The sequence below is a fragment of the Mobula birostris genome, chromosome 23 (genome assembly GCF_030028105.1).
Source record: "Mobula birostris isolate sMobBir1 chromosome 23, sMobBir1.hap1, whole genome shotgun sequence".
NCBI lineage: Eukaryota > Metazoa > Chordata > Chondrichthyes > Myliobatiformes > Myliobatidae > Mobula > Mobula birostris.
The window spans coordinates 14,947,997-15,945,088 of NC_092392.1; the positions used below are offsets into that span (position 1 = coordinate 14,947,997).

At 39.9% G+C, this 997,092-nt stretch overlaps 14 protein-coding genes, 1 long non-coding RNA gene and 1 pseudogene across 28 annotated transcripts; 7 read left to right on the forward strand and 9 right to left on the reverse strand.

Moving 5' to 3' along the window:
- Positions 1 to 17,565: 17,565 nt before the first annotated feature.
- On the reverse strand, positions 17,566 to 39,443 carry psmc2 (proteasome 26S subunit, ATPase 2). The gene is made up of 12 exons (XM_072241020.1): positions 39,337 to 39,443; positions 36,861 to 36,898; positions 35,288 to 35,369; positions 34,253 to 34,352; positions 31,878 to 32,009; positions 31,590 to 31,662; positions 30,417 to 30,512; positions 29,540 to 29,704; positions 26,568 to 26,655; positions 22,262 to 22,464; positions 21,298 to 21,394; positions 17,566 to 18,889 (listed from the first exon to the last, which is right to left on the reverse strand). Exons 1-12 carry the CDS (start codon positions 39,407 to 39,409, stop codon positions 18,732 to 18,734), a joined length of 1,305 nt encoding a protein of 434 aa, XP_072097121.1. The 5' UTR covers positions 39,410 to 39,443; the 3' UTR covers positions 17,566 to 18,731.
- Positions 39,444 to 42,549: 3,106 nt separating this feature from the next.
- On the forward strand, positions 42,550 to 78,653 carry dnajc2 (DnaJ (Hsp40) homolog, subfamily C, member 2). Of its 3 annotated transcripts, none has more exons than XM_072241164.1 (17): positions 42,550 to 42,742; positions 47,839 to 48,029; positions 52,722 to 52,797; positions 54,902 to 55,000; positions 55,222 to 55,363; positions 56,202 to 56,282; positions 59,968 to 60,033; positions 62,329 to 62,420; positions 64,572 to 64,693; positions 66,518 to 66,667; positions 69,646 to 69,734; positions 74,139 to 74,208; positions 75,158 to 75,339; positions 76,298 to 76,398; positions 76,632 to 76,742; positions 78,177 to 78,331; positions 78,512 to 78,653. In XM_072241164.1, the coding sequence occupies exons 1-17, from the start codon at positions 42,670 to 42,672 to the stop codon at positions 78,581 to 78,583; spliced, it is 1,872 nt and encodes a 623-aa protein (XP_072097265.1). In that variant the 5' UTR covers positions 42,550 to 42,669; the 3' UTR covers positions 78,584 to 78,653. The 3 variants fall into 3 exon arrangements, with proteins under 3 accessions (XP_072097265.1, XP_072097266.1, XP_072097267.1); XM_072241166.1 differs by lacking the exons at positions 42,550 to 42,742; positions 47,839 to 48,029 and adding exons at positions 52,613 to 52,631; positions 53,099 to 53,258; XM_072241165.1 differs by lacking the exons at positions 42,550 to 42,742; positions 47,839 to 48,029 and adding an exon at positions 52,611 to 52,631.
- Positions 73,461 to 95,842, reverse strand: pmpcb (peptidase, mitochondrial processing subunit beta). 2 transcript variants are annotated; one of them, XM_072241168.1, is made up of 13 exons: positions 95,734 to 95,842; positions 93,322 to 93,465; positions 86,252 to 86,338; positions 85,421 to 85,550; positions 84,923 to 85,121; positions 84,764 to 84,843; positions 83,842 to 83,954; positions 81,425 to 81,568; positions 79,871 to 80,031; positions 79,379 to 79,464; positions 79,210 to 79,298; positions 78,821 to 78,896; positions 73,461 to 73,686 (listed from the first exon to the last, which is right to left on the reverse strand). In XM_072241168.1, exons 1-13 carry the CDS (start codon positions 95,812 to 95,814, stop codon positions 73,670 to 73,672), a joined length of 1,407 nt encoding a protein of 468 aa, XP_072097269.1. In that variant the 5' UTR covers positions 95,815 to 95,842; the 3' UTR covers positions 73,461 to 73,669. The 2 variants fall into 2 exon arrangements, with proteins under 2 accessions (XP_072097269.1, XP_072097268.1); XM_072241167.1 differs by lacking the exon at positions 73,461 to 73,686 and adding an exon at positions 76,226 to 78,742.
- A 3,491-nt stretch (positions 95,843 to 99,333) lies between these two features.
- On the forward strand, positions 99,334 to 145,006 carry napepld (N-acyl phosphatidylethanolamine phospholipase D). 4 transcript variants are annotated; one of them, XM_072241169.1, is made up of 5 exons: positions 99,334 to 99,663; positions 102,047 to 102,356; positions 108,933 to 109,579; positions 115,669 to 115,783; positions 143,090 to 145,006. In XM_072241169.1, exons 1-5 carry the CDS (start codon positions 99,491 to 99,493, stop codon positions 143,213 to 143,215), a joined length of 1,371 nt encoding a protein of 456 aa, XP_072097270.1. In that variant the 5' UTR covers positions 99,334 to 99,490; the 3' UTR covers positions 143,216 to 145,006. The 4 variants fall into 4 exon arrangements, with proteins under 4 accessions (XP_072097270.1, XP_072097272.1, XP_072097271.1 ...); XM_072241171.1 differs by lacking the exon at positions 99,334 to 99,663 and adding an exon at positions 100,855 to 100,939 and having other exon boundaries at positions 143,090 to 145,005; XM_072241170.1 differs by lacking the exon at positions 99,334 to 99,663 and adding an exon at positions 101,018 to 101,097.
- armc10 (armadillo repeat containing 10) lies at positions 143,399 to 155,557 on the reverse strand. Its single transcript, XM_072241173.1, has 6 exons — positions 155,031 to 155,557; positions 152,275 to 152,420; positions 151,190 to 151,324; positions 149,074 to 149,250; positions 147,819 to 147,890; positions 143,399 to 145,286 (listed from the first exon to the last, which is right to left on the reverse strand). The coding sequence occupies exons 1-6, from the start codon at positions 155,242 to 155,244 to the stop codon at positions 145,035 to 145,037; spliced, it is 996 nt and encodes a 331-aa protein (XP_072097274.1). The 5' UTR covers positions 155,245 to 155,557; the 3' UTR covers positions 143,399 to 145,034.
- A 5,393-nt stretch (positions 155,558 to 160,950) lies between these two features.
- fbxl13 (F-box and leucine-rich repeat protein 13) lies at positions 160,951 to 326,315 on the forward strand. Its single transcript, XM_072241187.1, is given in 23 exon segments — positions 160,951 to 161,007; positions 161,009 to 161,101; positions 165,499 to 165,602; positions 167,256 to 167,285; positions 177,438 to 177,531; positions 182,468 to 182,535; positions 190,842 to 190,996; positions 192,602 to 192,711; positions 193,772 to 193,876; positions 202,930 to 203,025; positions 216,368 to 216,503; positions 258,917 to 258,969; positions 271,007 to 271,107; positions 272,176 to 272,305; positions 285,202 to 285,300; positions 288,121 to 288,241; positions 288,368 to 288,530; positions 290,422 to 290,541; positions 296,249 to 296,375; positions 305,760 to 305,843; positions 312,696 to 312,830; positions 318,649 to 318,812; positions 325,304 to 326,315. Coding segments are annotated over 23 exon segments (2,475 nt in total). The 3' UTR covers positions 325,434 to 326,315.
- On the reverse strand, positions 224,745 to 308,027 carry lrrc17 (leucine rich repeat containing 17). Of its 2 annotated transcripts, none has more exons than XM_072241189.1 (4): positions 307,978 to 308,027; positions 240,202 to 241,080; positions 225,918 to 226,073; positions 224,745 to 225,509 (listed from the first exon to the last, which is right to left on the reverse strand). In XM_072241189.1, exons 2-4 carry the CDS (start codon positions 240,941 to 240,943, stop codon positions 225,157 to 225,159), a joined length of 1,251 nt encoding a protein of 416 aa, XP_072097290.1. In that variant the 5' UTR covers positions 240,944 to 241,080; positions 307,978 to 308,027; the 3' UTR covers positions 224,745 to 225,156. The 2 variants fall into 2 exon arrangements, with proteins under 2 accessions (XP_072097290.1, XP_072097289.1); XM_072241188.1 differs by lacking the exon at positions 307,978 to 308,027 and adding an exon at positions 272,246 to 272,385.
- A 7,463-nt stretch (positions 326,316 to 333,778) lies between the features above and the next one.
- Positions 333,779 to 408,282, reverse strand: fgl2a (fibrinogen-like 2a). Of its 3 annotated transcripts, none has more exons than XM_072241623.1 (8): positions 407,623 to 408,282; positions 398,605 to 398,714; positions 385,073 to 385,165; positions 380,134 to 380,272; positions 352,803 to 352,844; positions 349,869 to 349,964; positions 337,745 to 337,879; positions 333,779 to 334,722 (listed from the first exon to the last, which is right to left on the reverse strand). In XM_072241623.1, exons 1-8 carry the CDS (start codon positions 408,167 to 408,169, stop codon positions 334,607 to 334,609), a joined length of 1,278 nt encoding a protein of 425 aa, XP_072097724.1. In that variant the 5' UTR covers positions 408,170 to 408,282; the 3' UTR covers positions 333,779 to 334,606. The 3 variants fall into 3 exon arrangements, with proteins under 3 accessions (XP_072097724.1, XP_072097727.1, XP_072097725.1); XM_072241626.1 differs by lacking the exon at positions 407,623 to 408,282 and adding an exon at positions 399,131 to 399,625; XM_072241624.1 differs by lacking the exons at positions 333,779 to 334,722; positions 337,745 to 337,879; positions 349,869 to 349,964; ... (2 more) ...; positions 385,073 to 385,165; positions 398,605 to 398,714 and adding an exon at positions 402,116 to 405,743.
- ccdc146 (coiled-coil domain containing 146) lies at positions 400,019 to 525,028 on the forward strand. 2 transcript variants are annotated; one of them, XM_072241620.1, is made up of 19 exons: positions 400,019 to 400,192; positions 401,121 to 401,278; positions 434,191 to 434,273; positions 436,145 to 436,354; positions 452,910 to 452,967; positions 455,264 to 455,440; positions 464,051 to 464,124; positions 471,059 to 471,286; positions 473,722 to 473,908; positions 475,664 to 475,756; positions 476,908 to 477,078; positions 483,125 to 483,213; positions 484,947 to 485,111; positions 490,036 to 490,260; positions 494,001 to 494,229; positions 511,678 to 511,806; positions 516,164 to 516,301; positions 523,424 to 523,672; positions 524,384 to 525,027. In XM_072241620.1, the coding sequence occupies exons 2-19, from the start codon at positions 401,126 to 401,128 to the stop codon at positions 524,585 to 524,587; spliced, it is 2,862 nt and encodes a 953-aa protein (XP_072097721.1). In that variant the 5' UTR covers positions 400,019 to 400,192; positions 401,121 to 401,125; the 3' UTR covers positions 524,588 to 525,027. The 2 variants fall into 2 exon arrangements, with proteins under 2 accessions (XP_072097721.1, XP_072097722.1); XM_072241621.1 differs by lacking the exons at positions 400,019 to 400,192; positions 434,191 to 434,273 and having other exon boundaries at positions 401,197 to 401,278; positions 524,384 to 525,028.
- gsap (gamma-secretase activating protein) lies at positions 525,028 to 616,223 on the reverse strand. The gene is made up of 32 exons (XM_072241622.1): positions 615,920 to 616,223; positions 615,513 to 615,592; positions 607,519 to 607,575; positions 604,627 to 604,696; positions 603,651 to 603,707; positions 602,077 to 602,165; positions 587,274 to 587,349; positions 585,151 to 585,200; positions 582,690 to 582,794; positions 579,608 to 579,667; positions 573,743 to 573,786; positions 571,034 to 571,119; positions 568,972 to 569,049; positions 568,268 to 568,345; positions 566,177 to 566,269; positions 563,513 to 563,727; positions 562,347 to 562,413; positions 561,322 to 561,404; positions 561,168 to 561,224; positions 560,251 to 560,385; positions 555,711 to 555,766; positions 555,465 to 555,496; positions 555,037 to 555,098; positions 547,871 to 547,966; positions 546,863 to 546,933; positions 544,041 to 544,141; positions 538,739 to 538,858; positions 537,275 to 537,336; positions 536,739 to 536,843; positions 535,785 to 535,884; positions 529,122 to 529,225; positions 525,028 to 528,991 (listed from the first exon to the last, which is right to left on the reverse strand). The coding sequence occupies exons 1-31, from the start codon at positions 616,005 to 616,007 to the stop codon at positions 529,125 to 529,127; spliced, it is 2,574 nt and encodes an 857-aa protein (XP_072097723.1). The 5' UTR covers positions 616,008 to 616,223; the 3' UTR covers positions 525,028 to 528,991; positions 529,122 to 529,124.
- Positions 616,224 to 633,725: 17,502 nt separating this feature from the next.
- On the reverse strand, positions 633,726 to 643,749 carry LOC140186987 (eukaryotic translation initiation factor 4E transporter-like; annotated as a pseudogene).
- Positions 643,750 to 669,177: 25,428 nt separating this feature from the next.
- On the reverse strand, positions 669,178 to 791,577 carry LOC140186745 (uncharacterized). 2 transcript variants are annotated; one of them, XR_011882933.1, is made up of 8 exons: positions 791,541 to 791,577; positions 743,971 to 744,154; positions 730,080 to 730,327; positions 727,811 to 727,897; positions 681,190 to 681,490; positions 672,322 to 672,418; positions 670,287 to 670,508; positions 669,178 to 669,459 (listed from the first exon to the last, which is right to left on the reverse strand). It is a non-coding gene; the product is annotated as an uncharacterized lncRNA (long non-coding RNA). The 2 variants fall into 2 exon arrangements; XR_011882932.1 differs by having other exon boundaries at positions 730,080 to 730,331.
- LOC140186741 (tyrosine-protein phosphatase non-receptor type 12-like) lies at positions 676,342 to 792,798 on the forward strand. Of its 2 annotated transcripts, XM_072241257.1 has the most exons (19): positions 676,342 to 676,678; positions 728,536 to 728,644; positions 730,994 to 731,070; positions 737,156 to 737,251; positions 740,020 to 740,058; positions 740,152 to 740,223; positions 742,508 to 742,567; positions 745,093 to 745,235; positions 753,272 to 753,338; positions 754,276 to 754,353; positions 755,814 to 755,903; positions 758,214 to 758,299; positions 765,132 to 766,078; positions 771,935 to 772,012; positions 773,403 to 773,500; positions 773,619 to 773,649; positions 780,460 to 780,588; positions 789,566 to 789,631; positions 791,812 to 792,798. In XM_072241257.1, the coding sequence occupies exons 1-19, from the start codon at positions 676,580 to 676,582 to the stop codon at positions 791,871 to 791,873; spliced, it is 2,427 nt and encodes an 808-aa protein (XP_072097358.1). In that variant the 5' UTR covers positions 676,342 to 676,579; the 3' UTR covers positions 791,874 to 792,798. The 2 variants fall into 2 exon arrangements, with proteins under 2 accessions (XP_072097358.1, XP_072097359.1); XM_072241258.1 differs by lacking the exon at positions 789,566 to 789,631.
- Positions 792,799 to 804,868: 12,070 nt separating this feature from the next.
- On the forward strand, positions 804,869 to 881,183 carry LOC140186744 (lysine-specific demethylase RSBN1L-like). The gene is made up of 7 exons (XM_072241259.1): positions 804,869 to 806,074; positions 840,084 to 840,712; positions 858,223 to 858,360; positions 864,883 to 865,025; positions 869,920 to 870,087; positions 879,092 to 879,200; positions 879,945 to 881,183. The coding sequence occupies exons 1-7, from the start codon at positions 805,570 to 805,572 to the stop codon at positions 880,437 to 880,439; spliced, it is 2,187 nt and encodes a 728-aa protein (XP_072097360.1). The 5' UTR covers positions 804,869 to 805,569; the 3' UTR covers positions 880,440 to 881,183.
- A 4,176-nt stretch (positions 881,184 to 885,359) lies between these two features.
- Positions 885,360 to 888,617, reverse strand: LOC140186604 (transmembrane protein 60-like). Its single transcript, XM_072240946.1, has one exon. The coding sequence runs from the start codon at positions 888,171 to 888,173 to the stop codon at positions 887,775 to 887,777; it is 399 nt and encodes a 132-aa protein (XP_072097047.1). The 5' UTR covers positions 888,174 to 888,617; the 3' UTR covers positions 885,360 to 887,774.
- Positions 888,618 to 903,086: 14,469 nt separating this feature from the next.
- On the forward strand, positions 903,087 to 993,824 carry LOC140186756 (protein PHTF2-like). Of its 2 annotated transcripts, none has more exons than XM_072241290.1 (18): positions 903,087 to 903,253; positions 931,151 to 931,230; positions 936,566 to 936,622; positions 945,339 to 945,408; positions 948,835 to 948,993; positions 950,723 to 950,888; positions 952,688 to 952,846; positions 955,840 to 956,038; positions 961,282 to 961,449; positions 961,857 to 962,069; positions 964,025 to 964,153; positions 964,756 to 965,025; positions 967,242 to 967,373; positions 982,663 to 982,749; positions 985,951 to 986,106; positions 987,142 to 987,237; positions 990,078 to 990,203; positions 992,802 to 993,824. In XM_072241290.1, exons 2-18 carry the CDS (start codon positions 931,186 to 931,188, stop codon positions 992,820 to 992,822), a joined length of 2,253 nt encoding a protein of 750 aa, XP_072097391.1. In that variant the 5' UTR covers positions 903,087 to 903,253; positions 931,151 to 931,185; the 3' UTR covers positions 992,823 to 993,824. The 2 variants fall into 2 exon arrangements, with proteins under 2 accessions (XP_072097391.1, XP_072097392.1); XM_072241291.1 differs by lacking the exon at positions 903,087 to 903,253 and adding an exon at positions 904,361 to 904,485.
- The last annotated feature ends 3,268 nt before the right edge of the window (positions 993,825 to 997,092 follow it).

A 997,092-nucleotide genomic window follows, 5' to 3' on the forward strand; every position in this document is an offset into this window, starting at 1 on the left:
ATGAGTTCCCCAAGAACCATCAAATACTCCTCATATGTTAACCCATTAATTTCTGGAATTATTCTCAAAATCTCCTCTAGAACTGTACTTGGATATGGGGCCTAAAACTGCACACTGTTCTCCAACTGCAGTCTAACCAGTGCCTTCTAAAGCCTCAACATTACATCCTTGATTTTATATTTGAGTCCTCTCTAACATTGCATTTGCCTTCCTTACAATTGACACAACCAGCAAGTTCGTCTTTAGGGAATATTGCACTGAGATTCAAGTCCCTTTACATCTCCAATTTCTAAATGCACTCCTTGTTTAGAAAATAGTCTATGCCTTTATTCCTTCAACCAAAGTGCATCACCATACACTTCCCATTCCATCTGCCACTTCTTTGCCCATACTCCAGATCTGTCCAAATCCTTATACAGAATTCCGGCTTCATCAACACTACCTGCCTCTCCGCCAATTTGTGTATCATCTGCAAACTTGGCCACAAAGCCATTAATTTCATCAAGATCTTTAACATATAATGTGAAAAGTAGCAGCCTCAACACCAAGCCCTGTGGAACACCATTAGTCACTGGTATCTAACCAGAAAAGGTCCCCTTTATTCCCACCCTGCCTCCTGCTAGTCAGCCAATCTTCTACCCAGGTCAGTATCTTTCCTGTAATACCATGGGCTCTTATTTAGCAGCATCATGCGTGAAGAAAGTATGGCAGCACCTCTACTTCCTTAGGAGTTTTTGAAGATTCGGCATGACATCAAAAACTTTAAACTTCTATAGATGTGTGGTAGAGAGTTTATTAATTGGTTGCTTCACAGCCTGGTTAGGAAACACCAATGCCCGTAAAATTAAAAGTCTAAAAAAAGTAGGGGATATGGCCCAGTCCATCATGGGGAAGGACCTCCCCTCTATTGAACACATAAGATCATAAGATATAGGAGCAGAGGTAGGCCGTTCAGCCCATCGAGTCTGCTCCACCATTCAATCATGGGCTGATCCAATTCTTCCAGTCATCCCCACTCCCCTGCCTCTCCCCATACCCTTTGATGCCCTGGCTAATCAAGAACCGATGGATCTCTGCCTTAAATACACCCAATGACTTGGCCTTCACAGCCGCTCATGGCAACAAATTCGACAGATTTAACACCCTCTGACTAAAGTAATTTCTCCGCATCTCTGTTCTAAATGGACGCCCTTCAATCCTGAAGTCACGCCCCTCTTGTCCTAGATTCCCCTACCATGGGAAATAACTTTGCTACATCTAATCTGTTCAGGCTTTTAACATCTACATAGAGCACTGTTTTAAGAAAGCAGCATTCATCATCAGGGATCCCTACCACTCAGGTTATGCTCTCTTCTTGCTGCCGCTGCTGTCAGGAAGAAGGTACAAGCACCTCAGGACTCACCACCAGTTCTGGAACAGTTATTACCCCTTGACCATCATGCTCTTGATCCAGTGGGGATAACACACTCAACATCACTTGCCCCATCACTGATCTGTTCCCACAAACTATGGACTCACGCTCAAGAACTTTTCATCTCATGTTCCCTATTGCTTATTTATTTATTTTTTTTGTATTTGCACAGTTTCTTGCATCCTGTTGCATGTGGTCTTTCATTGATTTTATTATGGTTCTCGAATTTACTGAGTATGCCACAAGAAAACAAATATTAGGGTTGTATATGGTAACATATATACTTTGATTAAACTTACTTTGAACTACTGAAGTCAGGCTAACTGACTTATAACTTCCTATCATTTGCCTGCCTGCTTACCTACCTACCTTAGAGTGAAGTGAAAATTGCAAATTTCCATTCCTCTGGAACCACTCCAAAATCTAATGATTCCTGAAAGATCATTATTAATGCCTTCACTAGTAATCTCTTCAGTTACCTCTTTCAGAACCCAGGGGGTGATCTGTCTTAACCACCCTCAAATTCCCAAGCACTTTTTCCTTAGTAATAGAAAGGACACTCACTCCAGTCCCGAAACACTCCAATTTTTGCTATGCTGCTGGTGCCTTCCACAGTGAAAGCTGACATAAAATACTTATTAAATTGAATTGACATTATTCAATTTTTCTGCCATTGCTTTGTCCCCATTGCTACCTTTTGCAGTGGCGTTTTCCAATAGCCCAATGTCCAGTCTTGCCTATATTTGGAAGAAGCCTTTGGTATCCTCTTTTATATTATTGGCGAGCTTACCTACATATTTCACCTTTTCTCTCTTTATTGCTTTTTTTAGTTGCCTTCTGTTTTTAAAAGCTGCTCAATCCTCTGGCTTCTCACTATTTTTGCTATATGCCCTCCATTTTATTTGTGTTGTCTTTGACTTCCCCTGTTGGGCATGGTTGCCTCATCCTCCCTTTAGGATGCTTTTTCTTTGGGATACACTGATTCTGTGTCTTCTGAATTGCTTCCAGAATCCATTGCTGCTCTGCCATCATCCCTGCTTGTGTCTCCTTCCAATCAACTTTGGCCAGTTCGTCAACTATAGTTCCCTTTCTGGACTATACATCTGATTTTAGCTTCTCCCTTTCAAATAGCAGGGTGAATTCTATCATATTACAATCACTGTCCCCAAGGGTTCCTCTACTTTAAGCTAATCAGAAATGGTTCATCGTGATTTCTTTGCTCTTGCAATTTTTTTAACTCTACCCACAAGGATTCTGTCTGATCCTACGTTGCTTCTTTCTAAGGATTTGATTTCATTTTTTAAACCAACGAAGTTGCCCCAACCCCTCTGCCCACCCGCCTGTACTTTCAATATGTGTGACTTTGAATGTTATGTTCCCAGTTGTGATCTTCTTTTAACCATGACTGTGATGCCCACAACATCAGACCACCAATTTCTAACTGCGCAACAAGATCATCTACCTTATTTTATATACAATATAAAAGATGGCATATATTTATCACCTTTTTAATTTTGTCTTCTTTCTAAACTTTATTCTGGAGACTTCAGTAACTGCACCTGCACTCTCTTTCCCTTAACTTGAATTGAATTGACTTTATTACTTACACCCTTCATATATATGAGGAGTAAAAATCTTTACTTTGTGTCTCCATCTAAATGTGCAATGTGCAATTCATGGTAATTTATAATAAATAGTATGTACAATAGGACAGTCAATATAACTTAGAAATACAATTGTGCCAGCATGAATTAAGCATTCCGATGGTCTGGTGGAAGAAGCTGTCCCAGAGCCTGTTGGTCTTGGCTTTCATGCTGCGGTACTGTTTCCTGGATGGTAGCAGCTGGAACAGTTTGTGGTTGGGGTGATTCTGGTCTCCAATGATCCTTCGGGCCCTTTTTACGCACCTGTCTTTGTAAACATCCTGAATAGTGGGAAGTTTGCATCTACAGATGTACTGAGCTTTCCGCACCACTTTCTGTAGAGTCTTGCGATTGAGGGAGGTACAGTTCCCACAGCAGGCAGTGATGCAGCCAGTCAGAATGCTCTCAATGGCACCCCTGTAGAAAGTTCTTAGGATTTGGGGGCCCATACCAAACTTCTTCAACCATCTGAGGTGAAAGAGGCGCTGTTGTGCTTTTCTCACCACACCGCCAGTTTGTACAGGCCACGAGATCCTTGACAATGTGTATGCCGAGGAACTTGAAGCTGTTCATCCCTCAACTTTTACAAACTGTTGAATTTGTCCCTGCCCCCATCCCCTCCACCCTATTATTTAGTTTAAACCCCTATCCTCAATCCCAGTAATGCAATTCATCAGCAGGCTGATCCCAGTACAGTTCGGGTGGAGCCTATCCTATTGGAACAGCCCCTTCCTTCTCCAAGATTGGTGCCAATGCCCCACGAATTCAGACGCACTTCTCCCACACCAAGTTTCGAGTCATGCATTAACTCTCTGATCTTGTTAACCCTGTGCTAATTTGCATGTGACTCAATTAACAATCCAGAGATTATTAACTTTTTGGCTCTGTATTTGAATTTAGACCCTAGCTGCTCAAATTCCTTAAACAGAGATGCTCTTTCTTACCAAGTCATTTGGCAAATACAGAAGAGAATGACAATATTGCTCTACTGTGTTCCTTGGATTTTGTTTTCTCAACATCATCATCATTTTGTGCCTTTTCATTCGACGAGGTCGATCATGGTCTTATCCATGAGTGACCCCAGCCATTATCGATAGATTGTCTGCCTGGAGTCAGTGGTCACATAACCAGGATTTGTGATGTGCACCAGCTGCTCATACGACCATCGACCATCCACTCCATTCGCTTCACTTGACCCTGATCGGGGGGGCTAAGCAGGTGCTACACCTTGCCCAAGAGTGACTCGCAGGCTAGCAGAGTGCCTTACACCTCATTTGGTAGAGAAATGTCTCCATCCCACCATGCAATCCTCAACTATGGGAAATATTATTTCTGCATGTTCTATCAAGTCCTAAGAATTCAAGTCACTATTTAATCTCTTACTGTTGTTTCAAAAATTTTGATCAAAATGGATCACATAAAACTTTGCTAGTTTTCTTTTCTATGTCCTTGCCTCTTCAATTATCTATATCCCTTGAAGCCTCCCTGCATCTAATTAATAACTTGTATTGCAGACTTGAGCAATCCATATAACCTCCTCATCCAAATAGTTGAAGAGAGAACAACTGGGGCCCCAACATCAATCCTAACAACATTCCACCAGTTGCAACCTGTCAAATGACGTATTTTCTTCTACCATTTTGTCTGCCCCAGCCCCATGTATGTGGTAACTCACTGGTTTTCTGAAAGGCTGAATCTACTGTCTCTGATCCACTGTAGGCTCCATCACAAGACTTGATGCTTTCTTTTGGATTTCACTTGTGTAGTAGTTTTATTCTTTGTCATTTCTGACCTAACAAGATTCTTCTAAAACCTTGTCCTAAAAGCTATGACAAAATTTACCAGCTATCCAGCCATCATTCAGTAAGTACGTAAACCATAATGCAGTCTGTACCATATTTTCAACCTAGCTTTATCTGACAAGCAAATTACTCAGATTTGTCCTAACTAGCAAGTAGCACTTTACTATCCAGGAAGGGATGCTCCATACAGTGTAGATAGAGGTAGGCTTTTTGTAAATGCATTTAATATTTACTGTCACTTTGTGATGTGGAATTAACAGGAAGGATGGAAGAACTGATCTTGCTACAAAATGACTTTGAACTGAAGCTGAGATTCAAAACATCATATCAAGACTTTTGGCTGCAGAAAAAAAATCTCTGAATGCTTTCCTGCATTGTGGGAAAAATGTCAAGATGTTCTTTTATTGCCTTTCCTCCATCGCATGCTTCAAGCAAGCTTCAGTTATACTAGTACCTAAGAAGAACATAGTACAGTAACTTGCCACAATGACTATCGTCCAGTAGCACTTGTATCCACTGTAATGAAGTGATTTGAGGGGATAGCGATGAAACATATTAACTCCCACCTGAGAAGCGGCTTGTATCCACTCGAATTCACCTATCGTCATAACAGGTCAACAGTGGATGCTTTTTCATTGGCTCGTCACTCAACACGGGAACATCTGGACAGCGAATATGCATGCATCAGGATGTTTTTCATTGACTACAGTTCTGTATTCAATACTATCATCCCCTCAACAACAACAGCAACCTCTCACTCGATGTCAGCAAGACCAAGGAGATGATTATTGACTTCAGGAGGAGGAAACCGGAGGTCCATGAGCCAGTCCACATCAGGAGATCAGAGATGGAGAGGGTCAGCAACTTTAAATTCCTTGGTGTTATCATTTCAGAGGATCTGTCCTGGGTCCAGTGCATAAATGCCATTATGAAAAAGCACAGGAACATCTTTATTTTCTTAGGAGTTTGTGAAGATTCAGCGTGTCATCTAAAACTTTAGCAAACATCTATAGATGTGGGGTGGAGAGTATATTGACTGGCTACATCACAGCCTGGTATGGAAACGTCAATGCCCTTGAATAGAAAATCCTACAAGAAGTAATGGATACAGCCTGGTCCATCACAGGTAAAGACCTCCCCACCATTGAGCACATCTACATGGGGTGCTGTTGCAGGAAAGCAGCATTCATCATCAAGGGCCAATACCCAGGCCATGCTCTCTTTTTGCTTCTACCAGCAGGAAGAAGATCCTGAAGCTCCTGTATCCATCAGGTTTAGGAAGTTATTACTCCTCAACCATCAGCTTCACTCACCCCATCACTGAACTGTTCCCACAACTTATGGACTCACTTTCGAGGACTCTTCATCTCATGTTCTCGATCTCCGTCTGTCTAGTTCTCAATCTCCATCTCTCTACCTTTTATTTGCACTTTTACACATTGGATGTTTTGTCCATCGTTGGATGCAGCCTTTCATTGATTCTATTGTGTATCTTGTATTTTCTGTGATTGCCCACAAGAAAATGAATCTCAGGTTGTATATGATGACATGTTCTTTCATAATAAATTCACTTTGAACTTTGAACTATGTATTGTAAATCAAAATCAAAATTTTTAAGTTTTATAGATTTTAGATTTAGATTCAACTTTATTGTCATTGTGCCAAGTACAGATACAAAGCCAATGAAATGTATTTAGCATCTGACCAGAAATGCAAAGAATAGTGTTATTTACAAAATAACTGCGAATAAAAGTAAGTGCTACAGCATACAAATATAAAAGTACTGAGACAGTACAATATGGGTGCAATACTGCTTAGCGCTGTGATGAGAGGTTCAGCAGTGTCACAGCCTCGGGGAAGAAGCTCTTCCTGTGCCTGCTGGTGCGGGAGCGGAGGCTCCTGTAGCGCCTGCCAGATGAGAGGAGAGTAAAAAGTCCATGGTTAGGGTGAGATGCATCCCTGATGATGCTTTTCGCCCTGCCCAGGCAGAGTTAATGGTAGATGTTCTCAATGGTGGGCAATTGGGTGCCGATAATCCGCTGGGCAGTCTTCACCACACGCTGGAGTGCTTTGCGGTCCGATACGGGACAATTGCCATACCACGCTGAGATGCAGTTGGTGAGTATGCTCTCAATGGTACAGACAGGAAAGTGGTAGCTGTGCTGGGGTTGTGGTCTTGGAGCCAAGCAGGGAGTAACCCAAAAAAGTTTGGGAATCACTGATCTATACTGAATGATGGGGGAGGTGGTCAGTATAAAGAGGTGAGGGGAAGGGGAGGAGCAAGACCTGGCAAGGGTTAAATGGATCCAGGTGAGGAGGGGGTGGCAGGTAGATGGAGGGTGAAGTGGAAATAGCAGGATCTGGGAGGTCATAGATAAGTTTGATGATGGAGTCTGATAGGAAAGGAAGATGGAGCAGGGAACCAAATGAAGGAAGTGTGTTATTATGTGTGTACATATTAAAGAACTTAAGTTCCCAGTGTGGATTGCAGGTGGCTTACAGTGGACCGGAAGTGACGATGGTGAACGGGACACATAGACACGCTCTTAGCGAGCTAGAGCGTCCTGAGTAAAGTGTACTTGAGCTGAAGCCATTCTGTAAGTAAAATAGTTCTAGTGTTTTTACCCACGCAAAATTGTCTTTGCTAAAGAACAAGCATAGCAGGAGGTGGGGAGGGTTGACGGAAGTATTGTGGGTTGGGGTGTGGGTGAAGGGGACCCAATGGGAAGGAGTGAGAGCGAGATGGGTGAAGGATGTGAAAGAAACATTGATGGTGGCCACCTGGTTAATTCACGGCCATTGGAGAAAGAAATTTGCTCTCCCGATTCATTCCAGACTTTGTAACTCCAGACCAAAAGCAATTTGGTTCTCGCTTCACTGCTTGGCAAGCCCCTTAATTCAGGGGCTGTAAAGGCTTGCTCTCCCAGTGATGCCCAACACTGTGACTCAGTAGACTGAAGATATTGGGTTTCATAGCACACTTCAATAGGGAAATGGTTACTGACAGAAAATTAAGGAGAGTTATCTTTTTACACTATTGTACAGAACCAAAGTTTACCCGACTGAAGTAATAAGCTTGGATCTGTTTTCTTCCTCCCCCATCCCCATGTGCTCTCAATTAAGCTAGCCAATAGAATCAATAATGAAGCAATTTGCATAACCCAATTCATCTCCTCCAATGCACAGGAGGGGAGGAGAAGATGGCGGCGTGACGCAGCGCGCGCGGCCGCTCCGAAATGATGCCGCTGCTACTGTGCAATTGAGAATCTCTGGAGGGGAAGGCCCCAAATCCTCGGCTTTGCCTATTGCCTGTTGCCGGAGACTAATCCCACACCGCAGGCCACTTCGAGGGCCACTGATGACAGAAGTTGGTAGAGCGTTATCAGTGAGCCACAGGTCATATCCTGGGGAGAGAGATTAGAATGTCCAAACAAAAAGAAATTATTCCAGAATTCCCATGTGTTAATGGTGCTCCCAGTGTGGTTCTGGCCCCAGGGAGATAAAGACACAATCTGTGCACAGTGCTCCCAATGTGATTCTGATCTAGGGATATGGAGTTGGGAACCATGCATGATGCTCCCATGGTGGGTCTGAACCTAGTATATGAAGATGGGAACCATGCACGGCGCTGCCAGTGTTGGTGTGACTGAAGGAGAGATGGGAACTGTGCATGGTACTCCCGATCCAGCCCTTTCCAGATTTAACCCACGTTCGACAATCCCACTGCCCAACACTCAGTACCTGTAACTGATACTCCAGCGGCACGTGCGTTGCTTCAATAATCCATGCTGGTCAGTGGAACATGGGGGATTTCCGGCACGGAAGGACGGCTCGTTTCAGTTTCCCTGCTGCTCATTCTCGGGAATTGCAGCTGGACAATGTGATGTACAGCAGCACTGAGAGCCCTGTGGGAAGAGATCACAAAGTTGTTGAATCATGAGGATGACCATTTCTGCGCTCCTGGTGTGGTCTGACCTAGGGCTACGGCGACCGGAACCACGCACGGTGTTCTCAAAGGCAGAGATTTAGTTTAGCAATGGTCGGAGAGCTGGCATGGTCTCAACTCTCACAAGGGAAGATTAGAGAAAAACTGGGGGAATGTATAAATGCAGAAACGGACCAGGGTGTGGTAAAGCCGGCTGGATTCACTGAGTTACCAGCCACCAGTTGTAGGAAGGTGAGGCAGAATATCCTGTTCAGGGTGTGTTTGTTCAATCCCGCCGTCTCTTTGGGGGACATCAAAGAGGAACAGGCCCTTCAGCATATGATGATGTACCAAACTAACACAAATGCCCAACTAAACTAATCCCTTCTGCCTAAGCAGTGACCCTATGCCTCCGTTCTCTGTACGTTCTAAGATCTTTCATAACCACCTCTATCATATCTGCCTCCATCACCACTCCTGGCAGTGCACTGCAGGCACCCATTGTCTTATGTGTCGGAAATTTGCCCCAAACATCTCCCGTAAGCTTACCCTCTCACCTTACATGCATGATGCTAAGTTAAAGTGAAGTTGACCAGTTCTGGATTAGTCAGGACATCAAAGGTTATGGGGAGATGGCAGTAGAATGGGTTGAGAGGGATAATAAATCAGCCATGATGGAATGCCGGGGCAGACTTGATGGGCTTATTCTGTTCCTAGGTTTTATGGTCTTGCATCTAGTATTAGACAATTCCACCCTGGGAGAGAAAGATTCTGGATATCCACTCTATGCCTCTCATAATCCTAAACTTCCCTTGGGTCTCCTTTCAGCCTGCATCGCTCCACAGAAAACAACTCAAGTTGTCCAGTTTCTTGTGGATAATACCCACTTGTCCAGACAGCATCTCTTCTGCACATCCTTCCTATCATGGGGTGAGCAGCACTAAATGCAGTGCTCCAGGTATGCCCTAAGCAGAATTTTATGCAACTACACTGTAATTTCTTGACTCTTGAACTCAAAGACTCAACTAATAAAGAAAAGCAGCCGTGCGTCTTTACCACCCTCAGTCTGTGCACCCATCTTCAGAGCAATATGCACTTGATCCCCAAGAACCAATTTGTCCCTCTGTGAGAGAAGAACTCTGCCTGCAGTGAAGGCAGACTTGTTTAGAGTGGATGCAAATCAGTCGAGGTGTGTTGATGGTTCCTGTGGAGGTTGGAGATGATCTTTGGATGGGTGGCAGTTACAGCGGTGGGAGACGGATGATCAGAAATGCAGAGAGTGCATGAGAGAGAACAGACACAATCAGGGGGTTGAAGTTCTTCCTCCCACCTTATTGGTGGAGAACTCACCGACAAACAACATGAATAATAACAAAGTTTCCTCAGTGCATTGAAGAAGGAAGCAACAGGTGAAAGGATCTGTCATCTTCTTGATTGATTTGATCGAAGCAGTGTCATGTTTTCTACAGTGGGACAGGAATAGATTGAGCTTCACTCCTGAGTCTGACCCTGGGCGTGTGTGATGGGATATTGTGGAAGGAGCCTCCCTCTGTATCTGCACCCAGGAGGATGTGAAGTAATGGGATGGGGTGTAAAGGAAGCTTTACTCTTTGACCCAGGGTGTGTGTGTTTGTGTTGGCTTTGAGCACATCTACTCTCTGTGCACACAAAACACCACAATCTTATAGGATAGGACTGTATCCCAGAGATAGGGAAGTGGTCCAGCATACCCAATGACTGTTCTAAGAGATGGGAAGAAGATGGAGTCTTCAGTGCCCGTTTTCAGAGGGAGAGATGGCAGTGTATTTGGTGCTGGCTCCTGAAGGGGAGAGGACAGTGTGTCTGACATCCGCTCAAGGGAGAGGGAGGAGTACACGCCGACATTGCCATCATTGGCCATTTGTCTCTGATCCTTCGGTCCTCACTGCAGGCCTAGCCAAAGTTCACCCGCGACTCCCCATGCATACTTGTCCACTGCAGCACACTTTCTGCCTCCAAGGGGAAATCGCTTTGTGCTCCCTCTCCCCATCACTGAGCCTCGCCCTCCCATCCCTCTGACAGTTCCTTCTCTCTCTGGCTCCCTCACTGAGGAAGCGATCTCCCCAGAAGTGAGACATCCAGGACTTTCCTGAGTGGATATTGCCTTGAATTACACAGCCTCCTGCTGGAGTGTTCCGTCTGGATGGCACATGAATATAGGCCTGTCCCTCAGGAGCATTCTGATGGACTGCATCACCATCTGGTGGGGATTGGAAGCAGCTGTAAACTCAGCCTGTTCCATCATGGGCAGAAGCCTCGCCACCATCATAGACATCCTCAAACGATGGTGCTTCAAGAAGGCAGCATCCATCATTGGGAATCCTCACCATCCAGGACAAGCCCTCTGATTACCACCATCGGAGTGCAACCCGGTGTGGTCTGCTGTTGTAGACCATCCGCTTTGAGGTTTGACGTGTGTTCAGAAACGCACTTCTGTGCTCCACTGTTTTAACGTGGTTATCTGTGTTAGTCACGTTCCTGTCAGCTTGAACCAGTCTGGCCATTCTCCTCTGACCTCTCTCATTAACGGAGTGATTTTGCCCACAGAGCTGCCGCTCACTGGATTTTTTTTTGTTTTTTTACACTATCACCCGGTCGCACTCACATCGACGGTGATGAAATGCTTTGAGAGGTTGATCATGACTAGACTGAACTCCTGCTTCAGCAAGGACCTGGACCCATTGCAATTTGCCTATCGCCACAAAGGTCAACGGCAGACATAATCTCAATGGCTCTCCACATGGTTTTAGACCACCTGGACAACACAAACACCTACATCAGGATACTGTTCATCGACTATAGCTCAGCATGTAATACCATCATTCCCACAATCCTGATTGAGAAGTTGCAGAACCTAAATCTCTGTACCTTCCCCTCTGCAATTGGATCCTCAGCTTCCTAACCAAAAGACCACAATCTGTGTGGATTGGTGATAACATCCTCTGTGCACCTCAGGGGTGTGTGCTTAGCTCACTGCTCTACTCTCGATATACACATGACTGTGTGGCTAGGCATAGAACAAATACCACTTATAAACTTGCTGACAATACAACTATTGTTGGTAGAATCTCAGGTGGTGATGAGAGGGTGTACAAGAGTGAGATATGCCCACTAGTGGAGTGGTGCAGCAGCAGCAACCTGGCACTCAACATCAGTAAGACGAAAGAGCTGATTGTGGACTTCAGGAAAGGTAAGACACTTCCATTTAGAAACCATAGAAAAACTACAGCACAGAAACAGGCCTTTTGGCCCTTCTTGGCTGTGCCAAACCATTTTCTGCCTAGTCCCACTGACCTGCACACAGACCGTATCCCTCCATACATCTCCCATCCATGTATCTGTCCAATTTATTCTTAAATGTTAAAAAAGAACCCGCATTTACCACCTCGTCTGGCAGCTCATTCCATACTCCCATCACTCTCTGTGTGAAGAAGCCCCCCCCTAATGTTCCCCTTAAACTTTTCCCCCCTCACCCTTAACCCATGTCCTCTGGTTTTTTTCTCCCCTTGCCTCAGTGGAAAAAGCATTTAGGAACTTCACTGCCTTTTGCACTATCTAAATTGAATAAACAAATTTTCATCCCTATAGTTAAACATACATTGCGAATATGGTTTCAATTTCGTAAATTTTTTGGCCTGAATGAATTTATGTTATTAAGCCCTATTATATCTAATTTCTTTTTCCAACCCTCGGTAATGGACCAAGCCTTTTTGATATGGAAAACGAAAGGCATAATATGCTTTCGTGATCTATTTCTGGATAACTGCTTTATGTCTTTTGAGCAGTTATCTGAGAAATTTGATTTGCCTAGATCCCATTTTTTTTAGATACTTACAAATAAGAAATTTTTTAAATACTACGTTGCTTACCTTTCCGACTTCAAATCCTTCTGGCATTTTTGATAAAATTTTAGGCTTTAATCCTTTGCAGAAGGGATTAATAGCAATAATTTATGATATAATTATGAAATTACTGCCAGATATATCTGATAAAATTAAAAATGAATGGGAAAGGGAACTTCAACTTTCCCTACCTACAGAGAAATGGGATAAAATTTTTCAATTAGTTAGTAGTACTTCTATATGTGCTAAACATACTCTAATACAATTTAAAGTAGTACACAGAACTCATATGTCCAAAGCTCATTTTTATTCCCATATAAACCCTACTTGTGATAGATGTCACTCTGAAGTGGCTTCTTTAACTAATATGTTTTGGTCCTGTCCACTTTTGGAAAAATATTGGAAAGACATTTTTGATATTATTTCAACAGTTCTATGCTTTGATTTAAAACCCCATCCTATTACGGCAATCTTTGGATTGCCAATGGTAGAACATAGATCTTTGTCTTCTTCAGCCTGTCGAATGATAGCTTTTGTTACTTTAATGGCAAGAAGATCTATTTTGTTGAACTGGAAGGAAACTAATCCTCCAACTACATTCCAATGGTTTTCTCAAACCATATTAAGTTTAGATTTAGAAAAAATTAATAGTGATATTTTTGACCCTTCGGTTAAATTTGAAGATACTTGGAAACCTTTTATGCAACATCTTCATATGATGTAATCTGACCTTTCCAAATATTTTTTCTAAAATTATATGATGAGAGGAGCGGAGTTAACGACCTTATTGATCATGTCTGATACAAGTTGTTGGTCTAGCCCTGTTTTGCCTTTTTTTGGTTTTTTTTCTCTTTTTCTTTTGGGTTTTTCTGTTTATATATTATTTTTTTCTTTCTATTTCTTTGTTACCGTTTAATCTCATTATGAGTTTGGAAGTCTTTTATTTCTATGTTACTTAAAATTCATTTTATATATGCTGATGAACATTTTTCCAATCTCTTTGTACCAACTTTGTTATTGAGTTTATAATTTTGAAAAACTAATAAAAAGATTTAAAAAGAAAGGAAAGGTAAGACGAAGGAATATGTACCAATCCTCAGAGAGAGTGAGCAGCTTCAAGTTCCTGGGTGTCAAGATCTCTGAGGATCTAACCTAGTCCCAACATATTGATGTAGTTATAAAGAAGGCAAGACAGCGGCTATACTTTATTAGGATTTTGAAGAGATTTGGCATGTCAAAAAGTATACTCAAAAACTTCTATAAGTGTACAGTGGAGAGCATTCTGACAGGCTGCATCACTGTCTGGTATGGAGGGGCTACTGCACAGGACCGAAAGAAACTGCAAAAGGTTGTAACTCTAGTCAGCTCCATCTTGGGCACTAGCCTACAAAGTACCCAGGACATCTTTAAGGAATGGTGTCTCAGAAAGGCAGCGTCCATTATTAAGGACCTCCAGCACCCAGGGCATGCCCTTTTCTCACTGTTACCATCAGGTGGGAGGTACAGAAGCCTGAAGGCACACACTCAGCGATTCAGGGACAGCTTCTTCCCCTCTGCCATCTGATTCCTAAATGGACATTGAATCTTTGGACACTACCTCACTTTTTTTAAAATATACAGTATTTCTGTTTTTGCATGTTTTGTTAAATCAATTCAATATACATAATTGATTTACTTGTTTATTTAATATTTATTTTTATTTTATTTTTTTCTCTCTGCTAGATTGTGTATTGCATTGAACTGCTGCTGCTAAGTTAACAAATTTCATGTCACATGCTGGTGATAATAAACCTGATTCTGATTCTTATTCTGACATAGTATCCAGCAGACTCAAAAACAGTTTCTTCCCTGAGCAATAAGGCTTGAAAAGAACACAACTTTTCTGCTTAGTCATCACCCCTCTTCACTCCTCTCAGCGCTTTCCCCGATGCCTGTACCAGCTGTCAATGGGGATGGCTTTCACTTCCCTTCAAACTATTTTCATCATCCCACTTTTCCATTCTTATCAGTCCATTGGACACAATCCCCCACCTACACCTGCCTCCTCCCCATCTTCACATTACCCTTACTAAGAGGAACAGACATGGAAACACTGTTGAAAATCGGTCAAGTAATTGCCTTATCACTTAGACTGCCTATTCTATCAACTATCCATATCTGCTCCGTCTGAAACGTCCACTCAGTTGCATATCTAGCTGTTTTAACAATTTTAGATTGTCCACCCCATCGTAGCGTAGTTAGCAAAGTATGGTGATTATGGAAATTACGCAAACTAAAAATTTCACAATGTATAGGTGAAGCTGTATTAAAAAAAACTTACTCGAAATCTCTCAAATTGTAGTGCACTATCAACACCAATCAACAGCGACATCTGCTGGTTGGTCTGATAATAGCATTGACCTTAATAATGTATAAAAATCTATGTAGGTTGCCCCCGTTTTCCGAACGTTCGCTTTACGACACCTCGCTGTTACGAAAGAACTACATTAGTTACCTGTTTTCGCTAACAGAAGGTGTTTTCACTGTTACGAAAAAAGGCAGCGCGCGCCGAGCAGCCAAGCTCCTCCCCCGGAACTGCATTCTAGCCGGCTTTGCTTAAACACGTGCTTTATCTCAATTTATTTTGTGCATCCGTTAGCAAAACGAGTTCTAAGGTATTGGAAAAGCCTAAGAGAGCTCGTAAGGGTGTTACACTTAGCGTAAAACTAGACATAATTAAGCTTTTCGATCGTGGTGAACGAAGTAAGGACATTGTCCGCGCGTTGAACTTGCTTGCGCCCACCATCCGCACTATTTATACGCAGAGAAAGAGAATTTTGAAAGCTGCCGATGTTACTGTTGGTTCTGCTCCTAGCAAAGTGATCTCTCTTAGTCAGCATCCAGTAATGGATAAAATGGAAAGTCTATTGCTTGAGTGGATTGATGAGTGTACAAAGCGTGGTGTTCCGTTAAGTTTTCTTATACTTAAAAGAGAAATCAGTCAGTCTTTTTAATAAGCTGAAACAGAAAGCACTGGACGATGGTGATGAAAGTGTTGCGAAAGTGGAATTTAAAGGTAGTCATGGGTAGTTTGATCGGTTTCTGAGGCGAGGGCAGCTTCATAGTTTAACGTTTACCGGAGTGCTTCGGCTGATACTGAAGCTGCTGAGAAGTTCCCAGCAGAACTGAAGAAAATAATTATAGAAGGTGGTTATTCGTATAAGCAAGTGTTTAACTGTGACGAAACTGCAATTTATTGGAACAAATTGCCGAGCAAGACATTTATTTCGATATTAGAAAAGCAGGCTAAGGGACACAGAGCATCGAAGGACAGGTTTACCCTAATGCCTATTATTAACGCCACTGGTGATGCTGTCCTTAAGCCTCTACTAGTGCACCATTCAGAAAATCCGAGCGCACTGAAAGGCGTTGGTAAGAAAACACTTCCCGTTGTGTTCCGTTCACATCCAAGTGGTTGGAATACCTAAGTGCTTTTTTTTTTCCTGAGTACATGAGTGGATACGTTAGTCCTTTTGTTGAAATATACTGTAGAGAAAATAACCTCGATAATGGTGTCTTGTGATTGTCGATAACTGTGCTGCTCATCCACCTGGCATTACCGAGTATGGCGGTAACATTCGTGATGTGTTCTTACCGCCGAATAGGACATCGTTGCTGCGGCCGTGCGACCAAGGCCTAATAGCCACAATTAAGGCTTACTATACACAAAATGTGATGCGTTTTATTGCAAGTACCATTGGCAGAGAGAGCAACTCCGAAGCGTCTTTGCCAGAGATCTGGAAAGACTACAATATAAAATTGGCAATCGCCAACACTGGAGATGCTCTCGGTAGGCTAACAGTCTCGATGAGAAATGGCGTTTGGAGGAAGCAGTGAACGATTTTAAAGGCTTCGAACCATCAACAGTAAATACGGCAATGGTGAGTTTGGCTACTCTACATACAGTATTTCTACTTTATATAGGCTGTGTGTTTTTATATGTTATTTGGCAGCTTCATAGTTTAAAGTTTACTGGAGAGCGTGTTTCTGCCGAGAGCGCTGCCGTGAGATTTTCGTTGCGCTAGACATTGCAGAGAAGTATTTCTACTTTATATAGGCTGTGTATTTATCGTATCATTCCTGCTTTTACTATATGTTACTGTTATTTTAGGTTTTATGTGTTATTTGGCATAATTTTGTAGGTTAATTTTTGGGTCTGAGAACGCTCAAAAAAATTCCCCATATTAATAAATGCTAATTGCTTCTTCACTTTACGACATTCCGGCTTACGAACCGTTTCATAGGAACGCTCTACCTTCGGATAGCGGGGGACACCTATTAGGAAAATACTGAGTAGCATTGTTTTTATTTCAAATCTGCAGTATTTTGCATTTGTATTGTTACTTGATTTGGTTTGGTTGGTCAACTAAAACACTGAAAACTTCCATAGATGTCCCGTGAGCATTCTGACAGGCTGCTTCGCAGTCCGGTACAGGAGGGGAGGGGGGATGGTAACTGCACAGGACCGAAGGAAGCTAAAGAAAGTCGGAAAATTAGCCAGCTCCATCTTGGGTAGTACCCAAGGCATTTTCAACAGGTGGTGCCTCAGAAAGGCGCTGTCCATTATTAAGGACCCCCATCACCCAGGGCATGCCGACTTCTCCTGGTTGTAGTCAGGGAGGAGGTACAGGAGCCTGAAGGCACACACTCAGCCATTTATGAACAGCATCTTCCCCTCTGCCATCCAGTTCTGAAATGGACATTGCATCAACAGTACCTCACTTCTTAAATTATTTGTTTTTCCATTACTTTTAATCTCTTCATCATACACTTAATGTAATTGATTTATTTATTTACTTTTTATATTATGTATTGCATTGTACTGCTGCGGCGAAGCTAACAAACTTCACCACACATGCCAGTAATAATAAACCTGATTCTGATGATTTAATTCATTCTCACTTCTCTTCCAGGGCTGCAATGTTAAACAATACAAATGCAAACCCAGAAAAATTCTGCTTCCTTTTCCAATAGGGTTTCTCTTTGCTTCTTTTACCTTGTTACTATCAGAAATTCACTTTTGCTCTCTCTCCTTTTGTCTACAACACAAAACTTCATTTTTAAAAATTTATTTCCTTTGTAAAGCAAGGTCATAAACCAGAAACATGAATTCTCTGACCCACTATGCAGCTCCAGCACTTTCTTTTTATTATGACTGTTTTAGGCATTCAACCAAGATGTGGGCCTCATAAATATCGGTGACACCTCTATTTGTTTATTAGGTTCAGATCATTGAATTGCTCAATTGGTCTGCCTTGCATTTGAAAAATAAGAGGAAAACAAATAAACAAATTGTTAATCCAAGCAGTCTGGGAAGAGCTTGGTATAACATCTATGGTTATGAAATATCTTTTTATAAATGTTACATAATTTATCTATGTGGAAATATGCTAATCATTCTTAGAAATGTGACTTTTTAAAATTTACATTTTAGTTCTGTGCTAAAGACCACCATGCCTCAATACCAATACATTTATTCTGTAGTCTATTGTGGTAGTCAATTTTCTTGTGACCAGGGTCCATAAACAAATTGAATGATTGATTAATTTTACTTTGCAATGGGAATTATGTCTCGGACACAGGAAGCAACTATTCTTTGAATAGGTTTTGCCTCAACTTCCGCTGAAAAGGGAGACTCAAGATGGCAAATGTTGGAATGTGGAGCAATACTGACCTGAAAAAGCAGTCCTCTTTAGTATCTAATTCAAAAGGTGACACTATGTTACCTTCTTAATAACACTCAAGACCCGATATGGGGCACCAAGCTTCACATTTAAAGGCATATCTATTACAAAGTAACCCAGAAGCATGATAGGATTTTAAATCCGTACCCCCTGTATAAAATTCTCCTACAAATCAGATTCCTTAAAGTAGACAAGTTGATTTATTTCTACTGGAACTTCTACTGAAATGCCAAGTTATTAAATACATTTAAAGATAATCAAAACCATCATATTTTATAGAACTAGTCAAAAGCACAAATGACTAATATATGCAAATGTAGTCACAGAGAAAAAGTTTACAGTTGAATTAGTTATAGGTCATGTATCGTGGGGTAGCGCTGAACTTGGCATATGACTTAATAACTTTGTTCACAGCTTCCAAGAAGTCCTTCTCGGTGGCAATCTTTCGGCGGGCTCTGATAGCAAACATTCCAGCTTCAGTGCAAACACTACGGATCTCAGCTCCTGCAAGACAGTAGAGATAATCACAGTGTGATGAAACTACTTTGCTATCTGTTACCCCATCTTTACCATAATTGTGCTACACATTCATCTTTGAGGGATAACCAAAGGCCACCCTATAAGAAATGCTAGGATCTTTTCAGATCTAATAAGATTCTGTATTTGTTTCAGAGATTTCCAAGCTAGGACTGCAAATCATCCTATTAACTCCTGCAATGATTTCTCTCTTTTTTTTTACAGCTAATGACATAGAAGTAGTTTCCTGTTTCTCAATTAACTTGTTTTGTCCACTGGTGTGCCAGGGCTTTTGAGGTGGTGAAGAATCATGACAGGCTTTCATTAAGGGAATTGAAGAGAAAATGGATCAGCTCAGTGAACAATGACTGGCAGTTGGAATATAATCTCCAAAATATGTGTTTAGTCTCTTTAGCAGATAATATGAAAAAAATTAATTTCTTTAAATGACAAGAGATTGAAAAATAATTGTGCAAAAAGATGAATCATATGCATATCTACAGTGGATCCGGTTAATTGGGACACATGGGGACCAGTACATTTTGGCCCAATTAAGCAGCTGTCCCAAGTAGCTGACGTTTCATGGAAATAGTTAAAAAGACAAACTACAATTTTGTTAAGTAAAAATTATGTACTTAAATGAAGTACAGAACAAATTGGAACACTACCAATGCTCCTATAGAACTATAAGATTGTGTATTGGTCCGTAATAGTTAGCAATGAAGGAATTCATCTGGTGCACAGTGTCGTGTACGGGGTGTCCAGGGAGGGACAGCACCTCTCTGACGAAGCTCATCGTGTCCATTCTAGGACAGCTTAGTCACCTTTGCTCCCCACTAGACACTCAGCTCTCACCAGCTAGTGACAACGGCCACACCCTGATACACTGCTTCGACAGGCAGGCTAAACCAGCTCAGGATGGCTGGTGGGCTTCATACCCGGGTGAAATAGGGACACGTTCGTCCTAGCATGCAAAGTCAACTCTGGCAGACTTGGCAGATAAGATTAACAATGTGATCCAACGGTCAAGGAGGCACAGAAGTCGTGGTTATCCACTGCAACCAAGGAAGATCCCAGTCTATAACAACTATTTGTACCACTGGACCTGAGTTCTGAAGTCAAGGGAGTGGAATGGCTTTTCCACTTTAGAAACACAAGTTTCACAGTCATCATCGGATATGATGAACAACTAGCACATAGCCATGTTCTTTTGATTGACTGGAAATGCACAGAATCAGCACAGACACCCAGTGCAGAAAATGGACTGCCTTCATACAATGCTGTCGAAGTTTGCATCCTCCAAATCTTCATTTTCATTGTAACATTCAAGATGACTGTCAATACCTTTAATTTATTTGTAGTTCCTAACTTGTTGAAATAGAGAAATCGTTTCATTTTGTCTCCCAGCTGCTTCTGGCATCTCCAAGCCTGAATGCTCAAAACCGCAGTGAGTGCAAGTTCCAAACTGTCTTACTGCTTACTTTTCACCAACTATCAGTGGCAAAAATCACTGCTTTCTGAACACAAACACAAGTAAATTATGCTATTTAAAAACTTTGTTCTAAGCACCATGTACTGTCTAAGTTCACACAACTGATGATAGTTAGAAACTGTTGGCAACAGTCTTCTGTCCCAATTAAGCAGCGTAGTACACCAAATGAACAATGGGAATCCCAGTTATCTTCTCATTTAGGTTTGTCCTAGGTTTTGTCCTTTAAGAGTTTTCCCAAATAAGCGGCTGACCTAATGAACCAGAATGCACTGCATTACCAAAGGTTAAAGTAACGTAACAAGATAATTAGGAAGGCAAATGGTATGCTGGTCTTTACTGCTAGAACATTTGATTAGCAAAGTAAAGATGTCTCACTGCAATTATATTGGACGATGTGACAGTAAAGCCTGGTCTCTCTACTTACGATGGAGAAAATGTAACAAATATTCATCAGTTTGTTTGCTGAAATGGAGAGATTGTCCTACCAAGACAACACTGTCCAGACTATTAAAAAAACAGTAATTTAATAGAAAATTCCAGAACTCTTATGGGGCTTAGCAGGTTAGATATAAACAAATCAGGTGATGCGGGAATGGTACATGAAAGTGGCACAGTGAATCATGGAACAGGAAAAAGGGGCTGAATGGCCCGTTCCCACTTCTATTTATGAATCCATGGGGAGATAAACTCCTAAGCCACTGGATATTAGGTTAGCATTTAAACACAATGCCATCCTCATTGAACACTTGCAACCAGAGAAATCTAAACAATGTTGACCAGGGGTTCCCAACCTGTGGTCCACAGACTCCTTGCTCAATGGTACTGGTCCATAGCATAAAAAAAAAATTGGGAACCCCTGATGTAGAATGATAATTGACAATAAGAGAATACTGCTTTAACTTACCTGTACTATTTGGACATAATCGAGCTAGCAGTTCAAACCTTGTGTCTCTTTCTACACTCATGCTGCGTGCATGGATTTTGAAAATGTGAGTTCGGCCCTGAAATTGACAAACCACCAATTTAAAACTAGTACACAAAACACTACAACACAAGAACAGGCACTTCATCCCACAGTATCTACTTGTGTTGACTCTTCAGGGAGCTCCGACTTGCAGCCCAAGATCCCTCTGTATGTACATCATTTAATAACCTCAGAAAATTTTCACAGTTTACACTTTTCAAAAGGAAGAAATACTGGTGCAGAACTTGTGGCAAAAATCCGGTCTTGCCTCTTCTAAAGAAGATCTCTTACTCATGCACTTTCCTTACAGGCTTTATGTGAAGGGAAACAACAGCAGTGAAGCCCTAACTTACACAACACAGTGGCATTAAACTGTTATGAAGAATGGTGGATTTCAGAACAAGGACCAACCATTAACACCTGAAAACTTTCTGCTTTCTAAGCCGTGCCCCAGCCCAACTATTTGTGAAAATATTGAATATTTCTTAAGTATTTAAAACAAGAAGAAAATCAGTAATTAAATCAATACAAACACATTTTAAAAACATGAGGGTTCAATGTTGGAGATGAGATAAGAGGTCCCACGAACAGCTGACTGCAACCGTGCAATTTCATTGCTCATTTTTGTGCTCATGTTCATGGCAGAAATAAATACAGCATTAAACTGGTAATACTGAAAATCAACTGACAAATTAATTTAAGCATATTGAAATTACAAATATACCAATGTGTATTGTAACATCAGTTCCTTAATAATTTAATGCCTAGGTAATAAACCCAGATCACTGTACAAAGACTATTTCACAAAATGACTTTTATGAACAACCAAGAAAGTAAGCCAGATTTAATGCAAAGTTCCATTATCTGTGGAATTCTCAATTTTTAAGACAAAACATTTCCATACCTCAAGATCTGGCAAGCTAAATTCAATTTTTCGGTCTAAACGTCCAGGCCTCATCAGAGCTGGATCTAGGGTGTCAGGCCTGTTTGTGGCCATCAATACTTTAATGTTACCCCTGGGATCAAAACCATCAAGTTGGTTAATAAGCTCCAGCATTGTACGCTGAACTTCATTGTCACCACCAGCACCATCATCAAAACGAGCACCTTGGGAGGAAAAAGAAAATCGCTTGTTACATGCAAGCTCAATATATCTAAATTACATTTAATAGAATATTAATACCGATATGCCACATAATTATAACAGTCTAACACAATTTATGACACTGAATTCAAGCAGAGAAATTTAGGTTCTGATATTGGAAGATGGTGTCAGCAAACAACGTGACCAAAGGCAATGTACTTCACAGTTCACAGAACTACTTCTTTTACTTCATCTTTCAAATATGATTCCCCTACTAAGCTACGTTCATTTGGAACCTGTGATTTACAATTTGAAGGTGTGTTTTTGGGCCAATTGAGTGTTCTGGCGCCTTGCTGTCTCCGAGAGAGTTTGGTGAGGTTTGGAGCAGAGTGTGTGGCCTGGAGACGGGGCGTGAGCCCATCATCGACTCCATTTAAATCGTTGAGGAAGACTGAAATCAATGAGGATGACAGCGGAAGGCGAGTGGGAACTCAGCACTGTCTGCCTGCGTTTGACCAGTCTCCCTCTCTCTCCCCCTCTCACTCACTGCAGCTGGAGAAAGATGCCAGTCTTGGGCCTTGTTCATGTTATACTGTTGCAAGAAAAAGTTTGTGAACTCTGCAATTAGCTGGTTTTCTGCATTAATTACTCATAAAATGTGAACTGATCTTAACCCAAGTCACAAAAATAGGCAAACACAATCTGCCTAATCTAATAACACGAACAACTGTACTTTTCATGTCTTTATTGAACACACTGTTAATCATTCACAGTCTAGGCTGGAGAAAGGATGTAAACCCTTGTATTTAATAACTGGTCGAACCTCCTTTAGCAGCAACAGCCTCCACCAAACGTTTCCTGTAGCTGCTGATCAGTCTTGCACAATAGTGAGTAGGAATTTTAGACCATTCCTCCATCAAAACTGTTTCAGTTCATCAATATTTCTGGGATACCTTGCGTGAACAGCCCTCTTCAGGTCATGCCACAGCATCGCAATTGGGTTAAGGTCAACACTCTGACTTGGCCACTCCAAAACACAAATTGTCTTCTTCTTAAACCATTCCGTTGTTTATTTACTCTTCTGTTTCAGATCATTGTCTTGTTGCATCATCCAACTTCTATTAAGCTTCAGGTGACAGACTGCTACCCTGACGTTCTCCTGCAAAATGTTTTGATACAATTTTGAATTCATTGTTCCCTCAACGATTGCAAGCTGTCCAAGCCCTGTGGCAGCAAAGCACCCCCAAACTATGATGTTCCTTGCTCCAAACTTCACAGTTGGGATGAGGTTTTGGTGTTGGTGTGCAGTGCCATTTTTCCTCCAAACATAGTGGTGTGCACTTCTGCCAAAAAGTTCAACTTTTGTCTCATCTGCCCACAGAACACTGTGGAACATCCAGGTGGCCTTTTGCAAACTTGAGACAAGCAGCAATGTTTTATTTGGAGAGCAGCGGTTTCCTCCATAGTGTCCTTCCATGAACACCATTCTTGTACAGTGTTTTTCTTATAGTGGACACAGACTTCAGCGAGTTCTAGAGATTTCCGTAGGGCTTTTGCTGTTACCCTTCGGCTCCTTTTCCACTTCCTTTAGCATTGCTTGTTGTGCTCTTGGTGTGATCTTTGCAAGACGCCCACTCCTAGGGAGAGTAGCAACAGTACTGAATTTCTTCCATTTGTAGAAAATTTCTCTTACATGGATTGATGAATACTCAGGTCTTTAGAAATGCTTTTGTAGCCTTTTCTAGCTTCATGCACCTCTACAACTTTTCTTCTAAGGTCCTCTGAAAGTTGTTTTGATCGAGGCATGGTGCATATAAACAGATCTTTCTTGAGAAGTACAGGCTCTGCCAGTGACCTGACTTGGTGTGTCTTTTTTATAAGGCAGGGCACCTCTACAACCCACATCTCCAATCTCATCTCATTGATTAGAACATCCAGCTCCAAATAGCTTTTGTAGAAGGCATTACCCCAGAGGTTCATGTACTTTCTTGAATCTAGACTGTGATTATTTAAATGATGTACCCAGTATTGATGAGAAGTACAATTGTTGGTGTGTTATTAGTTTAGACAGATTGTGTTTGTCTATACTGTGACTTAGATGAAGATCAGACCATGCTTTATGAGTAATTAATGCAGAAAACTAGGTAATTGCAAAGATTACACAAACTTTTTCCTGCAACCGTATATACTTCTGGTTTCTGTTTACTCTTCTTAGTGCTATTTTGTGCGATTTTGATCGGGGCAGACTGGCTCTGCGGCCTGCAGTCAGCCAACGACACAGCACTAAACTGAACTGAACAGTCGAGGACTGTTTCAAGGACTCTGTGGTTTGATGTTTTATATTCTATGTGTTTTTCATTCAATTTTTGCCATTTGGTGAGAGATGTCAGCCGTTAGAATTCTTTTAAGATAATAATAAGTGGGATATACAAAAGAGAATTGGTGAATGTCCTGTATTTGGATTTTCAGAACACCTCTAACAAAGTGCCACACATGAAGCTGCTTAACAAGCTACGAGCCTACATTATTACAGGAGAGGTACTAGCACGGATAGAGCATTGGCTAATTGGCAGAAGGGAATGAGTGGGAATAAAGGGAGCATTTTCTAGTCAGCTGCCAGTGATTAGTGGTGTTACATAGGGGTCTGTGTTGGGACCGCTACTTTTTATGTTATAAGTCAATGATTTGGATAAAGGAATTGATGACTTTGTGGCCAACTTATGGACACTATGAAGATAGGTGGAGGGGCAGGTAATGTTAAGGAAGCAGAGAGGTTACAGAAGGATTCAAGACAGATTCGGAGAATGGGCAAAGAAGTGACAGATGAAATATAGTGTAGAGAAGTGTATGGTCCAAATAAAAGCGTAGACTACTTTCTAAATGGAGATAAAATTCAAAACTGAGGTGTAAAGGAACTTGGGAGTCCTTTTGCAGGATTCCTTAAAGATGGAGTCAGTGGTGAGGAAGGCAAATGCAATGTTAGCATTCATTTTGAGAGGACTAGAATATAAAAGCAAGGATATAATGTTGAGGCTTTATAAGGCACTGGTGAGGTCTCACTTGGGGTATTATGAGCAGTTTTAGGCCCCTTATCTAAGAAAGGATGTGCTGATATTGGAAAGCAATCAAAGGAGGTTCACGAAAATGCTTTCGGGATTGAAAGGCTTATCATATGAGGAGTGTTTGACGGCTCTGGGCTTGTACTCACTGGAATTCAGTAGAATGAGTGGGAATCTCATTGAAACCTATTGAATGGTGAAAAGCCTCGATAGAGTGGATGTGGAGAAGATGTTTCCCGTAGTGAGTGAGTCTAAGACCAGAGGACACAGCGTCAGAATCAAGGAACGTACATTTAGAACGGAGATTGGTGCTGAGAGGGAAATTAATCAGCCATGATGAAATGGTGCAGAGACGATAACCAAATGGCTTAATTCTGCTTCTATATCTTATGGAATTCAGGGTCATATATTGCATACATGTCTGTGTGTACTGGCAGGAGGAGTGTTACAGAGGTTACAGAGATTTCAGAAAGGAGTACTTAATTTCACCACAAAGCTGTTATTACTTATCTTTGGCTATTGAGTCTCCCAAGAGTAACTTAGTAAGTTAGGGTAAACCCTGAAATCTGTGTTAAATATTATGAAGCTGGAAATGTCCACGCCAAATCCCGTCACCAGCCTTAGGGGGTTAAATTTCCTGCTTGGTTGTCCTTTTTAATTCTGTACATTTATGCAGAAATGTACTATTTCATGTACAAACAACATGAACTGCACAAATACCCAGTTCAGAATATACAAATTCAGAAAACTTTGTTACTAATATCAAAGATTAAAAATTTCTCGCATTGGATCATTCCTGTTAAGTCTTATAAAATATATGGAGAATACACCTCAATATGTGTTCTCCTGCAATACTAAATTATTCAGTGATAAGATGACTACTAACGCTACTGAATACATATTGAAATGTTGTTTATGAGATCTCAGTAGGTAATCATTAAGTGGCTCCAAATGGCTGATTCCACTTAATCTCACACAGGTCACAATTGGCAACTTACAAAATCTCCATACAATAATCAAGCTGTAGAATTAAGATAATCCCTCTCTAAAAGAGATATATACAATACCTCCAATTGCATCAATCTCATCAAAGAATATTAAGCACGCCTTTTTTGTTCTGGCCATCTCAAAAAGTTCACGAACCATTCGAGCACCCTAGAGAGAGACAAAACACATTTATTTTACACTAGCTAAATGTAGAAAAAAAAGTGGGTGCATATTTCACATTTTCACGAAAAGAAATGGGTGATCCAACTTGAGCTTAATTTTGTTTTGCAAGTTTCTCCAACTCTCCCACCCTGATAACTTTTCAAATGTTTCCAAGGTGCCTTCCTTTTTATTGAACCATGGTTTCCTTCCAACATAATAAACTGAAAACAGCAGACTCTCTTTGACCTGAAAACTTAATTCTCTTTACCCCCTGGTGGTTACCTGATTTAAGAGTGTTTACTGGATTTTCTGTATTTACTTCCAATTTCAAGCAATTGCAATATTTTGATCTCTTACCCCTCACTCCCAACACAGTTAACAGAGGTATCAACTTTATCTGTTCCATTTTCCATCCTCTGCTTTTACCCCACCCATTTTCACCCAAAGTGGGACAGAGTTTCCCTTGTCCTCACCTTCCACATCATCAGCCTTCATCCTTAATGGATTATGCTCTGTAAATTTACTGTTTCCAGCCTCAGATAAATATTCCTCTCCTCTTTCAGTATTCAGAGTCCCTATATGTAGTTCACCACCCCCCATCTCTACTGTCCACTCTTTATCATGGCAAGAAGCCTGCCCTTCTCACCATTCACAGACTCAAACAACCTTCCAAGTGAGGCAATAATTTGTTTATTTATCCAGTAATTCTAATTAACTGTATCGTATTCAATGCTCGCAAACTGGCCAATATTGGAGAAACCAAATCCAGATTGGATGACCATCCTGCAAATAACCTTAACCCAGGCTACAAGAATGACTAAGCTTCCAGCTACCTTTTACGATATGGAATGGTCTATGGAATTCAGGGAAACAAGTAGTGAGATCATAGTCTATGGAATTAAGGGAAACAAGTAGTGAGATCATAGTCTACGGAATTAAGGGAAACAAGTAGTGAGATCATGGAAACTGTACAGAACGAAAAGGAAGAGGTCCTTGCTGTCTTGAGGAAAATTAAAGTGGATAAATCCCCGGGACCTGACAGGGTGTTCCCTCGGACCTTGAAGGAGACTAGTGTCGAAATTGCAGGGGCCCTGGCTGAAATATTTAAGATGTCGCTGTCTACAGGTGAGGTGCCGGAGGATTGGAGAGTGGCTCATGTTGTTCCGTTGTTTAAAAAAGGATCGAAAAGTAACCCGGGAAATTATAGGCCAGTAAGTTTAACGTCAGTAGTAGGTAAGTTATTGGAGGGAGTACTAAGAGACAGAATCTACAAGCATTTGGATAGACTGGGACTTATTAGGGAGAGTCAACATGGCTTTGTGCGTGGTAGGTCACGTTTGACCAATCTATTGTTGTTTTTCGAGGAGGTTACCAGAAAAGTGGATGAAGGGAAGGCAGTGGATATTGTCTACATGGACTTCAGTAAGGCCTTTGACAAGGTCCCGCATGGGAGGTTAGTTAGGAAAATTCAGTCGCTAGGTATACATGGAGAGGTGGTAAATTGGATTAGACATTGGCTCGATGGAAGAAGCCAGAGAGTGGTGGTAGAGAACTGCTTCTCCGAGTGGAGGCCTGTGACTAGTGGTGTGCCACAGGGATCAGTGCTCGGTCCATTGTTATTTGTCATCTATATCAATGATCTGGATGATAATGTGGTAAATTGGATCAGCAAGTTTGCTGATGATACAAAGATTGGAGGTGTAGTAGACAGTGAGGAAGGTTTTCAGAGCCTGCAGAGGGACTTGGACCAGCTGGAGAAATGGGCTAAAAAATGGCAGATGGAGTTTAATACTGACAAGTGTGAGGTATTGCACGTTGGAAGGACAAACCAACATAGAACATACAGGGTTAATGGTAAGGCACTGAGGAGTGCAGTGGAACAGAGGGATCTGGGAATACAGATACAAAATTCCCTAAAAGTGGCGTCACAGGTAGATAGGGTCGTAAAGAGAGCTTTTGGTACATTGGCCTTTATTAATCAAAGTATTGAGTATAAGAGCTGGAATGTTATGATGAGGTTGTATAAGGCATTGGTGAGGCCGAATCTGGAGTATTGTGTTCAGTTTTGGTCACCAAATTACAGGAAGGATATAAATAAGGTTGAAAGAGTGCAGAGAAGGTTTACAAGGATGTTGCCGGGACTTGAGAAACTCAGTTACAGAGAAAGGTTGAATAGGTTGGGACTTTATTCCCTGGAGCGTAGAAGAATGAGGGGAGATTTGATAGAGGTATATAAAATTATGATGGGTATAGATAGAGTGAATGCAAGCAGGCTTTTTCCACTGAGGCAAGGGGAGAAAAAAACCAGAGGACATGGGTTAAGGGTGAGGGGGGAAAAGTTTAAAGGGAACATTAGGGGGGGCTTCTTCACACAGAGAGTGGTGGGAGTGTGGAATGGGCTGCCAGACGAGGTGGTAAATGTGGGTTCTTTTTTAACGTTTAAGAATAAATTGGACAGATACATGGATGGGAGGTGTATGGAGGGATATGGTCCATGTGCAGGTCAGTGGGACTAGGCAGAAAATGGTTCGGCACAGCCAAGAAGGGCCAAAAAGCCTGTTTCTGTGCTGTAGTTTCTATGGTTTCTATGGATAATTTTCCATCCTGCTCTGACCTGCCTTTGGCCTTTTGCACAGTAAGCTGAATAAATAACACCTCACTTCCCAGCTCAGCAAGTTACAGTCCTCAGGACGCAACACCAATTTCACCAGTTTTGGCCAGTTACAAATGAATGGTTATCAAGCTGTAACAGTAGATTTTTTTTTCTTCTATGAATGCCAAATTTGTTGGAATTATCAAAACCAGCCTTGAGACAGACTTGTACTATAAACCTTCAAAAATAAGTTCCATAACAAGAGCAAATATTTAGTAAAAAAGTATTGATCTTTACCTCTCCCACATACTTCTGCACTAGTTCTGACCCTATCACTCTAATGAAGCAAGCATCTGTCCGATTAGCCACAGCTCGCGCACAGAGAGTCTTGCCAGTTCCAGGTGGTCCAAACAGCAGCACTCCTTTTGGTGGTTCAATACCAAGGTTTATAAAAAGCTCTGGCTGAAAATCAAATAAATTTTCCTTGTTCAGTACAGGACTAGTGCAACTGCATGTCAATACTGCAGTAGTTATGACACAAGAAAGGAACACATTTAGAAGAAAACAAGTACAGATTTTTCTGGTTAGATGGTTAGTTCAATCATAACTTTCTTGATACTGTTACTGCTACATTGTTCACAAAACAAATAAAAACTGATAATGCCGTACATCAAACTAGATTAAATACAGACTTCATGTAAAAGGCTTGAATATCACATTTTTGCTTTTTGTTCACTTCAGGCTTTTCTCGGATTTTCTTAGACTCTAGCAAGATTATACCTTCTGCTGTGGATAATAATATGGTCAAGGGACGCATGAACTTTGTTCCTACAACACACTACTGAATTGAAAAGTATAACAATACCTACAAATGCTTAGTCAAAGTCACATTAATATCATAAAGTTCCCAGGTTGCCAGTGCCCTATCAAAAATGGGACCAACCAGTAGTTTACGTATGTAATTTAAAATTGGTGTGTGGGATTCTTAAAAGCAAAAATGAAGATGTAAATTTTTCACAGTTGACATGAAGTTTTAAAGGTTTGAAATGAAACTTAATCTAAGTAAGCTTCAGGGGTAGCTTTTCAAATTTTTAATTGAAATAAAGAGTAATAATTCGCACCCTTTACACATGCAATCCATCTAATGCTGTTTCATACCAAAAGTTAAACTTACATGTAATAAAGGAGTTTCCACAACCTCTTGCAATTTTGCAATCTGTTCTTTGCAACCACCTACATCACTGTAGGTAACATCTGGCTTTTCTTCCACCTGAAAAAGTACTGCAGAATTAGATACATAAAGTAATTCAATACTAATTTATACAAAAAAGATCCTTCCAAACCATAGACAAGTCCAAATATTACTCCACACAACTCTAAAATATCAGTATACTGAAGGCAGCTTACGAAATCGATCTTCCAGTCATAAGCCAAACTACATGTTTAAAAGAAACAGTTAACAGAAACATTTACTAGTTACGTAGTGTGCCCTACAGCCATGAAATCGATATGCACATTTTATATCAGATTCGAAATGATGACAGCAAGCCTCCAAGTTATTTAATCACACATTGATTACAGAATCAAAAAATGCAACACTAAAGAGGAAAGATCATGTAGTATAATTTTTAAAATTAAACGTGTCCAATTTTTAGCCCTATCTGCTCTGACAACTGTTAACAGTCCCAAAAATTGTATCATGTTAAAGGCTCTTTTGAAGCAACAATGCAGATAATATTCTCACTCAAAATTGTATGAAAGGAACTCGAAGTTTGTAATTGATTCAATGACAATCACAAAATCACTAGTGACAGATCATCCATCCCACTTCCAATCATATTCCACCTTAAAACAAAAAAAAGTTTAATCTCACTTGTCTTGAATATTAATGTTCCATCTCATTCATTCAAATAGCAAGTTGCTTAGCACTCTTGTCTGAACATATTGGATCAGATTCTGCCATTGCCACAGTACCAAAGGCAATTAATTCTTCACTTCAAAAGTCTTGTGTTCAAATCCTCCATAACTATCTTCAGCTCTACAAGTTGCTGTGAACTCGGTGTTTGTTTAACTTGTCTCTGTCCATCACCAGTTTCAAAAGGCTCAAAAACTATTCTCAGCAGATTACCTCCTTTCTGGAATTTTTGCAAACTTTACATCTGTCTACACTCTTTTGATATTCCATGGACAAGGATAAACTTATCTATCTTTGGATAAGTTATCTTATCTAACTTACCTTCTCTCTCTTATAGTTGACATCAACCAAATTATATACCTGAGATGCACATGGGAATGTTTAACTATGATAAAAGCACTATATAAATGAAACTTGTTACTATTGCATTACCTGCATCATGGTAACAGTAGGATCAATCTTTGGTGGCAGTGGAATATGTATCTGGTATTTGTTTCGATCCACACTGCAATATTAAAAGTAATATTTTAAAGTATGGCCCAGTTTGTAGTAAAATGTCAGATATTTATTTGCATTTAATATTAATATAGTGTATGTTAATTCATATGTCTGAGTAAATATGAGTAATCGTGGTGACTTAAATTCTGTAATTTACTAAAAAAAAACACAATTAGTGATTTGACAGCAAACATCCAAGAAAATTAAAGGTTAGGTTCATACCCAACTCTCATTCCTTCCTCAATATCAGTGGGAGCCACCTGGTCACTTAAGTCAACCACAAATTTTGCAAACTGCTTCACATTAATGATGTACTTGGGATCTTCAGAATCTGCATTTATAATCTTCGTACATCTGTAAAAAAAAAAAATCCATCATAGTTATCTTTTCAATAAGCTCACTCAATGTCAACATGTAATTATGGGTTGTATTTAACGCTAGACTTCACTGATCTTGTTAAACAGCATTCAAAATACAGCTTCAGAAATAGAGCAATGTGAAAAATCCTTTGTTCCTCTTGGAAGGCTAATCAGGTAAAATTAAGACGGTTAAAATGAAGGTGATCAATAGGAATTTCTGTCCACTAGACATATCTAAAGTGCATCAGATCTGAACCAGCAAAAAAAGTTTTTAGAAGGCAATTTGTTTCATGAAATTCAATAAAACGGAAAGAGTCCTATCAAATGCATTATGCAGTTTAAGATTCAAATGGATATGTGACTTTTACCATGTAACAGTCACATTAAATAGTCTCCATCCTAACTTCCTAAGTCAGCAACAATAAAAATGTGGGATTTCAAGAAACACAGATTCTTAATCGCATTTTATTCACATTATTTAGTCAGAGCTTGCAGTGTGCACATTGGCTCCTGCCATCCCTACTTACCACATCAGCTACATATCAAAATTATTTCATTAGTTGTAAAGTGTTTTGGGATACATTGAAGAGACTTAGAAGGTTATACTGATAAAGCTGGATACCATTCTGATCAATTAAGTCCAAATTAGCTCTTTGCCAAGCCATCCGGTCAATCACATTCGCCTGCTTTTTCCTTGCAGACAAAATAATAGATGTCTACAAGGGAATGTTGCTGAATGGTGCAGTCCAGGCTGCAAAAGTATATGCTGAGGGCTGCATTGAAGTTTGGTGCAGCCTATGCAAAGACTGTGGGAAAGACCACAGTCCGGGCTCCTTCCACTGCAACACATGGAGCAGCCAATTTGAGTGGGGAAGCCCATCAAGTATTGAAATACGTATCACCCCAGGGAGCATTATGATTTTAAAAACTATATTGACCATGAAAGTGTACAACTTTGCACTGTTTGTTTTGTATATATCTCTTATCATGAAAATAACTTATTTTTGAAATATAAAACATTACAATTATTCTTCTTGATAGAGATAGGAAAACTCACAAATCCGATGGGATATGTTGAAACACATGGTACCCTAGCCCAAGACGTAAAGAACCTTGAACAGAGAACTGAAGTAAATTGATTATTTTTGATATCATTCTCCACATATGACTGAGGACCTGGTTTACAACCCTGGCTATTTGCGTCAGTTCAAAGCTTTTTTTTCTAGTGGGGTACAATAACACATGTTACAACTTACTGACCACGTATACAATCAGACCTATTCTTTTGTCTACAGCAAGTTTTATAAAATTTTAATCAAACACAATTTCTCTTTCATAGCTCTGCCCAACATAAATATATGTTTTACATCATTGCCGAAGGAACATATGACAATTGTTTTGAACAACATCAATGAGAATATTATACTGGAATCAATGTAAGATACCATTCTACTTGGTTTGGTAGCCATTAAGATTTATTTTACAACAGGACAAGAACCTGATCATAATCCAGAGAAATTCTGAGTGGTCCAATTACTTTTCCCTTCATTTTAAACATTTTCTCTACTCAGCCTTAAAATGCAAGTACCCAGCTCAACTACTTCCTATCATAAGTTATTCAAATTCCTAGCAGTTCTATATTTAAAAAATCCAACTTTGAATCACAATTTTAAAATGAAGGTTTCCTCAAATTGTGATCATCTCTACTCACCGTCACAAGATCCTTCATGTTAAATGTTTTCAGAAAATACTGCATCCCCATTTATTCTCATGAAATGGAAATCAGCCCAAAGAATCATAGAAAATAACACCAGGCTACTATCAAGCTCAAAATGTTTACGTGGCCAAAATAGACTTCAATTACACTTCTTGATTAATAATCAATAGTCCTGCAGATTATGGTTTTTCTAATGCTCATTCAGGTACTTTCAAAATATTATAGGGCATTCCCTTCACTAAATCTTTCAGTGAAGTACCTGTTGAGGTCTTTCCTCAACACCTCTCTAAACTTGACACTAATTAATTTAAATCTATATCCCCTATTTATTAATGTCTCCTCTAAGAATAGCTTCTCACTACTTCCCCTGCCTTAGGCTGTAATGATCTTATACCGCCCTTCCTTTGTTCTAGTTAAAGATAGTCAAATTGTAGTTTCAGGTGTGATAAAGAAGAAAAACAAGAGAGATTAAGTATATAAGAGATACAAGTTCATCCTCCACTGTGAGCTAGACTTCATACCTTGCAACCTGCAAAGGCTGCTCACTCTGAAGTGTCTGTTTGTCTGCTGCTAAGTCCCATAATGCTGGAGGAGCCAGGCCGGTGTCAGATTCCTTGATACCTGCACATAGGAACGCAGACCTTAAAAGCAGATCAAATTGTCCCGACAAACAAAATAACATAGTAAAGTGACATTAAACCAATTCTCAGAATGTCATTCAAAATTATGTTACATATTATGCAGGTATATGACTTGATACTTTACAAAGGAAATCCTTTTTGTGAATGGCCTTCATTACTGACTGACCACACCCTGAATTCATGGTGTGCCTTTCATGACCTGGGGTCAGCTCAAAGCAATTTCATAGTCTATAAAGTACTCTGAACTGTAGACTGTGGTCGGACAGTGATTTGCATGCAACCAGTTTCCAGAAAGAAACGTGTTAATGGCATTCTCATATAGTTCAGATATTTAAAGAGTTGAGTCAACAATGGAACAAACCACCAAGATAAATTCCACTTTTTGCAATAGTGCCATGAGATCTTTTATGCCCAATTGTGAAAACAGATGCAATCTTATTTATCATGATCCAATCATTGGCATCTCAGTGCGAGTCTCAGTACTGCACTGGAGAGACAGCCTTGCGCTTAGTGCTCAGCAACTGACCATTAATATTAGAAGTTTGACGAACCTCTTACAAGAGAAAAACAGTGATTATAGGTTTTTTGGATGGAGCTTGCAGTAGTTATTTTAATGAGGTTGCTCCAGCGTTTTGAGGATCTCATAAATCATAATCCTTAACCCAGCTGTTTGCAAAGCTGCTCAAGTTGCTAAACCACTTTAAAATTTAAAAAAAGTTTCTCTGTTATTGAACTGTTTGTGATTTAGTTCTAATTTTATCTTGTTAAATCCTTTCTAGTTTAGAAAGAATTCTAATTCTTTCAAATTATCCCAAATCCACAGCATGAAGATGAATACATTTTTGTATGTGCAGATATTTTGCACCAAATACATTGACAATAATTGCCAGTAACAAACACTTTAGTTAAATTTACCAGTCAACTCGTTAATTTTCTTGAGAAGCTGTTGGATATCATCCTCGACCTGCTTGATCTGTCTGGAATAGGTACTCTGACCCTACAAAGGAAGAAAATTTCATCTGAGCAGTCTTGTTGCAAAGACATTAACATGAAATCTGTTTAACTTGGCCGATTACACCTGGCACCTCAGTTTACTATTCCATTCGATCCACGTGAAAATCAAACAATTTAACATTCCTAATGATTTGAGGAAAACAATAACCCTACAATGATATCTAGAGACAGACTATATTCAGGTGGTCAGAAAACAGAGATGTGCGTACAAGATTTTTGTCAACTGTTTAAGTAAATTTACTAAATTTACATTGTACATGTACTACAACTCTGCATAACTTTTCAGTTGCTGACATCTCAAAAGTACTCAGATCTTATAACGAAAAAGCATGCCCGAGTCTCAAATGTGTGTTACCAATGGGAATAGTCATTCTCTTTGTGTAGACAATATGTCCAACTTGTGCAAATCAACAAGTATAAAATGCTGTTCTTCTCAGGCATAAGACTGGCTTGATTCCAGTTCTGTGGATTCAGAGATGGCTGAAAAAGACAATCTGCTTCCCATAGACACTTCCGTAGGCGCTGCTAGATGACCAGGTAGTCTGACAGGAGGTGAGGAAGAATTTCAAAAGCCAGAAGGCAATGTATCTGTGGAATTTGTTGCCACACGTGGCTGTGGAGGTTAAGTAACTGGGTACACTTAAAGTGGAGGTTAATAGATTCTTGATTAGTAAGGGCGTCAAAGATTACAGGGAGAAGGCAGGAGAATGGGGTTGAAGGGATAATAAATCAGCCATGACAGTAAAGAACGGGCTGAATGGTCTATTTCTGCTCCTTTATTTATGTGCACACCATTGCATGCATTTTACACTTGGTTTATCTGCGCTCCTAATGAACAGTGTCTGATTTTCTCTTTACCACCCAAATGTCACTTCTTCACTTTCTCTGTACTATCATGGATTCCAATGAGGAAATGGAAATGTTAATTTTTTTTTCCAAGGGAGTTTTGTGAACATATTTGATAAATGTGACAGATCTTTGGCACAGCATTGTGGGTGGAAGGGCCTGTATTGTGCTGTACGTTTTCAATGTTTCTATCTTGGAATAGTAGCTGCTTTGGAACTTTAATGTTGGACATGCAAATGATGTGAGCTAACTGACTATACAACTATGGCCTCAGTGCTAGGGATTTTGGATAATCTTGCTAATGGAGGTAAAGATTCTGCAGCATCACAGTGGTGACATTACTCCAGCCCCTGGAATTGCCAGCAATAGGTAACCCATGTCTGAGAAGCACGTGAAGGACAAGAATCATTACTGACCAGTGGATCATGAGCCTGCCAACATACTTTCCTTCAAGGCAACCGAAGGTTAACAAGGCACACCAAGGAAGATGTTGGAATTTCATTAATTACATCTGCCTTTGTTGAGAGATCGCTCCTAAGCTCCTTGAAGTCATCCATTTTTTCCCCCACAGTTTCATCATCAACAAGATCAAAAATGACAGGCCAGAGAACGTTAGCAACATACTTACATAGGTTTTCAGGAGGGCAATATCTCCTTCATCAAGCGCTGCAACTCAACCAAGAAAAAGCACAAGTTATGAAAGTACTTTACTTACAAGTAAATCACTAAATTAAGCACTATATTAATAAACAATGATTTGTTTCTTATATACATCTCTATTTGAAAAATTAAAATGGCAAGGAAAGTAACTCAGCATTTGAACTTCGTTCAGCCCTTGACCTTGGGAAACTCTCAGTAGAAAGTGGTGGAGAAAATAGACAAGAGAGATAGGTTCAGGCCTAGATGGGACAGATAGAGGTGAAGATTATAATGACAGGAAGGCTATTACATAAGAGGCTATCATTGGGCATGAAAGAAGGATTCAATTTAAAAGAAAAATCAAGGCTTTCCTAACATAGAGGTGTGTGGTGGGTGAGACAGGGTAAACTTTGGTACTTGGCAGAATATAGAATAACCTCATTCACATAGGATAGAAGGAGGCCAGTACAGAAGTACTGGTTGGTGCACAAAGGTGTGGATAAATAATTCAAGCCTAAGAGAGGGTGCTATAAAGTGGAAACAGCAAGACTCAGAAATTTTCAGGTACGATATTAATCTCAGTAAGCTCAATAAGTTGTCAAGAAATACAATACTTTTTATCTTCCAAAATTGGTTATGGAAATGTTTGCTCATCTAGTATTGGATGTCAACAAATCGGCTGATATTTCGAGACAGTGAGGAATTGAGAGGTATATACGAAAATATGGCCCGAGCGTATTGCCACACGGGGGTCCAGATCTGAGAGCGAGCCACTACACGGTGTTTGGACAATTTAAATGCTGGTCCAGATAGACAGGAGAGCCCGAGTGGCAGGACCAGAGGCGAGCGCTGGGCTGATCTCGCTCGCTCTCTGGCAGTGAGCTGCTCCGGCTGCTGTGATACGGAGACTGAGGGCTGGGCCTAATCCGGCTGCTCCAGGGAGCGATTCTAAGGACCCAGTCTGGTTCGGAAAGCTGTCGCTTGCTTCTATTGTTTGCATTGACTGGTTTTTTCTTTCTCTGCGCAGAGGTTTTAGATTCCTTTTTCTTAATTGGGTTCTTTGGGTTTCATGCTTTGTGGCTGCCTCTAAGCAGACAAATCTCAAGGTATGTAATTTATACTTCCTTTGACAATAAATGTATTTTGACTCTTGAATCTTTGAATTAATGTGATGCTTTTGTTTGCTATCACACAGGACAACATGACCAGGAGAGAATGAAGCACTATGATCAATCACTGAGGACTAACATCGGAAAAGGCACAAACACAGCTACTGTGAACAATTTTTCCTTGTTCACTTCAGTTGATCAGGATGTCACCCGATGGTCCCCCAAATGACAAGTCTATCTGAAAGATTAGGAATAACTGTGTCAAAGACAGCAAAGGAGGGTAATTATTTTTGCTATGACAGACAACAGAAATAACTGATAAGACTTGTTTCAGTACTGCAGCAAGAAAGGAAACCTGATAAGAAAGTCAAACAAGGACATTCAGGAAAAACTTGCACAACAGAAAGTGACAACACCTTCATGAACTTTGAAGAAGAACCTTTGAAAAATCAGCTAATATTGGGACTAGTAACGGAAAAGATTTTTATTCACAGAAATTGGGTATTTATCGTTGGGTGCTGGGATCTGAGCTCATGCTTCCAGATAAATAATCCGGGGCACTCAGCTAGTGACAACGTCTGTCAATTCTGATGGAGGACTGTCAACTTAAAACATTAACTGTTTTTTCTCTCTACAATGTTGCCCGGTTTGCTGAGGATTTCCAGGCTTTAATGTTTGTTTTCACATTTCCAGCACCTGCATTTTTTGCCACCGTACCTCATGAATTTGACAATCAGGATTTATTTTTGCAAGAACGTACTGGCGAACAAACATGTTCCCGGGGGTACAAGTGAAAATAGGGAATTAAAGAAAATTCAGCGTCTGGGAACAGGGATGGAGAGACCCTAAAGAATGTGTAACCGATTAAAATACGGTAAGGGAGGGAAGTAGCACATTTAACTGACCATACTGCATAGATTTCATGGAAAATGGATGCCCTAAAATATACGTTGGAGCTGAGAATGGAGGAGACAAAGGAAAAGGGAAAGGCAATTTAGCTTGGAGCAAAAATGATGGAATTGTCCTTTCATTTCAGAAGCTCAAAAAGTAGCAATGAATTTCGAAACCACTGATTTTTTTTTTGAGATGTAGCCCTATTGTAATATTGGAAACGTTCAGCTGTGGGCAAAGGCCAAATGTTAGAACAGTGAAGGGGATGTGACGTCCTTGGCTGAGGCCAAAATGTTGCCACTGACACCTCGAGACGACCCTTACTCAGTGAATCTTCACGACCTGCTGCAGGTCTGCTGCAAATATCAGAAACAAACCCCCAGCCTCCCACCGGACTGGTCTGGGCCCATTCCTTCCGCAACGCCCGGTCTCCCACTGGAGAGTCTCCGAGAACCCATCGCTCACCTCGGATCGGCTTCTCGTCTTCTTTGGATTCCTCTTTGGCTTTACGCTGATCACTTCCCAAATAATCCGGCATGACGGCGGCAAAAATAAATTACTTTCGGCTTTAAGTGTTACACAGCACTTTACCGGACACTAACCTCCCGGCATTCGCCGCGCCGAAATCCAGACCCACCTCCCAGCATCCTCCACTCCAGAAACCAGACCCACCTCCCAGCATTCGCTGCCCCAGAAAGCAGACCCACCTCCCAGCAGCCACCGCACTGAAAAAGAAATGGACTCTACGCTGCTCGTGGCTGTGGTGATTTGATTCCAGTGTCGCTATTCTTGGAAACAACAGCGTTTTATTTAGTATAGAACCATCTGTGGTTACTGACCTTCTGTCAGTAATAATTGTCCTCCCTCATAGATATTGCATGACCTGTTAATTATTCTCACTCATTTCCGTTTACCACAGTTCTCGGTGTGTAATTTCTGTATTCAGGAAGACATAGATATGCATTTCCTATCTGAGCACGAGTTATTGCTGCATTAATTATCCTTGACAATAAAAGTTCATATATTTTTGTAGGAGAAGTTTCTTTAAATTTACATTTTAAAGTTTATTTAAATCTCCATAAATTATCACTCCATTTAATCTATTTCTTGTGCATTAACGTGGGACTTCACACTTCCTGAAATAGATTCTCACCCTGGTGTCCCTAACACCTAATATTGACTTCCTCCCCTTCTCTCAATGCATTTTGTTATTCCATGTGTCAGAATACTTACTCTATGTCCAATTTTAGATGGACCAAGCATTAAACTCACATTTTAACAGTGGGGAGACTTCGATCATGCCACCAGCTATCCCCCCCATTTGCCTGTAAACGTAGAAGATGAGCTCCAATTATCATTGTCACATTTACTAAAGCAAGTGTAGATTAGCACTGAGGACAGAGGAACTTTATAAACCTGTAGGATAACACTAACCCTGACAGTAAATGTTCAAGATTAGGGCGGTATGGTAGTGTGGTAACCACAACACTTTGTGATGCAGGTGACTGGGTTCACGAGGAGTTCTCCCCGTGATCTCCTAATGCTCTGGTTTCTTCTTCTTTGAGTTTTTACGGCAGGTGGCATCCACACTGTTGCATTACTGCCATCTTCAGGATTTATTGTCCTTCATTGTCCATTCACTGTAAAGCCGTCTTTCCAGTCCCGTCACCCTTAAAAAACTAAACAACCATTTCCTCCCCTGATCACTCTCCCCACATTCCAATAAACCTTTAACACTGTTCTCTACCAGTCCTATTTTGCGTAATTGTTGTGACATTTGTTACCTTTCCTGTGCAAATTTCCAGCATAAAATAAGGATATGCTCTATTGTTTCAGTCTCCTGACATAGATCGCAAAAACCTGTCGGATGCTTATTTATGATGGCCAGGGTGCCATTAAGGTTGCTGTGCCCAATTCTCAGTCTACTTATACTGTCATTACTTGCTCCTTCGGCTTTACTCCCCTACTTCTTCCCATATCTACTCTGTACTGAATTGAATGTAAATGTCTTCCTTTTATTGCTCTATCCAAATGCTGCTGCCACTGTTGATTTATCCTTCTCCACACTATGCTCTTCCCCTCTGATTTTGCAGCTACCAATGAATTTGAAGATTTTGCAGAGGCTACATTGGTTGCATTTCTGCTGTCTCATTTCCCATAATACCCGAATGTGCTGGAGCCCACATGAATGCGATATTTTTGCCTTGTCCAGCCAGTCTTGAATTTGCAAACAGGATTTCATAAAGCAGATCCTGGTGACCTCCAGCAAGGGCCGATACAGAATCGCTACATATCACAATATTATTACAATCAACCTGCTCACTCCATTCTAGTGCTAACAATATGGCAAACATTTCAACCGCATATACACTCAAGCGGTCAGGTGTTCTCTTGCTAATTTCCAATTGAATGCAGTACAAGGGATCAAAATGTCAAAATAAAAGCTAGACCATTTATAACTGAGGTAGGGAGGCATCTCTTAACTCCGAGGCTGGCAAAGCTTTGGAATTGTCTACTGCAGAGAGCTGTTGAGTTCAGCCATTAACAACAGATATATTACATCTCTGGATATAAAGCAACAAATTTGAGCTCGGTCAGGAAAATTATGTCGAGGCAAGACATTAGTTATGATCAGTGATGGAGAAGGGGCAAAGGTTTGAATGGTTGACTCCTATTCCTTCTGCTCTTAGGATTCGAGGATTTTCTTAAAATATCTTGGAAAAGTATTGCATCTTCTTTCGACTCGTGGGAATTCTTAGCCATGACTGTTTAGGGAGGAGGTATTTGGGATTGCTTTGTGAAGCTTAAGTCCCTTTATTGAGAAAATGACAAGCCGAAGCCCTTTATTGAATGAATGCAGAGTAAAGGAAGGAATGTGATCTCTCAGACTGCCCATCTGCCTCCTGGCAAACACTTACTGTCCCAGCTATGGCGGAGTCAGGGGCTTCACTTAAGATTAACACAGAACTCCAGAGGAATCAAGCCAACAGAGATTCCCTCGAAGTAGACCTATCTTGTCCAGGAGCTGGGCTCATTCATCGCTGTACGAGGATCAATTCTTTCTTGGATGGTCCCGCACCTTCCTCTCCATACAGCAGATCAACCCAAACTCACTGCTTTCAGACAATTATGTTATTTAACGGATTTTTATGAACGTTGCTTGTTCCTTTTGTTCCATCAGCCATAAGGACCTTGAATTCTCTCAGCAGAACCCGCCACCCCCCTCCTGCCTGGCTGAACAAGCTCTACGTCTCCTCATTTGACATCAACTTGTTTTGCTTGATCTAAAAGACAAGAGATCCTGCAGATGCTGAAAATCCAGAGCAGCACACACAAGATGCTGGAGGAACTTAGCAGGTCAGGCAACATCTATCGAGGGGAATAAACAGTCGACTTTTTGGGCTGAGAATCTTCATCAGATCGGATCTCGACTCTTCACTCTCCTCCACAGATGCTGCCCGGCCTGTTCCTCTAGCTTTTTGTGTATTATTTTGCTTGCTGTCCAGTTGTGTGGTAAAAGTGATTCGGAGCACGAAATCCATGCAAGGTGAGATGTCATTGCCATTGTAACTAGCCTAGTAATTCCCCTCCACGCTTGCTGACCGGAACTCTCCCTGCAGCCCCCAGGTTCTACAGACCCATTAACCTCTTGCACCGGGAGGAGGGCCATCCCCCGGAAGTGTTCCGGTGAGAGCAGCCGGCCGGTTCATGTGGCGGCGGCCGCGGCCACGGTGGGGATCTTCAGCGTTGTCGCAGTGCCAGCCTGGTTGGGTGGGTTTGCAGCCCCTTGGATGGTGAATGGTCAGTGACCCAGTTATGCTGCGTGAGGCGCCGGAGGGCCTGGCCTCTGCCGTTCTGAAGCCCCTGGCAGGTAAGATTCGACGCAGCGCCGGGGTGGGAAGCGCCGCTCCTGGTCGGTCTGCCCCGGCCCCAGGCCCGAGCTTCAGCACGGGGTAGAGACCGAGCCGCTGAAATCAGGTTGGCAGCACACTCCTGCCCCTCAGCGCGGTTGGTGGATTCACAACACCTTCGCTTTTAATGTTTCGGCAACTGAATGAGATTTTATGCCGTGATTTTTCTTCCACCTTCATGAGGTTTGAGCGTTATACTTCACAATATTTAGAGTATTGAGTCGTAGGCGATTCTGAGAATCTGCACCTGAGGGTTGAGTGTGGTGTGCAGGACGGGATATTGTTTTATAATCTCATTTAATACTGAGATCAGGAATTACTTTGCATGGAGTCTTTAACATTTTCGACCTCGGAGGACAGTTAAGTGTACTTAGTGGTTGAGTATATTCGTGGCCAATCGGTAGAACTTTCGATTTGGAAGTAAATTGAGATATGGGCATTCGAGAGACAAAAGGATGAAGTGTATAAGCTGAGATCTAATTGAATAGTGAACAAAATCTTATATGCTCCTGATAGCCTTCACAGAGGTTGAAGATTTCAGAGGTCAGTGATGATCTGTAACCTGCAAGTTAGTGAAACAAGTGGCACGGTAGTGTAGTGGTTAGCACAATGCTTTACGGTACCACCAACCCAGGTTCATTTGCTGCTGGTGTCTGTAAGGAGTTTGTATGTTCTCTCCGTGACTTGTGGGTTTCCTCCAGATGCTCTGATATCCTCCCACAGTTCAAAGGATAATTGGTCACTGTAAATTGTCCTGTGACTAAGCTAGGGTTAAATCAAGGGATTGCTAGGCGACCCAGCTCGCTGGAAGGACCTATTTCACACTGTATTTCAATAAATAAATATTGCATCAGGGCGGCAAATAATTTTCATTATAGGTATTTTAAAAATTTCAGGGTTAAGTGCTAGTCAAATTATGACAAGTTTTGATTTTGATAATTCATGAATCCTTCATGAAATACATTGATACATTCCAATTTTGTTGAGGTTTGCCATTTGTATAATCTATTCTACATTGTATAATCAATCTGATAGATTTTAAATGGGGAAGAAAAGGTTATTTCTTAATTAGAGGAAGTGAAGGGGAAGAGGAAAACAATCTTTGATTTTTTTTGGGGGGAACTAAAAATTGAGAAAGGAAAAGAAAAGGAGAGGTGACAAGTTGCAAGAATAGTATTTTATAAACGGTAGAGAAGAAAGCGGAAAGCTTCCCAGTAGATCGTGATTTTACTCCAGTGATGCAAGTGAAGTACAGAAACATGACAATGAGTAAAATTAGATCTTTAAAGCAAACCAAAGAAATTGTGAAAGAACCAACAAGATGACAAAAGGCCAAGCTGTTCACTGAAGATCTGTAAGACAACAGTCACTGTAGTTGTTGTATATTTTTTTATTTGCCATATGCTCTGCAAAGATTGGAACTGAGAAACTCTGGAACAGTGCTTAACCTTAAACAGAATTTCATATTTCACAAATGTTGGGGATGATAAAGACAATAGCTGGCAGTGAGGGGTATTGGTAGACAGGGTATGAGGATGAAAAGTAATATGTTACTATAAATGGGAGGGAACTGAAGGCATGTTGGGAAATATATTAATGAAATTCTAACAAAGACCATCTGAAATCCTGAAACAAATAAAACAGATAGATAACCCAGACATAAAGAACTGTTTGGCTATCCTCAGATGCTATGGAAACATCCTCTCTTTGCAGTCTCCTTGAGAATGAAGTTGTTGCCAGCTTAGTCAGCATTAATCTGACAAGGGAGAAACATGTTTTACCTTTTAGTTATCTCAGCATTAAATTTTAGAACGAGTTCTTGGCAAAAATCATAGCGGCTCAGTAGTGGAGAGCTGAGCTGCAATCTGGTACTTTCAGCCATGATTGATATGCTATCAAGCCTAATGTCTCTGATCTCATGGGAAAGAGGTAAGTGCATGATCATGCTTTGCTGAGGTTCCTTTAATGAATTTGATTTTGTTAAGCATAGTTGCCGTTTGTGCTTTAGTCCAGTACTTGTAGAATAACCTGTTATCCGCCTGTGGTTTTAGTGTTACTATGCATCAACATTTGTGTGGCTAAATAAAACCAGTTGTTGTTGGGTTGAACACTGATAGCTGGGCCTCCGTTGACTGAAAATAAAGCAAATCTTGCATTTAAAAACAATGCACACTCTGCAGATCAGAATCAAATCACAGATATATGTCGTGGAATTTGATGTTTTGTGGAAGCCGTACAGTTCAAGACATGAAAATTACTCTCAGTTACAATAAAAATAGTGCAAAGGGGAATAGCGAGATAGTGTTCATGGAGCATTCAGAAATCTGATGGCATTGGGGAAGAAGCTGTTCCTAAAACATTGAATGAGGGTCTTCAGGCTTCTGTACTCTTCACTAATAGCAGTATCGAGACGAGGGTATGTCCCAGTTGTGGCCCTTAATAATGGATGTCATCGTCCTGAGGCATTGCCTTTTGAAGGTGCCCTTGACAGTGGGGAGCCATGTGCCTGTGATGCTGCTGGTTGGGTCTGCAAACCCTCTGCAGCCTCTTTCAATCCTGAGCCTTCGTTGTAGGTGGTGATGCAACCAGTCAGAATGCTCTCCACTATAGAAACTTACTGGATTCTTTGGTGACTTACCAAATCTCCTTAAACTTTTAATGATGTATAGCTGCTGTCGTGCCTGCTTGATTGCATCAATATTGTTGGGCCTAGGACAGATCCTCTCAGATACTGATGCCCAGGAACTTGTGCCTGCTCACGTATCATTTCCACTCCTGATCCCACATTGCGATTTACTAAGATGGGCTAAACTATTTATTTACTTTATGATATTCAAAATTTATTTACTCTACTTTGTGAAACGCTTAACTCTCCAAAATAATGTCAATTGGAAGTGGGTTCATAATAAAAATTTAATATCAATTATTTCACAATTTTTTTTTTTACCAAACTCGTTGTTTAGCATGGTTAATGCATAAGTTGGCTAGAAGCATATTATAAATCCAACCCTGCTGTTTGCTATTGAGAACATCAATTGATTTGAGAGATCAGTGGGGAAGCAGTAAATTAGCTGGTTTATTAAGGGTGACCTGGTTTGATCTTTGTTGAGCCGTGCATTGAACAGCATGTTTAAATAGTAGCACAGATAATCCATGTTGCCACTAACATTAAAGATTTGTATAATTACTGAGCAAAGAAAGAAGCAAAAGCAGCATGTCAATTGCTATTTGTAATTCTATAATTTATAATGCAGGTGTGTTTACATGACATTTTCTATGTTTGGTTCTGATATAGTTTTAAATGCTGTTCTAAACCCCAGCAGCAAAACAGGCAGTAACTAACTATAGTTTTAAATACTCTGCAACACTTGATCGAAAACATTGGGGTTAATTTTGCTGCTGGTTCTCATTTTATCACTACTTTGACCAGAAATTTTGTACCTCTTGTTAAATTTCAATGCATCAGCCATTCCTGTAACAATATTAATGCTGAATATGGAGTGGAAAAGCAGTGAAGAAACAGATATCATATTTTTTATATATAGTAGTTTCAAGTTGGCAGTACCTCAAGCACTTTGCAATATATGAATGGGTTCTGAAGTGGCATAATTTTTTTTGTGAGTAGATCATGCACTCACAGTCTGCTGGAGGGGCTCGGCAGCGTCAGTGGGGGTGGGAAAGGAATTGCCAACATTTCAGGATTAAACCCTGCATCAGTTGACATCTTCAGTGGGATGAACCTACAATGTTCTAATTTTGGACAAATCTGGTTTCACTGCGAAGATTAACGGGTAAAACTTCTCAGCAAGTCATATGAATGCTACCATTGGTGGGGAAGGAAATCTGTAACAACGATGTTTAAGTTTATTGGAAGTTAACCTTGTTGCCAATCAGGAGTTTTTTTTTAAAATAGATCTAGATTGATTCCAAAAGGAATTATTTTTAATCTTAGCAAAGCACCACATCAGCTTAAATCTGTTATTTATTATTTGGAGATTTAGTCTACAATGAAAATGCACAGTTTAGAGTTAAATTTCAGTGCTTCATGAAAAGGAATCTTCAGTGAATAGTAATTTTAACCCTTCGTTTTAGAATTTTTAACTTTTTAAATCTATGTTTCAGAATTATACCTGAGGTTCAATTTATATAGTTTTTTTAGTTTTAAAAAATATTTGGTGAGATATCTCATGAGAGGTGTGCTCATTCTTGGGCTGGATATTTTCACAGATTTAGTGGTTAGTATCTGCCATGCACAAAGCTTATTGACTACCCACAGCTTTTTCATAGTTCTTGAGCAGCAGTTTGCAGCAGAGCAACAGGGACCCTGAGTATTTGTTATCAGGATGGGATACAACGTCTGTCTGAAGAACGCTCACTGAGATGTGAGACTAATCATGTCTAAAATGTAACTTTGAGCACAAATGGAATCGAAGTAGGGGATGATAATGAAACTAAATTTCAGTTTATAAAAATATCTCCTGTGTAGTATTGAGATTCCATCTTTTTTTAGCTCTGAAAAAATTGGTTGATTGTAATTAAGACTTGATTGTGGTATTTATATTTGAGATGTATGAATGTTAATAGGTTTAATGCATAATCACAACAACTCTACAACCTTGTGTATTTCAGTGGTGATTCTGTTAATTTCATTATTAGTCTAGTGAAATGGAACAGCTGAGTAAATCAAACAGCAATATATAGAGATTTTGGCATTTAACTATGCAGATTTAGACCACTGTCTAATTTACTCTAAAAATGAGTGCTGTGAACTCACTGATATTCACTATGCAAAATTTTTGAACTGCGTTGCCTTAGGACTGAATTGAAGGAACAGCTAGCCTGTGTTCATTGTTCTCTGCTTTGTAGATTTTTAAAATCCAAATATTAACTATTATTTTCTGATTTTAATCTCTCTCATATACTACACTCAGAATTTTAGTTCTTTTCTTGGTTTGTTGCTTCATTATAGTACAGTATATTAATAATATTTTTAGTTATTGTCATAAGAACGTCTGTATCAGCAAGACCTTTTCAAGTGATCTCATTTTCCATGCAGCTTCTGTGCTGTGCCCAGTGGAGCCAGTTGGAAGATGGTTTGAGGCACTTGTAAAGAGACGGGCAAGGAATGTATCAGCTTCCTTTCATGAATTGGAAGATGAGAAGGAATCATCTTCTGAGTCAGAAGATGAAGAATTACAACTTGAGGAATATCCATTGCTGAAAACACTTGAGCCAAAAGACTGGAAGGTATGTATAGGTGTATGGTTAAAATTTCTGTCTGCAGTCAAATGGCAATTTAAGCATGTTAATACACTTTTGTATTCCTAATGTATTCATTTGCTTTGATTCTTGAGCCATTTTGTCAGTTTTAATTTATTGGTTATTTCTTTAATACCTGCACATTAATCTCTATAATTTTAGAAAGTCAGGTTGTTTATTTTCATCTTGTTCATTGTCATTGAGAATTGATAAAGATTTCCATCATAGCTTTGCCACGTCAGCCTGTTGACCATAAATGAATGCTACTTTAGAAATAGAAAATGTTGGAAATAGTACATTAAGAACATCTGGTGAGCGAAGCTGCGCTTAACATTGTGCTAATAAGTTATAGGGTTGGTGTGTCTCCAAGTGGTAATTCATTTTTTCCAAACATGCTTGTCGATGATGTGAGCCTGCTGAAAGCACTTGACAAGGATCCATGGATTAATCTGATTAAATTTAAAGCTCATAGAGCTGAAGGCAAATTCTTGACCTGCTTTGGTGATTTATTTGGTAGTAGAAAATAGATTAAGGTTAATGGGTATCTACTGTGATCTACTGACTGTTTAGTGTTTCATGAGGGGCCTGTTCCTGTGTTGTACTGACTGATCCAAATTGTTTTGTGAGTCCTCGGTTATTGATTTTATTTTGATGATTTGGACAACATAACGGTGAGTTATTTATTGAAATTTGTAGGTGCTATAAAGATTAGGGGCATAGATTAGATTAGATTAGATTCAACTTTATTGTCATTGTGCCGAGTACAGATACAAAGCCAATGAAATGCAGTTAGCATCTGACCAGAAAGTGTTATTTACAAAATAAGAATAATGTTATTTACAAAATAACTGCGAATAAAAAGTAAGTGCTACAGCACGCAAATGTAAAGGTACTGAATCAGTACAATATGGGTGCAATACTGCCTAGCTCTATGATGTGAGATTCAGCAGGATCACAGTCTCAGGGAAGAAGCTCTTCCTGTGCCTGCTGGTGCGGGAGCAGAGGCTCCTGTAGCATCTACCAGATGGGAGGAGAGTAAAAAGTCCATGGTTAGGGTGAGATGCATCCTTGATAATGCTTTTCGCCCTGCCCAGGCAGTAAATAGTATAGACCGATGTTGAAATTTATGGAAACATTGGATCTGGTAAGTGGACAAAATTGTAGGGTTTACATGCACACAAATTGGGTTAAATAAAATTTCAGGCATTTTCTATATAGTGGAAGTGTTCGGAACAAAAACAAGAGATCATAGGTTTAAGGTGAGAGGAAGATGTATTAAAGGGAACTTCAGGGGAAAGTTTTTACAGAGTAATTGGTATCTGGAAATTGTTGTTGGAGGAAGTGGTGGTCAGATCCGATCACTATGTTTAAGGGATACAGGCACTTAAATAGGCAAAGCATAGAAGGATACAGGCCCTGTACAAACAGATGGGATTAATGTAGATGAAAAAAGCTGGCTTGGATGTGATAGGCTGAAAGGCTCATTCTGTGCTGTACAAACTGTGACTCAGACTCCAGCACAAACTCAAAGAAATTCAGGGAGATGGCAAAGCAACTTATTGAAAAATAATGGTAGTGTTTTTTTTAGAAATAAACGTTCAGTGGAACTTCAACTTGTATAGCTAAAAGCTAGGATAAAATGGGAGAGATGTTTATATCAGACTCTACCCTGGTTAGAATGTACCTGAGTACTAGAACAGTATAGCATACAGCCCACCATAACTAGATTAAACTAAAAATGGAGTCAGTGGGAATTAGGTGGGAAGCCCTGCGCTGGTTGGAATCATACTTGACACAAAGGAAGGTGGTTGTGGTGATTGGAGGTCAATCATCTCATTCTCAGGACATCACTGCAGGAGTTCCTCAGGGAAGTGTCCTAGGACCAAGCATCTTCAGCTGCTTCATCAATCACCTTCCTTCCATAAGGTCAGAAGTAGGATGTTTGCAGATGACTGCATAATGCTCTGCACCATTTGTGACTCCTCAGATAGTAAAGCAGTTCATACCCAAATGCAGCAGGACCTGGACAATATCCAGGCTTGGGCTGACAAGTGGCAAGTAACATTTGAGCCATGCAAGTGCCAGGCAATGACCATTTCCAACAAGAGAGGCTCTAGCCATCATCCCTTGACATTCAGTGGCATCATCATCACCGTACTATCAACATCCTGGGGGGGAGGGGTTACCATTGACAAGGAACTGAACTGGTCTAGCCATATAAACACCATGGCTACCAGAGCAGGTCAAAGGCTAGGAATCCTGTGGCGTGTATCTTGCCTCCTGACTCCCCAAAGCTTGTCCACCATTTACAAGGCTCGAGTCAGGAGTGTGATGGAATACTTGACACTTGCCAGCACTCAAGAAGCTTGACACCATCCAGTGTACAAGGCAGCCCAGTTGATTGGTACCCCTTCCACAAGCTTCCAATCCCTCCACCATTGACGAATAGTTGCAGCCAGTGTGTACTATCTACAAGATGCACTGCAACAACACAAACAGAGTTCCTAAGGCAGCACCTTCCAGCCCCATGACCACTACCATTTAGAAGGACGAGAACAGCAGATACCTGGGAACACCACCATTTGGAAATCCCCCTCCAAGTCACTCACCATCCTGACTTGTCCTTCATTGTCGCTGGCTCGAAATCATGGAATTCCCTCCCTAACAGCACTGTGGGTGTACCTACACCTCAGGGCTGCAGCAGTCAAGAAGGCAGCTCATCATTACCTCTCACAGGCAACTAGGGATGGGCAATAAATGCCCACATCCCATAAATGGATACATTTTTTAAAAATCCTTTCTGCCTGCACATGATCCATATCTCTCCATTCCCTGAATATTCATGTGCCTGTCGGAAAGCCTCTCAAATGCCACTGTCATATCTGCTTCTGGTATGACCATCCATGGCAGAAAGTTCCAGGCATCTACCACTCTCTGTGCAAAATAAAACTTGCTTTAACTTTTCTCCCTCACACCTTAAAGCTCTGCCCTCAAGTCCTTGACATTTCTACCCAGGGAAAATGATTCTGACTATCTACCCTATCTATACCTCTCATAATTTTGTAAAACTCTATCAGGTCTCCCCTCAGCCTCTTGTGCTCTAGAGAAAACAGTCCAAGATTGATCAACCTTGCCTTATACCTAATACCTTCTAATCCAGGCAGCACCCCGGTAAACCTTTTCTGCACCAACTCTCAAAAGCTTTTTTTCTATAATAGATCAACCAGAACTGCACATGGTATTCCACCTGATTTGTGCAAAGGATGTGTAAATTGAAAGAAAGAAAGAGGAAAGGGAAACAAGTGCTGTAACTGAGAGGTGCAAAACTGTGCAGCTGATGGAAATCCGAAATAAAAGAAGTTGGAACCAACCAGCAGGTGTTTTTGAATCTTTGGATGTTGATAGAAGAAGTAGCTATTCACTGATGTTGCATTCCAGTTACAGGCATGGGAAGGTTAGGAGAGTGGAGAGCAAGTAAGCTGCATAAAGAGTGGTTCCTTCAGAATGCAGAAAGGAGAGGGAATAACTTGTTTGGTGGTGGTAAGGATACAAACATTTGTTTCAGGTGGGCCGTGGATTCATTTTTGTGGCCTCCAATTTAGTGCATTGTATTCATTGCTTATGTTGTCTCCGCTGTGTCAGAGAAATCAAAGCAGAGCACCTTTGTTCAGAATACAAAGGCGATCATGAGCTTTCAGTTACCAGTCAGTTTAATTTTTCATTATTTTGTCCTTGGCCTTTTGTATTGTTCCAGCAAAACCCAAAATAATCTCAAAGAATTGTATCTCATCTTTCAGTTTGGCATGTTACACTCTCTGGACTCAACAGTGAATGTTTGGTAACCAGCTTTTCCAGTTTGTGCTGTAGCTGGGCAATTCTAATGAACAATAATCATACATAACTTACTTTACTCTCCCTGTAGATGCTCCCTGAATTGCTGGGTATTTCCAGCATCCACTAACTCTTCAAATTTCCAGAATCTGCAATGTTTTGTATCTCCTTTCCTCGCTCTCATTTGTCCTGATTAATCTCTCAGTCCTCCAGCCTTCGTCATACTCTCTCAGCTCATTTCTTTTCATAACACAGTATTTTTGATTTGTTTCTTTTATCCTCACTTGATAGCAGTTTTCTCCAAATCAATTCTTATATTTAATTAAATATATAATCCCACCTGCGCAACATTAAACAAAAAGTAGTTCCAGTATATCTGAAAGGATACGAAGTCACAAAGGACCAAAGTATGAAGGCCGATGGTAAAATCCAATCAGCCGATTTAATAAACTGCTGCTAAATAGTACATTTAATCAATCTGGTTTTTGTTATTTGCCATTGTTATGGGGTTTCTTTAAAACACCAAAAATGAAGTATATTCTGTGGGAAAATGTGAAAGATTCTGAAAACCAAAATTGCTGCTGCTGTAAGAGTTTAGTAGGTCAGGAAACATCCACACAAAGGGAAACAGTCAACGTTTCAGGGACAAGGGTATTTTCTGTTTTTGATGTAATAAGTTCCTGTTTACGGTTAAAACATAAGGGGAACAGACAAGTTTTAAATGCTAGGAGCTCAGTCTGAACTTCAGAGTGCTTTGGAGTAATGCATCTTGGTTTATCAATCAATTAAGCTGTCCATCTGTATTAATTTTATGGTTAAGTTGATAGTTGATTTTTTAATCTTTTACAGAATCAAGATCATTATGCTGTTCTTGGGTTAGGACGTTTGAGATACAAAGCAACACAGAGACAAATCAAGTCAGCACGTAAGTATTTTCCCACTAACTGAAGGGTTCATTCGTTTGGAATCCCTTTTAGTTTTGTACTGTGATTGATATGTGTTACATGGAATTTAAATGTCAGTTGAGAAATTTTAGATAGCTAATTCAGAGGCAAAGAACCTGAAGAGTAATTTTTGATGTTTTCTTTACCCTTTATGTTCGAACCAGAAATTATTAGATTCTTATGTAAAAGGAAGCAGGAATATGATGGTAGATCAGTGGTGTTTAATGATAGAGCATGTTTGAGAGTCTGACCAGCCTAATTCTGCTTCTGTTTATGCTCTAGATCAGCTGTGCATTTTGTTTGATGCAATGAAGGGCAATAACATCAAAGATATAAAAGTGTTTGGCTGGAATTTCGTGATGGAGGGAATTAGATTTCTCCCTTATTTGATATCCTGATTTTTTATCTTTATTTTCATTTTGCATTGCAACTTATTGGAAAGGTGAGATAAAATGCCTTAGTATCCTCTACAGGGCACCTCTGATCTGAATGAGTGGAGCATTAGACATTAACTTTCATAAAGTTAGAGACGGAATAGCACAACTTAAGCAAAATCTTTTTGATTTTCTATAATTAATCATTCACCTGCCCCACCCTGCAATTCCTGGAGTATTTGCACATCAATGATGTCAGCCTAACCTCAGCTTCCTCCCACAGGCAGTCAGACTGCTAAATAGCTGCTCCACCTGACTCTGTTTTGGACACTTTTAACTTGCACTGGACACTTATAACTGATTTAACTGACATGTGGCTGTTGTGTTTTACTATTTATTGTTATGTTTATTATTTAGTGATGCGTTTGTTATGTTATGATTGCACTGCCCCTGAGGAACACTGTCTCATTCTGCCCTGCAGAGCTGATGTATGGTTAGAATGACAATAAAGTTTTTTGAATCTTTGAACATCACCTTTTGGGCTATTGTGTATTTTGTGAAGACAATAGCCATTGAAGTTTTCAAGACCTTTTGAGACCTCTATTGGGTGAAAACATAATAATTTGAAAGCTTTTGTGTTTGGAGTAATTCCTCATCATTGTTACTTGTAGCCCAGGTTGACTTCATCTGAAGTTGATGAAACACAAACAGTCCAGCTACTACAGTTTCAGCTAAAGACAGTCCAACCACAATGATTTCTACCAATGGGGGACTAATGCATCAACTGAAATCAATGTAATTGATACTTTCACTCGCAGTACTGCTTAGAAGAGCTTCAGGTCAATCAGGCATTGGGCACGTAGATATGGATCCAGGAATCAAACAGCATTGATTCTTCAAAGCTGGAACTTTAAATTTAATCATTGGCATTTATATTCAAACTCAACTATTCTCTTATATTTGTATTGGTGTGTGGGGCGGGGGGGTGTCATTCCTCTGCTAATAATAAAAAAAAACTCCAGTTGCTCTCCTGTTCAATCCAAGCACAATGTTTACTGAATGGAAAATGGTGAATATCTTCTGTTTTGATAAAAAATATATTCGTTGAAAGTTGTAGGGATATGATGCCAGAAACTTGCAATATGAATGTACCTAGCTGGACAGATACCTTGTTAATGTACCTTGTTAATTTTTGACAGGTTACAGGGTCACTGATCTATATCTGAAAACCCCTTATTTAAACACATATAAAAATAGTTTACAATTAAATAATTCAATAAATTATGCAAATACTACTTTATAATTACGTCAAAATGTTTATTTTATATGCGGCTGCAGACAAAATGTTAAACCAAGCATTTGCTATCCTTCTAAAAATGCAATTGTGGCTTCTCATGGAATAAATTTATAAAAGCTATTTCTATTTGAATGACGTCTTTTGAAGTTAAAATTTCTGAATCACACTTTTTGAAGCAGCTACAAAATTAATTATACAAATTAGACTGGAAACCAAATTGTACAGAGAGAGAGAGAAAAAAATAATTCTCATCTGGTGGATGAATTATTGATACCATGGCACCATTTGGGCAAGCCATGAGGGCTTGAATCATTTACGATTCTTAGCACAGTTTCCAAGTTAAACCTTTGAAATGAAATCTGCTCAGAAATGTATTGGACAGAAACAAACTTAAGCCACGCTATTTTCTTTTAGATAAAGCCATGGTATTGAAACATCATCCAGACAAAAGGAAAGCAACAGGAGAACAAATAGGGGAAGGAGACAATGATTATTTTACATGTATCACAAAAGGTAAGAATTGTACTGGTGTGTGCATTCAAAGTTGTGATTTGTTTTTAAAAATCTTAATCAAGTTGTGGGATGGTGGATGGGGGAGAAAACTCAAAATTTGGAGTATAACCTTGATGGAAATTGTTTAAAATGTGATTAAAGTCATCTATTCGGGGAGGTTAACTGATGATCAAAGTCACATGCACAATTTAATTCGTCGATAATTTTCTCAAACCCTTTAGCCAATGAAATATTGTCAGATCCTTTGAAACGTCGCGCATTTGACAGCGTAGATCCCACTTTTGACAATACAATTCCTTCCAAAAGTGAAGCAAAAGAGAACTTCATTGAGGTGTTCCAGGCAGCCTTTGAACGGAATGCCAGGTAGGGGGAAAATCTCTATATAGTCCATTGTAGAATGTTTGAAACTTAAATTGAAAGAAAGAATTGAATTCAGCATTAATGTTACTTCTGCAAATTTGGAATTAAATCACAAGGTAAAGTAATTCCACTCAGGTCAAGAACAGTAATGTTTCACCAGAGCATGCTTGAAGTGCTACTCTTTGGAATATGCTGTTGTTATTATATTGTAATGGGTTGTCAAGAGTTTTAGATATTGCTTCCAGTGCCACGCTAACATGTTAGTAATAACTCATAATTTCCAAACTCTTATTCAGTTGAACAGTCGCGGTTTTTTGTCTTGAATTGGATATAATGAATTTAAAAACTCCACCCCTGACAAATGCATTCCAGTTTGATAAAGCTGACCTACAACAATAATGTCCCACTTGTTCAATCTATTTTCTCACTGTAAAGCCTGGTGTTGATCTATTTTGCGTTATTGTTGCAACCTACAGTAATTTTTTAATGTCTTTCATTGTTACAAAACGACAAGTTTCATGACATGTCAGTGATAATAAACCTAATTTTGATTGTTTATAAAGAAAATTGAATAGGTCCAATAAATTTTACTAAATGGCTCATGAATTTGGGTTATCTGCCATTTCAAATCCAGTTTTACCAGACATGGTTTTTTTTTTCTCAACTCTGTCCATATTAGATTGAAAGAGGTTTCTGGGATATACTTAAATGTATGTTTCTCATTTTGTATTTAGTTTTAACTTTTTGATTGAATTTTACTGAAAACTTTTCCTTTTGTAAGATTTTATCATGCACTGTTTACTAAACATTTAATTATGAAAAATACACATTTTATTCTTAGGTGGTCTAAAAACAAACATGTTCCAAAGCTGGGCAATTTGAATTCTTCCATTGAAGAAGTTGATGCATTTTATTCATTCTGGTAAGTTTGTTGTTTCCGGTATCTTGTATTTTTGATGCCTTTATCCGGAAAAACGTATTCTATCACGACTTATATAGCTTCAGATATAAGATTCATTTATTTATCACATATACATCACAATACGGTGAAATGAGTTGCTTACATTAGCAACCTAAGGATGTGCTGTGGACATCCCACAAGATCACTACACATTGCGGCGCTAACATCACATGCCCACAATGATTGGCAGAACAACTCAGCAAGCAACAAAACAAGCCCCTTTTCTCCCTCACACCCAACCACACACAGTCTTTCAACCCCAGGACAGGCCTCAGGTCCTCTAGTCTTCAGCCTTTTGCCATTGAGCTTTGACTTCTGGACTTCTGATCAACCTTTGGGATTTGATCTTCATATCGACTTCTAGACTAGCCAGTAACAGGGCTCTGAACTCTGAACAACGGGCTGGCTGACTGTCTGTCTCTCGTGCCTTCTGCTTGTATGACATCTGATCCCAGGACTCATTGATCTGGAATAGCCTGACATCCACAGATGTCTGCCTTTAGTCACATATCCATGTCACTGACGATCGAGTGCCAAGACTGTATGTCTAGTCTTAACCCTTGGGATGTAATACCTTCATCAAAACTCTTCTTGGCTCCCTAGAAATCCCCACTGGAGATTCCTTCCCAAAGCCTTTGAGCTTTTCCTAAATCATGATGAAGTAATAGCTGCTTCTGTGTGGTGTTTTATAAATGGATCAGCTGTTTGAGTAATGAGTTTGCCTCATTATCATAAGCTGATCATAGTCATAGCATTAAATTATAGTGTAACATCATGAACAATATTCAAAGGATGGCATTTTACATTTACTAACATAATGTGGAAATGGACACAGTCAAGTGACTTCAAAATTGTAGGTTTGATACATATTTTTTACACAAGGACAAGAATAATTTACAGAAATTAAAAATACGCAAGTTTCTATTGTTCCATTGTGCTTTAGCAGTGATCCATCTTAAAAATGTTCACATTTAATACAGGCCATCCTTGGTAACATCAGTTCCAATTTTACAGATGTCCATAAGTCAATTTTGTCCACAAGTTGGAAAATAATTAAATATGATCACATACTTCTGCAATACTGTAACGAATGGCATCAAAAGCACACAGGACTGATAAGACTGACAACGTGCTAAAAGTGGAGAGAGGGAAGAAAATAGTTTTGTACATCAGTCTTCTGAATTTTGAGGGAGCTCATTCAGATGTTTGGATGTGTTTTCTGGGCATGGGTCTATAAACGGGTGAGAAACTGGATATCACTGTTTTGATTTAAAGCTTATTCCTTCAGTAGATTTAACGTATTATGTAGAACCCGTCATATCCTAAAAAATTGAAAATGCTGGGAATAAGCAACTTTCCCCCTGAATTTTGAGGATATAAAGTAAAACTGACAAAATATTGTAATTATTTCCTTCCTTAGAGAAATTTACATCTTAATTGTAATGCTTGTATGATAATTTTTCAGATTCTGAAATATTGTTTTTCCATTGGTTTGAACTGTGCTTAGAGTTAAGATTCCAGTTTTTTGCATTTTCCTTCCTAATGCCATTTGAAAAAACTTTCTCTATGATGTATTGCACTAGTCAATATGGTCTGTAGCATACTTGTCTATCAGTAACAAATCATTTTTCCAGCAGCACCTAGTATGCAACATGGCTGATGGTTCATTGCAATTTCACGGGCTATTCTCCTGACCTGGTGTGAGACTTGGGGTCCTCTGCTGATTAGTTTGCTACTAAAAGATTACACAGCATCAGCATTTTTCAGAGAAGAATATCATCCTGATTGATGCCTCTTCTGGGATTTTGTTATGTGCAGACTGACTTCTTGACTTGCCTGTGTGATAAGTAATACAAAAAACTGTACAATGTTTTTGGATGTCCTGAGGATGTATGCCTTATTATTGGAGTACAAATGCAAGTACCAGTCTGCTTACTCAGTGAAGGACACTCCTGCTTTGGAGTGTATGCACTGAATTCAGCAAACTAAAAAATGATTGCAGGGTGGCCAGGACTGGGAACTCGAGGTTCTGTTGGTCCTCATTCCGAGACAATAAGCAAAAAGGGAAAGAGTGGGGTAATGTTAATCAAGGAACATAATAGTACAGTGGTGCGTACTGATACAGACGTAATTGATCTGCTTACAAAGTGCGATTTACGTGTAAAGAGTATGAGGGGAAAGACGTGTGAGAGAGTAATCTATAGGTCTCCATGGTGTTACATCTTCATAGGACACAGTATAAATGGAGACCTGCCAAAGAAAGGGAACTGCAATTACTTCATGTGATTTTAACCTGCATATTGAACAAATTGATTTAGGAATGGTACTGTGGAAGAGGAATTTATAAAGTGCGTCTTGGATTGTCTTTCAGAGCAATATGATACAGTCCTTAGTTGGGAACAGACTATTTTAGATTTGGTCATATGTAATGAGATAGGATTAATCGTGTAGGCAAGGAGCCCTGAGGGAGTTGTGATCGCAGCTTGGGAAAGTTACAGATAAAATTTGAGGATGGAGCCTTCTAGTCAAAAAGCAGAGTCTTCAAATGAAGTGCAATTTCAGAATATGAAGTTGCAGAGGATGGACTAGGAAAATAAGCCAAAGGAAAGGTCAAAGATGTACAATGATGGTAGATCATTTAAACCAATAAATCACCCATCTTCATAGTGGAGGACTTTGCCAATGTTTCAACAATACCAGATGGACTAACTTCAAATAGAAGGGAAGAGCTTGTAATAGTAAGTATTGGAAAAGCTCATGGCCCCTATCCAGGGGTACTAAAAGAAGTAGCTGCAGAGGCAGGAGAGAAACTGGTTGGTTTCTGAAAAATAAATTATAGGAGGGTACTGATAGATTGGAAAATGGCAAAGATAACTCCTTTGCTCAATAAAGGTGGTAGACATGAAATAGGAAATCATAGGGCAGTTGATTAGATGATGGAGTGTATAATAAAGGAAGAAATAGTTAAAGAAACCTAGTGCAATCAAACTAAATTAATGTCATTTTATTCAGGGAAAATCGTGTTCAATAATTTTGCTGGAGATTTTTGAGGATCCTTCTCCTCAAGGAGGTACTGAGCACATCCTTGAATCTTTTCCTGAGTCTGTCTGGTAATCTCTTCCAGGACAGAGCGTAGAATATTGTTCTAGCCACAAGTGTGCCAGGTGAAATTTTGACATTGTTGTAGAAACATAGAAAATAGGTGCAGGAGTAGGCCATTCGGTCCTTCGAGCCTGCACCGCCATTTAGTATGATCATGGCTAATCATCCAACTCAGAGCCCTGTACCAGCCTTCCCCCCCCCCCCCCCCCATAACCCCGATCCCTTTAGTCACAAGGGCCATATCTAACTCCCTCTTAAATATAGCCAATGAATTGGCCTCAACTGTTTCCTGTGGCAGAGAATTCCGCAGATTCACCACTCTCTGTGTGAAGAAGTTTTTCCTCATCTCAGTCCTAAAAGGCTTCCCCTTTATCCTCAAACTGTGACCTCAAACTTGTCATTGGTAATTGGGCATGTAGTTATAAGTTTTAAACACCTGAGATACAGAGGTTTGATTTTTGACATTTGGCAATTAACTAATTCTGTGAGAATTTGGTTTATATTTTCTCTGTGTCATTCGTCGTCAATTTTAAATTTTCTCTAGGTATAACTTTGACTCCTGGCGGGAATTTTCTTACTTAGACGAAGAAGAGAAAGAAAAAGCTGAGTGGTATGTAATCTTTAATTCATCTTTTAGTTTGTCAATATTTTTCAAGCCTTTGACCCATTTTAATGAAAATGCATGCAAATTTTCTATTAGGCAGATCTAATCGTTCACTGAGACTGTCTTTTTGAGTTATGTATCCAAAGTTGCTGTTGCCTCTGTAATTAACCCCGCTATATCCTCATTACACTTCCCCTCCACAATCATCAACAGGCCACCATTCTAATTGCATTTCTGACTGTCTTTTCCCCTGTCCTCAATTATTGGGCAAGGTTAGTTGTTATGGTTTCTAATGAGAAATCTTCTGCTGAATTAGTGACATAGGAACGAGGGATCAAAGCAGAGGGCAAAATATGAAGCGTATTAATATTTCAGTTGCGTTTGAAAAAGGATTAATCAGGAACAGTTTTAGTACTTGAAATCTGAAGAAGGGACTGATACATCTGTTAAATATTTGTGTTAGTATTTATGATAGTGAAAGAGCTGCGGAATTCTTCTCATTATAATACACATTAACAAAGTAAAACAATGAAGAAAATCGTCTGCTGCAAAAATGATGGTCATTGAGAGGCAAGTACTTCACTTACCTGGCTATTAATTGAAATAGTGTAACCAGAGTAGATACCCTAATTGCCAGAATTTTGATTTGGAAACCAGTTCTTTTAGATACTAAAATTGCATACTTATTTTACTGTCTTAGAAAAGTGAGGGGGGGGGGTGGGAAAAGTTTGTCTATTGTATTCCAGTTAACACCTGTTACCTGTTGGGAGAGTTTAAGAAGAGTAGAGAGTTTAATAAGAGTAGAAGGACTGTAAACATCGCATATTTTTGGAGCAAGCCAGCAAATATATGTAAAATAGCAGACTATTTTGAGAAAGCTGATTTTTTATTTTCATCAAGAGGTGATAAATTAGTGGTGGGCTGGGTGGTGTCAGTGGATGTTATTTACATGGTTTTCAGAGGGCATTTTGAGAAAATGTATCTGTGGGGCTGTTAACTAAACTTAATGGTCATGGAATTATTGACGTAGCTTGGAATATGCCGGAATGACAGGATAAAATGGTGAGTGGCAACAGTTGCACTGATGTGACAAACAGAATCACATAGTGATCTGTGTTGAAGTTTCCTACCGTTCATATTTTCAGTAATGACTTAGTGCAATGGAGAAAATGCAATTTTAGTTATGACACAGACATCGATGGTGTGTCAGATAATCAACCACTTGCTTTTGTACATGTCTTATTTTCCCCCTTCCCCTCAAATGTAGACATTCTTGGCTTGCCCCTCAAATTCAGCATTTTGCTCTGTGTTTTGAGCAAGACTCTCATTTGGGCTGCAGGTCTTTAGTACCACAGTTTACATGTTGACTGTTCCTCATACCCAAGAAAGAGTGTCTATGCAGTGTGGATTACTAGACTGATTCTCAGAATCCAGTGAGGAGAGATTGAGAACTTAAGGGAACTATATTTAAAAGACGACATGATGTCTCCTGAGGCCCAGTGTTTATCTTTTAACTAGTACCACAAAAAGGAGATATTGTATTGATGTAAGTGGAATCTTCTCATGTGCAGATTAACTGTGACATGTGCACCTTCAGTGATTGAGTTTCAAAACAAATGTCTGCATACCACATAAGCAACCATGTCTATCTCTCTCTCTCTCTTTCACACAATCAAGTATTATTGAATTTCTCCCTCCGCTTCTCTGGACACACCCTCGACTACCCTTATGTCCATGTCACTTATAATTAGGTCTGTTCTCACAGCTACCTTTGGTTGTAATCCCTCTCTCTCATATCATTTACCAATAATTGCTTTTGTCTTCACACTGCTTTCTCTATCACTAGTGGATTACAGTTGGTTCTCAAAACCTCTGCAGTAGTGCTGACACCCCTCACTCAACACTAACCATTTCTTCTGTTCTCCTGACCTACAATTATCTACTCAATCATGTTAACTTTTTCTTTATTTTCTAGCAAAAAATCAGACCATTAAATACTGCTTTCTTACCTCGCTGTTTATTGCTTCAGGTGTCTTAGAACACCTGTGTGCTAAAAGCTTTCAAATTTGCCATATTAATAGTTGCTACTTCTGTTCCATTTTTAATTTTTTTTTAGTTCGGCTTCATTAATCTAATGACCCTGGTGTATTGTCTGCCATAGTGAGAGTTGCACATAAGGCTAATTCACAGATTGGACCATTTCTTCATAATCGAACATGACCTGGAAATCTGTACTAAGCCTCTTCAGGATAGAGGATCAATAATCTAGTTCTAATACTACTGATTTCTTTTCCACTGCAGCCGAGATGAGAGGAAGTGGATTGAGAAGCAGAACCGAGCAGCTCGGGCACAGAGGAAGAAAGAAGAAATGAATAGAATAAGGACCTTAGTTGGTAAGTTTTATATTTGATCTACAAATCAACAATTCCCTCTGCAACTGGATCTGGACTTCCTCGCTGGGAGACCACAGTGTGTGCAGATTGGAAATAACATCTCTTCACTGACAATCAACACTAACCAACCTCAAGGATGCTGCTTAGCCCACCGCACTACTCTCTCTCCATCCACGCACAGATCATACGCCATCTGTAAATTTGCCGGCAGCACAACTATTGTTGGCAGAATTTCAGATATTGACAAGGAGGCAGGCAGGAGTGAGATAGATCAGCTGGTTGAATGGTGTCACAACAACAATCTTGCACTCGTCGTCAGTAGGACCAAGGAATTGATTCTAGGCTTCAGGAAGGGGAAGTCAAGGGAACACACAGCAGTCCTCTTTGGGGGATCAAAAGTGGAAAGGGTGAGCAGTTTCAAGTTCCTCGGCGTCAGCATCTTAGGATCTATCCTGGGCCCAATGTGTTGATGCAATTAGAAATAAGGCACGGCAGCGGCTATATTTCATTAGGAATTTAAGGAGAACCAAAGACACTTGCAAGTTTCTACAGATGTACCATCGAGACAGGTTGCATCACTGTCTGGTATGGAGGGCCACTGCACAGGATCAGAAAAGCAGTAGAAAATTGTAAACTCAGCCAGCTTCTTCATGGCCACTAGCCTCCCCTGCATCCAAGACACCTTCAAAAGAGGATGCCTCAAAAAGGTGCCATCCATCAAAAACGGCCCACATCACGCAGGACATGCCCTCTTCTCATTGCTACCATTAAGGAGGAGGTACAGGAACCTGAAGACACGCAGTCATCATTTCAGGAACAGCTTTTTCCCCTCTGCCATCAGATTTCTAAACTGACAATGAGCCCATGAACACTGCCTCAGTATTTTTTTCCAATATATTTTTGCACTACTGATTTAATTTAATTTTCTTTTATATATTTATTTTTGTAATTTATATTTTTTTTATTATGTATTGCATTGTACTGCTGTTGCAAAACAACAAATTTCAAGACTATTGCCGGTGATATTAAACCTGATTCTGATTCTGAGAATTGGCTATAAAGGTCTGAGAAGCACTTTGCCACACTCTTGAAATAAAATTTAGTGAAAGAAATCCCAGATGTGTATTAAAATAAGCTGGTTCTCAAGATATTTTTCACTGTGGCACTGAGTTAGGAAGTTTATTTTTTAGGAATAAAGTTTTATAATTTAGGAAATGTATGAACATTAGGACTGTGCCAGCATGATACGTTTTGAAATGAAGTGATTGAAATGCTGGTTCTACGGACACCAAGGAACCAGTGCTCACAATGACTGATAACTGGGGATACAGGCCTGCGGAGATCACTCAACTATCCAGTTGGCCGGGGCCCAGTGGAGACTAGAGGCCGGTGGCAGAGCAATCAGAACAATGACTCCAGCCAATATAAATGCAAACACTCGGCAGAAACAATTATGCACTGATGATGTCACCTCAACTGGTGATGAAATGCTTGTGACCTAACCTCCGGGCTTGGTGATCAACCCTCCAAACAGTGAGATACTTCGTTTTGTGAGAGTCCAGAACATCTGGATTTTAGCACTGCTGGTACTTGCATGCAGTATGGAGAGCGTATTCTGTTGTTGATGGTGCTTTCTTTAATATGAGGCATTAAGTGGCTTGCTCAATGAAAAACTGGGAATGCTATTATCTTGGTTAACAACCTTCCAACTGGTGGCAGCCAAAACGTTTGAGTTGACCATTGAGCCTCAGCTGTGATGTTTCTACTATGATTTAAAAATCAGAAATATCTTCTAATATGATAATATCCTCTTCCTTTTAATCAACAGAAGCATTACACTTGTGACTTTAAAGTGTACAGTTATCAGAGTGGCTGCCAATAGCAAGTCCTGTCATTATTTCTATTGCTGCAAGCTGCATAACATATTAGAACCATCGATAGTTACGAACTGTTAGTGTGTGCATCTTCATTTGACTCTGCCCAGTGCTCTTCCATTTAAATAATAATTTATAGGGTTTACTTAATTCTTGTCATTGGTGTATTTAAATCTTATGACTGTTGGTCTATAGATCTATCACACAGATGTACAACAATGTATGGAAGTGTAAAGTATCAAAGCCCAAGACATTAATGTGGTGATTTATTTTACAGATACTGCATACAATTGTGATCCTAGAATTAAGAAGTTTAAAGAAGAAGAAAAGGCAAGGAAAGAAGCAGAAAAGAAGGCAAAGGCTGAAGCAAAAAGAAAAGAGCAAGAAGAAAAAGAGAAAGTAAGGACAAAACTCAGGATGTTTGTTTGTTAGTTAGCCAAGGCCAGACCACTATTCCTGCCTATTTCTGTGCCTTATAGGGAATTATTAAAAACATGCTTTCAGAAGATCACTATCATTATCCAACCTTGCAAACCAGTCTGGAAATATTTTCCTCATACAACTACTGTGTAGCACCAACCTCTGGTTGCACGCCTAGTATGAAGAATATGAAAGGTTGAATTTATAATCTGTCACATACTCCGTGACGGGAATAAAGAACCAGCAGAGATGGAAAACACTTTGGAGTCCAGTATTGCTACAAACTACTAATATTTATTAGTAACTACGCAATACAGTAATATAAATGTAGATAAATCAAACAGGTTAGCAATGATTATATATAAAAGTAAGTGTGGAATATATATGAAAAACCAAGCTTCTTTAAGTCTAGGGGTAAAAAGATACAGTCTTACAATGTTGAGTAAAGTTCAGTTCAGTTCGTGGTATGTAGTTGAGTAGTGAGTTGAGTCTTCAGGTGAGCTGATGACGTCGATCTTCTCGTCGTCCTCCAAAATCCTTTACAAGTCATCGACTGTGACTGGAATCAGGGGGACCGGTTTTCCCGTGGTGGAGCTATCACCCCGGCAAGGGTGGACACATAGACAACTCCCCACCAGTCAACCCCTTCTTCACCGCTGGAATAGCAATTTGGATCGATCCGCCTGATCGATCCTCCAAAACCCACTTTCTCTGCGGGCACAACAATGCTCATTTGGTGTCCAGATCATGTGTCTGAGGTCTGTATCATCTGACCTCCTATTTATTTCACCAGGCCTGAGCATCACCTGTCATTCAAAGAGTCCCTCCTTCCTTTGTCTGCGAAGAAATGCAAGCAGGCAACAAGTCCTTGAAAGTAACATCAACAATGTCCTGTTGGTCATCATAGCAACCTTCGAGCTGCTCAGTTTTTATCTCCAAAGTTAACTCCCGTGTCAGTCCAACCGTCAATCTTGGTCTCTCTCTCCTTTCCAAACAAACCATCAATGATAAATGTCTCTCTTCAAACGGTTAATAGGAGCACTCCTGGATCCCCTCACAAATCAAGTGGGACTTTTTTAAATGAGTTATTACACACTGGAACATACCCTTTAATCCATCAAGTCTAGGCTGATCATCAAGTACCCATTTGCAGGAATCCTACATTAATCCTTTACTCTATTCTCCCCACATCCCCCCCCCTCAACAACCCCCAGATTCTATCTCTCACATTCTCGAAGCAATATGCAATGGCCACCCAAGTTCCTTTGGCCAGCCCGTGGTGTAGTGGCATTGGCACTGGACTCTGAGGAGGATGGTCCTGGGTTTGAATCTGGCCGGCTCCTTGCACGCTTTCCATCCATGCTGGGTTGAGCGTTGAGCTAGCAACTTGACCTCGTTTATATAAAAAAAAAAGACAAAAATTGCTAAAGGAACAGCCAGGTTGCCACCCGATGTGCCACAAGGTGCAGAGAGAAGTAACTGCCCAAATTTGTTACCTGCACTTGTTTGGTATGTGCACCTTGGGAAACCAACAAAGACACAAGGAGAATGTACAAGTTGCACAGGTTTCTTCTCTGCTGTGCAATAATATTTAAATATTTTACGTTATTATTATCCTATAAAACGATCAAATTGTTTATTTGGAACAATACAATTAAGATTTAATTTTGTGTATTTTTGAGCTGTTTAATTTAGAACTCTGTATTGTGATATTTTATAGCAGTAACTTTTAATCATACAAACGTCTTAGATTTACTTTAACCTATGTTTTACAAAGCAATTGAAAATACTTTGTTTAAATAGCAAAAACAGGCTGAATTGGAAATTGTTCGATTGGCCAAAGAAAAAGAAGAGGAAGAAGCCAGACAGCAGGCACTACAATTGAAGAAGGAAAAAGAAATACAGAAGAAAGCAATTAAGAAAGAAAGGCAAAAGCTGCGTACAGTCTGTAAGGTGTGATGAAATGTCTTTTTAATAGCCTGGGTGCTCATTTCTGGAGATTAATGAATTGAAATTTTGAGGTTCGATTGAATGATTTTCTGGCATAAATTTTAGCAATTGAGTTACTTTCCCGGGAGTAACCAACAACCATAGCTTTCTCAATTGGTGACCATGAAAACAATTTAATTTTTTGATATAACTGGTGTCTTGATAAACTTAGTTGGATAACCTCATGCAATTGTTCCTGCAATCAACAAGAGCAGACTTAAGATTGGCATGTACTTTACTCAATGCCCTTTGAAGTGCAAAGAACAGTAACTACATCGAGTTAACAGCAAATTTTATTTCTTTGGCTATTGCCTTCCATCCTAATGAATAGTTGTTCAATTTGATGTAGAGATCAGAAAATTTGTTTAACTTAGTTGGACCTTGTCTGCTACCATTCATGCTCTCTTTTAGGAAAACAATGAACAAATTGCTAGCCTTTCTGTTTGCTCACAAAACCTTCAGTGATTTAACTATGCTAATTCCTTCAACAAGAATTATTCTAATCCTTAGGATGTTTCTGCTGACTTTAGGCAATTTATTTAGCAGACTGTAGATGGCGATTTTTAATCATTTTGCCCTAGTTTACTATTTTGGCCTTTTGGGCATTTGTACATTCTTCTTGCAAGTTTTTATGTCCCTTATTCTCCAGATGTTGGTGTCAGTTGTAATATGGTGAATCAGTTACTAGTGTGTATGAGATACCTCTTAAACTTAGGTTTGCTTATCTCTGCCTCCAAAGATGAAACCTTGTTAGATCCCACAACAATGTAGCAATGCCTAAATAATCTATTTTAGTGATATTTCTTAACCCAGCTGTATATTATGTGATCTTTCAGATACAGTGTAATGACTTATTGGAAAATGTACCTCCAGTAATACTAAATTGTGGCAAAGAAGGCAAGACAGTGGCTATGCTTTATTGGGAGTTTGAAGAGATTTGGCACGTCAACAAATACACTCAAAAACTATTATGGTTGTACTGTGGAGAGCATTCTGACAGGCTGCATCTCTGGTATGGAGGGGCTACTGCACAGGACCGAAAGAAGCTGCAGAAGGTTATAAATCTAGTCAGCTCCATCTTGGGCACTAGCCTACAAAGTACCCGGGGCATCTTTAGGGAGCAGTGTCTGAGAAAGGCAGAGTCCATTATTAAGGACCTTCAGCACCCAGGGCATGCCCTTTTCTCACTGTTACCATCAGGTAGGAGTTAAAGAAGCTTGAAGGCACACACTCAGCGATTCAGGAACAGCTTCTTCCCCTCTGCCATCCGATTCCTAAATGGACATTGAAGCTTTGGACACTACCTCACTTTTTTTAATATACAGTATTTCTGTTTTTGCACATTTTTAAAATCTATTCAATATATGCAATTGATTTGTTTATTTACTATTATGTTTTATTTTATTTATTATTATTTTCTCTCTCTCTCTATCTCTCTCTCTCTCTCTCTCTGCCAGATTATGTATTGCATTCAACTGCTGCTGCTAAGTTAACAAATGTCACATCACATGCCGGTGATAATAAACCTGATTCTGATCTCATTACAACATTTGCAATATTGTCCACTTCCAACCCTACGTCATTAGTCTATTACAAAAAATCATATCTACTTCCTCTACCACGTACTTACAGCTGGTCCATTCTCTGTGTCTTTCCCACAAATTCTCTTTGCTTCTCTGAAAAAGTAGCATTCTTAAAAATAAACTTCAACAAAGTCTTGTACCATGCTTTCTGACCGCTCATCATCTTTCTTGTGTCTTTTCGTTATTTAGATTGGTTGAAGTGGGTTTAGAGAAGTCTTTTGCTTACAATTCTGTCTTATCATTTTGGTAAGAGTTGTCTCATTCTAAAATTGTTGAGTCCCACCTTTCTTTCCACTCTTCTGTCAAGTCACCAGAGTTCAATATCTGTTCATCATAAATGTGTCCACATTTTGTTGCCAATGCCATTTTGTCCCCTTTTAATTTATTGCCCCACTCTCACCTTGATTAGTTAACCTCAAAAACTAAGCCCAGTTTCTTTAATCCTTGAAATTGGTGTAAAATTAATAATTAATCTTGTTTTTCCTATCTGTACAGTTTCAAAACCAATGATTGCCTTTCTGTAATTAGATGACTAGACATGCACACTAGACCCTGTGGTATATTGGTTGATAGAATTAAGTTAGTTAGCTATACTTCATATCAATTTACAGCAACTTAATCCATTTTGGCTACTCACTCACAGTTATATTCTGATCCCAGATGCCAATTTACAACAACAATATGGCAGTGGATTAGAACAGCTCAGTCTATGCAGAGTAATTACTGACTCTTTCTTTACTTCTCATCCTTTTGAGATCTTTTCCCTGACATTAACCATTAAAAGGTAAACTTGTGACATTAATCATTTACAGCCATCAGACTGATAACAACCAAAATTAAAGCCTATATGAAAGTCAACATTAGTAAGATTGAAATATTATATAAAAAAGGTGATGTCTTTGACCTACAGGTTATTTCATCACTTTGCTATCTTTCACCCTATTTTCTACTGCTTTCTCTTTTGGAGATGTTGCCTGTGCAGCATTCCAAGTATCATCAGAGCTAGCTGTCCTGCCTGAGAGATTGATCTGTATTGGCAGCTTAGAAACGTCACCTAGAACAGAATTTCTGTGTATGTTTGTGTTCCAGAACACAATATTTCCATTTGACTTGTCCTTGCAAGAAAAAAGTGATTAAGAGCAACCAAAGCATGTTCAGTACAGTGTTGGCCATCCTCTAGTAGCAGAGACTAAAACTGGGACTTCCCTTATAAAAAGGTAGTCAATAGACTTGACCTCTACATACTCTGTATGGTGCATGAGGATTTTATAAGATCAGTGCAAGTGGATTCTGAGGTCATTGTCATCACCGCTTTCTAGTCTCATTACTGTACAGTGATTCACTTTTCATTTTTAAAAGAATTGGAACTACTTTACGGATAATCAAGCTGAAAATGTGAAAATGATGGAGGATGTGGAGAAACTCTGTGACCGACTTGAATTAGTGAGGTAAATATCCCAGTTTCTTATCTGCTTCATGCCTTATGTGGTTTATACTAGATGAAGATTTACTTTTATTTAAAAAAAAATTTCATATCTGTGCTCTGGGTCTTAATAGAGTATTCTTTTGATAAATAGCGGATGAGCTTAGAGCATGGATCAGTACTTGGAGCTATGATATTGTGGCCATTACAGAGACTTGGATGGCTCAGGGGCAGGAATGGTTACTTTGAGTGCCAGGCTTTAGATGTTTCAGAAAGGACAGGGAGGGAGGCAAAAGAGGTGGGGGCGTGGCACTGTTAATCAGAGATAGGGTCACGACTGCAGAAAAGGAGGAAGACTTGGAGGGATTGTCTACGGAGTCTCTGTGGGTGGAAGTTAGGAATGGGAAGGGGTCAATAACTCTACTGGGTGTTTTTTATAGACCACCCAATAGTAACAGGGACATCGAGGAGCAGATAGGGAGACAGATTCTGGAAAGGTGTAATAATAATGGGGTTGTCATGGTGAGAGATTTTAATTACCCAAATATCAATTGGCATGTTCCTAGAGCGAGGGGTTAGATGGGGTGGAGTTTGTTAGGTGTGTTCAAGGAGGTTTCTTGAGACAATATGTAGATAAACCTACAAGAGGAGAGGCTGTACTTGATCTGGTATTGGGATATGAACCTGGTCAGGTGTCAGATCTCTCAGTGGGAGAGCATTTTGGAGATAGTGATCACAATTCTATCTCCTTTACCATAGCATTGGAGAGGGATAGGAACAGATAAGTTAGGAAAGCATTTAATTGGAGTAAGGGGAAATATGAGGCTATCAGGCGGGAACTTGGAAGCATAAATTGGGAACAAATGCTCTCAGGGAAATGTACAGAAGAAATGTGGCAAATGATCTGGGGATGTTTGCGTGGAGTTCTGCAGAGGTATGTTCCAGTGAGACAGGGAAAGAATGGTAGGGTACAGGAACTGTGGTATCCAAAGGCTGTTGTAAATCTGGTCAAGAAGAGAAGAAGAGCTTATGAAAGGTTCAAAAAACTAGGTAATGATAGAGATCTAGAAGATTATAAGGCTAGCAGGAAGGAGCTTAAGAAAGAAGTTAGGAGATCCAGAAGGGGCCATGAGAAGGCCTTGGCGGACAGGATTAAGGAAAACCCCAAGGCATTCTACAAGTATGTGAAGAGCAAGAGGATAAGACGTGAGAGAATAGGGCCAATCAAGTGTCACAGTGCAAAAATGTGTATGGAACCAGAGGAGACAGCAGAGGTACTTAATGAGTACTTTGCTTCAGTATTCACTATGGAAAAGGATCTTGGCGATTGTAGGGATGACTTACAGCGGACTGAAAAGCTCGAGCATGTAGATATTAAGAAAGAGGATGTGCTGGAGCTTTTGGAAAGCATCGTTGGGTAAGTCACTGAGACTGGACGAGATGTACTCCAGGCTACTCTGGGAGGTGAGGGAGGAGATTGTTGAGCCTCTGGCAATGATCTTTGTATCATCAATGGGGACGGGAGAGGTTCCGGAGGATTGGAGGGTTGTGGATGTTCCATTATTCAAGAAAGGGAGTAGAGATAGCCCAAGAAATTATAGACCAGTGAGTCTTATTTCAGTGGTTGGTAAGCTGATGGAGAAGATCCTGAGCGGCAGGATTTATGAACATTTGGATAGGCATAATATGATTAGGAATAGTCATTGTGAAAGGCAGGTCGTGTCTGATGAGCCTGATTGAATTTTTTGAGGATGTGATTGATGAAGGTAGAGCCGTAGATGTAGTGTATATAGATTTCAGCAAGGCATTTGACGAGGTACCCCATGCAAAGCTTATTGAAAAGGTAAGGAGGCATGGGAACCAAGGAGACATTGCTTTGTGGATCCAGAACTGGCTTGCCCACAGAGGGCAAAAAGCGGTTGTAGATGGGTCATATTCTGCATGGAGGTCGGTGACCAGTGGTGTACCTCAGGGATCTGTTCTGGGACCCCTTACTCTTTGTGATTTTTATAAATGACCTGGATGAAGAAATGGAGGGTTGGGTTAGTAAATTTGCTGATGACACAAAGGTTGGAGGTGTTGTGGATAATGTGAAGGGCTGTCAGAGGTTACAGCGGGACATTGATAGGGTGCAAAAACTGGGCTGAGAAGTGACAGACGGAGTTCAACCCAGATAAATGTGAGGTGGGTTCATTTTGGTAGGTCAAATATGATGGCAGAATATAGTATTAATGGTAAGACTCTTGGCAGTGTGGAGGATCAGAAGGATCTTGAGGTCCGAGTCCATAGGACACTCAAAGCTGCTGTGCAGGTTGACGCTGTGGTTAAGAAGGCATACGATGCATTGGCCTTCATCAATCGTGGGTTTGAGTTTAGGAGCCGTGAGGTAATGTTGCAGCTATATAGGACCCCGGTCAGACCCCACTTAGAGTACTGTGCTCAGTTCTGGTTGCCTCACTACAGGAAGGATGTGGAAACCATAGGAAGGGTGCAGAGGAGATTTACAAGGATATTGCCTAGATTGGGGAGCATGCCTTATGAAAATAGGTTGAGTGAACTCGGCCTTTTCTCCTTGGAGTGATGGAGGATGAGAGGTGACCTGATAGAGGTGTATAAGATGTTGAGAGGCATTGATCGTGTGGATAATCAGAGGCTTTTTCCCGGGGCTGAAATGGCTAGCACAAGAGGGCACAGTTTTAAGGTGCTTGGAAGTAGGTACAGAGATGTCAGGGGTAAGTTTTTTTTACGCAGAGAGTGGTGAGTGTGTGGAATGGGCTGCCGGCAATAGTGATGGAGGCAGATACAATAGGGTCTTTTAAGAGACTCCTGGACAGATACATGGAGCTCAGAAAAATAGAGAACTATGAGTAACCCTAGGTAATTTCTAAGGTAAGGAGTTCGGCACAGCATTGTGGGCCAAAGGGCCTGTGTTGTGCTGTAGGTTTTCTATGTTCTTTAGCATTGTTTCTTCTTTTTTTCTCTTCCCCCCCCCCCCCATTTTTTCTAAAATAAATATAAACTACAAATAAAAAATAATGATATTGAAACTGAGTTTATGTCATAAACTCCATAATCTTATATGGAACATGGAGACTATGACTTTGCAGCAACTGAATTAGCAAGCTGCAAAGCATTTAAATGAAAGCAAAAGAATTTAATAGAATTGCTTTGAGAGGAGGCATGTGTAGAAAACTTCAGTTATGAGGTGTATAGCTAGGTATATGCAAGCAAGCTTTATCTGCCAAAATTTGGTGAGACTCGAAATAGAGGTCATAGATTAAGAACGAAGGGTGAAATATTTAAGAGTGCATGTGGTGAAAATGTGGAACAAGTTGCCAGTGGAAGTGGTGGATGCAAGTTCAATTTCAACATTTAAGAGAAATTGGATAAGTACATGGATGGGGAAGGATATGGAAGGCTATGGTTTGTTGCTGCCTGATCTGTATTGTTTGTGCAGTCCCCTCCCTTCTAAACTTCATAGATATTTTGCCTACATCTATATCCTTTCCCCTTTAACACCTTTTTTGAAATCAATTTCTTAGCCAAGCTTTAAAAGGTTTCTTCTTTTGCTTGGAGTTGAATTTGATTTCATCTCTATATGGAGAATAATGATGTATCTTAAATGTTACATTACTGCAAATTTACTTTTTTTTTGAAGAAAGCAATCTTGCGTGGTCCTATTACCTCTATAAGGTAATGCCATGGACTTGTCAAAGACAGTCAAACTAATGTTTAGTACAACTTGGTTTTATTGGTATTCAAATTCTTTAAACATGCCACATAGGTAATTTCCAATAATTCCAGTTGGTTCACTGTTCTAGCTCTGCACTTGTTACATTTAATCACACAACTCGTGGCTTGGGCCATGTGAGATGAACTGGTCAGGCTCCTTGGGTGGTAGACAGTTCTTCCTTCTGTGAAGGTTGTTCCCAGTGTTGTTGCTACTGATATTGATGTACCCTACCCAGGACAGTCATCTGAAAGTACACAAGGTACATTTTTTACACTTTCCATCCTTAATTTTAGTGACCTGGGCTCCCACTGAGATTGAATAACCCTCTGCTGTCTTACATTCAGCAGTGGCTGTCTGGTTCTACTTTTTAGTACTGGGTTGGAGGGGTCACATAAAGTTGATCTCTATTTTTAGAGTTCACATGAAGTGATTTCTTTTTCCATCATGGCCTGTGGTTTAAGTGTTAGCCGCACAGCACTTATTTCTCATAAATTGTTATATAGCACGTGCATAAAATTTTAAATTGTGGATTGAAACTGAGTACATGCCAACTTTGGTTTGTTATATTTCAGTTACTGTGTTATTTTTGCCTAAATGCACATGGATGCATTGTTATGTTTTAACATTAGTATAAGGAATGCAGATATTAGGATCTACTTTCCCAGCTTCAATGTGCTTTGTTTTCCTTTCTCCTAGCCTACAAACCTTAAATGAAGTACTTGCATCAAGTACAAGGGATGAAGGCCAAGTTGAAATTCAGAAACGGGTATGCTGTAAAAGGTTGTGGTAATGCAAGAAAGACCAATCTTTTGTTGACACATGATCTGCAAATGGGTTGCTTTAGTGTCCTTGAGATTAAATTGACACTAAAATATTATGCGATGTGGAACATTCTAGTCCGAATTCATATTGGTGTTTATTTTATTTACTTGCGTTCGTGCCTCGACTGTCACCACGGTCGTTGCCTCCTTGGATGCAGGTCATCAGATCCTGGAGACTTATTGCCCTTCAGTCACACTAATTTCTACAATACTAGTTTTTTTTTTATTCACAGTTGATTTCTTTGAGCTTTACATTAACTTTTGATCTTTATTTTTTCATTATTTCCTGTTTCTTTTCTGTGAGGACACACAAAGTATTTGTTTGAATTTCTTTGCTGGTACTTCTTCATTTCCCAATGTAACTTACCTTGCCTCAGTAAAAAGCACACACATTAACATAAGTGATCTACGTATCGCGTCTATTTTTAATCAATTAACTTACACTCAATCTACTTTCCTTTCCATCAGCACTGTCTGGAACCTCTTGTTTTATTGGGGCTCTTGCTTTTCTTTAATATTAGATCAAAGGGGAAGGCTTAAAATGATACCATCCTTAAATTCTCTTGAGAGCTATCAATGATCCCACTTTTCTTATCCCTCACCATTCTTCCACTTGCTGCTTTTGTGTGACTTCTCCTCATGACAAAAATTGTTTATAATTTCCATCAAATGAAATGAACAAGAGGCAATGATATGCTTGTAGCGGTATGGGTTATTTTCAAGTACTTGCAATTTACAGTGCTTTTTCTTTGTTCACTTTATCTACATGAACATGACATCTCCCCTTTAAGAGCCAGTTTCCTTAAAGATGCACGGAGATAGCTGAAAAATGGATATATATAAGTTGATCCCTGGCACTTGAGTGTTGTTCTAATTTTAACTTTTTATTGGAAGATCCAAGAGGTGAATGCACAATTAGCAAAAGAAAAGGAGGAAGCAGAGGCACGCATGCGGCAGGCTACAAAAAGCTCAGATCATGTTGCAGGTTGTGGAGGAGGGAGCAAAGCCTGGCTTGAGGATGACTTGCAGCTCCTGATAAAGGGTGTAAATATCTTCCCTGCTGGAACTAATGCAAGGTAATACCTGGAAACTATTCGTAACTTATGTAATATTGCATCTTGTTGGGTGTGGCACTGGCAAAAGCGAAAATATAAGTACTTTTGAGACAGTTAAATTGCTTTTGATAGCATTAATATCTGGTTGTAAAATTTCAAGTTAAAGGAAAAAATCCTAAGCAACGTGTTTCTTTCTCACATTTCTTACATGTGGGTCGAGTCCTTGGGGGTGCTACTTGTTGGGTGGTGACCACAAATTCTCCTTTGGCAGCAGTATAAGATTAACAGATATACAAAAAATATGGAATGCAAGTAGGTTGATTCATTTGACCTTCATTGTTTTCTTTTCCACTTCTCTACATCTCAGTTTCTATTCTGAACAGTATTAATAAGCATTACAGCTCTAACTATTCTCAGTCAAGGGGCCTATTTGTTTTTCTTCTGGTTATTTTCCCACTTAATTTTCTCCAATTGAATTTAGTCTTTTTTTTTTGCAAAGGTAGTAGCAATTCTCTAAAGACTTAATCAAATATCCCTTTCCAGAAAGAGTAAGTGGACATTGTCATGCCAATGTGTGTTGCATTTCAGTCAGACTCATAGGGTAAACTGTGTGCTGGAAACACCAAGTCAAGCAACATCTGTGGAAAGAGAATAACAGTGGTTTGACCTGAAACTTTAATTGTTTTCACATGCTGCCTGACCTGCGGAGACTTTCCAGCATTTAGTTCAGGTTACTAGTATCACTGGTTTTGGATTGTTGTTACTCTTAACTACAGTCTTATTAAAGCAAAGATTAAATGTTTAGGTTGGGTTACTTCATCAAAAATGTCCCAATTGGATAAGTGGATATTCTCATACCTTTATCAAGTTTTTACTTCATTCCATTTAAAGAAAACACAAACAACAATTACCTTTAATGTTTTAATATCCAAATGTAGTAAATAATTCACAGTTACATCAAACTGCACATTCTTTTTAGGTGGGAAGTAATTGCTAACTTTATCAATTCACATTCAACAAGTGGAATTAAAAGAACAGCCAAGGATGTAATCCACAAAGCCAAGAATTTACAAAAACTTGGTAAGTGCTGAAGCTTTTATTTAATCCTCACTTTGTGAGCTGGATTAAGGTGGTTATTTTGAAGTATAACTTAAAAATCTACTTATATACTTTCACATAAATAACACCATTTATAAATTGTCCACAGAAAATACTCAGATCATTTTTATATTCTTTAAAATTGGCTGCTTAGATTTCTTATTCAAACTATTTTCAGAAAATGTTAGTTTTTAATCATTCTATTTGTTCCACAGATCCTCAACAAAAAGATGAAATAAACAAGAAGGCATTTGAAAAATTCAATAAGGAACACAGTACGGCAGCCGCAACAGTAGATAAGGCAATTCCTTCAGAAAGATTTGAGGGTAAAAAAATTAACACTTAATTTGTTGTTTATACTTGAGCATTTATTCAGATCTGTTCTCACTACTAATGTTCAAGAGATGAATATATTCAGGGGAAAATAGGAAAAAGTGTATAGATTGGGTTGTCATCATTACAGGCAGGACACAAATGGAACTTGACACTGTCATTCATGAACATTTTTTATTTAATTTAAAATTGTTTTACTCCCCCAGAGCTGATGTTTTACAAATCCTACCGGTCCGCATATGGAATTTAAAAAATTATTTTTGCAAATGTTGAAAACGTGTATTTTATGAAAATTAACTTCATATGTTTTCAATTGTTATTGTTTCTGTTTTGCTTGTCAATTTCCATATCATTATATCCATTCCACCTTGCTGATTGTAATTCTGGGCACCACTATTATTTAACTGCATTCAGTCCCTTGCTGTTTCTGAAATTTCTCTTAGCTCAGTGGACTGGCATCACACCTGTGAAACATAATTCATTTGTCTGGAAAAGGTGCTACCTTAGGCTCAAAGAAGTTTCCACTAAAGCAAAATAAACTAATGCACTGCAGAGCAAAGAGGAAAAGAACAGCAGTTGTTCATAGTACTGCTACTATGTCGATTCAGGCCTAGGGGGCCGGCGTCGGGCACGATGACAGACTCTCCACTTCTCCCTCTCCCTCATCAGTGTGTTCAGTTCATCTACATTAGCCGTTCTGCTCTCTTCTAGGAGCGTGTTGACCATAGTCTTGGGAGGGCGCCCAGGGTTCATCCTCCCATGCTTGGGCTCCCATATGATGACTAGGTTGGCAGGTAGCTCGGGGTGGCGTAGACAGTGCCCCGCTAGTTGCAGTCTTCTCGCCTCGATTTTAGTGGTGAGCATCGGTAGGTCGTCATAGCTCGACGTTCATCATGTGCTGTTGCCAACTCACGTCAAGAGTTCATAGTAATGACAGTAAAATTTGTACAAGTACAGTATATAAACACTAACATTAGACACCTTGTGGCATTCAGTATGGGAGAAACTTGGGCTAATTGGCATGACCCATGTTTCTGTTGCTCACCATAAAATCCGTGCCTCATGAGGTACAGGTTGTCCTGATTTCTTAAAAAAATCAACTAACATATTTTTAAATGTGTTAGTGGTAAGATCTTTTAACCAAAAAATAAAGTTTCAAACATTCAGTGATTGGCTGGGACTGGGATTTGTACTTAACATGTTGCAATTTTCTTTCAACTGTAGCTTTTTACCAAGGAATGGCCATTGTCATTCTTACTGCTGACAAATCTAGCATGTTGTCCTGGAATCAAATATTGTGTGTGCAGCCAGCTGTTATATTTAAAGAATTAATTTAAAATTCAAATTTCACAAAAAGTATTGCAGAAGTTCATAAGATAATTTGCATTTGAGGTTTTATATTTAACATTCACTTTACTTCCTTGTAGTGCCTGGTTGTGAAATTAACCCTTGGACAGCAGAAGAACAGAAGCTTTTGGAACAGGCACTGAAGACATATCCAGTTAACACACCTGAACGATGGGAGAAAATAGCAGCTACTGTTCCGGGAAGAACCAAGAAAGATTGCATGAAGAGATACAAGGTAAATAAATATTTCTCAGATCTGGAATGTTACAGCAGCCAGAATAAACTATATATAATGAAATATAGATCAGTTCATATCTACAAACTTTTGGAACATGTATAGCTATAGGATTTTGTACTTTGGCTGATTTCAACATGCTGTCCTGCATTGTGAATTCTTTGTTTTTTTTTTAAATAGGAACTTGTTGAAATGGTTAAAGCGAAAAAAGCTGCACAAGACCAAGTTAATACTGCTAGACTGAAGAAATGAAATAATCCACAATCCCTTTTATCACTGTGCATGTGTTATTTGATAATAAAATGGTAAAATCCAGTCTGAATGTTTTGCTTTATTTCATAGAATAACATTATCTTAACCAGTACATTGCACTGCAAATTTTGTTGTAATCTGGAAGTTGTGCAACAGGACCTGCAAAAAGTAATTTATTAGAGTTAGAAAGCCTTAATCGGCTGCAGACAAACAACACAATTTATGACATGTACTTACCAATTGCAGCAATTGCAGGGGCCTTGTTATAGATGTATCTGCTGCATACATCTCTTACTGTTTTGGCATCAACAGCCTAGTTCAAAATTGAAACAGATTTAAGACAAATTAATTTATTCACATGTAGCAGATTAAGGTATATTTAATGATACAATAGACCCAACATCCAACTCTTCATATTTTGATTTTCTATAACAAATGAGTTGAAAGTTTTTTTTTAACTCCCCCCACAAAATTATCCTGTGCTCAGTTTTGGGTAGTAACTTGTGAACTCTTAAGGATGAATTTCTGAAAACCCAATCAACTTGTAATGCACAGATCACTTGTTTAACAGGATCTGGCATTCACGCTTCATAGTTGAAGAAACTACCAGCACAATATGCACTCACTTCAATTCTAGCTTCAAGCTCGGGGAGTGGAATCCTTCTGGTGTAACATAACATTTGTCTGCCAATATCTTCACAGATTGGTGTCGAACCTGGAAACAGTGAATTCCCAATGAATACTTACATAAAAATAACCTTCTGGGAACAAAAAACCCAATAACTCTGTTCTTACCATCAAGCTGCAGTAACATGTTTGTTTTTAGCAGATTCTTTGCTCTTGCAATCTCAGTATCAGTAACACTTGTGCACAATCGCATCCTGAAAAAGAAAAACTGCTTTAGTATTTGCTAACAGCTTCCTGACTGCTTCCAATTTAAAATCTCAAATTTAAACCCTGAAATAAGGCAGATGGGTTAAACCAAAATGTCTTTGTGTTTGTGAAGAATAAATGTTGCCATGCTCATTTAAGTGATATTATTCTGCTGTAGTAAATAATACAGTTCAATGTTTATGTTCACCCTATTGCATAGTTATAGAACCAACATATGATAAAGTAGCAGATATGACTACTGTTATGATCAACCGAATCTGATTCACAAGTGATTCAACTAAGGTATATGGTTGAACATTCCCCTGGAACTTAACTATTTGCTGTGCTGGTACTGTGAAGAATATGGTAACTTGTAATAATTCCTGTGTACAAAAGGTAAATATATACTCTTACCACTCTCTTTGAATAAAATGCAGCATCTCATCAATTGTGTTAGACTCGCAGACCATGTAGAGCCCCCAGAGACCAGTGTCTGTATAACAGGTGTTGAACGACTGGAAACTATGGCAGAGGTTACCCTGGCAAGCGATCTGTGCCAGTTTACTGAACAAATTCTGTTTTTTAAGAAAAATGTTTACAGGTCTAACAGTGCTTCATAATATTTAAAACAGCAACAGTGAAATAAGATAAAATGGATTTATTTTTCTTAGTTTGGAAGGAAACAAGATATTTAATGTCTAAAGTGATGTGACTAACTTTGTGGCTATAGGAAAAAGGAAGGAAATTGCCCTTTAAACTCACGGGGAGCATAGGCCATCAACTTTTTGCTGTTGATGTTTCTGTAGCAGGCAATTTCTTTTTTACGAGGTCGAGTTGCTAGCTCGACCCAGCATGGATGGAAAGCGTGCCCGGGGAGCCGGCTGGGTTCGAACTCAGGAGCCTTCACTCCAAAGTGCGGCCGCTGATGCCACTACGCCACCAGCTGGCTAACTTTGTAGCTACGGTTACCTGTTATATACTCGTCGCAAACCCTACGCAGAGCCAACATGGATCCCTACGCCATAGCCTGGCGCGCACCTCTCTCAAAATGTAACTGCACGTCGCAGCAACGCAGACCGCAACAACTGTGATTGGTCTGCTTGGTAGCATCGCATTTTTTCCTCCGCTGCAACAGCTTCCCATTGGGCGACTGAAGGGCAGGGAAGGAACTCTGGCTGCAATGCTTTCCATAAAGCTTTACAGACCTCCGAAATTATGGAGGACGCATTTCGCTTTTACGAAAAAAGACGCTCGCTTTAAAATTTACCCCGAGAAAGACTACCATGACCATGAAGCCTTGCACGGGCAGGTGTGTGCGCATGCCCGACGTGCCCAAATTGCAGAGCGACGCAGACACACCAACGCACAAGTACAAATGTTCACAATGCGCGTCGGCCACTTGTGTAGGTTACGGCGTCGAGTTGACGCAGAAGTATAAATCAGCCTTTACTTGTGAGTGGCCAAAAACAGACAGCAAACTAGCTTTGTAACAGAGACCAGAAGATGGCAATTTTTTTTCCCATTTAGAGTCAAGTTGCTGGTGACTTAGTTTGTCAGGGTCTATTCTATCTTGCACAATCAATGCCTTCAGAAAGGAAGTTATAAAATTTGTAGTAGAACCTGATAGCAATCACTTTATTTCCCGGTTTTAGAACTAGTACTTGTTATGTCCCTTTCTAAAGCTAGAATCAAAAACTGGTCTCAGGATAAAGGACTGACCATTTAAGATCAGTGAAAAGAAAAATGCCTTCTGTAGTTTTCTGCATACTCATCTTGAGTATATTCAAGCAGAGATTAACAGTTTCTGGCCATTAAAATAGACACGAGGTTATAGGCTCAGCCACAATTTTACTGTTTCTTATTGTCAACTCAAATACCCATAAAACTTGTATTTAACGTAGCTACCAATTGCCATTAAGCTCTAAACAAAGCTATTTTCTAATGACTTTTGCACGCTGGTGTACTTACCACACCACCACCAAAAGAACGGTCCCAGTTACCGATTAGTGTGTTTGCCACCATGAGGGGAAGAGTGTCTGCATGTGACCAGCCAGCCGCTTCAACAGCAATAGCAATGTGAGCCAACGGCATCTTATCATCTCTTACACGAATCTGTGAAACAATTATCACAGTACAAGTAAAGGACTACTCTGGAACATTTAGCAATAAGCTAAAATTAAATGAATCTTTTAAGTATGTTGTAATGTAGAATAGCACAATTAATGGAATTGGTTCTCAGTTAATACTGAAACTTAAATCAAGACTCTCAGAGCAACTTTTAGATGCATATACCTCAAACATTTTAGTTACAAAATAGTCATAGTCATACTTTATTGATCCCAGGGGAAATTGGTTAAATAACTCATATCAGATCTTTTTTGCCTGTTACATCCTATCTTGTACTGATTTGTAAACTTGGTAAAAATCTTTTTCAGAGCTGCCCAAGCATGTAAATTTTCTATTCCTTCATTGTGACTAATAATACTCTAATTAGTATTTCATGAAGATATAAACAATGGTAAGTGGGGAAAGCAAAGTGAAGTTGATGATATTTGCATCCTTCCTGGCCACAGGTACCAGAGGATTGGAGGATAGTAAGTGTTCTGTTGTTCAAGAAAGGTAATAGAAAAATCTAAGGAATTATAGACCATTGAGCCTATGCATCAAACAAATGGAGAGTATTCATGGGCATTTGGAGAAAGTCTTATTAGAATCAGGTTTAATATCACCAGTATATGTTGTGAAATTTATTAATTTAGCGGCAACAGTACAATGATAATATGGGAAAAAATTTAATAAGATCAATTAGTGTGTGTATATGTATATTAAATAAATTAAAAATAGTGCAAAGACAAAAAATAATTTGTAAAAAATAATGTCGTGAGGTGGTGTTCATGGGTTCAATGTCCATTTAAGAATCGGATGGCAGAGGGGAAGTAGCTGTGCGTGTGCCTTCAGGCTTCTCTCTGTCCTACGACGAGAACAATAAAATGAAGGCACGTCCTGGGTGACGGGGGTTCTTAATAATGAACGCTGCCTTTCTGAGATGCAGTTTAGAGATAAACAGCGTGGCTTTGTGAAGGGCAGGTCATGCCTCAAGCCTAACTGAGCTTTTTTTGAGGTGGCGATAAAACAAATTAATGAAGGTAGAGTAGATGTGTATCTGGATTTCAGCAAGGCATTTGACAGTTTCCCATCCATAAAGTCATGAGGCATAGGTCCACTGAAACTTGGCTGAATGGATTTAGAATTGGCTTGCCCGTGGAAGGTAGAGGGTGTCAGTCAAAGTGTATTCTGCCTGGAGGTCAATGGTCAGTAGTGTTCCCAGGGATCTGTTCTGGGACCCCTACTCTGATGTTTAGAAATGACTTGGATGAGGAAATGATGAGGTAGCTTAGTAAGTTTGCAGATGACATGAAGGTCGGAGGTCTTGTAACTTAATGACAATTCTACACAATTTACAACAGGACAGACAGAATGCAGAGTTCAGCAGAGAAGTGGCAGATAGAGTTCAATCTGGAAAAGTATGAAGTGGACCAATTTGGATAATTTAACTGGAAGGCAGAGTACAATGTTAATCGCAGGATTCTTAGTAGTGGGGAGAAAAGAGGAATCTTGAGGTCCACATTCATAGATGCCTCAAAGTTGCCGTGCAAGTTGACAGGATGTTTAAGGTGGTGTAGGGATACTGGCCTTCATTAGCTGGGTGGAGTTGATTCTAGCGAGTGTGTAAAGGTGCAGCTCTTTAAAACTCTGGTTAGACCACACTTAAGGGTATTGTGTACATTTCTGGTCAGCTCATTATAAGGATGTGGAAGCTTTAGAGAGGGTGCAGAGGGGATTTGCCTGGAATGAAAAACTTGTTGTGAGGGTTTTTTTTACTTTGGAGTGATAGAGCTGTACAAGATTATGAGAGGCATAGATAGAGTGGACAGCCAGCACCTTTTTCAGAGAGTGGCAATGACCGATGGCAGAGGACGTTTGTTTAAGAAGGACGGGGGAGTGTTTGTGGGAGGTGCCAGAGGTACAAGGCCATTTAAGAGATTCTTAGGCATGTAATAATATGGATGTAAGAAAATGGAAGATTATGAGCCATGTAGGAGGGAAGGGCTGGATTGATCATGGAGTAGGTTTATATTGAAGGGTCTGTATTGAGTTCTACTGTTCTATGAAGAGGATTACGACCACTGGTGACTCATGTTGTGAGTCATCAGATGGCTGCCACAGATCTCCAGGAATATAAAGAGTGTAAAGTTAGAAATTTTTATCTACTGTCAATAAACAATGCAACCACTCGTAGATGGATTTGGTATGGATCAACCACCCACATCCACAGTATGGCAACAGCATGGCACCTCTGCAATGATGAGATTTGATGCACATACCTCACTTCCTGTGAATTTACATGGAGGCAGATCTGGTGTGATGTTACCTTCGTACGTACTTAAATTACCAAAGTGATGCTTTGCTAAGTCAACCAATTCATCATGTCCTACACCTGCAAGAAGACATTGAAACTTTCTAATTTCTTCACATTATAAAGCACATCATTAGGACAACAATGAACCAAGTTACACATATAGTGTTTAAACTTTTTTTTTCATTGAAAAAGGATCTAGCATTATTTCCTGGCATATATGACAAATAAACTCTTCTTGGGCTGTACCTGTACCCAGCTGGAAGCCCAAGAATAATTTTTTTTGTCATTTTTTCATCATTGCTGTATCTAATTAGCTTCCCTGCCACCCTCCCCGCCCCTCATTTAACTTTCCTTTTCACATATGTCTTTATGTAAGCAGACTAAGAACTCACAGTGTTCGAGTTTTGCTCAGTTCTGTCTTCTGCTGACATCCCTATTTGTTTGTAGCAGGGTCCATTCATAGTTACGATGCAAGTTAACACTGATATTTCCTCACATTGACAGTATGATTTGTAACCCAATGGCACAAATCAGGGACTGAATATAGGACACCTTCATCTCTATAGCAGAAATCCAATCAATTGGATTTTGTAGTATGTTTTAAAAAGAACTATAATGAACTTAAACCTTCAGGTCAGTAAAAAAAATATAAATGGAAAATAAACAGTTGTGTTTTATACTTAATTATGCTTCGATAACACTTCCCTACAAACTGTGGCTATGTCAAGCTTCAATTTACTATTAATTTATGCTTGCAATAAATTACCCCCATTGATACACCCTAAGAAAATATTCATATCAGTAAAAGAAAATTATTTATTGCACCATAGCCTTGTTTACAAAAAGCACCATGATGCATTAAAAGAATTGACAAAGAATATAATTACCTCCAGCAGCGGCCAATACCATCCTTGGTCCTTTGTAGTGCATTGTTATATATTCCACCAGGTCATTCCGAGATATAGATCTGTTATAAAAACAGTTACAGTAATGTTAAAATGAGAAAAATAAACAATTGTTACTTAAAAATATATCCAAATACATACTTGATATTTTCTGTAGGGCCTAAGATGGTGCGACCTAATGCCGTGGACTGATAGGCTGTTGCATGTAGATAATCAAAGACAACTTCCTGAAGATTAGTTTCAACTTCTTGCATTTCCCTGAGGATAACACCTCGTTCACGTTCAATCTCAGCTGCTCCCAAAGTGCTATTCTGGATAATGTCTGCAAGTATTTCAACAGCTGTGTACAAAATATGAATCACAAATGAAGATGTATTATTTTTAATTAGATTTTATGTCCCAATTCTCTTCACTACATCCTATTATATATCTGACAGTAGATAAATGATTACAATTTCTGTAAAATATAATACTGATCGCATTCACATTGGAAAAAAAGATTGCACATTGCTCTATGTTGCAGGGAGAAGGTTTCAAAATAAATTTAATTTACAAAACTACAGTTCCGTTCTAATTACTAGATCTTTTATGTTCTATGACTGCCAGGCTCAAAAGCTAATTAGACATTAACTGAATCACCTCTGGGCAAATCTTTAGAAAATGCTTTAGCATAATACACAGTTTGTTCTCTAGAAGTGTATGCATTTAAATGGGCGCCCATGTTCTCAATTTCAAGCTCCAAGTCTAGCTGAGATCGTTTCTTTGTGCCCTGTAGGTGAAAGGAGAAGAAAAAAAGTTTATTGAATTATAATGGAAGAACTAACAATTCATTTTAGCACTGAATTTACATTTGGCATTGAGCAGTGTACCAGCCAAAATGACACTCAGTCAATCCATGACATGCCTAGTTCTACTTCCAATAAATCAATCTTTAGTTCTCAACCATTTTTCACCTACATGATCAACCTTTCCACTGCATAATGAACCCAACTCCAACTATTCCAAACAGCCTCAATATCCATCATCACAGAACTGTACTCCTCCCTAGTACAAATTATTCCACACCTTTCGCCCACCCTTCCACTCTATCTTTAAAGTCATACTTCCTCGCACATTCTTCCTTCCAACTTGCTATCGTAGATCACTGACCAAGACCTCGAGAACACAATCTCACCTCTACACTACAGTCTTCTTCCCAAATACCACCTCAAAACTTACCCATTTAATTAAACCACCAAGTTCTTTCTCACCATTCCTATTAAATCTGCTTTAAGTATACCCAGTGCCTCCACAGCCACCTGTAGCGATAAATTCCACAGGTTCATCACCCTCTAGTTAAAGAAATTTTTCTTCATAAAGAGACGTCCTGGTCAGAGACATTCCCACTATTGGTAATGTCTACTCTATCTGGGCCTCTCAAAAAGGTGTCATCACATTGAAAATTCTGATGGTAAATTCAGCCTTCCTTACTTTGAAGGCCATGTGCTCCAAGAAATGAGCTGTTCCATTGTTCTTTTCATTCTCGTAGCGACTCCCTGCATCGATCCACAATCCAACCTAGGGAAAGCAAAATAAATCAGAACTAAAGCCAAACAATTTCCTCATAGCAACATGTAAAAGGAAACAATGGTGAGAACGCAAAGAAGAATTGCACAGGAATGTTCTCAAATCTGGGAAGATACTCTATGCCTTTGCATAAGTCAAAGAACTAGAATTTTCACAAGTTGAAAATTAAAATATTATGTATTCATGTTTATATGTAGTCATATATAGGTAAAGTGACAATCACTGGGATCTAGTGTATGTGATAACAAATTGAGGTTATCTGAATGGTTAGAATGACAAAGCAGAATTAATAGACACTTTCCACAATGGCATGGGTTAGCAGTTTGTCTTGTTCCCCATTTCCATGAATAATTTTAACTTGTGCATAAAATATGAAAATTTGCTGGTGAAACTAACTGGCAACTTGAAAAATTTGAGATTATGGTAGAATCCATTAGATTAAATCGTCAGGTTAAAGTAGATACAAAGTAAAATACGAAGGGGGATGCTCCAATAAATAAATAGAATAGAAAAATATTCTGATAACGAGTGAAGCAAGGAACCGCACGAGGCAAGAAGCTGATGCCCAGCTCATATACAACAAATACTTAGGCCTCAAACCACGGGCTTGTCCGCTGCTGCGGTCCAGTTGAAAGACGCTGGAGGTGGTGCATCTGGGGCTGGCCTCCAGTGTTCAATCAGTGGAATGACAGGCTGGAGACTATACCATCAATTTGTGGGACATGTTGCTCAGAATCTTGGAATATATATGTGCTGTTTTTGCATGACTATATATTTTTTCCCTCACTATTTTGAATGCGTTGTGTATGTTTTGCACCTTGGTACCAGTGGAATGCTGTTTCATTCGGCTATATCCGTGTATGGTTGAATGATAATTAAGACCATAAGACACAGGAGCAGAATTAGGCCATTCAGCCCAATGAGTCTGCTCTGCCATTCCATCATGGTTGATCCCAGATCCCACTCAACCCCATGCACCTGCCTTCTCACCATAACCTTTGAGGCCCTGATCGATCAGGAACCTATCAACTTCCATGTTAACTATACCCATGGACTTGGCCTCCACTGCAGTCTGTGACAGAGCATTCCACAGATTCACTACTCTCCAGCTAAAATAAAAAATTCCTCCTTACCTCTGTTCTAAAAGGTCACCTCTCAGTTTTGAGGCTGTGCCCTCTAGTTCTGGATACATAGGAAACATCCTCTCCACACCCACCCTATCTAGTCCTTTCAATTTTCAGTAGGTTTCAATGAGATCCCCATGCATTCTTCTAAATTCCAGTGAATACAGGCCCAAAGCTGCCAAAAGCTCCTCATATATTAACCCCTTCATTCCCAGAATCATCATCGTGAATCTCCTCTAAACGCTCTTCAATGACAACACATTCTTTTTGAGATTATGGGGCCCAAAATTGTTATCAATACTCCAAGTGCGACCTGACTAGTGTCTTACTAAGGCTCAGCATCATCTCCTTGCTTTTACATTCTATTCCCCTTGAAATATATGCCAACACTTCATGTGCCTTCCTTACCACAGACTCAACCTGTAAATTAACCTTCTGGGATTCTTGCACGAGGATTCCTAAGTCCCACTGCATCTCCATGTTTGAATAATGCAGACCATTTAGATAATAGTCTGCATTATTGTTCCTTTTACCAAAATCCATCATACATTTCCCAAAACTGTATTCCATCTGCCACTTTTTTTGTCCATTCTTCCAATCTGTCTAAGTCCTACTGTAATCGCATTGCTTTCTCAGCACTACCTACCCCTCCAGCTATCTTTATATCATTCGCAAGCTTTGCCACAAAGCCAATTTCATTATCCAAATCATTGACAAAGTGAAAAGCAGAGGTCCCAATACTGACCACCTGGGAACACCACTAGTCACCTGCAGTCAACCGAAAAGGCCCCCTTTATTCCCACTTGCTGCCTCTTGCCTGTCAGTTATTCCCCTATCCATGCCGGTATCTTTCCAGTAACGTCATAGGACTTTATCTTGTCTCATATGTGGCACTTTATCAAAGGTCTTCTGAAAATCCAAATAAGTGGCATCCACTGCCTGTCCTTTGTTCACCCCACTTGTTACTTTCTCAAAGAACTCTAACAGAATTGTCAAGCAAGAAACCATGCTGACTTTCACTTACTTGATCATTAGGCTCCAAATATTCCAAAACCTCATCCTTAATATTAGACTCCAACACTTTCCCAATCATTGAGGTTAGGCTAACTGACCTATAATTTCCTTTCTTTTGCTTTCCTCCCTTCTTAAAGAGTGGAGTGACATTTGCAATTTTCCAGTCCTCCTGGACCATGCCAGAATCAATTAATTCTTGAAAGATCATAACCAATGTATCCGTTAACTCTTCAGCAACCTCTCTCAGGACACTGGGATGTAGTCCATCTGGTCCAGGTGACTTCTCCACCTTAAGACCTTTGAGTTTGCCCAGCACTTTTTCCTTTGTAGTAACAATGGCACTCACTCCTGCACTCTGACCTTCACGGAACAATGACACACTGTTAGTATCTTCCACGGTGAAGATTGATGCAAAGTACTCATTAAGTTCATCTGCCATTAAACCCGATTTGATACAATTCCCAGCTGCAACAGATCCACTAGGAGATCAGCAAAGAGATATACAAGGCCAGATCATCTGATTGGACACCTATCTAGGTCTTGCAAATGGTTTTCAGCCACAATCTATTGCATTTACCAATGAGCATACCAAACTCTATAAAAACAACTCAATGCTACTTCTCAAGGACGTGACTAGTTTCTCTGTGCACCCATGGGCAATACCTGTTGCTCTCAGGTGATTGAATACTATTCTCTGTGGTGTTATTGTGGAGTAGGATGGGAATCAATTATGCACACGGCTGAGAACCCCACATTTTATATGACAATCACCAGGGTGGAAGGGCTTATGCAAACTATTTTAAAAATGCTTACGCCTGACTTTAAAGCCCACCCCAACTGAAATCAAAGTTCATCACACCAGTGATCACCCACATCACATACTGTTGGCACAATCTCATCTCCAATTCTGATTGTTCTCCCCCAAATCCCTCCTTAAAAATGTACCACTTAAACCTACTACCTTGCCCCTCCCATCCCTCAGCTTTAAACTGAGTCATGGTGTCAAAGAGGTGGAAGACTTGTCTATGATCCGGAGCACCAAAATTACTTAGCAGAGACAAGATCATTGAAATGAGAGGCAGCATATTGGTAAATGGCAAAGATTGTGGCTGAAAACCATTTGCAAGGCATGGGTAGATGTCCAATAGGTGATCTCACCAGAGAGATCTGATTGCTGATCTCTTCAAAGTGAATCTGTTGCAGCTGAGACTTGCTTTATTTGTCATGAATGGTCTGGCATCTCTCTTCCTTCATGTTGCTCCTTATTTCATTTGTTATCAAAATACAATTCCATGTCAATTAAGGTCCCAGCAAGTGATAACAGACCAAATTCACCAGTGTTAGACATGAAACATTAATGTTTCTCTTCCCACAGATGTGGCCAAATCTGCTGCATATTTCCAGCATTTTCTGTTTTTAACTACCATCATAACTACAGCTCAAAAGGAAATTCATGAGCTATATGGTTCATTGAGCTAGGACTTTTGTCTCTGAAGTAATGATGAGATGTGACTTGAGATGTACAAGATAATAAGAGGTGTAGACCTCGTGGACAGTCAAAGACATTTTCCCAGGGTGGAAATGGCTAAATAAGGGAGCACAATTTTCAAGCAATTGAAGAAAAAGTATTGGGGGACGGGTGGGGTGAAATGTCCGAGGTTAAGTTTGTTTATACACAGGGTACGTCCACACTACGCCAGATAATTTTGAAAACAAAGCTTTTTCTCTTCGTTTTGACCTTCTGTCCACACTGAAGTGGCGTTTTCATCCCCCGAAAACGGAGATTTTCAGAAACGATCTCCTGAGTGAATAAATCTGAAAGCGCCTAATATCCGTTGTAGTGTGTATGGGGTAACCGGAGAGATTTAAAAACGCTGTCATGACAACACCACAACAACGTTTTTTCTGCTTCTGCTTGGTACTGCGCAAGCACTGCCGTACGGCTGTTATAACGCACAGTCGGTGTGAACGGCGTGAGAGTTAAATTGTAAAGTGAGCTTTTTTGACTATTTAAAAATGCTGTCATGACATGCCGGAACAGATAGCCGCAGGGCGGCATTTCGTTGTTTTCTTGAACACAAACCCCCACATAACCTAACAATTTCAGAACAAACGGCAACGAGACTGAAGCCAGAAGGGTTAGAAATGTACTCACCAAATACTTTGACCCATAGCTTACTGAATAAATAAGTATACTCACTTTGCCCTGTTTTCTGTCCTCGCTTGTATGAAGGTGGTTCACCTATTTATGCAAGTACTTCTCTGACAATAGATGTGTAACAGCCTAATGTAACATTGTATGGAAATACAAGATAACACTGATGCAGACATGTTTTATACATTTAACAAGGTGCTTTATTAATGCAACAGAGTTAGTCAGTTTTTCAATGTTCGTCGTCAGCTTGGTAATACTGTCCATGAACTCCCTGTCGGTTGCCTCTATACACTCCAGTATTTGTTTTTTTTTAGTTTTAAGTCCTCCTGCACGAGAGCCAAGAGCAAGTCCGTTTAAGTTTTTCTACTCTGTAACTGGACAAACGCGCACCAAGTATACCGTTTCCTCTTCGCTTGTTTTCTGTGTGTCCTGCGCATGCCCAGTAGGAGGAGATTCGCCCAAATATCTGTCTAATGTGGACGGAGATATTTTGAAAAACGCTTAGTGTGGACGCCTGTGGTTTTTACTCGAAACCTGCGTTTTCAAAATTATCCGGTGTAGTGTGGACGTAGCCACAGAGAGTGGTAGGTGTGTGAAATGTGCTGCCAGGGGTGGTGGTAGAGGCAGATACATTAAGGACATTTAAGAGATGGCCTCTGTACCTCCCTCTGTAATTGGAACCTCGATTTCCTAACCAGAAGACCACAGGTTGGTGATAACATATCCTCTTTGCGACGATCAACACTGGCGCACCTCAGGGGTGTGTGCTTAGCCCACTGCTCTACTCTCTGTATACACATGATTGTGTGGCTAGGCATAGCTCAAATACCATCTACAAAAGTACAATCTACAAATCTACCATTGTTGGTAGAATCTCAGCTGGTGATGAGAGGGTGGCCAGGAGTGAGATATGCCAACTAGTGGAGTGGTCCCGCAGCAACAACCTGCACTCAATGTCAGTAAGACGAAAGAGCTGATTGTGGACTTCAGGAAGAGTAAGATGAAGGAATACATACCAATCCTCATAGAGGGATCAGAAGTGGAGAAAGTGAACAGCTTTAAGTTCCTGGGTGTCAAGATCTCTGAGGATCTAACCTGGTCCCAAAACATCGATGCAGTTATAAAGAAGGCAAGACAGAGGCTTTGAAGAGATTTAGCATATCAACAAACACACTTCTATAGTTGAACCGTGGAGAGCATTCTGACAGGCTGCATCACTGTCTGGTATGGAGGAGCTACTGCACAGGACCGAAAGAAGCTGCAGAAGGTTGTAAATCTAGTCAGCTCCATCTTGGGCACTAGCCTACAAAGTACCGAGGACATCTTTAGGGAGCGGTGTCTCAGAAAGTCAGCGTCCATTATTAAAGACCTCCAGCACCCATGGCATGCCCACTTCTCAATGTTACCATCAGGTAGGATATACTGTGTGCCTGAAGGCGCACGTTCAGTGATTCAGGAACAGCTTCTTCCCCTCTGCCATCCGATTCCTAAATGGACATTGAAGCTTTGGACACTACCTCCCTTTTTTTAAATACGCAGTATTTCTGTTTTTGCACATTTTAAAAAATCTATTCAGTATACTTAATTGATTTACTTGTTTATTTATTACGTTTTATTTTATTTATTTTTTTTCTCTCTCTGCTAGATTATGTATTGCATTGAACTGCTGCTGCTAAATTAATAAATTTCACGTCACATGCCGGTGATAATAAACCTGATTCTGATAGATAGATACTTTATTGATTCCACAGGAAATTAAGGTCACAGCAGCATTACAAGTGCACAGATACACAAATATTAGAAGAGAAGTAAGAAAGAAGAAAAAAAAGTTACCTCAAACAGTCTAACAGGAGGGGGTCATCACTTCCCCTGCTATAGGTTGGCTCATTATAGAGCCTAATGACAAAGGGAAGAATGACCTCAAATAGCACTCTTTGGAGTAGCACAACCGTCTTAGTAAAATAGATGATAGGACTATGTGGGAGGGAAGGGTTAAATTGATCTTAAGAGTAGGTTAGCACAACATTCTGGGCCATAGGGCCTGTACTGTGCTGTAATATTCTATGTTCTGTGAGCAGGAGATTGCAAAGTCAAGCTGTCACTGAGGGGCCTTGCTGATCCAAACACTTCACAGCACAAATGAAACCAGTAACAATAGTTATTCGCGTCATTGCTGTTCACAGGTCAGTTAACCTGATCTGTTTAAGTGACCAAATACCTATGGTGAATTTCACCAGAGTAGAACAGGGAGATGAAGATGGCACATTTGACGTGCGACTGAATTTGTACTCAGCATAGATGTTTCAAATGCAGAAAGGCTTGGGGTGGGGTAGAGGGAGAGAGATCTGATAGTGCAGAACGGCAAGCTAGGTTTGGTGAAAGTCAACATTCAAAGCCTACTCATAGGCTGTTCTAGCCAACCTGCTTACCTTTTTCTCAATTGCTGATTAATTGGCATCTGATTCTACATCATTTACATATTTGATCCCTATCTGTGCTGCTGGCCGGTGAACCCCAAGTACACCTACCAAATGAACACCAAGACAATGTCTAGATTTTAATAAAAATAACCAGAGGAAGAAACCATTTGACAATTAGATCTTTTATGTATACCACACATAAGAAAAATGATATGTTGCTACATGTGAATAAGAAAGTCCACAAATATGGCTCGTACTCACTGTACAAGTTGGGAGTCCAGAATCTTCTGATGTTACTCGGAGTCCATTTTCCAGAATAGTTAATTTTGTTTCTGGTACATTCAGAATGACTTGTGCAGCTGTGGCTTGAGTGGCCTGGAATCTGTTCCAGCTGTTTAAGACAGTCTGAAACAATAGATGTAATCATCTATCTTAATTTACAGAAAACAAATTAATCAGTGCAAAATATAATTACAAGAAAGGCTCTGATAATCCATGATGCAACCATCTGAAACCTGACATCAAGTGACATTTCCCACTCTGCTGAAATTTACTGGACCTTCAGTTCCCATGCTGCTGCAAAACTCACCAGGGTCCCATTCCTGCATACCCTCGAATCACTGGAGATATTATAACATTTTTAACAATTTAAAAGTGTTGGGATAGTAAAAGGAAATTCTGTACAATAGTCCAGAAAATCTGCTAGTCCAATACCAAAGTCTCAATGATGTCAGATTAGCAGAGTTTTTCTGACATTTTCCTACATAACATAATAAATAAGCCTCAAGGCCAAATATTTTAATCAAAGATTTATCTTTACGCTACAGAGGTAAAACACTAGTCTAACCTTTGAGATGCAACACAAGGACCAACAGACGTCTCTGGCAGAGGCTTCACTCAGACAGAAACAACATCAGCTGGTGACAGGAACAAGCATCTGCTTGGCACCAGACCCATCAAATAGTAAGAGTACAAAAACTGAACAAGAGGAATTCTGCAGATGCTGGAAATTCAAGCAACACACATCAAAGTTGCTGGTGAACGCAGCAGGCCAGGCAGCATCTCTAGGAAGAGGTACAGTTGACATTTCAGGCCGAGACCCTTCGTTAGGACTAACTGAAGGAAGAAAAAATCTCTTACTAACTCTTCCTTCAGTTAGTCCTGACGAAGGGTCTCGGCCTGAAACGTCGACTGTACCTCTTCCTAGAGATGCTGCCTGGCCTGCTGCGTTCACCAGCAACTTTGATGTTAGTACAAAAACTGCATCACTGTGTGGCTACAACAAACAATCTGATAGAAGAGCTTAGCAGGTTGAGCAGCATCCATGGGGCAGACAGGTGGGAAGGTGCTACCCTAGACCCATCTCATGGACCTTTGTATCTTCTACGACTCTATCCTCGACTTCCTTATTGGAAGACCACGGTCAGGATGGCTCATACAAACATCTCCTCCTTGCAGACAATCAGAGACTCGTCTTAAGGATGCTCTACTCTAATGACTGCGTGACTAGACCCAGCTCAAATGTCATCTATAAAAAGAGGGAGATAGATCTGCTGCTTACACCATAAGTCAGAGAAGCAGATTTAATCATGGCTGATTTATTATCCCTCTCAACCCCATTCTCCCTGCGGCCTTACCAATCAAGAACCTATCAACCTCTGCTTTAAATACACCCAACGAGTTGGCCTCCACAGCTATCTCTGGCAATAAATTCCAGATTCACTATTCTCTAGCTAAAGAAATTCCTCAGTTCCCTTCTAGAGAGACATTCTTGCAGACCTAGACTCTCCTACTATTGGAAACATCCTTTCCACGCTCATTCTAAGCCTTTCAATATTCAATAGCTTTCAGTGAGAACCCCTCCCCCCCCCCCCAAATTATTCTTCTAAACTCCACTGTTGAGTGGTGTCACAACAACAAACTCACGTAATGTCAGCAAGGCCAATGAATTGATTGTGGATTTCAGGGAGGGGGACTGGGTGACACACATCAGTCCTCAGAGAGTCACCAGTGGAAAAGGTGAAGGAGTTCCTGGGCAGTGATATTTAACCTGGGACCAACACAATGATGCAATCACAAAGGCATACCAGCGACTCTACTTCATTAGGAGTTTCAGATCTGGTTTGTCACCACAGACTTTTGCAAAGTTCTATAGATGTAAAGTGAAGAGCATTCTGACCGGCACGGAGGCTCCAATACACAGGACCCCAAGAGGCTGAGAGCGTTGTAGATTCAGCCACAACAATCCCCACCATCGAGAACATCTTCAAGAGGCGCTGCATCAAGAAGACGGCATCCAACCAGGACACGCTCTCGTCTCATTACAGTACTACCATCAGGGAGGAGGTACAGGAGCCTGAAGACCCACTCTCAACGTTTTAGGAGCAGCTTCTTCCCTTCGGCCATCCGATTTCCATTAACCCTACCTCGTTACTTCTCCACTATTTAGTTTATAATTTATAGCAGTTTTTATGCCTTGGTCTGTACTGCTGCCGTAAAACAACACAAATTTCGCGACATAGATCAGTGGTAACAAACCGATTCTGAACACCTGAAGTCTCCCCAGGTATTACACCCCCTCCCGCACGAACTTCCTTCGCTACAGCAAAATCAAAACTAGGTTGCCAGCAGCTGAATCGAACGGTGAAAGTCCGGGGGCTGGCGCGAACCTACCTGTGGCTTCCCGCATCGCCAGTCCGTCCGGAGGAGCCTCAGCCCCGCTGCCTGAGCAGCCCACCGAACACACGCCGCCATCTTACCTCAACACTGCGCCTGCGCAGGCACCGTGGATGACGCCACTGCTGTTACATCACACATAGGGCGTTCCAATCAATCGGCGAGCCGGTCGATCGAGTCCTGCGGCGGCCGCCGGGGTGCTTTTTGCTTGCTGCAAGTCATTGCACTAAGTTTGAGGCATGGATGATCGAAGTGTGTAATAATTTTGTAATATTATTTAGCTTTAGAAATGTTATTAATAACATACGAATGCAGTGCGGTCCCTTGGCCCATTATGTTGTGCCGATCGTTCCAAGATCAATCTAACCCTTCCCTCCCCTTTTTCTTTCATCCGTGCGCCTATCTAAAGCTCCCAATGTACCTGCCTTTACCACCACCAGCAGCTATGCGTTCCATGCACTTACCCATCTGTGTATGACAGACACCGCCCGCTCCCGTACTTTTCTCCAATCACCTCAAAATTATGTCCTCTCATATTAGCCATTGACACCCTGGGGGAATGGCGCTGGCTGTCCGCTCTACCCACGCCCTTTATCATCTTTTACACCTCTATCAAGTCACCTTTCACCCTCCTTCGCTCCAAAGAGAAAAACCCTAAGTCGCTCAGGCTTTCCTCATAAAGACGTGCTCCCAAATCCAGGCAACATCCCTCTGCACCCTCTGTAATGCTTCCACATCCGTCCTATAATGAGGCGACCAGAGCTGAACACAATACTCCCAAGCACGGTCTAACCGGAGTTTTATAGAGCTGCCAACATGCCACACACCTTCCTAACAACTCTATCAACTTGCAAGGCAACTTTGAGGGATCTATAGGCGTGGACCCGGAGATCACACTGCTAAGAATCCTGCCATTAACCTTGTAGGTACTTTTATGTTCAACCTGCCAAGTCTATCACTTCAAACTTCTTCAGATTGAACTCCATTTGCCACTCCTCAGCCCAGTTCTGCATTCTATCAATGTTCTGCTGTAACTTATAACATGCTTTTAAATTATCCTCAACACCACCATCTGTGCCATCTACAAACCTAATGACCCACCCTTCCACTTCCTAGTCTCACTCATTTACTAAAATAACAATGAGCAGGGGTCCCAGAACAGATCTCTGTGGAACACCACTATCACTGGCTTCCAGGCAGAGTACGCCCCAAGTACTACCACTCTCTGCCTTCTGCGGGCATCCCAATTCTGAATCCACACAGCCAAGTTTCTCTGGATCCCATACTTTCTGACTTTCTGAATGTGTCTACCATGGGGAACCTTGTCAAACATATTACTAAAGTCCATATCTCTATCTCTATCTCTCTCTCTCTCTCTCTCATATATATATGAGCAAATACAAGAAACTCAAATATATATATATATACACACACACATACAAAGTCTACCACTCTACCTTCATCAATTTGTTTAGTCACTTCCTCAAAGAAATTTGCAAAGATTAGGCACGTTGTCTAAAACTTTGACAAAATTCTGCAGGTGTGTGGTGGAGAGTATATTGACTCTTTGAATCATGATGCCTTTGAATGGAAAAGTCTACAAAAAGTAATGGATATGGCCCAGTCCATTATGGGTAAAGCCCTCCCCACCATTGAGTGCATCTACACGGAGCACTGTTGCAGGAAAGCAGCGTCCATCATCAAGTATCCCCACCACACAGGCCATGCTGTCTTCTCACTGCTGCCATCAGGAACAAGGTAGAGGAGCCTCAGGACTCGCACCACCAGGTTCAGGAACAGTTATTACCCTTGGACCATCAAGCTCCTGAACCAGAGGGAATAACTTCACTCGCCCCATCATTGAACTGTTCCCACAACCTATGGACTTGTTTTCAAGGACTCTTCGTCACACATTGTTGATATTTATTGCTTATTTATTTATTATTATTATTTCTTACTTCTCTGTATCTGCACAGTTGGTTGTATTTTCACACTGGTTGTTTGTCCATCCTGTTGGGTGCCATCTTTCATTGGTTCCATCATGTTTCTTATATTTGCTGTGAATGCCCACAAGAAAATGATTCTTAGGGTTGTAAGATCCTCATCTTCTTATCTGGCTTCTACCTCCTTTCTTTCCAGTTCTGATGAAGGGTCTCATCCTCAAACATCGAGTGTTTATTCCTCTCCATGGATGCTGCCTGACCTGTTGAGTTCCTGCAGGATTTTTTTTTGTGTGTTATTCTGTTACTTACTTCTGTGGCCAATGGGAATGCAAAGATCTGAGATGTACCATGTCTTCCTGTTGCTCACTCTCCTCATTAAGAACGCTACGGACCCAACTTGAGACATCCCTGATCCTGGCACCTGGGAGGCAACAGAGAGATTACAAGTATCTCCTACTAGAAGCTGAGCATCACAAATATAAGTTTACATTTAGTAGGCACTAGATTTATCGGATTTATTTTTAATTTATGAATTGCACTTCTATGCACACACTTTAATTGCTATTGGTACCACCCCCTATCTACATATACAGTATATCCTTCAATAATAATCATTATGAAAATTCTTAATTAATTTGTGAGTGTTAGCCTCCAACTTGAGCATCAATTTCTCCTTACAGTAATTTTTTCTTCTTTTCCCTTCCCCCTTTCCCTCTTCTCGCCTGCCTATCACCTACCCCTGGTGCCCCCCCCCGCCCCATTCCCTTTCTCCCATGGTCCACTCCCCTCTCCTATCAGATTGCTTCTTCTCCAGCCCCCTCCCACATCCTTTCCAGTCCCGTTGGAGAGTCTCGGCCTGAAACGTAGACCGTTTATTCAATTTCATAGATGCTACCTGACCTACGGAATTCCTCCAGCAGTTTGTAACTGTTGCTCTGGATTTCCAGCATCTGCAGAATCTCTTGAGTTTATTATATAACTAATTTCTTATAGCATTAATTTAGACACAAGCATTTTGCAAGATCAAATTTATTCTCAATAGAAATGATTCTTTACAGAAAATTGTTTGTCAACAGAAATGTTGACAAGGAATCAGAACAGAAATCATGTACTGTCATAGTCAAGAAAGTATTTTAAATATCTTTTTCGAAGTAGATTATGAAAATAGATTATTAGGAAAGACGCAAACACGAGAAAAAATGCAGATGCTGGAATTTCAAGCAACACCCATAAAAGTTGCTGGTGAACGCAGCAGGCCAGGCAGCATTCTCAAGGAAGAGGTACAGTCGACGTTTCAGGCCGAGACCCTTCGTCAGGCCTAACTGAAAGAAGAGCTAGTAAGAGATTAGCCCTTCTTTCAGTTAGTCCTGACGAAGGGTCTCGGCCCGAAACATCGACTGTACCTCTTCCTAGAGATGCTGCCTTATTAGTAAAGACATCGTGCACATCTTGAGATTTGAAATATCTATCTAAATAAAACTAATCTTAACCTTAAAAGAGTGTGGGAAAACTTCGGAGAATCCCAGTTCTTTATCTCTCAGCAAACCAAACAATGAAAGTTATAAAAATCTAAATCCCGGGCCGGAACTGCGATCTGGTTTGTGATTGGCCGTCTTTATTCTCAGGATCATACACGTGACTCGAAGTTGCCAGGTAGCTGCGAAAGTACGTAACGTGGGACTTGCTCCTGAGGAATTCGCCATTTGCCGTCATTTGTTTTGCCCCTCGATTTTGTGGAGTTACAGTTTGAAACATAATCGAACATGCCGATTATGAATAACATTCAGATCACACTTGTGGTCTGAAAGGCGATGGTCGGAGACAGTACCGGCTCCGTGTGCCTCGCGATCTATCGGCCTTTCTTGGCTGTTAGTATCACAGCAACGATTAAATTTCTGAGTCTGGCCCACAAATACTCGGTGAAGTGTGGCGAGACCGATCCAAGAGGCGGCATGGGAGAGGCTAAATCCCATTGTCATCCCAGGTGAACTACTAACCTTACATTTATTTCACCGACACTAGACCTCGCTCTCAATAATGTCTTTTAGCGCCTCTTAGTTTCAAAAATAGTTCCCTTTCTTGTTACTCCTGCGGCCTTAGCGAATCCAATTGCGATTTAAAATAATTAAGCGGAAGCAAGAAATTAATCGGAGATCTAGAAACTTTAAATATTGGAACCTTTTAAGATTTATTTTAACGAAGAGAACTTTTTGGACGCATTGTTGGTGTTATTCCAGTCTACAACGGCTTTTGTTAATTTGGGTTCATTCATCATGAGTTCCGGTGCTAATCCCTAAAGTTTGACACTAGGGGCAAACTCTAGGAGGAGTTCTTTTTAACAAAAGAAATTACTGTAATTCAGGTTTGTTCCGAGCAACCTGACCAGCAGCGAAAGTCCCCTGACCACTGCTTTACTTAGAGCATTCATTAAATAAGTCTACACTTTTTTTTCCCAAATTGGAAAAAAATCTAGAAATAAATCGGATTTTTGGTCGTCTTAAACGTAAACTATTTTACTTCCATTGGTTTTACTGGAGAGGCCGCAGCTTGACACCATTATACAATTTAGCCCAAAATAGAGGCGGTGCTGACAGACAATGAAGGGGGCCCAGGGTAACTTTCTGCATTGAACATTTTCTGTTTGATCGGAGCTACCGCAGATTACTGTACCTTCAAAACAGACATATCTTGTCTAATCAAATAGGTCCCGGCCCGAAACGTCGACTGTACCTCTTCCTAGAGATGCTGCCTGGCCTGCTGCGTTCACCAGCAACTTTGATGTGTGTTGCAGAGTCAACAGTTACTGTTTTTGAATCCAGTTTGATATTAGCGACCCCCACCCCATACACACACACACACTAAAACTGTGTCAGCCTTTCTACAAGTCTGCACACGGAAAGCGTTTGAGGGAAACTTTAATCTCGTTTCCCATTCGAGCGGGATTCAGTTGTTCAAAGGTTGAACCGGAGCTGCGGAAGTCCACAACTCAGATAGAAGCCTGGATCTGCAACTCCTCTAAACCCGGGAGAGAATTTCAGCGATTAATTTGGGCTACTTTGTTGTTTATTTTAATGGAGGTGTGTGTGTGGGGGGGGGGGAGTTTCTCTTTGTGCCTCCGACAAAGTAGGTTTGAGTCATTTGCTTGTAGGACTGACTGGCTGATTTGCAGTGTCACGTGTTTGAGTAGGGCAGGGGCTGACCTCGGGGTTCTGGCTCGTTCCTCTGTCAGCGGGCGGCAACCACGGGAGGAAAACTACACAGTAAGTGTGAGCCCGCCATCGCCCCTCCTCCCCCGGCCCCCAGAGCGCTGCCAAAACACAAACACGTCGTTAACATTCACAATGTTTCCCCTTTCCGCTCAGCGGTCTGTTCTGCTGCTCGTGGAGCTAACAGTTCTCTGTAGTCAAGCTGCCAAGACGTAAGCTGAGAGACAGTACCTTGGCTTTGCGGTGAACTTTTATCTTGTTACAGTTCATCGGCGGATCAGCCGTTTACTGCGATAATTAAGCCTAGTGATTAATAGCAAGCATCACCTGACGTTATGGTTGAACAATCGGAAAGTTTGTGTGTGTGTGTTTATGCTTATGCTTGTGCTTACCTTCACGTTATACACAGCCTAGCGTCGTGGGCATTGCTTCGTTAGGAGAACCTTCGTTAGTAGTTCCCATTCGGGAAGGACCGCTGGCGTTTGGAATACATTAGTGTTCCATTCACGGCGCTGACGATTTAAGAGGCATTATTTTTATTCGTACTTGTTGAAAAACCCAGAATTTTATCTGGGTTCAGCTCTTGTTTTAAAGACTGCCAGAGCTGCTCAGCAAGGTTACCGCAATGCCATCTCCACCGCAGTTTTTGGCCGATGATTGCTATTGATGTTGGCTGCGTAAGATGCGCATCCGCCAGACTGATTTATACCATCGGCCGCGTTAGTGTGTGTCCCATTGAGGGTCCCGGACCCTGCACAAAAATCCGGGGGCTAATTAGAACACTGGGAGGACTTCTCCCCAAAAATCAAGGCAAATTTATAAAACACCAAGAGGTCTTTCGTTATTTTTGCGCCGTTGAGATCTGACTCTTGCCCGGTGCAGTTACAAGGTGCAGTTTTATTTCCTGGAAAGGCTTGGGGGTCGCAAGAGATTGATAGCTAGCTCAGACTTCGGAATTATAAAGTCACTGACAGTCGTCCATTTCTGAAACTGCTTCACATCGATCTGCAAGTAACAAGTTAAGTCATTAAATAACAGAATGGGAATGGTGTGAAGCTGGGATTTTGTACTTTGCAGGTACTTTACATTTGTAGAAATTTCATGGACCCTGACGTCTATTCTTAATAGTCGGTTTGACATTTTTTAAATCTTGTACTACAGAGCTGAGGGGAGCATGGACGTGAACCTGGAAGAACAAGTTCCTCATTCCAGGAGTCACTATCCCAAGGAAGCTGTGAAGAAAAGACCGGGAAATGTGAGCCGAGAGTCCCGAGGAAGCACTTCATCCCGAACCTCCAGGAAAAGCTTCAGACTGGATTACCGACTGGAAGAGGATGTGACAAAATCAGAGAAGGGCAAAGATGGCAGGTTTATCAATCCATGGCCAACGTGGAGTGCCCCTGCTTTCAGCAATGTGTTGAAGTTTGTTGTGATGGAGAAAGACCACACAAACATCCCCAGTTCCAAAGAGGTGAGTGCTTTGAACAACGCAAGGTCAGAATCTGTCCATCTGTTTATAGATCTGTTATCGGAGTGGTTATTTGTAGCAATAATGTGCAGCATTTAAACAGTGACAGAGTCCTACCTCACAGAAATAGGTCTTTGACCACTATGTGTATGCAAGGTGAGCGCTTTAACAATGTGCATAATTAATCTAGGCTTTTCCAATGCATTTTCTGATGATCTGATAGCAACCTGCATATTAAAAATACTAAAAGCAGTCTGTTTACATGGTAATACACACAAAATGCTGGAGGAGCTCAGTGGGCCCAGTGGCATTGATGGAAAAGAGCCAAGACCCTTCACTATGGTTTCCAGCATCTGCAGATTTTCTCCTGCCTACTTGGTGATCTGGTGGAACAGTGACCCAGCGTGGAGGGGCTACTAGTTTGATCTGTCTGCTTATGGAGAGTTCCTGGGACTGAACTCAGGATCACTGGCTATTAACTGCCAGGCTGTGTTTTAAAGGCAGTTCAAAGGTGCTAAGGCGACTCCAGTCCTGAAGACGCTGGACAAACGAGCATTGGTTGGACCAGAAGCAGTGAGATTTGATTTTGGTAGAGTAAAATTCATGGGAGGAGGAAGCATGTATGCATATGCCACTGGAGGAAAGAAAGTTCAGAGAAATATTACTGGGCAGATGATGAAGAGAAGAGGTAAGAGTACCAGACATGGTAGGAGATAAGCTCGGGACTCAGGAGAAAAGAATTACCAAATATTGGTGTAGTGTTAGTGTTGCTGCCTCAAGGCTCCAGAGACAAGGGTTTGATCTCAACCTTGGGTGTTGTCAGTGTGGAGTTCTCCCTGTGACTGCATGGGTTTTCTCACGTGGATAACCAGAGGCTTTTTCCCAGGGCTGTAATCACTACCATAAGGGAGCATAGTTTTAAGGTGCTTGGAAATAGCTACAGAGGGGATGTCAGGGGTAAGTTTTTCACAGAGTGGTGGGTGCGTGGAATGCACTGCTGGAGGCGGTGGTGGTGGAAGTGGATACGACAGGGTCGTTTAAGAGCCTCTTAGCTAGGTTAGAAAAATAGAAGGCTATGCGCTAGGGAAATTCTAGGCAGTTTCTAGAGTAGGTTATATGATCGGCACAACGTTGTGGGCCAAAGGGCCTGTAATGTGCTGTAGATTTCTATGTTCTATCTCGAACGTCACCGTAGGGTGATGTAGGATGTGGGTGGGTGGCAAGAGAAGGGGGAGCTGATGGAGATGTGAGATCAGTGAAGGACTGATGCAGCAGGGTGCTTAGTGGGGGGGGCACGAGGGGCTAGTATCTGTGTCAGTTGGCTTTATATCTAATCGGATTTATCCTCGTTCAGTATGCCGAATAGCTGGAAAACAGTGAGTGGCCTCCTCTTCGAAATTATGTGAAGCCTACAATGTGTAAGCCATAACATTCTAGATTGAAGGTTTTCATAAAAGTAAACTTCCCTCGAAGATCATTATATGCCGTGACTCATGCTGTTTTTTCAGGTCAGTGTCTAATTGCAGTTTATTTTGGGCTCATGACATTTATCCAGGAGAAAGGAGTGAATGTTTCCTCCATTACCACTGCAGTCTGCACTTTCTGGTGGTATCACACACCACCCCTATCAGTGCAATACGATCCTTCACTTTCCGTTGTCAGGCCAAAGGATCAGTAGTGAAGTGATGTTTGTTGCTAGTCTAGACAGAATTGGGTTATGTTATTTCTTGAAGTGGAATCATAGAATTGTTCTTAAGAAGCCTGGGTAAGGCCTCGTAATGTAGAATGCCACCTGGAGAGAGGGGGAAGATGAGGTAACTTAAGAAGTAGTGCTCACTTCCAAATACTTCCAGAATATAAAAAGACTGGATGGTTAAAAACAGCTGAGGAGTTCTAATATTTTGAGATTGTCAAATGCAACTTAATTGCCTTGCTTCCAGCAGCAATGTAGCCTCCAGTACAGTGCTGAGGAAGAGCTGCATTGTCAGTGAGTGGTACTGCCTTGTGAAGTCCCAACCCTGTCTGCTTTCAGGTGAACATGTCCCCGGCCTGTGCTGCTCCTTTCGAAGTATAGCAGGGGAGTCGTCCCAGACATCTTGGTCCAATGTCGATAACACAAAAATAGATGGAGCTGTGGACAGTGAGGAAGATTGTCAAAGGATGTAGATCAGTTGGAGCCATGGGCCGAGTAATGGCAGGTGGAGTTTTTAACCAATTAAATATGAGACTTTGGGCTTTGAGAGGGGAAGGTACATTGTAAATGGCAGGCTGCTTAGGAACACTGATGAACAGAAGGATCTTGAGCTGCAAGTCTATAGCTTGCTTAAAGTTACTACACAAGTGGGTAGGGGTGTCAAGAAGACATGCAGCATGCTTGCTTTCATTTTTTTGTGGCATAAAGTATAAAAGTTGGGAAGTACTATTTCAGCTGTATAAAACTTTGGTTAATGTACATTTTGGGTATTGCAAGCACAAGAGATTCTGTAGATGCTGATAGTCCAGAGCAACATACACAAAATGCTAGAGGAACTCAGCAGGTCAGGCAGCATCTATGGAAATGAATGAACAGTTAAAGTTTTGGGCCAAGACCCTTTATCAGTTCTGACGTTTAGTGCAGGAAAGAATGAAAGAGCAACTTCATGTGAGGACATTGTAATTCAACATTGAACAAGTATGGCATTTTTGGAAAGTTAACATTTTTAAGAGGATTCAATTTCTGCGAGGTTGTGTTATTGTGGAAAGAGCTGTGAGAGTTTTATTTAAAGACAAAATACTAGAAGACAAATTTTATATATGTTCACTGGCATAACTCATGAAAAAAAAAACTTTTAATAGAAACAACTCCCAACTTTAGGACAGAATAATGAACTGTTAGCTTCTAGGCAATTTTAGGGCTAGTACTCACCAAATTTAAAACTATAATCACATGCACTGGTCCAACAATGTGGAATAAAATAATTTAAATGCCTTATATTTCCTTGCCAATGCCTCCAGCTACTTAGGCCCCTATTCAGACCTTCTTGCCTACTCTCACCTTCCTTGAAGACTCTATTTACAACCTACCTCAAACCAAACTTTGGAATCCATCTTCTTCTTTGGATTGGTGCCAGGTATTATTTGTTTCTGTAATGCATTTTGGTAGGAAGAATGAGGAGAGGCAGCATTGTTCTAAAAGTTGTGCAGGAACTAAGGGATATAGGGGATTGCATGCACAATTCTTCGAAAGTAGCAGGGCAGGTTGAGAAAGTGGTTAAATGCATATAAAGTTCAGAGCTTAATTATTAGAGGCACAAAGCATAAAAGCAGGGAAGTTATGCTGAACCTTTTGTAAAACATTGGTGTGGCCTCAGTGGGAGTATTGAGTTCAGATCTGCTTGCCTCACTCTGTGTGCTTGAGAAAACACGTCTTGAGGAACAACTTTGTGCAGGCAGATCATATCTTACAAACTTGATTGAGAGTTTTGAGGAAGTGACTGATGTGAGTAGGTCAGTGGATGCAGGAAGGCATTTGACAAAGGTCCTTCATAGTAAGTTGATCTAGAAAATTAAGATGCATGTCATCCACGTGGACTTGGTAGCTTTGGTCAAGTGTTGGCTTGCCCAGTGAAGTAGTAATAGAAGGGTATTATTTTGGGCAGAGATCTATGACCAGTGGTGTTTCACAGAGATTGGTGCTGGGCCCTCTGTTGTTTGTAACTGGGAAAACCAACACCAATGCTGTTTACAAGAAGGGGATGAGCAGACTCTATTTTCTAAGGAAGCTGAGATCCTTCAATGTGTGCAGCTGGATGCTGGAGATCTTTTACCAGTCTGTTGTCGTGCGTGCAGTCGTCTTTGCGGCTCTATGTTGGGGGAGCAGTATCAGTGCTGGTGATGCAAAAAGACTGAATAAACTCATCAAAAAGGCTGGATCCGTCCTTGGCTACAACCTGGACTCTTTTGAGTTAGTGGTGGAGAGGAGGTCACTAAACGAACTGTTATCCATTATGGACAATCAGGCACAGCCTCTCCACCACTGACTGAATAAGAAGCGGAGCACCCTTTCGAACAGACTCGTTCAGCTCCACTGTCACAAGGATCGTTACAGAAAATCTTTCCTACTAAGTGCAACAAACATGTACAACAGTTCACCTCTGTGCGACAGGAGAACACATATCATAGTACAATAGTCTCTGCTTTATTACTTTGTACATTATCATTATTATTGCACATTGGACATTGGTATTATTGTTATATTGATTATTATTGCTAAGTGTGGTTTTAAATGCTGCTGTAACAAAATAATTTCCCACGGGATCAATTACTTATTATTATAATACGTGACTTAGATGAAAATATAGATGGGTGGTTTAATAAGTTTGTAGAGCACACAAAGGTTGGTGGAGTTGCACAGAGAGGCCATGCAAGTCGATGAGGAGGTAGAGAAGACACTATGGCTTGCTTACTTTTGTTGTTTGGGGCTCTGAGTATATGAGTAAAGAAGTCATGTTGCAGCATTTAAAAATTTAGGGTGGGGCACAATTGGAGTAATATGTGCAGTTCTGGTCACCCTATCACAAAAAGATTGTGGATCCTTGGGAAGGGATGCAGAACAGGTTTGCCAGGATGTTGTCTGGATTGGGGAGGATGATCTTACAAGGAGAGGTTAGACAAACTTGGATCATTTTTTTTTTGGAGCATCAGGAGCTTAGGGGAGACCTGGTTGAAGTTTATAATATTGTGAGAGGCATAGATAGGACAGGCAGTGAGATTCTTTTTCCCATGGTAGAAATGTCAAAGTACCTAAGGAAATGCATTTAAGGTGAGGAGAGGGCAAAGTTTTAACAGAATTACAGGACAAACACTTTACGTAGTTGGATGGATCAGCTTGTCACAGATATGATGGTAGTGTGAGACAGGCACATGAATATGGAGGGATATGCATCATGTACAGGCAATAGAGATTAGTTTAAATTGGCATCATGTTCAGTACAGACTTTGTGGGCTGAAGGTCCCGTTCCTGTGCTATGTTTTATGTTCCTAACTGTCTAGATCGAAACATGGGCATTAGCACAATAGTCTGAGGGATGTGTCTAGCTGATTTTCAGATTAGGCAAGGAACCAAGAAAATATGACGTATCTGTAGCTCAAAGGGAATGTCCTGTAGTGGCTGTAATCATATCTGAAGTCACGCAAGGTTTCTTGGAAGCATCTTGTCACAGTCACAGAATTATCCCCTCCAACTATACATCTTTATCAGTCGCTCTTTCTCTATCTTGACTACTGGGGACTATCTAAAGATCAGATGGTGATCAGCTCCAGCCTCAGATCTGTTGATGTCTAACCAGCCAAGTTTAGGTATTGATTATAGCCAGTATTGATCTGTACCATAACCTAAACAGTATCTAGACTGGACTATTGCAATTGGACTGCATTCCTAATAATGAGATCTAGTAAGTAAACACCTCTTCTATCTTTCAACATCATTACCATTGCTGAGGTCCTCATTATCAATATGTTGAAAATGGCCAAATGCTTTAACAGTACCAGCTGTTTCAGTAATGTGACTGGCTATTTCATAATATAGTGCTGTCTGTGATTTCCAAAACTTAAGTCAGGAGTGTATAAGAATTCTCACCACTTGCCTGGATTGGGTAAAGAAGTTCTATTGCATATAAAGCAGAGAAGTTCCCAAACTTCTGCCTTGTCACTGAATCCGTAACTGTTCACTCTAGCATGGCGTGCAGGGTATATTGTAGTAACTTATCAAGTGTTCCCCACCCCCCACTACACCCTGTAATCTCTGCCACCAAGTCCAGTATCATCTCCAAGTTAGTTACTGCCTGTTATGCTGCTGGTGTTCAGGGCAGCAATGAAGGTCCTCCATCTCTGTCTGTCCCTACAGTCACACACAGATATAGAAGATTCTTCATTGCTGTTTCTTTAACAATTTTTGTTTGACTAGTCTGGAACCTGGAAGACCGGTGGACCACCCTTAGTTTGGCCTCTACCCTTTAACCCATGGGTGACCCTACCAAGAGCCAAAGCTCAAGGCCTGGACTCCAGCCAACATAGCTCTCTGGATCATTGAGGCACACAAGCCTCCAAACCCAACGACAAGGTTGTAGTCCTTTTTGGAGGACCATCTCCAAGTTTGACACAGAATGCGTTCAGTAGTACATGAATTAACATATCTGTGTTTTTGGTTACAGACTTACTGTAGAACTTCCTTCACTCCTGAAGTTGTTTGATCATTATTTCAGAACAGTTCAAGAGAAGTAGTTACCTTCCAGTAGCACTCCCAAGGGACCATTATTAAATGACTTCTGCTCAGAAGGTTTAACAATCAAAATTCCAACCTAGAGGAAACTTTTGTCAACTCTAATTGGTCAAAACAACCACCTTATTAGTTCACATTATGATTTAGAAATGAACTTAAAGTAAGATTCTGCCTGTTTGTAAAAGTGGTGATTGTGATTTGCTTATAGTGTGTTGCTTTTTCATAACACTTTTATTCATCTCAGTTAAACATGCAGGTGACAACAATTCATTGGGGAAAACAGGCCATTTCTTCTTTTAATCTATTGTCTTTGCTTCTAGGAACTTGATGAAGGATTGCCAATAAAAGAACCATTCTTTGTCAAAAACCCAGAACTGGTGGGCGATGTGGGCAGTGGAATCCGAGTGACGTGGTTGGGACACGCGTCGCTGCTGGTGGAAATGGAAGGGGTCACTTTTCTGACAGATCCCATCTTCAGCCAACGAGCTTCACCGGTGCAGTTCTTCGGACCGAAGCGGTTCCGAAACCCACCCTGTACGGTGGCTCAGTTGCCCAAAATAGACGCTGTGGTTATTAGTCACAACCATTATGATCATTTGGATTACAATACCGTGCTTAGTCTCAATGAGCGATTTGGGAGTGACTTGAGGTGGTTTGTACCGTTGGGTTTGTTAGGCTGGATGCAGAAATGTGGCTGTGAGAACGTAATCGAATTAGACTGGTGGGAAGAGAACTGTATCCCCGGGCACGATGAGGTCACGTTTGTTTTTACACCTGTGCAGCACTGGAGCAAGCGGACTGTAACAGATGATAACAAGGCACTATGGGGCAGCTGGTGTGTCCTCGGACCTTGGAACAGATTTTTTTTTGCTGGTGATACAGGTTACTGTGTGGCCTTTGAACAAATAGGGAAACGATATGGACCATTTGATCTTGCCGCAATTCCTATTGGAGCCTATGAGCCGAGGTATGTAGATTTTAAGGTGCTTCTGAATTTTACTTATTATATTTCATGTACTTAGTACTTTCTGACCTTGAATTGAGATGGGGAATAGTCAATTATTTCCAGTTGTAGACTAATTTGATTTAGTCTAATAATTCACTAAATGGCCTCATCAAAACAATTGCCACTAATTCATATCAATGTCAAAATGTGACAATGCTGAAATTGCTACTTTCTCAGAACGTACGGGTAGCACTCTTTTCCTTTCTACAGGAATGATCATATATAGTCCACGGATCACTTGGAGGAAGCACGTACCAAAGAGCAAAAACCTCCTAGCATTAGGGGCTGAGTTAAGGTTTAACAATTATCGTTGCCATGGACAACGCAGAAAAGCAAGTCACTAAAACTTTGACTTTAACACTTTTTGAGCAAATTGAATAGCTGCACACGCAGTAGTAGAACAATAGAATCATTTGCTGGCCATGACTCATCAAGTTGTGAGTTACATATGTGGGCAACACCCTTCATCATAAGGGAGACAAATCGGAGCATGTCCCCATAGGCCTGGTGCTGCATTCCACGTTTCTCAGATTGGCCCAGTCTGGATTATGGAATATGACCCTCACTCACAGGGGAGAAATTATGCTGCATGGAGCCAAAACTGAGAGAAAAGGGGAAAAGTAACAAACTCAACAAACCCACCCTTCCTCCATTCTCCCTCTAATTAAAGATAAATTCTGAAAAATTCAGTTTATTTTTAAAAAATGTCTATTTTCACATTGCCAGCCGATTAAAGGGAGCGGCTCAGCAGGATTAGATATCGTTACAATCCCTTCAGTGGTCCAGTATTCCTCTGTTTTCCTCGCATCACTCTTAGTTTCCATATACATCCAACGGAAATGAAATAAGCCATTCGGCCCAACAGTTCCAGGCTGACATTTCTGGCCCACACTGGCTTCCTCCAAGTTTCACATTCTAACAAGATTCTGGTTGAAGACGCTTTTCCTGGATTTTTAATCGAGTTTATTTTCTCCTGCAAGTACAACTGTCTTCTCAATTTCTTCTGGTAGTGTATAGAGGGCACGACAGCACAGTGGTTAGCGCCAGTGATCAGGGTTCAGTCCCTGCCACTGTCTGCGTGAAGTTTGCACGTTCTCCCCGTGATCAGGTGGGTTTCCTCTGGGTGCTCCAGTTTACTCCCACCTTCCAAAGGTGTAGGGGTCAGGGTCAGGGTCAGCGGGTTGTGGGTGTGATGGAAGCACGCTAACACTTGTGGCTGCCCCCACCCCTGCCCCAGCATGCCCTCAGATAGTGTTGGGTGTTGACATCAATGACGCAGTTCACTGTGTGTTTTGATGTTACAATATATATGTGACAAATAAAGCTACTTTAATCTAATCTGTTCAGTCTTTCCTGATGGTCGTGACCTGACGTTATAACAGCAAATCATAATCCGTGCTCACCGCAGCTTCCCGCCACCATAATTGTGATCGGGTTCCTCTTGTCCTTACCTACCACCCCATCAGTCACTGCATCCAACATATTATCCTCGACAACTTCCACCATCTCCAAAGGGATCCTACCACTAAATGTACCTTTACCATCCCCCCCCCAGCTTTCCACAAGGATCAATCCTTCCATGATTCTCTTGTCCATTCATCCCTCCCCTCTAATCTACTAATTTCTCTCCCTGCAAGCAGCCAGTGCTATACCTCCTCCCTCACCTCCATTCAGGTCCTTCCAGGGGAGGCCAAACTTCACCTGCGCACCTGCTGGGGTCATCTGTTGTGTCCGGTGCTCCCGATGCGGCCTCCTCTTCATTGGTGAGACCCGTTGTTAGTTGGGGGACTGCTTCTGCAGGGAGAGAAACTAAGTTAACGTTTCAGACCAATAACCCTTCATCTGAGCTAAGAAAAGTGAGGAAGCAAGTATGTTTTAAGTTGCACTGTGGCAATGGAATGGTGAAAACAGAGTCGAAGTGTGGAAATCGAGAATATATGCGTGAGACAGCTGTCTTGATGCCATCTACCAGAAGAAATTGAATGCTTGTTAATCATAGCTGATCTGCCTGAAGGAGTGTAAATAGAGGCAGACAAATGATAGCAGGAGAGAGAGAGAAAGGAAATTGGGGAAGTGAGATGCAGATCACAACTGTAGCTGGAGATAAGAAATTAGCCAGTGGTGGAAATGCTCAGTGAATCAGATCACATCTGTGGAGAGTTTCATCAGAATCGGCCAGGTCTGACACAGGCAGTACAGACTGGTTATCTACTGTCCTAATTCATTATCTTTTGTTTACACTCTTTCAGACTAGCTATGCTTAGTTAGCATTCATATCCCTATTTTCAACAACACAGTAAACAATTGTGGAACCTGGACAGCTATGGCTGCCATGTTGTGAAAGACAGCCCCCTCACCCTCTCTGCAAATGAAAACATTCTGCATTTGTTCTCGTACTGTTCCAATACTGATAGATCATCAACCTGAGACTTTAACGAGATCACTCATTTCCACAGATACTGCTCAAATTTTTGTTTTTATTTCAGATTTTTAGCATCCCTAGTTCCTTGCTTTTGACAATATAAATGTATTTTTACTTGTAATAATGCCTTCCACAAACGAATAATTCTATGTGCATAAAATATTTTCATCACCTCTTTCAATATTAATTCTTGATTCAAATTGACTTACTAGTGGAGACTATTTTTCAGCATTGATTCTCTTAACTGCAGATGCCGAGTATGTCTGTTAGACTGCTCAGCATTCCTTCTTGCTGCATTGAGTTTCGGTCTGCTTTTAAATTCTCTAATTTCAATATGCCTTTTGCAGATTATCCTAGTGAGTCAGCCCTACTCATTTTCAGCTCTTCTATTCTTTCAACAGCAAGTATAAAACTGTGCATAATTTGTGAGGTGTGGGTGAAATATTGTTTTGTACATTACCATTTTCTTGCTTTAGTATTCAAATCAGGTTTGCACAACGGGTTTTGCTTGTGATTCTTTCATCACCATTGAAACTGAACTAGATATATTTGCCATAGTAGGATGCTTGAGACAGTTAATCCCTTTTTATCAAACTGTCCACCGTATTTCATAAATGAGAAAAGAAAACATTCAATCTGCCTTGTTGATAAGACATCCATTACAATATATGATCTTTGCAGCAGCCACTTCAACTGTGCAGACAGCCAGCTCTGCAAAAGATTCAGCTGAAATATGAATTGCATTTGGAGAGAACATTTATGTCCTGCAGTACCAGAGCAAGCTGCTGCTGGGACTATCTGTCACGAGCAGTGGAATGGTGGTGAACTGATGAATACTAAAACCATTAGCATGTACAGTTTTGAAAACGCAAGAGCCTCTGTAGCTGCTGGGAATCCAGGGTAACACGCACACACACACAATGCTGGAGGGACACAGCAGGTCAGGCAGCATCTATGGAGAGGGTCTCAACATCTTGGGCTGAGGCCCTTCATCAGGACTGGAAAGGAAGGGGGCAGAAGCCAGGAAAAAGAAGGTGGGGGGAGAGGATGGCGTACAAGCAGGAAGGTGACAGGTGAAGCCAGGTGAGGGAGAAGGTAAGTGGATAAGGGAGTGGGAAGAAGTGAGAAACTGTGGGGGGGGGGGTTGTGATAGATGAAAAGGGTAAAGGGCTGAAGAAGAAGGAATTTGATAGGAGAGGAGAGTGGACCATGAGAAAAAGGGAAAGAGGAGGGGCACCAGGGGAATGTAATGGGCAGATGAAAAGTAGTAAACGAGCAGCCAGAATGAACAGGGGCAAAATAGAGAAGTGAGGGGGTGGGAGAAATTATGTGGAATCGATGTTCATGCCATCATGTTGGAGGCTACCCAGACACAATATGATGTGTTGCGCCTCGAACCTGAGGGTGGCCTCATCATGGCTGTAGAGGAGGCCATGGACTGACATTTCCGAATGGGAATGGGGATTGGAATTAAAATGGTTGGCCACTTGAAATCATGTTTGTTGTGGATGGTGCCAAGGTGCTCAACAAAATGGACCACCAATCTACGTTGGACCTCTGATGTAGAGGAGGCCACACTGGGAGCACCACACAGTGGATGACCCCGACAGATTCTCAGGTAAAGTGTTGCCTCACCTAGAAGGACTGTTTGGGACTCTGAATGAAGGTGAGGGAGGAGGTGAATGGGCAGTTTGTTCTGCTTGCAGGGATAAGTGCCAGGAGGGAGATCAGCGGGGAAGGACAAATGGACAAGGGAAACACGGAGAGAGTGATTCGTGTGGAAAGTAGAGAGTGGGATGGTATAAAGATGTATTTGGTGGTAGGATCCGGCTGAAGTTGCAGAGACTGATGTGCTGGACCTCCAGAAATTGGTCTACAGCAGGGATGATTGATAAGTTGGTGGCCTAAGGTAGAAGGAGATGAGTTATTAACTTTAAACTTTCTGCATGATCACTCAAAGAGTTGAACTGCACGTGCATGTAACGAGAGCTGTATAACTCATCTCCTTCTACCCTAGGCCACGAACTTATCAATCACCCCTGCTGTGGACCACTTTCTAGAGGTCCAAGACGCCGACTTCTACAAAGGAAGGATCCGTATGCTCCACGACCGCTGGACTAAGTGTGTAAATGTAGGAGGGGGCTATGTTGAAAAACAAATGTGCTAGGTTTTCTAAAATTGATTCCTTCTACTGTAGGCCACAAACTTATCAATCACCCCTCGTATGTGTTTTCTAATCCAGCATGTTAACACAAAGCTCAAAGTAAATTTATTAACAAATTATGTATATGTTAACATACACTACCTTATGATTTGTTGAAACTTATTCTAATTAACTTACCTTGAAACTTGTACTTTATCCAGAGTTCAAGGTTCAAAGTAAATTTATTATGTCACCGTATACAACCCTGAGATTTATTTTCTTGCGGGCATTCTCAATAATTCCAATAACCATAATAGAATCAATGAAAGACCCCACCAACAGGGTGGGCTAGTGAGCAAAAGACAACAAATTGTGCAAATACAAAAAGAAGGGGAAAAAGTAATAAATAAGCAATAAGGATCGAGAACATGAGATGAAGAGTCCTTGAAAGTGAGTACATAGGTTGCGGGAAGAGTTCAGTGAAGGCACAGGGAAGCTGAGTGAAATGAAGTTGTTTAATTTACTTAACTATTAGGGTCAAATGTGGGATATTGCTTGCTCAGTTACTCCCTGTATTAAACCCCTACCCCTTCTGCCCTCTCTGCTCATTTAAGATATCGATTGTCTTAAAATCAGTGCAGATAATATTACACATTTCTTTGAGATCACTGCAAATTCCTCTAACTTGTGCATAGGACACAGAATGGGCTTCTTGAGGGGGACAGTATATTTTATGCTTAAGCAACACAGTTGTAATCATTGCAGAAGCTTTTCCTTTCTCTCTACCCCCTTCGCAATTCAAGGCCGTAATCTAAAATGACATTCCAGTGCCGCAGTGCTTTTTTAAAGATACTGTTCATTAAATGAGAAATTCAAAAGATCGCCCCTGGCTGTTCTAGAATACCTCGTGCTAAATTCCACCAAGTCTCTGATCAAAATTCTTTCCTCATCAAAGACTGCCAGAGAATTTATCTTGTGCTCATTCATGGGAATTTTTCTACCTACATAATGACAACCTCACTTAAAAAAATAATTGCCTATATGAAATTTTAAGATATTTACTGATACGATAACTAACTACATTTTAATTCACCATTTAGGCATTTAGCTTATTTTGTAGATTGCTTTTTTTCATGCTTCCTTTATTATCCAGCTTTGTTTTGTGGTACTTTATTAATAGCTCACATTAATGCCTTCAGTTCATGGAAAACGAGGCTTACTCAATGTTTCTGGAATCCTCTTTTGCTTACTTATTGTGTTAGAATTTTGGTAACAACAAACATAGGCCAGGCAAAGTTTTATAGCTTATGCATGAGCTAGTCAAACTCCATCACCTTTCCTGCTTCTTTTTTGCATTTTCTGTTGAATTGATCAAATGTAGGAGGGTGATGACGTATTGCCTGACTCAGCACGGAAACGCGGAGCGCTGCGCTCTGGGGTTTGAGGCTCACGGTTTATCAGTCCATGTCTTCGTCTCTCCTCCAGGTGGTTCATGAAGTACAACCACGTGAACCCAGAAGAGGCTGTGAGGATCCACGTGGATGTTCAAGCAAAGAAGTCTGTAGGAATACACTGGGGAACATTCGCTTTAGCCAACGAGGTCAGTACTTTGCAGTTCAAGGTTTCTTTCATATCGTAGAATCATAGAAATCTACAGCACATTAAAGGCCCTTCGGCCCACAATGTTGTGCCGACCATGTATAACCTACTCTGGAAACTGCCCGGAATTACCGTACTGCATAGCCCTTATTTTAGGCACAACATTTTCTAGTTTAGTATCTGAAAGTTTTTTTTTCCATTTGACGTTCCTGTACTTTGATTTCCATGTAATTTACTTGCAGAGATGGAACATGTAACCTCCGACCTCTGAGCTCTGAGTCATATGTGAATCTGGGTCAGTGTGTGTTAACTACTGAAATGACTCTTGTCCTTGTTTTCGGAAAGGGATTACTCATTACATGGTTCATTAAATACATCTGACCTATTGGGGTGACAACTCATTTCAGCTGGGACCATGGTGAAAATGTGCAAAGGACCTAGAAAATGTGGAAAAGTGAAAGTTGACTCAGGATTAACAATATCATTAATATTTTTTTTACTGGAGATGGATTTAAGTGGTTGAGGAAGAAGCGGGGTATTTCTGATTTATTCATTCATGGGATATCAATGTTGCTGGTGATGCATTTCCTTTCTATTAATAAATACTCTTGAAATAAGGAAGCAAATAACAGTCAACCACAGAAGTGTATCTGGAGTTATGTATAGGCCAGGACAGAGTGGATAGAGACAGCAGATTTCCTTCCCAGAATGAGCTAAATGAAATGAATGGATTAGTATCTTCTAGTGGTTTCATGATCACCATTGTTGACACTAGCTTTTTTAATGCCTCCAACTATAATGGTGTGATTCACACTTACATCCCTGAACTGATAGATGCAAATCTAGTGACAGCTGAGGTCAGAAATCCCTGACATGTCCCTCTTCCATCTATTTCCTTGGGTCAGGGTAATGGTGGAATCAGAATCAGGTTCAGGGTTTGTTATCACTGACGTATGTAGTGAGGTTTGTTGTTTTGTGGCAGCAGTACAATGTATAAAACAATTATTATGTTACAAAAAGAAATATATAAGATACATGAAAAGAGAGCAAAATAGTGAATAGTATTCATGGGTTCGGACATCTTATGGTGGAGGGGAAGAACCTGTTCCTAATTTGTGTGTGTTGTCTTCAGGCTCCTGTACCTCCTCCCTGAAGAACTCCAAATGGAGCATACCACCAAGAGAGGTTGTCTTGACTAAATATGTGGTGTCATGGCATTCAGTCAATGGGACTAGAAAAGATGGTAGGCATCTACTGTGTGGCCTTGTAGGAAAAGCAGAGAACCAAAGACCGAAAAGAATCCTTACGGATCTATTTAGAAGAGAAGACCCTGATAAGCCCTTCTTTATTTTTCCCAACATTACCTTGGCCGAGGTTATCTCAGCACCATCTTTGAATTTGATCTGTGATGTGAAGCAAGGCAGGTTGTTCACAAAGTTACACGTGTTATATAAGGAAGGATGGAAGGTTTCGAATGTGTGAAGTAGTGGCTTGTTAAAAGTTGACGGTTCATGGGCTCATAGTTCAGAAGTTAAAAGTAAATTTATTATCAAAACTCAGACGTCATTGTATCCCCTGTGATTCATATCCTTGCGGGCATTCACGGTATATACAGAGAACCACAATAGAACAATTGAAAAACTGTACACGAAAGAGACAGACAAACAACCAATGTGCAAAAACCAAATAAATAAATAAGCAAGAATTATCAAGAACATAAGTCGTAGAGTCCTTTAAAGTGAGTCGGTAGGTTGGGGAATCAGTTCAGTGTTGGGGGTGAGTGAAGCTATCTCCTTTGGTTCAAAAGCCTGATGCTTGAAGGGTAATAACTATTCTTGAACCTGGTGGTGTTACAAGCAATATCATTCAGATATCTGTTATGTTTCTAACAAAATAGTCTGGAACTCAGAATTAAGTTCAAATCGGTTTCTGATGGTTTTTATGCTAAAATAGAATGTATATTATTTTTGTACTTTGACAGAGAGGAGGAAAAATCTACTTAGATTCTCATTTCAGATGACCAATCACTCTCTTCTGTTGACAATTTTTCATTACTCCACTATCCCTGGAGCGTATTGTCTCCATTCTGGAATATAATATTTTTTCCTTTTCTTTCTTTTAACTCCGAGAGAAGAGCTCGATTCTCCTTTGCTGCCCCTCACAATCTACAATCCAAAACCACATGCATTTTGTAGATGTTGTAAGTAGGCAGAGTTCATTGCTCTGGCCAACATTCTTCTTACAATGGATCATAGTGTGTGTGTAAAATTTGAACTGTTACAGAATTGCTGAGAAAATCTTTTCCAGCACTTTTTAGCATCTCTTGTAAGTGCCTGTTAATTAAATTCTTCGTCTCCAGAGTAATAAAATGCACAACTGAAGTTTATAGTTAAATCATTCAGAGAGAAAAAGACATTTTTCTTAAGAATGGCTCCTCACCTGTTGAAGTAGTAGCAAAATGTGCAATTTGTGTAATTGTCTGTGCCATGCCGTCACAGTGTACTTATTGTAATTACTGAATCACAGGTCACGGCTGATTTTCTATTGTCTTCAGCAGGATTACTTGCACCATTGCTGTCCCAGTTGCTGCGTCTGTTGACATTGCTGTTTGAATAAAAGTCTCCCCACTTTAACTTGATTTTTAAAACTTTACCATTTCTTCAATATTGTCCAGAAGAGCATAATTGTGCAAAATATAATCACAAGTATAACACTATCCTTCAGAATAAATATGAAAATATTTACTTTTTAAAAAAAGTTATTAGGACTTTGTAATTACTTTCTGCTCAGTTTCAAAGAAGATACGATCTGCGCTGTGTTTCCTGAATATATCAATGGGAATGTGCTTCTTGAACACACCTGAGGTATTAGCCTAAGTACAGAGATAATGAACTGTGTGTGATTCCTAAAGATGTTAGACAGAGCGTGCTCCTGAAAGTGCCTGAAATTATTTACTAATGGTATTAACTATGACTACTTCCTGAAGCTATTTGATAGGATATACTTCTTGATGCTAATGATAAGAATACATTTCCTGCTGAGTATGATTTTCTTTTTTGGAATTAGATTGCATTTGGTTCTTGAAGATGCATGAATGCATTAACTCTACTGTATTTCCTCTGTGTATCTTCTTATCTATTTTTAAACACGGTGCCTCAAGATATTAGGCAAACTATGTTTCCTGCAGGTATCCTTGTTAGTAGATTTGCAGTATTTTGTAAAGGTGTTAACTAGGGTGTGTTTCTTTAAAGTAAGAGCCGGGTCCTGCTTCCTGAAGGTATTAGCCAGGCTATGATTATTTATGGTAGTTGTTAGACGATAAGACCAGAAGATATAAGAGCAGAATTAGGCTACTTGGCCCGTCAAGTCTGTTCCATCATTTCATCATGGCTGATCCAATTTTCCCTCAGCCCTAATCACCTGCCTTATCCCCATATCTCTTTATGCCTGACTAATTAACAATCTGTCAACCTCTGCCTTAAATATATATTAAAAACTTTGCCTCTGCAGCCACCTGTGGCAACGAATTCCAGATTCACCACTCTCTAGCTAAAGAAATTCCCCCTCATCTCCATTCTAAGAGAATGCTCCTCTATTGTGAGGCTGTGTCCTTCAGTTGTAGACTCTCCCACCATAGGAAACATCCTCTCCACATCCACTCTTTTGAGCCTTTCAACATTCAATAGACTTCGATTCGGTCACCTCTTATTCTTCTGAATTCCAGTGAGTACAGGCCCAGAGCCATCAAACGCTCCTCATATGATAAGTCTTTCATTCCAAAATCATTTCTGTGAACTTCCTTTGACCCTCTCCAGTTACAGCACATCCTTTCTTAGATAAGGAGCACAAAAGTGCTCACAATACTCTAAGTGAGGCCTCAGCAGTGCTTTATAAAACCTCAGTATTACATCCTTGCTTTTCTATTCTAGTTCTGTGTTTTCTGAAGCTATGAGCTAGGGTGTACCTCCCCAAGGTATGAGTTAGGGTGTAACTCCTGAAGGTGAAAGCTAGGCTGTACCACCTGAAAGTATGAGCTAGGGTGTAGTTCATGAAGGTATGAGCTGGGGTGTAGTTCATGAAGGTACGAGCTGGGGTGTAGTTCATGAAGGTATGATTTAGGGTGTAGCTTTCAGGTGGAATTCATTTCATGGACATTTTAACTAGGGTGTTTTTCCTTAAAAATGTAACCAGGAGGCATTTTCTGAAGGTTTTTTTTTTGTTTTTGTCTAATGTACGAACTATCAAGTAGCTCTTAAGGATTTTAGCAAGGGTGTGTTCTTTGAATGTTTTAAATGGAGTGCGTTTTATGACGTTAGTTAAAACTATTTGACAAGCATGTTTTTTGACGTTTCCCAACACTGCATTACCTGACTTTATCTACCATAGTGCTCAACCCAAAATTGTTCCAATCCCATCTACATTTCCTTAAAATGCTTGACTGTCTTATTGAGGCACTGGCTACTGATGATAGCCTGGTAACATTTCCTGAAGTCATTAGACAGGATGTGATGAGGTACATGGACTACAGATGGCTGCAGATCTCCAGAAGCTGGCCACTCTTTTTCCTTCGTCACTCATGGTGTTACATTCAGTGGATGCTCTGCTTTTGCCTGGGGAAAAGGTACGTAGTTCAGGAATTAGAGAGCTGATTTACCAGCAATGTTACAATAAAAGCCTTTCCAGGTTTTTAATAGTTTAGTAGTTCCATTTAATATCACAGTAATGTATACAATATACATCCTGAAATTCTTTTTCTTCCCAGACTTCCATGAAAACAGAAGAGTGCCCCAAAGAATGAGTGACAGTTAAAACATTAGAACCCCGAAGCCCCTCCTAGTTCCCCCTCCCACGCACCAGCAGCAAAGCAAAGAGCCCGCACCCATCAATATAGCAATCATACTCTGGATGAAGTGGAGTCAGTTTTGACTTTTGGTTGGATACTTACTTGTGTATTAGATGGCAAGCTGATCAACGTAAATGTCCTTACCCCCTTCCTGTTGGCTATCGATTCCACACGGTAGCTCCACAAGAAAGATGATGCAGGGGTGCAGTCCACCAATCTACACTTGCACTAGTTTGTCCACTAATACCATTCAACTCTGTAAAGGTTCATCATCAAAAGAAGGAAATCTAATATCCAGAAGTCCCGTTTGTTAAGTGTGTCCAGGATGGATTCCTGTCACAGTATGTGGACAGGCCGACTAGGGGGAGTGCCATACTAGATCTAGTACTATGTAACGAATCGGGTCAGGTCACAGATCTCTCAGTGCGTGAGCATCTGGGGGATAGTGACCACCGCTCCCTGGCCTTTAGCATTATCATGGAAAAGGATAGAATCAGAGAGGACAGGAAAATTTTTAATTGGGGAAGGGCAAATTATGAGGCTATAAGGCTAGAACTTGCGGGTGTGAATTGGGATGATGTTTTTGCAGGGAAATGTACTATGGACATGTGGTCAATGTTTAGAGATCTCTTGCAGGATGTTAGGGATAAATTTGTCCGGTGAGGAAGATTAAGAATGGTAGAGTGAAGGAACCATGGGTGACAAGTGAGGTGGAAGATCTAGTCAGGTGGAAGAAGGCAGCATACATGAGGTTTAGGAAGCAAGGATCATATGGGTCTATTGAGGAATATAGGGAAGCAAGAAAGGAGCTTAAGAAGGGGTGACAAGAGCAAGAAGGGGGCATGAGAAAGCCTTGGCGAGTAGGGTACAGGAAAACCCCAAAGCATTCTTCAATTATGTGAAGAACAAAAGGATGACAGGAGTGAAGGTAGGACCGATTAGAGATAAAGGTGGGAAGATGTGCCTGGAGGCTGTGGAAGTGAGCGAGGTCCTCAATGAATACTTCTCTTCGGTATTCACCAATGAGAGGGAACATGATGACAGTGAGGACAATATGAGTGAGGTTGATGTCCTGGAGCATGTTGATATTAAGGGAGAGGAGGTGTTGGAGTTGTTAAAATACATTAGGACGGATAAGTCCCCAGGGCATGACGGAATATTCCCCAGGCTGCTCCACGAGGTGAGGGAAGAGATTGCTAAGCCTCTGGCTAGGATCTTTATGTCCTCGTTGTCCACGGGAATGGTACCGGAGGACTGGAGGGAGGCGAATGTTGTCCCCTTGTTCAAAAAAGATAGTGGGGATAGTCCGGGTAATTATCGACCAGTAAGCCTTACGTCTGTGGTGGGAAAACTGTTGGAAAAGATTCTTAGAGATAGGATCTATGGGCATTTAGAGAATCATGGTCTGATCAGGGACAGTCAGCATGGCTTTGAAGGGCAGATCGTGTCTAACAAGCCTGATAGAGTTCTTTGAGGAGGTGACCAGGCATATAGATGAGGGTAGTGCAGTGGATGTGATCTACATGGATTTTAGTAAGGCATTTGATAAGGTTCCACATGGTAGGCTTATTCAGAAAGTCAGAAGGCATGGGATCCAGGGAAGTTTGGCCAAGTGGATTCAGAATTGGCTTGCCTGCAGAAGTCAGAGGGTCGTGGTGGAGGGAGTACATTCAGATTGGAGGGTTGTGACTAGTGTCCAACAAGGATCTGTTCTGGGCCCTCTACTTTTTGTGATTTTTATTAATAACCTGGGTGTGGGGGTAGAAGGGTGGGTTGGCAAGTTTGCAGACAACACAAAGGTTGGTAGTATTGTAGATAGTGTAGAGGATTGTCAAAGATTGCAGAGAGACATTGATAGGATGCAGAAGTGGGCTGAGAAGTGGCAGATGGAGTTCAACCCGGAGAAGTGTGAGGTGGTACACTTTGGAAGGACAAACTCCAAGGCAGAGTACAAAATAAATGGCAGGATACTTGGTAGTGTGGAGGAGCAGAGGGATCTGGAGGTACATGTCCACAGATCCCTGGAAGTTGCCTCACAGGTAGATAGGGTAGTTAAGAAAGCTTATGGGGTGTTAGCTTTCATAAGTCAAGGGATAGAGTTTAAGAGTCGCGATGTAATGATGCGGCTCTATAAAACTCTGGTTAGACCACACTTGGAGGACTGTGTCCAGTTCTGGTCACCTCACTATAGGAAGGATGTGGAAGCATTGGAAAGGGTACAGAGGAGGTTTACCAGGATGCTGCCTGGTTTAGAGAATATGCATTATGATCAGAGATTAAGGGAGCTAGGGCTTTACTCTTTGGAGAGAAGGAGGATGAGAGGAGACATGATAGAGGTGTACAAGATATTAAGAGGAATAGATAGAGTGGATAGCCAGCGCCTCTTCCCCAGGGCACCACCGCTCAATACAAGAGGACATGGCTTTAAGGTAAGGAGTGGGAAGTTCAAGGGGGATATTAGAGGAATTTTTTTACCTAGAGAGTGGTTGGTGTGTGGAATGCACTGCCTGAGTCAGTGGTGGAGGCAGATACACTAGTGAAGTTTAAGAGACTATTAGACAGGTATATGGAGGAATGTAAGGTGGGGGGGTTATATGGGAGGCAGGGTTTGAGGGTCGGCACAACATTGTGGGCCGAAGGGCCTGTAATGTGCTGTACTATTCTATGTTCTATGTTTACTGGCTCAAATCAGAAAGGGGAGGAGGAAAACAAACTGGATAGCTGTACTGGGTTAATAGCAAAATAGGACATCAAAAAGTGTTGACAGCAGATTAAATTGCCGGGATAGTGACATATCATGTGAGGACCTGTGTTTTCAACCAGTTTCCAAAGATGCTGCAACAGCCTTTCTGTGTGGCATCACTCTCAGATATCATTCAAAATATACAAAAGCTCAGCAAAGCTTTTAGTGTCGTTGTGAAGGACGGAGAGAATCTTGCCATGAGGTAGTCACATGCTTTCAAATAACTTTTGGTAACTTTGAAGTCAATCTTCATGTTTGACTATAATTATAGCTGGTATCTCCTCTGGGCCTAAAGATTTTTTTTGTCATTTAAATGCTTGTTTACTAAAAGGGGAAATGAGTCAACTTCCAACAAGAATTATCTTGTAATGTTAATGGCCATGGGAAGAGTGCTGCTTTTGTGATCTGGACATCTTATCTCTCAGGAGCTGATAAATGCCTGAACAATGCCGTGTTTAACCTTTCGGTTTATTGCATAAGTTAGCAAGGCAAATTACAATCCATGGTGTACATTATGCTGTTTGAAAATCTAATGGCGGCAAGAAATTGTTGTATGGGATTGTCACATGGTGCGTGATTTGAACCAATAGTGGAATGCACTCCACTATGCTCACACTTAATCTTTGAAGTTTTCCAAGACGAGACTCATTGGAAAGGATTTGCAGCTAATGTCTTTCTGATCCACCCTATAATTTGCATTTGGGAGGTGAATTTGGTCAGTAAAGGAAATTCTGTAATTTTCAGCCCCAAAAGAGAACCAGAAACATTTGAAGACAATAGTTTCAAAACCTCTGGAAGTATTTAAAATAACTAGTACAGTTTAACAGTAATTACACTTGCGTGTTATCAGCGGTAGTTAATTGGCTGTAAATTGTATTGGGAATTCCTGAGTTAGAGAAAGGCGCTATAGAAATAGTTTCCTTCCTTCCTTCTCTTCCTCCTCCTTCCTGCAGGTTACTTTCTAATGCTTAATCCACAGACACAAAATAAATTGAATACATTTAATATTACACTCAGTGGCCACTTTATTAGGAACAGGAGTGGAACCCTGTGTGGTCTTCTGCTGCGGTAGCCCATCCACTTTAAGGTTCGACGACTCAGGGGTTCCCAACCTGGGATCCACGGACCCCTTGCTTAATGGTATTGGTGCGTGGCATAAAAAAGGCTGGGAACCCATGTACGATGTCCTGTGCATTCAGAGATACTCTTCTGCACACCACTGATGTAATGCATGGCTATTTGAGTTACTATTACCTCCTTGTCAGTTTGAACCAGTTTGGCCAATCTCCTCTGACCTCTCTCATTAACAAGGCATTGCTTTTCCCCCACAGAACTGCTGGCTCACTGGATGTCTTTAATTTTTCACAGCATTGTCTGCAAAGCCTAGGGACTTTTAGGCGTGAAAATCCTAGAAAATCTGCAGTTTCTGAGATACTCAAACCATCCCGCCTGGCTCCAATGGTCCTAAGTCACTTAGATCACATTTCTTCCCCTTTCTGATGTTTAGTCTGAGCAACAACTGAACATCTTGACCATGTCTGCATGTTATTATGCATTGAGCTGCTGTCACATGATGACTGGTTAGATAACTGCATTAACGAGCCCCTGTACAAGTCTACCTAATGAAGTGGCCACTGAGTGTATTTTATATATCACCAGAATCTGATTCACAATGCACTTGTGCTGTTCTCAGTGATGTTCTGCCAGTCCCAGTAAATGTTGATGTGCAGTGATAGAAACTTTTGCAATATTGGAAACTCAACTGTTTGTATGGAGGTTTCTTTTTAAGGTGTTAATAAATTAACCAGAAAAGGTCAAAGTTCAAATTACATTTACTATCAAAGTATGTGTACGTTATACAACCTTGACATTGGTCTCCTTACAGGCAGCCACTAAACAAGGAAGCCCAAAAGAACCCATTAAAAAAGGAAGATAACCAAACACCCAATGTGCAGAGAGAGGAAAAAAAAACAAATCATGCAAACAACAAACGCAAGCAAATAGCATTCTGAGCTGAAGTCCACAAAGGGAGTCTGTCCACAGACCCCTAGTTCTGGCCAGAGCTGAGTAAATATCACAGAGCAGAGAAATGAACTGGCCCATCCCTCACTTAGGGTCCTGACACCCCGATCTTTTCAACCTGGCCTGGTGCCCAAATTGTCGTCCAAACATCGGGTTCAGTCGATTCGATACGCTCTGGGGCCTGGGCCCCACTGCCTCAATTTGGCCTGTACCCGACTTGTCCGACTCAGCCCGGCACTTAAATCAGTCGAGCCTCGGGCCCTTTTTGGTCTCAGCAGCAGGCCAGCTGCCTTGCCTTGCCTCAGTTCTGCTGCATCAAATTGCCTCCAAGTCGAAAGGAAAGTTACAAGCTATTGTTTGTGATGGTCGTTTACCTGAAAAAGAGCGATTAACAAAGAATTCAGTTGTTTTCTTTGTTTCATTGGCCACCACTCAGAAGTCACTGAGATTCACCATCTTAAACCAGAAGTTGTCAGGTTGAGTGCCAAGGATCTGTGAGGGAAATATTGGTTAAAATAAATGGAGTTTGTTGCAAATCTGCTTATCCTGAGAATCATTTGAAGTGGATATTCCTTCTTGCCAAACTCTTTTTCCTGATCTTTCCAGTACAGTGAGGTAACCTGCTGAGTTGTACTTGTATCGGAGTCAGGTGAATTGTCACTTTAAACTCCAAATGTATTTATGTCTGCAAGGATTGCTTCTGACACTGACCCTTGTAGGTTTATGTGGAGGGGGCAGTGCAACAGTGTTTGGTCGAGCAATCAAAATTGCTGTTTCAGTTGAATGTCTGGTGTGCATTTAGTGGAGAATGACAGACATTATAGTTTTGACAAGACCACATTGCAGGAAAGATGTGATTAACCTAGAGAAGGTGCTGAAAAGATTCACAGGGATGCTTCATGGATTGGAGGGCGTGAGTTATAAGGAGAACTTGGACAGGCTGGGTCTGTTTGCATTGAAGCCAAAGAGATGTGAAATGATAGTGATTATGTAAGATTATGATAGGTGTAGATTGGATAGACAGCCAGAGTTTCCCATGGTATGGATGTCAAAAGCTAGGTTTAAGGTTCAAAGGGGAACGGAAGGGTAAACTTTCCACACAAAGAGTAGTTGGTGTCTGGAGTGGCGGAGGCAACAGTTGGAAAAACATGTAAGAGGCAACACAATACGATAAGTAGTGTTCAATTACATTTCTTAAAACCAAAAGGACTGTTGCCACTCATAAGGCCCCTGTGGGGTGGCATACTGCGACAATAATTGAGGGGTTTCCTCACCTTTCCTCATTAGCCCCTCACTGTCCAGTAGCAGAAGAATCCTCCCCCACCCGGCTGCTCTGAGATTCAGTGCGGCTCTCAACATGTACTCTCGCAACCTGGAATTGCCAGCCGGCAGCATTTCCGTACATGCATCTCCACGTGCCGGCAGACCAACTGGCGAGTTTCACCGAGATGATGACCTTTCAGCAGCACGATGCCCGTCTCTGTGTGTGTGCGTCCCTGGGAACAACCCGTAGATCAGAGAGCCCTCTGTCACACAGCACCTTGCATCTTTCTTCATACCCTCTTCAGCAAACACAGTTACTCCACAGAGTAATAACCCAGTCTGCATTTGGTCTCTGTGCTGTGGAGGAGTCTACACTAACCCACGGACCATCCCCATTTCACAGATGTTGCTCAGCCTGCTGAACGTTTTCAGCCTTGTATCTCTTTTTCTGTTCTTAAAGGATGTCAGATGTGATTATATGGACAAAAGAGATTGGAAAGGAGAATAAATGTCAACATTATTTTCTAGGACAGGATATAAAAGAGGGATTGTGAATATTGGTGGTTTAATACCTGAGCTATTTGTATATATTCTCAATGTTCCACATCTCTAACCCCATCTGGATCTACAGCCTTTCAAACCTGTGCGAATCTCTTGTATATCCCTGACTTGAACGATTTTTCTGCTGATGTTTTTGCTGAAACCCCTCAAAGCCATCTCCTCTAGGCTTTGGAATTACTTCCCCATCTCACCTCCGTCTTTCTCCTGCTTTAACCTGATCCTTAAAACTTAACCCTTTGTCCAACCTTTTGGCCACCTGACCCTTTATGTGGCTCCATGTTAAGTTTGGTTAACCGTAGTTTTGCGAAACACTTTGAAGATTCTATTTAAGTGCAAATTGTGGCTGTGTAGAGAGTCAAAATATAATTTTGGACTTGAGAGTAAAGGAATAGAGAAAAAAATCTCAGGAGACGCAAGAGCAACGTATGAAATGCCAATGGGATCTTCAGTTTAGAGAAAGTGCAAGGCCTGTGTACGTAATGAAGGTAACCTGTTGGCAGGCACTATCTCAGTAGGAAACTCACTTTACACCCCACTTGTTGCAGGCTGTAGTTTTAATCACTTGTTTATCATTTTGTGTAATAAGGGACTCATAATCATGTTTATTCATGGAATATTCTTATCCACTACCTGCTTACTTGAAATGTGTTTACGATTGTCCAAAACTGTAATTAAAGCTTTTGGAAAATTACCTGGCTGTCAACGTTATGCTTTCTTTTAAATAAATAGCATGTGAATTTAAAACCATTTTCAGCCTCAAATGAAGCTTCTTTTCTGCGTGATAATTGAAGTAGTTGGTTTATTTGAATTAATAGGTGGCAATGGACCTTGACCTTGTCCCACCCAAAGATTGGCTTTGAGACATCTATTTAATACTTATGAGCTGTACTCTCCTCTCCGCCACACTCCCAACATTAGAAAGCTGTGGGGAATTGTGTATGTATTTTTAAAATAGCAGGTCATTTGTGGTTTACTAAAGTTACGTTTCTTTGCAATTTGCAAGTTCAAATATTTTAGAAGAGAGTGAGAGTGAGGTGACTGATTTTGCCTGAAAATATGAAAATATGGTGGCTAGGATTTCACCAACACTGTGGTAATACTGCTTCTCTGAAACCATTTGCTGCATTTCAGAGAATGAATCAGTTGTAATAAATAATGTATTTATCATTGCTTGAATTAAACTTGCCTTTCAAATAATGCTTTCACATATACTTCAGACGAACAAAGATTCCCAAGCACTTCAATCTATTTTATGATAATGATTTTGTTGGAGATTCCAATTACCCCCCACAAAAGTTTAAATATTCTTATCTTGACAAATTATACATTTTGTACTTTATTTTTCAAGTCTTCCCTAACCACATATTTTTTTCCATCTGGTGTTTTATCATTCTAACTCAGGGTTTCCCAATCTTTTTTATGCCATTAACCAAGGGGTCCATGGACCCCAGGTGGGGAACCTCTGATTCTAACCTAATATAGATATTGAAATGTTTTGTAAGTTCCTGCCCTCAGTGTTCTTCAATATGCTTTTAGAGACACAAGATTCTGCAGATGCTAGAAACCTTGGGAAACACAAAATGCTGGAGGAACTCTACAAGTCAGGCAACATCTACAGAGGGAAATAAACAGCCAACGTTTCATGCCGAGACCCCACAGGTGCTGCCTGACCTGCTGAGTTCCTCTAGCGTTTAGTGTGCGTTGTTCAACCTTGTTTTATTTGTTTCCCACTATAGAGTCATGAGTGAAAATGATCAACAAGTTCACCTGATACTATTACTACTGTCATCAAGTGGTGACCTTTCACCTCCCTGGCAATTAATAAACTTTTAGGTTTCTCTCTCCTTGCCTCCAGTCTTTCACGAGCTGTTTCTGGCCTATGTAACCATTCCAAGTATTCTGCTAGTAAGTGGTGCCTATACGTACCAGCTGTGAGTTACATTTTGTAGTTTGTGTAGGACAAATGAGACTTGTATTGTTTATTGTCTAAATTGCTTAAAAGCAGGCGTAGCGAGGTGGTTGTAGAATTGTGGAATTCCTAGTTAATAATTTATGTGTGGCAATCCTAAAGTTTTATTGAGAACTTACAAGAACAACACTGCTGGAGTAAACAGAGTTATTGTGGCATTTATTAGTTGTGTTGTTAGAATTGCATACTTGGGTATGTTGTTCATTTTTAGAGTTTATTGAAGTTTAGCATTAGTTTATTGGACTATTTTAGAATTTAAGTTTCATTGTTAACTTTTAGAGTTGCTATAATGAGCTACATTTACAACTGCAGTTAAAGAGTTGGGGCAGCAATTGTCGTAAATGTGGATTGCAAAGGGAAAATCAGAGAAGATTGTTCAGTGACACTGTGCCAAGATTTGGCAGCTCAAATTAGCAAAACAAAGGAAGGCTTCTTTATCCGGTATCAATATTCAGGGTGGTCTGGGATGTCTTTTTACACACTCCTCTAAACAACAGTCAAAGAGGGTTTCCAGAAAGAGACCAGGAATCAGATGTGTGGGCAGTCTTTCAGTGTTTTGAGCACTTAATTTGTTTGGGAGCAGAATTACATTTTGGCACAACATTACAGAACTATTTTCTATTATTTTCCATTTATACTAATTGCAGCCCCAACCCTATTCTCTGGCTGTACATCTAGCTTTATACAGCTATAGAAATTCGTTAGCCAAATTTGCCAAAGCATTTTGTTGTGGACATTTTATGTGGTTATAATTTAGTGATCTGTGAGTAGGGCAACTTATTTTATACAAAGAATTCAGAATTAAACCTTGATATGAGGAACCGTTCCCTTCCACAAACACTCTCGTTTACTTGACAGAACTTGTCCTTGCCCTCAACAACTTTTGTTTCTTCCCACTTTCTATAGACCGAACACAGACACTCATTGGCCTGTAGATACATCTGTCTTTTTATTGGCAACATGGAAAAGTCCTTGCTTCAAGCCTCTTCTGGGTCAATCCTCCACCCATACCCTACTCATTTTCTGCTATATTGACAACTGCATCAGTGACCGTCTACACTGAGGCTGAACTCGTCAATTTGATCACTTTCGCTATGAGTTTCTGCCCTGCCCTCTAAGGCAACTGCCCTATCTCTGATGTTTCTCTTACTTGTCTGTGGCTTCACATACTGCATAACCCATCAGAAGAGACCTGGATCTGCAACACACAATGTTCTTCTAGGACTTAAAGTCAGAATCTGAATCAGAATCAGAATCGGCTTTACTATCACTGGCATATGTCATGAATTTTGTTAACTTTGTAGCAGCAGTACAATGCAGGGCATGATAAATATAGAAAAAAAACACTGAATTACAGTAAGTATATATATGTATATTACATAGTTAAATTAAGGTAAATAGTGCAAAAACAGAAATTTAAAAGAAAGTAATGAGGTAGTGTTCATGAGTTCAATGTCCATTTAGGAATCAGATGGCAGAGGGGAAGAAGCTGTTCCTGAATTTGCTGAGTGTGCGTCTTCATGCTTCTGTACCTCCTTCCAGATGGCAACAATGAGAAGAGGGCATGTCCTGGGTGATGGGGGTCCTTAATAATGGACGTTATCTTTCTGAGGCACAGCTCCTTGAAGATGCCTTGGATACTATGGAGGATGGTAGCCATGATGGAGCTGACTAATTTTATCACTCTCTGCAGTTTACTTCGATCCTGTGCAGTAGCCCCCCTCCCCCTCAATACCAGATGGTGATGCAGCCAGTCAGAATGGTCTCCATGGTACATCTGCAGAAATTTTTGAATGTTTTAGGTAATAAACCAAATCTCCTCAAACTCCAAATGAAATATAGCCACTGTCTTGCCTTCTTTATAGCTGCATTAATATGTTGGAAGCAGGTTACATCCTCAGAGACAGTGACACCCAGGAACTTGAAATTGCTCACTCTCTCCAGTTCTGATCCCTCTATGAGGATTGGTTTGTGTTGCCTCGTCTTACCCTTTCTGAAGACCACAATCAGCTCCTTGGATTTTCTGACATTGAGTGCCAGGTTGTTGCTGTGACACCACTCAACTAGTTGGTATATCTTGCTCCCGTACGCCCTCTCATCATTATCTGAGATTCAACACCTTTTACGCCCGCTTTGAAAGTGAGAATAAAACTACAGCTGGGAGGATCCCTGCTGCACCGGGTGACCCTGTGATCTCATTTATGATGGTGATGGGGAGGAAATCTTTCTGTCAGAAGAACATGAATCATGAGCCATGAAAACTGCATGACAGTATCTATTCAAGCTTGAGAAAGACTGACTTTTGAGCTGTAGGGAACTCAGAGCTAATGGACAGAGACAGAAAAGTAGAACACAGACCATAGTCTAATCACCTACGATTTTATTGAACGGTGAAGGAGGTTGACAGGGCTATGTGGCCTACTGCTGTTGGTTTTTATGTTCTTACTGGAGCACTGAAGCAGATTTCAGCAAAACAAAAAAGCTGGTCATTGACTGGATTCATGTTGGTTGAGCGGGTTGAGAGCTTCAAGTTCCTAGGAGCGAACATCACTCTCCTGGTCCAATCATGTAGATGGACAAGGAAGCTCACCCAACACCTCTAGTTCCTCAGGAAGCTAAAGGTGTCTGGCATGTCCCCTTTGACCCTTAGCCTTTTTTATCAATACACCACAGGAAGCATCCTATCTGGATACATCACAGCTTGGTATGGCAACTGCTCCGCTGTGACTACAAGAAACTGCAGAATTAATAGACACAGCTCAGCACATCATGGAAACCAGCCTCCCTTCCATAGACTCTGTCTGTTCTTTTCTCTGCCTCAGAAAAGCAGAGAGCATAATCAAAGACCCCGTCCACTATTTGGCAGAAGATATAAAAGACTGACAACGTGTGCCACCAGGTTCAGGGAAAGCTTCTACCCCTCTAGTATAAAGTTAGTATGATATGATGGACTCTTGACCTCACAGTCTGCTGCACTATGATCTCGCACATTATTGCTTACTTGCACTTCTCTTTCTCTGTAGCTGTTACACTTTGTTCTTCATTCTCTTACTGTTGTTGGGATGAGAGACCCAGGCGAGAATGGTAAGGACCCAAGTGCTGGAGAAGCTGAGACTAAACTCTAGACACAATGTCGAGATTGAGACGAGAACAGGGTTCTTGACGAGATGCTATGTGAGAATCCAAAAGAGACAGAAATCCAAAATGAACTGAAGTTGAGCTGACAATTGAGTACTCAACTTGAGTTTGGATGCTCTTTAAATATCCACATCCTGGCGCCAAAACGTGACTGCCAATTAGTGGAGTGGGCCTGAATTTTCAAACGGACTGTGCCAGCTATCCATACTCCGGATATTAGAGCATCTAAACGCCGGAAGTGGGTGTAGTCGGTTGTATACCGTAACAGTATTACCTTGTTCTGCCTCAACTCACCATGTAATGATTAGATCTGTATGAACGGAATACAAGACAAGTTTTTCATTGCATCTCAGTATATGTGATAATAATAAACCAATTCCAATTTCAAAATATCCTGATTACTTCTTGGCAAGAAACATACCATCTGCCACTAACTTTACTGTTCTTGATGATCTGGGTTACTTCTTGGAATCCGGCACGTGGAAGAAATATTTGCTGTTCTCTAAGGTACTCAAAGCCAATTCAGAAAAGTGACATTTGTGTTATTGTCTTTGCTCTGGGCTTGCTCAAATCTGGTTGTATATTTGAAATGACTTCCAGCAGTTGTTGAGACAGTGAGAACCCATTTCTTCTTTAGGTGGTTAAATCATGGCTTCAATGAATAGTAGTTAGCTTAAAATGGTGCCATCTACTTAAGAACCCAGTGGAGGTGTACTAATTTTATAAACAGTGTGCTGGGTGCCTGATCTTGATAACGACAAAGAGGCGTGAATTTTATATCGTCTATAACTCAAATCACCTGGGTTCATTGCAATTTCAATGTATATTTTCAATGCAAGATAATTCCCCCTCAGAGATTTTTATGCTTCTCAAGGCAAGTGAGGATGATAGTTGCGTCAGTCCCTGGCACTGCCAGTTCTGCGGTTGTACAGCTGGTTGGAAGCGCAGAGCTCCTGTGACTCAGCTCTTCAAACGGAACATTTCACTGGGTGTGGGGTGCAGCAAAATAATGAGCCCATTCTACACAAACCCCTTGAGAACAGAATGGATTGTAACGTGTGTCTTCTATTTCCACAGTAATCACTGTTGCATCCTTTCTGAATCGCATGTCAATTAGTTTTGAAATGTAGACAGCTCAGGGCCGTGAGCCCACGCATGTTGTGATAGCTCATTTCATATGGGCTATTTGCTGCCAGCAACGTGGGCTGGATTTCAACCCAGGTTCTAGTGGGGTATGTAAGGCGTAACATCTCTCTTTGAATCAGTAACCTTAAATGAACTTTTCTGTTGAAAATGCTTTAATATGCTCGCATTGCTATTGTTAACATTTTAAACATGAGTGCCTGTTTTAATGTCGAATTTTACTACTCCATAGAGAGTACCTGGGGGAAGCAGAAATTATATGTAACAAAAATGTCACATCACTAATGGTCAATTGTTTGTTCTTTATTTATTTATCTATCTATCTATCTATATATTCAGCGAGCAGTAAGCCCTTCCGGTACTTCATGCCATGCTGCACAGCAGCCCACCTATTTAACCCTAGCCTAATCACAGGACAATTTACAATGACTGATTAACCTGCCAACCGATACGTCATTGGACTGTGGGAGGAAGCTGAAGCACCTGGAGGAAACCCATGCGGACACAGGGAAAACGTTCAAGCTCCTTACGGGCAGCACTGGGAATTTAACCCAGGTCGCCTGTACTGTAAAGTATTGTTCTAACCACTGTGACACCGAAAAGCATTGTGCTAACCATTATCCCACGGTACAGCATTTTCTTAATCATTATTAAAAGTAGCCCATTGAATTCATCCAGTTGAACAACTGAGCCATCAAAGTACAACAACTGGGCTCATACGAGAAAAGGAGATAAATTGTGCTGGAACCTGTTCCTAATCACTCTTCAGTCACACTAGTTGGAGTGTCTAGGTATGTTTGCTATTGTCTAGACTCAGTCGTACTTAGCTATGGTGATTCACACTTCCATCAGTCATCCCAGTTCAAATGATAAGTGATAACCATAGAGGTTAATGTGTGCCAGGTTTTAAATTTATTGAGATTCTGAGCAATCTGTCCTCTTGTATTATAGTTTTATTGCATTAAAATGGCGTAAAATTGGAATTTTATTCGAGACATTAGCTGGCCACATTGTAATATTGAGCAATCCAAGCTGATGGAGATAGTTCGCCATTATTTGTTATGGTGACTTTAAAACAGTACACAGGCTGTTATTAATGAGTAAGCTGTCCTCGAGCATGGAAGAGACGTTCCAAGAAATATAAAGTACCATTATTTGCTGGCCAATTTGCATCCCCCTGCTGTTAACTGCAGGCAAAGAACAGCTCATTCTTCAGCTTCCCTACGAGATTCATATAACTGTTGCATTTGTGCATTAATTTCTAATTAAATACTGCAGAGAATCAGGACTGCTATTCAATAGCATTTATAATACTTACATAACAAGATGTATATACTTTCAATATCACTTAAACTTTTCCACTGTGGAAAGAAAATACAGACAAGATAAAATCTGCAGATACTGGAAATCCGAGCAACACACACAAAATGCTGGAGGAGCTCAACAGGCCAGGCAGCATCTATGGAAAAAAGTACAGTTGACGTTTTGGGCCGAAAGCCTTCATCAGATTGAGTACCCCTTATCTGAAGTGCTCGGGGGCTGGAAGTGTTTCGGATTTTGGAATATATAATGAGATAGCTTGGGATCGCCATAATTTCCGACTCTGAATTTATGTGCTACCGGTAAGCAGTCCTTGTCTTACACTTGTTCATCACACACAAATGTACTTAACATTAAAAATTATTACACACCATTAAAATAATGAAAATACAATGTGTGCAGTGCAGCAGCATTGGGAGAGTACCTGAATTAGCTGTTGAACGACAACAGATGATGCAGAATTTCAGTCTCTACCTACAATGCTGTGGTTTGATTAAAAGGTTACAGTACACTGTTTCTGACCTAGAAATGGGGGACATATCCTCAAGACTCAGGGGAGTAGATTTAGGACAGAGATGAGGAGGAATTGTTTTTCCCAGAGAGTGGTGAATCTGTGGAATTCTCTGCCCAATGAAGCAGTGGAGGCTACCTCAGTAAATACATTTAAGACAAGGTTGGATAGATTTTTGCATAGTAGGGGAATTATGGGGGAAAGGCAGGTAGGTGGAGATGAGTCCTTGGCCAGATCAGCCATGATCTTATTGAATTGCAGAGCAGACTCGATGGGCCGGATGGCCTACTCCTGCTCCTATTTCAATGTTCTCATGTAAAAACAATCAGAATTGTAGACTTGTTCTGGTGTTAGATTTTCATCAGCGACAACCTTGGCAAACTCATTGATGAATTTCTCTGCTGCTTCATGATCAGCAGATATTTTATCACCACAAAATATTTTAAAATGACCTGCCATGCCTTTTCTTAAATTTTTGCAACCAGCCTGCTGAGTAATCACAATTACCCTTCATTTTTTAGGTTGTCATGCTAAATCTTTGCTTGTTTCATGATCAACATATCGTTAAGTGGCACACACTATGTTCTCTCTGACACTGACTAATCCACTCTTTCAATACATGATTGACAGCTCCATTTTTCACTTTATACAGTGTTTTTCTATTTTTCATTAACTTCTGTTCACTGCATATGTGAGGTCACTTCTCAGAACTGTCTGGGATATGCAGAGACCTGCACATTGCCTGGGAACTTTCCCAGTGCATTGTGGAATTTTCCATGTGTGACATGACATCATGTCAGCGCTCAAATAAATTTTGGTTTTCGGATGTTTTTGGATATTGGATTTTCTGATAAAGAATCAACCTGTATTTCAGAGTTAGAATTGATACCTACAGCATATAATTACTGTCTTTTCTCTCTGAATCTAGACTTTCCTGTTTTAAAGTTTTTTTTGTACCCTGTTTGAATCTAGCTTTTGTTCTTTCCCTTTTTCACCCAGTTCAGCAAAAACTCTTTGGATTCACAATTCACTCAGGTCCCAAGCTGGCATTGCCATGGTGTTATCAGTGACTCCTGAAGCAGTATTTGAGCTCAACCTTGACTGGGAACTCCTGAAGCACTGCTGGTGTCACACTGTATTGGTCTCGCCATTCCTTTGGATTTATCATCTGTGTGGGGAGGGGGAGCCTCCTGCATGGGCAACAGCTTTCATACTGCCTGGCATGCACAAAAACTATCTGAGAAAATAGCTGGGGTTACCTTCGTTTATTTGGGACACCATGCCACTTAATTGGAACAGGAGACTGTTGCCAATTTCTAACTAGCATCAGTCACGTACATTTGTGTGGCCATTGGACGCTACACAATGCTTGAAGGAAACATTTTAAAAATATCATCAGTTTGTCTTTTTTATACCTTTTTAATTATTGTGGAAGCTTTGGCTAATTGGGACAGCCACTTAATTGGGCCAAAATGCACTTGTCCCACTGTGTCCCAATTAATCAGAATGCACTGTAATTAAAAAGGTATAAAAAGATAAACTACCATTTAACTGAATAACAAATTGTGTAGTATTTAAATGAAATACAGAACAAATTAGAACACTACCATTACAGTACTATAAAACTGTGAATTAGTTCTTAATAGTTATTGACGGAGCGATTCATCCAGTGTACGCTGCCATGTTCTTTTAATTGACAGTAAATGAACAAAACCAGCATCGACACCTTGTGCAGATAATGGCCTGCATCCTCCAAATCTTCATTGTCATTGTAATATTCAAGATGATTGTTGCTACCTTCAAAATCTTCATAGGTCCTAACTTGTTGAAGTTCATTTTCACTCCTGGCTGTTTCTGACATCTCCAAGTCTGAATGCTTGAAACCCACAGTGAGCAGAACAGTTCTGAACTGTCTTACTGCTTATTTTTTGCCAATTATCAGTGACAAAAAAATCACTATTGTTTGAACACAAACACACTTAACTGACACTATTTAAAATTATGATAGGTATGGATAGCATAACCAGTCCTTTTCCAAGGGTGGAAATGTCATATACAAGAGGCATAGGTTAAGGTGAGATGGGGAAAGTTTAAAAGAGATATATAAACTTTTTTTTACATAAACTGGAGTTGCCTGATACTGCTGGGAGAGGGGCAAGATGCAAATACAATAGCAATCTTCAAAAGGTACTTAGACAGACATATAAACAGGCAGAGAATATATGGGTATGGGCTGTGTGCAGGCAAATGGGATTAGTTTGATTGGCAGAGACATGGTGGAATGAAGGACTTGTTCCTGTGCTGTACTGTTCTACGTTCTACCTGGATCTGGTCAAGCAACTCCCATGATTTTATAGGGTTCCCAGTTATAGGAATTCGACAGCAATAATGAAGGACTGGCAATCTATTCCCCTTGATGCCACACTCAGTCTAATGTTGCCCTGATGTCAAGGGCAATTCCTCTCACCTAAGTGGAATCCTGTTCTTTGTTCCATGTGATAAAGTCTTGAGTTGAGTGGTTCTGGTCAAACACACCAGCTGGGTATTTCACCCTTCGCTGATTATTGAGAGTAGACTGAATGTGCAGTAAATTGCTTGATTTGATATCTTCTGATTTGAATGTGCATGTCTGGGCAAGTTCCCAGTCAGATGGATACCAGTCTTGTAACTATTCTAGAACAGCTTTATTGGAGGCAAGTCTGGAACTTGTTGGAATGCTGTCTAGGGGTGTAGCCTTTGCTATATCCAGAGCTGAGTGGTTTCCTTAAATTACATGGAATGAAATCAAAAGGCTAGACAGTGGTTTCTGTGACCTTTGGGCTATCAGAGGGAAGTCTAGATGAATTGTCTACTTGGCAATTTTGGCTGATCATATTATTGTGCATGGGGACATTCTTGGAGCAAAGGTTCTTAACCTTTTTTATGTCATGGACATAGTTTCCTCTAAGCTGTGCGTGTGTGCGCACGCACACATGCTTTTCAACCAGTGCACAAAAGAAATTAATGTGCACACAAAAGGTTAGTTACCTAAAATGTAGTAATTAATAATTATACTTATTGAAAATAATCTTTTAGCTAACTATTTCTGTTAACTAGTTAGTCGTTTTTTCAAATACAACAGTGCACGTCACTAATTTACATCATCTCACCTATCCTGTTCCGGTTTGCACAGCTACATCATGGCGGCAGCCAGGTTTGGCAGACAGTGTTCATATCGTAAAGTTTACAAAGATCTGTTTCAAATCCTGTAGATAGCTTACTAAGTTTTTATTGGAAAAAAATATTGATTCACTATGTCGAATTCAAAAGAAGCAAAGGGCGTGAAGCGCAATAGAACTGCAAATTTGTTTAAAGTTGAATGGCTTAACAAAATAGTAGAAACTATTACACCAAAAGCTCATGAGGTCATGAACGTTCAGCTAGGAGAAATATTTATGTATGATTCAGAAACTGGCGTTATCTGTTTGTATTGTTGTGATGCGAAAGTTGCTGGATAATTTGCTAGTGGAAAGAAGTGGGATGATATTTGGAAACTTGACTTTTTGAAGCGTCATTTGGCAAGTAAATCGCATTTGGATGATGTACAAAAGCTCAGGCAACAGAACCGTCATTAGCCATTACAGGAGTGCTACACATGTTACAGTTGAGTGCAGATGAACGAGAGCGAAAGCGATCAGACCCAGAGGAGATCAAAGTTGAGGTACAAGAATGGTCAGCTTTTGATTTCTCCACAATTGCAGATTGTGACTCCACTTTTGGCGATGAACAAGTTAATGCCTTATGTCTAAAATATCATGATTTTCTAGATGAAAATATTGTAATAGTTAGACAGTTTAATGATTTCAAATTTTCCGTGCAAGAAAAAATTAAATCCAAACTGATTAATGGGATCTTTGTGCTACACAGAATAAGAAAGCACATCCATCACCAGAGGCTCCTGTACCTCCTGCCTGATGGTAGAAGCAAGAAGAGAGCATAAACTGGATGGTGGGTGTCCCTGGTGATGGATGTGCTTTCTTGTGGCAGTGCTGCTTGTAAATTTATAAGACATGCAGAATCTATACAAACTTCTAAGAAAGTGGAGGCCCCCTTATGCCTTCTCTACAGTGGTACCCATGTGCTGGTTCAAGACAGATCTTCTGATGTGATAACACCAAGGAATTCAGTTACTGACCCTCTCCACCTCCCATCCCCTAATGAAGATTGTGAGGGCCCTAATGAGGAAATAACCAGCTTTCATACGTAAACAACTCTGATGGCAATTTTGGCAATTGGTCATACAGTAAATTATTTAGGTTTTATGAGAACACAAAGTCTTGTCTTTTTTTGGGTGAGAATAGCCACCAGATAATAATCTGGAGCTATTATTCTGTGTAGCACAAAGATCCCATTAATCATTCGTGCTATTTTCACAATGCAAAACATCACAATTTTAGCAGTAAGTATGTTTGCTGCTGCAAACTTGCAGATGGCTAGAACTCAGGAATGAATAGTTTACACCAATGAGACAATTTTATTCTGGTAACAGCTTCCAGTTGGCAATACTAGGTGAAGATGTTGTGCACCACATTAAGCATACAGCATATTTTGAGTGATTGTTACACAAAGGAGTCAATTATATGAAGCAACCATAAAGATTAATACTTTAGAACTATGTGGAAGGTGCAATTATTTCATTCCTGTTCAGTTTCAGGAACAGTTATTACCCTACAACAATCAGGCTTCTGAACTGGTGTGGATTACGTTACTCACCTCAACTCTGAACTGATTGCACAACCAACAAGCTCACTTTCAGGGACTCTTTACTCAAGTTCTCAGTAATAGAACATAGAATAGTACAGCACAGTACAGGCCCTTCGGCCCACAATGTTGTGCCGACCCTCAAACCCTGCCTCCCATTTAAGCCCCCACCTTAGATTCCTCCATATACCTGTCTAGTAGACTCTTAAACTTCACTAGTGTATCTGCCTCCACCACTGACTCAGGCAGTGCATTCCACGCACCAACCACTCTCTGAGTAAAAAACCTTCCTCTAATATCCCCCTTGAACTTCCCACCCCTTACCTTAAAGCCATGTCCTCTTGTATTGAGCAGTGGTGCCCTGGGGAAGAGGCGCTGGCTATCCACTCTATCTTTTCCTCTTATTATCTTGTACACCTCTATCATGTCTCCTCTCATCCTCCTTCTCTCCAAAGAGTAAAGCCCTAGCTCCCTTAATCTCTGATCATAATGCATACTTTCTAAACCAGGCAGCATCCTGGTAAATCTCCTCTGTACCCTTTCCAATGCTTCCACATCCTTCCTATAGTGAGGTGACCAGAACTGGACACAATACTCCAAGTGTGGCCTAACCAGAGTTTTATAGAGCTGCATCATTACATCGCGACTCTTAAACTCTATCCCTCGACTTGACTTATGAAAGCTAACACCCCATAAGCTTTCTTAACTACCCTATCCACCTGTGAGGCAACTTTCAGGGATCTGTGGACATGTACTCCGAGATCCCACTGCTCCTCCACACTACCATGTATCCTGCCATTTACTTTGTACTCTGCCTTGGAGTTTGTCCTTCCAAAGTGTACCACCTCACACTTCTCCGGGTTGAACTCCATCTGCCACTTCTCAGCCCACTTCTGCATCCTATCAATGTCTCCCTGCAATCTTTGACAATCCTCTACACTATCTACAACACCACCAACCTTTGTGTTGTCTGCAAACTTGCCAACCCACCCTTCTACCCCCACATCCAGGTCGTTAATAAAAATCACAAAAAGTAGAGGTCCTAGAACAGATCCTTGTGGGACACCACTAGTCACAATCCTCCAACCTGAATGTACTCCCTCCACCACGACCCTCTGCCTTCTGCAGGCAAGCCAATTCTGAATCCACCTGGCCAAACTTCCCTGGATCCCATGCCTTCTAACTTTCTGAATAAGCCTACCGTGTGGAACCTTGTCAAATGTCTTACTAAAATCCATATAGATCACATCCACTGCACTACCCTCATCTATATGCCTGGTCACCTCCTCAAAGAACTCTTATCAGGCTTGTTAGACACGATCTGCCCTTCACAAAGCCATGCTGACTGTCCCTGATCAGACCATGATTCTCTAAATGCCTATAGATTCTATCTCTAAGAATCTTTTCCAACAGCTTTCCCACCACAGACGTAAGGCTCACTGGTCTATAATTACCCGGACTATCCCTACTACCTTGTTTGAACAAGGGAACAACATTCGCCTCCCTCCAATCCTCCGGTACCACCCGCAAGTTCTAGCCTTATAGTCTCATAATTTGCCTTTCCCCAATTAAAAATTTTCCTGTCCTCTTTGATTCTATCCTTTTCCATGATAATGCTAAAGGCCAGGGAGCGGTGGTCACTGTCCCCCAGATGCTCACCCACTGAGAGATCTGTGACCTGACCCGGTTCATTACCTAGTACTAGATCTAGTATGGCATTCCCCCTGGTCGGCCTGTCCACATACTGTGACAGGAATCCATCCTAGACACACTTACCAAACTCTGCCCCATCTAAACCCTTGGAACTAATCAGGTGCCAATCAATATTAGGGAAGTTAAAGTCACCCATGATAACAACCCTGTTATTTTTGCACCTTTCCAAAATCTGCCTCCCAATCTGCTCCTCTGTATCTCTGCTGCTACCAGGGGGCCTATAGAATACCCCCCAGTAGAGTAACTGCTCCCTTCCTGTTCCTGACTTCCACCCATACTGACTCAAAAGAGGATCCTGCTACATTACCCACCCTAAATAATTTTTTTAATTGAACAGTTTGTCTTCTTTTGCATACTGGTTGTTTGTTAGTCTTTATTTAAGTATAGATTTTTCTAAATGTTATTGTATTTCTTTATTTTCCTGTAAATCTTTGCAAGAAAATGAATTTTAACATAGTATACTTTATTAGATACAGGAGTAGAACCCGGTGTGGTCTTCTAATGCTGTAGCCCATCCACTTTGACATTCAGTATAATGGATTCAGAGATGCTCTTTTGCACACCACTGTTGTGGCACATGGTTATTTGAGTTACTATCGCCTTCCTGTTAACTTGAACCAGTCTGGGCACTCTCCTCTGACCTCTCTCATTAACAATGTAATTTTGCCCACAGAACTGCTGATCACTGGATGTTTTTAGTTTTCCCATCATTCTCTGTAAATTCTAGAGACTGTTGTGTGTGAAAATCCCAGGAGATCTGCAGTCTCTGAGATACTCAAACCACCCATTCTGGTGTCAAAAATCATTCTACGATCATAGTCTTATAGATCAGATTTCTTCCCCATTCTGATGTTTGGTCTGAACAACAACTAGAACCTATGGCCACATCTGCCTGCTCTTATGCATTGAGTTCCTGCAGACAATTGACCGATTTAAGTATTTGCATTAAAAAGCAGGTGTACAGGTGAACCTAACAAAGTGGTCACTTGAGTATTTTTGTACTTTGATAATATATTTACTTCGACTTTCACAAAGCTAATGTCTCCAGGTTATACCGTGAACCTCTGTACATTTGTCACAAGAATGCTGCTAGCAAATCCCTTCAAGACTTCTCTATTTAGGTAATGAAGTGAACCAAATAATGGCAGGGTTTTAAACATGAATAGCTAGAATAGAGAAAATTGTAAAGATTTAAGTATGTATTTCAAGTGTGTTGTTTATTAATAGTGCTGAATTTAATTATACTTAAAGGATTAAATGTCTACTGTAATTCATTGGCTGTTAATACTTTACATCTTCATTTTTATTTTAAAGCTCTTAAATGAATTATTTCTATTCCAGTACTACTTAGAACCACGAAGAAAACTTGAAGAGGCTCGAGAAAGATATGGATTGAAACCAGAAGATTTCTTTGTTTTGATGCATGGAGAATCAAAGCATTTAAGTGAGAACAAAGGTTTTCAATGATAATGCAAATAAATTATAAACAAGGTGTCGTCTCCTCACACAGAACAGTTCAAGTTTTATACAACCTTCTGATGCTTGCTGTCTTTAATTTTGGGTGGAACTTTCACTGAAATAATTTTAGTTTATTAATTGTTATAGTTCATTTATCCTTCTGAATGTGCTCTTAAAATAAACATTGTATACACTTTACAAAGCAAATTTATTTTCCATAATCTTGACCTTCAGTAAAGACTCTGAACACCAGAAAATTGTTTACTACACAAATTAAAAGATATACTGGGCTTAGTTTACATAAGTTTAAACTGTTAAAGCAATATTTTCAATTGGTGTTTATTAATTAAAGTGCATATAACGTTTATTTTATCACTTGATTGATAAAAGCTTCACGGATTTTGCAGTATAAATTGTCTAAAGGGAACTTGTGATTGTCTTCCATTCCAGATGCACTCCATCTGATACTTGCACGTTTGCCAAAATAATTTGAGACTGCAGTTAAATAAGTGCATATTTTGAGCATGTGAAATGCACAAACATAACTGTAACTAAACACTGTACATAAACAGTTATTCCACTTCAACTTCTGTTATAATCTTGATTTTGAAATGGAAGGTTGGCCTTAAGCCTTGTGCCTTGTTACTATGGACACACGCGTGGTGCACTGAGATGCAGATTATCATGGTTCCTTTCCTGAATGAATGATCCAATGGGTCTGAGCTTCATGACTTCTTTTTAGTATGAAGCTAAAACTATGCTACAGAACTAGGGTGAGATACAGAAATAATGATACAATTTAGGTGTTTGTAATTTCTTACCCAGCTGCTTCAAATATGGTTTGCTTTATTGATGGCTCTGTCTCATATGCTAATTAATTCCTATTGTGGGCTGTTTTACAATAATTGATTCTCCACTCAAACTATTTTGGAATTCACAACAAACTGCAGATACTGGAACTAGAGCAAAAACCAACTTGATGGAGGAACTTAGTGAGTCAGGAAGTATCAGTGGAGGCAGAGGAATAGTTGATGCCTTAGGTCAAGATCTAGGATCTCGACACAAGTGCCTGTGTCTGAGTCGCTGAGTTCTTCATGCTGTTTGATTTTTTTGCTGGGAGGTATTTGAACTATTTATAATCAATTGAATTTAAAGGTGGTCAGGTTACAATAAAAGTGGTAATACTTGCAACTTGGATTTTTCTTTACCCATTTAAAAATATTAACTAATAGTTTCCTTTTAAATAAATTTACAGCCTTTCATTGATAAACATTAGATACCCATGCACCTGTAACTGAGTATCAACCTAGCATCTGTGTTATCAAATACTGTACAAGAGAGAACTGTGAACTTTTAATATATGTGTAAAAATGTGCTAAAATGTGAGATTTGGATCAAAATTAGATCTCCCAAATACATCATTCACATAAAGATTAAAGGTTATCTCTGATTCAGATTACAATTTATTTCTTTACGTGTACAAAAGGGCAAGATTTCTGCAGGCTTTCTGCTATGTTCAGCAAGAACAATGAACATACCAGGGAAAAAATAATTACTACTGGAGAAATGCACATCAACAATTTCAAGTAATTGATGCTTATTAAAATGAAAAAAGTGTCCACATAAATGAATTGTTAAACCAAAGAATCTGGTTTTCGTTTTGTCTTTTGTTCCATTGACAACTTAAATACAATTATTCTCTGTACATGAATACATGTGCCCTCCCAAAGTTATTTTCAGTTTGACACAACGAAAGTAAATATTCACCATCTCCATTTCTTCCCTCCAGTCTTCCCATGGACAACTCATTAAACAGAACTATTTTGTCCTAGACCATAATTCTGGCAGCATGTTGTTTCACTTCATCATCTTGATGCAACACAAGTTTTGCAATTTTCTGAGAAAATGGTATTGGATTGCCAAACAGTACAGAATGGAGTGAATCCACTTTGTATTCATACTGCCCAAAGCACTGCATCAAGTTCATATTTTCCTTTACATTTACAACAAATATAAGGATTCGTATAAGAACTTCTTTATTGATAGTGCTGTCAAACAAGAAAAGGAACAATGGTGGCACCTGGAACAAAGAATAAACAAGTTCAAATCACAATTTATAAGTTACATTTTAAAATAATGTTTTAGATAAAACCCGAGTAACCTCATCCAGGTGTACACTGTACACATGAATATTTCCTTTTGTGATTACTCCTTTTTGTTTACAACTATCAATGAAATGGCCATTTCTTAGACCAAGGGACAATTACAAAATAGAGATAAGCTACCATTCTTATGAGGATTGATTTAAATGCCAATATTTTATAGTGCAATCTATGCATACAATCAAAAAGTATAAAATTACAATGATTAGTTAAGATTAATAAACACATAAGAAGGCTTAGGTAGCTCAGCAAGTTAAAACATCTATCCCTGACACCTCTGTTGGAAATATCTGCTCTTGAACAAGAATATACATTCTAAAATAAAGCTGTTACAGCAATTGCTTATAGACATTAATAACTGGCAATCTCACTCAGAACTGCATGTGCATCATGAATGTATATTCTGAAAACTGGGCAAAGCATGCTTCTTTGGATTAGTTTAAGGGAAACTTCAGCCTAAATCTGACCCAATTTAACTTGATCTATTTTATATATTTTGGATTCATATACATTCTTAATGCAAACATTTTTTAAGAACTACAGCCTCGGTAAAATATATTGGGACGATGTCTCAAAATTGTGACCATTCCATTCTTATGAGCAAGATAAGAGAAAACCCAATGTTTCTGAAATGTACACCTCTCTTGTTCAACTACCTTTGTTAGTAATGGTAACTGATGTCAAACTACAATAACACCCCATTTAACTTGGTTGACCAAGTTACGACTCTTGAGACATATAAATGTTGTTTCAATTTAAAAACAAAACATCACAAATGCAAACAAAAGATCCTAAGCATTCTTTTGATACAATAGATGATCATAAGATTTGGGTGGCAGTCACCAGAAACACTATGCCTCTCTGGAATAACTGTATTGTTAAGATTATTTTCTGATTAGCTTTACATTTAAGAAGATCTTTAACGTCACATTCTCTTTTCTATTTCTCCTATCTCTATATTAACCAACTTCTATGGATCATTCAGTCCTATCCAACCTGTTTACAATTTCAGTCCATATGTATCAATTTCTTTTAGATTTCAACCTTTCGGTACACATTATCTTTATTTTTAATTATTAAGGCTTCATTATTGTCCCATTTCCTCCAGTCTTTTAAGGAGTAATGAAATCTGACCACTAACTTTTAGCTGGAATTTTTATACGTGGTAGAGGCACAGTTTCATTGTGGAATTCACCCTAATGACATCAACAATAGTGCAACACTCAGTCTTTGCAATGCCAACATGATTTTCAACATCACTGGTGCTGAACATGACAGTCCCTCATCTCACACTGAACCATCTGCTGTAAAAACCTGCTGACTACAGAACTGATCACACTCAAAACTAGGTTGCTTCACAGCACTCTGCAAGCTCTATCCCTTAAGACTGTACCTTCAAATGCAATTATGCTCTTGAAACACATGCCTAATGGTATAAACTACACTTAATACTTACTGGATTGCAGTCAATCCCAAAACTTGCCAGGAGAACCTAGCTGATGCCATGGAGAGTCTCCATGCATCCCTGCCCAAGGGGGACAAGGCCTCTTCCACAGGTGTTAAGAGTTCCATTTCCCTGCCATGGCACTTGGTGTACATTCTCTCCCACCTCCTACCTTTCTGGACAGAGCTACACGTTTTGAAGTGACACTTATGGATGCTCATTTAAAACCTGGGTTGAGAGGTCGCAACTGCATAACATTATTGTAGATAATTTCAGTAGCATACATTTAAAGATGGAAATCCTGTTGTTTGCTGAAACGGACAATGCTTTCAAATGATGTTCATATTAAATGACTTTATTGATGAATAGTCTTAATGTTCCACATTAAACTGTTTTAATGCCACTAAATCACGGCAAAAGAACCTTTAGATCTTAGTTTTCTTTCAACATCCTCAAAGCCGATGTACCCAAATTATTCCCATATTTTACTTTTTCCTCTTGAAATCCTGAGCAGAACAATAAACCCAGCACCTGACAGGTTTTTAAATCTTGGTTTGTATCCTCCTGGACTTAAAGCTTTTTGCAAATTTCTCAGAAAACCCCGTAGGTAATTTAGCTGCATAATCAAAAAGGAATATTGATAATTAACTATATGTGCAGAACAGATATCACTGAAAGGGAGTTAAGGAAAAAAAACCCACAAGATTTGTACTATTAATATCCACATAAGATTTATAGAAGTACATGTATATCACTGATTGCAAAACCTTTACATCCACAAGTGTTTTCAGGTGAATGTGATGTGTCACCTTAGCACCTTAGACTTTGATATGCAGATTTCTGATAAAGTTGATCTTCATCCCAGCAAAACTTAATAATAGTTATTGGACAATATAAGTGAGCACTGTTCTGAATCATTTCTATCAATGGGTACAAGTGTAATATTAAATATATAGTCAAATTAACTGTTGAACTCCAAAATAAATAGCATCAGCTTGTTACTTACCTGAGCACAGAGAAAATCATGTGTTAACTCTGGATTTGCAGACAAATTTACCAGGATCTTTAATACCTGAACCTGTTTTAAAAGATTAAAAGGTTAGCTTAAGAAAACTGTTATTGTTCATTTGCTTTCATCTCACCAAACTGTTTGACTATCATTTACCCTGATGGCTAACTTGCAATTCAACAGACTACATTCACATGTTGTACCTTACCATTATTGATGAGAATTTACAAAAAGTCCATGCCATCTATACAAATTGGTGTGGTGGGGTGAGGAGAGAATATCACAACCTGTCTGATTTCTGTTTTTGCACTGCCTCAAATTTCCAACTGGTAAGCTCAAAGGACTGTTCCTTTCTTACCTCAACACCATATATGTGAATAAAATTATCGCAAGTCAGAGATCTGAATAAACAAGATAAAATTACATTTCAATGCTTTTATTTACGTTTCTATGAGCACCATCCCCAATTTCAGGCTCATCAAATCTTTACACAGTTACTTTATCATATAAAAAAGGTAATGCTAGTAAGGCAAACTCTTCACCTTAGAACTGTCTATCTCAGAAGTAACTGAGAAGAACTTGTAGTTAGACTGCAATGGAGTGGAACAGTTTAAATTATCTATGTTGTGCAGAATTCAAATCATGAATTTTTGATTAGATATAGGTGCACACAAAGGCATCAAAGCAAAATTTTGGCTATAATCACTACTAAAGAATCTGCATAGAATGATGGCCTTAACACTTGGATGGGAAAAACAAAATTATGAGTCCCTCATATTTTGGTCCCATACTGGAGATTCCTACCATGTTTGTCTGAAGCTAACAGAAAGGCTAAAGAAAGCTAAATATATGGCAAGATATCAAAGATCTGTTGGCATATGGCGAATCACACAAAATGCTGGAGGAACTCAGCAGGCCAGGCAGAATCTATTGGAAAAAGTGCAGTCAATGTTTTGGGCTGAAATGTTGACTGTACTTTTTCCATTGATGCTGTCTGGCCTTTTGAGTTCTTCCAGCATTTTGTGTGCGTCGCTCGGATTTCCAGCACCTGCAGATTCTCTCTTGTGGCACCTGGAGAATCAATTTTTTTTCCCCTGAATATCAAAAATGAAAGCAACTTCAAGCTAGCATTCATCTTATTAAATCTCTTTCATTGGTTAAAGATTAAAAAAAGTAATTAAACTATTTTGTTCTTCAGAATATGTCATTGAAACTTAATGAAAACCAAAGCAGTTCAGTCATCAAGATGTACCTTTATATTTTCAGTTCCATCCACCAAGAGCTTAAGAAAGTGAGGAATGGACTTAGTCATCATATGATGATGATTATTGGTAACACTGAAGTTAGTCAGTGTTCGCAGACCAGCTACCTGCAACTCAGAATTTAATGTGGCAGCTTCTTGGATCTTTAATACCTGTGGGATCCAAACCTGTAACAAACATGGTTTTACACAAATATATTAAATGCATCATCTGCCATTTCATATGAACAGAAGAAACAAAAAAATATAGTAGGCTATTTGGTCACTCATACCCATGCTATTATTCAATAAAACCATGACCAATCACTTTCCTGTATTAGCCCCATATCTCTTGATTTCTTAACATCCAAATTTTCCAATTTGACCAGATTGAGCAGCTACATCCTTACAACCCTCTCAGGTAGGGAATTCCAGGTTCGCTACACTCTATATGAAAGAATTTCTACTCATCTCTATCCTGCATGGCTGACACCCTATTTGGAGCATCCTTCAGAGGGTTAACGTGGATAAATGGGCCCCAAGTACAGATCCCTGGAATACCCCTCCAGTCACTGCCATCCTAAGAATGATCTATTTATTCCCACTCTGTTTTTCTGTCCAGAAATCAATTTCCAAGCATCATTTGTTCTGGTTTGGTCTTGATCCTACTGAAAAGATTCCCATTGTCATCTCCAGTTCACCCACTTCTCTGCAGCTGAAGCTGGGTTTAATTCATACATTCTTCTATATCTAGTGATACATTAGCTCCTCCCCTCTGATGTTGTTTGACCTCCTGAATATTTCCAGCATTTTTTAAAAATCAATATTAATCCATGTTCTTATTGTTATTGATAACAACATGTTGTCAGTTAGCCACTTGATTGCCTAATTAAAAAGGAATTGAAATATGGAAGACCAGTATTCCGTGGTCTAACTGGTTTCCCCTGCTTCCCTGGCTCTAGGTACTTTAATTACTTGTCTTGTTTATTGAGATTTTTCTCTCACACCTACTTTTCCACTTTAATAAAAGTTGATTTGCTTCATCATGAATCATTTTGGCATTGACTACTTTAAATAAATGATCAAGCACATGAGAAAATTTTAATGATGCAACAAAATATTTGCTGTTAAGTTGTTTTAACATTGTTAAAACTAAATGTCGCAAGATAAAATTACCTTTACTTTGGGATTGCCAACAAAAATTAGTTTGCTTTAACTATACAAATTAGTTATTTTATTACTGTTTGTAACCTTGGCAACCAGGGATTATCAGCTCCAGTTGTTAGATGGAGCCAGTTTACCAGGATCATTTATTTAAGAAGGCTCCTGAGTTGTCAAGAAACCTACTGTACCATCAATTCTTTATTTGATATCTTAACTGATTTGAAAAAAAAATAAGGATGTTTCTCCAACATAATATCTTCATCATTGATCTCACTATCAATCTCATATTAGACAATAAGTTCAGAAATCTTCTTTTTCAAATCTCAAGGTCACATACAATTTATTTTGTGTTGAAGTGTTGCTGGCTTATGATGAAATATTGGTTGTTTTTTTTTAAAGTTCAGGAGTGTTTTAATCAATATATAGATTTGCAGCCTACTTAGGAGGATGGAAGTTTTTCCAGCTTGTAGCTGTTTCTCAAGGGCTGATAGCTAAAATTTTAGCAAATTAGTTTGTTATTGTCAGATATACTGAGTTACAGTGAAAAATGTGATGTGTTTCATCACATTATTGCATTAAAGTAGTATAAAGGAAAATGATAACAGAATACAGAATAAAATGTTAGAGGCACACAGAAGTGTTAAGAGTGGAATGCAGGCAGACAATAAGGTGCAAGGTAGATCGTGAGGCCAAAGTCCACCTGATTGTACAAGGGGACAATCTAAATCAAATTCAAATTTCAAAGTAAATTTATTATCAAAGTACATACATGTCACCATATTCAACCCTAAGATTCATTTTCTTGCAGGCATACTTAATAAACCCAATAATCGTAATAGAATCAATGAAATACCAGACAAACTGGGCATATAACCAGTGTGCAAAAGGCAAAGCCAAAGTAAGAAGTGAGTGGCAACATTTTAAGATAACTTTTACCAGAGGAGACACATTAATGTTCCATTACCTTCAACTCTTTTTGATTAACAACATTAAGGGAAAGATTCGTCAAAGCATTCATTGCTTTAACTTTGATTGATGTGACTTCATCTAACAAACAATTTGCAACGACACTGAGACCATCCAGATCGCGAATAAGGTCCTGTAAACATAAAAATTATTTCTCAGGTTTCTCAGAAGTGTATTGGAAATTTACATTACGTCAGAAATATATTGTGCATTGTATGTGAGCAGATGGAAAGTTTCCACCAAGTCCTGTAAATAGAACATTAAGGTACAGCACAGGAACAGGCCCTTTTGATCATCAATGTCCCTGTCGATCATGATGCCAAATTAAATGAGTTCCATCTGTCTGCACGTGATCCGTGTCCCTCCATTCTCTATATTCATATGCCTGCATAAATGTCTTTTAAACTCTACTATCACGTTTACTTCACCACTGCTGCGGGCAGCATGTTCCAGGCACCAATTACTGTGTATAAAAAAACTAAAGCAATGAATGCTCCACACATCTCCTTTAAACTTTAACCGTCTCATCTTAAAGCTATGACCTGACTTTAGTACAGTAAAACTGAGAATTTAATACAATCAGAACTTATAGGTGCTAGACTGGCAGATTTACTAGACAACTGAATGCTATTCCTATTAATGTCCAATGTATTTTAATTCATTTTTGTTTAAGTTGTTACACAGTAGAATACTAAACTTACCATTGAAGCTGGTGGTTTTAAATAGAGCAAAGGTAACTGGGACCTAGTAAGTTTTAAATGGAGCACAAAAAAAAGAGAATCCGGTGATTTTAAAGGGAATGTGAAAAAACAGCTTCCACTGAGCTTAAAGGGAAAGCAGGAAATTGGTCTTAGTGGGTTTAAATGGAACAAAGGAAACAGGACCCAGGTCAGCCAGATGCTGAAGTGTTTCGATTTCTGAACCATCAGATAGGAGATTGTTAGAGTCTTACTACATTTACAATTGCACAATTAAACAGTAATAACATTTTCGTTGTTGATTTTATTTTCCTTTTCACATTAGAACTTCTCTCTAAATTTAGTTTTACTCTTTTAAGTAGATAGCAAATGCAACTATACTTACCTGATTTACAGTGAATGCAGCACTATTACCTATAGTCACCAGGGCATGTTCTCGAATGGAAGTATCAGGGGTCCTCTTAAGAAGGCCCAGAATCGCTTGCAGTTGCTGCTTTTCCAAACCATTATGAGGATTTACAAGTTTACACCCTTCAGAAGAAGAGAGCAAAAGATGCAATCAGTTCTTTGTCATCTTTTCATACTGTCAATAAATTTGCAGTGGATACATTAAAGAATATTGACCTAAAGGATTAATTCTCTACTTTATTGCATTTAACTGATAACATTTCCAGTTGATTTACACAACTGGAACAGAAAAACATGAAAGGCCATTGTAATTAGATTTGGCAAAGCCACCTTGAAGATTAAAAAAAAACATATTATTGTTCCAAAATTTGTTGAAATTTTTCAGAAACTGGCATCCATCACTGAAATCCAACAGTTAACTAAGAATGACAGAAGACATAGAATAAGAATTTTAGTGCATGACACATTCATGTATAGATAGAAGCACAAACCAAAAGCATACTTATGTTCCCTGTGCAAACTTAGATTCAGCTTCTATACTAATTAAGGGATGTTTGTAATCAGTGATAATTACTTCCTTAACTAACTACTGATGGATTTAATTACTATTTAGAGGATTCTCTTTTACCATTTAAATAGACCATCACCTGCAGTTCCAGAGTTAAAAAGTAGTTTATGCAAGGCCTGTGAGTCTGCTTATACTTCTACCATTGAATTTGCTTCACGTTTTCTAAACTTTGCTTTAGTTATAACTTGAATGGATTTATTTTCACAGTGTGTGTGTATATGTATATATATATATTCATTCTGTGGGGTGTTGCCACTCAGCATAATCTGTAAAATTTTAAAAATGGGTTTCACCAGTACAATAAAAAACACATAGATAAACTTTCCACTACCATTAAAGGTGATGTTTCTGCAAATGAAACTATTCAGCATTCTCTCTCAGTTCCATTCTAAAGCTTTTTGCAATTCAGCTGACGGAGGGCTCCCTTTCAATTTTCTCTTGTCCACTGATCAACTGTGACTAGCTCCAAAGGTTCACTAAAGCAGCTAACAAATAATAATTTTTAACAACCACTGCACTTTCTTTTTGTATTCCCATAAGGACCTAGCTTGCTGTTCACCTCATTTACTTGTTGTTTTCTGTCACCTGATGGCACAGAACAGTCTTTAAAATATCTGCTGACTAACTATCCTGAGTTCCCTTGCTTTGAAAATCAGACTAGGTACTGACATTAATTTTTCACTCTGATTGAACATTAAAATTACCATTAATGGTAGGGCTTTAAAATTATGTACTCGTCAAAGTGAATAATGTTTTAAGTTTCAAACACCCCACCACCTAACTCTTTGCTAACTAATGTCACTATTGCTAAAACTGCATCCATGGCATTGTCATTTCCAAATTCAACTTCTTCATTCTCTTAGTTATAAAATGGTTCCACAAAGGAGGTCATTCAGCTTATTATGTCCCCACTGGGTCCATACCAAAGAAGCACTCTAGTTCTACTCACTAGCCCTTTCTTACAGCCCTGTATTTACTTTTCCACCATATATTTACCAAATTCCCATAAGGCTACAATAGAACTTGCACTCACATCTGCAGGTGGTGTATTCCAAATATCTTCCTATACTTAATAAAAGAAAAACCATTCTACCCTCTGTAATATATATACTGTACACTGATTCACACATCAGTCTCACTTCTATCCTTCTCTGAATTTTTCTGTTCCATCTTTCTCATCCCCTCCCCCAATACTCAAAGCTTACCCTGTCAATAATGGAAAAGCTTTTGATCCTACTTTCTGGATTTTCTGGTCTAAATTCCTCTGTTCTGTGCGTGTGTGTGCCCGCGCTCTAAATGGAATAATCTTTCTTAAGATGCTGTATTGTGATTCGTCAATTATACCCACTTTTTCTTCATCTATCACCATTTGATTTATCAATATTTAGGGTAAAGTTCAAAGTAAATTTTATTGTCAGAGTAGATATATCTCACCACAAACAACCCTGAGATTCATTTTCCTGCGGGCATACCCAGCAAATTTATAGAATATTAACTTTAACAGAATCAATGAAAGATCAAGTAGAATGCTGAAGACAACTGTAAAAGTTCTGAAGCCTACAGAAAGTCGTGATGATGGCCAGCACTATCTTGAGACCCTGTGGATATATCATTCAAATCTTAATGTTATGTTTTGTCAGTTTATGAAATGGATTTATACCTTAATTCTGACACCAAGAACAGCCTGCTGCTTTCATCTCCAACTTAATGCAAAAAAAGTAGGCCCCACCCTTTAATACTTGCTTCAACCCTTCAAATCCACTTGCATGTTTCAGCAAAACTAGACGTGACCAGGTAAGCACTAGAGGATTGTGAAACCCATAACATTCAAAAATGCCCTTCAGTTAAATGAAATTTATTATCTCCTGGGTCTGGTTTACCTGACACTAAACCCAACAACGTGGTTAATTCTAATTGCCCGCGGGGGGGGGGGGGTCACGAAAAATATTAAAACTGTCGCTTTAGATACTTACACTTGCAAACTATTTTTAACAAAAAATCTTATTGGGAATATTATTGTCAAATACAACAGGAGCAAAAGTGCATGTGGATGTATCATTTTAAATGCTGGGCCTTAACGGGATCACATAATGCAAGTGCTGTGATGGCCGGGATCAGTGGTCACTCTTCACGTTACTAGCTGCAGAAACCCCAGATGTATTTACCCTGACGACTGCTCGCATTTTCTTGACTGCGGATCCTCAACCCGGTCGCTCGGAGGAGTAAATTCTGCTCCTTGGACTGACAGTGCTTACTGTCTTGATCTTCCTGCTGCTGCCGCCGCTTTGCCAAGAAGTACAGCGCGTACAGGCCACCAAATCCCACCAACAAGCCCATTGCAAGCTTCAATGGCCATTTCTCGCTGACCACGGTGCCCATCTATTCAAAAAAGCAAGTTCCTGGAGGCACTCAGCGAGTCAGACAGCATCTGCAGAGGCAGAGGGCGGGTCGAGGCCTTACGGACAAGGTGATGGATTTGTAATGAAGTGGGACAAGCCCGTAACGATCGAACCCGGCTCGCAGTGTGGAAACCTTAGCTTCTAAGTGCCCCTTGGCCATCTGCTGTTCCCATCATATTTGTTAATTAATAATTTAATTCAGAACGCAACAGCAGCCCACTGTACTGTACTAGAGGATCAATTTTCAGTTCACTTGGTAACGTGAAAAGCTGAAGCAGCCGACAGCATTCAGCACGAGTGGAAGTCTGGGCCGACTGAAAGTGCACCCGGAGTTCATTTAGACGCGTATTCAGATTTGAACGCAAGAGGCGAGAAATTATCCCTCGAGCCCAGCCTCAGAAATATCATCACACTAAGCATAATGCCACGAAGATTAAGGTCATAATGCTTGAAAACTACGCAGGACTCAAACCAGTATTCAAAGTACATTTGTTATTAAAGTATATGTACTGTATACAACTTTGAGGTTCGTCTTCTTGCAGACAGCCACAAAACAAAGAAACACAATTGAACCCATTACAAACCCCCACACAACACAGACTGTCAAACACCCAGTGTGTAAAAAAAAGAACAAATCGTGCAAATAATAAAATGTAAACAAATAACACACCAAACATTAACTGCAGAGTCTCCAAAATGGATCCATGGCCACGGAGGCAAGGGAAGCTGGTTCAGGAGCCCAATGGCTGCAGACCATAGCCACAGAGGCGGTTCAGCACTGAGGGGAGTGCTGATGGTTGCAGGCCACAGCTGCAGAATCAGTTCAGTGCTGAAGCAAGTACACCTCGCAGAGTAGTGAGTTCACTGGTTCATCCTTTGCCCTTAGCTTTGATGCCTTGATCTATCTCTGCCTGAAGAACATTACTCATATACAATATTTTACTATAAAGTCCAGCATTGATTCATATTGCCATTGGACTAAGTCTTGAACTGTTACTGCATCTAAATTGCAATAAAAAAATTGACTGTGACCATCTCCAAACAAAGAATCTAAGTTTAACTTTAGCCTTCTAGGACAATGATGGAGGTAAAAACTTTTTTTTGTCTTTAGAAAGGTTATCAAAATGTAATTTAATGAATTACTCCATGTATTGCACCACTCCATTGCTTCAAATCTGCGTTATTAAAGAGGACTGCAACAAATTACAAGAGAACATTAATAAAAATTGCACAATGGGCAAATAAGATTGAGCACAGATATGAGGTAGTACATTTCTGTAGAAGGAACATGATCACATTTCTTGGAAGGGGCTGGTACAAAGGAATCTTGGAGCACAAATACACCAATTTCAACTGTCGCAGGGTGAAGAACTTCAACTTATGGAAATTCCCTACATATAAATAAGCTTCCATACAATTTTGGACTTAGAAGTCCAGCATACATTGTTCCTATGAAAGCCAGAACTAGTTCCCTCTCCCCCTTTTAGCATTTGTTCTTCCTTATCAGTCTTATTTATTTTTGATACCATTCATTCCAATACTATGGAGTATGGATACCATATAGAGTGATTTTTGGGTATTTTCCAACTTAAGGGCAAACTCAACTTAAAGAGCCAATGAAAATAGAATCCGTTCATTGCCCAGGGATGGGCAATAGCTAAAAGCTGGACGACAGGTTAGCAATCTCAAAAAAAAAATCAGAGAATTAGAATTGAAAAGTGGAGAACCCATACCAAGACTCAAATTTCAAAGTAAATTTATTATCTAATTACATATATGTCACCATATACTACTCTGAGATCCTTTTTTCTTGAGATTCACGGTAGATACAAAGCAACACAATAGAATCAATGAAAAATCACACACAGCAAAGGAGGACAATCAATGTGCAAAAGATAACAAACTGCAAATACAGGAAAAGAAAATAATAATTATTATTATTTTGTATTTGCAAAAATATATCAGTAAAGCTAAAGTAATTAATTCAAACAGTAGAACTACTTTCTAAACTGCCAACTGCCTACACCTGATATGTACCTCTTTTTTCTTTACCATGGCCTCAACATCACTCAATAGATTAGATATGGCAAAGTTATTTCCTATGGTAGGGGATTCTAGGACAAGAGGGCATGACTTCAGGATTGAAGGACGTCCATTTAGAACAGAGATGCGGGCAAATTACTTTAGTCAGAGGGTGGTAAATCTGTGGAATTAGTTGCCATGAGCGGCTGTGGAGGCCAAGTCATTGGGTGTATTTAAGGCAGAGATAGGTAGGTTCTTGATTAGCCAGGGCATCAAAGGGTATGGGGTGAAGGCAAGGGAGTGGGGATGACTGGAACAATTGGACCAGCCCATGATCGATGGGCCGAATGGCCTACTTCTGTCCTATATCTTATGATCTTATAAAGAGATAGACATGAACGTAATAAGTGAGAACATTAAAGATAAAGAAAGGTGAAATAGAGCTAGTAGAATATAAAGTTCAAAGTAAAATTTATTATCAGAGTACATCACATACAACCATGAGATTCTTTTCCTGTGGGCATACTTAGCAAATTTATAAAACAATAACTATAAATAAATGTCTAGGCCAAATGTTTGGGCCAGAACTTCTGCACCAGGTTCACTCTCCTGAAGGATTCTCAGTTAGGTCACATTCATAGTGCTGCTTACAGTTCTGACACTTATAAAAATTAAATGGAGGCAATGGAGAATTACAAAGGCGATATCAGAAATATAAGAATATCTATAATGATCATGAAAGGATGAAAGACTGGGTTTAATTTTCCTTGAATAGCCTAACAGAAAATTTTACAATGCTAAAAAGATTTGTTAGAGTAGATATAGAGAAAACGTTTCTACTTATGAGGAAAAATATGCCTAAAGGCCTTCAAAATAAGGCAGTTAAAAACAAAGAGGGTATTCAATATAAACTTTATCCAAAAAGCAGAGAGATTATGGAACTCATTAGAATTGTACAGATATGCTTAAGGGAAAGCTGGGCAAACATATGCTTACACCAATAGATTTAAATAGTTTTATATTCATTCAAGGGATGTGGGCTTCACAGGCTGAGCCAGCATTTCATTGCCCATCCTTGTTTCAGATTTTTGAACACTTGCATTAGTCTTGCTGCATTTGTAAATATATTGTAAGTGCAGTTAAAATATTCTGATATAATTAATTTCTGAAAGGTAAACGAAGACCAGTTCTGTAACCCACCCTATAAGGCCCTCCATTGATCAGGGCCAACCATGAATGTTGTGTCCTACTTGTCTACGCATGCTAGGACAGCATTATATGGAGAGCAAGCTGTTGCACCTACAGCAAGCTTCTCACTTCCATGCAGCTAATGAATCCAAAGGAGCGGCATAGACCAAGACAGATTGGCACCAGTGGCATTGCAAGAGTTGCCAGTTTGCATTAGACTCAACGTAGGACTGCCTTGGCTCTGGATTTTTCCCTCAGGGTTTACTTCAGAAGCCTTCCCCTTGAGTGGGTATAGTCACAAGGCAGTGGAGGTTTGAGTTCAGAGATTTCCTTTTCCTAGATGAGCGGCCAATCATGGCTGACGAGCCCCATTTGCCTGAAATTACTGGTTTTAAGGTTCCAGTCACCTGCCTTTGCTCCTCCTCTCCGTAGAAAGCGTTCCACCAGGTTTAGTAACTAAACCACACATGAAGCACAGGACTTCTGTCAATAGAAACTATTCCACTGTGCTTAGTAACTAAACCACACATGAAGCCCAGGAATCAGAATCAGGTTTATTATCACCGGCATGTGACGTGAAGTTTTTTAATGTAGCAGCAGCAGTTTAATGCAATACATAATCTAGAAGAGAGACAAAAAATAATAATTATAAATAAAATAAAACATAATAAATAAACAAGTAAATCAATTACCTATATTGAATAGATTTTTTTTAAATGTGCAAAAAAACAGAAATACTGTATATTAAAAAAAGTGAGGTAGTGTCCAAAGCTTCAATGTCCATTTAGGAATCGGATGCCAGAGGGGGAAGGAGCTGTTCCTGAATCGCTGAGCGTGTGCCTTCAGGCTTCTGTACATCCTACCTGATGTTAACAGTGAGAAAGGGGAATGCCCTGGGTGCTGGAAGTCCTTAATAATGGACGCTGCCTTTCTGAGACACCACTTGTGCATCACAACCTGGTATGGAAGTTGTCCTGTCCAAGACCGAAAGAAGTTGCAGAAGATCGTGAACATGGCGCAGCACATCACACAAACCAACCTTCCGCCCGTGGACTCACTTTACACCACACACTGTCGGAGCAGTGCTGCCAGGATAATCAAGGACACGACCCAACCAGCCAACACACTTTTCGTCTCTCTTCCCTTCGGGAGAAAGTTCAGGAGCTTGAAGACTCCTATGACCAGATTTGGGAACAGCTTCTTTCCAACTGTGATAAGACTGCTGAATGGATCCTGACCCTGATCTGGGTCGTACCCTCCAAATATCTGGACCTGCCTCTCGGTTTTTTTGCACTACCTTACTTCCTATTTTTCTATTTTCTATTTATGATTAATAATTTAAAATTTTAATATTTACTAATTTTAACTATTTTTAATATCTTTAATATTTAATATTTGTAATCCAGGGAGTGTGAAGCGCAAAATCAAATATCGCTGTGATGATTGTACATTCTAGTGGCAATTGTTTGGCCACAATAAATTATAAAGTATTGAGTAAACACCACCTGACCTGTTTTTACAAAATGTTAAATGGTCAGCTCCATCTAGACTGCCAATCCCACATCAAACCCAAACCTATTAGGAGCAGACGAGGGCACGCAACTCAATTTGAAATACTAACTACCAAGTCAGATGTGTTCAGCAATTCATTCCCCCACCCCACCCCCCACAATTAAAGCATGGAATAATCTTCATCCTACCACAGTCACACAACCAAACCCAATTAAATTTAAGGCAGCTTTTCTTCTTCAAACATCTCCTTCTTAAGCCCACCCTCCACCACCTCCAGTTTAAACTCCATGCAGAATATTTTAGAGAACCAAGAACATGCCCACAAGCAAATGAATCTCTGGATTGTACATGATAACACATATGTTACTTACTGCCTTTTACACCACTAGCTTTTAGGGCAGCAATGAAGGTCCTCCATCTCTGGTGGTGGTCAGGATTTCCTTCATCATGTCAGTAGCTTCCTCTCCGTTTTTACTACTGTCTGTCATGCAAGTTCCAGGTTGGAGACTCAGGAGTACCGTCGCACTCAGATGTAGAAGGATTCTTCATTGCTATTTCTGTCACAATTTTGTTTTACCAGTCAGGGTTGAGCTGAACCCCAGAAACCTGGAGGACCAGTGGACCACTCTTAGTCCACCCTCCACCCTTTGACCTATTTAATCTGGTAGAGTCTTCCAAGAGCCAAGGCATAATGCCCTGACTCCAGCCAAAATAGCCCTCTGGGTCATTGAGGCACGCAAACCTCCAAACCTCGACAAGGTTGAGGTGACATATATGTGCTTTGATAATAAGATTTACTTTGAACTTTGGTTGTCAGAGGCTATTTGATACGCACGCCATTGGGGGCAGTAAATAGATAGCTGGAGCTTCTCCCCGCGGCTCTGACAACCTGAAGGAACCACTCCCCTCTGACATTCACGCACAATTCCCTGTAGCCCATTGTAAACTCTCTTGGGTTCAAGTCATGGCGGTCGGTCCCAGCCGTTCAGAGCGCGTTACCGTGGCAACGGTAAACGAGCGGCCTCCACAAGGCGACAGCCATGGCCTTCATGCGGTATGCAGACCCCGAGCTGAAACACTACATCAAAATCCATTCAATCCCGCAGATCTATGAGGTAATTTCACGGATTTTTTTAAAAAAAAGCCTCCGACACCTGTATTGCAGATATTGTTTCTTTGGAGTACAGAAAACAAGCGCAACCAACTCAAAATTCGGTGAAATCACTGCAGAGTATGTAGCATTTGTGAAGCGAAACTGTGAAATCAATATCGCAACAGCAATGCGATATTCTAATTATAATTAGACTTCACTTAGATTTGGCTATACAGTAGCATTTTTTTCATGATTGTGCGTTCTTAATGCTTAACAGGAATTCATGGTTGAATTGTAGGAAACAGCAGCAAAATAATAGCAGAATTGCACAAATAGCCTAGTGAACTAATGTCTTGCCTACTATTGGTGAAGTCTCCTGCGATAACTATGGACCAAGACCTCGGAACAATATCTCCTGGAATAATGCTATGGAAGCTTTTCAATTTATTCCCGAGAACCGAAAACGGGACCTGTCAGTGTGCAGCACTCTCTTAAGAGATAGGCCGAAATGTCAAATCATTGGAAGGGAATCTGAACCCACAATTTTTCAATTAAATCAAAACTAAGTGTTTAATTATCAGAACTTATACTTTGAATAGTAATTAAATGTGACACTACAGCTGTCGTCACAATATTCCAGTCAAGCAACTTCCTTCCTGGTTGGCAACAATGACCTTATTGAATGGTGGAGCAAGCTCGAAAGGCCAAATGGTCTACTCCTGCTCCTATTTCTAATGTTCTTAACTGCCTTGACCTCTTTCATTACTTCTTTATTCATTATATTTTCTTTATACATTATTTAGGTGCTCTCAAACCCTTAGCTCTCCCAGCAATTTGCTTTCTGCTCTGGTCTAGGATCTGAGTTTATCGTGTCTCCAACTTCTCTCTCCCACTTCCTTACCTCACCAATTCGTAGAGTAAGGGGGACAATGAGAAAGTATTAGAGATAGTACGTAATATGTCTGTGTGACTTTTCTGGAGGAGAGCTGGTCGATGGTGATTAAAAGTAGCACTGCACTCCCTTTTGGTCTCAGAGAACAGCTCATAATACATCATGTGTACATCCTCCTGCTTTAGACATTAGCGAAACAAAAGACTGTCACTGGGGACTAACCTGGCAAATCCCTAGGTCAGTCCCCACAGTGGAATAGCCTGAAGGCACAAACAGTAGTCTCCACTAAATTCCTGTGGCTACCTGGCTAAGTTTATAATTGTGCAATCCAGTATAACCAAGTGAATACCACTGCTGAGAGGTATTGATCATGTGGATAGTCAGAGGCTTCTTCCCAGGGCTGAAATGGCTAGCATGAGAGGGCACAGTTTTAAGGTGCTTGGAAGTAGGTACAGAGGAGATATCAGGGGTAAGTTTTTTATGAGAGAGTGGTGAGTGCGTGGAATGGATTGCCAGCGACGGTGGTGGAGGTGGATACAACAGGGTCTCTTAAGAGTCTCCTGGACAAGTACATGGAGCTCAGAAAAATAGAGGGCTATGGATAACCCTAGGTAATTTCTAAGGTAAGGACATGTTCGGCACAGCTTTGTGGGCCGAAGGGCCTACATTGTGCTGTAGGTTTTCTATGTTTTTATGTTTCTATGTTTAAAAGTAACCACCTTTGTTGAGTCAAGGATATTTGTCACAGAACCAGGCCCATCATCCCAATTTACCCAGACCGGCTAAGTTGCCAACCTCAATTAGGCTTTTGTGGCTGCACTTAGCTCACATCTCCCTCATCCATGTACCTGTCTAAAATATTGTAATTATTACTCCCCTGCATTGATGCCACCTGACTTGCTGAGTTCTTCAAGCATTTTGTGTGTGTTGTAAATGTTGCATTTGTTTGATTTCTTTTTTTTTAAGTAGCGATTACAGTTTATCCTGAAACACTTACTATTATGTCTTTTAACAGATTCTGCATAACCTGCTGAGTATCTCCTTGTCTTTATCTTCTTCCAAAATAGTATTCATATTCAAAGGATCATCATGGTAGGATTTATAGGATTTAATAGGATTTATTCTGTCACTAGACATATCCTCAGCTCATGAAGAGTTTCCTCCACTACTCCTTGTTTGTCTATTCCATCGCCATATTCTCCTATATTCACATGCACTTAGGGAAATGCCCATTAACATCATCTTTTCCTACCAGGAACAGCAGAGGCTTTCCAAGCAAAGCAGCAATTCATTTGTATTTCTTCCTGTTTAGTGTTCTATTTTGGTGCTCACAATGCAGTTGCTTCTACATTTGAAAAAGCACAAATGCAAAATGGTGACTGCTTTTAGTCTGCGAAGATGACTCCAAGCATCTTTAATTCTTCATCCAACTCCTGTGCAGTCTCTGGTCTCCTCCACTGATCTGTGGTGTATAAGCTTCCTAGCATATCAGATTCTGAGCTTGCATTGAGAACAATCACTACTTTCTCACACTTTGGTTTTGGCAGACAGTCTCCCTAGGACAGGAATTCCCAACCTGGGGTCCATGGCATAAAAATGGTTGGGAACCCCTGCCTTAGGATAAAAAGAACACCATCTGCTTTCTGTCTAAGGTGGATTCAATCTTCTTTATGAGGATAGGCATTGCAGGAAACATTACACTAAACAATATTATACTAAAACATACAGCCTTGTTTCACACAAATGGTGACTGGGAAAAGGTCTGAATACTCTATGTCATCCACTACTCTGGCCATTATACACCAATAGATTTGTCAGACAAATTTGATGAACTTTTTGAGGCAATCATGCTTTCCCATAATATTCTGTAGGTCAACAGATACATTCAAAATCTTTAACATCATCAACGAAGGTGGTGAACAAGCTGCAGTTTAGTTCTTTACACTTCTCTTAACGTTGTCTTGCTGCAAAGATAATGTCAACTGTTCCATGCCCTTCATGAAAACCATGCCAGATTTCTGGGAGTAGGCCTCCCTGAAGGTGCATGGCCAGTTTGTGAAACAATAACTTTGCCAATGGTTGAGATTAAAAAGATTCCTCTGTGATTATCACAGAGCTGTTGGTTTCCCCTTATGTTTGTATAGGTGTGTAAAAAGTTAATCTCTAAATACAATACTACTTATACTCTGACCACTAGGTGGAACCTTAGCTCTAGAATAAGCAATCAAAGTTCAGTGGTTATACCTTTTAAGGTGTATTGAACTATGAGAAGCACAGTTAGTTATAACCCTTTATATAAATCTTTGATATAGTAAAATTGGGATCTCTGAGGTAATTGCTCATTTTACACCCCTAATTTAACAGTTTCACGTTGGTGCCCAGATACAAGAACCATGTGATATGGATTTTTTTTCTCTATGCCCCTTACTCCTTCTCTAAGGCACTCTTTAAAACCTATTTCTTTGATATTTTTGGCTTATCTGTCCTAGAATACCTTCATACATGGCTTGGGTTAAATTCTGTGAAAAATGATCATGTGAAGGGCCTTGAGATGTTTAATTATGTTTAAAATGATTTATAGGTGCAAGTTAAAGAGGTTAGTTAAACAGCAATAAACTAATGATTTATTTTCAAGTGTCTTTGCTTTGTTGCCATTCTGAATATTGAGATATGTTCTTTGTAATTTCGTAATGCTTATAATAAGTGTTAATGTGTTGTAACATAAATGCTGTATGGAAATGGAATAAGGTAAATTTTCAACCACAGCTACAAGATTTGCATAATTTTCCATCAATTCTAACTGTTAATTGATCACCGTTTCAAGTTGATTGCAATTTTTGTTGTGAAATTTGTTCACAGTCTGAACTCTTGAACTTCTATCTTTATAGCTCTGTCCAATAGACCATCGCCCTCACTCTTTTATTTTTTAGCTCTGTGACCCTCATTCATGCCACTAACTTCTCCAAGGTTGATTATGCCATTGCTCCTGTTGCCAGATTGGATGTTGTCATTTAAATATACCGCACAGAAAATGTACTCTGGGCAACAATATTTTATATCATGCAGCATCCTTTCCACTTAAATGTTTAAAATAAATAAACATTTATTGTTAGAAGAGAGGATAGTTGGTGACAATGTGTTATAGTATTTTTTTATAATTGGCTAGTTTATTTTTAAAGTTATGAGTTGCTGTATACTATTTTCTTGCCTATGATTGTCAGGGCCTTATAATTTGTGAAACAATGCTCTTTTTGTACAGATGCTATGTATTTCCAGTGCTCCTTTTAAAATAATGTTACTGTTTCAATACCAAAGGTGATGAATTAAATGATACCAGATTTTGTATAGCAACCATGCAGTATCAAGTACCTAGATTTATACAAATTGCTAGAATTTCTCTGACTGTGTTACAAGCCACTTAGGATTTATTTACCAAAAGACATTCCAGACTAGACCGAGAGGATATAGAAATAACAATTATGCTAATTTTAGAAATCCTGCAATAATCATCTTTTATCTTCTGATAGGCATTGCTTACAGGTTTATTTGTTCGGTGTCCTGATGACCCATTAGTATTTTTGGAGGAGAAAATAAAAGAATTACAAAATCAGAAAAGCCAAGCTTTGGTTTTGTAAGTATAAAATCAAATTTAAAATTACAGCTTTCTATTACATTGATATTTATCCTTTGGAGCAGGACAACATTCTATTGATTGAAGATATTTTCGCCTTCATTTGTTAATTATTGATAATTCTAAGAAGCCTTTGATCTTGGGTACTTGTGTACATGTAGAAATTACTTTGATATGATTTGCTTGATGTGAAGAAAATAATGTCCCTTTCTATTGGATTGCTGTAATTATGTTCTGATGGACATTTAACAAAGTCACAGAATCAAGAACAAATGGCTGTCACTATTTATTTCACTATGGATGATAAAATCAAGCAACTTTTTAATTTTGGCTGATTACAACCTACAAAGTTACATAAATAATATTGACAACCCATGGGTGAAATGGACTCTTAAAATATGGAAAACTATTATAAAAGAATATAAACTAGAGAGAGACATTGCAATTCTTAAATGGTGTGCATATGACTCGGATTTTACACCGAATAAACTGGATGCTAGATTTTAGGACTGGACAGCTGAAGGAATAACAGCTATTTGCAATATAATGAAAGAAAGAACACTGTTCAGTTTTGAAATGCTCAAAGAGAAACATTTATTAGAAAAACAAGACTTTTATTGGTATTTACAGATGCGACAGTATGTTAATAGGACGGTTAAAAATGTAACCAAGGCAAGTATGTGTCTGATAGAGCTATTTAGAAAAGCATATAATTCAGACAACGATAGTGGAATAATTTCAAGGGTTTATCAGGGTTTGTCAAATCTTAAAACACATTCGACTTCATGCATTAAAACAAAATGGGAGAAGGAAGGAGGGATAATAATATCTGAGGAAGACTGGACAATAATATGGAGGTATCAATGGAAGTGTACTAGTTCACAGAAATGGAGGGAGTTCGGGTGGAAAAACTTGATAAGATATTTTATTACACCCTCTCAGAAATCCCATTATAATAGTAATTCCCATGCTTGCTGGAGAAATTGTGGAAATCAAAATGCAAACTATTATCATATTTTCTGGGAATGCCCTGTTTTCAAAGACTATTGGAGTGGGATACATAATGCCCTACAAGACATCTTTAAATGTGAAATATCCTTAGAGAGTAAGACCATATATTTTGGGTATATACTTCAAGAATGGTTGAAAAGAGATAAATATTTAATGAATGTACTGCTGGTGGCTGGTAAAAAGACCCTTACCAGGAAATGGTTATCTCAGGAGAGCTCAACTTTAAATGTATGGATGGAAATTACAATTGACATTTACAAAATGGAGAAGATAACAGCATCTGTTAATCATAAGTTGGAACAATTTTATTCATACTGGAAAAAATGGTTTAGCTACATAACACCTCATAGGCCTGATTTTATTTTCACAAGTCAATGAATATGCTGTAAAAAAAAATCACTCCCTACCATGTACATAGTTTTCTTCTTTCGATTGTTTTTTCTTTCCTCTCCTTTCTGTAAGTGTATACCTCAGATAAATATTATGTGGAGATTTGTGACAAATATGATTATATGATATACATGTACAGTATCTGAAATACATCTTATGAAAATATTTGATGATGAAATAAATTCAATAAAAAATAAATTACAAAAAAATCAAACAACTTTATTTTTAAAATTGATTTCTATTTTATCACAGGACAAAGGAAGGTCACCTCAATTTGAGCTGGTGGGTGAGTTTATTAAAATTAATAACATATAAATGTAAATTAAGTACTACTATCTTTAGCCGTAATATAACTATGATTAATATTTCTATATATATGGTGAATTCCAGTTCATTGGGCCATTGGTTAATTGGGGTATCTGCTTATTTGGGACAATTCTTAAAGAACAAAAACTTATTGAGAAAATAGCCATGATTCCCTTTGTTTATTTGGGACACTATGCTGCCTAACTGGGGCTGAAGACAATTCCCAAATGGCACTACACTGTGCATAGAACAAACTGTTTTTAAATAGTGTGAGTTGCATTTGTTTGTGTTCAAAAAGCAGTAATTTGTGTCACTGATACTTGGTGAAAAATAAGCCGTAAGACAATTCTGAACTGCTTTGCTTACTGTGGGTTCAAGCATTCAGGATTGGAGATGCCAGAAACAGCCAGAAGTGAAAATTAAATGATTTCACTGCTATAACAAGTTAAGAACTACAAAGAAATTAGGTATCAACAATAATCTTGAATATTACAATGAAACTGAAGACTTGGAGGACGCAATCATCGATAGCATTGTATGAAGGCAGTCCAGTATCTACCCTAGGTATCTGTGCTGATTTTGTTCATTTACAGTCAATCAAAAGAACACAGCAGCATAATTCCTCTGTTGGTAACTATTGGGAACTAATGCACAGTTTTATCGTACTGTAGTACTATTAATAGTGTTCTAATTTGTTCTGTATTTCTTTTAAATATGTAGTTTGTTACTCAGTTAAATGGTAGTTTGTCTTTTTTATACCATTTTAACTATTTCCTTGAATTTTTGGCTAATTGGGCCAAAATGTACTGGTCCTGCTGTGTCCCAATTAACCAGAATCCACTGAATTCAAAAACTTTTCATTTAGAATATTTCATGTCAAATTAGTTGTGTTTTCTTAACTGTCTGAGTGATCTAGTATGTTGGTTAAGTGGCACTAACGTGAAGAGAAAGAGAAGTTTTTTTGTTTCAGCATCAGCCTCCAACCTGATGAAGAATAATAACACCAATGAACGTGTTGATACTCAGATTTCTCAAGTAAGAAGTGGAATAAAATAAGTTTACCTTCCAACATGATGAAGAAATATGTTGATTACCATTCTCATCCTTCCTCAGCTAATGAATCCTGAACAGCTGAGCTGTCAAAATGGTTCTTTAGCAGGTTCTGAATAAACCAACTCAAGGGAAAAATCTGGTGAGCGCAGCAGGCCAGGCAGCATCTGTAGGAAGAGGTGCAGTCAACGTTTCAGGCCGAGACCCTTCGTCAGGACTAACTGAAGGAAGAGTGAGTAAGGGATTTGAAAGTTGGAGGGGGAGGGGGAGATCCAAAATGATAGGAGAAGACAGGAGGGGGAGGGATAGAGCCAAGAGCTGGACAGGTGATAGGCAAAAGGGGATACGAGAGGATCATGGGACAGGAGGTCCGGGAAGAAAGAGGGGGGGACCCAGAGGATGGGCAAGAGGTATATTCAGAGGGACAGAGGGAGAAAAAGGAGAGTGAGAGAAAGAATGTGTGCATAAAAATAAGTAACAGATGGGGTACGAGGGGGAGGTGGGGCCTTAGCAGAAGTTAGAGAAGTCGATGTTCATGCCATCAGGTTGGAGGCTACCCAGATGGAATATAAGGTGTTGTTGGATTTAATTCCACATCCCATTCCCATTCTGACTGGCCACACATTTTAATTCCACATCCCATTCCCATTCTGACATGTCTATCCACGGCCTCCTCTACTGTAAAGATGAAGCCACACTCAGGTTGGAGGAACAACACCTTATATTCCGTCTGAGTAGCCTCCAACCTGATGGCATGAACATCGACTTCTCTAACTTCCGCTAAGGCCCCACCTCCCCCTCGTACCCCATCTGTTACTTATTTTTATGCACACATTCTTTCTCTCACTCTCCTTTTCTCCCTCTGTCCCTCTGAATATACCTCTTGCCCATCCTCTGGGTCCCCCCCCCTTGTCTTTCTTCCCGGACCTCCTGTCCCATGATCCTCTCGTATCCCCTTTTGCCTATCACCTGTCCAGCTCTTGGCTCTATCGCTCCCCCTCCTGTCTTCTCCTATCATTTTGGATCTCCCCCTCCCCCTCCAACTTTCAAATCCCTTACTCACTCTTCCTCCAGTTAGTCTTGACGAAGGGTCTCGGCCTGAAACGTCGACTGCACTTCTTCCTACAGATGCTGCCTGGCCTGCTGCGTTCACCAGCAACTTTGATGTGTGTTGCTTGAATTTCCAGCATCTGCAGAATTCCTGTTGTTTGCAAGGGAAAAATCTATTTGATTTTGTCTTCACCTATCATTCTGTGATTAGATACATTTATCCATGGTTGTATTGATAGAATTGACAACAGCACAATCCTTCTGGCAGCAAAGTCCTACCTTCATCCCCAGCTCTAAAGCAAACCAGAGGGGATATCAACCATAGTATCGTGTGGCACTATAATCATGCTACATTGGGTGAACCAAAATCAGTAGATATCAAAGGGAAGCATTCCAATATTTTGAACCATAACATGCGCACAGGAAGATCATTATGGCTGTTACTGAATCATAGAGTCAAACACCACAGAAACAGGCCCTTTAGCTCACTATCTCTATGCCAGCCTTTATGTACACCTTGAAGGTTCCAAAAACAGGGGTTTTGGTTTGTTTGCTCCCTTTCCACTCACAGGAGCTCTGCTTCCATGCTCTGTTTCCTCTTACTGGTGCCCCAGATCCCATCTTCATTTCCACTCACTGGGTTCTGAGTCCTGTGTTCTCAGTCACCATACCCCAAGTTCCCACATAAGCTTTCCACTCACTGGGGCCTAGTACCCTGGTTCCATTTCCAATTACCTGGCCAATTGGGGAAATTTATTATATTACAGTATATCATTTAAAATCAATTAAAATGTGTCGTGAAGTTAATATTAACATTCAAACGTTTGGAAAATCTGATTGTCTGGTATCACTAAAGTTTTGAGCATGCCAGGTTATTGGAGTTTTCATGGCTGTACCCTTGGCCAACTATGTTCCTTACATCATAAGGTCAGGAGTCAGGATCTTAATTCCAAATGAAACAGTTATGTCTGTATTCAGCTAAACTTAAGCAACATTTAAACAGAGATGTGTAAGTGGCAAATAACATCAAAGCCACGAAAATGTCAGGCAATGGCCAACTCTAACAAAACAGTCTAACCATCTAGATTTGATACTCAATGATATTACCTTTGCTGGGTCCCCTACCATAGATATCTTGATCAGAAACTCACCTGGCCACACATATAAATACTATGGCTGCAGCAGCAGATCTGAAACTGGATACACTATAGCACTTGACTTATATTCCAATGATCTTTCCATGATCTACAAGACATAGGTAGTAGCATGACAGAACATTCTCTATTAACTTAGGATAATGCATCTCCAGCTACATATGTTATCGTTATCTGCTGACTTATTTTCCAAGAATCCATGTATTCAAGGCACCCTCCCAAACCCCTCCTTCTAATTTGTTTTGAAGGCACCAAAAGAGCAGGAATGACTGTACACAATATTTAAGGTGTTTTATGGCATATGGCCTATATAATTTCAGTACAAAGGTTCACAAAACTGATATTGCTAACAAACCCCGCTATTTGAAACACAAGTAAATTGCTAATGTTAATATCCAGATACTTTAGGGACCAAAATTTCCTAACTAAGTAGGTGCAACCATGCATTCGGAGTTCTCCCAACTATACTGAAATGTAGTGAGCTAAACAAGGTTAGATAGAGTTCAAAGCAAAAAAATACAGTTGTTTGGAATCTGAAATAAAAATGGAATATGCTGGAATTCGTTAGTAAGTCAGGTAGAATTTGTATAAGTAGACATAGAGTTAACACACAACATCAATAATCTTTTATCAAATATGATGTGAGCTAAGTGTAAAATACCTTCTTAACTACATAACCAATTTATTGTGTTGTACTAACATTTATCTTTTTTCATTACTACTTCATTAGTACTATAGTTATGCCAAGTGAAACTGGCAACTAGTGCTAAAAAAAATAGAGGCTCCACACCACTGAGAACTGGACTCGGATTGTGAAAAACATTTTGTAATAGGTTTTCAGGGTTACATTTTCAGATTTCTGACTGATCTTGTGGAGACTTCCAAATTATTTATAGTTACATTTAAGGGAAAATCAACTTAAAAGGGATTAAATCCACCCTTTTGTTAACAACATGGATTGCACCCAGAGTAAATAGTTCGGATAAGGGTATTCCTTGCAAACTCCACTACATTTAAAGTATAATTCAAAATCACAATCCAGGGAGGAAATTGGGTGTGATATTGAAAAATAATGTTCTTTTGGAGATGTAGAATAGTTGTGGGGGCAGATGTTGGTAAGACCTCAGACAAAATTAGGAATCAAAAGGATGAGCATGGTGTGACAAAACCGAAAAGGGTGATTGCGCAGTACATGGAATAAGGTAGATGAACTTGCAGCACAGTTGCAGATTAGCAAGCTTGATGTTGTGGGCATCATGGAATCATAGCTGAAAGATTATGGCTGGGAGCTTAATGTCCAAAGATACACATGTATTAAAAGGATAGGCAAGAAGGCAGAGGGAACGGCATTATTCTGTTGGTAAAAAATGAAATCAAATCATTAGAAAGAGGTGACATAGGGTCAGTAGGTGTTGAATCATTGTGGATAGATCTAAGGAACTGCAAGGTAAAAAGACCCTAATGGGAGTTGTATGCAGACCTCCAAACAGTAGTAAGGATGTTGCCTACAAGTTGCAATGGGAGACAGAAAATGCATGCCAAAAGGGTTTTGTTACAATAGTCATGGGGTACTTAAATATGCAGGTAAATTGGGAAAATCAGGTTGGTACTGGATTACAGGAGGAGGAATTTCTAGACTGCCCACAAGATGGCTTTTTAGAGCACCTCGTGGTTGACCCTACTAAATGATCAGCTATTCTGGATTGAGTGTTGTGCAATGAACCAGAATTGATTAGAGAGCTTAACATAAAAATTTTTGAGTCAATATGGGTGGAAGTCAGGAACAGGAAGGGAGCAGTTACTCTACTGGGGGTATTCTATAGGCCCCCTGGTAGCAGCAGAGATACAGAGGAGCAGATTGGGAGGCAGATTTTGGAAAGGTGCAAAAATAACAGGGTTGTTATCATGGGTGACTTTAACTTCCCTAATATTGATTGGCACCTGATTAGTTCCAAGGGTTCAGATGGGGCAGAGTTTGTTAAGTGTGTCCAGGATGGATTCCTGTCACAGTATGTGGACAGGCCGACCAGGGGGAATGCCATACTAGATCTAGTACTAGGTAATGAACCGGGTCAGGTCACAGATCTCTCAGTGGCTGAGCATCTGGGGGACAGTGACCACCGCTCCCTGGCCTTTAGCATTATCATGGAAAAGGATAGAATCAAAGAGGACAGGAAAATTTTTAATTGGGGAAAGGCAAATTATGAGGCTATAAGGCTAGAACTTGCGGGTGTGAATTGGGATGATGTTTTTGCAGGGAAATGTACTATAGACATGTGGTCGATGTTTAGAGATCTCTTGCGGGATGTTAGGGATAAGTTTGTCCCGGTGAGGAAGATAAAGAATGGTAGAGTGAAGGAACCATGGGTGACAAGTGAGGTGGAAAATCTAGTCAGGAGGAAGAAGGCAGCATACATGAGGTTTAGGAAGCAAGGATCAGCTGGGTCTATTGAGGAATATAGGGAAGCAAGAAAGGAGCTTAAGAAGGGGCTGAGAAGAGCAAGAAAGGGGCATGAGAAGGCTTTGGCGAGTAGGGTAAAGGAAAACCCCAAGGCATTCTTCAATTATGTGAAGAAAAAAAGGATGACAGGAGTGAAGGTAGGACCGATTAGAGATAAAGGTGGGAAGATGTGCCTGGAGTCTGTGGAAGTGAGCGCGGTCCTCAATGAATACTTCTCTTCGGTATTCACCAATGAGAGGGAGCTTGATGATGGTGAGGACAATATGAGTGAGGTTGATGTTCTGGAGCATGCTGATATTAAGGGAGAGGAGGTGTTGGAGTTGTTAAAATACACTAGGACAGATAAGTCCCCGGGGCCTGACGGAATATTCCCCAGGCTGCTCCACGAGGCGAGAGAAGAGATTGCTGAGCCTCTGGCTAGGATCTTTATGTCCTCGTTGTCCATGGGAATGGTACCGGAGGATTGGAGAGAGGCGAATGTTGTTCCCTTGTTCAAAAAAGGTAGTAGGGATAGTCCGGGTAATTATTGACCAGTGAGCCTTACGTCTGTGGTGGGAGGGCTGTTGGAAAAGATTCTTAGAGATAGAATCTATAGGCATTTAGAGAATCATGGTCTGATCAGGGACAGTCAGCATGGCTTTGTGAAGGGCAGATTGTGTCTAACAAGCCTGATAGAGTTCTTTGAGGAGGTGACCAGGCATATAGATGAGGGTAGTGCAGTGGATGTGATCTATATGGATTTTAGTAAGGCATTTGACAAGGTTCCACACGGTAGGCTTATTCAGAAAGTTAGAAGGCATGGGATCCAGAGAAGTTTGGCCAGGCGGATTCAGAACTGGCTTGCCTGCAGAAGGCAGAGGGTCGTGGTGGAGGGAGTACATTCAGATTGGAGGATTGTGACTAGTGGTGTCCCACAAGGAGCTGTTCTGGGACCTCTACTTTTCGTGATTTTTATTAACGACCTGGATGTGGGGGTAGAAGGGTGGGTTGGCAAGTTTGCAGATGACACAAAGGTTGGTGGTATTGTAGATAGTGTAGAGGATTGTCAAAGGTTGCAGAGAGACATTGATAGGATGCAGAAGTGGGCTGAGAAGTGGCAGATGGAGTTCAACCCGGAGAAGTGTGAGGTGGTACACTTTGGAAGGACAAACTCCAAGGCAGAGTACAAAGTAAATGGCAGGATACATGGTAGTGTGGAGGAGCAGAGGGATCTGGGGGTACATGTCCACAGATCCCTGAAAGTTGCCTCACAGGTGGATAGGGTAGTTAAGAAAGCTTATGGGGTGTTAGCTTTCATAAGTCGAAGGATAGAGTTTAAGAGTTGCGATGTAATGATGCAGCTCTATAAAACTCTGGTTAGGCCACACTTGGAGTATTGTGTCCAGTTCTGGTCACCTCACTATAGGAAGGATGTGGAAGCATTGGAAAGGGTACAGAGGAGATTTACCAGGATGCTGCCTGGTTTAGAAAGTATGCATAATGATCAGAGATTAAGGGAACTAGGGCTTTACTTTTTTGAGAGAAGGAGGATGAGAGGAGACATGATAGAGGTGTACAAGATAATAAGAGGAATAGATAGAGTGGATAGCCAGCGCCTCTTCCCCAGGGCACCACTGCTCAATACAAGAGGACATGGCTTTAAGGTAAAGGGTGGGAAGTTCAAGGGGGATATTAGAGGAAGGTTTTTTACTCAGAGAGTGGTTGGTGCGTGGAATGCACTGCCTGAGTCAGTGGTGGAGGCAGATACACTAGTGAAGTTTAAGAGACTACTAGACAGGTATATGGAGGAATCTAAGGTGGGGGCTTATATGGGAGGCAGGGTTTGAGGGTCGGCACAACATTGTGGGCCGAAGGGCCTGTACTGTGCTGTACTATTCTATGTTCTATGTTCTATAAAAGAACCCTTAGGGACAAAAGATCATAATATGATCAAATTAACCCTGAAATTTGAGAAGGAGAACCTGAAGTCAGATATATCAAGAATTACAGAGGCATGAGAGAGAAGTTGGCCAGAATTAATTTGAAAAGAACACTGGCAGGGATGACAGCATAGCAGCAGTGGTTGGAATTTCTGGACAGAACTTCAAAGGCACAGGATATATACATCCCAAAGAGGAAGAAGTATTCTACAAGAAAAATAACACAACCATGGCCAACAAGAGAAGTCAAAGCCAACATTAAAGCCAAGGAGAGGACATATTAAGAGTACAGATTAGTGGGAAGTTAAAGGATTGGGAAGCTTTTAAAACCCAACAGAAGGCAACTAATAGTCATTAAGAAGGTAAAGATGGAATATGAAATTAAGCTAGCCAATAATGTTAATGAGGATACCAAAAGTGTAAAAAAAAAGGCAAGAGTGGATATTGGACCACTGGAAAATGATGCTTTAGAGATAGTAATGGGGGACAATGAAATGGAAGATGAACTGAATAAGTATTTTGCATCAGTCTTCACTGGAGAAGACACTAACAATTTGGTGGACGTTCCAGCAAATTGGCATGATGTGTTTGAAGTTACCATAACTAGAGAGAAGGTTCTTAGGAAACTGAAAGGTCCGAAGGTAGATAAGTCACATGGACCAGATGGTGTATACATCCCAGCGTATTAAAAGAGGTGGCTGAAGAGATTGTGGAGGCATTAGATCTTTCAAGAATCAGTAGATTCTGGAAGGGTTCCAGAAGGCTGGAAAATTGCAGATGTCACTCCACTCTTCAAGCATAGAGAGAGGCAGAAGAAAGGAAACTATAGGCCACTTAGTCTGATCTCAGTGGTTGGGAAGATATTGGAGTCAATTATTAAGGATGAGGTCTCAGGGTACTTGGGGGCACATAATGAAATAGGCCATAGTCAGCATGGTTTTCTCAAGGGAAAATCTTGCCTGACAAATCTGTTGGAATTCTTTGAAGAAGTAACAAGCAGGATAGATAAAAAGTAATCGGTTGATGTTGTGTACTTGGGTTTTCAGAAGGACTTTGATAAGGTGCCACACATGAGGCTGCTTAACAAGCTATGAGCCCATGGTATTACAGGACAGATTCTAGCATGAATAAAGCAGTAGCTGATTGGCAGGAGACAAAGAGTGGGAATAAAGGGAGCCTTTTTTGACTGGTTGCCGGTGACTAGTGGTGTTCTATAGTGGTCGGTGTTGGGATAGATTCTTTTTATGTTATATGTCAATGATTTGGATGATGGAATTGATGACTTTGTTGCAAAGATTGCAGACGATATGAAGATAGGTGGAGGTGCAGGTACTTTTGAAGTGGAGAGGCTACAGAAGAAATGACAGATGGAATACAGTGTCAGGAAGAGTATGGTCATGCACTTTGGTAGAGGAAATGAAAGGGTTGACTATTTTCTAAATGGAGAAAAAATACAAAAAAACTGAGATGCAAAGGGACTTGGGAGTCCTTGTGTAGGATTCCCTAAGGGGTAATTTACAGGTTGAGTCTGTGGTGAGGAAGGCAAATACAATGTCAGCATTCATTTCAAGAGGACTAGAATATAAAAGCAAGGATGTAATGTTGAGACTTTATCGAGGATTGCGGAGGCCTCACTTGTAGTGTTGTGAACAGTTTTTGGACCCCTTATCTTAGAAAGGATGTGCTGAAACTGGAGAGGGTTTAAAGGACGTTCACGAAAATGATTCCAGGTTTGAATGGCTTGTCATATGAAGAGCATTTGATGGCTCTGGGCCTTTATTCACTGGAACTTGGAAAAATGAGGGGTGACCTTCTTGAAACCTATTGAATGGTGAAAGGTCTTTATAGAGTGGATGTGGAGAGGATGTTTCCTATGGTGGAAGAATGTAAGACCAGACTCAGAATAGAGGGGCATCCTTTTAGAATGGAGATAAGGAGGAATTTCTTTAGCCAGAGGGTAGCCACAGGCAGCTGTGGAGGCCAAGTCTTTATGTATACTTAAGGCAGAGGTTGATAGATTCTTGATTGGTCAGGGCATGAAAGGATATGGGGAGAAGGCAGGAGATGGGCTGAGAAGAAAATTGAATCAGCTATGATGAAATGGCAGAGCAGAGCCAAGTGGCCTAATTCTGCTCTTATATCTAATGATCTTATGGTCTTAACCCTCTCCCCCTCCATTCCACTCATGAGGATTGGCTCATGGAACTCTGACTTCTTCCTTCTGTAGTGGAGAATCAGCTCTTTGGTTTTGCCTATGATGAGTGAGAGGTTGTTGTGGCACCATTCAACCAGGTTTTCAATATTTTAACTTGCCTTATTAGCTGTGAGACCATGTAAGGTAGAAAAATGTGGAAAAATAATTTCAAAATAATCACCAAAGATTTTCTTTCATTTCTTAGTGTTTATCTGTTTTACACTGAGGGTTGCATCATGCTTTTTGTGGCCTATTGCTCTGTTAAATGTACTTTAAATATTTTATTCTTTTTTCTTGTAGGGACATGTTTATCACTCCTGAATACAGACTAAGCATGACAAAAATGATAGGCAGTTATCTAAGCTATCTTTTTGACCTGGAAGCAGGTGAGGTGGTAAGTAGTTGATAACTTTTTTATTTTCTAATGCTCTGTACAGGACCAATACCGGATAAGTGTGAAATGAATATTTATGATTCACTCTACATCTAACTTTGATTTTATGAGCAAAAGAAATTACAGGTTATTCAAATTTCTATATCTTACCACTGAAATATAATAACCACACATGCTAATTACAACTATTTGCATAATTATGTGTATAATTATACAATGTCATTATAATATTTATATCATTTATCATATTATACATATCATTATTGTATTTCAATAAGTAAACATAGATCACTTTGCATGCCTGCCAATCCATTCTCTCTCCATCTCTAGTTTTCTCCCTGCTCTCCCTGCCTATTTAAGCTCCTGAACTTAAACTTTTTGACTCACTTCCTTGGGCTGATCACATTAGATATGTACTTAGTTAGTCCTTTTAACCAATCCGAACGGCAGGAGTCAAATTTAAATCAGACCATAAGACCATAAGACAAAGGAACAGAAGTCGGCCATTCGGCCCATCGAGTCTGCTCTGCCATTTTATCATGAGCTGATCCATTCTCCCATTTAGTCCCACTCCCCTGCCTTCTCACCATAACCTTTGATGCCCTGGCTACTCAGATACCTATCAATCTCTGCCTTAAATACACTCAATGACTCGGCCTCCACTGCTGCCCGTGGCAACAAATTCCATAGATTCACCACCTTCTGGCTAAAAAAATTTCTTCGCATTTCTGTTCTGAATGGGCGCCCTTCAATCCTTAAGTCATTCCCTCTGGTACTAGGCTCCCCCATCATGGGAAACAACTTTGCCACATTCACTCTGTCCATGCCTTTCAACATTTGAAATGTTTCTATGAGGTCTCCCCTCATTCTTCTAAACTCCAAGGAATACAGTCCAAGAGTGGACAAACGTTCCTCATATGTTAACCCTCTCATTCCGGGAATCATTCTAGTGAATCTTCTCTGTACCCTCTCCAACGTCAGCACATCCCTTCCTAAATAAGGAGACCAAAACTGCCCACAGTACTCCAAGTGAGGTCTCACCAGCGCCTTATAGAGCCTCAACATCACATCCCTGCTCCTATACTCTATTCCTCTAGAAATGAATGCCAACATTGCATTCGCCTTCTTCACCACCGACTCAACCTGGAGGTTAACCTTAAGGGTATCCTGTACGAGGACTCCCAAATCCCGTTGCATCTCAGAACTTTGAATTCTCTCCCCATTTAAACAATAGTCTGCCCGTTTATTTCTTCTGCCGAAGTGCATAACCATACACTTTCCAACATTGTATTTCATTTGCCACTTCTTTGCCCATTCTTCGAATCCATCCAAGTCTCTCTGCAGACTCTCTGTTTCCTCAGCACTACCAGCCCCTCCACCTATCTTCGTATCGTCAGCAACCTTAGCCACAAAGCCATCTATTTCATAATCCAAATCGTTGATGTACAATGTAAAAAGAAGCAGCCCCAACACGGACCCCTGTGGAACACCACTGGTAACCGGCAGCCAACCAGAATAGGATCCCTTTATTCCCACTCTGTTTCCTGCCAATCAGCCAACGCTCTATCCACGTATGTAACTTTCCCTTAATTCCATGGGCTCTTGTTAAGTAGCCTCATGTGTGGCACCTTGTCAAATGCCTTCTGAAAATCCAAATATACAACAGCCACTGCATCTCCCTTGTCTAGCCTACTTGTAATTTCCTCAAAAAATTGTAATAGATTTGTCGGGCAAGATTTTCCTTTAAGGAATCCATGCTGAGTTTTGCCTATCTTGTCATATGCCTCCAGGTACTCTGTAACCTCATCCTTGACAATCGACTCCAACAACTTTCCAACCACCGATGTCAAGCTAACAGGTCTATAATTTCCTTTTTGCTTCCTTGCCCCCTTCTTAAATAGCGGAGTGACATTTGCAATCTTCCAGTCCTCCAGAACCATGCCAGAATCTTTCGACTTTTGAAAAATCATTGCTAATGCCTCCGCAATCTCCACAGCTACTTCCTTCAGAACACGAGGGTGCATTCCATCTGGTCCGGGAGATTTATCTACCTTTAGACAATTCAGCTTCCTGAGTACTTTCTCTGTCGTAATTGTGACTGCTCACACTTCTCTTCCCTGCCACCCTTGAGTGTCCGGTATACTGCTGATGTCTTCCTCAGTGAAGACTGATGCAAAATTCTCGTTCAGTTCCTTCGCCATCTCCTTATCTCCCATTACAATTTCTCCAGCATCTTTTTCTATCGGTCCTATATCTACTCTCACCTGTCTTTTACTCTTTATATACTTGAAAAAGCTTTCAGTATCCTCTTTGATATTATTTGCTAGCTTCCTTTCATAGTTAATCTTTTCCCTCTTAATGACCTTCTTAGTTTCCTTTTGCAAGCTTTTAAAAACTTCCCAATCCTCTGTCTTCCCACTAATGTTTGCTTCCTTGTATGCCCTCTCCTTTGCTTTAACTTTGGTTTTGACTTCTCTTGTCAGCCACGGTTGCATCCTTTTCCCATTCGAAAATTTCTTCTTTTTTGGAATATACCTGTCTTGCACCTTCCTCACTTCTCGCATAAACTCCAGCCACTGCTGCTCTGCCGTCCTTCCCGCCAGCGTCCCTTTCCAGTCAACGTTGGCCAGTTCCTCTCTCATGCCACTATAATTTCCTTTACTCCACTGAAATACCGACATATCAGATTTCGGCTTCTCGTTTTCAAATTTCACAGTGAACTCAATCATGTTATGACCACTGCCTCCTAAGGGTTCCTTCACCTCAATCTCTCTAATCATCTCCGGTTCATTGCACAATACCCAATCCAGTACAGCCGATCCCCTAGTGGGCTCAACAACAAGCTGTTCTAAAAAGCCATCTCGCAGACATTCTACAAATTCTCTCTCTTGAGATCCAGTGCCGACCTGATTTTCCCAATCCACTTGCATGTTAAGATCCCCCACAATTATCATAACACTGCCCTTCTGACAAGCTTTTTCTATTTCCTGTTGTAATTTGTAGTCCACATCACTGCAGCTGTTTGGAGGCCTATAAATAACTGCCATCAGGGTCCTTTTACCCCTGCGATTTCTTAGCTCAACCCATAAAGATTCTGCACCTTCCGATCCTATATCGCCTCTTTCTAATGATTTAATATCATTTCTTACCAATAAAGCCACGCCTTCCCCTCTGCCTGCCTTCCTATCCTACCGATACACTGTGTATCCTTGGACGTTCAGCTCCCAGAGACATGCATCCTTTAGCCACGTCTCAGTGATGGCCACAATATCATACCTGCCAACCTGTAGTTGTACAACAAGATCATCCACCTTATTCCTTATGCTGCGTGCATTTAAGTATAACTCCCTAAGACCAGTATTTGGTACTTTTCGCTTTGATTTCACTGCAATTTTATTGCACTGCAACTCATCCCAATGGCTACAAATTTGCCCCATCACCTGCCTGTCTTTCCTGACATCTTTACTGCTCACTATCTTAGATGTATTTCTGTTTTCCCCTTCCTCCGCTCTAACATTCTGGTTCCCACCCCCCTGCCAAATTAGTTTAAACCCTCCCTAACAGCTCTATTAAACCTTCTCGCCAGGATATTGGCCCCCTTCGGGTTCAGGTGTAACCTGTCCATTTTGAACAGGTCATACTTCCCCCAGAAGAGATCCCAATGATCCAAGAATCTGAAGCCCTGCCCCCTGCACCAGTCTCTCAGCCACGCATTCATCTGCCTGATCCTACTATCCTTGCCCTCACTAGCACGTGGCACAGGTAGCAATCCTGAGATTACTACCCTGGAGGTCCTGCTTCTGAGCTTCCTTCCTAACTCCCAGAAATCTCTCTTCAGGACCTCCTCCCTTGTCCTATCTATGTCATTGGTACCAACATGTACCAAGACAACTGGCTGCTCGCCCTCTCCCTTCAGAATATTCTGGACCCGATCCAAGACATCCCGTATCCTGGCACCTGGGAGGCAACACACCATGCGGGTATCTCTATCAGGCTCACAGAATCTGCTGTCTGTTCCCCTGACTATGGAATCCCCTATGACTACCACATTCCTCTTCTCCCTCCTTCCCTCCTGCACAACAGCACTGTTGTATGCTGTTAATACTGTATTATTCAGCTTTACATGAACTCTAATTTTATCCACCTACCAAATAAGATTGCGATCCGGGATGGGAGAGGGAGAGCTAATGTCATGGCGATGTGAAATTCTCCTATTTCCCGTCAATCCCACATCTGAGTCATTTTAATAGGTGTGTTTCAAGTGTATCTGAAATGCCTGCTCAAGCTGCTAAGGATCTTACTGACATGTAAAACCCATGGGATTTATCTGTTGGGAATTACAACTTTATTTTAACTTAAGGCCACAAAGTAACATTTAATCTTGGAAAGCTGTCATAAGTAACCAAGTGAAAGCAAGAAATTTTCATTCTAAAAACATGTCACCTGAAAGGAACAAGAGTGGTACTCTAATCTCCACAAGGAATCCTTGGACCTTCCCTTTCTTGGGTTTTCCCCAAGTCACCTCAAAGAAAGACTAACTATCTGAAGATCACATTTTAAATTAGATCATTGAGAAAAATATGCTTCTTTTATAATCAGTGTATGAGCCCTGCTTTCACAGATGAACTAAGACGACTGTTCCTTGGTGCTGCCTGCATACCATTTTCATGGCACCTCCTATCAGGTTTGGGCTAGTATTATGTTAATGATGTGAAAGAGTTAAAATGCTTTCATGTCTTTTGTAAGCAATTAAATGTGGATATTCCTCTATTGCTACAAGCTAATGAAGTCGGTAGAATGGATTTTGGAAGCAGAGTACCACTCAAAACTAGCAATTATATTTCAAGTGATAAATCTCAATCCTTTGATCTTATTTTAAGTAATTTTTGGACCTGAGCAAAATATTAATTATTTTCATTTTGTATAATTCTTGCAGCTTCCCCCAGAAGTGTATAAGGCAGCATATCAGTTTTACTTAAACTTTTTACTGAAAAAGTACTTTCGGTGAGTACATTCTTTGTAAAAATAAATACTAAAGCTTGACCTTTTAAACAGATGTGGTGTAAATGTGTTGCATTTGTTGAGGGAGGGAGAGAGGGAGAGAGATTTATTCGGTCTGAATCGTCCATGTTGACTGAGATGTCTGTATAGAATTATACAGCATAGAAAAAAGGCTCTTGGGCCCAGTTGAGCCATACCAACCAAGATACCAATTTAAGCTAGTCTCATTTGTCTGTTTTCAGCATATACCTCTCTAAACCATTCTTATCCATGTACTTGCCCAAGTGCCTTTAAAGTGTTGTTAATGTACTTGTCTCAACCATTTTCAAGAAGGTTTACTCACTTGGCATTCAGGATGAGTTAGTAAATTGGATAGATAGAGTGAAGGAAGGCAAAAACAATGTAAGCATCCATTTCAAGAGGACTAGAATATAAAAGCAAGAACGCAGTGCTGAGGTTTTATAAGACACTGGCCAGACAACACTTGGAGTATTGTGAGCAGTTTGGGCCGCTTATCTAAGAAAGGATGTGCTGATATTAGAGAGGACCCAGAGGGGGTTCACGAGAATGATCCCAGGAATGAAAGAGCTAACGTATGAGGAGCATTTGATGACTCTGGGCCTGTACTCACTAGAATTTAGAAGAATGAAGCGGAATTCTCATTAAAATCTATCTGGTATTGCAGGGACTAGATGGAGTGGACATGGAGAAGATATTTCCTGTAGTAGGGGAGTCTAGGACTAGAGGGCACAGCTTCAGAATACAAGGATGTCCACTTAAGTACAGAGATGAAGAGGAACTTCTTTGGCTAATCTGAGGCTTCAGAGGCAAAGTCATTGGGTATATTTAAAGTGGATGTTGATAGGTTCTTGATTAGTAAGGGTGTCAAAGGTTATGGGGAGAAGGTGGGAGAATAGGGTGAGAGGGATAATATATCAATCATGATGGAACGGTGGAGCAGACTTGATGGGCTAAGTGGCCTGATTCTGCTTCTGTGTCTTAAGTTCTTATGGGATAAATGCAAACAGGCTTTTTCCACTGAAGTTGGACGAGACTAGAACTAGAGGTCATAGGTTAAGGGTGAAAGTTAAAATATTTAAGGGGACCCTGAGGGAGAACTTCCTCATTCGGTGGGTGGTGAAAGTGTGGAACAAGCTGCCAGATAAAGTTGTGAATGCGGGTTCAATCTCAACATTTAAGAGAAATTTGGATAAGTACATAGATGGTTATGGAGTGCTGTGATTCAGGTATGGGTTGATGAGACCAGGCAGAGTAATAGTTTGGCATGAACCAGAGAGGCCAAAGGGCCCGTTTTTGCACTGACTCTTTCTGAAGTCAATGATCAGCTTTTTTGTTCTGTTGACATTGAGGGAAAGATTGTTGTCATGATGCTATGTCACTAAACTGTCTATTTCCTTCCTGTACTCCAACTTATTATTTGAAATATGGCCCATTATGAGTATCCTCTGAAAATTTGTGGATGGAGTTAGAGCAGAATCTAGCTACGTAATCATGAGTTTGTAATGAATAGAGTAGAAAGCTGAGTATGCAACCTGTGTTTGGAATCATTGTGGTGGAGCTGATGCCATCTATCCTGATTGTAGTCTGTTGGTCAGAAAGTCAAGGATCCAGTTGTAGAGGGAGACATTAACTCCCAGGCTTCCGAATTTGGTGATGAGTTTACTTAGAATAATAATATTGAAGACAGAACTGTATTCTATAACTAATAGTCTGAGATAGGTCTCTAATATCCAGATACCCCAGAGATGACTGTAGGGTCAGGGAGATGACACCTGTTTCAGTGGCAACCAAATTACAGTGGGTGGAAGTTGTGTGGAAATCTGGAATTGATCTGTGCCATGACCAGCCTGTCGAAGCACTTCATGATGGTAGATGTTAGAGCCACCGAGCAGTAGTCATTAAGGCATGATATCTTGCTTTTTTTGGGTACCAGGATGATAGCAGTTTTCTGAAAGCAGAAGGAAACCACAGAAGCAGGGAGGGTAAAATATCTGCAAATACTTCTGCCAGCTGAGCCATGCGGATCTAAGAACACAGCCCGGGTCACTAACCGGGCCTGATGCTTTCCGTGGGTTCACCCTCCTGAAGATTGATCTTATGTCAGTGTGGGTTGTGACATACTCATTCCCTTCTTTTCGAACTGTTCATAGAATATGTTAAGCTCTTCGGGAAGGGATGTACCATCGTGACGATGCTGCCTGACTTCATTTTGTAATCCTTTATAGTATCTAAACCCTGCCATAGCTGATGGCCAGATGGAGACCGAATTTTGGAATGGTTTCTGACTTCTAGCATCTCTGATAGCTTTATAGAGGTCATATCTTGATTTCTTATAAACGTTAGGGTCTCCTGATTTGAATGCTGCAGACCTAGACTTAAGAGTGTGGATCTCTCGGTTCATCATGGTTTCTGCTTTGGAAACACCTGAATTGTTATTCTTAGGCACACCCTTGCAATTAAAGTCTGTAATGGTAGTATCATGCTATCTAGGCTGGCACCTGAGTCTTTGAACATGGACTCAGTGCAGTCATGTAGAATCTCATCTGTCATCCTCATACAGCATTTTCTGTTCTGTTCTGGGTTCTTCTGTCTCTATTCTGTTTGTATTCAGGGAGTAGAAGCACAACCTGGTGATCTGATTAACTAAAATGTGGATAAGGGATGGCTTGGTAGGCATCGCTGATGTTTCTTTAACAATGGTTGATGGTGCTTGGGCCACTGGTGGGACAGGAGACATGCTGGTAGTATTGTGGTAACATACTTTTGAAGTTGGCTTGGTTGAAGTCACTAGCAATGTGACTTGTCAAAAAGGGCTTCTGGGTATCCTATTTCCAGGTTGTTGACCACAGAGTTCATTGAGTGTAGGTTTCATGTCTGTCTGAGGTGGGATGTAGGTTGCCATCAGGACAGCTGAAATGAACTCCCATGGCAGGTGGTATGGACGACCCTTCACCATTAGATATTCCAAGTGGGTGAGCAGGAGCTAACCAGAGCCGTCATGTCAGAACACCACAAGGATTTGATTAAGAAGCAGAACACTCTTCATATAACTTTGTCTGAGGACACTGTACGGTCCATCCAGTGAATTGAGAAGCCTTTAGGCGGAATGGCACAGCGAGGTGTTGCACGTGTAAGCCATGTTTCAAAGAGACATAGCAGACAACAGTCCCTCACTTCTTTTTCACACATTACCTATTCTACCCTGGTTGGGTTCTATGCAATGAGTTATTCTCTACATTCCTAATTGAGGATCTTCATCTAACATAGTTATTGCCTGGAGTGGTTGCCCTCAAGCATCCTGTGAGGCACCATTTTATACATTCCTTTTAATACATCTTAGACATTGCTTTGATTTTAAAGTTAATTGCATTGTTGTAAGTCAACTCCTTCTTTCACATGTGAATGTTTATTTTTCAAATTCCCGTTGGCGCCATTCCATAATCACTTTATACTTCAACCACTAATTCTGTAATTAACAGGATGTTTGTTCATAGCAGACCATCCATATCAGTTTGTTCTGTGCTCAGGGTTAGCTCACAGAATTGTGCTGGCACAACTCAACTTTCTTGAAATGTTGCTAACCAAATGTTCAGGCATTGATCTTGTGATCATGCCCCACCATACTTTCTTTGCTCTGTTACTCACTCCTATAGATATAAAATGTGCACCAAATGCATTGACCTATCTCAGCTCATTATTGCTCATTTCTGCTCATCACTGCTTTTAGGGAATTTTGTTTCCTTAGAAGTTTTTTTCTTGAAACATTAATTTGTGCCTTAGACATATCAATTTAATATAGAATCCTATTGAGACCAGTACAGCTGGAATCCTGGGACAACATCCCAGAGACGTCATGTTTCTGATATCTTATTCTTCTAGATGTGATTTAAGGCTTTCATGCAAACTGAAACACTCCCCCCCGCCCCACACATTGCTGAATACCCTGAATTGATAATGAGTGCTTCTGTCCTTTATATTTTTACCCATTTCTCCATCATTTTTCTCCTCTCATTTTAATCCCACCCCCGCTCCCTACCCCTCTTCAATTCTCCTCCTTTCACTTCTCAGTGGAGAATGATCTCAGTAATGTATATATGCACGTCAAATGCTGGTGATATTAAACCTGATTCTGATGTAATTACTCAGTTTCTGTAGAAATAATCATTATTGTATGCAGAACCCTTTTGTAAATTTTTTATAACAAGTTATGTATGATGCAGCTTTTCAGCAACAAAAACATAGTAGAACTTAGAACATGGAACATAGAACAGTCAACAGGGACTCGCCCTTGTTCCTACTATATCTGTGCCAAACATGATAACAAATTAGATTGAATCCCTTTGGCCTGCAAATGTCCCATATCTCTCCATTTCCTGCATATTCATGTGTCTATCTAAAACCTCTTAAACACCACCATTGTATGTGCTTCCACCACTATCCCTAGCACCCATTCCAAGTACCTACCATTCTTTTAAGCTTTCCCCCTCTCACCTTAAAAGCAGGTCATGTTCTTCCTTTGCTCATATTTCCTTGTCTTTGTGTATTCTCTGGAACATAGAACATAAAACATAGAATACCAAAGCATAGTACAGACCCTTCGACCCATAATGTTGTGTAGATCTTTTAACCTGCTCTAAGATCAATTTAACCATTCTCTTCAACATAGCCCTCCATTTTTTTTCATTCCTTTGTCTATCTAAGTGTTCCTTCAACGTCCATAACATACCTGCCTCTACCACCACTGCTGGAGGGCGTTCCACGCATCCATCATTCTCTGTGTAAAAAACTTGCCTTTGACATCACCCTATACTTTCCTCAAATCACGTTAAAATATGCCCCCTTATATTAGCCATTTCCTCTGAATAAAGAATAATAAAATTATTTCTTTCTCAGAAGATTGCTGGAGATTAATTGTTACAGATCCTATGTTGAAACAATGTATTTAAGGGGTTAAAATAAATTTTAATGTAAATCGAAAAAAAAGAAGCATATGACAGGTATAGGCTACGAATCTCTTGAGGAACATGGATGGTATAGGAGAGTACTTAAGATTGGAGTTAAGAGGGCAAAAAGAAGTAATGAAATATCTTTGGCAGTTAAGATTAAGGAGAATCCCAAGTTTCTTTTTAAGTATATTAGATCAAATGGAAAACTAGAGAAAAAGTTGTTTCCCCTTAGGGATCAAAGGGATAATCTACTATATGTACTGTATGTGTGGAGGCAAGGTCCTAAATGAATATTTCTTGTCTTTATTCAGCAAGGAGAAGGACATGGAGGATAGTGAGTACAGGGAGAGTTATGTTGATTGTCTGGATCATATTGATACGAGGAAAGTGGAGGGATTGAATATCTTATGTTGTGGACCACATAAGAGCTCAGGGCCAGATGTGTTCTATGCCAGAATACTATGGGAAAACATTAATGGACTCTGACAGAGATTTTTGCATCTTTGTTAGCCACTGGTGAGTACCAGAAGATTGTTTATGTTGTTCTATTATTTAAGAAGAACCAGGCCAGGTTGTTGAACCTTTTGTTAGTAATGGGAAAATTTTTGGAGAAAATTCTGAGGGACAAGAATGATGTCATTTAGAATATTCAGCGTGGCTTTGTTGGGGGGAGGGGAAGTCTGTCTCTCTGAACTGATTGTTTTTTGAGAAGATAACCAAAGGGATTGATGAAGGCAGTTTAGTAGATGTTGTCCATGTGGACTTTAGTGAATCACTAGCAGGAGAAAATCTGCAGATGCTGGAAATCCAAAGCAACACACACAAAATGCTGGAGGAACTCAGCTGGTAAGCAGCATCTATGGAAAAGAATAAACTGTCTTCTTCAGGCTGTCGGCATGAAACATTGATTGCTTACTGTTTTCCATAGATGCTGCCTGACCTACTGAGTTCCTCTAACATTTTGTGTGTGTGTTGCTTTGGACTTCATTGAGTTATTTAACAAGGTCCCTTGTGGTAGGCTGGTTCGGAAGGTTAAAGCGCATGGGATCCAAAATAAGCTAACTGATTGAACCCCCCAAAAATAGCGTGGTGACAAGAGGAAGACGGTAGTAATGGAAGAACTTTTTTTCTGATTGGAAATCTATGACTAGTGGTGTACCACAGAGATTGGTGCTGGGACTTTGCTGTTATATATATTGATGAGTTAAGTGTGATTGTAAGAGGTATGATTAATAAGTTTATGAATGAAGAGTAAGTTGGTGGTGTTGCAGATAATAAGGAAGGTTATCCAAGGTGACTGTAGGATGTACTGTAGATCAGTTAGGAATTTGGGCAGAGTGATGGCAAAAGGAATTTAATCCTGACATTCTCAAAGAGACTCATTTTGGGAAGTTAAATAATGTTAGGATGCATATAGAAAATACCAGGGCACTAAGAAATGTTGATGAACAGAGACAACACATACAAAATGCTGGAGGAACTCAGTAGGCCAGACAGCATCTATGGAAAAGAGTACAGTCGACGTTTCAGGTGAGACCCTTCATTTATTTGTTGATGAACAGAGAGACCAGGTGTGTTCATGTTTACTGTTTGATGAAATTAGCAACAGGGAAGAAGGCATATGGTGTGCCTGACTTTGAGATTAGCATATAGAATATAAGAGTTTGAATGTTACATTATATTGCAGCTTTACAAAATACTGGTTCAACCTCATGGAGTATTGTGTTCTGATTATAATTCTGATCTCCACAGAGAAAATACGATTGTGGAGAAGAGATTCATCAAAGGGTTAGTTATGGTTAGAGATTGGTTGGACTGATTTGTTTCCCTAGGGCAACGTAAACTGAAGAATGACTTAATAAAGTTATATAGAATTATAAGAGTCACAGTTAAGTTGGATACTCAGAACCCCTTTGACCCCCATTGTAGGGAGGAAAACAAGTAGGTATAGTTTTAAGTGAAAAGGAGGAATTTTAAATAGTATCTGAATGGTCGATATCTGGAATATGCTGCTGGAGCAGGTGGCGGAATTAGATACAATACCACATTAAATAGGCAAGGCGTAGGAGGATTCGGTCCAGGTGATATTAATGTGGTTGGAAAAGAAATCTGCTTGGCTGTGATGGGTCAAAATGCTTTTATCTGTGCTATTCAACTCTATGACTATGACTAAACTGGATTAGATTAGATTAGATTATGAGGACACGCAGTCCTCTTTTATTGTCATTTAGTACTGCATGCATTAAGAAATGATACAATGTTCTTCCAGAATGATATTACAGAAACACAAGACAAACCAAGACTAAAAAAACTGACAAAAACCACATAATTATAACATATAGTTACAACAGTGCAAAGCAATACCATAATTTGATGAAGAACAGACCATGGGCATGGTAAAAAAACAGTCTCAAAGTCTCTCGAAAGTCCCATCGTCTCACGCAGACGGTAGAAGGAAGAGAAACTCTCTTCCTGCCATGAACTTCCAGCACCGCAAACTTGCCGATGCAGCACTCTGGAAGCACCCGACCACAGCCGACTCTTGAGTCCGTCCGAAAATTTCGAGCCTCCGACACCGAGCACTGAGCACCATCTCTGCCGAGCACTTCAACTCCGGCCCCGGCAACAGGCAGTAGGCAAAGCTGAGGATTTGGGGCCTTCCCCTTCAGAGATTCTCAACTGCACAGTAACAACGGCAGCAAAGCAGGCATTTCAGAAGTTTCTCCAGATGTTCCTCTGTGCTTCTCACGTCTGTCTCCATCAAATCAGGACTGTGCACGGCCCCTACTTACAAATAAGATATCATTTCGGAGCGGCCGTGCGCGCTGCGTCTTCTCCTCCCCTCTGAGGATACTGGTGAGTTTAAAGGGAACATAGAAAACAAGGATCTGATGAGTGCAGAGAATGTGGGTCCTGGAGAGTTTAAGGATGTCTGGGAAACAAGACCCCATCAAATTTAGAGAGGGCACAGGAAAAGACCCCTGATGTGTTTAAAGGGAATCAGGGAATTGTCATTCAGTGAGTCAGCTATCGAATAATTGAGTAGTTATTTAATAGGGTTTTACCATAAGGTAATACAGGAAGCATAAACATATGGAAGGAGAGGAACATATTAAATCCTTGGTATTTTGATCCTATCTGCTACTGAACATAGTGATTGTGCTTTAGTAGTGATATTTAGATACAAAAAATGTGGTTTTTGATGGAGATTGGGTGAAAAAAACAGAAGAACTGTTTTAATCTAAGGCTTAATATTAATGCAGAAGTACTGACTGGGTGTTGTATAATTACTGTTATATAAACATTGTGTTTTTTTAAAAATTCATGACTCTTTTACTGCAGTGAATGGATGAATTATATCAGAAACAAAAGAAAAGAGCGGATTAAACTGTCACAAGATATGAACAAGGCTCAAGATCACTATGTAAGGAACAAATTAAAAATGGCATTTGATGCATGGTTGAAGTGGATCCAGATCCAAAGGAAATGGCATGCCTGTGAGTAGAATTGTATACTGTAGGGCAGGGGTCCTCAATCTTTTTTGCAACACGGACCGGTTTATTATTGGCAATATTCTTGCAGACCGGCCGACCGGGGGGCGGGGTGTGGTGTAGGGTTGCCAACGGACAAGACCAGCAATCAAATACGTTGTCTTTACCCCGAGAAAGACTACAATGACCATGAAGCCTTGCGCGGGCACCAGTGCGCATGCGTGGCTTGCGCATGGGTGTACGTGCCGATTTTTTTCTACAAGTCATTTTTGGCGATTCTTTTTGGGCAGTGGCGGTGTAAATCACGACCAGAATATAGGTGATAAGTGGCTAATACACTCAATTTCATCTCTAAAAGGGTTTATCTAACGAATTTAATATTAAACACACAGCGCATATTTTCCTCGCATGAATATGGTGATAAGTCAATTATCAGGGGAGGACAGGGGAGCTTGAAGTAAGTGTTGAAAAAACTTCCAGTAGAAGTGATAGAGGCAGGTTCGGTATTATCATTTGAAGAAAAATTGGATAGGTATATGGACAGGAAAGGAATGGAGGGTTATGGGCTCAGTGCAGGTCGGTGGGGCTAGGTGAGAGTAGCGTTTGACACGGACTAGAAGGGCGGAGATGGCCTGTTTCTGTGCTGTAATTGTTATATGGTTATATAAGTCAATAGCATCATAACATTTTAAGTAACGTTTGGATATTAAACACACAGCACCTATTTTCCCCGTATGAACATATAAAATCATTCCAACACACCAATTTCGCTGAATCAGTGGGAGCCCTGGGCTTGTTTCCCTGCAACAAGATGGTCCCATCGAGGGGTGATGGGAGACAGCGATACTTGAAAGGGGTTCCTTATGTCCAGTCTATTCTGCAATTTTGTTTTCGTTGCATTCATTGCAGAGATATGTTGGAAATAGAAGCAACATTTTCAGTGCTTTCGTGGCTACCTCAGGATATTCAGCCTTGACTTTGATCCAGAATGCTGGCAGAGATGTTATGTCAAACATACTTTTCATCCCGCCGTCATCTGCAAGCTCGAGGAGTTGATCTCCTTCCCACGTTGACATGGATGACGCGCGGATCATGACCTTGAGTGTGTTCAAGCTCAACAGTGGGCGTGACAGGGAATGAGGAAAGGTGCAGCTGACTCATATCGCCAAATCATATCGTTTCCTCGCGGCCCGGTAACGCATGCTTTGCGGCCCGGTGGTTGGGGACTGCTGCTGTAGGACAAAGAGCTGAAATTTATACTATTCTGTACAGAGGTGTTTGTTCTGGGTATTTTGTTCAACTTTTGAAGTTTTTATTTCAGGAGGTCGATTTGAAACATATCTTTGAATTACATAAAGTATTTAGTTTACACAGTTACAATGTAGGATCAGGAAAATCTGAAGTATATTCTTCTCGTCATAATTCTGTTTTTCCTCTATGCCTAGCAGGTACATTTGAATGTTTTGATGAACGTTGATCATCTGTAAATGCTGATATGTAAAGATGCCACAAACCACCTTATTATTTGTTGTTTTGAGTCACATCTTCTTGTGTGTTAAGATATAGTGCCAAGACATAATCAGGATCACGCATAGTAATTTTTTTTTCTAGTGGCAATGGACCATATACGCCATGTCAATGATCAACTTCTGGCCAAGCTCATTCTAAGGGAGTGGAGTGCAGTGACAAAAGTGGCAAAAAGTACACGAGAATACTTTGAGGTAAATAATACTCCAACACTTCAATGTATTAAAACGTATGTGAGTATATATACATCATGCTTGTAAGCAATGGAGGAACAGGTTATGTTTGAAGACACCTACAGTTGATTAATAACCAACACAACCAACGTGAATTGAAAACCATGCAGACAAAGTAAGAAATATATTTCTGTAGTTTTTACATGTATTTATCAGATATTTAAAAGATTTTCAAACAAGAGGGCAAATGTTCATTTGGAGCCATAAACGTATTACCTGCCACATTATTATGATCAATAAAAAAGCTTACCAAGGCTTATGTTCAAATACTTAAGATGGCCTATAGACCTTTTACATAAGAAAGTAAGGAGCTTAATACTCATTTAAGGTGACTTTTACAGTACTGGTTACTCAGAGGCAGCCAATGCTGATATCAGTGGTGCTCAGGAAAATGTAATTCTAATAAGGCAGCAGTGATGCTGGTGTATAGTTGGAAATGGGATTGTGTTGAAGGTTGGAAACATCTGGGGCCTGAACCTCTTTATGTTTGTAATTAGAGCCAGGTCCCATAACATGGTCTGGGAATATGGCTAAATCTGGGGTCTGGAATTTGGGATGGATATGAATCTTGAACTGGCGATGGGTCAGAACTGGAACCACCGGGAGTCTGGAGTGTGGGTTGGTAAGCAGCTTACACAGAGGTTGGGAACATTGAAGGCCAGATTTTGGGCTAGGTGAGTGGCTGGAGTGAAATCCAGTGTATAGGCAGAGTGTACTGACAAAACCCGGGTCTAGAGTGCTTCTATGTTTCAGTTATAGCCATGGAGGTATTGGCTGCCATGAATGTCTTTAGTGTCATTACCAATGGCCTCTGATATCTTTTTTTTACAATTTGTGGGAGGATTTAGTGTATATTATCATTCTTTCATTTATTGCTGGGTCTTAGTTCTGGAACTCCAAATCAACAACATTGTAGGATACAATCACCAGAAGGACTGCATTGGATTAGGAAATGGCTCAAAACAACTCAGAATTGCAAGGAAAATAATTTTTATAAATTTTGTTCCTGTTAATTCCATAGCAACTGGAACGAGGGGAATTGGAGGATGAGACTGATATACTATTGGCAATGCCGGCAGAAGAGAAAGATAGGATTTCTGGATTTCCATTGGCAGTATCACTAAAGGTTGTATTCATTTTAATTTTAAATCCAGTTTGTTTTGGAAAGATATTTCTTAAGAGGGTTCAACTAATACCGTGTTTACTAAATTTTAAATCCAGCTTGTTCTTTAAAGACGGCTCTTAAAAGGCTTTAACTAAATCCATGTTCACTAAAATAAACAAACAAGTATATACATATATATGTAATCACATCAGGAAATCTGGCATGTTTTGAAAATTCAAATGTTACTCTAGATATTAATCAGAATTTCAAATGGAAACATTTATTCTAGATATATTGTAAAATTCTGATGGAATTAGATGGCAATATTTGTGTCTCATTGCTCAGGTTGTAGTGAAATTGAAAATCTTTCTGAGAGCATCAAATATAACATGAAGTATATACTCTCCCAACTGTAGTAGAACTAAAGAAATTGTAACTTATAAATTAAAAGGTTCATTGGGTAAATGCAAACACATATACAGTATGTATATTGGCTTAAGGCCAATGGCTTCAAAATTCGAAGTAAGTTTATTATCAAACTATATACATGTCACCATATGCAACTCTGAGATTCATTTTCTTATGGGTATACTCAATAAATCTAATAACCATAATAGAATCAAAGAAAGACCACATCAACAGGGTGGACAACCATTGTACAAAAGACAACAAGCTGTACAAATACAGAAAGAAAGAAAAAAATAAAAAGAATCTAATGATGATAGTAATAATAATGCAATTCTGAAAGAAGTATACACCACTAAACTTAAATGAGAGCACAACCCAGAACAACGAAGACATTATTACTGTTGAAGAAAAGGTTAACAAATGTAAGAGTATGACCCTCCATGAAAAACATCCCCATGATCTGAGCAGACTAGATGTTGACAAGAAAGCGTTGAATGTCTGGCTCAGAGTTGGAGACCTCTCCCCAGAAACAGCGTTTCTTTGTGGCAATACAGGTCCAGGTGGTTAGCACAAAAAAATGATTTTAAAGAAACCATAATAAAAACCAGCAAATTCAAGATGATAAATGTAGAAAATGCTGAGGAAAAAACAGAAATAATCCAACACATTACAGGATCCTGTAGCAGTTTCACACAATCTGGTTACTTACACAGGCACAATCAAGTGCCAAACAGCATTCATCAAAATCTTGTTTTAAAATACAAACTCATAAATGAAATCAAACCTTACTATAAATGACAGCCTGATCCAGTTTTAGAGACAGAATACCATGAATTATATATTAACCGATCAATTATTACAGTTATCAAGATAAACCGCAGCATTTCTCACGGCAACTGTGGTTTTGTTGAGCTTTAAAACCACTCTCTAACTTACTGAATTGGACAAAAATACAGTACCAAATCAGAAACAACTAAACAAATTATACCTTAACATGCCTATACATGGACGATTTGAAATTTTATGCTTCTTCATCAGCAAAGCTAAAGCAATTAATTCAAATAGTAAAACTATTTTTGAAAGATATAAACATGAACTTTGGAATGGGTAAGTGCAGAACATTAAACATAAAGAAAGGTGAAATAGAGCTAGTAAAATATAAAACAGTAGCAAGATACCATGTAGTGAATGGATGAATATGAAAGGTACAAGTATTTGGGTTATCAACAAGCAAAGAAAATATACTGCAATAGAGGGAAAACTTTTATTATTAATTTTTTATTGCAACACCAACAAATTACATTCAATACAACCAGTTGCCAATTACATTTTGACTGTTTAACCCAGACATCCCCCAACCTTCATCACCATCCCCCCTGCACCCCTCTCACCCCCCAATCCCTCTCCCCTCCGCCAATCAACTGAATAGTAGTACATACACAGACAAAGCATTCCTATTTTAACAAAAGACCTTTAAGTTAGATATCAAATTTGTCCACATCATGATTGTGTTTGGTCGTGTATCATTTGCTCTTGCTGATGAAAGTTCCAGGTAAGAAATGTCCAAAAAGCTCCGAAGCCAGTGAGTATTTGAAATATCATGGGGAGGTTTCCAACGCTGGACTACAATCTTCTTAGCTGCAGTTAGGCCTGCCAGCCAGATTTTGCGTGTTTTTTCCGTAAGGGAAAGGTGGGAGTCATCATTTAGAAGATGTACAGCGGGGTCCATTGGTAATTGTACCCCTGTTAGTTCTGTAAGAATACTGATAACCTTCCCCCCACAAACCAAAAACCTCTGGACATTCCCATACAACATGTATAAAAGACCCAATGGCTCCATGGGGGCAAAATGAGCAATAAGGGTCAGGAACCAGTCCCATTTGATGCCTAATTCTCGGTGTTAAATATGCTCTATGACAAAATTTCGAGTGTATATACCGATGTTTTGGGTTTTTCGAAGCACCGACAGCATTATCCCAAATCGCATCCCAGTCTAAGTTTTGTCCCAATTCAGATATGTCCCTATCCTAAGCTTTCATTCCCGATGTGGGCATAGATACTATCTGTCCTGGAGCACTCTGTATCCAACTTAAAATGGGATGGTCCTTTAAATCTGACCCCCAAGGAAAGCCATAGGCTTTACAAGCTGATCTTACTCAAAAGTAGAAGAAAAGAGAAGGTTTATCAATATTATATCGAGATATCAGTTCTTGAAAGCTAAGGATAGTACTTGCACCATTAGTATCTTGAAGAGTAGTAATACCTTTATCCTCCCAAGTTCTGTTAATGAATGGTTCCCTCCAGATAGAATACGATTATTGTTCCATAATGGAGATGATTTGCACCATATACTTTTAAATTCTAGGAATTTTTCTGCTGCTCTAAACACTTGTAGTATATGGGTTAAAATTGGACCGTAATACAAATCACATTTTTTGATAAACATACCTATAAGGAGAAAGTCCTTCAATCTTATTGGTGCTAATAGCTCTTGTTCTATATTTTTCCAGGACGAAACCTTATCCTCCTCCATCCAATAGCTAAGACTTTTTAATACAAATGCTCAGTGATACAATTTAAAATTTGGATATGCCAATCCCCCATTCGACTTTTTGAATTGTAGAGCTGACCATTTTATATTGGGTCTTTTACCATTCCAAACATAGTATCATAGTCAGGAGTCCAGTTTTTGCCAATATCCTGCTGGAGGTGCAAGTGGGATCATTGAGCTGATCAAATTAATGCGGGGTAAGATGTTCATTTTAATGACCGATATACAGGCCGGGACTGATGCTGGCAGATGTCTCTATCTATTAATATCTTCTATTTTTTTTTCTGAATTAAAGAGTAATTTGTTTTAGCCACAGATGATAGGGAAGTATTAATTTTAATACCCAAGTAGAGGACTTCATTTGTAACTTTAATCTGGGGAGGAAGAGACACCTTACTTTTATCCGTATTAATCAGCATCAGTGCTGATTTTAACAAATTAACTTTGTATCCTGAAAGAAATCCAAATTGCTCCAGTGTTTTTAAAACATAGGGGAGAGTTTGTTGAACATTTGCCATATAAACTAGTGTGTCATCCATGTAAAGTGATATTGAATGCGATGTTGTACCTATTGTAATAGGGGAGATCTGAGGAGAGTTTCTAATTAAATGTGCGAGCGGTTCAATAGATATAGTAAAAATTAAAGGAGACAAAGGGTCCCCTTGTCGTGTGCCCCGTCCTATGTCAAAAAACTCTGAGAAACCTCCTCCTACACATACTCGGGCTGAAGGATTAGCATACAGTGTTTGAATCATATTGATAAATTTATCCCCAAACTTAAATTCTTTTAGAACTCTCCAAAGATATGGCCATTCAAGGCGATCGAACGCTTTTTCAGCATCTAGAAATAGCAGGCCACAGGCGGGCGGGATTTTATGTATTGCACTCAGTATGTGTAAGAGCCGGCGAATATTATCAGATGCGAGACGCCTTTGATAAAGCCCATTTGATCTGGGCTAATTATTTTCCCAACTACTATCTCAAGTCTACTGGCTAAGACTTTGGAAAATATCTTGAGGTTGGCATTCATTAAGGAGATTGGACGGTAATTGGCACACTCCAAGGGGTCCTTACCGGGCTTAGGTATAACTGTGATCAGGGCTGTGTTTAGATCTCTATGGAAAGCACCATTTCCAAAAGCATAATTTAATGTTTCTAACCATACTGGTCCAAGAATATCCCAAAGCGCTAGGTAAAGTTCCACAGGTATGCCATCTATGCCTGGTGTAGAGCCCTTATTTGTAGCTTTAACTGCTTTGAGTAGCTCATCCAGTGTAATAGGAGAGTATAGAGTTTTGGTGTCCTCTAATGACAACGTAGGGAGGTCTAATCCACTAAAAATATCTGTGAAGTCATTCTTAGAAGGAGCTGAGCCACTTGTATACAATTCTTTAAAGTAATTCTTGAATATCTCATTTATTTCCTCTGTTGAATATACTACTCCACGTTTAACACATCTAACCGCTGGTATAGACCTTTTAGTTTCCTGTTGTTTGAGCGTTAGAGCTAAAAGATGGCTCAGTCTGCTGCCTTCTGCGTAATACTTATGTTTGGTTATATGGTTCATATATTCTGCCCTGCTTCTTAATAAATCATTTAATTCTGCTTGTTTTGTTTTGAGCTCGTTTTCTTTTGTTATGGTGTATCTCCCTTTGAGATAATTTTCCAAAACCTTACATTCTTCTTCTAAGGTGGAAATCTTTTGAAGCTGGCTTTTATGTAGGTGAGAACTGAACCATATGGCATTATTTCATAAGAAAGCCTTGATGGAGGCCCAAATCACTGTCACATCTGAGACACTATTTTTATTTAAATTTATAACTTCTGTCAGTTTTGTTCTCAGTTGTGATAGAAATTCGTCGTTTTTTAGAAAGGTGGAGTTAAACCTCCACCTAGTAGCCTTATTTTTAATTTTGCCATAATTAAAAGTAGATATGACTGAGTTGTGATCAGATAGATGTCTGGGCAAAAATTCTATTGAGTGTACTAAAGGCAGCTGACTGGGGGATATAAGAATGTAATCTATCCGAGAGAAAGTTTTATGTCTTGTGGAGAAGAAGGTATAGTCTTTAGCAGGTGGATTGTGCACCCTCCACGCGTCCGTTAAATTTAAATCCGTTAGAAAAAGGTTAAGTGCTTTGGAAGCAGATTCTTGAGAGCTTGATATAGTTGAGGAAGATTTATCGAGATTAATGTTTACTAAAGCATTCATGTCTGAACCAACATAAAGTTGGTAGTCACTTAACTTCAGTAATTGTGAGGTAATTGAGGGAAAAAATTCAACCTCGAATATAGTTGGGGCATATAGGCTAATGAATGCAACTTTTTTACCCTGAATGGACATGCAGCAAAAAGCTAGACGTCCTTTATTTTCGGCGCCCGTCCTTTCAATTGAAACATTAATATTACGTCTCATTACTATCATAACTCCTTTCGTGCGAGTACCATCAGCTGATGCCACAATGGGTTTATAAAAATGGTTTTGAACCCTGGGAATGCCATTAGGTTTAAGATGTGTTTCCTGTAACAGCGCAATATCTATTTTCTTTCTGCGTAAGAAATCTAAAACCTTTGAACGCTTGTAGGGAGAGTTTAATCCTCTAACATTAAATTATACAATAGTAAGATTTTCTAATTTATCTGTTGTTGTAAATTGGTGGTGGAGCCCTGAGTTACCCCCTTCCCACTCTCCCATCATCCCTCCCATTCAACTCTTTGTAACATCTGTGAGTGTCACTTAGCAATGTCAGACACTGAACACTGACATCAACCGCCCCCCTTCCAGTACCAACAAATTAGAAAGGCAAAGCAGTTCTCATAGACAATTATATCAAAGAGACAAGAAAAAAGAAACCTGGACAAACCCGTTAACCCATATAAGTAAAAAACGTTTCCGTCTCAAATATAGTATATAGTAACATATAATCAACATCCCATCAGCTTCTTGCAAGAAACTGTCGCTTCAATAGACCGTCACTTAGCGATAGCACCAATGACGTCTTATCTGGTGCCCAGAAATGTAAACAAGTCTACTGGAGACGTAACATTCTAAAGTTAGTCAGAACAACCTGCTGTTTTTCAGCTTCATTCTTGATGAAGTATTACATTTGGGTATATTGAATATTACCTTAAAATTCTGACCTGCAATAGTCAGAAACAAATTGGCCCCTTAATTAACTAAATACAAAGGTGCAGTGAATGACTTTCCGATAAAAGAATAACCAGAAAACTTCACACCTAAAATGTTAATTTGCCCGTGCTTGTTAGATTGCGCATACAGGCTAGTCCGAGCTTTAATGCTGTTCCATCTCCTCCCGAGGGGCGTGTGGACTTTGCCCAGGGTCTTCTTCCATATCTCCCAGCACCGATGATTTCAGAGCTTCTTTCGCTTCCTCTGCCGAGTTAAATGACATCTTCATGCCCTTGATATTCACTTTCAAGATCGCTGGTTATACGAGGAACGAGTTGATCCCCTTCTGTTGAAGTTTAGCACGGATCTCCGTGTATCCCTTCTGTTCCTGCCTTGTGCCGGGGCTGTAGTCGGCAAAGAACTGCAGCTGAGTACCATCAGGAAGAGTAGGTTTGGCTTTCCTCGCACCCTCCAGGATAGCCTGCCGGTTGGTGTACCGTAGAAGCTTAAAAATCATGGTCCGCGGTCTTGAGGTGTTGTTGGAAAAGATCCTATGTGCTCTATCGATCTCCAGTGGAGTGCTGTGGGAATTCTTGAGTGCTGGAATCCAATTAGGCAGCATCTTCTGGAGGTAACCTCTTGGATTGCCGCCCTCAGCGCCTGTTGGTAAGTTGACCAGCTGCACATTGTTTCTCCTGGATCTGTCCTCCAAGTTGTTTAACTTCTTCCATATCTTAGACACCTCCGCGAGACAGGAGTTAGTAACTTTCTCATTCTTGCGTAAGCAAACCTGAATGTTGTCTATTTTATTGAAGACCGTGTTAAATTTTTTAGCATGAATGCCCGCTTGCTCCTTTAACGTCGGAGAATGCTATATGCTTCTGTATGGGGTCAAGAGCGTTTTCCAGTGACTCCTTTAGCATGTGGGCTACCGTTTCTTGCAGCGATTCCATCTCCCATTGCCATTATTTGCTTAATTAGCATAGCTATTTCTTCGGATGAATCGCTAGCTGGGTGTCGTCTGCTGGTATCTTGTTTCCTGGTTGAATTTGGATCTTTTTTTGAAGCCATGTCTTTAGTTAGATCTTTCTCCAACTCAACCTTGTATTAAGACCGTCTATAAGCCCTGAAGAACTTGAAAAAGAAGGGTTGTATGTCAGCGCTCAGTGCTGTGCTGCCATCTTGCCTCACCGGAAGTTGAAAGCTTTTGATAGAGTTTACTTCAAGGCTCAAGATTACCTGCCAAAACAGAGCTCAATAGTAAAAATATAACAAAGGCAATGAGCACTTTTGCTATACCCATGTCAACATATTATTTTGGCTTAATATCTTGGTCCAAAACCAAACTGGAAAAGTAAAGTGAAAACTGAAATGACAAATTTTAGAAAACACAATGTACACTTCAACGCACTCAGATTAATATTACCTGGGACAGAAGGAGGAAGAATAACAGACATAAAAGATTTACACAAGTCTGATAAAACTTCTAAGGATATATTTTCATGAATGAAAACACAATACAGCATACCAAGTGAGCATATGAAATTCTGATAAGAAGTATACACCACTAAGCTGAAATGAAAGCACAGCCCAGAAAAATGAAGCAATTATCACTATAGCAGAAAAAGTTAACCGATGGGTGAGCATGATCCTCCATGGAAGGCAACCCCATGATCTGAGCAGACTAGATGTTGACAATGAAGCATCAAATGTCTGGCTCTGAGCGGGAGACCTCTTCCCAGAAACTGAGGTGTTCCTTGTGGCAATATAGGACCAAGTGGTTAACACAAAAAAAATTATCAAAATACCAACAAATTCAAGATGATAAATGCAATAAAAGCCAAGGGAAACCAGAAACAATCCAACACATTACAGGATCCTACAGCAGTTTAACTAAATCTGATTACTTACACAGGCATAATCAAGTGGCAAACATCATTCACCTAAATCTTGTTTTTAAATACGAACTCATAAATTACACCGTACCTTACTATAAATACGAGCCTAATCCAGTTTTATCTCAAAGGAAAGAGACATCTGAATCTTGGAACTTAACAACACCAGAATCTGTTAGGCTTGTTCTGTCTATGGTGTTCAAAAATCTTTGTGGCCTTATGGGGTATGGTTCTTAAAATGGAACAGCCAATTTCTCATTTGATTATGGGAAGTCTTTTCAACATTGGAAAATTGTATTCAAAAGCATCTTTAAACACTGGAATATAGAGCCATAAAGGCAAAATTATGACCTATATTGCAGCAAGTTGAGCATGAATGACAGGAGTAAGAACTCCATTTCAGCAATCATGTATATAAAATAGAAACTCAGGAAACTCTGGCAATCAGGAAGCATTTGTGGAAAAGGTAACAAATAACTTTTCAAGTTAGAGACCCGGGAACTGGAAAAGAGAGAACAAACAAGTTAGTTTTAACTAGTAGAGACATTAAGAGTTGTGGATGGCTTCCTTCATGACCAGGATGCTATTGACTGCATATAGATTGCCATCAGAGTAAAAAATATCAATGAGCAGCATTTATGAATAGAAAGGCTGCTTCTCCCGTCTCTGATCATAGAAACAACATAGCTGCTTTCTGATTCACCAGTTAGCAAGTTCCAAGACATTTAATTCAAAAGTTGGGTTTTGAAACACGTTTGTTCCAAATAAACAGCAAAACCCAAATATATGTTGAAGCTACTTGCTAGGAAGTTCAAACGTGCTGTTTTAGTGTTGCAGTAGCAAAGACCTGAGAAGTCGATAATAGCATTGAATCCCCTGCATTAATATTTGGTTTAGCTAAATATTGTTAACTCTTATTACAAATGTTACTTTTTAAAGAGATTCGCAACTTGAGAGCTGTAATCAAGTCAGAAATAAGGTTAAGCGATATTGAATTAAGTTATAGAAAATATGAAAATATGTCAAGTGCAATTAATAGTAAATTGTCCTGAAGTTAACTATTTTCTAAATATTATTTCTTCCCTCTTAGATGTTTAGTTACCTTGGTATTATGGAGCTTGCAAGATGTGCGCAAGTGTGTCAATCGTGGAAAGTAATTACACAGACAAGTTCCCTCTGGAGCAAGGTTTGTTTAATGATCAAGAACTAACATGATTACTGAGATAATGCTGAGGTACATCCTAGGATGCGCTGGGACACATCATCAGTGATGTAACCTGTGGTCGTTGGGCGTTTCGGGTCGTTCAACATCAGACATCCTCACCCAGGCAACACAGCCAGGGTTAACCAGGCCCCAGCTTGAGTCTCAGTAGTATTGGTCCACGGGTCACACTTCTTGATCCATAGCCGTCTGGAGGCACGCTCAGCAGCCTCTGTGACAATCCTGATGGCTGTTCTCTTTGCAGATCCATGATGCCAAGGAGAGAGTAGGTTCTGCAGAGTGATCAGCCAGCAAAACCTCCACACCCCACCTCTATAGGCTTACAATGCAGAAGTTTCCATTTATGGAGTACCTTGTAGCATGTATTCAGATGTTCACTTCCTTTGGATGTTTGGGCAGTAGGGATTTTCTATGTTGAGGTTGATGGCTTTTGATTAGGAAGGTTTAGATAAATTGACTTGAGGTTCAGAGCAGCTAACAAAATGGCAGATTAAGCTCAGGGAAGTTAATAACCTATGCACGTTTCTATGTCACCTCTTTATTCTGTGTTGGTATAATGACAACATAAAATAGAAATTTTATTTTTCTTGGTGTTCCAATTATGGCTTAAGATGCTCATAATAAGTTGGTTGAAATGACTGTTTTAAAAAGAATACCACTTGCAATTGCAAATTACATCGCTTGACATACATAGGACCCCAATAGTTAAAAAGTAGGAAAGTGAACAGGAGATGTACATTTCTAGTTCAGTTCAACAAGCAATTTATACAGTAGATACAAAGAACATGATTTTTTTTTGGAGAACGGACATCATTCCAGGTGATACCAAGGGTACAGAAAACAGCATTTCTTGATTTTTTTTAAATCCATCCATATTAACGTCATGTTCTTTGGTTCAATGATCATTTTTCTGATCAAGCACTTTGAGCTGTTTACTTGCTCATTTCCAAAGTAAAAGGCTTGTTTACACTTGGTGCAGGCAGGATGCCAGTTAGGGCAATGGTATGCTCCTTCCGCAGGATGTGGGAGATCAGGGAAACTTCCATTGTTCCTAATGACTACACTCTTGGGAAGTGTTGTACCTCCCAGAGTTAAGGACTGGATGTGGATGCACTTGAGATCATCTGGTTTGTTGAGAGCTTCAGAGTTAACGTTTTAGTGAGGTTTTCACACCAAAGGCGCAGGTTGTGATAACTGAGTGATCACCAGGAAAGTGTAGGCAGGCAGTGCAGGGTCCCCTGTGGCTATTCTCCTCAGAACACTGATTCTTGAGAATTTGGATAAAACAGGTTTTAATTTTGAAAAGAAAAAAATTTAAATGTTAAGAAATCTAAACTTACATATTTGTAGAACAAGGTCTCAGCAATCAAGCAATATTTCAGTGCAACCTCCTGATTTTGTAATTTTTTCATAAAACATGTGTTTTTCCTGTCATTAGTTTTTGTCAACACAGTCAGACACAATAAAAAGCTGATTATTCCTATTTATTTCCTTACATGGATTTAGAGCTTTTAAATCATTGTGTCTACACCATAGGTACACATATATACAGGTACTGTTAAATGTTGAATATTCACTTTTGTTCACTTTTTTATACTATTTCACGTGTACTCCTTTAAAAATTCTTACATCATGCAACTTTTATCATTAGCATTAAATATACAAAATAACAATTTTGGACATAAAAACACACTTTTAATTTTAAAGAGACAATTACTTTAATAAATCAACTGTTTTGGAGGAACAGATTGTAAGCATATTAATTTAAAACAAAGAAAGTTCCATCGGACCGTGTTGACTGAGACCTGACAGTGGTGGCAGTGGCCTAATTACAACAAACAGTTCCAACCTTTTCATCACTCAAGTCAATGCTTCCTTGCTTAGCAACTTTATTTAACAATTTGGTACAACAAATTACAATTTGTCATATACATTTTATCCTTCTGTAAATACTAACAACAACAGTAAACAGCAAAGTAAAAGCTATAGTACAACTGCAATGTTTAAGCATAAACATCAGAAAACACACCAGGAGCTAAAAAAAATTCCATCCATTTCTGGGGTTGAAAATCTTCGAAAACGTTCAGTCAGCTTTATTAGGAAGTAGACGATTAATATGCTCCTCCTCTATGAAATCCATGACTTCAGCAGACAGGTGGTAGATCTCTCTCGTTCTCCTTGCACGACTCGGTGATGATGGCTCCATTAGTTTGACCAGAATATCTTCAACTGGTACGAAGTACATATCCTTTCCACCCTGGTTTTCGATGGAAGCACATGTTGGGCCCATGAGGGTGGAAAAACTCCACTTGAACATCTTGATGGTGAGCATCCACAGTGACAGTCTTTGCTAACCACCAATTTTGGGCATAAATGACTGCAAGCCAATCTCCACAATTAATGACACCAGCAGATATATCTGTCGTAGTCCCGTCAGGACCACTCTGGGGTTCCTGCTCCATTTCCTCCATCAGCATTGCCAAAGGCCCTCTGTTCTTTCCAATTCTGGTATTGCCATCATTCTCCTCAGCCTGTACCCTGGCATATGTATTTTCAGTCAACTGAAATGTTGTTGGGCTGAAACACTGGCACATCTGTGGCTCACTGCAGAAGCATGACTGTGATCTGCAATGGATGCTGCTTCCGTAAGGTATGACCTGATGGATTTTCCTCGTTGCTGGTACAAGGTTTTAGTGGTTGAGAAAGGAATGCATCATATTTCTGCATGTCACCTTCAGCAATATGATAGAGCTGAGTACTGCAAAGGCTTCTCCCAACCATCTCATGGAAGATTTTGCTTCCCTGTAGCATCTGCTCTGTTTTTTTTCTTGGTGATTCTTGTGTTTTTTTATTTCTAGTTTGCTCTTGTCACCAATGCTTTTTCAGTTTGTTCCTATCTTTTATTATCTCTTGAAGTTTATTTTTCAAAGCTTTCATTTCTCTCAAGTATCTTGCTCTTGTTTTCTTTCTTTCCCTTCCCCTTTCTCTTACGCTCTCTTGACTCTTGATGTCTACGTTTCCACGCCTTTCTCTTACTCCTCTTTTCCCTTTCATTCAAATCGCTGATAGCTTTTATCTTTCCATCCTCTACTCTCTTCTTCCATCTTTGCTTTTCCTTTCTCAGGTATTCCTCCTTTAACTCTGGCTCTCTATATATTTTCTCTCTCTGCTTTTTTTTCGTATTCCCTGTTTCTTCTCCTTCGTTCCTCCACTGACAGCTGCTGCCTAGCCATAACTTCCTAAAATACATAAAAGGAAGGTCAGAATTTAATGGAATTACTATGAAATTGTGCAAAATGACTATGAATTTAATTATGTTTAATTTGGTGAAATTTTATAAAATGATTATGAAATGGTGCAACTAAATTCATTTATGGTTTTAGTCATTGGGGTACATATAGTAAGGAAATATTGTAGGCCTGTGTGTGGAAGAAATAAAGGGGAAATTATATAATAAATAAAGAGGTTAACGAAACATTACAAGCCATATTATTAGATTAGATTATGAGGACACGCAGTCCTCTTTTATTGTCATTTAGTAATGCATGCATTAAGAAATGATACAATGTTTTTCCAGAATGATATCACAAAAACACATGACAAACCAACTTAAAAACTAACAAAAAGCACATAATTATAACATATAGTTACAACAGTGCAAAGCAATACAGTAATTTGATAAGAACAGACCATGGCATGGTAAAGTCTCAAAGTCTCTCAAAAGTCCCATCATCTCACGCAGATGGTAAACCTCCAGCACCACCAACTTGCCGATGCAGCATCCTGGAAGCATCTGACCACAGTCCGACTCCAAGTCCGTCCGAAAACTCCAAGCCTCCGACCACCTCTCTGACATCGAGCACCGAGCACCATCTCCGCTGAGCGTTCCGACCCCGGCCCCGGCAACAAGCAATAGGCAAAGCCGAGGATTTGGGGCCATCCCCTCCTGAGATTCTCGATTGCACAGTAGCAATGGCAGCGAAGCGGGCATTTCAGAAGTTACTGCAGGTGTTCCTCTGTACTGTCAAGGCTGTCTCCATCAAATCCGGATTGTGCACGGCCCCCCTAGTTACACATACGATATTACTATTTATTGTGATCATAAGTTATATTCAAGCCTCCATTGAGGATGATTTGGATGTTTTTGTCAACATCGTCAAACTGTGTGTCACCACCATCAGACAGAAAACCTGATGGTGTTGATGTCTGATGGTGGTGACGAAAATATTTTTTTTTTACATGACATGCATGAGTCATCTTGTTTTCCCTCTGTTGCCAGCTGCCTCTGGCCTCTACTTAAAATGCATAAATTTATGTCATAATTTAAAATAATTATTTCTATACAAAAGAGACAGCGTTGACACGTTATGGTTGTGACAGTAGCAACATCAATAAATATGTAAAAATTATTGAAAAAATAGCAAACTTACAGGAGCTTGTTTGACCTTGTTGTATTAGCAGATGTGGAAGGTAGAAAGGGGGTCCTTAGGAATATAGTTGAATATGTGGTTGCCTGATTTTATTGCTTTTTTATAAATATCTGATGGTGTTGACAAAAACTTGGGACACATTTTGAACAACCACAAAATAAGAGTAAATATTGTTGAAAATTCACTGCTTTTAGTTTTAAAGAGGTTTTTCACTCTACTCTTTCATCTGGCATATATAGTATACATTTTAAATTATTTTTTTCACACTTTTTTATCAAATTGAAATGATAATCTCTTGTCTAAGGACAACTGATTTTGTGGGTACTGGGCTATCATATAATCATATAATTTATAAAATTAAAAACAAACATATGAAAAAATGTTGCATTTGTGCAAAAGACCCTCAGATGATCAACCCTGATTATTTTAAATAAGAAAATGTTATTCATTTTCAATGGAATTAGCACTTTTCTTAGTGCGACATGTTTTCGCTGAAGTCTCAAGAATCAGTGAGAAACTGGATACTGTGGGGGGGGGGTTGGCTTTTCAGAAAGCAGCGTAAACAGCCTGGGTAGTGATGTCATAACCATCTGTGCAAGCAAGGGTGAAGTCAGATAGACTATAGTGATAGGAAAACTGATAGTTAGGGGCATGGATATGTATTTCTGTGGCTATAGATGAGATGTCAAGATGGTGCCAGGTGTCAAGCATGTCTCCTGGTGATTACAGAACACTCTTAAGAGGGAGAGTGAGTAGCCAGAAATCATTGTGCACAATGGTATGAAAGACATAGTTAGGAAGAAGGATGAGATCCTGCAGAGTGAATATAGAAAGTTTGGAAAGAGAATGAAAAGCTGGACTTCAAGGGCAGTGATCTCATGATAGTGAAGTCACAAGTAGAAAGATAGGCCAGGTGGATGTGTGGCTAAAGAGCTGGTGCAGGGAAAATGGATTTGAGTTCTTATATCATTGAAATCTCTGTCCTATCTTCTTCTTCTTATGTTGTTTTGTGGCGGTTGGCAAAGCATCTTTAAGGTGCATTACTGCCACCTGCTAGACTGGAGTGTGGATCGTTTGATAAACAGGAGGAGGGAAAAGAATTGCATTCCCTAACTTCTATATAATAAACCGGAGTCTTTCAGATACCTCATGATATAGGTCTGTATTTCTCTGGAAATCCCACTTAAAGTGTCTTCTATACCCACAGCAGTTTTTTTTGTTTATCTTAAGCACTCCTAACATCTTCACTCTTTCTCTTTGGTACTTCTTACATTTTATCAATACATGTTCAACTGTTTCTGGCTGATTACAGTATTCACACAATCCAGTTGGATGTTTCCCTATTTTATGTAATGTGTAATTAAGACTTGTGTGTCCAATTCTTCAACGACTGATGTCTTTCTATGTCCACTTGATATTCTTTTGTATCTGACTTGCCTCTGTATTTTGTACAGTTGGCTCCCTGTTTCACTCTCATCCCAGTGCTTCTGCCATGTCTCCTCAATACGTGTTTTTATAATGCTTTTGACTTCCGCTTTGCTTAGAGACGATCTGGACCTCTATTATAGATGATTTGAGTGATTGTTTAGCTATACTGTCCACTTTTTCATTACCCTCCACACCACAATGAGCAGGAGCCCAAAGAAAGCTTACCTGAACCCCATTTTTGGTCAGTGTATATAACTTGCATAGAATCACCAATAAATATCCTGTCTACTTTCTGATATTCTTGATTTGATAGAGGTTAATGCAGACATGTGGGCATGTGGTGAAGTGGTTAAAAGCACTGGACTAGTGACCAGAAGGTCGTGAGTTCGAGCCCCAGCCAAGGCAATGTGTTGTGTCCTTGAGCAAGGCTCTTAATCACACATTGCTCTGCGATGACACCGGTGCCAAGCTGTATGGGTCCTAATGCCCTTCCCTTGGACAACATTGGTGTCGTGGAGAGGGGAGACTTGCAGCATGGGCAACTGCTAGTCTTCCATAGAACCTTGCCCAGGCCTGTGCCCTGGAGAGTGAAGACTTTCCAGGCGCAGATCCATGGTCTTGCAAGACTAACGGATGCCTTTAATGCAGACAAACCGTCTGAACAGGTTACAGCCTTTTTGACATTATTTTCTTCTATCCAAGATAATGCACTCAATATTGCCATTAATTCTGTTGTATACACTGATAAATGGTGTGATGTTCTTTCCCTGATACTAGTTTTGCAATGAGGAATGTAGACTGCAATACCTGTATGGCCAGAGCTAGGGTCTTTTGATCCATCCGTAAATAGTACAAGTTTGTTTCAAAAATGCAGGTCTATATATTCTTGTACTATCAGTTCGATTCCACAGTTAGACTTTTTTTTTAAAAGTTGTTGCATGTTTATATCTACTGTATGTATTGTAAAGAGCTGTGGAGGAACATCAGGTAATGGAACTGTATGGCTATATTCCATTTCGTGTAGACCATTATTTTTGTGCTGCTATATCACTGATCCATCCAAAGCTATTATAATTTGAATTATTATGTTCCCAGCAGTCTTTTAATATATAGTAGCTTTAGCTGGATGTGAGTAGTTATGCCCCATGATGTCAACCCAGTAACCCAGTAGCTTTATTCTTCTAAGTCTTAATGGCATTTCCCCCACTTCGACTTGAAGAGCTGATACAGGTGATGTTCTGAATGCACCACTACATATCCTGAGGGCCTGAGCTTGCTCAACATCCAGCATGAACTTTCAAATGTTTGGCCTCAATGTTCTGTTTAATCTCATCCATAGTAACTTTTATTGATATCCCCAAAATAACTCCTCTAGTCCACTTTCTATTGTTGGGTATTGAGCATTGTACTTTTTGCCATCTATTTTATTTAATCTTATCACTTTGCCTTGCTGAGCACTGTCCCGACAAATCACTAATAGCAATCCATTTCGTAATACCTTTGCTCTTTTGACCTCACCTATAAGTTTGTTGATTACCTTTGTCACATGATTCGGGTTCCAATCACCGAAAGACACCCCATCTTCGCTCAGTTTTATAATTTCTTTAATCTCATCTTCTTTCCATTGTTTTGCTATCCTATTTTGATCATCCTCTGATTCCTCAGAGTTTGACATCTCATACCTCTGTTTTCTTTTCTCACTCTTTCCACTCCATTCCTCTTTCCCGCCAACCTCCATCTCTAACTCACTTCCCGAACCGTCACTTCCTCCTGCCATCCTCCGTCCATGCACAATCTAGTTGTTTAGCCAACCACCGTTTCTTCCGAAGCCTGAACAGTATTCCTCCGTTTACCGACTAACCGCCCTCCACAGCAGCTCTCTCATTCCGTCATCTCAGTCCTATCTTTTTCCATAACTATTTTAAAACTAGTAGAAATAAGGTTTATTAGTTGCACCTGAAAGGGAGTGGACTAATTATCATAGGAAGGAGATTTGCTAATACTATTTGGGAGGATTTAAACTAGATTGATGGGGGTGGGACCCTAAGCAGTTATTGGGGCAATGCTGCAATCAGCAATAGCAAGCTTGATGTACAGAATAGTCAGGCAGGAGCACAGCAAACAGAGAGAAAAGACTGGTGATTTAAACTGCACTTATTTCAATGCAAAAGATGTAAAGGTTAGATGGACAAACTCAGGGTGTAAATTGGCTCTCTGGACTGGGGTATTATAGCTATAACAGAAGCTTGGCTGAGAGAAGAGCAGGACTGGCATTCGATGTTGTGGATTCAAATGCTACAGGTGTGAGGTGCAGGTAAAAGAGCAGGGGGAGTTGCCTTTTTGATGAGAGAGGACATAATAACAGTGCTTAAAGGGGATATTAGGGAATCATCATGTGAGGCTGTATGGGTAGAATTTAAAAACAAGCAGGGGATGATCAGATTGACGGTACTGCATTATAGGTCTCCCAATAGTCCCCAGTAATTAGGTTTGTGGGATACTACAGATAGTTGTAAGAATAGTAGGGTAAAAGGGCTTTGACAGGGTGAAATTTGTTAGAGCAATAGAACAATACAGCACAGAAAAAGGCCCTTTGGCCTATTCAGTCCATGGTGACCTATTATTCTGTCCTGACCATAGCCCTCCATACCCTTCCCATTCTGAAAACTTCCCTTAAATGTTGAAATATAACCTACATCTACCAATCTGCCATTTTTCCATCTGGTCCAGATCCCACTGCAACCTTTAGTAGTCTTCCTTGTTGACAGTGTATCCCTAATCTTGGTGCATTCCATAAATTTACTGATCTAATTTACCACATTATCATTGAAATTGTTGATATAGATGGCAAACAACAACCGAACCAGTACTGATCTCTGGAGAACACCGCTAGTCACAGACCTCCAGTTAGAGAGGCAACCATCTACAGTCTCTGGCTCCTCCTGTGAAGCCAGTATGTACTCCAATTTAATATCTCATCCTGAATGCCAAGGGAATGAACTAGACTAACCTCCCATAAAAAACTTTGTCAAAGGCCTAGCTAAAGTCCATGCAGACAACATCCAGTGCCTTCCCTTCATCAACTTTCTTGGTGACTTCTTTGAAAAACTCTATGAGATTGGTTAGATATGACCAACCACCACTCAGTGCCTCCAGCATTGTCTAAGACCCCTCCCATCCTTCCCACAATCTCTTTGACCTCCTGCTGGTAGGCAGAAGGTACCACAGCATAAGAACCAGAACCAGAACTCTCAGGCTGGGTAACAGTTTCTTACCCTAGGCTGTTAGACGTTTAACACCATGCTGCCACCCAGCACTTATATACACTTTGCCTGAATGCCCTGCCATGACCCCCCCAAGCACCCCAACTCACTGACACACTCTTTTCCTGCACTGTCACTTTTCATCTTTTTTTGCTGCTCTTTCACACATTTATACTACCTTTTATTTATTATCACTGTGCTAGTAACATTATACTGTCTTACATAAACATATACAGTGGTGCTAGACAGTTTGTGAACCCTGTAGAATTTTCTCTATTTCTGCATAAATATGGCCTAAAATATGATCAGATGTTCATGTTAGTCCTAAAACTAGATAAAGATAACCCAATTAAATAAATAACACAAACCATTATACTTGTTCATTTATTTATTGAGAAAAATGATTCAATATTACATGTATTTGTTGAAAAAAGTATGTGAACCTCTGGGGCAATGCCTTCTACAAAAGCTATTTGGAGTCAGGTGTTCCAATCAATGTGATGAAATCGGACGTGTGTGCCCTATAAAAAAGACACACCAAGTCAGATTACTGTCAGAGCCTGCTCTTCTCAAGAAAGATCTGTTTATGTTCACCATGCCTCGATCAAATAACTTTCAGAGGACCTTAGAAGAAGGATTATAAATGCATGAAAGCTGGAAAAGGCACAAAAACATTTCTAAAGACCCAAATGTTCATCAGTCTACAGTAAGAGAAATTGTCAACAAATGGAGGAAATTCAGTACTGTTGCTTCTCTCCCTAGGAGTAGGCATCCTGCAAAGATCACACCAAGAGCATAATGTGCAGTGCTGAAGGAGGTGAAAAAGAACCCAAGGGTAACAGCAAAAGACCTGCAGAAATCTCTAGAACTTGCTGAAGTCTCTGTTCATGTGCCCACTATGTTAGGGATCTGGAGCAGCAGCTGAATGACCTTCGGCTTGTACGGGAGAGTGAAGAGATGATCAGAGTTACAGAGAAGTAGTCACCTTGAAGTTGCAGGAGGCAAATCACTGAGTGACTGTCAGGAGAAATGGAAATATGAATAGGCAGTGAGTGCAGAGCACCCCTGTGGTCATTCCTCTCAATCATAAGTACACCACTTTGGATACTGTTGTGGGGATGACCAGGTTACTGGCACTGAGTGTAGGTCCGTGGTGCAGAAGGGAAAGAGGGAGAAGAGGGGAGCAGTAGTGATAGGGAACTCAATAGTCAGTGCAACAGACAGGAGATTCTGTGGACATGAACAGGACACCCAAATGGTATACTGACTCCCAGGTGCCAGGGTCAGGGGCATCTTGGATTGCATCCACAACATTTTGGAGAGGGAGGGAGAGCAGCCAGATGTCTTGGTACATAACGGTACCAATGACATAGGAAGGAAAAGCAAAGAGGTCCTGAAGAGAGAATTTAGAGAGCCAGGCAGAAAGCTGAGAAGCAGGAATTCCCAGGTAATTATTTCTGGATTGCTGTCCATGCCATGTGCAAATGAGGGTAGAAACAAGATGATTTGGAAGATTAATATGTGGCTGAGAAGCTGGTGCAGGGGGCTGGGCTTCAGGTTCTTGGATCATTGGGAGGGATGGGGAGGTATGACATGTTCAAAAGTGAGAGGTTGCACCTGAACCCAAGGGAAACCAATATTCTCGCGGGCAGGTTTGTTAGAGCTATTGGGGAGGGTTTAAACTAATTTGGCAAGGGGGTGGGAACTGGTATGAACGGACTCAGGATTGAGTGGATAGTTAAAAAAAGGATAGTGTGCAGTCAAACTGTCAGGAAGAGCAGGCAGATGATAGGACATAATCGCAGCCAGCAGGGTGAGTATCAGTGTATGAGGGATGCAGAATCAAAAAGGGTAGCAAATACAGTACTCTAAGTGTTATATCTCAATGCACAGAGTGTAAGAAACAAGGTGGGTGATCTTGTTGCACTATTACAGATTGTCAGGTATTATGTTGTGGCCGTCACTGAATTGTGTCTGAAGGATGGTTGTAGTAGGGAGCTGAATGTCCAAGGTTACACATTGTATTGGAGGGGTAGAAAGGTAGGCAGAGGGGGTGGCATGGCTCTGCTGGTACAGAATGCAATCAAATCAGTAGAAAGATGTGACATGGGATTGAAAGATGTTGAATTGTTGTGGGTTGAGTTAAGAAATGGCAAGGGTAAAACAACCCTGATGGCAGTGATATATGGGCCTCCTAACAGTAGCTGTGATGTGGACTACAGATTACAACAGGAAATAGAAAAGGTGTGTCAAAAGGACAATGTTATGATAGTCATGGGAGATTTCACCATGCAGGTCGATCAGGAAAATCAGGTTGGAAATGGAATTGTCAGTCTTACAATCTTCAGCCCATGCCACTCAGGGACTTGTGCTAATATTATTTTGTGACTGTATGTGCTAGATAATGACTATATGTACTGTGTGTGACTGTATGTATTATGTTTTGCACATTGACTCCAGAGGAGTAATGTTTTATTTTGATGTATACACGTGATATCTGGGAGATGGAGGGATCTCGGCTAAGTTTTATCATCAGAGCCACTTATAACCTCCTAGCCACACCCCAGAACCTGAACCAGTGGTGGGGAGAAGACCCCGCTTGCTTTCTTTGTTAAGGACCTGGATCACTAAGGCACATTTTAACAGGATGCACCACAAGCCTCACCCAGGGACGGTACACTTGGTGGCATAACCAAGTTCTCAGACAGCTGGGATCAATCTTGGAACAGAGGCGAATCACCACAAATGTTCTCCCACAAACATCGGCAGGAAATGTCCACATCTGCCTGTACCAGCAGGCCAACCTCCAGAGCACCATATAACATCAAAGGATGTAAGCATTCTGCAGGTTGCTCGGGATTGGAAAATGGACGTGGACTTGGAAGAAAAGCTTGTGTTTCCCCCAGACATTGCGGCTACAACACTCCGGCCAGACATGGTCCTGTGGTCCACAACAGCCAAGCTAGCATATGTTGTGGAATTGACAGTACCATGGGAAGATGGTGTCGAAGAAGCTTATGAGAGGAAAAAGACCAAGTACTCTGAACCGGCAACTGAAGCTGCCCAGAATGGCTGGAAGACCAAGATTTTCCCTGTAGGAGTGGGATGCAGGGGATTCGCTGCTACATCTACGACCAGTCTATTGAAGAAGGTGGGGGTGAGGGGTCACTCCCTCCAAAAAGCAATCAAGTCCATGTCAAATGCAGCAGAAGAAAGCAACAGTTGGATTTGGATTAAATAGAAAGTCAACAACTGGGATGAAAGATGAAGACAGGAGGGTATGGAACTGAGGGGGGTGTATCTGGGATGCCAGGTAGCACTGTTGAGCCCTCTGGAGACGTCATGGGGTTATCAACGAAATGTCAAAGAATGAGGGTGCCCACCTGATGACCCCGATGACGTACCTCCCCTCCCTCCTTGTCACCACTCCAAACCCATTGCCAACATCGAGAGTGCCGACTTACCATGGGGATTGAAACATCAAGTCCTAGTAGCTCTACTCTACTATGTATGGTTTAAGTGAAAATAAATTTGAACTTGAACTTGAAATACCTCTGCTAGGGCCACTGCAGTTTCTGAGCTAGCCTCTCAAAAGGTCTGAGGGAACACCTTTTGATACTTTAGATTTATCCACTCTAATTTCCCTCAAGACAGCAAACACCTCCTGTGTATACACTCCATAGCTTCACTGTTGTTTTGCCTCACTTCAATAGAGCCTGTGCCGGTCTCCTGAGTAAATAGTAATGTAAAAAAAATCCACTTAAGATCTCCTTAATCTCTTTCATACTGGATTACCCTTTAGTCATTAATGCAGGATTATCCTTAGTATCTGATCCTGATCACTGACCTTCTACCCCAAATGAATCAGTAATCCTGTCTACCTCTGATCCTCATGACTATCCCAAAGGAGAATCAACATGCCATTTCACTAAGACTTTGGGTGTTATATCTTGTTTAGTGGGTGATCAACATGATATTTTATATTGAGCAATACCCATATAGCACGCAATATTATGGAGCATTTCAATTTCTAGGCTATAGTATTTTAAAAAATGAAGCAAATTATTCAAATTCTATTGATGTAGTTTGGTATAAAATACAGACTGTTTTAAAATAAGATTTTGATTATTTCATATCTACAAAACATTTACACCAGGTCTTCATACTAAAAACCTTACATTCCAGCTTGACTTTTATCCAGTAAGAAAATGGATTAAAGACAATGATGTAGCAAATATTTTGCGGAGGTACCGTTCTACTGTCATCCATTTGAGTCTCCGGGGATGCAACAACATTGGTCAGGCCACCTTCAAAGGAATTAGTGAGTATATTTAGAATTTCTTATCTTTGCATATTTTTGTTGATGCTTGAAGAAAAACTTGCGTTGTTGTAGCATCTTTCAAGTACTTTAAAGCACTCTACATTCAATTAAATACTTTTGAAGTATTGTCACTCTTGTAATATTGGAAATGCAGCAACAAATTTATGTGTAGCAAAATCCCTCAGCAAGAATGTTTCAATGGGTTTCAGTTTTGAAAAGTAAATGTAAATAAGCACAATTATATGAATCTTCTCCATGATGGTAAACAAAATGTCAATTAAAAGTGAACTAATCTTTGCAGTTCTAAAACAAAAAAATAGAATTCTAGAAATACTTGTGTCAGATAACATCTGTGGAGTGAAGAATAGATTTAATAATTTGGATCAATGAAGTTTAATCAGAACTAGCAACATGGAAAAAAAAGTGTGTTCTTGGTTGCAGGGGAGAATGGTGGGAAAGAACAGATGGAATTGTGATAGGAAGGAGACCAAGGTTCAAAGTTCAAAATACATTTATTATGGAAGTGTGTATACATTATACGGCCTTGCGATTCAGCCACAAGACAAAGAAACCTAAAAGAATCCATATGAAAAGAAGACCATCAAACACTCAATATGCAAAGAGAAAAACAAATGGTGCAAATAATAGAAGCAAGCAAATACCATTCAGAACAAAATTGAGTCCATAGACACGAAGAGCCTAGAGCAGGCCTAGATGCTTTCTAGTTATTTGATGAGTGAAGGTAGTTAGAAAGAGAAAAGAAACAAAAGGATGCTTGGACACTATAAGATGTAGAATACAGCAATTTCTAGAAATTTATTTATTTAGAGATACAGCACAGAGAATAGGCCCTTCCAGCCCTTTGAGCCATGCTGTCTAGTAACACACCAATTTAACCCTAGCCTAATCACGAGACAATATACAATGGCCAATTAAAATTTGAAACAAAGGAGAATGCCTTTGAGAAATAACCAGAAGATCAGGGTCGTCCGTGAAGATTGTGATACCCAGTATTCATCTGAAATCGTAATTCAAGTAAAAAGGATCAGGGAATACTTCAAGAGACATCTTGCTGGTTTCTTGGTCATTTCAGTCATTTTTCAATAATTTTATGTTGGTTGTATAATTTGCATGCATATTTTTTATTTGAGACTGATGATATTTACTGATTTTCCCTAATCACCTTGAAAGAACGGCTTTTAAGTATCAACCATATGAATGCAGATCTAGAAACACTTAAAAATCAGACTGGGTAAGGATGGAAAATTTCTTTTCTTTCAGGATATTGATGAATGAGACTGAATTACACAACGATCCAGTTATGTCGTGTTCACCAGTATTTCTGTACAGTTTTTTTGTCATTCTAAATTTACAGTATTCAGTTATTTGAATTTAAATTTTCAGTTGCCGTGGTAAGAAACCAATGTCTACTGATTATTAATCCACATCTCTGGATGCCAATTCTGCAACAGCAAATTTGCCACTATATCCCAATGTGCTTGGGAAAATTATGTATCAAATGTCTGAATAATTTATGCAAAGAAATACTGGATGCAGTCATGGCTATGGCTGTTGCTATACATGCTCCGGAGATGGAATAGAAATAAAACTGCTGGGAAGCCTAAATAATTGAATTGCAAAGCAATCAGTTGGATTGTTATGTAATGTTTTCACTAAACGAAGCAAATGCAAATAATGAGAAATGTACCATGTGATGACGCTGAATGCACCCAGTTTATTATCTTTTTGTCAACTGCAATACTAATAGTCGCGAAACACTATTTAAATAAGAATCATGGTCTTCTAGATCTATTTAAGTGTGGTAACATATTATTGTCCTTTTTTCAATTGTTTCGATTTGATTGTAATAACAGCTTTGCTGATTACTCAAGTTCCAGCATGTGATTACTCATGTGCAGGATGCTTGCAGCTTCCAATTCACATTAGTTTTATCTCATTGTCAGTTAATAACCTTCATAATATTAATGCAGAAAGAGAAACAGAGACATGTGTTCTCCTGCTGGGTTCAGACTTTTTAATGATGGCCTTTAATGGTGGCCAAATTAGGGTTGGTAGACTTGTAAACTCCACTGATACATTCAAGTTTTGAAATCTCCTGCCTGTTTCAGATGATACCTCATTTGCTATGTACAATGATCCACCCTTAGTTAAATATTAATAGCAGGAGTAAGCAGGATTCCAATCTACCTTGATACGAGACAAACAATTTAAGGATTATGCAATAGTTATTTATTTAATTTATTGCATTTCCTTTACTATACAATAGTCAAAGACCCTCTGGTGGAGAGTCCAAACATCCAATTTAGAGTAACGTGAAATACAGAGCCGAGTTTATGCTGATCATTAATCCCACATTAATCCCATGTTTTAATTCTCATCAGCTCATTCACACTAGGGGCAATATATAGTCCACATGTCTTTGGGATGTGGGAGAAAGCCTACAGAGATTTCCAATCTGCCCCACAGAGGTAGTATCTATGGTGAGGATCGAGTTCTGGTCTTTGGCACAGTGAGGCAGCGTATCTACAGTGGTGGCACTGTTAAATTTTTGTTTACTGACATTCATTAATTAAGTAGTATTTGATTTACAAAGTTTTGCTATAGTGGTTATGTACCTTGAGTTTGGGTGACGGGGTGGAGATATGTTTCTACCAAAGGAGTGTAAGGCGCTCCTTCTCTCTTTCCCACTGCTAGCCTGTATGTTACCCTTGGGCAAGGTGTAACACTTGATTAGCTCCCCGTAGGATCATGTGAGGTCATGGAAGTAAGTGGTGATGGTTGTATGAGCAGCTGGGCGTATCACAAGTCCTGGTTATACAACCACTGAGACCAGGGAGGCAATCTCTGAAGAATATTGATAATGGCTGAGGTCACCCATTTTGTAAAGACACTGCCATGAAGAAGGCAATGGCAAACCACTTCTGTAGAAAAGTTTGCCAAGAACAATCATAGTCATGGAAAGACCATGATCAGCCATGTCATATGACATGGCATATAATAAATGAACTCTTGCTTTATGAAGGTTTTTTTGCTAGAACAAGAAGTGTGCTATTGTTCATCCATAATACATTTCATAATTCTTCCATGCTATTTTATCTCTATTTATAAGTGGGCTTCATCACAATTTGTTCTACACGTCCTTCAAGCTTGCTGCAAACTGTCATCTCAGAGCTATAAGCATTAATACTATACAAGATATTATTAGAGGGTGTTGCAGTGGAGCTGCAGTGACCCAAGTTCAATCCTCACCTCTGCTGCTTACTATGTGGATTTTGTATGATCTCCTTGTGATCATGGGTGTTCCCTCTGGTTGATCCAATTTCTTCACACATCTCAAAGATGTGCCAGTTTTTAGGTTAATTTGTCATTGTGAATTGTTCCTAGATTGAGTGAGTGGTATATTTCTGGAAAGAGTTGAGGGGAATGTAGGAGGAATAACATGGAATTAGTGTCGGATTAGTGTAAATGGGTGCTTGATGTAAGCATGGACTCAGGGTCATCAAGCATGTTTCAGTGCAGTGTGGCTCTGATTCTATTACAGAATAAAAGTGAGTGTTCAGTGGACCTCATCTATTCATTAGGTAATGTAGCATTGATAGGGTGAACAATCTTCAACAAGATGGGCAAGATAAAAGTTAGTGCCCAAAATGCTACCCTTGGAAGTGCATAGCATTCTACAAAGGACAGACATGGTATTTTTGTGAGAATGGAAAAATAATGAAACACCTGGTTGAACCATCATAATCACTGATTTTGATGATGATAAGATTTGAAAACTGTGAGGTGGTCATGTATCTTTTGAACGTTGTGAAATGTTCCAAGGCAGTCATGGCTAGTTTGAATGTTTTAGGAGACATGTAGACCTGCATAATATTAATCTTGTGGGGGAGGCAGATGGTACAGAATGATACCAGAGAGTGGTGGCAGCAGTAATTTTTCCCAAGGAACTGAAAGAAATGATCAAAAAGTGGCTACTGTCCTAAATATGGACTCTCTTGGAAGGAAATATTTTTATAAACATTCGTCTCAAGGATCAGAAAACTGTTTCTAGCTTTAAAGCAGTAGAAAACCATATTGCTCTTTTCCTTGGAAACATTGCTGTAGGTGATAGCAATCTTAAATATATCTTCACCTACAATGCGGAGAACCGACAATTACAAAGGGATACTCAAAGGCAATCTTCTAGTGAGCTAATGATCTATCAGAAAACCTGGACGATAGACACACAAAATCATAGAAAGATACAGCACAAACATTAACCATCGATTTACAAAAAATCTATAAAAATTCCATTTTCTAACTTGTCATAATGCATCATTCCTCTGTCCTTTCATTTCACAATATGGTTCAGGGAATAATCTGAACAATAGAGCCTTGTTCATCATTGACAATGTTTTAGGGTATTTAGTTAACTTCGGACAACACTTTTTTCAAAAGTGTTGCTTCTTCAGTTTTTTTTGTTTATGATAGACTGCTTGAAGCTGAACAGAAATATAATTTCAGACTACTTGTATCACTTAGAAATTTGGAGAAACAGGAAATTAAATTTTATTGAATATAATGTGTTAAATTGCATAACTGTGCTGACACTTTGCAATAGTTCAACTAAGCTAAAATATTTTGTTGATGATATTCATTTTGTTGATGATATTCTGTTCCTACATGTTGACTGAAAAATCTTGGTTCTTATTTCCGTGCGAGGAGTGGTGCCGCACACAGACTTCCAATCTGCGCCTTGTAAGGCATGAAAATGCCCAACGCAGGCCTCTCATGGTCTGAGTCAATGTTCCCTCCCTCCCCCTTATTTCTTGAGTTCCTTCCAATTTTATTATCTGTCTCCATTGCTTTTGCCATAAAGCAACAGTGGAAAATAACCTCCAAAATTTTAAATAGAGATGAAAGACTGATTGAAGTTGGTGGGAGGAAAATAATGACAAAAAACTGCATTTAAAAATATAGATTAGGAGGGCTATCTTTTCATTTTAATGCTAAATGCACTTGTCATTTGCATTCAATGGTTAAAAATGAATAACAGATATGATTTCATTATATGACCTAGAATGAATGCCCAAAGTAAATCTGTCATATTATTATTCAGTGGGATGTTAAAATGCTAAAATGTGGGGAAACTGAAATACCTTTATTTGATCCTTGAGCAAAATGAACAGATTTTGGTTAGTTTAAAGTTGAATTGGGAGTGGTGTCAAGCAGGTATTTAATGCAATCAATCCTAGCTTGGTTAAAATTATCCCATGACCATATTTTCCAGCAAGGTATAACATTTTAATGCTCTTTCTTCAACAAAATGTTTACCAAGTTTTAAAAATTGTCAATATAATGAAAATCTTATATATATGTGTGAAGTGGAAGGTATTGAAGACAGTAAAACAGGTTTATAGTTGTGCTGAATAAGTATCTGCAAAGTGTCTGGCATTGATTTGGTGTTGCTGGAGAGTTTGTAGTGAATGTGTTATGCAAAGAAGATAAACTAGCATAGATTAAAAAATGGAGATGAGTTGGAATCACGTCTGTGGGAAGGAAGCCAAAGTTCTGGACCAGTGAACTAGGAGAAACTCAACATCAAGACTAATGCAGAGAAAAAATGTTATCAGGACTTACAATGGAAGTGTACAAGATGTTGAACCTGTGCTGGTTACTAGTGCTTTGTGCTCAACACCTATGACTGTTCAGTGAAAGAATAACAGCAGGTTTTTGGTTCAGAGTGGGTCAGAAGCTTTTCATTAGAGAAGCTGGAAAAAGATACAGAGACATTGAAATGTTTTATCAGACTTTACCAGATTGTTATCCTTTGTCAAAATGCAGGATCTTACATTCAGTTAAGGACACCAAGATACAATACACTTTAATCTCACAGCTTTTAACTCTGGAAAGCTTCCATTGATTTTTTTTTTAACAGCTATTTATAAGACGAGTCTATTGCTGGCAAGGTCAATATTTATGCCTATTCACATTTGCTCTTTTAGAAGGTGGCAATGAGTCCCTTTTACTAATAGTTATGTCCTTTCAAAATTCTTTGAATATGATCTTTACAAGTTATGTAAGATCAAAACTATTATTCCATCTTTTGAATTTACTTTGTTCCTTTGACACTTTTCTGTAATTGCTACTCTCATCATTTTACTCCAAACTAATGCTCAATGCAATGTAGCATTTGAGTTAAAATATAGTGGTTAATTGGGCCATCCGTTAATTGGGGGAGCCACTTACTTGGGACAACTCTTAAAAGAACAAAAAATAATTGAGAAAATAGCTGGGATTCCTTTAATTTATTTGGAACAGGAGACTGTGGCTGAACAGTTTCCAACTAGCATCAGTCGCATCAATTTGTGTGGCCATTAGACACAACACTGTGCTCAAAATGAACAGTTTTTAAATAGCATCTGTTGCGTGTGCTTGTGTTATGTTATCTGTTTGGACTAATGGATGCTGATTCAAAAAGCAGTGATTTTTGATAATTTTGTTTTCTATTTTGACTTAAAAAAACTTCATATCCTTGCCAACATGCCACAAAAAGATTTGACATTAACCAAAAAAAATTACCCTACTGGACCAAATTAAAATCCATCTGCCTAACACTACTCATTGTCACAATTCAGATGCAGGAAATCCAAGTGACACACACAAAATACTGGAGGAACAGGCAGCACCTATGGAAATGAATAAACATTTGATGTTTTTGAGCGAGTCCCTTCATCAAGACTGACAACGAAGGGAGAAGATGCCAAAATAAAAAGGTGGGGGGGAGGGGAAAGAGGCGAGGTGGAAGGTGATAGGTGAAGCCAGGTGGATGGGAAAGGTCATGGGCAGGAGAAGAAGAAATCTGATAGGAGAGGAGAGTAAACTACAGGAGAAAGCGAAGGAGGATGGGATCCAAGGGGAAGTGATACGAAGGTGAGAAGAGGTAAATGGTTGGAGTGGGGAATAGAGGAAGGTGGGAGGGGAATTTTTTTTTCTGGAAGGAGAAATCGATAATCATGCCGTCTTGTTGGAGGCTACCCAGATGGGATATAAGGTGTTGCTCCTCCACTCTGAGGGTGGCCTCATCTTGGCACAACAGGAGGCCAACGACTGACATGTGAGAATAGGAATGGGAATCATTGGCTGGCCGAGATAAGTGGAGAGCCAAAATCTACAGTTGCACGCTTGATACACCTGCAAGATAAATAGTGTGAAGAATGATCATTACGTGAAGGACAACAGGGAACATCCCAAAAACGAAAACATGAAAGTAATAATCCAGATGTCGAGGAGGATTCAATCAATGATTTTCCATTGTAACTGGGAGAGGCGTGTGTGTGTGTGTGTGTGTGTGTGTGTGTGTGTGTGCGCGCGTGCGCCAATATTATAAAAACAAGTCAGAGGAACTAAAGATTTTAAAGCAACAGATGGTTGTATCAACGGAAATGTTGGCAGCACATTAAATTCAAGAAAGCACACAGCAAGAAAGATAGTGCTGATGCTGTAAGTGCTGAAACATGGAAGTCTACGAAACTCCCTGACTTGCCTCAAAGATTTTGTGCAGTTGATATCTACAAGGCTGATGAAACAGCCCTTTTTCATTGTAACGTTCTGAACCGTTCCCTTGGCTACAAACACGCAGCAATACCAGGTTCAAAGAAAGCTACTTGCACTAGGTGTTTGCACTGATTTTGTTCATTTTGTTCATAGCTGCTTATAATGGTTAAGTCCACTGTCAGTGAATTTTAGGAATTACTACACAGTTTTAAAGTGTTGTTGTAGTATTGCTAGTGTTCTATTTTTTTCTTATTATGTTTAAATACATAATTTGTTACTCAGTTAAATGGTAGTTTTTTAATACCTTTTTAACTATTTCCATGAAACTTCAGCTCATTGGGGCAACTGTTTAATTGGGCCAAAATGTACTGGTCTCGATGAGTCCCAATTAACCGGAACCCACTGGGAGTTTCATGTCCATTGGCAATGGAAACATTCTACAGCTTTACAGATTTTTGGTTACATTTTCCAATATCAGGAGTATGATCACTGCCATGGCTGCCACCATTGTAGTGTGAGAAAGATTAAGATAATCAGACAAAAGCTAGGACAAAGAGAAAAACAAATATATAAAAAGTCTGGCTAAAAGATCTGAATTCATGAATAACAATACAGCAATTAAGTGAGATTTTCTGTTTGTTTTTTTTTAAATAGATACATAAAAACAACGTGTAAAAGTTTTCAATGCATGGTACAGTATCATAACAACACAAAATAGTAAGGCATTCAAAGGTGTTTATTGACTAGAAAGTCTAATATCTTTAGCTGGTGTATTCTTTATTATGCTACAAACATGCAGCTTTCTAAATTACAACAAAGAATATGATACCTTACAAAGTTTCATGAGAAATGCAGCCATACAATAAGATATATAAGTATCAACTTTCTCAGTACTAATGCTGTCTTAGGAAAAGCTTATTGAAATTCCATGAATGGGGTGGAATGTGTGTAATATGAATCCTTTTATACTAAACTATACAGACTAGAACAAAGTGATTTTGACATGTCTAATACCTGTATGAAATTTGGTTATACTGTATACTTATTCTATCTCATATTTAAATGACAAGCATGAAATATTTAAAACTTCAACATATCAAGGTACCCTTCTAGTTTCTTCCTCTTCTAACTTATCAGAATCATAAGGATCAAAATCTGCTGCTGCCTTTTCTTTGGGGCAACCCTCATAATATTTTTTAATGTAACGCTGCACAGTCCAGCCCTTGTATTCACTGGGCTCTGTACATTCAAGGCCTTCAAACTCCACAGTGTAGTGAACTTGTAGCCAATAGGCCAAGTAGTGGATCTCATAATCACACCTCCATCTGTTTTGGGTAAGAACTATCCTCTTGATAAAATAGAGGTGCTCCAAGACTCCATATTCAAAGTTACATAAAAGATTCCCAGATAGATCCAGTTCCTTCAGACGGAGAAGACCAACAAAGGCAGCTGAAATTGAAAAATATCATAATAGGTTTTCCTTGGAAATTATTTCATATGTTTTATTTTAAATTTAGTTTATTTTGATCATTTCATCAAACTGAAATGTGCTATCATTTTTTTCAAGACTGCCACTAAGTGGCACAAAATTTATAAGAGTGGATTCTTGTGTTTTCAGTTTATTTATATACATAGCTTACATGTTTTAGTAATATTTTTCAAATTTATCAGTGGTGGCTGGATACTTTCTTGTCTTTGTGATTTACATAAATAGAAACTATTCATAAGAATGAAAATTGTATCTCAATATTTACAATATATTTTATACTCCAAGATGATTTTTTAGTTTGCAGGCTGTACAATTCAGTTTTTCTAAAACAGCATATTTACAATTGCATATACTGGGACTGTTCTTACCAGGATTTATGTGACCTATTGCATTGTTGCTGAGATTTAATATTTCTAATTCCTTAAATTTCATGAAATTTCTGGCATCCAATCGCTTAATTTTGTTTCTTGAAAGATCAATTTCCAGTACTTCAGCAGGTATGTTTTTGGGAACATTTTCCAAATCTGTAAATAAATGTCAAGGATAAAGTATTAATGTTAAACACATATACATGTACACAAATAGAGGAATGGAGTGAGGAAAGTGCAGCAGGTTGGGACAGGAAAGCAGGAGCGCATTGAAAAGGAAAAGGAATTAAAAGTCAGGTGATAGGGAGGAAAGGGGAATGCAAAAGGGAACAGAAAAGAGCAGAAAAAGAATGATCAGGGAAGAAAAGAAGAGAACAAAAATAGTAGTCCCATTGATGGAAGAGTTCCAGGAGCCACTCAAGAGAAATATGTGTAGTGGGGTAATAGTAGGTGTTCTGATAAGTATTTACAAGCTTAAAAATCTGCCATTTGTTTTTGTAGGAAGTCTTCTACTTATTTTTTTTTCCAGTCCAACCTTTCCCTGTTGTATAATTCCAGCATCCTGTACATGCTGTCTTCAGGTATAGGTGCTGCCAGATTAGCAGAATACATTTTGGGCTGTGGGGCATCTCAAGATTTACTTCTCCCAACATACAGAATATTCATTTAAATAAAGACTTAAGAATTTCATGAGAACGTTGTATTTGCCAAATACTACAGTACTTATATTCTGATATGTTTGTTTGTTTGTTTATTTATTTATCCTTAGGGGCAGTTCTCTCTCTGGCCCATTCAATATCTTTGTTGTCTGTTTCCTCTCATTCTCTTTGCCAGAAGGTTGTTATGCTGGATTCCAGTGATGTGGTTAGTAATATGGTATCAGAATCAGAATTAGGTTTATTATCACTGACATATGTAGTGAAATTTGTTGTTTTGTGGCAGACGTACAGTGGAAGATATAAAAATGATAATAAGCTACAAAAATAAATAATATAAAAACAAATAATGAGTAGGTGTTCATGAGTTCATGGACCACACAGAAATCTGATGAAATATTTAGTGTGGGTCATCACTTCTTGATGAGAGCTGCTGTTGTGCTGGCTGGTGTCCATCTACTTTTATATGACAATAATGCAGGGACACTGAAAAGGTTACCCTAGTTAAATAATTTACCAAGCATTTTCTCGTGAAAACTACTCAATAGCATCTTCCTTATCATAAAGTCAATAAATTGTGTTCAAATCCTGATTTACATTTTAGTGTAGTATTAAGAAAATGTTGCACAGCCAGACAACGATTAATTAACATCTAGTTTTGAAGGATGTAATCCATTTTGACACTTAAAAGGCAAGACATTGAGGAAAATGGGATTAATGTATATTGGGAAAAAAGGGCTTATTTTTACGTTGTCTGTTTGACTCCAAATCTGGACTGTGTGGTGGGAAGGAAAGAGGTGATGATGGTATCTAGGATTGATAGATATAAGTTGGAAGATTATTGGGATGCCAACATCATGGAACTGGCAGAGTGTCAGTGTGAAGTGGGATCTCACTGTGGGAGCTGTCAGATGGCATATAAGTAGTCTTAAGGGAAAGTATTCCTTCAAAGACAGTTCCTTGTGGTCTTTATGCACCAGATTTAAAAAGCAACTGGGGCCTGTTGGGACTTGTCTGTGGAGTGGGAGATTGCTAGGTTTATTAGTAACTTAGCAAGGACCAATAAAAAGAAGCAAGGTATAAGAGGAGTGGCCGTTGTAGGAGTGGACTAGTGATAGAGTGGTCAAGCTTTGCCTCAACAGACTTAGACGAAAACAGGCAGAGGCTAAGGGTGCTGATTCATTTGGAATCATTTAGTTGATTGTAGAACATAAACATAGGAAATTAGAGCCAAAGGTATAGTAAGTGTAAGCAGGATGGTAGTTAAGGTAGTGAGATGCTCCTCTTGTAAGTAATGGGATTGCAGGGTAGCTAATGGTCTCCATGATGACTACATCTGCAGGAAATGCATCTAATTTCAGCTCCTGACAAACAAGATCAAGGAACTGGAACTTGAGCTGGATATACTCAAGAATATTCAGGAGGAGAAAACATTATAGATGAGACTTTTATTGAGCTGGTCACACCCTGAGTGCAGGCTTCAGATAGTAGATGGGTGACCACCAGGACAAGTAAGTGGAGTAAGCAGTTAGTGCAGAGTTCCTATGTGACTATTCCTCTCAGCAACAGGTATACCCTTTTGGAAACCGCTAGAGGGTGGACCTATCAGGGCACAGTAGCAGCAGCCAAGGCAGTGTCACTGTTGCTGGCTCTGAGGCTCAGCAGGGAAGGTCAAGTCAAGTAGAGTGATAGTGACAGGACACTCAATAAGTAGGGGGATGGACAGGAGATTCTGTGGTTGTGGAAGAGACGCCAGGTGGTCTGTTGCCTCTCAGGTGCAACGGTGAAAGATGTCTCAGAGTGGCTCCAGAATATTCTGAAGAGGCAGGGTGAGCAGCCAGAAATCGTGGTGCACATTGGCACCAACAACGTAGGTAAAAAGGGGAAGAGGTCCTGTGTAGAGAGTTAGGAAAGAGGCTGAAGAGCAGGACCTCCAAGGTAGAATTGGGTGTTGTGTAATGAACCAGATTTGGGAGGCAGTGATCGTAATATGATGTAATTCACCCTGCAGTTTGAGAAAGAGATAAAGTCAGTTATATTCGTATTACAGTGGAGTAACAGGAATTACAGAAGTATGAGAGAGGAGCTGGCCAAAGTTGATTGGTAGACGACTCTAGCAAGGATGACAGCAGAATAGCAATGACTGGAATTTCTGGGGGGCAACTTGGAAGATGCAGGATAGATACATCTCAAAAGTGAAGAAGTATTCTAAAGAGTGATTGAGGCAACCATGGGTGACAAGGGAAATTAAAGACAGCATAAAAAGGGAGGTCATATAATACAGCAACATTTAATGGAATGTTAGAAGATTGGGAAGCTTTTAAAAACCAACAGAAGGCAACTAAAAAAGCCAAAAGAAGAGAAAAGATGAAATACTGTAAATTCTGGTGTGTAAGCCAACCCGGAGTATAAGCCGACCCCACCCCCCCCACCATTTTCAAGGTTAAAAAAGTGACTTTTCATGTTACCTTTGTATAAGCAGACCCCTTTTGTAGAGGTTTTTGATTTAACCAGAAAAGATCACAAGATCTCACATGCCAGTACTCAGCTATGCCGGATCCGGAACCTGGAAATTTTGTGAACCAGTACCTGCTAAGAAAATAGGCCTACACAATGTAGAGTGTTAAAAGTGAATTCTTAGTAAATAAATCAGGGAGGAAAGTTTTGGATTAAGTTCCCAATGGTAAAAAATCCTCTGAAATGTAACCCCCGTGAAACCATTTAGCGCCCATCATAATCTCGTTAAAACATAACACGGGGTGGTGGGATTAGTATGTGTACTCAGTATTGAGTTTGCGACCACCATGTACAAAAGATTAAAACGAATGCGATATGATGCTGGCTTCAAACTGAAGGTTGATGATTTTGCTTAAGGAACAAATAATTCTTCAGCTGCTAAGAAGTTTAGTGTAAATGAGAAACAAGTGAGAAAGTGGAGAAAGGCAGAGGACACGCTGAGGGAAATGCCGAAGACGAAATGTGCAAACCATGGGAAGACATGTGAGTGGCCAGAACTGGAAGAAAATTTTTAGAGTGGGTGAATCACCAGTGATCGTCTGGATACATTGTTTCCAGAGAAATGATTCAAGTTCAAACACCGTGAGGTCAGCGAAAATGTCAAAGCTACGTGATTTATGAATAGACGTGATCTTGTGTTGAGACAAAAAAACAAAGATTGCTCAGAAGTTGCTGAGCAACCTTGAGAATAAGATTACGGCCTTCCAATCGTTTGTAATCAAGCATCAAAGGGCACATTCTTACCCGCTCTCACTGATTGGTAACATGGACGAGACACCAATGTTCTTTGATTTTGCTGGTAACCACACTGTCAATCATAAATACAAAATACTCTGCAGGTACTGGGGTCAAAGCAACACTGACAACACGCTGGAGGAACTCAGCAGGTCGGGCTTTACCTGCTGAGTTCCTCCAGCGTGTTGTCAGTGTTGCACTGTCAATCAGAAAGGGGAGAAAACAGTCCTTGTCAAAACAACTGGACACGAGAAGCAACATTTTACTGTCGTGTTAACGTGTATGGCTGATGCGACCAAACTACGACCAATGGTGATTTTTAAGAGGAAAACATTCCCAAAGAAAGAAAAATTCCCACGGGGTGTTGTTGTTTACATTCAAGAACGCAGCTGGATGGACGAAGCGGGTTGCTTGAAGTGGTTAAAGAGGTGTGGCGTCGACGTCCCGAAGGTTTCAGGAAGGAAAAGTCACTACTTGTCTGGGATATGTTCAAAGTGCACTTGTCAGGTGAGACAAAAGCAGCATTGAAAGCTGAAAATACGGACATTGCAGTCATCCCCGGTGGTTTGACGTCTGTGCTCCAGCCACTAGATGTGAGTTTAAACAAACCATTCAAAGAATTCATGTGTCGACAGTGGAACGAATGGATGATGTCTGGAAATCAGTCATTCACTCCAGCGGGAAATATGAGGGCCGCATCGCTAGCTACAGTTTGCGAGTGGGTAGTGCAATCGTGGGAGGAAATGAAGGCCGAGTGCATTGTGAAGGCCTTCAAGAAGTGCAGCATCAACAATGCTTTGGATGGCACTGAAGATCATTTGCTTTGGGAAGAAGACGATGGAGATTTGGCAGCCAGTAAAGTTGCAAATGACGATGTTGAAGCAGAAATTGACAATCCTTACGATGGTATGGTGACTGTCGAAGAATGAGACACGATTTTCGGTGAGTCAGAAGATGAAGGGTGTGAGAGTTTCAAGCTCTGAACATTTGACAACAACAGTGTGTACAAGTAAATTGAGAAACAATGTTTTGTAGATCTTTTCTTTTGTGTAGATTTCATAAGCATTTGTATTTTCTTTTGTATTTGACTCAGAAACAGCCAATAAATACGACCTGTCTTCCGTGTATTCATTTTTCCAAAGTTGGCACCCTCTGTATAAGCCGACCCCCTAATTTTAGGACTAAAATTTAAGGCCAAATTCTCGGCTTATACACTGGAATTTACGGTACGAATTTAAGCTAGCCAATAATATAAAAGAGGATACCAAAGGTTTTTTCAGATATATAAAGGCGAGGCGAGAATAGATACCAGATTGCTGGAAAATGACGCTGGAGAGCTAATAGTGGGGGACAAAGAAATGGCAGGTAAACTTGTTAAGTATTTTGCCTCATCTTCACTGTGGTAGACACAAGCCGTTTGCCAGAAATTCGAGAGTGTCGGGGGCAGAAGACAGTGGGCAGAAGGTGTTTGTGAAGTTGAAAGGTCTGAAGCTAGATAAGTCACCTGGACCAGATGGACTACACACCAGGGTTCTTAAAGAGGTAGTTGAAGAGATTGGGGAGACTTTAGTAGTGATCTTTCAAAAATCACTCGATTCTGGAATGGTTCTGGAGGACTAAAAAATTGTAAGTGATACTCTCTAAGAAGGGAAGAATGCAGAAGAAAGGAAATTATAGTCCAGTTAGTCTGGCCTCAGTGGTTGGGATAATGTTGGAGTCCATGGTTCAGGATGTAGTTTTGGGGTAATGGAGGCACATGATAAAATAGACCAAAGTCAGCATGGTTTCCTTAAGGGAAAATCTTATCTGACAAATCTGTAGGAATTCTTTGAGGAAATGACTTGTAGGATAGACAAAGGAGAATTGGTGGATGTTGTGTTCTTGGATTTTCAGAAGGCCTTTGGCAAGGTGCTGCACATGAGGCTGCTTAGCAAGATAAGAGTCCATAGTATTAAAGTCAAATTATTAGCATGGAAAGAGCATTAGCTGATTGGCAGGAGGAAGAGTGGAAATAAAGAGAGCCTTTTCTTGTTGGCTGCTGGTGACTAGTGGTGTTCCGCAAGGGTCAGTGTTGGGACTGCTTCTTTCACGTTATACAGTTTGTTAATTATTTGGACGATGGAATTGATGGCCTTGTGGCCAAGTTTGCAGACGATATGAAAATACGTGCGGGCAGGTAGTGTTAAGTAAGGAGGGAGTCTGCAAAAGGATGGACATTTTGGGAGAATGGGCGAAGAATTGGCAAATGAAGTGTATGGTCATGCACTTTGGCAGAAGGAATAAAAGTGCAGATTATTTTCTAAATGGTGACAAAATTCAAAAATCAGAGATGCAAAGGGATTTGGGGGTCCTTGTGTGGGATTCTTAAAGATTAACTTGCAGGTTGAGTCGGTGGTAAGGCAAATACAATGTTAGCATGCATTTCGAGAGGACTAGAATATAAGAGCAAGGATGTAATGCTGAGGCTTGGTGTAACGCGCTGTAATGCCTTCTTTGTAATGTTTCACTGCTAAGGCTAATGTAATGGCTTCTCTGTAATGTTCACTGCTGAGGTAATGGTTTCTCTGTAGCAGCAATGTTTAGGTTATGGCTGGAGATAACAGGACTGTGGTTATGCATGTTAGCCAATCAGAGATTGTTGCTCTGTCTTGTGAATCTGGAAGGATGTTTTTTTGCGGTCTTTTATTGAGGAGAGATGAAGAGGGAAGACATGTGTGGAGAGAGCTGGTAGACCCCTGGACGGAGTGGACTGGGATCTGAGGGTTCGAAGGTCGGCGACGCTCGGAGGAGATCGATGGTAAAAGAATGACGACTGAGTGAGCTCCAATGTGCACTTTTGACTTTTCCTTGAATTGGGCCCTTTTTTATTTTCATTACTAACCCTATATTCAGATTAAGATTCCTAAAGTTCAATCATTTAATTGCATGTGGTGTACTGTCTGATATTTTGTGTTGTGGGTTTGTAACTGGGCGGTACATTATACAGCATCCACACAAATGTGATTTCTCAGTTTGGCGGGGCCAAAGGCTGTTTTCCCCTAGACGGACATGAGCTGGGCAAGCCTGAGGGTTACATTGATAAGGCATTTGTCAGACCACGCAAGCATTGTGAGCAGTTTTGAGCCCCTTATCTAAGGAAAGATGTCTGGCATTGGAGAGGGTCATGAGGAGGTTTACGAGAATTATTCTGGGAATGAAAGGGCTAATGTATGAGGATCTGGACCTGTATGTACTGGAGTTTACAATGAGAAGGAATCTCATTGAAATCTATTGAATATTGAAAGGTTTTGATAGAATGGATGTGGTGAGGATATTTACTTTAGTGGGGGAGTCTAGGACGAGATGGTACAGCCTCAGAATAGAGGGATGTTCATTTAGACAGTGGTGCCGTCCATTCCTAACCAGTTCTTGCCTTTCCAAATGTCAATAGGTTCTGGCTCTCAGAATCCCCTCCAATAACTTTCCCACCACTGATATCTATAATTTCCTTGCTTGTTCTTGCACCTCTTCTTAAAAAAAGGCCCAACATTGGCCATCCTCCAGTCTTGCTGTACCTTACCCATGGCTAAATATGATGGAAATATCTCTGCGGCCAGGGCCCCTGCAATTTCTTAACTAGCTTCCCACAGTGTCCTGGGGTACACTTGATCATGGTTCAGGGGTTTATCCATTTTACTATCCTTTAGAGCTGCCAACACCTCATCTTCTCTAATGTGATTATATTCCATTAATTTTCCTTAAATCCTTCACCTCTAAAACCCTCTCCATTCAGATGTGAAATACTTATTTAACACCTCGCCCATCTCCTGAGACTCCAAGCAGAAAATTTCTCCATAGATCCTTATGGGACCTAGTCTCTCCCCAGTTAACCTTTTACGATATTTATAGAGTACACTAGGATTTTCTTTATCCAATCTGCCAAAGCAATTTCATTAAAATACTGGATCATGCTCACTTTCTAGTGTTAAACCCGTATTCCTTGACTCCTTTCATTTACAAAAATCCATCTGTGTTTCTTGAGTATATTCAATGCTTGAGTATTCAGAACCCTTTTTGATAGAAAATTCCAAAGATTCACAATCTCTAAAGAAGAAATTATCTTCATAACAGTCTTTAAAATCATGTCTTTAGAAAGATTATGTACCTTAAATCTAGACTTCCCAGTAAAGGGAAAAAAAAAACATTATCAAAAGAGTATTCCCTTCGTTGGCATATATAAGATATTTATAAGTTATCCCATCAGATAGTAAACAAAATGAAATCTATTTGAAAAGGTTTAACTAGATATAGCCTTTTCACTTTATTGTAAAACCTTCTAATAACATTTTTTGAATTATGAATATTTTATATATGTCACATTTTACTTGGCTCTGTGCAAATTCTGTTAAAAAAAGATAATTTACTATATTTTGATAAGTAACAAGTTTTTCCTATTTTCTTGTAATAATAGGCATGCTGACAAGATCATTTTAATGCCCACCCCTAATTACCCTCCTTGAACTTTTACATGTTATGGAGGTACTCCCTTAGTCTCTAGACAAGGAGCTCCAGTATTCTAACCTAACACTACAGAAATACCAATATATTCACTAAATGTATGAGTTAAAGAGCAACTTTAAGGTAGTGCTGTTCCCATAATCCAGCTGAATCAGTGATAGAGGTTAAGTGGTGAAGACCTTGCAAAGAAGCCCTGATAATTTTTACAGTACTTCTTGTAGATCCCAACAGTCGTGAAATGCTAGCGATGGTGGGAATGAATGTGCATAGTGGTCAGAATGCTATTCAAGCAAGTTGCTTTGATCTGGGAATGTACAGTTTCTTACACATTGTTGTAGTTGCAATCACTCTGGCAAGTCATCCCCCTCCCACTCATGCTTCCCCTTTCATATTAATTCACCTATTTCATAGAGTCATAGAACGTTGCAGCACAGAATCAAGCCCCTTGGCCCAGCTAGTCCATGGTGAACTGTCAGTCTGCCGAGTCCCATTGACCTGCACCCAGACCATAGCCTTCCATGCACCTATCTAAATTTCTCTTAAATGGAGAAATCTGGAACCCACATCTACCACACTTTCACCACTCTGAGTGAAGAAATTCCTCCTCAAGTTCCCCTTAAACATTTCACCTTTTACTCAACTTCAATGGAGAAAGCCTGCTTGCAATTACCCTATCTATACCTCTTGTAATTTTGAATACTTCTATCAAATCTCCTTTCATTCTCCTACTCGCTAGGAATAAGGTCCAAAACTATCCCTGCAACTCAGTTCCTCAAGTCCTAGCAAAATCCTTGTAAATTTTCTTTGCATTCTTTCAATCTTATTGACATCTTTCCCGTACATTGCCGATTGCGTCGTCTCTGATCTGGGCCGACATTTACGTGCTGGGCAGCACCTAATCAATTAGCTTGTTTATTTTGGCTTTTTTCTTAAAGATGTGCTGAGTGTGTTCCGACTACCGCTGTACTGCTGCACTCTTTGCGGCCTGGAGGTTTGGGACCACTGTTATAATTGACGTATCACTACATTCATGCGAGGAAAATATGCGCTGTGTGTATAATATTAAATTCGTTAGATAAACCCCTTTAGAAATGAAATTGAGTGTATTAGCCACTTACAAGTGACTTATAGTTGACTTATCACCTATATTCTGGTCACGTTTAACACCCCACCCCCCTCGCCAGTCGCCTGGTCCACAAGAATATTGTCAATATTAAACCGGTCTGCGGTGCAAAAAAGGTTGGGGACCCCTGATTTAAACTAGCTGGCTAGTTGCCAAGGAGCTACGCCATTGATGTCCTACGTGATGAGGCCAAACTCCCTGTAGACTTGCTTAAAGTTGTAATAGAATAAGCATGATAATATAAGTACATATTTTAATGTCACATTTGCTGCATATACCCAACTTGGTTTACAGATTAGACAAAAATCACTAAACGAAGTATTACATACACCCTTGGAGGTTGACCGGGGGTGGGGAAGGGATATGGGGTTGCAGGGGGCAGGGGTGCTACCTCCCTGAAATGGTGGTGCTACCTCCCTGAAATGAGTTTTTGCAGGGTGGGATGTCTAGGTGAGGCTGACTATAGATGTTGAACAGGGCACTAACTATATGTTAAAATAGTGTTCAGGTCTAAAATCTTAATCCAGAACTTTAATGTCCGCGAGGTCTCTGTTGGAATCACATCTTTTAAAAACAGACTCAAATGTGTATTGTATCATTGATATTCACATGAAAGCCTTGCTATTTACCTCAAGTCTCTTAAAATGATCCTCATTATAAGAATGATGATTAACTAACATCTTTTAATGTCTGAGTCATGCAGGATTATGTAATAAGTGCTAACCTCTACAAGACTTCCACTATCCATCAAAGTTATCATACTATTCATATAATTGCCTACAGGAATCCATTGTTTGTTCTTTTAGTGACCTAATTGAATTATCAATCTTCCTAATTTTCAGTCTTGAGAGAAGCCAAATTCCCAGTCAGCAACACTCTATTTGCTGTGCAAAATTAAAAAGCAGAATGATGTATAAATTAATCGCAGACTGAAGTTCCATGCAGTAGCCTGGAGAAAGCCAGGAGCAAATTGATTAAGCCCAGTGAACATAGCAGCAACAAGAAATACAGAGTTGGCAGTGGTAGTTTGATTACAAATGTTATGCAGAAGATGACCTAAATTTAACAACCTTTCAGGATTATTGGTTTTTCATCCAGTAATCCATAGACACCTGTAAATCTCTTATCCTAAACCTAAACTCTGGATATTACAACTACTTTCTCCACCTTTGTTATCTTCGCACTTTTTTGCCACTTCTAGGGATAACACAAATAAGGAATGCAATGGGACTACCAATTCTGCTGTTGTCATTTCTTCAAACCCTTTACCATTATCACCTTCTGCCTGACCCAGTAAATCATTTAATCTTATTCCTGCCACATTCCTTCCCTTCTGTTCTTTCCTCCAGCTTCCCCTTTCCTTGCGTTTGCTGTCTTAAGAATTCCAACCATTGCTCCTTCTGGAATAAATTACCTGAAATGTAAATTCTGTTTATCCATTGATGCCCGCAGACAAATTGTGTACCATCTACAATATTTTATTTTGTTTATAAGAATCAAAGATTATTTTTCAAGCAAAAAAGAATTCACAACATAAAATTATCTGCAGCCAACTTGCTATATGTATTGGTGAAATTTGCCTGAGAAATACCATGTGTAACTGGAAGTTTCAACTATTTGCATGGTGTTCACCATCAGATATTTCTATTAAAAATCTAGTCAAAGCAATAAAAATGAAATTTTACCACACACCTGTTAAATAACATACTGTTAAGAAATTACCTATTTTTTGGCTTAATTTGGATTTTGCCATAAAAAAAGTTGTTGCTTTTCCTAACAGCGAAAAGGTTTAGCATCTGAAATTTGTAAAGATATGCCACTTATATGATGGCTACTTACTACATATCAAAGGAACTTGTTATTTTCAAATGTAGCTGGAAATTGGCAGTCTGCTGTACAATTAATAAAATAATGTTTTCTTTGGCATTCCTGGAACCTTGCTAGTCTATATGTGCAGTGGCCACTTTATTAGGTACACCTGTATACCTCCTCATTAGTGCAAATCTTGAGTCAACTGATGCATAAAAGCATGCAGACATGGTCAAGAGGTTCAGTTGTTGGTCAGACCAAGCATCAGAATGGGGAAGAAATGTGATCTAAGTGACTTTGAGCATAGAATGATTGTTGGTACCAGATGGGGTGTATTTGAGAATAGAGAATGGAGAATGATCAGACTGGTTCACACTGACATGAAGGCGATAATACCTCAAATAACCACACATTACAACAGTGGTGTGCAGAAGAGCATCTCTGAATGCACAAAACAGTGAACCATGAACTGGATGAGCTACAATAGCACAAGATCACAAACATGCTTTCAGTTGTCACTTATTAGGTACAGGAGGTACCTAATAAAGTGGAGACTGAATGTGGGAACAGTTCAGTGATGGAGCAATTGAAGTTGAATGAAGTTATCCACATTGGTTCAAGAGCCTGACAGTTTTGGGGTAATAATTGTTCCTGAACCTGGTGGTGTGAGCCCTGAGGCTCCAGCACCTTGTTCCTGATGGCAGCAGCGAGAGGAGAGCATGACCTGGGAGGCAGGGATCCCTGATGATGGATGCTGCTTTCCTGCAATAGTGCTCTGTGTAGATGTGCTCAGTGGAGGGGAGGGCTTTACTCGTGATGGACTGGGCTGTATCCACCATGTTTTGTAGGATTTTCCATTCAAATGCATTGGTGCTTCCTATGAAAGTCAATATATTCTCCAGCACACATCGGTAGAAGTTTGTCAAAGTATTAGATGTCATGCTGAGTCTTTGCAAACTTCTAAGGAAGTAGAGATGCTACAGTGCTTTTTTTGTAATTGCACTTATATGCTGATAACACTAGGAATTTAAAGTTGCTAACCCTTTCCCCCTCTCATCCTCCAATGAGGACTGGCTCATGGACCTCTGGTTTCCTCTCAAAGTCAATAATCAACTCTTTGGTCTTGCTGACATTGAGTGCGAAGTTATTGTTATGGCACCATTCAACCAGATTTTCAATCTCTCTTTTATATGCTGATTCAGCGCCATCTTTGATTTGGCATCAGGAAATGTAATTATGGCACCGGGGCTGTGCTTAGCCACTCAGTCATAAGTGTCAGACGAGTAGAGCAGGGGAGCTAAGCACACAGCCCTGTAGTGCACCTGTGCTGATGGAGATTGTGGAGAAGATGTTGTTGCCAATCCAAACAGACAGGGGTCTACAAGTGAGGAAATTGAGGATCCAATTGTACAAGGAGGTATTGAGGTTAAAGTCTTGAAGCTTATTGATTAGTTTTGAGGAATGATCATATTGAATACTGAGCTGTAGTTGATAAAGAGCATCCTGATGTATGCATCTTTGTATATCAATCTGCTCAACCTTTCTCAATAACTCAGTCATTTGAATCCCAGCAACATCCTTATTCACTCTTTCCAGCTTAATGACATATTTCTTATAGCAGGGTGACCAAAACTGAAACACAATATTCCAAATGTGACCTCACAAACATCATTTACAACTGCTACTTAACATCCCAACTTCTATACTTAATGCCCTGACTGAATGCCAAGAGCCTTTTTCACTACCAATTCTAACTATGACACCACTTTCAAGAAACCATGAACTTGTACTCCTATGTCCCTCTGTTCAAATGTGCTCCCTAGGACTCTACAATGTACTGTAGAAGTCCTACATTCATTCCTCTTCTCAAAATGCTACATTTCACACTCATCCGAATTAAACCACTTGCATTTCTCGGCTCACTTAGTCAGCTAATCAAGATCCCTCTGTATATACTGACAACCCTCTATTTTATTGTCATCTGCAACTGCAATTATTTTTGAAAATTAAAAAATAATAACATTTGTGTTCTGTCTCCATGAATTCGCTTGATCCCAACTTTCCTTCCCTCTTTATTTCAATTCCTATTTTGCATCATTTAATTATGCTACCATGTACATGCTTCCATAGATTCTGTGTGTCTCATTAAGAATTCTTCAATCAGATTAGTTAAGGATATATTCGGTTGTTTACTCAGTTCACTAGCAATCCAGCTACCCTAGAAGGCAGAGTAGTTTCAGTTTTCTAATTAGTGCCAATTCCATTGCAATAAAAACCATATAGTTAAGTGTAAACCATTTGGACCAATGTCATATGCAAAACACACAAAATGCTGAAGGAACTCAGCAGGCCAGGCAGCATCTACGGAAAAGAGTGCAGTCGACACTTCAGGCCAAGGTGTTGACTGTACTCTTTTCCATAGATGCTGCCTGGCCTGCTGAGTTCCTCCAGCATTTTGCGTGTTGCTTGGATTTCCAGCATCTGCAGATCTTCTCTTGTTTGTGATGTCATATGTGAAGTTTGCAAAAAGAACTTGTGTTAAATAATTCAATCAGAAAATGTGCCTTTTTAAATCTGTCATCATAATCTTTACAGATCATTATTTGAATTTGTTTGCATAACTTTCATTAATTTGTAAAGATGTACTTTGGAAACACTTATTTATAAAAGTCAATGCAGAACTGATTAGGTGAAAAACTTAACTAAATTACAAGATTATCCAGTTTATAAACTTGCGGTTGATAGATATCTTTTGGAAGAATTCTTGAAACGAAAGAATAAACATGGTTTTGGGACAATTCCAAAAGTGTAAGCTCTATATATCATTATGGTTAGACTGATGGAAGGCAGCAAAGACTTGCATTGCTTTGTAAGTCTATTACTGAGTGATAACTAAAGGGCTGACAGTTCAAAGTAAAACTATTTATAATTAGGAAGTCATACTAACCTTTATTTTGACAGTCTATTCTTGACTTTGGAAAAAGGTAAATGTTGCATTCTGTGGAATCAGGAGGAGTAAGTATTGCTGCAGGAAACTGATCTTTCGAACAGAGCAAGCTCGCATTGACAGTCTTCAGTTTATAACCAGCTAATTCTTTTGGACTTTTACATTTGGCCAGGTTGCCTAGATTTCGTTGGCCAGGTATCTGTAACTTCCTAATTACTTGTTCTAGTTCACAGCTGCAATCCCAAGGGTTGCCGTAGACACGCAGGTATTCTAGTTTAGGGATAGGAATAAAGATGTCCTCTGCGATAAATTGTAATTCATTGTGCTGTAGCAATAGTGTTTCTAGTTCATCCAAGCCATCAAAAGCATCTGCTTCAACATTTGTTATGGCATTCCGTTGCAAGTCAAGGCTCTTCAATTTTTTTAATGTCGAAAATGTAAAGTTCTTTAACATTTCAATTTTATTTCCTGCTAACTGTAAATGGACAATATCCACTGGCAAATTACGAGGAACTATAATGAGCTGCTTATCTTGACAATTTAAAAGTTTCTCATTCTCATACAGACTTGCACTACATTTGGTTCTGAGGAACTGAGCATATCTTTTGACATGACTGGATCTGTCTCTGAGGCAATTTTCACCACAGTTCTTCACTCTGTTTCTTTGGCTGCCATTTCTTCTTTTCATGAACTCAGCTGCTCTACAAAGAAGGAGTAACATAATAATCCTAACCACTTGCATCCTGACATCCAGATGGTCCCTGTAACCAAGTGATGACTTGATAGGACAGAGGAATCTAGTGAAATTTGAGAGCCAAGATAGCCTTAAGTGTTTTTGACTTTGGACTGATTTAAACACGTTTTTCTTTGCAAGGCAGTCTGTAAGAGGAGAAAAAGTACATGGTCACATGTGATGCTATATATGTAGAAGAGCACTAAAGTTAAAAATACTTCAGATTTACAGATTACATAACATGCAAAGTATTTCGATTTTCAACAGAGAAAAAGGGATAAAATTATATTTTTTGTGCTTTAGCTTAAAATGAGTGATAATAAATCAACAACTATATTGGCACTCCCCCCTCTAGACCAGGGAACTATATCCTATATTTGAATACGCGCCAGCTGGTACTGATAACGGGAGGCACAAAGGTGACCTAGGGTGGGTGAAGGGATGGAAATGGGCGCAAGAAAAATTCTTAAGGGGTCGTAACTATAGGAGAATTCACATATCTGATTCTAAGTACATGGATTTAGAAGCTGGTCTCCTTCAAGCTGCACAGAAATAATGCTCACCTGTCTTGTGAGGTCCTGCCCCTGCACAAGTACTTCTTGTACTATTTGTATGCGCTATGCATATGCCAATATATTTGTCTATGTGACATTAAAATATAGCTTGTATAATGCTTGGCACCACTCATACGTCTAAATCCCTTCATGCACAAGCACATAGGAAGTAGGATGTAGGTGCATGTAGGATCCAGAACCAAACTGGTGTTCTACAAGAGTGTGCAGGAAATTGTAATCAGATTTCTTTTACATTAAACTCCTTCACTTTTCACACAAAAATATTGTGCTACATAAGATAAGCCATTTGGCCCATGGACTCTACTCCGCCATTTCATCTTGGCTGATCGATTTTCCTTCTCAATCTCCTGTCCCCCCTCCCACCCCCCTCTCCATAATGCCCATGCCATGACCTATCAAGACCCTATCAATCTCTGCCCTAAATATAGATAAAGACTTGGCCTCCGCAGCTGCCTGTGGCAGCAAATTCCACAGATTCACCACTCTCTGGCTAAAGAAATTCCTCCTTATCTCCGTTATAAAGGGACACTCCTCTTTTTGAGGCTGTGTCCTCTGGTCTTAGATACTCCACCATAGGAAACATCCTTTCCACATCCACTCTATCAAGGCCTTTCACCATTCTTTTTTTTCTTTTTTTTTCTCCAGTTCTGCCAAAGGGTCTTGGCCTGAAATGTCGACTGTACTTTTTTCCATTGATGCTGCCTGGCTTGCTGAGTTCTTCCAGCATTTTGTGTGTGTTGCTTTCACCATTCAATAGGTTTCAATTAGGTCACCCCTCATTCTTCTGAATTCCAGGGAATACAAGCACAGAGCCATCAAATGCTTTTCATATGATAAGCTCTTCAATCCTGAAATTATTTTTGTGAACGTCCTTTGAGTCCTTCTCCAGTTTCAGCACCTCCTTTCTGAGATAAGGGGCCCAAAACTGCTCACAACACTACGGGTGAGGCCTCACCAGTGCTTTATAATGTCTCAACATTACATCCTTGCTTTTATATTTTAGTCCTCTTGAAATGAATGTTAACATTGCATTTCCCCTCCTCACCACAGACCCAACCTGCAAATTAACTTTTAGAGAATCATGTATGAGGACTCCCAAGTCTCCCTGCATCTCAGTTTTTTTTGTGTGTTCTCTCCATTTAGAAAATAGTCAACCCTTTCATTTCTTCTACTGAAGTGCATGACCATACATTTCCTGACGGTGTATATCATCTGCCACTTCCTTGCCCATTCTTCTAAACTGTCTAAGTCCTTCTGTAGCCTCCCTATTTCCTCAAAACTACCTGCCCCTCCACCTATCTTCGTATCATCTGCAAACTTTGCAACATAGCCATCAAGTCCCATCATCCAAATCATTGACATGTAACATAAAAAGAATCAGAACCAACATAGACCACAGAACACCACTAGTCACCAGCAACCAAACAGAAATGGCTCCCTTTATTCCCACTCTTTGCCACCTGCCAATCAGCTACTGCTTTATCCATGCTAGAATCTTTTCTGTAATACCACGGGCTCTTAGCTTGTTAAGCAGCCTCATGTGTGGCACCTTGTCAAAGGCCTTCTTAAAATCCAAGTTTGCAACATCAACCAATTCTCCTTTGTCTATCCTGCTTGTTATTTCTTCAAAAAATTCCAACAGATTTGTCAGGCAAGATTTTCCCTTGAGGAAACCATGCTGACTATGGCCTATTTTATCATGTGCCTCTAAGTACCCCAAAACCGCATCCTTAACATTCTTCCCCAGAAGAGATCCCAATGATCCATAAATCTGAACCCTTGCCCCTGCACCAATTCCTCAGCCATGCATTCATCTGCCAAATCATCCTATTCTTTCCCTCACTGACACGTGGCACAGGCAGCAATCCAGAGATTACTTCCCTGAGTTCCTGGTTCTCAGCTTTCTACCTAGCTCCCTAATATCTCTCTTCAGGGCGTCCTCACCTTGTCAACCTATGTTATTGATCACAAGACAAAGGAGCAGAAGTAGGCCATTCATCCCATTGAGTCTGCTCCACCACTCCAACATGAGCTAAACTATTCTCCAATTAGTTCCAATTTCTGACTTTTTCCCCAAATCGCTCGATACCCTGACTAATTAGATACGTATCAATGTCCTCCTTAAACACTCTCAATGATCGGGCCTCCACAGCTGTATGTGGCAATGAATTCCATAAATTCACGACCCTCTGGCTAAAAAAATTTCTCCTCATCTCTGTTACCCTCTAATTCTAAGACTCTTGTCCTGGACTCATCCACCAAGGGAAACAGCCTTTCTGCATCTACTCTGTCCAGCCCTTTCAACATTCAAAATGTTTCTATGAGATCCCCTCTCATTCTTCTATACTCTAATGAATACAGTCCAAGAGCTGACAAATTCTCCTCATATGTTAGCCCCTGCATTCCAGGAATCATTCTCGTAAATCTTCCCTGAACTTTCTCCAACATCAGAATATCCCTTCTAAGATAGGGGGTCCAAAACTGTACACAGTATTCCAAATGAGGTCTCACCAGTGCCCCACAGAGCCTCATCAACACCTCCTTACTCTTATACACTATTCCTCTTGAAATGAATGCCAACATAGCGTTTGCATTCCTTACTGCGGATCCAACCTGGTGGTTAACCTTTAGGGTATCCTGCACGAGGACCCCCAAGTCCCTTTGCACTTTCGATTTTTGAATTTTCTCCCCATCTAAATAATAATCTGCCTGATTATTTCTTCTTCCAAAATGTACAACTGTACATTTCTGAACATTGTATCTCATCTGCCATTTCTTTACCCACTCTCCTGAACTGACCAAGTCTCTCTGCAACCTTTCCGTTTCTTCAACATTTCCTGCTCCTCCACCTATCTTGGTGTCATCCGCAAACTTAGCTACAAAACCATTTAATCCATAATCTAAATCATCGATATACATTGTAAAAAGAAGCGGCCCCAACACCGACCCCTGCGGAACACCACTAGTAACTGGCAACCAATCAGAATAGGATCCCTTTATTCCCACCCTTTGCTTTCTGCCTATCTGCCAATGCTCCACCCATTCCAATATCTTTCTTGTAATTCCATGGGCGCTCATCTTATTAAGCAGCCTCTTATGCAGCACCTTATCAAAGGCCTTTTGAAAATCTAAATACACAACATCCACAGCCTCTTCCTTATCAATCTTATTTGAGATTACCTCAAAAAATTCCAATAGTTTGGTGAGACAGGATCCTCCCTTCATGAAACCATGATGGCTTGGGCCTATCTTGTCATACACCTCGAGGTATTTCATAACCTCGTCCTTGAGGGTCGACTCCAATAACTTTCCAACTACCGATGTCAGACTAGTAAGTCTGTAATTTTCTTTTTGCTGCCTCCCTCCTTTCTTAAACAGCGGAACTACACTTGCGACCTTCCAGTCCTCCGGAACCATGCCAGAGACTATTGATTCCTGGAAGATCATTTCCAATGCCTCCACAATCTCCAAAGCCACCTGCCTCAGAACCCGTGGGTACACCTCATCCGGTCCAGGACACTTATCTATTCTTTGTCCATTTAGCTTCCCAAGCACTTTCTCTCTAGTAATCTTGACTGTATGTTGCTATCAGGTATGTTGCTAATGTCTTCCACTGTGAAGACTGATGCAAAATATTCATTTAGTACCTCTGCCATCTCTTTGTTACCCATTATAATTTCTCCAGCATCATTTTCAATCGGTCCTATATCTACCCGTGTCACTCTTCTACTCTTCATATATTTAAAAAAACTCAGTATCCTTTTTTATGTTAATTGCCAACTTCCTTTCATAATTCATCTTTTCTTTCCTAATGACTTTCTTAGTTTCCTTCTGTAAGTTTTTAAAAGTCATCCGGTCCTCAGTTTTCCCACTAATTTTTGCTTTCTTGTACGCCGTCTCTTTTGCTTTTATTTTAGCCTTAACCTCTCTCGTTAGCCACATTTGTGCCATTTTTCCATTCATGATTTTCTTTTTTCTTGGAATATATCTTTCCTGCACTTCCTTATTTCTTGTACGAATTGTATCCAATTCTGCTCTACTGTCCCTCCATCTAGCTTACTTTTCCAATCTAATTGGGTCAGTTCTTCTCTCATACCACTGTAATTTCCTTTGTTCCACCGAAATATCAATGCACATGATCACTACTTCCAAGGGGTTCCACTACCTCTAGCTCCCTAATCGCCTCAGGTTCATTACACAGCACCCAATCCAAAACAGTCGATCCCCTGGTGGGCTTATGGACAAGCTGCTCCAAAAAGCCATCCTGTAAGCATTCTACAAACTCCCCCTCCTGAGATCCAGTACCTTCCTGACTTTCTCAATCCACTTTCAATTTAAAATCCCCCATAATTACCTTGACATTTTCCTTCTGACATGTTTTTTCTATTTCCAGCTGTAACTTGTAGTCCACATCCTGGCTGCTGTTTGGAGGGCTGTATATAACTGCTAATAGTGTCTTTTTACCCTTGCCATTTCTTAACTCGACCTATAAGGACCCTACCTCTTCTGATCCTATGGCCCTTCTTTCTAGTGATTTGATATCGTTGCTTACCATCAGGGCCACACTACCCCCTTTACCTACCTTCCTATCTTTCCTATACACTGTGTATCCTTGGTGCCAATATGCACCAAGACTTCTGTCTGTTCACCCTCGCCCTTGAGAGTGCCATGGACACCATCCAAGACATCCTGATCCAGGCACCAGGGAGGCAACATATCATCCAGGTGTCTCTATCACACCCATAGGACCTTGTCTCTTTTCCTCTGACTAAGGAATCTCCTATCAACACTGCAGTCCTCTTTACCTATCTGCTCTTCTGAGCCACAACACCAGACTCAGTGCCAGAGATCAGGTCACTGTGGCTCTGCCCTAGTAGGTCATTCCCCTCAATAGTATCTAAAGTTATATACTTATTATTGAGGGGAACGACCACAGGTGCATTCTGCAAAGGCTGTGTGTTTCCCCACCTTCTCCTAACAGTAAACCATTTACCTGTCTCCTGGAACCTAGGGGTCACTACCTCCCTGTAACTCCTCATTTTCTCGTATGAGTTGAAGGTCATCAAGCTGCAGGTCCAGTTCCCTTATATATTCCCACAGGAGCTGCAGTTTGGTGTACCCGGTGCAGAGTTGTTTATCTGGAAGCTGGAGGTCTCCCACACTTCTTATATCCCACAGTACAAAACACTGCCCCTGGAGCCCTTCTCACTATATTATGCACTAATTGATGAGGAATGAACAAATAAGAACAGAGAGAGAGTAACTTACAAGACAGTCTCCCAAGCCTGATCTCGCCTAAGCCTGATGAGCCAAAATCACTCTAAAGACTGGCACGCTGAAAAAATTGTCTGCTCCACTTGTACGTTCCACATGGTAGGCTTATTCAGAAAGTTAGAAGGCATGGGATCCAGGGAAGTTTGGCCATGTGGATTCAGAATTGGCTTGCCTGCAGAAGGCAGAGGGTGGTGGTGGAGGGAGTACATTCCGATTGGAGGATTGTGACTAGTGGCGTCCCACAAGGATCTGTTCTGGGACCTCTATTTTTCGTGATTTTTATTAACGACCTGGATGTGGGGGTAGAAGGGTGGGTTAGCAAGTTTGCAGATGACACAAAGGTTGGTGGTGTTGTAGATAGTGTAGAGGATTGTCAAAGATTGCAGAGAGACATTGATAGGATGCAGAAGTGGGCTGAGAAGTAGCAGATGGAGTTCAACCCAGAGAAGTGTGAGGTGGTACACTTTGGAAGGACAAACTCCAAGGCAGAGTACAAAGTAAATGGCAGGATACTTGGTAGTGTGGAGGAGCAGAGGGATCTCGGGGTACATGTCCACAGATCCCTGAAAGTTGCCTCACAGGTGGATAGGGTAGTTAAGAAAGCTTATGGGGTGTTAGCTTTCATAAGTCAAGTCGAGGGATAGAGTTTAAGAGTCACGATGTAATGATGCAGCTCTATAAAACTCTGGTTAGGCCACACTTGGAGTATTGTGTCCAGTTCTGGTCACCTCACTATAGGAAGGATGTGGAAGCATTGGAAAGGATACAGAGGAGATTTACCAGGATGCTGCCTGGTTTAGAAAGTATGCATTATGATCAGAGATTAAGGGAGCTAGGGATTTACTCTTTGGAGAGAAGGAGGATGAGAGGAGACATGATAGAGGTGTACAAGATAATAAGAGGAATAGATAGAGTGGATAGCCAGCGCCTCTTCCCCAGGGCACCACTGCTCAATACAAGAGGACATGGCTTTAAGGTAAGGGGTGGGAAGTTCAAGGGGGATATTAAAGGAAGGTTTTTTACTCAGAGAGTGGTTGCTGCGTGGAATGCACTGCTTGAGTCAGTGGTGGAGGCAGATACACTAGTGAAGTTTAAGAGACTACTAGACAGGTATATGGAGGAATCTAAGGTGGGGGCTTATATGGAAGGCAGGGTTTGAGGGTCGGCACAACATTGTGGGCCGAAGGGCCTGTACTGTGCTGTACTATTCTATGTTCTATGTTCTATAAATCATTTCTAAGTTATTTGATATCCATGAAGCATACCATAAGTTTTTAGTGGAATCTCTGCTTAACTCATCATACGTATTTAAATTTGTATGAATTTTAATTGTTCTCAGATAATTTTCCTGAAGAAGCTAGAGGAGGTGAGCTAAATTATTAATGACTACCATTTGCCCACAATAGGCCCTCATCCCTCCATATCTGTGCTGTCCAAATGTATTTTAAATGTTGTAATTGTATCTGCCTCTACTACATCCTCATACAGCACCTTCCAGATAACCACCATAGTCTCAGTGAAAAATTTCATCTACATCTCAGAATTTCTCCCTTCTAAGCTTAAACCTCTGTCTTCTAGTTCTATACACCTTTTCTTGGAAAAAAAAAGACTGATTATCTATCTTACCTATGCCCCTTATAATTTTAAAACCTCTATAATAAAGCCACCCCTCTGCTTCCTTTCTAGCAGTGAGAATAAATCCAACCTATCCAATCTCTGCTTATGATAACAACCCTCCATTCCAAGGTTGTTGGTGAATTCTGCTTACTCTCTACTGTTATCACATCCTTCCTGTAGCATAGCAACCAGAACTTCATATGTGGTCTGACCAATGTTTTGTACAACTGCATCTTCAATTCACAACTACCATGCTCTTATATGAATGCAAGCATAGCAGATGCCTTTTTCACTCTCCTATCCACCTGCGTTGCCATTTTCGGCAAGCCATGAACTTGTACCCCAAGACCTCTGCCGTTTACTCTATATGTTCCATAAGAATTTAACTTCCTTAAGTGCATTACCTCACTAAATTGTAGGAAATATGCATTACAATGATCCCAAACAGACAATTTTGCTATCATTAACAGCCACAGAAAAACAGCTGTTTGTTAAGCTGTATGTACTCTGAATAAATCTCTACTCAAAACTGCATAATTTCAGGAGCAAATGTGTACCTTTATAAGCACCTGTAGTGAACCTAATCTCATTTCAGATCAATTTCAGGAATGATAGAACACCTGAAACAACATTTGTTTTATACTTATTTCCATGCTGTACAGGCATGGGAAAAAGACCATTGCAAAGAGACCCATATTCCCTCAATTCCATTTACACTCCAGTAGCCTGAGGATTAGATTATACATTGAAAATGAGTGAAACTATTAACAAACACAGCCGTACTTCTTTTTAAATCTAAATTATTTGTAGGAATTTGCAAGGGACTGTCATCATTGTAAAAGTGTATAAATAGTTTATGATGTAACTTTTACTAAGAAGACCAGCATTGAATACATTTCCCTCAAGAAAATGACAATGAAGTACCATATTGAAGCACTATAGTCATTGCAGAATCAAAGAACTGTTACTGTGCAGGAAATTATTGGGCTCATTATGTATCCTGCTCATGGTTCAGCAATCCTATCATTCTCCCTCACCACTCTTTCTCAATAGCCCAGCAAGTTATTCTTTCTCAAGTGCCTAAAAAATTATGCTTAGAAGGCAATGATTGATTCCCCTACAGGCAACAAATTCCAAATCATAACCGCATAGAATATAAAAAAGATCATTCTCACATTCTTCTTGTAACATTTGCCCCAAATTTTAAGTCTGTGTTCCTGGAATGTACCGCATATTAATATGAAAATATCCCCTCAGTTTACTCCACCGAAACTACTCTTGTATATATTTACCAAACTCACACTTTATGGAGAACAATCCAGATTTTCTGGTTTAGTCCTATAGATAAAATGATCATCCTAACAAATCCTTTCTACATTCTCCCTGGGATCTTTACATCGTAAATCCTCTTGCAAACCCCATGGATCTGTTATTCTTTCTCCTTACTTTCTCCACTGTGTTTCACTTCACACTTTCCTGTCCTGAATTTCATTTGACACTCATTCAATCAGCTAACCCGTCCATCTTCCTTAGTTATTTATTCTGAAGGTTCTCCCATGTTATTAAGTGGAATTTTAGTCCTGCAACAATCAAATTCAGGATAATATGGAACCTGCAGGTACAGTATGTGTTTGTGGCGACAGAGCTGGAGATTTTGGTGAATACAATTGAGCAAACCATATTCCACTGCTGCAATGCATTTTGTATCTGTGGTGCACTGGTAGCCAAGGGAGTTAATACTTAGGTTGATGGATGGGGTGTGAGTCAACAACAGTCTGCTTTGTTGCAGATGTTGTCGAGCCTCCTGACTTTATGGAACTATTTGTAAAAAAAAATACTAGTAACGTTCCTGACATGTGCCTCACAGATGATGGAAGGTTTAAGTACTTAAGAGATGAATAATAATGCTGTAGGACGCTCAGTCTTCAAGTTGCTTTTCTAGCTATAGTTTTTATGTAGCTGGTCCAGTTAAATTATAGGTAAAAGATGACTACTAGCCTCCTCCAGAATGTTATTAGAGAGGATTTGTTAACACCAGTGCCACTGAGTGTGAAGGGAAGTCCTCTTATTGGAAAATGATAACTGTAATGAGAATACTGAGAGTACTGCTTTCCACGTCCTTTTAGAAGCAGTGAAAAGAGAGCATGTCCTGAGTGGTGGTGGGGGGGGGGGGGGTCCAGATGATGAAAGTTGCTTTGCTAGGACAATGCTTCATGTAGATGTGCTCAGTGGTGGGGAGGACTTTACCTGTGTGGGCTGTATCCAGTACTTTTTATAGGATTTTCTGTTGAAGGACATTGCTGTTTCCATACCAGGCTGTGATGCAGCCAATCAATTTACAGTACCCTCCACTACACATCTATAGAAGTCTGTCAAAGTTTCCAATGGTCTGTGCTGAACCACTTAAACTGCCTTCTCCCATCAACCTGCAATGGGACCATAGCCCTCTATACCTCTACCAGCCATGTACTTATCCAAACTTCTCTTAAACATTGAAATCAAGCTTGTGTGCATCACTTGGCCTGGCAGGTCATTCCACACTCTCACAACCCTTTGAGTGAAAAAAGTTCCCCTCATGTTCCCCTTAAACTTTTTGCCTTTCACCCTTAACCCATGACCTCCATTTGTAGTCCCACCCAGTCCCAGTGGAAAAAGCCTACTTGCATTTACCCTAACTATACCCTTCATAATTTTGTATACTCCTATAAAAATTTCCTTTCAAACTTCTACGTTCCAAGGAATAAAGTCCAAACCTATTCAATCTTTCCTTATAATTCTGGCCCTCCAGTCCTAGCACCATCCTTGTAAATTTCTCTGTATTCTTTTAACCTTATTTACATCTTTCCTGGAGGTAGGTGCCCAAAACTGCACACAATACTCCAAATTAGATCTCACCAATGTCTTGTACAACTTCAACATAACACCCCATCTCCTGTACTTAATACTTTGATGTATGAAGACCAATGTGCCAAAAGCTTTCTTTACGACCCTATCTATTTGTGACAACACTTTCAATTAATTATGGACCTGTACTCCCAGATCCTTTTGTTCCACTGCGCTCCTCTGTCCCCTACCATTCATTGTGTAAGACATACCATAGTTGGTCCTGCCGAAGAGCAACGCCTCGCATTTGTCTGCATTAAATTTCATCTGCCATTTTTCAGCCCATTTTTTCAGCTGGTCCAGATCCCGCTGTAAGCCATGGTGGTCTTCCTCACTGTCCACTACACCCCCTAATCTTAGTGTCATCTGCAAATTTGCTGATCCAGTTAACCACATTATCATCCAGATCATGGATATAAATGACAAACAACATTGGGCCCAGTACCAATCCCTGAGGCACACCACTAGTCACAGGCCTTCAGTCAGAGAGGCAATCATCTACTACCACTCTTTGGCTTCTCCCACAAAGTCAATGTCTAATCCAATTTACTACCTCATCTTGAATGCCGAGCCAATTAACCTTCTTGACCAACCTCCCATGAAGTACCTTATCAAATGCCTTGCTAAAGTCCATGTAGACTACACCTGGTAACTTCCTTGAAAAATCTTTAAGATTGGTTAGACACAACCTACCAAGCATGAGGCCTTGCTGACTATCCTTAATCAGTCTATATATCTGCCCAAATCCTCACATATCCAGTCCCTTAGTATACCTTCCAATAATTATTCCCATTACTGATGTCAGGCTCACCGGCCTATTATTGCCTGGTTTATTTTTAGAGCCGTTCTTAAACAGCGGAACAACATTGGCTATCCTTCAATCCTCTGGTAAATATTTCTGCTAGGGGCCTGGGAAATTACACACTTGCCTCCCATAGGGTCTTAGGGAACACCTTGTCAGGTCCTGGGAATTTATCCACCCTAATTTGCATCAAGACAGTAAACACCTCCTCCTCTGTAATCTGTATAGGGTCCATGAAGTTGATGTCGCTTTACCTCACCTTTATTGATTCTATATCTGTCTGCTGAGTAAATACAGATGCAAATAATTAATTCAAGATCTCCCCCATCTCTTTTGGCTCCATGCATGGATTGCCATTGTGATCTTACAGAGTATCAATTTTGGCCCTTACAATCCTTTTTCTCTTAGTTTATCTGTAGAATCCCTTGGGATTCTCCTTCACCTTGTCTGCTAGGGCGATCTCATGCAGTCTTTTTGCCCTCCTGATTTCTTATTTGTTCCTACCTACATATATCTGCTAGGCACCTCCTTTTTTTTTCTTAACCATGGCCTCAATATCTCTTTTAAACCAAGGCTCCCTACACCTGTTGTCTTTACCTTTTACTCTGACAGTCATATACAAGCTTTATACTCTCAAAACTTCACTTTTGAAGGCCTCCCACTTACCAAGTACACTTCTGCCAGAAAGAAGCCTGTACAAATCCACACTTTTCTCCAGTTTTGGATCTCAGCCTGCAGTCCAGCTCTATCTTTTTCCATATTTACTTTGAAATTAATGGCATTGTGATTGCTAGATGCAAAGTGTTCCCTACTCAAAATTCTTTCATCTGCCCTGTTTTATTCCCTCATAGCAGATCAAGTATCACACACTCTCTCATTGGGACTTCTACATACTGATTAAGGAAACTTTCCAGAACACATTTGACAAACTCTATCCTATCTAGTCCTTTTATGGTATGGGACTCCCACTCAATATATGGAAAGTTAAAATCACCTACTATAACAACCTTATGTTTTTTTTCTTGCAACAGTCCACAACTTCTCTACAAATTTGTTCCTCTAAATCCCTCAGACTGTTTGGTGCTCTGTCATATAATCGCATTAATGTGGTCATACCTTTCGTATTACTCAGTTCCACCCATAACATCTCACGAGATGAGTTCTCTAGTCTGTCCTGACTGAGCACTGCCATGATATTTTCCCTGACGAGTATCGCTACCCCTCTTCCTTTAATCCCTTCCACTCTGTCAGATTTAAAACAACGGACCCCTGGATTTTTGAGCGGCCAATCCTGCCTTTCCGGCAACCAAATCTAATGGTTACAATATCATAATTTCAGGTGTTGATCCATGCCCTGGGCTAATCTGCCTTTCCTACGATACTTCTTGCATTGAAATATATGCAGCTCAGGACAATAGTCACACCATACTCAACTTTTTGATTCTTAACTTTGTCTGATTTCTTAACAACATCTTTCTCCACAACTTCTCGATTATTGTTCTGACACTCTGGTTCCTATCCCCCTGCAACTTTAGTTTAAACCCCACTCCGCCAGCCTGCGCAGCACTAGCAAACCTTTCCAATAGGATATTAGTCCCTTCCAGTTCAGGTGCAAACAGTCTCTTTTGTACAGGTCCCTCCTACCCTGGAAGAGAGCCCAATGATCCAAAAATCTGTTGCTCTCCCTCCTACACCCACTCCTTAGCTACATATTAAACTGCATAATCTTCTTATTTCTGGTCTTACTAGCACAATCCTTATATCACAACCTTGGAGATCCTGCTCTTTAACTTAGCACCTAACTCCCTGAACTCACTTTGCAGAACCTCCACACTCTTTCGACCTATGTAATTGGTATCAATATGGACCATGACCTCTGGCTGTTCACCCTCTCACTTAAGAATTACACTTAGCATCTTATGAAGCAAATGTTTATGAAGCCTACTGTCCTGATAAAATCAAAATAAGAATCAGTGAGCAGGTGATTAGGATCTACAACTTGATAACACCATCAATTACATCTTCCACCATTTTGCAGCTTATTAACGGGGCATTGGCATTATGGTCTTTAGTTGGATTGGTCATGTTTTGTGCTTTGTACACAGATCATCTTAGAAATTCAATCACAGAGCATTTTTTAAAATCTTAAGTCCTACTAGCCTTTCATCTCACCTCTGCCGAAGTAATGACCCTTTTCAGATATGAACCAGACCACTCGTGACCCCCAGCCATGATTACTGGGACCAACCCGATATCTGCAACTTTCCTCTGACTGTGGTAGTAGGCCTCTGACCCTTCATACTCCACCACCAGATTCAATTTATCCACCACCACCCCTTTTACTCGCAAGCCCAAACTTATAATGGGGCTTGTGTCCAAAAGGTTATGAGGTTTGGGATCCATGGGGACTTACCTGCTTTGAGTTGGAATGACTTGCCTTCAGAAGACAGGGTGTGGTAGTAAATGGAGACTATTCTTACTGGATGTCTGTGGCTGGTAGTGTTCCATGTGGTTTTGTTCTGAAGCCCCTGCTCTTTGTGATTTTTATAAATGACTTGGATGAGGAAGTGGAGGGGTGCATGTTATTACGTTTGTAGATGACATGAAGGTTGGCAGTGTTGTGGATTATCGTAATTGACAACAGGATATAACCCAGATGCAGAGTTGAGCATGTGGCACACGGAGTCCAGTTATGGAAAATGTGTGTTGACACACTTTGGAAGATCGAACTTGAAAGCAGAGTTCACGGTCAATGGTAGGATTCTTAGCAGTGTGGAGGAACAGAGGGATCTTGGAATCCAAGTCCATAGATCCCTCAAAATTGCTGCTCAGATTGATAGAGTGATTAAGAAGGCATATGGTGTGCAGGTCTTCATTAGTCAGGTAACTGAGTTCAAGAGCTACAAAGATGTGTTGCTGCTGTATAAAACTTTGATTAGACAACATTTGGATTACTGTGTTTAGTTCTGAATGCCTCCTGATGGGGCAGGTGTAGAAGTTTTAGTGAGGGTGCAGAGGAAATTTACCAGGATGCTGCCTGGACTAGATAACATGTTTTATGAGGAAACATTGAGTGAGCTAGGGCTCTCTTTGGAGCAATGAAGGATGAAAGCAGTTTGGTAGAGTTGTGTAAGATTATGAGAGACATAATCCCAGTGTGGTAGTAGTCAATACCAGAAGATATCCTTTTAAAGTGAGGGGTAGAAAGTTCAGGGGATATGTCAGAGGTATGTTGTATTACACAGAGAGCAGTAGGATGCCTGGAATGGACTGCCAGGGTTTGTTGCAGATGCTGATACAGTAAGGACACTTAAAAGTTTCTTAGGCAAATGATTGAAAGAAAAATGTAGGGTTATGGGCTTTGCAGGAGAGAAGGGATGGATTGATCATGGAGTATGTTTATGTAGGTTGGCACACGTTGTAGGCTGAAGAGCCCATTCACCCATACTGCACGGTACTATATTCTATGTACTAATTTTCCCTTCCCCCACTGCTCAATTTAGCAATGGATCACAAGCACCTGTCTGCTCAATCATCAGTATCCAAACTTCATATCTATCCTTCCGCCTTACAATGCATAATTCTCACTTACATTACAACCACCACTGGACTCCCACATCGTTCTGGCATCTTTCCCTTAAAAGAAATCTGTTTGATATATGCAGCTAAGCAATGGAATGTACATGACAAAACCTTCAATGAACTTTGGAGAGCATATCTGCTGCTCATTAAACATAGCAGAACAGTTGAATAAGGCAACTAAAGAGGCACAAGTTATGCTTTTCTTTATTAGTTGAGGCATAGAATAAGCACAGGAAAGTTATATTAAACTGCATAGCACCAGTTAGGTAACAGTTTGAGTGTGGCATAGAGTTCTATCCCCAGATTGTAGGCCCTCTCCAGGTTACAACAGGGTTCCATTCCTGAGAACTGCTTGTAATTTGTATAGTTTGCAAGTCAAAAGTTCCAACATGGCAAAAGATACTTGTAGCCCTGCAGTGGCCTGCAAATACATCTCACTCTAATCCCAAATACTCATTCATATGTACAGGCTGGTAATCATTCAGAGAGGACATATACAGAGAAGATGCACTGGATATTTACAGTACAAGGTTGCAGATCTGAAGAAATACTAGATAAGCTAATATTATTATTAGAAGAAAGGGTTCTGAGGGGACACGTTGTACAAAAGTGTATAAAGTTATGGGGTACCAAATCATAAACACAAGAGATTCTGCAGGTGCTGGAAATCCAGAGCAATACACACAAAATGCTGGAGGAACTCAGAAGGTCAGGCAGCATCTATGGAAATGAATAAATAGTTGACGATTTGGGATGAGACTCTTCTTCAGGCTGGAAGGGAAGGGAAAATGGACTAAATAGAAATGATCTGTTTCTTTTGGTAGAGGAGCCATAAACCAGGAAGTATAAATTTAAAGCAATTGAAATAGAGGGAAGAGAATGAAATAAATTTCACTTGGAGAATGGTAAGGTTCTGGAACTTGCTGTCTGAGAATACTTGGATGTGTAACAGAAAAACAGTAACTTTGATTTGTTATATGTATAATGTATAAGTTTACAAATTAATTTCATGCTCTATAAATTGTTATGAGACAGTAAAAATTAAATTTTTTGTTTGCTTCATTAGATCATTCTTGCTACTTTTAAGATTTCACCAAATTGGCTATTGCCAACCATAATGCCTACCTAGCTAGTCCCAATTTCCTGTGTTCGGTCCATAGCCCTCTAAGCTCCATCCCTTCATGTACCTATCTTAAGTGTTTCTTAAATGATACTGTTGCATCTGTGTCAACCATGTCTGCTAGTAGCTTGTTTCGTATACTCACCACCCTCTGCATGAAAAGGTTGCCCCTAAGATCCCTTTTAAATCTCTTTCCTCCCAGACTAATTCTATGTCCTTTAGTTTAGGACTCTCCTACCCTGAGGAAAAGATCATTACCATCCTCCTCTCATTAGCTACAGTACTATGCCCTGATTTCTCATTAGACTCCCTACTGTACAGGGCTCCACTCCTACGCTCCTTTCTGCTACTATAGTTTAAATCCTCTAATTAGCACTAGCAAATCTCCCAGTCAGGATAATGGTCCTCCTCCATTTCAGGTTCTGAGGTAGATCACCCCCTCTCAGAACAGATCCCAATGATCCGAACTTGAATCCCTGTCCAATACACCAGCTGCTTAGCCATGCATTCATCTGGTTTATCCTTCTATTTCTGACATCTCTAGCACATGGCACTGGGAGCAAACTGGAGATCACTACCCTTGAGATTCTGCTTCTTAACTTCTTACCTAACTCCCAAAACTCATTCTACAGGATTTCCTCTCTTGTTCCATCAATATAATTTGTACCAATATGCACAGCCACTTCTGACAGTTCACTCTACTCATTGAGAATTTTCTGCAGCCACTCAGAGACATCCTTGACCTTACCATGTGGAGGAAACACACCATCCTGATGTCTCTTCTGTGGCCTCAGAATCTCCTGTCTCCCCCCCCCCCCCCACCACTGAGTCTCCTATCATTATTGCCCTGTCTGAATGCACCCTTCCCTCTGTGTCTTAGGCTAGTCACAGTGTCAGAAACTTAACTATTGCTGCTAGCCCTTGGGGAACATCCTCCTCACCATTTCCCAAGGGGATATATCTGTTTGTGAGGTAAATGACCACAAGGGAACTGTGCCCTAACTGCCAGCTCTCCTTATTTTTCCTTGTGGTCATTCATTTGCCTGAAGCCATTCCACTGCTCTATCTGCTATCCTGCCTAGATTGAATCAAGTGCTCTGGATAAACAATGGTGTTGATGAATTCAAACAATGGAGATCACTCAATTCTTTTAAGTACGTTGCTTTGAGTTTAATGAATACATTCCTTCAGACTATAGAACCCCAGACGCCAAGTAAAGATGGATCAGTAGGTGGGAGTTCAGTTACTAAGGAAAGTTACCTTACCAGTTTTGTTGGAACCTAACTATTTAATTGAACCCAGTCTTTTGCATGCACATTCCTATCCATAGAAAAGCTCAAGAAATTCGGGGCAATATCAAAGGCTTAGAAGCCCAACAATGTGAACGTACTCTCAAAATACTTTTACTTTTTCATTTTTGTAGTAAATTTTCTTTTGCTTCCTTTAGAGGCCTCATTAGAGTTTTAATCATAGACCCCAATCTCATCTCAATTAATCTCACTTGATACATCTGTCTACTATCACTACTCTAGTAAATGAAAGCAAATCCTAGATTCAATTAAGTCCAAATAGTAGGAGTACCCACAATATTCAAATGGATTCTAACTTGTTCATTGTGGATCTTCATAGGCCCTAATGTAATCAGTTCTACCCTCAGTCCACTTGCTATGTGTAATACTAAGAGAGACCTGCTGTTACATGTAAAGAGATAAAGCCATTCAACACATGGCATGAAAAAAACATTTCAGCCAGTCTTACACATTCCAGTTATTTATTCTCCCCACGTTAATTTCCCACTAGATTTTATCTCTCACCCACATTTTATTAACAGTTTGCACTGGTCACGTAATGTATGAACCTGCCTATCTTTGAGATATGGGAGGAAGCTAGGCATTCAGAGGAAAATGAAATGGTCAGAAGAAGAATGTAGAAACTCTACTCCGACAGCACCAAAGGTCAGCATGGAACCCAGATGGCTGGAGTTGTGAGACACCATTGATCTATAAGCTGCACAACTTTGTCATCCAGATCCTGCATTATATATATAAAATGTAAATGTACAAATATTTTTCCACAATATATAAAATTCAGTGTTTTGAATAATTCTTTACTATCTATTTCTATTTCAGGTGGCTGCCGAAACTTACAAGATCTAAATTTATCTGAATGTAAAAATATAACCGTAAGTAACGTAATAATATATTGACACTGGCTCATTTGGCTGTATTCGTGAGTACTCATATATGGCTAAGTGACAATTAAACTTTGAATTAAAGTTTCAAAACTTCTTGCTCAAATGTAAATTAATGATCCAATGTGGGGTACCGTTGCGGAATCGCCAGCGTCTAGCTCAACTTGCCAGAACTTAAATATGGAGGAAATTTTAACCACATCTCGTCCATTTGCTTGGTTGATCAAAATACTCTGAGCAAGTAGTTAACATGGAGAAGCCCCAGTTCCTGCTCCATTGGCATCGACTTTAAATTTTGCTGCTGCTTATATTATGCTTGAGGCAACTGCCAGATGCGTACAAAATGACATTTATCTGATGGTGGACTCAAGGAAAGGTAAGATGAAGGAACACATAGCAATCCTCATAGAGGGATCAGAAGTGGAGAGAGTGAACAACTTCAAGTTCCTGGGTGTCAACATCTCCGAGGATATAACCTGGTCCCAATATATCAATGTAGTCATAAAGAAGGCAAGACAGCGATTATATTAGGAGTCTGAAGAGATTTGGCATATCAACAAATACACTCAAAAACTTCTATAGTTGTACTGTGGAGAGCATTCTGACAGGCTGCATCACTGTCTGGTGTGGAGGGGCTACTGCACAGGACAGAAAGAAGCTGCAGAAGGTTGTAAATCTAGTCAGCTCCATTTTGGGTGCTAGCCTGCAATGTACCCAGGACATCTTTAGGGAGAGGTGTCTCAGAAAGGCAGCATCCATTATTAAGAACCTTCAGCCACCCAGGGCATGCCCTTTTCTCACTGTTACCATCAGGTAGGATGTACAGAAGCCTGAAGGCAAACACTCAGTGATTCAGGAACAGCTTCATCCCCTCTGCAATCCGATTCCTAAATGGACATTGAATCTTCGGACACACCTCACTTTTTTTTTAATATACAGTATTTCTGTTTTTGCACATCTTTTTTAATCTGTTCAATATACATAATTGATTTACTTGTTTATTTATTATTATTATTATTGTTTTTATTTAATTTTTTTTCTCTCTGCTAGATTATGTATTGCATTGGACTGCTGCTGCTAAGTTAACAAATTTCATGTCGCGTGCCGGTGATAATAAACCTGATTCTGAATCTGATTATCTCACCACATCAATGATAACCTGATCTTGGTTTTAATTTGGTCTCAAACAAGGAAGCTGCAGTGTGTTTTCCACAAAACCAAGTTAACCATTTCAGGGGCACAAAAGAATTTATCCAAAACATGTTCAAAAACTGAAAGCATTGGCTATACAAAGACATGGGACAAGATAATAGCCTGACAGTAGACTTTTGTGGTAGTACTTCCTGGCTGTGCCTGTAGTCAAGCTGTTGCAGTATGACTACAACAGTGTCATCCACCTGACAATGTTAAGAAATTCTCAGATATTTCCTGTGCACGAAGGTAAGGCAACCCAACCGCAGCAGTGATAGAAGAAATTGTTGACATTGCTATTAATTGGCTGTTTATACTTCACAAATTAAGAAGGATGTTGTTCAAGGCTAATCAATTCAGTGCTAGGACATTGATCTAGGACCTCCTCAGAACAATGACTTAGTGATAATCTTCACTTGATTCATCAATGTATTTCCTTCCAACAAATCTAAAATGTGATCCAAGTATTCTTCTACTTCTCTCATCTACTTGATTCACTGAAGAACGCTAAACTGTCATTTACATGGACACTTGCACCAAAATTGAAATCTCCTAGGCTTCGAAGAAGCATTTTCTTGTTTCCATAATACAATGGGACAAATGGTTGTACCAGTGACTTCATTTTTAAAAATTTTGAACGGGATATGGGTGTATAGATTTGTGCTTTTGCTTGCCATTGCAGACAACCCTTTCTGCAAACCTTGCTCTTCCCCCTGTTTAAATAAGAAAATGCAGATTATTTCAACCACACCAAATAGGAGGAAATTACTCATACTTCTAGGAGTTTCCTTTGAAGTTATTTTATCTTTTAGTACCTGTATTGCATTTATGCTTCCTTGTTCTGGACACACAAAAGCATTAATAAATGCTCTACGTTGACATTGATTTTCTTTAAAGAAAAGTGTTTTAGGTCTGTTTTTTTTTCCTCAGAAAGTCTTCTCAATATTTCTTGTAATTACACCTCATTTTTAATGAGAGGATACAATTACTGATTTTTGGAAAATCTGCCAAGTTGTGCAAATGTAGGCAGAGGTCTGACTCTGGAGATCAGAGTATGTCTGTGGCTTGGCTCCAGAGATATAGGGATCATCTTAGACAAATTTCAACCTTCTAGGCTAGATTCTAGTTTCTGCTCCAGTCCTATATTCAGCTGCATTCCCACCATTACAGTCCCACAGCAATGGTGGATTCAGGTTGTATAGCACCGTGGTGCAGAGACATAGATCTTTGCTGTCTGCCACTGGGACAACCTTACTACAATTTCAAATGATTATTATAAAGAGCTGATCAAACATAATAGTCTGTAAGACTCTGAGCTACCGTCACTGATTTGGCCTCTCTCCTAGATTTTATGCTCATAAGTGACATTCCTGTGAACATTAATTTGGGGCATTGCAGGTTAAAGCTGATGCTGCAAAATGCAGTTGTTATTAAGGGTGCAGATGGAGGAAATGCAACCTTGACTTTGGGAGTTATAAATCTTTATCCTGTCAGATGGAGAGTACAAGTCGAACAGCTTGCTTCAAAATAAAACTTAGTTTTTATGTTTATTTGGAACACTGCCAGTTGCATTTATCTCTAATTTAATAGCACACACTTTAAAGACTCCAAAGCTTTATAAAATGAAGTTACATTTCAGGAATGGTAATTTCATTTTTTGTTTTCTTTATACTCTTTAGCTTGTTTAAAAAAGATTTCAAGCAATGCCCACTATTACAGCAGTCAGTTTGGCCTGCTGAGCCAGAACTGCTTCAATAATCTTGTGTTAAACCCTGGGGCTTTCAGTGACACTGCTCACAATGGTGTGTGTGCCTGCATGTATGTATGTGTGTGTGTGTGTGTGTGTGTGTGTGTGTGTGTGTGTCTGTCTCTGTCTGTCAGGGGTGTGGAGGAGGGGAAGCGGGTATGAAGGGATTCACTAGTTTTAATGTTTTCCCAGGGCACTAATAAATTCTAATCTATTCCTTGTCTGCATCTAGTTGTTTATTGCCTGAGCCACAGCATTGTTTTAAATTGAACAACAAATCTTTAAGAGCTGTTACATCTAATTATGTATCCTATTAATGCTTTCTACAGTATTCTTGTGCCAGGAGCAAATATTATTATAATAAACTGATCTTGCATGGTATTTGTTGTGTCAGCATTAGTCTACAGTGTCTAATGAACAGCAGTTTGAAATCACTGGGGACTGCATTTTCCACTCTTTCTAACCCTTACCACGTGCCACTTTAAGACTGGATAGTCTGGAACCTGAACTTATGTGTGACTGATTGCATGGCTCCTCTTATTTTAATTAGCTAACAGAAGACAGCTCCTACCAAGTATTGCTTTTCCTTTTCTCTTCTGTTCTATTTTTTCCTCAAAGTTTCAGATTGCCTACTATTTCTTCAAAACTGTATTGATTTTCACCTTATTAATTTTCTTTATCTATCAAATTTATCATTAAAACAATCACAAAAGATGCTTGTCCTAAAGTTTCTCAATTTTTTAACTCACTGGAAGAGATCAATAGTGTTAATAATGTTACATGTGAACATTTTTTTTAGATTAGATTAGATTAGATTCAACTTTATTGTCATTGTGCCGAGTACAGATACAAAGCCAATGAAATGCAGTTAGTATCTGACCAGAAATGCGAAGAATAGTGTTATTTACAAAATAACTGTGAATAAAAAGTAAGTGCTATAGCACACAAATATAAAAGTACTGAGACAGTACAATATGGGTGTAATACTGCTTAGCGCTGTGATGTGAGGTTCAGCAGGGTCACAGCCTCATGGAAGAAGCTCTTCCTGTGCCTGCTGGTGCGGGAGTGGACGCTCCTGTAGCGCCTACCGGATGGGAGGAGAAAGAGTCCATGGTTAGGGTGAGATGCATCCTTGATAATGCTTTTCACCCTGCACAGGTAGCGTTTATGGTAGGTGTTCTCAATGGTGGGCAATTGGGTGCTGAATATGCGCTGGGCAGTTTTCACCACATGCTGGAGTGCTTTGCGGTCCGATATGGGACAATTGCCATACCACACTGAAATGCAGTTGGTGAGTACGCTCTCAATGGTACAGTGGTAAAAATCCATCAGTATCCTGGGACAGAGGTGAGCTCTCTTGATGCTCTGCAGGAAATAAAGGCGCTGTTGCGCCTTTTTGATCAGTATGGAGGAGTTCAGGGACCAGGTGAGATTATTAACCGTAAGCGTCATTTAGGTGCGCCTGAATGAGGCAGGTGGATGACGTTGTTGTAACAAATGCGTGGAGGCTTTTTCTATTTGATTCTGGATGTTTCCAGAAAAATTTTGTCAGTTAAATGGATTCAATGGACCGTGAGCTACCAGTGAGGGAGTGAATTGAGTTGAGTGAGTTGAAGAGTTCACTACAGCAGTGGGCGGTCCCAATATTTCTCCATGTCGGAAGATTGTGGTAATTTGCGGCACACAGTGTATATTGGATATGTGACTGTCATTTTGTATGATCCATACTTGGATTTCTGGAGTATTCTGTGGCGACCACAATTTCTTAACCTATACATGGATTTGGGTGTGTTATGTGGCGACCACTTGTGTTAAGGCATATTCCGTGACTGTCACCTTGTGATATCCCTACGTGGATTTTGGCGTCACCTTGTTATCCCTGCGTGGACTCTAGTACTTAAGTGACGACCACTCGACTTCTGGAATCTTCTGTGACTGTCACCTTGTGTCATTGTAATGTGAATTTATGAACCCTACCTCACAGACACCTGTTCCCGTGGATTTCAGAATCTTCTGGATTGCCATCCTATGACTCTGTTTAAATTGTCTATATTTTGGGTTGAGTAAGACTTGGGAAGAACTGTTTCCAGACCTCCACAGTTTGTGAGCTAAGATGCATTGCACTGTTAATTTTTGGTTAGGGGAGTAATTGTTTTAATTGACTATAAAATTGAAAATATAGTTGTGTAACATTAAAAAAATCTGTGTGGTCTTTTGCTGTTGGCAAGTAACATAAATTAGGGGCTCATCCAGGATATGCCCATATTGGAGCTTATAGATTGATTGATAAATGATTTGACTGATTACTCCCCTTTTGATTGACTCGAGGGTGGAAACCAGCAGCAGTGGACATTGATAAATTATTGGCATCGCCAACCCTTGAGGAATTGCAGAAAGCCAAAAAGACAGAGCTGTTGGCCATTGCTAGTAAGTTAAAACTTATTACAGTAAAGCAGGCTATGAGAAAGGCAGAGGTTCAGAGGAAAATAGTTGAGCACTACGTAGATGAGAATATGTTTGCAGCGGAGGTGTTAGATCTGTTTCCTGAAAGTAGACCAGCTGATGCTGAGTTCCAGTTATAGCTGGAAAAAATTAAAGATAGAGAAACTTAAGTTAGAAACTGCAGAAAGAGAAAGACAAAGGCAGTTTGAGTTAGAGAAGTTAAAGCTTGGGAATCAAATTTCTGGCTTTACTGATAGGTTTGTTGCCAGTCGGGAAGTTAGATTGGTCTCTCCATTTGATGAGGCTAAGGTTGATAAATACTTTCAGCATTTTGAGAAAGTTGCTCAGAGCCTTAAGTGGCCAAAAGAGTATTGGCCTCTCATGTTGCAGAGTGTAATTAAAGTTAAGGCTCAGCAGGCTTATTCTGCCCTATCAGTTGAAGATGCAGCTGACTATGAGACAGTAAAACAGGCTGTGCTTAAAGCCTATGAGCTTGTTCCAGAGGCCTATAGGCAAAGGTTTAGGAATTTGAGAAAATCTGTGAGCCAGACTCATGTGGAATTTGCTTATGAGAAGTCTGTGTATCTTGAAAGATGGTGCACATCTAAAAAATGTGAATGATGATTACAACAAATTGAAAGAGTTGATTTTAATTGAAGAGTTTAAAAGGTGCATTCATAATAATACAAAGACATATTTAGATGAGAAGGATGCTGCAACTCTGCAAGAAGCTGCTAAGTTAGCAGGTGAGTTTGCTCTAACTCACAAGTCTAAGTTTGCCCCAAATAAGACCTTCCAGAAGAATAGCATGTGTAGTGAACTGGATTTGATTAGAGAGCTTAAGGTAAAGGAACCCTTAGGAGACAGTAATCATAATATGATAAAATTCACCCTGCAGTTTGAGAGGGAGAAGCTAAAATCAGATGTATCTGTTGCAGTAGAGTAAAAGGAACTACAGAAGCATGAGAGAGAAGCTGGCCAACATTGCTAGGCAGGTGCCACCAACAGAGATGTTGGCAGGACAGCAATGGCTGGAGTTTTAGGGAGAAACTTGGAAGGTGTAGGATTGATTTATCCCAGAGTGGTAGTATTCTAAAGGGAGGATGAGGCAACCATGACTGACAAGGGAAGTCAAAGACAACGTAAAAGCAGAAGAGAGGCCTTATAATATCACAAAAGTTAGTGAGAAGCTTGTAAAAACTAATACAAGGCAATCAAAAAAGCAATATGGGGAGAAACATTGAAATGTGAAGGTTAGCTAGTCAATAATATAAAAGAAGATACCAGTAGAAAAATCTAGATATAATTCAGTATGGTTTCCATAAGGGGAAATCTTGCTTGATAAATCTGTTGGAATTCTTTCAGGAAATAACAAGCAGGATAGACAAAGGAGAGTCAGTGGATGTTGTTTACTTGGATTTTCAGAATGCCTTTGATAAGGTGTTGCACATGAGGCTGCTCAACAAGTTAAGAGCCCATGGTATTACAGGAAAGGTAGTACTATGGATAGAAGATTGGCTGACTGGCAAGAGGCAAACAGTTGGAATAAAGGGGCCCTTTTCTGGTTGGCTGGCGATGACCAGCGGTGTTAGTGTTGGGACCGCTTCTTTTTGTGTCATATGTCAATAATTTGGATGATGGAATTGAAGGCTTTGTGGCCAAGTTCATGGACGATACAAAGGTAGGTGGAGGAGCAGGTAGTTCTGAGGATGCTGGGAGCCTGCAGAAGGACTTGGACAGATTGGGAGAATGGGCAAAGAAATGGCAGATGGAATATGGTGTAGAAAAGTATACAGTCATGCACATTGGTAAAAGGAATAAAGGCATGCGCTGTTTTCTGAATAGGGAGAAAATTCAAAAATCACAAGTGCAAAGGGACTTGGGAGTCCTTGTGCGGGTTCCCTAAAGGTTAAATTGTAGGTTGAGTCAATGGTAATGAAGAGAAATGCAATGTTAGGATATTTCGAGAGGACCAGAATTTGAGAGCAAGGATGAAATGCTGAGGCTTTATAAAGCATTGGTCAGGCCACATTTGAAATGTTGTGAGCAGTTTCAGACAATGACACATTGGAATAGAATTAGGCTATTTGGCCCATCAAGTCTGCTCCGCCATTTGATCATGGCTGATCCATTTCCCTCTCAACCCCATTCTCCTGCCTTCTCTCTGTAACTTTCATGGCCAGATCTATCAACCTTGGCTTTAAACAGCGGTCCCCAACCACCGGGCCGCAAAGAATGTGCTACCGGGCCGTGAGGAAATGATATGATTTGGTGATATGAGTCAGCTGCACCTTTCCTCATTCCCTGCCGTGCCCAGTGTTGAGCTTGAACACACGTGAGGTCATTACGCACGCGTTATCCATGTCAGTGTGGGAAGAAGATCAACTCCTCGAACTTGCAAATGACAGCGGGCTGAAAAGTATGTTTGACGTAACATCTCTGCCGGCATTCCGGATCAAAGTCAAGGCTAAATACCTTGAGACAGCCACGAAATCACTGAAAACGTTGCTTCCATTTCCAACATATCTCTGCGAAGCGGGGTTTTCTACAATGAATGCGACGAAAACTAAATTGCGGAATAGATTGGACTTAAGGAACCCCCTTCGAGTATCGCTGTCTCCCATCACCCCTCGATAGGACCGTCTTGTTGCAGGGAAACAATCCCAGGGCTCCCACTGATTCAGTGATATTGGTGTGTTGCAATGATTTTATATGTTAATGCAGGGAAAATATGTGCTGTGTGTTTAATATCCAAATGTTACTTAAAATGTTATGATGCTACTGACTTATAAGTGACTTATAATTGACTTACCACTATATTCATGTGCTGTGTTACATAAAACCTAAAATAACACTAACATATAGTAAAAGCAGGAATGATATGATAAATACACAGCCTATATAAAGTAGAAATAATGTATGTACAGTGTAGTTTCACTGAACAGAATTGCCAAAAACGATTTGTAGAAAAAAATGGGCACGTACACGCATGCACATGTCATGCATGTGCACACAGGTGCCCGCGCAAGGCTTCATGGTCATGGCAGTCTTTCTCAGGGTAAACACAACGTATTTGACTGCTACTCCTGTCCGTTGGCAACCCTACCCTCCCCCCCCCACCTGCCCCCGGTTGGCCGGTCCGCAAGAATATTGTCAATATTAAACCGCTCCGCAGTGCAGAAAAGGTTGGGGACCCCTTGCTTTAAATACGCTCAACCTGGCTTCCACAGCCACCAGTGCAAGTAAATTCCACAGATTCAGCATCCTCTGGTAAAGAAATTCTTCCTCATCTCCGTTCTAAATGGATGTACATCACAGTTAGCACATCTACATGACATGTTGCCGTAGAAAAGCAGCATTCATCTTCAAAGATCCTCACCACCCATCCTTTCTCATTGCTGCCATCAGCTGGAAAGTACAAGAGTCTCAGAACTCGCACCACCAGGTTCAAAACCAGTTACTGCCACTCAACCATCAGGCTGTTTACAGTTACTGTTCTATAGATTTGCTAAGTATGTCCGCAGGAAAAAGAATCTCATAGTTTTATGTGGTGACATGTATGTACTCTGATAATAAATTTTACTTTGAACTTTTTGAACCTCTGATGTCGCTCTATTCTGAGGTTGTGCCCTCTGGTCTTAGACTCTGCCATTATAGCAGCCCTCCTCTCCACATCCACACTATCTTGGCATTTCAACATTCGTTTGGTTTCAATGAGACTCTCCCCCCCCCCCCCCCGTGAGTATAGGCCCAGAAGCCATCAAATGCTCCTCATAATGCTAACCTTCCATTTTTGGGCCCCTTACCTAAAAAAAGCAAATGCTGCAATGGAAAAGAGTTGCATGAGAAGTATCCTGGAAATGTATGAGGAAAATTTGATGGCTCAGGGCCTGTACTTACTGGAGTTCAGAAGAATGGTGGGGGGTGGATCTCACTGAAACCTATCAAATATTGGAAGGCCTCAATAGAGTGGATATAAAAAGGATAGGGGAGTATAGGACCAGAGGGCACAGCCTCACAATATGAGGACATCCTATTAGAACAGAGATGACAAAGAGTTTCTTTAACCAGAGGTTGGTAAATCTGTGGAATTCATAGTCATAGTCATAGTCATACTTTACTGATCCCGGGGGAAATTGGTTTTCGTTACAGCTACACCATAAATAATAAATAGTAATAAAACCATAAATAGTTAAATAGTAATATGTAAATTATGCCAGGAAATAAGTCCAGGACCAGCCTATTGGCTCAGGGTGTCTGACCCTCCAAGGGAGGAATTGTAAAGTTTGATGTCCACAGGCAGGAATGACTTCCTATGACACTCTGTGTTACATCTCAGTGGAATGAGTCTCTGGTTGAATGTACTCCTGTGCCCACCTAGTACATTATGTAGTGGATGGGAGACATTGTCCAAGATGGCATGCAACTTGGACAGCATCCTCTTTTCAGACACCACTGTCAGAGAGTCCAGTTCCATCCCCACAACATCACTGGCCTTACGAATGAGTTTGTTGATCCTGTTGGTGTCTGCTACCCCAGCACACAACAGCAAACATGATAGCACTGGCCACCACAGACTCATAGAACATCCTCAGCATCGTCCGGCAGAGTTAGATGGCCGTGGTGGCCAAGTTATTGAGTATATTTAAAGCAGAGGTTGATAGGTTCTTGATTATTAAGGTATCAAAAGTTACAGGGAAAAGGCAGGAGAATGGGATTGACAGGGATATTAAATCAGCCATGATGGAATGGTGGAACAGACTCAATGGACCAAATGGCCTAGATTGTCTAATTCTGCTCCTATATCTTATGGTCTTAATTTCTATCATTCACAAAAAATCACTTAAGTGGAGTGAAAACAACAAATGGAAATCATCATTTGATAACATAAACCATATATCTATGCTAGAATTCAAGTTATTTATTTTCATTTTATTGCTTATCTTTAATACCCCTTGACCTGGCTGGTGGCATAGTGGCATCAGCGTCGGATTTCGGGATGAAAGGTCCCGGGTTCAGATCTAGCCAGCCGGCTCCCCTGCACGCTTTCCATCTGTGCTGGGTTACGAGCTGGTGATCCCTTTGGAAACTCACCCGGCAGAAGGCAATGGCAAACCACTGCTGTAACTTGCCTCGTACACGGTCCCCCACTACGCCAGAGAGGCATGGAGGGAAATTGTACACTAACCGGAGGAACTCAGGATGCAATGTACCTACCTACCTAATATCCCTTAAACAGCTGGTTGAGCAACTTGCTTGAACAGTTGCAGGCTTACTGCTGAAGGTAATCCCACAGTGGATTTTGACCCAACAATGATGAAGGGCCACCAATAATAATGAAAGTCATAACAGAGCATGGCATAGTGAGGAATCTGCAGGTAGTGGTATGCATGCTGTACTTAGTCTTTTATGGTGATGGAAGTTGGCAATTTGGGGGAACGTCTCACAAGCTAGTCAAATATTTGAATGATATTGCTATACTCAAAGAATCATATCTTTAAGTAAACATCAGTGATGGTACCTTTTCCCACCAGTATGCTTTACCTAGCATAAGTTGCGACACAGGGTGACATGGTTACAGGAGTACTCAGCATTGAATCTGGACTCTTTGAACCTTCCTGCCATCGGGTCAAATATCTTCCATGGTAAACACCAAAAGGAAGAAGCAATATCATTAACAGTCCCATCATGTGATGCCAATAAAATGCTTAGTTTGAATTTACAAGGATAACTCCACCCCAAGGCCTTGAACAAAATGATTAAATTCCAGAAGTAAGGAGAGAATGATTGCTCTTCAACATCAAGAGAACATTTGACCTTATGTGATATCGATGAGCCCAAGTAGAAGTAAAATTAATAGTACTTGAGGGGCAAAGTCTCCAATGGGTGGAGTTAAACTTGGCACATTGAAAGATGGATATGTTTGTACTTTGTCGCTCTTTGCTACAATAGTCCATCTGTTCAATAATTTTGACCTAACCATCCTCAAGTCTGAATATCTTTCTGATGGTTAGCGACTGACTTGCTAAACCCTTCCCTCCACTCCCCTTGGAGCTTCTTTACTATCCTCAATACACAAGAAAATAGTATAAAGGAATCATCTCCACTTGATGGATGAGTCTGTTTTTATCATACATTCAAAGAGTGTATGATAAAAACATTTGATGAGCACTTTGGAGATCAAACTATTCATTTAGTCTCTCAACCATCAGCACACCATAGGTGAAGAAGCATATACAAAATGCCTTGCAGCACCTGACCAAAGTTTCATTGATAGCACCTTCCAAACCTACAACATTCAACATCTAGGACAAGAACACCAGAACCTTAATTTTTTTTTTACCCAAATGATACATTGTTATGTCCTGAAAATTTACCACAATTCTACCATTGTCATTGTGTTTATAAACAGAGACTTCCTACTCAATAAATAGATGAGAATTTATCATACAGACTGCAGAAGGCTGTCACATTCTTGACGGCAATTAGAAATGGGTGATATGCGTGGGCTTTGCAAGGAATATACACCTAAGTTAAATAATCTTTTAAAAAATGTTCAAAGTAGCAACAAGAGGCAGAAATAGCATGCACACTTATTTTGGAGTATTTTTTTAACATTTCAAATAACTTCTTTTTTTCCACATTCAGGATGAATTTATGTCTACAGTGATAGAAATGTGCACATCACTTGTGTACCTGAACATGGCTTACACGACCATTAGTGATGCTACACTAAGGTCATTGTCAAAGTAAGTTGTACCATTGCAGTTCTTTCAGTAATCCTGCAATTTAGCTTACAACCATATCCAGCTTATTTTAGACTGATAGCACCACTTTAATTCACACTTCACTGTAGTCCTATTTTCTTCATTTTGTTGTATTTAAATACGAATATCAATGAAGTATTAAATTGATCTGCTGTTAGGTAGATTTCTATGATGAGTGAAGGATTTGCAGTGATTCTTTTCTCAGTGGCAAAAACTTAACATATACTACATCAAAAATATAATGCTATGATTATTATAAATTGGTACTGGGAGGATGTCAAAATACAAATAACAACTGTGCTTTTGCTGTAGGATTACAAAACAATTTCTTTCAGATTTGAGAATATGCACGTAGTGAAATTTATTCAATTTATATTAACAATGTTTTGTTTTATAAGATTTATAAGATTGTTTTATAAGATATAATTTCTGAAAAAAAAATCTAATTTAATTCTTACCAAAAATGCCTGAAGAACTTCAATTATTTTCAATTGGACTCTGCATGTATAACTTTCCTGGCGGGAATGGTAAAATAAATTCTATAAATAACACTGGCGTTGGGCTTAATAGTTACCAGACCAGCTCCATTTCAGATGCATACGCTCTGGACCTCTGTTAAAGATAAATGCAGGACTGGGATAGTGCATTTGTTACAAGACTTAAAACGTATCTTCAAATTTAATGCTTAGGTCAAATTTTGTTGCTTTATGGGTGAAAAGTTCACACTTGTTTTGCACTTTTTCATTTTATCTTGCCTTAGTTTGCTCTACCATTCCACAAATAAAAAATAAACTAGAGAAAGATTACAGATCCGTAAACCTGCTGTACAACTGCTTATTTAGACTTAATCACTCAAAAGACCTACAGTGGAAATTTAACTGTATATTTCACTCTTTTGTTTCTGATTTAATTCTGCTAAAAACTGAAGCTCATAAAATACCAGCCAAAAAAAGAGAACCTTTTATAGTAAGAGACCAGACTAGCTTTCTTTTTCAGTATCTTGATAATGCTGCAACTAAAAATCCTGCAACTTTCTTCTTTTCCTTCAAGGTTTGGTCTAAATCTACAGTACCTGAGCCTGGCATACTCAAAGCTATTCACAAATAAAGGTTTGAATTACCTTGCCACAGGGAAGGGCTGCCACAAGCTTGTTTATCTGGACATTTCAGGTTGTACTGAGGTTGGTGTATAGAGCTTCTTTGCTGCTATGAGAAACTATATTTTTCGATGGTGGCTAACAATCCCAGCCTTTAGTGGCTGGCTGAGTAATGCAGGAAGGGGGAGGGGTATTGAACCTAATGTGGAGTTAGAGAATCCCAGGCTGCCAAAAATGATTGTTCCCTCAGGCTCCTGGCAGAAATCCAAATGGTTTTCATCTTAGCAAAGAAAAGATATAATTGGCTCAGTTCAAAATGAATCAATGTAGTTGTTAAAGGCACATGCCTTTATTTTATCACATTCATCATGGTCATTTGCACCTATAAGCAATATTCAAAACCTTCTCTTCTGCTTCTTCCTCCATGTCATCTGCAACCAACCCTCCTCCCTTTTGCCTCTGCCTTCTTCTTCTCTCTGCCTTCCTCTCCCCTCCCCTTGTCTCCCTTTTCACAACTTTCTCTCTTCCTCTTTTCCCTTCCCCTCTTCCCTTTTTTGCTACCCCTGTCTCTCCTTCCACTTCTACTCACTGCCTTCCTAACACCCCCTGCTCAATTCCCTCTCATCTTAGATAACTCCACTGTCCTCTCTACTTTTGCTCTCCCACCATCATCCTCTCCATCCAGTTCCTTATACCCCTCATCCACCTCCCACCTCATTTTACACCCTCACTTTCCTCACACCCTTATCTCCCCTCCCCTCATAAGCATCCCACAATCAGACGTCTCCTCACATCCACCTTGCTTCCAGCCCTTCCTCACATTTACACTACATCTTTCCTCAATTTCCACCTCAGCCTCCATCCCTCAACACCACTGCCTCCCTGTCGCTCTCCTCTTCATAGCCCTTCAGCTTCATTCTCTCAATCCCTCGCAAAACGACTGCTCACACTTTAGACCCCCACCCACTCATTTTTAGATCCACCCAACCCTATTGTCTACATTCAAGCCCTTCTCCCAACCACCAACACTCTTATCCACCTTCAAATCCAACTTCTCAATTCTATTCCCAATTTTCCTTCATCTGGGATCTACTTTAATCTCCCTCATATCTCCCATTAACTACATTTAAAATGCTTTATCTCTCATCACCACACACTTACACATATGCCCTATTCTCCCATTAACCTTTTACTTCATCTCTTCATCTGCCTCCAGATTCTTCAGCTTACTCTGCTTTCTTCTCCACTTTCATGCACTTTATTTCCCATCTTCAACCACTCACTTTACCCATTTTTACCCCCCCACTTTTGCCTTTACTCAATCCTTCAGCTCCTCATCTCAAACATGGATGTAATGGCCCCTATTCCCTCCTACTTCACACCCCACCTACTCCAACAGCTCTTCCCTTTCCCCTCACCTTTTACCCCTCCACTCTTTGCCTTCACTTCCATCGCTAACCTCTGTACTCCATTTCCAACCACAACCTCTTTGTATTCACCCCTCTGCCTTCAATGCCCTTGATTTTCAACCCTTTTCTTGTATCTTCATCCCATTAACTTCCCTTTCACCTCCACACTGTCTTCATCCCCCATCCTGTCATCACCCGCACTCCTGGCTTTATACCAACTGCCCCCTATTCCATATCCTCTACTCCCATGCTTTCATCCTCAATTATTTTCCTTCATTTCTCTCCTGTCTCATCCCCTCCCTCACACCCACCCCTCCTTTCCTCTCCCATCTTTAACCTCACCTACTCCATCTGCATACCCCTCCACATACCCTGTCTTCATCCAAATCCCACCTTCATCCCACACCCTTGCCTCCATTCTCCTCCCATCTTCATTTCACCTCTTCTGCCTTCATCCCAACACTACCTGTGCTTTTACCTCCACCCTTCATCCGCATTCCAGCCCCCATATGCCTTCAGTGCACTTCCATCCACCTTCAGCCTCCCCTGTAACCTAACCCTAATGGCAACTCATTCCTTCTTATTTTTACTTACGTTCCCTCTCTTCCACCTTCTACCAGCAAAAGACAGGGAAGCTGAAGATGTGCCTAAGGCAGGAAAGCTCCATTTTCATTTTCCATATTTTTCTCTGATAGGCTAATATGTTTATCTTGTTGCTAAAGGGAAAAGTTTTACTTCCAGTTTAAACTCCAGTATTCCAGTCCTGCTGAAGGATTTCGGCCTGAAATGTCAACTGTACTTTTTTCCATAGATGCTGCCTGGTCTGCTGAGTTCCTCCAGCATTTTGTGTGTATCGTCCAGTATTCAAGCATGAGAAATTGAGGATACCAATGTTTTTTTTTATTATATCCCTCCTTAGAATATCCTAAACTTAGTTTGAAATTTTAGTTTCTGATGAGTAGAGTGTTGCAGACCTCTCAGGAATTCAGCTAATTACAGCTCTCTTATCATTGCAGAAATGAGCAGGAAATAAACTTCTCAACCCCTAAGGTATATTCCAAAGTGTGGCCATTTGAAATTTGTAAACAAGAATGCTACACAACTCTAGTTGAGGGCAGACATACTACTTGTTTTACTGAGTTTGCAAAATTGAATAACATAAATAATACAAAATGTTAAAAAATGCAATATGTGCTTCACAGTTTATGAAATGGTGCACGGTTGCAGTTGATTAAACTTATTCTTCACCTCCTCCATCTTTAATTCGTTGGATAAACGTAACTTTCAGCAAATGACCTTAAGTGGCCATGGTGGCACTTGTTCCGTTTGCAAGGATAAGTACCATGAGGGAGATCGGTGGGGAGGGATGAATGGATAAGGGAGTTGCGTAGGGAGTGATCCCTATGGACAGCCAAAGTGAGGCAGATGGAGGGAAAGATGTGCTTGGTGGTGGTATCCCATTAGAAATGGTAGAAGTTACGGAGAATTATATGCTGGATGTGGAGGCTGGTGGAGTGGTAGGTGAGGATAAGAGGAACCCTATTCCTGGTGGGGTGGCAGTTTGATGGGGTGAGGGCAGACATGTGTGAAATGTCTAAAATATCTAAAATAACGCTATGTAATATATTTTTCACAAAATATTTCAGATATTTTGAGTAACGGACTATTCTTTAAGACTTAGTCGAGGCACTGTTGTCAAACTGTGATGATCTCTGCAAAGTTACTGAGCATCCTTTAGAATTTCCACATCTCTTTCTGGGGCAAGCTTCTTTGATCAGTCCTTTTGATTTTGTAGTTGTTCCTCTGATTATGAGAAAGCCTCTATCCTGATTTTGTATGAGCTAGTGTATTGTGTGTGTCAAGGCACCACTATCTTCAGCTGTGTTTGCTTATCCTTTTTTAGACTATCTCAGCTTGTCTTTCTACACTTAACTGCACATCTGGTTCGGCATTGTTTCCATTAGTAAGAGTACACTTCCACTTTTAATTCAAATCACCTTGATTTCTTGTGTAAAGGCTTGTTCTCTTTCTGTCTTGTCTGAATCACCTACTGCAGATTCTACATTCTCTCAGCCTGCTAGACAGCCACATCAAGTCCTGCATCAGTGGTCTGTACACTGGACTTTGCTTTGTAATCTTGATTAAATTTTCAGCACTTCTTTCATGTGTGAAGCAGGCTTGGTTAAGCAGGCTTGGTTAAGCATGTCTACATTCTCCCTAAGCATTTTGGTGCTCAGTGATGGGGCTTCAAGGCAATGATCTGAAGTGTTTTGTGATTACAGTGAACAAATGCAATCCCCTGCAGGCATATTGGGGTAAATTTTTTCATCTCAAGATCAAAGCTTCTCATTTTGTGAATAATGCATCTTTACATCTGTCAGAGTTTCTTTGTGTATACCAGTGGCTGATCCCAGACTTTTTTTTAGGACACCGGCCTGCTCATTCAGTTCCTTATTATTATCAAAATATTGTATGACAGCCTGTCTACTTGATCTTTTTGATGGTTTGTTTATGAGCAGATGTGCTCATAAACAAACTATAGACTTATATAGATGTGTAGTAACAGTATATTGACTGGCTGCATCACAGCCTGATATGGAAGCGCCAATGTCCTTGAGTGTCAAATCCCATAGAAAGTAGTGGATAAAACTCAGTCCATCAAAGGTAAAGCCCTCCTCACCATTGAGCACATCCACTCAGAGTGCTATCGTAAGAAAGCAGCATCCATTATCAAGGATCCCCACCATTCAGGCCATACTTTCTTCTTGTTGCTGACATCAGGAAGAAGGTACAGGAGCTTCAGGACCCACTCCACTAGGTTTAGGAACAGTTATTATCCCTCAACCATCAGGCTTTTGAACCTGAGAGGATAACTTCACTCACCCCACCACAACCTATGGGTCCACTTTCAAAAACGCTTCATTTCATGTTCTCGATATTTATTATTTATTTATAATTATTATTTTCTTTTTGTATTTACACAGTTTGTTATCCTTTACACATTGGTGGCTTGTCCATCTTTCATTGGTTCCGTAGTGTTCCTTTATATTTACTGTGAATGCGCACAAAAATATATATGGTGACATACATCTATTTTGAACTTTGAGATTATCAACTCTATTTACGTACTTTATCCTTCTTAAATCCTCACATCAGGAAATTGTTGATAGTTGATGAACCTCAGAAAGCATAGTACCCATGTATTATCTGTCGGGATCAACAGCTTTCCTAACTTGACTTCAGTTGGATTTGGATTCTGGCTATCTCTGGTGGTTGTACCCTAGAGGAGATATTTTGAACTTCAGTTTATGTTTGTTCTGTTTCTTCTCCCCATTTCTGCCTATCAGAATGCATTCTATACCCTAATTTTCATAAACAAAAAGTAACAGAAAAATAAAGAAAATTTCAATACCTACATAATTTCCAAGGTAAAAAAAAAACGTATGGTTCAGCTGAGAATTGATAAAACACATTTTTAACACACACCGGATTTGGTTACCTATTATCATAAATGACATGGACATCAGCCAATCATGAGTACTTCAATAATTTATACAGTATTTAAATCACAGCCTTTCAAGATGAAATAAATTAATGCATTTCTGATTAATAATGTTTTGTCTTTTAAAGACTCAATTTTAACTCATTAGGCAAGCAGGCACTGGATGATAAATAAACCCCTTGACTCACCATCATAAACCTAGTCACAGTTATCTCCCAGGTCCCATTTTAACATGACCTATCAGTTACACGTTCCTAATTATCAGGGAAAAGGGTGGTAGACATTGTCTACATTAGTGAGGCCTTTGACAAAGTCCTCTATGGTAGACTGGTCCAGAATGTCAATGCACATGGAATCCAAGCCAAGCTAGCAAATTGGATTTATCCATCCACTGCTCCAACCTTATAGTTCCCACACCCCACTCTTCCCGTTTCTACCTCCTACCCAAGATCCACAAACTTGCCTGTCCAGGTAGACCCATTGTCTCAGCTTGCTCCTGTCCCACCAAACTCATTTCTGCATACCTCGACACTGTTTTATCCCCCCTTGTTCAATGCCTTCCTACCTATGTTCATGACACTTCTCACGCTCTGAATCTTTTCGATAATTTTAAGTTCCCTGGCCCCCACCGCTTTATTATCACCATGGATGTCCAGTCCCTATATACTTCCATCCTCCACCAGGAAGTTCTCAAAGCTCCCTGCTTCTTTTTGGATTCCAGACCTAACCAGTTCCTCTCTACCACCACTCTGCTCCGTCTAGCGGAATTAGTCCTTACTCTTAATAATTTCTGCTTTGGCTCCTCCCACTTCCTCCAAACTAAAGGTGTAGCCGTGGACACCCGTATGGGTTCCAGCTATGCCTGCCTTTTTGTTGGCTTTGTGGAACAATCCATGTTCCAAGCCTATACTTGTATCTATCCCCCACTTTTCCTTTGCTACATCAACGACTGCATTGGCGCTGCTTCCTGGACACATGCTGAGCTCATTGTCTTCATTATCTTTGCCTCCAACTTTCACCCTGCCCTCAAGTTTACCTGGTCCATTTCTGACACCTCCCTCCCCTTTCTTGATCTTTCTGTCTCTATCTCTGGAGACAGCTTATCTACTGATGTCTACTATAAGCCTACGGACTCTCACAGCTACCTGGACTACTCCTCTTCTCACCCTGCCTCTTGCAAAAATGCCATCCCCTGCTTGCAATTCCTCTATCTCCACCGCATCTGCTCTCAGGATGCTTTTATTCCAGGATGAAGGAGATGTCCTCCTTTTTCAAGCTTCCCTTCCTCCACCATCAACTCTGCTCTCAAACGCATCTCTCCCATTTCATGCACATCTGCCCTCACTCCATCCTCCCGCCACCCCACTAGGAATAGGGTTTCCCTTGTCCTCGCCTACCACCCCACCAGCCTCTGTGTCCAACATATAATTCTCCGTAACTTCTGCCACCTCCAATGGGATCCCACCACTAAGCACGTCTTTCCCTCCCCTCCTCTCTCTGCTTTCCGCAGGGATCGCTCCCTACACTCCCTTTTCCATTGGTCCCCCCCATCCCTTCCCACCGATCTCCCTCCCGGCACTTATCCTTGTAAGCGGAACAAGTGCTACACATGCCCTTACACTTCCTCTCTCACCACCATTCAGGGCCCCAGACAGTCCTTCCAGGTGAGGTGACACTTCACCTGTGAGTCAGATGGGGTGATATATTGCGTCCGGTGCTCCTGATGTGGCCTTCTATATATTGGCAAGACCTGACGCAGGCTACGAGACCGTTTCACTGAACACCTACGCTCTGTCTGCCAGAGAAAGCAAGATCTCCCAGTGGCCACACATTTTAATTCCACGTCCCATTCCCATTCTGATATGTCTATCCACGGCCTCCTCTACTGCCAAGATGAAGCCGCTCTCAGGTTGGAGGAACAACACCTTATATTCCGTTTGGGTAGCCTCCGACCTGATGGCATGAACATTGACTTCCCTAACTTCCGTTAATGCTCCACCTCCCCTTCGTACCCCATCTTATTTATTTATTTATTTCTCTCTCTCTCTCTCTCTCTCTCTCTCCTTTTTCTCCCTCTGTCCCTCTCACTATACCCCTTGCCCATCCTCTGGGCTTCCCCTCTCCCCCTTTCTTTCTCCCTAGGCTTCCCATCCCATGATCTTCTCATTCCTTTTTGCCAATCAACTTTCCAGCTCTTAGCTCCATCCCTCCCCCTCCTGTCTTCTCCTATCATTTCGGATCTCCCCTCCTCCCACTTTCAAATCTCTTACTATCTCTTCTTTCAGTTAGTCCTGACGGAGGGTCTTGGCCCGAAATGTCGACTGTATCGCTTCCTAGAGATGCTGCCTGGCCTGCTGTGTTCGCCAGCAATTTTTATGTGTGTTGCTTGAAATTCCAGCATCTGCAGATTTCCTCGTGTTTGTGTTTTTAAATTGGATTTATAGTTAGTTTGGTGATAGGAGGCAGTACACTGGCACATTAGTGGAGATATGCCTATCTGATCGGAAGTCTGTGATCATTGATTGGAAATCTATGATACTGTAAAAAATGGTGCTTGGGCTTCTATTGTTCATGATATATATTAACAAATTAGATATGAATATAGGTTTATTTAGTAATTTTGCATATGGCATGAAAGTTGCTGGTGTGAATAATGAAGAGGTTGTTTAAAGCTACAGTAACATATAGAAAGTGAGCAAAAAAATTAGCAGATGAAATTTAATCCCAACAAGTGTAGTGAAACATTTTGGGAAGTCAAATAAGGATAGGTTATATACAATAAATGGCCAAGCTCTAATGGGTGTTGATAAATAGAGAAACCTTGGGGTAAAGGTCCAGAGTTCCATGAAAGTGGGAATACTGGAAGATAGGTGGTGGGGAAAACGTATTTAAAGATTCAAAGTACATTTATTATCAAAGTATGTATGCAGTACACAACTCTGAGATTCATCTTCCCACAGAAAACCATGAAACAAAGAAAACCCGTTCAAAGAAGAAACATCAACCTCCCACCTCCCCAACATGCCAAAAACAAATCACACAAATGGTTAAAAAAAGAGAAAAACACAGAATATAAAACACAAAATCAAAAGATTCCCATCTTATTCAACTCAGATCAGTTCAGTTCAAACTAGTGCTCTGCTGTTCATTATCTGCAGGTCACTCTGATCAAAATCGCACAAAATAGCAACAAAGAAAGGAGTGACCAGGAACCAGAAACGCATCATAACTTGAACTACAGAGTGCAATCCACAAACTGTTTTGGTTAAATCTTGCCCAAGACCCAGGTCTCCAGCACAATCCTCTGGCAGCATTGAAAAGGAGAGAGAGACATGAATGCAGGGACCTTCCTCCAGAAGCAGAGGACGAGAGGGGGATGAGAGAGAGAGAGAGAGAGAGAGAAGAAAAAAAAAGAATCACATGCAGACACCTTCCTCTGGCAGCAGCAAGCAAGATGGTAATAGACAGCACAGAACATCCATTCGTCTTCTGCTCACTCCTCAATTAGTTCAATCTTCTTTGACACTTTAATCGGCGAGATTGGGAAGAAATATAACCAATTATTGGCTCATGCCCCATCTTGAGGCTTTGAGGACACACTGTGGTTCGAAACTTCACAGAACACTCTCGGAGACAGTAAAGGGCCAGATTGCTCAATTGACCTGAAAACACCCCACCAAAATTTAGATCACAGGCTCCAACAGTAGTAGAACCACCTTTGAAAGAAAGAGAAGACGTAAAAGAGATGAAAGAAGTGGTTTTGTGATCTTCCGGACGATGCTGCCCTTGGTTGGGTTGTTTGCTGGTGCCATGTTCTTCCATGTATGCTATCGTGCCATTAGCCAAAGAATAGAATATAAAACTTGGAACATCATGTTGCAACTTTTCAAAACACTGGTTAGACTGCATTTGAAGCATTGTGTGCATTACGCTAAAGAAAGAATGTGATTGTGCTGAGCAAGGTGCATGGAAGGTTTACTAGGATGCTGCCAGGGTAGGAGGACTTCAGCTATAAGGAGACATTGGGTTTGTTTTCCCTGGATCATAGGAGGCTTAGAGCTGACCTGAAAGAGGTATATAAATTCATGACAGGCCTAGACAGAGTAGATACTTTTCTCATGGTAGAGGTGCTAAAAATAAATGAGCATAGATTTAAGAGGACACGAAATGGATTTAATGGGGATCTGTTATGTAAGTTTTTCACGCAGAGAATGGTTGATATCTGGGACACACTGTTAGAGGACATGCTGGAGGCAAACTCGGCCACAATGTGTAAGATACAGTCACAATGTGGCATCAGTGTTGAGGATAATTGTGATGGAGATGTTATTACTTATTTTTACTGATTGCAGTCTGATGGTCAGGAAGTCGAGGATCCAGGTGCAAAGGGAGGTCTTGAGTCCCAGATCCAGGAGTTTGAAGTGTTTGCATGGAATTATTGAAATATTGAATATTGGAAGTATTGAAGGCAGAGCTGTAGTTAATAAACAATAGTCTAATGTAGGTGATTTTACTGTTCCGATGCTCCAGAGATAGGTGTAAGGCTAGGAAGATGGCACCTGCCATGAATGTATTTCAATAGTAGGCAAATTGCAGTGGGTTAAGGTTGTCTGGGAGGCTGGAAGCACTTCTCAAAGCACTTCCTGATTGTGGATGTCAAAGTTACTGGGTGCTAGCTATTAAAGCACGTTACCTTATTTTTCTTTGGTACTTGCCTTCCCCAAAATACAGTGCCTCACACTTAGCTGAATTAATCTCCATTTACCATCCTTGGCCTTCTTACCCAGCTGATTAAGGTCCCCCTGTAATTCCTGATAATCATCTTCACTGTCCACAGCACCAATAATCTAAGTGTCATCTGCAATCTTATTAACCATCCTTTGTATATTCTCATCCAAATCATTGACATACACTAGATGACAGATAGCAATGGGCCTAGTGCCTACTCCTGGAAGCGCCACTACTCACAGGCCTAAAGTTCAAAAAATCAATCTTCTGCCAAAACACACAGTTTCCTACCATTAAGCCAACTTATCCATTTATCCAGTGAGTAGCACTCCATGAAGTTCATGTGATCTAGCTTTCCACTGCAGCCTACCATGCAAAATTTTATCGAAGTCCTTACTGAAGTCCATATAAATACATCTTCCACTCTGCTCTTCTTGACTTTCTTGGCCACTTCTTCAAAAAAGTTTGAATGATCCTGCAGGTTTTAACTGAGAACTTCCCACTCATGAAGATTGTTCCAACAAAACACAAATGAGCTCTTTATTATGGCTGGTTTTCCAATTTCCTTTGATTACTTTCTCCAGTCTTCACAACCTGGCACACATTAAGGAGTAGGAACAACAAATTGGCTCATACTTGTTTCTCAAATAGAACTTAGAGTATATTCTGCCATTGGGGCATGCTGTTTTCTTATTTTCATTTAGGGAGTGAAATTCTTCTGTTATTAATTTTAGCAAGAAAACCAATATTAACAGATGGAACTTCATTCTTCTTTCATTTGATACCAAAGGAATCATGCAAAAGAAGAATCACTTAAAGATTTACTACAATTTTGCAGATATAGCCTGTTAACTTACTTTAAAGATATTAATTTACATTTGAACAATCTAACTGCTCACATGGTGTACATCCTGTTTTTACAATGATGCTCCTTCCTCCTGGACCATGATTATGTGTCAGATAAACACTGATGGTCCTGGGCAGGTGAGAATGGAAACTAATGTGAGCTTTGTATCTTGAATACCCAGAGTCCAGACTGACATCTACATCATTTATTATTATATTGTAATTTGCCCTCTACTGTGCCTATTGTCTTGTTTATTATTTATTGTACTGCCCTGCACTGTTTTGTGCACTTTATGTAGTCCTGTGTAGGTCTGTAGTCTAGTGTAGTTTTTGTGTTGTTTTATGTAGTCTAGTGTAGCCTTGTGTTGTCTCAGCCTAGTGTAGTTTTGTGTTGTTTCATGTAGCACCATGGTCCTGGAGGAACGTTGTTTCGTTTTTACTGTGTACTGTACCAGCAGCTTATGGTCAAAATGACAATAAAAAGTGACTTGACTTGATTTCCTTCGCATTTCAGTGCTCATGGTAACGCTTGCGCCAGGTGCTGGAGCAGTCAGGCAAATATTGGAGGGCTTATTCAAATAAGGTAGTAGAAGTAGTATTGTGACTGGCATTTTCATTTATGACTGCCTTAGCAAGGCTGGGCACTAGTCATAATAGCCTTTTACTGTATCAATATGGCTAGGTTTAAGAAGTGACATTGACTGGTTTAGTACATGCATTTTGGTCATGCCCTCGGCTTGATGACTATTGGGCACTGGTTTTTAAAATTATCAGTGAGGTTTTGGGGGTGACACTGAGACCTTGCCTGCTTATAGCTGTATTTGGTGTGGCAGATGATGATTTGGGTTTAAATGCAAGCCAGTCGGATATCATTGCATTTACATCGCTATTGACCCGTGGGAGAATTTTGCTGGTTTGGAAATCTGCCACTCCCCCAACTGCTGCTGCTTGGTTAGGAGATGTAATGTTTTTTCTGAAATTAGAAAAAGATTAAATTCACCTTGAGGGGGTCTGTGTAAAAGTTCTATTCGAAATGGGGACCTTTCTTATCATATTTTGGGAGTCTTAAGGAATTACCTACTAGTTGAGGGCATTTGATTGTACTTAGGAAGTTGCCTCCCATTTAACACACTTATAATTTACCTCACAGGGTGGTTGATGAATTGTAAATATGAGTGTATTTTGGATCATCTGACATGTTGCAGATGTGTATGAGCTGTCGTATTGAAGTAGTGTGGGGGTACAGTTGTGAAATGTCCGTACTTGTATTTGTGAATTGGTGTGTTGTAGATATATTAGCTGCCATGATATGTTCGGGGAGGGCGGGTGGTGGGGAGGTTTGTTTTGGGGGTACGATACTAAAGCAAAATGGAGGAAAATGTAATCCATTATATATTCTTTATTGTGTCATTCCTTCAATAAAAATATTTAATAAAAAAAAGTGACATTGACTTGTTGCTAGTAATAGATTTTGCCAGTGCAAAACAGAAACAGGTCTTTCAGACCACTTAGTCCATGGCCACTGCCAAGCATTCATTTACTCTAATTTTACACTAATGTTTATTGAATATTCCCCATATGCAGTCAGGTACTACTACTGATCTACACATTGGGGATAATGTAATGTGGCCAACTAACTCACCTTTAGGAAGAAGGGAGAATACTGCAGCACCCAAAGGAAACCCATGCAATCACAGGAAGAATGTACAAACGTTGTACAGACAACACTGGAGGACAGAGTTGAACCTGGATTGCTACAGCTGTGAGGATTAACTTTTTTTCAGTATGTTCACTAGCAAACATTTTATTAATCCACATCAAAGTTGCTGGTGAACGCAGCAGGCCAGGCAGCATCTCCAGGAAGAGGTACAGTCGACATTTCGGCCCTCTCCCTCCCACTTTCAAATCTCTTACTAGCTCTTCCTTCAGTTAGTCCTGACGAAGGGTCTCGGCCCGAAACGTCGACTGTACCTCTTCCTAGAGATGCTGCCTGGCCTGCTGCGTTCACGAGCAACTTTGATGTGTGTTGCTTGAATTTCCAGCATCTGCAGAATTCCTCGTGTTTGCATTTTATTAATCCAGCTGGCAGCCAGCCCCTTTTAAAGGAAGGGTACTTGTCTTAGTAATTGGACTCATTCTTTGATCTTTAGCTCTCTGTAGGAGTTTCCCTGGTGCAAGCAAATGTAAACTTTATAAAACCAGCCCCAGGAAGTTTTCTGAACTTAAACAACAGCTTCTGCCACTGCACTTGTGATTATGCCGGTCCCAAAGAAGAGTATTCTGTGTGTTTTGCAAATTATTTGTTGACATACTGATTAAAAGGCATATAGAGAAAGATGTTTCTACTTGCTAGTTGCCAATCTAAATAGTTGGTGAACACAAGGCACCTTTATAACCAAAAAAATTATATTGTTGTTTCAACTGATATATCAAAACAAAATGTATTTACATTAACTTAGGTTTAAGTTATGTTTTATGTATTTTTGTTTGTTTAGATTTCAGTGAGAGGCTTTAAGTCATTAGGAATTGCTTGCAATAAAATTGAGCACCTTGTAATCAATGATATGGCAACACTTACGACCAACTGCATCACAGTAAGTGCGGTATAAGTTTATCAACTATATAACGATAATAGTGTTTCTTTTACTTGTTATTTGAACCAAAATACTTTGCATTGTTTTAAAAATTTAAGTAAAAATATTTGTTTGACATGTCTTGTTTGCTTCAAAAGAATGAACCTGAATCACAAGAAGCAAATACTGCAGATACTGGAAACCTGAAATAAAAACAAAATATTTCGATATATTCAGGAGGGCAGGCGACATCTGTGGAGAAAGTAACACAGTTAATGTTTCAGGTTGTTGACCTTTCATAAGGATTTTTGAACTTTTTTCAGATTTGATGGAATTTCGTTAAGCTGAAATATTAATTCATTTTCTACCTCCATGGATGATATCTGATTTTCTGAGTTTTTGCAAAGCTTTCTGTTGATAGACAGTACCTGCACCTGAAAAATTATCTCTTTTTTTAAAAAAAAGCCTCAAACATAAAGAACCAACATATTTTTTTACAACACGCATCAAAGTTGCTGGTGAACGCAGCAGTCCATGCCAAACCATTTAAGCTGCGTACTGCCATTGACCTGCACCCAGACTGTATAGCCTTCCATGTGCCTATCTAAACTTCTCTTAAACATTGAAATTGAGCTTGCATGCACCACTTGCTCTGGCAGCTCATTCCAACTCACATAACCCCTCCGAGTGAAGAAGTTTCTCCCTGGTTCCCCTTAAACTTTTCACCTTTCACCCGTAACCCATGACCTCTAGTTGTAGTTGCCCCCACCATCAGTGGAAAAAGCCTGCTTGCATTTACCCTATCTATACTCTTCATAACTTTGTATACCTCTATCAAATCTCCATTCAATCTTCTATGTTGCAAGGATAAAGTCCATTTAAAACAGAGATGCAGAGAAATTTCTCTCACCAGAGGGTGGTGAATTTGTGGAATTTATTACTACAGGCAGCTGTGGAGGCCAGGTCATTGGGTGTATATAAGGCAGAGTTTGATCAGTTCTTGATTGGACATAGAATCAGAGGTTACAGGGAGAAGGCTGGAGAGTGGGGCTGAGGAGGGGAAAAAAGGATCAGCCATGAATGAATGGTGGAGCAGACTCGATGGGCCAAATGGCCTAATTTCTGCTCCTATGTCTTTTGGTCTTATTATCAACAGTTTTGGGCCCCAAAGGATTTCAGAAAGGATTTGTTGTGATTGGAGGGAATCCAGAGGAGGTCCACAAGGATGATTCTGGGAATGAGAAGTGTTTGGCAGCTTTTGTCCTGTACTCACTGGAATTTAGAAGAATGCAGGGGGATCCCATTGAAACCTAACGAAAATTGAAAGGACTAGGTAAGGTAGATATAGAGAGGATGTTTCTTATGGTGGGGGTATCCAGAACTACAGGGCATAGCCTCAAAATTCAGAGGCGACCTTTCAGAACAGAGGTAAGGAGAAATCGTTTTAGCCAGAGGGCGGTGAATCTGTGGAATGCTCTGCCACAGACTGCAATGGAGGCAAAGTCCGTGGGTACATTTAAAGCAGAAGTAGATAGTTTCCTGATTGGTCAGGGCATCAGAGTTACAAAATACACGTGGACTAAGATGTTAACTGTCCTGTGCTATCACCAGTAGGATCATCAGTTGATCTGCCACCAGTCTTCAGGAGTTTCGGCCCGCTTATGATCAAGACTCCCTCAAGGTGGTGGGCCAGCAGTGCTAAAGCACCACCTTCCACTGGTGAGCTTAAAAACTTGGCATCTGCCTCTATCAGAGTTGTTGGTCACTCCATCCAACAGATAGTCTACTCTTCAGGTGTCTATGCAACTACTGAAGGGTTTGCAAGATATGTATACACTGTCTGACTATCTGCCCCTCTGGACATACTTGGTCCACACCCATGCTGATCCATAGGATATGGAGAGAAGGCAGATGTTTGGGATTGAGTGAGATCCAGGATCAGCCATGATGGAATGGCAGAGCAGAGTTAATGGGCTGAATGGGTCTTTATTTGACTATATCAGTATTAATCTGATTAACTGTTGGCAACATATAAGTGGATTACTTCTTAAGTATATTCTATAGTCAGAATTTCCAGTGAGATTCACCTTTGATAAGGAGCTGCAAATCACAACTCATGCACCACAATTACTGCTGAAAGGAAATTTCCAAAGATTGGAGAGATTTCAAAGAGTGAGGATTTACTGATTCAAGAAAAACTGGACTGTTAATCATTATGATGATGGGTTAAATTATATAGCTCTTTAATTTAGAATGATCTGCTGAACAGAAAAAAATGTGTTGGGCCATAAAAAAAAATGCATATACCTGTACTCAAAATCTGATTAAAATAGAGAAAACAGAAAAAAAAACTCAGTAGATCAAGGCAGCATCTGTGGAAAGCAAAACAGAGATTATAGAATCAATATCGCAAAAAAAGATCTTCAACTGAAGTAACTCTGTTTCTCTTTACACAGATGCTGTTTGATCTGCTGAATATTTACAGCATTTTTTGCTTTTATGTCTTGGATATTAAGTCTGCTGTTTTGTTCTTTAATTGAAGACTAATAAAGGAATGTTACATACAAAAATAATTCCTGGATAAATTATTTTCAAATCCCTTTTCTTCTATGAAAACTATTCCAAACATATTTATATGGGTGGTCATCAATCTAAAATATCAATTCTGTTTCTCTCTGCATAGATACTGCCTGACAAAATTGAGATTTTACATTATTTTATGCATTTCAGCATCTGCATTGTTTTGATTTTTAATTACTAATCTAATCTTTTATTTGTTTTCTTTTTTTTTAATCACCAAAAAAACCTAGTAATAATACTGACCATTATTTTTTCTTTAAGGCTATGGTTGGTTACTACAATAACCTCACAACAGTTACACTTCTTGGCTCTCCACACATATCTGATACCGCTATTAAAGTACTTGTCCAAGGCAACAAGCTTACCACATTTAAAACCGAAGGTTTGACAAATTATGAAATACCTTATGACATCAAATATTTCTACAAATTACTTATTTGATAGAACCCTTAATAGAATTACACCAAAAGAACTTTTGGACTATAACTGTTCTGTTTTGCCACAATAGGTAATAAACGTATAACTGATGCAACCTTCAAAATCTTCAGCACCAGTTGCCCAAATTTGAATCATATCTATGTAGCAGACTGCTCAAGAATAACAGACAACAGCTTGAAATTCATATCAACACTGAAAAATATCACTGTGTTGAATATTTCAGACTGTATGAGGTAATATTGCTAAATAAACTGCTACCTATTTAGGACTCTTCAATAACCTGTTATGATCTGTTTTTTTCTAATCCAAAAAGATATTTCAGTTATAATGTTTAAAATAATTTAGTGTTAATAGTCTAGAATGATGGCATTTACTAACTGGGTTAGGTTTATCATTCTCATTAAATAGTCAAATTTTCTTTTTTAGGCACTAATAGTTTAGGTTTTCCAATCTCATCAAATTCTCAGCTTACTTCTTTTGATTGCTGACTCTGTCTTAATAGTTAAGGAGTACATTTTTCATGAGTTCATTTGGACAATCAAAGAAGCTTACTGGTTTCAGAACTGGGATATCCAGCACTACAATAATTCTTGAAAACTGCTATCATCAAAAGGGAGCAAAATAACATATGGATGAGGTGTACTTGAGCAGAGAACTGTGAGAAATCCTTCATTTGAAGATATAATCTATAAGTACTATTGAAGAAGGTAGAACAAAAGAAAATACTCTCTTACAAGACTGAGAGATTCTCATATTAGACCAGCTATGTATCTTGTATGGGTGGAGACCGAGTGAGGTAGCAGATTCTCATATTGTAAGGCTGTAGAAAAAAAGGAGAGAGTCCCATAACATTCCATTGGGTCAGCACTCCTGAAAGAAAGCAAAACCATCAAAGCCAGAAGGGAGGAGTACTTCCATATATTCCCGAATCATGAGTAAACCATGTCAATTGCCAGTGTTGAAACCATCTCTCAACACTCTGAATGAAGGTTATCTATAACCTTGCCTACAAATAAGTAGAAAACATGATCAAGTACATTGAATATTCTGTATCAGACTATATACTAGCTGAGGTTTTCAAGATTGAAGTTAACAAACTGGAATGGAAGTTCTTCAAACATTTTTTCCCTAAATCTTTAGATTCCAGTATTCCAATTGTAAAATTTCCAATATTGTCACTAAGAAAATAAATAAGTTAGAGTGTGAAAATTACCATTGTTTCTCCTTACATGAAAGATGTTGCTTGTATCCTCTTATAACTTTTCACTTACCTTTGTTGAGGTAACCCTTCGGGAATCTCAGTGCATTTGTTTGACTTTGCCACATGTCAACTGTTACAATTTTAGTTGCCTGCCAAATTTAGGAAAAATGTTGGGAACAAGATCAGGACCTGTACATGACTGAGTGGCACAGTGGCATAGCAGCGAGTTTAACACTTTATAGCACCATGATTGGGGTTCAATTCCCGCTGCTGCCTGTAAGGAGTTCGTACATTCTCCCCATGACTGCATGGGTTTACTCCGGGTGATCTGGTTTCTTCACATGTTCCAAAGGTGTACAAATTCATAAGGGTTAGTAATTTGTGGGCATGCTATGTTGGTTCCAAAACCATGGTGACACTTGTGGGCTGTCCCCAGTTCACATTTGGACTTAGCTATCCTCCTATCAAACCACTCACTCATCTTCCCAAGGCTTGGTGCATGGTCCACTATAAATAACTATTAAGGGACTGATGAATGACAGAGCAATGATGTCCTAAGCTTGATGCACAATTTGTGTAATAGAGTTCAGTTGATTATCAGATTGGTGCACTGTTTCATGCTATGAGGAACTTAGTATGAATAAAGCAACATGGCTAAAAATACAAAAGATAATAAGGGAAAGATACTCAGAATTTAAAAGTATGGCCTTGGAATTCTAGTAGACACAAAAGGTGTTCTTGGTAAATGCAAGGGTAAGGTAACAAGTTTTTACAGCTACTTTGAAACTGCTGTTGGCAGCTTATAACTGTATGCAAATATTACACTGTTTTCTTTATTTTTAAAGATTGCTGTATGTCTATAGTGATGTGTGAAGTATGTTTATGTCTGCATATGAATAACATGGATATGCTTTATATGGTAGTATCACTGATGCAGGTATACGAAGCTTTTTGGAAGGGTCTTCAGGTCAAAAACTTAGAGAACTGAACATCAGCAACTGCGTCTTAATTACTGATTTATCAATACTGAAAATCGCACAGAGGTACGCAACACAATACTTTATTACCTTATAAATAAAGTTCCATTTACTTTTATAGAATGTTAACAATCAGTGATAATTTAATGTGCATGATTGCAATATAACTGTCCCAGGAGTTCCAAGTGATGATCCCTCCCAAGACAATTAAGTTTCCCCAATAATGCTCCACAGGGAGAATGGTGCTATCCTGTGAGAGATGAATCTCTTATGGAAGTACACAGTGTGTACAAAACACTTCACTTCAGGTAAGATCAATCTTCAACTGCATAACATTGAAAAAAAGCAGAGTTTTTAAATTTAATTTTCGCCTGTATTTGAGTAATGCAGTGGGAGTAAAGACGTCTGGCATGCAAGTCTGACTTTTGATTATTTGCACTGTGATTCTGGATATGAAAGTTGAAAGGGACTTTCAGATACTCACAGAACTACAGCATTTTATCATTCATTGGGTAAAAAGAATTTGAGGCACCGCCTGAGAAAAGCATGAACAAAATAGACACAAAAGGACTGTATGGTACTTCATTGTTGTTTATGTGGTATTTAACATGGATGGGTGTATAAATCTAGTTTGTAAAGTTGACTTGTTTGGTTTTTATTCTTTCATTGTTGTCAAACAGACCTTGAAATGGTCTGCAATGGGTAATGACCATAAGACATAAGACATAGGAGCAGATTCAGGACACTTGGCTTATTGAGTCTGCTCTGCAGTAAGGTGAGAGTTGTAGTTTGTTGAGGAATTGACATTATAATCAGTGAAGTCAAAATCTGATCAGTAGATTATGGATAATCAACTCAAAAGGGAGGACCCAACTTTAGTCCCAGTTCTTCCTCTTCCTTTTCTTTCTCCTCCATTCCCATCTCCAAAGGAGATCTGCAGCCATTTTCTGAGCTCAAATGCTAATTTCACTTCACTCAAGAAGGGAAGGAAGCAGAAGAAAAGAAATTAGAGGCCAGTTGGTCTGATCTCAGTGGTTGGGAAGATGTTGGAGTTGATTGTTAAGGATGTAGTTTCAGGGTTCTTGGAGGCACATAGTCTGCATGGATTCCTTCAGGGAAATTCTTGCCTGACAAACCTGTTGGAATTCTTTGAAGAAATAACAAGCAGAGTATACTAAGCAGAATCGGTGGATGTTGTGTACGTGAAGTTGCACATGAGGCTGCTTAACAAAAGCCCATGGAAGTACAGGAAAGATACCAGCTGACTGTCAGGTTGCAGAGTGGCTGATTGGCTGCCAGTGATGAGTGGTGTTCTGCAGCGGTCAGTGCTGAGACCACTTCTTTTACCTTGAATGTCAATGATTTGGATGACAGAATTGATGATTTTGTGGCCAAGTTTGCGGATGATACAAAGATAGGAGGAGGGCCAGGTAGTGTTGAGGAAGCAGGGAGGCTGCAGAGGGACTTAGACAGATTAGGAGAATTGGCAAAGAAGTGGCTGATGGAGTAAAGTGTTGGGAAGTATGTGGTCATGCACTTTGGTAGAAGGAATAAAAGCATAGACTAATTTATAAACAAGGAAAATTCACAATTCTGAGGTGCAAAGGGACTTGGGATTCCATGTGCAGGATTCCCTAAAGGTTAATTTGCAGGTTGAGTTGGTAAGGAAGGCAAACACAATGTTAGCATTAATTTCAAGAGGACTAGAATATAACAGCAAGGATGTAATCCTGAGGTTTTAAAAGGCACTGGTGAGGCCTTACGTGGAGTATAGTGAGTCGTTTTGAGCCCCTTATTTAAGAAAGGATGTGCTAGCATTGGAGCATGTTCAGGGGAGATTCATGAGAATGAAAGCTTGTCATATGAGGAGTGATTGATGATTCTGGGCCTTTACTCACTGGAATTTAGATAAATGAGGGGGAATCTTATTGAAATCTATTTAATGTTGAAAGGCTTCGATAGAGTGGATGTAGAGAGGATGTTTCTTCTGGTGAGGGAGTCTAGGACTAGAGGGTACAGACTCAGAATAGAGGGACGTTTATTTAGAACGGAGACAAGGAGAAATTTCTTTAGCCAGAGGGTGGTGAATCTGTGGAATTCATTACCATAGGCGGCTGTGGAGGCAAGATCATTGGACCAATTTAAGGTGGAGGTTGATAGGTTTTTGATTAGTCAGGACATAAAAGGTTACAGGGAGAAGGCAGGAGAATGGGGGTTGAGAGGAAAATAATGAAGTGACAGAGTAGACTCAATGGACCAAATGGTCTAATTCTCCTCTTGTGTCTCATGGTCTCATGTGACTCCTGGATTTGCACCAGAAAACAGACAACCACTATTTCAGGGCTTCCTCTGCTGTACACTGCAAAGTGCATTCACAACTGAGCTGATAGTAGTACTGTTGTGTGTATACTGTCTGTATGATGACATTGTAAGAACCAGCTGCTTACAGATAGGTTCAATTGTTGATCTAAGTTTTGCACTGGAGTCAGGAGTCAGAGAGTGAGAAGATATTACATTTCTTCTGGTAACTACTCTTCAGGTTGGAATAATGGCTTAAAGATAAATAGTACAACATAAAAATGTATGACTGCCAATTGTGATGACCATCGTGACATTCTGTGCAGTCAAAAAGAGTTGTAAGTTCAGGGAATGAAAGTCTTTATAAATATTCATCATTGAAATGTAACATCCCAGCTGCATTGTGGAGTGCACACATTGGCACTGTGCACTATTGGGAAGCCTGCAATTGCTTATGCTGTCTGTTCTATGACAAATGGGAAATAGATATACTTCACTCTTCTGCAGCAGAATGTCTATGAAAGCTGTGAAATGTTACATTTACTTCCTGCACATCAGGGGCTGAAAAATGATGGCCACTGTAACTTTTAGAGTGCAGAGTAAGTAGCATATTTTCAGATTCCCAAAGTTTCTTCAGAAGTATTCTTCAACAACTTTACTGCTCTGTTGTCCATTCCCCCTTCTCATTTTATTTTATTTTTATTTTTATTGAAATACAGCGCAGATTTGGCCCTTCCAACCCTTTGGACCACGCCGCCCAGCAATCCCCTGACTTAATCCTAGCCTAATCACAGGGACAATTTACAAGGACCAATTAGCTAGTACGTCTTTGGACCGTGGGAGGAAACCGGAGCAGCCAGAGGGAACCCATGTGGTCACACGGAGAATGTACAAACTCCTTGCAGGCAGTGGCAGAAGTTGAACCCACATTGACTGTGTTGTAAAATGTTCTGCTAACCACTACGCTACTATGCTGCCCAGCAGTTTAAGAGATAAGAGCACACATCTCTGGTACCAATATTTTTGTGCTGAATTTTGAAATGACCATGGACTTAATTAATTTTGTTAAAAAGTTATGTAGGTGACTAGAAAAGTGAGGCAGCATCATGTCCTCTCTGCCCTGGCAGAGGGACCATTGACACATCTTCAGCAGCTGCCTAAAAGCCTTGAGAGAAGGATGCTATCACTGGTACCATGACAAGATGCTGAAAGGAGTGTCAGAAAGTATCTCATCAGCCATTAACAACAGTGTGCACCTCTGCTAACCCAGGAAGCCCATAGCCTTTGTCAAAGCTGGAAACCAACCACAGCCTCCGCCCAGATTACTGGCAGGCTTACTTGCCACTGTGTGACTGGCTGTTGAAAGTCAGTCTTAGCAAGCAATTAAAGTTTCCTGGTTTCATCGCATTATCATCAGTGAGGCCTGACATGGTCATTTTGTCAGAAACCTTGAAGTAGATGGTCATGGTAGAACTGACAGTGCCTTGAAAGTCTGGTTTGAGGAGGCCTTTGAACATAAGAAAGCCAAATGTCAGGATCTGGTAGAGCAGTGCCAGAGCCAAGGGTGGAGGGCACAATGCAAGCCTATAGAGGTGGGGTGTAGAAGTTTTGCTGGCTTCTCACTGTGCAGAACCAAGTCTCCCCTTGGCATATGGGGGCAGCAACAAAAAGAGCCACTAGGACCATCACAGAGGCTGCTGAGTGAGCCTCCAGATGGCTATGGATCAAAAGGTGTAAACAATGGACCATTGCTACTAGGACACAAACAGGGCCTGATCAACCTTGCTGGGTTGCCTGGGAGAGGGTGTCCGATGTTGAAAGACCCAACGCAGCCGATAACTCCAGGTTAGAGTACTGATGAGCTGTCCCAGCGCATCTTAGGATGTATATCAGCATTGAAGTATATAATTTGGGAAAAGATTAACCTTACATTTAACTTCAAATAACTCTGTAAATCAATTGCCAACAAACTTGCAATTAATTGATGAACCCCTTAATGGTATGGATGGATTCTCATTCTTGGTATTAAATACTAGCAAATTGGCAGCATTGTGAGACCTGCTTTAGCAACAGTGCCTCAAGTCAGTCTTCTCTGCATATACTTTATACTTTATTGTTGCCAAACAATTGATACTTGAGCGTACAATCATCACAGCGATATTTGATTCTGTGCTTCCCGCTCCCTGGAGTACAAATTGATAGTAAATATTAAAAATTTAAATTATAAATCATAAATAGAAAATAGAAAGTGGAAAGTAAGGTAGTGCAAAAAAACCGAGAGGCAGGTCCGGATATTTGGAGGGTACGGCCCAGATCCGGGTCAGGATCCATTCAGCAGTCTTATCACAGTTGGAAAGAAACTGTTCCCAAATCTGGCCGTACAAGTCTTCAAGCTCCTGAGCCTTCTCCCAGAGGGAAGAGGGACGAAAAGTGTGTTGGCTGGGTGGGTCATGTCCCTGGTTATCCTGGCAGCACTGCTCCGACAGTTTGGAGCAAAGTGAGTCCAAGGATGGAAGGTTGGTTTGTGTGATGTGCTGGGCTGTGTTCGCGATCTTCTGCAGCTTCTTTGTTTTGGCAATGATGGCATTGTATACATAATTGCCATTTCCAGTGTGATGGACAGGCAGAGTTATACATCAAATAGAAGGGTTTACATCACACAGCAAGTTCATACTAATACAACCCAAGCAACATTGCAATGGAGCCAAATTTTAACAGTGTCTATTTCTCCTGAAAATAAGTGACATTGAAATGAAAGCAAAATAAATTAGATGCTGTAAAGCAGAAATAAAAACAATAAATTCCTATGGAAAGAAAAATCTCTTTAAAATTCTGGTGAAAGATCAATGACTTGAAATGGTAAACTCTGAATTCTTTCCATCAAACATTTCCTGACCAAATAGAATGCAATACTAGTTAAAGTTGTGCAAGTTTCTTTTGATTTATTTAACATCACCAGTATTTTTCTTAATTTATTAATACAGCTTAAGTTACAAAATACAGTATACCTGTATATGAAAAATGTTAACTCTAATAATTTAGAAATGAAACCGAATTATTTCTTTCAAATCTACCTAATGTAGTCAGCATTATGTTATTTAGATTCAAAAATGTAGATAGAGAAAGTTTAATGTTTTAGATTATGTTCAATTAGTATTAACCAAAAATCAAAGAGCAAAATTTGGAATCTAGAACAATACAACACAGAATCAGGACTTTGGGCACACAATTCTGTTCCAAGCATGATGCCAAGTTAAACCAAAATCTCTTCCAGTTCCACATGATCCATATCCCTCCATTCCCTGCACATTCATGTGCCTATCTGGAAGTCTTTTTAACACTACTGTCATATCTTCTTCCACCATTACTCCTGGAATCCTGTCCCAGGCTCCTATTACATATTAATTAAAATTGAAGGATGGATTCATTATAATATCTATACTTTCATTTACTTCAATTTTATTCTTTCTTTCAGATGCCTCAGCTTGACTCACCTAAGAATGCGTTATTGTTTGCACGTAACTGACAGTGGGATTGAATGGCTAGGAAGCTTGCCTGCGCTGACCAATATTGACCTGACAGGAACCAACGTACAAGAACAGGTTAATAGTAACATTTTTCTAAAACTTAGTATTTATTTTGAAATATTCATGCAGCATAACAGCAGGTTTCTCTATACCTATAATTCCTGTCATGTAAGAGAACAGTGGGACTAGTTGGATAGTTCTTGCAAAGAGCTGACCTTCTATGCTGTATGATTTATGTTTTTTAATCACACTTCTTATTGTGCAAACTGTCATAACAGTTAGAGCAATTAAGCACAGGTCTGATGCTGTCCATTTCTTGGCATTGCCTATTGCTCCTGTTAGCTTTTTTCCCGCAGAAACCCAATTCTCAACTCAAAACCCACCCCTCCACAAAGACTCAACCTCAAGGATTCAATCCTGGGTCTCAAACCCACAGTAAGAAATGTCAAATTTTAGATCATAGCTGGAAATAACCCTGGAGTTCCTTACTAAATTTTCATCATTGCTTAAATTTTTAAAAAAGCAAAAGCTTTTGCTTTGCCATTGATGCCACAGAATGTTGCTTTTGGAGCTACTGTGGCAGCTTTGGATTCAAAGCTGGAGATCCTATTCTCCCATAAAAATTATCCTTCAGAACATTAGTGTAACAGTGTCCTGATAGTCTTGCTGTTATTTAGAAAGTCCGTGGAAAGACACGTAATGAGCATGGACTAGTATTCCACTTTAATCACAGCTCTGCTGTTTGATTTGGGGTTAAGGATTACTCAAGCCCATTTTAATCAAGCTCATTCCTTAAAATATTTTTTTTTGGGATCACATATATTGTTTATTTTTGCTTGCTGCAAGTAGTGATTAACATTAGTACAACCTACAGCATTCTAGTTATCATTTCTAGTGTAAACCACTCAACCTACTATACCTCAACTTTTTTAAAGATGAGAAGCCTCATTTTGGAGTGCTCTGGTCCAAATTGATTGAAGCTAAATTGATAAATAAAATAAAGAATAGAAAAGAAATACACAGATTTTATTGTTTATTGACAGATTTGCTTTTTTCAATGTTTTAGACTATGCTGAACACTTCCATTGAGTAACAGGCTAAAGCTGTGTTAAATGTTAAATGTATGCATTCCACAGATATTACTTTTGGAAACATTTATTCTGTGGTACAGCTGAGGGTTTTGAATTTTGCTCTGTAGTGGCATATTTCTCTTGGATGGCAAATCTATTTCTATAATTATTTGTGTCTGCAAAATATGCATTACTTTCCATCTATCTTCCATCTAAATATAAAGCTGGATTTTAATAGGAAACATTCAAACCACTTGGAAAATACTTTAAAAATAATAGCAAAAAAAGAGATATATTTAAATATTTTAGTCTATTATGTTTAACTATATTTGATGAAATGACAAATTACATAAAGAATACATTTTCAATAAATAATTAAGTACAGATTGCTAACTTCGGTGCTTCAAACATCACAAATGTTGTTTTGTTCCTAAGTAACAATTTATTTTCTTGTGTAAGATTTAGGAAACTTATACAGAAATGTAAGAATTAAAGGGTTTAGAAACCCAATCATGTTGCCCCATTTTACCTTGAGTAGGACAATTTACTCCTATTCTCTGCAATGTACACTATCCATCTTGAGATTAGGGTGCTCAGTAGGTTGACACGCTCACAAGTATTAATAAGTCTCTTAAGCTAAGTTCCTAAGTTTATTGTAGAACATATTTGGAAATAGTTCTGCCTCAGTAAAGCACCCAGCATATCTTAGTAGCTCTCTACATGTTGAAGGCTGGTGTATATTCTTACAGAGTAAAGAGTAACTTCTGGAATCGGCTTCGAAAGAGTTCATCTCAGCTATGGGTGGTTGGGTTTGTGTGAGGAGAATAGTAAAAAAAGTACAAAAAAAAATGGAGAAGGAATTGGCAGGAAGCCATACCCAGAGTTAACTTTCCTTAAGTTTTCTTAATAATCTGCAAGACGTGCATATTAGTTTTATTTTGTGTGGATATGATCATGTGTATACTGATCACTTAAAACATTCTTACTTTGATAGTTCATGTCTTTAACCTTTCAGAGTGTTTACAAATATTCTTCATCTATTCTTTGCTCATTGCGGCCAAAAAGTTCTATTTTAACTTCATCAGTCCACAGGACTTGTTTCTAAAATGCATCAGGCTTGTTTAGATATTCCTTTGAACCTTTTGAATAGAACTTTTTGGCCACAATGAGCAAAGGTATGTTTGGAGAAAAAAGGGTGCAGAATTTCATGAAAAGAACACCTTGCCAACTGTTAAGCACGGGGGTGAATCGATCATGCTTTGGGCTTGTGTTGCAGTCAGTGGCATGGGGAACATTTACTGGTAGAGGGAAGAATGAATTCAATTAAATACCAGCAAATTCTGGAAGCAAACCACACCGTCTGTAAAAAAGCCGAAGATGAAAAGAGGATGGCTTCTACAACAGGATAATGAACCTAAACACACCTCAAAATCCACAATGGACTACTTCAAGAGGCACAAGTTGAAGGTTTTGCTGTGGCCCTCACAGTCACCTGACCTAATCATCATCGAGAATCTATGGATAGACCTCAAAAGAGCAGTGCATGCAAGACGACCCAGGAATCTCACAGAACTAGAAGCCTTTTGCAAGGAAGAATGGGTGAAAATCCCCCAAACAAGAATTGAAAGACTCTTAGCTGGCTACAAAAAGCGTTTCCAAGCTGTGATACTTGCCAAAGGGGGTGTTACTAAGTGCTGACCATTGCAGGGTGTCCAAACTTTTGCTTCGGGCCCTTTTCCTTTTTTGTTATTTTGAAACTGTAAAAGATGGAAATAAAAAAGTTTTCTTGCTTAAAATATTAAAGAAATGTGTCATCTTTAACTTTATGCCTTTTGGAAATCAGTTCATCTTTTACTCGCTTAGCTATTCACAGTAACAGAAATTTTGACCAGGGGTGCCCAAACTTTTGCATGCCACTGTATTGCAAATTCCTGGGTATTAATATTTCAGAGGACCTAACCTGATTCAGCCATAAAGAAGGCAAGACAGCGGCTATATTTCATGAGGGGTTTGAGGAGATTTTGGATGTGACCAAAACGACTTGCAAATTTCTACATGTACCTTGGAGAGCATTCTAACTGGATGCATCACCATCTGGTATGGGGGTGGGGCTGCTATTGTACAGGATCAGAGTAAACTGCAGAGAGATGTAAAATTAGTCAGCTCCATCATGGACACTAGCTTCCGTAGTATTTAGGAGTGGTGCCTCAGTAAATTGGCATCCATCATTAAGGGCCCCCATCACCAAGGAAATGCCCTTTTCTCATTGCCACTATCAGGAAGGAGGTGCAGAAGATACATATATATTTACTGTAATTCACAGTTCTTTTCTCTCTATTATCATACATTGAATTGTACTGCTGCCATAAATTTAACAAATTTCATGACAAATGCCAGGGTAATTAAACCTGATTCTGATATCATTAGCTTGGTAAGCTGCTACTTTGCACCCCATAAATTTTACTATTTTCTACTCATATACTTTATTGATCCTGGGGGAAGCTGGATTTTCATTACAGTTGCTCCATAAATAATAAATAGTAATAAAACCATAAATAGTTAAATAGTAATATGTAAATTATGCCAGGAAATAAGTCCAGGACCAGCCTATTGGCTTAGGGTGTCTGACCCTCCAAGGGAGGAGTTGTAAAGTTTGATGGCCACAGGCAGGAATGACTTCCTATGACTCTCTGTGTTGCATCTCGGTGGATTGAGTCTCTGGCTGAATGTACTCCTGTGCCCAACCAGTACATTATGTAGTGGATGGGAGACATTGTCCAAGATGGCATGCAACTTAGACAGCATCCTCTTTTCAGACACCACCGTCAGAGAGTCCAGTTCCATCCCCACAACATCACTGGCCTTACGAATGAGTTTGTTGATTCTGTTGGTTTCTGCTACCCTCAGCCTGCTGCCCCAGCACACAACAGCAAACATGATAGCACTGGCCACCACAGACTCTTAGAACATCCTCAGCATCGTCCGGCAGATGTTAAAGGACCTCAGTCTCCTCAGGAAATAGAGACGGCTCTGACCCTTCTTGTAGACAGCCTCAGTGTTCTTTGACCAGTCCAGTTTATTATCAATGGTCATTCTTTTAGTCACTGACTTGTAATTGGACTTTTCACATGATTAATGGCTTCCGTCATTAAGGATCCCCTTCACCCAGGACATGCCCTCTTCTCATTGCTACTGTCAAGGAGGAGGTACAGGAGACTGAAGACACACACTCAATGTTTCAGGAATAGCTTCTTCCTGATGCCATCAGATTTCTGATTGGACTGTGAACCCATGAAAACTATCTCAGTATTTTTCCCTTTTCTTTTTGCACTAAATTATTGTGATTTGTATGTATATATAGTGTATATACACTTCTTGTAATCTATGTTTTATTATATATTGCAATGCACTGCTGCTGCAAAACAACATATTTCATGACATCTGTCAGTGATAATAAACCTGATATATATTCTGATTCTGAAAATGCCAAAGAAAGGAGGGGTGTTAATCGAATATTTGATTGTTTTCAGTGTTAGTGCATTAGGGTTGTGGTTGACGAGCTGGAGTGCATATGCCTTTTGATATATACTCTCAGTTGCTACTTTATTAAGTACAGGAGTGGAACACAGTGTGGTCTTTTACTTCTGTAACCCATCCACTTCAAGGTTTGACATGCTGTGGGTTCAGAGATGTTCTCCATACCACTGCTGTAACACGTGTTTATTTGAGTTATTGCTGCCTTCCTGTCAGCTTGAAATAGCCATTCTCCCCTGTCCTTTCTCATTAACAAGTTGTTTTCACCCACATAACTGCTGCTTACTGGTTGTTTTTTTTTTGTTTTTCACACCATTCTCTGTAAACTCTAGAGACCGTTGTACATGAAAATCCCAGGAGATCAACGGTTTCTCAGATACTCAAACCACTCCATCTGGCACCAACGATTATTTCACGGTTAAAGTTACTTACATCACATATAAAAGTTGCTGGTGAACGCAGCAGGTCAGGCAGCATCTCTAGGAAGAGGTGCAGTCGACGTTTCAGGCCGAGACCCTTCGTTAGGTCTCGGGTGTCCAGGAATCATGGCCCCGAAGTTTGTGAATGTATTTGCTGTTGTATGTTATTTGCATGCTGTTGGATTGAAAGCCATTATAGTGGATGAATCTTTTTGATGATACAAGGGAATATAATTTGTAACTAGCTGCAGATAATGAGAAGCCAACTAAAGTGCAAACCTCATTGCATCTTTGTGCATTGCTGAATAGAATATCTGATTGCTGGCTTTGGTAAATAATTTATCAGTCTCTGCAATTATGAGCATAAAGGATCAAGGAATAAAGAAATTGTGTTTTTTTTTACAGCTATTGGTAAAGTGTAAGCATCTGTTCCAATAACGTATCCAGTTTCAACAGTTTGCAAATGTCTTCCTCCACTGATGTGATACCCCAGTGGTACAAAATTTCAAGGGAGCTCATTATTTGCCTTTAAACTCCGAATGACAAGAATGGCTTCCTGCAAGCTGTATTTCTCTGATGATGTTGTTGAGTACCTTTTCACTACGTCTTATAACAAACAATTAACAGAGTGAATCAGTCATAAGCGTGTTTATTTGACTTGCTGCAAGGGAAGACTACAACTGCATAAGAGCCAATCATAGCTTTGAGAAAACAGAAAGCATAGTCACTCCTTTATACCCAAATGTTAGCTGCTGCGTGTCAGTTCAAGGTCAGAGTGTATTCTTTTCACCTGCTTAATCAGTGTACTTGGTATTCTTCCAGTAATCATCTTTGTCATTTGTCATATACTCAAGGTCCATTGGCATAATATTGGCTGAACACTATTAGCAAAGCACTCTGGTACAGTACAGGTTCTATTTGTTTTGGACAAAAAATGCCATTTTGTTACCACGAGTAAAGTACTTTCCCACATTCCTTCCGATTTGTCATTTTGTGACAACGCTATATTTCACCAAATATAATAATTGAAGTATGCTTATATATGTATATAAAGCAATGATACAGTTTCAAAGCACTATCCACAATTCCCTTTTCATCTATCCACTTTAACGAATACCTATTCCTTTCCTTACTATCCTCTCCTTTGTCCAGTTATTTCACACAAAAATCATAAAAGAATAACTGCTATTATTATAAAACTAGTAGTTATACCATAATACAGAACAGTTGCCCACCTCGTGCCAGCACTCCAGATGGCCACCATCTCCTCCCTGAGTGCAACAGTTGTGATACTGATCCTCTATTTTCTTAATCTCGAGTTCATATTCTTGAATGTATACACTGAATCCCATTTGCTGGAATTAAAGGGAACCACCCATAGCAGGATTCCTCCTTCATCATGGAGGAAGGGGTCCAATTTCTGATGCATAAAATGGTCATTTCCAGCTGAGATATAGTAACCCATACAGTGAAGATCACAGAGTTGTAGGTTTAAACAGAATCTAGACACATCTCTGGAGGTTTTCAAGACACTCTTGTAAAAATGCTCTAAACTCCATGATAAGTGGGTAGCGAGTAACTGCCACTTATACAAAATAGGTTGACTACCACTGAAATAGTATAAACCCTAATGGCTCACTGGGACACATCAGGTCCCTTAGGAGTGCAGGTAACAGTAGCTCACACTTTACACAATAAATCTCTTCCACATAAATTTACAGGTACATCCGGAGAAAGTGGAAAGGTATCACATAAATCCTAGTCTGCTATGCTAACCTCCATTGGGTCTGACTTCAGGACACTAATAGGCTGTCCTCTATTTGGGAAGGACAGAATGCAATTCAGACCGAAGATCATTTCCAATAATATGAATTGTAGGTCCCATAGCCTGCTCTTTTGGCAGTCCTGAATATTATTGCATTTTCTGTACTATGTTCTGTATATATTCTTCTATAGACTCACCTCTGCCTTGCGTGTCTCCATAATTTTAGACAAATTAGCTTTTTTAGGAAAGGCAGCATGTAATGCAGCTTACATATGAGGGGTGATTTATAAGTTCGTGGCCTAAGGTAGGAGTCAATTTTAGAAAACCTAGCACATTTAGTTTTCAACATAGTCCCCTCCTACATTTACACACTTAGTCCAGCGGTCGTGGAGCATACGGATGGATCTTGGATCTCCAGAAAGTGTCCACAGATGGGTGATTGATAAGTTTGTGGCCTAAGGTAGGAGAAGATGAGTTATACAGCTTTCGTTACATGCACATGCAGGTCAACTCTTTTGGTGATTATGCAGAAAATTTGAAGTTAATAACTCATCTCCTTCTACCTTAGGCCACAAACGTATCAATCACCCCTGATGAGTTATTAACCTCAAACTTTCTGCATATCACTCTAAGAGCTGTTTAACTCATCTCCTTCTACTTTAGGCCACAAACTTATCAATCACCCCTGCTGTGGACACTTACTGGAGGTGCAAGATCTGTATACTCCACGACCGCTGGACTAAGTGTGTAAATGTAGGAGGGGACTATGTTGAAAAATAAATGTGCTAGGTTTTCTAAAATAGATTCCTTCTACCTTAGGCCGCGAACTTATCAATCACCCCTCGTATTTTTATAAAAATCTTCATTTGGCATGGTGGCAGGTCATGGTCTGGCACTGATACAGTGTTCTTGAAAGCCCTGAAATTTAACCTCATAAAATTTGAATTTGGTGGCTACCTATGCCCTCATTAAGGTTTCCAAATCCATAATACTAGGTTCACGCTACTAACAGTAATTTTAAATTTCTGAATAGCTTTTCCAAACCTGTCTCTAGGTCAGGCAGTTCTTCTACCATGGGCCGTAAGACTCCTGTTGTCTAAGGTCGATATACACCCCTTGGTTTCCCATCTGTAATTCTTCCACTGATCCCTTCCCATAATTATTAAACATATACCATGCTGGTGTCCCCTTATTTGGGACAGGAAAGGACTTCTCTTGTCCCATTATTACCAATTTCTAGTCTCTCTTTCTTGCCCTACTTACTGATTTTCTCTTTCTTTTGTTTATTACAGCACCCTGTAGGGATTAAACTTGAGCTCAGTTTCCATAAATCCCGCTATTTCTTATTCTTTTTACTGGTACCAGTGTGTCCTTGACACTAGATCTAGCACGTCCCTGATGCCTGTGTTGTCCCTGACATTCTTAACAGTCAAAGTTGGTGTGTCCCTGACACCATAGATGTCCCTTACAGTCTTACCAGTAAAATCTAATCATTGATACTCATATGTTTCTAGTCACTGTGCTGAAAGCATTGCAATCACGAAGAGAGAAATTGTTCCACTCTTTAGACAATAGCACAGATCACAGTGTATAAAACAGGTGCTTTGCCGAGCACTTTTTCACTATGTCTTGTAACAAACAACAATGAACTCAGGGTGGATCAATCATATGCATGCTTATTTTACTGGCTTCAAGGGAAGACCATCACTGCACAAGAGTCTTGAAAAAAAAACAGACAACATAATCACTCCTTTATACCCAAGTGTTAGCTGCTACATGCCATTTCAAGGTCAGGGAGCATTTTTTTCACCTGCTTCATAAATTAATATTTCAGTCAAAACTGAACAAAAGCTCTCTCAGAAGCAGGCAAGAAAACCAGTGGCATGAGACCAATTTTCTTTCATCTTGTTTTGCATCATATTTTCAGCTCTGTCAATGGCCTTGTGTTCTCATTTTGTTTTACTGAGAATTTCCAAGAAACCTGTAATCACCAGGCATCTTAGTATACATTTTGTCCCACAGAAAAAAAAAGGGAATTTTGTATTAATATTGCTGTAAGTGGGCAATTAACAAAGAAATTGGCAACCTACATCTCCTAGTGGGACTGCATGCATGAAGCCTAACACAGATATAAAGATAGTGTCACTGTGAGCTTCCTGATGCATTGTCAACTTTCCCAGTTATTATCATCTACCCTCTTCCAAACAACTCATCTTCCAAATTGATTAAGAATCTAAATTAATTTTGGAATGCAGTAAATATCATGGCATGCTTCAATAGCTGTATCAAAGATTACTGACCTTTCTGCAACCAAATAAACAATATACACCATTACATTTGTACAGGTTAGCATGCTTCATTCATATTACAGGCACCTCTGGCAAACTGAACCAGAGGGTGCACCCACATTACTTTGTAAGATACTCATGACAATACAGATTCCTTTCTGAACAAAAAATATTTTTTTCAACATCTTGCTTGTTTTTATTTACAGGCAGTAAATCCTATAGGTCATTTCTTGGTAGCATTCATGGTTCATTCCTCTTACACCAAACCCACCTATGCCTTTTTAAGTTCAAAAATAAAGTACAATACAACTCAAAGATTTCTTATATGTGAGTTAATATACAAATGCTGTCTTTTAATTTTTTTTGTTTCTTTTGTTTGTCAGAGTTTGTCAGGTCTTAGTAGCAATCACAAGATAAAGGAGCTTACAGTGGCAAAGTGCTCAGGAGTCACTGATAATGGATTACAGGTAGATAAAACTAAAAAATCATTTCTATTGCCATAAATATTATTATTTAACTTTGACTATTGTCTGATGGAAATGTTTCCTAGGTGTCTGAATTCATATTGCAATCTGCTTTATTGGCAATTTATTACCTGAAATAGTTGCTTATTTGTAAGACAACTTAAACGTAATGGATTCCATTGGATTCTTTCAAGTGCGATAACCATCTTTATTTCATTTTTTGGACAAGTTAGAAGGCTTACAAGCCTAAAACTTGCAGTTTTAACCAAAACAAGACCTAACTGTCACTAACCTGTTGCTTTGCTATCGTTATTTTAATCTTGCTCATCTATATATCTAGCAAGGAGACACATGAGAAGCTGCTGGCTCTTTTATTACATGTAGATCAGTGCTTAATGATGAATTATTTCTGAGTTGGCATGTCATTTTTTAAAAAAATATTAGTTTTGGATATCCCCCTCTTCTCAGTTAATGTCACATTATTCAGAGTTAACAAATAAAGTAAATATCATTATGCTCAGTGAGACATTTAGTATTTAGGTTATAGAGATATTACAGTGCAAGTCAAGAATTCATCTTTACAAACTCGGGGACCATTCAGTAATCTTATAACTGGGGTATGGAAGCTGTTCTTGGGCCTGGTGGTACATGATTTTTGTTCCTTCATCCCAATGGGAGTGGGCAAGAGTGACTGCTTAAGGTGGTTGCTCCACTTATCCTTTGGCCTCTTTTTACTGTAACCCCTTGGATACAATGGCTCAATGTGAAAATCAGGGCATTCCTTGTATATTATGGAATCAACAGCATCTTTGGCCTTTGGCTAAAACACTGGTTGCCATCACTGATAATCATGACATTAAAGAGGCCCAACACACAAATGATGTAAGAAGAAGGTGGTGGGAACTTAGGTAAAGTATATATCATAGTTATTTGGATTGCCACTTTTCAGTTTTTTAATTACTTAAATTCTAAATTACAAAGCCAGCAAATCATCAATTGTGCTAGAACTCTTTTTTTAAAAAAGTACTTAAGCACGTCAATACTATTTCACAAATACTAAGTTCTAATTTAGCTGTCTGACATCAGGAAAACAATATATGATGCATATTGCCATTTCTGTTTTAGCTTTTATAACTAAAAATCTGTATTTTCACATATTCTTGAACAAATTCAGTAGTTTTGAGGAACCTAGTGTATATGTTGGCAGAACTACTAGGAGAAGGAAGATTACTCATTTTCCAATGATTTACATTGGCTGAGTTTTTGCAGAAAAATCATATCAAGTGAATTATTTTTCTTCATTACACCAATGTTAATTCTTTGAAAGAGTATTCCTTTCAAAATTCATTCTCCCTTTCAAAATTCATAGTTTTAAAAAATGCTTTTCAAAGAATTATTTACTTCTCTTTAAAAATCTATTGTGTATGCTACATGTGACACTATGCCAACAGCCTAATGTGTCAACAAAATTCCACTAACCATCATTGTTTAAAAATTGTTACTTGTTGGATCAGAGTGAATCAAGGCCCAGCTACTATGGCTGTTGTACAGAATGAAGTGACCTCGGAGTGGTGAATAGACTTAAGTTTGAAAATTCTGAGATTCCACCACAGAATATCCTGATGTCCTTTGACAAATCACTACGGTCAAAAATTGCTGAACTCTTTTAAAATGAATAATTATCATAGATAATTCAAACAGTTTAAATAAATTTAAATAATTTAAAAATATTAAACAAATTAAAAATAAAAAATAAAATCTACATATAATAGTTTAAGCCAGTAGAAATGCATTTAAAATGAAATTTTAAAAACGGAAAAATAAAGGAAATCTGGGTACACATTTTTAACCAAGTTCAATGATCCCTTTCAAATTATTGGGGTCACACTACTTCTAAAAAGCTATTCCCTCTACTTCATACATTTGTGCTCAGTATCAAGCATACAGCATCTGACCTCCAGTTCATTTCTTACATCTGCATTGCATATGCAGACCTGCATTACTGATGATAATGTATACTTCATGGGCTAGCTAGAGACAGTATGTTTTAAACCAAAATATTCAAGATTTCAGTCATCCCCCCACCCACTTAATTTGCAAATGTCATAAAATACAACCTTAGTTTATATACACTTACTTTCTTTTGTAGTTTTATCAATATTCCTTACAACGCCAAGTATCTCTGTATTTGGAAAATTTGGATTTGATAGTTCCATTTCTTCAATAAGTCTTTATTAGAAACAGTAAGATAAGAACATAAGAAACAAGAGCTGGAGTAGACCAATTTGGAATAGTCCAGCACTTCACCATTTATTAAGATCCAGTCGTGCCCTTGACACCACATTTTTGTACTCTCCCCAAAATCCTTGTTTCCCTTGTAGGAAATAGTCTCAATGCAGATCAGTCAGTGTCACCACTAATCACATCCTGCCACTGAAAACAAGGATGTTGGATATGTAATCTACATCTCCTGCTGCACAGTTTCCTAACCGGATCAATGTGACTTTATTTTGATGATCTCCAGGTTTAAGTGGTATTGTTTTGAGAGAAATCTAAAAAACCACCTTAGTCACCTCCTAAAACTGACAAAATTTTTCAACAGTCATGATTTGCAAGTACAAACTGCCTATCCCTGATCAGCCAGAAATAGATAATGTGCCTCAGCCACTCAAAGAAATTTGTAACTTCCCAATAAATGTTAGAGTAACAATTTTCCTCTCTCTTGATGATTTTAGCTAGCGAATTCTTGTGTAAATTTCCAGTCTAAAGGAAATTTTCTTGCAATGAGAGAACTTCGAAAGATTAGGGAATAATTAGGGGATTGTCAATGTTATCACCTATTTCCTTTACTTCTCTAGCATCCAAAACATCCTTTGAATTGATCACTCTTTCATAACATTTTAGTTTTTTACTCAGCTCTTGGTCACTGGACATTACGGGAGCACTATACACAATAATTCACTATTGTTTCTTTTCTCACATGCATGATTTTCATTTCCTATTGTGAAATATCGAAGTAAAGAACTGGCAGTAAACATCTTTGCTTAAACTGTACAGTTGAAGTAAACATAGATGGTTGTTTGAAAATCTGTAACAGAAACCAAGATTTTACAAATCCCAATATTTCCAAATATCTTGAAAGCCTGGAACTTGTCATATTAAAGACAGAATGAAAAATAAACATTTCCGTATAATTAATTGAAAGAGAGCATTTTGTAGTATGCAATAAGGGATGATATTTTCCAGAACTTGAGGTTTCCTTGTGTAACCACACAACAGTTTAATTAAATTTGCTCATTTGGGATGTTTAACAATTAAATTAAAATGATAGGCTGAATCTCAAATTTTCAACATAGACGAACAAAGGTAGTATTATGGATAAAAATGCAAAGAAAATTTATAAAAGGAACCAAATTATTTCCAAACACCAATATTCCCAGTTTTAATGGAGGTCATTTGTCCCACAGAACATTTTAACTGTAACAATGATTTTATGCCTTCATTCTAATCTCATTCAAATTTTAAATTATATTCAGCATGTCTTCTCAGGCTTTGGGACATTTGGCACAAAGTTAAATTCATGTTTGTAGGCTAGGAGGAGCAGAATTGTTTCTTGCCAGTCCAACAAAGATCAGTAGTATATTCTCAGCCCCATGATGTGGCTGTTTCCCCATATTGCATTATGTATTGCAATCACATCTGTCATTTTACACCACTGACTAACACGACAATCCAAATCCAAATCAGTATTAGATTCAAACTGATCAGTATTCCTCACCCCTACTGTGATCCTGCAGCTATTTGTTCCTTCACACTGTTGATCTTCCCAATAGTTGGATTTAATAGAGCTTTCAGAAACCACTCTTTTCATAACTGTTTATGTACTGTTTTGAGTATTCTACTCTTTTGAAAGTTGTTTGAAGTATTGGATAAGATTTGAAGGGGAATAGAGGTTAAGAATGAACCGAGACTACTGGATATGGACTATTTTATTAGAGGAAAATAATTTTTAACCAAATTTACATTCTTCAATTGCTTTGATATACACTGAAAGTATTTGCATTTGAAAGCAATAAAGAAACAATCTAAATGTAAACAGATCTGGGAGCTTAGATTATGGAGAATTGGAAAATGCCAGTTTAAAATCCATAAATTTTATGTGAAACCAGGTCATCAAATAAGACAACCCAAAAGTGGTGATTATATGCAACAAATGACAGCAATAGCAATTGAAGCAGCTTTCAAATAAATACCTGCAGAATGGCTGTGTTGAAGGACAGGTTTTTCTGTAACATGTGACTGCAGTGGTCTCCATATCTGAGGATTTACCTGACATCCCCCCACTTTTTTGACTCTTTCCCGGGATGGTTAAGTCACCCAGATTGCAATGGATTTTATTTACACTTGGGCTAGAATTGATAAGAACGACACCCTATCCTTGATGGAGTTAAGTGGTCTTACACAATAACCATTACAAATTCTATTTTTAGATTTCAGACTAATTTAATGAACCAAATTTAAATTTGTCAGATGCTTTGATGGTATTTAAGATCATAAAACCATATGATACAGGAGCAGAATTAGGCCATTTGGCCCATCAAGACTGCTCCACCATTTCATCATGGCTGATCCATTTTCCTCTCAGCCCCAGTCTCCTGCCTTCTCCCCATATCCCTTCATGCCCTGACTAATCATGAATCTATTAACCTCTGCCTTAAATATATCCAATAACTTGGCCCCTGCAGCTGCCTGTGGAAACGAATTCCACAGATTCACTGCTCTCTGGCTAAATAAATTCCTCCTCATCTCCATTATAAATGGACATTTTTCTATTCTGAGGCTGTGTCCTCTGGTGTTAGAGTACCCCACCATAGGAAACATCCTCTCCACATCCACTCTACTGAGCCCTTTCAACCCTTGATAGCGTACTCTCTGAAATTCTTTTGAATTCCGTTGAGTACAGGTCCAGGACCATCAAGCACACCTCACATGATAATTTTTCAATCCCAGAATCATTTTCCTGAACCTCCTTTGAACCCTCTCCAACATCAACACATCCTTTCTTACATAAGGGGCTCAAAACTGCTCACTATACTCCAAGTGAGGCCTCATCAATGCCTTATAAAGCCTCAACATTACATCCTTGCTTTTATATTGTCGTCCTCTCAAATTGAATGCTAGCATCACATTTACCTTCCTCTCCACTGACTCAACCTGCAAATTAACCTTCAGGGAATCCTGCATGTGGCCTTGAAGTCTCTTTGCATCTCATATTTTTGTGTTTCTCTCCATTTAGAAAATAGTCTACACTTTTATTTCTTCAACCAAAGTGCATGACCATACACTTTCCAACACCGTATTCCATCTGCCATTTCTTTGCCTGTTCTCCTAATCTGTCTAAGTCCTTCTGCAGCCTCTCTGCTTCCTCAACATTACCTGCCCCTCCACGTATCTTTGTATCATCCACAAATTTGGTCACAAAGCCATCAATTCCATCATCCAAATCATTGACATATAACATAAAAAGAATCAGAACCAACATAGACTGCAGAACACCACTAGTCACCAGCACAACCAAACAGAAATGGCTCCCTTTATTCCTACTCTTTGCCACCTGCCAATCAGCCACTGCTTTATCCATGCTAGAATCTTTCCTGTAATACCATGGGCTTGTAGCTTGCTAAGCAGCCTCATGTGTGGCACCTTGTCTCGGCCCAAAACGCTGATTTCAAGTCATTGCCAGTCCTGCCAAAGGGTCTCGGCCCGAAACGTCAACTGTGTTTTTTTCCATAGATGCTGCCTGGCCTGCTGAGTTCCTCCAGCGTTTTGTGTGTGTTGCTTGGATTTCCAGCATCTGCAGATTTTCTCTTGTTTATGAAGGATCCTTTTATACGCATTCTTTACCTCCTGCCAATCATCCACCACTTACCCATACTAGAATTTTTTCTGTAATATCATGGGCTCTTAACAACTTATCAAAGGCCTTTTGAAAATCCAAGTACACACCATCCACCAATTTTGCTGTGTATCCTGGTGGTTATTTCTTCAAAGAATTCCAACAGATTTGTCAGGCAAGATTTTCCCTGACGGAAACCATGCTGACTACAGCCTATTTTACGATGTGCCTCCAAGTACCCTGAATCCACATCCTTAACAATCTTCTCCAATATCTTCCCAAACACTGAGGTCAGAACAACTGGCCTATAATGTCCTTTCTTCTGTCTCTCTCCCTTCTTGAAGAGTGAAGTGACATTTGCAGTTTTCCAGTTCTCCAGTTCTCCAGAATCAATTGATTCTTGAAAGATCATTACTAATGCTTCCACAATCTCTTCAGCTACCTCTTTCAGAACCGTGAAGTGTAGACAAATCTAGTCCAGTGACTTACCTACCTTCAGACCGTTCAGTTTCCCAAGCACCTTCTCCCTAATAATGGCAACTTCACACACTTATGCCATGTGACACTCTCAAACTGAGTTTGAACTGAGTATGCAAACAAGAGGAATTCTGCAGATGCTGGAAATTCAAGCAACACACTTTATCAAATTTGCTGGTGAACGCAGCAGGCCAGGCAGCATCTCTAGGAAGAGGTACAGTCGACATTTCAGGCCGAGACCCTTCGTCAGGACTAACTGAAGGAAGAGTTAGTTCTCTTACTAACTCTTCCTTCAGTTAGTCCTGACAAAGGGTCTCAGCCTGAAACATCGACTGTACCTCTTCCTAGAGATGCTGCCCGGATTGAACTGAGTATGTTCAGGTCATTTGTTTACTTCTGCCCTGTCTTCTTTTCTTGGCTCTGGATGTAGCAAAGTTTTGTAATTTGTTCAACATTGAAAAAATGTTATTTTTCTGTTCAAGAAATTCTACCATAAGATGCACAATCTGGAATACTTGGATATCTCTCATTGCCTCTCAGTGTCTGATAAGAGTGTAAAGACTCTGGCTTTCTGTTGCCGAAGGCTCATTTCATTGAACATCGCTGGATGTCCAAAGGTACACTTAGAGGTTGAACAAACATTTTTGTTTTGAATACCACTTCTCTTTTTCCCAGCGTTCTTTCCTTATTTGTCCTTCTTAAGTAAAACAATTGTTTCCAAGAAGGTCACATAATTAGCCTGATCCCAAGTCATTTCCAATGCTATTCTTGGCCAGCTGAAGTTTAGTTCTCTAATCTCTAGCATGGCTGTTAACCTTCATTTAGAGTAAGTTGCAGCTGGTCAGCACGTAGCTTAAATTCAACTCCTTATACACTTTGGGCCTGCATAACAACGTTCAGTGCTTATATGTGATAGGCTAAAGAAAAGGAAGACTAGCTACATACAAGTTTGAAGTATAGTAATTGCAATATAAATTATTACACACTACTGGCTCAAACAAATTATTAAACATTTCAACAAAATGTTAATAAAGCCACTTTTATGTCTTCAGGTATACTCAGTGGCTAGTTTATTAGGCACATGCACAACTGCTCTCCTGTGATTTTCAAGCACAACAGTGTCTCGAGTTTACAGTGGATGGTGTGAAAAACGAAAACACATCCGGTGAGGGGCAGTTCTGTGGGTGAAAATGTGTTGTTAATGGGAGAGGTTAGAGGAGAATGGTCAGACTGGTTCAGCATGGTCTGAGATTCTCAAAACATCCCATTTGAAACCAACAATCATTCCGCAGACAAAGTTACTTAGATCACATTTCTTCCCCATTCTGATGTTTGGTCTGAACAACATCTGAACCTCTTTACCATGTCTACATGCTTTTATGCATCGAATTACTGCCACATGATTGGCTGATTAGATATTGCATTAATGAGCAGATGTACAGGTGTACCTAATAAAGTGGCCACTGAGTGTATTTCTATCTTCCATGTCCTTGCCAATTTAGTCTCTTGCCAATTTATCTCTTCAAACACCACACTGTTTTATATTAGCATTTGTATTGATGTCCTAACCTGCTCATTCTTATCTGCCTATTAACCAATCCTCAATTCACCCCAGTATATTAACTACTATATTATGTGCTCTAATTTTGTTTTATAATTTCTTTTGTGGCACCTTGTCCATGTTAACTGACCAATCCTATTATAGATTTTGAAATGCACTGCCACCGCATGATAACAGATTTCAGCAAATTCCTTTTGTTAATGTCAGGCTAGCAGATCCATGGTTTCTTTTCCCCTCTCTTATTCTTAAATAGATTATATTTGCTATTTTCCGATCTAGCCCACTGAATATTTCCCTCACTAGTTTTGTCAAGATCTTTCTGAAAATGTCAAAGTGCACTGGTTTAATGTTGAGAAGGTACATCCACATCCAGGAATCTCCCTGGTCCTCCTCCAGTGCTCTAGATCTACAGAATGGGTGTCAGAAATCCCACCTAATTGGATTTCCCAGCAACCAAAATGCCATGAATAGTAGAAGTATTAACCAATTTCCCCCGGGATCAATAAAGTATGACTATGACTATGACTATGAACTCTCTTGTTCCTGACAATCCACATCCTTGCACTATTAACAGCACATGCTTGGAAAACTCAGCTGGCCAGGCAAAACAGAAAGGGAAAACCGGGACCAGCTGGTTGAATATTTGATTCTGAAAACATGTGTGTGTGTGTGTGTGTGTGTGTGTGTGTGTGTGTGTGTGTGTGTGTGTGTGTGTGTGTGTGTGTGTGTGTGTGGTGGGGGGGGAGGGGAACTGGTCAGATCATATACCTTTATATGATCAGACCTTTAAAATCTGAAGTCAGACCCAAATCAGCATCCATCCAATTTAATTAATTCAGCAGCACATCATGGATCGACTGTTCCTGTGCACACTGTTCTGTGTTCTATCTCGCCCATTTCCAGCTTTAACAAGCCCAACAATTGTCTTCTGCTTGAATGAGGTCATGGTTGAAACATAATGCAAATATAATGCAAGACATGATGAATATACCAAAACCGTGTGGTATCAAGGAACAAATAAAATTAAGGTCATGCTTGACTTAAAGAGGTAGCTGCAGAGACTGTAGGTGCATTAGTGGGCTTCCAAAAACTTTAAATTCTGGAATGGTCCCAATGGATTGGTAGATTTAAAAAAATTAACAGTCAAACAGCATCCAAGAAAAGACACAGAGAATAAATGGTACTCACTCATAGATAAGTAAATAGGCAGGGTGGTGGAGAAGTTTCATGTAGAAAATATAAGGTTATTCATCTTGGTTCAAAGAACAAATAAAAAAATGTTTCTTGAAAGCTGATAAGATTGTAAATGTTGGCTTATGAAAAAGGAATTTAGAGGTATGTAACATACAGGAATAGCAAACATTAGCAGAGTTCATGTAATGTTGACCTATAATATAAAGGACATTAAAATAAGGACTGTTTGGTTCAATTGTACAGAATTTTGTAAACACCACGCCTGAAGAACTAGATACAGTTTTAGTTTCCATTTATCGAAGAAACATATACCTGACAGTGGAGTGCAATTTAACCGTGTGGGCCTCCGGTAGAAGTGAGTGGGCTATAAAGAGAGGTTGAGCACAGTAGGGCTACATTCATTGGAGCTTAGAAGAATGAAGGTTGTTCTCAGTACAACATAAGGTTCTAAGATGTGTTGACATTAGAAATACTGAAGAATTGTGGTTAGTGTTAGTTTCAAAGCCGGGCATAAGGACTTATATGAGAAGATACACTCGTATTGAAAAGGTTGTGAATTGTTGGAATTCTGTACCACAAATGCTCAGTTATAGAGTCATAGAAAAATACTGTGCAGAACAGGCCCTTTGGCCCATCTACTCAATATAAACCATTTAAACTGCCTCTTCCCATCAAGCTGCACCTGTACCATTAAATCTACAGCAATTGGATGAGTCTTTCTCATTAAAAGAAGCATGTAATATGGAAATTTAATCTAAATGAAAATACAGCTGGTGATTAGAAAAGCTAACATTATGTTTATGGCTTGAAACAGAAAAATTTGCAGATCCTGAAAGTCTTAAATAAAAATTGAAAGAATAAACTCTTCTCAGGTTTTCAGCCAGGTACAGGTATCAATTATAACTGATGTTTCGATGACAAACTCTGTCATCTTCCCTGATGAAGGTGGCAGAGTTTGTTAACAAAATGTCAGTTATAATGGATACCTGTACCTGCTGGGAGCCCCAGAAGAGTTGTCATATATGCTGGGAAAGCACTAGATCCATTTTTAAAATTGGAAGTTTTAGAAATCTTTTTAAAAATTAAAAGTATTGGCAATACAGGCAGCAACTGTGGAGCCAGAAACAGAGTTAACATTTCAGGTTGAAGGCCTTCATTCAGAACTGAAAAATTGAGAATATAAGTCAGTTTTAAGTTGTAGAGGATGGGAGGTGGATGGATAGGACAAAGAGAATAACTCTGATAATGAAATACCACAATTAACCCTGATGAAGAACTTTCAGTCCAAAATGTTAACTCTGCGTGTCCTTCTACAGATGTTGTCTCGCCTGCTGAGTATTACAGTAATGGGTGAGTTGTCTTACGAAGAAAGTTTGGGCAGACTAGGCTGTATCTCCTAAAGTTTCAAAAACTTGGGAGGGGACTTGATTGAAACATATAAGATCTGAGAGGTTTTGATGGAATGGATAATAGAGAGGATATTTCCTCATGTGGGAGCATCTAAAACTAAGAGGCATCTATTTACACACAACATAGAACAGAACAGTATAGTATACACCCTTCAGCTCACAATGTTGTGCTGAACTAATTAAACCAATGACTCCTTCTTCTTGACATACTGACCATATTCATCCCTTTCCTGCATATTTATGTACCTATCTAAGAGTCTATTAAATGCACCTATGCCATCTGCTTCTACAACCAACACACCTAGCAGTGCATTCCAGATCCCCACCACTCCTTGTGTTTAAAAAAAAGACTTGCCTTCCACATCCACTTTGTACTTTCAAGTTCAAGTTTATTGTCATTCAACCATATACACATATACTGGGAGATGAAACAACGTCCCTCTGGGACAAAGGTGTAAAACACAGTACATATTACACATAAAATAACATTAACACAGTAATATTAACTGATAATAAAAGTTGGTAGATGTACAAGTTGTAATAAAGTGCATAAATGACATATGGTTAAATATACAACTGTATGATACTACTAGCACTGTCATAAATAATATACAATGGGAGGTAGTAGAATGTTCAGAGGTCTCACAGACTGGGGTAAGAAGCTGTTTCCCAGCCTAACAGCCCTTGTTCTTATATTCAGTTTGACTGTAGGAGGTCAAAACGATTGTGAGATGAATGGGAGTGTTCCTTGACAATGCCGAGGGCTCTGTGAATGTAGTGCTTCTAGTATATGTCCTGGATGGGGGAGAGGGGTGTCAAGAGAGACCCCCCTCTCATCTTAAATACCTGCCCTCCAATTCTAGACAATTAATATCTGGGGCTATCTATCTACATTTTGTATAATTTTATAAACATCTATCAGATTTTCCCTCAGCCTCCTCTGATCCAGAGAAAATAGCCCTAGCTTATTCATCCCTTTTTATGGCACTTGTCCTCCAAACCAGGCAGCATCCTGGTAAACCTCCTCTGCACCCTCTCCAAAGGCTCCTCATCCTTCTTATAATGAGGCAGCCAGAATTGAATGCGATATTTTAAATGTGGCCTAACTACAGTTTTATAAAGCTATAATATAATTTATGGGCCCTTAAACACAGTGTCTCAACTAATAAAGGCAAGTATGTGCCATATATCTTCCTTTACCTACCTATCCACCAGTGCAGCCACTTATAAGGAGCCATGTACCTGACTTGAAGATCTTTCTGTTCATCAATGTTGTTAAGGATCCTGCCATTAACTGCATACTTTCCCTTTCCATTGCATCTTCTAGAGTGCAGCACATCACAATTGCTTAGATTGAACTCTGCCTGCCACTTCCCTGCCCATATCTATAACTGATCTATATTCCACTGTATCCTCGGCAATCTTCTATGCAATCTACCATCAATCTTTGTGTTATCTGCAAGCTTACAACATTTTCATTCAAATCATTTATATAAATGACAAACAACAGAGGTCCCTGTATAGATCCCCATGGAACATCACTAGTCACAGAACTCCATCTGGCCTAAGACCCATCATTTAAGACACAAACTAAACAATTTTGTTTCTCTCATAAGGTCTTGAATTTTATGAACTTATTTCCTCAAGGGCTGATGGAGGTAGACTCTGAATATTTTCAAGGTAAAGGCAGATATATATATATATTCTGAAATCTCAACTTGCATCTTTTGCTTCACAGATGCTACGTCATTTGCTGAGTTCTTGCATCATTCTGTAGATATATTGTTGATAATCAAGTAGCTGAAATGTAACCTTAATCAGTTTAGATGCAGATTTGAGGATATAGTGAATTTACCCATTGACCTATTCTATGGCAGAGCAAGCTTGAGGGGCATATGGCCTACTCCTGCCCTTAATTTACATGTTTGGATGAGTTGACAATTTTGCAGTGGACGGTGAGTTTCCAAGACCAATAAGGGAAGTGAAAGCAGTTTCAGTTATTATAGATGTTTTTATGCCACTGTTTTTGGACTGGGAGGATCAGAAATATTTACAACCTTAATATTCCTTACCTATCATACCATGACCAAACAAAGATTCTAACACTGAATCCCTCCCCCTATCTTTCATTGTCAGAGATGAGTACACAACCTAGGCTAATAGTCATAGTAAATTAGTCCCTTGGGGTAGTTTTGTGCTGACTGTTTTAACAAAATGCTGCATTTACAAAATGAGATTTTATATTTTGTTTTGTGTTTATTGATCCATCAGATTACTGACTTAAGTATACAATACTTGGCTGGAGTTTGCCATTATATTTACTTCTTGGATATCTCAGGTTGTGTCAAGCTTACTGATTCAATATTTCAATTCTTAAAGAAAGGCTGCAAAAAGCTACGTATCCTCAACATGCTGTATTGCTCACAAATCACAAAGTAAGTATAATATTTGCAAGGGTTATTTGAGTCTTGTGTTTTACTTGTGCTTATACATACATTCAGAGAACAAAATCAAAATAAATAATTACCCAATTTGAAAATAGAATCTCTGTGAGTTTGACTGGTTGCCGAATCTACAAAAGGGCATTGCAAACAATAATGCCAGCCGGTGGTGTAGTGGACTTCAAGGCGAGTGGTCCTGAGTTCAAATCTGTGCTGGGTTGAACGTCGAGTTAGCAACATGGCCTCGCAAAAAGAAAACAGGCAAACATGCTAAAGAAATGACAAGGTTGCCACCAGATGTGCCATATGGCACAGAAAGGAACAACAAACAATAATATCTATTTCTGCAACTGATCTCAGAGCACTTTGAAAGTGGAAATATGGAGGGGTGGAGGAAGGGTGTGGGTCAAACAGACAGTCTTTTTGAAAGTATTTTTGATAACAGACTGAGGAAAGTGGACTCTGTGGTAGTTATTTAAGTGACATACAAAACACTGCAATGTCAAACAGGAAGCCATTGACCTCTCCTAACCCCTCAAAGTTGTTCTATTACTCGTTTGATTGATGGAACAACCTCAACGGGTTAGGAAAAGTCCACGGGTGGGAGTATAGTGAGAACCCACAAGATGCTCACTTTGTGGTATGAGTTATTCTGATTTTTAAATTCCATATAGCACTTTTTCCTTCCTGAAACTTGCAGACCTGGCATTGGGAGAAGCAGACAGGAGTGGGATGTACAAATTGACCCTCAGATGCTTGCTGTTTATTTAACATAGGTTCAATTGTAGGCAATGACTATGACAACCAAAGAAAATGTATGGCCAACTATTCAAAAATCCAAAGACTCCTTCTTGGACCTAGGCTTTGCACTCCTGCTTGACTTGACCTACAAGTCAGTATGAAAATAATTTTGCATCACTTCCTTTGGGTGTTCTGTCTCCTGAAATTGTTTAGCTCTTAAGATTTGTACTATGTGGGCCTCTGTCAATTCAGTGTGGTGGCACCAGTAATGCTAGGTGACTTTACTATTTGAATATCCTGTAAAGTTTGCCTGAAATATTGCTGAGCAGAATGCAGCAGCCAAAGATAGTAAACCAATTCAGTCTAGCTTTAATCCATTCTTGATAAGCAAGTGAGGTTACAATTGAGATAGCCTAATCAATTTGAGGAGGATTTGCATGGGAGCTGTCAGTGGATTAGTTCAGTTTTACCTCCATTCATGGTTGCTCCTGTATTGTAGCATTCTTTATGTTCATTCTACTAAAAATAGTGATATTTTGGCAGTCCATCTAAACTGCCAAGCCTTATACTTAAGGGAGATTTTTCTCCAGATTTCTACAGCAGGATGACAATAGGGGATAGGGCTGATCTTCGTTTGGTGCATGCCTGGGCATTAAATTCTACAAGTGATAGTAACTTGCACTTGTTTTTTTACAATGCAGCAATAACTCTTAGCTGTTATGTAAACTGCTATTAAGGGAGGCAATTTGAGAAGTTTATTATTACGTTCAAATAGGCTGCAGAGGGTTGTAAATCTAGTCAGCTCCACCTTGGGTACTAGCCTACAAAGTACCCAGGACATCTTCAAGGAGCGGTGTCTCAGAAAGGCAGCGTCCATTATTAAGGACCTCCAGCACCCAGGGCATGCATTTTTCTCACCATTACCATCAGGTAGGAAGTACAGAAGCTTGGAGGCTTACACTCAGCGATTCAGGAACAGCTTCTTCCCCTCTGCCACCCAATTCCTAAACGGACATTGAACCCTTGGACACTACCTCACTTTTTTTAATATACAGCATTTCTGTTTCTTGCACATTTTTAATCTATTCACTATACATATACTGTAATTAATTTACTTGTTTATTTTTTTTGTTTGTTTATTTATTTACTTATTTTCTCTTCTGTATTATGTATTGCATTGAACTGTTGCTAAGTTAACAAATTTCACGTCATATGCCGGTGATAATAAACTTGATTCTGATCTGACATAAAGTGACCAAGAAACAGACAAATATTAAATAGAAAGGAAGAAACCATCTTGTCCAGCAAACCCATCTCTGAAGTTGTATATGAATATGGACTTACTTATCTACTTATCTGATTATTCAACCCTCATCCTGTAATACTTTCTCTTTGGAGGAACAACAATATTTGAGCCAAGTTTAGCAAAAACTAATATATTCTTTTTAATTTCACATCACAAAGAAGAATTCAAGGACACCACAGGAATTCATATATCCTTCTAATCACAGCTAACCCTCATATTACCATCCATAATTACGAATCTTTTCCTCTCAGGAAATTGCTGAGCTGCTGTTTTTAAAGCACTGAGGAAATTCAAACCCATCGCATGATTCAGTAATATGTTCCAGAAAGTGATGACTCTGAAAGTTGCTAACATCTAAGTTTATCATCATACATATGTCTTTAATATGTATGCTTAGTTCTCCTTGTACTACCCAAAATGAGTATTCTATTCAATGTACAGAAATTGATGCCTCCTTCATTGTGAATACCTTCATCTTATCAATGCTCACATCCAATCCTACATGATAAGGTAATATCTCTAGCTCACAGCTAATGTCTAATTTTTTTATTATAATTTTCTTTACCACAATTCCCAATATGTTTAAAAATGCCATTCACAGTATTAATGAATATTTCTGCTTTCCCTCCTCTAAACTTTGTTCTATCACCTATTATCCATTGAAGCCTCCAAGCAGTGTGCCACATGCCTCTGTCATAAGAAAGAAGCAATTATTATAGGGAACCATTCACTCTGCTATTTTCATTTAAAATCAAAGAAAGGAAAAAATTGATCAGTGAAATGACATTGTAATAACAGTTACAAGCACAAGTTGAGAAATTACAAAACTTGAGATTTAGAAATGGAGTCCCCTAATTTGCACAACACACACAAAATGCTGGAAGAACTCAGCAGGTCAGGCAGCATCTATGGAAATGAATAAACAGTTGCTATTTCAAGTCCAGAAGAATGATCTTGATTCAAAACTTTGGCTAGTTACGCATTTCCATAGGTGCTGCCTGACCTGCTGAGTTCCTCCAGCATTTTGTGTGTGTGTTGTTCTGGACTTCTAGCATCTGCAGAACCTCTTGTGTTTCTGATTTACACATCAGCACTTGCAAACATTGCTTCATTAATGTGCATCAATTGTGCAAACTTCTTAAATGAGCCAGTGGACTCAGAGACAAGAATTGAAGGAAAATTTGAACCAATTGTAATGCCAACTAACGTACACAGCTAACATCATAAGTTGGCATTGTATTGCTGTGAAATGAGTGCTTGGTAACAAATGTTATATAGTATATAGTTTTGAAAGGCACGGGGTTTTTCATTTAAAAATATATTTCAATTATTTGGATGGAGGAAATAAATGTAACATCTCCAGACTGGAAATGGTACCAGACTGAGGGAGAAGAAGGGGTTACAGGAGGTAGTGGTGGGGGTGGGTGGAGAAGTGTAGGCTGTGAGAAGGATACAAGGACAAAGAGGTAAATTAGACTCTTGGTGGGTGCAGATTATCATAGATTAAAGTGAGGTTATCTGCTTTGGCTATATAAACAAAATGGTAATAAATTGGAAAAAGGTAGTCATAGTCATAGTCATACTTTTTTTTAGCTGCGATAACATGAGTGTTATAGAACATGGAACTATACAGCACAAGAACAGGCCATTTGGCCCACTATGTTGTGGTGAACCAACTAAAAAGCGAATCAAAAACACCCCAACACTGATCCCTCCTACCTACACAATGTCCATATCCCTCCATCTTCCTTGCATCCATATGCCTATCCAAACATCTCTTAAAAGCCTCTGAGGTATTTACCTCTACCACCATACTAAGCAGTGCATTCCAGACATCCAAGGCTCTCTGAGTAAAAAAAAACTTACCCTTCACATCCCCTTTGAATCTACCCCCCTGTCACCTTCAATGCATGCCCTCTGGTATTAGACATTCCAACCCTGGGAAACAGATACTCTCTGTCCACTCTATCTATGCCTCTGAAAATCTTGGAAACTTCTAGCAGATCCCCCCTCAACCTCCAATACTCCTGAGAAAACAACCCAAGTTTATCTGGTCTTTCGTGATAGCGCATGCCCTTTAAACCAGGTAGCATCCTGGTAAACCTCTTCTACACCCTCTCCAAAGTTTGGCATACTTTCTACAGACAGGTGACCAGAACTGTACACAATACTCCAAATGTGGCCTAACCAAAGTTTTATAAAGTTGCAACACAATCTTTGGACTAAAAAAAGCAAGCATTCTATAAGCCTTCTTAACCACCTTATCGACCTGTGTAGCCACTTGGTTGGGTGTGTTTTTTCATTGATTCTATTGTGTTTCCTGTATTTACTGTGATTGCCCACAAAAAAATGAATCTATGAGTTGTATATGGTGAGATATATATATACTTTTACTTTTAAGTTTTGAACTTTGGTGTACAGGTGTACCTAATAAATTTCCATCACGTGCACAAGCCTCCCCATTGTCATACTTTATTAATTCCTTGCCCACTTTCTCTGGATTCAGGCAAAAATTCCATCCTTTGTCCTTCAGTGTTCTTAGCCTCTCCCTAATTACAGTCTTGTTTTAAATGTAAAATGCCTTGGAATTCTATTTAATCCTGCTTGACAAGGTCATTTCATGGCTTTATTTTAAGGCCTCCTGATTGCCTTCTTGTACTCCAGACTATGAAAGCAAGCATTTAGGTGTAGCAAGCAATTCGGAGAACAGATAGTATGTTGGCCTACGTTTTGAAATTGAAGTCAAGAGTGGGGATGTATTGCTGCAGGTGGATTGTGTCTTGGTGAGATAAAATATGACATTCTGTCTGTATTTTTGGTCTGTCTGAGAAAGGAAATTCTTGTCAAGGAGGGAGCATGACAAAGGTTTTCTGCACAGATTTCTGGGATGGCAGCATTGGTGTATGATAAGATTGGGTTGGTTAGGCCTATGTTCATTTGAGCATAGAATTGCATGAGAGGGAATCTCATAAAAACCTATAAAATTCTAACAGGACTGGTCATACTAGGTACAAGGAAGATGTTTCTGATAGCTGGAAAATACAGAACTGGGGGAACAGCCTCAGGTTACAGAGCACACTTTTAGGACCAAGGTGAGAACGTTCTACATCCAGAGGATGACGAATTTGTGAAATTCTGCACTACCGAAGGTACTTAAGATCATGTTATTGAATATATACAAGTGGATAGATATATTCCTTAATGCCAAAGGGATCAAGGGAAATGGAGAACTGGGCATTGAAATAAGGAACAGGGTACAGGTCAGCTACAATTGTGTTTGAATGATGGAGCAGGCCCAGGTAGTTGAATGGTGTACACATGCTCCTATTTTCTCTGCTTCAGCTATCTTACCTGGAAATGGGAGTAAAACCTACAAGAGTATCAGTGAATAAAAACCTTACATCACCATAACAAAGATGCTGGACATGGTTTTTGTACCTTCATGTCCTTCAATTGTCTACAATTTATCAACCAACCTGATCAATATCTTCATCATACTCATCCTTTTCCTTTGCTTCAGGGCTCTCAAAGCAAGAATTCAAGCGTCTAAGGACTAGATGGGATAGATTTTGTTAAATGTGTTTAGGAAAATTTCCATAATCAGTTATTTATTGCTACTTATTTATATTTGCATTTGCAGAGTTTGTTGTCTTCTGGTTGATCTTTCATTGATCCTGTTATAGTTACTGTCCTCTAGATTTGCTAAGTTTTCTTGCAGGAAAATGAATCTTAGGGCTGGTTGTGGTGATACAAATGAACTCTGATAATAAAATTTACTTTGAACTTTGAACATAGAAGTCCAAACGAGAGAGTGCACGATACTTGATCTCCTGTTAGGGAATAAGACAGGGCAGCTGACAGATGCTATTTTACTCATCTTTTAGCCATTGCATTAATGATTAATTTCTGGGAAACAAATTTAAAACCTGACAGGATTTGCACTGGAGGGGCTTTACGTGGAAAAAAAATGGCCAGCTTCAAACAGGTACTTCTGGATGTAAGTCACAGCACAAAATGTCTTGCAACTTACATAAGCCCAACTGTCTTAATAATATTTATTGATCCAATAAGTAGCTTTTAATATTTTATTGAAGGAAATATTTGTTGAATATTTCATTGAAGGTGATTGGATATGGAAGGAGAAAGGAAAATGTGGTATTCCTCTTCATCTGCATTCATTGTGGGAACTGTAAAAAGGCAATAGCAAAAGCCCTATATCCATCAATAAGCATAATTTTGTGCTAAATATTGAAACAAGTAGACTACGACCCAGCACAATGGGACTTTTGGGCAACTGTGCTGATCTGCATGAAACATATGCTTCACTAGATACAATTCTTTCTTACCTTCCTGTCCGCCACCTTTTAATTTGCATTCTGCATCTTCACTTGAGAATTTGCTTACTGCATCTAATAAATGTTCTGTTTCTCTAATTTAGGCAATCTGTCAAAGCAACAACAAATATTCAGCAATTGGAATATAGTGATGACCATCCTCCTGTATGGTTCGGATATGATGAACGAGGAAACTTCTTAGTCACCAAAAAGGACGAAGATGAAAGTAACTAAAAATGTAATGATCAGAGTTCTACAAATGCTAGAATTCCAGATATACAGTACTTAATAATAAGTGTACTGAATCTTTAACTATGACTGATTCATTTAGTATCAAAAAATTTAAAAAGCAGCACTATATTTTGTTGATGAAAAAAATTGAAGAAATCATAATTATCTTAAATTGTTTTCATACAAACTGCAATTATAATTAGAGCTGCATCAATAGTGTATATGTTTCTAAGCGATAACCGTAGTATGTCAGGGGTCACAGGTTGCAGTTCTTTATGATTTATTTTACACAATTCTCACTTACTTAGGCTTTTTTAACCTGACTATTTCTAAACTTGATGTCTTGTTCTACTCAATCTTCCACTGGATTTTCAAGTTTTTAAAAAATTTGAAATGTAAAATGAAACAGTGGTAAAAAAAAATCCATTAAAACAAAAAGTTGTTTCAAATGTTGAAGGTCTTCATTAAATTAATATATAACTGAATGAAATCATTTGAGCTACAGAGCTGAACATGAAAAACCTGCTCTAGATTAATATTCAAAGCAAAAAATAAAATTATATCTGACAGGAAAGATCAATGACTGTCATATGTGGAAACAATAATATGAATCCACTCCACTGATTATCTATGTGTTATGTACGACATGAAGCCTTAATGGAAACATCTGTATGATTAAGCATGTGAAAGTCCATACGAGGATAAGCCACTTATTTTGCAAGTTCTTGATGACCTTTCATTAAATTTGATTTGCTGCAGCTTTTTCTACTCCTGCCACCTGTACGTAACTGCTACAACGATGGCTCAATGGAAAGGTTGAAATATGAAAGGTGTGGTGATAGGAGAGGAAACTATTTTTATAACATTTTGTGTGTACAACAATAAAAAGCAATCAATCACTCTGGTTTATTTAAGTTTCTATCTCTATTGTTACAGGTGAAGAAGAGTTCACCCTTTGCAATCCGTTTAAGAACATTCCCCTCTAGTTCCTCCCTACTTTACCACTAACTGGTTTCTCCATCTGCATCTTTTGACCTGGTCGGCAAACATTTAAAGGGGCTACAACTCATGTTCCTGTCACCTCACCTCCACTTAAACCCTACTTTTCCCAGAATTCTTCTTTATAGCAGAAATATCATACCTCAGTCTCTTTCTCACCAAGCTCCTAAATTTTATTTATTTCCACCATGGAATTCAGACTCCATTTTAGAGAACCAGCTACTCCTTCATCCCTAAAATAACACAAGTTTTGGGTCCGCACAATGCTGACCCTCCAATTCCAACTTTGTAACCTTTTCTCAGCTTCAGTTCTTACAGTCGTAGCTCTGTAGTTGGGTACCCGTAGAAGTGTTACAGCATAGAAGGTGACAAATAGATAATCAAGTCTACACCAGCTCTTTCCAGGTTGACCTATAAATAATTCTCTTTCAAGTTTGTATTCACTTCCATTTTGAAGGCACTGATTGATTGCTTCCATCTTTCCCATTGCTATTCCCTGGGTAAGTTTTTCTCTCTCGCATTTATTTCTTTTTGATCAAAATATCAAACATCCACTTGTTCTAAGATTCAATGACACAGTGGTAGGATTAGCTTTCCCATTTATCCAAACCAGGCATGATCTTGTACTGCTGTATCAAATTCCCATACGACTTACCATGCTTACTTTCCATGCCCCTCTATAACCTCACCTCATTCCTAAACTATGGCAACCTGAATTGAGTTTGAGATAGTTTGACCTCCAATAACCACAACCATCTTTCTTTGTGCAAGGTAGGATTCTAGTAATTGAAACATTTATGCGTTACTAAATGACAATAAAAGGGGACTGCGTGTCCTCATAATCATAATCATAATTTATGCATTACTAAATGACAATAAAAGGGACAGTGCCTTCATATTCATAATCATAATTATAATTTCCCCCATTTCCCCCTTTGTCAGAGCTAATTAGTCAAAAGGAGTCTTAATGTCTAGTCTGTCATTCCTATCTACCCCTGGAATTCAGCTTTTGACTCATGTTTGGATCAACACACTGAAGAATTTGGGAGCCAAGTGATCCTGAAAAAACCCATCAACAAGCAGGCAGCATCTATGGAAATGAACAAACAGTTAATGTTTTGGGTTGAGACCCTTCTTCAGGACTGGAAAGGAAGGGGGAAGACACCAGAATATAAAGATGGGGCGAGGGGAAGAGGGATAGCTATAAGGTGATAGGTGAAGCCAGGTGGGTGGGAAATGTAAAGAGCTGGAAAGGAAGCAATTTAGTAGCAAAGTGGACCATAGGAGAAAAGGGAGGAAGGGGGACATCAGGAGGAGGTGATAGGCAGGTGAGAAGAGGTAAGAGGCCAGAGTGGGAAATAGAAGAGGAGGGGGAGGGAATTTTTTTTTACTGGAAGGAGAAATTAATATTTGTGCCATCAGGTTGGAGGCTCCCCAGAGGAAAAATCAGGTGTTGCTCCTCCACCCTGAGTGTGGCTTCATCATGGAACAAGAGGAGGTTATGGATTGACAAGTTGGAAAGGGAATGGGAATCAGAATTAAAATGTCAGGCAATTGGGAAGTTCTGCTTTTGCCCGGTGAAGCAGAGTTGCTCGATGAAGCAGCCCCACAATTTAAAATGTGTCTGACCAATGTAAAGGAGGCTGCATCAGCAGCACCAGATACAATAGGCAACTTCAGCAGATTCACAGGTGAAGGGTTGCCTCACCTGCAAGGACTATTTGGAGCTCTGAATGGAAGCGAGGGAGGAGGTGAATAAGCAGGTGTAACATTTTGGCCACTTGCAGTGATAAGTGCTGAGAGGGAGATTAGTAGGAAGGGACAAATGGACAAGGGAATCACAGAAGGAGCGATCTCTGTGGAAAGTGGCGAGTGAGGGGGAGGTAAAGATGTGTTCAGTGGTAGGATTCCTTTGGAGATGGTGGAAGTTGTATAAAATGATGTGTTGGATGTGGAGGCTCATGGGATGGTAGGTAAGGACAAGAGGGACTTTATCACTTTTAAGATGGTGGGAAGATAGGGTTAGCGTGGATGTCCAAGAAATGGAGGAGATGCGGGTGAGGGCAGCACCAATGGTGGAGGAAGGAAAACCCCATTCTTTGGAGGAGGAGGATATCTCTGATGTCCTGGAAAGGAAAGCCTCATCCTGGGAACAGATGCAGTGGCGCCAAAGGAACTGAGAAAAGGGAATAGCAATTTTACGGAGACAGGAAAGAGGTATAGTCAAGATAGCCATGGGAATTGGTACATTTATAGAAGATGTCAGTCACAGTTTGCCTCCAGAGAGATCCAGAAAGGGGAGGGAGGTCTTAGAGATGTGCAGGGTGGAAGTTGGAGACAAAATTATTGAAGTTGACTGGCTCAGCAAGGGTGCATTAAATGCAGTTTTAATCAAGCAGAGAAGAGCTGGGGAGACTAGGATTAGGGTTAGGGACTAGCATTAGGGGTAGGGTTAGCAAGCAAGGAAGGCTTGGAACATGGACTGTTCTACGTAAGGGGTTCCCAACCCTTTTTGCAACAGGGACCGGTTTAATATTGACAATATTCTTGCGGACCGGCTGACCTGGGGGGGGGGGGGGGGCGGGCGCTGTTAATCACGACCAGAATATAGGTGATAAGTCAACTATAAGTCACTTATAAGTGGCTAATAATTTCTAAAAGGGTTTATCTAACAAATTTAATATTAAACACAGCGCATATTTTCTTCGCATGAACATAGTGATGTCAATTAAGTCACTTATAAGTCAATAGCATCATAACATTTTAAGTAATGCTTGGATATTAAACACACAGTGCATATTTTCCCTGTATGAACATATAAAGTCATTGCAACACACCAATATCGCTTAATCAGTGGGAGCCCTGGGCTTGTTTTCCTGCAACAAGATGGTCCCATCGAGGGGTGATGGGGGACAGCGATACTCGAAGGGGCTTCCTTATGTCCAGTCAGTTCCGCAATTTAGTTTTCATTGCATTCATTGCAGAAAACTCTGCCTTGCACTGATATGATGTTGGAAATGGAAGCAACATTTTCAGTGCTTTCGTGGCTATCTCAGGATATTCAGCTTGACTTTGATCCAGAATGCTGGCAGAGATGTTATGTCAAACATACTTTTCAGCCCGCTGTCATTTGCAAGCTCGAGGAGTTGATCTTTTTCCCGCGCTGACATGGATGATTCACCGGGGACATTCACAAATGAGTCACGGGCCCATTCCTTTGCACATCCTGGGTCACTGATAACCTCGCGTGCGTTCAAGTTCAATGGTGTGTGACAGGGAATGAGGAAAGGTGCAGCTGACTCATATCGTTTCATATCACCAAATCATATCGTTTCCTCGCGGCCCAGTAGGACATGCTTTGCGGTCCGGTAGTTGGGGACCACTGTTCTACGTAGCGGACAAAAATGCAGGCATAGCTGGGGCCCATGCAAGTTCTCATGGCTACCCCTCCAGCCTGGTGAAAGTGGGAAGAGCTGAAGGATAAATTGTTGAAGATGAGAACCAGTTCTGTCAGCTGGAGTATGGTGGAGGGGCAATGGTTGACTTTTATTGAGAAAGGAGCAGAGTGTTTTGACTGGGGATAGAAGTCTGGACATCCATAGTGAAAATGAGACAGTCGGGGCTAGGAAATTGAAAGTTAGCGAGGAGGCTGAGAGCATGAGGAGTGTCGCAAGTGTAGATGGGAAGGGGCTGAACCAAGGAGGATAGAAATGAGTCGAGGTACGATGACACAAGTTCAGTGGGGCAGGAGCAGGCAGAGACAATAGGCCTACACAGACAGCTAGGTTTGCGGATCTTGGGTAAGAGGTAGAAGTGAGCAGTGCAGGAGGAGGGAACTAAGACCCTGCTGGCAGTGGATGGGAGTTCTCCAGGTTTGATGAGGTCAGTGATGGTGTCAGAGACGTTTTCTGATGGTGCAGAATGGGGCCCTCTTCGAGGGGTAGGTAAGATGAGGTGTCTGAGAGTTGCCGCCTGGCCTCAGCAAGTTAGAGGTAAGTCCGCCACATAAGGACAGCACGTCCTTTGCCTGCAGATTTGATGGTAAGCTTGGGATTGATGTGGAGAGAGTGGAGGGCAGGGCTTTTAGAGTGGGTAAGGTTTGAGGAGGAGAGAGAAGTGCTGAAGTTGAGCCAGTTGATGTCTCATCAGCAATCAGTGATAAAAAGTTCCAGGGTAGGCAGAGAACCAGTGCAGGGTGTCCAAGAACAGAAGAGGGGGCTGGAGACGGAAGAAGGCATCATTGGTACAGGGTAGGGAATGCTTGCCAAAGAAATGGGCTTGGAAGTGCAAGTGATGGAAGAAGAGCTGGGTGTTGTGGCGGGCGCAGAACTTACCGAGGTGCAGGTGAAGGGCAACAAAGGTAAAGCCCTTGCTGACGACAGAAGGCTCTCAGCGAGGGGAAGGTCGGTGGGAACGATGAAATCACAGCAGGGATTAGAGTTGGGATTGAAGGGGGAGAGGTGTCGTAAGAAGTGGGAGGATTTAGATGTTCAGGGAATGTAGGGTGGGAGGAAGATGGAGGTTCTGAGGATCCAAGAGGAAACAGTGGAGCCTGAGAGACCCGGGGTTGGAGAGTGGCAGTGGGGGGAAGGGGTTCCCAGGGGCCCAGCAGCAGCATTCGCAGGAAATCAAACTGACAAAATTAAACAATGTATACACAACTTCTGCAAGAAAGATCACCATTGGAACAGAAAAAGGTCCATTTCAGTGCAAAGTCATCACAATGTTGCTAATCTAGGTTCAGTGTTGTTCCATTTTGTTCAGAGCTGAACAGTGGTGTGGGATTTCAAGCTTTGTATTTCCTGCTCAATGGGAGCTGTGAGAAGATGGCATGTGCTGGATGGTGGTGATCTTTGATGATAAATGTTGCCTACTTGAGGCAGCACCTCCTGATGGTGGAGGAATGTACTTGTAATGTATTGGACAGAACCTGCTATTCTCTACAGCTTATTACATTCCTGCACATTTGAATTGCGGTATCAGACCATGGTTCAATCAGTCAGGATACTTCCAACAGCACATTTGTAAATGCTTGTTAGAGTGTTCAGTGACAAACCAAACCTCCTTAACCTTCTAAGAAAGTAAAGATATTGGCAAGCTTTTCTTCTGATTGCATTGATGTGCTGGGCCCAAGACAGGTTAACATCCAGGAATTTTAAAAGCTACTGACTTTCTCCACCGTCAGTCTCCAATGTAGACTGGCACATACTCATCCTCTTGCCCTTTCCTGAAATCTACAATCAACTCTTTAGTTTTTTACCTACATTGTGCAAAACATTGTTGCTGAGGCACCATTCAAGCAGATATCCTATCTTATTCTCGTAAATTGACTTATGGTTGTGAAATGACACAGAGTAAATAAAAATGGCTAAGGACTGGCATGTGGGATGGTGGGGATCTCAGAATTATGTTGAAATGGATCATTCACTCAGCACTTAGAGCTTAACATGGTTGCACATATCCTTAATCATTCCTATTGATGAAGATGAGGATATTTTTGAAGTCTTCTCCTCAATAGTCACTTACTTTCCCATCATCATTTACAACTAGATACAGAAGCTTCAATCACATCTATTTGTAAACACAAGATAATCTGCAGATGCTGGCGTCAAAGCAACACTCACAACACGCTGGAGGAACGCAGCAGGTCGGGCAGCATCCGTGGAAAAGATTGGTCGACGTTTCGGGCCAGAACCCTTCGTCAGGACTGAAGGGGGAAGGGGCAGAGGCCCTATAAAGAAGGTGGGGGGAGGGTGGGAAGGAGAAGGCTGGTAGGTTCCAGGTGAAGAACCAGTAAGGGGAAAGATAAAGGGGTGGGGGAGGAGATAGGCAGGAAAGGTGAAGAAGGAATAGGGGAAAACACAACGGGTAGTAGAAGGAGGCGGAACCATGAGGGAGGTGATAGGCAGCTGGAGGAGGGGGCAGAGTGACATAGGGATAGAGGAAGGGAGGGGGAGGGAATTACCGGAAGTTGGAGAATTCTATGTTCATACCAAGGGGCTGGAGACTACCTAGACGGTATATGAGGTGTTGCTCCTCCAACCTGAGTTTAGCCTCATCATGGCAGTGGAGGAGGCCATGTATGGACATATCCGAATGGGAGTGGGAAGCAGAGTTGAAGTGGGTGGCCACTGGGAGATCCTGTCTGTTTTGGCGGACGGAGCAGAGGTGCTCGACGAAGCGATCCCCCAATCTGCGTCCCTACCTCCCTTCCTCCACCCTTTTATCTTTCCCCTTACTGGTTTTTCACCTGGAACCTACCAGCCTTCTCCTTCCCACACTCCCCCCCACCTTCTTTATAGGGCCTCTGCCCCTTCCCTCTACAGTCCTGACGAAGGGTTCCAGCCCGAAACGTCGACCGATCTTTTTCACGGATGCTGCCTGACCTGCTGAATTCCTCCAGCGTGTTGTGAGAATCACATCTATTTGTTCTAAGATCACTTAGCCTTGTTAGTGCAGGTAGTCCTGTTTTGCAATATCACCGAATTGCCAGCTCATTTAAGTGCGCTTAGTGCTACTCCTAATATGCAATTTTGAACTCCTTAAAGAACCCCCAGACTTGATAATAGTGGGAGTGAGGCACATATTACAGACTATGGGGGAGTACATTTCTGCTGTTTCTGATGGTCCACTGTGTCTCTTGGATGCCCAATGTTCAAATGCAGTTATGAATCTGATCCCAACATGATTGCTGGGCCATACAATGGAGGACATCTTCAGCACAAAAATAAGACTTTACCTTCTCAGGGTCTGTAGAGTGGTTACTTATATCAAGGCTATTATGGATAAATCCATCTGCTACACATAGGACAAGTTCGAGTTATCAAGTTATCTCTTAGTTCACTCACTGTCTGCTGTAAATGCAGCCTTGCAACTACAGTATCGTGAAGCCAATACTTGTGAAAGTTCAGCACCTGTCTGCTCTTGCTACTTTCAGCTCAACTCAGGAATGTGCTTCAGAAGCTAAGATCTAATCGTTGGTAGCAATCAGGAGGTTTTTTTTTTGTTACATGGTTGACCTATGATTTTAAAAGGTTGGGAGACAATGTTGAGAAGTTCCAGACCTGTTTCCTCTTGCCTGCTTGTCACTATTCTGCTACCTCTCGTGTCTCTTGCCAGTGTGACAGAACATACCCAGGGATGTGAAAGAGGAGTCTGTAACTATATGTCAGGCTATTGTTTGACTTGTCTCCAGGGTTAACGCTTCCAACTTAGACACAAGTCCGAAGTGTTTGTGAATTCAAGTTTGCAAGGTTTACTGGGCTAAGAGTAACTGTGCCCAAATTCTGTGCTCGAGTCAAAGCCAGGTGACTTTCAGTCAAAACTGTTCAGTTTTATTATTTCTCTGTTTTAATGTTTCATTAGTAATTGATTCTTAAATAGCTTCTCCCCCACCATACCCAGGTCATTAGTAAATGAGACGGGACTCTACAACAATCATATCATCATTATTAACACTAGTTGGTTTTCTTCCTAAATTCCTCGATTACTTAATCACTACCCCCATCAACCTATCTGAACTATGTATCTGTTGTTTTGTGTTGCAAACAGACGTTATGCATTGAAGGTTCTTCATAACCTGTAATTTGTGAACATACTTAGTTTTAACTCAGGTTTTTTAATGAAGATCAATAATGTCTTTTTTTCTGTTTACAGGCAAATACCATTTGGGTATTCAATTTTTACAAATATCAGTATAGCTCAAATACACTGGAGTGATTATTAACTATGAACATAGCTTTCACAGGTGATTAAACAAGTTTCTCAGGATAAAAATTACATAAGTTTCTCTGCAATACAGAAAATATTGCTCCTCAATATTCCTTGTCTATGTACACACATTACTTACTACTGAAAAGGACAATACGTGTCCAGGATTGTAACTTCACTGAAGTGGTGGTGACCACCCCATTTCCTAACTATTGCCTGGTTAAACTTTTCATTCATGCTGACTACAAAAAATTAAAATGGTACAAGTTGAAATATGTAAACAAGCACATGTTAATTAAAAAACCAGTTACAGGCAGGTTTTAAACAGCACTGAAATTACAGAACAGATTTAATTATTTTAAACTGTAAATAAAAATAAAAGTAAATGAACCTGAATACACAGAAAGCTGGCATTGATACAAAAATTGCAATAAAAAAAGAATTCTTAAAGTTCAAGTAACAACAAATTACGAAGGATTCAGTTTAATAGACTCAATCCAACTTTGGGTTTCTATGTTCAGCATTCCACGTACCGTGTGAGCCTCGATTACATGTGCACCTTCTCCTCTACCATTCAGAAAACCTGAAATCCCACAGGGAAAGTGAATTGGTTACTAAAATAGCTTTTTAATTTAACCTTCCAAATCACATTTGCACTCACACCTCATCATTTCTCTATTACTAATTATTCAGTTATAAATGTTTCTGATTTATTCTGTTCCTGTCCAAACTATGCAAACTAGGAAGAAATCTGAACCTCCGACCTTCAGCCTCACCAATGCCTTGCATAACTTCAACATAGCATCCCAACCCCTGTACTCAGTATTTTGATTTATGAAGGCTAATGTGCCAAAAGCTCTCTTAAAATCTTCCGGTTTAAGATGGTAAACTGGTAAAACACAGTGACACCTTGCTGGCAGCAAACAGAACTACTATCTATATTAATCACACCTTTTTTGGACGTAGATTACTCAATCAGTAGCCTGTAGCTTCCCTTTCAGAGTTCAGCTTTTAAATTGCCTGTACAACTTGGCATTTTTGCGGTGTGAATTGGAAGTCTCAAAGGCGCAGGATGGTTGTGGCATGGCATATACGTGGCAAATTGTGCCAGTGGGGCCCAGGCTCGAGAGTGAGGAATAAGCCAATGTTTGGCCATTGCAGGAGTGGGCTTGGAGCCGATTCGAAGCGGCAGATCTGAGACAAGGTGTGCTGAGGCAGCAGGGCCTGGGCCCAAGAGTGAGGGACAATACGATGTTTGACCAACTTGAGGGTCGGGTACGGGCTGAATCAAAGTGGCAGGGCCCAGACCCAACAGCATATCAAAGCAGCAGGGGCCGGGTCTGAGAACAAGGAATGAGCAGAGATTTGACTGATTTAAGCGGCAGGTCAGATTGAAAACGTCAGTGTGCCAGGAGCCAGATGCGATGGATGGGCTGGTGTTCAGCTTGCTGCTCAGAAAGAGTTATTCATCTCTGAGCTGAACTGAGGCTGTGGCTTGCAACTAGCAGGCTCCTAGACCAGCTGCAGTGATGAATTAACTTTGTGGCTTTGGACTCACTTCCATGAACTTTAGTTCTGAATGTTATTTGCTTACTTTTTATTGTTTGTATTTTTTTTTGCACATTGAATGTTTGATGGTCTTCTTTTTGAATGGATTCCATAAAATTGTACCCACTAATTGGGTTTCTTTGTTTTTTGCCTGCCTGAAAGGACATGAATCTCAGTGTTGTATGTACTATACATACTTCGATAATAAATGTACTTTGAACTATCTTCCTGTGACAACACTTCCAAGGAATTATGGATGTGTATTTCCAGGTCCCTGTGTTTTACTGCACTTGTTGATAGTCTTCCTCATTTCTGCCATGTCCCCAATATTGGTGTCAGCCACAAATTTGCTATTCAAGTTTACCACATTATCTAAGTGATTAATATAGATAATAGACAACAATGGACCTAGCACTCATCCCATTAGTCCCCAGCCTTCAGTCAGAGAGACAACCATCAACTACCACTCTCTGGCTTCTCCCATTCAGCCAGTGTTGGATCCAATTGACTACTTCTTCCTAAATGCTAGGCAACTTAACCTTCTGGATCAGTCTCCCATGTGGGACTCTGTCAAAGGTCTGGCTCAAGTCCATGTAGGCAACACCCACCACCTTTCTTTCATAAACCTCCTTTGTAACCTCTTGAAAAGACTGGTTACACATGATCTACTATGCACAAGGTCATGTTGTCTAACCTTAATTAGGTCCTGTCTATCCTATTATATATACTCTGCCCCTTAGAATTTTACAGCTTATTCATAAGTTACTCTTGAACAACATTAGCCATAGTGTTCCTCAGCACCTCACACATGGCTAGGATGCTTTAAATAACCTGTCAGGGCCCCTACAGTTTCTGCGCTAGCCTCCAATAAGGTACGAGGGGACCTCCTGTCAGGTCCTGGGGATTTATCCACACTGAATTGCCTCAAGGCAGCGAGCACCTCTTCTTCTGTCACCTAGATACGGCCCATGAGCTCACTATTTTTGTGCCTCAGTCTCTGTGTGCGTCTCCTGAGTAAAAACAGATGCAAATAAATCATTTATGATCTCCCCCATCTCCTTCATGACCACACTGATCTTCAAGAGGACCAATTTTGTCCCTTGTTATCGTTTTGCTCTTCACATATTTATAGAAAGCCACAGGATTCCCTTCCACCTTCTTCTCTTGTATTTCTTATACATCCCCAAGTGCCTCATTTGATCCTAACTGCCTATGGCTGATACACTGTACCTCCTTTTTCTTTACCAGGGCCTCAATATCCCTCAATAACCATGGATCCCTAAACCTGTCTGCCTTGTCTTTTATTCTAACAGGAATATACAGATTCTGTACTCTCAATATTTCACTTTTGAAGCCCTTCCACCTACCGAGCATTCCTTGCCAGCCAGCTCTCTTCTGATACTGTCAAAATTTTCCTTACTACAATTTTGAATTTCAACCTGAGGACAAGTCCAATTGTTCCCCATAATTATCTTGAAATTATTGCAATTATAATCACTAGATCCAATGAGTTCCCTACACATACTTATGTCACCTGCCTTGTCTTATTTCCTAAGGGGAGATCTAGTAGCACACTTTCTCTAGCTGGACCTCTACATAATGGTTATGGAAACTTTCTTGACCACATTTCACAAACTCTATCCCATCCAGTCTCACTACAGTATGGGAGGCCCAATCAATAGGTGGAAAGTTAAAATTACCCATTGTCACTACTTTCATGATAGAATTGTTTAAACATTTTTGAAAAAGATCAAAAATAAATTTGACTGAGACTAAATTACAAAGTTATTTTTGAAAAAGACTATTGTAATCTACTTAAAACTTGCACTACTTCTGAAACTAACATAATGCACCAAAACTGGTAAGTAGTTTCTCACAACCTAAATGAGATAGATTTCTCATATTTCACAACAGCATAGAGTAGTTTTTGTTTTACATGCTAGTCTTACAAAGGATAGAGATGGCAACTGAAAATAAATTCATGCATTGTATAAAAAAGATTTTTTAAAAAAATTTCAGGACAACTTTACAAGAATTGTTCTGAAATTAGATCTTACCTTGAATAGTTTGGTGATCTTGTACAGTGCTGCTATCTATGTCCTGCAAGTTGAGCTCAGGACTGATTTTAACCATAGCCCCTGATAATTGGAGTTTAGCTCTTAGGGCTTTGGGCACTTTCAGTGTGATAGATCCTGTAAAGGGAAAGATGACTTTTGGTAAATATGAAAACCTAATTATATTCTTTTCTTTCCATTAAGTCTTCTTAACAAAAAGTTATATCCAGTCCACATGCACCAGTACCAAATCCAAAAAATTCTGCGTATCTCCAGCCAGGAGTACTCCATCAAGCTTAAAGAAGGCATTACGCCAGCAACTGCAGATTTTTCCTTTCAGCGAGAAGTTAAAAGTACTGCAAGGAGCATACAATGAGGGAAATGGTTTCTAAACTCACATAAAGTGAACCTTGGAACAGCAGAAATACTTCTTAGTAAATGTCTTGTAGATAAAACAAAGTTAACAAAATATTGTAAATACTGGAAATATGAATTACAGAAATATTCTATGGTGGTTGAGCTTTGTTATCCAACATACCTACTTCTTTCTTTCTCTTTAAATGTTGCCTAATTTATCTAATAGTTAATCCATGACATGTCAACAGTTGAGGCTCTTGAAAGAAAGCCCAATGCCTGCCTTCGAAGATGGCTGGGCCTCCCATGTAGCCTGAGTAGTATTGCTCTGTACGGGAAGAGGAATAAGCTGAAGCTTCCTTTCAGCAGCCTGAACAAGGAGTTCATGGTTTCTTGTACAAGAGAATTGCTGCTGTACTGAGATTCCAGCCTTGTAAGCAGGCATTGAGGTCCAGACAGGCAGGAAATGGAAGGCCAAGGACACAGCGGAGATGGCTGAGTCACAGGGATCCGGTAGGGACAGTGGTGTCTGGTCAGGTGGAGTGAGCAGCTTCTCTTCAACACGCTTCGACAGGTGCAGGAAGAGGTGCAAGAACTGTCGAGGAAACGGATACACTAGGATGGTAGGAGTGGGGCAGATGGGAGCTTCAAAGTGGAAGATCTCCTGGTCCAACATCTGGCAGGCAGTATCCCAGTGCATTGTTCCTAATTTAGGCTGTGTATGACGACCTGCCTAGTCCAGCAAACCTTTTTGCTTGGGGCAAAAGTAAGGCACCATCATGTCAATTCTGCCCTGGCAGAGGCACCCTGGAACACATCCTCAGCAGCTGCCCAAAAGCTCTGGGAGAAGGATACTGCTGCTGGTGCCATGATCAGATGCAGAAGGGAATAGCAGAAAGTATCTCCTCAGCTATTAACGAAGTAGGCATCTCTGCCAACCCAGAAACCCAAAGCCTTTGTCAAAGCTGAAGACCAACCACAGCCTCAGCCCAGATCACCAGCAGGCTTGCTCGCCATGCCATCTGACTGGAAATTGAAAGTCAATCTTGGGAAACAATTAAAGTTTCCTGACCTCATTGCATCATCATCACTGAGGCATGACAGGGTCATTCTGTTAGAAACCTTGAAGCAGGTGGTCATGGTAGAACTGACAGTGTCTTGGGAAGACCAGATTGAGGAAGCATTCAAATGTACGTTAGCCAAATACCAGGAGCAGTGCCAGAGACGGGGATGGAGGGCATGATGCGAACCTATAGAGATGGGACATAGCGGTTTTGCTGGCTGCTCCCTGTGCAGAACCTTCTCTCTCCTTGGGCTGCAAAGAACAATCAGGACTGTCACAGAGACTGCTGAGCGAGCCTCCAGGTGGCTATGGATCAAGAGGTGTGACCCGTACACCAATGCTGCTGGGACATTAGCCAGGGCCTGATCAACCCTGGCTGGGACACCTACGTGAGGGTGTCTGATATTGAATGACCCGAAGAGCCAATAACCCAGATTACATTACAGAGGATGTATCCCGGCGCATCCTAGGATATATCTCAGCATTATGCGATTCACCACTGCACCCTAATATTTGAACAGGTTCCAGGAATTTCACATCTCATTTCAACTTCTCCAATCGCAGACCAGCAGATTCAAGAAACACAGCCTAAGAAAACAAACCAATTTTTTCCTCTTGTAGAATCAAGAGTGTAGTGGAGCCTGCTTGCCTAATTCCCAAGCACAGTCCACAGCCAGAAGGCATGCTGCCAAAAAGCAGAATTGGGAACTGGCACTTAGGCTCATTTTAATCACATAAGCTCAAGCTTTGCATGTTGAACATTTTCACTGTTATTTATAACCATACAGGAGGTATTAATCTTTAGTTCAGAATTTTAAAATCTTCCATACCCTTTTTCAACCCTTCAGAACTCAAAACTGACAAGTTTCTCATGAAAGTTTAAAACCTAATGGGAATGGAGTCCAATTCTATTTCTAGACAGAGATTAGACCTTAACCTCTTCAAAAGTAACAGACTATGTTTCAAATATTCCTTGCTCTTAACACAACATTCAGTTGAATCCAAACCTTGCACTGCCAGAGCCGGCTGTTGCGCCTCAGCAAGGAGTAACTAAACATATTGTTTAGTTTATCACTGCCATGACAAAAAAAATGAACATGAAACATTCCAAAACTGCACGATCTTATACTTTAGTGGTGTTAAGTTTTCACAGTTGGTAGAAAGAGCAGCAGAGAAATTGAGTGAAAAAACAAATTGCCTGACATCCTGCCTCTCCAGATCCCTAAAAGGTTGGCTGAAGAAATAATGGATATGTTAGTGATGATCTTCTGTAACAATCCAAGCAATTAGAAAATGTAACCTTATTTTTCATGAAATGTGAGAAAATAAGGATCTTTTGATCTTGGACAGAGGTTAAGGCCTTTTTTTCTGTCGTCAAGAAAATGTTAGAAGCTTTAATAATGATACACCAGGGCCTGTAGATAACCGTGGTAATTAAGCAGGGGCAACAACCTGAGTCCATGAAAGGAAACTAATCAGACAAATGTTTTTGAGATTACAGAGGTAACTGGCAGGGCGAGTAAGTATGCCATATGTTTGCATTTTCATAAGGCATTTGATTAAAAAAAATCATGTAAAATGTAAAAAGTTACCAAAAATGGGAGCTCATAGCTTGAAAGTGGATTGCAAAAAAGTCAGAAATAAAAAGTAGGAATATATGTATCTGTTTCACCCTGGCAAGCTGACGTCAAGAGGGTCACTGCTGGGCCCCGGATTATTCATAACCTATATTAATGGTTTAGCTCAAAAGACACAACACAAAGAGTCCATCAGAGCACAAGAGAATCTTCAGGGAAATACAAAGTAATGTTTTACTGCATTTGAACAGGGCTTTGGGGAGACTACTGGTGTCTACTTCTGCTCTCCTTCACTAAAGATAAATTTATTATGGAGGCAGCTCAACACAGACAATCTAATAGTTTGTGGTCATTATCACAAATTACCAGATTTTAAAAAAAAATTTCAGTTTATTTTTAATTGAAATTAGATTACGACACTGCTAGGACAGGCGATGAATCCACATCTCTGGTTTACTGCTCTGAATTTCTGTGTTCCTGGTTGCTAGTTTAATCACTGCCTTCACCTGTATCCGCTTTATAAGTATTTGTGACTCTCCAGATATTACAAATTAGGACAGCAGAAATTAACCTTCATTTTTGCTGAGTAGCACCTGGGAGAGTGGAGCCTAAATAGCCGACTGCAGCCTAAAAGTCAAATCTACTTGACTACTAAAGCCAATCTTCATCACTATTAACACACATTATATTTTCTCTTCTTAAATGCCATTAGTAAACTTGCTTCAACTACTCTCTTAAGTAATATATTCCAGGTACTCACCACAGTCTGGATGAAAATGTCCCCCTCAGATCCCCTCTAAATCTCTTGCCTCTTATCCTAACACCTTCTCTTACTCTGAAGGTCCTATAATTTTATCTACTTCTGACATGGGCTACAGGCTTCTGCAGTTTACCCTATCTATACCTCTCAATTTTATATACCTCAATCGAAGTTCAAAGTAAATTTATTACCAAAGTGCATTATGTCACCATATATAAACCTGATATTGATTTTCTTGAGGGCACACTCAATAAACCCATAATAGATTTACATCATAATAGAATCAATGAAAAACCACACCAACTAGACCATTCAACAGTGTGCAAAAGACACAAACTGTGCAAATCAAAAAGAAAGAAATAATAATAACAATAAATAAATTAGCAATAAATATCGAGAACATGAGATGAAGAGTCCTTGAAAGGGAGTCCATAGGTTGTGGAAACATTTCAATGATAAAGTGAAGTTGAGTGAAGTTATCCCCTTTGGTTCAGGAGCCTGATGGTTGAGCGGTAATAACTATTCCTGAACATGGTGGTGTGAGTCCTGAGGCCCTGTACCTTCCTTCTGATGGCAGCCACCAGAAGAGAGCATGACCTGGGTGGTAAGGATCCCTGATGGTAGATGCTGCTTTCCTGCAGTAACGCAGGTGGCTTTACCTGTGATGGTCTGCGTCGTATCCACTACCTTTCATAGGATTTTCTATTCAAGGGCATAGGTGTTTCCTTTCCAGCCTGTGATGCAACCAGTCAATTTACTCTCTACCATTCATCTACAGAAGGCTGTCAAAGTTTTAGATGTCATGCTGAATCTCCACAAACTCCTAAGGATGAAAAGGTGTTGTCGTGCTTTCTTCATAATTGCATTTACATGCAGGACAGGTCCTCTGAAATAATATCACCGAGGAATTTAAAGTTGCTGACTCCCTTCATGAGGACGGGCTCATGGACCTCTAGTTTTCCCCTCCCGAATTAAATAATCAGCTCCTTGGTCTTGCTGACACTGAGTAAGAGGTTGGTGTTCTGGACCACTCAGCCTGATTTTCATTCTCCCTTCTACATGCTGATTCAACACCACCTTTGATTCAGTAGGGTCGACGGCAAACTCGAAAATGGCATAGGAGCTGTGTTTAGCCACCCAGTCATAAGCGTAAAGTGAGTAGAACAGGGCAGCACCTGTTCTGATGGAGACTCCTGAGACGTTGTTGCCAATCTGAACCGACTGGGGTCTGCAAGTGAGGAAATCAAGGATCCAATTGCACAAGAAGGTATTGAGATGAAGGTCTTGAAGATTATTGATTAGTTTTGAGGGGATGATGGTATTGAATGCTGAACTGTGGTTGATACAGAGCATCCTGATGTATGTATGTTTGCTGTTTAGATGTTCCAGGATTGAGTGAAGAGCTAAAGAGATGGCATCTGCTGTGGACTTGTTGCTTCAGTAGGCAAAATGGAGCGGATCCAAGTCACTTCTCAGGAAAGAGTTGGTATGCTTTATCATTAACCTCACAAAACACTTCATCACTGTGGATGCACCCTTTAACCCCCAGGGACATCAACCTATCTTTGTCCACTCTCTCCTCATAACTAAAATACTATATACCAGACAACATCCTGATTCACCTGATCTGGACAAACACCAGTTTGCCTACTGGGCAAACCGCTCCACAGAGGATGCAATCACAACAGCCCTCCATATTGCTCTGACTCATTTAGAGGAACCGAACACTTACGTGAGGATGTTACTTGTGGACTTCAGTTCTGCATTTAATACAGTCACCCCCCCATAAACTGGTCAGTAAACTGAACACTCTTGGCCTTGGTTCCTCCCTGTGCTCATGGGTCATGGACTTTCTCACAGACCGACCACAGCAAGTCAGAATTGGTAAGCACACCTCCACCACCCTCATCTTAAAAATAGGCACCCCGCAGGGCTGTGTGCTGAGCCCTATGCTCTACACACTCTTCACACATGACTGCACCCCCATCTACACCTCCAACTCCATAATTAAATTTGCGGATGATACCACAGTGGTTGGCCTGATCTCGGACGAGGATGAAACAGCCTACAGGCTTGAGGTGGATCATCCGACGGAGTGGTGTAAGGACAACGACCTGATCCTTAACACTTCTAAAACAAAAGAGATGATCATTGACTTCAGGAGATCAAAGGACAGAGTACACACACCCCTCCATATACATGGAGAGGTAGTGCAAAGTGTGGAAAATCTAAAGTTCCTTAGCTGACATGGACCACCAACACCTCACTGCTTGTAAAAAAGGCACAACAAAGACTCTTCTTCCTCAGAAAGCTGAAACAGGCCAAACTCCCACAAAAGCTGTTGCTTAACTTCTATAGAAGCACAATTGAAACCATCCTGACCAACAGCGCCACAGTGTGGTATGCCAGCTGCACAGCCGCTGAGCGACAAGACCTGCATCGCCTGGTGAAGGCGGCCCAGCGAATTGTCAGGATGGAGCCCCCAGGACTGGACACCATCTATTCCAGCAGACTCAGGAGGAAAGCAATCAGCATAACCAGAGACACTACACACCCCGGCCACTCCCTGTTTGACCCGCTGCCGTCCAGCAAAAGGTTCAGGACACTAGAAGCCAGAACAAATAGACTGAGGAACAGCTTCTATCTCAGAGCTGTGGCCTCCATCACACCACTCCCACAGAACAATGACTGAAACTGTGAGCACACACATGTACACACAAGGACTCAAATACTTGCACTAATGGCACTTTGTGCATTACTGTGATATTCTGGTGCTGCTGCAACTTATTTTCTGCTACTTATCTATTTAATACTGTTTTTCTATTACTGTCTTGTTTTTATCCACCGCTTTATTTAACTGCCCGAGAGGAAGCCAAACAGAATTTCATTGTACCTATGTATAATGACAATAAAGATCATTCAATTCAATTCAATTCCATCTGCACTCTCTCCAGCACCATCACGTCTTTCCTGTGGTGTGATGAACAGAACTGCACTTAGTACTCCATCTGAGGTCAGACTAAGGTTTTATGGAGTTGGAACATACCCTCCCAACTCTTGAATTCAATATCCCAAATGAAAGCCAGGTCCCAAATGCCTTAACAACATTATCTACCTGCACTGACACTTCAAGGATCATTAAAAGTGTACACCTAGGTCCCTCATACCCTCAATCCTCCCTAGGATCCTATTATTTATGGTGTATGTATTAGCCTCATTGGTATTTCCAAAATGAATGATCTCACACCTGGATTAAACTCCATCCGCCATTTCTCAGTCCATTTTCACCAACATATTTGGCATCACCCTATAGCTTATAACTGCCCTCCACATTATCAATCACTCCACCAATTTTTGTGTCATCTGAGAACTTATTGATCACGCTTCCCACATCCACATATATTGCAAACAACGAGGTTCCCAGCATTGATCCCTGCAAGGCACCACTGATCACATCTAATTACAAGAACAACCATCTACCATCACTATTGCCAAGCCAATTTTTAAATCCAATTTACTTATTCGGTCTGGATCCCATGGACCCTAATCTTTTGGGCCAGCCTCTTCTTCTTCTTTTTTGTTTTATGGCGGTTGGCAGCCAGTTTTTAGTGCATTACCGCCACCTGCTAGACGTGGTGTTCCAACCAAATATGTCCTGGAGTTCTGTACTTTAGACAATCTAGTTCAGCCCGCAGTTCTCTATTAGCATCACTCTGTAGTTGCAATTCCTCGTGAATGCTTAATGCACTCATTAGATAATGCCGCAAACTGCTATTCTTCCCTAATTATGTCACATGTTTTTGCGTAGTTGCATTACCTCAATTACATTGATTTCATCTCCATTACTTGTAAGACTAAAATCATCTTGTTAAAGAATAGTAATTATCGCACATTATACTTTTAAAATTGCTGTTTTTCCAAGTCTATCTGCTTTTTTCAGGTTTTCCTTTTCTTGGATCGTAGCCTGCAGTTGTTTACTGAGACCTCAGAGTTCTTCTTCATTTGCTTCCATGTTTTCATTTTATAATCTGAATGTAAATAATTCACTTTGCAACAAATTCCTTTTCCTTTTGTATCCTTGTAATAATTTCCTCCATTTTCCAATCTCTTTCCAACTCACCGTTGTTCTTGTCGGGTACTTCTTTGTTGTTGGAGTTCTGCACATTTACCCTGGGCTTCAACCATAAAATCTGAGGATTTCCCTTAAGTTCTGAAACATTTCTTAAATTCTTGACCATTTGCGATAAATATACTGCCATTAAGATTCCATCTCCCCTGCCTGTGAACTGTTGGATCCTCCATTCAGCGTTTCTTTGACTTCTTCCCACCTAATCCCTTTAATACCAAGATACTTTTCTGCAGACTTGACGATAATTTTAATTTTCTCAGTTCTTTTGCTTGTTTGCAAAACAAGGGCCAGCCTCTCTGAGGGACTTTGTCAAAGGCCTTACTAAAATCCATGTAAACACATCTACTGCACTCCCGTTAATAATATTGTTATTCTCTTGAAAACCTTCACTTAGACTGGTCAGTCAGTATCTTCCTTTGACAAAGCCACGCTGGCTATCCTCGATTTGTCCTTGCCTTTTCAAGTGATCATCAATTTTGTCCCTCAAAATATTTACTAATAATTTCCCTATTGATGTTAGGCTACTAGGTTTGTAATTACCAGCTTTTCTCTGCAGCTCTTCCTGCAAAGATCAACCACACTGCTGAACTCCAATCATCGGGTACCTCATTTGTGGCCAGCAAAGATTGAAGTCTCTCTCTTTGCCTCCCTGAGCAGCCTAGGATCTCATCTAGTGTTGGGAACATAACCACCTTTTAGCCCACTAAGATATTATTTGTGAAGACTTGTACTAGAATTTCACCTTCACTTTGCTGAATTCTTAGAACCTCAGCTATATGTTCTGGTTTGACATGCAGATTGCCTTAATGGTCTCTACTACAGTATTTGCCTAGTTACTCTTTTGCTCTTATACAACACCTTCAGATTTTAAATTTTTACAAAAAAATTCCTGAAATTTCTTTTTTGCTAATTAAGTGCCTCCCTAGATTTTTTAAACCTTTGACAGTCCTCCCATCGTTAATTTTCTATACCTGCCATATGCTTCCTTTTCTTTTCACTTTTTATCCAATCCTCAATGACCCTTAACATCCAGGGTTCCCTGAATTTGTTACCCTTGGCTCACAGGAATATGTCGGCCCTGAGTACTCACTGTTTCTCCTTTGAATGCTTGCTACTGTGCTTTTGCGCATTGACCTGCTGGCCTCCGTCTGCCAGATCCCATCTTACTTTAATGAAACTTGCATTTTCTTAAGACTTTTATTTCTGGTCCACCATGTCTTTTTTTCCCAAAACTACTTTGAAATAAATGGATTTATCTCTCAAAATGCTCCCCCACTGATGTGCTCCCCACTTGACCAGCTACATTCCCCAAAATAAGGTGCAGCAATGCTTCTTTGCAATTTGTGATTCCAGGCCCACAGCAACGTAATTAAATCTGAACTACACCCTGAAAAGGGCTAGCACACCATTCATGACCTAACTGCTACACTAATGCACTGCCGCAACGCTAGAAGATAGCTTGCTATCATTTTCTCTAGGGCAATTAGATATGGGCAATAATGCAGCCTTGCCAGTTATATCTGCATACCAAAAAATGAATTCAGAAATTCTGCTTTAGTGCTTTTCCATTCATCAAATTTGAGTGGAAGAGTGGTGTAGAACAGATGTTACTCCATTTAAGAAGAGTGTTGCTGGCTTTTCACTTGGGGGAATGCTCAGTGAGAATTTTAGCACACAGGTAAAAAGACCATGACCCTTATCTCCTGTTCTGTGAGATCAAATTACTTAATTGCCAATGAACAATTGAAGAAGAAGAAGAAGAAGAAAGCCCTTAACTCCAAGTAGAATCATTGAGATGCCGTCATGACTGTGTTTTTTTAGCAGGCTTTCTTATTTTTACGAGGCCGAATTGCTAACTGGACGTTCAACCCAGCATGGACGGAAAGCGTGCAAGGGGGCCGGCTGGATTCGAACTCAGGAGCCTTTGCTCCGAAGTCCGGCGCTGATGCCACTACGCCACCAGCCGGCTCAATGAAAAATTCCTGCAAGGGATTTATGACCAATGGATACAAAAGACATGGATCTTTGTATCTCATGCCAGATTCTCACTTGCTAATCGCCATTCTAGACAGCAAATCTAAGAAATAACTTGTATCTCAAGGAAATCAGGTTTAACTTTTATGATAGACTAGCAATAACACTTTTATATTACATTAATTACAGTAAGTCCCTGGGTTAAGAACGTCTGACTTACGGACAACTCGTACTTATGAATGGACTGCCATAAAGCCTAAAAATTTGAGTTAAATACAATGGTTCGTAATAACAAACGCATGCACTACTTTGTGACGTTCATTGTGCGGCTTCAGCTTCTCTTATTTACCCTTGTAACCATGCCTCCAAAGCGTAAATCCAATGCAAGTGCTGGTGATGCATCAAAGAAAAGGAAAACGATCATGATTGAAAATAAAGTGGAAATAATAAAGTGATCGGAAAGAGGTGAAACGCCATCGGTCTTTGGAAAAGCGTTAGGCTACAGTCGGTCAAACATCCGAACAACCTTAAAGGATAAAGTGAGAATAGAAACCATAAACCATGGAAATCACAGCACAGAAACAGGCCTTTTGGCCCTTCTTGGCTGTGCCGAACCATTTTCTGCCTAGTCCCACTGACCTGCACACGGACCATCTCCCTCCATACACCTCCCATCCATGTATCTGTCCAATTTATTCTTAAATGTTAAAAAAGAACCCGCATTTACCACCTCATCTGGCAGCTCATTCCACACTCCCACCACTCTCCGTGTGAAGAAGCCCCCCTAATGTTCCCTTTAAACTTTTCCCCCCTCACTCTTAACCCATGTCCTCTGGTTTTTTTCTCCCCTTGCCTCAGTGGAAAAAGCCTGCTTGCATTCACTCTATCTATACCCATCATAATTTTATATACCTCTATCAAATTTCCCCTCATTCTTCTACGCCTCAGGGAATAATGCAGCATGTGACAGGCCCTGCCCTGATGAAAGCTACAATCATTACTAAGCAACGCAGTGGTTTAATTATTGACATGGAAAGGCTATTGATAATTTGGTTAGACGATCAAAATCAGCGTAATATGCCTATTAGCCTTACTCTAGTGCAAGAAAAGGTTCAAAGCCTTTTCAATGACTTAAAAGCTGCACGTGCAGCAAGTGAAGGTGATTGTGATGAAGAATTTGTTGCGAGTAGGGGTTGGTTTAATCGTTTCAAAGTGAGGGCAAATCTACGTAATATTAAAGTGCAAGGTGAAGCAGCGAGTGCCAATGTAAGTGCTGCGAGTGATTTTCCTGAAACGTTGAAAAAAATTATTGAGGAGGGAGGTTATTTGCCACACCAAATATTTAATGTAGACGAGACTGGTTTATTTTAGAAAAAAATGCCTGAAAGGACCCACATTTCGAAAGAGAAAAGAAGTGCAGCCAGGGTATAAGGCATCGAAGGATAGGCTAACGTTATTGCTTGGGGGTAACGCATCCGGGGATTTCAGGCTCAAGCCTTTGCTTGTGTATCGCTCCCTAAATCTGAGGGCACTTCGCTGTATCATTAAGGTAAAATATATATGTTACATACTAAGACAAACATTTGATTAACTGACGCTAATTAAGAACCATGTGTACCTTTTCCGACTTACCTACAAATTCGACTTAAAGACAGACTTAGGAACGGATCTCATTCGTAACCCGGGGACTGCCTGTACTAAATAGCATTAACTGGCGCTTCAGGGGAAATGGGAGTGACCAGGGCATCACTGAGGGAGTTACAAGTCCTATATTGGGTTATTTGGCATATTTGCTTAACAAGCACTTGTAAAGTCTGGCATGCCAGGTAAGCAACTTTTCACTATTTTCTTTAGAGTAGAGAAAATTGTCTAATGGGCAACTTTAAATGTATACGACTAGCAAAACTTATTGCCCATATTCAAACTCAATTCTCCCAAACACTTGCATACTCTATCCATCTTCGCTCCCTTTTATAGAGTAGCCACAGTTGCTGAGGTGTAAACATCCAAATAGCACGTTAAGAAGTTCAGCCATCTAGCTGGAAGGTTCAAATAAAATAGACAGAGTAATTAGGAATTTTAGCACAGAAGCATAAACATCACAGCTCCTTCTCCCGTCTAATGAGATCAGATTACTCACTTGCCAGGAAAATATTCTGGCAGGCACTTTACGACTAAAGGAAAATTCCATTGGTTTTTATATTATGTTCCAGATTGCAGATAGGTGATCAAATTAAAGGTGCACTTTTCAAATCTTTGCAGCATCTCACCTTCTTGTGTTAGGAGATTCACAATTCCCAGCTGGCTAATGTAAACATCCAAGTCACCTTGTTGTGTGGTAGCCTTTAGATTGCCATCAGAGGAATCTATGGGGAAACAATTAATACTTCAGTTGTCATTTCATTTCACTTGAACCAAAAGCATGCTGAAAACCATGGCTTTATGAGGTTATTTCTGATACTTGAGCTTCCCTAGCATAAGTGGAATACCAGCTGGAGTTTTTGAAAGCACTTGGAGTACATTGTCCCAGGAGACAGGAAGTGCAAAGGAAGGTGGAAAACAGTAAGATTTACACATCGAATGCTGCACAATGCATCATTCTGAGTCAGATGAGGGCTATGAAAAAATCTCTAGCTTGCAGATGTTTCATACCACACAAAAAACGAAGATAATAGGGGGCAGATATAGGGAAAAAGGAATGAGTTAGTACTGCTATAATTTTCTGTGGGGCTACAGCTCCCTGAAATTATTTTTTTGAAACTATTTCCTATTTTGAATCTTGGCATGCCCAAGCACATATGTAACAGCAGAAAGGATCAGCCCTTCCCAACAGCATTATTTTTAAAAGGGCACAAATTAGTTGTTAATTATTGATTTCCTCTTGCTACTGATAATAATCTATAAGCATTTACTGCATTCCATAGTTGGTTCAAACTATAAGGGTCTACAGAGACTGACATCACAGATACTGCTGCATTTTTAATGACTTCAGGGGATCTATATAATTCTGGTGCTCCTAGGCACGTAAGCATTAGTAGAAAAACAATGTCAGAAGGAGGATGGGGTGAGCATACAGAGTGGAACAAGGAAGGAGGAAAAGGAAGGGAATAAGATGCCAAGCTTTTCATTGGAGGCCATTTCAGTTCAGGATACTCAAGAAGCAACTTTCCTGTTTAAACCTCACCTGTGATCATTGCTCAGGATACTTTTACCTCAAAAAAATTTGCCACTTGCTACATTACAACTCAAAGGAATGACAGGTAACATAGGCAGTGAGTTACATTTCATTGCCTAATATCCTAGCAGCAGGCACGCTGACTTCATACAACTGCAATATGTGCATTATTTATATTTGTGCCATTATGGCAAGTCAAAGGGTTACATGCTGATGATATGCCAGACACACATCTGCTTTGCAACTACAAACACTATGCTGGCATACAGCGTACGATGAAGAAAACCACAAGTGTGCTGGAACAGTATTTCTGCTGCGCTAACTGCTCTGATAGTCCCTGCAATATCCAGCAGAGACAGTGCCAAGCTTTACAATTTGTGTAACACACACTTTGCCATAAGGGACAGCTTCCGCTGCCAACCACACAACAATCAGATAAGGAGCACGAGGAAGGGAGAAGGCAGCCCGGCCCTTTTCTGCACAGCTTGGTATGAAGAACTGTTTCAACCCAAAAAATGTAAGCTGCAGTTCCTAGTCTCTTGTAGGGAGCATTATTTTTATGGTGCTTGGTATGTTGAACAAGTATCCTATTCTATTACACAAGACAGACCTGGTTTCTGTGTCTGAACTGGCAGGGTGAGCTATTATGTTTTAAAGACATGAAAGGAGCCATAGGTTTGTTTCCAAAACAAATCATCTCTGCTGCAAAGTGTTTTAGGTCTGTGAGAACAGATGGTCAGTATACATGTGGCAATAAATTTACAGATCTGTTGAGTACAAATAACATTTGTAGGGTTTGGATTTTGATTGGGTGAAGCAAAGGGTATATTTTGTTATAACTGGATACTGACCTAGGGCTGGAATCTCCTCATGGTTGAGTCAGGATGTAATAAGTAAGCATAGATTAGACAAGAAAATGTTCATCTCTGACGCATAATCTGGATATTACAGGTCAAATTATGCTTTGGGTATAAAATTCACAAATCATTCAGTGAGTTAAAAACAAGATACTCTGCAGATACTGGGAATCTAGAGTAACACAAAATGCTGAAGAAACTCAACAGGTCAGGCAGAATTTATGGAGAGGAATAAAGGTTCGATGTTTCAGGCTGAGACCCTTCATCGAGAATGGAAAGGAAAGGGGGGAAGCTAGAGTAAGAAGGTGGGAGGAGGGAAAGTAGTACAAGCTGGAAGGTGATAGGTGAAGCAAGGTGAGGGGGAAGGTAAGTGGATGGGGAAAGGGGATAAAGTTGGGAAGTGATAGGTGGAAACGGTCAAGGGCTTTAGAATAAAGAATCTGACAGGAGAGGAGAGTGGACCATGAGAGAAAGGGAGGAGGAGGGGTACCAGAGGGAGGCAATTCTGGCTCCAAACTTACTCCTTCTCTTCTCCTCACCTGCCTATCACCTCCTCTGTTGTCCCTCCTTCTTGTCTTTCTACCACTGTCCACTCACCTCTCCTATTAAGGCCTAGTAATGCATGTGATGTGAAGAACATTCTTCAAATCATAAATAAAATTTGCGAGTGCAGTTTCAAACAAACTTGTTGAAGTCTATTCTGCAACCCTTCAGACAACAATTTGCTCAAATCCATCGTAAATACCCATTATCAAACTGTTGACAGCGTTGTTGTAAGTTAATTGGCAGTCACCTGGCTTCACCTATCACCTTTAGACTGTCTTTCTTCCCCTACCCCAACCTTTTTATTCCAGCATCTTCCCCCTTCCTTTCCAGTCCTCATGAAGGGTCTCAGCCTGAAACATTGACCGTTCATTCTCTTTCATAGATGCTGTGCAGCCTGCCGATTTCTTCCAGCATTGCGTGTGTGTTGCTCTGGATTTCCAGGATTTGTAGAACCTCTTGTGTTTATAAAGACTCTGCTGTTCATTTCTGGATGAACAATTTGCTTGGCATTTCACAGAACGTATCACTGGAGTAAGTATTTGGTATCATGCAGTCATTATTAAAAGTTATGGTAGAGTTAAATAAACTGGAAATAGTATGAGAAAACAAAGGAAGGAGTTCCTTACCTACTGTAACAGCACCTGCTTCTGTCTGAATAGTAACGCTACCTGCACAGAATAAAAACATATTTATAATAAACTTTTAACAAGAAAATTATCATGAAGTTATTCAAAATTCTATTCTCAATGCAGATAATTTATGATAACTTAGCACTATTCCCCGAAAAATACTAACATGCAGCAACTACTTCATGGGCAATAGCCTGTCCTTCCAGGTACAATGTAACCACCTATCATTCTGTGTCAGTAGTTAGTGATCATACTTAAAGGGAGCTTGCAAATTCAAACTTTATAATTTCCAATTTAAACCTCAGAGGCATTAAAGATTTTAATAAAAAATATATTTGATTGATTATAAACATCATGGATAGTCAGTTAACCATATTAAATCCCATCTGGGGGACAATTGATACATAAACAAAAAAAAAAGGTTCAGTAATTATTACAAAACAACATAGGAAATGTCAAATTTATCTGTGTTCAAATTAGAGCATTTGCCAGTTTTTCTTTAAATCCTTAATAATATCCAATTTGTTATATACGAAACAACTTACCACATGCAAATATTCCAAACCTTGACAAACTTCTATATATGTGTGGTGGAAAATTGTGCTGACAGGCTGCATTGCGGCCTGGTATGGGAATACCATGGCTTTGAGCAGAAAATCCTACAAAAGGTAGTGCATTCGGCCCAATACATCGCGGGTAAAACCTTCCCAACCATTGAGCACATCTACATGAAACATTGCCATAGACAAGCAGCATCCATCATCAAAGATGCTCACCATGCTCTTTTCTTGCTGCTGCCATTAGGTAGAAGGTACAAGAGCCTCAGGACTCACATCACCAGGTTCAAGAACAGTTACTACCCTCAACCACCAGGCTCTTAAACAAAAGGGGATAACTACACTCATTTAAGGACTCTTCTCTTGTTATTTCATGCTTGTTATTTATTGCTATTTATTTATACCTGTATTTGCACAGTTTGTTTAGTTTACAGCTACTGCTCTATAGATTTGCTAAATACACCCACAGAAAAAGAATTTCAGGATTATATGTGGTGACATGTGCACTCTGATAATAAATTTTACTTTGAATTTTGAACTATTAATTTATATTAGCAGAGTTCCCAAGATTCTATAAGACAATGAGCGTAGCATGTGATAAAACACGAAATTCTCCGAAGATTCAGCAGGCAGGCAGCGCCTGTGGAGAAAGAAGCAGAGTTAGCATTTCAAATGAAAGATCTTTAGTCAGAATTATCATCCACTTCTTGGAGAGATATAGTTGTTTCATATGGTTTAGGAGAATCCCAATTTTCAAATTTTATGTATCTCATTGCAAATCTTTGCTCAATATTTGTTTGGTTCTCATTTAGAAAAAGCTTAGATCAATAATTGTATGGTTCTCTGTTTGGAAAAAGCTTCGATCAATATTTATATGGTTCTTTGTTTGGAAAAAGCTTTCATTAATATTTGTATGGTGCTCTGTTGAGGAAAGTTTATAAAATGAATGCAGCAATGTAAGGGAATACCATCAAGTTTTTCTTTGCACAGTAATGCTCTCAAATTCAAGCATGAATTGAAATGAACTGTGTCTGCAAGAGTACTCAGCCACAATGTGACTCATTTTAGTCAGACTCAGAATTAAATTAAATGGGCTCACTGCACTAGAGGTGACAAAGTACAGCACACTTTCTCCAGCACTGATTTCCAATTGTAACAAAACACTTTCTGGAATGATCATCTTAAGAACATCAGTTTTTCCTTAAGTAGATAGTTAAGTTGAAAAAGCAAAAAAAAAAGGCAAAATGATCAGCAGGCAACATTTTAGATTAATGATACATTTTCTGCTTTAATTTTTGATAAATTGCAATAGAGCATTATTTTTCTTTAAAACATTAGATTAGTTATGCAAGGAAAGCGAATATAGACATCCCACCCTGCAAAAACTCATTTCAGAGAGATAGCACCACCATTTCAGGGAGGTAGCACCCCCGCCCCCTGTAACCCCATAACCCCTCCCCCACCCCCGGTCAACCTCCAAGGGCGCATGTATACGGGACATTTGATAATGAAAGAACTCAACCACTTATTTGAGTACTTTGTTGGCAATCTCTGGCAAATCGCTTTTCTATTTCTTTTGCAAACTTTCCTTGTAAAGTGATGTGGCTTGCTTGGCAGATTTGAGCATTTTGCCGGAAGTCTCAACCTCACAGCAGTCTGTGTCAATGAATTTGTTAATTTTGCAAGACATCAGATTCGCAAGTGTTTTGAGAGACAGTTGACTTCTGAATTCTGCCTTAATGTGATGCACCATGCTGAATGCCCTTTCTACATCACAATTAGAATTTGGCAGCACCAAAAGCAGCTTCATCAACTGGCAGAGCTCTTTGAATCTCAACTGCCCTGTGCTCACAGAATTTACTTTGGACAGCTTCCCCCAGAACTCATCAACTGGCAAGCTTTTGTAGTTTGGCACCAGTCCTTCAAGGTTAGTTGAGACATAATCCAGGACTTCCAAGTGGAGCTGTACTCTTGCATCTGCCTTGATTTGGAAATTTGGAAATCTTTCTGCCAAAGTCAAAATCTGGTCTGGATTCACCGCATCTTGGCTCTCTGTATAGACCACTGACAGATTTTTCAAGATTTGGTCTCTCATTGGGAACTTCTCCAAAATTTTTTGAAAGCACCTGACACAGAATGCTCTGGCATCTTTGAAGAACTGCTTTGTCTTGTAAGGGGGGAATCTCTTGTGCTTCCTCGTATAGCAACTGCCTCCTTGCCAGATACCCAGTAAAAAGCTCTTCATCTGGGTGGTGAATTTCAGGGTTGCTCACATCTATCTCCTGAATGTTCTGTTCTCTCAATACCTTTGGCTCAGTAAATCTGCTTGCTATGTCATGCAGGAGCTCTTCTATACTCTAATCCAGCTTGAAGAGAATAGGTGCCTTGTTTTGAAAAATCAAATCAAACATTGTGTGACATTATGGAGAAAGTATGTGTATATTTTCACTTGGGGGTCTTTCAGCCTCTTCTGAATATGAGATGACTTCTGATTCTCACTCTTTGACTCAAAATATGAAATAAAGGCTGGCCATTGGTAGAGTAGATGGTCCAAACCTTTTCCTAAAGAAAGCTAGCGTGTAGGACTCTCTGCTGGGCAACATTGCAGAACTCTTTGAAACTGTTTTAGGTCTTCTCTTCGTTTGGAACTTTTCTCAAAGTAATAGTAGATGTCAATGAGCAGTTCTTCAGGTGACATTGAGAGCTCCTTAGCAGCAGTTTTGGCACAAGTGTTGACCAGGTGATTTGAAGAGCCAACGCTGTAAATATGAGGGGCCTGTGCTTTCACTCTTGATAAGACAGAGTTGTTTTTGCCAATCATCACATTGCAGCTGTCACTGCTAAATCCTACACAATTAGACCATTCAAGGCCTTTGTCATGCTTGGATGATGCAATGCAGTTGAGTATGTTTTCAGCTTTGGCATCATTGCACACTGGCATGTCGACAAATCCAACTGTTACCTTATCCTGTACTTATTATAGTACCTGGCTAAAATGGTACATTTCTTCTCACACATTATATCGTTGCTTTCGTCAACCAAAATACTGTAGGGCCTTTTTTCTGTCCGGATGAACTTGTACAGATCCCCTCTGAACATTCAGGTTCCAGTGCCATGTTCACAATTGCTGCTGTCTTGGTTGATGAGCAGGCATAGTTTTTTGCTATTTCTGAATCAGGAAACATTTTCCTGAATAGCTTGCCTGTGTGCTTACACACCTGGAATGGCAGGTTATGCTCAACAATGAAAGATGTAAAGTACACCTCAGCTCTAGTGACCTTCTCTGTCAGACTTTGGTTTTCTGCTGAAAAGAACTGTGAAATACTTGAGCAGCCTTCTCTGCACTTAGCCTCCCTAATATGTTGTGGTCCCTAAAAGAAATAAAAGCATAAGGTATATCCTTATTCTATTGTCTTGTGTAATATTTTGTTCAGTGATTTTGTCTAATCTGTAAACCAATCTGTAATCTGTAAACTGGGTATATGCAGAAAATGTGACATTAAAATATGTTATTTTATATTATCATGGAGTCGTTTTTTTAATTCTATTACAACTTTAAGCAAGGGAGATTGGCCTCATCACATAGGACATCAATAGAGTAGCTCCTTAGCAGCTAGCCAGCTAGTTTAAATAACGTTAGCTATACTAATGAACAAATGACACCTGTAGATCTCACCTCAACATGTTTTTTACAGTCATTTAAGCCACTATGGGCAATAGAAAAGTTACTGTTGCAAACGGTGCAGTGAGCAACAGGGTCATCATTTTTGACCCCTATTAGGCAGGGGTACACTTTAGTGTAGTCTGGAGTGAAGTGAATTTTATATTTTCTTTTTTTGAAACACTCTGCCATGGTGGTTCAGGACATTAAACTGAACTGATCGAGAGACAGAGGTCGACTGTAAAGCCCACCCACAGAGAAAACTGATAGGTCTACTGAGCACAGAGAGAGACCAATCAGGATGCTCGCTCTCGCTCCCGCTCTCCCTCTCATTTCCAGGATATTGTATATAATTTGCGGGCATCAGGGAGCTGCTATTAATATGCTGGACACTCCCAGAATATCCGGGAGAGGTGGGATGTCTGCTAATACTAATTTCTCAGGATGACATTATTGCATTATATTTAGCTTACATGTCAGCCAATTTGTATGTTCTATGTTCTATGTAATGTTTCAAGCAAGATGCTAACATTATGAGATTTTCCAACATTTATAGCGTCGCCCGTTCTTTAGTTAGAGCCTTCAGCATTTTGGGCATCGAGGGAGAGAGGAAGAGGAGAGCCATCCGCAGTACCACCAATGCAGCAGAGAAGGCCTCAAGGTGGCTGTGGCTCAAAAGAGGGGAGCCATGGAGTCATAAGTAGCTAGCCACCTGGACACAAGCTGGGGTCTGATCAGCCCCAGCTGGGTCACCTGGAGGAGGTTGTATGATGTTGAAAGACCTGAAACACCCAATGATTCCAGGAACATCACTGAAGATGCGTCCAGAAGCATCAATAGATGTATGTACACAGTATTAGGCATAACAAGGCTGAGGCCTTGACCAGGATTTTAGCCCACACCAAAGGACTGGCAAATAATGAATGTTGTCCCATTGTCTCAGAAGGGAAATCGGGCTAATCCTGGTAAGGATAAGACCAGTGTGTGTCATTTCAGTGATAGGGGAGCTAATGCAGAGGACTCTTAAGGACAGGATTTCTGTGCATTTGGAGAATATTGCTTAATTAGGAACAGTTAGCAAGGCTTTGTGTGAGGCAAGTCCTGTCTTACTAACTTGACAGACTTTTGGATGAGGTGACAAAGGTGAGTGATAAAGGTAAAGTTGTGAATGTTGTCCACATGGAATTAAGCCTGTTCTCATGACAGGCTTATTCAGAAGACTGAGGTGCATGGAACTCAAGGTGACTTGGCTATTTGAATTCTAAAGTGGCTTGCCCTTAGAAGACAGAGTATAATGGTCAATGGGACTAATTCTGGCTTGAGGTCTGTGACTAGAGGCCTTCTGCAGGGATCCTCTGAAATGGTCCTCTGAAAGAGTTGGATACGCGAGTAGTTAGTTTGGTGATGATACGAAGATTGGGGGCACTGTGGTAAGTGTTTAAGATTGTCGGTGGATACAACAGAACATAAGTCAGTTGCAGATGTGGCAGAAGAAAAGCAGGCGGAGTTTAAACTGGACAAGTGTGAACCATAGTGAACGATTAATGTTGCTGTGGTTGTTCCTCTTCATGCTTTGTGGTGCAGCAGACAGTAACCTTGCTGTCTCTTTAGCATTTGTCTGTTTTTTACAAGGCCAAGTTGCTAACTCGACACTCAACCCAGCACGGATGGAAAGCGTGCAAGGAGCTGGCCAGATTCGAACCTGGGACCTCTCACCTTGAAGTCTGCTGTGGATGAAGTACATCACCGGCCGATACTTATATTAATGGCAATACTCTTAAGAGTGTTGATGTACCGAGGGATCTAGCAGTCAAAGTCTACAGCTCCTTGAATAAATTTATAAGATTGAGAGGCATAGATAGATAGTCCATACCTTATCTTATCCCAGAGTTGAAAAGTCTAATACCAGAAGACATGCATTAAAGTAAGAGGAGACAAGCTCAAAGGTGATGTGTGGGGCAAGTTTTTCTAAGACAGCAGTGGGTGTCTGGAACGTGCAGCCAGGGTGATAATGTGTGAAAATATGATAAGAGGCATTTAAGATCTCTTAGATAGGCAGATGAATATGCATAGAGGGATATGAACACGTTTAAGTAGAATGGACTTGTTCTATGTTCTTTGTTCTATTAAGAGCAGATGATTCTCTGCTGCCCAGTGTTAAGATATTTGGTATGAAATCACTGCACAGGAATTTATACATTGCAGTCGTAGAGTCATACATGGAGATTAGAAAAATAGAGGGCTATGGGTAACCCTAGGTAGTTTGGCACAGCATTGTGGGCCGAAGGGCCTGTATTGCGCTGAAGGTTTTCTACGTTTCCACTACTGGACACAGTATAGTAATAATCATAGCTATATGTCAGAGAGTTCAATTTCACAAATGAGTAACAATTGGTGTATAAGGATTAACATTTCAAAACTAAGAACTCTGGAATGACTAAACATTTCAATATCGAAAAGATTAACACATTAAAAACAGAATATTGGGCCAGACCCCACTTGTACAAACCCAAGTTTTCCACACAAAGAGGAAGCAGGACATCTCTCTATATGTCTTCCAGGATCTCCAATCTCAGTCATTTCCTAATCCAGGATAAACCTGACAACATTTTACTGAATTTCCTATAAAGCTGTTTGCTATTAATCTTATTGATGACGTTTGTTAAAAGTAAAAAAAAAGTTTTACTTTTTAAAAGTGTCTTAGTGGGTAAAGTACATACCTTTCCGTTATTTTTATCTTTTAAATGAGCATTTCTGCCAAAAGCTTATCAAAACATCAGCTACTGGTTTTATTTGAAACATAGTAGGATAATTTTAGATTAGGTTAGATTAGATTCAACATTGTCATTGTGCCGAGTACAGATACAAAGCCAATGAAATGCAGTTAGCATCTAACCAGAAATGCAAAGAATAGTGTTATTTACAAAATAACTGCGAATAAAAAGTAAGTGCTACCGCACACAAATATAAAAGTACTGAGACAGTCCAATATGGGTGCAATACTGCTTAGCGCTGTGATGTGAGGTTCAGCAGGGTCACAGCCTCAGGGAAGAAGCTCTTCCTGTGCCTGCTGGTGCGGGAACGGAGGCTCCGGTAGCGCCTACCAGATAGGAGGAGAGTAAAAAGTCCATGGTTAAGGTGAGATGCATCCTTGATAATGCTCTTCGCCCTGCCCAGGCAGCGTTTATGGTAGATGTTCTCAATGGTGGACAACTGGGTGCCAATAATCCGCTGGGCAGTTTTCACCACACGCTGGAGTGCTTTGCAGTCCAATATGGGACAATTGCCATACCACACCGAGATGCAGTTGGTGAGTATGCTCTCAATGGTACAGCGGTAAAAGTCTGTCAGTATCCTGGGACAGAGATGAGCTTTCTTGATGCTCCACAGGAAGTAAAGGTGCTGTTGCATCTTTTTGATCAGGATGGAGGAGTTCAGGGACCAGGTGAGATCCTCGGAAATGTGGACATCAAGGAACTTGATGCTTGATACACACTCCACTGCAGCTCTGTTGATGTAGAGGGGGACGTGGGTGTGTCTCCTAGCATGCCTGAAGTCCACAATGATCTCCTTGGTCTTCTAGGTGTTAAGGGCAGGTTGTTGTCGGCACACCATGTGGCCAGGTGCTGGACCTCGTCCCTGTAGGCCATCTCATCATCCTCTCTGATCAGGCCAACCACCGTGGTGTTGTCTGCGAACTTGATTATGGAGTTAGAACCATGTACAGGAGCACAGTCTTAGGTGAAAAGGGAGTACAGAAGAGGGCTCAGCACACAGCCTTGAGGCATGCCGGTGTTCAGGGTGAGAGTGGAGAAGGAGAGGTTGTCTAACTTAACTGATTGGGGTCTGTTAGTTAGAAAGTCCAAGGTCCAATTGCAGAGGGATGAGTTGATACCAAGCTGGCGAAGTTTGGTGATCAGCTTGGAGGGGATCACAGTTTTGAATGCCGAACTAAAGTCAATGAACAGCATTCTGATGTAAGAGTTGGGGCTGTCCAGGTGGGTCAAAGCAGAGTGAAGTGCCGTGGAGATGGCGTCCTCTGTTGACCTGTTGGTGCGATAGGCAAATTGATGGGGGTCCAGGGTAGTGGGCAGACAGAATTTCAGATGTGATAGAACCAGCCTCTTAAAGCACTTTGCAATGATGGGGATGAGTGCAACTGGGCGGAAGTCATTCAGGCCCGTGGCAGAGGAATGCTTCAGCACTGACATGATGGTGGTGATCTTGAAGCTTGTGGGGACAACTGCCTGGGCCAGGGACAGATTGAAAATGTCTGTGAAGACCCTGGCCAACTGCCCTGCACAGACTCTGAGCAAACGGCCAGGTAATGAATGCCCTATGGATGAATATCATGTTAACAATGCTGATATTCAAAGTTAACTCTAACTCCTTTTGGTCTCTGCTCTGATCCACAAAATGTTGGCAATTTTCAAATTTCATTCAGCTACAGTTGCAATTGATTAATGAATAATGTTCAAAATACGTCATTAGTTGTGTTGCCAATAATCTGCATTGAACAAAAAACCTTAGTTTAAATCTAAAATTGTCTGGCTTTTATAAAAATCAGGATTTTCTTTATCCAATATATACATTTTCCTAACCTCTGTATCCAATCCACAAAAATTTAAGTTCTGTCCCAGTCCCAAACTAAATAACTAAATATAACTAAATAACTAAACCAAACAAAATATTTTTTTCTCAGAATCATCAGACTTAACACAACGGCCCAATATTTTGGAGCAATTGCCAAGCACTGACAGTTTGATACAAAATAATTTTAATCTTAACAAAATGTGATCTTTCCAGCTTCCCTGGGAACAAGCTTGGCCCACAAAAGATGTAACAGCAGGTGAAGCTGCCCAACCCAACCTGCCAGATGTCAAGCCGTCAAATATTCTTACTTAATCAGGGCTGCTGGAAGAAACAATCAAAACAATAACAATTGTTATCTCCTATAAACATCAGATAGTTGCTGGAAGTCAAGAGTAACACACACAAACCCTGATGAAAGATCTCGTCCTAAGACATCAACTCCCTCTCCAAAGATGCTGCTGAGTTCCTCCAGCATTTCATGGGTGTTATCTCTTACGTTTGAGATACGGTGATACAACCAGAGTACTTCACAGAAAAGAAACCTTCAGGGGGTAACTGACTGAAGCTCCCATCTCAAAATGTATGATGAGGGTACCCTGGTTCCACATAATTTGGTCAAATGTAAACAATCAATGTGGATGGAAGATGCAACAGCAGCACCGGATTCTCTCCTCCTCTCTGTTCATAGCCCCAGCCAAATGTCTCCCCTGTATGAAATCACTACTGGTTGGATGACCTTTGGAGGGATCTCCTGGCATAAGGGATCCAAACGAATAATTCACTGAGAATATTCGAGCTGGCCCTTAGCAAAGATGCACTGATAGGCAGGACTATAGTTTCAGTAGCACTGCCACGATAAATCACCATTAAAGCAAATCAAGAATTAATTATTTTTTTAAAAAGCAAAATTAAATAACAATTGTTCCATGCAAGTGCTCTATTTTTGAATTAGCCTTTGACAGACTTTATTAGCAAAGAACAAAGAGCCATTCTCCTCAGCGCTGAACACAGTGCATAATTTGACCGGTAGCCAAATTGGTTCCGTATGTAATTTCATCTTACAGTGATGTTTTTTTAAGTAAGGTAGCCAAGATGCATCAATGAACTGACCACAGTTTGTTTATCCACAAAACATGTCAGACCAAAACCTTAAACATGCTAGGCTCTTAACTCTCACACTGCTGATACTTAGCAATGCAAATATACTACAATACATTAAAAGCATTACTTCCCTTTCTTTTGCAATGCCTATATTTAATTTTATGTTGTAGCTAAATGTAGACTGCATGAGCAAGCAAGGAATGTTTTCCTTGATTTAAAAAATGGAAAAGAAGCATTTTAGCAATATGGTATTTCCCAATGTTCCAGCATGACAAAGCTTTTCAAAGCAATTTAGGATTTTTGTTTTGCTGCACCACACCCCACAGGAACCACATTCTGAGCCACTGGAGATGTTTTGTGATGGATCACTACATTGATCATATATCGTGAAATTCCAACAAGCACAAGCTTTTCACATTCAAATTTAAGAATCAAATTTAAATAGAGCTCACATTTTTAAACTGCAGCAGTCTTTTGACATGTAAGCAGAAATACTCCATCCAATCAACTTTATTCAAATTCAATCACATTTACAAAACAGAAAATCTTGCATCATCTTTTGTCTTTGATCTCTAGCATTACATTCTGAAATGTATACACAATTTGAAACCATGAACAATTATGGTATTTTAAAAAGCATTGTTATACCTTTGAAGAAAGCAGTGATTAGCCAAACAATTGATGGTTTTTAGACATAACGGGTGATAGGGAAAGTGATAATGGAGGGATGATGGACAGATGGAACTAAATGGGGAAAGGGATAGGAGAACCAGAAGGTGGTGTGTATGGGTGGTAAGCAGATGAAACCAGGCAGAGATGGAGAATGAAACTGGGTGATGGGTGGGGAACCAGGAGAGAGAAAGCAACATGAGGAGTATGGATGATCTAAAATTGCCAAAGTTCATTGTTTGTACCATTTGATCGGAGAATACCCAGGCACAATAGGAGGTGCTGTTTTTAAGCAGAAAAAACCAAGGACTAACAGTTGGGTTAGTGCCACCAGCCTAATAAATGCATTGTGCAGTGTTCAGAGAAGTTTGGGTAAGATATGGTGCCTAAAGCCCCTTGAGTAGGGGCACAGGATTGAGCAAATAGCCCAGAATGGTTTCAGCACACTTGAGTTTCTGCGCAGCCTTCAGTCAGTTCTGAGGGTGACCAGTTCAAAGTAAATTTATTATTTAAGTACATAAAATTCTAGACCTTAGCCCAACTGAGATGCGGTGGCATAACCTGAAGAGGGCTGTTCATGCAAGGTATCCCAGAATATTGATGAAGTGAAACCATTTTGTGTGGGAATGGGAATGAGCGCTGAAATGGTATACAACAGTCATGCAAAAGATCAGGATGGCCATTACAGACAGAGCATAGGTATTCAGCAAAACATGCCCAATCTACGCTTGGAATCACCAACCTAGAGGCTTTTGCTTTTCTTGATATAAATTGTAGCTCACAGCTCCACACTATAACCATCATGGAAATGTACCAGTAAAACTTGGATCACATCCCAATACTCAACTGACAATGGGAAATTTAATCGATATCTTTGACCTTTCGCTTTGGCAGTCTGAGGTACCCACCAGCTTCAAGCAGGCTTCAGTTATACCTGTGCCAAAGAAGAACGTGGTAACCTGCCTCAATGATTATCGTTTCGTAGCACTTACATCCACTGTGATGAAGTGCTTTGAGAGGTTGGTGATAAAACATATCAACTCTTGCCCGAGAGGCAAGTTGGATCCACTCCAATTTGCCTATCGGCACAAGAGGTCCACAACAGTTGCCAAATCACTGACTCTTCTCTCAGCCCTGGAACACCTGGACAGCAAAGATGCATATCTCAGGATACTCTTTTATCGACTACAGCTCAGCATTCAATACCATCATCCCCCTCAAAATTAATCAATGAGACTTTGGCCTCAATACCTCCTTGTACGATTGGATTCTCTATTTCCTCACTAGCAGACCCCAGTTAGTTTGGATTGGTAACAACCTCTCCTCTCCAATTTCTATCAGCACAGGTGCACCACAATGCTGTATGTTTAGTTCTTTGTTCATCTCACGTTATATTTATGACTATAAGGTTTAGCGCAGCCCCAACGCTGTACTTTTAAGTTTGCTGATGACACCACAGTCATTGATCGAATCAAAGGTGGTGATGAATCAGCAGATAGGAGGGAGATTGAAAGTCTGGCTGAGGGGCACAACAAGAACATCCTCTTGCTCTAACTAAATATCAGCAAGACCAAGGAGCTGATTATTGACTTTATGAGGAGGGAACCGGAGGTCATGAGCCATCTTCATCAAGGGATCAGAGGTGGAGGGTGTCAGCAACTTTAAATTTCTAGGCGTTATTGTCTTGGAAGATCTGCCCTGGACCTAGCATGTAAGTGCAATTATGAAGAAAGCATAACAGTACCTCTACTTACTTAGAAGCCTATGTAGATTTGGCATGACATCTAAAACTTTGACAAACCTATAGATATGTGGTGGAGAGTGTATTGACTGGTTGCATCATGGCCTGGTATGGAAACACAAATGCCCTTGAATGGAAAATCCTACCAAAAGTAGTGGATACGGCCCAGTCCATCATGGGTAAAGCCTTCCCCACAATTAAGGACATCTACATGGCGCGCTGTCAAAGGAAAGCAGCATCCATCATCAGAGAACCCTGGCATCCAGAACATGCTCTCTCCTCGATGCTGTCATCAGGAAGAAGGTACAGGAGCCTCACAGGACTTGCACCACCAGGTTCAGGAACAGTTATCACTCCTCAACCATCAGGCTCTTGAACCAGTGGGGATAACTTCCCTCATCTTCACTTGCCCCATCCCTGAACTGTTCCCACAACCTATGGACTCACTTTCAAGGACTCCATCTCACGCTCTCAATATTTACTGTTTATTTATTTTTATTATTATTTCCTTTGTATTTGCACAGTTTGTTGTCTTTTGCACACTGGGTGTTTGTCCATCCTGCTGGGCATGGTCTTTCACTGATTCTGTTTCTTGAACTTGCTGTGTATGCCCACATAAAATAAATCTCAGGTAAATGGTTGCATATACAAGTGCAAGAAAAAAGTTTGCAATTACCTGGTTTTCTGCATAAATTACTCAGAAAATGTGGTGTGATCTTCATCTAAGTCACAATAATAGATTAACACAATCCACCTAAACTAACAACACACAAACAATTGTACAAACATTTGTGCTTTTCAAGTCTTTATTGAACACTTTGTTTAAAGCAAGGGAGATGAGGCTGAGTACAGGGCTACAGTAGGAAACTTTGCCACATGGTGTAAGCAGAATTATCTGCAGCTTAATGTGAAAAAGACTAAGGAGCTGGTGGTAGACCTGAGGAGGGCTAAGGCACCGGTGATCCCTGTTTCCATCCAGGGGGTCAGTGTGGACATGGTGGAGGATTACAAATACCTGGAGATACGAATTGACAATAAACTTGACAGGTCAAAGAACACTGAGGCTGTCTACAAGAAGGGTCAGAGCCGCCTCTATTTCCTGAGGAGACTGAGGTCCTTTAACATCTGCCGGACGATGCTGAGGATGTTCTACAAGTCTGTGGTGGCCAGTACGATCATGTTTGCTGTTGTGTGCTGGGGCAGCAGGCTGAGGGTAGCAGACACCAACAGAATCAACAAACTCATTCGTAAGGCCAGTGATGTTGTGGGGATGGTACTGGACTCTCTCACGGTGGTGTCTGAAAAGAGGATGCTGTCCAAGTTGTATGCCATCTTGGACAATGTCTCCCATCCACTACATAATGTACTGGTTGGGCACAGGAGTACATTCAGCCACAGACTCATTCCACCGAGATGCAACACAGAGCGTCATAGGAAGTCATTCCTGCCTGGGGCCATCAAACTTTACAACTCCTCCCTTGGAGGGTCAGACACCCTGAGCCAATAGGCCGGTCCTGGACTTATTTCCTGGCATAATTTACAATCAACATATTACTATTTAACTATTTATGGTTTTATTACTATTTAATTATTTACGGTACAACTGTAACGAAAACCAATTTCCCCCAGGATCAATAAAGTATGACTATGACTATGACTAAAATTTCACAGTCCATCAATATTCTGGGATACCTTGCATGAAAAGCCCTCTTCAGGTTATGCCACAGCATCTCAATTGGGCTAAGGTCTGGAATTTTATGTACTTAAATAATAAATTTACTTTGAACTGGTTACCCTCAGAACTGACTGAAGGCTGTTCAGAAACTCAAGTGTGCTGAAACCATTCTGGGCTATTTGCTCAATCCCGTGCCCCTACTCGAAGGGCTTTAGGCACCATATCTTATCTAAACTTCTCTGAACACTGCACAATGGGTATATTAGGCTGGTGGCACTAAGAAATGCGCACTCTGCCCAACATGCCTGGCCTGTTCTCTGTGGTCAAGATCACATTAACTCAGACTCCATAGTGGCTGCAACAAAACTCTGACCGCTGCTCCAAATCTGCTACTCATCAGCACACCAGAGAGGTCACCCAGACATTGTATTTGCCAGGAAGCGCACGCATTTACTTTGATTTCAATAATAAATAAAATGGTATTGAGATTTAACAGCATGTCTCTCTTCACATAGTGTAGACGGCCACTATCTGCATGCATGTGCTGACAAGGGCTCCCATTAAGGACCCAGATCTTTTTGTTAATAGTGTTCTGCTTCTAGAGGTGCAGTTCAGTTTGAATGCAGTTTGTTTTGTACAAATATCACCTCCTGTTCGTAAGTTAATTTTTTACATCATTTCCTGTGCAGGTTAATTTGGATTTTAACTTGGACCAAACATGGTAAAAAGACATCCATCTCCAACCACTCCATTTACCCTTGAAACAACAATACCCGAGTCTTAAGCCATCTTAATATTGGTACACGTTTAGTAGATGTACTTTAGAGTAAGTATGCTTATTGCTCATCACTATTAAGCTATTGTTGCATCACAAGTTCACTCTAGTCCATGTCATAGCTATAAAATGTTGCATGTGTGTATTACCTTGTTTAATGTGGATTGCGAGAATAATCAATTATGAAGTGGATGAGCTAAGAGCATGGATCAGCACTTGCAGCTATGATGTTGTGGCCATTACAGAGACCTGGATGGCTCAGGGGCAGGAATGGTACAGTGCCAGGCTATATATGTTTCAGAAAGGACAGGGAGGGAGGCAAAAGAGGTGGGGGCGTGGCACTGCTGATCAGAGATAGTGACACAGCTGCAGAAAAAGAGGAAGTCATTGAGAGATTGTCTACCGAGTCTCTGTGGGCGAAAGTTAGCAATAAGAAGGAGTCAATAACTCTACTGGGTGTTTTTTATAGACCACTCAATAGTAACAGGGACATCGAAGAGCAGATAGGGAGACAGATTCTGGAAAGCTGTAATGATAACAGGGTTGTCGTGGTGGGGGATTTTAATTTCCCAACTATTGATTGGCATCTCCCTCCAGCAGGGGTTTAGATGGGGTGGAGTTTGTTAGGTGTGTTCAGGAAAGTTTCTTGACACAATATGTAGATAAGCCTACAGGAGGAGAGTCTGTACTTGATCTGGTATTGGGAAATGAACCTGGTCAGGTGTCAGATCTCTTAGTGGGAGAGCATTTTGGAGATAGTGATCACAATTCTATCTCCTTTACCATAGCATTGGAGAGGGATAGGAACAGATAAGTTAGGGAAACTTTTAATTGGAGTAAGGGGAAATATGAGGCTATCTGGCAGGAACTTGGAAGCATAAATTGGGAACAGATGTTCTCAGGGAAATGTACGGCAGAAATGTGGCAAATGTTCAGGGGATATTTGCATGGAGTTCTGCATAGGTACATTCCAATGAGACAGGGAAAGGACGGTAGGGTACAGGAACTGGGGTGTACAAAGGTTGTTGAAAATCTAGTCAAGAAGCAGCGAAAAGCTTACAAAAGGTTCAAAAAACTAGGAAATAATAAAGATCTAAAAGATTATAAGGCTAACAGGAAGGAGCTTAAGAATGAAATTAGGAGAGCCAGAAGGGGCCGTGAGAAGGCCTTGGAGGGAAGGATTAAGGAAAACCCCAAGGCATTCTACCAGTATGTGAAGAGCAAGAGAATAAGACGTGAGAGAATACGACCTATCAAGTGTGACAGTGGAGAAGTGTGTATGGAACTGGAGAGATAGCAGAGGTACTTAATGAATACTTTACTTCAGTATTCACTACGGAAAAGGATCTTGGTGATTGTAGGGATGACTTACAGCGGACTGAAGAGCTTGAGCATATAGATATTAAGAAAGAGGATGTGCTAGGGGTTTTGGAAAGCATCAAGTTGGATAAGTCACCAGGACCATATGAGATGTACCCCAGGCTACTGTGGGAGGCAAGGGAGGAGATTGCTGAGCTTCTGGCGATGATCTTTGCTTCATCAATGGAAAAGGGAGAGGTTCAGGAGGACTGGAGGCTTGCAGATATTGTTCCCTTATTTAAGAAAGGGAGTAGAGATAGCCCAGGAAATTACAGAGCAGTGAGTCTTACTTTAGTGGTTGGTAAGTTGATGATAAAGGTCCTGAGAGGCAGGATTTATGACCATTTGGAGAGGCATAATAAGATTAGGAATAGTCAGCAAGGCTTTGTCAAAGTAAGGTCGTGCTTTAAGAGCCTGATTGAATTTTTTGAGGATGTGACTAAACACATTGATGAAGGTAGAGCAGTATGTATAGTGTATATGGATTTCAGTAAGGCATTTGATAAGGTACCCCATGCAAGGCTTAGTGAGAAAATAAGAAGGCATGGGATCCAAGGAGACCTTACTTTGTGGATCCAGAATTGGCCTGCCCACAGAAGGCAAAGAGTGGTTGTAGACGGGCCATATCGGTGAACAGTGGAGTGCCTCAGGGACACCTTCTCTTACTGATTTTTATAAATGACCCGGATGAGGAAGTGGAGGGATGAGTTAGTAAATTTGCTGATGACACAAAGGTTGCGAGTGTTGTGGATAGTGTGGTAGACTGTCAGAGGTTACAGTGTGACATTAATAGGATGCAAAACTGGGCTGAGAAGTGGCAGATGGAGTTCAACCCAGATAAGTGTGAGGTGGTTCATTTTGGTAGGTCAAATATGATGGCAGAATATTGTAATGATGGCAAGACTCTTGGCAGTGTGGAGGATCAGAGGGATCTTGGAGTCTGAGTCCATAGGACACTCAAAGCTACTAAACAGATTGACTCTGTGGTTAAGAAGGCATATGATACACTGGCCTTCACCAACCATAAGATTGAGTTTAGGAGCCGAGAGGTAATGTTACAGCTATATAGGACCCTGGTCAGATACCACTTGGAGTACTCTGCTCAGTTCTGGTAACCTCACTACAGGAAGGATGTGGAAACTATAGAAAGGGTGCAGAGGAGATTTACAAGGATTTTGCCTGGACTGGGGAGCATGCCTTACAAGAAGAGGTTGAGTGAATTCGGCCTTTTCTCCTTGGAGCGATGGAGGATGAGAGGTGACCTGATAGAGGTGTATAAGACAATGAGCGGCATTGATCATGAGGATAGTCACAGGCTTTTTCCCAGGGCTGAAATGGCTATCACGAGAGGGCTCAGTTTTAAGGTGCTTGGAAGTAGGTACAGAGGAGATGTCGGGGTAAATTTTTTATGCAGAGAGTGGTGAGGGTGTGAAATGGGCTGCCAGCAACGGCGGTGGAGGCAGATACAATAGGGTACTTTAAGAGACTCCTGGATAGGTACATGCTTAGAAAAATAGAGGGATATGGGTAACCCTAGGTAATTTCTAAAGTAAGTACATGTTGGGCACAGCATTGTGGGCCGAAGAGCCTGTATGGTGCTGCAGGTTTTCTATGTTTCTATATGTTTTACTTAACTTTCTGCAGTTTCACAAGCTTTTCTCATTTAAAACCCTGAAGAAAGCTTCTTGATATTTAATAAGGTGTTTAACTCCCTGCCTACTCTGTACACAATGCACTGCAAGAACAGTAGAGTGAAAAGATAAATTGTCTTCAAAGGCATTGCCATGGACTGGAGACATGTCTGAATGCCGTATGCTACAATGTCAGCTTCTAATCTCGGCAACGTTGATCACCGAGACCTGGAAGTCAGGTCAGAATATGGCATATCAATTGCATCTTTGCGACGCTCATGCAAAGCCACCATTAGTGTACTGTAGCACGAGTGCGCACCATGGCTGAAGTGGCAAGAATGGGAGGAGCGTATGTTAAGTGCAAAGCTCATATAGACATGGAGAAAGCACATATAGACATGAAGAAAGCTCCTGTAGAAGTTGCATTGGGTGCCTTCAAGGAGGAGCGTGAATCTGAGGCTGCCTTAGCAGAGGCAAAGGTACATGAAGCGGCAGCTGACTTAACGACAGTGGTTATCATCTCTCTAGGAACCTAACTGAAGAACCGACCATTGGTGCAAGCACTCTAATATGACACGGTTGCTTAACAGAGGATAAAGCCAAAGCAGTAGACCAAGATAGGAACCAGCTTCCTATCATGCTTCACACCAAGTCCTTCCCCAGTCCTCCTCCTGAACTTTCATTCCCTGCTTCAGATTCAAACCCAAAGAAAAATGAACCCCCATTGAAGGAACAAATTGAGAAGTGCCCGAAGTCACCCAACTTGGAAACACATGGGTGTTCACCACTTAATAAGAGCAGACAAGGGCTTGAAAAATGCACCAAGTGCATCAGTTACTCACCTTTCGACAGGAGCTACTGTAGAACCAACTGCACAGCTCTCACTTGCTGCAGCAGCACATTTAAGACTAATGTCCTGAAGAATGGGCATCCAAGTCATTTCAGACCCTGAGAGAGTAGTATCTATATGAAAGATTGGAGGAGTAGCCAAAGACAGCCTTTGCAATGTTTGGCACATTTGTAGGCAACTAATCAATGCAGAGTAACTGAGTTAAGCAAAGGTTAGAATTCTTGTTGTTCAAAGGCAGGGGTATGCAAAGTAAGTGCAGTGCATCACAAAGCAGAAACCTCTCCCAGTCCAAAGATACCTCAGTGAACTCTGTTCCTTTCTTGACTCTGAGGGGCTACAGCGAGTTGGAAAATGTACTAAGGCAGTACAACATACTTCAGGGGTTACTCACTCATTCATCATTCTGGGTGAGCACTGTGCTACTTTATACTTCCACATCTACTCACACTAGTGAGAGAGCCACATAAACATTAGGACAACAATGAAAATTGCCACTGGTATATTTGTGATGAAATTTCATTGTCTGGATGAGTCTGGGGCACACTATGGAAAGGGTAAGCAGCTTCCAGTTCCTCGCCATTAACATCTCAGAGGATCTATAATGGGCCCAACACAGTGTTGTAATTACAAAGACGACACACCAGTGGCTCTACTTCAATAGGAACTTGAGGAGATTTGGTATGTCACCGAAGATTCTTGCAAATTTTTATAGATGTATTGTAGAAAGCATTTTGACTGAATGTATCACCTCCTGATATAAAGGCTCCAATGTACAGGATTGAATGAGACTGCAGAAGGTTGTGGACCCAGTCAGCTCTATCATGGGCACAACCCCATCAATGGGGACATCTTCAGGAGGCAGTGCCTCACAAAGGTAGCATCACCTTCACCAACCAGAACATGTCTGCTTCGCATTACTATCATCGGGGAGGAGGTACAGGAGCCAGAACACCCATACTCAATGTTTTAGGAACAGCTTCTTCCCCTCTGCCATCAGATTTCTAAATAGTTCATGAAAACCACCTTGTTATTCCTCTTTTGCGCTATTATTGTAACATAGTAATTTCTATACTTGGCACTGTACTGCTGCTGCAAAACAACAAATTTCATGGCATATATCAGTGATAACAAATTTGATTAAGATTCTGAGAAACACAAACTGAGAGGCATGAGGCAAAACATGAAAAGCAGAAATACAAGAGGAACAGGAGGATGAAAGCCAAACAGAATCCTCCCTACTTCACGTCTCAACTGAAAGGAGGATAAAGGACTCATTACAGTTGCTTCTCCAAAGCACCTGCAAATTCATACACTAAGCAAACCAAGTGACCCGCCCCATACTCCAATCATTACTAACAAAATACGCCAACATTTAGGTAATGAAGCCCAGATGACAGAAACAAATCCCTCAACTTCAATTCATTGGTTATAACTTGAACAAAAGAACAAAATAATCCTTGCTCGAGTTAATTAAAAAGCTTTGTACAACATCACTGTATTTCCTGATGAGTGGCATCTTATTCAAAACAGTTGGACTTCTATGTAAAGTAGACATTACTATAAGGATCTTCACTCTGCAGGTATACACAATGTTAATCAACTTCATGTAGTATGTATTGTAAGGACACAAAATTTCTTTTTGCATTTCTCTTCTATGCAGGAATTCTCATTCCTGGAATAGCCTACTGTAGTCACCTTCTGCCAGGCTCATCTTATGGACCCTTGACTCTATGTGCCTTGAAGTCCTGACACCTTTCTCTGGTTAGTGGACAGACTAAGTGAGATCATATCAAGAACAATGCAATTTCACCTGAAGCCAAAACAGGTGCACGGCCAGCCAATATCATCTCCCTGGCCCTACAATCGTGTTTGGAACATTTGTATAAAAAGTCATCTTTGTCAGACTCCTACTTATTGACAATAGCTTCGCCTTCAATACGATGATTCCAAAGAAACAATTTCGTCTCCAATCTCCTAGATCCCTGACCAACATACTGCAATCAGTTAGGATAGGCAACAACACCGCTATCACAATTATCTTCAACACTGCTGTCCTGCAAGGCTGCATCCTCAGCCCCTTACTCTACTCCCTATACACTCATGACCGTGTGGCCAAATTCTGCTCAAACTCCATTTACAAGTTTGCAGATGACACCACCATTGTGGTCCAGATCTCAAATAAGAACAAGATGGAGTACAGCAAGGAGATACAAGAGCCTAGTGGCATGGTGTCAAAAAAGAAACCTTTCCCTCAATGCAAGTAAAAGGAAGGAGCGGGCCGTTGACTTAAGGAAGAAGGACAGTGTACGTGCGCCTGTCTATATCAATGGTCCTGAGGTGGAGATGGTTTACAGCTTCAAGTTCCCAGGTGTAAATATTAACAACAATTTGTCCTGGTTCAGCCACAGGGACCCTATGACCAAGAAAGCACACTAGGACCACTACTTCATCAGAAGTCTAAGGAAATACAGCATTACTCTAATTACTCACTGTTTTTTAAACAGATGCACCGTAGAAGATCCAGATACATAACAGCCTGATATGGCATCTGCTTTGCCCAAGACTGCAAGAAATTGCAGAGTTGCAAATGCAGCTCAGTCTATCAACAAAACCATTCTTTCCTGCACTGAGTCTGTCTATAATTCCTGCTGTCATGGGAAAGTAGGCAACATAATGAAGGATCTCTCCCACCCCAATTATTCCCTTCTTCCCCCTCCTGTCAGTCAGAACATACAAACACTTGAAAACACATACCAAATAGGCTCAAGAATAGCTTTCATCTCACTGTTATAAAACTCTCAAATGATCTCTTATACAATAAAGATGAATGCCTGATCCCTCGATCTACCTCGCACTTTATCTTGTGGGTGGAGTTAAGAAATTGCGTGGGTAAAAGGAACCTGATGGCTGTTATATATAGACTTCCCAACAGTAGCTGGGATGTGGACCACAGATTACAATGGGAAATAGAAAAGGCATATCAAAAGGGCAATGTTATAATAGTCATGGAAGATTTCAACATGCACGTGGTTGGTAATGAATTTCAAGCAAGTGAGTTAGTTGAATGCCTTCGAGATGGCTTTTTATAGGAGTTTGTCATGGAGCCTACCAGGTGATCAGCAATACTGGATTGGGGGTTATGTAATGAACCGGAGGTGATCAGGGAGATTGAGGTAAAAGAACCCTTAGGAGACAATGATCATAATATGAAAAGAGTTCAACTTGAAATTTGATAGGGAGAAAGTAAAGTCTGATGTAGCAGTATTTCAGTGGAGTAAAGGAAATTAGTGTTATGAGAGAGGAGTTGGTCAAAGTAATTTGGAAGGAGATGCTAGCAGGGATGTCAGCACAGCAGCAATGGCATAAAGAAGGCAAGACAGTGACTATACCTTATTACGAGTTTAAAGGGATTTGGCATGTCAACAAATACACCCAAAAACTTCTATAGTTGTACCGTGCAGAGCATTCTGACAGGCTGAATCACCGTCTGGTATGGAGGGGCTACTGCACAGGACCAAAAGAAGCTGCAGGTGGTTGTAAATCTAGTCAGCTCCATCTTGGGCACTTGCCTACGAAGTACTCAGGATATCTTCAAGGAGCCGTATCTCAGAAAGGCAGTGTCCACTATTAAGGACCTCCAGCACCCAGGGCATGCCCTTTTCTCACTGTTACCATCAGGTAGGAGGTACAGAAGCCTGAAGGCACATACTCAGCAATTCAGGAACAGCTTCTTCCCCTCTGCCATCCGATTCCTAAATGGACATTGAAGCTTTGGATAGTACCTCACTTTTTCTTAATATACAGTATTTCTGTTTTTGTACATTTTTAAAACTCTATTCAATATATGTAATTGATTTACTTGTTTATTTATTATGTTTTATTTAATTTATTATTAATTTTTTTCTCCCTCTGCTAGATTATGTATTGCATTGAACTACTGCTACTAAGTTAACAAATTTCATGTCACTTGCCAGTGATAATAAACCTAATTCTGATTTTGAGTTTCTAGGAAAAATGAGAAAGGTGCAGGACAGATGTATTCCAAAAATGAAGAAATACTCAAATAGCAAAATAGTACAACCATGGCTGACAAGGGAAGTCAAAGCTAACGTAAAAGCAAAAGAGAGGGCATACAACAAAGCAAAAATTAGCCAGAAGATAGAGGATAGAGGATTTAAAAAGCTACAGAGAGCGACTAAAAGAATCATTAGGAGAGAAAAGATGAACTATTAAAGTAAACAACAGGAATTCTGCAGATGCTGGAAATTCAAGGTCTCGGCCTGAAACGTCGACTGCACCTCTTCCTACAGATGCTGCCTGGCCTGCTGCGTTCACCAGCAACTTTGATGTGTGTTGCTTGAACTATTAAAGCAAGTTAGGAAACACAATCGTGGATAGTAAGAGCTTTTTCAATTATGTAAAAAATAAGAAATATGAGAGTGGATATAGAACCACTAGAAAATGAAGTCAGAAAAATAATAACAGGTGCCATGGAGATGGCAGATGAACTAAATGAGTAACTTGCATACATCCCACCTCTCCTGGGAGTTCCAGGAGTCTCCCGCATATCGACAGCGGCTCCCTGATGCCCGCAAGTTATATACAATATCCCGGAAATAGCTTTTTTAGAGAGGGAGAGGGAGAGGGAAAAAAAAGAAAGAAAGAAAATGAATGAATCCTGCTTGATCTCTCTTTGTGCTAAGTAGATCTATCAGTTTTCTCTGTGGGCGGGTTTTACAGTCGACCTCTCTCTCTCTTCCATATTCCATCAGTTCAGTTACTGCCGTCTGTAATGACATTGAAATCATCCAGACAACAGTCGGTGATGAAGTACAAGAAATTCCTAAGGCCGGCGGTGGCAACCTGACTATGCGAGGCTGTCCTATACGGGCGGGTGCGTTGGCGTCTTAAAGGGGATTAGAGTGGGGTTTAAATTGGAGCAAAATTCCAAAATCATCCGTTAAGACATCTTTAAAAACGTGCTCACAGCAAGCAAATTCTTTGGGGTTTTTTTCCTGAAACACTTCCACTTACAGGTACATCGAAGCCCACGATGGGCTGGGTTTAAGCACACTCATTTTCATAAGAAAAAACAATTTTAATAAATACCCAGCCCCCACTGAGGTCTCGTCATTAGGACAGCGAACTGTTTACCTGTGCTGCGCATTTTATATGCATTTTGAATTACACTTTATTAAATAATATGGTAATGTATTGTTTTATGTGGTGTGCATGATATATGTATTGTGGCTACACCGTGGTCCGGACAGAGGTTGTTTCGTTTGTGGACAATCAGCCAGATGACAATAAACTTGAACTTGAAGATACAGAACTTCTAAATCACTCATTTAAAATCCCCCATTTCGACGTAAGAAAGTAAGTTCTGATCCCAACTATTCGTTGTTGTCGTGGTTATCCCTCGAGGTCGAGGATGATGGCCTTCGTTCTGTTGATCTATAAGAAGTGGCCCACAGAGCAAAGATGCCTGTGCGTGTATTTGTTTAACGTGTACTTATGTTGCACTCCAGGAAGCATACAATACTTCACAAATCAACCAACTGATTCCAATGGCATAGAAACCACGGCAACTGGAGCTGATGGATTTGTTGCAGCCTTCATCCGCTTTCACAGCCGTTGAGTTCTAAGTAAGTTCGTCCACCTGTTCCACCGTTGAGTCTTGGTTGGATTATTCTTTGTCAGGGACCTCACCCTCGACCTTACCGCCATGGGTGACCCTACCAGGAGCATAGCCCCAGAAGGCATTGCTCTCGGAATCTCAGAACCACACATGCTTCTCCACCGCGACAAAGTGACTGACAATCCACGGAGAAGTCCAGACTGTGTGTGTGTGTGTGTGTGTGTGTGTGTATGTGTGAGACTACGGACGTATATGCGATCAGACGTTGTCCGAATGGACGTTAAGCGGCGCACACCTGTAATAAGGATACACCTTATGCTTTTATTTCTTTAAGGGACCACAACATATGAGGGAGGCTAAGCACAGGGAAGGCTGCTCTAGTATTTCACAGTTTTTTTCAGCAGAAAACCAAAGTCTGACAGAGAAGGTCACTAGAGCTGAGGTGTACTTTACATCTTTCGTCGTTGATCATAACCTGCCATTCCAGGTGTGTAAGCACACAGGCAAGCTATTCAGGAAAATGTTTCCTGATTCAGAAATTGCAAAAAACTATGCCTGCTCATCAACCAAGACAGCAGCAATTGTGAACACGGCACATTAAGACAGAATTCAGAAGTCAGCTGTCTCACAAAACACTTGTCAATCTGATGTCTTGCAAAATTAACACATTCATTAACACAGACTGCTATGAGGTTGAGACTACTGGTTGAGACCTCCCTGAAATCAGCTTTTGCAGGGTGGGATGTCTGAACTTGCATCAGTCTTACTGTGGTAGACACCAGCAGTGTGCCAGATGTTGAAGGGTGTGAGGAAAAAGAAGTGAGTGCAGTTACTATTATAAGAGAGAAGGTGCTCAAAAAGCTGAAAGACCTAAGGGTTCATAAGTCCCAGACCAGATGAACTACACCCTAGGGTTATGAAAGAGGTAGTGGTAGAGATTGTGGAGGCATTAGTAACGATCTTTCAAAAATCATTGGATTTTGGCATGGTGCCAGAGGACTGGAAAATTGCAAATGTCCGACTCTTTAAAAAAGGAGGAAGCAGAAATTAAATTACAGACAAGTTAGCCTGACCTCAGTGGTTGGAAAGATGTTGGAGTCAATTGTTAGGATGAGGTTGCTTACCAAGTTAACAGCCCATGGTATTACAGGAAAGTTACTGGCATGGTTAGAGCACTGGCTGATTGGTAGGAGGCAGTGAGTGGGAATAAAAGGATCCTTTTCTGGTTGGCTGCCAGTGACTAGTGGTGTTCTGCAGGTGTCGGTGTTGGGACCGCTCCTTTTTATGCTATCAATGATCTAGACGATGGAATAGATGGCTTTATTGCCAAGTTTGCAGATGATGCAAAGATTGGTGGAGGGGCAGGCAGTGCTGAGGAAACAGGTAGGCTGCAGAAGGAATTAGATTAGGAGAATGGGAAAAAAAATAGCAAATGAAATACAATGTTGGAAAATGTATGGTCATGCACTTTGATAGAAGTAAATGTGCAGACTATTTTCTAAACGGGAAGAAAATCCAAAAATCTGAGATGTAAAGGGACTTAGGAGACCTTGTGTAGAACACCCTAAAGGTTAACTTGCAGGCTGAGTAGGTGGTGAGGAAGGCAAATGCAATATTCGCATTCTTTTCAAGAGGTTTAGAATGCAAGAGCAAGGATGGGATGCTGAGGCTTTAAAAGGCACTGGCAAGGTCTCACCTTGAGTACTGTGAACAGTTTTGGGCTCTTCATCTAAGAAAAGATGTGCTGGCATTAGAGAGGGTTCAGAGGAGGTTCACAAGGATAATTCTGGGAACGAAAGAGTTATCATACGAGGAACGTTTGATGGCTTAGGATCTGTACTCACTGGAATTTAGAAGGATGGGGGGGAATCTCATTGAATCCTTTCTAATGTTGAAAGGCCTAGACAGAGTAGATGTAGAAAGGATGTTTCCCATGGTGGGGGAGTCTTGGACAAGAGGGCACATCTTCAGGGTAGTGGGGTATCCATTTAAAATAGAGATGTGGAGAAATTTCTTTCGTTAGAGGGTGGTAAATTTGTGGAATGTGTTACCACAGGCAGCTGTGGAGGCCAGGTAGTTGTGTGTATTTAAGGCAGAGCTTGATAGGTTCTTGATTGGACATGGTATCAAAGGTTACAGGGAGAAGGCCGGGAAGTGGGGCTGAGGTGGAGAAAAAAGGATCAGCCAAGATTGAATGGTGGAGCAGGCTCGATGGGCCAAATGGCCTAATTCTGCTCCTATGTCTTATGGTCTTTATTTTTCTACCTGCACTGTATTTTCTCTGTAACTATAAAATTAGTTACATTTTTCCTGCATTTGTACTATCTTAATGTCACATGTATGGCATAATCTGTTTAATAACATACAAACAAAAGCTGTTGATGCTATCTCAGTACATGTGATAATAACAAAGAAATTATCTTTATTTTAGTCTCTGTTTGTGGGTGCGCCGAACTTCCATGCCATTTCACATTGCATTTCAGGCAATTTTCATCATTTTTGAACGACTATCTGAAATACTGTTCTAACATATCAAAAAAATGATGCAATACCCTTTTCCATGCATAGGTTATTCCTTAACTGTACTCCCAGTAGTGGAGGGCTTTCTTTTCTCAACAGACTAGTGTCATATATAAAGGGATTTTACAATTAGCATGCTAAAGAATTGCTCAAAGTTTGTAAGAAAGAGTTACTTGACTGCTTCCTTTAATGAATTTAGCAACGATTATCAAATCTCAGCTCCAGAGGTTTTGTAACAGGAAGTCCTAAAGATAATAGGAAAAACACCCTGCACATATTGTTTTGTTAAATCTACACTTTTGTGGATACTGGTTAGCCAAATCTTGTATTCCAACTATCTGACTACACACTACAGTTAATCAACCCAGCATTATATTTCAACTATTTAATGTTCATGGTTTCAAATAGAAGGCTATTAAGAAAAATAGTAATCTGCAGTAAACCCTAAAATATATAACATAATTTGTGCTTATAGAATTCTTGATTTACATGAAGTAAAATATCAGAGAGGTTCCCATTGTCTGTTCAAACTGGTTACTGCTAACATAAAGTTCTTACCATGAATGTTTCCAAGTTCGATATTCCCAATGGAAGAAGACAGATGTGAAGACTTGGCGTATATGTACCTTGTTTTTAATGCACCATCAGTAGTGGAAATATTCATGTTTGTACCTTGAAGTTTGTCAATTTCCACAAACTGGAGAAAATATGAAAGGTTTGGAAAGGTAAGAACATAATCATTAATTCCTTATTAATAAGCAATTTTTAAAAAATAATTTTACTCTTAGTGCCATAAATATTATTGCAATATGCAATTCCAGGTTAAGAACAAAATGAATAGAATGCATTTGTAGACTAATTGGTTGCTTCGTGAAATGTAAAATGCAGACTAAAATCCCTCAATTCTGCATAGACAGACAATTTTCATGTAGTTACTAAGAAACAATGAATGAGATCACCCTTCATTCCTCTGAATTCCAGTGAATACAGGCCCAGAGCCATCAAATGGTCTTCTCCGACAAGCCATTCAAACCTGGAATCATTTTCGTGAACCTCCTTTGAACCCTCTCCAGTTTCAGCACATCATTCTAAGATAAAGGGCTCAAACCTGCTCACAATCCTCCAAGTGAGGCCTCACCAGTGCTTTATAAAGTCTCACTATTACATCCTTGCTTTTATACTCTACTCCTCTTGAAGTGAGTGCTGACATCACACTTGCCTTCCCCACCACCAGACGCAACCTGCAAACGAACCTTTAGGGAATCCTTCAAAAGCACTCTGAAGTCTCTTTGTGCTTCAGTTTTTTGTATTTTCTCTCCATTTAGAAAATATTAACCCTTTCATTTCTTCTATTAAACGTGCATAACCATACACTTCCCAACAGTGTATTCCATCTGACACTTCTTTGCCCATTCTCCTAATAAGTCTAGGTCCATCTGTAGCCTCTCTATGTCCCCAAAACTACCTAACCCTCCACCTATCCTCATATCGTCTGCAAACTTTGCAACAAAGCCATCAATTCCATCATCTAATCTATTACCATATAACTTGAAAAGAATCGGTCCCAACACGGACCCCTGCGGAACACCACTAGTCACCAGTAACCAACTAGAAAAAGGCTCCCTTTATTCCTACCCTTTGCCTTCTGCCAATCAGCCACTGCTTTATCCATACTAGAATCTTCCCTGCAATACCATGGGCTTGTAGCTTGTTAAGCAGCCTCATGTGTGGCACCTTGTCAAAGGCCTTCTGAAAATCCAAATACACAATATCTTTGTCTATTCGGCTTATTATTTTTTCAAAGAAATCCAACAGATTTGTCAGGCAGGATTTTCACTTGAAGAAACCATGCTGATTATAGCCTATTTTATCATGTGCCTCCAAGTATCCCGAAACCACAATCAACTCCAACATCTTATCAACCACTAAGATCAGAACAACTCGCCAATAATTTCCTTTCTTCTGCCTCTTTCCCTTCTTGAAGAGTGGAGTGACACTGGCAATCTTCCAGTTTTCCTGAACCAATCCAGAATCTAGTGATTCCTTAAAGATTATTACTAATACCCCCACAATCTCTCCAGCCACCTCTTTCAGAATCCTGGGTGTACACCATCTGGTCCAGTTGACTTATCTGCCTTCAGACCTTTCAGTTTTCCAAGAACTTCCTCTCTAGTAATGGTAACTTCACACACTTCATGACTCCTGACACCTGGAACTTCCACCATACTGCTAGTGATGCAAAATACTTAATCAGTTGTCCACCATTTCCTTGGACCACCCCCCCCATTACTACTTCTCCAACATCGTTCTCCAATGGTCCAACATACACTCTCACCTCTCTTTTACACTTAATGTATCTGAAGAATCTTTTGGTATCCTCTGTAATATTGGCTAGCTTACTTTCATATTCCGTCTTCTTCTGTTGGCACGTGAAATCTTCCCAATCCTCTAACTCCCTACTAATTTTGCCTTATTATATGCCCTCTCTTTGGCTTTTATGTTGGCTTAGACTTTTCTTGTTAGCCAGGGATGTGCCATCTTATCTTTAGAATACTTCTTCCTCTTTGGGATGTGTATATCCTGTGCCTTGCAAATTGCTTCCAGAAATTTCAGCCATTGCTGCTCTGCCACTATCTCTGCTAGTGTTCTTTTCCAATTAATTCTCTCTTGTATCTCTGTAATTCCCTTTACTCCACTGTAATACTGATACATCTGACTTTATCTTCTCCTTCTCAAATTTCAGGATGAATTTGATCATATTATGATTACTTGCCCATAAGGGTTCTTTTACCTTAAGCTCTCGAATCAATTCCGGATCATTGCACAACACCCAATCCAGAATTGCTGATCCCCTAGTGAGCTCAATCATGAGCTGCTCTAAAAAGCCATCTCGTAGGCACTCTAGTAATTTCCCCTACTGGAATCCCTTACCAACCAGATTTTCCAAATCTACCTGCATACTGAAATCCCCCATGACTTATTGTAACACTGTTCTTTTGGTAAGTATTTTCTATTTTCCCTTGTAATTTGTAGACCTCATCTTTGCTACTTTTTGGGGGGATCTGAATATCACTCCCCATGAGGGTCTTTTTACCCTTGCACTTCCTTAGCTCTATCCACAATGATTCAACACATTCCGACCCTATGTCACCTCTTTCTAATTATTTGATTTCATTTTTTACCAACAGAGTAATGCCACCCATTCTGCCTTCCTGCCTGTCCTTTCATTACAATGTGTATTCTTGGACATTAAACTCCCAGCTATAATCTTCTTTCAGCCATGATTCAGAGATGCCTACAACATCACACATGCCAATCTGCCACAAGCTCATCTACCTTATTCCACATATTGCGTGCATTCAAATATAACACTTTCAGTCCTATTTATCCTTTTCAATTTTGTCCACCTTTTATGTTGCAACTCATCCCGTTGACTGCTATTTTGTCCTATCCTCAGCCTCTCCTTGCTAAGAATTTCACTACACATTGCTTCAATTTATAAACCAACTTCAGCACTATCACTCCAGTTCCCGCCCCCCCCACCAAATTTGTTTAAACCCACCCAAGCAACTCTATCCATCCCCTTTGTAGAGGCTATATCTTCCCCAGAAGAGATCCCAATGATTTATAAATCTGAACTCCTGTCCCCTGCACCAGTTCCTCAGCCATGTATTCACCTGCCAAATCATTCTTCTATTCTTACCCTCACTGGCACGTGGCACAGGCAGCAATCCAGAGATTACTACATTGGAGGTCCTGTTTCTCAGTTTTCTACCTAACTCCCTAAAATCTCTCTTCAGGACCCCCTCACTGTGTCTACCTAGGTCATCGATGCCAATATGCACCAAGACTTCTGGCTGCTCGCCCTCGCCCTTGAGAATGCCATGGACCTGACCCAAGACATCCCTGATGCTGGCACCAGGGAACCACATAACATCTAGATGTCTCCCTTCTGCCCACAGAACCTCACCTCTGTTCCTCTAAGGAATCACCTATCAACATTGCAGTCCTCTTCACCTCTCTGCTCTGCCGAGCCACAGAACCAGTAGAGCTACTAGGACTTGATGTTTCAATCCCTATGGTAAGTTGGCACTCTCGATGTTGGCAGTGGGCTTGGAGTGGTGACAAAGAGGGAGGGTAGGTACAAAATCCGGGTCATCAGGTGGGCACCCTCCTCCTTTGACGTTTCATTGATAAGCCCACGACATCTCCAGAGGGCTCAACGGTGCTACCTGGCATCCCAGATACACCCCGCTCAGTTGCATACCCTCCTGTCTTCATCTTCATCAGTTGTTGTCTTTCCTTTTAATCCAAATCCATTTGTTGCTTTCTTCTGCTGCATTTGACAAGGACTTGATTGCTTGTGGAGGGAGTGACCACTCACCCCCATCTTCTTCAATAGACTGGTCGTAGATGTAGCAACGAATCCCCTGCATCCCACTCCTACAGGGAAAATCTTGGACTTCCAGCCATTCTGGGCAGCTTCAGATGCCAGTTCAGAGTACTTGGTCTTTTTCCTCTCATAAGCTTCTTCGACACCATCTTCCCATGGTACTGTCAATTCCACAACATATGCCAGCTTGGCTGTTGTGGACCACAGGACCATGTCTGGCCGGAGTGTTGTAGCAGCAATGTCTGGGGGAAACACAAGCTTTTTTTTCAAGTCCACGTCCATTTTCCAATCTCGAGCAACCTGCAGAATGCTTATATCTTTTGATGTTATATGGTGCTCTGGAGGTTGGCCTGCTGGTACAAATCGTGTGATGTGGACATTTCCTGCCGATGTTTGTGGGAGAGCATTTGTGGTGATTCGCCTCTGTTCCAAGACTGATGCCGGCCGCCTGAGAACCTGGTTATGCCACCAAGTGTACCGCCCCTGGGTGAGGCTACCAGACTCAACGTCAGAGACCAAGTCTCTGTGGCTCCCCCTGGTAGGTTGTCCCCCCAATAGTATCTAAAGTGGTATACTTATTATTGAGGGGAACAGCTACAGGTGTACTCTGCACTGGCTGTGCATTACACCCCTCTCTCCTGACAGTCACTCGGCTTGGGAGTAAACTTGAGAGCAAGTGCTGAGTCTTTCTTTTAATAGACAAGTGAAGAGAAAACTGATTACCAAAAGGAAAGGTTAATTTTTTTAAAAAAAGGTATCCAATTTGCATGCAATTACTTAGAGCATTAAGAAGAAGCGAGGTTTAAATGAGTAATCTGGAGTCTAGTATATGGTCATGCTATTGTGGAATGAAAGATTATTTCCCCTCGATGGGAAATAAGCTACTTTAGTCGCATGGCTTATTTTTGGTAGAAATCAAAATATATTAGGCATCCCTCCAAAGACAACTCTGGAATTAATCCTGGACTTATTTTCAGATTTTTTTAAAAAAATGAGTCTTTAGTCTGGAATGGAATGCTTACTAGAGCTGATTTATTACCTATTCTCAATCTACTGTGAAAACCATAAAAGTTAATGAATAGAAAGGAATTAAATTTAACTTACACCTTTACTGTTGGTCTGTATATCTACATTTCCATGGATTGTTCCTAGACAGATTACGTTTCCACCTCTGCTTTGCACTTTGACTTTATGGGCCTGAATAGCACAATAAACAAAAAGAAAGTAATACGTTGTTTCAACCAAGAATAAAACTTCAAATATCTATTAGCATTCCCAATACAATATCACAAATTAATATCCATGATGATTTCAAAATTTCCTTCTGCCATCAGCATCAGAGAATCAGAATCAGGTTTATTAACACTGATATATCTCAGGAAATTTGTTGTTTAGCAGCAGCAGTACAGTACAATATATAACATATACTATAAATTACAATAAGAAATATATATAAAAATAAATAAGTAGTGCGTAAAGAGAGCAAAAATCGTGAAGTAGTGTACTCGGGTTCATTGTCCATTGGAAATCGGACGGTGGAGGGGAAGAAGCTGTTCCTAAAATGTTCAGTGTGTGTCTTCAGGCTCTTGCACCTTCTCTCTGATGGTAGAAATGAGAAGAGAGCATGTCCCGGGTGGTGGGTGTCCCTTTTGAAACACCGCTCTTTGAACATGTCCTCAATGGTGGGGAGTCTAGTGCCCATGATATTGAATTGGCTGCGTTTACAACCCTCCGCATCCTTTTCTGATCCCGTGCAGCGGTCCCCTCGATACTAGATGGTAACGCAACCTGTAGAATGCTCTCCACGGTACACCTGTACAAATATGCTAGAATATTTAGAGACATACCAAATCTCCCCAAACTTCTAATAAAAGATAGCTACTGGTGTGCCTTCTTCATAATTGTATCAACATTTTAGATCTTCAGAGATATGGACATCCAGGAACCTGAAACCGCTCACCCTTTCAATTGCCGACCCCTCTAAGGAGGGGAACTCTGTGTTCCTTCGACTTCCCCTTCCTGAAGTCCACATTCAATTCCTTGGTTTTACCGACATGGAGTGCAAGGTTGCTGTTGTGACACCAAACAGCTGATCTATCTCACTCTTATACGCCTCCTCGTCACCACCTGAGACTCTGCCGATAAGTTATGTCATCAGCAAATTTATAGATGCTGTTTGCACTGTGTCTAGCTACAGTCATGAGTGTAGAGAGGAGAACACAGGGCTATGCATGCATACTTGAAGTGCATCTGTATTGATTTTCAGCAAGGATAAGATGTTATTTCTGATCTGTACTGGTTGGCCTATGAGGAAGTCAAGGATCCAGTTGCAGAGAGAGGTACAGAGGCCCTGGTTTTGAAGCTTATTGATGAGCACTGAGGGAATACTGGTAAACAAAACTAAACAGCAGTTTGACATAGATACTGCTGTTGTCCAGGTAGTCCAAGACTGAGTACAGCGAGCAACTTTTTCACTGTAGACCTATTGCGGTGGTAGGCAAATTGCAGTGGGTCCAATTTGGCAGGAGCTAATTCCAGCCATGATCATCCTCTCAAAGCATTTCATCACGGTAGCTGTGGTGACCTAAAATTAAGTGTAAAACTTGAGAGAAATGGGGGTTACGTAACTGTCAGGGAATAAAAGCAGATCAATTGAAGCCAAGTGTGAAAATGGCTGAAAAAATAAAGCATCACATTCAAGTTCAGCAGTTGGGTGCTGACTTGATGCAGGGGAGAAGAGCGTCAAAGCCAGAAGAAAAAGTGGCCTTATAATTATAAAAATCGGGTGGGAGGAAAGGTGAAGAGAGGAGAGAAAACAAAGGATAGCAGGCTATAGAGGAGCTAACCCAGCTCTTTTTCTCAATATAGGAAGGCAATGGTATAAGAGGAGAGCTTAGCCTGGATCTAAGGGGGCGATTTCTATGCCCTCAGAATGAGAGTCGTTGGAATCTGGAACAACTGCTCGAGGACATAGAGAATGCATGTCCTCTCCATTAGAAGCATCTAGACCTGCAGTTGAATCACCAAGGCATGGTTGGCCCACAGACCAAATGTGAGTAAACGGGGGTAGTATCGATAAGTACAATCGTCAGCATGAAGATGCTGTACAACTCCATTAATTTATGATACACGAGCAAGATTTTTAATGAAATGACAATAGAGTTTATGTAGCCACAAGTCTATGTTCCCCATCATGTGCTTCACCAAAGTTTTACCTTCTATTACCTTACATGGTCAACTAAAAGCAAAAATCCTCTGAGGAACACTTACCCATTTTTCTTTAACATCTTATGAGCAACACAGTTACAGTACCCTGTAAAAGTATTCAGCCCCCACAACTGTAATCACATTGTACTATCTCATTTTCTAAATTTAAAATACACTATATTGAAGGAGGATTTTTTGAGTTAATCCACAAAACATTGTGTAACATGTCAAATCAAAAGAAAAATTCCAAAGCCTGCCACCAATTTAAAAAAATTAAAAACTAAAATTGTGAGGCTGAAAAAGTATTCATCCCTTTGTAATTACTGCACTAACTTTCCTTGGGTGCAATATTGTATATTACCTAACCAACTCACACAAATTGTTGATGGAGAAAATTGGAGGGTCAGCTGTTTTCAATGAATTCATTAGAATAAATACCCCCTCTCTCTGTAAGGTCCAACAATATGGTAGATTTTCAACAGACCACACCAAAAATAAGGCAAAAGGGTACTCAAGACAAGCCAGGGAAACGTTAATAGAGAAGCACAAACCTAGGGAAGAGTACAAGCCCATCTCAAAGGCACTGAATATACCTTGGTGCTCAGTGCAGTCCATTGTGGAAAAAATGTGAAACTACAGCCACACTGCCAATGTCAGCACGAGGAAATCTGCAGATGCTGGAAATTCAAGCAACACACATCAAAGTTGCTGGTGAACGCAGCAGGCCAGGCAGCATCTCTAGGAAGAGGTATAGTCGACGTTTCAGGCCGAAGGGTTTCCTGACGAAGGGTCTCAGCCTGAAACGTCGACTGTACCTCTTCCTAGAGATGCTGCCTGGCCTGCTGCGTTCACCAGCAATTTTGATGTGTGTTGCTGTCAATGTCAGGCTCCCTCTCTAAACATAGTTGCTGAAGAAAGGTACTTGTAAGAGAGACTACTGTGACACCAACAGTCACTTTGAGTGAGCTGCAGAAGTCAAAAAAACCATATCCTTGCTCATAAAGACTTTACAAAGTGTCACTAAAAGGATACTTCAAAAACATGGAAGAAGATCTTGTGGACAGATGAGACAAAAGTGGAACTTACCAGCCTCAAAACTAAGCAGTACATGGTGTAAATCTAACACTGCACATCAGCCAGGTAAAGCCATCCTTACTGTAAAGTATGGTGGAAGTAGCATCATGCTGTGGGGACACTTTGCAGCAGCAGGGACTGGAAATCTAGTCAGGGTTGATGGGAAGATGAATGCTGCCAAATATAGAGAGATTCTGGATAAAGTTGTGCTAGTCTCTGCCAGAAAGCTTAAGCTGGGGAGGAAGTTCATCTTTCAGCAGGGCAACAACCCAAAGCACAGTGCCAGAGCAATCACGGAGTGGCTTCAAATGAAAAAAATTGATGTCCTTGAGTGGCCCAGTCAGAGTCCTTCTTAACCTGATCGGATATCTCTGGCAAGACCTCAAGACTGCCTATCCAGTGTCACTCCCTAACTAACCTGGCACAGCCTGGGCAATTCTGCAAGGAGAAATGGGCAAACTTTGCTCCATCATGCTGTTCAAAGCTAATAAAAACATTTTCAAAAAGACTAATGGATGAAAAAGCTTTAAGAGGCCATTCAATTAAGTACTGAGGAAAGGGAGATGAATACTTTAGGACCGCTGACATTTTAGTTTTCAATTTTTAGACTTCCATGATTTACAATTTTCCCATTTTTGGAATCCACTGTGAAAAAAAGACCATATGATTCACAAATAAAAATTATCAGTTAAATTTATCAAAATCTCTCGGAATGCTCACTTATGTGAACAAAGAGTTGGGGGCTGAATACTTTTACAAGGCACTGTAAATATAGTATGTGATCATTTCAACAAATTAGAAATTATTTTCTTATTTAAAGAACATCCAGGTTTTAAGTGTAGTTTTGGTTCTGTAATAGAAACCTGTCAACGTATTTCATTAATTCTTTTCTTTTCTTGTTCAAAAAATAAATACAGAAATTTAATATATTGCTCAGGCAGGTTAATAATACCCCTCATTTAAATAACTGCATTAAGTGAAAATACAATGATCAGAAGAGGTATTATGAGATTCTTGAGAGAGAACACACAGATTGGTCCACAAAGAAACAGCATTTCCTGTGAACTATAAAAAACAAGAGAATTACTTCTGCCCTCATCTATTGAATAAGAGACTTCAAAAAGAATATGTACGAAATAGAGTGACTTTATGAAAACGTTGCTGCTGACAAGAAAAATTCTGCTGAAAATAAAATATTTCAAGTTAAAACCAAATACCTTTAATTATCCCACCACTAAGCACATCTTTCCCTCCCCCCATCTCTTTGCTTTCCGCAAGGATCACTCCCTACGCGACTCCCTTGTCCATTCGTCCCCCCCATCCCTCCCCACTGATCTCCCTCCTGGCACTTATCCTTGTAAACGGAACAAGTGCTACACATGCCCTTACACTTCCTCCCTTACCACCATTCAGGGCCCCAGACAGTCCTTCCAGGTGAGGCAACACTTCACCTGTGAGTCAGCTGGGATGATATACTGCGTCCGGTGCTCCCGATGTGGCCTTCTATATATTGGCGAGACCCAACGCAGACTGGGAGATCGTTTTGCTGAACACCTACGCTCTGTCCGCCAGAGAAAGCAGGATCTCCCAGTGGCCACACATTTTAATTCCACATCCCATTCCCATTCTGACATGTCTATCCACGGTCCCCTCTATTGTAACGATGAAGCCACACTCAGGTTGGAGGAACAACACTTTATATTCCGTCTGGGTAGCCTCCAACCTGATGGCATGAACACTGACTTCTCTAACTTCCGCTAATGCCCCACCTCCCCCTTGTACCCCATCCGTTATTTATATACACACATTCTTTCTCTCTCTCTCTCTCCTTTTTCTCCCTCTGTCCCTCTGACTCTCTGACTATACCCCTTGCCCATCCTCTGGGTTCCCCCCCCCTTCTCCCTGGGCATCCTGTCCCATGATCCTCTCATATCCCTTTTGCCAATCACCTGTCCAGCTTTTGGCTCCATCCCTCTCCCTCCTGTCTTCTCCTATCATTTTGGATCTCCCCCTCCCCCTCCCACTTTTAAATCTCTTACTAGCTCTTCCTTCAGTTAGTCCTGATGAAGGGTCTCGGCCTGAAACGTCAACTGTACCTCTTCCTAGAGATGCTGCCTGGCCTGCTGCGTTCACCAGCAACTTTGATGTGTATTGCTTGAATTTCCAGCATCTACAGAATTCCTCGTGTTTACCTTTAATTGGTATGGATTAATTTTCTAGAAATTTTTCAGCAAATTTTCACGATAGCAGTCTAGATCAGGGGTTCCCAATAGCCCTCGGTTAAGGCTCCATGGCGTAATCAAGTTTGGGAACCCTGGTTTGGACTCTTGAAAGTGCATAAAAATAATAAATGAGCAACAGCCCTGGGCTATTTTTCTGCAATAGAAGTTGAATTCCCAACCTCAATCAATGTCAGCACTAACTACTAATAAATAAGTTGAAGTTTTGCCTACTCTTTGTGAATCAATTTGGAGCGAGGAGTAGCTTTATTTTACAACTCAGAAAACACAAACCATCAGGCCATTAATAGCAATCCAGCTGGCTTGACTAATTTAATTAAGTTTACTTTAGTAAACATACAGATGTTTTAAGCCAGATTGCCCAGTCTTCTATTCTAAAATAATGACCTTCATTCTGTTTCATCCTTCAACATAATGGAGATCATACTGTAGGACAACGCTGCATGAAAATTCTCACACTGACTTCACTACACCTGTGAACATTAATTAACATAATTCCACGGTGTCACATTTTAATTGTTGATGGGAGCAACTTAAAAGGGACCAGACCTTAAAATACTTTGAACTTTCTTTCAAAATTCAATTTTGAAATTTGTGGCCCTGCCACAAGAAAGCAGTACCTTCGCCATCCAGGCCACGTTGTTTTCACGCCCCTGCTATTGGGAAGGCGGTCCCGCACCACCAGGTTCAGTAACATTTATCACCCTTCAGCCATCAGGCCCCTGACCAGCATGAATAACCTCAAATCTGAACTGATTCCATAACCTATGGACTCACTTTTAAGTTCTCTATAACCCATGTTATCAGTATTATTTATTTACTTATTTATTACTACTTTTGAATTTGCACAGATTGTCACCTTTTGCACATTGGTTGTTTATCAGTCTTTGTGTGTAGTTTTTCACTGATTTTATTGTACTTCTTTGTTCTACTGTGAATCCCTGCAGGAAAATGAACCTCAAGGTAGAGTATGTGGGGGTATACATGTAATTTTGACGATAAATTTACTTTGAACTTTTTAATTACTAATAACAGCATATTAGTACAAAACTGCTTGATGACAAGTGAAATTAAAACTATTATCTCGGAATACAGTGGATTCTGGTTAATTGGCACACATCAGTATCAGAGCATTTTGGCACAATTAAGCGGCTGCCCCAATTAGCCAAAGTTTCATAGAAATAGTTATAAAGATATAAAAAGACAAACTGAGTAACAAATTATGTATCTAAATGAAATATAGAACAAATTAGAACACTATCAATACTACTACGGTACTATAAAACTGTGTATTGGTTCCTAATAGTTATCAACGGAGGAACTCACCCAGTGTACGCAATGAACAAACAGCGCAGACAGCTAGTACAGATAATGGGTTACCTTCATACAATGCTATCGACAACTGTATTCTCCAAATCTTCAGTTTCATTGTAACATTCAAGACAATTGTCAATACCTTAAAATTTTTCATAGTTCCTAACTTGTTGAAGTAGTGAAAAAATTTCATCTTCACTCCCAGACATTTCTGGTATCTCCAAGCCTGAATGTTTGAAACCGTAGTGAGCAAAACAGTTCTGAATTGTTTTACTGCTCACTTCTCGCCAACTATCATGACAAAAAATTGCTGCTTTGCTGCTTTTTGAACACAAACACACACAATTGCCGCTAATTGCTCTAAGCACTAGTGTTGAATGGCCACGCAAATGCATGACTGATGTTAGTTAGAACCTGTTTGGCAAGTCTCTTGCCAATTAAGTGGCATAGTGTCCCAAGTAAATAAAGAGAATCCCAGCAATTTTCTCGATTAGTTTTTACTTTTTAAGAGTTGGCCCAAATAAGCAGCTTCCCTGATTAACCAATGGCCCAATTAACTAGAATTCACTGTAAATATTAACAGTTATATTTTCAGTATTTTATACAATACTGAAAATATAAATGCTTGTAGGAAACTTTTAAATTGAAAACCCGTCACCCCCCTCACACATAGAGTGGCATTTTTATTGAAGAAATCTGTGACCCAGAGATTCAGCAGATGTTGTCTATCTTGAGATTTTAGCAAACTTTTTTTTGAAGAATACATCTCACGATGCTCTGAACACATTTTCAATGATGTAACCATCGGGTGTTTTGGGTCTTTCAAAATCAGACACCCTCACCCCGGCAATTCAGTCACAACTTGTGTTCAGGGAGCATGCGCTGCAGATCCCCGTGGACTTGCATTCTTCATCCAGAGCCACCTTGAGGCTTTCTCTGCTGCCTCTTAAAACTTGCAAGCAAAAATAATGATTCCATTCCCTGGCTATCTCACACTACAAATAGCTGTAAAATGTGTGCTCTAAACTTAAGTTGTGCAAGCTTTTTTTTTGTCTTACATAATTATTAGTTGGGAATGTGATTTTTAACCTAGTTTCTATACAAGTATTCAATCTATTGTTTTATATATAAGAGAATCATGCCACCTCATGGCAAGTTCATGTAATTTAGGTATAGCTAAAAAAAAATCCTTAAGGTCAAGATTCATGCAATATAGAAACAGAACCTTTGGCACATCAGGTCCACGCCACCATCAAGAACGCATTTAAACTAATCCTATTTTATTATCACCACATTCCCAATAACTCATCCAGATTCTATCACTCACTTACACATTAAGCGCTATTTGAAGTGGCCAATCAATTCACAGAACTTTGGGGTGTGGAACAAACCAGAGCATCTTGGGGGAAATCCACATGGTCACTGGGAGAATACAGGTTTCCCCCGCCATCCGAAGGTAGAGCGTTCCTATGAAACGGTTCGTAAGCCGAAATGTCGTAAAGCGAAGAAGCAATTACTATTTATTTACATGGGAAAAATTTGTGAGTGTTTGCAGACCCAAAAATAACCTACCAAATCATGCCAAATAACACATAAAACCTAAAATAGCAGTAACATAGTAAAAGCAGGAATGATATGATAAATACACAGCCTATATATAAAGTAGAAATACTTTTCCACAATCATTACTGCACTGTTCTCCGTAGCAAAAATCTCGCGCAAGCGCCGTCTGCAGAAAATCTCACGCAAGCGCTGTTGGCAAAAACACGGCGCAAGCGCTCTCCAGTAACCTTTAAGCTATGAAGCTGCCAAATCATACCAAATAACACGTAAAAATACACAGCCTATATAAAGTAGAAATAATGTATGTACAGTGTAGTATCACTTACCGGAATTGGTTCAGCGCCGAGCACACTGATGATGGTGTATTAGACTGAGCCGTCGCAGGTTGGGTGGTGCAGTGGCCCCCACCCTCCAGGCCGCCGACAGATACCAAACCGCGAAGCATGCAGAGGTCCAGCGGTAGCCGGGAGGCATCCAGCACATCTTTAAGAAAAAAGTCGAAATAAACATGCTAATCAATTACATGTCGGGTGGCATCTAATTAATTAGCATGTTTATTTCGGCTTTTTTCTTAAAGATGTGCTGTGTGCCTCCCGGCTACCGCTGCATTGTCTGCGAATCGCGGGGTGGTGGGACACTGGGGTGTCATCTCGTCGTCTGTTTCCATTAGAGCAGGCAGCTCATCTTCTCCTATGACTGCCTGCCTCGATGTCAAGGGTCGAGGTTCATCGTCTGCTGTGGCTGATGTGGAAGGCTTGCTTGACTGCTGAGCCTCGCGCATTTTTCTATCATACAGTTCTCTGTAAGGACTCAAACCATCCTGCATATATCCCCTAAACCTATGTACCCTTTCAAAATTGAAGTCGTACTTTATCATTGCAGCGAAAATCTCACGCAGTTGCTTCACGTTCAGTTCCCGGACAACTTCACTTTCGGTCCGTTCGCTACTGTATTCAGTTTCAATTGTTATCCTTTCCTCTTCCAATTGCATCAGCTCTTCGCGAAAATCTCACGCAGTTGCTTCACGTTCAGTTCCCGGACAACTTCACTTTCGGTCCGTTCGCTACTGTATTCAGTTTCAATTGTTATCCTTTCCTCTTCCAATTGCATCAGCTCTTCATCTACCAGTTCTTGGTTATGAGATGCCAAAACCTCTTCAACATCATGTTCGTCAGCTTCCACAAGCCAAACTCACTTAGTCCTTACTTCGTTCACCACAACCGAAACGCTTAATTATGTCTAGTTTTACGCTAAGTGTTAACACCCTTACGAGCTCTTTTAGGCTTTTCCGATACCTTAGAACTCATCTTGCAAATGGCTGCTCACAGGCACGTGTTTAAGCAACGCCAGCGAGAATGCAGTTCCGAATCCGGGGGAGAACGGCTGCTCGGGGCCTTTTATCACGCGCTGATTTTTTCGTGCACTGATTTTCCCCGCGTGCTGCTTTTTTTTCGTAACAATGTAAACACCTTCTGAAAGCGAAAACAGGGTACTAATGTAGGTCTTCCGTAACAGTGAGGCTTCGTAAAGCGAACGTTCGAAAAGCGGGGGACACCTGTATGCAACTCTAACAGAGGTCAGGATCAGGCTTGGGTTACTGTAGCTATAACCGACACCATTTGAGGCATTTTGTTTACTTGACTAGTTCAACATTAATTCAGCCCACATTAATATTCCCAATTTAATTTATTTGATTTCAAGATTTACACAGTTATGCATTCAGCAGTAAGAATGCCATAGTAACAATTGATAATAATCCATAAACTGTCTACAATGTTCCTTTGAGAAGAAATCTTGAAGATTATATAAGATTATTAAGGGATTGGACACGCGAGAAGCAGGAAACATGTTCCCGACGTTGGGGAAGTCCAGAACCAGAGGCCACAGTTTAAGAATAAGGGGTAGGCTATTTAGAACGGAGTTGAGGAAAAACTTTTTCACCCAGAGTTGTGGATCTGTGGAATGCTCTGCCTCAGAAGGCAGTGGAGGCCAATTCTCTGGATGCTTTCAAGAAAGAGTTAGATAGAGCTCTTAAAGATAGTGGAGTCAAGGGATCTGGGGGGAAGGCAGGAACAGGGTACTGATTGTGGTTGATCAGCCATGATCACAGTGAATGGTGGTGCTGGCTTGAAGGGCCGAATGGCCTACTCCTGCACCTATTGTCTATTGTCTACTGAACTTCTTGCAGCAACAAATCAGCAAAATACTCCAACTATTCTCTCTTTTGTCACAACCTTGCCATTGTTAACCTGTTCTAAAGTTGTGTATTATTTTTATATTTTAGGGGCAACATAGGCCCTAATAGAACTGCTGCTCCATGACTCCAGCAATCCAGGTCCAAACTATACCTGTGGTGCCATCACGTGGAGTTTGCACATTAGCCTGTGACTGTATGTGTGGCAAGTGGAGGAATCTGGGCAGGGTAATGGGGAGAGGGCAAGTTGAGTATGGAATGCATTAAAAATTAAATGGAACTTGAAGTGAACTTAATGGATCAAAGGGCCCGTTTCTCTCTTATGATCTAATGGGTAAGTCAGTAGTGTCTTGCCAACCGTAATTTTCTAACAAAATCTCTTTCACATAGGAACCATGTTTCTGTACATTTACTACTAACCAGATTGATACAGATTAAATAACGCTACTTTTTTATTGTTTAAAGATCTACGTATAATATTTTGATTATTTCACATTGACAAGTTATGGCACAGCAGTTACATTGTTCTCAGAAGTTATATTACATCAGGATTCTCAACCAGACATGGAGGGAGAAGATGGCAACGCGACGCAGTGCGCGCAGCCGTTCCAAATGAATATCGTATGTGTAACTAGGGGGCCATGCACAATCCGGATTTGATGGAGACAGCTGTGAGAAGCACGGAGGAACACCTGGAGTAACTTCTGAAATGCCTGCTTCGCTGCCGCTGCTACTGTGCGATCGAGAATCTCCGGAGACGAAGGCCCCAAATCCTCGGCTTTGCCTATTGCCTGTTGCCGGGGCCGGGGTTGAAACGCTCGGCAGAGATGGTGCTCGGTGCTCAGTGTCGAAGGGCTGGTCGGAGGCTCAGAGTTTTCGGACGGACTTGGAGTCAGACTATGGTCGGATGCTTCCAGTATGCTGCATCGGGAAGTTGGCGGTGCTGGAGGTTCACCATCTGCGTGAGATGATGGGACTTTCGAGAGACTTTGAGACTTTTACCGTGCCATGGTCCGTTCTTATCAAATTACGGTATTGCTTTGCACTGTTGTAACTATATGTTATAATTACATGGTTTTTGTTCATTCTTAAGTCGGGTTGTCATGTGTTTTCCTGATACCATTCTGGAAAAACATTGTATCATTTCTTAATGCATGCATTACTAAATGACAATAAAAGAGGACTGTGTGTCCTCATAATCTAAGATCTCACAGCAGGAAAACTCCACTGCTCACCTTTGATTCTCTACTCCTAACTGCAGCCTGGTGGAGATCCTTCCTTAATGCTCAAAATTGTCAGCAGGTGCAAGCAGTAAGAAACTGTTGTTGAGGTAGGAAACATCACCAACTCAACTTAAAAATTTTAGTATTACCAGGAAAGTATCGTTCTACACAGTAGACAGTTATTTATTTACTTCATATATTATGGATATCTCTGATCAACATCTAGGATGCAAGGTTGTGTTATCACAATCTGCAGTTCCAACTCCAAGAACTTTTCAGCCTTCAAGTCCAACACGCTTTTGGCTTTCTTCATTTCCAATCACAGGTGAATTCTTACTTCAGCAACTGATCCACCATTGGCAACCATGTATTCAGTTGCTGAAGTCTTCAGCTGCAGAACTCCTCCTTCTCTCTTCTCAAAATATGCTTTAAAATCTATCAGTTTAATATTGCTCATCACAATATTTCTGTGGTAACATATATAGCCGTTAGCACGGCGCTATCGCATCAGAGTTCGTAGTTCAATTCCAACGTCATCCGTAAGGAGTCGGTACGTCCTCTCCATGAAAGCATGGGTTTCCTCCAGGTGCTCCCGTTTCCTCCCACACTCCGGTTAGTAGGTTATTTGGTGATTGCCAACTGTCCCATGATTAGGTTAGGGTTAAACCGGGGCCGGCACGGCTCAAAGGGCCAGAAGGGCCTATTTCACGTTGTATCTCTAAATAAATAAATGAACTTTGTTTGACAATGCTCTCATGAAGTACCTTGTCATTTACAAAGGTTTTTTTTGCATAATACATAGGTGCAGGTTAAAAGATTTTCCTTAATTAAAATCCTTGATGGAGAGGGACGTGAAAGCACAGAGGAACATCCGGAAAAATTTCTGAAACGCTCTTTCGCTGCTGTTGTTACTGCACGGTCGGGAATCTTTCGGAGGGAAGGCCTCAAAATCCCTGGCTTTGCCTGCTGTTGGTGACCAAGAAGGAGGTCGAATCGTTCAGATAGAGATGGCGCTCAGTACTCGGTGTCGGAGAGCTGATCAGAGCTCGAAGTTTTCGGATGACTCAGAGTCAGACTGTGGTCGGGTACGGCGGGGAGAGTTTTTTTTCCTTCTCCCGTCTGCGTGAGGTGTGGGACATTTGAGAGACTTTGAACTTTTACTGTGCTCATGGACTTCTTCATCAAGTTATGGTACTATTGCACTGTTGTAACTATATGTTATAATTACGTGGTTTTGTTAGTATTTTTTTCAGTCTTGGTCTGCCCTGTGTTTTGTGATACCACACCGGAGGAAATACTGTATCATTTCTTAATGCATGCATTACTAAGTGACAATAAAAGAGGACTGCGTGTCTTCATAATCTAATTATTAGAACTTATGTGTTTATTTCCCCCTACAGATTTTACTCTTTTAAATAAATATTCTACATTTGTTATGCCATAAGTGACTTATAATTGGCTTATCACTATATTCATGCGAGGAAAATATGCGCTGTGTATTTAATATTAAATTCATTAGATAAACTTATAAGTGACTTATAGTTGACTTATCACCTATATTCCGGTCGTGATTAACACCCCCCCCCCCACCGGTTGGCCGGTCCGCAAGAATATTGTTAATATTAAACCGGTCCACAGTGCAAAAAAGGTTGGGGACCCCTGTGCTATGGAGTTATAATAACTTTGTTGATTCAACTTTACACAATACTTTAATTACTTAAAAACAATAATCTTGCATATGGGATTGAAAGAAATTATTAGCACTTTAAATTAAGAAATAAAAAGGACTATAAGATAAACATTAAGAATGCTTACTTATACCTTTAATGAATTCAAGATACTGTGCCCTTTCTCAGTTTCCACATAGCAGTTATCACACTCCATTTTTTTAATTTTAACGCATCCTTTCTGAAATGTACTAATATCCAGATCTGCAAAACAAAATTTTGATTCAATAGTTTTAAGCAATATCACAACATACTAAACAGGATGTTTGAAAGTCAAATTGCAGATGCTGGAATCTGAAATAAAGTTGGAAAATACTCTAACATTTAATTGGCAGGGCAGCATCTGGGGAAAGATAAATGGAGTTAAATGATTCATGTCAAAAACCTTGACAACGAGGAAAAACTATTTCTCTTAAATGGCAGAGGATAAATAGAACAAAGATCTATCTTTGTCCTATCCATCCTCTGCAACTGAAGACATTTTTGTCATTTTCCCAGTTGTTCTGATCATCAATATAGACAATTTCTTCCCTTCACAGATGCTGCTCGCCTGCATTAATTGTTTTGGATTAAAATTAGTAAACTGTTCAGACAGTTTCAAATTGCAAATAATTACTCACCGAACTTTACCGGAGTTATCAGATCAATACGAGCATCACTGCTAATGTTTTCTGAAACCACTAGCATCTGCTTACGAGCCTTATCATACTGCACCAGAACATCGTCCAGGTTTTCAGCTTGGTTGGGGGAAAGGAGCTCAACAAAAGCGCGGTCAGCTGCTGGGTAACCATGCGGATCCAACGCCTTCACGGACACATCGCAGGGCAGGCGGACCTTTAAGGAACTGAACGGATCCACCAGCATGGTCCAGCGTTTCAAGGCACTGCCCTTCTGTTTGGAGCCCAGGCTTCGATTATGAGCCAGAGGCCTCCTGGGCACTGCACAGAGAAAACTGCGGCTGATCACACAGGCCCCCTCCTTGAGCAATACCGCTCGACGGGCTCTGTGGCAAAATACAACGAGCAAAGTCATGCTGCGCCCAGGACAGGACAACTCTCTCACGGCCGATCTGCAGTCACGATTGTTGTTGTTGTTTCGCTGAGCGCGGAGCAGGGGATGCTGGGAGTTGAAGTCTCTGCACTCCAGCCACCTCATCAGGGTAAACTACAATTCCCAGAACGCAATGCGGGAGCCGTTCCAGGCCGACTATGACTATGAATTTTTTTTAAAAAGTTTGCTGATAAATACTGAGGATGACTGAACTTCACAGCCATTTCATAAAAGAGGACTTTTAGCATTGTCAACTTCTCAGCAGTATAGAACTCTAGTGAAAGAGCTATACCAGTACAGTTGTTTAAAACTGATACAACTCAGTTTTTAAAAATAATATTAACTAATATCATGGAGTTGTTTAAAACTACAGCAGTATGTGCGTGGTTTGCGTATTAAAACAAAATTAACATATACTGTATTTACAGATTCATAAGGGTGGCCGGTTCGATGAGAAGGTAACCGATCGGTTTTCCGGGGACCTACCCTTGACTGTCCCAAAGCGACGCCCCATCTGACCAATGGAAAGGCAGGGTTCGGGAGAATGGTTACCATGGAAATGCTGAGCGCTAGCCGTAAACGACCGAGAAGCTGTGGCCCCAAAGACTCTGTAAGGAACGGCAGCTTGTAAGGTATAAAATGATGTGTTTTGAGAAATGTCAAGCAAAAGTTTGTGGGCAAAGACAAGGTGTCTTGTGGCAGAGGGGGGAAAAAAATCAGCGCTGCCCAATCCTGGATTTAAAATTCTTCAAACTTCTTCTGGGAGGATGAGGGGTCTGTTTTATGGGGTTGCTGTATCTTGAAGCTTCCTCCAGAACTGGACCATGTTAAAATAGGCCGTGGTCTGCTTGGTTTCCACAAGGGAAAATCTTGCCTGACAAATCTGTTGGATTGTTGAGACTTTTAAAAAGCACTGGAGAGGCTTCATTTGAAGTATGTGAGCAGTCTTGAATTGAATTGAATTGACTTTATTATTTACATCCTTCATATACATAAGGACTAAAATCTTTATGCTACATCGTCTAAATGTGCAATGTATAGTAATTTATAATAAATAGTATGTACAACAGGATAGTCAATATAACATAGAAATACTGTTGTGTCAGCATGAATTAAGTCTGGTGGAAGAAGCTGTGGGTCCTGGCTTTTATGCTGCGGTACCATTTCCCGGATGGTAGCAGCTGGAACAGTTTATGGTTGGAGTGACTCGGGTCCCCAATGATTCTTTGGGCCCTTTTTATACACCTGTCTTTGTAAATGTCCCAAATAGTGAGAAGTTCACATCTCCAGATGTGCAGGGCCGTCCGAACCACTCTCTGCAGAGTTCTGCAATTGAGGGAAGTACAATTCCCATACCAGGCAGTGATGCAGCCAGTCAGGATGCTCCCAGTTGTGCCCCTGTAGAAAGTTCTTCAGATTTGGGGGCCCATGCCAAACTTCTTCAACCATCTGAGGTCAAAGAGGTGATGTTGTGCCTTTTTCACCACACAGCCACTATGTACAGACCAAGTGAGATCCTCAGTGATGTGTACTTCATTGATATATTTTTTCATTCTCTAGATAAAATGAGTGGAGGGGAAGAATTGATTCCTGATGTATCTGATGAAGAGATTGATGAAGATGAGGAAGTCATCACAGCTGTTGCTCCAACTACAGATATTCAAGAGGAGCAAACTGTGGATATGACTACCAGTCCAGCTTTTCAGTGCTTAGATGAAGTAAGTTCTCTTCTAATTTTGCACTAATTGATGCTCTGTGGGTTTGAAGTCTGGTTGGGAACTTTGCATATCCTCAATTGTGGTTGGATGAAGCTCCCTGAGAACAGTTTTAACTTTGTCCAGTTGACAGCTCATTTTATATCATTGCCTAGCTTTTACTTCTGTTCCTCAGTAATCTTAAGAGTTGGGAGAAGTGCTGAATATAGGCTTCCAATTCACTATCATTTATTTTACACTACTGCATCTCATTGTTTACAACAACTGCAAGGGGGGCGGGGGATAATAGGCAGATGAGGCCAGGTGGAAGAGGGGAGGTGGAAGTGTAGAGACTGAAGTTGGTAAGTAATAGGTAGGACCAGATAAGGGAGGGATGTTGAGCATGTGGAACCAGATGAGGAGAGAGGGTGATTGGTGGGAGTAGGAAAATAATACAAGGGGGGGTGGATTACTTGAACTGGAAGATTCAATGTTTGTACCATTGGTTTCATGCCTCATATCCTAGGCTCAATATGAGGTGTGTTTGGCTTCAACATAGCAGTGGAAAAGACTAAGGACATGAAGGGTGGTGTGGGAATGAGAATGGGAGTTAAAATGACCAGCAACCGGAAGCTCAAGATGGCTGTTACAGACAGTGCAGGTACTATGCAGAATGGTTGCCTGATCTATGCTTGGTGTCGCCAATATAGAGATAGCCATGCTACATACATTATAACCCACCTTCAGAAAATGTGACAAAACTGTAGTTGAGGATGAAATTGGTGGCAAAGTGGTGGGAGAACCTTTTGTCCTTAAATGACATTATGTATTGTAAATGAAATGGATCAAACACAAGTCACCATATGCTGTTTATTTTATTATCAAAATGTTTAGTAGTTTTACAGATCTGTGGAAGTTCTTGGAGCTTGCAATAGAAACATCATAATGAAAGTTAATATTCAAGTTCACTTTTTTACACACATCTTTTGTAAACAGCAGTTTATTTTGATTCTTTTAACTACTTTGCCAAAAATTTGCAAGAATTACATAGATACAATGCTCTCTTTATCATTAAATTGCTGAATAATTTGTTGCAAAGTATTGTTTTAACGTTGCATGAGCATTACAATAACAATATAAGGAGTGCAACAAGTACAAAAGGAATCTATTAACGAGTATACAACAAAGTTAGATTAATTTTTTTTACTAATTGCAATTAGTATTCTGCTGGTGTTAGAATGATAAATCATTATTTATGTTATGTATCATTATTTATGTACCATTATTTATGTTCTGAAAAAAAACCTTTCATAGGTTCATAAAGCCTATTGGATTGCTTAGACATTGACCTGAAATTCCCTAACAAAACAATACAAAACGGATGATTTAAAAAAGTCGCTGTGCACCGCTTGAAAAGATGAGGGAATGCAAAAGCTGGAATCTGGAGCAAAAAGTACACTACTCGAGAAACTTAGTGATTGAGTAGCATCTGTGAGAGGAGAAAAATTGTCAACATTTCAGTTAAGACCCTACAGCTGTCCTGATGCAGGACCTCGATACAAAACGCCAACATTTCCCCTCCCCATACAGGTGCTGCCGCAACTGATGAGTTCCTTCACCCTTTTTTCTCCAGAAAATTTCAACCCAACTGTAGTTTAGAGTTGGAGCCGCATAGAAAGCACAGTATCCAGGTTGGACCAAGAATGAAATCTTGGGCCTCACCTCTTTGTTTGCTCTGCAACCAATGGCTGTTCTACCTCATCTACAGTCACAATAACAAGTAGAAATATATTTTACATCCCCATGTACACATTTTTCCATTATATATTCTTCTTCTTAACAACTAGCTTTTTAAAATCACACGTTAACTTCCCAAGGTAATTTAAAAAGAAAAGCAACCTGTAACATAACGCAGGGAAATTAAGAAGATTAAAATAGTTGACGTGATGGGTTTTGATGAGGCTCTTGTTGGTGTGAAAAGAAGTGGAATACCTTGCCATTGGTGATAGGGAAAGGAGAACAGGAATCTATCGGAGGGCACTGTAAAAAGCGCTGAGGGTATTGGAGATGGATTAAAACAAACAATTAACGGGGCAAGATTGTGCAGGTATCCAAAGATAAGTAAGAGTAAAATTTACTACATTGAAGAATGGGTATCTAATGGAGATTAAAGAGGAGACTGCTAAATGATCCTGTTTAGATCATATGAACATAAGAAAAGGAAGCCGTTTGACCCTCCATGCTTGTTCTGCCATTCATTAAGATCACGGCTGACTTTCTACCTCAGTGCCAATTTCCTGAAATGACCCCATATCCCTTCATCATCTTAGCACCCAAAATATATCAAACTATGCTTTGACAGACTCAGTGAATCAGCGTCCACAGTCCTCTTGGTTAGGGAATTCCAAAGATTCCAAAGGTAAGAATTCCCTTCTCATCTCTATTCTGAATGGTCCACCCATTATTTGAGATCCTGCCCCAATTTCAATGGATGATACAATTCTATCCTAATATGTTGTATAAAATCCTTTAGAAATTTTATGTATGTATGTATTTAGAGATGCAGTGCAGAACAGACCTTTCCAGCCCAAAAAGCTGCACCACCCAGCAACCAACCTATTTAACCCTAGCCTAATCGCAGAACAATTTACAATGACCAGTTAACCTATTTACCAGTACGTCTTTGGAATGTGGGAGGAAACCAGAGCACCCTGAGGAAACCCACACATTCACGGAGAGGAACACATAAACTCCTTTATAGCTGTGTTGGAAAAGATCTCCGAACTCCAACGTCCCGAACTGTAATAGCATCACACTAGCTACTACAGTACCATGGTACCCCACAGTACAAAATTAAAATTTTGTATAATTAAATCAGATTAATTCAACAAGAAATAGGATGAACAAGTTTCATAAATTAGAGCTAATGTAAGGTGGAATTTGAAAGGTTAGTTGTGAGAAATAAATTCAAGAAGTGTCAAAAATATGCAAGAACTTATTGAAGGAGGAGCTAAGGATATGAAAGTAAGAAGACTTGAGAAAAAGGATAGGAACGCCAGTGTTGGTCGAGGAAGACACTGTTTGCACAGTCCAGTTACTATAATATGTTGGTCAACTGTGGCAAAGGAGAAGATTTTGCAGCAGAATTGAATATGACGGCTCCAGTCTTCCCAGTGTGGCTGGAAGGTATGTTAACTCAACTAAGACCTGATTTCAGAGAGGCAATTTGACATAATGGAAATGGTATTGATTCAAAGGAAGTGATAGAAAATAAGAGCCAGGTATCTCCAGTGTTATAACAATCGGAAGACCTTGGGATGGGGTAGTTTATCTTAGGTCAGAAGTGCTAAAGTTCTCACAAGAGTATCAGCAGATGGTTGTACTGAGTTTTCAAAATTTGGTTATTTTAACAACGTATAACCAAATGTTGATCAGTGAATTCAACTTGCAGTTGATATTTTAACGTGATCAATTCTGGCAGCTTCAAAGTAAAGCTAAATTTATTTTTAAACAAATCTTTTGGGAACTTCTGAAATAAAAATACAAAATACAAGAAATAGCTGCATTTGTGGAGGAAGAGCGACACGGAATTAACATTTCAGGCCAATGGGTAAAACGTCACTTTTCCAGTTCTGATGCAAGGTTATTGAACTAAAGTATTTACTCTCTCTTTCTCTGTAGATGCTGCCTGACCTGCTGAGTATCTCCTACATTTTCTTATTTAATTTTAAAGTTCTACCACTGGATTTTTATTGCTTTTGGAAACCTTAGTTATTGGTTTGTATCTATGGCACAATTTCTTTTGGCCTGATGAGCATTCTTACTGTTTTGAAAGCATGTCGATAGCCGTTCAGAGTTTCACTTTGTATTTTATACCAAGTGCCCCAAAAGATCCCATTTCTGATCCCTCTGTAATACTTTTTATAATATTTACCATTGAGGTTGGCTGCCATGCAAGCATCAAACCACCAGCCAGAACTATAATAGGCTCCACAGTTACCTGAAGGGTACATATCATTATCTTTGTCCTTGGTGGTAAAGTATTTTTGATTATGGTTATATTTTTCATTGTAAAGCATTGCATCACCAGCTGTGCCAGAGTAACCAGAAATACTCAGACGATATTGGTCCTTTTCATCTGCAACAGAGAATTGACTGTATTCGGCATATTTTTGGACTCCATTCCAATCTTCAATTTCAATTCTTAAAATCACCTTCTTGGATGTTGTCAGGTAATGTATTTTGTCATTTCCCAGCCAAAATTCTGTTGATAGGTTCCCGAATCCATTTTTGTAATCTGTCCAGGTTCGATTAAAATCAACACTACCATCTTTGCGAGATTGCAGAACTATCCAGCCTCCCTTCAGACTTTCCATCTCACAATAGACTTGAAAGGTTTTATTTGGACAGTGAGCAATTTCATAGATGCCGCTTTTCTCAATTCCTTGTTCATAAAGATCTGAGCAATCTTGAGGCGGAGATTTTATAGCTGCAAATAGGGAAATAGGTCACTAATTTCATTATCTTAAACCAAAATAGTTTGGTCATATCAGTTTGAATAACTTGACCAGATTTACGTTGGCAAACAATACAGTGGTATAGGTACTTGTTTAATACTTACTCTCCCACTTTTAAATCGTAACAGAATATGATAGAAGCAATCGTAATAGAAGCAATTTGTTTTTGTGGCTTAAAAATTCCAATATTAAGTTTCCTTTCATTTAATTAATCTGGAACAAGACTGTAAGAAGCTAAGAGAATATAAAGAAAGCAAAAGCAACATGTACAGTATATCTTGTTCTACTTGGTATTTATATCTTTTAAAATGTTTTAACTCTATATTTACTGATGCATATAATTATGATCCTACACAAAGTGTTGGAGGAACTAAGCAGGTCAGGCAGCATCTTTGGAGAGGAATAAACCGTCGATATTTTGGGCCAAGACCCTTCATCAGGACTTGAAAGGGAAGGGAGAAGGTAGCAGAAAAAGAAGGTAGTGTACAAACTGGCAGGTGAGGTGAAACCAGCTGAGGGGGAAGGTGGGTGAGTGGGAGAGTGAGAATGAAATGAGAAGCTGGGCGGTGATTGGTAGAAGAGAGAAAAGGCTGAAGAAGAAGGAATTTGATAGGAAAGAGCAGTGGACAATGGCACCAGAGGCAGGTGAGAAGAGAAGAGGGGAGCCAGATGGGGAATAGAAAAAGAATGGAAGGGAGGGAGGGGAAATTGCTGGAAGCTAGAGAAATTGATTTTCATGCCATCAGAGTGGAGGCTGCCTCCTCCAGCCTGAGAGTGGCCTCATGGTGGCAGTAGAGCTCATGAAGTGGTCTACCAATCTATGTCAGGTTTCACCGATGTAGAGTAGGCTGCACTAACAGTATCAGATGCATTAATGACTCCAATAGACTTGCAGGTGAATTTTCTCCTAACCTGGAAGGACAGCTTAGGGCATTGAATGGTGACATTGTGGATGGTGTAGAAAATGTGGGCAATGAAATTGCAAGTGGAGTTCAATACAGGCAAGAGTGAAATGTTGTACTTTGGGAGAACAAATGAAAAGAAAAAGTACATAGTTAATGGCAGGATCCTTAAATGGATTGATGTGAAGAGTAACCTTGGGGTCTATACAAAAATGAGAATGCTCACGCAAGTTGAGAGGATTGTAAAGAAATCTTGAGGCATGCTTGCCTTTATTGATTTAGTTCAAGAGGCAATAAGTTAGTGTAAAGTCTAGGTGCCATGGTAGCATGTTGGCTAGCGTGAACCTATTACAGCCCAGGGCGTTCTGGAGTTTGGAGGCCAATTCTGGTGCCATTCTGTGAGGAGTCTCTATACATCCTTCCTGTGGAATACCTGGGTACTCCCCTGGTGCTCTGGTTTCCTCCCATGGTCCAAAGACATCCCAGTTAATTGGGGTCATTTGTAAACTGTCCCGCAATTAGGTTAGGGTTAATCGGGGTGCGGCATTACTGGAGCAGTGTGCCTCAAAAGACCAGAAGGGCCTACTCCATGCTGTTTTGCTAAATAAGGTAAGAATAAATAATCCGAAGTGAACTTGCAGTTGTGAGATCTTACCCTTTATTCTTTGTTAGTTAGAAAAGTTTTACAATTTATTGTGTGTGTAATCTTCATACAGATTAAGCTATGCATAGGTGCTATAAATTTAAAGGCTCATTAAATGATGAAGTATAATCCTAGGACTTCAATTTTACTGCTATTTGGAATGGAATGTAAAACAACATTTTATAATCTTTAATAATCATTGAAACTAATTTTGGATTTGAGTAGAATAAAGATAGGTTAAAATTATACCTGCTTGAATTGGATTAAAAATTTTTAATTCTATATTTCATGCATTGATTAACGTACCTGCTGGTATGCCTTCGACTGCACAAGTTGTGTGACAGTTATTATTCAATGTATTCACAGTGTCATTAATACGTGAAAGCTCTTTTTGAATGTAATGCAAAACAGAATCTGTACTCCTCTCTTCCAAACGGCTCCGGAGCCAACTGATCTGGTTTCTGGCAATCTGCAATGAAGTTGTCAATGCATTTACTTTATTCTCCAGTGCAGTTATCTTGTTATCATGCTTGGTAGGCTTTTCCTGATGTTCTTCCTGCCACCTTTTCTTCATTTTATTTACTGTCGCTGTAAGACTTTTAACAGCTTTGACTGTCTTTTCAAGTAGCTTGGTCTCCTTGGGAAGCTTCAGGGTAAACGGTGGAAAATTTACCTGGTAACCACAGAATTCACCTTCATCGCAGTCTGTGGGCTTCAGCTTGATGGAACAATCTGCATTTCCATTTCTTTCTGTTAGATCCTTGAAACTGCTACTTTTGTTATATCCATGAGTAATCTCCACACACAGTGTTAATCCAGCATTCAGGATGAAAAATGCAGCAGCAGCCCTCATTATTTCTCTAAAGCTCTGAAAGACTATTAAATATTTTGATGATTTTTAACTACTAAAAATATTGCTGTGTTGCATTCAGTGCACAAGCTCTCACTAACAGGGAAGTTAGTGCACAAGCTACAGCAATGATATTAATACTGTTAGGAGTGGTGGGCGGTTCATTTATGATATCATATCCTTCAGTCACTGTCTGCTGACAGAAATTGGAAATGATGCAGTACCTCATTGGCCAACAGCAACTGAAAATGCTCAAGTACCTCAACTGCATACAATATTAGCTGTATAAATGTTATATTTTCTAGAATGCTTGCTTATTTGCCTTAAGCATACATTATACACAATATACATGGAATAGCAATGAAATTCAGCTTTTTAACATTCAATTTTTGGGGGGTATTCTGACTGCTCCGAGCCCAAACAGTTAAAATCCACATTTGCACGAACTTGGTGAGGAAAGCCATATTGGTGAAATTGCCTGTGTACAACCAATGAATGCCTTCTGGAAGCATGCAAAGTAAGTAGATCAGAGTGTTGTTGCTCCTTCTCAAAGCATTTTTCAACTTTGCACAGTTGAAAAGAGCCCTCACTATTGGCATTTAAAGAGATGATCAACTTCTTACAGGTTAACATCTAGTTGGTTTCTTCTGAGTTTTGTTACAATTCTACCAATATTTTTATACTTATTTCGGATGCTGAAGTCTGTAAGGAGTTTGTAGCAACACTCACAACACACTGGAGGAACTCAGAAGGTCGGGCAGCGTCCATGGAAAAGATCGGTCGACCTTTCGGCCGGAACCCTTCGTCAGGACTGTAGAGGGAAGGGGCAGAAGGCCTCATGGTTCCGCCTCCTTCTACTACCCATTGTGTTTTCCCCTATTCCTGCTTCACCTTTCCTCCCTATCACCTCCCTGCCTCCCCTCCCCCACCCCTTTATCTTTCCCCTTACTGGTTTTTCACCTGGAACCTACCAGCCTTCTCCTTCCCACCCTCCCCGCACCTTCTTTATAGGGCCTCTGCCCCTTCCCTCTACAGTCCTGATGAAGGGTTCCGGCCCGAAACATCGACCGATCGTTCCCATGGATGCTGCCCGACCTGCTGAGTTCCTCCAGCGTGTTTTGAGTGTTGCTTTGACCCCAGCGTCTGCAGATTATTTTGTGTGTAAGGAGTTTGTATATTCTCCTCGTGACCCCATTGGGTTTTCTCCAGATGTTCTGTGGTTTTCTTCCACAGTCCAAAGATGCAGTGGTCATTGTAAATTGTCTGTGGTTAGGCTAGGGTTAAATTGGGGTGGTACAGTACGAAAGGCTGGAAGGGCCTGTTCTATGCTGTATCTTGATAAATGAATAATAAATCTACAAAGAGTACAGGGGCAAGAGATAAAGGACTGTCCTACTGTTGAAATCATTTTTTCTTATGTTATATTCTTCAAAGCACAGCACAATTAAGGATCAACAGAGGGCTATTAAAAACAAGCTGCTAGAAAACAAGAGGTGAAAGAGAAGTGCAAGAGTAGGTGAAGAAGAACCACTGTTACCAGGAAGTTTATTTACCAAGGTTGTTCAATGAACCATTCTACCTGCAACTCAACTAGGAATATTGGGCAAAATGCATTTAAACAAATCAGCTCATCTAGTAAATGCTGCATTTTAGATATCAGAGGGAAAGAGGATAAAAAAAACATTTAGGTGAGCAACACATAAAAAATGCTGGTGAACGCAGCAGTCCAGGCAGCATTTATAGGAAGAGGTACAGTTGACATTTTGGGCGGAGCCCCTTCGTCAGGACTAACTGAAAGAAAAGATAGTAAGAATTGATTGTAGTCACTCTGGCTAGTTAACTGCTTATTAGTTATTCTTTTCTGAGAGATAATCTAGATGAGTTTCACATAATACCAAATTTAGACCAATAATATACAGCTTTTTAATTCTTGTGGCTTCCTTGAATTGGTCAGAAAATCATCTGCTGCCACCACCCCTAGGTGTATCTTCCTAGGGTATCCCTCAACCCAGGAAGTGGCCTTATGCGGTTTAACACATGGTATACTAAAAGTCCTCGTCACTGCCTGTATTACTAGCAGTACAGGGAGCCTGCCAGTATAAGTGCTGGAAGATTCTAATTTCCTTTGAAGCTCATTGATACAGTGAGTCACAAGACTGAATGGCGTGATATTGGTGAGTCAAAAAGAGTTAAAAGCTGGCAGGTTGGATAGTCTGGTCCGCTACATGAGAGACTACAAGTGTTAGAATCTAGAGCAACAAACAATATGCTGATGAAACTCACTGGCCCAAACAGCAGCTGTTGGAGAAAAGGAATTATCAATATTTCAGGTCTAGTATATAGTAGGTTTAGACCCAAACCATCAATATTTTTTCATATAATCTCTGTCTCTCCCAGTGTACAGTGCCCTCCTGCTTCAAAACATCCACCATTGTCCCTGTATCTAAAAAGACCAGGGTAACATGTCTGAATGGCTAGTGTCCTGGCACACTAACCTCAGTAATAAGCAAATGCCTTGAAAAGCTGGTCAAGGACTACATCTACAGTACAGTATGTTACCACCCACACTGGACTCCCTTCAACTTGCCTACCAACACAAGTAATCGACAGATGATGCAATAGCCATAGCTCTACGCACCGGGCTTACACACCTGGAAAAGAGGGATGCTTATATGAGGATGCTGTTCTTGGACTGCAGTTCAGCATTCAACACCATAATTCCCTCCAGCCTCGACAAGAAGCTCAGAGACCTCGGTCTTCACCCTGCTTGTGCAGCTGGATCCTAGACTTACTGTCAGATTGCCAACAGGTGGTAAGAGTGAGCTCCCTCACCTTTGCCCCTCTGATTTTTAACACAAGTGCTCCCCAGGGCTATGTCCTAAGCCCCTTCCTTTACTGTTTGTACACCCATGACTGTCGCTACCCACAGCTCCAATCTGCTAATTAAATTTGCAGATGACACTACAATGATTGCCTTATCTCAAATAATAATGAGGCAGCCTACAGAGAAGTCATCACCCTGACACAGTGGTGTCAAGAAAACAACCTCGCCCTCAATGTCGCAAAAACAAAGGAGCTGGTTGTGGACTACGGGAGGAATGGAGACAGGCTAGCTCCTATTGACATCAATGGATCTGGGGTTGAGAGGGTGAACAGCTTTAAGTTCCTTGCATCCACATTACCGAGGATCTCACGTAGTCTGTACACACCAGCTGTGTGGTGAAAAAAAGCACAACAGCGTCTCTTTCACCTCAGATGGTTGAAGAAGTTTGGCATGAATCCCAATTGAGAGCATCCTGACTGGCTGTATCACTGCCCTGTATGGGAACTGAACTTCCCTCAATTGCAGGACCCTGCAGAGAGTGGTGTGGACAGCCCAGCACATCTATGGATGTGAACTTCCCACTATTCAGAGCATTTACAGCAACAGGTGTGTAAAAAGGGCCCAAAGGATCATTAGACACCTGAGTCACCCCAACCATAAACTGTTCCAGCTGCCACCATTCGGGAAACAGTACCACAGTATTAAAGCCGGGACGAACAGGCTCCGGGACAGCTTCTTCCACCAGGCCATCAGACTGATTTATTACAAATTACTATAAATTGGACATTGCACATTCAGATGGAGACGTAATGTAAAGATTTTTGCTCCTCATTATGTGAAGGATGTAAGAAATAAAGTCAATTCAATTCAAATATAAATGCTGCTTAAAGCATTGTGTTCGTCCAGCTGATTGCCTGTTGCAGACAAAATATAGGAAGTTTCAGTAACAACTCTTTAAATTATGTCCTTACTGAAACTTGCTACAACTATAACTTCACAACAGAACAAGCATGGTGTTATCTGTAAAACAAAGATCTTGCATATGTCTAGCTCCTCCCAGACATGAACTGGAGATGTTACAATACCTCTTAGAGTAAACCATTGATCAATGCTTTGGATATTTTTGAATGATCATGTAACAAAGCCATTTGGGTAGGACTTAGAAATAAAAAGGGATAGTCATCTTGCTAAGACTGTATTATAAGGCAACTCCCCCCCCCCCCCCACCAATCGTCAGCAGGAACTGACTATTGTGTCAAAAGGTTGCATGTAGAATAGTAGGGTAGTGTGAGTGGGAGATTTTCAATGGGCCTGGATGTGATGGAATATGTGCGGTGCATTCAATACAGCTTCCTAACACAATATATTGAGGTACCTACTGATGAAGTAGCAATATTGGACCTCTTAGGGAACAGGTCAGGCCAAGTAACTGAAATGATAGTTAGGGAGCTCTTTGGATCCAATGATCATAATTTCTTTAGTTTTAAAATAATTATGGAAAATGATAGAAGGTCCACAAGTTAATTAGAGCAGACTCAACTTTGAGGGCATGAGACAAGGATCTATCTGGGCAACACTATTGAAAGGCAAAGGAACAGTTAGCAAATAGGGCACTTTTAAAAGGGGTCAGGAGCAGTATGTTCCCGTTAAGGTGAACAGCAGACATACCAAGTTCAGTGAACCTTGGCTAATGAGAGAACAATTTACAACAACCAATTAACCTACTAACCGGTATGCCTTTGGACTGTGGAAGGAAACCCATGCATTCACGGGGAGGAACATACAAACTCTTTAGAGTCAGCATTAGAATTAAACTCTGAACTCCAAGCTGTAATAGCATCATATTGACCCCTACATTACAGTGTCACCTTCTGAGTCATCAATAGTTATTGGCATATTTTCTTGAAATTTTACCAACTATCATGAGCCTTCACTTTTTTTGTGCTAGCAAACTTCGGGGTACTCAACACCCATGGATTGTAAGCTTACATTTGTGTTGTTACATTATCATTCTAATTTAGCAATTGAAGTATGGTTATTGACAACTTACAGTGGAAGTTGCACGCACGTAATCCAATGTGAAATGTGGAAGTTTGTGGTTTAAGGCAGCATCCTCAATGTACTCTCAACTTCGCAGTTTTAATCTACACCCATGTTCAAACCAATATGTTCCTGAATATTTAGTGATTAAGAGAACAGGTGACAGAGAAGACTGCAAATGCTGGAAATCTGAGGCAACACACAAAATGCTGGAGGAACTCAGCGAGTCAGGCAGCACCTATGGAGGAAAATTGAGTTTTGGATTGAGGCTCTTCATCAGGACTGGGAAGAAAGAGGGGAGAAGCCAGTATAAAATTAAGGGGCGGGGGTGGAGTGTGGGGTGGAGCAAGAGCAAGAGGACAAGTGGATGATTTACATGCCCTACTCTCTGGCCAAATCTGCCTGCCATCGCCTTGGTCTCCAATTCTTGATTTCAGGAATGTTTTGACCTGCTCCTGGACACATAACCAGCCTTATTCCTCATGACACTCCATCTGCGCACCTGACCCCATTCTAATCCATTGTTTAGCTATTTAGATCTGGCTATATTTAGGATGATCAGACTTATAGGCCAAATAATGAAAAACACTGATCTATACAAGGAGGAAGCTAAGTCCTGGTAAATGGGGATTTCTAATAGTTGTCCAGATCAAGTTGTCTTTGTTGTGTGAGTGGTCATCTGAAAATGGTTGTTTTCACCCTTTGCTTAATGATAAAATTGTCTCCAGTCAGTAGGAGCTGAAAGTTTAATTTCCAGAGAGCAATCTTGAAGAAGAAGACATGCAAATGTACAACTAAACAACCCTAGCATAAAATTATGGATAAGTCACCATTTTGTAATAGAATTATTATATCCTACTGTGTAAATATATAAGAAACAGTTAAATTTCAGGGTTTCATGTTTTGTGAAATCAGCATTTTTTATGACTTGTGGCTTGTACACCATAATATTCATTTAAGGAACGAAGACCCCTCCCCCACCATGATATACTGAGGAATCTCAAAGCAGAAAAATAGCAATTGAAGCAATAAACAGAATACAAACCAAATGGAACAAACTTTCTGGTTTGTAGAAAATAATGCTTTTACAACACTGCAGTATTATCTGAATTTATCCATGATATAAAATGTTTTCTTACATAACGAGATTTTCCGAGCATATCTTAGTCATTAAATCAGCAACTTAATTCAATGGTAATGAAAATGAGGGAGTTTCCATTGCCCTGAAACTGAATGACAGCTGCAGTTTTGCACACGTGTCAAGTTAAAAATCTACTCCAATGTACAAGTTACTTGAGCCTTTTAAGAACAAAACTGAATGTAAAACAATTGGTACATTCCCGAAGTATAGTATTTTGAGATAATTAAGTACTTCTCAATTAGCTTCTACCCCACTGCTATAAAATTATTGAACGGTTCTCTAGTACTATAATATGGACTCTTAACCGTACAATTTCAAAATTATGTGGAGGATAGATAAGGTAGATAGTAGGAACCTTTTTCCATGGTGGAAGGGTGTAAAACAAGAGGGCGTAGGTATAAGGAGGGGTGTCCAAGATTTAACAGGGATCTGAACAGCATTTTTTTCTCTCACACACAGTATTTGGAATATGAAACACACTAACTTAGACCGGTGTTTCCCAAATTATTTTAGTCCAACATCCCCCTAAAGTACTTCCATACATGCCAATTTCCCCCCCCCCCCCAAAGCACCTGCATACTTGCCAACACCCCTGTTAGACACAATATACTCTCTGGCGACCCCATAGTGTAAAAACATGTCTATCATATGCTAACATGAGAAAAATGATTCTGCTTCAATTTTTTTGTCTTTAACACAGTACCTGTGCACTGTACAGCAGCTTTGATGTTAGTATGATCCTTGAGTTTAATGGTTTTTAGCAAGAGTTGAAATATCTGGTTCAAGATATGACAGCAAAAATCTTAAGTCCTATGCTTAACAATGCCCAAGCGGTTTCTGTTTCTGTATGTGGTTCACTGCACTGAAGCTTCTATCAACAAGGTAGGAGATGGAAATGCAATGAAGAGCAGTTTGGCTCTTTTCCAAAGACCAGGAATCTTCATATGACAACGTAGCCACATACCACAAGAGCTGACAGTTTCGAAAAGCATTTTTGCTTCATCATCATTCTGAATTTCAATAATTTCTTCTTGCAAGCTCTCTTCCTGTTCCTCCACCTTTCAAAGAAATGGGTTAATTACCCAGTCCGGAATTTCCAGACCATTCAAATCCTTGAATCGATTCTGAAAACTCTTCTTCAGTGACTGCAGGTGCAAGCAGTACTCTTGAAAATCACCTTCTGTGAAAGAGAATGCATACTGTCCATGCAGGGAAACCGTGAGAACATTCTACTCCTAATGTTTTGCTTATGTATTTCCAATTTTCTGATAAAAGTGAACACTGCACTTTTTGCCTGGATTAAATTGAAATTAGCAACCTGCAGTTTCATATTTAGAATGTTGTCATACATATCAGTTAGGAATGCCACATCGCCATGTAGAAGCTCAATCTTGTTTCCCAAGCTCTTGTTGACTTTGAGCAAAAATTCAACACAGTGTCAAAGAGATCAAATAAACTTTTTGAGCAGCCTTTTGACAGCCAACTCATTTCAGTGTGAAGAAGCAAGCGTACAAACTCTTCATCATTATCTTGGCATAACTAGTGAAATGTTCTGCTATTTAATGGATGGGTTTTAATTTTGTTTATAGCAGATATTATAAAAGTCACTGACTGAGGTTTTTTGCTGCAAGATGTTGATGATTGCAGACTACTATTTAAATGGGGAGAGCATTCAAAGTTCTGAGATGCAACGGGACTTGGGAGTCCTCGTGCAGGATACCAAAAGCTCTCTTTATGACCCTATCTACCTGTGACGCCATTTTTAGGGAATTTTGTATCTGTATTCCCAGATCCCTCTGTTCTACTGCATGCCTCAGTGCCTTACCATTAACCCTGTATGTTCTACCTTGGTTTGTCCTTCCAACATGCAATACCTCACACTTGTCTGTATTAAATTCCATCTGCCATTTTTCAGCCCATTTTTCCAGCTGGTCCAAGTCCCTCTGCAGGCTCTGAAAACCTTCCTCACTGTCTATTACACCTCCAATCTTTGTATCATCAGCAAATTTGCTGATCCAATTTACCACATTATCATCCAGATCATTGATATAGATGACAAATAACAATGGACCCAGCACTGATCCCTGTGGCACACCACTAGTCACAGGCCTCCACTCGGAGAAGCAATTCTCTACTACCACTCTTTGACTTCTTCCATTGAGCCAATGTCTAATCCAATTTACCACCTCTCCATATAAACCTGGCGACTGAATTTTCCTAACTAACTTCCCATGGGGGACTTTGTCAAAGGCCTTACTGAAGTCCATATGGACAATATCCACTGCCTTCCCTTCATCCACTTTCCTGGTAACCTCCTCGAAAAACTCCAATAGATTGGTCAAACATGACCTACCACACACAAAGCCATGTTGACTCTCCCTAATAAGTCCCTGTCTATCCAAATGCTTGTAGGTTCTGCCTCTTGGTACTCCCTCCAATAACTTACCTACTACCGATGTTAAATTTACCGGCCTATAATTTCCCGGATTACTTTTCGATCCTTTTTTAAACAACGGGACAACATGAGCCACTCTCCAATCCTCCGGCACCTCACCCATAGACAGCGACATTTTACATATTTCTGCCAGGGCCCCCGCAATTTCAACACTAGTCTCCTTCAAGATCCGAGGGAACACCCTGTCAGGTCCTGGGGATTTATCCACTTTAATTTTCCTCAAGACAGCAAGCACCTCCTCCCTTTCAATCTGTACAGTTTCCATGATCTCACTACTTGATTCCCTTAATTCCATAGACTTTATGCCAGTTTCCTTAGTAAATACAGACGCAAAAAACCTGTTTAAGATCTCCCCCATTTCCTTTGGCTCCGCACATAGCCGACCACTCTGATCTTCAAGAGGACCAATTTTATCCCTTACAATCCTTTTGCTCTTAATATACCTGTAAAAGCTCTTTGGATTATCCTTCACTTTGACTGCCAAGGCAACCTCATGTCTTCTTTTAGCCCTGCTGATTACTTTCTTAAGTATTTTCTTGCACTTCTTATACTCCTCAAGCACCTGATTTACTCCCTGTTTCCTATACATTTCATACAACTCCCTCTTCTTCTTTATCAGAGTTGCAATATCCCTTGAGAACCAAGGTTCCTTATTCCTATTCACTTTGCCTTTAATCCTGACAGCAACATACAAACTCTGCACTCTCAAAATTTCTCTTTTGAAGGCTACCCACCTACCGATCACATCTTTGCCAGAGAACAACCTGTCCCAATCCATGCTTTTTAGATCCTTTCTCATTTCTTCAAATTTGGCCTTCTTCCAGTTCAGAACGTCAACCCTAGGACCAGATCTATCCTTGTCCATGATCAAATTGAAACTAATGGTGTTATGATCACTGGATCCAAAGTGCTCCCCTACACAGACTTCTGTCACTTGTCCTAACTCATTTCCTAACAGGAGATCCAATATTGCATCCCCTCTAGTTGGTCCCTCTATATATTGATTTAGAAAACTTTCCTGAACACATTTTACAAACTCTAAACCATCTAGACCCCTAACAGTATGGCAGTCCCAATCAATATATGGAAAATTAAAATCCCCTACCATCACAACTTTATGTTTCCTGCAGTTGCCTGCTATCTCTCTGCAGATTTGCTCTTCCAAGTCTCGTTGACTATTTGGTGGTCTGTAATACAATCCCACTAATGTGACCATACCTTTCCTGTTTCTCAGCTCCACCCATAAGGACTCAGTAGACAAGCCCTCTAATCTGTCCTGCCTGAGCACTGCTGTAATATTTTCCCTAACAAGCAATGCTACTCCCCCACCTTTCATTCTCTGCCTCGATCACATCTGAAATATCGGAACCCTGGAATATTAAGCTGCCAGTCCTGCCCCTCCTGTAGCCAAGTTTCACTAATTGCTATAACGTCATAATTCCATGTGTCAATCCACGCCCTCAACTCATCCGCCTTCCCCGCAATACTCCTAGCATTGAAATATATACACCTCAGAAGATTCTTACCACCACTCACAACCTTCCTATTAGCAGATTTGCTTGAACTTTTAACATCATTTATTTTCACCCCAGCCACACTGTCAGCTCTGGCACTCTGGATCCCATCCCCCTGCAAATCTAGTTTAAAGCCTCCTCAATAGCTCTAACAAACCTCCCTGAAAGGATATTGGTCACCCTGTGGTTCAAGTGTAACCCGTCTCTCTTGTACAGGTCCCACCTTCCCAAGAAGAGGTCCAAATGATCCTGAAATCTGAAACCCTGCCCCCTACACCAGTTCCTCAGCCATTTGTTCATCCTCCAGAGCATCCTATTCCTACCCTCACTGGCACGTAGCACAGGTAGCAATCCTGAGATTACCACCCTCGAGGTCCTGCTTTTCAATTTCCTACCAAGCTCTCTATACTCACTCTCCAGGACCTCCTCACTCTTCCTTGCTATGTCATTGGTACCGATGGGCACCACGACATCTGGCTGATCACCCTCCCACTTCAGAATGTCATGCAATCGATCAGAGACATCCTTGACCCTGGCACCCGGGAGGCAACAAACCATCCTGGATTCTCTGTCACGACCACAGAACCTCCTATCTGTACCTCTAACTATTGAGTCCCCTATCACTACTGCTCTCCTCTTTCTCCCCCCTCCCTTCTGCACTGCAGAGCCAGACTGAGTGCCAGAGATCTGGCTACTGCAGCTTGTCCCAGGTAAGTCATCCCCCCCCCCCAACAGTATCCAATGCGATATACTTGTTGTTGAGGGGAATGGCCACAGGGGAACCCTGCTCTGCCTGCCCTTTCCTCTTCCCTCGCCTGACAGTGACCCAGTTTTCTGTGCTCTGCTCCTTTGGCATAACTACCTCCCTGTATCTACTATCTATAATCTCCTCATTCTCCCGAATGATCCGGAGGTCATCCAGCTCCTGCTCCAGTTCCCTAACGCGGTTTGTGAGGAGCTGCAGCTGGATGCACTTCTTGCAGGTGTCGTTGTCAGGGACACCGGAGGGCTCCCTGACTTCCCACATCCTGCAAGAGGAGCATTCCAACATCCTGCCTGGCATTCTCTCTACTCTAAACTATCTGAACAAAAAAAAAAACTTACCGGAATCTACCCTAGCCTCTGCCTGTTCTCGCCGAAACCTGTTGAGCCAAAGCCATCCCACTCTGACTCAGTCCCCTCCGACGATGGCCACTGTATATGGTGGTCTGCTTTTAAACCTTGGCGCGCTGTATCACGCGCCTGCGCAATGCAGACCCTTCTCCCCGAGCAGTGTTTAAAACGACTTTTTCTACCCGATTTCTTCACTCCTTTCTTCAGCTGCTTGCTTCGACTGAAACAAGAACCGTTGAAATTTTCTATTTTTAAACCTTGGCGCGCTACGTCACGCGCCTGCGCAGTGCAGACCCTTCTCCCCGAGCAGTGCTTAAAAAAAAAGACTTTTTATACCCAATTTCTTCACTCCTTTCTTCAGCTGCTTGCTTCGACTGTGATCATTCTACTTTTTACCTACCTCTGACTCATTACCATCCTATTTCAAAATGTCCTCAACTGCTCTGAGGCAACTCTATCTTTGACTTCAAGTATGTATTGTACCATCTCAGAGTTTCATTCACTGCTACAGATATGCCTCATTATGAGTCAGCTATCACTGCAGTTTGCCTAGTTATTTTTCTCCCTATTATCCAGCAGGTCCGACCATGGTACCACAAATTTGGCCATATCTCCACAGTATCCTAGATGGTATGTCTCTTTGAGAGGGAAGTGGCTTTCTGCCTGTGGTCAAACTGCAGCAAGCTTGCTAAATCTGTTTGGTCTATGGGGCAGTTAAGAAGAACAGCTGGACATATTTCCCAACACGATCACCAGAGACACTGAAAGTATTCATGATTTCTTACTTTATGCAGGAGGAACATAACTATTGTTCTGACGTTTCTTGCCATACCCTTGCCAAGCCAGCGAGCACTGTAAGGGTCATGTCTTTTGACTTCTCCAGTGCGTTCAACACCATCTGCCCTGCTCTGTTGGGGGAGAAGCTGACAGCGATGCAGGTGGATGCTTTCTGGTGTCGTGGATTCTTGATTACCTGACTGGCAGACCACAGTACGTGTGCTTGCAACACTGTGTGTCTGACAGAGTGATCAGCAGCACTGGGGCTCCACAGCAGACTGTCTTGTCTCCCTTTCTCTTCACCATTTACACCTCTGACTTCAACTACTGCACAGAGTCTTGTCATCTTCAGAAGTTTTCTGATGACTCTGCTATAGTTGGATGCATCAGCAAGGGAGATGAGGCTGAGTACAGGGCTACAGTAGGAAACTTTGTCACATGGTGTGAGCAGAATTATCTGCAGCTTAATGTGAAAAAGACTAAGGAGCTGGTGGTGGACCTGGGGAGAGCTAAGGTACCGGTGACCCCTGTTTCCATCCAGGGGGTCAGGGTGGACATGGTGGAGGATTACAAATACCTGGGGATACGAATTGACAATAAACTGGACTGGTCAAAGAACACTGAGGCTGTCTACAAGAAGGGTCAGAGCTGTCTCTATTTCCTGAGGAGACAAAGGTCCTTTAACATCTGCCGGACGATGCTGAGGATGTTCTATGAGTCTGTGGTGGCCAGTGCTATCATGTTTGCTGTTGTGTGCTGGGGCAGCAGGCTGAGGGTAGCAGACACCAACAGAATCAACAAACTCATTCGTAAGACCAGTGATGTTGTGGGGATGGAACTGGACTCTCTGACGGTGGTGTCTGAAAAGAGGATGCTGTCCAAGTTGCATGCCATCTTGGACAATGTCTCTCATCCACTACATAATGTACTGGTTGGGCACAGGAGTACATTCCGCCAGAGAGTCATTCAACCGAGATGCAACACAAAGCGTCATAGGAAGTCATTCCTGCCTGTGGCCATCAAACTTTACAACTCCTCCCTTGGAGGGTCAGACACCCTGAGCCAATAGGCTAGTCCTGGACTTATTTCCTGGCATAATTTACATATTACTATTTAACTATTTATGGTATTATTACTATTTGTTATTTATGGTGCAACTGTAACGAAAACCAATTTCCCCCGGGATCAATTAAGTATGACTATGACTATTGTCATCTTTTAGTTACCTCATATAATTCAGAGCACCTTACTGGGGACCTTTCTCTTCTTTAAATACAAACAACTACACTTGTTATTAGTACTTAGCCTCCAATTTTAGCACTAAACAACTGCAATCAAAAGTCCCCAGAAGAATTAAAGAAAGGAAGACAAAACCCAATAACCAATCACCCTCCTCACCAAAACCCCTCATTCACCCAAGTCTCTACTCTGTGTTCACTGCACTCCAAGAAAAGCTGTACAAAATCTTTACATACTTTTCAAAGACTATTTAGAATCCTCTTTCCACACCACCCATCATTTTCCCCCATCAAAAAATGTCTCGAACTCTTGTTAAAAATGTAGATACCTTAAGGATAACATACAGTGGCATGCAAAAGTTTGGGCACCCCGGTCAAAATTTCTGTTACTGTGAATAGCTAAGCGAGTAAAAGATGAACTGATTTCCAAAAGGCATAAAGTTAAAGATGACACATTTCTTTAATATTTTAAGAAAGAAAGCTTTTTTTTATTGCCATCTTTTACAGTTTCAAAATAACAAAAAAGGAAAAGAGCCTGAAGCAAAAGTTTGGCATTTGTCTTAGCAAAGTTTCTGAATCCTTTTATGGAATTAAATGTACTTCACATATTAATCAAAATCTATTACACAGAGAGATATAAATAGCTCAGTTAGGTGTACATATTTAGATTCATGCCTATCAAATGATTGGACTGACAATATCCTAAAATTAATTCTTCATGCCAGAAACATGACAACCAAAGAGTGCAAACCCCATGATAAATTAGAAATAAGAAGGTAAAGAGGCAGCCTGGATGTTTTCAAACACATTTAAAAAATAGGCAAATTTCTTGGTCAATTTTTTGAATTAAATAACTTTAAGGAAAGAGATCATTATATGTGAATTATGGGATAATAACACTTGCAAGTATAAAGCAGCTTCCTGTGAAAGAAATATTTCAAGGTAGTTTACAAAAAGGCATAAGATTCGAGGTATTTAAAGATACTTAGAAATCAGGCATCTGGCCTTATTCTTAGAAACCAAGTGTTTGTCATTGATGATATGGAGAAGAGAAGGATGAAGCATACAGGTTTATTCTCAGCAGAAACTGAGGACTTGGTGAGGGCCGCAGAGCAGTAAATCACAGAAACCCAGGGTGAGCTAAGATTGATTAAAGTTGGATTTAATGGAGGGTGGTGAATAACAGTGTATTTGAAATTGTTCAGAGTTGACATAATTTCATTGTTAAACTGGGATAGGAATTGTGAGGACAGGAGCAAAGGCAAGTATTGTAGTCTTGAAAATATGGATAGATGTGTTGTAACTGTTTATGGACCCTTGGCTAAAATAGCAGTCTAGATACATCTACATATGTAAAGAAGGAAAGGGAAACATATTGACTCAGAAAGATTGCTGAAAAATCATTGGAAAGTGTATTTTAATTAAAAATAAACAATGTTGTAAAACCTGAGCAGGTCTGGCAGCATTTATGGAAAATAAGAAATTAATGTTTCAGATCAAATACCTTTTATCAGAATTGACAAAGGAAGAAACATCCTGACTTTTCTCAGCATTTTCTGTTTTCATTTCAGACTTCCACTGACTGCATTTCTTATTTTATTTGAATTTCATAGGTGATTTTACCAGACTGATTTTTATGGATGTAGCCAAATTAAACATACCTCCGTCCATTTTAATGGTGGAATTGATCTTCAGGATAATAGGATAATCTTTGGGATCAAGCAAAATGATAGATGAAGAACAGATTGATTCAAAAACCAAACTGCTGGAGGAACTCAGCAGATCAGGATCTGTGAAGGCAAAAGAATGGTCAATGTTTTGAGTTGAGACACTGGATCAGGACTGAGTTTCTGGTAGGAAGATAGCCAGTATCTTGGAGGTGAGAAGATGGGGTGAAATAAGGGTTGGTAGATTATAGGTGAAATCAAATGAGCTGGGGATGTGGGCCTTCAGACCAGACGTAGGGGGCTGTTTGAGATGAAGACTGCTGGGTAATAGGAAAAAAATAACAACAGTTAAGAGAAAATATTGGCAGACGGAGACAGGTGAGGTGAGGCAGAGACAGAGGCTGGAAAGTGATAGGTAGAACCAGATATGGGACACATGGTGTATGGAATCAAATGAAGGAGTGGATAGGAAAGGTAAACTGGGGGAGAAGAATCTAAGTTGGATAGGTTTATGGCTGATAGGCAGATGAAATTAGATGGGGCAAAGAGTAGAATCAAGGTAACTGGAGAGCAGGGTGGAATGGAAAAGGTGAGCAAAGGGGGAGAGGGTTAGGGTAGATCAAGGAACACAGAGAGAGTGGCTGCACGAGAGACTACAGATGCTGGAATCTAGAGCAATGAACAACCTGCTGGAGGAACTCAGTGGTTTGAGCAGCATTTGTGGGGAGAATTGCAGGCTACCCAAATGGAATATGAGGTGTTGCTCCTTTTATTAGATTCAAAGTAGGAAAATATTGTCTTTGATCCTTGGCACTAAATACATGTCAAAGCCTCTGCTGTCAACTTTACTCAAGAACAGCACTTGATATTTCAGATTGATAGAGGTACACAGAAAACTCTGGCTCACCTGGAATGGCTGTTTAGGCCCCCGGATCATGTTGAGGGAGAAGATGCAGGGACAAGTGTTGAGCCTCCTGTAATGTCAGCAAAAAATGCTAGTGGTTGGGGGAAGGTGAGTGGGAAGTGTGAGTGGACCAGTGAGTCATGCAGATAGTGGTCTCTGGGAAGGTAGAAAATGGATGGGAGTGTAGAAGAGGAAGATATGGTTAGTAGCATGATTCTGTTGGAACTGACAAAAATGGTAAAAAATGATATACAGACTTCAGAGGCTCATGGGGTGAATACTGAGGACCAGAGGAACTCTATCTCTATTCTGTCTAGGGAGAGGAGGTGGTGAGAGCAAATGTGGGAAATGGTGGAAATAAGTTTAAGAGTTCCATTGTCTATGGCAGCAGGAAAGCCTCATTTTCTGACGAAGGAAGACATTTCAGAAGTCCTAGAGCAGAAATCTTCATCTTGAGAACAAATGCAGCTAAGATGGAGAAATTGTGAGAAACGGTTGGCACCTTTACAGGAGACAGGACGAGAAGACGTGTAGTTGAGTTAGCTGAAGGAGTCCATAAATGTATAGTGGATTGTTCACCGAGATGAAGATAAAGAGATCTGGGAAAAAGGAGGAAAAAATGTAAGAACTAGACCAGGTGAATTTGAGGGAAGGTTGGATATTGGATCTCTCGCAGTCTTATTGAAGAGTTTCAGCCAAAACCATTGACCACCCCTTTGAGTCCACAGATATTTCTTGCTGCAATCCAAGTTACTTTTTGTTCCGTATTCCAGTGTCTGCAGTCTTTTGTGTCCACATTCTATTGAATCCTTGGCTTATTGTACTCTAAAATTCAGCTTTATTGAAGTCAAAGGTATGAATTTGGAGCAGCATACAGTGTGTGGTGAATACTGTATTGCATGTTGATTGCCTTCCAGCAGGGATGGATTTCTAGACAAATCTTTGCATTATATTGTTGTTTGAAATCCTTTGTATTATTTATAATTGCCTCCTCATTCATTAAATTAAATAGAAGTAAATTACTAAAATCTATCCTTAAATGTACAAATAAGTGATGGAAAGCAGTTTATGTTTTGTCAAATGAAGTTATTTGTTTGTGCATAAGAACTTGACTGGCTTTCACTGCCATTGTGAAATGGACCCTGCATTCACGTTCTGTGACGATGAGGTTTACAGTATTCAGATCCATGGTATAATAGCTTGACTTATTCAAATTCTCTCATGGCTGTCCTCTGCAGATTTATTAGCTGTAAGCGATCAAGACTGCTACAGCTTATATTCTTGCAAATGCACAACATTATCATCACCCTCAACCTTCCAAAAGATTGAACTTTATGTCGTCAGCTTAATGTCTCATCAAATGTCCCTTAAAGTAAGTACCAGTTCTCATAAGGTTTTCTGCCCTCAGCACCTATTCCTTCAACCACCTTATTCACCTTATCACCATCTACTGTAAATGTTCAATCAACAGTCAAGAGATATATGAGGTGCTGTATGTGAACATAAAACACTTTATAGGAAAGAAAATTATTTTCAATGTGATATTTTAAAATTAAATTTCATTTTAGAACATAGAACATAGAACACAGAATAGTACAGCACAGTACAGGCCCTTCGGCCCACAATGTTGTGCCGACCCTCAAACCCTGCCTCCCATATAAGCCCCCACCTTAAATCCCTCCATATACCTGTCCAGTAGTCTCTTAAACTTCACTAGTGTATCTGCCTCCACCACTGACTCAGGCAGTGCATTCCACGCGCCAACTACTCTCTGAGTAAAAAACCTTCCTCTAATATCCCCCTTAAACTTCCCACCCCTTACCTTAAAGCCATGTCCTCTTGTATTGAGAAGTGGTGCCCTGGGGAAGAGGCGCTGTCTATCCACTCTATCTATTCCTCTTATTATCTTGTACACCTCTATCATGTCTCCTCTCATCCTCCTTCTCTCCAAAGAGTAAAGCCCTAGCTCCCTTAATCTCTGATCATAATGCATACTTTCTAAACCAGGCAGTATCCTGGTAAATCTCCTCTGTACCCTTTCCAATGCTTCCACATCCTTCCTATAGTGAGGTGACCAGAACTGGACACAGTACTCCCAAGTGTGGCCTAACCAGAGTTTTATAAAGCTGCATCATTACATTGCGACTCTTAAACTCTATCCCTCGACTTATGAAAGCTAACACCCCATAAGCTTTCTTAACTACCCTATCCACCTGTGAGGCAACTTTCAGGGATCTGTGGACATGTACCCCCAGATTCCTCTGCTCCTCCACACTACCAAGTATCCTGCCATTTACTTTGTACTCTGCCTTGGAGTTTGTCCTTCCAAAGTGTACCACCTCACACTTCTCCGGGTTGAACTCCATCTGCCACTTCTCAGCCCACTTCTGCATCCTATCAATGTCTCTCTGCAATCTTTGACAATCCCCTACACTATATACAACACCACCAACCTTTGTGTTGTCTGCAAACTTGCTAACCCACCCTTCTACCCCCACATTCAGGTCGTTAATAAAAATCACGAAAAGTAGAGGTCCCAGAACAGATCCTTGTGGGACACCACTAGTCACAATCCTCCAATCTGAATGTACTCCCTCCACCACCACCCTCTGCCTTCTGCAGGCAAGCCAATTCTGAATCCACCTGGCCAAACTTCTCTGGATCCCATGCCTTCTAACTTTCTGAATAAGCCTACCATGTGGAACCTTGTCAAATGCCTTACTAAAATCCATATAGATCACATCCACTGCACTACCCTCATCTATATGCCTGGTCACCTCCTCAAAGAACTGTATCAGGCTTGTTAGACACGATCTGCCCTTCACAAAGCCATGCTGACTGTCCCTGATCAGACCATGATTCTCTAAATGCCTATAGATCCTATCTCTAAGAATCTTTTCCAACAGCTTTCCCACCACAGACGTAAGGCTCACTGGTCTATAATTACCCAGACTATCCCTACTACCTTTTTTGAACAAGGGAACAACATTCGCCTCCCTCCAATCCTCCGGCACCATTCCCGTGGACAACGAGGACATAAAGATCCTAGCCAGAGGCTTAGCAATCTCTTCTCTCGCCTTGTGGAGCAGCCGGGGGAATATTCCGTCAGGCCCCGGGGACTTATCTGTCCTAATGTATTTTAACAACTCCAACACCTCCTCTCCCTTAATATCAGCATGCTCCAGAACATCAACCTCACTCATATTGTCCTCACCATCATCAAGTTCCCTCTCATTGGTGAATACTGAAGAGAAGTATTCATTGAGGACCTCGCTCACTTCCACAGCCTCCAGGCACATCTTCCCACCTTTATCTCTGATCGGTCCTACCTTCACTCCTGTCATCCTTTTTTTCTTCACATAATTGAAGAATGCCTTGGGGTTTTCCTTTACCCTACTCGCCAAGGCCTTCTCATGCCCCCTTCTTGCTCTTCTCAGCCCCTTCTTAAGCTCCTTTCTTGCTTCCCTATATTCCTCAATAGACCCATCTGATCCTTGCTTCCTAAACCTCATGTATGCTGCCTTCTTCATCCTGACTAGATTTTCCACCTCACTTGTCACCCATGGTTCCTTCACCCTACCATTCTTTATCTTCCTCACCGGGACAAATTTATCCCTAACATCCCGCAAGAGATCTCTAAACATCGACCACATGTCCATCGTACATTTCCCTGCAAAAACATCATCCCAATTCACACCCACAAGTTCTAGCCTTGTAGCCTCATAATTTGCCTTTCCCCAATTAAAAATTTTCCTGTCCTTTTGATTCTATCCTTTTCCATGATAATGCTAGAGGCCAGGGAGCGGTGGTCACTGTCCCCCAGATGCTCACCCACTGAGAGATCTGTGACCTGACCCGGTTCATTTTATTCTGGAGTTCAATTGTTTAAGACAGTTAAGAAAAGTTGTTTCAACTGCTGCTCATTTCATTAAACTGCAGAGAAAGTTTGTTTTCAGTAAACAAAAATAGGATGTGCTGTCTGCTTTGAATCTGGAATGTGTTACTTCCCAGAACCGATTTCATCCAGCTACAATCTTGCACCAGAAATATTTTGGAAGACAGAACAAATTTATGACATTTTCAAGTGGATCCTACATTTCAGTTCTTCCAAATAGATAATGAAATGCTTTTTTTTTCATAAACGTGGTCATTTTTCTTTGTTACTGTGGAACATTAATTCCAAAGGTTTGAAAGCAGTAAGTCAAGCCATACTGTGAATTAGTGATTGAAATTATTTTCAAAATGTTCCCAGAGATTTCGTTTGTACTGCAGTTCAAAATAAAAGAAATGAAAATACATGTGTTCTTTTTCTGTTAAATAGGCCAAGCCATGTTATTAACTTTTGATATTTTCATGCTCAGTAAAGGGAAATTTCTGCTTGAGGGTGAGCATGTTGCTGCCCATTAATGTCATATTAAAGGAATGTAGTACATGTTTTCCTCCAGAAGACAAATGAACAAAATAGATTAAACAACAAACATTTTCAATGAGGAAATTGTCCCCATTGACCCCAAGGTCTCCATGTTTTTCCTACGTTATGCATAATTAGCTATTTATTATTTAATCCATATAAATGCTTAGGATTTCGCACACACACCTGCATTTTTTGGATTTGTACAGCCACTGTGCTGTAGAACTGTTTGGGAATGCAGTCTACAGTATATTATTCATCACCATCTTCCTCTCTCTTTGCTATCAAGGTGGCCACTCCTGTATAGACAACGTGAACCTGACAACCCAATTTCAAAAATCAGTAGAGGGCACATAAGATGCTATGGGGCTAACCTATCAATTGGTTTGAAACAGAATCTCATACATGCACTCAGAACATGGTAAAGAGGAGGTCGCAAAAATGCTAGAAGATTTTACCTTTTTAAAACTATTTTCTAGAAATTTTGGAGGCTAATATCTTTCTCACGCTAAAGCAAATTTCAAGATCTGTCTCATGTTTCTAATTCAGTCCTACATGGTGAATGCCGAGGACCCTACTTCCAGTGTATATACAGTATATTTTAGGATAGAACTACGATGTGGAAATAACCTTTTTCTACTGTATCACTATCAGCAATTGATAAATAATAAAGATGGAGGAATGTTTATAATTTTGGAAAATTTAAGAGAGCATTGTGCTAGTTGCTTCTCACAAATGGGAAATCTGTACCCAAGAAGAGTATTCAATATGCACTGTAACCTTGAAATATTAACATGTGCTCCTGATGGGAACAAGAATCACTGCCTATCATCCAGTGAGAGAGTGTAATCGTACTGCAGTGTTTCAAATAACCACATGTTTTTTTCTATAACCACATGGTACATTTTCCCTGTAACCACATGGGTGTTCTGGTTTCTTCCCACATGCCAAGGACCTTCTGGTTGCTCTGTTAATTGGCTACTCCAAATTACCCCTTAGTGTAAGTAATTGGTAAGAGAATCAGGGGTGAGAGTAAATGTTACAAGGAAATAAGTTGGGGAAAGCGGCTGATGGGATCACTCCTAGAGGCAATTTAGACTTGAAAGGCCAAATGGCCTCTTCCTATACTATAAGAAACTATGAGATTTTACCTACAATCAAATACAATTTCAGGTTCAGTGTTTCTCTTCCCATAGAAGCTGAACTCTCAAACATTTTATTTTCAATACAGGCAATTTTTTGCTCAAAAAAACTTCTTTTAAGTGTAGATATAATTATAGTAAATGCCTATGCTTTGTTCAAGACCAGTATCTCCTTCCAACAGCGTGGTGCCCAGGACTACTCATAAATATAATTTAACTGGGGCTTTATATGGAAATGACGTAACTTCTGTTCCCAGCAGTCTTTATTAGCCATTTGGTTCTTTTCAATTCCTGTTAATTTCAATGCTCTGTAAATTTGTTTCCCCAAATCTTTTTGAACCATTATGGTTTCCAATTTTTTATTATTTTGTAAGTATCCCATTTTTAAAATTTATAGAATGAATGACCTTAAGAGGGGTGATTGATAAGTTCGTGGCCTAAGGTAGAAGGAGTCAATTTTAGAAAACCTAGCACATTTATTTTTTAACATAGTCCCCTCCTACATATACACACTTAGTCTGGCAGTCGTGGAGCATACGGATCCCTTCTTTGTAGAAGTGGTCCACAGCAGGGGTAATTGATAAGTTCGTGGCCTAAGGTAGAAGGAGATGAGTTATTAACTTAAAACTTTCTGCATTATCACTCAAAGAGTTGAACTGCACGTGCATGTAACAAGAGCATCTTGGACCTCCAGGTGGTTCACAGCAGGGGTGATTGATAAGTTCGTGGCCTAAGGTAGAAGGAGATGAGTTATACAGCTCTCGTTACATACACATCTTCTCCGTGGATTGTCACCTTGTTGTGGTGGAGAAGCTTGTGTGGTCCTGTGATCCCAAGAGCAATGCCGTCTGGAGCTATGATTCTGGTAGGGTCACCCATGGCGATAAGGTCGAGGATGAGGTCCCTGACAAAGAACAATCCAACCAAGACCTCAACGGTGGAACAGGTGGACAAAGTTACTTCGAACTCAACGGCTGTGAAGGCTGATGAAGGCTGCAACAAATCCATCAGCTCCAATCGTCGTGGTTTCCATGCCATTGGAATCAGTTGGTTGATTTGTGAAGTATCGTGCTTCCTGGAGTGCAACATCAAGTACACGTTAAACAAATACTTGCACAGGCGTCTTCACTCTGTGGGCCACTTCTTCAGAATGAAGACCATCAACCTCGACCTCGAGGGATAGCCACGACGATGACATGCACATGCAGTTCAACTCTTTGAGTGATTATGCAGAAAGTTTGAAGTTAATAACTCATCTCCTTGTACCTTAGGCCACGAACCTATCAATCACCCCTGCTGTGGACCACTTCTAGAGGTCAAAGACGCCGACCTCTACAAAGAAGGGATCTATATGCTCTACGACTGCTGGACTAAGTGTGTAAATGTAGGAAAAATAAATGTGCTAGGTTTTCTAAAATTGACTCCTTCTACCTTAGGCCACAAACTTATCAATCACCCCTCATATGTTATTTCCTTGGAATGAAATGTATTTCCCACTGTATTACCATCCCTCAAGCTATTGCTGTCTCTTTGTAATTGGTAAATTGGTTTACTATTGCCACATATACCAACATACAGTTCTCTACATTCCATCCATACATTACATTTTGTTACATCAGTGCACTGAGATAATACAAAAGAAAAATATATGCAGAATAAAGTGTTACAGTTATCGAGAAAGTGCAGTGCAAGTAGACAATAAGGTGTAAGGCCACAATAAGGTGGACTGGGAGGCCAAGAGTCTATCTTATCATACAAGGGTACCATTCAGTACTCATACAACAGCAGGATAGAAGTTGTTCTTGAGCGTGCTGGTATGTTCTTTAAGGTTTTTTTTTAAATCTTTTGCCTGATGGAAGAGGGCAGAATAGTATGTTGGCTATTTAACTAAGGCAATGGGAAATGTAGACAGAGTCCATGTGCTATTTTGGATAGATGCGTGACAGAAAGAATGCTATAAAAATTGGTGAGGGTCACAAGGGAGATTGCAAATTTCTTTAGCTATGTGAGAAAGTAAACACACTGGTGCACTTCTTCAGCTATGGTGTCTGTGATTGGACTAAGCTGGGCTATTGGTGGTGTTCACTGCAAGGACATCAAGCTCTCAGTCCTCTCGACCTTGATGTAAACAGGAGACTGTGCACCGAACCTCACCCCTTTGCCCCCCCACCCCTTTCTGTAGTCAATGACCAACTCTTTTGATTTGCTGACATTAAGGGAAAGGAAGTTAGACCATAAGTCATAGGAGCAGAATTGGGCCATTCAGCCCATCAAGCCTCTTCCACCGTTCCATCATGGCTGATCCCAGATCCCACACAACCCGATACACCTGCCTTCTCGCCATATCCTTTGATGCCCTGACTAATCAGGAAACGACCAACTTCCGCCCTAAATATACGCATGGACTCTACTGCAGTCTGTGGCAAAGTATTCTACAAATTTACCAGTCCCTGGTTAAAAAAACAAGATTGCTTCTTACCTCTGTTCTAAAGGATCACCCCTCAATTTTGAGGCTGTGCCTTCTAGTTCTGGATACCCCCACCATAGGAAACATCCTCTCCGCATTGATCCTATCTAGTTCTTTCAACATTCAGAGGGTTTCAATGAGATCCCACACATTCTTCTAAATTCCAGTGGTACAGCAAATGCTTCTCATGTGTTAACCCCTTCATTCCCAGAATCATCCTCATAAACCTCCTCTAAACTCTCTCCAATGACAACACATCCTTTCTGAGATATGGGGCCCAAAACTGTTGACAATACTCCAAATACAGCCTGACTAGTTTCTTATAGAGGCTCAGCATTATCTCCTTGCTTTTATGTTCTATTCCCCTGGAAATGATTGCCAACATTGCATTTGCATTCTTTAGCACAGACTCAACCTCTAAATTAACCTTCTGGGAGTCTTGCACAAGGATTCCAAGTCCCTCTACACCTCTGATGTTTGAACCTTCTCTCCATTTGGATAATAGTGCGCACAATTGTCCCTATTACCAAAATGCATTATCATATATTTCCTAACACTGTATTCCATCTGCCACTTTTTGCCACCATTATGACACCACTAGCTACTAACACTCTTATCTCCTTCCTGTACTCCAACATTATCTGAGATTTGGCCCACTACGATAGTATTATCTACAAAATTGTCAATGGAGTTTGAGCAGAATTAAATGCGTTTGCCTGTAAACTTGTAGATGTATCTTTTCTAATGCTATCAGCAGATAGGACACACAGTGTTTTACATCAGAACATCAGAAATAGAAGCCAAAGTGAGCCATTTTGCCCTTTCTTCCCCTCTGCCACTGGATGGTTACCTCAGCATCACCCTCTTACACTAGCTTTCCCCACTGCCTTTGATTTCCATAATACGTAAACAAAAACATCCACCTTGGTCTCAAGTATATTCAGTGACTGACTGACCATGCACAGTCCTCTTCATGAAGAATCCTGAAGGTTCATAATCTCTGGGTAAAGAATTGTTTTCTCATTCCAATTCTGACTGGATGACTCTTTATTTTGGCACTGTGACCCCTGGATCTAGACAAACCATCCCAGGGAAATATCAACTCTCCTCTGTAGGATTTTGGATAGCTTCAATGATAGCTCCATACATTTTCTAAAATAGAAGAGTATGTACCTAATCTTATAACCTCGAATATAACAAACCTATCATCCCAGGAATTAATCCAATGAACTATTGTTTATCTCCTCTATTGTAAGTATTTCCTTACTCAGATATGAAGACTAAACATGCACACGTTATCGCAAATGTGGTCTCCCAAGCCATTCATTACCGCCAACAAGAGGTAGCTAAACATTTACTCTTGATGTTCAGTGGTATTAGTCAAATGAAATTTATTGTCATGTGCAGAAGTATTGTGAGGTATGTGCACAGTGAAAAACTTGTTTGCAACAGCATCATGAGCTCAAAGGTTCAGACAGCACTCAAAACATAAATTATATGTAAATTTGACAAGATAGTGAAGAAAAAAACCCCTGCAAAACAAGACCTTAGTGCAAATAAAAACACAATCCGAGGCAAGTCCGTGGTAGTGCAAAAGGTAGTTATGAAGGACTTGAACAGAATAATCAAGGAAAATTGAACACATTCTGAGGCTATATGTCTGAAGACTAACTTAACAATTGTTAGCTTTTTAAAGGGTAGAGCTTCAATCCACTTCCCTAGACATGTTGGTCACTGGGATCATAATTGGGAAGTCTCTACTGAAATATTTTACTTCTTACTAAAATGGATTTGATGCAAAACTGGAAAAATATTTATGTGTTCAGACGAAACCTTTTTTTCTCTTTCATGACATGGGAATTAAGGTGATGGTAGAATTTTTTTTGTAATGATGTGAGTTTACTCCTTTTAACCATAGGTTTGATGGAGTAACTTGGAGAAACCTTTGGAGAATTTTTTGTGAGCTATAGTTTCTTCAAGATTTACTCACCTGCTGTGCCATTCCTCTATTGATTCAAGAAGAATACTTTATTATTGACACTAGGAACTTTCAAAATCAAGGCTGGAGGATACTATCAGGCACAATCCCTCTGTAACTGCTGGCATAGCATAAATTCCTCAGATTTCTAGGGTATTTTACTGCTATTACATGTACAACATTTCATATTGCAGTTTATATTATGAAGGATTAATCAAGATGGAAGTATTAATTTTCTTTGTCCATGAGTACTGATTTTATTGAACAAGAGAAGTATTCATTAATATGTGACTTTAAAAAAATACAATACTGTTCATTGTTGCTGAAGCCTAATTTTCTAATCTACCTTTCAGTTATTTTCTGCTGGAAAAATTGCTGGAACGCAAATTGGCTATTTGAAATCCAAATATATGTCACTGCATGAGGCTTTAAAAAGGTAAAATGCTGTTCAGTTGATTAACAGATTATTGCTAATCAATAATTAATTGTCCCATTGATTATTTTAAACTTACAGTATTTTTGTTTCTTCTTGTTGATTTCCATTTGCAGATCAATATTAATCATTTTGAAATACTTTAATTAATAAGAGCTTAATTAGTACTAAAATTTTGTGGAATCTAAGGGAAAAACTATGCTGGATAGAATCATATCTAGTTCACAGGAGGTTACCCTAATGTTTGCCTGCATAATGTTTATGTAAGATACAAAAGGCACCTTTCTCTATGGCTGGTTCTGAGATGTTCTGGCTGATATCAACCGACTACTATAGTCAGTCAAGTTATTTTATGTTCCCAAACTGAGCATTTTATATGTTTTTCCTCAGCACCTGCTTCAGTTTATCCAAACAATTGAATGTCATTTTGGTGCATCCCCTCATCAACTGAACGTGAGAGGCGCCAGAAACTTGGGCATGGATTGGCCTCCTGAAACAAAATGTATTGTCTGGATAGTATGGGAGGGATAGCATGTCACATCCCAGAGTAAGGATTATGATCTGTAATCATTTGCAGTATGGTTAATGATCTTGTACAAAGGGAAGTTACTGGAAACTGCATAAAGAGGAACACGACGAGTGAGATGAGCAGCCTGAAGACACAGTTGGTCTCTCAGTCTCACAGTCCTGTTGCTGAGTCTCGGCCTAATACTGCCTGATTTGCTGAGTTCCTTCAGTGACTTGTGTTTATAGTCTGACAATATTGTGAGCTGCCAGAGTAGGAGGGCAGTAGGTAATTCAAAAGGTATTATTATGAAAATGAGCATTCACTCTTTCTTTCTGGTCCATTCCTGATATTTCATATTGCTGTCTACTGGAAACACTTAGATTATTCGTATTTACATTCGATCCCTGGAGAAATTAACTTGTGCATGTACATAATATCCTTTTGATAGCCCCGTGTTTGGAAAAAGGCTATTGGAAACCACATTCACAGGTTCATTTGGGATTTCAATAATCTTTTGCTGAAGTAGCTTTTGCCAAATATAAGTTTGAAAAGAATTTCAACATATCTAAACTATGGGAGATTTTAAAAACTGTCAACAGTAAGAAGCCATCCGATAAATATCGTAAGCATGTTCTGAACTCTTATAATTCTTTGTTCAAGACATTTATAGCTAAGTTATGATTTCATGCTACAATTCATTACATAAATATTTTCTGGATCAGTCAATGTGCCCAGGCAATCAACACCACAGTTCATTCCTTGTATGTCATTGCTGAGAATTCATTAAAAGATTTAAGAATTAACATAATCTAGATAATTCCTGTTTATAGTGTCATCTGTAAAATATATGGAGCAAGCAAGTTCGAGATTCTATGATCATTCTTCGACATAGTCAAAATAAGTTTATTTCAAGTTCAATTTCAAGTTCAAGTCTATTGTCATCTGACTGTACGAAGCATATGACCAAACTAAACAATGTACCTCTAGCCATGGTGCACTCACAATATACATGTATATCACACTGCACATAAAACAAAATATTATCACACATAAGTTAATAAAATATAATTCAAAATGCATGTGAAGTACCTAGCACAAGCAAACAGTACAGAACAGTATTTATACAGGATTACAGAGTATTTATAATATAGTGATATCACTTGTTGTCCCTTATCATATAGTTTGATTGTTCTTATGTTTATATCTTTTTAAAATGGTGGCCATTGTAACACAATATTTAGTTTGTATAATTTTATTGTTTTCTATTTAGAACTCGTCATATTTGGCAAAGTATCTTGATGATTAAGTGTATCTTGAAACTTGCTTTAATTCTTTGTCTTACTATGTTCTTTGTTTTACTTTTTAGGACACAGGAATCTGAGATCAAATTATTGAAGGATATTAAGTTTTTCACTGCTGAATTAGAGCACCAAAGGCAGGAGCTAGATAAAGGTGAACAGTTTCCTGAGAGCTACAATACGGATGTCAGTAAGCTAAGACAGCAGCTGCTTCATTTTCAGAATGACCTCAACCAGACAGAAGAGCGTATTGCTCAACAGAAGAACAGAACCATTTAGTAAGAAACTACCTTGTTTATCTATTCTGTTTGGAGACATTGTGCTCAGATTTTGCTCTGTTAGATAAGTATTTCATGTATAATTTTAAAGTAAGATTTATCATAAAAAATAAATATTTACAGCTATGTTGAAATATTTACAAACATGGAAATGAATTCTGAAATAACTAAGCAGTTCTTAAATTTAAATTGGTTTGACACATCAATGACTCCTATGCTTGACCAAGGCTCAGTGAACTAACGAGATTGAGTTTGGATGGATCAGGTATACTGTATATGTCCAGGAATCATTCAGGTTGACTCCAGTTGTGCCATGCATACAAGGAATAAGAGATACCAAGAAAAAGAGTGAAAAAAAGAGGCAGGTAGAGAGACACAGCCAGTGCTTGTGTGTGAGAGGGTGGGATGGAGAGGAGAATGGGAAAATAGTAATATTTAGAGTGGGTCAGATCAGGAAAAACTATATGCATTCTGTTTTTGATTCAGGTCTAAATGAACTACAACTGGGTTAGGTCCAGTCTAATTTTATACCCAAGTAGACTTGGTCACCCTCTCCAAAATGCACACTCACAAACGCTTCATTCCCTGGAATTAAGTCCAGTGCTGTGTATTCTCTATTAGGCCTATATATAGACAGAGTTCAATATACAAACAAGGTCAAAAGGCTTTTCAGGATGCATTTTAAAAATTCCATCCCCTTTAACATTTTCATTCCAAGGCAATCCTAGTGAATACTAGAGAGGTTGAAATATAGTTGTAAGTTTTATAGCCCTATTGCTCTTACACCTCTCAATGATTTGCTATATATCTGCTTCTTCATCTCTCACTGACTTCAGAGTCAAAGTGGGGTTATACTACTGTAGCTGGTATGGAGGTGAGGGGCCTGTTTCTGTGCTGTACACCACTTTGCAACTCCATGACTCTAAAGTGATCATCCTTTTTATTTCTCTCCACTCATATGATCTTATTTGAAAAATCTACCACGGCATCCACTTTAATAATTGCATTGCTCTCCTTAATCAATATTGAAATGCTACCTTTTTATTTACTTCCTCCTTTATTGCATTTGAAACTTCTACATCCTAAAATACTGAGTTGTCAGTTCATCAGCCATGCCAGAATAATTGCAATATCATACTCCCATGCATTGCTCTAAGTTCATCCACCTTACCAGGCGTGAATCCCTTTCCGACAGCACGATCAAGCCTCCCTGTAGGGACATTGGACCTGTTCTGGTTCAAGTGCGTTTGCACAGTTGCTTGTACAAATCTGAAAGCCCTCCCTTCTGCAATGACCATTTAGCCATAAAATCACCTGACCTAACCTAGTACTCAATATACATGTTACTGGAAGTAACTTTAGCAATCCTGCTTTTTAAGTCTACGCCCAAGTTGTGTAAATCTCATCTCCTTTACCTTTGTCTTGAGTACCATTGTGGATCATGACTTCTGGTTGCTTATTTTCCCCTTTTAGAATGAAATGCAGCTGCCTTGAAACATCTGTGACCCAGGTGCCAAAGGTGGCAATATACCAATTGAGAATCTTGTTTGCAGACACAGAAATGCCTGTCTGCTCCCCTTACAATCACATCCCCTATCACCCTAGCTCTCCTGTTTTATCCCACCAGCCCAATCCTCCATGTGCAGCAGAGTTAACTGTGTTTCCACAAATTTAGTTGTTGCTGCTTTCACTGGGATACCATCCACCACCTCCCTCAACAGTGTCAGTGCGGTGTACCTGTCTGAGATATGAATGGCCCGAGCAGCTCCTTTACTGTTCTGTCTTGTGGTAATCTGTTACATTCCTGCTTATGCAGCCAATAAATATGGTGTAAATAGCTCACTTCAAGTCCTGCAATTGACAGGTTGCGATAGATATGTGTCAAGATAAAGGAAATGACCCAAGTTGACCAAAAGCTCATTTTAATTGTTATGCAGTGTATTGTGTTGATATATCAATGTATTTCATTACATCTTTAATCAAACAAATTACGCAGTGCGCACAGCTCTCTGGTGAAACGATATCGTATTTGTAAGTAGGATGCTGTGCACAATTCTGATTTGATGGAGACAGACGTGAGAAGGCACAGAGGAACATCTGGAGAAATTTCTGAAATGCTGGGTTCACTGCCGCTGCTACTGTGCAATCGAGAATCTCCGGAGGGGAGGCCCCAAAATCCCCGGCTTTGCCTGCTGCTGGCGACCGAGGCTGAGGTTGAAGTGTTCAGCAGAGATGGTGCTTGGTACTCGGTGTCGGAGGGCTGATCGGAGCTCGAAGTTTTCGGACATGGTCGGGCATGGCAGGGAGAGTTTTCTTCCTTCTCCGGTCTGCGTGAGATGTGGGACTTTCAAGAGACTTTGAACTTTTTTACTGTGCCATGGCCTGTTCTTCATCAAGTTATGGTATTGTTGCACTGTTGTAACTATATGTTATAATTATGTGTTTTTTGTTAGTTTTTCAGTCTTGGTCTGTCCTGTGTTTCTGTGATATCACACCGGAGGAATATTGTATCATTTCTTAATGCATGCATTACTAAATGACAATAAAAGAGGAATGCGTGTCCTCATAATCTAAAAAAAATCTAAAATTAGTAATTGAACAATTAAGTTACCTGAAAACACAGTCTAGTTCTTCTTCCATCCTTTGTATAAATAAATATGAAGGAAATCTGCGGAAACACACAGAGACATAAGAATGCTTAAACTATCTAGTTTTAAAAGAATCTACTCCATTCAAAATTCAGAGAAAATAGATCAGTGATTATATTCTTGTGTGTTGCTGCTTTTGAGTGTTGTAATCCACTTTTTCCCTGTCTCCCCCACCTTTTCCATTCTTCTGCATCTGCTCTCCCTTCAATCAATTGGATCTGGATTTGCTGTCCCTCCTCTATCTGTTGTCCTGGCCATTATGCAAATGATTTCTAGCTAATCCCCACCAATTTCTGTTTATCTTCCAGTTATTCTTCATATGTTTCTGTGGTTGGTTATATTTGTTTTTCTTTAATTTGTTTGCAGAATGTGGTATTTAGTAATATTTTGTCAAGATTCTCACCAAGTACTTATTTTTTCCCCTTACCCTTTCCTTATGGATAGAATTTTAATTTCGCCTTTTGTAGTTAACATCTATTTTCCAGCATCTTGGAACTAGGCAATTAATTAGCAAATGTAACCATTTCACAAACTGATACACACAGGGATAAACAAAAGGCAGTTTCTTCTGAACATAAAAACGCACTTGTTGAGAAGTGCAGTGAGCAGTCAAAGAAAGGTCAAAACATTGGGCTGATACCAAGTTACAGATTTAGCCAAAGTGCAACTTATAAAATGTTCCATGTTTCTAGGCAGCAGATGTTATGGCTTGTTTGTAAGATGTTTTAGTTCACAGTCAATAAACAGAACTGCAATATTATTATTGCACAAAATGAAGAGTGACAATTTGCCTCTCTATTGAAGTAGTTTTGTATGGTGAAACATTCAAAGTACTGAGAATTTTCACATAACAGCCATTTCATTTATCTGTTAATATCAGCAAGAGGCAAAACTGAGGTGCTTTAGTTGATTATGATTGTAACAATGTCAGTATATCAACAATACATCAGTTTGAACGGGAAGGAGAAATTCAGAGGCTTCATAGGGATGATTCACTGCAACTTGTTTATTTGAATTGTAAACTTAAGATAACAACTGGAATATCTTCTACAGAGGCTCCTGATTTTCAGATTCTGGAATTCTTGTGGTGGAGGTGTCCAGGAAGAGGGGGCAAAGCTTACTAATCTGACTGCGGTAATCAGATATTGAAGAACAAGTTCACAAAGGAAAAGTAGCAAATGTAAACTGTCTATATCACCTGTGGCACCAGCTTTCCATCACCCTCCTCTAATCACAGTTACAATTCATTAAATATCCTGCATCTGGCTCTTGTACACTTTGTACCTGTCAGCTACTAACACTCACACCCACACCCACTAACATCATTTACAGACTTGCAGGCATTGCTCCCCCAGAGATCTGAAGACACATTACAACAAAAATTGGAAAAGGTAAACAGAACGCAGATCCACGGCACCCACTACATCATCATGTGCCAGTTTCCAACCACCTAAAATCGAGGAGAAGCTTTGCTACAGTGGAGGAGCTACCGCACGGAACATCCCCCCAAACACACAGGATTGACCCCTGGCAACAAACAGAAGCCAGAACCCCACCAAACAATACAGTGCAAGACCCCACAGAAATGTTCCCAGATGGGGCACTGCTTGACAGACGGAAGTGGTGCGCTCTCAACAGAGCGAGAGCGGGAGTTTGTAGGATGGGAACAATATGGTGAAGTGGGGTTTAAAGACCAGCGAATCCTGTGAGTGTGGCGAAAGGGTGCAGAACATTGAACACGTTCTGCACAACTCCCTCTCTCACCTGATTTAGCTGACACTGACCTGCTCAACATCAACCAAACAACACTAGAGTGGCTGACTGTCTGGTGTGGCAAGCTATGATGATGACCCGTCAGCTTTCCTTTATTTACTTCCCTCATCTTCCTATGTTCATTTGCTTCATTGGCTATCCACATATTCAAACCTAACATAGAATTTTTTTTCTTGCAGGTATGCTGGCACACAGTACTAGGGTGCAGGCAATGTCAAGAATATGGTCCTCATCACTTAAAGTGCTGCACTCATTGAGGTAGCCTATAGTGAAGCTATTGACCTAAGATTACATCAGGTGCATTGTAACTGTTGGCATTGGAGGATAGGTTCTAAAGAAACTTTGTCTACTCTCCTCATTTTTGCTACTCAAATGAAATTTCTCCCTTACACAGTTTGTCTGACAATAGAGTGTTGTTTAGAGCTGCCAGCTATTTGTTCTCTGCTGATCTTTGCTAATCCTTAACCCTCCCTTTTTTTCAGAACTATCAGAAATGTATACAGTTGCAGGACAGGAGGTGTCTCTTCTAATATAATGAAGTAATTCAACCATATCTTTGCAAGCAAAATGTTCAGTTCAGAAAGTTGCTAAGAAGGATTAACTGACATTTGAGAATGAGCAAGAACAGATAAATGGGTCCAACAATTTTCTGTGGATGACTAAAAGTTGCACAAGTCAATTTGACATTCAGTGAACTTCAGGGTACATTGGAAAGGGCGGACCATGAAGCAACATTTAAAAATATAAAATATTAGCTAGTTCTCTGGCAGTTGGAGCATCACAATTTGACACTTATAAGACCATATGAAATAGGAGCAGGATTAGGCCATCCAGTCCATTGAAACTATTCTGTCATTCCATCACGGCTGATTTATTTTCCCCCTCAACCCCATTCTTGTGCCTGCTCCTCGTAACCTTTAACACGCTTATGATCATCAATACAGGAGTACGACTACTGCAGGGTATGGACTACTATCTTCATTCTCTAGCAGTACTTTAGTTGTTCAGACCGTTGCTGTATAAAGTAAAATTGCAGGTGTACTAAACATTGGTTAGGTGATGTAGAAGCTGTGTGAAAGTTTGGGTAAGCCACATTTAGGGATCTGCATGCAGTTCCGTTCACCACATTACCGGAAGGATGTGGAGGTTTAGCAGAGATGCAGGAGTACTTTACCAAGCTGCTGCCTGGATTAGAGGGTACTAGCTATAAGGAGTGGTTAGACAATTTTGAAATGTCTTGTTTTAGAGTATTGGAGATTGATAGACATTTAGAAAATTATGAGAGACGTAAGTAGGCTAGACATTCAGAATTGTTTTTTCCTCAGGGAGTGTTACGTTTTGTAACTGCAAAAAATAAAACTAATCAAAAGAACAATATGCATGTATGATGTGGTGGCATAATGCCATGCACTATTCATGTACTTTTACATATAACCCATATTGAATTAGATAGATAGATAGATAGACATACTTTATTGATCCCGAGGGAAATTAGGTTTCGTTACAGTTGCACCAACCAAGCAATATAAAACCATAAATAATTCAATAATAATATGTAAATTATGCCAGATGGAAATAAGTCCAGGACCAGCCTATTGGCTCAGGATGTCTGACCCTCCAAGGGAGGAGTTGTAAAGTTTGATGGCCACAGGCAGAACAGACAGGAATTATGTAAACAACAAAGAAAGTTTAGTCAAACAATATATTTACAATTTCTCAAATATTACTGAAATATTAAATGTACAACACTCCTCCCTACTTAGCTATGATCTCCTACTCAATCTAGAATGCATTTCAACATGTATGTATATTTCTGTATATATTATACTAAAGCATTACCTTAAACAGCTGTGATGTTACTGCTGCTGGACTGTCGAGTCATCAGCCAGGTCCATCCGTCTTCAGACGTTTCATCCCCTACCCCGGAACATCCTCGGGATGGTGGGACAGCAGAAGGTGATCAGTCTTCTACCCCCGACGGTCAGACATCCAGCTACTGTCATCTCTTCACAGCCAAAGCCAACTGAACACTCTCTCTGCTGTTTGGGCCATGGTGTTAATGGCTCTCTTCCTGGTTCTCCCTTGTATCCCTAAAGTTGCCATCGTCCTGTAGCATGATATGGCGGGAATTCCTCTTGCTCCCACTTCGACAGGGAAGTTCCATGTCTGCCAGCCTTGCCATCTGCAGTCCACCACCAGGTGTTCGTACCTCGCAAGCTTCCTCTCGTGAGCCTCTTGATATCAGGTCTCCCATGGTACTGTTAGCTCTATCACCAGGAGCTTCTTTGCACTCTCTGACAATAGTAGAACATCTGGTTGAAGTGTGGTCTCTACAATTGGTGGGAACACCAGCTTCTTTTCAAGATCGACCTTCATCTCCCAGTCCTTTGCCATGATCAGGATACCGTCTCCACGCTTGTTTGTTGCTGCAGCATGTTCCCCGGTCCTGACGAAGTTGATAAAGTTTGGTTGAGTGTCCTTCTTGTGGTCCTTTTTCCTCTCTGTCTCCAAAGTGTGGGTGAGTGCTCTCAAAACCTGGTGGTGTCTCCATCTGTACTGTCCCTGGGGAAGGGCAACCTGGCATGAAGAAAGAATATGCTCTAGGTTGGCTGGTTTCTGGCACAGATGGCACGTTGGGTCGTCTGTTATTCCCCAGTTCCGCAGGTTTGTTGGAGTTGGTAGTACGTTGTACACAGCCCTCAGTAAGAACTGGAGTTGGAAAGATGTATGTTTCCATATAACATCCCATGTCAACACTCTTTGTTCTGTTTCTCACTTTGTCCAGGTCCCTTGACTCCCCATCTCCACTGCTCGCACATATCTAGCCTCCTCCTCTTTCTTCCTTATCTCCTGCTGGACCAAGTGCCGTCTGTCCTTAGGGTTGGCCTCCCTCCACCTGGTTGTTGACTCCCATCCTAGGCCTTGTCTGCCCTTACACACGATTCCGACAACGTCTCTGTGGCGAAGTCAGGACTCTGCTTCTTCTACCACCTCTGCCGCCTTCCATTTGGTCCCTGTCTGTATCTTGGCTCCTGCTTCACTGACTTTGTCGTCCTTGGAGTCTTTGAGGGTCATGATGAGGCGTGCTTTCCCTGCCTTAAATTCCTCTACAATTGAGGAGAAGGGCAACCAGAGCTTTGCTGACTTGCTGTATAGCCCAGTTGAAGAGAAGCACTGCGGTACTCCTAACCACCTTCTCAGATACCGGTTTATCTTCCTTTCCGTGCCCTCAATTGTTGACAGGGCGATGTCATACAGCATCATAGGTCATATTAGTCTGGGTAAGAGCCCATGTTGGAAGATCCATGCCTTAAACTTTCCTGGTAAACCTGATTTGTCAATCTTTACCAGCCTTTCTGTTGTTTGTTGCTCCAGGAATCTGCTGTTGTTGACATCCTTAAGGCTGTCATCATACCATTTCCCTAGGCACTTGATGGGGTTTCCTATGATAGATGGGATTTCTTCATCCTGGATCTTCAAGGTGAACTTCTGGGTAAGTTGGCCTTTCTTTATCACCATACACCTTGAATTGGCAGGTTTAAATTTCATTCATGCCCATGTGGCTGTCTCGTCCATTGCCTGGAGTACCCATCTGGTCTGGATATGTGTTAAATCCTCTGCTTGGCGGCTGTCTGATATTAGTACTTGTCTTTGGCCCTCTGGTCTCTCTTTTCCCAGCCTCCATAAGTAGATTTATGGCCATGACGAAGAGGACTACTGATATAGTGCAGCCAGTCACAATACCCTTCTCTACTCGCTGCCATGATGTTACGTAGTCCCGCACGTTGAACCTTAGGTGAATCCCCTCGAAATAGCTTGCCAGATTCTTGGTGACCTTCTCCAGGATATGGTAGTATTTCAGTGCTGTCTCGATGAGCTTGTGCAGCACTGTACCATAGGCATTGGCTAAATCCAACCACACAAACATCAGGTTCCCATTGGTTGCCTTGCCCTCCTTTAACAGCTGGGATATAACACTTGTGTGTTCCACACATCCTGGGAACCAGGAATCCCTCCCTTTTGCACTACCGCATCTATGTATTGGTTTTCTACCATGTATGATGTCATCCTTCTTGCTAGAACAGCGAAGAAGATTTTTCCTTCGAAGTTGAGGAGGGAAATGGTTCTGAACTGCTTGATCTCAGCTGAGTTTTCCTCTTTTGGCACAAAGCGTCCTTCAGCCACTTGCCAGCAAGGTGGTATCTGGCCCTTCCTCCTGATGACTCCCATCAGGCTCCACATCCTCTTGAGAAGCTTTGGGCCTTTCTTGTAGACTTTATATGTGATCCCATTGGGCTCAGATGATGAACCTGCCCTCGCATTCTTGACGGCTTCTCTTACTTCTTTCAGTGTTGGCTCTTTCTGATCTAGAGGTTTCTCCGGCTGTTGCACTGGCTCAATCCGGCTGTTTTCCCCAGTAGCAGGTCTCATCTTTCAACCGAATGTGTTTCCTGCAGGTATGCCTCCACTTCCTCACTTGGTTTCCCCAGTTTGCCTGATCTTTCCCCTTCTAACACACTTGCAGAAAAACGATAAGGGTTCCTGATGAAAGCAGCCCTTTTCCTATTCTTCTCGCGCTTGTTCTTCCTTATCCTTTCCGCATTCGGAAGTTCTTTAAGCCTCCTTCTCAGGTCTTGTCTCAACTGCCTCTACAATATAGACATTCTCAACATAGTAAATTTTAAATTGTCCCACTTATGCCTAAATATTTAATTGCTGTGGAGGATTTTTTACTTTTGTGGGATAACATCGTTCCTGACAAGGAGGACACTCCACCTGGCAGGAGAGACCTGTAGCTGCGAAACAATATCAGGTTCTGGGGCCTCTTCCGTGGTGGTTGTAGGAGTTGACTCTGGCGGAAAGTAGTTCTGACAGCTCTGGAAACTTTTCTTCTCTAACAATTGACTATGCTCTCCTCAATTGATCAAAGTGTCATTTCCAGATGACATTAGATGCAATCTCTTCTGTGTAGGAGAGAGATCCAGTTCCATCCTTAACATTCCAACTACCCACTTTTGATCACCTCTGTAGTCCCTCACCAGGACTGCTCGTCTGCGAGTGAAACGTTGAACCTCCTTGTTTCAGGAGCCCTCAATTTGCCCCGCATACTTTTTTTGAGAATGGCTTTAATGAGATCTGAGTGTGAGTGCAAGGGATGACCCAGGAACAGCATAGCTTGTGAGTTGATGGTTGTGAAGTGTGCTGCATTGTGATATGCAAGGAGGAAATTGACAAGCTTCTGATTCAGTGTCGGTGCAATGTGTTCTGCTAACATTGCTCGCAGTGCATTCTTTAGACTCTGGACAAATCTTTTTGTCAAACCATTTGTAGCTGGGTGGTACAGCGCAGATGTAGTATGTCTTATTCCATTCACTTTCAGGAATGACTGAAACTGTTTCGTAACAAACTGGTCCATTGTCACGGACTAAGTATTCTGGAACACCAGTCCTTGAAAAGAGGCTGCTCAACATATCAACGGTGTGCGAGTTGGTGAAGGAGGTTATTGGGAATACATCTGGCTACTTTGTAGCTGCACCCTCTGCTACTAAGAAATTAGTGCCCATGAATGGTTGGGCAAAACCCACATGAATCCTCTGCCAGGCAATGCAGGCCATTCCCAGAGATGAAGAGGTGCTGTTCTTGGCATCTTCTGGACGCGTTGGCCAACCAGTGCGTGGCAAGTTGCTCGATGTGCTGATCTATTCCAGTTCACCGACAAAGCTTCAAGCTAATGCTTTCATTTTGACCACACCTAAATCAATGGCATGTAGCTCCTCCAACACTTTAGCTCTTAGCATAGATAGTGTAACAGTTCTCATTCCCCACATAAGGCAACCTTCGTAAAGGCAAGTTTATCCCAGTGTTTGTAAAAAAAATGGAGTATCTGGGATTCTTGCTGCACATTCTAATGATTTTGGGTGGCTATGTAAGCCTGAAATAGTATGGGGTATTTTCTGGTTTCCCTTTAAATCATCTCTGCCTAATAGGGAGACTTTCGATTGCATTAGGGAAAATATGTCAAGAGGATTGCCCCCCTTTGTACTGTAAACTTTTCAGGTGTTCCCTTTTCCAAGGGTAAACAGGACAATCCGTCAGCATTTCCATGATTAGTCATCCTCTTGAATTCGATCTTGTAATTGTGTTCTCCAAGAACAGGCCCCAGTTCTCCAGTCATGCTACTGCTGTTAGTGGAAAACCCTTCTGTGGATTGAAAATGGACACTAACGGTTGATGGTCAGTAATAAGGGTAAACTCTCTCCCATACAAGTTCTGGTTGAAGAGTTTTACACCCCAAACCAGACTCAAGGCCCCTCTGTCAATCTGGGTGTAATTTTTCTCTGCAGTGGTGAGGGAATATATTGCAAAGGCTACGGGTGTTCACTTCCATCATTCATAAAATGTGACACAACTGCACCTATACTATACAAGGTGTCACAGGCAACCTTCACTGTGGATCGTAATGTGTGAGTATGTCTGATGTCACCTTTTTGAAAGCCACCTCACACTGCTTTGTCCATTATCATTTCTTCCAAATCTATAGTAATGAGTTCAAGGGGTGGAGCCAGTAACCAAGTTTGGCAGGAACTTGTTATAGTAATGAACAAGTGCTAATAAGGATCACAACTATGACACGTCCTTTGGTCTTGGGGGAACCACCACTGCTTGAATTTTCTCAGCACACTTGTGTAATTCTTGTGTGTCAATGGTGTGACCACAATAAGTGAGGCTTGGTTTAAAGAATTCGCACCTGTCGTGTTGTGCTCTTGAGCCCATAATCTTCTAATCTTTTTAACACTGTCTTGAGAATTTGGAGATGTTTCTTGTCATCCCTGCCTGTAACAATGATGTCATCCAGATAACACTGAATGCCTGGGCAGCCTTGTTGCACCCGGTCCATAGCGTATCGCCAGAGTGCAGGTTCAGATACTATGCCGAAAATAAGCCTATTTTAGCAATTATGCCCATTGTCAGTGTTCATGGTAAGAAACACTTTGGATTCTTCTTCCATCTCAACTAAGTTCATTTTGCTTAAGTGTATTCCTCCAGAAAAGTTTGCAAAGATATCCTGTATCCTGGGCAGAGAATAGAGATCTACTTTCAGTACTGGATTGATGATGACCCGAAAATTACCACAGATACTGACAAACCCATTCTGGTTGGCTACTGGGACCACTGGTGTTGCCCATAGTCTCCACTCAACCTTAGAAAGAATTCCTTCATACTCCATGTGATCTAACTAACTGGCTACTTTATTCAGGATAGTATAAGGAACCAAACGGGTTTTGTAAAACTTGGGTGTGGCATTTTCATTTGACACTATTTTACCCTTTTATATATTTGTGTTTTCCAATCTTCATCCTGATTGCCATTGTTATGTTTTGTGACTCCAAAACATAAAACTAATCGAAAGAAAAACACGGAAGACCAGGATAAACGTGTACTCTTTGTTTTTACTTTAAGTGAAGTGCGCACACATGACATGGTGGTGTAATGATGTATGTCATTCACGTACTTCTACATTTAAGCCATAATGAATTATGTGAACAACAAAGAATGCTCAAACAATATATTTACAATATTAATCAAATATTACTGAAGTATTAAAAACACAACAGGTATAAATGTCAAATACTTGAGCACATAGCTTTAAGGTGAGAGGAGCAGAGTTCAAAGGAGACACACAGGGCAAGTTTTTGCCCAGAGAGGGGTGGTTGTTTCAAATGTGCTGGCAGGAGCGGTAATTGTGGAGGCAGACACAACAGATGCATTTAGATACCATGAATATGCAAAGGTAAGAGGGATATGGTTCATTTGCAGGTTTAATGGATTAGTTTAATTTGGCATCATGTTCAGCAAAGGCATAATGGGCCAAAGGACCTGTTCCTGTGGCATACTGTTCTTTGTTTTATGTTCTGCATTATTTAAGTGCAATTATGAAGCCTCTACTTCTTTAGAAATTTGCGAAGATTCAGCATGACATCTAAAACGTTGACAGACTTCTATAGATGTGTGATGGAGAGTATATTGGCTGGCTGCATCACAGCCTGGTATGGAAACAGCAATGCCTTCAAGCAGAAAACCCTACAAGACATAGTGGATATGGCCCATTCCATCATGGGTAAAGCCCTACCCACTACTGGGCACATCTGCACAGAGCATTGTCACAGGAAAGCAGCATCCATCATCAGACACTGCCACGACCCTGGTCATGCTCTCTTCTCACTGCTGTCATCAGGAAGAAGGTACAGGTCTCCCACCACCAGGTTCAGGAACAGTTATTACCCCTCAACCATCAGGCTCTTGAACCAGAGGAGATAACTTCACTCAACTTCACTTGCCTCATCTCTGAACTGTTCCCTCAATCTATGGACTCACCTTCAGGGACGCTTCATCTCACATACTTGATATTTATTGCTTATTTCTTTTGCACACTGATCGTCTGCCCTATTGGTGCAGTCTTTCATTGATTCTATTATAGTTATTGGATTTATTGAGTATGCCCGCAAGAAAATGAATCTCAGGGTTGTATATGATGACATATACTTTGATAATAAATGTACTTTGAACTTTGAACATAGCAATTTATACATACCTATGTTGCTAATTACCCATCCATTAAAACCAGACGTTTTTATATTAACCTTTTATGAAACATTTCTCAGAAAATGATCAAGTAGCTTGAAAGAAAAACATGTCAGTTAAACTGATTGTTTACTAGGATGAATCAACAAAGAGTGAATTTGAATACGTAGTCTCAATGAGGCAAAAACCATAACTCCCGGGAAATAACTTATAAGAAGTGTTTTAGATGTTCATGGAATTAAAATTGCCATGTATTGTTTTTAAACATTTAGTTAATCTGTTTATGTAAAGCAACTATGTATTTATTTTAATAAAGCAATTGTTTATAACAGCAGTCAAATTACCTTGTTAACTTTAATATTACTTCGTCTTGCATGAGATCCACTGCAGGCAAGAAGCCCTTTCAGCTCAATAGATACATTCTAATATTTGTACAAGTCTCTTCCCACCACACTTCGTCCATCTCCCAAAATAGATGACTCCTTTCCTACTTGCTTTCCCATTAACTGGAGTTGTGCTGGCCACTCTCTGCACTAGTGATTTCCATTTTGCATCCACTCATTCGAAAATTAAGATTCTATTTAGTTTACAATCAGATTATTGGATTTATTAGCAATTATTTTTTCTTTACACTTTTAGTTCTTGTCTCTCATAATAATGACAGCAGCTGATTTTCAAACATCTCAAGGTGCTTCAGAACAATATTGCTAAACAAGGTTGAAATCATCCTCAAAGTGATTTCAGGGTAAATATCAACAAGCTTAGATGAAGAAATAGATTTTATTCAGTGTGTTAAAGAGGGTTAGAGAGACAGACATTTAGGGAAAAAATTGCAGGACTTGGGTTCAGGCAAGCATTAGGCACAGTTATCAGCAATGGAGTGATTAAAATCAGAGATGAACTGGAGAAATGCACATAGCCCTGAGAGTTTGAGGCAGAAGTGAGTTTGCAGAGACTGGAAGAGTGAAGTAAGGATTTGAAACAAGGATTAATGCTGTTTATTGGATGCTCAAAAACCAGGCCAGTAGCTGAAGAAAACAGCTTGTAGTCCAAACAGATGTTTGAGGGAAAGAATTTCTACTTAATAAATTTAGGAGACCCTGTGAGGCAGACTGGTTATTTTAAGTAAGATTCTTAAGTTCACCATTGGCATCTTTATAAATTTGTGCTTAATTGTATGTGTGGTTAAAGAAATGAGATATTATTTTGTGTGCTATAACCTTATGAACATTCTTATTCTGGATTCATTTTATATAAATAGATCTTAGCATATAACAAATTACTGTTTACAATTTAATAACTTGGAGAAAAAAGTGCTCTGAAAATGTTTTTAAAACACAGTTTTAATGCTTTATTTATGAGTTCCACTTGTGCTGGATGTATTCCACATTGTGAGATTTATTCATAATGCCAAGTATGTTGCTTTGCTACAGAATAACAAAACTATACTCAGGAACCAGAAGTTCCTTCCCCTTCAAGTATTAATTGAATCCTCTATCTCATAAACAACTACATTGAAATTGAGTTGTGATATTCAGATTTCAGGACAGTTATCAAGCAAGAAAGTGTGCTTGATAGTTGTGGATTTGGATTTATTTTAAACTTATACCTTATTTGAATGACGATCCTAAGATATTCCTTTTCTTTAACAGTCAATATCAAACTATTTTGTTATGAGGTTCAAAGTTTGATGCCATCTGGCTTTTTGCCTGGTTTCAAGACATCTCCTTTTATCAGTTCTTCAGCTTTTCAATGCCAACAATTGCCCAATGCTTTTGCCTTACTAACTCCCAAGAAATACCAAACTCAGCACTTATTCATCTTCCTTCAGTCATCTTGCCAACTTTCACATCTGCATCTCTGTTTTCCCACACCCAACTGTAATCTCATCAGGAATTTTTAAAGTTGGTTTTTGGAACTGCACTTATGCAAGAGGAAAGTACTTACGTCTTGGCTTGTGTTTCAGCAAAAGTGACAAGGATTGGGTCTTATTTTTCATAGGGTACTCAGTCTCTGTCCTGCTAATGTAGCCACAACATTTATAAAACTGGTTCAGCTGAACTTTTAGTTAGTAGTGACCCCTTGGATGTCAATGGCATTTGAGAAATTTCTATGAAAACAAACGTAGCTAGATTTTGAAGTGAGCTATAAGGAAGAAGTAAAGTGGGTATAAATATAAGATAAGCAATTAGATAGAGCAGGGTAGCTGAAGTATAATGTAATTTGTTCAAATTAGGTATGAAAAATAAGAACAAGTTGTTTTTTAATTGAGAAATGTTGGTATTCAAAGAATGTGAATGTCCTTTTACACGTATCAAAGTTGCATGCACGAGAGCAAAACAAAACAGGTAAACAAATGGAATGTTATTTTTTAAACAAAATTTAATTTCAAATTTCGTATTTTAGAAGCAGAGTACAGTGTAGCCATGGTTAATGTAACTAAGAATTTCTATCTTGAGAAGCCTTTCTGCAATCAGAACATATTTGTGTATTGGATACAGTTTTGATCACCTTACTTTAAGGAAATCCAAATAAATTTCACTACACTGATACCTAAGAAGCAAGGATTGTACTTTGATATGATACTGAATGGACAAAGCCAATATCCTCTAAAGTTTAAATAAATAATTGGTCATCTCTTCAAAATAGATAATCTTCTTAAGAGGTCTAACAGGATAGAAGTTGCTCAAGGCTCTATAGACCTCAGTTTCAGAAGAGCTAATTGGCCATTTAAGAATGAATTTGTATTTTTGGAAGACTGTGGATGCTCGGTTGTTTAAGGCATATAGTAGGTGAATAGAGAATCCAGAGACAATACAGGAAAATGGAGTTGAGGTAGAAGATTGGCCAAGGACTTTTTGTAAGCTTGAAAGGGATGAATAACTACTCCTGATCCTACTTCTTGTCTGTCCTAGATTCATAATGTTTAAGTCTGGTCATTTAAGCCACCCCGCAGTTAAAGAGACAGGTACATTTCTAATATTCTTTAGGTTTATGCATTGTGGAGAAGAATTGTATCAGGTGCAGGGTTCTGTCTATGAAGAGCAATAGCATGTGCAGTAAGTAACTCTCCACAGGGTTAATAGGCAATCTCCAATAATGGGAAATTGATAGGATTCGTTTGTTTGGGACTCTTCTACTATATTATTGGTTTATTGTTCTTCATTCATTTAGGCTGCTCATGTACTTTCATTGCATTACTCAAGGTTTTTGGGATCTTCCTCATAGGCAGCAGAGCCAAATTCTCTTGATACCTGGCCAGTTGCTCCTCAAGCCATAGCAGTTTCTTTTTAAGAACTTACACTTGTTAGCCTAATTTGGGCTTGTGTTTCTACATGGATACATTTATTAAAACTGTGACTTTTATTCTGGAGCTCAATTACCATTCTTATTCAAATGAAATTGCTTTTCAATATCAAGTTAAGGTAAGCAACATAAAAAGCAGTTGGTTAGAAATGATGTCTGTCAATTCAAAGCAACCTTGAACTAAGTATGGGCCATATTTTCTTCTCAATTAATAATTTAACCAGAACTATTCTATTCTGTTACAGTTTAGAAGAAGAATTGGCGATGTATAGAAAAGACTTTGAGAGACTACCAAAAGCTGCAGTGAGTTTTTAAGCCTACAATTCAATCCCTTAAAATATCTAGATGCAATTTTATGTTTGGGTTAGAATAATGAATCATTTCGTTCATCCACATATATCCACGTACAAGTTTCCTCATATCAGGAGCACTCAGCTCTGGCCATTTTAATTTGTTTACATTTGGTAAGCATACGCATCATTAACAAACAACAATGAACAGGAACATTATCATTTTGAAGTATTGCAGTATGACATTATAGGTCCTATACAAATCCACAATGTTTTGCTCTATTCTTGCTCTTTATCCAGCATTTATCCTGGAATATTGGATGTTATTCAAATTTTCAAATGCTCTTCTAATGCACATTTTATAAATACGGTACACTGTAATATTCCAGTGAACCCAGTAAGGTTCAAAGAAAAGTGGTCAATAGAACCAGGAAAGTTTAAACTGAGTGCTGGAACTGAAATCTGCTGAGTGATTGGGGGAACATGGGTATTACTACAGCTTTACTTTTCTTGCTTTTTGACTGGCTTCACTGTGCACAGTTTTATGAACACGTATATATACCTGTTAGCTATCTGTCTATCCACTCTCTGGGGCCTCACTTTCTACATTCTTCTTAAACTTACCCAGTTAATATCTTAAACAAAATGAATTAAAAGCGTTTTCATGTATTAAGAGAAATGTTGAATTGTTCAGATAATCTATCAGTTCAGCACAACCAAAGTGCTGTGAGAGCTAGATTATTGTAATTTGCCTGTATATGAAATACAATGTTGGAAAATGCATGGTCATGCACTTTGGTAATAGAAATAAATGAGTGGGCTATTTTCTAAAGGGGGAGAAAATCCAGGAATCTGAGATGCAGAGGGACTTGGGAGTCCTTGTGCAGAACACCCTGAAGGTTAACTTGCAGGTTGTGTCAGTGGTGAGGAAAGCAAATGCCATATTAGCATTCGTTTCAAGAGGTCGAGAATACAATAGCAAAGATGTGATGCTGAGGCTTTATAAGGCACTGGTGAGGCCTCACTTGAGTATTGTGAATGGTTTCGGCCCCTCGTAGAAAAGATGTGCTGGCATTGAAGAGGGTCCAGAGGAAGTTCACAAGGATGATTCCAGGAATAAAAGGGTTATCAGATGAGGAATGTTTGATGGCTCTGGATCTGTACTTACTGGAATTCAGAAGGATAAGAGGGGATCTCATTGAAACCTTTTGAATGTTGAAAGCCTAGACAGAGTAGATGTGGAAAGGATGTTTACCATGGTGGGAGAGCTTAGGACAAGAGGGCACAGCCTCAGGATAGAAAGGCGCCCTTTCGAAACAGAGATGCAGAGAAACTTCTTTAGCCGAAGGATGGTGAATTTGTGTAATTTCTTACCACATGCAGCTGTGGAGGCCAGGTCATTGGATGTATTTAAGGCAGAGGTTGATAGGTTCTTGATTGGACATGGCATCAGAGGTTACAGGGAGAAGGCCGGGAACTGGGGTTGAGGAGGAGATGGAAAAAAAGGAACAGCCATGATTGAGTGGTGGAGCTGACTCTATAGGCCAGATGACCTAATTCTGCTCCTATGTCTTATGGTCTAATATGTCATCAGGCCACAGATCTGTCACTACTGAATGGCAGGACGGACAAGAGGGCCTAAACATCCTACTCCTATTCCAATGTTCCTGCGTTCCAAAACTAAAATTGGCAACAGTTCTCTGTCGATAGTTCAGCGTAATGGATGTACAATAAGTAACTCACTAAATTTGTTGGAAAACATTTGCCAGTACTTAAGTTTATGTAAATATTTTTAAATGCTTAGTTTAGAAGATGCATCAATATGCCTATATTTTCAGAATGTCTAAGAGTATTCTGAAGCCTTCATTGTTTTTGATCATTTCTGGATGAAGAGGCTTAGCTCAATTTTTTCATCTGTTTTGTGGACATGATTTGACCTTCTATGCCAATGTAATGACACCATCATGAATGCCCTGCCACTATATAGGGCCATGCCATTTAGGGGTGGGGTGGCTTCAGAGAGCAAATACATAATATTGTATCAATAAAAAATTACTGTACATTTCATGTGGATCACCAGCAAGCTCATTTTGGCCATATGGGGAGAAAACAATGCACAGTACTTCAAACATCATTCCAAAGTTGTCTCACTGTTTGCATGTTCCCTAATATCTCATGAAGACATGAATCTGCTGGTAATAAATAAATCTTCAACACCTGTATAGCTTTGTGAAGCTTACAGTTATCTTGTGCACATTAAATACTGGATTTTCCTTACTTTGTTAATTTATTTTTTATTTTTTATTTAGGATTTTGAAAAGAAGACTAAAGTACTAAAAGAGAATTGCATTGAATTAAAGCATGACATTAAACAGAGGAAACGGGAAATAAAATTGTCTAAGGAAGAACTGGAAACCAAACTTGAAGATGTGAAAAATTCACAAAAGGAGTTGGAAAAGAAAGCAGAGAGTGAAGCCACTCTGAAGGTCAGAGAGTTACAACCTGCTCTTTAAAATTGTTATGTTTCTTGCTTTTATTGGAATAATCGAGCATCCAATTGTTTGGAATTCTTGATTGTCCAGTATTCTGGCCTACTTATTGGTCCAGAATTTGAGATGGGCGTCCAGAGTATGAGGACAGTGTGTGGACAGAGCTATGGGCCTACTGTGTGACCAGGGCCAGGATTTGGTTTGAGGGCCATGTGTACAGTCAAAGCCAGAATTAGGATTCTGAACATCAGCTGTCTGGAATGTGGGTGGGTTTCCTTTCAGAGCTGGGTTCTAGAATGTTCATTTATTTTAGGGGTTGCCAACCCGTCGATCGCGATCAACTGGTCGATCTTTGAGACTTTCCCAGTCGATCCCGAAAAAAATGAAAAATAAATACACAAGTACTGTTGCAATGTGAGCATTATAAAAATAAGTAATACTAATTAGGATAATGGTAATATAGCAGTATTTTCGCTACTGAAAGCTGTTTGTAAAGAGAGATTGTTTCCGGGTTGCGGGGTTTTAGTTCCGTTCTTTCTGCCCAGTGCGCATGTGTGTAGCTCCCTCGCCATGCACCGCGTTTTCAGCGTAGCTTGTGCTGCATCAAAGTGACCAATTAGATTAGATAAGAGTACAGACAATCGCAAACATCAATATACGGCACTTGCTGGTGATATCCTGCAAGGTAGCTAGCTAGCATGGCGGAGGCTCCACGAAAGAAGGTGAAAACATACAACTTCCATCCAGAATAGGAAGAGGAATTTCTATTTACCTTGGTGAAAGACAAGTGTGTATATATGTTGTGCCACCTAACATAAGCACTGTCTAAAAGAGGGAATCTGGATCGGCACCACAACACCAACCACCAAAAATTTAGACACCTACCCCACAAAGAGTGCAATTCGTGCCAGGAAAGTTGAGGAGCTGAAATCGGGGTTGAAGGCCCAGCAATCATTTTTCACAAAACATGCTGCTCAAAATAAGGCTGCTATTGACGCATCATTTCATGTAAGTCACCTTTTAGCTAAACACAAGAAGCCTTTTACAGATGGCAATTTATTCAAGGAAGCAATGGTCATTACCACAGAGACTGTTTTTAATGACTTTAAAAACAAAAGCGACATCACAACCGCAATACATAACATACCGCTTGGCCCTGCAACAGTAACAAAGGAGGGTAGAGTCACTGTCAGAGGATGTGGATCGACAAGTGTTAAAGGACTTGTCACTCTGTGAATATTTTTCGCTGCAGTTCGATGAATCCCTGGATGTAGTGCAAACAGCTCAGCTTGTTGTATTTATCAGAATGGCTTTCCAGGATTTTACAACAAAGAAGGACTTCCTCACGCTTTTGCAATTAAAGGAGAGAACGAGTGGTGAGGATATTTACAATGAGTTTAAAAAATATATCCGTGAAAATGACATCCTCATTGATAAACTGGTGGCAATTACTACTGATGAGGCCCCAGCAATGCGTGGTGTGCGCGTTGGTTTTATAGCACTGTGCCGGAAGGACCCTGATTTTCCCAGCTTCCTAGATTATCACTGTGTGATTCATCAGTAGGCCTTGGCTGGGAAGGTCGTGGACTTTTCTCATGTAATGACACTGGTGGTCAAACTGATAAACTTAATTCGAGCAAAAGTGCTTCAGCACTGATTATTCAATGTGTTATTGGATGAGCTCGATGCTGCTTACGGAGACATAATTCTTCATTGCGATGTTCGGTGGTTGAGTTGCAGCAAAATGCTGCAACGATTTCTTGACTTGCTGCCTGAGATAAAGACTTTCCTGTCAACAAGAAACGAGGAGCAGGAGGAGCTCCTCATAAAGTCCACATAACAGCTAAATTAAACACACTTAATAGCGAGCTCATGGGAAAAGACCAACACCTAACCCACATGATAAGTGCAGTAAATGTGTTTAAGGCCAAGCTCAGTGTTTGGATTTCAAATTTAAAGAAAGAGAGGCTGACACACTTTCCCAACTTGGAAAAAATGTTACCAGCCATCACGGAAAAAAAATGCTTTTCGCCCTGAGCAGTACTGTGCTCACTTAGACAAACTGGCAATAGAGTTCGATCGGCGTTTTGGGGAGTTAAACGTCATGAAAGATATTGCTGAATTTATTTCAAACCCATTGCTGCCAATCGATATAGAACAGATAGCAGCCAAACTCCAGCAAGTATTTGGTGTGCCATGTGATTCTGAAATGGAAATAATTGATTTGCAAAATGACATCAAGCTTAAGCAAGATCAGGGGATGGTGACTTTTGGGGGCTTGTCAGCAGGGAGAGGTTTCCTTATCTCACCGCATGTGCACTAAAAGTCAGTTCCTACTTCGGGTCAACTTATCTGTGTGAAATTGCATTTTCACAGATGAAAATTATTAAATCTAAATACAGGAGCTCTCTTACTGACAGACACCTCACAGACTGCCTCGGACTGGCTGTCTGTAGTTATGAGCCAAATTTCAGGGAACTAGCAGAAAGTATTCAGCCCCAGTCATCACACTGAGTGCAACAGTCAATTTTTATTCATTTATTTTTCGTGTTGAAATAAAACTAAATAATGGAACTTAGAATTAAAGGTGTGAAGTATTGTAATATTCTTAAAGAAAGACAGATATGGCCTGTTTGATATGCCAGTTACGGTGTTTTCTTGTTTGAACTAATTTGAAAATTTGACAAAAGTATTCAAATACATTTAGCCCAAATAAAAGGCCTCAAATTGGAAGTACAATCTGAGCTGTGTTTTCTCTAAACGATTTAGTAGGTAAATCTTGCCTTTCACTAAGGTCGAGGTAGGTGATCTTGGGCTTAAAAAGGTTGGTGACCACTAATTTATTTCATCATCATCATTATCAGGTGCCTTGCCCAGTTTGAGCTTTGACTGCGATGGGCCACACACTCCTGTTTTGGGTCAAGTGGATCAATTCATTGGTATTCATTTCCAGTTCTCTGGCCGCTGTCTCCATCATCGTTTGTCTTTGTCTTCCTCTTGCTTTCTTCCCTTCAATCTTTCTCATAATTACCGTGCATTCTAACTCCTCTTCCCTAATCACATGTCCAATGAAGTTAACACGAGGAAATTTGCTGATGCTGGAATTTCAAGCAACACACAACCAATGAAGTTACATTGCCTTTTCATGATCTCATACATTATTTCTCTTTTTGTGTTTGCTCTGTTCATGACATCCTCATTAGATATTCATTTCATCCATGATATTCTTTGCATCCTCCTCAAAAACCACATCTCTTCTGCTTCAATTCATTTCCTAATGTGACTAGATATTGTCCAACATTCTGAGCCATATAACATACTGTAACTGGATAAACATAACATTTCAGTACTCTGAAGCAGGTTGTCATGCCTAGTTTAGTATTGGTCAATATACTCTTCATTCTCATAAAGGTGTCTTTTGCCATCCCTATTCTTCTTTTGATGCCCATGTCGCACCTGCCATCTAATGTCACCCAGCTTCCTAAGTAGCAAAAGTTCTGTACTTGTTTTATGTCTTCCCCATTTATTTTCAGCCTGCAGATAGGATTCTCCTTTTTGGATATCACCATACATTCCATCTTTTTGCAACTGATAGATAGACACATTTTTGCACTTTCTTCAACAATTATATCAATTAAGTTTTGTAGTTCTTCCTCCGTACTTGCAATTAACACAGTGTCATCTGCATATCTGAAATTATTGATGTTTTCACCACCAACTTGGATTCCCAAGATGTCTCTTATTTTTTGTAATATTGTTTCACTGTACACATTAAGTAAATCAGGGGAGAAAACACACCCTTGTCTAACGCCTCTCTCGATTTTCGTAAACTGACTCACTTCTCCATCTATTCTTACAGCGGCCATTTGTTCCCAATACAGGTTTCTGATTAGGTGGAGATCCTTCGAATCTAGATCTAGAGTTTCCTGTAATATTTCAAATAACTTATTGTGCTTCACTTTATCAAATGCTTTTGTGTAGTCGATAAAACAAACAAATCTTTTTGCACTTGAATAGCTCATTCTGATAGTATCTTTAACATCAAATATTGCATTTCTTGTACCTTTGTCTTTCACAAAACCACAAGTTCCTTGGCGTCCACATCTCAGCTGACCTCACCTGGACTGCCCATATCTCTTATCAGGTGGGGAAGGCCCAACAGAGGCTCTACTTCCTAAGGAAGCTAAAGCACGCTCTCCTCCCTCATCACCTGCTGATCAACTTCTATCGGACAACTATAGAGCCTCCTGATGTATTGCTGTGCAGTGTGGTTTGCCAGATGAACAGAACAGAACTTGCAGCGGGTGGTGAGGGTAGCAGAACGGGTTATTGGCACAACATTACCCTCCCTCAGAGACATTTATACTGGCAGACTTCAAAAGAAGGCTACTTCTATTTCAAAGGATCCCACTCATCCTGGACATCACCTGTTTTCCTCTCTACCTTCTGGGAAGAGATACAGAGCATTAAGGACGAAAACAAAGAGACTCCTTAACAGCTTCTATCTACCCACAAGCAGTGAAATGTATAACACCTCCTTCCCTTCTCCTGCCCCCCTCCTAAGACGACGGCAGCTAAATGCATCACACTTCCAGGAATGGCAGGTGTGCAATAGTCCTACCCCCCCCCATCCATACATTATTAATTTTGGACTGCACTCCTGAGGTTTTAGAGTTTATTTTATGTATATATTCTTTGTTATGCTGCAAAACGTTGAGCTGCTAAACTGTGTTTCATTGCTCCACAACAATGACAATAAAGATATTCTATTCTATTGTTCCTTACCTATTTCAGCTTGTATCTTACTTTTAGCTCTTGTCATCAAAATTCTTAGAAGTATCTTGGTGATATGACTCATTAAACTTACGGTCCTATGTAATTCACATTCTATTGCTCCAGGTTTCTTGGGAAGAGTGATAAATACTGATTTTTTTTCATCTGGTATTATTCCAGTCTCATAAATGCCATTGATTAAATCAGTAAGTTTTTCAATTCCATAATCTTCTCGGGCGATAATTTGTTCTATTACTAATTCATCAGGACCTGCTGCCTTTCCTTTCTTTATCTTATTTATTGCATTACGAACTTCAGATTTTAAAACACTTGGACCTTCAATGTTTTTCTTAATTTCTGGTTTTTCGCCTCAATCGTCTTCAAACAATTCCTGAATATACGCAGTCCATCTGTTCATAATCTTATCTTTTTCCATGATAATGGTACCCTCCTTTGCTTTCAAACATCCACCTGAAGAACAGAGGAGCTTTTTGCCAGTGATACTCTTGATTTGTTGATGTAACCTTTTTGGATGAGTAATAGGGATTCTTCCTATTTGCTCACATTCCTGGTTTAAGCATTCTTCTTTGGCTTTTTGACATAAGCTTTTAACTTGCTTATCTAAGGACTTGTATTCTATAGGATTTGCTTTCTTCTGTCTACTTTCTTCCATTAGATTTTTGATTTCATCTGTCATCCATTTATTCTTTGTGCTTTTTTCTTTTTTAGGAATCACTGACTTTGCTGATTCTACCAAGGCATTCTTTAGAGAGTTTAATTTCATTTCTACATGATTGCTATCATCTTCAACAGATTCTATTTCTAGACTTCGAAATCTAATCCTTACTTCAATTGTAAATTTTTGTCTTAAGTTTTCTTTTTTAATTAATTGCAAGTAGTCAAGGGATTGTTCAGGTTTTTGCTTCTTTAGTTTTTTAAGTTTTACTTTTACATGACATACCACTGGGTTATGGTCACTATTACAGTCTGCACCTGGATATGTTTTGCATTGAGTCAATGATCCTGGGTATGCCTCTAAACTGCAACTGGTGATGAGGCTCTGATTGGGGACTTTCAGAGCTTTGGGGAAAGTGGAGTTACCCCTTAATCATCCATTGCTCCCAGGGCCACTCTGACCCGGAGCGATAGCACCTGCAAGGGTTCCTGCTCAGGATACGAGCAAAGGCCAACAGCAGATCCGGCAGGTTCAGTAACTGAACTTATGACGGAGAAGGTGAATGAGCTAGGACCTCAAATGTCAACAGCTATAGTACAGGCGGATGAACATTTGGGAAGAGAAATGGCGATTTCTTTAGTTTGCCCAATGGTCGGCAATAGCAAACCACCATTGCTAGGTACTAGGTTCCTAGAATCTATTTGCTAAGAAAACCATGGTCAAACTCACAAAATGTATCACACAACAACAGCGTCAAGAGGATCTTCAAGAAAATTCTGAAGATGCTTCGCTTGGTAGGGTTGATTCTGGTCAGCAGGGGATCCCCGGCCGTCATCAAGCTACTGCTCATAAAATTCAAGTAATACAAAAGAAAATTTGTTTACTTACAACTCCCTTTGAACTTAATGAGTTCACTGAAAGATTATTATACTATCTACCAATATGTAAAAACCTGAAATAAAGTGCATCTGGATGAGTAACATTCAATTTTATAACTAGCATCCACTGGTCCAAAAAGTCCAGTAATCTGACACTATCAAAGTTTAGATCAGTTTTACTGGAAAACAGAACTTCAGAATCATTACGTTATCATGTGCATGTGGTGTCACTATATTAAAGTTTTCAGCTCACATTAAATGATAAATTTTATAACCATTTGAATTTGATAAATTAGTTATTAGTAGTAATTCTTTTAATTGTGTGACTTTTTTCTGTGGTATACTAAAGTTCTAATTTTAACTTGGTGGAAAGGGATATGCATGCATTCTCACCATATCAGTCTGGGGCTGGATACTTCTATCTTTCTCCTAGAAAAGTCTTAATGTTTCAAAGAGGCATAATCAATGGAATCAACAGAACAGTGATCAGTCCTTGTATTGAAGAAAACTTTTAATACGCTTAAAAAGAGAGTTGGATAGCAGTGAGATTAAGAGGAAGAATTCTGAAATTCTGGACCCATGTTGCTTGCTTCATAGATGTGCCAATATTAGTGTTAAAGAGACCTTGTTCAAAATCAGGAACCCAAAATTTGGTTAGGACACCTGCAAAGATAGGGAGAATTAAACTATGAAAGGATTTTAATGTGAAAACAGCGGAATTACGTTAGATGCACTAGAGGACTCAGAACCAATATATTCCAGCAAAGGATGTAATGATGGGTGCAAGATGCATTTTGAGCAATGGAGTTTTTGACAGACACCTGATCCATGTGAGCATTATGGGCATCGACCATCAGATTTTTTTTGCATCCATTAAAAATCAGCATTCTGTTGTGACAGCTGCTTTAATTAAGGTTTTCAGCCTTTATTTTAACATTTGAGTAGATGAGATTAAACTGATGTCGAACCATTCTGACATTATGAGGATTATACAGTTTTAACATGGGCCTGATTTACATGTCTCCAATATGTATCCCTTGCAAAACTAGTGGGAAGCATAAGCTTGCTGACAGCAATCAACCATCATGGTCTCATAGAGATTACAAAGACATTTTCAGGGTGCCCTCAAGTTTAGGTGAGAGGAGGGGTGTGAGGGATTGCATGTTTCCAAGGTAAGGATGAACTAATATTCTCTGATACTAAAAGAAACAAGAGACTGCAGATGTTGGAAATCCTAAACAACACACAAAGGAGCAGGTCAAGTGGAATCTATGAAGGGAAATAAACAGTTAATGTTTCAGGTTGAGACACTTCATCAAAACAGGAAATAAAGAGGGGGAGATGGGTAATATAAAAAAGTTGATGTAAGGGGTGGGTAAGAACTGGCAGGTAATAGATGGATCCGGGTTTGGGTGGGAGTGATAGGCAAATGTGAGATGGAGAAGAGTGGGAATGATGTAAGAAGCTGGGAGGTGATGGATGAGAATAACAAAGAACTGAAAAAGATTACACAGAAGAAAATTGCAATATTCTCTAATCTTTTAAAGCAACCATACTTGCGTTTGCGGTTGAGTTTCTGCATATCTTTGGCCAGTTGGCTAGGAATGGTATGTAGTTGGACCAGATCAAGCTGAAACTTAAAGGTAAGAAGATGGGGAAGAGAAACCACTGGGAGGAATATGTGAATGATGGGCAGATAAAGAAGATGGTGGTGAGGAAAGAGATAGGGTGATGGGGAGCAGACAGATCAGGACAGAAGTGGAATGGTTACTGGAAGTTAGAGAAATTGATGTTCACGCTGTCAGGTTGGAGAGCCACGAAGGCAGAATATGAGGTGCCATTCAGATGCTGGGATCTGAAACAGCAAACAATGTTGTAATAGAACTCAGCAGATCAAGAAGCATCTTTACTATGTTCAGTTGCACTTCTATTCATCCTGACCTGTCTCAGAAAGTAAAATATTTTTTCTCTCTCTTGAGTAGTTTTTGCTTTAGTAGAGTCCATTAAAACAGAAGACTGCAGAATGATTGTGACATGTTAGTGGGTAAAATACCTAGGTGATTTAAGCTGCCTTTGGATGGGAAAGCTTAAAGTAACCCCTTTTCTTTCTATATTAATTATATAGCAGTTGTGTGGTCATATTGATCAAATTGATTCTTTTTTGCTTGACCAAAACTTGATGAAAGAACAGTATTTAACAGGTTGTTATTAATGGAATATAACTGCAGTTGTTTAATAAATGACTTCTCAATAAGTTGATCATTTTTCTACCCTTTTTAGCTTGATCTGGTCCAACTACATACCATTCCTAGCCAACTGGCCAAAGATATGCAGAAACTCAACCGCAAACGCAAGTATGGTTGCTTTAAAAGATTAGAGAATATTGCAATTTTCTTCTGTGTAATCTACAATGCATGCCCAAACTAACAGATATAGTTATCTTTCATAGATCACATCCTTTTTTAAAAAAAATGTTCTTTGTTTCTTAGAAATGACATTTGATATTTCCTGGAAGATTTGAATGTTATAATCAGCATACAATATGTTAATATTTTGAAATAACTAGTTTTTTGAGAGGAATTGATTACCATTTTACCTCCTAATACCATCTAAGCAAATAGATAAATATGCAGCATATGAGTTTGAAAGGAAAGGCCTTCATTTCAAAATAGTCATTAGTGATACAGAATAGTAAAATCAGTGTATCTTTAAAACAGATTCTGCGGGCAACTCCATAAAATTCCAGGCCCTGAACCATAGAACACAGAACAGAAAAACATAGATACAGACCTGTCTGCCCATGATGTCTGTCCCAACCCATGAGGCCATTCCAAACTAGTCCTATCTGTCTATATGTGGCTTGAATGCCCCCATTCTCTGCCTGTCATGTGCCTGTCTGAATGCCCCTTAGACATTATTATCATATCTACTTCCACTACTTTTGCTGGCAGGGCTTTTCAGGCACCTATCACTTTCTGTGTAAAAGAAAATTGCTTCATAAACCTCCTTTAAACTTTGTCCTCTCACAGGAAAGCTATGCCCTTTAATATTTGACATTTCCACTCAGGAAAAAGGACTGACTGACTATATATCACCTTATATTCTCTCTGGATAGCCATCAACCTGATGGCATGAATATTGGTTTATCCTAAAAAGAAAAAAATCGCTCCCCCTCCCCTCTGGCCTCTTACCACTTCTCACCTGTCTACCACTTCCCTCTGGTGCACCTCCTCTTTCCTTTTCTCCTATGGTCCATTCTCCTCTCCTGTCAGATTCTTTCCTCTCCAACCCTTTACCTAACACCTTTAAGCTATCCTCCTTCACCTACCCACACCTTTTTACTTTGGCATCTTACCTCTTCCTTTCCAGTCCTTAAGAAGGGTCTTGGCCTGAAATGTTGACTGTTTGTTCATTTCCAGAGATGCTGCCTGACCTGCTGAGTTCCTCCAGCATTTTGTATGTGTTGCCATCTGTCAATGCTTTTTATAATTTTATTAACTATTATGAAGTCGCTCCTCAGCCTCCACCAGTGCCAAGAAAACAACCCAAGTTTGCCTAACATCTCTTTTATTGTCTTATGGTCTCTCCTCATAGCACATGCCCTCGAAACCAAGTAGCATCCTGATAAACCTCTTGCAACTCTCCAAAGCCGCCACATCCTTCCTATAATGTGGCAACTAGAATTCAGTGTAATACTCCAGGTGCAGTCTAATTAGAGTTTTATAACTAAGACCATGAGACGTAGGAGCACAATTAGGCCATTTGGCCCATCAGACTACTCTGCTATTTAATCATGGCTGATCCTTTTTACCCCTCCTCAGCCCCACTCCCTGTCCTTCACCCGTAACGTTTGATGCCATGTCCAATCAAGAACCTATCAATCTCTGCCTTAAATACACCCAAAGACCTGGCCGCCACAGCAGCTTGTTGTAACGGATTCCACAAATCTGCCACTCTCTGGCAAAAGAAGTTTCTCTGTGTCTCTGTTTTAAATGGATATCCCTCAATCCTGAGGCTATGCCTTCTTGTTCTAGACTCCCCCACCGTGGAAAACATCCTTTCCACATTTACTCTGTCTAGGCCTTTCAACATTCGAAAGATTTCAATGAGGTCCCCCCTCATCCTTTTAAATTCCAGGGAGTACTGACCTAGAGCTATCAAACGTTCCTTATATGATAACCCTTTCATCCTTGTGAATCTCCTCTGGACCCTCTCCAACGCCAGCACATCTTTTCTTAGATGAAGAGCCCAAAACTGTTCTCAATACTCAAGGTTAGGCCTCACCAGTGCCTTATAAAGCCTCAGCATCACATCCCTGTTCTTGTATTCTAGACCACTTAAAATGACTGCTAACATTGCATTTGCCTTCCTCACCAGGGTGTTCTGCACAAGGACTCCCAAGTCCCTTTGCATCTCAGATTTTTGGATTTTCTCCCCATTTAGAAGATAAACTACACATTTACTTCTACTACCAAAGTACAGGATCATGCATTTTCCAACATTGTATTTCATTTGTCAGGCTCGTCAGGCAAGATTTTCCCTTAAGGAAACCATGCTGACTTCGTCCTATCTTGTCTTGTGCCACTAAGTAATTCATAACCTCGTCCTTAACAATTGACTCCAAGGTCTTCCCAATCACTGAGGTCAGGCTAACCCATCTATAAATCTACAACATAACTTCCTGACTCTTGAACTCAGTGTCTCACCCATCAACCTGTGCAGCCACTTTCAGGAAGCTATAAATTTGGACCCCAAGATCCCTTTGTACATCAACACTGTTAAGTGTCTTGCAATGAAGTGTACTGTCTTTTACATTTGATCTCCTAAAGTGCAACACTTCACACTTAACCAGTTTAAACTCCATCTCCTATTTCTGCACCTATATCTGCAACTTGTCTATATCTTGCTGTATCCTTTAGCAATCTTCTACACAATCCACAACACTTCCAGTCTTTGTTTCATTTGTGAACTTACTAACCCACCCATCAACTTTTTTCATCCGAGCCATTTATACATACCACTAACAGTGGAGATCCTATTACAGATCCTTGAGGAAAAACCTCCAGTCGCAAACTTCTGGCAAGAATGAATCCCATTTACCATTGACACTGTCAACTATCTTCTATGGGCAAGCTATTCCAAATCCAAATGGCTAAGTTCCCATTGATCCCATGCACCTTAAACTTCTGGATGACCCTACCAGGAGAGACCTTGTTAAATGCCTTGCTAAAAGTCCAATAGACAGGCCTATCAATTCTATCTTCATTAATTGCCTTGATCACCTCTTCCAAAAATGCAATCTACTTAGTAAGATAGGACTTTCTCTGCACAAAGCTATGCTGACTATCCCTAATTAGGCCATGGTTTTCCAAGTGTTTATACACTCTGTGGCTACTTTAGAATAGTAGAATAGAATAGTCATACTTTATTGATCTCGGGGGAAATTGGTTTTCATTACAGTTGCGCCATAAATAATAAATAGTAATAAAACCATAAATAGTTAAATAGTAATATGTAAATTATGCCAGGAAATAAGTCCAGGACCAGCCTATTGGCTCAGGGTGTCTGACCCTCCAAGGGAGGAGTTGTAAAGTTTGATGGCCACAGGCAGGAATGACTTCCTATGACACTCTGTGTTGCATCTCGATGGAATGAGTCTCTGGCTGAATGTACTCCTGTGCCCACCCAGTACATTATGTGGTGGATGGGAGACATTGTCCAAGATGGCATGCAACTTGGACAGCATCCTCTTTTCAGACACCACCGTCAGAGAGACCAGTTCCATCCCCACAACGTCACTGGCCTTACAAATGAGTCTGTTGATTCTGTTGGTGTCTGCTGCCCCAGCACACAACAGCAAACATGATAGCACTGGCCACCACAGACTCATAGAACATCCTCAGCATCATTCGGCAGATGTTAAAGGACCTCAGTCTCCTCAGGAAATAAAGACGGCTCTGACCCTTCTTGTAGACAGTCTCAGTGTTCTTTGACCAGTCCAGTTTATTGTCAGTTCATATCCCAGGTACTTGTAATCTTCCACCATGTCCACACTGACCCCCTGGATGGAAACAGGGGTCACCGGTACCTTAGCTCTCCTCAGGTCCACCACCAGCTCCTTAGTCTTTTTCACATTAAGCTGCAGATAATTCTGCTCACACCATGTGACAAAGTTTCTTACCGTAGCCCTGTACTCAGCCTCATCTCCCTTGCTGATGCATCCAACTATGGCAGAGTCATCAGAAAACTTCTGAAGATGACAAGACCCTGTGCAGTAGTTGAAGTCTGAGCTGTAAATGGTGAAGAGAAAGGGAGACAAGACAGTCCCCTGTGGAGCCCCAGTGCTGCTGATCACTCTGTCGGACACACAGTGTTGCAAGCACATGTACTGTGGTCTGCCAGTAATCAAGAATCCATGACACCAGGGAAGCATCCACCTGCATCGCTGTCAGCTTCTCCCCCAACAGAGCAGGGCGGATGGTGTTGAACGCACTGGAGACGTCAAAAAACATGACCCTCACAGTGTTTGCTGGCTTGTCCAGGTACATTAGGTACATCTACTTGCTAATGAAAATATATTAAAAGCATGCAGACATGGTAAAGATGTTTATTTGTTGTTCAGACCAAACATCAGAATGAGGAATAAATGTGATCTAAGTGACCTTGACTGTTGATTAATTGTTGGTGCCAGATGGGGTGGGTTGAATATGCCAGAAATTACTGATCCCCTGGGATTTACACACACACACACACACACACACACACACACACAATAGACTCTAGAATTTACAAGCAATGGTACAAAAAACATAAATCATCCAGTATCGTCCAAATTTACCCCCACTCTCTAAGCCTATGTAAATCCCCTATGTCTATACCTTTGTAGCCTCCTTATGTCACCTTTACAAATTACTTTCCAGTCATCAGTAAATTTAGCAACTACAACTTTATCGATTTCAGCCTCATCATTTATATACTGTACAGTGAACTTTAAAAAATATATCAAGTCTCCACTACAATTCTTGTCTACCACATGTTATATTTTATCAACCAGATGGCTTATAATTATGCCCTCTCTATTAGCCAGCTCCTCTATGCATTCTGTAAATTTGGAAATAGTACATTCAACAGTTTTTCTTATCCACAAGGTAATGTTATTTATTCAAATAACTCAGATTACTTAGTCAAGCATGACTTTCATGATTAACAAACAAAATAAGAAGCAAGTTGACATCCATAGAGCCAAAAGCTAAGATGCTAATCAGCCCAATTTTGTAGCAAATATATTTCTGAAAGATCATGGATCAGAAAATGCTAAATTTGATGAAAGTAACAAATCTCATTCAGAGCAAGTCAGGCAGTAGAAGATACAGATTGTGGCACTGAGACATAGTGATTACATTTGATACATGAACTGAGGGGGAAAGGCACAAGTCACAAACAGATAGTCAAGTTAAAAGGATTGAGAAATAGATAATTACAGTATATTAAACTGAACTATTATCGTGAAAGCACAGAAAAATTTTGGGGGATATTCAACAATGGAAAACCAATTCATGCTCTTTAAAATACAACATCTCCATTCACAGTAAAACTCGAATAATCTGGCAACATTGGTACTTCTGTGGTGCTTGCCTGTCAGATTTGCCATGTTGTTGGATATTACTCCCAAAAATACCCTAACTAACTTGTAATTTACATTTTTTAAGATGTTACACAATCCACTTTCAGGTAACCTACATCCTTGGTGTTCTTCTCCTACACATGCTCATCTGTCCACTTTGTTTTCTTTTCCCTTTGTTAATCTTTGCCATCTCCTCTCCCTCCCTCGCCTGGCTCCATATGCCCATTATTCCCTCCCTATCTAGTTCCACACAGCACCTACCAACCTCTGTTCCACCCTTCCCTCATACTGGTCTTCTTTCCTCTCAGCCCTGATGCAGGTCTTCACTTAAAATGTTGACTTATACTTTGTGCCTCCACAGATGTTTCCATGTGTATCTCTATGACCCTCTGTAGCTTGGACGGCTGTATTGTTACAGTGTTCTGTTTTTTTATTCTACATCTACAGTCTTCTCTGTCTTCATTTGACCTTATTCCTGGCCTCACATCCAGTCCAATAACATAAGATGATACCAAGCCAAAATAATACTTACACAAATATAAGAACTTGGTGAGCAAAGGGGTACAAGGTTAACAGTGATTCTTAAAAAGGGTCTTTCTTATTTAAAAAATTGGACAAAATATGAAATTTAATAAAATATTTAGAAATAATAGTGAAGAAGAAAATGCTAATGGGACATGAATCTAAGGAGAATATTGAAAATAAGGAATAAATAGATAATTAACATTAATTATATGCTCATGGAGACAATAATAAAGGTTAAGATAGAGTCATACAGTGCAGAAAATGACCTTATAGATCATAAAGTCTGTGCCAATCTTCAAGCACCCATTTACACTAACCCTACATTAATCCCATTTTGTTCTCCCCTTATTCAAACCAACTCTCACTGGTTTCTACCATGCACCAACTCACTAGGGGCAAATGCAGTGAACAATTTTTCAGGCTTTGATCATTTCCATTACAGTGCATTAAAAGAAACTATTGAGGAAATTGCTAATGTTTTAGCCGTAATTTTCTAGACTCTCTAGATTTGGGAAGGGTGATTGAATACATACAAACATTAAGCCATTATTTCAGAAGGGAGAGAGAAGAGTAGGGGAAAACAGTAAAGCTGTATCAAAGAAATTCTATTTAATTTCTCACATAACCAAGGTAGGATTTCTTATTTGATTATTAGTCTAAACTTCTGAAATAATGCCCCGGCAACTTTGCTCTATTGCTCCCAGTTACGAAATACTAACATTCCAAACTAGGTCACTCTCATCACAACCAGTAATTTCAATCATCCAAGGATTTTGTTTTGTTTCTTAAGCATTTGCTCCCAAGCTTTTTTCTTAATCTTAATGTTGCTTTTGCTAGAAAACAATAATCCGGCATTTAAGGTTCGTGGTGCTTCAAATTTAGGCAGCCCTTTGTAAGAAAGTTTCTATGAGGAAGTTGATGAAGCACTGACATGGTAACTTAATACCCATGCATATTCCCACAACATATGCTTTTATCAGTGTTTCTTCCATTGTAAGTTAATAAGAGTGTTTCATTATCTATTTAAACAGATTATTTGTAAAAACATACATTGGCAAAGTAATTCGTTACATTTACGTGGAAAAATTTAAGCCTTTACTGATTCCAATGTTTGTGAAAATATTCTCTTTTTACCTCAGCAATTTGGAGAAGACAAAAGTTGAACTAGATGAGCAACACAAGGAACTTCTCAATTCTGTGCAACAAATTGAGCACAAATGCAGAATAATAGAAGCTGAAAAATTGGAAGTTATGAAAGAATTAGATGAAAAAAGAGTTTTGCTGGACAATAAAGAGCAAGAGTGCAACCAATTGATTAAGCTGATTGAATTGAGTAAAGAGAATGAATCAGCATTAATGGGAGAAAGGTTTGTCATAAGTAATATAAAGATTTGTTCATCTTGTGATGGTAATGACTGTAGCTTTTACATTTACCTATAGTTATGAAAATAAAATGTGAATGTTCATTACCTGATTTGGTCAGATTTAAGTTTTGGGTGATCAAGAAGACAAGTCTTAAGATGGCTTATTCTGAGATTTTGAGAAATGTCCTGCAACTCAGTTTTCTGCTGCCATCTCTACAATTAGATGAAATCATCTTTCTACAATAGAAGGACACTTATTGGTGAAAATTTGCTCTTGAACAGGAGACTGAAAATCTTTGCCTGTGTGAAACAAGATCATATACATTAAGGGAGTTATAGAGATGAGCAAGCCTACTTCATGGCATTTTGGACCTTTCAAAGCGAATACACCCAAAGTAAATACATTGTGACAGCTTCAGTGTTTCATGAATTGATTTTGATGTGACCTTTGTAGCTAAGAAATTCTACACTTCATAAAACTGGTCTAATATTTATATTATCCAAGAATAATAATGTGTAAGTGTTTAAAATCAATGGGCAGTCAACAGAACCTCTTTCATAATGGCCAACTCAAACTCATGTTGCCTAAAATGTCTTGAATATCTTTTCTTAACAAAATTATTTTTCACATTCATTTTTTAATTATCATTGCTTAGTCTAAATTTAAAAAAACAAAATAAGCTTGCACCTATGTAGTACCTTTCACAACATCAGGATTCTCAAACTCAACAGGGAAAGCAGTTCAAAAGAATTGAACCATAAATCCCACCCTCCTACAGATTTTATGACAAGCAAAATGAGAGCTGATATAATCAACGTTTGTTACTTTGTATGAGTCTCTAATATGACCTTATAGTTCCCCAACAAGTGCCTTCAGTTTTATTCATTTTCAGTCATTTCTATAAGTTTAATACTTTTTCACATTACCATAATATGGCATACCTATTATGTTATAAAAGAAGGCTATTGGGTCCATCAGGTTCATCTTGGCTCTCAAAAAGGTCATCTTACTCTTATTTCTTGTGATGCTGCAATTTTATCTCTCATATACATGCATCGACCCCTTTGGTTCTTTTGCCACTTTACCTGCGCTAAAGGACGTTTAGAGTAGCCAGTCGACCTATCAGCACATCTTTGGACTGTGCCTGGAAATCAGAGCACCGAGAATGTACAAACACCACACAAACAGCACCAGATCTCAGAATTGAATTCTGGTCTTCACTTAGTGCTCTGCCCATTAGCCATACATAGGCGTACTTTTGTGCATAATATTTATAGCTTTGGGGATTCAGAATATAAAATTTAAAAAGAATTGCACATCAGCTCCATTGTGATAAAATTGATTGTGTGACAACACATTTTCAAAGTGGGTCACCCTGTGTGTTATTGAAATGGAAAATCATGCACTTACAGCACAGTGCACAAAGTTTTGGAGTTTTCTTCCTTTTTTCAGCAACATTGCCTTGGTATCACAATGGTAGCGAGTGGCATTGACTGCCCTCTTGGATACCATTTCTACAGTTTTCATCAAGGTAGCAGACAGCATAGGCTCCTTATACAGAGGAGGTCTTCTTGAGGCTTGAATCAGACCACCAGCCATGATTCATAGTCCTTGCCTGACCTACCCAGACCACCATTGTAATTACCTGACAGACAAAGACTAATTTTTCAAACCACCGATCATTAACGTTCAGCCAACCATAATCCACTACCCACCCCACAATCCCAGTTTGTAATCCTTGCCCCCAACTCCTCCAGTCCACCAACCTCCCTCTACATTTCTTCTCCATGGTCCTTCGACCAATTTGACCTTAGTATCTAGGTCCTGCCCCAAGTGTTCTACCATGATTGTAGTGCAATTGAACGTTTTCTCAAGGTACCACCTTGACCTTTATATCGAGATCTCATCCCAATCAAACTCTCTTTGAAATGTCTGGTTCAACATTATTCCAAGATTCCAGTCCAACAAAATCCAAGTTTGATTCCTTTCACAAGTTCTCGCACTAATTCCTGAATCTTTATGCTTCAGCTCCCAGGATCTATCTTCCCTGTTATTCCCTTACCTAATCCAGACCTGGCTCCTTGAATTCCTTCTCCTGTTCCACAATGGTGAAACCTTAGGTCTTGTGAGCTATTGCATTCCCCAGTAGTAGGAGTTTCAATGGCAAAAGTTTAGCATGCCTGAAAAGATGTCGTTTGAAGGACATACAGAAGAAAATATGCAGATGCCTGGCCTGCTGAGCTCCTCCAGCATTTTGTGTGTGTTGCATTTAAAGCTCATCTTTTGCGTATAAAAATTTGAAGCATGTTTTAAAACAACGGTGATTATTTGAAAGGTATAAAACTATTTTCTTTAATTAATTAAATCTTCGTTTTAAGGTGTTACAATGACAGAAATTAGCTTTGGGTGTAATTAATCACTCTTTCAAATTTAACAGGGCTTCCTTGGACTTGCAGCTACGTTACATCCAAACTGAAAAGAAACTAATGTCTGACACAGTAGCATTGAAACAAAGAGAGAAGGAACAGGAGCTACGAAAGATAAAGAAAAAAGAACTACAGTTGAAGATAGCAATTGATTCACTTTCATATGTTGAATTTATCAATGAAAAGGCCAAATCACAGGTAAAGATAGTTAGATATTTGTAGTTAGAACATTTATATATTGCAAATGCATAGCCATTGTAACCATAAAATAATCAGAAACAGCTTGGCATAAATCATTTGTTTCAGTGGTTACTCTCCACATGTGAAATGGTCATGTTTGTTTATCCTATTTCAGTCTTGCATCATTTTACAATATGATGAAATAATTCCAGCACGGAAATGGCAAAATTTGCAGATGACGGAAGGTTACGAAGTTAAAATAGGGGTGGACTATAACAAGCAGAAAGGCTAACTTGGACAATGGGTCTTTAATAGAAAATATGCTTTAATATAGATAAGTATACAGTGAAGCATAGAGTTAAGAAAAGAGATGATCAATAGCTCTAGATTTTGCAAAATATTCCTGAAGTTCTTTGTATTTTCCCATCTTTCCATTGTCCGCTGCCTCCTCAAAGTAATCAATCACAAGTTTCTTGTTTTCTTTATCTTATTTATCCCAGAAATTCATATAGAGTTCATAGAATATTAATTTGTAGCAGTAGTTTCATAGTAATAGAGCCTTAATGATTATGTGTGTTGTACTCCACTTCTGAAATTTAGTGTCATTAATACCAAAGTGACCAAAGTTTGGGGGCATTGTTCAACATTCATCCTCCTTATTCCAACTCTTCCATCATGTGTTTCTAACTGCGAGTTAATCTCTAGCTGGTAATGAAAAAACTGGTATGGAGTCCTTAAAAGTTAACGTGTGGGAGGAGATCTTCTCATGAGAACTATGGGAGTTCATTGGTTTGTAATGGATATTGGTGACTAACATCCCCAGAGATGCAGGTATAGAAGTCAAGAAAGCTAAAGAAAGAGTTAGATAAGGGACTTCTCCCTCCAGAGAAGCCAACTGATCGATATGTATCACCTGAATCTTCAGCATTTATTTCAGATAGTGTGTTAATCTGGAGAAACTGTTCTTGTTCTCACTGAAGCTAAGAAGAAATATTGTGTTTTGGTTAGATAAGGTAAATGGAAGGAAGCTGTTCCCATTATTGGGTGGTTTATAGGCTAAGGACCAGAATTTTAAATTTTTAGACAGAAAGTGCAGAGAGAAACCTTTTATATAAAAGGTTGCAATGATATGGAATGCATTGCCCGTAGGAGTCATGGAACTGAAGCGTTCAAAATAAAACTAGGTATCGTCAAAGAGAGAATTAGTTGCAGATCTGTGGGGAAAGAGCAGGGAATGGGACTGATGGGCTTGATCTACTTTTGACTTGATCAACTTTATATTTCTGTGATACTGTGAAATAATGAACCTTAGCAAAAATTGCTAATATGCCACATGCATTTAGATGCATGGTCAGTTTGTAGAAACAGTAACAAAACACAAGAGTTGGAAGATGCTGTATTTCTGGAGCAAATTGTTCCTGAATTTTGCATCTCCATTCTCGGTGATGTAGGGCCTTGACTCAAAATGATAACAATTACTCCTTCTCTCCACCTTCATAGATGCTGCTCAATCCTTTGAGTTCCTTCTGCAATTTGTTTTTTTGTGGAAATAGAATACTGCTTTCAAAAATTAGTTAACAGTAACCTACTACTATACTATTAATGAACTGTCATGCTTATAGTGCTAAATCAACCAGTTGCAAATTTCTTAGATACGTAATTGAGTGCAGTTCTACTCTGTTTATGTTCGAAACAATAATTTTGTCTTACATATAGTTTTTGATTGACTTTGTTGTGTTCATACTATAAATTTTAATTTTTTTTTAACTAAAGATGGATTCAATCTCTCATGGTGGATCACTGTTGGAAAGAAGAACTGAGCTGGAAAATGAAGTTAAAAGTCTCAAAAGAAAATTAACAGACCAGGTGAGTTGTCATTGTTCTTGGGAAATGAGTGTATTTGCAAGTCTCTAGGTATTGCAATGTCAGCAACATCCACTCTCCTTCAATTGAAAGTACTCATGTACTGCTTTTGAGTAAGGAATTAAAGAATATGGCCTGAACTGGGTGAGGAATTAAAGAATATGGCCTGAATACACAAAATCATCAGTGATATATTTCCAAGTGTGACTTGGAGGAAAGCTTGCAGATGGGACATTCCCATGTGGTAGCTGTCTTTGTTCAATGCATAGAGATTGCAACTTCGGAACATGATTCAAAAAGGTGAGTTGTGCAAATATGTGCACATTTCAGCCAGAGAGTTCTGATGTAGATTGTATAAATGTACTTGCAAACAATAGATAAGGCCTAATCAAGTCGAGACACCAGAGACCGTAAATGCTTAGCAAACAATCTGTTGGAAGAGCTTAGCAGGCCAAGCGACAACTGTGGATGGAAAAGAATTAAGCCCTGATGCAGTGATTTGAGCTGAAGTGCCAACAATTCCTTTCCTCCCATAGATAAAGCTTGACCTGCTGAGTTTCTCCAGCAAATTGTTTGTTGCCACAGTCAAGTGGGTTCCTTTGTCCTGCATGGTGTCAAAGTGTTTAACTGTTTTTGGAGCTGTACTTATTCAAGCAAGTGGTCTTTATTCACACTCTGGACTTGACATTTGTTGATTGTGAGAAGGTTTTGAGGAGGAAGCAGTTGAGTCATTAGCCACAATATAATCCCAAAACCGCTGCCATAATGTAAATAAAATAACATGACTTGAACTGAAAATGTGGCAGATGAATATTTTCTGATGAGTATTTACAAATTTGATGACTAAGATAAAGCTTTGGATTCAAAAGAGATGCTCCATAAGGTCATTATCATTTGGGATGTACAAACGTTTGTATTTTAGTTTGAGAAGGGCTGCTTCCTGTTGTGTCTGGTATGAAGAGTATAGATTTGGTGCGCAACAGTTTATTCAACTACTTTGCAAAGCAAAAGTCGATAAGAGATAAAGAAATTATAAGATAACTCCAAATTCTTCTAACTTTAGAGAGGACAGAAAAAATTATCTATGTTACTTGCTAATGCTGAGTGACAAATAAACACTTCACTGTTAAAACACTAATTTTACTTATCTGCAGCTTTCTTTGACTGAAGTAGAGGCTCATCTGTTGCGTAAGCGATTGGTTGAAGAAGATAATCTTATTGCAGAACAAAGACGTGCCCGTGAAGAAGTTGTAAATCTAACTCGCCTTGCTCAGATCAGATCTGATGAGAGGGATTCAAAAGCAAGGGATCTAGTAAATATTCAGGTAACCTTTGGATTGTTATTCTATCATTCTCTTTCATTAAATCATATTTATTATTATTAGATGAAAATAAAAGATCAAAACTCAGATCAAAATTGATGCCTGGATTTAAATGTCACAGATCTGATGCTGTTTCAAGACAATGGCTGGAGAAAGGTTGGCTCATTAAACAAGTTCCAGTTTTCAACTTAGAGCCACCAAGTCCACATGTCCATTAGCCATAAGGCATAGGAGCAGAATTAGGCCATTCAGCCCATTAAATCTGTTCCACCATTTAATCATGGCTGATCCTGGATCCCATTCGACCCCATACACCTGTTCTCTCATCATATCTTCTGATTCCCTGACCAATCAGGAATCTACCAACTTCCACTTCAAATATAGCCATGGACCTTGCCTCCACCACAGTCTGTGGCAGAGCATTCCACAGATTCACCACTCTTTGGCTAAAAAAAATCCCTTATTTCTGTTCTAAAAGGTTACCCCTCAATTTTCAGGCTGTGCCCTCTAGTCCTAGATACTCCCAGCAGAGGAAACATCCTCTCCACATCCATCTTATCTAGTCCTTTCAACATTTGGTAGGATTCAATGAGATTCCCATGATTTCTTCTAAATTCCTTTCTTTTCAAATCTTTTTATTGTATATATATATATATATATATATAGGAAAAATAACATGAGTACATCGAAGTAACAACACTTACAATGCCTCAAAAAAAACCCATCATCTTAAAGATTGAAAATAAAATTTTGTGATAACAAAAAAAACCTACTAAGCAGAAAAGTGAGAAAAAAAAAGAGAACCCATTAGGTGTACAACCCCTGAGCCATGCGTCATACAAAAAGCTTCTAAAAATAAACATCAAACTGCCAGCAAGAAAAGAAAATATACTAAAAGAATTTACAATTAGATCGTGGAAAAATTATATCAATTAACTCAAATGATAATAATGATTTCTTCTAAATTCCAATGAGTACAGGTCTAAAGCTGCCAAATGCTCTTCATATATTAACCCCTTTATTCCCATAATAATCCTCGTGAACCTCTTCTGGACTCTCTCCGATGACAATACATCCTTTCTGAGATAAGAGGCCCAAAACTGTTGACAATACTCCAAATATGTTTGGTAGGTCTGTTTACTCAGAAGAGAACAGGCATTTGCTATATTGTCCATCTTTCTGTACATCTCTCTTTTTCCTGTTTCCTCTCTCTCTACCCTTTTTCCCTGCTCCCTTTCATCTGCCTTTCTCTCCCTTTCACTCCCATCCTTCTAATATCCTTTCTTTCATTTCTGCCCATTCTCTCTCCCTATTCACTCCTCTCTACCAATCTCTTTCTCACTTTCCTCCTCATTACTACCCTTCTGTCTTCCCATTGCCCCTCATTTGATTCTCTTCCATCCCCTTTCACCTCTCTCCTCTTCCCCACTTCCCCTCCTATACCCCTATTGTCCTCTCTTTCTGTTTCTCTCCCCCTTAACCTGGGTACTGGGTAAAACTGAGAAGGGCATCTAATATATAATCGGAATTATCCTTTAGACCGGAGATAAAAAATTTAGGCTTCCCCTGCCTAGCATACCACACAGAATTTTGGTCTCTTTATTAAAGGAGTGAGTGTTTTGCAGCTGGCCACACTTCAGTAATGGGCATTTCAGGCAAATCTAGGAGTAGCTGGACAGATGGAGGAGCAATAGTGAAGCATCATTTGGGTTAAAGATGGGGCAGCACGATGAAGTAACTGAAGTGATGAAAGAATATTACCAAGCAGTCAGCCCAAAGTAGGAGCTGTACCAAGGCAGTATCAATCTGATTCTTTTTATATTAGATTTGATTTATTTATTAATCACAGTGAAATGTGTCACTTGCACGAACAACCAACATAGTCTGAGCATGTGCTGGGGCACCCTGCCAGTGTCGCTTCACATCCCTGCGCCAACCTAGTATGCCCACAATGTTCAGCGAACAACGTGCAACCAACATGCAACAGGCAACAATATCGAAACAAATCTCTTTCACAACCCCCACCCACCCACAAAATTGGAACTCCAGGCCACCTCTGCGCATCTAATCTCCAGACCGTGGCCCTGGACTTGCAGATAACTGACCTCTGAACTCACCTTTCAGACTCATTGATCACAAGACTCATAACCTCAGGATTTGCCAACTGTCCTCAGACCTCTAATCCCATGACTCGCTGTCCTCAGACCTCTGACCCTAGGACTTGCCAACCTCAGGGATCACCGACAATGTGCCCTCTAATTTTTAGTAGTCAGTGTGCGCAAAAATCTTTTGTTGTGCAAATTCTTTTCCTGTGACAAAAGTATGTGCACAATGAATGCACACATGACACAGTTTATGTAGGTTTACAAAATATATGACATAAAACTGCACAGAATAACAACAAAATAACGTACATATTTAAGTCCTCTCTCCTGTCTTTGGCATTTAGCCATCCTTTGTAAACTCTATCTAGACTAATAGAACTTCCATCCAATTGATAGCTTTTGATTCTCATTAACATATCCAAATAACATTCACCTAAACGGTTTCTCAGCTTGTTTTTGAGTTGATTCATTAGGCTAAAACCTCGCTCACAGTCCGCACTAGACACTAGAAAGTTTCCCCCAATGTCCATCAACTGTGCATGGTCGCAAAACTGTTCATTTTGAAGTACAAATGCCACCATTTGAGCAAAGTTTGAAATCAGTTTGGATTTAATTTTTTCTTGCATGGAAAATTTGAAATCATTAAACTGTCTAACTATTACAGTATTTTCAGCTAGAAAATCGTGATATTTTAGACATAAGGCATTAACTTGTTCATCGCCAAATGTGAAGTCACAATCTGCAATTGCGGAGAAATCAAAAGCTGACCATTCTTGTACCTCATCTTCAGGAAACCTTTCTAAATGAACACAGAGACTATTTATAAACGTCAACAGCAAACTTGTATCTACTGTGACGTTTTCTTCACGTTGTTGGCTTAGCAAAACTTTAACTTTGTCACTCCACGAAACATTGTCTCCCAGAAACTGCTTTCTTATCTTGTTAATTTTGCCTCACGCAAAATGAAGTGAATCAATTGGTGTCAGGCCACTGTTTTGCAGAATATTGCACAGTGCAGCCAGTTCATCAAAGACATCACTTAAAACCTGTAAAGCTACTTTGTATGTGATGTTTATCAATTACTTGTGACAGTATTTAGCCACAGGGTCATTTGACTGATCTTTTTCAATAAAAACTTAGTGAGCTATCTACAGGATTTGAAACAGACCTTTGTAAACTTTACCATATGAACACTATCTGCCAAAGATGGCTGCTGCCGTGATGCAGCTGTACAAACCAGAACAGGAAAGGTGAGGTGACGTAAATTAGTGACGTGCATTGTGGTATTTGAAAAACCGACTAACTAGTTAACAGAAACATTTAGCTAAAAGATTATTTTCAATAAGTATAATTATTAATTACTACATTATTTTAGGTAACTAACCTTTTGTGTGCATATTAATTTCCTTTGTGCGCTGGTTGAAAAACGTGTGCGCACGCACACGCGCACAGCTTAGAGGGAACATAGATCACTGGCCCTCATTCTTATGGCCCACAGAGTAACTAGCATGGTAGATTAATCAGTGCCTGTCAGAACTGACATATTCTAGGTGACAGAGATTTTTACTGTATTTATATTGGGGGCAGTACAAATGAAGTGACCAGATTGAATTATGGGATTAAAGGATTGTCTTAGTAAGAAAAATTCAGCAAGTTACACATATTTATTGGAATCTTAAAAAGGATTATATTTTTCAAACATGTATGTGTAGATGAACCTGATTAAGTTGAATTCTGAAATGATTAGTTCCATTGTGAGGAAATGTAGAAGTAATGATGTTGGTTCAGTATAAACAGTTGGCCATTTGGGGTAGAGTTGAGAAGGTACAGTTGAAGTCAGAAGTTTACAGACACCTTAGCCAAATATATTTAAACTTGGTTTTTCACAATTCCTGACATTTAATGCTAGAAAACATTCCCTGTCTTAGGTCAGTTAGGATCACTACTTTATTTTAAGAATGTGAAATGTCAGAATAATAGTAGAGAGAATGATTTATTTCAGCTTTTATTTCTTACATCGCTTTCCCAGTGGGTCAAGAGTTTACATACACTTTGTTAGTATTTGGTAGCATTGCCTTTAAATTGTTTAACTTGGGTCAAATGTTTTGGATAGCCTTCCACAAGCTTCTCACAGTAAGTTGCTGGAATTTTGTTCCATTCCTCCAGACAGAACTGGTGTAACTGAGTCAAGTTTGTAGGCCTCCTTGCTCGCACACACTTTGTCAGTTCTGCCCACAAATTTTCTATCAGATTGAGGTCAGAAAATGATGTCAAGTCTGGTTCATCCTTGGGAGCAATTTCCAAACGCCTGAAGGTACCACGTTTATCTGTACAAACAATAGTACGCAAGTATAAGCACCATGGGACCACACAGCCGTCATACCGCTCAGGAAGGAGATGCATTCTGTCTCCTAGAGATGAACGTACTTTGGCGTGAAAAGTGCAAATCAATCCCAGAACAACAGCAAAGGACCTTGTGAAGATGCTGGAGGAAACAGGTAGACAAGTATCTATATCCACAGTAAAATGAGTCCTATATCGACATAACCTGAAAGGCTGCTCAGCAAGGAAGAAGTCACTGCTCCAAAACCGCCATTAAAAAGCCAGACTACAGTTTGTAAGTGCACATGGGGACAAAGCTCTTACTTTTTGGAGAAACGTCCTCTGGTCTGATGAAACAAAAATTGAACTGTTTGGCCATAATGACCATTGTTATGTTTGGATGGAAAAGGGTGAGGCTTGCAAGCCGAAGAACACCATCCCAACCGTGAAGCATGGGGGTGGCAGCATCATGTTGTGGGGGTGCTTTGCTGCAGGAGGGACTGGTGCACTTCACAAAATAGATGGCATCATGAGGAAGGAAAATTATGTGGATATATAATCATCTCAAGACAGCAGCCAGGAAGTTTAAGCTCGGTCGCAAATGGATCTTACAAATGGACAATGACTCCAAGCATATCTCCAAAGTTGTGGCAAAATTGCTTAAGGACAACAAAGTCAAGGTATTGAAGTGGCCATCACAAAGCCCTGACCTCAATCCGATGGAAAATTTGTGGGCAGAACTGACAAAGCGTGTGCGAGCAAGGAGGCCTACAAACCTGACTCAGTTACTCCAGTTCTGTCTGGAGGAATGGAACAAAATTCCAGAAACTTACTGTGAGAAACTTGTGGAAAGCTACCCAAAACATTTGACTCAAGTTAAACAATTTAAAGGCAATGCTACCAAATACTAACAAAGTGTATGTAAACTTCTCACCTACTGGGAAAGACTGAAATAAATCATTCTCTCTACTATTATTCTGATGTTTCACATTCTTAAAATAAAGTAGTGATCCTAACTGACCTAAGACAGGGAATGTTTTCTAGGAATAAGTGTCAAGAATTGTGAAAAACTGAGTTTAAATGTATTTGGCTAAGGTGTATGTAAACTTCTGACTTCAACTGTATACTAGTTGTGTCTCGCCAAAAAAGGTTCTTTAGAAATCTCTACCCAAGAGTTGTAGAAGTTGTGTCATTGAATATATTCAAGGCCAACACAGATAGCTGGAACTGGTTTGCTTGGAAGGGTTTTCTAATACAAGAGGGTATAAGTTTAACATGAGAAGAAGTTGTTTCAAAGGAGAATTGATGGGCAAATCTTTCACAGAGGATTGTTATACGGAATGAGCTACCAGAGGATGTGGTAGAAACAGGGACAGTAACAACACTTTAAGAGGCACCAGGACATGTAATTGAATGAGCAGAAATATGGAATTAATGTGAGCAAATGGGATTAGTGTAGATAGACATGATGATCAACACAGCAACACTGAGCAGAAGGGCCTGTTTCTGTGCTGTACAACCCTATGAATTATAACCTGGGAAACATTTGAGAAACAACTTAGAGGATTTTGTACTGCTATTTGTTCACAGGATTGATGTTCTTTATATTGATTTTAAAACAGCACAAACGTGATCGAACTATAGAAGAGCTGAAAGCAGAGAAACTGAGTTTACATGATTCCAAGAAGAAGCATAAGCAACTGCTGATTAGGTAAGAATGCTGATTATATTTTTTGGTTTTTTTTCTATTTATCTTTCTTCTTTTCTCAAAATCTTGTACTTGCTTTACAACAGAAGACTTTGATAAGTATTATGTTAATGCAGCAATAAAATCAACAGAGCTGGTAATCCAGATACCCAGAGACCTGACCATTGATTCTGCCATGCCAGTTGTGAAGTTTAAATTCAGTTAGTAATCTGAAATTAGAACAGCTATTCTTGTAACAGTAACTACAAATACTGTTGGACTTCTATAAAAAGCCACCTGATTCAATAATACCTTTCCAGAGAGGAAACTTACTGTCCTCACTCAGTACGGCCTATGTGTAGCATCACACGTGATTGACTCTCTTCCAGCCACGGGGTAGTATTGCTACTGAATGAATGGTGCCGGGATTGGGGTGACAGGGAGGGTGGTGCAGAGAGTGCTTCCAGGACAGTAAAAGGATCAAGACAGCCTCTGAAGGCCAATGCCTGTAGCAGCATGTGCTTTGTGTATGGAGGCCACGGCAAACCACCAGGGCTACATTCAGTTGTCCTAGCAGGGTGCTGTAAGAACATGAATGGTGGTATGTAAACACCTGAAAATTAGAAAAGGTAATAATGGAGCAAATACCCCTTCCTGATCTATCTACTCTACTGAGTCAGTAAGAAAACCAAAAAAGAAACTGCAGCTAATACTCAGCAGGTCAGGCTGCATCAATGGAGAAAGAAACTGTCAATGTCTTGGGTTGGAGACCCGTGATTAGAACTGAAAAGGAGACAAAAGAAAGGTAAAGCTCCAGGGACAGTGGATTGTCACTTACTGGTCAAACCAGGATGACCAAGGGGATAACCTGTAACAAGATTATCTGGTCAATGAGCAATGGGAGGATTTAGAAAACATATACAAACAAATTTAGACAAAATGCAGAGCAGGAGGACTTTCCCAGCAGGTTAAGCTGGGCATGAGCTCTACTTCCAGAGCAAATAAAGGAAGGAAAGAGGAAAATAAAACAAGCTGAGTTAATAGTAGAAGTGGATGGCTGATATAAACTAAGAAATTAAGCTTAGCTGAAGTTGTGGAAAGCAATATCGAAAAGCTGCAACTGCCAGACAGGAAATGAGGTGCTGTTCCTTAAGCTTGTATTTGGCCTCATTATGGCAGTACAGGAAGCCACAGACCAATGGATCAGAGTGGGATTGTGATGAGGAAATAAAGTGATGGGTAATGGGAATCTCAGAGTCATAGGATGAGGAACTGATGTGGACAGGAACAACAGATCACACCTGCAGACTGAACGTGGGTGTTCTATAAAGCATTTGGTTTCTCCATTACCGAGGAGACCACACTGTGAACACCAGGTGAAGTACACTAGATTTGCATCTCCTGAAAAGACACCTTGGGTCCCTGGATGTTGAAAGGTTAAGTGTTGCATCAACTGCACTTGCAAGGGAAAGTGATGCAAGGAAAGGGGTGGTTCAACCAAATAATCACAAAAAGAATAGTCCCTCTAAAATGAGCTAATTTCTATCTTTTTATTAAAAGTTTATTGAAATAAAATATTGTATTCTAGGCATAACTATAGTTACCATAAAGACTGGAAAAAGTAATAAATAAAAATATGGTAAATTGAATAATACAAAATACAGTAAAGCTCTCTTAATCCAGCATGTTCAGGAGATAATGCTTGTCTTTGACAGTTTAACTGAAGGCAAAATGTTGTGTTCTGTTTTGTATTATAGCTTAAAGAACTTTGTTAAAATATATCAGATCATCAAAAATGAGAGAAACAAGTATGTTAATCTCATTCAAAGTGCAGCACAGGTATCTGCAGAAATGCGAGAAAAGATCAAGATTCTACAGAATGAAACAGAAATTCTCAGGACCAGTACACTGCTCAAAGACAGGTAAATTTAAAGTAGGATCTAAAATTTTAAAAAAACTATTGTATGGTCAAACATATTTCTGTGAAATAGACAAGAATATTCACAATTTTTAAGGCTAAGTGTAAATGGTGTAATTTTTTAAAATTACAATGAATAATTTGTTCCTCTCACATCATATTACCTTGCTTATGAGGTTATGATTTGTACTGTATATAGCCTCAGATATACAGTATATCAGCCCAAAATTAAAATGTGAATTATTTTGTTATTGTTATCACTAAATTACACAGGAATCCTATTCATTGTTCTTCACCAATTTCCTCTTATTTCCTTTCTTTTAAGAGCATAGCATACAGTCAGCATGGCTTGGCAGTGTATTTACTGTATGTATGAAGTCATTAGATTCCTATACTATTTACTGTCTATATCTTTATCATAACAGTTTTCCTCCTTAACTTCAGCATCTGTAATATTTTACTTTCTTTGTGAAGAAAGCTATAAATATTTATCTTGAAACATCCATGTTTAATAGTTGGCATATTCTTTGGATGTTCCTTGCTTTTACTGGCAGCATTTTCTTCATGCATTCCCTTCTTATTTGTCATGGGAAAGTTGACATTGTTGGAAAGGCCATCCCTTGTTACATATTCCTATTTGATCTTCATAATTTCCCAGCAACTAATACAGCAGTAGAAGGGCCTGGACATCCAGCACATCTGCCTGTTATAGAAATGCTCCCTCGACATTTCTTCCTTCAGAGATGAATAATAATTGTACTTAATCTAGCACAGCAAGCATCAGCATGAACTTCCTCATTTTCTTTTTGATTTCACATACAGTATGTATTTTCTACATTTCACATTCTTATTAGTCACACTATTATATCATTCATATTAATTCTTCAATGTTTAGCTGTCAATATCAAGCTTAAACTTTTATCATCCTACCATATTTGCTCCTCAACTTCCAACAGGCTTAATAGGGATGTACTTACTGTGAGCCCTCACCATCTTTGAGCATCTCCCAATGCTCTGATTAAAATTTACCATCAAATAGCTAGTTCTAGTCCACTTCTGTAAATAATAATGGCCTAAAATTTGCTGGATAGGCCCACTATCTGCTATCATTGCTCTCGTGCCTAGTAGATCCACACATTCTTGGTATGAACTTTCAAAAGGCAACTTAAATCTGTGAACCCCCACCTAAGACTTTCTGGCAGGGCCATGTACAAGACCAAATGGCATCAAGTAGCAGTAATGAATCTTACTCTCAGATGTTGCAGATGCTGGAAATCCAAGCAACATACAAAATGCTCGACGAACTCGGCATCTATGGAAAAGAGTAAACAGTTAACATTTTGGGCTGAGACCCTTCATCTGGACTGAAAAGAGATGAGAAGTCAGACCAAGAAGGTGGAGGAGGGGAGGAAAAAGTACAAGGTGGCAGGTGATAAGTGAAACGGGGTGAAGAGGTAAAATAAAGAGCTGGGAAGTTGACTGGTGAAAGAGATAAAGGATTGGAGAAAGAGGAATCTGATAGGAGAGGGTAAAAGACCATGGAAGAAAAGGAAGGGGGAGGAGCACCAGAGGGAGGTGATGGGCAGGTAAGGAGATAAGGTGAGAGAGAGGGAAATGAGAATGGGGGAATGGTGAAGGTGGTGGGATCTTGTTAGAGATGGCAGAAGTTACAGAGAATTATGTGCTGGACGCGGAGACTAGTAGGGTGGTAGGTGAGGACAAGAGGGACCCTATCCCTGGCGGTGTGGCTGGAGAATGGGGTGAGGGCAGACATGCACAAAATGGCATAGATGCTGGTGAGAGCAGCATTGATGGTGAGGGAAGGAAAGCCCCCTTCTTTGAAGAAGGAGGACATCTCATTAGTTCTGGAATGAAAAGCCTCATCCTGAGAGCAGATGTGGTGGAGATGGAGGCATTGAGAGAAGGGGATGGCATTTTTTTAAGTGACAGGGTGGGAAGAGGTATAGTTCAGGTAGCTGTAGGAATCAGTGGGTTTATAAAAGATATCAGTAGATAAACTGTCTCCAAAGATTGAGAAAGGAGAGGGAGGTGTCAGAATGGACCTGGAAAATTTGAGAGCAGGGTGGAAGTTGGAGGCAAAGTTGATGAAGTCAACGAGCTCAGTATGGGCGCTGAGGGGGTGATACCAGTGTAGGCAGGCATTACTGGGACGCAAACAAGTGCCCATGGCTGCTCCTTTGGTTTGAAGGAAGTGGAACAGTTCCATCAGACAGACGAGAGTGGTGGTGGAGGTAGAACAGGTCGGGTCTGTTGTCTAGAAAGAAGCAGAGGAGCTGAAGGAGGAATTATTGAGAGTGAGGAACAGTTCCATCAGACGGAGGAGAGTGGTGGTGGAGGGGAACAGATTGGGTCTGTTTTCTAGAAAGAAGCAGAGAGCTTTACGGCCCTCCTGCTGGGGATTGGAGGTGTATAGGGACTGGATGTCTATGATGAAATAGGAAACTTGAAGTAATTGAAAAGATCCAGAGCATGTGAAGTGTAACCGGTGTAGGTAGGAAGGGACTGAACTGGGGAATAAAACAGAGTCATGGTATGCAGATATACGTAAGTTGGGTGGGGAAGGAACAAGCAGAAACAATGGGTCTACCTGTACAGGCAGGTTTATAGATGTTGGGTAGGATGTAGAAATGGGAGGTGCAGGGTAAGGGAACTGTAAGGTGGGTGGCAGTGGATGAGAGATCTCCAGAGTTAATGGCATGGTGGTCCTTTCTGGGGTTCTACTCAAGGGGTAAGTAAGAGGAGGTGTCCGAGAATTGTCGCCTGGCCTCAGCAAGTCTGTCTGTCTGCCAGACGACTACACCACCCCTCATCAACAGGTTTGATGGCAAGGTTAGGATTAGTGTGGAGAAAGTGAGGAGTGAGGTTAGAATTGGAGAGAGGAGTGGTAAAGTCGTGTCTGTTGATGTCTCGGCAGTTAGCAATGTAAAGACCTAGGGCAGGCAGAAAACCAGAGCAGGGTGTCCAGGAAGAGGAGGAGGGTTGAAGACAGGAGAAAGGATCATTGTTGTGAGCTGGAGCCTCTCTCTATCTGGGTAGCCTCCAACCAGTTATGGCATAAACATTGATTATTCGAACTTGTAGTAATTGCTTCCCTCCCCTTTCACCATTCCCCCATTCCTGTTTCCCTTTCTCACTTATCTCCTTACCTGCCTATCACCTCCCTCTGGTGCTCCTCTTCATTCCCTTTCTTCTATGGTCTTCTACACTCTCCTATCGAATTCCCCATTCTGCAGCACTTTATCTCTTTCACTAATCAACTTCCCAGCTCTTTACTTCACCACTCTGGTTTCACCTATCACCTATCACCTTGAATTTCTTCCTCTGCTCCCCCCACCTTCTTGGACTGACTTATTTTTTTTCCAATCCTGATGAAGGGTCTTGGCCCAAAATGGAGACCGTTTACTCCTTTCCATATGTGCTACCTGGCCTGCTGAGTTCCTCCTGCATTTTATGTGTGTTATCAGGATTAACTAGCTCTCCATGCTGTCATTTTATAAATTATTTTTTAATAAAATAAAGTAAAAAAAATGAAAACACTAAATACATTTAAGTAACACACATAAAAGTTGCTGGTGAACGCAGCAGCCAGGCAGCATCTCTAGGAAGAGGTGCAGTCGACGTTTCAGGCCGAGATCCTTTGTCAGGAAGGGTCTCGGCCTGAAGCGTCGACTGCACCTCTTCCTAGAGATGCTGCCTGGCCTGCTGCGTTCACCAGCAACTTTTATGTGTGTTGCTTGAATTTCTAGCATCTGCAGAATTCCTGTTGTTTACATTTAAGTAAATTCATTTCATTCAAAAAGAGGAGAACTGCCTTAAATCTACTTCACTGCCTTTTTGAAAGGAATTAATGGGTTGAGTGTCTCAATATCATCCCTTCATAGGCAAGCTGCCAGCGGTGTGAATATTCTTGATAAATCCGGCAGTCCTGATTGCCCTTGAGAAATTTCTAGCAGCTACTTCCAGATTTGGAAGATCCTGCATGGCCACCAATGTGGTCAGTTCACACGAGATGTTATGTAAGTGTTCCCCTTCACATCCCCTTTCAGAGGTGGAACAACTGAAACAAGTCTAATTTCAACAGCTGTTAGCATAATGAAGTAATAAATGCCATAAATCTGAGAGAAATTTAAGTGTATTCTGGAATTATTGGAGTTTTATTTGTAAATGATAACGTGAACCTGCAGATGTTGGAAATCCAGAGTAATACACAGAAAATGCTGGAGGAACTTAGCAGGTCAGGCAGCATCTGCGGAAAGGAATAAAGAAGCGAAGTTTCAGATCGAGACTCTTCATTAGTCCTGATGAAGGGTCTCAGTCCGAAACATCAACTCTTTATTCCTTTCCACAGATACTGCCTGACCTGCTGAGTTCCTCCAGTATTTTGTGTGTGTTACTTTTTATTTGTATATGGCACTTTTTGATTATTGATGTATATTTGACATCCAGCCCAGAATTTACAATGATTGTTTAACTTTGGAAGTATAATTACAACTTAGTCTAAGTATCATTCACCTCTTCAATGAGAACATTAACAGTCTCTTCATTGTTTACATATACAATCAGTTCTACTTTACCTTTTGAGAGATTTGCTGAAGCAAACACAAAAGTCACTGCGCAAGTTTGAGGATAAATACAAATATATTGGCCTCTGTAGTGGTGCTATCACATACCTTATTCATGGGCACACCAACATTTACCCATATTGTCATGCAAAAGTTAATTGTGTGATGTAAAATTTTGTGTGTAACAACTAATTTCAAAAGCAGGCAGGCAGGCAGGACTGAATTTTTTTAAACAAATAGAAAATTATATTATTTAGCAAGCTTAACTGTTCTTATAGACGTTAGGTGTGAGTTAAAATAGAATGATTTATTAATTTCTGTAACTTAATCTGATTTCCATCACAGTCAACTGCAAAAATATAAGCTAAAACATTCAAACAGCTACGTCATTCGGGACAGCCTGAGGAGGGCAATTTGCAAAATAGACCAAGTGCTTCGAGAAATGGGAGAAAAGAGACAGGGTCAGAAAATAAAACTTGCCAAACTGAGTAGTCTGATTAACCAGGCTGAAGAGGAAATGATAAAGCTACGAAAAAGATATGAGTCTGTTGTTCGGAATCGTAATGAGAGGTAATTTGTCAAATTACTTGTCAACTTTATATGGTTATGGATATTTTAATGGTTTTCTTTAAGAACAGTAAGAAAAGAGAGGAAATATTGTTGACTGGAAAATATGATATGAAATATGACTCTTACTTATTGGTTGGACCCTGCCAGGAAATCAGACGTTTTTGTTAAATTATCACCAGGAGGAAGTATGATGTCTGATGCAAGGTAAAATTGTAAATTCTTAAAAGAAAAGACATAAGATTAATAAGAAAAGAGCCACAGATATATGTCAAAGAGGAAGTTATGTAGAAACATACTACTTACTATATTTCTCAAAACCCAAACTTCCTTCCCCTTTCTCATGAATTCCTATTTTCTATTATCATATTTACTGTTCGTGATTGAACAAGTATCAAGTGGATTATACATCAATCTACTTTTCCCCCAAAATATCTTGCATATCTTTATATTACAAACCTCACAATTCCATTATATGACATGATGTACCAAAAAAATCTGGATAATGGGTATGAGTTTTTTTCCCCATCATTTAAAAAGTATTCCAATCTTAGATGTTATGGTTTTCATCCTCTCTATTTGCATTTTAAGTTGATGATTGGGCTCAAGAGTAGCAGATAGAGTTTAACCTAGACATCTGTTGGGTGGTGTATCAGTGAGGTTAGGAAATACATTATAAATGGTAAAGTCTTGGGGAGTATTGAGGAGCAGTGGAAACTTAGAGCATAAGTCCATAGATCCTTTAAGGTGGCAGTGTGGGTACACAACATAGTAGTAAGGTATCAGGACATTGAATAGAGAAGTAGGAAGGTTATGCTCAATCTTTATAAAATCTTAGTCAGACCTCAGCTGGAGCAGTTTGTGTATTTCTGGGCCTAGGATGGAACAATTTAGAGACTGGAAAAGCTGGGATCAAGCAGATAAGATTAAGTGGAAACATCATTTAGGAATGTAAAATTATGATGGACACAGATAGGACAGATCACATATCCAGGTGGATAAACTAGAGCTTATATCTGTTTAGAGTAAGAGAAAAGAGATTTAGAGGAGGATTTTCATCATTCACAGATCGATAAGCCGTGGAATACACTGCCTGAGAGAGTAATTGAAGCTGGGTAGCTGACAGGATTTAAGCAGTACTTTGATGTTTAGTTGTTTAGGAATAGGAGCTATGGACCAAGTGCAATGGAGAGGGTTCATAGGAGGTTCACAAAAATGATTCCAGGATTGAATGGCTTGTCACATGAAAAGTGTTTGATGGCTCTAGGCCTGTATTCACTAGGATTCAGAAGAATAAGGGGTGCCCTCATTGAAACCTATCGAACAGTGAAAGGCCTTGATACAGTGGATGCTTCCTGTGGTGGGTAAGTGTAAGACCAGAGGACACAGCCTCAGAGAGGTGTATCCTTTTAGAACAGAGATGAGGAGGAATTTCTTTAGCTAGGGAGTGGTGAATCTGTGGAATTCATTGCCACAGGCAGCTGTGAAGGCTAAGTCTTTATGTATATTTTAGGCAGAGGCTGATAAGATTCTTCATTGGTCAGGGTATGAAGGGATATGGAGAGAAGACAGGAGATAGGGGCGGAGAGGAAAAGTGGACCAGCCATGATGAACAACAGGAATTCTGCAGATGCTGGAAATTCAAGCAACACACATAAAAGTTGCTGGTGAACGCAGCAGGCCAGGCAGCATCTCTAGGAAGAGGTGCAGTCGACGTTTCAGGCCGAGACCCTTCGTCAGGACTAACTGAAGGAAGAGTGAGTAAGGGATTTGAAAGTTGGAGTGGGAGGGGGAGATCCAAAATGATAGAAGAAGACAGGAGGGGGAGGGATGGAGCCAAGAGCTGGACAGGTGATAGGCAAAAGGGAAACGAGAGGATCATGGGACAGGAGGTCCGGGAAGAAAGACATGGGGTGGGGGGGACCCAGAGGATGGGCAAGGGGTATATTCAGAGGGACAGAGGGAGAAAAAGAAGAGTGAGAGAAAGAATGTGTGTATAAAAATAAGTAACAGATGGGGTACGAGGGGGAGGGGGGGCATTAGCGGAAGTTAGAGAAGTCGATGTTCATGCCATCAGGTTGGAGGCTACCCAGATGGAATATAAGGTGTTGTTCCTCCAACCTGAGTGTGGCTTCACTGTGATAGCGAGCCTGAGTCAAAGTGTGGTCGAAAAGTTGAAGAGCCGAAGAAATTACAGATGGGGAGCAGTGAGAGATGAAGCCACACTCAGGTTGGAGGAACAACACCTTACATTCTGTCTGGGTAGCCTCCAACCTGATGGCATGAACATCGACTTCTCTAACTTCCGCTAATGCCCCACCTCCCCCTCGTACCCCATCTGTTACTTATTTTTATACACACATTCTTTCTCTCACTCTCCTTTTTCTCCCTCTGTCCCTCTGAATATACCCCTTTCGCATCCTCTGGGTCCCCTCCCCCTTGCCTTTCTTCCCGGACCTCCTGTCCCATGATCCTCTCTTATCCCTTTTGCCTATCACCTGTCCAGCTCTTGGCTCCATCTCTCCCCCTGCTGTCTTCTCCTATCATTTTGGATCTCCCCCTCCCCTCCAACTTTCAAATCCCTTACTCACTCTTCCTTCAGTTAGTCCTGACGAAGGGTCTTGGCCTGAAACGTCAACTGCACCTCTTCCTAGAGATGCTGCCTGGCCTGCTGCGTTCACCAGCAACTTTTATGTGTCCAGCCATGATGAAATGTTGAGCAGACTCGATGGACCAAATGGCCTAATTCTGCTTCTATATGTTATGGTCTATGGATTTAATGTGGAACAGTGCTCAAAGCTTAATGTGGATGAGTTGGGCTGAATAGCCTGTGTCCATACTGTAGGATTCTATGATGAAGGAGTTCAGATCTATAGCGATGGGCCTGAAACATCAAAATCCCACACCAGATGAAGAAAACAAAAAGAATTAAGTGTTTAACAAAACTTAAGCTGAAAAATGTAAATTATCCAGTTGTAACATTTCCCATCACAGCTCTTTAACTGCATTCAAATGAATAGAGCTAGTTATTGAATGTAATCTAATCTCAGAGAGATTTCCTGGACGTATTCCCAAATTAAGTTATGGGAAATGGATGCAACTCTACATTCTGTTGTCGGGATCTGTGAGTCATTTTAATATCAGAGCACAACTGGGCAATCAATAGTGAAGAGCTGGACTTCCTTCTAGTGTACATCCATGCAGGGAAACTGAAGTTGGTGGTACTTATGCAGAGAGGTCACAGCAGTTCTCATGGAGGTAGTCAAAAATCACAACCATACTTAGACTACCCAAAAGAATGATGCCAGTGGATCAAGGTAGCAATAAATGAGTATAATTTTAAAATATCATTCTTGAGCAAGCCAGAAGAGATCAGGTATTTCTAAATGGTATATTTTATTTCTTCAGTGTTTATCAAACTGCACAAATGAGAGATGGAAGCTAAAAAACAAAAAAAAAACTATTGCAATGTAACATGCAAAAAATGCTGAAGGAGCTCAGCAGGTCAGTCAGCATCTGTGGAGGTGAATAAACAGTCAACATTTTGAGCTGAGACTCTTCATCAGGACTGGAAAGGTAGGGGGGAAAGCCAGAATAAGAAGGTGGGGGGTGGGGGGAGTGTACAAGCTAGCAGGTGATAGGTGAGGTCAGGTGAGGGGGAAAGTAGGTGGGTGGGGAGGAGGGGGGTGAAGTGAGATTGCAATGTACAATATACTGCAATGTATGCCTTTTGTTGTTTACAGAGGAATACAGTTGATTGAACGGGAGGAAGAGGTTTGTGTTTTCTATGAGAAGTTAAGCATTCAGGACTCCTTGATTAGTAATGGAGATAAGGAATTACATAGTATTGAGGAGGAAATAGAATTTTTGAAAATTCAACTGGCAGAAGAAACAAGAAAGATTCAAAAGTTTCGCCGAGATGTACCATGTAAACAGGAAGTGGAGGAAAACTTGGCTACATTACATAAAGAGGTGAGAAAAGGACAAATTAGGAATACACTTATTTAAGAATATGGATAACCAAATGTGAATGATAAATTAGACTTCAAAACTTTGGAAAGACTGTTGGCAAAGTACAAAATGAGTGACTAGTAATAAACACTCACAATACGCTGGAGGAACTCAGCAGGTCAGTCAGCATCAGTCGAAAAGATTAATCGACGTTTCGGGCCAAAACCCTTTGTCAGGACTGAAGGAAGAACTTTGGGGAGGGTTTGAAGAATGCTGGTAGTTGAAAAAAACGGTAATTTGAAAAACAAAGGGGTGGGGGAGGGGAAGCAGGGAGGTGATTGGCAGGAGAACAATGCGAAGTAGTAGAAGGAGGCAGAACTATGAGGGAGGTGATGTGAAATAGGGATAGAGGAAGGGAGAGGGAGGGAATTACTGGAAGTTGGAGAGTTCTATGTTCATACCAAGGGGCTGGAGACTACCTAGACAGTATATGAGGTGTTGCTCCTCCAACCTGAATTTAGCCTCATCATGGCAGTAGAGGAGGCCATATACGGACATATCTGAATGGGAATGGGAAGCAGAGTTGAAGTGGGTGGCTACCGGGAGATCCTGTCTGCTGTGGCAGATGGAGTGGAGGTGCTCGACGAAGCGGTCCCCCAATCTGTGTCAGGTTTCACCGATGTAGAGGAGGCCGCACCAGGAGCACTGGATGCAATAGATGACCTCAACAGAAGTGTTGCCTCACCTGGAAGGACTGTTTGGGGCCCTGAATGGTGGCAAGAGAGGAGGTGTAGGGACAGGTGTAGCACTTACGCTTACAGGGATAAGTGCCGGGTGGGAGATCCGTGGGGATGGACGTGCAGATAAGTGAGTCGCGGAGGGATCGATCCCTGCGGAAAACGGAGAGGGGTGGAGAGGGAAAGATGTGCTTAGTGGTGGGGTCCTGTAAGTGCTACACCTGTCCCTACACCTCCCCCCTTGCCACCATTCAGGGCCCCAAACGGTCCTTCCAGGTGAGGCAACACTTCACTTGCGAATCTGTAGGGGTCACCTATTGCATCCGGTGCTCCCGGTGAGGCCTCCTCTACATCAGTGAAACCCGACGCAGATTGGGGGACTGCTTCGTCGAGCACCTCCGCTCCATCTGCCAAAACAGACAGGATCTCCCGGTAGCCACCCACTTCAACTCTGCTTCCCATTCCCATTCCGATATGTCCATACATGGCCTCCTCTACTGCCATGATGAGGCTAAACTCAGGTTGGAGGAGCAACACCTCATATATCGTCTAGGTAGTCTCCAGCCCCTTGGTATGAACATAGAATTCTCCAACTTCCAGTAATTCCCTCCCCCTCCCTTCCTCTATCCCTATATCACATCACTTCCCTCATAGTTCCACCTCCTTCTACTACTTCGCATTGTTCTCCTGCCAATCACCTCTGTGCTTCCCTCCCCCACCCCTTTGTCTTTCAAATTACTGTTTTTTTCAACTACCAGCATTCTTCAAACCTTCCCCAAAGTTCTTCCTTCAGTCCTGACGAAGGGTTTCAGCCCGAAACGTCGACTAATCTTTTCAACTGATGCTGACTGATCTGCTGAGTTCCTCCAGCGCATTGTGAGTGTTCCTTTGACAACAGCATCTGCAGATTATTTTGTGTTTACAACTAGTAATAAAATTGTCAGATAGAAAATACATTAAAAAGAGGAAAAGTAAACAGAAAGGCAGTAAAACACAATAAGCAACAGGGTTATCAAAATGTCTATTCTGCATATTTCAATGTTATTCTGCTGCATTGAGACATTTTTCAGAGCATATGAATACATAGAATAAAACTGTGGGGTGACCATCACTCAGAGAAAACTCAAACTTTGATTCAGTAGCATTGGTTCATAGCAGACCTGTTTTCTGCTTAACTTTTGTCACCACTATGTTCATCTCTTCTCACCAACAATCAAATGATGGACTAGTCTTCCAATGCATTTTCTATCCTATACCAAAGCACTTCATTGCCAATGTTGACGTTGAACTCTAGTTATTGAAGTGGTGCAAGCAAAGGTATACTGTAGATTTCCAGACAGCAACAAAGGACATTTCAGCCCATTGAGTTTATTGCAGGTTAAAGGACAATCCTTTTCTCCTACTAATTAATTTTCTCTATAACTTATTCCTCTCACAATCTCATTGGTCTCACCTCCCCCTCTCCCAAGATTCTACCCTCCACATTTCAGACAGTTTACGGTGGCCAATCAACCAAATCCATACATCTTTGAAATGTGAGAAGAAACTATGTATCTCGGGGAAATACCTTCACAGAAAGTATATGTGATGGCATCAAGGGTCAGAATTAAATCCTGTACATTGGAGCTGTCAGGCAGCAGCTCTGCTAACTGCACTCAGCTGCTATGCAAAAAACAGTGAGATTAGGTGAGTTTTTAAAAAAAAAATGTTTAGTTAAGTGTTGTGATTAGAAATCAGAAGACTGTATCTCAATTGTGACTAAGTGGTTGATATCAAAGACCCAATCATCCCACCCCGTTAAAGTAGGTTCTAGGATTTCACATTACAAACCATATAGTAAGGTCCTGGATTAGATTCGCTGGCATTAGCTAATTGTAAGACAGTAGACAATAGACAATAGGTGCAGGAGTAGGCCATTCGGCCCTTCGAGCCAGCACCGCCATTCACTGTGATCATGACTGATCATCCACAATCAGTACCCTGTAACTGCCTTCTCCCCGTATCCCTTGACTCCGCTATCTTTAAGAGCTCTATCTAACTATTTCCTGAAAGAATCTGGAGAATTGGCCTCCACTGCCTTCTGAGGCAGAGCATTCCACAGATCCACAACCCTCTGTTTGAAAAAGTTTTTCCTCAACCCCTTATTCTTAAACTGTGGCCTCTGGTTCTGGACTCACCCAATATCGGGAATATGTTTCCTGCCTCTAGCGTGTCCAATCCCTTAATAATCTTATATGTTTCAATCAGGTCCTCTCTCATCCTTCTAAATTCCAGTGTATACAAGCCCAGTCGCTCCAATCTTTCAACATATGACATTCCCGCCATCCCAGGAATTTACCCAGTGAACCTACGCTGCACTCCCTCAATAGCAACAATGTCCTTCCTCAAATTCGGAGTCCAAAACTGCACACAATACTCCAGATGTGGTCACACCAGGGCCTTGTACAACTGCAGAAGGACCTCTTTGCTCCTATACTCAACTCCCCTTGTTATGAAGGCCAACATGCCACGAGCTTTCTTCACTGCCTGCTGTATCTGTATGCTTACTTTCAGTGACTGATGAACAAGGACACCCAGATCTCGTTGTACTTCCCCTTTTCCTAACTTGACACCATTCAGATAGTAATCTGCCTTCCTGTTCTTGCCACCAAAGTGGATAACCTCACATTTATCCACATTAAACTGCATCTGCCATGCATCTGCCTACTCACCCAACCTGTCCAAGTCACCCTGCATTCTCATAACATCCTCCTCACATTTCACACTGTCACCCAGCTTTGTGTCATCTGCAAATTTGCTAATGTTACTTTTAATCCCTTCATCTAAATCATTAATGTATATTGTAAATACCTGCGGTCTCAGCACCGAGCCTTGCGGTACCCCACTAGTCACTGCCTGCCATTCTGAAAAGGACCCATTAATCCCTACTCTTTGTTTCCTGTCTGCCAACCAATTTTCTATCCACATCAGTACCCTACCCCCAATACCATGTGCTCTAATTTTGCCCACTAACCTCCTATGTGGGACCTTATCAAAGGCTTTCTGAAAGTCCAGGTACACTACATCCACTGGCTTTCCCATGTCCATTTTCATAGTTACATCCTCAAAAAATTCCAGAAGATTAGTCAAGCATGATTTCCCCTTCGTAAATCCATGCTGACTTGGACCTATCCTGCTACTGCTATCCAAATATGCCACTATTTCATCTTTTATAATTGATTCCAGCATCTTCCCCACCACTGATGTCAGACTAACTGGTCTATAATTGCCTGTTTTCCCTCTCCCTCCTTTCTTAAAAAGTGGGATAACATTAGCTACTCTCCAATCCGCAGGAACTGATCCTGAATCTATAGAACATTGGAAAATGATTACCAATGCGTCCACGATTTCTAGAGCCACCTCCTTAAGTACCCTGGGATGCAGACCATCAGGCCCTGGAGATTTATCAGCCTTCAGACCCATCAGTTTACCTAACACCATTTTCTGTCTAATGTGAATTTCCTTCAGTTCCTCCAAAGACATGGCATTCGTCGCTACAATTTGGAGGTCCATTATACGGCTTCATACAAATGTTTCTAGAATCAATAAAATGCAATATATAAATAACTGCTATTGTACTTTTAATTGTATAGATTTTAATTTTAGAGGATGAAACATGAACAGATATTAGATTATCTTACAGATGCCAGTGCATTACCTTACCTGTGCTGGTCCGGCCACTAATCTTATGACTAGACTGCCTATCATGGGTAAAAATTAACACTCATTTCCATAGTGCAGCATGAATTAGAGAATAGTATTGCACACCACGGAATGACACTTTGAACCAAATCTCTAATTATATTTGACATTTTCTTTTGCCCTTTCTGCTACAGTATGATTTTGTTGTTCCATTGACCTTATTGTTTTCTCTCTGTGTGTGTCTGTGACCACTTGAGAGTTGGCAGAGTTATAATATAGGAAAGAAAATGTGTAAAGCTTGCCAGGTTAATTTTGAAAGCTGAAATATATCAGCATAAATTCAAAATAAATAATTCTCAGATTGATAAGAATCTGAACAGCTTTCCTTAAAGAAATTTGCCAAATTGTGACATTTTCATATTGGTTTGAAATGGAACAGATTAATTCATTTGTCAATTATTGTTTACACTTAGACTTTCTTCTCTTTTGCCAAAATTCCAATGGGAGGCTGGACAATTTAAATCCGTCTTTGCAAAATTGTTGAATCACAAGCAGTTGTTGATCTCTTAGTGAAAGTCCATGCATTGACTGTCAAATTGATCTTTTATCTTCATTGTGCCTGGCTCTTTCCAATTAATTAACAATGACATCTCCTTGTCTATAGCAAATAACTACAACATGCAGGTTACCAATACCCCATATTGCTAGTCATTCACATTCTCCATTGTCTTCAATAGCCAATGTAAGAAATCTTGGGGATTTTGAACTGTAGCTGGCTTTCCTAACTTTCCTAACACATGAAACAAAAGTAGAAATGATGGACAAACTAGGCCAATAAAGCAGCATCTGCGGTCGGCAGCAGATATTCAGAAAATTAAGCAATTGTGGTTGAGAGATACATCCATTAGGCAAAGAGGAAAACATGTTTTTAAGAGGAAAAGGACATTTTGGAGACACCAAAATGAAAGTCCTCACCATTTCTACATATGTGATGGACACAACGAAACTGGAAAACAGAAACGGCATCGCTAGAGGAAACAGGGCTATGGTGTGTATAGTAAAGGCACTAGAGGGAGTCTGTGGGCTTGTTAGTCGACCTCCTGAGATGGAGACTGAGAAATCCAGAAAAGGAACAGGGGTCAGAGAAACGATGAGTACTTATGCCACTGCTCTACTCTATCTGCACCCAGAGCTGTGTGGCTAGGCACTGCTCAAATGCCATCTACAAATTTGCTGACGACACAATTGTTGGCAGAATTACAGGTGATGAAGAAGATGCATTCAGGAGCGAGATAGATCCACTGGTTGAGTGGTGTTTCAACAACAAACTTGCACTCAACATCCAAGGAATTGATTGTGGACTTCAGGAAGGCAAAATCAAGGGAATACGCACCAGTCCTCATCGAAGGATCAGCAGTGGAAAGTGTGAGCAGTTTCAAGTTCCTGGGTGACAACATCTCTGAGGGTCTATCCTGGGCCCAACATATCAATGCAATTACAAAGAAGGCACAACAGTGGCTATACTTGATTAGAAATTTAAGAAGACTTGGTATGTCACTTGCTAATTTCTACAGATGTACCATGGAGAGCATTCTAACTGATTGCATCAAAGTCTGGTATGGAGAGGCCACTGTATAGGTTTGAAAGAAGTTGCAGAAAGTTGTAAACTCAACCATCTCCACCATGGGCACTAGCCTTCCCAACATCAAAGACCCTTTCAAAAGATGATGCCTCAAAAAGGTGGCATCCATCATTAAGGAAACCCATCACCCAGGACATGCTGTCTTCTCATTACTACCATCAAGAAGGAGGCACAGGAGCCTGAAGACATGCACTGAACATTTTGAGAACAGCTTCATCCCTTCCCCTCTGCCATTAGATTTATGAATGGACAATGAGTCTACGAACACTACCTCACTATGCTTTCTTCTCTTCAATTTTATTATCACCGGCATGTGTCACGAAATTTGTTAACTTACCAGCAGCATTTCAATGCAATACGTAATATAGAAGAAAAAAAGTAAAGATAAATTAGTAAATCAATTACAGTATATATATATTGAATAGATTAAAAATTGTGCAAAAACAGAAATAATATATATTAAAAAAGTGAGGTAGTGTCCAAGGGTTCAATGTCCCTTTAGGAATCGGATTGCAGAGGGGAAGAAGCTGTTCCTGAATCGCTGAGTGTGTGCCTTCAGGCTTCTGTACCTCCTACCTGATGGTAACAGTGAGAAAAGGGCAACCCTGGGTGCTGGAGGTCCTTAATAATGGATGCTGCCTTTATGAGACACCGCTCCTTGAAGATGTCCTGGGTACTTTATAGACTAGTATCCAAGATGGAGCCGACTAAATTTACGACCCTCTGCAACTTCTTTTGGTCCTGTGCAGTAGCCCCCCGCCATACCAGACAGTGATGCAGCCTGCAAGAATGCTCTCCAGAGTACATCTATGGAAGTTTCTGAGTGTTATTGTTGGCATACCAAACCTCTTCAAACTCCTAATGAAGTACAGACACTGTCTTGTCTTCTCTATAGCTGCATCGATATGATGGGACCAGGTTAGGTCGTCAGAGATCTTGACACCCCAGGAACTTGAAGCTGCTCACTCTCTCCACTTCTGATCCCTCTATGAGGATTGGTATGTGTTCCTTCGACTTACCCTTCCTGAAGTCCACAATCAGCCCTTTCGTCTTATTGATGTTGAATGGAAGGTTGTTGCTGTGACACCACTCCACCAGTTGCATATCTCATTCCTGTATACCCTCTTGTCTCCATCTATTTTATCAATAATGTAGTGCCAAGAAAACAACCTCTCCCTCAATGTCAAAAAAACGAAGGAGTTGATCGTGGATTACAGGAGGAACAGAGACAGGCTAGCCCCTGTTGACATCAATGGGACTGTAGTTGAGAGGGTGAGTACTTTCAAGTTCCCCCAGAATACACATCACCCAGGATCTCATCTGGACTGTACATACTGGCTGTGTGGTGAAAAACGCACAATAGCGTCTCTTTTATCTCAGATGACTGAAGCTCAGCATGAGTCCCCAGATCCTCAGGGCACGATTGAGAGCATCCTGACTGCCTGTGTCACCACCTGGTACAGGAACTGTACTACCCTCAATTGACTGACTCTGCAGAGCGTATGGCAGACAGCCCAGCACATCTGTGGATGTGAACTTCCCACTATTCAGGACATTTGTAGCAGTATGTGAATAAAAAGGGCCCGGAGAATCATCAAGGACTCCAGCCTCCCCAACCACAAACTTTTTCAGCTGCTACTACCTGGCAAACGGTACCACAGCTTTAAGGCCAATACCAACAGGTTCTGGGACAGCTTCTTTCACCAGGCTATTAGATTTATTAATACACATTAATCTGATTGCACATCTGACTGTTGATCTGACTATGCAAAACAATTATGTATACAATCTTAGTGTTTATGCAATATCCTCCCACATTTTCCCCTCTTTATTGCTTGTACATCGTGACGGAGACACAACATAAGGACTTTTACTCCCTTGGATGTAAGAAATAAAATAAATACCATACAACTATATATATTTATACTGTATATAATTCTTATTGTAATTTATAGTTTTTTTATTATGTATTGCAATATATTACTCCTGCAAAAAAACAAATTTCACGACATATGCCAGCGATATTAGACCTGATTCTGATTCTGATAAATGTGAGAGCAGTGTGGAAGCTGACAACAAAAATGATGACGTTTTCAAGTTCTGTATAGGTCCAGGATACTGCACCAGTGTAGTTGTCAATGTACTGGAAACAATTGGGGACGTGATCCCAAATAAATCTAGAACAAAGATGAATCCATGCAAACAACAGGAATTCTGCAGATGCTGGAAATTCAAGCAACACACATCAAAGTTGCTGGTGAACGCAGCAGGCCAGGCAGCATCTCTAGGAAGAGGTACAGTCGACGTTTCAGGCCGACACCCTTCGTCAGGACTAACTGAAGGAAGAGTCTCGGCCTGAAACATCGACTGAAAGTGATTTGAAAGTGGGAGCCACTTTCAAATCTCTTACTAACTCTTCCTTCAGTTAGTCCTGACGAAGGGTCTCGGCCTGAAACGTCGACTGTACCTCTTCCTAGAGCCACTTTCAAATCTCTTACTAACTCTTCCTTCAGTTAGTCCTGACGAAGGGTGTCGGCCTGAAACGTCGACTGTACCTCTTCCTAGAGATGCTGCCTGGCCTGCTGCGTTCACCAGCAACTTTGATGAATCCATGCAAGTTCTCTTTGCTGCATCTTTAATATGGAGGAAGTGAGTAGAATTGAAAGAGAAGTTGTTGAGTCTGTATCATCATTGCTGTACACATACGGTTGCAAGGATTGCCAGAACATCAGGCATTCACCTTTGTGAATGGACAAAGTGAGCACAGTATTCAGTTCATTGTAATATCCAAACACAGGAACAGATTCTGGCCAGTTTCTGAGGGATACCCAGCCAGTAATACAAAGCAACTCATTAATTCTTCCAGAAAGACTACTGTAATACTCCCTGTTTTGATATTTATTTCATATTATTGCTCACTGTGTAGAAGGAAACTATCCAGATCTTTGTGCCAATGCTAACTCTCAGAACAGTTCCCCAAATGATTTCCCTATAACTTTTTCACTAAACTTGATCCTGATATTTCTATGACCCACCTACGCAAGGGATAATTTACAGTAGCTAATTAATTTACCAACCAGCAATCTTCAGCTTAGTTATATGTAACAGATAACATTAAAGCCTCAGTACTACCAAGCAATTTTGAGTACAACTTAACAATGCTCAAATAGACAATCAGGTCACTTGACAGGTTCACAATCTCATCTGTAATATGCCCCCATCATATAGACAATGTAACTTGCACAACCTATTTCTACAAAGATGACTGCATTTAGAGAAGGAGCAGCTGTTTTCATTTTGACAAGGAAGGCTAGGATGTGAAGGCAGATAGATGATCATCATATAACATTGCAGTGAAAGAAATGTGTGGGGTAGGAATATATCAGTGATTCTGGAGCCCTGATTTGGCAAATTCGTTTCTATATCCATCATGATGAAACATGAAAATTATTCTATTCATCAAAGACTCATTGGCAATGCCAAATTAGAAACTGCAATAAAATCACCCTGTGTCAAATATGAGAAAAGGAAATTCATTTATCTCTAAACACAATAATTATCCTGCATTTATTTCTTCCCCATCAACCCAGCTGATTTTATAAATGTTCCTCTATTGACCTTAGGTTAGCAGGTGGAAGGTTGTTGTTGCAAGCATGGGGACCATTGAGAGACTCAAAACAAGTAGCTTCTGGTTGATTGAGACTGAGAACTCTGAGCAGAGGAGGCGACACCTTATCAGCTACCAGAACAGTCACATTTAATTTGTACGCTGCTACCATGGGTGGAATCTGCATGACTGCACCTTAAACATTCACCACAGCTAAGTGACTCTTCCCATGTAAAGCTCAGAATCAGGTTTATTATCACCAGCATGTGGCGTGAAATTTGTTAATTTAGCAGCAGCAGTTTAATGCAATACATATTCTAGTAGAGAAAAAAATAATAATAATGATAATAAATAACATAAAACATAATAATAAATAAACAAGTAAATCAATTACATATATTGAATAGATTTTTTAAGTCCAAAAACAGAAACGCTGTATATTAAAAAAAGTGAAATAGTGTCCAAAGCTTCAATGTCCATTTAGGAATCGGATGGCAGAGGGGAAGAACCTGTTCCTGAATCGCTGAGTGTGTGCCTTCAGGCTTCTGTACCTCCAACCTGATGGTAACAGTGAGAAAAGGGCATGCCCTGGGTGCTGGACGTCCTTAATAATGGACGCTGCCTTTCTGAGACACTGCTCCCTAAAGATCTCCTGGTTACTTTGTAGGCTAATGCCCAAGATGGAGCTGACTAGATTTACAACCTCTGCAGCTTCTTTCTGTCCTGTGCAATAGCCCCTCCACACCAGACAGTGATGCAGCCTGTCAGAATGCTCTCCATGGTACAACTATAGAAGTTTCTGAGTGTATTTGTTGACATGCCAAATCCCTTCAAACTCCTAATAATGTATCGCCGCTGTCTTGCCTTCTTTATAACTACACCAATATGTTGGGACCAGCTTATATCCTCAGAGATCTTGGCACCAAGGAACTTGAAGCTGATCACTCTCTCCACTTCTGATCCCTTTATGAAGATTGGTATGTGCAGTACTCAGCTGCAGAATTCTGAAAGTGCCGCACTTCTAAAGTAAATTACAATGTTCTTGTTGTACATGAAGGCACCACATGAGTTGGAACAGACTCTATTGCTGTTACCAACAGTCCTAACAGTCCTTAACAATCTTCTAAATCCTGATATGAATAACGTACATTTTTTCCTTGTCTGTGATCAACAAGTTATTGTCATTCTCACAGACCTTACCCTCTGCTGAATTCCTTCCTGAACTATTCCTACCACTAAATACTTACTTGTCCTGAGCGTTTCATCAAATGTAAATACCTTCTTGTTCATTGTCTACCTCAAATGGATTGCCAATATCCATGGTGCTGCTTGTCAAGAACAAAATGCATCCAGAGGTGGGCTATCCTATTCTGTAGTGATTCCCTGAAGAAGTTTAATGCTGTAAAAGGACCCAGAAGCAAGAAGGCAAAACAAAAGTCAACGACAATCACAGCCTGGACATTCCCAGGTCACCATCTTCATGGTGGAGCTTTAAGATCAGAATCAAAATCAGATTTATTATCACCAATATATGTTGTGAAATTCATTGTTCTGCAGCAGCGGTACAATGAAAAAACATAAAAATTGGTTGTGAAGCTCCCTGAATATTTGCCCAAGTGCATGAAATATTGAAGATATTTGACTCGGATGAGCTGCCACCCTTGCCTTCCATTAAGCATAGCTTGCCGTTGGCCAACAGTTCCCAGGAGTTCCACGGCCTTTAAAGTCTGGAACTTTCTACTGCAGCTGAGACTTTATATGGGAAAACAGTGCCACTTGTCTCAGCTGCGGTGAATGTTTAAGTGGTAAGCAAAGATGAATTATTGATCGTGGAGATGTAGCTACCACACCGACTGATGAAAGAATAAAGTGGGGTAAGGATGATAGTGTGAAGTGAGAAGGGGTTCCTGGATAGAGATGTTAACAGTGAAAATGGAAAGACACTGAAAGTGAAGGTGTTACTGTAGAAGTGTGTTATAAAGAGATGGAAGTGCTTGGAGAGAGAGTGCTCATGCAGAGTTTGAAAACTGAAAAAATGTGATTGGTGGCGATCACATTGACCCATGCTTGATGGATCAGAGGATAAGCACAGGAAGCCCTTTCTCCAATGCCATGCTTATAAATCTGCTACAATGCTGGATCATCAAAATGGAAAATCACTTGGTGGTGACTAACAAATATGCATCCTGGTGCTCAGCTTCCATGAGATGCTTTATTCAGCTAGGTTATATTGTCACTGCTTTTGTTAAGACATGTCACCCGAAAAAAATGCCACAAAAATTGCAATTTTGATTACAGTTACAGTGAGTGCCCTTCTTTAGAGTGGTCATGTATATTGGAGCACTGAAGAATTTTATTTGTTGGAAACTTGCTGAAAGTATGCCCTCTGAGTCATGGTGTCACAGATCCAGAAGAAACAATTAACATAGTTGACCGATTACTCAGAGTGTGTTGGGTTGGGGCTGGCGGTTGGGGAAAGTGTTTCTTTGCTTGGGAGGATTTTTTGGTCATTAAACACTAATTCTTTCACATCCTCTTCCAAGTGGTGCTGCTACATTATCAGACACTTAATTTTCCCTCACTTGATTATTTTGTTTTGGGTTTTTCTCTTAATGCCACTTAAACATTTCTTTTTTGCACTTTTTCTGATCGTCCTACTATCTTTGCACTATTCTGGTGTTTTGTGTTTGTCACCACACTATTGCTGTATTTATTATATTGTTTACTTTGTGAGTTTCATGCAAGCAAGAAATTTATTTGTACCCTGATTTATTTGGCAATAAAATAAACTAATATCATCTGCTCCTTTGGTCTCTAGAGATGCCAATAAATTACAAGACCACTTCCTTCTAATTGAAAATTAATATCTTGAGATGTTCCCCTTGAAATTTTTTTAAACTATGAAGAGAAATATTATTTTTCTGTTTGTTTGAGAGAAGATTTTCTTTTAAATTTTTGTTGCTAAAGACAAAACTTATGGACAATGAAATTCTTAGAACAGTGATGCCACTGGACTTTAGATGGATCTTCCAACTATCCCAATGCACTTCTCCAGGTTGTGTATTAACAGAGGAATTAAATAACTATAGAGAAGTGTGCAATGTTGCAAATTAGCCTGCAAAATCCCAGAAACTTAGAAAAAAGGAACAGAAGTCAGGCATTTTAAAATAGCTCTAGAACAGTTCTAGAACTGTATTTCTGGCTACTTTAATCTCATACTACAACATTCTTCCCTATTATTCTTTTTGCCATTCTTTCCTGTTTTTATATTATGTCTCATCTTCTAACACATTTACACAATTATATGATATTCTTTCAAGTCCGATATATAAAATTTTAATTTACCATGTACAGTGGTGCTATGAAGTTTGTGACCCCTGTAGAATTTTCTCTATTTCTCCATAAGTATGACCTAAAATGTTATCAGATCTTCACCTGTCCTAATACTAGATAAAGAGAACCCAATTAAACAAATAACACAAAAAACATTATACTTGCTCATTTATTTTTTGAGAAAAATGATCCAATATTACATGTATTTGTTAGAAAAAGTTTGTGAACCTTTGCTTTCAGTAACTGGTGTTATCCCCTTGTACAACAATAACTTCAACCAAACGTTTCTGGTAACTATTGATAAGTCCTACACATCGGCTTGGAGAAATTTTATGCCATTCCTCCTTACAAAACTGCTTCAACTCTGGGATGTTGGTGGGCTTCTTTGCATTAACTACATGCTTCAATGTCCTTCTACAACATTTCTGTAGGATTAAGGTCAGGACTTGGACACGGCTATTCCAAAACACAAATTTTCTTCTTTGTAAACCATTCTGTTGTTCATTTACTCTGGTCTTTCAGATCATTATCCAACTTATATTAAGCTTCAGGTGATGGACTGCCACCCTGACATTCTCCTGTAAAATGTCTTGATACAATTTTGAACTTACTTTTCCCTCAATGATTGCAAGCTGTCCAGTCCTGAGGCAACAAAGCAGCACCAAACCATGAGGCTCATTCCACCATACTTTACAGTTGGGGTGAGGTTTTGCTGTTGGTGTGCAGTGCCCTTCTTCCTCCAAACATAGCAATGTGCATTTCTGCCAAAAAAATTCAACTTTTGTCTCATCTGTCCACAGAACATTGTCGCAGAAATGTTGTAGAACATCCAGGTGGTCTTTTGCAAATTTGAGACTGCAGCAAATTTTTTTGGAGAGCAGTGGTTTCCTGCATGGTGTCGTTCCATGAGCACCATTCTTGTTCAGTATTTTTCTTGTAGTGGACACATTAACAGACACTTAAGCAAATTCTAGAGTTTCTATATGTCTTTTTGCTGTTACCCTTGGGTTCTCTTTCACTTCCTTCAGTATTGCACATTATGGCTCTTAGTGTGATCTTTGCAGGTGCCCACTCCTAGGGAGAGAAACAACAGTACTGAGCTTCCTCCATTTGTAGACAATTTCTCTTACTGTGGATCTTTAGAAATGCTTTTGTAGCCTTTTCCAGCTTCATTCATCTCCACAATTCTTCTTCTAAGGTCCTCTGAAAGTTGTTTTGATCAAGGCATGGTGCACATTCTCTTTCTTGAGAAGAGCAGGCTCTGTCAGTAACTTGACTTTGTGTGTCTTTTTTTATAGGGCAGGGCACCTCTTCAACCCACACCTCCAATCTCCTCTCATTGATTGCAACACCTGACTCCAAATAACTTTTGCAAAAGACACTACCCCAGAGGTTCACATACTTTTTCCAACAAATACATGTAATATAGGATAATTTTTCTCATTAAATAAATGAACAAGTATAATGTTTTGTGTTATTTATCTAATTGGGTTCTCTTTATCTAGTTTCAGTATTTACGTGAAGATCTGATTACATTTTAGGTCATATTTATACGGAAACAGAAAATTCTACAGAGTAACAAACTTTCTAGCACCACTGTATATGGTGTCTTCTCCCACAGGAACCCTTCTTTCTCATTTGAATCTATTGTTTTTTTCTAAAAATCCCTTTAATTGTCTGCCACTGCATTTTGACTAACCAATACTTTAACTTAATTTTCTAGTTTTCCATCATTAGATCTGCTTTTATGAATTCATATTACTCTTATATAACATTAAAATATCAACCTTGAATCCATTCTTCTTTCCAACAAACTGTAAATGTAAGCATATGATATTCGCTGTTTCGAGTTGTCTCACGAGATCGTGAAATAATTATATTTTGTTCCACGATACCAGGTCTAGTACAATGAGACGCTGAAACATTTAATGGAAAATATTGCTAAAAATATAGAATTAGAAATCGGTTGTTAGGTTAGGACAAACATAGATTAAATGATTTTCCATGTTCTAAAATAGTTAATTAACCATGAAACACACATCAAAGTTGCTGGTGAACACAGCAGGCCAGGCAGCATCTCTAGGAAGAGGTGCAGTCGACGTTTCAGGCCGAGACTCTTCATCAGGACTAACTGAAGGAAGATGAGTGAAGATGGCCTGCTGCGTTCACCAGCAACTTTTATGTGTGTTGCTTGAATTTCCAGCATCTGCAGAATTCCTGTTGTTTGCGTTTTTAAATTAACCATGAATGTGGTGTTCAACAGAAAATAAGAGAAAAGAGTACAATGTATCATCATCAACAACCTTCGTATATGTGGAATCTTTAACAGAATGAAACACACATGTCATTTTGCAAGAATGTGATCAAACAAAACTTGACACCCAGCCAAACTGGAGATTTTTGCCATTGCCAGAATTTACTTCCTTTCCTTAATTGCTGTCGAGATGTTAATGGGAGCCATCTTCTTGAACTGCTTCAGTTGATTACTTCAGATGACATTACATTTGATTAAAGTTTTAACGAGTCTTCCAAAAACTGAAGTGCAGAGACTAAGATTTTTTTTTTGGAAATTCCAGCGTTTCGAGCCAAACACAATGAAGGAAAGGAATGACTATACTTGAAGATGAGCAAAGAGACCAGCTCTAGCGTAAATATTAATCTTGGTGCACGGTAGCAGTGGAAATTACAGAGAAGGACAAAATGAGGCAATGGAGGAATTTGAAAACCAGATAGAAAATTTTAAAACCTAAGTATCATAGATCAAAGTACTATTGGTCAACAGTGCATGAATGTGGAGTGAATGTAACATAGTGTGAGTTAAGATACAGGCATTAAAGTTTTAGTTAACAGTTAGGCAGCATAAAAGGAAGCTAACCACAAAGATATTGAGATGGTCACATTTAGATGTTACAAGATATTGTTGGTAGTTTTAGGAACATGATCTGAGGTAGCTCTTTGACAATTATACAGAAGTGGAAGTAACATGGTCTATTTTATTGGCATGGATATATTTGTTCTGTAGCTCTTCAGCCCATAAGTGCAATTATGAAGAAAGCACAGAAGAACTCCAGTTCCTTAGAAGTTTATGAAGATTCGGCATGGCATCTAAAGCTTTGACAAACTTCTATAGGTGTGTAGTGACAGTTTGTTGACTGGCTGTATCATAACCTGGTATGGAAACACCAAAGCCCTTGAACAGAAAATCTTCCAAACTGCAGCGGATACAGCCCAATCCATCATGGGTAAAGCCCTGCTGACTATTGAGCATATCTACATGAAGCATTGTCACAGGAAAGCAGCATCCATCATCAGGAACCCTCATTGTCACAGGAAAGCAGCATCCATCATCAGGAACCCTCATCACCCAGGACATGCTCTCTTCTTGCTGCTGCCATCAGGAAGAAGGTACAGGAACAGTTATGATCCCTCAACCATTAGGCTCTTGAACCAAAGGGGATAAGGGGATAACTTCACTCAGCTTCACTTGCCCCATCATTGAAATGTTCCCACAACCTATGGATTCACTTCTTTCTATTTAACAAAACTATAAAAGTTTATTTACAACACATATACACAGATGTACAGACAATTAATATTTACAAAGACAGTAAGTATACTCAAAATATGGTTACTACCGTCTATAAAACAGTCAATACCACGGGGGAACCACTGCTAACGGAAGTTCCCCGGTGTGCCTGCCGAGACCGCCTGCTCCGTCTCCGTGAATGGCTATCTTGTCTAGGCCCGGGACCAAGCCCACCAGGAGATCCTCCTCACGCCCTGCCCCCTTTCGAACTGGGTGCCCATATATGAGGAGCCCGAGACTAAAGTGCACCCAGAACCTCAGCAGCAGCACCCTGAGAAACTCAAAGAGCAGCTGCAACCTCTCACGTTCCGTAAATGCGTGATACACTGACTCCTCCTGCCTATGGACTCACTTTCAAGGACACTTCATCTCATGTTTATTGCTTATTTATTTATTTATTATTATTATTTCTTTTGTGTTTGCAGTTTGTTGGCTTTTCCACAATGGTTGGAAGCCCTAGATGGTGCGGTCTTTCATTGATTCTATTAGGGTTATTATTCTAATATGGATTTATTGAGTACGCTCAGAAGAAAATGAATCTGAGGGTTGTACATGGTGACATATATGTACTTTAATAATAAAATTACTTTGAACTTTGACCTTTTTGGAGTCTAAAATCCAGGTTATTGACATTTGATTTACTCTTTAATAGAATGAAAATTCTTGACAGATTAAAATGTTGGGCAAGAAATACTAACTTAATAATTTATTCTCACAGTGAATAACAGTACTAGTGTAGCGAAATGTGTCCTCTTTATCAATACACATGTTTGCAAATCAGTATCTTCATGTACTGATTAGGAAGTAAAGAGTCACATTCCTGATGCTGGTCTATATAAACTTTGTTTAACTCTTACAATCTTTATAATTATTTCTACTGCAGCTTATTCAGTGTCAAGACAAAGTCCAAAGTCTTGAGAAGATTTTAGTAGATCCTTCAAATGCGAACAGAGCACGGTTATTGGGTGGAGAGGACCCATCATTTGAAGAAATATACACAAGAGTAAATGAGGTAATATGCTGCTCATTAAAATTTATTAACTATGCCAGGCAAGTTATGTACAAAACTTTATTCATATCTCTTGAACAGTGAGAAAAAGCTAAATGGAGCAACTTAAAACAAACATTATTTGTGTGAGAAATCAGCCTGAATTTGTTCAGTGCAATAAAATTTCATTGCAAAATATACTTGTAACCAGATATATTCAATTGTCCATTCCTGTAGAAAAGGGTCCTGAGCTTGCAAAGTGTAAATACATATTAAAATGTCATCAATTACCAAAGACTTGCGTGAGATATTAAAAAATTACCTGAGATTAAAGTGGTCTGGAACTTTATTAAAGCTTGGCCACCAATCATACAGTAATGAGGTTATAAAGAGTTACAGAGTCATACAATACAAAAACAGGTCATATGGCCCACAATGTACATACTGACTAACAAGTATCTCTCTACACTAATTCTCTGCCCATTTTACTAAGTGATCAATTCATCCAATATCTTATGACTATCTTCCTGTCAACAACTCTACTCATTTTGTGTTGTACAGAAAATTACTCATCATACGGTATGGTAGCATAGCAACTAGTGTAACATTTTTACTGTGCCAGTGACCCAGCTTCAATTCCACCACTGTTTGTAAAGAGTTTGTACTTTCTCCTTACTTACAGTTACCCACGAAATAGAAAAAAACAAAGAATGAATGACAGAAAACATCAGAACCCCGAAGCCCCCCACCCCTCCCACACACAAGCAGCATCAACCCTAGCCCCTCACCTCTCCCCTACCCGTCCTCTCTCTCCACTTGCTCTATCAAAAGCATCAACCCCCACCATCCACCATGGAAGCAGTAGCAATACCTCCCCCACCCCCCCATGACCATGAGCTAGAGTCTATCAAAAACTACTGTCCATCCCAACACTTTGACATCCCAGACAGGCTCTCTCTCTCTCACTAACGAGGGAGAGAGAGAGATATCGCTCCCACCACAACAAGAGGGGAGACCAACAGCTCTTTGTTTCAGTGTTACAATCTGCCGCATCGCTTGTCCAAGTTCCCCCAAGTCGGTATGAATATTAAACTGGAGTTTGGTTTCAGGTTTATACTTGCTGTTCAAGAACATGTAGTGGTAATCCTGGCTTCCTGATTTATACTCATTAGTGACTGAGTGTAAGATACATTTTGTTCACAAGATTGCAGGTTCTGACAGTTTATAATTCTAATCATGGAGCCACATGGATGCCTGGTTCAAAGTCGGTAGGTAGGTCCTGAATCTATCCCATGAGTACAATGACAGAAACACAAAACAAAATATTTGCCATCTTCAGCAGGAAGGTGGGAGTTTACGATGATCACTCTTGCCAATACCATCACCTCTTACAGCAGTTAGGTTGATGAGAATGAGTTCAAATTGGAATTGGTCCTGTGGTGGTTCAGTCACCATTTGCTGCAGACCCTGTTTGGCAATGACATCCTTCAGTGGTTATAATCATCGAGGTTTCCTTTTGCGTCATGCTTTGACGCATAATAAGTTGCTGATTCAACTTTACAGAGCAACTGGATTCTATGTTCCTTTGTCGTATCCAACCCAGGTGTGGACATCATTTATCTGCTTTTTTTCTTGTCTTGTTGCTTCAGTATGTTTGGCTGTTTCAGAGAGCAGTTGCAAACCAATCACACTGACACCCCAAACACAAACTGTTCCAGCTGCCACCATCCCAGAAATGGTACTGCAGCATGAAAGCCAGGATCAACAGGCTCTGGGACAGCTTCTTCCACCAGACCATCAGACTGATTAATTCACACTGAAACAATTGTATTTCTGTCCTGTTGTACACACTATTTATTACAAATTACTATAAATTGCACATTATACATTTAGACAGAGACGTAATGTACAGATTTTTACTCATGTATGTGAAAGATGTAAGTAATAATGTCAATTCAATTTACTGTAAAATTTCTATTACAGTTGTCCAAAAAGCTGTGACTTTTCTTTATTCATTGAAGAACTAAGCTTCCCACTCCATATTCTAAGATATTAGACAGGAAAAAAATCATTATTTTGGGAATCACAATAACAGATATGTACATTGAGAATAAATTGTCTGAATGGATAAATGATCTATGCTACATTGCAAACAGAATTCAGTTTAGTTGTTGTCAAATTGTAATTATTATGACTTTAGGCCTGGTTATAAACTACAAACTGTCACTTATTGAAAGCAATGCTAAAAGTTTTGTACACTTTCTAAAGCATTTTCCCATATACAATTGTGACACTGCTGGCATGGTTGTAACAAATATTGTTACATTAATACTTAGTAAAAATGCTGGAAGTACTTATCAGCTAACTGGGTCTCTTCTATGGATAAGAGGACATTTGCTAGGGTAGATGTGAAGATGGTATTTTTATTCAAGGATAAATCCAAAAATAAATGCCATAAGATGGTCACTGGATTAATTATCATTGATATGAAGCATTACACTGTTTTCACTGGCTATTACTGCTGCTTGGGCTGCTGATTATTTGCATAATTTTCTATTTTATTTTAGCCAGGGAAATATTCTGGTGTGAAACTGATAATGTGGAGAAATTATTGTTAGTCATGCCAAGCTGATAAATTACCTACCCTAATTAAGGTCATTGCTTAAGCATTAGCTGTCTATTTCCTTAATGTAAAAAGTTTTAAAAAGATATCTAGGATATATTAAGATCTACCAGGGCCTCCCAATCTTTTTTTATGCCATGGACCGATAGCATTAAGCAAGGGGTCCGTGGACCCCAAGTTGGGAATCCCTGATGGGTGAACTTCCAAAACTACAGAATTTACTGCATGGAAACTGGCCATTGTAAAGGTGTTTACTTCATTCTTTCTAAGGATATCATAATTTACTTCTATTATGTTTTTTCCCATGTACTTATTGTTTTAAGCATCAAAGCTCTACCTCAGTCACTTCACGTGGTGTTATGTTCTAATCCTAACTATTGAGAAAAGCAGTTTCAGACTAATTCCTTCATGGATTTATCAATGACATTCCCGTGGCTCCTAGCTTACCCATGTTAATCATTGCTATATCAAGTGCAGCATTTATCATTTTGTCTTGGTCTTGGTCTAGAACAAAAATGCCAAGATGGTTTAACTTTTAATTTACTAAATGTACACCCAATTCTGCTTTCATCATCGCACTGGTCCCTCTGTTTATTTATTCTTCTACTGGTAAAATATTTTAAAGTGCTGGGAACTCAAAAACTAACATTCTGAATAATACTCTTTTATTTTTCATGATGCATGTTGCATTGTAAAAAAAAAGGCCCTCTATTTGACGGGGTTGACCATGAATGTTGCATCCTAGCTGTCTACGTGATATGCAAACTAGGGCTGTATGATACAGAGAGTAAACTGTTGCCCACGCAGCAGGCTGCCCTTTCCACACAGCTGATGAATCCAAAGGAACGGAAGAAACCAATAGAGTTTGCCACTCACAGGAGCTGAACTCAACATAGGACTGCCTCAGGGACTCCAAATCCAGATTTTTCCTTGGGGTTTACACCTGGAGCTTTCCCAATGAGTGGGTACAGCCACATGGCAGTGGAGATTTGAAATCCAAGTTTTCCTTCTAGATGTGCCACAGTTAACAAAACCGAAGAGACTGGTTTTAAGGTGCCAGTAACCCACCTTTGCCCCTCACTGTCAGTAGAAACAGTTCTGTTGGGCTTAGTAGCTAAGCCTTGGGCAGGTGGGGTTCATTAGCCTTGTATGGCACCCACCTTGGAGAAGGAAAACTCTGATGTTAAACCTCCGCTGCCTTATGGCCATACCCACACATGGGAAAGACTTCAGGAGTAAACTCTGAGGAAGAATTCTGGAGGCAGGGTCCCTAAGGCAGTTTGATGCTGTTTACAACTTCACTCTGGTAACTTCTGCAATGACACTGGTGCCAAGCTGTATCAGCGCTTGCCCTTCCTTGGACTACATCAGTGACGTGGAGAGGGGGAACTCACTGCATGGGCAACAGCTGGTTCTTCAAATCTTCCCACCCAGGCTTGCACCCTGGAGAGGACACAGTCCACCAGATGCGCAAACCCACAATCCCTTGGGATCGACGGCTGCCTACCAGTGGAGTAGCTAAGCCACACATAAAGGTCAGGAGGTTGACTTGGTTGTCAGAGGCTATTTGAGACGTCCACCACTGGGAGCATTTAATAAGTAGTTGGACCTTATCCCCACTACCTGGCTTTGACAACCTTAAAGAATCCATTTATATTTATTTATAAATATTGCAATATTTATAGTGTACATTCACTTGTTGTATTGTTTTATTTCTGATTCTTTTCATTAATTCAGTCTTTTTCTCCGTTGTTGTAGATGGAGTTGAAACTGGCAGGAAAGGAGGAGCAATTATTGGAGAAAGATCTAATCCTTGAACAAGTGACCCGCCTTACTGAACGAATTAGTGTCAAAGCAATGAATGGCAAAGAGGACACACTCACCTTAGCTAAGAAGGTACACTGAAACACTAAACTTCTCAATATTGAATTGTACTCAGAGAAAAGTATTTCAAATTATTGATGTGTTGATTGCAAAGCTACTTTGAAGTCACTTAATAGAAATATCTTGTAATATGCTTTTTTAAATTGAAATCAATTATTCACTTTTGAAAAAAAATACAAATATTGCACTCTGCATTACTCTCTTAAATGCATCAGTTCCACTCCCCCTTCTCAGCCTCCGTCCTTCTTTAATCCTAGTTCACGCCCTCAATCTGCTCCCATTCCAAACATTCATTCCCAGCTCCACTCAACTCCTATTCCAGAATCAATTACTTTTCTCACAACGCATTGTGCTCTGATGCCAACATAATCTCCAGACAATTCTCACACTCCAACCCTGGACTCCCATCCTGTTCCATCCTACAACTCCCACCTTCCCCTAAACTATACCCATCCTTGTTTCATCTTCCCTCCTCTCCTATTCCCAACCAAAACAAATCTTCCTCACAACCTTTGTATTGGTGGTGTTATACGGTTGCCAATTTGGCACAGCGAGGCAAGCTGAGAGTCCAGAATCAGTTTATAGCCTCTAGCTGATGGATATATAAATATTGGCAATACTGGCAAAAGTTCATTTACGTTAATCCGCAATAGCAGTCACAGCTTTAGATGAATGCTTCAGTGCATTTGGCAGTGGAACACTTGGATAATGGGGACAAAACTGCTCACAATACTCCAAATGTATTTTGACTAATGCCTTATAAAGCCTCAGCATTACATCCTGCTTTTAATTTCTTGTTCTCTGGAAATGAATGCTAACAATACATTTATCTTCCTTACTAATAACTCAACCCGCAAGTTAATCTTTAGAAAATCTGCACTAGGACTCCCAAATCTCTTTGCACCTCTGATTTTTGAATTCGCTCCCTGTTTAGAAAATAGTCTCTGCCTTTATTCCTTTTACTGAAGTGCATGACCATACAGTTCCCTGCATTGTATTCCATCTGCTACTTCTTTACCATTCTCATAATCTGTCCAAGTTCTCTTACAGATTCCCTGCTTCTTCAACACTACCATGTTCCTCCGCCTATTTTTGTATCATCCACAAACTTGGCCACAAAACTATCAACTCCATCAGTCCTGCCAAAGGGTTTCAGCCCAAAATGTCAACTGTACTTTTTTTCCATAGATGCTGCCTGGCCTGCTGAGTTCCTCCAGCATTTTGTGTGTGTTGTTCAGATTTACAACATCCACAGATGTTCTCTTGTTTGTAATTCCATCATCCAGATTATTAACATATTGCATGAAAAGTATCAGACTCAACACCAGTCTCCACGGGACACCATTAGTCACAATAGATAATCAGAAAAGGCCCTCTGTATTCCCATTCTTTGCCTTCTACCAGATGGCCAATCTTCTGTCCATGCTAGTATCTTTCCTTTAATACCATATGCTCTTACTTTCTTTGGCTGCCTCAAATGTGGCATCTTGTCAAAGGCCTTCTAAAAATCCAAGTAAGCAACATGTACTGATTCTCCTACAACTGTCCTGCCTGCTTTTTCCTCTAAGAATTCCAACAGATTTTTCAGACAAGTTTTTCCTTTGAAGAAACCATGCTGTCTTAAGCCTATTTTATCATGTACCTCCAAGTACCCTGAAACCTCATCCTTAATAATGGAATCTAACACCTTACCAGTCACTGAAGTCAGGCTAATTTCCTGGAATAATTTCCTGTGTTTTGCCTTTCTCCTTCTTAAAGAGAGGTGGCATTTGTGATTTTCCAGTTCTCTGGAACCATTACAGAATCTAGTAATTCTTCAAGGATCACTACTAATGCCTCTACAATTTCTTCAGCTACTTCTTTCAGAACCTTGGGGTATAGTCCATCTGGTCCAGGTGACTTATCTACCTTCAGTCCTTACAGCTTCCCAAGCGTCTTTTAGACAATAGACAATAGGTGCAGAAGTAGACCATTTGGCCCTTCGAGCCTGCACCACCATTCTGAGATCATGGCTGATCATCTACTATCAATACCCGGTTCTTGCCTTGTCCCCATAACCTTTGATTCCCCTATCCATAAGATATCTATCTAGCTCCTTCTTGAAAGCATCTACAGAATCGGCCTCCACTGCCTTCTGAGGCAGCGCGTTCCACACCTCCACAACTCTCTGGGAGAAGAAGTTCCTCCTCAACTCTGTCCTAAATGACCTACCCCTTATTCTTAAACCATGCCCTCTGGTACTGGACTCTCCCAGCATCTGGAACATATTTCCTGCCTCTATCTTGTCCAATCCCTTAATAATCTTATATGTCTCAATCAGATCCCCCCTCAATCTCCTTAATTCCAGCAGTGTACCAGCCCAGTCTCTCTAACCTCTCTGCGTAAGACAGTCCGGACATCCCAGGAATTAACCTAGTGAACCTACGCTGCACCTCCTCCACAGCCAGGATGTCCTTCCTTAACCCTGGAGACCAAAACTGCACACAATACTCCAGGTGTGGTCTCACCAGGGCCCTGTACAAATGCAAAAGGATTTCCTTGCTTTTGTACTCAATTCCCTTTGTAATAAAGGCCAACATTCCATTAGCCTTCTTCACTGCCTGCTGCACTTGCTCATTCAGCTTCAGAGACTGATGAACAAGTACTCCTAGATCTCTTTGTATTTCTCCCTTACCTAACTCCACACCGTTTAGATAATAATCTGCCTTCCTGTTCTTGCTCCCAAAGTGAATAACCTCACACTTATTCACATTAAACGCCATCTGCCAAGTTTCTGCCCACTCACCCAGCCTATCCAAGTCACCTTGAATTCTCCTAACATCCTCATCACATGTCACACTGCCACCCAGCTTAGAATCATCAGCAAACTTGCTGATGTTATTCACAATGCCTTCCTCTAAATCATTGATGTAAATCATAAACAGCTGTGGTCCCAATACCGAGCCCTGTGGCACCCCACTAGTCACCACCTGCCATTCCGAGAAACACCCATTCACTGCTACCCTTTGCTTTCTATCTGCCAACCAGTTTTCTATCCATGGAAATATCCTCCCCCCAATGCCATGAGCTTTGATTTTACCCACCAATCTCCTATGTGGTACCTTATCAAATGTCTTCTGAAAGTCAAGGTACACCACATCCACTGGATCTCCCGCGTCTATCTTCCTGGTTACATCCTCGAAAAACTCCAATAGATTAGTCAAGCATGATTTGCCCTTGGTAAATCCATGCCGGCTCAGCCCAATCCTATCACTGCTATCAAGATATGCCACTATTTCATCTTTAATAATGGACTCTAGCATCTTCCCCACTACTGATGTTAGGCTAACAGGGCGATAGTTCCCTGTTTTCTCCCTCCCTCCTTTCTTAAAAAGTGGGATAACATTAGCCATTCGCCAATCCTCAGGAACTGATCCTGAATCTAAGGAACATTGGAAAATGATCACCAATGCATCTGCAATTTCCAGAGCCACCTCCTTTAGTATCCTAGGATGCAGACCATCTGTGCCTGGGAATTTGTTAGCATTCAGTCCCATCAGTCTACTCATCACCATTTCCTTCCTAATGTCAATCTGTTTCAGATCCTCTGTTACCTTATTACCTTGGCCCATCCATACATCTGGGAGATTGCTTGTGTCTTCCCTAGTGAAGACAGATCCAAAGTACTTATTAAATTCGTCTGCCATTTCTCTGTTTCCCATAACAATTTCTCCCAATTCATTCTTCAAGGGCCCAACATTGTTCTTAACCATCTTCCCTCTCTGCACATACCTAAAAAAACTTTTGCTATCCTCCTTTATATTCCTAGCTAGCTTGCGTTCATACCTCATTTTTTCTCCCCGTATAGCCTTTTTAGTTAAGTTCTGTTGCCCCTTAAAAATTTCCCAATCATCCGTCTTCCCAATCACCTTAGCTCTGTTATACTTCTTTTTTAATGCTATGCTATCTCTGACTTCCTTTGTCAACCACTGTGGCCACTTTCCCCACTTTGAATCCTTCCTTCTCCGGGGGATGAACTGATTTTGCACCTTGTGCATTATTCCCAAGAATACCTGCCATTGCTGTTCCACTGTCTTTTCTGCTAGGATATCCGACCAGTCAGCTTTGGCCAGCTCCTCCCTCATGGCTCCATAGTCTCCTTTGTTCAACAGCAATACTGACACTTCAGATCTGCCCTTATCCCTCTCAACTTGCAGATAAAAACTTATCATATTATGGTCACTACCTCCTAATGGCTCCTTTACTTCAAGATCACTTATCAAATCCTGTTCATTGCACAACACTAAATCCAGAATAGCCTTATCCCTGATCAGCTCTTGTACAAGCTGCTCCAAAAATGCATCCCGTAGGCACTCTACAAACTCCCTATCCTGGGGTCCAGTACCAACCTGATTTTCCCTGTTCACCTGCATGTTGAAATCCCCCTTTGCCACATGCCATCGTTAACTCCTATTCAACTTGCACCCAATATCCATGCTACTGTTTGGGGGCCTGTAGATAACACCTATTAGGGTCTTTTTGCCTTTACTGTTTCTCAGTTCTATCCACACTGACTCTACTTCTCCTGATTCTATGTTCCCCCTTGCAAGGGACTGAATCACATTCCTCACTAACAGGGCCACCCCACCCCCTCTGCCCACCTTTCTGTCCCTTCAATAGCACGTATACCCTTGTACATTCAATTCTCAGGTCTGATCCCCCTGCAGCCATGTCTCCGTTAACCCAACAACATCATAGTTACCCATTCGCACCTGAGCTTCAAGCTCATCCGCCTTATTTCTGACACTTCACACATTCAGATATAGAATTTTTAACCCATTTCTCCTCTCTCTGTTTAAATCGCTGCCTATTGTGCATAACCCAGCTCCCCGAACTCTCACAGGGCCATATGCCCCTTGAATTTTGTTGTCCTTCCTAAATTTACTTACTCTTTCTGCACATTTAACTCCATGCTCCGTCAGACCATCCCTCTGCACATGTATCCTCCTTATCACTCGTTCCGCCTCACCTTTCTCTACTTCACACTTAATATTCCGGAACTGTGTAGTCCCCACCTGTCCTTTATACTTCATCTCGCTATCCTCTCTCACATTCTGGATCCCTGCCCCCTGCAAATTTAGTTTAAACCCCCGCCCCCCAGCAGCATTCTTATTCTTTTAAGAATAGTGACTACACTCACTTCTGTCCCCTGACTGTCTCAAATTTCTGGCATTTCTTCCACTGATGAAAAAATATTTATTCTGTTTGTCTCATTTTCTCTTCACTCTTCCTCGTTCCTGCCTAATACTCTCATATTTGCCCTGCTCCAACTCTCCCAAAAAGTTCAAATTTATTCTTATTCATAGCTGTCTTAAAACGCAAGTTGTTGTGATCACTGTTTCCTAACTGTTCTCCCACTGAAAGGTCAGTTACCTGGCTGGGCTCATTACCCTACTTTTGTTGTACTATCAACAATACATATGATTTAAGAAACCCTCCAGATACACCTCAGAAATTCTGCCCCATCTAAACATTTTGCTCTAAGGAGTCCTCAGTCTCTATTAGGAATTTAAAGTCACCCAGTACAACAACCCTGTTGTTTATACACATTTTCCTAATCTGCCTGCAAATCTGTTTCCTCAATGTCCTGGAGCTACTGGGGAGGAGGTTCTGTAGTTATAATCCCATCAGAATGATTGCTCCTTTCTCATTTTTGAGTTCTACCCATATAGATTCAATAGATGAGCCCTCCATTATATCCTCTCTGAGTGCAGTTGTAATATTGTCCCTGATTAGCACAACTCTCAATCCACCTCTCCCCCCAGCCACCTCTTTACCTCCTTCTCTATCCGATCTAAAAGATCAAGACCCTGGAATATTAAGCATCCACTTCTTTCCTCTCTAATCCAAGTTTCCGTTATGGAAATACAATGAGGGCTCATCTATCGAATCTATATGGGTAGAACTCAAAAATGAGACAGGATCATAGTTCCATGTACTGATCCATATTCTAAGTTCATCACCCTTACCCACAATGCTCATTAAAATGCACACATTTCAAGCACTCCTTCTCATTCTGTCTATTACCTTGCTCCTGCCTGTTCTTACTGGTCATGACATCTACCTTCCACCCGATCCCTCAACTTTTTGACCCAGTGCTCTGGTTCTGATCTCCCTGCTAACTAGTTTAAATCACCCTCAGTAGCACTAGCAAACTTCTCATCAAGAATATCAGTTTCCTTCCTCCCCCCCCCCCACCCGAGCTAAGATGTGTCTTGTACAGGTTGTCCCGGCCTCAGAAGACATTCCAATAATCCAAAAAAGCTGAAATCCTGCCTCCTGCACCAATTCCTCAACCACACATTCTTCTGTTGTCTTTCTTTTTCTATCCTGACACCAGAAGTAATCTAGAGATTACTACCTTTGAGGTTCTGCTCTTCAGTCTCTTTTCCACTTCACTATACTCACTGTGCAAGACCTCGTCCTCCTTTCTACTTATGTCATTGGTGCCAATATGCATCACAGTCTTCTGGCTGCTTTGCCTCCCTCTTGAGAATGTTCTACAGCCGCTGAGACAAACTTGACTCTGACACCTGGAAGGCAATACACCATCCTGGCATCTCTTTCACAGCCACAAAATCTGCTGTTGGAAACCCTGTCGTCCTGTCTTAGCCAGTAATTTGCTGATGCAGCATTAACTAACTACTGATGACACATGGAACGCCCACATTTAATTTTGGTGTACAAGCAGAGCTCTTTGATTAAAACTGGGAAAACATTCAGTCTTTTTGACCGATGCCAAGTGTTCCTGGCGTTTTCTAGTTTTGTTTCAGATTTTCAGCATCTGTAGCTGTTTGATTAGTTTCTCACTGCCTCACATGCTGGGATTTGATCCAGTACACTCAAGTTTTGCCTTGAGGCTAAAGGATTCTCTGCTAGCCAAGTCTTTCTGAACTCTGTCTTCAAATGCATTGCCATTCAAATTGCTCACAATTTCAAGTGTTTATTATAGCCAGCAACACTAAGAGGCAACCATTGTGTAAAATGCTCATTTATCCACGTAATGACTGATCTTATGTTTCAATAATGTCATTTTCTTAAGTTTAATGATTGTTTCGGAGGGATTTTCATCTAAATTAAAATCTAAATCTGCAGATGAATGAAATCCAAGGGAAGATTAAGGACGTTACACGGAAGATGATGGCTGTGGTCTCAGAGCTGTCCATGCAACAAGCCAATACCATACAACTCCAACAGAGCGTCAAGGATAAGCAGCAGTTCTTGGAGGCATGCCACCTACGAATGGAGCAGGGATTGGCACCCAGTGAGGAGTTTGAAAACGAGTGGCTGAAAATACTGAACAAAGAAAACAGAAACAAACTGGAGATAATGATGAAATCCAAGGTACAAATCCAGCTGATTCTATTAGCTATCAGAAAAACTATCATGCAAAGGAAAAATGCAAATAAAGATACAGCTAAACCACAGCAGAATGTACATTTAAGGGCACACAGCATGCAGTTTTGATTCCAGCACTTAAATCATCAAATCTACTCCCATAAGAGTGGTGAAGAAGCTGGTGCTGCTGTCACTCATCTCCAGCAACTGGGTTAATAGTTTCTGAATGGAGTTTCACATTCTCTCTAAGATCGTGTAAGTTTTCCCCTGTGTATGAGTTTCTTTTTCACAAGAAGTGCTGGTTGCTAGGGTAATTAGCTACTGTAAGTTACTTTGAGTGTTAATAGATGGCAAATGAATAAGGAGTTAATGAGAGCATGTGAGAACAAATAGTTGACATAGAAAATACAGTATATGGGAATAGAACTAAGAGAATTGTTCTGAGAGCCACGATGACCAAATGGGTTCTCTTGTTGTGAGAATATATTAATATCAGGTCTTAATAATGACTCTAATAAAGCATAAAAACCTTTGTATAAAAATCCCTGAGTAAGGACATGTAAGGTAAATTGTAGGCTACTAGAGTGGGAGGAGATCACAAGTTTTACATGACTGAGGCTTCCTGGAAGAGGCGTATTCTCATTTCCAGTCTGCAGTAAATATTTGTATATTGATCAGCATCTGATATAAAAGCCATTGACTTTGTTCCTAAATTAGGAAACCGAAGAGGAGGAGAGACACATATTGCCAAATGGAGTCTACACAACAGCTGAGCCAAGGCCAAATGCATATATCCCAGATTGTGACTCCGAACTTCCTCTTCCACGTCCTTATGGGAAAATGGTTCCTTTTAAACCCAGTGAACACAGTGCACACATGCGACATTATAGAAAACCAGTAATTAAACCAATTGAAATATGATGTTGTGTATCCAGTTATAGTAATAAAATCCTTCTTCAAAGCAGTGTTCATTAAACATTTGAAATTATTATATACATAAGATGTATGTTTTTGTAAAATCTGCTAGATAATTAATCATTTCTATATTTAGATTGTGATACTTGACTGAGTTTACAATGATTAAACAAGTAACAGACAGAAATTAATTTTCCTGAATTAATTTTAATATTTTTGATTACAACTGAAATTTGCTACTTTAGATGCAAGATGCCAACAGGTAAAAACTAACTCTTACACTAAAAGTATTTCATTATTGTGGTATGTGATCAATCTTTAGTAAATTACTGTGCCATGTTCTATAGAACCTAATGAATAGAATGCGGAATTGATTTGTATACTAAACAAATAAAACACAAAACAATTAAAACCTTAAAATTCCACATCTATTTTGTTACTAAGTGAGTTTTGTATCAAGGTTGCATAGTTTCTCTAGCAATCTTTATAACAAAATAAAAAGTTAACAAAATTTTTGTAATTTTGACCATTTTCATCAGGTAATAAATTTCTGTGAAGTATGCATTAAGAAATTAATCATAGAGATTTTCGGAAATACAATATAATTGAAGAAGAGCAGTAATTCATAATGAATAGAGGTTATTGAGAAGGTTTACTAACAACATCTGTGATATTGGCACTGTTTTTCTCTCCATTAGCAGAGCCTGACCTGGATATACTTTACAGCCCTAGATGTTGCACTCTTACACTTCCTTTTGTTTGTATCCTCATTCACTAGCCATCCTTATCTCATGGTTTTGTTCATGTTCTTTTCCTCTAACTGCCTCGGTGAATCAATTGATTAGAGGGCCTCTACAAATAATCAGCAGGGTAATGAAGGCCTCCAATCTAGGATACTTCCTTTATCATAGCCAATTCCACACCTCCCTAACTTCCTCTGCAATTTAAAACTAACTTGTTTTGTCTCTTTCCTAGTTCTTACAAAGGATCTTTGACCCAAAATGTTAATTCTCTTTCCACAGAAGCTGACTGACCAGCTGAGTTTTACCATAAAGTTCTAGTTTTTATTTCAGACTTCCAGCATCTGCAATGTTTTGATTTTCAATATCCTGATATATTTTATTTATTCAGAGATGCAGCACGGAGGCACATTGTCCAGCAATTCATCAATTTAACCCCTAGCCTAACCACAGGCCAATTTACAATGACCAATTAACCTACAGTGGTCCAACTTTGGAAACTGAGGAATGCACAAGGTCCTTACAAGCAGCATTGGCACAGAACTCCAAACTCTGACACCTCAAGCTGTAATAACGTCAAGCTAATTGTTATGCTCTTTTGACTTGAACAACAATAACTTACATTTACACTAGTACCAATGTACAATGTGAACTAAATTACAAACTTGTATTAGAAGAACTTCAGAGAAGACCTACAAGTTCAATTCCTGCAAACAGTAGATGTTCATCTCTCAATGCAGTGTATACCAAAAGGGAGAAACATTAATCTTCTCTTAGGTTTCCCTCGAATGTTGACTTACTTCTACTTAAGTTCTCTGAATTTTGAAGTGGCCAGGAGGCACAGGTGAGGCAGATGAGTGGGTTGTTTGTAATGTTTTGTGATCTAATTTGGGCTTAGGCTTCACATGCTGAAACATTTAAAAATGTTATTCCTTGAAAATAAACAAGTTTACTTAGTATAGAGCACCTTATCCTCAGCCATATTAAAGTGACATTAAACCACAATTGGATAAAAAACATTAAAAGGTGTTATTAATAGAAAATGTCAATGCAGATAAAACGGCCATTTCCTTTTGCAAAGTTCTTTTTATAATAACCATTTCCAAATAACAGTGACAGTCATAGTTCTTTGAAAATATCAGTATACATTTCCTGGCATCTATGTCCATTATCCTGCTTTAAGCTAAGAAAAGGTTTATATTTATTGACTAAATATATTGCATTAATGGAATAAAACTAAATTTCGACATCCTATATTACAAATTGTAATTCCTATATTACAAATAGCACAATATATTACGTCCTTCTGCCCTTTAAGTAAATTACTTCATCAAACATACTGTACACTCCACTAAATCAAAATAAACATCAGCAATATTTTATATTAATGTAATCACAAAAATGGGCACCCTCAACTTCCCCTCACCCATGCCAACAGCACTGCCTAATTCTCTAATCTCTCCTCAGATTACTCATAAATCTTTCTCTCCTCACCCTAAACCTGTGACCTATCCCTCTAGACTTACCCGCCCCGGGCAAAAGATTCTACTTGCCTTATCTATGCCCCTCAGTTTTATAAATGATCAGATTAACACAAGTAGAATGATCTTTAAAAGAGGTTCTTTTACACTAGGTGCAGTTTTTTCTTGTCATTCCTCAGTATTTTAAAGTGAAAACTATTTTGTATCTACTTCATCTGTTAGAACAAAGAAACTCTGCAGAATAATGCCTCAAACAAGAATAGGCAAATTTCATTATTAAATGCTTCAATCAAAGACATTACAGAACTATTTACATCATCTTTAGTGACAGGTGAGGTACCAGAGGATTGGAGGATAGCCAGTGTTGTTCCACTGTTTACAAAATATTCTAAAAATAACCAGGAAATTATAGGCCAGTGAGTCTGACATAAGTACTGGGAAAGTTATTAGAAGGTGTTCTAAATGACTGGATATATGAGTATTTGGATAGACATGGGCTGATTAAGGATACTCAGTTTGCCTTTGTATGTGGTAGATCGTATCTAACCAATCATAACTTTTTTTAGAGAGAGTTACCACGAAAGCTTATGCAGGCAAGGCAGTTGATATTGTCAACATAGACTTTAGCAAGGCATTTGACAAGGTCCCGGATGTGAGGTTGGTCAAGAGGTTCAGTCACTCGATATTCAAGATGAGATAGTAGATTGGATTACACATTGGCTTTGCGGGAGAAGCCGGAGATTGGTAGTAGATGGTTGCCTCTCTGACTGGAGGCCTGTGACTAGTGCATCAGTGCTGGGACCATTATTGTTTGTCATCTATATCAATGATCTGGATCAGAATGTGGTTAACTGGATCAGCAAGTTTGTGGATGATACCAAGACTGGGGATGTAGTTGACAGCAAGGAAGACTATCATGGCTTGCAGCGGGATCTGGACCAGCTGGAAAATTAGGCTGAAAAATGGCAGATGGAATGTTATGCAAATAAGTGCAAGGTGCTGCACTTTGGTAGGACCATCCAGTGTAGGTCTTACACAGTGAATGGTAGGGCACTGAGTGTTGCAAAACAAGATCTGGGAATACAGGTCCATAATTCATTGAAAGTGACAGCACAGGTAGATCAGGTCATAAAGAAAGCTTTTGGCACATTGGCCTTCTTAAATCAAAGTATCGGGTACAGTAAATGGAATGATAAGTTGAAGTGTATAAGATGTTGGTGAGGCCTAATTTGGAGCATTGCATGTAGTGTCGGTTACCTATCTACAAGAAAGATGTAAACAAGGTTGAAAGAGTACAGAGAAAAGTTACAAGGATGTTGCTGGGTCTGGAGGACCTTTGTTATAAGGAAAGGTTGAATAGGTTAGGACTTTATTCATTGGAATGTAGAAGATTGAGAGATTTGATAGAAGTACACAAAATGATGAGGGGTATAGACAGATGAAAAGTTTAAGGGCATCATGACGGGAAACTTCTTCACTCAGAGGGTCGTGAGAGTATGGAACGAGGTGGCAGCACAAGTGATGCATGCAAGCTTGATTGCAATGTTTAAATGAAGTTTGGATAGGTACATGGATGGTTGGGGTATGGAGGGCTATGGTCCCGGTGCAGGCCGAGGGGAGTAGGCAGTTTAAATAGTTCAGCACACACTAGATGGGCCAAAGGGTCTATTTCTGTGCTGTACTTTTCTATGATTCTAAAATTGTACATACTCCTTTATTTGCGATTAAAGGTCAGACAGGGCCACTAAGTACTTGTATATAAGCTGGCTGATAGAACGAACAAGCAGTTGTCCCTTTTGAAAACTGAAAAATGTTGTATCAACAATTGCAAGCAAAATTAATAATGTCAACTGAATGGAATCTATACCTACTTCTTAAAGAGCCAATCTGCCCAATGTCTTCTATCTGTGGGCGCCACTGTAGCGTAGCAGTTAGCGCGATGCTACTACACCTCAGAGCCTAGGAGTTCAGCGTCCAATTCCTGCACCTTCTGTAAGCTGTTTGTACTTTCTCCCCGTGACCATGTGGGTTTCCTCTGGATGCTTCAGTTTCCTCCCCCAATGCAAAGATGTACTGATTAGTAGGTTAATTGGTCATTGTAAACTGTCCTGTGATTAGGCTAGTGTTAAATAGGTGGGTTGCTGAGCGGCGTGGCTCTGTGGGCCAGAAGGGGCTGTTCCATGCTGTATCTTTAAAAAAAAATTTAAAGTAAAAAATCATTAAGCCATCAAAGTCTATTTATAACTTTACATTTAGCATGAGCAAATATACAAATATTGTCTATTATCCTTTGAAGGATCTTTACAACTGTAAACTTACATTCTATTTATTTTCAAGGCCAAGAAGAATTAATGTTTGTTTCAATGCTACTTCTTCCACAAACTTGGTATCCACATTCTCTGGCTCTCCAAATGAGTCCAATTCTGCAAGGGAAAACAATACATATAATGGACATAGGGGGTAGAGCTGCCTGCACTGTTGCCATGGAGTACATTACCTATCACGTTATTGTGGCAAGTAAGACTGAAAAACATCTTTAAATGCAAAAAGTTATAAGAACAAGAAATACATTCATTAAGCTTGTGTTGCTATTCAATATCATGACTGAATTTTTATATTATTTCATTTTCTTGCTTTGTTATCAATCACTTTAAAATAATTCAGCCAATCCTGGGCTTGATTCAAGCTTGAGCTTCAACAGTTCTCTGGGCTAAAGAATTCCAGAAGTTCACTACCTTTAACTGAAGTCACTACACATCTCATTCCTAATGGACTCCACATCTCCGCATCAAGCCCACTTATAAATTAGCACATACTTCAAAAAAAATCTTATTCTTGAATGCTAAAATATATTGAGTTATTATATTCTATTCAAATAGAATAGAATGGAGCAGCACAGTAGCTTAGTGGTTAGCCTAAGACTATTACAGCCGCCACCAGTAAGGAGATTGTATGTTCTCCTCGTGACTATGTGGGTTTCCTCCCACATTCCTAAGTAGTACAGGTCAGTAGGTTAATTGGTCAAATGATTATAATTGGGTGGCATTGTCAGACCGGAAGGACCTATTACCATGTTGTATCCCTATCTCTTCATAAAATATCCTCTCATCCCAGAAGTTATTCTGAACCTCTGTGAACAAAACTAAATATATATACATTCCAACACAGCCATGCACCATTTCATCAGGACTTGCTTACACTTTTTCTTCAACGCTTAACACAGAGATTAACAGCCTTTCTGATTGCTTGCTATACCTGCAGGTTACTAATCCCCCCCACCTTTTAAAGGCAAAGTATTGCTTTATAAATTCATACTACACCACATATTATTCAATCTGTCCCCTTCCTTCATAAAATCTGTACTGTTTCTATTTCTTCATAGTTTCTACACAACTAACTCTGCATTGTTAACAAACTTGGAAGCATTACATTCACTAACACACATTGTAAAAAGCCCAAGTGCACATCTTCGCAATCTATTACATACAGGTTGTCAGCCCAAACCCTTTTCTTGTTCCTATCCAATCCTCAATATGCAATCTCACAGGCAGTATTGTATATAACACTTGTGCAACATCTAATTGAATATTTTCTGAAAACACAAAAATGCTAACCTCAGAAGTTCCTTCTCATCAATCCTGCAGCTTCATAAGCCCCTTAAAATTTGTCATTCACCACGTTGCTATGTAAGTTTCTCCATATCCATGGTCACATTTTAGAGTAATGCTATTTTGACATTTAACAAAATTCAGATAAGACTACAGTATATTACCAAATGTTTATATTCTAAATATTAACAAATTGTTTAAAAAATTCTAGAAATCTGCATGCTGCTGGTAGATCAGTTACAAATCAAAGGGCTTTTAGACAGACACATGCATATACCGGGAATGGAGGGAATGGATGTGGATCATGTGGAGTCAATAGAGACTTAGTTTAACTTGGTGTTTTGCACTGTGGGCCAAAGGAGGTCTGTTACTGGGCTGTATTGTTCTATGCTGTCATTTCTAAGCTTCAGGAAGTTCTTCTGGGGTTCTCATACATCAGATGGTAACATAAAAGGTAGAACTCCCTTAGTAGTCACCTGCCTTTCCATCTTCATAGGCAGGGATAGAGGTTTTCATTTTAATCCTCCTGAAAGCAGCATTTCACATTGGGACTACTCTGCTGTGGTTATTCATCCGTGGCCCCAGACAGCAGGTCTCAAAAAGCTGTCACCAGTTAACCTGCGGAGTGCTAGGGTGAAGCGAGCTTTTGAAATTAGCATTGTCTAAGGAGAAATCGTGCCTGACATATCTATTGGAATTACTTGAGGAATTAACAGGCAGAACAGATGAAGGAGAGTCAATGGATGTTCTTTATTTAGATTTTTAGAAGACCTTTGACAAGCTGCTGTACATGAAGTTGCTTAACAAGATAAGAGCCCATAGTATTACAGGAAAGGTACTAGCATGGATAGAAAATTGGCTGACTAGCAGGAGGCAAACAGCAGGAATGAAGGGGGCCTATTCTGGTTGGCTGCCGGCGACTAGTGGTGTGCTGCAGAGGTCAGTGTTGGGACCATTTCTTTACACTTTATATGTCAATGATTTGGATGAAGGAATTGATAGCTTTGTGGCTGGTAAGTGGAGGGGCAGGTAGTATTGAGGAAGCAAGGTGGCTGCATAAGGACTTAGACACATTGGGGCTATGGGCAAAGAAGTGGCAGTGTAAGAATAAAGGCATAGACTATTTTCTAAATGGGGAGAAAATTCAAAATTCCAAGGTGCGAAGGGACCAGGAAGTCCTTGTGCAGAATTCCCTAACAATCAACTTGTAGGTTGAGTCGGTGGTAAGGAAGACGCATGCAACGTCAGCATTCATTTTGAGAGGACTAGAATACAAAAGCAAGGATGCAATGCTAATGCTTTATAAGGCATTGGTCAGACTGGTCTTGGAGTATTGCGGATAGTTTTGGTCCTTATGCAAGAAGAGATCTGGTGGCATTAGAGAGGGTCCCAAGGATCAAGAGAATGATTGCAGGAACAAAAGGATTAACATGTAAGGAGCATTTGATTTCTCTGGGCCTGTGCTCACTGGGGTTTAGAAGAATGAGGGGGAGGAAACGCATTGAAGCCTATTAAATATTGAAAGGTCTAGATAGAGTGGATGTTTCCTGCATGTTCCAAGTTCAAAGTAAATTTTATTATTAAAGTACATACATGTCACCTAACATTCATTTTCTTGTGGGCATATTCAACAAATCTATAGAATAGTAACCATAACAGAATCAATGAAAGACCATCCAACTAGAATGTTCAGCCAGAGTGTAGAAGACAACAAACTCTGCAATTGCAGATGTAAATAAATAGCAATTAATATCAAGAACATGAGATGCAGAGTCCTCGAAAGTGAGCCCATTGTTTGGGAAATATTTCAATAACGGGGTAAGTGAAGTTGAGCAAAATTATTCCCTTTTATTCAAGGCCTGATGGTTGAGGAGTAATAACTGTTCCTGGACTTGGTGGTGTGAGTCCTGAGGCTCCTGTACCACCTTCCTGACGGCAGAAGCAAGAGAGGGCATAACCTGGGTGGTGGGGGTCCCTGATGATGGATGCTGTTTTCCTACTCAAATGGTTGGGAGGGCTTTTCCTATGGACAGGGCTGAATTCACTACTTTTTGTAGGATTTTACGCTCAAGGGCATTGGTGTGTCCATACCATGTTGAGATGCAGCCAGTCAATATACTCTCCACTACATATCTATTGAAGTTAGTCAAAGTTTCAGATGTCATGCCGAATTTCCACAAGCTCCTAAAGAAGTAGAGGCACTGCCATGCTTTCTTTGTGATTGCACTTAAGTGCTTGGCCCAGCACAGATCCTCTGAAATAGTATCACCTAGGAATTTAATGTTACTGACCCTCTCTTACCCTCTGATCCTCCGATGAAGACTGCTTATGAGCCTTTGGTTTCTCTCTCCCGAAACCTATAATCAGTTCTTTGGTCTTGCTGACATTGAGTAAGAGGTTGTTGTTGTGACACCACTCAGCCAGATTTTCAATCTCCCTCCTAAATGCTGATTCATCACCACCTTTAATTCAGCCCACAAGAGGCATCATAGGCAAACTTGAATAAGAAATTGGAGCTGTGCTTAGCCACACAGTCATCAGTGTAATGGGAGTAGGGCAGAAGGCTAAGTACACAACCTTGTGGTGCACCTATGCGGATGGAGATCGTGGAAGAGATGTTATTGCCAATTCGAACTGACTGCCATCTACAAGTGGGGAAATCCAGGATGCAATTGCACAAGGAAGGACTGAGGCCAAGGTCTTGAAACTCATTAATTAGTTTTGAATGCTGAGCTGTAGTTGATAAAAAAAAGCATCCTGAGATATGTATCTCTGCTGTCCAGATATTCCAGGATTGAGTGAACAGCCAATGAGGCAGCATCTGCTGTGGACTTGTTGCTCCGGTAGGCAAATTGGAGCAGATCCAAGTTATTTCTCGAGCAAGAGCTGATATGTTTTATCACCAATCTCTCAAAACACTCCACCACTGTGGATGTAAGTGCAACAGGGCAATAGTCATTGAGGCAGCTCATCACGTTCTTCTTGGGCACTGTTATAATTGAAGCCTGCTTGAAGCAGCTGGGTGTCACACACTGCCGGAGCAAGGGGTTACAAATCTCAGAGAACACACCAGCCAGTTGATCAGCACAGGTCTTTAGTACATGGCCAGATACCCCATCTAGTACGGATGCCTTTTCTGGGTTCACTCTCATGAAGGCAGTCCACAAGTTGTCTTCAGAGACTGAAATCATAGGATCACCGGGAGATGTGGGAGTTCGCCATGGTTCCTCTGAGTATTGACAATCAAAGCCTTATGATGCTTAAGTTTCCTATAGTGGAGAAGTCCAGGACTGGAGAGCACACCTCAGAATTGAGAGACGTCCATTTAAAACAGAGATGAGGAAATATTTCTTTAGACAGAGGGTGGTGAATCTCTATGGAACTCATTGCCACAGACAGTTGTGCTGGCGAAGTCATTGGGTGTATTTAAGGTGGAGGTAGATTGATTCTTGATTGACCAGGGTGTTAAGAGTTACGGGGGAAGGCAAGAGATCAGCCATGATCTCAGAATGGCGGTGCAGGCTCGAAGGGCCGAATGGTCTACTTCTACACCTATTGTCTATTGTCTAAGAGAAAGGGGTTGAGAGGGATTACAAATCAGCCATGATGGAATGGCAGAGCAGACTCAATGGGCTGAATAGCCTAACTCTGCTCCTATGTCCTTAGGTAAAATGGCCTAAGTATACCCAATAATTTGGCCTCCACAGTTGGCTGTGGCAATGAATTTCACAGATCCACAACTCTCTGGCTAAAGAAATTCCTCCTCATCTCTGTTCTAAAAGGACATTCTTCTCTTCTGAGGCTGTGCCCTCTGGTCCTAGACTCTCCCACTATTGGAAACATACAGGTTGTCACTGGATACATCAGTTGGAAGTTTGGCCAGAGAAATTCACTTGGCATTTAACATGAACAAATGTGAAGTGATGTACTTTGGGAGGTCAGATGCAAGAGGAACGTACACAGAAAGCAGCAGGACCTATAAAAGCACTGATGTACAGCGAGATCTTGGGATGCAAGTGTCTATACAAGTGGACAGGGTGGTGAAGAAGTTTGCCAGGGTAGAGTATTTTACCTACAAGAGTTTGGACAAACTTGGCTTGTTTTCTCTGGAATATCAAAGACTGATGAGCAATCTTGTAGATATATAATGTTACATAGAGTAGTGAGTCACACTTTTCCCCAGAACATAGAAATCTACAGCACGTTACAGGCCCTTTGGCCCACAATGTTGTGCCAACCATGGAACTACTCTAGAATTTCCCTACTGCATAGCCCTCTGTTTTTCTAAGCTCCATGTAACTATCTAAGACACTATTGTATCAGCCTCTACCACCTTGACTATCAAGTGCATTCCACACACTCACTACTCTCTGTGTGAAAAACCTACCTCTGACATCCACCCCCCCATATCTACTTCCAAGCACCTTAAAACTATGTCCCCTCGTGTTAGCCACTTCAATGGAATGGAAATGTAAACTTCTTAAAGGCATAGGTTTAAGGTGAGATGAAATTTTAAAGGAGAGTTGCAAGAGAAGTTTTTGTTTGTTTTACACAGCTAGCAGGAGGCGGCTAGAACACACTATCAAGGCGGTGACTGATGCAGATACAACAGCAACATTTGAGGTGCATGAACAAGCAGGGGGGTAGAGGAATGTGGACCATGTTCAAGCAGACGGGATTAGTTTCAATTGCTATCATGTTCGGCAGACATTTTTTGTTCTCTGTGTAGAGAATACATTAATCATTCTGACTTTGTTTTTATACACCTAATACAGTTGAAACACATCACAATGCAACCATTAGTTCCAAGTAAGCTGTGAAACATTTATATTTCATAAATATTAAATTAGCAAGAGCTAATTAACAGTATTGGACAATTACTCCAAGGTTTGTATATATGCTTAAACAGAGAAAGGAAGTAATGTTGTTTTGTGAATGGTGTCACATTGTAAAATTAATCATTCCATAGAAAGGACAACACCAATTTCTCATCTTCTACCCAATACATGTTCCTCAACTGCCAAAGAAAATAGGAGAAACCAATTCACAGCAACATAATGGCCTAGAATTTGCAGTCAGCTGAAAAGTAAAGGGGGCTTGACAGTGCTCTCAAAACGCTGCCCACAAAACTCTCATGATGAACGGCAGCTGAGCAAATTTCCAAAGTAGCTGTCACTTGGTCTGGTGACGGGGAATGCAGGTAATTTCACTACCATCATTGTTGCAATATTTGAGCCTGGATGAAGTAGCACTGCGGATCACAGAACTGTTATAAATACTCATCCACTATTACTAAAACACAAACAAAATTAATCCTTCACATTCCTGAACATTAGAAAGCAAAACCTGACCAAAGCCAACCAATATTACTTGCCTTGATCTTCCACTTCTGTTAAGGCTCTTGCCAGGTAAGCCAGTGGCAAAAATTCAGACTCATATGGAGTCTGATCCCTAATAGAATTTTTTCTTGATGTCTACAAAAACATATAGGCAAAAATTACTACGTTAACCAACGATGTGGCAAAGAACTATATTATGATTTAAAGAAATATCAAAATTACTGTTCAGGTAAATGATCCCAAAAGTAAATGGCTTTTAAATATCTAATTTTCCTACCACACCATTACAGTACTTCCTTAATAAAGTGCATCCTACATGTGCCTGAAGTTGGCTGCAGTCAAGAAAACTTGACAATTCTGCTGTTTTTCACTTATTTCTGTCACTGATTTGGCCTTATGCTGATAAGTTCCATTCTAACAGTTTATTTAAAAGAAATGAAAGCTTCAGTTCAACCAAATATATTAACCCCAGACTTGATCCATTTTGTAGCAGCTATAAATTTGGAAGAAATCAATACCACAAATATATAAAGACTATAACATTCACAAAGATAAATATACCACATATGGCCCACTACATTTACTGTTGCTATTTTATGAAAGCTTAAAGCACTTCCAAATGAAAGGCTGTGTTGGACAGTGCTTGGCCCAGTATTACTGGCCCTCTGAACTTCCAAGTCCCATACGACACACTGCAGTGAACAGAAACCACAAACAACTGTAAACCCACGCTTCTGAGTCAAAGCAGTCAGCAAAAATTAAGCAATCAGGAATGAAGAAATGCCAGTTCAATTGAGCATGTATTTTGGGGCTCTCTTCAAAAAGGAGGGAAAAATTAAGCTCCTAGAAATGCCAGGAAGCCCAGTTCAGTGAAAGGGAAGAGAAGTAAGTAGAAGGTGGATGAGGAAATTAATGTGACTGACGAGGCTGGTGGGTGATGTCAATATTTAGCAAGATAACAAGACTTATTAATAGGTTTTGCCATGCACCTGTTGCGTGGGAAGTTTCTTCAGAAATGTTTCGACATACTTCCTAGCAACATATGACAAGCTGACCGGATGGTCCCATAGGGAACAGACCTTCTGCTCAATGATCTGTAAAAGTGAACACATCACCAATTCAAAATCAAGTATTAAACCAAAGCTTTTTACAACACTTCAACAAAACTTTCCAAAACAAAATCCAAGTGTTAAAGGTCTAGAATTTCTAAATTGGTCCAGAAAACCTCTCTTTGGCCTTTTAACTGAACTTTAACATTTTGTCTTTGTTCTGAAAGTATTTCTCCACCCATTCTAACACATTTTCAAACATTACTAAATAATCCACTCTCACTTGTAACCATGTTAATGAGAAAGATTTAGAAAATGTATGTATAGTTTTAATTAAAACAGGTATATTACAGCCATTATAACAGGGATGAGTTTTTTTTCATTTAGTGTTTTATGAACTATTTGAAAACACGAATTGTTGTGGAGAGTTAGGAATAAAAAAGTGAAGAGAATACAACTCTGAGAACACCACCCACCTCTGGAATTCTTGCTACAATACTAAATTTGAATCTTTCATTTACTTCAGAATCATCAAGTTCTGAAAGCAAGAAAATACACTAATTAAAATTAACACTTCAACCAAACATTTGTAATACTTTCTTTATGAAAAGCAGCAAATTCTACCTGAGATTTAAAACAGAAGTAGTTCCCATTTTCAAGAACCGCATTTCTTTTGAAATGTTCCACCCCAACCATAACTATTATAAGATCTCAAACCAGTCACATAATAAAGTGCAATGAAAACGACACATACAAAAGGAAATAGAATGATTTTGTACCAGAGACAATGCCTTTTGTATAAAATTTTACAAAATGTGGGATATTACAATCTAAATATACAAATAGCAAATGGTGATTTAAGTAGTAAAAAAAAACAATCTGGGGAGAGACCAGGCAAGTTGATGTGGACTCTGGGGACCACATATCCTCCTACTGAGTTGTAAAGTTCCACAACTATTTGGGAATGCAGGGAATGGTATATAATGGCAGCAGGAGAATAAATACACGGTATTTCATCTAAACAAAATAATTAACTTACATAAATAAAAAGATCAAATTTTAAGGAATCAACTGTAGGCCTGACAAGGAACAATTTACAAGAACACAGCAAAAAAAAATTAACATGGAAGTAGCATCCTTTCAGACACACCAAATATCAACTACAGGTAAACACGAGGAAATCTGCAGATGCTGGAAATTCAAGCAACACACACAAAATGCTGGTGGAACGCAGCAGGCCAGGCAGCATCTATAGGAAGAAGTACAGTCGACGTTTTGGGCTGAGACCCCTCGTCAGGACACTACAGTCGACGTTTCGGGCCGAGACCCTTTGTCGACTGTACTTCTTCCTATCAACTACAGGTAATCCTTCTATTATGGCTGTTCAGTTAGAAATTCACATGTCATGAACCAAAAATTTGAAATACAGAATAAAATTCATTCTCATGGAATTTAAGTGAAATATAAGTATATGAAATCAAAAGATATAGGAACAGAATTAGGCCATTAAACCCATTTGGTCTGCTCTGACATTCAATCACTTTTACCCGGTTAAATATATTCCAATATGTTTTAAATGTCAGCAGTTACCAGAGTTTAGTTCAAAAGTCTGTACAACCATTAACAACTGGCAAGTTGTCAAAGGTTATCAAGACATTCTGAAGATAGGGTATGAGTTATGCTGCCCAAGGCTTATTTGAAGTGAGGAGCCCACTTCACCTCAGTGGATGCCTGCTGGGTGCAGAAGGCCAGCTTATTCAAATGTCTGTGTCCAGAAAACAAAACTGCAGTCAGGTGAGAAGCACAGGCTGTGGGGATCCAGCCCAATCTGATCATCACATTTACAAGAAACAAACAACATCCCCTTTGAGCATACAGTTACAAAACAGAAGTCTTTCCTATACATCATTTATTTAGCCCTGAGAAATTATTATTTTTACCTTCAAGTAACATGGTAACAAACTGCTCGGTTGGATGTAACACTCCAAGATCAATATAATGTAGGAGAGTGTGCAAAGGAAGGCAACGTGCACCAAGGATTATGTGAATTGTGTAATAACCTGTCATAAAACAAAAAGGGAATTTATCCATTGGAAATAGCCAAAGAGGAAGGAAATCAACATTTACTATCAAACACATTTTCCACTTCTTAACAAAGCCCTTTATTATCAAAATTTATACAATAAGTCTCAATAAATGATTTTATCCTCCAGGAATGAAATCCTCACTGAAGTAGCAGAACCAAGGTTAACCAGAGCATTAAAAGTAGTAGCTTTGATGTTGCCAATTGTAATACACGTCTGGTGATTTAAAAGTCATGAAAGGACGATCACAATATTGATAAAAAGGAAAGAAGTTTTTTTATTAAACTCATGTATGGATTTGAATTAGGCGCTTGCAAAGTGAGGATTTATTGTCCACCAGAGCTGTCAAAAGGAGATAGTGAGCTGATGTACTGAGGCTTTTCATTCCAATTAATTGTAAAAATGACATCCCCTTCTCTCAATTCCTCCATCTTTGCCATATCAGCTCTCAGGATGAGGCTTTTCATTCCAGAATGTAGGAGATGTTCTCCTTCTTCAAAGAAAGGGGCTTCCCTTCCTCCATCATCAACACTGCCCTCAATCACATCTCTTCCATTTCGCACACATCTGCTCTCACCCCATCATCTCGCTACCCCACCAGGGATAGGGTTCCTCTTGTCCTCACCCACTACCCCACCAGCCTCAATGTCCAACACATTCAATGTAACTTCCGTCAACTCCAATGGGATCCCACCACCAAGCACATCTTTACATCTTTCCCTCCCTCTCACTTTCTGCTTTCCGCAGGGATCACTCTCCCTACTCGGCTCCCTTGTCTATTTGTCCCTCCTCACTGATCTCCCTCTTGGCACTTATCCTTGCAAGTGGAACAAGTGCTACAGCTGCCCCTACACCTCCTCTCTCACTACCATTCAAGGCCCTAAGCAGTCCTTCCAGGTGAGGTGATACCTCATCTGTGAGTCGGTTGGGGTACCCAGTGCTCCCAGTGTGGCCTCTTGTACATTGGTGGGACCTGACGTAGATTGGGAGACAGCTTTACCGAGCACCTTTACTTTACTTTATACTACGCTCCGTCTGCCAGAAAAAGAGGGATCTCCCAGTGGCCACTCATTTTAATTCCACTTTCCATTCTCACATGTCAGTCCATGGCCTCGTCTACTGTTGCAATGAGGCCACAACTCAGATTGGAGGAACAACACCTTATATTCTGTCTGGGTAGCCCCCAACCTGATGGCATGAACATCGATTTCTCAAACCTCCGGTAATACCCCCACCTCCTTCTCTATTCCCCATTCCCATTTCCCTCTCTCACCTCATCTCCTTGCCTGCCCATCACCTCCCTCTGGTGCTTCTCCCTGCTTTTTCTTTCTTCCATGGCCTTCTGTCCTCTCCTATTAGATTCACCCTTCTACAGCCCTGTATCTCTTTCACCAATCAACTTCCCAACTCTTTATTTCACCCCTCCCGGTTTCACCTATCACCTTGTATTTTTCCCTCTCTTCCCAACCCCCCAACTCTTTTCCTCTGACTCATCTTTTTTCTCCAGTCCTGATGAAGGGTTTCGGCCCAAAGTGTTGATTGTGCTCTTTTCCATAGATGCTGCCTGGCCTGCTGAGTTCCTTCAGCATTTTGTGTGTTGCTTGGATTTCCAGCGTCTGCAGATTTTCTCTTGTTTGTGACGTACTGAACCGCTGCAATTTGTCTCAGGAGGATACTCACAAAGCACTTTGTATAGTGGGTCATAGAGAAATACAATACAGAAACAGGCCCTTCGGCCTATCTAGTCTATACTGAAACCATTTAAACTGCCTACTCCCATTGAGCTGCACCAGGACCAAAGCCCTCCATACCCCTACAATCCACGTACTGTACCTATCCAAACTTCTCTTAAACATTGAAACTGAGCTTGCATGCACCACAACCCTCTTAATGAAGAACTTTTCCCTCATGTTCTCCTTAAACTTCTCACCTTTCACCCTTAACCCATGACCTCTGGTTGTAATTCCACCCAACCTCAGCCTGCTTGCATTTATCCTATCCATACCCCTTGTAATTTTGTACATCTCTATCAAATCTCCTCTCAATCTACTATGTCATAAAGAGTGCAGTCCTAACCTATTCAATCTTTCCTTACAACTCAGATCTTCCAGGCTTGGCAACATCCTTGTAAATTTTCTTTGTACTCATTCAAGCTTGTTTACAACTTTCCAGTAGGTAGGTGACCAGATCTGCACACCATACTGCAAAATACACCTCACCATTGTCTTATACAACTTCAACATCACATCCTTCTCCTGTACTCAATACTTTGATTTATGATGACCAATATGCAAAAGCTTTCTTTACGACCCTATCTACCTGTGATGCCTCTCTTCAATGAATTATGGACCTGTATTCCCACATCCCTTTGTTCTACCACACTCCTATGTGTCCTAGTGTTCACGGTGTAACACCTACCCTGGCTGGTCCTACCAAAGTGAAACACCTCGCACTTGTCTGCATTAAATTCCATCCGCCATTTTTCCAGCTGACGCAGATCCCTCTGCAAGCCATGATAGCCTTCCTCACTGTCCCCTACATCCCCAACCTTGTTGTCATTCTTAAATTTGCTGATCCAGTTAACCACATTATCATCCAGATCACTGACATAGATGACAAACAACAAAGGACCCAGCATTGATGCCTGTGGTACACCACTAGTCACAGACCTCCAGTCAGAGAGGCAACTCTCTCCTACTACCACTCTCTGGCTTCTCCCACAAAGCCAATGTCTAATCCAATTTACTACCTCATCTTGAATGCTGAGTGACTGAACCTTCTTGACCAGTCTCCCATGTGGGACTTTGTCAAATGCCTTACTAAGTCCGTGTAGACAACATCCACTGCCTTGCCTTCATCCACTTTCCTGGAAACTTCCTCGAAAAATCTATAAGATTGGTTAGCCGTGACCTACCAAGCACAAAGCCATGCTGAGTATCCTTAATCAGTCCATGTCTATCCTAATACTTATACACCTGGTCCCTTAGAAAACCTTCCAATAACTTTCCCACTACTGATGTCAGACTCACTGGCCTACAATTTCCTGGATAACATTTAGGGCCTTTCTTAAACAGCAGAACAACATTTGCTATTCTCCAATCCTCTGGTACCTCACCTGTCACTAAGGATGTTTTAAACATCTCCGCTTAGGGCCCCTGCAATATCTGCACTAAGGTCTAAGGGAATACTTTGTCAGGCTCTGGAGATCTCTCCACCCTGATTTGCCGCAGGATAGCAAAACCTCCTCCTCTGCAACCCGTATGGGATCCATGAAGTTGATGCCAGACTTCCAAGATTTATACCCAACAGTGGTGAGGTTTATTTTCACATCAGGATGGTACGTGACTTGATGAGAAGCCAGCAAGTGATAAATAAATCTGCTGTCTTACCCAATTAGCTAGTAGAAGTCAAATTAACTTTTGAAGAAAGCTTTGGCAAGCTGATGCAGTACATTTTAATGGCAGATAAACTATATTTAGGATATTGACTTGTAATCCAATCACATAGGCTATTTTCACAAGAACGCTGTCAAGCTCCTGAGTGTCTAACAAGCTGAATTCTGGCAAGTGGGAGAGAATTCCAGCAAACCATGAATTTGTGACATATAGATAAAATATAGAACAGTACGGGCCCTTTGGCCCACAATGTTGTGCTGATCTTTTACCCACTGCATGATCAATGGAGTAATGAAAAGGCATTTGGGAATCAAGAAATGAGTCCCTTTCATTAACTATGAACAGCAGACTTGCAAAAAGTATAAACAATTGATCATCACAGCTTTTTTCAATTATGGAAAACTGGAAAGGGGTTAGCAAAACAATTTCTCATCAAAAGAGACAGGAATAAATAAGAGACAGAGGAAACCATTTTTCTCTCAATGGGTAACAAAAAGAACACAGGTAATAAAAAAATAATAAGAATGCAGGAGTTAAAAATCATTATTACTAAGAAAAAGAATTGACTAAGTAAAACTAAAAGTTGACAAATAATCTACATTCTAAGGTTTTTTTGAAGAAATAGTTGTTGTTTTGATCACAAAGATCAAGGCCAATTTCCCCATCTCCCCCCAATATCCTTTTCAAACTAAGCATATTGATTTATATGATAGAGAGAATTGTCAAAAACAGCTGGCATTTATTTAACACCATTAATAGAAAAAGACATTCCAAAGCATTTCACAAGCAGAAGAAAGCAAAATTTGGCAATAAACCATGAGATATTAAAATTGATTATTAAAAGCTTTTGTCAAAGCACTAGGTTCAGGATGCATCTTAAACGAGAAGGGTGGCAAAGTGTGTATGTCAGGGAGGAGGGGGTGGGAAATGAGGGTTGATTAAGAATTTATAGCACAGAATTAGATTGCTTTATTATGCTGGGATTCTTAACCAGATTGAGGCATGGGGTAAATAACTGCACACTACCCTAGAGAGCAATTAAGAGCAACACCAAATTAAACACACTCCCTCTCAATTTAAAACTGGCCCTTAAGCATTTCCAAGCAAGTAAAGGATGACTAGATAATGCAAGTAGCTACTAATCTACCTCTGTAATAATATAACAAGGTAATACGTCAACATCTTATCGGCTAATCTTTTAAAAACTGAACATAAGCAAAGATCGCACTTACCCCAGACATTCTCTCTTCACCCACCTCCCACCGGGAACAAAAGCCTGAAAGCACGTGCCACCGTGCTCAAGGGGCAAGACAAATCCATGATCTCAATCTACCTCGTAAGCCCATGTACCCGCACTGCACGCTCCCTAATGGTAACACTTTATTCTTCATTCTGTTATTGCTTTTACCTTGGACTACGTCAGCCTACTGCTGCATTGAAACCATCAGTACGGATGGCATCCAAAACAAAGTTTTCACAGTACATGTGACAATACTAAACCAATTTACAAATTTCACTAAAATCCAAAGATGATGAACTGATTATAACATTAACCATTAGGCTCTAATGACATTATAATGAGTAGACAGTTTTCTTTTTTTTAAAAAATCTTTATTTCTAGGATGTAATTCTAAAATGATTACAGAAATTACGTTTGTGCACCCCATTTTATTTTTCAGCTGCTCCTAGCCTGGATTCCTATGAAAGTAAGTCACACAGCCTTTCTGATCCTGGCTAACTCTGCTTCTCTATCAATTAGTTACCTGGTGGAAGAGGCAGAGAAAGTCCTTCAACAGCTTGCAAAATATAAATCATCATATGGAATACGACAAATTCTCCAGAATTTATCTTCTCTCTGTTGGACCTACAGGGAACCAGCCAATAGTTACATCATAAGATTCAAGAACTGGGAAAGCAATTGAACTTTGGCAATAGCGCATATGAGTACTGGCATATAACTAGCCCATTGAACACACCACACAGCTTATCATGTAAAGGGAAAATGTAATCAGACATGGTAATTGGGCATCTGATTAGGAATCATCTCTTTAAACCCCTGCTTAAATTAATCCCCAGTATTAGCACAAAAATAAGCTATGCATTAAATTTCATTTCCAAGGATTTTTGATTGCAAAAGAGATTTTTTTTTGGAAGGACCAACTTCCTCAATTTCATATAAAAGCATCTGGAGCAGATCAATCAGTACTTTGGGCCTGTTCCATTCAATAAGTTCTAAGCTGGTTTGATCTTGGCTCCGATTTGCTGCTCGTTCCTCCTAACCCCCTGCTCCCGTATACATCCATCTAACTTGGTCTTGAATACATGCAATAATTCATCCTCCATAGTTCTGGCTAGAGAAGTTTAAAGATTTACAACCCTCGAAAGTTCTTCCTTTATAGGGTCATACAGCCATTCAATGGGCTGGTTGGGGGGTGTAGTGGCATCAGTACTGGACTTCAAGACAGACAGCCCTGAGTTCAAACCCAGCCGGGTCCCAACCTGGACAGCTGCACTATCTGCACAGAAAAAAGGCCTGGCAATCTACTACATCTTGCCATGAAAAACCAATGAGGTCACAAAGAGTCCGACTTAACTTAATGACTGAACCACAACAACAACAAGATCCATATAACATAGAAACAAGTCCTTTGGCCCACCAAGTCTGAACCATTCACCAAGCACCCACTTACACCTCTCCTACACTGATACATTTTTAAAAATTCTCTCCACATTCCAATCAAATTCCGTCACATTTGCACCAACCCACATATGAGAGGAAACCCAGTTGATCACGTTAAACCCAGGTAGCTGCAGCTGTGAGATAACTGCATCACTGTGCAGCCCAATTGAAATGGGTGACCCCTTAGTATAAAACTGAGTCACCTATTTATTTATTGATTGAGATACTGTGTGGAATAGGCCCTTCCAGCTCTTCAAGCCACGCTGCCCAGCAAACCCCCCACTTAACCCTAGTCTAATTTACAATGACCAATTAACCTACCAACTGGCAAGTCTTCGGACTGTGGGAGGAAACCAGAGCACCCGGAGGAAACCCACGCGGTCACAGGGGAGAACGTAAAACTCTTTACAGGCAGTGGTGGGAGTTGAACCTGGGTTTCTGCACTGTAAGCTGTTGTGCCACCCGAGTTCTTGCAATAACCACACCTCCACCCCCACCACAAAGGGGCACATCTTTTAGAACATAGAATAGTACAGCACAGTACAGGCCCCTCGGCCCACAATGTTATGCCGACCCTCAAACCCTGCCTCCCATATAACCCCCCACCTTACATTCCTCCATATACCTGTCTAGTAGTCTCTTAAATTTCACTAGTGTATCTGCCTCCACCACTGACTCAGGCAGTGCATTCCACGCACCAACCACTCTCTGAGTAAAAAACCTTCCTCTAATATCCCCCTTGAACTTCCCACCCCTTACCTTAAAGCCATGTCCTCTTGTATTGAGCAGTGGTGCCCTGGGGAAGGGGCGCTGGCTATCCACTCTATCTATTCCTCTTATTATCTTGTACACCTCTATCATGTCTCCTCTCATCCTCCTTCTCTCCAAAGAGTAAAGCCCTAGCTCCCTTAATCTCTGATCATAATCCATACTCTCTAAACCAGGCAGCATCCTGGTAAACCTCCTCTGTACCCTTTCCAATGCTTCCACATCCTTCCTATAGTGAGGCGACCAGAACTGGACACAGTACTCCAAGTGTGGCCTAACTAGAGTTTTATAGAGCTGCATCATTACCTCTCGACTCTTAAACTCTATCCCTCGACTTATGAAAGCTAACACCCCATAAGCTTTCTTAACTACCCTATCTACCTGTGAGGCAACTTTCAGGAATCTGTGGATATGTACCCCCCAGATGTCCAGAGATTTTCATCGTCTAACCTTCAAGAATCTTACTTTTCCAATAAGATCAACTCTCATTCTGACAAAGAACAATGTATAAAAACCCACACTTTTGAACCTTACATCAAGCAAACCTCAAATCCCAAGTATCCATTCAACAATGGACCTTTTCTAAATTGTTAATTATCAAAGGATATCTCTCTATAACTAAGAACAGGATAACACACAGCACTCCAGCTGTGGTTGCACCAATAATTTGTCCATTCCTTATTTACAGAGCACTCTAATTATGGTTTCACCAATACCCTATCTACTCCTTTTGTTATAAAACACCGATACTTGTCTCCCTCACCTTTATAATACAAATTATTAAGCCAAAGTTAGTGGACAATACAACTGTTATACTGTCCTAATCGATTAACTAATACTAAAATCCCTTCAAAATATTAGAAAATTAACAAAATTTGCTCACCTTCCAATATGGTATAGTTGAGCTTTGCTTTTGCCCTGGCCTCACGTGGAAGGAAAAATGTGCATAACACTGACACAGGTGCAGTGTTCGATTTTAACATCTCATGGTTAAATCCCACTTTTTAAAGGAAACCCAAATTATAATCATATAATAAATTTGATATACAACTACTTTCCCCATAATTGTTGTAATAAATAAAATTAACAGGCACACAGTGATGAAAATTATTTTACTTCAACGTAGTCATCACTTACAAGCATAGTGTGTGGGTACTGAGGCCACAGTTTTTCCATATTGCATTCACAATCATCTGTATGCATTCAAGCTAAATGAAAGTTACAAATAATTTTTAGATTCCTGTGATTATTTTCAACAAGACTAGACATAGCACTGTTGCTATGGTTTCACCAGTTCCATTCACTTTAATTTAATAACCCTTATTTCCCTCACCCCCAAAATAAAAACTATTTAGCCAAAGCTAACAACAACATAACTGTCCTAACTTTTTACTGATTGGCTAAACTCCATTCAAAACATATTTAAAAAATCAAAATTAGATCATCTTTGAATTTTGCTGACCATCCAATATGCAGTAAGTCTCCTGTCTTTCCCACAAGAGACATCCGATGCTGGATTCTGGAGCAAAAAAGAATTACTGCTGGAAGAACTCAGCAAACAAAATTCATCTCTGGGGACAAAGGGATGATCGTTGTTTGGAGTCCTACATCAGGCCCGAGATACTATTGAAGAGCAGGAGGACTATAAAGAGGGTGTACCTTGAAAAAAATTCACTAGTTCCTATATGGTACACTTAATACTGACATCTAAGGTCAATTTTCTAGGCATAAGAAGTTTTTTCCCCTTTAATTTCAAAATTCAGTATGGTTTTCAATTAAACCATCTAAGAAATTATGTAAGCTTGGTTGTTAAAGCACCATTTTAGTTAAGTCCAACTGCTGGCCCTTATAGGAGCATTTCATTTCAAGGGAAAGGAATTCACCCCATAAGTGTTCTTTATACTGTTTTGTCACTCCAGCTTCTAACTTTCAAGTAGTAAACAAGTAAACTGTGTTAACAGTAACATCACGCATAAATCATAGTGGAAATTTCCTAATTATACAGGGCTTTCCTCCACAGATGCTACCCGATCTACAGAGTATCTCTTTTTTCCCCCTCAGATTTCCAGAATCTGTATTTCTCCCTTTGGATTACCGTCCAATTATAATTAAACCAGAGTTAACAGATAAGAAAAGATCACTAACCAAATTCACAACGTAGTTATTAACAATCACATCAATCCTTTTCTTTCCGAGGGAATGAACATATTTCAGTAGATGTTCTTTCAGCTTTTCACCCACCTATAGGAATAAAAAAAATCACCATTATTTTTCATTACCTTTTCTATATTCACACATGTAAAGACTCCAATTAAATATTTTGTCATTTTACAATCAAAACAGTGAACAGTTCAATATGAATTCTTAATAATAGTACAATACTTTTAATTTAACTTTCAGAAGGACTTTGACAAGGTATTGCATCAAGATGCTAACCAAGATAAGAACTCATATACTGGAATGGATACTTTATACTTCATTGTTGCCAAACAATTGGTACTAGAACATACAATCATCACAGCGATATTTGATTCTGCGCTTCACACTCCCTGGATTACAAATATTAAATATTAAAAATAGTTAAAATTAGTAAATATTAAAAATTTAAATTATAAATCATAAATAGAAAATAGAAAAATGGGAAAAGGTAGTGCAAAAAAAACGAGAAGCAGGTCCAGATATTTGGAGGGTATGGCCCAGATCCATTATTATTAAACTGGCTATTAGACTGGATATTAGACTGGATTAGACTGGCTGAATGGCAGGAGGAAAAGAGTGGGAATAAAGGGGTCCTTTTCTGGTTAGCCGTCGGTGACTAGTTGTGTTCCTCAAGTGTTGTTGTTAGGATCATTTCTTTAATCTTATACACCAGTAATTTGGATGACAGAACTTGATGGCTCTGTGGCCAAGTTTGCAAATGATAAAAAATTGGTGGAGGCGCAGGTAGTGTTGAGGAAGCAGAGATTCTGCAGAAGGACTCAAGGCAGATTACAAGGATGGGCAAAGAAGTGACAGATGTAACATTACGTAGGGAAGGGTATGGTCGTGAACTTTAGTAAAAGGAATAAAGACGTAGATGATTTTCTAAACAAGAGAAAATTCAGAAATCAGAGGTACAAAGGGAGATGAGAGTCGTCCTGCAGGATTCCCTAAAGGTTAACCTTCAGGATGTGCTGGTGCTGAAGAAGATGAATGCAATGTTAGCATTCATTTTGAGAGAACTAGAATATAAAAGTAAGGGTGAAATGCCGAGGCTTTGTAAGGCATCTGTCAGACCGCAGTTGGAGTAGGATGAGCTGGCATTGGAGAGGCCCCAGAGAACATTCATGAGATTGAATCCAGGAATGAAATATATGAAGAGGGTTTGATGGCGCTGAGCCTGTTCTCGCTGGAATTTAGAAGAATGAGGTGGGGATCTCATCAAAACCTCTTGAATATTGTAAAGCCTAGATAGAGTGGACATGGAGAGGATGTTTCTTATAGTGGGGAAGTCTAGGACCAGGGGACACAGCCTCAGAATAGAGGGATGTCGCTTTAGAACAGAGATGAGGTATTTCTTTAGCCAGGAGGGGGCGAATCTGTGGAATTCACTGCCACAGACAGCTGTGGAGGCCAGTTGATAGGCTTTATTTAAAGTGGAGGCTGATAGGTTCTTGATTAGTGAGGTTACAGAGAATACAGGAGAATGGGGTTGAGAGGGAGCATAAATCTGCCATGATGGAATGGTGGAGCAGACTTGATGGGCTGAATGGCCTAATTCTGCCCCTATATCTTATGGTCTTTTGGAATTCTATATACTTATTTTAAAAATACTGTTTTCTCAATCTGCCGTGCACATATGCTCTGGATCCTTCTGTTCTCCTATTCTTTATGGAATAGTTTATGCTGATAAAGCCTGAAACCTGGACAAGGTTGCTGGGGAAAGGAGCGTGCAGATACTAAGGGGGGTAGATTAGAGATCAAATAGGACCTCAAAGATACTAATTTTCAGTTTGTCCTTGATACCTTGAACAAATATAAAAGGGGTATTTTGCTGTTAAATGTGTAGCTGGAGAGAACGGGGCAGGAGGGAGGGATTCTTGGGATCTCAGCCATTTCTGGGGAAGGTAGGACCATCGTAGTTCAGAGGAGGTGGATCTTAATAAGGCTGCAATGAAGATCCTCTTAAGCAGGTTAGTTGGTATGACAGGGCAGGTTTTAAACTAGCCTGTCAAGTGATATGAAGTGGCAAAATGGTGCAGCTTGTAAAGCTACAGACTTGGGTTCAACTTCAGATGCTGATAGTTTGTAGAGTGCAGGGAAAATGGGATTAAGGTGATTGATGCTCCCCCTCTGAGAAGATCCCACATGGCAAGATGGGCAAAAATATAAAAAGGCTGTAGGATCCTAGAGAAAGTAGTAAATTCACTCAAAAAATTGGTTAATGGACATTTTGGAAACACAAAAGCCGTTGACACTGGGGTTCCACAGAGCTTATTTAGTTCCCCTGACTTTCCTTTGAAATATACATTAATGACCAAGGCCGGAATGAAGGAGAATGATAAAGAAGTCTGCAGATAATTAAAACAAAAACAATCACTGTGTGGTTGACAGTGAGAAGGAAAGCTTTAGAGCAGAAGATATGATGGCCTGATCAGTTGCATAGAAAACCAACACAGGGAGCTTGTTCCAGACAGAATACATTTTTGGATTCCGTCTGGAATAAACAAACAAGGGAGTATGTCATAATAAATATATGGATATCAAGTGGTATGAAACAGCAGAGACCTTGGAGTTTTAATCTATAGATGTATAAAAGAAGCAGATGTCAATAAAATGATGAAAATGACTCAGTGAATGCTTTCATTTATTAAGCAAAGATTAAGAACTGGCAGGTTATGCTGAGACCCTGATGATGCCTCATTCTGACTGCTGCAGATACAGTTAGTCATTGCATTTCAGGAAAAAATGCAATTTTTTTTTTTTAATTTCAAAATATACTTTATTCAAAAATAAATATATACAGTAAACCATTCAATAACTTTTCATCCTTTACATACGTTTCCATTATACTCAGTAAAATACCCGTGTTTATAGCCACCCACGTGGCACTCCAGTAGTTCAGCTTAGCATCTCATTGTTGAGGGGTATACTGCAATTACACTAAACTGTGATATACTGCACTGGAGCTGGAGTAACAATCATTTCGTTCTCCTTTACTCTTGTGCACTGGAAATAACATTAAACAATCTTCAATCCTGAATTCTTGGATGTAACTGCATACAAAAAAAACCTAAGTTATTTTTCATTTGAAAAGAAAAAGCCAATGGGGACTTAATCCGGAATAATGCAATTATGAGGGATCCAAAAGTGGTCGAAAACAAGGGCGCGTATTTAAATTAATTGGTAGAAGGGAAAACGAGAAAATTATTTTTCCTCTGGAGATGCAAGGTTCTGGCACTCAGTCCCTGAAGGGGTGGTGAAGATAGATACAGAAATCCTCTTCACATCTAAAAAGTAGTTAGATAAATAACTGTGGAGATCTGATCTGCTTGGCCCTGAACACAGTGACAGCAGATGCCAAACAGCCTCCTCCCACGTTACAAGGTTTCTCTGAATCTAAAGCAAGCAAACACACAGACTTGAAAAAGGCCAAAGCTTCTTGGCACCAATTCCTCCACGATGTGATCATCTGGGAAACAAAGGGAGCAGAACTCCTAATTCAGAATTCCCTAGCTAACAAACTCAACAATCCAATATGAATGCTATTTACCTATGTATTTGCCATGAAAAATAACATACTCTTCCATTTAACAGTGAAGGATAATTGGGTGAATAAGTACAGCATTTTTGCACAAAATAAATATGTTTGGAAACACTTTGATGCTAATGTAAAACGGTAATTATTTCTAGTTTTAAATGGGCAGATGATCACCAAGTATTTTATATATTAGGATTGTACTTGCATATGCACATAATAATATTGCAGTGAATTAACAAAATATTAGAACTACTCTAACCAAAACACCTGCAATTCCTGTAACCTTGCATGAAATCAAAAGATTTTGTATCAGTGAAACTCTTAGCTACACCCATGAATATATGTAACTCTGCAAGAAGTTTGTGACCACCTGTACCGGAGCAGGGGTTTAAAATTAATCTGATGATCAAAAGCAGATATTGATGTGTTTCAGTTATAATAATAATTTTTTAATATTGTTACCTTAAAATAAAACCATAAATTTAGAAGGAGATAGTGAAGGAGCGAGAAGGTCAACCAAGTTGTAGTGTAATGTGACCAAGTTCAAATACATAAATTATCTTTGATATTGATATATATTTGAACAACTGCATTCATAATCATTAGGTATTGTTTACAAAGCCTTCCATTCAGTTTGGACAGCTGGTATTTATTCCTAGTGTGTGTCAAAGTTTGGTCAGGATTACCAGAGACCACCCTCCCCACCTTACCACACAATAATGATTGCCGTGCCTAGTTTGCAAATGATTCAAGCAGTTCACAGAAAATGTGGCAGATTTACTCCAAACAGGCAAGCATTTGGTTCTGTGACAGGGAACTATACAGTGGCTGATATCAGATATCACTCTCCTGGTACAGGGTTTCCTTTGTTAAAGTTCTGGCAAAACAGCATCACAACATCAACCACATGGAGTGTTGTGATGCAAGGCACGGAACTAAACAAGGTAATTCAAAAAAGGTAGAGTTGAGGTGGCAGTTTGTTTGCTGTCATGACAACAATCTTTCCCTCAAAATCAGCAAAACACCTAAGCTGGTCATTGACTTCAGGAAGTGGGGCAGTACACATGCTCTTTTTTTAAAATCAACAGTACTGAGGTGGAGAGGAGAGGATCGAGACACTCAAATTCCTCGGAGTGAACATCACCACCGTCCAACCATGTTGATGCCACAGCCAAGAAAGTTCACCCCAATGCCTCCACTTCCTCAGGAGGCGAATGCAATCTGGCATGCCCCCATCAACCCTTACCGATTTTTACTGATGCCCTATAGAAAGCGTCCTTTCTGGATGCATCATGGCTTGGTATGGCATAGGCTCTGCACACGTCCGCAAGAAACTGCAGAGAGTTACGGACACAGCTCAGCACATCAGAGAAACCTGCACCCTCCCCCCACCCCATGGATTCTGTCTACACTGCCTGCTCTCTCAGGAAGGTAGTCAGCATCATCAAAGACCCACCCATCCCACACATCCTCTCTTTTCCACCCTCCCATCAGGAAAAAGATACAAAAGCCTGCAAGTACCTACCATCAGGCTTAAGAACAGCTCCTACCCCATTGTTCTAAGACTATTGTCATACCCTGTTCCTAGTATGATAAGATGGAATCTTCACTTCATGTACTACCTGATTGTGACCTTGCACCTTATTGTTTACCTGTTCTGTGCTCTGCAGCTGTTACACATTATTCTGCGTGATTATTGTCCTACCTTGTTCGACCTCGACGCATTGTTTAGTGATTAGATCAGTAAGATCAACGAACAACATAGCGTGAAATTGAAATGAGGTGAATTAAAATGAACATTCTGAGACTGTTTCAATGACTCTGTGCTTTGATGTTTTAATTCTGCATTTTTCACTTATTGTTTGCTGTTAGCGAGATTTGTTCTTTTTTTTGCGTGTTGGGTGTTTAATGTTTTCTTTGAATGGGCTCCATGGTGTTTCCTTGTTTCGTAGCTGTCTGTGGGAAGACAAATCGCAGGGTTGCATACTGCAGACATATTTTGATAATAAATGTTTATTTTTTTATAGGCATCCGTTAGTCTCGTGAGACCATGGATTTGCGCCTTGGGAGGTATAATAAATGTACTTTGAACTTTAAAGAAGAACAAACAAAGCAAGTTCTTCACTGTATCTCAGTATATGTGACAATAATGAACCAATTCTAATTCCAACATTTGTTAAAATGCCTCTATTAATATGAGAGAGAGCATCATGATTCAGAGGTGGCAGCCGTGAAAGGTGAAATGGCTGGAGTGCATCAGAGAAGAACATCATTGAATGAAACTGGGTGTCTGAGTTGAGTATGTCAATGTACCCAGTTATTGTGTACAAACTGGTAATGGCTGAGGTCCAATCAGTTGTGTCAGTCACTCACCACAAACAGCCTGGCGGGTCACAGAGAAACTTATTGTCTGGCTTGACCTTTGCTATCCTGCTCAGTTAGTAATTAGTCAAGGCAGTGTGTCCATTATCCATCAGTCTCCATCCATTCATGGTGACTTTCAATTCAGTGCTAGCAATGGCATCTGGAGGTGGAATGTATGTCGTAAAGCTGGGTCAGAAGCTTCATATGGTGAAACACACATCAATTAGGGTCTTCCTAGTTTGCAGGAAGTCGTAGCAGTTGAACTTTTCTCACTGAATTGCTGCTAGGTTATTAATGTATAAGCTGAACAAAATTACTTTGGGCCAGATGCTTGACATAACCCGATTCTTTTGATTCCCCTAAGCATCTATGCTCTTGCTTTCTTGTATGTCATGGAGCAGTAACTCAGTAACATTAGTAGTGCGTGAAGAGACAATTTATGTCTCAACAAGAAGCTCTGCATGTCACACTGCATCACATGCTGCACTGAGAAAAGGGAATGGTACATTCCTTTGAAAACTATTTACATTGACCTTAATTAGTGGGAGTTCTTGATCACATGTGCTTAAATCTGTTCAACTGATATTCATGGAATCTTCCACTTCTGAAGTTAATTATGTTGAGCTTTAATACATGAAATTCACATAAGAACATAAAAAATAGGAGCAGGAGTAGGCCATCTGGCCCATCGAGCCTGTCCCACCATTCAATAAGATCATGGCTGATCTGTCCGTAAGCTCAGCTCCATCTACCTGCCTTTTCCTCATAACCCTTAATTCCCCTACCATGTAAAAATCTATCTAACTGTATCTTAAATATATTTAGTGAAGAAGCCTCAACTGCTCCCCTGGGCAGAGAATTTCACAGATTCACCACTCTCTGGGAAAAACAGTTTCTCCTCAACTCCGTCCTAAATCTTCTCCCCTGAATCTTGAGGCAATGTCCCCTAGTTCTAGTCTCACCAACCACTGGAAACAACTTTTCTACTATCTTGTCCATCCCTTTCAAAATTTTGAATGTTTCTATAAGATCCCCTGTCATTCTTCTGAATTCCAGAGAGTATTATTCTGCAGAATGATATCTGGTGTGGGTCTTTTAACAAAACTAAACTGAAAAATTAATAAACTAAGATGCTTGATTCATTTTTATTTTTGTTTTCTTTAGTATTCCACGAAACAATACAGAACAGGCCACCTGAATTCCTTACCAAGCCTATTAGCGCCATCTGCTGGCAGTCTTCTTCTTGAAAGAAAGGAACCACTTGGTGCCCTGTTGTCAAATTTAAAAACATGAAGCAAGCATTTACTAGGTTTGTTGACACTTGGAAAAACTGAAACATATTTTTCTCCCTAAATTAATTTCTATCAAGTCAAATTCCTGGCCTTTATTTGATATGCTCATTGTGAAAATCCAAAAGGAAAATTCCCCTTGACACATCACTAAAATCTGATCAAAAGAGAAAGGACTTTATATCCAGCTATAATATGGACATCTCACCTATGATTGAAAGTTCCACACTTCCCTTTTCTAAAAAGGCAATTGCTGCTTACTTCAGTTATACTAGAAATATGAAATTGCAACCCCATCAACAGTAGATCATCTCTAAACATGTGAAATGTCTTCATCTTTTCTTACCTTGGGACCACGTATCCACTTTTGAAAGAATCCTGTACAAAGATAAACAAGAACTTAATGCATCCTTAAATAGTTTGGTCAATTAGATAAAATACTTTGATAAATGGATTGGCATGAAAGTTTTCCCATTTATATGTTACATTATTATGCGTTTTCTCAGTCTTTCTGCAGGTCTTCTATCAGCAAAGAATAACTATGATAATAAATTCCTCAAGAATATTGCTAAAATGTTAAAAATTCACTCACGTTTTGGCATTTTCCAATAGACTTCTGAAATGTTTGATTGCTCTTGCATCCTTTCGCTAAAATAATTCAAAAAGGACTTTAGAAGGCAAATTAAAACAACTCTTCAACAATAAACTAGGAGCACTATAAACTTGGGTTATAACTCTTCAGCCGATCGATATCTAAAGCATTGGAGATAAAGAGTGATGTTTTAATTGCACCAGCATAAATGATATCCAAATTGTGTTTCCTTATTTAATAGGGTAGGCTTAAATAAATGGACCTATTTTCCCCAAAAGAACTGCCCGAATAAGATTTCCTTGCTCCTGTGAGGGTCATTGAATGGCTTGTCATTTTCTCCCCCTTGCGGCCCAATCACATTGAGAGAGGAGGCTACACACAGGTCAAGGCGAGAGATTTAAAAAGGAGCGTTCAAAGGCTTTCGGCTTTTTCTGGCGACCCAATCGAATCGAAAGAGGAGACTACATACAGGTCAGGGCGAGAGATTTGAAAAGGAGCATTCAAGAGCCACCAGCTTTTTCTGGCGGCCTAGTTGAATCGCGATTCCTTAGCAAGGGAAAATAAAAATAAGGTCAGGACAACCGGAGTGGCCACTGTTGGAGCGGGGAGGCTTTGGTTCAACAGGCCTGGGTGTGGTACGTTTCTTCTTCTGCATTCTTCGTCAGATAGTGCAGTGAGAATGGCTCCATGGGGGTGTGTTGTGTTGTGTGTGTGAGATGTGACCTCCAGCCTCCCTAATAACCACATCTGCACCAGGTGCACCGAGCTGCAGCTTCTCAGAGACCGTGTTAAGGGGCTGGAACTGACCTTCAGCTCAAGTGGGAGATTGAGGAGGTGATAGATAGGAGCTACGGGGATACAGTCACCACCGAGGTTGCAGAAGGAAAGTACCTGGGTGACCGTCAGGGGAGGGAAAGCGAAATGGGCAGCCTGTGGAGCGTACTCCTGTGGCAGTTCCCTCAATGAGTACACCATTTTCGATACTGTTGAGGGAAACAACCTACTGGGGAGAACCACAATGATCAGGTCTCTGGCACTGAGTCTGCTGCTGTGGGTCAGAATGGTCGGGGGGTGGGAGGCAGGACTGATAAGATTCCATAGTAAAGGAGTACACCCAAGATTTTGTAGACATAAAAGAGACACACAGATGGGTACGTTGCCTCCCAGGTGCCAGGATCAGGGAAGTATCAGATCACGTCCTCGGCATTCTAAAGGGGGTGGGTGAGCAGCCAGAAGTCATGGTACATATTGGCACCAATGACGTAGGTAGGAAAAAGGAGGTGGTCCTGAAGAGAGAATTTAGGGAGTAAGGTAGAAAGCTGAAAAGCAGGACCTTCAGGTTAGTAATCTCTGGATTGCTTCCTGTGCCATGCACTGGTGAGGGTAAGAATAGGCTGTTTCAGCGAATGAATGCATGGCTGAGGAATTGGTGAAAGGGGCAGAACGTCAGATTTCTGGTTCACTGGGATTTCTTCTGGGGAAGGTACAATTATACAAATGGGGCAAGGTACCTGAACTTGAGGGGGACTAAAATCCTTGCTGGCAGATGTGATAGAGCTTCTGGGGAGGGTTTAAATGAAATTGGCAAGGGAGGCAGTAAAAAGGAAATTATAGGCCAGTTAGCCTGACCTCAGTGGTTGGGAAGATATTGGAGTCAATTGTTAAGGATGAGGTCTTGAAGTACTTGGAGGCATCTGATAAAATAGGCCAAGGTGAACATGGTTTCCTCAAAGGGAAATTTTGCCTGACAAATCTGTTGTAATTCTTTGTAATTCCTGCAGGAGGAGAAGATGGCAGCGCAATGCAGCTCGCAGCAGCCACTCTGGTGGTGATGTCTGTTTTTTGTCAAGTAGGGTGCCGTGCACAATCCTGATTTGATGGAGACGGACGTGAGAGCATGGAGGAACATCTGGTGAAACTTCTGAAATGCCTGCTTCACTGCTGCTGCTACTGTCTGGTCCAGAATCTCCGGAGGAGAAGGCCCCGAGTCCTCGGCTTTGCTTGTTGCTTGGTGGCCGGAGCGGGTCAAAGCGCTTGGCAGAGGATGGTGCTCAGAGAGGCTGTGTTGGAGGGGCTGGTCGGAGGCTCAAAGTTTTTGAACGGACTCAGAGTCCGCTGCGGTCGGGTGTTTCTAATGGTGTTGCATCGGCAAGTTGGCGGCGCTTGGAGGTTCATGGCGCCTGCATGAGATGATGAGTCTATCGGAACTTTGAGACCTTTTTTTTACCGTGCCCATGGTCTGCTCTTTATCAAATTATGGTATTGCTTTGCACTGTTGTAACTATATGTTATAATTATGTGGATTTGTCAGTTTTAGTCTTGGTTTGTCCTGTGTTTTTTTGTGATATCATTCTGGAGGAACGTTCTATCATTTTTTAATGCATGCATTTCTAAATGACAATAAATGAGGACTGAGTGTCCTCATAATCTAGTCTAAAAAAAATAACAAGCAGGATAGACAAAAGAGAGTCAGTGGATGTTATGTCCTTGGATTTTCAGAAGGCCTTTGACAGGCTGCCGCACATGAGGTTGTTTAACAAAATAAGAGCCTGTGGCATTACAGGAAAGACATTAGCATGGGCAGAGGATTGGCTGGTTGGCAGGAGGCAAATAATGGGTATAAAGCAAGCCTTTTCTGGTTGGCTGCCTCTGGCCAGTGGTGTTTCCCAGGGCTTTGTTGGGAATGCTTCTTTTTACATTACGTAACAATGATTTAAGTGACGGAATTGATGGCTTTGTGGTCAGGTTTGCGGACGATATGAAGACAGGTGGAGGGGTAGGTAGTGCTGAGGAAGTGGGGGGCTGCAAAAGGACTTAGACAGATGAGGAGAATGGGCAAAGAAGCAGCAGATAGAATACAGTGTCGGGAAGCCATGCACTTTGGCAGAAGGAACTAAAGTGTAGACTATTTTCTAAACAGGCAGAAAATTCAAAAATACGAGGTGCAAAAGGATTTGTGAGTCCTTTTGCAGGATTCACTAAAGGTTCATTTACAGGTTGAGTCATGGTGAGAAAGGCAAATGCAATGTTAATATTCATTTTGAGAGAACTAGAATAAAAAAGCAAGGATATAATGTTGAGGCTCTATAAGGCACTGGTGAGGCCTCACTTGGAGTATTGTAAGCGGTTTGGGGCCCCTTATCTAAGAAGGGATGTGCTGACATTGGAGAGGGTTCAGAAGTGGTTCATCAGAATGATTCCAGGAATGAAAGGCTTATCATACAAATTGCGTTTGATGGCTCTGGGCCTATACTGGAATTTAGAAGGATCTCATTGAAACCCACCAGATGTTGAAATGCCATGATAAAGTGGATGTGGAGAGGATATTTCCGATATTGGGGGAGTTGAGGAACAAAGAGCACAGCTTCAGAATAAAGGGACAACCATTTAGAATGGAGATGAGCAGCAACTTCTTCAGCCAGAGATTTGTGAATCTGTGGAATCCACTGCCACAGGTGGCTATGGAGGCCCTGGTCACTGGGTACATTTAAGGCGGAGGTTGATACTGACTTGATAGGTCGGGGCGTGAAAGGTTACGGAGAGAAGGCAGGAGAATGGGTTGAGAGGTAAAATAGATCAGCCATAATTGAATAGCGGAGCAGACTTATTGGGCTGAATGGCCTCATGCTGATCTGAACTGTTGTGGTCTAAAATCAGGTTTACCAGCCAAAACATATACAATAACAGTTAACATTTTATTACTTAATATTCCTAATTAATCCGTGTCCGTCCTTTACACAGTGCCCATGCAAAAGGAATACAAAAGCTTTAAGCAAAACATACAAAATGCTGGAGGAACTCAGCAGGTCAGGCAGCACCTAAATATTTATTTGTGACTATAGACCGAGTGAAAGAAGTCGTGCCTGCTAAAAATGGACACTAGCTACAGAATGGACACAACGGGGACTTTGCCGTAACTTCAGAAAATATATTTTCAACTAAGAAACGGTAGAAGTTCCCAACAAATTTATTATGTGCCTGTTAAAAACTGGGAGCACTCAAACATACCCACAGAACTAGGTCAGATACCAGAACCTCTCCTTTAACTTTTAGTCAGCTCACTCAGCATATGCTAATTTATTGCTAGTATTCAAAAGGTCGACTCTGATTCTGGAGAAAATTGTTATCAGAGGACATAAAATATAGAGAGGATGCTGTGTGATGGACCTCGCAGTCATTGTTATTGCTTAGAACTAGTTCTTGATCTTGATTGATGGATTGCGTGGGAGGGGAAAAATGTAGAATTCGGTTTATCCAATAAATATCCAATGTAGGGTGGAATGGGGGTTCCAACAATCACCGCTGTACACAAAAGTCTGGCATTTTTATAGGGCCAATATTTTACTTTCTTCAAATCATTAACCTTACTTTACTAGTTTTTAAATAAAACAATTGAAAAATAATATATGCTCCTAATGCAAACATCATATTTTTCTAAATTTTATTAAAACTGAATGTTATGTACAAACAATATCCAACCAAGTTTAAGTTCACTCCTGGCTACATTAAAAACTATGAATACTCACCAAAATCCCCTTACCATTTCTGAAAATAGTTCTGATTGTATTCTCCTCAAATATCTGTTTGTGTATAATGCATTGTGAAAACTTTCTAAATTCTTCAGAGATTCCACATTCCTATTCACCTCTTCCCAGAAACTTTTACAATAACAAACCTTGAAAAGGAAGCAAACTAGAAGAATTAAACTATCAAATATATTTCTTAACTTCAGAATGGCAATAATAAGTACCTGAAATTAAACAGAGCATTCACTATGGTAAATTATCTCAAAGGAATTCACAAAGGAACTATCACATAAAATATGATGCAAAGTCACATCTGAGTCATTAGGCCAAAAGCTTAATAACAGGTTGTCTTACAAAAAGGACATGCATATCACATCACTTAAATCTAAGATGACAGTGAAACAAACATTTTCCCTGCAGTTGTGCTATCCTGAAATCTTAAGATCACCCAGCTACTTTCAGTAAATGTAGACATGACATTTGATGTGATGGAATAAAGGAAAGAGAAGAGAATAATTAGTCTAACAGACAAAACATTAAAAGTGAATCACAGTTCAGTAATGTGAACATTAAGTCATAAACAGCCTCCTTCATAAACTACATAGTTTTCAAACTGTGGTTCATGAATCCCTGGAACCTAACACATCATAAATCAATTTATCTGTTGGGCAGACTGCACACTAAACGTGCTGCCTGAAGAATTTGGTGTTTCGCTGAATTTATTAATACCCTTGCTATTGATTCCCATGCATTCTAAAAAAACTCCAATAATATAATTTATTGAAATAAGCCCCAGGACAAAATTATTTTTAGAAGCCTCTGAGTATTTACTACAGCTCAGAGAAAACTCAATGGTTTCCAAAAGGATACAATATTTTTTAAAAATGCATTAAATTGTAAAAAACAAAACTACAAAGCACAATAGTCTCACCTTTCCTCCAACAGATTGCAAAATAGTTTCTGTTGTGCATGTTACTCCAGGTATTTCCTATGGTTGGAAAGATTAATTTAGTTTAAATAGAATAAAATTGTACATTAATATTTACAAAAAGCAATTTTAATTATGTATGTAAGATTAGCCATACCCCATTCCAGTTTAATAAAGATGAGTAAGGCAGGAGTTTTGCAATGGCATTTGTTACTGAGATTGTTTTCCTGTATACAGTACCTAAAATAAATTGGTTATGAATGTAGGTGTCAGTTATAGAACAAAGAACATAGAATAGTACAGCACAGTACAGGCCCTTCGGCCCACAATGTTGTGCCGACCCTCAAACCCTGCCTCCCATATAAGCCCCCACCTTAAATTCCTTCATAGCAGGACTACAGAGAAAATAATCAATGTGGTGAAATATAAAAGCAGGCAATTTTCTGATTTTTAGAATTATTTCCAGAATATAAATATGATACAAACATAGCCAACATTGAAAAGTAATTATTCATTGATTACATGGGATCAATTCCAGTATTATCCACATGGATTTGAGTGAAATGATTATTCCAGGGCCATTCCCACCTGCTCACTTGCACGATTTATATTGGAAAAACATGAATAAGGAATATTTTCTACAGTGCTATGGCTTACAAATTTAATAATTTCAAATTAAGGACATCAACATGGTTATACTTCAATGAGTAAACTGGAATTCTTAAATCTTTGTTCTGCCTTTGGTCTATTACTACAAAATGGCCCAGCCGATTGTGGAAAATTAAGTTTTTCTATGCTATGTTTTATGGTAAAATGCTTTCCTCGACTGCATACATGCATTTAATTTTTACGTATGCATACACCAGAACTACTCACAAATAATGTGTCCTATTTTTGATTACTTTTGCACTCAAAAATGAGGAATTATGTTTCTGTGCAGTATTTGGAATTCCATTCTTAATCAAGTTCCAGACGCTCTTAACAAAAATTAGAAAAATAGCATTTTGGAAGTCACCCATCATAGATATTATCTTTGTAGTTCGTCCAACACACATTATATTATTTCTTTTAAAGAGAACAAAAAAACAGATTTCGATCTAGAATCTCATTGAAGTCATTGAGGTTAGCTGGTATTTGGTGCTAAATTCTAAAGAAAACAATTCTTAGAATGCAGCTGCTTACCAATGATGAATTCCTGAACAAGATCAGAACAGGCAGAGGCAGACAAATCACACAACCAGTGAATAATCTAGTCATCACAAAAAATTCAGAAGTTACAAACAAGATAAAATTTGCCAGGATTCCCCAAATGTTTAAATCCATAATTGATTTTATATTAAATTATTTGCACAAACCAGCAAATCTACTTTGGCAATTCTTGCATTTAAAATTCTGCACAGCATTGAAAGTGTTCAAACATCATTTCTATGTTCTCTATACAATTAATGTTTCTAAAATAACTTTCACAGAATTTCATCAACTTCAAATTATTTTTATTCACAATCCATTATTCCTCCTAGAGGGTTTTCTGTCCTCCTTTGAATGATTTCCTGCTACAACTTTAATTCACCCAAGTCTGTGGAAGCTTCTAAATGATGCAGGAAGGGTATTTTAAATCAGAGCAACTGGATTGCCCGGTGCTGATCACATTAAATCTGGTTACTGGAAGCATTTTCTCTGTCTACTCCTATTCACACTCAAGATTTAAACATCTCTATCAAAGTCCTCTGAGCATCAGTGATCTATCCACATCTCTAATGTCTCATCTCTGGAACCATTTTCGTAAATATCTCTGTTTTCTAAAAATGCAAAAGTGTGCCATCCCACCGTTCCAGCTGGGCTCAAACTCATGGTTTATATTTTCCAGGATTTATTACTCTGTAATTCAGAATTATTTTCTTACATTTTAATGTTGTTATAAAAAGGCACTTTAACACCAGTTTCGCACCTTACACAATCCTTTTTAAAAATCAGCCTGTATAAAGTATTTGAAGACGCAAGGAAGGCCCTGTTTTAAAACTAAGCAGGGTGATTACAAGTTAATTCTACAATTGTTCAGATACCTTACATTTGCCTTTCCCAAGATTTTCAACCTAAATAATCTGCAAAATTGTCAGATTTAGTTTACTTCATGACATACAGTTTTCACACCAGAACAATGTTTCTGAATGCTAACAATGTCCTGTCAGAAAGTCGGTGGTTAAGTTTATTCTTTTCCAAGTACTGTGTCAGCAATTGTTACTAAGTTCACCACTTTATGCAAGCACTTTTGGGTCTCTTTCCTTGCGCAGTCTTTGAAATTGTACAGTTAACCAATAAGTTGGCTTATGACAACTTTAGTCTAGTACCTGTGATTCAACTTCTGAATTATTCTGGAGATACATGACTGCACAGTGCATCGCGGCACGTTGATGGCAGCCCAGCTTGCTGCTGCGCATAAACAGCATCAGTAACAGCGGGTTAAGCTCAACTTTATAGATTTTCCCCAAACGGCAATCCAGCAGCCAATTAGACAATAACGTATACCGGTGGAGATTCCAGGGCGTCACCTTGGCATCCTCCCCTAAAGAGCAAATCGCTTGTTACACTGTGTTAATAAAATCATTTTAATTTAATAGGAAGTATCAGGAATTGTCTAGATCAATTCCTTAGCCCCTCCGTTCTTCAATTACATCATAGTTGAATGAAATATTCCTACCATTGCTCCATATCCCTTGATAACACTCAGACTTGATCATTCCTAGTAACCCAGCATAAATGTATTCATTGGCAAGTAGTCCAGATTTCTACTACCTTTTTTATGGTTAAGATGCTTCCTAATGTGGCGGGAGGAGAAGATGGCGGCGCGCCTGCGTGTGCGCAGCCCTCCGGTGAAAAATGATATCATATCTGTTAAATAGGGGCCGTGGACAATTCTGATTTGATGGAGAATGGACGTGAAAGCACAGAGGAACATCTGGAGAAATTTCTGAAACGCCCGTTCGCTGCTGTCGTTACTGTGTGGTCGGGAATCTTTCAGAGGGTAGGCCTCAAAATCCCCGGTCTTGCCTGCTATTGGCAACCGAGAAGGAGGTCGAAGCGTTTGGACAGAGATGGCACTCAGTCAGAGAGCTGATCAGAGCTCGAAGTTTCCGGATGACTCAAGAGTCGGATTGTAGTCAACATGGCAGGGAGAGTTTTTCTTCCTTCTCCCGTCTGCGTGAGATGTGGGACATTTAAGAAACTTTGAACTTTACTGTGCTCATGGACTTCTTCATCAAGTTATGGTATTGTTACACTGTTTGTAACTATATGTTATAATTATGTGGTTTTGTCAGTTTTTTCAGTCTTGGTTTGTCCTGTGTTTTGTGATATCACACCAGAGGAAATAATGTATCATTTCTTAATGCATGCATTACTAAATGACAATAAAAGAGGACTACGTGTCTTCATAATCATAATTTTGTTCCTGAAAGACCGTTCAATTTCTGCATCATCCTTTACAGCTATTGTAACTTTAAATTATAAATAGAATCAAATACTTTCAATTTTCAGATATTTACAGGATATAAGCATCATTTCCAGGAACAGTATTACCCACTCCCACTTGCTTCTAGAAAGATTTGGTGTTGTGCTTTCAAAACACCATGCACGCCCTCTGATTTAGGCATTCCAACTCTCCAGATAGATGGGGAGTTCCAGGGTTTAGACCTGGCTGTAGGTTAACGATAATGGCATAATCGAGATGCCAGCCCTTTCCTACCCACTTAGCTTCACCTATCACCTTCCAGCTAGCCTCTTTCCCCTCCCCCCCGCCACCTTTTAATTCAGGCGTCTCCCCCCTTCCCTCTCAGTCCTGAAGAAGGGTCTCAGCCCGAAATGTCGACTGTTTACTCTTTTCCATAGTTGCTGCCTGGTCTGCTGAGTTCCTCCAGCATTTTGGGCGTGTTGCTCTAGGGTTCCAGCGTCTGCAGATCTTGTCATGTTTGTAATCGGGATGGAAAGAAACTTGCACGTGGAGGCCCACAACCCGCACCCGCTCCAAGCCTACGGCCCCCATCATTCTAGAGGGTCCCAGTGAGAGGATTGGGGAGGGTGCAGAGAAGTAACCTTTTCGAGTAACTCTATGCATATCGTAGGTGGAACGTGAAGCAGCCAAAGCACCAGTGGTGAAGGGCACCAGCGATTAAGGAGATTATTGAGATGACAATTAGTGGATACTTGTCTCATGCTCTGTAAAGTTACCCCAAATGCTACTGGAGCTTCTCGCCAAGAAAAATGACACTTGCCTTACATCTGGAATTCAGATCTTTCATCCATATTTGAACCAAGGCTGTAATGAAGTTAAATTTGACACTGGTAGCATAGTGGTTACATTACTAGACTATAAATAAGAGGGTTGGTCTATAGGTCAGAATATACAACTTGGAATCTCACGCAGCAGGGAAATTGCAATTCAAAAAACTAAATGAAACTTCAATAAAAATCAAGTGACATAATCTATAGTGACCATAAACTCACAAAAATACCCTATTGTTCCATGAAAAGAAACCTGCTGTCCCCTAACCGGTCTAGTATCTATATAACTCCTTTCTGAAATGTCCTGGCAAGCCACAGTTCAGGAGGTGATCAGGAATGGGCCCTTATGCCACAAAACGAGCCGTTTCCCATTGAGTTTATGGCTGCCCATTTCTCCACTAACAATACCTATTATCCCCACCTTCCCAACATGCCTCCCACCCACATCCAGATTTCACCACCCACCTTCACAACACTACATGCTTACATCAAAAAGTCTAACTCATTAATCATCTGGAAGACCCAGAGTCGGAAATTGAGGGTGACGAGCTTACCATCCACACTACCCTGAGCTAAGGAGATGGACTTTTCAACTTCTCAGTCCCATTAACTCAGGAAACTAGGTGAAACTGTGGTTACCTACCTACCTACATGTGACACTGGCAGCGATTCTTTATAAGTTTAGAAAACTATCAACCAAACAAACTTCAGTTTTAAAAAAAACATATACTTACCTGACAGAAACAGACTATGGCAAATAAGATGAGGGTGTTGTACGTTAATGAGATGTAAAAAACATCCAGGCAGATAAACAGCTACATAATAACCTGAAAAGAAAAATAATTGTGCATTGCTATTTCAATGTTGAACAAGTACTTCAATGTTCAATTACGGTTTACCATGACAACAGGGTAGCTAGGTGAAAAACAGCTTCCCAACACAACAAATTAAAAGCAAAGGATGATTACGATGGGCAGAAGTATAAATTTATCCAGTCATTTGAAACTTAAAATCGCAGGAAGCTCCGCAAGGAGCTGATTGCACATGGAATCATTTTACTTTCTATAATTTTAACAAAAGGTACACATTACTTTAGGAGTTTGACCCCTACTGACAGAGTTTCATTTTGGAACTTGCATCAGAAGTTATGTGGATAATTAATTGAAACAATCAGCAATGCAGGGTTAATTTTAAAGGCATTTTGACAAGACACAGAATAGCTGTCATTCTTTGAGACAAAATGGTTTTACACAATGCATCCTGTTGTGGCATGGTCTTTGTAAAACTGCTGTTGTTCAGCCATTCTTGGTGAAGTCATGATTTCCGAGTTCTGGGAATAGGTTTTATTAACTGGAAGCTATTGATCAGTCAAGAAGTGGTCAAGATCGGCCTAACTTCTAAGCATGAACACATCAATGCTCTCACTTATTTCGGTTTGTCATAAAGTACCCTTTGCATATTGGTATGTTTTGGGAGAATATGAGCCTTTTCTATTAGAAAGTAGGGGTGTTCTATCTGGGCCAGTGTGGGTGCAATAAATTACAACTAGTTAAATGACAAAAACAAAACCCATAAAACTGCTGGGACTGTCTCTGTTTCGCTCCAGTGCCGCTAAAGATGATGGATTCCCCAATTCCACAGAACAAACAATAAGCCAACTGGCTAATTTCCACGATCATTTGACTGATATGATGGCTGATAAAAGAGTGTGCTGGCCAAACAAAGGGTAGTGAGCTCATTCTAAAACAGCTAACCTGCAGGTTTCAACATGGAGGATAGGCTTCCCTTTCAGCTCTTTGGAGAAGCAGATCATTCATATCTCCTCACTACGTTCTTTGCAGAAATCATTACTCCTGGCCAATACAACAAAACCAAGCTATGCACACAGTGGCCTCTTTATTAGATACACCTGTACACCTGCTCAATAATGCAAATATCTAAATCAGCCAATCATGTGGAAGCAACTCAATGCATAAAAGCATGTAGACATGGTCAAGAGGTTCAGTTGTCGTTCAGACTAAACTTCAGAATGGGGAAGAAATGCGATCCAAGTGACTTTGACCATGGTATGATTGCTGGTGCCAGATGGGGTGGTTTGTGCATCTCAGAAACTGCTGAGGTCCCAGAATTTTCACGCACAACGTCTCTAGAGTTTACAGAGAATGGTGCGAGAAACAAAAAACCATCCAGTGGAAGCAGCAGTTCTCTAGGTGAAACCACCTAGTTAATGATAGAGGTCAGAGGTGAATGGCCAAACTGGTTCTAGCTGATAGGAGGGCAACAGTAACTGAGAATACTGCATGCTACCACAGTGGTGTGCAGGAGAGCATCTCTGAATGTGCAACACATTGAACCTTGAAGTGAATGGGCCACAGCAGCATGAGACCAGAAGCATACACTCAGTGTTATGTACAGGAGATACCTAATAAAGTAGCTACTGAGTATATTTTACTTCAGACTGTCCAACTCCCTGTCTTCCCACTCTAAGTAACTGCTTCCCCACAATAATGCCCACTAGGAATGCAGTGATGCCTAATCCTACTCTCCAGATTCAGAAATTCAATTTAGCCCATCAGCTAATTTTGCCCACAGCAAGTATAAAAGTCAGGAAACTTACTATAATATGATTAAATGAGGAATCTCAAGACTTCACAGGCGAACTGTCAAAACATCAGATGGCAAGAAGAGGACGGAAGTTTTATGTTCAAAAGTGAGTAAAATGGACCTGCCCAATTAGGCACCAACAGGATAAGGATAAAGGCAAGAAAATTCAACCTCAGTATATAGTGCAATTTTTCTGATTTAGAAAAATAATATCAATATACCCATGTTTAGAAAGACCAATTCACTTATACAGGCATATTTGGACTTCTCCAAGGAAACTCTAAATGTTTTCTTCTTTCCTGTAAAAATGCAAGAAAAAGAATTAAATCATGACCAAGTCTGCGAGTCACACACTCAAGTTCCATTCAGATTATTTCAGTATTTAGTGCTTATGTTGCTAAAAATTAATCTGCATTTGTAAATGATATCTGAAATATTTTGAAAAGACTAGGCCACTCAATTAATAGCAAAAGCAAGACAATACTTCTTTGAAATCACAATACTGGGAGCTTGCTATTGCTTGCATTATGGGGGGAGGGGAGGCTTGTGCAAATGGGGGGCAGGATGCTTTTGCTGCCACTTGGGTGTAGGAGGGAAGGGGGGCTTTGGGGTTCTGGCGTTTCTGACATTCATGCCTTGGGACTATTTCTATTTCGTGGATGTCTGTGAAGAGTAAGAATTTCGGGTTGTACATTGTAAATATTCTCTGATATTAAATTGAACCATTGGGGGTTTCTGAGATTTGAGCCCACAGTCAGTCCTACAGGTGGAAAATCATTTCAAACCAAGACATAAAAGAAATAGACAGGAAACTATTATATTTAGTCTCATACTCTTCCGAAAACAAAGGAAAAGGTCACATAATCAGAACTGGAAGCCTTTCAATTACTTAGGAATTTCTGAAACAATTTAAAAGTAGATTTACCATAATGTAGAAGAATCACTGAATAAATAAGTTCTTGATCATTTTGCACAGGATGACTGTAGCACACAGACAAGGCACCTAAAAAACAATAATTAGTGTTCTTTTTTTCCTTGATGGTAATCATCACAAAAGCAGATCGTTATTCATAAAAATGAGAGAATTCAGTGTACACAGCAAACCTACAACCACTCTAACTCACAGCTTGATTTTAATATTAAAAATATGTTCACAGATCCTTGCAAAATTTCTGAGACCTTCCCCCAAGTACTGGCAACAATGAATTAAAAAGGATTTGCAAAACCTAATGATCGATGACCATGGGTTAGATGTAACTTCTTTAAAAGCTCATTTTTTCCACCAGTTTCTGGTTGACTGTTAATTTCCTTTTTTAGATTTGTTGAGATAAGATTCCTTTACTGTACTCCAAGTAATAAATGTTAACAGTTACACACATTTCATAAAGTGCACTCTTTCCACTTTATAACAGACAGGTGACGTAACAAATAATCCTAATTTTTCATCAACAAATTGTGTCTGGGATAGATGACCTTAAGTTAATGATCTCACTGATTTTAATTTTTAAGGATACAGAAACCATTTGCCTTCTATCCAAATGTAACATTTGAAAGAAAGATGATCAGTAACATGTGCAAGTTGCTATTTCTCATACACAAGTATTGTCACATACATTTAGTACATGCAAATATACATCAGTTTACACAAGCCCAAAATGAATTATTTGTATACTAATCATAATACAATTAGAAAATGCTATAAATATTCAATTCAGCAGGATAGGCAATGTGTTGGAGGGAGAAACAGCTTTAATATTTCAGGTAGATGACCTTCCGGGGGTGGGGGGGGGGCAAAACTAAATATCAAGTCAATATTAACCAAACAGTCAACATCATTGTATCTATGAAATGTAAAGGAATTTCTGTCTCTATAACTCTTGTTTCTCCACTGGCACACCTGCTGAGCACCTCCAGCATTTTCTGTTTTCATTTCAGATTTCCAGCAATAATAGTTTTCTTGCTTTTGTTTTGTTGTATCTAGAAACATAGAAAACCTACAGCACCATACAGGCCCTTCAGCCCATAAAGCTGTGCTGAACATGTACCTACCTTACAACTACCTAGGCTTACCCATAGCCCTCTATTTTTCTAAGCTCCATGTACCTATCCAAGAGTCTCCTAAAAGACCCTATTGTTTCTGTCTCCACCACCATCACCGGCAGCCCATTCCACACACTCACCAATCTCTGCGTAAAAAACGTACCCCTGATATCTCCTCTGTAGCTACATCCAAGCACCTTAAAACTGTGCTCTCTCATGTTAGCCATTTCAGCCCTGGGAAAAAGCCTCTGAATATCCACACGATCAATGCCTCTCATCATCTTATACACCTCTATCAGGTCGCCTCTCATCCTCCATCGCTCCAAGGAGAAAAGGCCAAGTTCACTCAACCTATTCTCGTAAGGCATGCTCCCCAATCCAAGCAACATCCTTGCAAATCTCCTCTGCATCCTTTCTATGGTTTCCACATCCTTCCTGTAGTGAGGCGACCAGAACTGAGCACAGTACTCCAAATGCGGTCTGACCAGGGTCCTGTACAGCTGCAACATTACCTTTCGGTTCCTAAACTCAATCCCACGATTGATGAAGGTCAATCCTTCTTAACTTGCAAAACTTAGACAACCACCAGGCATGAATTGCTAGGAGGCAAATAACATACGAGCCAAAGTGAATACCTTTGCTTGATATTGAACAACATCATCTTCAGATGACCAACCATTGATATCCTAGAGTTTAAAATAATGAACAAGGACAGACCAGGCACTTAAATACTCTGGCTACAACAGTATGGCAGAGACTGGGTACTATATACTGCATTCGTTTTAGAGGGGAAAATGGAGAGTCTAGGAAAATTATCTTTTTATCTTAAGTAATGAACTGAACTACTTAAGACCTTTCTCAAATCAAAAACCTCTAAGCAACTGTTGAAACAGCATACTTCAATATGAAAAAAATAAAGAAAATATATCTCTGCTTGTATTTGCTACCTGTATGATTTGAGAATATTTGCAGATTCAAAGATTTGGAAGATTCCTTTTCTTCTTGAAAATGATTGTACCCAAAATTTACAAGACTGGAAAGAAAAGTCAAAAGAATAATGTTAAATAGAGTGAAGTCACAGAAGATTACACATGACATGTACTCATCCACAAGCCATTATAATTACATACTATTTGTGACACGTAATATTGAAAGCATCAATTAGTTTAAAATAAATGTTTGCTCCTCCCTAGATGACTAAATCTAATACCAAGATGGGTATTACCACCAATATAATACTGGGCGTGTGGCCAAGTGGTTAAGGCATTGGACTAGCTACCTGAAGGTCGTGAGTTCGAGCCCCAGCGGAGGGAACATGTTGTGTCCTTGAGCAAGGCACTTAATCACACATTGCTCTGTGATGACTCTGGTGCCAAGCTGTATGGGTCCTAATGCCCTTCCCTTGGACAACATTGGTGTTGTGGAGAGGGGAGACTTGCAGCATGGGCAACTGCTGGTCTTCCATACAACCTTGCCCAGGCCTGCGCCCTGGAGAGAGAAGACTTTCCAGGCGCAGATCCATGGTCTCGCAAGACTAATGGATGCCTTAATTAATAATACTACACACTTAAAACCACTGGGCTGGAATGAATAACAACTGTCAATATTTTTTAACTATTGTTGTACTGGTGTACTGAAACATAAGGAATTAAGACACAGTGCTATAAGAGTTCAAAGGAAAGGTTAAGTATTTACACTGGGAATGACCTTTTTAAGGTCCATTGATGATCTTACTGTCATATGCACAAGTACATGCATGCAGAGGTGCAATGAAAAACTTAGTGATTATAGTGTTGCTGAACTCTGGAGAATACGTTTTTTCTGGTTGGTTCAAGAACCATATGGTTGAAGGGAAGTAGCTGTTCCAAATGTGAAATGTTGAATCCTTATGTGCTAAATATACTTAACAGCCATAAACATATATTTCCCCAACAGGAAGTTATTTATGGCCAAGTCTGTATGCTCAATGGTCTTGACTTGGTATGCAAAACTTGCTTTTGAAATCCAAAAGGACAGAAAATAAATAACAAGCAATGAATTACTTTGTTCTTATGTCTTGAAAAATAATGTGTCAAGGGGTAAGAAATAGAACATGGCAGGACTAATCCAAGGCAGCCAATCACCAACCTTCAGTCTCACATCAAAGTGATGAAAGGTGTAACTAATGGCGTTATGAGTATTATGTGCTCAACAATCAACTGATACTCCCTCATGAACACACATCTCCAAACTTTATCTAAGCCAGGGGTTCCCAACTTGTTTTATGCCGTGAACCAATATCATTAAGCAAGAAGCCTGTGGACCCCAGGTTGGCAACCCCTGATCTAAGCATTGACAAAAATGCATAATTCCTGAAGCAAAACATAAACCAAAGCTGAACTTGATCAAGAAAGACTGAAGCAGCATTTTTTAATATTGATGTTAGCAGAGATCTGACTGCATGTGTTTTATGCGACAAATAAAGCTTTTCTATTTAATCTCTTTCTGTCCAGCTCAAAAGCAGAAGTCTGTGTTTGTTGAAGATCAGTTGTTTCAACTTCACAACAAAAGTGAATCTGCTCCTTGGGATAATAAGTTCGGCAGCCATCTTCAGCCGCTTTAACAACAATATTCCTGTCATCATGAAGGTCAAATTTGGGAATGTTCTCAATGTCTAACTACTTAGCTCGATTGAGAAGTCCTCAGGTCATATTTTTTTTAACATCAACTTAGGCAACAACCAGGCATGAATTGCTAGGAGACAAATAACATACAAGCCAAGGTGAATATCTTTGCTTGATATTAAATAACATCATCTTCAAGTGATCAACCATTGATATCCCAGAGTTTAAAATAATGAACCGGGACAGACCAGGCACTTAAATACTCTGGCTACAACAGAATGGGAGAGACTGGGTACTACATAGAAACATAGAAAACCTACAGCACAATACAGGCCCTTCGACCCACAATGATATGCCAAACATGTACTTACTTTAGAAATTACCAAGGGTTACCCATAGCCCTCTATTTTTCTAAGCTCCATGTACCTATCCTGGAGCCTCTTAAAATACCCTATTGTATTTGCCTCCACCATTGCTGCCGGCAGCCCATTCCACGCACTCACCACTCTCTGCATAAAAAATTTACCCCTGACATCTCCTCTGTGCCTGCTTCCAAGCTCCTTAAAACTGTGCCTTCTTGTGCTAGTCATTTCAGCCCTGGGAAAAAGCCTCTGACTATCCACACGATCAATGCCTCTCATCATCTTCTACACCTCTGTCGGGTCACCTCTCATCCTCCGACGCTCCAAGGAGATTGCTACTCTACAACAAATAACTTTGCTTGCTTCCACTGCCCTTCCACCAGCAAGACACAAGAGGATGGCTGAGTGCAGCTCCAACAAAACTCCAGCAACCCAACACCAACTGGGAGGGGAGTTTATACATTTAAAGTAACGGATGGGATGGCAGGGGCACGGAGGGGCATGGAGGGCTATTGGTCCAGGTGCAGGTCATTGGAACCAGGCAGAATAATAGTTTAGCACTGACTGAATGGGCCGAAGGGCCTGTTTCTATGCTGTAATGCTCTGTGACACTAAGTACTCATGCCCATCAACAATAGTTCAGGTATTTCTATTCAGAACAAACACAAATCAAAGAATATTTAGAGCTTACCATAATCTCGTAACCGTTAAGGAGAATCCAAGGGAGAAAGAAATCTATCACAGAAAAAAGAAACACACCTCTATAACCTGCTTCAGTAACATAATTTATCACCAAATAACAGTAACAAAATACAACAGTATCGTCACCATTGAAAACAGTGACACCTATCGTCAACAAAATTAAATCCTATTTATGAACTTAGTGACAGATTCAGAAAGGTTTGGCCAAAGTCTCAATTATTTCACATGTCAGGTGATCAGCAGTTCTCAAAAAAGTTTTTGGTTTTAGTTTCTGAGCCATATTAATGCATTGGAAATTATTTTGTGAATTTCAGATATTGAACCATCAAAGAAATGAATTAAACAATGAGGGAGGATAAGCTGGATTTCACGTCCACAGCTGCACCTAGAAATATTTTGATTGCTGGCAGAGCATGAGCTGACATGATGTTACAGGGAAGCAGATTTGCAGATTCAGTAAGTGGGTCAGAAGACACTGATTGAGAGTTCACACTTTAACTATTTGTTTACAAACAAGCAGTGAGACATTCAACCAAGGACCTACGTCAAACAGGTACTTATCTAAGTAACAAAATCTGACACTAAACATTCAGTAGCACTTCGAACTCAACAGGTACTTCATTAAGATCTCCGCCCCCACAAGCCCTAAGTTACACAACTACAACACTAAGCATTCTGTTGTGTATTTAATATTTCAATGATATTGGAAACAAACAGGTACTTACAGGTGTGTGCACTGGCCCTCCTACCTGCAGCACACTCCCAATGGTCCTTTAGCCCTGGTCGTAACCCACTTTGAAGGGAACCATCAGCAAAACGAGACAGGACGTCTCGCACACACTATTCTTATACCCCTGCGGTCCCTGAAACCAGAAGCCGAAGCCATGGCAAGAAGGCCAACCATCGGGAGACAGCTGCCGCATCCTTCGAATGGACCAATCAGCGACCAGCACAGCAGAAGCAACTTCTGGCCGGCAGACAAGTTAACCCTTCACATTACACATGGGTGCTGACCAGATCTGATCTTGCTGATTATTGCTGCAACAGTTTATGCTGGGCCACACGTACCTCCACTGTTCCTTAGCAACTTTTGGGCTGTGCTGAAGGGTTGGGGGCAGGATTTATGAATCTAAAATTATCACCAGACGGTTGCTCAAATCTAGCCTAGTTTAAGGGAGTATATTCTCACCAGTGAAGAGCAGCTCAAAAGTACCTGTAATTTCATGCAAGGTTTGATTTTCTTCTCTGACTTAAAGAAATAGAAACAACAGCCATTTAATAAGGGTCATTTTAATATCTATGTGGTGGTCTTCATTGCAGATCACAGGTAGCAGCTGACTGCTTAGGCAGGAACTCTGTTGTATTTCAGGATAGAAATAGGCGAAGATGTCCTGAAAAAAATACTGAAAGATGAAGGCAACTCTCCACTAGGACAGGCATTCCAGAATTGCTGAAAGTAGCAGATGAAGTGATCACAACCATTCAGTCAACACTAAAGGCTGGAATAGCGCCAAAAGACAGAAATCTGGACCGCAGTTTGAGAAGGATAACAAGGCTAGTTAAAGTGGTAAAGGAAATTAGTCCCTGATAATGATTTTTGAATATCTAAAAAATATTGATTGAATAAGTATGGGCTAACAGGAAAGGCAGCAGTGTTTGTTAAAGGTGCTCCTTGGGATAACATCCTTAGCAACCATCTTCATCAATGGCAGCACTGCCCTGGCATAGATCAAAACCTGGGATAACTCTCTACGACTAGGCATTGTTCAATTCAATTCACAATTCTTCTGGTAGTGAAACTTTCTACATTCATTAATATACATAAGAACATAAGAAATAGGAGCAGGAGTTGGACAGCTGGGCCTGTTGAGCCTGTTCTGACATTCAATAAGATCATGACTGATCTGGCCATGGAGTCATCTCCACCTACCTGCCTTTTCCCCATAACCCTAATTCCCCTACTATGCAAAATCTATCCAACTTTTTAAACATATTTAACGAGGAAGCACAGGGAGTTGATAAAGTTAGTGCAATATAGATATATTTTATGGGTTTTTGTAAAGAAGCATTGATGCAAATCTTGACACATTTGTAAACAGTGGTGAGAAGCAAAAATGAAAACTGTAGCTGAAGCAGTCACAATCATTCATGAAATGATAAAAGTATGACCATTGGAATAAACTGGAGACGCGATTCTTAAGGATTAATATTTAAAACAAGCCAAAGTGTTAATATGGTTGAAAGCAAAATCTATATTGATATTCACAGCTCAGCAAAGAGCAAAAATGCGAAAAGCAAAGAGTAATGTTGTAAGTGATGTGACCTGCTGGGCATCACCCAGTGTATCATACAAAGTTTCGGAACCAGAGTTGGTTTATTATGGGTATATGGGGTGTTAGGGAGGGGTAGCACCTCTGGTGGGGGAACATGTCGTGTCCTTTTCAGGGCGGTTAGTCCACCTTTGGTCCCCACCTGGCACTCAGCTCTCACCTGTGGCTCCCCGTAGCTGTTTGCATGCGACAGCGGCCACACCCCGGGCAACGGCTTCGACAAGCCTGCTAAACCAGGTGAGGGTAGCCGACATGTCTCAAACCCTCGGTGAGATAGGGAGTTGTCTATCCCAGCATGTGAAGACAGACTCCGGCGGATTGAGTGGACGAGACCAATGGAAGGTCCAACGGTTAAGAAGGCGGTCTCTGCAAGCGTCGTGGAACGTATAGAACAGGACAAGGCACAGAATACGTCCTGGTCATCCACTGCGCCTAGTCCCATCTCCAGCCGTCTAGACTCTGTCTTGCCACTGGATCCAGATGGGAATTGGGAAGAGAGAGTGAAGCTGACGCTGCGCAACTCTCCCTCACTTAAATCCAAATCATGCGCTAGTCTCAGCACCATCATAATGGTGTCGAGGTCCTCTTCGACGTCAACGATGGACGAACAACATTATGGTCACATGATTCAAGGTAGAGTGAAGAGCTTATACTGAATATTATTCATACAGATCAAATAATTACACAGTATACTGAGATAGTACAAGAACAGAACACAGAATAAAGTGCAACAGCTGAGAAAATGCAGTGCAGGTGGACAATAAGGTCCAAGGTAGTTTGTAAGGTCAACAGTCCATCTTGTCATACTATGAAACCATGTAACAATCTTATAATAGCAGGGTGGTGATATATGCTTTTAGGCTTTTGTGTATTCTGCCTAATGGGACGGGGGAGAAAAAAGAATTTCTGGGGTGGGTGGTGTCTATGATTGTGTTGGCTGCTTTATACTGAGGCAGGGAGAACTATAAACAGAGTCCATGTCTGGTTTCCATTTTGTATTAAGCTGTACCCGCAACTCTCTGCAGTTTCTTGCGGTCGTGGGCTGAGCAGGTGTCAGAGCAAGCTGTGATGCACCCAGACAGGATGTTTCTATGGTGCACTGATAAAAATTGGTGAGGGTCAGCAGGGACATGTCAAATATCTTTAGCATTGTGGGAAGTATGAGCATTGGTGAACTTTCCTGGGCATGGCATCTAAGTGGTTGGACCAAGACAGGCTATTACTGAGGAATTTGAAGCTCTTAACCCATGAGAGCTTTATTTTGGGCACCATAGTTCAGAAAAGTTGTTTAGTCATTAGACAGATGTTCTGAAGTTTTATTAGAATGGTACTTTAGAGAAGGATATCAATAGTAAGAAGTTATTGTTGGAAAAATTAGGGTCATTCACCTTGTAACAGAGATTTAAAGACCAAATAATTTTCTTCATTCAAAATGATGAACAATTGATAGATGGGAAAATTGATTCCACCTTGTGAACAGGTCAACAATTAGAGGTATATATTCAAAATAATTGGCAAATTATTAAATTAAAGGAGAATCTCATTTCCTTGACAAAAGCTGTCAGGGGTGAGGGTGAAAAATATGCATTTAAAAACTATGGAACTTGGTATGAGAGTTCTTTTAAAGAATCAGCACAAACACTTTGGCCACCTATCCTTGTTCTGTACAGCAAGTTTATATACTTGTGACCACTTTCACTGAACTGTGGGGGTACTCCTACCATTAGTTTAACTTCCATTAAAATTGTTTCTGTAAATAACTATAATGCATTTTGCTTCACTGGTTCCCTATTCCTCCTTCACAAAATACATTTATGAAATGATGCTAAGTAAAGAAAAGGTTGTCAGAACTGCACAGTACAACCAGTTATCATGATACAAATGGTCTAATTTTCAGAAAATAAACTTAAACTTATTACAAATATACTCCATACTTGTGGTGTTGTAAATAATTTTTTTTAGATTCAACTTTATTGTCATTGTGCCGAGTACAGATACAAAATCAATGAAATGCAATTAGCATCTGACCAGAAGTGCAAAAGAATAGTATTATTTACAAAATAACTGCAAATAAAATGTAAGTGCTACAGCATACAAATATAAAAGTACTGAAACAGTACAATATAGGTGCAATACTGCTTAGCGCTGTGATGTGAGGTTCAGCAGGGTCACAGCCTCAGGGAAGAAGCTCTTCCTGTGCCTGCTGGTGTGGGAACGGAGGCTCCTGTAGCGCCTACCAGATGGGAGGAGAGTAAAAAGTCCATGGTTAGGGTGAGATGCATCCTTGATAATGCTTTTCACCCTGCCCGACTTCTTCATTCACTTTCGTAACTACTCATTAAGAGACTCTCACTTCCTCCTGCTTGAGGAATGTCCCTGACTCATCTCGGTCACGACTCAATCACAAGGTGGAGAAATGAAACAATGAAAAGGGAAAAGTCAGTGTTTCTGTGTTCCAAATTAAAACAGAAATGGTGGAAGTGCTCAGGAGGCAAGGCAGCAAAAGTGGAGAAAATATTCCAGGTCAAATGGCCTTTCATCAGAACACTAAACAAGGTACCCAGAACACCACCCCGATCTCAAGAAATTCTTTGTCGTATTGGTCTTAGAATGCCCTTTCACTTTTTAGTTTAAAGTTGACAGCTCACATAACTTTGTTTAAAATTGTACTCAGGCTTGCCTTATCCATTAAAACAAATTCTACGCACAAATGAAACGCTGATACCCCTTCTAAAGGTTTCAGACACTGTTTTCCTTCCTGTTCAAAAGGCAGTTTCATCAGTCTCAACTCTCTGGCCTTTGATGCCCAGCAATCATACAGTCACGTAAACTGACACCTCACACTCCCTCCTAACTGAAATTAAAAACTTAGACATGAAGAAAAAATGCTAAAAGGAATCTTTCATGCTCTCACAACTTTTTAAATTTTATAACAAATATTCACTTTAAGCATTTACATCTGTTCTATTTATATTCCAGGTAATTTGATGTAAATTGTTTTATAACACTATATGCCATTTATTCTGGAGGCAATGCTTGCGAACACAGATTGCACACAGAGAATACTTGAAAGATCCTGCAGGCAGAAGAGCTGAATGCTTCTCAGTTCCAGTAAATGAGGTTCAATCCTGAACCCAGGTGCTGCTCATGTGGAGTTTGCATGCTCTCATGACAGAATGGTTTTCCCCAGATGCTCTGACTTCCTCCCACGTTTTAAAGAAATGCAGGTTGAAATGTATATTGTTGCTAGTACGTAGGTGAGCAGTAGGGATTGGGGGAGTTAAGGGGAACTGTGGAGGGGGCGAGATAGGATTGGTGTAGGATTAGTGTAAATTATTGTAGGTGTGGATTCAATGGGCCCAGTTCTGTGTTGTATGACTGTGACCTGTCATCTGTACATCTCAGCATCTCTGTTAAACCTCACAGACCTTACATTATGTCAGTAGAGACATAGCCCACATATAAAAGACAGTTTAAAATGCTGGCAATTTAAGGTTAAGAGGCAAATATGAAACACCACTTACCAATATTCCATTGCTCCCGTCTGGATAAAACTGGAAACCCATCAGAACTGCATTGTTTTCCTAATTAAAATAGGTTATCAACATTAGGGACATTCCTCTTTAGTTTATAGTTCACTATTCAAAAAGATATTTTGATAATTACTGCAGCAATTCACTGCCCTCGGTATATTAATATTAATAACTTAACCCTCAAGGCCAATCATGGCTAGAAGCTCAACTGGACCAGCCACGCAAACGCTGTAACTTCAAGAACAGGTCAGGGACTGTGTACTGTGAGGTAAAAGACTCTCCAGATGACACCCCAAAGTGTTTCCACCATCTACAGAACACAAGTCAGGAGTATGGTGGAGGTGCAGTTCCAACAGCTCTCAAGTTAGACACAATACACCCTGCCGGACCAGCACCTCAACAACCTCACAGACATTTACCCTCTCCACCACTGGTGCACGGCCATTGCAACGTGCGCCTTCTACAATATGCACTGCAGCCTGCTGCACGTTGCAAGCCTGCAAGCTGAGACACCAAGCAAGGCCTGCATAGCAGACACGAAGAACACCATTACCAACAGGTTTCACTCCAAGTCACACAATGCATTAACTTGAAAATAGGTCACAGTCCTTGCTACGTCTCAGTCTTGGAAATCCACACTCACTAGCACTACAGAGATACCTTCACCAGAACCACTGCACAGTAGCTCACCATTACGTCTCTGGGGGCAATTCTTGCCAGCCTTTCCGGTGATACCCAAGTGCCGAGAAACGAACAAACTAAAGAAAAGGTGCCTAATTTGTGAAACTGCCCCGCCGTGCATTCAAATTTCAAGTAAAGCTTGTTTGTTAGGTCGTGCAAGGATTAGCATAATTGTATTACAGCTCTGTTCATTCCGGAGCCGAGTGTTCAATTCCGGCGCCATCTGTAAGGAGTTTGCACGTTCTCCCCGCGAACCACATAGGTTTCCCCCGGTTGCTCGGATTTCCACCCACAGTCCAAAGAGGTACCAGTTAGTAGATTAATTGGTCATGGTAAATAGTCTTGACATTAGGCTACTGTTAAATAGGTGGGTTGCTGAGTCGTGTGGCTCGTTGGGCCGAAAAGCCTGTTCCACACTCTGTCTCCAAATAAATATTGCTGTTTCTATGCAATATTAATACCATAAGACCGTCAGATAGAAGAGCAGAATTAGGCCATTTGGCCCATCAAGTCTGCTCCGCCATTTCATCATGGCTGATGCAATTTTCCTCTCAGCCCCTGGCTCACGCCTTCTCCATGCCCTGAAATTAGCACAGACAACTAATGGACTGCCTTCAGACGATGCTATTGATGACTGCATCCTCCAAATCTTCATTTTCATTGTAACATTCAAGATGATTGTTGATATCTTCAAATTCTTCTTAATTCCTAATTTGTTGAAGTTGTGAAATTGTTTCATTTTAACTCCCAGTCGTTTCTGGCATCTCTAAGCCAGAATAATGGTTGAAACTGCAGTGAGCAAAACAGTTCTGAATTGTCTTACTGCTTATTTCTCACCAACTATTCAAGACAAAAAAAAAATCACTGCTTTGTGAACACAAACACATTTATCTCTTAGCACCATTTCTCAGCTCTTTATTTAGTTTGCTTAGTATTTGTATGTTTGCTCATACTCTAAAATAAATTATGGTTAGAATTAAGACTGCCCGTCATTCCCGACTCCCAGAAGAATCCCGAGGATCAGAAAATAAACAAAGATCAACAATTTTGCCTCCCCGGGCACCTACCACTCTGCATACAGTATTTTTTATAAATTCTCAGAATATCTCCTTTAAGGTTTCCCCTCTCATTTTATCCCCTCAAGTATTTGACATTTCCTCCCTGGGGGGGAATCTCTGATTATCTATCCTATCTACACCTCTCATAATATTATATACCTCCATTAGGTTGCCCCATTAACTTCTGATCTTCCAGAAAAAGCAATTCCAGTTTGAATAACTTCTTTCTGGAGTAATACGCACCGATCCAGGCAACATCCTGACAAATGGCTGCTGAAGGCGAGAAGGAGAAGGTTCAAAAGGAGATTTACGAGGCAAGTGTTTTTCTTAAAACACAGAAAGTGATAGATGCCTGGAAAGTGCTGGGTGGGGTGGGCGATAATGATGTTTAAGAGACATTTAGACAGGCACATGAATATGCAGGAAGTGAAGGAATATGAATCAAGTTTGGGCAGATGGGATTAGTTTAATTATTCGCACAGACATTATGGGCCTAAATGCTTGTTGCTGTGCTGTTGTGTGTTCTAATCTCACCATGGGTCCCGTGTCATTTAATCTTCTGGACCTGCTGATTATGAGTGACCTTGTCAAATGCTTTACCATAATCCACCTCCTGCCCTACACTCAGCAATCATCACCACCTTCTGAAATAAAAATCCCCACATAAACCATGCTGAATATCACCAATAGGCCATTGCACGCACATCCAATCCCTACAAATCTTCTCCACTAAGTTCCCTACCACTGGCATAAGAATCACTGGCTATAAAATGTCCTGGTTTGCCCCCACTGCCTTTCTTCAATAAAAGAACAATGATGGCTATTCTGCAGTCTTCTGGTACCTTACTCATGTTAAGGAGGATGCAAGGATCTCAATCAAGCCCCAGAAATCCCTTCCCTTGCTTCCCTCCAACACCTCTTCCTCCTCAATATTTACATGTCCTAGAATTTTCACTATTCAATGCAAAAGGAGTCCATATGTGTACGTTGAAGAAAAGCGTTATTCATTGTTGTGTCCTTTTTATTACCCCTCAGATAAAACCAAAACCAATTTATTTGCTCATACATGCTGCTGCTGGAATATTCAAGATTCAAGAATTTTTAATGTCATTTCCAGTACACAAATGTAAAGGAGAACAAAATAATTGTTACTCCAGATCTGATGCAGCAGGAAAAAAACACAGTAAGATTAAAAGACACTAATAATAAAAACACAATAAAAATAAATTCAAATACATAATCAACTAATGAAACATATATTCTGCACTTTTGTTCATACTAATGTTTGTTTATTTTTAGTATTCAATGAACTGGTGACTTATCATTTTCTTTACCTTTTCAAGAATACAGAACAGCCTCTGTGTTTCTGCATCCCATTGTGCCCACAAAAAGTCTTCAGCCACAATCTCTTTGGGAAGATGGTCTGGATTCTGAATTGTCTAAAGTAAATTATAAAAAAGTACATGTTGCCTGAAAACACTTTGGATAAGAGAAACTAAGTTAAAGGTTCAATTAAACATCTGGCTGTTGTCATAACCGAAAAAGAGACCAAAAAAAAGTTAGTTTTATGTTGCAAAATGCAACACCTACTCTTTCACCTCTAGCTGAATGCATTTGGTGTGCACAACACATTCTCCTCTGAGGAGCTAAATACAGATTAAGTATCCATATTGCAAAGAACATGAGCTTCCTGTTGCCTGCATATTGCACACCTACAGTCTATCCATGGTCTCCTGCGCTGTTAGAGTAGCAGTGCGATCACTTGAGTAAGATGTTCTCCTATGGGTTTGTCTACTGGTGGGTCCTCGGGTGGCTGCAGAGGCTGATCCAGAACCCACATTTTCTGGTGCAGTGTTGACATGAGTAAGTGGTGGTTGTGGTTAGTGGTTGGAGCTTTTGTTTGTTCAGAATCTCCTTTCACAGCTGCCACTTGTTCTCTGTGGCACAGCAGAGGTCGCTCTCATCTCCTTCTTGATCAGATTTTCGCCAGGTGCATCTATTGAGTGCAATGTCTTCCTGGTTTTTACGTATAATGTTGAATTTCTTCAGGCTTATTTTGATGTTATCTTTGAAGTATTTGCTTTGCCCACCAAAGGCTCACTGACCTTCCTGGGAGTAAAGGGTCTTTTTGGGGAGACATGAGGTAGCCATCTGGATGACATAACCAATCAGTTGGAGTTGGTGTTGCTTTATCGCACTGGGGATGCTGTTCATGTTGCCCTCCTCCAGTACACGGGTGTTAGTGAGTCTGCTCTTCCAGATGGTCCTTCGTAGGGTTCTTTGGTGGTATTGTCCCAGGGCATTCAGGTGCCTACTGCAGGTGCTCCATGACTCAGTTCCATACAGTAATGTAGGAAGGATGACTGCTCTGTAGATTAAAAGTTTTGTTTGGACCTGTAGGTCATGGTCTTCAAAGACTCTTTTCCTTAATCTTGTATAGGCTCCACCAGCACTCCTCAAGTGGAGGTTGGTCACTGGGTTGATGTCTGCTTTTGAGGAGTGAATGCTGCCAAGGTAGGGGAAGTGTACTGTTTTGTAACTCCAGAACATACAACTATTTGCAAGAAAAAGACAGGAGCACAGGAGACAGAGTTTTGGTTCATTTTTAATTTAAGACATGCAAGTATGACATGGTGCTGTAATGACTGAAATGGTACTGGTTGAAATGTTTTACACCCCAAACCAGATTCAAGGCCTCTCTGTCAATCTGTGTGTACTATTTCTCTGCAGCAGTAAGGGAACATGATGCAAACGCTATGGGGGGGGGGGGTTCACGCCCATCACTCACAGCATGTGATAATGACTACATCTATATCATAAGGTGAGGCATCAAAGGCAAGCATCACTGGATGATGTGAATCATAATGTGTGAGTACAGTGTCTGATGTCACCATTTACTTTAACGTTAAGAAAGCCACTTCACACTGCTTTGTCCAATACCATTTCTTCCCGATTGGTAGTAACGAGTTCAAAGACAGAAACACAGTAATGAGGTTTGGCAGGCACCTGTTCAGGTAATTGAAAAATCCTAAAAAGGACCACAACTGCTCACTTGTGCAAACTTGTGTATCAATGGTGTGACCACTGTAAGCGATGCTTGGTTTAAAGAATTCACACTTGTTGCGTTGTGCTCTGAACCCATCATCTTCTAACCTTTTTTACACAGCCTTGAGACTTTGGAGATGTTCCTTGTCATCCTCACCAGTAACAATGATGTCATCCAGGTAACACTGAATGCCTGGACAGCCTTGCAGCACCTGGTCCATAGCTTGCTGCCGGAGTGCAGGTGTAGATGCTATTTCAAAAATGAGCCTATTATAGTGATAAGGCCCTTTGTGAGTGTTTATAGTGAGAAACACTTTGGACTCTTCTTCCATCTCCATCTGTAGGTACAGCTTGAATTGATAGACGTACTTCATAGAGCTGCTGTCTACAACACATTACACTTCCTCATGTCATCCACTAGAGTGTGACAATACAAATAAAAAACGCATGCATAATAATAACCTTGAAAGTCTATCCAAATTTTTCAATTAGAGCAAGTACTGTGGTTAGATTACTCTCTGAAAACTCCTTGGTAACCATTTCTAAATTCAAGCAGAGCTTGATTGCATTTCACAATTTAAACACATTGCTCAGCCACACAAGTATATTAGAAAGCAACTTCTGAAGCAGATTGTATGACTTCACTTTAAAGAAGTCAAACTCTGCTTTGCCCCACTTTCTCCCTAAAGCAAGTTTTGGCTGCACTATACAACATTCACGTACTTAGTGAGTCTAATATATCAAACTTACCACTTTGTAACCTTCTTCAACAACCATTCTTATACGAATATATTCAATATCTAAACACAAAACAAAGCTAATTTTAGAATGTCCACTATCTTATGGATATGCACAGGTAAAACAAACAGTGCTTGGATCGGATCAGAAGAAAGCATGATTTTTTTTTGGAGTAGCACGAAAATATGGCATTCAGGTACTTCAATGGAGACACTTGCTGCAGTGATGTATCCGACTGTAAAACATTCACTATTGTCCCTTATAGTTGTGCCACAGCAGAGGTTATATTTTTAAAATTATATTAGAAAAAATAAGATACAAATCATAATCACTCTGTTGTTTAGATCAGCAGGATTTGATTGACTGAAAATTACCAGGTGAATTTACAAATGCCCTGGTTGCTTTCAAACTGGAGGGCCATAGTGGTGCAGTAACTAGTACTGCTCCAGTGACCCAGGTTTGATCCTTACCTTGAGTGTGCCCTGTATGGAGGTTGCACAATCTCCATGATTATACAATTTTTCATTTAAGTGCCGTGATCTCCCCCATGATCTGAAGGACATGTGGGTAGGTTAAATAGCTAATATAAATTATTGTTAGTGCAGCAATATTTAGAGTAACAAGAGATCTGATGGACATATGAGAGGAAAGGGTTGCAGAGAAATGAGAGGGAATAGATCTGATGAAAATGCTCCAAGAACTGCCAAATTCGAAGGGCTGAATGATCCCCTTTTATGTCAGAAGGAAAATATGAGAAAATACAGAATGTGCCAATGGATGCCCCTCAGCTACTCCATGACATCTTCCATTCAACCCTTTGTCCCAAAAGCAAGATCAACCTCATCGACCCAACTCTCTACCAATTGTGACTATTCCTTTCAGCGCCAATAACAATCCCAAAATATTACTCACAAAATAATCTGCAGATGCTGGGGTCAAAGCAACACTCACAACACGCTGGAGGAACGCAGCAGGTCGGGCAGCATCCGTGGAAACGATCAGTCGACGTTTCAGGCTGGAACCCTTCGTCAGGACTGTAGAGGGAAGGGGCAGAGGCCCTATAAAGAAAGTGGGGGGAGGGTGGGAAGGAGAAGGCTGGTAGGTTCCAGGTGAAAAACCAGTAAGGGGAAAAAGATAAAGGGGTGGGGGACGGGAGGCAGGGAGGTGATAGGCAGGAAAGGTGAAGAAGAAATAGGGGAAAACACAATGGGTAGTAGAAGGAGGCGGAATCATGAGGGAGGTGATAGGCAGCTGGAGGAGGGGGCAGAGTGAAATAGGGATAGAGGAAGGGAGAGGGAGGGAATTACTGGAAGTTGGAGAATTCTATGTTCATACCAAGGGGCTGGAGACTACCTAGACGGTATATGAGGTGTTGCTCCTCCAACCTGAGTCTAGCCTCATCATGGCAGTAGAGGAGGCCATGTATGGACATATCTGAATGGGAGTGGGAAGCAGAGTTGAAGTGGGTGGCTACTGGGAGATCCTGTCTGTTGTGGCGGACATATGAACATATGAACAGAGAATTCTCCAACTTCTGGTAATTCCCTCCCCCTCCTTTCCTCTATCCCTATGTCACTCTGCCCCCTCCCCCAGCTGCCTATCACCTCCCTCATGGTTCCGCCTCCTTCTACCACCCATTGTGTTTCCCCTATTCCTTCTTCACCTTTCCTGCCTATCCCCTCCCTGCTTCCCCTCCCCCACCCCTTTATCTTTCCCCTTACTGGTTTTTCACCTGGAACCTACCAGCCTTCTCCTTCTCACCCTCCCCCCACCTTCTTTATAGGGCCTCTGCCCCTTCCCTCTACAGTCCTGACGAAGGGTTCTGGCCCAAAACGTCGACCGATCTTTTCCACAGATGCTGCCCGACCTGCTGAGTTCCTCCAGCGTGTTGTGAGTGTTGCCCAAAATATTACTGACATTCTTGGCTATCCACCTGGGCGCTGGAAAGAAAATGTATTTCTAAATACCAGGCCTACAATCTCCCCCACTACTCTCACTTTCCAAATATTGACGAAGAGATGTGGACAACTTGCTTGGACAAATGCAATACCATCCAGAGGGACTGCAATATGTCGATGCATTATAACCCTAATTACTCCCCTTTTTAAAGTAAAATAATCAATCATATAACTTACATCCATCTTCTGAAACTATGAGCAGGTGGCTTTCGGGCAACAGCTTTGAATCTGAATCAGAATCTTGATAGAGAAACTGTAAAAATATATTAAAAGATTGTAAAGTTTCCAGACATTATTTTTAGAGAGCTGATGCATCTGATTAGTGGCAGACAAATATAGTTTCAGAATGCAAATAACGAACCTTCCAAACATCAAACGGAACCATATGAAAAGGATCCTTCACTTCAACACTAAATAAGGACTATATACTCTATTCCTTCAATTTAGGCTATTTTGAACATTTTTCAAGGTTAGCTTGAATTGAACATCAATTCTAAATGTAAAAGATGTTTCAGTTCTTTGTAGGTATACATGAACAAGATATACGCACTGACACTAATTTACAATCAGATTACTTCCCTCACTTACCTCATTCATCACCTGTGAAATAACAATCAGGTCAGAATATTTTGCTAATTTCTCCCCAAATTGGATTGCCTCAACTAGAAGAACATTTCAGTCAGCAATAACTGGCTTTAGTGATTCTGGACTAGATGGTGGAGAGGAAAAAGAAACAAATGCAGAAAAAATAGATGATGCTTTCAAGTGCTAATTGCTATTCTTGCAATAATGTGTAATGGTGTAGAATAGGCAAGGACTGGATTAAGTTAAATTGGTGCCTGAATTCACATGTTTGGGAATATATCCAAGGACAGTTTGTGGCATAATGTTACTATTTCCTCCTGCCAGTCAGTAATCTATTCATGTCGGTATGTATCTTTCCTGTATTACCATTCATAATATAATATTAACAATATTAGTAAAGAAATGATTATCACAGGAACTAAAGCGGTTTATGTTCACACCCTTCGGGGGAGGTTAACACACACAAAATGCTAGAAAAGCAACTGATGAAGGGTCTTGGCCCAAAGCGTCGACTGTACCCTTTTCCATAGATGCTGCCTGGCCTGCTGAGTTCCTCCAACATTTTGTGTGTGTTGCTCGGATTTCCAGCATCTGCAGATTTTCCCTCATTTGTGAAGGACAATAACATTATGTTTTCATCTCCACACCCAAAATCTTATTCACAACTTCAAACTTTCTAAGCAAATTTTAGGAGTTTCCAAAAAAGAGCTCTGCTTCAAAATACATCAAAGAGACAATATAACATCTCCACTATAAATCTCATTTGTACCTACTGAGTGCATCCAGCATTTTGTTTCTGCCCTTCTTAAGCAAACCAGATCAGCAAAACCAACTAATATAGAAGTTTCTTTGATAATTCTTGGCAATCTCAGCCAAAGCTTTCACTAAAATACCAGCTGTCTGCTGACCCAATTATTGCAAAGGCTGACCCAGAACTGGAATTTCATGTAGAGCTGAGTGGTGGTATCAAATAACACTCAGCTCTGAACAATGGGCTGACAAGCCACTTGCAAATGAAGTGCAAATTATGCCTTATATATCAAAGGAGTGTCAGTGGATATTGTTTACTTGGATTTTCATTAAGACTTTGTCAAGGGTACCACACACACGACACTGCTAAACAAGAATCCGTGGTATTACAGGAAAGATGCCAGCAAGGATAGAAAATTACTGACTGGCACGAGGAAAAGAGTGGGAATAAAGGGGACATTTTCTGGTTGGCTGCCAGCGACTAGGGGTGTTCCGCAGGGGTTGGTGTTGGGACCGCTTCTTTTCATGTTATATGTCAGTGATTTTGATAACAGATCCATGTCTTTGTTACCAAGATTGCGGACTATACGAAGATAGGTGGAGCAGCAGGTAGTATTAAGGAAACAGGAAAGACTTAAACAGATTAGGAGAATGAGCAAAGAAGTGGCAGATGGAATATCAAGTAGGGATCTGCATGGTCATGCACTTTGGTAGAAGGAATAAAGGCATAGCATATTCTCTAAATGGAAAAAAAAATCCAAAATTCAGAGGTGCAAGGGGACTTGGGAGTCCTTGTACAAGATTCCCTGAAGGTTAACTTCCAGTTTGAGCTGGTGGGAAGGAAGGCAAATGCTTTCATTTCAAGAGGACTAGAATATAAAAGCAAGGAAGTAATGCTGAGATTTATAAGGCATTGGTCAGACTGTACTTGGGATGCTCTGAGCAATTTTGGGCCCCTTTTCTAAGAAAGGATGTGCTGGCATTGGAGAGGGACCAGAGGAAGCTCGTGAAAATGATCCTGGGAATGAAAGGGTTAACGTGTGAGGTGTGCTTGATAGCTCTGGTCCTGTACTCACCGGAGTTTAGAAGAATGAAATTATCTCATTGAAACCTATTGAATATTGAAAGCGGATGTGGAAAGAAAGTTTCATATAGTGGGGTGAGGGGGGCAGGAGTCTAGTATCAGAAGGCACGGCCTCGGAATACATCCCTTTAGAACAGAGATGATGAGTTTCTTTAGCCAGAGGGTGGTGAACCTGTGGAATTCATTGCCACAGATGGCTATGGAGGCCAAGTCTTTGGGTATATTTAAAGCAGAGTAAGGGCATCAAAGGTTATTGAGAGAAGGTAGGAAAGTGAGGTTGGAAGGGATAATGAATCAGCCATAATGGGAAGCGGACTCTATAGTGTACTTAAATACTCCAGTGATATTTGAGTGATGTTGTCAATATATTGTTTTATTAAACATTCTTTGTTGTTCATATGGGTTATATGTAAAAGTATGTGAATGGCAACGTCATCACACCACCATGTCATATGCGCACATCCCACTCAAAGTAAAAATAAAACAAAGACACGTTCTTCTGGGTTCCTGTTTTGTGTTTTGGAGTTACAAAACATAACAGTGGTGACAAGTTTTAAGCAAATCCAAGATGACTGTTAATATTGAATATTAACAGTGAGACCATCAAGTTAAAAAAAAGCGCAACACATGGAGACAGTCGAGTTTTTTAAAATAAAAGGAAGAAAACAGACAAACTTAGGGGTTCATTAACAGTGAATACCAGTTGATAATCATAAATAAAAAAACAACAGAAATAGCTAACTACATCAGAAAGACAGACACATTTGATTGCATTGTATACTGAGTGAATTGAGCAGTATTTTGACACCAATGAAATAGGAAATGAAAAGTGAGTGCCAGTTTTGCTGAGTGCATTGTGTGGAAAGGCATACAGTTTGCTTAGAAGTTGAGCTTGCTGGTATTGTGAAGTAATGCACAGGAACATTGAAAAATGAAACAGTTGATTGCCGAACGGTTTAGGTTTCCTAAGCAGAATCAGAAGGAAGGGGATTTCATTTCAGTGTATGTGGCTTCTTAGAGAAGAAGTTCTCTACGCATTGTCATTTCAGTAGTGGCTTAATGATACACTAAGAGATCGTTTAGTTTGTGAAATTTTACCAAAAAAACATTCAAAAATGGCTCCTAACTGAAGCAGAACTTACATTTAACAGAGCACTTGAAATAGCTGGATCAATGGAAACAGCAGGCAGAGATGCAATTGAGTTGCAGCCAGGAACGAAAATGAGCTTGAATAAAATTGCAATGTCTAAACAGAAACCAGCCTGGCTGAACAAATTCTGTTACTGTTGTGGTTGGGGCTCACATACACCAGACCAATGCAGGTTTAAAGGTGAAACTTGCAGAAAAGTATGACACATACAAAGAGCATGCCAGGCAGACAAAAATAAATGGATTGCTCAGGGAAGCAAAAAAGATTAAAAGTCAAGTTGCAGTTTCAAAAAGAGCACGAATCTACATGAAAAATCTGATTATGCTAGCAGTGACACAGGGCTGAATAGCCTTGAGATTTACAATGTGAAAACTAACAAGAGACAAGCGAGCAACACACACAAAATGCTGGTGGAACGCAGCAGGCCAGGCAGCATCTACAGGAAGAGGTACAGTCAACGTCTCAGACCGAGACCCTTTATCAGGACTAACTGAAAGAAGAGATAGTCAGAGATTTGAAAGTGGGAGTGGGAGGGGGAGATCCGAAATGATAGGAGAAGACAGGAGGGGGAGGGATGGAGCTAAGAGCTGGAAAGTTGATTGGTAAAAGGGATACAAGGCTGGTGAAGGGAGCGAATCATGGGACGGGAGGCCTGGGGAGGAAAAAAGGGGGAGGGGAACAACTTGCAGATATTTCCTCTTATTTACCCCTCGATCATGACCCCACTAAGGAGCACCACGCCATTGTCTCCAACACCATCACCAACCTTATCAGCTCTGGGGATCTCCCATCCACTGCCACCAACCTTATAGTTCCCACACCCTGCACTTCCTGTTTCTACCTCCTACCCAAGATCCACAAACCTGCCTGTCCAGGTAAACCCATTGTTTCAGCTTGCTCCTGCCCCACTGAACTCACTTCTGCATACCTCGACACTGTTTTATCCCCCCTTGTTCAATCCCTTCCCACCTATGTTCGTGACACTTCTCACGCTCTGAATTTTTTCAATGATTTTAAGTTCCCTGGCCCCCACCGCTTTATTTTCACCATGGATGTCCAGTCCCTACATACCTCCATCCCCCACCAGGAAGGTCTCAAAGCTCTCCGCTTCTTTTCGGATTCCAGACCTAACCAGTTCCCCTCTACCACCACTCTGCTCCGTCTAGCGGAATTAGTCCTTACTCTTAATAATTTCTCCTTTGGCTCCTCCCACTTCCTCCAAACTAAAGGTGTAGCTATGGGCACCCGTATGGGTCCTAGCTATGCCTGCCTTTTTGTTGGCTTTGTGGAACAATCCATGTTCCAAGCCTATACTTTTCCTACACTACATCGACAACTGCATTGGCGCTGCTTCCTGCACGCATGCTGAGCTCGTTGACTTCATTTACTTTGCCTCCAACTTTCACCCTGCCCTCAAATTTACCTGGTCCATTTCCGACACCTCCCTCCCCTTTCTTGATCTTTCTGTCTCTATCTCTGGAGACAGCTTATCTACTGATGTGTACTATAAGCCTACGGACTCTCACAGCTAGCTGGACTATGCCTCTTCCCACCCTATCCCTTGCAAAAATGCCATCCCCTTCCCGCAATTCCTCCATCTCCGCCGCATCTGCTCTCAGGATGAAGCTTTTCATTCCAGGACGAAGGAGATGTCTTCCTTTTTTAAAGAAAGGGGCTTCCCTTCCTCCACCATCAACTCTGCTGTCAAACGCATCTCTCCCATTTCATGCACATCTGCTCTCACCCCATCCTCCCGCCACCCCACTAGGGATAGGGTTCCCCGGTCCTCACCTACCACTCCACCAGCTTCCGGGACTAACATATTATTCTCTGTAACTTCCGCCACCTCCAATGGGATCCACCACTAAGCACATCTTTCCCTCCCCCCTCCTCTGCTTTCCGCAGGGATCACTCCTTATACGACTCCCTTGTCCATTCGTCCCCCCCATCCCTTCCCACCGATCTCCCTCCTGGCACTTATCCTTGTAAGCAGAACAAGTGCTACACATGCCCTTACACTTCCTCCATCACCACCTCCCTCAGGGCCCCAGACAGTCCTTCCAGGTGAGGCGACACTTCACCTGTGAGTCGGCTGGGGTGATATACTGCGTCTGGTGCTCCTGATGTGGCCTTCTATATATCGACAAGACCCAACGCAGACTGGGAGACCGTTTCGCTGAACACCTACACTCTGTCTGCCAGAGAAAGCAGGATCTCCCAGTGGCCACACATTTTAATTCCACATCCCATTCCCATTCTGATATGGCTATCCATGGCCTCCCCTACCGTCAAGATGAAGCCATACTGAAGTTGGAGGGACAACACCTTATATTCCATCTGGGTAGCCTCTAACCTGATGGCATGAACATTGACTTCTCTAACCTCCGTCAATGCCCCTCCCCACCTTCTTACCCCATACCTTATTTATTTATTTATCCCCCCCCCCTCTTTTTTCTCCCTCTGTCCCTCTCACTATATCTTCCTCTGGTGCTCCCCTCCCCCTCTCCCCCCCCCCCGGGGCCAGGCCTCCCGTCCCATGATCCTCTCCCTTCTCCAGCCTTGTATCCCTTTAGCCAATCAACTTTCCAGCTCTTGGCTCCATCCCTCCCCCTCCTGTCTCCTCCTATCATTTTGGATCTCCCCCTCCCCCTCCCCCTCCCCCTTTCAAATCTCTTACTAGCTCTTCCTTCAGTTAGTCCTGACGAAGGGTCTCGGCCTGAAACGTCAACTGTACCTCTTCCTACAGATGCTGCCTGGCCTGCTGCGTTCCACCAGAATTTTGTGTGTGTTGCTTGAATTTCCAGCATCTGCAGATTTCCTCATGTTTGCATTTTTAAAGAGACAAGCAACATGGCTGACACCAGAACTGATATGCAAATTGATTAAAGTGGAATAGGACACTGGCTTGGAAGTTTCAGTCATTTCACAAAATGAGATGAATGGCATTTCAAAGATACTGAACTGAAACCGACACATACCATTTGTAATAAAGTAGCCAGTGAGCTAGATCACATGGAGGCTGAAGGAATTCTTTCCAAGGTTGAGTGGCAGTCCCAGTCCCAGTAGCTAAGAAGGATGGGTCTGTCAATATCAGTGGTGATTTTACAGCCACCATCAACCCAGAACTGAAAGCAGATCAATACCCTCTGCCCAGGATAGAGGATATCTTTGCAAACCTTTCTGGAGGAAAGCTCTTCAGCAAAATTGACTTAGCTGAGGATTACTTACATATGAAGATGAAAGAAGAATCGAAAGTGTTTCTCACCATAAGCATTTACAAAGGGTTTTAAAAAGGCTGTCCAGGCACTTTGACATCATCAACATCTGATAACAACAGGTGGCTTTCAAAAAGTTAAAGGAAATGGTGATATTAGACATTGCACTCACACCATTATGATCTACACCACCCAGTGAAGCTTGCCTGCGATGCCTCACCTCATGGTATTTGTGCAGTCGTGTCACATATTATGAGTGATGGAAGTGAAAGTCTTGGCATCACGTTGCCTTACTGCTGCAGCGAAATATTACGCACAGATTGACTGAGACGCCCTGAGTCAGGTTTGGCATGTAAAATGTTTCAACCAGTACTTATATGGGAGAAAGTTTATCCTCATTCCTGATCATCTACCACTAGAGTCCATTGTCAATCCACAAGAGGGCGTTCACTAACAGCAGTAGCACGGATGTAGAGGTGGGCTCTGTTTCTTGGAGGACACAATTAAAACATCAAATTCAAGAGGACCACTAACCATGGAAATACTGAAGGACTATCTGGTTTACCCTTGGGAAAGGAAATATATGAAAAGTTTGCAAAACAGGACATTCCCTTTGATGTATTCTCCTTACTGCAAATTGAAGGTCTCTCCATTATGGCAGAAATGATCGAAAGGGAAACCAGAAAAGACCCCACAGTGTCTCAGGTCTACACTGCAACTCGAAATGGCTGGAGTGCGCAGCAGAAATTTCAGTTGCCCCATTTTTACCAGTGCCAGGATGTATGTTGGTTGCCTTGTGTGGGGATTGAGAGTTGTTGTACCATCCACACAGAGAGCTAAAGTGTTGGAGGAGCTACATGCGAGTCATCTCAGCACGGTCAAAACGAAAGTGTTGGCTTGAAGCTTTGTCTGGTGGCCTAGGATAGATCAGCAGAACGAACAGCTTGCCAAGCACTGTTCGGGATGCCAACACATGCAGAAGAAAGATACCCAGAGCTGTCAGAACCATTTCCTGCAGTCCCAGAGTCATCTTCTACAACCACAATGGAGGCAGCCCTAGAACCTGAAATCGTTTCACAGTCACAACTTTCTCCTGCCAAGCAGAGTGATTCAAACACCTCCCCCAATTGTCAGGAAAGACATTATCCCACATGAGTAACTAACCCTCCACAGTGGTTAATCCTTAAGTTCTAAAAGTTTAAAACTTATTATGCTGTGGGTGTCTACATTGTAATTATATTACATAGTATGCTACATATGGGCACGTGGCCAAGTGGTTAAGGCATTGGACTCGCGACCTGAAGGTTGTGAGTTCGAACCCCAGCCGAGGCAACGTGTTGTGTCCTTGAGCAAGGCACTTAATCACACATTGCTCTGTGACAACACCGGTGCTAAGCTGTATGGGTCCTAACGCCCTTCCCTTGGACAACATTGGTGTCGTGGAGAGGGGAGACTTGCAGCATGGGCAACTGCTGGTCTTCCATACAACCTTGCCCAGGCCTGCGCCCTGGAGAGTGAAGACTTTCCAGGCGCAGATCCATGGTCTCCCAAGGCTAACGGATGCCTTCTAAATACTACGTATATATACGTATACAATTTGAGATGCATTCTATATTGAGTTGGAGTTTATAACTGATGAGGGAGGGAGTGTCATGTATTTAATATTTCAGTAATATTTGAGTAATCTTGTATATCGTTTGATTAAGCATTATTTATATAATTATTGACAGATTACTGAATGCGAGCATTTTCTGCCATATTACAATTGTAACATTAAACGTGCACGGGTCCAGTTCAAGTATCAGCGTTTTTTATCCATATTATGTGACCATATCGTAACACAAGGGTGACAGACATGTCCTTTGGATACAGGCAGTTCCAAACGGAATTTGGCATTTAGGGTTGCACATTGCATTGTAGATGAAAATTCACTATCTTCTGTCATGCAAGTGATAGAGATTTGGGCCTGGATCCTACAGCAATCTCTCGCTGGTGGATATCTATTTCGATCTGAGCAATGATGCCAATCAGATATTGCAGAAGGACTGCACGAGCACAAAGACAGTACCAAGCAGATCACATTTTAAATCATAATAGTTTCATCACAAAAAATCAGATGGAGAACAGCAAGGTAAAATTCCCATGGAACATTTTGGAAAACAGGCCACAGCATAGGTAAAGGAATGAAGATGTAACAAGTCATCTAAGATTCCTTACTCTGCAATCTCATGCACAAATAATAGCACCACAAAAATCTATTGTAGACCAATGATGACAAACTACCAAAGCTCAAGCCTGAGTGTCAAAGTGAAACCCAAGAACAACTGAAATCATACCCAGGACAAACAGAGTCTATGGAATAAAACAACAAAGCCTGAACTTTAAAAAATATTTTTTTATGTCTGTTCCTAAAAATATCTTTCCAGTCTGGTTTTGAAAATAGAAGGTAATATGGAATTTTCCATGCTATTTACAACTTGGAAACATTATCAATACACCATCAATGCCAAGTCTACCCTGGTTCCACCTCAAAGTTCAAATTTATTATTAAGGTATGTAGATGTTACCATATACTAACTTGAGATTTGTTTTCTTGCAGGCATTCACAGAAAATGTTACAACAGAACTTATCAAAAACTGTACATAAGCAGACCAAGACTGATAAACGACCAATGTGTAAAAGACAATAAATTATGCAAATAATACTGAGAACATGAGTTGTAGAGTATTTGAAAATGAGTCTGGACGTTGTAGAATCAATTCAGAATAGTGGTGATTGAAGTTATCCCCACCTTTCAGGAGCCTGATGGCTGCAGGGTAATAGTTGTTTCTGAACCTGGTGGTGTGGGACCTGAGGCTTCTGTACTTTTTGCCCAACAGTAGTACTGAGAAGATGGCATGGCCTGGATGGTGGGATGGGGGGGGTTCTTGGATGACGGATGCTGCTTTCTTGTGGCAGTGCTGCATGTAAATGCACTCTATGGTGGGAAGGGCTTTGACTGTGATAGGCTGGGCTGTACCCACCACTGGAAGCACACTGTCACCAAAAGACTTAGATGGTTGAAGTCAACAGCTCATCCCAAAGGATTAAGGCTAATCCTCCCTCGGCCTCAGCAGCAAATTCGCATTTTTCCCCATACCCCTTGACTCACAGCTATCAACTTCCATTGTGAACGTATTCTCTGACTCCTCATCCACAGGAGAAACTGTCAAGATTCTCAAAAGAATGGGAAACAGGATTTTTCTGAAATCGCCTCCAATTCTAGATACTCCTCTAGGAAATGCGTCCACCCGATCAATACCCGACAGAATATTTCATGTTTCAATTAGATCAAATCTCATTCTCCTATAGGTACAATCTGCTCAGTCTTGAAGAAGGGTCTTGGCCCGGTACACCAGCTGTTTATTCATTTCCTTAGATGCTGCCTGACCTGCTGAGTTCCTCCAGTATTTTGTGTTTGTGTTGCTCTGGATTTCCAGCATCTGCAGACTTATCTCATATTTGTGATTATCTGCTCAACCTTTCTATAAATGTCAAGTCCTTTATCCCATGAATCAATCTTCTCTACATTACTTCCAATGCAAAGGTACCCTTCCTTAAAAAGTAGACAACAAAACTGTAATTTGTAATCCAAATAGGGTCCATTACCCAGCAGAAGGCACATCAAACCTCATTACTGTTACAATCTATAACCCTTGCAATAAAGACCAACATTCCATTAGCCTTACTTATCAGCTGCTGTACATGTGCAGTACGTTTATGGTTCATGCTTCATATAATTGAAACGCCAAATTTCTTTCTGCCGCGACATTCTGTGGTATCACTCCTCTTAAATAATAAGCTACTTTCTCATTCTTCCTTCCAAAGAGGTTAACCTCACATCTTACATTGCATTTCATCTGATAACTTCTTTCCCGCTCATTTAAACTATCTACATCCTTTACACCATCTCTGTCATCTCCTCATAACTTGTTAATTCACGCGTTTCTGTGTCATCAGTAGTTATGGCTTCAATAGATTAAATGCCTTGAGAGGTCGGTCATGGCTGGAATCAACACGTGTCCCAGGAAGGACCTGGACCCACTGCAATTTGCCTTTCGCCACAATAGGTCTTCAGCAGATGCGATCTCAATGGCTCTCCACGCAGCCTTTGATCACCTGGACAATGCAAATACCTATGTCCGGATGCTTTTATTGACTATAACTCAGCATTTAACACCACCATTCCTACAGTCCTGATCAAAAAGCTACAGAATCTAGGCCTCTGTAGCTCCCTCTTTAACTGGATCCTCGACTTCCTAACTGTGCTGATTGGTAATAACATCTCCACCTTGCTGCCAATCAACACTTGTGCACCACAGGGCTGTGTGCTTAGCCCACTGCTCTACTCTCTCTACACCTATGACTGTGTGGATAAGCACAGCTCAAATGCCATCTACAAATTTGCTGATGATACAACCATTGTTGGCAGAATTTCAGATGGTGACAAAAGGGCATACAGGAGTGAGATATACCAGTTAGTTGAGTGGTGCCACAATAACAGCCTTGCACTCTGCATCGCTAAGACCAAAGAGCTGACTGTGGACTCCAGAAAGGGTAAGACGAGGGAACACAAACCAATCTTCATAGACAGCTCTACACACCATCCTTACACACCTGGAGAAGAGGAATGCTTATGTGAGAATTCTGTTCTTGGACTACAGTTCAGCATTCAAAACCATAATTCCCTCCAGGCTTGACAAGAAGCTCAGAGACCCAGGCCTTCACCCTGCCTTGTGTAGCTGGATCCTGGACTTCCTGTCAGATCGCCGGCAGGTGGTAAGAATGGGCTCCCTCACCTCTGACCCTCAACACAGGTGCCCCTCAGGTACTAAGCCCCCTCCTTTACCCTCTGTATACGTATGACTGTGTCGCCACCAACAGCTCTAATCTGCTAATTAAATTTGCTGACAACACTACACTGATTGGCCTAATCTCAAATAATAATGAGTCAGCCTACAGATAAGAAGTCATCAGCCTGACACAGTGGTGTCAAGAAAACAACCTCTCCCTCAACGTTGCAAAAACAAAGGAGCTGGTTGTTGACTACAGGAGGAATGGAGACAGGCTAGCTCCTATTGACACCAATGGATCTGGGGTTGAGAGGGTGAACAGCTTTAAATTCCTCTGCATAAACATCACCAAGGATCTCACGTGCTCTGTACATACCGGCTGTGCGGTGACAAAGGCAAGCCAGCAGCTATATTTCATTAGGAGTGTCAGAAGACTTGATTTGTCAACTAAAACACTCAAAACTTCTACGACTGTAATGTGGACAGCACTCTGACTGGCTGCATCACCGTCTGGTATGAGGGGCGGGGGAGGGGGCTACTACACAACATCAAAATAAGTTTTTAGAAACTTGTAAAATTAGTCCGCTCTATCAAGGGTACTAGCCTCCATAGTATCCAAGACATCGTCAAGAAGTGGTGCCTCAGGAAGGTAACACCCATCATTAAGGATCCCCACCACCCAGGACATGCCCTCTTCACACTGTTACCCATCAGGAAGGAGGTACAGAAGCCTGAAGACACACACTCAGTGATTCATGAACAGCTTCTTCCTCTCTGCCACCCGATTCCTAAATGGACATTGAACCCATGGACACTACCTCACTACTTTTTTTATTTCTGTTATTTTGCATTATTTATTTTAACTTAATTATTCAATTAGCATACATATATATACTTAATGTAACTCAGTTATTTTCTTTATATTTACCATGCATTGCATTGTACTGCTGCTGTAAAGTTTACAAATTTCACAACACATGCCGGTGATATTACACCCAATTCTGATCCTGATCAGTACTGCTAATCACTTCACCCAGGTCCACCAAATAGATTATAAATTGTTGAGCTCCAACACCGGTCCCAGTGGCACTCACTAGTTGTGAGCTGACAATTTGTAAATTATTTAGGAGGCACTGCTATTTATCATCTATTTGCCTGCAACCTCTCTGTGGCTTCCTGCAATTTTTCTCTCCTTCCTATTCCAACAAATAAGTCTCCAGCTAGAAACAATAATTCTGTTTCGCTTTGCACAGATACTATGTGGCTTGCTGAGTGTTTCCAGCATCTCCCCATTTTGATTTCCCGTTAGATTTATACTCTATCCAACGCAATAGGTGCTGCTAGGCTGTCTATGTGCTACTCCCAGCTGTGTCGTTTTACCATTAATGCTTCTTCTCTCCATCGAAGCCGATTTGGCACTTCAGCTTCTGAAAGTATATCAGCCTTCATCTTTAAATAATCAGAGTCTCTCTTGGTAATGGAAAACCGCATGATTTCAGAAGAGAAGGGTGTTTTATAATCCTGCTAAATAAACTTAATGCTCTTCCAGCTTGCTCAAAAACTCCCTTCCCAGTTTTGCAAACAAAACTTTCTAGCTTAACTATGCAAATTAACAGCTAATAAAGTCTTCCCATAATTACATCTTGAAATTTGTGAAGTCATATTACTTTTAATAAAAATTAAGTAAAACATTCTTTTTACAGGAAATATTACTTAATAATATATGGTCTCATCCTCTCCAACACAAAATTAAATTCATTTTATGGTCCTTTGCCCAAAATTTACTTCCTAAATTCATTCTGGACTCAATGACAAATTAAAATTAATACTTTTCATACATTTTAACAATTCTTCTTTAAATTAAATATTACTCCATGTAAATCATTGCCAAATACTACCTGTGCAATGCAATCACGCGTTTGCAAATCTACAATAAAACAATAAATAAAATTGTCAAAATTTATACTAAATTCACGGATGGGCGGTTTATCCATTCTAGGCATTGCAAAATAACTCCATGGTTGCAAACTGAGATTTGGTAAACCTTTCTTTACTGTGAACTTTGTGAATATAGCTTATAATGGTATTTATTGGCAAAATGACTAAAATAATTGTTTTCAAACACAATTTTAAGGACATAAAAGGAGAGGTTTTCCAATGTTAAGCCTCTGAACACAAAAGCAGATCATCCAAAGTACATCAAGTAAACATTACTAAAAATAATTTTACATACTATTCACTCTGAGTCATACAAATATCATAAAAATTTAACTTCTGAATTTGAAATTCAAAACTGAAAGTAATATTAACTTGGTACATATCATACACAAGATCTCTGAACCACAGATACCATTTCCCTACTAAAAAAACACACAGGATAAATGATGTAAATGCTTCTATGAACTTCATTTTAAAGCAGGAAAATCTTTGGGAAGCTACTGTATTTGTTGTTACATAAAGTCAAAGAATATCAAAAGGAGAGAAGTTCACCCTTCTTTTTCCAATGGCATAGTGGCTTTGAGACACATCATCACAAAGTCCTCTAACACTAACTTGTAAAACAGTTCACTTGCTCATGACTTTTCACAACACTTTAGATAGGTCACGAAAGCCATACAGAAGGTTGCTTATAGGGATGAGGGATTGAAAATACTGGGGAAGTTGAGCTACCCTCCTTTGATCAAAGAGAGTTTGTAAGAGATTTGATTAAATTCAACAACATGAAGCATCAGGACATAAATAAAAAGAACCCATTTCCATTTTCAAAAATCTGTTGGGAAAAGGGCCAAAGAAAACATGAAGACCTTTTTCCAACCAGCAAGCCTTTATGATCTTCAGTGCCCGTAAGAATGGTAGAAAAAGATTCAAACAAGGCTTTCAAAATGAAACAGCACAGGACAAGTTTGTGAAGGGCAAAATGAAAAGTCGGGCTATAGGAAGACAGCCAAAGAACAGAATGTGCTGGAGATCTCATTCAAAAAGCCAGCACAAGCAATTGTCTACATCGCCTTTGTTCTACAGCAACTCTCACTGCATGCTGCACTCACACTCAATTTTTCAAGTTAGTCCCTCATCCTCATCTTACATTGTAAAAACTTTCCAGGCTAAGTCACTTGAAAGTTCTGCTCACAGGCGGTTGCCGATGTGTTCAGCAACAAGTCCAGTACCCCACTTTGACCCTTCACAATAGTTTGTACAGAGCATCTTATCTCTGCTTTTCAGCCTTAATCTGGCTAATGAACTGAAAAGCATGGACAAGGATTGAAGATGTATCTTCCGAGCCTCACAGCAGAACGGCAGCAAAGCTGCTCAAATTTTCTACATAATAAAATCAAAACCAAGATAGTAGTTAATGATAAATACCTGAACTTTGACATTCGAATCGACAGCTTTTAAGACTTTTGTATTATTGACTGGATGAATTTCAATCAACAAAGTCAAACATCTGGAGACTGCAATGAAAAATTAGAAAATGTGCAAAAACACAAAATGACACATTTTGATGAGGAGGAATTATAATTTTCCACTAATAGTATTTTTGTTATACCACAACTAATTATATAATTCACTTAAAACAGAACATATTTCATGAAGTACGAAATAATGAATTCACATTTTCAAGAAAGCAATAAACCTTTCTCAACTTTCTCAGAAGCTTCAGAACTACAAGTTTAATCATCCTACAAAAGATGCACAACATTTTTTTCTGCACCAGACCCAGCACTATGAACTCAAAACCTGTCTCTCCATTTGATTCTGGAGTCACCCTAGGGACTGGAATATGGGTTGATTACAAAGTTAATACAACAGAATGAAAAAAGCAGGGAACTAAATGTCCAATAGAATAACAGTAGTTGTAAAAGGATAGCAAGAAAGCTACAGGAATGCTTGGATGAAGTCAAAGTGGTTTTATTGAAGTGAACATCTATTGATGTGGAAAGTGTCCTTTGAGGATGTAGCTGCCAAGATGGATGAAAAATAGATGGTAATCAATGAGGTGCCTTATACATAAAAATGTTACTCAACAAAATAAGGGCTCAGGGTATTCAGGATAAAGACTTCGGAATTACGGAACCTAGAACACTATAGCACAGTACAGGTCATTTGGCCCATGATATTGTGACAACCTTTTACCCTTCTCTAAGATCAACCTAACCCTTCCCTCCTGCATAGTCCTCCATTTTCTATCACCCATGTGCCTATCTAAGAATGACTGAAATGCCCCTAACCTATCTACTTTACCACCTCCGCTGGCAGAACCATCGGCTCAGGTCAATGAACTTCTGTACTATCATTAGCAGAAGCAACAACTCTGTCTCTTCTCTTCTTATCCTCTAATCTACCCATCTCCACAGAAATCATCATGCATGGTTACCCACAGGGATCTGTCACACAGTTCCAAAGCAATGGTTTCAGACCCACCTGACACAGCTAACATCTGGGTGTCAGTGCCTTTCTGCCTTTTTCCTTAATAATCAGGACACATGACAATTTTAAGATACTCAAGTCTTTCCAACCCAACGTGTGATTTTTATTCCGTAAATGGGGCATGAGTGTGTAGCATGTTATGATATTGATGAATTTGCCATTTACACAATCTATTGGTAACACCTCCGAGCGACGGTCTAAATGCCCAATGGCCGACCAATTATCATTCTGGGCTGAAGCATTTCACCAGCATTCATCAAGAATGCAAAGCAATTACTTCAAAAGTCTCAAGACATTGGGCAAATGTCACAGGGCAGAAATGTAATATGTTTATCTGAATCCACAGCTAAATATCAAAATTTAATTCTATGCATATTAGACAATGGAAATAGACGGATAATTAAATCCTTGAATCTGCATCCCTCAAAAATGATTCTTAAGACTGAATAAATTAACCATTTCAAAAACAATTCAATTGAAGATTTGATTTAAAATGTTACTAATAATACCTGCTCTGAATGTTTCTAATGGCAAACTTCTTCCAGCAAACTGTAGGAAACTTACAGCTAAAATAAAACAAGAATTTCACAGAAAAATCATATTCACTTAAATGATACAGCAATGTTTAAATATACATTAAGAATTTTGATACAAGTTGCAGTCTGCACAGAAACACTTACCGCTCCTCCAGACTTTTGATTCATTATGGTGGACTTGGCTCCGGAGACCAACAATTCACACAAATGTACACCATTGTACTTCAGAAAAGACATACTCTCAGGTAATGAGCTATTGTGCCAAGGAGATGGATCTCATACAGCAATAAAGTGATTTCATGGCACAATGCAGGAACTGTCTCTTAGGAAAGGTATTGGGTAGCAATCGCTCAGTGCTGAGGCTCAAGGGTCAGTGGTGCAGTGCCCTTTAAGCTTGGTGCCATTGAGGTACCTACCGCTGGGGAAGATCTGTGCAGACATTCAGAGAGGGGAAGACAGCAGCTTCCACTGCATCAAGCCCAAAGAGATGAGGTAGAATCAAGATGTCCTGTGCAATAGCCCTTACCTGCCACATCTGCCAGGGTGCATGGAAGCTCTGCATCACAGTGTTGTGTGACCACTACAATCACCTCAGCCTATCCAAAGCCAGCCGGCCACCGCAAACTGCGACAGTGACACACTCCACACCCAACCACGCAGAGATCACAATTGCATTGTTGCGCACGTGCCAGTGGGGGGCGGGGGCTGAGCTCCCAATCAGTTTCCTGGCACGGCAGCAGGAAAGGCAGGAATGCAGGCCACAATCACAGCACAGCAGGCCAGGAGGAATGCACCTCTCTCTATAGCATGCTGTGCTTTTAACATTGATTCAATATTGCATTCGCACCTGGGAACAGTCCCAAGGTCTAAGTGAGGTGCCGGTTGATGTGTAACATCAAAATTAGTGTAACATTTACACTCATCAAAAGTAGAAACTAATCTCACTCACCCAGCAAAGTTTTTTCCATGTTGACAGAGCAACTGATCGGAAACACTTCTTTATGAAAAGTATACAGCAGCTGGAATATAAAGTCAGAGTCATAGAAAACTAAAGCACTGAAATGGGCCCTTCAGCCCATCTAGTCCATACTAAACTACCTAGTCCCATCGACCTGAACCCGGACGATAGTCCTCCATACCCCTCCTGTCCATATACCTATCCAAACTTCTCTTAATAATTACATTTAATGTCAGAGAAATGTATACAATATACATCCTGAAATTCTTTTTCTTTGCAAACGTCCACGAAAACAGAGGAGTGCCCCAAAGAATGAGTGGCAGTTAAATGTCAGAACCCCAAAGCCCCCCCAACTCCCCTTCCCATACAAAAGCTGCAGCAAAACAATGACTCCCTTCCCCCACCAGCAAAAAAGCATCAGTACCCCACCCCCCCCCACCGAGCACTGAAGCATGCAGCAAAGCATCGGTAAAGACAAAGACTTGCAGTACCCCAAAGACTATTCATTCACCCGGTATTCGACATACCACAGGCTCTCTCTCCCTAATAAGGAAAAAAGAGGTATCCCTGTTTCACAGCAAGAGGGGAAACATAACAAAACAACTCGCTGATTCATGGTGTTAAAAGTCTGTTGCATCACTTCTTCCGAACTCTGTGCCCAAAGAACTCAGGTCTCTGGGCACACAGCCAGCTTGCTGCTTTCAATCTTCCATGTATTCCCACGACACATCAGGTGGCAGCACCGGCCTTGAATCAGCCCGTCTCCAGAGCCACAAAAGTCTGGCACCCTGAAGGCGCACTAGTCTTCCAGGCCGTGTCCTTGGCAATATTAAACAGTGAAATTAAAATTGCATCCACCACTTGCACTAACAGTTCATTCCACACTGACCACCTTCTGAGTGAAGAAATTTCCCCTCATGTTCCCCTTAAACATTTCACCTTTCACCCTTAACTCATGACCTCTAGTTGCAGTCCCACCCTATCTCAGTGGAAAAAGACTGCTTGCATTTACCTCCTGTCTATACCCCTCACAATTTTGTATACCTCTATCAAATCTCCCCTCAATCTTCAACATTCTAGGGAATCAAGTTCTAACCAATTCAATCTTTCATTATAAGTCAGATCCTCCAGTTCTGGCATCATCCTTGCAAATTTTCTCTGTACTCTTTCAATCTTATTTACATCTTTCCTGTATGTAGGTGACCAAAACTGCATACAGTACTCTAAATTAGGCCTCACCAATGTCTTATAGAACTTTAACACATCATCCCATTTCCTATACTCAGTACTTTGATCTATGAAGGCCAACGTGCCAGAAGCTTTCTTTACCACCTTATCTACCTGTGGCACCACATTCAATGAATTATGACCTGTATTCCCAGATACCTTTGTCCTATCACACTCTCCAGTGCCCTACCACTCACCCTACAAGACTTACCCAGTTGGTCTTCCCAAAATGTAACACCTCACACTTGTCTGCATTAAATTCCACATGCCATTTTTCAGCCCATTTTTCCAGCTGGCCCATTTCCAGCTGCAAGCTTTGATAGTCTTCCTCGCTGTCCACTACACCCCCAATCTTGGTGTCAACTGCAAATTTGCTGATCCAGTTCACCACATTATCATCCAGATCATTGATAGAGATGACAAACCAATCGATCCCTGTGGCACTCTACTTGTTGAAGGCTTCCAGTCAGAGAGGCAATCATCTATTACCACTCTTTGGCTTCTCCAGCAGAGTCGATGTCTAAACCAATTTACTACCTCATCCTTAATGCTAAGCTACTGAAACTTCTTGACCAATCTCCCAAGTAGAATCTTGTCAAAGGTTTTGCTAAGGTCCATGTAGACAACACCCACTGCCTTGCCTTCATCAACTTTCCTGTTAACTCCCTGGAAAAAATTTATAAGATTGGAAAAAATCTATAAGATTGGTTAGACATGATCTACCATGCTGACCATCCCTAATCAGTCCCTGTCTATCCAAATACTCATATATCTGGTCCCTTGGAACAGCTTTCAAAAACTTTCCCACTACTGATCTCAGTTCATCGGTCTATAACTTTCTGGTTTATACTAGAGCCTTTCTTAAACAGTGGAATATTAGCTATTCTCCAATCCTCAGGTACCTCTCCTGTCACTAAAGATGATTTAAATATCCCTGCTTGGCCCCTGCAACTTCTGCACTTGCCTCCTACAGGTTCTAAAGGAACAACTTGTCAGGCCCTAAGGTTTTGCCTCAGGACAGCAAATACCTCCTCCTCTGTAATTTGTATAGGGTCTCTGACCTCACTTCTATAAACTCTGTGTCCATCTCCCAAGTAAATACAGATGCAAAAAAAAAAAACTCCATTTAAGATCTCCCCCATCTCTTTAGGCTCCATGCTAAATTAACATTCTGATCTTCCACTAGACCAATTTTGTCCCATGCAATCCTTTTGCTCTTAACATATCTGTAGAAGTCCTTAGGATTCTCCTTCACCTTGTCTGCTAGAGCAACCTCATGTCTACTTTTAGCCCTCCTGATTTCTAAGTGTTATCTTACATTTCTTATACACAAGTACTTCACTTGTTCCTACTGCCTATACCTGCTATGCACCTCTTTTTATCCCTCCTTAACGAGGGCCTCAATAGCTCTTGAAAACCAAGGTTCCCTAAACCCGTTATCTTTACCTTTTACTCTGACAGGTACATACAGGCTCTGCACTCTCAAAATTTTACTTTTGAAGGCCTCCTACTTACCAAGTACACCTTTGCCAGAAGACAGCCTGCCCTAATTCACACTTGCCAGATCCCATCAAAATGAATAGCAAAGGAAAATGGAGAAATAAAATCTCAGCAAAGCTTCTACATATTTTCCATATCCATATAAATATTGTTTACCTTGTTCTGTTTTTGGTGAAGATCATGCAAGCCAATACATGTGGTTCCCTTCTTACCCTTGAATACAAAAAACAATTTCAAAATCTCCACAGTACTAAGCAGCGTTTCCCTTCACCACTGTTTCCTTAAAGACCTTTCAACTTTCATCATAACTTAGGCTTTGATGGATCTTAGAATGAGCAAATATAAAATCAAATCTCTGAATGTTAAAATCAGTGTAACCATTACTATATTATATAGACAAATGTAGTGTGTATTATGCAACAAGAAGATGCAAGAGATCAAATGCTCAGATAAATAATAACTCACAATTGCTATTACACCATAAAACATCCAGGCATATTTTCACTAATAAAATCGTAACCATTGTCATAAATCGTTATCACTAATGTTAAGGGGGATGTAAGAGATATAACTGGTTACTTATTTCACATCACAATATAGCTGCAGACTCAAGACATCGAGCAATTTAGCCCTGCACTACCATTCATAACTCCCACAGCCACCTTCGCAAATCTCTCCATCACCCATGTCTTTCCCATTGTAGAACGTAGAACATTACAGCACTTCAACCCATGGTGTTTGCTGATCTTCTAACCTACTCCAAGATCAATATAACAAAGTACAGGCACTTCAACCCATTATGTTGTGCTGATCTTTTAGCCTACTCCAAGATCAATCTAACACTTTCCTCCCACATAGCCCTCTATGTCTATAGCCCGACGTGTCAGTCCATGGCCTCCTCTTATGCCAAGATGAGGCTACGCTCAGTTTGGAGAAGCAACACCTTATATTGCGTCTAGGTAGCCTCCAACCCACCGACATGAAAATCAACTCCTCTTTCTGGTTAAGAAAAAAATTCCCTCCCCCTCTCCTCTTCAATTCTCCACTCTGGCCTCTTACCTCTTCTCACCTGCCTATCACCTCCTCCTGGGTCACCACCTCCTTCCCTTTCTCCTGTGGCTCACTCTCCTCTCCTATCAGATTCCTTCTTCTCCAGCTTTTTATCTTTCCAATCCACCTGTTCTAGGTGTTCTCCTTACCCTCCCCCACCCCCCCCTTTTTATTCTGGCACCTTCCCCCCTTCCCTTTCAGTCCCGAAAAAGGGTCTCGGCCCGAAACGTCAGCGGTTTATTCATTTCCATAGACGCTGCCTGACCTGCTGAGTTCCTCCAGTATTTTGCGCGTGTGGGTGTTGCTATAGTACTCTATTTTTCTTTCATCTATGTGCCCGAGTCTCTTAAATGCCCCGAAGATGTCTGCTTCTACCAGCACCTTTGGAAGCTTGTCCCATGCAATTACCAGTCTCCGTGGAAAAGGTTTAGCTCTGATATCTGGCCCCAGTCCTCCAATCATCTTAAAATTATGTCCTCTCGCGTTAACCATTGCTGACCTGGAAAAAAGGCACTAGCTGGCCACTCTGTCTTTGCATCTTATCACCTCATACACCTTAATCAAGGCACCTCACATCCTCCATTCCGGAGAGAAAAGCCCTATCTCATTTAATATTTCCTCATAAGTCACGCTCTCTGATCCAGGCAGTATACTGGTAAATACTCTCTGCACCCTCTCTAAAGCTTCCACATCCTTCCTATAATGAAGTGACCAAAACTGAACACAATACTCCCAACTCACCCACATCATCACAGAACTCACCTTCCAAATCACCCTAGGCCTCTTTGTAGCATCCAAGGTTTTGAGAGCTACTGAAAGGGCAATGGAAGATCAAATAAACAGAAGGTATCAAAGAAGAGGGAGCACCAGAAACTAGTGGATAAGGAGGAGGGAACACCTCCCGAGGACCTGAGTGGGGTGGACATCTTTAACAAGGATCAGGGTCTGAGACTGATGATCAGTTAAATGACATGTGTAGGGAGGAGGAAATTAATGCCTCCATCAAGGGCCCCAGGGGTAAATCACTACATCCTTTCTGTGGTGTTGGGACCCCTGAAGAGGTAATGATTGAGGTTAGGCAATGGGGTGCAAAATATTCGATTCTGTGTGTGTGCTGAAGTCAGAGAGATCGATGATTCAAGCATCAGACCTCTATTGCTCAAGTACTTAAATTCATTATTCCAAATCCACCTGCATTCAACCCACACCACCTCCCCCACCCCACACACACACTCACTCCATATCCCTGGCTGCTGTTTTGCCCACTTCCACAAAATGTAATTTTGATCCCAAGTCTTTGAAAGGTGCAATGTCCTCTCAGTATCCTGGAGAAACCCTCTGGTTGATGCAGGAAGACCCCAGGACTTGGCGATGGTTTGGTACTCTGATGGGTCAAGGAAATTAGGCATGATATGGTGATGAAAGGAATGAATGATAATGATGCATAAAAATAACTGCTGGAGTTTACTGAACCTAATAAAGTGGCCACTGAGTGTATGCTTGTGGTCTTGTGATGCTGTAGCCCATCGATTTCAAGGTTTGATGCGTTGTGCATTTAGAGATGCTCTTCTGCACACCACTGTTCTAACACATGCTTATTTGTGATACTGTCGCCTTCCTGCCAGCTTGATCCAGTCTGACTATTTTCCACTGACCTCTCTTAATAACAAGGCAATTTTGCTCACAAAACTGCCAAGCACTGTATGTTTTTCCAATTTTCACACTATTCTCTATAAACTCTAGAGACTTGTGCATGAAAATCCCAGGAAATCAGCAGTTTCTGGGATACTTAAACCACCCCTTATGGCAACAACAATTATTCCACAGTCCAAGTCACTTAGATCACATTTCTTCCCCATCCTGATGTTTGGTCTGAACAACTGAACCTCTAGACAATATCTACATGCTTATATGCATTGCATTGCATAACTGTTCATTGCTGCCAGATGACTGGCTGATTAGATATTTGTATTAACGAGCTAAAGTGGCCACTAAGCCACTTGTATTTGTAATAAATAATTTTTCAGACAAAATTCCCAGCTGTATTTTGTGAATTCCAGTTAATTGGGCCATCAATTAATCAGGGCAGCCACTTATTTGGGACAACTCTTAAAGAACAAAAGTTGAGAAAATTGCTGGGATTCCCTTCATTTATTTGGGACACTATGCCGTTTATTTGGGGCAGGACTGTTGCTGAGCAGTTTCTAACTAGCTTCAGTCGCGTGCACTTAAATACAACACCATACTTTGAGTGAACAGTTTGTAAATAGCATCAGTTGCATTTGTTTGTGTTCAAAAAGCAGTGATTTTTGTCACTGATAGTTGGTGAGAAATAACCAGTAGATAACTCAGAACTGTTTTACTTAGTCTGGCTTCTAGCATTCAGGCTTGGAGATGCCAGAAACAGCCAGGAATGAAAATGAAACAATTTGACTACATCAAGTTTACCTCAACTACAGTGAATTTGAAGTAATCGACAATCATCTTGAATGTTACGATGGAAATGAAAATTTGGAGGATGCAGTCATCAGAAGCATCGTCTGAAGGCAGTCCATTATCTACACCAGGTGTCTGTGCTGATCTTGTTCATTTACAGTCAATCAGAAGAACACACCGGATAAATTTCTCCTTATTAAGATCTAATATATAGTTTTATAGTACTGGGTAGTATACATGATTAAAGTATTAAAGTCCGTCCCGAGCCTTGTGGCCCATCAGGCTTATGCCGGTTTCTGTGGCGTGAAGCGACTGAGAGTACGAGACTCTCACCCCCACCCCACCCCCGGATAGGACGCCAGTCTATCGCAAGGTTAACCCCCAGCATTTTGCCAGTACCCATCTTCAGCTGTGTGCACAGGAGCAGTGTGTGGTTAAGTGCCTTGCTCAAAGACACAACACGCTGCCTTAGCTAATGTTTAGCTATTTCCACCAAATTTTGGCTAATTGGGGCAGCTGCTTACTGGGGCCAAAATATACTGATCACAATGTGTCCCAATCAACCAGAATCCATTCTATACCCTTTTACATTGTTCAGTTGCATTGCAAAGAAATTCCCATGGAAGGACTGAGATCAAGCAAATCTGTAATTATCAGAGATGCAAAAAGGCAATATTAATCCAAAATCATGTCTTAGATCAGCCATCAGTTGTGACAGGGCTTTCAGGTTGCAAAACAAAGTTGCGCAGAAGCACCAAAAATAGAACATCTCACCCCAGTGGCCTTGGCACAGTTTCAATAGAAGGGGATTGTATGTCACCATCTACCCCAACAGCTTTCGATGCACTGGAACCCATAGTAAATGTTGCCTACATAAAAAGACTGAACCTGTGGAAAGGCATGTGGCCCAGATGGTACCCCTGTTGTGTCCTTAGACCTGTACAGATCACTTGGCAGGGGTATTTGCATACATTTTTAATCTCCCCCTTCTTCAATCTGTGGTTCTCACCTACTGTAAGAAAACCACCATCATCCCAGTACTTAAGCAAAACAAGGTAACATGTCTTAATGGCTACCTCCCAGTTGCTCTAACATGCACCATTATGCAGTACTTCGAGAAGCTGGTCTTGGTACATATCAATGCCAGCCTCCGAGACAATCTGACTCACCAAAATTCAACTCCCACTGAAATAAATCTACAGCAGACATCACCTCCCTCGCCGCACACTCACTCTTCTCTGGAGCATCTGGACAGTAAAGATACCTACAATAGACTACTAACACAAGAAAATCTGCAGATGCTGGAAATCTGTGTCTGTGACTGCTGCTGATTAACCACAGCTCCGCCATCGGTACTAAAATTCCAAGCAAACCCGTCACCAAATTCCACACCTCCCTCAGAAACTGGAACCTCGGCTTCCTGAGGAACAGGTCAGTAAGGGTAGGCAGCAAAACCTCTGCCATGATCATCCTCAGCACTGACGCCCTACAAGGCTGCGTTCTCAGCCCCCCTCCCACTCTACCCCCCCATACACTCAGACTCTGCTCTAATTCCATCTACTTGGTTGTAGATGACACGATCATACTGGGCCACATCTCAAATAATGATGAATCAAAGTACAGCAAGGAAAAAGAGAGCTTGGTAAAGTGGCGTGATGACAACAATCTGTCCCTCAATGATAGCAAAACAAAAGAGTTGGTCATTGTCTTCAGAAAAGGGCAGTGCACATGCTCCTGTCTACATCACCAGTGTTGAATTGAAAGAAATGAGGGTGTCAGGTTCCAAGGAGTGAACATCATCGAGAGCCTACTCTGGTCCTACCATGACAATGCCATGGCCAAGAGAGCTTACCAATGCCTCCACTTCCTCCGGAGGCACTTGGAGGAACTTGGCACACCTACTTTGTCCCTGTCCAGTTTTTACTGATACACCACAGAAAGCATCCTGTCCAGATACATCACGGCTCCGAATGGCAATTGCTCCTCAAGAAAGTGAACGCTCACAAGGCGGAAGGCCCCGATGGAGTACCTGGTAAGGCTCTGAAAACCTGTGCCAACCAGCTAGCAGGAGTATTCAAGGACATTTTCAATCTCCCACTGCTATGGGCAGAAGTTCCCACTTGCTTCAAAAAGGCAACAATTATACCAGTGTCTAAGAAGAATAATGTGGGCTGCCTTAATGACTATCGCCTGGTAGCACTCACATCGACAGTGATGAAATGCTTTGAGAGGTTGGTCATGACTAGACTGAACTCCTGCCTCAGCAAGGACCTCGACCCATTGCAATTTGTTTATCACCACAATAGGTCAACAGCAGACACAATCTCAATGGCTCTCAACACGGCTTTAGACCACCTGGACAACACAAACACCCATGTCAGAATGCTGGTTATCGACTATAGCTCAGCATTTAATACCAACATTCCCACAATCCTGATTGAGAAGTTGCAGAACCTGGGCCTCTGTGCCTCCCTCTACAATTGGATCCTCAACTTCCTAACCGGAAGACCACAATCTGTGCAGATTGGTGATAACATATCCTCCTCGCTGATGTTCAACACCAGCATACCTGAGGAGTGTGTGCTTAGCCCACTGCTCTATTCTCTATATACACATGACTGTGTGGCTAGGCATAGGTCAAATACCATCGATAAATTTTCTGATGATACAACCAGTGTTGGTAGAATCTCAGGTGGTGATGAGAGGGCGTACAGGAGTGAGATATGCCAACTAGTGGAGTGGTACCTCAGCAACAACCTGGCACTCAACGTCAGTAAGATGAAAGAGCTCATTGTGGACTTCAGGAAGGGTAAGATGAAGGGACACATACCAATCCTCATAGAGAAATCAGAAGTGGAGAGAGTGAGCAGCTTCAAGTTCCTGGGTGTCAAGATCTCTGAGGATCTAACCTGGGCCCAACATATCGATGTAGATATAAAGAAGGCAAGACAGAGGCTATACTTTATTAGGAGTTTGAAGAGATTTGGCATGTCAACAAATACACTCAAAAACTTTATAGATGTACCATGAAGAGCATTCTGACAGGCTGCATCACTGTCTGGTATGGAAGGGCTACTGCACAGGACCGAAAGAAGCTGCAGAGGGTTGTAAATCTAGTCAGCTCCATCTTGCATACCATCCTACAACGTAGCCAGGACATCTTCAGGGAGCGGTGTCTCAGAAAGGCAGCGCCCATTGTTAAGGACCTCCAGCACCCAAGGCATGCCCTTTTCTCACTGTTACTATCACACACTCAGCGATTCAGGAACAGCTTCTTCCCCTCTGCCATCTGATTCCTAAATGGACATTAAACCCCTTGACACTACCTCACTTTTTTTTAATATACAGTATTTCTGTTGTCTGGACTTTTTAAAATCTATTCAATATATGTAGGCTGTAAGTGATATATTTATTTATGTATTTTTCTCTTCTGTATTATGTATTGCATTGAACTGCTGCTGCTAAATTAACAAATTTCACGTCACATGCCGGTGATAATAAATTTGATTCTGATTCTGAAGTGACCACAAGAAACTGCAGAGTTGTGGACACATCAGGGGAATCAGCTTCTCCTCTGTGGACACTGCCTGCACTTCTCGCTATCTCAGCAAATCAGACAGCATAATCAAACACCCCACTCACCCCAAACATCTCTCTCTTTTCACCTCGGGCAGACAATACAATAGTCTGAAAACATATATGCTCAAGGACAGCTGTTATAAGACTACTGAATGTTTCCCTTGTATGATAAGATGGACACTTGACTTCATAATAACCTCAATATGATCTTGCACCCTATTGCTGATCTGCACTGCATTTTTTCTGTAGCTGTTCCACTTTATTCTGCACTGTCATTGTCTTACCTTGTACTACCTAAAGTACCCCGATGATTTGATCTGTATAAATGGTATGCAAGACAAGCTTTTCACTGTATCTCAGTACATGTGACATAATAAACTAATTATAATTTTAAAAAATTCTGTCCAAAACAATCACACTTGCTCCCATGAATAATTCCTTCCAAATTACCATGCTCAGTAAGAAGCACTGCACAGAGAATGGCATTGTCCTGTGTGTGACCAATGTGGAAAAGTAATCAAACCAAGTGCCCATTCCTATTTCTACATTAATGCAAACTATCCAGATGGTTATCACACTTCAGTCTAGATAAAAGCCAGTTTTCAATCAAGTAGCATGGGAAGTGGCATTCAACTGAACTTTCTGGTCACAACGTTCTCAATCAATAAGTTGAATTTTGAATGATAAAGCTAATGCTGAGACAACAACACTAGAGCAATCCATGCAAAGTGAATCAACAGCTGATTTCCTGTTCCAATCAAGTAAGTTGCATATCGATAATCACATCCTTCATATTAAAGAACTATTTCACCCCGATTGCTAATATTGTCCACTTTGCCACAGATGACCTGAAATGACCTCAGCAGCTAAATATTATATACTTGCTCCGAACACCAGATTAATCAGTAATTATGCATTAGGTGGCTAGCTAATAATGTCTGAACACCCCCGCAAATATAATCAGGAAAGCTCCCAAAGTAGTATGTATTTTGAGGGAGTCGTTCTTACAAAACCGCTGTTCCCATCTAGCCGAGGAGAGAAAGATAAATATTTTGTTTACAAAGCAAAGTGAGAAGTATTTGCACCTTCCAAGTGAACAGGACACTGCCGTTCTTTTCAACATTCACAATCTGCAAATCGGTTCTTGAAGGGCTCGTAGATTCACCTAAAACAGAATACAGCCTTTAAGAAGCATGTTATAGCGGTTATATGTTATCTCGCGCAAGTCATGCGCAGCTTAACCAAAATACTCAACGGCGCACCGTTCTCACTTAGGGTGTTGCTTTTCGCAGATCTACACGATTAATTTGAGTCCATTTGACAAATTTGACCAACAGATCACCCTTAACACGTTGCAAAAGTTGAACATTTTTAACTTGTCGATTAGATTTGAGTTTCATAAGTTTCGTATTTGTTAAAGTTGGTAAGTTGCAAAGTTTAAAAATCAGTACATTACACTACCGACTCAAAAAGCGGAACTGCAGCCGCTTACCATTGTCATTAAGAGGAACCAGCTCGTTCTTCAACAGCCAAGATACAACTTCACTCTGAATGTCAAAAACAGACTTCAACTCCAACATTGTCAAACGCTTCTCCCAACTCCATAAAAAAAGGTAGATGCTTCAAATCAACCCAGGCTTTCCTGTGAGCCAATTCGATGATGTACCTGAACCTCCAAAAGAGGCCGCAACGAACACAACGAGAGTAGCAGCTGCTCCCCCCGCGAACACCAGGAGCCGGGTTAACAGTCTCCGAACCAGACACTGCACACTGTACACACTGTCCAAGTTGCGACCGGAGCGCGCACGGTCAGAGAGAGTCCCGGCCGGAGCGCGCACGGTCAGCGAGAGTCCCGGCCGGAGCGCGCACGGTCAGAGAGAGTCCCGGCCGGAGCGCGCACGGTCAGCGAGAGTCCCGACCGGAGCGCGCACGGTCAGAGAGAGTCCCGGCCGGAGCGCGCACGCAATGGCATAGAGTCCCAACCGGAGCGCGCACACGTGGGCATAGAGTCCCAACCGGAGCGCGCACAGAAGGACATAGAGAGTCCTGACCGGAGCGCGCATACATGGACATAGAGAGTCCTAACCGGAGCGCGCAGCTACTGCTATGAAGCTGCATGGGATGGAGAGACTGTCCCGACAGGAACGCGGCTTCCATCCCTGTGCCCAAAATGTTAACATTAGACGCGCATAATTTAAAATCGGCTCGTAAGAGCCGGATCACGGGTGCTGAATGATTCTTGGACTCGCGGCTCAGCGCTGCTGTGAATTTGGGGAGGACGTGGTGAAGCTGGTTGGGAACGGAGGAAAGAACTGAGCCTGCTGTTGGAAGATTTCTGTCAGGCAGGAAGGGTGGGCGAGAGATGGCTTCAGCGTCGGAGGAGACGGAGGTGGTGAACGGGAGGCGGGATTGGGTGATAGGAGTCGTACGGAGGAAGGCGAATGGCAGGTTTCTGTGAAACGGAAAAATGAGCGGCCGATTGAGAATTGTGGTGGCTTATCGCCCAGTGCCGAAGGCAGGAGACAGGATTTAAATAAAGGGAAGGAAGGAGGAGTTGAAGGTTTCGTTGAGTTTTGAATGTGGGCCTGTTCCTGATATCAATCCGATTAGACTAAGGGTTTGAAAAAAGTATTAGGAGATATTGTGGTCGCAAAAATTTTAAGAGGATCAGAATCAGATTTAACATCACGGCATATGTCCTGAATATTTTTTAACTTTACTGCAGCAGTACACTGCAACACATGATAAATAAATATAGAGGAAAAAAACTGAGTTAGGTGAAGTATATATATGTCTATTAAATAGTTAAGTTAAAATAAATAGTCCAAAATAACAGAAATGAAAAAGTAGTGATTATGGGCTCAATGTCCAATTAGAAATTGGAAGGCAGAGGAGGAGAAGCTGTTCCAGAATCGCTGAGTGTGTTGCCTTCAGGCTGCTGTACCTCCTTCCTGCCAGGTGACAGTGTGAAGAAGGCAGGTCCTGAATAGTGGGGATCCTTAATGATGGACGCCGCCTTCCCGAGGTACCGCTCCTTGAAGATGTCTTTGATTCTACGGAGGTTGGTACCCATGATAGAGCTGACTAATTTTACAAGTTTTAGCAACTTATTTAGCTCTCCTCCCTTCCCCTCCCACACGCCAGACTGCGATGTAGCGAGTCAGAACGCTCTCCACGATACAGTTGTAGAAGTTTTCGAGTGTTTTAGTTGACAAACCAAATCTCCTCAAACTCCTAATGAAATATAACCGCTGCCTTACCTTCTCTATAGCTGCATCAGTATATTGTGCCCAGGATGGGTCCTCAGAGATATTGACACGCAGGAACTTGAAATTGCTCACTCTCTTCACTTCTGATCCCTCTGAGGAATTTTTTGATCAACCCCCCATCTTACCCTTCCTGAATGCCACAGTCAGCTCTTTGGTCTTGCTGAAGCGGAGTGCAAGGTCGTTGCTGCTTCACCGCTCGACTAACTAGTATATCTCACTCTTGTCACTATCTGAAATTCTGCTAGCAATGGTTGTATCATCAGCAAATTTATAGAAGCCATTTGGGCTATGCCTAGCCACGCAGTCATGGGTGTAGAGAGAGTAGAGCAGTGGGCTAAGTTCACATCCCTGTGGAGCACCAGTGTTAATTGCCAGCGAGCTGGATATGTTATTTCCAAGCCACACAGACTGTAGTGAGTCCAGGATCCAGCTGTAGACAGAGGTACAGAGGCCTAGGTTCTGTAGCTTATCGATCAGGACTGTAGCAATGATGGTGTTAAATGCTGAGCTATAGTCAGTAAACAGCATCCTGACATAAGTGTTTGCATTGTCCAGGTGATCAAAGGCTGCGTGGAGAGCCATTGAGATCGTTTCTGCTGTAGACCAATTGTGGCGATAGGCAAATTGCAGTGGGTCCAGGTCCTTCCTGGGACAGGTGTTGATTCTAGTCGTGACCAACCTCTCAAAGCATTTCAGCGTCCTAGATGTGAGTGCTACCGGGCAATAGTCATTGAGACAGCTCACACTGCTTTTCTTGGGCACTGGTATAATTGTTGTCCTTTTGAAGCAGGTGGGAACTTCCGACTGTAGCAGTGAGAGATCGTCTTTGAATAGTCCCACCAGTTGGTTGGCACAGGTTTCGGAACCTTACCAGGTACTCCAACAGGCCCTGCTGCCTTGTGAGGATTCATCCTCTTGAAAGACAGCCTGACATCGGCCTCTGAGCCAGAGGTCACAGGATCACTGGATGCTGTAGAAATCTTCACAGCTGTGGTTTTATCTTCCCTTTCAAAGCGGGCATAAAAGGCGTTGAGCTTGTCTGATAGTAAAGTATTGCTGCCGTTCAGGATGTTGGGTTTTACTTTGCAGGAAGTAAGGTTCTGCAAACCCTGCCAGAGTTGACATCCATCCAATGTGGCCTCCAACCTCACTCTCAATTGTTTCTTTGCTCTTAAATTGGCCCTCCGCAAGTTATGCCTGGTTTTCTTGTACAGACCTGGGTCACCAGACTTGAATACCACAGATCCAGTCCTCAGTAGACAACGTACCTCTTGGTTCAACCATAGTTTTCGGTTTGGGAATGTACAGTAAGTTTTCATATGCATGCGATGGGGCACTCAGTATTTTGAAAATATAGTAAACAGTGTGAGAAAGCTTTGGGATTAAAAGCTGTAGGAGGAAGGAAAGTAACACCAAGAAATTATATTGAACAACAGTGGCTTTGGGGAGTAATCTCTAGAGTATATCCATGGACCAAGTTAAAAATAACACTTGACAACAAATATTTGTTTGTTTCCTTAGGATTTTTCTTTGATAGACCATTTGAAGCTGAACGCAAATATAATTTCAATATACTTGCATCACGTATGAATTTGGAGAAACGAGAAATTACCTTTTACTGAATATACCAGTAATGTATTTAATTGCATAAGAGTGCTGACACTTCGCAATAGTTCTACTAAGCTAAAAATGTCTTTTTGATGATTTTTGTTTGTACTCAGTGTCTGAGGCTTCTTGGTTGAAGCATGTTGTCAGCCAGCTGCACTAGTTCAGTGCTCTGTAATTGCCAAGAAAATTTTCAATGACACCCTTGAATACTTTCCATGTGATTTTCTCCGGTCCCAATAAAAGTTTTTCAAATTGCTAGTCATTGATGACTTGTTTGATTTGTGGACCAACAAAAAAGCCTTCCTTAATCTTGGCATCAGTTACTTTGGGAAATGTCCGTCTCAAGTATCGAAATCCTTCACCTTGCTTGTTCATCACTTTCACAATTTTTTTTATGTATGAAGAGGAGGCAAAACTATCTTTGTTTGGTCTACAAATGGCTTATGTGTCTCACTTTTCTGACCTGGAACCAACTGCTGATGGAGTGGCCAATCATTTTAAACGTAATGAGATTCTTTAGCATGGCCATCCCATTCACAAATGAAACTATAGTACTTGGTGTATCCGATCTGCATTCCTAACAGCAACCTTTCTAAAACCTGTCCTGCTATGCAGCATCTGCCCTAAGCATGCCCAGCCATGCCTGGACAAGATAGAAAACTTTTTAGCTCATATTGTGGGCAATATTTTAATTGACTTGAATTATGAATTGAAATAACAAATATAAGCTATTTCAAAAAAAAATGCTGCATGGAAATTCCATGGGGATTTTCATGATTAGCCAAAATCCATAGGATACGCCCAAAAGTTTTCAGGAAGCAAAATCTTTGTTGTCCAGTGTAATTTAGTCAGGAGGAAAGTTGTGAACACTAAATGTTTAAAAGAGCTTCATGGTGTCGTTAGAACAGATAGCTTATCAATATTGATTAAATTTGATGGAAAGTAGTTACCACATAGGGTTAATTTAGGTTATATGAGTTATATGGTTTGAGTCAATGTGCCACCCCCTCTGAGATGTTCTCAATGCCAGAAGATTGGCCATGTAGCTGTGTGTAAGGATGAAAAGTGGTGTGGTAGATGTGTTGGAGAACATGATTATGGCAGTTGTGGCAAAGGCATTAGGCTAAATTTTAGCAATTGTGGAGGAGAACGTAGCTCTGCTAATGCAGGGTGTCTTGTGTATTAGAAAGCTGTAGAAGTTTGGGTGGAAATTGGCATATTAAGTGCAGAGGCTCTGCAGGAAGTACAGAAGACAGTGTTAATGATACCTATTAATATCCAGAATACAGATAGATTAAAGACAATGTGAAAAGTGCATAATTGTATAACAAATGACTCTCTGGTTGCTGATAAATTGAAGCTTGTCATTTTCATGGCAGATGTAGTAATTTGTACAGCACAAACTAAAAGCAGAAGAGAAAAAATGTTGAATTATATTAAAAGCTACAGAAAAACATCCAGAGATAAAAGACTTAACTCTAGAAGCTATTAATGATGCCTTATATGAAGAAGTAAATAATGTTCAGACTTCAAAGAGGGGTTGTTAATGGTTTTTCTAATCTTACAATGGAATCCTAGAAGCCTGTTAGCTAATGGTCAAGAGTTTAGGAAATTTATTGAAGTTTTTCCAAATAAACCTGATGTTATATGTGTTCAGAAAACCTTGTCTAAGTTTTGAGATACGAGGTTATGTTGATATAAGACGCGTTCGGAAAATGGGCAATGGAGGAGGAGTGGCTCCCTTTGCTAAAAACAGGATCGGATACAGAGTTTTGGAGATTGGGGTTGTTTATGAGTCAATTGTGGTTGAAAGAATAGTAAAGTACAAAAAAATAATTTCTTATAACCCTTGTGAAAGGTTAACACCTGATATATTGGAAAGTGTCGGTGGAAATATGGGAAAAATAAGGTCATGTGGTGTGGGGATTTTAATGCTTATAGCACTATGTGGAGTTGTATTGACACAAATGTGAATGGGACAATGGTGGAAGAGAAGTGGGTGCGTGCCTGAATGACAGTAGGAGTACAAGGATAAATCCGTTTAACAACATTGTTTTTGCTATAGATCTTACACTAATATCTGAGGATATGGCAAGTGTGTGTAACTGGGAAGTGTATAATGATACAACAGTGGGGAGAGATTATTTCCCCATTATCTGTACAATGGGAATAGCTGTGTTTCAGAGGAAAGGTTCTCAGATCCCCAAATGGAATTTTAAAAAGGCAAATTGAGTTACCTTGTTTTGTGCTCTATACTCAACTCTGTAGCTAAGGAGCCAATCCCTAGATTGTTGGGAGATAATGAATCATAGAATCACAGTCATAGAAAGCAAAGCTGTTCCCTGGTGGATCAATGAATGTAAAAGAGCTGTGAAGGAGTAGAATAAAGTTTTTAGGAAAGTTAGGAAATGTTACTCCAATTCATCTTTCATAGAATTTAAAAGCGCTCAAGCTATAGTTAGTAAGTAGTGAGAAAGGCAAAGCAATTTTATTGGAGGATGTACTGTGATAGCATTAGGAAAGAGATCCAGGTGAGGGAAGTCTGGCACATGGTACCGAAATCGGGGGGTGGGGGGGGGGTGGCTTAGAAAACTTGATGTATTACCGCTTTTGCATGGCGGGGAGAAGGTTGCAGTTACTAACTCTGAAAAAGTAGAATTATTAGCAAAAACATATATCAATGTACATAATTCGTCCAATTTTAGAAAAGAAGAGAGGTCTTAAAGAGAAGACATTTTTGATTTGTGGACCAACAATAATGCCTTCCTTAATCTTGGCATCAGTTATTATGGCTTGAATTATGAATTGAAATAACAAATATAGGGAATTTCGAAAGAATAGTGTGTGGTTGGGAAATTTCATGGTGATTTTCATGATCAGCAGCCCAAAATCCATACGATACACCCAAAAGTATTCAGGAAGCAATATCTTTGTTGTCCAGTGATTGTTGGATGTACTAAGGTACAGTAAAAATAACTTTGTTTTGTATGTCACCCAAAAAGCTCTTCATTTATACAGTGCATTGAGCAAGTACAAGGGAAAATAATAGCAGTGTGGAACAAGGAGTTACATAGAAAGTGAAGTGTGGGTAGTCAATAAGGTGCAAGATCATGAAAGGTGGTTTGTGAGATCATTGGCCCACCTTATAGTATTAGGGGACCATTCAATTCACTTATAGTAGCATGATAGAGTTGTACCTGAGCATGGAGGTACATGCTTTCAGACTTCGGTATCTTCTGCATGATGGGAGAGGGAGAAGAGAGAATGTTCAGGGTGGGTGGAGTCTTTGATTATGTTGACTGAGTCCATAGAAGGGGGGCTGATTTCTGTGTCCACAAGTCTCTGCACTTCTTGCAGTCTTGGGTGGAGTATTTCACATACCAAGCCATGTTGCATTCAGATAGGATGCTTTCTGTGGCGCTTTGATATAAATTAGTGAGGATCAAAGTGTCACGCCAAATTTCTATTCCTACTCTCCAGGAAGTAGAGGCCCTGGCGTGTTCTCTTAGCCGTGACATTTGTGTGGTTGGAACAGGATAGACGACTGGTGATGTCACTCCAACGAACGGAAGCTTTTAACCCTCTTGCCCTTGGCACCATTGATGAAATCAAGAGCGTGTGCACTCTTTGGATATGGTGGAGGTGGGGTGGTACCCTGGTTCAGAAGAGCAATTTTATTGCCATCAATGAATAGGCAATATAAGATCTGGACAAATAAGAATAGAACGTGCAAGTTTGAGACTGAAGGTCCAGGCAAACAAGAGGTTATGATTGGAGGTCTGGGTTAAAGGGAAGAGGGAGAGAAAGGAAAAGGGTAGTATTCTCATCCAACTGAAAGTGGGAGGGTTACAATTACATGCCCAAACATGGCACACATGCAGGAAGATTAGTTGTTTTAAATAGATCCCAGAAACACCTGGAGGTCCACCATTCGAGAGAGTGACTTAGAGGGTGTGTACATTTTGATGGAAGTTTAGAAACAGAAGACACTATTTGAGGAGTAGGACTGATTTAAATTCTCAGCTGCTCAGATTACCCTGAAGAGTAGTTTAGTGGTCAGGAGCGTCATGAGAATTGAGTTAATGAAATGGGAAGCAAGTCTCGTAAATGAGATGTCAAAAATAGGAGGAGAAAGAAACTTGGGAAAGAGTTGTGTAATCAACTAGGAATATATGTTCAGGTCTGGCTGGGGAAGATGGCTGAACCTGGCAGAGATAGCTAAGTGATTGATTCGTGATTTCAAGGACATCTCCTTATCCAAAGTATTGTACTGCATCCATAGAAACGTTTCAATAAATTCATTATCATTCAGTAAGTGTCTCATTCCACTCTATATTGAAAAATGGTTATTACTTAATACACATCTCGCTAAATCTAAAAATGTAAGTAACTTTCTAAATTTCATGATTTGCATTTCCTAAACAAAATGAATTTGCTGGCTGCATTTATCAATAGAAGCATCAGCTATTTTGTTTGTATTTTACTACATTTATTATATAACTTCCTATATTTAATATTTAAATTGTACCATGTATTTAATCAATAAATGAATGCTTCACCAGCATAATTCAATTTTTCTCATTTTAAGAATTTGTATCTATGGATATGTTATTACAAAATTTTTGGCCATGGTTGGGAAATCAGCTCACATTTTGCACAAATATGTTAAACAATCCAACAAAGGAAATTAAATTCTAATTAAAGTATAAATGTAATTAATAATAATAAAACAGCAATAATAACCATAGTGTTTATTTTGAACTGTCCTTAATGTTATCCACTAATCTGTACATATAATAAAACATAAATAGATTAACTATTGCTGTATATACATATACATGAATCATCTGTTTGCTGGTTTTTCAATCGGAAGGCAAAAATGATTAAATAAATGGACTACCTTGTGTTGCTTAATCATATAGTGTTTTCTTCACCTATTAAGATCACTACATGCTAACAAAAGTATTCTTCGCAAATGGAATATCCTTAAAAAAACTCTAAAGTTTCAAGTGATGTTTGGGACTAGTCTTAATAATTGTGCAGTAATAAAGCTATCTAACAGGGGCATCATGTGACATGATATCCCTGTTAAGTACTGGTCAATGATCAAGTTAGTGAAAGATCGCTTGCAATTCAATAGACAATAGGTGCAGGAGTAGGCCATTCAGCCCTTCGAGCCAGCACCACCATTCACTGTGATCATGGCTGATCATCCACAATCAGTAACCTTTTCCTGCCTTCTCCCCATATCCCTTCACTCCACTATCTTTAAGAGCTCTATCTAACTCTTTCTCGAAAGAATCCAGAGAATTGGCCTCCACTGCCTTCTGAGGCAGAGCATTCCACAGATCCACAAACCTCTGTGTGAAAAAGTTTTTCCTCAACGCCGTTCTAAATGGTCTACCCCTTATTCTTAAACTGTGGCCTCTGATTTTGGACTCCCCCAACATCAGGAACATGTTTCCTGCCTCTAGCGTGTTCAATCCCTTAATAATCTTATATGTTTCAATCAGATCCCCCTCAACCTTCTAAATTCCAGTGTATACAACCCCAGTTGCTCCAATCTTTCAACATATGACAGTCCCGCCATCCCGGGAATTAACTTCGTGAATCTACGCTGCACTCCCTCAAAAGCTAGAATGTCCTTCCTCAAATTTGGAGACCAAAACTGTACACAATACTCCAGTGTGGTCTCACCAGGGCCCTGTACAACTGCGGAAGGACCTCTTTGCTCCTATACTCAACTCCCCTTGTTATGAAGGCCAACATGCCATTAGCTTTCTTCACTGCCTGCTGCACCTGCATGCTTACTTTCAATGACTGATGAACAAGGACACCTAGATCTTCTTGTACTTCCCCTTTTCCTAACTTTACACCATTCAGATAGTAATCTGCCTTCCTGTTCTTGCCATCAAAGTGAACAACCTCACATTTATCCACATTAAACTGCATCTGCCATGCATCTGCCCACTCACCCAACCTGTCCAAGTCACCCTGCATTCTCATAACATCCTCCTCACATTTCACACAGCCACCCAGCTTTGTGTCATATGCAAATTTGCTAATGCTACTTTTAATCCCTTCATCTAAGTCATCAATGTATATTGTAAATAGCTGCGGTCTCAGCACTGAGCCTTGCGGTACCCCACTAGTCACTGCCTGCCATTCTGAAAAAGACCCATTAATCCCTACCCTTTGTTTCCTGTCTGCCAGCCAATTTTTTATCCATATCAGTACTCTACCCCCAATACCATTTGCTCCAATTTTGCTCACTAATCTCCTATGTGGGACCTTATCAAAGGCTTTCTGAAAGTCCAGGTACACTACATCCACTGGCTTTCCCATTTCCATTTTCATTTTCATAATTACATTCTCAAAAACTTCCAGAAGGTTAGTCAAGCATGATTTCCCCTTCGTAAATCCATGCTGACTCGGACCTATCCTGCCACTGCTATCCAAATATGCCGCTATTTCATCTTTTATAATTGATTCCAGCATTCCAGGTATGTTATTAAAAAATTTTTGGCCGTGGTTGGGAAATCAGCTCACATTTTGCACAAATATGTTAAACAATCCAACAAAGGAAATTAAATTCTAATTAAAGTATAAATGTAATTAATAATAATAAAACAGCAATAATAACCATAGTGTTTATTTTGAACTGTCCTTAATGTTATCCACTAATCTGTACATATAATAAAACATAAATAGATTAACTATTGCTGTATATACATATACATGAATCATCTGTTTGCTGGTTTTTCAATCGGAAAGCAAAAATGATTAAATAAATGGACTACCTTGTGTTGCTTAATCATATAGTGTTTTCTTCACCTAATAAGATCACTACATGCTAACAAAAGTATTCTTCGCAAATGGAATATCCTTAAAAAAACTCTAAAGTTTCAAGTGATGTTTGGGACTAGTTTTAATAATTGTGCAGTAATAAAGCTATCTAACAGGGGCATCATGTGACATGATATCCCTGTTAAGTACTGGTCAATGATCAAGTTGGTGAAAGGTTGCTTGCAATTCAGAATGCAAGCAAAGGATGTGACTCACGCTCTGCCATCTCATCTGATAATATTATAAATAGATTATGAGAATTGCCCAAGGGAACATTTTCACCATTGTGCACTGCCATATAATTATAAGGAACATTTATATTTTAAAGACATGATCTCTTCATTTTTCAAGAAACAGATTAATATTCATATTTCAAACAAGAGAAAATCTGCAGATGCTGGAAATCTGAGCAACACACGCAAAATGCTGGAGGAACTCAATAGGCCAGCAGCATCTATGAAAAGAGTACAGTCGACATCTCAGCCCAAAACGTTGAGTGTATTCTTTTCCTAGGTGCTGCCTGGCCTGCTGAATTCCTCCAGCATTTTGTGTGTGTCACTCAAATATATCTGAATTGTTTTGCAAAGTTAACCCAATTTATAAATGGACGGAACAACAAACTTCTGGACACTCACAATGTAGCTGCAATGATTGATTAGGCCTTAACGTCTGCTGCACACACTTCCTTTGAACTTTCCCTCTCTCACCTTAAATGCAAGCCCTCTACTGTTAGATATTTTGTACCTAGGAAAAGATACCGGCTGTAGCGGAAAAACTAATCCAAGGTCAAAACAAAAGCATTTGCCGCTTGCCTGCAACCATACAACCTTGCGTGGCGTGCCCACAGCACCAGAAGTCGAATCCTTTATTCAGTTCTTTATCAGCAATTCGCAAACATACAACTAAGCATTGTTGAGTGTAATCTCAGTGGCCACGATCTCCACTGGTCCCAAGCTGCAATCTGCCATAAAATAAGCAAGAATATGTAACTTATTCCCTTCGCTTTTACCACGCCCACCCCACTCGTGACTAGCTACCATATTGAAGATAGTAAACCCCGCAGCCCAGAATACAAAGCAGATGGAGAACAGATGTATGGCTCCTACACGGATTATCTACTTTATCCAGTCCTCTTAAAATCTCCTATTAGATCCCCTCTCAGTCTCTGCTGATCTAGAGGGGAAAAAACATGTTTTTCCAACTTCTTCTTATTGCACGTCCTCTAATCCAGACAGCATTCTGGTAAACTTCTTCTGCACCATCTGCATAACCTCTCTACGGTCGATTGATCAACCAGAACTGAATGCAGTACTTAAGAAGTGGTCTAATGAACTCAATGCCTCAACTAACAAAGGCAAACATGTCAGTATGCCCTCTTTACCACTTGACCAACTTGTGTGCCACTTCTTGGGAGCTATGGGTATGGACACCAAAGTTGCAGCTGTGGGACTTGCCATTAACTGTATACAGTCATTTTACATTCGATCTCCCAAAGCGCAATAACTCACACCCGTATGGATTAAGCACCATCTGCTATTTCTTCACTTGTATCTGCCACTGATCTTTAACCTACTATATCCATTAGTAATCTTCTGCACCACCCATAACTCCAACGTGTCATAGAGTCATGGAGCACTACAGCACAGAAACAAGTTCTTCAACCCATCAAGTTCCTGCTGCTCTGTTATCCTGCCCAGTCCCATCAACCTACACCTGGACCACAGCCCTCCATATACCTCTCATCCATGTACTCATCCAAACTTCTCTTAAATGTTGCATCCACCACTTCCACTGGCATCTCATTCCACACATGCACCACCCCTTGAGTGAAGAAATTCCCCTTAAATATTTCAGCTGTCACACTTAACCTATGACCTAGACTCACCCAACATCAGTGGAAAAAGCCTGCTTGCATTTACCCTATCTATACCCCTCATAGTTTTGTATACCTCCATCAAATTTCCCCTCATTCTCTCACACTCCAGGGATAAAAAAAGTCCTAGCCTATTGAACCTTGTAACTCAAGCCCTCAAGTTCTGGCAACATTCTTGTAAATCTTTGGCATACTCTTTCAATCTTGTTGATATCTTTTCTGTAGGTAGGTGAACAGAACTGTACACAATACCCCCAAATTTAGCCTCAGCAATGTCTTATACAACTTCAGCATAACATTCCAACTCCTGCACTCAAATGTCATGATTTATGAGGGCCAATGTGCCAAAAGCTCTCTTTATGATCCTATCTACCTGTGATGCCACTTTCAAAGAATTATGGATCTGCACTCCCTGATCCCTTTGAGCTACCATACTCTTCAGTGCCCTAACATTCACCGTGTATGTCCTATCATGGCTTCTCCTTCCAATGTGCAACACCTCATTGGTTTTTCTCCAATTTATAATCTCAACCTAAGGACCAGTCCTATCTTTCTCCATAATTATCTTAAAACTAATGGAATTATGATCACTAGATCCAAGGCGTTCCCCTATACACACTTCTGTCACTTGCCCTGTCTCCTTCTCTAATTGGGGATCCAGTGTTGTACTCTCCAGTTGGGACCTCTATAATATCGATTAGTGAATTTCCATTTGACAAACTCCACCCCATCTAGTTCTTTTACAGTATGGGAGTCTCAAATAATATGTGGAAAGTTAAAGTCATCTCCTATTACAGCTTTATTTTTCTTGATGACTGCTATCTCAAATTTGTTCCTCTAAATCTCTTTGCCTACTTGGTGATCTATAATACAATCCCATTAATGTGCTCATTCCTTTTTTATTCCTCAGTTCTACCCATACAGCTTCAGTAGACAAGCCCTCTAGTGTGTCCTGTCATCTGCAAACTTATCAACCCACCCATCCACATTACCATTCAAGTCACTTATATATATCACAAACAGCAGAAGTTTCAATACAGATTCCTGCAGAACACCACAAGCCTCAGATCTCAAGCCAGAATAAGTCCCATTGATCACACGCCTCTGAATTCTATGAGCCAGCCAATTCTGAATCCAAATGGCCAAGCCATGCAGCCTAATAATCTGAATGAACCTACCACTAGTGACCTTGTCAAATGCCTTACTCAAATCTATGTAGATAACATCTTTAGCTTCATTTGTCACCTTAATCACCTCATTGAAAAACTCAATTAGTAAGACATGATTTGACCCGCACAAAGAAATACTAACTATCTCTGATTAGAGTTTACTTTTCCAAATAGTGAATAGGTGATTGAGCCGTCTGTTAGTCGGGACAGCCACTTATTTGAGACAACTCATAAAGAACAAAAACTAATTAAGAAAATTGCCAAGATTCTGTTTATTTATTTGGGACACGATGTTGCTTATTTGGGGCAAGAGACTGTTGCCAAACAGTTTCTAACTAGCATCAATCATGCACATTTGTATGGCTGTTAAACTCTACGTCGTGCTTAGAGTGAGCAGTTTTTAAGTAGTGTGTTGCATGTGCTTGTACTCAAAATAACAGAGGTTTCTGTCGCAGATAGTTGGCGAGAAATAAGCAGTAAGACGATTCTGAGCTACTTTGCTCACTGCGGTTTCAAGCAATCAAGTTTGGAGATGCCAAAAACAGCCAGGAGTGAAAATGAAACAATTTCACTGCTTCAGCAAGTTAGAACCTACAAGGAATTTGAAGGTATTGACAATCATCTTGAATGTAAAATGAAAATGAAGATTTGGGGGATGCAATCATTGATAGCATTGAATGAAGACAGTCTATTATCTACAGAAAGGTGGTTGCACTGATTTTGTTCATTGCATACTTTGGATGAGTTGCTCCATCATTAATTATGGGGAAGCAACACACAGTTTTAAAGTACTGCAGAACTATTAGTAGTGTTCTAATTTATTCTGTATTCATTTAAATACATAATTTATTACTAAACACCTTTTTTTTATAACTTTTTAACTATTTCCATGAAACTTTAGCTGTTGAGGCAGCCACTTAATTGGGTGAAAATGTGCACTTCCTATTGTGTCCCAATTAGTCAGAGTCCACTGTACTCATAAATTCTATCTCTAAGAATCCTCTTCAATAGCTTCCCTATCCATTGTTAAGAGATTCATCGATCAATAATTTCCAGGGTTGTCGCTGGAATTATTTTTGGAAAATGTGTCAAGCTGACAAGGATAATCATGTTTTAGAGAATCAGAATCATGTTTATTATCACCAGCATGTGTCATGAAATTTGTTAACTTAACAGCAGCAATACAGTGCAATGCAAGATAATATAGAAAGAAGAAAAATAGATCAATTACAGTAAATATATATGTATATTAAACAGATTAAAATAGTGCAGAACAGAAATAATATATGTTAAAAAACTGAGGTAATGTTCATGGGTTCAATATCCATTTAGGAATTGGATGGCAGAGGGGAAGAAGTTGAGTGTGTGCCTTTAGGCTTTTGTACCTCCTTCCTGAAGGTAATGATGAGAAGAGGGTATGTTCTGGGTGATGGGAGTCCTTAATAATGGATGCTTCCTTTCTGAGGCACCGCTCCTTGAAGCTGTCTCAGGTGCTATGAAGAGTAGTACCCAAGATGGAGCTGACCAATTCTGCAACTTTCTGTAGCTTCTTTCAGTCCTGTGCAGTAGCCCACCCCCATACCAGACAGTGATGCAGCCCATCAGAAGGCTTCCCATGGTACATCTTCAGAAGTTTTCGAGTATTTTAAGTGACAAACCAAATCTCTTCAAACTCCTAATGAAATATAGCTGCTGTCTTGCCTTCTTTATAGCTGCACCAAAATGTTGGGACCAGCTTATATCCTCAGAGATCTTGATACCCAGGAACCTGATGTTACTAATACTGACCACAGTGTATATATAACATTTTCCATTTTTATTTCAGATTTCCAGCATCTGCATTTTATTTTACTTCTGAACTTGGATCTATGAAATCCATGGTGCAGTTACAAATTAGCCAGATTTGGGAAGGATATCTTATTTAAATACAGTATTTGGTGGTCATGGATGTAATTCTGCAGAGAATTGAAAACAGTTTCCACATTCCCATGCCTGTTGGGGGAAGAAGTGTTGTCCATATTAACAGCTGCAAGAGATTGAGCAGTTAATTTTGATTTTGTTAAGTTGCTTGTAAGCATTTAGGTTTTGTCTGTATTGAATTTTTAAGGATATTGGTTTACTTTTGGAGAATATTAAATTTTTACTTTTGTTATGAATGCTATGACCCATGGGATCATACATTGCAGAAGGACCTGTCATCCATGCAATGACTCACTTTTACTAATGGAGCCACCCTCTGCAAGTTTGTGTTTATGTAATCATGCAATCTGTCCTTTCATGTGAGGTCACTGGTAAGCAGTGTCATTAAGCCACTGAATACAAATTCTATGCCAGAAGAGACTCAGGACAGGGTTAATATTCTAGTCTTTTAAATATACCCATAGTAAAAGGGTCTCTGCCTGAAACTGAATGTTTACTCATTTCCATAGATGCTGCCTGGCCTGCTGAGTTTCTCCAGTGTTTTGTGTGGGGTACCATTACCTGATTTGGTTTCTGAGAGCCTATAGGTGACTGATTTTGGTAATTTACCTTCTTAGTCATCTCAGTTGCTTTAAGCACACAGCCTATATCTATAAATTGTTTATAGTGTTCAGACAAAGGATTTAAATCGTAGACTATGATTATTATAGTAACTACCCAGTTAGTCCATGCATATATTAACTTCTTCACGATCAAAGCCTTTGTCTATTACTGCCATTTTTTTCAGTTCATGTTCAAGTAGGGTGCCTTGTGAAATCCACTGTTTGTTTCATTTCTTGCTTTCTTACTGTGTGAGCTGACTCCTTAGAAACAAAGCAGTATAAAGTAGAACAAGTGAAACAAATCTTTGCAATTACATATCACTTTAAATTGATCATTCAACAGCTACATGAGAAAATATTTGCTCAAGTTGGTTGAGTCTTCGCTAATCATGAGATGCTCTGGATTCCAAATCAACCTTTAAACTACAGTATTTGAAAATGACTTAAGAGAGTCCTTGATACCCTGCTTCTAGTCTCCCTGTAAATCCTTTCACAGTGGAAGTCACTTCAGGAAGGTGTTAAAGGCAGCTAAGAACAATTTAGATTACACTTCACCTTGTGCTGAAGGGATGTCTGCTTAGAAAAGCTTTTCAAAGAGTTTTTCACATATTTTAGTTCACTTTCCTTTGTGCTTAAATACTTTTAGATGGGAGGAGGGCAAGGAACAGTTCAGATGGTAAACTTTGCAAGATCTATAAACTGGATATAAACTGTAAACCAATATTTTAAAAAGAAGAGAACCATTTTTAGGCCTAATGTTTTGGAGTCAGTTTTAGGCTAATGTTCTGTCGCAAGTATATTTTGAGTAACTTATATCTACTATATTAATGACGCACTATACAATTAAACCCATTTCTCTGAATGCTGTTAATATGCTTGGGTAGTGATACATTCAATAAGACTAAATTCACTGGTCATATGTGTATAGGCAATGAAAAGATTGACTATATTTTACAGCAAATTTCTTCTGCTTATTGTTTTCTAGCCAGCTGTATTTTATGTGTTATAGTGTTGGCATTCATTTTATGCAAGCAATTTACTAAGTTTACTAAATTTACTAATTTACTAAGTCCATAGAAGTGAAAAAAATGAGAAAATCTGCAGATGCTGGAAAAGCAGAGCAGCACACACAAAATGCTGGAGGAACTCAGCAGGTCAGGCAGCATCTATGAAAAAAAGTACAGTCGCTAGAAATGAATCTTTTTAAAGTCTTCAGGATAGTTTTCTGGTATAGCATCTGTGTTGCACTTTTATCTTAAAGACCTGATTGGAAAGGATGCAAGGAAATTTCCATTTGTGATGGGGCACTTGAAACAAAGTTGTTCACTGTTTCATATATTGTTAAAGTATAGGATGTATTCTAGAAATTGTTTTTTTTAATGAATCTGAAATTGTCATGAATAATGCATCCTTCGGAGAGTTTTGCGAGATGAAACTCGGTAGGCTTGTTTTATAAGAATCATGATTCTTATAATGCACTTGTCACAAAAGAGCAAAATGTATTTGAATAATATACAGAATTTTAACTGAACAGAATCTTATGAAAATTCATAATTGCCTTACGATTGTGTGAAATAACTTTGGACATTTTATATTTTAAGTGTCTTTTTGTGCTATCTACTGTATGGGAAATGCAAAGGTCACCAGAAGTAAAATAGTTCTGCAATATGTGAGCTTTGTAAATCTTTCCAGATCTGTGCACAAACTAATGTTGGCCCTGAACGATGTGTTGGCTGCCTGATGCTCCCACTTCTGGTTTCCATCCCTAAGTGAAATGGAAATTCCAAGCTCATTTCCTTCATTCTTTTTTGGAAAAAATGTGACTGGCCTGATTATTTGCTCTTGCTTCGAATTTCCAGGAGGTGGCAGTGTTCTCTGTTACTTTTCTCTGGCTATCCGGCACCAGTTTTCAAATACCCGGATACATATAAACATTCTTTTAATTCCACACTGACGGGATTGCAGTCTTTTGTTATGCCCTTGGCAATGTAAATAAATAGTGATAGTCACCTCAATGTTCAAATGTCAGATAACAAACCTGCATGAAAGAAGAAAGTCATTTTAATTACTTAGTCATATTCTGAAGCAGGCTGACTTCGGTGAAATATAAAATCTTTATTCTTTTACTTCGGTATTAACTTATTGAAGATCCCATGATTCCTTTTATTTCCTTTATCTAATTTTTGTCACTCACTTGCCTGAATATAGTGACTTAGCTACTCTCTAGGGCAGAGAATTCCACTGGTTAACCCCACTATGGTGACCATAGAACATTACAGGCCCTTCAGCCCATAATGTTGTGTTAGCCTTTTAACCTACTCTACATGCAACCCTTCTGTCTCACATAGCCCTCCATTTTTTCTCTCATTTGTGTGTCTGTCTGAAAGTCTCTTAAACGTCCCGGATGTATCTGTCTCTACCATCATCCCTGGCAGCATTTTCTGTGCAATCAACACTCTCGGTTGGAAAAAAACTACCTCAGATATCCACCTCCATGCTTTCCTCCAATCACCTTAAAATTATGCTTTCCCGTGGTGGTAAAAAATGTGAAGAAATTTTTTTCTCACTAACCTGAAAGTCGGACTCCCTTAACTTGAAACTAGACACCTCAATCAACACTGTCAGTTTGTATCGTCAACAAGATTATCTTGCATTCTTTAAAACGTGGGAATATGGGTCCAGTCTCGTTAACCTCTCCTCATAGAGAGACTCACCATCCCAGAGGTTAGTCTGGTGAAAGTCACTGCCTTCTCTCAGTTACAAGTACAAACTTCCTTAAGGAGACCATGGAGTCACATAGCTCAGGAGACCCTTTGGCCCACCATATCTATGCTAGCCATTGTGAACCTATTGATACAAGTCCTGTTGAATAGCATTAGCCGGTAGCCTACCATGCTTTGATTCAAATGTTTATCCTTAAGTGCTGTGAGAGCACCTGTCTCCACCATGTCCTCAGGAAGTAACTTTCAGATTTCATTCACCCTCGGTGTGGGTGGGGAAAATTCCCCAGGTCCCCTCTCAACTTTTTACAACTCTCCTTAAATCTCTGACATCTGGCCTTGGACTCCTCTGGTAGATTTCCTAAAATCTACCCTATCTACTGCTCTCTTATTTTCTTAAACTCTGTCAGGTCCCTCCTTGGCTACCACACCTCCAAGACAAACTAGCCCAGACTTTCGAGTCACTCACAATTGAGACATTCTATCCCAAGCAATACCCCAGTGAATCTCTTCAATACAGTCTCCAATGTAACATTTCATTCTTACTTCATGAAGACCAGAGCACCATGTCCCTGCTGTGGCCTAAACTAAAGTTGTACCTAGACTTTCTGGCTCTTAAGCTCTATGCCATAGCTGATGAACACAAGCATCCTTCGACACCCTACCTACCTATGCCTCCACCTTCAGGACATGTACACCATGGTCCCTTTTGTTGATCACTACTTCTTAGGGCCCTACCATAATGATACATGTCCTCCCCTTATCAGGCACCTCCCAAAATCATTAGCTCACACTCAGACGAAAAAATCTGCAGATGCTAGAAATCCAAGCAACACACACAAAATGCTGGAGAAACTCAGCAGGCCAGGCAGCTTCTATGGAAAAGATATCCTGATGAAGGGTCCCGGCCCTGAAATGTCGACTGTTTACTCTTTTCCGTATATACTGCCTGGCCTGCTGAGTTCCTCCAGCATTCTGTGTGTGTTGCTTAGATCACACTTAGAAGGACTAAGGTCCATCACCCATTGCTCTACCCAATTGCTAGTTGATCAACATCATTCTGTTGGCTTAGACTCTTCTTCTCGTTAACAACAGCGTCCAAATCTCTTGTCAACAACAACATCCAAACCACCTGCAAACTCAGGAAGTAATATCTCCCACATACCCACCTGGGTCCATACAGCGTTGCTGCCACACAGTGTCGAGACCCAGGTTGAAGCCGGATTGTGAGTGGAGATCACACATACCCTGTGACTTCATTGCTCTTCTCTGGGTGCTTCATTTTCTTCCCACTTTGACAAAGGAGTTGCAGGTGTGTGTGTGTGTGTGTGTGTGTGTGTGTGTTAATTGGCCACTGTAAGTTGCTCTTAGTCATTGAGTGGTAGAATTTGTGGGGATCAATGAGAATGTGGGGGAAATATAAACAGGATTAGTGTAAATGGCTGGTTAGCCATTAATGTGAACTGGGTGGGCCAAAGTGCTTGTTTTCGTGTTGTATCTCTCTTTGACTATGACTCCAAGTTCTTAATGCATAAAACAAACAGCAAGGGCCCCTGCACTGTTTGCTGTGGTGTGTCGCTGGTTACAGGCTTCCAGAGACCCTTCATCACCATCTTCCTTCTCAGTTTTGGATCTAATTTGCCAGCCTGCCTTGGACTCACGGGTTCTAGCTGGACCTCCCTTCCATGTCAGACCTTGTTAAAGATCTCAGTGAAGTCCTTAAGAACCACGTCAATTGCAATGACCTCATAAATATAACAAGCTTGCTCTTCAAAATGCTCGATAGATTTAGTCGGGAGGGATCTCCCACTAATAAGTGTTATGCTTGTGGTACTGGGAAGCCAGGTGGCCGTGAATTACACATACAAGAGACAGGGAGGTGACGACCAAACATCCTGCTGTTTTCTGTGCTTGTAAGTCGTCTACTCAGAATGCCCTCTCACATTACGTCCAGTATATAACACACAGGGGAGCTCGACAGCAACTCGTAAGTGTTAAAATTTTCATGAATACTTAACATATCTCTTCACACCCCCCTTAAAGGTTTCTCCCCCTTCTCATTTACAAGCCAGCTGTTGAACTATTAATATTCAATGGAGTAATGATCAAATTCAACCAACAACAAAAAACATTTTTTTTCTAAACTGGGGGAAGAAAGTAGACTGCCTCTAATCCCAGACATAACCCTGAGGATTATTCTGTCCCATGGTCTGACAGTTAGTCACTAAACTAGAGATTCAATCTATTTGGAGGCTGCCTGTTCCTGTAAGGGTACTGACAACCTGGGGATGACACCAAAATCTTTTATCTCTTGGTGGTAAAGGTATAGATCTGGGCTTGGATACTGTATTGCCACCTCAGAAAGCTCAGGTGATGGGAGACAAATGACAAATTGCCTTCCTGATTAAGGACTGGTGTGTGATGATTCTGACTGCCAGGCAGATCACCTAGAATATCTGGGAATGGAAGCCACATTATGGGGGGGGGGGGGCACGTTGGGGTGAGGGAGTAGAGTTCCAGGAGGTTTTGATTGCAAAACCTTCATACCGTTAACTAGCTTATTAAAAGCGGTCATATCTGTGTCCTTTTTTTTTGTAGTTATTTTGGACCAGATGCAGTTCTGGAAATTCCACCATGAACAGGGTGGCAAGCCTCCACTCGGATTCCATTTTGAGAGCTTTCAGTTCCGCTTCCTCCACTTCCACAGACAAAACCACTCCAGTCTGTGACCTCTCCTTTAGTTTCTCCTTATCAGCAGTGAGACCGGACAGCTGTAGTGTTACATCCATATTTGAATATTGCATTATTTTTAAACTACGAACCCTTTTATTAATCTCCTTATTATCTTCTCATGATGGAATGGAAGCAATGTTGTTTCCAAGCTGTGAGACAAGAGTTGGAATCCTCTACTCCAGAACAGCAAATTTCCTAAGTTCTTCATGTGGGGTGGACTGCAGGCTACTAATAGGGTCTACTTAGGTCACTTGAAAACCATTGACTGAACTGGCAGAATGACACTGATCCTTCACCAAGCTCCTCTTCAAACATCGATGCTAGTCCAGATACACTCTTCTCCGTGCTGAAGAACTCATTCAAGTCAAAGTCCCCCATTGAGAGTTCAGACAGAATTGTTTCCTAGGGAACTTCTTCGTCAGCTTCTGATGCAGAAATAGTAGGTATCTCTGCTTGGGCAGCACCGTTGCATTCTTTATGGGTTTCTGATCGCTTCCTCCACCACCTTGCCCGTCCTAGCTCATCCAATAGCACTCTATCATCAAAGCCTGTCAGCTCTATTGCTTCTGATTGAGCAGTGGGGCCAGCTGAAAACCATTCTGGTTCCTCTTCAGTACAGGAATTGCACCACCTCCACTCACCTTCCTGACCAGAAGACCCCAATCTGTGTGGATTGGTGATATCTCCTCCTCACTGATGATCAACACTGGCTCAGGGCTGTGTGCTTAGCCCACTGCTCTACCCTCTCTATACCCATGACTGTGTAGCTAGGCATAGCTCAAATACCATCTATAAATTTGCTGATGATAAAACTATTGTTGGTAGAATCTCAGATAGAGATGAGAGGGTGTAGAGGAGTGAGATATACCAGCTAGATGATTGTGTCGCAGCAACAACCTTGCTCTCAATGTCATTATGATGAAAGAGCTGATTGTGGACTTCAGGAAGGGTAAGACGAGCGGACACAAACAAATCCTCATAGAAGGATCAGAAGAGAGAGTGAGCAATTTCATGTTCCTGGGTGTCAAGATCTCTGAGGATCTAACCTGGTCCCAACATATTGATGCAGCTACAAGGAGTTTGAAAAGATTTGGTTTGTAAACTAAAAAACTCGAAATCTTCTATAGATGTAGCACGGGGAGCATTCTGACTGGCTGCATCACTGTCTGTTATTTGGGGGGGGGGGGCTACTGCGCAGGACCGAAAGAAGGTGCAGAAGGTCATAAAATTAGTCAGCTTCATCTTGGGTACTAGACAACATAGGACCCAAGACATCTTCAAGGAGCAGTGCCTCAGAAAGGCAATGTCAGGAAGGAGGTACAGAAGCCTTAAGGCACATACTCAGCAATTCAGGAACAGCTTCTTCCCTGCTGCCATCCGATTCCTAAATGGACATTGAATCCATGGACACTACCTCACTTTTTTAATATATATTATTTCTGTTTTGCTCTATTTTTAATCTACTCAATACACATATATATACTTACTGTAATTGATATACTTATTTATTTTTTTCTATATTATCATGTATTGCATTGAACTGCTGCTGCTAAGTTAACAAATTTCACAACACATGCCAGTGATAATAAACCTGATTCTGATTCTGAAACTTTCTTCAGAAGCGCTTTTCCTCAAAGTCTCATTCCCTTCTTCTCTAGAAGCTCTGTCACGCAAACCTTTGTCTCTGCCATTCCGATCAAAGGTCCTTCATGTTATCATGCACCCACTTCCAATTCTCCACTGGCGCTTCAACCCACAAATATTTTCATTCTCTTTATTTGCCAATGGGCTTCCAGATCATCGACTATTGGAGGTATTGGTCACATGACAGCCACCACCAAAGCTTCAGCGCACCACCAGGATCTTCTTCCTTTATTCTCCAAACTTTTCATTTGAGAACTGCTCTCTCCAAATCTGAAGCACAGTCATTCTTAGTTCCATTCAGTGACAAGCTCCTGTCAGAACTGGGATACAAGGATACATGACACTTTTTAGGGTTCCAAATGCCTTCACTGTCACATTTTTCCATAAGACATGCTGGTCTCTGCTTTGCCTATGGGTACTCCCTGGTTTCTAGTAGCTTTTCCTTGGTTTCTTCATGCCGCACATTTTTATTGTATCATTTAATTGATCTTTTTCTTCAATCCATACTTTTTTATCCATGCTGCCACCGAGGCTCAGCAGCCATCTCCGCCACTCCGCTAAGAATCCAGGGGCTTAAACAGCCAGCTTAACAGGGATTCCTTTCATACTGCCCAGTTCTCCATTGAGTACTCCTGTGCATTTCTTCAATACTTCTTGTAGACTGGTGCTTCCACCAATCAAGTGCACTTCGTGCCTGTTGAGTTTGAGCTGCTCCAGCCACAAGCAGCCTAGGAGCATGGAATAATCCCCTTAAAAACATGCAGTGGAAGTTTCTTTCTCTGTTTGTTAATCTCCACTGTAACATGTACTCCTCCCCTCAATGGAACACCTCACCAGTGTAAGTCTTCAAAGTCAGCCTTGCTCCTTCTGGGGTGAGATACTGCATTTTCTCCTTGTAAACTATTTCTGGGATGTATGGGGTGTCTAGGGAGGGGTAGAACCTCTGGTGGGGGGCCTGCCGTGCCCTTTTTCAGAGCAGTTCGTCCACCTTTTGTCCCCACCTGGTGCTCAGCTCTCACCTGTGGTTCCAAGTAGCTGTATCACGCACAGCGGCCACACCCCTGTAAACCGTCTTGGCAGACGAGCCAGACCAGGTGAGGGTAGTCGACGGGTCTTCGACCCTCAGTGAGGTAGGGGATCTGTCTAAACCTGCGTGTGAAGTCTGGCTTTGGCGGATTGAGCGGAGGAGACCAATTAATGGTCCAACGGTCAAGGAGGCAGGCCAGCAGGCGTTGGTGGAGTGCTAAGAACATGACAGGCCACTCAGACGTCCTGGTCATCCACTGCAAGAGGTGGTGACCTCTTTAAACTCACCTGGCAGAAGGCAAAGGCAGACCACTGCTCTAACCTGCCAAGTGCACGATTTCCCAAAATGTCAGAGCGGCATGGAGGGAAACCGTCCGCCAACTGGAAATTCCAGATGCGACCTAATGACGACGAAACTATTTCTGACACCAGCGATTCTGCAGCACCCATGTCCACTTGCATCTTCACTGTGGGCTCATCCTATAGCCCGTCTTTGTGTCCTGAAACAGATAAAACATGTAAAGCCTTTCAAGCACAGAGTGAGAGTCACTCAGTCCGTCCTCAGTATGTTCCATCTTTTTCTCATGTTTCTTTTTGTTTTTCCAAAAGTCATTTTTCTTCTTTGCAGTGTTTTTGATTGACAGTGTCCTTTTGCTTTTACAGGCACTTGTCCCTTTTTGCCTCAGTTTCACCAATCTAGATCCTTATACAAGCATTGAATGCCCAGTTTTGCCATACCAGTAACATTGATTGCCTTTAGGTGCCTTATTCTTAAAGTTAGTAAAAACTTTATGAATTGAGGAAGATGTGCTTAATAGTTGTACTCCTTTATCTGCTATCTCCAAAGTTGTACTCATCTCAATTGCCTTCTGTAATGTTAGTCTGCCTTCTGTAAGCAAGTGTTTCTGAATTGCCTCACTACACAGACCACATAGGAATTTATCAGATAATGTGTCATTCATATCTACCCAAAATCACAGGGTTCAGACAATTGCTTCAAAACGACCACAAACTGTGAATCAGACTCGCCTTCCTCTTGATTCCTTTTATGAAATCTAAACCTCTCAACAGTAATAAAAGGTTTATGTGAATAGTGATGCCTTAAGATTTAAACTATATCCTCATAAGGCTTATCTCCAGGCTCAGCAGGTTGCACTAGACTGTGTAATAAATTAAAACATTTTTGCACCCATCACAGTCAGAAAAGTTGGAACGTGAATATCATTTAAAATTTGATTTGCCAGTACAAAATATTCAAATCTTTCAGAATATGATCCCCATTGCTCTGTCATTTTGTCGTAAGGCCCTATACTTTCAAACATTTTCAAACACAACCATGTTCCAGAAAAGTTAACAAGTCTTCTCTCTCGCTTATTTGTTTTATTTAACCGTCCCGTTCTCGTTCTCTCCCCTCAGATTCTTAACTCACCACACTTTCTGCAGCCGTTCACTCACCACATCTCGCAGGGTGCAGCTTCTTCTTTTCAATTTGGACTTTTCTTACCTAAGGGAATGAAACAATAAAGTATCATGTGAGGACTTGTCACCTCATCGCCAGTTGTTGTGTTTGTGGTCGTAAGAAGCTGGGTGACTGTGAATAACACACATGAGAGACGGCGAGGTGTGGAACAAATGTTCTGTTGTATATTTCATTTGTAAGTTGTCTACCCAGAATGCCCTCTCACTTTCCATTCAGTATGTAACACACTGGGAAGCCTAACAGCAAGCCATAAGGATCATTCTATACATGAATACGAAACGATAAATCCTTGATCAATCCCTGTTTTCCCAAGTATAGATTAATCCTGTCACTCATTTTTTTTTGGTAATTCTCCAACCTCTGATGTTAGATTAACTGCCCTATCAATGCCTGTTCTATCCTGCTGCCCTTCTTGAATAAAAGTACCATGTTGCTGTCTTCCAGTCATCTGGCACCTCACTTGCAGCATCAGAAATGTAAGATATTCTGTCAGGTGACGGTTTCCATGGCAGGCTGGAATACATCTCAGGAGACCTGTGGGATTGTTCCACCTTTGTCTTCTGAGAAACTTAATATTTCCTCCATTTCAATTTTAATGTGCTCTAGAATTTCACTGACCAAAATAAAGTCTCCACAGCATCTTTCTCTTTAGTGAATACACACGAAGAGTATTCATTCAAGACCACGTCCACGTACTGTGGTTCCACGTGTAGATTGTAGCTCTGCTCCCTCATGGGTCCAACACTTTCCTGAATTACCCATTTGTTCTTAAAATACTTAAAAGCCCCTTTGTATTTTTCTTGATCTTATCTACCAGAGATATTTTGCAGCCTCTCTTTATATTTTCAACTTCTATCTTTTAAACCTCCCACCCCCAAACAGACACTATCTATACTCCTGAAGACACACTCCATTCCTCGCCCAAGCTTCCTGTTTTTTTTTATCTGCCGCTATCCCTGGACATCAGGGGTTTCATACACCTGCTTTCCTTACCCTTCACTCTATGGGAACGTGTTCGCCTTGAGCTCTCACTATTTCACTTCTTAAAAGACTCCCTCTTCCTGAATGCAGATCGGACCTGTACACAATGTCTCACCAGCATAACAGGAACAAGACTTTCCGAATCTTCTATTCTCATAGTCAAATTATTTTACAGTAAAATACCAACATACCATGGAATAGTTACAGACAGAAGTGGTCATTCAACCTGCCGTACCCTTGCTGGCTCTCTACTACAGCAACTCCAGAGAACTGACCAATAACTCTTTCTCAGCCGTCCTGCCGAAGGGTTTCAGCCCAAAACACTGACTGTACTTTTATCCATAGATGCTGCCTGGCTGATGCACCTTCAATTACTCCAAAAGACTGAAAGTAGGGTAAATACTGAAAGGCTTTTATTCGCAGTAAAATGTGACCTTCATACTGAGTGTCTGCCCCTGAACTGAGGAGGAGGAGCAATGGCGAAATCACCTTTATTCAGGGTCTGTGGGAGGAGCCACAGGGGCAATCAGCAGAGGGGTGTGTCCAGACAGGTAACCCAGTTACAACATATATATATATGGTTTACCACACTGGCCTGCTGGGTTCCTCCAGCATTTGGTCTGTGTTGCTCGGATTTCCAGCATCTCTTGTTTATGACTCTTCCTCCATGTCTTTGCAAGTTCTTCTCCACCATATTTACCCAATTCCCTTTTAAAGGGCACAATACGACTTGCAACCCACCGTCCTGTATGCAACGGGTTCCAGATTCCAGCCAAATATTGTGGAAAATTGCACCTTCTTCCTTTGACCTATAACACCATTGATCTTCATATCAGTTGCAAACTTAATAGCCCACCCATCAATGTATATATATATATATATATATATATATACATATACACACACACACACACACACACGTCCCAGTATGGATCCCTGCGGAACAACACAAGCCAGAATAAGTCCTATAGACTACTATCCTATGTCCTCAATGGACAAGTTCATTCAAATACAAATGGACAAATCACTATGGATCCCATGCATCATAGTATTGTCAAAAGCCTTACTAAAATCCATGTAGACAACATCCACAGATGTACCTTCATCATAGCTTTAACTTCTCGAAAAACTCAGACATGATACAGAGCCATTCTAACTGTCTCAGGTTAACATTGAGCAAATGCTCATAAATCCTAACGCTGAGAATCTTCTCCAGTACATCTTCTCTTACCACTGACATGAGTCTCATTGATCTATTGTTTCCAGGATTATCCCTAATTCCCTCCAGAAAAATGGAACAATATTAGCTACTCACTAGTCTCCTGGGATTTTGTCTGTGGCTAGAGAAGACAGGAAGATAATATCCCTTTGTGTCTCTTACCTTGCTCCCACCTATTCTTACTGGTCATGACATCTACCTTCCTTTCAATACCTCCACTTTCTGACCTCATGTTCCGGTTTCCATCACTGCCTAACTAGTTTAAACCCTTTTGAATAGCGTTAGTGAATTTCCCTTCTGGGATATTGGTACCCATCTAGTTTCTTTAATAATCTACCTGGTCCTCACTTGTATTTACAACCCAACATATCATATCAGCCTTTTTTGATGTCTTCCTTCGTGTCTGGATTTGTTGCTTTTCCTTTGCCCTTTATGGAAATGTGTCTTAGCTGTATCTGAACTATCTTCTCCTTAAAGGAAGCCCATTGTTCTACTACCTGTCTGCTCTTGTTCCGAGATCCATTTTCACCTTATTGAAACTGGCCCATTTTTATTTAGGGTTGCTCCTTTTCCTTTTCGAAAGCTGACCTAAATCTTAAGATGTTATTGGCACTGTATCCTTAATGTTCCCCTAAGGAAACTTGTGCTCTTAACCCATCTCATTCCCCAGAAAGAAATCTAGCAAACCATCTTTCTTTTTCCGGAAATATACTACACTGGATACTGTTTTACAATTTCTCATCATCTCTGCCCTTAATGGTATTACTGTCCTCGCTAGTGTTGGGATAACTCATGTTCTAACTGCAATCTCAGATTTTCACTTCCATGTAATTTTCCTGCATAATTGATCCTCTCTATCTTTCCCATTCATTGGTGACCTTAGAATTCACCCAGAAATGTAATATTCCCTCTACAGTTTATCAACTCTAACCAAACAGATTCCGTCTTTGACCTCCCTGTAATATCCTATCCCTCGTGTAATATTCTTGTTAATTAATGCCGCAGCCCTTCCTTTCTTTCATTCTCTTTCCTTCCTGATCCCTTTGTATCCATGAATATTTAGTGCCAGTCCTTCCCCATTTTGAGCCAAGTTTCCATTATCAACATCAAATCATATTCCCTCACGGTGCGTTTTGCTCATCAAACTTATTTACCGCACTGCCTGCATTAAAGTAAATGCACAGTGAACCTATTTTGATGATTTCATTGCATCAGGACTGAGAAGGAACAGGAAGGTAGCCCATATATTTTCTAGTATGTAGAAGGGTAGGATAGAGGGTGGTAGATGATTGGCAGAACCAGATGGGAAGGGGATGATGGATAGATGTAACCAGTCCAGGAGAGAGGATGGCAGGGATGAACAGAGGGAGAAGAAAACTCGGTGGATATTTGAGTGTCTCTGGGAGGAGGGCACTCGTTTACCTGAAACTGGACTTGAACTGGATTCAATGATCGCACCATTGGGTTAAAAACTGACCAAATAGACTATGAGAAGCTGTTTGTCTAATCTGTATTTCACCTTTCCCTAGCAATGGAGAAGGTCAAGGGCAGACAGGTTGGTGTATGAGTGGAAAGGATAGTTGAAATGATGCGCACCCAGAAGCTGGAGTTGGCCACTGCAGACAAAGTGCAAGGTGTCCCACAAAACAGTTGCCTATTCTCCACTTGGACTCAACAGTGTAGAGGAGGCCATGTCACAAGCACCAAATACAGTAGTACTGCCTCACTTGGAAGAGTGGTATAGGTGCCTGGATGGTGGTGATGGAAGAGGTGAGGGGACGGATGCTGCATTTCAAACAGGCTAAAAGGAAATTTCTCCATAGGGAGGGGTATCATTGAGTGAATGAAACCACTTGAGTGATTTCTGTTGAGTAAGCAGCAGTATTCAGGTTATATTATGCCCCATAAAAATCTTAGACAGCTGGAAACTAACAATTTTCCTGAGCTTTCAGAGTGGCCTAAAGTTGCGGTTCCTTTTTCCATTTCATTGGGAGGAGGACACTGATTTCTATATTTAAATACTTTGGAACAAACATTGAACATGCTCTGGACCATTACTGCACAGATAGATAAACAGAGACGACAATTTAATCCCATGCTTCTTTGAAACAAAAATGAATTACATAATTTATGGCAGTAATAGATATAGGTTAGTGTTTCTATTTCTGTGGTCTTGACACCAAAGTCATTAATCTTTCTTTTTGATAATGTAATCAGAAGGTTTGGTGAAAATGGTGTGATACATTTTGCAGAGTTTGAAAAGACATTTGATTAATTGCAACATAATGAGCATTAGAGGAAAGCTGAAACATATGATAATAAAGAAATGGTAGTAGGCTAAGAGGTTAGTGGTGAATGGATTAATTTATGACTTCAGAGACGTAGGTAAGTTAGAGGCAGGGAGATACATCAGCAGTCAATATTAGGAATACTTCTTTTCTCTTTAAACTTCTCAGTGTCACTATCTCAGAGGACCTGTCTGAACCCATCATATAAATATAATTGTAAAGAAAGTATGACAGCACCTCTACTTCCTCAGGAGTCTGTGGAGATTCGGCATGACATCAAAGACCTTGTCAAGCTTCTATAGATGTTTGGTGAGAAGTGTGCTGACTGGCTGCATTACGACCTGGTGTGGGAACACCAATGCCTTTGAGCAGAAAATCCTACAAAGGGTAGTGAATTCGGCCCAGTACATCACGGGTAAAGCCCTCCCAACCATTGAGTACATCTACATGAAATGTTGTTGTAGGAAAGCGGCATTCATCATCAAAGATCCTCACCACCCAGGCCATGCTCTTTTTTCACTGCTGCCATCAGGTAGAAGATACAAGTGCCTCAGGACTCGTACCACCATGTTCAAGAACGGTTACTACCCCTCAACCATCAGGTTCTTGAACAAAAGGGGATAACTACACCAATTCTATTTCTGGTGTTCCCACAACTGATGGTCTCACCTTAAGGACTCTACATCTTATTACTTCATGCACTTTCAGTTCATGTTACTTCATACTTGTTATTTATTGCTATTTATTTATATTTGCATTTGCACAGTTTGTTGTTCATTGATCCTGTTTACAGTTACTGTTCTTTAGATTTGCTAAGTATACCCGTAGGAAAAAGAATCTCAGGGTTGTATGTGGTGACGTGTATGTACACTAATAATAAATGTTACTTTGAACTTTGATGTATGATCTGGATCTGGGTGAAAACAGAACAATTATGAAGTCTGTGAATTATATGAAACTTATACCCATAGTTATTATGTTAGTTGAAAATTTCATAAAGATATGAGAAAGAATGAGGAAATGGGCAGATATGTGGCAGATGCAATTTAATATAGATAACTATGAAGTTATTCAAGTGCAAAAAGATTTGTTTGTTTGTTTTATCGACTACACAAAAGCATTTGATAAAGTAAAGCACAATAAGTTATTTGAAATATTACAGGAAACTCTAGATCTAGATTCGAAAGACCTCCGCCTAATCAGAAATCTGTACTGGGAACAAACTGCCACTGTAAGAATAGATGGAGAAGTGAGTCAGTTTATGAAAATCAAGAGAGGTATTAGTCAAGGGTGTGTTTTCTCCCCTGATTTGTTTAATGTGTACAGTGAAACAATATTACAAAAAATAAGAGACATCTTGGGAATCAAAGTTGGCGGTGAAAACATCAATAATTTCAGATATGTGGATGACACTGTGTTAATTGCAAGTACGGAGGAAGAACTACAAAACTTAATTGATATAGTTGTTGAAGAAAGTGCAAAAATGGGTCTATCTATCAATCGCAAAAAGACAGCATGTATGGTGATATCCAAAAAGAAGGAGAATCCTATCTGCAGGCTGAAAATAAACAGGAAAGACAAAACAAGTACAGAACTTTTGCTACTTAGGAAGCTGGGTGACATCAGATGGCAGGTGCAACTTGGACATCAAAAGAAGAATAGGGATGGCAAAAGACACCTTTACGAGAATGAAGAGTATACTGACCAATACTAAACTAGGCATGACAACCCACCTCAGAGTACTGAAATGTTACATTTACCCAGTTATGTTATATGGATCAGAATGTTGGACAATATCTAGTAACATGAGAAAACGAATTGAAGCAGCAGAGATGTGGTTTTTGAGGAGGTTGCAAAGAACATCATGGACGAAATGAATATCTAACGAGGATGTCATGAACAGAGCAAGCACAAAAAGAGAAATAATGTATGAGATCATGAAAAGGCAACATGACTTCATTAGACATGTGATTAGGAAAGAGGAGTTAGAATGCCTGGTAATTATGGGAAAGATTGAAGGGAAGAAAGCAAAAGGAAGGCAAAGACAAATGATGATGGAGACAGCATCCAGAGAACTGGAAATGAATACCAATGAATTGATCCACTTGACCCGAAACAGGAGTGTGTGGGCCATGGCAGTCAAAACTCAATCTGGGCAGGGCACCTGCCGATGATGATGAACTATGAGGTGAGAAAATTTGGATAGATTATACTGCCTCTCCAGTATAATCTAAATAATACCAGCAGATATCTGGGTGTATATGCTCATCCTTGAAGGAACAAGGCAAGTTACTGAGGCAGTTAAGGAAACAGATTAGCACCCAGTTTTATAAATAAAGGCAAAGTATTCAGGTGATACAAATATCTGGAAATTCTGCACGTTTCTGGACATTAGCCTTTAAAAAATATAGCACAATTGAAAGAGGGAGTAGGGGAGCTTTATAGGAAAGCAAAAGAAATAAGGAGATATTTTTTATATAAAGCTGAGGGGATTTGATGAAGCAAGTAAACCAGTTTAAGCAAAAAAAGAACATTTTAATCTGGAAATGGCAGTAGCTGATAAGGTAGACATCTATGATCAGCAACACACAATACAAGAAAGTGATAGAACTAGATTCCATGATAATTTTAATAATAGAAACATAAAATTTGCAGTTTAATTAACTATAAAAGCTAAACATTTATACCTTACTGTATGAAATGACAGCAGTTTCTGGTGTTCATACCTGTGCAGTCATGGATCAAAATCCATAAACTGCTATTCATCAACAGAATAGTTGGTCAGATGCACTGCCATCTCAATCATTACAAAATATCAATAGATCAGGATAATTTTATGCACCTTTCTTGCTATGAAAAATGGAGATTTTACATTTTTGAAAGAAATGCACCTCTGTTTTAAGTAACATAGTTAATCATAATTATAGCTGAGCAACCTCCCTGAATTTGAAAAAAAAATGCACAGTCCTTAATTTCCTCTGTATAATTATTTCAAATTCCATGGATTTCAAAGTACCTATTTTTAAAAGTCATGCCGTCTGTAACTGTCCTAATCTATATTTCACTCTCTATAAAAAGTTATTCCTTTTAACTTCCTGGTTTTCAATCTGTCTGATGCCACTTTGATGACATCACTTATACTGAGCATAAAAAAGGTGCCTGACGACATTTTAGCTTGAGAAAGGGGAAATCCAGACCATGGAGCTTCCTGAAATTTTGCAGTTCACCTTCTCTGAGGTCAGCATGAGCACTGTCTTTTCAAAGATTAACAAATCCTATCGAAATGTAGTCAGAGAATCAATTTGCAGGGAGGTGGGGTGGAGATATGTCTTTACCAAAGGAGGTGTCGGGCTCCCCTGCCCTGCAGGCCACCTTTAGGCAAGAAGTAGAACCTGCTTAGCCTCCTCCCCCCCCCAATCAGGTCACATGGAGCCATGGGAGCAGGTGGTGGATGGTCATATGAGCAGCTGGTATACATCACAAGTCCTGGTTATGCTGATGCCAGGCAGACTATCTCTGAGGGGTATTGATAATGGCTGGGGTCACCCGTCTCATAAGGCACTGCCCGGAACAGCAGTGGCAATGGCAAACTACTTCACTTCTGAAGAAAAATTTACCAAGAACGATCATGGTCTTAAAGACAGGTGGAAGACCATGACCGCCCATGTCATACAACACCACACATAATGATGATGATATGGGGAAATTGGCTGGGGTGTGTCGGGTCTAAAATGGACTACTCATTCAAATATTTAGCAGTTGCCCCTTTTAGTTTTGTAAGATCCTATTAGTCAATCCTATTATTCTAGTGAAGTGGGCAGATGATTGCAATCCTCTTACCTTGTGTTGATAATATTTTCAGGGAGGAGCACTGGAGCTGTACAGTGGTATGTGAATCAACAAGTTTTAACACCAGCAGTCAAAGAAGAAAAAAATACCTTTCCAGAAGCAGTCATGATGACAACACAGTTTGATGCAGGAACAACAAAATATGGAAATATGCTTGATACAAATAGGTTTTCTATTTACTACGGATGATATTTAGATGCCTCCTTCAGCCGCACTGAATTTACTTGTAACAAAGCTGAGGCATTATTTTTCTGTGGTTTAGTCGAAACTATGTGTTCAAAATACTGGCTTTGTGCCAAACATTTAAAGGATGTGTAACTAGTTGCCTTGGAATGATCTAAAGACCATCAAGCATCCAAACAACACCCCATATTTGTGGAATCTCGGAATACAGGAGGTTCTTGTATAATACAGATTCCCACAAAAGGATTCGATTCTGAACAGGCAATCAATAGCAAAAGCCCGAAGCTTTTTCATTCCATGCTCGAACAAGATTAAATAGTTTGTGCAAAGAAATCATGAACCAGCAGGGACTTGTTTTCTTACAGATTGGATATCAAAAAAAATTAAATCTGTTTTGTCTTGGAGGAAGTGGATGCAGTGACAAAAATATTGACATCTTGTTATTTTCAAAGTAGCTATACTTAATTTGATTCAAAAAATGATTCACAATGCAATTCAAAAAATGAGTCCTATTTCAGAAATAACTCTGAATGACTCAAAGTTCAAAGGTCAAATCACATCTATTATCAAAGTATGTACACATTATACAACCAGAGATTGTAATCCATAAATTGTACCAATGACATAATTGGAAAGGCTGAGGTGGTGCAGGTAATGAGGAGCTGGGAATGAATTGAAGAAGAGCAGGACTTCAAAATTGGTAGTCTCCAGATGACTATGGATACCATATATTAGTGTGTACAGAGATAAGATGCTAAGTCTGATGGCTGGTGAAAGTGTGAAGTAAGGATACATTCTGGAGAATTGGAACTGATTCTTTCACGACTTCCTGCCATTTTACCTCATGTAGGGGTGCGATCAATCCCCTTTTCCTCAATTTCTCTAGCTCCACCTTGTCTGTTCTCAAGGTGCTGCCAAAGTCTTCCTTCCTCTCTGTATAATCGATGAAGTCCTCACACATACTTCCATTTACTGCACATCTGCTTTGAAACAGGCAGAAGAACAATAGGTTTCTCTTGGTTCTCACCTTTCACCCCACCTGCTCCCGCATCCAAAAGATCTTCCTCCATCATTTTTGCCTACTCTAATATGGACCCGCCACCGGATACACATTCTCCCCTCCTCCACCCCCTTTCTGCTTTTTGCAGGGATAACTCTTTCCGTGACATTCTGGTCTGCTATCCCTCCCTACCCACATGTCCCTGTACCCTGGTACTTTCCCCTGCAACCAAAGAAGACTGATGAAGGGTCTTGGCCCGAAACGTTGGCTATTCATTCTTCCCCATGGGTGCTGCCTGACCTGTTCAGTTCCTCTAGTGCTTTGTATGTCCCATTCTGTTGAAAGAACTTTATATTTATGGAGAACAAAACAAATGGGGGTACTGAAAACATGAAACAAACATGGACATGACGGAAATTCTCAATGTCTCAGTAAAGGTTTATAGAGTGGTTTTAGATATGCATTCCTTATCAGATGGAAATTATACAGTTAAATGATGCAGAACAAAGATAACAGTGAGAAAAAAAGGGGCACAATTCTAAAGATGAAATGTACTTCACAAAAGTGTGTGAATAGTTGGGGTGGTGAGAATAAACAAATAAAAATATAATCTTGAAACCAAACAAAACAGATTAAGTGCTCATGCTGTGGGACATTTCACTGTTAGAGATGCTTCATTAGGACAGTTTATTAACTGTAACAGAAATAATTGATCACGAGTAAAGTCTAAGCCATGGGATGTTAAATAGGATATACTGTATGTATGGTGGAACAATCAATGGATTTCTGCAATTTAAGTAATTAATTAAGTCAACTAAGAAATGTTATATTGCTTAGCAGATATAACAAGAAAGGAAGGTCCGCTTTTATGTAATGTTGCTGTCAAAGGAAAATCAGAATCGGGTTTATTATCACTGGCATGTGTCATGAAATTTGTTAACTTAGCAGCAGCAATTCAATGCAATACATAATATAGAAGAAGAAGAAAATATTAAATAAATAAATATGTAAATTGATTACAGCGTATGTATATTGAATAGATTAAAAATCATGCAAAAACAGAAATAATATATATTTAAAAAGTGAGGTAGTGTTCACATGTTCAATGTCCGTTTAGGAATTGGATGGCAGAGGGGAAGAAGCCGTTCCTGAATCACTGAGTGTGTGCCTTCAGGCTTCTGTACCTCCTACCTGATGGTAACAATGAGAAAAGGGCATGCCCTGGGTGCTGGAGGTCCTTAAAACAGAAGCTGCATTCTGAGACACTGCTCCTTGAAGATGTACTGGGTACTTTGTAGGCTAATACCAAAGATGGAGCCGACTAAACTTACAACCCTCTGAAGCTTCTTTCGGTCCTGTGCAGCAGCCTCTCCATACTAGACAGTGATGCAGCCTGTCAGAATGTTCTCCACTGTACATCTATAGACGTTTTTGAGTGTTTTTGTTGGCATACCAAATCTCTTCAAACTCCTAATGAAGTATAGTCGCCGTCTTGCCTTCTTTATAACTACATCGACGTGTTGGGACCAGGTTAGGTCCTCAGGGATTTTGACACCCAGGAACTTCAAACTGCTCACTCCCTCCACTTCTGATCCCTCTATGAGGATTGGTTTGTGTTTCCTTGTCTTACCCTTCCAGAAGTCCACAATCAGCTCTTTTGTCTTACTGACGTAGAGTGCCAGGTTGTTGCTGCAGCACCATTCCACTAATTGGCATATCTCACTCCTGTATGCCAATTTACCGCAACAATTAAATAAACAGTTAAAATTAGCAGTTTCAAATGTCGGGTGAAATCTAAGTGTTGTCCAGAAATGTGGGAGATCTTGTCTGCTTTTGAGAAGGTGTGTCTATCTAATTATTAGATCTAATTATTAATCATAACGTATTTTAAATGGTGTTCCAAGCGCAGCAGGCATATACGTTCGCTTCACACCCCTAAAATGTTGTCAGTCTAGATTACGTGGTGTTTCTTCAATCTTCAATATTTATTGCTTACTTATTTATATTATTGCTTCTTCTTTTTGCATTGGCAGTTTGTTGTCTTCTGAACTCTGATTGAATGCCTTTGTTGGACGGTCTTTCACTGCACCTGTTGTAGTTACTATTCTATAGATTTGGTGAGTATGCCCACAAGAAAATAAATCTCAGAGATGTATATGGGGGACATATGTGTACTTAGATAATAAAATTTACTTTTTAACTTTTTTTTGAACAAAGATAAGAATGCTTTCAGTGAGGGGCACCTCACACAGATTTTCAACAATTTAGATTTAGCAATTGAACAACTTAGCTCCTTGTATTTCATGTCTATTTCTGCGACACCCCCTGCCCCACTCAGGTAAGCAGCTGACATAAGAAGGACTCTGCAAAGAGTCAACCAGCCGTGAGGCTGCCAGGCCAGGTGACATCCCAGGCCGAGTACTCAGTGAGTGTTCACACCAGCTCAGTGACATCTTCAACACTTCACTCATCCAGGCTGCTGTCCCCAAAAGCTTCAAATCAGCTACAATTGTCCCTGTACCATAGATCTCTACACTTTCAGAACTAAATGCCTACTGCCTGGTGGCACTGATGCCAATCATCATGAAGTGCTTTGAGCGGCTGCTAATGGCATACATCTAAAACTCCGTTCCTGCCATAATGGACACTCACCAATATGCTTACTTACTAACAGAACCACTCTATGACAAATGCCACAAGATCTGTCATGCACCTGGCCCTGACACATCTAGAAAACAAGGACATTTATGTCAGAATGCTGTTTCTAGATTTCAGTTTGGCATTCAACACTATTATCCCACAGACCAGACCTTGGTGAACAAACTCCTACTCCTCGGTCTAAATACACCACTGTACTGTACAACTGGGTGTTGCACTTCCAAACCAACAGACCTCAGATAGGTAGGATGCACAACCGCCACTCCCAACTCATCATACTCAACACGGGTGCCCCCAGGCTGTGTGCTGAGCCCGTTGCTGTTCACCCTGCTCACACATGACTGCATGGCCAGACACCCATTGTCAGGTTCGCTGATGACACAGGGCTCATCACCAACACAGGTGAGAAGACCCACAGAGAGGAGATGGAAGAGCTGAATGCCTGGTGCCAGGCAAATAACCTCTTCCTCAATGTTACACAAGACAAAGGAGATGGTAATTGACTGCAGAAGAACTGGCACCCCTCACACCCCCTTTTACCTCAACGGCACAGCAGTGGAAACTGCAAGCAGTTTCAGATTCCTGGGAGTGCACATCTCACGCGGCCTCTCGTGGTCCATGAACACATTCTACACAATCAATCCTCACCACTGAGGATGAAGAGAGCTGGAATATATAGATCATTTCCTACAAATATCTACAGATGTGCAGCAGAGACCATGCTAAAATGCTGCATCACGACATGGTAGAGAAACTGCACTGTGGTAGACAGAAAGGATCAACACTCACACTGCTATCAGGGAGGATGCCATATAGCAGTGGTCCCCAACCACCGGGCCGCGAATATGTGCTACCGGGCCGCGAGGAAACGATATGATTTGGCGATATGAACCGATATGAGCCAGCTGCACCTTTCCTCATTCCCTGTCACGCCCACTGTTGAACTTGAACGCACGCGAGGTCCACAAGAATATTGTCAATATTAAACCGGTCTGCGATGCACAAGAGGTTGGGGACCCCTTCAATATAGAATCCACACCAGGACCACAAGACTCAAAACAGTTTCTCAAGCAGTAAGGCTGATCAACTCCTCCACCCACTAACACATGCCACCATCACTGCTTTTAACATTTCCTGTCAGAGTATTTTATGTACAGACATTCCAGTGCCTAGCATCATTTTATAGACATACAATCATCTATGTATATAAACTGTCTTATCTATTAGTATTTACTGAGTTTTTTTTATTATTATTGTGCTCTTTATCTTAATGTTTTTTCCTCGTGCTGCATTGGATCCAGAGTAACAATTATTTTGTTCTCCTTTACACTAGTGTACAGAAAATGACATTAAACAACAATCATGAATCTTGAATCTTATTCAATGCCTCAATGCCTTCAGTTATATCACAATGACTCAAAAATATATCTTCCAGTCAAGAAGAAGAAGATTATATTTATTTGCACCTGGTTGACACTTAAAAGTCTATAGAGAATAAGTCACAATTCTTTAATTATTTTGTAATAACTCTCACATTACAAAGAGATCATAAGAATGACCTCTCTGGGACCCAGTTTTCAAATTTACTGCATTTAGAATACATTGTCAGTAGATAGGTGGTGTGATAGCAGCATATAAAAAAAATTAATAATTTTTCCTAAGAAAGATCTGTTGAAGTATTCTGTTTTTACCAGGAAATTTCTTTGTTTTGTATTTTCTTTCTTAAAAGTTCGGCCCGTGCATGTGATCAACATATGGTGCAATTCTAGTTTTCTCTTCAAAGAACTGTTGCTTTACCAAAAGCAGTGTGGATTGAGCCACATGATAGTATTCAGGAAGAGCACATGCTAAACACAAGACTCTGTTTTCCCTTTACATAATTTATATGGCGTGACTGGCCTAGAAAATCAGCTGGGCGGAAAAGGGAAGGCAAGTCACAAAGTAGTGCCGGAACGTGTTAACTCCTGTTCCTGCTGCTGACCTTGCCAAAGACTGTGAGGTCAAAGGAAGTGGATCTAAGTGACAATGATCTTTGTACTTCTGGCTTCATCTGGGGCACACCGCAGCTGCAAAGGCTCTGAACACTGGCTAAGGCTGACTAGGCTGAAGGAGAACAGCAAAATGGGGACATGGCAATGTCATGGAGAGAACTATAATCTTTGAGTGAGGACAGGATATTGTCTTCACGTCAAATGCCGGTGCTTGGCTGCAAATCTTACAGCTTCATGAAAACAGATTAGAAAGTGTATCCAAGTTCTGAAGGCATTTGTGACCTTTGCAGAGCATTCTCATTGAAGTTACCATGCAAATCCATTTGCAGACCAGACAGATTTGGCTGCTGAGGATATTATGAGTCCAGATGATGCCATATAAGTGGTTGTCTTTTCGGGATTCGATAGAGTGGAGGCAAGAATTCTTACATCCTAAACACCAGTCTGGTTTCACCATGGATCATGGCAGTTCCCTGCCCGTATTAGTCGCACATCTTAAGCAAAGAAAGAACTGGGATAAACTGGAAATGGAACATATGAATGACCCAGGCATTTTATTTTAGTGGTCGGTGTGGCAAGGGATAGTGGACAATCCAGGGTAAGTTGCGTTGGACATGTCAGTATCTTCCAACTTCAACGGATTTGGGTCACTGTCAAAGTTGTCAAAGAATTTTGACATGTAACTCATTCTGGATTTTCTAGAACACTTTCTCCAGTTATGGTTACACAGCAATAGTTATGGATCTGATGCAACCATCACAAAGAGAAACTGCTGAAACGACGTTCACCACATTATGAGCAATAGATAGTGGAGGAAAGAGGAACACGGTATTTTCTACTGTCAGTCTGATCAAAATAGAGGATTACTTTACAACGACTATATGAAGAATATTGTACAACAGTAACTGGTCATTGCCCAATATTGGTTGGAAACTGAATAGAATTTCCTTGGCTGACCTGGGGCACTTGGATTATTCCAAAATAATTAGATTGTATAGTGTGACATGAAAATTAAGCAACTTATTTGGCTAAAACCACTGCAAGGTTGAGAATTTATTAATCCTTTATATGTGACTATGGATAATTATATACCTTTAGATTGCGTGATTTTTCTTCATCTCTTTTAATAATTAAATTATTTCTATAGGCATTTACATGTCTTTACAAATGTCTCTGTAGCAAGTTACAGGGAAAGGCTACTTTATGTTCAGAGCTTGAAATATTTATGGTGACTGAACCTCTGCTGCAACACTTGCAAGGTTTTGGTGGAACACCAGAGAAGAGGAAGAAATTTCCCACTCATCTTATAAAGCAAAATAACCAATATCCATTTATTATAAATCAAATCTTGCCTCTTGACAAGACCTTGTTCAAGACCTGAAGTGTGATAAGAAAGGGACTATTCTATAGCATTACTCAATGCAATCCAGATCTATTAAATATCCTGGTCAACTGTGGAATGTTTCTTTTAAATATACTTTGCTGTATATTCTGTCAGCTGATGGAGATATACTTGTTTTGGGCTTCTGCCTATCTACCTTAAGAAGTTTAGATTCTCTTTCTCCCTGCGAAGTTATTTGTGTCTCAAATTTTTAGTTATTTCCAATTCATATCGTCGCTTAGCTACAACATTGCTCTATTTGGTATTAGAAGTTGAAAATATTATCAGATACACTGGTGGGTCATGTGTCAATGTGTTTAGGGATGGAGACCAATTATCTCAGGAATATGATCGGCAGAACTGGGTCAGTATTTGAAGAGAAATATTGCTTTATTCCAATCAAACCATGTAATCTAAAAAAATGCAAATTAAGAGTTAGAAGAATAGTATTTGTAATAATAAGAATTAACTTCTGGCTATTGTAAATGTTAATTACTCTAATACATCACAATTTTTATTCTAATTGTATTTTGTTCAATTCGGTAAAATTTTGTATTCACCACAATGAAGTGAAGGAGATCATCTGCTATTTTTAAAACTCTTACTTCACTCTCATTCCATTGAAATCAATATTCAGGTCAAATTCAGGTGAATAGCAAAAGTTGCAGACAATACAACTTACAATCTTTTATTTCAAAGCTTTCCTCCCTTTTGACCTACTATAAAACATACCTTTTTCAACCATGACACCTCCTTTTCAAGTATTCCCATTCATTCCCTATCTTACCTTCAGACTAGTTTACTTCATAATTTGATGTATAATAACAGGGAGTAAGAACTGACAAGGTTGGGTGTGTCAAAGAAATTAATGTTTTGCCTCCTGAAATTGTACGTAAGAATTTACCTTAACCACTCACACTGCTGGCTCTGTGGGTTAGCTAAAGGTACAATTATTTGTCAGCACTGTTTTATGTGGGATTGTCAAAATTACTTTTGTAATTTTCCAAATCTGGTATTTTGATTGACAAAATGATGGTCCTTTGTGGTCATTCATAGACAATTACCTCAGCTTTTTCAATCTTACTCATTTAAGATGAGATGGTAAGATCAGAGAAAGAAAAAAAGGAAAGTACATCATTGTAAAATGATGAGAGGCATTGATCGTTTGGATAGTCAGAGGCTTTTTCCCAGGGCTGAAATGGCTAACACAAGAGGGCACAGTTTTAAGGTGCTTGGAAGAAGGCACGGAGGAGATGTCAGGGGTAAGTTTATTACGCAGAGAGTGGTGAGTGTGTGGAATGGGCTGCCGGCAATGGTGGCGGAGGCGGATACAATAGGGTTTTTTTAAGAGACTCCTGGATAGGTACATGGAACTTAGAAAAATAGAAAGCTATGCATAACCCTAGGTAATTTCTAAGTACATGTTCAGCACAGCATTGTGGGCCGAAGGGCCTGTATTGTGCTGTAGGTTTTCTATGTTTCTATGTTTTAATTTTTTTTAGTGAAAATATATGATGTGGTGACATAGGGTGGAACTGAAGAAAAAAAGCAGAATGCATTTTGTTAGATGGAAAGACTAGTTCTATAAGAAAAAGAATATGTTCCTTTTTCAAAAGACATGAATAATCACAGTCAAGAAGGACAAGGTAATCAGCATAATTTTTAAAAATTACTTATTTAGATTATAAAAATGGATTTAATTAGCTAATTGAAGATAGTTGATGACCCATTTCTCAAATCAACGAAGTTCCCTGATTTGAGAAATGCAAATCACACTTGGATTCAGTATTTCTAAATCATTCAACAGATATTTATGCCACTGACGCTTCTTCATAAAACTGGAAATCTGTATGGGGTGAGCTGTTTAATTATATAAACTTCTCAAAAGTCATCATTGTAATTGGGTATTTGTTCCCATCTACCATCTCTGATGAATCCCATGACTCCATTTACAAGGTACTTTTTTCGAGCATCCTGCTGACATTTATCACCTGAATAAAACCAAAAAAGAGGCTCATTTGGTCATTTTCACCATAGTGTTTGTGGGATTATGTTCTGCTTAAATTTGGTGTCATATTTTTTAAATTATACAGTGACTACATTTCAAGAATACTTAGTTGGTTTTAAAACCTTTGCAAAATACTAAGGTTATGAAATGAGTTTTATAGGTGCAAGTTAATCTTTTAAATTTCAAAAATAGTATGATTTGTTTCCTTCCAATTTGTTAAACCATAATATTTTAGATTTACATAAAAATTTGTATGAAAAGCAGTGTTCTTTCCTATTGTAGTAATATTAACCCCCAATTCTTCTACTTCAATTTATCTTAAGAAGGTGTGTTTAGATAATTTCTGATCTTCATTCATCCTCTTAATTTTAGCAAATTTTGACAATTTACATCCACTTTTCGAAGTGCTGTAAAGCCACTGATGAATGATACAGTACAAACTCAGAAGAGGCCAAACTTTTCTTTTCCTTCCTTCCCACTGTCAAGGTCCCCAATCTCCCCTTTAGTACCGTGTTCTTGAAACTGCTCTTCTTGAGGCACCTTTGACAGTGGTAATAAAAATTCAGATTAGGTGGTCATTCCTTCGAACATCTCTACTTGGTTTGTAAGGGTAACGTTTGGCTTCAATTTTATTTCTCCCGTCAAATCCATTTATAGCCTTTTACACTATTGCAGTGATTCTCAATGCAACTTTGATGAACCATATGCAACAGTTCAACTCTGCTCTTTATAACCTTCAAACCTTAACAATGAGTTTATTCACACTGGATGTTACCATTTCTGCTCCTTCATAGCTGCCACTAATGCAGGATAACTGCATCACAGACACTATACTGGAAGGAGGCATGAGCTGATGTTTTGATACATATCTGGCAAGAAGAACTAGGGGCCTGGGTTCTGTCTACCTTTCTTTGCCACAGTTCTATCTCACAGAAACTGTGACTTCTTGCCTGGAATTCCCATACTTCCTTCTTCCTTTACAGTTCAGGCAATGTACTAATCCAGATTGTTTCTGGACACTTGTTTCGCTATTTATTGTATGTGTAATACTGAGAACACCTTCCATACGCTGCTGTGCCTAGTTCAAAAGGAAAGTAAAAATCTGAAAAAGCTGAAGATGCCCAACCAGGATGAGAGATCGGGGATTGGCCTCTGATCTAAACAGCTGATTTCACCTCTGTGCCTCAGATTTCATCTCCTTTTCAATTCTGGTGCTGGCTGATGGAATTTCCTAGGTCTTAAACACAAAATAATCTGCAGATGCTGGGGTCAAAGCAACACGCACAACACACTGGAGGAACTCAGCAGGTCGGGCAGCATCAGTGGAAAAGATCGGTCGACGTTTCGGGCCGGAACCCTTCGTCAGGACTCCTGACAAAGGGTTCCGGCCTGAAACGTCGACTGATCTTTTCCACTGATGCTGCCCGACCCGCTGAGTTCCTCCAGCGTGTTGTGTGTCCTGGGTCTTAAGAAGCCTGACAGCTAAAGGAAGCTGTGGACTGTTTTTTGAAAGAGATACATGCTTTTCAGTGCTGCTTTGTTGCCCTGCGATTTCAGGACTGCTAGCCTTTGCCCCTCAAGCAAACTTGCAGCAATAGTACCCCAACAAAATCCAGTGTTCTCCAAAGGGCTATCACAATCTCCTTTTCTTCTCCAAATCCCTCCTACTATTTCTTACCACTATACTTTGTGTCTTCCTTAGTTAGTGTGATGGTGAAGATCTACTGCATTGAGCTGCATATTCCAAGGAAACGGATTTCCGAAATGGCTGTCAGACTCTCTGTTATTGGGGAGCAAAGGAACCCCATGTTTCTGGTTTTCTGGGTGTTAAACTGCACTTGTTCACTTCTCCTGGTGCATGCTTTCCTTAACACTCACTCTAATCCCCCCACCTCACCTCCTCCACGAATACGTAACTGGGCACATACTCTTAAACAACATGAAACTGGGAATATTGGCAACTATTTGTCAGCTCAGCCAAGGCCCGAACTGACAAGTAGTTACCAATATTTTCTATTTTAATGATGTTTAAGGAACTTACAATGTGAGGAAGTACAATTTATATATAGTTCTTGCAACTTGCAATTCCATTTCCAATAATCTGAAACAATTGCCTTGACATGTAATGTTACAAAGCCATTTGTTTAGTCACAACGAAGTTTCTTGACTTAATTATTCATCTATGTGCATTCTCCTCTTCTTCATCCTGAATCTGTTCCCCGAATATTGACGCTACGCCCTTTAGTTCTAATCTCAAGTTTCCTGCCACGATCTTATTTACCCTTTCATAATTGTATATATTTCTATAAGATCCCCTCTCATTCTTCTGAATTCCAAAGAGTATAGTCCCAGGTGACTCAATCTCTCCTCATAGGCTAAACCCCTCATCACTGGAATCAACCTGGTGAAAGCCAAGTAAGGAGACCGGAAATGCAGTACTCCAGGTGCAGCCTCACCAGTATCCTGTACACACTCTCTGCTCTTCAGTTCAATCCCTCTACTAATCAAAACCAACATTCCGTTTGCCTTCTTGATAACCTGTTGCACCTGCAAACTAACCTTTTGCAATTCATGCACAAGCACTGCCAGATCCCTCTGTGTAACATCATGCTGCAATCTTTTACCATTTAAATAATGATCTAATCTTCTATTCTTCCTTCTAAAATGGACGACCTCGCATTTATCAACATTATACTCCATCTGTCAGACCCTTGCCCACTCACTTACCCTGTCTATATCTCTCAGCAGATTTCCCACATCATCTGCACAATTTGCTTTTCCACTTAATTTAGTGTCATCAGCTATTGTGAACAGTTGCAGGCCCATCACCGACTCCTGCAGCATTCTGATTGCCACTGACTGCCAACCCGAGAAACACCCAAGAAGAGGCAATGAGAAATCTAATGAAGTTGCTATAAGGTTTCCTTCCATAAAGGGTACATTAGGACATATACAAATGCTCTCTGAGATTCGCCGAGCACTTATACTCCATTCTCCAGTAAAAGTGGGATCTCCCAGTGACCACCCATTTCAATTCTGCTTCCCATTCCCATTCCAACATAACAGTCCATGGCCCCCTCTACTGTCGCAATGAAGCCACACTCATGATGTAGGAGCATCACCTTATATTCCATCTGGGTAGCCTCCAACCTAATGGTATGAACATTGATTTCTCAAACTTCATGTAGTGTCACCCCATCTCGATTTTCCATTCCTATTTCCCTCTCTCACCTTATCTCCATGCCTGCCCATTGCCTTTCCCTGGTGCTCCTCCCCCTTTTTCTTTCTTCCATAGCTTTCTGTCTGCACATTAGGTGACTGAAGGAAATGATAAAATAGTGGTTGTGGGCGTGTGGAGGGGTGGGTTAGTAGGTGGAGATGTTGATCAGTCTTACTACTTGTGGAAAGTAACTGTTTTTAAGTCTGGTGGTCCAGGCATGGATGCTACATAACCTCCTTCCTGATGGGAGTGGGACAAACAGTCCATGAGCATGGTGCATAGGATCCTTCATGATGTTACTGTCCCTTTCCCAGCACTTTTCTGTATATATGTCCTTGATGACGGGTAGGCTGGTGCCAATGATGCATTGGGCAATTTTGACTACCCGTTGTAGAGTCTTTCTGTACACTGCAGTGCAGTTCCAATACAATGCAGTGATGCAGCATGATGTGATGCTCTCTACTGCGCGTCTGGAGAATGGCACGAGTATAGATGCACATAGTCCAGCTCTCTTCTGTCTCCTCAGAAAGTAGAGGCATTGGTGAGCTTTTCTAATTGTAAAAAAAACATTCTTTTTTTGGTATGGATACCAAAACTGTGCACAATACTCTACATGCAGTTTCACCTGGCCCTATATAATTGCACTGAAACATCTTTGCTCCTCTACTCAAAACCTCTCATAATAAAGGCTAACACACCATTTGTCTACCTTCCCTCTTCGTTTACCTGTTCAAATGATTTTAATCACTCTAAATGTATCTGCCTCTACCACTTCCTCTGGTAGCTCAGTCCATATATCCATCATCCTCTGTGTGAAAAAAAACATCGGTCACAACCTGAACTGAGAAGTAGTTACCGATATTTTCTGTTTTAATGATGTTTAAGGAACTTACAATGTGAGGAAGTACAATTTATATATAGTTCTTGCAACTTGCAATTCCATTTCTAATAATCTGAATCAGTTGACTTGACATGTAATGTTACAAAGCCATTTGTTTAGTCACAATGAAGTTTCTTGACTTAATTATTCATCTATGTGCACTCTCCTCTTCTTCATCCTAAATCTATTCCCCTGGATATTGAGGCTATGCCCTTAAGTTCTAATCTCAAGTTTCCTGCCATGATCTTATCTACCCTTTCATAATTGTATATATTTCTATAAGATCCCCTCTCATTCTTCTGAATTCCAAAGAGTATAGTCCCAGGTGACTCAATCTCTCCTCATAGGCTAAACCCCTCATCACCGGAATCAACCTGGTGAAAGCCAAGTAAGGAGACCGGAAATGCAGTACTCCAGTTGCAGCCTCACCAGTATCCTGCACACACTCTCTGCTCTTCAGTTCAATCCCTCTACTAATCAAAACCAACATTCCGTTTGCCTTCTTGATAACCTGTTGCACCTGCAAACCAACCTTTTGCAATTCATGCACAAGCACTGCCAGATCCCTCTGTGTAATATCATGCTGCAATCTTTTACCATTTAAATAATGATCTGATCTTCTATTCTTCCTTCCAAAATGGACGACCTCCCATTTATCAACATTATACTCCATCTGTCAGACCCTTGGCCACTCACTTACCCTGTCTATATCTCTCAGCAGACTTCCCACATCGTCTGTACAATTTGCTTTTCCACCTAATTTAGTGCCATTAGCTATTGTGAACAGTTGCAGGCCCATCACCGACTCCTGCAGCATTCTGATTGCCACTGACTGCCAACCCGAGAAACACCCAAGAAGAGACAATGAGAAATCTAATGAAGTTGCTATAAGGTCTCCCTCCATAAAGGGGATATTAGGACATATACGAATGCTCTCTGAGATTCGCCGAGCACTTGTACTCCATTCTCCAGTAAAAGTGGGATCTCCCAGTAACCACCCATTTCAATTCTGCTTCCCATTCCCATTCCAACATAACAGTCCATGGCCCCCTCTACTGCCGCAATGAAGCCACATTCATGATGTAGGAGCATCACCTTATATTCCATCTGGGTAGCCTCCAACCTAATGGTATGAACATTGATTTCTCAAACTTCATCTAGTGTCCCCCATCTCGATTTTCCATTCCTATTTCCCTCTCTCACCTTATCTCCATGCCTGCCCATTGCCTTTCCCTGGTGCTCCTCCCCCTTTTTCTTTCTTCCATGGCCTTCTGTCTGCACATTAGGTGACTGAAGGAAATGATAAAATAGTGGTTGTGGAGGTGTGGAGGGGTGAGTTAGTAGGTGGAGATGTTGATCAGTCTTACTACTTGTGGAAAGTAACTGTTTTTAAGTCTGGTGGTCCAGGCTTGGATGCTACATAGCCTCCTTCCTGATGGGAGTGGGACAAACAGTCCATGAGCATGGTGCGTCGGATTCTTCATGATGTTACTGTCCCTTTCCCAGCACTTTTCTGTATATATGTCCTTGATGACGGGTAGGCTGGTGCTAATGATGCATTGGGCAATTTTGACTACCCGTTGTAGAGTCTTTCCGTACACCGCAGTGCAGTTTCAATAGAATGCAGTGATGCAGCATGATAGGATGCTCTCTACTGCGCGTCTGGAGAATGGCATGAGTATAGATGCACATAGTCCAGCTCTCTTCTGCTTCCTCAGAAAGTAGAGGCATTGGTGAGCTTTTCTGATTGTAAAAAAAACATTCTTTTTTTGGTATGGATACCAGAAATGTGCACAATACTCTACATGCAGTTTCACTTGGCCCTATATAATTGCACTGAAACATCTTTACTCCTCTACTCAAAACCTCTCATAATAAAGGCTAACACACCATTTGTCAACCTTCCCTCTTTGTTTACCTGTTCAAATGATTTTTAATCATTCTAAATGTATCTCCCTCTACCACTTCCTCTGGTAGTTCAGTCCATATATCCATCATCCTCTGTGCGAAAAAAAAACACCGGTCACAACCTACACACGTGAGAAAGATTCATTTCTTTGCATTCTTTACTTTCTGTCCAATTTGTGATTTTAGCTACCTGTTATGGTTTGTACAGCACTTTGATCAACATGGGTTGTTTTTAAATGTGCTTTATAAATAAATTTGACTTGACTTTACCTCGACTCTTTATGCTCTATCCTTGTTGACCAATGTCCTATGTGAAACCTTATTGAGAGTTTGCTGAAGTTCAAATGCAACACATCCACCTATCTATCTTATCAGTCACAGCCACAACTCCAATCCAGATTGAGATTGAGTATAACATAGAAAGACTCCTGACTGAGAAATGCCTGCAGATACTGACTGCCTTTATTTTTTGTTTCTCAGAAGGGTGGTTCTTTAAGTGTTTGGGCTGTGGATGTCTTTGGCAAGGCTCAAGGTGGCACTCATAGACTATAGGTACCTTTGATTATGTTGGAGAATCTGCATATGTCATGATTTTAGTGAGTTTCTGAACTTCCTGTGCTCTTTCCAAAGGTTGCCTGGTCTTTATGTTCTTTTGGACATTAACCTTCAGGAAGCCATAGAGCTCTTACTCTTTCATTTAAAAAAGGTGGAGATTTCAATCTACTAACATAGAGCAATTGTGGTTAATTATTTCCAGGTTCAGTTATTTTCATTAACCCAGTCTTGATAGTTATCCATTGACAAGCCAAGGAGCTCTGTACAGGCACTAAATATCTGCAAGGTGCTGCTCGAGAAGAGATGTCTGTTGTCTGCTATGTGATGATGTGCAAGCTGTGATCTTCACTAAAGGTTGTCCAGCTGACCCATTCTCAGTGCAGACTGGTGTCAGGCAAAGCTGTACTCTGTCCATGCTATTCATGATCTTTCTCACTCCAGTGCTGAAATCACCACCAACCAATGGAGTGCAGTCATCTACAAAACAAATCAGATATTCTTCATCCTACATCACCTCCACTTGAAAACGAAGATCGCCACAGCCATTGAGCAGCAGTGTGCAGATGACATGTGCGTTTGCACTCTTTCGGAGTCACTATCATTTCATTCATTGAAACATGTTAGTATTTTGTTTGATAGCCACAAAACAGGGAACAGTTTAGCACAGGAACAGACCTTCAGCCCATAATGCCAGTGCCAACCATGATGTCATTCCAAACTAATCCAATCAGCCTGCACATGGTCTACATCTCTCCATTCACTGCCTATCTAAATGCCTCTTAAACATTGCTATTGTATCTCCTTCCACCACTATCTCTGGTAGTATGTTTTACATTTTATGCAAAAAGAATTTACCTTGTAAACCTTCCCCTCTCTTCTTAAAGCTATAGCTTCTAGTACTTGACATTCACAGCCTGGGGGAAAATCTCTATCTACTTTTTCTTTGTTTCTGTCAGGATGCTCTTCAGCCTTTGGTGGTCCAGAGGAAACAGTCCGAATTTGTCCACCCATTCTTTATAGCTGATGCACTCTCATCCAGGTATCATCCTGGTGAACCTCTTCTGCACCCTCACTAAAGCCTCCACATCATTCCTGTAATGTGGCAATCACAACTGACTCCAATTACAGTCTAACCAAGATTTTGGACAAATGCAGCATAACTTCCCTCCTGTTATACTCAGCACTGCTTCTTTACCTCCCTTCCTTCACGCATTGTCGCTTTCAGGGAGCCATGAACTTGAAGCCTAAAATCCCTCTGTATGTCAATGCTCCTAAGCACCCTGGTATTTAATGTATTTCTTCCTTTTGCACATGACCACCCAAAATGAAACACCTCACACTTGTCCTTACTACACACCATATGCCATTCCTCTACTCACATTCCCAATTGATCTATATCCTGTTCAGTTCTTTGACAATCTTCTCACTTTCTACAACTCCAGCAATTTTTGTGCCTTCTGCAAAGTGGCTGATCAGCTCACCTCCATATTCATCCAGATCATTTATATACATCATAAACAAGAGAGGTTCTAGCACTGATCTTTACAGAACACCACTGGTCACAGACGTCTGGTCAAAATAACACCCCTCCATCATTACCCTCTCTCTTCTATAGCCAAGCCAATTTTGAATCCAATCGACCCAGTTTTGGTGGCTCTCATGTGTTTTAATCTTCTGGGCCAGCCAAACATGAGTAATCAAGGTGGTGATGAATTGGCGTACAAGGGGGAGATAGAAAACCTGGTTGAATAGTGCCACAACAACCTCTCACTCAATATCCTGGAGGAACTCAGCAGCCCAGGGAGGGACATCTATGGAAAAGAGTAAATAGTCGGTGTTTCAGGTAAAGTGAAGAAGAGGGTAGAGGGGCAGTTATCAGAAGTTTGAGAAATCGATGTTCATGCCATCAGGGAGGCTACCCAGACGGAATATAAGGTGATGCTCCTCTATCATGAGTGTGGCCTCAACGCGACAGTAGAGGAGGCCATGGATGGACATGCTGGATGAACATTGATTTCTCAAACTTCTGGTAATGACCACCCCCCCCCCCACGGCTTCTCTATTCCTCATTCCCCTTTTCCTTTCTCAGTTTATATCCTTGCCTTCCCATTGCCTCCCTCTGGTGCTCCTCTCCCTTTTTGTTTCTTCCACGGGCTTCTGTCCTCTCCTATCAGATTTCCCCTTCTCCAGTTCTGTATCTCTTTCACCAATAAACTTCCCAACTCTTTACTTCACCCCTCCTCTCCTCCCGGTTTCACTTATCACCTTGTTTCTCCCTCCCCTCCCCCCACCCTTTGACTCATCTTTTTTCACCAGTCCTGCTGAAGGGTCTCGGCCCGAAACGTCGGCTGTTTACTCTTTTCCATGGTTGCTGTCTGACCTGCTGAGTTCCTCCAGCATTTTGTGGTTCTTACTTGGATTTCCAGCATCTGCAGATTTTCTCTTATTTGTAATTCATCTACGCATATAGCTATCTTATGTATTTATATTTATTGTGTTCTTTATCTTGTGCTTTTTATGTGCTGCATCAGATCTGGAGTAACAATTATTTTGTTCTTCTTTACACTTCTTTAAACAATCTTGATGTATCGGCCATAAAAAGGGGTGTGACAAACATTCATTCATCTGGTTTGCCATTTAAGGAAAGATTTAGTACATTAGGCCTCTATTCCCTCAAATTTGTAAGAATGAAGGAGGATCCCTTTGAAACGTGCACAATTCTTAAAGGTCTTAGCAGGAGGGATGCAGAGAGAATGTTTTCTCTGGCTAATGAGTCCAGACCATGGGTCATAGTCTCTGAATAATGGATGGTCATTGAGGACTGATGTGAGAAGACATTTCTTCAAAATTTTCTCAGTGGCTGAGTTTTTGTAATTCTCCATACTGGAAGGCTGTGGATATTGGGAACTTTATATATTTCTGGATTTTAAAGGAATCAAGTAATTTGGGATAGTGCAGAAAAATTACGTCAAGGAAGAAGATCATTGATGATCTTAATGAATGACAAATCATAAAATGTTAGCAGGCAGGTCCAGCAAGTAGTTAAGAGGGCAAATTGGCCTTCATTGCGAAGGAGTTTGAGCTTAGAAACAGGGAATTTATCTTACAATTGTGTAGGGTGTTGGTGAGCCCAGAACTTAAGTACTGCTCACAGATTTGGTCCCCTTACTTAAGAGAGTATATGGTAGATTCAAGGCATCCTAGTAGAGATTCAAAGTTCAAAGTTTATTTATTATCATAGTATGTGTTCATTATACAGTCGGCTCTCCGTATCAGCGGGGGTTTGGTTCTGGGACCCCCCCATGGATACCAAATTCCGCGGATGCTCAAGTCCCATATATAAAATGGCATAGTATTTGCATATAACCTACACACATCCTCCTGTATACTTTAAATCATCTCTAGATTACTTATCGTACCTAATACAATGTAAATGCTATGTAAATAGTTGTTATACTGTATTGTTTAGGGAATAATGACAAGAAAAAAATGTCCGTACATGTTCAGTACGGATGCAACCATCGTAGCTCCTCTGGGAACGCTGATGCTGCCTCAGCATCAGCCAATGCCGATTCTCCCGTGATCTTTAAGTTCTTGAGGCTGTAGTGCTTTACATAGCTAGCCAACCATCCCTTACTAGCCTTAAACTCCTTCCTCTCGCTCACAACACAGGTAGCGAATGAAAGAGACGCGAGGCAAACAATGCTCAAACGAGTAATACTTTTAATCATCTCTAGATTACAGTAATTATAATACCTAATACAATGGAAATGTTATGTAAATAGTTGTTACAATGTACTGTTTAGGGAACAAGGAACCTTTGGAGGAGGCTCAATAATACTAATGTCAGGAGCTGTGCTCAAACGACGAGTGCTGGAGAGAGAACTTCTGGTTTTTTTTTCTGATCCCGATCCGCGGATACAGAGGGCCGACTGTACAACCTTGGGATTTGTCTCCCAGCAGGTAGCCACGAAGCAAAGGAACCCAAAAGAACCCATACAGAAGAAGACCGTTGAACACCCTATGTGCAGAGAGAGAAAAAAAACAAATCATGCAAACCAATAATCACAAGCAAACGGCATTTTGTATTTAAGTCTGCAAAGAGAGTTCCATAGTTCAGCACAGAGCCAAGATTCACCAGACTATCTCCTGGGATGAAACGATTACCCTGCCAAGAGAGGCTCAAACAGGTTTAGTCAGTATTCTTTGGTCCTTGAAGAATGAGGGAGTGATGTTATTTACATATATAGATCTTAAGAGGCATGATAGGGTAAATGTTAAGATACACCGTGACTGAAGGAACATACTTTCAAGAAGGGAACAGTCATTTAAAACCAAGGTATGTTGAAATTTCATTTTGCAGAAAAAGATGACTCGTCAGAATTCACTGCTCCAGACAGCTTTGGGGAGTGGGGGTAGATACATTTTTGAAATGTTGGACAGGATTGAGGGCCATGAAAATATGGCACTTTGGTGGAGGTAGGGCCTGGGGCTGATCAGCTAAGACCACATAAAATGGTGAGGCAGGCTTGAGAGCTCTCCTGGCCCCTTCCTGCTCCTATCTTCTTGTGCTCTTCTGGTTTTAATGAATAATGGAGTGGGCTCTAACAGCCTGCTCCTTTTACTTCAAGTACATTTTCTCACTAGTACTTGGTTCTAATGTAGTTCTAAAGCTTACAGAATCCTGCATATTCCACATGCCACTTTCCATGTACAGCATATTCCAGTTAATTGGGACAAGTACATTTTGGCCCAATTAAGCAGCTGCCCCAATTAGCTGAATTTTCTTGGGAATAGTTAAAAAGGTCAGCATGGTAGCATAATGGTTAGCACAACGCTTTACAATACCAGCAACTCAGGTTCAAATCCCACCACTGCCTGTGTGGAATTTGCATATTCTCCCTGCGACCACGTGCGTTTCCTCTGGGTGCTCCGGTTTCCTCCCACAGTCCAAAGATGTACTGGTTGAAAGGTAAGTTGGTCATTGTAAATCTTCCTGTGATTGGGCCAGGGTTAAATCAGGAGCTTCTGGGTGGTACAGCTCGAAGGGCTGGAGGGGACTATCCCAATCTGCATCTCAATGAGTAAATAAATAAATAAATCATTCAATTAATTAATACATAGATCAATAAATAAAGACAAACTACCATTTAACTGAGTAACAAATTATGTATTTAAATGAAATATGGAACAAATTAAAACACTGTCAAAACTACTAGGGCAATATAAAACTAATAGTTCCTAATTATCATCGACAGAAGAATTCATCCAGTGTACTTGTATGCTGCTGCATTCTTTTGATTGACTGTAAGTTAATAAAATTAGTGCAGTTAATGGACTGCCTTTTGAATAACACTAATAATGATTGTATCCTCCAAATCTTCATTTCCATTGTGACATTCAAGATGATGGTCGATACCTTTAAGTTCTTTGTAGGTCCTAACTTGTTGAAGTAGTGAAATTGTTTCATTTTCACTCCTGGTCATTTCTGCCATCTCTAAGCCTGAATGCTTGAAACTGCAGTGAGCAAAACAGTTCTGAATTGTCACTCTGCTTATTTCTCGCCAACTATCAGTGACAAAAATCACCACTTTTTGAACATAAGCACATGCAACTGATGCTATTTAGAAACTGTTCACTCTGAGCACTATATCTAATGGCTACACAAATGCACATGTTTGACGCTAGTTAAAAGCTGTTTGGCAACAGTTTCCTGCCCCTATTAAGTGGTATAGTGTCCCAAGAAAGGGAATCATAGCTATTTTCTGATTTCTTTTTTCTTTAAGAATTGTCCCAAATGCGGCTGCCTTGATTAACTGATGGCCCAATTAACCAGAATCCACCGTAGTAATAAAATGTTAAATTAACTTTCTGAAAATAAACATTAATTTTCATTCCCCTTTTAGGGAGTTTGCATGGGAAACATTCAGAGCAGCACTAAGTTTTGAAGATTAATCTATTGACCTTCCAGTTTTGATAATGTGTAAAAATATTGTGGGAATAGACTGTTTAAACTTTCTTCTTGTTGGGACAGGGCAGAATTATGTTTCCAGCTGTTATGAGGCCAAAGAATGTGGATTAAATTTAAAAGATTTTTAATAGATGATTGCTGAAACACAAAATCCTCCAGTTGTGGAATTCGCTTCCAGGTTTACTCAACTTTCAAGGTTAGCTTCCTCCCTCACCACCATTCAGGGCCCCAGACTGTCCTTCCAGGTGAGGCGACACTTCACCTGTGAGTCAGCTGGGGTGATATACTGCGTCCGGTGCTCCCAATGTGGCCTTCTATATATTGGCGAGACCCGACGCAGACTGGGAGACCGTTTCACTGAACACCTACGCTCTGTCTGCCAGAGAAAGCAGGATCTCCCAGTAGCCACACATTTTAATTCCACGTCCCATTCCCATTCTGATATGTCTATCCATGGCCTCCTCTACTGTAAAGATGAAGTCACACTCAGGTTGGAGGAACAATACCTTATATTCCATCTGGGTAACCTCCAACCTGATGGCATGAACATTGACTTCTCAAACTTCTGCTAATGCCCCACCTCCCCCTCGTACCCCATCCGTTATTTATTTAAATACACACATTCTTTCTCTCTCTCTCTCCCTTTTCTCCCTCTGCCCCTCTCACTATACCCCTTGCCCATCCTCTGGGTTTCCCCCCCTCCCCCTTTTCTTTCTCCCTGGGCCTCCTGTCCCACGATACTCTCCTATCCCATTTGCCAATCAACTGTCCAGCCCTTGGCTCCATCCCTCCCCCTCCTGTCTTCTCCTATCATTTTGGATCTCCCCCTTCCCCTCCCACTTTCAAATCTCTTACTAGCTGTTCCTTCAGTTAGTCCTGACGAAGGGTCTCGGCCTGAAACGTCAACTGTACCTCTTCCTAGAGATGCTGCCTGGCCTGCTGCGTTCACCAGCAACTTTGATGTGTGTAGCTTGGATGGGTGGATGGCTCAATAGGAGATGAAGGGGCACTGGAAGACAGAGGATATACGTGATTCAAACTTTTTGTTTTAAACAGGGTTAAATGCTGAAATTGTCTGGTTGGTTACTGTCTTTATCACATTAATTTCTATATTCATATTTGCTTTTCTAGTAATATTTTATTCTGAATGCATTTAACAGGTACATTAAGGACTTCCAAACTGTAGCTGCAATTCTTAATCACTCATTCCACTAGAACTGTATTATATTTTTCTAAGCTTCATGTCCTGGCACGAAGATGTGTGAATCAAGCATAAATACAAACTCCACCCTGTGAAAGAAAACCATGACTTGATTTTTATTGGAAGCTTCTGTCTGCTATCGAGCAACAGCAAATTGATCATTGATACCCTGATGAACAAGGTAGTGATGTGCTTAAGTTTTACTTCATATGTACTGTACTTATATGTAGTAAGGACACATCAAACTCTGTTCTACAATTCACAATGCTTGTTTGCCTTTCTTCCATAATGGTGCAATTCTCCTAATATTTGCTTTCTTTGCAAGGACAAATAATTAAAGTCACGTGACAAAGGGAATTCATGCCCTAAAGCAACTGAATTCCAGTCTTCTTGCGATTTATTGGTTTCATACCAACTCAAGGCTATGACTCATTAGTCATCAAAGTTAAAGGTTAGCATCTACTTTATATGAAAACATTTGTATTCTAGTCAATTTTGGAAAACGGTTGTTGATCGAATACACACTACATTTACCTGCCTGTAGTTATCCCAAATAAAGCCTGTTGGTAACATGAAGGTGGCACTACTTTGCACATGTTCGAGAATGTTGTTAAATTACATTGTTTTTCTTCTATTTTGTTCTATTCATTTTTCATACACATCCTCAACCTTTTTTTTGGCTAACAGAATTTAAGTCATGCCTGTTTGATCAATGGGCTTCCAAGAATATGATTGTGCGGTGGAAGGCAATGGAATGGTTAAGTTCCCTTCTGTTACATTGATCATTGACTGGCACATCCCTGGCACAAACATACTTTCCACATCAGCTCATATCTAGATGATGTGGACTGTATTATCAGTAAACAACTTCTTTTCTGCACCTTATTTCTGATAAAGTTCTTCCCTGCACTTTATTTGACGCATCGGGCAGCAACTTTGCCATTTCTTTAGCATTTATCTGTTTTACGAGCCCAAGTTGCTAGCTCAACACTCAACCCAGCACAGATGGAAAGCATGCAAGGAACCATGAAGGATTTGAAGCTGGGAACACTTGCTCCGAAGTCCAGTGCGGATGCCACTACACCACCAGCTGGCTACTTCTGATGAAGGGGCTGAAAATAGTTGAGATGAGGATACCATCTTGGAAGACACTTGCAGGGAGAACTTGAGGCTGAGTTAATTGACAGACAACAAATAACTTTCTATATGTTAGGTATACATTTGTAATTCTGAGGAAAGTCATTTTCGTCCAGTCTTTGGAATTCAGCTCTTTTGTTCACATTTAGACCAAGATTGCATTGAGGTATGGACTGAAGCCTGAGGTTTGGACGATTTAAGCATCAGGCCAGATTGAGATGGTCAGGCTGTCGGGGTTGGAGGTGAGAGACGGGTCGGTAGGGATTTTTTTGGGGGGGAGTTTGTTGTTTTACTTTTTAGCTGGTCTGGCACAACATCGTAGGCCAAAGGTCCTGTTGCTCTGCTGTATTGTTATAAGTTCTTTGTTCAATGGTTCTGCTCACTGCTCTGTGGGACTTGCTCATCTCTGAGCTGGATTGAGGTTGTGGCCTGCAAATAGTAGACTTCTGAATTGGCTGCTGTGATGTCTGATGTTGTGAATTTCAGTTCTAAATGCTGTTTCCTTGCTTTTATTGTACAATTTGTTTTTTTCTTCTTTCTTTCTTTGCATACTGGATGCTTGAATGTTTTTTTTAATGGGTTCTATTGGGGTTCCTGGTTTCATGGCTGCCTGTGAGGAGGCAAATCCCAAGGCTGGATAAAGTATACATACCTTGATAATAAAGTATAATTTAAACTTTGACTCATCGGTGACAATGCAGAAAAAAGTCATTATCTTTAACAATTTCTGTCAATCTAGTTAGAAATTCAAATGAGTAGGTTTTGTTTTCTAGATATAAATGGTACATCCGTTGCATTTGCCTAAACCCGGAAAAATTTTGGCATGTTAACAAGACTCGTTATTTAGGAAATGTAGATAGATTCTGCTACTAAAGACAATTGCTGAAGTATTAGTTAACTGGCATGGGGAACCTTGGTAATTTTTCTATAGAAATAGGAATAGAAATATCTGGGTTTGGCATGTGGTGAGGTGTACACAGATATCTGAAGGGAAGTGGTAAGAATTGTAAGGACAAAAAAGGGCTACAGATGCTGTCAACTGGAGCTGGCAGAACAAAGGGGGGTGGGGGGGGAACCACCAACTACTTGGGTTAAAACCTTGCATCAGGACTAGTCTGAAATTTCAATCCCCCCACCCCTTTCCTAATTGCTGCTCAACTTGCTGAGTTCCTCCAGCAGACTGTTTGTTGGCGCGAGTTCTAGCTCCACTGATCTAGACTAGAATTCAACTATCAGCATTATCTTAGAATACGAAATGTACAGAAAATTCTCCATGACAGCTGTACTAAAGTCAACAAGAAATCCTCCAACTTCTGTTAACTTGCTTTCTCAGTCTATGTCAGAACTGGCCATTTTTGCTGTAAATCAATACCTGCTATATTGGCTCAGTTCTATTTCCCTCTCTATTAGTACACCTTGATCTGTTATCTGCAAATCATGATATTTTTTTGTCAACCCCTAATTACCCCATTAGCAATCCATCTCCAGAGCCAACCAAGCCTCAATCTTTTGCAAATACGTGTATCTTCTTTGTACTATTCACTATTCCCTTTAAGCTGTGTGGATGCACAGCCGCACAGTAATTGAAATGCTCCCGTGCAACGGGACTTTTCTTTAATATAATGTTAATTTAAAGTGTTAAACAGTTTTCAGGCTGTATAAAAATTTCCTGCTCAGAGCAATGGTTGATCTGCGTAGTTCTAAAAAATAATTAGAGGGAATGTTGGTACCCTCCATCCCTACACCCTCCTTTCTGAACTTAAAACTAACAATGTTTTCTCTTTCCCAGTTCTAATGAAGGGTTTTCATTTCGAAACACTGAACATTTGAAAAATTGAAACTCCATTTTTCTTTCAACAGATGCTGTCTTACTTGCTGAGTTTCCTGTATTTTCTGCTTTTGTTTCAGATTTCCAGCATGTACACTTTTTCTGCTTTTCAAAGACTGTCACTACTTGCTCATTGGACAATTGGATAGAGCACTGACGAAACAGAAGCACGGGTTTAACTTACTTAGTAACTGATAATAGTGTCTGATAATCAAGAACTCGAGTAGTAATCAAATAACTCCAAATCTTAGAGATCTTCAATAAAATTAGAGAAGGGGGGGGTGAAAACTCAATAACTCCAGTGGAAATCCCATTCAAGTCCACGCATAGTCACTGCTCTGAGCATTGTGGTCCCCACTTTACATATTTAATAATTTCTCCCTTGCTCAGATCGCATCCTTGCTGCTGAGATAAAAGTTGGCTTTGTTTATACTTCTCGCTTAACGGCGTTTCAATAGCGCTCAGTCTAGCTTCGGTTTCTCGGGTGTCTGCCGAAATGTTTCAGTATAATTATTAAATAACTTATAGATTTTTCCTGAATATCATCAGAGGAAGATCAAATTACCCACGCCTCTTGAAACAGGAGCTCAGTGTCTTTTGGGATCTCTGGAGCATTGAGTTGAAAAAAAAAGTTTAGACCCCGCAGAGAAGAGTGTCAGCCGGTTTGTCCAATCCGGAGGCAGGATTGGTGTGATGGCAGGAGCTGCCGGGCGGTAGGTGGACCAATGAGGTGCAGGAGAAGGGGTGGGCGCTTTGGATATGTGTTGTGGGTGGGGGGAAAACGGAGAGAGCGGAAAAGAGGAAAGTGGCGACGGACGGGCGGACGGAGTCTGAGGTTCGGGGGGATCCGCGTAGAGAATTACCGGCGGCTGGGATTCGATGCAATAAGGATAATACGAATCATCAATATCCCAAGAGAAAAAAAGATATTTGCTGAGGAAGATGCGAAAGTGACGAGCGTTTGACCCCATTTGTTGGTTTCAATTTTCCAATGTGTTGAAAAGATGGAGCAAAGCGAGATACTGAAGAAATTCATTGATCGAGTGCTGGCTATGAAAGTCCGCGACCAGAATGGGGAGGATAACTTTGCCAACGACTTCATGGTGAGTTGCTGTGCGTTTAGTTGTTCGCGTTTTATAATATTCACTTATTTATTTTTCTATGTGATGAACTTTCTTTACAGCCCGCGAACGCGGATTTTTTTTTTGTGTGTGTGAAGTCGGTTTGCGTGCAGCGAGCGCCTCGACTGTGTCTTCTCCATCCCTCCCCCTCCGTTCGTTCTCAGCCACGACCCACCGGGACCAATTCTGCCAGCTCCAGGCTGTGCGGCCTAAGCCGCCCCCTCATGGCTCCTCATTCACTTTCAGAAAAAATAAAGCCTGCGTTTGTCTCGGGTTCACTGAGCGAAATGCTTCGGTTTTTCTTTTAATTGTCGGGTCACAATAATAATTGAGACCGCATAAAGCTATAGGGTTCATCTTGGGTGTACGCTCCAGGTTTGCATAGCAAAAAAATGCAATGAATTTGTCAGCTGTGAGTCAGAATTATGGAGAGCTTGCGGATGTTGCGCAAGACACAGGGGCGTTGTGTTCGCTCGAAGTATGCAATGAGTGGTCTCGTGTTCATTTTAAATATTTACTAATTGTTTTTAAGAGCTTTTCTCGTATTCGATATGACAGTAGGCAAGAGAAGTATACTATTGTTTAATTCTGTTAATGCTCAGTACTTGTATCAAGGGAAGGTGTTATCATTTGGCTAGTGAAGGTGTGAAGTGTAGTTTGTGGAGATTGTCTATTGTATAATGGCAAGAATGGGCTAATCTGTGATAATCCCTTTGGTCTTTCCAGTATTCTGTGAAAAAACTCATGAATTTCATCCAATTGTGAAATATAGCGTGGATGATGCTTGTGGACTTGCAGTCTACTAGGGTTGGGAACATACAAGGAGGAAGGAAAAATATTTTATAGAAACTTGTTATCAATATTGAAATTGAAATCGGGCATCTGAAGATTCCAGTGGCTTTACAATATCATCTAAATGACTGTGTAGAATGTGTTCTGGGACCATGAGAGGTTTGTGTAATGTGCACACCCAGGAGTTTAAAACTAAATGACTACTGCCTTGTGGCACTGATGCCAATTATCATGAAGTGCTTTGAATGGCTAATAGCACCTATCAAAAAGTCCATTCCTGCCACATTGGATGCTGACCAATATGCTTACTGATAGAACATGTACCTGGCCCTAGCATGTAGAAAACAAGGACACATGTCAGAATGCTGTTTCTGGATTTCAGTTTAACACCATTGTCACACAGATGTTGGTGAATAAACTCGTCCTCTGTCTTAATATACCACTGTGCAACTGGATATTGGACTTCCTAACCAACAGACCTCAGTCAGGACGCACAGCCGCTCCTCCCTCCCCATCATCCTCAACATGGGTGCCCCCCCCCCCCCGGGCTATATGCTGAGCCCATTGCTCTTCACTCTGCTCACACAGGACTGCACGACCAAAGACCCGTGTCATCATATTGTCAAGTTCGCTGATGACACAACAATGGCAGGGCTCATCGCCAACAATGATGAGACGGCTTACAGAGAAGAGATGGAGGAGCTTGAGGCCTGGTGCCAGGAGAGTGACCTCTTAATGTCAACAAGACAAAGGGTCATCGACTTCAGGAGTACTTGGGCCACTCAACCCCCTCCACCCCCTTTAGAACAGTGGAAACTGCATGCAATTTTAAACTCCTGGGTGTGCACATTACACAAACCTCTCCTGGTCCCAGAGCACATCTTACGCAGTTAAGAAAGCTCACCAATTCCTTAGCTTTCTGAAGATGCTGAAGAGAGCTGGACTTCGCGCATGTGTACTCATGTCATTCTACAGATGCGCAGCAGTGAGCATCCTGACAAGCTGCATCATAGCTTGGTGCAGTAAACTGCACTGCATTGGATGAGTAGTCAAAACTGCCCAATGTATCACTAGCACCAGCCAACCCACCATCAATAACATATACTGTATATGGAAAGGTGCCAGAAAAGGGCCAGTAACATGAAAGATCCCACCCATGCTTCTCATAGACTAACAAACACAAAAAGTAAAGTTGACATTTCAGGCCAAAACCCTTTGGTCCTGCTGGAGGGTTTCGGCATGAAATGTCGACTGTACTTTTTTCCATAGATGCTGTCTGGCCTGCTGAGTTCCTCCGGCATTTTGTGAGTATGGCTCAAATTTCCAGCATCTGCAGGTTTTTCTCTTGTTTGTGATTTGATTACTACTCTTGGACTGTTTGCTCCATTCCCATCAGGGAGGAGATTGCATAGCATCCATACCAGGACCACCAGAGTCAAAAACAGTTACTTTCCCCAAGCAGTAAGGCTGATCAACACCTCACCCACTAACTCCAGCTCTATTTTATATTTTCCTACAGTTACCTTATATACAGCCTAGCAGCACTTTATGGACATACAGTGAATCTATGTATATAAGCTATCTTATGTATTTGTATCTATTGCGTCTCTTTAAATATTATTGTGCCTTTATCTTTAGTGTTTTTGTGCCTTTATTTTTAGTGTGGGTTTTTTTTTTATCAGGTCTAGAGTAACAATAATTTTATTCTCCTTTACACATGTGTACAGGAAATGACAATGTTGATTTTGCAGTCAGCACTTGTATGAACGACACAGATGATGCTGGAGGAGGTCAGGCAGCATTTATGGAAAGGAACTATTCTGATGAAGGGTCTCAGCCTGAAATATCAACTGTTTATTCCTTTCTGTAGATGCTCCCTGACCTGTGTGTTGTTCTAGATTTCTAGTATCTGCAGAATCTCTTGTGTTTATACTTTACTGAATAGTGTTATTTTCCATAACACATAGAGCCTTTAAATAAACACTGAAGCTAGCTTTGTAGATGCATACAAAAACTTTATTCAAGGGGAATGAAGAGCAAGAAAGTTTTATTGGGGCTAAAGCAAGTTTTCACCTCCCTGAAATTAAATACAAAGGCATCCGTTAGTCTTGCAAGACCATGGATCTGTGCCTGGAAAGTCTTCACTCTCCAGGGCGCAGGCCTGGGCAAGGTTGTATGGAAGACCAGCAGTTGCCCATGCTGCAAGTCTCCCCTCTCCATGCCACCGATGTTGTCCAAGGGAGGGGCGTTAGGACCCATACAGCTTGGTACCAGTGTCGTTGCAGAGTAATGTGTGATTAAGTTCCTTGCTCAAGGACACAACGTGTTCCCTCAGCTGGGGCTCGAACTCACAACCTTCAGGTCGCTAGTCCAATGCTCCCTACTCAGGAAATATCAGTTTACTGTTGAGGAATACAGCCTAGATTTGCCAGATCGACTTTTAGTCTGAGGGACTTCTGAATGGCTAATAATCATTGGGGTTTAGAAGAGTTAGAGTATTGGTAAGGATTAAATTTAAGGTTATGAGGAGGGAGTTTTGGGGCTTAAGACCAAGATAGCTGAGTTCATGGCTGTTGTTGGAGGGATGGAGAGTTGAAAAGGACCAAGAAGCAGAGCTTAAAATAGGAAGTGTCTGTGGATTGTAGGAGTGGAAATAGTCTGTTATAAGAAAGCAGGAAGCCATAGAAATTTGAAAATTTGGATATATGGTTTTTGTGTCAAGTAACTTCTGGAATGGGAACTCTATTTGGGTCTGCACTATACAGATACAAAAGTAATGTCAGTGAAGCCTATTGTATTACTCAGGTTTTTACCAAATCTACACCTTAAACCCATGGTTCTTGATTCGCTTGGTGTTTTAAAAAAAGTCTGTTAATTTCATTTTTGAGAAGACACTAGCCATTCACATCTTTTTAAATACTCTGTCAAAGATTCACAGATAAGTAAAACAAAATTTTCATTTTACTTGTAAGGCTTGTCCTACTGTGTGCTTATGCTGGATTCTCAACATTACTCTAATCCTTCTCGCTGCCTAATTTTATTCAATAGGATGCTTTCTAATTCTAAACCCAAGTGATCATTGGCCAACAGTCAATTTGGTAAATCTAGGCTACATTCCTCAAAGCAAGTTGATTTCTTTCTGGGTATGGAGATGAAAATTTCCCAAAGTCCTCCTGACATGGTGTTGTTTAAGTTTTACTAGTGGCATTAAGACTTTGTTGCTCTTCATCCCCCTTGGGTGAAGGTTAATGTACAGTTTGCTTTGCCAGTTGGAACTTGTGGTGGAGATTGGCAATAATGATCTTCCCAGTATTTAATTACTTCAGTTTTTCCTTTTTCTTCTCAAATTGATGTAATACTTAATAGAATAATTAAACTCTTATTTCCCGTATCAGTTGAGCCCTGATTTCCTGAGGGAATGTGTTGCATTACTGCTTCAGTTGAACTATGGAAGTTCTTTGAGAAGACATGACCTATTAACGTGAGGGATCTGTAAATCAGTCAATGTTTAAAGCAATGGGAGTGTTGTGAAATTATCAGTAATGTTTGAGGGGAATTCTTTTATTGGAAGGTGAGAGAGACCCTGCTTCAGCCTACCAACAATATTGGCTATTTCCAGGTCAGAAACAAGTCTATCTCCATCTAAGGAGAGAAACTAGCCACAAACTTTTTTTAATGAGCCCACAGACATCCAAAGTTACCTTGACTATATGTCCTCTGCCTCCTGTAAGGACTCCATTCCCTTTTCATGGTTTTACTTGCCTCCAATGTGGCCTTCCTTCTGCTGTGTCCTGTTGAGTGGAGGTAAACTATATCTCCTCTCTTTTTCTGCACGTCTGTTGACATCTGCTCTCCATTTGGGACAGAAAGATAAAAGTCCCCCCAGTGCTCATTTTCCACTTAACCGCCTGATGTATTTAATGCCAAACATGAGAAAATCTGCAGATGCTGGAAATCCAAGCAACACCCACAAAACGCTGGAGGAACTCAACAGGCCAGCGTCTGTGGAAAAGAGAAAAGAGTTTTGGGCTGAGACCCGTCATCATGACTGGAAAAAAGGATGAGAGGTGTATTTAATGCATTATTGTTTGCAGTTTCTGCTAGTTATGACTTAATCCTACCATCAGCCCTATCTTCCCCTCATCTCCCCTTTTTGCACTTCATAGGGACCACTCACTTTATGACTCTCTGGTCTGCTCTTGTATTTTAGTATAGAGATGCAGTGTGGACTAGGCCCTTCAAGCAGAAGCAACCCCTGACCACCCTGATTTAACCCTAACTTAATCACGGGTCAATTTACAATGACCAATTAACCTACTTGGTACATCTTTGGACTGTGGGAGAAAACTGGAGGACCTGGGGAAAAACCCATGCATTCCAGGGGGAGGACGTACAGAGATTCTTTACAGAGGTTGCCGGGATTGAAACTCTGAATATTGCGCTAGCTGCTACACTACCCTAGTGCCCTCCCATCCACACCCACCAATCCTGGTCCCATAGCACCTTCTCACGCTGCCAGAGGTGATGCAACAACTCTTCGCACATCTTTCCGTTCTGCCAGCCAGTGGCACAAACAATGCAAAGCATCCCACCTGGATGCATTACAGTTTGGACTGCTCTGCTGGTGACCACAAGAAACTGCCGAGCTGTTGATGTATCTCAGCTTATCACAGGAACCAGCCTCCTCTCCATTGGTTCAGTTTATACTTTTTCACTGCTTCAGTAAAGCAGTCAGCATAATCAATGACCCCCCCACCCCCAACCCATCGTGGACATTCTTTCTTTTCCACTCCCCTATCGGGCAGAAGATGCAAAAGCCTGAAAGCACATACCACCAGGTTCAAGGACAGCTTCTATCCCACTTTTGAGACTATTGAATGGCTCCCTGGACAATAAGATGGACTCCTGACCTCACGATGTACCTCTTTATGATCTTGCACTTTATTGGTTACTTGCACTGCATTTCCACTATAGTTGTTCATGTTTAAGTTTAATTGTCATTCAGCCATACATAAATACAGCCAAACTAAACAGTGTTACTCTGGGGCCAAGGTGCAAAACACAGTATCAACAGTCATACGCAGCACAAGGCATGTAGCACATGTCAGATAGCAAGCACATATATCAGTAGGTTACTGTCCAAGATCCTGAGTCTATGAATCTTGCTGCACTCTGCAGTTGACCACAACACGGCTTGTCTTCTGTTGAGCGAACACGGGCGGGTGGGTGGGGCAGCACCAACATCAGCTTGGACCGCCCACGCTTCCCCCAGCACTCTGGTGCGGTGCACTGACTCCAGCGGCTCTCTCCTGGGGGCCTGTAAACAGGCCACGCTGCGGCTTAAGGCCTTGTCCTCACTACGACTGAGGCCATGCAGCTCCCTGACTTGACCGCCCCTGTCATCCACCAATAAATCAGTGAATCAAAGTTGCAGCATAACACATTAACAATGCCCAACAGGGTCTTGTGATCACAGGAAGAGCGACTCAGATGATCACTCGTGTTAAAGCTGCACACCACCTTCGTGCACTGACACCTTCGAGGCCTCTCTGATGCAGGCAGGAGCCCGATTGGCACCAAGTCCAGCTCCTTTAGTTTGTCCGCTAATGAGCAACTTGCTGATGGGATAGACATGCAGTACTTTAAGCTCTTAATGTCCAACAGGGTCTTGCAATCATAATAAAAAATACATAACTCCTTTGGTTGGACCCTTAGAAGCCACTGTGACTGAGCATGCTGCCATCTTACCATTGCATTTTATTCTGCATTCTGTTATTTTACTCTTGGTACTGTGTTGATGCACTGTGTAATGAATTAATCTACATGCACAGTATGCAAGAAAAGCTTTTCACTGTACCTCAGTACGTGACAGTATTCCAATCCCAACCACTCTAGCAATGATTCTCTTCCACCTTTTCTAATCTACTTTGCTTGTTGTTCATGTTGGTTTCTCCAATATAGAGAAAGCCACATGAAGATCGAATCTTTGCTTTGTGAAGCACCTGCTTCAGTTCAGTGGTTTTTTTCTGCTTCCTGTTGCATACCGCTGTAATTCGCCAACCCCACTCCCATCGTGGTCAATGATCTCGTATACTGCCGTAGTGGAACCCAACACTAACTCGAGGAACATCATCTTATCTTCCATCTGGATCCTTTTCAGCTCTCTAGGGCTAGATATTTCAACCTGGGGGAGAAAGATAGCAGCTGCCTGTTTATGCTTCTGATAAACCTCTGAGGTCTCCCCTCACTCACTGCTGCTTTAGAGGTAGTTAAAGAAAACACAAACAATATCCTTATAGTACATGCTCTCTAATCCAGGGAGCATTATAGAAACATAGAAACATAGAAAATAGGTGCAGGAGAAGGCCATTCGGCCCTTCGAGCCTGCACCGCCATTTATTATGATCATGGCTGATCATCCAACTCAGAACCCCGCCCCAGCCTTCCCTCCATACCCCCTGACCCCCGTAGCCACAAGGGCCATATCTAACTCCCTCTTAAATATAGCCAATGAACTGGCCTCAACTGTTTCCTGTGGCAGAGAATTCCACAGATTCACCACTCTCTGTGTGAAGAAGTTTTTCCTAATCTCGGTCCTAAAAGGCTTCCCCTCTATCCTCAAACTGTGGCCCCTCATTCTGGAGGATCTCTTCCATATCTTACCAGAGCCTTCACATCCTTACTATAATGGGGCAGCGGAAGAGCACCTGATGTTGGAAAATTCAGTGTTCAGAGGGTTACAAGAAGCTTAGCACCTCGTGCTTTATGTCACCCTGTCAATCTTCGGGCTATGCCACTCCGGAACTTGTGCTAGTATTATTCTGTGACTATACATGCTGGATCATAACTGCGTATTTCCTGTGTTTTGCACCTTGGCCCCAGAGGAACAACATTTTGTTTAGCTTTGTACATGTGCATGGCTGAATGATGACAAATTTGAACATGAAGATCTGACATCATTGTTCTAGTTAGTGTTGGGCTTCTCTGTGGTAGTGTAGAAAACCGTTGACCACAATGGGAGAAAGATTGAGAATTACAGTGGTGTAGCACAGAATCACCACTGAACTGAGGTAGGTTCTCCACAGAGTGATCACTCAGTTTGTATATGGTTACTGCAACATAGAGGAAACTATATTGTGAACACCAAAGGAAGTAGACTAGAATTGAATGCAGTGTTCCAGACTTATTAGAATTTTATAAAGCTGCAACAGAACTTCTTGACTCTTGAACTGAGTGCCTCGACTAATAAGGGCAAGAATGCCTTATTTTTATTTGCTACCCTCTCAATCTGTGCAGCCTCTCTCAAGGAGCCTTGGACTTAGACCCCCAGGATCCCTGTTTTGGGTCTTGCCATTTCTAATGTACTGGCTCTTTTTGATCTCTCAAATTTCAAATTGCCATATCTCACACTTGCCTGTGTTGACTCCATCTGCCATTTCTCTGCCTCTAGTTGTTGACTAATTCCTGAAGGCAGCATTTCTCCTTTTGGTTCAGAAGTGATCCCTGTTGGATATATGTTATGTTAATCTGTCCTACCCCTGCCTTGGCAAACCTTGAAGGACATCCTCTTGAATTTCCCACCTTGCAGTGGATTAGTAGCGAAACAGAATGCTTTATAGTTAACCTTGCAAAATAAATAATAATTAAATATCTGATCCTGGAAATTAATGGTTTGTATTTATGAAGGATAAGTATTTTCAAAAAGATTGCAATTACAAACCAGGGAAGCACAAGAAGACCTTGATGTTTTTTTAAATAGTCCTTAAAGAAATTTAACTTGGTGTCATACTTTGTTCATAAATTTACTCAAGGTATTAGAAGACGGAATGTTATCTGAAGAAGCATGGATTTAAGGTTGTCTAAAGGCAAGCTCCTTTTTACATTTAAAATTATTGAAGTCATCGTTTTAACTTGAGTGGTGGGGAAAATGCTGGATGTGATAATTGGGGCAAAAAATAGACACTTGGGTTGCTTTTGAATTAAAGGAAAGCCAAAGCATGCATAAATTATTTGTTTGCTTTTTGATGAGAGCATTGCATTTAATATCTATTTGGCCTCAAGGAAGGCATTTCATAAAGTGCTATTTTTGTAAGCAAAATTGAAATCTTAGAACAAATTGTACAATGTCAGTATGGGCTTTAAAAAAAAAATAGTATATTTTCCTTGTAGTCCTGCCGAAGGGTTTCGGCCGAGGTGTCAACTGTACTCTTTTCCATAGATGCTGCCTGGCCTACTGAGTTCCTCCAGCATTTTGTGTGTGTGGCTCGGATTTCCAGCATCTGCAGATTTTCTCTTGTTAGTATACTTTCCTTCACCTAAGTGGTCTTTAGTCCTAGGAGTCAGTCTTGGGATCATGAAATTGCAGGATGCACAAATTTTGCAGATGGCATAAAACTTGGAGGAATCAACAAGATGAGGGGAGTGATGGATTTCAAGAGCCTGTTTTGGATAAGATCAAGTGGCACAAGTTTAAATGAGGGAACATTTTGGGGAATAATGTTCATAGATTTTAAAATTTCTAAAGAAAGATGCATGGCAGACTAGAATAAAACACTTAATTTGAAATGGATGTAGATGATTTGTTTGAAAATTGTGGATTGAAGTCAAGGTGAACTGGATTGTTAGGCAAAACTATTCAAACAGTGTATAGTTCCTAATGTAGAAACAGTTCTGGTATAGCCTAAATATGCTTTCACAGTGAGATAAAGGTAGGCTACGCAAATGAATGAGATTGAGAACAGGATGGAATAGATCACAAGTGTGTGTGACATTGAGAATCGGCTTGGATTCTGAAAGAACAGAAACAACCATGGTTATTTAGACTACTCATTCTTGCGGCTCCACTCATTGAGATTGTGGTTGATCTATCATCTTTGTGCCACTTTTTTGCACAATCGTGGAAATCTTAAAATAATCTATCTGTTCGCTCTATTCTCATAATTTTCACACCAGAATCAAATACACATTACAAACCAGATCACCCACTTTCCAACTATTTAAACATTGTGATGGTTCAGCATATGGCTCACTAGATGATATCCTTTCCAATTCACTGTAGCCTCAATCCCTGTACTTCCATCAAACTTGTTATGTTGTTCCCATTTGGTCTGCCTGTTATGCTGCTGGCATTTAGGACAGCAATGAAGGTCCTTAATCTCTGGTGGTGTTTACGGCTTCCTTCGTGTCAGTAGCTTCCTCTCTGTTTTCACTACCGTCAGTCATGCAAGTCCCAAGTAGAGACTGAGGAATACAGTCACACTCAGATATAGAAGGATTCATCATTGCTGTTTCTTTAGCGATTTTGTTTTACTAGTCAGGGTTGTTAGCCCTGAGCTGAACCCTCAAAGGTCTTTGCAATCTACTTTTGTGCTCTTCACTCTGTCATTCTTGTATTCTATATTTCCTTTTCGCATCAATATTTCTGTCCTTCTCTGATTTCAAATTTCCAGTTTTTGGATTTGTTGCAAAAATAAGATGCTACCTTTGAGTGTGTTTTAGGATGCTACATTGAGTAAAAATTAAAGTTTTGGAGTTACTGGCTGTAGTTTACCCCATTTCCCAAGCTGGATTAGCAGAGCCTCTTCGTTCATTGGACTAGAAATTTGCTGTTCAAGAAATTTCTCAATTACAAGTCTGTCTTTTAATTTTAATCTTGATACATTTGCTATTCCAGATTATATTAGCGTAGATGAAGTCCTCCCTTATCACCATTCTGCAACTTCTGTCATTTCCTTGTTAAATTTATTCCTTTTGTTTATAAACTCCTAACAATTGTGTTAGGCAGAGAATTGGAGTTGTCTGTTAATAAAAGTAAACAGTAATCACTAGAAATCTTGACCTTTGTAGCTGTTGGAAAAACAAATTTTTCATTTGGCTATGACGATGTTCATGGAATGCATTCAATAATTTTCAGAATGCAAAAGACAAATAGGGGCCAGATTATTTGGTTATTTGCAATGATACATGGTTAATAAATAACTTTATGATAACCATTTTGAGGATGGGCAGTCATGAAAGAATTTTTAAGTTTTAGCTGAATTCCTTGTGTATAAACCTTGCTTGTTCAAATTTAAGAGACATGAGTAAATGGCCAAAATAAATTTGACAACTTGGTTTAAAAAAAAATGCCAGTTGGTGGTGGTGGGAGGGGGGGGGAGGGGAGCAGTAGTCATTAAATAATGAGTGCATTCCCTTAAGGATGTTTTCAAATGCATGGAGATGATAGTGCAACCTTGGTTAATGAACTTCAGTATCTATAGATAAAGAGGCTTTAAAAGAAACAAACCAAAGTTAGGAAGACTTTGAAATTGTGAACAAAAAATGCACATTAAATTGAAGTGAGGGGAAAGTGGTTTGGAGGTATCCATCAGAAAGCATTCCTATGATTATAGCACCTTCTTAACATTATAAAGCACAAAGGAAGCAAGTCAAGCGATAAGAAAAATCTAAACAATTTGTGATTGGAATCTAACTAATACAAAGTAAGAGGGGAGAGACTTGAGAGATCTGAAAGGTAACTTCTTTATGCAGAGGGTAGTTAGTACAGTGGATTTCAGTTGATCAGAACACATGAAGACCAATTTTGGCCCAGTTGAGCAGCTGACCCAAATAGCCAAAGTTCCATGGAAATAGAGGCATAAAAAAAGACAAACTACCTTCTAACTGAGTAGCAAACCATGTTTTCAAATGAAATGCAGAACAAATTAGAACACTACCAATACTACTACAGTACTATAAAATTGTGTATGAGTTCCTATGTTATCAACAGACAAATTTGTTTGGTGTTTACTGCCATGTTGTTTTGATTGACTGCAAAATAACAGATTCACCACCCTCTGGCTCAAGAAATTCCTCCTCACTTCTGTTTGAAATGGACATCCCTCTGGTTCTAAACTCGGCCGGTATAGGAAACCTCTTCACATCCACTCTATCTAGTACTTTCAGTATTTGAAAGGTTTCAGTGAGATTCTTGAAAGATCATTACTAGTGCCTCCACAATCTCTTCAGCTACTTCTTTGAGAAGGCTGGAGTATGGTCATTTGGTCTAGGAGATTTGTCCACCTTCAGATCTTTCAGCTTCCCAAGGAATAGCAACTGCACTCACTTCTGCCCCATGACACTCCTGAATTTCTGGAATCCTGCTAGTACCTTCCACAGTGAAGACAGAGGCAAAATACTTATTCACTTCCTTGCATGAATGAAGTCGCTGGAGAAAAGTAATGGTAGATACATAGCAGCTTCTTTATTTAACAAAACGAAGTACAGGAATTTTGGAATCATTTCCTTATGGTGATGTTGTCTGACTTTTCCTTAGCTGATCTATTGGTGAAACACTAATTTCTGCCTTTACCTTTTCGAGTTGGTTATTTCAAAACATTGCTGATCAGCCTCCCTTGTTCTGTTCCCTCTTACTTTAATATAACCCAAAACTTACTGAACACGAACTGTCTCAAGTCCTCCTTCACACATTGTTCCTTTTCTGGTAGCTGGTAACAGTGCTTCAAATTTAAAATTTTTGCTCTCTTTCTCTTTCCACCCCCTACCCCTGTCAATTGGGTTATAGTCACAGCCAATTCCTTTATTTGCTCTGCTCTCTAGTCAGAGGACACATGAAAAGCTATCTTACTCTTCACCTGCAGAGTATTTTCTCTGCCATTCAAAGCTCCTGGATGAGAGAACAGTTTGGGACTGACATCAGCCACAGTTGTGAAGGTGAAGTAAATTCCTGTCTTTGGTATTGGAGACATTTAGTTGAGTGGACTTGCGTTGGTTGGACCAGATATGGAGGAGCTGTATTGATGGTCTTTATGCTTTTTGATTGAAGGTGATTGGGCAGTGATCTGCTCCGATGGCTCCAAAGCTGTTGAATGGTGTTTTGCCAGCTGTAGGACCTTTAACAGTATGAAGGTTTAAACTCCTAAAATTGATTTTTGTATGTGTGTGTGTGTGTGTGTGTGTGTGTATGTATGTGTATATATATATATATAATATATATATATATATATATATATATATAAAAAAATTAAAGTAGATGAAAATTTTGAACAATTACCAACACAAGACTGAAGTAAACTAATTACAAGAAAACTGGCCTTCCGATTGATTTCTAAACCACATAACAATCAGTGGAGTCTCAGGTACTGCCAAGGTCTGATCAGGCACAGGAAATGAATGGAGATTTCTTGGTGTAATGCGAGGGAATTCCAGCAAGCTTGAGATCCTTCCATTCTACAGTATGTGAATAGAACAAAATGAGTGATGTGGCACCATTCCATGCTTGCAAATGATGAATGGAAGTCCGGAACTTGCAGCTATTCAAATTGCTGAGCAGCCGTGTCAGTGAAGTTCAGAGAGACCTTGCTCTAGAAGCTGTAACTTGTTAAGCTTTCATAATGTGATAGAAATTGGAATTAATCTCAGTGTTTTTTTTATTCTCTGGGAAATGGGTGGAATTATTTTATTTGTTAAGGTTATATGGAAGTCACCAGAGTTGATTGTCTTTCCTGCTTGTTCTGGAACTAGCTTAGTGGAGGGATATGTACTTTTCTGGATGTTGCACACATTAACCACTATGCTACAATACTCAATTGACTCTCATGTCAGAGATTTCCAGAGTTCTGTTGTTTTTTTTAATTTCCTCATTCTCCCTGCCACATTGTATGTACAAAATTCTGACAGGACCAGACAGATGGAGCAAGAATGTTTTTTTGTGTGGCTGGGATTTCTGGAACCATGGATATGGGACAAGCCATGGGGCCAGGATGAAAAACTTCACTGAGTGATGAATCTGTGGGAATCTTCGTGAGAGATGGTCAAGTCTTTGAATGTAATGTAGATGGATTTCTGGAGGGGATATGGGATGATAGCTGTGGTATTGAGATCAGGGTCAGTCATTTTTGAGAGTGGGGGTGGTGGCACAGTGGTGTAGTGGTTACTCCAGTGCTTTACAATACCATCAATTAGGGTTCAATTTCTGCTTTCCTCTGCAAGAAGTTTGCAGGTTCCGCTCGTGACCAGGCAGGTTTCCTCTGGGTGCTCAGTTTCTAAGGGTGTACGGGTTCGGGTAAGTTAGTTGTGGGCATGCTATGTTGGCAGCGGAAGCATGGCGACACATGTGGACCATTCCCAGCATATGCTTAGACTGTGGACATTGACACAAATATTGCATTTCATTCTTTTTCATTGTACATGTGACAAAGCTGATCTTTAAATCTCTATTGACTGGCAAAGCCAGCTCAAAGTGCTGGATAACTTATCCCTTCTATTTTTGTTTGCTATATTTTAGAATATGTAGAATATCCCTCAAAACTAATGAATAAGCTCCTAGACCTTAGCCTCAATACCTCCCTGGGCAGTTAGATCCTCAATTTCCTCACTTGCAGAACCTAGTCTCTATGGATTGGCAATAACTCTTCCACAATCTCCATCAGTACAGGTGCACCACAAGGCTGTGTGCTTTGCCCTGTGCTACTTGGTTTACACTATGACTGGGTGGCTAAGCACAGTTCCAATGCCATGTTCATGTTTGCTGACAGCCCCACTTTGCTGAATGAAAGGTGGTGATGAATCTGTGTATAGGAGGGAAATTGAAAATCTGGCTGAGTGGTGCCATAACCAAACCTCTTCCTCAATATTAGGAAAAACTAAGGAACTGATTATAGACTTCAGGAGAGGGAAATCAAAGGTCTATGAGCCAGTCCTCATGTGAGGATCAGATGTGGAGATAGTAAACAACTTTAAATTCCTCAGTGTTATTATTTTGGAGGACTTCTGAGTCCAGCATGTATGCAATTATGAAGATAGCATGGCAATGCCTCTACCTAAGAGTTTGTGAAGATTCGGCATGACATCTAAAACTTTGCCAACTTCTATAGACTTGCAGTGGAAGGTATATTGACAAGCTACATCACGGCCTGATATGGAAACACCAATGCCCTTCAACGGAAAATCCTACAAAATGTAATGGATACAGCCCAGTCCATCATGGGTAAAGCCCTTCCACTATTGAACATGTCTACATGAAGCACTGTTGCAGGAAAGCAGTATCCATCATCAGGGACCTCACCACCCAGAACATGCTTGCTTCTCACACCAGGTTCAGAAACAGTTATCACCCCTCATCCGTTAGGCTGTTGAACCAAAGAGATAATTTCACTCAGTTTCACTTTCCTCATCATTGAAATGTTCCCACAACCTATTGACTCTCTTACAAGGTCTCTTCACCTTATGTTCTTGACAGTTATTTCTTATTTATTATAATTTTCTTTTTGTATATGCACCCTGGTTGAATGCCCAAGATGGAGTGGGCTTTCATTGATTCTGTTATAGTTGTTATTCTCTTGATTTATTGAGTATGCCTGCAAAAAATTAATGTCAGGGTGACGTGTATGTACTGTAATTTGATAATACACTTATTGTACTTCAAACTTTGAAATCATAATTGTCCCTTGTAGCTCCAAGCTACTGAAGTTCATCAAAAAAAGTAGTAATCATAGTATTGAACTTTGCGAAAGCAATTAGATTTCCAATTTTTTCATAAAAGAAAATGCTAGGGGTACAGCAGATCGGGCAGCATTTCAAAGAGTCATAGTGCACTAAAGCTCAGATGCATTCCTTTTGGCCCATCTAGTCCATGCTGACCTGCTTTTCTGCCTAGTCCTATCCAACTGTTCATGGACAATAGCCCTCCACACCTCCTTCACCCATGTACCTATCCAAAGAGAAGATATTTTGTGAGAGGAAAAACAAGTTGTTTTGTAAGAGAAGTTAGAAAGAGGAATAGTTCAGGTAAAAGAAACATCAGTGAGGTGAGACCAATGGTGTTAAGATGGTCAGTAAGTGAATGGTGGTAGTGAAGAGTTTAAGGACAGATGTCAGCCATGAAGACTGAATGCAAGTGCCTCATAAAGCTTTGTGTTCAGTTTCTCAGTTATAGAGAATTGTGAATATCAATTACTGCAGTGTGTGCCAGTTTGAAAGCAGTGCCACCGAGTTGCTGTCAAGTTTGGTTGTTTGGTTCTTGTATAGTGGGAAGGGTAGAAGTGAAAGGATAGATGCTGTATCTCCTGCAGTTGTAGGGAAAATGTCAGATGTGAACAGCTCATGGGGACAGAACAACAGACCATGGAGTTGTGAGGGAGGTGATTCCTTTTGAACTACTGAATGGGGAAAGAAAAGTATATGTCACAGTGAAATCTTGTGGAAGTTCAAAACCAGGGAATGCTGTCCTTGCCTAGTCTAGGAGAATACGAGAGAGTGAAGATTAGAAAATGTATGTGACCAAGGGCTCACTTAACTATGGTAGATGGGAAACCATAGTGTATGAAAATGTCCTTCTGTATTTGTATTAACTCAGGTTAATTCATTATCGGTCTGTATTTTGCATCCCTTAATAAATTTTGTTTCCATTATCTTTTTTTTGTTTTCTCTAACTATTTTTAGCTTTTGCCAGCAACCCAAATAATCACACATTTTAAAAAATCCATCTGTAGCACATCATCGGTGTGTTGCCTTTTGCCCACCTTTTCTTGTTTCTTCGTCAAAACACTTCCAATTGTTTGAGTAACATGGTTGTTATTAAATCTTCAATAGCTGTCTAGGAAGAAAATGTGAACCCATCTAGCCTTAGTCACTGATCTTGTCAGTGATTCCAAGGACATCATGTCATGACCTGAACTCGAGAGTTGGGTATGTTTTATCCCCTCTGGCATGGCTCCATTCAATTGAATGGAGCTGTGCATCTGCATTTAAAAAAATTAAGCATTTTTTCAGCCTCATTAATATTAATGTAATTAATGACTAGACATGCTTGGAAGCAGTGAAAAGGTCTTCTAACAATAAAGATTGTCAGAGGGATACCGGTTTGGTTGGTGGGTAAGGCCTAGGACCTAGTTAGTGCTCTTAATACCTTGTGAAAAGACTGTGGCAGTGAGGTCTCCACCACTGAGTTAAGTCATGATATAGAGGAAGTGGTATTAATGCAGAATTGTCTTGGATGAAAGAAAGCTATAGACCCCTAACGTGTGACCTTTCAATAGGGTGGAACACATAGGGGTTAATATCTAGGGTATGTTTTAAGAGAACTGCAATTGTCTTGGAAGATTTTAATCTACATATTGATTGGACATAGCAGACTGGCAGTGGCATGTAGAGAAAGAATTTGTGAAGTATGTCAGGAATTGCTGCTTAAAACAGTATGTTATGAAACCCATGTTGGAGCATACCATTTGGAAGGATTAAAAAGAGCTCTTGTAGTTAAAGATTCACTAGGAGGTACTGACCACAGTATGGTAGAATCCCAAGTGCTGATTGCGGGTAAACACTATGGGATAAATTCCATTCTTTTCAACTTAAATAAGAGCAGTTATAGTATTGTGAAAGCTGAGTTGTCAAAATTCAAAGTAAAATTTATTATTAGAGCACCTACATGTCACCATATACAACACTGAGATTCTTTTTCTGTGGGCATAAACCTATAGAACAGTAAACAGGATCAATGGACAACTTACTGTGCAAATGCAGATATAAATAAATAACGAGCATGAAATAACAGGAGTCCTTAAGTGAATGTAGTTATCCCCTTTTGTTCGAGAGCCTGATAGTTGAGGGGTAGTAGCTGTTCTTGAACCTGGTGGTGCGAGTCTAAAGTGGACTGGGAAAATAACTAAGAAGGTAAAACAGTGACAGATAGTCAGATAATTGATCCATCACAGTAAGGAGGAATTGATCCCAGTTAAAGGATTCCATGAAAAAAGATACAATTCTTTGCAATTCTTAATAAAAGAGTTAACGGTAATGTTGAGTTAAAGAGTAGGACATAAAAAGTGGTAGGCCAAAGGACTAGGGAACTTGTGGGATGCCACAGTGAAAGACGAAAGACCTCCTAAAAAGGGAGAAAATTGATTTTGGAGGAAATGTGTATTGTATCATAACAATAGATATATAAATTGAGTGAAAACTGGTAATGACAATTATTAAATAGTGTTTTTTTTTGGTGCAAGTCTTGACTGTGTAGGATACTGCAAATATCCTGAAGACAACAAATGGACTAATTTCTAATGAGAGAATATAAAACTTTCATTCATAAGGGAATAAGGTATTAGAGATCGGCTAAAGACAGACAGATTGCTGAGACTTAATGGTCTGCATCTAAAGATTTTAAAAGAAGTGGCTGCAGAGAATAGAAGACTATTTTTTTGGGAAATTTTTTGAAAAGGCACTAAATTCTAGGAGGGTACCATAAGATTAGCAAAATAATAAGTATAGGCCAGTTTAACATCTATTGGGAATATGCTGAAGTCAATAATTATAGGAAATAACACATCGTTGAGAATTGAATAATCAAATCTGGCCTGCATAGTTTTATGGGAAGTAAATAATGTTGGGTGTTGGCGCGTGGCCAGGTGGTTAAGGCGTTCGTCTAGTGATCTGAAGGTTGCTGGTTCGGGCCTTGTCTGAGGCAGCGTGTTGTGTCCTTGAGCAAGGCACTTAATCACACATTGCTCTGCGACAACACCGATGCCAAGCTGTATGGGTCCTAATGCCCTTCCCTTGGACAACATCGATGGTGTGGAGAGGGGAGTCTTGCAGCATGGGCAACTGCTGGTCTTCTATACAACCTTGCCCAGGCCTGTGCCCTGGAAACCTTCCAAGGCGCAGATCCATGGTCTCACGAGACTAACGGTTGCCTATACTAGATACTAAATAACGTTGGACAAATTTGTAGAGCTCATGGAAGGGAGCCCGTAGATAAAGTGTATTTGGACTTTTGAAGGGCATTTGACAAGATGAATAGTGAAGGTTGGGACATAGGTTAAGTGCTCCAGGTGTTAGAGAAAATATATTAGCGTGGATTCACAAGTATCTGTCACGTAGGAAAAGCGTTGGAACAAAATGGCTCTTTTGCAGGCTGAAAGGATGTAACCAATGATGTACCTCAGAGATTGGTTCCTAGCCTTCAGGTACTTATGATTCATAAGGACCTGAAGGAAGGTATGGAAAATAGGTTGCCAGATTTGTCAGTGACATGAAAATTGGTAATAGATAATTTTGTGTTGGACAACATCGTGATTCTGGAGCAGATAGATCAAGCAATTGGTGAAAATGTGGCAAATGGATTTTTTGTGAGGTAATGTGTTTTGGTTAGAAGAATCTGCAGGTGGATTATTGTCCAAATGTGGAGAGATTGCAAATGAGTGAAGTTGAGAGGGGTCCAAGAGTTTTCGTGCATGAATCACAAGGTTGGCATATCCAGTTAAAATGGCAATGACATGTTGGTCTTCATTGCAAAGGGTTTGGAGATTAAGAATAGGGAGGTTTTGTTTGAGGTGAGGCCACACCTAGAATACTGTTCAGTTCTGGTGCTTTGGTTTTTTAAAAAAAAACGACGAATCCCCAGATTACACCAGGGTTCAGTTCCTGAGAACAATCCGTACATAAACTGGTTTATTTTCAACTGAATAAACAAACAGTTTCCTTCAAAGTTGTAATGTGAAATCTGTAGCTTTGACAGGCATTGAGGACTGATTTGCAAAGAGAAGATTTGGGAAGGTCGTAGTAGGTGATTGTGACCTTCATAGTTGACAAAAGCATTGTTACCAGCTAGTTAACTTTGACTCCCTCCCTATCACTCTGTGCAGACTGCATTCAGATGAATATTTGTCAGTGAGGGAGCTGGCAATTTAAGAGAAGTGGTTTTGATGTTACCTGAAGGAGAGTTTGGAGAAGGCATCGACTTTTTCTGTGTGTGATCTTTTTCATTGATTGCTGGTGGAAAAAATCTAAGTACTCTACCTGAGAGCATGGTCTGGGAGAAATTGCAGGTAAGAGTTGGATTTAAAGCTGGTAAACTGAGCTTCTGTAATCCAGAGACCCCTTGTATTATCATTTGAAGGCAGGCAAAGGACATTTACCAGGCTAATTCCTGGGATGAGACAGTTATCTAAGCAGGAGAGACTAGATGGTTTGTATCTGTATTCCTTGGAGTTTAGAAGAATGACAGCTGAATTTATTCAAACATAAAAGATCCACAACATGGTAGACAGGATTGATGTGGAGATGTTTTCATTAATTGGGAGTCATGAACAAGAGGACCATTGTTGTGGCTGTTCTTTTAAATCTGAGATGTGTAGAAAGTTGTTCTTTGAGAGGGTAGTGAATCTTTGGAACCTCTTGAAGATTGTGGACTTGCAGGTCATGAGGAACTTTCATAAAACGGAAGATGAAGCCAGCATGGATCAGCCATGATTGTATTATATGATAGGGCAGCTACGAGGGGCCTGATGACCTAGTTCTTCTTTTGTGTTCTGATTGGGGCCTTTAGGACCACAAGGGGTTTGGCCCTATTGAGGTGGCCACAAGGCAAAAACTGGATGAAGCATAATCTGGATTATAAAAATGTTTGATGTATTCCAAGGGATTTGAACTCCATTTCCAGTTTGGTATTAAATGTTAGTCTTGTTGCATTGATGTAGATATGTGTCCTAGCTATCACCTTCATTGTTAAAGCGTAATACAATTTTTACCTTGTAAGACCATAAGGCATAGGAGCAGAATTAGGCCATTCAGCCTATTGAGTCTGCTCCCCCATTTCATCATGGCTGATCCTGGATCCCACTCAAGCCTATACACCTGCCTTCTTGCCACGTCCTTTGATGCTCTGACCGATCAGGAAACGATCAACTTCCACCTTAAATATACCCATGGCTACATTTGCATTTCATAGAAAATGCCAAACAAAATTGGTTAAATCCAACATAATGCTTTCAGTTGCTTTATAATTATTTCAGTTCATAGAGCAGATAAAGGGAATTGTGTAAAATTGGTGTGTATAACGTAAGTGATGAAAATATTGCATGTTCTAATTTTTTACCAGCAACTCTTAAAATTGACTTGTATTTCCATTATACTTAAGCATTAACAAGGAAGTGCTCAGATTTAACCTGACAGAATATTAATAATTATTCATGACCTATTCCAGTTGTCTACAAATGCAGTTTCTCATGTGTCTACTTTGCATGAATCCATACATTCCACAGTTATTCTGGGAATTTATGGAAAATAGAAAATAAAAAGAAAAAAGACTAGGTGTTTTTTTTGTTTTTTCTGGTTTCTGTAGTTTCATCTGTGAGCCATTTCTCAATGTCTTTGCTCTGTGTAACCTTTAGTCAGTCTGCAGAACATGTGTGTCCATGTCTCTGAATTCATTTTATGAATGTTGCTTTTACATGATTTTGGGAGGCAGAACTGTTCCATGTCTTTTGTAGTAACCTTGCACTCAAGAACGAATTACCTTCAGGACATGAGAATTTTAGTGGTCTTTGTTTAGTAGAATTCTCTTGCTCTGTTTTGCCACATGGGAGGCACCTAATGGGGAGGAGTCAGGTTGGCACATTAGGGGATGGAAAAACTGCTTTGCATGTAAACAAAGTTTAAAAATGTATTCAACAACAACACCATAGACGCAGAAATGAGCTAGTTTTAAAAAAGGAGCGAGGCCTGTTGGGACTTGTCTGACGAACAGGGATTTGCTTGGTAAGTTAGCAATGGCCAATAAAAAGAAGTGAGGTGTAAGCGGAGCGGCCATTATTGGGGTGTGCCAGTCTTAGAGTGATCAAGCTTTGGTTCAACAAACTTTGGCAAGAACACTTAGAGGCTAATAGTGCTTAATTGTTTAAAATCAATTATTTGACTATAGAACTTGAGTTTAAGAAGTTAGAGCCAAAGTTATAACAAACTAGGTGAGAATAAGCTGAGTAAGAGACGGGTGAGTGTGAAACTCAAAGCTTTCATAGAGAAAACACAGGTAGGCTTTTTCTGTTGCCTGTAATTCCTTAGTCCTTACTTCAGTGTAGGGAGAATGGTAGTTAAGGCAGTGAAATGCTTCTCCTGTCAGATGCGGGAATTCACATCTCCCTAATGAGTACATTTTTGGCAGGTGTACCTATCTTCATCTCCTGACTGACAAGGTCGGGGAACTGGAGCTAGATGGACTCAGGACCATCTGGGAGTCTGAAAACCTCATAGATGAAGTGTTGACTGAGGTGGTCAAACCCAGTGTGCTAGCTACTGATAGTAGATGGGTGACCACCAGGAGAAGTAAGGGATAAGCAGTCAGTGCAGGGTTTTCCTGTGGGTATCCATGCAACATGTTAGAATGGACTTCGGGTGGTGGAAGAAAAATTAAAGTTGGAGGAATTTGTGGACCACCAGCTTTGAATGTTGAGCAAATGAGTTTATGTACAGGTGGTGGAGGAAGAGAGAATTAGTGTGCTATTCAAATCCCTTCAATCTTCTACTGAATGTCCTTCCATCCATTCAGTATCACCTGAGTAAAAGTTATCACATCACATTGTTCCAAGTTTGGGATTGTGTCATTGGAAGCAGGCTTACGATGTGGTGAAAGTGTTTCATTGAAGAAAGTTTTCAATATACAGTGGATTCCGGTTAATCGGAAGACATTGGGACCAGTACATTTTGGATCAATTGATCCAATTGGGCACCAGGCCCAATTGGCTGAAGTTCCATGGAAATAGTTCAAAGATGTGGGGGGGGGGGGGGGAGAGAGACAAACCGAGTAACAAGTTATGTATTTAAATGAAACACAGGGGAAATTAGAACACTACCAATACTAATCAGTACTATAAAACTATTACTTCGTAATAGTTATTGACGGAGGAATTCATCCAGTGTACACAGTGAATAAATCAGCGCAGATGCCTAGTACAAATAATGGACTGCCTTCATACCATGCTATCAATGATTGCATCCTCCAAATCTTCATTTCATTGTAACATTCAAGATGATTGTCAATACCTTCAAATTCCTCATACTTTCTAACTTGATGAAGTAGTGAAATCATTAATTTTAATTCCTGGCTGTTTTGTCTCCTGATTTTCTTAATGCGATTTCAAGTAAATAGTTATGAATTACTGTTTATTTCTTGCCAGCTATCAGTGACAAAAATCACTGCTTTTTGAACAGAAACATATGCAATTGACACTATTTGAAAACTGTTTATTCTAAGAACAGTGTTTTGTCTAATGGCCATGCTAGTGCAATTGAGTAATGCTAGTTGAAGCTGTTTGGCAGCTGTCTCCTGCCTCAATTAAGTGGCACAGTGTCCCAAATAAACAAAGGGAATTCCAGCAATTTTCTGATTAGTTTTTATTCTTTTAAGAGTTGTCCCCAATAAGCAGCTGCCCTGATTAATGTACGGCCCAATTAACTGGAATCCACTGCCTTTTTCAATTGAACAGGAATACTTGAAGGTGTTATATAATATATTGCTGATTTAAGTGGCATTTACTCGGAATTGTGGGATCTTTCTAGACAAATTTGGAAAATATTTGTCAACCATTTGATAATCTGCAGGAGGTAAAATTAAACTCTGCATTTGAATGTCCATTTTGAGAACTGGTGCAGACTGTATCCTAAAATTAAAGTTTTGACCTTCAAAATACTGGGAGGAATGTTAGATATATAATTATAGGAATACTAGAAATTATGGTGAATATTTTTCTTGTGTTGTGATCTATTTTAAGCAATACTATGTTGGAATTGGTTTATTATTGTCATCGTGTTCTGAGGTACAGTGAGAAGCTTGTCTTGCATACTGTTCATACAGATCAAATTGCTACCATGCATTGAGGTAGAACAAGGTAAGATACTAAAGACAAATGAAGTGCAACAGCTGCAGGTAAACAACAAGGTGCAAGATCATAATACACTAGATTGTAGAGTCCATTTTATTGTGCTAGAAAACCATTGAGTAGTCTTATTACAGCAGGATAGAAGCTGTCTTTGAGCATGGTGGTACATGCTTTCAGGCTTTTGTTTCTTCTGTCCAATGGGAAAAGGAAGAAAAGAGAACGTATGGGGTCTTTGGTTATACTGGTTGCTTTACTGAGGTAGTGAGAAGTATAGACATGGAGGGGAGGCTGGTTTTCATGATGAGCTGAGCTCTGTCTACAACTCTGCAGTTTCTTGCAATCATTGGGCAGAGCATCTGCCATACTAAGTCATGATGCCTCGTGATAGGATGTGTTTTATGCTGTATCAATTAAAAATTGATAAGAGTCATGCTAAATTTCTAAGCCTCCTGAGTTGGCGAACTTTCTTAGCCATGTCATCAATGGTGGTTGGACCAAGACAGGCTATTGGTAATGTTTACTCCTTGAAACTTGAAGCTCTCAATTCTCTCCACTTCAGTACCATTTGATGATGACAGGAGCATCTGCGCTGCCTCCTTCCTGAAGTTAGTGATCAACACTACTTTTGCTAACGTGGAGTGAAAGGTTGTTGTCATGGCACCAAATTATTAAGCTCTGTATCCCTTTCCTGTACTCCAACTCATCATTGTCAGATGTTGTTTCAATGTGGACAAAACTAAAGATTAGGTTGTGAACTTTAGGAAGGTGCAGGCTGACCACTCCTCACTGCACATTAAACAGCTCCTCTGTGGAGAGAGTTTGGAGCACCAAGTTTCCAGGAGTGCCCATAATGGATGATCTCACCTGGTCCCTCAATACCACCCCTTTAATCAAGAAGGCACAGCACCATTTGCACTTCCTGAGGAGATTGAGGCCAGTGAGGTTCTTCCACCCCCCCCCCCCCTTTCCCCCAACTCTAAGCAATTTTTGCAGGGGTACCATTCAGTGTCCTGACTAGCTGCATAACTTCTGGGATGGGAATTGCAAAGCATTTGACCACAAGGCTGTACAAAGGATTGGTGTCTCTCTTCCACCCATCTGAACTATTTGAGGTGCACTGCTTACATAGGGCCCTTAGCATTGCCAAGGATCCCTTGCATCTGCCCCACAATCTCTTTTAAACTCCAACCATCAGGCAGGAGCTAGTATAGCATTAGGGCAAGGGCTGTTGGGAAGGGAAGCAGCTTCTTCCCTAGCCTGTGAGACTATTCAACTACTTCCACCACCCAGAAGTCATCTCATATGAAATGCCAGTAGTGTTCACTTTTTAAAGTGTCATAAATGCACCTTGTGCTAAATACCAATCTTCTGGAATATATTTTATTATTTGTTGTTGTAATATTACCTTTATGTGTTGAGTGAGTTATATGTACGATGTTGTGTACCTTGGTCCAGAAGAACGTTGTTTCATTTGGTGGTATACATGTATGTGGTTAAACAGCAATTAACTTGAACTTTGAGATACAGCTCACTATGGTGGAATTATTTGCAAGCTTACAGATGGAGTAACAATAGAATTTGGCCATGTAGTCATGAGTGTACAGGGAGTAGGGAGCTGAGGATATATCCCTGTGGAGCACCGGTCTAGAACATTGTTTCCCAACCTGTGATCTATGGACCCCTCAATGATATTGGTCCATGGCATAAAAAAGGATGGAGCCCTTTGTCTGGAGTGGTCATGGCGGAGTTGTTGCTGCCAATCCTTGCAGATCGTGGTCTGTAATCAGGAAGTTGAGGATCCAGTTGCAGAGGAACATATTGACTCCTAGGTCTTGGAGATTGAAATTACTGGAATTATAGTTTTGAAGGCAGTGTTATAGTCAATATAATAGTCTTATGTAGGTGCCTTTACTGTCAAGATGTTTCAGACCTGAGTGTGGGCCAGGGATTTGGCATCCACTGTAGTCTTGTTTCAGCATGAGATGAATTACCGTGGTTGAGGTTGTTTTGGAGGCTAGCGTCAATGTGTGCTATGACCAGCTACTTGAAACTCTTGATGTTGATAGCTTTTTTTCCTTTTGCCCTCCACCTCCCTCTCTTGGCTGATAACTATTGACCCAGATTCTATATAGTTACCGGAACAGCAGATCTACTATTATTGCCACTACTTCTCCCTGTGACTGAATCTGAGGGTTCTGATGCATACAAAGGCTGCTGTCATTGATCAAGGAGACATGGCGCACTGTTTTCAGTCCAATCCAGTATTATCTGTGTTTTGAGCCGGCATAAATTTAAACTGATAAACCATAGTAAAGTACCCAAGAAATCTTACATAGTTAGAAGGTCTTAAGTTATAATGATATTTAAATCATAATAACTACTTAGTCTAATAGAAAACTTTTGTATATATTTTGCAATTTTCTTGCATAGGTATTTCAAAAATGAAATTTTAATATTTGTGAAGTTCCTTCTAACAATGTTCAGCCCAACTCTGGTCATGTGCTGATATTCTTGTTTGTATTCTCTTTACTTCTGGACTTGATAATTCTGGTGGTGTCATGGCGAACCAATCGCCATACAATCTCAAAAGGCATTATCTGATAATGGAGTCAGGATGGTGAACAATGAACTGCATTCAGTTTTACAGCTTTTAATTTAAAACTTTAATTTTATTTTTTTTCCCAAATCTCTCGTTCCCTCAACTTTCCCAATTTCTCTAACATTTGTGAATTTTTAAGAAAACTTCACTCTTGGAATTCTGGCCTACGCTTATCCATTTAAGCTAATGGAATTCCATTCAACAGCTGCTCAATTTTTTTTCCATTTGAAGCTTCTACTTAAATCTATCAATCATGCATTTGGACATTCTTTCTAAGAGCCACGTTGTTTTACAATGCGTCCTTGAAGAGACTTGTGGCATTAAGGTATTAATCGATCTACATTGTTTTCCATGTATTCTATGCAAGAAATGAGGAAGCTCACTTTGGGTTAGTGTTTTCATGTAGGATTAGGATAAGAATGGTCTCAGCCAAAACATCGACTGTTTATTCTTCTCCATAGATGCTGCCTGACCTGAGTTTCTCCAGCTTTATTTTTTTATTATTTTGGGTAAGAAGCCAATCTGTTAATTAACATTTAGTTTTTAGTCATACCATTTCTTGTTATGGTTGGTAACCTCATTTTGTTGTGCCTTTATCTTGTTTGTCTCTTAAGTATCTCCTGGGAATCTTGGTTCTTATCCAGAGCTCTTAAAAATTCTTGAGCCTCCTCTGCTCTTTCAAAGCTCTTGTTTCCTTTCTTGATTTAATTTTTTTTTGTCAAATTTCATGATGTATATTCAGTGCTGAACACCCAAGGAAACAGGACCAAAATCTTGTGGAATTGTCTTTATACTGGACGATATTGGCAAAAGTAGATTAAAACCTATATTTGCTTTACAGAAAGACAAGCATAACTATTTGCATCTTTAACGAGTAATGAATTAGAAAATCTAATTAGTAACAATTAATTTTTTTTACCTTCAATAGGTGCTGATAGCATAATTTTATAACCCCAAATGCACATGTTAAAACTTAATTTAAGTTAGCTCTATCCATTCACTTTATTTGAAAGTTCAAAGTAAATTTATTATCAAAGTACATATAGACAACACTGAGATTCATTTTCTTCCAGGCAATCACAGTAAGTACAAGAAACATAAAATGAATGAAAGACCGGGCCAACAGGGCAACAACCAGTGTGCAAAAGACTCCAATACTAAAAGAAGGAAAAAAAAGTAGTAGTAATAAATAAGCAATAAATATCAAGAACATGAGATGAAGAGTCCTTGAAAGTGAGTCAATAGGTTGTGGGAACATTTTCAGTGATAGGGCAAGTGAAGTTATCGTCCCTGGTTCAAGACCCTGATGGTAGAGGGGTAATAACTGCCTGAATATGGTGGTGAGTTCTGAGGCTCCTGTACCACCTTCCTCATGGCGGCAGCAGCAAGAGGAGAGCGTGACTTGGGTGTGTGAGTCCCTGATGATGAATGCTGCTTTCCTTCAGCAGCACTCTGTGTAGATGTGCCAATAGTGGGGAGGGCTGTGCGTCTAATGGACTGGCCGTAACCTATACTTGTAGTATTTTCTGTTCGAGGGCATTGGTGTTTCATACCAGGCTGTGATGCAACCAATATACTCTCCGCCACACATCTCCAGAAGTTTGTCAGAGTTTTAGATGTCATGCCAAATCTTGGCAAACCTCTAAGGAAATAAAGGTGTTGCCTTGCTTTCTTCATAATTGCATTTGTGTACTGGGCCCTCCAATTCCATACCCCTTTTCTTTAGGGGGGGAAAATTAGGTTATGCTTGGAAATACTACATTGTTTATGTGAAGTATATTGATAACGAAGAAGTGAAGATTATAAGGGATGGTATTTTTAACTACTCCACTTCCCTCCCCCTCCCCCCCCCCCCCCCCCAGCAAATGACTAACAGTCATAGGAAGTTTGTTGCTATTTTTGGGTGCATCCTTTGTGAATAATTGAATTCACTCCTTGTCTCAGAGATTACAGTGCCAAACCATAGTAGCCTCAGTGCCTGCATTATATTATTCACATACAAAAAAGATTCAAATTTAAGGTGACCTTTCCTATCTAGTTTTGTGCTGTTTAAGTGGAAATTTATAAAATCACCAAGTTGCACGTACTGTTGCAGATATTCCATTTTATTGGAATTGCATGTCTTTCAGGTGTAAGTCTATGGGAGAAGTACTGCTGCACTCCAGCAAGTGGGGAAGCAGTTTTAAAATAAAGGGATTATCTGTTTTGTAATAAATGATTAATGACTGGCTAATGACTTCATGAACATAACTCTCCTCAACTTTATAATTAGCAGTCTGTTTGGTCATGAGATGGAATTATTGAATAAAGTAATGTTTACTGTGAGTTCGTTCGTGCCCATTGGATATGATGTAGAGTGGGAGATGTATTTCAACATGCCTTTATGCTCAGGGTACCTGCTTTCCTTTTCACCACTCCAAAGTTTTAATTGCACGGAGACTACTTAAATATGTGAAAACGTTTATTTTTCTTGATAGAGCCTTGCTGCTTTATCACAATCCATTACACAAATAAAGGAAATCAAGTGTTGTGGTTATAAGAGATAATGTGTCAGAATATGGGGATGTTCAGAAAGATAAAAAGGATATTTCTTTTGACTAAGCAACTGTCATTTAAGCAAATACTTAAAATAGCTACGAACAGTTGACCTTGTAAGCTCATTTATTTTTGGGAAGTGGAGTCCTGTGTTCCTTACAAAGTGTTAATTTTTAATTTTCACTTTTTGATTTTGTTTTGTCAAGTACTTGCAGAGTATGAATGTTTTAATTTACTGTGGTAAGCTGAGTTTCATATATTCTGTTATTTCTGAGCTGTCCACATTACGGTAGTGGTTACGTTGGCACACCAGTAGTCAAGATCCCCGGAGCATTTCAATGACTTGAGTTTACATTCTACCTGGGCTGCTGTGGAATTTAAATTCAGTTGATAATGTGGTTCAGTGTTGGGTTGACTGGGATGAAAATTATTTAGAGGTAAGGATCCCTGTTTCACAGCGTATTGATTAATAGACTCTATTCTGTGACTGCTATAATTGGGGATTTAGTTTTCTTCTACAGCATGTGATCAACTGTATAGAATAGATGAATAGAGAGTCATCAAAACAATTCAGTGGCATGTTTTATTTGCTACAACACCACCTGTCATTACCCCAGGGAGGAGTGGTATGTTGGAGATTTCCTCCTGTATCGCACCAAGAATTGCTCCACAGATTCTTTGCCCCACAGATTTTTCTACGAGTGATTTGCTTCCAAACCTGTCAATGCTCCTTCTCTACCTTAACATTCCTGTTTTCTTTATCTCTGTTATCATTTGAACAGGACTTGCATGAAAATAATAGGTAAAGATGTTTTTGTGTTTGTACTGTGGGATAGTGGCTTGTTACTTTGCACTGAGCTCTTTGAACTAATAAGTACATCGGTGTAAATAACGTGCCTAGGTAATCCATGTAAGCAGTAATCTAGTAAGGGAGCAAAATATTTTAATACTTTACAGTGTACTTGCTGAATGCTTCCAATTTTTTCTCCCACATCCTCTTATCCAAAATAATTTTTGAAAATTCAAACTGTGTGCAAAGGTGCTGGAAGTGCATTTCACACTTCCTCTTGCAATATTTCTTTGCACTTTTCTAAACCTTTTGCATTTAATTTTGTATCTCAAGTCAACTATAATGATGAAGGGACTATAGACTTGTATTGCCATGCTGCCCTTCACATCAATTTCAGGGCATGCAAATACCTCACACCTAACGAAGGACCTTTTGAAACTAATTGCTGTTCTAGTGCAGGAAATAATCTGGACAGTTTTCATACAGCAGCCTCCAATAAACTAAAACCAGCAATAATCATATAAGCTGTTTTAGAAATGTGAACGGAAGAATATTAACCACGACACAGGGTAAAACTGGTTTGCTTTTTCATACTCTAACATGGCATCTTTTAACTCTGACTCTTAGGCAATTTAGCATATTTTTAGAAGCTCTTTTAAAAAGTAAAGGAGGAAATAAAAGATTTATGAAGAACTTGGGTCTCAGGAAGTAGCTTGGTAATAGTGGTAGAGTAAAAAGGGTTTGAACTGGAGAACTGTAAAAATCTTGGTGGGTAGGAGTGCTCGAATATGTTGCCCTAGTAGAGAAGGAAAAGCCACGCAGGGAATTGAAAACGGAGATGGCAACTTAAAATTGCTGTTACTCAACCAGGAACAAATGTAGGTCAGTATACACAGGAGCAATAAGTGAACAAGTCTCAGCAAGGTAGGATTCCACCAGAATTTCTCTGCTACTGTATGACAAATTCTGTGCCCTGTAGTCTATAGAGATTTCCATTCAATAACAATAAATGGCACACATTTATGAACATATTGTCACTTTGTCTTTCTTGCATCATTGAAATATTTACTCAGTTCTTGAATGGAATTCTTAAACTAATTTCTTAAAATAAATACTGATTTATTTTTGCTTTTGTTAATGTCAAAATTCATTGTCCTAGAGATGTTTGAAGATCAAATGTGAGCCTGAAGAGTAACTACCCATTGTTAACAGGTTTACATGCAGTTTTGCTCTCACCTCCCAAATATACAAGCACAAAATTGCCGTGCAGGGCATTGAAATGATATCGTGGTTAAATTACCAGACTAACAGAAAGATCTTGATTAGTAATCCAGGGACATGGGAGTTGTAGAAATTGCATTTAGTTAATTATTTGGAATTTAAATTCCAAGTAGTCTTAGTAATGATAACCAAGAAACCACTGGGTAGGCGCTGGGGGAAAAGAAAAACACTTATTAGGAGAGGAAGTCTGTAGATCTCTGGATCTGTATTAATCTGGTTAACTTTAATTGCCTTTTGAAATTATGCATGCCTTTCAGTTGTATCATAGCGGCTATGAAAAAGGATAAAGCTGAACAGAGCACCTGGCATTGACCTAGGCTTACAATCAGTAGAGTTGCTCCCAGTCCACTTGACCTTGCAGATGTCTCCTCAAAAATGTCTGTAGAATTGCTGTCCATTCTGGACACAAGTCTGCAAACCTGTGAACTTGAGTCCTTTGCTTATAGAAGCCTACTTTACAGACAAACACATGTACTTCTCCATCACAATCTTAGGTAGGCCTATCATACTGCCAAAACAGATTCACCAAAAATCTTTTGTACAGAGGAAGTTCCAAGAAAATCCTTGCCCTTAAGGATGACAGTACCCTCCGCTTGAATGCTGTGGATAAGGTGAAGCATTTCACAATCATGCTTAACCAGTCATACTAAGTGTATCATACAACTTGTGTTCTTCAGAATAAAGTTGAAGGGACCAGACCACTAATCCTGTTTGCATTAATGAAGTCTTGCACTCCGACACTAGCTATTGTTTTACTCAAGCTGTTGAGTTTATTGCAATGCTTGCATATATCTGACAATGTTCACTAGAATAGTACAAGCCCAAACTTAGTAGTCAGTCTACTTCCAGTCATTAGCAAAGGGTTGGGTTTTGATCACAGTGCTTTCAAATGTGACAATCACCTCCAGTTTGGGTTTGCAGGATTTCTGAGCTCCAAAAATCTTATCAGTCTTGATGTAAACATTGCTGAAGAAATTAAATTCTAGAGTCAAGGTGAGAGCAGCTTCTGAGTATCAAGGCAATATAGGAGATTCCAAATAATTGGTTAATTGTATCAGTCACTTATTTGGAACAACTCTTCAAGAACAAAAACTAATCAAGAAAATAGCCGGTATTCCCTTTGCTTATTTAGGATATTATGCCACTTAGTTGGGGCTGGAGGCTGTTGCCAGTTTCTAACTAGCGTCAGTCACTTGTGCTTCTGTGGCTGTTAGACACTACACTTTTTTTTAAAAATAGTGTCAGTTGCAGGTGTTTTTGTTCAAAAAGCAGCAATTTTTTTTGTCACTAATAGTTGGTAAGAAATAAGCAGTAAGACAATTCAAAACTGTTTTGCTCACTGCGGTTTCAAGCATTCAAGTGTGGAGATGCTAGAAATGAGTGAGAGTGAAAATTAAATGATTCCACTACTTCAAGTTAGAAATTATGAAGAATTTGAAGAAATTGGCAACCATCTTGAATGTTAGAATGAAAGTGAAGATTTGGAGAATGCAGTTGTCGAAAGAGTATGAAGGCAGTCCATTATCCGCGCTAGGTGTCTGTGCTGATTTTGTCATTTACAGTCACTCAAAATAGCCAGATGAATTTCTTCGATAACTGAGGGACTGATAGTTTTATAGTGCTATAGTAGTATTGGTAGTGTTCTAACTTGTTCTGTATTTCGTCTAAATACAGAATTTGTTACCCAGTTTGTCTTTTATATCTTTTTAACTACTTACATAAAACTTCAGCTATTTCAGGTAGCCATTTAACTGGGCCAAAATGTACTGTGTCCGAATTAACTTGAAACGACTGCATTTGACCAAGTGCAGCATTAAGAAGGATTTATCAGGCTAAAGGCATGTGGAGGGAGTAATATCTTACACAAAGAAAGACAGTTGTATTATCAGACATCAGTCATCTGGCCCCAGAACATCTCTGTAGGCATTCAAGGTAGAGTCCTGATACATTCATTTTATTGAAGATTTTCATTCCATGGTAAGCTCAGAAATGGGGACATTTCCTGCTAGTTGCACAGATTCCATTCTGTTTACAGTTTCCTAGAAAATGTAGCAATCTCTGCCTCCTTGCAGAATACCATAGCATTCAACACTGGGCTGATATATGGCTATCACCAGCTCCAACACGAGAGTCTAACCACTTGCCCTGGCTTTACAATGGCTTTACAACTGCTGAGTGCCCCACAATCCATATCTAGGAGAAGGTACAATATTAGCACTGAGCAAAAACGCATCTGCACCAGGCAAACAACCACCATGGCAATCAGAGCCAGCAGAGATGAGGTATCCTGTAGCAAGTGACTTGGCATTCAACACTCTGCTCCATCATTAACAAGGCATACATCAAAAGTGTGGTGCAATATTCTTCACTTGCCTCTTGCAATTCAAACAATGCTGAAGGTTATTGGGCAGGAGGGAATGGCACCAGTGATTTCCATATCCACTACTCTCATCCCTTACTACCTCCCCAGCCCCTCCTTTTCCCTAATCCTAGCTGTGCGTACTTGTGTGTTGACTCAATTGGTTACACTGACATTGCCACCAAGAAAGACCAAGGCAGAAGATGCCTGGGAATGCTACCACCTTCCACAACTAAGAAGTTCCCTTCTAGGTTGAATGGTATCCTGACCTGAGTATAAATACAACAGAAGGTTGCACTGAAGAAGGTGGCTTGCCGACACTTCAAGGGCAGTTGTGGATGGACGTACATGCTGGCGTACCAGTGGAGCCCTTGTCCCAAAGCTGAATAAAATTTTAAAGCAGGAACATAATAAAAACAAACTCTCATTGTGGTTGAACTGAGAATTAGAACCAAAAAGTAGAAATTTCAGCTGCTTTCTCATTGAGTCTTTGTTGTGCCATATGTGGAATTCCTTGATCTGCAGAAGGAAATTTGTAACACTTCTGAAAAATGTTTCATCAAGCAAACATTTCTAAATGGAGAGCACTTGCCTTTTCCTGTTTCAACATAGAATCTGTTTCCTGGAACTCAAGAATTTTGATCAAAACATCTGTCGGATCATTTAAAAATTGGTGCACTTAATGTTAAAAACTTTTTGACAGTATAGTGGACACTAAAGTGCAGTAGAAATCTGTAAACAAGACATCTAAGTAGAGGCATACCAAATTTGTCTGTAAATGACTGTTTTCTGATAGCTGTCCTATATTAAAGGAATTAATTCACAGGTAACTTCCAGCTCTCGATCTGACATGAAGGAGCTGGAATGCCAGGCCAACTCCAACCAAAAGTGGAATACTATCTTCATCATTATGGGTCATTCTGTGAGTTTTCCAGTCAAGAATGGTCTTGTTGTCTTATTGATTCTCTTACAGGATGAGTAAGTTTTAGACTTTCTCTGTCCTGTCCAACTCCATTATGGAACCTGCATTCTCCAGTCAGAAAGACATACAAGAAATTGTGACGGCATTCAGATCTGAGCATTTGTACTTGTTAAGTTGTCATTGTCAAAATAAGAGATTGCAAGCTGTCTGCATCATGCATGCCATGGTGAATATCAATGACTTTTGGACGTACCGTAGCCTATTCCGCTCTATTATTTCTGTTAGCCTAACCACAAAGCAATATCTACAATAGAAATATGGCATGAAAAAAAAGTACATGTAGAAACTGTCAATTGTGCAAAATGAGTCTCCTGAGTCAACATATCACAGATATCTGAATTGCCCCGATCAAAATGAGCTGTAGTATCTCTGTAGTGCCTGACATTCATCGTAACTTGTCTATAATGATACTAGGCCTTTCTACCAGAAGAAATCAGGGATGACCTGAGATTGATCAAGGCATTCTGGATTAGAAATTCCACTGTGCTTCAAGGCAAGAGTAACTTCTCTACAGTCACCTGATGGTCTATGTCCAAAAGAAATTTTGTGGTTAGAAGGAACATATCAGGTTGTACGAACAAAAATCCAGCAATTCGACAGATGCATTCCTCAGCAATGTCAATGTTATCTCATATCAGCCTAAACACCCAAGGACCAATCCTGCAGAGAACCAAGAATGAGTGGAGCTCAGAACCTTCACTACTAAGGAGGGAGCAAAGTTATCTTAACCCTGCAGGATTACATTAAAAAACAGTACAATTGCCCTAATACTGCTGTTGATGTTGAACAATCAGGAAAGGACAATTTGGCTGGGGTGATGTCTCAGGGGAAAAAAAATGTGACAGGTGGTTTTAAACACTTGAAGAGCCTTGAGAGATTGAAAACTAAAAGATAAAATTTATTTGTGGAAGCTTGCATGAGAATGTAAAATAGTAGCAACTATGCATACTGTGTATTCTTATTTCTGAAATGAACCGCAACAAATCTGTGTAGACTAAAAAACTATGTATTGTATTTGTGTGGTGCAAGTGATTGAAGATGGAGTTCTATTTATTTCTGCTTGTTGGGGGGAAAAATAAAACTACTGATCATCAACATAAGTTATTGAATAATTTAGAAACTACGAAGAGCGATTTTTTTTTTTAAAAATATATATAGAATGCAGGATTCAGTACTATAGCAGATGATGCAACTTGGAGGTTTGTGAGCTCAGGAGATTAGTAATAGACCTTGGAGGTATAAACAAGCTGCTGGACAGGAGGTACAAAGTAATGTGAAGTCACATTTCGTTACAACCTGATGGCACGAACATTGACTTCCCTTCCCTCCTCCCCTTCTTACCCCATCCCTTATTTATTATTTTTTTCCCCTTCTTTCTCTCTCTTTTTCTCTCTCTGTCCCTCTCACTATATCTTCCTCTGGTGCTTCCCTCCCCCTTTCTTTCCCCCAGGCCTCCTGTCCCATGATCCTCTCCCTTCTCCAGCCTTGTATCCCTTTTGCCAATCAACTTTCCAGCTCTTAGTTCCATCCCTTCCCCTCCTGTCTTCTCCTATCATTTCAGATCTCCCCCTCCCCCTCCCACTTTAAAATCTCTTACTATCTCTTCTTTCAGTTAGTCCTGACGAAGGGTCTCGGCCCGAAATGTCGGCTGTACCTCTTCCTATAGATGCTGCCTGGCCTGCTGCGTTCCACCAGCATTTTGTGTGTGTTGCTTGAATTTCCAGCATCTGCAGATTTCCTGGTGTTCACATTTTGTTAGGTTGCTTTCCTTTCTACTCCACCAGGCAAGCTCTTTGAACCACCTTCCCATCTTAGTTTCCAAGGTGTAGCTCTGAAGAAGGACAGAGGTGTTTTTCCTATTGTCCTCGGCCTGGTGTTTGTATCTCAGTATTGCCATAATCAAATTGACCTTTTCTCATTTTGGGAATTAGTGTGCAAATTGTCTGTTGAATAATGTCCTCCCATCAGCTGCTGCTTTAATTTCCACTGTGAGTGACTGGTTCTGCTTTTACAATTTCCCTCCACCCCAGCCCTTCATTGACCCTTTGTTAGTTGTCCTCTCAATCGTCAGCTTTTCCTGTGACTCACTCCAACACTTTGATCAGCCGCCTCTAGTCTTAGCAATCCTTTGCCCCTATTCACTTCCTCAGACATCTCTGAAATGACATGATTGTGGAGGAAGGAGAATTTATTTAAGTAGAAGTGTTGCCTAGTGTCTACTACAGGAGTATAATTGAAGTCTCATTTTCAGGGCTACCATCTTTTACAAAGAGCAAACCATGTGTTGCCAAGGACCAAGTTTGATTTAGGAACCTTTTTCTTTAGTCCATCATCCTTTGAATAAATGTATTAATAATGAAGGATGAACGGGAGAAAGCTGAAATCGAGAATAAAATCCCATATGACCCATGTTTTGCTATTGATTATATGTAATTTTTGTGTAATAACTAAATTTGGGTGCTGCAAATCCTTTGCCCCTTCTGCTGAATAGCCATTGTTTCTGCTGTTCTCCTTTCATCTTTCATCCCAACCCCCATGTACTAGTCACACTCCTTGTGAGCAGTCATCTCCGACTTGCCGAATGACTAAAAGCCACATACTACTCATTTACAATTTATGCTTTGCAACTGTCTAGACAAGTGAATATTCGCATTTTACACAAATTTACATTTTGTGTGGTATTTGATAATCGCGTTTAGCAAATTAAATTCTATAAAAATTCAAGAATAGTCAACAAGGGCTACATTTTATGGAAATGCTTTGCTGATTAAGACATTTAAAATTTTATTTGGAATTCTCTTAATGATCCTTCATGTTACACATCTTCCATTGTTAGAGACTGTTATTTCCTTTACAACTCATGTGCCTACGCATTGTATAGAAAGCTCCTGAAGTAAGGATGTTTTGGGCAACACAGACTATCAAAAATTAAGTTAAATGAACTATGAATTGTTTAATCATTGACTTGTTTCTGTTCGGAGCTGACTTTTTTAAAAAAATACTCTCTTTAAATTAGATCTGATGAATCAAATGAGCTATGATCGCCAGTAAGTCTTTTGAAACAGAAGAACATTATTACTGTATAGCATGTTTGAATTTGCAGTATATGCTTTTGAAGAAAAAACATTTAATAGCTATGAAAACTGCTTTTTTAAACAAGTTTAGTGAAGCAAGTAGGCAAGAACTAGAGCATTGATCTATTTCAGTTCTACAATTAGCACTGCTAAAAATCACAATTAGAATTTATTTAAATATTGAAATAGCCCCCTTGAATATCTTGATATCCTTTTTTTTGATATAAGTGGATTTCAGGTGCTTCTGTTATATCCAAGAGCAGTAAGTGATGATTTGTTGTATCAAGACACTTAATATACTGATATGGTAAAATGACAGAAATATGGCGGGAGGAGAAGTTGGTGACGTGACGCAGCTCGCAGCAGCCATTGCGGTGGTGATGTCTGTTATCTGTCAAGTAGGGTGCCGTGCACAATCCTAATTTGACGGAGACAGACGTGAGAGCATGGAGGAACATCTGGTGAAACTTCTGAAATGCTTGCTTCGCTGCTGCTGCTACTGTGTGATCCAGAATCTCCGGAGGGGAAGGCCCTGAGTCCTCGGCTTTGCTTGTTGCTTGGTGGCTGGGGCGGGGTCAAAGCGCTCGGTGTCGGAGGGCTGGTTGGAGGCTCAAAGTTTTCAGACGGACTCGGAGTCCGCTGTGGTCAGGTGCTTCCAATGGTGCTGCATTGGCAAGTTTGTGGCGCTTGGAGGTTCAAGGCAGGGAGAGTTTCTCCCTTCTACCCACTGCGTGAGATGAGGCTATCGGAACTTAGAGACTTTTTTTTTACCGTGACCATGGTCTGCTCTTTATCAAATTACGGTATTGCTTTGCACTGTTGTAACTATATGTTATAATTATGTGGTTGTGTCAGTTTTAGTCTTTGTCTTATGTTTCTTGTGATATCATTCTGGAGGAACATTGTATCATTTTTTTAATGCATGCATTTCTAAATGACAATAAACGAGGACTGAGTGTCCTCATCATCTAATCTAATGTTAAGATCATAAACTATAGGAGCAGAATTAGGCCATTAAGACAATCGAATCTCCTCCGCCATTCCATCAAGGCTGATTTATTATCCCTCTTAACCCCAATCTCATGCCTTCCCTCTATAATCTTTGACACCCTGAGTAATCAAGAAGCTGTCAATCTTCACCTTAAATATATCCAGTGACTTGGTTTGTACAACTGTCTGTGGTAAAGAATTGCACAGATTCACCACCCTCTGGCTAAAAGCAATTTTTCCCAATCTCTGTTTTAAATGGGTGTCCCTCTATTCTGATGCTGTGCCCTCTGGTCCTAGAATTCCCCACTGTAGGAAATGTCCTCTCCACATCCACTCTATCTAGACCTTTCAGTGTTCGATAGGTTTCAATGAAATACCCCCAGCCCCATTCTTCTAAATTCTGGGGAGTTTAGGCCCAGAGCCATTGAATGCTGCTCATGTGCTAACTCTTTCATTCCTGGGATCATTCTCATGAACCTCCTCTGGACCCACTCCAATGGCAGCACACCTCTCCTCAGATAAGGGGCCCAAAACTGCTCGCAGTACTCCATGTGGTCTGACCAATGCCTTGTAAAGCCTCGGCAAAACATCCTTGCTTTTGTATTCTAAACCTCTCAAAATGAATGCTAACATTGCATTTCCATTCCTTACCACTGACTCGACCTGCAAGTTAACCTTTGATTTAAAAAAAAATTTCTCTCTATTTAGAAAATAGTACACACTTTTATTTCTTCTACCAAAGTGCATGATTCCCTACACTATATTCCATCTACTATGTCTTTGCCCATTCTTCCGATCTATCCAAGTCCTTCTGCAGACACCCTGCTTTCTCAAAGCTATCTGTCCCTCCACCTATCTTTGAATTGTCCACATTTTGGCCATAAAGCCACCAATTCATTTATACAAATCATTGACATACAACGTGGAAAGAAGCAGTCCCAACACCAACCCCTGCAGCACACCACTGGTCACTGGAAAAGGGACCCTATATTCATCTTTGCCTCCTACCAGTCAGACATTCTTCTGTCCATCTTTCCTGTAATACCATGGGCTCATCTTGTTCAGCAGCCTAATATGTAGCACTTTGTCAGAGGCCTTCTGAAAATCCAAGTAAACAACATCCATTGGCTCTCCTTTGTCTGTCCTGCATGTTATTTCCTCAAAGAATTCCAACAAATTTTTCAGGCAAGATTTCCCCTGAAGGAAACCATGCTGACTTTGGCCTATTTTGTCATGTGCCTCCAAGTACCTCAAACTCATCCTTAATAATAGACTTCAACATCTTTCCATTCACTGAAATCAGGCTTACTGGTCTGTAATTTCCTTTCTTCTGCCTCTCTCTCTTCATAGAGTGGAGTGACATTTGCAATTTTCCATTCCCTTGGAACCATTCCAGAATCTAGTGGTTCTTGAAAGATCACTACTAATATCTTCACAACCTCTTCAGTTACGTTTTTCAGAACCCTTGGTTGTAGTTCATTTAGCTTGGGTGATTTGGTAATAGCAAAGGCACTCACTTCAGTGTGATACACTCACATTTCTGGCATTCTGCTAGTGTCTTTGACAGAGAAGACAAACATGAAATACTTACTAGGTTTGACCGCCATTTCTTTGTCCTGCATTACTACCTCTTAAAAGGTTCAAAGGTACAATTTAATGTCGAGAAATCTATATAATATACATCCTGAAATGCTTTTCCTTCGCAACCATCAAAGAAAGCAGGAGTGCCCCAAAGAATGAACGACAGTTAAATGTTAGAACCGCAAAGTCCCCAGTTCTCCCCTCCCGCACGTAAGCGGCAGCAAGCAACAATCCCCCCCCCCCACTCCCTGGCAAGCCGCGGGGGGGGGGGGAGGGAAATAGCAAGCATCGGCATCGGCACCGCCACCAAGCACTCCAGTGCCAATTTTCAGGAGTCCAATATCCTCTCATCTTTCTTTTACTCTTTATATATCTAAGAAACTTTTTGTATCCTCTTTGATATTTTTGGCTAGCTTGCCTTCATATCTCATCTTTTCGCTTTTTATTACTAGTTGCAGCCTTTTAGTTTTTAAAAGCTTTCCAATCTCCTAACTTTCCACTAATTTTTGCTCTATTATGCCCTCTCTTTTGCTTTGTTGTCTTTGACTTCCCTTGTCAGCCACGGTTGCTTCATCCTGCCTTTGGAATGCTTCATCTTTGGCATGTATCTTTCGTACACCTTCTGAATTGTTCTGCTGTTGTCCTTGCTTGTGTCCCGTTCCAATCAACCTTAGGCCAGCTGTTCTCCCATGCCTCCACAGTTCCCTTTTACTCCTAAGGAACCCTTAGGAGGCAGTGATCATAATATGATAGACTTCACCCTGGAGTTTGTAAAGGAGAAGGTAATACTGATGCATACGATTCTAGCTTCTCAAACTGCAGGGTGAAGTCTGTCGTATCATGATCACCGACTCCTAAGTGCTCCTTTATCTTAAGCTCCTTAATCAAATATAGGTCATTACAGAACACCCAATCCAGTATTGCCGTTCCCCTAGTGGGCTCAACCACATGTTGCTCGAAAAAGTCATCTCGTAGGCATTCTACAAATTCCTTCTCTTGAGATCCAGCACCAACCTGATTCCAATCTACCTGCATATTGAAATCCCCTATGATTATTGTAAAATTGTCCTTTTTGTATCCTTTTTCTGTTTCCCACTGTAATTTGTCACCCACATCCTGGCTGCTGTTCGGAGGCCTGTACATAACTCCCATCAGGGGCTTTTTGTCCTTAGAGTTTATTAACTCTAGCCACAAGGATTTGACATCGCTGATTCTACAGGCTCATTCTAAGGATTTTATTTCATTTTCTTTTAACTAACACAGCCACCCTACCCCCTTTGCATACCTTCCTGTCCTTTCAATACAGTGTTTATCCTTTGATGTTAAGCTTCCAACTTTGATCTTTTTCAGCCACGATTCATCAACACCCACAACATTATACCTGCCTACCTCTCTGCTACAAGATTATCTACCTTATCCTGTATACTGCATGTATTTAAATATAACGCCTTCAGTCCTGTATTTGTCACCCTTTTCAAACTACACTACACACTGCATCTACAAACCTTTGTAGTTGTGTACCAACTGCGCCATACTCAGCCCTATCTCTTTGTTTCCCATACTCTGCTAAATCAGTTCAAACCCTCTCCAACAGATCCAGCAAACCTGCGTGCAAGGGTATTGGTCCTCCTTGGGCTCAGGTGTAACCTGTTCTCTTTGTACAGGTCATGCCTTTCCTAGAAGAGATTCTAATGTTGGGAAAATTCCACTGATTGACTTTGCAGTCAGTTTTTTGACATAATTTAAATGGGCAGTTGTGGTTAATGTCCAATTACTCTTTAGCACTTGTGTGCTGTAAATGCTTTAAAAATAGATCTGAGGATTCAAACAGTAGTCATGTAATTTTGAAGTCACCTTCAGCTTGTGCGTGAGCATCAAACATATAAAACAGGAAAAGGGACAGACCCTTTGAGTTTCTGACCGTTAGAAGCGTACTCACTGTACTTGTATGACTGAAGTTTTAACAGAACTATTGGCTTTAAACTCTAATGAATAGAACTCCAAGTGACCCAGATTCTTGTCAGTCCTGTAGTCCAGGAATCTGTCTGATAAACCTTTGTTCTCATCAGAACAGGAGACCCAATCTGTGCACAAAATAAGGTGGAATCTTAGCAATGCCTGTGCAGTTGCAGCAAGACACCTTTGTTCACGTACTCATCCTCTTTCAAGGAAGACCAAATGCAGTTTGTTTCTGAATTACCTGTTGTTCAGTCATGAAATTGAGTTTGACTCTTCGTGACCTCATGGACTCCTGCACATCAAGCCTTTTTGTTGGAAACTGCCTCTCTAAGATCCGCCAAGATCATGCGCATTGTCTGAGTAATATTATCTATCCATCGTGGTCTCTATCGTCCTCTCCTCCTTTTACCTTCAGTTTTACTTAACCTGAGAGCCTTCTCCAAGGAATCCTGTCTTCTCATGATGTGGCCAAAATATTTGAGCATTTGTCTCCTAATTAAGCCTCCTAGTAAGCAGTCTGGCTGTATTTCTTGAAGTATTGACTTGTTGGATCTTCTTGCCGTCCAACGAACTCCAGCATCCAAGTTCAAAGATGTCGATTCTTTTGTATTCAGCGTTACAAATAGTCTAGCTCTCACAGCCATACATCACGATTGGAAATACCATAGACTTGACTATATGGGTCTTTGTAGACAATGTTATGTCTCTGCTCTTCAGTATTTGATGTAAATTTACCATCGTTGCCCTCCCCAGAAGTAAGCCCCATTTAATTTTGCGGCTGCGGTTACCATCTAGTGCAGATGATACTGAATTACCTACTCTCTTTAAATGCTTGCCTACAGTGCCTTGAGCCTTCTGTTTGGCAGTCCATCACTATACAGCAGGGGTTCCCAACCACTTTTTATGCCACAGAGCCTTACCTTTAATTGAGGGGTCTGTGGATCCTAGGTTGGGAACCTGTACTATTACAGCTTAAGGTTATAAATGCAGGGCTATCCACTGACATTCTTTCAATTTTTAGAGCTTTGAGGTATACATTTTTTCACTCACTCAGTTTCTCTCAATTATATTGAAGTATTCCTGGGTCTCAGTTCACATTCCCTGTTGTCCCTACTATCTTTAGCTGCTTGCATACACGTAGATGCACATTTAGTTGTCTTTTCCAGATCCCATTGACACCCTGCTAGTCATAGTCCAGGGGGAAATTGGTTTTCGTTACAGTTGCACCATAAATAATAGTAATAAAACCATAAATAGTTAAATAGTAATATGTAAATTATGCCAGGAAATAAGTCCAGGACCAGCCTATTGGCTCAGGGTGTCTGACCCTCCAATGGAGAAGTTGTAAAGTTTGATGGCCACAGGCAGGAATGACTTCCTATGACGCTCTGTGTTGCATCTCGGTGGAATGAGTCTCTGGCTGAATGTACTGCTGTGCCCCACCAGTACATTATGTAGTGGATGGGAGACATTGTCCAAGATGGCATGCAACTTGGGACAGCATCCTCTTTTCAGACACCACCGTGAGAGAGTCCAGTTCCATCCCCACAACATCACTGGCCTTACGGATGAGTTTGTTGATTCTGTTGGTGTTTGCTACCCTCAGCCTGCTGCCCCAGCACACAACAGCAAACATGATAGCACTGGCCACCACAGACTCGTAGAACATCCTCAGCATCGTCCGGCAGATGTTAAAGGACCTCAGTCTCCTCAGGAAATAAAGACGGCTCTGACCCTTCTTGCAGACAGCCTCAGTGTTCTTTGACCAGTCCAGTTTATTGTCAATTCGTATCCCCAGGTATTTGTAATCCTCCACCATGTCCACACTGACCCCCTGGATGGAAACAGGGGTCACCGGTACCTTAGGTCCTTAGTCTTTTTCACATTAAGCTGCAGATAATTCTGCTCACACCATGTCTCTAGCACCAGGAAAAAGAGGCATCCAGAGAAAGCAGGATCTCCCAGTGGCCGCACATGTTAATTCCACATCCCATTCCCATTCTGATATGTCTATCCATGGCCTTCTCTACTGTCAGGATGAAGCCACACTCAGGTTGGAGGAACAACACCTTATATTCCATCTGGGTAGCCTCCAACCTGATGGCATGAACGCTGACTTCTCTAACTTTCGTTAATGCCCCTCCTCCCCTTCTTACTCCATCCCTTATTTATTATTTTTTCCCTTTCTTCCCCCCCCCCCCCGTCCCTCTCACAATAACTCCTTGCTTGCTCTCCATCTTCCTCTGGTACTCCCTTCCCCCTTTCTTTCTCCCTAGGCCTCCTATCCCATGATCCTCCCTTCTCCAGCCTGGTATCCCTTTTGCCAATCAACTTTCCAGCTCTTGGCTTCATCCTACCCCCTTCTGTCTTCTCCTATTATTTCGGATCTCTGCCTCCCCCTCCCACTTTCAAATCTCTTACTAGCTCTTCCTTCAGTTAGTCCTGACGAAGGGTCTCGGCCGGAAATGTCAACTGTACTACTTCCTATAGATGCTGCCTGGCCTGCTGTGTTCCACCAGCATTTTGTGGATGTTGCTTCCATTCATTCCCATTTCCTGTCTGTCGATTAATTCTCAAAATAACATAGCACCTCTTGTGCTTTGGAATCCAGCCATATGTACTCGATAGGAAGTCCTGATGAAGGGTCCCAGCCGAAAGTGTGAACTGTTTATCCATTTCTGTAGATGCTGCCTGACCTGCTGAGTCCTGCGCATTTTATATGTTTTTCTGAATTTTTTGCATCTGCAGGATCTCTTGTATTTAGGAAGAGCTGCGCAAACTGCTTAAGCAGTAGATCCTTTCTTGCTTAGACATCTGATAATTGTGGGTGCAGGATACAAGTTTCAAACTGCAGATTAAAGATACAGATATCCAAGTTGACTATGAAGGGGTAGGGGTTGTGTACCTTACTGACAGCTATCTATGAAGTTTTCACAGGCTGTGAAATGCAGATTTACTCGAATCCCGCTTTGCTTGTGATCTGGAGAACAGACCGAAGAAGCAAGGCTCTTCAATGAATCAGGCACTGATTCTGCACTGGTTTATGCAGTATCTAACCCAGAAAGTATATCACTGGAAATGTAAATTTATATCCCAAAACAGAATCCAGTATAACATTAAGAGAACCATAAAGAAAGACATTAAATTTATTTTAAAACCATGCCATACTAGTTTTCTAAGGGAATGAGTTTCACACTTGTAAAATGCAGATTTTGGTGATTGTTTAGTGTTAATAAGCAAACACCACTGAGGATAAACCCGGTCTAGATTTACCACCCTTAAATATTTTCATACGCTTCTGCTATGGAGCTGGTAAATAGCTAAGCTTCATGTTGTTGCAATTATTTTATTTCAATTCAAGTTCAAGGACAGCACATCCTATGGAGGAGAAGGCAGTCTGATTGGTGTGTTTGCTGTGGCTGATTTAGTACGATGAATAATAATCTCACCGTTTTTCCTTGCTCAAAATTGGACTAATTATTTTGTGGTTTTGCTCCCCAAGGAAAAGGAGAATAGTCCAGTAAGGTTACAGAGGAAAGGAACTTTAATATCTGTATTTGATCCCCAACTAGTTTACTTTTGGGCTGATTGTGCGTTATTAATTTCTCCACTTATTATATTGCTCATCTGGAGCTCAAGAATTGCTATTTGAATTTTGGGTTTAAAAATTTGTTGCAGCTTAAGGTAGACAGCAGTCACCTTTTGATTTGAGCAGAAACCCCCTTTCCCTGCCTTCAAACCCAGTTACTCTGGAAACTTCCCCCACACCCACAGCAATTGTTCTCAACAGACTGCTGTGTCAGTTTTTACTGAGGAGAAGAATCGCCTAATACTTTTTACAGATCGATATTAAAACTAAAATATATGGTTTGTAAGTTAACAAGGTCTACGGGGAATTTGAGTCTCAAAATCAACCAATGGGAGTGTAGTTCAAGTGAAAGCTGTAGTTTAGGAGTTAGCAGGAGGGAGGGCATGCGGGTTTTGGCCACATCAAAGCAATAGGCTATTTGAGGCAGAGTACACTGATGCTTTAAATACTGGATTTATTATTTATTACATATAAAAACTAGAAAATGAAAAGAATACAAAGGCTAGCTACCACCTGTGATGGCTTGTGAGAGATGAAATTATTTTAGCTGTTTGAATAGTAGGGGAGGGAGGGAGGGGAGGAGGAGGGAACGTCAACTCAGTCCGTGAGAGGCCTGTGTCGGGCATTTTCATGCCTTACAAGGCACAGATTGGAAGTCTGTGTGGGTCGCCACTCCTCGCACAGACACTAGAGCAATGTGTGGTTAAGTGCCTTGCTCAAGGGCACAAACACGCTGCCACAGCTGAATGGTAAGTGATAAGTTATTTTCAGGGTAACTTTAAATCATTTATATTATGCAAACTAGATTTTCTTGACCAGAGTAAACTTGATGGTTTGAGGTTAGTGGTGGAAGAATGATGCTTGCAGTTCATCTCACTGTTTATTTGCCACAGTCCTCCACAGATCTGGAGTGGAAACTTGCTTTAATCTTGCCCCTGTTTCATCTCAGAGTTGGTGGCATGAATGAATAGGTCAAGATGGAGTGTGGATCTTCATCAGTTAGATTGGAGAATTTTTGCTCACACATAGAGCCAAGTTAGGATTAAATTTAATCACTGACAATGGAAGGCGTGTTATTAAGATGATAAAGGTAAGAGTCTGACAAAAAAGTAAATCTCCTGCATTGATTCTCCTTAGAATCAGTGAGATAGCATTTGGTCTAAAATTAGCATTATCAGAGGCAGGATGGTTCATTGGCAATAGTTACAACATTGGACATCTTTTAAAAAAATATATACACTGAAATAAAGCATTGAAGAGGGAAATAACTTTTTACAAACAAAGTGAATAACTGGTTGATAGGGCATTTGGATATATGTTGAAACTGATGAAAGTTCGTGTGTTAAGGACATTCAATATTGTCATCACAGTCAAAAATTTAAAAGGTGATGGATTTGAAATGCTGTGGTTGGGGATGTTCTGGGATAAACTAAGATTGGTTGAAAACTACCATAAATTATAATGAAAGAACTTTTGAAACTTCTCTAGCTTGTTTTATTATAGGATCACCAAAATGACCCTAATCATATAATAATTTTGAGTTTATCTTGATGCACCCATCATTACAAACTTCAGTACTGATACAAGCAAATTAATGTCTGCCATTGTGCTTGTAGCGTTTTCCTATGTGACACTCTCCAGTATTTAAAGATCATGTGGCAACTGTTGCCCTTGGAATAGCTGGATTTTGTGAAGTTCAATTTCACCTAAAGTGGCAATTTTATCAGTATTGATTACTGTGTAAGAACTACATTCAAAAATGTTTGGGCAATGAATCTTTCAATTTAAGGAACAGTTTGCAGAAATGAAAAAAATGGTTTTCTAATGAATTAGTATTTTAAAAAAACACTTGTGTGGTTGATCCAATGGAATCCGTAGATGTTGCCTGACTTAGTGAGTTCCTCCAGCATTTTGTGTGTTTTCATATTTAAGTATAATTTTTATTATGTTAATTGCAACATGGAGTGAACTATTATTCCCACTTGAATGATCAAGTACCCGTGGTCTGAGTTGTGTTAATTATCTACACCTGTGGTGAGGAGCAGCCAGTTATGTCTAATCCTGGTGTTTATCTCATGGTGTTTTCATAATTACTGCACTTGCAAAGCTGAACGCAGTTGTGTGACTTTAATTGACTGCTGGACATGAGCCTTCTATGTTTTTCTTTTTTAAAAAAAATACTGGCTCCTGGGACTTTTGATATAGAATGGGCAGTAAATTAATTGAAAAATATTTACATTCTTACTAGAAATTTTATTCTGCGAGGTTCTTTGGGGTATTTGCTCCAGTTAATGTTAATTGCCTTCCAAGCAAGGAAATAAATTGAATTTGATTTTGCCAAGCTGCGAGTTTAACCATTTTTTTTGTGTGATACAGAATAATTTTGGGATTCTGCCCGCTTTATTTTAACTGTTGCTTAAGTTGATTAAGATTCAGTTTGCATTGCAGGTCCAGTTATTGTATCATACATTAGTAAGATTTAAAAGTTGGTAACATTTGCTTTCGTTGCGGAGATTTGACTTGTATGATTTTTGAGAAACTGGAATTTAATACAGTTTTGTAATAGTCCTTGTGGATAGATTATGATCCTGTACTTTCTTACAAAGTAAAATTGATCTTCATTAAGTATTCATTAGGTGTGAGGAAGTGTTAAATTTGCTTGGTCCAAGAGGAAGCTTGACCCTGGTGCTGTCTATGCTATATTTGTGCATATGTCCTCATTCCAGCTGCTTCCTTCATTTTCTAGATTTGTTCATGCATTGGCTTTGCAACACGAAACCGTAAATGTATTTCCTAATATATGTGAGTCAACTAAACAGGATTTCAGCATGATGCGCTAGATTGCCTGGTGTGCTTCCAGAGAGCTGTTGACTTGTTATTTATCATTCCTTTGGCTGAGTGCCCACATTCCATGTCTGTATACATAAGAGTATCAGATGCTGCAGTAGCAACTTTTACACTGTGCAATTGAGCAGTAAATTGTCTTGTAGGTTTGCATGTCCCTTGAGAATCGTGTCAAGGGTGTAATTCTTGCAGAGGTTTAGATCCACAGATTATCCAGCCAGAGTGCTTGGAGTGAAATTGTAACTATCTAATCTGAATCCTGAAGCATTCTAAGAGTAACACCTCCTTTATAATTCAGTTTGTCATGGGTCTCTTACCCATCCCATTGGGTGAAGTTTCCACAGTAGCTATTGATGTAGTCCCCTTGTTCCAAGAAGGATTTGGGGACAAGCTTTGAAACTATAAGCTAGTCAGCCTTGCATCGGTGATAGTAAAATTGTGGCAGAAGATTCAGAGGGACAGAATTTAATGTTCATTTGGAAAGCTACGGAGTTTGAGGAAGTAACTAAGAAAATTCCTGTTGGATGAGTGTCTTTTTCTGATTCTGTTTGTAACAATTGTACCACAGGAGTCGATGGGACCTTCTGTTTTGACTTAGATGAGAATGTAGGTGATCTGATTAATTAGTCTACAGACAACATGTAATAGACAGCGAAATAGGTTGCCTAAGGATAAAGCAGGACATAGATCATCTAGAAAATTAGGCAGATTGGCGACAAATTTAATCCAGACAGATATAAGAAAATTCTTGTAGGTCTAGTAAATTGTAGGGACCTTAAGAGTGGTGTGTAGACTGACCATGTGGTGTGTCCATAGCTCTCTCGAAGTGGCGACTGGGGTAGTTGAGAAGGCCTTTGATATACTTGGCTTTGTAGGCTGAGGCATTGAGAATAAAGCTTGCATGCTTTTTTGCAGATTTCAAAGCATTGGTTAGACAGCGCTTGGTGTATTGTGTACAATTCTGGTCACTACATTGTAGGAAGGGGAAATTTTTAAAAGGTCTGAGGAGGAAATTTATCATTCAGAGGGTGGTGGATATCTCGAACGATTTGCCAGAGGAGGTGGTAGAGGTAAATAAAATTACAATTCCTAAAAGATATTTAGAGAGATGGTGAATACGAAAAGTTAAGAGGGATATGGGCCTATTGCAGGCAAATAGAGTAAGTACAGATGAGCATCATGGCCAGCATGGAAAAGGTGAGCCGAAAGGGCCCATTGTTGTGGTGTGCAATTCTAATTTGAATACTTCCTACCAAGTGCTTGAATGATATTAGTTTTGGAATTGACCTGATGAGTGAAAACTTGGGCCATTGTTCATGACCTTGGCAATGGGGCGGGGAGGAGCATTAATCTACTGTTGAGGATTCAAGATCTTGCTGTGCCATTTTAAAATGTATACAGCAGCATCAGTTGAAGTGTTTGGCGGGAGCAGGAACAGCACAACACACAGGGGTCCAACCTGGTGAGACGAAGGAGGGGCCAGGCCTGGAGTCACCCCATAGTGCCCGGAACCTCCAAGTGTTGCAAACTAATCCCTCTAACATGAAGTCTAACAGGATGCGGATCAAATGGCCTGCAGCTAACATGACTTCACTGTGGAAGCAGGTTGATGAAGATGTTAACCAAATTCTGGAGGCAACGGCGAAGAGAGGGGTTGATAGGAAGCTGCAAGCCATGACAATTATTGTCAGGCTGGGTGGAGAGTGAGGTGTTTCCCAGTGGAGGTTGGTTGTAGGGGATTCGTAGCCCATTCTTTAGTTAGAGCCTTCAGCATTTTGGGCATCGAGGGAGAGAGAAAGAGGAGAGCCATCCACAGTACTACCGATGTGGCAGAGAGGACCTCAGGATGGCTGTGGCTCAAAAGAGGGGAGCCATGGAGTCATAAGTAGCTAGCCATCTGGACACAAGCTGGGGTCTGATCAGCCCCAGCTGGGTCACCTGGAGGAGGTTGTATGATGTTGAAAGACCCGAAACACCCGATGATTCCAGGAACATCACTGAAGATGTGTCCAGAAACATCAATAGATGTATGTACACAGTCACTGTTAACAGTAACTTGGTGCTTTGCACAATTGTACTATTGTAAAAAGTTGGTAATGTGGGGAAGGAGAAAAAACAAGAATTTTTGCTATTTCCCAGATGTTCTATCACATCACTTGGATATCTGAGCAAGAACAAACTGGGGAATCAATAAGGTGGTTCTTTGGAAGGATGGATGTAGCTCCTTGGGCTTCTGTGATTTGTTAGTGCACTGGTGTATGGTCACCTGGATTTGTTGTTCACTGCAATAATGTATGTATTGAGTCTATTCAAGCATGTCCTTTTTCTTCATTATTATACCATTCTAGAAAGATACACTGGTCAGATTTGATGTAATTTAGAAGCCTGGATGAATGGTATGGAGAAGCACATTCAAATCCCATAAAGGCATTTTGAGAAATTAACCTTGCATATTTTATTTGTGATGTATTTGTTAGTCATAATGACCAAGAAACCAGCATTGTCACGAAAATCTTTTAAGATTTGCTTGTGTTCTTGTGGTTATATTGTTACTCCATAGCACTGTAATTAGCTTTTAAATGTTTTCTGAAGTGGTTAAAAGGCAAATAAGGATTGTCACTAAAATGTCTTGCCAGTATGCCCACATCTCAAATGAGCCTTATTTTGCATCATGGTTCACCAATTGCTTCAATAATCTCGGAAATCTGCACAATTCTGGTACTACAGTGGATTCTGATTAATTGGGACACATCGGGACCAGTATATTTTGGTCCAATTAAGCAGCTGCCCAATTAGCCAAACTTTCATGGAAATAGTTAAAAAGGTATAAAAGAGACACACTACTGTGTAACTGAGTAACAAATTATGTATTTAAATAAAATGCAGAACACTACCAATACTGCTACAGTACTATAAAACTACTAGTTCCTAACAGTTATCAGAGGAATTTATTCAGTGTACACTGGTGTGCTCTTTTGACTGCAGATGAATAAAATAAGTGCAGAAATGGACTTATTCGTAGAACGCTTTTGACAATGACATCCTCCAAATGTTCATTTTCATTGTAACATTAAAGATGATTGTTGTTACCTTCAAATTCTTCGTAGTTGAAGTAGTGAAATTGTTTCATTTCCACTCCAGGCTGCTTCTAGCATCTCCAAGCCTCAATGCTTGAAACTGCAGTGAGGAAAAACAGTTCAAAATTGTCTTGCTGCTTATTTCTCATCAACTATCAGTGACAAAAATCATTGCTGTTTGAACAGAAACACACGCAACTGATGCTATTTAAAAGCTGTTTGCTATAAGAATAATGTCGGGTCTAACAGCAATATAAGTGCACGCAACTGATACTAGTTAGAAACTGTTTGGCAACAGTCTCTTAACCTAGTTAAGCAGCATACTGCACCAGAGCATCCCAGCTACTTTCTCAATTAGTTTTTGTTCTTTAAGTGTTGTTACAAATAAAAAGCTGCCCCGATTTAACCGATGGCCCACTTGACCGGAGTCCACCATATTTTAGGTGAACTTTTAAAAGGTAGCAAGAAATTCTATTACAAAAGAAATGCATGTTTTTGAGGCATTACAATAAAATATATACAGAAGTAGCAGGAGAGGCTTGTTAAGCCCGAATTCTACTATCTAATTTGAAAACAAGATTTATTTATAGTTATTTTTCCATGTGTAAATTGAGCAATTGTTCCATGTTCTGGGAATTTCTATTGACATTTAGTGTGATGTATTACTAATGGACATGTTTCTGTCAGAATTTGTTGGGATGTTCAGCCATTAAAGTGTATATTTTGTGTATTAAACAGCGTCTCAGGAGACTGTCAACTAAGTATAGAACTGAAAAGATCTATCCAACAATTACTGGAGAAAAGGAAGAAAATGTTAAAAAGAACAGATATAAAGATATCTTGCCATGTAAGTTTTCAGTTTTGCATTTGAAATTTAGGAGTGACTAACATTTTGTGCTTTGAAAGTGCTGGTATTAATAGTGCTTTGATATATTTTGTAAATGAAGTCAAGTTTATTGTCATTTAACTATATTACATGTTACATCGCATTCAATATCTTAAACTGACGTATCTGGCCTTATTTGATTGACCACCTTTTCCATAACCCCATCAGCTTACTCCTTATGAACCGGATAAATCTTCAGGTAGACACACACAATGCTGAGTTCCTCCAGCACTTTTTGTGTCTTGCTTGGATTTCCAGCATTTGCAGATTTTCTCTCATTTATCTTTGGGTAGACTTTTTTTTAGTTTGAAAACAGAATTCTCAAAGTACTGGAAATGCACAGCAAGGTGGCCAGAGTCTCTGAAGAGAAGAAAAGCAAATATTTTTGGTTGCTGATCTCTCACCAATTTAATAGATAAAATGTTTGAAGAAAGAAAATGGTGAGAAAGCAAGGAGCTGTGGTAGACTAGTCTGGAGGGTAACACATGGGATCTAAGGCACATTAGTCATTGGATACTAAATTTACTTAGTGGAAAGAATTGAGGTCATGGTAGACAGTTGATTTTTCAGATTGGAGGTCTGTGACCAGTGGTGTGCCACAGGTATTAGTACTGTGTTCATTAATGCTTGTCATCTATATTAATGATTTGGATGACAGTTGTTAGTAAGTTTGAGAAGAACACCAAAAGTAGTGGTATTGTCAATGGTGGGGAAAAAAATCTAAGATTATAACAGGGTCTAGATCAACTGGAGCAGTGGGCAGCTGAATGAAGTGTTGCATTTTGGAAAGTTAAACCTGAGCAGGACTTGCATAGTAAATGGTAAACCCTGGAGAGTGAAGAACGGAGACAAGGGGTACAAGTTCAGAGTTCCATGAAAGTAGTGACATAAATAGTGAAGAAGGCTTTCAACAGGTATACTTTCATCAATCAGTCAATTAATTGATTGGGTCGTACAAGATGTTGGTGAGACTACAATCGTGTATTTCTCGTTACCTAGTTAGAGGAAAAATTTCTTAAGCTACAAAGGGTACAGAAAATATTCCCAAGGTTGTGTCTGGGAACTGGAGGGCCTGAGTTATAAGGAGAGATTGCATAGGCTGATGTTTCATATCTGGGATGCAAGATGCTGAGGGTGACTTTAGTGGTATATAAAATCATGATGTACGTCAATAAGGTCTTTATCCTAGATAGAGGAGCATAAAACCAGAGGATATAGGTTTGAAGTGAGAGGAAAGGATTTCAAGAGGACCTGAGGGGCTGACATTTTCACACAAAGATTGGTGTTTAAATCATTTGAGCTGCTAGAGGAAGTTGTAGGAGCAGGTACAATTAAAATGCATAAGACATTTAGACAATTGTATGGATAGGAATGTTTTCGAGAGATTTAGGCCTACCTCAATGAGCATCTTGTCCAACATAGGCATGTTGGATCGAAGGATCTGTTACTGTGCTCTATATACTCTGACTCCAAGTTCCTGGTCGTGTTCCTTGAACTTGTATATGGGTGGAGAACTGGTGCTTGGGGAGTTGCCATTGGTACTGGAAGGTTTGAAGGATGGGAAGATTGGTGCTTGGTAAGTTGAGTTGGTGATGGGAAGATGTGCATGTGGGTTGGTCTCATTCTGGATTTCATCCTTGATATCTGCCTTTGAGAGATGGCAATGAAGATTAGAGAGTTAGCTTATATTTTCCAGGATGTTGCCATGTACATGGTCTCATTTGTGCTCTGCAGCCAGATTCTGTTAAACCAGAAATCAACTTTGTGCTCAAGGCAATTCTGTTCAAGCTCTTGGTGTGGCTTCTGTCTATTCTTAAAAACATTTAATTGTACGTGTTCATTTAGGTGAGGATTGGAGGAGAGTGATAGTTTTTTTTAAAATTGAATTACTGCTAATTGGTTCCATGACCCATTGTTTTCTAATCTAAAATCATGGCATAACTTAGAGTAAATATAACTGCAAATTTACTTTGTATTGACATAATTCAATTTGATTAATATTTTACAGTACTTGTAAAGTACTTTTGGTTAAAGTGTTAGAATCTTCCCCAGTTGCTTTTAGCCTGTGTTTCTGCTTGCTAAAAATATCACATTGTTGCAATGCTTTTGTGGTAGTATTTCAAGTCTTCTGTTATTTCTGTTTTAGTATAAATTAGTGTCACTATAATTTCTGACATCTCACTGCTATATTCTTGTCAATGCCTCACAGTTCTATTGTATGAACTACTTATTTGTATTAAATTCTCAGTAAGTGGTATGCAGTATTTTACATTTGTAAAATGTCTTTTCTTTTCCCTCTCCACACCACAGTTGACCATAGCAGGGTGAAACTTGCATTGAAACTTACAGAACAGGATTCAGATTATATTAATGCAAATTTTATTAAGGTAATAATTGTTTATATTTCATAGTATTTAGTAGTTAAAATTTTGAAGTCTGATTGATAGTGAAATTTGAAGGGATTTTTAATCAATGTATAGTGGATTCCAGTTAATTGGGACACATTTGTGACTAGCACATTTGGTCCTATTAAGCGGCTGACCCAGTTAGCCAAAGTTTCATGGAAACGGTTAGAAAGGTATAAACAAGACAAACAACTGTTTAACTGAGTAACAAATGATGTATTTAAATGAAACACAGAACAAATTAGAATACTGCCAGAACTACTACAGTACTATAAAGCTGTATTAGTTCCTAATATTTATCGACAGAGAAACTAAATCCATTGTATGGCGTCATGTTCTTTTGTTTGACTGTGAATAAACATCAGTGCAGGCACCTAGTGCAGATAATGGACAGCCTTTAAGCAATGCTCTCGACAGTTGCATCCTCCAAATCTTCGTTTGCATTGTAACATTCAAGATACCTTAATTCTTCATAGTGCCCAACTTGTTGAAGAAGTGAAATAGTTTCGTTTTCACTCACGGCTGTTTCTGTCATCTCCAGGCCTGGATGCTTGAAACTGCAGTGAGCAAAACAATTCTGACTTGTCTTACTGCCTATTACTTCCCAACTATCAGTGACATTATTTAAAAACTGCTGTAAGCACGGTATGTTGTCTAACAACCAAATGACATGCTCACGACTGACATTAGTTAGGAACCACCTTCAGTTGTGTGTGTGTGTCAAATGGCCATTAGACACTAATGTAAAATAAGTGGCAAAGTGCCCCAAATAAACAAAGGGAATCCTGGCTATTTTCTAAACTAGCTTTTGTTTAAGAGTTGTCTTAAGCAAGCGGCTGCCCCGTTTAACCCATGCCCCAGTTAACTGAAATCCACTGTATTTATTTGTGCTTTGTCTTCAAAGCATGTTTATTCATTTCCTGTGTTTGCAAATGGAAGCATTTCTTTCTGACAAAAAACGTAGTTCCAGTGTGATGCAAACTAACAATGAGGTTGTGACTTTTATTTGACTTCTGTGGTTTACCAGGCAAGGAATGACGGCACTGAAGAATTTTTAATATTATTTTACTGGCCTTTAGGACCAAAACCTCACGCTGGCTTCCCCTTAACAGAATTGTTCCCTCCTTTTGCACCAGTGGCATCATATCACTTTGTTCTTAATGAGCATTGGTTGTCTTAGCCTTGCATCAAGCACTTAGAAAATTGTATATCCGCTCCCTTATTTTATCTTCAGGTTTAAATCGGAAGCAATTTTTTGTTATTTTTTCATATCCCTGCTATTTTTTAAAAATCCATATGCTAGTCACATTGTCTTTAAAGGACTTCCATATAGTGGTAAAATCTGTCAGGGGAGTAAGACCATAAGATCCATTGTCTGCTCCACCATTGAATCATGGCTGATTTTTAAAAAATGTATAGCCCCATTCAAAGCTCAAAGTAATGTATTATCAAAGTACATGTATGTCATCATATATTACTGTGAGATTCATGGTCTTGCAGGCATTCACAGTAGATCAAAGAATTAAAATAAACCCATTAAAACCACACACAAAGACTGACAACCAATATGCAAAAGAAGAGAAACTGTGCAGATACAAATAATAAGATTAAATAAATAATAACTGAGAACGAGCTGTAGAGTCCTTGAGAGCAAGTCCATAAATTGTGGAGCCAGTTCACAAGTGAAGTTATCCATACTGGTTCAGGAGCCTGATGGTTGAAGGGTAATAATTGTTCTTGAACCTGGTGGTGTGGGACGTAAGGCTCACGTACCTCCTTCCTGATGGTAGCAGCAAGAAGAGCATATGGCCTGGATGGTGGGGGTCCTTGACATGGAATCTTGCTTTCCTGTGACAGCTCTCCTTGTAGATGTGCTAAATAGTGGGGAGGGCTCTACCTGTGATGGTCTGGGTTGTATCCTCCACTTTTTGTAGGCTCTTCCATTCCTGGGTATTTGTCAGGATACACTCCACTGTGCATTTGTAGAGGTTTGTCAGAGTTTTAGATAGCATACTGATTCTTCGCAAACTTCTAACTTCATTCTCCTACCTTCTCCCTGGAATCCTTTAACCCTTTACCTATCAAGAGTTTTTCAGTCTCTGATTTAGATACACCCAGTGATTTAGCCTTCAAGCCTTCTGGCGACAAATACCATAGATTCACCGGCTTCTGGTTGAAGAAGTTCCTTTCAATCTCAGTTTTAAAGAAACATGCCTTTTATTCTGAGGCTGTGCCATTGGATCTTAGGCTCTCCTGCTTATGGAAATATTCTCTCCACACCTACTCTTGAGACCTAAAGTATTCTGTAAGATTCCCCTCCTATCCTTCTGAACTCCATTGAATACAACACAAGTGACATCAAACGCTCCTCATATGTTAGGCTTTTCATGTGGGATTATTCTTCTGGGCCTACTTTGGTTACCTCTCAATAGCCATATGTCTTTCCTTGGTTACAGGGCCCAGAATTTTTCAATATTTCCAATGTAGTCTGATTTTATGAAGCCTCAGTAGCTTATCCTGGCTTTTATATTCTAGTTCTTCTGACATGAATGCTATCAGAGTATTTGCCTTAATTACTGCTAACTCAATTTACTAGTTAACCTTTAGGAAATCCTGTGCTAGGAATCCTAAGCCCCTTTGCACTTGTGATTTCTCAGTGTTCTCCCCATTTAGAAAATAGACCACAGACTTATTCCTTCTACCAAAGTGCATAATGATGCACTTTCCTATACTGTATTCCATCTGTCATTTTGCCTACTTTTGTAACCTGACCAAGTCATTCTACAGATGTCCTGCTTCTGTGATGCTATTTGTTCCTCCGTCCCTCTTGGTATCATCTATAAACTTGACCACAATGTCACCAGGTCCTTCATCCAGTTCAAAGTGAAATGTTGCAGTCCCAAAACAGACCCCTGCAAAACTCCACTCGTCACTGGCAGCCATCCTGAAAAGGCTCCCTTTCATTCCCTCTTTCTGCCTTCTGCCAGTCAGCCTATCTTCTGTCCATGCTAGTATCTTATCTCTAACATGATGGCTCTTGTTCATTAGCCACATGTGTAGCACCTCGTCAAAGGGATACTGAAAATCCTAGTAAGTACATACACTGACTCTCCTTTGTCTAATCTGCTTGCTACCTTCTCAAAGAACTAAAGCATATTTATCAGGCAAGCTCTCACCTTAACGAACCTGTACTGACTTCACCCTATTTACCATATATGCTTGCACTCTAATTTTTCATCCTTAATAATAGACTCTAAAATCTTACCAAACACCAAGGTCAAGCTAACTGGCCTATAATTTTCTGGCTTTCACCTCTCTCCCTCCTTAAACAGCAGTGACATACTTGTGATTTTTCTCATCATCTGGGACCCTCCCTGACTCCAGATCACTACTAATGCCTCCACAGTCTCTTCACCTACCACTTTCAGAACTGTGGGTGTAGATATCTAGGTTTACACCTATTTCTGGGTCCAGGTGTCTGTCTACCTTCAGGCCTTTCAGCTAACCCTGGTACTTTCTCGGTAGTGGCCACTGCACATGTCTCTACTCCTCGACTCTCTTGAATTTCTGGTGCATTACTGGTGTCTTTCAGTGTGAACACTAACACAAAGTACTTAGCTGCTGTCATTTCCCTGTTCCCTTACAACTCCTCCGTCATTTATAAATGGTTTAATCCTACTCTTGCCTCCCTCTTAGCTTATTATGTATCTTTTAAAAAAATTACTTTTGGAATCTTCTTGTCTATTTACCCTAATTTTACCCTCATTTCATCTTCTCACTTCTAGGTTTTAGTTGTGCGGTGGCTTTTAAAGGCTTCCCAATCCTCTGGCTTCCCCCAATCTTTGTTATATTGTATGTCTTGTCTTCTGCTTTTATGTTGTCCTGACTTCCCTTGTCAGTCATGGTTACTTTGCCTTTCCCTTAGTGCGTGTTGCTGATTCCTTGGGATGAAATTCTGCTGGGTCTCTCAGAAACTCATGCCATAGCACTGTATTCCTTGCTATGGTTCCCTTACAGTCAATTTTAGTCATCTCCTCCCTTGTGTCTCTGTATTTGCCTTTGACTCAACTGTACCATATTTCAAGTTTCAGCTGCTATCTCCTAAAATGGCGCCTCATACAGCAGCTGTGTTGCGAGCTCCGTTCCAACTTTACAGTGTACTGCTAATTTCTGCAATTTCCTTTGCATTTCTTGTTCAAGAAGCTGATAGTCACATCAGATATGATAGACTGCTGATACAATTGTATTTCTGCTATATTGACTGTCCTGTTGTACATGCAAATTGCATATTGCCCATTTAGATGGAGATGTAAGGTAAAGATTTTTACTCACGTATGTGAATGATGTAAGTAATAAAGTCAGTTCAATTCAATTCTATCTGCTCCTCAGGGTTCTTTTACTTTAAGCTCTCTGCCTCATCAGACAATACCAAATTCAGAGTTGCCAGTTTCTACAAGCTGTCCTAAAAAAACCATCTTGTTCCTATTCTTATTCTTGTTCAAAATCCTATTCTTATGGTCCACTACCAGTCTGTTTGCATCCCGCCCCCAGCTGCTGTCTGCTTGCATAGTGAAGTCCCCTGTGATCACTGCAACCTTGACTTTCTCACGTCTTTTCTGTTTCCTGTTGTATTTTGTACCCCACATCCTGCCTACTATTTGAAGGCTGTATACAACTCCCATCAAGGTATTTTTATCTTTTGTGGTACCTCATCTCTGCACACAAAGATTCTCCATCTTCTGATCCTTTATCACTCCTTACTACTGATTTTTCATTTTTTGCTAACAGTGCATTTTTATTGCCCTTTTTCCCCTAGCTATCTTTTTGATAGGATGTGAAACTTGTATGTGTAATGCTCAACACTGTTTTTCTTTCGGCCATATCTCCAAGATGACGATGACCTTGTGTCCTCCAATTTCAATCTGTCCTGCAGATTTAACTACCTTTTACATGTACTGCGCACATTTAAATACAATATCCTTAGCCCTGTGTTCACTGCCTCCCCCTCAAAGGCATCCTTGTGTTGCCTGAAGTTAGATTCCTGAACACTTTTTTTATATTTTAACAACCTTTCCTTCAATAGGATTAGTGCATGATTGTTGTAAATGGATGACTGAAGGCCCTGTGCTGTGCTCTTATTCAGTGACTACAAAAAAATTAGCCGGAGAAACTTAATCAATATGAAAGTGGGATTATCTCAAACTCCATAATCTTATCGTGGATATGATACTCAGCTTTATAATAATGCCTACCTATCTAAAGTGCGAAGCTGGGAGGCTTCTTGGATTCTATTCATTTTGCACTCCTTTGTTATGGATTTGGACTAGGCATAGCTGTTTCTTTTTTGGGTGGGTCACATAAACTACATTGCCTCCTTTGTCCACAAGTATACTCTAATCACTCCAAGTTTCTTACTATCTATAGGTAGTAAAAAATTCTAGTTATGACATTGAATCTACCCTTTCTTTCACTGCCTTTCAGATCTAATTTAACTTTGAACAAAGCAGAATAGGGAGCAGGGTACTATTTCAAAATAAGACCACTCAAAGGGAATAGAGCAAGGTAAAGGAAGCCACCACTGAGTGAAAATGAAGTTCTGCTGAGGCGAGAATGGTGGGGTGAGAAAACAGTCCTAAGAGAAGAGCTGTGTGTGAGATGTTGGTTCTTGAAGATAACGGAATAACTACATTAATAGTCCTCTGAGTAAAATCACTAACATGTTTCAGGGCTGCATAGTTAAGAATGACACAGTATGACTTTTTCTGAAGGAGAATGATGAAATGAATAGAAACAGTTTTGTAAGTGTACAGAATTAAAATTTGAGGTAATGTTTAAGGCTACATGCATTATTTCAAATTGTTGCTGTTCTTTTTAAGAACTAAGATTCAGTAAACAAAATCCATTGCTTTGATTCAGATTAGACTTGAGCAATTTGTAATTGTACTGAATAATAACGATCCTTTTTGTTATAGGAGATTATTTAGAATGATTATCTTGATGGTGTAGAAGCTGAACTGTTTTGGAAACATTTTAAATTGATTAATGTACATTCTAATTATGTTTCCAGGGAGTTTATGGGCCAAAGTCCTATATTGCAACGCAGGGTCCACTAGCAAATTCTGTCCTTGACTTTTGGAGGATGATCTGGGAATATAAAGTTGCAGTAAGTAGTCCCATTTTTCATTGTCTTAACAACTTTGGATGGTGTGTGTGAAGTTATTGGAAAAGATGTTAATTGTTCTGGTTGTGCCTCCTTCCACTTTGCTTCCTGTGAGAACTCCATTCCTTTCTCCCATTTATAGAGCCTGAAAGCTATACAATGCAGAAAAAAGCTCTTTCAGCCCAACTTACATTCATGTCGACCAAGCTGCCTATATGACCTAATCCTATTGGGCTTCATTTTGCCCATATCCTAAATTTTTGCATCCATATACAAATCCTAATTGTAGCAGTCTCCAAGTCTCAAATGCAGCATATTCCATTGACAAAAAGTGGCTACCTCACGAGTGGCTACTCCTCCTTTAGACCTTGTTAATGTAAATATCTAATCAGCCAATCACGTGGCAGCAACTCAGTGCATAAAACATGCAGAAATAGTCAAGAGCTTCAGACCAAACATCAGAAAGGGGAAGAAATGTGATGTCAGTGACTTGGAACATGGAATGATTGTTAGTACCAGACAGGATGGTTTGAGTATCTCAGCAACTGCTGATCTCCTGAGTTTTCACACACTGGAATTTATGGAGAATGGTGCAAAAAAACAAAACAAAAAAAAAATCATCCAGTGAGTGGCAGTTCTGTGGATAAAAATGCTTTGTTAATGAGAGAGGTCAGAAAAGAACTGGTTCTAGCTGACATGAAGGCGATAGTAACAGTGGTACGGAGAAAGGTATTTCTGAATGCAGAACACTTTGAATCTTGAAGTGGATGAGCTACAGCAGCAGATAACCACACTGGGTTCCACTCCTGTCATCTAAAAACAGGAAACTGAGACTACAGTTGGCACAGGCTCACTAAAACTTGATAGTTGAAGAACAGAAGAGCGTCGCCTGGTCTGACAAATCTCAATTTCTGCTGCACCATGCAGATGATAGGGTCAGAATTGGGTGTAAACAACATGAATCTATGGATCCAACCTGCCTTGGTGGTGACGAAATGGTGTGTGGAATGTTTTCTCGGTACATGTTAGGCCCCTTGATACCAATTGAGCTTGGTTTAAATGCCACAGCTTACTGGAGTGCTTTTGCTGACCATGTGCATCTCTTTATGGCCACCATCTACCCATTTTCTAATGGTTACTTCCAGTAGGACAATGTACCACGTCACAAAGCACACATCTCAAACTGGCTCCACGATCACAACAGTGAGTTCAGTGTTTTCCAGTGGCCTCCACAGTCACCACGTCTCAATCCAATAGTTACCTTTGGGATATATAGCCGACAAATCTGCAACAACTGCACGATGCTTTCGTGTCGACATCAACTGGAATCCCCAAAGAATGTTGTCAGCACCTTGTTGCATCCAAGTCATGAAGAATTCAGGCTGTCCTGTGGCCAAATGGGGGTCCTGTCCATTAATAGGAAGGTGTACCTCATAAAGTAGCCACTGAGTATATACACCGGCCACTGTGTGACCCTTTGGGTCTCTTTCAAAGCTCTTCCCTGTCACTTCAAGCCCTTGCTCGCTTTTGGACTTCCCTTTGCTGTGGAAAAGAATGTGGCTATTAATCTTTTTTGTGCCTCATGATCTTTGATTTCTCTCCTTTGTTCCACTTATTCAGATGAGACTCCATACACTCTATTTCCCTGTCCACTGACACTGCTTGAACTCCTAATTACTGCCAGCATTTTGTGATGCTGAGTACAGTCAGAATATTGGAAAAATGGTCTCGTATGCAGTCAGCTCAATTTTATTGCATGTTACTTCTGCTTTTTGTTAGACAAGTTAGTTTATTTTATGCTTTGCATTGGGAGATATGAAGCAAGAGAGTGACTTGAGCAATTTAACTTGTCTGAGTACTGTTTTTGTACTTGGATGATAATGATTTTTTGGAATTGTTTCTTATCGTCACCTATTCTGAAAGTGAAAATCTTGTATATTGTTCATCCAGATCAAATCATTACATGGTGCATTGAAGTAGAATAAGACAAACAATAACAGAATGCAGATGAAAGTATAAAAGCTTCAGAGAAAGTGTAGTGCAGATAAACAGTAAGGTGGCAGATCATAATAAGGTAGGTTGTGAGATCAAGAATGCATCTTACCGTACTAAGGAACCATTCAATAGTCTTAATACAGCAGAACATAAGGCTGTTGATGAAACTGATAAGTACATGAATTTGAGATGTTTATTTGAATGAGGAATATTCTGTGGAATTAAAAAAAATTACAGCCTCCCTTTTAAATCTCAGGGGCTTGTAGCTGCAATTAGTAAATGTCATTGTTGATTATCAGGTTCTGAATGGGATTTTAATTACTCTTGATGTTTATTATTAATGTTCAAATAACTAGTACAAAGTTCAAAGTGTAGTCACTTGCCCCATTACAATGGGGCTTGTTCTTGGACCCACTTGTTCATTCCAACTGTGTCATTTGCTAGAAGATCTTGATGGGCAGATTCTTCGACCACCAACAGTTAAGTCAGTTCAGAAATCTATAACAGTTTGCAAGCAGTACTCAATAAATAGTTGTACAGATCCCAGGAGTTTTTTGAAAACGTAAATAAGCTGGAGAAGTCAAGTAGTTTACTTTATTGTTCAAGGTATAGAATTGAAACAGTCTGGCAAAGCTTTAAAGCAAAGTTGCAATGTTGGATAAGTTATACAGTTTCCTTCAACAAGTGATATGGAGCAACGGTCTTCTGTATCGTAACCTTTTCTTAGCCTGCCTTTTGAATAAGTCATCAGATATTTTACTATTTTCTATTTCTAGATAATTATCATGGCTTGCCGTGAGTTTGAAATGGGAAGGGTAAGTTTCTCTGTCCAATTTCATTTGTGGCATTAACTCAGCTAATATATTAAAAATGTCTCTTCATAATTCTAGTTGCTTCTTTTTCCACAGAAAAAATGTGAACGTTACTGGCCATTATATGGGGATGGTCCTCTTAATTTTGGAGACTTCCAGATTACTTGCGTGAGTATCTTGCTCCACTTGAATCTAGCGATTGAGTGCTGGGTGGGGTGTGGGGGGTTGGTGATCATAGTGTTACATTTGCTAATTGGATGACCAAAATCTTTTTCAGACAAGAGCCTGCTTAACTTTGTTTCTATCCAGATTAATATAAAAAGAAGATTCACATTAGTTTTGCTTATCTGATATTTAGTGACATTGAGCTTTTCTATTCCTCCTGCTTTAGTAGGTTGCTTCACATTTTGCTCCATCTGCTATCGTTTACTTTCCATTCACTCTGGCTTGTACCCCATGTGTACTCCAATTTCCTCACTTTTTCCTTGAGCAGTTTATCAAAAGGCTGCAATGGTGAACAGCCGAGACTTTATGGTGATGCAGGATCTGTTGTGAGCACATTACATGACATTTAACATCCATAATATGCAGGCATAAGATTGTGAGCCTATAATCAATGGTGGGTGTGGTTTAACTGTGTAGTTGGGGTGTAGGATAGATTTTAATCAATGATGTGGCAATTCCACTACACACAATTCACTTCAGTATTTAAATAAGCTAAAATAAATTTATCTTTATTTCAAAATCATTAATGTGTATGTTGAGTTACAGGAAGTGGGTCTATTATCATTTATTGGTCTGCCTAAATGTTATTTTGGTTAGAGATGACTCTGTGATTCATCTCCGTGAATTTCTACACCATAGTGTAGATCAAAAGTAAGTTATAATTTCTGTTGACTCTGTTTATCACTGAGTTTAATTGCTCCTTAATGCATGTTCAAAAGATTAACTGTAGATGGGCAAAAAGATCAGCATAGATGTGGTAGGCTAAAGGGCCTGTGTTTTACAACTGAGTTTTGTGTTCTTTTTCAGGCTTTATTTTTAAAAAGTTTATTCAGATACAGTCTATTTATTCTAGCCCTTCAAGCCATGCCGCTCAGCAAATCTTCAATTTAATCCTAGCCTAATCACGGGACAATTTACAACGACCGATTAACCGACCAACCAGACCGTGGGGGTAAATCAGAGGAAACCCACACAGTCATGGGGAGAATGTACAAAGTCCTTACAGGCAGTGGCAGGAATTGAACCTGGGTCACTGGTACTGTAAAGCGTTGTGCTAACCGCAATGCTACCGTGTCACCCTACTTGGTGTGACATAAATAAAAAAAAGCGTTTCTTTGCAGTTGGACAAAATCTTGTGTGCACATGGTATAACAGTAGTATGGGAGATACATTTCATAACTCTGACCAGAGTTTAAGTTCAAGTCCTAATGTGTTTGAATGGATAGCATAATTTGTAAAGTGGGGGAGAAAAGCATTCATGAAAGTTGCCATTCTGTAAAAAGCACAACTGGTTCACAGATTCCTTTCAAGGATACTACTGGCTATCAACATCCAATCTCAGATTGGATAGTTATTCATTCCCTCTGAATCAGCTGAGCAAGTCATAGATTTGTAAACTAAATCAAAAGAATTGCTGCCGTATTATCTTACTTCAAGAAGGTAGTAACTTGTTCAACAGGATGGTCGTTAACTGCGACCTCCTCAGAGTTGCCTAATTTCCAAGATTAAAAAAAATTGAACAATAATTTATGCAATGTTTGCTGCTTCACTTATTATTATTATTATTATTATTATTATTTATTATTATTACAGGGCATAGAAACAGCATTCTCTTCAACTGGTTTGCAATAGCATTTAGTGCTCAAAATTAATCAATTTTTAATTCTTCATCCTTTTTTTCATGATCTAGCTTTGTCAAGTTGATGTATATTAGGGTAGCACTGCGGCACAACAGTTAGTGCGGTTGCCTCATAGCTCGGGGATCTGAGCTTGATCTTCACCTTGTTGTGAGGATTTTGTACATTTTCTCAGTGAACACATTGTTCAGGTGTTTTGGTTTCCTCCCACATCCCAAAGACTCATTGGAGAGTTAGTTATCCCTTACTGTAGCTTAATTACAGAAAGAATCAAAAGGGAAGGACATGTGAGACAGGATAAATTGCACAGATGTAGAGAAAGGAGAGAGGAATGAGGTTAAAAGAATTGATCTTCTGGAAGCTGGCATAGACATGATAAGGTATTCAAGTGGTGGAAAGTATCATTGTTTTAGAACTCTGCCTTGGTGCCATCTAAGTTGAAATTATAGCGATCGTGTTCCACTCTATCAAAAGAGTGAAACCCAGTGAGTTATTGCTTTTATATAGGTGTTTTTGCAATTATAGAGTAATAACATAAATTAATTGATCTCCATTGATAGATTTTCTCCCCCCCCCCCTTGTCCTTCCAGGAGGAGGAACAGGCCAGAAATGACTATTTCATAAGGACTCTATTAGTAGAATTTCAAAATGTGAGTATTCATGAGCTATAAGTAATAAATATACTTTTACATAACTGAAGTTTGATTTTTACTATATTTGCATTTGATAGAAAATAATTGGCAATTATTGTTTAAAATACCTAGAAACTTTAAAGAAGTGACTCTTTGGAAGACTGAAGTTTATTGTACTACATGAATTTGTAATTGTAATCTAAATGGATATACACATTCACTGTACATGGGCACAATTGGTAACTAGTTATTGTCTATCCCCAGTTACCTGCACCGAAATCACTCTGCTATTTCACTCTGTTGTTTCGTGCATCTCTTTGAAGATTGTTTAGTTTCATTTCCAATACACAAGTGTAAACAAGAGCAAAGTAATTGTTACTCCAGATCAGATCTAACACAAAGAAAACAGTAAGATAACAAACACCATTTTTTCAAAAATCACAATAAATGTAAATACATCAGACAGTTTGTATACATTGTATACCCATGAAGTAATGCTAGGTACAGGTGTGTCTATGAATTAAAAGACTTTGACAGGAAATGAAGAAGTAGTGATGGTTGAGGACATAGAGGAGTGGGTTAGTGGGTGGAGGTGTTACTCAGCTTTATTGTTTGGGGAAAGTAATTGTTTATGTGTCTTGTGGTTCTGACATGGATGCTATGTAGCCGTCTGATCTGATGGGAATGGGAAAAACAGTCCATGAGCAGGGTGGGTAGGATCCTTCATGTTGTCACTGGCCCTTTTCCAGCTTCTTTCTGTATCTGTGTCCTTGATGGCGAATAGGCAGGTGTTGGTGATGCGTTGGACAATTTTGGCTATCCACCTCAGAGCCGCCTTGTCCACCACTGCAGTTTCTGCACCAGGCAGTAATACAGCATGTTAGGATACTCTCTACTGTGCATCTGGAGAATGACGTGACTATAGATCTCTTCAGCCTCCTCAGAAAATAGAGGCATTGGTGAGCTTTCCTGATTTGTGTAGGTTGTGGTTTGGGACCATGAGAGGTTGTGCGCTCCCAGGAGTTTGAAACTGTTTTGCAGTTTCCACTGCTGCTCTACCGATATAAAGTGGGATGTTAGTGGTGCGAGTTCTCTTGAAGTCAATAACCATCTCCTTTCTCTTGTCCACATTAGGAAGAGGTTATTTGCCTGGCACCAGGCCTCAGGCTTTTCCACCTCCTCTCTGTCGGCCATCTTGATGATGAGCACCACCACTGGTGTGACATTGGTGAACTTGACAATGTGATTACGAGGACGTTTGTGTAGTCATGTGTGAGCAGAATGTACAGCAATGGGTTCAGCACAGAGCCCTGGGGCTGGGTGGGGGAGGTCACCCAATCTGTTGCAACATTACATGCTCCAGACAAAGTGTTGGTCCTGTACACTAGAATGGTATTACAAGTTTATCAGTCATAATTTACCTTTCAGCAGTGAAGCCATTGGTGTCAAGTACATACACCAAATACCAATCCGGCCATTTTCCCGTGCAATTATTAATTTTGCTCCTTTTGCTTTTAGATCTGTGCTTGCTGCTTCTCATTTCACAGGTTTTTTGATTGAAAATCTTCCGTAATTTGGGTATCTGATTGCTTTTGAACCTAATTCCTGGTGATAAAGGCATGGGTATTAATTTGTTAGTACCACATCATTGACATTTACTGTTTATTTTGGTTCTACAAAAAAGTAACCACTCTTACTTATCTCAGCATAATGAGAGAGCAAATAGTGCATACATAATTACCCTTTTGGGTATATTTTTGTGGTGTTTACTATCCGTACACCTCTCTTCCTCTTAATCCAAGTCTCTGTTTCTTTGGCAATGAGCAACTGATGACTATAGTTGGGTATTAGCATTTCTTGAATGCTTTACCTTACCATAATTATTTAGTGTTTTTCTGCCAAAATACATGTTTGATGTAATTGTTAAAGGAAGAGGTGTCCTTTGAATGTGCAAGTGCCTTGAACAGTTTGCTCCACTGTGGCCTAGTTCAAAAACTCAAGATTAATGAAACTGCTGTACTCATTTTTCCCACAGTTCCAAAATCCATCATTTTCTGTTCCTTATTTGAAATTGGTTACTTTTGTCAGTCCCTCAGTTGCAGTACTTGGAAAGAAAGTTCTTAACACGATTCTACATTACATATACTCTCTCATCCATATTGTTTGCATACAGGATCTAGTGAGGTTTTGTTTCTACTGAAGTTGGACCAGTTGTGTGCAGATTGTCAGAAATGTGCTTAGAAGCAGCACAAAGTTAATGTATAAACTCTTCTTAGGCTTCATCCTTGAAGATGGCATCCCTTAAATATTAGTTAAGGGATTCCAACCTATACTCAGCTGGAAGCCGAAGGAGAGTTTTTGTCATATATGCTGGCAAAGCACTAGATCCTTTCTTTTAGCACAATATTAATTTTGTAGAAGCTGACAATATATAATTGGTTAATACTTTCCCTTCATTGGTAAAACTTCATTGTGCTTGTTACATTCAAAACATTTGGTGAATTTTTAGAAAATCAAGCCATTTAATCTTTTTTTTTGCGCAGGAATCTCGTAGAATCTATCAGTTTCATTACGTTAACTGGCCTGATCATGATGTACCTTCTTCATTTGATTCAATTTTGGATATGATCAGTTTGATGCGTGAATATCAAGAGCATGAGGATGTCCCTATTTGTATCCATTGCAGGTATGGAGGAAAACCCCTTTTCTTTGGCTTCCTCATCACTCAAACTGTACAGAGATAAGTTTGAATGTTGTACCATTGTCTCGTACTAGTTACCTTTGCTCCTTTTGATGTTTGGATATGAGGCAGTAAATACCAGAACATGATGCTATTTGTTGACTGGAATTTTTTTTCCAATGGGTCCAATCACCAGTACAAGATGCTTACTATTCCCCTTTTTTTTTTCAAATTGCTGCCTTCAGACCTGGAAAGCCAATTTTTTTTCTTCTGACATTTCAGATCATTCAAAGATTATTTAACTGTACAGTTAAACAAAAAAGTTTCACTTAAAAAAAACTATAACATTTCAGAACTTGAGGATTTTCTGCATGTTTTTAGTTTAAAATTTGCTTATTGACTTAAGTGAATGAAAATTTAAAAAATAAACACAGTAGCAGATACTCGAAACCTAAAATACTTTTATTTTGTCTTATTTGTCAAATTATCTTAGCTAGGTTTTTGAGCAAGTAAACTTCCTTATCATTGGTTCAATCAAGGAATGCCAATCTGTCTTTTGGAAATCTGAAAGCTTCCTCAGATCATTAACAGAAAAGCTAAGTTTACAAATGTTTATTAGGAACATTTCAAAAATGTTCATAGATCTACAAATGTAATTACATATGAACATTTCAAAGAAAATTAATCGACAACTGGCTCTGAGATTGCCTGAAATAAAATGATGAGTCTTTAGAAACAAGACACAAAAAACCAAAAGGACTTGGCTTCAAATAATTATGGGCATTACAAGCTACAGTGGCATGCAAAGGTTTGGGCACCCCTGGTCAAAATTTCTGTTACTTTGAATAGCTAAGCAAGTAAAAGATGAACTGATCTCCAAAAGTCAGAACGTTAAAGATGAAACATTCTTTTCAACATTTTAAGCAAGATTAATGTATTACTTTTGTTTTGTACAATTTTAGAGAGAGAAAAAAGGAAAGGAGCACCATGCAAAAGTTTGGGCACCCCAAGAGATTTGAGCTCTCAGCTAACTTTTACCAAGGTCTCAGACCTTAATTAGCTTGTTAGGTCTATGGCTTGTTAACGGTCATTGTTAGGAAAAGCAGGGTGATGTAAATTTCAAAGCTTTATAAATACGCTGACTCCTCAAATCTTGTCCCAACAATCAGCAGCCATGGGCTCCTCTAAGCAGCTGCCTAGCACTCTGAAAATTAGAATAAATGATGCCCACAAAGCAGGAGAAGGCTGTAAGAAAATAGCAAAGCATTTTCAGGTAGCTGTTTCCTCAGTTCGTAATGTAATTAAGAAATGGCAATTAACAGGAACGGTGGAGGTCAAGTTGAGGTCTGGAAGACCAAGAAAACTTTCCGAGAGAACTGCTTGTAGGATTGCTAGAAAGGCAAATCAAAACCCCCCTTTGACTGCAAAAGACCTTCAGGAAGATTTAGCAGACTCTGGAGTGGTGGTGCACTGTTTTACTGTGCAGCGACACCTGCACAAATATGACCTTCATGGAAGAGTAATCAGAAGAAAACCTTTCCTGCATTCTCACCACATTCAGCACCAGAAGGAACATCTACACAAGCCTGATGCATTTGGAAACAAGTCCTGTGGACTGATGAAGGTAAAATAGAACTTTTTGGCTGCAATGAGCAAAGGTATGTTTTGAGAAAAAAGGGTGCAGAATTTCATGAAAAAAAACAACTGTTAAGCATGGGGGTGGATCGATCATGCTTTGGGCTTATGTTGCAGTCAGTGGCACGGGGAACATTTCACTGGTAGAGGGAAGAATGAATTCAATTAAATACCAGCAAATTCTGGAAACAAACATCACACCGTGTTGTGTGTGTGTATGTGTGTGTGTATATGTAGAAATGTATATATGTGTGTGTGTGTGTGTGTGTATATATATATATATATATGTGTGTGTATATATATATATATATATATATATAAAAAGAAAAAGCTGAAGGCGAAAAGAGGATGGTTTCTACAACAGGATAATGATTCTAAGCACACCTCAAATCCACAATGGACTACCTCAGGAGGCGCAAGCTGAAGGTTTTGCCATGGCCCTCACAATCCCCTGACCTAAACATTATCGAGAATCTATGCATAGACCTCAAAAGAGCAGCGCATGCAAGACGACCCAAGAATCTCACAGAACTGGAAGCCTTTTGCAAGGAAGAATGGGCAAAAATCCCCCAAGCAAGAATTGAAAGTCTCTTGGTTGGCTACAGAAAGCGTTCACAAGCTGTGATACTTGCCAAAGGGGGTGTTACTAAATACCGACCATGCAGGGTGCCCAAACTTTTGCTTCGGGCCCTTTTCCTTTTTTGTTATTTTGAAACTGTAAAAGATGGAAATAAAAAAGTAATCTACAGGTCATCTTTTACTCACTTAGCTAGTCACAGTAACAGAAACTTTGACCGAGGTGCCCAAACTTTTGCATGCCACTGTATGTTAAGTGCACGATATTTGGAGACGAAAATTGGCCTTGGCACTTCTGAACTGGAGGAGGTGATTCATGTGTGTGCATCTGGGGAACTTCTGATAAACCTTGATTAAAAGGCTCGCTCACATTTACTATGTAGAATGAGATGGACTGATGCCTATGAAATCATAACTAACTGAAATGATGTTCAATGGGGAGGAAATTGGAGGATAATTCATCTTTTTAAAAAAAATAGTGAAGGTGTATCAATATGAACTTATGGTTTGCTCAGCTGGTTGATTATCTTCACAAGGTTATTGGGGTAGGGAAAGGTAAATAAGAATAAATTATGGGGAAGATAGAATGTATCCATTCTTAACTTTACAGTAGGGTAGGACTGGCTGTATGGAAAAAATATTAATGATCCTTTTGAATGATTTGTCATTACATGTAATGTCCTTTTATACATGCACACATGGGGACATGAACCCTACTTTGTATCTTGTGCATTGTACTTAAATGTCAACCCTGGGGCTGACTGGAACAGAATTACTATAACAATTAGGGAAGGTACAGTATTTCTTGGGGTTGTTAATGTCCCATATCAAAGTATATTTTCAAGATTCCACCATGAAGTTGGGATAGTTTCTTAAATTTGTTGTTTGCCTTTGCTTGGACCATGCTGTTTCTTGCAGCATGACATTAGGTAGTTTTCCACCTGAACCTGCCCTGCCTTGTATTGCTGAGACACAGCATAAGCATGACTTGTAGACTTTACTGCCTGAAGGATATTGTCAACCAGCTCTCTGATCCTAGACTCTCCTACTATTGGAAGCATCCTCTCCACATCCATTCTACATAGACCTTTCAATATTCCGTAGGTTTCAGTGAGATCCCTCCTTGTTCTTCTAAACACCTGTGAGTACAGACCCAAAGCCATCAAACACTCCTCATAAGTTGACTCTTGTATTCCTGGGAATATTCTTGTAAACTTCCCCTGGGTCCTCTCCAATGCCAGCAAATGTTTCCTTGGATATGGGGTACTAAACTGCTCACAGTACTCCAAATATGGTCTGATCAATGTCTTGTAAATCCCCTGCATTACATCCTTACTTTTGTATTCTAGTCCTCTGGAAATGAATGCTAACATTGGACTTGCTATCAACTCAGCTTGCAGGTTAACTTTAAGGGAATCCTGTAGTAGGATTCCCAAGTTCCTTTGCACCTCTGATTTTTGAATTTGGGCCTCATTTAGGAAATTGTCTTTGCCTTTACTCCTTCTACAAAATGCACAACCACACACTTCCTTACAATATTAGATTATGAGGACACGCAGTCATCTTTCACTGTCACTTAGTAATGCATGCATTAAGAAATGATACAATTTGTTCCTCCAGAATGATATCACAGAAACACAAGACAAACCAAGACTAAAAACACTGACAAAACCCACATAATTATACCATATAGTTACAACAGTGCAAGCAATTCCGTAATTTTATAGAAGAACAGACCATGGGCACGGTAAAAACTCTCAAAGTCTCTCGAAAGTCCCATCATCTCATGCAGACGGTTCAAGGGAGAAACTCTCCCTGCCATGAGCTTCCAGCGCCGCAAACTTGCCGATGCAGCATCCTGGAAGCACCCAACCACAGTCTGACTCCGAGTCCGTCCGAAAACTTCAAGACTCTGACCAGCTCTCCAACACCGAGCACCATCTCTGCTGAGCGCTTCGACCCCGGCCCCGGCAATAGGCAAAGCCAAGGATCTGGGGCCTTCCCTTCGGGAGATTCTCGATTGCACAGTAGCAGCAGCAGTGAAGCAGGCATTTCAGAAGTTTCTCCAGATGTTCCTCTGTGCTTCTCACGGCTGTCTCCATCAAATCAGGATTGTGCACGGCATCCTAGTTCACAAATATGATATCATTCGGAGTGGCCGCGTGCACTGCATCGTGCTGCCATCTTCTCTTCCCCTTCTATTATATATTCCATTTGCCACTACTTTGCCATTTCTTCTAATATGTTTAAGTCCTGCAGACTCCCTGCTTCATCAATACAACCTGCTCCTCCAGCTATCTTTGTATCATCTGCCAAACATGACCACAAAGCCATAAATCCTACCATCCAGATCATTAACATATAACGTGAAAATTAGTGGATCCAACACCAACCCCTGCAGAACACCACTAGCCACCATAGCCAAATGGAAAAGATTTATTCCCTCTCTTTGCCTTCTGCTAGCAGCCAAACTTGTGTCCATGCTGGTATCTTTGCTGTAATACCATGGGCTCTTGTTTAGCAGCATCTTGTCTGCTAAAGAGCCTTCGGAAAATCTAAGTAAACAACAACCGTTGACTCTCTGGTCTATCCTGGCTATTATTTCCTGAAAGAATTCCAACAGGTTTGTCAGGCAAGATTTTCCCTTAAGAAAACCATGCTGACTTAAGCTTATGTTTTCATGTGCCTCCAAGTACCCTGAAACCTCATCCTTGATAATAAACTCTTAACATCTTGCTAACTACTGATGTCAGGCTAACTGGCCTATAACTTGCAACACACATAGAAGTTGCTGGTGAACGCAGCAGGCCAGGCAGCATCTCTAGGAAGAAGTACAGTCGACGTTTCGGGCCGAGACCCTTTGTCAGGACTACGTGTTCCTCGTGTTGGCCTATAACTTACTGCCTTTTGCTTCCCTCCCTTCTTAGAGTGGAGTGAGATTGGTGAGGTATTTTTTTCAGTCCTCCTGAACCATTCTAGTTTGTTGTTTTTTTTTGTTTGGGAAGATTTTTTCTAATGCCTCCAGACTCTTCAGCTACCTGTTTCAGAACTCTGGGGTGTAGTCCATCTAATTTATCTAGTTTCAGACCTTCCAGCTTCCAAGAACCTTTTCCTTAGAAGTAGCAACTACACTCGCTTCTGTCCCCTGACACTCAAACTTCTAGCATGCTGCTGGTGTCTTCCACAGTGAAATATTATTCCCAATCTCATTGTCTTTAATTTTGTACATCAGTTTACGTCAGGCTTTTATTTGAAGCCTTTTGAAACTACAAATCATATCCACTGATTTCCCCTTCTCTATTCTACCAGATATATCCTAAAGTACTGATATAGGTTTGTCTAGCAGTATTCTCCTTTTATAACTACTTGCTGACTTTGTCTAAATCTGCTCATATTTTCCACAGAGTCTGTTTGCCCATCCTTTTATAATGTTCTGTAATCTATTCCTTTCATCCACCACTTCTATAGCTTCCCACTCTTTCAATCAAATGTCTCTGAAATCTAAACTCATTCTGCTCCTGCTTCTTCCCCCCCCACCCCTCAACCATCTCTCAAGCTTACATTTACATGTTATTCTATTTCCATGAGTTTTATATTTCTGACTTGACTGAAGCATCCACTTCAGGACAATTGGGTGGTAGTATAGAAACCGCTGTTCAAAAACCTCACATCCTGAATTTTTAAAATATCATGACGGAAAATTAAAGCTACCATTACATTTATCAGTTGGCTAGAAAGTACTATTATAAATTATATGTGATGGTTGTCCATCGTCCGATGATGACAGAACATCTGTGTGGGAGAGATTTTACATTGGAAAAGCCCTTGCACTGGGGCACTTCAATTTTTTCAGCCTCCAAAGTCTTGAGTCTGTATGAACAAGGGTCACAAACTGGGGTCTTCCTTGGTTTCAATGGATGACCACAATGTCTTCTGTGTCTTGTAATACCTTTTGCTCATCATGGAGCGTTGCAGTACTACCTTCCTGGCCGTTGGATCTCATTCTCCCAGTCCACCGGAGCTGACTTCGCATGCCAGGACAGGCATGTCCTTATAATTTTTTTTAAAAATTGTGTATTATATATGCTTCCTATAAACTTAATACTAAATTTGTTGCTGGATTATAAAGGGAAACAAGAAAGAGTGGCAATTGCTGAAGATAAATAGTTCAAATATATGAAGCTGTTGATGAAATACAAATAGGTTATTTGTATTTCAAATACAAATGATTGTGTAGCCAAGTTTCCATCGAACTCAGTATATAAGTTTGCTGATGACTCAACAATTGTAGGCCGTATCTCGGGTAATGATGACTTTGAGTACAGAGGAAATTAAGAACCTGGTGGCATGGTGCGAAGACAATAACCTATCCCTCAACGTCAGCAAGACGAAGGAATTGGTTGTTGACTTCAAAAGGAGTAGCGGACCGCAGGACCCAATTTACATCGGTGGTGCACAAGTGGAACAGGTCAAAAGCTTTAAGTTCCTCGGGGGCAATATCACAAATGACCTGACTTGGACCAGCCAAGCAGAGTCCACTGCCAAGAAGGCCCACCAGCGCCTTTACTTCCTGAGAAAGCTAAAGAAATTTGGCCTGTCCCCTAAAATCCTCACTAATTTTTATAGATGCACCGTAGAAAGCATTCTTCTAGGGTGCATCACAACCTGGTATGGAAGTTGTCCTGTCCAAGACCAGAAGAAGCTGCAGAAGGTCATGAACACAGCCCAGCACATCACACAAACCTATCTTCCGTCCTTCGACTCACTTTACAGCGCATGCTGTTGGAGCAGTGCTGCCAGGATAATCAGGGACACGACCCACCCAGCCAACACACTTTTCATCCCTCTTCCCTCCGGGAGAAGGCTCAGGAGCTTGAAGACTCATACGACCAGATTTGGAAACAGCTTCTTTCCAACTGTGATAAGACTGCTGAACGGATCCTGACCCGGATCTGGGCCGTACCCTCCAAATATCCGGACCTGCCTCTCGTTTTTTTTCTGCACTACCTTACTTTCCCTTTTCTATTTTCTATTTATGATTTATAATTTAAATGTTTAATATTTACTATCGATTTGTACTCGGGAGCGGGAAGTGCAGAATCAAATATCGCTGTGATGATTGTATGTTCTAGTATCAATTGTTTGGCGACAATAAAGTATGAAGTTAAAGAAGGGTTGATGGAGCAAAATTTTTATTCATTGGTTGATATACAGGGTGAATAGGCTCTTCTGGCCCTTCAAGCTACGCAGCCTAGCCATCTCCCAGTTTTATCCTAGCTTAATTACAGGACAATTTACAATGACCAATTAACCTTCTAACCAGTGTGTCTTTGGACCAAGAGGGGAAACTGGAGCACCCAGAGGAAACCCATGCGGTCACTGAGAGAGCGTATAAACACCTTACAGGCAGCAGCAGGAATTGAACCCCAGTCACCTGTACTGCAAAGCGTTGTGCTGACCACTACACTACCATGTTGTATATGTGTTTTTACCATGTTGACTCTTCCTGTGTAATTTGAAGGTAATACAATATTTTAAAGGCTCATTGTGTAGGCAAACAATCTTTTAAGGCATAAGTTTGCATTGAGGTTAAACCCAGGATTTATAGAATTTGAGATCTGTAAGCTTAGTGACCCAATAAATTTAAAGTTTAGCAGATTATTTAACAGATTAATATCTGTAATGCAACATTGAAGTTTCATTCTTTGAAGTTAAAGCAGTTCCTGTACATTGGTAATGGAGATGATGCTGATATAAAAGGCAGTGGTCACACCAGTTTATGGAAGCTGACTGAACTGAGTCATTTCCTGAAATGCTGTTTTCTCCCACAGTGCTGGATGTGGTAGAACTGGAGCCATATGTGCAATTGATTATACCTGGAATTTACTAAAAGCTGGGGTGAGTCATCTCTTTTACAACTTTCCTCTTAAAGATAGGAAACGAATTACCCTCCTGAGAGTAGAAAATAGACGATACTGAACTATTTTCAGATTGAGGTTGGTTTCTAACCACATTTTGATGTTTAAGTTTAGTGCCTTCTGCAAAATATTAATATGCTTATTGACACAGCACTTCCATAAAGTACCTGCAGGGAGCTATTCAAAATTTTATTTAGCGTGAATCCAACAGTGTAAGATAAATTTGATCACTTTTAATATGCAAATATGAACATTTATAAGTTTTAAATTAATATATTATGGCAACATTAATTCTAGATTTTTTTAGTAAATCCTAATTATTGAGATTCTACACAGCTCTTAAATGTCCTTTTGATTGGGGTTGACTGTAACAATGTAAGGAAATTGCTAATCTGGCTAAGTAAAGGCACACTTTATTGGCAATGGATTGCAAGTTAGATTCTTCTACTAATGATTAATGAAGACAGCTCTTTACCTGGAAGTAATTAAGTTTGTTTTTAGTATCTAAGGAAGCAAATAAATTCTTTCTAATTAATGTGTGATTATGCTCGTAATTGGGGAAAAGATGATGCGGTCACAGCTGTCTGGAGAAGGGGGATAATAAAACAAGCTTGGATCTATATTTCAGCAAGGTGTTACTTAGATTATTTGGAGTGATGTACTTTACAATCTTGTAAATGCAGTTATAAATTATTGAAACATTATTGCTTTCAATGTCAATTTTTCTTTAATATTCATGGACTGTTTTTACTAGAACAAACCTAAGTTTTATCAATGAAGGTATTAATTGAATTACTGTTTGGAGGCACTTATTTTTTCTGTCTTTATTGCATGAATTGTCTTAACACAAATTATGCATATGAATTTTAATTATGTTGATTTTAGTTCTCATTTGTACAAAATGTGTTCTCTCCTAGAAAATACCTGAAGAATTCAGTGTGTTTAATTTGATACAAGAAATGAGAACACAGAGGCATTCTGCAGTTCAAACAAAAGTGTGTACACGTCATACTTATTTTTCGTCATTTATCCCTTGTTCCCTAAACCACCTTAGGTTGTTTATCGTTTGGTTTCCAGTTGAATCTAATCTGCCATTATAATTTTAAATGCAGTAAAAAGTGCAAATACATTTGCAGGTTGGTGGGACTAGATGAGAGTAAGAGTTTGTCACTAACTAGAAGGGCCGAGATGGCCTGTTTCCGTGCTGTAGTTGTTATATGGGTATATTTGTAGAAGTGGTCAGATACAAGGAAATGTTGAGTTGTTTGGCAATCTGGTCCTAGTTTTGTTGACATAAAATTTATTTACAATTAGTTCAAAATAATACCATGAACTTTCTAAAACTGATGGTCATAACTTGCATTTATTCTCGAGGCTTCTGTGGTTTAAGGTTTGCATCACCTCATAATTTCTTTTAGTTAACAGGCTTGAATGAAAGTTTAACTTAGTTGAATTCTGCAGATAAGCAATCTGCCCTTCATTTTGAAGAAGTGGCCTTGCCATGAAATTTATTTTTAGTAGAGCATTATAATATTTGGCAGTTTCCTTAATAAGGGTAAAAGAGGTGCTTGCTTGACAACACTAAAGGCCCAAATGAGTCACAAGATTCAACTCCAGATAATTTGGCACAATGTCACAGTTAATTCCCGAGTGTAGTTTAAAGGATGTTCTGTAGTGTCAGTGCAACTGTATTTTAGCTGGGGCCTTTTTGTTTTGCATCCTTGATTGGGCATAAGATCGTTTCATGCTATTTGAAAGAAGAATGTGAGAGTTCTTTGGTTCATCATCATCTAACTGATGAACATATTCACATTATTGTTTGTGTAATGATATTGCATTCAAATTAGCTGCCCCTTTTTGTTATTACAACAGTGACTATGCTTATAAAATTGTAAGATGGTAACAAATCATAATGGCATTAAGATTTTCATTCCCTTGTGCCTGCTATTCAATAAGATCATGCAGATCTTCTACCTCAAAAACGCTTTCCAGCAAAAAACATATCCCTTGATTCCTTTTAATACAAATTTTTTTTTATTACTCTTGAGTATACTTAGTGATTGAGCCTCGATCTTCTTCATGGCAAGTTAGAAAAAGATGTTTATTTACTATTTTCACAAATTTCATGGGAGTATATTTTATCAAAATTTTCTGGTACTGAATTCTCAAGACAAATTTCTGTTGCCCAAAAGCCCAAGCATAGTTATAACCTGTAGAATAATATACACGTTTGTATTAAATTGGTAAGGGTCTTAGTGTTTTGAGACCTTACTTGCATAATTATGGTTTTAAATTTATTTGGCCTCAACATGATCCTGTAACTATCATTTTCTTAGTATGCATGTGTTATTTAAGCAATGTTCCAGGATATTTTGCAACATACATTCCATTTTCTTTCAGACTTCATGGTAAATTTTTGAATTCAGTTATCAAGGAGTGCCTGTTGTTTTTCCAGGAGCAATATGAGCTTGTTCACCGTGCAATAGCTCAACTATTTGAAAAAGAATTGCAGAGGAGTCACTGTGCTCAAAGGCTATCTGATATGGTATGTTCAGTCTTTAGAAACATCACTTCATAGAAAGTCATTTTATTTTCATTCCTTGCGGTATGTGATTCATTCGTTTTGTTATGGTTTGGGAGTTACTTTCAGCTGGTCTGTTACGATTATAATTATTGTTTAAAGTACACCAGATTAACTTTTACCAGAAGTTGTGTAAATTTTATGTGAATTTATGTCTTATAGTTGTGAATGGTAGAGACAAATGGGAATCATTTCACGAGTTGGAAAAAATATTGAGGTCATTCTTTTTTTTAAGTTTTAAAGGAGTTCAATCCTAAAGTCTCTTTTTTTAAAAAAAAGAAATGCTGTATTGCATGCAGATGGCTGTTTGCTATTTTCCGGAAAGCCTGCTTCCTCTTGTTCATTGAAATGTGGTCACTTACAGTACCTGTGACTTTGACATAATGCTTTTCTTTTAAAGTAGTGAACCATGAGTAATCAAACATCTGGGAAAAGCAATTCAGTAACAGGAAATTTGGCCGGCTCATAACAGTATTCATGCTTCTTTTTTTTGGGGTGTTCGCTTTTAGATGCAAAATTATTTTACCAACTATCCAAGACAGTTTCTTGGTAATGTGTTTTATGGTTGCAGGCAGGATATCTGGGAATTAATTAACTTTCACATCAATGTAGAGTTGTGCAGACACACAAGGAATATAACAGTGCAGCTTGGATGACCAATATGAATATTTATGCTGTACATTGGAGAAATTGTAATTTAATGCATTTAATGATTGTATATCAAAAATGCCATATAACATTGAATTATTAAGCACAGAAGTGAGCCTGTTATTAATTTAACTCCTTGAAAGGGTCTGCTCAGTCATCACTACTCTCCTGTCCCTTACCTCTGCATGTTTCTCCTTTTAAGATGACCGTCTAATTTCCTTTGAGTGCTACTATTAAATATATGTTTGCTGTTCTTTCTGGCTGTGAATTCTGCAAATATATTTTGCATATTGAATTACGTTACTGACACACCTGAAATTATTGCTGTAAGTGCCTACGTGATCTCCAGCAATAAGTACCTATTATTGAGATAACAAAATATTGCTCTTAGCAAACTATGATGCAGCCAGATATATGCATAGATGTACTAGTTGCAATTACATACTGCAGTTTAAATACTGTAGCTAACAATTCAGTATCTATAACTATTCAATTTTATGAATGAAAAGGGACGGCGGAAGGATTCTGTATGTCGTAACTAATGAGTACGTTCATTTTTTTAAAGGGGCTGCAAAAGCAATATTGTCAAACACAAAGTAACTGGCGCCGCAGGTTGATAAAATAGTATAGTTTGATTTTGGGCACTATAACCAAACACCTTTGAATATTTGCAGTATTTAACCTTTAACCACTTGCACAACTAAGTTATGCATTATACAATTGTTTTATGCTGTGATGGTTAAAGGTTTGGAATTTATTGAGCATTTTTAGAGTTGATAATGTAATAAACTAATTCCTGGCTGTATTCAGATTGCAAAGCATATAATATATGCAGCTGTTGCCCACACCATAACATCTAAATAGCTGTTATTTTTATGGATTAGTAATATACTAACTTTTATCTTCAAAGAACAGAATAATCACATTTTGAATGGGAACAAGCTCTGCAGAGGAAAAAGTCCCACTTCAATTTTAAATGCATTCATCTGAATTTGCAGAGTTAGGGAGTGTTTGTACAGAAATTCTCCATCTGTCCATCCTGAATGTATTTTCGCATTATTTAGAACAGTGCTAAGGTTTGTTGTTTTTTGGAGTCATCTCCAAATATTTGCATTAGTACTGTGGCGAGCAATTGGTCCAGAATGACAGACAAAAGGAAGGTGACCCAGAGCATGAACCCAGCCAGTCTCCCACAGACCGGGGGTGGTGGGGGGGGTGGCGTGGTGCGAGGTGACAATCACACGTCCCAGTTACAGTTAGGATGACCCACAAATACTCAAGCAAATAGCTGTATAACCCAAGCTAAAATGTAACAGTAATTGAACTGGAACTTCCCACTATAATCCCACAGAAGCATTTTAACACAAGAAAAATAAACAGTACTGGTCATTAGAAATGCAGGGGCGGGCTGTCGACCATGCCCTCACCCCCGCCCCCCCAGAGCATCACAATACTTTCTCTTCTGTCCTTATTTACCAGGCTCAGGTGTGAACTTTGAACATTGTTCCTTTTCCATTTCAGGCTTTGTGTTAATGCACTGTTTGTGTTCTCCTTGAATAAATAAATAGATATCAATACTTGCTTTTTAAGATCTTTGTTACTTAAACTTTTTTGTCTTTACAATAGGATGATATCAGTTCTAAAAGGACGACTCCTTCCTCAGTTCATGCAACTTCCGATTCACCACCACCCAAGCCACCACGAGTACGAAGGTAATTTGTTTATGTGAAGTTTTGCATAACTATAGAGTGAGATACTGTTTGTCTTGGATAGTAATAACTAACTACATTACAGAATTCCCTGAATTAGATCTGAGTGATAATAAACTCCAGCAAAGAGCATATGGAAAGTACTATTACTGAATTACCAAGAAAAGTCTCAGCTATCATAAACAATATACAAAACGCTGGAGGAGCTCAGCTGCTGTGCAGAGAAATAAATGGTTGATTATTTTTGTGGCTATCACTCATTAAGTGAAACGGTATTTAATTTTCTTTCCATTCTCATGTTTATTATTTGTATATTAGTGTGTTTACCTTTTTCTATTTTTAAGGTATTTTTGTTTACCTTGTTTTTCTATAGAACTTTTATGGCTTGGGTTCAGGGTGTTTCTGATTTTTAAAAATGCAAACACGAGGAAATCTGCAGATGCTGGAATTTCAAGCAACACACATAAAAATGGGGGACAGAGAAAGCAGGATCTCCCATTGGCCACACATTTTAATTCCACATCTCATTCCCATTCTGATATGTCTATCCACGGCCTTCTCTACTGTCAAGCCACAAGCCACACTCAGGTTGGAGGAATAACACTTTGTTCCGTCTGGGGAGCCTCCAACCTGATGGTATGAACATTGACTTTCTCTAACTTCCATTGATGCCCCACCTCCCCTTTGTACCCCATCCCTTATTTATTTATCTTTTATTATTATATTTTTTTCTCTCTCTCCTTTTCCTCCCTCTGTCCTTCTCACTATACTCCTTGCCCATCCTCTGGGCTCCCCCCCCCCCTTCTTTCTCCCTAGGCCTCCCGTCTGTCCCATGATCCTCTCATATCCCTTTTGCCAATCAACTTTCCAGCTCTTATCTCCATCCCTTCTGTCTTCTCCTATCAGTTTGGATCTCCCCCTCCCCCTCCCACTTTCAAATCTCTTACTACTATCTCTTCTTTCAGTTAGCCCTGATGAAGGGTCTGGGCCTGAAACATCGACTGTACCTCTTCCTATAGATGCTGCCTGGCTTGCTGCGTTCACCAGCAATTTTTATGTGTGTTTCCGATTTTTGTTCATTTTATGAGAATTTCACTCCATGGAAATATCAGATAGTTTGCTTAATGGAAAGCTTGTCTGTAAATTCAAACACTAAATATATGGTTTTCCTGTACTATTAATGAGTTACCCCAACTGATTTTGCTTTGTAACTCGTGCTTTAGTTTATAGGAAGTAATTATATTTGCTGGCTTCTAAGCATAAGAAGTTTCAATTCATAAAATAACTTTGGCTTGGCTTAGTTTAGTTCTGTTGGAATGCATTTTAGAAAACAAAATTAGAATCATAGATCATTACAGCACCGTAACATGTCCTTCAGCCCATCTAGTCTATGCTCAACCACTAATCTGCCTAGTCCCATCGACCTGCACCTGGGCCTTGCCCCTGCATGCCTCTCCCATTCATGTACCTGTCAATTGCTCTTAAATGTTGAAATTGACCCTGGCTTCATCATTTCCGCTGGCAGTTCGTTCCACGCTCTCACCACCCGCTGAGTGAAGTTTTCTATTGTGTTTCCTTTAAATGTTTTGCCTTTCACCCTCAACCCATAACTTCTAGTTGTAGTCTCACCTATCCTTAGTGGAAAAAGCCTACTTGCATTTACCCTATCTCTACCCCTCATAATTTTATATACCTCTATTAAATCTTCCCTCAATCTCCTATATTCTAGGGAATGAAGTCCTAACCTGTTCAATCTTTCCCTGTAATTCAGGTCCTTAAGTCCTGGCAACATCCTGCAAAATATTCTCTGCACTCTTACAATCTTATTTACATCTTTCACGTAGGTAGGTGACCAAAGCTGGACACAATATTCCAAATCAGGCCTCACCAACGTCTTGTACAATTTCAACATAACATCCCAACTCTTATACTCAATACATCGATTTATGAAGGCCAATATGCCAAAAGCTTTCTTTACAACCCTATCTACGTATGACGCCACTTTAAAGGAGTTGTGGATCTGTATGTCCAGATCCCTCTTCTACTGCATTCCTCAGTGCCCTACCACTCACTAGGTTAGATTTACACTGCTTGGTCATCCCAAAGTGCAACACCTTGCACTTGTCCTCATTAAATTCCATTTGACGTTTTTCAGCTCATTTTTCCAGCTGACCCAGATCCCACTGCATCTTTCTTGCTGTTGACTATAGCCTCAACCCTCGTGCCATCCACAGGTTTGCTGATCAAGTTTACCACGTTATCACAAACAAGAGAAAATCTGCAGATGCTGGAAATTCAAGCAACACACACAAAATGCTGGAGGAGCTTAGCAGGCCTCTTTTACATAGATGCTGCCTGGCCTGCTGAGTTCCTCCAGCATTCTGTGTCACCACATTATCATCCAGATTGTTGACATAGATGACAAATAACAACGGGCCCAGCACCAATCCCTGAAGGACTCCACTGGTCACAGGCCTCCAATCAGAGATGCAGCCATCTACAATCACTCTGTGGCTTCTTCTGTGAAGCCAACATTGAATCCAATTTCCTACCTCATCTTGAATGCCAAGCGACTGAATATTCTTGACCAACCTCCCGTGCAGGACCTTGTCAAAGGCCATCCTAAAGTCCATTTAGACAACATTCATTGCCTTACCTTTTATCAGCACTTCTGGTAACTTCCTCAAAAAATTCTGTAAGATTGGTTAGACACAACTTGCCACACACAAAACCATGTTGACACTCCCTAATCAGTTCTTGTCTATCCAAATACTTAAAGATCAGGTTCCTTAGAAAACCTTCCAGTAACTTTTCCACTACTGATGTCAGACTTACTGGCCTATAATTTCCTGGTTTATTCTTAGAGCCTTTCTTAAACAATGGAGCAATATTAGCTATCCTCCAACACCTCACCTGTGGCTAAGGATGTTTTAAAATATCCAAGGGGACACATTGTCAGGCCCTGGGGACTTGTCCACCCTAATTTGCCTCAAGACAGCAAATGTATAGGGTCCATGACCTCGCTGCTACATTGCCTCACATCTATAGACTCTGTTTGTCTCCCGAGTAAATACAGATGCAAGATATCCATTTAAGATCTCTCCCATCTCTTTCGGCTCCATGGGTAGATTTCCACTCTTATCTTCAAGATGACTAATTTTGTCCCTTGCTGTCCTTTTTGTTCTTAATATATCTGGAGAAACCCTTGTCTGCTAGAGCAACCTCTTGTCATCTTTTTGCCCTCCTGGTTTATTTCTTAAGTGTTCTCTTGCATTTCTTATACCTAATTTGTTTCTACCTGTCTATACTTACTATGCATCTTTTTCTTAACCAGGGCCTCAATATCTATCGAAAACCAAGGTTCCCTACACCTGTTGTCCTTGCCTTTTTATTCTGACAGGAACATACAAACTCTGTACACTCAATTTCACTTCTAAATGCCTCCCAATTACCTTGTATACCTTTGCCAGAAAACAACTTGCCCCAATGCACTCTTGCCCTACACTTTTTTGATACGATCAAAGTTTGCTTTTCTCTAATTTAGAAGCTCAACCAGAGGACCAGACGTATCCTTCTCCAGATTTACCTTGAAACAAGTGACATTATGATCAACAGATGCAAAGTATTCCCCTACATAAACTTGGACCGTAAATTTTGCCTTGGGTTAATTGTGGACTGGGACAGGTTGTTTTCTGGCAAATATATAATTGGGAGACCTTTAAAAGTGAAATTTTGAGATTACAGAGCTCTGTCACCTGCCCTGTTGCATTTCCTAATAGGAGATCTAGTTTTAGATAGATTTAGAAAATTGATGCTTTGAATTGGTAATTTCCATTTAAAATGAATATAGTGATCTCTGTCTTCTGCATTAGTGTCTGAGATCAACTGAACATTATTTGGTTTGCTTTGATTATGGGAATAAATTCTGATCTCTTACTTTTCATTGTAGCTTTTTTTTTTCCCTTTCTTAATTTAGTCTTGCACCAACTTGTATCACAAAGCTGCTGTGTATATGAATACTTAATAGTTCAATTTTCCCTCATTTGCTGAAATCATCTAGATTGACTGAAGATAGGTTGATTGCCTGATGAACTAAAATCACAACCACTTCTATTTAATTAAAAAGTAACTGGGGGAAAAATAAACATGAGAAATTCTGCAGATGCTGGAAATCCAAAGCAACACGTACAAAATGCTGGAGAAACTCAACAAGTTGGGCAGATTCTATGGAAGTGAATAAACAGTCCACATTTTGGGCTGAGAACCATCCACAGGGCTGGAAAGGAAGAGGGAAAACATCAGAATAAAAAGGTGGGGAGAAGGGAAGAAGGATAGCTAGTAACTGATGGGTGAAGCCAGATGGATAAGAAAGATAAAGGGCTGGTGAAGAAGGAATCTCATGGGAGAAAGGGAAGGAGGAGGTGATGGGCAGTTAAGAGGCCAGAGTGGGGGGAAAAGGAGAGTAGAAATCCTTATTTTACTGGAAAAGGAAATCTAAATCCGTGCTACCCAGACGGTATATAAGATGTTGCTCCTCCACCATGAGGGTGACTTCAGCATAGCAAAAGAGGAGGCCATTGCTGACTTTTTGGAATGGGAATTGGAATTAAAATATCTGGCCGCTGGGAAGTTCTGCTTTTGAGATCATAGAGAGAACAATCCCCATGAAAAGCAGGAGAGAGGGAGTTGGTGGGAGAATCCCTTTAGAAACGGGAAGTTGCGGAGAATGATCTGTTGGACGTGGAGGTTCAAGGGGTGATGGGTAAGGATAGGAGGAACTCTTATCAATGTTAAGGCAGCGGGAAGATGGAGTGAGCATGGATTTTTTGGGAAATGGAGGAGATGTGGGTGAGGGTAGTGTCGATGGTGGAGGAAGTGAAACCCTATTCTTTGAAGGAGGACGACATCTCTGATGCCCCTGGAAAGAAAAGCTGCATTCAGGGAGCAGATGTGGTGGAGATGAAGAAGAAAACAGTTGTTGGGGAAAAATATATACATGAGCGTAATTTAAAAAGCATACATCCCAAAAGTTTAAATTGAAAGACACTGCTCACACTTTTCTGAGTTTTGAAAACAAGTGACCTTTGCATTACAGAGGGCTGTTCCTAGTAAACAGTCTGTATCACTATTTTCCATAACAGGAAGTAGTATTATCGACATAAAATTGTAAAAATAATCATACCTTACTTCACACAAAAATCTGTGAGTTCTGTAGTGATCTGTGAATTTTGGATTTTCATAACCCAAAGGCCATAATACTTTGGTGGTGGTGGGTGGAGGTAGTTTGTCAAAAAGGGTTTCGTAAGGTGAAATTACAAGCTTTCAGCACAATTATATTTCATAATATTTGCTGGTTGTCAATTGGATATCAGGCAAAAAGATGTAATTATTTACATTTTCATGATTGAGTGTGCAATTTGATTGTGAACATGGAAGGTTATTTCTGTTGGGCCTATTATGGTTGAAAAGCTATTTTTATTTTGTGTGTACCTGCTGTGCTGTTGCAGAGAAATTGAAAATTGTACAGTGGTTGGTCAGTGCAACAACAGGCTTGTATGGTGTGATGTCTTGTTACACCACAGTGGAACTGAACTGTTGATTTTACTTTGCCCAGTGGTTTTCATGAGCGAACATTTCAGAGCATAAAACAATTGTTTTGTTCTTACAAGCACAAGAAAATCTGAAGATGCAGGAAATCCAAGCAACACTCTCAAAATGCTGGAGGAACTCTGCAGGCTAAGCAGCATGTATGGAAATGAGTAAACAGTTAACATTTTGGGCCGAGACGCTTCATCAGGTTGAGTCCTGAAGAAGGGCCTCAGCCCGAAACAACATTGACTGTTTACTCTTTTATCATAGATGCTGCCTAGCCTGCTGAGTTCCACCAGCATTTTGTCTTTTGTTCTTAGACATTTAAAAGATGGGCAGAAAATCAACTTGAGGTAATTGCCAAACACATTAAGAAATGCAACTAATTCACCTGCCCAGAGGCCACATCCTGCATCAGGCTGCCTTCTTATAACCCATGGGTTGCTTGATCTAATCTACCTGAGTAAGCTGTCCCCATTCATTGTTACACCTCCAGCTTTTTGCCTGCAGTGAAATGTCGTTTCCAGAGCTTGCTCCTTTTCAGGATGCATGTGGGCTTGCCTTTCTAGGTGTAAATGGTAAGCCCTGATCCAAGAAATGTTTTGACAAGTAATCAAGGCTTTCTGGCTGATAGAATGTTTAGAAGAATTTGGACATTAGAAATTAACAGTACTTATTAAAATCACAGGCTCTAGAAATATAGATAAAATGGTTGAATTAAATGATTTAAAATCAATATATTAGTTAACTAAATTCAGTCATTAAAATGTAACCTGAAAACTTAGCGTGTTCCAACCCATTGAAATAAAAGGTATTGCTAAATTTATAGCAGATTAACTATAGCCAGGAAGCAACAAAGGGTTCATTGGTGCATGGTTGGAATAACAGTTTCTAGGAATTTTCTGGAACTTTGAGTTTGATCACACAGGTAGAAATGACTAGGACTGTCACTCCACTCTCACTTGCAGAAGAAAGTGTCTACTACTGTACGCTACTATTTCAGAAGCTGTAAATAAGTAGTTGCTATCTTTTAGTGGCATGTTTTTAATTTCAGTAAACGGTCTGCCGTTTACTATGTAACAAATTGCCTTTCAGTATAATATTAAGGTATTTACTTTTATCGTGTTTGCTTTTTGTTTAAGTTAAAAATTTATTTATTGGCTTTTTAAATGGTGCTACTGCCTAACCCATTCCTCTGTTTTTCTCCCTGTGTTCCTCCTCTCTTCTTGACCAATAATTCCTTTAGTTGCCTGGTAGAAGGAGATGCTAAAGAAGAAATCTTGCAGCCTCCAGAGCCCCAGCCTGTACCGCCCATCCTCACTCCTTCTCCACCCTCTGCTTATCCAGCTGTTACTACTGTGTGGCAGGATAATGACCGATACCATCCCAAGCCAGTTGTGCACTCGTATACACCGCCACTACCCACAGACCTCAATGAAAACTACAACAAACCTGGAGATACCTTCAAGCAAATTGAAAACTCTGCTGCACACATTGAACCTATAGAGAAAAAGCTAGAAAGAAAACTTAGTATTGAAATAAAGAAGATACCACTCCAAGAAGGACCTAAAAGCTTTGACGTATCCTCACCTGATACCAACAGTGCTCTTAATAGATTGCCATCGAATAAAGTGAAACCCACTTCAGCAGCTGAGATGGAACAAACAAGTAAATCAGCTGAAGCTAGCTCTGGACAAATTTCAGTAAATTCAGAAATTCTGCAACACTCTGATACTACTCAGGAAGACAAGAATTCAGATGTTGCCCTGAGACCAATTCAGTTACCACTTAAAGAGAGAGCTCATGCCGTGTGGAGCAAGCCAAGCCATGAATGTACCCCATCTTCAAGCAAGAATTCCACAGGTGATAAGTTGTACAACAATCAATACCATTCTTCTCAAGCAGCTGCTCTACCTGAAGAACCATCACCGATAAAGATATCTGCACATGTAGCAATGGACACGAGTGTAAACAATCCGCCTCTCTGTTTTACTAATCCACTCCATTCTGATGACTCTGAGCCAGAAGAGATAGACATTGGGAATACAGTACCCAAAAATGTTACCAGTATTTTAACAAGTGCCATTGTTACTGCAACCATACAAAATGAAACCCCTTCAACAAGAAAAATATCACCTGTGTCTATTGCCCGAGAGCATCCACCCACTACCTTAAGTTTAGCAGCTGAAAAATGTAAGTATTTACTTCATTTGAGGAATGTGCTTCTTTGATTTAATTATTTTTGTAGAAATGAAGGTAATAACTTATTAAATATTGCCCAGTTGGCCCCTCGGGTTCTTTTTCATGATTTATGCAGAGCAAGACTATTTTACTGATAGTTGAACTCAGTCATGGCGATAATAATAAAACGTATTGCTATTATGCCACCTTGGTCTTTGCAAATAGGGCATTCAGACATTTTGAGGCCTTATATATCTTAGTTGTGAGTTATGAACTTTGTGGGCTTATCCAAGCTGGGTTGATGTTACAGTTTTGTACATGATGAGCTTGTTCAAATTCAAATGATATCCATTTAACTTATTGAAGTCGGGTTGAGGTTTTACTTTCCTCAATTTATTGGCTTTTATAAAGGCATGCAGGGAAAGCATGGGGATAAGGATGCATTATATGGTAGACATTGAAACCAAGATGCTGGAATCATTCAAGGGTTATAATAGTGCAGCACACTCTGGTATCTGCACGGATGGTTTCTTCTGGTGCACAGGACTCCTCTAAGGGATATAAAAAAGGCTATCATTTGTCATGAAGAGCACTGATGCTTTCTGACCTGTGTTAGCCAGTTTCTAGACGATATTGACCCTTAATGGCAACCTCTTCCAGGCAGTCATAGTAGATTAACATGTGGAGTGGTTTCCTTTCAGAATGGTTTGGAGTGGGATCGTATTATACACATTTACTGCTGATGGTTCCTTTAAGAAAATGGATTATTTTCACAACCTTGCTCTCAGAATTATTGCTGTTTTTCTAACAAAAATGTTCTGACACAATTTGTGCAATAACTACTGATCTACAAATTTAAACAGAAAAATACCCTACATTCTCATAAACCTCTTGTTAATTTAGAATTGTCAAAATTTACTACCCTGGCGACTAGTGAAGAATTAGATATGACTAATTGCACTTTTAAGTAAGTAAAGGGCATCTTGAACTCAGTGCTAAGATTCACAATGGGCAAGCATGTGCATCACTTTTATTGGTAAAATGTTAAGATGAAATGCACTGTATTTGCACTTGATATGTTTGTGTTTTACTTCCTTGACTTTTTTTGTGTGATGGGCATGCAGCCTGAGAGAGACTGATACATCGGACTGGTGGAAATTGCAGCTTAATGGCAAACTGGGCAAAGTGAGACTAACTGACAAAAACAAATGCATTAAAGCAGCTCTTGGTGTGCCCACGTGGTCCGGATTGCACAAGCAAACCTGTGCAATGGCGTAGATGAGCCAAACCACCAATTACAACTACTGGGCAAAAAGTTCATAATTGTATCTGGATTTCTTGTGCCTGAGAGATTTTATGGCAAAATTCTTAACTTTTGAACTGCTTTTTGGTATTTGACTAAATGTTAAAGTGAAATTATTGGCTTGTATTGTGCATGAGCATTTTCCATTTAAAATGAATGCTCGTGTCTTTAAAAGAAAAAGTTGTTGCCATAGTTATGCTGTTTGTTAAATTATTTTCATTGATTGCATTAATATTTTTGGTCAACTGACATACCCTATCTGGCTTCATTTGATATCAACCATTCTTTGTTTGAATTATGCAAGGCTGAAATAAATATAGTATACTTGAAGCAATGAACAAAATCAGACGGCATTTATGCAAAGAGGAACAGAATTAGCATTTCCAATTGAAGACCCTTTATTTGAATTAAAAAAGACAGGAAAACTAGACAATTTAATTCACAGAGAGGAAATGTCGGGATGAAAGGAAAATCTGATAGAGTGAGGCCAGGGCTGCTGTGGGGATAAGTTTTTGAAGTAAGTTAGCCAATTAAATGATGAGGCTAGTTAGAGAGAAAAGACACAAAGAAACACAAGTTATGAGGTGCAGAGCTGTAGGGAATATCTGCAGATCAGTTTTATATTACTTGAGTGGATTAAAAGTAAATCCTGAGTAAGTATTACAGATGGAAGGATTCTAGCAGAACTGGTAGTTTCTTGTACAAACAAAAAAGCAAATTGTCTCCAGATGCTAAATTCAACATTGAATTTAGAAAGCTACGTGTGGCCAGATTGTAAATGAGGCCCTGTTGTTCAGGCTTCACTTGGATCTTGTAATATCTTAGGAGGGCACAGCCAGGTTGGTAAGGGTGGAATGAAGAATTGAAGGTGTAGGCAGCAGAAGTTAAGAGACTGGCTCTGTGGACAATAACTGCTGCTTCACATCCATCTACATTTGATTTCTCCAGTATAGAGGGGCTGCGCTGTTGAACCACAAAAATATTGCAACTAAATTCAAAGTTCAAAGTAAATTCATTATCAAAGTATATTTATGACACCATATACAACTCTGAAATTCATTTTCTTGCAGGCATACTCTATAAGTTCATAGAATAATAACTATAATAGAATCGATGGCAGACAACACAAACTTGGGTGTTCAACCACTGCAAAAGACGGTGAACGGTGCAAATACAAAAAGAAAATGATATATAAACATTGAGAACATGAGATGAAGAGATCTTGAAAATGAGTCGATTGGATGTAGTAACATTTCAGTGATGGGGCGAGTGAAGTTATCCCTTTTTGTTCAAGAAAACCTGATGGTTGAGGGGTAGTAACTGTTCCTGAACCTGATGATGTGAGTCCTGAGGCTCGTGTACCACTTTCCTGAAGGCAGCAGCGAGAGGAGAGCATGTCTTGGATGGTGGGGTCCCTGGTGATAGAAGCTGCTTTCCTGTGACGGCGTTTCATGTAGATGTGCAGTCGTGGGGAGAGCTTTACCTGTGATGGTTTGGGCCATGTGCACCAATGTTTGTAAGATTTTCCATTGAAGGGTGTTGTTGTTTCCATACCAGGCTGTGATGCAGCCTGTTAATATACTCTCCACCACATATCTATAGAAGTTTCTCATAGTTTTATATGACATGCTGAATCTTCGCAAACTCCTAAGGATGTAGAGGTGCTGTTGTGCTTTCTTTGTAATTGCACTTGCCTGTGGGGCCCAGACACATACGTGCAATTGAATACGGTAATTGGTTTACCTCTTCATCTGTAAGGATTGTGTAGTTTCCAGAGTGGCGTTAAAGGGAATCTTGCCTCTTTGGGATTACATGAGAAATTGTTGTGAAAGTGAGTGTAGCTAGTGAACATGGGAGCTGACCAGTGAGCTGGTTAAAGAACCCGTAGTAGGTCAGAGCATGATCACAGAGAGAAGTTCAGTCAATTTCACAAATGGATGACCTACAGCAGACCCACAGGAAAGCAAGAAACCAGAAACTGTAGAATAAAGTCAAAAGCTTTAAGTTCCTCGGGGTCAATATCACAAATGACCTGACTTGGTCCAACCAAGCAGAGTTCACTGCCAAGAAGGCCCACCAACGCCTTTACTTCCTGAGAAAGCTAAAGAAATTTGGCCTGTCCCCTAAAATCCTCACTAATTTTTATAGATGCACCGTAGAAAGCATTCTTCTAGGGTGCATCACAACCTGGTATGGAAGTTGTCCTGTCCAAGACCGGAAGAAGCTGCAGAAGATCGTGAACACAGCCCAGCACATCACACAAATCAATCTTCTGTCCTTGGACTCACTACACCGCATGCTGTCAGAGCAGTGCTGCCAGGATAATCAAGGACACGACCCACCCAGCCAACACACTTTTTCGTCCTTCTTCCCTCTGGGAGAAGGCTCGGGAGCCTGAAGACACGTACGGCCAGATTTGGGAACAGCTTCTTTCCGACTGTGATAAGACTGCTGAACAGATCCTGACCTGGATCTGGGCCGTACCCTTCAAATAACCGGATCTGCTGCTCGGTTTTTTTTGCACTACCTTATTTTCCCTTTTCTATTTTCTATTTATGATTTAATAATTTAAATTTTTTATTATATTTATTATCAATTTGTACTCCAGGGAGCACGAAGCGCAGAATCAAATATTGCTGTGATAATTGTATGCTCTAGTATCAATTGTTTGGCGACAATAAAGTAAAGTAATATAAGAGGCAGTTCCTTTGCAATGTTGAAAATGAAGTCAATATGCAGTGGTAAAATCTAAGGACGCTGTCTAAGTTGCATGCCATCGTGGTCAGTGTTTCCCATCCACTACATAAGGTACTGGCTGGGCACAGGAGTACATTCAGCCAGAGACTCATTCCTTTGAGATGCAGCACAGAGCGTCATAGGAAATCATTCCTGCCTGTGGCCATCAAACTTTACATCTCCTCCCTTGGAGGGTCAGACACTCTGAGCCGATAGGCTGGTCCTGGACTTATTTCATAATTTACTGGCATAATTTATATATTACTATTTAACTATTTATGGTTCTATTACTATTTATTATTTATGGTGCAACTGTAACGAAAACCAATTTCCCCTGGAATTAATAAAGTATGAGTATGACTGTTGAAGGTATTGGAGATTGTGAAACATGACCTATTGAATATGGTGAGATAGAAAGAGGATTAGGAGAACTGTCTATAGGAAAAGAGGTAAGAACAGAGGTGAAATAGAAAAGATACCAATGGCTGTGTCAGCTGTAGTAGAAAGGAAACCACAATTCAGAGTTTAAAACAAAAATAGCTTCGAGGCGCAAATGTGAAAAGTTTTGTCATTGAAATCAACGTGACAGATATAGAGAAACTGAAAATGGAATGTCAGTCTTACAGGAGGAAGTTTAATTGAGACAGCTGAGAGATTGTAGTGAACGGAGACGATCTATGCAGGTGTCTCTTATATTCTACAGTTTCTGTTTTCTTGCTTTCTTGTTTTCTTGTATAGCAGTTCTGTTGTGGGTCATCCATTTGTGAAACTGACTGAACTTCTCTCTGTGACCAGGCTCTGACCTACTCGGGGTTCTTTAAAGTACTGCATTTCATAACTTTCACATTACAGCGTGTTCTTTTTTTCTAACTTATTAATCTGATCACCATATTACTGTGGTGTCTCATCCCCATGGCAACCTTAACTTAATTGCATCAGAGATTGTCCTTTAATTTCTATTTCTAACACACAGAATGAAACCATTCAGCCCATTGAATTCATGCTGCTTCCCAAGGGAGCAATCCCATTTGATTTCTACTTCTACAGCATAAATGAAGCTATTAGGCCCATGGAGTCCATGCTGGTTCCCAAGGGAGCAATCCTATTAGTCAGGTTCCCTCTGTACTTTATTCCTTGCAACATATTCTCTCTTTCATGTGTCCATTAACTTCTCTTGATTCATCTTGTCACTGTAGTTTATAATAGCCAGTTAACTTGGCACACCTATGTGAAGTGAGAAGAAAATGGAGCTTCTGGAGAAACTTCAGTTATGAAGTGAATATGCAGATTTCAGCAGAAATGCGGTATGCAGCCAGACTCTTACCTGGCTCCCTGGTGTGAAGCAGCAGCACTGTTGTCTCCTTTCTATCCGTCCTGTGCTAACATTTAACTAACTTATTGTTGTCTCTCTCCTATTTGTGGCAGAGACTCTTAACCTCAAAGGTTTACTGCATTTCTCTATAGGTGCTGCCTCACTTGCAAAATGTTGCCAGTATTTTCTGTTTATATATTGCTTGATACAGCACATCTAAGACAATGCTGTATTTATTTTATAAACTGCAACTTTGTGTGATTGCTTCATCCTTGCTCCTTTGTGTTTGCAGAAACATATATTTAAATGTATCAATGTATGCAACTCAGATTTTGAAGTAACTGCAATACCTCCTGTATTCTGGAGTTAGTAAATGAATTTTATTTAATGCCTGAAATCTTCATAGTGGCATATGTTAGGCTAATGCACTTTCAATGCCTGGTGAAAACAAAAAAGGCTGCAAACCTGAACAGTAATACAGTATTCCAAGATAAATTTTAAAATTTTATTTTGAAAGGTACTGGGAACAAAGAAGATAGTCCACCCCCTTTGCCAGAAAGAACACCTGAATCTTTTGTTGTGGCTAACGAATCTGGTAAAGCTTTACACTTCCTTTCATTGTTAAAGAATTACTTAGTCACCTATTCCATTTATGTAGATATTGGTGGTGTGCATTTCCTCATGGCCTCTTTCAGCCACTTATGAGTTGAGGCAAAATTGATTTTCTTTTTTAAAAAGTAATAAAAATAGAGAATTCAGTTGAGTAACTGCTGCCTTTTACTTTGGGTAAGTACTTGACATGTGTAGAAAATCTCAAGGTGAAATAAGTTTGCAGTCAAATATAATTTGGTTACAATTTGAGATTTAATTTTTCAGGACTGAACTTTGTGAGATTGCCAGGTATCTACAGAGTTTTAAAAAATAGCAAGTTTTTTTGGCTGATTGTGGCGTACTCTAGTGGTAATGAATTTAAATGGTAACATTTGTTGTACTATTATTTGTTTCCTACTGGATTGTGCTATGCAGAAACCATATGGCTCATGCAGTAAAACTACAATTTAATGTCCAGCTCTTTGAAATCTGGATTGTTTTTGGCATCAAGCTCAGAGAACTGATTCCTGTGCTACAGATCACTTATTAGAGCCTTGGTTCCCACGCTCCTTAGAAGCTCACTTGAGTCTTGGGAAAATACTATTTGCTGTCAGCAACTTTTGAAAAGTGAATTGTGTTGGGGTATTATAGTGATAACTTCTAGTAGTCTAGAAAATCTGAGTTCTGCATCATTGAAATCCCCCAAGTGTGATGGCTTAATGGAGTTTTACTGTAATGACTAAAATATGTCCAAACTTAGTTTTAGCTGCGCACCACTACAGGGAGTTGTTTTCAATCACATTCCCTAACTATACTTTAAATATGAACACTGAATGAAGCCTTCTGTTGGGCTGTTCTCTTTTCAATTTGATCCATTGTATATAATTTTCCCACTATTTTTATTCTATTGATAGCTTCTGATTTACTTGAGCAAAAGATTAATACTACACAAGTGGATTATGATTAATAATCCAAGTTTTAATGTGATACAAGTGACCCCTACGCAATGGGGACAGTTGACTTCCCGGAAAACTGTACATGTTGTGTTCTTCTGCAATGTGAAGCCACAATCGTTTGCCCATGTGACAAAATAAAAATTTGTTTACTTGTTTTTTCACACAAGTCTGTGAGAGCAAATTTTATTCCGTATTTCAATTTTTTTTTGTGTAGTGATTTGTGAACTCTGTAAAGGCAGATTTCCATTGCTCTAATAGCAATAATATAGTGATAACTTGTAGTTTATGGGCATTATTTCCAAGATTCATTGTTGCAGCAGATTTTGTAGTGAAAATGAAATTTAACAATTTAAAAGTGTATTTAAATTTTTGTTCAATGGTTTGAATTTTCCTTATAACATTAATCAATTTTAATTAAAATGTTGGGTATTTTTCTAGATGCTCCTGTTAGATCTGTTCATATTGGAAAGTCTGCAGAATGGGGTGGCTTTCCACAACCACAGTCCGTTGAGCAAGCCAAGATGGTGAGGAGTAAGGTAATGGTTTTGTGCACCTGTATAATGTAATGCCATATTTAAGCAAATCAAAAGCAATTATTAATAATCATATTCCATTTTTAAAAGATGTTTAAGTACTTTTCCTTTTTTTAAGCAGAGCCTAAAAAATCCGCGAAGTCAAAGAAAAAGTGAGTAAACAGCATTTTTAAATTAGTGCTTACTCTTTTGCTGATTCATTTAAAATGTACTTACTGAATGAAAAGTTGCCTTCTCTGCCCTTAAGATGCTTTGTTGTGCTTGTGGCATGAATATATTCCTTCTTTAAATTTTAAGGTGATAAAGTTCTTATTGTAAACAAATCGCTGAATGAACAAAGATGAAGGTGTTTATTTTTCCTAACTTGATAGTTATTTGATCTAACAATAATAGAGTTGTTGACTCAATGTCACTGTCCATTCCCATTAGTTAGTGGACAACAAATCCAGGCGTAAAAGGTGGGAAAACCCTTTAGAAAGGTTTTGAAATAATGCATCCAGAGCCATTGTTTTCTCTTAAACATGAAACAGAATAAATTGCTCTTCTACATTCTGTAATTGAGGAAATTCAGTTCAGCAGAGTGTTTTAAGTAACCTTAATCTCTTCAGATGCTAACTTTTTTGAGAAATCCATTAGTGAAGGTCTATACATAATGCTGGACAATGATTTTGGTAGTAGTTGTTTTTGTTAGGCCAGGATATTGTGAGATTTGGCAAACTGGAGATGGAAATATTCTCCTGCAGCTCTTGTCTAAGTGGTGAAGATTGCAGTTTTGGCAAATGTGGGTTTCTGCGGAGCACTCTGTTGATAGAATGCATTGCAGCCTTGGTCCAAAATGTATTCAGAATCATGGCTCCTGTGATCAGCAGTTTTTGTTATACATGTTTTAGTTTAAACTTTCTAAAGATTTTTCCTACTCAAAAATTCCTTCCACTGATTCAAGACAGTAAATTATTTAGTGGGATTTTACTATGATTAATCTTAAAACCTTTGTCAATTGCTTTTAGTCTGTGCCTCCAGGTCTTCAAATCATCTGCTAATGACAACAGCTATTTGTGTGTCTAATGTGACATTGTACACTTCTGTCAATTCTTTAAGGCAAACAACTCCTGCATCTACAGTCTCATGTTTGTGGTCCAGAACTATTATTATCAGAAATCTCTTGAACATCCTTTTGGGGACCTTCACTCCAAAATTAGATGGAATACCATAGATATATGCCCAAACACTTTATAAACTTAATTTAACCTTATTGCCTTTGTATGTTGCCTCTGTTTTCAGATCTCTACTAAATGAATTTCAATGTGCCCTGCCAGTTTAAAAGGTCAATGCGTATATATGCCTAGGATTATGCTCAGTCTTCAAAGGTGTCCCATTTGGCTTGAAATTTGAACACTATTAAATAGCAATTTTGTATCTCATCTAAGTAAAATAATCCAGATGCTAAGAAATTAGAATAAAGTACGAAGACAACTGCGCTGCTCCAAAGAGCGCTATATAAGGTAGGTCATTCTTGCCCTCGGCCATTAGGCTCTATAATGAGTCAACCTATTGCCAGGGAAGTGATGACCCCCTCCTGTTAGACTGTTTGAGGTAACTTACTTTTTTATTCTTTCTTTTCTTCTAATACTTGTACATTGTATATCTGTGCACTTGCAATGCTACTCTGACACCAATTTCTTTTGGGATCAATAAGGTATCTATTTCTATCTAAAGATAGCAAATGCAGATAACGTACATAGAATGAGAAGCAGAGTGTAGCCCCTTTAAAACTCTTTAGTAATATTAGCTGATCTGAGTGAGCACTGGGAGCACTTCTCTGAAATTAATTTGCTGTCTGGGTATCCAAGCACTCTAGTTCCTCTGACAACTCAGCCTCAAGTTTGTCGAGGACACCACATGCTTTCTCAGTACCTGAACCTGTTGTGGTTTTGAAGCTCTTACACCTTGCAAAGTAATCCAAAGGAAAGAGAGGAGAGAGCATTAATTGATAAAACTAATAAAGCTGTACTAGTGGAGTGGCATTTAAATCCTTATTTTGCAACAATTACATTTTCCTAAGGCACAGAAACTCAAATAATTGATTCGTGACTCATGAGAAGTTCAAGATCATATTAAATCAAAGAATATGAAATTTAGCAAAGGATGGTGACAGAACAATTAAGAGCTGACTGGAAAGTGTGAAAATGGACTTTGTAGAGCATTTTTTAAAGATACTTAAAAAGGAAAAGACTAGCAAGGGCAAATGTTTTTCCCTTTCAAACACTTGAATTTATGATGGGGAGTAAGGAAACAAAGAGGAATTGAGCAAGTACTTTGTCTCTTCCATGAATACAAGCACACAAAACCTGACAGAAATCTTAAATGATTAAGATTCTAGTGAAAATGAGGAGGGATCAAAGTATTAACCAAAAAATAGTTGCTTGTTTTTTTTTAAAGGAGAAGTTGGTGAGCTTGAAAGCTGTCAAATCCCAGGAGCCAGATGACCCACGTACCAGTTTTTGAAAGGGGTGACTCTTTTGATAGTGGTTATCCTCTTCCAAAATTCTAGTTTGGAATTCTCCCTCCACTCTGTGCCAATTCATGTGTCAGTCTTAATGCCTCTTAAATGTTGTTATTGTATCTGCTTTCACTGCCACCTTTGGTGGCATGTTCTGGGCACTGCCCACACTGTTAATAACATGTTAAATAATTTGTCTTGCCTATCTCCTTTAAGCTTTCCATCTTTTCGTCTTAAAACTATGTAGTCCAATATTTGACATTTCCACCTGGGAAAAAGACTGTCTACCCTGTTGATGCCTCTTAATATTTTTTTTAAAAGCTTCTAGCCAGCTTCCCCTTGGCCTCCAATACTCCAGAGAAAATAATCGAAAATTTTTTTCCAACTTTGCCGTAGAATTAATACTTCCTAATAAAAACATGAACACAGTGGTTAAGGCAACCGAAGTGGAATGTACTAAGGTGTGCAGCAGCCCCCAATTGGTGCTTCATGTATGACCTCCTGGTGACAATGACATCAACTCTAGGCACTAGATGGATCCTCCAGGGGCTAGAGAGGTTCATCACATGGGCAAGAATGATCTTTAATCCAGAGAAATCCAGGTCTCTGATGTTAAAGAAAGGCAGACTCGTGGACAAGTTCCATTTCTCCTTAGATGGTATTGCTATCCCATCCATCTGAGAAACTAGTCAAGAGCCTGGTGAAGGTTTGTGACTGCAGTCTGTAATGTGGCTGCCATCCAGAAAACAACTAAGGAGTTAAAGTCTGGCTCAAATGTGTGGACAGGTCAGGTCTACCTGGCAAGTTCATGGCATGAATCTACCAGCATGGCATCCTCCAGCCAGTGCTGGTATATGTGGTACAATGTAAATTTACATAATTGAGGCTCTTGAAAGAAAGAGCAATAGCTACTTTCAAAAATGGTTGAGCCCCCCCCCCCCCCCCCCGCCCAATGTACTCTGAGCAGCATTGCTGTGTATGGGAAGACGAATAAACTGCAGCTTCCATTCGGTAGCCTAAATGAAGAGTTTATGGTTTCTTGTACAATAAAATTGCTGTTGTATAGAGATTCCAGCGACCCAAAGTCTCGACAGCAGGCATTGAGGGTCCGGACAGGTAGAAAGTGGAAAGCCCAGGACACAGTGGAGATAGCTGAGCCTTGTCTGAGCCACAGGAATCTGGTAGGGACAGTGGCATCTAGTCAGCTTTGCTTCAATCCACATGAACAGGACGTAGGACAGGCACAGACACAAACTGGTCCAGGAAGAGGTGCGAACAGCTGTTGAAGAAGTGTGTACCACCAGAATGGTTGGAATGGGGCAGCAGGGAGCTTGAATTATGTGGGAGGGTGCATTGAAGTGGAAGATCTGGTCCAACATCTGGCAGTTAGAACCCCAGCGCCTCAAGTTCATGATCCAGCCTGTGTACGGTCCTGCCTAGTCCATTGAACTTTTTTGCTTGGAGCAAAAGCGAGGCACTATCATGTTCCCTGTGCTCTGGCAGAGGCACCCCTGTAGCACATCCTCAGCAGCTGCCCAAAAGCCCTGGGAGAAGGCCACTGGCCCAGTGCTGAAGGCAGTGGCTGAAAATATCTGCTTGGTCATTAACAACATTTGGCACCTCCGCTAAGCCAGAAAGCCATAACTTTGTCAAATCTGGAGACCAAGCACAGCGTCAGCTTGCTGACCACGGCGTCTGACTGGCAACTGAAAGTCTATCTTGGTAAGCAACTAAAGTTTCCTGATTTCATCACATCAACATCATCACTGAGCCCTGACATGGTCATTCTGTAAGAAACCTCAAAGCATGTGATCATGGTAGAACTGATAATGCCTTGAAGACTGCTTTGAGGAGGAGTTCAAACACAAGAGGGCCAAATACCAGGAGCTGGTAGAGCAGTGCCAGAGATGGGGGTGGAGGGCACTTTGCAAGTCTGTAGAGGTGGGGTGTAGAGGTTTTGCTGGCTTGCTTGCTGTGCAGAACCTGTCTCCTTGGCATCATGGGTCTGCAAAGAGGACCATCACAGGCTGCTGAGTGTGCTTCCAGATGGCTATGGATCAAGAGGTGTGACCTGTGAACCATGCTGCTGGGACACAAGCTGGTGCCTGATCAACTTGACTGGGTCATCTGGCAAAGGTGTCTGATGTTGAAAGACCCGGAACCAATGACTCTAGGTTTCATCAGCATCAGAATTAATACAAGCAGCATATGAGTGAATCTCTTCTGCATCCTGTCCAAAGCTTCTACAGCCTTAATGTAATATTGCAACCAGAACTGCAAACAACACTCCACATGTGGCCTAACCAAAGTTTTCTACACCTGAAACATGAATTTTACAACTTTATATTTTATACCCTGACTGAGGAAGGCAAGCATACCAAATGTCATCTTTATTATCTTCTCCACTTGTGTCACTGCTTTCAGGAGATATGGACTTGCACCCTAAGATCCCCTTGTACATCAATGCTCCTACAAATTACTATTTACTTTCCTCTTGCATTTAACAAAGTGCAACTACTCACACCTGTCTAGATTAAACCCCATCTGCAATTGCTCCATCTGTATTTCCAACTGATCTATATCCTGCTGTATCCTTTGAGACCCTTCTGACTATCCATAACACGGCCAATATTTGTGTTGCCTGTAAATTTACTAATTGACCCACTTGCATGTTCATTCAAAATATCACAAACAAGAGGTCCCAGCACTGAATCCTGCAAAAAAAAAAACAGTATTCATAGATCTCCAGTCAGAATATACCCTCTAAGTAATCCTCTGTTCTCTAGCATAGATAATTTTGAGTCTTGTCTCCCACATGGATCCTGCATGTCTTAATCTTCTCTATTAGCCTACCATGAGGGAGCTTGAGGAACACTACTGAAGTTCATATATACATTTATTGGCTTATCTTTATCAGCTCTTAAAAATTAAATCAACATGCACTCATTGGTTGACAATTATGCGATAGAAAGCAGAGTAGGAATGAATGATTTGGCTGAAGGGAGCAACTGACATAGTAACCAGGTGGGAATCGCAAGTGCTTACATGGTTCTAAAGAGGCATCAAGGATGTGTGCACAAGCTAAACGAGTGGACAAGTGCATGGTGACTAGAATAATATGAGAATTTTGCACAAAACAAAAAAGCAGAATATTTGTTAAATGGTATGTAGTTTTAATATTCAAAGAGACTTGTGTCTCTTTGCATGCAAGTGGAGCAAGCAATTAAGAAGGAACATGTTACTGTTTAGTAGAAGTGGATATAAACATAGGAGTATTATTGCAGTTGTGTAGAGCCTAGATGAGACAGCACCTTATGTATTGTGTATAAATTTTGTTTTTACCTAAGAAACAATTTTTGGTGGTGTGAATATTCAGTACACTGGCTTCGATGATGACAAGTTTCCCATTTGAAGAGGGTGAATAGATTGGCCATTTTATTCTCCAGAGTTTCAAACAATGAGCAGAGAACTCTTAATGCTTACAAAATTATTATAAGACTTGACAGTCTGGATAAAGGAAGGATTTTTTTCTCTTAAACGAGTTTAGAACCAGGGCCCACAGATTGAGATTAAGGAGCAGGTTGTCAAAACAAGATGAGGAATACTCTACGCCAGAGGAGCATGGATGCTCAGTATTGGGTTTGTTCAGAACAGTTAGATTTCTAGACATTGAATGAATCAATAATATGGAGAAAATGGCTCTGGAGTAGGTAGTCAGCCATAATAGTTATGCATGGCAGAACTGGCTTCAATGGCTTCTTTCTATTAATTTGTCTTGTATTATGTTCATTGTCTCTTATGATAAGCACTTTACTACTTTCCTTTATTGATGCATTGCCTTTCCCTCCTTGCCCATAGTTCAACTGTGAGTATTATTTATAGCTGATCTCTTGCAAATTAGTGTCTGTAGAATGATTTTTCTTCCCCTTTTCTGCCACCTGAGAAATAAGTGCTGATGAGATCATGCAGACAGCTTAGTGTACAGCAAGGGAGGAAGTAAAGCCTAAAGGGGATAAAGATCCTAAGAGTTTGAACTTCTAAGAAGTGGTGAAGAAAATGTTGATTATAGGGAAATGGAATAGAAGAGTTGATCTTAAAGGCAAGTTATTTTCAAATAGTCTAACTTCTGAATGGGGTGCTACTAATTTTCTTTAAAAACTCGCACACAGCCTGATCAATACAGCATAGTATCAGAGGTTTCAAGCAATGCAAGGGAATCAGTGTTAGTATATTTTCTTTTATTTTTACTTTTGAATTTGACATCTGATGTGTTTTGTAGATTGTCTAGTAACCATTTGTGCATGGTTTCTATTCATATGTTATGCTGATTGGTTGAGTCTTTGCCACTGTTAATGATATTGGCTGGTATGCAGTTGATTCGTTTGCTGGTTTGTTTTGAAAAATCTAGGTTTAGATTTGTTTTGTGGACTTGGAATTAATTAGATATTCATCTTGGTTTCAGATACTCCTGAAACAGGCGACTGTGGGAGGCCTTCAGGTCTGCCTGGATTGGCTACTGCTGTTACCAAGGGTGAGGTAGGACATAGCCCAGAAACAAATGCAAAAAGAAGAAATCGTTGTTCTGATTTAGGTGGGTATATGTAATGATATGAGCCTACAAGATCTGTTCATTTTGGCTCAATGATCATTTTTAATTGCCAATTACTTCATTGGTAAAGATGATAATGTTTTTCTCTGTTAAGTTTTTCACCCTATCTATAATAAAATTAAATAGAATTAATTTTAAAATAATTTCAAAGGATTGCTTTTACAATATGACATGCCAACCTTTTGATTTGCAGTCAGTAAATACATTAAAGCAATGCAGCAAGTTCATTTGGTGTAATTCGGTTGCGACTGTTTCTCCAAGCAAAGTGGAGAAAACTGTCTTATTTTCTGTCTACTCTGGGGTCCTGCCTTTTGAGAAACCCGTAAATACTACTAGAGCTTTATAATCTGTAATGTATTTCAGTAAGAAATTGTGAGCAAAGTAATCAACTAAGAATCCTAGTTAAGCAAAATATTTGTATTAAGTTTGTAATTTTTTAAAGGGTTCTAAAATCAAATGTACAGGAGATAAAGACAAGCAAATAACATAGTTAATCTTTTATTGAAATATTTTGTGTAATTCAATATTTGTTTCAATTTCCAAAGTTCATCTGTTATGAAATTCAAAATGAGTGGATTAGGAAATGTTGTACAGGCCCTCCCTGAGTAACAGTTGCCAGCCCAATACATACAATACATTCCCATAAGTATTATTAAATTCAAATGAGACCTAGTCTTGGCGAGTTGGGAAGGGAACCTGTTTGTGTGCAACTTCTCTACAATAACAGACATGTTTGTCTTTTAAGAACACAGGCTGCCAGTTTCACAATGGAAGGCCACATGAGAAAGTTGGCTTGGAAATTGACAAACACTTCTATTGATACTTGTGTAGTGATAATCTATCAAACAATATAACATGCACTGATATTTCAAGCCCATTAAAACCAGCATTGACTGTAGAACTTGCTGATTCTGTACCATTGTAACTTGGCAAGAGAAGACAATAAACAAATGTTCATGTTAATTGGTCCTTATCAACACTATTAGTACTGTAGAGTTATGGTTATTATATTGAATGATTGTATTTTCCGTCTCATGGACAAAATCAACTGAAGCAAGTTTATAAAGATGGAACCCCTTCATTAACCCAGTGTTGTGTTTTTAATGTATCTAGCTGGCTGCAAATTCCTTGGCATCAAACCACAACCTCTGCAGTAGAAGATACAATCTAATCTATATATGATATTTTAAATGAGTATTGGTTGGTTCAAAGGACTTTCATTTTCTTGAAGTGCCAGACTGATGAGATCTCTGACCACAAAATTTCTGCAAGTTTGCACTGTCAATCCAATTGCACATATTTAATTTTGTTCTGTTACATTCACACAAAATTCACAATGGTTTCAGATTGCAAAATGATCTGTTTCTGTAATGAGGTAAAGATCATATTGCATAAGAAACCATAAGGGTAAAAATACCCTGATGGGAGTTGTGTATGGGCCACTGAGCAGTAGCCAGGATGTGGGATATAAATTACCATAGGAAATAGAGAAGTCATGTAGTAAGGGCAATGTTACAATTGTCATGGGCATTTCAATATGCAGGTAGACTGGGAAAATCAGGTTGGTGCTGGATCCCAAGAGGAAATTTGTAAAATGCCTATGAGATGACTTAGATTTGATTAGGGAGCCTAAGGTAAAGTGTTGGATCTAAGGGGCAGTGTTGGATCTCCTGTTAGGGAATGAGACAGGGCAGGTGATGGAGGTATTTGTTGGGGAGCAGTTCGGGTCCAGTGATCACAATACAATTAGTTTCAGTGTAATTATGGAGAAGGATAGGACTGGACCTAGGATTGAGATTTTTGATTGGAGAAAGGCTAACTTTGACAAGATGCAAAAGGATTGGGAAAATTTGTTTTATGGGAAGGATGTAACAGAGAAATGGAGGTCACTTAAAGGTGAAATTTTGAGGGTTCAGAACCTTTATGCTCCTGTTAGGTTGAAAGGAAAAGTTAAAAGTTTGAGAGAGCCATGGTTTTCAAGAGATATTAGAAACTTGGTTCAGAAAAAGAGAGAGATCTTCAATAAATACAGGCAGCTTGGAGTAAATGAGGTACTTGAGGAATACAAAGAATGTAAAAAGAATCTTAAAGAAATTAGAAAAGCTAAAAGAAGATACGAGGCTGCTTTGGCAAGTAAGGTGAAAATAAATCCAAAGGGTTTCTACAGTTATGTTAGTGGCAAAAGGATAGTGAGGGATAAAATTGGTCCCTTGGAGAATCAGAGTGGACGGCTATGTGCGAAGCCAAAAGAGATGGGGGAGATTTGAACAATTTCTTTTCTTCGGTATTCACTAAGGAGAAGGATATTGAATTGTGTAAGGTAAAGGAAACAAGTAGGGTAGTTATGGAAAGTATGACAATTAAAGAAGAGGAAGTACTGACACTATTAAGGAATATAAAAGTGGAAGTCTCCGGGTCCAGACAAGATATTCCCTAGGACTTTGAGGGAAGTTAGTGTAGAAATAACAGGGGCTCTGACAGAAATATTTCAAATGTCATTAGAAACGGGAATGGTGCCGGAGGATTGGCGTATTGCTCGTGGTTCCATTGTTTAAAAAGGGTTCTAAGAGTAAACCTGGCAATTATCGGCCTGTGAGTTTGTCATCAGCGGTGGGTAAATTGGTGGAATGTATTCTTAGAGATGGTATATATAATTTTCTGGATAGACAGGGTCTGATTAGGTACAGTCAACGTGGATTTGTGCATGGAAGGTCATGTTTGACAAATCTTATTGAATTTTTTGATGAGGTTACTAAGAAAGTTGACGAGGGTAAAACGGTGGATGTTGTCTATATGGACTTCAGTAAGGCCTTTGACAAGGTTCCACACGGAAGGTTAGTTAGGAAGGTTCAATCGTTAGGCGTTAATATAGAAGCAGTAAAACGGATTCAGCAGTGGCTAGATGGGAGACACCAGAGAGCAGTGGTAGATAACTGTGTGTCAGATTGGAGGATGTTGTGTAGCGGTGTGCCTCGGATCTGTACTGGGTCCAATGTTGTTTGTAATATATATTAATGATCTGGATGATGGGGTGGTAAATTGGATTAGTAAGTATGCAGATTATACTAAAATAGGTGGTGTTGTGGATGATGAGGTAGGTTTTCAAAACTTACAGAGAGATTTAGGACAGTTAGAAGAGTGGGCTGAAAGATGACAGATGGAGTTTAATGCTGAAAAATGTGAGGTGCTACACTTTGGTAGAACTAATCAAAATAGGACATACATCGTAAATGGTAGGGCATTAAAGAATGCTTTAGAACAGAGGGATCTAGGAATAATGGTGCACAGTTCCCTGAAGATGGAATCTCATGTGGATAGGGTGGCGAAGAAAGCTTTTGGTTTGCTGGCCTTTATTAATCAGAGCATTGAGTATAGGAGTTGGGATGTAATGTTGAATTTGTATAAGGCATTGGTAAGGCCAAATCTGGAGTATTGTGTACAGTTCTGGTCACCGAATTATAGGAAAGATGTCAATAAAATTGAGAGAGTACAGAGGAGGTTTACTAAAATGTTGCCTGGGTTTGATCTCCTAAGTTACAGAGAAAGGTTGAACAAGTTAAGTCTTTATTCTTTGGAGCGTAGAAGGTTGAGGGGAGACTTGATAGAGGTGTTTAAAATTACGAGGGGGATTGATAGAGTTGACGTGGTTAGACTTTTTCAAGATTCAAACAAGAGGGCATGGGTTGAGAATTAGAGGACAAAAGTTTAGGGGTAACATGAGGGGGAACTTCACTCAGAGAATGGTAGCTGTGTGGAACGAGCTTCCAGCAGTAGTGGTTGAGGCAGGTTCTATGTTGTCGTTTAAAGTTAAATTGGATAGATATATGGACAGGAAAGGAATGGAGGGTTATGGGCTGAGTGCAGGTCGGTGGGAATAGGATAGGGTAAGAGTTTGGCACGGACTAGAAGGGCCGAGATGGCCTGTTTCCGTGCTATAATTGTTATATGGTTATAAGGTAAAGGAACCCTTGGGAGGCAGTGATCATAACATGATATTCACCCTGAAGTTTGAGAGGAAGATGATGTATTAGTATTATAGTGAAGTGAAGGGAATTACAGAGGCATGAGAGAGAGGCTGGCAAAAGTTGATTGGAAAGGATGACAGTAGAACAGCAATGACTGGAGTTTCTGGGGATATTTTGAAAAGTGCAGGGTAAGTACATCCTAAAGACGAAGTAGTATTCTAAAGGGAGGATGAGGCAACCATGGCTGACAAGGGAAGTCAAAGACAATATAAAATCAAAAGCAAAGACATATAATATAGCAAAATATTGGTAGGAAATTAGAGAATTAAAAAACCAACAGAAGACAACTAAAAAGGCATAAGGAAAGAAAAGATGGAATATGAAGTTAAACTAGCCAATAATAAAAGGAGGATACCAAAAACTTTTTTCAGATCTATAAAGAGTAAAATGCTGGAGAGCTGGTAATAGGAGACAAAGAACTGGTTGACAAAGTCACTAAGTATTTGGTGTCATTCTTCACTGTGGAAGATACTAGCAGTATGCCAGAAATTAAAGTGTGTCAGGAGGCAAAAGTGGAAAGATATTACTCAGGAGAAGGTGCTTGGGAAGCTGAAAGGTCTGAAAAATGCACAGTCACCTGGCCCAGATAGAATACACCCCAGGGTTCCGAAAGAGGTAGCTGAAGAGATTGTGCAGGCATTAGTAATGATCTTTCAAGGATCATTAGATACTGGAATGGTTCTGGAGGACTGGAAAACTTCAAGTGCCACTCCACCCTTTAAGAAGGGAGGGAGGCAAAACAAAGGAAATTGCAGGCTAGTTAGCTATAACTGAATAAGATATTGGAGTCCATTGGAGGCACATGATAAAATAGGTGTTACAAAGATGAGTGGAGTGATAGGTAGAGTTGAGAAAGCATGGAATCAGTCTGCAGAAGGACTTGGTGTTTGGGAAAATGGGCAAAGGAGTGTCAGATGGAATATAGTGTTGGAAGTGTATGGTGATGCACTTGGTAGGAGTAAAGACATAGACTACTTTCTAAATGGGGAGAAAATTCAAAACTTGGAGGTAAATAGGGTCTTGGGAGTCCTCGTGCAAGATTCCCTAAAGGTTAACCTGCAGGTTGAGTCATTGGTAAGGAAGGCAAATTAATGTTAGCATTCATTTCAAGAGGATTACAATACAAGAGTAAGGTTGTGATGCTGAGGCTTTATAAGGCAATGGTGAGACTGTACTTACGAGTATTGTGAGCAGTTTTGGGCCATTATCTGAGAAAAGATGTGCTGGATTTGGAGAGGGTCCAGAGGAAGTTTGCGGGAATGATACTGTGAATGAAAGGATTAATATGAGGAGCATTTGATGGCTCTAGTCCTGTACTTACTGGAGTTCAGAAGACTGAGAGGGGGATCTCATGGAAAGCCATGAAATATTGAAAGACCTAGATAGAGTGGATGTGGTGAGGATTTTTCCTATAGTTGAGTCTAGGACGAGAGGGCTCACTCTCAGGATAGAGGGGTGTCCATTTAGAACAGAGATTGAGAGGAATTTATTTACCCATTGCCATGGATTGCTATGGAGGCAAAGACATTGATGCCCTGCCTAATCATGAACCTATCAATCTCTGCTTAAATGTACTCAGAGGTTGTGAGGAGAAGACAAGAGAATAGGTATGAGAGGGATAGTAAATCAGCCATGAAGGAATAGTGGAGCAGATGCAATGGGCTGAATGGCCTAATTCTGCTCCTATGTCTTATAGTCTTACATTGATATAGAAGAAATAGTATCCTGGCTATGAATTAAATCATTGATTCGTATAATGCTTTTACTACATTAATGCCATCTGGCTGGAATATTTGCTACTTTATCTATAAACAGGACAATTGAATGCTTCATTGCCAATACTAACATCTTAAAAAACCATTCCCCTCCCACCTCCTTACCTACCCTGCAGACATATTTATTAAACACTGCACACGAAGCATAATGCCTGCAGTATGAAAGTGCATATTAGATCAACATGATACAGGTAATTGAAAGAATGTAGACTGCTTTTGGGTAGTTGTCTCATTTAGCTTCAAGCAAGGTACATGAGTTCTTATGAACAATGTAGTGTATGTGGCTCTGGTAATTAAATTCTTACCAAAGATTAATAACTGATATTTTGTAATAGATATTGGAGAGAAAGTGATTATTTTGGATTTTTATTGAAATAGATGTCGAAAACTGTATTTGTATCTAACTTACTGCTCTGGAGCTGAAGTTAGTGAAGTTTACAGGGCAAGTGGATTGAACGTTGCTTTTAACTGCTGAGTTTATGGGATTTTTTTTTAGTAGTGATGAAGTACTTCCATTTGATAATTTGAGGTTTTCTTTCTGAGAGTGGATAACCTGCTCTCTTATGTCTTCATTTTGTCTGGTCTGAAGAAGACAGAAGGACTCAAAAGGGCAAGGTGCCAAAAATAAGTTTTCTTCCAAAAACTCAGAAGTTGTCTTGATCCGAAGCATGTAAATGATCTTGCTTGTATATGAAATCTCTCGTTACTGACACCTGCTGTCTGATTGTCTTAATTCTTGCTAAAGATTCTTCGCAATTTTTTTAAAAGGGATGTCTCCCTAGATATTAGACAACGATAAATCTTAATTTGCAAATCAAGCTTTAAAGAAAGGCAATACTTTGTGGTAATTCTGTGGATTTGTATTTTTTGTTAAACTGGGCCTTAATTACAGTTAAGCATGGGCAAACGTGGTTATGGTAGAAAAATTGTCATTAAGATACCAGTGAAAGCTAATGGGTCTGTCTGATGTCCAATGCATTTTTATTTGCTTGCTTTGCTGCTTTCTTTGCTTGGCTTCAAAGATCTTTATAATAGTGAATGTTTCCTATTCAGCAGTGGGACAATTTATGAGGTCAATTAATATTCCATAATTTTGGTGCCCTTAAAACTTAGAAAGTCATTAGGTAAAGTCTTGTTTACATTAAAATAAAATAGATTCAGCACAGCAGGAGATAGTGACCTCTTGTCAATAATACATGCTGTATATTCTCACACTTCTGAAGCATAAATGGGTGTTGTTTATGAATATTTATAATATTCCTGATAATCATTAACTCTGATCATTCAGTTTCTAAGGAAATAAGATTTGTGCAACATTTTAATCATGTAGAAACTGATTTCTGTAGACCTGTAAATATATAAAATGCATGTGGATTTTAAACAACTGGTATTAGGTAAGGGAAAGCCTAGAACTATAGAGATTTATGACACATACAGAGACCATTTAGTCCATTATTTTCACAAATACTGAAAAGAGCTTCACAACTTTAGCAGTGTAGTCTTACAGGTCATGGCCCCTCAAAGTACAAGATACATTTATTATCAATAATTATCAATATTATCATTTATTATGTATACTCTATACACCCTTGATGGGCAGCCACCAGACAAAGAAACCCATTCAAACCTGTTTTTTAAAAAACAGCCTAACATCCAATGTGCAAAAAACATATTGTGCAAACAATATAAGTAAGCAAAAAACATTCAGAACTGAAGTTCATGAAGGTTGAGTCCATGGCCACGAAACCAGTCATCACTGTAGCCAATTCAGTGGACATCTAAGTAATTATTCAATATGGTAAATATTTCATGAGGATCTTAAAGATCTTCAGGATCTGTAAGATGTGCACTTTTTATTCTTCTACAACTCTCAGTATCTTCCCATTTATTCTGTTTTGCTTTCTTTTTTGCTTCACCAAATGTATTACCTCCCACTTCATTTTAAGTTTAATTTACCACAATTTAACATTATTTAACTCCCGTACATTCCAACCAGATGGTTAATTTTTGAATCATCTGTAAATTTCATTTTAAGCATGCAGGGCAGAAGTACTGAATGTTAAAAGCCTTGAGTAAAACAGATTTCCAAAAGTACTAGTCAAGCAAAATAAGGCTTAGATGCTGGGAACATGCAATATTATCAATCCTAGAAATATGAAAAGGTCAGACAGCATCTATAGAGAAACAAACAGTGATGTTTTAAGTTGACCTTTGATCAGAATAGATTTCTCACAATCAGCTTTCCCTTTCTGGTGCTGAGCCAATTTTGGATTTGATTTGTAAAATTCTAGACTTTTACTTTAGTTTTCCAGTCTCCCAAAAAAAAACTTCACTAAAATCAATACTAACTACTCTAAATGCACAACTGTTTGTGTACATTTATTACCTCTCAAAATTCAATGATAGTATTTGAAATATGACCTTCTCATTACAAATTCATGCTGATTGCATGTGATGCATTTCCAGACTATCCTCAACTGATTCAAATAATAGCAAAACCCAAGTTAAACTACCTGATCAGTGTTTGCTTGGTTTGTCCCTTTCTGAGGATAGTGCAACATTTACAACTTTCGAGTTCACTGTCAGCCCTACAGGACAGATTTTTAAAAAATGATCAAAACTGCTGCAAATTCTTGCTGTATTTAAGTTTTTAGGATATCTCATCAAAGGTGCTCAGGCTCTTAAACCTAGTAAGCGAGTTATCCCAACCAATAGATGTATGATATATACTAATAGAGATTCTGAAACATTGTTTATTTCCTCCCTTCCCCCTCTAATTTTGCATGTCCATTCACTTTGAAGTATTTGAAGCTAGTATAGCTTATATCATTGGAAGTTGGGAGGTTTATTATGGAGCTTGATCAAAAAATCCAGTCGCACTTAACTGTACTTCATAATCAACTGTAATCATATGGTGAATTACAGTCATACTGGAATTGTACCATTTGTCTTGATCATGTAATTGTAAATATCTTGTACATTTAAGACCTCCTGCTTTTTAACCAAAGCATAACTCATTACTAATTTACTCAAAGTAAATTTCCTAGAATGCCATAACCTCCATGCATGCATGCATGCTTGTCTTCTATATACACCTTTCACCTCAAAAATGCTGTCTTAGATTTTAATCAAACTTCATAAGTGACCTCCTCTTATCAGACAGCGGGTTCCTTTCGAAAATGAGCATGCTGAGAACTGTCCTTGTATCCTGTCTCCAAAAATCAGGTAAGGACCTTCATCGTCACTGCCCCAATACTTAGCAATAAAAACATCTGGAGGTGAGTGATCCTGGATGTAGGAACATGAAAGTAAAATCCACTATCTTAAAACATTACCCTGTTTTTTTAAAATTTGTGGGGTGGTGCATATGGGAATTTAAAACCAACATACAAATTTAGGTGAGGAGTTCTGGGGTTTTTTAGTACTGAACTTTCTATTATCCTTTTTGCTTGCATCACAGGTTAACTTTAGTATGGCTTTAAATAGTCAAAGGTGGTTCTAACTGTATAATTTCATTCAGTACTTTAATGTAGTCTCATCAACACAACTAATGTTTGAAATAGTAGTTACCTAATGCTTGGAGATCCATTAATTTGGCTGTTTAACTATATAATAACTGGTTTGCATATTTCTGGTTGTTTTGATGTTCGGTGGATGGTGGTGGCTTTGACAAGGTAAGTTCCCTTCTGAAGGGCAAAATGTAAACTATTATTATACTCTTAATTCCTAATTCCTTCACAATGTAGCAATAAGGAAATGTGTTTGCCTGTGGACAAAACAAGGCTTTCACATTTTGGGGAGAAGAAAATTTGCATATCTAATTTTCACTAGTTCACATTCTTGCCCATTTTGCTATTGGTATGGTTGAATTTTCAAATGGTAGTATTGTCCTCTTTCCTTAAATTTATAAGACTCTTAGTAAACATTATCATTAATGTTTGATTTCCATCTACAATCCAGTTCATATTAATTGCCTTTGTACATTTTAACTATTTATGAGTAACAACTTGATGAATTTACTAATTCTTACTGTCAGGCAGTTAAAGTAATAATTCAATCCCATTGACCTTGTATATGTTAATTCAATGTCCTTGCACTATTGAGCTCAGTAACAATGCAAATCTGTCTTTGTGAAATGATCAAATGATTCCAGTAGCTTTATATAGGGAACCTCTTAGATTTAATATTTTGATCCTTAATTTAGAGCAAAGCCCAAAATATTTTTGTTTTGCTATAGACTATCATTGCAAGTTTGTATGAAATGTCAAATTATAGATTTTCTTAGTTAAATTTGTAGGTCTTATTTATTTTTTAAATCTATGTGCTTTGATATGTGTCTGCTTTCTTTTGCTGTTGTAATTTCCCTTCTCAATTTTGCTACTTTGCATTTTCTTTCTTTAGCTTTTACTGAAATTTTTCAGTAGTCTGGTGAACATCTAAATGGTTTTAATTTACATTTTAATGATTTTGTTGCTGAAATGAGGAAACAAAGGTATTTAAAATAGTGTAACAAAAGTTATGAATTATTATCCTACTTCATCATCAACTCCCTCCCACCCACTACCAATCGCATCTCCCTAGTTTTGAATTGTGGTGAATTATTTTTACTTCTACTTCCAATTAATTTGCTTTCTGATTACCATTAAGTGAGCTCTCCTGTTTGCTTGACCTAATGGTTCATTGGTACAAGTTTTGAAAATGGAAAACTAGATAACATTTACTTTATGATAACCCTCTACACAGAATTTTGCACATACAAACTTGAATTTTGGGCCATTTGAACAAAAATCAGTCAGATTAAATTGTTTAAAAATGTACACATGTGGATTGTGTAAAAGTATTTATACCAAGTTGAATATGGTGAAGTGATTAATAGATTAAAAATCTGCATAAAAGATGAGTGAAATTTTATTTCTAGAATTTCTTCCGCTAAAATTCTAGAATTTCTTTGGCTAAAATTCCAGAATTGGTGTCTGATTCAGAGAAAATACTACCTTTTTAACATGTGTAAAACCAGAGTGTTTTTTCTGTGTTGTCAGCAATCTGATCTCTAATCTCCTCTGAACAAAATGCTGCTAGAAGCAAACTATAGATGGACCTGTTCCTTTTGTATTAAAGAACTGTTTTAACTTACCTGTGCTGTATATCCAGTTAAATAAACTTGGTACCCTTTGGGAAGAAAAATTGGATCAACTGAATTTCAAGTCGATTTGTACTGTAATTAAACTGCATAAGTCAGAAGTAATAGCTCTTGAACAATAACTTTAATTCAATTGTGTAATATCTGACTGAATATCCTTCCCATAATCATTTTTATAATATTGTAGAGTGTTGAATTTTGTAACAGTGCTGTATATAAAGAAGTTCTAAAACTTTAAATAATTCATTTTTTTTCTCACCTGCAGGATTCAATAATCGTTACACAAAACCAAAAGGACCAAGGGATCCTCCTCCTGAGTGGACATGATGGGAAAAGTGTTCTGATGGACTTTAATACTGGAGTGTTTTTCTTCAAGTGCCACTAAAGGACTGAAACATTGACAAAATTATGTTCACTAATTTTTTTTTAAACTAACAAAAGGCAAGAGCAATTTCGGTGTCTTCTCATTTACAGAATGGTACACATTTTACATCTATTGTAACTTGCTAAGACCTTTCCCGGGGGTGGATTCCGGTGCTAAATATCTCTGCTGGGACCATTTTGACCTGCCTTATTTCACACTTAAGTATTAACTTTTTTTTTTCCAAAAAAAAAAAGTATTACAGGCCTTAATTTTTGGGGAATTTGTTACACTGCTTGTAGGATTGTATATTAATATAGTACAATAAGTATAAATAGGGAGTCTGTGGACATTTATTCTTTGCTAACTTCCAGAAACTATTATGTGCATTACTCCTTTGTGTACAGGGCAGGGTAGGTATATAATTGACTGTGTTGCAGGTATTAAATATTCTTAACAGAAGATGTAAGAAATCAGTGCATGACTTAAACCTTTGTGTACCAATTTTTGTAAATTATTTGCCCTGAAAAAATAGAAACATATTCTTTCGGGTGTTCTTAACTACTGGAAATGAGCAGGAAATTGCAGTTTAACAGGGGTTGAGATTGTAATAATACATTTGTAAATTGTAAGCAAAAGGATATTTTTATATTATATGCTGTTAATAACCAATCCCATTTCATCTGTTCATTTGGCCTTGAATTTAGTAAGTGCCTTCGAACAGTATGCAATCCTGTTAACATGAGCATTTGATTTTGTGCATCTGGAATTAGATGACTATCAGCCACACAAACCTGTATTTTACATTATATTGACCTGTCAGTAAAGATCTTGAAATAAATTGTTTACATTTTTTTGCATTAAAATACTCTAACAATTTAAGTAAAAGAACATTAAGGATTTATTATGTCATTAATCATTAAGCTATTTCATACTCTCAGAAAAGACTGTATACAATGCTTTTAGTACAATTCACTTTTTCAAAGCAAAGATTGTTATAAAGACTCCATAAACAAACTTCTTTAAATATAGCTATATAGTTTAAGCAAAATCAAAGCATTTCAAATGTGAGGTTTCTCCTCAATATGGTTAGAAGATAATAAACCTAATAAACTCCAGAAAATCTAGGCCCATTTTATTGCGCCTTGGTTAGAAGGCACCACCATTTTCCCAGGTAATAGATTTCACTGCTCCATCTCCAAGGCAAGTACATCTCAATCTAAATGGGACCACAATTGACCACTAACCAAAAAAAAACAAGCTACTTGCAGAACTCAGCCACTTTTGAAGGAAAAAGGAAAGTTGACATTGTGAACCAAGACTCTTCATATGAATTGAGAGCTGAAGGTAGATAGTGTATTAATGTGGTGAGGGGGGAAAGGATGTAGCAAGAGATAGGGTGGATCCAGATGATTGAGTCTTCTCAGGGAACGAAGGATGGAGTTACAACAGAGACTGGGAGATTATAAATGGAGACAACAAAGGGCTGCAGATTATGGAAATTGTTTAATGTAAGGTGAAGAAGGGACCAAATTAAGCACAATTATAAAGAATTAATCTGGATCCCTGTGCCATACCACTTCTCCAATCTTGAAAATCAACCCTCCACTATCACTGTCAGCCTCTTACCATCAAGCCAATTTGGGATCAAATTTGCGAACATAGCCTGGTTCATAAATCATAAATACTGATTTGGACCAGCCTACCATGTGGGGCAAAAGTCTATGCATATGACATCAAATGTCTTGGCCTTGGCAATCTTGTTGATCATCACAGAAATCTTGATTAAATTTGTAATAGACCTCCCACAAACAAAGCTATACTGAATATGCCTAATCAGTCTTTGACTTTCCAAAAAAAAATCCTGTGTCTCAGAATCCTTTCCAACCAGTGTTGCTGTACTCACTGGCTTATTGTCCTCTAGCCATTTTCTAGTCTGCTGGTACCTGTGGTGTATGCAGATACAATAATCTCCCCTTCCCTGCTTCCCACATCATGATGCATTTGGGCAGGTGTACATAGTGTATCTACCTTCAAGACTCAACACCTTCGTTGACTATGATTCACAATATTGCTATCCTCTTCCGAATGCATGAGCTTCTGTCTTTTGCCATAATAAACCTGAGGTATTCCTTTAAGACCTTGCCCATTGCTGGTTTCACACAGCTTGCTGGTCTTTAAAGGCACCTAAGCTCTTCCAGGCCTGGCCAGTGGTGTAGTAGCATCAACATTGGACTTCAAGGTGGATGGTCCTGAGTTTGAAACCAGCCAGGTCCCAACATGGGCAGCAATTCAGTATCTGTGCAGAAGAAAGGCGTGGGAATCTACTTCTGTATCTTGCCGCGAAAACCTGATTGATAACTACACTATCCATAGAGTCACCAGTTGTCAATGATGACTCGATGGCACTCAACAACAACAGCAATCTATCCCTAGTTACTCCTTTCTTTCTCTATAACTGATGGGATTTCATGATTCATCTGCCAAGCATATCTCTGCCCTTCTAATGTCAGGTGTATCCTTGCAAATCTTATTCAACCCAAGGGACTAGCTTGATCCCAATTGTCTGTACATGACATATGCCTACTTTTTTCCTGACCAAAATTTTGATATGCCCTGTCAACCAAGATTCTCTAAATGTGTCAGCCTTGCCCTATGCTCTAGCAGGTATATGTAGGACCTAAAGACTTCCTGTCTTCCTTTTTAAAAGATTCACTTGCTAACAACTTCTCCCAATCAATTTTTGCATGTTGCTATCTAATAATCTTCAAAATTATGCTTGTCCCAATTTAGTACTTTAACTTATGGACCAGTCCTTATCTTTTTTCCCTAACTACTGTATTTAGAAACTAATCAAATGGTTACTGGTCCAAAGGAGCTCTACTACTGATATATTAGCCACTTGCAGAGCCTCATTTCATAATAGATGGCCAAGTGTAAGACCAAATACTAAACAAATTCTGCCCTCTCTGATCCCTTTAGCACTATGGCATACCAGTCAGCCATTTGTGGGGAAATTAAAACCATATATTATTGCAACCCTATTATTTCTATACCTCTGATTTCCTTGCATATTTATTACTTAATTCTATTGACTTGTTAGGCAGGGGATGGGGGTATAGTATAATCCTATCAAAGTGATTATCCAGTTTATTAGAATTTTAACCCATATAGTCTCAAAGGATATTCATCTGGAATTCTGCTTCAGTACTATGCTGTTCCCACTGATCACTATTGCAGCTTCTCCTCCTCTCTTACCTCCAATTGTCACCATCAGTACATGCTTGATTACCTAAAACATCCAACAAGACTTTTAGAAATACAAATTAAGAAATTAGAGGAAAATTTGATTACTTTCAGGAATTTGTGCAAATGAAAAGAATGATTCTGATTTCTATAAGATTCTCTAAGAAAAGTAAATGAACTTCCTAGAACAGTCAAAGTAACATTGAGTACACTCAAATTAGCATGAGTTAATCAGTCTGATGGCCCGGTGGAAGAAGCTGTCCTGGAGCCTGTTGGTCCTGGCTTTTATGCTGTAGTACACTTTCCTGGATGGTAGTAGTTGGAAGAGATTGTGATTGGGGTGACTCGGGTCCCCAATGAACCTACAGGCCCTTTTTAAACACCTGTCTTTGTAAATGTACTGAATCATGGGAAGTTCACAACTACAGAAGTTCATGGCTGCAGAAAAGGAGGAAGTCATGGAGGGGTTGTCTACAGAATCTCTGTGGGTGGAAATTAGGAATAGGAAGGGGTCAGTAACTCTACTGGGTGTTTTTTATAGACCACCCAATAGTAACAGGGACATCGAGGAGCAGATAGGGAGACAGATTCTGGAAAAGAGTAATAATAACAGGGTGGTTGTGGTGGGAGATTTTAATTTCCCAAATATTGATTGGTATCTCCCTGGAGCGAGGGGTTTAGATGGGGTGGAGTTTGTTAGGTGTGTTCAGGAAGGTTTCTTGACACAGTATGTAGATAAGCCTACAAGAGGAGAGGCTGTACTTGATCTGGTATTGGGAAATGAACCTGGTCAGGTGTCAGGTCTCTCAGTAGGAGAGCATTTTGGAGATAGTGATTACAATTCTATCTCCTTTACCATAGCTTTGGAGAGGGATAGGAACAGTCCGAGTCCATTGGACACTCAAAACTGCTATGTAGGTTGACTCTGTGTTTAAGAAGGCATATGGTGCATTGGCCTTCAATCATGGGATTGAGTTTAAGAGCCAAGAGGTAATGTTGCAGCTATATAGGACCCTCATCAGAACCCATTTGGAGTACTCTGCTCAATTCTGGTTGCCTCACTACAGAAAGGATGTGGAAACCATAGACAGGGTGCTGAGGAGATTTACAAGAATGTTGCCTGGATTGGGGAGCATGCCTTATGAGAATAGGTTGAGTGAACTGGGCCTTTTCTCCTTGGAGTGACGAAGGATGAGAGGTGACCTGATAGAGGTGTACAAGATAATGAGAGGCATTCATTGTGTGGATAGTCAGAGACTTTTTCCCAGGGCTGAAATGGCTAGCATGAGAAGACATAGTTTTAAGGTGCTTGGAAGTAGGTACAGAGATGTCAGGGGCAAGTTTTTTTACGTGGAGTGTGGTGAATGCATGGAATGGGCTGCCGGCGGCGGCAGAAACGATAAAGGTCTTTTAAGAGACTCCTGAATGGGTACATGGAGGTTAGAAAAATAGAGGACTATGGGTAAGCCGAGGTAGTTCTAAGGTAAGGACATGTTCGGCACAGCTTTGTGGACCAAAGGGCCTGTATTGTGCTGTAGGTTTTCTGTGTTTCTAGATGCATTGGGCTGTCTGCACCACTCTCTGCAGAGTCCTGCGATTAAGGGAGGTACAAGGCAGTGATGCAGCCAGTCAGGATGCTCTCAGTTGTGCCCCTGTAGAAAGTTTTTAGGATTTAAGGGCCCATCAAACTTCCTCAACCATCTGAGGTGAAAGAAGCACTGTTATGCCTTTTTCAAAACACAGCTGGTGTGTACAGACCACATGAGGTCCTCGGTGTTGTGGATGCCAAGGAACTTAAAGCTGTTTACTCTCTCAACCCCAGATCCACTGATGTCAATAGGGGTTAGCCTGCCTCCATTCCTCCCGTAATCCACATCCAGCTCCTTTGTTTTTGCAACATTGAGGGAGGGGTTTTTTTTGACACCACTGCGTCAGAGAGATGACTCCACCTCGTTATTGTTTGAGATAAGGTCAATCGGTGTAATGTCATTAGCAAATTTAATTAACAGATTAGAGCTGTGGGTGGCGACAGAGTCATGGGTATATAGGGAGTAAAGGAAGGGCCTTAGTACACAGCCCTGAGGGGCTCCTGTATTGAGAGTCAGAAGGGTAGAGGTAAGGGAGCCCACTCTTACCACCTGCTGGTGATCTGACAGTAAGTCCAGGATCCAGCTGCACAAGGCAGGGTCAAGGCCAGGGTCTCTGAGCTTCTTTGTTGAGTCTGGATGGAACTATGGTGTTGAATGCTGAAATGTAGTCCAAGAACAGCATTCTCAGATAAGCATCCTTCTTCTCCAGATGTGTAAGGGTGGTATGTAGAGCATCCCATTCCTCTTGATTCTGCTTATGAAACCTGAAGCATTCTGCAGTCAACAATGGTCTGAATTCTAAATGTTCCAGCATTACATTCACGATATCAGCAATGCTCATTTAGGCTGGTTTGGTCGGAGAAGTTAAATTTGTAAGCAAACTAATTTTTCACTATTGTACTCAGCAACACTGGCACTTGTTTTGCATTCACTTTTTCATTTCCTTCAAAATACTGCTCAACTCATTCAGCATACATCATCCAGTTATCTGTTGTGTATTTGAATGCGTCTTATCTTTCTGATGCAGCCAGCCGTTTCTACTTATTTATTTATTGTTATTAGCACCTAGTACTCACTGTTTATAAACCTCTGGCTGTACTTCTTGCTTGTTAATTTTGACCATTTTCTGCTTTTTTAAAAAAACTCAAATGTCTTTCTCCCCTTGTGAGGAAAAATGTGCTGTCCTTCAACAGGCAGGTAGTTGTCTCGGGTTCATTTTAAAACTTCCTTGTTTCCACTGTTATATTTTGTAACTCCAGAAACTAATCAAAAGTAAGCCACAGGAGCTGGTTTTCTTTAGTGAGGTGAGCACATATGCCATTCACATACTTATTTAATTCACATACCCATAATTATTTAAACAAAAATGCCTAATTGAACAATATATTTACAATATTAGTCAAATATTAAATACTCTACATGGATGACCTCATATTTTTCCATATTGTATCCCATAATGTTCATGCCTGTTCACTTTGCTTGTCTCTATCCTCTTGAAGCTTCTATGGATCCTCATCTCAAGCCCATACATCATATCAAAAGCAAATTCTCATATATAATACCTATGAATTCAAATCATTGATACACACTGAACATCTAGGACTCCAACATCAATCTATTGTACATATCTGGTCACAATCTCATAATCCAAAAATGTATTCCCTTTGCTAGTTGTTTTAACCAATCAGTTCATGCCTGTATATTACACTTATTGTTTAATAATCTTCCTTATTTGGTGCTGTCTCAAGGTATTCAAAATGTTCGTCAAACACTATTTTCCTTTCATGAATCCATGTTAAATCTGTCAAATTATTATTTTCCCATGATTTGTTGCTATTTCTTTATTAATAGATTCAAGCATTTTCACTATTGCTACCTCAAACTAACTCATTTATTGTTCAGCTTTTCCTTCCCTCCTTTTCTACCTAGTGCATTTTGTGCACCACAGTTCCTAAGGGACATTGGATTGCATAGAGAGAGAGAGTGTTTAAAAGAACTGAGCAGGGGCAGTTGGCACATTTTGTGCACTGCGGTTCTTGAGGAGACGTTGGATTGCATATAATTAGGCACTTGGCAAAAAGAAGTTGGGTTTAAGCGGAGCAGCCATTCTGTGAGAGGGCTTGTGTTAAGAGAGGGGAGCTTGAGGCTTTGGCGCATTGAGTTTTAGGAGAGGTGTAGGACATAAATTGGTTTTCCATTAATTTTCTTTCTTATTGCACATTTAGAGGAGTGGGGATGTCAGGTAGGGTAGTGGAATGCTCCTCTTGCAGAATGTGGGAAGGTAGGGAGACCTCCAATGTCCCTGACTACTACACCTGCAAGAAATGTATTGAGCTGCAGCTTCTAATAAACTGTGTTAGGAGTTGAAGCTGCAACCAAAAGAACTCTGGATCATTCGGAACGCTGAGGAGTTGATAAACAGGACATACAGGTAGGTAGTTGCACCTAAAGTGCAGGACGGAGTTAACAGAGGAAAAAAGGTGACTGGCAGCCAGTACAGAGCATCCCTGTGGCTGTAACCCTCAACATCAGGTATTCTGCTTTGGATACTGTTGGGAGGATGACCAAGCAGAGGAAGGTCACAGCAGTCAGTTCTCTGGCACTGAGTCTGACTCTGTGGCTCGGAAAGGAAGAGTGGAGAAGAGGCGAGCTGTAGTGACAGGGAATTTGCTGCTTAGGGGAATAGAAAAGGGGTTTTGTGGATGAGAACGAGATTCCGAGATGTTATATTGCCTCCCGGGTGCCAAGAACAGGGACATCTTGGACAAGTCCACAGCATTCTTAAGTGGAAGGGTGAGCAGCCAGAGGTCATGGGCCACATTGGTACCAATGACATTGGTAAGAGGGGTGACAAGTCTTGCAAAGTGAGTTCAAGGAGTTAGGTGCTTAGTTAAAGGACAGGACCTCCAGGGTTCTTATCTCAGGATCGCCACCCATGCCACATGCTAGCGAGGCCAGAAATACAGTCTAACACATGACTAAGGAGATGGTGCAGGAGGGAGGTCTTCAGATTTTTAGATAATTGGGATCTCTTCCAGAGAAGGTGGGACCTGTACAGATGAGACAGTTTGCACCTGAACTAGAGGAGGACTAATATCCTAGTGGGAAGGTTTGCTGGTGCACAGTTGGGGGGTGGGGGAGGGGGATTTAAACCAGAGTTGCGGGGAATGGTAACCAGAGTGCTAATGGAGTGGTTGTGGAAAAACATGTTGTTAAACCAGGAATTAAAAGGTAGTCCCACTTTCTGAGCTGCCTATACTTCAATACAATTATTGTATGAAAGGCAGGTGAGCTTAGGGCATGGATCAGCATGTGGAATTATGATATTGTAGCCATTAGTGAGACTTGGTTGCAGGACTGGCAGATCAATGTTCCAGGGTTCTGTTGTTTTAGATGTGATAGATGAGCGGGGGGATTAAAGGGGGAGGGGTGGTATTGCTAGTCAGGGAAAATGTCAAGGTAGTGCATAGTCAGGACAGATTGGAGAGCTTGTCTAGTGAGGCTTTATGGGTAGAACTGATGAATAAGAAAGATGTGACCGTGTTGATGAGGTTATATTATAGACCACAGAAAAGTCCACAGGATTTCGAGCAGCAAATTTGTAGAGATTGCAGACTGTTGCAAGAAACATAAGGTTGTGATAGTAGCTGATTTTAACATATTGACTGGGACTCCCATACTGTAAAAGGGCTGCTTAGGAAAGAATTTGTCAAATATGTTTAGCAGTTTCCTTAATCAGTACACAGAAGTCCCAACTAGAGAAAATGCAATACTAGATCTCATGTCAGAGAATAAGACAAGGCAGCTGACAGGTTTGTGTAGGGCAGGGGTTCCCAACTTAGGGTTCACATACCCCCTTGGATAATGGTAAGGGTCCATGGTATAAGAAAAATTGGGAACCCCTGTGGCAGGGGAACATTTTGCATGTAGTGATCATAGCGGCATTAGTACCAAGGTAATTATGGAAAGGGATAAGTCTGGTCCTCAGTAAGGACTTGGCAAGTGTTGTTTGGGACAGGTTGTTTTCTGGCAAAAGTGTACTTTGTGAGTGGGAGGTCTTCAAAAGTGAAATTTTGAGAGTGCAGAGTTTGTATGTTCCTGTCAGAATAAAATGCAACGATAACAGGTCTTGATTTTGAGAGATATTGAGGCCCTGGTTGAGAAAAGGAGGAGGTACATAGCAGGTATAGGCAGATAGGAACAAATGATGTACTTGGACCCAAAAGGGGTAGGGGAGATCTTTGCGTCTGTATTTACTTGGGAGATGGACACAATCTGTAGAAGTGAGGCAAAATAACAGCTAGGTCATGGACCATACAAAGTTTACAGAGGAGGAGGTATTTGCTGTCTTGAGGCAAATTAGGGTGGATATACCCCCATGGCTGATCAAGGTGTTCCCTCAGAATCCGTGGAAGGTTAGTGCAGAAATTGCAGGGGCCATAGCAGGAATATTTAAAACTTCCTTAACCGGGAGAGTTGCTGGAATATTGGAAGATAGCCAATGCTGTTCTGTTGTTTATAAAAGGCTCTAAGAATAAGCCAGAAAATTATAGGCTGGTGAGCCTGACATCAGTAGTGGGGAAGTTATTGTAAGATATTCTAAGGGGCTGGATATGTAAATATTTGGATAGATAGAGTCTGATTAGGGATACTCAACATGGCTTTGTGTATGGTAGGTCATGTCTAACTAATCTTATGGAGTTTTTTTTTCAGGAATTTACTGGGAAAGTTGAAGGCAAGGCAGTGGATGTTGTCTGCATGGACTTTAGCAAGGTCCCACATGGGAGGTTAGTCAAGAAGGTTCAGTCACTTGGCATTCAAGAGGTAGTAAATTGATTTAGGCACTGGCTTTGTGGTTGAAGCCAGAGAATAGTAGTAGATGGTTGCCTGTCTGACTGGAGGCCTGTGAATACTGGTGTGCCACTGGGATTGGTGCTGGGTCCTTTGTTGTTTGTCATCTGTATTAACAATCTGGATGATAATGTGATAAACTGGATAAGCAAATCTGCGGATGGCACCAAGATTTGGGGTGTAGTAGACAGCAAGGAAAATATCAAAGCTTGTAGCAGGATCTGGACCAGTTGGAAAAATGGCAGATAGAATTTAATGCAGGTAAGTGAGGTGTGTTGCACTTTGGGAGGATCAGCCAGGGATGGTCTTGCACAGTGAATGGTAGGGCATTGAGGAGTGCGGTAGAATAGACGGATCTGGGAATACAGGTCTAAAAATCCTTTGAAAGTGGCATCATAGGTAGATTGTTGAAAAGAAAGCCTTTGGCACAGTGGCCTTCAAAATCAATGTATTGAGTTCAAGAGTTGAATGTTATGTTGAAATTGTATAAGATGTTGGTGAGGCCTAATTTGGAATATTGTGTCCAGTTTTGGTCATGTACCTACAAGAAAAATGTAAATAAGATTGTAAGAACACAGAGAAAATTTACAAGGATGTTGCCCAAACTTGAGGACCTGAGTTATAGGGAAAGGGATTGAATAGGTTAGGACTTTATTCCTTAGAAATATAGACGAATGAGAAGAGATTTTATATAGGCATACAAATTATGAAGGGTAGAGAGAGAGTAAATGCAAGTAGGCTTGTTCCATTGAGTTTGGGTGAGACTAGATTTAGAGGTCATGGGTTAAGGGTGAATGGTGAAATGTTTAAGGAAATCATGAGGGGGAATTTCACTCAGAAGGTGGTAATAGTGTGGAACAAGCTGCCACAGGAAGTGTTGAATGTGGGTTTGATTTCAAAATTTAAGAGAAATTTGGATGGGTACATGGATGGGAGGTGTATGGAGGGCTATGATCCATGTATAGGTTGATGGGATTAAGCAGATTTATCACTCTGCATGGACAAGTGGGCCAAAAGGCCTGTTTCTGTGCTGTAGTGTTCAGTGGCTCTCTGAAATTACCTTTGCTATGTTACAAGTTGTGGGAGCCATCCTAGAATACACAGAACACAGTACCATAGGCCCCTCAGCTCACTGTGCTGTGCTGAACTAATCAAATGCCCAAATAATGCTTTCTGACTACACACTGTCTATATCGTTGCATTCCTTACGCATTCTCTTGTCTAAGAGCCACATGAATGCTTCTATTGTATTTGACTCCACTACTACCCAGGCCGTGCATTCCAAGCACCCAGCACACTCTGTATGGAAAAAAATCTCACCCTGCATATTTCCTTTGAAGTTACTCACCACTCAACTTAAATGCATGCAGTTTGGTATTAGACATTTCAACCCTGGAATAAAAAGGTCTATCTATGCCTCTCATAACTTTATAAACCTCTATCTCCCCTCAGCCTCTGAATCCACAGAAAAAAATTGTCCCTGAAAATTTCTTTTGAACTTACCCATGCCCTCTAATCCAGGCAGCATCCTGGTTATCCTCTTTTGCAGCTCTCCAAATACTTGACATCTTCATGTAATGGGGCAACCGAAAACTGAATGCAATACCTAACCAAAGTTTTATAAAGCCGCAACATAACTTCCCAATTCCTGAACTCATTTCGACAAATCAAGGCAAGCATGCTATATGCCATCTTTACCATCGTATCAACCGGCATAGTAACTTTCAGGGAGCTATAGACTTGCAAGATCCCTCTGCACAACAGCACTGTTAAGCATCTTGCCATCAACAATGTGTCTGTTCACATTTGATTTCCCAGAATGCAACACTTAAGATTTGGCCAGGTAAAACGCCATCTGCCATTTCTCCATCCATATCTGCAGTTGAGCTATATTCCCTCTGCATCCTTTCACAGTCTCCTGCACTATGCACAGCACCACCAATCTTCATATCGTCTGCGAATTTACTAATCTACCCATCTCCATTTTCCTCCAGGTCATATATACAGGTATGTACCCCAAACAGAAGAGGTTCCAGTTTACATCCCTGCAAAACACCACTAGTTACAGATTTCCACACTGACCACTACCATCCATCTAATATAGTCTTGATGTGACATTTACCATCTATATTAATTCGCTGAGATTTATTGCCTTTCAATCTCACTAATTACTTTTGTTTATGAAAGTTAATTTCTCAGAACAAACAAAAATTTTTTTAATCTTTAATCCATCAGTTTTCCAAGGTTTTGTATATTCACTTTCATGAAGTCAAAATTATTGCTCAATTTTTCTGCCATTTATTTTTTATTGTATTTATTTAGAAATACAGCACTGATACTGATTAGGCCTTTACAGGCTCAACTAGCCACTTGTGTAACTCTAGCCTAATCACAGGACAATTTACAATACTCAATTCAACACTATTCTCAATTTCACCTACCATACTAGCAACAGCTGCACACTTCACCTTTTGCCTTAAACAGGGATAAATGTTACCTATCAACTTAGTCTGTTTCTGAACATGCATTGCTGTTTTGCTATCATACTTTCAACTCCTAAATCAAGTGTTCGTAGATTTTAAAAGATTATTTCAAACCAGATTTTGGTTCGAATTAAAGAGTTTTGTATCTTCACGCGAATTTATGGCGATATAGCGCTTCGAATCGCACCGCCCAGCAGCCCCCGATTTAACCCTAGACTAATCATGGGACAATTTATAATGCCCAAATAACCTACCAACCGGTAACACGAGGAAATCTGCAGACGCTGAAATTTCAAGCCACACACATAAAAGTTGCTAGTGAATGCAGCATCTCTAGGAAGAGGTATAATCGCCGTTTCGGGCCGAAGGGTTTCCTGACAAAGGGTCTCGGCCTGAAACGTCGACTGTACCTCTTCCTAGAGATGCTGCCTGGCCTGCTGCGTTCACCAGCAACTTTGATGTGTGTTACCAACGGGTAAGTAGGCCTTTGGACTGTGGGACGTACAAACCCCTGGCAGGAAACGAACCCGAGTATCTGGTACTGTAAAGCATTGGGCTAACCACTAAGCTACGGTGCCGGTCCCATGACATCCAATCCTGACCGCCAAGTCTTTCTAGCTCAACTTTTATCTTTCGAACAAAACCGGACATTCTTTAGGCGCAAGAGAGTGCAGATGCTGGAAACTGGCACCACACAGTCAGCTGGAGGCAGACAGCGGGTCGAGAGGAAAGGACGTTTTCGGTCTCCTTACATCCACTCCCAGTCAACCGGAAACTTGCATAATTCCTCTTTCTTCCCGCACCCCACCGCTGATGTTCCTGTCTCCCTCCGCAAACCCCGATCGCAAAGACCTTTCTCCTTGCCCGCTAACGCAACGGCTGCCGGCGATTGCGAGGAAGCGGTGGGTCCGAGCATCCACGAATACGGAGAAATACCACCGACCACAAGCCCGGGAGGGCTCCCCGGAGATGAGCGGCGCCATCGCCGTCTCCCGGACCAGGCGGCGGCCAGCTTAACCGTTGGTGACGTCGGCAGCGCGCGGCCCGGGGCCCGGGGACTCGCGCGCTGCAGGAAAACCGGCGGGAGGGCGTCCTCCTCCCTCCCCCCCACCCCGTCACCCCGGAACCTATTGCGCTGGACGCGAAAGAAAGTCGCCTGACTGAAGTGCTGCAGCTTTTCCGGTTGCGTGGAGTGTGCGTTAGTTAATTAGTACTACAGTGGTGGTGCAATTGCTTTAAATGTTATGTTTTTGTCCCGGGGAGGGTGGGGAAGAGGACAACTCCTTCTTCTGCCATTATGCCACAGAGCCTCTCCGCACTCGGGGCCGGAAATCCCTCTCTTTTCCTGACGTTCTCCTTTCCGCTCTCAACTTCAGCGGAAGCGGCCCCGATATGCGATTGACGCGCAGCGCGGCCAATCAACACCCGCAGTTCGTGCTCCGATTTGGATGACTACACCAAAAAAAGCAGGACATTTTTGACCAAGGTTCAAGATGGCGCAGTTGAGTTATATTCGCGTTGTGGTGGAGAAAGACGACAGTGCCGAGCGCTCCGATCTGTCGTCAACTCCCAACGCAGAGGTTCTCAAAGCGAACTCGGCTTTGAATGCCTCATCGGAGCATAATAAAACTGCAACAAAGAAAAGGAAGATGCAACCGTTGCCCGAAGGTTACCATAAGCCCACGGTGGAAGTGCGTGGCGCCAATCCGCCGGCTAGTTTGTTGCCGGTGGAGAAGGATAATGATGGGAAAGACAGGGACAGAGATCGGGAGAAGGGCAGCGGTAACACCAACAAACGTTGCCCGGAACTTGGTGTTAGCTCTAAATATACAGTGGCAGCTCCCGTTCCTAGCACTCTCTACAGTTCCGTGACCTCTTCGCTCTATCTCCACTCGAAATCCAGTAAACCTTCCAAAGAAAAGTACAACACCAGCAAAGAGAAGGAGAAGAAGCACAGGGCCAAGAAAGAAAACGGTGACGTCAAATTGCTCCAGAAAGGTACAGTTTTGCACATGTTGTAGATAAATTGGGTTCAGATGTATGCATTACCCAGTGTTTTTGTTTATATCGTTGATAATCTTAATGGAACAACTGGTTCCAAATGAATTTTTGGCGCCAGGCAAGTCTCGGAGATCTGCAAATCGACCTCAAAATGTCAGATGTCATGTAGCGATTACCGATCTCTATGGTCTCACTATTCGAATGCAGATCTGGCAATTAAATGTTATAAAGTAGAACGTCATCAAGTTGATATGTTTTGTACTGCATAAATATTTTTATTTAACATTAATTAAGCTAATAGTCACTCATTCACAGGTTCAATTCAGTTCCATCTAATTTATGCTCTACCACTTTCTTTTATGTTAAAGTCCCATATCTATACCCCTATGTCATGAAAAGTAATATGTAGGTAAGGGCAACATTTATTGCTAATTTCTAATTAGCTTTTAGAAAATGGCAGTGACCACTTGAATTCTTAAGTAGCAACAGTCTGAGCTCGAAGGTATCCTCTGTTATTGCAGATGGTTCAGACACGCTCACATTGACTAAGCAGCAATGAGTTATAGTGACACTTGGAGGAAAGCTTACACGCGCAATTATTTACACGAGGCTGTTGCCCTTATGGGCAATAGAAATTGTGGGTTTTGGAGGAGTTGTCAAAGTACTTCACCAAGTTGCAGATGGTCATACATGATGCTGTTACGTTGCAATAATAGTGGAGAGAGTGAATGTTCAGTGTGCTATGAAATGGAATTCAAGAGGGTTTCTGTGTTCTGGATAATCCAGAATTACTTTAGGTGGAACTCCAGGTAAGTGAAGGGCCTTACACTCCTGACTTCTGCTTTATAGATAGGTTTTGGAGATCCAGTTGAATCCATCCCTCTGAAGTATCTAGCCAATGGCTTGACCTTGTAACCACAATATTTATGTGGCTTTTTCTGTTAATATTCTCATTAGTAATGTTGATTCCTGGATTTAGTAAACTCTCCTGCATATTTATGGAAGACTATGAAGGTAACGGTGATGGTAATGGTTATAGTTGTTCACCTAAAAGTAGTACAAATTATATTTGCTACATATCACTTATGCCTGAATGTTAATCTAGGTTTTATGCCATGTATGGATGGGTTGCTTTATTAATCTACCAGATTGCGTTTGAAACTGAGTATTTTGGATTTATCAACATTCACACTTCTAATCTTGTCAACTCAAGGAAATGCACCTGGAGAGAATGTGATTTTCCACTTGTAGAAAAAAAATGTAATGCAAATTGGGAAGGGCCCTTGTTCAGATGTGGACTTGTATGTCCCAATACACATTTAAGTGCAGTGGACAGTTAATAATATTGGCCTTCTTCCATAAAGGTGTCTTATGGCAATTATACAGGGCCTTGGTAAAACCACACCTGGAATATTGGAGCACCATACAAAGGAGTTGGAGGAACTCAACAGGTCAGGCAGCACCTATGAACAGCAATAGACAGTTGACATTTCAGGTGGTGTCAACATTACCTGAAACGTTGACTGTCCATTTTCCTCTATAGATACTTAACCGATCAGGTTCCTCCACCTTGTTCTAGACTTCCAGCATCTGCTGTCTCTTGGATTATGAGCTACAGTTTTGCTCTTAATTAAATAATTGGTATGGAGGAAATGCAGCAGATTCATTGTTTATTCTTTGTAAGTCCATCATCCTTACAGGAGCAAAGGTCACCAACAGCAGTTTGACGGAATCCTCTGTCCTGGACCAGTCTTTCAGACTTTCAAGCTGTAGCCCATCGGAGATCCTGCCTCTCCCAGGGATAAGATCTTTGGAGCCTCTACTGACGTTTCTGTAGCACTGGGTTTTACAGGGTGGGTTTGTTAGTCCCATGTTCAACCTTCGTCCTCTTGTAGCTGGGCTTAGGACCATCTTAAGTCGAGGGTTAAAAATGATATGTATAATAGTCTCATATTTCTCTTGCACTTGCAGCAACCTAGTGACTTCTGAATGAAAGAGGACTTGCACGTCCACTCTTCTTTTACCATATACAATGCTGCAACATCTTGTAAGTTGACCATATTTATGAGGTGTGATGTGCCCAGGGATAGTGATGGAGCACTCCAGGGGCCAGCTGAAAAATATTATTGTGTGAACATGACTATGTCAGAATATTGCCTGCCTGTTTGGGTATTGCCCTCCCACTTTTTGCCACATCCTTAAATGCTGCTGAACACAACTTTTCAAGTTTGATTTAACTAGTCACTTGTATTGTGTGGTAGCTAGATCATTGTACACCTCTTCATATTTTTGTGCTAAAGTGAAATACTGCATTCTGCAAAAATTATAAAGTAGAAGATACTGTAATTTGTCACCAAATCATGAACATCTGTGAAAAATACAACTGGTGGATTTTGGGTCTTTTTTTAATATTGGAAAAAATTAAAATGATTGTAGAGTCTTGAAAAGGGATCATGAAGTCTATGCAAAAGTAAATAGCAGGAGTAATTTAATTGCTTGGTTGAAGGGGTGGTGGTGTAAAGTGAAAAAGTGGCAGTGAGAAACGAAGCTGTAATGCCTACCCTCTCACCATATCCTTCCTAATCATTCAGGATTCACACACATCCCAGGTGAAACAGTTATTTACCAACACATTTTTCAGTTTAGTATTATTCACTACTTGCATTGCATCTGTCTCTATGGAGATAGATGCATGTGTGGTGACCCTTAATGAAAAGTCTTCAGCCAGACTCAAAGTATGACCCTGAGATTCCAAATTGTCTGTTTCTTTAATTTTTCAACCTATTCTCACATTAATCACATTGTCCTTGGGATTGTGCACTATTCAAATGAAGCTCATTGGAAGATTTGAACGAGCAGTACATAATTATACAAGTCATGTTATGGTCTTCTGAATTCAAGTAAACTCAGCAAATTCAAGTAATTATTTTATTCCTATTTAATCTAGAATCTTAATTTATCTAAAGGTTTTGATATAGCAGAGGACATTTAAAAACTAACCATATATTAGAGACATTCAACTATGAATAGCCTAAAATGTTACAAATGGTAGGTTTCTTACCCGAAAGGGTTATTAATTATCAATTAGTAATTGATATGTTTCCATTATTAAGGATGAGGCTTCATGGTATTTGGAGGCACATGATAAAACAGAATGAAGTCACCCTGGTTTCCTTGAGGGGAAAACTTGCCGTACAGATCTGTTGTAATTCTTTGCTGAAGTAACAGGCAGGATAGATAAGAGAGTCAGTGAATGTTGTTTTCTTGGATTTTGACAAGGTGCCCACACATGAGGCTGCTAAGCAAGTCAAAAGTCCATTCCTTTACAGGAAAGATACTAGCATGGACAGAAGATTGGCTGGCAGAAGGCAAAAAAGTGGGAATACAGGGGGAGATTTCCAGTTGGTTGGCAGTAGTGATGTTCCACAGGCATCAGTGTTGGGTCCACTACTTTTCCCGTTTATATACTCAGTGGCCACTTTGTTAGCTACACCTGTTCAGCTGCTCATTTATGCAAATATCTAAGCAGCCAATCATGTGGCAACAGCTCAATGCATAAAAACATGGAGGCATGGTCAAGAGATTTAGTTGTCGATCAGACCAAACATCAGAATGGGGATGAAATGTGATCTAAGTGACTTTGATTGTGGAATGATTGTTGGTGCTAGGCAGGGTGGTTTGAGTATCTCAGAAACTGCTGATATTATGAGTTTTCATGCACAACAGTCTCTACGGTTTATGGACAATGATGTAAAAAACAAAAATAAAACTTCCAATGAAAGGCAGTTCTGTGGGCAAACATGAAAGTCCTGTTAATGACAGAGTACAGAAGAGAGTGGCCAGACTGGTTCAAGCTGAGAGGAAGGTGACAGTAACTCAAATAAGCACGTGTTAGAACAGTGGTATCCAGAAGAGCATCTATGAATGCACAACCTGCCAAACCTTGAAATGGATGGGCTTCAGCAGCAAAAGACCACAGACATAGACTCAGTGGTCACTTTATTAGATACAGGAAGTACCTAATAAAGTGGCCGCTGTGTGCATGTTAATGCTCTAGATCTGGGGTTCACAGACCTCTCGGTTAATGGTAGGGGTCCGTGAAATAAGAAAAGTTTGCATCCCCTGAAGTGATAGAATTGATGGCTTTTTGGCCAAGTGGACAGAAGATACAAAGATAACAGAGGTGCAGGTAATGTTGAAGAAGCAGGGAGTTTGCAGAAGGACTTCCTCTGTCCAAGGACCTGGACAGATTAAGAGAATGGACAAAGAATTGGCAAATGGAATCGAGTTTAGGGAAGTGTATGGCCATGCAATTTGGTAGGAAAAACAGAAGTGAAGACTATTTTCTTAATGGGGAGCAAATTCAGAAATTGGAGGTGCAAAGGGACTTCGAAGTCTTAGTGCAGGATTCTCTAAAGGTTAACTTGCAGGTGAGTTAGTAGTAAGGAATGTAAATACAATGTTACCATTCATTTTGATAGACTATAAAACCAAAGATGTAAATCTGAAGATTTATAAAGCATTGTTCAGACCACATTTGGAGTATTGTGAACAGTTTTGGGCGTCAGATGTAAGGAAGGAAGTGCTGGCATTGGAGAGGCTCCAGAGGAGGTTCATGAGGATGATCCTGGGAATGAAAGGGCTAACATATGAGGAGTGTATGGCTATGGGCTTGTGCTCACCGGAGTTTTGAAGAATGAGGGGGATCTCATTGAAACTTACTGAATATTAAAAGGCCTAGATAGAGTAGAGGTGAAGAGGACGTTTTCAATATTGAGAGAGTCTAGGAATCAGAAGGCATAGTCTCAGTAGGAAGACGTGTTTAGAACAGAGATGAGGAATGTTGGTCAGGGGGGTGGTGAACCTGTTGAATTCTTTGCCACTGACGGCTCTGGAGGCCAAGTCATTTGGTATCTGAAGTGGAGGTCGATAGGTTCTTAATTAGCAAAGGTGTCAAAAGTCATGGGGAGAAGGCAGGAGGGTGGTGTTGAGGGGCAAAGTAAATGGCAGAACAGATTCAATGGGCTGAATGGCGTAATTTTGCCCCTACAGTACGCCTTATGGTCTCAAGGATGTTATTGAACATAAGGTGCTGAAAATACTTAAGAGGTTATGTAGCAATTGTGAATGAGCAATCAAAACTGATAAAAAGTCATCAACTTGTAATGTTAAATTCATATTCCTATTTACAATACTCCTGTCATTTAGTATTACTAGTGTTTTCTATTTATTTTGGATTTTAGTAGTCAGAATGCTTACATGGCATTAGTGTATGGAGATTTTGTTTTCTTGCAATGAACTGCTACTTTCATGGTTACCATTACAAATATTGGCTTTATTCCAGAATTGGTAAGTAACTGAATTTAAATTTCCCTGCTGACGTGTGTGAAATTTGAATCCTTTAAATTGTTATAGGTTAATTTTGATTTTATGGGCTCTCAGCGGGAGAGACCAACATTTCAGAGGAAACCCCAAATAATCACTAAACATGTTAAGGATATTCATCTCGGTGTTTATACGTTGCTAGTTTAGACCTCTGGTTTTTAGTCCACAAATGTAACCTGTATTCATTGTGATCAAAATGTTATTGTTGTTGCACTGTGGGCCTCTACAAGTGAGTTCTTAATATCTGTCAATAACAATTAAACCATGCTGACTTTTGTTGCATAATTTTTATTTCATTATGTAAATTTGCAGATTCAGGAACTGGTATTTCATCAGGCTCTTGAACCAGAGGGGATAACTTCCCATCATTGAACTGTTCCCACAACCTATGGATTCAATCTCAAGGACTCTTCACTTCATGTTCCTGATATTTATTGCTTATTCATTGATATTATTTTTCTCTTTTGTATTTACATAGTTCATTGTCTTTTGCATATTGATTGTTTGTCCATCCTGTTGGATGTGGTCTTTCATTGATTGTTGTGTTTCTTGGATTTACTGTGTTTGCTCATAAGAAAATGAATATTCGGGTTGCACAGTACTGTATGTTGGTTAAAATAGGAAGGTGGTTATGAAACAGAAATTAGCTCAATAGTATTGTGTTATTTGGTAACTGGAAAGGCATAATATTCAGTACTGTGCAAAAGTCTTAGACACCCTAGTGATATATATGTGCCCAAGATTTTTGCATAGTACTGTATATGAAGACATATATGTACTTTAAACTTTGAAATTCTACTCCAGTGTGCTTTGAGGGTGCTCACTGGAGATGCTCAATGAAAATGGTAGGTTTTCTTACAAAAATGCTACCAAACTGCTTGTCTTGGTTAAATTAAATAAAGTCCTAACCTTCTTATAATTTTATCTTAAGCATATCTTATAATCAACATATTAGGCCCAGATAAATTGCCAATAATGCTTCTCTACCTGAAGCGTTATCAGCTAGCTTGGCTGTTTGTTGGCATAATTTTAGTACATGATGCAATCAAACTGCAGATTCATTGTGATGCCAGAACGTTGAATGAAATAATGTTCTTGTTTATTGTTTTGATTAACATTTGGAACTTAGAATAGTACTACACCAGGAAAGGCCCTTCAGCCTTCATATCTGCACCCACAGTGATGCCAACTAAACTAATCTCATCAAACTGCCTGTGGTCTGTATCTCTCTGTTTTTTACCTGTTCGAGTGTCTGTCCAAATGCCTCTTGAACACTACTATTATATTGGCTTCTACCAACTCCCATGGCAATGCATTCTTTCCAGGCACTTACCACCCTCTGTTTAAAAAAAACTTTCCCTGCACATCTTCTTTGAAACTTTCCTCTTCTCATCTTAAGCCTTTACCCTCTAGTATTTGCATTTCCACCCTGGAGAAAAAGACTGTGCTGTCTGTTTGGCATAATTTAATATTTCATTTTGGTTGCCCCTCAGCCTCCGATGCTCTAGAGAAAACAATTGAAGTTCTTCCAACTTTCCTTTAAATATCCACTTATTCAGTCTTTAAAGCCTTCACATCTTTCTTGTAGTGTGGCAGTTAGAACTGCGCATAATTCTCCAAATAGTGCCCAGTCCTAAAGTCTATACAATTTGCAGCATAACTTCAAATTTTATGCTCATTGCCCTGATTGATGAAAGTGTTTGTTAGTCTGGGCATTGCAAAGAGCAAATCTTCAAATGAGATGTATACTTCACAACATACTGTATATTTCCTAGAGTAGATTATTATTTTGCTGGCTCAAAAAGAAGGTGGGGGAGAAGATTTCTCCTTCAGATTGGGGCCTGTGAGAAAAAAGTGTGGTACTTCACAGAATAGGCCTTTCACATGAAGGCGGGCTGAATGGCCTCCCTTGTGGTTTGTGATTTGTATGTAAACAGCAGACAGGTCCACATTGAACTCTGATCAACATTTCACTTTTTATTTTTAACATGCTTACCTAGCTTTGCTTTAAACCCACCCCTTAAACATCATATAGCTTGTGTCAACGTGTTCCATATTCTTTCCACTCTGAATAAACAAGTTGCTCCAAATTTCTTACTGAGCTTAGACACTTTATATTATGTATAACTTTAAACAACTTTATAAGTGGAAAAAATAAGTTCAATGTTTGATCTATCAAACTTACTAATCTTCAATTCTCATCTCAAGTTATGCCTCAGCAATATTCCCTGTGGAGAGAGTACTTGTGTAATCTCATCAGAGAATACTCCCACACCAAGATCAATTAGCATTATTAAATTAAAACAACTTTGAACTTTGTTTCTCCCATTGTTTCCACACACTGGTATCTCACTTAACACTTAGAATACACTTCTAGATTTAAGAAAATCTGTATTCTGGAAGAACTAAACATGACTATTTTAACATTAGATAGTAGGGTAACTCACACCAGTATACCAGAAACCTGTTTGAGAGCTCAACTCTTGAGTGTTACTCCTGCAGCAAGGAAACAAAATTATCTTACTGTTGCAGGGCTCAGTATAGAGTGAGCCACAGATCAAAAGCTGCCTGTGGCAGCTGGTGTTGGGTGTGCTCAGGAGAGTAGTGCAGCCACTCAGCACTAACACATGGGCTCAGGGCTGTATCCATGTGGCACATTACTGAGGACCAGGAGTGGCTGCCTTTATGTTAAAAGATCACATGCATGCTGAAGTCTTTCATCACCAGCAGCCATCACTCTGTCACTTTGATTGGCTCAGTTTTTGCCAGTCTGGAGTGTTATTTTAGAGAAATTTCCAGTGTAGGAAGGGAGGTGCAGTCAAACCAGAGGTTGGCAGGGGAGGTAACAGTTACAATCATGGACAAATAGGATGTGATGAGAGAGACAGAGAAGTCACATAGTCCAAACAATCTGTTAACACCAAGCACAGCTCGCCTCCACCAAAGGCTCACACTCACCATGCCGGCCATTATGTAAGCCAAGACTGGCATTTCAGCATTGCACTTGCCTCAACCTGCCCAGACCATATAGGCAGCCTCAGCCCAATGTCTCAACAGTTCAAGCCACACAGAACTGATCCGTATCATGATCACCATTTCATTCCTGTTTGAAAGCAGAGCAGGGACTTGCACCACATTCCTGAAGTGCTGTGCATAATTTGAGCAGATGTCTTTTTCAATGTACAGGAGGTATGTAACTCCAGCAGTGAAAGCTATGACATACTAGTGTTTTGAAGTGCTAAGCTAAGCAGGGTATCGTGTATGTAGACACTTTGAGTTAGACAATTAGATCCTGTATTTAGCTAACAACCTTCCAAATACCAGAATAAGTCTCAATATTTACCATCATAATTTTGAACATTTCTATCCAATCTCACCATAATTTTCTCTAAGAAGCAGCTAAAATCTCCACACTGATGCTCATAATTGACCCATGACAATATCACTCTTTCTGATATTGAATGTGATGTTATTGTGACATCACTCAACCAGCCGATCAGTCTCACTCCTGGATTCCTACTTGTCAAATGGACAAGAACATCTGACAGTCCAACAGCATGAAAATATCCCAATTATCAGAGTTGTACTGTAATAGTAAAAAATGTACAAACGTTTGTAATATCTTGGTGAATTGAAACTTTTGATATTCAGATAAGAGTTTAAAAGGCAAGTAAATAGGATTGAGAAACAGACAAGTAAATGATCTACTTAAATGTTCCAAAAAGGAGTTGAATGGCGTATACTTGCTTTTTCTGGCAGCCTTTTAAAAAGAGACTTGCAAATAAACCTTTCATTATATAGTCTATATTAGCTGATTCCTTTTTTTTCCTGATTGTGGATCAATGGAAAAGTAATGGGCTTTTCTCTTCAAATCTGATGGACTGTTCTCATTGCTACCATCAGGGAGGAGGTAGTGAAGTGTGAGGGCACACACTCAGTGGTTCAGGAACTGCTTCTTCCCCTCCTGCCATCTGGTTTCTAAATGGATATGTGTATATATAAGATCAGATTTATTTTTATTTTTAACTCATAATGGTTTTATTTTAAGCTCATTTCATGTAGGATTGATATTGGAGATATTTATATCTTGAATAACGGAAAGTGTTAATTCATAAATGGTGTGTAACTGTTGTTCATCTGTCTCTCTACCAAAGGACTTCAGGTTCAGACCAAGGGAATAATTGTCAAACACAGTTTACTTAAGGTTACATACTGTTTATTAACAAACTTGTGTTGCTCAGTTGATCTATAGAGTCCCACTCATAGAACCTGGATATCTATAACCAAGTGAGCCCTGAGCACTGTCTGGTGCTGCTTGTTAAACATTCGTTATCACATAATACTCTGATCATTGCCAGACATCCTTGATTAGTGGTTGCACAAAGTAGCTGTATCATGCAACAAGCACTCCTTTGTTCCTTGTGTCTGTGTCTCGAGCAACCCTACGGTTAGCAGTTTAGTAAGGCGCGATTAGTTATCTTGCCACATTATTCGCATAGCGTGACTAGTCAAGCTGCAAACAAGTCGGTCAGGTTTTAACCCTTTTTGTTCTGTATATAATTCCTCACTGTCTGGTTACAGTCACATTATTTTCCTGCCATGCTGTAGTTGAATCTTCATCAATGTAGCAACTTGTTATTTTCTGACAATGTCAAGCCTAAAAGTCAGTCTTAATTTGTTTACTTTAGCACAAAATTCATATGATCCAGGATAAGCAGCATTAAAGTTTTTCCAATTTCATTCAGAAGTATGTGTATATAAATCTTAATGTTAATTGACAGCAGCATATCCAGATATAAAAAATACGTCATATTGTCATCAGATTATGTTTGCTAAATCCAGTCTTTTGTGTTAGAAGGTGCACAGTGTGTGGCACTTGGCTGAGAGGCTGTCTGCATAATGCAAGAGCAGATGTTTGAAATCATGTGTTCTTTAAATTGGATGTTAATTCTCTAATAGTCGATTGAAATTCCAATGACAGTAATCTTAAGCGCCTTTTTTAATTCAAACTTTCACTGAGTTAATTACTAGTTTAAGGAATTGTGGAGTAAAAGATATTCTTGAGCAATATGCCTTTGGTTGTCATAAATAAAATCACAATGAAATTAGTGGAAAGTATTAGCAGAGATCCATATATTTGCTCTCAGAATCAGAATCAGGTTTATTATCACCAGCATGTGATGTGAAATTTGTTAACTTAGCAGCAGTTCAATGCAATACATAATCTAGCAGAGAAAAAACAATAAATATTTTAAAATAATCATAAATAAGTAAATCAATTATGATATACATATATTGAATAGATTAAAAAAGTGCAAACAACAGACATACTGTATATTTTTAAAAAGTGAGGTAGTGTCCAAGGGTTCAATGTCCGTTTAGGAATCGGATGGCAGAGGGGAAGAAGCTGTTCCTGAATCGCTGAGTGTGTGCCTTCAGGCTTCTGTACCTCCTACCTGATGGTAACAGTGAGAAAAGGGCATGTCCTGGGTGCTGGAGGTCCTTAATAATGGACGCTGCCTTTCTGAGAAACCGCTCCCTGAAGATGTCCTGGGTACTTTGTAGGCAAGTGCCCAAGATGGAGCTGACTTGATTTACAACCTTTTGCATCTTCTTTTGGTCCTATGCAGTAGCCCCTCCATACCAGACAGTGATGCAGCCTGTCAGAATGCTCTCTATGGTACAACTGTAGAAGTTTTTGAGTGTATTTGTTGACATGCCCAATCTCTTCAAACTCCTAATAAAGTATAGCCGTTGTCTTGCCTTCTTTATAACTACATCGATACATTGGGACCAGGTTAGATCCTCAGAGATCTCGACACCCAGGAACTTGAAACTGCTCACTCTCTACTTGTGATCCCTCTATAAGGATTGGTATGTGTTCCTTCGTCTTACCCTTCCTGAAGACCAAGTATAAGTCAAGTCAAGTGGCTTTTTATTATCACTTCAACCATGAACTGCTGGTACAGTACACAGTAAAAATGAAACAACGTTCCTCCAGAACCATGGTGCTACATGAAACAACACAAAACTAGACTAGACTAAGTGAGACAACACAAAGCTACACTAGGCTATGTAAAACAACACAAAAACTACACTAGACTACAGACCTACACAGGACTACATAAACAACAGGAATTCTGCAGATGCTGGAAATTCAAGCAACACACATCAAAGTTGCTGGTGAACGCAGCAGGCCAGGCAGCATCTGTAGGAAGAGGTGCAGTCGACGTTTCAGGCCGAGACCCTTCGTCAGGACTACATAAAGTGCACAAAACAGTGCAGGGCTCTTTCAATCAGCTCTTTCGTCTTATTGACGTTGAGTGCCAGGTTGTTGCTGTGGCACCACTCCACTAGTTGGCATATCTCACTCCTGTACGCCCTCTCGTCTCCACCTGGTTGTATCGTCAGCAAATTTATCGATGTATTTGATCTATGCCTAGCCACAGTCATGTGTATATAGAGAGTAGAGCATTGAGCTAAGCACACACCCCTGAGGTGCACCAGTGTTGATCGTTAGTGAGGAGGATGTGTTTTTTTTAGACAAAGGACCAGAGGTCTTCCATTCAGCCCATTGAGTCTGCCCCGCCATTTTATCATGAGCTGATCCATTCTCCCATTTAATCCCATTCCCCCCCCCCCCCACTTCTCACCATAACCTTTGATGCCTTGGCTACTCAGATACCTATCAATCTCTGCCTTAAATACACCAAATGACTTGGCCTCCACTGCCGCCCGTGGCAACAAATTCCATAGATTCACCACCCTCTGGCTAAAAAAATTTCTTAGCATTTCTGTTCTGAATGGGTACCCTTCAATCCTTAAGTCATGCCCTCTTGTACTAGACTCCCCCATCATGGGAAACAACTTTGCCATGTCCACTCTGTCCATACCTTTCGACATTCGAAATGTTTCTATGAGGTCTCCCCTCATTCTTCTAAACTCCAAGGAATACAGTCCAAGAGCGGACAAACGTTCCTCATATGTTAACCCTCTCATTCCCGGAATCATTCTAGTGAATCTTCTCTGTACCCTCTCCAACGTCAGCACATCCTTTCTTAAATAAGGAGACCAAAACTGCCCACAGTACTCCAAGTGAGGTCTTACCAACACTTTATAGAGCCTCAACATCACATCCCTGCTCCTATACTCTATTCCTCTAGAAATGAATGCCAACATTGCATTCGCCTTCTTCACCACCGACACAACCTGGAGGTTAACCTTAAGGGTATCCTGTATGAGGACTCCCAAGTCCCGTTGCATCTCCGAACTTTGAATTCTCTCCCCATTTAAATAATAGTCTGCCCATTTATTTCTTCTGTCAAAGTGCATAACCATACACTTTCCAACATTGTATTTCATTTGCCACTTCTTTGCCCATTCTTCCAATCTATCCAAATCTCTCTGCAGACTCTCAGTTTCCTCAGCACTACTGGCCCCTCCACCTACCTTCGTATCATCAGCAAACTTAGCCACAAAGCCATCTATTCCATAATCCAAATCGTTGATGTACAACGTAAAAAGAAGCAGCCCCAACACGGACCCCTGTGGAACACCACTGGTAACCGGCAGCCAACCCCAGAATAGGATCCCTTTATTCCCACTCTCTGTTTCCTGCCAATCAGCCAACGCTCTATCCACGTATGTAACTTTCCCGTAATTCCATGGGCTCTTGTTAAGTAGCCTCATGTGTGGCACCTTGTCAAAGGCCTTCTGAAAATCCAAATATACAACATCCACTGCATCTCCCTTGTCTAGCCGACTTGTAATTTCCTCAAAAAATTGTAATAGGTTTGTCAGACAGGATTTTCCTTTAAGGAATCCATGCAGAGTTCTGCCTATCTTGTCATATGCCCCCAGGTACTCTAACCTCACCCTTGACAATCAACTCCAACAACTTCCCAACCACCGATGTCAAGCTAACAGGTCTATAATTTCCTTTTTGCTTCCTTGCCCCCTTCTTAAATAGCGGAGTGACATTTGCAATCTTCCAGTCCTCCGGAACCATACCAGAATCTATTGACTTTTGAAAGATCATTGCTAATGCCTCCGCAATCTCCACAGCTACTTCCTTCAGAACACGAGGGTGCATTCCATCTGGTCCGGGAGATTTATCTACCTTTAGACTATTCAGCTTCCTGAGTACTTTCTCTGTCATAATTATGACTGCGCACACTTCTCTTCCCTGCCACCCTGGAGTGTCTGGTATACTGCTGATGTCTTCCTCAGTGAAGACTGATGTAGAATACTCGTTCAGTTCCTCCGCCATCTCCTTATCTCCCATTACAGTTTCTCCAGCAGCATTTTCTGTTGGTCCTATGTTATCACCAATCTGCACAGATTGTGGTCTTCTGGTTAGGGAGTCGAGGATCCAATTGCAGAGGGAGGTACAGAGGCCCAGGTTCTGCAACTCCTCAATCAGGATTTGGGAATGATGGTATTAAATGCTGAGCTATAGTCGATAAACAGCATCCTGACGTAGGTGTTTGTGTTGTCCAGGTGGTCTAAAGCTGTGTGGAGAGCCATTGAGATTGCATCTGCCATTGACCTATTGTGGCGATAGGCAAATTGCGGTGGGTCCAGGTCCTTGCTGAGGCAGGAGTTCAGACTGGTCATGACCAACCTCTCAAAGCATTTCATCACTGTCAATGCGAATGCTACTGGGTGTTAGTCATTAAGGCAGCTCACGTTATTCTTCTTAGGCACTGGTATATTCGTTGCCTTTTTGAAGCAAATGGGAACTTCTACCCGTGGCAGTGAGAGGTTGAAAATGCCCCTTCTATTGTTACTATTTTAAGTAATTTATCATGCATTTAATCATTACTTGGCTTGGAATTATGAAGTCAGAATCAGGTTTATTATCACCAGCATGTGACGTGAAACTTGTGACGAGAGCTATTTGAAAAGCCAACCTATTAGTACTTTGCTCTTGTGGTTGCAAATACCTCTTATAAGATGCTTCTTTCTTAAAATATTATTCTGGATAAGTTTTTTTTTCCTGTTTGTAACTTATCTTTGTTTACTTGTCTGGGCATGTTGCAGCTATCTGAAAAGCTATTTTGTGGTGCTTGGACACAGCAGTCTTGTTGCATTCTTGTTCCCTTGACCTGAAACATCTAATAATTAAGTGCTGACCATTCTACTCACCAAGAGAGTTCGCCTCTTTGATCCTGACTGCAGCTTGCATACCACCAAAGGCAAATGTTAAATGGGCACTCAAAGTATAAAATGCTGCTGTCAACAAACAAGAAACAGCCTATCCCAATGCCTTCCAAATCATTATAGAGGACTTTCAATCTGGCTTGTTAGAAGAAATCTCTGCCCAATTATCATTAATATATAACCTGCAGTACCAGGAATCCCTGGCCGGCTGGTGGTGTAGTGGCATCAGCACCAGACTTTGGAGCAAAGGCTCCCGAGTTTGAATTCAGCCGGCTCCCTTGCACGCTTTCCATCCGTGCTGGGTTGAGCGTCGAGCTAGCAACATGGCCTCGTAAAAATAAGAAAGCCTGCTTTAAAAAAGTGCCAACATGAGGAAATCTGCAGATGCTGGAAACTCAAGCAACACACACAAAAATGCTGGTGAACACAGCAGGCCAGGCAGCATCTATAGGAAGAGGTACAGTCGATGTTTCGGCCCAAAGCGTTGACTGTACCTCTTCCTATAGATGCTACCTGGCCTGCTGCGTTCACCAGCAGTTTTTGTGTGTGTTGCCTAAAAAAACATGCCGTCGTGGCGGCGTCCCGATGACTCCACTGAGAGTTAAGGGCAAAAAAAAACAGGGATCCCAACACACTCGACCACTGTTATATTACCTTTGCTTAAATATTACCGTCCTATCTCTAAACCACATTTTGGGAAATCTGGTCACTTGACTACCCTCCTCCTTCTTGCATACAGGTAGAGTTGCTAGACTGCGCAGTGTTCAAGGACTCTTCAGAGGATCTGATCAAATCACCACTGTTGTCACAGACTTTATAAAAATAATCGTAGTCGAGTGTGCACCCACGATATCATTCAGGCACTTTCCCAACCAGAAACCCTGGATGAACCATGAGATTCCACAATCTGCTGAGAGCCAGATCAGTGATACTTGAGTCTGACAACCAAGTAAGATACAAGAGGTCCAGGTATGGTCTCTGGAAAGCTAACCCATGTTCAAAGTGGCAATTCTGTACCAAAGTTGAATCACTGAAGGATGCTCGACAGTTGTGGCAGGGCTTGAATGCTATTACCTTTTACAAAGTGAAACCAAGTGACATAGGTGACAACTAGACGTCGCTCCCAGATGAGCTGAATGCCTTCTCTGCTCACTTTGACTGTCAAAACATGGAGGAACTTCCACCAAATACCACAACCCTCAATAACCCTGTGATTTTCGTCTCTGAGGCTGATATGAGAGCATCCTTCTGGAGGGTGAATCCATGGAAAGCATCTGGCCCAGATGGGGTACTTGGTACCTGGCTGACTACCAAAGACCTGGGCTGGAGTGTTCACCAATATCCTTATCCTCTCGCTTCGGCATTCTGAGGTGCACACCTGTTTCAAGCAGGCTATCAATTATACTGGTGCCTAAGACGAAAGTGGTACCCTGTTTCAAGGAATATTGTCCAGTAGCATTTACATCCACTGTGATGAAGTGTTTTGAGAGGTTGTTGATGAAACATATCAACTCCTGCCTAAAAAGTGACTTGGATCCACTCCCAATTTGTCTACTGTCACAACAGGTCCACAGCAGATGCTTTTTCATTGGTTCTTTACTCAACCCTGGAACATCTGGACAGTGAAGATGCATACATTGGGATGATCTTTATGGAATTTTTTTGTGTGCCATACTCTGCCAGAGCCTTGGCGACCACTTTTCAAGTGGTTGTCTTGGAGGAAAGATTCAATGAGTGGTCCCCAACGTCCTTCTCACAGCGCAGTGTTTTTTTTTACGAGGCTGAGTTGCGAGCTCAACACGCAACCCGGCATGGATGGAAAGTGTGCCCGGGAGCAGCCCGACTGGATTCGAGCTTGGGAACCTTCATTCCGGAGTCTGGTGCTGATCTCACTGCACCACTAGCCAGTACTTTATGGACTACAGCTTTTCATTCAACACCATCATCCATGAGCCAGTCCTCATTTGGGGATCAGAGGTGGAGAGGGTCAGCAACTTTAAATTTCTGTGTTATTTCAGAGGATCTGTCTATGAAGAAACCATGACAGTACCTCTATTTTATGAGAAGTTTGTGAAGATTTGGCATAATATCTGTAGCGATTACTTTAAATCAAACCAAAACTGCTGAGAGACTAAACCAGGAGAATGACAAGTAAACGAAGTTCCAAAGTCGGAAAAGGTACTTTCAATCCTTTATTATGATACCAGCACAGGCAAACTATCTTGTAGTGATGAAAATCTAGTGAAATTAAATTTGCGATATAACCTTCAAATTAGTGAAGTAACGAAGTTAGCAGTCAAACTGACATACTTAGGCGAAGGTAGCAATCTAGTTAGAGTTTCAATAATGGGAACTAAGCGGTTGAACTAAATTAGAGTTTTATACATATTTCAGCATACTAATAGTGGTCAACAAAAATAAACATTCTCCATGTCTTACCCCATTGAACACGTTAAACTAAACAACTAACAAAACAGGAATGTGCAACTATACTCATTTGCTTCTACCATACCCCAACACAAGTGACCGAAAATAGGTACATGGCTCCAGCAGATAGTAAATAGATACATGGCTCCTACATCCCAGCCCCTTAATTATTACTCTATAATAATTACAACTACATACTGCTAAAATAGGAGGCAAGAAATCTTCAAGAACAAGCATTTTAACATTTATACAAATGTCTTCTTTCTTCTTCCAGTCGTCATGTAATAGTCATCTAGGCCGGGGGTTACTAGCGCTTAGCCGAGTACAGGGTGATCTTTATCACCAATCTCTGTCGTCAAAAGTTTTGAATCTTCTAGATCCCTAACTCCTCAAACCTCTGCCTCCTGTACAAGACAGGTCTTGGTTATAGGATTGTCCAGACAGTGCACATACTGCACAAATCCTCTTTTGTCGGGAAGACTTGAATGACTCTTCCCATGATCCATGAGTTTCAAGGTGGTGTGTTGTCAGTTAGGAGCACAGTGTCTCCTGGGAGGAAATTGCATTTTATACCTGACCATTTCTGATGTTCTTGTAACTGTGGTAACTACTCCTTGACCTACCAATTCCAAAACAAATTTGACATGTATTGAACCTGCTTCCATCTCCGATAAGCATAAATATCTTCCTTTCGGGATTCTCCAGGTGGTAGGGATGGTGAGGTCTTCCGAAGTAACAGGTGGTTGGGTGTTAGTGCTTCCAAATCACTGGGATCATAGGATGCTTTAGTAATTGGATGACCATTGATAATAGCCTGTACTTCACAGAGAACTGTGTGGAAGCCCTCTTCGTCAAGATTCTGTACTTTCATGGTGGATTTGAGGACCTTTCCTATAGACCTAATCAATCTTCCCATGTTTCTCCGTGATGTACATACCACAGAATGGCATCAGAGATATGGAGATCCTTCAGTGAGAGACCTCAGCTGATCTGACCTTTAGTCTTTTCAATTTCTCTCTCTCTCTCTCTCTCTCTCTCTCTCTCCTCTCTCTCTCTCTCTCTCCTCTCTCTCCTCTCTCTCTCTCCTCTCTCTCTCTCTCTCTCTCTCCTCTTCTCTTCTCCTCTCTTCTCTTCTCCTCCCCCCCCCCTCCAAAGAATATCCTTGTTCTTTATCCAAGTCAGACTGCGCAAGATCAATGTTCAATTGCTTCCTCTTCCAACTAGGAACCAAGAACAGGTTCTTAAATCTAAGAATCCAGGCCACTGTCTTCCTCAAATGGATCCAAGATGAGAAGTGATGAATTATATGTGTTACAGCGTCTACCTCCTCTTCAATCTGCATGGCATTTATTCCTCCTGACTTTCAGATCACTTTGCAGTTCTCCAGAACGATTGGGTTTCACAGGCTTTCAGGCTGAAGAAGATACTGAGGCCCTCGTACCCTTGTCTCATTCTTCAGGAATGCTTTCATCTTCAACTCTCTAGAGGCCACATCTTTTGGATTGCTTCAAGTGTTTACATACCTCCATTGAGATGCTTGAGAGCTTAAGAATTTCTGAAACTCTGTAACAAAGGGTCAGATCCTGAAAGTTTTGTTGTTGATGTACTTCAGCACAGAAGTACTATCAATCAATCAAGCTGCATCTGTAACTCCTTCCTCCACAATGTGTTCATGTGGCTTGCCATCGTAGCAGTGGTGAGCTCCATACAAGAGATAGAAACAGACTTCAATGGAGCTACCTTAGATTTTCCCATGGTAAATGCATTGTGCACCTGATAGTGCATGTGTGCACTACGATAGGTAGGACACTGATCCATAGCCATCTTTGCTTGTATCTGTAAAATAGTGTAACTGCAGCAGTTACTCATGACCAACTGATGTTGATATAGAGTCATCCCAGCCAAACTATTTCTTGCATAGATCTTGCAATCTTCTTAGCAGATGGCACCACAGGACTTGGCATTCCTAAAGGATCATAGATGTAAATAAATGTGTAGAGGATCCCCCTTCTGGTGAGTGGTCTATCTGAGATCGTGATATTTAAATTTGAACTTGTGGTCTTCTCTTGACGAGCCAGGTTGTTTATCCTAACTGCACTCAGGGATGTCTGCCTTGAACTGCTGCTGCCAAAGTTCATTCAACTTCAAAACTGAGATCAGCTCTGGTTGTGTACTTTCTCTTCCATCGCCATGTTCTCCTTTCAGTGGTCCATTCACAGTCCACCCAGCATTGTTCTAAACATAAATCATTAACATTGCAGATAAATTGCAACGGCACCAGTGCTTTAGGCACATTTATCCCTATCAGCGGCTCAATTTCTGAATCAATCTCTGGCAAATGGACATGTTTTAGGTGAGATTATCACTAGAATGTTCCATTTGTGGACAGGCATACTTTCCTGTGTGTAGACAATAGGTAGTTCACAATGGTTATCATTGTCAAAGCCAGCCACTTCCAATCCAGAAACAATGAAGCCGCTCATGATCTTCTCTTGACTCGTGTGTGAGAATGTGTGTCCTTTTTTCTGTAAGGTTGAGCTTGTTCTTGAGGTCCACTGTGCTAAACACTCCTGTGTTTCCTTGATCTCAGAAAGCATAAGTAACCACTGTTTTGTTACCTTACTTGGACTTCTGTCATACAGGAACTATGGGAAGTTTGCAATTATGATCACTAGCCCTTGTAAGACCATTAGATAACAGGGCACTAATCATTGTGATGTCTGATTCTTTCATGCCTTGTTTTGATTCTGCACCCTTTTCGTTAGAGTGAATATGAAGTATACTGAGATGCTTGCAACTGTAAACCTTGCATGAAATACCTTCCTGTAATCCTTGCTGATGTGTCCTGTATACACAGCCAAAGCAGGAACCACTTTCCTTCAGGAAGACAAACTTCTCACTTTGATCCATTTTCTTCAGTGAGGGCACATATCTAATGTGTGTTCACTCTCGCAGAACAAACAAGCCCTTTTCCCTTCCATTAGTTCCAGGTTCACTTTTAGCTTTATGTCTAGTAGTGGCAAAGCTGCTTCCTTTAGCTTTAGCACAACATTGTGACTTAGTTTTGTTTACATCTTTTCTTATTGGAGGTGATGTAGCATCCTGTATATTCCCAAATACAGGGTCTGTAGCAATCTTTACTTGCTGTTCTATAAAATCAGCAATATCAGTGAAAGTAATCTTATGGTTGTGCCTTTCTTGCAGTTCACAGAATAGCATTCTCCATTTATCGCTAAGCTTATAGAGTGTAGGAACCATGTGTCTAATTTCTGTCTGTGTTCTATTTTGTGTTGCGCATTTATTATGGATAATTTGTCACATGGGTTGGGGCGTAGAAGCGAATGAGTATAGTTGAGTATTCACACTTTGTCTAAGTTCAGTTTAGTCTATGTAGAGCCAGGGGTAAGCCACGGGGTATTATGTTTTTGTTGAGCGCTAAAGCTACCACTGGATTGCTATTATATTGTTATTAGATCACTTATTTCATTCAATTGCTAGTTTTAGTTTTGTTAGATTTTTATTGTGACAAGAGTGTTCGTCTTTGCTGGTTTGTTAATAAAGGATCGAACATACTCTTTTGAACTTTAGAACTTTGGTACTTTGAAGCATGTCATACAGTGTTTGCCCCCTTGCTTAGTCTCTGAGCAGTTTTGGTTCATATTCAGGTTACCACTACAAAAGACAATCTCTTCATTTTTAAAATCTTTTTATTGATATATAATCTTCTACAGCTATGAAATACAAAAGTTCAACAAATTAGTGTGTGTATATATATATATATATATATATATATAATAAAGCTGAAGAAAAAAACATATATGCTAATGAAAAAAAAATTATATAAGAAAAAGAAGGGAAAAAGAGAAACCCAACTAACTAAAAAAAAAACCCACTAACTACAAAAGAAAAAAACCATTAGGAACCAACTCCCGGAGCAATACGTCTTACAATCATCTATATATATAAAAGAAGAAAAAGCAACAACCACCAAATCACATTTATATAACATAAAATTGGAAGGAAACCGTATAAATTAATTCAAATTAAATGATAATATTTGGCAAAAGAGCCCCACCTTCTCTGAAAATCAAATCGGGGATCAAAAGTTCTCCTTCTAATTTTTTCCAAACTAAGGCATAATATTACTTGGGAAAACCACTGAATTAGTGTAGGGGCAGAAGTATCTCTCCACTTCAATAAGATAGCCCTTCTTGCCAACAATGTAACGAATGCAATTACAGACGCAAACACGTGGAAATCTGCAGATGCTGGAATTTCAAGCCACACACATAAAAGTTGCTGGTGAATGCAGTAGGCCGGGCAGCATCTATCGGAAGAGGTACAGTCAACGTTTCGGGCGGAGACCCTTCGTTAGGACTAACTGAAAGAAGAGGTAGTAAGAGATTTGAAAGTGGGACCTCAACCATACCTCGACACTGTTTTATCCCCCCCCCCCCGTTCAATCCTTTCCTACCTATGTTCGTGACACTTCTCACGCTTTGAAATTTTTCGATGATTTTAAGTTCCCTGGCCCCCACCGCTTTATTTTCACCATGGATGTTCAGTCCCTCTATACTTCGATCCCTCACCAGGAAGGTCTCAAAGCTTTCCGCTTCTTTTTGGATTCTAGACCTAACCAGTTCTCCTCTACCACCACTCTGCTCCGTCTAGCGGAATTAGTCCTTACTCTTAATAATTTCTCCTTTGGCTCCTCCCACTTCCTCCAAACTAAAGGTGTAGCCATGGGCACCTGTATGGGTCCCAGCTATGCCTGCCTTTTTGTTAGCTTTGTGGAACAACCCATGTTCCAAACCTATACTGGTATCTGTCTCCCACTCTTCCTTCACTACATCGACGACTGCATTGGCGCTGCTTCCTGCACGCATGCTGAGCTCGTTGACTTCATTAACTTTGCCTCCAACTTTCACCCTGCCCTCAAGTTTACCTGGTCTATTTCTGACACCTCCCTCCCCTTTCTAGATCTTTCTGTCTCTATCTCTGGAGACAGCTTATCTACTTATGTCTACTATAAGCCTACGGACTCCCACAACTATCTGGACTATTCCTTTTCTCACCCTGTCTCTTGCAAAAATGCCATCCCCTTCTCGCAATTCCTCCATCTCCACCGCATCTGCTCTCAGGATGAGGCTTTTCATTCCAGGACGAAGGAGATGTCCTCCTTTTTCAAAGGAAGGGGCTTCCCTTCCTCCACCATCAACTCTGCTCTCAAATGCATCGCTCCCATTTCACGCACATCTGCTCTCACCCCATCCTCCTGCCACCCTACTAGGAATAGGGTTCCCCTTGTCCTCACCTACCACCCCACCAGCCTCCAACATATAATTCTCCGTAACTTACGCCACCTCCAACAAGATCCCACCACTAAGCACATCTTTCCCTCCCCGCCCCCCCTCCCCCCGCTTTCTGTAGGGATCGCTCCCTACGTGACTCCCTTGTCCATTCCAAATAGAACAGTCAATGTATTAGGTTGTAAATTAATTTTCAAAGCTTCAGAAATTGTAGAAAATAAAGATTTCTAAAAAAATTTCAATGAGGAACATGACCAAAACATATGTGAGAAAATAGCTACTTCATTTTTACACCTATCACAATAGTTGTCTATATTAGGAAATATTTTGGATAGCCTCTCCTTTGTTAAATAATAACAGTGAACAATTTTAAATTGAATTAAACAATGATTGGCACATATCGAAGAAGAATTAACCATTTTCGGAACTCGCAACCAATCTTCATTAACAGAAGTCATATTAAGTTCTCTCTCCCAATCTTGTTTAATCTTTAGTGAGAGGTTATCTTTTTGTAGTAAAAATAAATTATAAATTCTACCAATGGAACCTCTCACTAAAGGATTCATATTCAAAATAGTATCCAACAAATCAAATTCTTGCTTATATGGAAACGTAGAAACATATTTTTGTAAGAAATTTCTAACCTGGAAGTATTGCAAGAAATATGTATGAGAGAGAGAATATTTGCTAATTAACTCTTCAAAACTCATCAATCGACCATCACTAAACAAATCTGCAAAAGAACAGATCCCCTTATTTCTCCATAGAAGAAAAATGGGATCAGTAATTGAAGGCTTAAATAGCAAATTTTGAAACACAAGGCTAGACAATTTAAATTGTTTTAAATTAAAAGAGTTGCGAAACTGAAACCAAATCCGTAAGGACTGTTTAATAACAGGGTAGAGATTTGAATTGGGAATTTTAGCAAGCTGTAAAGATAATGGAGCTCCTAATAATGAAGTTAAATGAAATTGTTTAAAAGCTTTTAATTCCAAATCAATCCAAGCTGGTTTTTGGCTCTTATCGAGCCAATATAACCAAAAGCATAGTTGTCGAATATTAACAGCCCAATAATACAATCTAAAATTAGATGGCGCAAGTCCACCATCTCTTTTTGGATTTTTGTAAATGAAACTTATTGACTCTTGATTTTTTTTATTATTGCAAATCTCTTTATGACAATCAACATGTCCAGCTCATGCATATACTACACTTCTTCCATGGCACTGCAACAACCTCTAAGAAAAAAACTGTAGTCTTAAAGAGTTTTCACGTCTTCAGATTTGATAGGTACCCAAGAAAGAGCCGTTTACATGAAGGCAAATGCAATTTTCTGCTTAACACCAAAATGTTCCTGTAGTAAAGCCTTAGCTTTTAGATATCCTTTCTTTGGATCAACATGGTGGCAACTTCTGACAAGTTCTCTCTGGCAACCTCTAGTGTAGTGTTCAAGGAAGTAGAGGCAATCATCATAGCTGTCAGTCTTGCCTTCAACAGTATTTTCAAACCCTCATGAATGCATGATACTGTAAAGGATCTCCATCGAAGATTTGAATCTCTCTTTTAGGCAAAGATGAAATGTGTTGTAGTACCAATAAGGTTGTTTCCTCATAACATCAATAAAGCTGTTTTGACCTCTATCATCTGAAGCAAGAATGTTGCCATGCTGTAAGTGAATGTCCCCATGAGCCCTTCGAGCTGTTGGATATGACTTGCTGTAGCAATATGACTTTAAGTGGATGTTCATGTTTGGTTCAACCATTGTTTCACATTCCCTATGAATGCACTGCCATAGCCCAGCAATCCTTGAAAACCATCTAGTTTGTCTTTGTTGCTCAAGCTTGTGAAGTAATAAGATTATCATGTGATGTTGTTTTGCAGCAGCTTCAGAGATTAGTCAAGTCCTCAAAACAAGATTATGCTTGTAAGCATTTTCTTTGACTTTCATAAGGTCATTAATTGATGATATTAAACCCTTAATTTTGTTCACATTTGTTTTATATTCCTTTTGAAGATTTTCTACTTGCTAAAGCTTTCAAAGTAAGTTTAATTTCTCTTTAGCCAGCCCCAACTGCAGGGTCATTGGTGCTAATTCCATGCTTCGATACACACGTTACTTCCTCTAGTGGTGTGACTCACAATTAACTCTTTGTTCGCCCACAGCACTGGCGATATTCAGTTCAATAAACATCAACAAGCAAACTATACAAGCATCCAGAGCACTTAAACCAGGGTGAGTGAACAGCCTTCAGTTCAAACGTAGGCAACCGGAATATTTCAGCACTCAATAAACAAAATGGCAAACTCTCAGGCAAACACCACACGATCGAGCAACAGTCCCCAATGGACAAGAAGTGTTGACCATTCAAAACTGTGTTTAAACCACAAGTACACAGCATGAACCAAACAAAAAAGGTTGTTCACATGCTACAAGCTGCTCTAGTTTTGCCAACAGGTCCACATTTTTGTTTTTGATTTTTGGTATAACTTTTATTGTTGACAAAATGTGGCTGTTACTTTAAAACAAACCAAAATCACTGAGAGATGAAGCCAGGCGATCGATGTGTATGATGCACTTTGAAATAACGAAGTTCCAAAGCCGAATTTGGTAATTTTGATCCTTTATTACCAAACCAGCAAAGACGAATTATGTTGTAGTGATGAAAAAGTAGCAAAACTAAGTTAGCAGTTTAGTTCAAGTTAGTGAAGTAATAAATTTAGCGGTTGAACTAACGTATTTAAGCAAAGTTAGCAATCTAGTTTGCATTCCAATAAAGTCCCAATTAGTGCAACTAGACGGTCAATCTAAATTAGTGTTCTATACGTATGTAAGTTGTTTTACTAGCAGTCAAAAATAAATATTTTAAACAAAACAACTAACAAAATGAGCATATGTAGCTATACTCATTTGTTTCTACCATGCCCCAACCCACACGTCAGAAAATAGATACATCTTATCCTCATTATATGCATCTTCAGACTATGCGGATTCACAGTTATGCGAGGAACCTATTTCTACCAACGTCTCGTTATATGCGTCCAAAATTCACAGTTATGCGAGGAGCACTGCCTTCCCGCCAATACAAGTCAAGTGCGCAGGCTTCACAGTCTCACTGTTGGGACAAGAAGCACCGCTTTCCCTCCAATACAAGTCAGGTGCGCGCGCCTCACAATCTCACTCCCGTCAGTCTTGCATTGGTTTTGGCAAGGTGTGGATGCGCTTGAAATATTTAACTATGCCTCCTAAGTGTCCAATGTCATGTCCTGGGTCGTCAGCCGAGTGGTAGAGAACTGCTTTAACACTTGAAAAAAAGTTGGAAATTATAAACAACACGGTATCAGCTGAAGGTAACATAGCTGTGGGACACTACTGTCAGGAGCAGGATCTTGCCTTTAAAGTTCTTTTGTTGCTTGACAATGCGCCAGCCCATCCTAAACATTTGGACAGCATTCATCGTAACATAACAGTGCGTTTCCTGCCGCTTAACACAACATCGCTGATTCAACCACTTGACCAAGGTGTAATCCACATTCAAGGCTTGTGTATTTTTTTACCTCGAACTATCTCTCAGATGCTGCAAGCAACAGACGATTTTGAAAATCCCAGGAGTTTACCAACGGTGAGGGAATGGTGGAAGTTGGAGCACTTGGCACAAATGGCGATGGACATGGACCCACGTTTAGAATGGAGCCAGCATTTCAGTCGTTCCCTGCCGTCAACCCTTCTTCCCTACAAGCAAATTTAAAACAAAATGCTGCCAAGCAAACAACTCTCACCACTTTATTCAAATCGGTAACTCCTTCTGGCAGTTCTAGAGTTCTGTGAGTCTTCCTTCACCCCTTGCTGTGCTTGATATGATCCTGACAACCACAATCATCCACCTTATCCGTGTAAAGCTGCCCGACACCACAACAACCACTTATCTCTCGGAGTGAACACACCTGCCACTGTTGGTGAGTACTGTACACCCTCGGATGTTAACTTTCTATAATTTATTGCATTGAATAAATATAATACAGATGTTGTCTTGTAGATCTGCTTTTGTGTCGTATTGGTATGAAAATGTGAATAAATTACAGATAAAACATACTTAGGAAGCCCTCTGGAACGCATCCCTATTTTTTCCATTTAAGTAATTATTCATATTATGCGATTTCACATTATGCGTCAACTTCGAGGAACGTATCCCCCGCATATAACGAGGATAGGGTGTACATGGCTCCAATGGACAAAAAATCAATACATGGCTTCTACAGCATTTAAAACTTTGACAGACTTCAATAGATGTATGGTGGAGTGTATGTTGACTGGTTGCATCATGGGCTGGTATGGAAACACCAATGCCCTTGAAAGGAAAATTCACAAAAATTAGTGGATAAGGCCCAGGTGAGCATGTGTAAAGCCCTCCCTACCATTGAGCACATTTATATAGAGAGTTGTTTCAGGAAAGCAGCATCCATCATCAGGGTCCTCCCCACCATTCAGGCTATGCTGTCTTCTCGCTGCTGCCATCAGGAAGCTGGAAGACCCACACCACCAGGTTCAGGGACAGTTATTACCCAGCAACCATCAGGCACTTGAACCAAAGGGGATAACTTCACTCGCCCCCTCACTGAACTGTTCCTACAACCTCTGAGTTCAAGTCTCCACCTCATGTTCTTGATATTTATTGATTTTTTTTTCTCTCTGTATTTGCAGTTTTACATCTTTTTGCATATTGGTTGTTTATCCTGTTGGGTGTGGTCTTTCATTGATTCTACTGTGTTTCTTCTACTTACTGTGAAAGTCCACAAGAAAATGAATCTCAGGGTTGTATATGGTGACAATATGTATTTTGAACTTTAAAAAGTAATACAATCAATTGTAAATATCTCAACCTGCTCTGAATTAAAACTCCAGCCCCATATCTAATCTCCAGAAGCAACCAGATTTCTTTACGATTTTGAGCATTCCTGTCAGTTGGACTGAATATCTTGTTTTCAATTTGTAAATATTCGGCAATTGTATTCAGTTCATTTTCCTGAAATATTCTTCCAATCAATGATGGGTAATTTCTAGTGATCCTTCTGTAGTTTTAGTTATGAGGAAAGTACATAAAATTAGTTTAAGATAAATATATACTTACAACAAGCTGGAGGAACTCAGCAGGTCGGGCAGCATCCGTGGAAACGATCAGTCAACGCTTCGGGCCAGAACCTTTATATTCGTAGATATATTTTATTTTTTACAGTGGACATTGTTTTTTGTGGTTTAGCACATTGCTCTTAAGCTAAAGCTATTGTGTGATAGTTCAGCTTCCACGAGTTGGCTAAACAAGGGTTACCTTCAAGCATGACTCATAGCTTGAATGGTTCAGGCTGTTGCAGTCAAGCGAGTTTTATTCACATTGCAAGTTGAAATAAGTGTGAGCACTTCATATAACGAACACTGCACTTTGTTGAAATTTTATTGCATTTTTAATATCTGAAGAGGGAGATACTGATCACAGTTTTATTTTGAATACCCTATGCTAGATCTGAGACCTGTTTTTATGAGTCGCATGTTAGTGTTGTTTTATATGGTTAATGAACTACTTGGTAAGCTTTTACTTTATTTGAAAGTTGTATGACACCACGATTCTTATAAAATAACTGACACTTGCTACAGAATCTGCTATCTGATGTTGAGTTTTCTTCATATCCTTTTAAAATATGTGAGTAGAAGCATTGCCCTACCATTCAACAAAATAATCAAGGCAGTGAGATAGCTTGAGATGAAGTTACATTTTGAAAGTTTGCATTTTGTAAAATATAGTAGACCCATATTTGTCTGGATATGTGGTAGTTGAATGTCAGACCTTGTAAAAATGTGAGTCACTTATGTAAAATCCATTTCTGCAATTTATATTGTTGTGAATCTGATGCAACAATGTGAATTAGAAGGTACCATCTAGATATTTCTAGTTCTTGTATTCAATGTCCTGTCTTCATATCCATTGAAGTATTTTTGATTGGTTGTTACTGTTGTGAGAAAGGTGGAAACAGGTTTCCCTTCAGAGCTCCCTTAATCAGTAATGTGATAGTGATCAAATGATTTTGTTTTTACTGTTAAATAATAGATCATTGCTAGCCATCCCATTGGGAATAAGTCACTTCTCCATGTTCAGAATGGGGCCATGGAATCTTTTGTGCCTCTCCAAGCAAATTATCTGAAATGTGGCACCCTTAACTGTTTCCTTTTAGTACCGCGGCCTCTTAGTACTGTACTGAAATGTCAGCCTTAAATTTTTTTTATTCATTCAAGAATAGAGTGAAGCTTGAACTTGTGCTCGAGCAGGAAAGACAAAATCGATGTTCTGGATTGGGGGTGGGGGGAGAACTGACAACCCAAGTTGCTAATTAAATGAAGGTCTGTGCTTTTAATCAAGGAATTAAATTGTTATAATGAATTAAATGTTTTGCCACATGCAGATTTCCAAATAAAGGTAAGTGTAATAAGGCAGCATTATTGTTCAGCTGTTAAATGTTTCATTGCTAGCTGTTCACTTGTTTTTCAGTCATACCTATTACAAGACTAAAAGTGAAACTAATAGATGTGAATAAATGCATGATCGAATACATTTCTTTTGTATATGCCTCCTCTTTAACACCTCGTGTGGGGGGAGAAATTCCAGCTGTCCATTACTGAAACTTGTTGAGGCTGTTGCAAGGGCAGGATTGGCTGCTTGAGTTTCTAGGGTTTGAGATTGATTTATTTAGCAATACCATTTGGTGTAGGCCCTTCTGGCCCTTTGAGGCATGCCACTCCAGTATCCCCACAAACCCTAACCTAATCGCAAGACAACTTCTAATGACCAAATAACCTACCTAGTACATCTTTGGACCAGAGCAGAGCATTCAGGGAAAAGCCACACATTCCATGGGGAGGATGCACAGAGGCTCTTTACAAAATGGGGCTGAAATTGAACTCCAGACTTCAGAATGCCCTGAACTGAAATAGTGTTGTGCTAACCACTAACCACTAACCTTGCACCAAGGTTTCAGAAGGGATAGGGAGGGAGTGAAAAATGTGGGCTCGGGAATGGCTTTGCTAATCAGAGATAGTATCAAAGCTGCAGAAAGGGAGGACACCGTGGAGGGATTGTCTACTGAATCAGTGTGGGTGAAAGCCAGAAATGGATAGGGAGTAATCATTCTATTGTGAATATTCTTTCGCCCCCACCAAGCAGCAGCCAGGATCCTGAGGAGCAGTTAAGTAGGCAGATTTTGAAATTGTGGAAAAATAACTGTGTTACTATCATGGGTGACTTCAACTTCCCTAATATTGATTGGCACCTCCTTAGTGCGAAAGGTTTAGATGGAGCAGAATTTGTAATGTGTGCCCTGGAAAGTACATGTGGACAGGTTGACTCGTGAAGAGACCATTCTGAATCTAGTACTAGACACTTAACCTTGTCAGGTGACAAACCTCTTGCTGGACAAGTGTTTCAGAAATAGTGATCACAACTCCCTGACCTTTAGCGTAACCATGGACAAGGATAGGAGCAGATGATTTGGGAAAGCATTTAATTGGGGGAAGGCTAATTACAATGGTATTAGGCAGAAACTGGGGGGTGTAAATTTGAAACAGATCAGGGAAATGCACAGTAGAAATGTAGAGGTTGTTTAGAGACCATTTGCATGGCATTCTGGATAGGTTTGTCCCACTGAGACAGGAAAGGATGGCACAGTGAAGGAATCATGGTTGACAAAAGTCAAGAGGAAGAAAAAAAAAACTTGAGTTTTACAAAGCAAAAATCAGACAGAGCTGTTAGTTAAAAGATTGCCAAAAAGGAGCTTAAAAGGGGACTTTAAGAGAGGTAGAAGGGGGCATGAGGGTGAGTAGTAAGAAAGAACTTTAAGATGTTTTACATCTACATGATGAGTACTGGGATAACTAGAGTGAAGGTAGGACCATTCAGGGATAAAGAGGAAAATGTGCATGGAGGCTGAGGAGGTAGCTGAAGTTCTTAATGAATACTTTGCTTGGGACTTTGACGAATGTAAGGTCAGTGTAGAACAGGCTGCAGTGCTAGAACATGCCGAGGTTAAGAAAGAAGCAGTTTTGGAAGTTCTGAAAAACATTGGATCAGCAAATTTGCTAATGATACAAAGATTGGAGGTGTAGTAGACAGTGAGGAAGGTTTTCAGAGCCTGCAGAGGGACTTGGATCAGCTGGAAAAATGGGCTGAAAAATGGCAGATGGAGTTTAATGCAGACAAGTGTGAGGTATTGCACGTTGGAAAGACAAACCAAGGTAGAACATACAGGGTTAATGGTAAGGCACTGAGGAGTGCAGTGGAACAGAGGGATCTAGGAATACAGATACAAAATTCCCTAAAAGTGGCGTCACAGGTAGATAGGGTCGTAAAGAGAGCTTTTGGTACATTGGTCTTTATTAATCGAAGTATTGAGTATAAGAGCTGGAATGTTATGATGAGGTTGTATGAGGCATTGGTGAGGCCGAATCTGGAGTATTGTGTTCAGTTTTGGTCACCAAATTACAGGAAGGATATAAATAAGGTTGAAAGAGTGCAGAGAAGGTTTACAAGGATGTTGCCAGAACTTGAGAAACTCAGTTACAGAGGAAGGTTGAATAGGTTAGGACTTTATTCCCTGGAGCGTAGAAGAATGAGGGGAGATTTGATCGAGGTATATAAAATTATGATGGGTATAGATAGAGTGAGTGCAAGCAGGCTTTTTCCACTGAGGCAAGGGGAGAAAAAAACCAGAGGACATGGGTTAAGGGTGAGGGGGGAAAAGTTTAAAGGGAACATTAGGGGGTGCTTCTTCACACAGAGAGTGGTGGGAGTATGGAATGAGCTGCCAGACGAGGTGGTAAATGCGGGTTCTTTTTTAACATTTAAGAATAAATTGGACAGATACATGGATGGGAGGTGTATGGAGGGATATGGTCCGCGTGCAGGTCAATGGGACTAGGCAGAAAATGGTTCGGCACAGCCAAGAAGGGCCAAAAGGCCTGTTTCTGTGCTGTAGTTTCTATTAGGATGGATATATCCCTGCTACTGGTCGGGATATACCCCCTCTTCCCTTGGTTACTACGGAAGCTGGGACATTGATAATGATCTTTGCAACCTAGTTGCAAATCTGACCAGTTTCTAAGTTTATTCAAGATAGTACTGGATAGATTTTTAAATATCAAGTGAATTGAAGGTAATAGTTCAAGTCAGTGAAGCTGAGGTAAAAGATCAGCAGTGATCACACTGAATGCCAGAGCAGGCGTGAGGCACTGAATGACCTTCCGCTCCTGCTTCTGCGTCTTATGTTTTAAATATAAACAATAAGAGTATGTCATTGAAATGACTGACATCTGTACAACTTCCAGAGAGAAACTAGCACCTGGGAGTCAAAATACTTCCACTAGCTACCATGTAGGTATTTTCCTACTGTAGTTTTCTCGTGGGTTTACGAAACACATTGGACGGATAGAATCAACATTCCCTCTAATTTTTTTTAAACAGGTGCGTGGACCAACTATTGCTCTGAGCAGGAAACTTTTACACAGCCTGAAAGCTTTGCGGCACTTAAAAAATGTTATATAAAAGAAAATTCCAGCTGCGTGGCAGCAAAGGCTATGAGTGCGGGAGCGTTTTCAGTTACTGAGTGGCCGTGTACCCAAACATCTTGGAGGGAACAGTAGAAAGAATGAAGGTGGTGGTAGGTTGATGGAAGAGATTTGAGTGTTGGCACACAAACAAAATTTTGTGTTGATTTCTTGTATTTGGACCTTGTATTGAACCTTCATGAAATAACAATATCTTAAAAATGCTCTTTGATAATGATCACTAGTTCTATAGCAGGGATTTCCAGCCTTTTTCGTGCCATGGACCAATACTATTAAGCAAGGGGTAAGTAGAGAACCCTTGGGAACCCTTGTTCTAGAGAGTCACAGTACTCGAAATGTGTAAATTGTTGCTTTATGCCTGTGGCTTAATGACATACATCACTCACCCAACAAACAGATAATCTTTTTGCCAATTAGGAAACCTTGTTCCACACATTGTCTATCACAGTTCCCTATGATACAAGATTTTCCAAATATTTCTTTGGTTTTTCTTTCTTCAGTTATTTCATTATAAAATCATCTTGGATGTGTATGTTAGATTTATATGCTAATTTTATTTTTAATATCCGAATAAAAATTTATTAAAATATTTTAATTTTTCTGGAGCTTTTGCGAGATGTGTCTGGAAAATCAGGTTGCTTGTAAGGTGCATTAACATTGAGGGATCAGTTTAGAATTGATAATAGTACTCTCATTTGTGTATTTGCATCTTATTCCAGAGATTTGGACATGTAATCCAGTCTGGTATAGCAAAAAGTTCTATATGTAGGGGGAAGCTTTCAACTAAGGCTTCATCTGTCATAAATAAAGATAGGGCGCCAAGGTAGTGTGACAGTTAGTCACAGAGTTCAGAGTGCAATCACAGTGTCCTCCATAAGGATTTTCTCTACCTCCCCAAGGAATCTGTGGGTTTTCTCCAAGTGCCCAGGTTTCCTCCCACAGTCCACAGACAATTGGTCATTGTAAATTGTCTCGTGGTTAGGTTATGATTAAATTGGGATTGTCGAGCACCGCTGGGCAGAGTGGCTTGAAGTGCCAGAAGGGCCTATTCTATACTGTATCTCTAAATAAATAAATATGAATGATGTTCTGTTTTGAAGTAGAACGAGATAGCTGTTATATGTTCAGCCCAATATTTGTTCCTCGACCATAAACATTTTCTATTGCATAAAAAGCTTTTAAGTGTTGTTTTGTCAACATTATTTAATATTGCTGTAGTATTGTTAATCCTGCATGGGAATTAGTTGTATTGCCAAGGTTTCTACTTTATGGCAATGTTTGCCTGGAGCAGATTTGATTCTTGAGGGGACTGGGAGAGAAAGTTTTAAATGTTACATATTTGAATCATTTATCATTCAGAATAATGAGTATCTTGAATTTGTAGTTCTCCAAACTACTTTGCATACATTCTTCACTATTATATTTATTTGAATAAAGAGCATTATATTGTTTGAAAAGTTAGGGCTATGGATGCATTTCTCATCACATGGTCTGGAATGAATTTTGGATGAGGAAGTGGGATTGTTTCTTATCTAAGTGTGCATAAACCAATAAGGTAATCATGCTTTGTTTACCATGGAAGATGATTTTCTGTATTTCTGTGGAATTGAATTGGAATCATTGTTTGCAAATGCTGACCCAATCTAACAATTATTTTCTTTTCGCATTGATATTCAGATTAATGTTAAAAAGAAATGTGACAGTACCACTGTGATGCATTGATAGGAGGCAGGTTTATTGTTACAATTACCAAACTAATTACCTCACATGTAAGGGATTGCTTGAGCCTATTAGTGGTGGAGCTGTCTGTGCATTTCCTTGCAGGTGGCTCAAAAGCATTGGCAGTTTCTTGTACATATGGTTGATTATTGCAGATAAGATTATGAAAATTCAAAATGCACAATAGCAGTAAAGACTCCTCCAAACAGAACCACAAATAAAAATATAGCTTTTTTTAAAACCATTTACTCCATAACCCTGATTGAATTTGAAGAGTTTGGAAGGAATTGGTAAAATAGGCTGTTCCTTGTGAACCTGAATTGAATTCTCAAAGAACCATTTAAGCCGGCGTTACAAATTTGTTGAAGCTATAGATGTTTTCTGTTTCATTCGCTTGCAGGTAACGGTGAAAAAAGGAAACTTAGCACAGAAGAATTTCAGTTTAAAAAAATAAAGAAGAAAAAGAAAAAGAAACACAAGGAAAGTGAAAAACGAAAACAGCCCAAAATGTGCAGCAAATCCATTCAAACAGTTTGTTCAGCGTTAATATCAGAAATCAAAGACCAGCAGTTGGCTTCAATACGAGATGAGAAAAATCTAACCATTCTCTACCCCGATGGACTGCCTGAATGTCTATCAGAGGAAAGTGATCACCCTTTGCCTACTGTGTTCAGCAATTCCAGTGTTGAAAACAAAAGTTCAAGGCTAAATAACTTGGAATTCAAAAGGTTTATCCACATAGAAGACCAGCCTAATGGAGGAGCTTCAGTTGTGCATGCCTACATGGATGAGCTCTCTTCGCTGTCTCCTGTGGAGATGGAGAGATTTTCAGAGGAATTTGTGAATCTGACATTTAGTGAGAATAATTCTGCAGCCTATTACGTCATGGGTATTGTTCATGGAGCTGCTGCATACTTGCCTGATTTCCTTGAGTACTTTGCCTATAGCTTTCCAAATGCACCAGTGAAGATGGAGATCTTAGGAAAGAAGGATATAGAGACAACTACCATTTCAAACTTCAATGCTCAGGTAGGGTGTGTGGGTGTGTAATTTAAAGTTTAATATTAATGGCACCTCAGGAATGGGTGCCAATGCTTTCAGTTGGAAGCTACAGCTGCTATATTTGACTTCCGTAAAAATTTGTTTATACTCTGCTGGATTGTTTGGCAAGGGAGGGGAAGCTGCCTTGAATATAGCTTTGTGTGTTAATGACTTCCATGGCCAATCACATATTGGAAATCCCATGCCATCAGAAATAAAAGCATAAGAATTTGTACTTCAGTTCTTTATCATATGTTGTAAGGGACCCTTTTCTCACTGGTGTTGATGATTGTTAAGGTTAGTGAAATAAACTGAAAGCCTTTCAGAGGGGTTAGCTAGATGTCTAGGTCTCTGATTCTTTCCTTCCTTTCTGGATCTCCCTGGTTGACTTGCCACAAACATCCATTGGAAGTCCATGGACATTCTTGGCTGTTTTGACCCTGCTTTCTGTAAGGATTCCATTCTCCTAATTCTTCTTTGTACTTTCTGTAATAAAAAGACTTTCCAGATGTGTCTGAAATATCCTCCTTCCTAAAGTATGGCATCCCTTTTCCCATAGTGTACAAGAATCTTGACTGCAAGTCAACAATTTATCCACACCAATACTGTCACCCCCCTCTTGAACAGAACAAGAATAGTTCCCTTAAGCCTTGTCTTCCACCCAGCAAAGCACCCTATTCAGTGGATTATCCTTCATAATTTACAACACCTTCAATAAGACTCCACCAGCAGACACATAGCCCTTCTTTCCCTTTCAACATTTCAAAAGGATCAATCCCGTTGCAACTCTGTCTCTCTCTTCTGTCTTCCCCCCCCCCCAATCTCAACCCCATCTTGCAGCAATTTCCCTTGCAGCCACCGAATTTCAAATGCCAATCCTTTCCACCATCCAGGATCCCAAACAATGAGAAACAGAGATTTGCATGCAATCTTCCATTCTAGGATACTACGTTTGTTTCAAAGTTCAAAGTACATTGATCATCAAAGTAGGATGACATCTGCTCCTGTCTGAAGGCTATGGTTCCCTTATAAGGTATCTGGAGAATACAGCCTAACAGGTGTATGTAACAAGATGTATACTATATACGACCTTGAGATTCGTCTCCTTACAGGCAACCACAAGCAAAGAAACCTAATAGAACCCATTTAAAAAAAATGATCAAGCACCCAGTGCACAGAAAAAACAAATTATGCAAAAATAAAAATAAGCAAATAACTTTCAGAACTGAAGTTCATGAAAGTGAGTTCACAGCCACAAAGCCAGTCACAGCTGGTCCAGAAGCCTGTTAATTGCAGGTCACGACCTAAGTTCATCACAGAGATGAGTAAACCTCATGAGCAGCGAGCTTGGCCCGTCCCACTCCTCTGGCCCAGCAGCTTTACCTTTCCAATCTGGCACGGCACTTAGATCATCCAAACAGTGGGGTTGTTCCTTGCCCTCGGGCTCTTGTGTTCAGCCCATACCCAACCTTTCCAATCTGGCCCAGCACTTAAATCTATCAAACATTGGCATGTTTCTCATTCTTGGGCCTGGGCCTGGGCCTGGGCCATGCTTCCTCGATTCTACCTTGCCTCAGTCTTGCTACTTTGCATTGCCGCCAAGCTCGCTCTAGCAATTTCACAATGTGATCTCCACAGTGGAAGAAACCATTGGGTGATTGCTTTTTGCTTATTTCACAGGAGTAACCCTAAGCTTCTGATTGCCTATTATTTTAAATCTATAACCTACTCCCACTCTGATCTATCAGTTACTGGCCATCTACGCTCATACAACAAGGCTGAACAAAACACCTAAGGAACAGCACCTCATCTTCCATCTGGGCTTATTGAAGTCTTTTAGACTGCATCTAATTTTTCGAGCTTTGTAACTTGTTTGTTCTCTCTGATCAGCTCTGTCAGTCATCCAACTGATTTTTTTATTTGATTTCTCTCTCACTCTCTCTCTCCCCCATCAGTGTGGCCTGCCCTGATGGCCAAGTTCTACAGGCCTGCTATTAGCAACAACACACAACATAAATAAGCATAATATGCTTTCAACTATTAGATCATCGGTCTAACTCCATCAGAGATGATCCATTTGTTCAACTCCTTTTCTCCCCTCCCTTCCCATCCCTATCCCCACACCCAACAATTTCTGGAATTCAAAACTAACTTGCTTTTTATTTTTCCTAGTTCTGACAAAAGGGTTAAGATCTGAAATATTAACTCTGTTTCTCCTTACACAGATGCTGCCTGACCGCTGGATGTTTCTTGCACTTTGGTTTTGCTGTGGATATTTAGTTAGCTGAAAGAAAATAACTATAACTCCAGTAACTGATTCTATTGGGAGTAGCAGTCTGTGCATAACTATATGTTATAATTCCAGGGTAATAGTATTGAATATTGTTTACCTATGAATAGGTGCAGGAGTAGGCGATTTGGCCTGTTGAGCCTGATCTGCCATTCAATAAGATCATGGTTGATCTGGCTATGGACTCTGCTCCACCTACTTGCCTTTTCTCCATAAACCTTAATTCCCTGCTATGCAGAAATCGATCTAACTGTATTTTAAATATATTTGATGAGGTAACCTCTGCTGCTTTCCTCAGCAGAGAATTCTGCAGATTCACTATTCTCTGGGGAAAACTGTTGTCTCCCTTGTTTTTCACTGCTCATCTCTGTCGTACGTCTATTACCCTGAATCTAGATCTTGTCCCTAAATTCAGGTCTAGCTTACCAATAGAAAAACATGTCCTGCCTCTTTCTTATTTATCCCTTCCACAATTTTACATGTTTCTGTAAGATCTCCTCTAACCTTCTGAATTCCAGTGAGTATAATCCATGGCAGCCCAATTTCTCCTCATCGGTTAAACTCCCTATCTTCACAATCAACCTGGCGAATTTCCTCTGCGCTGCCTCCAGGGCCAGTATATCTTCCCTCAAGTAAGGAGACCAGAACTTCACACATTACTCTAGGTGCAGCCTCGCCAGTAACCTGTACAGTTGGAAGCTCCCATGCTCTTAAATTCAATTCCTTTTATAATACTTAAATAATCATATATTTTAATATTGTCTTATTTAAAATTTGTAATCACATATAGTCCTATCTGCTACAAATATATTGAACAAGTATCGATGTCCATGCTGAAGTACTGGTCATTGTCTGTATATGGGATGATCTGTTGTATCTGGTGGCTTCCTGCTTTATGTTGCTGTAGCAGAGAACAGCTTTCACTTGTGCAGCTGCACCTGTGATTTAAAAAATGATCACTGCTTATAAGTATCACGGAAAATAGTTTGTTACCCAATATTTCATCCCTTTTAGATATTTATATTTTAATACATTAATATGTGTATAACGCCTTTAAAATACTGTTAGGCATATTTGTTTAGTGGTTAATTGGATACAAAGGAAAGTGCCGTGCTGCTATCTATGTCTTATCCCCATGACGTGTATACAGGTAAAGAGGGCATAGTGTGCAGTTATAATACAATGGATTCTGGTTAATTTGGACACATCAGGAGCAGTACATGTAAGCCCAATTAAGCAGTTGCCCCAATTAGCCGAAGTTTCACGGAAATAGTTAAAAAGATTAAAAAAAGACAAACTACCATTTAACTGAGTAACAAATTATGTATTTTAATGAAATAGAGAACACATTAGAACGTTACCAATACTACAGCAGTGCTATAAAATTAAGTATTAGTTTGTAATTGTTATTGATGGATGAATTCATCCAGTGTACGCTGTCGTGTTCTTTTGATCGACTAAATGAAAAAAATCAGCACAGACACCTAGTACAGATAATGAACTGCCTTCATATGATACTTCCAATGATTGCATCCTCCAAATCTTCATTTTCATTGCAACATTCAAGATGATTGTCGATGTGTTCAAATTCTTCATAGCTCCTAACTTATTGAGGTAATGAAATTGTTTCATTTTCGCTCCCAGCTGTTTCGGGTATCTCTAAGCTTGAATGCTTGAAACTTCAGTGAGCAAAACAGTTCCAAATTGTCTTACTGTTTACACACACAAAACTGACGCTATTTAAAAACTGTTCACTTCAAGTTGTAGTCTTTACTGGCCACATAAGTGCGCACAGCTGACGCTAGTATAAAAACTTCAGCAACAGTCTCTTGTCTCAATTAAGCAGCATGTTGTCCAAAATAAACTAAGGGAATCCCAGCTATTTTCTCAATTAATTTTTGTTCTTTAAGAGTTGTCCCAAATAAGCGGCTGTCCTTATTAATCAATGATCCAAATAACCAGAATCTACTGTATTTATAGTAGGCTATTTTAATTGAGTTTTTGTGAAGATTGGAAAACAATAAAATAAATAATTTTAGCTGAATAACTTATTCTAATTGAAGCAAGTTGATGCTGTGGTTATTTAACATGTACTGTGCAGAAAGAAAATGTATTTTTAGGAACCATTCTTTTGGGCAGAGCTGTGGTGCCCTATTTGGATTTGCCCTGTAGGGTATTTATTGTTTTATTTGGACATTGGTCACCGAAACCAAACACAGGTAGATACCCACCTGAACTTTTTTCATGTTTTTAAAAATGATAATCTGCTTGGTCTGTGCACTTTGCTATCCCTTTCATGCTCCAACAACAGGGGTCATCAATGATTCAGTATGGATAAGTTAGTGATGGGAGATAGTGATGGGCAAGCTGGGTTTGCAAGAAACATTTGGTGCTTACAATGTGAGTCTCAAGACTGTCCAACACAATGAGTGGCAGCTTCTCTTCATGTTGACAGATCATCTGGATCTAATCACCCAATGCTGGAAAGCTGCTGTCTTTCCCTCTCTCCCTTTGACTGCGCAGCTCTCCCAAGCCTGGAGACCTTTATAGTAATAATCTTGCCATTCAGTGATTACTGTTGAGTTTATTACATCTGAGGGCAGAAGTTTGTGACTGGTTCCCAGTATAGTACAGGTCATACCTGGGTTGCAAATGTCTGATTCATGCATATGCCCTCTATATTAATTTTAAAAGTTCAACCTGCACATGAACATTCATTCCTACAAATAACAGAACTAGATTTCGCTCTCCCTCCATTTTTAGTAATTATTTCATATCACTCTTATAGTCATCTCAGTACTATAGAGTTATGGTTACTGTATCCACTTTTTTTTTTAAAAGCATATTTTTTCATTTTGTGGACTTAGTTGACTTTGGGACATCCTTAAAAACAGAACCTGTTTATTGCTCAGGAGCAGCCTGTACTATTAGTATTGGCATCTCTTTTATGCTATAATGACCCAATTTGGCACATTCGATTATCATTCTTCTATCTGAGAACACAGCCTGAACACTGAGCAAGGCACCATTGCACCTATTTTCTTCCAATCTGAGACATACAGTCTGAGAGATTTAAAGGCAAAGATTAGAAGACAAAGGGTAGCAGTGGAGGAAGGGTTTCTGACAACAGGTCTGTGGCCAGAGGTGTTCCATGGAGATCAGGAGATAGAGGCCTCATGTGTGGCACCTTGTCAGAGGCCTTCTGAAAATCTAAGTACACAACATCAACTGATTCTCCTTTGTCTATCCTGCTTGTTACTTCTTCAAGGGTTTCCAACAGATTTGTCAGGCAAGATTTTCCCTTGAGGAAACCACACTGACTACTCATCATGCACCTCTAAGAACCCTGAGACCTCAATCTTAATAATCAACTCCATCTTCTGAACTACTGAGGTCATACGAATTGGCTTATAGTTTCCTTTCTTCTGCCTCTTCCTTCTTGAAGAGTGGAGTTTGCAATTTTCCAGTCTTGCAGAGCCATTCCAGAATCTAGTGATTCTTGAAAGTTCATTACTACTGCCTTCACAATCTCCTCAGCCACCTCATTCAGAACTCCGGGGTGTACACCATCTGGTCCAGGTGTTTTATCTACCTTCAGACCTTTCAGTTTCTCAAGAACTTCCTCTATAGTTATGTTAACTTCACACACTTGATGCTTCTTGATACCTGGAACTTCCACCATTCTGCTGGTGTCTTCCACAGTGAAGACTGATGCAAAATACTTATTCAGTTCGTCCGCCATTTCGTTGTCCCCTGTTACTACCTTCCAGCATCATTTTCCAGCGATCCGATATCCACTCTCACCTCTCTTTTATACTTTATGTATCTGAAGGAACTTTTGATGTTCACTTTAATATTATTGTCTAGCTTACTTTCGTATTCCATCTTTACCTTAATGACTTTATTAGTTGCCTTCTGTGGTTTTTAAAACCTTCCAAATCCTCTAATTTCCCACTAATTTTTGCTCTATTGTATGCCCTCTCTTTGGCTTTTATGTTGGCTTTGACTTCTCTTGTTAGCTATGGTTGTGTCATCTTTCCTTTAGAACACTTTTTCCTCTTTGGGGGATGTATATATCCTGTGCTTTCCGAATTGCTTACAGAAATTCCAGCCATTGCTTCTCTGCCAGCATCCCTGCCAGTGTTCTTTTCCAATCAACTGTGGCCAACTCCTCTCTTGTGCCTCAGTCATTTCCTTTACTCCACTCTAATACTCGTACATCTGACTTTTGCTTTACCAAATGTATTGCTAAATTTATTATGGATAGAAAAGGAAAGTTAATAGAATGTTATTTATTACTTGAAAAATTAAACTGGAAAAATGCCGGCTATACTTCAGTTTTATGGAGCTTTGTTGAAACTATATCTGGGGTTCTATGTTTAGTATTCATCTTGTTTGTTTTAAACAGGTTAAGCAGGTTCTTGGGAGGTTTACACGTGAGATTGACTGGCCAGGCTTGTATTCACTTAGAATGAGAGGTTGATTCCTGGGCTAAGGGTTAATGTATGAAGAGACCCTGAGCAAGTTAGGCCTGCGTTCACTGGATTTTAGAAAAGTGAGAGAGGACTTGATAAAACCATGTAAAACTTCAAAGGAATATGGCAGATCGGGTGATGAAAGGATGTTTTTGTGGGATAATTCGGAGCTAGGTGTCACTTTTTTAAGAAATAAAGGGTCATTCATTTAAGGTGAACTAAGACAATCTTTTTGTCTGTGTATCATGAGATTTTGGAGCACTTCTTCCAAAGAGGTGGGAGAGGTCTTTGAATATCTATGTATCCTGCCCAAAAAAAATTGGTAAGCAAAGTGATGAAAGGTACCATTTGTAGGTGGAGATGCAGAGTTGAGATGGCAGTCAGATTGGTCCAGAACTTACTAAATAGTGGAGCAGGTTTGAGGGACTGAGTGGCCTCCTATTTGTAGTTAATGAGTATGTAAATGATTAAAGCTAGATGCATATTATTTTGTAAATTGTAATAGGATATTTATTAGAGGTGTGTCAGTATCCACCTATATTTGAAGGTTTGTTCTCATATGATAGTTGCTCTTAGATCATGTAAAGTTCAACGCATCTTGTTATCAACTGAGGAAAGCAAACTGCAAAGCAGCTAGAATTAGCTTGTGTCTCCAATCTCCAAAAATGGATTTTGCAAGTACATCAATTAATTTGCTAGCTTTTATGCTTTCTCATTGAAATGCATAAAAATGCTGAAGTACTTGATAGCATGGTCGCAGACTCAATATTTCTGCTGGCTAGGGTGTCAGGAGGCAACAAAACATGCCTCAAAATTAAGAGTTGGTCATTCAGGACAGATGAAAAATTTCTTCACCAAGAATGTAGTAAATCTCTGAAATTCTCTACCCAAGACAGCAATGGAAGGATTGTTATTAAGTAGCTTCAAGAGAGATCAATACATTTTTTGTTTTGGGAGAATGGGGGGATGTGGGGTGCTATAAAAACTTCATGTTGAGGTAAAAGCGCAGTCATGATCTTGAACTACGGAGCAGGCAGGATTGATTAAATGGCCTTCTTTTGTTCTTATTTCTTACATTTCTGTGCTGTCCCTAAGCTTACATATAATTAAACAAAAAAATTAGAAATAGTGAACATCTCTATGAAAGTCATTAAGAGAGAGGTGCAGTAATTTGATTTTTGTCAATTATGTTAAATGCATTTTATACAGCAAGAGAAAGTAATACATCTTGCTGAACAGTACTTTTCAATGACTCACCATGTGACACTTTGAAGCAGCAATTGGCAAGCACAGTTAAGTGAAACACTGGAAATTTGGAAAATTGTAAAATTTGTAAAAAAAAATTGTACCATTTTTTTAACTGGGGTTTCTTTGTTAAGTTATTTTAACATATTGATAGAACCGGGCTTTTTGACTGTTTTTTGAGGAACTCTAGACTATTTGTTTGCATGATAACACAGTCAATAGGACTTTGAAAACAGCTTAACTAAAGCAATATTTAGCATTGCAAGTGCTGGAGAGATTCCTTAACATGAAATAGAGGCAGGATTGACATCAAAACCTACTTTGCCATTGAATATGATCATGGTTGATCCTCTTCCTCAAGTGCATGGCTCAGCATCAACAACATCCAGGGGTTAAGAGTTCTAAAAAAAAAATTGCAACTCTTTGAGTAACTTGTTTCATTTCAAAAATACTGAGCTCTAGCATTGGTACCTCAGCTAGAAGAAACAGCCTCTCAGCATTTGGCTCAGATCTTATGTTTCTGCAATAATTCTTCTCACTTGTTTAAATGATATTGTATATAAAATAATTCAAGTAAATCTCCCAGAATACTGAGGATCAACTCAGTGAATCAGTGCTGGACTGCAACCAAGACAAATTCATCCTTTGTTGGATTCGGAGTTCAAAACTTTGCACAGTTAAGCTACTCACTAGAGCTACTTTTAAACAGAAAATGTGGGAAGTTCTCATTTGTGCAGTTGGAAATTGAATTAATGTTATCAGTTGATAATCTTTCATTAGGAAAAGCTAGAGATTTTTCTAGCTTTAAGATGAAGTTCTAAGATGTAATGAAATTGGGGAGGGCAGTAGGAAACAAAATGGAGAGGCAGGAGAGAAAAGCAGTGGAAATTCATGGTGAAAAAAGAGGATTGGTAAGTGAAGAAAGAATCAGTCTAGAATGTTGCAGTGCAAGCTGATGGTTGAATCTAAATTAAAATATAAAGCTTATTGCAAAATAGGACTTTTTGAAATTGTCGAACTTGGTGTTCAGTACAAAATCTAAAAATACCCAGTTGAAAGACAAGGTTTTATTTCTCAAGGTTGTATTGGAATGGTAAAGAAAAGCAATGTAAGGATTGGGGTGTGGCATCTGGAAGTTCATAATCACACTAGTGCACTGTACAGAGATATTCTGCAAAGTAGTTGCTCAATTTGCATTTAGTTCCTGACATAGAGGAGACAATGTTGTGAACCATGAACACTAGGTAGGTCTTGGGGTTTTGAATAGTGGGAAGGCTGAAATATAAAAGGGAGATTATTGCGTTTCTGTGATTAAATTAGAATGTGTTATTGAATGAAGTGGGTATTAGCAGAGATGGAAGCATGAGGTCAAAACTATCCATTTGGAATCCTATTTTCTATGTAAAGAGAAAGGTGCATTTATGTGCCGAAATTGCAGTAGATGATGTGTTGACGTAGAATGTGAGGACAGAGATCCTAGCTAAGGAGAGGCGGAAGAAAAAGGGATAAGAGTGAAATTGCAGTCAAGTGCTCTTTCAGCCATGGTAGAGGGAATTAATGGTTGCTTCATGCGTAGAACATTTTTGTTTGTCCTTATAATCTGTTTATATTTCCAGAAACATTATATTCAATGATTTATCTTTTTCCCCCAAACTGCCCTGGGACCTTAAATCTTGCTTCTTAAATATTTGCTTAGAAACTAAATTGTTAGTTGGCCTTCATTTTTCTGTACTTAATTGAGTTTGTCAGAAGTATCATATACAACTCAGGTAAACTGTAAACATTCATAAACCTTTCCTATAACCTTGTAGAAAGAGATTAATTTATCTTGCTGTAGTGATTAAGGAGAGCATTATTTGCCAGAATCCAGACATGGAAATAATCACTTGCTATATTTAGATATTAAATTGTAAAAGCAGGTTCACTTTATTCAAGATTCAAGTTTATTTGTATATGGAAATATACAGTGAAATACATTGTCTGAGTTAACAATCAACACACCTGAGGATGTCCTGGTGGCAGCCCACAAGTGACGCCACACATTCCAGCATCAACATAGCAGCAGAACAAAATAGAACACAACAAGCAACAAAACAGCAGCAGTAAACTAAGCCCCCTTCCTCCCTCCCTCCCTCCCGCCCGTGCAGATACAGTACATAGTCCTTTAGGCCATAATATCACAGGAGCAGCATCATGCCATTTTGTCCCAGCTCTGCTCTGCCATTCCATTGTGGCTAATTTATTATCTCTCTCAACCCAATTCTCCTACCTTTTCTCCATAACCTTTGACATCCTGAATAATCAAGAACCTATCAACCTCTGTTTTTAATATACCCAATAACTTGGCCTGCACTGCTGTCTGTGGCAATGAATTTCACAGATTCACCACCTCTGGCAAAAGAAATTCTCCTTGTCTCTGTTCTAAATGGATTTCCCTCTATCCTGAGGCTGTACTCTCTGGTCCTAGAATCCCCCACTATAGGAAACATCTTCTCCACTTGCACTCTATCTCGGCCTTTCAGTATTCCTTGGGTTTCAATGAGATACCCCCTCATTCTTCTAAACACCAGGGAGTACAGGTCTAGAGCCATCAAACGCTCTTGTATGTTAACCCTTTAATTCCTGAGATCATTCTCATGAGCCTCCTCTGGGTCCTCTCCAATACCAGCACATCTTTTCTAAAACTGCTCACAGTTCTGTTTGATCAATACCTTAAAAAACCTTGGAATTATATCCTTGCTTTTGTATTCTTGTCCTCTTGTAATGAATGCTAACATTGCCTTTGCCTTCCTTACCACCAACTCAACCCTGCAAGTTAACTTTTAGGGAACCCTGCAAAAGGACTCCTAAGTCCCTTTACACTTCTGATTTTTGAATTTTCTCCACATTTAGAAATTAGTCCATGCCTTTATTCATTCTACCAAAGTGCATGACTTCCCTACACTATATCTGTCACTTTTTTGCCCATTCTCCCAATGTGTCTAAAGACATTCTGTAGACACCCTGCTTCAACACTACCTGCCCCTCCACCTATCTTCATATCACCTGCAAACTTGGTCACAAAGCCATCAATTTCTTCATCTGACATATGACATGAAAAGAAGTGGACCTAACACCAGTCCCTGCAGAACACCACTAGTTACCGGCAGCCAACCAGAAAGGCCCCCTTTATTCCACTCTTCGTCTTCTACCAGTCAGACAATCTTCTAATGGGCTCTTATTTTTTTTTTAAAAGTAGTCTCCTGTCCAGCACCTTGATAAAGGCCTCCTGAAAGTCCAAATGAACAGCTTACACTGGTTTTCCTTTGTCTATTCTGCCTGTTATTTCCTCAAATAATTCCAACAGATTTGTCAGATAAGATTTCTCCTTGAAAAGCCATGCTGACTTTGGTCTATTTTGTCATGTGCCTTTAAGTACCCCAAAACCTCATCCTTAAAAATAGACTCCAGCATCTTCCCAACCACTGAAGTCAGTCTACCTGGCCTATAATTTCCACTCTTCTTCCTCCTTTCGTAAAGAGTGGAGTGACATTTGCAATTTTTCAGTACTCCGGAAAGTTATTCTTGGAAGATCATTACTAATGCCTCCACAATCTCTTCAGCTACCTCTTTTAGAACCTTTGGGTGTCATCCATCTCATCTACCTTCAGACTTTTTTTGCTTTGAATGTACTTTCTCCTTGATCATAACAACAACAACCACTTCTTCCTCCTGATACTCTTGCAATTCTGGCATTCTGTCAATGTTATCCAGAGTGAAGACTGACACAAAATACTTACTAAGATTGTCCGTCATTTCTTTGTCCCCCATTACTGCCTCTCCAATGTAATTTCCCAGAGGTCCTTACAGAGGTCTTTTTTATTCTTTTTATTATTTTTTATTCTTTATATATCTATATCAGAAAAGAAAACTTCTTGTAATCTCTTTTATATTACTGACAAGCTTACTTTCATATTTCATCTTTTCTCGCTTTGTGGCTATCTTAGTTGCTTTCTGTTGGTTTTTAAAAGCTTCCCAATCATCTACCTTCCCACTAATCATTGCTCTATTATATGCCTTCGCTTTAGCTTTTATGCTATCTTAGACTTCCCTTGTCAGTCATGGCTGCTTCACACTCCCTTCTTCATATTTGTGATGTTTCTTTCCTGCACTTTCTGAATTGCTCCCAGTAACTCCAGTCATTGCTGATCTCCCACCCTCCCTGCTAGTGTCCCCTCCCAGTCAACTTTGGCCGACTGCTGTCTTATGCCTCTGTATTTCCTTTTACTCCACTGTAATGCTGATACGTCTGATTTTAGTTTCTCCTCCTCAAGCTGCAGGGTGAGGTCTAGCATATTATAATCACTGTCCCCTGAGTGTTGCTTTACCTTAAGCTGCTTTCTCAAATCTGGGTCATTACGTAACACCCAATCCTGAATTGCCATTTTCCTTGTGGGCTCAACCCCAAGCTGCTCTAAGAAGCCCAGGGCAGGCTGTCTTCTTTGGCCTACAGCCTCTAATGGACTCAAGGCTCAAACTTACAAATCCTGAGCTGATGTGGTTCCTTTAAAAGTTATCAATGATGATATGTACTATCTGACTCAACATTGTGTATTAGATATACAAGGTACAGAGATCACATTGACATATGTAGAATTATTCTTTTACATGCAGAAAATATGAATTAAGTATGTTTATAAAATGCCACAAGTAACCGACAGTCCCTTAAATGAAGACGTTTCTTTTCTCTGTGGAGGTAGTAAAGAGAAGAGAAATAGAGGGAGCCCTAGAAGAGACAGCAGAAGTGGTTTTCAGCATTGGTGATAAGGGTACAAGAATGTCAGCAGTGAGAGTGGGGTGTTGGACAAGGTGGCAGCAGCAGGGATGCAGTCCTATATGCTTTTTTAAAGTTTTTGCATTATGTGAATGTACAAGCTAAGTATGTAGCTCAGCTTAATGCAGTAGCTGTGTTCCTAAGAAACTGTGCATCATAAAGAGTTGCATTGTAGTACTACTGGCTATTTTTGCCTTCAAGGTAGATTCCCCACCATAATCACACTATAACCAATGCGGTCTGTGCACTGCAAATAAATTCCCTAAACCATTAATCATGTATCTAATTTGCATTATGGAAAGCTGTGTTACAGCAGAGCTAGCTGTATTGGTTTGGGATGATATGATTAGTCCAGAACTTGGATGTTAGCAGGGAGCCTTGACACACATTAGGTATGGTTTTCCAGCCATTTAGTTGCAAAAATGCATATTCACTGTATACTGTTTTGCATGATTTTTAACCTGAAATAATTAAAACATGTTGAAAATTAAGCTGATTTTAAAAACTGGTGATGTGTGAAAAAGGCATATTTTGAGATGGTAAGCTCTAAGAATACACATTTTTAAAGGCTATTGTGTCCTGTAGTTTGATAAGTATTCACACTTTTAAGGTACTGCCAAAGTGATGTCACAAGAATTTGATTTTAAAGAAAAAGGTGTTTGCACATCTTACAGGTGTGTTACATGGTGTAGTAAACTCTATCTATGTAGATGTATTCCAAGTATTTGTAGGATGAGTAGTTTTTAACATATTACCGGTAGTATATTTTGCATGACTTTATTGGAAGAGGACTTTTAACAAATTTTCCATGTCACAGTGATGCCATATACTGTACATCTAAAAGATCTATTTTTATTGTCCATCCAGAGTCTTCATTGTCATATCAAGCTTGGAAGGGAAGATGATGATCTGGAGTATTTCAGTAGTAGTGCAGCGATACAGAGAGCTGTGTTACGGAGGAGAATGTGGGTAGTCTGAGTGATGAGCTGGATGAATGGAATTTATCTTTGGTTTGGTTTCTGATCACTTGAATAATACATCAAGTTTGAATAATATATCAAGCAGTTGACAAGAGATGTGAAATACAGTATAGTCTATTAATCCAGGATACTTCGGACTTTATTGCTGGACCACCGGATTTTCCAGACTCTTGGATGTTGTTCCTTTCAATACTCCCATACAGTTTCAATTTACTTTTAACAGTAACATTTTGAGAGAACCCAGTAAGTTTAAAAGGAGCATGGGAAACAAAGATAAATTTCAAGGAAGTGTGAGAAGCTGTGCCAGTTACCAAATTTTCCCAATTCCCAGATAGTCTGATAATTTGTTATTGGATCTGTTGTAACGTTATTTTGCTTAAAATGGCCTGGGTTACAGACCTATGGATATCACTGGATGCTTATAAGGGAAAAATTGTATTGCTACCAGCAATAAAATATTCTAATAATTCAAGCCTTATAATGTCAGCATCATACTTCCTCAGCCACAGGCCTTCTTTCATTGATGAAAAGAGTTATTTTCCATCCATATTAAGTTGGAGGAATCATTACATAGAATTTGTTTTCCAAAATTTTGAAATAATCTAGAGCAGGGGGTTCCCAATCAGGTCCACGGACCCCTCGTTTAATGGTTTGGGTCCACGGCATAAAAAAGTCTGGGAATCCCTGATCTAGAGCGACCTTTTTTTAAAAATAAGTCATTGGTATGATTAACACACATCAAAGTTGCTGGTGAACACTGCAACTTGGTATGATTAAGATGGTTTTGCGTGGCATTCCTTCTGTTATAAATTTATATATTTTTGAACTTGTCATGAGTAATGCTATTAGACATGTACTCTTCTGAAAATGGTTGCATGACGTTTTTTAAATAATATTTTTTATATATCTAACTAAAATGTCTTCAAAATATTTTGCTTCAGCGTTGTCAAATATTTCTGGTTAAGAGTTAGATTTTCCTTCTTAATTTGAAGATATATTCACATTTGGAAAGAATTCATTTAATTATGTTCCCTTAAATGAACACTATATTGAAATGAAGCCTTTGGCTGGATGTGATGTAATTATACTTTGTGCTAGTAATTGGAAAGGAAGAAAGAAATGAATTTTACTTATCTTACCACATAGAGGAAATTGGATTGAAAATTAGTTTTGAAGGTTGAGGAAATGATTCTTTTAAAAAATGGCAAATCGAAGATGGGTATGCTTATTTGAGAGATCTGAAGGGTATTTCTTTGTTAATAATTGTGCCATCAGGAAGTACCATCCAGCATCTTCCTATACTTGCTGGTGTTTTTGCATCATATACTTAACTCGACTGCTTTGTTAACTGCAAATTTTGGAATTTAAGCAAAGACATCTTGTATAAATGTCCCACTTTTATTGTTTGTCATTTTAATCAATGCTGTATGTCCTCTATTTCTTTTGGTTTATATTTTGAATCAGTGAGAAGACCTTCATTTTCACCTCGATGGTCCTAAAGTAGTGACTGTTATTACTACTTTAAAATGCTTATAAGTATATGACACAGTATTTGAAGCAGAATATTGAACAATCTAAAGTTAGAATGTGCTTATTAAGATAATAGATGGAAATTGGTAACATTGGTAAAATGGAAATGTAAAAGGAATTGAAGATGTTTGTGCTTATATTCATATATTCTAAAGTGAAGGCGCTGTTTCATCAAGATGGTTTTTTCCTCTAACCAATTTTTCTTTCACTACTGTATTTTTCTCTCTTCCTGACTTAATATTTAAGTCACCTATTCCGATTACTGTTAATTCTGTAATTCTTCAATCTGGTCATAATGATGTTCAGTTGCATTGATTCATTCAGATCCCACCTGCCTCGTTTCCCCTATTGTGCCAGGATCAGCATATTTATTCAACAACTTTCCACGTTTTTAAAACTCTATTGTTAAAAAAGACGTCTATAAAACATAGGAGCCGAATTAGGCTATTCCACCCATCACGTCCACTCTGTGGTTTCATCATAGCTGATCCTGGGTCCCATTCGACCCCATACACATGCCATCTCACCATATCCCTTAATTCCCCAATCAATCAGGAAACTATCAACTTCTGCTTTGAATATACCCATGGACTTACCCTCCACTGCTGTCTGTTGCAGAACATTCCACAGATTCACCACTCTTTGGCTAAAAAAATTCCACCTTACTTCTGTTCCAAAGGGTTGCCCTTCAGTTTTGAGGCTGTGCCCTCTAGTTCTGGATACCCCCACCCAGAGGAAACCTCCTTTAGTCCTTTCAGCATTCGGTAGGTTTCAATAAGATCCCCATGCATTCTTCTAATTTCCAGTGAGTACGGGCCCAAAGCTGCCAAATCTTCCTCATAGATTAACCCCTTCATTTCCGGAATCATCCTCATGAACTTCCTTTGGACTCTGTCCAATGACAGTACTCCAAATGCGGCCTGACAAGTGTCTTATAAAGCTTCAGCATTATCTCCTTGTTTTTGTATTCTATTCCCCTTGAAATAAATGCCAACATTGCATTTGCCACCTTTACTACAGACTCAACCTGTGAATTAACCTCCTGGGAATCTTGCACAAGGACTCCTAAATCCCTTTGCACCTGTGTTGTTTGAATTTTCTCCCCATTTACATAATAGTCTACTCTATTGTTCCTTTTACTAAAATGCAGTATTGTACATTTCCCACTGCTTTCCATCTACCACTTTTGTGCCCATTCTTCCACTTTGTCATAAGTCCTTAGCACTACCTACCCTTCCACCTATCTTCATACCATCCGCAAACTTTGCCACAAAGCTATCAGTTCCACTATCTAAATTACTGGCAAACAATGTGAAAAGTAGCAGTCTCAATACTGACCCAAGGAACACTAGTAATCACTGGAAGCCAACCAGAAAAGGCCCCCTTTATTCCCACTCACTGTCTCCTGCCTATTAGCCATTCCTCTATCCATGCCAGTATATTTCCTGTAACACCATTGGATTTTATCTTGTAAAGTAACCTCATGTGAGGCACCTTATCAATCTGAAATCCTTCTGAAAATCTAAGTAAATGACATCCACTGCCTCTCCTTTGTCCACCCTGCTTGATACTTCCTTGAAAAATTCTAACAGATTTGTCTGGCAAGATTCCTTGTTGAAAGGAAACTCAACCATGTTGAGTTTGACTTATTTTATCATTAGTCTCCAAGTACCCCAAAACCTCATCCTTAATAATGGACTCCAACACTTTCCCAACCACTGACGTTAGGCTAACTGGCCTGTAATTTCCTCTTTTTTCCCTTCCTCCCATCTTAAAGAGTGGAGTAACATTTGCAATTTTCCAGTCCTCCGGGGCCATGCAAGAATCAAGTGATTCTTGAAAGATCATGACCAATGCATCCATCCAATCAATAGCAAATAAGTTGGATGTTCTGCCACATCAAATCATGCCTTTGTTACTCTCGAGGTATGTGGCAGACCAGCTGTTTTTTTTTTAATTGTAGTTGGGTTATACTTTCAATAGTAAATGAGATACTTTACTGTGAACTGAGCATAAAGTGAAAATGCTCCAATTCTTGACGCAGGCCTCGTAGATTTATAAAGAAATTTATTTCATGTTCATACTCAATGTTATATATTGTAACATGGCAGGACTAATGTATATTTGTTTAACAAGTGTGTTTTTTTTGTTTAATCTGATATTAGGTGAAGCGTACATATTCGCATGGTACTTACAGGGCTGGTCCAATGCGACAGATCAGTTTAGTAGGAGCTGTGGACGAAGAAGTTGGGGACTATTTTCCAGAGTTTCTTGATAGATTGGAAGAGTCTCCGTTTTTAAAAGCAAGTATTTTTTTAATTATAGGAATCTACAGGTATTGACAACTGTTAGGAAATGTTCTGGACTGCATGTATGGTGAATACAAAAACATGAGAAAATAGGAGTAGACCCCAACCCTGCTCCGCCATTCAATATTTTCATAGCTGATCTGCCTCAGGCTTCACCTGTTTTTTTTTGTGTGTCTTTTCCTGATAGCCCTCAGTTTCTTGATCGTTAAAATGTATCTATTTCCTATCTAAATAACCTAACCTCCCAAAATCTCAGGTACAGAGAATTCTAGAACTTAGCAATTTGTGCACAAAACTCATGCGACTAACCTCTTACTTTATTAATCCTTTTATTGATTAAAAAAAAACACAAATACAATCAAGAGGAGAATTAGTTCAAATATATATATCAGTAACCAAGATTAAAATAGACATTGTCAAAATCATAGATATGGTTAAACTAGTATAAAATATATAATTAAAAAAAGAAAATAACAATTCTCCTCTTACCAGTTTAAAAGGAGAAAGGGAAAAAAACATTGGGTTTTAAATAAAAAGAAAAATAAACAACCCACTACACTATATATAAAAAAAGAACAAACAAAACAAAAAAAAAGGGACTGGGCAGTCCATTTTGAGGATACAACTGAAAAAAGAAGAGAAGAAGACTCTCTGATCAAATTTAAAACTTCGAAAAAAAGAGATTGAAAGAGTAATAAATCAAATTAAGTGAAAATATTGGATAAAAGGTTGCCATGTTTGCTCAAATTAAAAGGGTGTATCAAATGTCCGACTTCTTACTTTCTCTAAACATAAACAGGACATAATGGAGGAGAGCCAATAAAAGACCGTAGGTAGATTAGAATCTTTCCACTTCAATAAAATGGCTCTCCTAGCCAGTAAAGTCGAAAAGGCTATCATACGTTGAGTGGAAACAGGAATATTTCTTGCTTCCGATGGGATAATCCCAAAAATTGCCATAAACAAATGAGGTTTTAAATCCGGATCCAAAACTCTTGATAGTGTTTTAAAAACATTTCTCCAAAAGTTATCTAGCTTTATACAAGACCAATACATATGAGTTAAAGTGGCCAGCTCAGTATTACATCTGTCACAAATAGGATTAATATTGGGGAAAATATGCGCTAGTTTATCTTATGACATATGGCCCCGGTGCACTACCTTGAACTGTATCAAGGAATGACGGGCACGAATAGATGGGTTATTAACCGAATGAAAAATTTTACTCCATTGGTTATCTGAAAATGACTCTTGAAGTTCCAATTCCCAAGCGCGTTTAATTTTATCATTAGATATCATTCGTAAACTCAATAACCGTTTATAAATTATAGCTATCAACCCTTTTTGAAATGGTTTAAACTGAAAAAGAACATCTATCATATTAGGTGGATAAGCAGAAGGGTAATTTGGTAACAAACCACGTAAAAAATTCCTAATTTGTAAATATCTAAAAAAATGTACATTAGATAAATCATATTTATCTGCTAACTGAGAAAAAGACATTAAACAGTCCCCTAAAAATAAATCTGAAAAAGTTGTTATTCCCTTGGTTTTCCAAATTAGAAAGGCCTTATCCAAAATTGATGGTTTAAAAAAATAATTGAGATAGATATTACGAGAAAGAATAAAATTATTAAACTCAAAAAAAATCTACGAAACTGGAACCAAATTCTTTATGTATATTTAATAACGGGATCAAATTCTTGTCTGCTAATCTTAAAAAACAAAAAGGGAAGAGAAACTCCCAGTAAAGAGGCCAAAGAAAAACCTTTCACTGAGTTTACCTCTAGATCCAACCATGAAGGACATTCATGTACATCTGAATAGTGAATCCAAAAAGTAATATATCGAATATTAATTGCCCAATAGTACATTCTAAAGTTAGGCAAAGCCATCCTGGGCCAAAATTAAATCTTTCCAAAACCTCAAATAAGTAAGATCACTATCAAAAACTTTGTCTGCATGAAGAGAAACAACACATTCAGATTCTTTAGATGGTGAAGAGTGAATAATATTTAATAATCTTTGAATATTAAAATGTGAATATCTATTTTTAATAAATCCAGTTTGGTCATTGGAAATAACGTTAGGTAAGATATTCTCAAGTCTATTAGCCAAAATCTTAGAGAGAATTTAAAAACCCACATTCAATAGAGAAATTAGTCTATAAGAGGCACATTCAGATAAATCTTTATCTTTTTTCTGAATTAAAGATATTGAAGCTTCATAGAAAGTTTTCGGGAGAGTTCCAGAGGATATAGAGTCAGTGAAAATTTGACATAAATAAGGTATAAGTATATCAGTAAAAGTCTTATAAAATTCCACTGTACATCCATCTGGTCCCAGAGCTTTAGCTGATTGAAGAGAGGATATAGCCCTTGCTATTTCCTCTAGTTTAATAGGTGCGTCTAATGCATTCACATCTTGAATAGAAATTTTAGGTATATTCACTTTTTGCAAAAAACTATTCATAAAAGTAATATCTGAAAATTCGGACATGAAGATTAGAGTAGAAATCCATAAACGTCTTATTTTTTTCATGAGGATCTACTGTTGTAGTTCTATCAGGTCTTCTTATTTTCAGGATCTGTCTTCTAGCCATACTTGCTTTCAACTGACCAGCTAATAATTTGCCTGATTTGTCTCTGTGTATATAAAATTGGCTTTTGGATTTAAAAAGTTGCTGTTCAATGGGAAAAGTCAAAAGCAAATCATGTTGTGCTTAGAGTTCCACCCTTTCCGTAAAGAGATCTTCACTAGGCATTACTGAATAGAGTTTATCTATTTCTTTAATCCTATTAGTGATCAGCAAAAGTTCCGCCTTAGTTTTCCTTCTTGAACCTACTGAATATAAAATTATCTGTCCCTTAAGAAAAGATTTCATCATATCCCAAATAACCAAATTTGACATTCCCTCAGTTGTATTCAATTCAAGAAATAGAGAAATTTGTTCTTTAATAAAATTTACAAAAGTTGAATCTGCAACAATGAAATATTAAATCTCCACTAAGGTCTGTAAATGTTATCAGAAAATTCCGAAGTTAGTTTCATAGGTGCATGATCTGACAACGCAATCACATCATAAGCACAGTCAACAACAGAGGGCACCAATCGTGTATCCAAGAAAAAATAATTAATTCTTGAATATTTATGATATACATGTGGGGAAAAAAAAGAAAAATCTTTTTCTTTAGGAAATTTGAATTTCCAAATGTCGACCAGACCGTATTCAAATAAAAAAGAAGAAAGTTGCAGCTTTGTTAGAAAGTGACGGATTGGTGGACGATCTGTCAATCAATGGGTTAAGACAACAGTTAAAGTCACCGCCCATAATGATCGTATATTCATTTAAATTCGGCAATACAGAAAATAGCTTCTTTAAAAAAATCGGGTTTGTCTGTATTAGGTGCATATACTCAAACCAAAGCCACCTTTTGACCACACAACAAACCAGTAACAATTAAATATCTTCCAATTAAATCAGTAACAGTATTAAAATGAACAAAAAAGATTTTAGAATTAATAAAAATAGATACCCCTATTATTTTATTTACTGATAAAGAGTGAAATAAGGGTCCCTCCCAAAATTTAAAAAAGCGATTTTCATCTTGTTTACGAATATGTGTCTCCTGCTCAAAAATAATATCTGCATGAAGTGTTTTTAATTTCTTAAAAATCTTTCTACACTTAATAGGTTGGTTCATACCGTTTAAATTCCAAGATATTATATTGATTTTATTGAGATCCATATTTAAAATTTAATTCAAAAATTCTATAAACTAATCTAACGCCAGGTGCAGCCCAAATTGGAAGAAAGGTGGAAGCATGACTCAATCAGAAAGATGATTGACAAAGAGAAACCCCTCAGGACTGCCCAGTCAGGAAAAAACTAACCTAATAGACCCACCCACCTCCCCCGAAAGCCCAGAAATCGTCCAATAGGCGAATGACATGCTAAACTATTGACCCTTAACCCTTGTCTCCAGGTGGCAGCTCCATTTACGAAGTAAAAAAAATTACCACCACCAAAAAGACATAACAAAGAATACATAAAGAAGTAAACAAATTCCAAATATTTTCATATTACGCCTTAACAGTAGTTAAGACCGAGCTAATGACGGCCATCTTAAATCCATTTAAAATACACAGCCATGTATTCAAAAAAAGGATAAATATTAATATATACTACAACTAATATTAAAGACTTACAAATCAAGGAAAAAATAAGTAAATATATATGTATTGAATTCAGAACTACTTTAATTGTTAAAGCAAACAACAACAGATCTAAGTAAGTTAACCAAGACTGTATCTGAACATTGATAAAACGAAAAACGGACTTTCATCAATGGCGTTACAAACCACTCCCAACTAAGGATCAACTTTTCAAATTGCTTGCGAAGTGGACTTAAACTCTTTTATAAATTTCCAACCATCTTCTGGAGAGTCAGTCCGTCTTAGAGGAGCATTTGATGGAGTGATCATCAAACGTGCTGGATAACGCAACGACGGGCGATAATTCATTTTTAAAAATTCCGCCATCACTTACTGATATTTAATTCTTTCAGCATAAATCTCTGGGGCAAAATCTTCCACTATATGAATCTGAACCTCATTATAGATTAGCTTATCCCTTTTCCTTGCATTCCGAAGGATAGCTTCTTTGGTTGTAAAATAATGCAAACAGAGAATTACAGGACGTGGTTTAATTTCGGCTGATGGTTTAAAATGCCGAATTCAGTGAGCTCTGTCCAATATCGGACAAACTTCGAGAATGTCACCGAAAGGTGAATATAACATGTTTGAAAAAAACTTCAGTGGCTCACCGGTTTCCGTATTTTCAGGCAAACCCAGTATACATAAATTCACCCTGCGATTTCTACCTTCCAAATCAATTGTTTTCTTCTTAATCCTTGATAGTTCCGAAGTATTCTCATTAATTTTCTTTTCCATAAAAGACATCTTCAAATCCTGTTCCTTAATAGATTGATCCATTAATTCAAAATTCCTTTCAATTCTGTGAGTACTCTGCTATCTTCCAAACTCTTCAAAGACTCCTGAATAGCAATGTTAGTTTTTTCAAACAATTCATTAGCTTTCGTCAATTTATCCATTTTGGTATCCAGCGCACTGATCTTCACATTAATAGCTTCCATTAAAGAGAACATTTTTTCTGAAGTAGAAACTTCCTCTGATTTCTCTGTTTGTTGCGGCTCAGGAAGAGTTTTGCCACTAATTGTAATTCGGTTCCAGCCATCGTAATTAAACCGTAAAATCCTTCAGCAAATATAATAAATCTTCAAACTTAAAACAGATCTAGCAGTGGAAAGTAAGTTATGAAAGACGGAGCTGAGACAAAAATACGTCTTACTCCATACGCTGCCAAATGGAGACTCCCCATGCGACTAACCTCATCATTCTTCCAAGCAATAGTCAGTCATTGTTTAGTGAATGGAAAGAATTCACTTGTTATTGAATACCAGCAAATGAAAAGTAACACTAAAACCACATTCACATCTATTATGATCTGCTTAAAATCCTCGAGTGCTATCTAGCTTATCTTTATAACTACTTATCCTTATACAAATGCAGAATCAGTTGGATCATAAACCATTCGAAGTACTTGCCCAGGGATTTAAATTTCAAGCAATGTCTAATCGTGTAATATCTGTCAAGGTTGGAATAATGGTAGTTTATCTGTGAAAGCACAATTAAGTTATCATATTGTTGTTATTGCAAAAGTGACCGAAATTAGTAGTCATACATGTTTAAATTCTGTGGTCTGGCATGTTTTGAATCTAATTCGGAGCTGTACTAAGTAAATCTAAGTAAGATTTAGTTAAAGGTCTAAAATTAACAAAGATCTGTACTATCAGTGTAGCTCTTGCAACCTCAGCCAACAGTGTTTCTCACTTTACAGAAACTTCAGGTTACCAACTGTTCTTGGAATCCTTGTCTAACCCAGAGAGTATTTATACTTAAAAAGAACAATTCTCCTCAAAGGAGGAAAGTGATCATGAGGCCATTTTTTGTGATTCAGCACTAGTTAGGTCTCAAAGGTATCAGATGGGAAAGTTTCAGCTGTTACAAGTATGATTTTAAAATGAAATGCTGAAGCTTAAATGGTTTAGTTTAGATTTTCACAAAAATTAGAGGAGATTTCTGGTGATTGCTTTTGAGCAAAATTTAATTTTGTCAAGTGTATATTTTTCTCCTTGGCAAGTATTTTTCTTTGATCCTACAGAAGAACAATATTTACTTGCCTTCTGACCAGAAAGATTCCATGTTATTAAATGAGGAATTAAACCAATACAAGTGGTCGCTTTGGTCACTTAAATTTGTCCCTTCAACTAAAGATAAATTTACAATTGTAATTAGATATCATAAGTATATTGAAATTCATTTTGAAGGAATTTGGTTGAATTTTGTAATTCTAACTTGGACAAATTTCACTGATATGAAGAAGGCATAATAAAATTTGAAATTTTTTTTTGTTTCTTTTTTTTCTGTTAATAGCGCACATTGCCATGGGGATCACTTTCTAGTCTCAAACTTAAGTGCCGTAAAGAAAGTGATGATGGTCCTATTATGTGGGTTCGTCCAGGAGAGCAGGTGATCCCTATAGCGGACATGCCAAAATCACCTTTTAAACGACGGCGGTGAGTTCAGTGCCTAATGTATTGTGTTAACCAAGGCTGCAATTTTATCTTCTAGATGATAAGCAATCATGGCTCACTTGCAGTCATTTTCCCTTTAACTGCTTTTCATAGGAATAAGCTCTACAATCTTTGCTTGCCTTACTTAATCAGCATTTTTTTTTAGGTTGTATAATATCAGAAATGTTGTACTCCAGAGCTAATTAAGACTTTCGGCATCCATTATACATACCATGCAAATAAAAATAAAACCAGAAAATACTCAACATGCCAAGTAGCATTCATGGAGAAAGAAAAAAATGATTAATGATTTGTGGGTAAATGAATAATCAATAGAACTTAAGCTTCTGAATTTCATATTTAACTGTGGATGACAGGGTACAATAAAACTGGGATTAATGTAGAATTAATATATGTAGGTGGTTATGGTGGGTGCTAACTTGATGAGCTGAAGGGCTTCCTTCTCTGCTGTAAGTAGTGATTCTATCGCTGTATAACTTTGAGAATCTGTAACCCTTTGGCTTGTATCTTTCAAACCTACCACTTAAATTGAAAGTATATTGATATTTTTGATGTCAAAGGGAAGTGAAAGTTACTTGGGACTGGTTAAGAAGTAAATCGTTTCAGAAATTAAAAACTATTTGGAAAGAGTTAAATGTATGTATGACTTTAAATTTTTATAACTTTCTTCATTAATTCATATTAAAATATTTTTTAAATCTTCTGGCAGCTAATAGGTTAGATATGTTTGCACCAGGTTAATTTGATGTGGGCTCAGTGAGCAGATTTCCCAAGCAGAAGTTTGCATTGCGTTATTGAACATTGAAGTCCAACCAGGGCAGTGCAGATGTCTCTTGGCCAGTGTTCACTAAGGGAAAGCTATACTACCTTAAGTCAAGAATTTCCAAGTTACGGGTATTTCTGCTGGTACGTCTCGGTAGAAGATTTGACCCAACACGTTCAAGCGTCCAAATTTCACTTAACTTTATTTCCTCTGGTTCTTCATTTCCTTCAGAATGATACTCCAGGATTATGTTTATCATTTCTTTAAGTAATAGTGGAGTCCATCAGTGCCTTCAAAGTTGTAGAAAACTCCATTATTTTCCCTCTGCATTTAAAATTGAGGTTGTTCATACTTCCTTAATAGAATAACAACCCTTAATTGTTCATTTGTATAAAATTATGATAATTGGATTTTTTAAATTGCAGGACTTGTATTGATTAATGTGGTATCAAGGGATAAAATGTTCTTGGACACCTAAGCAAAACATTGGGTGAAGGAAGAAGTTTGGAACATAATGAAGTGACTTTCATCTGTGTATAAGGAGTTTGTTTTAAAAGATGTACCCTTACTTTTACACAATGTTAAGGAGGTGTTCTGCTGGAATCTTGAATTGCTATATTCTTTTGGCTGGAAGTACACTCAAGTTGGGACTTTAGGGTTTATGTCTGGAGTGATGAAGAAAGAGGCCATGTACTGTATTTCCATATTAAGATAGTGTGTGACTTCGAGGGAACCTGCAGGTGGCGCTGTTCCCACACAACTTCTCCTTTGGGTTTGGGTAATGTTGCCAGAGTACAAATTGCTGGAATCTACTTTTACTTAGGTGGCACCCACTACAGCCACACTGGGGAATCAGGAGGCAAGTTATTCACTGCAGAATTTCTATGGCTGATTCAGATTAGTGGAAGTAGTTGGAGCTTTCTCTTATTGGACATGGTTGCAGCATGGTATGAATGGTACTTTCATCAAGATGTGCCTCCTTGTTGGATAGATTGGCTTTACATGGCTATAAAATACTTTTACGTATGGTTATTGAATGCTTTGCTTATAAAACAGAAAATTGGTTGTCTGTAAGGTATTATGGAGTGAGAGAGGATTAAGGTCATGAAAGAATTTGGGTGGGGAAAGATTGTTTGATGTCATAGATACTTTCATAAATGCCAAATACTGTAGTAATTTGTGAGGAATGATATAGATTGTTTCTCTGTATTTAAAAAGAGTAGACTGTCAAGAATTTCAAGAGTAACAGATTCTGAGATAATGTATGCAGCTTTTTCAGGGTTTATTTGCAGAGAATTCAATGATATTGGCACTTGTTAATATTGGTGTACTTGTGCTACTTATTGATGAGGTTGGGTATGATATTTTATTGCTTCACATGTATGTAGGTCAGGTAGACAGCCAAGATTTATCTTGTTGATAAATACATCTTTGTTGCTGAACTTGTTCATGTAAGAATAATACTATCCAGAAATACAATTTATTAATGTAAATTGAGGATATGTGTGGAACACTAGGGAATATGAACTCTCCGATTCTCTTCGAAATGGTGGTATAGTATTTTTAGCTTGCATCTCCTTTAATTTCTGAACCAGAAAGTTGCACTTCCAACAGTGTGCCACTCAGTATTGCATTGGATATTGATCCAGATCATAAAATAGACTACAGATGGAACAAAGCAAATTGAAATGCCATATTGCAACTGGTAATACAGCCTGTTTTAGACCTTCCCCTTGAACACTCTTCTTCAAGGTGGTAGAAGTTGATAAAACAATCCACATTTCGCATGAGAGATGGTTTAATCTGATTTAATGTCCTATGTCAATGAAATTACTTTATTGTCATTCATATGGTCAGAAGACATTTACAAATTCATTCATGATATGTTCAACCCATCAAAACATCAGTGATCTGTTGTATTTTGCTTAAGGAGGGAATGATCAATAACTTTTTGTGTGGGTTAGAGACCGCATTATTCCTAGCATCTTACAGTGTAAATATTTTGTGCAAATTTCCCATTCCAAAATGCAAAGACCATGTGGTATTGTTAACAAAATGCCATAATGCAATTGAGTTGTGTTTTCTAATGCTTCCCATTGTAGATGAGGCATATAAAACAAAGCCAAGACTGTATTGCAGTGGCATTGTTGTTACTAAGACTGATAACCAAAATATAGTGTACCTTAATTCTAGATTAAGTGCTGCAAAATCTTAATTTTCTTTAAATGGGTTAATCATATTTTGAGACTTAAAATCCTTTTGATGTCATTGCCAAACTACTTGTTCTTGATACTGATAATATTCAGAAAAATGTTAGCTATTCAGTTTACGTAGTGCTGTTTCAAGAGAAAATGCCTGGCTTCTCTTTAAATAATTAAGCATATATTCCACATTCAGCACTTTAGCTCCAAGCCATAGAGTACTATACCAGAGAAGCAGGCTCTTCATTCCATCTAGTCTGTGCTGAACTATTACAATGCCTAGTCCCATCGACCCACTTCTAGGCCATATCCTTCCTGTTAATGTACCTATCTAAATTTCACTTAAATGTTGAAGTTAAACACACTTCCCCCATTTGTGCTGGTAGCTCATTCCACACTCTCACCACCCTCCGAATGCAGAAGTTAGCCCCCATGTTTCCTTCAAACGTTTCACCTTTTACCCTTAACCTGTGACCATACATTCTAGTCTCACCCAAAATCAGTGGGAAAAGCCTGCTTGCATGCCCCTCATAATTTTGTATACCTCCATCAAATCTGCCCTCTATCTTCTACATTCCAAGGAATAGAGTCCTAACCTATTCAGTCTTTCCTTATAACTCTGGTCTTCCAGTCCTGGCAACAACCTTGTAAATGTTCTTTATACCTTTACAAGAATGAAGAGTACAGGGTATACTGACCAACACTAAACTAGGCATGACAACCCGCCTCAGAGTACTGAAATGTTACGTTTATCCAGTTATGTTATATGGATCAGAATGTTGGACAATATCTAGTAACATGAGGAAACGAATTGAAGCAGCAGAGATGTGGTTTTTGAGGAGGATGCAAAGAATATCATGGACAAAACGAATACCTAATGAGGATGTCATTAACAGAGCAAGCACAAAAAGAGAAATAATGTATGAAATCTTGAAAAGGCAACGTAACTTCATTGGACATGTGATTAGGAAAAGGGGTTAGAATGCACGGTAATTATGGGAAAGATTGAAGGGAAGAAAGTAAAAGGAAGGTAAAGACAAATGATGATGGAGACAGCAGCCAGAGAACTGGAAATGAATGCCAATGAATTGATCCACTTGACCCGAAACAAGAGTGTGTGGGCCATAGCAGTCAAAGCTCAAACTGGGCATGACACCTGATGATGATGATGATACTCTTTCAATTTTATTGATACCTTTCCTGTAGATAGGTTACCAAAAATAGACACAATCTCCAAATAGACACATGCTCAACCTTTTAATTCCTGACTTTGTATGTAGGCTAAACAGCCACAACCACTATACTCTGCTCTGGTTCCCATCCCCCTGCACTCTAGTTGATGGCATTTTCCCCATACTTTTGGGAAGGATAGAATTGCAGCTATTTGTACTTAATGCTGTATAAAAATTGCAATTTTGCCCACCTAGAGAATATAATCCAGTTTTTTAAAGTAGAACCACCCTAAATGCTTTTGTTTTACTAGACTAGAAGTAAGTTATATACACATCTTGAGTTTTCCAGTTTCAAAGGAAGGATTATGTTTAGAGAGAAATGGTTTCAAATGTAGTAATGTGCCTTCTCACAGAAAGATTCCAAATGAGTAATACAGACTACTTTATATCAACATCACTTGGGGAAATAAAGGGACAAGGCTAGAAAATATATTACATGTATTTAAAATGGCCATCTTTAGTCATGAATTATATTTGGGTTTAGCAGTAATTTCATTAACAAATGCTGACTTAACAACAGTAAATTGCTGACTTGTTATTCTTATTTCCTGCCTTTGATTTCCCTGATGTTTGAAGACCTGTATTTTCCTTGCAAATGACAAAACTGATCAACTGGATAAAAATAAAAAAACTGAACATTGGCCGAATTTTGCATTTATACTTTTATCCATTTCCTTTAGAACTACCAATGAAATAAAAAATTTACAATATCTACCTCGTGCAAGTGAGCCACGTGAAATGCTCTTTGAGGATAGGACCCGAGCCCATGCAGATCATATTGGACAGGGATTTGAGCGTCAGACTACAGCAGCTGTTGGAGTATTGAAAGCTGTACAGTGTGGAGATTGGTATGTGAACCTGATTGCTTTGTTCTATATGCTGTGCTAATTATAAAGGTTGAAGAAAAATTTGTCTATAGTTACTGATTTTAAAGCTAAAGCTTTTATACCCATATGTAGTATTCTTAAAACATTATTAAGTTTGACAAAAATTTAAATGGGTGAAGGTAAATTTTGGTACTAAACTTAATTTGAAAGGGATGTATGGAGATGGGATATGTCGCATCTTTTCTGGGGTATATGTCAATTTTGATACAGAAGTTACATAGATGAATTGTTCATGAATTGCTTCTAGGCTTTCTGAAACTTTACTTTCTCTTTTTATTTAACTCTTCCATTTTCACTATGTAGTAAATGTAATGCTTTTCTGAAACTATAAAAATAATTGTTTGCTTTGTAAAATCCTCACTATTTAGTCACAAAATCCTTAACTTATATACAATTGAGAAACTAATATTACGCTTTTTCTCTGGTATCTGGCCTTGAAAGGAAATATTGCACTAAGAATCTTGAATGTTTTCCTTTGTTGACGTTTATATATAAAGACGGGCCTGTGAATATTTTTTGTAAAGTGTGGATAATAGATGAGGAGAGTTGATCTGAATGGGTGAAGTATGCTATAAAAATGGTACTGTGGTGTGAAACCAGTGACATCCCATGCTTAGAGTATTGGGAAGCTTTTAAAAATCAACAGAAGGCAGCTATAAAAGTCATAAAGAAGGAAATGATGGAATACAAAGGTAAGCTATCCAATAATATTAAAGAGGACACCAAAAGTTTATTGAGGCATATAAAGAGTAAACGAAAGGTAAGAGTAGGTATTGGACCGCTGGAAGATGATGCTGGAGAAGTAGTAATGGGGTACAAGGAAATGGTGACAAACTGAATATGTTGCATCGGTCTTTAATGTGAAAGACACTAGCAATATACTGGAAGTTTGAGAGTGTCAGGGAGCTGAAGTGAGTGAAGTTGCCATTACTAGGGAGAAGGTGCTTGGGAAACTGAAAGGTCTGAAATTAGATAAATCACCTGGACCAGATGGTCTACACCCCAGGGTTCTGAAAATGCTGGCTGAAGAGATTGTGGAGGCATTAGTAAGGATCTTTCAAGGCTCAACATATTGTGGCATGGTATTAGCATGACAGATATTAGTATGGATGGAGCATTGGCTGATTGGTAGGAAGCAAAGAGTGGAAATAAAGGGAGTCTTTTCTGGTTGACTGCCGGTGACTAGTGGTGTTCCATAGGGGTCTGTGTTGGGACCACTTCCTTTTGTGTTATAGGTCAATGATTTGGGCGATGGGATTGGTGGCTTTGTGGCTAGGATTGCAGACCATATGAAGATGGATGGAGGGACAGGTAGTGTTGAGGAAGCAGGGAGGCTGCAGAAGGTCTTGTACAGATTAGGAAAATAGGCAAAGAAGTGGCAGATGGAATACAGTGTCGGGAATTGTATGGTCATGCTGGTAGAAGAATAAAACCAAAGACTATTTTCTAAATGGAGAGAAGATTCAAAAATCTGAAGTGCAAAGGGATTAGGGAGTCCATATGCAGAATTCCTTAAGGGTTAATTTGCAAAATGAGTTGGTGGTGAGGAAGGCAAATGCAATGTTAGCATTCATTTTGAGAATACTAGAATATAAAACCAAGGATGTAATGTTAAGGCCTTATGGCATTGGTGAGGCTGCTCTTGGAGTATTGTGAACAGTTTTGGGGACCCTTATCTAAGAAAGGATGTGCTGAAGTTGGAGAGGGTTTGGAGAAGGTTCACGAGAATGATTCCGGGAATGAAAGGGTTACCGTATGAGGACTGATTGATGGCTCTGGGCCAGTACTCACTGGAATTCAGAAGAATGAGGGGGATCTCATTTAAATCTATTGAATGTTGAAAAGCCCCAATAAGGTGGATATTTCCTGAGGTGGTGTGTCTGTGACCGGAGGACACAGCCTCAGAATAGAGGGACGCCCATTTAGAATGGCGATGAGAGGAATTTCTTTAGCCTGGGAGTGGGTGAATCTGTGGAACTGAAGTGTGCAATTCAGCTGTGGAGGCCAAGTGCTTGGGCATATTGAAGGCAGGGGTTGATAGATTCTTGATTTGTCAAGGTATGCAGGGTTATGGGGAGAAAGCAGGAGGTTGAGGCTGAGAGGGAAATGGATCAAACATGATGAAATGGCGGAGCAGACTCAATGGGCCAAATTACCTAACTCTGCTCTTATAGCTTATGGTCTTAAACCCTGATCTGTATTGAGAAGCGGACATTTCAATTGTGTTCAGTGGTTCTAGACTAATTAATGCAATGGCTGGGAGCGATACAATAAACATCAACAAAATGACAGTATCTTTTAAATTGAATATTAAGTTTTATACTCTTAATAGTAAGTTAATAAGTATTTCTACCTACATTATTTATATTATTTCACCCCTCCATATGTCTCTTATTTTATTTTTTACAAGGAGAATGTTCAACTCATGTATTCTACATTAGCTCTCAGCTCGTATCATCTCATTTCAATTATCTCCTTGTAACCCATTCTCTCTAACTTCCTCCAATTCTACCACACCTACACAAGGGATAATTTATAGTAGGTGGTTAACTTGCTAGCTCACCCTTGAGTGTTTGAGGAAATCAGAGCCTTAGAGAAAGCCATGCAGCGACAGAGTGTGCTTAGAAACACCATAGAGATGATGCCAAAGATTAGGATCGAGCCCTGGTTGCTGGAGCTGTGCAGCAGCAGAATTAACAGTTGTGTCAATGTGCTGCCCAGTTTCTGTAAGTACAATGTGCTTTGCGAAGAATTTACTATCGGATGTTCAAATTGCAAGTATTATCAGGAGGACAAAAGTTGGTGAGATAAAAAAGCATGGTTTAAACTACTTTGTTTTGGGGAGTAACAATTGTTCCATATTAAATCCATATGACATTGGAAGCTTAATGCCTACACTAGCTTACAAGAGCAAATTCCATTTCCTGAATTATTTTTTCCCCACTAGGTTTTTATCCCCACCTTCCCATAATTTCTTGAGATTCTAATTCATACTTGCACACTAAGGACAACTTACGGGGGTATTTGATCAACCAGTCCCAAACATCTGTGGAATATGGGAGGAAATTGGAGAACTTAAGGAGAATCCATGTGGCCATTGGGAAAATATACACTTCAGTTGTTAACACGAGGAAATCTGCAGATGCTGGAATTTCAAGCAACACACTTAAAAGTTGCTGGTGAACGCAGCAGGCCAGGCAGCATCTATTGGAAGAGGTACAGTCGATGTTTCGGGCCGAGACCCGAAATACCGATGAAGGGTCTCAGCCCGAGACGTCGACTGTACCTCTTCCAATGGATGCTGCCTGGCCTGCTGCGTTCACCAGCAACTTTTATGTGTGTTACTTCAGATGTTATATAGGCTTTAGGTTCTCATTCACTTAGTTAACCTAACTATACTCTAACTTAATGACCTCATTGAAATACCAACTGTTATTTGTTCCTTCCGCACATTTGTTTGTATTACATTGGTCTCTTCACCTGAGTAAATCATGAGTAGATTTTAAAGGCATAGTCCCTGAAGAACTTAACTATATACTGCATCTTAACATGAAAATGACCCTGTTGTAGAACATGATAAAACAGATCAAACAATATCTTTGTCTAATGATTGCATTAATTGCAATTAGTTGAAACAAAAAGGTTCACTGCATAGTTTGAAAGAAGAATTGTTATCTTTTTGTTTCACAGCTCTTCTGTTTACTTTCTCAACTTTTTTTTTACACATTCTTGATGGATCTGGCAAGGATTCAACCTTAGCGAGTTTTCTGCATCCTGATTTGGGGTCACTTCTATTGCTTGTTCTTTGGAATCATTGCAGCTGGGCATCTCATAAGCACTTTTTTTTGGGAGGTTCTTCACATAGCTTTCAATTATTGTTGAGTTCTTCATTGCTATTTGCACAGTTGTAATTTCATTTCTTATCCTTACAAGTACAGTGGATTTCAATTAATCGGGGCAGCTGCTTATTTGAGGCAGCTCTTAAAGAGCTAAAACTGCTCGAGAAAATAGCCAGTATTTCCTTAAATTTATTTGGGACTCTATACTGCTTAATTAGGACAAGGGTCTTTTGCCAAACAGTTTCTCACTGGTGTTAGTTGTGTACAGTTGTGTGATTAGGCACTATGGAGTGAACAGTTTTTAAATAGTGTCAGTTGCGACTATGCTTGTGTTAAATTCAAAGTACATTTATTATCAAAGTATGTATACTCTATACAACCTTGAGATTCGGTTTCTTACAGGCAGCTACAAAACAAAGAAACTCAATAGAACCCATTAAAACAAAAGAAGACTATCAAGCACCCAATGTGCAGCAAAAAAAAATGAGCAGGCAATAAAAGTAAGCAAATAGCATTCAGAATTGAAATGAGTGCAGGCTAATAGTTGCAAGCCACAGCCACTGTTCAGTGCAGAGATGAATAAACTTCACGGAGCAACAAGCTGAAATTCAGTGCAGAGTGGAGTAAAATTTGCTTAGCAATGAGCTGAAGTTCATTGCAGAGTCAAGTAAAACTCACGGAGCAGTAATTGAACCAGCCCCTCTCTTGCCTCCGGCCTAGACACCCTAGCCTTTCAACCTGGCCTGGCATTTAAATCGTTCAAACCTCAGGTCCTTCCTTGCCCTTGGACCCAGGCACTGCTGCTTCGATTGCTGTAGGGCCTAGGCCTCGCCACTACAATTCGGCCCGTACCCAACTTGTCCAATTCGGCTTGGTGCTTAAATCGGTCAAACCTTGGGTCTTTCCTCACTCTCCGGCTCAGGTTCAGGCCCTGCCACCTTGACTCTGCGTCACCTCTGCTTTTCTCACCTCAGTTCGGCCGAATCAAATTGCCTTATCAGCCATTCCCCACACTCCGGCCTGGACTCCACCACTTCAATTCAGCCCATACACACCACGCCGCAACCAGCCTGCATCTCATCCATTTGGGCCGACAGACTGGTATTCAGAAATCAGTGATTTTTGATCATTTTGGGTTTTTTATTTTGCCATTATGCAGGAAGATAAGGAAGGCAATCCATTGTCTGCATTAGCTGTCCTGATTCTGTTCATTTACAGTCAATCAAAAACACATGACAGTGTACACTTGATGAATTCCTCCGCCGGTAACTATAATTTTTTAGTAGTATGGTACTGTTCTAATTAGTTCTGTATTTCATTTAAATGCTTATTTTTTATTTTTGAGATACAGTGCAGATAAGGCCCTTCCGGCCCTTCAAGCTACACCACCCATATGCCATGATTTAACCCTAGTCTAATCACGGGACAGTTTACAATGACCAATTTAACCTTCCAACTGGTATGCCTTTGGAATGTGGGAGGAAACCAGAGTACTCGGAGGACACCCACGTAGTCATGGGGAGAACATACAAACTCTCTTCTATGGCAACGACGGGATTTTAACCCGGGTTGCAGGTACTGTAAAGTGTTGTGCTAACCACTTCATGCATAAAGTCAACATTTTTTTAAAAAATCATTGTGATTTGAATCAACATCTGTTGGCCCAAACAGGTAACGTAACACAAGCACTCACAACTGGCACTATTTTAATTACTGTTCACTCCATAGTGTCTAATGGCCACATAAGTGCACACAACTGACATCAGTCCTTCCGTAGGGTCTCAGCCCAAAACGTCTACTGTACTTTCTTCCATACATGCTGCCTGGCCTGCTGAGTTCCTCCAGCATTTTGTGAGTGTTACTTGGATTTCCAGCATCTGCAAATTTTCTCTGCTTTCTCATTAGAAACTGTTCGGCAGAAGTCCCTTGTCCCAATTAAGCAGCATAGTGTCCTGAATAAATGAAGGAAATCTTGGCTATTTTCTTGATAGTTTTTGTTCTTTTTAAGAGCTGTCTCAAATAAGCAGCTGGACTGATTAACTGGAAGTCACTGTACTCATACGGATAAGGATTGGAATTACAACTGTGCAAGTAGCAATGAAGAACTCAACAATATTTGAAAGCTCTGTGATGAAATCTGCAAAAAGTGCCTATGAGATGCCCAGCTGTGGTGATTCCATAGAACAGCTGATAAAAGTTACTCTAGGTCAGACTCAAAAAAAAACTCACTAAGCTTGAATCTTTGTTAGGTCCATCAAGAGTGTGTAAAAAGAGTTGAGAAAGTAAACAGGAGAGTTGTGTAACAAAAACTTAACAAGTCTTCTTTGAAACTATGCAGTGAACCTGTGAGTTGCTTGAACTAATTGCAATTAGGCAAAGTTATTGTGTGATCTGTTTTATCATGTGCTACAACAGCGTAATTTTCAAGTTAAGCCGTATATAGTGAATTTCCTGAGGGATCAGTGTAAGGGCCTATGCCCTTAGAATCTACTCATGATTAAATGTAATACATGCAAATGTGCAGAAGGAACAAATAACAGAAAAATAAACCACAATGAGGTCACAAAGTTAGGATATATGATGCTTCATTTGAATACATAATTTGTTATTCAGTTAAATCCTTTGTTCGTCCATTATTGACGTCAATGAGGACCTCGACACCATTATGATGGTGTCGAGACTAGCGCGTGATTTGGATTTAAGTGAGGGAGAGTTGCGCAGCGTCAGCCTCACTCTCTCTTCCCAATTCCCATCTGGATCCAGTGGCAAGACAGAGTCTAGACGGCTGGAGATGGGACTAAGCGCAGTGGATGACCAGGACGTCTTCTATGTCTTGTCCTGCTCTACACATTCCACAACGCTTGCAGAGACCGCCTTCTTGACCGTTGGACCTTCCATTGGTCTCGTCCGCTCAATTCGCTGGAGTCTGTCTTCACATGCTGGGATAGACAACTCCCTATCTCACCGAGGGTTTGAGACCCGTCAGCTACCCTCACCTGGTTTAGCAGGCTTGTCGAAGCCGTTGCCCAGGGTGTGGCCGCTGTCACATGCAAACAGCTACAGGGAGCCACAGGTGAGAGCTGAGTGCCAGGTGGGGACCAAAGGTGGACTAACTGCCCTGAAAAGGACGCAACATGTTCCCCCACCAGAGGTGCTACCCCTCCCTGACACCCCATACACCCCAGTTAAATACTAGTTTGTCTTTTTTATACCTTTTAAATATTTCCATGAAACTTTGGCTAATCAGGTACTCGCTTAATTGGGCCAAAATGTACTGGTCCTGATGTGTCCCAATTAACCAGAATCCACTGTGTATGTTTCTTTAATTTCTAAAGATTCCTCCTGGTGTCATTGCACAATTACTTCAACATCGTGGTTTCTTAATTACCAGAGTGTTTATTTGTGCTTTTCTAACTTATTTAATTGTACTTTCCAGAAGATGTCATATTCCCCAGAAATGACAACATTTGCTGGTTCTGACCTGATGGCTCATAGTGAGATGTTTGCAATGGGATTGCTCACAGGCTCTAAAGCTGTCTCAGCTATACTGACCACTGATTGTGACCTACCTTCACTGTGGCTCTTTGTTCTGTGCTTCCCAACATTTCTTAGCTAGCTAAGTATTCTCCCAGAGCTTAGTAGGATACTTGACCACTCTGGTTGCTACAACCCTTATACCTTTCCTATGTTTTCTCTTAACAGTTCCTCTATCGATGCTAATATACTACCCTCAAACCTGGGAACCCTTCTCTTGTATCATAACCTTATTTTATCCCTTTTTGCTCCTCTACTGACTTAACCTGGTGGTTGTGTCATCATAGATCAGTGTTAGACTTTTACATGCAATTCTATTTTCATAAAGTTATGTCATTAGGCAAAGGCAAAGAAGAAGTCTGTTGTTATAATTTCCCAGTTGGATTCCTGTTTTTTTTTTCTATTTTACTGACAATTAATACCAACTGGCGTATACCTCACTTTTTTAATCTGCTTTTCTTGAAAAGTTTTCCAAACCATAGGGACATTTTCAGAATCTGATGAACTTCGGAAAATTGCAACCATTGTGTCTTTTTTGGCAGTAACGAAGTCTCTTAAAAAAAATCAGGATGCATATCATTAGGTTCATGGGATTTCTTATTCTTTCTCCTAATTTGTCTGTTCGTTCTTTCCTAGTGATATCTATTGTTTTATGCTCTTCTCTTTTTCACCATTTGGTTTCCCACTTTTTTGTGGTTTTAATGCCTTTCATTGTGAAGACAGATGCACATTATTTCTTTATCATGTTTGCTGTTTTTCTGTTCTCCATTTTTCTGAAATGTTCAAGAACATTTGTTTATGCTACTTTCTTCCACTTAGCAGCTTTGTAGAAGCTCTAACTTAATAGTGAAATGTGTTGTTTTGTAAAACAACTTTAGAATAGAGCAAGTTAAATCGTACTGCATTTATACCTTAGAGATTTTCTAGAATGCCAGCTGAAGTCTATGAATAACAGAGTTTCCATGAAGGGATTAAATTAGAAAAAGTAGCCACAATATAAATTGGATATATTCTGTTAAAGGAAATAGCTGAATATTTCATTGTCAGGCTTCTGCAGGTGCCTAGTATAGAGAATGTGTACCAGGAGATTTCTTCCTTAACCCTATTTTCCAATATCTATTTGCTATCTAAAAGATTAGCTAAAATGGATTCTTAATAAATTATAAGTCTTCCCATTTCGATGTCTGTTTAATATGTTTGAAGAGATTGGAATACCAAAGTTTGTAGTGAAGGTTCAGCAGCCAGGATTTTTTTTTGCTATACGTAATTAATTATTGAAATACTGAAAGTCACCATGAATATTGAAATGAAGTAATAAAACTGAATGTACTTTAGGGATTATCGTTGAAACAAGATGTGCTGATTAGCAGGGTTAAGTCAAATAGTCAATTAAGTTGTAAAATGTCTGGCTGTTCTGTGATTTATCATTAAATGTGTGGTGAAGTCCAGGTTCCATATTGCTACCTATCATGTCGCATACACATCAAATCGAGAATGACAGGCACTAACTGTCATTCACCCTTTAAAATGAACAGTTGCCTCATTACTGAATTTTAGCTCAATGGGGTAATTTAATTTTTTTTCATTTTCAGGTCTGATCAACCTCGTATAACCAAAGATGTGATTTGTTTTCATTCAGAGGATTTCTTAGAGGTGGTGCAGAGGTTGCAGTTAGATCTACATGAGCCACCATTGTCACAGGTAACTCAAGTTAAATAATCAACCACATTTGCAATTAATATTTATATATTTTAAATTTCTGCAAAATTGAAACTTAAATGCCAACATTTTAAATGGTTATTGATTTTTTTACCAGATTGTGTTTGCTTTTCACTAGTGACTATGAGCTGTAGAGCCAATTAGGATGGGAAGCTCTTTGTTCAGTTCTTATCGTTTAGGGAAGAGAATAATCTGCCAAAGCCACCACCTCTGCTTAATATCAATGACCCCACTGAAGAATGCACCTGTAGGTGGTGGGTGAAGAAAATATAGAGCTGGCACATTGTAACAAACTTGGGTAATGTGTTTCAGGAGGAAGAAATTAGGCTGTAATGTTTTTGTTTATAAAACAGCAGTTTGAACTTAGTTCTTTACTAGAACATTTAATGGGTGCTGCTTCCTGTTCTCAATAGATGAATGGATATAACCATGTCAGTGACATAATCCAGGGAAAATGTGTTTGGTTCTTATAACTGTTTCCAGAACGCATTTTGCCGTGGTGAGGCTCACTTCAACTAGTGGGCAAAGCAAGAACTAATGAAACTTGGCAAGTGAGTAGGATAGGTGGGGGCAGAATAGTAAACACAAATGAGAAATTGTTGAGTTCTTATCAGTGATTTTGGGAGAAACATCAGTAGTACCTGAGCTCGTGTATGTCAGAAACTGTTGTATTGATATATATTGTGTTTACAGTTTTAATTGTTGGGCCTGTTTTCTTATTTTTAGTGTGTTCAGTGGGTAGATGATGCAAAACTCAACCAGATAAGAAGAGAAGGTATTCGTTATGCTAGAATTCAACTGTATGACAATGATGTGTACTTCATTCCCCGGAATGTTGTACACCAGTTCAAGACTGTCTCTGCAGTGTGCAGCTTAGCATGGCACGTACGGTTGAAACAGTATCATCCAGATGCAGGAGATCCACCTGCTCAAGATTGCGCTTATGAAGGCTCAGAATTACCAGCAGACACCAAGTGCCCAGTTATGAAAATGGAGACTGAAGATAAAAAGCAGGGTGATGATGTTACTGCTGAAAGTGCAAAACATGAAGAAATCAAGATAGAACTTAATATCACAGAGCTCTCAGAAATTAAAGTGGCGTCTGGAAGCACTGACTCACAGTATGTAGCTGAACTGAAAGATCTAGCTTGTTCAAATACCAAAACTGACTGTGGAGATGACGAACAGCTACTCTCAGTGAACACAGATGTGCATGATTAGCAAAACAACTTTTCTTATTGATATGTGTATATTCTTTGGAGCTTTTATTTTTTTTAAATGTATCTTAAAACAATGGTGTGATGTTCTTGCTTATGTAAGCTCTGTGAGGCAAGCTTGTTACTGTTCTTAAGACTGTTACATGGTAGGACAGAAAAGTACATGTAGCTTTGTAACATTCCTCAGTGCCTGTCCATAACTGTGAAATATAACAGCACTTAGGGGGTGGGTGTACTGTCACACTGCAGGTAAAATGGGGGGAGGGAGTTAAAAAATACTTTTTTATTTTTAGATAAAAAAGTAGTGCAGGTAGAAGCAAAGTTGACTTCGGCATATACTTTTTTGTAAGCTGAGCCAAAATTGTTTCCTGATTCAAGCTTATCCATAGAGCTTATGTCAAACTAGCTGCAGGTTTGAATACTGATATTTGTGTCAACATGGTAGTGTAAATACATTTTTATTATAATTATGTAGTATGATTTCAAACTAAACTCTGAACCGCTTAATAAAGGTTCAGTGTACTTTGATTTTTATATACTTAAAGCATCAATTGTACTAGCCTTTGGTTGTTTTACACCAGCATTATTTTATTTCACCTAATGTAGATGTGATAAAGTTTGTGTAACCATGCAGACAAATCCAGACTTTCTTTGTTCCCCTCCCAGAGGGGGAGCAAAAGGAATAGAGTGCAAAGTTATCATATTCTAGATTTCAAAATAAAGGTATTCATTATGTGCTGTTCTCCAAGATGATGAAGTACTAGTGTCCCTTTGAAGTCAGTTTATACTGTAAGCATCTTTGCTTCTTTACAAAGTATCTGCAAGCTCTTCAATCATTTATGGTTCTGATGTTAGTGTCAAGTATTTTCATGTTTTCTTTTATTCATGTGGTTTAACAGAGAAATGTTAAAATCTTAAGAATTTAATCACAGTTACACAATACAGTTAGTTTTTATAGGTTTTTCTGCTTTTGGATTAATTGCCCAAACCATCCTTTTTATGGGCTGCTGGCTCCACTAAATATGTGACATTGAGGAACATTGGTAAAACAAATTGATGGAGATCAAGGAGAAAGCATGAGTCATACCTCATAGGAAATGAGAATGATTGGTAGAGATTAATCAGCAATGCATTAATTCCTTGGGGCAATGTCCAAGGGCCCAACAATCTTGTGCTGCTTCATCAGTGTTCTTCCTTCCATTATATAGGTTCAGAAGAGGGCACATTTGCCAATGATTTTACATTGTTCAATTCCATTTACAACTCCTCAGAAGCTAGACAGTCCGCACTTGTACACAGCAGGATTTAGACAACATGTGGGCCTGGGTTGATGTGGTGAGTAATATTTGTACCACAAAAGTATCAAACAATGACTATCTCCAACAAGAAGTCACCTATCCACCTACCAGTAACATTAAGACGAATAGCTGAGTCGCCCCCATGAACTCTCTGGAGGTCGTCATTGACTAGAAGTCCAGTCAGGCCAGTACCATGATTACTCTGATATGAAGAGTTGGTCAGAGGTTGGGTGTTCTGTGGCAAATGACTTGCATTCTGACAGCCTAAGTTTTGCTATCTACAAAGTACAAGTGATATTCCGAGGTGAGTACAAATCCAATGACGTTCAAGATGCTCGATGCCACCGAGGTAAAAGCATCCTGCGTGGTTGGCATGCCGAGCACCATTAGTGCATGGTGACTACAGTGTATACCATCTACAAAATACAATTTAGATATCTGCCTAAGCAATTCCAGCAGGACTTCATTTCCCACCGCTCTCTGTAAGGGGTTTGTACGTTTCCCCATGACTGTGTGGGTTTCCTCCGAGTGCTTCAATTTCCTCCCTCATTCCAAACACGTACGGGTCAGTGGGTTAATTGGTCACATGGGGGTAATTGGTAACATTACCCTGTACATTTGAATTGGTTCACTGACCTAGATTTAGAAGAGTAAAACGCTTACCTTTTTTAATGTTATTTTAATTTGTAAGAGTGTATGCTTTGCTAGAGTTACTTAAAACTATCCTTGGGCCTTTGATAGCAGCAAGCTGGGAAATTTGGGTCCACTGCCGGAGACCAGATGTCATTTGCAAAATGGCTGTAAAGATCCTCTCTTGTATTCCATTGGATCAGCAGAACCACAACTAACTAGGATCATGGCAATAATAAGAATTGGGTGTAGGGAAGCATAGGTGGCCAGCCTAATTGATCACAATCTGGCCCATTACTACTTTCCCTATTTGCAGCAAGATTGACCAAACTGGTATTCTGTACTATCAGCTTGAATTTGTGAATATTCACTCTGGTTTAACACAACATTCACACATAATTTGTCAGTAATGTACATAAATGAAAAATGAATCAGTGAAACTTGGATTTATATCAGATAGTGTTTCCTTCCGTAATCTTTACATATTATGTTAAAGGAGCCACCATGCGCAGGATAAAGAGAATGTACAAACCCCATTTCCAGAAAAGTTGGGATGTTTTCCAAAATGCAATAAAAACAAAAATCTGTGATATGTTAATTCACATGAACCTTTATTTAACTGACAAAAGTACAAAGAAAAGATTTTCAATAGTTTTATTGACCAACTTAATTGTATTTTGTAAACATTCACAAATTTAGAATTTGATGGCTGCAACACACTCAACAAAAGTTGGGACAGAGGCATGTTTACCATTGTGTTACATCACCTTTCCTTTTAATAACACTTTTTAATCGTTTTGGAACTGAGGATACTAATTGTAGTAGATTTGCAATTGCAAATTTTGTCCATTCTTGCTTGATATAAGACTTCAGCTGCTCAACAGTCCGTGGTCTCCGTTGTCTGATTCTCCTCTTCATGATGCGCCATACATTTTCAATAGGAGATAGATCTGGACTGGCAGTAGGCCAGTCATACATGCACTCTGTGTCTACAAAGCCACGCTGCTGTAGCCCGTGCAGAATGTGGTCTGGCATTGTCCCGCTGAAATAAGCATGGACGTCCTGGGAAGAGACGTCGCCTTGATGGCAACATATGTCTCTCTAAAATCCTAATATACGCCTCAGAGTCAATGGTACCTTCGCATACATGCAACTCACCCATGCTGAGGGCACTGATGCACCCCCATACCATCACAGATGCTGGCTTTTGCACCTTTCGCTGATAACAATCTGGATGGTCGTTTTCATCTTTGGCACGGAGAACTCTACGCCCGTTTTTTCGGAAAACTAGCTGAAATGTGGACTCATCTGACCACAGCGCAGGGTTCCACAGTCTTTCGGTCCATCTGAGATGAGCTCGGGCCCAGAGAACTCGCCGGCGTTTCTGCGTAGAGTTGATGTATGGCTTCCTCCTTGCGTAATACAGTTTCAAGTTGCATTTCTGGATGCAGCGACGGACTGTGTTGAGTGACAATGGTTTTCCGAAGTACTCCCGAGCCCAGCTGGCTATAATTGTCACAGTAGCATGACAGTTTCTTAGGCAGTACCGCCTGAGGGCTTGAAGATCATGCGCATTCAACAGTGGTTGCCGACCTTGCCCTTTACGCATTGAGATATCTGAATTCTCTGAATCTTTTCACAATATTATGTACTGTAGATGTTGAAAGACCTAAATTCTCTGCAATCTTGCGTTGAGAAATGTTCCTTTTGAACTGACTAACAATTCTCTCACGAATTTTGGCACAAAGGGGTGAGCCATGACCCATCCTTGCTTGCGAAGACTGAGCCTTTGATGGACGCTACTTTTATACCTGGTCATGATACCTCACCTGCTACCAATTAGCCTGCTTAATGTGGAGTCTTCCAAACTGGTGTTACTTGAATATTCCGTGCACTTTTCAATCTTATTGTAACTCTGTCCCAACTTTTGTTGAGTGTGTTGCAGCCATCAAATTCTAAATTTGTGTATATTTACAAAATACAATTAAGCTGGTCAGTAACACTATTGAAAATCTTTTCTTTGTACTTTTGTCAGTTAAATCAAGGTTCATGTGAATTAACATATCACAGATTTTTGTTTTTATTGCATTTTGGAAAATATCCCAACTTTTCTGGAAATGGGGTTTGTATTTTAAATTATCAATTCCATTTCAGTCAGTGGAAAAAGCAAACTTTTGGCAGGATGATGCAATACTAAAGATTCAGCATAAAAGACAACATCTAAGAAGCATACCTAATGTTTTCAATTGATAACCTTCTGTCGAACTGAAAAGGCTCCAGCTCCAGCTCCAGATTTAATATGCAGAATAAATGGGTGAGATGAATCAGGGGTCTGTGATCAATTGGAAATAGATGTGGTGAAATTCTGAATAGTAGAATTATTGTCTAATTTCAAACATTGAGATTGGTGCCTGATTAAGGTTTGATTTCTTGAGCTTACATTGATGTCTTTATGAAACAGTGTAGAAGGCCAATGATGAGAATGAGAAACTTGTAGAAATTAATGTCAGAAGGGTACAAGAAAAAAATAATCCCCTAAAGTTGTATCAAGATGATTGACATTTTCCAATTATTCTTCTTTGAGCTTGTTCTAGGAAGCCCTGCTGTTCAATTATCTCTTGCTTTTTATTTGGTCTTCATTTAGTCTTGTGTGCTTTCCACTTATTCCCCTCTGTGGAATTAGTCACACAAGCAACCCCCTGGGTTTCTTCATATGACTCTGATTACAGTGTCGTATCGAAATATGAGTCTTTTCTTTTACTTGCAGGTGTTATTGCTTACAATCTAGTCAGGAATCCATGGCAAACTTTTCCATGTCCAAGTTCTTTTGCAGCCTCTTTTTTTGCCACTGTTGAAACTATTCAACCCAAGAGCTGTATTCTGGCGAACAAAATCATAAAAAAGGATCTTGAGTTAAAACATGAAATGGAAGAAATACTCTACAGGTCAGGTTATTTCAGCAGAAATAGAGTAAACATTTTTATCAGAACCACAAATTGTTTCAGCATTTTGTGAAATGTTTATTTTAAGTGCAAAAGAAATACCAGGGAAAAGTGTACAAATGTAACAATTTTATTGAACACTTAACTGCTCAGTTACAGTATTTGTTGACTGTGGCAATACTGGTTTTCTTGCTTTCTCCAAAGAATGAAATCTGGTAGCCTTGATCATTATGCACATTCAAGTTTTGTGTAGAGGATATGTTATCTGAAAGGGCATTTAAGAATATTACTTCAAGGACTTGGGAATATAGACGTATGGACGTCTTGCTACGATTGTACTAAGCATTAGTTACGCCACGTTAGAGCTTTGTGCACAATGACCCTTTGAGGTTCACCAGGATGCTTCAAAGAATGTGGAAACATTGAATAGGCTGGGTCTGCACTCATTGGTATTTAAAAGCACAAGATATAAGCTGATAAAAAGATTGTTGGAATACTTAAGACGGTAAATACTGGGAGATTTCTACCTGACGTGGTAGAGTCTCAGATCAGAAGGCATTGTCTCAGAATAACAGTTGCCCATTCAAGACTAAGATGAGGAAGATGTTTTATAGTATCTAAAAACTTGAGCTACTCAAAGAAGAGGGAGACTGTTAATTCTTAAGTGAATCAAGTGATACATGGTCAGGATGGGAGTACACTATTGGACATAATGTTAGTAAATGGGGAGCAAACAGAATAGGATACCCCATTCATAGACTTTAGAAAAGTCCTTCTTCAATCCAGTTAAGTTGTTGAGTTATTGAAAACAATTTTATTTCTTTGGCTATGCAATGTTCCAAATAGCAATATAATTGAATATGTCAGGTGGAAACATTTTTGAATCTGATATTGGTGAAAATGGTGCAATCATCTTAAGAAACCCAGTTGAAGGTCTTGCTGTAAGCCAAACTGAAATGTTAACAAAAGTGATTTGAAAAACGGTGATCACTTCTACATTATATTTTTTTAAATTACTGCAAGTTGTTACAAGTACAGTATTTGAAAACAAGAAATTATTTGTATTTTTATGTTCTCACATAATGTGAAACTGTCAATTTTAGGGAGAAAATGGTCTTTCATGGACATTACAATGTAGCATTTATACATGGCTAGGACTTGTGCTTCCCCAAGTGCCACTTCTGAAATTTGGCTCATGGCAGTGCTGGTAATACAAGCAAGTATCTTCTTGATGTGCCGTAATCAGCAAACCTATTTTTTTGCTTTTACTTCATGAACTGCAATAATTGGTGCATGTTAAATAGTTGACAGTAATTACATCTTTTACAAGCCAAGTATGGCTGCTTGTTTTATTTACAAAATATGCAGTGTCAGATAATTTCTTGTTTTAAAATCAGAAAGATGTGTGCAGTTATGTATTGGCAAATATGTAGATTCCCTTGAACTGAAATTATTTGCTTCCTAAAGTTCACAACATTGACATCCATCTTGTACATAACAATGTTGCTACCCTCTCTGAAGATGCAGATTGTGCTACAACTCCTAAATATGGCACAAGTAGTCCTGTTCTTTTTCTGCAATTTATAACAGAACTACAGTATCTGTCCATGATGTCTGTACTGACTACAATGCAAATTTAAACTGCTCATTTGCTTGCAGGTGGCCTGTGTCCTTGCAACGGGTTTCTCACATTTTTCCTATCATCAGCCGGGAAAAATAACAATGTTCCTCCACACAACAGCTGCTGTTGACCTAAGCATCTTCTATATTTTTTTTTATTTTAAGATTTCCAGTCTCTCTAGATTTTGCTATATGTGGCCGTCTTATTGACACAATCAAAGCTTAAAAATTGCAGGTAGCAGGAATGCCAATCTGAATCTTATAATTACAGCATGTCCCTAAAAAGGAAATACATATTCTAGATAACCGAACTATCATGCTTATGTAAATATACTGTTTGTTTTCAACTTAACATGTTAAAGGAAGAATTTCAGTTGCATAAAACACAAACGGCTTTTGCTTGGAACAAACAGCAGGTGCGGTGGCAACCTGTCAATAATTTACAGGGTGTTTATATAAAAACATTCACATTTACTTTAATAACCACGATGACATCACAATGCACGGGTGAGATTGTTATAAGGAATAACATTTGCATCCTATGGAGTTATTTTGACATAAAAGAATGAATATATCACGATTTCCCCATGCGACAGTACCAACAGTAAATGCTGGGAATAATCTGTAGGGCAAGCTACGTCCCTGTAGGAGAAACGGAGGCGATTACTTTTTATCGAACTATAGATGCTGCTGGCCCTGTCAATTTCTTCCAGCACTTTCCGTTTTTTGTTAGATGCCTCGATTGTCGCGGGTTTCCTTTTGCTCCCATTCCAGCTATTTCAATTAACAGCCACACGATGGAGCAGTTTCTAGGCCGGAAATGAAGAGTTCACTCTGCGTTAGTCTTCATCAATCTTGCCTCATAGAATAAGTATTGTACCCTAAATCAACAATCGCTCCAATTATTAACAGCCAAAGGGGTATAAAAATAAAACTGAGCTTCATTTGTGCAAATTGCTCCAATCTTGCGCACACCGCCAGTTGAAAGCCTAATTTAAGCAGCATAGCACATAAGTACCAAACCTCCTTCTTGAGGTTGGTACCATTCCTATCGTAGCCAGATTTACATCTTCCTATTATCTTTACAATTAACATGATTAAGAGAATAGCATCAAAAATCCAGAGCGGAATGAAGATGAGGAACCAGTTCCAAGGAGCTTTATCGTCCAGTTTCAGCACCAACACAATTAGGAAAAGCAGGGTGAAGAGCCAGGTCATCAGAACCCTCTGCGCCAATGACATTCTCATCTAAGAAGATGAAGCCACAATGCTCGCCACTTAGTAGTTTGTTCAGAATATTTCAAAAAACTCTTGCGAAGGTAATCCGTTATGAAAATAACTTGCATTTCATTTCAATTTACGACTGCTGCGCCATTCGCTCTTTTGATATAACACGTGCACATCCGTTTTATTATTGACGTTACCACTTTGATAGAAGAATACCGACTTTATTCACGTAGAGCGTTCATTCTTGGCCTTTCATGTTACGATTCAGAATCGGCTAAACAACCTTCCATCAGCGATCTCGGCGCTCTGCCGCTTCCAGCAGGCCAACACTGGGCTCAGCTGCCCGCTTAAATCCCGTTCCAAACGCTTTCGCTTGGCTGCTTTGCTTTGCCTCGCTTCGGTCCGTGTCTGATTTGCTTTCACTTTCCCTTCAAACCCGTTATCTTGCTGAAAAAGAGCAATTCATGCCCCTTTAATAACACCAGAGCTCCGCCTATATGCTGTGATCTGATTAGTGCTTAATATTGTTGTCATCGGTGTATCCAGTTCGAATTGTGCAGTTGCGTTGTCAATCATCAGTGTGACACCCTTCCGGAATCACTGACACGACGGTTCCAAGTGTATCCAGTGCTTTGCAGGAATGGTGCACTTTGATACATATAAATCAGTTTTCGTAGTTTTAGCCTCATAATTTCAGCCCTCCAAAATATCTGATTGATTTATGAAAGATGTTTCAGAGCCGGTAACACTCCAACGAGGACCGTGAGGCGACTGAAGACCAAATTGAATTGAATTATCTCACAGCTGTACTGATGTTTAATCATCTGACTGTCCTGCATAGTTCTTTAAGTGGAAGAACTGCGGTGGATAAAATGGCTTCTGTAATGGAATTGAATAACTGAAATATAGAGCAGGCAATCGGGATCTCTGACATCTCCAGTATATGGAAAATTGAGTCTGTATCGTTTAACCAATGTATTGTAACTAAAGGACAGGAATGTAATTATTTTCCAGCTACCTGCAACCTCATAAACTCTTGGGAGAAACAAAAAAAAACTTGTCTAATTAGGTTATAAATATCATTTGGGAAAACTCTCTTTCACCTTATTAAATGGTAAAATAAATCTGTTGATAATAACAGCAGTGAAGGCAGTGTTTAGTTGATAATACAACTGCATTAGAAGAAACCTGTTAAATGAACGTTAGAATGTTCTGATCTCTGTACACAAAAAATGGTTCCAATTTTTAAAAGGGGGTAAATTTGTTTTAGTTTAAAGAATGTAATTAAATCAAAACATTATGAAGTAGTCACTATAGAAAAGCACACGCCATTCAAAACTGCTATCATGACCAACCAGCTAGCTTTTAAACATTTTAGCGGTGAGTTTCCATCACTGAAATCCACCTTTTTAATAGATGAACCTTTTTGCATCAATCTTCTCTAGACTTTTCAACAATTGCCTCAAATCCACATTCTCTCCTAATTGATCTTCACAGGAAAATGTGTAGTTCCTGTTTAGCTCATCTTAGCCCCTCTTTTAATCACTTTAGTCACTGCCACTTTGTTATAAGTCCCAATCAATTTCTTCAAGCCCACATCATCATCCGTAAAAAGATCAATTGTTGGTTTAAAAAATGTAGGTCATGTAGGCACATATCTGCACTTGGAAAATGCATCAACTGTTACCAAGAGTGCTAAATGCTCCTCTATGTTGTGCCCCTGTGGTTACAAAGAACTTTTGTTAAAATGCATTATAGGATGAGATTGTAAGGTTAAGGGGTGTGTGAAAATATGTTTTATTTTACTTTTTCATAGAAACGTAGAAAACAACAGCACCTTACAGGCCCTTCGGCTCACAAAGCTGTGCCAAACATGTCCTTACCTGAGAAATTACCTGGGGTTACCCATAGCCCTCTATTTTTCTGAGCTCCATGTACCTGTCCAGGAGTCTCTTAAAAGACCCTGTCGTATCCACCCCCACCACCGTCACCGGCAGCCCATTCCACACACTCACCACTCTCTGCGTAAAAAACTTACTTGTGGTATTTCCATTGTACCTGCTTCCAAGCACCTTAAAACTATGCCCTCTCGTGATAACCATTACAGCCCTGTGAAAAAGCCTCTGACTATCCACACCATCAATGCCTCTCATCATCTTATACACCTCTATCAGGTCATCTCTCATTCTCTGTTGCTCCAAGTAAAAAAGGCAGTTCACTCAACTTATTCTCATAAGGCATGCTCCTCAATCCAGGCGACATCCTTGTAAATCTCCTCTACACCCCTTCTATGGTTTCCACATCCTTCCTGTAGTGAGGCGACCAGAACTGAGCACAGTACTCCAAGTAGGGCCTGACCAAGGTGCTATATAGCTGCAACGTTACCTCTCGGCTTCTAAACTCAATCCCATGACTGATGAAGGCCAATGCATCATATGCTTTCATAACCACAGAGTCAACCTGCACAGCAGCCTTGAGTGTCCTATAGACTCGGACCTCAAGATCTCTTTGATCCTCCACACTGCCAAGAGTCTTACCATTAATACTATATTCTGTCATCATATTTGACCTACCAAAATGAACCACCTCACACTTATCTGGGTTGAACTCCATCTGCCACTTCTCAGCCCAGTTTTGCATCATATCAATGTCCCGCTGTAACCTCTGACAGCCCTCCACGCTATCCACAACACTCCCAACCTTTGTGTCATCAGAAAATTTACTAACCCATCCCTCCACTTCTTCATTCAGGTCATTTATAAAAGTCACGAAGAGTAAGGGGCCCAGAACAGATCCCTGAGGCACTCCATTGGTGACCAAACTCCATGCAGAATATGACCCCTCTAAAACCACTCTTTGCCTTTTGTGGGCAAGCCAGTTCTGGATCCACAAAGCAAATTCCCCTTGGATCCCATGCCTCCTTATTTCTCAATAAGCCTTGCGTGGGATACCTTGTCAAATGCCTTGCTGAAATCCATATACACTACATCTACTGCTCTACCTTCATCAATGTCTTTAGTCACATCCCCAAAAAATTCAGTCAGGCTCATAAGGCATGACCTGCCTTTCACAAAGCCATTCCGACTATTCCTAATGTTCATGCCCCTCCAAATGTTCATAAATTCTGCTTCTTAGGATCTTCTCCATCAACTTACCAACCACTGAAGTAAGACTCACAGGTCTATAATTTTCTGGGCTATCTCTAACCCCTTTCTTGAATAATGGAATAACATCTGCAACCCTCCAATCCTCTGGAACCCCTCCTATCCCCACTGCTGATGCAAAGATCATCGCCAGAGGCTCAGCAATTTCCTCCCTTGCCTCCCACAGTAGCCTAGGGTAAATATTGTCTGGTCCCAGTGACTTATCCAACTTAATGCTTTCCAAAAGCTCCTGCACATCCTCTTTCTTAATATCTACATGCTCAAGCTTTTCAGTCTGCTGTAAGTCATCCCTACAATCGCCAAGATCCTTTTCCGTAGTGAATACTCATTAAGAACTTCTGCTATCTCCTCTGTTTCCATACACACTTTTCCACTATCACACTTGATTGGTTCTATTCTCTTACATCTTATCATCTTGCTCTTCACATACTTGCAGAATGTCTGGGGGTTTTCCTTAGTCCTGCTCACCAAGGCCATTCTCATGGCCCCTTCTGGCCCTTCTAATTTCTTTCTTGAACTCCTTCCTGCTAGCCTTATAAACTTCTAGATCTCCATCATTACCTAGCTTTTTGAACTTTTTGTAAGTTCTCCTTTTCTCCTTGACTAGATTTACAACAGTCTTTGTACAACACGGTTCCTGTACCCTACCCTACCATCCTTTCCCTGTCTCATTGGAACGTACCTATGCAGAACTCCACACAAATATCCCATGAACATTTGCCACATTTCTTCCGTACATTTCCCTGAGAACATCTGTTTCCAATTTATGCTTCCAAGTTACTGCCTGATAGCCTCATATTTCCCCTTACTCCAATTAAATGCTTCCCTAACTTGTCTGTTCCTATCCCTCTTCAATGCTATGGTAAAGGAGATGGAATTGTGATCACTATCTCCAAAATACTCTCCCACTGAGATATCTGACACCTGACCAGGTTCATTTCCCAATACCAGATCAAGTAAAGCCTCTCCTCTTATAGGCTTATCTACATATTGTGTCAAGAAACCTTCTTGAACACACCTAACAAACTCCACCCCATCTAACCCCTCGCTCTAGGAACATGTCAATCAATATTTGGGAAATTTAAATCTCCCACCATGACAACCCTGTTATTATTACACATTTCCACAATCTGTCATCCTATCTGCTCCTCAATGTCCCTGTTACTATTTGGTGGTCTATAAAAAACACCCAATAGAGTTATTGACCCCTTCCTGTTCCTAACTTCCACCCACAGAGACTCCGTAGACAATCCCTCCAAGTCTTCCTCCTTTTCTACTGCCGTGACACTATCGCTGATCAACAGTGCCACACCCCCACCTCTTTTGCCTCCCTCCCTGTCCTTTCTGAAACATCTAAAGCCTGGCACTCAAAGTAACCATTCCTGCCCCTGAGCCATCCAAGTCTCTGTAATGGCCACAACATCATAGCTCCAAGTACTGATCCAAGCTCTAAACTCATCCGCTTTGTTCATAATACTCCTTGCATTAAAATAGACACATCTCAAATCATCTGTCTGAGCGCGTCCCTTCTCTATCGCCTGCCTACCCTCCCCTTTGCACTGCCTCCAAGCTTTCTCTATTTGTGAGCCAACAGCCTCTTCCTCCGACTCTTCAGTTCAGTTCCTACCCCCCAACAATTCTAGTTTAAACTCTCCCCAATAGCCTTTGAAAACCTCCCCGCCAGGATATTGGCCCCCCAGGGATTCAAGTGCAACCTGTCCTTTTTGTACAGGTCACTCCTGCCCCAAAAGAGGTCCCAATGATCTGGAAATCTGAATCCCTGCCCTCTGCTCCAATCCCTCAGCCACGCATTTATCCTCCACCTCACTCTATTCCTATACTCAGTGTCGTGTGGCACAGGCAGTAATCCCCAGATGAGTACCTTTGTGGTCCTGCTTCTCAACTTCCTTCCTAACTCCCTGTAGTCTGCTTTCAGGACCTCCTCCCTTTTCCTGCCTATGTCATTGTTACCAATATGTACCACGACCTCTGGCTATTCTCCTTCCCACTTAAGGATATCTTTGACATGACCAGAAACATCCTGGACCCTGGCACCTGGGAGGCAAACTACCATCCATGCTTCTTTTCTGCATCTACAGAATCACCTGTCTGACTCCCTAACTATAGAGTCGCCTATCACTGCTGCCATCCTCTTCCTTTCCCTACCCTTCTGAGCCAGAGGGCCAGACTTTGTGCCAGAAGCGCAGCTACTGTTGCTTCCCCCAGGTAGGCCATCCCCCCAACAGTACTCAAGCAGGAGTACTTATTTTTAAGGGATACAGCCACAGAGGTGTTCTCTAGCCTCTGACTCCTGCCCTTCCCTCTCTTGACTGTACTCCTGCCCTTCCTCTGCATAAGAAACAGAGAAGTGCTGTATGTGTAGCATTTTAGCTAACCATTTCCCAATACACAGATGCATCAAAACATAGCATACATAACTAACCTGTTTTTTTTCCTTCCATGGTCTATTAATCATTGTAAGCAGTGAAAAACAAGATGTCTACCTGCTATAAATTCAGAGCTGCATATGTGACTGCTGTGCTAGGTGCTTAATTGAAATATTTCTTTCATTTTTTCAATCCAGTGTAATTAAGAATAGGCAATACATTTCTTGCCACCACATGAATTAAGAAAAATTTTCTTTATTTCTCCTATACTTGTAATGATATTTCCAATCTGCGCCTTGTAAGGCATGAAAATGCCCGACGCAGTCCTCTCATGGTCTGAATCGACGTTCCCCTGTGATGATATAAAGTCCTTCACTAATCATGCTGTGAATCCTTAAAGAAAGTACCTACAAAAACCAAGTACATTTTTGAGTTTATGCTGTTCCAAAGTACTGATAAGCAATAAGTTGTATTGATTAATTCAAGTATGGCAAGACTACAGCCCCCAATTTACATAATCAGCAGGTAGTCTGGGAAAACAGCACCTTCTGTAGTGCAGTACTCCCTCAGTACTGCATTGTAGCACCTGCCTGAATGAAGTGCTCAAGTCCATGAGTGCATTCATAAAATTCTAACTCAGGCAAAATTGAGACTGGGACTAATTATTTTGTTCTTCCATTCATCATCATAGTTTTCAGCAGCTTCCTAATTATTGATATGAGATTCATAAATCAGTAGTTTCCTATTTTCTTAAATAATGGGATTATAATCATTTACCCCAAATCCACAAGAGCAATTCCAGATTCTATAGAACTTTAAAAGTTAATAAGAGTGTCTGTTATCTCTAATGCCAACAGATTCTCTGGTACTTTTTTTTGACAAGTAATGGGTTATTTCAGTTCCTCAAACTTTGCTGCACTATTTCTGAGAAGGAAAGGCAGAATTCTAATTAAACATTAAATAAGTTCTAATAACTTACAATCTTGACCTTGACATGGATAAGTCTATCAACCAAGATGTTAAGAATAACTTTCAAAATCAGGACAATTAAACAATAGAGAGTTAATGTAAGAGAAACAGGACTTACCGGTTTGTAAAACAAAAGCTAGCTAAATTGCAGGGAGGATGATGGTAAGAGGAAAGTGAACAGATTGTTTTAAGGCTAACATAATGGTTTCTCCCTAGCATTTCTTTTTGGGGATGCCTCAGATGGATAAAATCAGAGTTGAACCTTTGGGGATTTTGAGTGACTAGAAAAAGAAGCTTTGCAGTTAAGATAATTGCTAAGCATGGAGCTAAGTAAGGGTAATATTATCGAGGCAATTATTAAAATCATTTGAGAAGGATGATGTTAATCGTACCAAAAGCTAGATGATGTGGTACATTTAAGAGATCTATTTCAGTGCTGAAACCAAGTTGCAAGAGAGCTACTGGAGGAATAGAAATAAAATCAAAAGGTGACAAGTTTCTTGCATATAGTAGGAATGGAAGAAAAATGGGAGATCAAGAGCAACATTCTCTCTAATTTTTTTACAGCTACATTGACCAACCATTGCTCTGAGCAGGAAATTTTTACATGGCCTGAAAACTGCGGTGCTTTTAATGATTTGTTTTTTGTAACGTTCACATCAAACATACACATTTCCCAAATCACAACACAAGTAAATGATGTTAGGCAGTCAAAACAACTGAAAGACACAATGGAAAACTATGATGATATGACTTGATGGCATTGGCATTCAGCGGGCCAGCAGTTTATGAACAAAGAGCTACCAATTTCCATTGGTGTTTATCATTACAATATGTAATAGTATTGTAACTTGAAAGACTGAAAATATAAATACATTGAAGCTCTCAAATGTAGTAGTAGTAGTAGTAGTAGTAGTCATACTTTATTGATCCCAAGGGAAATTGGTTTTCGTTACAGTTGCTTCAAAGTAAAGGCTGTGGTGTGTTTATTATTTAGAAAATATATGGATTATATTCATTGACAAAATTACTGGGTATTTCTCAATTATATTAGCATAGATTTCAAAATTATATCCGTATGATTTCAAAATTATATTAACACTATATAAAAGAAAATTACAGCTATATGGCAACAAAGGCTATGTGTGTGGGAGCATTTCAGCTACTCTACAGCCACACAACCATACAGCTTAGAGGGAACAGTGAAAGAGTTTCTTTTGAGGAGCTAATGGACAAGAGGATAAAAGAAGATACAGCACAAGATGAGGGGAGGATCATTTACAGTGTCAAATTATAGTGAGAATAGAGTCGTGGAAACAGTTACTATGTTTGAAATATGAACAGAAACTTCTTGAAACATTGAGACTCCCAATCAACTTCCCCGAAACATTGGTGCAATTTTTCTTTCCACAAATATTATAAGATTTTTAAAATTTCAAACCTTTTTAATATTGCAGTGTTTTGTCTATCATCTGTTAGGTTTCATTGACTTACATTGTTTGGTTCAGAGTTACTACTTTCAATAAAAGATGAGCTTTTGTTAAGCTGTTTTTTTCTTGTTCTGTGACAACACAAAACTCCAAAGATACTACACTATTGAGTCTAAGGAATTAGATCTCATAATACTAGAGAGGACTTCCTGCAGGGTTCATCCAGTGAGACATTATGTGTTGAGCTCAGGAATAAAAATAGCATGGATTTATACTACAGGTTTCCCAATGGCCTGTGTGAGATAGAGGAACAGATATACTAAGTGGCAACTTTATTAGGTACAATGCAAATATCTAATGAGCCGATCATGTTACCAATCAATGCATAAAAGCTTGCCGACATGGTAAAGAGGTTCAATTGTTGTCCAGACCAAACATTAAAATGGATAAGAAATGTGGTATTTGACAGTGGAATGATTGCTGGTACCTGACCAGGTGGTTTGAGTATCTCAGGAACACACAACAGACTAGTCTTCACAGAGAATGGTTTGAGAAATGAAAAATAAAAACCCAGCGAGTGGCAGTTCTGTGGGAAGAAGTGACTGAGTTCGGAGGAGGAGGGCTAGGCTGGTTCAGGCTGACAGGAAGGTGACATTAACTCAAATAACCACATGTTATAACAGTGGTGTGCAGAGCAGCGTCTCTGAATGCACAGCACATCAACTCTTCAAACGGTTGGGCTACAACAGCAGAAGACCATAAACTTACACTCAGTGGCCACTTTATTTGATACCTAATAAAGCGGTGACTGAGAAAATGTCAGATTATGGATGAAAGTAAAAGGAATAGGGTAGTTGCAGTAAGTAACTTCAATTTCCTCAATATTGACTAAAGGGCTGTTACTCCTTTAGTGCTAGAGGGTCAGAGTTTTATGGTCATGTCACCCACCCTGACTTCTTATAAGCAGGTTCAGTATATGACTGAATATTTAGATTATTTATTTTCATTACTTCCAAATACTTGCACCATTACTTAAAGAATTTCCCACATTTTCTACATTTTTCTAGAGAAACCACACTTCTCCAAATATGGGAAATGCTGTAATTTGCCCTAAATCCTGAAATGATCACTTCAGTTGTTCTGATACAGAGAGTGAGGTTGCATGGTTGGAGTAGATATTTGGTTTATTTAGTCTATTTTACATGTTTAACCCCATCTAAGAATTAAGTCATTGATTTATATTAAGGTGATTTATTTGAGTTAATGCAGAAGGTTGTTTTACTCACTAAGAATCTGGCCTTTTGACCCAGTTTGACTCATGTCACTATTCATGTTGCTGGTGAGATTTTTCATCAATCCTTTCAGCACTTCTTTCTAATCCCTCTGTTCCCGTCTCTTTCATAGTGTCCTCCGAGTTCAACTATCCTATCCATTTTCACTTGTCCATTTGATATTGCATCCCATACTGAATTGTCAAGTCAGAAAGTGTTGTCAAGTCTTTTGGGCTTGTATTCATAATTTCCTGACTCAAAAAGGCAAGAATATTACCACTGAACCAAGGCTGTTGCCTGAAATAGAGAAATATGCGAGGGTGAAACGTGTGTGAAGAATGTCAATGTGAATGCAGATGCTTGGAGAAGAAAATTCTCTGAAAAAGGGCAAGGAATTGAACAGAATGCTGTATCCCTTGAACCATGTATAGATGAATGGAATGCTTTTGTCGGTTTCAACATTACATTGAGGTTAGATCCAAAAGAATGACTATTAAAATAATTTCTGGTAAGTTTCAGTCATAGAAAAAACAAAATGTTATTTTAATTTGTTTCAGTCTAACCTTTTTATTCACTATGAATATTGGTATTTTGTAAAATTCATGTAATATTTTGGTTTTATTGTAAAAATCCTAAAATATTTCAGAGGAATATTGTTAAAATATATTAGTAGTGCACATTTTTCATTTTCAAGATGCATATTTTAGCTTCATAATTAATGGCCTTATATTAGTATTCCTCTAATGTAAAATATTGTGTATACCTAAATTTGATTAGTTCCCTTCTTTAGTCAAGAGTTACTGGAGGTTAGCACCAATTATTTTACAACTGTTGGTCAGATTTTGCTATTTTTATCATTGGCATATGTAACAAACAATAATTCATTAAACAATGTAAAAAAATAAGCAGTTATATAATTCTCCACATAATCAAGGAAAGACCTACAGGACAGTTGATCTAACATTTGCCAAAAAGAAAACACTGGAATCTATTGTGAACAACTTGTGGCAGGGTTATTAAGAAATTATAATACAATCAGGCAGAACCAACATGGTGTCACAATGGAGACATGGAGGTTGCAGATGCTGGAATCTGGAGCAACAGACAATCTACTGGAGGAGATCAAGCTTTGAACAGCTTCCATGGGAGGAGTGATTGACGTTTTGGATTGAAAGCCTGCATCGGGACGTGGTATGCTGCACAATCAGAGGAGGTATTAGACAAAGACCATCTGCTCTCTTAGGTGGGCTTTAAAGATTCTGCAGCATTATTTCAATGAAGAATTGGTGAAATATCCTGGTATCCAATCAAAAGTTACTTCTCAAGGAGCTTCTAAAACAGAGGTCTATTAATTTATTTAGAGTTTGTCATGAGACCTTGCTTTGGAAAAATCACCTGTTTAAATTTGCCAATTTTACTGCTGTACCTAAACACCTAAAGTAACTCTTGAATTTGAGAACATTCCTTTTAAATATGATTGAACTGGGACTCTTCATTGTTCAGGCTCAAATTCTTCTTTCATGGTATTCTTTCTTCCTCCTCATTCCCTTTCAATAAAGGCTTTCTTCTAATTTCTATAATATGTGGTACTACCAGTTATTTTTTCTCATCCCTTTTCTCTCCCCTGCCCTCAAAGCTTCTGCATCAGTAGCCACATACGTTCAGTTTCCGGTCCTCCCTGTGTTAGGAACATTCAGTTTATCGACACCCACATGTCTGAGCAAACTTTGGGAGTTCAAAGGAATGAATTTATCAGCTTCTGCAGAGCTGGTGGCGTCCTACTGTGCAGGAACAGGACATTTCTGCTTGCCTTCTTTCCTCACCGCATCCCCCTGAGCCACAACCATTGGGGGCTGGGTCAAGCTGAGCAGAGCTGGAAGCACGTTCCTCATGCTCACAGTCTCATATTCCTGTAATACTCTCTTACTGCTTTTGATCATTTCCAACACATGAAGTTCTCAGCCACCAGTCATAACCTGGGAATTTCCTGTAGCAGGAAAGTGTTGATAATATGCGATGCTATGGTGCCTGTTTTTATCAGAGCACCAAGACAGAATATTGCAGATCCTTGTTAAAAGCACAAAATGGTGGGAATTCTTCATAATCCTGACTGCGTCAAATGGAGTCTAATCTGCCTATATGCACTATCTTAAGCCTTTATTTCGGTCTCCTGGAATTCATTGTAGTTTGCTTTGATTTGGTGCAGCCTGTTGTTTTTGTAGTAAGGTGTATTGCAATATATAGCCAATCTACTAGGCAGGTAACCTGCCTTAATAAAATATACAATCAATTTGATAAAATACACAAAGAAATTAAATACTTTTCTACAGTACGTGAAATAATTAATCAGATCCTGTACTGTAAAAATCAAGTAGACAAAAAGGTAATTGCACAATGCAAATGCAAGTTCAGTCAGTCAGTCAGTGGGTGCCGTCCTGCATCCGGGGTTGGTGGCTATGCATCTCCATCTTCTTCGATCTTGCGCTCTTTTTCTGGCCTCAGCATAACTCAACCCAGTCCATTGCCTCACATTATCGTACCAAGTGGTTCGCTGCCTTGCTCTTTCCCTCTTTCCTTCTATCATCCCTTCCAATAACAATTTCTGCCGTCCACCACCTCTTAACAAGTGCCCGGCATATTCCAGCTTCCTTTTCTGCACATTCTTCAGCAACTCCTTTTCTCTCCTTGCTCTCTTCAACACTTCCAAATTATTGACCTTCATCACCCAACTAATTTTCTGTATTCTCCTTAAACACCACATTTTAAATGCCTCCAGTCGTCGTTGCGCTTCCTTGCATAAGGTCCACGATTCGACTCCATACAACAGACTGCTCCAGATGTAGCATTTCCAAATTCTACAACACAGCCCAAAGTCCAACCTCTTGTCACACAGCACGTCACTCACACTCCAGAACGTTGAACTTGAAATCTCAGTTCTTCATCTAATTTCTGTATCACATTTCCCACCCTCTGTGACCATCTGTCCCAAGAACACCAACCTCTTGACTTGCTCTATGCCTACGCCATTAATTTTGATACTGATTTTAGGGACTTTTTTCTTCCGTGATACTACCATCATCTTTGTCTTTGCAGCATTTATTTTCATTCCAAATTGTTCTCCTTCAGCATTTATCTTATCTACTATTCTGAGTAACTCGTCCTCAGTCTTGACTAACAACACTGAATCATCTGCATACCTCAAGTTGTTCACCGTCACTCCACCAATTTGGACACCAGCTTCATCACTGTATTTGCATAAAATGCAAATTATGGACCAGCAAACCCTACAAAAATCAATGGACGTCAAGGGTCCAAGGTGCCCATGGTTAGTCTTATCTGGTGCCGAGAAAAATGGCAGTCAATCATTCTAACCCAGGATTTCACTGCAGGAACTCTGGAACTGCTTTATCAATGATCATTCTCCATCAAAATCTGAGATAGGGATGCTTACTGATATTTGAATTTGATGTCTTCATCCATCCATCAACACATCCATTATGTAAGAGAACACATTAGCTTTCTTCTGCTTTTCCAAAAAGCTGCCTTATTAGTAAATACAAAAATGAAAATAAAATGTCTATCCATGCATTGCTTTAAGTATTCTGATCCAATGGCAAAATTTGAAAGCTCTGGAATGTTTATATTCACTGATTACTTAAAATTGTCACTCCTCGAGTTCCATAGTGCACCTTAGAATAGTAACTTGATCCTTGTTTTGCTTAAGTCCAGCAGCACCAACAAGAGTAAAAGCAGTCATCACTAAGACAGGCCTCAATCACCCATGCTGTATATTTGATCTAGAGACATGTATGTTCTATTATTAATATGGTGAAGGAGTCCTAACATTCCTCTACGTGCTCACGAACTATCAAGTTCTACTTGCCTGATATATCCAGTCATTTGAATAACATAGCTTTATTTAGTTTTCTGTACTTTATAGTGATGGATGCTGGAGGAACCTATGTCATATCTCTTCATTAAAATGTTCAAACTTGGCCTCAAGACTCTTGCAGATCTCAACCTTCTTACTTAGTGCAAACACCACCCACTTACTCTTCTCAGCATAGCATTGAAGGCTGTTTACTTAAAACCATAGTGGATGGAGCCACCAATATTTCTTGATCAAGAAATTGCAATCACACTAACCACACTGGTAGAGCTGTGTTGAATAGCACAGTTATATAAACACCATGTCAATAAAAGCTGGCCAGAGATTGGGCAGCTTGAGGTGAGTAACCCATCTTTTGACATCCCAAAGCTTTTCCAACGTCTAAGAAGTTCAAGTCAGCAATATGATGTAGCAACCTTCACTTACCTGGACAAGTGCAGCTCCAACAGCACTCAAGAAGCTAAACACCACCCAGGACATTGGATTGGTACCTCACTTATGACACTAGACATTTATTCTCTCCACCACAGGCATACATTGACTGTAGTTTGCATCCACCGAATGTAAACTGAAGCTAAATTAATACAAAGCTTCCCCCAAACATGGAACCTCCATCAGCAAGAGAGACAAAAAGTTCAGACTCATGGAAATATCACCACTTTTAGGTTCCTCTTCTCTCCAGATCAGATTTCATCCTGACTTGGAAATATTTCAATATACCTTCATTGTCACTGCATCTAAATCCCGGAGCTCCCTCCTCAAGATTATGGTGGGACTATGCTCATTTGAAGGACTTTAGTGTTTAAAGAAGTTTAGTATTCAATATTCAGTGTCCAACTTGTCAAGGGCAATAGTCATAGTCATAGACATAGTCATAGTCATACTTCATTGATCTGGGGGGGGGGGGCGGAGTGGAATCAGGAAACCTTGCCTATTACATCCAGATTCCCAAATTGAATAAATTAAGAAAAATGGTATGTTGGTGTCAGGTTACATCACGTTGCAGTTGATCAGTTCGGGATGGCATTTGTTGCGCAGCGTGACCATTCTATTTGATATTTTACGGTAATGTGTCTGGATACTGTACTGAACAGTACTTGCACTACTGGAGAGTCTGATCGCTTGCAGTATTCTGTTATGTTGACAGTACATTTTAGTAGGACAGGTATTCTATCTTATTAATAGAATATATATTCGGTTTGAAGGTTTTATTCTGTGAATTGTTAGAAATGGGAAATTGGTATTTGGCTAAATTTTGAAAAATTATGGTAATTTGGCTAACTCATTTTTGGAGTATTGGAGTAAGTAGGTGTACACTCGGTGTTTTGCAGTAGTTTATTTTTAGTTTTCTTTCCAGATTCATTACGGTGCGTTCGCTACATATTTGGTGCTGTGCGGTGTGTTCACTTCTTGGTGTATTGCGGTATGGATTATTATGCATATTTTGTGTATTGTGGGTAACTCGCTGTACATTTGGCGTAGTGCAACATGGAGTTTTAGGGATGAAATCGGTAAAGTACGCTACAAATTTGGTATATTGCTATTAGCTTTCTATATACTGGGTACGCTTTCTATGCACTTGGGTAGCCATGCTAAGTATTCGGTCTATTACAGTAGGGATGCCATATGTTTGACGTAAGATGGAAGGAACGATGTATACGGTGCTGGAGTTGCTGTGTATTGCGGTAGGGTGGCCGGTGGGCGCTGTGTATTCGGTGTATTGCGGTATTTGGAAGAGGTTGGGGGCGCTGTATTGCGGGTAATACGGCCGGGGTGTGTTACCCCGTGGTATTACGGTAGGTTGGCGCTTGTCTGGCGGGCCGGGTGGATGGGGAAGGCTGTTACTCGGCAGCCAGCGTCACGCTCAGAAACAGACTATTTTAAAAAAAAGCAAGGAATCTGAGAAATCGACTCTAATCAGCGTTTTGAAGAGAGGCTGGCGAGGAGAGCTTGTGTAGAGATGGGAATGATCGCGGGAATTTAATATGCTGGTAAGTGATAACTTTGCGAGGAGCTTGAAGGATCAATTTTAAAAAGAAAAGGGTGGTTTTGGACAACTGTCGTCGTTGAACTGTAAGTGATGTGGGTTAGAAATGGATGAAAGCGCTAGGATTTGCTAATGCTTGAAATAATGAAGCCACGATGTGGCTGGATAGAGCAAATCTATTTAAATTTACGCTAACCATCATGCCGTGCTGTTCTCTGGAAATAACAGCTCTGTCCTCGAGGTTTACCTCACTCTGATTCTTAAGTCTTATTCCTGTGAGGGGCCTATCGATTCAATCTGCCGGGCTGAAGATGCATTTTGTTGAATAGAGTTCGTTTTAACGCTGCCTTGTTGAAGTGATGGATGTCGGCTCGAATTCATTGGGCTGTTTGAAAGGAATAAATAACGTAGTATTGCAGTTTTGACAGCGGTGGTGCTTCATTCTTTATTGTTTTTCTTCAGTAATTCAGTTGTGTAAAGAAAATTGCAAAGGGATTGGAAAGGAAGTTACCAATTTTTAGGCTAAGTCCGGGAAGCATCGCCCAGGAATTCAATAAATCCGTAAACCTCAGTAAAGAAAGTGCTTCTATTTTTTTTCTTGCTGTATCAATAACTTTATATTTTTGAAAATCGTATATTGCAGACATCTGTCCTCCTGCTTGATATAAATGAACATCTAATCTTTCACTGATTTATCCACGACTGAAATTAGTTGTTTAGCAAGTCTTGATGCACTTGTCAATACTTTGGTCTTCGTGGGGTGACCTTGGATTATCAGTGTGCAGCATCCACAGGCATTTTTGAGGCCTTGCATTGGTATGACATGGCACACTGTGTATAACTTGTTCTTTAGATGCCCTCTGTTTTACCTTCAGTTTACCTATGTCATTTTTGCGGTATCCCAGCGATAATTCCTGGTATTTTCCATTATAGAGACCATTCAACTAATATTACTGAATAATGAGGTAATTTTTGTTTTATTACAATAGGTAACAAACCAATTAAGCCTGTGGCTCCGGTTATAAATTCAGATTGAGACATAAGAGACTGCAGATACTGAAGCCTTGAGTACCAATCTGTGGGAGTAACTCAGTGGGTCGAACAGCATCTACAAGGGGAAAGGAATGTGATAAGTAACCTTACTCTACAGTGTGTTTCTCCTACTTAAAATTGGAAAATATTGTGGGCATGCTGTGGTGATGCCGGAATGTATGGCGATACTAGCAGGCTGCTTAGGTGGGTTGGTTGTTAACACAAATTATGCATTTTATGAATGTATGCTTCAAGGTACATGTGATAAATTAATTGGAATCTAAATCTGAATTCATTGTGGTACAGGAAGCATAACTTTTCATTTTTTGAACCTTGGCACTGAAAGTCATCTACACATTATCAAATAGACAAAGGTTTTCTGTTGATTTGGCACATGAAGAGAACCTGCATGTCTCTGTTCCATTTCCTTTTGCTTCTTCAACTTGTTCACATGGCTCATGCCCTGCTTCCATTGGTCCTATTCCCAGTAAGATGTTGCCCACCAGTATGCTTCATGGTTTGAATGTTAGCTGATTGTATTAATGGATCGTTCTAGGGAAATTGCCCATTCATCTTTGGATTTGCCCTTTCCTCCATGAAACTTGCTGGTGTTTGCCTTCTCCATAAAACAAAACATTTGACTTCTCTGTTCTTGCAAATTGCTGGCCTATTTTCATCTTTTCCTCTTGGTGTTTAAATGTATTGCATCATCTTGGATTCCCGCCCATATTTCTTGAAATAATCATATTTAGAATTTCTGGAGCACTATCTCTCCAATCTGGAATCTGCCCCTGTAGCCCTCTGAAATTACTTTTATCGAAGTGGCTGCTAACATTACGATAAATGTAAACTCTCCCTCTTTGGGATAATTTATCTATGTGCCTTTGATATACTTGACCACACTGTCCCACCATCCAATTGAGACAGCTGCATGCAGCAGGCTGCATTCTTATCTGTCCAGTAAAGCCGCAGGATATTTTGAAAGGGGTTCTTTTAGTACTCTTGCACCACATCCTCTGCCAAGGATCTGTTTTTGGTGGCCTCATATTTCTCAGTAATGGCTATAATTTGAAAAATTACAAAAACTGATTATGTGGTTTTAGGACATGTGCTGACTGCACACAGATATTTGCCACCAGCATCCTTGATTCTGCTCCAGTGATTCTAAATTGTCAGCTTGATTGCCCATTTTTCATTACTAAATATTGAGAAGACAAGCGTTAGTCTTCAGTCCTTTAACTCCATTGACTGAGGGCTTTTCAGGGCAATTGGCTATGGCTGACAGTCTATTAGTAACCTTGTTGCCTTGTTTATCCTTTGTGCTACTGACTATGTTAAACTTTTTTAATCTCTATAATTTTGCCAGATTCTGCATAGACCTTGGATTAAATCATTATACTTGCCTATCCTACTTTTACAATAAACACACACAAAATGCTGGTGGAACGCAGCAGGCCGGACAGCATCCATAGGAAGAAGCACAGTCGACGTTTCGGGCCGAGACCCTTCGTCAAGACTAACTGAAGTGCTGCACCTTTCCTCATTCCCTGTCACACACCGTTGAACTTGAACATAGAGTTGCCAACTGTCCCGTATTTGCCGGGACATCCCGTATATTGGGCTCAATTGGTTTGTCCCATATGGGACAACTCTTGTCCCTCATTTCCCCTGCTAAGGTAGAGCATTCCTATGAAACCTTTTGTGCCGAAATGGCGTAAAGCGCAGAAGCAATTACCATTAATTTATATGGGAAAAATTTTTGAGCGTTCCCAGACCCAAAAAATAACCTAACAAATCATACCAAATAACACATAAAACCGAAAATAAATAACACTAACATATAGTAAAAGCAGGAATGATATGATAAATACACAGCCTATATAAAGTAGAAATAATGTATGTACAGTATAATCGGGAAGATGAAGGCAAAACTAATTTGTGGGAAAAGAAATTGGCATGTACGTGAATGCGTACGTCACATGTGCCCGTCACGCATGCGCACACAGGTGCCCGCGCAAGGCTTCATGGTCATGGTAGTCTTTTCCCGGGGTAAAGTGTCCCAGGATTTGACTGCTACTTTTGTCCCTTATTTGGGAGTGAGAAAGTTGGCAACCCTAACTGTAAAAGACATGTTGAGGTGAGTTTAACCCTACTTGAACACCCACCCTGGTCAGCCGGTCCGCAAGAATGTTGTCAATATTAAACTGGTCCGCCGCGCAAAAAAGGTTAGGGACCCCTGCCTTAAGTCCTCATGCGTAACAATGTTCAAGTGGTTTCTAGTTTTTGTGAGTACGTGGTTCACTGCACTGAATCCTCTTTCAGCAAGGTAGGAGGATGGAAATGTAATGAAGAGCAGCTTGGCTCTTCTACAAAGGTCCAGAAACTTTGTATGACAGTGTAGCCTTATACCACAAAAGCCAACATTTTTGAAAAACATTTTTCCTTTTTCTTCATTCTGAATTTCGATGATTTCTTCTTGCAGGCTCTCTTCCTGTTCTTCCACCTTGCAAAGAAATGGGTTAATTACCCAGTCTAGAATTTTCAGATTGTTCAAATCCTTGAATCGATTCTGAAAATCCTTCAGTGACTGCAGGTATAAGCAGTACTCTTGCAAATCACTTTCTGTGAAAGAGAATGCCATACTTCCTATGCAGGGAAACTGTGAGAACATTCTTTTCCCAATGTTTTGCTTAAATATTTCCAATTTTCCATAAAAGTAGACACTGCACTTTTTAGCTGAATTAAATTAAAATTCGCACCCTGCAGTTTCATATTTAGAATGCTCCTTTTGTCATATATATCGGCTAGGGATGCCACATTGCCACTTAGAAGTTCAGTCTTATTTCCCAAGCTCTTGTTGACTTTGAGCAAAAATTCAACACAGTGACAAAGAGATCAAAGAAACTTTTTAAGCAGCAGCCTTTTGATAGCCAACTCATTTCAATGTGAAGAGGCAGGTATTCAAACTCTTCATCGTTATCTTGGCATATTTGGTGAAATATGCTATTTAATGGATGAGCTTTAATTTTGTTGTTAGCAAATATTACAAGAGTCATGCTTGAAAAAAGTTGCTGGCTGAGGATTTTGTCTATGAGACGTTGATGATAAATTACACAGTAGATTGCAAACAAACTTGAATTTTCTTTTTGCATAAATGGCACTAAACCAGTATGGTGACTTGTCATATATGGTGCTCCATCAGTTGCATAAGAAATCCCGTTCCTAATTGGAGTGCTTTTATCCTTAATATACATTTTGAGCTTGATGTAGATTGATTCTGCATATTTATTTTTAACTTTTTACAAAAGATAATCTGTTCATAAGCTTTTCCATTATTGATAAACTACACATAAGCCATTAGCAATGCCTCATTGCCTCACACAGTTGACTTATCCAGTTGTATCCCAAATTCTGTTTTTTTTGTAGCTTTATGCATAGTTGATACTCAATGTCTTCTCATTTTGTCAATATGTCGAGCTACAGAGTTAGTACTGGTATCCATTTTGAGAACAGTGCTGAGCATTTCTGATAAAGCAGGCATTATTAACTTTTCACAAATTGTATGAGATTTTCCACACTTTGCTATCATTTTGGAAATGTTATGAGAAGCAATGAGACCACTATCAAGGTCATTTTTAGCTTTCTTGCAAATGACTTGAGTGTGCAACACTTTTCAGATGCTTCTTTCATGTTCTGGAACTGAGTAATACTATAAGCAGCCTTTTCAGGGTGTCTTATGGAAGTGTTCCTGCAATCTTGATGGTTTCTTGGCTTCATTAGACAGTACAGTATTACAAATAAGACACATGGGTGTCGCTGATCTGATGGTAATGGAATTAAAACATACTCCAAGTATATAAGGTTGTATTGATGCACTTCTGTAGTTTCGATTTCTTAGCAGGGTTAGAATTCAAGACTTCACCATCTTCAGACTCAGAGAGATCGTGCCGATGTATCTATCCATCATTAATGGGACTAAATTAAAAATTAAAAATTAACACAAACTGGGAATGCCTATCGGATGTTGACCACTGCATTGAGTTGACACGGTTGGTCAGGTCTTGTGCCTCAAGGTAGTGTGCTGCCTACCAGCCCCCTCCACCAAAGAATCTTGAATGACCTCCATCGACTTCTATTTCCATTAACAACCCCTTAGGAAATGTGATTACCCCTGTTGGGAATCACTGGTCTACACAGAATGTTTTGATTCTTTGTTTTCTTGTCCCTTTGACCAGTGGAAATAGAGTAGGTATGGAGAAACTATCAGCTGTCCATAGTAGACTGAGAATTTAAGTCAAATCGCTCACAATTTCCTTTTAATTTAAATAGTAGTCCATGGAGGTTTATGGGTAAAGCAAGACTGATGGTGATGACTGTTGCTTTGCCTTTCCAGTAATTCTGAAAAATTGGTGTTTCAAACTTTTTTTTGCAAAGCAAAAAAGAAATCAAGATGTACTATACCTCACTGTAATATTTGTAAGAGAGTTGATTGTGGAACTGAACCATCATTAAAAAGAATATTTGGCACTCAGCAAATCTATAGAAATGTCATTTAATTACAAAAGTGCAACTTCTAAATAAGAAAAGATGCACATGATAAGATCACAGCAGTGAGATGGCTGTTCAAGAGGAAACTGGGTGTTCATGAAATTGGCTTCCAGAATGATGATGCACACTTTTTCATCTTTTCAATTTCAATTAACGTTTTTTTTAGAGATTCCTAGATAATTGCAAGATTATTTTTAAAGAAGCATTCAGGGGCTCAGTCCCCACTTTAAATAAGCAATGAGTTCACTAGTGTAAATGCTATTGCTAAAATCTATAACCACATTAGACCTGAATATTCAAGGCTAAATATTCAAGTCCTGATGAAGGGTCTCTGCCCGAAACGTTGACTGTACTCTTTTCCATAGATGCTGTCTGGCCGCCAGCATTTTGTGAGTGTTTATTCAAGGCTAAACGTTGTTTAAGAATTAAGAAAGTAACTTTAAGATAGTTACTGGTACAATGTCATTTATCACATTTTTAGGCATTTCATGTACATCATGTTTCTGACAAGCTGGACGACGAATGGCAGTGAAGGAATTGAAGAACCAGAGGAACAGTGCAACAGATGGAGCACCACATATGACAGTGTTTGTTATTTGCCTTTGGGCAGTGGAGTTGCATTATCAAAGTCAGGGATGCTTACGTGATAATGGCCTAAATCAAGCTGAAGGCAGTTGTCAGGTCCTATTGAGCAGCCAGCATTCGGACACAAGCAGGGAAATGTGTCCTGGACTTCTGTAGCCACACAAGTCTGAAATGAGCTTAGTGATGGATAACACCTCATTTATACCTCTACATGGAGTCTACTGGAAGAGCTTGGTCATGTTAAGTTTGCTGAACGTTGGTTTGGTGAATTTGCCTCTGATTTATGGCAGCTACCTCAAGCAGAAGAGAGAGATTCCCTCTCATTTGGGAAGATTCTCAACCATGAAAATAGGAAGAAAGAGATAAATTCTGTTTTTTAAAAACTCATTTAAGTGTCACTTATGCTGGAGTTCCATGAATATGTGCCTTTGTGTCTGTGTAGTGCTCTGAGCAGTAATCAAAGGTGGAAAAATACATTGTTATGGGCATAAGCCGAAAGGAATATTCCACAAAGCCACCAGATGTGTAATTGAAATGCAGTAGTAGGTAATTAGCTTTTTTAAATGTAACAATAAACAGCAAGTCTCTTGCATTTTTATAGATGTATTGGAGTGGGACAAGTCCTTGCACACCCTACCTGTTGTGAGTGCTTGAAAAATGAGAAATTCAGTGAAGACCCTTTTAGTAAAGTTTAAATATTAAGGTGCATATTTTAGTCTTCTAACCTGATATATTTTTGCCTGCAATTTGGAAAATTGGATAAGTGATTTCATTTTCACCTTGCGGCTTGAGATTCATCTTTACTATTGAACTAAATACACTGGTTTCCTGTGTACGAGTTATTTGCTGTGTTTTCATTAGGAAGTTGCCAAAACCAGCAGTGGAAGGCACTTTGGATCAAAGTTGGGGAAAATGTCCATAACTTCAGTTGATTTATAAGGCTGATCTGGAATATGGTGGCTGACCTGGAATATGGTGGTTGACCTGCAGGCTGTTCAAGCTCACTGATAGTAACTAATGTGGCAGTGACTTTGATGGGTTGAACAGTAGGGGAAGGTTTGATAGATTTGATCTTTCAGAATTTTTGATAGGTTTCACTTGGCTTTCAAGATTGGGACAGAAATGGTCTCTGATGAATCAAACAAGATGAAAAGGGCTTTTATAGCCACACTATTGAAGTCAAAGGATTTGCAGGAACACTGAGAATATCACAATGGATGAGGTATTTGTGCAGGATGGCATGAGCCATAAAATTTCTGTGAATTTTGCTATTGGTTTCAATTCCCGGTCAGGTTGGAAAAAGGAACATTTGGAGAGATTTAGATAAATTAGGTTTAGATTAGTTTATTGTCATATATGCCAGGGTGCAATAAAGTTCTTTGCTCCCGTGCAGCTCACAGAGTAAACAGTGTACATGGTAATAAATAAAGTAAATACAGCAACGACGAAGGTAGCAGTATCCTCTGCAGTGCAAAAGGAAATATTTAAGTACCAATAGCGCAATGACCAAGGGACATAGAATTAGAAGTCTGAGAATATGGCCACACCACAGGGAATGTGAAAGAAGTGATTAATTCAGAAATCTTAATATCAGTGGGGAAGAAGCTGTTCTTAAGTTTGCACTTGCATATTCTCCCGGAAAGTAAAGGAGGGAGGATGTAATGGTCAGGGTGGCAGGCATTCTTGACAATTCTAGTAACCTTCCTGAAGCAATGCATTGTGAAGGTGGGCTGGATGGAGGGAAGTGATGAGTCTGCATTAGATTAGGTAGTATTTAATATCTGTTTGATACTGCCTAATCCAGCAGTCCCCAACCACTGGGCCGCAAAGCATGTGGGACTGGGCCACGGGCCACGAGCCGCAAGGAAACGATATGATTTGGCAATATGAAACGATATGAGTCAGCTGCACCTTTCCTCATTCCTTGTCACGCCCACTGTTGAACTTTAGCGCACGCGAGGTCATCAGTGACCCAAGACGTGCAAAGGAATGGGTCCGTGACCCATTTGTGAATGTTTCCAGTGAATCTTCCATGTCAGCGCGGGAAAAAGATCAACTCCTCGAGCTTGCAAATGACAGTGGGCTGAAAAGTATGTTTGACATAACATCTCTGCCGGCATTCCAGATCAAAGTCAAGGCTGAGTATCCTGAGAGAGCCACGAAAGCACTGAAAACGTTGCTTCCATTTCCAACATCATATCGCTGCGAAGCAGGGTTTTCTGCGATGAATGCAATGAAAACTAAATTGCGGAATAGACTGGACACAAGGAATCCCCTTCGAGTATCGCTGTCTCCCATCGCCCCTCAATGGCACCGTCTTGTTTCGGGAAAACAAGCCCAGGGCTCCCAGTGATTCAGTGATATTGGTGTGTTGCAATGATTTTATATGTTCATATGAGGAAAATATGCAGTGTGTGTTTAATATTCAAATGTTACTTAGAATGTTATGATGCTATTGACTTATAAGTGACTTATAATTCAATTGTCCCCAACCTCCGGGCTGCGAAGAATGCAGCGGTACAGCGGTGGCTGGAACGCACCCAGCACATCTTTAAGAAAAAGAAGCTGAAATAAACAAGCTAATTAGTTAGGTGCTGCCCGGCACGTAAATGTCGGCCCAGATCAGAGGCGATTGCCGATTGCGTCGCCTCTGATCTGGGCCGGCATATACGTGCTGGGCAGCACCTAACCAATTAGCTTGTTTATTTCGGCTTTTTTCTTAAAGACGTGCTGGGTGCGTTCTGGCTACCACTGTACCGCTGCATTCTTCACGGCAATGTATCGGTCCGTGGCCTGGAAGTTTGGGACCACTGTTATAATTGACTTATCACTATATTCATGCGAGGAAAATATGTGCTGTGTGTTTAATATTAAATTCGTTAGATAAACCCGTTTAGAAACTAAATTGAGTGTATGAGCCACTTACAAGTGACTTATCACCTATATTCTGGTCGTGATTAACACCCCCCCCCCCCCCCCGCCCCGGTCGGCCGGTCTGCAAGAATATTGTCAATATTAGACCGGTCCGCGGTGCAAAAAAGGTTGGGGACCCCTGGCCTAATCCACTGCAAACTTGTCACTTTCTTTTATCCAGCCCATGTTCACAAGGTCCAGAGGAGAACAATTGCAGTTTGCAGGCCAAGATGCAACCAACAGGATGCTTTCTATAGAAGTTAAAGAGAATTCCTATAGACAGGTCAAATCTTCTTAAGACATGTTCCTTTAAGTTCCTGGGTATCAACATTTGGAGGATCTGTCCTGGGCCCAGCAATTATCAAGAAGGCACGCCAGTGGGTCTTCTCCTTTAGGAGTTTGAGGAGATTTGGTATGACCCCAACAACTCTTGCAGTGTAGGAGTACTCTTACAGATGCACTCTTATGGATGTACAATGCAGAATATTCTGACTAGATGCATCACAGCCTGATATGGATCACAGGATTGCAAGAGATGGTAGAGGATTATAGATTTAACTGTGAAGCCACAGCACAATCCTCCCTACCATCAAGGATGTGTGCAAGAGATGGTGCCTCAAGAGCATCCATTGTTCATCCATGGTGGCATCCCTTATTTAGGACCCTTGACATCAGGGACATGACTACCATCTGAAGAATCGCACTCAGTGATGCCGCACTGCCCTCTGCCATTAGATTTCTGAGCAGTCCATGAACACAACGTCATTATTCCTTTCTTTTTGCATTAATTATTTGCAGTGGCTTCCGGTTAATTGGGCCATCGGTTAATTGAGACAGCTGTTTATTTGGGGGAACTTCTAAAGAACAAAAACTAATAAAAAAATAGTTTTGATTTGCTTTGTTTATTTGGGACACTATGCCACTTAATTGGAGTAAGAGATGGTTTGCAAAAAATATTTATTAATTTATTGAGATACAGTGTGGAATAGGCCCTTCCGGTCCTTCGAGCCTGCCACCAGACAACTGCTGATTTAACCGTAGGCTAATCACAAGATAGTTTACAATGACCAATTAACCTACCAACCGGAACATCTTTGGACTGTGGGAGGAAACAGGAGCACCTGGAGGAAACCTCCACAGTCGTGTGGAGAATATACAGACTCCTGACAATCAGTGCTGGGAGCAGGTTCCAACTAGCGACAGTCACGTGGACTTGTGTGGCCATTAGACATTACACCATGCTGAGAGCAAACAGTTTTTCAATAGCTTCAGTTTTGTGCGTTTGTGTTCAAAAAGCAGTGTTTTTTGTCACTGATAGTTGCTGAGAAATAAGCAGTAAGATGATTTGGAACTGTCTTGCTCACTGTGGTTTCAAGCATTTGGGTTTGGAGATGCCAGAAGCAGCCGGGAGTGAAACTGAAACGATTTCACTACTTCAACAAGTTAAAAATTATGAAGAATTTGAAGCTATCTTGAATGCTACAATGAAAATGAAAATTTGGAGGACGTAATTGTTGATAGCATTGTATGAAGGCTATACATTATCTGCAGTAGGAGTCTACGTTGATTTTGTTTACTTACAGTCAATCATAAGAATACAACAGATGAATTTCTGTGATAACTATAAAGAACTAATACACAGTTTTATAGTACTGTAGTGGTATTGATAGTGTTCTAATTTGTTCTGATTTCATTTAAATACATAAATCATTACTCAGTTAAACAGTAGTTTATCTTTTTTTATACCTTTTATCTATTTCCATGAAACTGGTTACTGGGCAGCTGCTTAATTGGGTTGAAATGTACTGGTCCTGATTTTTAACCACAATCTACTGTAATTTGCAGTAATTTTATGTCTTTGAACTCTAGTGATGCCAGAAAGCAAGACAGTGAGAATAAACCTGATTCTGATTATTTGGAAAAAAGCAATGGATATAGTTTAAATTACTTTTCCATTATACATGGCCCAAGGTAGAGCCCTCATGTAAAGTTAAGGGGGGAGAAAACACCCTTGTAAATGGATGATATTTGTGCAAGGCATATTTGGTAAATATGATTAACCATTAAAGTTTGGTGTAGGAAAATACTAGATGTTATTTTGGTACTGAAGGAAACACATCTGACTTTTCATCAGGAAGCCATTAGAGAACAAGGAAGAAGTTTAATGAATAATTTAGAGGGTCTATGATGGAAATTGTGAAATATGGAACATGCTGCAGGAAAAGGAGTACAACAAAATGATAAGTGAATGTTTGGTCAAAAGTTTCTTTATCTTAATGTTTGGATAGGTAGTTTTTTGACAACAGTTGTAAAGGAAAAGTTAAAATCTAAATTGCTGAAAAGGTGACTAGTCCTGCTTTTGAACAGAAAATCACGATCTGATAAGTGCAAAAAAAATAAGGTGTTACTGCTACAGTGTGTCAACTAAATACAGTAATGCACAACCGAACAGCTATATGTAGCATGTTGCATAACAATAATGGACTGATAAGCATTGGTCAACAACAGATTAATGATATGATTCGGGTTACGTGTACTGAAAGTCATTCTTTATAGTTGTATGCAGACTTCTTGATGTGATGTCATGCTCTCAAACTTTCTATGCAGCTGAGGAATGAACAATGTCATTGGTAAACTTTAAAATAATATTTCATGTGACTGGTCTTTACCTGACTTATGACTTGCTTCAAAATTAACGTTGAGCTTAAAATAACTTCCTTTGTCATAGAGATTATGAAAAGCTAGAGTGGAAATTCTCTGCAGTTTAGTTGATGCTTGAGAATTGCCATATAAATCTCCAGATATTGAGACATAACATTGATAGTTTCAACATTATTAGAGAAGAATTTACTTTTGTTTTTAATATTTCCCTTGAGAGTTTTTTGGAATTTGACCATTCCATTTTTCTGTTTATTGGAAAAGTGTTTAGTTCTATTCTTGAGCCTCCTGTTCAGAGTACATTGGAATTTGACGCTCTGCAGACTTTTTTGTCCATTTATGCCATATGATCAATTTTAAAAGTGTTGGATGGAGACTAAAACAGCATTTTTTTTGACTGCATCACAGTGATTTCTTGAATGATAAAGCATTTTGAAGGAGTGCTCACATTTCAGAATATAGCTCTTTAAATTCATCTCATGCTATATTCCAATAAGGTCTCCTGTCAGGAAATGTTTGAAGAATTTATTGTCTAATTATATGCAAATTGACATTGCTCACTTACTGATATTCGTAAATTGTGTAGCCTGGTTTAAAAATAAAAAAATCACTTTGAAAATCTGCAGATGTAGTACCTTTGAAACTCTCTCTGCCCCAATCCCAGCCTTATCATCAAACCCACATATGGAGGGTGGGGTTATGCTGCTGTAGTCTGCTGAGGCCAGGTGGCAACTCTCAGACACTTCCTGTTACTTACATCTTGAAGAGATCACTGTGGGACCATTAGGTGATTGTCTCCTGCATCATCACCAACCTCATCAACAATGGAGATCTCCCATCTACTGCCACCAACCTTGCGGTTTCCTTACCACACACTGCTCGTTTCTACCTCATACCCAAGATCTACAAACCTGACTGTTCGGGTAGGCACATTGTTTCTGCCTGCTCCTGCCCCACTGAACTTGTGTCTGTGTACCTGGACTATATTTTAACCCCCTTGGCTCAGTCCCTTCCCACCTACATCTGCAACACTTCACATACCCTGGATCTCCTCACTAACGTTCAGATCCCTGGTAACACACAGTCCTGATGAAGGGTCTCGGCCTAAATCGTTGACTCTTTATTCCATTCCATAGATGCTGCCTGACCTGCTGAATACCTCCAATATTTTGTGTGTGTTACCCTGGTTGTCCAGTATTTGCAGAATCTCTTACGTTTCAGTTCCCTGGCCTTGATTGCCTCATTTTCACTATGGATATCCAGATCCTGTATACTTCTATCCCCCATCAAGTAGGGCCTAAAGCTCTCTGCTTCTTTCTAGACAACAGACCTAACTAGTTCCCCTCTGCCACCACCCTTCTATGTCTGGCGGAACCGGTCCTCACACTCAACAATTTCTCTTTCAGCTCCTCTCACTTTCTCCAAATCCAAGCTGTAGCCATGGGCACCTGCATGGGCCCCAGCTAAGCCTACCTTTTCATTGGCTACATGGAACAGTCCATTTTCCGAATCTTCACTGGTAATTAATGCTTTCTGTGCTGCATTGACAACTTCATTGGTGCTGCTTTATGCTGAGCTCATCAATTTCATCTAAATTACACCCTGCCCTTAAATCCACTTGGTCCATTTCTAACATCTTTCTCCCCTCTCGTGATCTCTCTGTCTCCACCTCTGGAGTCAGACTGTTTATTGATATAATTTTTAATCCGATTGACTCTCTTAGCTATCTTGACTATACTTCTTCCCATCCTGTCACCTGTTTAAAAAAAATTGCCATTCCCTTTTCTCAGTTCCTCCATCTCCACTGCATATGTTCCTTGGATGAAGCTTTCCTTCCCAGAACATCAGGGATGTCCTCTTCCTTCAAAGAACAGGCTTTTCCTTCCTCCACCATTGATGCTACCCTCACCCACATTTTGTCCATTTCCCAGACATCTGCCCTCAACCCTGAGAGTGGCCTCAACGTGGCAGTAGAGTCCATGCACTGACATGCTGGAATGGGAATGGGTTTTTAGAATTAAAATGGTTGGCTACTGGGAAATCCTGTTTGTTGCAGACGGCATGAAGGTGCTGAACAAAGTGGTCCCCAAATCTACATCAGGTTGGGCGGTGCAACGAGACTTGAGTGTCATTGTACACTAGTCATTGAAAGTGGGCATGCAGGTACAGCAAGCAGTGAAAAAGGCGAATGGTATGCTGGCATTCATAGCAAAAGGATTCGAGTACAGAAGCAGGGAGGTACTACTGCAGTTGTACAAGGCCTTGGTGAGACCACACCTGGAGTATTGTGTGCAGTTTTGGTCCGCTAATCTGAGGAAAGACAATCTTGCCATAGAGGGAGTACAAAGAAAGTTCACCAGATTGATTCCTGGGATGGCAGGACTTTCATATGGTGAAAGACTGGATCGGCCAGGCTTATACTCTCTGGAATTTAGAAGATTGAGGGGAGAATCTTATTGAAACGTATAAAATTCTAAAAGGATTGGATAGGCTAGATGTAGGAAGATTGTTCCCGATGTTGGCTAAGTCCAGAACGAGGGGTCACAGATTGAGGATAAAGGGGAAGCCTTTTAGGACTGAGATGAGGAAAAACTTCTTCACACAGAGAGTGATGAATCTGTGGAATTCTCTGCCACAGGAAACAGTTGAGGCCAGTTCATTGGCTATACTTAAGAGGGAGTTAGTTATGGCCCTTGTGGCTAAAGGGATTGGGGGTATGGAGGTATGGGGTATATTGCGTACTGAATGGCGGTGCAGGCTCAAAGGGCTGAATGGCCTACTCCTGCACCTATTTTCTATATTTCTATGTTTCTAACCCATCTTCCTGCTGCCTTAACAGGGATAGAGTTCCTCTCGTCCTTGCCTATCACCCCATGAGCCTGCGCATCCTGCACATCATTCTCCACAACTTCTGCCATCTTCAATGGAATCCTACCAAATGTATCTTTATCTCCCCCAACAATCTGTTTTCCTCAGGGATTGCTTTCTCTGTGATACACCTCGTCCATTTGTCCCTCCCCACAGATCTCTTTCCTGGCACTTATTGCTCTCCCCTCAAAACTATTCAGGGCCCCAAATAGTCCTTCCAACGCAACACTTCACCTACGAGTCTGTCCAGGTCATCTACTGTGCTCCTGGTGTGGTCTTCTCTACAATAGGGAGACCTGATGTAGATTTGGGGACCACTTTGTTCAGCATCTTCATGCCGTCTGCAACAAACAGGATTTCCCAGTAGCCAACCATTTTAATTCCAAAAACCCATTCCCATTCCAGCATGTCAATGCATGGACTCTACTGCCAAGTTGAGGCCACTCTCAGTTTGGAGGAGCAACACCTCTTATTCTGTATGGGTAGCCTCCAACCTAATGGCATGAACATTGATTTCTCTAACTCTAACTCCCTCCTTCCCCTTCTCTCTTTTTCCATTCCCATTCTGGCTCCCCTCTTACCCTTTCTGTTCTCCTCACCTGCCCATCACTTCCCTTGGGTTCCCTTTCTCCTTCCCTTTCTTCCATGGTCCACTCTCCTCTCCTATCAGATTCCTTCTCCTCCAACCCTTTACCTTTTGCACTGATCACCTCTCAGCTTTTCACTTTTTCCTCCCTCCCGCACCCACCTACCTTCCCACTCACCTGGTTCACCTATCACCTTCTAGCTTGTATTCCTTCCCCTTCCCCCCACCACCTTATTCTGGCTTCTTCCCCCTTCCTTTCCAGTCCTGATGAAGGGTTTCAGGCCCAAAATCATGACTCTGTATCCCTTTCCATAGATACTGCCTGACCTGTTGAGTTCCTCCAGCATTTTGAAAACAGCATTACCGTGTAGCTAGGAGTTCACATAACCCAGCCTTCAGCAATTTTGTGCCATTTCTGGTGCTTTGGAATCTACTGGGAAAATTGTGCACTGATTTTCGAATCATATTTTCATTTGCTCCAGCACTGTTTTGATGGGCTGAAACTGTTGCAAATGATTAACATTATTAACATTTATGCAACTTTCAAATGCAGCGTTTGAAAAAACATTGATGTTCTGAAGTAAATTAGAAATCATTTTCACTAACCCTTTCCTCGGAAACCCTGTACTATATATAAAAGCTCAGTACTAAAACTTAATTTTTTTTTTGTCCTTGATGAGATCTCTGACCTAAATTCAGATTCATATTACTTTTGAAAAAGTTAGACTTTCAATGCTAAATGTTGAGGTTATCATTACTTTCGGCCTTGATCATTTTGGTGGCAGCTGTTAATCTTACCACATTTCAGTTTTCTGTAGATTGCTGAACTGAGGAGTTTGCTAAGACATACATTGAAAGGGAGAGAAGTTTCTAAAGAGATTGATATATCAGGTATAGTTATTTGTTTGGATTGCACACTTCTGTAAAGTGAAGACATTTGTCTTCACAGAGAGCTTTGTGGTAAAGCCTGCCAGATGTATCTGCCCGTGAATAAAAAGAAGATACTTCCAAAGGCACTAATTCTTCGCCTTTTCACATAGTTTTCTGACTTGCTTGTCAAGAAAAGTTGATATCAGTTTGGCAATTTAAATATTTTTCATATTTTAACTATACTGTAACCCATTTATCAGGCCTAATTTGTTCAAAATTAGACTGTTCAATTGCAGTTTTTTTATACTGCCTTTTCAAATAAATTAAAGAAAACCCATAATTAAAAGTAACGTGGAAGTTTCTTGCTTTACCTACAGAAGTAACCCAGGGATGTGTTCTTTGATCACTATCATAGTAGAACAGAGAGAAAAAGATTCAAAGATTTGCTCAAAGCTTCTCTAAAGAGAAATAGCCACTCACCACCCCCCACCCCCAACTCCAGCCACCCCCAACTCCTGACAATCTTTAGTCTGTGACAGATCCAAGTGAAGAATAAACGTTCAGGATGGTATTGAGCACATAGAAGCTGTGCATAAGCAGCAGTTTGTATCACTTTACGCACTATACACGCGCATGCCTCATTTGTTGAAGTCTGTGGTTCTCGTATGTGGCTGGTGAGACAACTTGGATCCCACAAACCAGAGTGGAAGCAATCTCACTCTTATGGGATAGCCTAAGAAGAGCTATTTCTGTATTGACTTGTTCATTTACTATATTTTACATGGTATTCCAGTGAGAACATTCCCTCAAGATAACTATGAATATAGAATGGATTTAATATTTTCACAAACAGGGTTTGTTCCACTCCATTCCAGATTAAAAATGTTCACCAGCACTGAGAAGTTAGTGTGCTGATGTATATTCCGGTTTTAAAGCAGAGTATTAGTTTGATTTTTTTCTAGTGGACCATGGAATGAATTTGAACAAAATCTAGTTCCTGCAACTGTGGTTTGGTTAAGCCAAGCATGAATTGTTTTATCTAAAGGGATATGGATTGTCACTAGTGTACTAATTTTCTTTATGGAAATGCTGTGTCACTCCTGATTCTACATCCCTGTGGGAATATTATTGTTTTCATTGTTTCAGTTGTAGACAAATAATAGTTTATTGCAAAAGATCCAAATGACTTGCTCTTGCAACCAAGAAAATCTTAAGTTAAATGCTAATTTCTGAGCTAAAACTATTGTGCAAAATACTGTCTAAAGTCATTACTTTACAGCAGTAGTTCCAATGATTTGCTGGAAAGTAAGATGTTAATGGAAAATATCTTTAAAACATTAATATAGAATGCCTTCCTACTATAGTATTTTTAATTTATTCCATAACATATAAACAGAAAATTCTGAAGAAAATATGGGTCAGACAGCATGTAGAACGAGAGATTGTTGTTGGTTTCAATTCAGAGTTACTCCATCTGAATTGAGAAAGAGAAAATAAATTAAGCTGGTTGACAGAGAAGGTGGGGCAGGGCTTCAAGTGGAACATAAGGAAATTTCCATGAAATAATGTGGTCATTAATGAGCAGGTGAATTACCTTGTCTGTGTAATGTGTTGCAACTATTGTGGGGAAAAAGGAAGATAGAAATGACTGGCAGAAATGGTTAGTCTCAATAATAAAAAAGAAAGAGCACGTTACCGAAAGAATTTGGTCTCTCCAACGTAGAGAATGTTTCATTTCGAATCCTGAATGCAGTGCACTAGAGTGGAAGATGTGCAAGTGGGAAGACTGTTTGGGTCCCTTGATGTTGGGAAGGGATGGAGTAAATGGATGAGTATTGCTTCTCCTGAAGTTGTATAGGAAAATGTCGTATGAGGGGAGTGCTAGGCAGGGATGAAAGACCTTCCAAGGGAGTTGTGAGCGGGGTGATGCCTTTGTGCTGGAAAGGAAGGGGAGGAGTCTCTGCATGCCTAGTGGTGGAATCTTGTCAGAGCTGGTGAAATTTGCAAAGTGTGATCCCTGGAATGAGGCAACCAGTGGGCTGGAAGGTGATAACCAGTGGTATCTGTTCTTGCTCTAAACAGAAGGAGAAGGAGTTAGACCAAAGGTGTAAGAAATTCTGCTGTGTGCACTTTCCCATGCAACCATAGTCATTTACAATGCCTGTCATTTCATCTCTTCCCTCCCATGGGCCAGGCACTATGTAAGAAATTATCCATTCTTTCCTGGTAAAATAGTGATTCACCTGCACTGCTTTTGTACCATATTACTGCATTTCGTTTCACAATGTGGCCTCCTCTATATTGGAGAAACATGGCATAGATTGGGTGATTTGCTTTGTGGGGCACCTGCGCTCAGTTCACTGAAGAAGTCCTGAGTTTGCAGTTCTCTGCCTATTTAGTGCCCCATTCCAGTCCCACTCTGACCTCTCTGTAGCCTCCTGTATTCTTACAGCAAGGCCCAATACAAACTCGAGGAACAACACCTTTTGGGAACACTGCAACTTGCAAGATTCCCCATTCCTTTATCTAGTATATTTTGTATTGCTTCAGATTTCCACCATCTGTAGTTATTAAATTTTCAGATTTTTTCTTTGATGTCTTTTTATTATTATTGCATAGTTTCTGTCATGAGCACGATGCAAGTACATAGTGCTGTGAGAGTTCAAAGTAAATTGATTAACAAAGTACATATACGTCACCATATACAGCCCTGAGATTCATTTTCTTGTGGGCATACTTAATAAATCTGTAATAGAATAATAACCATAATAGAATCAATGAAAGAACACACCAACTTGGGTATTCAACCAGTGTACAAAAGGCACCAAACTATGCAAATACAAAAAGAAAGAAATAATAATAATAAATAAATAGGCAATAAATATCGAGAACATGAGATGAAAAGTCCTTGAAAGTGAGTCCATAGATTGTGCGAACCTTTCAATGAACACTCCAGCCAGTTGATCAGCACAGGTTTTTAGTACTTGGCCAATACTCTGTCTGGGCCGAATGCTTTTCGTGGGTTCATCCTCCTGAAGGCTACTCGTACTTCGGCCTCAGAGACTGAAATTACGCTATCATCGGGGGTGGGGGGGGGGCTGTAGGAGTTTTGGTGGTTCCACCATATTTTGATGGTCAAAGTGAGCACAGAAGGCATTGAGCTCCTCTGGAGGTGATACCCTGTTGTCGTCGATGTTGCTTGATTTGACTTTATAAGAGGTGATAGTAAATTCAAGCCCTGCCACGACTGTTGAGCATCCTTCGTTGATTCAAGTTTAGTCCAGAATTGCCACCTCACCCGTAAATTGGCATTCCAGAGGTCGTATCTGGACCTCTTGTAACTTTCTTGGTCACTAGACTTGAATGCCTCTGATCTGGCCCTCAATAGATTGTGGATCTCATGGTTCATCCAGAGCTTCAGGTTGGGGAAGACTGAATGATTTTGTGGGGACACACTCGTCCACAGCTGCTTTTATAAAGTCCGTGACAGTCATGGTGCATTCACTCAGATCCACAGATTGGTCCTTAAACATGGCATAGCCCACTGACTCGAAGCAATCCCTTAACTGCTTCTCTGCCTCCCACGATCACCTCTGCCCTAATCTCTGGAGCTTTATATCAGAGGATTATAAAGGAGCAAAATACCTGATTTATTCTTATTAGTTTTAATAGCTGCTCTTAATTTCCATTTTGACAAACATATACCATAAATTGTTAATCTGAAATTTGGCTTAGTTTGAGAACTGTTTTCTACCTCATCATTGATCATGTGGTTGAGTATGAACAGTGATGCATCAGCAGAATTAACTGTAGAATACATAAATAGATAAAAATAGTAGATAGGCTTAGTTGCTTCTTCATGTAATGTAATAGCAATTTTAGTTGTATTTTCATTTTTATTTGCCCTTAATATTAGTTTTAAAAGTATTACTTACCAGACAACAATAGAGTGAACTTGTACAAAAGAGCTTAGTTATTACATTTTATTTTGAACTCCTAAATCTATTTTGTATAGTCTTTTGCATCCTGTTATGGAAACATTTTTTAATATGTTTTATCTGCTGTGAAATACGCTTAATTTTTAATGAATTTGCCATGGCAGAGCATGAACCAGGACATGTACTATAATTATCTAAAATGCTATTTTATTATGCTGCTGTTTTGTTTTAATTAATGTAATTTTCTTTTCATGATGGAGGATTTTGTGAGCCTCTTTAGCTTGTCACCAATTCATAATGAGAATGGTAGGACTATATTTTAGGATTATTATATGTTAATGGAAACGTTTCTTTAACTGTAATAATTTGATTTTGGGTTGATTTCTTTCTGAAAGATATTCACAAGATCATAGACACATTTTAATAAAACTGTGGCACAAGCTGTAATGTTATTTTACTGAAGAAAATTGTTAGTAACTGCTCTGAAAATACGAAGTAAAATCTCCTTGATAAATTTTACGTTACTTTGTTCTGTATCTTGAAGCAGTGCCACAGGATAGATACAAGACATTTGCAGTCCTTCTTACAAGATTATGAATGTTGGTGATGTATTAAAATCAGAGTTCATTATGTTTAGAAACCATTTACTGTGAAGATGAACTTTGTGGGCTAGTGTGTGAAAATTTTTAAATGATCTATTTTCACTTGGGTCCTGAAGAAGGGCTTTGGCCTGAAATGTCGACTGTTTTCTCTTTTCCATAGATGCTGCCTGATCTGTCGAGTTCCTCTAGCGCTTTGTGTGTGTTATTTTCAGTTTTGTTTGTTTGTTGGGTTTATGCTGAATATAGTGAGGTAGTCCTTCTGTTAAGGGAGTAACTGAGTTTGTGCTGTGGAAGTACATGACTAATACCATAGCAATGAGTTTTTCTTTGCCAGTTCTTGCACTCCAAGTTTACATCTTATTAAATGCTGATTTATTTTAGTGTCTGGCTTTTTGTTTATTAGTAGGTGCCTCAGATTGTACAATTTAAGGTTCAATTATTATATTTAAATAGAAAACAGTTTTCTCATTCCTTTTGGCCACCTTTCCTTCCTCCGTGTCTGTTGGTTTTCTATTGCACATACTTGCTAGTCCTTTAGTTCAATTTTTCTCCCCCTGCTCTTAGACATGCTAATTTTGTCAGACATGCTGATGGTGTGCTTTTTCCTCTGTGGGCTCTGTCAGATTTTGGCATTGATGTTTTTTTAGTGTGTTGCATGTGTTTCTCCCTGGGCTTATTTTTCTAGTATTTACTCTTTGTGGAAATTTGCACTGTAGGCTCATTTGTCAGCAAATGTCAGCAAATAATGAGCCAAAACAAAAGTCATCATCAATAGGTAATCTTTTAGTGGTTAACTTCTAATGTGCTGTACTGAGTAATGGTGTTGAACAAATATGTTGTTCAAGTTGTTCAACTATCTGAGCATTGAATTTAATACTTTTTTTTAGAAAAAGAACTATTTTGTTGCTTTTATGTAAGCAGAAGAGTGAAAACTGAAGATGGTAGATAATTAGTGGTGGTTTAAAGAAGTTTCTAACCAATTAGATTTTGATATTTTAGTTTTAGACATCAGTTTCTTCATAAGCTAATAATTCAAAGAAATTATCGCATTCAACTCTGCTCTGTCTTGTCATTGATATTTTTGTATACGTTTTAGTATTTAGCTAGGAGAATGTCATTGTGAGTTATTGGCAGGTAGGTGGCTGCTTAAGAACCAAAGGAATTACTGTGATTGATTGGGAGCTCCATCAGTTTTCTGTTTTGCTGTACCATTGAAATGGTTTTGTAATAGGCATAAATGACATCCTGTGTCACGTAATTTCTTATTTTCCTAACCTGACTACATGTTCTCCATTGTCACCTAATGCTGCCAAGATCTAGCATCGGCTTCCTTGTCCTTGTACGTTATGGAGTACAAACTACCTTAGTTATTTCCTCCTGATATGCAGCTAGTTCTCTGATAGAGAATTATCTAAAGTATTCAAAACAGAAGCAGGCTATTTGGTTCAACTAGTCCAACCAGGTGCTTTCTGCTGCATTTGAATAATCTTATCTTTTCTTGTTTATCAACATGTCATCTTTCTTTTTCAAGCACAGATCTAACTGCAATAGGTCAATACTATTTACGTTAATTGCTCCCATTGTAAGAAATTCCATTAGAGGTTAGAGAGATTACTCTGAATTCCATATTTTATTAATGGCCTCTGTCTTTTCAAGAGGAGTGCCAGCATTTTCTTTCTTTCCTGATCATTTGCACTTCACTGAGTGACAGCTGCTTTCAGTTGTTCTGATATTATAGAATGGGCTTTTTTTAAGACCATAAAACATAGGAGCAGAATTAGGCCACTTGGCCCATTGAGTCTACTCTGCAATTTCATTAAGGCTGATCTGTTTCCCTCTCAACCCCATTGTCCCTGTAACCTTTCACGCCCTGATTAATCAAGAATGTATCAACATCCACCTTAAGTACACCCAATGACTTGGTCTCTGCAGCTGCCTGTGGCAATAAATTGCACAGATTCACCACTCTCTGGCTAAAGAAATTCCTCCTCATCTCTGTTCTAAATGGATGTCCCTCTATTCTGAGGTTGTGCCCTCTGATCCTAGACATCCCCACTATAGAAAACTTTCCACATCCACTCTATCTGGGTCTTTCAACATTCGATAGGTTTCAATGAGACCCCTTTTTATTTCATGTACTTTTGTATGTATCTGTTTTCCATTGTACTAACTCTGTCACCAAACATTTTGGTTATCTGCCTGAATGTTGCACATGGTAGCTGTGTGTCAAATATTATTTGAAAGATAAGAATAAAAAGAGAAACATTTGATTGTATGAACTTGCTTCAGCATTCCAAAAGAATTGGCTTATCTTTTTTATCAAAATGTTATGTTCCTGCACAAGTCACAGATCCCTTGTTTGTGTTAATACCTAAAATCACTGTCTTGAATATATTCAGCTACTGAACCTCTACTGTGTTATGTAGGTAGTGAATTCCAAAGATATGCCATTCTCAATGTGAGAACATTTCTTTTTATCTCTGTCCAGAATCACCTAATTTCTAATTTTGTATCCATGACCTTTTTGATTCTAGACATCTAAACAGGGGAAATGTCAACCATAACCCACCAAATGTCAGAAGAGTTTTCTACATTTTTGTGAAATTGCCTAAATTTTTATCTCAAGTAGGCACACATGACTAATTTGCTTTATCTCTTGTCAAATGACAAAGCCACTATCCCAAGGATGAATTTGATGAACATACAGCACGCTCTATTGCAAGTATAGGTGCAATTGTGAAATGATTTTAAACCTTTAAATGTAGTCAAATATTCTATACAGTTGGAAATTACTGTTGCCCAAGTTCAAATTTTAAAAGCTTAGACATAACATAGATTATTACATGACCTTAAGTGACACAATGGAACTAAATCAACACCTAGCCATTACTATTGCATGTTTCTTAATCTAATTTCTTTAGCTGTAGTGCAACATTTTGATAGGTAGATATTTAATAATCAGAGTGATGAGGAAGCTCTGGTGCGGGAGAATTTGTTACCAATTCTTGAGTTGGAAAACTCTGGGGAGAAAAGCAACGCAGCAGACTTTTAACACCGTAAATCGGCAAGTTGCTTGTTTTTGTTGGTCTCCCCTCTTGCTGAGAAAGGGTGACATCTCTGTCCCTTTATTAAGGAGAGAGAGAGAGTCCGTGGAATGTCGGATTGTTGGGTGAACGATTAGTTTTTATTGTGCTGCAGATCATGGTCTTTCTTGGGGGCTTTGTTATTGCTTTCTTGGTAGGTGGAGGTTGCTGATGTTTTTTTTAGCTGCAGTAAATGGGGGAGGGTGAGGTCATTGCTTTGCTGCTGCTTGTGTGTGGGAGGGGCTTTGGGGTTCTAACATTTTAAATGTCATTCATTCTTTGGGGCACTACTGTTTTTGTGGATGTCTGTGAAGAACAAGAATTTCAAGTTTTATATTGTATACTATCTCTGATATTAAGTGGAACTATTGAACTATTGAAGATGTACTTCAGTGGTATTTTTAAGAATTGCAAATTTGGATAATTTTTAATGAGGATCTATGAAATAGAGAAATGAAATGCTTCATGGAATGTTGTAACTTTTCTGTTGTAACGTTTCTATTACTTTTAAGATGATTTTTCTAGCTCTAGTGTGAAAGAGGATCTCAACTGTCAATAAGATCTTGGTTAGATCTTTAGCTGCTATATTTTTTCTTGATAATTTAAATTTTTGCTTGGTGTTTGTGCTGAGTAAGTTTTGCATATGTGCAAACCCTTTTGTATTCTTGCTGTGGGGCTTCCATTAGGGATACTCCCAATGGAAGGATTAAAACACATTAGAGTGGAGGATCTTCATACAGTAAGAGGAATTGCAAGTATTGTGTTCTCAGTCAGACTAAGTGTTTTCTGTGATGGAATTAGAACCATAGAACACTACAGCACAGAAAACAGGCCATTTGGCCCTTCTAGTCTGTGCTGAAACTTTATTCTGCTAGTTTCCCCTTGACCTGCACCCAGTCCATAACCCTCCAGACCTCTCCCATCCATGTATCTATCCAATTTATTCTTAAAACTTAAGAGTGAGCCCACATTTACCACGTCAGATGGCAGCTCGTTCTACACTCCCACCACTCTCTGAGTGAAGAAGTTTCCCCTAAACCTTTCCCCTTTCACCCTAAAGCCATGTCCTCTGGTATTTATCTCTCCTAATCTAAGTGGAAAGAGCCTACTCACATTTACTCTGTCTATACCCCTCATAATTTTGTAAACCTCTATCAAATCCCCCCTCATTCTTCTACGCTCAAAGGAATGAAGTCCTAACCTGTTCAATCTTGCCCTGCAACACAACTCCTGAAGACCCGGCAACATCCTAGTAAATCTTCTCTGCACTCTTTCAATCATCCTGATATCCTTCCTATAGTTAGGTGACCAGAACTACACACAATACTGCAAATTTGGCCTCACCAATGTCTTATACAACCTCACCATAACACCCCGTCTCCTATAATCAATACTTCGACTTATGAATGTCCAGATGCCAAATCTGCCCTGCTCTGACTAGGGCTATGAAAAGCCTTCTTTATGACCCTGTCTACCTGTGACGCCACTTTCAGGGAATCATGTATCTGAACTCCCAGATCCCTTTGTTCCTCCGCACTCCTCAGTGCCCTACCATTTACTGTGTATGTCCTACCTTGATTTGTCCTTCCAAAATGCAACACCTCACACTTGTCTGCATTAAATTCCATCTGCCATTTTTTGGCCCATTTTTCCAGTTGGTCCAGATCCCTCTGCAAGCTTTGAAAGCCTTCCTCATTGTCCACAACGCCTCTAATCTTGGTATCATCAACAAACTTACTGATCCAATTTACTACATTATCATCTAGATCATTGATATAGACAACAAACAACAATGGTCCCAGCACAGATCCTTGAGGCACACCACTAGCCACAGGCCTCCAGTCTGAGAAGCAGTCATCCACTATCACTCTCTGTCTTCTCCCATACAGCCAATTTTGAATCTAGTTTACAACCTCTCCATGGACACCTAGTGTCTGAACCTTCTGAACTAACCTCCCATGTGGGATCTTGTCAAAGGCCTTACTGAAGTCCATGTAGACAACATCCACAGCCTTTCCTTCATCTACTTTCTTGGTAACCTCCTCGAAAAACTCTACAAGATTCATTAAACACGATCTACCATGCACAAAGCCATGCTGACTATCCTTATTCGGACCTTGACTGTCCAAATACTTGTATACCTGTTCTCTCAGAACACCTTCCGATAATTTACCTACTGCTGATATCAGGCTCACCGGCCTGTAATTACCTGGTTTACTTTTGGAGCCTTTTTTAAACAATGGAACAACATGAGCTACCCTTCATCCTCTGGCACCGCATCCGTGGCTAAGGACATTTTAAATATTTCTGCCAGGGCCCCTGTAATTTCTACTCTAGTCTCTCTCAAGGTCTGAGGAAATATCATGTCAGGCCCGGGGGATTTATCTACCTTTATTCGCTGTAAGGCAGCAAGCACTCCCTCCTCTTTAATCTCTATATGTTCCATGACACTACTGCTTGTTTCCCTTCCTTCCATATATGCTGTGCCAGCTTCCTGAGTAAATACTGATGCAAAACAACTGTTTAAGATCTCCTCCATCTCTTGAGGGTCCACACATAGATGACCACTCTGATCCTCTAGGGGACCTATTTTGTCCCTTACTATCCTTTTACTCTTAATATGCTTGTAGAAACCCTTTGGGTTTACCTTCATTATTTTCTGCCAAAGTAACCTTATGTCTTCTTTTTGCCTTCCTGATTTCTTTCTTTAGTATTTTCTTACATTTTCTATACTCTTCAAGTACCTAATTTGTTCCTTGTTGCCTATACCTGTTATACACCTCTCTCTTTTTCTTAACCAGATCGCCAATATCCCTTGAAAACCAAGGTTCCCTATGCCTATTGACTTTGCCTTTAATCCTGGCGGGAACATGCAAACTCTGCACTCTCAAAATTTTCCCTTTGAATGGCCTTCCACTTACTGAACACATCCTTGCCAGAAAACAACTTATCCCAATCCACTCTTCCTAGATCCTTTCTCATTTCCACAAAATTGGCCCTTCTCCAATTTAGAACCTCAACTCGAGGACCAGACCTATCCTTATCCATAATTAACTTGAAACTAAAGACATTATGGTCACTGGACCCAAAATGTTCGCCTACACATACTTCTGTCACCTGACCTGTATGGTTCCCTAATAGGAGATCAGATATTGCATCCTCTCTCGTTGGTACCTCTATATATTGATGTTAAAAACTTTCCTGAACACATTTGACAAATTCCAAGCCATCCAGCCCTTTCACAGTGTGGGAGTCCCAGTCAATATGTGGAAAGTTAAAATCCTTTATTATTACAACTTTCTGTTTCTTACATCGGTCTGCTATCTCTCTACAGATTTGCTCCTTCAATTCTCTCTGACTATTGGATGGTCTATAATACAACCCTATTAGTGTGGTCACACCTTTCCCGTTCCTCAGCTCCACCGATATGGCCTCTGTAGACAAGTCCTCCAGGCTGTCCTGTCTACGCACAGCTGTGATATTTTCCCTGACTAGTCATGCCACTCCTCCCCTTTTCATTCCTCCCCCTCTGTCATGTCTGAAACAACGGAACCCTGGAACATTAAGCTGCCAGTCCTGCCCCTCCTGCAACCAAATCTCACTAATAGCAATAATGTGGTAATCCCACGTGCCAATCCATGCCCTAAACTCATCTGCCTTACCTACAATACTCCTTGCTGCATTGAAATAGATGCACCTGAGAACATTTCTATCACTACAAACCTTTGATTTCTGTCTGCAGTCCTCGCATGACCTTTATCCTCCTCCACCTCACTATCTGCTCTAACACTCTGGTTCCCCTCCCCCTGCAAATCTGGTTTAAACTCCCCGGAGCAACACTAGCAAACCTACCCGCAAGGATGTTAGTCCCCCTCCAATTCAGGTGCAAACCGTCCTGTGGGAACAGGCCCCACCTTCCCTGGAACAAAGCCCAATTGTCCAGAAACATGAAGCCCTCTCTCCTGAATTATGCTGAATAATATGTTCAGTCACTTCAGACTAGAGATGGGTGGAATTTCTATAGCGTGTGAAGATCTGTGGTTAGAACTATTCCAGTACAACAACTTTTGGTTGTTATAGCTACCAGCCACTATAAAAGCACTTAAATCAGTGACAAGGTTAGATGTAATACTATTGCGGCACCTGTACACTTCACTTTCCAATCATGTAAATAACTTGCAAGTGGCATTAAAATATTGTTTACTTTCCTTTTTTCAGCCTGAAATACCCAGCTTGTGACTGAGGGGGGATAAATGGCGTCTAAAGTGACAGATGCTATAGTGTGGTATCAAAAGAAGGTAGGTTGTATTGGTTAACTTAACTTTTGAGCTCTATGTTAACTTATCTGTATCATAGATTAAAAGAAGTAATACAGAGGCAAGGCTGCATTTCGCAGTACTGTTGTTCGTTTAACTTTTTCAATAAATGGAAAATGAATAGAGTTAAAGAGATCAGATTTCATTAGATTTTCATGTCTCTGTTCCATTTTTCTGTTTTATGTACTCAAAAGAGGAAAAGGGAAAAAAGTTTATAGCTTTATTTATTATAATATTTTGGCATTAAATTATGCTATTTGGTTTTGTTTCTTTTGGGTCTTCATTTTTGAACATGATGGCAATCAACCAGAAACACTTATGATTGAAGTAATTAATGTCTGTTTTAAAAAAAATCATAACATTTTCAGTTTATTCTTTGATAGCTTTCATGAACTACTGTTTGTGCTGCAACCTTTGGAAATAGAGCACATGTATAATTTGAAGTTAGATTATTTTTATAGATCGCCACTTCCTTTTTCTTTGCCATGCAATGTTAAATCTGCATTGAAGAGCAATGAATTGTAATCATAGTCCCAAAATGTATGTGTATGTAGGCATGCAGTGGGTGATATTTTTAAGCACTTTTTAATGTCTTTATATATTTTACCACAGTGAAAGTGCCATCTAATTTTATTGTTGTACTAAACAAAGTGTATATCAGGGTAAACTTGTCGCATGTTTACTTGAAAATGTTGACGTCAATTAAACTGGTCACATTAGTCCTTGATTGCAGGTACTTGATCAGAATTTTGCTTGAGTGCATTTGTTTTCCAAGTATAACCTTGCTTACCTAAATAGTAAGCTAGTTTCACATATAGATCAACATTTTTACTGTAACCAACAGTTTTCAGTACTTTGAAGGTAACCTGTTGTCAAAGTAATTATTTTCAGCATTTGTACATATCAAGTAGTTTAGGATGTACGTAATTATGTACAGAGTTATCATGTAGGCAACATGTGATTCTTGAATCACAGCAATCTCTGTCCCATCTTGTTCAAATGATTAGTCATGTATGATCCTCAAATGTGAATAACTGCGGGTGATTCAACAGTATAGTATGTTACAGTGATGCCCAGTGCAGTTGTTGCTCAATTTATGCATGTTTTTACCAGTCCAGTTACTGGGTAACGCGGATGAGAGTATGTTGCCAGACTTTCTGAACCCAAGGAGGCAGAGTCCATTTATAATGGCCTCAAATGCTGTTTCAGCTAACATGGCATTGATTAGGGATTTTAAACTGAGTTTTTTTTTTGTAATTGCTTTGGTAGTACATCAGATAATAAGTCAGTTATTCAGAGTAATATAACCTATTTTGGGCTAATAACTGACTAGTAATGGCTGCAGGTTCCTGTACGTGTTCTGATGTATCATTGGTATAACAGTCTCATTCCCTTAGGCCTAAATAATTTATTTTATACTTTAAATTTTTAGTCAAACAATCATTAGTATTGTGCGATGTTAGAAAATGAGGTGTTCTTCACTCATGATATTCTTCTTTGATGCTCTATTTCTCACGTGAGCTTAGAAAATGGTTTACTTACTGAAATAATTGTGTGTGCTAGCTCTTCTGCTAGAGAGATACCTTTTTTTCCACTATCAATCAACTTTATGATTGAGGAATATATCATATATTCAATTCTGGACCCAACATATCGATGCAGCTATAAAGAAGGCAAGACAGCGGCTATGTTTCATTAGAAGTGTGATATTTGGTATGTCACCAAAAACACTTGCAAATTTCTATGGATGTACTGTGGATAGCATCACTGGCTACATCACTGTCTTGCATGGGGGTGGGTGGGTGGTGACTGCATAGCATCGAAATAAGCTTCAGAGAGTTGTAAAATTAGCCAACTCCATCGTGGGTACTACCCTCCGTAGTATCCAGGTCATCTTCAAGGAGCAGTGCCTCTAAAAGGTAATGTCCGTCATTAAGGACCCCCACCACCAGGACATCGTCTCTACTCATTGCTACCATCAGGAAGGAGGTACAGAAGCCTGAAGGCACATGCTCAACAATTCAGGAACAGCTTCTTCCCCTCTGCCATCTGGTTTCTGAATGGACATTGAACCCATGAACACTACCTCACTACTTTTTTATATATATATATATATATATATATATGTGTGTATGTGTGTGTGTGTATATATATATATATGTTAACAAATTTCATGACATATACTGGTGATACTAATTCTGATTCTGATTCCTTGGAGTAGACTTTTGTCATTTGCTAATTTGTCAGCTGGTCACTGTTCTGAGAGAACAGAATTTTTGATTGATACCACTCATTTAGCTAGCACAAAATTGTTGGTGTGGATATTCGTTCTACACCTGTCATTTAGGATGTTTCTCACTAAATCGGGTTAGAGCACTTTAAAAGCCCAATGCATTTGAAAGTATAGAATCATATATAAAACAAGTATAGCACAGGGGGAGGCCATTTATCGCATTGGTTCATGCTGGTCAAGAAAGCATACTTTGAAATTTTCCAAGCTCGTTGTCTGTAGGCTTTGGGTTCCTTAGTGTTGTAATTGGTTAGGGTTTCAGATTGTGCTATGCATTCGGGTCATTAGCTACAGAACCTTGCTATTCTGTGTGTTCCTTAAAACGGTCCTGTAATTCTTCCACTAATCTTAAATTTGACCTCTGGTAAAGGAAATGAGTTCTTCCTGCCCACTCTGTCCAGGCCTCTTTTTCCATAGCCCTTCCAAAAAAATCACTTCTCAGTCTCCTGTTCTGAAAGAAACCATCTCTAGCCTAGCCAACATTCCTTGTCAACTTTGACAACACCCTTTCCTTTTTTCCTTGTGATTCTTCTCAGATGCCTGTTAAATGCTCAGATATTATACTGAATTTTTGTTGTTTTTATGTAGGGTTTAATGCATCTGGTGGTCCCACTGCATGTGGCTTTGCACTTTAATGCTTTTTCATCTTGCCTGGAAAAATGGTGAATAAGTTTATATGCAGGTGCTTCCTTTTGCTGCAATCATTTTGGGGATAAGTGTTACTTTCAATTCAATGGAAATATGAAACTGTAGTCTCAAATTCAGTTCTTGTATTTCTGAGTTAGTGATGCAGATAAACACAGTTAAAGTTGTCAGTATAACTGAATGCAGATTCTGATTCAATTACTACTTGAGGGTTAATATATTGAATGGGTGGGATTTGTTCAATTAGGCTACATTGACAACGTGAAGAGACAGTCATTGTTATGAGCTTTATGTATAATCTTCAAATATCATTCCTGCATGTACTAATACCTTTTTTAAAAACCTGAGAGGAGTTTTCTTTCTGCCTCCCCTACTTGACCTTTTTCTTTTTTCTTTTTATTTTTTTCAATCATTCACCAATTTAATGTCAATAAAATGAATAGGCACTAATTTATTTTGCCTTCTGAGTTGGAATAACTAAAATTGAAGAAGGAAAGGAATTTCATGGACTACTTGTTAAGTTGAATGCTTTGCTTGAATCTGTTTAAGCCAGTGGTAAATGTTCCATTGTACCCTTTGCGGTTTCTGGACAATTGAAAAATCAGGATTTAAGTTAGGTCGTCCAAACTATTTAACTTGTGCCCTGTTCTTGCCATCACTTGATAATGAAGGTTGTTTGAGATCCCAGTTATTTGTCATAATTGTTCTCTGTCACCTTGACTTTAATAGTTTCGAACGGTTGCTGCCAAGTGGAATTGAATGCTGTTAAATATTTAGTTGGCAGCTGCTCATTAATGAACCAGCTGCAGATGTTTGGGCCAGGGATTCTGAGAAACTTATGTAGTGGTAAAACAATGATTCACCTGCACCTTTGCTGTTTATTCAATGTTCGCAATGGTGTCTCTACACTGGACTATACTGGTTGACTGTAGAGCACCTGCGTTCAGCCCAGAGTAGCATTTTTGAGCCTTCTATTCCCTGCCATATTAATTGGCATCTCACTCCTATTTTGACTTGTCTGTTGGTATGAGGCCCAGTATGAGCTTGAGAAGCAGCTCCTCATCTTCAGTCTGAACACATCACAGTTTTCTAGACACTAATAAATTCTCCAACTTCTGATTACTTTTATTCTCTGTCTGTATCAGTATTGGCCATTTTATTCTGCAAGTCATCCACCTGTGGTATTTGGATAGCCTTTTTCTTTCGATTAGCACATCCTGACTTGCTAATTGCAACATATTACTTTGCTTTATCACAGGTGTGGACCTGGTTGGTCCTCTTCCCTGCCCCCCCGTGGTTTCATGCTTCTCCCTACCATAGTGGACTGTACCACCAGGTGGCCAGAGGTCATCCCTGTAGCTTTGATGATGGCTGCAGACGTGGCTCAGACATTCATCAGCACCTGGGTTGTTCGGTTTGGCACCCCATCTGATATTTCCTCTGACTGTGGTCCCCAATTCATATCAAACCTCTGGGCTGGGATGACTCGTAACCTCAGCATTAGGCTACATCACACCACAGCTTATCACCCACAGTCCAATGGTTTAGGTGAGTAGCTTCATCGCTTCTTAAAGGCTGCTCTGAGGGCTTTCCTGACCGATGAGTATTGGCATGATTGTCTCTCGTGGGTCCTGCTGGGGCTCAGAACAGCTTCAGAAGAGGACATTCGCAACTGAGTTGGTATATGGGCAGCTGTTACGAGTGCCAGGTGATTTTATTCTTGATGCCACAACCACCTAGTCAGCCTTTTAACAGTGTTCCACCCCCCTCGGTAAATTCAGTTCCTTTGTACCTTTTCCTGCCTTCCATCATAATGTACAGCACTCTTGGGTCCTGCTGACCTACATTTTGCCTCATTTGTTTACATCTGCCTTGATGCACGCCAACATCCCCTTAAGGCCCCTTTACGATGGCCTGTTCCAAGGTTAAAGACTTTTATCATAGATAACAGGGGTAAGTAAGCCTCAATGTAGGATGCCTTAAATTGGCTCACGAAGATTTGGAAGATTCCCCTACCATAATTCACAGCCACCGACATTGAGTTGGGGTTCCAGAGGCTGGTCTGACATGATGATGTAATTATATGAAGTTCATTTATAGTGCTTTGTGTTCAGGTTTTGGAGCACAATAACTGAGTAGTTACGGTTTTTCTTAAATATAAAACACCTGGAGTTGTTTTATTTGTGAAAACTTAGACATGAATGTGAACTTTATTTCTCTTTCCAAAATGATATAATAATGTTTGTATTTGGGGTTTCAAGTAGTATGTATCACATAAAATAAAATTAGCAAAATTTATTACAAGAGCTTATGGTAGACATTAAACCAACTACATTTATAAAATCTATGTCCTTATATTTCAAAAACTCAAATATTTTGCAGATTGGTGCCTATGATCAACAGATATGGGAAAAATCTGTGGAACAACGAGAGATAAAGGTAATGTGTTTTTCACTTAATATAGGTACTTTGAGCACTAAAAGTAATATGCAAGAAATAAGTGAAATAAGAGGTGAATTTTGTATTTAAATAAGACGTGAACTTTCAGCACGTCCATATTAATTATTGTTGATAAGTAGGAAACAAAAACATTGCAAAGCAGTAATTGTGGACAGTACTCTTTTTCTGGTGTAAAAGATTTGGCAGAATAGCTTTTCTGATTGGTGATCTAAACAAAAAATTGGTTGACGACTTTGAGATGGGTTTAAAATTCTGAAATATTTAATAATGTCTTGGATGTTTTGTGGCTGAAATGTATAATACTTTGGCTAATATTTTCAGGGTGGGTGGTGACACCAATATATAAATATTTCTCATTTTCTTACTCTCAAGGATTCAATGGAAAAAAAAGCTCTATATTTGGAAAAGAACATGAAATAATATAAGAAAATTTATATTTTGTTCAGAAATCTGAAACAAAAGTGTTTCTTGGGAATATTTGGCAAATCAACCAGTGTTTGTGAAGAGAGGAGAAAGATGGCACTTACTTTGGAGATTGGATGATCTTGCATCAGAATTAGCCAGATCTGATGCAAACAGGATAGTTTGGCTTCCTGAAATTGGGGTTGAGAGGGATAATAAATCAGCTATGATAGAATGGTGGAATAGACGTGCAGGGCTGAATGGCTGAATGTCATATGGTCTTATAGTTTTATGTGCCTAGACAGAAGGCAAGTACTGTTTCTTGTTCTTTCATTGGCATTATTAGAACATTGAAGGAAGCCAATGGCAGAGGTCAGAATTAAAGTTGGATGGAGAATTAAAGTAATGAAGCTCAGGGTCACCTTGTGGACTTGAATCAAAGTAATACACTCAGTGGTCACTGAACTTGGGTTCCTCAGTGTAGAGGAGATGACATCATGACCACTGACTGAGGCCCACTAAATCGGAAGAAGTGCATGTGAATTGCTACTTCACCACAAGGGCTGTTTTTGTTGCTGGAGGATGGAAGGGGAAGAGGTAGATGAAGAGGTGTTGTAACTCCAGGGGTTGTATTGGAAAGAGCCATTAAAAGTGGCATTGGTGGAGATGGCATAGAAAGCTAGAAAGTCGTGGAAGGAATTGTCCCTTCTCAATACTGGGAGGGTGGAATTTAATAAAAGCAGAAATGTTTGCGTGGTGTAGAACTCTATTGTGGAAGGGAAGCCACAACTAAGCAAAAGAATGTCAAAGACACTAGTATGGAAACATCTGCAGAAAAGATATAATAGAGATTTGGAATGGCGGCTGACAGGAGAATAGAATGGAGTCCTTACAGGAAGCAGGATCGGAAGAGATGTACTTATGATCTGTGTGGAAGCTGCTGGGTTTGTAATGGTTGTTGGTGATTAACCTATACCCCCTGACATGAAGAGAGGAAGGAAAGTCAAAAGGAGACAATTTGAAAGTGAGAACAGGGTGGAAAATTGGCAGCAGAGTTTTATTTTAGTTTGGTGTGAATACAAGAAGTAGCACTACTACGGTTATCAGTGTTGTGGGAGGAAGCTTGGAGGATCGTCCATCCCTCACATTAACACTGTGTTGTGTTTTTCTCCTCTCCATAGATGCTGCTTGAAATGTTGGGTATTTCTAGCATTCTCCTTTTGGTTTAGATTTCCGGTCAACATATTCCTTTGCTTTCTCTAACTGCTATATTTGTGATGTCAGGACAATCTTAGTTTCCACCCTATTTACAGATATTCCATTCATCTCTTCCCATCTACAATTTAAAGCGTACTTGTTTTCTCATTATCTAGTTCCAATAAAGATCTTCTGCCCAGAAAAATTGACTTGATTTCTTTCTCCACAGTAGCTGCTTGATCTGCCAACTATTTCTGGCATTTTCCCCCCATCATCTAGAGTTTTTTGCTTTGAGTACATCCTAAACTTGTTTAAACTGATTATTTTTGCCTTCCTGCTTTCTTTCTGTATCTCCAAGTACAAAATAGTATGGAACTGTAGTTCATCAGGGAAACTGCCAGCATTGCGTGAAGATTCTTGACTTTGGAATGCATGTTATTGTACCGGTTTATCTACTGATTAAAAGGGTGTGGCATTGGGCATCCATTTGATTCGTGATGCATGAATTCAGCTGCCTATTATGTAATTCAAGAGCTTAACATCCATTGATTAAAACACATATCAAAAGGGCAGGTAGGCAGGCAGAGGGGGTGGGGTGACTTTGTTGGCATAAAATGAAAGAAGTGACGTAGGATCAGACGATGTAGAATCCTTGTGGGTAGAGTCGAGAAATTGCAAGGGTAAAAAGACCCCAATGGGAGTTATATACAGGTCTTTTTCTGATTGTAAGAATGTGGGGTAGTAGTAAGTAATGAGGATGTGGGGTACAAATTACAAAGGAAGATAGACAAGGCATGTAACAAGGACAATGTTATGATGGTCATGGTGATTTCAATATGCAGGTAGATTGCGAAAATCATGTTGGTGCAGGTACCAAGAGAAGGAATTTATAGAATGGCTATAAGATAGCTTTTTAGAGCAGCTTGTGGTTGAGCCCACTAGGGAAAAGGCAATGGATTTAATAGATTGGGAGTCGAGTAATAAACCAGACTTGATTAGGGATCTTAAGGTAAAGGAACCCTTCGGTACTGCAGTCATAATATGATTGTATTCACCCTGCAGTTTGAGAGGGTGAAGCTGAAATCCGATATTTGGAATCACAGTTGAGTAAAGGTAACTACAAAGGCATGAGGTCAGCATGGTAGTGTAGTGGTTAGTGTAATACTATTATAGCGTCAATTCCACTGCTGTCGGTATGAGTTCGTGCATTCTCCCCATGACCGTATGTGTTTCCTCCCACATTCCAAAGAGATGCAGGTCAATAGGTTAATTGGTGGGTGTAACTGTGCAGCATAGGCTCACTGGGCTGGAAGGGCCTGTTAGCATGTTTTATCTCTAAATAAAAAAAACTGAGAGTGGAGCTGGCCAAAATTGATTGGAAGGGGGGCATTAACAGCGATAATGGTAGAGCAGCAATGGCTGGGGTTTCTGGGAGTAACCTGGAAGAAGCAGGATCGATTCATCCCCAACAAACATTCTAAAGGGAAGATGGGGCGACAGTAGCTGATAAGGGAAATCAAAGATTGCATAAAAGCAAAAGAGAGGGCATACAATGTAGCAAAAATTAGAGGGAAGCTAGAGGACTGGGAAACTTTTAAAAAGCAAGAACATGCAGCTAGAAAGTAATGAGGAGGAGTAAGATGAAATATGGAGGTAAGCTAGCCAATGATATAAAAATAACAGAAGCTTTTCTCAGATATATAGTTACAAAATGACACTGTAGAGGATGTAAGGGGGAACAGAGAAATGGCGGATGAACTGAATAAGTATTTTGTGTTAGTCTTCTCAATGGAACACATCAGTAGAGTGCCAGAAATTGAGAGTGTCAGGGGGCAGAAGTGAGTGTGTGTGAAAGAGAAGATACTTGGGAAGCTGAAAGATCTGAAGGTAGATAGACCAGATGGACTATACCGCAAGGTTCCGAAAGAGGTAAATGAAGAAATTGTGGAGGCATTAGTATTGATTTTTCAAGGATCACTGGATTCTGGAATAGTTCCGGAGAAATTAGCAAATGCGACTCCACACTTGGAGAAGGGAGGGAGGAAAAAGGCAGGAGATTTTCGGCCAGTTAGCTTGACTTCAGTGGATGGCAGATATTGGGGTCCATTAGCAAGGAGGGGTTCAGGCTACTTGGTGCGTCATGATCAAATAGGTCGAAGTTTTCTTGGTTTCCTTAAGGGGAAATCTTGCATGACAAATCTGTTAGAATTCTTTGAGGAAATAACCTGCAGGATAGACAAAGGACAGTCAGTGGATGTTGTTTACTTGGGTTTTGAAGGACTTTGACAAGGTGCTGCACATGAGGCTGCTAAACAAGGTCAGAGCCCATGGTATTACAGGAAGGAGACTAGCATGGGTAAAAGATTGGCTGACTGGGATGAGCCAGTGAGTGTGAATAGTTGGCTGCTGGTGACTGGTGGTATTCCGCAGGGGTAGCTGTTGGGTCCACTTCTTTTCATGTTATGTGTTACTGATCTGGATGAGGGCTTTGTGGTCAAGTTCTGGATGATACAAAGATAAGTATAAAGATAACTAAACCACAGTAAAATGCAATTCAGGTAAAGGTATTTCAACAATTTGAGCAATCCTTTGCATTTTTGCTTGTCTTTTGTTTTAATTTGTTCACTCTTATCACTATCAAAGAGTTATTTTATTTTACTTTGTTGAAAATCTACATCATGCCGTTCCTTTCACTGTCTTGATTACTAAGTAGTCACTGCAAACTTTTACTTTTCATTGTTTCTAATATTATTTTACTCTTTGCAGTTTATTAAATTGGTAAGTACACCAGGAAATGGCTTTCTGCTTGTAATTCAAATTTACTGTGGTCAGCTGCACTTTATTTTTACACAAGATTTTTGACTTTAAAGAAAGATTTCCTTTGCGTGCTGCTGGTACAAACAATGTAAATGTCTTTTCTATTTTGCTACAACATGTAGGAAATCTTGTGTGGCCACCTACTAATAGCATGGACGTGAATTGTACCATAGGGTTTATTTCGCACTTTAGCATGTACTATTGCAAAAGTGTATGAAACTAATGTCTATGTGGTATTAACAAAACATTTGAAGGTTGCACACTCATTTGAGCTAATGAGATGCTGACTGCTATAGGATGTTTTGAAGCTCTTCATCATGCCTGTTATTTATGCATATCCTCTAGTTTAAAAGCTTAAGCAAGCAATTTTGAAAAGTAGGATTTATTGCACTTTTTTGGCAATGCTAAACTTAAAAACCTATAGTATAGTTTCAAAGGAACTAATGCCTGCACATACCTTTACAGACTTTCAGTCCCTAAGATATCATATGATGCTCCACTGAACATTATTCTTGGAATTGGTGGAAAAAAATATAGGAATTCCAATCCAATTCTCTGCAAGCTGACTTTAAGATATCCAGGTTAGAAATATGAAAGTCGATCACTAACTTTAACTTTAAAATCTGGTACATAGTTTTTGGATTTTATTAGCAGCGCTAACTCATCAAGGCATTGTCCATTTTGTTAATTATTAATAAATATATGTCATTATTGCAGCACCATTTTGGCTGATGTGCTGCACCCCTGCTTGTATTTAGGTAGTTGAGTATAATGTGGGGTCACTGAAATTAAGAATTCTCAATGATTGTGTCAAAGGCAAGCTGAAAGATTTATAACTGGAAGTGATGGTACTAGTGTTCAATACCATCATTCCCTCAGTACAAATAACCCAGCTTCAAAATCTGGGCCTGTGTGCTTCCTGCAATGGATCCTTGACTTCATTACTGGGAGACCACAGTCAGTGCGGATCAGTAACAACATCTCCTTCTCACTGACTATCATCAACACAAGCATACCTTTAGGGTACATGTTTAACCCATTGCTCTTCTACTGTCTGTACCCACATAACTGTGTGGTTACGCCCAGCTCAAATGCCGCCTATAAGTTCACAATGACACCACAGTTTTTTGGTAGGATCTCAGATGGCGATGATGGAATTAGACAGATTGGCTAGCTGAGTGGTGTTGCACTGACAATCCTGTTAATTGTCATCCCCCTTTTTGTACCCACAGTTTCTTCCTGAATTTCAGGGACCAAGTCCTTTGCATAGAATTATTTTGTCCTTTTCAGTAAGAATGAACCTGTGAAGAATTCATCACCGATTTAAAAGCATTTTCACCTCTGCTGTAGTTGCAAAGTCTATTCTGCTAAGCATTTTGTTGTTATTAGCCTAAACAAAAGCGGTAAAAATGAGGAAGCCAATTTTAGCTCATATATGCACAATGGCTAAGGCTTAAAGATTCCCTTCTGCAGTAATTGATAACAGAATGCCATCATTTGTACTCTTGGAAAGGAGGTGGGTAGAAGCCAGAATAAGATGGTGGGGGAAGGGGAAGATGTACACACTGGCAGGTGATAGGTGAGACCAGGTGAGTGGGTGGTGGAAGAGGATGAAGTATGAAGCTGAGAGGTTCAGAAGCCATGTGTTGCTCAAGATTTCCAGCATCTACAGAATCCCTTGTGTTTATAATTTTGTACTTCCTTTATGTACTGTTTGCATTATGTTACATAGAACATTTTTGTCTGTATATTTTGCTCTGCTAATTTTGAAATTTATGGTTTCATTACTCCTCCTAAATTTGTGTATCTGCTTTAGTAATTGCAGCTTGCTGATTAAGCACTCGTATCTGACATAGTGATAAATTTAACATCTCTGACAGGTTAGTTAGTTTGATTTTCATCCATCAGAATAAACATTGCCCAAATTCTCACTTCAGAACAGAGTCTGAGAATCTTGATGTATATGGCCAAATGTGTGACAAACTGACTGTGGAACTGCTATCTGAAGGGATGTTATAACCTCAGCTACTTCACATATAATTGCATTCTCATCCACTCCATGATTGTAACAAAATCATTCCCCAAAGCAACTGTAAGGTGATTGACAATGGCCAAGAAATGTTGCTTGTAATGTAGCTCGTAAATGAAGTAATTGTACATAAGCCTGCGTGACATTAACGCAAGGCTGAGAATTAATTGTTAGCTGGGCCATATTAATGTTCAGCCAGGATCTAGACTTTGTCATGTGCTTAGTCTAAATGTGAATAAAAGAACTGAGTTCCATAATTAAGGAAAATATTAGTGCCAAGCCTTTAACACTATGGCAGCACCTGGCCAAGTTTGAATTCTAATAGAATTTCAATCATGGGAGCTCATTCTGCTTGGTTTCAGAACCCTGCTGCAGGTTTACTTTAGAAAGGAAAGTACTTAGTTCTCCCACTTTCTGATTGCTGACCTCCCTCCCATCATGTCATCAGAAATAGGAATGTTTATCGATGGTTGTGCTGTTCAGTTCTAAATGCAAACAGTGCAGACCCACACCGTACTCTGGCGGAAAAGCAGCAAATAATGTTGATGCTGCACAAGTACTAGGGAATGGTGACCGGCATTGAGAAAGAATCTAGAGTAACAAGCGTTGCTGTTGTCAAAGCGAATATAATCTTTAATCTTGGCATTTGCCGATGAACAGAAATTTAAGTCAACCTGCCATTATAAATACTGTGCTTTCAAGGCAGGTCAGAACAGGAGCGTTGTAGTGAGTGGCTCACCTCGTAATTTCAGTGTTTCAAAAAACCTGAAGGCCAGGTTGGAGTGCAGAATATAAAATTATAATGCTGGAAATAATCAGTAGGTCTTGCAGCAATCGTGAAAGAGACAAGCAGAGTCACTGTTTCACATTGATGACCTTTTGTCAGTTATTGATCTGAATTGTTAAATCCTTTTTCTGCATGGTTGCTGCCTGACTTGCTGTATATTTGATTCAGATTTCCAGCATGAGTAGCATTTTGCTTTCGGTGCAGTAAATTCCACTTAATTGCATTTGTATGACTCTTAACAATATTCCAGAAACTTAGCTTCTTCCCGGATGAAATCGTCCATATGATTGGTACTCCCTCCTATGCTGGCAGACATCCCACCTCTCCTGGAAGTTCCGGGAGTCTCCCGCATATTAATAGTGGCTCCCTGATGCCCGCAAATTATATACAATATCACGGAAATCAATTTTTTTGAGAGCGAGTGAGAGAAAGCAAGAGAGAGTGCGAGAGCGATCATGAGAGAGAGCATGCGCAAGAGAGAGAGTGAGAGCACGCGAGCGGGAGAGCGAGAGAGAGCAAGAGCAAGCAAGCGAGAGAGAAAGCAAGCGAGATCGCGCTAGCGAGAGCGAACGCAAGTGAAAGCACATGAGCGAGAGAGAAAGCAGGCGAGAGCACTTGAGAGCGCGCGAGCAACCACGAGAGAGAGAGAGAGAGAGCGCGAGCGAGAGTGCGCCATGGCAGAGTGTTCCAAAAAATATATAAAACGTACGTCACCCCAGACTACATTAAAGTGTACCCCTGCCTAATAGGGGTCAAAGTAATGACAGTGTTGCTCGCTGCACAGTTTGCAACAGTGACTTTTCTATTGCCCATGGTGGGTTAAGACTGTAAAAGACATGTTGAGGTGAGTTTAACAGGTGCCATTCGTTCGTTAGCATAGCTAACGTTATTTAAATTAGCTGGCTAGCTGTTAAGGAGCTACTCTATTGCAGACATCCCACCTCTCCCGGGAGACTCCCGCAAATTGATGGTGCTCCCTCCCTGAAATGAGTTTTTGCCGGGTGGGATGTCTGTGCTGGTATCCTGGGATTATAATGTGCATCATTCAAAGATGCATTGCACTATCTTGCAAAGGCATCGTTGGGAAGTCCTCTGACTCTGTGATCTTCACATTTAAAAGAGAGAGTGGTATCACTGCCATAGGTCAAGCTCCCGTCCACGTTGCAAACCAACCTGACTAGGAAATGTATTTGTTTTATACCTGCACTTAAGGCCCTGCTGTGCAATAAGGCCCTGTCCTTTCATTGTTAGTATATTGAAACTTTGTTTTCTCTAGCCAGGAGTATTGCGAGATATCTTCAGCACAAAGATTTTTTAAGGCCAATAAAAGTTGGTTTTACTAGTGATGTCTGATCCCTTGAATTAAATAAAACAAAAATCATATTGTCATATGTTATTACATCTTACATTATCGGTTCCAACTGTAAACATTCTTCTTTTACAAGATGTGTTTCTTACTGCAGGGCATGAAGAACAAACCAAAGAAAACAGGCCATGTAAAGCCAGACCTCATAGATGTTGATCTTGTAAGGGGTAAATACATCTTTGTCTTAGAGAAAATGTGTTAGCTGTTAATATGCAAATATTTTGAACTCCCATCTGGAAGTTGGATGAAAATATTCCCTATCGCCTTTATTATACCAATCACATTTGAACATAAAATAGATAGGTCTGGGCAAAAGTGGATCAATTCATTGGAATGGGAATAGGGATTGGAATTAAAATGGGTGACACCAGGGAATCCTGATTTTTATGGATGGAGTGAAGATGCTCAACAAAGCAGTCCCCCAATCGTTGCTAGGTCTCAGCAATGCGGAGGAGGCTACATTGGGAGCACCGGATACAGTAAATGATCCCAAAAAAATTTGCAGGTGAAATGTTGCCTCACCTGGAAGGACGTTTTGGGGCCCTGAATGGAGGTGAGGGAGGATGTGAATGGACAGGCATAGCACTTCTTCCACTTGCAGAGATTAGTGCCAGAAGGGAGATTAGTGGGGGAGGGGGTGAGGGGGATGAGTGAACAAGGGAATCACGGAGGGAGAGATCCCTGCGGAAGGTGGAGAGTAGGGGAAGGTATAGTTGCGTTGGGTGGTAAGGTCTCGTTGAAGATGGTGGAAGTTGTGGAAAATTACGTGCTGGATGCAGAGGCTCATTGGGTCTTAGGTGAGAACAACAGGAATTCTATCCCCATTAAGGCAGCTGGAAGATGGGATGAGAGCAGATGTCTGGGAAATGGAGGAGTTGCTGGTGAGGGCAGCATCAATGGTAGAGGAAGGCAAACCCCGTTCTTTGAAGAAGGAGGATATCTCTGATGTCCTGCCAAGATTTCTTGGTGGCCAATCATTTTCATTACAATCCCCATTCCCATTCCAAAACGTTGGTCCATAGCCTCCTCTACTGCCATGATGAGGCCACTCTCAGATTAGAGGAGCAACACCTTCTATTCCATCTGGGTAGTCTCCAACCTGATAGCATGAACATCAATGTCTTCAGCTTCTGGTGATTTTTCCCTCTCTCCCTCTTCTTCAGTTCCCCACTCTGGCCCACCTCTTACCTCTTCTCTGCTCACCTGCCTATCACATGCCTTACTGCTCCTCCTTCCCTTTCTCCCACGGTCCACTCTCCTCTGCTATCAGATTCCTTTTGCCTTTTCCACCCATCACCTCCTGCTTCGTGCTTCATTCCCCCACCTGGCTTCACCTACCACCTTCCAGCTTGTACTCCTTCCTCTCCCCCCACCTGCTTATTCTGGCTTCCTCCCCCTTCCCTTTCAGTCCTAATGAAGGGTCTCGGTCCGAAACATCACCTGTTCATTTCCATAGAAGCTTTCTGACCTGCTGAGTTCCTCCAGCATTTTGTGTGTGTTGCTCTGGATTTCTAGCATCTGCAGAATCTCTTGTGTATTTAATAAATTAAATTCTCTTTAATCAGTGACACATTTAGAGAAACCGATTAATAAGGTCAGTTATTTTTTAATTTAAACCTGGCCTGGATTTATGACTCATTTATGACTCATTTTCCATAACTTTTGCTAATATCATGCTGGTGTCACTTCTGCACTGTAAAACAGATGTATGAAAAAAATATAAGAGATAAATATTAACATTGATGTTGATTTATAGTTTCTAATCAACTTGAACATACCTGCCATTTGCTTTGGAGCTGCTAAATTTTTCTCGTAACTCACAAGCGACTGTTTGTAAGGGAGTAAAAGCAGTCTACAGCAGTGCCAAATGCATACGTAACCTCATCACTCATGTCCTGTAACAGAATACACAGACTGGCACATCCAGCCTTCCATTTACTAGAAGTCCAATACCTACAGAAATTTTATTTCTTTTTCCAAGGAAACTGTTACTAAATTAGCTCCACTTCCAACTAATGATTTATGTATTTTCCAGTGGTAGTACATAACATATTGTTGGTTAGTGCAAGCAATTTGATTTGCCCCAAAGACAAGCAGCAGCTCACTCACCAGGAATCGTAATTTTAATTGATAGAAATCACAAAGAATTTAAAGCTCTATTTTATCCACATAAACACTCTCTTGCTCACTGCTACAAGCCATCTTAACAGCAAAAGATCATATTTTGTCTGATATCTTTTTATTTTGTAATCAGCTGTACCCAGTCATTCAAGTAAATATGTACTGCCTTAGGAGTTACCACCAATGTCATCCGTAAGGAGACTGTACGTCCTCCCTGTGGAATACCTGGGTTTTCTCCAGGTCTCTCAGATTCCTCCCACAATCCAAAGACGTACCAGTTAGTAGGTTAATTGGTCATTGTAAATTATCCCATAAATAGACGGGTTAAGTCGGGGTTTGCTGAGTGGTGCTAGCTTGACGAGCTGGATGAGCCTATTCTGCACATATCTCTAAATAAGTAAAATTTGTGGCATTTTACTAGTTCCAGCATTCTTTGACATTATTCAGAGCTCTTTTTGAAGCACAATTATTCTCTGAACTGTGACTCATGACAATTGAGTGGTCTTGCTTCTTGAAGTCTGAATAGCTGGCTTTTACCCAATCTTTGGAGACCTCCATATATGCAAGTAAATGCTGAACCTGAAGCTAACTGATCAATTGATGCGGGTCCAATGTTCTACTCAATCACTGGACTCCACATTAAGTGCAGCAGTGGAGTCCTGGCTTGCTGGTACTTCTCTCTGTTATGTGGGAGAAATCCCTTTTGTAATCCCACACCTGTCATGCCAGGCGTGGGATTGGCATTCCCCTTCACTTCATTTGGGACAGCTGTGCTGGATGTCAGAAGAAAGAAAAGTAATTTCTGTTTTTATCTTTTTTCTTAACAGCTTTTTACTTTTAATTTTTTCACTTCCATCTGTAATAATTTTTAAATGACATCTTTTCATATCAGAAACTTAAATCTTTAAACTGAAGATATAGGGTTAACCTGTCCAAGTGTTGTGTCTTCTGTTCATAAACTTTTGAGGTGCTCTTTGGATGGGAATGCCTTGGATGACTTTGGCTGAGTCCTTGCTGTGTCCAGCTTCCAGATGGGGACGGTCAGCCAAATAAGAGCATCCAGGAATGCTGATTGCAGCTAGATGGGGACAGTGGGGAGCAACTTTGAATGGTAGGCAAGGTCCTGTAAAACCTTGACCAATGTGATTCCTTGCTGTTATGTCAGAATAACAGAGTCCATTCACAAAAAATACTAGGAATATTCTGTTTTGTATTTCGTTACATACTTTCTGTTTTTCACTACAGAAATATTGTTTGGGAGTTTGCAGAACTGGAGGGCACTCACAACTTGGTGAAAAGTATATTGTCTCAGTCCATTGCTACTTGCAAGGCACCTTCTCATAATTTTCAATAAACAAACGTATTAAAAACCCATGCAGTTAATTGTTACAGGCATGCATTGTTAATTTTGAGGAATACATGCAGATTTTCATTTATTTGCTTATTTATTCACTTCTTTTCTGAACCTGCAGGATCTGCTTTTGCTAAAGCAAAACCAGAAAGTCCCTGGACCTCATTAACGAGAAAAGGAATTGTGAGAGTTGTGTTCTTTCCGTTCTTCTTCAAATGGTGGATTCAAGTGACCTCAAAATGCATCTTTTCCTGGCTGCTTATTTTATACCTCCTTCAAGGTGATTCATATGAAGAGAATGTGGGGAGAATAATTAAAAGATGATTAATGTAGGATTAGTGTAAAATGAGTGGTTGAAGGTCGGTGTTGGCTAGAGGCCTGTTTCGATGTCGTATCTCTCTATAACTGTGTATAATTTGCATGCTGTGAGGAGAACATCAGTGGGGCAGTAGTTTTGATATGCCCAGCACAACCGGAAAGTTTTGTGTTCATTTTGGAATAAAACATTTATCTAGTACTACAGGCTTTCCAAAGATAATTAGTTGTTTTTTCGTAAAGTAATTTAAAGACATTTTAAATGATAATTCATTTTATTTTGTAATGAATATGAATGTAGCATATTTGAAATCTTAGATTCCTTCAGTGGTGCAAATCCAGTAAGGTCTGACTAAGATCTTCCCAGGATACTTTTTTATATCATGGTATTTTTACTGCTGGGTTCTATGTATTACAGCATTTGCATCAGTAATCCTGTCTGTACTAGAAAACAATTTGGCAGAGCACTCACCTCTTTTTTGTGTGTTTTTTAAAAATTAAACTGATCTTTCCAATGTTATAGGGCGGCTGATCTGAATGTTAGTGAATGACACTGCACAGATGGAAACAATGTGTTGAGCTGTTGTGGGTGTGGTGACATTGTGGTTAAATTACAGGACTAGCAGCCAATTCTACGCCATTGATCCAATAACACACTATGGAAGCTATGAAGTTTAAATTCAAGCACTTCAGTAAAGTTTTTTTGTAAGAAAATAGTTAGCCTCAGTAATAGTAACCATGAAATTACAAGAAGACCCTAAGATTCATTATGTCCTTGAAGAAAGGAAATTTGTTGTCCTTGCCCAGTCTGGCCCACCTATGTCGCTAGTTCATCAATATGTTAAGCTCTTACAGCATCCTCAGTTTGTGGCAATGGCAGCTGAGTTTGAATGCCAGCATTGCCTATCATGTCCATACCCTACCACTGGGAAAAAAAGATTGCCAAGCCAGCTGCAGGAAAGATCAAAATATTTAGTTCAATTTCTCTGCATATTTTTCTCTCTATTTCAGACTTTGTAGGATCTGCTCTCTATTAAGCCATTCCATGTCAAAGAACCTGAAATCAAGAAAAAAAAGTTGTTCAGTTTGACCTGCTGAAGGGTCTCAGACCGAAATGTCGACTGTACTTGACATGCAGAGTTCCTCCAGCATTTTGTGTTTGTTGCTTGAATTTCCAGCATCTGCAGATTTTCTCTTGTTTGTGATCATTTCGTAATTTTGGACCCTTCTGTCAGTATCACAGAGGGAACTTTTCATTTGTCCTGGAAAAGTATTGATAAATCACTGTTATCTTTTTTTTCATCGGCTTCATATGCAGGAATTATATTTGCTTTAACAGTAAGGGCAAGTTTATCAATCCACACTTATACAAACATCCTTTTAAAAAAACATTGGTGCAGCATCCACTGAATTTGATTCATGAGTTAACTACATAAGAGTATGAAAGTGATCCTAAGGCATAGGTCCTCTAGCAAAAGTTGCTAAATGGGCTGAATTACCTACTTCATTTGCAATACTGAATGCTTTTAACAAATCAATTTATTTGTGATTGTTACTTTATACTGAAGCCATACCCATGTATCAAAATGTACATATAAGTGCTGAATTTATTTTGAAACACTTGTTTGGATGAAATGAATAACTGTCTGATTCAAAAATTCCACAAATAAATGGTATAATTCTTCTGTTTACAGTTACAGCAATCGTGTTGTTTTGCACATCTGAAGTTACACATAGTGTACCATACACCGAAGTATTTGGGTCTATTTGGTTGATGTTACTGCTTGGAACAGTACATTGCCAGATTGTGTCAACGCATACACCCAAACCTGCAGCAAGTAGTGGGGGCAAACGAAGAAGGTAGCCTCTATTTTTGGAACATGTTAATCACTTCAAAAATATTGAAATCCTGTTTTATGATATGTTAACATTTATGTTGTATCTAAGCTGTGAGTTACTGTTAATTTGTCTGAAAAGCAAGTGGGCTTATGAGCCAAATACTATGAGATTTAGTAACACAGAAAGAATGTGGCGTGCATTGGGACAGAATTTTACTAGCCTATGCATTAGTTTTAATCAATGTTTTATGAAGACTGAAACAATGTGAACTATATCACATCACAAAGTGCAATGCCACCTGGGTGGTTACTTGAAATTTTTTGCTCAAATTTCATACAGACAGTTGATCTCATTTTGTAATATGACTCTTCTATCATTGTTGGTTGCAGATTATTGCACCGAATCAGAAAGTGTCAGTAGGTTGACAAAAATTTGAAATGGGTGAAATGGGATCTGGATTTATAGTTGAGATTGGTAGTAAGTTGGAAGTTAGAAGTGAAGAGATTGAGCTCGTAGTGCTTGGTTTCTTTCTGAAAAATAATTTTGCACACCTGTTGACTCTCCTTTTGGAAAAATGTTGGTAATCATTTCCTTCTTTAACTTATGCCACCCCCTTTAAAAAGCATTCACAGGCAGGTAGTAGTTGAAATTGGTGATAGTTTGGGTGGAGCAGAGTGGGGTGGGGTGGGGATGAACAATGTTACATTATGTTGTGTAATTCAATATCCCAACAGATCAGAAAAACAAGAAAGCAACCAATAGATCAAAGGCTACTTAAAACCAGCTTCTTAAAATCCTTCTGTAAAACTATGTAAGGAACTAAAAATAGAGGTGAAGATGAAACTAAATAAAGAACCATTTTATTTTTTCAAACATTACCACTAAAGTGAAAAAAAACTGCTTGGTAATATCACCTCTGAGGCTTTCAAAGGAATCTCTGGTCAGAATCTAAAATACATTTCTATGACTGTATTTAAATGAATAATATGAACGTATGATAAAAACTGTATAGGAAGTATATGGTGGTGGGAGGGAGACTATACTTTTAAATAGAAAGACATTTCATGCCAAGTTAAATAAAAGTTGCGTTTACTGAATTTATTTTTAAACTGAAGACTTATTTTGCAGGCGTAAACAATCTATTTTGGTATAGTTATTTGTGTTTATAACTACTAATTTGGCTATATTATTGAAATTTCTTTCAAGCTAGCCACTTGAGAGGGGGTAACTAAGAATATGACAAGGTGGTAGAATATATCTACTCTATTCCACCCATGCAATTACAAGTATAATCTGGTTTACTGTGTTAAATTATAAATACTCTCTTGTTGGCTGTGTTGCAGTATAGACTTTGTGAACAGAAGCCATCTTTCCTAAAGAGAGCAAAGACCAACAAGCTGCTTAGCAGTAAGTTACTGAATGCTAGCAGTGGGGTCCTCGTACTAGGAGATAACTTAATCTCAAGTTTCAAATTCAAATCTATTCAATTCTGATTTGTACTACATTTAAAAAAAAACTATTTAAGTCCCAAAAAGCCAGTAACAGTCTATTTATATTTAGTCATCATTTGTAGACCTTTGTTAAAAATATTGTAAAGATATAAATAATTTTGTGTATTTTAGTATATAAATGCATTTTCTGTTAGTATATCTGTTTTTTTTTAATTGCTGTAAAACGAAATGTGAGCTGAAAACCTCCTTTGAAAACCAAAGTGCTCAATTCTGGAAAATCATTCTGTACATTTTTGACATTTTTGTGGGCACAACAACATTGTTACTGAATTAACTATAAAACGATATTCTTTAATCTTTCTTGTAAAGGAAGCTGAGGAAAGCAGCTCATCTCGAAGTACACCGAGAAGGAGAGGGCTCTAGCACTACAGATAATACACAGGAGGTGCACCACCAGTTTGGCACAGGGACCAGTTATAATGTTGGTGAAATCTTCCGAAGCATTTGGAATGCTCTTTCTTTTCCGGGGTGTGTGTTAAAGTTCTTCTCTGCGTCTTGGTCGTTTATTGCATTTGTGTTTAGTTAAATATTCATGTGCCTCAAAGCTTTGATAATGTTCTTCTTCTTTCATTACCATTTCTTTCTCTCATCATTTGGCTCCAAGTATTAGTGGGATGCAAATCAACTTGAATGAAGTACAAATGTAGGGATTGTTTACAACAGTGCATACTTCTGATGATGGTCATGCTAGAAGAAGAATGCACTGGACAGGGTACAAGGAATGTCACCAGCATGTTGTTTGGGTTGAGATATTTTGGCTATAAAGAGAGATTGGAATGCTGAGGAACAATCTGATGTGAGATATTAAAGATCATGAAGGAGATAGATTGTGAGAAGCTTTCCCTCATAGCAGAGTTGTTACTAAAGGGCATAGGTTCAAATATTTAGAGGGAGTTTAAGAAAGAATTACTTTCTCCAATAGAGTGAAACCTGGAATTGTTTGATGGGATGATGAAAACAGGACATTAAGGAGTTGGTAGATGAATACTTGAAATCCCAAAGAGTAGAAGGTGACAGGTTGATACTGGGAAATGGGATCAGTGCAGGTAGATACTTAATGACTTGCCTGTATGTGATGGGACAAGGAGTCTGTTTCTGTGGTGTTTTCTTCTATGACCTTATTGACCTTTCCTGCCACTTCTCAAGGATTTGTATATTCACATTTCTCAGTTTCCCCCAAACAATTCAATATTTTCCAGTTATTATATGTTCCCTTTTCATATTACACCTCAACTGCATCTCAGCATTAAATTTTATTTACGCAAACAAAAGGAACTCTGCAGATGCTGGAAATTCAAGCAACACACATCAAAGTTGCTGGTGAACGCAGCAGGCCAGGCAGCATCTCTAGGAAGAGATACAGTCGACGTTTCAGGCCGAGACCCTTTGTCAGGACCCTTCTGTTAGTGCTGACGAAGGGTCTCAGCCTGAAACGTCGACTGTACCTCTTCCTAGAGATGCTGCCTGGCCTGCTGCGTTCACCAGCAACTTTGATGTGTGTTGCTTAAATTTTATTTGTCATTTTTACACCTTTTAAATTTTATTGCTGTCTGGAGCTGTCCTTTTTGTTCTTGTACCATCATTTTCATCGCTTTCTCTATCATGCCACCTACTTTTAGAAGCAGAATCAGGTTTACTGTCACTGATATAAGTCATGAAATTTGTTGTTTTGTGGCAGCAGGCATAACAGATTATTTTAAGTTACAATGGTGGTGGCGTCCGTTAGTCTTGTGAGACCATGGATCTGCGCCTGGAAAGTTCCAGGGTGCAGGCCTGGGCAAGGTTGTATGGAAGACCGGCAGTTGCCCATGCAGCAAGTCTCCCTTCTCCACGACACTGATGTTGTCCAAGGGCCGATACAGCTTGGCACCAGTGTCGTCACAGGAGTTGTCAGAACGAGGTTGAAGGCAACGTCGGACTGCCTTAGGGACTCCAGCTCCGGATTTGTCCTCAGGGTTTACCCCCGAAGCCTTTCCCATGAGTAGGTATGGCCGCAAGGCAGTGGAGGTTTGAAATCAGAGTTTTCCCTCTCTTAGATGGACTGCCTTCCCAGGCTGACGAACTCCATCAACCCGAAGCACTGGTTTTAAGGTGCCAGGACCCACCTTCGCCCCTTCTCCTGTCAGTAGAAACAGTTCCACTGGACTTAGAGGCCAAGCCACATGAGAAGGCCAGGAGTTGAACTTGGTTGTCAGAAGCTATTTGGGGCGTATGCCGTGAGGAGCACTTTTAGGTAGTTACAATAATAAATAAAATAAATAAGTACTGCAAAAGAGGAGTAATGAGGTAATGGTTCATGAATTCATGGATCTGATGGTAATATGTTAAGTGTTGGTCAGCAGCAGCGGGATGTGAAGGGCTCCATTAATTCTAACATTTTCCACTCATCTGTTCACTGCCTCCCACCACCTCAGCAACAGTTTCCTTTTTCTTCTTACATCCCTCCAGCCTTTGCACACATCATATCATTCTGTGCCATTTCTGTCAGCTCCGATGTGATCCCACTACCAGTCACATGTTCCTCTCTTGCCTCCTCTCTGCTTTCCACAGAAACCACTCTTCATGACTCCCTGATCTGCTCATCCCTCTCTGCCCTTCCTTGTTTTTCTATGCAACCATAGGTGGTGTAACTCCGGTTGCTTCCCCATTAGCACAACCTGGGGAGTTAAACAGCCATTCCTAGTGAGGTAGAGGCTCATCTGTGCCTCTTCCAACCTTGTCAACTGCATTTGGTGCCCATGATGTGACCTGTCTATACTGGTGAAACCAAACTTTGATTAGGCAAATGTTTTACAGAGTGCCTGTGCTCTGGCTGAATTGATGATCTTCAGCTTCAATTTGCATGCCTTTTCACCTCTTTCTTCATACTCCATGGTCCTTTTCCATTGCTATAGAAAGCCTAACCACAAATTGAAAGAATGATATCTCATTCTGACAACCCAATGATATTAAAATAACATTTTTCAATTCCATCAAATACACACCCCTGTGTTCTCTTCCTACACGGACTCGTCAGTCCACCCAGTTTCTTCACCTTTTCCATCCCCTCTCTCACTTGGTTCCATCTGCCCATCATCCCCTGCCCATTCTGTCTGGCACCTACCAACCTCAATCCTTTTGTTCCCCTTCACCCTGCAATTCCCTCCTCTCTTCATACTGCTACCTACTAGCAAAGTTTCCTTTTCCCTCTCAGTCCTTGTGCTTGGTCTTGACCCAAAATGTCAACATACTTGTTTTATGTATGTTGTTTAATCTGCTGACTTCTTCAGTGCTGTGTTTATTTTGTCATAAATTTCCTTTCCTACCTATTAAGCTGTCCAATGGAATCCAACAATCTTGTTTCTTTAGTCGTACTTTAACCTAATAAGGAAGAAAAGCTTTTCTTTGCATTAATAACACAGCCAACCAAAGTCCAACTTTAATTATGCAGCATTAAGTTTTCCTTACTTTTATCTTTTCAGGTCAAAAAAGATCAAGCAATCAATTGACAAATCAACAGAAACCGATAATGGCTATGTTTCTCTGGATGGAAGAGTGAGTACCAAAAGCCGTGAAGATGGAAGATTACCTCATGATGCTCACTGTGAAGTAATTGGATCTGAAGAGTACAACTTGTCTCTAGGAGCAGGAAGAAATTCACATACTCCTCTAAATCATAAAGTAAGTACCTTGAATTAGACTGGTTAAACCATCTACTTAAAGATGGTAGCACTGCATAGACCTGCCAACAGTTACGTTTTTTGTTTGCAAGATCAGGCAAGTATAAGCAAATGCAGAAGTCCTGAACGTCCACCCTGCTTGTGCTGGCAACTGGACTGTTGAGATTGATACTGAATTCCTCATGGAGTGCATATTTCCATAATTTCTCATTGCTCATGCTGGGAAATCTGCCTGATGAATTAGTGCCAGGTTGGGTTTGAAGCAGGCCTGTGGATTTGAATGAGGGCGAATGACTGTAAGGGGCAAGTCCAAAGAATTTGCTTGTTGCGCGTTTTGATTTATTGGACTTAATTCATATGTGTCCTGTTTTGTTTTCTTTATTTATTAATAGGTTTGATTCTTTTTTTTAATGATTGATTCAAACTCATTGTTGCCAGTAAGGTGAATGGCACATCTTAGTCAGCTGTCAAAGCAGTTCTAGATGAGGTTTGCTATGTGCAAGTAAGGGACATGTTTTTGCTAATCAGGTCAGAGCAGACTTTGGTGAGAAAGTTCAGTCCAGGGGGATATATTCAAAGTAAGAGTGAATTTAGCAGGCAGTCTGTAGGTATGGACTAAATTATTGATTAGCACTTGCTTAATTTGAACAAAGCATTACCACTGCCGTACTAGGAATTATTTCTGATTGTAGTGTAGAATAGTACATCATCTTGTATGTACCTTTAGCTCTAGCAGTAAGGATCTCCAAATGTTAAATGCAGCACAGAGAAGGAAATTATATTGATTTAAATAATATTAATCTGGAGTCTATCTCTGAGGTCAGCTTCCCATGTTACAGACAGCTATTCCAGGCAACACCCTAGTGAATCTCTTCTGCACCCTGTCTATTAGTATCACATCCTTTCTATTGTGTTGAGTCATGAACTGTACGCAACACTTGAAGTGTCCATCTGACAAATGTTTTGTATGACTTGTATGCAGTATGACTTTCCAATTCTTATATTCAGTGTTTCAGATCATGAAGGCAGGCATACCATCTACTTTCTTCACTACCAGTCTCACCATTTTCAGGGAGGTATGGACCTGCACCCCAAGGTTTCTCTTTACTCAGTGCTGTTAAGGTTCCTGCCATCTACACTGTATATTATCCTACCAGAAATGACTTTCCAAACCTCACTCTTGACTGGATTAAATTTCTTCTGCCACTATTCCATCCAATTTTCCAGCTAATCAGTGTCTCACTACATCCTTAGGCAACCTTTTGCATTCTACAAACCCACCAATTTTTGTGTAATTTGCAGACATGCTGATCAGACCTCCGACATTCTCACCAGGTTATTTACAAATAGCAAAGGTCCCAGCAATGATCCCTGTAGTACACGAGCTGCTGACTTCCAGTCATAATAGACACTTACCCACCACCTATCATCAAGCCAATTTTGGATCTCTTTTCCCAAGACACCAAGGATCCTTTGTGCCTGACCTTCTGGACCAGCCTATCATGTGGGACTTCGTCAAAAGCTCCAACATAAACACTAGTTGTATCTTCAGCCAAGTATTACAACACAATTAAATTACTGGCATCTTTCCAGCAATGTAGAAAATTGCTTAAGTATGTTTTATCTACAGAAAGTAGGATATTTCTAATTTGGTTAGAGATAATGATTATTGAAGGCAGTTGTGGTTATTGGACAACTCTTAGCTTAGCTGCTGGGCTTGCAGATTTTCCTCAGGGTAGTGGCTTGAGCTGAACGATCATCAGTTGCTTTATCAATGACCTTCTTCTGCCATAAAATCAGAAAGGGCATGATGTTTGATGGTGATTAGATGATGTTCAAACTGTTTGCATAACTTAGAAAATGAAATTGCCAATGTCTGCCAGCAAGCATCAAGATCAGGTGTAGGCTGATGATGTAAGGGACTGCAGATTTGGAGAAACACTAGTGTGGTGTAGGAACTTGACAGGTTGAGCAGTATCTGTTGGGAGGGGGGCTGTGGTTGAGATGTTGACAGTTCGGGTCAAAACCGGGCTGCTAATTGATAAATAAAATTTTATGTTACACAAAAATTGCCAATGAGCATCTCCAACAAAGTCAAACGTAAACCTTTTTTCATTAATTGGACTTCCACCATTGGGTCTTCTGTCTGCACCCCAGTTACACCACGTAAACCTACCTGGACAAGCTTTATAGATAATGTGGCTGATAGAGCAGAGAATCCGATGTTAATTGATGCTGCTCATGGCTCTCCAGTGGAAGTGAAGACAGCAGAGTAGGAGACCACTAACTTGAGCAGAACAATTAATCAAGAATGAGGTGAATTCACCTCCTTGATTTGAAGTTCCAGTGAGATAAGACTCCACCTGTCCTAACCCTGGCCCAAGTTCTTGGAAAGGCCATTGCACAGACGTGGGCCTCCCGAATCTCCTGCCTTTAATACCTATGGTGTGTTTGAGTTTGCAGCTGAATCACCAAAAAAGGTAACAAGTTCACATAGTAGCCCTTCAATGGTCCCTCAAGGATTTAAGAGTAACGAATAGGGTCTTATGGAGGTGTGTTTCTGAGACCAGCTAGAATCCTCAGAAAACTAATTAAGCCTATCGCACCTACTGGACCGACGGCAGCTTACCAGAGCCCTCTGTCAGTCTCCTGCTGAAAGTTGATCAGTCCTATGGGTTCCATGGACTTGTGGCTTTCACCACACAACTTCATACACCTTCCAGGCAAAGATCCTTCCTCGCCCAGGGATGAGGTCTTTGGAGCTTCTGATGGCGTTTCTATAGCTCTAGGGTTTTACTGGTTGGGGTTGTTAGCCCCATGCCCAGCCCTCCTCGTTTTGCAGCCAGGCTTGGGATCATCCATGGTGGAGTTTGTTTGGGAAACTAGGTCCTTGTTAAATGCTTCCAGGACTTCTTTGGCCCTTCTATGTGATAGGTCTGCAATGTGATGCTTAAATGGAGAGAGAAAAAGAATGTCATAAAGATCAACATTTACATGTATCATCTAGGGCAGGACCTTTTATAGTTAGAGGGTTGGAAGAATCCCAATGACAATAAGAACATCTTTAAACTTTCCAATACAGATTTCCCCCACCATCCGAAGGTAGAGCATTCCTATGAAAACGGTTCGTAGGCTGGAATTTTGTAAAGTGAAGAAGCAATTACCATTTATTTATATGGGAAAATTTTGCGAGCGTTCGCAGACCCAAAAATAACCTACCAAATCATGCCAAATAACACATAAAACCTGAAATGACAGTAACATATAGTAAAAGCAGGAATGATATGATAAATACACAGCCTATATAAAGTAGAAATACTTTTCCACAATCATTACTGAACTGTTCTCCGTAGCGAAAATCTCACGCAAGCGCCGTCAGCAGAAAATCTCACACAAGTGCTGTTGGCAAGAACACTCTCTCCAGTAACTTTTAAGCTATGAAGCTGCCAAATCATACCAAATAACACGTAAAAATACACAGCCGATATAAAGTAGAAATAATGTATGTACAGTGTAGTATCACTTACAGGAATTGGGACAGCGCCGAGCACACTGATGATGGTGTGTTAGGCTGAGTCGGAGTTTGGGTGGTGCAGTGGCCCCCCACCCTCCAGGCCACTGAGCGATACATTGCCGCGAAGCTCGCAGGGGTCCAGTGGTAGCCGGGAGGCACACAACATACCTTTAAGAAAAAAGCCGAAATAAACAAGCTAATTAATTAGGTGCTGCCGGACACGTAATTGTCAGCCCAGATCAGTGCCGATTTCCGATTGCATCGTCTCTGATCTGGGCCGACAATTACATGTCAGCGGCACCTAATTAATTAGCATGTTTATTTTGGCTTTTTTCTTAAAGATGTGCTGTGTGCGTCCCAGCTACAGTTGCATTTTCCGCGAATCGGTATCTGTCCGTGGCCTTGGGGTTGGCGTGGTGGGACACTGGGGTGTTTCTATTAGAGCAGGCGGCTCATCTTCTTCTATCTCTGCCCGCCTCGATGTCAAAGGTCGAGTTTCGTCGTCTGCTGTGGCTGATGTGGAAGGCTTGCTTGACTGCTGAGCCTTGAGCATTTTTCCATGGACTCAAACCATCCTGCAAATATCTCCTAAACCGACGTACCCTTTCAAAATTAAAGTCGTACTTTTATCATTACTCATTCAGTTTCGATTGTTATCCTTTTTTCTTCCAATTGCATCAGCTCTTCATCTGTCAGTTCTTGGTGATGGGATGCCAAAACCTCTTCAACATCATGTTCGTCAGCTTCCACAAGCCAAACTCACGTTGTCCTTACTTCGTTCACCACGATCAAAATGCTTAATTATGTCTAGTTTTACCGTAAGTGTAACACCCTTATGAGCTCTTTCAGGCTTTTCTGATACCTTAGAACTCATCTTGCAAACGACTGCTCACAGGCTCGTGTTTCAGCAATGCCGGTGAGAATGCTGTTCTGAATCCGGGGAGAGCGGCTGCTCGGGGCGCGCTCTGCCTTTTATCGCGCGCTGAATTTTTTTTTGTAACAGTGAAAACATCTTCTGAAAGCGAAAACAGGGTTCTAATGTAGGTGTTTCGTAACAGTGAAGTTTCGTAAAGCGAACGTTCAAAAAGCGGGGGACACCTGTATTGCTTACTTAATTTGTATTTGATTTTAACCAAACAATTTTGTAAAATTTTCTCTTACATTTCCAAGAATGATGAACAGTGGAGTGATTTTGATGGGAATATGTTGGGGTTACATGTTGTGGTTTGCTGCAAAAAAGCAGTTTAGGGATTTTTCTAATGAAGGTGAGTTTGAAGTTGGTTAAGATTTGACTTTGGAATTGGAGCATTGGAGTTTAGGTATGTGTTCCATTTCTGATGATCTTCTGCTTGTTCATGGTATACTGTTTTGGAGGCTACAGAAACAAATGTTATACTAGGAGACCATAATGGAGGGTCAAGAATGATTTGGTGGGATGTTAGGTCGTTATGCCTCAGTCAGAGAAAAGTAGACTGGTCAAGGAGATGTGGTGGGCATGGATTAGTGATAAAAATGAGCAGGGACCTCTTGTAGGAAGTCTGTTGTGTATGAACCCTGTAGTGGGTAACTTATCACTTGGAAGATGTTTGCTTCAACAGTTCCTTCTCTAAGAATGAAGAGATATTTAGATCATGATGAAACTCAATGTATAATACTTACATTTATGCAAATGATGAACTCTGGCAAGACTTTTTTATTGATCTGGTTTTACTCATTTCATTTTTAAATAGGAGGCAGCTAAAGCAGTTGTAAATGTATCAGATGATGTTTCAAGTGATGAAGATGGAGAAGGTGGATTCCAATCATTCCCTCAGCGTCGCAGTGGTGAACGAATTTCAAATGACTGTGTGTTACGGAACAGAAAATCTCACCAATACAAAAGACACTACATTGCTGAGGTTAGAATCTAGAGTTTTTTTATTTAATACTCTTTAAACCTGTAGAGCCCTGAAGTTTTGTTATTACACTATGGTGCAAGTACAGTGAGCAACGATGGCATTGTTGTTGAATCTGAAACTCATCAGGGTTTCTTTTATTGTGAAAACATCAACCACTAGAGTTGTCTATGTGATGGCAGGCAGATGGCATTTTATTATTTTAAATTGGCTTCAGTGGTAAATACATTAATCTAGTTCTTTAGTAGCATGCGCCAAGGGCATTTCTTATACATTTCTGATACAGACTTTTGTATTCACTTGAATGTCAAACCTCCATTAAGAGCTGTTGAATAATTTTGATACTTGCATTAAATGGCATGATGCATATGACTCCAGATCAAAATTTGACTATTCATACTATTTTCTAGGAGACTGTTAAATCTGCCACAAGTTGCAGTTCACGAAGTTCACGACAAGATTCAGAAAGCACACGGCATGAATCAGAAACTGAAGATGTTTTATGGGAAGACCTACTGCAGTGTGCGGAATGCCGTACTTCCTGCACCAGTGAGACTGAAGGAGATAATGCCCACTTGAATTCCTCTGGGAAAAAGGAATACCGCGATGATCCATTTCACCTGGTTTGTTTCAGCATTTTTTCCTTTTTGAATAAAAATAGTGTTACATATTTTTAATTGATTGAATTGTTTAGATTAACCAAAGAATCATTCTAAAGTCTGCACTTACAAAATTGCAACCTGACAATTGTTTCAGTTTAGATGAATTAGTCTTGATTCTAGTTTCTCATGCTCATCATAAAAGCTGGCTTCTATAGGCTATCTGCACTATCAAAACTAAAACCTCCAAGGCAATCTGAGTGCATAATTTGTTCTATATTTATGAAGTACTTCCATAACAGTTGACTGAACAAGTTATTCATCACATTCCTGAAAAACATAGAGATGGTGCTGAATAATCTGAGAAATAAAACCAGAAATTCTAAACATACTCAGCAGGTCAGAAAGCATTTGTGGAGAGACAAATATGTTGACTTTTTAATCTCTGCTGTCCGAGCTGTTGAGTATTTCCAGAGCACCAGGGTAGCGTAACGGCTACCGCCACACTGTTACAGCTCAAGGCGTCAGAGCTTGGACTTCAGTTCTGATGCTACCTGTAAGGAGTTTGTACGTTCCTCACATTTCAAAGGTGTACCGGTTAGTAGGTTAATTGGTCATTGTACATTGTGCTGTGATTAGGCTGGGGTTAAACATGTGGGTGGCTGGGCGGTGTGGCTCATTGGGCCTGAAGGGCCTGTTCCACACTGTATCTTTAAATAAAAAAACAATTACTGTTTCTTTCAGATTTTTAACATCTGCATTTTTTATTTTTGGATTAACAGTTTAGTCGAATACAAGATATGAATGTATATGTATTTGAAGAATATTGAAGTCCCATGATTTGAAGAGCAGACTATTATGACATTCATATCTTCTGTATTCTCTGCTGTATTTTATCTAATTAAACAGAGTTTGTTTTGCTGTTATGATCACTGGAATTGATATGAAAAGCTTGCATGTATTTACCCTATCTATAACCCTCATAATTTTATACACACCTATTAGAACTCCCTTCATTCTCCTAAGGTCCAGGGAATAAAGTTTGAACTTCTGAACTCAAATCCTCAAGTCCTGGCAACATCCTTGTAAATTTTCTCTGCATTGTTTCAATCTGATTGCTATCTTTCCTGTAGGTAGACACATGGCTCTGCGCTGCTTATTTACACCAATGTGACCAATTAACCTACTAACGTATACATCTTTTGAATGTAGGAAACTGGAGCACCAAGAGAAAACCCACATGGTCATGGGGAGAATATACAACTCCTTATAGACAGTGGCAGGGCTTGAACCTGGGATGCTGGCACTATACTAGTATTTATGCTAATCGCAGTGCTCCATGCCTGCCTTACTGCACACAATACTCCAAATGTGGCCTCACCAACATCTTATACAACTTCAACATACCAACTCTTGTACTCAGTGCCCTGATTTATGAAGGCCAATATGCCAAAAGCTCTCTTTACAACCTTTTCTTCCTGTAATGCCACTTCCAAGGAATTACGGATCTGTATTTTTAGGTCCCTTTGTTGTACTGCATAGCTCAGTGCCCTACCATTCCCTGTGTAAGTCCTACTCTGTTTTCCTTCATCAACTTTCTCAAAGAAACTTTATAAGATTGGTTAGGCACAATCAGCTACAAGCAAAGCCACATTGACTATCCCTAATCGGGCCCTGTCCTTTAGAATACATTCTAATAATTTACGCATAATAGACGTCAGGCTCACAGGTCTATAATTCCCTGGCTTATTCTTAGAGCCTTTCTTGAACAATGGAACATTATCTATCCCCCAGCTCTCCAAAACCTAATATACAGTATGGCTAAGGGTGTTTGAAGTATCTCTACCAGGACCCCTGCAACTTCAGCACTATCCTCCACATGGTCCAAAGAATTGGAAGGAATAAGTGATGTTTAATCAAAAACAATTTTAATGTTTTGAAAATGTATGTTGCTTTACTAGCATCTATCCTTTATCCAGAATCATTTGCCATGGCTTCATAGTTCCAGTATAAGCTTGGAAAGAGTAAGTGCAATTGTCTGGGAATGCAACGAATGCAAGAAAGCGGATATGTCTGTGATGGAAATCAGTGGCATGATCATGAAAAGAGTGAGTACGTGACTTTAAGCAGGAGAGAAAATCCTTTGAACTGTATTGCCAGTATTATGTAATAATTATAAATGAAATATAATTTATGTAATAAATAAATTTGATTGCTTTTGCTAGAAAATTGAAATAACAGAAAATGAGAAGAATGCATGGCTTTGGCTGACACTTATCAGAAGTGTAGGAATTTTATTGTGTAATTGGTACTGATGCTCAAGTGAGCTTAAAATCTTTTTTATCATCCTGATTTTGTATGATTCACAACTAATGATTCCACGAACAACAGGAATTCTGCAGATGCTGGAAATTCAAGCAACACACATAAAAGTTGCTGGTGAACGCAGCAGGCCAGGCAGCGTCTCTAGGAAGAGGTACAGTCGACGTTTTAGGCCGAGACCCTTCGTCAGGACTAACTGAAGGAAGAGTGAGTCCCTTACTCACTCTTCCTTCAGTTAGTCCTGACGAAGGGTCTCGGCCTAAAACGTCGACTGTACCTCTTCCTGGAGATGCTGCCTGGCCTGCTGCGTTCACCAGCAACTTTTATGTGTGTTGTCTAATGATTCCACAGCTTGTTTATTTATAACCATATTCTTTAAACATTGCAGGTTAACAGCTATAAGCAAGGTATTGGTTACCAGCTCTTTGGAAACGTCGTTTCTCTGATTCTTGCCATCACTCCAGTTTTGTTCAGACTCTTTCAGCAGAAGGATATCGAGCAACTATCATCGCTCTCTGCTGCTGAACTCTTTTTTATTGCATTTGGTTCAAATGTAAATCGAACTGTTATCATGGTCGCCTTAAGCTTTGTGGTGCGTGTGTGCCTGATGTGGATCTTTTTCTTTATGTTGTGTGTAGCTGAGAGAACATATAAACAGGTAAGCAGAGTAATTTCAACTTCTTGTCATTATGATTGTTGCTTGAATTAGCTTGTATTTCCCAGTTGCCCAAATATATTAGAGCATCAGTTTTGATTAAGTTATTCTGATTGTATGTTACTGTGCTTGGTGAGAAATGGGGGGAAAGAAACTGAACCTGAGCCCAGAGAGAAGTGACAGCTGTTCTAGATAGATAGGTACTTTATTGATCCCCAAGGAAATTACAGTGTCCCAGTAGCGTTACAAGTGCACTGCAATACAAATATACAAATATTAGAAGAGAGAGAAGAAAGAATAAAAAATATGTTACCTCAAACAGTCTAACAGGAGGGGGTCATCACTTCCCAGCTATAGGTTGACTCATTATAGAGCTGAATGGCCGAGGGTAAGAATGACCTCATGTAGTGCTCTTCGGAGCAGCGCAGTTGTCTATGTCTATAAAGTGCTCCTCTGTTCAGCCAAGGTGGCATGCAGAGGGTGAGAAACATTGTCTTGAATTGCCAGGACTTTCTGTAGAGTCCTTTGTTCTACCACAGCCTCCAGTGTGTCCAGTTTGACTCCTATAACAGAGCCAGCCTTTCTAATCAGTTTATTGAGCCTGTTGGCATCACCCATGCTAGTGCCATTGCCCCAGCACACCACTGCATAGAGGTTTGTACTGGCTACAACAGACTGGTAGAATATGTGAAAGAGAAGCCTGCATATTCCTAAGGACTTCAGTCTCCTCAGGAAGTAGACGTGACTCTGGCCCTTCTTGGACACAGCCTGTGTACACAGTGTGGGTGGCTGTGATGCAGAGGTTCTGGGTTCTAGTCCTTGTGAAGCAATTTAACTATAAAATCTAAGTTCCATGGGTATCAATATAAGAAATAACTTCCACTTTTGTTCAAGTACTTTCCACAGAAAGATACTACACAATTACTGTAGTATCACTGTCTGTTATTAAACTCTTTATTGCATTTGGTTCAAATATAAATCAAATTGTTATAATAGCTTTGTAATGCGCGTGTGCCTTGTGCATCTTTATTTTTATGCTGTGAGAACATATAAACAGGGCTGTGATCCCATCCTAAAAATGAATGTGTAGAATTAAATAAACAGTAGATTCCAGTTTATTGGGCCATTTGTTAATTGGGGCAACTGCTTATTTGAGACAACTCTAAACAACATAACTGATCGACAAAATAACTGGGATTCCCTTTGTTGATTTGGGACAGGAGACTTGCATAACAGTTTTGAGTAAACAGCATTGAGCTTTCAGGCTTGGAAATACCAGAAGTGCCAGAAGTGAAAATGAAACAATCACACTGTTTCAACAAATAATGAACAACAAAAAAATTGAATATATTGACAATCATCTTGTATGTTACAATGAAAATAAAGATTTGAGAATGCAACCATCAAAAGTGTATCAAAACACTCAGTGAGAAATATGAAGACAAGTAAAGTGATGAACATGACACATCTGAACTTGAGCTAGTGATTACACAGGATGCCAGGAAATTTATTGTTGGATTACAACACTACTTCATGCAGGAAACCATGAAGTCAATCCATTATCTGTACTAGGTGCCTGCTCTGATTCTATTCACTTACAGTTAATGAAAAGAACACTGCAGCGTACTCCGGATGAATTCCTCCGTCAATAACTCTTAGGAACTAACACGCAGTTTTATAGTACTGTAGTGGCATTGACAGGGCTCTAGTTTGTTCTGTATTTCATTTAAGTACATAATCTGTTACTCAGTTAAAACAGTAGTTTGTCATTTTTTAAATGTTTCCATGAAACCTCTGCTCATTGTGGCAGCCGCATAATTGGTCCAAAATATTCTGGTCCTGATGTGTCCCAGTTAACCAAAATCCACTGTATTGTTGTAAACCAGTATTCTTCTCTCTATAGCTTGCGTATTGTTTTAAGATTTTTAAAAGAGAGGTCTAAAGAGACAATTGACTTTTTTGTTTATGCTAATTTGAATTGATTTTTGATATTTTTATACTTAACATATGCTAATAAGATCAAAGGATATTGTATTTTAACATGTTTGCTTAGGGAATTCTGGACAATTCTGATTTGGTGCTGATTGTGTTTTTGGCATATTTTTCTAGATACCTACCTGGGAGGATAGAATATAGCTTATATTTTTCAATTTCTTCCACCTCTGTTGTAAAACTTATCCTTCAAGGAATAGTTAAACAGCTTGCCTTTTGTTTCATAGAGATTGCTATTTGCCAAACTCTTTGGCCATTTAACCTCAGCAAGACGGGCCAGAAAATCTGAAGTTCCACATTTTCGTCTCAAGAAGGTGCAAAATATAAAAATCTGGCTTTCATTACGTTCATATCTCAAGGTAACTTCAATTTGTTGTCACATTCTGAGTCCAAATGCATCCATCATATTTGCTGTTTTCCATTGTAATTCTGTCTGGGAGTCTGTGGAGTAACTGAAAACAGGGCTGTCTTTTAGGATTAGAGGTTAGCTTATCTCTTGACCCTGTCAGAGACTCTCTACTTCAGGAATTTCCACTTTCCTGGCATAAAAGGGAATGAGCTGGAAGCTTCAAGGAGAATGAAATAAAGGATTCAGAAAGAAAGAAGTCTGTAAGATTGGAGTCATAGAAAAGTACAGCACAGAAACAGGCCCTTCAGCCCATCTAGACCATGCCAGGCCATTTAAACTGCCTTGTCCCATTGACCTGCACTCAGATCATAGCCATCCTTACCTCTACTGTCCATGTACTTATCCTAACTTCTCTCAAATGTTGAAATCGAGGTTGCATGCACTACTCGTTCTGGCAGCTTGTTCCACATCTGATGATCCCCGAGTGGAGAAGTTTTCCCTCATGTTCTGCTTAAAATTTTCACCTTTCACCCTTAACCCATGACCGCTAGTTGTAGTCTGCCCAACTTCAGTGGAAACACCATGCATTGCAATTATCCTGTCTATACCCCTCATAATTTTGTATATCTCTATCAAATCTCCCCTTCGTCTTCTGTGTTCCAAGGAATAAAGTCCTACCTATTCAATCTTTCCTTATAATGTAGGTCCACCAGTTCTGGGAACAGCCTTGTAAATTTTCTCTTTTACTCTTTAAACCTTAATTACTTCTTTCCTGTAGGTAGGTGACCAAAACTGCACACAATATTCCAAATTAGGCCTCATCAATGTCTTATGCAACTTCAACATAACATCCCAGCTCCTGTACTCAATACTTTGACTTATGAAGGCCAATATGCCAGAAGCTTTCTTTATGACCTTATCTATCTGTGATGTTACTTTCAACAAATTACAGACCTGTATTCCCAGATCACCTTGTTCTACCACACTCAACAGTGCTCTACCGTTCACTGCGTAAGACTTACCCCGGCTGGTTCTACTGGAGTGCAACACCTCACACTTGTCCGCATTAAATTCCATCTGCCATTTTTCAGCCCATTTTTCCAGCTGGTCCAAATCCTGCTACAAGCTCTGATAGTCTTCTTCGCTATCCACTGTCAGTCTTGGTGTTATGCACAAATTTGCTGATTCAGTTTACCACATTATCATCCACATCATTTATATAAATGACAAACAACAACAGACCCAGCATCGTTCCTGTGGCACACCACTAGTCCCTGGCCTCCAGTCAGAGAGGCAACCCTCTGCTACCATTCTCTGGCTTCACCAGTAAAGTTAATGTCTAATCCAGTTTACTACCTCATCTTGAACAGCAAGCAACTGAACCTTCTTGACCAACCTTCCATGCGGGACCTTGTCAATTGCCATTCTAAAGTCTTTGTAGACAACATCCACTGCCTTGCCTTCATCAACTTTTATAGTAACTTCCTCGAAAAACTATAAGATCGGTTAGACATGACCTACCATGCATAAGCCCAAGCTGGTTATTCCTAATCAGTACCTGTCTATCCAGATACTCATGTATACTTAAAATACCTTCCAAGACCTTTCCCACTTCTAATGTCAGGCTCAGTGGCCTAGAATTCCCTGGTTTATTTTTACATCCTTTCCTGAACAGTGGAACAACATTAACCATCCGCCTATCCACCGATACCTCACCTGTCACTAAGGATGATTTAAATATCTCTGCTAGGGTCCCTGCAATTTCTGCACTTGCCTCCCACAGGGTCAGAGGGAACACTTTGTCAGGCCTGGGGATCTATTCACCCTAATTTGCCTCAAGACAGCAAACACTTTCTCCTCTGTAATATGTGTAAAGCTCATGATCTCGCTGCTGCTTTGCTTCAATTCTATAGGCTCTGTGTCTGTCTTCTGAGTAAATACAGATGCAAAAAATCAATCTAAGAGCTCATCCATCTCTTTTGGCTCCGCACATAGATTACCATTCTTATCAATTTTGTCCTTTGCAATCCTTTTGCAATTAACATATCTGTAGGATCCCTTAGGATTCTCCCACATCTTGTCTCCTAGGGCAATGCCATGCCTTCTTTTAGCCCTCTTGATCTCCTCAAGTGTTCTCAGCATTTCTTGTACTCCAAGTACCTCATTTGTTCCTACCTGCTACGCACCTTCTTTTTATTTTAACCAAGGCCTCGATATCTCTTGAAAACCATGGTTCCACAAACCTGTTTCCTTTACCTTTTATTCTGACAGCAACATACATGTTTCACTTTTGAAGACCTCACATTTAGCAAGTACACCTTTGCCAAAAAACAACCTGTTCCAGTCCACACTTGCCAGATCATTTCTGATACCGTCAGAATTGGCCTTTCTCCAATTTAGAATCACAACCTGCGAACCAGCCCTATCCTTTTCCATGTTTACTTTGAAACTAATGGCATTATGATACCAAATGCAAGCGTTGCCCTACACAAACTTCTTTCACCTGCCCTGCCTCATTCCCTAATAGCAAATCAGATATTGCATGCAGTCTCATTGAACTTCTATGCACTGATTAAGGACATTTTCCTGAACACATTTAATTAACTCTTATCTCGTCTAGTCCTTTTACAGTATCGGAGTCCCAGTCAATATGTGGAAAATTAAAATCACCTACTATAACAACCTTATGTTTCTTGCATCAGTCTGCAATCTCTCTGCAAACCTGTTCCTCTAAATCATGTGGACTGTTGGGTGATCTATAATATAGCCTCATTAACATGATCATACCTTTCTTATTCCTCAGTTCCACTCATAAAGCTTCACTAGATGAGTTCTCCAGTCTATCTTGACTGAGCACTGCCATGTCATTTTCCCTGACTGGTAAAACACCACCACACCCTCTTTAATTCCTTCTGCTCTGTTGCATCTGAAATAACAGAACCCCAGAATATGGAGCTGCCAGTCCTGCCCCTCTTGCAACCAAGTCTCACTGATGGCTACATTATCATAACTCCAGGTGTTGATCCATGCCCTGAGCTCATCTGCCTTTCCTACAATATGTCCTGCATTGAAATATATGCAGCTCAGAGCATTAGTTGCATCATGCTCAACCTTTTGATTCTTAACTTTGTCTGAGGTCTTAACAAATCTATCTCCATGACCTCTCCGCTATCTGTTCCTATCCCATGCAACTCTAGTTTAAACCCCACTCCTGTGCAGCACTAGCAAACCTTCCAACTAAGATATTAGTCCTCCTCCAATTCAAGTGCAAACTGTCTCTTCTGTACATGTCCCACATTCCCTAGCGGAGAGCCAAATGCTTCAAAATTTCGAAATCGTCTCCTCTTCATCAACTCCTTAGCCATGTGTTAAACTGTATGATCTTCCTATTTCTGGCCTCACTAGCACGTGGCATGGGTAGTAATCCTGAGGTCACAACCCTGGAGGTCCTGCCCTATAACTTAGCACCTAATTTCCTGAACTCATTTTTCAGAACGTCATCATTCTTCTTACCTATGTCAATAGTACTTACTCGACCACGACTTCACCCTCCCACTTAAGAATGCTGAGGATTTGATTGAAGATGTCCAGGACCTTGACACCCAGGAGGCAACGTACATCTGGGAATCTCGCTCCCGTGCCCAGAAGCCCTTTCTGTTTCCCTATTACCAGAACTCGCCTCTTCTACCCCCTTTCCTTTTGAATCAGAGTCAGACTCAGTGCCAGACACCTGTCCACTGTGATTTTCCTCTGCTTGGTCATCCTGCACAATAGTATGTGAAGTGGTATACCTATTGGTGAGGGGAATGGTCATGGGGTATTTTGCACTGGCTATTTAACTGCTTTCCTCTTCCTGACTGTCACCCAGTCTCCTGTGTTCTGCACTGTGGTAACTACTTCTCTATATATCCTATTTATCACCCCCTCAGCCTCCCGAATTCAGCTCCAGCCCCAACTCCTTAACAGAGTGTTAGAAGCTACAGCAGGATGCACTTCTTGCAGAGTGTTTACTTAACATTACATCCTATCCTCATAGACTGGTGGCTGAGAGGTACATTGGCTTCATGATTTTCTGGAGAGAGGACAGAGCAGCTTTCTAGAAAGGAGGATGTTGAACTTGCATCTATAATGTGGTGCAACAGACAGCTGTTGGCATCAAACAAATTTTGGGAGTGGTAGGTTTGGTTCCTTGTAATTTTAGTAGCTACAATGAATCAGATCCAGCATGGTTGTAGATAGCACATTTGTATAGAGAGGTCAAGAGGACAATCATTGTGGTGTTTTGCAGGAATACAGAAATAATGTCCTTTCCCCTTAGCGAAAATGTTGGAAGTTTTCTGAAATGTATTTGCCATTATATTCTTTTCCTAGTAATTTACCAAGGGGAGATCATTATTGGATTTGAACTTTCTCCTCTTTGCTAGTATAGATACTAGGACGCACTTCCATTTTTCAGTTTTGATGTGCAGGGCAGACATGGTATTAGATTCATGGTAGCCTCCTCCAATTTGCTGCCTGTTTTGCTGTCTGCCCCAGTGCTGTATTGGGGACCTTCGAATGAATTTCACTGAGGTAGCAGGAATTTCCTTTGGCTTCTCAGCACTGAAGGCAGAGTCATCTGCCCACTGACTCTGCACCATGTGTCATAAGTATAGAATGCATATGAGAAAGAGAAATCAGTTGGTAGTTGAAAAGTTAATGGAGATTTTTGACAGTGAGGTGGTTAGTTTAAATGTTCTTGGTATTTTTTATAGTGTATTTTTTCAGTCTTTTAACATTAATCTTTTCAATATTCTCTAAATAGGTTGCAAGTGATCTGAATGCATGTTAAATATCTATCTGGCATGGGTAACATCAACACCCATTGAGTCTAGGGCAGGGTCTTACCAGCTTTGAAACCATTCTGTGAGGACTGTGCTTGTGGCAAATAAGGGAAATTCTGGCCTGTTATTTATGCAATTTCCTTTACCCATGAGAATATGATCTTTGTTTATATATAATATAAAATATGAATTGTGGAATTTTTGAGTAAGCACTCTGGCTTTCAAGACAATATGCCAATAAATAGAACTTTCTGGAATTAATAATATAGAATATATGTTGTTTGGGAATAATTCTTATTTTGTACAATGATAAAAACATAATCTGTGAGGGAAGTTTCATAAATGCAATGATACTCTCAGAAAGACATTGTAGATGTTACAGATATGGGAATAGGATTCTATATTAAACCAAGCTAGCATAAAAAGTGCAATAAAGATGTGACAGTAAATGGGTTATGGTGTGACAGGATGTACAGGGACATTTTTGATATAAACAGACATTTTCCCTGCCTGTTTATTGTACAGCTGATGACTTCATCCAGATTTAATTCTGTGACTTCAAAGTTCAATGTCTTTTTTAGACATTATGATACCATTTAGATCGATGAGATAACCAAGTCATTATTTTATTTTGGGATGGGTGGGTAGAGATCTTCTGTCCGGTTTTGGAATAATAGTTTAATTTATGCAGTACATTTGTTTTAACCAACATGCTTCATACAGTGCCTGCTGCTGACAAACTCAATGATTTCAAATTGTTAGGCAGCTGAGATTTAAAACCTAGATGTTTGAAGTGAGACTTGCTGCCTGTGCATCTAAGTTCAACTTCTTAAGTAAACAGGCTACATAATAGTGTTATTTTCCATCTACATTTAATTATGATTAGATTTTCAATAAGCCCAGGTAAAATTAGATTAGTATATTTATTGAAGAAGAAAACGAGAGTAGTATTTTCTTTCTGGCTATATTTTGGGAACTAGCAAATTATTCACAGGGACTGGTATTCTTAATTAATAAAGCTGTCAATTTAAATATCACATGGTTTTGTATTTGGGAATTTGTCTAATAGAAAAGATTAATAACAAGAAAAAATATTGTTTCAGATTCATATTTTGGAAGGATCCAAAACCTAAGGAGAATTGCTTGTTATTGTTGCAAGGGAATCTTAGCTCTATTGATAGGAGTTAATGGCCACTGATTGAAATGTTTTTGTGTGGGCACTTTCATAAAACTTTATCTGATTGCACCCATGAAATGGGCACAGCCAGTCAGGATTTCAATTGTAATCATGCTGTTTCAGTTTAACTTCAGTTTAATTAACCTAAATTGCTATTTAGCTAGTTGGCAATTGTGCACAATTATGCCAGATAATTGGAAAAGTTTCTGATTTGCCTAAAGGGACTTGCATACACTCAGAATCTGAGTGCAATAGAGCCAGAGTGAAAGAACAAATCTTCCCTGTTCCCTACCTTTAGCAATAAAAGTTTATCCTGTTTCAGATTGAACACCCTAATCCCTGTTCTTCAGATCTTTGTTGTTTTCATTGCTTCAAATTCCAGATTCAGTTTTCAGCAACATTATTTTTCAAGTCTTTTATAATTCTATTAAATGGCATACGTTATTACACCAGCATGTCACGTGTGTGCCTCACTAAAGTTAAAATAAGAGAGACCTGTATCCCTGGCTCCTGTTTTTTTTTCTCTTTCAATTACTTTTTGGAGTTACAAAACTTAACAGTGGTGATGAGGTGGTTTTAAAATGAACGTGAAATAACTACCTACTTATTGAAATGAAGCAAGATATTTGAGTTTAAAAAAAGGCAGAAAACAGACAAAGTTCACAGGTCCATAAACAGTGAGTAGTGGGTGATAATAATAATAGAAACAAATTTGAAAAAATAGAAATGCCTGGCTACATTGGAAAGACAGATGTGATCGATTGCAAAACAGATAACTGGGCGATATACACTGAATGAATCAAGCAGCATTTTGAAACAAATGAAATAAAAAGTATGTGCCAGTTTTGCTGCGTGTAATAGTTGGAAAAGCTTATAGTTTGCTTAGAAGTTTGACTGCTCCAACAAAGCCAGCCCAGATGAGCTTCACACATCAAAGTTGCTGGTGAATGCAGTAGGCCAAGCAGCATCTGTAGGAAGTGGTGCAGTCGACGTTTCAGGCCGAGACCCTTCGTCAGGACTAACTGAAGGAAGAGTGAGTAAGGGATTTGAAACTTGGAGGGGGAGGGCGAGATCCAAAATGATAGGAGAAGACAGGAGGGGGAGGGATGGAGCCAACAGCTGGACAGGTGATTGGCAAAAGGGGATACGAGAGGATCATGGGACAGGAGGTCCGGGAAGAAAGACAAGTGGGGGGGGGGGACCCAGAGGATGGGCAAGAGGTATATTCAGAGGGACAGAGGGAGAAAAAGAGTGAGAGAAAGAATGTGTGCATAAAAATAAGTAACAGATGGGGTACGAGGGGGAGGTGGGGCCTAGCGGAAGTTAGAGAAGTCGATGTTCATGCCATCAGGTTGGAGGCTACCCAGACGGAATATAAGGTGTTGTTCCTCCAACCTGAGTGTGGCTTCATCTTTACAGTAAAGGAGGCCGTGGATAGACATGTCAGAATGGGAATGGGATGTGGAATTAAAATGTGTGGCCACTGGGAGATCCTGCTTTCTCTGGCGGACAGAGCGTAGATGTTCAGCAAAGCGGTCTCCCAGTCTGTGTCGGGTCTCGCCAATATATAAAAGGCCACATCGAGCTTTGATGAGCTTTGCTGATATCATGGAAGTAATGTAGGAACATTTAGAACCAAAACTATTGTTGATTGCAGAACATTTTAGGCTTCATAAGCAGAAACAAAAGGAAGGGGAATCCATTTCAGCTTATGTGACTGAACTGAAGAAATTATCTGAGCATTGTCAGTTTAGTGATGGGCTTAATGATGCACTGAAAGATGGTTTAGTTTGTGGAATCTTATAAGAAAGCATTCGCAAATTGGTTCCTAACTGAAGCACGGCTCACATTTAAAAGAGCAGTTGAAATTGCTGTATCAATGGAAACAACAGCCAGAGATGTAATTGAGTTGCAGTCAGGAATGAAAGTGAGTGTGAACAAATTGCTGCACCTAAACAGAAACCTGCATGGCCGAACAAACTGTGTTTCTTTTGTGGCAGGGGCTCACATACAAATGACCATTGTAGGATTAAAGGTGAAACTTGCGGAAAATGCCACAAAAGAGCATGTCAGGCAGCACCACTCTGTATGCTTTTGATGAAAAATCTGACTGTGATGTCAATGATATTGTACTGAGTAGCCTTGAGATTTACAATGTGAAAACTGCCAAGAGACAAGCAGTATTCTTTACACCAGAAGTGGATAGCAAATTCCAATTTAAATGGAATTGAATACTGGCTCTGCTATTTCAGTTGTTCCACAAAATGAGTTTGAGCGGCACTTCCCCCGGGATCAATAAAGTATGACTATGACTATGATACTGAAATGAAGCCTGCAGATATCTAACTAAGAATTTATACTGGAGAAAAAATAACTCCATCAATGAGATGAGGTTGGAAGTGTGGGTTGTAGAGGTGCCATGCCCTATAAAAAAAGACACACAAAGTCAGGTTACTGACAGAGCCTGCTCTTCTCAAGAAAGATCTGTGTATGTGCACCATGCCTTGCTCAAAGAACTTTCAGAGGACCTGAGAAGAAGAATTGTAAAGATGCACGAAGGTGTAGAAGTCTCCAAACGATTTCTAAAGACCTGAGTGTTCATCAGTCCACAGTAAGAGAAATTGTTTTCAAATGAAGGAAACTCAGTACTGTTGCTACTCTCCCTAGGAGTGGGCATCCTACAAAGATCACACCAAGAGCACAACATGCAATGCTTAAGGATGTGAAAAAGAACCCAAGGGTAACAGCAAAAGACCTGTAGAAATCTCTAGAACTTGCTGAAGTCTCTGTTCATATGTCCACTATATGAAAAACACTGAACAAGAATGGTATTCATGGAAGGACACCACAGAGGTACCCACTACTCTCCAAGAAATCCATTGCTGCACGTATGAAGTTTGCAAGAGACCACCTGGATGTTCTGCAACACTTTTGGGACAATGTTCTGTGGACAGATGAGACAAAAAGTTGAACTTTCTGGCAGAAATGCACATTGCTATGTTTAGAGGACCAACACCTCAGCCCAACTGTGAACCATGGTGGAAGGAGCATCATGGTTTGGGTCTGCTTTGCTGCCTCAGGGCTTGGAGAGCTTGCATTCATTGAGGGAACAATGAATTCAAAATTGTATTAAGACATTTTTACAGGAGAATGTCAGGGTAGCAGACTGTCACCTTAGGCTTAATAGAAATTGGATAATGCAACAAGACAATGATCCAAAAGACAAGAGTAAATCAACAACAGAATGGTTTAAAAAGAAGAAAATTTATGTTTTGAAATGGCTGAGTCAAAGTCCTGACCTTAACCCTATAGAAAGCCCACCAGAGTTGAAGCAATTTTGTAAGGTGGAATGGCCTAAGATTCCTCCAAGCCGATATGCAGGACCGGAAATGTTTGGTTGAAGTTGTTGTTGTACATGGGGTTCACACCAATTACTGAAAGCAAAGGTTCACATACTTTTTCCAACAAATACATGTAATATTGGATCATTTTTCTCAATAAATAAAAGAATAAGTATAATGCTTTTCGTGTTATTTATTTAATTGGGTTCTGTTTATCTAGTTTTAGATCTTATGAGAAGATAATTCATCACTGGTATGTCATATGTTATTACATCACCACATAACGTGTGAATCTCATTAAAAGTAAAACTAAGAATAGACCCATATCCCAGGCTCTCGTTTTTTTGTGTTTCGATTAGTTTTTGTGGTTACAAAACAAAACATGTATGAATATCAAGTGTTGATATGTTAAACCATGATCTGCTGCTTTTTGGCTTTCTATTACTGAAATTGAGTCACACAATAGGGAAACGGGTCATTTGGCCCATTTATGCCAGCCAATGAGCATCCTTTTGTATTGAACCCCTTCTCCACCATCGGAAGGATTAAAAGGACTGTCTAGACACATCAAACGCTGTAAGCAAATCTACATTTTGCTCTCTCCCTCTCTCTCCATCTCTCCCTCTCCGTCACTCTCTTGCACTCTCTCTCACTTGTTTCTCTCGTTCTTTTACCTATTTTTTCTCTCTTGCTTTTCCGTTTTCTCTTTCTCCTGTCTCTCTTTTCTCTCTTGTTTTTTTCCCCTTTCTTTCTTTTTCTGTCAGTGCATACCAAACTCTTGCTACATTCTTGGTGAAAAGGGGCCCCATCAGATCACTCACCCCTTATCCTAAATCTTTATCCACCAGAATAATTCACCTCTGATATCTCTGTAGTCTACCCTATCGATGCTCCGCTATGCCGCAATCATGCCACCTCTTAATCTCAGCCTGAAGGAAAACAGACTTAGCCTGTCCAGTCTGTCCTCAAACTTAAAACATCTCATTGGAGGGAACAACTTGTTGAAGTTGCTCTGCATTCTTTCCAGTGATGTGACATTCTAGCTATAGTGTGGTGACCTTAACTGCATCAAGTACACCAGCTGAGGTCCGACCAGTGTTTTGTGACTTCAGAGTATAACTTCTCTGCTTTTGTATTCAAAGTAGCAATTTTACAAAAGTTTCCATATGCTTCCTTTATCTACTTCTACTGCCACCTTCAAAGATCTTTGGGCTTGCACACTGAAGAATCTCTGTTCTTCAATGCTCCCTAGAGCAAGGTTGCCCAGCCGGGATTCTGTGAGAGATTGTGATTTTAAAAAATGAAACATTGTTTTTTGAATACACCACAATGCTGGCACTCGCAGTGGTGGGTAGTGACCGAGCTGAGAAGTGGCAGATGGAGTTCAACCCGGAGAAGTGTGAGGTGGTACACTTTGGAAGGACAAACTCCAAGGCAGAGTACAAGGTAAATGGCAGGATATTTGGTAGTGTGGAGGAGCAGAGGGATCTGGGGGTACATGTCCACAGATCCCTGAAAGTTGCTTCACAAGTAGATAGGGTAGTTAAGAAAGCTTATGGAGTGTTAGCTTTCATAAGTCGAGGGATAGAGTTTAAGAGTCGCGATGTAATGATGCAGCTCTATAAAACTCTGGTTAGGCCACACTTGGAGTACTCTGTCCAGTTCTGGTCGCCTCACTATAGGAGGGATGTGGAAGCATTGGAAAGGGTACAGAGGAGATTTACCAGGATGCTGCAATCAGAGATTAAGGGAACTAGGGCTTTACTCTTTGGAGAGAAGGAGGATGAGAGGAGACATGATAGAGTTATACAAGATATTAAGAGGAATAGATGGAGTGGATAGCCAGCGCCTCTTCCCCAGGGCACCACTGCTCAATACAAGAGGACATGGCTTTAAGTTAAGGGGTGGAAAGTTCAAGGGGGATATTAGAGGAAGGTTTTTTACTCAGAGTGGCTGGTGCCTGGAATGCACTGCCTGAGTCAGTGGTGGAGGCAGATACACTAGTGAAGTTTAAGAGACTACTAGACAGGTATATGGAGGAATTTAAGGTGGGAGGTTATATGGGAGGCAGGGTTTGATGGTCGGCACAACATTGTGGGCCGAAGGGCCTGTACTGTGTTGTACTATTCTATGTTCTAAGCCTGTTAACAAATCTCGTTAGAGGTCCCTCAGCTCAGTCTGGCAGTGTGCATTAGAACCGTGTTTATTTGGTTGAGTCCATTCCCAGTTGTTGACAAGAGATGGGGAGGCCGTTGATAATTGGTGAGCGCTGTATTGCACGGAGGGGTGGATGGTAGGCTGATGAGGAGTGTGAGGTACGTTTTCCAAGCATTAAATGGACTCGCCCAACTTGGGCTGCGACATTAGCTCTCCCTCCCGGATTAACTCCCCCGACTTCCCCTTACACACCGCTGACTGACTTATGGGAGCGAACAAACTCTATCAGTGCAGTGGAAAATTGGAGGAAAAATTTCATTCTAAAGAAGGAATCTTTATGCACCGCGACTCAGCTGCGGGCCTGCCGCTTTGCTGTTGTAAAAAAAAGAAAATCCTGATGTTGTCACAACACACTGCTTTCTTCACAGAGAGGTGCTGATGTCAAAAGCTCTTGGAGATGAAATGAAAAAAGTTCTGGATGATGCTACAAAAATGGTTAACTTTATTAAACAAGAACCAGTTCACTCCAGAATGTTTAAAAAACTGTGTGAAAACCCAGACAAAGAGCACATCATTCTCCTGCTACATACAGAAATCTGGTGGCTTAGCAGAGGAAGAGTTCTCAACAGGGTGTTTGAGCTGAAACGTGAATTACAGGAATACTTTCAAAAATTAGTAGATCTGATTTTGCTGAGTGCTTTGAAGATGAAGAATAGCTGCAGAAACTTGCCGACTTAGCAGACATTTTTCATCCTATGAACCAGTTGAACAAGTCTCTGCAAGGCCCTGAAGAAAATGTTTTGACTTCAAGTGAAAAGATTCTCGGATTTAAAAGGAAACTAAATCTTTAGAAAAATCATTTTGCAAAAGAAAATCCTGAAATGTTTCCTCTGATGCTTGGGCTTGAGAGTGAGGAAGGATATCAGAAAGTCTTCAGTCTTATTGAAAACCACTTTGAAGAATTACAGAACAAAATTCAACAGTATTTTCCTCCGTTTCAACACAAGTAATGGACTGGGTGAGGGACTCTTTCTCTGAATCAAGAACTTGACTGTGAGAGAAGAGGAAGAACTTTGTGAGATGCAGTCTGATCGTGCACTCAAGATGAGATTTACTGACCTGCCCGGGCAAGTTCTGGATTTCTGTGAAAGAAGAGTATCCAACCATTCATAGGAAAGCAATGAACATCTTGCTGCAGTTTTCATGTGTGAACAAGTTTTTCCTTGTTTAACAGGCATCAAGAGCAAGGATAGAAATCATCTCATTTCAGTTGAAGGTGAAATCCGTGTGTGCTTTTCTCAAGTTTGACCCAGAATTGAGTATTTGTGCAGGAAAAAACAAGCAGAAGTATGACATGCTGGGCCTATATTTGAACCTGATCGTGTCACTTAGTAAGAAAATATTTTTTCAAAGTTTTGTATAAAATTAGATTTAGATTAGATTATGAGGACACTCAGTTCTTGTTTATTGTCACGTACAAATGCATGCATTAAAAAATGATATAATGTTCCTCCGGTATGATATCACAGAAACACAAGACAGACCAAGACTAAAACTGACAAAAAACACATAATTATAACATATAATTACAACAGTACAAAGCAATATCGTAATTTGATAGGAGCAGACCATGGTCATGGTAAAAAAAAAAAGTCTCAAAGTCCCATAGCCTCAACATCTCACGCAGACGGTAGAAGGGAGAAACTCTCCCTGCCATGAGCTTCCAGCGCCGCAAACTTGCCGATGCAGCATTCTGGAAACACCTGACCACAGTCCGACTCTTGAGTCCGTCCGAAAACTTTGAGCCTCTGACCAGCCCAAGCACTGAGCACCACCTCTGCCGAGCGCTTCAACCTTGCCCCGGCCACCGAGCAACAGGCAAAGCCAAGGATTCTGGGCCTTCCCTCCAGAGATTTTGGATCACACCGTAGCAGCGGCAGCGAAACAGGCATTTCAGAAGTTTCACCAGATGTTCCTCCGTGCTCTCACATCTGCCTTCATCAAATCAGAATTGTGCATGGCACCCTACTTGACAGATAACAGATATTCATCACCGGAGAGGCCGTGGGCGCTGCGTCGCGCTGCCATCTTCTCCTCCTCCTCTTGTATCAAGCTGTATTTTCTCACATTGCTTTGGCTTATGATTTTTAGTAACTTTACTATTCAACATTGTCAGTACATTTTCATCATGTAAATAGCATTAATTAAAATAAATTTACAACTTTTATTTAATTAAATCTATGGAGCTTACCTTTAGAAAAATTAAATTCCATTTTAGCTTAAGCCAGTTATTTAACAGAAATTTATTATGTTTGCCTTATGAGTTTTTAAAATTTGTGAAAGGGAAAGACAGAGATTAATTTCAAGAAAGGAAAGATAAGCTTTAACTACCTCTTTTCTTTTCAAGAAAGATTGACTAAAAATTCATTCTCTACTCAAAGGAGCATTGACAATTACTTTTAGATTATTATATCTGCAACTTACTGATCACGCCAACGTACCGTGAGCTGTAGATATAATAATTTTAACACAAGGGTTCCCTGAGACCTGAGACAATATTTCAAGGGTTTCTCCAGGGCAAAAAGGTTGAAAACCATTACCATTCATGGACACTGGATTCTGCAGATGCTCATTTCGTTTGTTCTCCCTAAATGCATCACCTCACATTTATTAGGATTAAACTCCACCTGCCATTTCACCAGCATATCAGTGTGTTATAGCTTTAGAATCAGAATTGTCAGACAAGATTTACCTTTGACAAAGTTGTGCTGGCTGTCTTCAATTTGTCCCTGACTTTACAAGTAATTGTGAATTCTATCCCTCAGATATTTTTCCATTAACATTCCTACTTATGTAAGGCTCATAGGCATTATTGCCAGCTAATTCCTGCTGCTGTTTTTGAAAAGGGGGACTACATTTGCATCCAGTAGTCATTGGGGCCTCACACCTGGCCAAGGAAGATGTAAAAAATAGTTCAGCCAGGGCTCCAGCGATTTCATCCTTTTCCTTCCTTGTCTCAGTGTTGGTTCATATTTAATTTGGTTTACTCCATTGTAATGCTTTTAATTTTATTCATAGGAAAATGTTAAAAAGACTGGTTTACTGTAACAAAGGGTAACAGGATCTTCCCTACTTGATTTAGTGCAGTGGTACTTTGTAGCTGTCTGGTAATCTACGGTATATCAAAGGGTGAATCTGTAAAAGTAATGCAATTAAAAGTATTTATAGAACTTGGTGGAAAGAAGATCACATTTTACTGGCTGTCAAAAGATATATTTTTATATGTTAAATACATTTCAGATAGAAAGTTTTTGACTCATGTATGCATATCTTGTGCAAAGGTCTGCAGAAATATATTCAATTAAAATGCACATACAAATTCTACTAGCCAGTTAACATGTACATAGGGGCATTTTACTAAGAAACTTATAAAGAGTTTTTTTTCCAAAATGGGAACAAGCTCGCAACTTGAACAGTGCACGGCAAGCTGCTCGATCTGCCGGTCTATCCCAGGGCACCAGAGTAAGGTTTGAGCCAACACTTTCATTTTGACCACACCTAGATGACCGACGTATAGCTCCTCCAACATTTTTGATCTCAGCTTGGATGGTTTAACAATTCTCAATCCCCGTATAAGGCATACTGATCTATGCTTTCAGATAATATAGAAATATTTTACGACTACATGTCATTAGTACCATATATTTAAATGTCCTTGCAGTAAGCAATGTATAAAATTTTTTTAAAATCACCTTTAGTGTCTTTTAAAATACTAATTCAATTATTAATCTCTTCCATCAGAGACGAGGTCCACAGCGATCAGTAGATGTAATTGTTTCGTCTGCATTCTTGTTGACCCTGTCTGTGGTATTTATTTGCTGTGCACAGGTAAGGTTGTGCTTGACTGCCTAATGGTTCAATTTCAAACTATCACTGTTTGCAATCTTTTAAAAAGTTTAAGCCCAGTCACTACCCAGTCTCTTTATTTCATGTATGGTTCTCATTCTCCTTAGGCGAGGCCTTCTTTTGGATGAAGGGACAGATTTGCCAGCTGTTTGTAAGTTGGCCAATGTATTCAATACTATTCTGAATGTTGGTGGAAAGGACTGGCTTTTTTTAAAATCCCAACTGACTGCCAGAAACAGATTGTCCTTAACCCAGTAAATCAAGAAAAATGGAGAACTTGGGTTTCACTGAAGCTCTTTCTCAATTTTCTTTCACCTTTAAAAGTTTCCAGATACTGCACTTTTTGTTGAGTCGAATTGTCCTTTATGAAAGCTACAGTGGCTACATCCAAGTGCTTCTCTTTATGTAGAAATTTGAATCTTACATCCTTAATTATACCTTAACATGTTTCAAACAGCAAATGTAAATTGACCAATGTAGATTTAACAGTGTGATCCTTTTTTAAAATGGGTTCTTCATTGGCAACCATTTGCTAAGGTGTCAGATCAGATTTTTTTTTTATAAAGTCATGGAGACATACAAATAGACTGAATTATGTCAACTTCAATCATCCATTTGCACTAATCCTGCATTTAATTCCACATTTTATTCTCCCCCATCAATTCCCCCAATTATACCACTGAGCTACGTACCAGAGGAAATGCACAGTGGCTGGGATGCTGGAGGAAACTGCAGCACCTAGAAAAAATCCACATGATCACAAGGAGAACATACAAACAGCAAACAAGATTAGAAATGAACCCAGGGCTTTGGCACCATGCATTTGTGGCTCTATTTTAAAGCATCCCTTGGAAAAAGTAAAACATTCCCATCAATCCGGAGTCAATGACCACTCAACATGAGGAGAAACATTTGGATTGGATTGAGGATGTTAAGTGCTTGCTTTTGGGAGGCTGTAGAAACCTAAAGCAAAGGTGAAATGAATGCATTACCTCCCATTACCACCTGCCTCTCCTTGCTATCTCCGCCAACAGTAAATAGGACTAAAGGAGGTTCTGCTCAAGTGAATGCTAGCCTTGGACATAAAGGTTCCTACAAGCTTGTGAATCCGAGCAGAGACTGTAGTGTGGATAAGAAATCTGACCAAAGCATCTGGATAGAGATGGGGGCCATTTAAACTGAGGCGATGAAGAGGATTGTGGCGATATATCATTCTATACAGCTGTAAGCATGAAGACCACGTGTTTGTGTGAGTCACCAGCTGTGATGTGATATGGTTGTAAAGTGACCGTAGTTGGGAACTGAATCTACTTCACTTTTAGGAAAGTGAGGCAAGATAGAAAAGGAGGAGGGAAATTTTTGTGAGAGTGTTCGAGAATATACTGTATGCTGGCTAAGAGAATAGGCAGAAACTTTCTGGCTGCTGTCTAGGAGTTTGTTAGTTTTCCCCATGACTGCAGGGTTTCCTTTATGTGCTCTGGTTTCCTCCCACAATCCAAAAACATACCGGTTATAGTAAATTTCCTCCTCGATTAGGGTAGGGTTAAATAGGGGGTATGGCTCGAAGGACTGGAAGGACCTATTCCACAATGCATCTCAATAAATAATATAGAAAAAAATAATGTTAAATGAAATAAAAATAATAATAAATAAGTAAATCAATTACTGTATATGTATATTGAATAGATTAAAAAACATGCAAACAACAGAAATACTGTATATTAAAAAAAAAAGTGAGGTAGTGTCCAAGGGTTCAATGTCCATTCAGGAATCGGATGGCAGAGGGGAAGAAGCTGTTCCTGAATCGCTGAGTGTGTGCTTTCAGGCTTCTGTACCTCCTACCTGATGGTAACAGTGAGAAAAGGGCATGTCCTGGGTGCTGGAGGTCCTTAATAATGGACACTACCTTTCTGAGACACCGATCTCCTGGGTACTTTGTAGGCTAGTACCCAAGATGGAGCTGTCTAGATTTACAACCTTCTGCAGCTTCTTTCAGTCTTGTGCAGTACCCCCACCCCTCTACCAGACAGTGATTCAGCCTGTCATAATGCTCTCCATGGTACAGTTATAGAAGTTTATGAGTGTATTTGTTGACATGCCAAATCTCTTCAAACTCCTAATAAAGTATAGTCGTTGTCTTGCCTTCTTATAACTACATCGATATGATGGGACCAGGTTAGATCCTCAGAGATCTTGACACGGAGGAACTTGAAACTGCTCACTCTCTCCACTTCTGATCCCTCTGTGAGGATTGGTATGTGTTCCTTCGACTTGCACTTCCTGAAGTCCACAATCGGCTCTCTTACTGACATTGAGTGCCAGGTTGTTGCTGAGGCACCACGTTGAGTGCCAGGTTGTTGCTGAGGCACCACTCCACTAGTTAGCATATCTCATTCCTGTACGCCCTCTCATCACTACCTGAGATTCTACCAACACTGGTTGTATCATCAGCAAATTTATAGATGGTATTGAGCTATGCCTAGCCACGCAATCATATGTATGAATGGTGTCAGTGTTCAGAGGGATCTGAATCTTTGTACACAAATTAATGAAAGTTAATCTGTATGTTCAGCAAACATTTAAGAAGACAAATAGTATGTTATCTTTTTTACAAGAGAACTTGAGCTCAATTAGAATTGTACAGCTGGAGAATAGAGATTAAGCAGATATTTTGTATGTTAACAATTAGCGAGATAAGGGATGTGATCCAATGGAAAGTACAAAATTCTTAAGGGATTTGACAAGGGTGGATGTGGAATATTTTTATTCCTAGCTGGGTGCGTAGGACCAAAGGTAAGTGTGTCAAAATTAGGGGTTAGCCATTCAAGACCAATGATCAACAAAAACGTTCTCCATGCAGACAGTAGTACATTTTTGGAATTCCCTACAGAGTTGGGCTGTGGTGGCTCAGTCACATTCAAGACTAAGAATAATAGACTTTTGGATATTAAGGAATATGGTGTTACTGCAGGACGGTGGTGTCAAGAATCAGCCATAATCTTATCCAATGGAAGATTGGGCACAAGATGCTAAATAACTTATTTTTAATTAACAAAGTGGACCAACAACTGAATGGAAAGGATATGGCAAATGGAGTACAAAGTGGAGAAAATCCGAGGTTCTCTAAGTTGGAGTGTGTTAGAGTGTGTTTTGATTTAATTTGTTCTCACTTTTTTTTTGTAGTTGCTTCATATCCACGAAACTTTTCTAGATTTTCACTACAATTGGGAGTTGGTGATCTGGTGTATCTCATTAACACTATATCTATTGAGATTTGTCATGCTTGGATCTGAGACGAATAACAAGTACAGCAATACCTCGATATTACTGACAGAACAGGTAATTGAGTGTTTTTCTTATGATTTTATTAAAAAACGTTATCTTGAATTCTTTACCATAAAAGCAAATTATTGTGAATTTGAAATAAAAGCATTTGGAGTTACTTTTTGATTTTTTTTATGATAATGGCAAATTTGAGTATAAGCAGCTACTGACTTGTTAAGCGAAGAATTTGCAATCAAATCTTAACCACACATCTTATCCCCGACCCACCCCATGTGCTGACAAATTATACTTGTGATCCTCATTTTAATTCTGTTTTCTTTCGTGCTTGTTTCTTGGCTCCTATGACTTTGTGTAAAAATAGAAATGATATTTGATTTTCCAGAAGAACACAATGGGAACTGGAGTAGGCCCCTTAAGCCTGCCCTGCCATTCAATACAATAGTGGCTGACCTCTGCCTGTCTCTGCTTGTCTTCTGTGCCAGTTCCCCATAACCCCAATCTTTCAAGTATTTATCTACCTTCCCTTTAAATAAATCTAATGGCCTGGCCTCTGTCACCTTTGGTGGCAGAGAATTCCAGGTATTCCTACCCTCAGATGAAATTTGTATGTACCTCAGTTTTAAGTTACTGGCTCTTTATTTTTTTAACTATGTCACTTGATTGTGATTCTATCAGTAGTAGATTTACCGCTGTTCATAACATACTAGCTGTTTAAAATGAGAAAGTTTTTTGGCAAAAGCCTTGGAATACTGCAAAGAATATTGATTAAAAGATTTTGGTATATTTTGTGGGAATCTAGTACTGTAGGCCAGTTCTAGTAGGCGGAAGACTAGTTTGTGTGCTATCTGCACACAGCACTGTTTTCATGGTGGAAGGTGCTAAAACTAGTTAACTGAAATCTTATCTGTTTTTCTATCAGTATTACCAGTGATAAAATTAGACACTGTACATTGATTTTATCTATTCAAATCGTTTAAAAATTATGATCTGTAGTTGTCAATTTGAATAGTGTATGTTGACTAACTTCAAATTTAACTTTCAAAGAGATGGTTTGAATATGTACTAGCCATGGCTGTTCCTTTCCACTAGATTAATTTATACTTGAAGATGGAAAAGAAACCTAACAAAAAGGAAGAGCTCAACTTGGTGAATAATGTTTTGAAGCTTGCAACAAAGTTGCTGAAGGTATAAAGAAATTACAAACCATGTTCTGTGACTGAGAAATGTGAATTTTAATTTTACAATACATATTGAAATATGAATAATACACTGATTGAAATATAAACTAATTTGATGGAGTAGGTCATTCTGGATTTAACTCAATACATGTGATCCTGCCAAGTTACCGGGGCTGATGTGGACAGATTATGTTTAAGTCATCAACAAGATGTGGACAAAGAGAAAGCCTTAGATGGTCTGTTGCTGAGGTCCTGTCCCCAGTATGACCCTGACAGGCTTTGGGAAAAAACAGGTGGGAATGGAGTTTCTCCTTCAGTCAGAGGTGTCAGCGACATTAATTGTGTTTAAATACAACATTCAGAGCCATTTGGAAAAATAAATTGAATAAAAACTTTGGAAATAATTACGTAGATTTAATAAGTTACAAAGCCAAATGGAATGATAAAATCCCAAGACCATTTGCCTTTAAAGATCTATGGTGTTGCACGATAAAATAGTTGCCGTTTGAGGTTGCTTGTTCTGATGGACAGAATGATAAGAATGTAATAATGTTAGCAAAGATACTTAATGTGCATTATTAGGAGAATTGGGTAAGTTAGGAATCAGAAAAGTTTGAAAGGGTTTTGATCCTTTTTACATGAAATTGAGGTATAGTGTGATCTATAATAAAATTGTCCAGTTACAACAATGCTAATGGTACTTGATGAGTGGGCACCATGGTAGTGTAGTGGTTAGCATGACACTATTGCAGCTCAGGCTGTCCCAGAGTACAGAGTTCACTTCCAGCACCGTTCTGTAGGAGTCTCTGTACATCCTCCCCTTGGAACACGTGAGTTCCCCCCGGGTGCTCTGGTTTCCCCCCACAGTCCAAAGATGTACTGGGTAGGTTAATTGATCATTGTAAATTGTCCCGTGATTTGGTTAGGATTAATTGGGTTTGTCAGGGATTGCTGGGATGTCTCGTCTTAAAGGGTTGGAAGGACCCACTTCACACTGTATCGCTAAAATAAAAAAAAATTAAAATAATTTAAAATATTCAGTTTGAATTTTGACTATAATGGAATTAACACTTTAGGGTACGTTTCCACAATTTAGTGTTTTCTTTCCTCTATGATGTTAGACAAGATAGTTATACATAATAGGTACCTTTAATAATTACAATTAAACTGATTTCCTTTATAGCATAATCACAAGCAAGAGAAAATCTGCAGATGCTGGAAATCCAAGCAACACACACAAAATGCTGGAGGAACTCAGCAGGCCAGGCAGTATCTAAGAGTATAGATGACGTTTTGGGTTGAAATCCTTCGTCAGGATTGGAGGAAAACAGATGAGAAGTCAGAGTTAGAAGCAGTCACGATGAGGCAACTCAGGTTGGAGGAGCAACACTTTATATTCTGTCTGAGTAGCCGCCAACCTAATGGCATGAACTTCATATTCCCTTTTCCCTCTCTCACCTTACCTGTCCATCACTTCCCCCTGGTGCTGCTCCCCTTTTCTCTCTTTCATGGCCTTATGTCCTCTCCTATTAGGTTCCCCCTTCTCCAGCCTTGCATCTCTTTCACCAAACAACTTACCAGCTCTTTACTTCACCCTTACCCCCTCCTGGTTTCACCTATCACCTTGTGTTTCTTCCTCCCTTCCCCACTTTCTAACACTGACTGGCCTTTTTTTCTCCAGTCCTGATGAAGGGTTTCAGCCTATAATGTCGACTGTACTCTTTTCCATAGATGCTGCCTGGCCTGCTGAGTCCCTCCTCCAGCATTTTGTGTGTGTTCCTTTATAGCCTACAGTTTATATTGACATTCTAAAATATTCCTGTGGCAATTTATACCCAGCAAGCGGCATATGAAATTACAGGTGTGGCCATGTCAGTAAGATTGCTATTTATTTGGTTGCTTGATTGACATACGAGGGGTGATTGATAAGTTTGTGGCCTAAGGTAGAAGGAGTCAATTTTCGAAAAGCTAGCACATTTATGTTTCGTACATTTGCACACTTAGTCCAGTGGTCGTGGAGCACACGGATCCCTTCTTTGTAGAAGTCAATGTCTTGGACCTCCAGAAGTGGTCCACAGCAGAGGTGATTGATAAGTTCGTGGCCCAAGGTAGGAGATGAGTTATTAACTTCAAACTTCCTGCGCAATCACTCAAAGAGTTGAACTGCACGTGCATGTAACGAGAGTTGTGTAACTCATCTCCTTCTACCTTAGGCCACAAACTTATCAGTCATCCCTGCTGTGAACCACCTGGAGGTCCAAGACGCTCTTGTTACATGCACGTGCAGTTCAACTCTTTGAGTGATAATGCAGAAAGTTTGAAGTTAATAACTCATCTCCTTCTACCTTAGGCCACAAACTTATCAATCACCCTTCATATATGCATTAAATAGAACTTAGCAAACTCGTATAATGGATTCCTTTTGAGATAATTTATCTTTGTAACCAACCTCCTTGTTGACAGAGACTACATTTGCTGCTGTTTAATCTTTTCTTGTTTAGTACTTGATTGGAAATATTTACTAGTTAACTGTTAATAAAATATTGATATTTTATTAATTTTGTAATATGTTAATGTATTTGGGTATTCATTACTAAGATTATTGAGTTTTGGAATACATCCAGAGATTTTCTCTTTGAAAGTAATGGAAGATGCCTAGTTTATGAATTGAATTTTGAATTTTCACTTAATGTCACACTGTCCTTAGAATGTCAACCTTTTGTTAAGCAGGGAATCTGTGTATAAATGTACATTGGCAGTTTATTTTGTGGGCATCAGCACCCACTCCCAGCACTGGTGTCTCTCACATAGTTCTGCATTACTTAAAAAGTGCATTTTTTTCTTTAGGAGCTGGACACCCCTTTCAGATTATATGGACTGACAATGAATCCGCTGCTGTACAACATCACCCAGGTGGTGATCCTTTCAGCTGTGTCTGGTGTGATTAGTGACCTTTTGGGCTTTAACCTAAAGGTGAGTTTCTTGTCTCAGACCCAGACACAAGCGTGTGGTCATACTCTATTAATGTATTTTATTGTTAATGTCGAAAAAGGTAAATCTCTTTAAGGATGTTTGAAGCAGAATTAGAAATGTGTACATCTAAAAACAGGTCCCAAAATGAGATCTGTGAAGTTCCTGAGGGACGCAGCTTTCAATGAATGCCGCTGTCATCTCCCTAAGTGTTCACCACCCGGAGCAGACAGACACCAACAACACTTACTCTGGCTGATGTGGAGGGAAAAGAGGCAGCAGGGAAGAGAGCTTGTAGATTAAGTTAAAGAGACGTAAAAATCCTTACATAAGCAGTGTGCCTTGCGGGAGTTTTTGTGTATGTAGAAGTTAGATATCCTATCAGTGCCACTGATAACCTTGTAGGAGCTGGCTAGTGTGGGCTTCTCCAAGAGTAAGAAGCCCTGCATCTTGACATTATGCTGGACAAATTTTATGATCTTGCAAGGTATGTTGTGATTTGCATATCTGTATGAATACGGCACCCACTAACTATACGCACAGCACTGACGTTCTACCCTTCCAGTCCCACAAAGGTTCCAGAGGTAGGATTAGTGTAATCTGAGGGCCAATTGGATCCATGCTTAGCTGCTGCAGTTGGGGAGTCCTTATGTGTGAGCAAATGGGGAATTAGAGGATAAGTCAAATCCCTCCAAATCTATCCCTTCAGGAAATGCATCTTGAAGTATCCGGCAGTGTAGACTCTTGAGACAAAGTCATCTTGTTTGTTTCCTGGAAATGTGGCATCACCTGAGGAAATTCTCGTGATCCACAAAGTCTTGCATATTGAGAGAATAGAAACCTTTCTTGCCTTTAAAAAGAAGTCCAGGTTATTAAGCAGACCCCTTTTGAACATGGCAACAACCTGCATTTGAGAAGCCAGCATTGATGGCTGATCCAAAACCTATAGTACTGTTTGGTGCAGGGGCATGACAAGGTCTTTCTGCAGAATATCAGACACCTTAGTGAGTGACACCTTGTGAAATCCTGAGCTTGCAAATACATTACTCATCAGAGGGCTTTTTGCCTCCTGTCATGAGCTGTGGCTATAAGATTCATCAAAAGTATGTTCTGTTGCCCTTGGTGTCATTACACAGGTATCCGTGCAGTGAGCTTCTTGGCAGTTAACTGCTGGGGAAAGCAATACCTGTTAGTTGTTAGACACTGGACTTTGAGATTTATCTGAGCCGCCCACAGCCAGTTCTGAAGGTTCCAGTCACTTTCCTTTGTGTCAGCAGAATATCCTTTAAATCAGGGGCTCCCAACTTCGGGTCCACAGAGCTCTCATTAATGATAAGGCTCTTTGGCATAAAAAGGGTTGGGAACACCCTGCTTTAAATAGATATAAGTGCAGCAAAGAGTACCAATATGCTCAGAGAAATACTGAGTTTCATGAAGGTTGTAAGATTCTACTTTTTTGAGTTCTTTCTCATAAATTAGGAAATGGGATTTTGTGGACTGTGACATTATTAAGTCCAAATATGTTGTTGGTGAAGTGTAAGACTGGCCTCTATGGAATTGTACCCAGTACTGGATAAATTTTGCAGCTGGTTTAATTTCAGTGGAAAATTATCCTCAGTGCAACATATTCCAGGCTATGAGGTCTAATTTCTTGAATGCTTTATCTTGCTTTTGAAATGTAAATTTATTTTTTGACGATTTGTCATCTAATTTCTGCTAATTCCTTATGTAAATTCATATTCATCAATTTATGATAGTTCCCTTAAAAAAAAATCTGTACTGAAAAGGAACAAAAAATAACAATCAACTTCCAATACTGCACCAGGTGGTTGAAATGCACTTGGTTCTGAATCAGCCCTGGATTTCAACATTGCATTCTATTTGAAACATTCCCATCTTTCACACTTATTGCATCATATCTATTCAGTAATTGAACCTGCTGAGATGACAGGTAAATGTAAATTGTCAATCATTGCAATGACTTGGTAATTACCAATTGTGAGCAAAGACTGATTCACACATGGCAGTTAAAATACTGAGACCTTAGCGTAAAAGATGGAGTTCATGGCCATCAAATAGTTTATGGGCATGAATTAATCCTGTAATAAATTGAATGTGATTTTACATCAGGAATGTGTAGAGGAAAGAAAGTGATCATCAGAAGTGAGCATTAGCCATTTGGAAGAGTTTTGGATGGAATGTACAGATGATGTCATTAGTAAGATCCCATTTACAGCACACAAATGACTCTAATGTTAAGTGTGGTTATCACATGGATTTCCATAGAATAAACCTAATGAATGGTTCAGAAGAGAACATCACAGTGCACAGTGCACTGGTTTCATTGCTGCTAATTCCTGGGTAATTCTTGTTTTTGTTACTACCACAATGTAGTAACAAAAACAAGAACCATGCAGTAGGAAGTTAACTATCATAAAACCTGAAAAATGCTGCAGATAATTTGAGGCCTTTGAGGTACTATTACCAAGGGACAATTGTAAACACATGATTGAAATAATGTTACTGAGCACTAAAGACATTTGGACCACAGCTGAAGATAGTAAAGTAAATTTAAAATATTTGTTTTGTTTTTCTTAACAGCTCTGGAAAATAAAGTCCTGATAAGGTGTAAAATATCATTGAAACACAGCAACCCAGGGAAATCAGGCACCTGTCTCACAGCTGACTATTCCACTTTGGACAAATGGAATTGCTTACATTTGGAAAAATTGTGCAATTTATATTTTATTTTTGTTATGTGTTTCACTTTTTAATGTTGTGTTTCACTGTTTTTGCACTTATTTAGTTATCAAATTATTTTGATTTATAAGTATTACTTTGTGGTCAATTTTTATTCAGTATGTAGCAAATAAAATACTTTTGATATATTCTCATTACAGCAATAAAGCTTTATGCCTCCCTCAGTGGAAGGTGTTTTGATAGAAGCAACTTTAAAATTAGCAAGAAATGTATTTATTCAAACAATGGACTGTTATCATAGCTGCACCTCTGATGGTTGTTTTACTAGGGAAGTGATATCTACTTAACTAGTGGTATTTGTTTATTCTGATCTAGATGGAAACGTATGTTTGATAAAGACTGAAGTGCATTTTGATAAGTGAAAGAATGTATTATTGCAGATTTAAGGACATATAATCTGTTAAACTAAAAGAGGTGGTACTTTCATTATATGCCTTTGAGGGCATTGAAATCTGGTTCAGTGCAGTATATTCGGTTTAGCATATATGGCAGGTAATGGCAGTGTGTATGCAAAGTAATATCAACTACAAAACAAAAATTTTGCCTGGTAAATAGGAGGTATAACTAGCATTTACCTTTGAAGGAATAAACATTTTGTGACTGACAATTGAGAAAAGTTCTCCATAATTGTATCTGAAATTTATCACTTCCTATTTGCTTGTATATTGTTTATTTCTATAATGCAGATACTTTTATGGCAAGGTTCAAATAAGAACTAGTTATCAATTCAAGTTGTGTATTTAATATTTTATATTTAATGCAAGTTAATGCATGTATTGGAACTGAACTTGCATTTTTCCAATCAAAACTTTTTTGTATAATCTTTACAAAAATGAAGAATTGAATGTACTGAACTGAAGAATATTTTTGTGCTATTTGTGGAATAAATAGGACATTCCAGAGCACTATTTACATCCCTTCTCCACTGTTCTCCTCTATACTGTCATACTAAGCTGTTAATGTCAAGTGTGCCTTTGGGAACATCCATGTATCTTTCCGTCACTCGTATACCGCTTAGTAATGGAACTGATTTATGCTTTTAATAACTAAGTCCCCTGTCTATGATCTTACCATATATTCATATGTGTAAGGTGAAGAGATCCAGAAAAAAACATATACTTTCATGATAGTCTTGTGACTAACTGAAGGAAGAGTTAGTAAGAGATTTGAAAGTGGGAGTCCTGACAAAGGGTCTCGGCCTGAAACGTCGACTGTACCTCTTCCTAGAGATGCTGCTTGGCCTGCTGCGTTCACCAGCAACTTTGATGTGTGTTGCTCGAATTTCCAGCATCTGCAGAATTCCTGTTGTTTGCAGCTTAAAATAAATGACTGCTGCTAGTGGGGTGAAAGAATTGGGAAGGTTGTAAGAACTTGGAATACAGGCAGAGAGGCGAGGAAAATTTGTAAATATGAGGCAAGGACAAAACCATGTAGATATTTTAGGGATGAGTGAAATTTTAATTCTGAGAACTGGGAATTGCTGTAGGCATTAGATATTAGAGATAGGTGGGACTTTGTGCATTTATTGGAAGTAGGGTCCTAGGCAATGTGCAATAGATTTGGATAATCTGAAGTCAATGAAGTGTGCAGAATGGAAGGCATATCAATATTGTGACAAAAGCCATTGTATCTGAAGCTGTTAGGTTGCCTACTGTAGACAAGGAAATGCGAGGATGCCATTGAGTGTTATTAACAGACTTATAGAAGCTGATTCCATGGAGGTAATTCAGATATAAGTGTTTTGGGTGGGGAAAATTAGGAATACCACCACTTACAAGGTCATTTCCAAGATTCACATCTTTCTCACTTAAAAATAAGTGCTTAATTGTTGCTAGATCAAAATCCTGGAACACAATAGCACAACAGCAAAGTAAAAAGTACCCTTGTAGTGAAGATACTCCTACAATACTGTCAGATAGAGAATTCCAGAATTTCAACCCAGTGACGTTGGAGTATGTTTCAGAATCAAGATGGTGGGCAACTTGGAGAGTGGTAGCATTTCCTGTGCCTGGGGACCTTGTCCTTGCTCATGGGTTTGAGAGGCGTGGTTGACGTGTTGGTATCCAGTTCTCACTTCCTTGTTCATTCATGAACTATGACTCATGAAATAGAAGCCCAAAACATTGTTTGACTGCATTCGAGAATTTGCTCCATTTTGGGTTATATATGAGCACTTTCAGAAGACATCTACTCTTAAATTCTTGCAGATGTGCCAGATTTCCTATTAGTAACATTTGTCTTTCATACTGCACAGTCTAAGCTGTTTGATCTCTTTCTGGAATGTTGTATGTACTTATCTTTAGTTACTTTATCCTTGGCAGCCCTGCTTATAGCTTTTTGAATCCCAGTACTCGTGCAATGGGATTGCCTCACTACATCAAGCTCCTTCATTAAGATGCTTTTCAAAACCAATCTCTAACTTTTGGCCATGTTTTCTAGCCCACAGGTTAATAGTACATTCTAATTACTTTTCTGTTAAATATTAGATACTTAACTATATTAAAGGTGATGCAAACATAGTTGCTGGGCCAAGATAGGCCTGGTTAAACGAGGTCAAATGACCATTTGTGAGGAATTCTGTTAATCAATTAGTTCCATGAGCAGTATGAAGCAATTGGTGTGCCAGATGGTGAATAGGAGTGTCTTTGCTATAGATGGCAAAGCTTCTTTTGAACTGCTCTAAGTTGAAGATTTCCAGTCACTGAAGCCTGCAAGAGCCTCAGCAAAAGGTGCTCCAACAGAAGCCTTAACCAGCAGAAGATTTTAGATGTTAGCTGAGGGACAGAAATGGGTAAGGAGAGAGGGCACCACAAGTCCAGTTTAAAATTGTTCAATTTTTTTGACACGCGTTATCATCTGCTAATCAGAATTCACACCCAGTGATATAACTAAATGCTAGCACCTACAATTGTCAGATATGCTAGTGTCCCTTGTTGACTTATGAACTGTGAATCATCGTGCAAACCCAAATAATCACTTGACTGAATCCACAGAAGTGCCAGATTCTGTGTTGGTGTATGTCATACACAATCCTGTGGCAGTGTATCCTCAGAAATCTCGGCTTCTGGAGTCAACAGCACTTGTAAAAGATATATTTTAGTACAGGTGTTAAAAAATTATCAAAATTCATATGAAGGTGTGGACGCTATAGCTAGTGCCAGCAGACTGCCCTTACCTCATTGCTCTCAAAAGTGGCTGTGAGCTGCTCCTTGCAGTGCCACAGGTACCAATGTAAATATTCACAAGTTTGTTAGTGACATAAAGCCATGTGAGAGATGAATGGTGACAAAAGGCTATCGGGATATGGATAAGCTTAGTGACTAGGTAAATAACATGGCAGATGGAGCACAATGTGGAAAAATGTGAGGTCATTTGCTTTGATAGAAGTAAAAGAGCTGAGTAGAGATATTAGGAATTGTTTAAATAAAGATAGAAGAGACTGCTGATGCTGGAATCTGGAGGAATTCAGAAAGGCAGGAAATGGACAGTTGATGTTTTGGGTTGAAACCATCATCTGAACTGATAGAGGCGAGAAGGCTGGAGCACGGGCTAGCAAGTGATAGGTGGATCCTGATGAGGAGGAGTGATAAGCAGATGGAGGACAGGATGGTAGAAATAGCAACAGAAGCTTAGAAGTGACAAAGTGACGAAATCTAATGGAATGGAAGGTGGAGCAAGGAACCAAATAAGGGAGGTGGGTGGGAAGATGAGACCAGGAGGAGGAGGGGACCCAGTGCAGATGAACTAGGGGGAGGGGCTGTTGGGAATTGTTGTTCAGAATAACCTGGCTGTCTCGGTGTTTAATTCACATAATTACTTATTGCTTTTGCAAGTTGGCCACAAAGCAACTGGAATGTTTGCCTTTATTGGATAAGGAACAAACTACAAGTGTAGATGTTGTACCAAAATTGTGTATTAGTGTGATAAAATATAGTTGAATCATGGAGTAGGCTGAAGGACCTCATTTGCTGAGTTTCCATGTACTAGCATGAGTGCAGCACCAAAAACACGCAACACTATTCAAGACACTGCAGGCTGCTTGAATGCTATCCCATCCTGCAACCTAAGCATTGATTTCCTAGAACACTGGCACATACCGTCTACAAAGTGCAGCATCTGAAAATATACAATT

Coding starts and splice junctions, on each gene's coding strand:
- psmc2 (XM_072241020.1), bottom strand. CDS start 39,409: ATGCCGGATTATTTGGGAAGTGATCAGCGTAAAGCCAAAGAGGAATCC. Junction 35,370..36,860: donor TTGCCCTCCTGAAAACCTAT/GTAAGTATGTTG, acceptor CTTCCTTTGTAG/GGTCAGAGTACCTATTCCAG. Junction 30,513..31,589: donor CTACTGTTACCATGATGCAG/GTAATGCAATAG, acceptor GTACTTTTTCAG/GTGGAAGAAAAGCCAGATGT.
- dnajc2 (XM_072241164.1), top strand. CDS start 42,670: ATGGTCAGTGACCCAGTTATGCTGCGTGAGGCGCCGGAGGGCCTGGCC. Junction 76,743..78,176: donor TCCTTCAGAAAGATTTGAGG/GTAAAAAAATTA, acceptor ACTTCCTTGTAG/TGCCTGGTTGTGAAATTAAC. Junction 78,332..78,511: donor ATTGCATGAAGAGATACAAG/GTAAATAAATAT, acceptor TTTTTTAAATAG/GAACTTGTTGAAATGGTTAA.
- pmpcb (XM_072241167.1), bottom strand. CDS start 95,814: ATGGCGGCGTGTGTTCGGTGGGCTGCTCAGGCAGCGGGGCTGAGGCTC. Junction 93,466..95,733: donor GGCGATGCGGGAAGCCACAG/GTAGGTTCGCGC, acceptor CTATTGTTTCAG/ACTGTCTTAAACAGCTGGAA. Junction 78,897..79,209: donor AGCTTGAAGCTAGAATTGAA/GTGAGTGCATAT, acceptor ATTTTGAACTAG/GCTGTTGATGCCAAAACAGT.
- napepld (XM_072241169.1), top strand. CDS start 99,491: ATGGTCGGAGACAGTACCGGCTCCGTGTGCCTCGCGATCTATCGGCCT. Junction 99,664..102,046: donor AAATCCCATTGTCATCCCAG/GTGAACTACTAA, acceptor CTTGTACTACAG/AGCTGAGGGGAGCATGGACG. Junction 109,580..115,668: donor ATTGGAGCCTATGAGCCGAG/GTATGTAGATTT, acceptor TCTCTCCTCCAG/GTGGTTCATGAAGTACAACC.
- armc10 (XM_072241173.1), bottom strand. CDS start 155,244: ATGGGCACCGTGGTCAGCGAGAAATGGCCATTGAAGCTTGCAATGGGC. Junction 152,421..155,030: donor AAATGCGAGCAGTCGTCAGG/GTAAATACATCT, acceptor CTTCTTCTGAAG/GGTGTAAACTTGTAAATCCT. Junction 151,325..152,274: donor CTGCATTCACTGTAAATCAG/GTAAGTATAGTT, acceptor TTATGTTTACAG/GACCTTATTCGCGATCTGGA.
- lrrc17 (XM_072241189.1), bottom strand. CDS start 240,943: ATGCAAGTGGTTAGGATTATTATGTTACTCCTTCTTTGTAGAGCAGCT. Junction 226,074..240,201: donor AATAGACTGTCAAAATAAAG/GTTAGTATGACT, acceptor ATTTATTTACAG/ATTTGGAAAATGTTCCCAAA. Junction 225,510..225,917: donor AATAGGTCACATAAATCCTG/GTAAGAACAGTC, acceptor TTTCAATTTCAG/CTGCCTTTGTTGGTCTTCTC.
- ccdc146 (XM_072241620.1), top strand. CDS start 401,126: ATGAGTGGAGGGGAAGAATTGATTCCTGATGTATCTGATGAAGAGATT. Junction 464,125..471,058: donor AAACTCAACCGCAAACGCAA/GTATGGTTGCTT, acceptor TTTTTACCTCAG/CAATTTGGAGAAGACAAAAG. Junction 477,079..483,124: donor GGGATCTAGTAAATATTCAG/GTAACCTTTGGA, acceptor ATTTTAAAACAG/CACAAACGTGATCGAACTAT.
- fgl2a (XM_072241623.1), bottom strand. CDS start 408,169: ATGAGGGCTGCTGCTGCATTTTTCATCCTGAATGCTGGATTAACACTG. Junction 352,845..380,133: donor CGAACTTGGAAACATTCATG/GTAAGAACTTTA, acceptor TATTCTGTGCAG/GTAGCGTTACTATTCAGACA. Junction 349,965..352,802: donor AGCAGGTGCTGTTACAGTAG/GTAAGGAACTCC, acceptor GTTTCCCCATAG/ATTCCTCTGATGGCAATCTA.
- gsap (XM_072241622.1), bottom strand. CDS start 616,007: ATGTTGGAGTTGAAGTCTGTTTTTGACATTCAGAGTGAAGTTGTATCT. Junction 561,405..562,346: donor TGTTCAGGAATTCATCATTG/GTAAGCAGCTGC, acceptor AATTTATTTTAG/GTACTGTATACAGGAAAACA. Junction 537,337..538,738: donor TGTTACCATGTTACTTGAAG/GTAAAAATAATA, acceptor TCTTGCTTTCAG/AACTTGATGATTCTGAAGTA.
- LOC140186741 (XM_072241257.1), top strand. CDS start 676,580: ATGGAGCAAAGCGAGATACTGAAGAAATTCATTGATCGAGTGCTGGCT. Junction 676,679..728,535: donor ACTTTGCCAACGACTTCATG/GTGAGTTGCTGT, acceptor TGTATTAAACAG/CGTCTCAGGAGACTGTCAAC. Junction 772,013..773,402: donor TGTTGTGGCTAACGAATCTG/GTAAAGCTTTAC, acceptor GTATTTTTCTAG/ATGCTCCTGTTAGATCTGTT.
- LOC140186744 (XM_072241259.1), top strand. CDS start 805,570: ATGGCGCAGTTGAGTTATATTCGCGTTGTGGTGGAGAAAGACGACAGT. Junction 865,026..869,919: donor TCACCTTTTAAACGACGGCG/GTGAGTTCAGTG, acceptor CATTTCCTTTAG/AACTACCAATGAAATAAAAA. Junction 870,088..879,091: donor GCTGTACAGTGTGGAGATTG/GTATGTGAACCT, acceptor TTTCATTTTCAG/GTCTGATCAACCTCGTATAA.
- LOC140186604 (XM_072240946.1), bottom strand. CDS start 888,173: ATGAGAATGTCATTGGCGCAGAGGGTTCTGATGACCTGGCTCTTCACC.
- LOC140186756 (XM_072241290.1), top strand. CDS start 931,186: ATGGCGTCTAAAGTGACAGATGCTATAGTGTGGTATCAAAAGAAG. Junction 948,994..950,722: donor TATTTTATACCTCCTTCAAG/GTGATTCATATG, acceptor TTCTGTTTACAG/TTACAGCAATCGTGTTGTTT. Junction 964,154..964,755: donor GTGGCATGATCATGAAAAGA/GTGAGTACGTGA, acceptor TAAACATTGCAG/GTTAACAGCTATAAGCAAGG.